This window comes from Rhinolophus sinicus, linkage group LG09 (genome assembly GCF_036562045.2).
Source record: "Rhinolophus sinicus isolate RSC01 linkage group LG09, ASM3656204v1, whole genome shotgun sequence".
NCBI classification, from domain to species: Eukaryota; Metazoa; Chordata; class Mammalia; order Chiroptera; family Rhinolophidae; genus Rhinolophus; species Rhinolophus sinicus.
The window spans coordinates 91,020,655-91,927,596 of record NC_133758.1 but is presented as its reverse complement, the minus strand read 5'-3'; the positions used below and the strand labels follow the sequence as shown (position 1 = coordinate 91,927,596).

Here is a 906,942-nt window from a genome sequence, read left to right as displayed (position 1 = left end):
AAAAAATCATTTGCAATACTCCAGCTCTTCAGGATAGGTATATAGGCTGTTAAATGTGCTGTGTTCAGAAGAACTAACATTTTGACAAAATGCATTACAGTTTTTTTACTTCAAAGGGAAAACGTCATCAGGCTTTAATAGATCGCCTTGAGTGTTTGTATCTAAATATCTGGTCATCTGAAGAGTGATTGTTTGCCAAGCAAATAATTAGCATGTACTAGCTGACTATCTCTAGTTACATATGCAAGACTTCACAAAACAGCAAAAGGCCTTTGAGGGGTTAGGTTTAGAACTGTGTCTACTGCGCGTTTTCATCTCACAGATAATCCACTCCAAATGTAATATAAAAATTACACTGCTGCAACATCAAAGAAGAGGACTAAATAAAGATTAACCAAAGGTATTTGGCAATCCACTGTGCCAGTGGATGGAGACAGAACTCTCAGTTTTGGCAGCTGCGTTGTATACATTCTAATCTAGACTGAACTCTCAAACTCCTTACCAAGCTGAACACTCGTGTGACTGGTAAAACTTTGGCATAAACACAGACAGTGCTATGTATATGAATTCCTCTTGCGGCCTGATATTTATGTCTTGGAAATTAAACATGCATGAATGCAAAAAAAAGCAAAAGAAATACAATACATTCTTTAAGCATTGTTATAATAGGTCTCACCACATATTATTTTCTTTCATGATGTTAGCCCTAAACACACTGTAAATTATTTAATCAAATACACAGAACACTAATATTTAAATTTGCTTTGTTTTCCCCTTACTCCTCTTCTTAAGTTACTTAAGTCACTAACTTTAAGTGACTTCAAAGGGATCAGGACACCAGCTTTCTCTTTTTCCACCCTGAAGCGCTCTGACAACAAATCATCTCACACATGGAAGGAAGAAACTGTTAGTTCTTTCATAGATTTTTGAGATAACTGAAATTATCTGCTGAAGCAACTTTGGGGACTCTTCTGAGATCTTGGAATTTTTTGATTATCCACTAATATTCTGGAACCAAAGCTTTCACTGAGGTCAGCATTAAAGGGGACTACATCAAAAGATCGTGTTTTCCTTCAAGACATTTTCAGTTCCAACATTTTGGTCTGCATGTAGCAGTCAGGATTCTTAGCTGCCAATCAGTTCTAGTTAGTTAAGCAGAAAAGGGACGTACTATAAGGATGTTAGGTAGCTTTCTGAATCTATAGGAGGGCCAGAGAACTTAGTTTAGAAACCGCATGGCCAAGAACGATGCCAAACTCCTTTCAAGAGTTTCCTGTACCAGCTTTATTATCTCACCTCCCAGTCTCTCTGTAGCCCCTGGTATCCCACTGTAGCTGCTGTCACAGACGTCACCAAAGATGGTTAGAGCTGAATCTAACAAACAGGTCATGGATTTTTATCTTCCTTGATCACTAAGCAGCTTTGAGACTGTTGACACCTTTTCCCTGAACTTCTCTCATACCACAGTCTTTCCCTCCTTTCCTGCATACTTTGGCCTCTTTTCAGGCTTCTTGGAAGGCTTTGATTTTCCCTACTGCCTATCTCTTAAACATGTTGTTATCCCCCAGCCTTTGTCCTTGACCTCACCTTTTCTCCCTCTGCACATCCTTGGACTTCCGCATTTCCCCTCAGGATTTCAAATATCACCTAAATGATGATGACTCCTGAATCTGTATCTTCTACCTAGAGATATCACCTATGTTCAGACCTGTGTTACCAACACTTAACTAACATGGCCTCATGGACATCCTATAGGCATTACAGACTCACAATGCTCAAAACTGGGCTCAGGGGCCAGCCTGGTGGCTCAGGCGATTAGAACTTCATGCTCCTAACTCTGAAGGCTGCCGGTTCGATTCCCACAAGGGCCAGTGGGCTCTCAACCACAAGGTTGCCAGTTCAACTCCTCGAGTCCCACAAGGGATGGTGGGCAGCGCCCCCTGCAACTAAAATTGAACATGGCACCTTGAGCTGAGCTGCTGCTGAGCTCCCGGATGGCTCAGTTGGTTGGAGCGCATCCTCTCAACCACAAGGTTGCCAGTTGAACCCCTGCAAGGGATGGTGGGCTGTGCCCCCTGCAACTAGAAAACGGCAACTGGACCTGGAGCTGAGCTGCACCCTCCACAACTAAGATTGAAAGGACAACAACTTGACTTGGAAAAAAGGCCTGGAAGTACACACTGTTCCCCAATAAAGTCCTGTGCCTCTTCCCCAATAAAATCTTTAAAAAAACACACAAAAAACTGGGCTCATAATTCCCCCTCAAAACTTGCCTGTTCCCACATCCTCATGAAATGACACCATCCTCCCAGCTGACTGAGCCAGAAACTGCTTTCACCGCTCACGTGTCTACTTTTCTTACCGTTAATGTGCAATCATTTGCAAAGTTCTCCCTACTGATTTACCGCTTCAGTATCCCTCTGTGCACTACTCACTTTTTTTCCTCCCTGAAGCTACTACACTAGTTTATGCCATTACTATCTTATGTCTGGTTGGCTCTCAGCTTCAGTGGTCCCCCTGCCTTCATTCTTGCTCCCTCCGGTTCATTTTTTACCCTGCAGCGAAGCTGAACTTTCTATTATGCAAATTTGACTACTGGCTTCTTTATCTAAAATATTTTCCTAGTATCCCACAGTCTTCAAGGGTAAAGTCTAAATGCATTAACTAACACGTTTTAAGGTCTTTCATTGACCTTCTGCCTACTGGTTTTGTCATCCTTAGTCTTCACACACAATGCACCAGCCATAAGCACTGGCTCTGTTAGAGATTACATCCAGCCACATGTAGGTAGTGACTTGAATAACAGAATGGGGAGTGCTGGTGGCATTATTATTATTTATTATTTACTATTATTATTATTATTTACCATATCAAGAAATCCAGGGGTAGACAGATCAGGGCTGGAACACAGGTTCCATGATATCATCAACCTCCCAGGTTCCTTATTTTATCCTTCTATACTACCACCCATAGCTCACGTCTTTCTTCCTTGTGGTTACTTCATGGTTACAAGATGCTGCTCCACCTCCAGCAGCACAGCCACATTCCAGATAGGAGAGGAGAAAGGAAGCAACAAGGAGGAAGAGATAACGCCTATATCAGGAGAGCAAAACCTACTCATACATCACCCAAACATCTGCTTATGTCTCATTGGCCAGAACTCTGACTAAGTAACAATATATACCCCAGGAACCTTCTCTGAAGCCTAAAATATGAAACATTCTCTAGCAGGTCCTTTTGTCATTGTTTCTGCTGCTCTCTTCATCTAGAAGATGTTCATAACTCTTCTTCGCCTGGCTAACTTCTATTTATTCTTCAGGCCTAGCTTAAATGGTACTTCTTTTAGAATGTCGTCTTTGAGCCACTCCTATCCAATCCACCCTCAAATTTCAAACTAACCTTCCTATGTATTCTCAGCAAGATTTGCTTTTTTAAAATGTGATATCATTTTCTCTTAAATTCTCAGAATATCCCACTAGGCTACGTGTATGCCTGTTTTGCTCACCACTGCATATCCATAGTACATAGTATATTTGCATTCAAGACAAGCTGTTGAATGAATATGAAATAAATATGAATATGATGGAGATCAAAAGGATGTATACATTATATGTTATAATCTATATTATATATATATATATATATATATATATATATATATATATATATATATGAAGCACAGTATACAGAGATCCAAGACATTAGAACATACTTGAAAAGAAATATGAGGTGAGTCATATGGAATGGATCAATTTTACTTGTAATTAATAGTATGCTCCCCACCCATCATGGACTGGCCTTACTCTCCCCTGGGACACTTGCTTATTTTTCTCAGAAATATCATTAAGATGTGAGTACATATAAAACAGATAGATGAGACTCAATAGAGTCAGTTACTTTGAAGAAATGATTGACAAGTCCAAGGGCGAGGATTAAAGCGTATGTCAGGTAATGGATCAAAGGAGAGATCCTAATAGTTCTTGCTCTCACCATGGCAATGAAATCTTTCTAAATTAAAACAAAATAGTTCTATTTCCAACCTCAACTCTCAAATATTATTACACATCCTCTCACATGTCTTAGCACTTAGCAGAAACTAAATGAATATTTGTTGAATGAAATACATGCAGGGAAAGTGGCTGGATGTGTCATTATTCCTCATATGGGGAGAAAAATGGTGGAGATTGATAAAGCTTAGGAAGAAACTCTTGCCTAGGGATTTTCATGTTGAATTCTGCAGAAGGCCGAGACCCCTTGCAGGTTTCTCAGGCTTAATTTTTTCTCAGTGCAGAATTCTGTAGTTCTTTCCTAATCATTCTCTTACGACATGTACTGATGACTTAACACAGAAATCCTCACTCTTGGCTAAACATGGGCTCCAAATCTAGATAGATTACTTATGAATTAATACTTTCTGAAAAATTACAGAAAAACTGGAATATACACTGAAAATTAAGATTCAGAAAGAATTTATATTTGCTAACATCATTCTAAGTGGGATAGACATCAGAGAATGTGCTTTGGGAAAACTAGCCATATCTCGGAATAAAATATACAATATAACTTTAAAGTTTCACTAATATGAATAATGCAAAATACTAAGCAATGACAATCTGTGGTGAAGCTTTTATATTTTTAGTGAGCTATCATAAGATTGCAAAAACATGATGAAAACAAATAAAGAATGGCCTCAAAGTATAAGTGAAGTTAAAAGCCAACTCATAAATAAACCATTAATTAAGCATTCTCTATATCTTCATCCATATTTATCACATGCCCTAATATAAGGGAAGCCTCCAAGATTTTGCTGGGCAAACGTTTGCTCCCAAACCTAGAACCAATATTTTCCTTTTGTTCTCTCTCTTATTTTATTTTGCTTCCCCAGCTCTATTGAGATATAATTGGCACATAATATTATTTAAGCTTAAGATGTTTTGCTACATTTATATATTGCAAAATGATACCTCCATAACATTAATTAGCACTTCTGTCCTGTCACGTAATCACCATTTCTATTTTCATGGTGACAACATTTAATATCTACTCTCTTAGCAAAATTCAAGTATATACCATAGTATTACTAGCTACAATCATCATGATATAATTAGATCCCCAGAACTTGTTAATCTTATAACTGAAAGTCGGTACCCTTTGATCAATGTCTCCACACTTCCCCTACCTAAACCCTGGTAACTACCACTCTACTCTCTGTTTCTTTGAGTTCTATTTTTTATGATATATATATATATATTTAGATTCCACATGTAAGAGTTACCACATATTTGTATTTCTCTGTCTGACTTACTTTGCTAAGCAGATGCCTTCAAGGTAGAACCAACATTTCTTAAGAAATCATTTTGTGCATTTTTAAAGAAATAACCTTCATTTCACAACTTCAGAGGATTTTCCTCAAAAGATGATGAGGAAAGCAGCTTTTCTGATTTATACAAGGGTAAGGATGGGGAAAGTGACCTTAAAATGGTTCCCTGCCACGTGGAACTGACCTAAAATGGTGGCCTGAATGGAGAGAGAGGTCCCCAGCCTAAGCCCCAGCCACTTCTGCATAACCCCCTCCAAGCCACACCTTGAACCAATCACCAGATGACACCTACCCCTTCCACGACTCAAGAAAGTCCCCAACCCATAAAAACCTGCTCAAAATTTTGCTAGGGGCTCAGTCTTTGGGAACATCCCGCTGAGCCTGCCAGCGTAATAAAGCTGACTCTCCTAACTCTCTGAGTGCCGCTTGGGTTCTTTCCAGTCTTGGATTCTGCAACAGTAATATATTCTGTTTAATATTTCTATTTCATTTATCAGAAATTGTTTGAATGAATGTCCTTTGAATGAAGGAATAGTTGTCAAAGAGGATGTTACGTGATAAGAAAGAAAGAAATGAGAGAGAGGAAGAAAGAAAAGAAAAAGGAAGAAGAAAGGAAGAAGGAAAGAAGGAAGGAGGGAAGGAAGGAAAGGAGGAAGGGAGGAAAGCTTGCTTCTGGAAAAGGTAGAGTGATGTGTAACAGTCCCCTTTCATACAAGCTGAACACTGGTCAACAACACTCCTAGCCTCCCAGAAGCACTGAGCCATATGTTCGGGGAGATGTGGCCACCAAAACTCTAAAGGACGCCAAGCCGTACTCCTCATTTTTTTCACAGTCTCCTTTCTTAGAAGGTTTCAAAAACATTCTTCACGTTAAACTGTTACAAGGCTACAATCTTCCTAACTTCTGAAGGATAAACACATAGAGGGTCCATTGTTGATGGATGTGCTCAGGATTTCTCAAGGTGCCCAAGCAATCCCCCTCCGCTCCTGACATGTGGCCATGCAGCAGCCTACCTGTTTGTCTCTTTGTACCTGCCCCCAAAGAAAGGAGAGTCTGTGAGACGGATCCTTTCAGGGACTTTGCTTCACCTTTGTGCTTGCACCTTATGTCTCCCTGTTTGGCCCCAGAAAGATGGCTGGTCAGCCAATGACGAGTAAGATTCCCCATGGGGCGGGGGGGGGGGGGGGGACAACTCAAGCCAGGCACAGTAGAGTGGAGACCAACAGGAGAATCCACGGGGTTCCTAGAGGTGGGCACAGCCCCCCACCTTCCCCAGGCTAAGAAAAGCCTCTGCCTCTGTGGCTGCATTCCTTCCCAAAACCTGCATGGGAAGAGATTCAATGATATGCTCTCCATCTATTCATATGCATAAAGGTTTTGTCCCTTGGGGAAGTACATACATCCTGAGACTTATGGTTCAGCTGCCTGCAGGCAAGGGTGATTGGCTCAAATCAGTTTCCTATTATGATGTATAGGATTCACAGATCTTGAGATTGATAAGCTTTATCTCTTTTATTTCCCCACCTAACTAATAAAAGCTGATGCTAGGCCCGATTTGGGGTGTCCTTGAGACTGGGGGTCCCTTGGCCCTGTTTATAATCTATTATTGACTACTGTCTTTTCTAACCCTGTGCCAACCTCCTCACTCCCCACAACTCTCGTCGCATGGGACTCCACACTGACAGAGTCAAGGAGGGGCGGTGGTACAATCTCAGTTTTGGCAGATTGAGACTATCTTGATATAGGAAGACACTCTCATCTTTCAATCCCTACTCTGAATCATATTCTGTATTTCTTAGTGGAAAAGCTCTTCCACGTTCTCGTACAGGTCTGGTTTTGGGGGGGGGGGGGTTCATTCCCAGGTGGAAGCAATTAACACACGCTCAAGCGTACTAGCTCATGATGGGCCTTGAGGTTAGGAGTATAGGCTGTGGGGACAAGCTACCTGCATTTACATCACAGCTCAGCCAATTTGACGAGGCTGCACTCTGGACTATATCAGGGAATGTAACAAGGGAAGATGTATATCCATCTAGGCTTTACTTCTGTGCATAGTTATATTGGGAAATGTAAGTTGGAGTGTTAATTTATACCTGTGAATGTGAATTCATTTAGAAACAGGGTTTTTGCAGATGTAACTAAGAATTTTGAGATTAGAGCATCCTGGATTAACTGGATGGGCCCTCATCCAAGAGCAAATGTCCTTCTAAGAAAAGAAGACACATGAGAGAGGTCAGTGATAGGAGGGACGTTGCCACAAGCCAAAGAATGCCTGGAGCCCCCAGCATCTCAAGGAGACAAGGAGGGCTTCTTCCCTTGAGCTTTCTGAGGGAGACTAGCCCTGAGGACACCTTGATTTTGGACTTCTGGCCTCCAGAACTGTGAAAGAATGAATTTATTTTAAGCCACCACGTTTGTGGTAATTTTTACGGCAGCCTTAAGAAACTAATACAGCACCTATAATCTTTGTGACAGCGATAAAATAATGCAACTAAATCACAATATTTACTATCTTCTCTTCTCTCCTCCCTTCTGGAGGGGAAGAAGCACTTGCCAGCTCAGCCAGCTACTGTGCATATCTGTTGTTTTCGTGCTCGATCTTGTTGAGGGGTAGAAAGGAGGGTAACACGAAGAGCAGGGATTGGGCTGGAAGCTGGGGACAGGGAGGGTGGGAAGGGCATGAGAAAACTAGGAAAAATGAGCAGCTTCTGTGACAAGGAGAAGATTTGGGGGAAGGCTTGCTCTATGTCCTAAAATATGAATCTCCATTTGTTGCCATCTCAAGAGGACGTCAGTAAACACTGTAACTGCTTCAGAGTGTCTCTGGGGCTGGGTCTTTGTTTTTTTTAGGATACATTACTAAGATATTAGTGGGGTAGTATGGAATATTCAAGTTAGGTCACATTTTTATAATCAGAAAATAAAATAAAGGTAATTTCTCTTTGGCAAAACAAAATATATAAGGATATGCGTGTGTGTGTGTGTGTGTGTGTGTGTGTGTGTGTGTATACTAGGGTACTCGTGATATCTCATATTCAGAGACAGCTACAGATGTTTTAAGAAAAGAAAAGATGCATTTACTTTTGCTCTGCGAGGCACCCTGATGTACCCAGACTTCCACAGTCAGGACCTACTCTTCCAGTTGGACGAGATGTTTTCTCCCAGTCTTCAGAACATCTATCACTGCACGATTTGCCTGGAAAACTCACCCCAGAAGTATTACTCCTTCATCTAAAAATGGAAATTACTTGTCACATATGCCTTTGGGGCTCTGTAGCACTAATCCAGTTAAAATTCACTGTAGCCTGGAGCAGCTGCAGGCAACCCAGAATTCCTCCTCCTTTTTGCCCCATAGCCTATGGATTTTAGCACTCTGTGTGCACCATAATCTACATGCGGGGCACCCCCCAAAACAGCAACAGCAGCAGCAACAGCAATATTGTGGAATGCTCTGGAATTCACACAGCCCAGTTACCAGGCAGTAAAAGAAGAGGCCCAAACAAGGGAATACTTCTGCTCTGGAAACTTTGCTTTTGTTGATTCCCATTTGGTGCTGAATGAGTGAGGCCATTGTGAACATCAGATGCTTACACGCAGCAGTCTACGTATCTAAAAGCTCCAAGACCACATGCAGAACATTCTGTGTAAAGTGGGGGATGATATATTCTGCATGGGGCACCCTATGGCCAGGATTTGTCACTGTGCCATTATAGCCAGCCCCTGTGGCTCTGTCAACATATGAAATATGGTTCAGAATAGGGACAGTGATTGGTATTATGTTTACATGTGCTGTCTGTCCCTAGGTTAAGTCATACATAGCATAATGGATTATCTAAGTCATTTTCTTCCCCTGGATGGCCATGGAGAAACTTATTCTGAATTTTATTTCTTTCATTAATCCAATGTTATCATGGCAGTGCTGTACATCCATGCCCAAATGGCACATTACCTCTAGCACACCTCTTATCTCCACTCCAGGCATCACCAGTTCAGTGAATCTTCTAACTCCATGTCAGGTCTAGCTACCTGATCTATGACTTCTGATTTTTAAAGGTGGTGTTTAAATATAGCCAAGTCGGCATTTACCCACCCATTATTAACCATCCATAGAGAAGTGGATTTAACCCACAAATAAGTGATCTAATGTGCTCTCAAAAAGCATATGCAGCAATGTTTAACCCATCAAATTAAAAACATACAGCAGTTCCACCCAGAATACTCCATACTCTACAGCAATTACAATTTCTGTTTCTCACACTCCATCAAGTCCCCTGAGTCGATCTATCTAAAAGAAATGAAAGGATAGATACATAGATATGTAAATACTGCCTGGACTCCCTCCCACAGGCAAAAAGCAGGAAGCAGCACGAAGCTAGAAAGAGATCAGACATGTGAGTCTTGGCACCACCTGTCATTACAGTCACTCTTTCCAAGAACCTGGCCTGTCTAAAAAGATGGAGACAACCTTACTTCAGGTGCCTCCCTTCCTGGTATCACCTTGTCCCCTGAACTCGACCTGCCATGAGCTCCATTATGCATACCAAAAACCTAAAACATGGAGTGAGACTGTTTTCTAGAAGGTGTTGTGATACTGATAACTACATGCTCACCTGCTCTTTTCTATTCATTGGAAAGGGAATGGGTCACAAGCAATTTCCTCTGTAGCATCTTTGGTGGTTCAATGCTCATCCCCTCCTCTGACCATTCTAAGGAGTTGAGGACCATCCCCTGTCATTCTCACTCCATTCCAGTGAGGCCTCATCAGTCCCCTGGGAGCAGAGATCGGAAAAACTATATTCCAGCTATGGATCTAGCACAAGCTCATGCCAATGTCAGATAATTAGGAAAATGGAAATTCACTCGTTCTTGTTTACTTATTTATGTAGGAGTCGGCATTAGACAGAATGATATGGATAACATCAATATTAATCTAAATTAATGAATTATTAAAGCCTTAGACTGAGGCAGTTAATTTTTAGGAATAAGACTTTAATTCGGTACTATTTACAATCAGGGCAGAAATAATGCACAAGCATTTTATGATCAAGAATTTTAAGTAAAGGTGTCATTTTTATTATAATAACATTAAAAAGAATCCCTTTAAATAAAATGGACTTTGTCATATTAACTAAATTAAAAGACCTATTTTTCAGAGGTAACAAAAAACATGACGATTACTGAATTCTTATTCTTACCTTAGGAGAAATATATTAGAAATCATCATTCTGAAGAGAAGGAGATCCGATGAAATACATGCAAGGGTCATAGTCAATTACATACTGAAAATGACATCTTAAGGGTCTGATGTGACAGTAGGCTACTTTTCACATCAGTATGAAAGACAGAAACACAAGTTGCAAAGCACAAGGGAAAATAATAATACCTCTGATTTGTCTTCTGCTGGTTGCATTATACAAGGAAATCAATATCTTCATTTCTTTGTCAATGTAAAAAAGAAATTTATCACTTAAAAATTAAGTATATCCTCTGCTGTACTTTTGTATGCATTTCTGTTGGGCACATACCATGGAGTGGCATTTCAGGGTCATAGGACATATACACATACCCTACACATTCATTTTAATAGAAAGTGAAAGTTTTTCAAACCAATGTATCAGTCTGTACTTTTACGAGCAATGGATGAGAGTCCCAGTTGCACCACATCCTCGCCAATATTTTTACTTGATATTGCCAAGTAGAAATATGTGATGTTAGCCATTCCCTAATGAATACTTAGGTTGAACCACATGTTACAGGTTTTATGGCATTTTTATATCATTGTTTGTGAAGTGCATTTAGAAGACTCTCTCTCTCTCGTTGTTTATCTTACCCAAGGACAACAGCAAACTGGAATGAGTGGTCATTCTAACATACCGGGCATATGCAGACTTTTAAATTCAAACCTAGTTCAAATGCATTAGGCTTAAAATAAATATTAGTTGTTGTTTTTTTAATTCAAAGTATGTCTCAACTTATTTATTATTTTTCAGTAGAAGGGCTGGCTTCTCTAAACAACAATATACATTTAACGCGGTTAGCTTTGGAAAATGACCGGTGTGACAACTTCTGCATGATCAAATGATGAGCAAGGTAGACAGATGCTTAATGTTTAAATCTATAGTGGGTTCCTAACCGTTGCTGGAGGCCATTACTAAACATGCAATGTGAAGACAATTCTCTTTACCAGGGCTGTTAGAAATAGGTGGTGTGAAAAATATTTGATAAGCTGCTTGAGATAGGAGATGAGAATACCAAGAATCATGCTTCAACAAACATAGGCGATCTCTGAATGGCTCTCCAAGGTAACTTCAGGACTTCAGACTGACTGAAGAGAGTATGCACATTTGAGATCAGAGAGGAGAAACGAGACTAACCTCTGCTAATAGTGTATCTGGATCCTGTCTTTCCTTGCATCTGATTAAACATTAGATAAATATGGCAATAGATCAGTTTGGAGGGACATCAACATGTAAGCTTCCTTGGGAAAACATACATCCCTCTCTTCCATAGGTACCCAATCTAATGTCTTTGATTTTAGATTAGTGCATATTCAATAAATGCATAATGTTTCAGGAGTATTCATTTCTTTATAAAAATAATACTTTGCTATAGATCAAAAAGTTTTGACCAATTTATATACCCATTTACAGCATATTTGTGGACCTGATGATTAGTAACATGTTGATATTTTACCATTTGACAATTTGGTAAATAGAAAAAAATATGTTCTCCTGTTTTATTTTGAATTTATTAAATTATAAGTGCCATAGAACATCTTTTCAATATTTACTGGTTATTTTTATGCTTTTCTGTGAACTGTCTCTTCATGTCCTTTGACCATTTTTCCATTGGGTTGTTGACTCTTGATTTATAAGAGTTTCTTTTCAATAAAAGAAATTAGTATAACATTAACTGTACACATTAAAGAAATTACACATTAATTTCTAAGTTTCTCATCTGTTTTTGGTACTATGTATGTCTTATATTTTCATGTACTAAATTGTATCATGTTTTCCTTTTTTGCCTTCTGAGTGCATATATTTTTCCTGTGACGCATTCGGAAATTATATAGCTGTGTTTCATTCTCCTTTTGTGGGGGCAGGTTAAAACTCTCTGCCACAGAATTGAATGAACATTTTAGGCTCTCACAACATGCCACCTTATTATCTTGTCATCCAGAGAACTTTTGAGATTGCCATTCAATAAGTATTAGCTGAAGCCTTACTATATACTTCAAAATTGGAGATAAGAAAGCCAGTAGCTAAGCTACAGAACATAGTCAAATACAATTAACATTGACCCACTAACGTTGCTCTTTACTAATTTTGTGAAAAAATACTCTAAAAATTTCCTTCTCACTATCCTTAAACAAGTACAATATTAAGCTTGCCTCATAGTTATAAATGTATATTTTTATTCTTTTTCATTCGATTATTATTCCTAGAAATAGTTAAATACCTTGCTATATCATTCTTGTTGAATGCAGAAGTGCTATCTTTATCAGTCTACAGGTTAAGCTGCTGTAGCAAGAAGATTCCTTTTTTAGGTAAATGTCCTATTAGGTAAATGTGAGTACTGAGTTATGTGGCCATAATCAGCTCCAAGTGAGGCTGAGAAATTTCAGTTCTACCTGGACAACAGCATCTTTGCTAAAATTTTAGTGGGTTCCATGATTAGAAGGGATTAGGGATGTTGAGTTTTAGAGGACACTTAGCAATTTCTACCATAACCAATTGTATGGTCACTCTATCTCTTGTTTCTTTCATCCCACATGAAGGGCACACCTCTTTTTCAATGATGAACAATATAGAGTCTAACCCAGTTTAGCTCAAAATCTAGAATCTCTACATGATTCCAAGTTCCTTCCATGAAGCCTGATGTGGCTTCTTCTGATTGTGTGACCTATAAACTAGTGGATAATTTCACTACCACTCCCTCCAGCCCCCACATCCCTACACACAAATACACTGATACACCTAGTGGAACAGAAGCAGGATAACTGCTATAGAAATTTGTACTTGGGAAAGAGAAGAAAGGGAAACACACAGGACCACTTGTCTGTAGCAATGCTGAAATCTTTCTGCATTGCTATAGAAATTGCAAAGGCTTCCCTCACTAACAGTGCAGTAAGTATCTTGATGAAATCCTGGCTTTGCTCTCTGGGTTGGGGGAGGGAGGAATTCTCTCAGCCAGTTGTCCTTTTGGCCTCCTGGGTTTGTCCTTTGGGAAATTCTTCTCTGTCCACAATCCTCTGGGACACATCTACTGTGCATGTTGGAAAGCATCCCTTCTTTCCACTTTAGATGGGATGATGGACAAGGAATTCTAGGTTTTGAGCTGAATGCAGCACAAGTTTCTCAACTTGTTGCCCGCGTTAGGATCTCAGGAGGTGCTTTATGGTCAAGCAATCACAAACATTTGTAGGCTAGATTTGCAAGTTCTTTAGCAATGTAATTTGCTCAAAAACATATTTGACTCTGTCTATTTGGTTCCAGGTAGTTGAATATACCACAGACAAAGGCTTATAACCTGACTGCTATGAGCCCTGTCTCCCTTAAATTAAGAGCAGCTACATCGGGTGTGAAAACAACACCTTAATCTGATTTTGGATTGACTCACATTACTGGTTGATGACACATAAGGGAAGGCTCTTGAGCAATGTCCCCAGGGACAACTTTATCTGCTGTTATTTTGTTTACAGAAACAGTTGGCTTTTCCAAGTCACTAATCCCTTAGTCAACTGAGATTAAAGAACACCTGCTGAGAATAGAGCAGAGTTATCCTCCCCCCCTTCCCCACCTTCATCTCTGCTTTCAACTAATTAATTCTTGCCTGATTTCACCTCTTTTATAGTAAGTACATTGCTAAAAGCTGCCAGGAACGGCCAATGCACATTAATATTTTGAGTTTTCCTAACCCTTTTTCTAGGAGGTACAGCCTTGGTAGGCATATGATCTGCCCTCTTAGTTACCACAGGAAACAGTGGTAAATATTAATGTTTTAGCATAAAAAGGATTCCTGGCTCCCCAGCCTGCAATATCTATTTACTCATTCTTCGCAAGTTTACCATTAAGGCAGGGTCACATACATTAGAACATTTTTATCTAAAACCACTTTTGATACCAATTTTTGTATTAATTAGGGTACAGGCTGAACTGCTCTAAAAATAGACTCTAAAATACAGTGGCTCAAATAAGACAGAAAGATCTTCCTTTTTATCTATCAGTCTTTAAATAAGCAGATCCAGTCATGGTAGGGAAGTTCTGCTACATGTGGCTTCCATCTCTGGGTCCAAGGTGGCTATTTGAACTCTCATCACTTCCTAGCCAGCAGAACGGAGAATAGAAAAGTGAAGGACAAAGAGCTTCCTTTTAAATGAAGTGACTAGAAATGTGCCCTTATAACTTGACCTTTTGCTGACATGTCATTGGCCAGAATTCAGTCAGACGACCATACCTTGCTGCCAGGGACACAGAGAACGTGACCTACTACGTCGTGCAGGCAGGTATCTATTATAGCACTAAAAGGAAAAAGGAAAGAATGGATAATAGAGACCAATTAGCAGACATAGATATGATATTAATATAATTTGTTCTTCCTTTGCTTTTTTTTTTTTTTTGACATCATTTTGGGTGAAATAACATGTGCATTTAGAAACAATATTTTTAGCTCCCAAGTCACATACAAGATTATATATTTTCAACCTAGATTTCATATCTTTGGACTATTCAGACTGTTTATCAGCGCCAAGTCACTAAGCAATAAAAGTATTTTTAAATTACATTACATTCTGCTTTTTTATTGTCTTTTGTCCTTCAAGTTACACAGGTTTTTTCAGAGCTAGAGAGAATACTTCTCTAAACTTCTAAATTCTACTCTCTAAAATGTTTAAAATGTCTTACTGATGTATTTGATGTTGGTAGACCACATATGATACATAATGAAAAAGGTGAGTGAATATATAAAATGGTTAATAAATATAAGAACTGTTTATTATTTTCTTCCAAAGAATTCCTTCTCAAAAATTCCTTTGGAAGGAATTTTCTCTACCTTTAGCATACAAGGTCGGACAATTAAGTTCATGAACTCATCCTAGAAAAAGTGCTACATACCTCATTGCTGAATATCACTATGGTCACCTTTGAAGTACTCCCCTTGGGAAGCTATGCACTGATGCCAGTGCCTAGTCCACCCTTCAAAGCAATTTTGGAACTCTTTTTCTGGAATGGCCATCAGAGCTGTCATCGTATTACCCTTGATGCCCTGAGTGTCATCAAAATGTCTTCCTTTTAATATTTCCTTTATCTTTGGGTAAAGAAATAAGTCATCGGGGGCTAGATCAGGTGAGTAGGGAGGTTGTTCCAATACATTTATTTGTTTATTGGCTAAAAACTCCCTCACAGACAGTGCCATGTGAGCTGGTGCATTGTCGTGATGCAGGAGCCATGAATTGTTGGCGAAAAGTTCAGGTCATCTCACTTTTTTATGCAGCCTTTCCAGCACTTCCAAATAGTAAACTTGTTCAACTGTTTGTCCAGTTGGTACAAATTCACAATGAATAATCCCTCTGACATCAAAAAACGGTTAGCAACATCATTGCAACAAGTTCATGAACTTAATTATCAGACCTTGTAGGTATTCATTTCATTTTTTACTTCTCACCTCTGTATGTATAGCAGATCTCAGCAAAAACAAAGTACTTCAAACTAGTAATAGTTTCTGGCATTCAGTTTTCTTATCATTACTCCATGCTCACCATCATTATTGCTTTACTTATTCAGTTTACTCAATCCTTGAGCTTTTCCCAATATCCCCTCCTTTTTTCCCCCAAGGTTTCCAAGAACAGGTGAACAATTAGGCTTATAACTCCCTTCCTCAGCATACCCACTTTTTGATGTATCTGTTTATTCAAACTGTTTTGTTCAGATTGTCTTTCTGTCTTTACATTCTGTATGTCCTGAGACTATGCCATGCTCCCTAAATCTCCTCTTCTCCTTTGGCTTAAACTGGGGCAGCAGCTCAAAGACCTCCTCCTGACTCCCTGCAGCGATGCTAGGTTCCCCCCCCCCCCCCAACCAGTGAAGGCCATCTGATATGTGGATTGTAAGGTGAGGAGGTAGGCAAATGTGTGCTTAACCACTAGAGAAACAAATTAAAAAGTAATTGATTTACTTAATGCACCCAGTGGAGTAATGGTGGGGCCAGGATTCTTCCCAGGGCCTTCTAACTAAAGAACCTATCGAGACACCACACGGTGTTCATTAGTATCGCACTGTTATTATAATCAACCAGACAAAGCAAGGGAAGTCCAACAGCATCACTGATTGTCCCTTATATTTGGCCACTAGGTGTCATCATGGGGATGCTAAGGAGGGCATCTGGTTCTGCAGAAGCTGAATAGATCACTTTCCTGGGGTGGAAAACCACGTCTAGAAAATTGAATAAAATGACATCCTTTCCATTTTGGTCTTCCTTAACAGTCACCTTAAAAGCCAACAAGTACAAAGTACATTTTTAAAGAAACTCATAGAGCTGGAAGTTTTAGGATCATAGAATATTTTAACAAACTACAGCGTACCCATAATCTTCAGTAGGAAATATGAGGTTGGTGCAAACGTAATGGCGGTTTTTGCAATTATTTTTAACCTTTTAAACTGCAGTTACATTTGCACCAGCCTAATACAACATCATTTCTATAATTTTTGCTATTAACTCTTTTTTCATTAAAAATTGGGGAATCATTATCTGTGACTATTTTTGCCTACACAGTCTTCTGAGCTTGTAGCGGTTTGGGTGCTGGAATATGGAATGATTTGCTCCTATGTGTCATTTATGAAATTCCTTGAGAAATATACTGTATCTGGCAGTGACTTCTTCTCTTAAGGAATATCATCACAGGAACATAAAAGAAGGGATTGTGTAGATTCCACAGGGATGTGGAGGCACTAGGAAAATTCTCTGCTGTCAGTCCCTGATGACCTCGTGGGGCCAGAAACATTACAACAAAAGACTAAAGTGCAGACTCAAATGAGACAATTCAAAGATTGTAAAAAAAAAGATGTTATCTCTGGTGCTTTCAATAAAAGTTCATGTAAAATAATACTTGACCTTATATAAACATCACCTTTTTAGAAGCATTTTTACATTCATAACTCAAAATCTCAAATAATCCTTCTTTACAGTCAAACCTGGGTTGAATATTATGCGCCATTAGAAGCCTGTTGCCCACCCTCACTGATGATTCACTGAGAATATTACCATTCTAGCAATGTCCCCACTGGATCTTCAAATACATAAAATTTACAGATATCCTGTGACTGAGAATAGAAAAATGCCTCTCTCAAAAACCAAAGCTCCAAATTATCTTATTAAATTAGATCTTTAGTTGTTCAAAACTATTTTGTTTTTGGTTAGACTCAAATGAGATAGCTACCCACTCCCTTGTCTCCGTAACTGTCCCGCCTGCACTTTGGTCTTTCCAGTAGTGTTCCTATACTTGTGCAGACAGCAGCTGCCTTTTGTGAGTCCAGAATGAGAGATTTCTTTCTACCTCTGTTTATAAGATTGCCAGGTTGGAACAAGAACAGCAACTTTGCAAGGATTAGGAAAGAGATGGAATGCTGACTAGATTTCCCCCAGCTACAATTATATTTATTTTCTATTTTAGAAATGAGGGTCTAGGTGGAAGATGGAATTGGTGAAAGAGAGTGGGAAAATGCACTAGCTTCTCAGGTTGTCAGCTTTTACCCAATATGCCAACAAACTAGAATACTGATTTCGTTGTATACCTTTTTACCTTAGTGCTGTAGGTAGAATAGCCCTCTGACCATATCCTGTCTGGAATCTGTAGAATATATTACTTTACATGGAAAAGGGACTTTACAGATATGATTAAATTAAGGCTGTTGAGATGGGGAGATTATCCAGGATTATTGTGGGTGGGGGGGGCATGTAATTACAAGCATCCTTATAAGTGAAGGAGGGACGCAGGAAAATCAGTCAGAGAAGGAAATGTTACCGATGGCCACATAGCAGAGGTCAGATAGGGAGAGAGAGAGATTTTTGAAGATGTTACACTGTGATCTGTAGAGATGGAAGAAGTGGCCACAAACCAAGGGAAGCAGGAAGCCGCTGGAAGCTGGAAAAGGCAAGGCAAGGGATTCTGCTCCTAGAGCCTCCAGAAGGAACACAACCCTATTGACTCACTTTAGAATTCTGAGCTCCAGAACTGAAAGACAATCTATTTGTTTTGTTTAACGCTACTAAATTTGGAATAATTTGGTATAGCAGCAATAGGAAATGCACACACTATGATTCAGCAACATGGATTTTAAATATAGAATATCAAAACTGTAGTGCTTAAAAATCTTTAAAAATATTACCTATAGCATACTTGTATCCATATATTTTATATTTGTTAAATAATTTGGTCTTAGGTATAAGGTCTCCATTTCATGATGAAAAGAATATGGCAAGTTTAGTTCACTGATTCAGAGATCTTATTTGGTTCTCTATGTGAAACATCATGTGAAGAAAAGAAGCAGCTATTTTATCTCGTGGTGTTAGCTCGTTTCAGTTCTTTTCCGTAACATTTCTCTGTAGTAACACAGAACTTCATTTCCATTTTGAAATGTAGTTACTCTAGGTTAGGGATCCTCAGCCTTAGTACTCCTGACACTTTGAATTAGATAATCTTTTGTGGTGAGGGACTCTCCTGTGCCCTGTAGGATGCTTAGCAGCATCCCTGGATTCTACCCGCTAGATACCAGTAGCACTAGATGTGCCCCAGTTGTGACAATCAAAAATGTCACCAGGTATTTTCCCAAATGTCTCCTGGGGAGCAAAATGAGCCCTGGTTAAAAATCACTGCTTTAGGAACGCTCAATTTGGTGTTAAATACCCCATTAGCTAGAACATTCACAAGAATATGTGGTTATAGTACGAGGAAATTATCCGAAAGGCATAGGTTGGTGTTTACTTAAAATTCACATGTTTATAACTGAGTAAGGTCAACAACCTCAGCAAAGCATTCTCTCATGGACTCCCTCGGTTTTCTTTTGCCTCACTGGGACCTGTTTCTCATCCTCTTTACAGACTCTGTCTCGCCTCCCACACTTCTACATGATGGAATATCCCAGGACTCAGTTATCCTCAGATGTCTTCTTTATCTATACTCACACCCTAGGTAATCACACCACTCCTATGTCTTTAAATGTATCTATGCACTGACTCAGCAAATATACATCCCCAGCCATGAATTCTCTATTGAACACCTTACTCAACAACTTCAATTGAATGTCCAATAGGATAGCATTTCAAATATGAACATAACCAATTCCTGTTTCCCCAGTTAAACCTTCTCCTCCACAGTGTTTCCCAGCTCAGTAAATGGCAACTGCTCTCTGACACTCTATTTCTGTCATTTTCTCACACCCTATATCAAATCCATTACCCTCCTATTGGCTTCATATTCAGAACATATCAGAGTCAAGTCCTGCTTTGCCACCACCACCATCAGCTCTGCCTGGATTATAAGCAAACCATCCTAACTGGCCTCTCCTTCTAGGCTGCAATCTTGCAGTTTCTTCTCGACTCAACAGCCAGACCGATCCTTTCAAAATGTGAAACAAATCATGTCACTCTACCATATCTCACCCAGAGGGAAAATGAAAATTCCACAAGTTCCATATGATCTAAGCTCCTATTACCTTTCTGACCTCATCTCCCACCCTTCTCCATCTCTCTCAATCCACTCTAGCCACACAGGCTTCCTCAGAATTCCTGAACAAGCCAAGCAGCTTTTAATCCCTCTGTATGAAAGGCTCTGCTGGTCCCCATCCAGAGATATAGAGAGATGCTCAGGGCTCTGTATTAGCCATGGTTCCTCAGAGAAACAAAGCTATTATCTATCTATCTATAATATATATATATGTATATATACACATCCACATATATATGCATATATATACATATGTGTGTGTGTGTATGTGTGTGTGTGTATATATATATATATATGTGTGTGTGTGTGTGTGTATATATGTATACACATATACTGGGGGTGCCAAAAAAATGTATATAAGTGGACACTTTGGTCAAAGTTCAAGCAGTAGTTTGCCATAATCAGAAGTGTCTGAATGTTGATGGTAACCGCTTTGAGCACCTCTTGTAATTGCAGAAGTCAAACGTGACTTGTATTTATCTTTTGTTATTGGTATGTATTGAGTATTACTATTTTAATACAGTTCTCCTTTCTTAAAATGTGTATACTTTTTTTGGCACTATATATACACAAGGACTGACAATTAAGTTTGCAAACTTGTTGAAATGATGTTGCTAACCTTCTTTGTTTTCAAAGGGATTATTCATTATGAATTTGTACCAACTGGACAGTTAACCAAGTTTACCACCTGGAAGTGCTGAAAAGGCTACATGAAAAAGTTAGATGACCTGAACTTTTTGCCAACAATTCATGGCTTTTGCATCACAACAATGCACCAGCTCCATGAGGCACTGTCTATGAGGGAGTTTTTAGCCAGTAAACAAATAACTGTATTGGAACACCCTCCCTACTCACCTGATCTGGCCCCCAGTGACTTATTTCTTTACCCGAAGATAAAGGAAATATAAAAAGGAAGACATTTTGCTGACATTCAGGACATCAAGGGTAATACGATGACAGCTGATGGCCATTCCAGAAAAAGAGTTCCAAAACTGCTTTGAAGGGTGGACTAGGCACTGGTGTCGGTGCATAGCTTCCCAAGGGGAGCACTTCAAAGGTGACCATAGTGATATTTAGCAATCAGGTATGTAGCGCTTTCTCTAGGATAAGTGTGCACACTTAATTGTCCAACCTTGTGTGTGTATGTGTATGTGTGTGTGTATAAAATGAGGTTTCTTATAAGAAATTCGCTCATGATTATGGAGGCTGAGATGTCCCACACAATACGCTGTCTGCAAGCTGCAGTCCCAGGAAAGCTGGTGGTGTTAAGTTCCAGTCCAAGTCCCAAGGCCTGAGAATCAGGAAAGCTGATGGTGTAAGTCACAGTCCAAGGGCAGGAGAAGACTGATATTTCAGCTCAAACAGTTCGGTAGAGAGAGCCAATTCAACTTTCTTTCACCTTTTTGTTTTATTCAGGCCCTCAACAAGTTGGATGATGCCCACCTATACCAGGGGAGGCCATCTGCTTTACTCAGTCCACCAATTTGAATGCTAATTTCTTTGAGAAACACCTCCACAGACACATCCAGAAATAATGTTTAACCAGATGCCTGGGTATCCCATGGCCTAGTCAAGATTACACATAAAATTAACCATCACAGACTCATTCCCTCACTTCCTTCAGGTCTCTGTCCAAATGTCACCTTGAAGAGGCATTCCCTATTCACTCTATCTAAAATAGAATCCTTCATCTCACAACTCCTATCCCTCTCTAGCCTTATTTTTCTTCAAAACACTTATTGCTACGTGGCAGAATATGTATTTGAGTATTTGCTTCTTTTCTCTCTCTCCCCATTAGACTATAGCTCTGAGGGCAGGGCAGCCTTAAGTACCTGCTCTAGAATATACACCAGGTATCGCCAGCACTAGAATATACACCAGGACACATACACACACACACACACACACACACACACACACACACACACACAACATATGCCAGGATAGCCTGGCATGTGTCAAATATATTATAAAATCAATAATGATTGCACTCTATTGAATCTCAAAATTAAAAATCAGTATACAATACTTCCAGACTTGGTACACAGCCACATTTGACCGTCTAGAAATACTACTCTTTCCCAATCTAAAATAAAAGTAAATATCACTGCATTTCTCAGTGTTTTCAGGAACTAGCAGTCTTTCCTCATTACCATGGACAAAGAGCGCCCTCTATTGTGCTGTTTGGGTGTAGACATCTCTGAGTTACTTTTTTTCTTAATTTTGTTTTAATCAGGCAGAACATTGTTTTAAAGAACTTGAAGAGATATACAAATAGATAACTTCCATCCTTAATGCTTTAAAATAAAAATCTACTTCTAGAGTAAACAGAAAATAAATCTTTGCTGTTGATGTGTAGATTTTTTTAGAGTATTCACTGCCACAAATTTTAGATGAGATAAGGATAAGACATGGAAAGGGCTTTTCAGTCAAAGGGATGTATCACCAGTTATCAAATACTGCGAATGAGGATGAAATAAGAAATGTTAAATTCATATTTGTTTATGCATAAAAGAATTTAACCTTAAAATTAATGGTGTAATTAACTCACGTATCACATTTGAAGAAAATGTCACAACAAAAAACCTTTTCAAAAACAGATGTATTTTAATGATGAAAGACAGGAGTAGTGCAGTTTTTTTTTGTACATATCTTTTGTGATATTAAACATGTACTGGCAAATATATATATGTATATATATGTGTATATATGTATATATATGAATACAAATTATTTTGTCATGTAAGAGCTGTGCTTTCAAAGGCTTTTAAAAAGACAAGACAGGTGAAATTTTTCTTAGAAAGTGACACTTTGGAGTTAGTGATATCGAAATCACATTGGCTAAAGAAGGAAAACAATAAACTTTTAAAGTCATCTTAACTTATACCTTACTGCAAATACACTTCTCTTTTGAACCCAACGTAGAAAGAATAACCTCAAAGGCATTACGGCTTTCTTCTCTGGCACATTAAAGAACAAGTTTGGCTAATGGCTCCTGAATTATAACAATTTCCTGACAGTCTCCCCTACCTTGTGAGTAGCTTTTCACCTTTAAGAGATCATACAAAAAATATGTAAATCTGTTTTCAGCAGAGCTAATAATGATCCATAACAAAAGTTTAGGGTATTTTAAAATATTAACGTAAGAAAATTCCAGTTTAAAAAGAAGTTCAAACCAATACTAAGCATTGAATAATAGCCATATGGCTGAGGTTAATTTTCTAAAGTCAAACAAACAAAGCCCTTCTTCTTCCCCTCAAAACAGCAGTGGGACGCTGCTCCATAACATTTGTTTCCTACAAAAATCAGTTTACCACCTATTGGGATCCCAGCCCAGGAACCAGCCTGTGAATGTGGGTGGCTCATAGCCCTGTTTTATGATGATAATTGGTGTCCTCTTGTCTCTTCCAGAAGGATCTGTCTCAAGGTACATTTTGGCTAAAAAGAGGCACAAAGATATAAATTCAGTTAATTTTGATTCAACTAACTATAGAATGAGAAGTTTTCCAACAAAAGTAATAAATTAAATTTTCCTTGCCCCCAAGTAGCCAAATACTGTTCCATATGAACAATTCTGTATAGATTTTTCTCATCTACTATAGAATGTGCCATCAGAGTTTTATTATTGCCTGAAAAAAATCCAAACTTTATTCAATTATCCTTATGGCATAATTATTCTTATGTTTTCAATAAGAAAAAAACTGAACCAGGAAGAACCGTATTTCTCAAAAGGAATTTAAAAAAAATCTAGGTTACCACAGTTATGGAGGTTTTTTATTTCTATAATGAAAACTGTAAGGGAATTTAAATTTTTCAGAATAATTGCTATCTAGCTTACCAGACTTCAGAGATTCTGTCTTCTCCACTTCGTTGGCATCTTTGCCAATCCAAATGAAAATCTGAGAAATGAAACAACAACCATATGTACCTTTGGGGCGTGTTGACTCAGTACTATGCCCTATGTGAAGTGCTTCTCATACATTGCTCATTGAATCTTCACAACAACCCCTGAGGCTGGAAATGTGGAGACAGGTGTGGAGAAGGTCAGCCACTTTCCCAATGCTTACACTTATTAAGAAACACCTAAACTTAGTTGGACTCCAGATTTCATATTTTGATATATGTTTATATTGTATTTTCTAGTTTATTGAGTGAATTTTCTCAAAAACAACTTAATGCCTGATATTTTTTGTGTGTGTATGTGTGTGTGTATGTGTGTGCACCCACCCCTGGATTACGTAAGGCAATCATTATCCCTATATTCCTATACTGTGGGGACAATATTCAGCTTGTTTGTAGGCACCAGAGACTCCCTTTATGAACCCCTGACTTAAGTCTCGCGCTTTCATATAGTCCTGTATCCTATAACACTTTGGTAAAAGTGCTATACTGTTTAGCATTTAAATATTGAGTTTGTTTGTGTTTTTGTTAACTGGTATAATTATATATCCTTCTCCTTGTTAAATGTGTAGGTTGGGTACTTCAATGCTGAAAATTCTCCTGAATTACCTTATATTTAAATCACTTTAAAAGTCACTTGTTGGCAGACAAATTTTAGTCAAATTAGTTTTGATTGTGTTCTAATTCATACTGACAGTGCTAGAATATTGCTTGAAGGGCATAGAACATACTTAATGTATATAAAAACTATGAGGTATAATTGTTATATAACATTACAGTAGTTTCACTGTACTTACATATTGCACCACAGTAGGTCTAGTTAACAAAAAACTAAGGTGTAATATAAATGAATGACTTAGCAATTAGAGCACATCTAAAAGTAACAATCTTTGGTTGACTCTAAGAGTAAGTCAAATTCAAATAAGTGTTTTATAATTGCTTTATATCATTTAATTTCTAGTGTCTTTTTCTCTTTCACAATTGTTAGTTTACATAGAAATTTAAAAAAACAACAACATCAGATGTGCCATGTCAAATGACCAATAATTATCTCCAAAATAAAGATATATATAACAGTGACATACTTTGTAGACTCAAAACCGTTCTGTCTGTTTCATTCCCAGGATAAGGGTCTCCTATGATTTTCTGTCAAATTTTTAGAGAAATTCTGAATATTTCAGTCTCCCCCACGGCTTTGTACCCCTATTATACTCCACATTTACTGTACCCGCTAATGCATTTATTATGAATGGATGAATAAGTTAGGAGTGAGTTAATTTTACAAATAAATGAAAAATGGAAGAGTTTTGCCTAAAATTATACAGACAAAGATGGTAGCCATGGAATTATTTCCATGTTGAAACATCAACTTGCTACATGCATCAGTTTCATTTTTCGCCAAAATGTGTTGCATCTCTTTTAAATACAGACTAAATCCACAGGTCCATTTACTATTAGACTTGCCGCTTCGCAAAGCAGGTTTTATCAATTCCCAACTCATATACTCTTCTGGCATGAACAAAATATAGTTTTACCTGTTCCCAAGCGTCTAGTAACATGACATCATCTTCTGCTAAATCTTCCTGAGTGAACTCTCCTGGAACCTCTTCAATCTGAAATGCATAAAAAAATCTTTGTGACCAAACAGTAAAGTAGTAATTTTTCTAGTATGTAGAATAAAAATGCCTTGTATTATTGTGGAGCACAGCAAAAATAAAGTTTGGTAGTCATTTTTTTCTTCCTTTTGTGTACTAAAGATTTTAAAAAATTATTTATATATTTAGTCAATTATCATGAACGGATGTTATCTTATTAGGAGTGCTTCATATAAACACTGCATTGAATGCCTTACATGGGCCATATACAGTTCATCTGACCAGAGTTCTCTCTACTTCCAGCTCCTTATGACAAGTGCTTCACAGATTTATGTCGCCTTCCCAGTCTCCGAAGACATTTGAGTTTATGGTCTGGCGTATTAAATTGTCTCTCATTTTGTAAGTCAAGATGATTTTTAAAAAATCACTAGGTCTGGTCATTTTCATAAATCAACAATTTTCAATAACTATTCAAATCTTTAATTTTTAGGCCATATCACTTATAAACTTCAAGTATGGTTTATACATGAGCAGTTTCTTCTTCAAAGCATTTTATTTCTAGTAAGCACATATCTGGGAAAATGCTTAGGAAATTTTCAAGCGTGTGTGCTGAAAAATAAAGCTTATATTTACTAGGACATGGTGATGAAATCTTTAGATCAAATTTTATATAGGAAAGGAATTCATTCTTTAAATGAAAATTTTATACAAGAGCCTAGCCCGTCAAACAAAGACAGAACTTTCATGGTTAACTGAGAGGAGGGGGTGCCGTCCAGGATATTTCAGAGCCCAGTATGAAATCACTCTTGTACATAGATATTTTTACTTTAAATTGCCAAGAATTCAAAGCCTGTGAATGACTCTGAAATAAAACATTCCTGCTGATTTCAGTTAATTTGCAGGTGTGCATATCACTTTCTGTGATTTTGCCCAATGATCATAATATTTCCATAATACATTTTATTCAGTCAACCTGGTGAAACTTTTTATTCTCCTGGGAAATTGAAGTATGAAATTTACATAGTTTGACCAGAATTGTTGCCCACAAAAAGTGGCAAATTATGTAATTACCAAATCTAACCAACTGCGTATTCATACAGTAATACATACATGCTGACACAGGTGCAAACTTGCTGATATTTTCAAGAGCAGCTTGATTTACATAGTACATTACACTATTCCTATGCTTTCACACCCATTATGGCACTGACTCTTAAAACAGCCCTCTGTGGAGTGAAGAGCATTGCCTATGGTTTGCAAGTAAGCTAAAATGGAGAATCAAAGCAGTAACATGGCAGGAAAGTCAGAGCTAACACTGGAATGTCTCTCCCAAGACACTTACGGCAAATCTTCCAGTCTTGTTGGAGCAGGCATACAGCCGAGGTGGGTGGTCCTCAGCCTGGGTTTCCAGCAGTGGCGAGGTCTGGTAGTCTTTTTTCCCTCCAAGGGAATTCCAAAACTCCTCTGTGGAAAACACAGTATGTTACCTGATGCATTTTCAGGGGCATATGGTCTATATTGCTTTCCATTAACAAAGCGTAATATTATCTCACCTTGATTTTAATATTAAGAAATCATTTAAATATAACTGCTACCATCTTTTACTTTTGCAACTGATGGGAGGACTTTTAACTGCCTGTAACCTTTACAAAGTCATGAATTATGGGAAAAATACTTGATTAGCAATCATGCCCAACATCAGTTCTGCTTCATGCCCTTGGCCCCACAGCACATACCTGGTTCCTCTCCTTCCCGAATCCTTGTGGTTTTGCATTTGAGCACACTTGCCATGTACTCTGCTCCTTTCTCCTCCTCACGGCTAGCACCTTTTCCTACCCAGATGTAGCCACTGTTTGGTCGCAGTTTCAAGACAAACACATCATTAGAATTCAGCGAATTTGCATCAGCGTCTACCTAGAGCATGAAGAAAAATACCACAATGATTCAAATCCATTGCCGCCCCCTCAATAACAGTCCAAGAAGCCTGTGGCAGTGACAAACCATCCACAGCCTTCTGTCTTGACCCCAGGAAATTAATTTGGGGTGGCAATGGGACATCACTATGGCGTTACAAACATTAGAGCAGGAGCACATTGCTCTGTGTCACTTTAATGCTCAGCTGCATGCAGGGAGTAGCAAAAGGCTCTAAGAATAAAATGAGCCAAACTTAAATGATAAGTAATGTTGCCATGCAGCAGCCTACCCGTCTGTCCCCTCATACCTGCCCCTAAAGAAAGGAGAGTCTGTGAGATGGATCCTTTCAGGGACTTTGCTTCACCTTTGTGCTTACACCTTATGTCTCCCTGTTTGGCCCCGGAGGATTGCTGGTTAGCCAATGACAGGTAAGATTCACAACGGGGGGAACAACCTAAGCCAGGCACAGTCGAGTGGGGACCAGCAGGAGAACCCACGGGGTTGACAGTGGTGGGCACAGCCTCCCACCTTCCCCCGGCTAAGGAGAGCTTCTGCCTCTGTGGCTGCATTCCTTCCCACAACCTGCTTGGGAAGAGATTCAATGATGTGTTAACATCAGTTCTCCATCTATTCATATCAGTAAGTTTCAGCATAAAGGTTTTGTCCCTTAGGTATATCCTGAGACTTACAGTTCCGCTGCTTGCAGGCAAGGGTGATTAGTTTGAATCAGTTTCCTAGTATAATGTATGAAATTTATAGACCGTGGAGAAAACAATGTCACTTCCTTGTGTGAACACCAATAAAAGCCACAAGGTGGCCCAATTCGGGGCTCTCAGTCCTTTGAGGCTGTGAGACCCTTGGCCCCTACTGTATAAATCTCTTGACTTCTGTTTTTTTTGTTAACCCTTTGCCTCCCTTTCTCGTTCTCTCACTGCCCGTGTTGCGCTGGACGCGACAAAGTAATAAAGATAATATTCAGAGGCCATAAGAACAAGGATGAGCTATAATTTTAAAAAAAAGGTGTAATATTAAAAAATGACATACATAAAGCAAAGGTACTGAGTTTTATTTCGCTCGCTAAAGAGAAGGTATATCAAATAATCAAAGGCACACCTAAAAATCACAACATAGGGACTGGAGTCCATTGTAGGGAAAGAGAGAATAATGTGGATTCACCAAAAGGTTCTCCAGGCTTGGCTACATTACAGCCCAAATTATAAAAGAATATCCATAGGGCACTGATGTAGCCCTTCCTTTCAACCAGAAGCTTTGGACACTGTCTGGGATTGGCCAAGAGAACACAGTTCTGCTCCATGGGGACACAGAGGAGTGAAAGCAACCCAGGTGGGCCCAGACTCCTCTAGCCAACCCAGACTGGAGGGTGAGGCTAAAGGTGGGACCTGTAGGCAGGGACAGGCACGTGCAGAGTCTCAGGCTTGGTAGTGATCCCGAGGGTCTAAGATGGGCTTGTCTTTGTGTCTATGACCTTGTGATGTTGTGACTCTGTGCCAGTCTCTGTGAGAACCTCTGACTATGGGATTGTGTGACTGTCAAAGTATGTGTATGACCTCCTTCATGACTGTGGGACTCATGCGATGTGTGATAACAGGGAAATGAAAAACAAGTAAGCAAGACTGACAGGGGACACCCATGCGGGAGGAAGAAAACAAGAGTGTGGTGTTTTGAGGCCAAGTGAAGACAGTGTTTCAAGAAGGAGCTGGTGAGCAGCTGGGCCAATGATGCTGTTTGGCCAACCATGCTGAGGTGCCAAACGAAGGCATCAACCGTGCGGAGTGTTAGATTCCACCAGGTTGGTCAGGACTCTGTCCTCAGAGAGAGCACTACAAGAGGAAGGAATGGCTGTTAGAAGTATAAAGATGTTCCAGGGGTTGGTAACATCTAGGGATGTAGCTATCATCCTCTTCCAGTAAGAACAAAGCCTTATGGACCAAGCTCAAAGAAATCAGATGTGATGGAAAATTCTAAAAATCATGACTTCCGATTTCTAATCCAAAGGTCACCTTATTGATACAGAGGAAAGATCTTGGTTGATGGAGAGATAGGTGACAAACGGCCCATGTCCAGATTGGTGTGGATCAGGGAGGTAGTTCCAAAACAGAACGTTATAAAGCTTTAGCCTCCCAGGAAATAAAAACAGAAAGCTCTATAAACAATGATTTTGATTCGTGCATTTCCAAGGGGAAAGGTATGACAAGGCCAGTTTGAGAGGCACAAGGAAATAAAGGAGGTGCATCACAAGTGTGTACCATGTCTCAGGAAGAACGTCCACTGGCAAGAGGCTGGGAATGCAATGATTCTCATTGACTCTTCCATCTGAAATCGACTGAGAGTGCCCATAGATGAGAGCTAAACTGTCCTTTAATTTGATCCATTAAAAAAACAAAAAAAAAAACTAGTCATAATTGAACACGTGAGAATCCATGCACAGTGTATCCTGGATGAGATCAATACACATGATGGCATTTAAACTATATGACTGAATGAGATCACCAGGAAGAGCGCCAAGACTGACCCTTGGAGTGCTCAAGTGCTTACAGGACAAGCAGAGGAGGAGAATGCAGAAAAATGGTCCCTAGAAGAGTACCACTGGAATTTGGAAGAAATCCTGGTGAGCGTAGTGTTTCAGAAGGCTAGTGGGGGAAAAACAATGGTGTTTCTAGAAGACAGGAAATGGTGATGTGGAAATGATAGTGGGAGGTTAAGAAAAGTGAGATCAGAGAAGGCAGAAAGCAGGAAATAAGCAAACTAGATAAAAAGCATTTTGGTAGAATGGGGGGAATGATACCTGAGTGGAGTGGCTTTAGAGAGAATAGGCTTAAAAATGTAGAGATGGTGAGTAAGTGGAGATAACTGTTTTGAGGATTTGTGGTTTTAAGGAAGGCAGAGAAAGGGCGTTGTGGGGAGTGTCATAGTCAAGAGATAGTTTTTAAAGAAAGAATGGCAGTCTTTTAAGGCATATTTGTATTCTGAAGTAAATGATCCAGAACAGAAGAAGAAACTGATGGTGTACAGAAGAATAAGAAGATTTTTGCTTGTAACAATGATGGACTGGAAGTGGGATAAAAACACTGGAAAGTCCTTATGAAGCCCCGAGGGCAGGGTATTCCAGGCAGAAGTTGGTGGGGGGTGGAGGTGGGAGGATTTGGGCCTTAAATAGGAGTCATGTTTTATTTATGTATTAAATATGCATTAAATTATTTAATAATACATAATTTATATAAACATTATTTATTTTTAATTTATGGGTGACAATAGATTGACATTCTTTTTAAAACAATTTAATATTTATATGTAAATAACTATTATAGAATATCTGTTAATTGTTGAATATAAATAAACAATTTAAATTTAGTTCATGAAACAGCCAGGAAGGAGAATATACATGTATCGATGCAGACAAGTTGGTGAAATTGGAGAAGAGAAGGTGATTCTTGTGTGATCACATTTATGTGCTCTGTGTACTCTGATACAGTTACCAGTAGAGAGCAGGCATGCTGGAGATTTGTAGAGAGAGGAGGACCCAAAGGGTGTGATGGATGGAGAGGGTTCATGGATTCAGGTATGAGAATGGAGAATTGCTCAAAAATGCATCCTGGAGTAAAGGAGCTAGGACAGGAGATGGTTGTCAGAGATGAGAGGTTTGAAACAGATATCTGAGGTGGTGTAGTTATTGCCAATGGCAAGGTTTAGTACTGAGCCATGTGAGTGTGAGAGAAATGGGGTCAAGGCCAAGGTTGTTGGATGAGAGAAGCCAGAGTGATGGAGATAGTGAAGCAAAGGCTGAAACCATTAAAGTCTAAGAAGGACTGGCAGCTCAGTATATGGCAGCACAAGGGTGCTGGGGAAGGGAGAGTCTGAAAAGCAGACAAGTCAAAGAGGCCAGGGTGAGCAGGGTACCTCATGGAAAGTGTACCACGTACAGTCCATCACTGGCACCTGGACACTGGGGAAAAACACAATTTCTACTTGAGAGGTCTGTGTGGGAACCTGTGTCCTCAGAGAACCGTAGAACATGAAGGGGGAGGGTGGTTTAGACAATAGTTTGCCGGTGGGGCGATGCGATGACCTACCTGGTTTTAAGGGCTCAGCTGAATGGCTTGTGTGGAGAGGAAAAATTGGCAGATGAGTTCAGGTTTGAGGATATACAGGGTATGCAGGACAGTTTAGGTTGGTTTGGGAGACTTGGATTTCAATAGTGACTGAGGTGACTGGGATATGAGGTGTGATAGATCATCGTAGAGGTAAAAGTACTCAGCTATTTAAAAACCTGCATCTGCTGGCCTTGCTCATACCTGGAGGTCTTCCTGTCTGATGACACTATGATACGGGGTTTGATTTCTTTCACAGCTGCTGTCAGACAGCTTATTTGGCCAGCTGAGTTATGGTTCTGCCACAGTGTGGTGAAGCTTGCTTCCCACATTTGTTACACTTGTACAGACAAGGGCCGTCCCTCTCAGATTTCCCCAGTGCGGTCACCTGATCACCACCGCCATCCATCTTCCCCCAGGCCTTCCAAGATAAAGCATGTTTCCTTATGCCTCTGACACCTTGATTTGTTACATTATTCTTAAAATTCATTTGTTTTTGTGCAATGCAGTTGAAAAATGTGAGAGGCCTGGTATTGGGAATTAACTTTTTACTTAATTCTCCTGCATTTAGTGCTTTGTTAAAAAAATTGTGGACAATGGATTAATTATAGAAATGAAGGAGTTTACTTGCCAATTTTTAAAAGACTAATACTTGTTGATGGCTCAGGTTGTTTTCTTGAATGTATAACATACCTCCACAGTTCTGGTGATAGATGCCAGGTTTCTCCGGACTTGAAAGAGGCGTATAGGGGGAGCAGGTACCTGACCTCCTCTCTTTGATGTTCCATTCTTGTAAATAATGAGCGGTTTGTCTTTGAACAAACTCAGCAGGTGTGCAGGTTCTTTGCCCTGGGAGACTCGGATCTGGGCGCAAGGGGATAAAAGAAATAACATAAAGGGTGCCATGAAAGAAGGTTGCATTTGCAAATGTGTTCTTATTTTTATTTTTTGAAAAGAAAAACAAAAACTTAACCATAAGTCAAGAGCAGGAGGAATAATGATTGACAGAAAATACGGGTTACTGATAATAAAGCACAGCTGCCTCACTGACTTAAGAATTGTTTGTTAGTCCAGACCCACGCTCCCAACCAGTTTCTTTTCAGGGGAAACCCTGCCATACTGCACCACTTTCTGCTTCCAGAAAGCGTAAATATGTAGTCTGTTCATCTCCAAGAGAGAACAAAGTGCTGATATATGCCATCTTTAATGAAAATTACTCTTTTTCAATAGCACCAACACTTTACAGATGTTTAAGGATACACTTGTTTCTCACGTGTTTTGGATCTTGTTCAGAAGGTTCAAATGCCTCCACAAATAAGACAGTACAGAAGCATAGCCATTATTTCCACATCCCCACAACTGATATGAAAAAAATAATTGTAAATTCATCTGGGAATGGGTATGTTTTCTATCCAAACATCCAAAACTGGCAAAAATAAACAAAATATACTTTCTACCTTTTAACTTACTTTAGAACTGGTACTAATATAATAGATTTGTTTAAATAAGCGCTTTAAAAAATACATTATAAGGGCTTCTCAGGATATGGAAATTGAAGTAAATAAATGGTAAATTATTTAATTTCACCTATTAGCTTAACACCAGATATTAGATTAGAAATAAATTTCCTATTTCTTGCATAAGTTATTGATGCATTTTTTTTTTTTTTTTTACTACAGAAAGTGTTTAAATTTTGTGCCGGTCCCTTATTTTTTTCAATTATTCTGCCCTATGCTAGGGAACATTGAAAATGATTGACTTCATAGATCTTTCAATTAGTAAACATTCAAATAAGTGAGGGGCAAATTACAAAAACATCTTCTGAGTGTGTTCCAAAGCTTGGGGTGAGATTAGCTGGGAACACCTAAAGCTCTCGATGGCTTAGCATTTCCTATAACATTGAGAAAACCTCAATTGCTAACCTAAGAGAAAGGGACCATTGATTAAGACCCATTTTACCTGTGAAATGAGAATAAGAGAAGAACTAAATTGAAAAATCTTTGATACTGTTAATCTACTCTACAAACTAATGCTTAAAACAGCAATAAAAGACTTGTTTATGCATTATTATAAACTACTGCCATCTAGTGATTAAACTAAACATTACCGTTTCATTGTCAATTTAGGATTCAATTGGTTAACAATGGAAATTCATCTATTGGGTATCTCAAATATTTTACTATGAAAAGTGGAATTTATGAGGCATAATAAATATCTTCAAAGTTTTTACATAATTTGGTAAGAAATGTTAAAGATCAATTAAATGGCATAGATGACGTCAGTTGTTAGCAAGGAATATTTCATTCAAGAAATGAATATACTTCACAGTGAAATAGAGTTCAGTACATTTAAATAATTCATTCTTATTAATTTGTTAATTAACAATTAAGAAATTTATTTTTTCAAAAACTTAACTTACACTTTTAAATTTATATCTAACTTGCTTTATAGTGTTATCTATTAACAAGTATCAAGGTGGAAAGGAAACCAGCTGGAAGACCAAATTTAGCCTCAACATCTTAGATTTTTATGGACCAAAGTATCTGCTTTACCTATCTATTTAATTATTACTTCCAAAGAAGCAATTACACATTTATTTATAAAGATTTGCAAACAAACAAAAAACCTTGCATACCACATAGAATCTCAGGCATGAGGAAGTTAGACACATTTCTGAGAAGGGAACATACAATGCTGCTGTGTCAGAAGTGTCACTACACTGGCCAAAGGAGCACCTGCCCTCACTCTGAACCCCAATCTGGAAGATGTTTTTCTCAACAGATGGGAGCAGACTCCTTCCCCCAAAACCAGTCAAAGAAAATACCCAGGCAGTGTGAGCTGCTCTAGGTAGGAAGTGAGGGAGGGAATGGATGAGAGAGAGAGAGAGAGAGAGAGAGAGAGAGAGAGAGAGAAAGACTAGGGAGAACTTGGGTAGGGCCAAGGAACAAGGCAGTGCCACCCTGGGGTTAACAAGAAAAGTAGACTGACACATCGGAGTACACTGAAGGGAAACAAAGTCTCCTCGAGGTCTGCATTTAAGTTACACATCAAGGAATTAAAATAAGCAAAGACCAAGAATGTTCTGTGGTTACTAATAAGGGTCCTAAAACAAGTAGCTGACTTTTTACCATAAATATAAGAAGAGGAGCAGCTGAACTTGAGAAAAGAGGCAAGAAGGTCAAACCAGGCTGGAAACAGGACATTTGACACAACGAGATCTAGAACTAGACATTGATATCGGAGTTCCATTGTATGACATTCAAACTTCTATAATAAATGAGTCAACACATTATATCCCTCTTCCCCTTTCTCTGTCTCAATATTCTCATTCTCTCTCTCTCTCTCCCTCCCTCCCTCCCTCCCTCCCTCCCTCCCCCAAAACCTGACTCATTTATATGGAACTGTCATTCAGAATTTGGGTTCAGTCAGTCTCAAGAAATTATTTTTTATTTTCAGAAATACCCAAATAAAGAATCCATCTCACACCTCCCTCACACCATCCTCTCCTCTCTCCCCTCTCATTTCCTCCTCTGTGATTTGTCTCCCTCTCTATCACCTGCTCTCCCCTCCTATCTGTTTTCTTTCCCTTCTCTCCCCTTTTCCCCTCCCCCCTTGGTCTCTCCCCCTTTCCCTCCTTTTTCTCTTCTTGTTTCTTCTCCTCCACTACCCACCTCACTTTTGGGCGTTGAACTTTCAGTCAAGACTCCACAACGCAAAAGAGAAAAATAAGGACCCATGCTCTTTTATTAAGGTTTATTTCAGTTTGCCTGTGCAAAACATAACTTACATACTTTATGATTTGGAAGCATGTAAAATACTGTTCTTTTTTTACTATTAATTAGAATCATTAATCTATACTTGTTCTACTGCTGTATTTAATTTCTATTGCTGCTATAACAAATTACCACAATTTTACTGTAAATAAGCACAAATTTGTCTTATAGTTTGAGAGTTCAGAAGTTATGAAGGCACATCAGTGAACTAAAATCAAGATGTTGCACAGCTTTGTTCCTTTTTGGAGGCTCTAGGGGCGAATACATTTCTTTGTCTTTTTCACCTTCTAGAGGCTGCCCATATTACATGGCTGGGGCTGGGTGGGTCCTTCCATCTTTAAAGCTAGCAATTGTTGGTTGAATCCCTTTCATGCTGCCTCCCTGTTTCATTTATAAACATCCTTGTGATTATTCTGGAGCTACTTAGTAATCCTGTATATTCTTCTTTTAAGAAATGATGATTACCAACCTTAATTCTAACCTCACTCTTAATTCCTAGTAATATAACATATCCATAGGTCCTGAGGATTAAGATGTTGACATTTTAGCAGGGACGGGGGTGGGGGAATAATTCTGCCTTACGGAATCTGTTTAACAATAGCCGGAAGTGGTAAAACTCAGAACAGTTTTAATGTCAAGTGACTGTCATTGACATATGATGTGATTCTAAAAAAAGATTCTTTTGGGCTCTTAAATCTATTAATAGTTTTTTGTTTTTTCTATTTCTTCTATTTTTCTTAAATTTTGTTTGCTTCCTCTTTCACAGAGTCTGAGAGAATTAGTATAGCATGAGAGTAGGAATATATGAATTCCAATATGAAAAAGATAATACCTAGAAAATGTCAGATTGCCATCCCAACTTAGGAGGAGGGCTTTAATTAGACATTGAACTAGTAAAACTTTAACTTCTCTGAGGTAAATATCTCCCCACCTGCACAGCATGTCCTCCAAGGGACCTGTCCAACTGAACAGTCAGGAATGCAGATGTCGTCAGCTCATCTCGTGTGGCATTTGCTCCTTGCCTGGAAGAACCAAAGTAAAAAAAAAATTGCTTGTATTTAAGTTTTAAGACTTTTTAGCACAGGCATTTCAAGCAGAGACTTAAGTTATTATAAAAGATCAAGAAGAAACCAACTGTTTTAACATGATATGGCCGTAGAAGCTATGGGTTTTAGCAAGTACTAAGGTTAAGCCATGAATTGTCCTATGTATTGTCTAGAACTACATGTGATAGGTATCTTTATCTCCATTTTGTAGGTAAAGAAATATAGCCTGAGCTCCTTACATAACTTAGATAAGTAATCATGTCCAACTTCAGTCAAAGCCGCTATTTTTGGGAAACCATATCAATAATGAAAATGATCCATTTTGAGTAAGAGAATCTGAGCCATAACTTAGGCTGGACATTAGAGGCACTTGATTATTCCATGAGTATTCAATGAGCATATTACGCAATATCTGAGCCCAGAAAAATCAACAAAATAATAATCAGAAGTAGGCAATGGAGAGGGCTGATTTTCTCATCCTAACAATTCTTTAAAGAAATTATTAATAAAACTGTAAGAGTGGCTAAACTACCAGCAACCCACATAAGGGTCAATAGACCAATTTGTCTGGTTCATTTGCAACTTCTCTTTCTTGGATAGCTTGCAGCTATAACTCCAATCATTAGCTTAACCTGTAAAGCAACTTTTGGGAGATCTGTCTCTTTGATGAACGTGTGTGTGTGTGTGTGTGTGTGGGGGGGGGGGGGGGTAGCATGGGGGTGGGGAATCAGCCAAAGCATAAGGTATTGTTTGTGTCTAGCCAACTCTCCCATCTCTATATGACTGGGGGTAGCAGGAAAAATATGAATCCCAGAATTGGATTTTGAAAGTTAACAATACTTTTTCTTGTGAAACCATGTAAGTGACCTGTTCTATACCCAGAACGATGAACAATAATCTCCTACCCTGGGCACCACACACACACACACACACACACACACACACCCCCCCCAAAACACTGAGTGCAGGGAACATGCCTTATTTATCTCATAATATTTCATTGCACCTACAGAGTTAAATGATTAATATAAACATGTTCTACAGAGGGGTGCAAAAAACAAAACAAAACAAAAAAAAAACAACCAACCACATACTCATGATATAAAAGGAAATAAAAAAAGTGTTTTCCCTAAAAAAGGCACCCATAAACATATGGTCTTCTAATGTTAATAGGCTACATTTCCCCTAAGTCTGTAATGCTGACACACATTTCTGGGACCCACTGGGAGCACAGAGTGGGAGGGACAGGTACCATGTTTCCCCGAAAATAAAACCTGGTCTTATATTAATTTTTGCTCCAAAAGATGCATCAGGGCTTATATTCAGGGGATGTCATCTGAAAACATCATGCTAGGGCTTATTTTCCAGTTAGGTCTTATTTTCAGGGAAACACGGTAACAGCAGGACCGGTGACCACCTGTCACTACATTTTTAGTTTCCTGGCTATTTCTCCATTTTGCTTTTTTCATACAGGGAAAAAAAAAAAAAAATCAACCAACTAATAGACAATATCACCAAATCTTTATTTACATTTTGCTCCCCACCCACACACAAGTATTTCAACCAGCAAACCTGAAAAACCTGACCAACCTTTTACCTTCTGACACTCTTACTAAATACTCCACCACTTAGCTGGAGCCCCTTTTCCCGTTCCTGTCAAAGTGACCACGCTCCCATCCAGACAGATTCAAACTAATTTGCTTTATGGATCTGTGACCCAGGGAGTCAAGTACACCACTACAATCAAGACATAAAGAGTCACTCTTTGCTTCTAATTCTGAAACCCTCTGCTGGGGGTGGAGGGAAGCAATCTACTTTGATGTGATTTCTTTATAAACCTGTGGTGCTTGTTGTTCATTAAACATAAATGCTGCACTGAAAATGGAATTTGCTGCTTCAAGGGATTCATTATTGCCATTGTTTAATGTTTGTTCAACTTCAATTACCTGACACTTTAGCGAAAAAGATCACTGCTGAAATTATTTATTTGCCTTGTATCATTTTAGAATATAAGTGGTTTTAGAAATGAGAAGACAAATTCGGGCATTCAAAAATTGATTTAATTCTAATCTTTCACCTTTAGCTCTGCCTCCTAGGCTTAGCCTGCATCTAAATTATCATATAAACTATAATGTGTTTTAATTTGAAAGGCTGTCTTCAAGAGATCTGTTTATTTTCTAAATGCCTCTTCACTGCCTTTATGGAAGCTTCGGAAGTTCCACAAACCATACAACGTTAACAAAGGTACATATCTAACATCTGTTTCATTAAGTGGCAAAGACTCACAAAAGGATTCTCAAGACCTTATATACTTGCTATCGCAAAAAATTCAGACATTCCCATCATAGAAACTTTGAACACATCAAATTGAAAAAAGAAAATGAAATGACCTTATTCCCCATCTCCAGTCCTATCCTAAAGATAGTAACTATTTCAATGTAGTGTATTCTTATTATCTTCCTTTTTTCTTTGAACTTTTTATTGGGGGAGTGGTGATGGTGGTGCAAACTTATTCTCCTGAGTTCTTTATCTCAGTAAATGAAACACAACCCACTGTGCACAGACCAGAAATCTGGGGGTCACCCTTGACTCGGTCATTGTCGTGGGGGGCGGCCTGCGGGGTCTCAGCTCCCACTCCCCACATAAGAACGCAGGATGTGGTTAGGCCCAAAAGGAACACCCACGGTGCCATAGATAGGGGAGTCAAACTACTATAGTCTTGCTGGCGGCTGGGTTGGAGACACCGGAAACAGGAGCCACACGAGCTGCAATCCACACTCCGCCACCTGCTAGCTCAGCCACCATCTTCTTGCTAGCCCCCCATTTGCTGCTAGCGTAACCACGGCAGTTATATTACTGGCCAATGGCTCACTGGTTACAACTGACAGCCAACTAGCCACAGCTGATGGCCATTCAGTCACAGTTGATGGCCATTTACTACCTGAGCCAGCACCTTTCCATGTGAGGCCGAGAGCCTGGAAACTGCACTCCTGGCTCTGTCCCCACAGTCATCTTGTCTGTTCCCCATAATCAGTCTTTCAGATACCAACTCCTTAATACCTCGCACACTTGCCATGTCCTTTCCTTCCCCGTTAACCTTACACTGAATCCTGGCCACATTCTCATTCAGCTGAATATTACCATATCCCAGAGACCTCCCGGCCACCAACCTTCTCCCAATGGTCTATTTTTTTTTTTAACTTTTATTTATTTAAGTGTGTTTTTTTTCCAGAACCCATCAGCTCCAAGTCAAGTAGTTGTTTCAATCTAGTTGTAGAGGGCACAGCTCACAGTGGCCCATGTGGGGATCGAACTGGCAATCTTGTTAAGAACACCATGCTCTAACCAACTGAGCTAACTGGTTGTCCCCAATGGTCTATTCTTTAGATGTCAATCAGAATAATTTATCTAAGATGAAAACCAATTACGTTCCTGTGCAAATTCTTTGGCTGGTTCCCAATGGTCTGAAAATAAAGTTAATCCTCCCTAGCATGACTTCAAAGTAATTGGCAATTTGGCTCCTTCTAATTTCTCCAGTTTAATCTTTTGCTCCCTAACTTTGCTCCAGCCACACATTATTGTTAGCTGATTAGAGACCACTTCCCGGCACTACTTGGAACAACTTCCCTGTTTGCTTGCCAGCCTAGCTCCTACCTGTGCTCCCACTGAGATGTCCCTTCTTCTAGGAGCTCTTCACTACTAGCCTAGGAGTGGGCTTGGGTGCCCATCTATAATTCCCCAAAGATCACTCAGCTTGGTCTTATCTTAGAATCATTTATATCTCATTAAAACGCCTGTTAATCATTTGCCTCTCTTTAAAGTGTAAGTTTTGAGGGTCGCAGGATTTTTTTTTTTTCTTCCCTATCGTATCTTCAGTATCTAGTACAGTGCTTGGCACATAGAAAGTGCTCAATAAATACTTTCAATTGATTTAAGGAATAGTCTCTAAATTTAAAATGTATAACCTGACTTAGTCTATTTTAGTCATATCCACATAATTATTTATGTGGGTTTCAAATTGTTAATTCCTCAAAACATCCTCTTGAATTGCTTGGTTAGTCTTTCTTGTTAGATCTAAGTGCCACAATCAATTATATTTTTTACATACAAAAGAGAACTAAGTGTAAGACCAAGAAACAGAATGTAAAAGAAAAGCTGATTGGGAACAATTAATTTATCCCTATAAATGCCAAACTTTGCTCAAATAACTTTTCTGAATTAAAATTTTAGGAAAGGAAATTGCAAAATAAGTACATACCTACAGGGTATAGTTGCACTCACACCTCAGAATTAAAGAGACCTACAGATCAAAGAGTCAAATGTTGCCACACCAGTTAAAATGGTTGTGTCTTTGGGTTCAGTTACTTAATCTGTCTGATTCCTCCCCTCCTTTTTTTTTTTTTTCCTTTTGGAAAGAGCCTGGTGGTGAGTGAGACAGATCATATATGAAAACATCTTGCACTTTGTTGGCACAAACGTGCTGCTCAAAAAAATGGTTGCTATGAAAATGACATCTTAAACACAGAGCTAAATAGCTAAATACATTCATCTTTGACAGGCTATGATATGGCTGTGGGGTCAGAAACATCCCTGGGTAGAGTGGTTCTCATTAATGCCGTACTGTACATTAGAATCTCAGGAGTCCCTCCACACTGAGTCAGATCTATTTGGTATGGGGTGAGGGCCCAGGTTATTATGTTCAGCTCATGTTTAGAACCATTGCCTAAGGCAGTGCTTGTCAATCATTAAAGTGCGTATGAATCACCTGGGGATCTTGTTAAAATGTAGGTTCTGCTCTAGTGGGTCAGAGATGGAGCCTGAGATTCTACATGTTTAACCAGCTCCCAGGTCATGCTGAGGTCTCTGGTTCCCGGACCACACTTTGGGTAGCAAGAACCTAAAGGATAGAGATAATCATCCAATCTTCTGAATTTGGATGGGTTCAAGGCACTGGTCAGTGTAAGTAGTAAGCAGTAAGTAGTGAGGTCACACTGTGAGTGAGAACGGACATGATTCTCTCATCTGGTGGGACACTCACCAAAGAGAAAAGTCACCATATAAACAGAGACTTGAGTCCATGTACATCCACTGAAGGCTGCCATCACTATACAGGCAAAGGTAGATCCTGCTCTGCCTTTGTGCCTTCCGCCTACATCTCTCAGCTTTAAGACCTTTCTTGAGAATTATTTTTTCCACTCTTCTCAGCAATATTCTATTTTACCTGATTTCACATCATAAAAAGTTTGAGAACCCCACATTATATGATTTGTTGCAGAACCCCTACCCCTTTGCATAGCCCAGCTGGTATGTGGTACCGTACTTGGTTGGACACGTCCCATTGCGCAGGGCCTTGACACTAACTCTGATTAAGTCAACTTAACCTGCAACTAACTCAAATCATTATGCAAAACCATATCAGATGTGGATACACTGGCATTTTTTTCCATTATTGCTATGAATTTCATGGGGACAGAGAATAAGGATGCATCAATTTGAAGTCTCTGGAGTATGAAATAGAATCACTAATTATATATATCCCTTAGAGGGCTTGCCTCATTATAATTTTGCAGCTCTAATCAGAATGAGATTTTAGCAATAAGAAGACATAGTACCTAATGCTGGCCAGTTGGAGTGAAGCTCGCATAGGAGATGAGATATTCAACCACATATCAATTCAGATAACACTACTCTTTGGATATTAAAACCTTTTTCCCAACTAGAAGGATATTTTTACCTAACCTCTTCTATTTATGGACAGTAGCTACAAAAGATAGTCAAAAGCATATAGAAGAAAATATTACATGCATGTTATACAAATCTCAGTGGGGCACCTATAGGAAAATTCTACCCCATATTGCACGGTATGTAATGGAATTTAACTTTGGAGGAAAATATGGCCCCTGTGGAACTTAGATCTTACAAAAGAGGAAACTTACCACATATAGATAATCTGTCCTCTGGGATAAGTGTAGAGTATAATGTAGCAGTCACCACCATAGAATTCACCGTATGAGTTTTGGTCAATTTCAATCCTTCCATTGTTTTCTACACGCCAAATCTGAAAGGAACGGAACACGTGTACCAAAATTAAAGTTCTCTGGCTCTAAAAATACTTCTCAGAAGTTTAAAAAAATTAGCTTAGATCTATCATTTTTCTAATCAGTTTACAAATCAAGCAATGAGAAGCAGTTTGATCCCTTTGGCAATTTGTTTGCTGACTTTTTAAGTGTGTTTATAGTTCTTTTCCATCCTCCACAGCACTTTGCTCAGTTCTGAGCCTGTTCATTAATAAATACCTATTTTTGATTGATTAGTGAAAAGAACATGACACTTTAGTGGAATAACAAACTAAAACATTTAGCTCAGAAATATACCTTTTAACTTACTTAAAATTTTTCCATTAGTTAGGAGATAATTTTTTTAACTTTTTTATATTGGGGAGTATTGGGGAACAGGGCCCATCAGGTTCAAGTTGTTGTCCTTCAATCTAGTTGTGGAGGGCACAACTCAGCTCCAAGTCCAGTCGCCATTTTCAATCAAACCGGCAACCTTGTTGTTGAAAGCTCGCGCTCTAACCAACTGAGCCATCCGGCCGCCCCGGGAGGTCATTTTTTGAAATTTATTTCCCCCTGTGCTTTAAGGCATGAGACTATTGTTTTCCCAGGCAAGACTGACAGATTGTGACTTAAAAATAAAGATGCCAAGTGTATGACTTCTATTTTTAAAAGGCGCCATGTAGGCATAAGGCTGAAAAGACAAAAGCAGGCAGAGCCAGTCTTTTTCCTACTTCCTCATCCTTATCGCAGATTAAAGATACTTCCAAGTTGGAGAGATGATGAAAGTTGTAGATGAAACAGGAAAGTAATGTATGAGTGAAAGACTGCCAGGCACTTTGTGTAACATGCAGGCACCCTCCTGCCTGTATCCTGGGGAGCAGTCGCATAGACCCTTTGATTGAAATTTGGAGATGAGCAAGTAGAGAGAAGAGGTGCAGTGCTTTTAGAGAGAAGCCTTCCCACACCATCCTGGTGAGCAAAGGAGAGATGGCAGCAAGGTCTGGCTAAACCCAAGAGCCTAGAGAGACCCCTGGATTTCAGTAGCTCTGCAGTAGCATTGGAGGACATCTCAGAGACACTGGGCCTGACGTGGAGATTGCAGCTGGGATATAGTTGGTGCCAGGGAGCCAAATCTGTCACAGGGGCTGAGATCCAGAAAAGGATGTCTGAGCAGGAGACAGACCCAGACCCAGAAACTGATAGCTCTCTGACAGCAGCCATTTCTCCCTTTGCAGTTCCCACAATCCTTGTACACTTAGATTCACTCTTCATGTCTTTGAAAAGAGGAAAAACTACTTCCTAAATCTTTTTGTACTTTGGTCCAAGCATTGTGGTAAACCCTGGGAATACAGAGATAAAATATTCAATTCTTGACCACAAGGAACTTATAAGAGGTCTAGGAGAAATTTGTAAGCAAATGAACAATTCTGTGGTACTTATATGGTAAGTTGTCTGAAAAATATCACTTATGGTTTGAGCACAGAGAAAGGCAATTTCAACGTGGAGGGGAGGCTTCTCAGAAGAGATGCAGCTAATGACTTGACTGAGTTACAAAGGAGGAATGGGCATGTTAACCAGACAATGGAGGGCAGGGCCCTCAAGACAGTGGAAGGGTGAGGTGGAGAGGGCGGCAATGATCAAATCATGGAAGACCTTGCTACCCCAGCCAAAGATGGATGTTCCTCAGGAAGACTGTGGAGAGACATTAAAATATTTTAGAATGGGAAATGACATCACCCAGTTCTCATGAAGTTAGATGACTCAAGAATGGATTGAGTGTGGAGAGATATGAGTTAGGGAGAATTATTATGGAGTTTTAAGCAATTTTTGTCAAAAAAAAAAAAAGGAATAATCAACAAACTCAATTCAGTAATCCATAGGCACATAATGCATGCCCAGTTTGTTTTTGTGAATGCCTCTGAAATGCGAGGGAAGGACACACTGATGGTAATTGGTACAGTCGAGGCAACACACTCTCACTGGACAATCCCAGTTCTGAGAACAGGAGCAGTTTTGGACCAGGAAACAAGATGGCGGGTTCCATGTCAGATCTCTAAGATGGTAATGAGGTGATCTTGCAGGAATTACCTAATTTATTGGAATAGCAACATACACTTTGTAAACTAGAACTGAAATTCAGACATCTTTTTGCTTTCAATTCCCTGATTTAATATACAGTCTTGGATCATGTTTATTAATACATAAAAGTCACACTTTACGAAGTTTATAATTTTCTGAAGTTATATTTCCACATATATTGGCATAAATGGGCTTGAGAAAAACAAACAACAAACCAAAAAGGTAAATACCTGCACTTTGCCAGACCCATCATCCACCATATTGTGCTGGGCTGCCATTTGTGGAGAACTATGTAATTTAGAGGCATCAAAAGGAATTTGTTTTATTCGAGCCACTTTCTCTGTGACATATACTTTCCCACAACCATCACTCTGATCTTTATCTTTCCAGTCCTTAAAGAACTGTTTGAAGATTGGTGTTTCACCTCCTTCTGGAAGTACCTGAATCTGAAATTTAAAAAATAATAATTACTATAAACAGGAAAATAAGATGCTGAGGAAAAACATTAATCTAGTAGTAAAGAAAAAAACTAAGGAAATAAAAGATTGTCCTGGTTTCTGTGATGACAGATGTAAACTTAGAAGCTGGGATCCTTAAGTGAGCACTAAAGGAAAGGTTACCAAATACAAAGCTAAAACAATCCAACCTTACATTTTTCCACAACTAAAGGAATCGCCACTAAATTTGGATGTTTGAGGTAAGAATGAAGTTCTTTCATGTTACCATTGCAGTCAAATAAGTGTAACTGTTTTTCTACATTAGGTTCGGAAGAGGACTGTGCCCCAGAAGAAATGATTGCATGGTGTTGTTTCTTGCGCCAGGACATAAAACATGGAAACAAAAGATGAGGCTGACAGATTCAGACAGGAAGAGTAACTAGCCAGTCTAAGTTGATCTCCCTGAAGCCGATTATTTTCTGGGTATTAGTCCATATCTGCACAACTTGCTCTAGGGAAAAACTGATAAGCAGTCTCAGTTAATTCAACTGTGGTTGATTATCTTGACTTGAAAGCTGTGGAGGAAGTAGATGAACTCATCCTCATCATGCAGCCCCACAGAAGGTCTTTTCTCCAGTTTCTGCAAAATTCCATCCTCCACAGTCAGAGTTCTAGAGACCTATGACACAGATTGCATACACTCAAGTGAAGAATGACTTCACACACATACATTACTTTGAACCAAATTCTTTCATGTGTTGGTGATGTCATGAGCTCCCATGTTTTTAATTATTATTATTATTTTATCTAGCTCATTTCTACACATACTTGGGTATTAATGGGGTAATTCATTTGGTGTAGGAAACGTTCAGCTGTCTTCATTGCAGCCTTTCTCTCCTGGGGATTAGCATTTTTACCTAAAATACAAAATAAAGAGACATAATTTTAGTGAGGGAAGATATATGATTAAGAAATCCTTGTGTACAAAGATAAGCATAACTTAATTTAAATATAACACTGAGAAAATGACAAAACTTTCCTAGTGTATTAAATATATTTAATAATGTAATAATGAACAGTACATATTAAAAAATCCCTTTTCTATTGCCCAAATGCTTTTTAAACCCCATCATCCCTAACGAATGATGCTACTAGGAAAAAAATATGGTTTTGATGTCTGCATTTTATGAGCTATTCACTTATCAAATCTCAGAAAGGTAGGCTTTCTTTTTAATCAGAAAAGATATTTTCTTTACCCTGCTGAAGACATATATATATACATCTGAAGTGCAGAGACAATGTCAATGGTGTCTTTTACCTTTCCATACAAAAATTTGTTTTGCAGCACCATGGTCCAAAATAAAGCATTCTTCAGAAAGCAGCATTGCCATGGAGAAGGGATTTTCTTCTGCCACCACAGTCACTTTCATGTAGCCACTGGCATCTGAAACCTAATATAAAAACCATGAGCTCATTTGGGTATGATTGAAATGTTCCAAAATTAGATTATGGTGATGGTTGTACAACTCTGTAAATGTAATAAAAATTACTGAATTTTACACTTTAAATGGGGGAACTTTGTGGTATGTAAATTATATCTCAGGAAAGCTGTTTCAAAGAAAACAAACAAACAAACAAACAAACAAAACCCACAAGCTTAATTACACTGTAAAGGCTTTTTAAAAAGTCCTTAGGATAAAATAACTGCAAATACAAAGTTAAGTTTCCACACTGTGCCTAAAATATCAGAAAATAATAGCAATAATAATAATGGCTAAGGTTGGTTGAGATTCTTGTATGTGCTAGGTATGAGGCTATGAACTTTATATGATTATTTCTTAATTTTTCTAGTAATCTTTTCAAATGGATAACCTTGCAGTCATGGTGCACACACAAAAAGCTGAAACTAAAACATTTATTCAGGCAACATTTATTGAGTGTCTATCATATGCCAGGTACTGTACTGAAGAAGTCATTGCTACATTACAGTTTGTGCTTATAGATTCTTTCATTATAGTTTCAGCAATTTAAGTATACTTTATATACATTATTAAAGTACAATTTCCTCTGTCACAAATGAATTCCTATTTATCTAGACTCTTGAAGTTTGGAAATGACTTCAAAAAGCATGTTTTTTAAATGTTGGAGGTGGACTTAACAAAATTGAAAGTGATATTAATGGCCAGGTTAGAATTCACTGATTTTTCAAAAGCTAGTTTTTATGGGCTGCAACATGGGCACTTCTTAAATAGGCAGATTCCAGGGTTCTCCCTAGATCAATGGTGTTTTGCAGCACAGTGGTGGGACTTAGATTCTGTGTGTTTACAAATTGCTTTCAGGTGACTCTATTTCCCAGCTTCTTCAGCAATCTCAAATTAAAGCATTTTCAAACGGACTTGAAACTTTAAATATTTGCAATACATAATATATCCACTAGAGGGAGAAATGACCCAGGATTAAGATGTTCACACTGCAAACTATTTCTTTAGTCCATCATGTTGTCCAAGAGGGAGAACAATTTTATTTGATGATATGACATAAAAGATTTGTTAAGCCGTTGAAAATAAGTTTTACAAATAGCAATGGAAAAAAAAAAGCAGCCATGACGTCTTGAGATAACGATTTCTGTATGGATTATATTAAAATTATCAGCATTTTAGCAGAAGAGGTAACGACATTTTCCTTTGCCATGTAGGAAGAAAGAATCTAGTTCTCCTTTACAAAAAAGAAGTTATGCTACCCAAGTTAGTAACAATCTTCATTTAAAATCAGCGCTCCTGAGGTTGAAGGTCACTCAAAGGAAAACAAATATAATTTCTTCCTATAAATGATGAGAAAACAAGTCAGTTCTGCAAGGAGATTACAATCTGCTCCAAATCACATGCTTCAAGTTACAGGGGAGGGAATATTTGAAGAATCTCAATTGAGCAGTCTCCTCAACTGGTATATGTTGTGGTTTTTGTTACCCTCACCAGTAATAAAAACATCATAAAATTATGGAGTTGGAAAGAACCTGACTAGTCTTTTAATGTGTTCTCCCTCTCCCTCTCCCTCTCCCATTCCTTTTCCCTCTCTCTCCAGATAAAATTAAGAATGGTCATATCTTGCCCAGGGTCACCCAGCCAGACTTTCACCACAGAGCTGGCATGGAACTAGGTCTGCCAATGCCCAGGACAGACAGGGCTGTTCTGACCATGTTTCCTTCCAGCTATGTGATTTGATAGCTTTGCCCTCCTGTAACAAAGAAAGCCTTCATTACGGCCAAACAGGATATTGAAAATAAGGTGAAGATTTTACAGCTCATCAAAATTTTATAAGAAAAATTTGCAAGGTATTTTTACTCCATGCAGGAAACATTTTATTGAATGTAATATATCAAAACATGTTGTTGCAAATGAGTACAGCAACAATATACAATTTTATTTCTCACAGCAGTAAGTTCACTTATTTGTTTTAAAAAAACAAAACAAAAAGTAATAAAAAGAGGAATATTAATCAACATACTAGAGCAAAGAACAGATTCTACCTACACATTTCTCTTTGAGGGCAATGAGGAGAGTATCAACTGTCGCAGTTAGAGTCCCTTCCAAGACAGGTCTCCCCAGCTGCCTCCAGTCCCGTGAAAACAACAGAACTCTCACAGCAAACTCACCATGTACAGTTTAGCCATCTTCCTGTTAAATATGTCTGCTAAGGTGTCGTCATAATCATCTCCTTCCCTAAGCTTTGGCTTTTTTCCTAAAACCTGAGAAAAAAGCGAAAAGATAAAAGATAAAGATCTCTGATTAAAGAATGCAGCTTTGAAGAAAGAAAACCATCTTATATTTCTAAAGACATAGATTAAAAATATTCACAACTAAAATGACAAGGCTCAAATATTTCTCAGTAATTATGCTGCATAGGATTTTCCCATGGGTCAAATCAATCAATGGCATCAAGTAAACAAAAACCCTGAGTTTGTTGGTGATGTGAACTTCCAAGAAAGCAAAACCCCAAACTTGAAAGACTAGGTGTCCGTATTATTGAAAACTAGCAGGAATTCATTAAAATATGATTTCTAAGTGTAGTTCTGCAACATAATTTCTTCTGTTATTGCTTCTAGAAGAAGCAATCTATAGTTTTAAATGATTTATTTTTACAACAATCTGGATCAAAATAACTGTTTGAGGGTTGGGTATTATTATCTTGGTTGACATATTATAAGCTAGATAAAGCGCAAGTTCTTGATGACCATATCATGGTTTCCTTACTGCATCCTCGGCACTTAGAGCAATGCTCGGGCAATAGCAGGTGCTCAATAACTAGTTGTCAAGTGAACAAATAAGTGTATTTATTCTTGCATATATGATGCAATCCAAAAGTTCAAGTAAACCATGTAGTAGGAAGTACACTTGAATCTGCTTTGAATTTCTGTGCACTAAAATCACAAAAATAATATGTCTAGGAAGCACCTTAATTAAGTTAACTGACACAAAGAATGTTAAGGACAGGAATAAAACATATATGTATTCTAAATAGTGTGACTTTTTTAAACAACATAGGCATAAATTCAAGCTGAAAACATGCAAAACAGATATTAATTGGGACTCAATAAATATTCAACGTATAATGAAACTGCTTGCATAATGTGTTTTATATTTAGTGTTTCTTACAATACAGCATATGAGTATTAGGCAATCATAAAATGTACATAAATTCTAATCCTTGCATGAGTATAGGCATAGCTTCGAGTTTAGAAATGCATTAAAGAATGTATTTCCTCTGGGAACATGTCCATCTTTTTTGCTGATACAATAATTAATAAAATGCTTTCATGATTAGACATACTAAATTATTATAATATAGCTTTCTTTTTTGTTAAAAGTACGATCAAGACAAAAATTAAAACACAACCAAAAACATTTCTTCAACAATTTTACTTTAGTAGAAGTATGTGTCTCTTATAAGAACAGTGAAAGGGCTCCTCATGCACCCTTTTGTAATTCTCCTCCAACCAAGGCAGGAGAGCTTCGAGTCAACGGTTTGGACCAGGACATTATCTAATCTAGGAAAAGTCTCCCAGCAGGCCGAGTGAGTCTCAGATTTGGGTCAACTCTTACTTTTAATTTAAGTAAGAATAGTTGAGACTTGAACCACCCACGGGATTTACCAAAAACGGGATGAACTCCAGGAGTCATGGGTGCCGTATATTGCCAGACATCTCTAAGGATTATTTTAATGTTCAGTTCAACAACTCAGCATTTACCAATACCTCACTGGGGCATATGAGTTTCCAACCACCTCTCCCAGCCCTTAAGCACTTTGCATCCTACCCAGAAAGAGAAAAATTATTAAATATGCTCACTTTATCAACTACGCCATATATTTTGATCTTTGAAATAAAATGTAAACACCACTTTTTCTCTACAGGTAGGATAATGCTTAAATTTAAAAACACTCATTTCAGGTTTCTCAAGTGATTAGAATGTAGATCATGTAATCCTTTGTGTGTGAAATAACATATATTCTGACAATTTAAAGAGGAAAGGAAACCGAGAATCCTCATCTGAGGATGTTTCATAAAAATTTCATCTGTTGTTCTAGCCAAGACCTGTCACTCAAGCTTTGAGTTCCCCCCTGCCCCCGCCGCTTTCCGTTAATGATTTTCTATAAGTTTCCACTTAAAAGGATCACCATCCTCTAACATGCTCCAAACTGAACTTATCGTTCCACAGAACTGGCCCTTCTCAATTCACAATTTGTGTCAGCGTACCTCATACCTCCTGGGTCTTCTCACCTGAACTTAAAATCATGTGGTCAGTTTTGAATAGTTCCTGTCCCCCACTTTGAATCTCCTACCCACCTAGTCATTCAATTCTACTTCTTTATGATAATGTTTAGAGTCACAGATTCCTTTCTATTCCTTAATTCCCACCTCACTTAGTGAAGTCCTTCATCGCCCTCATCATGGGTTATACCTACTCTAGTCACCGCCCTCCTGCCTCAGTCTGCCTATTTTTTCATCCAAAAAGCTGGCTCTTATTTCACTTTACTCCTATATTTCAAGAGTATGACTATAGACAAAGATTTATATCTTATATCTGCAGCAGTGGTTCTTAAAGTTCAAGGTGCTCATGCAAGGTCTGCATGACTTGATAACAGATTCCCAACTGCCAACTATCAAGTGATAGGTGTGGCCCAGGAATCTGCATGCACTCCAGGTGATTCTGAATTGGATGCAAACTGACTGAGCTCAAACTCCTCGGTGTGGATTCCAAAGCTCCTCCAGGGGCTGGCTGTTACACACCTTGCATTATTTCTCAGCATTCTCTACCAAGCACCCTTTTTAAACAGGCCGATGTTTTCGGTGTTCCCTGTGGGAGCCTCACACTTTCCTACCCCAGGGCCTTACCTAATGCTGTACGTAACTGCTGCCTAGGTTGACTGGGTGCGGCAGAAGCAAAACTGAGCAATTAATTCTTGGTTGGTTCAGCTAACTATAATCAGCAGAGGAATAGTTACCACTTATTGAATGCCTACTATGAGCCACACATTGTATCATGAGCTTTACACACCTCATTCTATTCTGATAAGAGCCCCCATGAACTATCTACTGTTATCAGCATTTTACAGAAAATGTCACTGATGCTCAAAGAGGTAAAGTGATTATTGCACAGAACTGCTAAGTGTTGAGGTGAAGACTCTGGCACAGGTGCCTTTAATGTCTTTTCAATAACTTGAAAAACAATTGGTTGCATATATACAATGGAATATCACTCGGCCATAACAAAAAATGAAATCTTACCATTTGCGACAACATGGATGGACCTAGAGGGTATTACGGTAAGTGAAATAAGTCAGACGGAGAAAGACAAATACCATATGATTTGACCTATATGTGGAAGCTAAACAACAAAATAAGTGAGCAAACAAAATAAAAAACAGACTCATACACAGAAAACAAACTGATAGTTGCCAGATGGGACGGGGTTTGGGTGGCTGGGTGAAAAAGAGATTAAGAAGTACAAATTGGTAGCTACAAAATAGTCACAGGGATGTAAAGTACAGCATAGGGAATATCGTCAGTAATATTGGAATAACTATGGATGGGGACAAAAAGATTCATTCCATGGATGTTGTCTAGGGGACCCTTCTGTTGATCTGATGCTATAGAGGTCCAATCCTTCCCTCCCTTCCTCCGTCCCTCCCTCCCCCCTCCTTCCCTCCCTCCCTCCTTTCCTCTCTCTCTTCCTCTTTCTCTCTCTCTCTCTCTCTCTCTCTCTCTCTCTCTCTCTCTCTTATTCGTTTTCAGTTATTTTCTAATTCAGTAGAAGACTGATAGTAGCAAACAATTTTGTCCACAGAGATTCACAGGAATTTTTGTTAAGTGGAGGTGAAACTAATTTACGCCCGGTGAAAGAGGTAACTTTTGCATTGTTTACAACATTCATCTAAAGACTGATTGCCCATACATTTGTCTATTCTTTAGATTCTTCTTTGAACTAGTCACAATATTTTATTATTTCTCTTATGAATGAATGACTTAAATAAAATCTTTGAAAGTAAGTTATTTTATATTTGTATACTATTCATGATTTTACTTCTTTGAAAACTACCTTTGAATGTCTAGTATTCCTCTTGTCTAAGCTACATGTTTTGGGCCTGTTTATATATTTATTGCTTTTTATTAGTATTGTATGTATCAGTTAACACTTTTCACACACTGTTGTCTGTGTCTATGAGTGTTTGTTTGTTTGTCTTGTCCATATAATACCTTCAGTTTTATATCCCACATATGAACAAAATCATACAGTTCTCGACTTTTTCCATCTGACTTATTTCACTTTGCACGAGACTTTCAAGATCCATTCACGTTGTCGCAACAGCTAACATTTTTCAAGTGCTATTATTTGCTATGCCAGGCACTTTAAAACTCTTATTTGACAAAGACTGACATTTCACTATGTACCAGACACCGTGCTAAGCACTTTACATTTATTAAGTCATTCCATCTTCGTAACAACCGTATGAGTTGGCACTGTTTATTATGGCACCATTTTACACCTGAAGGAACAAGCTAAGTAACTTGCCAAGGTCATAGAGCTAATAAGTGACACGTTAGGATTTGACCAGTTAGTGCTCCAGAGTATGTGTTCATAACTAATAGGCTGTGTTCTTAGAAGACTGAGTAAAGGGGAAAAAAAAATTGTTTGATGAGTTTGCTGAGATCCATGGTAAGAATGAATCTTCTATCCATGAAAGTGTGAAAGAGAAAGAAACTCATGCTAATTTTGCTGTCTCGCCTCAAACTGAAAAAGTTACAGCCACAGTATGTGATAAGACATGAACAGCAAACGTGGCCCAGCTGAGTGCAATGTGTTGTACCAGAAAGCATCGAGCCTATACAAAGACTTCAGCAAGGGATCTCCTGAAACCAGTGACACCAAACTATTTACTGCAAGTGAGGGATGGTTACAACAAGATATTTTGATAGAGAGACCAAATTCACAGAACTTTTATTACAGCATATTGTTATAATTGTTCTATTTTATTATTAGTTACTGTTGCTATTCTCTTACTGTGCCTAAATTATAAATTAAACTGCATCATCAGGATGTATGCATAGGGAAAAAAAACAACAGTACATAGAGGGTTGGGTACCATCCATGATTTCAGGTATCCACCAGGTGTCGTGGAATGTATCCCCTTGAGAATAAGGGGCTGGGTACTGTATTCCTAATGGATTCCTAACTGCTCTAGGCATTTTGACCACAGAAACACTTGTTAATATAAAGACCTAGAAGGGGCCACCAGTGGCACAGGGGCTTTAAGTTTTCAGCTAGGAATTAAGTGATTCCAGAGACCACAGGTGCTATTTTGTTATGGGTGTTATATGAATAGAAAAATGGGAAAAATCTGTATTTTTTCCTCTCTGTTTTGCCAGTAACATAATGGAAATATTTAGCAATGTAAGACATTGCCCCCAAGTACATGAAAGATGTTGGAAATTGGTACAAATACAACTTTGTTCTCTGCCTAAATAGACGTTTTCTGCTGCTCACTCTTTGCCTTCAATAGTTCAATTCAAAATTAGTCAGAAAATATTTACATTAAACCATTAAAGCACATAAACAATCTAGCTTTAGATTCACAGTCTACTTGTTGCAGAATTTTTAGTTCTCACGACCTGTCTCCAGACCGTCTTCGGTATCTTACGTTTTTGTCTGTATGACCCATTGTCACTTTTTCTTTTAACATATAAGTTGGTCTCTGTGTAAATTTGTTTTCTTAGAAAGAAGAACGAGGCAGTCATGAAAACCTTTGCTGGAGCCAGGTGGGTACTAGATTTATTGGGGGGAAATCACTTTGTAAGTTACATAAATGTCTAACCACTATACTGTACACTTGAAACTAATATAATATTGAATGTCAGCTGTAATTGAAAAAGAAAAAAAAAAAACACCTTTGCTGCATCCTCATAAGCTTTACTTAATTTTCACTTTTGTATCTGTCTTTATTTATTTTGAACCTTTTAGCCAGCCCTTTCTATTCTGATATGAAATTCCAACATTTAAAATGCTACTTGCTTAAGATGCGTTTTTCCTCCTTTAACTTTGTACAAAAAAAAGTCAAGATGTTTGGACACTTTATAATAAGTACTAGAAGTGAACAATAGGAAAAAGAGCCAGATAATACATGCCTGGAGGAAGGACAATATATAATTCAAAATTCCAGATCACTCTGGATAAATAGTATGTTCTAAGTTGGTGTCAAGTCCTAAAAGCATTTACCATAGAGAGTGTTATGTGCCTCTCAACTCTGATTTCAGCTTAATAGATTAGGAAACTGAGACTGAGAAAAGTTGAGTTTTGCCTACTGCCCAAGTCCCATAAATACTAAAGCAAAGACCTTCCAAATCTACTGCAAAGCTCTCTGCATAAATTCTTATCTTGATTAAGACATTTGCATTCTTCTTACATTAATCAGTTTAGTGTGAATGGCTCTGCTTCTATTTTCACTAAAAAGAAAGTAAGCTGTTGTCGCATCCAGCGCAACACAGGCATTGAGCAAACAAGGTGGTGGCAGGTGGAGGCGGCGGGGGAGGGAGATGATGACCAGTGAGGCAGCCGCTGTGGCAAGCGCCGCAGCCCAGGCACGGGCGCGAACACAGGTCAAACTCTGTAAGATCCTGATTTTAGAATTCACCAGCTCCTCAGAAGTTTGGCGAATTATGAGTTATTAAATCTACGCTCAGATCAAGGTAGCAGCTAGACTGGTGTGACACCTGTTTTTAATGAGTGACTCAAAGCTGTGATCACCCTGATGTCAATGAATAGCCAAAGCTTGTAAAAGATCACCGGGAGAACCTCAATCTGACAACACTGAAGCTAGCTGAATGGAGGAATGCAGCCACAGAGGCAGAAGCTCTCCTTAACCGGGGGAAGGTGGGGGTCTATGCCCACCTCTATCAACCCCATGGGTTCTCCTGTTGGTCCCTACTCGACTGTGCCTGGCTTGAGTTGTCCCCCCGTGGAGATTCTTACTTGGCATTGGCTAACCAGCCATGCTTCGGGGCCAAACAGGGAGACATAAGGTGTAAGCACAAAGGTGAAGCTAAGTCCCTGAAAGGCTTGGTCTCACAGACTCTCCTTTCTTTAGGGGTAGGTACGAGGTGACAGACGGGTAGGCTGCTGCGTGGCAACAAGTTATCAGGTTCTAAGAGAGAACATTTTAATTACTCAGTAATTCTTGTGTCTTATTTCCTTTCCCTGACAAGAAAAAAAACATAAAGTCAATAGATTGCAAGCATATGGTGAATAGAAATACATTATAAAAAGTGAAGAATTTTTTTTTTTTGTTATGGTGTGTTTACTTGCCTACAAGGCATTTTATGCCTTAGGTAAGACAAATATTTACTAATAGGGAAGATACACAGATCAATCAAAGATAGGTAATTCTGAGGAAAGCTGTGACTTCCTGTAGCCAGCTCCACCTAATCTGGGTATGAGATCCCAACCCCTGCTCTCCTGCTCTCTCAGTGATGTGCTCGCCTCTAAAACACCTTTATCCCTTTATTGACATATCAAGTAAAGGGTAATTTAATACATCAAATAGTGGATAAAGGTACTTTAGATTGAGGGAAAGCATGTGAAATACATATTTGGATAAAAGGATAAAGTGAATTGGGTAGCTGCAAGAGAGGTTTGGCTATTTAATTATCTGGGCCAGCGCTGTCCAATGACAGACTTTTCTGTCACTGAAGTATTCTATAGCTGTGCTGTCCAATATGGTATCACCAGCTTATCTGTAGTTATGGAGCACCTGAAATGTGGCTCGTGTGACCAAATGACTGAATTTTAAATTCTATTTAAATTTATCTTATTTAAATCAGAACTTCAACAGCCATTTGTGTCTCATGGATGCTGTAGTTGACAGGGGATGTGGTGGCCTTGGGCAACTCACCCTGATGCAGCTCTGATCCTCAGTGTTACTGTAACATTAGCATATTAGAGATGAGATTCAGAGGATCCAACTCGTAAGAATTAACTCATAAGTTATACTATGTGAAGCTAATTTACCAGTTACTATAATATGGAAAGCTAACTTACAAATTACTATTACATGGACCGCTAACTCACAAGTTATTAAAATACATAAGCCAGAATGCCAACTTCTTAAACTAGAACAGTTGTTAGCACTGGCTGCATATTAAGAGGAGTTATGATAAAGATACAAAAATCTGCATCTGAACCTGAGATTCCGATTGAAGCCCTGGCAATGTGTTTTCAAAAATCTCCCTGGGCCTGGCTCAGTGATAAATTCCAGTCTTCAGTAGGATCAGCTTTGTAAACCTGGTCCATTCACTTCAACCATGAGGGCACACATCTGCCAAGCATTTCTGATGTTCCCATAGCTTCTTAAGAAATTTCTCCCCTGGACAAATTATCACGGTCTGGTGGTCTGGAAGGTGCCCTGGAGCAAACCTCAGGTAAAAATGTTAGGCCATCTGCCCTGTATGGGATCGCTAAAGCTTTTTCAGTAAGACCTTAAACCCACTTGGACAATTACCTGACCAGGGCTGGAATGGACACTGCCATCGTTTGCCTTTGGGGTGCCTAATTTCTATGCTTTACAATGAGCACCGCCTCCTTTTCCTTTTGACAACCCCTTCATTTGGTAGGCTCAGGCAATCTGAGCCGCATGGACCCACTACTGAGTGACTCTGTTACCTTGTTCTCATATTTAAAATGGTATAAAAATTAGTATATCACTCACAATTATTATGCGGATTAAGAGAAATAATGTATGTGAAGTGACTATCACTATGCCTGGCACATAGTGAAAACTCAACACAAGTTGGATCTTGTATCCAGCGTCAAATCCTACTTTGGTCAAAAGGTCATTCTTTCTCCTGGAGATGCCCTTGCATATCACCGCTCTGGTTCTTTGCATGACAATTTTACCATTAAGGCTCTTGTCACACACTGCCCCATCAACCTACACTTAATACTTGGTTCATGTCTTGATCTAATGATGTCATTAAGTAATCTGTATGTCTTGATAGTGTACTCTGTCAAAGCCTTATCTTTTAGATTTAAAACTACCAATTGAAGACAGATCTATAAATCGTTCTTCGAGCAAAATCTAGACAGTAATCTCCTGTGCAAGCAGAAAGGGAATAGCTGATAATGCTGAAACAGAAGAATAAGACGTAATATTCTCTTCCCTTTGAAGTTCCTCCACAATTATGGTGTGTACAAACTCATTAGTCCTCCTTGGTTACAAAACGAATTCTTTGATCTTCCCACATGATTCAATCACATCTCCCCATGTAGTGTTGTACATATGACCATCTTTTGGTGAGGCAGGACATATCAGTTATATAAGATTTATCATAGGGTGTCTATGATTTATCAGCATTACAAAGGGCCAGGCTGTAATGGTTAACAGTTAGCTGTGATCCCTCAGCAAGAGGACTTTCAGTGCAGGAATGCTAACTAGGTTTTACCTGTCCTTGCTAAATTCCCATGCAGGGAGTGGCTGCTGGAGCAGTCTGCAGAGAAAGATTCTGAGGTTCCTTCCAAATTTAGTGAAAAAATTTAACATGACCTACCAGTTATTACATGCATGGGCAGGTAGGAGAAATAATATGTATATCATTTATTTTTAACCCCAAACAGATGAAAATAGCCTGTAAGGATTCTCAAATTCTTAAGAGATATTTAGAGTTTCAGGTCCACAGAGGACCACCCTGCTCCTCTTAAAGTTGGCTCTCCACCATTATGCCTCTGGGCTTCTTTGCTCAGTAACGCATTGCTTATTTTCATCGACTTTGAAGATAACCAGAGGAAAAACTACATTAGGTTGGACGAGTGGAGGAATGGACAAGAAACTGTTTTCCTTTTTCAGTTTCTTCTTCTCCAGTCTCTTCCTTTGAGGCCAACAATCAGACAAAGAGCTACACAGAGCATGCTTATGAGGAGATGAGCTACAGCTCGAGGAGTATTTTTTCATTATCCTCCTCATCATATTCACATACTCGCACACTTACGCACATTTATTTCACCTTGCCGCCTATGTCCCTCGCCTATGCAGGGAGAGGTAAATAAACCTGATTCACATAAAATGTTTAAGCAGATTATCACCAGTTTTATGGCAAGAGAGTTGTGAAAACTTCCTCTTGATCTACATAATTCAGAAAATTTCCAAGCACCAAAATTTAATTGAGCAAACTCAAAATGGCTTTTATGTACTCTGGGATGCTTGAGAAATATTTGCATAGATTTTATACTCATATTAAAGGAATGTATTTTCTTTCCAAAAAAAAAAAAAAATGTCTACCCCCATTACCCTGTATCTAATGATTGCATGGCATTGGCTGAAAGGTTGAATGCTCATAGTAAGAGATATAAAACAAAAGGTCAGGCGGGTCCACTGAGCAGAAACATCGTGCTACTAAGGCTATTACTTAGGATGTGGAATACAGAAAATAGGTATGATTGTCAAAACTGTGCGGCAAACGTTTGGCAGTTATAAAATAACTTCCCTGCAGATGGGATAGCCATCTCTGTAGGCTTAAGATTGCATTCTCTAGAAGGAAGGCTGCCTGTGTGTGAATCACAGATGGCTCCTTCCTATTCCTACTTGGGGAGGTGGCACAGCCTCTCTCTGACTCACTCTCTTCATCTGTAAAGTGAGGGTGTAGAAATGCTATTGGTGCTCTACACACCTCACCTCAGTCTACCACAGAGGTCATCTGCAGATAGTTCATCAAGTCAAAGCCTTCTGCTCTCCATCTGATGGGTTTATCTGGCCATCGAGCTGTACTGTAGCCACACACAAGCAGGCTGGAGGTTCTGGGCAGTTAACACCCAAGGAGTGTCCCTCAACCAGTGAGGGATGGGAGTTACCAGCTAAATCCGCAGTCCCTTCAGCCTCAGTAGGTCAATTTCTCATACAGTTTGTCCCATACAGTTTCTTTGTGGGGCAAAGATCCTCCCTCCTAGACAGTCCATCCATCTTAGCATTGCATTTTTCTATTTAGGTCTATCATCAGTCCCTCAATTCAGTTGCAAAGCTAACGGGAAAATTACATCAGTCAGAAATGATTGCAAAGTGGTATTAATTTGGACTGATTATATAAAAGTGACATCTTATCAGTAAGGTCACCTCTCTTCATGTTGAGCTTTGGTGTGACAAAGTAGAAGATTATTTGGAATATTATTTTATTGTAGCATATGGATAACTATTCTGTTACTATATTCCTTTTTTCAGAATATTTCTACTTCCCCCACTGGATGAACTGGTAAGGAACAAAATGGGTACCTGAATGCTAGAAATGCAAACAAAAGATTCATTAAGTAAATGACAAGTAATGGATGGTTCCTTGAACAGCACCTGGCACATGGTAAGCTATCAATAAATGGTGGAATAAATGGCAATAGCAACTATCGTGCTCTTGAAAGCATCACAACCTTGCAGCATACATTACTTGTTACTATCATTCTTTGGATTTTGGGTTTATGCTAAGTATCATTGCCTTAAGGAAAATTAAGAAAATATTTTCGGTACTGATCACTCGAATGTATTAGAAAAACATGTTCCAAAATTTCAGCATTGAATATGAAGTAATGATAATAGGATCATTTAACTGGCTGAAAAGTTCTCGATTTCAAAGCCATTACTAACCATTATATTAAGACTTTCAAAAAATTAGAAGATAAATAATTTTAAAAGATTCTCATTAAAAATGAGTCACTTAAAAGGTCAATTGAAAAAGATATTTTAAAAGATTTTTAGAATCCTTCTCTAGCAATGTCAACAGTTGCTTTAGAGTTTCAGAAAAAGAAACAGTATTCCATTATTTTAAACCAGGCAACTTTGTGTGTGTATTCTTTGAACCAGTTTAGACCACTTTTGAAGCTTATGAACCTCGTCTAAGAAAAATATTTTTAAATGTGTAAGATACAATACAAAGTATTATGATGGAAACCAATTATATCGGAATACAACTATCAAAATATCAAAATATATTTAAAATACATGTGATAAAATAATATATGGGCCTCTTCATTAAAACATTAAATAACATTATTGAACAGCAGGTCTAATAACTGTCATAAAAATTACCAAGTAGTGATGAAAGTAAATGATATTTTGAGGTTACCTGCAATAACAATAATGGGATCTGAAAAGTCACAGGTACTGCTCATGCTAGTTTGCTGACTATCTTCACATTGGAGAAAATCTTCATTAAGAGGTTAGTGAAACTGAAGTTTTGATTTTTTTCCCAACCAAGTTCGTGATCTTTTTGTATTCCATAGTTACAAGTACAACATTAAAAGAGCCTACACAAACCAGTTTATCATAGCATAATTAATTCATCAGATAACTACTAAACTTTGTGATCAGGCTACAAAACAACATGTATAAAAACAAAAATCCCATGGCACGCTTTGAAAAAAAAAAAAAATGAAGGCTCTCACTGAAAATTTGATTCAGTTTGTGAGAGCTGTCAATATAATGCTGTATACATTGAATGTACTGAATGGAAACACAGTAGGTATTTTCTAGGATTTTTAAAAAAGCTAAAAGTGAAATGCCCCTAAAATACAGACATGGCATTTTATATTAGGAAATATGTCCCTTATCCCTATCACTAATATTTTATAATCAAAGTTATATTTTTACACATATTTTTTTTCAGGTTTACATTTTCTTAATTTAACAGTATAATATGTTAACTGTTTAAACTTTTCTGTCTCAGAACTTTCAATGAATTCCAATAAGTAAGGACACCAAAAGCATACACATATAAGCTTACGTATTAACATAATATTATATACAAAATTTTATAGTCTGTCTTTTTTCTTAGCATTATATACCATGAGCATCTCCCCACTGAATTAAAATTGTTTCTAAAACATCATTAATGTGCAAGTCTGTGTTTGGTGGTTATTAAAGTCATAAAGTTTAAAGACATTATAAGCCATAAAAATGATCTTATTATATAATATTTGATCACTAGACTATGAAGGCTATCACTGGATCAGGTAACGCAATGTATTACATTGCTCTATATCAATATTATTTAAACATATGTTTACAAGATAATCTTTAAGAAAACTTAAATGCAAATGGCTAACCTCATTGGGAGGAAAATGTGTAATATCCCAGGAAATTAGAGAAATGAAAATTCAGAGATACCACCTGCTACTACTACATGCAGGAAGATTCAAAAAGTGTCACAACAGTATATCCTGACAGAGTTCTGTAAGTCCATGAGGGAACACAGTGCTTGTGCAAGGAAGAAGCATTTGGTGCAAACATTTAGTGCCTGGCACACCATAGACGTTCCATAAATATTTGCTAAATGAATAAATGGAAATCAATTGATCAATATATATCTAGACACCTGAATATGACACGATAACCCTTTGACTTATAATCTTACTTTAGGGAATATATGCAATAAATACACTCAGATACTCCCTGCAGTGTTAGTAAAGGGGCAAAATTGGTCACCATTAAATGTGACTGGTATAATGATTAAGTACATGACATAGGTATAAAGAGCCATGTAAACACATTTTACATTAACAACTATATTAAAATTATAAATGTCTTGTCTGTAATTTTTAGTGTCAAATTATTGAAATATGTAAAATATTGGTGTTTTCCATCTCTTGGTGTAAGACTTTATTTAATGAAATAATTGTTCGATTTTAAAATTCAACATCACTGTTTAAAAAACAGTCAAGACGCCAAGATGAATAAACCATTTTTTCTTCCAAAATAAATTCTTAAGTCACTCTCAAAAGTATTGCCCACCTATTTGTCCTTGAATACCACAGAAGACAGGGCCAAGGCTTCCTTCGATAATGATTTCAATGGTGAGAGAAAACAGTCTTAATGTTCTCCTCTCCTAGTACCATGATTTAAGATAACGCTGATACTTCCTCTTACCTAATCCAAGCCTAAGTAGTAGAGAATTTGTTAAACCTAACGCACACACACATACACACATGTCTCTCCTCACACACTCAATTTAAGAGTGGTAACCTTTTAAAAAACCACCAAAGTCACAATACCTGTATAAGCTCAAATGGTTCACTTCCTTCTTCCACCACAATTAATTGAGATCTTCCGTTCCTTTCATTGTCCCGAATACCAATGGCAACCTGGCTTGCCTTCAGACGCTCATATTTGTTACATGAAGAACCACACCATTGGTAAATTTCCTAAAAGAAAGAGATAGATCTTTTGACCCCAGGAATATGTGGTGGACATTCAAGCATGTTGTAATACACATGGTTATTAATTATGACCAAAAAAAAGGTATAAAAAAAACCCCCAAAAAACCAAAGTGATAGAAGGAGACCAAACTTTGGGTGGCGAGCACACAATAGAGTATACAGATACTATATTATACAGCTGCACATCTGAAATTTATATAATGTTTTTAACCAATATTACCCCAATCAATTTATTACTGAAAATGTTTTAAAATTATCTATAGTTGAGGTACATATGGTTTTATATATTTAATTTATACCTCATTCTGTACCTTGTTGCTCTCAGAATGATAAAGTAAGCCTTTTTTAAATATGGGAAACATAAATACGTATTTCACCATTCTTTGTATAATCCACTAAGTACAATTTATGAAAGTAAACTTATGTAGGTTACTTACATTTAAAATCATAAATAATAAACCATACTTCAGAAAAGTGGTCAAGAAGCTGTTACAGTAATATGCTCTTGATGGTCATAAAAACTGATACAACACTTTTGTAAAGCAATTTAATGATTCTTATCAAAAACCATTAAAAGAGTTAGAACCTTTGGCCCAATAATAGCACTATCCAAAATTTATGTTAATAAATTGTTCATAAAAAGATAGAAAAACACATGTACAAGTGTTTATTGCTATGAGATTATATAAGTGAGGCACTGGAAAGACACTAAATGTTCAATAATAAAACAACAGTTACATAAATTATGATACATAGAAAAAATACTTAAATATCAAAGTTATATTTTTTAAAAAAATAAACTGAACAACAGTTTGATATATTGTAAATTAGATAGATTATATTAACTGCCATTTAGATTAAAATAGTATATATTTTAGACTTCAGTACAGTGTTCAGAAGGTATACAAATATAAACGTAAAATAACAATATCATTTTCTCCATTAAATGTGGTTAAAAGAGAAGTTTAATGGTACCTAGCCCCGGTGGGGTGTGGGAATGGGCATTATTACACACTAGTGGGAGGTATAAACTAACGCAGGCTTTTTGGAGGGCAGTTTGGGATCATATCAAAAAATTATATGTGCGTTTACAATTAGGAAATTCCGTTTCTAGGAATCTATTCTGTAGAAGCATTCAAACATCTATCCCATTATATTAGTATCATGTGCCTCACTAACATAATGGGATACAAAAACAAAGAAACAAACAAACCAAAAATGTTTCATCAATAGAAAGATAGCTACATAAATGTCATTAAATGGATACTACAGGTTGCCAGTTGTTAAAAATTGAGGAAAAAGTATCAATATTGATGTGGAAAATTGTGCAAGGTATATCATCAAGAATAAACTAAAGCCATAGAATAATATAGTCCCATAGAATAATGTAGAAACAAAAATATGCTCTTTATGCATTTGCAGAAAAACACGTCCTAAAACAGCTTTAACGCATGGCGTGGGGTTGTTATACACAGAAAGACAGCCTTCAGTTCTTATAGTATCTAAGTCAGTGATTTTTTACTTTTCCTACAAAAATGCCACTCACATTTATTAGGTGTCTGTTATGAGCTAGATAGTGGGGATAGAGAAATGAATGAGAGAAAACTAGCAGGAGACATTGACATGTAGACAACTAATGCTAGTAATATATTTGCACTAAATTTGGTTTTCAAAACATTTCCACACATACATACTTCAGAGGCAGTTAGCATTGCGGTTAAGTGTGAAGAAGACAGACCTTGGTAGCCACTTATTGGCTCCGTGACCTTGCATGTGCAATTTTTAAAAGAGCAAATAATAAAAGCAAAATAAAAGAGCACCCAAACATTCAAAAACATTGGCTCTTTTCTCTGATCACAAGACATTTTCAGAGTCATTTCTTCATTCAAAAAGTGTATTTATCACTTAAAATGGGGCGGGCTGTCTTCCAGGCCCTGGAGGTATTTCTTGGAGCCACATCGGCTGTTACAGACTCTCTGATCTCTCACCCCACTCTGATCCTGATGGACTTAGTCCATATTCCTCTTTAAAAATAAAATATACATTTTAGGAATTAAAGCCTTCGAAAGAAGTAAAATAAAAAGAACTAGGCTTTGCAATCCTTTTCACTCTAGAATCTGATATAGTCAATATGGGCAAGGGGTGGCTTTTCTGTTTCGGAACGAATCCTGCACTTCTACTATTTCCCCTGTAACCTCCTTTCTAGTCTGGGCCTCTGAGGATCAGGCTCCTATGTGGAGGTAATTTGAATACCATGCCCAGGTTAGGAGTGACAAAGAGTGAAAAAAAAAAAAAAAAAATGATTCCCAACGATCAGGCAACGCCCAATCACATTAAAATCAAATGTTGGAGTAAAAAGGCTATTTTTAAAAATGCAGCTACCTAAGCCTTCACCTTAGGGACTCTCAGGTATGTTCTGGGCAGCCCTGTTTATTGAACACTCCCCAGGTGATTGTAGCATTCTCTCAGGGCTGAGAACCCCTGCTGGTCGCCCTGAACACGTGGTACCTGGCAGGCATTAGAGAGAACCTGTAACATCTAGTACTTACCAATGCAGCCAAGCATGCTACTCTCCTGAGTACACCTAGGTCGGCTCTTAGCTCAGATTCCTTTCCTACCTTATTCCACGTGATTTTGCAAATGACTCTTTCCTCAATAGGTCTGAGAAAGCAAACTGCTAATTTACGTTACAATGAAATTTAGTAGGTAGATCAGAAGTTAGCTCTCTAGATTTCTCAAATTTACTAGCAACTTTCATCACACACTTGCCCTGTATTTATATGATCATCTAACAGTTGTTTATGTTCTCCTTACCTTGGTTGTATAATGACCTCTCATTTACTTCAAAGAGATTATATAAATCACACAAAATTTTATTAGCATTTATAAAGCATTATGAAAGCTTGGTTAAAATGTGTTTAAAAACGAATTGAAGATAATCATCTTATAAACATAATTATTATTTAATGTAGTATTTCACAATATTCTATGGATCCCAAAACATTTTCTACTACTACTTTGGTTTGGGAGTTTTTATGTGCAGTATCAATTCACAGATAAATCAGATAAATTTAGTTGTAGGAAATACTCCTCATCATTGCTTATAGGCCACATTTTCTACCTTTAAAACAGCAAAAAAAAAAAAAAAAAAAGAAAAGAAAAAAATCCAGGAAATAGTCATAAAAATAATATAACTTTTAAGAGTGAAATTTTCCTTTGAACTCAAAGATAACTAAGTCACTAAAGAAAGTTGTACAGATGTTTTTTATTTTTATTTTTTATTGACCACAAAAATGAATGCTATGTTATGCTTCCTCTTATTTTCACCTTACTTTGTGCTACTATTTCCATAAAAGTGACATCTTATTTACTAGCTTAATTTTCAATGGTTTAGTCAGATAAGAAATGCAATAAAATATGGATTCTAATTATAAACTGCTAAAAGTCAGAACTGTTTCAACAGTCTTATTAATTAAAACACCCTTTTCATTCAACGCTAATTAATTTTTCGATTATGACTGCAGCACATTTAAACGTGCTTTAAAATCTTAAACAGAATTTTAGCAGTTCATTACATTTGAGCAATTCATATTCTCCACCATGTGTGGGTGATGTGTTTCGGGTACCTCATTTGAACAGAGCTCTACTGTGCTAAAATAAATGTGTGTACGGAGTACTATTAATAAACTGTGCTGCTCGCTTTATTTGAAGGTAGTTGGTTAAGACGACTTCACCACTGTGCACAAGGAAACTTTGTACTCAATTGGCACCATGTTTGAAAAAGTCTCTCCTATAATTCAACTTACCCTTTTTTCAGAGCGAATGGGATGCAAAAAGGAAATTCTTCAAAGAGCTAACAAATGTCTGAATTGATGAGAGAGGTTGATCTGTATCACTACAACAAAAACTTTTCATGATCACTTAAATTGTTTTATTTATAATACTTTCCTGGGATTTAAAAGAGAAACCTTTTGTAAACCTGATTTAAGTGGAAAATCATTAATTTAAAACCATGTTTAAAGCAAACATGGTTTCAGAAGAAGCTATTTGATGCTCTAAGATCCTAAAGAATTTAACAACTCAACACTAAATGTTATATTTCTTTAGCGAAGGGACACAAAAACTCCCTGTAAATATGGAAGTATCCATTCAATTCAGAATAAGTCCACTTAAATTTTAGCTGAAATTTGTTAATAGACATATATGGCCCATGAACACTCTCTAATAGAAGTTTATGGAACTATAGTTAACTCTTAATATACGAACTCTTAAAGGAAAACAAAATTACTCTGGATGGTTGCGAAAGGAAGAAATAGGAGAGTAAAGACAATCTGTTTGTGGCAATTAGTCTGGTTCACTAGCAACAAGAAACAAAACCAAAATGAGTGATATTTAAAGAAACCACCACATTGGGGGCAAACTAGAGGTTTCTAAAATTTCCTTTAAATTATGTAGTCAGAGTTAATTAGTAAGACATCAAAGTACAGCCAAACCTCATTTGGAGACAGGAAATAAGAGCAGGAATTAAACAATGTTCAATGATGCCCTTGAAGGGAAACAAGATTTCGGAAGCTGAGTTTTAAAGGAACGCCCCAAACAGCCCATGTGACGTTGACTCATAACATGTGCAAATAATTCAACACATACTCGCTACCCTTTTGTCCTTTTCTAAGTTACTGATTCTAAATACATCTAAAATGTTACAAGGAGAAGGGGGAGCAGTCCTCTTTCTCTTTCTTGCTTCTATTGGCTTTGTTTTTGCTGTGCTTAGTTTCACCTTAGATCTAGTTATCATTCAGCTATACCTCGTGGCTGGAGTTTCTCTAAGCATAGCTTAAAAGCGGTAATAATTTATGCGATAATTCCAGGAATCATCGTTTTTTTCCCCCCAAAAAAAACTTTATAATATGACTTTGTTTTTGGATAAACAAATAGCAGTTTATGTCCTATAGTGTTGTTGATCAAAGCCAAGCCAACTCAATGTCCATCAATGACATATATATGTGTTTTTTAAAAAATACCTCTGACAAAAGAAGATGAATGGACTAGGTATGTAGGGCCACTGATGGCTTGGGGACTAGCAAGGAACCAATTACATGTGAACTAGGGCAGAGCAGTGGTGATGGAGGGGAAGAGAAGAATCGAGGGCTCTGTAGAAGGCTGAAATCTACAGGATTGGCTAACAATGCCCTCTGGGTGTCCTGGACGACAGGGCAAGGGAGAAATGACTTGGATGATTCCAGCTTGGCTGCTGTTAATGACACCACTTACTGGGACTGGGAGACAACTTTGGAGGGTTCTTTTTGTAGTGACAGCGAGAGTAGGTGAAAGCATGTTCTCTCAAAGTATTTGGCACACCAAAGAAGTTTTAACATCACATTTTATCAAAAACTAATTCTCCTAGTTGGTGAATGAACTATTTTTAACTGGCCTATTGGTTCTTTAGGCATATAGTCCCTGAATGTTTCAGCACCTTTAGACATTTCCCATATTGAACTGGTTCCCAAAGTTCACTGTACATTATAATAACCTGGGGGTGGGGCTCAATAAGTACTCAAAATCCCATCCCAGAACTTTAAAATCAGAATCTTTAGGGGTCAAATCACATTAGTATTTGTAAAACCTCTTCCAAATGATTCTGATGTGAAATACTATGGCTTCTGTATGTGTGAGTGCCTCTCACCATTTGACAGCACCTTGAGGTCAAAGACTATATGGTTTTCATCCTTATGTTCCATGTACCCAGCTAAGCAAACAATAAATGCCATTTATCCCTACTTTCATCGCAAGGTAAGTTTTGGAGATTTAAGATTAAGTAATCTTTTCCATTATGTTTTCTTGTTGCCTCAAGGCTCTCCCCTTATAAACCTAGTGAATAGCATTACTTTGAGGTAAGGACAAATTTATCCCATACAAAGAAGACTTTGCTCAGTTTTTAGTTTTAAAATAAGCAGTTTTAAGTCACAGCAGAGATAAACATCTGAAAGCCAACATCATTTTAATTTAAAAGAACCTTGATTTTGCTAAAGGTCTTTTTGAGGAAAAGTGAGGATGCAGTCTGGAAAGCTGGTTTTTCCCATCACACACAGAGTCATGTCCTTAGGGGCTAGAGTGCACTGCAGGAACCATGGAGTAGATGACAGTGTAAAATGGTGTAAGACTCGTTTGTGAGGCCCAAGAAGAGAAAAGCAGATTACAAGAGAACTATGAAACTTGATCAGGTGCAACAAATCTTTGAGAAGAGTTTGGTACCCTACCCCCCAACATATTTGTCGTATATTCATCCATGATCCTAAGCATCAGAGCAGAAACAATGATGGGCAGTTGGACCAATAGGTGTTGGTACAATGTGGATACAGGGTCCCCACAACTCCAGTGTGGCATGGGAAAAGCAACGCAGAATTCCTGAGTGGGGAGGTGGGGGTGGGGTGGTGTAGTAGTGGCTGACAGAACCACAAAGGATCTTGCAGTGGATATGCAGGCATATCAAGAGAACAAGGTCAGACCATGGATATTTTCCAGCAAATATCTTGGGACAGAGGTCATAGCCCAAAGCTGAAAAATGAATAAAATGGCTGGGCCTCCATGAAAATTAGAGAGGAGTGAAGCCTGAGACTGCAAGCAAACCAGACTCACAGGTCCATTTTCAACCCCAACCCCCATGCTTAGGGCATAATATTACACAAGAATTCCAACCTGCGGTATACAAAAGGGGCTGGGTGGGGTAAGTTGGAATTGCTTTAGTGGTAAACAAACTTCACCTTAATAAGCCAAGATTATTTTATTTTTAAGTTTCCTGTGGAATTAGGGGCTTGTGAATAAAGTCAGGTTAAGTTACAGATGAAAAAAGAAAATTACATCTTTAGATGCATGACTGCATGAGACTATGTTGGACAGCTATACATTTGTTGGAATGACTAAGTTCTGGGCCTTAGATTAGGGAGAAAGGGAATGAGTGAGGGTAATAAATGAACGGGCAGGCAATGTGAAAAGTACTGAGAGGTGAGTCTCTGCATGGTGACAGGAAAGTTAAGGTAAGGTATGCCTACACCTACAGGGGTATGTTGTAGGACAGCGGAAGGGGTGGAGGAAGAGGTCAGGGAACTCATTACAAAGAAGGCAATACTGAGTTGAATATTTAAGGGTGAAATGGTATCGAATGCTTACTGGAGAAAGGTGACCCAGAAGAAGAGAGCATTTTAGGCAAAGGAAACTGCATACAAAAGCAAAAGCGTGGCGACTTGAGGGAAAGTTTCAAACCCAGGGTACTGAGGTAGTCTGAAGGTGACTGAGAGGACAGGAGGGATTCAAGAGACACTTAAGAGCTAGAATGAGCTAAACATATGAGTGAGTGAATGCACAGCATTTGGGAGAAGTTGTCAGGACGACTCCTGGATTTAGGGTTTGAGGGCCTGACTGAGTGATGGCACCATTCACAAGATAAGGACAGTAAGAGGAGAAATCATTCTGGAATGAGAGGGTGAAGCTCATGATTTTTGTTTAGACTTGGGTTTGAGGTTCTCATGATGCACACAAGCTGAAGGATCTGGGAAGCAGTCTGAAATACTGAGCTAGAGCTCAGGTAAGAGGTCGGCACTGGACTATACAAATGAGATTTACCAGTAGGCGAGTAGTTGAAGCTGTGGGTAAAGATGAGTTTGCTCAGGAAGACTATATAAAGAAAAGGCAATGATCAAAAGTGGAATCCTTAAACAAACAAACAAACAAAAAGTCTGAGGGGGTGGGCAGACCATATGAAAAAGAATAAGAAAATGTAGCTTCAAAGGGAGGAGAAGCAAGGAGCCAGGGGAGGAGTGAGGCTGAAGCAGAAAGGAGTAATCAAGTGTCAACTGCAGCACAGGAATCAAGTGGATAATGATAAAGTGGCCACTGGATTCAGCAAAAGGCATTATGCCCCTAGGAAGAACAGTTTCAAAGAAATAATGTGAGTGAAAGTCAGAAAATGTGGGTTGAAGACTGACTGGTAAATAAGGAAGTGGAGACTGCTTTTTCAAAGCAGCATGACTAAACAATGAGGGGGATGATGGAATATAAATAGCAAAGGGATTAGGGCAAAGCTGCATGAGTGACCAAACAAGTTAACAAGGAAACAGAACATGAAGAACTCACCACAGAAATTCCCACCCTGTAAAATCTAATTCTCCACTAGTGGTTGACTCAGACATATACCATATTTCTAAAAGAGTTAACTCTAGGTGCCAAGCTTGGAGAATATGAGCTTTTTTCATTATCATTCACATTCTGTAGTTATGGATGCTTTTTTGTGATATATTTAGACGTATTGTATTAGTTAATTTCTACAAATACCTCATAGCTTTAAAAATAGCGGGAAAATAGTGATGTATAAATTCACCAACATTAAAATATATGGTTCAAAAGCATTTTTCAAAGATACACTAAATTCCAAATTGGTGAGATCTAGCTATGGTACATATTAGTTTTTCTGAAAACATGCTAAATATAAGACAACTTATCCAAATCATCCTCTAAAATGTTGATGCTTTGCGTAACTTTCAAAGTGATTAAATGGATAATGTTACAATCTCATATTTTAGGTTGAGGAGGTTACATTGTCACATCTAGGGAATATTTACTGTAGTCCAAAATCTTATCACAGCAAATGTTTTTAAATTATATGGCACGTGATATTAGTAATAGTGATTGTTTATCAAAAAGCTGACTTCCCTTAAATACAAGTAAGATATAAGATTTAGGTTATATCCATAACCCAAGAATTGGCCAGTGGGCTTTCATTGGGAGACAGTTTTAGATGTCTAACCTACTGTTTTCATACCTGGGTGATCAAACAAACTTGAAGAAATGGCACGGGTTTCCTCTGGTGTGCTCTAAAGCAGAAGGTGATCACTAAATAATTACCTTACTATTAAAATGTTACGGTAGAGAAAATTTTGGTTCCATGCCTACTCTGTTTATTTTGACACACCCTCAAAGTAAAGTCCCCAAGGTAACTGCAAGATCTTATCATCACCATTTAGTAACCTTTGGCGATACACCAACTAGTTAAAAGTTAGTAAAATAAACACAGATCATGTGGGTATTTGTTCCAACATACTTAGGAATCCAGTGCTTGATTTCCTCCTAAGGTATCCCTTTGGGGTGTAAGAAACTTCCACAACAGAAGAGATAATCAAACTCAGGTATCTCCGCAACAAAATCATTCCAAAGGTCTCTAACCAGGCATGACAGTGGGTGACCACTTGAAAGTTATTGAGGATCATTAACTATGTAAAATAAAGATAATTTACTATTAAACAGATGAATGTTCTTGAACCTTATTATGAAGACTCTGTCCATTTTTTGTGAGCCTGGATTTGTGGGTCATACTCCCAAGGGCAGACATTATCTATGGGAACATATACAGCATGTGTTACTAGAACAACAATCTGTCTACCACAGCACCCAACTATTAATTAGCCCACTATGGAAACTCAATTGATGCTTGTTCAACAAAATAATAAATGATTTCACTTATAATACTACTTTCAGTACATTCTAAGCCAGGTTACACATAATCAATTCTGAATCCAGCAATTTATGAAATTGTTGCAAGGTATTCTGTTATAGATATCAGTATATCAGTATATCATCTGATATACTACCAAGTTCACTTAGTGTAGTGAAAAGGATATATAAAAACCCAGGTCCTATCCCAGGTCAGCACTCAACCTGTACTAATGCAAGTGACTTGCTCACTCCTTCTAAGGCTTTTCTTCCTCTTGCGAAACTGGGATAATAATTGTCATTTCCACATGTGACTGTGTGTCAGATGAGACTGAATCATAGCCAGCTAAGGTTAAAAATGTTATTACAACCAGAGTCAAGATGAAAACAAATAAATAAATAAATAAGGAAGTTAAGGCTTGGAGAGGTTAATTACTTGTTCAAGACCAAACAGTAGGGGCAGACAGGTGGCTCAGTTGGTTAGAGCGCGAGCTCTGGGTAACGAGGCTGCTGGTTCATTTCCCACATGGGCCAGTGAGGTGCCCTCCGTAACTAAGATAGAACACGGCACCTTGAGCTGAGCTGCCGCTGAGCTCCCAGATGGCTCAGTTGGTTGGAGCGCATCCTCTCAACCACAGGGTTGTCGGTTCGACTCCCGCAAGGAATGGTGGGCTACACCCCCGGCAACTGGACCTGGAGCTGAGCTGCGCCCTCCACAACTAAGACTGAAAGGACAACAACTTGACTTGGAAAAGTCCCGGAAGTACACACTGTTCTCCAGTAAAGTCCTGTTCCCCTTACCCAATAAAACAAAACAAAACAAAAAAACACATAGTAGATGACTGGAGAGCTGAATTGAACACTATTCACGACTATTGCATTTGTAGAACAATTATATTACCCATAGAAAGTTTTTTTTAGAAAATAAATATTTTCAAGTAATGGCCATGATGAACTACAGGATCAATGGGAAGAGTCTCTTGTTTCGGGGCCATAGAGATCATCGAATCAAATACCTAACTTTTCATAGGTAAGAACCTGAGATTACAGTAAACTTGGATGAAACCTGAGGTCCCCTTTTGCTATGAAAAACACCATTTTATATGTAAAAGTACTTTATAAAGGGATAAAGGGCTTTACTATGTAAGGGGTTGAGATGAAATTTGAGACAGGCAATCAATGACTGTGCATAGGCTTTGAGAGACTCTGAATACTGGTAATTGTTTTTGGAACTGTGTAGCTTGATGACACACACAGTTATCTAATTGTATACGTTACAGTTTTGGTTTCAGAAGAACGGAGGGATGGAACAGCATTCGTTTTCTGCCTCAATCTGAGGGTCAAGACCAGCCTGGGTAGGGGGATGGGTCAGCATTTAAGGTTGAAAGGACTTTCTCATGAACCCCATTCTGAGAGTCAGGGCAAGAGTGCTACCATTGTTGGGTGCAGATGGTTAAGTGCAACCCTGAGAATTGTACTTCGGACATTAATGTTATGATCTCAACTGTGAGATCACATGAGCTGGTGTGATCCAAAACAGCTGGGTTATATATTAGCAGTAATAAAACTGTAGGTGTCCCCTTATGTAGAGAAATCAATGGCATTTAAAGGTTGGGGCCATGCCCTTTATTTCTACTTTTAAAACCTTACAATGTTGTCAACACACAACTTAAATTCTACCTACTAGAGTCTAGCACAAAACCTTGCAATGCTACTTCTTTGTCATGATAATAGTAATTGAGTATACCTGAAATGAGAGAGGTCTCTTTTTCTGAAAGCACACATAGGTCAGATATAATATACCATTGTGTATCCCATTAAGATGATACTTGATATTAGTATTAGGTGGGTGCAAAAGTAATTGCGGTTTAAAAGGTTAAAAATAATTGCAAAAACCGCAGTTACTTTTGTACCCACCTAATACTTGTCCCTGTTCTTCTAATAGACCTAAGATAATTAAAAAGTGTGAAATAGTATGGTGTGTGTGTGTGTGTGTGTGTGTGTGTAAGGAATATTGCCCAAAACCCTTCAGGCAGGCTGTTGGGACTTATACTATGTCCACGTAAAATTCTAGAAACTTTGTTTTCTCGGGGAATCAATTTTCCCCTCAAGCAATGTTTTCCCACACACCATTAGTGACAAAAATAATTAGAGGAAGCTCTGTTCAGAGAAAAGGGGAAATATAATTAAAAATTATTCAATTTATGTTCTATGGTAGGAAGAACTAAATCACTACACATTCTAAACCTATCAGAAAATAAAAACTTTGAAGTTTCACTATATGTCTCATTTCAATACTAGCCAATTACTCCTATGATAGGGTTATATCTCACATAAACATGACCTCTTTCTAGTGTGTAGAAAAAGTGATTATCTCCCATGACACGTACATCAGAAGACAATTTACTTTCCTTTAGATGTCTACATGAGTCTATAAACTTACAGTGCCAAGGTCAATGATGAAGCAGTCACCCTTGTTGAAACTGTTCCAGCTAAGGGGAACTTCCGTGGCCCTGACCACTCTCCGACCCTTCACATGCAGGAGCCTCTTGGCGGTCAGGTCATTTGTGAGAACATGATGTAGTCCCGATGACACACCTCCAGCCTGATCAGTGGGAAGAAGACAGAAAAAACAAAACCGATGAGGCTTCTAACTAGACCCAGCCATGTGTAAAACCACAGATGTTTGTGACCAAACTGCCTGTCAAGCCAAAATACAATAGCCACCTCCGTGCATGTGAAAAATTAAATATGAAGAAGAGAATTCCTTGGCTAATCAATAGGTTTAACAACAACAACAACAACAAATGTAGGTTCTTTGTTCTTCCTATTTCAACCATTCAATTTAATATTGCAAATATTGACTGAGAACCCTCAGTTGTCTAAAACCTGCTACATGAACAAAAAGAAGCTGTAGCTGTTGTCCTTTGGGAACTAATTATTTGTAAGTCCTGGACTGAGAAGGCAGACAAGGATTTCAAAGAAGGCAGCAAGATGATGGAGGGGAGTCTGAGGGAACAAGTACAGGGGAGGAGCTCCCAGAGAAGGAGGGGCTCAAAGGCACCCACTGTCACAGCATTAGGACAGAGAAGGGGAGTTAAGTTCTGGCCTGGTATGGGCTGCTACTATTTATGGTCCTTGTTTTTAAGTTAAAAAAAAAAAAATCACCTGTCTTGCTTATTTTTTGGTAATAAGAGTTTACTAAATATGCCATGCCTAGGTATTTATACTCTAAGTTAGGAGCGGTGCAGTATCTTGCTTGCACATCCCCAACCAAAAACAAAACAAAGCAATACACAACCACATTGAATTAAGAAATTCTGAAGGCCAAATATTAACTGTATCAAGTACATCTTCTTGCATTATTTGAAATCAGCATTTATCTTTTCATTTTTTCCTAATTAAATGCTAAGAACAATAATCTTTATTTCCACAATTAATCATGCGGCAATGTGTATAATAAAGATGCAGTGTAAACAAATCTCTGCCATTGATGGACATAAGGCCTCCTATGATGATATAAGAAAAATTAGCAGTATAAGAAATCTATATATTAATTCAACTTTCAAATTTATTATACAAACATATACAGTGAATCCGAAAAAGGAGGCTAAGCTGCATAGTTAATCATTAGCACACTCTTTATATTTCCATTAACTTTAAATTTCCCCCATTCTCCAGGAAAAGCCCCTCATGAATAGAAAGGTTTTGTTAGTAGGGGTTAAATGTTGACTTCAGGACAATTACAACCACAAATTTTAAGAAATATATAATAATTTCCCAGTCCATAATTTTACAAAGTTTGCCATATTTCTTGATGGAACAAAGTACTATATAATAATAAAAAAAACACAAGTTTTTATCTATATACTACTCTTCTTGGCTATTTCGATTTTTTGTTCAATAAGTACAAAAATATATAGTATAAGAACACTATAATCTGCAAAAAAGTTATAAAATATAGAATAGATGTAGACTAAGAATAAATATTCAACATTTAGGCTAATTTCATATGATGAACCATCATGGTGATATATAGTCTATGAACTTTAACAGTATTTTAAAAACTAATTTTCTCTCTAATATTTGATGCCAAAAATGTACAAAAGACTTTGTTTCATGTATGTGTGTTTGAGACAGTAAGTAGTTTTGTGAATGTTGTTTGAATCAACCCTAAAACCCCCCTGCCTCTTCCTACCTATTCTACAGAATTAGAACAAGGTAGATGTTTTCATTCAACAACAAGGTCGCCTAAATCAGTGGCGACATAAATACAGTTTTGCTAGCTGGAAGATGTCTGGTGGTTGCTATTTACAATCACAGCTGAGGGCTGGGTCTTCTTGAGTTTGGGAAAGGTATAATTAACCAGAGATTTAATATAAGGGAGCAGTGTAAGTAATAGCCCTCTATAATCCCTTCCAACCCCCTAAAACATTTCACAGAGAAAAAAAAGTGAAGTCAGTGAAACGACATGAGAAGATGGTCTTAATGTTTCCTAGCTGAATCTTTACATTACGTATGACAACTAAATATGGTGGTGGCTGACTTGGTAATGGTAGGCTTTGCCAAGCTTTGCCCATTCCAAATAGACATAAAAAATTTGTCCTGACATTTGAAGCATTTATTTATGTGGAGAGCATCACAGTATAATGATTATCAGCTTAGGCGGTGGAGTCAGATGGTCACCCAGTAACATACCAGTTATTAGGCCTTGGCAAGTTACACAGTCTTTCTCTCTAAGCCTCTGTTTACTTATTTGAATAGGGTGATAAGGATAGAAACTGCACCACAGGGTTTTTGTTTAGATTAAATGAGCTAACATACATGAACTGCTTAGCACATTCCTATAAGCATGAAATTAAGTATAGCATAATCGCCTTTGCTCTTCTGGGTGGTAAATTATCTCTGCTTCTACATTTCCTATCAAGTATTGTTGCAACCACACACATTGCCATTTGCTCAATGTCACTAATAATAAGCTAGTGAACTGATTTTTTTACTGATAAATTTGACCTCCATTTGCAAACATCCTCTTTCTAAAAATGCTGATTGGTAGTGGGTTTAATGTTGATAATTAGAAAATAATTACCCAATAACTCTAAAATTACTTTTATTGTGTCCACTTTTAAATATGTATCTAGAAGTTTGATTTCAGAAGTCCTGTTAATACCCGGAAGGACAAATAATAATGTAAGTTCCCATCGATTATATATGTAAGATATAGGTATTGTATTATTCAATTTAATCCTTAATCCTTACAACACACCAAGGAAGCTATCGTTAGACCTATTACTGAGCACAGAAAGCTTACGTACTTGACCTGATGATTAGTGTTTCAGGCCAATAAACTGTGTGTGTGTGTGTGTGTGTGTGTGTGTGTGTGTGTGCCAGTGTATATTCATTTAAATTTGTGAGGCTGAACCACACATATGTTCAATTCAATGGTTTCATTTGTATCCTTTCCAAGATCAAACCACACTATATGTATAGTTCTTTGTATTAACTGAAGTTATAATTGTTACAAATACTATATTAAGATGTTCCAGAACAACTGAGATTCCCACATCATGGATTGTTTGCAGCAAATTCAGAGATTCTCTAGAATAGCAAATCAAAAACTATTAATACCCAATTTATCAATATTTAATTATTGAAGTAACATCACTCCAATAATTCCTTGAGACAGCATAACTGGAAGCTCTTAACTTTGATAAAAGTGAAACTGTTAAGTGAAATCAAGTAAGAATAGTTCACATATTGTCCCATAACAGTCCACAAACATTTGTTGATGACCTATTATGTGTCTAGCAGCTTCTAGTTCAGTGAACAAAATGGATTAAAACAGAAAACTCTGCTGTTAATGTACTTTGGTTCTATGAAGACATGAGGTATGGATGGATAGAAAGAGAAAGGGCGTAATAACAGAAACCGTTTGAGAGAACTGCTTACCTTGTATTTCAGACCTCTTTTGAAATAGCCAACAAAATCAGTAGACTCATAGCCTTGAAGTTCTCTGTTCTGCACTGGCATACCACCCAAATAGTCATCCATCTGAACAGTAAAGATGGCGGCGGCTGTGCTTTCATCCTGAGTACACTCCCTTCCTGAAACAGCAAACGATAGCACCTCATTTATCAGGCAAGGAAAAGGCTAAAGGCAGTTTCTGACATAAAAACCACAGAAATGTTCTTTATATTATAAATCAATACAACACACTGTCTTCAACAGAACACTCTTTTAGCAGAAATGGTGTAATGTAAAAAACACTATTTTTCCAATAACTAAAATAATTGTTTTCTTACTGCTTTCCAATTCTTTATTTCTTAATTGAAAAATATATACCATGGTCTGAATATGCTCAAGAAGCTATAACAACATAGTTATATTCTATAACAATATATAGTATTAGAGTTATACAGTTATATAGTTATATATATATATATAGAGAGATATATAGATATATAGATATACGGATATACAGATATATAGATATTCTGGTAGGATTCAGATTCATTTGGTAGAGTCAATAAGATCAGGCTACGAAAACATTTCACAATTGCTTTAGCCTTTATCAAGTAAGTAAGTTTAGGAATCTACTATGTGATATGTTAATATTTGTAAGGAATATACACATTATAGGCCATAGCTAAACAAGTTCAGAAAAGCAAGTGGTTTTTAGAATGGGAAATGAATATAACTTGACCTTACCCCTATTTGTGAGTCCTAGTTTTCCCACTTCACTATCTTATTGATATAAGAGAATACTCTCTGAAGGAAAGGGAGAGTAAAGCAACTAGCATGCTAACATCTATTGAACGTTAACGTATGTAGCACTATCCCAGGAATTTCACACTCCACAGACATTTAATTTTCACAATTCTAATACAGATCCCATCCAGGCAATTTCACTGAGCTTGAAACACCAATTCTTAAGAACTAGTGTCTTCAGTTTGCATGAAAATCAGAGCCAGGACAGTCCTAAAGGGAACTCAAATTCTATAAAAGACATTTCAAAACCCTTACAACATCTGAACGGTGTGACCATCGTGAATGGTTCTAGAAATAATCATAGATAGCATTTACACATTTATAGTACCCTTGCTATGGTCCAGAATTTACACTAGTGTTGTACATGGATGATCTCATTTAATCTCCAAGCAACCCCTTGCAGCAGAAACTATTCTCTATCATGTTACAACAGAAGATCTAGAGGCTTAGAGAGGCCAAGTAACTTCCCTGAGGTCTAACGTTGACCTTTGGTAGAACTCAACCCAGACCTGTGTTTCTGTGACTCTGAAGCACAAGCTCTTAGAAACTACAATACTAAATTTTTTTTTTTCATACTCAGATTCTCATAAGCAAAAAACTTTTGTGGTAACAAAGATATGTTATTCTCCTCCATGGACAATTGATGCATAAGTGTTTAAAAGCTGTAACAATACTGTAGTTTACCTGAAACCCCAATTGAAAATATTCACTAAAGTTGAAGAAAGAAAATCAGTCAGCTATATTAAAGAATGAACTGGGTTTCTTTACAATTCCTCCCTTACTCTCAAACCAGACCTGTGCAGCAAGTATCTTCTCAGTAGTTATAAGAGGATTTGACAGGACATAAATTTTGTAAGCTTGTTGTGGTCAAAGGAAATTATGCAATAACACATAAAAAAACACACATGTAATTTTGCAGTTCGAAAGAACTCAGTGTCATTCTTCTGCCCACTTTCCCTTTCCCACCGATAAATGAATACTAATTAAGGCATAGATGTAGATTTGCACACAGATGCTTTAAAAGGGGAAACTTAAGTCAAGGTTAATATCAAAGGTGTTAAGGATGATGTATTTGACACAAACATTCTTACTTAAGTACAAGTTGAAACATTGAATGTTTACTCAAGCAAACATTCTTACTTGAGTCTCTATAGGTAGATGCAAACAGACAGGCATGCAATTAATGAATGAACTGGAAGTAAGTTAATTAAATTATGCTATCATTTGTTGGTGTTGACATACTGTGCTAGGCCAAGGACTACCAATATGACTAAACCAGAGTCCTTGCTCTAAAGGTGAAAGGTCTTAATGAAGCCGACATCGGCCTTTAAATGTGAAAACTAGAATTAAATTCAGTTGTATCATGATGAAATTCTAGCAAGTGATCAGAAACTTTCTGCATGAATTCTGGTTCATTTTATATTTCCCCTATGCTAATTTTACCAGTCTTTCGTGTTGTTTTATGTTATGTTATTTATGTTACATTATGGTATATTTGTATACATGCTATAAACTTCCTAAAATTGTTTTGGGGATGTGATGTTTTATATGTAAAACATAGATTAAAAGGGAAGTTTTATAACTAGGTTAATCAAACATTCATGATTAAAAAAAAGAAAAATATTTGCCAAGTTAGGAATACAGGGGAACATCCTCAATTTGATAAATAACATCTACAAAAAACATACAGCTAACGTAATTCTTAACGGCACAAACTGAATGCTTTCTCCCTAAGACCTCAACATCATGTACGGAATTCTGACCACTGCAATAAGGTAAGAAAAACATAAGACTGGAAAAGAAGCAATAGATATGTCTCTATTTAGAGATTTTTCTACATAGCAAATCCTAAAGAATCTACAGAAACACAAAAAAAGTAAAACTTCCCATATTAAGTGCATTCAGTAAACTAGATGGATAAAGGTTAAATAATGACAAAAGCACTCTCATTTTTAAATAGAAACAATGAACATGCAGAAATTGAAATTAAAAGCACGATACCATTTACGATCAAAGAAACTGAAATACTGAGGTGTATATATATAAAACAAAATAGATACATGATCTCTATGCTAAACATTACAAAATGATGCTAAAAGAAGTCAGACCTTAGTAACTAGAAAGATAGTGTTCATGGATTGTAAGACTCAATATAATAAAGATGTCAATTTTCCCCAAATTGATCTATAGGCTTAATGCTATTCCTATTGAAATCACAGCAAGGTTTATTATAGATTCCACAAGGTTATTATAAAATTTATAGGAAAAGACACAGGCCCTAGAATAGCTAAAAGAATCTTGACAAAGCTAGAAGGAACAACTCTATCTGATATTAATGTCCACTATGTAGCTACAGTGGAAGTATAGACACATAGATCAGTAGACCATGTTTCCCCCAAGGTTAACATTTTGTAAAACTATAGTTTAGTATCTCTAGTATACTAAAGTATAAGCATATAAGTGCAGTACACCACAGAATACCACAATCAGGATATTGACATTGATACAAACCACCTATCCTTTTCATATTTCCCCAATTTTTCTTGTACTCATCGATGTGTGTTTGTACATTAAAATTCTATAAAATTTTATCACATGTGTAAATTCATATACCCACCATAACAGTCAAGATACTGTATAGTTCCATAACCAAAAAATCCCTTGTTGCCCTTTTATATCTACACCTACCTCCTTTATGTATCACCCCTGCCATAAATGACATCACACAGTATGGAACATTTTGGCGAATATATTTTTTTTTTAACTCAGCAGAAGTCCATGAACATTCATCCAAGTTGCTGTGTGTATCAAAAGTTTGTTCCTTTTTATTACTGAGTAGTATTCCTTGTTATTGATGTACCACAATTTGTTTAACCAGTCACCTGTTAAAGGATATCTGGGCTGATTTAAGTTTTTTGTCTACTCAAATAAAGCTGCTATGGACATTCACGCATAGGTTTTTACATAAATAGACATTTTCATTTCTCTAGAATAAATATCCATGAATGAAATTGCTGGGTCATATGGCAGTTGCATGTTTAGTGTTTTAAGAAACTGCCCAGCTCTTTTGCATAATGGTTGTACCATTTTCTACCCCTCCCCCAAGCAAGATAGAAAAATTCAGTTTCTCAGCATCCTCGCCAGCCCTTGTATCAGTTCTTTATATTGTATGTATTTATAATCCAACTCTTTGGGTTCCCAGTGCCTTGCATAGAGCGTAGCTACCACAGACTAGTTATACCATGTATGTTTGTCGTTCTCAAATATAGTTATGTAAAGTCTAAAACTGGCAAGGAGAAATGGTGAGGGTGGGTGTTTGTAGCCTAAGTCCAGGATAGGACAGTGAGTAGCTTTATCGCCTAGCCCTGCTCATAGACACGATGCTGTAAGTAACCAGATGCAGAATGTGGATGCCTTTAAACCACTAGGTACAAAGCAGAAATGCTTTTTACAAAGGACCAACACAGCACATTTCAAATTATATGCAACAAATTCTTATTTTGTAAAGAAAATAATAAAAAAAACAATCGGAGATATGCAAGGGTATTATGGAAAGTCACTGAAGGAGAGACCAGGGAAGATAACTCTCTGTTCTCCTATTTCATGTCCCACTTCTTCCTTATCCCTTTCTTCCTCTTACTTAGTCTGTTTCTCCATTTCTACTGTATGCACCTTTTTCATCTCAATCTGATTTTAACTTCACTCCCTTCCTTTCACCTTCCTTCCAACTGATTTCCGTTAGTCAAACTTTATTTTCCCTTGAACTTTAGCTCTCCCTCTTGGAACTTTCTCTGAAATTGTCTGATTGATCCTCATGAATTTACCTAAATTTAGGTCTTTGAGTAGAATATTTTGGATGAAATCCACCTTGCTTCAGGGACCACACATAGGGAGAACTGCTGAACAATTTCATTGAAAGGCCTGTTGACTATTTTACTCTAAACTTTTCCATGTTCCCCATGATTTTCACGACACAAGATCCCTCCCAATTACTCTCATTTTTCTTTTTCTGTCAAGGCTTCTGTTTCCCCCTAACCCCAGACACTGAGTGTCTCTTTCACAGCACTTATCACATTTTACCTGTGTTATATCACATTTTGCCTTATTGCACCTTTGAGATTATAAACTTTCATAAAGGTTCATAAATTATTCATACACAAAAATGCCTTCTACAATTCTGGACACATTGAATAATTAGTGAAGAAATTAATTTGCTTTCTTTCCAACTTGGGGCCAGCAAGAATGCTCCCACACAGAGGAGTGGCAAGAAGGACCTCTCAATGAGGTAGTGACCAGAGAACACACCATCAACATTCACAAGCACATTCAAGAAGCGTGCCCCTAGGGCACTCAAAGAGATCGGAAATTTGCCATGAAGGAGACAGGAACCCCAAATGTGTGAATTGACACTAGACTCAACAAAGCTGTCTGGGCCAAAGGAATAATTCCCCATAGCATATACGGGTGTGGCTGTCCAGAAAACGTAATGAGGATGAAGAGTCACCAAATAAGCTCCATACATTGGTTGTACCTATGTACTTGTCACCACTTTCAAAAATCTACAAATAGTTAATAATGTGGATGAGAACTAACTGCTGATTGTTGAATAAAGTTATAAAACTGCCAAAAAACCCCCACAACTTACTAATTAACCCATTATTAACTTCAGTTTTGCAGATCTTTCAGATCATATTTCTGCTCAGAGCATTTTCTATTACATTTTTAAAATTGGTAAGTACTAAATGAATAATTAAGTTAATAATTAATAATGATTCTCTGTATACCCTAGGAAACATAGTGCTTAAAGACCTTCTTTGGATAAGAAGGACACTATAGTGTTAAAAAAAAGTGTGTTCAAAGCCCTCTTGCAATCTTCTGACAAAGTCAAACTCAGCTGTTGTCTACAGCAAGAGACGAAGTTCTGTCACATTTCAACAAAATGACAAATGTAGCATTTCAGACACTTTTATTCATTCCAGATCCAAGTTCTGGATGGAAAGCCCAAGGTGAGGACATTATTATTCTATCTAGCATCATTCATTTATGAACAGGATTATATATTAATGTTTCAGTGTTTTCTTGTAGAAAATGTAAATAGATCACTGATAACAGGAATAGTGACATTACAGTGGGAGACCAAAATGAGTTTGGAACTCAGCTTCAGCATCCTCAAGCAAGCACAACATTTTAACATCAAAATCTGTAATGAGAACAACAGTCCTTTCTCCCTCAATGTATTTGCCACTTGGAGTGTCTCCACCAGGTGTTAACTAGCATTGAGAACAGCGCTTCCCAGTGAAGCTGCTGCGGACATTCCTGTATAGATTTCTGCATGAATATCACGTCCATAACAGCTTTATTGAGCACAGCGTTTCTCAATGTTTTCTATCATTCTTTCTTAAAAATCTTCAAATGTTATTAATAAAAATGTTGGCTTCCAGAGTCTTCAAAACCTGTAAGTGTGTGTGGTTTTGTGTGTTTTCCCAGAAGCTCAGGAATAAAACTGAAAATAAGAAACACAACTCCAGGGGACGCAAAGTAGTTTAAAAAGAAGGCAGCGAGGCTCAGATAATCGACGCGTTGTTAGATGGGTGTGCTCACTGGTGCAGGATCTCACCCGGAGAGGCAGGGCATTCAGGATGTTTACGAGTAAAAGTAGAAGGTGGAAAAAGTAGAACACACAAGGCCCAGTGTCCTGAGAGCCTGGCGTGAGCGCAGCCCAAAATAATTACTGCTGAAGGAGACGTTTTGTTCCTTCCACACGGTGTCCTTGTTCAAATAGATACATACTAATTTAAAAATAATTACAATTAAAGCAGTTCATTTAAATAAATAGGCCATATGTACGGGGAGCCTATGCCTCCATCTAAAAGAAAAATAAATAAATAAATAAATAAATAAATAGGCCATATAAAGCTATTAAATTGTTTCCTGCTTCCATCCAAAGTCTTTAGCATCCTACTAAAGAATTCGTTCGCTACACCTGCGAGCAGCACGGTGATTTAATGCACGGGAAAAAAAACAACAAAACACACACAGGAATTAACCAAAGCAAACAACAGAAAACAACTTCTCGCCAGCTGCGGCGGGTGCCCACGAACTTGTCTGACTTCATCTCTTCCCTGACGGGGTAACCAGGACTGAACTTGTCCGCGGGACTTGGCCAGAGCCAGGGTGCGCCGAGCAGCGGGCCGGGAAAGGAGTGGGAGTTGGAGCTGGAAGGTGAAAGGGGGGAGGAACCAGCCGGAGGAACCTGCCTCCACACCCGGGAGATGGACACCACAAAGGTGCAAGTCAGGGGCATGACTGCCCCTGACTTCGCTGCGCCCCGCGTTTGCAGGACGGGTTCTGAGAAGGTGGCCAGCCTCAAAGACGCGGCCTCGCGGGGGCGCACACCAGGCCAGCCCCATTTGCCCTGTCCCTTCCCCCAGCCTACAAATCTCAGCCCCACCGAGGCTCGCCCCTCCCCGACCTGGTCGCGTCCGGGTTCGGCTGCCCGCCTCCCTTACCCAGCCAGAAGTGCAGACGGTAGGTGAAGCCCCGGCACGCCTTGGTCGTGTGCAGCACAAGGTAGGCATCCCCGACGTAGAAGTCGCCGTGAGCGCTCTTGGGCACCGGCACCAGCTCCAGCTTCTCGATCCTCCAAACCTGCAGCCCCGCCTTCTTGCCCGCGCGGGCGAACTCCGCGTGGTACAGCTCCTGGGCCATGACTGGCACGCGATGCTCCTGAGAGGGGGCGCGGGGCCCTGTTGACCTTGGAGTCGGACAGAACCGAGAGCGTCCGGAGGGACCCTCTTCGCGGCGACTTTATAGGATTGCCCTGCGGGGAGGCGGGGCACCGAAACGGGAGGGGCTAAGTGCCCAAGCAGGAGTTGCTCACTAGGAGCCCGTCCCTGCCCAGGGGGAGCGCTGCGCCTCGCACCAAACTCCTATTCCCATCCCGGGTGGGAGGAAAATCGGGGTCTCTAAAAATTGAGATCCGGAGGGAATTTATAGAAACTCCTGGAAGTGCCTCCTCCAAGGAAGGGCGTTATCCCGGGCGGCAGATGGAAGAGATTAAAAATAAAAAGTGATTGGCGCATCGTTTTGAAAAAATTGACTGGCCAGGTAATAATCATCCTAATCATCAACGCCATCGTTCCATTGGCCAGTCTCTCCATTCTCTGTCTTGATCTTCCCGGTTTGAATATATCTTGAAAAACAACACGTCGGATTTCTTGGAAAGAATGAAAACCTGGAAGGCTGGCGGTCCTACCCCGGGGGACAGAGCTCTGTAAATTCCCAGGGGTTCAGGAGCTGTGGTGAAGCTCCTTGCCACCTGTGTCCTTTGGCCAAGAAAGTTGCTGAAAAGAACAGGTGCTCTCAGGTTGGGCTGTTTGTGGCTGTGATCATGCTTGGCCTGCTTTGTGAGTTACCTGTTCTCTAACTTCAAGGTGCTCATTTTCTCATTGTTTTCCTTACCGTTTTTGCTTTTCCAGTGTAGGCAAAGCACTGTAAAATACAAACGGAGGTTTATTCTTTATTTTGCATTCATTTAACAGAAGCAAAGTATTTTTTCCCAAATTACAAGAGTCCCCAAAAGTCACCAATAATGTACAATTTGATTTTATCTTAATTAACTTGTTTTTAAACAGGTGTTACATGTCCAAATGGTCAAAAAAAAATTGAAAGTACAAGCTGTGCAATACAATTTATCTTCATTTCACCACTTAAGAAAAATCTCCTGGAATTTTCCTGTTTTTTTTTTTTCTTTTTGTGTGTGTGTGTGTGTGTGTCATTTGTTATAGGTTGAGACACTGATTGAGAAATATCATTAGCTACATTCTCTTTTTCTCTCCTAACCCAGACAATGAAGAGCAGATGTGTGAGGCTCATTTTACAGATAAGGAAACTGAGGCATTGAAACTTGTCAGAGGTTACTCAACTGGTGACTGTCAAAAGAATTCAAGCCCATTTGTGTCTAATGCAAAAGCACGTGCTCTTTACAAAAACTTATTCTTTCACTGCAAATTATTTGGCCAAGATTTGTTCGCATAAGTGTAGTTTATATTTTCATTTTCTTCCGTGTTCCTCGAGAAGCTTCTGATCTAGGGTGTCCCAAGCAGCACCAAGTTTAGTTTTAACTTTGTAACTGGGCCATTATACTTGGGTGTCTTGGTTTCCTTGTCTGTAAAGTGAAAATGATTTGTTCTCTTCCCTTCTTTAGGGAAACAAATATGAGAACTGATGTTCTGGACTTAAGTTAGTTAAATATCAGAGTTATCACTTAAGTTCAGTATTAGTGACAATTCCTCCTTTAAGTGAAGGAATTCCTTTTAGTGGAGAAATAAAAAACAACTTTGGCATAGATAAGTGAAATTCCCTCTCATTTAGGCCAGGACTAAGTGAGGCCTGGGCTGCACCAAAAAAGGCTCAGTAATGAAGAGGCAGTGTACTATTTTGAGGCAGTATTTTAAAACAATCAAAATTAATTGAAAAATCATAATAAAAACAGCAAAATTTCAAATAAAGGCATACTTGTTAATAGTGTATGAGGCCATGCTGGAGGCTGAGGCCTTAAAGGAAAAATACTGATCTTCCTATACGTAAAATTTTGATATTTGGTTCATCATTTTGGGCATTAATTTTGCCATCCCTCTTAAATTGTGTGCCTAAGGCAAGTGCCTCATTCCCATCATGCCAGCTCTGACCTGGCTAAGCAACCTCCAAATTCAAACTTGCAACTTCCTACTAGTCATAACTACCTAACTGATCCTGCTAAGGTCAAGTTCAGCATGCTCAAAACAATCTCAGCATTACCTCCGAACACGCTTCCCCTAGTCATCCTAGTATCATTAACAGCATGAGTTAATTTTGACTCAGCACTTTCATTTTATCTCCACATTCATTCAATTATGGTGTCCAAATCGTTTCTCAAATCCATCCCAGCTGCCCACTCTCTTGCTAGTTCTCTGATTCCCATCTTCAGGAGAAACATGCAGTGGAGTGAAATGGCCTAGTTTACAGTATGACCTTGTTCTAGGTTGAATCCTAATGCCTGTACTTTTTAACTGATTGAGCTTGGACAAGTTACCTAACATTATTGTGTCTCGTGTATTGTTTTATTGTGGGATGGGAATACTGAAAGAAATGACCTCACAGGATTGTTGTGAGTATTAAATAGGTAAATAAATATAAAGCTGGAATGGTGCCTGCATATATACTGTGGCAGTAAGCTCACCTGAGGTTGACGAGTGGTTTATTTGCCTGTTCAAATCTAACCCTATAAGAATAATGTTTCAAAGTCTAGTTCAGATAAGAACTGCCTGTTTCCTATGAAAAATAGTGTCTCTAAAACCAGATGCCAATTTCTTCTCCATGCCTTTATTCTCTCTCTCTCTCTCTCTCTCTCTCTCTCTCTCTCTCTCTCTCTCTCTCTCTCTCTCTCTCCCCCCCAGGTTCTTAAAACTAGATTATTTCCTCCCCCTTCATGTTATAACCCTTCTTTCATTATCTGTCTGTTGAAGTTTTACCAATTCTTTAAGGTTTAACTAAAGTTACACATACATCTTTATCTTCATTATTCCCCTGGCTTCACCCAGTTTCTGCATCCTCTGTGCTCCTAACACCCTTGATATGAGATGCTCTTATATTCTAGCAGTTATTACACTGAACTGTGTTTTCTCTCACAGGATTGTAGGCTCACTCACAGACTTTTGTCTAATTATTTTATTCCCTGGCTTTATAATAATATATGTTGAAAAGATGTGGTTGAATAGTTGATTTTGGATTAAATGACATTAAAAAATCAATTTACCCATATGCTCTCAATCCAGGTAGAAACAGCCAAGGTGAGTAAGCCTTTTACTAAGTCAGGTCTAAGGTGTGGGGCCTCTGTTTGAATTCAAGGTGGGTGTTCTTCTAACATGGGAAGGGAACCAAAATGTTGCCATCCTGGAGCTGCCTTTGTGGGATATTGATTTTAACCTATTTATTAAGAAACAAGACTCAGAAAGAACCTTTGCCCCTCCCCCCGTTCCTGTCCAGGAGATTCAGACAGAAAAACCTGCTTCAGAAAGGAAATCTTAGGATGTTCACCTTCGCCTAATTTGGATTAAGTATAGTCAATAGGAGGTCTTCAGGCAGAGGACTGTTAGCTAGATACCCGCTGTGTCCCAATGTTTCTGAGTTGCCTGGCAGGAATTTTCCTGCCATGTATGTTCCATTCTTCCTCAACTATCTATACATCACCCATTCTCCTTTCTGACATCTAATACCCCGTTCCACCCACCCTTTCTCTTTGTCCGAAATATACATACCCAGTGTTCCCTCACTGTCTTTGGAATTTTCATGCTTATGTGAATTCCGCAATGTGTATGTATTAAAATTTGATTCCCCCTGTTAATCTGTCTCTGTTAATTTGACTATCAGCCCAACTAGAGGAACTTAGAAAGTGCAAAGATAAGTGTTTGTTTTTTTTTAGCCACCACATCCTGCTAAATTGTAATAACTTATGTTTGATTTTCCAAATGATTTGAGGGTTTAAGCCTGGAACTTAGAGTCAGAAGACTTTGAGTGCTTTGAGGATTAAAAGAGATAATGTATGTGAAAGCCCTGGGAATACAATAAATAAACACAGTTAATAATCAGCAGGGTCCCTTAGCCCCATTATTTATCAAAGCTATGTGATGATTAAAAGTGAAAATGTCTTCTAAGGAAGTATATTTTCATCCTTCCTGTCAATACTAGACAAACTAGAAATGATTTTAAAAATTCACCCAATTCACCTGTTATTTTTAAAAAGCTTCAATCAGGATCTAGGACTTTCCCTTTCACTCATTCGTCATTTTTTAAATTGCACATACTGTAACTATAAGGCATTGTCAATATAAGAAACGTCCAAACCTGTAGAGAATTTTTATGTGTTTATTTGATTCTGACTGATGACAATTGCTGGGAAACAAAATCTCAGCACATTGAGAAAATACTCAGAGAACGGCAGTTTTGCAGCTTATTTGATACATTAGAATCAAAGGAGGAGATGAGATCCATTGGTGGTAGATTAAGGGGGCAGGAGAAAGCAAAGTGGGGAAATCTCTGGGATTGGATTAAAAGTAAAATGGAGAAACACACACTTCTTTTATTTTGGGGGTACAGGATAGTTAATAATTAACATTTACAGCACATACAGATGACATTTGGGAAATAACAATGAGGGGTTCTGTGGTCTGGTGCTCTCCTGTGGTGGGTTGTGCCCGGAGGGGTCTGGAAAAGGAGTTTACTCTGACATTTCAAAGGGGTGTTATCTGAGATGCAAAAAGACAACATAGTTAGGCCTGATTAAGGTAAAGACTGAGCTTTGTCAAGGAAGCTACAGGCCTAGGACATGAGTACCCACCATGACCCATTTTTAGTTAGGAATTTTTATGGGCAACCATCCTATGTGGTTACTTTCAGTCTCTGAGTTTGCAGGGCCCACCATGATGACCTCCCCGGAACTTGTCAGGTTTACTATGTGACCACTTTTTTGTCCACAGAATAGTCATGGCTCAATACTAATGTGAAGGTTTTATTGGTCGTGAATGTCTGCTGTTTTGATCAATAATCCATATTTTGTAAACCTGCTTACCATAGCAGGTTAATTCAGCACTGTCTTCTTAATATTTTTTTTATTATATATAAAAATTTATTATTATTATTCTTTAGGAAATAGCTAACCCTTATGAGATTATTGAGAGAAGAAGAGAAGACATCATCATTACTTTAGGAGTTTAAATATTAGAGAATGCTTATGACCAAAAGAAAGGTTGAGGATTCACAGTTCATAGAGATTTATGATTTAAGAAGAATAATTTTTGCTTTAAGCTTATGTTTATGCAAATAGAAATCGGAGGATAATTCTGATTTAAAAAATTAAATTGAGGCTAAATCTGCTTGAGAATATAGCAGCTTTTTTGTCTGTTTTTTCTAAATGTATCTGTTAATTAATAATCACAATTAACGTTTTATTCAGTTTTGTTTGTGTGTAGCCCTGACTTTACCAGGTTGTGAGAAATAACTTCAAATTTCCAAGGCATAGGAGGTCTGACAATTAAGTTTGTAAATGTGTTGCAACGATGTTGCTAACCTTTTTTTTTTTTGATATCAGAAGGATTATTCATTATGAATTTGTACCAACTGAACAAACACTTAACCAACTTTACTATTTGGAAGTGCTGAAAAGGCTGTGTGAAAAGTTAGATGACTTGAACTTTTCGCCAACAATTCATGGCTCCTGCATTACGACAATGCACCAGCTCACACGGCACTGTCTGTGAGGGAGTTTTTAGCCAGTAAATAAATAACTGTATTGGAACACCCTCCCTACTCACCTGATCTGGCCCCAATGACTTCTTTCTTTACCTGAATATAAAGGAAATATTGAAAGGAAGACATTTTGCTGACATTCAGGACATAAAGTGTAATATGACGACAGCTCTGATGGACATTCCAGAAAAAGAGTTCCAAAATTGCTTTGAGGGGTGGACTAGGAAATGATATCAATGCATAGCTTCCCAAGGGGAGTACTTCGAAGGTGACTGTAGTGATGTTCAGCAATGAGGTTAGTAGCACTTTCTCTAGGATGAGTTCGAAAACTTAATTGTCCGACCTCGTACATCAGCAATTACTGGGAATATTTGAATGTCAGAATTGTGTGACCATAGAGAAAGGTGGCAGTCAGACATGATCACATTTTGTTGTGCAGGTACTTACAAAGATAAGATTCATTAATTCACTTAAACCAAATGGCTGGTCATTTAAGAGTTAAGTCTTGAAGATTTCCTTCTCACTGATCAGAAATCACTTATTTAGTTAATTCTCTTCTTACTTCAACTTCTCCTTATATCAGTTTAAATTAAGCAATCTGACTGGTTCTCCTTTCACTCTTAGATTCCCCGTATCTCAATATTTTGAGGCTTCCCTGAAATCATAGGTTCTTACGGACAATTCACATTGATTGGAAGGATTTGGTAAAAATTTTAGTTTATATATTTCAGAGAACTCTGTATTCTGAATCTGGCAAAGGGAGAAAACTAGAAAAAAGGAAACTTTCTTAATCTAATGACATAACAAATTACAGCAATAACATATCAAATGGAAAATATTTAGAAGAATTTCACTTACGATTGAAAAAATACAGGAAAAAAACACTAGGATTCCCAGTATCTCACTACTGTTCAATAGGGTACTGAAAGTCTTAGACAATAGCATAAGATCAGAAAAAGTAAGAAAATATATTGGCAATAACTAGAAAAAATCAAACCATTATTTGCAGATGATAATGTGAAAATGAAAAGTCTAAGACTCCACTGACAAATTAATAAAAAAAGTTGAACAAGATTATCAAATGACTAGAATGTGACATAATATGAATACAAATTCAAAAGAACTAAAATATTTAAAATTGTATGTGTCTATGATTTCAGATTCAAAACTGAAACAAGTTTTCTTAAAGAATACCAAAAATAGCATGAAATATAAAGGGAAAAATTGATTGCTTTGACTACATTGAAATAAAGATATGACCTCAAAGAGGACAATAAAGACAAAATTAAATGACGGTGGTAGACTGTGGAAAAATGTTTTCAATTTCTATCAAGAATATATACAAACAAAAAAGGTTGCAACAGGAGAAAAGTGAAGGAACTTTATGGAAAAGTAATGTAAATATATGGAGTAATCTGGCCACTAAATATATGAACAGTATTCATGGATTTTGGCCTCACTATTCATTGGGGGAACTATATAAACAGCCAATATTTGAGTGCTTTCTATGTTTAGGCACAGTTTTAAGTGCTTGTAAATATAACTGTTCTGATCCTTATAGCAATTCAATAAACTAGGTATAATTATTTTCTCTTTTTACAAATCCGGAAACAGAAAGTTACACAAGTATTAAGTGGTAGATCTAGAATCTTAGTCCACCCACCTAACCACCACACCACTAGGACTCTGCTGTTTTTGTTACACCTTTTTATGCTATCAGATTGTTATAAATGAGAATAATAACATCAAAGGCCATTGAGAATGTGGAGAAATGAGAAATCTCATATAATAATAGCGAGGGGGCAGCTCTAACATGATATCACCATTTGGAGAGCAATCTGGCAGTACGGAGTGAAAATTGCAGCCACGTACTTTGTGCTCCAAAATTCCACTCTTGGGTATGTATTCTAGAGATACTCTTCATAGAAGCACAAGGAGACATGTACAATAATGTCCACCAAAGCATATTGTGGTAGAAAGAATTTAAAGGCCACCTAGGAGTTTAAAAATAGGTAAATGTATAAATAAAATGGACATGCATGAAAGGAATACTCTGCAGTATCAGAGCCAAAGAACAACATGGAAAGAATAGCAGCATAGGCAGATTTCAAAACTATAAATTTGAATAAAATAATAAGAAACAGAACGTGATGCTATTTGTGCCATTAAAATTATACCTATATTAGTAAAAATAAATTTCATGGATGCATATATTTGCAAATGATCATGAACCATATGGAATGTGGATTGGAAGAGCATCCATTAACTGCATGTGAGTGGGTGCCAGGTCGGGGTGGGAAGGGAATTGATGACAGAGAAATGAATGGGAAAAATCATGAAATAAAACAAAAGAGGGAAGGTATACTGGTTGACAATAAAAATTTGACATGAACCAAGGAATACAGTCAATTCAATTCTGTGCAACTGAGATTCAAAATTTCAAAGCAAAACAAAATGAAAATAGAGAAAAAAACTTTTAAAATCAATCTATCTATCTGAAGTGAATTTTTTTTTTAATTTTGGCATATCAATATATAAAACTTATACCTATTATAATAAAAAATTATGTAGGGATTTAAATCAATCCGGGGCCTAAAGAATAGCACAAAGAGAATTAATTATTGGAGAAGAACATAGTCGTTCTAACTCCATTTTTTCCCCTGTAGTATATTCTTTTAGTTTATGTGACAAAAAGAAAAATCTTTAAATCAGGAAGTGTTTCACATGAATCGTGAAACCTGGGTTATTGATTTACTATTTTATTACTGTCTGGTTCAAGAATGTGTAGAAAAATACTTGTTTCTATGACCTGAAATCTTGCAGCCTTACAAACTATCATTATAAAAACATTCAAATAATTGTTAAGGATGATATGCTTTATAAGGGATTTATGTTGGCCTTTCTTTTTTGTTTAGTTTTAATGCTTAAAGGACCCAGTAAACATACTTACTTATTCAATCAAGGAAACAAAGAGGAAACAGCTTGGTGAGTACTTAATGTAAGAGAAGGCAGAAAAATGGAGAAAAATATTTATTCCCTTTAGCTATATTCCTTCCAATGGTCTTAATTACTATGCTCTTGCATTTATGCCCTGTATTATGTTATGTGATTGCAATATTTAATTACTAAAATAACAACAAAAAATACAGTGTATATATTTCTTTACCATAAGAGGTAAAAAAAGATAAAAGCATCTAATTCTTATTTAGTCATATGATAAAATATTTATGAATAAAATGACACAATGTTTGGGGTTTCCTTTGAAATACACCAGGATAGAATTACAATATGACCCAGCAATATCTCTTCTGGGTATCTACCCAAAAAATCTGAAAACATTTATCCGTAAAGATATATGTGCTCCAATGTTCATTGCAGCTTTGCTTACCATGGCCAAGACATGAAAACAACCAAAGTGTCCTTTGATAGATAATTGGATAAAGAAGACATGGTATATATACACAATGGGATACTATTCTGTCATAAGAAAAGATGAAATAGTACCATTTGTGACAACATGGATGGATCTTGAGATTATTATGCTAAGTGAAATAAGTCAGAAAAAGTCAAGAACCATATGATTTCACTGATATGTGGTATATAAAACTGAGAACAACAAAAGAACAAGACAAACAAATGAAGAAACAAAACTCATAGACACGGACAACAGTTTAGTGGTTACCAGAGGGTGAGAGGGGAGGCAGGTGATAGATGAGGGTAAAAGGGATCAAATATATGGTGATGGAAGGAGAAATGACTCTGGATGGTGAACGCACAATGTGATATATAGATGATGTATTACACAATTGTACACCTGAAATCTATATAACTTTACTAACAATTGTCACCCCAATAAACTTTAATTAAAAAAAAATAGAAATACCCCAGGAAGAAACTTGGGGAGGAATAAATGAAATGAAATTGGCAAAGTCATAATAATTATTGCTATGAAGTGATGGGTATATATGGGTTCACTATTTTCTTAGGCCAACTTTTGTATAAGATTAAAATTCCCCATCGTCAAAAGTTTTTCTTAAAACAATAATAAAATCATTGGGGGAACTACGTTATTATTATTATTAACTACACACAGGCTTTGTGTGGTTTTAAAAGTCATTTTACTATAATTGCCTTTTGAAATATTTATGAATGAATAAAGTTCTTAGAGCTAGAGGGCGTGATACATTTAGAAGTGTTGTTGATGCCAGTCCAAAAGGCCAGTGACATTCAGGATGAGGGATGGCCTAACACACATATCCCATTTCAACTGGCAGGTGGGGGCTGCTTTTCCATATGTGTGGTTATTCTTGGGGAGTTTTCTTCCTCTCCAATTTTGTGTGGGGAAGCTCATGTCTACAAATATTGTTTTCCCTCTCATTGAACAATTTAAAAATTAACCTGTCAAGTAATGAATCTTTATTATAATCAAGTAACTGTGAAGGAATAGAATGATTTTCTTTTTCTTTTTTTTGCAATTTCCAAAAGGCGGTACAGAGAACAATTGCACAAAAGGAGATTAGTGAGTGAAATTGGTTAATGTTATTGACACAGCTTAAATAAGTGAGTCATTCTTTTTAGGGCGAATTTTCTATATTAAAATACTAGTTCAAAATGAGTAACATTTGTTTTGAAAGTTCATGATAATTTAAACATTTTAAATTATGAGCACTAAAATCTAAAGGAGAATGTTGAGAGGCTGATGAGAACAACTCTGGATGTCTCTGCCCAGCAGCCTTTCTATTTAACAATATAACTAGCTGGCTTTTTTTCCTTGACATATTGAATAAATTAAGCCCATTTTTTAGAGAAGAGTGACATCATTCATAAGGTGGTCAGAAAGTTAACTTTCTTTTGTCATTTGCATGACGAGGGCAGATTTTTAATTTACAGAGCCTCCAATTTTTCCTTTTGGGATTATGAGACTTAGAGTGAATCTTTTCTACAGAAAGCACCTGCCCATATGCTAAGAGAAATTTAAAAATTTCATGATGAAATTGAAATAGAAAATAAAAGTTTAAAGTTTGACCTCAATGAAAGGAAGATAGTTTGAAATCTGAATATTTTAACTTAGTGTTTCAGTGAGTGAAAAACTGGAATGTCATTAAAAATACAGGGTGGCCAGATGGTTCATTTGGTTAGAGCATGAGCTCTTAACAACAAGGTTGCCGGTTCAATTCCCACATGGGATGGTGGGCTGTGCCCCCTGCAATTAAGATTGAAAATGGTGATTGGAGCTGAGCTGTGCCCTCCACAACTAGATTGAAGGATAACAACTTGACTTGGAGCTGATGGGCCCTGGAAAAACACACCATTCCCCAACATTCCCCAATAAAAAATTAAAAAGAAAAACAATACAGCAGTTATTTTTGCTTTAAAGTTTTTTTTTCTGTTATCCTAGAAAACATAGAAAAGGCATTCTTCACCTTAAAGTGAAGAATAAAAACCCTTAAAGAGATGAAGACACTTGAAACCTGTTCCTGCCCTTTGCATGCTTATAACTCTTAGAGGCACTGCATATAGTAGTTTAGCATCTGGACTTTGCATTTGGTAAAACCCTAACTACCTGGGTTTGATTTCCAGATCCTCCATTTATAAGCAGTATGACCTTTGGCAAATTAGTCACGTCTTCAACCTCCCCATTTGTAAAATGCACACACTGTTGTAAAGATTAGGTTAAATTGTATATACAAGGTACATAACAAGTAACTAGAACATAAGTGTTTGATAATCTCTACCTCACCCTGATGATGGCATCATTTTATTTATTTTATTTTATTATTTTATTTTATTGGATAGGCTTTTGATTGCTCAAAACTTTCACAAAGAAAAGTTGCAGTTTATACCTGGGCCTGTACCAGTTGTTAAAGCAATTGTTTGAACTTAAGAAAGTGTAGAAATGCATCTCCAGCTCACTGTTGTACAACTATAGGCAAACATAGAATATTTCTTCTCACTGCTTTCAATTCTTAATTATTAATATTTTCACCAACCTCCGAATTAAATCAATGTTATTGTGGCTCCAATGAAAAGCTTCTTGTCATACAAGTGCCAGTATTTTCTCCAAAAGCTATTTCTTATCTAATAAGACCTGACTGTTTGAAATTCACTGACCCTCCATTTTATTCCTTAGGGGTGTTGAGAGATCAGAGACAGAATTCAGCCACCTATTGCTGGAGAAGAAAAGGAGACCCAGCCGTTAAAAACTGCCCAAGTGCTCTCAAAATGCGTATGGATCACTCAGAGAAGAGGGGCTAGGATCCCTGGGATCCTGAGAAGTTGATAACACTAACCAGGTTCTAAGGTAATTTTATAGCTTTTTGTTCTTCAGACATTTAATCTTCATATAAAACACTTTGCACATGTGATTGTAATTATATAGCTTTCTATCGATTAAGTAGCCATTTGCCTCAGACGTGGTTAAATAAACATGAAATCAGAAGTAGAAATTGAGAGGGGATGGGACTGTAAAGATTATTCAGTCCGTAGTTATATATTGCTCTTCAGTGACTAAGGCCCAACAAGAGAAAACCAAATAATTCACCCCAGCATTTAGGGTAATTTGAATTGAAAGTGAAGGCTTGATGTCTGGTCTGAAATTGCTTTATTTGTGCAGATCATCTCTTGCCGAGACATTTCCTGTCACATGGGTCCATATTGAGAAATTTGGCTGGTACTCTTTTCATGTTTAGCTTCCTCTTCTGGGTATTTTTGCCTTTTCCTGAAATCATAGGGCTTTACAACATTATTTCAGCTAAATAGGAGTGCATTTCAAACACAGTTTCTTTCAAGGTATATTTTTTTCAAAACTTTAACTCAAGGAGTTTCTTCAACTTCTGGTTTGGCACAACCCTTCTTTTGAAAATAATGAAGTTTAATATTCCACTTATAAATGTCTACCAGCCATGAAGATATTCAGTTTTGTAGGCCAGAATCAGGTAGGAAAACATACCATTTGGATCTTAAAATATATATATTGGCACACTTGACAAAAATTTTAAAGGGATAATCTGTGGTACAAGTTTGTTTTCGTGAAGGATGATTTTTAAATCAGTTTTATTTTTATTAGGATTATTTATTGGCATTTATTGTTTATTTTCTAATTGCTAAATTAATGCACATAAATTGGAGAAAATCTAGAAAATATATAAAAATTAAAGTAAAATTCTATTTTGATACAATCACTTCAAATATTTTCCAATCTTTATATGTATACATATGTGGTTTTTTAAACAAAATTAATCTCATGTTGAACATGATTTTTCTTATTGAAATTTACTTTTATTATGTAAAATTATAGATGGAAATTATGAGACATAATGTTAAAATCTGGGAAGACTCGTGGCAGCTCAATTTATAATCTCCTTGGGTAGAATATGTACCTTTCACATGGTTTTAATTTTTAAAACTTCTCTTAATTCATAACATTTTTATTTTTTTCTCACTCTTTGAGAAAGCTAAGTAAGTATAATAGTCAAATTGTCAAAGAAAGTCACTGCTCCAGAAAGGAAGCATAGTCTTCAACAGGAGACTGGGATGAAATGAATAAGCTATATATAAAATTCAAGTTTTTGAACAAATTTTCCTTGTGAGAGGACAAGTATTTGAAAAAAATAAAGAATATCAGATCAAGTCAGCAAGTATAACTAAGAAAACCTAAAGAACCATTGCAAATTGAGTACTTCTCATTCTAGGAGATAATTCAAAGTTAATACAGCAATGAATAGAGGTAATGGTTTTGAAAACATTATTTGAAAGTAAAACATTATATGAAACTAAAACAGCATATTAATTATCGATAACCTTCAAATAAAGAATATAGAAAAATATCAACAGAATAAACAAACAACAATATCAAACATGTAACAAAGAAATAATAAAAATAACATCATTAAAACGAAATGGAAGAAAGAGGTATGATTTACGAAACTGAAAGCTGTTTTTTAAAGATAGTAAGCCAGACATACATTTGAAAAACTGGATCATCAGTAAAAGAGTATGTATGCAAACAAACAAAACACAGAATGAAGTAGGTAAAATAACTGAAGATATAAAAGATATTGACAAGTTATCAAATTATGTTGTAAATAATGATTTCACAGTACATTAGAAAACCAAATTAAATGAACAAAGAATGTAAAAATGTGAAGTGACAAAAATTAGTAAGAGATGAAAAAAACAACTTGAGAAGACTAGTAGCCACAAAGTATATTGTATTACTAATTGAAAGTTTTCTCTCAGAGTAAGTACCAGCCAAAAAATTATTATAAAGTACAACATAAGGAATAAAGTCAATAATATTGCAATAACTATATATGATGTCAGATGGATCCCTAGACTTAGGGTGATCACTTCATAAGTTATAGAAATGTCTAATCACTATGTAATACACCTGAAACCAATATAATATTATCTGTCAACTATAATTGAAAGAAAAAAAAGTTTGTTTTAATTTAATTATACATAATTCCTACCACATATTCAGGGAACATGCTAATCCCTAGTCATTCATTTAACAAATAGTTCATAGTCACTTACTATGCATCAGCTACTCTACTGGCACTGGGACACAACAGTGAGCGCACAAATTCCCTGCCTTCATGAAGCTTGCATATTAGAGGAGGACCCCAGTAGCTGGAAAAAAGGAAATAAGGAGAATAGGAGGAGATGAGCCCAGAGAAGTAACCAGGGCTAAGTAGCAAAGGATATTGAAAGAACTTTGGCTTAAGATGTAAAGAATTGGAGGGTTTTGAGCAGAGGAATGACATGATGGGAAATGCCTTTTATAAGAAGAGTCAAACAACTCTGCTGTTGTTTGAGAATAGACTGAGGTGGGGGGATGGACCTCCATGGGACCTCCAGATAGGAGGTTATTGCAATAATTCAGGCAAGAGATGATAGGGAATTGGATCAGTGTATCTACTAGAAGTGATTAAATGTAGTTGGGGTCATGGTATAATGCGAAGTTAAAAGGACAGGATTGGCTGACAAAGGGTGTAAAATAAAGAATAGAATCAAGGATGATTCCAGTTTACATTTGTTTTTTGCCTGAGGAAATGGAAGAATAGAGTTGCTCTTTAATGAGACAGGCAAGACTGTGAGAGGATTGGGGAAGAATACCAGGACTAAGATTTGGGAAGGATAAGTTTGAGAGGACTGGTAGACATTGTGGGGAGATGTGAAGTAGGTTGTCATACATAAGAATCTAAGGGTCTGGAGTTCAGGAGAGAAGCCAGGACTAGGAATATACATCAGGGTATCTTAGACATGCCAATGACATTTAAAGCAACAAGAATTAATGAAATCACCAAGGCAGTGTGTGTAGACAGGGAAGAGATGAGGGCCAAGAACTGAGCCCTGAAGCATTCCAACATTTCTACTCACATGTCCTGAATAAATTCAGCTATCTAATATATTTAATCTAGTATTTGCTACATTTATTTTTCTAAAGAATATGTTTCCTTTTTGTGGTTCGCCTATTAAAATTCCTAGGAGCTTGTATTATGTCGAACATCTTCTGGGAAATAATATAGCGCGTTGCTTCATCTTTCCACTTAATGTTGCTTATGCAAACAGAGCTATGAAATCCTTATTTGACTTTATTCCAATGAGTTTTCATATCAAATTGAAAAGAAGACAGGCTAATTAATTTGATAAAAATATCAGTGGTATGAGGTTCTACCCCCTTTTGGTTTATTTAAAATGATAATTATCAAATGCTGATCAAAAACAAGGAAGATATTTCAAGTCATTTGTTTTCTTTCCTTTTTTAAGATTTAAACAAAATTTTAGAAAATGATTTTAACATGTTCAAAGAAAGACTTTTTCCTCCTCCGTAACTATAATTTCTCCAAGTATCTGATGATCTTCATAAAGGATATATTTTGTCTGTCTCAGTTAGCTGGAGGTGCTCTCTCTTTTAATATATTTGAGTGTCTCAAATAAATAAATAAAAAATGTATTGCAAAAATTGGAAAATAAAGTTTAAGATTTTGATTCACTATGCAGTAAACATACAAAGAAATTTTGATTGTTTCAGCTTATGTCACCTTTTAAATATGAACATAAAGTTTATACATATAGCTCTTAAATTTATTTTAACAAATAAATACTATCCTAAGATTCCTGAAATAAAATCTACTTCTGGGAACAATTAAAATGTTAAGAAACAATGCTGTATACCTCAAATTAAAGTTTCTTCTATTTTTTCTTTGGATAATATCCCCCTGAAAAAATGCCCTATTTTTATACTTCAACTTTTGCTACATTGTTCTCTATTTTTTGAGGTCAAAAATGTAGACTTTTAACCAACTATATCCTGCCAAATAGTATAATATTCATCCTCTAAGAGAATATATGCTATACAGGGAGTTCTTGTTACTATGAAGGATGCAAACAGAAAATTTGCAATGCCCGCCTTGGAGAAGCTTGGTGGTCAAAATCAGTAAGCATTATTCTTATTATTTACCTGACTTTTCTTAGCTTAACCTGAGATTAGAGCATCGCTTTAACTCTGGGTGTTAACAGAAAGTACAAGCATTTTGGCTCATAGTTAAAAGATCTTTCTTTCACAAACTAAATCAAAACCCTGATGACAGTATTCTTACCACTGTTACAAGAAAATTTCAATTTAGGCAACATTTTTTTTTTTTTTGAAAAGCTTGTTTTAGAGCCTCTCGGAGAGTGCATATTTCCCTCGAATCCAGAACAATGCCAACATCCATCAGTGTTTTCGTAAGGAAATGCACAGAAGATAAATATTCAGGAGATTTCAGGAAGTCCTATGTTGTTTTGGTCCCTTAGCTATCGAAATGAACAAAAGAAAATGTGAAAGCAAGGTTTCCTGAATCAACTTCTATAAAGCATGAAGCTTACCTGATAGGTCACTCCCGGAACAAGAAACATGACTGCAAAGGCTAGATGTCATCTGCTCAGTCCTCTTATCTCATTAGAGAGAAGTCCGTCTAAAACCAAGCTCATAACCACATGTTAACAAACAGGAATAGTTGAGCCTGACTACAACTAAGATATGGAATGAGAACTGTACTGTGTTAGCCAAACAAATTATTTCTTGGTAATTTATCAGAAGGTATGCAAAGGCCACTGCAGTCTGCAGCTCTGTGAGTGTTTTGGAGCTTCATCGTGACTAAGTGCTGTGAACATTACATTCCCCATGAGGACTTCAGTTTCCTAGTTTATAAAATTGTAGTAATAATAATCATGATGATAACAATAATAGTAATACCTAACTAAACATCACATGCTCTGTAAAGAATTGAGTGAAGTTATGTCTATGAAAGTGATTGCACAATGCTGAGTTTGATTTGTAAAAGACAGTAAAGGATGCAAAAATCAATGACTTCTAAATACGTCATACATCACATAGTTACTAAATGTCTCCTCTTTCAGCATCAGTACGGTGGAGGAGTGCTGACCAGTGTTAACAATGGACCATTTAATGTCCAATTGTGGAGAAAGAGAAAACAGGGAGATGATGTTCCCTTTCCCACTGTAAATGCCCCAGCTTCAGGGCAGGCTTTTGTGGAGGAGAGTAAAGATGTTGTGAGGTTCAAGTTTTAATTTAGAATGGGTGAGGGTTTCTTTCATTTCCCTCTTCCTTCTTCCCTGCCTCCCTCTTTCCTTCCCTCCCTCCCTCCCTCCCTCCCTTTTCTCTTCCCTTCCCTTCCCTTCCCTTCCCTTCCCTTCCCTTCCCTTCCCTTCCCTCTCTCCTCTCCTCTCTCTCATTTCCTGTATGGTAATCCATTGTGTAAATATACCACACTTTTTTTTATCCATTCTATTATTTATTGGAATTGGATTTGTTTCTAGTTTGAAGGCTATCACAAATCATTCTGCTATTAACATTCCTGTTAATACATGCACTCCACATACCTTAGAGTGTATGGGTACACACTGTATATATCTTAGCTAAATATACTTAAGAACAGATCTTGTGTCATAAGTTATGTACACACATTCAACTTTAGAATATATTGTCAAATAGTTTTTCAGGTTACTTGTTCTACTTTACACTCCTTCAAGCAGTGTATAGGAGTTTTAGTTGCTTCATACTTTTACTAGTACTTTGTGTTGTCTTCTATTTTAGCTATACTGCTGGGTTTGCAATAGTATGCCATTGTGTATCGCACGGCCTTTCCCTGATGACTTAGGAAGATGAGCACGTTTTCATATATTTGGTCATTTAGATATCCTGTTTTGTGAAATATTTTATTTTTATTTGATTGCTTGACTATTATTTATTTGCATGAGTTCATAATATATTATTAATACATATCTTTTTATTTTCCTTTGCTTATATGAGTAACAAATATCTTCTCTGAACTCTGTGGCTGTCTTTTTACTTTCTTAATGGTGTCTATTGATGAAGAGAAGATTGGAGTTTTACTGCTTCAGTAGAACATTTTATAATTTTTTTTCTGTGTGGATACTGCTTTTTTTGGGGGGGTCCTAAGTTTTCATTTAATTTCCCAAATGTATTCTGGAAGCTTTATTATTATTATTATTTTCATATTAAATCTACAATTTATGCGAATTGATTCTTTTTCTAAAACTTTTTTTTATTTTTTTAAACTTTTTTTTTTTAAGTTGGGGCATATTGGGGAACAGTGTATTTCTCCAGGGCCCATCAGCTCCAAGTCGTTGTCCTTCAATCTAGTTGTCGAGGGCGTACTCCAAGTCCAGTTGCTGTTTTTCAGTCTTTAGTTGCAATGGGCACAGCCCACTATCCCATGAGGGAATTGAAACCGCAACCCTGTTGTTCAGAGCTCGCGCTCTAACCAATTGAGCCATCCAGCCGTGAATTGATTTCTTTATGCATGGTGTGAGATCTGACTAATACATATTTTTATCCTAGCCTGAATGTCTCATGACAGAACATGAGTTTAAATTACTGAAATGACACTGCTAGTACAAGTGAATTAGTTAAAAACCTATAGTGTCTGTCAAAGAAGTTCTCAAGCTGAGGGAAGGAGATCCAACACAGCACATTTAAAAGTCATTGTTTGAGGAAAAATAGAGCTATTTTGTTGAAACATCACCGAGTTCAATTCGCTATGTAGTATATCAAATATTTCTGAAAAGAAAAAAATAAAGGGAAACTGTGACTTTTGATTGAAACATTTTTATTGTGAGAAGCCTGTGGGATATGAAGGTACATTTACTCTTGAAGTAAATGGAAGAAGCCACTTCCTAGGGACAGCTAGGAAGAGTAAGTTTCTGGCGAGACTGGAGGCCCTGTTTCATCGTGCTACAGTCAGTGGTAGTCTATGATTTTCTGTAACCGCTTTAAGAAACTTGGTGATGGACTGCCATGTCATTTCCTTTGTGGTTGGAGCCTCCAATTACTAAGTTCAAGTATAATATCCTCTATAGGGGAGAAGCCCCTGCTATCGCTGTAGCAATCAAGAGTTTCTCATAGTGCTGCAGGATCTTTACAATTTGAAATAACGACAATGTAAACTTTTTAAGGATAAGTCTACACTCTTAAGTCATTGGTGGCATGACTTCATACCTATTGCTTGTAAATATAAAATGAACTTTTGCCCATTTAAAGGAAGTTTTCTGGCCATCTGTTTCCTCTTTATATACTAATCTGTAATCTGGTCCTCTTGGAGAACTGTCTACTAAAGGCTCACTCTCTGGATTCCCCTCATTTACACAAATCCATTGACTATCTTATTGAACTCTCTCTCTCTCTCTCTCTCTCTCTCTCTCTCTCTCTCTCTCACACACACACACACACACACACACACACACACACACACACACGTCTTCAGTCAACTCTTGAACTTGGCTAGTCCCTGGTCCCTGCATATATTTTATTTTGCACACAGAAAATACATAGTTTTTAAAACTTTTATTCATAAGAATAAAACATGCCAATTTCTAAGTGGCATGTGCTATGTTCCAAGTGTTTTACAAATACAAACTTTTGACTTTTCATAACAACTCTTTGAAGTTGATACTATGATTATTGTCATTTTCTCAGATGAGAAAACTAAGCCACAGAAAATTAAGTAACTTTTCCATGGTCATGCAAAGACATGTCTCTATATTATCATTAATAATAATAATCAATGACAAGTGCATCCAGAAGATATAAGGGACATTGCCAGCAATTTATATATACCATTGCATTTAATTATCTTAAACCCCTTCCCCCCAAATAAAGATTGGTTCAGAAAACTTAAGCGAATCAGCCAAGATTACACAGTTATAGGGAGTTTGGTTAGAACTGAAATCTATTTTAGTCAAACCCAAAGCTCAAACTCTATCCACCATATGAATCTGCCTTTCGACCCCTTCCCATAAATGACACTGACAAGTGAATAAAGACAAGTAAGAGAAGTTATAAGGCATATTGTGACGCAGACCCCCCTTGTCTGGGTCTAAGGAGAGTACACATCATTCCCATCTATCAGGTGAAGAACTGAGGGAGAGTGTGGTTAAATAATCTGCCCAAGATCCCTTGGCAAGGCTGGAATTCCAAGCCAGGCTTTTCTGCCTGCTAAGATCATTATACTGCCTTCTGACGTCCTGACAGGTTTCTCCAGAAGCAGACACTTAAGAGTTCTAGTGGAAGCAGAGGTGATCGCTAAAATGGAGGTAAGGATGTGGGTAAGTGAGACAGGCAAAGAAAGGAAGCCAACAAGTTGCAAATAACCACTGGCGCAACTGGAGTTTAACCCCCTTGGGGAGGCCTGGGGAGGGCGAACACCTCAATTATTGCTTGAGGACTTGTTGCTGGGTGATGTTAAACCCTCAGCACTTCTGACCCTCGTGGGCAGCTCCAGCAGCCCGAGAAAGCTGTTGGGCAAGGACAGGAGTGAGGCAGAAATGCCTGGGAATGATGAAGACGGAGAGGATACGGACGGCACCAACAGTGTCTGCCAAACCTGGAATTGTGACATCACCACTGGTGGTTTTCCTAAGTGAAACCTAAGACAAATAATAATTCTCTGATCGAGGGACTTCATTCTTTCCGACTCCACTAAAAATACTTTATTTACAGTTTGTATGAGAGCAGGATTTCTATAAGGTACATGTTATTGAAGAAAGTCATTTGAGTAGTAATTCTAAAGAGTTAATGTAAGCGTTCAATAACAAGTCTTAAAATTTTTTCTCACCTGCTCTTGAATGTCTTCTTGGTAAACTTTTCTTCCACGCTATCTGTAATCACACTATACACATCTCCTCACCTTCTGTATCTGTTAAGGAAGATGGTACAAAGGAAGTTAGTGAAAGTAAACATGTATGGGCTTTGTTATCTTTTTAAAATTGCTATTTCATCATCTTTGCTTGAAAAGATTGTTCTGTATGCCAAATACACATCTTATCTGCTTAGACACACTTGTACAGGGCTACAAAGCAAGGTAGAATTTGAGCCATGGTAAAAGTATGTTTTTCAATGTCTTTTTATTGGAGTGTAATTCACTCAAAATGGACTGCTCCAAATGAGGTGGGAGTATATATGGGGGAAGTTCCTCACAATATTCAGGCCTCAATCTACGTGTCTTTGTAGTAAGAAAATTCAAAATTCTAGATAATCCATTATTTGCATGTAAAAAAAAAAAGCAGATGTCTGCATGATTTACTTTTAATGATAGGAAAGCTTTTACTTTATATAATACACTAACAACAAATTAAAAACTCCTGCATTAAAGCAATTGTTAACAAGAGTGCTGGAGGCATTTCCTAACAAATGTAGAGAAAGTCAAACTCACCATGTATGAAGCAGATTTAATGGGCCACCGGGCTTTTGGTAAAATTGCTTTTGAATCCCAGCTGCATTGACAAGGCTTGTAGGTGATACATCTTTCTATACCATCCTGTTTATCATCTTTCAGCCACTGGCACCCATATATTAGAGATATGAAGACAAATGAGAAACTTAACAATTACATAACTCTTTGCCCATGGTGTCTCAGAATATGGCATTGTTTTAGAGGTGAGGACTCAGGAGTAGTAAATTGCTGGACAATTTATAAGTGCAAATCTAAATAAAATTTGCTTATCCTTTCTGCTGTTTCTGCTGGAATTAATGTTGTCTTTCTTCTTCAAACGCCAAATCAAAGCCACCTTCCTTTATTTCCCTGGAAACCTTTTTAAAACTTCTCAATAGTTCTTTATGACTTGAATAGCATATTTTACTTTCTACCATATAAGGGAAGTTGATGTGCGTCAGTTTTTACACACTTAGACTACACTTTTATCAATGTAATCCATGCTAAACTGTGTACATTATTTGCAAATAAATTGTCTTAAATTTTACAATTATAAAACTATTTGTTTCTCATTTTAAAAAGAAATAAAATTCAACTATTATCCCACTACCTGGGGACAACCACTGTTAACATCCTATTGTTTTGTTTATAACCGATATGTAATTGTAATATTTAAATATATCAGACATATATTATTTACCCTTATCCAAATAAGAATACTAGATAATACAAATGAACTCTAGATAAACACTATACAAATGACACCATCATGATAATAACGGTGTGTGTGTGTGTGTGTGTACCATGTACTTTACATATATTAACTATTTGCTTTACATATAATAGATAATGCTCACAATAATTCTATGATATAGATTCAATTATTACATCCCCATTTATAGAAGGGGAAACCAAGAGATAGACAGTTGAGATAATTTGGGGCAGCGAAGCCAAGAGTCAAAGCTACCCAGCTTGCTTCCAGAGTCTACACTCTTAAACAGAAACTGATTGGTTCTCTACACATGATACATTGATTGCACACTCAATCTTCAATAATAAATTTAAAATTGTGGGTAACAAAGTAAATGAATTGTTACCCTTAATTAACTGGGCATTTAAAATATTTACCATTTAATATTAAATGTGATAAGTAAAGACCCCACTTTTTTAGTTATATGCCTTTATAAGTATTACTGTTAAAATATAATGCAGAAAGTTTCCTACCATATTCATAACTTTATGATAATGACTTACTGTTATTAAGTGTTGTGACTTAAATTTTAATTCAAAAGTGTCTCTTTTGTAAGTTATTACAAAGTTTGGTAAATCACGTTGGTACTAGATATGTAAAGAACAGATTATGCAATTATTAATAAATACTGTTTCTTACTGCATTTGAAATTTGATTCTTCCAAATAATAAACATTTCATTGGCAAAAATGCAATTTTGAGAATTTTGTTGTAGTATTTAAAACTTGCATATGAAAATTTGAAAGAATAATCTAAGATTCAAGATACTGTATGATGAATTCATTTTATGGTGAAGAGTACTTCAAGTATTCTTGTGTGAATAAATCAGAAATTGTATTTTAAACAGGATGCAATTAGGGGAATCTATTCAAAATCTGGCAACTTAATCTTAAGTGCACATAGAGTTATATGTTATATTTCTAGAGCTGAACTTACTTCAGGGACATAAGAAAAATTTTGAACAAAGCTAAAATAATTTGCTGTGCCTGGAATAAAGTAACTATTGATTGTTTTTTAGTAAGCTATAAAAAAAGTAGTTTTTGTTAAAAGATGGTTTAAATGGACCAATTTGAACAGAAATCTAATTTTTGCACTTCCAGAAACTAATCAAATAAGACATTACAAATGTCTCTGCTTGAAGGCAGAATCAATGTGGCATAAAAGAGTGAACATGGGGGTATCAAGCAGAAGTTATACAGGGTTCTTTTCTTAGTGAGTGACTCTAGGTCCTGCCACAAGCCAATAGGATATATTAAAAGTCCTAAAAAAGGAAACTCTCTAATATAAGATTTTTCACTCTTTAATTAAATACAATGTGAGACCAAGTTAATTAAAAAAAAAAAAAAATCTTCAGTGGAGGTTCAATTTGTGACAATACTGACACCTGGTGGTTTCACAATTTATGTCATGCTGCCTCCAATTCACCAAATAGAAACAAATTAATTCAACTAAAATAAAATGTCCCACCACACTTAGTCACCCAAGTCTTATAATTCCAGCTGTACCTAGTGAAATAGTTAACCAAACCAGTGACATTTGGTATTTAATTGACCACCCCTCATCTCCAAAAGGTAACATCTTTCATTTACTATGAATAGAAGTGATCACATACGTTGAACAAGTAAAGAAGGATATGGACTTTGGCTTTCTGGATTTTGCAACCTTTATTCTAATAGTTCATAGTAGTCAACATTCATTGAATACCTCAATATTCCAATCCTGTTGTAACTACTTTGTATATAAGTGTGTCCTTCATTACCTAAAATAACCATTTAAAGTTATGTATTGCTGTCCCTTGTTATGAATAAGGAAAGAGGTTTAATAACTTGTCCAAAATTAATAGCAAGTGAAAGAACAGGAATGATCTGATTCCAAAGGCCACACTCTTAACTGATTTCCTATATTTTCCCACTGGAATAAATTTATTATTTCTTGCTAGCCATTTTTTTTGTATTATCAGTCCTATTGATTTTCTCTTTACTTGGCAAGAGTCATTTATGTGTTGAATTATAGGCCTAAGGATAGGATATATTCATTCAGAGTTGTATAATGAATCCCCATGTAATTATCACCTAGCTTAAAAAATGATAAATTTTTAGCTCAAATTCTTCAAATGTAACTCCAACTTATCTCCCTCTGTTACTCATATTATTTTGATGCAGCACATCATTTTATTAATAATTATTCCTGAATTTTCCCCTAAAAGATAAAAATGCTTTTATTTTTAAAGCATTAGCACAGCACCATTTTGATATCTAAAAAATAAACATCAATTTATTGATATTGAATATCTAGGCAAAATTCAAATTTCCATTTATCTTATATTATAAATATCAAAATAATTTTGTTTTTGCTGTTTTCTTTAGAGTTTGTTTATTTGATTTGGGATAGTTATTTACTCTTGTTTGGTCTAACATTTCCTATGACCTGAGTATTAACTTCTCTTTTCCTCATATTTTCCTAATGGAGTATAAAAGCTCCTGAAAAAAGATCCCTAATAGCTGGAGTCTTTTGTCTGTTTTAACCATTATTTTATTTAAAGTGAAAGTTTGCCACTGGGTGGCAGTGCATTACTTATAATTTTATCCCAGTTTATAAACTGAGACACAAAGATAAATTTGCCTGTACTGGTTCCCTCATTGTTCAATTTTATCATGTTTTTTCTTCGTGGAAATGACAGTAAAGTTGAGCTTACTCAATTTCTTACAATTTTAGAAGTAAAATTAACCTATCTTTATGTTATCTGATTTCTCTCTCTCTCTCTCTCCAAAGAGATGTATATGATTCTTTCTCAAAAGCCCATGTTCAAGTATCTATGTTGAGTTCACTAATATTAGTTGGTAGGGATGCCAAAATACATATAAAATAACTCCATACACACACACACACACACACACACACACACACACACGTAATTGGTTAGAAAAGATACAAATCTATAAGAATATATTACAAATCAAGGTACTAAATGCCAAGTGATCAGTCCTGACAGTTACTCTCATAGGAAATTAAAATTCCCTGAAGTTTGAGTACATCTCTGAAGATTTCTCAAAGCAACTAAGATCAATTCTGATCCTTGATAATAGTAAAGTTCTTAATAAAAAGGAGAGGAAGGAAAGGTGGTTTGGATGGGTAAGCAGCATAAAAATTACTGGAATACTTTTTTATGCTTTCATGAATGCCTTTCCAGAATTTCCTGATAGGGAATTATTACTTCATAGTTAAGTGATTCAAGTTATATATAAAACCATTGAAAAATCTACTCTCAGGAAGATAATTTTGAGTGTATAATAAAATTTTACTGTACATGAATACCTACGGGATGTGCAGGGATCGGTTACTCAATTTCCACAAATTTAGGGAAGTAATGTCTTGTGTCAAATAAAAACCTCAACACTCTGACTGTTATGTTTCTAGGTACTAAGGGATATGCACACTTTTGAAAAATCTACTTCAATACTATATGTTTATAAAAATGAAGTAACTTAAAATTCATTGTAGTAATATCATCATATAACCAGTAGCTATAGTTTGAAATACTCTATAAATTAATAATGAAGTAAAATCTGTTTTAAATTATGCCCAGAATAAGAAAAGAAGAATAAGGAAGTTTCTTTACTTGGGCAGAAGGAATAATATTAACGGGTGCCATAATGTAGCTAAATAACTTAGCTTCTATTGTCTCTCCTTCATTATAAAAGGGAACAATTTCCAAACCAAAAATAATTCAAATGGGAATGAAAAAAATTCATTCAAATAATGAATAGGAATGAATTGAAGCTTGAGATAAATGCGGAGATAATAAAATAACAGTTATTTACATGAGTTCATCTCCATAAAACCATATGAGTTACATTTCAGAACAATGAGAGAACTGACAGTGGGAAATGAGGTAGTATCTTTTGAAACTTTGTTGAAAAGACAAGGTCGTATTATCTGCTAGTGAATAATTGCTCTCTTTATATGATTTTATGACTAAAATTATTGTAGAAGCTTTAACACATTATTTTGCATGTGTTAGAACACTTGGAAATACTAGTAGAGCTACTACAGAATTCCTTAGAAAACTTAGTATATATTTGAAAAGCAAAAAAAAAACAAACCCAAAAACAAAAACAAAACTAATAACCCAAAAAAATCTATTAATGATTTTAAGGTGATTTAATGAAAAAAAAAGGGAGGGGGCATTTTACTATACTTCTGTAATAGTAGGTATTGAGAAACCTATAGTAGACCATAATGGGGAAGTCAGATTTTTCATAAAGGACATAAGCATAAACTTAACAATTTTTAAATTAATTTTTAATTAATTAGTAAAACATATTGCAACAACTAAGATCTCTTAAATTTGAAAGTTAAGATTCATAACATAGAAAACTGGGTCCATAAAACCCTACCTCTCTAATTCTTATAATTTTCCAAGGTGTCCCATTTCCATTGTCTTTAACACCTCTGTGTTAGTTCCTGAGCTATAACATTTAAATATTTTCTTTCATTTGTCTTTTACATCTAACATGGGCTCAGAGGACAGCATCATAAGAAGAATTCCATTAATGTGTCATTCCCTTCAACTCTGAGCATGAAATCTGGCTATAATTTTCCATGTGTCAGTGAACCTCTGTACCAAAGAATCTGTAACACAGAGCAGAACCGTGAACAAAAATTGCAAAGTTGATATAATATACCTTTATTCCCCATTATCCTTTTTCTTACCCCACCCCTTACTGGCTCTCATACTGCGAGTTATCCCATTTGACTCAAACATACAGAGAGCTGGTTTTTCTGGAGCGCACACATCCTTATTGAAATTGACCTCCTCTTTTTACTCCATGGAATCAAGGGTCATGTAACTAATACAAAGCTAGTCCATTCTATTACCAGAATAACTCCTTCTGATAACAACATAGTAACATTTGGTATCATAGCAGTGTGAGTGGCCCCTTCCTAACCTAGATCATGAGATATTTGTATTGCCTCTTTTCATCCTGAAATTACTTATGTGAAACTTATTGGTAATTTCCCTACCCATTCAGTAAAATCCAAGAAGCTTGCCTTATAAAATGGAAGAAGTTATTAAGCAATAAGATTTTGTAATTCTTTGTTTTTTTAGAAGTTTGGATAGATGTGTGAGTATGTGGAGAGGAAGCCTTTAATTTTCAAAAGATCTACTATTTAAGTAGTGTTGCACAGAAGAGGTGTAAGATTTCAGGCTTAAGTTAGAAACACCTTCTCTCTAATAACTCCAGTGACTAAAACTAAAACTCTCTTTTGATTAATTAAATGTAAATTGTCAGTGTTGAGATCAGTAAGAGGGAGCTGTGTCTACTGAGGAAAAAGCCAGAAGAAATAGAAGAAGTATAGATGTCCTCAGACTCAGGTTTGAATCAGCTGTGGTGTGCCTAAGAACTGCAAACATATATATGTGGACTTCGCCGTGTGCCTACTTAATTGACTCCCAGTATTTACTTATTTAGTGAATATTGTATAGATGGTCTTGTACAGTAAAATATCTCACCTTTATATATTACGAGTCATTTTTTATTTTAAAAAATTATCTGGAATATAGTGGGAAGATAAGTCAAACTCCTATTTGTGGATTTCAAGCTCCCGGTGACATTTAATCTATTGGGTATCCCTTGCCTTATCTGAGTTCTGAAAAAATTAGGCATTACAGAAGCATACAGATTCATGATAATCTTGGTGCCTGCTACCCCAAGATGCTTTCAGAGGAACTTTCTTGCTCACAACCCAGCTGAAGAGACAGGAATAGCCCTAGGCAGACCAGTGGCTTCGCTTTCCAGATTGAACTTGGTTGGTTCAGACTTGGACCCTGATCCATGGGTAGTCAGTGATCCTAATACATGGTCTGATAATCATGACAAACGTGTAGTTCAGATTTACTCTAGAAAAATTTGAATTGAGAGAAATATAGCAAATCACATATACTGATAGGAATTAAAATATAATGGTTGGCTAGAGAGAAGTTATGAGGTATACTCAAGGCCCAGAATAAGTTGTATATTTATGATGAAGTAAGAATTATGTATAAGAAGCACTGATGAGAAAAATATGATAGAGAAATGATATACATAGAGGTCAGAGAACAAATGTTTATAGTGAGGGGAGGAAAGTAGATACGCAGAGAGATTGACTCACAATATTGAATGGGCACTAGAGAAAGTTCCAAAAATTATGGCTATTGAGCTCTATAGAGTTGCCTTTGACTCAGCCAGCTTCACTTCTATTTTTGGATTTCCATGACAGGATTTCTTCATTATCATTCCATGTGTCTCATTACATTAGGTTACCAAAATGTAAATCAGTTCCTTTCAACAAGAGTCTAAATAAAAGGGTGAGTTATAACATGAATGCTTTGTAATGGAAAAGAATGTTAGTTAAATGCCTTCAAAACCTTTTGCTGAGAAAGACTTTATATTGACATGAATATATTGTTTAGGTTCCAATTAGCAGCATTAATGTGCTGTAATGCGATGGGCTACAAACCCTGGTTCATAAACTCTGGGCTCAAAAGTTGTATCAGAATTGCCTGTGGAGATTTATGATATAGATTCTTGGGTTCCATCCCCAGAACCTATATTCACCATGTCCAGGATAAGCTTGGGAATCAACTTAAAAATATTTCCTACGTGACTTTGACACACAATTATGTTTAGAAAAAATATTTGGAATTTAGATTTAGAAGGTGAGATTAAGGTCTAGGTAAATAACCCATTCTGTTGCCTCTCCAAGTTTAGATTTCCTCATCTTTAATATAGATAATAATATTCTCTACCATCGTTGTAAAGATCAGTAAGAATAACATACACAAAAAAGTAAACAATTCTGAAATAGAAAATTAATTACCTGATTATTGAAGTTCCTTAAAGCATTGATGCCACTTTATACAGACTTGACTTGATAAGATTTTAGAATGCCTGAGATTCCACAGCTCCATTCCGAAGAATTCCCAACCCATAATAAGATCATTAGAGAGGTTCCCATGCCAACAGGACCATTCCAGTAATTCCCACTTCAAAATTTTTCAAGGCATTAAGTCTAACTTGATTACTCATGTATAAATAATAATAATAATAATAATAATAATAATAATAAAAATTCTCCTTTTTCTTTAATTGTAGACTTTTATTTCATTTTTTTGTTATTTTGTTTTGTTTGGGTGAGTTCCTTTTTTTCTTCCGTAATATAAACATGATGTTCAACCCTGTAGTTCTCTTTGTTAATGGAGATACAAGTTAATAATAAAGGAGTGATTAAGAACTAAGTTACATCTATGACATGAAATACTATGAAGCCATTAAAAATGCAAAATTTCTCACATGTAATTTAAAGCCTGAAAAAATGTATATGAAAAATTTACCTGTGATCATATCAGGCTCATTTCTTATATTTGTGTATTTTCCCAATTTTCTACATTGGCTATGTATTAGTTTATAATTTAAAAAACAATTCTCAAAATTATTTTTTTAATTAAAAAGAAATAAATGAATATATTAGAGGATATAAGTGGCCCGATGATATCAGGCCTCAGTATGGAAATGTCTGCCATGACTGCCTCAGGCACTAGCATGAGTAAGACTTTCAGCTTGGCCATGGGTCCCACGAGTCATGGGATGATGTTAAAGCTTCTAGGTCTGTTCTGTAATCTAAGGAGTAAGTTCCAGTTACACAACTACCCAGAGCTCAGCATGTAAAACAGTGAATACCAGTTTTTCCCAGCAGAGAGTTTTGATCTATACAAAGTGAGACTCTACCATAGAAATTTCTCTACCATATGAGTCAAGTGATATTAAAATGTAAATTGGGGCACCTATGTTTAGATCACTTCAGACTATTAGTAAACCAAATACGAAATGAAGTAGAAAATAAATAATTTGACCAATAATTCAGAGATTTGTGAAATATTTCTTAATTTACTTTCTAGGGACATACAGAGAAAAGGTCACAGGATGTTAATAGGTCATAGGTTGAATGTATATTCTGTTATGACTTTCAGAATCTAAAGTTGCTATAAAGAATAGTGTAGGTTAGCTACATTTTAATAAATTTCTTTTTAAAGGAAAAATAAACCAAAGTATGAAATAAAAATAACATCAACAATGTAATCAGTAAACATTTACTTTAAATGACTACACACACACACACACACACACACACACACACACACACACACACAATAATGGAAAGAAAACCAACAGAGAAGTTACTGGCTTTAGAGACAGAAGAGGCAGGTTTGAGTTCCAATTATACCACTTGAGTGTAGACATATGTAATAAAGTCTTCAGAATTGACTTTTTCAAGTGTGAAATTGAGATGATTGTACTGCCTACTTTACAAAGTGTTCTGAGACTGAAATAAATACTTGTATGTGAAAATATTTTGCAAAATAAAAAAAAGATCCATATATACATGTTCACAAACATACATACATCAAGTTTTTTTTTTTTTTTTTCATCCTGGCAACCTCTAATCCACTTTAATACAATTTATTTACAATTAAAATAACTAGACATCGGTGATGGAAAGAGAACTGACTCTGGGTAGTGAACACACAATGTAATATATAGATGATGTATTACAGAATTGTACATCTGAAATCTATGTAATTTTGCTAACAGTTGTCACCCCAATAAACTTTAATTAAAACAAATAAAATAAATAAATAAAATAAAAAATAACTAGACATCTTTTTGTTTAAGAGCCAATAAAAATTTCACAGAGTCAAACAGAAACTCTGAGATGTAAGATAGTGCAAAAAATATTTTTCTTCCTCAAAGCAAGACTATTTAAGATCTTGGAAGAGCAGAATCCATTCAAATTTAGCAACAGATGTCAAAGTTTTCCCTAAGATCTTTACGTCATTTGCTGCTGCCACACTCCAGAAAAGACTCCCAGTTGGAAGGAATCCAGACACCAGTTAAGGGGTAAGGGGTGAAGACACCAGTTGAATGTTTTCCTGCTAGGACTATACATAGAATGCATATCCACTAGCCCATGATGCTACCTGTGTGGCATTCCTCTGCCTGCTTCATCACTCTCCCACTCATCTTCTACACATCACCGCTGTCCAAATGCAACAAGATTTATCTGCAACCTACCTCAATTCTCTTTGGGCGTGAAAAATATATATTTTTTATCTTGTGAAAAATGGGGACCCTGGATTGTCTGTGTATATGCATATACACAGCTCTATTTGCAGCTTACCATTTATCAATCTCAACTGGTAAGCAATCAAAAGCAATAAGATATTACTTGTTTATCTGAGTACATTGCCTTGATATACCCTTTTGACATAGAATCTGCATCTTAACAATAATTAAACTAATGACTCTCTTTGAAAAATAGTTATGTGCAACCAAATAGCCAACTTATTATATTGTTCCAAGTTTTAGACTAAATCAATTCGATTTTCCTCATCTAAACCAGAAAATTCTCAATGACCTGGGAGGATATAACAGAACTACAGTGGTCAGCAAATGAAGATTTAGTATTTTATTTGGATTTCTAACACCCCTGGCATGCCAACACAAGTACTAGCTATAAATGTACTACTACTACCATAATATTTTTAAGTACACAAGCCCTAGAAAAAGAGATATCCTATCCATCCAACATCAAAACTACTGTTTCACATGACTTTGGGTTGGGAGATGGGCAGGAATTTTCCAGAGAGAGAGAGAGACAGCACACAAAATATATATAAACAAAACAAAACACAAGTCCATTGACTCCATGTGAAGAAAATATGAAATATTTTACATTGGTCCTCTTTTTCATTGATTCTTTTGGAGGCAGAGAAGTCTCCTGAATGATTGTTGTAATTTAGAATTACTCAAGACTATTATAACCGAATGGCCAGAAGGGTATACTCCCATTATGTCCTTTATCACAAAGTAGCGTTGACTTTTGTAAGGAATAGTGAATGATGCATTTACCATGAAGGCGGTAAAATACAAAACAAAGAGGACAAGGAATGTTACCACTGTCCTTAAGGCATTTAGATGGACTTCTGTGCTGGCATTTCTCAAACCACGTCCATTTTGCATTCGATGAGTGTGCCTGTAGAGAGAAACGAGTAACATAAAAGTGCACATCACAAATATGGCTAGAGGAAATATTAGTGCCAAGTTGATATAAAGCACTTCATTAATTGGCTGTATCTTGAGTGTAGTCGTTCTTAGCGTGGCATTCTTGAGGACATAGTATTTCTCCGTTTTAGGGTAATCCACGGTGATACTCAGAGCTGCAGTGCTCACGGAGGCCAGCAGGCTTCCCAGAAGGAGCCAAGGCATGAACTTGGAGATCCTGAATTTCAGCCAAAGAAAATAGGACTGGCTGAAGCCTGAAATCTTGAGGCAGTAAAATACAGAAAGGCAGGTGGCAGACCAGAGACTAGTAGAGCTAAAAAACACCCAAAGGAGCACAACCACTGCATCATAAAATGTGTCCTGATAATAGAGTGGAAAGAACACAGTGAAAAAATCTTGTATCATTAACACCACCTGCAGACCAAATCTAGACATTCCTATACACGTTAAAAGGAGTGGCACTGGTGCTAGCTTTCTGCTTTGGCTCAAGTCATTACAGTTGATGATTATAAGAAATCCATTTACTGTAATCCCTGTGATAAATTCTGCAGAAATGATGATAAAATGAGGAATACCCGGTGAGAAGGTCATGTTTCCTACCACAAATCTTAGCTTTTCGTTGTGGGTGGTGTTAAATACCTCCTCCAGATGGTCTTGCAGGTAGGAACGGATACTGAGAAATATGACCTTCTGCCAACTCCTGGATCAAAAGTGCAGTCTTGCACTAGACTTTTCACCTAAGAAAGAAAATCAGAGGGACTACTTTTGAAATCTGAGGCTCTTCAAATGAAACTGAGGTAATGCAAATCTGAAGATTTGAATGATGGTTAGGTCTTCTAATTACATCCTAGGAAAAATTGGCCTGTTGGCATTATTCAATTCACACTCTTACGCAATTTTGCCAAAAATCTGATTGTAAATATGTTTTATTTCAGTTATTACTATTTCCTTTTTTTCTTTTTTTCTCCTAATGGCAAATGCCACATCCTTGGAACAGACAGCTATTTCCTATTGTTGCCACGTGTATTCAACCTCAGATGTGGCCCTTCCTTAGTACATTTTTCTTTTCTAATAATAATTCCAGTATACTTGAATAAATGATGCAAGCTCCACCAAAGGCAATTTCTTCCCCAGACTTGAAAATCATTTCCCGGGAACTAACTTTGTATAAGACTCCTTCATTCCCCTAAGTGATCCCTTATATTTTCAAAGCCTTCCTGGTAGAATTCTGACCTGAGAGTTAGCAAACCACAATGGTAAAAGCAGTGCACAATTAATCCACATGTTGACATCATCTAATATTCATGTTTAAAGACATCATTTCAAAAGGTAGAGGGTACACAAAATTCTAAACATCAGCTGAGGGCATAATTACCTATGTGTTAAAATGAGCTTCCTCTATTACAAAGAAATGTTCACATAACCTTGTTGAAATGTATTTACATCACTGATAAAATGTAAATAAATCATTACTACTTTATAGATAAAATATGGTGCTCAAAGTACTTAGCTAAGTGGTTAAGTCATGCTAAGCATTCAACAAATGTTAACTACTGTTAATACTATTAAATGTTTGTCTTCATACTGTGTTTAACCCAGCATGAAAATAATTATTCTACTTAGAAATATTTTCCAGAGGGTAAGGGGGGTGGGGAATGGGAGATTAGGGTAAGGGGGATCAAATATATGGTGATGGAAGGAGAACTGACTCTGGGTGGTGAATACACAATGGGATTTATAGATGATGTAATACAGAATTGTACACCTGAAATCTATGTAATTTTACTAACAAGTGTCACCCCAATAAATTAAAAAAAAAAGAAAAAGAAATATTTTCAATAGATAGTTTAAATATTTTCAATAAGATTGTAGGAGTCTTGAAAATAGAAACAACTAGAGCTAGATTTTCCACCCATTGTCCACACCATTCATGGTTTTAAAAGCCTCCCAAAGTCATCCATAAAATGTATATCCATTAGCCCATGAAAGCCAGTGTCAGAGCTACCTGTGTGGCATTCACCTGCTAGTTGCATCACCCTCCCACTCATCTTCTACACATCACAGCTATCCTAATGCAACAAGATTTATCCCATCCGATCTCTTCTAAACTACTGGTTTTGCAACCCACCTGGGTTATATATATTGAATGATGGCATATAAAGGAACTGATAACTAAGTTTTCAAATACTGTAGACCATTACAGACTCTGGTTCTTTAAACAAAAACTCATAGACACAGACAATAGTTTAGTGGTTACCAGAGGGTAAGGGGGGAGGGGAGTGGTAGATGAGGGTAAAGGGGATCAAATATATGGTGATGGAAGAAGAACTGACTCTGGGTGGTGAACACACAATGTGATTTATAGATGATGTAATACAGAATTGTATTGCTGAAATCTATGTAACTTTACCAACAATTGTCACCCCAATAAACTTTAATTAAAAAAAGTTAAAAAAAATAAAATTTCAATTAATCATAGTGTTTAATTTTCCAAACATGACATTTTAATTAATATTTTGTCATGATTCATGATTTCGTTTCTCTGAATGAGCTAGTTGAATTAAAGACTCTTGAACAAATGATGGACAACAATTTGGCATATGCATAACCAACCAGATTATATTTATATGACAATTTATTAATTATGTAATGTTAAACTAAAAATCTTGGAGGGTATACTGACAACTTTTTGTTTGTTTGTTTGTTTGTTTTTTAATTATGAAAGAGGTTTCATTGCTTTTTGCCTATACTGTTGCAAAGGATATATTAACATATCAAAAATATATCCTATTCTAGTGCAGCAATATGGATCTTTTTATATTTCAAATATCTTCACCATGATAACCAGTATTCGGAGAGACAACATCATATTATCTTCTTTATTCCCCATTATTCCTTTGCTATGGTCATTTCTTTCAATTTTCCATAGTAAACTAGGATAATAAAAGATGGACCAATATATGGAAACTCTTGATAGCCAAAAAAAATTAACAAATTTATTGTTATCAAGATTAATTTCTCTGACAATTATATTTTATAAAAAGCACATCTTTTTATGAAATTGCATATTTATAATAGCTACCTCAGACTGTGCATATATGCTGTGGATACATAAATCCCTAAGAAAATATGAAGTCATACAAAACATTTTATAATTTATAAGCTGGAATCTATCCTTATTGAGTGTCTAAGTCATTTAAATTTTTTTATTGAGTTGGTTTCAAACAACTTTCTATTTGTCACACTTATACTGGTGGAGCTGGCAGCATGGTCTATGAGTTATACGATTCTACGATTTGAGTTTATTCAGAACTGATTTCATTCTGAAATCCTGGATTCCAGCTTTTATTTGCCTGCCTAAACACATCAGTTAATTGAAGAGAACGCTTGAATTTTCCAAGAACTATTGTAAAGGTGTAATTGATGTTCGGCTGTAATGTAGCTGGTTTGTATTTGCATTTGTGATTTTCCTATCATATAAGGACTGTTTTGCATTTGCCCTTATTGAATCCTATTTTGGAAAGAGAATTTTAGTGAAAAGCTCTTTCTCAGATCTGGGAAACTTAATGGAGAGTGAGACAATCTTGAAATTAATAATGCATAGGCTTATTTAGAGATCTGGAAAACTCAGCGGCCAAATGGAGAGATGATTTTCAAATTAAACACCCTCTGAAAGCTTTACTGAAAAATTAATTAATTAAAAAATAACAATATCTACCAAGAGACATTGGACATTTATAATTCATTAAGCAAATTTCAGTTTACTCATCTTCTAATCAATACGTGTTCTTCTACGTGCTCACATAAACCTTGAAAACTGGGGTAACTCCAGCAGAGTTTTTTGTTTGTTTGTTTGTTTTGCTTTTACTTTGAACAATGTGGTTAGAGCCACCTGATTCTAAGATGATGCTCATAGATTGCTCTGAAAATTATGATAAACTTTAAATATTGGTATTATGACCAAATGTTTTCCATACACAGAGATCAGCTTATTTAGTTGTCATTTAGGTTATAACTGTACAAATGTCTGAATTTTTAAAAGAAACACATTGAATTGCTACCGTTTTCTGGTGCTTCAGTGCTTTATAAATCATGAATAAGACTGAAGCTTGTTTTCATTGTTGCAGTTGAAAATATTTTTGTTTGCAATGTTTCTGCTACCATTGCTTTGGTGTTGAAGTTTTGCTGAGGACTAGCTCTAAAGACTGAATCCATTATTGGTCCAAATTAATCCATCAGATTGGCTTATTTTGTGAAAAAAACTCAAAATGTGTTTTGGCTTTCTGTCAAAAACTAATTCAAAATGTCACTTACACTGTCTTCTTGTCATTAGATGGTCATAGGAAGTGAAAGGAGGAATCTATGTGGTTTTGAAAAATCCCTTGTTCACAATATTGGCAGCATTTGGGCCAATGTCTCATTGTTGAGACCAGACTCGAGTCCCTGAAGAAACAATGTTTTAAAGTCCATGCAATATGTCTTCATGTTTTTTTATGATCAATGTATTTTTTCTTTTATGTTGGGTTGATTTCAGTATTTAGATAGGTTGTCTGTATGGGTTTGAGATTGGAGACAAATTTTAAAATTTAGTCTCTGAGTTCCCTTCCTAAGTTCCTATAATATTAAGTATAAGGTGAGGAAAGGAGAATTCAAATAGAGTGAGTATCACGTTCGTAATCCTAGAGGCCAAAATTATTCCAACATGTGTTATACTGCACTCATCAGTTATTCTCTGAATTAAAAAAGTAGACATTAAGTTAAATAATAGAAATTAAGGAAACTTGCTAATTGTCTTCAGATTCGACAATAATAGATCAGTTAATTTTTGCATAATATTAGCAAATATTTATTTTATTGTAGGCATTGTTCTACATATTTACTATTATTTAATTCTTACTGAAAAAAATACGGAATTATTTCACTTGATGGACAAAATGAAGTTCAAAGACCGAAGCTTCAAGATAATGTAAACAAGGATTTGACTACAGTATGCCTCTGTCCGAAGCCCAAATCACAATGCTATATTCAGATTGGAATCATTCGCGTCACCAAAATTGTTAGCACATGTAAAATCAACTGGAGAATCACATGTTAATAGCTGTAATCCTTTCCTTTAGATATGAATAAAAAAAAGTTAAATATGATCTACTTGTTTAGGAGCATTGGTAAAGTGATGAAGTCATGGAGACCCTGTACTATTAGCATATCTGCCTGCATCCGGATGTCACGGGACTTAGGCAGCAAACAGCAAATACAACCTAGTAGTAAGTATTCAATATACATTATCACTGACTTTTCTGTGGAAAGTGAGAGACAACTCAGTTCACAGGAAAGTTATAGAACTTCTAGGAGTCATAAAAACCTTATTGGTAGAAGAAAGGAATCAGATTTCACCTCAAACATCTCCATTGTATAGAGAAAGACATTTTGGAATCCAAAAGATTAAGTGATTTACTCAAGGATTCAATGAGTAAAAACTAGCAGAACTTGTGTAGGTCATTTCAATTTTTCTAGGCTTACATTTCTCATTTCTTCATAGGCAAAACAAGTATATGGGGGGAAAAAGGTGGATAGCTGCAATTTTGATTTTGTCAACATTTTCAGACTCCTTTTCCGCCAAAACCTTGAAGCTGTTGAGCTGCCTTTGCATGAGCTATGTCTCATCTAGGACACATAAAGAATAGGATTTCATGATCCATTGATTAATATATTGGATTAATGTCCTTTTTATGAGCCAGCTTCTCAACTCCCCCAACCCAAGCTGATATCATAATGTTTATTATAATTCTACTTTGAAGGCCTTCTGATGTGCAAATTTTAATTTGTATCTTAGACAATCAGTGAATGAGGAGGTAGAGAAGAGCTCAATTTCTCAGAGACTTTTTAATTAAGGACTTCATTATCTTCTTACACTATCACTAAAATTCAACTTTTATTATTCCATGGGACAATTTAAACAAACAGGAAATTAAGGATGCAATATTTTTGAAAATTGCATAAAGATGGAAAATGTGAATTAGTTGCTACGAGCTGGCTGAATATAATAGATATGTATCTAAGATAATAGAAGAGGCAAATTTGGGAGAGGAACATTTTATTTTTTTCATATCAATTGAATAAATGTTAAATAACGTAACAGACACAGACAAAAGAGGAAAGGCTTAATCCAAGAGTCAGAGAGAAGTATTTAGAATGGTTTGCTAACAAAAGTAAAACATGCATTCTATTATATCTCCATACTAAAATGGACTGTAGCCACCTTTAGATATATAGCATTCCTTAATAACATGCATGTAATCAGTAAAAGCAGCTGACAGAGGAAAATATACTAATAGCATAGCACTCCTACAATTCAGACTTCATAAAATAGTTTATATAAAAAAAAAGTAAATGGGGCATAATTAAATGATACATTCTCTACCAAAGTACTGAGTGCAAAAAGCTCATTTAACTATTAAAATTGTTCTAGTATTTGTTGAAGAGTTAACTCTATTGTAGAGACAGGAAAGTGTAGTCTTGAGATGTTAGATAACTTACCTAAATTTAACCACACAATCCATGACAAAAGCAGATCAAGTTTTGATCTCCCTATACACAAACTGATACTTTTCTGGTACGCTAAGTCACATTTTCTACATAGTTGAGCCATTTCATACTCTGAGATATAAAAAGTATGTAACTCCAAATCATGGTTCAGAATACACATAATAACAATACAAAAATGAATGAAAGGCTATTACTTAGCTCATTTTAATGGCTAAATTATGTCAATAAATTTGAGTAACTACACAATGTTTACCTATTTTGACAGTGATTTATCACTTTTTCCAGTGTGTGTTTTCTTCTATATCCATTTTTTCAATGTCCATTCCATATATGAAGTGACCATATTCCAACGTAAGACCCTGCTATACACTTATATTTCTAGAGGCGCTCTGGACTCAAAGCAAACAGAGAGCAATTTGTTGGAGAGTGATATATTTATTACTATTTTTCTGATCTGTTCAAAGACAAATTCTTAAAAGGAAAGATTTGTAGCAGCTAGAAACCAGTTGGCAACGAGTTAAAAGTCCAACACCATCATTTATCTTCTTTAGCTTTACTCTGGTAGTTTGGAGTGTTCATAATTCAAGATCAATTTCTGTCTTTTTTTTCCATCTCCTTTGTTTTTGAGATATTTCAAAAGCTTAATTAAACAATATTTTTCTTTGTCTGAGATCTAGGGGATGTTACCTTGAGACAACATTTATAGAAAATAAAAAGCTCCATGCCCGGTTTCGGTGATACTGACATTTCAGAAGAAATTCTGATGAACTGAAGTGGCAGTATATGAACCTTTCAGAATGAAGCAATCCATTCACAAGTAGAGAAAAAGTAGTACAACCTTCCCTTGATTTACATATGGATGTGGTCAAGTGGGACTTCTGTGCTAACTCAGAGAATAAAAAAGATTACATTCATAACAGTGTGTAAACTGAACTTTTTGTCAAAATGTACCCATGTGTAAAAATTCCAACATTGTAGGAGATATATTTATTTGAAATTTATATATTTTGGTTCTCTAACATTTTGCATTACTGATAAGTAGAGGAAAATAAGGAAATTCTTGAGAAACTTTCCTTTGTGTATTTATGCTAGAACAGTTCTGTCTCCAAGTGAAAAGAGTATATGTCCATTCACTGTAAATCTTGCAAAATAACATGCCCATAACTGGTGTATCAAATCACTCAATAGTTATCAGTGATCAGTCAAATAAATATGACTAAAATTACAAAATGACCCTATTCTTTCTAGGAAGTTTAAAAATATATGTTAAAGAGTTAACTCAATATAACCACAGATTCTGTTAAACAGATTCCTCTACAAAAGGGAAAGCCAAGTATATAGACAGTGTCTCTTTATCATTTTTATTAATAATATGGTCATTCGTATTTTAAATTTCATCCCTGAAGACACATCATAGCTTTGCAAAGGTCTGCATCCAATCATCACATTTTGGATTAAGGTTACCACCCTATTAGCTTGGGAAATAAGCATCTAAACCTGGTTATATCCTTCATGTAGGTCAGCAGGTATCAGCCATTTGGACTGGTCTCAGCATTTTCTACTGTTTCTTGAGTCCAGATTGGATTCCCTTCTACCCTGCTCTGTCTGCTCAGTGATCATTGGCAAATTACTTGTGAATAAATCTCAGTGTTTTGGCATTGGTTAAGAAATTTTTTTTTTAACTTTTTCTTTTTTTTTAAGTTAAAATTTATTGGGGTGACAATTCTTAGTAAAGCTACACAGATTCCAGGTGTACAATTCTGTAAATATCATCTATATTCGGTGTGAACATTGTGCGTTCACCACCGAGTCAGTTCTCTTTCTATCACCATATATTTGATCCCCTTTACCCTCATCTACCACCTCCCTCCCCCCTTAAACTCTGGTAACCACTAAACTGTTGTCAGTGTCTATGAGATTTTGTTTCTTCATTTATTTGTCTTGCTCTTTTGTTGTTTTCAGTTTCATATACTATATATCAGTGAAATCATATAGTTCTCTACTTTTTCTGTGTGACTTATTTTACCTAGCATAATAATCTCAAGATCCATCCATGTTGTTGCAAATGGTACTATTTCATCTTTTCTTATGGCTGAATAGTATTCTATTGTATATATATACCACAATATCTTTATCAATTCATCTATCAAAGGACACTTTGGTTGTTTCCACATCTTGGCCACCATAAATAAAGCTGCAATGAGCATTGGAGTACATATGTCTTTATGGATGAATGTTTTCAGAATTTTGGGGGTAGATATCCAGAAGAGGGATTGCTGGGTCATATGGTAATCCTATTCTTTTGCTGGGTCATATGGTAATTCTATTCTTAATTTTTTTGAGGAATCTCCACACTGTCTTCCATAAACCCACATAAATATGGACAGATAATTTTTGACAAAGAAGCCAAAAATATACAATGGAGAAAAGACAGCCTCTTCAATAAATGGTGCTGGGAGAACTGGAAAGCCATGTGCAAAAGAATGAAAGTAGAATGGTATCTGTCACCATGTACCAAAATTAATTCAAAATGGATAAAGACCTAAACATAAGACCTGAAACAATAAACTGCATAGGTACTAATTTTATGGAACTTGGGTTCAAAAAGCATTTTATGAATTGGACTCCAAAGGCAAGGGAAATAAAAGCTAAAATAAATGAATGGGACTATATTAAACTAAAAGGCTTCTGTGCAGCAAAAGAAACCATCGGCAAAATAAAGAGGCAACCAACTGAATGGGAGAATATTTTTGCAAATGCCTCTGATAAGGGGCAAATATCCAAAATATACAAGAAACTCATGTAACTCAACAACAAAAACACAAATAATCCAATTTAAAAGTGGGCAGAGGACCTGAAGAGACATTTCTCCAAAGAGGACATACAAATGGCAAATAGACATATGAAAAAATGCTCAACATCACTAATCATCAGAGAAATGCAAATAAAAGCACAATGAGATATCACCTCACACCAGTTAGAATGGCTATCATCAACAAGACAAATAGTAACAAGTGTTGGAGAGGGTGTGGAGAAAAAGGAACCCTCATACACTGTTGGTGGAAATTTTTCTTGCTGACTATCCCAAATGAAAACTGAAATCTTTAGTCAAGGCTAGTTATAGTTCTAAGAATGTTAACCCTAATATTGTAAAATATTTTTTGTCAAATATAGATTAGTGATTAATCTAGGTCTAGAATCACAATTGCATAAACTTTCAATACAATTTCCATTGTTTTTTCTTTAGAAAAGAATGTTGTTGTAATCATTTTACATATACTTACTATGAAAAGGGTTCCATGTGTACACGTAGCACATTGACAACTTAACTCATTGATGCAGCAGCTTGTTTCTCTTTCCAATATATTGTATTTTGTCATATTGTAAATAATCTTCCAAAAACATTATCTCCAATAGGTAAATAAAATTCATAATACAGTCATGCAATAATTAATTATTCTTAATTTGTTAGGTGTTTAAGTTGCTCCCAATTTTTAATAATATACATGGAACATCTTTTCACATAATTGTTTGACTTCATTTCTGATTCCTTAGGTGAAGACATAGGAGTGGACTAAAGTATATGACTATTTTTAAATTCAGGAAATATATTGCCAAATTGTTACCAGAGAAATTGAACCAGTTTACATCCAATGAGCAGAATGAGAGCTTCTGTTTACTGTATATCTAGCAGCATTTTGTGTAATCTTTTAAAGATATTATCTAATTTGATAGGGAAAATTACATTTACTTTTTTATTTGCATAGTTAGAACTGTGGTTAATGTTTTTTTAGATATATGGATTATCCACTTAACATTTCTCTTCTGTGACTCATCTGTTTGTTTATACCTGCTGCCTGTTTTTTCTTTGTTGTGATTGAGGGATATGGGAACTTCCTTTCATCTTTAAGCTTTAAATAGTTTCTTAATCCAAAAGACAAAGTTAAACATATATATATGTTAAATATATTTGTATATATATATATAAAAGTCATTATGTATTTATTTGGCAGAATATGAACTTATTGCATCATTTGTAAAAGCAATTCTAATGGAAACTCTTTAATTTAGCTATTATGCTTTGTTTTTTAATCTGTTTCAATACCTTTTAATACACTGTCAACAGGTGAAACTCAGAGTATATTGGAAATCTACTGGTAAGTATGAGAGAGGCATTTAAGATTGATAACATATTCTGCCAAGAAGTTAAGCTCCTCTTTCTCACTTGGTCTACATTTATATAGACTCTTATAGACTGATGATGTGAGCAGTGCACATCCAGTTCCTTCAAGCTCATTTCACTGTTCATTACTATCTCTACTAAAAAACAGGGATTTTTTTTTAAAAGGTGGAATTTTGAACAATTCATCTTATTCCCCTGTAATTTGGTTCCTTGGGTTAGGAAAAATCTTCAAATCAGTACCAAGTGTTAAGTTTCTTGAATTATCTATAGATTTCATTAAATTTCTCTGTTTTTAAATCAATAATTTGTCATTGCTAGGTGAAAAGAGTACATCTAACCAAATCACATTTTTTAATGCATCCGTTTCTCTGCTTCTCTTTACTTAAAAAAGAAAACAAAAAAAGATACAGCTTTGTACAAAGTGCCTGCTGGTGTTTAGTGTGTATTTTATAGTGGGTGACAGAATGGATGACTGTTGAACTGCAGAGCTGAGACCCTGGATTTCACGGGAAGATGCTCGTCTGGTGGTGCTACTGGAGAGGAATCCTTCCAAGGACTAATTTGCTTTTCAGAAAACCATACTGAGGGTCTGTCAGACGGAAGATCAAATTAAAATCTTGGGAGGGACAGTGAAGCTATCTACATACATAAGACCAGAAACTGAGTGAGTTTAATATGTTATGTACTCAATAAAAGTTGTCAGTAATCTGCTTTTTTAAAAAAATTTGCACATATACTCTTGTTTTTCTGTGGACTTTTTAAATAAGAAGGTGTAGGAACTCCTTTCAGACTGCTCTTTTGAAACATCTCACAGTAGGAACTTATAGAATTAAACCATCACAATATCCTCTACCCTTTCCTAGCAGTGGATGTATGAATAAGTTATAAAATGCTCATAGCTATTTCAAGTGATTTTAGTTTTCTCAGATAACAAGGTTAGACAATTTCACAATATTAAAATCATATATTGTTCTACGTGATAAAAGAAAAATGGACATACTTTTTTTCTCCCAATAAAACTGCTTTTTAATAGTTTTTCCTTCATTGAAGCATACACATATTGCATGAAGGGCAAAACTACCATTCAAACAAACTTGAAAACTATCTTGAACTGCTGTTAGACATATAACACTTTCTATTGTTTTCCTGTGGATACTACAGTGTTTTACTCTTTCCTGTGATACATTGTTTTTAGAACTAATAATGTGGCTATTGTGATTTTAAAAGCTTTTTTTTAAAATCTCAAATGAATTGATTCAGAAAATGAGTGACTGAGGAACAAAACCATCTGATAAACATGGCATCACTAACAAAGAAAGACCTGGTAGACCCAACATGTGACCTTGATCATAGACAAAAGGATTTTGTCTACTTTGTACTCTAAATTCTGGGTATCCTAATTTAACTTTTTTTAAGTAGAGGTATCAATAAAATACATATTTTTACTTTCTCAAGAAAAAAAAATATGACAACTCTGGATCCTATATAAATTACTTGGAAGCCATTTAGGAAGCAAAACAAAGCAAAACAAAACAAAACAAACAAAATAATAATGAAGAGCAAAACCTTCTTCAATTAGGGAAATTAAAATGTAATACAGTAAGTTTTAATATTTAAAATAAATTTCTAAAAATAGTATCTTAAAAGATGCAATGCTGCCTGTGTATACTGGTAGTTTCCCAAGTGTCAGTTTTAACAAGTTAAATATCACTGGACACAAAAATTAATGTGCTGAAAACCACATGAAAAGCAAATTATAATGGCTTTTTAGGAAGTGAGTAACAGACAGAGTGATGGAATATTAAGTTGAAAAAATGAAGACTATGTATTTATTAGGCTCTTTCCTGTAAATCACACACATACCACATATGAGGTCTGACAATTAAGTTGACAACCTTGTTGCAACGATGTTGCTAACCTTTTTTGGTTATGAATTTGTACCAAGTGGACAAACAGTTCACCAAGTGTACTATTTGGAAGTGCTGAAAAGGCTGCGTGAAAAAGTTAGATGACTTGAACTTTTCGCCAACAATTCATGGCTCTTGCATCACAACAATGCACCAGCTCCATGAGGCACTGTCTGTGAAGGAGATTTTAGCCAAAAAACAAATAACTGTATTGGAACACCCTCCCTACTCACCTAATCTGGCCCCCAGTGACTTCTTTACCCAAAGATAAAGGGAATATTAAAAGGAAGACATTTTGATGACATTCAGGACATCAAGGGTAGAACGATGACAGCTCTGATGGACATTCCAGAAAAAGTTCCAAAATTGCTTTGAAGGGTGGACTAGGCACTAGCATCAGTGCATAGCTTCCCAAGGGGAGTACTTCGAGGGTGACCATAGTGATATTCAGCAATGCGATATGTAGCACTTTTTCTAGGATGAGTTCACCAACTTAATTGTCAGACCTCATAGATGCAAAAGGTTGTGTTTATGTCTTATTTTATAAGTAACTCATTGTATTAAATATAACAAAATGAGTGAACCATTTTGGGACTCCTTTTCATTTAATTTGAACAGATATTACAGTTCTTGTTATACAATTATTTGGAACTGAAAGAAAAATATGTAGCCTTAGATTTTAGTAATTTTCAGAAAATACTAAGCAAGCGATTTCTGTGTACTTCTTCATTTAAGTATTATCAGTGATACGTGACTGGTTTGCAGTGAAGACAGACGAAAATCTATCTTGAATGAAATGTACAATAGTTATATATAAAAATAACTTACCAACATGAAAATTCAGTTGGATACAGACATTCAAACATGGTCTCTTGGGGCTCCAAAGACTTTCTTAGATACTAGTTTTTCACTTTCTTACATTCCAGGTGACAGTGATGTAAATTAGGTATTAAGACCATGTGGGTCACAGACTATTTTAAGAATCTGATAAATATGATGAACCATCTTCTTTTAACAATATGCCCCCCTCCCCCAAAATAATTATGTATATAATTTCCGGGGTTTCACAGAATCTGAGGTTGATTCATGAATAATAGGCCCAGATTAAGAAAACAAAGATATATGTATTGGAAGGTCAGAATAGCTAACTTTTAAAACACCTGGAGGGTGGCCAGTTAGCTCAGTTGGTTAGAGTGTGGTGCTAATAACACCAAGGTTGCCGGTTCGATCCCCACATGGGTCACTGTGAGCTGTGCCCTCCTTAAAAAATCAGTAAATAAAAAATAAAATAAAATAAAACAATTGTATTTTAACATGTTGGGCATGGTTATAAAATAATCTTTGGAGATTTATCTTTTTATAAAACACAATAAATAAAGTTCAATGAAAATTTGCATCAAAATCTGTGGTGGGTCAATCCAAAAATCCTTTGGTCAGAAGTGAAGTTACTTATTTTGAAGTTTAATTTTAATTTCAAAGAAGTTTGTGAGACTAATTAATTTAGTGTTAGTTGAATGAGATGTAATTATAGCATTTTCTTTGGTGTAGTAAAAAACAAACGCATCAGTTGTGAATACCAAGACTGATTTCTATGGAATATCTTCTCAAGTCAATTTTTTTCAAAGGAAATCATTTAGACAGAATCATGTCCACTACTTGATTATAAAAAACAGCTTTTTGGTGTCATATAATGTAGGTTCAGAATTTATCATGTTCAATAAGCAGATGACACAGCTGATTTACTGTTCCCACGATTAAAGTTGAAGTGATATTCTGATTTTTAAATTGTTTTTCTGGTTAACACATTGTTGATCTATTGAGATGAAATGCACATAAATAAGAACCAGAATGCTTGTTGTGTGTCTTTGTTTATAAGACTTTGCATTTCCATTTTTCTTATATGTGTTACTTGAAAGATAATTTTCTAATTATAATAATTTTTAGAAAACAAAAAGTCATAAATAGAGATTTTTCTTACCACTAAACTCTCATTCTGGTCATAATCCATTATCAAAATACAGGTATGTTTATAATTAATCATTGTATTATTTTTTTTCCATAACTAATACAAGAGTATTATTTTAATTTTTATCATTAGTGACTGGGTCATTAAAATAACTAAATATGTGATGTAATAAAAGAGATTACTAATTTTTAGGTCTCAAAATAATACTTGAAATTTCTGAAATAACATATTTATAATGATAAAATAATATACTGTGGCTTTTAATCCCATTTATCTAACCTTCATTTTATTTTAGAGGTACTTTGTATATATAGAATGACACATATTTACATGCAGGAGGGTTATAGTTCCTGCTGTGTCTGTTGACACATTAAGTCATCATACTGTAGGTAAATGCAGGTTTTTTTCTATGTAAATAAGTGAGATTATGGCTCTTTTTACTAATCCATATTTACATGTATTATCTAGATTTTTACTGGTGACAGTGAATCTAGTTAATAGCCATAGTGCTTTATGGAAATGTACATGGAAACATTAAAAATACCATGTAAACATAAGGAAACATTATTACAGGTGAGTTAACTATTCATTATTATTATTATTTGCCCTCATAGTATAAACATATTATCATAATTTAAATGTATCATTAAACTTATTAGTCTAATTCACTGAAATAATTTTTGGTATGGAAAGAGATCTACTTAGCTAAGCAAATATTTATGAAGCTATGTGGATGCTTTGCGCCACAGAGCTCTGTCTATATCTACAAAGATTCATCAACTTTGGATGAGGGAAGAATTCCAGGAGATCAGCTTTTGGTAAAACAAAGCACAACTCTCCAGGTTGACGTAGATTTACCAGGAAGCTAACAAAGCTCAAGCTTCAAGGTCTCTTACTACCCCTGACCATTTAATTTCAAGGCCTTGTAAGGGGCCCTAGTAATGCTTGTGAGCATATACTTTTGTGACATTTACAAAAGTAAATATTTTATCTGAAATCAGCTAAGACTGTTTTCTCTTCTATTTGCCTTCTTTATACTTTCCTCACGGTGACGTGATTGGAGTGACTGCAGGAATTTTTGAGATCTGTCTAAAAGGAAGTTAAGTTGGTGGGTACATTGAGATTGAATTTAATATGGGATAGTTATGTGGTTCATAGTCTCTTACATCTTTGCTAGCTGTCTCTCTAAGATTGGCTTTCTATTATCCATCATGACAATTCAGCTGTGTCATGTAACAAAGATGTTAGCACCTGAGTCAGAGGCATATTTCTCTACAAATATGTCCAACAAAAATAGGATGTTAGAAGTGTAGAAATGAAGAAAAAAAAATGGTCTTGAAATATACACAGTCAAAACAAGTCTATGGAAATTTGTCCTAGCCTTATAGTTTATAAATGAAGAAAACTACAACTCTAAAACTTTGCATAATAGCCCTATAATTGAACTATGAATCTGAAACACATTTTGAATTTTCTTTGAAAATGAGAAAAGTGGAAATGAGTGGAAGAACACAAACTAGAGAATACTTCTGATATATATTGATTATAATTGGAGTGACTGTATAGTTTATCACCCAAACCATGGCATTTTTGAGAATAAAATGGAGAGACTACGATAATTACATCAAAACAAGAGAGCCATCTTGGGCAAAATGGGATGTCACAATAATTGTAATAACTTTGCAATTTGGCAAGGTAAAAATAAATGTTAATGCAAAACTAATAATCACACATGAAATATTTGCTTCTCTGCTCCAGGCTCACTGTTGGAACAATGATAGAGAGCATGGCCCTTCTGCTCTCTAACCCATGTTCTCTGTGCTTTCATCATCACCCTCTGTTTTCTATTCCCTGGTGATGTGCATATTTTTTGAATGGAGTGCAGAGGTGCAAGGGTACCACTCTATCCACAGAGTACAGATATTTCCTTGTGTATAAAACTAAGTATAATTGTATAATTAAAGCAATAGGTGGAAGATTCTCAATATATTCCAACTTTCTGCTTTCTGTCTCAGAATTCTCTTTGAAGCAATGAACACAGAGCAGACTATGTATGATAAATGTGAGCAGATCAAAGGCAAAAATATTGAAAGAAATAGAAAGAAGATGGAATAATATTTCAAAATAGTATTCTCCCAAAAATTCAAAGTTTTTTATAACTGGGTCTAATCAGTTATCACTTGTTATTCTCTTGCCCAATGACATTTTTCTCATACAAAACTAAACATGGCCAGTTTTCTTATTCTCAGACTTTTTCTTCCTCCATGTCTTTGCATGAATAGTCTCCTCTGCATGTAGGTTCCTTCAACTTGCTTCTGTCCAGAGAATTCCTTCTTAGAGCACAGAATGTTCCCAACCCCACAAGCAGGATCTAACATTCCTTCCTTCAGATTCCCATAGTACTTATTACTCTGGTTTCAAAGTCTTGTACCTCTCCATGATTAAAATTTATGACTCTAAGTTTTAAAATGTCAAATTTATGACTCTCAGTTTTCTTTGTCCCCATTCTTTCTCTCAAAAATATTATAACATTGGCCAGTCAAGATGGTGGAATAGGTAAACGCAGTACTTGCTTCTTCTCAAGACCAAATCAAAATTAAAACTAACCTACAGAACAACCATCATTGAGAATTGTGTGAAGTCTACCTGAACAGAAGTGCTACAACTAAGGACGTACAGAAGAAGCTACCTCAAGACTGGTAGGAGGAGCAGAGCTGTGAAACAGGGTGGTCCCACACCTGTATGTGACTATTAAAAATCAGAAGCGATATCTCTGCTTCGAAGTACTCACCTGGAGGAGTGACAGGTCTTGACCCCACACCAGGCTTCCCAGCCCAAAGCTTCAGTGCTTGGAAGAGAAGTCCTTATAATTTCTGGCTGTGAAAACCACTGCAGGTTGTGGCTCAGTGACATGAGGGTGCCTGGAGTCCTAGACATTCCACTTAAAGTGCTTGGACTTACTTGCTGATGTACTCACCCACTCTGAGCTCCAGCACTGGGACAGCAGTTTGAAAGCTGCCAGGGACATTGAGAGGAAGGGGCGGTGTGGGGGTGGGGGGGTGGAAACTGAATTGTCTGGCTTCTGAGTGAGTGCTATAGAGGTAGTTTTCTCCCAGACGGAAGTGCTGGCAGAATCATTGTGTCTTTGTTGAGCCCTCCTCCCTCTCAGAGTACAGACACAGGCAGTTGACATATCTTAGTCTCAATCAACATGGATAAGACTCCACCCCACTCAACTTGTGGGCACACAAAAGCCACTTCCAGTGGCTTTTCCATACAAATAGTCTGTCTTGGCTCATGGATTTTCCTAAAATCTCTCAAAGGTTCACACAACCCAAACAAACAGTATATGGATTTGGTATGCCGCAAATCTCTTGTTGAGCAGTCCCAAGAACAGACTAGCAGCATCCAGCCTCAGTTTGCAGCTTGGCCTCTCAAGGTAACTCCAAGATCAGCATGGATGGAAGCCATCCACCAGTTGCTTCACTCACTGCCTCCATGGACGACACACTCAAAAAGCAGACTGGGCAAGCATCATAGCAAATTCTGCTGTATAGGGTCAGCCCCTGCAACACAGCTCCTCCACTGTAGACATGGCCAGTCCTCACAACTAATCAGCCTGAGGGTTAATCCCACTCTTGAACATGTAAACAACAATCAAGGCTCAACTACAACAGGAAGGAACACACAACCCACACAAGGGACATACCTGGAGCACCTGATCAGGTGACCAGGGAGACTACACCACTGGATCCCACAGGATACCTTACATAAGGCCACTCTACTAAGACCAGAAGACAAACACAGGGAGGCAGCCAAAATGGGAAACAAAGAAACATGTCCCAAATAAAAGAACATAACAAATCTCCAGAAAAGGAACTAACAAAATGGACACAAGCAATCTACCAGATGCAGAGTTCAAAACACTGGTTCTAAGGCTGCTGAGTGATTTCAGGGAGAACTTCAGCAAAGAGATAAGAAACATAAAAATGGACATAGAAATCATAAAAAAGAGCTAGTCAGAAATAAAGAATACAATAACTAAAATGAAGAATACATTAGAGGGAATCAACAGGAAATTAGATGAAGCAGAGAATTGAATCAGTGACTTGGAAGACAGGGTAGCAGAAAGCACTTAATTGGAACCGCAGAAAGAAAAAAGAATCTAAAAAAATGAGGGTAGTTAAGAGACCTCTAAGACAACATAAAGAGTAACATATTCACATCATAGAATTACCAGAAGGTGATGAGAGCGAGCAAGGAATTGAAAACCTATTTGAATAAATAATGACAGAAAACTTTCCTAACCTGGTGAAGGAAATAGACATACAAGCCCAGGAAGAGCAGAGTCTCAAACAAGATGAACCCAAAGAGACCCATACCAGGACACATCATAATTAAAATGGCAAAGCTTACAGACAAACAAAAAAGTCTAACAGCAGCAAGAGAAGGACAACTAGTTACTTACAAGGTAGCTCCCATAAGACTATCAGTTGATTTCTCAATAGAAATTTTGCAGGTCAGACGGGATTGGCAGGAAATACAGGGGGTGCTAAAAAAAGTATATACATGACTTGCATTCATCTTTTGCTATTGGTATATATTCAGTATTAGAATTTTAATATAGTTTTTTTCCCCTTCTTAAACTGTGTAAACATTTTTTTGTCACCCTCTGTTTTCAATGTGATGAAAAGCAAGGACCTACAACCAAGACTACTCTACCCAGCAAAGCTATCATTTAAAATTGAAGGACAGATAAAGAGCTTCCCAGACAAATAAAAGCTAAAGGAGTTCATCACTACCAAAGCAGTATTACAAGGAATCTTCAGGGGACTTCTTTAAGATGAAAATAAATAAATAAATAAATAAATAAATAAATAAATAAATAAATAAATAAAATAAAATTGGCAATAACTACATATGTATCGATTACTTTAAACGCAAATGGATTAAATGCTCCAATCAAAAGATAGAGTGGCTGAATGGATAAGAAAACAACTCTTATGCTGCCTACGAGAGACCCACGTCAGATTGAAAGACATATACAGACTGAAACTAAAAAGATAGAAAAGACATTTTATGAAAATGGAAACAAAAAAAAGTGAGGTACTAGTACTTATACCAGACAAATTAGACTTTTCTAAAAAGTCTATAACAAGAGAAAAAAATGACCCAGTAATTCCTCTTCTGGATATATTTTCAAATAAACTTAAAATACTACTTCAAGGGGATGTATTTATCCATGTTTATTGTAGCATTTTTTACAGTTGCCAAGATTTAGAGTCTGCCTGGGTGTTTCTTAATGGTTGAATAGATAAAGAGGAGGTGGTACCTTCATGCAGTGGAATATTGCTCAGACATGGAAATGAATGGGTTCTTGCCATCTGTGGCAGCATGGATGGACCTGGAGGGTATTGTGCTGAGTCAAGTATGTCAGACAGAGAAAGACAAATGCAATATGATTTCACTTATATGTGGAATCTAAATAACAAAATAAACCAACAAATAAAACAGAAACAAAGTCATAGATACACAGAACATTTTGATAGTTGTCAGATGGGAGGGGATTGAGGAGGTGTGTGGAAAAGGGGAAGGGATTAAGAAGTACAAATTGGTTGTTACACAATAGTCCTGGGGTTGTAGGGTATAACATAAGAAATATAGTCAATAATATTGTAACAACTATGTATGGTGTGAGATGGGTGCTAGTTTTATTGGGGTGATAGATGGGAAGGTATTTGGGAGGAAGGATGAAAAAGGTGAAGGGATTAAAAATTACAAATTGGTAGTTACAAAGTAGTCATGGGGATGCAAAGTAAAGCACAGGGAATATAGTCAATAATATGATAATAAATATGTATAGTGCCAGGTGGACACTAAAGTAGTCAGGGGGATCACTTCTTAAATTATATAAATGTCTAACCACTATACTGTATGCCTGAAATTAATACAAAATAATACTGAATGTCAACTGTAATTGAAAATTTAAAAAGGAGGGAGGTGAAGGGAAATAAGAGGTTCAAATCTCAAGGCATAAATGAAATAAGTCATGGGGATGTGATGTACAACATAGTGAATATAGTCAATAATACTGTGATAACGTGGTATGATGTTAGATTGTTGCTGGACTTATGTTGATGGCTTCTTTAGGTATATAAATGTTGAATACCTATGGTGTACACCTGAAACTAATATAATATTATTTGTTAGCTATATTTGAATAACCATCTTTTAAAAATAAAGAGGTCAAAAAGAAAAAAAAATGAACCAAAAGAAAATATTGACATTATTTTTTTTTATTGCTACAGATGCAATATACATGTATTCTAATAGTTTGAGGTCTATAAAACAAAAACAAAAAAAGGAAAATGCCCTTCCTTACTCCAATCCCAACTTCTTAAGATACCAATTATAACAATTTGATAAGTGTTCTTTCATATATTTTCTAAGCTAATACAGACACAAATATTTTCATTTGTAACTGAAATGCATATATATATATAATCTATATGTGTGTATATATATGGAAACATATATATGTGAAACATATATATGTGAATATGTGAAACATATATATGTGAAATATATACATATACATACATACATATATATGTATATATATATATGAAACTTCCATTTTTACGTGATATATAATGGGCATCTTTACAAATCCATGTGTTAGATCCAATTCATTCTATTGTTGAATATTCCATAGCATGGCTTTCCCATAATATCCTCAAATATCATATGAAACTTATACAAGATAACACATATAGATATATGTTCTTGCATTTACCTGGTACAAAGCAAGTTCTCAGTAATTTTAGCTATTATTCAGTGTAGTATAAAGAACAACATTTCAAATTTTTATCCCTAAAGTGTCTTTAAGCCTGTTTCCTTTTCAGCATTCCTACTGTGACACTCAATTTAATTGGGGAAGTAGGTAGTCTTACATAGTGGTTGCTTATCTCAGAGCCAGTATTCCAAGAGAATCAGGAAGAAGCCAAATGGCCTTTTCTTACCTAGTTCAGAAATCACATAAAGATCGTAACGATTTATAAAGATCCTCATGTATTAAATGTAAGATTGATATCATATGAGCTCTTTGAGTAGAATGGGATGTGAAATAGCTCACACTTTTCCATTACAGAAATGTTTATAGGTTATTTTATTAAAATAATGCCTGTTATGGCTTTGCATTATGAGTAAGTATGCCTTACTGTATAGTGGGGGTTTCACAACATAGACCAAAATCCTTTGGCTCTCTTCCCATTGAGAGTTTGGGGTCTTTGTCCCTCTCTTGAATCTAGGCAAACTAATGATTGATTCTTCCAATAGAATACAGTAAAAGCAATGCTATGTATAATAAGCCAATAAAGAAAGGTGAAAATAAATTATATTATTCTAGGTAAATTTAAAGCTTAACATTATTTTGTTACTTAAAAATACTTTGTTATTCACAAAATATATGGATACTAACTAAAAATAAAGCAAAATTTAAAAGACTGGGGCTAGATTAACTAATTATATTTATTATGTCCTTCCAAAAAAAGGACAGATTATAATTATTTAATGAAAAAACCAGAGCCTCTTTATGGGGTCTATTGACTAAATGGAATATTTTTTAATGAATGAGAGATTGCTGATCTACAGGTAATAAAATAAACAAAGGTGTTTTATAGAATGTCAGAATTTAAAGTATGGTAAATATAAGCCATATTGCATACTTCATCTTTTTAAACAGTATTACACATGTGAATTGACACCTACACATATACAAATGTACAAACACAAATGTATTTTCTTCTCACTCTGTTTCATCTAACTGAAACAGTCTTAGTCTTCAATGTATTTTTTCTTTAGGAATAACTTAAGTTAATTTTGTGACTTAAGCAATAATAATACAATCATGTTATTAAATAATAAAATAAAATTATGACTATTCAAATTGTATATAAAAACCAGTGAAAGATGATATTGCTGCGTTTGGCATTTCTTAGTAAAATAAATGGCAATGTTAAGTCACATATCAGAAACAAGAGTCTAATGCTGATCTAATAAAAAAAAATAATATTAATACTTCATTCTTCCAAACAGTTGAGAAAGAAAAAGTCCTAGGTAAGAATTATTTTGTTGTTACTGCTTCAGTGTTATTTGTAAAGTTGGTACTGAGTTATTACAGAGCCTCATTACTGCTTTAAGTGTGAAAGGTATCAGAAGAAACTTATAAAATAATTTTATGGGTAGTAAAATTTTTCAAATTCGTATAGTGTGTTGATATTGGAGAAAAAGCCTGAGAAGTAAGATGCTAGCTAAGTTCAGTTTATTTACTGAGTAAATGATTAAAATTAATGATTTGACAAATATAAGTATCCAATATGTGCTCACTATTAATGTAGATATTTCAAAGTATCATAACTGATACGAACAGTTTCTATTTAAACCAAACAAATATATATGGAATTTTAACAGAATAAAATTTTTGTCCCTCTCTCTTCCTTTAGAAGAAAAAAAATGCTGATCACCATCTGATTACTGTTATCCTCAGACTTCATCATTATCCTTGATCTTTTTTTTTTAATACTTAGACATTTATCATTTATATCCCTCACACTGTGTGAACCCCCCTCCCCCCATCCACTATCCCTCTGACATCTCACAGAGCCATTGCATTTCCATATCCTTGATCTTCATCTTTAACTATTTGTTCTTCTATCTGGATGTTTCACTGTCTAGTTTGTGTAGCTTATTTATTATGGGAAGCTTTTTATGTTAGTGATTTTTTTGGGGTCTTATGAAAAAAAGGTAAGCATCAGGTTTCTTTCTAGACTGCATCTATAATGGAAATAAATAAAAAATAACAATAAGGCTACTTGTGATCTGGTTAAACAAAAATTTAATTCCAACAACAATGTCATTGAATTAATTAGAAACAGCACCTAACTATTGGTCTGACAATTCTGGAATACGAGTCAATGAAGAGCAGCTTCCTGTTTTGGGTGGTGGGAATGACTTTGGGAGGATAGAGAAAAGACGGATTGATCCTCAGGGACGGAGTGGGACAATCGCACTGAATGTGACATTTATTTGGGTTATGCATAAAGACCTAACTCAAAATGTTGGCTTTCCGCTTGTATTAAAGCAGGTTGTTCTGAACTACTCAAAGACTTGGTCAAGAAGAGATCAATAATACTGTTTTTGTCAGCAGTCAAATCCAGAAGACAGCCTGCACCACAAAAATGGATTAACTTCCAGAGCTGCTGCTACCACAAGCTCCCTTGCTCATTGAACTCAAAATATACCTATACCTAAACCCATAGACATATCAACTCTATCTATATATCTATCTATCTATCTATCTATCTATCTATCTATCTATCTATCTATCTATCTATGAATCTATGTATGTATCTATGTATGTATCTATCTATGTATCTATGTATCTATGTATCTATGTATCTATGTATCTATCTATCTATCATCTATCTATCTATCATCTATCTATCAATCTATCAATCTATCTATCTATCTATCTATCTATCTATCTATCTATCTTTTTTCTTTTTGTGAAACTAATGTTAAGGATGCTCTTAACTTCTACCCATAGTTAACAGGAGTTATGTCTTTTGACATTTAAAGGTTTGTGTTTCAAAAAAAAATAAGTGAATAAGAAAAAAATGGTGATACACATGTCAGATTATCTTCATACTCATAATATGCCAAAAATTCTTACAAACTGATAAGGAATATATATATATATATATATATATATATATATATATATACACACACACACACATATATATATATATATATATATATATATATATATATATACACACACATATATATGCAAAAAGTATAAAGAAAAAAATCACAGATAAGGAAACTCTCACGTTTACATGTTCAGTAAATGTGAAAAAATATTTTATCTCACCAGTAGTTGGAAAACTGCAGACTGAAGCAATGTCATTATTCACTCACCAGGTTGGCAAGAGTTAACATATTTTCTTATCCAGTGTTGCCATGAATATGAAGAAAGGAAAACTTGCATATTGTTGGTGGGGATATATATTTTTAATACCATTTTTAAGTGTACAACTCAGTGGCATTAATTACATTCACAGTGTTGTGCAACCATCACCACTCTCTATTGCCAAAACTTATATCACCCCAAATAGAAACTCTGCAACTATTAAGCAAAAACTCCAACTCACCCCTTCATCCAGCCCCAGGTAACCTCTAACCTACTTTCTAGCTCTATGAATATGCCTATTCATATAAGTGAAATCATGTAATTGTCCTTTTGTGTCTGGCTTCTTGCACTTACAATGTTTTCAAAGTTCATCCATGTTGCAGTATGTATCAAAACTTCATTCCTTTTAATGGTTGAATAATAATCCGTTGTATGCATATATCACATTTTGTTTATGCATTCATCTGTCAATGGATACTTGGATTGTTTACACCCTCCCACTATTGTGAATAATGCTACAGTGAACAATGGATGTAAGTGTGTGTTTGAGTCCCTGTTTTCAATTCTTTGGGGTATATAACTAGGAGTAGAATTGCTAGGACATGTGGTAATTCTATAGTTAGCTTTCTAAGGAACCACAAAACTATTTTCTATAGTGGCTGCGTCATTAAATTCCCACTAGCAATGAACAAGTGTTTCAGCTTCTTTCTCCACACCCTCACAAAAAATTATTTTTCATTGTTTTTATTATTATTATTATTATTACTACTACTACTATTACTATAGCCGTCCTAGGAGGTGTGAAGGGGTATCTCATTGTACTTTAAATTTGTATTTCCCTAATGACTTATGATATTGAACATCTTTTCATGTGCTTATTATCCATTTGCATACCATTTTTGATGCAATGTCTATTTAAGTTCTTTGCCTTTTAAATGAATTGTCTTTTTATTGTGGAGTTGTAGGAAGTTCTTTATATTGTCTGAATATTCAATTCTTATCAGATATATGGTATCCAAATATTTTCTCCATTCTGTAGGTTGTCTTTTCACTTTCTTGATAATATCCATTGAGGCACATTTAAAAAAAATTTTAATGAAATTCAATTGATCTGTTTTTTTTTTTCTTTTGCTGCTCTTGCTTTTGGTTTTATAACTAAGAATTCATTGCCAAGTCCAAGTTCTTAAAGATTTACACCTACATTTTCTTCTAAATGTTATATAGTTTTAGCTCTCAAATTTAGGTCATTGATCCACTTTGAGGTAATTTTTGTATATGGTGTGGTGTAATGGTCCAACTTAACTCCCTTGTATGTGGAAATCCAGTTGTCCCAGCACTATTTGTTGACAAAACTGTTCTTTGCCTTTTGAATGGGCTTTGCAATCTTCTCAAAAATTAATTGAATATAAATGTACGGGTTTATTTTTTGATTATCAATTTTATGCCACTGGTCTGTCTGTATGCTTATACTAGTGCCAGTATACACTGTTTTGTTTATTGTAGCTTTGTAGTACGTGTGAAATTGAGTTATAAATCCTCCAACTTTGTCCTTCATTTTCAGATTTTATGGCTACTTAATATGAATTTGAAAATCCACCTTTCCATTTCTGCAAAACACTGTTGAAATTTTGATAAGGATGACATTGAATCTGTAGATCACTTTGGATCGTATTGACAGCTTAATAATATTTAGTCTTTGTACTCATGAAGATGGGATGCATTTCCATCATTTAGGTCCTCATTAATTTCTTTTAGCAATGTTTTATAGTTTTTAGTGCATAGACTTGCATTCCCTTTGTTAAATTTATTCCTATGTATTTTATTATTTTAAATGCTATTGTAAATAGAGTCATTTTATTAATTTCCTTTTTGGATCGTCACTGCAGGTATTTTAGAAGTACAATTTGTGCGTGTGTGTGTCTGTGTGTGTGTGTGTGCTTATCTTGTACCCTGCAAGAATTCTTTTATTAGCTCTGGTACTTTTCTTGTGAATTCTTTGGGATTTTCCATATAAGGAATCATGTCATGTGTAAATAGAGATAGTTTTACTCCTTCCTTTCCAATTCATATGCCTTTTATTTCCTTTTCTCGTTTAATTGTCCTAACTAGAGCTGCCAGTACAATGTTGAATAGCAGTGGTGAAAGTAGACATCTTGTTTCTAATCTTAGGGAGAAAGCTTTCAGTCTTTCACCTTTGAGTACGTATTAGTTGTGGGTTTTTTCTAAAACAATGACCTTTACTTTGTTGGTGGGAATATTAATTATTATTGCTTTGCAATGATAGCAGTAAAATTAGAAAAGGATTCTTTGGAGCTCCTGTTTGTATATGATTTCCACAAAGACAAAGGACCATACCTAAGGGTAAATTGTAAAATATCTATCTGTATGGCAGTATTTTGAGGGAAGGAACTATCGAAAGCTGATATCAACTTGACTAACCATGAAGAGTTGACTGGATTTTAATATGTTCATACTGTGGAATATTTTTTATTTATTAAAAATAACAAGAGCTCTCTCTACACATGGACCTGGAAGAATATCAGTATCTATTTTAAGGTAGGATAATACTTCATGTAAATTAATAGAACATAAGCTCATTTTCATTAAATTTATAAACCGTACTATCCAAATATTGTGTTTCTCTGTGTGTGTCTGTGTATACGTGTGTGTATGTGTGTGCTTTCTGTGAGTATAAATACAGAGAAGGATACACACATACCCTGTGTAATAATTGGTTACTTAGAAAATAGAGGGTAGACTGCCTTTAGTAATTTTGTTCTTTTAAAGATTATCCTGTATTATGGATACTTCAGAATATGTAACTAATATTTTATTAGATATTAATTGATGAATACTGCAGGGAGACTGGTATAGAATGAGCTATAAGTAGTTCAGGAATAGCTAGAGAAAGAGGGCCTTTTGTCAAAGGAAAAAGATGTTACTAAAATGAATTTAACCAACTTAACAGTTTTGCTCAACAACTACCGTACAAAAATGTAGAGGCCAGCACAACAGCCGAATAGGACAAGCTGGAAGGAGTGAGACGAGACTTTGTAGGTGACTCTGAAGATACTGAGAAATTAAGGCAGAAAAACGCTCACTTCAAAGAGCTTCCAGTTTAATAGATTGTGTTCTTTTCTCCTTAGTGTTTTTGTAAAATGAAAACTTACATGATGTTATTCATGTAAAGGCCCAAATGTAAGTTAGACTGTGATTCTAACCTCTGTGACCAGTTCTACCTATGTATGCCCAGATCATTTCCCACCCCTGCCCAATTTTAAGGTCTTGCTGCCACCTATGGATAAAAATAGAGTGTTACAGTTTGCATCAAGATTTCTTAAAATCCACCTGTTACACAGCAGTGAATGTCAGATGTAGACTGAGTTTCATATATTTGAGATTAGTTCAATTCAGTTCAAACAATATTTATTATCAATACTAACACTAAATTAGGCATTGGACATTCAGAGATAAAGAAGTAAAGCTTTGATCCTCAAAGTGTTAGTAGGTGAAATAAACTAGAAACAGATATATTTCAATACCATGAGATAAAAGAAACTATGCTATGGGACAAGAGCAGACTTCAGTTTTAATATTGTATAAGAGCAAAGCAGGAATTATGAGGAGCAGAAGCTGAGGAGTTAGACACAGCACAGAAAACGGAAAACTGTTTTAAAACAGAAAAAATATTTCATGTAAATTAATACAACATTAGTGTATTTGTGTGTGTTGTGGGTAATATGCAATTAGTTACGTCCTGGACATGTTGGAAGAACATGTTGATAATATGAATCTGAAGCTTAGACAAAAGTTCAGGAGATTCACATTTATGAGTTGGATATGAAGAATAGATACAACATGACAGAGAATGGATTATAAAATAATGCTATATAGACAAATTGAGAACAATGAGCCAAGGAGAGAAGTTATAAACACATTTTTTTAAGAGTCAGAAGGGCAAGAAGCCTACCAGGAGATAGTTTACAAAGGTAAAACCATGAGACCCCTAGGGCACTGAAAAAAGTTAAATTGTGTTTTCCATGTCACAGGAGTCTTAAAAAATGTTTGATACAAACATGTGGTGCTTGTGTAGTAAAATCAATATAAAATAACATTAAATAGAATATATAATGTTAACTAATAGCAATTAGTGTAACATATAATCAGGATTAATTTGTGGGCGTTAATCTATTTCATATAATCAGTTATAGAACATAAAACCAATATTAATTAATGAGTACATCCGTGTCCCTTTACTGTAATATTTTCAAATACAGAAATAAAACCTGGAAGTAAAGAAAAGTATAGTATAGTGGAAAATATGTTATTATTTGAGTGTCAATTTGCAAAGTCGACTCACATGTGAAATATTTATATATGACATTAAATTAATATTTCAATTTTAATGGTAACAAGTGCTGAAAAGCTTGACTCATAGAATGACATTGCTACCTATAGGAAATAAACTACGAAGTCTGCTTTGCCAGAAAAGAGTAGGTAAGTGTAACGTAAAGTCAGATTTTTTCTAGACTCTAAGCTGAATGCATTTCCCATGATTGCCTTTGTCCTCGGATTGATGGTATCATCTTTGGCAGTCTGTCCTACTAACAAGATGTGCTTGCCAGTTGGCAGCTGTTCTGGCAAGTGAGGGAGAGATTCCAGGACTCCCACTCTATCTTCAGTGAAACACAATTTTCTTTTAATATTTTTTTTAATCTTAAAAAGCTTGGAAGCCACTGATCTAGATGATTTTTCCAGTTCTAAAAAATTATTTTTGTATTCAGATATAATTAGAATATCTTTGTACTCTCTTCTCTTCCAAAAAACCCCTATGCCAAACACACAAACACACACACACACACACACACACACACACACAATTTGTTATATTGATGGTGTTTCCTCATTTAACCCCACACACATCCTATCATTTTGTGACTTATTAGAAATTAGGGTATGGTGCTACATCCCTCACTTTGTCATTTCAGCTGAGAAATACTATGTTGACACTTTAGTTGCCGCTCTTTATTTTTACTGAATTCTGTGAACTACTTAAAATTCACAGAATTATCTCAGAGCTTGCCATTTATTTGCTCAATATTTTACTAAATTTGGGATGTATTTTTCATAAGTTGATATTTAGGAATGAGCTTACTTGGGGGTTAGATTTTGTAAAAATTTTGTCAACTTTTAAAATGTCACTTATAGCACACATACAAGTACATAAAATTAAATAAATCAGGGACAATCTGAATACAAAGTAATCTCTGTTACAACGCCCAAGTCAAGAAAAAAAGGACTGGCAACAAACCTTCCCAGCCTCCTCACCTCTTGCCAAGCTGGAAAGCTTGACCACAGATAGGATTTTTGTTTATGGGTATGGATCACACATGTGGCTGCTTCCCAATTCTTTTATTCTTCTCATTTCAAAATAACACAATACCCATACACGAAATGTACCTACCCTCTTTGTGTACAGTTCTGAGAGTTTTTATAAACATAGTCAGTGTGCACCTGCTTTATAAGCAAGATGTAAAACAGATTATCTCTCCTCAGAATGTACGTCCTTGTCCATTTGAAACAACTGTCTTACCTGCAGTCCCTGGTAACTGCTTCTCTGTCCTCTGACCAGATAGTATGGCCTTGTAATAATGACATATAAGTGCAGTCGAACAGTATGTAGCCATTTCAGTCTCTACTTTTACATAGCATAGTACAACTAAGATTAATCCTTACAAAAATGCCGTATTTGCTTTACAACTTTAGTTCCGCCTGTTCAACAACATTTCCCCCCCCAAACACTGCCTGCCAATGTCGCTTACTTACAAGAAACAAATCATTCAATGTTGGAGAGAAGCATATAAAGTTTATTAGAATACAGCTCAACAATTACTATGCAGGTGTAAATGAAGATTAGTGGGTACAACAAAGTGGGAGCATGGAGAACAATGAATGTGACACTTGGGAGATAACTTACTTTTCTTGCCATGGAATTTACAAGTCCTTTATCACTGGGTTTATTGCAGCTGAATCATGAAGAAGATCTTTCCAATAAGAAATAGTGGGAAAGGCAGTTTAGGCCAAGCACACAGTGTAAATAAGGGTGTTGTGAGAACATGTGGTACATTTGGACTTCACCATGCAATATAGTGCAGCTACAAAGAGGAGTGTGTATCAATCTCAATTTCCTAATCCAAATACAAGACACTTTTATCATCTGATATTCTGTAGTCTAGCTATAATGCCACCAGTTGTGTCATGCTAGTAAGTGTTACTGAAATAGATTATACTGTGACTTGAAAAATTATATGGACAGTTTCCTGAGAATATGATTAATTACTGAGCATTTTGTTGACCTGGTAAGCAACTAGAGCCAATTGGCAATGATTGTATATCCACTTAAGTTTTGTGTTTTAAATATCTGAGGGGAAAAAATTTGAGGACAAAGCACTTTTTAAAAGACTTTTATTAAAATACAACTACCATACAATACTATATTAGTTTTAGGTGTACATCGTAGTTATTTAACATTTATATACCTTATATACATTTATATAAAGAAGTGATCACCAAGGTAAGTCCAGTAACCATCTGACACTGTACTATGCTAGCACTATATTATTGACTATATTCCCCATGCTATACATTACATCCTCATGACTTACATGATTTATACTAGAAGTTTGAACCTCTTCACATTCCCCCCCTTTTTAATTTTTCAACTACAGTTGGTGTTCAATATTATTTTATATCAATTTCAGGTTTATAGCATAATGGTTAGACATTTATATAATTTAAGAAGTGACCCCCCTGACTAGTCTAGTACCCACATAGCATTATACATAATTATTACAATATTACTGACTATATTTCTTATGCTATACCCTAAATCTCTATGACTACTTTGCTACAACCAGTTTGTACTTCTTAATCTCTTTCCATTTTTCATCTGTCCCCCAAACCTCCTCAAAGCTGGCAACCATCAAAGTGTTCTTTGTATCTATGAGTTTGTTTCCGTTTTACTTGCTTGTTTATTTTGTTCTTTAGATTTCACATATAAGCAAATTGAATTTCACATATTGCATCTGTCTTTCACTGTCTGATATGCTCCACTCAGCACAAAAGCCTCCAGGTCCATCCATGCTGCCACAGATGCCAAGAACCCATTCCATTCCATGGTCCAGCAATATTCCACTCTATGTATGCACCATCTCCTCTTGACCCATCCATCCATTGATGGACACCCAGGCTGCCTCCAGACGAGCCCAGACAATAAGTTTGCGAACTTGTTGCAACAATATAGTTAATCTTTTTTTTTTATATCAGAGGGATTATTATGAATTTTTACAAACTGGACAAACAGTTAACCGAGTTTACTATTTGGAAGTGCTGAAAAGGCTGCATCAAAAAGTTAGATGACCTGAACTTTTGGCAACAATTCATGGCTCTTGCATCACAGCAATGCACCAGCGCACACAACACTGTCTGTGAGGGAGTTTTTAGCCAGTAAACAAATAACTGTATTGGAACACCCTCCTTACTCACCTGACCACAAGGACTTCTTTGTTTCCTCGAAGATAAAGGAAATATTGAAAAGAAGCCATTTTAATGACATTCAGGACATCAAGGGTAATATGAGGACAGCTCTGATGGCCATTCCAGAAAAAGAGTTCCAAAATTGCTTTGAAGGGTAGACTGGGTGCTGGTGTCGGTGCATAGCTTCCCAAGGGGAGTACTTCGAAGGTAACCATAGTGATATTCAGCAATGAGGTATGTAGCATTTTTTCTAGAACGAGTTTGTGAACTTAAGTGTCAGACCTCGTATCTTGGCTATTATAAACAATACTGCAATGAACATATGGATGCACACATTCCCTTGAAGTAGTGTTTTATATTTCTTCAGATAAATACCTAGAAGTGGGATTACGGGTCATTTTTTGTCTCTTGTTATACACTTTGTTTTGAAGTCTATTTTGTCTGGTATAAGTATTACTAAGCCATGTTTTATTTTTTATTTCCATTGTCATGAAATTTCTTTTTCCCATCCTTTTCTTTCAGTCTGTATGTACCTTTTGATTTGAAGTGAGTCTCCTGTAGGTAGCACATGTAAGGGTCTTGTTTTCTTATTCATTCAGCCACGCTGTTTTGATTAGAGCATTTACTCCATTTACTTTTAAAGCAATTGTTGATAGATATGAAGCTATTGTCATTTTAGTATACATATTTTTTATCTTGTTTTTTTCCCTCCCTTTTTCATCTTAAAGAAGTCTCTCTAAGAGTCCTTGTAATACTGGTTTGGTGGTAATGAACACCTTTAGTTTTTTCTTGTCTGGTAAGCTCTTTATATGTCCTTTGATTCTAAATGATAGCTTTTCTGGGTAGAGTAATCTTGTTTGCTTTTCATTACTTTGATTATTTTCTGCCAATCCCTTCTGGCTTGCAACGTTTCTGTTGAGAAATCTGCTGATGGTTTTATGGCCGCTCCCATGTAGGTCACTAACTGTTTCTCTTTTGCTGCTTTTAGGTTCTCTCTTTGTCTTTGTCATTTTAATTATTATGTGTCTTGGTGTGGGCCTCTTTGGGTTCATCTTGTTTGGGATGCTCTGCACTTCCTGGGCTTGTATGTCTATTTCCTTCATGAGGTTAGTGAAGTTGTCTGTCATTATATCTTCAAATAGGTTTTCTTTTTTTTTTGGGTGGAAGGAGAATATTTATTAAGTATCTATGATATTTCAGACATTGTTCTAGACTGCCATTGAAATGGTGAGCCCAAACCACCTTGGTCTCTGCCTGCAAGAAACGGTGCAACGAGTTTGCAGAAAATCACACAAATAAGTGTGAAACTGGAAGTGATGTAATTGCTTTGAAGAAAGTTAAAAGGTGCTGTGAGAACATATACCAGGGTCATTTACCCAGTGGAAGAGATCAGGGAAGTGACAGTTAACTCTGAGCTGAACGATGAGTTGTCTCTGAAAAGAGATCCAGTTCTTACTGAAGCAAGAATCCAAAGGATCCCTCTTCTTCTCTTCATTCCCTTTCCCCTTCTTCCCTTCCTTTTCCTACTTCCTTTCCTTTTACTGCTTCTTATCCCCTGCCCCTCTCCATTTGCTTTTCCTTCCATTTTTCCCATTTCCTTTGTCCCTCCTTCCATTCTTTTCTGTCTCCTCCTCCCATCATTTCCCCCTTTCCTCTATCCTTCCCTCCCATTCTCCCTCCCTTTCTCCCTCCTTCTTTCCGTCCCTCCCTCAAATAGGTTTTCAATTCCTTGCTCTCTCTCTTCTCCTTCTGGCACCCCGTCAGGTGAATGCATGCATGCCTGATGTTGTCCCAGAGGCCCCTTAAACTGTCTCAATTTTTTGGTTTCTTTTTTATTTTTGCTGTTCTGTTTGGGTGTTTTCTGCTACTTATTTTCTAAGTCACTGATTCAATCCTTTCTTAGTGTCCTTTCTTTATTATATATTTATGGGTTGTTGGTTTTTTTTTTTAACATAACAATAATATACAATATTAGGTATTTGCAATCTTCACAATCTCTTAGCTTACACACCAAAACTACTTTAGAGATTGTTTAAACATAAACAGAACTAATATGGATTTGAAAATAATCCTCGTCTGCTATTCTCCAATCTTCCACACCCACCATCACTAAGGTGCAGTTAAAATATCCCATATCTGATGCTTTACATTGGAAGGTGAGTAGAATCAGCGCGAAAATTTCAAGTGGCAAACTTTTATGCTCATCTGCTCTTAAAATATTTTAGGTTGCTTTGTACTATCAACAATAATTTTTCTTTTTATCCCCAATCTTTCATGCTTACACTTAGCTGTCATTCGTAATAGAATATGAATTTAAAAACCTATTTTTGTTATGTTCCATGTTGGATTTTTTTTTTTTTTTTGATTTCTCATGATAGGAATTTCTTTAAATGTTGCCAGTTATCACTTTGTGGGCTTAGGAAAAAGAATAAGCATCAAGTATTTTTATGGACTGCATCTATAATGAAAATAAATTGAAAGTAAGACTATGGCTGCTTGTGACTTGGTTAATATAAAATTCTACTTCCTAGAATTACTATTAAGATAAAGTAGATTTGCCAATAACAATTAGGCTTGTGCCCCATGTAACTGAGGTTTTAATGAATCGGTGAGAGGTGGGACTGACTGTGGTAAAACAACTCTGAAAAAGATTCCTTTGATAAAGAGGAGTTTCTTGGTTCTGATGGTGGAAACACACATTGGTCATCAGGAAAAAACTGATCCACAGGGAGTTAGTGCGGACAACTACACTAAATATCACATTTGTTTGCATTATGCATAGAGACTCAACACAAAACATTGGGTTTCCCTTTGAACTAATAACTTAAGAGGAATGCCTTAGAATAGTCAAAGACATGGTCCAGAAAGGATCAATTACACTGTGTTTGCCAAAAAGAGAAAAGAAAAACCATCAAGTTCAAAACAGAGTCTGGCATTCATTATTGTTCCACTTCAGCTTCAGAGGAGGGATATAAATGATAAATGTCTAAATGTCTAACTATTACATTGTTTTGTGCAACCGAAACCAATAAAAATAAAGTTAAAACAAAACAAAACAGAGTCTGACCACAAGAATATTTTGCCTTCAGTGAAAAGGGTAGGAGTAAAGGAGTGAGCTGCTGATGTCAGAGCTGCATCTTTTCTCACCGCACCCAAAACATGTGTATATGTATATGCACGTCTATATCTCTTTTTCCTTCTTTGGAGCTTGGTGTTATGACTGCTCTTGAATTTTTTTTCTTTAATATGGAATAGCTTATATCAAACAAACATTACCAAAAATAACAAATATAAAGGTTGAAAAATTAGCTGTTTAAAGTCATCATAGTGCACTAAGGCAGCCAGAACATGAGGGACCAAGATCCCAAGTAGAAGAAAAGTGTATTGAAAGGAGCCCTGAATTCACAGCAGCTTTTCCACTCAAGGAAATACAACTGGTAGTTGACTTTCCAACAGAAATGATGAAAGAAGATGGCAATAAATGGCATCTTAAAAATGTTGAAAAAATTAAATGCAAACTTAGAATTCTATATCAAGTGAAAATATCCTTCATAAATAAAGGCAATACAAAATAATTTTGGTTGAACAAAAATTCAGAGTATTTCTCACCATCTAATATTTAGTATAAGAAAGGAAAGAAAGGCAGAAAGAAAATGATTTTACAGAGAAGCATGGCAATGCAAGAACAAATGAAGAATACAAAAAATAAGATATATGAGGCCAAATATTAATACATGTAAAATAAAAATACCCAACAACAATAGCAAAAAAGGTAGGAATTAAAATAAGGAGTAAAAACATTACAAGGTCTAAAAAGTGGTGAAATAATAGTGTAATGTAAAGGCTATTAATTTAAGGAATTATGCTGTAATCTCTAAGATAACCACTACAGGAATAAAAAAATACATATAATTCCAAAGTAATAGAGAGGGGGGAAGATTGAAAAGAACAATCAAAATAAAACAAAAGCCCAACAAAGTGAAACAAACAAGCAAACAAAAAAGTGAACTAATTAAAAAGAAAACAAAAAAAAGTGTAAAAATCAGGGAAATGTAAAAGATGAAAAAAATAGCAAATTATAATTTGGTAGATTTAAACAAAAAAGTATCTATAGGTTCATTATATGTAAGTGGTATAAGTACAGTGTAAGAAAAAGATTGTCAGACAACAACCTAAACACTGATCAATAAAAAAAAAAAAGGATAATTATGTTTCATTCACACAATGGAGAATTCTGTCCACCTGATACATTACCATGAATAAAGTTTATCAATATAATGTCGAAAAAGCAAGACTGAAGTCTGTACATAATGAGTGATTCCACTTGAATGAAGTTCAAAATCACAAAATAAATAACACATAGTAAAATAAATCAGAAAAGTCATTTAACTTTGGCAGGGTAATGACTGGGAGGAAACATGAGGGAGGCTTCTGGGAGGGGATAATGTAGATTTAGAACCGGGTGGTTGTTACACAGGTATGTTTATTTTGAAAAAAATGTATCAAGCTGTACATTGAAGATTTGTGTACTTTAGGTATATTTAATAGAAATATTTATAAGAATAGAAATTATCAGTCTAGGCCAACAAGAAAGTTGTTTTTGTTTTGTGTTGTGTTGTTTTGTTTTAAATAGTAGCACAGTGTGATGTTGTGGAAAACGTTCTGAGTTAGGAGCCAAAAATCCTGTGTTCTAGTGTTCATTCTGTCACTTGCTAAATGTTTTTCCTTGGATATGTCGCTTAACCTCCTAGAGTTTTTGTATCTGCATCTGTAAGATGAGTAATATAGAGCTGATGACACCACTGTACCTGCCCTCACTTACTGGTTGTGGGGATTAAATCAGAATATATTTGATAAAGTACTCCTGACGCTAGAGTGCTCCTTGTAAATACATTAGTTTGGGCTGTCCAGAGTAACAGAGCCAGAATAGAACAAATTTGATTGTTTTTTTACTAAAAAGCTAATGCACCTTGAGGGAAAAAGATCTAGCCGAAAGATTTTCTACCCAAATTGAAAAATATGGTGAAGTCAGTGAGATACAGTAGACCTTCCTAAAAGAGAACAGACGGGTGTTCTCTGAAGTTTTATTTAATAGAGTGATGAAGGCTCGTGTTCATGGACAGATATAATCTCCGCAAAAGGCGTGAACATTTCCTCAATTGCAAGTGATTGGGAACAAAAATATCTGAAAAGTATGTCAGGAACAGAAAATACTTGATCAGTCCAAAATTCCAAGCTACTTATTGTGCCTGGAGAGCTGTATCATGGTAGGAGACTGAAGAGAAAGATGACAGGACAGCAGCCAAGCCTAAAGAGTCCTGCATGTTTTCGCATGAACAAAGATGACAGGGAGCCATTGAACAGTTTAAAGAGAAAGGGAGGCACAAATGAAGACCAGGAGGTGAGTGAGTATACTCATCAACCTCGTCTTTTTCTCAGCCCTTGCAATGATTTCATGAGCATCAATTTTTCCATTAAACCCCCTTCCTGTTTACGTATCACAATGTCATATGGTTTCTGCACTGCAACTTACTGATACAGCTTTCTCACTATTTTAAAGTGACCCATTATTTATATCTGTTTTGGTTTCAGTACCCAACAAATCAAAGCCCACAAATATTTATTTTAATGAAAAATATAATAAGTATTACTAGTTTGATTTTTTTAGGAATGTTCAATGCAGTTAGAAGATTTTAAAACACAACTGTGCTGCCAGTTTGATCCTTCCTCTATTGTTTTTAGAGATTATCATTAAGAATAGGTCATGCTGATTCATTAAAGCAAGCTGATTATTGTTTAAATAATCAGGTTTAAAGAGAACCGTAAAGAATATGTTTGCAGCCAAGGACTTCCAGGAATCTTCTTGTTTTATATCCTGCTTCTAATGGTGAGCTATGATTTTAAGAAATGAAACCTGAATATAGTGATTTGTTTTTTGAAACCTCTCTTCATTTAATTCAGATATTGTCCTCTATCATCTATAAAATCCTTTTATTACAGTGCTTTAGTGGTACACACCTATTTCATTACAGCCTGAAGTTAAAACTGCCACTCACAGAAACAACTTGTGGCTCTAAGAAATTACAGACAGGAAGTTCAGTTCTCTAAAGCAAGACTGGGGATTTTGTTTGGTAGTTAAAGGGGGAGAAAGAGGCCTTTTTCAAAGGCTTCATTTTATTGGAAGTCTCTCATTAAAACAATTGTTCAACATGACATAATTTACAGGAAGCCACATGTTTCATGAACATGATAATTTTTTCAGTCTCCTTTTGTAGTGAATTATATTCATCTGTTTATTTTGAGGTGTAGTTTCTTTCTCATCCAGATTAAGTGTCACAACCTTAAGGGTAAAACTGAGATACATAATGGGTCACTGTCACCTAGCTGATGGGCTCCCCTATATGACTTGGTTGCACATGAATTATCAGAGTTACATAGGTGGAAGAATAGTCTCATCCCATCTCTCTTTGCAAATTTCCATAGGCACTCACATTGTTGGTTTTCCGTTGACTGAAAACTAATGTAACTTAAAAATTCTGATTTGTATAATACCGTGTTTCCCTGAAAATAAGACCTAACCGGAAAGCAAGCCCTAGCATGATTTTTCAGGATGACATCCCCTGAACATAAACTCTAACGTGTCTTTTGGAGCAAAAATTAATGTAAGACCCCCCTTATTTTCAGGTAAACATAGTAATTTTAGAGGTATTCTGTAGACCTAGAAAAAGTGAATGTATACGAGCGTATGCATAGTCACGCTTACCCAATATTTTCTTAATACCACATGTCAAAATGTTTCATTACAATCTAAAATTTAATAATAGCTTATTTTATCAAGTGATTACTATATGCCAGGAAGGGGCTAAGTGCTTTCCATTCACTATATTCCATTTAGTCCTTCCCACTACCCTATAAGGTACACATTTGTTCCCTTATGTTACAAATGAGGAAGCTGAGGCATACTAGAGCTGGGATTTCTAGAACAGATCTGCCCAACCACAAAGTCTGCGCTTTCACCTGCTACATGATCAGCTCTATTCTCTTCTCAAATCAAAGATAACATGTTAATAAAAAGTACATTTGGACACTGAAGTCCAAGAGCACATGCCAGCATGACCCGTCATGATTCCTGGTCCTCCATTCTTTTGCTCATAAAACGAGGAACTGGGTCCTCAGCAGAGGTACCTGACTGGCAGCTGTCCCCTAGAGTTGTTTCTTTGGCTTGACAAGTAATATGTATTTTGTTTGTTTGTTTGTTTGTTTTAAACCAGTTGCCAACTTTTAAAATTGTAGTATTTCATTAATATATATATATAAAAAAAGAATGAAAGAAGAAAAATATTAGGTTGTTTTGAAAAGAGAAATCATCTGGCAAAATAGGCCTAAATTCTTAGTACAACAATTAGCATGTGGAGGCAGCCGCTCCCTTTATATGGTTAGTGCATTCTTCACACCTGAGTCCCTACCTACCTCAGTTGTCTTCCACCAAATCATTGTCACATATTTCCATATCCTGCCCTGCCTCTGTGCACATTTGAGGATGTACCCTGCCTTCAAGCCGCGTTTCTCCAACTATCCTCCACAGAACTGCTGGGTGGGGCTCCAGGACTTCCCCTCCATCTTCGACCAAGGCCTTTGATACTATTTTTTTAAATAAATTGTTTGTTTTAAAATAAGCCTAAAAACTCTTGATCTAGATGACTTTTCTGGTTCTAAAATGGGTATCTTTTATTCAGATATAACGAGCATATCTTTTTCACTATTTTTGTTATTATGAAGATAAGAAAATACAGAAATCCTAAGGTAAGTTTAAAATGTTTCAATAAAACAAAAATATAAAATCATATATTTAAAAATTAAGGAAGAAAGTAATTCACTATGAGCAATGCAAGTAGATACTAACACATTTAATCTTTTAATTATCCGTGAGGGATCTGCACACTGTGCCCACGGGTCAAATCTGACTGCAGTCTGTTTTGGAGGATAGTTTTATTTGTAACACAGCCATACCCAATCATTTACATATTGTCTATGACTGTCTTTACAAAGTACACTAAAGCTTTTGTGTTTTTCTTTGAATGTTCTAAGCATCCTTTGGACAAATTATTCATGAAGAAAAGCTGCTGAAAATTTCCAAACTGTTGGCAGTATTTTCAGGTGCAATATTCATAAGAGTTTGAGAACCTTTAAGAGATTGACTTCAAAACCAGTCATCTCAGTTTTATACAGATTTTTAAGAGATTTTACTTTAGTTTACCTAATATCAAATGGAATGCATTGCCATTTTTGAGGTAGTTTTTTAAAAAATCATGGCTTACATTATTATAAAATTTTGCCAATAAAGTTTTAAAATTAAATCATGGAAAAAACAAGAGACCTAATTTTTTAATCAAACAATGTCTGAGGAATTTTTGTTTTGGAGAAAAATAAATAGAAGCCAAGAACACACATGCGATATGCAAGTTTACTTTCCCTCTTAAAGCAAGTTTGTTTGGAAAACAATAGTGACATTTCTTTTAAAATGAAACATAGACTTATCACATGACCCAGCAAGTCCATTCCTAGAACAGGACCAAAATAATGAACATGCATGTACACACAAAGACTTACACGCAAATGTTCATGGCAGTATTACTTACAGTGACCAAAAATTGAAAACAACTTAAAATGTCTATCAACTAGTGAATAGATAAACAAAGCATAGCATATCCATACAATGGAATATTATTTCCCAATAAAAAAGAATAAAGTACTGATAAAGCTACAACATGGATAATTTCAAAATATAAAAGAAGCTGGTCGCAAAAGCATACATATGATTCCATTCATATGAAATGTCCAAAAAAGAAAAATATATAGAGGCACAAAAAAGGTTAGTTGTTGTTTAAGATTGGAGATTGCAATGGGAAGCGACTGTAAGTTGGCATGAGGTTTATCTTTACAGTGATGAAAATGTTCCAAAATTAGATCATGGTAATATTTGTACAGCTTTGTAAATATGCCAACATTCACTGAATTGTACACTAAAAACAGGTGAATTTTATGTTATGTAAACTATAACTCAATAAAGCTGTTTTAAAAAACATGTTTACATCTTGTAAAATTCTGATTTATTTCATATTGGATTAGTGTGGGTGTTTGGGACAGTTGGACAAAAACTAAATGTATTTACATCTATTAGGTTGTTTTATAAATCTAACTACTCATGTCCTAAATAATAACATTACTGCTCTGAGATTATCAAGCATTCTTTCTATAGTTATAGAATTTAACTAATTATATATTACAAGTTATAACTGTGAGGCTCAAAATGCTTCATGATTTCGAAAGGGGTAGTAACATAAATCATATAAACAAAAACAGAAATGTCACACAGCTTTACCAGCTGCTACAACATTTTATTGAAAGCTTCTACAAGAATCTAAATAACATTCAGGTATAATCATGACTCTTACTAGTCAGACATTTCAAATACAAAGGTATTTTATAATATATACTTCAGATGCGAACAGTGTTGCTTATGTCTATGGATGGCTGTTAAAAGGGAAAATATACGCTTTTTCCAACTTCATTCAAAGGAACTTTAGTATTCCAATCTAATTTTAAATCACATTGTGGAAAATATTAAGTTGAAACAAGTTAATTTCTTTATTAAAATTACTATTTTTACAAGTTGCTTTTACTGTTTAAAAATGACAGAAATAAAATCTTTGAAAAGTAATTTCTCAGTCTTCTGTAAAATATCCTAATCAGATAGGAAAACTGCTTAGCTGAAAAAGCTTACATCACCATATTGCAATCTATGTGGTTTGCATGGCTGATTGATATGTAATTAGTTTGTCAATCTCTATGATTATGAATTTATATCCAAAAGTTAACTCAATTTGGGGTTAAACCATTTCTATACTGAACATTTCCAAGAAACCGATTTGGAGTCAATGATATTGAGATGTTCAGATGAAAGGCTTGTTTTCAGGCTGATAAGTAAATGATTCATTAAAAAATTGTTTTTTTCCTGTAGTAGTAAAATATGTATAACATAAATTTACCATTTTAAGCATTTTAAAATGTACAGTTCAGTAGCAATAAGTACATTCATATTGCTGTGCAAATATTACCACCATCCATCTCTAGAACTTTATCTTCCGGAACAGAAACTCTACCTATTAAACAATAACTCATTATTGCCCCTCCCCGCAGCCCCTGGCAATCACCATTCTACTTTCTATCTCTCTGAATGTGACTGCTCTAGGTACTTCATATAAGTGGAATCATACGGTATTTGTCCTTTTGTGACTGGCTTATGTCACTTAACATAATGTTTTGAAGTTCTTCCCTGTTGTAGCTTCTATCAGAATTTCCCTTCCTTAATAAAGCTGAGTAATAGTCCATTGTATGTATATACCATATTTTGTTTACCATTCACTCATCGATGGACACTTGGGTTTCTTCTATGTTTTAGGTATCGTGAATAATGCTACTATGAATATGGGTGTAGAAAGATTCATTCCTATAACCCTTCATACCAGTCAGGCAGTTCCCCTCTCCCAGCTTATCTATATTATTTTCTAGAGGCATGCCACAATAACCATTATAAAACTCACAGTTAATGGACATTCTAAATGAATTTTCTTTAATATATCAAGTCTCCAGTTGACTCCTCATTAACAAACAGGAATTTACTGTTGGGAGCGGAATGTCTGTTCCATTTAGTGTCTCTGTCTGGGAGAAACGGCTTCCTGAATATAAACTCAGAGCCAGAGCCAAGACATTCATTTGTGCAGCTCAAGTACTGATTTGGTGACACCATCCTCTTCCCTGATACTATTTCTACCTTTTATACCAAAAGAGATGTATCCAGGAGAGAGCTAGGCTCTCTCATTGAGTAAAACATACATAGGCCAAGGAATTCATATGTTATATAAATATGTGTTTTTGGGTAAAGGTACTCCAAATTATACTGCACACTGCAATAGGATAATGCTGAAAAATGATACACCTGTATATAATAACAAGATATAAGAAAAAGTATAATTATGTGTCATTGCACCTTTGTTTTATTAACCGTAAACTATATATACATTCATGTCAGCTACTCTGTGTCAGACACTTATCTTTCTCAGGCACTGCTCTTTCTGCACACCCCTCCTCTGTGCTCACCCCCACATATACGCACACTGTTCTTTATGGGGTATGTTTCATTACCACTATTCCCACTGTACAGAAGAATGAGGGTAAGAGGGGTTCAGTGTGCTGTTCAAGGTCACACAGCCAGTAAAGAGGTAGCAGACCTAGGTTTAGAACCCAGGTGTCTTGACCCCAGGGTTTGTGCACTTAATCACTGTCTTCCTGCCCCTTAAATTTGGTTTCAGTTAGGTAAGTGATGTACACCGACAAGAAGGTATAAAAGTTGGTGGCATTTTTACAGCGATTACTGTGCGATAAATTTACAAAAACCTGTTATGAATTATTCCTGACTATAGCCATTACTTTATTCCCGGTGATTTCACAGACTGAGAAAACTGACGTTTACTTTTCTGTCTCGGTTTTATTAGGGCTTTAGACGCTGAAACAAACGACATGCACTAAAAATCTCTGTGATTTCATCCTGTTCACATTAAATTGTTCTCCCACAATTAGACTTGAAGATGACAATCATTTTGCTTCCCCCCACCAAAGTTTTATTTCATTCTTGTTCTAGAAGACTAGGTGCCTTCTCTGCATGTCAAAGGGAGCTCCACACACGTTTTGTGTACCACAAATATTTTTTTTTTGCAAGATGTGTTAATATTTATACTTTTGGAAACAGCTTTTAGATGGCAATTTCTCTTTCAAATAACAAAAATTATAAATGATTTTTAAAAGGAGTTCTTTATGTATTTGGGCACCTCCTGTCTTTATCACCATGCCTAATCCAAGCCTCAATCCTCCAAATCTATGGATGGAATTGTGTCCTGAACTCTGGCACCCTGCAGGACTACCTTCTGTTGACCAGTTTCTTCTTTCCCTCAGGTACACATTCTGAGGGCAAAGACCCAGGTGATGGATGAAGGGACTCAAGAACTGAGACTGCCAAAGAAAAACTAGAAGAGGTTTCATTTAATAACATAAAAAGATGAAGAATCAAATTTTTAAAAAGTGTGTGTGTGTGTTCCCTTTGAAGAATCAACCACACATCCGAAGACAACTTCAGATTGGAGCCCATCCCCAGGACAACCTGAGGAGTCAAGAGACCAGGTGCTGAAGGATCCTGTCACTGGGTCACCAGTAGATGACACAGCTCTGGAATCATTAGCAAATACACAATGACTGACCCCGCATATTTAGAAAATGTCTAAATGTCCCACTTCCATTTTTGAGCACCTGTCCTAGAGGTATAGGAAGAGAATGGCTACTGTTGCCACATTAATTTCTACTCCCTTCTTCCATCCTTCATCTCTGAGGCCTGAGGTGGCAGGAGCAACTGCTGCGAAGCATGTGCACCTTTGGGGAGGGAACAAGCAAGCAACCCTGATTACTGGGTTAAAAACCCATCTGCAGGTATGATCACAGGCACTGTCTTTTCAGCAGAGCCTTGCAAGCCTTCTTTTCTTGGATTCCATCTGAAGAGTTTCTAGGCTTGTCACATTTTCCAAGCGTATGTGTTAGAACAGCGAGACGCAGGATGCCAAGCTATATCCTGGGAGCTTGGCCCCAGGATGTGCGACTGCTGCTGACTTCCAAGGGGCCACAGCCAGGATTCGTGGGAACCACCGTACCTGGGATGAGTTGGGCGTGGCTTCTTCGCAGGCAGGGCGGAAGGTTGGGAGGGAGGAGTCACCAGGCTAGTGCCGCTGTCCCTGGAAAGGACTGTAGCACCCAGAGCGAGGACACGCAGTGACCACGAAGGCCCAGCGGGAGGAGACGGAAAAAGTCCTGGGATACGAGGACTAAGGGGCTGCGGGGGTCCTATCCTCCCTGCGCCCTCGCCCGGAGCTCTGCGACGCCTTCGGCCCCACCCGTAGCAGCAGCAGCAGCAGCAGCAGCAGCGATGCCTGGCGGAGTCTGGGCGCTGCTGGCGCTGGCGCTGATGCTCGTGGGCCCGGGAAAAGGTCGGCAAGGTAGGGCGCTAGCGGATGGGAGCGCAGGGGCGTCACCTGGACGTTGGGAGAAGGGGGGTGACTTCCCAGATGACACGTGGAGAGATCCTGTGCATCTTTATGGCTGCATCTGATGTTTGTCCCTCACCGACGTCCACCTTGTCCTACAACTGTCTTTAAATGGTCACTTTATAGTCTCGGTGCTCGTTAGCTTTTCTTAGTGTACAGGTGGTTGTTGCCTCCTTTGGCCCTTCTTTAAGACCCTCGGTCTTGTTTTTGTTCCTTTGTTTGTTTCCCGCTGATATCCTGCTCCTTAAGTTCCCTTTAATTTACCATAAGACACTTTCGCCGGGTATGTCAGGTATTCTAGCAGCAAGGGGATCTGAATTATCCGAAAAGAAAGTTCAGTTACCAACTGCACTATCTCTACCTCACTCCCGCCCCACTGCTGGAAACGATTAACTGACGAGCATTTTATTCCTACAACGAATCAGTAAACTAAGTTGGGTGATGATATTTTTCATATATCTGTTAGAATCCGTTTTGCTGCTGCAAAAGAGATCTCTACGGAGAGAATAGCGCCCCTCCCATTCTTTACTCCACGACAAAGAAAAGTTTGAAATACAATAAGGTTAAAAAAATTACATTCATTAGCTCTTTCTGATTGTTTTTGTGTTCATACAGATAACTACATTAAACGAAAGATGACTTGTTCTTATATTGTAAGTTTCCTTATATTTTTCAGAATAAATCTGATCTGTGTACAACTACCTGCAGCTCGAAAAAAAAAAAATGATGTGCGATATTTGTAACTACTTAGGGTATAATTTTTCTTCTTATCATCTTGTCAAGCTCAATCTATTTTATAATACTAAGGTAAATTTCCTCTGTTAAAAAAAAATTACCATGTAAAAATTTCAAAAGGATATTAAAACCCAATTTATTATTTCCTGAAGTGATACATCTTAACAAGGTATTGTTAGTCTGTGCCTTCTTTAGTTTGCTTAAAGATTTACTAGATCTTCATGAAGAACTGTTAAAAGTACATGCAATAACATTAAATATGCATTTATTACTGTTAGATAAACTATTGCAAGAAAAATGACCAATAGTTATAAAGGAATTTGCTTCAGTGTTTACTATAGATCATATAAAGCCCTCCTTGCCTCTACTATAATGGTCTTGCAATCCCTCCACTGAAAGTGAATATTAACCCTTATCAGGTTCTAAACTCATATCATGGTAAAGTTGGTAACTTCCAATCACTAATCTACTTTCTGCTCTATAGACTTGCCTATTCTGGATATTTAATATAAATGAAATCATATAATTGTCTTTTGTGACTAACTTCTTTCATTTAGCATAATGTTTTCAAGGTTCATCCATGTTGTAGCATGTAGCAATACTTCATTTCATTTTGTGATGGTATAATTTCCCATTATTAAGTATATACCATGTTTTGTTGATGAACATTTGGGTTGTTTCCACCTTTTGGCTATTATAAGTAATGCTGCTATAAACATCTGGGTAGAGATTTGGTGTGGACTTGCTTCCATTTCTCTTAGGCATATACCTAGGAGTAAAGTTACAGGATCATAGGATAACTCTGTGTTTAACCATTTGAGAAACAGCTAGAATATTTTCCAAAGTGGCCATACTGTTCTGTACTCCTGCAGTGGTGTATGAGGTTCCAATTTATCCACATTCTTTTCAACACTTGTTATCATTTGAGATTTTGATTCTAGCCATCCTGGTGGGTGTGAAGTGACATCTCTTTGTGGTTTGATTGCATTTCCCTGGTGGCTAATGATATCAAGCATTTTTTTTTTATGTGTTTATTGGACATTTGTATATTTTTGGAGAAATACCTACTCAAATCCTCCAACAATTTTTAAATTGGGTTGTGGGCCTTTTTATTATTGAGTTGTATGAGATATTTGTATATTCTAGATACAATTTTTCTATTGTAATGTGATTTGCAGTTATTTTCTCCCATTATGTGCGGTTTCTTTTCACTTTCTTGATAATGTCCTTTGAAGCGTAGAAGTTTTAATTTTGATGAAGTCCAATTATCTCTTTTCTTTGGTTGTGTGTGGTTGTCATATCTTGAAATCTATTGCTGTATCTAAAGTCATGAAGATTTACTCCAATATTTTTTCTAAGAGTTTTGTAGTTGTAGCTTTTGTGTTTTGGTCTTTGATCCATTTTGAGTTAATTTTTGTATAATGAAATAGTGGTATAATGTAAGAATCCAACTTCATTCTTTTGCATGTTGATACTCAGTTTTCATAGCATGATTTGTTGAAAAGACTGTTCTTTCTTCATGAATGGTCTTGGCACCTATGTCAAAAATCAAGATATATGGATTTACTTCTGGACTCTCAATCTTATTCATTGATCTGTGACTATCCTTATACCACAACACACTGTTTCGATGACAGTTTCTTTGTAGTATGTTTTGAAATGTGAAAAACGTGAGTCTTCCTATTTTGTTCTTCATTTTCAACATTGGTTTAACTATTCTGGGTCCCTTGAAATTTTAGAATTACTTTGTCATTTTCTACAAAGGAGTCATCTGATATTCTGATGGGGATTTTGTGAATCTGCATGCCAATTTGGGGAGTATTGCCATCTTAACAACATTAAGTCTCCCGATCCATGAACATGGATGTAGTTCCATTTACTTAGATCTTAAATTTCTTTCAACAATGTTAGTTATATTCAGAGTATATGTTTTGTGCTCCTTTTGTTAATTTATTCCTAAATATTTTGTTCTTTTGAAGCTATTGTAAATGGAATTGTTTTCTTATTTCATTTTCAGCCTATTTGTTGCATTTAATTAACCACCCTAAGACCCAAAACGTTGGGTAGCTCCCAATTTCTTCCTTTGTGAAATTGGAAAGGTAATAACCTTGCAAGATTATTTTAAGATAGTAAATATAGAAAGCACTTACTATGTGTGGGACATTATCTTAAGTGCTTTAAAATACATTATATACATGAAATCATTTAATTCTCACAATAACTCCACAAGTACTATTGTTATTCCTGTTTTACAAGTGGGGAAACTGAGACTCATACGAGGTGTGATCAACAAATATGGTGAATTAAAAAAATTTAAATTTAAAAAAATTACTATAGTAAAAGACACATTGCCATTAACCCCCCCCCCCAGAAAAAAATACTCCCCCTCACTTTGAACACCCTTATCCCATCATTCTTGTCACTTTCTGAAGCAGTTCTGGAAGTCCTCTTTCCTGAGTGTCTTTAGTTGCGCTGTTGTGGCTGCCTCCATGTCCTGAATTGATTCAAAGCATTTACTTTTCATGGTCATTTTGACTTTGGGGAAGAGCCAGAAGCGGCATGGCATCAGATCTGGTGAATAAGGTGGATGAGGACAAACCATGTGTTTTTATTTGACAGAAATTGCTGTACCAGAAATAATGTGTGACACAGAGCCTTTCCGTTGTGAACACAAAGGTGAATGCTGCTGCCGAGTGCCATCCAACGGAAAGGCAGGGATCTTCAATACAGGAAGAGGCACACCAAACCTTAGTAACAGTGTGACAAGGTTCAACTAGTTTGGTGCAGTCAGTTGGGTATGAGCTACGGTTGAGAAAGTGTGCTTTAAAGTGTGCCATAAATCATCCTCCATCATAACAATGCTCCATGGCACACATTGCTTCTGGTATATGGCAATTTCTGTCAAATAAAAGCATAATGGTGTGTCCTCATCCACTTTATTCATTGGATCCAGCACCGTGCGACTTCTCGCTCTTCCCCAAAGTCAAAATGATTCAGCCACGACAGCGCAACTGAAGACACACAGGAAAGAAGACTTCCAGAACTGCTCCAGAAAGGGCAAGAACGATGGGATAAGTGTGTTTGAAGCGAGGGGGAAATATTTTGAGGGGGATTACAATATGTGTTTTAGTTTAATAATTTTTTAAATTTAAACATAAAGGAGGGCAAAGTAAAGAGATTTAGCAAACCATCGCTCTCTATTTGAACTTTTGTGTTGTTGCAGAACCCATAATTCTATTTTGAGTGTCAGAAGCTTAATGATTACCTTTTGTTTCTCCTTGAATTTGGAGCTCAGAGGTGGTTTATCTCTTTCCCACAGTTTTGGGAAAATTATAAAAATTTTTTTAAATTCACAGATATTCGAAATTCCCATAGAGCAATATACCAAAGGTTTTATGACAAACTCAGATGTTATGAAGTTTCTGTCTTTAAGCATTAAGCATATTCAGTTCTTGAAAATATCATGATTCATTAAGTTTCTTAACACATTTCTCAACCGTTTATGAATCTTAAAGCATGTTAGTCTTGGCCATTGTAATAAACCAGAAAGCGATCTAGTACAAGTTACCTTACATCTATAAACAAAACTTGAAAACCGTTTGCATATTGTATTATTATGTATCAATCATATATAACTTGATACGTTCTCTCAAAGTATTTGAAATCCAAGTATTTCAGACTCTATTATATACTAGCTAGCTGCTTTAAATTATCTTGGGAAAAAAGGCAGGACAAATAAAATATAGATTTTAATGTACATATGTTTCACATGTACTTTTGTTTTGAGGGAAAGCATTGGGGGTTTGCTAGAAAGCTCTGTACATCATCCATATTATGAAATTGACTGATAAGTGAGATGGGCTTGTAAATCTGTTCTTTTACTACTTGAGGAACTAAGCCCCCAAGTTCTCAAGTGGGAGCCCAAACCATCCTTACAATTCTCATTTAGTTAATTATATCTTACATTCTAGAGTTAAAATTGTAATGAGTTTTCTAAGAGTGTGGCTTATTGTAAGTAAAATTTTAAAATGTTCTACACATTCAACATTTTAAAAGTGATAAGTAGCTTTGGGAGAAAAATTATGACATAACCAATGTAAAATATGAGCTATTATTATTAATTACATGAATTAAGAAATTTCCTCTAAAATAAATATTAAATGAAAATTCCTGTTTAAATATTATGCACTTCTTTAGTATTGTTGATGTCACACTATGATTACTTCATTCTTTACATTCATTGCATCTTTATCTTTGGGTTAGAAAATAATTCTTCAAAAAATTAGAGGACATGTGAGAACTACAGAAGTACTTGGGAAGAAGAAATAATGCACAGAATAAAGATGGAGTTATTGACTTTTTTCCCAAGACAAAATTCTACTGCAAGAAAGAGATCAGAGAAAATGTTTCAATAATTCATGCAGACCTCACTAGTAATATCTTTTAAAACATTTTCCTTATTTTCTAACCAGGTGCAATGTTCTGATATTGACAGGATTTTAGAGTTATTTTAAAATTAGATGAAATGCTAGCACATCCCATGACTTCTATCCACACACATTTTATAAAATATTTATTTAGTGTTGACAGATTGAGATCATCAAAGTCACTAGAGCCTTTTGGGTTAAATTCTTCTTGGTAAATTGAAAACTGGTACAGCAAGAGACAAAAGGAAGAGAGACGTTTTGTGGTCATTCCTAAAATATATATACATTTTTAAATTTTTTTTTGGTTTCATGGATTTTTTTTTTTTTTTTTAAGATTTTTTTTATTGGGGAAGGGGAACAGGACTTTATTGGGGAACAGTGTGTACTTCCATGCCTTTTTTCCAAGTCAAGTTGTTGTCCTTTCAATCTTAGTTATGGAGGGTGCCATTCAGCTTCAAGTTGTTGTCCTTTCAGTCTTAGTTGTGGAGGGTGCAGCTCAGCTCCAGGTCCAGTTGCCGTTTTCTAGTTGCAGAGGGCACAGCCCACCATACTTGCGGGAGTTGAACCGGCAAACTTGTGGTTGAGAGCTCACTAGCCCATGTGGGAATCGAACCAGCAGCCATTGGAGCACGTAGCTCTAACCACCTGAGCCACTGGGCCAGCCCCATTCCTAAAATATCTTACTAAAAAAAACTTTTAGGGAGATCTTTTATCTCTCACAACAATACCTTTTGTATAATTTAGTTTCTATAACTATAAGCAATAAAATGAAAAGCAAAATAAATGATAAGAATGACAATTTTTATAAGCTACAGTTATGAGATAGACTTGCAAATTAATATCTCTAGTTTTTCTGCTCCTTATTCATTTAATTTCAGAAACTGATTTTGGTTTATAAACACTTCTGTAACCTAAAATTATGTAACGAATGTTTGAAAGTTTTGTTCAGTTAATTTTTTTCCACAGTGAGGTACATTTGTGAATATTTAAATTATTTTTCACATTTTTATTTCATAGATATTATCTTTATTATAGTGTTTTCCTTCAACTAACATAATATTCCATATTTGGAGATTTACTAGCTACTGTGTCAACAAGATACTCTGGTATCTAAGTAAGGATAGTTCCTTATTATTTGGGAGTTTCTTATTATTTGGGAGTCAGAGCCTTAAACAAGAGCTGTATTTCTAGGATAACTCTGTTCTGACTGTCTCCTCTATGGCTTTATGTTCTGCCTTTGTGATTTGACAGAAAAAGTATCTTCTAAGCCAACTGCTGCTCAGAAAATGGTTTCCCTAAAAAAACAACAAACAAACAAAAAAATACAGAACTATCTCTTTCTCTCTGGTCTTATTTTGGTTCCCCTTCAAAACTGTTTGCCTTTACCACATTCCTTTTCCTGTGCTTAGTAATAAAAATGGACTTCAATACTTTATCTTAAACAAACAAACAAACAAACGTTTAAAAACTTTATATCCTTTCCTATACTAAAGAATGCAGGAAACCTCAGTAGAAGGTCATTTTACAAAAATTAGATTGGCGTTAAAAGATTAATTAGTTTGCTGTATTCTGGGACCTGGCCAACACAGGGTTTGGGGGGCACATGAGCACATGGGATTTGCTACTGTAGAGGAAGGCAGGTCATGGAGGGTCAATAATGGCATTTAAGTCTAAAAGACCATTCTCAAGAGGAATCTTTGTAGGGCCTGTGACTTCCAATGGTGGGAATAAACATATCCTAACTCACCATCAGTAGCAAAATCGCTTTGTCAAAATAAAATGAAAATAAAGTTCTTTAAGTTTAAACACCTCAAAAACACATTCTGAAGAGTTTATTGTATTTATGGAAAGTGCAAGCTAAGTCATCTTTGACTTACTAAGGGACCCTGACATTTCAGATGGTTTCTATGTGACATTACAGGTTGATTTGCTTTATTTTTGTTTTGGGTATCAATTTTCATTGAGGACTGAACTATCTTAATGAAGAAAGCACATACATAAAGACACGTATCTCTTCATCCTAGCTCAGGAGTGCTCTCCCGGGGGACACCAGTTACTTCAGAGTCCTTATAGAAGTGTCCATTTTGACTCATTGCACCTCCAGCAGTCAGCCATTCAAGACCTGATATGTGACCATTCCCTCACTCCTGGATGGTACCGATTTCTCATCTTTGACAGACCTGCTGAGATGCCAACCAAATGTGTTGAGGTATTGCAACTCACTAAGAACTATATGTGCTTTCTCTGATCTATTTTTTTCATATGAGGATTGAGTCCCATTACAACCAATTTATTTCCCATGCTGAAATATTATTTTAATTTTGTGTCAAGATTGAATTCATCTAAAGGAATATTCCCATGTTTCCTATTAATATTATACAACAATGGTAGTAATAGTTGATGTTATGCTCATGTAGTCCACCAAGAATTGTTACCTCCAGTCTCTTATATAATTTTGACAACTCTAGAATACAGTCTATCATCATTATTTCTATCACACAGTGCAGGAAAAATATTCTTAGACATAACACACCTAGAGTCACCCAGCTAGCTGGTCTAACAACCAGGTTTTGATCACAGGCTGTCATTTTTCAGGCTCGTATACTTAACCACAAGTAACCAGAAAATCTGCTTCAGTTCTTGTCAATCTTAAATAGAAATATTATTTTCCTTATTACTGCCCAGATTTTGTGAATTATACAGAAGCAGGAATTATTTTCCCTTTTAAGCATGAAAAAACACACAAAATAAAAACAAAAACAAAAAAACCCTCAGGAAAGAGATACAAATTTTAACAGTGTTTAATTTTAAGTCGTGACATGGTAGCTATCTTATTTTCTCCTGGTTTATTTGCTTAGCACTTTTGTAACATTTCCTTTGCAATAAAGTGAACAAAAAAAAAGGAAAAAAATCAGATTTTAAAAGTAAAATTTGAGAAAATCAGAGGAAATTCATTATGTCCCTAAATATTTGTGTTCTTTTCCTTTGGCTAAATTAACTATAATTGATTCTAGAACCTCACACAAATGTAAAGATGAACTGGATCTTTTTTTCACTGACTCTTTTCCTAGAGGTCAGCTAATAAATGGTCATTCTGTGCCTCATGGGGAAGTGTTCCCTGTTCCCATTTTTTCATGCCCTCTTGAGCCAAGTCTTTAGACCAACCACTTAACTAAAGAACTGATAGAATTTTCTTTTAGTCTACAGGATAATACAAGTCTGTGTAAATACATTTCTATTTATAATGTTTAAAGTAATTCATGTGCATTATAGAAAACATAGAAAATAAAGAAAGGACAGGTAATAGAATGACATTCATTCATAATCCACCCACACACTCATACTATCACTAACATTTTGCTATTGTTTCCTCTGATTTATATTATTTTATAAGGTTCATGCTATACGTTCAATTGCATAACGTTTTCATTTTCAGTTGTTACAGCATTAACATTTTCCCATGCTTTTAAAAATTATTTGATAGCTGTTGAAAATAATATTCTGTCATATGTATATACCATATTTATTTAAACCATTACCATATGTGCACATTCACGCTTTTCCTATAATAAGTAATCCTGTAATTAGCACATATGTATATAAATCATTGTTATATTTTATATTTTAGTGTATTTGGTAAGATAGATATTTATAAGTTAAATTAGTGAAGGTTAATGTCTTTTAAAGGGTTTTAATACATATAATTAAGTTATTTAAGAATCTCGTGCTAATTTTTAATTCCGGTAGCAGTACATAAAAATGCCTGTAGGAATATTGAATATTCTCATGTATTCATTAGGCACCTGTATTTATTCTTTGAATTACACATTTGTCTATTTTGCCTATTTGTGACCTAGAATTTTTAAGTGGATAATATTACATGATTAATATAAAATAAGAAATATAATAACGTAACAATAAATAAATAATATACTAAATACAATGCTATTAAATAACTTTCTCCTTATTTAATTTTTATTTGTCTTATACATATATTTTTTGTATTAGTTTCAAGTGTACAAAACAATGTAATAATTAGACATTTCATCCCTCACAAAGTGATAACTTATTTGTCTTATATTTTAAAATTATTTTTTAATCATAACTATCTTTTTCTTTATGATTTTCTTTGCTTATAAGCATGGAAATATTAATTTTAAATCACTTGCCAAGGTCATGCATTTAGTAAGTGCCTCAGCCCTTCTTAAATCATATATAGTCTCTTACTTTTCCTGGGTTATTTTTCTATTTGATTCTATTTTCCATCTGGAAATGATTTTGATAATTGTCTTCAACTGAGGCTTTAACTTCATTTTTTCCAATTTGCCAACCACTTGTTTTCACCAGATTGTGAACAATCTTTTCCTTCTCCCCTGATTTTTTTGATGCCTTCTGAACTGTATAGTAACTTCTTAAATATACTATTTCCAGCAATTTTTCAAGAAATCTCCAAGATTAGTTTATCTTTGTGGGAATATGTTAAAATGACTTTAGATTGACTTAGAATGTAGCAGCTATTTTAGTTTGTTATCTGATACTGAATTTCTCTTGTGCACAATACAAATATAACAAATAGAATAAAGGTATTTAAATTGAATAAGATTATATTAATTATAAGGAATCTACCCTTAAATTTATTGTTCTATAGTTAAGTTTTTCTTTGATAACACAGGTACAAGTTATTAGATTTAAAAAAAAGATTGATAATTTAATATTTAAAATTTGTTCAGAAGAAAATGCAAAATTGATTGTCTATCATGTATGACAATAAACTGAATTATTAACTTTTGTTTTCTCTTTTGACACAAAAGATGAACCACTGTGGAACACAAGCCCCCATCTGGCTGTCTCTGAGAGATGCAGAAACACTGCCGTCACCTGGGGAGATCAAGCAACTGACAGCTTGTGCTACATGGCAGTTTTTGCTTAGCACTACGAAAGACTGCTGTTTTTTTCAAATCCCAGTGTCCGTAAGAAACTGTGGACAATATTTTGTATACTTGCTGCAACCCACTCAGGGATGTATGGGATATTGTGCAGAAGGTAAGAAAACATGAGCAATATACATGAACTGCTAATCATGGAACTTTGTGTGCGGGTGTGTTTCTGCCATTCTCTGCACGGGTTGTATGAAGCTAATGCCAATCTCAGTAAGAGACTGGGTCGAATATTATTCTTAGAATGAAGCTAAATTTCTGGTTTCAATTGGCCATATTTGTTTAGGATTCTTTGCCAAGATCTTAAAATCCTCAAAAATATTTGTTGATATGAAAGTATCAAAGGTTAACATCACCAGTGATAATGTATGTTGATGTCATCTACCTACTGATAACATGAATACCAAGGACACTTCTCCTTTGTGATAGTCTTCCTCAAAAGTCATAACCCCAGTCTAACCATGAGAAAATTCATATAAACCCAAATTAAGAAACATTCTACAAAATACCTTAATAGTACTCTTCAAAAGTGTCTAAATCATGGAAAACCATGCAAGAGTGAGAAACTATCACATATTAGAAAGGACTAAAAAAACATGGTCAGTAATGTATGTGGTAATATCCTGGCTTGGATACTGGAACAGAAGAGAACATTAGTGGAAAACTGCTAAATTGGAATAGAGTCTTCAGTTTATTTAAGAGTAGAGTCTAAAGGTCAATTTCTTAGTTTTGACAAATGTATCGTGGTTTTGTAATATGTGAATATTAGTGGAAGATGGGTAGGTGTATAAGGGAGCATTCTGTATTATTTCCTGCAACTTTTGGTGTGAATCTAAAATTATTTTAAAATAAAATGTTTATCAGGGTGTTAAAGAAAACTGGTCAATGAATAGGAATTGACTGCTATCTTGTAAGCGTACCAGGGAAAGTTCTCTCTGAATAGGTGATGAACCTGAGCTGAGCTCTGAATGAGGAGAATGAGACAGCCATGAAAAGATATGGAGAAAGAGCATTCCTGGTAAAACGAACAGCGGATGCAAATATCCTTACGTAGGTATGAAGATGACGACTCTAGGAACTGAAGGAGAAATAATGTAGGAGGAACAGACTGAGTGGATGGGCCTCAGAAAATGAGGTCAGAGTAGTAGGAAGGGGACTAAGTCTGTAGAGTCTGCAGTGCATGGTAGCAACTTAGATTTAGTCATAGTGCAGTGTAAAGTCTTAAGAAATTTTAAGTAGGTGAATAATATGCTCTGAGGATTGTATTTCAAAGCTTACCATTTCTACAGTATGACTTTATTTAGGAGGCTACTGCATTAATTCAATAGAGAGATGGTGGTAGCTTAAAGGTTAGGGGAAGTGGAAATAGCTTAATAGTTAATATTGTAGCATGTCATTGGGAAGGACAAACTCCAGAGAAGTGGATCAGCTTCATTGGGTGGCCACGATGAGAGATTTTGAAAAATGCCTCTTTGGTATTTTTCAGTACTCTTGCCATCAAAAATTAGCTAATTTTTATAAAATGTTAAATAATATTACCAAATATTTTTGGAAAGTTCTGTAGGTATTTCAGTGAAAAAAAAACACCACAATTTACTTACATGCGTTTAAGAAATATTGACAACTATTAAAAATGAAAATAAAATGTTCACACCAGAGGATACCATAAAATACGCATAATCACTTCAACAGAAATGTTGTTTACATTGAATTAAAAAACTCAATATTTAAAATTTGCATTTTTATGACATGCTTCTAAAGCAAAAAAAAGTTTCCTGTTTTGTTAATATCACTACCACCTACTCAATTTCTCAGGCTTGAATATTCAAAATGACCTCCTTGTACCATATTCAAGTCCTCCTACTGTTTTTAGGGAGAGGGAATTTCTGGGAAAGGATTTTTATTTTCACTCAATGTATAAGTTATTAATCAGACATATACATAAATTATCCTTAACATAAAATATCACTTAGAACTTGAATTAGACTGCATGGATAGCAAACTAAAGTGACAGGACTTAATCCATTTAAGAGTTTTCTTTTCTTTTTTTTTGCTTACCATGAAACCAGAGTAGATGATCACTGCTGATGGTGATGTGGCCATTTTGAAACAGCAGGCTGAAGTCTCCATGAGTTTCTAGGTTTTCACCTCAGGGCAACAGGATGAAAGTCCAGTTTTAGCCTTTTTATCTGTATTTTAGATGGGATAAAAGGGAATGCCCAAAAGTTTATAAAGGGCTTGTGCTAACAGAAATCTACCCTCTTTTAAGTAGTTTATTTGGCAAAACCTTATCACAGCTACTTAGAAGAATTTCCTGGCTCATCTTTAGCTTTAAAGGCAGTTCGTGAATTGCAGTTTTTTTTTGTTTTGTTTTGTTTTGTTTTATTTGGACATGTTGCTGCCTTCAACCATTAGCACCTCGATGGAGAAAGTCTACAGTCACATTTATTTGAAAGTCATCAAAAGAGCAAAAATTGAAGGACAAGTTTTCACTTTAATAATACATTCTCATGACTATGTTTTGGTTTTTATAATTCATATATCATTTCCATGCAATTTACCCTTAAAGACTTCTAGAAGCTAAATAAGAAAAGAAACATTAATTCAAGATAATTGTAAGCAAAGCCATTAAAATAAAATATGTATATATGTTATTTATTTAGAAGAATCCATGGGGAAAACTGTTCACATTTTCCATATTTCTAGTTAACAAGCTAGTTGGGTCCTTATGCTATACATGAAAAGGCATCATATCAATGAAAGTAGGCTGGGAGAAGTATGTACACTGTAAACCCTACAGCACTCACTAAAATAAAATATTATAGTTAATCATTCAACACAGGAGAAAATATGGATTCATAACATATAGTCAATGTTTTTGAAGATTCAGAAAAAGGTGAAAAGTGCCAATAGGATAAACAGAAAACAGACAGCAACACGATAAGTTTAAATCCTAAAATATCAGTAAGCATATTAAATTTATGTGGTCTAATCACCCAACTGAAAGTCAGAAATTGTCTGATTGGATAAAAAAGCAAGAACTAACTATAGGCTGGCCAGACAAACCAATTTTATGAAGAAAAATTAGGTTTTTAACCTCATATGCTTCTAAGTATAAAGATAGAAAAAGGTATAACTAGGTAACGTGAATCATCTGACTTATAAAGTGGCTATATTAATATTAGATAAAGTAGATTATAGAGCAAAACATATTACCTGGAAAAATAAGGGTCATTTTCTAATGACAAAGGGTTAATCCAACAATAGGACATAACAATTCTAAGTACCTATGTGCCTAATAAAGAGATTGAAGACACATGAAGCAAAATTTATACCGTAGACTTTGAAGAAGAAACAGACAAATCTATAGTTAACGTTGGAGAGCAACACCCATCTGACAATAATGACTTGAATATATAGAAACCAAAACAGCAAAAAGTGGAGGACACTAGACAAACTATTAACCAACTTGATCTAAATGACATTTAGAGAAGATTCTATAACAGGATAGCATAATCAATAATCTTTATAAGTGCACATGAAACATTTATCAAGATAGATCACATTCTGGGCCCTAAATTAAGGAAATTAGAATATTAGAAAGAATTTACAGTTAGTTAAAAGAAAAACCCACTAAGCATTTATGTTGGAAAATAAGAAAGGTCACAAATGAAAGACATCAGCTTACAAGAGACTAGAAGAAGCACAAATGAGACCCTGAATAAGCAGACAAAAAGAAGTAATGATCACAATGAAAGCCATGAAGCAGAATGTACAAACAGAGATAAAGAAAATCAAAAGTTGGTGCTTTGAGAAATTCCATAAATAATAATAATACTCCAGCAATATAATCAGTAAAAAAAGATAAGACAAAAATAACCAATATTGGGAATAAATGAGAGATACAACTACAGATTCTACAGATATTACAAGAATAAAAAAAAAAGGATTATTGTGAGGAACTCTGCCACTACATTTGACCACTGGAATAAAGTGAACAAATTTGTTTTAAATACACAGAAAACCAAAGCTAACTCAAAAATAATTAGATAACCTCAATGGTCCTACTCAATGGTCCTATATCTACTAAAGAAATTGTATTTCTAGTTAAAATCTATCCCACTGAAATTTAAAAAAAAAAGAAAGAAAACACAACAACAACAAAAAATCACCAAGCCTTAAAGGCTTGGGAATTCTTAACATTTAAGGAGGAAATAATACCAATTTTATACAGTTCTTCCAGGAAAAGAAAGAGGATGACTACTTCTAAACTTTTGTAAGGGTAGCATTATTCTGAAACTAAAACCAGATATAGACATTACAAGAAAATTATGGAACAATATCCCTCAAGAATATAAATGCAAATGACTTGATCTGACTTTAAGACTTATTTTAAAGTCACGGTAATCTACAGAGTTATATTATCATCAAGATAGACAAATAGAACAAAGGAAAAGAATAGAGAGGCCAGAAATAAACCAACATTGGCATTGGATTATAAGTATCACCATGACAGCTGTCGACTCATTTCTGTAATCCTGTGCATGACTATGGCGAAGGAATTTCCTGAGGAACTGGTAGTAAACCAACGGTTACATAAATTTCTGGAGATTGTAATGTTTCATTACTTAACGCAGACTAAAATTTTGAAAACAAAATATAAAAGATGTAATTGTTTCAAAATATGATATCATGTTATCTCCATTTGATCTCATCCTAAAAAGGGGAAAAATGTATTATGAGAAAAGAGAAAACAAATAAGTTTTACTCTGTATTAAAACATTCTTCCCCCAAGAATTGTCATCTCAGATATATAGAGAGAGGTATTAGGTTGGTGCACAAGTAATTGTGGCTTTTGCAATTATTTTTAACCTTTTAAACCACAATTACTTGTGCACCAATCTAATATATAGATATATACCTATATGTCCATATATCTATTCTCTCTCTCTCTCTCTCTCTCTCTCTCTCTCTCTCTCTCTCTCTCTCTCTGGTCATTTGGATAAATATAAAAACCTTAACCTTTTACAGCTACTTCTGATGTAAAATTACACCCATGTGGCCCTGACGAAATTGAAATTGGAGACGACTGTGTTCGTAAGTACCACATTTTAATTTCTAATGTTTTTATAAAGTAATAATTTCAACAGGATTTTATGTTCTATGACCTACTTTATTGTTTAAGACTTTTATTAAAATATAGCTAACATACAATATTATATTAGTTTCAGGTGTACACCATAGATATTCAATATTTATATACCTAAGGAAGTGATCCCAATGATAAGTCCAGCAGCCATCTGACACTGTACCATGTTATCACAATATTATTGACTATATTCCCTAGCTGTACATTACATCAGGTATACAGCATACTGCTTAGACACTTTTATAATTTAAGAAGTGATTCCCCCTAACTAGTGTAGTACCCACCTGGCACTATACATAATTATTACCATATTATTGATTATATTCCCTATGCTTTACTTTACATCCCATTGACTATTTCGTAACTTCCAATTTGTGTTCCTTAATTGCTTCACATTTTTCACCCTGTCCCCAACACCTCCATCTATCACCCGATAAATCTAGTACCCATCTGACACCAATCATAGTTATAACATTATTGACTATACTTCTTATGCTATACCCTACATCCCATTACTACTGTGTAACAACCAATTTGTACTTCTTAATCTGTTCCCCTTTTCACCTACCCCCAAACTCCTTCCCATCTGGCAACCATCAAAATGTTCTCTGTATCTATGAATTTGTTTCTGTTTCATTTGTTTGTTTATTTTGTTATTTAGATTGCAATTAGAAGTGAAATCATGACATTTATTTTCTGTTGTCTGACTTACTATACTCAGCACAATACCCTCTAGGACCATCCATGTTGTCACAGATGGCAAGATTTCATTCTTTCTAATGGCTGAGTAATATTCCATTCTATACACAAGTATGTACAATTTAGGGCCACCCAGGTTGCCTGCATATCTTGGCTATTGTAAATAATGCTGCAATGAACATATGGATGAGTATGTCCCCTCCAAGTAGCATTTTGGGTTTCTTTGGATAAATACCCAGAAGTGGGATTACTGGATCCTTCTGGTTGTTCTGTAGTTTACAAGGTGTGATCACAAAATACTGTGAATATTAAATTAGAAAAATATTAGAGTAAAAGATATATTGCCATTAATCACCCTCAAAATACTACCCCTTGCTTCAAACACACTTATCACATCATTCTTGCCACTTTCTGAAACAGTTCTGGAAGTCCTCTTTTGTGAGTGTTTTACTTCATCCTCCATCATGACAATGCTCTGTGTCACACATCACTTCTGGTATATAGCAATTTCTGTCAAATAAAAACATTAGGTGTGTCCTCATCCACCTTATTCACTGGATCTGGCCCGTGCGACTTCTGGCTCTTCCCTAAAGTCAAAATGACCATGAAAAGAAAACATTTTGAATTGATTCAGGACATAGAGGCAGTCACAACAGCACAACTAAAGAATCACGAAAGGATTTCTAGAGCTACTTCAGAAAGTGGCAAGAACGATGGGATAAGTGTGTTTGAAGTGAGGGGGAGTACTTTGAGAGGGATTAATGACCATGTGTCTTTCTGTAATAATTTTTTTTTAAATTTAAACATGCACCGTATTTTTTGATCACCCCTGATACTTGTAATTTTGATACGGTCGTGAGAGGAGGTAAGCACAGCCTTTACCTACTCCACCATCTTGACCAGAAAAAAACAACTCTGTGACTTACTTTAGATGTTGAATTATGCTAATATTTGATACTGCCTCAGTCTATGGAATATCAAAAATAAAAATCACTTTATTATGCCTTTAATAAACAGATAGTGGAGCATGTTCATACCCTACAGACATATGTGTATATTGGTGAAATCATTTTATGAGAAAATTTGGCAATTTATCTCAACAATCTTAAAAATCCACGTGTATTTGTTCGTAGCAATTCCGCTTCCAAAAATCTAGCTTAGAGAAATATTTAAAGAAGAGTGCAAATGCAGTATTTGCCCAGCATTTTCTAGTAATATGAGAAAATTGCAAATAACCAACAACTGTTGGTTGATTCAGTATTTTTGATGCATCCAGAATAATAAACTATTCTGTAAACAATATTAAAACGCAGGAATACATTCTTTGACATTAGTAGATACTCATGACATATTGTAGCTAAGAAATCAGATTATGCACCACAATAATATTTTTGTCTTCTAGGAATGATTGCATTTGTACCAAATAAGTCTTGAAAGATAAACATTAAAAGGGTAAATGGTCGTCACAATTATTCTCCTCTTTTCACTTTGTATCTTTCATTTTCTAACTTAGTTAAAAATTTTAAAGGTATTTCAAATACTAAGAAACCCCCCAAGTGTAATACTCCTTAAGGTAAACCACTCTAAATAGATTTTCTAATAAAATTTATGACTTCTACCTAAATAATGGTTAGAAATCAAAATTATTTATTGAAACATTAGCCTTTTCCTGGGGCCTGTGGTGGAAATTAGATATTCTAAATGAATGAGGGATTGTTGACATATAATTAATATAATTAACAAAGACTTTTTTTATGGTGAAATAAGCCATAATTACATAAAACAAATCAGGATAGATCATGCAATATACAGATACTAGGGCTAAAAATTAATATGCTTTGTATTTAAAAAGTACTAGTATAATAGTCCTCAAAATAAATACTCTGAGTTGCTTTTCTATGCCTTATTCCAGTTGTAAATGGATTTTCCAGTCTCCTTTTCTAGTGTTTTTATAAAAAGCTATTATTTTATCTGAAAGCCTCAGTTTAATTAGACCCTGTGATTTAAGTTTTTAAGAGACTAAAACAATATCCCTAATAACAGTAACATTAACCATAAAGTTCAATTGTTTGGCTAGTCTGCATAATAGGTTTGCATTATCTTTATCATACACACATAGTAAAATCACTCTTCTTCCTTGAATAAGCAATAAATTTAAGCTACTTGTTATGCTATTCAGAATGTTTATGTAATTAACTGGAAAAAATTACTATATAAAATTATATCCAATTTGGGCAAGTAGCACTTGAGTGAAAATATTGAGTCAAAAGTTAACTGATAAAGCTTCATGATGGAATAGGAATATATTAATTATTTAGCACATGTTAATATTAGAATTGACAAATAGATAATAATTGTACTTTTCAAGCAGAAATAATTTATTTGTCATTTTTATAAGCTTTAAGTATCTTTTAAAATTTTTTCTCTGATCAATGTTGATGCAAGCAATGATCAACTCACCTAGAGAGTTGATGCTATTTACAATAATTGATTTGAAAATTTTAATTTTCATGAATTACTTAGTTTTCAGTCATTTGTAATCTCTCATTCCTAATAATTATTTTCATAGATAGTACCTGTTTAAAAATAAATTCAGCTTCTTTTTCCCAGTTTGTTTAAGAAGGAATTTTCACTAAGATATATAATTTAAAAAAAATCAGTACATACTCAAAAGTAGTCTATTATTTTCTTTAAATCTGAATATGATGTTTTAGCCTAATGTTTAAAATATTTGACAAAATATTTGTTATTTTGATTAATTTGAAAACAATTCATTTGTTATTGGGATTTTTGTAACCGGATATCTAATGAAAAAACACTTAAAAATATTTGAAAATACCTAAGGTTCTCCCCCCGCCCACACACACACACATTTAGGTTACAGTTTCTCAGAATTTTCCAAAATCTGAATTACAGGACTGAAAAGTCAATACTGTGATTATCATAAAATTCCCATGTACATCATAGAAAAAATATTTTCACATTTAAAAAAATCTTACTTTTGAAGTTTATCACTCATGTATTTTTCTCTTTTCTAAAACAAAGTAAAGCAAATAAAAATCTCATTTAGAAACATTTTAGATGCCTAGATTTAATCTTGTAAATGTCCAAAGATAAAAATTGTGAAATCTCTCTGAGTTCCTAGAGGAAACATCTAACATTTTTAACCTCAGAAAAATGAAAAGATTAAGACTATTGTTTAATGTGCGTATAGTTCAGTAACACAGTATAATCATTTTCATAAGGAACAGCTCTTTCAACCCAGATAATGATGCGTTGAGTTATAATAACATATAAGAGTAAAATAAGTCATTTGATTTTATATTATAGTGACTTCTTTATAACAAGAAATTACAATGTAAGAAACCTTGACTTTGTTTTGTTTCATCTTTTAGAAAAGGTAGTAGCTTAAAAGAAGGTAAATTATTTTTGTGTTAAAAAGCTAAATTTTTCAATGGTAGACACATTCAACATACATTTATATAAGCGTGTTTAGCTGATAAATTTCTCTGCTATCAAAATTTATGTGATTATAGGCCAATATAAGAATGTGCTACTTTGCTGATTGCTAGAGAATAATTATTTTTCTAAATGTATTTTTTTCTTAATATAAATCCCTGAGTTAGTCTTTGTCAATTTTTCCTATAAGCAGACTCCATTTTTTAAGATGCCCAGTTACAAATTATGCATTTTCTCCCACCAGGTCAGCTGTCTGCCTCATTGCCACCACCACCTCCAGGAAGGCCAGAGATTTTGGTGGAGCTGATTGAGTCCAGGGTTTTCTGTAGGTGTGCTTTTGATGTTTCCCCTACAAACTACTCAGTGGGATTTCTCATAGTCTGGTCTAGGCTTTCTTTTCAAGAAATCAAAGAGGAACTGAAACAAGAGACCACAGTTCAGGCATTCTCTCTTTTAGAACTGGATGGAATAAATCTCAGACTTGGAGACAGGGTATGTTAAAAAACAATTGGATTTTCTTTCTTTTTTATTTCCATGAATGTATTAATTTTCAAAAATTGATTTTTTAATCAGATCCTAAAAAGTTTTTGTCCCCATACTATAAAGCATTCATGTTTTGTTTGTTTTTTGCCCCCTGGCAATTGTGCCAACTCCAGTGACAACTGGATGAGTGAGTAATCTTAGTGACTATGAGTATCTGTTTCTAGCAATTCGTTGATTATTATTAATGAACCCTTGTAATTTTATGTCTCTTTCTGGTTTTAAAATGATACACTTCTATTCTAGAAAACAATATTTTTGTTTTTTCAATGATGATAATACTTATTATCCACTTTTAAATCAGTCTTAAATACCAAGTCAACAACACTAATTTTGTTGATGTTTGAATAATTAATATTTTTATGAAGATAAATTTTTTCTTAATTTCTAAGCAAGTTTTTAAAATTATTTAGTTATGTCTCATGTACTATCTACTAAAAATTAAAATTAAGTACTTAAACAGTAACTTATACATATTTCCTCCACAATTTTATTGATAAATGATTATTTCTTAATCATATTTATAGATATTCTGTACTGCTTCCATCTTTTTCTTGGAGAAACCACATGTACAAAGTTCAGCCATCGAAAGTCAAGAATTTTTTGCAGGCATTAAGGTATGTACGAGTGGGGATGGATCAGAAAGATTATTCCTCTGGAACTGTGTTTTCCACACTTTAATTTGTTGAGGCAGCATCATTTATGATTAAAAACTCTGAGCAAAGTGGGAATAGAGGGATCATATCTCAACATAATAAAGGCTATATATGATAAACCCACAGTTAGCATCAAACTCAATGGGGAAAAGCTAAAAGTATTACCCCTAATATCAGGAACAAGATAAGGTTGCCCACTTTCACCACTTTTATTCAACATAGTTGTAGAAGTTCTAGCTACAGCAATCAGACAACAAAAAGAAATAAAAGGCATCCAAATTGGAGAGGAGGAAGTAAAATTGTTGTTATATGCAAATGACATGATACTATATAGAGGGAATCTCAAAGACTCCACCAAAAAACTACTAGAACTGATAAATGAATTTAGTAAAGTAGTAGAATACAAGATTAGTACTCAGAAACCAGTTGCATTTGTATACCAATAACAATCTATCAGAAGGAGAAATTAAGAAAACAATCCCATTTACAATTGCTTCAAAAACAATAAAATATTTAGGAATAAATTTAACCAAGGAAGTAAAAGACCTGTACTCAGAAAATTATAAGACACTGAAGAGAGAAATTAAAGAAGATACAAATAAATGGAAACATACACCATGCTCATAGATAGGAAGAATTAACATAGTTAAAATGTCCATACTACCCAAGGCAATATATAGATTCAATTCAATCCCTATCAAATTACCAATGACGTTTTCACAAAACTAGAACATATAATCCTAAAATTTATATGGAACAATAAAAGACCCCAAATAGCTACGGCAATGTTGAGAAATAAGAACAAAGTGGGAGGTATCAAACTGCCTGACATCAAATCATACTACAAGGTTATACTAATCAAAACAGTATGGTTTTGGCATAAAAACAGACATGTAGATCAATGGAACAGAATAGAGAGTCTAGAAATAAATCCATACCTATATGGCCATTTAATTTATGACAATGGAAGCAAGAATTTACATTGGAGTAAAGGCAGTTTATTTAAAAAATGGTGATGGGAAAACTGGACAGATACGTGAAAATAAATGAAGATGGCCACCTTCTTATGCCATGTACAAGAATAAATTCAAAATGGATTAAAGACTTAAATGTAAGATCCCCCAAACCATAAAACTCCTAGAAGAAAATATAGGAAATAAATATGCAGATGTTACCCTTAATAATATTTTTACTGGTATATCCACTCAGACTAGGGAAGCAAAAGAAAAAATAAACATGTGGGATTACATAAAACTAGAAAGATTTTTCACAGCAAAGGAAATAAAACGAAAAGGCATCCTACTTAATGGGAGAAGATATTTGCCAATGATACATCTGATAAGGGGTTAATATCCAAAATTTATAAAAGACTCATACAACTCAATACCAAAAAAACAAACAACCTAATTGAAAAATGGGCAGAGGACATGAAGAGACACTTTTCTAAAGAGGACATCCATATAGTCAACAGACATGAAAAAAATGCTCAATGTCACTAATCATTAGAAAAATGCAAATAAAAACTGCAATGATATACTACCTCACCCTGGTCAGAATGGCTATCATCAATAAATCAACAAATGACAAGTGCTGGTGAGGATGTGGAGAAAAGGGAACCACTGTGCACTGCTGGTGGGTTTGCAGATTGGTGCAGCCACTATGAAAAACAGTATGTTGGTACCTCAAAAAATTGAAAATGGAACTACCTTATGACCCAGCAATTCCAATCCTGGGTATCTATCCAAAGAAATCCAAAACACTAATTGGAAAAAATATATGCATCTCTACGTTTACTGTAGCGTGAGTCACAATAGTTAAGATATGGAAACAACTGAAATGCCCATCGATAGTTGATTGGATAAAGAAACTGTGGTACATTTATACAATGGAGTATTACTCAGCTATAAAGCCGAATGAAATCTTAACCATGTTCAACGACATGGATGGACCTAGAGAATCTAATGCTAAGTGAAGTAAGTCATATGGAGAAAACAAATACCATATGATCTCACTTTTATGTGGAATCTAAGGAACAGAATAAATGAACAAACACAACAGAAATTGAATCAGAGATACAGGGGAAAAAAACTGATGGTTGCTAGCTGGGAGAGGGGTGGGGATGGAGGAGAAGGTAAAGGGATTAGAAAGTACAAATTAGTAAACACAATATAGTCATGGGGATATGAAATACAGTATGGGGAATATAATCAACAATGTTGTAAAGATTATGTAGGGTGCAGATGGGCACTGGACTTATTAGGGAGAACAATTCATAGACTCTGTAGATTCCTGACCACTACTCTATACAACTGACACTGAATAATGCTGAATGTCAACTATAATTAAACTATGTGTGTGTGTGTGTATATGTGTGTGTGTATATATATGTGTGTGTGTATATATATAGTCACAGGATGTGGAGTACAGCATAGGGAATAGAGTCAATGGAATTGTAACAGCTATATTCAATGTCAGAGGGCTAGTAGATTGGGGAAGCTATCACTTTGTGAGGGGTATAAATGTCTATTACATTGTTTTGTATACCTGAAAGTAAATAAAAAAAAAATTAAAAAATGAACCACCTGTTTTGAGAGCCAGCCAAGAACTGAAGCTGCCTAAAAACTTCCTGCCTCAGAAAAGGATTGGCCTGGGATAAGACCAATCTTAGATTTCAGGACTCAAAGTGAATTCAACTGTGAAAGCAGAGGCTTGAGAAATAAGCTGAAGGTTGAGGTATTTCAGGTGACAGTAATGTTTTGATTTATGTATTAAAAATATGTAGTTTTCTAATTTATATTACAGATGATATTAATTTTTAAGGACAAATAGTCCTTAGAATGTCCGTAAACATTAGTAAACAGACAGAAAGATGTTGGAATCTGTCTCCTCCATTCTCCAGTTCCCGCTATAAAACCAGAATCACTAAGGCAGGCTTCAACCAGACTGCCTGTCAGGCTGGGAAACAAACTTGTGCCCAAACTCAGAGCAGTACAGCGACTCCATGTAGTCCTCTAGGCATTGCTGATATTTTTAAGGGTTTTAATTGATCTTGTGCAATTCAAAAATTCCAGTGCTGAAGCTATTTACTACCAGCTCATTTAACAGTATATTGAGGGGGAAAAAAAGCCCTTTCAAAATTATTGTATCTTAGAAATAAATTATATTTTTACATGATGGCTCTACATGTTTTCTTATACCAGTTACAACCTGAATTAAGCACTATATCAGAAGATGGGAAAGAATACCAGCTAAGAATAGAGAGCACAATTCCTGTCGTTTGTCCTGAATTCAGTGAGCTGGATCAGGAATGCAAAATCTCATTAAAACTGAAAACTGTTGATCAAGGTAATATACTAAATCCACTGAATTTTATTATTAGATTTCAAATAATAACTAATTATTTTTTTCCCTAGAGAAAATCATTGACGTGTACTCATGTAATTAATTATGCTTCATGTGTTCCATCAAATTATAGTTCAATCATATTAATAATATGGGCCAGATTTATGACTGCCAGAGCAATTCAAATTGCAATCCATGTTTAGTCCTCCTGGATTCAAAGTATAAATTAAAAAAAAATGATGAACAATATACTCCTCTTCTTCCTTTTTTGTCTTCCTTTTCCTCATTTTCCTCCTCCTTCTTTTCTCCTCACCCTCCTACTTATTCTTCTCTTTGCTTTGTTTTCAGAGATTGAGGGAAAAACTGCTCTTTAACATTTTCCAACTCATCCCTAATGAGTGAGGTGTGATAAATTACGCTAAAAGTTCAAGCTTATGCACCATGGATCGCATGATGCATTCTTTGTACTTCTCTCTCTAAAGTAAGCTTGTGTTTGAGAGCTTTGTTTTAAAAGTCTTCTATTTAAATTACTAATTTTATAGATTGTATGATATATGGCCACATATATGTCACTGTCACAGCCATGTAGAGAGCTGAAATTCTCCTACAGAATGAAAAAAATAGGGGGCAAACCAGGTATTGCAGTGATATGGTTGATTGGGTTATTTTTGTCTCCATAAGCCTCTGAGGTAGAGACCAAAACACATTAAGGAATACAGAAAATAAAATATAATCTGTAAGAGAGATTACAATTCTGTTTGCATACCTTTTCACCATGGGACATAAAATTTTATTTAGTAAATACACCAAATACAATGTATGTAGGTCTCTAGGTCTTCTTGTTTATATTATTCCTAATTAAATTAGAGAAACAAAAGGATACAAATGCTAGGAGAGAGAGAGGAGAGAGAGACAAGGAGGGAGGGAGGGAGGGAGAGAGGGAGAGGGAGAGGGAGGGACGGAAGGAGAGAGAGAGAGAGACAGAGAGAGACTGACTCATGGGAATAATGCACCCACTAAAAGAGATGATATGGAGATAGAAGGAGGAATCAAGAGAGGCTATTCTAAGATTCGTGACAGTAAACAGGCTTAGTTGATAATACTCAGCTACTGACTCAAATTTCAGGAATGCCATGAGCAACACTATAGTTTGAAATACAGCCTAGAAATACAAAATTAAACCATCTGTTCTCAGACTGTTTGACACAATTCTACTTCAAACTACCACTAAAGAGCATATGATGCAAATGTTCCTACAGTTTATGAGGGAGGAAAGGAAGAGGATGATTTTATCGATACATTCCAAAATTGTATTAGGGCAAGATGTTTTCAAGTTACAAATACACTTCAAATTATATTTGTGTGTTCTCAATTCTTTCAACAAGGCTAGCATTGCTATAGTGACATAAAACTGCCTAAATGTATTCCTACAATTTAGAAGTTTGCATGTTTTTATTCTTTATCCATTAAAAATAATTTCCTTTTTTTCTGGAGGAAAATCTTTTGATTTTATTCTGGATATTACTTAACTAATATTCTTTAAGTATATTTCTGTTACATCTCTACATTCATCGAGAATAAGTTGGTGTTTCCTAGTGTATTTCTGCAAAGACAAGGCTGCTTTTGCACAGGCTTAAGGAGAAGCAATACTTGGCCCTCATGCCATAGAGCAGTGGAAATGATGTCAGGGGCTACATATGAGCCAGCTCTATTCTGTATTCTCTTCAGGGAGCTGGTTAAGAGTTTGAATGTTTCTATTATCTTTTATGTGCATAAGAAAGGATATAGTCCTAAAAAATGCATAAAGATAAATATGTTTTCAAGAATTTTGAATCTAGTGCAGTGTTCCTTTGTTAACCAAATATAATTTTATACCTGAAAATGATATTTGGAAAAAAGTTTTTAACAACTTCTTTCTTCCTCCTTGATTCTCAGAAGGACTTTGTATTCATTAATGGAATATGTGAGCAAACTTTCTCTGTAGCCAAGTTTCAGAGGAAATCATCCTTTTTGTTCAGTTTCACAAATTCCTGGAGTTCCTTCCTTCTCTTCTGTTACCATTTTCTTTCTAAATTATTTTTTCTTGTTCTTTGTTCTATAGGCAAAGGAGCATCTTGAGGTTCTTAGTATATTGCGACATTTGGGAGGTGAAAAGAGAGTTTCCTACTGGTGTGGAATTTAATTTGTTTTGATTTTTCTTTTTTTTAAGATGGCGAACCCTGTATCAATAATTAAACCTGCACGATGAGCTCTGTATCAATAATCATTGCTATCACTCAACAATGGATAGACATAACTGCAAGCCCTAAGAAATGTTACAAACATATTTGGACCCAAGGCACAATTCTTAGGAAAAAAAATCAAATTATGTTACTTAGTGCTAGAACTATAATTTTTTTTTTACAGAAACAAAGATGAATTTTATACATTGCTTTTGAATTTTATTCAGATGCATATGGATTTATAACCTTATTGGAAATAGTAATATGCATATACATTTATATGTATATATTGAAGTTGATTATTTGTAAAGATCAGGTAGAGTTCAACAGCTTTGGTTTTATTTAGACAAAAACTACAACCATGTTTTAAGTAAGAGAAAACAATTTTAGAATAATCTCTCAATTCAATGTTTCATGTAAATCGAGTTACTACATGCTTGAAATATTCCCTTACAAATTTATCAATGTATATATATTTTTTTTTCATAAAAAGGTAAAGAACACCTAGGCTTAAATTTGGCATTGTCTTCCTGTCATGTGGACCTTCACCAGACAGCATCCTGTGCTAATGGAACCTGTAGCCATGCTTTTGTGTACTACACGGCTGTAACAGATTTTTCTCGAGATGGAAATAGAGTTACAGACATTATGGTGGAACCTATAGTTAATGAAGATTTCCTGTGGGACAGCTACATTCCAGACAGCATCCAGGTTGACAAATGACAAAAAATATCTCCATAATTGAAGCTTTAAAAAAGATACATGTATTTTATCACTATACCTTGTAAACTTTTCCTTTCAAAATTATTAAATATTATTTAAATTATTTTTTCTAAAAATGAATAGTTTCACTTATTTTTTCAATTATTAAATGATTTCATTTTCAATAGCTATGATACAAATAGCTGAAAATTCATTGAGATTGCTAAGCAATTTATTGTAAATCACTAAATAACAACTAATGATAACATTTACTGAAAATATCTTTGCTTTTAAGATCAGAGTAAAGGATGTCCCAACTGCTTACTGCTATTCATTTACTGACCCACATATAATTACATTTGATGGCAGGTAATTTCCTAAAATTTTTTCTTTTAGTAGTTTGGGTTTCTTTTGGATTTTGTTGTTGTTTTTCAAACATCATACTATTTGCTACATCTTAGTCCTATTCACTGAAAGATTAGAAAGGAAGGCATGCATGGACATCACTGGCTTATTTGAAAATATTAATTTGTTTGTGTGCAAGGGTTTTTCTTTAAAATCTAGTTCTTAGTAAATATATGGATTTGTTGTGAGGCTGATCTTGTAAAAATGAAGATACAAATACAGACAATTATTTTAGCTTGACTTATTTTTATAATGATTAAATTATTTGCTCTAGAGCTATTTACTGATATTGCATTTCTCCATGATACTGAAACTTTGAGGTTTAAGGTTTAAGAAGAGTAAACTAACACATAATAATTATTTAAAAAATGAATCACTTCTAATTCATGGCAAGGATATTCAGGGGAAAAAAACTACTGTAGCTATCATGAATATCTGGATATCTGCCTCTGGAACTGAAAGTCAAATAAGCAAAATGACCAAAAAACAATCTAAGCTACCTTACTATTAGAAGCTACATAGAAGGATTTAGATTCAATTATACTTCTGAGGAATTCATGATTTTAAAATGTCCCTAAAGAAAATGATAAGAACACCTCATTGTTGAGTCAAAATTTTATTCACGATGCAAGGTAATTCTATTTTTAAAGTTGTAATGAGATCACTGTCAGTAAAATTAGCCAATATTAGTGAATAGATGTAAATCCTCTACAATGACAAATAATACTTCAAAACTTTGAACAAATACGAAAAGTTGTAGGAACTCATCCCACCTGCAAGAATACTTTATGGTTATAATTAAAACCTTAGAAATTTTAGTGGAAAACCTGAAGAAAATGTAGTGGTGATTAATTTAATCCATTATAATCCAACAATATTGTGTTCTGAGTGCTGGGCTTATGGCAGTGAACAAAACACATGAAGATACTCTCCCTTTATAGAACTTACCTTTGTAGAGGTAAAGAGAGCTATACAGAATAAATAAAATACACGGTTCATCTGAGGAAGATAGGGTCTATAATGAAAACTAAAGCAGGGTGGAAAGAGAAAGCTGGAAGTAGGGGTTGACTTTAACTCGTGAAACAGAAGTGTAGTGAGACAGATTTAGGTGTTTATCACTACTTTTTTCATTCAGTGCCCTATACATAAATTGTCATGATATATAAAGCTATTATAATTTTTCATTCTTGCATTAAATGTGTATATATTGAATGTGTATAAAAATTTAACTCATATTTTTGGTGTATAACATTCTATTGTGATATTTTTGCCAATTCTTAACTCAATTTACTTTTGTTAATGATAGGGTATATGATAATTTCAAGACTGGAACGTTTGTGCTTTATAAGAGTATGTCACGTGATTTTGAAGTCCATGTACGTCAATGGGACTGTGGAAGCCTTCACTATCCTGTGTCATGTAACTGCGGGTTTGTTGCCAGAGAAGAAGGTGATACAGTTACTTTCGATATGTGTGGTGGTCAGCTACATGAATCACAGCCATACTTACATGTAAAGATCCAAGATGTAACCAGCAATATCAAGATAAGTGAATCTTACTTAGGAAGAAAAATCACAGTATGTATGATTCTTTAGGATTAAAAGTATTTCACCTTTTTTCTGTAGATTTTGGATCTGAACTTCTTTTCATCTCTATTAAATTAGAAGCTATCATTTTCAACATTAGGTTTTCTTTTTTTTTTTCTTAGAAAATCGCTTTAAGATTAACACTGATCTTAGAAGGCATAACATTTGTTTTACTTACCACACACAAAAAGACACAGCATAGTTAAAACTTTGTCAAATATAAACTTTCTTATTTAAGATTTCAATATGATAACTTGGTGGGTTATTCATAAAATTATTTTGACAGTGCCTAATAAATGGTATATCAGACAGATGAAATATATAGTTAAGAATAAATATTCAGGAATAGCTAAACAATTTTTGAAAGGAATGCAGATGGTTCCACTTTACGAACAGTCTGGTAGACACATGGAAGAGATTAGAAAATCAAGAAAAAGATCCAAGATTCATTAATATTTTTAAATAATATTTCATATCTGTGTGCTAGTATTTGTATGTTAAGATCATCTTTCATTCACTTTCCAAAAAAGTAAATTCCAGCTGAATAAAATTTAAGCTAAAGTAGTAGAAATGTAGGTGAATGTTTCTGTAACATTGAGGTGAACAAGAATTTTTAGCATAACTATATATTTGAATTCCATCATCAAAAACCAAAATGTAAATAATTGGGAAAATATTTGCTACATATAAAACATACAATTAATATAGAAACACTCTTATGAAAGCATCAGTCATGTATAATCAGCAGTCCAATTAAAATGAGCAAATAATATAAACAGGCAATTCACAGAAGAAATAAGACTGATAAATATGTCCAAAAGTACAAATAACCAACAAAAATATAAAAACCTCAACCTCATTAGTAATCAAAGAATGAAGACAAAACATCTGTCACACAATATTGGCAAGAGTAGAAATAGTAGTTACAGTCTTTCTACAGACATATATTTCACATATATGTAATATATGTATATATGTTACATACATGTAATATATATGTAATACATGTATACATATATAATATACATATATTATATATATTATGTACATATATAATATATAAATATAAATTGAACCTATCTCTGTCATTTCTCAAGAAACTTTACATCTGAAAATTTAACATAATAGAATAATTAAGGAGTTATAGAAGCCCAATGATTAATCAGTGATGAATAAAAGTGTAACCCAAACCTTAAATATAGTAATGTCACATAATAGAACACTTTGTAGTCACAAAAATTTTGGAGTAGATGTGTATTTGTTAACAAAGAAATTAATGAATTATAGGAAAGGTTTTTGAAGAATTTGCACCAGCTCTTAACATTAGCTACCTCAGATTGAGTAGTAACTAATATAAGACTTGTTTGTTTAAAAATAATTTTCTGGAGAGCCAAGATGGCAGAGTAGATCAACACTGTGCCTACATTTTTTCAAAATTTAACACATTAAAATTACAACTAAAGCATAGAACAATCACCCTGGAGAACCATCTGAAATCTAGCTGAACAGAAGTCCTATAACTAAAATTACAAAGGAGAAGCCACATTGAGACTGATAAGACGGGCAGAGACTCAGAACAGGCTTCACACCTGTGTGGCAGTCGAGAATCAGGAGAGATATCTTGGCCACCTTGGTTCCCCCCGGAGGAGCTAGAGACCCCAGCCCCTCACACCAGGTGCCCCACCCCAGAGTACTGGTGCTGAGAAAAGGAGTCCCCACAACATTTGGCTGTGGAAAACAGTGGGGTTTCCAACCATTTGGGTGGGCCGGAAGGCTGCTGGAAAAACCAGACATTCTTTTAAACGGTCCGTGCACAGACTCACTCACACGCAGGCACTTACCTTGGGCTCCAATGAAGGGATGGTGACTCGGGGGACCTTGGAAACACACAGGGATGCAGAACGAGTTGTGTGGCTGCAGGGGGAGGTCTGGAGGACAGTCGGAATTTTTCTGGTGAGGCGTCCATCTTTCGTGAAGCTGGCAGGTGGCTGCCATCTTTCCTGTGTTGAGCCTGCCCCCCACAGGCCAAATTTGAATGTGATTGGCCTGGTGAACTCTGCTGCGCCACCCTGATGAGTCAGCTGGGACCCATTCCACTCAACTCTACCACTGCTGGAGGCACTTTCTCTGTAAGCAGCCAGCCCCACCCACATTGCACTCTTGGAAAACTAACAGAGGCTGGCAAGCCCCCAGCAGGTGGTGACAGGCCTTGGTGTGCTCTGAAACTTTTGCTGAGTCACTCCAGGCTCTGAAACCAAACCAGAATTTACATTGACCTGGTGCCACAACTCTTCCCACTCTAGTGATTCCCTGGGGCCCTACCTCAGCCAACTTGCATACTGCATGAGGTGTTATCAGTGGCTGAACTTTAAGGGAGCTGGCAAGTGGCAGTAGGCTTCTGGGTGTGCTGGCTTTTTGTGAAGTTTCCCCAGTCCTGGTACTGGTGGCAGCAATCCTCCGTTCACAGCCTGGCCTCTCCCATGGGCCTCCAGGTTGTGGGATTCAGAGTCCCAGACAGCAGTTTCCATGCTCTCGGCCTCACGTGGAAAGGAGCTGGCTTGGGTAGTAGACTGTAACTATTTGGCCATCAGCTGTAACCAGTTAGCCATTGGCCACTGATATAACTGCTCTGTGGTTGAGCTAGCAATTGTGGATTGCAGTTAGCAAGAGGTTGATTGGTGGGTTGGTTGGCAGAGAAGCGGACTGCAGATCGTGGCCTGCAAGTGGGGTTGCAAAAACGGATGGTGGGTTGTGGATCATGTAGCTCCTACTTCCTGTGTCTCGCCCAGCCACCAGTGAGACTGGGGTGCAGGGATACCCCCTCGTTGGGGTACTGGCAGATGTTTGCTTTTGTATCTCGAACAGCTGCCATAGAGACTATAGTGGTATGAACCCCCAATCCATGGCTCCATTGTTGTTCCTTTTTGGTCTCACCAGATCCTACGTTCTGGTGCGGGAGCGGGACCAGAGACCCTGCATGACACGGGTCCACACGGACAGCAAACGAATAACTGTGGATCACTCTGTACTGACCAGGTACTCTCTGGCTGCTCACAGGCAGTGGCTGACCTGGGCCTGCACCAGAGCCCCTCTCAAAAGGCCCCATAACCAACATACTTGGAGGTTGGCTTCAGACCACAGCAGAGCAGCACCCAATTAGCCCCACAAGCGGCACACACAGAGGGCAGTCTCACTAGGCACCAGAGCCCGCTGGGGCAAATCCCACCCCACTGGGATAAGCCTCCTGCACAGCAGCCCATAAGCTGTGGATGTGGCCAAACCCCACAGCCAGTCAGCCTGAGGGTGAATCGTATCCACAAATGTGCCAAGAGCAATCAAGGCTCAACTATAACATGAGAATACATACAACCCACACAAGGACACTCCTGTAGCACCTGGCTCAAGTGACCACTGGGCCCCACAGGACACCTACTATATAAGGAAACCCAGCCAAAACTGGGAGACATAGCAGATCTACCTAATGCCTAGAAACAAACACATAGAGGCAGCCAAAATGAGGAAACAAGAAATGTGTCCCAAATGAAAGAACAGGAAAAAAACTAGACAAAATGGGGGAAAGCAACCTACCAGAGACAGAATTCAAAACAGTGGTTATAAGAATGCTCAAGGATCTAAGCGAGAACTTCAACAAAGAGATAGGAAGTGTGAAAAAGAACATAGAAACCATAAAAAGAACCAGCCAGAAGTGTCGAATACAATAACTGAAAAGAAAAATGCACTAGAAGGAATCACCAACAGACTAGATGAAGCAGAGGATTTAATCAATGATTTGAAAGAGAAGGTAGCAGAAAACACCCAATTGGAACAGCAAAAAGGAATCCAAAAAACTGAGGATAGTTTAAGAGACCTGGGACAACTTCAAGCATAACAACATTTGCATCATAGGGGTATCAGAAGAGAAGAGAGAAAGCAAGAGATATGGCAAAAACTATGTGCAGTGCCAGGTGGGTACTAGATTAGGGGGATCACAACTTAAATTATATAAATGTCTAATCACTATGCTGTATACCTAAAATTAATATAAAATAGCATTGAATGTCAACTGTAATTGAAAATTTAAAAAAGAGGGGGAAAGGTGAAGGGGAATAAGAGGTCCAAATTTCCAGGTATCAAACAAGTAAGTCATGAGGATGTAACGTACAGCACAGGGAATATAGTCAATAATATTGTGATAGCGTGGTACAGTGTCAGATGGTTGCTGGACTTATGGTGATCACTTCTTTAGGTCTACAAATGTTGAATAACTATGGTGTACCACCAAAACTAATATAATATTGTATGTTAGCTATATTTTTAATAAAAATCTTACAAAATGATAATTTTTTGCAATGAACACTTACCATTTTTACAAAAAAAGAAAAAAGTGCTATTTTTAAATTTAAGAAATTAAAAGGGGAAGGAGAGTCAGCGGAACAAACAGGTGATTCATCTTCAGTGATTTTCAAAAGAGAGAGCATGTTTATCCAAGTTCCTGACCTGGGAGAGCTGACACGCCTGTGAGGAGGATCAGAGTTAGATGACACAAGCTATTAAAATGATTCAACAAACCCCCTGCTCTCATACCTAAATCCCCATGCAACGATTTGGTTATAATTTGGCTTCTGATTCTATTTGCCTACTGACAGCAAGAGAATGCTGATTAGCCACAGGAATGTGTACCCTTCTGGAATTGCATTTATATGTATAAATTAATTACTTGGTAGTTTAGTTCAATATCGAATAACTATTATCAGAGATATTACTTGGTAAACATTACCCTCAACATTTATAGTAGTTTTAATTGTATAAAATGTCTTTAGTATAAATTATTTAAGAAGAGCGTTTGAACAAAATATCTCAATAAAAGTTTCCATACGGAGACCAAATTTCAAGTCAGCAAAATACAATAACTGATTATTTTGACATATAGCCTTAATAAGAAATGCGTAGACTAAGGAAATCAGTATTCTGTTTTCTTCTTATATTGAGGGAATAAATGCATTTATTTCTTATTCCTTAAATAATAGGGGTTTTTTTTTCTTAATCCATATTGAATATTTAAACAGCTTTCATTTCTGTCTTTCAGATCTGGTTTTCTTCTGGAGCATTTATCCGCGCTGATCTTAGTGAATGGGGCATGAGTTTAACAATCAGAGCCCCTAGCTTAGATTTCAGAAACACTTTGGGACTTTGTGGCACCTTTGATGAAAACCCAGAAAATGATTTCCATGACAAAAATGGGATCAAAATTGATCAAACTTTTAATAATTGTGTTGCTTTTATTAATGAATGGAGGTAAGAAAGTACATTATTTTTATTTGTTACTGTATTAATATTTGACTTAAAATGAGTGATAAATCAACACTCTGTTTTTTTGTTTTGTTTGTTTGTTTGGTTGGTTGTTTTTCCATCACTTGCTGGGAAAAATGTTCTTGTCCAAACTTTTGTTCTTTTCTGTTTTCTGTGTGGAAGGATTTTGCCAGGAAAGAGCATGTTTGACACAATGCCAATTTCTCGGCCATCGCCTGGCAAACTATCCTACTGTAGCTGCTTGGTGGACACCACTTCACTGTATCCATCTTATCATCTGGACAATGTTTCTCCACCAGATATTGTCTCAGGTTGCAAAGACCTCAGACACATCCAATTCTCTTCCCTAATACCAGAACTAGATGTCACCTCTGAATATATTAATTCAGAAACTCTTGTCAGAGGGAGAAACAAGCATACATCTCGCGAAGGAAATAATCTAAATTTCTTTCCTCAAGAACATAAGCATGTGAACCTAACCAAAGTGGACTTAAGTTTACAGAAATATCCTGAGAATGAGAAACAAGATGCACCAAAAACTTTGGACAATGGGACACATACACAGGACCAGGTTAGCCACAGCCAAGAAACAGGGAGGCATCGTCAAAACAGATGGAAACGGCAAAACTTTTATGAGTTTCTTCCTTTATTTGCTTTCCAAAGTCTCAGCCAGAGTGACCTAGATGAGTTTACTTATTTTTTCCCCGAGGACCATACTGAGGATGTCCACCCAGAGTTTGTCCCCACGTGGCCCACACCCTCTGGCCTCACAGAATACAGCACATTGGCATTGTGTCAGCAGACTCTAGCCAACTCCAGCATAGGAAGGCACTGTCTTGCCTTCCTTGGCAAGAGACTCGAGAGTATTATAGACATGTGTGTGAAGGACGTTCTCCTAAAAGATGATCTTACCTGGGTAGAAGCAGGTATAGCCCTTTTAGAAAATGAATGTGAAAGGAGGATTTTGGAAGAAGGGAAATATAACACTGAAGAATACGGCAAATCAATTGAAGACATTCTCTTGGTATTGAAATGCCCCAATTTATGCAGCAGCAACGGGCAGTGTACACAGTGGGGATGCATGTGTGCCCCAGGCTTTAGTTCCTATGATTGCAGTGATTCACAGAGTAAGTAAGAACTCTTCAACTTTGATGTTGTGACGGTTATTTGATTATGAAAACATCTTTGTTCTTTTTTACTGTCAGGATTTAAACAGGGTTTGTTCAAATAACAAAGGGGAAAGAACAAATTATATTAACTAATGTTAATCATTTTCCCAGAGTCATCTTATTGAGAGTAAAAGCTGAAGTACTTAGCCTGTAAGGCACAATGTGATCTCAAACACAATATCTGTTGAAAGTCATTCCCAATACTATTGTCCTCACTCATTCCACTCCATCCACTTTGGTCTCCATGCTGTTCCTGGAAAATGCCGATTCTCTTGACCGTGGGGACTTGGCACACAGTTGGAGACTCTACTTGCAGAGAATAAGTTTTTCTAGAACTCCAATTTTGCATTTTTAAGCACTCTTTATAATATTTTGCTAATTATACTAATTTGCTTAATTTTTTCTCTATAACCCATCTATATGGGACAAACTATTTTGTCTCACTATATCACAGAAAGAAATTTTTAAGTCAATTTGATTCCATGAACCACTAAACCAGTAACTCCTGATTTTCCTCCTACCACTACCTGCCCTTTTCCAACTGCAGACTTTTCCATCTCAGTAAATGCAAACTTCATTCCTCTAATCGCTCACATTAAAAATGTGTAGGAATTTTGACTTTTCTTTTTCTCATGCCTCATGTTTAATTCACTAACAAATCCGTTAGGAAATCCATCCGCAAATCCAGCTTTAGCTTCAAAAAATTTTATTTCCCTCCCTGGTACAAACTTAGTCCAAGCCACCATTATCTTTCACCTAGATTATTATACATTCTCTAGATGTTTTTTCTCCAGGTGCAGCTAAAGTGGTTCCTTTGAAATGTAAATCAGATCATATTACTTCTCTGTTTAAATACCTGTTATGGCTCTCCATCTCCTTCCAAGTAAAATCCACAGTCCCTATTCTGGCCTAGAAGACTAGCCTATATACTCTAAGGTTCCACTCTCACTGAATTTATCTACCATTCTCTCCATAGCTCACTGCTCTCCTGTGCTTTCAAATGGCTGTTTGCTGTTCCTCAAAGAGGCCAAGTCTGCTCCTTCCTCAGGCCCTTTGCACTTACAGTTCCCTCTGACTGGAGCATTCTTCCACCATGTATCTTCATGACTGACTTTCTTCTCTTCTCTGTTCAAATATCATATTAGAAGAGAATCCTTTCATGGTCATTAAAAATGAAGTACTTTTTCCTCACACAACCCCATAATCTCTATCTCCCTTAATATAGTCAATATACTTTTTCTCCATAGATTTAAATACACTTATATAATACATTTTATGTTTATTTTATCACTTGTGTTTTTTTTTTTTTGTCTTCATATTACAATATAAGTTACAAGAAGGGAAGAAATTTGTTCTGTTCATTACTATATACCCAGAACCTAGAATAATACCAGAAAAATAGAAGTTGCTCAGTAGTCATTTATTGCACATATGAAAGAATAAACTAACAAATGTTGTTTTTTAATATTCATAAATATTTTTAGATTTCTGAGTGCACATAACTTATGTATCTAATAGCTAGTAAAGTTATATTTGCTTAGATTTGTCAATACTTAGACAAAAGACTCAATTAATTGTATATACTTCATTTATCTATTTAACAGCCAGATCCGGCTTATGTATATAATGTATGATCTTACCAAGACCAGGGATGTAGCCATATGAAGGTCAGTTAACTCTAACTTCTAGAAGAAAGTTTTTCTTCTATGACTGAGAAGTACAACTGAGATTATGGTAGCATGTAGAATAGCAATAGTGCATAAAAACATCAACAATATTAGAATGGCAGCATATATAAATTTTGATAAGTATTTTCTAAAGCTTAAGTATTTAAAAATGTTTAATACGTTATATTGCTAACTATAATATTTTATTACAAAAGTATTTTTTTCTATAACCCATCTATAGGGCACAAACCAAAACACCAAAACCAAAACATAGATTGTTTTAGTAGTAATTTCTTTATTCTTGCCCTTAATTGATATCAGCATTAATTAAAATATAAATTAGAACTCTATATTTAGGCTCTGGTAGTATTTGTAACACTATTTCTATTGGTTTGATGGTAGATAACACTTCTTTAAATACCAGATTATTCTTAACATTTAATGGTATTTGGAATAGACTTTGAAATATTATTTTACATGTTTTTAATTTGGGCCTTAAAAATAATTAGGTTTTTTTCTACTGGAATTAAAGAAAATATGTCTTATTTTGTTATCATTTTTTCCAAAGACAAGACTCCTGAAATTATAGATCTTGAGAATGCTGGATTCTGTAATGTTAGAAAATATAATTGTATGATGGTGAGAGTTTTTGGTCAAGGCTTCAAAGAATCACCTTCATTTAAATGTGAAGTTACTAAGCTGCAGGTATGTGAATTACGAAGTTGAAAGACAATTAAGTTTATGAGTTATTCAGATTAATTTTACTTTGGATTAATTCGGTGTATCAATAAGCAACATAATCCCAAAGTGTGTCATATCCACACAGAGGTGAACAGGAAAATGATTAAGTTGCTTAACCTTTAAGATTTCCTATTTGTTAACTCTATTAAACTATTTTGTATGATTTTTATCAAGGTATTGCAGCACTATTTCAGTCATAATAACAAATTAAAAGACTATCAATGTTGTTATGTAAGCTTCTATATTTCTTATAATATAAAAACATGAAAAATAGAAATCATTTTTATCTGACACCCGACATGAATTACAGGGTTAAGAGATATGAGCAATCCCCTTTACAAACCAAAAAATGAGAATGAGCTGCACTCATCCTGTCTATTTCCCTTACTATGAGTTTCATACTGGAAAATTATCCCCCAGCCCCAAAATAAGTAGTGTTTTTCTCTCTTGAAGCCACAAAGGACAGACATGATCACTCAGTTTGAACATTGGTATATCAAATTGTACCTTCTTTCTGATGGTTATTTATATAGGCTTGTTTTTCTTCACTCAAGTAGAATTTTATTTTAAGGAAAGCTCTTTGAATTTCGAAAGTATTTGCATGGGTAAGCAGACACTTAAAACAGCAAATCATATTTTAACATTCTTTTTATTTTTTCTCTAAATTGATGAAGCCAAATGTGATTCTGAGACTGAAAATTTACAGGAGGAAATAACTTTTGTTTGTGTTTTTGTCAAGTGTAATAATTATACTCAAGAAGTGTTCTTATTTCAAGATTCTATGAATACAATCTTTCTAATGAGCCATGGAATCTCTTAATGCCAATGAAATAATAAGACACACAATATAAAATGTTATATATAGGTATAAATGTATAAATTTCTTCACTTCAAGATCGCTCAGGAGAGTAGATATTTTATTTTTTTTGGCAAAATAAATCATATGTCATCATCTAATATTAAGTGATTTGCCAAGAGAGAATTTTATAGGTTTATATCTTCTTGGAAAGTACATTTGGTACTTACTTTTAGACATTTATTTGCTGTGATATTTATTCACATACAACTTTCCTCCTCCAAAATTCTGATAAATAGAGTACACTCTGGAATTCTTTAATACACTTTAGAGAGAAACAAATGTGTTCTCTGTAGCGAAAACCAAACTTAGATTAGCTACTTTCTTTTCCACCCTGTTCAGAGTGTTTATATATTTCATTTGTAATACAATTAACTATATTTTTAAATATGTGTATTCCATTTTGAATTTCCACTCGTTGATTTTAGTTATTTACTTACTTGGAAGGTGTGCAAAATATTATCATGGTTCTAAGAGTTGGTGCCATACGAAAGGTATACACAGAGAAATGTCATTTTCTTCTCACCCTACTTCCATTACCTCTTTCTTCCATCCCATTCCCTTGAAGGTATCTACTGTTATTATTTTCTGGTATAGTCTTATGGTATTTCTTTTGTACAAAGGAGGAGATATATCCCTTATGTTTTACATGAAGGGTAGCATATTATAGATGTTCTTTTCTATCTTTGCAATAATGATTTTAAATAAGGTTATAGCTAGAGATCAAATCACCCAATCATTTCCTTCACGCCCTCCTGGAAAAGCAGCCAGGACTCTACAGAATCCCAATTTTAAATTACTTACTTATTGGATTAAATTCAAGTTGTCCTGGAAATTAATGGCCCTTCATAACGTGGCTTTTGCTTATGGTTACAGACCTAAACGTCCTGTACATCCTACACTAAAATCCCATACTGTTTCATGCGTCCCTGTCTTTTAACATGCTATTCCTTCCAGCCAGGCTGAAAGCATTTTCTCCATTTCTGCTCCCAGTGTCCTAGTGACAGTCTCTTTTTGTACTTTCAGGAAGAGAAGTATCATCTTTTTTTGAAGCCTTTCTTGACTATGCTAGTCTTCTTTCTCTCTCATTGTACCTTATTTGATTTCGGTTATAGCAACAACACAAATCGGCCTTATTTGTCTGTCTTTTCTTCTGTTATCTCTTTTCATCAGAATATCTTCAGCACATATAGATACTCTCAAAATATTGATGAATGGCTGAGAAGTAGAACCTTGTTTATTCCTCATTTTGGGTAGGCTCCTCCAAGGAGTGGGATTGAAATAATCCCTATACTCCCAGTCATTGGCTGCAGTCTTGTTTCAATACACAAAAACAATCCATCTAAGTATCAATATCATGACGACCCCAAGACACTGTTGTCAGTCCCCCTCTACTAGAGGGGAATCACTGATACATCTGCTAGGCTCGACTGTATATCCCCTTTAACTATGGAGATTTGTACTGAGGCCCACTCTCAATTATCAAATCTTCAGGAACATAGTTTCTACTAGGCAAAGATTCACATGTTCTTGCCTTCCTTTCCTTTTCCTACTGATCTACAACATTGAAGTATCAGGAGGCTCCATGACCATTTCTGAGTGATTGAAAGCATTCTACAGTAAAAAATTAAAAACAAAATCTAAATCTAAATTTTGGCAATAAAATACATCCTTTTAGTTTTTTTATGTAGCTACCAGTACCCTGAAAATTATTCTGTTTTTTCCTCTTTAGACACCAATGCATTTTCAATACTGGAAAATAATTCTTAATGTGTAGGTTAAGCATGATACACCATTGAATTATTAAATAGGGTGCACTGGCTAAGATTTATTTAGTTTCAAGTTACATAAATTCATTTCAACTAGCTTGAGCAAAACTGATGTTTATCATGAAGAGAGTGTCTCACAAAACCAAGAAAAGCAATGTAGCTGAATTCTCAGGGAAAAACTTGAACTTGAGACTTAACTACTGTGAAGACTCAGTATGCACGCATTTGTGAGTGTGTGTGATGTATCTGTCTGTCTCAGTTTTGCTTTCCTCTGTTTTTGGGCTTCAGTTTTCCCTTTCACTCGGTGCTGGCTTTCTTCACATAGTGAAAAAACATGGCCACCGACAGCTCCATAGCTTTGTACCTTGCTATTCAAGCCACCAGAGGCAGACAGGCCCAATACTCCCTCTAGTACAAAGTTAAAATATCCCAAGTAACGTAAGCATTGGCTCAGCTTAAGTCCACCCCTGGACCAGTCAAGGGTCATGTAAGAGGATGAGAGGGGCTGTGGGAAATGTGAATGGAGGGCAGAAAGGAGTTTCTAGTAGAAGTAAAAAGTGGGAGCTTTTTCCAGAGAGATGAGGAAGTTTGTGAGCAGAAAAGAAATCCACTATGTCAAGTACATAGTCAAGCATGTTTCCTTTGCTACACAAGTCATTGCATAGTGATCCATTGTATATATGGCCAATATTGGTAACTTTTTAAACTTGAACTGCAAGAAATGTGTGAGTCATTAAGAGCAGTTTACATCAAATGAAGGTGTATACATTTTTCATTATTCTCAATGAAACTCACTATCAGTGTTACTTTTGTTTATTCATTATATATTTCATTATACCAGACATGTATTTTCAAATTTGTATGTTGATCATATGTAATTCACTAGCAAAATATTTCCATACTTTAACAAAGGTTGATTGCTTTCTCATTATGCCGTCAGTATAATAGCAGTGAATGGGTCCTTGGAGAAGCCATCTATGCACGTACTGTTTTTCAAAATAGCAGAACTGTTGATTGTCAGCTGCCTGCTGATGTACATCAGTCTGGTACCATGGATCTCATGGGTGAGAAACCAATTGTGAAGTGGCAAATAAAGGTAAAAAATAAAAGATATCCTCATATTTACAAATTAATACTTGTATATTATAATTTCATAGTTTATGAAGCTACATTTAGAACAAATTATCATTATAGAACTACATCTTACAGGTATCTAATGATGGCCATAGGTTCAGTAATCCCAAAATAATGATCATATATGATGGGGCTTGTCAAGTTTGTGGTCTCTACGAAAAGAACTCGTGTACTATAAAGGTATGTATCTTTTCACTTATTTTCACACCAGCATTATAGGAATTTCTGTTTCCCATGCTGTTGGCATATTAATGTAGTTTTTAAACTTTCATATCAGAAATACTAATACAAAAAAGCCTTCCTCAAATTTATACAAGATTAATTGAAATTGTTACTCACTTTGTCCATAATCTTGTTTCAAACGGCAAGGAAGCGGTTTCTACCTTCAACGTTTTGAAGTGGCAGGTTCATTCCTAAAAAAAATCAAAAGAGAAGGTTCAGATTGAATTTTCACTTCTACATACTTTTTTTTTTTTTAAGTAGTAGTAATGATTTTCCAAAAAAGATCTCTTTGTAGTTACCTAATTGTCTCTGTGGCAAGTGACATGCATTTGGGTAGGGTTTGTATAAAGTGTAAGACTAGCACTTTTTCAGGAAGTTTTTTTGTGGCAACTAAATTCATTGAACCATGCTAATACCTAGCACTTGAGGGGTCACAGAACAGCACAATTTGAGCTGAATCCTCACTAGCATATCCTCTTACCTCTCTATATCTGCTCTCCTGGGGTTATCTCCAGCTCTCTTTCACAGGTCAGCTGCTGATTTAACAGATGCCAGGGATCTAATATCACTTGGCTGTTCAAAACTGAGGAGAGTATCACATAATATTTATGTATATGGAAATTAAAAGTATTATTTGTAAATTTTAAATCTTTTTTTCTTGAGATTAGCAATCAGATCCTATCAATAAGAAACGTTTCTGTTTTTGAAAAGTTGTTTGACTTTTATTTTCCCCCAAATATTCCATTTCCACATGTCCTATAGTAAGTACTCTTAAAATGTTGTTATTCATGACTGTTTTATCCTCTTGGGTTATTTTGTTCTTATGTTTGTGCAACGTTCCAAGTGATGTCAAAGGAGATTTTGTAAAGTGAACTAAGTTTATATATCTTGAACAAAATTTGGTCTTCTTCCCAGATTAAACACAATTGTGACATTTAATATTATTTCTGTGCATGTCAGCATCTCTTTCCACTTTTTGTGTAATGATATCCATTGTCATGTGTGGATAATTTAAGCCATGGATCTGGTCTAGTTTTGCGGTATTTACAGGATATAGTGGACTCCTACAAGAAGGGAGGATAATTATATAAGCTAATGTGATTCTATAATATGTGCTGGGGGAAAAGGTTTATTTCATGTTTTTATGAATAGTAGCACTTACAATATGAGTTTAGCAGTAAAAAAGACAAAAAGAAAAGAGAGGTTTTCTTCCATGTTATTTATAAGTTATAAGTTGTATTCTGCACAGAGATACAACTATATATATTTTTTATTACCTCCATATTGATCTGTTCTATAAGCACTTACACATAAAGGAATGGTTTGTTTTCTAACATGCATTCACGACTAGGAGCTATGAAAAAAATATTTCCTGATCAAAAAAAAATTTAAATATGCTTTCATTGGAATTATCAATATACCTATATGTTGCTATTCTTCTTTTTATAGTTTTTTTTCCCCTAAATACTAATTATAGCTGTATCTTTATTGGTGTTTTCCTTTTATAAAAATTTTTACATTTTTTCATTAGGAAAATATTTGCATTATTGATGGAATCTGCTACATTGAAGGGGATAAAAATCCTACCAGCCCTTGTTTGATTTGTAGACCTAAAATTTCAAAATTTACTTGGTCAATTTTAGAAAGTAAGTTATTCTTTATTAATCCAAATATTTCCTATACAAGATATTTTTAAGTGATTTTAAACGACAAGTTACATAAATCTGTTTAAGATGAACATTATATTTAATTTAGCTTCTCCCTAACTGCACAATTTACTTTGCTGAAAGGAAATATAAGATGAAATGTTTTTATTTTATATCAATGTTTTTATTTAATATAATTTATTTTATGTAATGTTTTTATTTTATACTACCAAAGGGTATGGGATTTTTATTTTAATATTTGATAAGGAAAGCAAATGTGAATTATTTGGAAGAAATGGAATGATTAATTCAACTACACACAATTTGTGCAAGTCAAATAGCTACTAGCAAAATGGCCTCTCAAGCACTACTTATGTACACAAAACATCCATCAGTAAAGGTCGGTAGGTTTAGTGGAAAGAAAACATTACTTTGACATGAAAGGTCTAAATTTTATTCTTAGCCTCACCTCTTTTCAGTTTTGTGACAAGGAATTTAACCATTTAAGTTCCAAAAGTCATGCATTCATCACCTGTGAAATAAGATTATCTGGACTTGATCATCTATAAAGTGCTTTCCAGGCCCACCAGTCTGTGACTCTGTGAGCATAACATTGGGTATGAATAATCTGTGGATACTTTGTTCCACCAAAAAAATACCCCAAATTATAGTCACATACCATATAATTTCTACACTTTCCTAAATACAGCTATTTATGATTCCACATAGGTGTTCCTCATATTCCCTTTCCTTAGTCAAAAGACCAGGCATCATAGAATACAAGATATAATTACTCCGTGGTCCCTTGTAATTTTACCTAAGGGAGTTCTAAGACCTTATATTTATACAATGTTTTGTAATATCACTATATATGTTATTGTATGTGCAAATTTAATTACTGTACTAGACCATCTGTCAGATAATTCATTGCTCAGATAAAATTTTTGTGATATTATGGGAAGACAATGGAAATTAGGGGGAAGAATTTAGTGCAAGAGATAAGGGAAAACACACCGTAACTTCTGAACTGGTGTTTATGTTTTTAATGGCTTTGGTATAACTGATTCATCATAGACTCACAGTGTTCAAAGATATAATGGATCTTGAAATATCATGTGTTCCGAATCCTTTATATTGAGGGTGAGGGAATTAAAATCAGTAAATTGTATATTGATGGAAGCAGAGTGTCTGTGTCCAGTGTAGTGAAATGAGGCTATTCTTTCTTATCTACTAAGCATGTGGGCAATAAAGGGGGACATTTTAAAATATAAGACAATATAAAATGTTTTAAATCCTTTCATGAGCATAAAGGCAACACCTCTTGTCCCCTGAAACAGCCACAATTCCAGTGGGTGAACTCAGCCATTACAAGGACTTCTGAGGAGTAGACGACTGGTAATGACTAAATGACTCCCAATTATTGTAATTGGGGAGGCAGATACAGCAAGGAGAGTCCAGGGAGCCAAATGAATAATCCACTCATGGAAAGGAAGTGAGAAATAGAGAAAGGGAGGTGTACCAAGGGAAAATAAAGCTGAAAAGGGCAGGGGGCAAACAAGGGAGAGTGAAAGATCAGGTGGTGAGACTGTCAACACTAAGTAATTTCAGACAGAAGAGAAGGTGCATCTCATCTGGGCAACACAAGTATATTTTATGTTGTAGTCAAAGTGTTTTCACACTCTCATAGCAAAGCTTAAAGTTTGTATCTGCCAGTTACTTTTACATTTCCTTTTTAAAATTTTTCATTAAATTTATTGGGGTGACATTGGTTAGAAAAATTATATGTTTCAATTGTACAATTCTATAATACATCATCTATGTATTGCATTGTGTGTTCACTACCCAGAGTCAATTCTCCTTCCATCACTTTTACCCTCTTCTACCCCCATGCCCCCTTACTCTCTGGTAACCACCAAACTGTTGTCTGTGTCTGGGAGCTTTTGTTTGTTTGTTTGTCTTCCTTTATGTTGCTTTCAGTTTTATATCCCACATATGAATGAAGTAATATGGTTCTCAACTTTTTTGTCTGACTTATTTTGTTTAGCATAAGAATCTCAAGATCCATGCACATTGTTGCAAATGGCAGTATTTCATCTTTTGTTGTGGCCAAATAATATTCCATTGTGTATATATACCATATCATCTTTATCTAATCATCTGTCAAAGGACACGTGTTTGTTTCCATATCTTGGGTACTGTGAATAATGCTGCAATGAACACAGGGTCACATATATCTTTGTTTTCAGATTTTTTGGGGTAGATATCCATAAGAGGGTTTGCTGGGTTGTATGGTATTTTCCAATGATAAAATTGAATCTTTTCAGAATGTTTTTTTTTAAAAAAAAGCAAAAGCAGGTAATGGAAATTTTAGCGGAATTCAAACTTTATCAAAATGTCTGTCACAATAGGAGCTCTCTGTATTATAGTTTTCCCCTCCCTTTTCTACACAGGTACAAAAATAAATCTTTTCTCTGTTATAGACAACCAATCCCCAAGGATTCAAATACAGCAAGACAAACTACAGACATTTTATGGGGAAAACTTTGTGTACCAGTTCATGGCCTTTGATCCAGAAGGCTCCGACATCCATTTTACCTTGTATTCTGGTCCTGAAGGAGCAAATGTTTCCTCTTCAGGACTTCTTACGTGGAAAACACAGTCACAAACTCCCCAGGAATTCATTCTACACGTTAGTGATGACTGCAATGCTGAAACTAAAATCACAATTGAGGTATTACTTATAATTACATAAATGCCATTCAATTAACAATATTAGTAACTTTATTTTAAATTTAAAATAAAATTTGTATTTTGAATTCATAAAGAGGAACTAAACTGTTAAACATTCCATGGAAAATTAAACTGCCAAAATTTTTACTATTTTTGTAAGAATTTAAAGTCTGAATAGAGAGTCTGAAGTCTAGAGCACAGACCTAAATTCCTAGACCATTTTCTTCTGCACTTAACTATGACAAGGATAGAGAACTCGTTTATTTCCATCTCTGTGAAAGATCTGTGATTAGTCTAAGACACCTGTCAACAAAAGGTCACTGCCATTAATCTAATGCCAACAGGAGTCCCTAATCTTCTGTGCTGCAAAAGGATAAACTTTATTCAGGTAAACAGTTTGTAAACCCAGAATATGCAGCCTCCAGAAGAAAGCAAAAGTGCTCTCTGTGGAGACAAAGGCCTCTTTTGTAAGGAAAATTCCTGCTCTGTCCTGATTGGTCCATTTCTATGCAACTGAGGAATCCAAATTTGCAGTCTGAATGGTCCAAATAGCACTGTCCTGATTGGTCATTGTCATGTATTCTGATTGGTCATTCTGGACCTGCTCTGATTGGTCAGTAAAGATGCAAATGAGGATATAGCTGTGCAGTTCCAATTGGACACAGCAGGTGTCAGTCCATTGGTTGAAAGATGATTCCAGAAAGTCCCTTATAAGGGTCAGCTCAGCCAGCAGGAACCCAGTGCAGAAAGCTGGCAATTCAGCCTATGGCTTTTTCACTGAAATGTGGAATGCACAAGAGGCATCTGTGAGCAATGGCTTTTAGACTCTGGTTCTGAGTTTTAGCCTAATTAACCACAAGGAGCCCTTCTTAGCAGGTTATTCCTTCTCAGGGTAAACATATATATATATTTTTTTCCTTCAAGTGAAGGAATTTTAGATGTTGAATTGTAAAATCAACAATACAAATGTAATATTTGAAATAACTAATTGTGAACTATATTTCTTTTTTAAATTGACTTAATTTTGATTATGTCAGTCATGTACCCTCAACACTGTTTCTTTGTGCCCTATATTCACTTGAAACTTAGGACACACTTTTACACAGAAGTAATGTTATGAAGGACCATTGTGTACTATGTCCTGTCAACCATGGTAATTCAAGTGACTGTTTACTCTCTAGATTGGTGACTAACTGCTTTGCACTGTAAAAGTATTTTATTTTCTAGTTGTTCTGCTTGCATTACAGAAATTGATCATCATGTAACATTTAAAAATGTTATTTCTAGCATTTATATTATGGCTATGCTCTTGAGAGTGGGCATAATTGCCTTATTAAGCTATTTTACATGATATTTTATATTAAATATACATATTTTTGTAAAAATGTGTGATCTAGTCCTACTTGTATGTAAACGTATGCCTATCATGATTTGTGAGACATAAACTGAAGGTGATTTTATTGAAAAATAAAGTACTTATTTTTTGTTTCTTTTTCAGTTGACTGTAACGTCTTGTGATTGTTTGAATGGTGGATCATGTGTGTCTGATATTAAATTTCCTCCAGGAAGTGGAGCATACCTGTGTGTCTGCTTGCCTGGATTCCAGGGCAGTCTTTGTGAAGTGAATGTCACTGAGTGCCAATCGAATCCTTGTGGCCTTGGCAGATGTATTAGTGAACTTCACAGTTACTCCTGTGATTGTCCACCTGAGCTCAAAGGTAGGTTTTGGTTCCTCATGAACAAAATTAGTATATAAACAAATTAGAAAGGAAAGCTCCTTGGAACCTTCATCTATAGATTACACAAGAAATGGGTGGTCCTAAATATTTTCATACACCTTTAAAAATTCTAGTAAAAGTCATCACAAATATATTTGCTATCCACATCCCTTTTTAAATTGTAATTTGCATAAATATATGTGTATATATATATTTATATGTGTAGTCTTACTGTTTTGCCCATTTTCATAATTTTAATAGAAAAACTGTGTATATTGTGTTTTGCAGGTTTCTAAACATTTCTACCTATATTTGGTAGGTAGAAATATATTAAAATGCATTACTATTGAAATACAATACGGGATAATAAAGACATTTGCCATGGGAAATGTAAAAATTATCATTTAAGAGAGGTTTTATTAATTCATTGGCTTAGAAATATCATGGTATAGAGTTAAAATCAAATGAAACATTCACATATTTGTTAACCATTAATTGCCCTAAATTAATTTGCCCTAAAAAAGTTGTCTGATTAATTGCCCTAAAAATATTGCCTGATTCCAGATAAGTATATAACTGACAACCTTCAATTTCCCAATTTAATTTAAATAGATGAAAATGTTAAATAAGAAAACATGCAGTTATTCAGCTTATATTTTCCTTGAAGACATTCTATTTTAACATTACAATAGAACTAAGAGGGATATATAGGTGTTTTCTACAGCATTTTAAAACAACAATTATATCATTTCGGACTATTTTGCTACAGACTACACTGGAAGAATTCAAATGTTGATTGCTTCATGGATTTTACTATCATCTATTAATGACAATGAATTTACTAATTCAAAGAAGTTGTTAAACATTTCAAAGAGCATTGTTTCACCTCAAAAAATTTTATTGAGGAAAGACTGTTCCAGCACACTAAAATTTGCATGGGTTTTCACAGCCAATGCAATAAATGGACTGAATAAGTTGTCCTTAAGCTAAGCAGGCAACCATCTAATAACTTGATTAAAAAAAAAAATCACCGAATTTTTAAGCAAAGTTCAAATTACTACTATAATATGGTAATTTTTTTGCCTTAAAATATTAATGGATTTCTGAAGTCTTATTATTTATAGGGAAAATCTTATGTAATTGATGGGTCTGGTTTAGTGTATAATAAAATGTAAAAACAGTACACTTCTCTTAAGGTATGATAGCTTTTTTGGAGTTAGGAGGACATACGTAAAGAGTAAAGGAAATCAGATAATGAGCTCTTGATTAGACATACATTGTTTTTCAAATTAAATAATTTGAACTCTCAATCTTCATTTCACTTAGGCAAACATTGCCAGGAAGATGTTGATGAGTGTGTATCCAGGCCTTGCTTTCCAGGAGTAGAGTGCCTCAATACTTTTGCTTCTTATCATTGTGGTTCATGTCCAAAAGGATTTTATGGTGATGGAAAACTATGTCATGGTAAAAGTCCCTATTTTCTGCCATACAATGTTTTTTGCTGAATTTAATGACTGTAAATCACTCGTTTCCATTCTCTTTTACTCATGCATTCATTCAGTATGTATGCATTAAGCTAGATGCAGAGAATGTAGAAATATACAAGAGATGTCCTCTGACTTAATATGTTTGATATAATAGCAGGGAATATGACGCTTAATCACATAGTTTGATATGGTGGTCTGTGTCATTTTATAGAAGAGCCTAGAGAGAATAGTAGGAATACTACACAGGGAATCATGTCTCCCTGAAGGGATAATGGAAAGTTTTCAAAAGGAAGTATCACTACAGCTAAATCTGACGTATCTGATCAAGAGAGGAAAAGATATTCTAGGCAAAGGAAACAGCAAGAGCAAAGGTACAGAGGTGTCACACACACAAACATCACAGCACACCTTGGGCACTGTGAGTAATTATTTAGTATGCCTGAAGTATTGGGGGAAGGGAGCTGCTACAGGAATTGAAGCTTAGATAGGTAGCCAGTGTCGAGACTAATGAGAAACTATCAAAAACAGGATAAGGCTTACATTTGAGAAAGCCTATTTAAGAGCAGTATGGAAGATGGACCACTTGTAGGTAAAGAACTGTTTAAGTTTGAAGGTGAGAAGAAGAGTTAAGACAATATCACAAATATGTAGGAAAGACGTGAAGCTATTCTGACCTAAGGTGAGGAGATAACAAATGAAAGAGACACTAAAGAAGCAAGTTGATAATACTTGGTCAGTGATTGGGATTAGCATGGTGAGGAAAAGAAAGTTACTAAATTTCAAGTATTTGGTTTAGGTGAGTGTGTAGAGTTGGCATTCACATTGTTATGGAAGCCCTACACCCCAGTGTACTCTAAAATTAATTAAATTTTTCAGACCAAAGTATTTTTTTAAAAAACAGTTATTGTATAAAGAAAATAAAATACCCTGGAAAAGAGAAAAAATGATGACCTCCCCTCAAAAAGAAAACACACAAAAATGTTTAATTCCTACTTAAGCAATCAAGAAAAACAGGGATATAAAATCCCACTTGTCACATTGGTAAAATGATTAGAGCCACACTTCGCCTTTCATACAAAATAACATTTATATAGTTTACCAATTAATTTTCATTTAAGCATTCAGTTTCTGTCTTCCCTTTTCCAGGCAAAATTAGTTGTTCACTCCTCTATGCTCCTACAGCTGTCACTCTTACAGATTTTTAAAATGAATTTATCACATATCTATATTCTTGACAATACTGAGATTCTCAAAGATGGGTCTGTGCTTTCTTTTGCTTTGAGCCTAATGTGTGTCATGTGGTAATACACATTTGTTGGCTAACTCTAATTCTTATTAAAATTATTAGTGTTCTTTAGTTTTTATACTGTTTAACATTCTTTGTTATCTTGTGTAACCAAATAGATTATATGTTTCTTAAAGGCAGGAAACATGATGACTCTTCATTACTGAACAGCTCCTAGTATTGTATTATTCGTGTAGTAGATAATCAATGAAGAAATGAATTATTTAACACTAAATACTGTGGGTAGAGCAGTATTGTTATGACTAACATTTCTTTTTTTCTTTTCTTTTGGCTGTTTAGATATAAATTTTCAGTCACCATCAAGAGACCATTCACCAGTTGGTACAAGCTTTACCCACAGTCCTGCTACTATCAAAAAGTTCTTGGACACAACCTATGACATCTCACACTTCTCACTAAAATCAACTCAAGTGATAAATTCAAAGAAGGCTATTTTCCATCAGATATCAGGTTTTAAACATGCGGATCATACTCTCAGTACAAACCTCAGCCTGAGGATGTTGGAAGTTCCTATGAACAACCATAGTTCTTTAAGCATTAACCAAAACCATTCCCATGGCGAAGTAAAGGATGTTACCCAGGGCACCATCAAAACAGAGGCAGGAGGGTATAATTCTCAAATTAACAGGTCTGCCCACAGTTACACCCAACATTGGGATGGGTTTGCATCACCAGTTACTAAGGCCATCACTGTTTTGCCAAAAAAGCCTGGATTGACCAAAATATCGACTTGTGCTGAATTGCGTTGCTTTCTTGGTGTTTCCTGTGTGCCAACCACAGATGGTCACTTCCGATGTGGACACTGTCCCTTTGGATATTATGGAGATGGTATCAATTGCAGAGGTAGTATGAAAACTCTTCAGAAGATACAAAGAAAGTTATCTAGTTCACACTGGTTATGAAGATATGCTTTTCTATTTATTAGTTTCTGTTTACTCCATTTATTTCACTAATTTCTATTCATTTCATTTATTTAGTGTTTGTCTATTCTCTTCACATTTCAAAAAATCAACATGGGTGTTTCTGAGTTATTTTTTAATAATGTTAATATTAAATAGTATAATGACATAATATATTATAAATATATTTATTATCTACTGTGTTCTAGGGTCTTTGAGAACATTCTGTATCAATTACGTCATATAATTTACAGGGACTCCCACATATTGGTTGTTATTTTTCCCATTATACAGATGAGAAAGCAGAGCCTTAGAGGGCTAACTGACTTTCCTGGCATTAAGCAGCTAAAGAGATGAAGTAAGAATGTGAATGACACTGTGGTCTGGGTTCTTTTCAGCTCACAGTGGACATTTACCACTTTACATTACTAATTCTGGCATATTCAGTTATTTGCATAACCTAGGTTTTCTCTGTAAAACCTCCAGTTCCTGAGAATAAAACAAGTTGGGCATCACTTTAATTTTGAAAAGGTGTTTACTTCTTTTCATAACTATCAGCATTGTTTTCTCTGATGCAAATCAAATTTTTGGCTATGATAAGATAGAAGCTATTTCTTTATTGTTGTTTTGTTTGTGTTTTGATTTGTCTGAGACCAATTTAAGCAATAGAACTGTTGGCATATTCCTTTGTTCTCAGTATTACCTAGAGGAATTCTTTTTTTCTTTTTTTGTAGTCATAATGATAACAATAACCTTCAATACTTACATACAATATAAAACTCATTAACAAATAAAACAAAGTAACCTCATGCATTTCAGTTACATCAGAAGTGTTAAATGCCTAATAGATCAGATAGTTGGAGAAGCTTAAGGAATACAAACCTGTAAGCTTATGATATATTCCTGGCATCTTGCTCTTTGAAATTCTGATTATCCTGCCATTTATCAACATTTACCTGATTAGTGTCTGCAACTTCATTGCCCTCTGAAAAAATACTGTAATCTCATTTATGGTTAGCAACCATTTCCAACAACAGGATTTGCTATGGGAGTAATTACCACACATGGTTGGTTCATCTTACTCCATTAATCATTTCCCTCAGTAATTCTAGTAGTAAAACAAATATAAGGGGGAAAATAATTTTAGGAATAAATGTAGTGGTTGTTGCTTAATAGTAGTATCAAATTTTTCAAGATTCAGAGAATTTTTATTTTTATTATAATTAAGCCTATGGGCAACATGTACATACTGTTTCAACAATTCAGCCTTTTTTCCTTGATTTTTGCAGCCATTTGTAGACACCCATGTGGAAAAGGCAGGGAATGTGTTGCCCCAAACATATGCAAATGTAAACCTGGTTACACTGGTTCTAACTGCCAAACTGGTAGGTATAGCACCCGTTAGTTTGCAAAATTAATTTAATTGATAATTGATATTTCTAACCATGAGCTTTATTTTATACAGCTGTATGTCATCCTGATTGCAAAAACCATGGAAAATGTATTAAGCCTAACATTTGTGAATGTCCCCCAGGATATGGTGGAGCAACCTGTGATGAAGGTGATGATTCAAATTAAAAACCAAATAATAAAGCCAAAATAAAACAGTATTTTCTTTAAAACCTTTTAAAAAGATAACTCAGTTTTACTGTGTATATACTAATACATATTCATTAATGCTGGTGAGGGAGTCAAAATTTTAATGTTTATTAAAAATAATTTATTTGGGTGTGAGAGGCCCGGAGGCGAACTCGAAGGGGAGCCCACACGCCCCGGGGAACAGAAACCCGCCTACACCTGGCCAGGAGGGGGCGCTTTGTGAAGATGGCGGGCTGAGTGGCTGCTGGACTTCAACATCCCCTTCTGGGTGGTTCTGCCCAACATCATCATCACCTTCTCCCTGGGCATGATCCTCCACTACATGTCCATCCTGCTACAGAGCGACAAGAAGCTCACCCGGGAACACGTTTCTGACTGTCAAGTCTTAATTCAAAGCAGAGTCCTCAAGGAAAAACGCAAAATACATTCCCAAACAGTCTTTCTTGACATGAAGATATTAGTTCAACAACCCAGAAAATGGATTTTCAAAACACGAAAAGGAAAGTAGTGCCTCCTTTTCCTATGACTGACCGCACTATGTTCACAGACATGATGAAAGGCAACATCACAAATGTTCTCTCTAGGATTCTTATCGGTGGATAGATTAACGATATTTTCCGGTTTTGTCACAACCACGGTCCCATTTCCACTGAACCCTCCATTTTAAGCCTATGCTACAGCAAAAAACCACTCATGTTAGATGCATCCTGGGTGAGTTCTGCAGCCTGGTACTTCTTCAATGTCTTTGGGCTTCAGAGCATTTACTTTCTGATTCTGGGCCAAGATAATGCTGCTGGCCAATGGATAATGCAGGAGCAAATGACTGGAGCAGCCATGGCCAGGCCCGTAGACACCAACAAAGTTTTCAGGACAGAGTGGGAAGCTTTGGAGCTGACAGATCACCAGGGGCACTAGATGACATTGAAGAGGAGCTTGTGACCAAAGACCTCCACTTACAATGCATGTTCTAGAAGGAATTGAAGACTTCTATTTTTTGAACACCAAACAGAGATTAGCTGTATCAGGAACTGGGAGTAGTGCTTAACCTTTTGTTTCAAGCAGGAGACTCTCAGAATAAAAAGAAGGATGCATGAGCTGGTGGGTGAGCAGCAAGGATCATTCTTGTCTGAACCGATTCCCCTTTATGTCTGAAACTATAGGAAATATGAGGAGTGTGCGCTGGGTGACTTACTCACTCAGAAACAGCTATTTTTAAAATGTTTTACATTTTCCATCTGGTGACTCTGGTAATGAGAGTCAGAGAAAGGGGTGAAAACTCAAGCTAGTGATAATGTATATAACTTAGCAAAAACACAATCTTTGGAAAAGGCATTGTCAATTATACCTAATTATTATTTGCAGTCAACCTGACTTCTAACCACGATAGACTCCTGTTTTCTTGGGATCCAAACATCCTGTATTTCACCTTTAATTTTTTGTTAGTATTTTCTAACTTTTTTTACACAAATAATACATTTTCATTACTGAAAATTTAGGAACTATGGATGAATAAGGTGAAGCTGCCTATGTTGTTCACTTTGAGCCTACAGACATAAAGAGCAAATGTGTCAACACCTTATTCAAATAAACCCTTTTCAGAGTGAAAACCCAGGACCAGCACAGACTTTGCAAAGCTTCTCTAGCTCATAATACGGTCCAGCAATAATCGGTGACCATGAGACACTGCTGGATTCTCAAGTGCTTTTGAGATCATCAGAAACAAGTTAAATGTGAAGTCTTGACCTGGAGTTCAGAAAATATCAAGTCTACTGACAAATCAATGGTGCTATACTGTATATGTCTACTCAGTTGAATGAAAGACTGCATTTCCCAGTTATTCTGCATAAGAAAGAGTTTACGTATCACTATAATCAGGGAGAGAGGGTGATTGTTGGCAGACACATAGTTAAGGGTTGCACACAAATAATTCTGTCTGGATTAACTCCCAGGGAAGTGTCAAGGTGCCATTTCTGTACCAAGAAATAATTTGTAATTCACATGTTGAACACTGTATTCAAGAAAAACAACAACTCTTGACTTTATAAATTAAACCATCTAGTTTCTTCTTAAAATAATAATTTATTTGAAGATTTAAAAACTTAGATTTCTAAAGTAAGAGATCCAAAGAGCAATCACTTATTTGTCCTTGGTAAAATTATCTTCAGAAATAATTTTTTGAGATTTAGTTATAAAGTTCCATATCCCTACAGATATTTTAGCTTCAAGCAAAGGATGCCTGATTATTGAATGGCTTGTCAAACATGGTTCCAAAAAACTGTGAAATGCCAAATAAGTAGATTTCATGTAGTAAGAAGAAACCTAAGAAGTGATTTTTTAAAAAATTAGTTTCAGGTGTACAGAACAATATAATAGTTAGACATTTTATCCCTCACAAAGTGGTAACCCTCTCTCCCAATCTGTTACCCTTCTGACATTTTATATAGCGGTTACAATTCCATTGACACTATTCCCTATGCTATATTCCATATCCCTTGACTACATATTTATTAAATTATAGTTGACATTCAATATTATTCACCTTAGTGTACACCTACACCATCCATGAAGTGGTCTCCCTAATAAGACAAGTGCCCATCTGACACCCTACAAAATCTGTACAACATTATTGATTATATGCCCCTCGCCCAAAAAAGAGATTTTTAAAAACATATCTATATGCAGCCATAAAGAAGAAAGAAATCTTACCATTTGCAACAACATGGATGGACCTAGAGAACATTATGTTAAGTGAAATAAGTCAGAAAGAAAAAGACAAATACCATATGATCTCACTTATATGGGGAATCTAAAAAAAAGAAAAGGTGAATAAACAAATCAGAGACAGTTTTGGAAAAAGGGAGAAAAAACAGAGGGTTGCTAGGGGGGGGGGGGGGGGGGGATAAGGGGAAGGTGAGAGGTTTTGAAAAATAGTCGGTAACCGAAGATGGTCATGGGGGTTTGAAAATTAATTTGGGGAACGTACAGAGGATAGTGGATGGGCGGAGGGGTTCACACAGTGTGAGGGATATAAATGATAAACGTCTAAGTTTTGCTTTGTCTTGTGCACCTGAAACTAATAAAAACAAAAAACATATCTATAGCCATATAATTGTATTGTTTTGATTGAACTCTTAAGTGGAGCGTTTATAAAATGGTATTCCTAAAATGGATAAAATTTTTTTAAAAAATTGTTATTTTTAAAATAATATTTTTAAAGAATACATGTTGGGTGATGTCAATATAATTATTAATAAACTGAGACACATTAAATGTTTTTATGACAAGGTATAAATGAACAAATTAAAGTAAATCTAGAGTGAACTAACAGAAACATTCAATATCAATAGCATATGAAAATAATTATGCAAATACAGAAGTGTTTTATTTGTAGGGCAGGCATGCGTAAATCTAAGTCTCACTTTTCAGAAGAAACCCATGATCATATATTTCCATCCAGTTAACTACACATTTTATAAACCACAATATGCTGATGATTTGTGGGTGTTTGGAGAGTGTGAACTCGTAGTCAATCCCACAGAATTAAATTTCATAGTGAAAGAGAACTGAGCTTATTATAATTTGCTCTTATGAGAAACTTTTATAGTACCTGTGCTTCATAAACATAAACTGACTTTTTTTTAAACTAAAAGCTGACTTAATAACATAATCTGTGTCTGCAGAACACTGTAACCCACCTTGTCAACATGGTGGCACCTGCCTGGCTGGAAATCGCTGTACTTGTCCATATGGTTTTGTGGGACCAAGGTGTGAAACAAGTAAGCAAAGCTCTCTTGCAGTCTAATATAATGAAATTGCTCCTCTGAATAGCCGATGGTTTTGATGCTAAATGATATAAGCACAAACCCTAAGTAAAAAATATACATTTATGATTTATTATGAAAATTACCATTCTGCATACCACTGAGAGTAACGTACTAGGTGCCAATACTAAGATAAAGAAGTTTGTTCTTAGAAGTAACTCTCTTATTGACCCTATCTATGATCATTTCTTTGAGACAACAAGAATTCAAATTTGTTGAATTATGTATGAATTTATCTTATTTATGTCTGTGATTACTTTCATCAGTAACCAATAATTTTCCCAATGGCCATCTCTTATTTACCATTAAGCTCAATAGTTTTCTACTTTCCCCATCTCTATTAGCAAAAATAATAATATTAATAATTACAGAATGTGAGAATTGGAGACCATTTAAAGCCAAAGGATAAATTATTTTTATCTTTCTCTCTGATTTTGTTAATTAGAGGTTGTGACTGGCAGTTATAAGCTACCTAGGTAATAGCCAATAATATGACCAATTCCAAGGCTAATTTATCTTTCTTTATTTTTATTCTATGATCTCAGTGGTTTGTAACAGGCACTGTGAAAATGGAGGTGAATGTCTCACTCCAGATGTTTGCCAGTGCAAGTCTGGCTGGTATGGACCCACCTGTGGTACAGGTAAAATCAGAAATATTTTCAATACATTTGTCAGTTAAAAGAAATTTAAAATGAGCCTGTGTCCTAAAGAGTTGCACCCAAACACATAAAACTAATCTGACAAGATTGTTATGGTTTTTATTTCATACAAATTGTTAAAAACCTATCTTTCATCTTCATTCTTTTTCTTCTTGTATTAGACCCTAGAGTGTATTTCAGGTTTACTGTGATCCAACCCGACCAATACATTTTTTTTCTTTTATATTTTCCTCATCCAATTGCCTTACGATGGAGAGAAACATCTGTGCTGCATCTTCTAGAGCTCTTTCAATTTTTTTTAAAAAAATTATAACACAGATATTCTATTTTTATTAAACATTCAAGCAATTCTGAGTTAAGTGGACTCATCATGTTATTCCATTTATTTAACACAGTATCAGGCTTACTTCTTTGGCAGCAGTTTGCAATTATCTATGTTTAACATAATCCATTGTAACCTAATGACTTTTTTCAACGTAGATTTAATTCAATGTTTGTAGCTTGCCAACACATGTGAAGCATGATGCAAAGGGAAACAAAGATCTATTTGATTTTGCCCAGAGTTTAAGTAACATATTATTAATGAAGGAGGCACAGGATACAATTACAAAAAATACTATGATACAAGTTGGGTTATAATAAGTAATGTAATTAATGTACAGTTCCTTGGGGGCAGAGAAGAATAAAATTAATTTTGGCAAGTGCAGAAGGAAAAATATTTGAAGTAGACCTTGGAGAATGGGTAAAACCTGGGCTGGAAAATGGAAAAGGGTTTCGCTTGTATGTGGGATATAAAACAAAAAGCAACAAATGAACAAACAACACAAACAGATAAATTCATAGATACAGACAATATCATGGTGGTTACAAGAGCGGAAGAGGGTTAGGGAAGAGGTTGAGGAGGTAAAAGGGGTCAAATATATGGTGATGGAAGGAGACTAGACTCTGGGTGGTGAACACACAATGGAGTATACACATGTTGTATTATATAGTTTTATACCTGAAATTTATATAGTGTTATTAACCAATGTTACCCCAATGAATTTAATTTTTTTTAAAAAGGAGAAAAAATAAAAATGGAATTGGGGTTGCCTTTCAAATTGGAACAGAGATAAAGAAGCCAAAACGAGGAATATTTTTGAGTGTGCTAGGACTCGAGTGCACCGTTCCTTTTTGAATTAAAAAGGAGACTTAAAGAGGTACACATGGCTACATGAGCAGCTTACAGACCATCCTGTTTGTGCTGTTGAATTGTCTTCTCCGAACTTCCAGTCATTTGTTCAGCTAATTGAGGGCATTCTGAATTCAAATCTCAGCCTCCACATTCTTAGCTTGGTATTATTTGTAAGCTTAATGAACAGACTTTCAAAGCGATTACCCAGTTATTTCTTTTCTCTTATGTTTGGCAAAGTCTAATTAATTATAGGTTATGGGTTTTACTTGCAGTAAAAATAAAATATTTCATTATGCACCATTTGTACTTATGTGCAGCTTTCATTTTTTAAATAATAAAATTTTTATGGTCTCTCTCCCTCCTGCTGTTCATTAGCTTCAAGAAAAGGATGCCTGATTATTGAATGGCTTGTCAAACATGGTTCCAAAAAACTGTGAAATGCCAAATAAATAGATTTCATGTAGTAAGAAGAAACCTAAAAAATGATTTTTTAAAAAATTAGTTTCAGGTGTACAGAACAATATAATAGTTAGACATTTTATCCCTCACAAAGTGGTAACCCTCTCTCCCAATCTGTTACCCTTCTGACATTTTATATAGCGGTTGCAATTCCATTGACACTATTCCCTATGCTGTATTCCGTATCCCTTGACTACATATTTATTAAATTATAGTTGACATTCAATATTATTCAGCTTAGTGTACACCTACACCATCCTTGTAGTGGTCTCCCTAATAAGACAAGTGCCCATCTGACACCCTACAAAATCTGTACAACATTATTGATTATATGCCCCTCGCCCAAAAAAGAGATTTTTAAAAACATATCTATATGCAGCCATAAAGAAGAAAGAAATCTTACCATTTGCAACAACATGGATGGACCTAGAGAACATTATGTTAAGTGAAATAAGTCAGAAAGAAAAAGACAAATACCATATGATCTCACTTATATGCGGAATCTAAAAAAAAGAATAAGTGAATGAACTAATCAGAGACAGTTTTGGAAACATGGAGAAAAAACAGAGGGTTGCTAGAAGGGCGGGGGGGTGGGGATAAGGGGAAGGTGAGAGGTTTTGAAAAATAGTCGGTAACCGCAAGATGGTCATGGGGGTTTGAAAATTAATTTGGGGAACGTACAGAGGGATAGTGGATGGGCGGAGGGGGGTTCACACAGTGTGAGGGATATAAATGATAAACGTCTAAGTTTTGCTTTGTCTTGTGCACCTGAAACTAATAAAAAACAAAAAACATATCTATAGCCATATAATTTTATTGTTTTGATTGAACTCTTAAGTGGAGAGTTTATAAAATGGTATTCCTAAAATGGATAAAATTTTTAAAAAACAAATTTGTTATTTTAAAAATATTTTTAAAGAATACATGCTGGGTGATGTCAATATAATTATTAATAAACTGAGACACATTAAATGTTTTTATGACAAGGTATAAATGAACAAATTAAAGTAAATCTAGAGTGAACTAACAGAAACATTCAATATCAATAGCATATGAATACAATTAGGCAGACTATGGTTAAAAGTAAATTATGAGGAGCACATACTGTTCGTTCTGTAAAATTTCAAAAAAGGAAGTTAGAAATGGGTGATGAACACACAATGGGATTTATAGATGATGTAATACAGAATTGTACACCTGAAATCTATGTAATTTTACTAACAATTGTTACCCCAATAAATTTAATAAAATTTAAAAAAAAAGAAAGAAATTGAGCTAGAAACATCATGAAGGAGTTAAACTACATTATTAATAAATAAAGCTTAAATGCGTGGCTGGAGAGATGATTCAATACATCTTCCAACACTCTTCTAACTATCCCTTGAATGCCATGAGCCCATTCCACATGGAAGGTGAGGCTTGATTACTTGGCTCAGTTTGGAGTTTGGTGGAAGATTCATTTGAAGCCTAGAGAGTTTCTTAAATACATACGTGATGGTAGATTTTCTCCTAAACGTTCTTTTCCTAAAATGGGATTAGGGTGGGCATGACTAAACCTAAGTTTTATGCCATCTTTATATATTTTATTACACATATTTTTTGTATAAATGTAGTATTTATCTTTATACTCAAGTTTTGTGGAATGGATGAGTATTGAATATACCAAGTTCATCCATCATAACTAGGTCTTCTGTTCCTTTTATTTATTTTTAGTTTTAAATTTCTAACCATAGGTATTTTCTATGTTTTTTACAATGAAAATAATACATTTTTATTAATAAATAGAATTAATCTTAAATTGTATAAAGATCAAGAAGGAGAAAATGTAAGAGCATTTCTCCATAATAAAAAATAGCAATAAAAATGCCAGAGAGAGTAGACTCAAGCGTTAAACCAGCAAAGACTCAGCCTAAAGTAGTGGAAATTATCCATATGCCCAAATCATTCAGTAATATTTTTTTTTTTACACAAGTGCTACATTGTTCTCATTTATAAATCCATTTGAAATCAGTTGAATTTTTTTACAGTGTTTGAAAATAAAGAAAGCAGCTTTAATAAATATTAAAGGTGTATTTAATTCAAACGGGAGTCAGTCTACAATGGCACTATTACCAAAACCAGTTAATTTGACATTCACTTTTAAAACACAAACTAAAACCCACTTATTTGTCATTTCAGGAAAATTGAATTTAAAAATTGCCTATGTATTATTAATTTTAAAGTAACTGCATTTAATTGTCATATTTGGGAGAAGCAGGAAACAATAATAATCCTCCCATAAAAGATGATAAATACTAGTTTCTGCTCTTCTTGGAACAAAATCATATATATATAGCAGATACTATAGCATATTCAAGGTCATTCAATAAATATTTCTAACAAAAAGAAAGATTTATTGTTAAAAATATTTTTACAAAGCAGTCACAAAATGTCACATATAAAGCTCTGCTTTTATGAGCTCAGTAGGTATTCAAATGTTAAAAATACTTTCTAAATATTATGTGACATATTGTTCTGATTTTTCTAATTTTCACAGGAACAAATAAATTCTTATTTTGAGCGAGGTGTTGACTTACTTTATTGGTTTTGACCAGATAATTACACTCTTTACTTCAAAGTATGGGGAAACATAAGAAAAGGTTTATAATAAGTGCACTATAATGCCCAACACTCCATTTGTTACAAACATGTCGCCAATACATTTCAAATTGTGATAACCTACTAGCAGCTTATAGCTGTAAGCATTGTATTTTATGATTTAGAGAGGACAGTTTCAATGACTTGCAGTTGTGATCTTTTATTTTAATAGCACATCTCTCTGCCTTGTGTCCCTGTAGATAACAAGAACATGATGCAATATGTAATATATAATAACTGCATGTGTAATATTCACAGATTGCTGCCATGTATTCTTTCAGCTATCTGTCACCCTCCCTGTAAAAATGGTGGTCACTGCATAAGAAGTAATGTGTGTGCCTGTCGTGAAGGATATACTGGTAGGAGATGCCAAAAATGTAAGACAACACTATACGTATTTGCCAACTACAGGTAAAGCAAATACATTAAATAGCAAAATGATTGCCATTTAAGAGCTGATATTTCATCCTTTTACCTTAAGGTATCTGTGATCCCGTGTGCATGAATGGCGGAAAATGTGTAGGACCCAACATTTGCTCTTGTCCTTCTGGTTGGAGAGGGAAACAATGCAACACACGTAAGTGGAATACTCTTAAGAAACTAAAGCTCACATTATCTTGAGAACATAAGTCAGAATTTAAGACAAGTAGCATTTTCCTTGTTTTTTATTTGTGGTCAATCTAATGTCCATTATTATCTCATGATCTCTCTTCACTTTAGTTTCATTAAACATTTATGAAGAGCCAGCTGTGCACAAGACTAGGCAAAGTGGTAAGGGAGCATAAAGATGCATCATTTTCCCCTTCATGACCTGTTATTTTAACACTTTCCCTCATATAGTTAATGCTACATATTTTTCACAATAATGGGGGTGGCCTGAGGCAGTCAGTGTCGGCATGATTTAATGTCAATAAACAAAATTTGAAATGTATTTTCTGTATCTTTATATTTTTGAGTTTATGCAAAATATAGGTTAGATTTTTAGTAAAAGCATGTCAGAACATGTCATGATTTAATTCCTAAAATCTATACTCTCCTTGCCAGATTATACTTTAATTGGATTCCGTTATTTTATTTGGAGGTTGGCTAGGAGTCTTAAGTTGTAACTGAGGCAGAAAAACACACACAAAAAAACATCATTCTAATACTAGATATGTGAGCATAGGAAATGAATTCCTCTAATTCAGATTTCCTTTAAGGAACCAGTTTGCAAAATGGAAGGAAGTAAAGACAAAGTCAAGGTGAATCTTGAAAACTAAGAGACTATGTTGAAACATACTTTTATGAATTATAGGTATAGTGTTGAGTGGAGAATGTAAGAAGGGGAATGAAAAGTTTACATCTCTCATACTACTTTCAATAGATGTAAGATAATAGTTAGAAAAGTTCTCTTTTAAAATTTATATGTATACCTGGGAAAGGAAGGAATTCTCTAAATTATCACGTTGAACTAAAAATTATCTGTTGAACATGTCATGTTAGCAGGTTTTGAAATTAGCTAGTCTCTACAACTTCATAGCTGGCATAGATTTTGGAAATTTACTTCAAGTTTAAGGCCTCAGAAATCTTGGTTTTCAAGTTTGAACCAAACAGTTGCTCTGAGGTACAAGTGAGACACACAGGTAGGTGACCATCTTCACAGATAATCAGCACATGGCTAGCTACCATTATGTAATGTTATTGTCATTAAGACATGTTACAGAATATGCAAAAGAAATAAAACATGGTCATTATTCTTATTAGATCACATGCCCTCGTGAAACTCACGTGAGCCCAAATAGTGGAAAGGGAAAGTGGTAGGTACACACATCAAAAGCCATTGAATACAATTAGGCAGACTATGGTTAAAAGTAAATTATGAGGAGCACATACTGTTCGTTCTGTAAAATTTCAAAAAAGGAAGTTAGAAATGGGTGATGAACACACAATGGGATTTATAGATGATGTAATACAGAATTGTACACCTGAAATCTATGTAATTTTACTAACAATTGTTACCCCAATAAATTTAATAAAATAAAAAAAAAAGAAAGAAATTGAGCTAGAAACATCATGAAGGAGTTAAACTACATTATTAATAAATAAAGCTTAAATGCGTGGCTGGAGAGATGATTCAATACATCTTCCAACACTCTTCCAACTATCCCTTGAATGCCATGAGCCCATTCCACATGGAAGGTGAGGCTTGATTACTTGGCTCAGTTTGGAGTTTGGTGGAAGATTCATTTGAAGCCTAGAGAGTTTCTTAAATACATACGTGATGGTAGATTTTCTCCTAAACGTTCTTTTCCTAAAATGGGATTAGGGTGGGCATGACTAAACCTAAGTTTTATGCCATCTTTATATATTTTATTACACATATTTTTTGTATAAATGTAGTATTTATCTTTATACTCAAGTTTTGTGGAATGGATGAGTATTGAATATACCAAGTTCATCCATCATAACTAGGTCTTCTGTTCCTTTTATTTATTTTTAGTTTTAAATTTCTAACCATAGGTATTTTCTATGTTTTTTACAATGAAAATAATACATTTTTATTAATAAATAGAATTAATCTTAAATTGTATAAAGATCAAGAAGGAGAAAATGTAAGAGCATTTCTCCATAATAAAAAATAGCAATAAAAATGCCAGAGAGAGTAGACTCAAGCATTAAACCAGCAAAGACTCAGCCTAAAGTAGTGGAAATTATCCATATGCCCAAATCATTCAGTAATATTGTTTTTTTTACACAAGTGCTACATTGTTCTCATTTATAAATCCATTTGAAATCAGTTGAATTTTCTTTACAGTGTTTGAAAATAAAGAAAGCAGCTTTAATAAATATTAAAGGTGTATTTAATTCAAACGGGAGTCAGTCTACAATGGCACTATTACCAAAACCAGTTAATTTGACATTCACTTTTAAAACACAAACTAAAACCCACTTATTTGTCATTTCAGGAAAATTGAATTTAAAAATTGCCTATGTATTATTAATTTTAAAGTAACTGCATTTAATTGTCATATTTGGGAGAAGCAGGAAACAATAATAATCCTCCCATAAAAGATGATAAATACTAGTTTCTGCTCTTCTTGGAACAAAATCATATATATATAGCAGATACTATAGCATATTCAAGGTCATTCAATAAATATTTCTAACAAAAAGAAAGATTTATTGTTAAAAATATTTTTACAAAGCAGTCACAAAATGTCACATATAAAGCTCTGCTTTTATGAGCTCAGTAGGTATTCAAATGTTAAAAATACTTTCTAAATATTATGTGATATATTGTTCTGATTTTTCTAATTTTCATAGGAACAAATAAATTCTTATTTTGAGCGAGGTGTTGACTTACTTTATTGGTTTTGACCAGATAATTACACTCTTTACTTCAAAGTATGGGGAAACATAAGAAAAGGTTTATAATAAGTGCACTATAATGCCCAACACTCCATTTGTTACAAACATGTCGCCAATACATTTCAAATTGTGATAACCTACTAGCAGCTTATAGCTGTAAGCATTGTATTTTATGATTTAGAAAGGACAGTTTCAATGACTTGCAGTTGTGATCTTTTATTTTAATAGCACATCTCTCTGCCTTGTGTCCCTGTAGATAACAAGAACATGATGCAATATGTAATATATAATAACTGCATGTGTAATATTCACAGATTGCTGCCATGTATTCTTTCAGCTATCTGTCACCCTCCCTGTAAAAATGGTGGTCACTGCATAAGAAGTAATGTGTGTGCCTGTCGTGAAGGATACACCGGTAGGAGATGCCAAAAATGTAAGACAACACTATACGTATTTGCCAACTACAGGTAAAGCAAATACATTAAATAGCAAAATGATTGCCATTTAAGAGCTGATATTTCATCCTTTTACCTTAAGGTATCTGTGATCCCGTGTGCATGAATGGCGGAAAATGTGTAGGACCTAACATTTGCTCTTGTCCTTCTGGTTGGAGAGGGAAACAATGCAACACACGTAAGTGGAATACTCTTAAGAAACTAAAGCTCACATTATCTTGAGAACATAAGTCAGAATTTAAGACAAGTAGCATTTTCCTTGCTTTTTATTTGTTGATTTTTATTTTTGCTTATTTGTTTCTATTTTAGGAGATACATTTTTGAAATAGAAAGAGTGAAATGCCAAATCCTTTCCACCTATTCTTTCAAGTTAGCAGAGGAAGAGGGTATACTGTATTTTCCAGACTGTCCACTACAATTGCTAGGATAAATGACAAGTCTTTAAATCCTGGTCTTCTATTCTTAAGCAGGAGTCAGGGGAAGTTTGAAAAAAATTTCTGATTCCATGGCCCCATATCAGACCATCCAATTTAGAACCTCCAAAGGTGGCGTGCCCCTGCTTTAAAATCTGGCTAACTTTTGGAATGCTTAGCTAACCTCATTCAAATGTTTCATTTTTTTTCTTTTCATAAATTATTAATTAAAATTAGCAGCTATTATATTAGTCAAAGTGACAAATGAGAAGCCACATAAATGTTTTAACAATTGGTGCAAAGTTAAATCACAGTGATTTCTATCAATGGAACATTATACAAACATTGAAATTATGTTTTTCAAGCATAAATAGTGACATTGGAAATGTTCTCGATAAAATTTTAAGGGAAAAGATGCTTCAATCACTAATTTTTAACTTTCTCTTTTTTAATGAAAATTTTTATGGTTTATGATAGGATTTGACTAGCAAATTATATTTTCAACTTGTTTATATTTCTATTTGCAGCTATCTGCTTTCAGAAATGTAAAAATGGTGGTGAATGTATTGCTCCTGGTACATGTCATTGTCCTACCACATGGGAAGGAATGCAGTGTCAAATACGTAAGCCTACAGAATTTGTTTTCTACTATGTGTTCTAAACCCAAATCTGTTATAATTATTAAAGGAAGTGTAGCATTAGGAGAAATCCACATGAAAAAAATTTCAGCATGTTGATCCATGAAAAAAATGATTTTAGAAATACAAGGAAATCTCATCCATTTTTATACCCATTTAAGAGAAAAAAACATATGGTATAATATATTAATATTTTGTGGGACATAGATAGTTCCAAATTATGGTCTATGAATTGCCAGCAAAGTTCTCTTAGGTAGGCTGAAGAAGGTTTTAACATATAGTTTAAATATTTTTTTCATATTATAATGTAAATACATATTTATCATGGAAATCATAGAAAATAGGATAAAGTTTTTAAAAATTAATCACTCCAAATTCCACCACCTAGAACTAATTTGTGCTGTTATGATTTTAGTATTTTAATATATTTCCATTTGTTACAGTTTTACTCATAAATTTTTACATAGATGAGATCTCAGGATATAGAGGAAAATCAAATTTTATGCAATTTTTAAATTTATGAAAACTTGAAATAGCATGCTAAAATACTGAGGAAGATTAACTTAATGGGAAAACTGGAAATCCCCTCAAAATATTTTCAAATGATCAATAATTACATAATTTCAAAACTGGTGAATCAAGGGTATTGACTGAAATTACACAGTTGAAAAATGACCGTGCCTTTCTACTATGTAGAAATACCTGCCCTGCTTGTCAACATATTATGAATCACATCTGTTTCCATGTATCAGAGATGCTACATATGATTTTCATGACTCTTAGACTTTATTTTAATAGTAATTATTATTATAATTTATACATTTCTCATCCTCGGAAAATATTATCAAAGAATACATTAAATGCTCGTAGTTATATAAGAAATATGTGCTCAAAAATCAGTAATTCTCTTTGGAAGTATATATGATAAAATGCTAGAAAAAAGTTGTCAACCTCAATTTGGGCTACTCATTCTGGAGAGAACACTATGTGACTAGGAGAGAGGATGATGAGATGTCAAAAGCATATTCATGTGGAAATATGCTCCAATGACTTTGGATGGAGGTACTCTGAGCACAGCCTGAAGATGTGCACCCTGTTTTTAAACTTAGCAGAAACTTTATGTGTATTTTTCAAACTTTTATTTATTTTTCAATTACAGTTGACACTCAATATTATATTAGTTTAGGTGTACAGTATAGTGGTTAAACAGTTACATAGGTTATGAAGTGATCCCCTGATCAGTCTAGTACCCATCTAGCACCATTCATAGTTATTAACAATATTATTGACTACATTCCCTATGCTGTACTTTATATCCCTATGACTATTTTGTAACTGCCAATTTGTACTTCTTAATCCCTTCACCTCTTCCACCCAGTCCCCCAGCCCTCTTCCCATCTGGCAACCATCAATTTGTTCTCCACATCCATTAGTTTGTTTTTGTTTCGTTTATGCATTTATTTTGAATGGATTGAGTTCAATATCAATCACAATAATTCACTTGAACTTTCCCCTGTGGAATATTTTAGTTATTACTATTATAAAAATTTTCTCTCTGTAGGTGAGTAGATAGATAGATAGATAGATAGATAGATAGATAGATAGATAGATAGATAGATAGATAGATAGATGATAGAGATAGATAGATGATAGAGATAGATAGATAGATAGATAGATAGATAGATAGATAGATAGATAGATAGATAGATAATAGAGATATATTGAGATAGAGGTATTTTAAAATTTCATTAGGAGGGATTTTAAGGGAAAAATTTCTAGTACAGACTGTGTGAAAGCCTTTAAGACGTTTCCAATAGAATTATTTCACTTTAAACTTCTAATAATGGTATATAAAATTGTCTGTTTTTCCATACACTGGTCTCTTTCAAATTTTTGCTAAATTGTTAAAAAGAAAATTATGAATGCTATCTTCTTACTGACTTGAATCTCCTCTCTAAAGAAAACTAAAAGATATATTTTAAATGCTTTAAAATGTAACCAATGAAAATTGTGTTTTCTTTAATAACGTCTGTATAGACATTGTAAAACTGCTGTGTTGAGTTTGGGGTGTTGTGTGTGTGTGTGTATGTATACGCTCTGGTTGCATGAAGATGGCAGTGCAGCTGGTCATTCATAGATTCTTATGACGATTTTTGTAGCCAAGTTGTTGAATGGCTTAAGACTACTGGACTAGAATATGCCACAAGCATTTGTGTCAAAAAATGGTCACTGTAAAAATTTGTGTATTGCAGCAATTTGCAATCAAAAATGTCTTTATGGAGGCAGATGTGTATTTCCCAATGTCTGTTCTTGCCGCACTGGATATTCTGGAGTCAAATGTGAAAATAAAATACAGGTATTTAATTTTTTAAATAGAAAATAAATATTAGATATTGACATCTGCTATCTACTCAGATGTTCTACTTAGTAATTGACACCTACCTGATAATGTTTTATTTTCTTTTATTTCCAAATAAAAGACATGCAAAGATTTATTATTTGTCTTTAAAACTAAAAATAATATTATTCTGTGTCATTATAGAGTTATCTTATTAGTCAAAATTTTGACGTGCACTTAAGAAATTTCCGTGTGTAGATATAACTATCAAATGTTTTGCAGTAGTTCATGGCACTGGAGCTGAAAGAGAGCAAATATTCCCCAATATGGATTTAAGACACCATTAATTTACATTTTGGTCAAATGTTAGATAAAAAGATCACACTCACCCTCTTAAAAAAAATCTACCACTTTTAAATCAATGAATCACTACTTTGTTGAGTTGGGGATCCCCTAAACATTTTTAGTGGGTCATGTGTCATTAAGCCTTGTCTGTCCTAATTTTTTCCCCATGAAAGTAGTTCTTTCTCTTCATTTTCTCCCTATTAAAATCCATTCAGGAAAAGCAAAAAAAAAAAAACCTCTACCTATTATTAGAATTAGGATTTATTTGTATTTCGGAAATCAAAAAAGCAAAGGAAGAATAGAAACTTTCGTAGAATTTCTGAAATCGCCCCACAGTTACTTGCAAGGCCAGTGCTATATAAACACTAATTTTAAAAACTCTGTGACCATATCTGTGCTTATAAGATTAAACTGAATTTTGTTTGGTCTCTAATCGTAAATTGTTAAATATTAAAAGCTGAGATTATTTTTTCAGTCCTAATTCTTACACATACCAGGGTGGCTCTCACGATCACAAAAAAATTGAAGCTCTCAAAAATTGCTCAAAATTCATCTGTAGTAGGTTTAATTGAAAAAGCAATTACATGCCATTTAGCACTTCAAAAAGGCTAAGGAGCGTAAATATCAAAGTATTTTGGAGTACTATAAGTTGAAAAATGATAAAGAATTTTCTTCTTGAAGTGTAATACTGTATCTATCAGTCTGGCTTAGGGGCAAAGTGGATGCATACATGTTTTTCCCCTAGCACTGGTGGTGTTCATCCTGGAAGTATATGGTACTCATTTTGGGGAAAAAAAAGATCATGATATCATAATACTACTATGGTTTGAAAACCAGAAAACAAAAATTATTGAGTACTTATTTAATGAGCAAAACAATATTGAGAATAATAACTATAAAACCTTGAGTTCCTTACCATCTGAATCCTTTCTCATAAGATCAATAGCATCATCTCTATCCCCATTAGTGTTGCTACTGAGATGGCAACTGGAACAACATTAAGGAAAGAAAGAGAAGAAGGTCATGGGGAAGGAAAAAGAAAACACAAAAGACTAGCTCAAGGACTATATGTCCTGATTTACTATAACCTGCTTTCCCAGGTTCTTTACTTCAATTCTCACTCTAGCTTTACCCTGTTGCCCAATGGTGTCATCACTGAATGGAGTGTGAAGTGCCTAGAACAGTGCCCAGTATATAGAAAACAGTAAGTTTGTTATGAGTTATTACATGAGTAGAGGAATCAAGAGAAGTGGAGAAGGAGAAGGATGGAAAAAGATTTGACAGAAATGTTGCAATTCACTGTGAATATCAATGGTCTTTTCCTGAAGGATATCAGAAAAAAATATTTGGATTCATTGAACATGGATGTTTTTTGAATGTAACTATTTGCCGAGATGAAGTCCTATAGTACCCAAGCTCCATTGATCACAACTGCTTTGATCTTTAAATATGATCTTGATTACATCGCAACGTTATAAAAGCAGTATTTAGTCTCTAGTAGCAAATATAGAACCTAGAGAGCTTTACGTATCATGTCAGAGGACAGGAGGCAGCAAATGAGTAAAGGTTAAACGGTTTTCTAATATTCACTGAAACTTGATTTCCCTCTTCCTTTTACAGATAAAATACCATTGAATAATATCAAGTATATGAATTACAAGCGTATCTCTTAAGAACATAAATTTTTATTGATAAAAATTTGAAGATAACTACTTGAAGTTTCTTTGACCATCATTTAAAAAAAAAACTATTCTAAGGACTGAAGAAACTAATAAAATACAGAATTGTTTTAGTTGCCATTGTTAGAGAAAAGCAAAGAAGAAATCCAGGTAATCTAAATTTGACTTTGAAATGTGATTTGATATTTACATATTGAGATGATGTATCTGATAGTTCAGACATTCAGAATATTTAATAAACTGAGTATTTTCCCAGTCCTTACTGTGACAGTATCTTTATCATCAGGGATCAGTCAGCATAATAGAAGCCACTTGATGTATTCTGACATAAAATGTTTAGTACAGAATTAGGAATTTGCAGGAATATTGGATAAGCTGGGGGTAAGGAGGGGGTGAGTTGGAGTGAGAGGGGGACAGTACCGGTAGAGGTCAAGAAAGCAGCTGCTGAAGGTCAAAGAGGTTGATACCAAAAATGTCAGATTACAGCACCAACTAGTGCTTTTCAGAAGCTTTCCTGGAGCTACTGTAATACTTGAGAAACTTTAAAAAATACCACCAACTATCTCAGGCAAACCGTGTAATTATAAAAAATTTGCTGAAAAGCCACTGTGAATCTTTCATCATTAAGTATATAGCTGCAAATCCCTCTGAAAAAAAATAATGGCTTCCTATTTATTTCCATTTTCTAACTCTCCAGAAAGCTTTTCTCATTGGCTAACTCTAACTCAGAACCACACAGAGAAGGGGAGTCTGGAAAATGTAGTTCCTAGCCTTAGAAGGAAGTGACAGTGATGTCAAGGGGACCTGTGAGCTGTTAACACAAGCTGTACTAAATGTTTTGCATCTTATTGCTTTGGACTATATTCCTGAGAAAAGCCAGCACTTCTCAGTGATACAAACACCATATTTCATTTTGTCTGTGTTTCCCCTCCAGTCTTTCTATTGCTCTCACCTACACCATTTCTGGACAAGGGAGAAGAAATAATGATTTTTTTTCTTTGTTTTTAAAAGACTTACTTGATCATTGTATCTATGTGTAAAAAGAACCTGAATATATCTGTTTCATCTTTCCATTCTTTGGGTATCTTGATTTATTTTGGTGTAGAAGCAAGAGAGAAGCTATCACAAATATCAAAAGAGAAATGTATGTTTAATAAAAGCAAAATTAAATGACATGAATTGTTAGGGAAGTAGGTAACATCAACAGGGAATATACATGCAATCGAAAGATTTGACTCAGAGATGCAAATAATTATAGATTACTTACAGTTATAAATTTTTCTCCTACTAGCTCACATTTGATTTCAAACTTTTCATTTGTCTTTCAGAAAACATTTCATTTTATTTGAACATGCCTATTTTTTTTAGATTTTTGTTAAAATATAGCTAATATACAATATTAGTTTCAGGTGTATACCATTGTTATTCAACATTTGTATACCTAAAGAAGTGATCACCATGATAAGTCCAGGAACCATCCGATACCATATGATGCTATCACAATGTTATTGACTATATTCCCTATGCTGTACATTACATCCCCATTACTTATGAACATATCTATTTTAAATCATATGTTTACAAAACTCATTTTGTTTATTTAAGTAGAAAGGTGAGCATTCCTAAGCCATGTCTAAACTATAAGATAAAGTAGACATTATTAAAATAAAATTATTGCTAACTTTGATAATTTTTTAAGTAATAGCATTCAATGTCAGAATTAATGAGATTTTTAATTTATCATTTCATATTTGCTAAAAGGTAGTTTTAAAGAATTATTTAAGAGAATATAACATTTCACTATATTTTATTTTGTTCCCCAAAATACAGAAACATAAATGCAAAATAAACCTTTTGTAATTGGTGTGTACTTAAAATTTTAAGCTCTTATGAAAACATTAGTACTAGCAATACAAAATTAGACAAAAATGAGTAATTATTTAAAGTTTATAATTGGAATTGATATTCCTACTATGAAAATAAATACAATTTTATATCCATCTTTTTGACAGCTTTGCTTGATAAACAGCATAGCAATTTTATCACTAGCCTTATTTAATTAATTTTCAATGTATACATCTTATGGTGAAAACATTATAATTGCTCAGGGATTGATTCTGAAATGTCTAAACCAGTACTTGAAATCTTTCATAAACATTTCCTAAATCCATACCAAGAATCCCAAGCTACAATTAAAATATTAATCAGTAGACTATCCATTTAAAATAGATTTAATGGGCCTGTATATGCTAATAATAAAGAAATGCTATGGTTTACAGATTTTAAATAAAAACATTTTTTATAAAAGCTAATGACTCATGCAAATGAAAGTAACATTTTAGAAATATAATGTGAGTTTAGAAAAGCAAGAAATTTAATAAATTTGTGGGAAAGATTTTTAATTTTTTGTTTATTTCTTGGTGATATTTTCACATCTATTAAAAAGTTTTCACACAAAATCTATTTGGAAAATACATTGCAGATAATGGTTGTTTGATAACTCTTGTTTATGCAAGAGTACTTTAAAATGTGTAACATTCAGTGTTTATCTTATAAATCATTTTTCCAAAAAGAATTCATATAATAGATATTGTTAAATACCCTTGACCATTTTGTGTTTCTTCATATTAAGTTTTACATGAAATACATGTGTTATCAAAAATCCTTACCTGTTTTGATCCTCTATTTAAAATACAGCATTTCTCTAAACTTCAAAATATGCCTAATACCCCTTATTCTAAAATGTTAAAGTATCATAATATTTTCGATATAATTATAAATGTATTTTATTTTCTATATTCACACATTATAAAACTTGTCCCAATTGCAACAAAAATGATAAAATTTTAAATTTCAGGTTAGAACTATTTGGGGATATTTAGAGCCCATAATGGAAACATAAACATATTATACACAGTATATACATTTTACAAACACCATTATAACTATGTAAATGTTTTAAAAATATTTATGGGTTAGAATTTAAACCATATATATTTATATGAATCAAATTAATATAAAATTTTGTTTTTCTTTATACCACTTAATTTGTTTGTTACAATATGCATGCCAGTTAATTCCAAAATGTGATGAAGTAGCCTAAATATTAAACAACATGTTAAATAGGGGGGGAAAACAGATACTGAAAACCTTAAAGGAGAAAAGGTGTACTGCATATCTACAATGTTATAAACTATGAATAATAGTAAATAATAGGTAGTTTTAAGATTCTTTTTTTAAAGAGAGGAATAGCCATCTGTTCACACAAAGCAACATAGGTGATCTAAGTGGAATTTATTAATCAATTCAACTTATATTTTGAGTGTAAGGACAGCCTTCTCTATCATGTGGAAACAATTTTAACCTCACTTGGAAAGCTTTTGTAAAATTGTTTCTACTGTCAAATAAAATGAGCAGATTCTTGCCTGCAGATGGTGATAGATCCTCAGTTCCCGGGGAACTTGCCAGAAATGCAAAACGACCGCTTTGGCAAGAGAGTGTTAAATATTTAATTCAAACATGACTTTTGTCAAAAATAAAATTTTCCATTAACACAACATCAGTCTTTCCTGAGCCTAGAGGTCTTTGTTACACCTGGTGGTTAATCAATGATTATAGCCACTTGGCTGCGTGCAGTTAATTCCCATCGTGCTGGTAAGGGATATTTCATTTGAAGATTTGGTGCCTGAATCCACGAGATTCAAACTGTTGTGAGTGGTATTAGGGTAAGCAGAAAACTTTTTATTTTTCATATATACATTGAACTTGGAAAATTCTGGCAGTTAAAATAGCCAGTATTTTCAGGTTATTTCAAAATTATACCTTCTTTTCCCTGCCATTGACAAATAGTTGTAAGTCAATATGTAGCAGACCCTGAGAGAAAAAAGTCTTTGTAAAGGATAATACTTTTCCTGAATATGCTCCTTTTTTGGCACCATAATTTTGTCTGAAGTAAGAAGGGTCCGCATAGCTATATATCTTATACATGACAATACCTGGAGAGCCTGTGACTTGAGACAATATAAACTTGAGAAAAGTAATAAGATTTACTGGACATAAACATTATAGTGAGAATAATTCTAATTTATTTTATTTTTCAATTCCCTCAAATAGACAGCTAGATAGCTAGATAGCTATAGGTAGATAGATGATAGATAGATATAGACATATATAGATATAGATATACAAAGTGTGATCAAACAATACAGTGAATGTTTAAATAAATAAAAATTATTACAGTAAAAGACACATTGCCATTAATCTCCCTCAAAATGCTTCCCCTCACATCAAACACACTTATCCCATTGTTCTTGCCACTTTCTTAAGCAGTTCTGGAAGTCCTCTTTCATGAGTGTTTTTAGTTGTGCTGTCATGGCTGCCTCTATGTCCTGAATCATTTTGACTTTGGGGAAGAGTCAGAAGTCACACAGTGCCAGATCTGGTGAATAAGATGGATGAGGACACACCGTAATGTCTTTATTTGACAGAAATTGACGTATACCAGAAGCAATGTGTGATAGAGTGTTGTTATGACAAAGTGTTGTCAGGAGGATGATTTATGGCATTCTTTACAACACAACTTCTCTCAACTGTAGCTCGCACCCGACTGATTGCACCAAACAAGCTGAAATTTGTCACACAGTTATTAAGATTCAATGCTTCGCTTCCCATATTGAAGATCCCTGCCTTTCTGTTGGATGGCACTTGGCAGCAGCATTCACTGTATTTGTTGATCACAATGCAAACGTTTTGAATCGATTCAAGACATCGAGGCAGCCATGACAGTGCAACTAAAGACACTCATGAAAAAAGACTTCCAGAACTGCTTCAGAAAGTCGCAAGAACAATGGGATAAGTGTGTTTGAAGTGAGGGGGAGTATTTTGAGGGGGATTAATGGCAATGTGTCTTTTACTGTAATGATTTTTTTTAATGTAAACATTTACCATATTGTTTGATCATACCTCACAGATATAGATAGATGCAGATTGACAGATCAACCTATGTGGAATGAATTCTGATCTTCTTCACAAAGGAATTAGTGGTAATCCTTGCTAATATGTCCAAGAGATATTGTTATGTTCTAGTTTGGATTCTCATTCTAGATCTCAGGATCTTCATCTGCATTTCTTCACTGTTTGTATTCAATGCTACCTGAGCTGAGATGTTCTCTTTTGGTTGAAGGCACTGATTACAAATCAAAGGAAATTCTTAGGGTTTGCTTTTTCCAGGGCTCCAACTTGTATTTTTAGCCAAGTCCTGTCCTTCAGTTCTAGGGAAGACCTTGATGTTGCCTCCCATGTTAGTTAGTGGATACGGCAGCTGCTGGATGCCTCATACTCCTACTCTGACTGCTCTTTGCCAGGTCGGTGTTCTCTGCTGATTCATTTTCACTGATGACTGACAATTTCTGAGGACTGTGGAAATAGGATTTTTTTTAATCCCTTCTTGTGATAATAGTCAATTCTTTCTTTGGAATTTGCCTGAAACCTATCTCTCCATATCAAAGAGTCCAGCCATTTCCAATGCAATACCATTAGCATATTCTGCTACAGCATTATAAGTGAAGTAAATATATTAGAGGTCATATGTGTAGTCTGACCACCCTATTTCGTACACAGTGACCTATACAGAAGAGCAGAATGGTTCAATCCAGGAAAAAAAAAATTACAAGGTAGCAGCAGAACTTGGTGAAAAATGTAGGCACCTTCACAGAGAAAATGTATCTGTCTCACATAAGTCACACAAATATTTTGAAAAAAATTGTTTTAGTTTACTTTTCCTCCCCATAAAAGATGAAATAGCTGTAGGAAATGGAACTTTACATTACCAGAACATAAAACCTGAATTGCTCATTTTGAGGGTTGGCATATGGCTGTGTGCCTGGCTCTGCAGGGCCAAAGAGATTTTTCTAAACCCATATGGTTGAATCAAGAAGGGCAATGGGGGAGAACTGACAGAAGGCAGTTTACAGTTAATGATAAAGTCCTGATGCATATTTTAAAAAGCTACCAATCTGAGATTCACATTAAAAATAAGGAGGCTGCCAAGAAACACATTGATGTCTTTTTTCCTCCCAAAATGAGAAAACAAAGATGCCAGACAGAGCACTAACTGTCAGCTCTACTTAGATGACCTAATCTTCCAATCACTGTGAAACCAAACTATTAAGACAAAATTCCTATTTCTAATTGTTTTCAACATCATTATAGTCTTCCCAAGTGTATAAATATTGAGTTTCCATTAAAACACAAAAATCCTTTACCAACCCAGGCAGGCAGGCAGATTACAGGCTCTGCCAGTCCATTTCACTAAGCCATAGTGAGATAACTTGTTAGAGAGAGTTGTTCGGCTCCCCACTGTTCAGGGAATGCTAAAATGACAAGCATGGTTGACACCAAAACGAATAATCAGTTTGTAACTTCTGATAGAATAGTCATGCTGAAAATATTACATGTGAGACTTTAACTAATTAGGCCCCAAGCTCTTTGTAAAAGCCTCATTGCAATTAATTAAGATGATTGCTACTCATTATTTTTTCAAAAGCAAATTCTTTATTATATGTACAAAACTGGCAGAGAAGAGTAAACACTCTTCCACAACCATATTACAGTTTTTATGCTAAAATAGATCAACTATTTAAAACTAATTTTATTTTTAAGCAGCCCATTTGAGTTGAAATTGGCATACTATTATGAATACTTTAGTTAAGGTGTAATAGTAATTGAATTAACAAATTTGTAACCACTTATTGAGGCCCAAATTTAAAGCATTATCACATCTACTATTAAGAGCAGTGCTGTGAAATAGGACCTGTCAATGGAAATTTTGATAGATATAGCAATTTTAGAGCATCAATTTTAAATAATACCCTCTGATATATTACTCTTCTAATAATTTATTTTAATTATTAGAATAATAATTCCGCTGCCAAAAAAGTTTATTGTGGCACTGAAAATACTAAAATTACTAAAAATCAAAATTACTAAAATTTCAATACTAAGAAATAAAAAATAATAAAAAAACAAAATATTTAAAATGACATCAACAAGAAAATAGTTAAATTATTGTATTTCCAGCTATGGAATTTCTATATAACTAATGAAACAATGATTCACATAGAACTATATCTTATAAATATGGCTATTAAATGAAAAAACTGAAAAGGCAAATTTTCAGATAATTGTAGTATAGTCTCATTTAAAAATGTGTATGTTTGCATTTCTATAAATGCATATATGTTTTCAATAACAGAGAAATTCTAAAATGACAGATAAAATTTTTTAAAATTTGGTTACCTCAGGGAAGTGGGATTAGGAGCTAAAGGGTAATTTAGGTAGATTTAACTTATTACTTTACATATATATGCACTGCTTAAAATTTTATAGTGGTCTTAGATTATTTATGTAATTTATACTTTTGCAGAATCTCCAGTTTGCCTCAAACAACGCAGCTTTCTTAAAATACTGACTAAGAGACATTCAGAATAATGTGATTTGAAAATCAAAGAACAACTGCATACATTTTATTAACTGAAAAGGGACAATAAAAATTAATTAAAATTTTAATATGTTATTTGTTTAAAAGTTTAGTTGTGGTACTTATAATTACACTCTTTTCAGAGTAAAGGATTTTGCTAATTCATTATTGTATAAGCATTTAATTTGACAACAGTTGTATTTAAATTAGGAGAATGGTTTGCAGTGCCATGAGTATAATCGTAAGATTAAAATTAAAATTAATTTCATATGAAGCCAAACTGGACAAGTGATCAGACATGGGTTAATGTTATTAGCTTCATTCATGTTATCAAACTATATTTCTGATAATAGCATGCAATGGGGTTGCCAGGAGAGAACTATATAACATTATCAAAATGAGGGAAACAAGTTCTTTTGTTTACATTAGTTCTCATATTTATAGGTCACATTTACAACAGAGTTGAGTTTATTATCTGAATTACTCAAGAAAAACCACATTTGCCTAAATTTATGAAAGCGAATATACCATAAAATAATTTTTCTACTTAACAGTCTGTAGAGTGCCTTTTATATGAAAATTTTGGAACCTTTAAAGGAAAAAATTAATGATACTTTAAAATGAATTAAAAGAATATTTTACTTTAAAGGTAGAATTAAAATATATATATATTATTTTATTATATATTATATATTATTTTATTATACATTAATGTATATTATTTTATTAGATATTAATATATTACTTTATTGTATATTAATATATATACATATATTAATTCTACCTTTAAAGTAAAATATTACTTTATATATGTAATCTGAGGTGTATAAGGATGAAGTAAACTTGTCAAAGACTCATAAATCACATGAAATGCAATGGTCAATTTTCAGTAGAAACTAAAGTTATCAAGGATCAGTCTTGAATAGGTAGAGATTTGTTTTGTCTCAGAAGATGACCATTATCTTTATTTTTGAAAAAAATATGTGATATTTTATACGTAAAAAAGAAAATAGTGCTATATCTCTAAAGTTATAAAGCATACCAAGGTGGAGACCCACAATTCAATCATCCAATTACGAAATATGCCAGTGCCTACATAGTTGTACCTACTTCTAGGCTCCTCTTAAAATCCTGCTTCTCCCCACCCCAAACTATTGTCCTGTTTTTTGTTGTTGTTGTTGTTTTTTGGTATGTTTATTGCCTGTGCTAGGCAATCTCTAAGATAGTGCCCAATGACTACCACTTTCTGGTATTCATACCTCATGTGATCCCCTTCCTTAGAAGGTGAGGGGGACTTAGTGACTTACTTCTAACAAATAGAATATGACAGAAGTAATGGCTATTACTTCTGAAATTAGGTTATAAAATAACTATGGCCTCTCTCTCTCTTTCTTTCTCTGTCTCCCACACACAAACACTTCTCTCACTCTCTCTTCTCTCACTCTCCTCTCTTCTCTCATTCTCCTCACTCTCCTTCTCTCTCTTGCTTGCTCTGAGGAAAGCCAGTTGCCATGCTGTCAGTTTACTTATGAAAAGGCCTGTATAGCAAGGAACTGTGGGAGACCTCCAGCCAGCAACCAGGAAGAAATGAGGCCCTCAGTCCAACAGTCCAGGAGGAACTGTATCTGGACACCAACCACAGGAGTGATTTTGGAATTGGACATCCCCCATTGAGCGTAGGTAACCCCAGGCATTATCCTGACAGAAACCTCAGAGACCAAGAGCCAGACAGAGGCATTCAGTTAAATCAGACCTGAATTTCTGACTCACAAGAAATGTGATATAATAAATACGTGTTATTTGGAGTAATTGGTTACTCAGCAATTAATAACCAATATTTTTGCCTTTTATGAAGTTTTGACAAAGAATACAGATTATATTAATTTGTGTTAAATCATACTTTTCAGTTTTGTATTCAGTTCTTCATCTGGGAAATTTAGAAAGATATTGAAATCTCTTTTTTAAAAATAATTTTTGTATTTGTCTATTTCTCACTATAGATTTATCAAATTTTGCTTTTTGAGAAAAAGGTAAAATGAGGCCATTAAATTAGATGTCTCCAAGTTTCTAGTATACTAAGATCTCTATCAGGCAGAATAACATAGTGGTTAAGTTCATGGGCTCTGGGGACAGATTATCTTCTGGATATGAATCCTAACTTTATTCCTTACGAGGTGTGTGACCTTGAGCAAATTATTTAACCTCCATCCCTTCATTTCCTCACCTGAAAAATGGAAATAGAAATAATGCCTAGCTGATTGGATTAAAATGAGGTTCAAGCAAGTCAATACTTACAAGTCTATAACAGTGGTTGACATACAGCTAACGGTAAACCAATAAATATTTTGACCTCTTTATCCCTAATAATGTTTTATGCTCAATGTTACTTAAAGGTTATTTTGATAGCTACCCCATCTTTAAAAAAAAAATATTTTCCTGAAAAAAATGTATTTTCCTGATTAAGCTTTTTCTACTATACTTTCAACCTTTCTGTCTTTTTCGGTTTTATGTATACCTCTTGAATTTCTTTTTTTTAGCTGAATTTCTTTTTTAAAAAAAATACAATTATCCATTCTATCTTTCAACTGGAAAGAATTAAATGTGTTATGGTTATAAATATTTTGACTGATTTCTACCATTTTGTTTTTGCTAGTTGTTGCACTTTTACTAATTTTTTCCTTTCTTGCTTTGTTTTGTATTGATTGAGATGTGACTCTTGTCTCATCTTTTCTAATTGACTTGGGAGTAACACATATTATTGTTCTGATTATTGCCTTTGACATGCTTAACTGATGAACAAAATATAAATCGCTCTTCACTCTCGTTTCAAAAAATATGACATTTTTCAATAGTTTAACTCCCTTCCACCTCCTTCCAAATTACATGCTGTTGTGTTTTAGTTTTTTCCTCATTTGTATCCTAAGTTAGAAAGTATTACTAACACTTTATAAAGACAATATTTGGTTAAATTTAGTTAAATGTTTACCAATTTGCTCACAATTCTTGATTGCCTCTTGATCTACTTTTTGCAATCAATGTACTTTCTCCTGAACTACATTCATTTTGAAACTCATTCACTAAAAGTCTGTTGATGGTAAACATTCTGTTCTCATCTTCAATTATTACTACGATTCCCTCATACTTGAAAATAGTTTTCCTGGATACCTAATTCTAGTTTATAGTTATTTTCTTTTTATACATTGGAGCTATTATTCACTGTTCTTAAAATTTCTGTTATCAGTCTAATTGTTGTTACTGTCATTTATTCTGGCTCTTTTTATTTGGTGCTCTGTAGTTTGAATACAAGGTATCTGAGTGTCTATTTTTTTATTTATAATGCTTGATAATTATTGGGTTTCTTCTATCTATGGATTCATGCTATACCTACTCATAGGTTGTTATAGGAAGTAAATTAGTTAATAAATGTCAACTGCTGTGAACGGGATTTGGCACATAGTAAATGCTATGTACGAAGGTCTGACAATTGAGTTCGCGAACTCATCCTAGAAAAAGTGCTACATACTGCATTGCTGAATATCACTATGGTCACCTTTGAAGTACTCCCCTTGGGAAGTTATGCACTGATGCCAGTGCCTAGTCCACCCTTCACAGCAATTTTGGAACTCTTTTTCTGGAATGGCCATCAGAGCTGTCATCGTATTACCCTTGATGTCCTGAATGTCATCAAAAGGTCTTCCTTTCAATATTTCTTTTATCTTTGGGTAAAGAAATAAGTCACTGGGGGCCAGATCAGGTGAGTAGGGAGGGTGTTCCAATACAGTTATTAGTTTTCTGGCTAAAAACTCTCTCACAGACAGTGTCATGTGAGCTGGTGCATTGTCATGATGCAAGAGCCACGAATTGTTGGTGAAAATTTCAGGTTGTCTAACTTTTTCACACAGCCTTTTCAGCACTTCCAAATAGTAAACCTGGATAACTGTTTGTCCAGTTGGTGCAAATTCATGATGAATAATCCCTGATATCAAAAAAGGTCAGCAACATTGTTGCAACAAATTCGCGAACTTAATTGTCAGACCTCTGTGTTTTCTATTATTATTGGATAATGATTACTTCTATCATCTTCTTTAATATTGCCCTCCCCACCCAATATTTGTATTCTTTCCTCTTGGACACCCATTAAACATATAAAACACTTGTCGGTTCCAATTTTCATGTCAATTAACTAATCTTTCCCATTTTTTAAATGCTTGCCTCTCTGCTACTGGGTAATTTCTTTAGACTTATGTCTAAATCACTAATTGTCTTTTAAGTTGTCTCTAATCTATTGTTTAATCCATCTGAGCAGGTGGGTAGCCATTCTCTGCCTGACTCTACGCTCTGTATAGTGATCTTTACAGAGTGCCTCACCTCGGCCCCCTGCCCTATAGTTTCTGATGTGGCCAGGGCAACAGGAGTCATCAACAGGAGATCTAAGGCCAAGAGGAGGGAGATGTCAGGGCACTTAGTCTCCTCTCTCTCCCTGTGTTATCAGAACACTTGCATTTTAATAGAGTTAACATTTTATGTCTTTGTAAAGCTGGGATATAGTCTTTGATATATGAAAGACATAAAAACACAAAGGGTTATTTTACCTCGATCAAGACTGAATTAAATTCTTCAGAATCAGAAACAATTCCCCCCAAAACCATGAAAAACAAATCATTTTTGCTTCACCTGAATATTGCTATGCCCGTAATCATTGAGTGTTGTGTGAAATTGCCTCAAGAATGTTAAAGATAAACAAGCAAATCCTTTTCCACTCTAAGTAAAAGAGGCAGAGCAAATCTCTTTAGATGTAGCACATCTGGTAGCAGAATGGGAGTTGTTTGAATGGACATGGGGAGTCTGAGTACAAAAAAGGAAAAAGTGTTTAAAGATTTGGCATAATGTGATTGAAAGTTTCTGGAAAGGAAAAATAAAGGCTACTGAAAAGTGAATTTATGAGCTAAAACGTTTTTTTCCTGCTGACATAAAAGATGGATGCTAATCATAAAAAATGCTTTGCTGCTTTTCTGCATCATTTTATTACTTATTTATAGGCAATGACTACAATATTAATGACATGTAAAGTAGAAAGATTGTGAGTTAACTTTTAAACTTAAGAAGGAAGAATAGAATTTAAAAAACGTTGAAAAAACTAACTACATACCGTAAAGGAAAACTGCTGCACTAGCACACAACTTCTTCCTTCATCTGTATTTTATAAGCATTCCCTGACTATCTATATTTGATACATGTGAGTACGGGCACTGCCATAGTCCAGGTTCATTTTCAGTTTCCCTGAAAAGTTCGATGGAACTGAAGCATGGGTACATCATTCCCACAGCTGCTTTTCTCACTTTCAACACCCCTACTTAGAGTTAGTAGCAGGAAAGCTTAACCAACCCCTCTCTTCTACCCAATGGTCATTTACCATTCCTAACCTGCCTTAGTCTCCCCAAGGTCCTCCCCAAATAACTCAGTCAGTTTGTCTACTCCAAAGCTCCTCTAGCCAGCCCCTCCTTTTTCAGGTTTCCTTCTGACCTAACTATGCTTCTAACCATCCTACAAATGACAGAAATAAAATAGTAATGAATACTAGTATGACAACAATTGACCTTGATATGCATGCTTCTGGTCCTTAGATTAAAGATATCTTATGACTTATGTAAAGGAAATATTTACAATGTTTCAGCACAGATAAAACATAGTTCAACTATTAAATTTTAAAAAACCACACATTTAAGTCAGAAAAGAAAAAAAACTTAACGATACCTGGTCTATATCAATTCATGAGGCAAAAAAAGTACAGATATTTATGTTTTGGAGCTAGCAAATTAAACTTGTCTCAGAAGTTTTAGATTTATCTAAAGAGAAATCATAAATTCAGAGTATTATTGACTAAAGCAGCAGTGTGTTTCTTTTAGAAAGATGATGTTGAAATGAAGGTTTACTTCAAACAACAGAGGCATGCCTCGTGTGTTTTGAAAGTGCTGAGGGCACAGCAAGTATGAATATTTTTAAAACTAAACACAATTTATTCTAATTTTAAAGAGATTGACTAGAGTATAACATCAACAAGAAAATGTGAAATAGCACTGTCTGTCTTGTTTGACAGGGAAAATTATGAACAAATGTATCTGTTTTGAAAAATATATGACTGGGATCAGCAAACTAGATACTTTTTATCAGTTATTAAAGGTGCATGTAATGGGAATTTTTCAGCATACTTTTCCTTCCTCCCTCTGCCTAATAGTTTTAAAAGGTTCTTTGTTCTTTCTGATTTATTGTCCTGTTTGTGCATTTCAGCCCCAGAGTTATAGTTAAGGGGACAGCTAAAATTAAGGGACTAAGGAATAGTCTGTCAATCTTTGCCCCTTGGGTAGAAAGCTGCTATAAAGCAAATGAAAAATGAAGCATCATTAAGAATAAATTGTCGGTTTTGAGTATGTTCCTTTATTCTCAAAATGGGTTTTCTTTTTTAAGAATTGTCTTTTCCTATTTGAATTGGCTTATATTAGAAGCTGATTATGGCATTCTGTTTTCATCTGAGTCTGCCCAGATGTTCATTCCATTTACAGGAAACATTTCAAAATCCTAGTAAAGTTTTCAGAAACTTATGACTTTTTTCTTTGAATCTATATTTTACTTTGTAATTTGAACAAAAACTTTTGTTGACTTTTCAGTTTACTAAACTTCGAATGTTTTCTTGCATTTTGCCAATAATTTAAGTTTTACATTTCAAAGCAGCATCTTCATGTTCAGAAAGGTAACCTGAATATTCAGGTTTGAAATATGTTAATAGCTTTTGTCATGCAGGGTTTCAGCTCCCACTCCCCGCACAAGAACGCAGGATATGGTGAGGCCAAAAAGGAACACCACCGGAGCCATGGATGGGGGGGTTCATACCACTATGGTTCATAGCATAGTCTCACTGGCGGCTGTCTGGGTTGGAGATATAGGAAGCAGGCTCTACATGATCCGCAATTTGCAATTTGCCATCCACTTCTCTGCCAACCATCCAACCCCACTTGCTAGCTTAGCCATGGCAGGTATATTAGTGACTAATGGCTAACTGGTTACAGCTGATGGCCAGCTAGTCACAGCTAATGGCCATTTACTACCTGAACCAGCACCTTTCCACGTGAGGCCGGGAGCCTGGAAACTGCTCTCTGGGACTCCGTCCCCACAGCTTTATTTTTAATTTTTTGTTTCCATTGATGATAATTATGGATGGAAGTTTCAACATTCAGTTTCTTTGTAATTATTTTTAATTGATATATATGTATATAGAAAGTCATATAAATATGAATTACTATCACAGTTAGCTGAGGTGATGATGAATTCACATTTATAATTATGTATGGAAGGCAAGAGGAAAAAATAAAACCTAATCTTTTAGAGATCCAAGATGGCAGAGTAGCTAAAAGCTGTGCTTGCCTCACCCCATGAACACATCAAAATTACAACTAAATTGTAGAACAATCAACCTGGAGAACCATTTGAAATCTAGCTGAACATAAGTTTTATAACAGTGGGACAGAAGGCTGTGGGAAACACAGACATCCTTTTAAAGGGCCCGCGCAGGCACTCACCTTGGGCTCCGGCGGAGGGACGCTGACTCTGGAGGAATCAGCAACATACGGGAAGACACTGAGTTGTGTAACTTCCTGGCAAGGACTGGAGGGACAGTCCATATTTTCCATGTGTGGTGCCCTCCCCTGTGCAGCTGGCAAACAGGATCCATCTTTCCTGTGTTGAGCCTGCCCCCACAGGCCAAATCTGAATCTGATTGGCTTGGTGAGCTCCCATGCTCCACTCTGCTGATTCACGGAGACCCGGCCTCACCCAACATGGATACTGCAGGAGGCTTTATCAATCACAGAGCATTATGGGAGCTGGCAGGTGACAGCAGGACTTGGAGTATGCTGGCGTTTTGTAAAGCTACCCCAGACCCCATACTGGTGGCAGCTATCCTTGGTTAGCAGTGTGGCCTCTCCCAAGTGCCTCCAGGTTTAGCACAGGCAGTCAACAACCAGAAATCACTTTGTAGCTCTTACCAGGTAGCCCTTGGTAGGTTATAGGCAGTGGGCAATCAGAGCCTTCACCAGAGTCACCCCCAAGAGGCCCGGAACCAACATACTTGGAGGTTGGCTTCAGACCACAGCAGAGCAGCGCCCAATAAGCCATATAAGTGGCACACTCAAAGGGTGGTCTCAACAGGCACCAGCGCTGCTGGGGTGACTACCCATCCATGGAGTAAGCCCCCCACACTGCAGCCCATAAGCTGTGGATGTGGCCAAACTCGACAGCCCATCAGCCTGAGGGTAAATACCACCCACTGACAGGCCAACAGCTATTAAAGCTCAACTACAACATGAGGGCACAGACAACCCACACAAAGGACACTCCTAGAGCACCCAGCTTATGTGGCCAGGAAGACTGTGCCACTGGGCCCCACAGGATACCTACTACATAAGGCAATTTGGCAAGGCTGGGAGACATAGCAGCCTTACTTAACATATAGAAAAAAACACAGAGAGGCAGACAAAATGAAGTAACAAAGAAATACATTCCAAATGAAAGAACAGAAGAAAACTTGAGAAAAAGAACTAAATGAAACGAAAGCCAGCAACCTACCAGATACAGAGTTCAAAACAATGGTTATAAGGATTCTCAAGGAACTTAGCGAGAACTTCAGCCAAGACATAGCAAGCATAAAAAAGGACATAGAAATCATAAGCAAGAACCAGTCAGAAGTGAATAATACAATAACTAAAATGAAGAATGCACTAGAAGGAATCACCAGCAGACTAGATAAAGCAGAGGATCGAATCAGTTATTTGAAAGACAAGGTAGCATAAAACACCAAATCGAAACAGCAAAAAGGAAAAAAAAAATTTAGAAATGAGGAGAGTTTAAGGGGCCTCTGGGACAACATCAAGTGTAACTACATTCACATCATAGGGGTACCAGAAGGAGAAGAGAGAAACAAAGAGATTGAGAACTTATTTGAAGAAATAATGACTGATAACTTTCCTAACCTGGTGAAGAAAATAGACATACAACTCAGAAAGTACAAAGAGTTCTAAATTAGATGAACCCAAACATGCCAACACCAAGACACACTATAATTAAATTGGCAAAGGTTAAAAACAAAGAGAGAATCCTAAAAGCAGCAAGAGACAAGCAGTTAGTTACCTACAAGAGTGCTCCCACAAGACTGTCAGCTAATTTCTCAACAGAAACTTTGCTGGACTGAGGGATTGGCACAAAATATTCAAAGTGATGGAAAGAAAGGAGCTACAACCAAGTGTACTCTACCCATCAAGGCTATTCAAAATTTCAGGACAGATAAAGAGCTTCCCAGACAAGAAAAAGCTAAAGGAGTTCATTACTACCAAACCAGTATTACAAGGAATGTTAGAGGAACTTCTTTTAGATGGAAAAAGGAAAAAAAAGATCAAAAATATAAATCATAAAATGGCAATAACTACATATCCATCAACAAATGCTTTCCATGTAAGTGGATTAAATGCTGTAATCAAAAGATAGCATGGCTGAATGGATAAGAAAACAAGACCCTTACATATGCTACCTTTAAAAGACTCACTTCAGATTGAAAGACACACACAGACTGAAAGTAAAGGAATGGAAAAAGTAGTTATTTTATGAAAGTGGAAACAAACAAACAAAAAATGCTGAGGTAGCAATACTCATACCAGACAAACTAGACTTTGAAAAAAAGGCTACAACAAGAGGCAAAGAAGGACACAGTAATCCTACTTCCTGGTATTTATCCAAAGAAACCCAAATGCTACTTCGAGGGGATGTGTGTATCCATATATTCATTGCAGCATTGTTCACAATGGCCAAGATGTGGAGGCAGCCTGTGTGTCCATCAATAGAGAAGTGGATAAAGAGGAAATGGTACATATATACAATGAAATGTAGCTTGGCCAGGGAACAGAATGGGTTCTTACCAACTGTAGTGGCATGGAAGGACCTGGAGGGTATTTTGCTGAGTGAAGTATGTTAGACAGTGAAAGACAGATGCAATGTGATTTTGCTTGTATGTGGAATCTAAACAACAAAATAAACTAGCAAAACAGAAACAAATGCGTAGATACAGAGAACATTTTGATGATTGCCAGATGACAGGTGGGTTGGAGTAGTGGGTGAAAAAAGGAGAAAGGATTAAGAAGTACAAATTGGTTGTTACAGAGTAATCATGGGGATGTATGGTATAGCATAAGGAATACAGTCAATAATATTGTAATAAGTAAATATGGTGTCAGATGGGTACTAGGTTTATCTGGGTGATAAACGGGTGGGGGTTGGGAGTAGGCTGAAAAAGGTGAAGTACTAATTGGTAGTTACAAAAACTAGTTATGGGGATGTAAAGTAAAGCATAGGCAATATAGTCAATAATATTGTGACAGCATAGTATGGTGGCAGATGGTTGCTGGACTTACCATGGTGATCACTTCTTTAGGTATATAAATGTCGAATAACTATGATACACTCCTGAAACTAATATAATAGTGTATGCTAACTATATTTTTAATAAAAATCTTTTTTAAAATTCTAACTTTCAACGTCATTATTAAAAGCAATTTTAATCAAAATTTTCATTAAATAATTCCAAGTTCTATTAAATCAATGTAATATATATATACATATATATATATATACACACACACTCAGAAGAGAATAAAACCAAAAGGAGCAATTTGTGTATCACAAATGATGTATTTCTGATTTGTTTTCATATTGGTCATAAGAAAAAGCCACTTTGTCGCTATCATGAAGTTCCCTATTTTCTGAATGTTTCTTGAAAAGCGTTGTGTAAGAACTCCTCAAATATATGCAGAGCAATTTTTCAAGAAATACTCTTAGATTTATACCAGAATTGTAACAACTTTGGATATAAGGCTAGGTTCACTGATTTAAAAATATTAATGAACTAAATTTGGAAGAAAACATTTTCAAGTTTATTTTATCATACTTCAAAATATATTTTAAAATTTAAATAACCTTAAGTCTTCAATTGACATATCAATAAACTGCTTTGATAATTTGAATCACAGCTATAGTGAGAAATCAAATAAGAGGGATTTCTTAAATGAACTATACATCGATTAATAAAGGTAACTATAATCTATATGATATGTACTTTATAATGCAATGCATAATGAATGTCATGTTATAATGTATATATATATATACATGTATATATATATTTATATATATACTACATATGCAATAAATATAAAGTAATAAAGATAAATAGGAGGAAGGGGAATAAAAATAACAAATTTGGAGTAATTTCTTTCATACATGATATATACTTAATACGATAGGAGCTCAATTTCTATGAATGCACTGAGATTGAAAACTATTTAAACTTTACTTGATTTGGGTGTTTAATGGTAGGACCCAGGAGCATTTCTAGACACAGATAAAGAATGAGACATGTGACCCATCAAATTTATGGGGTAAAATAAATGTTAACACATAAATGATTATGGAATATTTGCTACTATTCTATTATAATATTATTTTTACTGCAATATAATTTTTTTCTCTACAACCCACAGAATGATCACCAAAATAACATGAAATTATGTAAGAAAAAAGTTCACCTGTTTCTGAGGATACATATCAAATGTTAAATCTAACACTAGAACTAGTAAGTGTCCAGAAACCTAAATATGCCCTAAATTGAGGTCAAAACCAAAATTCATTATTAACAAATAAAACCTAAGGTACACAATACAAACTTAACATGTATTTATCTTTTATTTTTAAAAACCCAAGGAAACTTACTTCATTATACTAAGGAAGATATTACATTTTGGTATTCTATGAGAATTAGTGTGAAATATTCTCTGACGTGGGACATACATATAAAATCTAGTTTCAAACTGCTTATTATAATTGTGTATGAGCTTTATGTCAGCACTATGCCTTAATCCCTTGGGATATAAAGTCAGTTCAAATCAATATTAGATACCCTCCGCAAATTCCTGCATGAAATTTAGAGTTGTTCTGTTGTTTTGTGTTTTATGGTTATTCCTTCATGTGCACATGGTATTAATCCAAGCCTTGTATTACTTTCTCTCTCCCTATCAAACCAAACCAGTACTATAAGATTTGCAAGGAGCAGAAATTTTACTCGATAATTACATTACACACAGTAAATAGCAAACTTTAATTGGACACGTTTGCTCTTGAACATTTCTAGAAACACCCATACCACTAAGGGTTTCTAATTCACCATTTTACGCCACGTAAAAGTCAGCCTTCCACTTTTTCATTGCTACCTCTCTTTTTATTCTCTTCTGTGGCTTTCTCCCTCCATTCCCTTTTTGTTTGCCTATGAAAGCAGGAAAAAAAAATGTAATCTCATTTTTGTCCTCTCTTTCTCTCCTGCAGAGTAATGAGCTTTCTCATTACTGCTGCAGTAATATTACTTACTACCCCAAATACCTTAATAAGGTCTTTTCTTTAACTGAGGCAGTTCCTTCCTAGTAAGGATTTGATTGGCAACTGTTGGGATTAAAAGTTCTCCCTAGTGCATATATTTGTAATCACATGACACAGAGGTACTCACAAATCTATAGTCTCATTTGAGGGGGAAAAGTGTTGACAAACTCATGATATGGGTAAAAGAGAAACCAGGTCTCATCCACAAGCAGCCTACTAAACCTAGTGTTTGGAAAGAATATCCCACATCACTGGGATCAACGTCAGGAATTTATAGAAGCCATTTCACCCGTGACTCAATATCTCCGAATATGGGAAAGGAAACACCTTCAGGTAAGCCCTAGAAACTGATGCAAGGCTAATGTTCAGACTCCTGTCATGGCAGGAAGAACTAGACAGGGTGTGTCAGCAAGAACAAGACAATAGTGAAGGCTCTCCGATAGCCCAGTCACCTGCCATAGTTTGTCATCCTTCAGATCAAGTCTTACCAGTTGGAGTGGTCCCTTTCCTCTCCAAGATTTTCTCTTTCTGCCCAGGCAGCTTGAGTATCTATGTGCTGAGCCTTGTGCATATTTTAAGTGTCTCTATTATACTGTATTCTAAGTTCCTAGCACCATTGCCATGCCTTGTGTATAGGAGGTGACAAAAATAGTCTGGGGGATTCATGGAGGTATCAACAGAGCATTTTAGTCCTATTTACACTATAAATTTTAACACAAGATTTAAAGGAAAAAATAAAATTAACCAAGTGGGTTAATAAGCACTCGGTTATTATGGTAAACTGATGCTTATCTTAGGAGGATTATGTGTTTCAGAAAACGTATTTTGAAACAAAAATTTGCTGTAATTTTTACAAGTAGGAGTATAAGTGATTCCAATACTAACTTTTACTGATTGAAATAAGGTTATAAATTTTAAAAAGAGGCAAGATCCTCGGTTACCTAGTGCAAATGGCCGGGCCATCAGTTTTCACCATACTGAAATTTAATAAGAGTGTAGAATTTTGTCGTACAGAGGCTCTGAGGCCAAATTACATGTCACTTTACAAGAATTGTGTTCTCACTGTGACTTGGAAATATTTCTTAGAGGGGACATAGTTTAAACTCTAATGATTTTTAGATATAAAGTATTAACTATAAATCAGGGGAAACTGAACTTCGTTTCTAGGTTCTGAGTTACCGGAAGTGCAAAGGGAATTTACAAAGATATTTATGTTTACAAAGCTTAGTCTATATTTGGAGAGAAAATAATTATTTTATATCTTCGTAATAGGTTATACAACGTTAAGAGTGTTATTCCAGCCATATTTATTGATGTGATCTTTTCTTTCATATTATGTTGCTTTGTGCAAATCATCATCACAACTTTTATGTTTTAGTGTGGCTATCCCTTGGTAATTTTTTATTGCTTTTCCATTGCCAAGATAAAAAAGATGTCACAGAGTAGATTTATGGAAGGTGAAGATCTCTTTAAATACACTTGGGCTTGTCCACTATACACTGATAGGAGAACTGGATGACCTAAGGTTGTTATCTTCTTCTTTTCATATCTTAATGGCAATTAACTCCAACAAACCAACGAACTCCACAACCATAATATCATACCCCAAGTGCTAATGCTATTCTATAAGCTTGCACATCACTTGCCAGCTGTATGTCTTCCCAACTCACCACGACTGAAGGTCTTAGTGATGCTATGACATCCCGGGGACTATCACATTTTATTTGCCACCAGCAATGGGACCGTAGTGGCATTTAACTGATGAGTGATGCAATTCCATTATCATATCCCAAGGATACCCAGCTGAAACTTCAGCCTGCGGATAATACCCTGAATGGTTGGGGGAGGGGGATTGGAATGCTGTTCTTCAAGATGCAGTATATACTAAAACCAAAGCTTTATATGGTGGTATTCTCTCAAAAGCTAGAATGCATGAGACTGGGTGCAAGGAATGGGAGTAGGAGCAGACTCTCTCACACTGACCCACTTGAGGAATGTGTACTTAACTCTCCCATGGCTTTAGGCTCTGCTGGATTAGAGGTACTTGTCGGGGGAGAGGTAAGGGAAGGGATGCTTCTATCAGTGGAGATAGAGGGCTTGCTAGTAAACCTACTGCCGTGGTTGCCACCTGGACATTTTGGATTCCTGCTACCAAAGACAAACAGGCAAAGCAAGAGATCCTATACTGGGAGGGGTAATGAGACCTGACTATGGTAAAGAGATACTGGTAAAGTTGCTCCTAGTAACAGGGGCAGGAAAGAGTATATCTGACATTTCGATGATTCTATTAGATGTCTCTTGCTGCTTTGTCACCCCCAGTGATAACTATGAATAGACAATAATCCATACACAATCAGTTATCACAATGCTAAGGAAAAAACTCAGCATTGTGATGCTGAATTGATATAAAGGATTTTAGGATATTGAGGAAAAAAGAAGTTTCTAAATTCAATTAAAATTGAAAGAAACTTAATTGCTGTCCTTATTCTTTTTCGGTATCCCTTATCATTATGGAATATGCTATTTTTAAATTAGAAAATGGGTAATGGATAACGTACAATTAAAAAGACAACGTTGTATATACAACTTCCTTTTTTTTTTCTCTTAAATACCGGAACTTGCTTGAAAAGCTGCAGTGTAATAAAACTTCAACTGAAAACTGAGAAGGTTAACCTATTTGTTAGAGAACATCTATTTCTAATTTCAAAGGTTGTTAAAATCAATTGAGAAACTCAGTTTTGCCATATCCTTGCATTCCACTTCACAGCACTCATATTGAACCCCACAGGGCTTGGACAGTCGTGACAAGCCAGATATCATTTTAAAGTCTGTTGGCTTATAACGTAGTCATTAAGAAGACTGATTTTTTTTCTAGAGTCATTTTCATATTTCTGATGAAACCTTTCCATGAACTTATTTGAAAAGTTGTGGGACACATCAGAGATGTCTGATCAAATAAATTAAGCCCAAGTTGAAAGCTCATTTAAGCCTCAAACTTATTATTTGAACACATTTAATTAATTGTTCCAGTGAGGGAGTACTTTTTTTGAGATATTTGTTTATGCTTTGTTTCCATTGCTACACTGACACCCTTCTGTGTGCCTGCCGATACTCCCTTCTGTGTGCCTCTATCTTTTCCACCCTGTCTTTGCCCCAGGATGCTGACTCTAGAAGGCATCAATGATTCCTTTGCCCGCAGCCCGAGGCTTCAGCCAATGACAAAGTCAGGAGATTAGAGAGTGGGGGAGTGATGTCAAGATATTCCTTCTTTCATATTGCCCCATGTGACATTACATCTGTTTGTCTCAGGTCAGCTGACAGGCCACCTTCTCTATGGAGCTTTCTTCTCCTGGAAGAATATTCATCTGCATCAATAATTTTCTCATTCCTATACCAAAAAGTGTACCCAAGAGTGCCATGACTGCTCCGTTACATAATCAGGCCCAGCCTGTCCAAATACAAAAGTGTCAACAACGTAAGCATGTCCAAACCTACAGAAAATTTGTATAAGAGTTTATTGGAGCCAAACAGAGGATATGCCTGGAAGGAAGATCTCAACAGACTGAGAAAAATGCTTCAGAGAATGACAGTTTGCAGTTGCTTTTATGCATTTGGAATTAAGGAGGGAAAGCAAGGAAAATTAAATGAAGGTGCAAGGATGCAATGTGGGGATGGGATTACAGTATAGTTGAGATTATGTGCTCTCTTAGGGGTGGTAATGTGGAGATCAGATTATATGATAGTTGAAATTATGTACTCTCTTGAGAAGTCTTGAAAGGAGGCATTTCAAGGTGTAGTAACCTAGATGTACAGAAACAATAGGCAGGGCTTTTTTCAGGCAAAGATGAGCTTTTGCTAAAAAAAGTCATATGCCTAAAACATGACTATCCACCATGACCTGCCGAGTTAAGAATGTATGATCAGATCACCCTGTATGGTTACTTTTGGTTAGATTTATTAGAGTGCCCCTTTTCATCCACAAAAGATATAATAAACAATTTCACAATAACAATGGTGCATTTTGAAAAATATAATAAACGCATAAAGGGTTGTGAAGATTTTTTTTTTTAATCTAGGAACAATTAAAAGTGCTACCATACTGAATAACTAATATTAGTGATGGAGGAGAGGATGGAAAGGCAGAATGAAAGATATATAAGAATAATGTATACAATTACTATTAATAAATTAAAGGGAAATCATTCTTTTCTTCAGTGTGCAAAAAGCAACTGAAGTCTGTTTCCTCCATAAAAAAAATATTTAACAACTGTTTTTTCAAATTCTTTATAGACATTTATATCTTATATGTCTAGTCCAGATTTTCATTTTCCTACTTTATAACCTAGGAATGACTTTTTAGAGGTACAATTATTGACTCCATTCTCTTTCACGAATATGAAAGTATAATCATTTCATTGGAAATCACTACTATATATTATTTTATACTTTGTTTCTTTTATGACTTTGTTCATATATTCATCTCATAAAGCGCCTACCTTACAAGACATTCTAAGAAATTTTCAGGAGATGTTTAATGCAGAAATAACAATGGTATATGATATCCCGACTTACTCATTTATGCTTACATAACTTCGGAGGTTCCACAAACATTAAGTCATCAAAGCTTAGTATCCCTGTGAGGTGCACTTGGTTATTACCATTATAACATTATAATTCAGACAGATCGAGTTTCCCCTGGAGTACTGAATGGCTCTGGCAGAAAGTGTTGGCTTTTTAATATTCTGCATCTGTGAATCACATTTCAGGTTTATAAAATTAGTTCATTTTTCCTACGTAGGATTGTCTCTTGTGAGTTACCAGCCATCATCCACTTCAGATAGCATAGTAGAAATAGTGCTCACCCACCTTTTACAAAGCCTTCTAGTTGAAAGGCCACTTTGTTTCCTTCCAGAGATACGGAGAAGAGGCAGAAATACTTGAGAGTTGAAAAGTAGTCAGTGAGCGGTTTGCTTTCCACCACCACCAAGCACTACTCCAATTCTCAGTGGACACGACTGGGCATCCTACAAATTGAACTTAATTCTGACACTACCTGGAGATAGCATCAGATCCCATAGGTTAAGGGCTCAGTCCCACAATGCTGCCTCCACTTCAGAAACCAATCGCACGTCCAGGTTGTCACCTATATTCTGACCTACTGGCTAAGGGTTCCCATGACCCCTTCCTTGGAGTCAATAGTGGCTCACAGAGCTCATTTACTTACATGTACCAATTTATTATAAATGATATAAAGAACACAGATAAACAGCCTGATTAATGGGTACATTGGATGAAGTCCAGAGAGACCTGAATGCAGGAGCTTTTGTGTGCGTGGAACTGTTTACTACCTTCTCAGCACACGTATGCATTCACCCACCTGGATGTTCTCCAAACCCTGTCTTTTTGGTCTTTTATGGAGGCTTTGTTACATAGGCATGGTGGATTAAATCATTGGCCACTGGTGATTGAACTCAATCTCTAGCCCCTCCTCCTTCCCAAAGGTCTCAGAAATGGGGTTGAAATCTTTGTCCTCTGGTGTGCCTGTGGTATCCCAATGGTAATTCCCAACTCTTCCCTTTGCTAAATGGCAGTGTTAATTACAGTCATCCTGTATGTTGCTTGCGTTGGGAGAGAACACTTGTTAATGCTAGCATATAAGTCACCAGAAAATGAGAAGCTAATTCTAGACCTGATAGAAAGGGCTCTCCATCTCCTGAAGATTCCAGACCTCTAACCGTATGTTGGAGTTGAATGGGGCTTTGGAGCTGTCTGGGTTGATTTAATGTCATTCTCCTTTCCTTTACCCTTAGTTTTGTGAAACTATACTTGATTCTTCATCTCTTTTGTTTTGCAACAAATGCATTAAAGGCTGTAACATTTCCTTTGACTAACTTCATTATTTGTAATCCTTTTGCTACCTCACACACTTTTTTTTTTTTTTTTAAAGATTTTATTGGGGAAGCGGAACAGGACTTTATTGGGGAACAGTGTGTATTTCCAGGCCTTTTTTCCCAAGTCAAGTTGTTGTCCTTTCAGTCTTAGTTGTGGAGGGTGCAGCTCAGCTCCAGGTCCAGTTGCCGTTTCTAGTTGCAGGGGGCACAGCCCACCATCCCTTGCGGGAGTCAAACCAGCAACCTTGTGGTTGAGAGGATGTGCTCCAACCAACTGAGCCATCCGGGAGCTCAGCGGCAGCTCAGCTCAAGGTGCCGTGTTCAATCTTAGTTGCAGGGGGCGGAGCCCACCATCACTTGTGCGACTCGAGGAGCTGAACCGGCAACCTTGTGGTTGAGAGCCCACTGGCCCATGTGGGAATCGAACCGGCAGCCTTCGGAGTTAGGAGCATGGAGCTCTAACCGCCTGAGCCACCAGGCCGGCCCTACCTCACAATTTTTGATATGCAACTCTTTTGTGATTCTTTCTAAGTGATTTTTGACCTCCAAAGATTTCTTTCTCAACAGCCTAATCATGTCTTTAAAAATATTCTTGTAGTGTTTTTTCAAGTTTTGTATGGGGAAGGACTCTAGACACAAACCACACCTTAATAGAAGTCCTGATTTTTGGAATTTGTTTTTAATAATCTCTGCTTTACTATTATTCTTTGCTCTATGGTCATAGATTTTTCTCATATTTTCTTTGGGATTTTTTAAAAATTAGTTTTGTGAGTTGGAAATACAGATAACTTATTTTCAATCTTTCTTGGTTTCTAATACATGCATTTTAGGATACAACTTTTCCTGTCACTTTAGATATATCTGAAAGATTTTAAAATGTAGTGCTTTCAGTTCAGTTCTAAGTGACTTCCGTTTTATTTTCTATTTGCTTTGTCTTACACACCTTTTAAATTTCTCACTTTATGCAGTTTTATTATTTTTTAAATTGATTCCTAGTTGTATTGCATTCAGGGTGAGTGGAAATTACCTATGGTCTGCCCATATAGTAATGTTTTGACAAAATTTTGTGTTTGAAATAACGTGCACTTTCTGGTTTAGAGTATTTATCTCCATTTTGGAGTTTTTCTTGTTGTTTTTTTTTTTACCTAAATCTTCAATATGTTTAACTTTCAGGTTCAAGGAAAAGATATATGGTTTCCCATTAACATTGTCTACTTGTCAGTTTCTGTGTCCAGTATCACTTTTTGGTTTCTGTATTTTGGAGTTAGTTTGGAAGACCTCCCATTGTTTTATCCTAAGATGATCAATGTAATAACAACAGAGATTTCAAGACAGATTCCAGAGATATTACAGAGGTTGAACAGATAGTATTCGGCACTGGATTGGAAGCTAAGTGGATGAAAGAAAAAAATCAAAGACAATGCTAAAGCGGAATCTGGGTAAGGACTGTAAGAACTGAAGAGCTTTAAGCTAAAGGGCTTTCAAGATCTACACTGATCTATGGCAAGAGAATTTCAAAACCATAACCAAGATAACTTGACTGATACAAATTTTATTTTTCATGCTAAAATTTTTACAAATTTTATTTTGTCATACACAATTACAAGAGTAACAGTTACAAGTGAATTAAAAACAGAATTTTGGGGCACTTCTATTCATTTTACTACCATAAGAATGTTTTGTTACATGAACAATAGGTATAATTACAGAACTGCTCAACTTGGAAATTTACTAGTGTGTTATGATAGAGGTTAATACATAATATAAACAAAGAGTAAGTGCCCATAGTCTCATACTTTACATTATTCTTTATTCCACAATTAGAATCATGGGTTAGAATCTACCCAGTAATGCCATAGTCATTCAAATATCTGACCAAGCAGGTCAAATCAGCAACCATTTCAAATCATTTTCTAAAATCTTAGTTCTACAAGTAAATATAAGACAAAACACAGAAGGCATGGTTTGCTGATATTTTATGCCTAAAACAAACCATTACATAATGAAATTATGCATGTTTTGCAAGTTGGCATATGTTCCATCTCAAACAATTAAAAGATGAATAGTATTTACACAGCACTTAGAATCACCCAACTACAGCTGATACAGTATCTCCCAGACTTCTAGTTTCTAAAATTCTGGGGGAAATGGGATAATTTGAACTGTAACAGTCTACATGGTAGTAATATTACATCTTGGCCATTGGCCCAATACTAATCTTTTTTTTTTTTTTTTAGTATACAAAATATGCTGAAAACATTTCTCTTAAACACATTTCATTTAATGTAACTAAACAGAAGGGAACAATCTCCTTCTAGAATAGCTATGAAAAATTTGTCATGTATTTGTTAAATTAATTTATGAAATATTTTTAGGGTCAGACTATATTACATTTTTTTAATTTAGAGCCTGTGTTAAACACATGTAAAAAGAACTATAAACATAATCAATTATATTAGTAGTTAAAAAAATGGAAATTACCATTTTTAATCTCAATAGTAACTATAAATGTATCACTTGCTTTTTATCCATAGTATGGATAAATTAAAAAAAAAATCCACTGTGAAATTTACATTTTAAGCACAAAAATACACAAATATGAGTTCTAACCAGAAATTTCAGTTGACAAGTGAAAAATTTTGCTTTGAAATAAGTAGATTTGGGATATAGAAGTAAAATTTTTGATTGAAGCACATTGTAAATATATTTTTTATGTAAAAATAATTTTTTTAAAGAAATGTTTAAGTCTTTTTACCCCATCTTCTCAAACATATTTCTTCCTTAAAATAATTTAAGATAAATATCTAATTTAAAATGATTTTATGAAATAAATCAAACTGATTATTCTTAGTTGTATTTGAGCCAAGTAGTTGCTACTTCCAGACATTATAAGCTAAAAATCATGACATTACGGTAACCTTTGGCTTACAACCTAATAACCTGAAATTCAATTCATACTGTTTATCAAAGGTTGACATGTAAATTAAAAATTTTACATCTTTTAAAAGAAAAAATCCTAACAGATGAGTATTTAAAAAATCAATGATAAACATTTTTATTATACCAAATATCCACAAAATAACAAAGCATCCCCAATAGTATTTTTGAAAATACTATTGAACAGATTTGACCTGCACAGGCTTACTTATACACAGATGTTTTTCAATTGACCAGCGCAGTTCAAACCCTGATGTTCAAGGGTCAATTTCATGGTTGGGAATCCCCATATGCAGATAGCTGACCATATTTATAAGCTGATTTTCAACTGTGTGAGAGGTCTGCGCCCCTAACTCTCCCCACCTCCCACACTGCTCTAGGATCAACTGTATTATCAAAAACCTCAAAGTCTTATATATTAAGTGCAACAACCACTATATTTTTACAAATAAAACATTTTCAGAGACTGGAAAGAAAATATGCTAAATGTAAGAGTAGTGATGCTTGAGTCGAACAGACTTGGGGTGAATCTCGTATCTGTTACTTATAAGGTTAGCCACATTTCTTAACTTCCCTAAAACTCAATTTTCTCAGATATAAAATGGGAGGCAATCACAGTATCTACCTTAGAGGACTGTTCTGAGGAGTGAGATAATGCACATAAGAGATTCGTACGGTATGTGACACAGTAAGTAATCAATGAACATTAGCTATACCTAACAGTGACTGAGTTTGGGTCCAGCAGCTAACAAACTCTTTTCTTAAATAAGATATAATCATTATGTAAACAACTGTTTAAGAACTTTAAAAAGATTAACAAAATAGTATGGGCAAGAGTTGGGGACATGCCCTCCAATGAAATATCCAGAATTATATTGCAATAATGATCAGGCTAAGAACCACAAAGGACTCGCTATGCTAACATGTGAGGTCTCCTAGGTTACTTTTGTTGTGTTTCGGCAGTCACTTCTTATCTATTTTAACCCTGGCACTATGTCATTTCCAAACTACAATTCAGAAGATCTGAAGTAAATTTTGTTTTCTTGTCATAGATTTTTAGAGAAAATAATTACCTTACTGGCCTAAAAAACAAAAAAGGACTAGAAAAATTGCACATACATAAAACCAGTCATTTACGTTATGCACTAAAATAACCATTTTAGCAATTTCAAGTAATTTATCTGGTATTTAGTATTTTCACACTGTTCACATTTCAAAGATCAAATTCATTAATCTCTATTATTTATAGTCTACTCTGATGACACAAGTCAGAGCTTTATTGGAATGATCACAGAGTACTAAATTGTAACAGAAAAAATTAATCTATAAATTATGCTGCAAAATATTTTATTAGAATTCATTTCCCATTTTAAATATTTCAGGTACCAAAAAAATCTTAGTCCATCAGTATTATTTTGTCACAATTAGCTATGTGAATGTCTTCTCTAATTTTTAAACGTACTAACCAATGTCAACAGTACTTTCCAATGGATATTTTAAATGATAGAGCACAGATAAGAGAGACAGAAAAACTAGGTCTGGCCTCAATTAAACTATTTACTAAATACATGATCTTCAGCAAGTCCCTCAACTTCTTCATGCCTCTCTTTCCTCTTATAAAAGATGAAGATGCTATCACCCTCCTTTGTCTGACTCACAAGGCTATTCGGAAATCACATAAAAACTTATGAAAAAGGTCTAAAAAAGGGCAAAGTGCTGTATGCATGTAATATCAACACACATAGGCTTGTAATAGTATTAGATTTGGTTAAGAGGACCAGTCTATTAAAGATATAATTTAAGGGAAAGTTTTTCTTGGAAGTATCAGAAAACAATTTGTAACATCTTTATATGTCCTTTGGATAAGTCTGAAAGCAGTTTTAAAAAATGCATCGATACCTATCTTATTACCATGTAAGGAACTACACTGGACAACAACCTAAGAAAAGTTAAAGCCTCATTCATTCTTTCTAGGTTTTTTTAAATGGCTATAATTCTGCTTTACCTGAATTGCGTATTCGTAGTTTTATTAATATACAGCATGCTTTGTTTTAGGTGGTTACTTAACTCTCTCTGAAAGTAGTCATAGCTGATCTTTATTTCTCTACTATTGTCTTTTTACTTAATTTAAATTCTAGGTTTTTTTGGACTTAAACTCCATGGAAAGTAGGTATAGAATTTTTAGTTTAAAGAATGAAGAAAAAATACTCAAAAATATTTGAACCTAAGTCACTAAAAGCAAATTTTCCCATTCAGTTGATTCTATAAATGCAGTCTAAAAGAATATCAGAACCACAAACCAACAGAAAAATCTTTTTAACTTACACTATCTAATTTTCCAAGGTTAAAAGATACAAAAGCAAGAAAATAAATCAGGATTGATTTTTTGAAGGAGGCCTATCTGAAGGATGATTCTGAAGAAATTAATGGCAATTTTTGAAGTAAATGGGACATGAGCCCAAGGGGAGAACAAAACATGATAAAAATTTGAAAACATTTTTGGATTTTACATAGAGTCACTGAAATACTGTTATCTCTGGGTCATTAGTTAAATGAGAAAGTAGATAGGTGAAGGTCAGGCATGCAAATGATTTGGAAGCTCTAATATAGGTGATTATTGTAGTCATAGGAGTACAAATTTTGAGGAAAAAGATGGTCAACATAATAGTCATTAAAAGATGGCAAAAGATAATGAGGGAAAATGTAATGAGAATGATTTGAAACACACAAATAAAATCAATAGAGAAGTGTTCAGTTTCAAGAATCGGAGCAATCAAAAAACATAGCATTAAAAAAAAAACAAACCTGAAGGTTGGGTTTGACTAGAAAGTCCATAATAAATGTAAAGGGGTGATTTTAATTTGATAGTAAGGATGGATGAGTTAGCAAAGCATTAAGAGAAAACTAAAAAGTTAAATAAAAGAAGTTAGTGCCTTCACCCATTTACAATGTTCACTCAGAACAACTTGGAGAAAATGGTATGGGAGCTAAGGGGAGACCTGAGTGTATTTAAAGGCAGAAATAGGGCTTCATTAGCTCTAAATAATTAAATACAGTTTATGTTTTACAGTTGAGAGACTCGGACTAATAATAGGTATGTTTTAGACCTAAGTTAGGCACTTTGGGGGAAGGAGGATAAGGGGAACCTGATTTCTGTCACTAGGGAACAGAAAGAAATTAATCTCAGGCCACTTTTTTTTGGTATCATACTCAGCCCCTGTGCTCAGTAGTATGTATGTAAAAGGTACTTAGACCTTGGTAAGTGAAAAAGCAAAAAGCCCAAATGATAAGTGGTACTAAAATATAAAACAGCGAAGCGAGTAAGTCATTGAAATAGAAAATAACTTAAATAAAATCCATACCCAAAATACAAACTTTAAAAGTATAATTGATAAAGACATGAAATCCATGTGATGTGCAAAGTGATTACATTTTTAAAAGCATAACACAGGTTTTATTTTGATATAGCCACCATCATTTAATATAAGGTTTACTGGATTATCTCTGCCAAAGAAGTAATTTCCTCCTCTAAAACATTCATAAAATTAATGACCTGTATATTTAATAGTTGAGAAGTTAAATGTCTTCACAATTTTTTAGTATGAAAAGCAACGTTAAAAAAAGTGGAGCATCAAAATATTTTATTTCAAATTTACTTTTTGCCTGATCCAGTATGTAAATGGAATCATATTCACATTCTGTGTTTCTGAATTTCATTTTCCTGTTTTCTTTATTTTTATGAGCAACTTACTTTATTTTGCATCTGTACTTTTGACAGTGATTAAAGCTATATAAAAGCCATGCAGTTTATTTACAATATTGTACATTAACTATGTTTGAAGATTACACAAACATTTCACAAAACTATAACTAATATGGAAAGACATGTGAAATACATTTTTTAGGGGCTTTAAAAATTTTAAGTGAAGAATTTTGCAAAGATTATTTTGGTTTATAAGTATTATTCAAACACTGCACTCGCTTGAAATTAAGATTGACAAAAAATGCTATTGAGTTGAATTTCAACAAATGAAAAACTAAAAATGTTTAGCTAAAAGATAAAATACCACGTAGCTGAAATACAACCATGTAGCAATGGGAATTTATAAAACAGGAAAGAAAAGTTATTCCTTAAAAGTCTTTCATGAAGAAGAGGCTCTCAGTAATAGTCTATAAAAACATTAAGAAATAAAGTTTCTCAAATTATGTTCATTACCAAAATTATGTTTTTAGTAGTGACAGAGCTGTGAATTTTGAAGATTTATTGTCCTGTAGGAGAAGTCTCAGTTCTCCCTTTTGAGGAATGGGCATAGGAGGTGGAGAGAGAAGAAAACCAATCAATAAATTTAGATTCAAGTAAAAGATCCTGGTACAAATATGAACACAGAGTGGAGAGTTGCAATAACTTGCAAGTCCACATACTTTTAGTTGTACCCTTACAATAGGTGTGTAAACTTTAGGTTTGTTCAATTTAAGATCTCCTCTCAAGAAGTAAATACCTTATTCCTCAGTTTAAAAAATATCAATAGGTATTTTTTTCTTCTCCAGCTGTATCTTTCAGTTTTTACTGTTTTGGCTGAAGCACATTTAGATATTCCGACTGCCCCAACTGATATGTTGTGTTCCTTCCACAATCGACATACTGGTACCTCTCCTGGGATATCTGTTCAGAGTGTCCAAAGTATGTTGTTGTCACAGTCACTCTAAAAGTCAAGTAAATGGGGAGAAACATTGAATAGGTATATATAAAAAGTTTTCTAAAGTGAGAATACTTTTATACATCAAAATTCTTTTTTTTTTTTAGCATCAAAATTCTTTACAGAAAGAAATTATTAGACTAATGATAACTTCACATTCTGGACATGGGCCTCTTACGGAATAGTTCCCCAACAGGCAACAGAAATACTGGCTGAGCAAACCCTATCCAAGTAATTATATACAAGAAATGTAATTTTCTTCAAAACACCTATCTTTAGTTAAAAATATATGAGTTCATTACACTATTAAAAGTAATCATATAGTTCGCTCATCACAGGAAGACTTAATCAAATGTTAGCTAATGGCCCAAACACTAAACCTATAACCCACAATGGTTTAACAGCTTAGGATAATACCCGATTTAAAAAACAATAGCATTACTTGTCACTGTTAATGAGGATGTTAACGAATTACTTCTCACTAATGTTAATGACTATTTACTACAGGCAGCAAGGGATCTGAAGTTTGAACAAAGAAATTCTCTTTCAAAAAAAAATTCATACTCACTGCATCATGAGTACTATGTTATGCACTTTGATGGACGGCAGTGTACAGAAATCACTGTTGAAGAAAACAATGTGAATACATGCAACCTCTGACATTATAAAAAGTTTAATTACGATTCTTCCTATGTTAAAACTAACAGAGATACTATTACAAAGATATAATAGGTAAGCATTTATTGGTTTGGCATTTTCTATACTTCAAATAATAATGGTTAATATTTCCATGATTTCTTATTCTAAAAACAATATGATTTCCTATTATAGCTGTTATAGAGTTGTTTTAACAAATTACTTCTACTTTTTATTCACCTTTTGAAATTTTACTAACCAATTTGTTACTCAGAAATTCTACATCAGGCTGACATGAAAAGATGATGAAAATTTACCATTATTTTTTACTTAACAGGAATTAATCATCATTTAGAACCAATTTAAAAGCTTTAGAACTTCAAACCAACACTAGGATTTAGAAATTATTAGCATTAGCCCTCCTACAATAAAACATAAACAAATACTAGAATATATGAAAATATAGTTTTCGTAACATAGTAAACAAGTGCTATGGTGCATATGATCCTAATTATAAAAAAAATTATATGTACAGGTACATGTAAATAAATATTTTATATATTGAAAAGGGAGAAGCGAAAAACAAAGATGAGCAGAAGCCAGAAGCAGTATTCCAAAATGTGGTTTTCTGACTGCTAAGATTATGGGATATTAAAAATAAATAAATGCACACACACACACACACACACACACACACACACGTGCGTGCACACAAAGGTCAGACAATTAAATTCATGAACTTTCCACCATGTAAGTGCAAGTGGAAAGTTCGAGAACTTAATTGTCTGACCTTTCGTGTGTGTGCGCACGCGTGTGTGAGCACGAGCGTGCGTGTGGTGTGTGTATTCAGTTCTTCAACTTTTATAATTTAAAGAGAAAATTGTTAAAAATCAGAACTTACAACATGTAACTCATTTCCTCTGCTATGATAGTCGGTACTGTGTAATCAATCTGAAAAGCAAAAATGAAAATAAACCAATAGAGAACAGGATCAAAATAGCAAGCATTTCATAACTTCAAAGAGTTCAGAAATCTCTTCTTTTATAAGTATGATACTAAGACTTTATCTTATACATGCATGGGATACATTTCAAAGTCAAGTTTTTAAAGAAACCCTCACCTCCCTCAAGTTAATATGATAAACAAAGTTGAGACTCATTAACTTTCCCCCAAAGTATTTCATGACTGAACCTTACTTGTTTCATATCCAGTGGACCAATATTGGTTATGTTGTTTAAGCGGGACTTTCCAATAACTGTTTTTGAAAATTGAACTTGTGCAGTGATATTTTCAACTTCAACAGAATAATAGTTATTGTTTGTTATATTTAGTGTGTTCTGCAAAAGAAAGGAGGCAGAAAATGTACAAGTTACATGAAAATAAGCCTAACAAATATGTATTCAAAATTAATAAAGAAATTAACTTCAGTTGTAGCCATGCTTCATTTAATAGGAGGAAAAGAAGTATTAATACAAATGTTAAAGAACATTAAATGCACTGCTTATTTGGTTTTATATATGAGTACTATGCATACAATATGCTATAATAAACATAAAATTAAAAAAAAATTGGCCCAGAAAATGTATGGTGCAGGAATACACAAAAATGAATGTTAGAAAATATATTTGTGGCCTTAGCAAAAATTGAATAAAAATAATTTTGAAATTTCATCTACTTTTTTACTTAATGTTAATATGTAGCTATCTCTACTGATTCTATTAGTAAGGTATTTCCTGTTCTAATAAATACAAAGATGGCCATTTAAAATGTTAAACAGTACTTAAATAAACTTTGTGTTTAAAAGAAATCAGAGTTTTAACTTATATATGAATAGAGATTTCCACCACGTCACTAAGGAGAAAAAATGGAAAGATTCTAATTTGTTCGGATGGAAAGAAATGCACATCACTTCTACGCTTAGGTAACAGCTCGGAACAACTTCTATGACTCTAATTCACAACTGTCTCAAATGGTGTACTTTAGAAAACAGCCAAGAAAGGAAGAAAGAAAAAATGTTAAGTCAAGAAATAACAGATAATAAATAAAACACCTAAAACAGTCATAGCAAAACAAACCGTAAACTAAATCAATAGACAAATGGTAAATCTTGAAGAAATGTTTATAAGGCATACAGTAATGGTTACCATCTATACAAAGGGCCCTTACAAACTGAAAAAAAAAAAAAAAGACAAAGCCTTAATAGGAAAAAACAAAACAAGAGCAAAAGATATGAGTAAACAAATCAAAAGAGTACAAATACAAATGGCAGAAAAACACTTAAAATTCTCAAATTCATTTATAACCTCGGAAAAGTTGATTTAAGTAAAAACAGAATATTGCTTTATAGCCATTAAACTAGTAAAACTTGTAGAAAGTGACAAATTCTATTCCTGGCTATAACATGGGCAAAGGAAATATTTTTACATTTCTAGTAAATATATAAAGCATTACAGTCATTTTGATAAGTAACCTAGCAATAAACATTAAAAAAAAATTATATATATTTTTGACCCAGCAATCCTACTTCTGAGCATTTATTCCACAGAAATAAAAACATTAGGATATTAATGAGTGTTCTTTGTAGTGGAAAAAAGGTGAATGCCCCTCCATAAGGGTAATGAGTGAATTAATATTAAGTCATTACATGGAATATTATGTAGCCATTAATAAGAAAGGATTAACTCTAAGCCAGAAAATTAGGAGATTTCTACAAGGTATTAACAAGTGAGAAAACAAAGGTGCGTAAGAGAGAAAAACTACGTTGTTTTTTTTTGAAACTAACTTATGACCTAAGAAAAACTGATCATGTGAGTTTATAAGTTAATATGAATATGGAAAAAGATATAGAAAGAAAGAAGATAGTTTTAGTAAAAACAGAATAAAGAAAAGAATGTGCTAGCAATCAGGAACTATATGATCACATTTATGCATTCATTTAAATTATTATTGTTACAAATGTAGAAAACATTTTTAAAGTTCCATATTATAGTAGAAATAACTTTTATCTAAATATGTAAACATTTTTTCACCTACTTAGCTCCTAATACTCATTATGTCAATTTCATTTCTAGACATTTTAGGAAAGGGATTGTTGATCTGAGGTCAATGGACCTTCTTCTACAGACCAAGGAATGGGATTCAGGAGAATCTTGGAATCTTTCATACATGCAAATAATGTTGGCATATGCCTTTATCCCAAGTGTCATAGTTTTCATTAAAATATTAAAGGGATCAGTGATACAAAACAGGATGAGAGTAAAAATACTTATGAGAATTAGTAAAAGATACATTCGAAGATAAAAAGAAAATATGAAGAAAGACAAGAAAAAGTAAGATAGGACAAAAAAGTTTAGTACTAAAGATCATATATTTTTTTACTGAGAGCAATGAGAATCCATTTATTTTATAAGTCAAGGGACCACAATTATTAGCTTTCAAATAATGATAACTTATTATCAAAGAGCTTAAACTCTCCATGATCTTTAATTGGCAAATTTACTTTCAGAAATTTATCCTAAAGAAATGATCTGAAATGGAAACATTTCAGCACAAAGATGTTCTCGGAATAAGTATTTGTTTAATAGCAAACTAAATATTTATTTAGAGAATGGTTGAGTAAATTGTGATATGACCATGTAAAAGACTACATGCAATCAGTTAATATGGGAAAACGTAGTAAAATCTCAGTTAAAATGTGCATGTGTATATCCCCTATATACATATGAAAAAGTCTGATTACATTTGTACATGTATACATGTATGCAAATGTATATATGCATCGTTAGCAAATGTATGTATATGTTAATGGTTAGGTCTAGGTACCAGTACAAATGTTTATACATTACAGTCGTTTCAAATATCTTATAATAATAATTAAATATTTTCATAAGTAGAAAGACAATAAACAGCACTAAAAGAGTTAGTACTAATATATTCAAAATACTGACAGAGAATCTATAAAAATCTCAGCCTCTTATCTCAATGTCAACTAGAACGTAATGTTCATTGTATTTCATATTTAATGTTCAGTCTTTCTCAATTTAGTTAAGTGCTAGTTCTCAAAATGTGGGAATTCCTGAATAATTAATTAAAATAGAGTATTTACATTTAAATACTCTTTCTGGTATTTTAAAGGGAATGTCACGTGACTTTTATTATTTTTTATTATAAACTTACAATATTTAATACTACAACAGGATCTAGAGGTCTGTTAACTATGGCAAAAACTGTATTTTACAAAATGCAAGGAAGTGAAAATATGACATTTATAACATTTATCCAATCAACTATGTTGACATCTTGCTAAGAGCTATTCAGAGTCAAACGTTGGAAAGTAAACAGACTGTAAGTGTTTTTGCCAGCAATTAATTGTTTAGTTCATTTTACTCCCCAAAGGCATCTTCAAATGCTAACTGATTCTGTATACACAATTGCCAGTGTTTACAATTTGTCACTTTCATAACCAGAAACGATAGAGGTCACCACAGCACATACAGAAAGGAAACCGACCAGTGTCACATTTAACATTCTCTCAATAGAGACAAAGGTGCTGCTTAACATCATACAAGAATGAAGTATTTTTAATATAAATTTTTACTTACCGTTATATTTAAATATATTGTACGCTTTTGAAAATCATAACTGACATATGCTGATTTTACACCAATGTATTTCACGTCAATAGAGCGAGGGAAAAGGAAAAACACAGCCAATCCAGAAATCAGCAGACAGACAAACACAGAAGCCATCACGTACAGTTTTCTGAAAAGGAAAAGGGAGTATTTAAATACATGTGCATCAAAAATTATTTAATAAACATTTAGAGACTATGTTTTCAAGTTAAAATTTCCCCCCTATTATTATACCAGCTGGATAAGATGTATTTTACCAACTTTCTACATTATAAAAATATCGAGTAGGGTTGGGTCTGAGTCTATTCATGTTAAAATGTACTCCTTAAAAGATGCATTTACCTTATTGGAGACTATGATTTTGGGCTTATTATAGCTAGAACATCACTAAAGTTATTCATAAACTGGGCTACATGCTAGAATCAAGATAGGGAGCTTTATAAAAATATAAATTTTAAGACTTCCTTCTGAAGTCATGGAAACAGAATTTTCACATGTGAATTTTGCCATCATGATTCCCTAAAGTGACTACTCATCAGAACCACCTCTGAAACCCTTAAAATAATGCGATAGCCACATGCCTCGTCAATTTCACCCCATGTTTACAGCCATCCTCTCTTGTTATACAATGTATTAAAAAACACAGCACTAGGTATATCCATTTCTATAGTTCCGAGATTATTTCTCTAGTTTCTGAAGCTTTTCTCTCCTATATCCATATTCTCGCCCTGAGCTAACTGGATTCTACCCCGAACAGGTTTTTCCTTAGGATGTACCTGTCCTTTTGCAAGGGGTTTTGTAGAGTTTCCCTAAGGTCTTTGGGGGCTTACGATGGTCCAGTTCCTTCTGACCTTGTCATGGTCCCTCAGAGGGATGGATCTCTTTTTTGGTACTCTATCCAAGCTAGAGCATGCAGAGTCCTCTCATTTTAACAGGTTATTTTCAGGTATTTGCTAGAAGTCCTCTGAGTGGGGTCCTCTTCTTCTGAGGTAACGTATTTGCATTGGGTGTCAGGCGTCTTAGGTCTCCTAGGAACTCTTTTTGCTTCCCTTCACAACTTCCACACAGCTGCTCAGCATGTTTGAGGCCTTGATGTCATATGGTTTGAATACCCATTTTTACTCTGGGGCTAGTTGGAATACCTTAACACCCATTTGGATAGAAACATGTTGTCTCTATGTGTGTTTCCTACTGCTATTCTAGGTTTGCCTGTTGTGATAAACAAATTTGAGAAGGTTCAGACACTATGCTGCTTTCAAGACCTTACCTCAATGAAGAACCCTTTTTTTAATGACACAAAGCATATAAGCATATATTAATAACCTGATAGCATTTTTCCTTTTAATAGTGTTAACTAGAATAATGATTATACATAATTTGTAAAGCAAAAAATTAAAAAAAAAAAGCCATTTTCTTATAATCACTTACGTTCTTCTTGGCCTCAATCTCTGATCACTGTATGGAATCAATGCCACCAGCTGGTTTTCTTGCCCTAAAAGTGAAAGAAGTAGGTTTAAAATTTTTATTAACATGATTAATTAAATATATAGTAGCTCCTCATCAAAGTCTGGTTTGGAGACCAGAATACCATCTGGCTCTCGTCTCATTCCTTTAGTAAATTGCTCTCAAAATCTTCAAAAATTATTCAGTAGATGTTGAGTTCTAGAGCAGACCTTATGTTTTTTTCATACCTAGATGGCTAGCTAACTGAAATAGTATGAAGAATGAGAAAGAGTAATTCTTTCATTAAAACAAAATTTAAACGTTTCAGCTATCAAAAGACTTGAATTAGCCAGGCCTTCCTTCAACCCCCCCGTTTTCCATTAAGACTTCAAGTTAGTTGTCTGGATGACAGCAGAAGAAACAAGTTGCTGCCTGTACATCTTGAAACCCTTGTAACAAGAGGTTCCTACGCCATCCCCATGGAAACCCCAAACTGACCAAGTGTCATGCTTCAAGAAACCCTATATATCGATTCTTCCAGGACTCTTTCAGGCCACACCCCTCTCTACCTTAAGTCACTTCAAAATCCATCATTTATTTCTTGGGTTGAGCTATATCCACATACTTTAATGGATAAATGGATCTTTAAATGCCAATTTTTCCAATCTTATCAGAAGTTGGCTCTTCGTACGAACTATTAAAGCACTACAGTCAAATTCTCTTTTAAAGCTTCCCATAACGCTTCCATTATTCCTCCCTGCCCTTTCTACAAATCTCCCCTCATTTACACTACACCCACCACACCCACATAGAAATATACACACGCGTATTATGTATATGTGTCTCTCTCTGTATATGTATCATCTTGTTTGGTGGTATTCATTTGGCTAAACTACAATTCTGGTTAAAACCAACCCTTTAGTTACTATGCCAAATCCACACAGCTGAATGTGGATAGAGAAAAACATACAACTATGCTCACTGGTTTCATTTTAGATCACTAATCTCAAGTGGCCCTTAATGATGCCAAGTATCATACTGTATTTCCCTAGTTCACACTTTCAATCTGACATCCAAGACCAATCACAATTTCATAACTTCAACTTTCTTTCTGAAACCTCCAATACCTTCTTCCCTAGCCTCATTCTTAGGTCATGATATGGCAAACAGAAGAGAATTTCCACAAGCTCCCACTACCACACTCACCCACCTATCTATTTCTGTGTCCACACTCTCTACCTTCTCTCTTGTTACTAAGAATAAAGTACAGGAGCTGGTCTGCAAGTGCATCCCTGTGCACTTGTGCCTAGATTTAATAATTCTCCCATTTCCTGCATTATCAATGTGTTTTTCTATGGATCACCCTCAGTAGCATACAAACATAGTAGTCACTCCATCTTTAAAAAAATATCCCTCTCCTGATCTCAGAGCCCCTTCCATTTATACTGCTTCCTGCTTTTTTGTACAGCAACACTCCTCAGAAAAACTATCATCCCACTAAATAACTTCATTCCTCCTATGCTTTCTCGGTCCCATTCTATACATGATCCGCATGCTTACACAGGCTAACAAAACTGCTCTTTGAAAGGTCTCCAGTAGCCTCTAATCACCAAATCCAAGGTCAGTTTTCTGCACTCACATTAACTGATCTATCAGTAGCATCTAACATAGTTGATCTCTCTCCTTTTTGGTGCACATTTTACATTTGTCTTCCCGGATACCACTGAAACAGAGATTTCTTCCTTTTACTCTAGCTGCTTTTTTTCAGGGTCTTTGCTAATTTTTTCTTATGTAACTTACCTCAAAATGTTGTAATGCCCCAGGTTTCAATGATAGGGTCTCTTCCTTCTTTTCACACAGATGAACCTGGTGCTCTTATCCAATTTAGCTGTAAATATCATCTATATACTAACGACTCCAACCTACGCCTTGCACTTGAATTCCAGGCCCTTATTATAACTAACTGCCAACTGAACATATCCACTTAGGTGTCAAATATACATCTCCAAAGGTACAAAATTAAAGTTGAGCTCTTGATCTCTCCACTGACACACACACGCATACCTTTTCTCCATCCTGATAAAGAGCTACTCCTTTCTTCCAATTGCTCAAACAAAAATACCTTTGGAATTATCCTTGATTTCCTACTATCCAGAACATACTTCCAGGCTGCCAAAAAAACCCCACCGGCCATACCTCAAAAATATATACAGATAATTCTCCTCCTCCTCCACAGCCTGGTACATTAATCCCTTCAACTAAAATAATCCTTTTATTCTCAAACTGTTGCTCTGCCTGCAAAGATAAAACGCTCACATTCAAAGTCCAACCAACTCAAATATAAACTTGCCCAACTGCAAGACATTTATCAGAGACTCTGATGGACCTTATACTGTCACTTTGTCCTTCCCTCAGCGTCTCTCCAGAGTCACATATCAACTTTGACTAAGTAGAACATGAGAACAGCACAAGGCACTTTCATTATTTCTATTGCTGCCACTGCTACTAAAGTAGCCTACAAATAGCACAGGGGGAGTATTCCCTTCTGACTTCCCCTGTGATAAGCCAAGTTGACTTTTTTTTCCTATTTAGCTCATCTTCACATACCATCCCTCTCCGTGTAGTTCTTCTTATGCAAATGTTTGGAATCATTCTTTAAAGGGAAAACAATGCAGTAACACATACCCCTAGGAATTCTTCCTGTTCCTTGACAAGTGGGGCAAGTGACGCTATCTCTTCCTGTAAATTCCACATATGGAAACTGAGAGACATCTCCGTTTCTTCCATCTTCATTATGGACTTCATTATTAACCAATCCATTCCTCATATTATCAGTTGATGCGACTCCACCGTAAGCATCTTCTTTATTTGTATGCAAAGGCAAATGAGAAAAAGACTTTCCCATGTCTAAAGAAAAAGAATAATCTTACAGTAAACTTCAGGAAAAAAATGTATACTCAAAGACATTTATGGCAATCTAATTAATTTAGAAAAAACTTCAAGGGAATGTTCACACAACTTTGGGGATTAGAATTATATTCAATCAAAGTAATATCTAAAATATGGGAGCCATTTACTAGAGTCCACAAGTGTTTTTCCATCAAAATATTATGAAATGACATTGTATCAGATTTGTGATGAGAATGGGCTTTCAAACAACATTAAAATTTGACAAAAAACTTTCTTAGGGTTCTCTGAAAAACATGGGCTTCCAGTTTCTTGGAATAAGCCAAAAACACATTTCACTTTTAAACCTAAAATTAGCACTGAAGGTAAAAGTTGCTTTGGGCAGACTGACTACAGCTAGCTATTGTTAGTTCAAAGTAGTATTTTTCATAGTTTTAAAATTCAAGCCCTTTGGTGATCAATAAAATCCACAATTCTTCTCATTCTCACATTTCTTGCTTTAAACATTTAAACACTTGCAACAAAAACAACTCAAAAACCAAATTCTGGGGGCCAGCCCGGAGGCTCAGGCGGTTGGAGCTCCGTGCTCCTAACGCCGAAGGCTGCCAGTTCGATTCCCACATGGGCCAGTGGGCTCTCAACCACAAGGCTGCCGGTTCAATTCCTCAACTCCCTCAAGGGATGGTGGGCTGCACCCCCTGCAACAATGGCAACTGGACCTGGAGCTGAGCTGTGCCCTCCACAACTAAGACTGAAAGGACAACAAATTGACTTGGGAAATAAAGGCCTGGAAATACACACTGTTCCCCAATAAAGTCCTGTTCCCCTTCCCCAATAAAATCTTTAAAAACAAACAAAAACAAAAAAACAAATTCTGCAGATTTTCCTTTCATTTAGCAGTAGGCAGTTAAAATCATGAAATTAATATTCCAAAATCTTGAATTTACCAATACAAAGCAGAAAAAAATTAGAATATTTAATTTCAAAATTTTAGGACAGTATCAAAACATAACATGGGGAAAATTAAATACGAATTTAAAGCCAAGTATTTAAATGTAATTAGTACACCAAAATAACCTCAAGTAAGTAATGCAATAACACTGCAGTTAAGGCCATACAATTTTAAAAATGAAAATAAGTGATATAATCCAAATTGCTGATATTAAGGGAAAATAAAATGATACAGCAGAATTTAAAAGCAAAGTATTTCTTCACTTCCTAAATTTGATTATACACTTTGTAACAGTTCCTAAAAATAGATTATAGATATACATACAAAAAGATAAATACTTCTTTAAAAATTTTTCATTGACTGCAAAAGCAAAAATGACAGTCAAAATAATTCAATTTATCCTTCAAAAAAGTTTGCTTTCGAAAACTGGTGTGCTGTTCATGTGTTGGGGTCACTCAAACATCGTGTAAGCATCAAGAAAAAAAACAGAAACAGCTATACTTAAAATTGTAGAATGATGAATAACGATGCGTATTTTCACTATTACAAAAGTCTATGCACATATTGTCCACGTGAGTTCAGAAACATGATTATGTCTACAAATGCGTCTGATTCGTTTCAATGACATTAAATCCCACCCAAACCAATACCTGCCAGTCACAGGTGGTTCAGGGGTTAATTAACATCACTGCCCTCACACGGGATTGCCTTTAGGGGGAAAACACAAAGAAGGCAAAACCGGTGGTTCTCGGGGCTTCACCTAACATTTGTCTTGATAGTCTGCCTCTTACAGGTGTTTGTTTCAAGGCAATGGACTAGCGCCAGACTTTGTCAGGGACTGTGCATTCCTGCCCTTCCCACTGGATTTTCCTCAAAGCGCTAATAAATTTAACCACTTTTATTCCTGGAGACTGGCTGGTGCATACAGATGTGCTAGGCCCTCTTCTCTTCTCTATGCTCAGTATTTTTATCGCAGTCTTTTAAACCAATACAGATCTCAGACTCAGTACGAATAGAAAGTATAGCACCCCATCCAACTTAAATAGGTCGTCATCTTCTGTGATATGGAAGCCAGTCCCTTCGTAAGCTACACAAACAAAACAACCAAGCATACACTGGAAAGGTTCAAGATCCAGGCAACCGTGCAAGAAAACTCAAGAATAGCAAAATCAGGGGCCACCTGGCTACACAAGTTGTTGGGGAGCTGGAATCAACCCCGCGCGTGGGGTTTGGGCCGAAGCCTGGAGCCCCTTGGCAGGAGTCTGGGTCCGGGTAGGAGGAGGTGACTCAATACCTCCATCAATACAACCCAGAGCGCCTCCCCAGTCGTCAGGCGGGCCCAGCTCCCCGGCGGCCTCCCCTCCTCTATCCCCTCGGTTTCTTCCAAGGCGTCTCTGCTCGGCCCCGCTCCGGAAGGGGACCTAAGGGCTGCGCGTCCGGGATCGCTCACCGGCACGCCCGCGGGGCGCTGCGCAGTCCCGAGCTGCTCCGGCGCGGACCGGCCTGAGGGCAGGGTCACGGAATCCGCAGTCCCCGGTGCCAGGGCTGGAGCGACAGGCCTACACCACAGCCGCCGCGGAGTTGGGAAGGAGGGGCAGCGCAACAACAGCATCAGCTGATGGCCAACCCCGTAGCAACCTGCGCTCGCGCCTGCGCAGAGTGCTTTCGCAGGTGGGCGGCTCAGGAGCGTGCACGACGCATGCGTCCTTGCTCCTTCGTCCTAAAACCCGGAAGCGCAGCTGCTGTACTTCTGCGCACTTCTGGTTGCGTTACCTTGGTCTCTCAAGACTTAAAAGGTAAAAATTGGCCACCCTCGCCTTGAAAAATTTAACAGTAGTGTCTTCTACTCCTCCCCACCCCCGCTATCAGGCCGTTTTCGTTTGCAAAGGGGAAAAACGTGCACTGTCTGCCTTTGCCTCAGCTGAACCGTGTTCTAGTCCACGTTCCATCCCTTACACTCACGACCCTGGGAGTGGGATAAACTGCATGGTGGATACGTCTGGCAGCCGAGAAGTCCCACTTATTTTAATTTGAACCTCTTGCTCAATAGAAGGAAACTGTAAGCGGGCAGGAACACTGTTTCTGTTTCGTTTAGTTTTGGCTTATGTTGGTTTTGGTTTGTTTTCTGTTTTTGTACATGGTGTCCCTCCACCCCCCCTTAACTCAGTGGTTAGAGAAGTATGAGATTCCAGCTCAAATCCCAGTGTTTCAACTCTTCGTTGTGACTTGGGCTATTCTCTCTAACGTCTCAAAGGCTAGGTTATCTCATTGCTTGTAGAAAGTTTAAGATTCAATGAATTATATTCATGGTTACAATTGTGTGTGTGTGTGTGTGTGTGTGTGTGCGCGCGCGCGCGCGCGCATATATACATATTAACCAAGGAAGGAAGTGACTAATTTCTCTGTTCTGACAGGTATGTTTGGCAAATGGAATATGTAAAAATAAGACATGCAATTCAAAACAATATACAATTTATTATTTAGAATTATATATCCATGTATGAAATAATGAGCCTTCTCACAATGTTGTCAAAGATGTAAACTCACATTTTCTGGCAAGCAATTAGGCAGTAGGTACCGAGAATATTAAAGTTTTAAATTTTCACTCCCTTTACCCCAGCAATCCCATCCTTTGGAATTTATCCGAAACCTAATGAGAACTTTAAAAATATTTTTATACAAAGTGTGTTCTTTTAATCTAAATGTCCAACAGTGGGACTCTGATTAAATCATTTACAACCTCCTCTTTCAGCCCTTGTCTTCCAAAGGTGGGGGAGGGGTGGACATCCTTCACTAACATTGTTTGCTATTTCAAAATAAATAGCTTGGCTAAAGTCAGAATCATGGGGACCTCCTTCTCCCAAGGTGGGGTGGGTAGGGAGAGACATACAACAATGCTTTGTATACATTGTCAAAGGTTCACAGGTTTTCTTGAAGTCTGTCCAGGAAGGCCAGATTAAAAACCTTGGCAGTAAAATTGCTAAGGATTTTGTGGCAAGAAAATGGATTATAAAACCCAATTAGATAAAGATGGCTATATTTGGATCTCAATCATTACCACAGTGGTCTTATATTTGTTAGCCATTATTTCTCCTCATCTTTAAAAGGGGCTTTGGGAAACAATAATTATGAATTAGAGATACAGAGGTGTAATTCACTTGTCGTATATCAATATTAGGTGACCCCACATTTCTTTATAGAAAACCTTAAACAGATTCAATCTTTTTTTGTTTTTAAAGTTTTTCTCTTTCCTGTCTTTAAAAGGTATTATCATTATTTAAATTGCAGTTTAACATTTAAAGGAGTTTTAATTTTTATATATGAAATGGGGCACAACGTGGACACTGTTGAATCTGGCTATAGAGATTTGAAGTTGCCCCAATAGCTGAGGAGCAGTGGGGAAATATCTAAGTAGATTCAGGGTTTTCTGGGGTGGACATAAGAAACGTCCAAACCTGTAGAGAGTTTTCATGAGTTTATTTGAGCCAATCTGATGACAATTTCCAGAAAGCAAAATCTCAACGGATTAAGAAAATGCTCTGGAGAGTGGTAGTTTTGCAGCTTATTTTATACTTTAGAATCAAAGGAGGAGAAATCCATTGATGGTAGATTAAGGGGGCAGGAGAAAGCAAAGTGGGGAAACCTCTGGGATTGGATAAAAAGTAAAACGGAGAGACACACTTTTATATTGGTGACTATAGGATAGTTAATAATTAACATTTACAGCACATAGACATGATATAAGATATCAATGAGAGGTTTTGTGGTCTTGTGTTCTGGTGTAGTGGGTTGTGCCCTGAGGGGTCTAGAAAACAGGATTATTGTGACATTTCAAGGGTATGTTGCCTTAGATGTAATACAAGCTTACTTAAGGTAAAGATTGACCTTTGTCAAGAAAGCTACAGGCCCAGAGTGTCTGCCTGCCATAACGTGCTTTTAGTAATTTTTATGTTCAGAGCATCCTATGTGATTAATTTCGGTCACTGAGATTGTAGGGCCATGTGGCCTCTCCTGAGCTGGTCAGTTTTAGTATGCGGCCCCTTTTTTCATCCACAGTGGATTGTCAGTTAAAAAATACCAATGCCCTAATAATGTAAGTGAGCTTCTAAATATAATACAATGAATTTAAAGTAAGAGTGAATTAACAAAAATCATATTAATTAAAATTTTAAAATTTAAGTCTTAAGGGAGTGCCTATATATACCTAGTACCCCCTAAGCTCAAAATAATGTTTTAAAAAAATCTAGAGCCTGTAATTAAGTAAATCTGCCCTTTCTCATATCATATTAAATTTGAGCTTCGAATTGGAAGTAGATGAGAAACTGAATATATCTGAGAAGAGATCCCATGTGTACGAGTATAATTACCCAATCTGTTTCCCTAGTTCTCCAATCTTCCAGAGTTGCCCTTTCCATTGTGGGGGCACAAAACATAACTTTCCTACCACCTTCTAAATTCTTCTAGTTGGGCTAATAAATTAACATGAGACAGATTAACAGGAGAAAATGCTCAAAATTTGTTATGGATGTACCTTCCGGGTGCCATAAGAATGAGACCTGAAGTTGCATTGGGCAGTTGAGGTTTGTATAGCAGTTAAGGGAGAGGGTCAAAGTTTCTGAGTCTTTTGTTTCTTAATTACCACATTAAAATCAATATTGCAAAAGGCATATTTTGGGGTGGCAAAACTTGGTCCCCTTCACTACTAACAGGCAAATAAAATGAGCTGAACTCCCTTCTCCAAGGGAGTGCACGCCCCACTTTTTCTAAAGATTTCTGAGAAGGAGGGCTTACAACTTTTTGATGATAATTGACTGTCATTATTTTATGTGTTCTGCTCCTGGCTGAAGTCTCAATCCCTTTGTGCTGTCTTATTACTGTTTCAGGATGCTTCTTTTCTCTCTATGTCCCTTTGCCACATGTTTAAACATGGTTCCTTTCTATCATGCTATAAGTTACCAAGAATTGAAAGCTGTATGTGCAACAGATTATTACCAGTGGTTTGTAGCAATTGAAAAAGTGGTTTAAGCACAAAAAAAAGGGAAATAACTTAAAATGGAATATCAGACATTGCTTTTTACTAAAGTTTAAAGTTCATTTTATCCCAAGAGTCATAATGTAATGATCCCCCTTCCTTCTGAGCCCAGTATGCTCCAGGGGCCCTCCAGGAGTTCTGCAGGGACCCACTCTGACACTCCAAAGAGCTTTTCCCCAGATGCTTTACTATAAGTCCTGGGGCCCAGGCTCCCATTTCCTCAAGCTGCTATAGATGAAAACAGAAGATTTCTCTTATACAGACCACTTTGGCTCAACCCGTATCTCAACCTCTTTTTCGTAAGAAAGACTAGCCTAGAGACCTCTCTTTTATAACCAAAATGCCCCCTAACATTTGTTTCCACACAGCAGTACCCGCCCAATCCTTTTAGAATGCAGTGACAGCTGCTGTTAAAATTTTGGAGTCTTTTCTTCTTTTGTTCCTCTATTCAAAATAGAATGACTAAAACATAAGAAGGACTAACTATAGTTAAGGCAAGTCTTCCTCTGAAATGCCAATTATCAGGTCAGGCATTGGATGACAGTGTTTATTCTCTATACTAATGCTGTCAAAACTATGAACAAGCAACAAAAGCAAGCCATACATATAATTTTAAATTTTCTAGTAGAAAAAGGAATTAATTTTAATAGCCCAATATGCCTAAGACTTTATTTCAACATGCGATCAAGATAAAATTAAAAGATATTTTACATTCTGTTTTTCATGTGAAGTCAAAAATTTGCCCAATTCAATTCAGACTAGCTCTATTTGAAGAACTCATGTGGGCAGGACACATTATTTTAGACAACACAGCTAAATATAATAAAATACCAATAGAGTTCCTAGGAGTTTTTGATTGCACATAGTTTTAAAAGTTTTAGTTTGTGGGAGAAAAGAATACCATTTACAGTTCATCTTAATTTGTATTAAGATTTTTATGCTAATCCCAAAACTTGCTTTAATTTTCATTTTACTTACTTTCTCTTCCTAAAAGTGCTTTCTAAAGCTCCTCCCCACTATGACTCCTAAATTAGGACAGATGGTTACAGCCTGACATATTAGCATTGTTATTTCTTATTATTTTCCAACATGACACTCCTAACGCAGTATCTTGAACCACAGAAATGTTGCAGGCAAGAATTCAAGCATGAACAGGGAAATAAAGCAAAAGTAGTTTATTGAATAAAGATCCACTCTGTAAGCAGAGCAGAAGCTGCTGCCCTTAGGCTAGAGGCAGTCCCCACCCTCCTTACAGCTGTGTTTTTTATTAGTTAAGCTTTTTAATGTGGGAATAAGGAGGAGGAATATTCGTATTCATTCTTGGAAGGGGTGAGCTTTTCTGGGAATTTGGGATACACCCCTTTTTTGTCCTTATATAGTGCCCTCTGGAGGTGTCATGGTGCTGATGGGTGCATCATTTAGGATGGAGATGTGTTACCATGACTATAGTGTGGCTGGAGGTTAGTTGGAGGTGAATCTCCGAGTCATCTTGTTCTTGGCCCTTCTGACTGGTTTCCTTGTCTCTTCTTGATTTACAGGTCCTTTGTCTTCAACTGGTAGTTAATGGTTTTCTTGGAGGCCCTGCCTCCTTCCTATCTCAGAAATGCATAGGATGACCAGATTAGTTTTAGATTTAAGACAGAGGAGTCAAGTAGAAGCTGGTATACCTGCAAGAGGTATGTCAGAATACATGTATTTAATGTTCTGATTCCAACTTTTCAAACTTCTTAAATATCACTGTGAAGGTGTTCAATTCTTCCGATCTCCCAGATTAGTTCAAATTTCAAGTACTAGTAATAATGATCATGTTAAAACAACGACAAATAGTATTAGAAGCAGGCATTAGGTATCAGTATAAGACAATGTCTGTTCAAGTCAGTGTTCAACTTTGAGCAGAAACAATGTGTTATTCTGAGAGACCATGTTTTATCTCTAATAAATCAATCTCAAAAATAATATCTCTTCCTTCATATTGCTGAAAATCTAATGAGGCAGACAGATAAATCAACAAAAACAAAAACAATGAAACATGATAAGGTATATGGTAATAGAAGTATGCATAGGAGAATAATGTAACTGGTACTAAAAGATTGATAAAGAAGGTGAGATTTTTACACATTTGTAGATATGTTTTCATTTTTTTATTCCTTTAGAAAGTTTTATTGTGATTAATAATAATAATGTGGTTAATAAAAAAGCAATAATGGCATACTATTAATGGTACATGTTTAAGTGTGTAATCTGAGCAGTTGCAATACCAAAACCACAATCAAAATAATGTGCATATTTACACCACAAAAAAAAATTCTTTGTGTCCCTTTGTAATTGCACTCTTGCTGCTCCTCCAGTGATACATTTTCTGCAATTATAGATTAACTTGAATCTTACAGAATTTTACATTAATGGAATCAAACATTATTTACTTTTCTTTGTCCAGATTTTTTTTTTCATTCAGTTTACTTATATTGAGATTCATCCAATTTGTTGCAAGTGTTAATAGTTCATTCCTTTTTATTGCTAAGTAGTATCCCCTTATAAAGCTAGACCACAATGTGTCTGTTCAGCTGTTTATGGATGTTTATCACTGAATAAAGTTTCAACTTTCTGGCTGTTACAAGCAAAGCTGCTGTGAACATTCATGTACAAGTCTTTCCAGACATGTTGCTTGCATTTTTTTTACTGTGGTAAGTGTATGTTTAATGTTTTAAGAAACTGACAAACTATTTGCCCGAAGTGACTGTATCCTTTTACATTCACACTAGCAGTGTTTAAGACTTTTCTGTTGATCCACACCTTTGCCAGCACTTTGAATGGTTATTCTTTTTAATTTTAGCCATTTTAATAATAGATAAGTTGTGGTGTTTTTTTTTATGGTTTTAATTTGAATTTTCCTGATGGTTACTAATGTTGAATATCTTTTCAAGTGCTTATTTGCCATCTTAACATCTTAGGTGAAGATGGTAAAAATTCAAAATTTTACCCATTTTTATAGTGTTTTCTTTTTACTGAGTTATGAATGTTTTTGTATATTCTGGATACAGGCATGGATTCTAGATGCAAACATGGATGACGGATACAAGCATGGATTTTGGATTAGACATGTGATGTGCAAAAATTTTCTCCCAGTGTGTGGTTATCCTTTCATTTCCTTAACTAAGCCTTTCGAAGAGCAGTAGTTCTTAATTTTGATGGAATCAAATTCATCAACATTAGTTAAAGCCTAGTGGGGAAGAGAGTTAAGTAAATCAACAATTACAACATAATGTGGTAAGTGCTGTGATCAGGATTTGCATAGGAAGCATAGAGAAATAGAACTTGATTCAGATTCAGCAATTAATAAAGACTTTCTGAAGGAGGAGATACCTGAGGAGCAGCTAGCTAGCTGAGTAAAGCCGGAAATGGAGTTGCAGACAAGAAAATAACATGTGCACAGGCTTTGTGCTATGAAAGAGTATGGTACATTTAACTATAAACATCTGTATGACTGAAGCATAGTCTAGATGTAAGGACAAAATAGAAAAAAAAAAATGGCTGAAGACTGAGAAAGTAACGTAGTCATGAAGGAGCCTGTGCATTAAGTTAAGGAATTAATGATAATGCTAATTATTTGGGTCATATATGCATTTTTAAAGATCCTTCTGGAATTGTTGCTGAAAATGAATGGGGAGTGGGAATGAAGGATTTTGGAGGCTGGGAGACTAGATAAGTGTGAGAAGAGTCCAGAACAAACGTAATGATGTCTGGGGTACAGAGAAGATTAATAGGTAGGAATAATTGGGAAATGGAATTGGCAGGATTTGGTTATCACTGAATATTTCCTGAGAGATTGTGAAAGGAGTTAAATATGAAATTTGGAGAAAGGAGTTATTAAGTCTGAACAGCATCAATGATGTAGCTGAGGAGTAGGGCTGCATAATTTGAAGTTTTGAAATTTCGTCATGTTTTGTATATTCCCTAATGAACTAGTGGAACGGGATCAATGAGATGGCTGGTAGACCAAAACGATCAGTAAATAGTAATAACCACTGGCAGTCAAGGAATAGATGAAGCCCACTATATTAAAAAATATATCCTGATACATTTTCAAATTGAAGATCATTTGGGATTTAAATAATACAAAGTGTGCCAAAAAGAGGTACATACATTTTAAGAAAAGAAAAAACTGTATTAAAATTGATAACACTCAATATCTACCAATAACAAATGATGAATACAAGTCATGTGTATACATTTTTTTGGCACCCCCGATATATTCTCCTAGTATTAATATCTTAATTAGTATCTCCTGTATTTGTATTTTAAGCTTATGTATTAAATCAAGTATTCAGACGGCAATCTCAGGTGAGACAATAAGTTTAGCAAGTGACTTGGGAAGACAATGGGACTACTCAACATGGAGTTCTAGTAATTGGCGGGAAGGGGAAATGACAGATACGTTTTTCTTCAGAGGCCATAACTATAGATGAAGTCAAAGAATGATAGGCAATTGATGCGTTCAGCTGGGCAATTTGTCAAATCTAAAAGGTCAGCCCAACTGGTAAGTAGTTTCAGATTCCAGGGTTAGACCAGATGGTTAGTATTGAAGAAACAAAAGCTTTTAAGAAGCGGCTATCCTTAAAACAGTGCGAGAAGCCCTGAACAGACCACCTACGTAACACAAGTTAAGGATCTAGGCAAAATGTTTGAGCAGTACATCTGTGGCAGGTGCTAATCCCAGAATGGAGCTTATTAATAAACCAAGCGTCTTTAAGGTAAGGTGTATTTATATGTTTCCTACCAAAGGTTGGAATTGTTCTCAAAGTACTAGGAGGCCCACCTCTGAATAGATACAGAGGAAGGAAAGGAGGACTGGAGCAAGAGACTGGGGACTAAGTGACAAGGCCAGATACAAGAGTCACGAGGGGATCCAGTAGCTGTTTACTACATGAATCAAGGGAGGACGGTGAGTCAAGTTCAGTGACTAGGGGAGAAACGGAGTAGTTTCAGTCTTGCAGTAAGTAATCATCACTACTTCTGAAAAGAGGAAGAGTCCAGAAACCCTGAAGGAGGTATTCTGAAAGGGTTATAAAATAAGAAAAATACAGAGTCCAATCAGGATCTATAAAGTTACAGGAGACATGCTCTACTTCACAACAAGCACAAGCCAGACAAGATTTTTAAAAGTCAGTTCAAAAACTTAAACTGAGAGCTGAGGGCACAAATAAACTTTAATGAACTTAAATCCAAAAGGAGAGCTTCCTAAGAGAACAGAGAATGGCAGCTTCTTTCAGTTCTTACAGAACAGTTTATGGAACACTGAGTAACTTTTTACTGCATGATTGCACCATAAGCAGGGGCAATGGAAGGCCAGCCAAATGTTTAAATGGCTGTGTGTGGGCTGCAAAGACAGATTACAGTCTCATGGAACTCCAGTCAGAGTGAGTCTGCTCCCACCCTTCAGAACTGCTTTCCAGAGGCCTAAATTAAGTGCGCAAAAGTAGAGAAAGGCAGGGAGTGAGTCAGGGTCCTTGGGAGCAATGCCTTTGAGGATCCCAGGCCTTCCTCAGGTGTACTGCTGCAGCCCTCTGAAGGCTGGGGGCAGGGCCGTAGGACAGAGAGTTCTACTGAGACACGGAAAGACAGGCAAGACTTGGGAATAAAGAGAACAACTCCCGGACATTCTGAAAGCTGGACTTTCTAGCTAAAAGAGTTGGAGATAATTTAGTGGATGAGCTGTCAGGTACAAAGTGATCTCCAGAGTTTAGCCAGTGCTACTATGAACCCAAGGACATTTGAAGGAAATGGTGAACTGAATCTAATGAACGCGTCAACAAAACCCGGACTCAGCAAATCTGAAGATTCCGTAGACTCAGCCTTCCAAACAAGAGGCCTGACAGAAAAAGTGGCAAGATATATTTTAGAGTAAATATTATTTACTGTTTTTTTTATACAGCATCTAGCGTACAATAAAAAATTATGAGATATTTGAAGACACAAGAAAATGTGAGCCATGGCAAAAGAAAACAATAGAGGCAAACACAGAAATGGACCAGATGTTGGAATTATCTGATAGGGACTTTAAAATTACTATGATATGTTACAGGATTTGTAGAAAAAGTGGACAACATGGGAAATGTTAAAAAAATAGAAATGCTAGTAATAAAATATTAGACACACACACAAAAAGTCACTGATAGGATTATCAACAAACTGGACACAGCACAGGAATCCATGAACTTGAGACAGGTCAATAGAAATTATACAAACCAAATGTAAAGATAAAAGAAAAGGGGCAGATGGGAGAAAGTTTCTTATATCTGCAGGATAATATCAAGTGGTCTTGCACACATGTACTTGGAATCCAAGGAGAGGAAATAGAAAGGGGGCAGAGGAAATACTCAAAGAGATAAAACAGAAATCTCCAAAAGTAACTGAAGATATCAATACATATGTTTGGAAAGCACAGTGAATCCCAAAAAGCATAAATCCAAAGAAAAGCAAAGAGAATTAGCAAAAAATCTTAAAACCAGTCACAGGAAAAAGATATACATGCAGGGAAACAGTGATAAGAAAAAATCACTAGTGTTTTTTATATCAGAAACAATGGATGCCATGGAAATTGACATTTTTTAAGTGTGCTAAGAATATAAGAATTTTATATCAATTTAAAGTCTGTATCTAGAAAAAACAAACAAATATTTCAGGCAAAATAAAGTATATTCAGATGTACAAAGTGAGCAAATTTATCTCCAGAACATCTCTAGAATATATTCTACAGGTTCTTCAGACTAATGTGAAATGATACCAGACAGAAGTCCTGATGCACAAAGTGTAGGAGGGAATGTAAGTTGAATTACTGTGTTGCACTGTTCTTATATTTTTCTTTACATAGTAATTTATTATTTGAAGATAATACTTTAAAATTGAAGATACATAAAGGAAAAGGGTAGGACAAACATACCAGGACAAATATAAGTATAAGAAAGATGGTATCACCATATTCATTTAAAAAAAAATAGACTTCAATACAAAGATTTATTACCATAGATACAAAAGCATATTCTTGGTGGTAAAAATCTTCATCATTTAAGAAGCTATAACAATTCTCAATATGCACGCAGTTACTAGCAGAACCTTAAAGCCACAAAGAAATATTTGACAGAATCAAATGGAGAAATAGACAAATCTACAGTAAATAATTGATATAAAAGTAGACAGAAAATCAGGAAAAATGTAGAAGATTTGAATAACACTATCTACCAACTTAACCTAATAGAGTTAATAGAATATGATATCCATCAACTAAAAGTAAAAATTCCTTTTAACTGCGCAAAGAGCATTCAAATGATAGACAAATCATATGCTAGCATGTGAGTCTCAAGCCATTTCAAAAGATCAGAAACATAGAGTATATGTCGTGACCACAGATTAGAAATCAATAACAAAAATACCTGGAAAGTGCCAACATACTTAGAAGTTAATAATCCATGAATCATAGGAGAAACCAGGGAAAAAAAAAGAGAAATATTTTGAACTCCTTATGTTCATGAGAACACAATATATCAAAATTTGTAGGATGCATCCAAAACACCAGTAAAATAAAATTTATAACATGTATTACTTATGTTAGAAAAGATCAAAGGTGTACAGTCAATTAGCTAAGCTTCCACATGAAGAAAGAAAAGTGAATACAAAATTAAACCCAACTTAAGAGAAAGGAAATAATACATAAAAAAGTTGAAATTAATGATAAAGAAAATAAATAATGGAGAAAATAAAAAACAGTTCTTCGAAGTGATTAATACATGTGGTAACCCCTAACAGAAAAAAATTGAGAAATATGAATTACCCAAATCATTAAATAATGAGGGACACTTAATAGGGATCCTACAAACGTTCATAATAAAGGGCTATTATGAAAAACTTGATTAATTCTCAACTGGGGACAGTTTTTCCCAGAGGGCAAATTTGGCAATAACTGAAAATAGTTTGATTGTCACAACCTGGAAGGAGTGGTGCTACTGGTATCTTAGAGATATAGGCCAAGGATCCTGCTAAACATTCTATAGGACACAGAACATCCTCCCGTAACAAAGACCTGTCCAGCCATAATGCCCATCATGTTGAAGTTAAGAAACTGCTTTGTGTTAATAAATTCAATAAAAAGGATGAATTGAAAAATACAGCTTACTAAATTGACACATAAAGGAATAGAAAAATCTGTATAGCTCCATATATATTAAGAAAATTATTAAAACCTCCCAAAGAAAACTGAAATCTCAGACAACTTTATCAGTGAATTATATCAAATATTAAATGAAGAATAAAACCAACCTTAAATAAATTCTTTTTAAAAATAGAGGAGGGAACACTTCCCAACTCATTTTATGAAGCAGCATGATCTTGATATCAAAACCTGGTAAATAACTGTTCCAGAAGGAAAATTACAGACCAATATCTCCCATGATCATAGATGGGAAATTTGTTAGTAGTAGCAAATTCCATACAAGAATATATAAAAGAATAATGCTAGTGGTTAACATTGAAAATCAATATGTTATTCGCAAAATAACAAAATAGGAGAAAAATGTGATAATTAACATTGAAAATAAATATGTTATTCGCAAAATAACAAAATAGGAGAAAAATGTGATAATTAACATTGAAAATAAATATGTTATTCACAAAATAACAAAATAGGAGAAAATTATGATCATCTACATAAGTGCAGAAAAACTTGTTGACAGTATTTAACATTCATTATAAAAAATTTGAGCAAACTGGGATAAAATCATACATAATGACAGATTAGTAAATGACTTTCCATTATGATCAGGAATAAGATAAAAATGTCTGCTCTCATCAACTTATATCAACATTTTACTATAGTTTCTACCCACTGTATGTAATAAGGCATGGAAAGGACTGAAAGGCATAAGGTTTACAAACAAGACTGTAAAGAAACAGGATTTTATATGTAGAATATTATGGGCCTGAAGAAAGATACCAGCAGTAATAAATTATTAGTAAGTTCATAGTATACAAGGTAAATATGCAAGACAAATGATCCAATTCAAAAATGGGCAAAAGACATGGCAGACACTTTGCAAAAAAATACATAGGAACAGATAATTAGAAAATGTAAAAGTAATGAACATCATTAGTCATTAGGAAATGCAAATTGAAATCAGTACAGTTTCCCATCCACTTGCAGGGCTGCAAACACCTGACAATATGAAATTTATCAATATTGGTTCATAAATTATAACAAAGTTACTATATTAATATAAACTTCATATTGTAGAAACGGGTACATAGTTGCTCATAAATTGCTAGTGAAAATGAAAAATACTTCAGAGAACTATCTGGCAGTTGCTTAGAAAGTTAAACTTACATCTGTCCTATGGCCCAGATACCTACAGTGATATCTAACGTATGCTCACAAAAATACTTCTACAGGAATATTCATACAGCCTTATTGTTAATAGGCCAACACTTGGGGAAAAAAAACACCAAAAACAGCAAATATCTATCAACAAAGTAAACCAAATGATGTAGAGTGTGTATAGTGGAATACTAATCAGCAATGTAAAGGAATGAACTACTGATAGAAGCACCATGGATGAATCTCAAGACTATTTCATTGTACAAAAGACTCTAGATGCAAAAACAAAACAAAACAAACAAACAAAAAATGTATACAATGTGATTTCATTTACATGAAGTCCAAGAACAGGCAAAACTAATATATGGCATATGGGCTTGAGTGTTTGCCAGGATGGATATTTAAATCAGAAAGTGGTTGCCTCAGGTAGAGGTAGAAATGGACAGGAAAAGGGGCCTAAAGGAAGGTTCTGGGATTTTATAAATGTTCTTTATCTTGTTTTTGGTGATAGTTAAAGGGTTTCTTGCAACTGCCCAAACTCACTGAACTGAACACTTAGGGTCTTCATTTTATTATATGTAAATAATACTTTGTTAAGAAATTCAAACTTAAAAAAAAATATTAATGTGTACTTTTCTTTCTCTTCACATTACTTTGTCTTCCAGCTCAGAGATTTCTTTTTCTTTTTTTTTTCCTAGATTTTACTGGGGAAGGGGAGCAGGACTTTATTGGGGAACAGTGTGTACTTCCAGGACTTTGTCCAAGTCAAGTTTTTGTCCTTTCAATCTTAGTTGTGGAGGGCACCATTCAACTCCAGGTCCAGTTGCTGTTGTTAGTTGCAGGGGGCGCAGCCCACCATCCCTTGTGGGAGTCAAACTGGCAACCTGTGTTGAGAAAACGTGCTCCAACCAACTAAGCCATCTGGGAGCTCAGCTGCAGCTCAGCTCAAGGTGCTGTGTTCAATCTTAGTTGCAGGGGGTGGAGCCCACCATCCCTTGCAGGAGTCGAGTTGTTGAACCGGCTACCTTGTGGTTGAGAGCCTACTGGCCCATGTGGGAATCGAACTGGCAGTTTTCGTCATTAGGAGCACGGAGCTCCAACCGCCTGAGCCACCGGGCAGGCCCCAGAGGTTCTTATTTGTCTTGGCTTTTCATTACTGAGGCTCAGTACTTCAGACTTTTTGAAAACACTAAGGGAATAAGTCCAATTTGCTATTTTCAGGCCCTGTTTTATGTTGATATCGTATAATTCCCATTAATATTCAGAATTGGGCTCTAAATTTCTAGTATTGTATAGAAGGTTTGCCTTTGTCTGGCCTGTGTTTCCCAGTCTCTTTATTTCCTTAGCTTATCTCTGTTGTCCAAACTATTTTCCTGGATTTTGAACCTAATGCCTCTTCTGACTTTCAATACCTGTAAGGACTTTAAAGCCCATTCTTGTGTCTATGTATTTTTGTCATTCATTGTGCTATCTCCACAATGCTGCTCAATGAAATACAGGAATATGTTGGCTTTGAAATAAATATTGGCATTGCATATGATGAATTTGAAAGAAATCACTTTCATGAAAAATAAATTAAAATAATGATGAGCTGATATCAGATGGTGATATCAGCATGTCATTTGCACTTCATTCCAGAGATGGAGTTAAAGGATATTGTCAGATACTAGAAAAGAGAAATGAGATTTGTGTCCTGAAGAGCTGGCTGATTAATTCCAGGCAAGAGGGCCCTTTTGTTCGTGGGCTCACATTTGTTGTAGCGGTTAACCCCTCAGTGTCTGAGCCTGGGCATCTGGGCTTGAATGTTTGCTGGATGGCCATTTAACAGGATGCTTTCTTCGGGAATCCACGTACAAACACTCTGCCAGGACTCTACATCCTTGCTATTGTGCCTTCTCTGTCCTGTTCTTCCTGCCACAGTGGTTTCATCTCTGCTCTGCTGATCACCTTCCAGTCTCAGTTTTATATGTTTTTTTACTGCTTAACCATTATTTCCCTGCTAATATTAAATATGCAGTATATCATCCATGCCTTACTTTTATTATCCTTCTTATTAAGAGTTAATGATCTACATGGAAGTGGCTCTGCCCACATTTGCTTATAGATTTACTTGAACTTTTTCCCTTAATTTACTTGAACTTTTTCCCTTAAAAATTTCTATAACATTTTCCAACCTATTATCACTGAAACATTTTGGAGAGCCCATAGAAAACTTGGCAGCAATACTTTAGTCACAAATACAAAAGTAAACAACACACAGGAACATTTGAACAGGCTTTGGCACCAGCTATGTAAACAAGTTGAAAGACAATCTGATACTTGAGTCTCGTACCTGATGACAAATGGAAAAATTACAGAGCCTCACTTCTAACCTTGGCATTCCTATGAGGCTTTAGTTTCACAAGAGAGCAGGTATGCATACGTAATAAGTAGAGCAACCAGACAAAAATAATCCTTGTCCAAAACAATCATCTGAAAAAAAACCTAACACAGAAACAATGATCTGTGAGAAGGTTCTGCGTATTTCGCTTTTCCTGACACTACTGATACTAAATACAACTAAGCTAGAGTACATAGCGTGGTTGCAAATATGCCTGGGAGAATTGTTTTATTAGGACTCTAAGAATATTTTACCTTAGAATATTTTATGTTTAGAATCACTGAAATTAGTATGGAATGAGAACTATAAAAACTGTACTATGCAGTCAACTAAGAACATAATTATGTGCAACCGACAGTGAGTTTCCATTTCCTTTTTCATTAAGAAATTGCCATAAAATTTACCCTGTGTACGGAAGGACATCACTTTTTAAAAATCAAATCTGAGTTCATTTCTTGTGATTTCCAAATATGGTAGGTATTCTATTGTGTCTATGTTTATGTCCCCTGTTGATTTTGTAAATGTTTCTAATTCTTACTCCAAACCTTCAAAGTTTGTTTTAAGTATTATGTTTATTAGTTATATTTTTAAAAGGGTGACATCATTTAAAACATTTTTTTTAGTAAAATGCATAGTGTCAATTTTATATTTCCAAATACAGCTTATTTTTCTTTTTAGAGAAAATGTGTTGCACCTATCCTTTTTTTTTTTTTTATGGATGTCTGTGTTCTCTGGGTAATTGCCTACGTAGTATATCCATAACAGAGGCACAGAATTCTAATGATTTTGAAGGAAAGAATCCAAGTTGAAAAGAGCAGAAATGTACTAACCATACCTTTTTCTTTAATGCCAAAAAAGAGTTCCTGGAGTGTTAATTGTAAACTGTTTTATGCTGATATTATGTAGATTAGCTACAAATAATTTTGAACATTGTTGTACAGATTATTGAACTTCAGCATTTTGTCCAGTGTCTGAAAATAGGTGGCTTAAATCTAGTCTTAAGTCATAACAAAAAACATTGAAGGATTTTGTCTTAAATATTTAGACCTGGGTGTCAGTACATTATATGGTTTATAATAATTGTCTACATACTTAGTTATATAATTTTTACAGTGAAGGTGATTTTTTTTTCCCTTTTGGCACAAATCATTCTAAAGTTGCACTGACATGTTGTCCATGTTGGAACCTCGCATAGAACATAGGTGAGAAATTACAACCCAGTACTTTTCGCTATTCCTCCAGTTAATTTTTCTTCTTTACATAATAGTAAAAATTAATTTCATTTTGACAAGTTACCTCAGGAAAGAGTTTTTGTCACCATGGTGGACCTATGAAATTGTTAATAAGGTATATACGTAGCTTGGACATTGTTCACATGTGGCAGGACTCGTGTTCTTCCCACGTGAAAATACAGCCTTGTAAGAATACTTCTCTGCTTGTTTTCCAATTAAAATATTTTAAATCAAAATTTCTTCACGTATTTTTAAATTATGTGGATGTTTTTTTTTGTTACAGTGTTTCAATTACTTACACTTTCAATTACTTGTACTTGAAGGCACTTCATGTACTTTATAAAGAGGTACTTGTATAAGTACAAAATTTTAGGGACCTAAAATTCATGTTTATCAGAAAGTATCAAAAGTAACTTTATTTTATCCCAGACCAAATTACCAGTAATATCATAGATGAATGATAAATAGTTGTTGAATAATATCAAAGAGGGAAAAATATTTTACTATCGTTTTACTACCACTTAAATGGTGCTAAAGCCTGAGATACAGAAAACTGACTCCACTCATCATTATTATATAGTCTTTTATTATTATTGGTTATTCCCATTTGTGTTGGCTTGTTTATTGTCTACTCTCTCCCCACCAGTATTAATTCTTTGCCCTCCCTCAAAAGAATTTCACTGCACTCAGCTCTTATAAGCATTTGAACTTCTTCATAAGACTCATGAAGGATACTCTAAAAAATGAAGGAAGTAAGGAACTAATTGCAAACTATGGAATGATAATAAGACTTACTATAGAATAGCACGCTGATCAATAGCCGTTGATGAAGACACTCATTGAATGGACCACATGGTCTTACTCTAGTGCTGTGATGATAGACAGCAGCTGTACTGTAGAGGCAGAGAAAAGGAGTATGTACTAGCTTCCCCTCTTTATTTGGAATACCCAATATCTGATAAACATTTTTCCTACTCAGTTTCCTCCACCTCCTAGTAGAAAAGGAACTGTTTATTACAGGAACACTGATTTTAGATTAAAAGTCTATGTGATTGTAATTTAAATTTCTTAGTTTTCTACTGCTCTCATTTGTATACTTGCACCTCACAAGCTCTTGTTGTGTAGATCACTGGTTATAATTAATCAACAGGTTTATATAGATTGAATGAAATGTTTTCTTAAGACATTTAAATTTACATTCACATGTTAATTTACATAAAACAATACATTAACAAATATCACAACATTTTGGTGCAGAAGAAATACCTTGATGATGTCCTCCTTGCAATGACTTACTTTGAATAAGTGCAAACACTATAATCAGTAGTAATGACAATGTTGCAAAATAAGATTTCCTTAGTCATATTTACATTAATGTAAAATTTGTGTAGTGGTAAGTAAAAAATATTCAGAGTCAGTGATACATACTTTCATTGGAAAATGCAAAGTAATATAAACGAAATAATAATAGTAACATCATGACATGCTTGAGAAGAGAAATGGGACAACTGAATAGCAAATCATCAGAGTCTTAATATGATTGCATACTTGAAACAGGTATACTTTCCATTTGTCACACAATACGTAGGAGTGAAGTGTAGGAGTCACTGATGACAGTTCAAGAGAGAAATTAACAGGATTGTAATCCTTCAGAGAAGCCCTGTCCATATTCTTTTACTGTTCTATCTGAGCTTCCCCCATGGATTTGATTCACCTATTAGGTTTGGTTTTCTAATGGCCTCTAAAATGGAAGAGAGGATTTTGTTTCACTAAGGCTGCTCTATAACTTAGATGTATGATACTTTTTTTTATATAAAGTAATAAGATATATTGCAGTTTAATAAGTGTTGTTTTTTGAGTTAGGAGAGCACAGGCCAATTACATGGAATTGAACGCTCAGTTGAATAGGTTGGTTTAATTCCTGGAATCTATGCTGGTAAATCTGCTGGGAAGACCCACCAAAATTATTTTATCAATTATAGAGTTGCATATGATATAACAGAAACCATAAGACTCCAGATTTAGAAGATGCTGTAATTTAATTAACGAGCAATATGGTTAAATATAATTTTCAAGTAAATGATACTATTGAAATGTCAGTAGCACATGTACTCATAGCTGTTCTTCCTTATATAGATATCATATATCTTAATTCACTCTCTCTCTGCCTAACACAAATACACACACACACACACACACACACACACACACACAGTACACATAAACACACAGGCATACAAACCCACAGTCTTCAGATTTAAGAGGTATGAAAAAGACTGAAATTAGCTGATGTATAAAGGAAAAGTCTCAGTCCATTAGCATATTGTTGTTATCGCTTAGTTAATTCATCATCTACCTCTAAAAACTTCCCTGCATTATTCAAAAGCCTAAATAATTAAATTTCAAAGTCAGAATTTTTTCGTGTTCCAGGTATTGTTCATATTTTTGTATGGGTATTAAATGGTTTATTTATTTAAAAATCTATCAAATGGGCAACATACGTTATTTTCATCATGACACTCAGATTAAATGTACCATGTTGCATTTAAAATGTCATGCAGAAAAAGAGTTGCTTTATAAGTTGTTAGAGAAAACATCAGCCTATAAGTGTTTGTTACTGTAAATTTACTTCAGAATATTGTGGGTTTTCTTATAATGCCATGTTTATACATGGATACAGACTGTAACTTGTTACTACTTTTATTAATAAGGGGATTTAAAAAAATAATTATTGCCTCTTGCTAGAGGTATAGTTTGAAAGCAAGAAAAAACAAAAAAGAGTGGCCATTTTTATGCTTTCTGTGTTTCCCCAAAAATAAGACCAGGTCTTATATTAATTTTTGCTCCAAAGACGCATTAGAGCTTATGTCCAAGGGATGTCATCCCGGAAAATCATGCTAGGGCTTATCATGCTAGGTCTTATTTTGGGGGAAACACGGTATATTTTCCCAGCACAGGGCTGAAGATTCAGGCAAATCAGAGTCTGAGTCCAGATTTGTAGATAAATGTATATATGTGTGCATGAATGTATTAATATAAGTATGCCTTTTCCCCTTTATAAAATTAATGCTACACTTTAATAAGTGCATTCCTATTAGTGGATGGTATAGTAAATATTTAGTCTCTAACATTAACATTGTACTATTTTACTTTTTCTGTGCAGGTAATATAGAAATATATTATGACATATGACTTTAGATACAAATAAAATAATATACTAAAATGATATCTTGTACTATCCATGAAAGACATCGTTGCCCAACCAATGGATGGTGAGTGGCCTTTGAGCCCCTCCTCATGAGTCTGCAATGACTCTATAAGGCTGACTGGTTTTAATGTCTTTGAGAATGGCCTCATTTTAGCATATTTGACTTAATATGAATATGCACGATGAATTAATTAGCATTTGTTATCCAGTACTTTAATGGTTTTTATTTTAGTCATTTATAATTCCCATTTTAGACTTAATTTTTATCATGTAAATGAAAATTTGTTTTATCAAGTAATAACTGTGTATGATTTACTAATGAATATAACAGTTGGATCAGCTTACTGACCAAAGAATGATAGAAATCAGGTCAAGAATGTCATAGCATTCCTAGAGGAATGGGCAGTTAGCTTATGAATAGTGTCTTTCTGAAAAGAGAAATTAGGACATAGAGGCATAGTTTATAAATATGTTCTTAATACAATGGCCAGTGAAGGAATTTCTTACCATGTTTGAGTAATGTTTTTCCAGACATTGCCAAACCCACAGACTCTAATTAATTTAATGAAGCCCAGTCTTTAGACAGTGTTTTCCCATAGAATTTTCTGCAATGATGGAAATAACCTTTATTGGCTCCATCTAATGTGATAGACACTGGCCACTTAATGGATATAGAACACTTAAAATATGGCTAGTGAGACAGTGGGACTGGATTGTAGATTTCCTTTAATTTTAGTTTATTTAAATTCAAATTTAAATAGTCACACGTGCCTCGTGGCTATTCTATTGGACAGTACAGCAGCACTTACTATTATTTTTTTTGGTATTCAGTAGAGCAGATGTTTTTAATTACGCTTTGATCCTTACTCTGATAAATTGTGTTATTGTTGTTCATTGGATTGAAAGCAACAGAATTCAACTCTGAGTAACACATTAAGAGGAGGATTTATTTGGAAGGGTATTGAAGTTAATTCATGGGTTAAAATACAAATTGATCAACTGAGCTTCGGAAAGGCAGACACAAAGGCAGCTTCAAGGATCCTCAGTGTCAGAGACTGAGACCTTTGGAAGGGCTGACGTTAAAGTGACTAAACTGTAATTATCATCCAGAAAGAATCTTATTGTCGTCATGGCTCAGGTGTCTGTAATTGGATCAATGTCCTATGACAGGGATGGGGGTGGATGGGAAATGATATCAGTAGTAAAGCCACTGGAAGGATCAGTGTGAGCTGGGTAGTCACTTTAATTTCTGTCAAGAACAAATACCAACTTAGATGAATATTTAGGAGGTTAACATGATCAGTAAAAGGATGACATTTACAGTACTTAAAATATAGTGTGTTGGGAATTATCTAAAATCTTCCCTTGTTACCCAGCCTGTTCCATGGTCTATAAGCGTTGGCATCACTAGAACTTGCTACAAATGCAGATCTCAGACCACAGCCTAGATCTGGTGAGTGCGTTCTAACACATTCTGTTACGTAATTTGTATGTATATTTAAGCTTGAGGAGGCCACATGAAATTTTTCTGTCAAGTCAGCGTACTGATAGTTTTCACATGAAAATTTTTAATCATACTATTACATAACTTGCCTTTTTTCCTCATAATTATTTGACTGTGGAATAGAATTTGGTTTCCCAACCTAAAAATATTATGTAAAATAATAATGTATGCAACAGTTTAAAAATTTAGTTTATTCTCCCCTTAGATTAGTAGTTGTCATCCAGCATTAAAAATATGAGGCTGAAAAGGAAGAATAACCAAATGTGCAACTAATATGTCATATTTTTGGTTTGAAGATAAACTATAATCCAAATAATTCTTTGTAAGTGGAAAAAAAACAACACAGATATTGACAAAAGTTTATTTAAAAATATTACTTTAAATTTTTGAAAGTGCAATGCATGCATTTGTATGTATTATACAAATACCTTCTCTGATATTAGGAGGCATGTTATTATCATTTAAAAATGCTAAAAGATCTTAAACTCATGTATTTCAAATGAAATGCATATTAAAGATACACTTTTCTATACTTTGGCTGTTGCCTCTGCTTTAAAGTGCTATTTACCTGGAATTACCTGTTCAGATCACTGTAGAAAAACTCTATATAAGAACTCAATTCCTAGGTGTTTTGTGGTGTGGTTACGGGACAGCTCACTCATCTGGTATAAAGCTGAGAATCTGAGATTTGTTTGTGTCTGACATGTGAAAACATACATGTAACTGATATGGCAACTGGTCAAATGAATTATCTGCTAAATTGTGTATTTGAAGGTGTGTGGTAAACCTGAAAAACCAAAATTAAAAAAAAAAAAAATCCAAAAATTATTAGAGCACTCACTTGCTAATATGTTAATGTAAATAGATTTGGTAGCAATTATATACTTAGGGTCATTAACCAAATTAAAATACTTATTTTGAGAATTACTCTTTATTCTTAATTTTTATATACATCAGTAAGTTTAGGGAGACCAATTATGTAATTTGACTTGTCTTAAGTTCAGCATTACTTGGACAACAGCATCATATATGAAGTGATTCAATGACCACTTTATTCTGGAATCAATTGTCAAATTAATAATCACAGTCTGAAACACTATTGAAAAAGTTGTGACTAACAACTTTAGGAATTCATAATGAGAACAAATGTGAAGAACTCACGCATTTAGTACATTATCTTAGACATTGACATAAGTCGAAGTATTATTTTTTTTAGTTAATCTTTTATTCTTTGGTGACATCTGTCTTAAGTAAATTATAGTTTCTGCTATTTTGCTAGGTTCCTCTGTTGTGTCCAAAGTCTTTGAAAGTATCACAATATCTTTTGTAGACCTTTGGAAACCAAGTTATGACCCTTGTTATACTATTTGTTTAATCACATTTTCCCTCTGTCACGCATCTTCTTTTCTTCCCTACTCTGTAATACTTCTGATGGTTTCTGGATAGCTTTTGTGTATTTATCTGTTGTGGGTGGCTTCTGGGGGTTAAGTACAGAAACTATACCAGTTCTTCCTCAGTCAACAACATCATTCACATGAATTGGGAACTCTTTAACACCACTTAGTAGGAAAGTACAAAAATGTATCCATTAGCTGTAGTGGAAACAAGGCAAAAAATAGAAATGGCACTAATCACCCTTTATGTTGTCCCAAAGTAGAAGAATCTGGAGATTTTGGATGGATGAGGTTGTCAGTTACCTTTCCTGGACCAAAATTTAGTTGCTGCTGAGCCCCATTTTTATAGCTTTGCTTGCTCTTATGAAGGAAAAGATAAGGTTTGAGGTGGTTCTCAAAACACCATCTAAACAAATGTGATAGGATTGTAACAACCCCATTCCTTGATTCCAGGTCAGTACACATTGCCCAGCTCTGATCCATTAAAGCAAGGTAGATTATTGGTATTTTTGTTTTTGTTTTTAATATTATAAAAGGGAGAGCTTACCTTGAAAGGATAAATTATTTTATCTTAAAGAGAAACATTTCATTATATTAGAAATCAAAATATACCGAGTCAGACAATGTGATCAGGACAAAATTTTCTCTGATACACTTTAGATCATAAAACAAGTTCATGATTTAGTAGCATAGTCTATTCATGTTTTTAAGTAAGAAAGGTCCAAACACTAATATTCATCATCAGATAATCTCCAAAAATGCAGACTGACTCCTTTTCTTCCTCTTAAACAAGTTTAGATATTTATAAATAAAAGTTTAAGGAATACTTTTAGCAGAATCAATGTCTATGAACACGTTTAGTTCATTTACAATCAAGAATTAATATCATTTCTATTTAGTATTTTATAACAAACCATATGCAACACACAGTTACTTCTGACCAGAAATTTTTGAGTGCCAAAATATAACTTGTTATCTATACAAATACAAATATCTATAGTTCTGATATTTTCTGTGACAAAAATAAGTCAACTATAAATAGTATGAAGAAACAAACACCATACAAGAAAGAATATTTGCAGAAAATAGTCTAGCCAAAAGGCATATTAAATTAACTAGCTAAGGGCTACCTCTCATTGCCACATGATATTGCAAGCCTTATTATGTCACCCATGTCCCTAGTCACCTTTTTAGGGAGAGACATGGAGATGGAAGCAGGTAGTTGGAAGACTTGGTATTTTGTCCAAATGAGCAACTATAACTTGAAGGGACTTTTGTAAATGCTGACTCTGCCTAAGTTTAAGTGAAATCGGATATTACGTGCATTTATCTTATATTTTCTCATGCTAACAAGTGGATGGGGTTTTAGAAATAAGTCCAGCTTAATTGTTTTCATGCATTCATTCAATAAATAATTATTGATTGCCTACTATGTGCTAGGCACTGTTCTAGATAGTAGGCATTACAAAAGCAAACAAAACAGGCCCTTGTCTTCATGGGTCGTAACTTGTGGGGGAATATGGAAGACTGATTAAAAAAAATACCAGCATATATTAATATACTAAACTATCACATAGTATTCCATCAGGGACTTAATTAAACAGAGGGAGCCAGCTATGTGATTTTCTGGAGAAAGAACATCTGACGGGAAGAGCAATGTGTATGAGGTAGAAGAGGGTGAGGCACTTGGGGTTATTCAGCCTTGGGGTTTCTGGAAACCCCAAGACACATGTGGGGTTTCAGTGTGTCTGGAAAAGAGTGAGCAAGGGGGGCAGTAATGGGAACCAAAGTCAGAGAACAAGCATGGGTTCAGCTAATCAAGCACCATTATTATTTCTTTAGTAATATAACGGGAAGCCATTGGAAGATTGAGAGTAGGGAAATGATATCATGGATTTACATTTTAAAAGAATCACTATGACCAGTATGTGACAAATAGTTTGTGGGTACATCAAGAGCACAAGTGAGGTGTCCAGTCAGGAAGTGTTAAAAGTAGTCAAGACAAGAGGTGATGTCTTGTATTAGAGAAGTAGTGGTGGAAGTGAAAAATGAACAGATTTCACATGGATTATGAAGGTGAATCGAGGATTTGCTGATGAATCACATATGGAAGGTGGGAAAGAGAGGGTGACTCTATTGTGTCTTTTTCTTCTCTCTTAACTCTGCTTTCTTTAGTTATCCATTCTACTTCTCAGTTTCCCCCGATCCTTCCTTTCTTCTCTCTCTCTTACGTTCTCTCTCATGTACACCTTATTCTCCTGAACTTTCTCTTCTCTCCTCTTCTCCACTTTCCTCCTTTCCTTCTTTTATCTGTCTTCCCCTTACATATTTTTGCTATTCCTTTTCCATATTTTTTTTCTCTCTTACCCATTCTCATTTTAAATGTAATTCTATTTGCTGTGCCAAAAATATATTGCTGGGAGCCAGGGTTGGGAGAGCTATAAGAAGGTTTTTCATGACTAGGGTGGTGAACAGTACATAGGATAAGTGATTAGGTTTGGAATTTGAAAGCTGAGCTAACTGCACTTACTGAGGGATTGAATGTAGTAGGTGGAATGATGAGGTTGTCCTGAGATCAGTGTAAGCTGTGCTATCATCAACTGAAATAGATAATATTGGCTGGGGGTTATGGATGGAGAGTAAGACATTTTTTTAACATGTTAATTTTGGTATACCTGTTCACCTTCAAGTGGAAATGTAGGGTAGTCTAGAACTCAAAGATGTAGAAACTAGAAATGAGGATGAAAATACAATGTATTAAAACTATGGGAATGCAGCAAAAGTAGTAATCAGAGGGAAGTTTATATCATTACAGGCCTATCTCAAGAAACAAGAAAAATCCCAAATAAAAAACCTAACACTACATCTTAAAGAACTAGAAAAAGAAGAACAAATGAAACCCAAAGTCAGCAGAGGGAGTAAAAATAATGAAAATTAGAGCAAAATTAATGAAATAGAGAATAAAAGGACAATAGAAAAAATTAATGAAACAAAGAGCTTGTTCTTTGAAAAGATTAATATAAAAGTTGGGAAACCCCTGGCTAGATCACTAAGGAAAAAAAGAGAAAAGACACAAATAAACAAAATCAGAAATGAAAGAGAAGTTAGGATGGATACCACAGAAGTACAAAGGATCATACAAAAATACTACGAAAGACTTTATGCAATGAAATTCAACAACCTAGAAGAAATGGACAAGTTCTTAGAAATATATATCCTTCCTACACTGAATCATGAAGAACTGGAAAATCTAAATAGACTGATCAACAATAAGGAAATTGAAACAATCACCCTCCCTCCCCTTCAAAAAAAACCCAAAAAACAAAAGTCCAGGACCACATGGCTTCCCTAGTGAATTCTACCAAACATTCAAAGGTAATTTAATACATGTCCTTCTCAAACTCTTCCAAAAAACTGAAGAAGAGGTAGTAATTTCTAACTCATTTTATGAGGCCAACATTACCCTGGTACCAAAACCTGGTAAGGATAACACAAAAAAAGAAAATTACAGACCAATATCTCTGATGAATACAGGTGCAAAAATCATAAACAAAATACTAGCAAAGTGAATAACACAATACATTAAAAAGATTATTCATCACGACCAAGTGGGGTTCATCCCCGGGGCACAAGGATGGTTCAACATCCGCAAATCAAATAATGTGATACATCACATAAACAAAATAAAGGATAAAAATCATATGATCATATCAATAGATTCAGAAAACGCATTTGACAAAATAAAGCATCCATTTATGATTAAAACACATAACAAAATGGGTATAGAATGAAAGTACCTCAACATAATAAAGGTCACATATGGCAAACCCTCAGATAATATCATACTTAATGATGAAAACCTGAAAGCGTTTCCTGTAAGATTAGGAACACAGCCAACAGATATATGAAACGATGCGCAACCTAAATAACTATTTAGGGAAATGCAAGTCAAAACCACAGTGAGATACCACCTCACACTTGTTAGAATGTCTATTATCAATAAGACAAGTAATAACAAATGTTGGAGAGTTTGTGGTGATAAAGGAACCCTCATCCACTTTTGGTGGGAATGTAAACTGGTGCAGTCACTATGGAAAACAATATGGAGTTTCCTCAAAAAATTAAGAATAGAATTGCCATAGGACCCAGCAATCCCTCTTCTGGGTATCTACCAAAAAAATCTGAAAACATTTATCCATAAAGATAATTGGTATCCCTGTGTTCATTGCAGCTTTATTTACGGTGGCCAGGACATAGAAACTACCATAGTGTCCTTCTATATATAGATTATTGGATAAAGAAGATGTGGTACATATATACAATGGAATATTACTCGGCTATAAGAAAAGATGAAATGCAGCCATTTGTGACTACATGGGTAGACCTTGAGATTATTAAGTGAAAAGTTGAGAGCTGTATGATTTCTCTCAGATGTGGGATATAGAACTGAAAGTAACAAAGAAACAAGCAAAAACTCATAGACACAGACAACAGGTTAGTGGTTACCAGAGGGTAAGTGGGAGAAGGGGAGATAGAAGAGGGTAGTGTGTCAAATATATGGTGTTGGAAGGAGAATTGACTTTGGATGGTGAACGCACAATATGATACATAGATGATGTATTCTAGAATTGTACACTTGAAACCTACATAATTTTACTAACCAAAGTCACCACAATAAATTTAACAAAAATTTTGTTAATTAAAAAAAAGGAAATGTATATATACACAACGGAATATTATTCAAATATAAGGAAATATTTTGGGACAATCTGGATGGACCTTGAGGGCATTACGCTAAGTGAAATAAGTCAGAGAGCAAAAGACAAATACTGTAAGTTGTCACTTATATGTACAATGTAAAAATGCTGAACTTGTAGAAATAAAGGGTGGAATGGTGTTTGCCAGGGACTGCAGGAGGTGGGAGGGATTGGGGAGATGTTAGTCAAAGGGTACACACTTCCAGCTATAAAATGAGTAAGTTCTGGGGGTCTCGGGTACATTGCAATGCCTATAATTAACAGTACTGTGTTATGTGACAACTAAAATTTAATAGTACTAGACAAAGCAACAAACTGCCGAGTAATTCTCTCAACCTAAATTACCGGCTGATTCTGCCCCTTAGAGGAATACCCAAAATTCAGTATTCAAATAGAAAATATGATCAGTGATGTTTATATTGATTAATGTCCTACACCCTACACTGAGGGCTTTGAATGCTTTCAAGTTCTGTACTGTAAGAATCTTAACCTAGGCAATATTCCCCAAATTGCCTGATTGCATTTCACTTGGTCTGGATATTATGCCAATTTTATAAGTTATCAAACTGAAGCTGAGATCAGTGGTATTTTCATCAATTTTGTTTTTCTTACATCAGTACTAATGTCCTAAATCACCATAGATAGTTGACCTTTATATCCTTCAAAATATATCAATTATATAGTTGATTTATAACTTAGAATTGATTGTAAATATTTATATTCTTAGTAAACCTGTGCCAGATTGCTTCCTAGGTTTTGAGCTAGAGCAGTTTCAGGTGTAAAGTGTTGCAGACCATCTGTTAGTTCCTACAATATAATTTTAAAATCAAAGTCATACGAGAGAGATAAAGCCTTGCCATTGTCAACTTTTAAAGAAAAAATAAAGAATCTTTTCTCTTGCAAATACATTGCTAATATCTGTAAAGTATAATCAGAATTATACATTAATTCTGCTTAATTATTCAGTGTTGAAAAGAATGTTTAATTTATTAATCTTTCATGAATTAGATTACCAATTACGACACGAAGTTAAAGTGTAAAATTCATTTGTCACATGTACATTGTTTAAACTTCATAATGTTTTATGTAAGTTTTTCAAAGTGAAAGAGCCATTTGTATGTTAATATTTTTTTGTGGTTTTCCTAAATTGCTTTTAAAATAATTTGGATATAATACAATTAAAGAAGATTATCTATCTTTACTAAACCAGCATTCTCCTTTACATATTCTTTCTTCTATTTCAGTTTCTTAGTTTTCTTGCTCAATTAGGTTCACCCATAAGAAATTGCAATTTCTTTCATTTGGCTCAAATTAATATTAGAGGGATTACAATGGAAAATGGATAAATGTTTATTATACTAAGAGTATTTGTCTTTGAAAAACCAATGAATATGTCAGGTTTTTTTTTTTCTTGGATAAAAGATAAGTTGGGATTTTTAGACAAAAATCAGATGTTGCTTCATCAATATAAACATTATTGCTTAGCTTCATCAAGATTCTAAGATCAATTCATCTGAGGTTAATAATATTGTAGGAATTATTATTTTCTGTGAACTAACATTTATCTTACAAAGAAAATGTAATATTTGTACCTGAAGCACAGAAACCATACTCATTCTTGATTATTTTTGTCTTTAAAGCTTGATGAATGACCAGTCATTCAAACGACTGAATTGTGGATTCCTTGTGAATTTCTAGGTATTATACATGTGACCTCCCTGGATAGTATGAGTTTATAATGTCTTCTTCTTGCTTTATAAACAGCAAGCTATAAAAGTGGTAGCCTTTTAAATACATAATGTATAATAATATACTGCATTTATGTTCTAAGTTAATATGAAATAATGACTAACTAGATACCACATTGTTTGCTTATGTTTTGTTTTAACTAGATGAACTCTTATACAGTAATGGTACAAATAAAATGGAGTTATTATTAAAAATGGTACCTAATGTTCATATATTGTATTCTAGTCCGATTAGGATTAGGAGAAACATTTTTTTTCCTTAATTGAAAATACCTTTAATTCTTTTCTAAAGTACTGGAGCTGTTTGTAGATGTATAAAACCATGTGGATTTGGTGGCCAATATTCAGGTATCAGGGCAGATAAGAGAAGTCGATGCATTTAGAATGAAAGGAAGTAGAAATTTTCAGGTTTTTTTTTAATTATTAAAATTTGTTGAGGTGACAATGACCAGTAAAGTTATATAGGCTTCAAGTGTACAGAATTTTTAGTTTTTAAAACAATATTGTTTTAAAAAATAAGTTAGGCTGAACACCACCAAGAAGTCTGTCTATAGTGTTCCTTTATAATATATTTTTAAAATTACAATATGGAAATAAACAGTCATTTAGCTAATTAAATTTCTTAAATATTTTTTCAAAAAGGGCTTTATAGATGTTGGCTACATTGTGTTTTGGTGGAATTAAAGAAAAAGAAGATACAAAATTAGGCCACTAGTTTAATTTTTATTCTATAGATTAGAGATTTGTGGCAATTTTGTTCTATCACAGAAAAATTTCCTTTCATTCTTCCTTTGTTACCTTTCTTTTTTTTCCCCCTCCCTCCCCCTTTCCGTTCCTCCTATTCTCTCCCTCCCCTTATTTTTCCTTTTCTTCTTTCTCCTTTTGTTGGAAAATAAAGGGGGGAAATGAGTTGAGGAGGAGAGATGAGAAATACTCTTAATACCACAAAAACTTCAATGACCAAATGATATTCTTAAATATAAGGAGAGATTTGTTAATTCCTTTACCCATGTGTTATGGAGGACTTTTCTACTCAGTAATGCTGTTTGTGAGAGGACAGTGATCTGTTCCAGATAGCTTGAGTGTGACTCTGCCTATCATTCTCACTGAAAAGCTCTTTATCCAATTTCACAGATGATAATTTCTAGTTTGTAAACCATAGGTTATCAATGAAAATAAATCACCCAGAACTAACACTTGTGGCTAGTGTAATTAATCTTTACATAGTTTATAGTTTAATTCCTATTTCATGAAGTAATCAAAGAATGGAGTGTTTACTCCAAATCATACCGTTGGTGTACTGATAATCAATTTTTACTATCATTTATAGTCATCTAGAAGAAAGGGGGAAGAGAATGATGTATCTCACCTATAGGTCATTGATCATGTTGCACATCCTACTGTTTCACTAAAGGTGTATTCTAAATTCTTCACATTCCTATTCAAGGTTAATTCTGAATATAAAATAACAAGGAACAATTAAGATTAATAAATGAATAATGGCAAAAGTATTAAAGATCAATCTTTAGTTTAATAGGATATAGCATAGTTCAACTCTTATTTCACTTATAATAATGGTATATACCAAATTATTATATTGTAGTAAAATATATATACTAAGTCTTGTCTTAAAATTTGTTTTTAAATGCTATAGCCACTTCTCAAGATTGGCTATGTGATTACTTTAAACCAATGGTTCTCAACTGGGGATGCTTCTTACCCTTCAGGCGCCATTTGACAATGTCTAGAGGCATTTTAGTTTGTCCTGACTTAGAGTGTTGTACTGGCACCTCGAAAGAATAGTCCAGGGATGCAGTTCCACATCATGCAATGCGCAGAACATCCCCTTACAGCAGAAACTTATCTGGCCTGAAATATTAGTATTGGTTAGGAAACCCCGGTTTAAACAAATACGCATTGAGCATTTCCTATGTGTTTGATATCATGATTAGAAATATTTGGGGATACAAAATATGCCAGATAATCAGTACACTCAAGAGCCTGAAATCCCAGGGAAGAATTGAGTTAAAAGTCCAAATAATGTAGATGGTAATGATTGCAAATTGATTAGCATATCACAAAAAGACAAAATAGCGAGCCATAAAGGCTCAGTGGAGCCCAACTCACATTTGCTTGCAAAATAAGTAGTTTTACAAAAATTCGGCACTTACGTATTTTTTTTACACTTAATCAAAGTAGATGATTCTTTTGCATGGTTGCAAAATATGAAATGTACAGAAGAGTACTCATTGAAAAATTAATTTCTCTCTCTTCCCTTGTCACCTTGATCACTGCTTTCTTTTCCCAAAGGCAATGCTAGTTCTATTTTCTTGTGGATCCTATCAAAGGTATCCTATTCCTTTAACATGCATATATATCACTTCGTATGGATGCACTCTAATTTATTTTAGTCAGACCTTTATTGATCAACGTTTAGATTATTTCAATTTTCTGTGATTGCTATAAATGCTGATACAAACATATTCTTTTGTACATCTGACTGTGTATCTGAAGAATAACTAGAAGCAGAATTTTGGTTTCAGAATTTATGTGAAATTTTCAGTTTGAAATATGTTTTCCAAATTGTCCCCTGTGGTAGCCAGCTTCCAAGAAGACCCCTGATTATCCTTTTCTCCTGAAATATGTCCTCCTGTGTAGCCCTCTCCCACCTTGAACAGTGCTGACCTATGTGACCAGTAGGATACTAAGAAAATGCTATGTAACTGCAGAGTCTGAACCATAAAAGACACCACAGCATCCACCTTGCTTTCTCTTAGATTTCCGGCCTTAATGAGACTCTAACTGCCATGTCATGAGGACATTTTTGCAGCCCTCGGAGAGGCTTATACAGGAACTGAGGATTTCCATCAGCAACTAGCACCCCATTGCTAGAGTAGGGGCTAAAATACTTTCCCTTCCACCTTCTAAGTTCTTATAACTGGGCTAATAATAAAATTAATAGAGACAGGTTAACAGGGGATAGCGTCCAAAGGTTATACAGATGTACATGCCAGGGGTGTCATATGAGACCCCAAACACATTGGGCATTTGAGGTTTATATGTCATTATGGACAAAGGAGAAAGGGATGGGGGTTTGAGATTTCACAGGAAATAGACAATTTACAGTTAGTTTAGGTAGAGTGGAGCACACATAGGCGAATTCTTGCTAGGTAACCCAGAAATAATGGGACATAGTGAGTGATCTAGTTAACGGGCAGTAGCTTAGAGCCTTCCTGTCTACCATACTTAATTCAAATTTGGCCAAGGTGATCATGCTAAGGTTTCCTTCCTGGAGCAGGTCTTTCCATCTGAATCTCTTGGGTAGGTTAAATATTATTTGAGTCTTTTGATTCTTAATAACCAGCTTAAAATTCATACCCCAAAAGGCCATTTTAGGGTGGCAAAGATTTGGTCCCTTTCACTAGCCAAGTGTGTGAACCACTGTTAAGAGTGGATCCTTCAGCCCTAGTCAAACCTTAACATGACTGCAGCCCTAACACTTTGGTTGCAGCCTCATCAGGGACCCTGAACCAGAACTGCCAAGCCTGAGCTGCTCCCAGATTTCTGATCCAGAGACACTATCAGAGAAAATTAATGTTTACTGTCATTTTAAGTCTCTTAAGTTTGGGGGTAATTTGTTTATGTAGAAATAAACAATCAATATATTTTTCATGGAAGTTGTTCCAATTTATACCTCCAATTACAGTGTATGAGTGTGCCTGGTACCCTGTATCTACCCTCTGTAACACAGCATGGTATCATTTTTTTTTTAATGCTTGTCAACAAAATAGGTAAGTAATACCATGTCATTGTCATTCAAATTGCATCATCTTAATGTGATTGAGCATTTTTCATTTATTTAAGAAATATGTAATTCAATATAATATCTATTCATATGCTTCGCTCATTTTTCTCCTGGGTTTTTTTTTTTTAAAAATTCATATTTAGGAACTCATCATATATTGAGGAAATTTGCTGTCTGTATGTGATATGAGTTAGAAATGTTTCCCCCCCTTTTTTTTAAGTGATTTTTTAAAATAAAGACATTTAAAAAGTGTTTTGTAGTCAAATTTTTCACCATTAAGAAATAGTTTCTGGGCTTTGTGCCATATTTATAAAACTAATCCTATTTCTGAAATGACTAACAATTCTTCCATTGGTTTTATAGTACTCATGGGTTTCCTTTTTGATGTTTAAATACTTAATTCATCAGGAGTTCATTTTGTTTTAAGGAATAGGATCCTGCTTAATTTTATTTTCTTGTTCCAAATGGTTATTCAGTTGTTGAAACACCAATAATTATGAACCAAGCTTTTTCCTAATTTGAAATGTTTTTTCTCTTTTATACTAAGTTGCATTTGTATTTGGACCAATTTCTGGTCCTTCCAGTATATTCCATTGAGCTCTTTATGTTATGCTAGCATAGGACTACATTGTTATTTTTATGATATACGAACCTCCAAAATGATTTTGACTCTGTTTACTCATTCATTTCAGTATTGATTGAGCACTTGTGGTATGCCAGATATTATTCCCAGTGTTCAGGAAAAAGTTTCTATCTTCATGGAAATACACCTGATAGTGGAAAAGACAAGACAGTGACTCCAAAACAAGTCCATCTGTAATATGAAGAAATAAAGCAGTATAAATGCCTATATTTTGTATAAGATTTTCAGTGACAATTTCTCTAAGGAGGTAACATTTGAGTTGAGAGTTGAGTGAATGTGGTTCCATAGAGTAAGAGCATTGCTGGCAGATGGAACAATGAGTGCAAAGGCTGATTGGCAGGAGCTTGAAAAGCTTGTATCTTGAAAAGCATAGCTGAGGAACATGATTGGAGAAAGGTGAAGAGTAGAAAAAGTAGAAAAGTAAATAGGTAGAGCAATGTTGGGAAATGTAGTCATTTCCTGGAATGCCTTTTAGACCATGTTAAGAATTTTGGATTATATTCTAAGTGTTTAGGAAAACCATTGGAACAGGTAATGATGGGATGGGATCTGATTGATGCTATCAAAGGAACACTGCTTTTAGAGAATAGATTAACAGGTGGGAGGGTAATCCGGGAGAAGAGGGCAAGAATGGATCAGGTAGTCCAGTTAGGCTATTTCAGTTGCCCAAATGAGAGATGATGGTGGCTTGGATCAGCTGGAGAAGTGACAAAGGTCATCTGCATCTAGTAAAAACTTGTGGAACAGCTGATGTTCCTTGCCTTACCTAGAAAAAAAAATGCTGTTTTAATTTTAGTTGACGTCACAGTAATACTGTTAATTGACATAGGGAGAATTAACATCTGTGTTCTTTAGTAGTTTTTTAAACTCAGAAAGGTAGTATGTATTTTCCATTGATTTTTGAACACAGTAGAACTTTAACATTTTCTTCATAGATATCTTTCATATTCCTTGTTCCCTTTTGGTTTCTTTTGTTGCTCTTGTAAATGGAGTTGTATTCTGTATAATATCCTCTAATTAGCTGTGAAACAAAATCAACTGTCAGACCTGTGAGTAAAATGTCTTCAGATTATTCCCGCCCCCACATTTGGAGCCTTCTCGCTGACGACACTGTGGAGCAGAGAACAGCCATCCCTGCTATGCTCTGTATGAATTCCTGACCCACGGAATGTATGAAGATAATAAATAGTTGTTTGGAGTAATTTGTTACACGGCTGTAACTAGAACAGAAGTTGCATTCTCTCTGCTCAGGTTATAGAAGTCAATAAATAGATGTTGGATCCCCCTTATCTATCATTTTTATTGAAGTATAACATCAGAAAAATGTACCAAACATAAATATACAGATCAGTGAATTATTGCAAATGAATACTTGAGTAACCAGGATCCACAAAGAGAAGCAATGTTCAAAAATGATTTATCTGTGTTCCTTCCCCCGCCATTCATCTTTCTACTAAATGAGATGTAGGAATGCTCTCACCACATGCCCACTTGTCCTTTCTCCCTTATTGTAGACAAATAATGTTTGGTTTTGTATCTCAGAATGAAACGTTTATTTGGAGAAGTGTTACTCTACCAGCACTGTCAGGGATATACAGCTGGGAGCATCTTCTCTCCGCATTTTCCTGTATTCTGTCAGTCCAGGCCTACTTTTGTCAGTTGTTTAGTCTGTTTTGTTATTTTGGTAACAACGAGAGGTTCACATCTGTTCTAGTCTAGCATTTGTTGAGGGCGATTGTGATTTCTGAGAGAAGAATAGACAAACACTGGAATATTTTTATTTAAATAATAAACTTTATTAAAACTTCTAAAAACTGCAGTTCCTAAGTATTGCATGTCATGTTGGCCTTGCAAATTGGATAGGATTTTGAGAAGTGGAGAAGAACAGTGAAAGGAGCACACTTAACTTCAAAGACCTCTCTGTTTCTACCTTCACTCTGGGACAGATCAGCCTGCCTCAGCCCACTGAAAGGTTTTCATTTTAATTGTATTGTTTGACTTCTCATTACAAACTTTTAAGTATTTCGCCAACTACAAAACGTTTATCGATATATATTTGTATACTCATGTCCTTTTTCTGTTCCTGCATCCAATCCAGGATATTACAATGTGGTTAGGCCTCATGTCTCTTAATTCTCTGGTTTATGGCATTTTTTCAGTATTTTCTTGTTTTTTAAAACCTCATGAGTTTTGAAAATTACTGGTAGATGTTTTGAAGCATGATTTGGGCATAAGGTGTTTTCTCATGATTACACTGAGGTCTTGGATCTTGGGGAAGGATACCACATAGATGAAAATGCCTGTCATTGCATCCTACCAGAGGCACATGCTACCAACACTGTGTATTATCACTGGTTACCTTAACCTTGATTGCTCATCTGAGATTGTATCTGCCAGGTTTCTGTACTGTAAAGTCCCTATTTTTCCCTTTACATATTCTGTTCTTTACAACTGAGTCATTAAATCCAACCCACACTAAAGAGTAGGAAAATTGAACTCAATTTTCTGAAGGGAGGAGTATCAAACATTTTGTAGACATATTAAAATCACCATAATAATTAGTACATGTTTGGGGGGAATACTTTGAAGCTATGCAAGTATCCTGTTTCTGCTTAGAGTTTTGTCCGTTAATTTTACCATTCATCATTGAAACTTGTCTGCAGCAATTATTACTATTGTTTTCTAATGGTGGTTTTCTGTTTCTCACACTTCTTCTGTATTTAATTTTGGAATTCTTCTGTAAGGAAGATTTGTTCTTTCTCCCTCCTAGTTTATTTAATTCCAGAGGTTGGAAAACTTTCTGGTAAGGACCAGAGAGTAAATATTTTAGGCTCTGAAGGCTGGATTTGGGAGGAAAAATCAAAAGTATCTATTACTCTAATAACTTGCTCTAAGACCTTGTTCCAAACTTCATAACCTTTAATGATTCTGACATCCATTGGCCTATTGTTAATTGTGTATATGTGAAAGCACTTCATCAATAAGACGTCTTTTAAAAAACTGAGACATTCGAACATTACTTTTTGGATACATTTCAATGAATGGAAGGTAAAATGTACTCTTGGGTGAACTTGTTGGTGTTTAAAGATTTGACAGTTGTGTGTGTGTGTGTGTGTGTGTGTATACTTTTTTTTTTTTCCTTTCTTTTTTTTTTCCTTCCAGGAAACACAATCTCCTAAAACTTAAGCGAGCTTCAGAGTTTGTTTCTTATATTTTACAGATGACAAAACCGAGGCTTGGAGGACTTAAGTAAATTGTGTGAGGTCATATGTAGAGCTGGGAGCAGATTCTAGACTTTAATGCCAGGGAGTTGTTTTCTTCCATTACCCTTTACTGTCATATACAGGAAGGTATAAATATATCAGATAAAGAATGTAGAGTTAAACTATTCTTTAAAAAGTTTTGCAACTAAAATGATTTAAAACTAGCCATTATATATAATATTGGAAAAAGGAAGTCCTGTTCTATTTGGTCTTTATGACTGCTCACTGCTGTGAAAGGTGGCAAGCAATAAAATAAGTTCACAGAAATAAAACAAGTGCTTCGGCTACCATTTATTTTGGCAATTGTCAGGAAAGATGAATTAGTCAGTACAAATTCCCCAGAGGTGGCATGATGTGTAAGACTAATAAAATGATCCCTGATGATTCCTGTGGAGAGTGAAAGAATAACCTCAAAGAAGGATCAGAATTAACAAGAAATGAGACCAATCTTTCACAGCACCATGAAGGTTAGAAAGATAAAACTATAGTACTCCAAAAGCCATGAAATTACTTCTAAAGGCAATCATCGATTTAGTGGGAAATGTTAGAAAACTACAAGTCAAAAACAACATCAACAAGAATGGTAACCCCTGGAGGTCACAACCATGAAAAAAGTGCCTGGTTAATCCTGTTTCTCTCACTCTGCTCTTCAGCTAAGATTGATTCTAGGCTGAATCCTGAGCCTGAAACAACTGTTTCCTAAGGAGAAACCTTTTTACTTACTAAGAATTGCCTTTTCTTCATTTTTTACAACTGAAGGGATGGAGGAAGGGAGGGAGAGAGGGAAAGAGGGAGGGGGTAAAAGAACAGGAAAAAGTCTACTGTTGTCTGTTTTCTTCTTTGATTATTTTCTTTACTTGACTGATTGATCAAAAATCCTTCAAGGAAATAGATTAGTTGAGCATGTGTTTCTCACAGTGATAATAATTGTGTAATTTATCACAAGTAATGATTTTCTTGATCATTTCAAGTCTTTTCTGAAAATTATGCTTTGCTTTGTGCTCTGATAATCTACATCGACTCTCTTCTCACATTCAGTTGTCAATTGAATATTTTCAATCCATAATTATTTTTTAAGTTGGCATTTTATTATCCTGTGAATATTGAGATGAAAGATACTCTCAGTATTCCAGCAAAACCTGATGTCTAGTTGAGTAGTTTCTTATTCCATCTTAGATCATCATTTCCTGTGTGAGATAGAATAACTCTGGACATTGGCTAGGGAAATGTAGTCAAGTTAGAATGATAATTTTCTGTATTTTCTAGTTTTGTAAAATGAGTATATATTTTCTTGTACAATTTTCATAATGTTAACATTTTTAAAAAATTAAGGACATCAAAACAGAAATTTAGATGATTAAAAAAGAGAAAGTGTGAATATATTTTTGTTTCTTTAATTTTACTTACACATTAATTTTTGTCAAAAAATAAATAATATACTTTTTTGAAGGATTAATTGGTTCTTTCATACACTTCTCATTCCTAAGTCCTATTACTCAGAGACAAACACTTTCAACTAATTTAGTGGCTTATTCTAGTGTATTAGTCCATATTTCTAAATAACATGCATACTGATATATCTTGATTTTTAATTACACATACCTATTGAATTTCTGGAATGGCATTTTATTCCTCCTTTTTGGTTCCTCCTTTCCTATCACATAACCCTTTTCTACTTGTTATAGTTCCAACACACATATTTACATCTGTTGATTGAATCAATGTTTAGTGTTTGCAGTATTTATGAATACCTAAATATGAACCACAATCAAAGGCTATAGATTTTCTATACACATAAACCTTTGGTTTATCTTCTGAGAAAGAAATCGTGTTAATTGCCTCACATTGGTAGCTCTTGGTTTCTTCTTGTAGTAACTTTGAAACTTCTTTTTTCTAATTCCCCCAAAGAAAATACACTCCACAGCGGAGTGTGTGCAAAAAAAAATTCACTAAAGACCCAGTAGAGGAGAAGGCTTTAAAGGGGCATGAGTCACTTACTATATACCACACAACATTTTCACTTCTCTAAAAATTTCCCTGAGGAATCAGTTTCCATGTCATTTTTGTCAGCTGTCTGACAGTGAAGATGTCTCTACTTGCCCTCCCAATAATTTATATAATTCCTTGTGCATAGATCTCCCTTGAATTCTCCCACATTTTGCTTCACCCCAGTCTCTTCTTACGCTATATATTTTAGTCCTCCTCAGGCCTCGCTACTTTTATATCCTCAGAGGCAAAATTTGATATCATAGTTGTGTCTGTGGAATAGCTTTGTGTCTGTCAGGATAGGTTAGGTTATTCCCTGGTAATGAATAGTCCCTAAATCTCAAGTGCTTAATATTAAAAAAAAAAAAGGTGCTCATGGTACGTGCCCAATGCAAGTTGGTAGGAGGGATGTGTGTACCAGGTTGATTTATGCTTCCACGATCACAGCAACAGCAGGAAAGGTGACACATGCCATTTCTACTCACATTTTATTAGGCAAAAACCAAATCACACGTTTACACATAACTTCAACAAGGAGATGTAATACCCTACTGTGTGTTGGGAATGACAGCTGGATTATTTTTAAATAGCTCTGATGACAACCGTAACCATTCTAATGAATATAGGGACTCTCTATACTCCAAACAAAGTAGACTCTTACAAATGATACATATTTTAATTATCTGTGCAAATAACCTTTTCTTCCATTACATATATTTCAATAGCTTCTTGGATAAAGGAGGCCCCAACTAACCTGATTCACTTCTGACTGACTCACCCATTGGATCACATGTTAGTCTCATAGGGGAAGACGTGATCTCCCTTATCTTGAAACATCTTCAGAAAACATCCTTCTATGAATTTACTTTTAAATTCATTAATTATTTAATTAAGATATAAAAACTATTTAAAATTTCCAAAAAATTTAAAGTTGACATCTCAACTTCTGAGAAATAAAAATAAATCTAAGGCAAAAACCTTAATTATTGCATGCCTGTTTGGTTACTATACTGCATTTAGGTTTTAATTATTAAAATTCTAAAATTATAACTATCTCATGTCGAGAACACTGAATATAAATTACCTCAAAGAGTAAAAATGCTAGTCAGACAACTGAATACCAACCAATATCATATATTAACTTTAGTGTTTTGAAAAACAATATTAGTATAATGATAATCTAGGTCTTTAATCACACAGAATATATTTCTCATTGCAAAGTAGCTATCATTTCAGGTCCAATAAGCAAATAGAGACTACTCATTCATTTCATGCAAGCCTCTCACGAACTGACTATGGAAACAAATGTCTCTCATTGCTCAACTAGGTTGGGTTCAAATTGGTGACTTGGAGGTGAAAGGTTATGGATTCTGTTATTAATCATCTACGTTACTCATTGCTCCATCAACAAAGCACTGGCTCAGACAAGAGGGGAGAATGATTTGATTTCATTTACTGACATGTTACACTACTGTTAGCAAATACTGTTTTGTGTAAATTATGAACAGCATAAAAAGCAGCTTTCTTTTATTTAACATATGGAACGTATGTGAAGGAAATTGCCAAATACAATGTTCTGCAAATTGCTATGAATTGTAGTGAGAAAATTCATTTGCAGTTCCTAGGCATTTCTTGTGTGTAACTGTCAAACAATGGCAATATGATGGATTGGGTCACCCCGAGCAGATTTTCACGAACACAGTCTCTGGCCTCTGTCAGATGACATTACAGACCTGATTATTTTAACACTGACTGTTAACATACTTGGGGGAATAAGTTATATTACTTTTCTGCTGCACTGTTTTTTTTTTTATTTATTCACAATAAATACACAATAGAGAGTATAAAATGCTTCTTGATATGTAGCTGGCAGAGGAGTCAAGAGCTGTGCTTTGGGATATTCATTACTTCATGAAGATAATTCATCTAAATAATTTATCAAAAACAATACAACAAGATGAAGACAGAATTTAGTCTCCTGATTACTTAGCATTCAATAAAAGTTTGGAATCTACTCTTGTGCTTTTCTCTGAGACAACTTAACTTATAAAAGACCGTGGCAGAATATCTTTTCTGGAAGGATTCCATAATGGTTTCAACTGCAGTTTTATGCCAAATTGATCAACTGCTTACTTTGTGCCATGTAGAGTTCTAGAATATAGAAATGAACATTAGAATCAAAATATAGAAACATTACTTGGCATTATGTAACATATTCTACTGAGAGTACAGACTGTAAATGGATAAGCAAATGATAAGGATAGTTTTAATAAGTACTGTAAAAAAATTCTAAGGCAAGATAAGTGAAATGGTAGACATGTAGTTTTCAACTATAGATAGGTCATTTATAAAAAAAAAAAAAAAAACCTTGTGGGAGAGAGAACATGTGAGCATAAGTTTGAATAAAAAAGAAAGCAGGTTGTTAAAATATTTAAGGAAAAATCATTTCAGATGGAGAGAATAGCAAATTCCATAATAGGGAATTTGCTTGGAGTATTCACAAACCAGCAAGAGGATCAGTGTGGCTGAAGAACAATGAATAAGGAGAAGAGACGTAGGATATGAGACAGAGTTATTCATGGGCCAGATTATTTGGAGCCCCAAGTCATAAAAGTGCTTTGGATTTTGTTCCAAGTATAATGAGAATATTTGGAAGGCCTGACAGGGAATTGATAAATGGTTTACTTGTTAAAGGGTATCTCTGGCTGTTGTGTGAAAATAGACTCTAGAGGGTCAATAATTGAAGCAAAGAGGCTATTACACTAGTTCAGGTAAAAATTTATGGTGGATGGAACCAAATGATTACAGGAAGTATTCCTATTCTGGATATGACATGTAAGAATGATAGATTTTTTGAGTATGAGAAGAACAAAGCCATCATAATGGTTCCAAGATGTTTTACCTGTTCAGCTGGGTGAGTAGCGGGGCCATTAACTTAGATAGGGAACACTGAAAGAAATATAGATTTGATTGGCGGGAGTACCAGTACTTTATTTTGGACAGGATTAATTTGTGAGAAGATGCCAATTAGATTCTTGTATTTGTTTTCTATACTGTATAACAAATTACCACAAATTTAGTGACTTAAAACAGCACAGATTTATTATCTCACAGTTTCTGTGGTGTTAGAGTCTGGGTATAGCTTAGCTGGGTTTTCTGCAAGCCTGCAAGCAAGGTATCAGCCAGCTGGGCTCTCATCTGTTGGCTGGATTGGGGAAGGAGCTTCATCCAAGCTTACTCAGGTTGTATACAGACTTCTTTGCCTAGCAGCTTTAGGATTTATGGAAGCTTACTTCTTTAAAATCAGCATGGAGAGAGCAGGTCAGCTAGCAAGATGGAGTTTTACATAATGTAACAGAATCACAAGAGTGATATCATCTTTGTCATATTCAAGTCACAGGTTCTGTGGCTCAAGGGGAGGGGATTCTACAAGGACATGAAAGCTAGGATGTGAAGATGATGGGGGATTATCTAAATCCACTGTAGACACCCAAGTGGATAAACTTAGTAGGCAATTGCATATGCATTTCAGAAGGAACGCCAGGGGTGGAGATGGAAATTTTAGAGTTATCAAGGTATTGATATCTTATCTGGATGAAAATATAATCAATAAACATGAAAATGGTAGATATTTTGTTCTAATAACATGAGACTATAGAGTCAGCTAGATTTAAAAAATGAAAGGATTGCAGAAACAATTCTAAGATCAGTTTTGCTACTTAATGGGTCAGTTCTTGTCTGACTCAACTAGGCTATCACTCTTTACTAATTGTTGGCTGCTATCAGAGGCTTAAGATGTGCAAATACTATGCTAAGAGCTTTATGAAGGTTATCTCACTTTATCCGTATAATAAACTAATGCAGTAGATAGTATTATTATTATTATTTTTTAAGATGAGAAAACTGTTGCTCAAGATTACACAGCTATTATGTAAGAGATACAGCCAATAAATGTGGTGTGACTCCACATAATCTACACACTTAACCACTTCCTTTAAATAGGGCCTCCCTTTGTGGCAAACTTGCTCGGATCTTTTGATTCCAAGTTTCCACTTTTGATCATTGATTGGTGTTCTTTATGCCTGCATGAGTTTTCCACTCTTTTTTATTTGTTTTCTCTTGTCCTTCGTCCAGGTCACATCAACTTAATTCTTCCTTCCCTTGGGAGCTGTCAACATATGTCTTTGCATCACATGATTGCTTTTACATTGTGTAATAGGCATAATCTTTTATGAATTTTAGTCTTTTCCATAAAGACTGAAATAGTTGAGGAATTGAAAACTGAAATAAAATAGTGTACAGATAGGAATCAGAGAAAAATCTATTCATTTGAACCTAAACAATGATGCAGTGCAAGAGGAAAGAAGGAAAGTAATTTGAAGTACAAGAAAAATAAGTAAACATACTCATCATTTCTACAATTATTATGCTATAGGTTCAATGCATTATATATAAGAATAACCTAGGAATTATAGCTTGAGAATGAAGCCATAATTTACATTTACTTTCTCAAATATTAAAAAAGGATGATACAAAATATGTTTTTCAATTATAATGGAATGCTTTATAGTGGAAATTTTAGTTTATTTTGTAATCAGCTCATGGTGAATGGTTATAACGCACACATATTATACAATGCATTTACTTACTGTGGTTCAAAATATATGTAGGCTGTGGTTTATTATATCTCTTTCATTCTTGTTATCCTTGACCCAATGTTAGCATTAAGATGTGTATCTATTGCATATTCAAATCAAGGTGTACAAGAACACAAGATCCCATTTCTTACTGAAAACAGTTCAAGATAAAATAGATTATTCTAATTTTTAAAAACTCTGAAATTTACATTAGCTTTTTCTATTGGGAAACCTAATCCAATTTTTCTACATAAATAAAATATACATTTTACAGAATATAAGAGAACACACTGAAATCTACTGATGTAAAAAATTGGCTTATGTCTATGGTGTCACACCTTCAGATTCAGTATTATTTCTCCAAGGAAATAATACTGAAATATTCTTAGAGAACAGTTTCAGTTTGAATGAACTAGAATTAAGATAGTGCAAGATAGGTAGCACAATATCAGAAAAGTTACAGCACCTCTAGTAAAAAGTCATGTTTACTTAGGACTGCCATAAAAAAGTAATACCACACAAACGGGATGGCTTAAAACAAGCAGCAATTTCTTGTTTCACAGTTCTGGAGGCCGGTAGTCTGAGGTCAAGGTGTTGGCAATACCATGCTTCCTCTGAAGGTGCTAGGGAAGGAACTTTCTCTGCTTTTCTCCTGAGGCTCAATTTTTGTAGTCTCAAGTATTCCATAACAGAAACATCACTTCAGTGTTCTTGTGACATTCTTTTTATTTTTTTTTAATTTTTTAAATATATTTTTTTAATTTCTCAATTACAATTGACATAAAAAATCTTATTAGTTTCAGGTGCACAGCATAGCAATTAGATATTTACATATGAACTCATCACCTGATAAACCTAGTATCTGTCTGGCACCATACATAGGTATTACAATATTATTGACTGTGTTCATTATGCTATACTTTACATCCCCATGACTATTTTGTAACTAGCAATTTATACTTCTTAATCCCTTCATCTTTTTTATCCATCCCCTAATCCCCCCTCCATTCTGGCAACCATCAAAATGTTCTCTGTATCTATGAGTTTGTTTCTGTTTTGTTTGTTTATTTCGTTCTTTAGATTCCGCATATAAGTGAAATCATATGGCATTTGTCTTTCTCTGTCTGACTTACTCCACTCGGCAAAATATCCTCTAGGTCGATCCATGTTGTTGCAGATAGCAAGATTTCGTTCTTTTTTATGGCTGAGATAAATGTCTATTACATTGTTTAGTACACCTGAAACTAAACAAAGAAAAAAAGACAAAACCCTTACATATTTTGCCTACAAGAGACTCATTCCAGACCAAAAGACAAACATAGACTGAAAGTAAAGGGATGGAATAAGATCTTTCATGAAAATGGAAAGATGTAAAGAAAACAAAGCTGAAGTATCATTGTTTATACCAGAGAAAATGGACATTAAAACAAAAGCTATATCAAGAGACAAAGAAGGACCCAGTAATCGCACTTCTAGGTATGTATCCGAAGAAACTCACAACGCTACTTCAAAGGGACTTATGCGTCTATATGTTCATTTTGGCATTATTTACAATAGCCAAGATATTGAGGCAACCTGGGTGTCCATCAATGGATGAATGGATAAAGAAGAGGTGGTATATGTAGTATTCTGTGGACTATTAGTCAGCCATAAAAAAGAATGAAATCTTACCATCTCGTGACATTCTTCACATGCCATTCCCCCGTGTGTCTTTGCATCATCTTCCCTCTATTTGTGCTTGTCTCTCCATTCAAGTTTTCCCTTTTTATAGGGACACCAATCATACTAGATTAAGGCCCAGCATAACGACCTTATTTAAACTTGATTACTTCATAAAGAACTTATTTCCAAATAAGCTTATATTTGAAGATACTGAGGGCTAGGATTTCAACATATCTTTTTGGGATTACATGATTTAACATGTATAAAAAGTCACACATTTAAAATCGTGTGCTGAAATATTGAATTCAGATTAAGTGATTGGTATCCTCTACTTCATGCAGACTAACCACATCGTTATTTAATTTATTTTTAATTAAACTAGTTACAGATTCCTATACGTTATTGAGCTACATGTTTTTGTATTCCTTTTTACGATTCAATATGACAGAGCATTGATAGTCTCAAGGATAAATTAATAGTATTATCACAATAATAATCTAGAGAAGAGATACTATAAATCATAAACAACAAATATTTATAACGAAACTTAACTGTAACATTAAAATATATAATTATGAGCAATATTAGACATTCATTTATATCTAAATACATATTAAATAAATCACCTATGGTTAGGATAGTGTACATGAGATTTTAGCTGTAAGCATGAGTTTAGAAAGATAATTCCCAGCCTCTAAGTCTGCATTATGTCTTTATATAACTGTATAGTGCTGTTTAGAGAAAAATTATTAATGTTTATAATTATGGAAACCATTAGAAATTCAATGCATTACTATTATGTATACATTTCATCTATAAAGCACAATTTTTTCTTAGTATGTTTTGCCTTAGAGATATCCATAAATAAAGGCACTCGATAGCTCACTCAGGACATGTTAAGCTATACTGCTGTTGCTGCTTCTGTTGCTACTACTACTACTGCTAGTAGCTAACACTTGAATAGCAGTTTTTGTTTCTCATTTAACTGTTATAACACTATAAGGAAGGTACTATTATTATTTGCAAAATACAGATGAGAAAAAGGAGGCACGGAAAGGTTAAGTAACTTGCCCAAGGTCCCACAGCAAATTACCGCATCTGGAATTAGAAACCAAATAGGCTGATTTCAGAGGTTATCTAAGTATTACTATTGTGAAAGAGTCTTACAAATAATTTATACTATAATTCATCATGCTTTTTTGTTACCATTTTTCCCTAATAATAATCATTTAAAATCTAATTTAGTTTGTATTGACAAAAGTAGAAGTGGAGGCCTTATTTAAAAAATTATCTAACTTGTCTTGGTCAATGCTTAATTTATTTGATTTTAACCAGTATGACTAAAAGAGTTGTTTCACTCTTTTCTAGCATATCTCCTTTAAATTCACATTGCTCTTGACCCATTGGTTGTATTTAAAAATATTTTTAAAAATGGATCTAAATTATAGATGTATATATACACATAATACATATACATTATGTATTATGTATATACATATATACATAATATATACACACATATAGACATACATATAATTTATATACATTTAAAATATTTTATATTATAATCCTTAGATTTTAAATCTAACTTTCTAAACAAATATAAATACGCACACACACACACACACACACACACACACACACTTAGTGCTAGAAATTTTCCTCTCAGCACTGCTTCAGCTGTCTCCTTCAAATTTTCATGTTTTTATTTGCATTTTTAGATTACCATTTAGATTAATTTGTATTGTTTATGAGCATATCTTTCTATATGACCTTTTACTAATTGCTCTAGTACATTATATGTGTATATATGCATGTATGTGTGTATTATATCTATATATTTGTGTTACATATATCTATGATGTATATCGCACTCTACTGGTGTCATCTATTCAGTAGTTTGAGTGAAGTGTAGAAACCTTGTCTCCCTTTTTCTCCCTTTATCCCCCCATTTATAATTTTTAAGAATATTCCTTCTACATATATTTAAAACCATATCAGTGTTAGAATTTTTGTTTCAACTATCAATCATAATTTAAAAACTCAAGAGAAATCATGTCTTTTTCCATATTTTCCGTATTTTTGTCTTTCTGTGCCTCTCCCTGAATCATTTCTTCAGGTTCATGTTTTTGTTGTCTAATTCTGTATTTAAATTGACTATTAAACTAATTTTTAAAAGTTAAAAAAATAAAAACTCAAGAGAAAGAAGGTCTACTTTATTTACCCATAATTTTGCTTACCGTGTTCTTGAGCAACAAATTGTCTTAGTGTTCTTTCATCTGTTGTCTTGAATTCCCTTTTGTTGAAGGACATTTTCATTGTGTTTAGGACTTTAGGTTGACAGGTTTTTTGGTTTGTTTTTTTTCACTTGAAAAATATTATGCCGTTCTCTTTGGGCCTCTCTGGTAAGTGGTAAGGTGTTCTTTTCCTCTAGATGTTTCCAAGATTTTTTTCTTTCTCTGTCTTTAGTTTTCAGACTTTCATTATGATATGCCTCAACATGGATTTCTTTGGGTTTATCATGTGTGGGGTTCACTCAGCCTTTTGAATATGAAGGTTTATGTCCCTTGCGATATTTGGGAAGTGTTTAGCCATGGCTTCTTTCAGTACTTTTCCAGTCTCATCATTTTTCTCTTCTCCCAGGACTCTGGTAGCAAGAACGTAAAGTCTTTTGTTATAGTCCAACAGACCCTATTTGTTTGTCTATTTATCCATTTATCTATCTATCTATCTATCGATTGATTGATCGATCTATCATCTATCTATCTATCTATCTATCTATCTATCTATCTATCTATCTATCTATTTATTGGTGTGTATATTCTTTTTGTTGTCCAAATTGGTGAAAGGGTAAGGTAAGGAAATCCATTAAACATTCCTGTAAAGTGTAAATAGAACTGAAATAGAATACAACAATAGAACACAATGTGCTTCTACAATGAATGAATATATATTAACCTGGTACAAAAGTAATTTTGGTTTAAAAGGTTAAAAATAATTTCAAAATCCGCAATTACTTTTGCACCAACCTAATAGTTATAATGAGATAAATGTTATGGACTATAAAATTTTATAATTAACCAATATTGAAAAAACAGCAAATTTATTATTAAATAGAACAATCTTAAAATAAAAATATAATGTACAGGGGGCAGAAACTGGATGATAGAGTGATGAGAGATGGGAATATGGTAATACTATGATCTTGCAAAGTGGGGAGTCAAGAGATCATTTCTGTGAATAATTAAATAAAAAATAACAGTTTAAACTGCTACTATCCCATAGTAACTGTGTGAAATATGAGCTAGATACTCATAAAATGTTTTTTTTAGTGCAGCTAATCTATGTTTCCAGTTGTCACGGCAGTTTGCCACAAGTAAGTAAAGGCCAATGAAATGTAGAGAGAAGCAATACTTACTGAATTCTCAAAATCACATCATGTTTAATTTTCTGCATTTTCCTCATATTTTTCTTATTTAGCTTTATATTCTGTGGCATTTCTTATTATCTTTCATTTTTCTTTTTGGAAGAAAAATTGTTTACCTTCCTCACCATATCTTTATAATGAACATCTCATTCATTCATTCAATTTCTGGTATCCATTTCATTATTCACCCTTAAGCCTGCTTATTCTGATTTGAACACTTCATTTCATACTTGGACCATGACTTTACTATATAGCTTTCAATTTTTCCTCAAGATTCTAGTTTTATTTGTGTTAGCATTCTCTGCTTTTATAAAATCTGCAAAATGTTCTAAATTTATGAGTAAGAAGAGGTGAATATTTGTGCCACATTTGTCATCTTGAACCGGAAGCCCATAGTAGCAACATAAATTATGCATGATTCAAGTTAATAATAAATACCAGACCAGTAAATACATCGTAGAAGCAATAAAGTATATATGATCCATGAATCCTAAGATTTTTTTATCCCATTTTTATTTACTTTTAAAAAGGTGACAATTAAAAATAATACTTAAATAGATTTAGTGCAGTTCTACTAAAGTCTGAATAGAGTTGGATAATCACTAGAAAATAACTTAGGCAAGGTTAGGCAAAACAGAGTAGTGTTCTCACTTAGGAGAAATGTTAATAATGTATCTCTTTCTCACAGTTACTGATGTTAAGAGATGTGTTGTGTAATGTATAAGAGATACATTATTAACATTAACATGTGTGTTAACTAATGATCACTCACGGCTAACAGGGAGTGAAGGTGATGGTGGTGAAGAGCCATTCCAAGTATAACTCATTGATTCACTTATAAGTATTTCAATGTATAAAAAGCTTGAGCTCAGGCTCTGTATCAAATGAGTTAAAGTAAGCATTCGACATTACTTCTTAATTAAGATGCTAAGATCTCTTCTCTTAGACTTTATCTTACCACTTACATTATTACTGGAAAAGACAACTGTGCAAGCCAGTAAGATTCTTGAAGGCCTATATTAGAAAGGTTTAATGGTAACCTATTAATAATTTCATCGAAGACTTGTTGCTAATAATTTTATACTTGTTTAGTCTTCCCAAAGTTATGTGAAGTGCTGGGCTATCAATGCAGCAAGATCATTGTGAGATTTAACAGTTAATATTTATATGTTTCAGTTTAGCACTTAGCAGATCATTTTGCTGAAAATAGGTGTTACAGTGAACTTGAATGAAAGATTGATATTTGGATTACTGGTGGTTACTATGGGGGAAAAATGAGGTAGTAACTGGGCTTTGTATTTAGAAAGGATATTCAAAACAGTTTGGGGTGAGCAGCGCACAGCTTTGGGGTTTGTGTGTCTAGAAAAGACATAAGTTGTAGCCCATTGTGTAGAGAAACAGAATTATAAGCTAAAACTGAGAATTATAGTGGCAAAGTCAGTGACAGAAGGAATAGATGAGGAAAAAAAAAAAAGGCTTAAATCTCTTTTTGTGTCCTGAAGGCATTATTTCACCACTAAAAATTCCTCTTATAATTATGAATACAGAAAGAAGACATACTTACTCAGCCCTTCCTCTAAACATAGTTTTTCTTTTCTTCATGAGAAGTAAATTAACATGCACATATAGATTTGAAAATAATTCTTACATTTTTTTTATATGCCCAAGATGTTCATACCAAATTGGGAAAGTTTTAGTAAGAAATGGTCCAGCCGGATCGTCTACCCAGAATTCTTATAATCTCTAAGCAGGGAAATGAAAATTCTTGATTCTCAAATATTTAATATTCAGCTAACAGTTTAGTTTCAGGTCACTCTTGTCTCATCCTACCCCAATTCAGTACATTCCACCACCTAACTAACTCTAATTCATTCACTTCTATCTTTGTTCACTGTCAGCATCCTCAAGGCTTGCGGTCCTCACAGCCATACTCCCTCTGCCTGCTCCTCTTCACTCTTCATGCAGCAGCCAGTACCAACCCTTTTTCAAACACAGACTTGAATATGGCATTTCTCTCTTAAAATCTTTCATCAGCTTCCAGTAGTCCTTCAAATAATGCCCTGACAAATCCCAACAACCCGACCTTCAGTTGCCTCTCCAGTCTCCTTTGCACAGCTCTGCCATCTGCTCACTTCAGGCCAGCCCCTCTGGCTTTCTGTTGGAGCATATTGTACTTTCGCCTGCCTCACGGCTTTAGAGCATGCTGTTCCCTCTTCCTGGGCTGTCAATGCAGCGAGATCATTGTGAGATATAATAGACCCTTTATAACACACTGTGGAATGTTCTACCCCTTCTCTTTACCTTACCTAGTTGGTGGTCCTTTAAATCACAATATGAATATTGCTATGCAGGTAAACCTTTCCTAATGCACTGGAATAAAGTGATCCTGAAATTACACATTTTCTTAGCACTACGAAAATCTACTCCCAACATTTTGCACATAACAATTTCTAGTAAATAATGTTTATAGCTCGTAAATACTGGTAAATATGTTTTACTTCTCTGTTAATTGTTGAGTGTAAACTCCATGAGGGAAGGGATTATTTTGTTAACTATTCATCATCTGAATGCATGATATTGTTTGGTAGGTAGTAGGCACACAGTAAATATTCATTAACCAACTGACAAATACAGGAATTCAGAATTTACTATATAGTTTTATATACCTACAATATTTTTTTTCTAAGTTTATTCGCATCCCTTACTATATTGGGCTTTGTCACGGTACTAAGTGAAGTAAGAAAGGGAGAAAGTTGGATGAAAAGAATGTCTGAAGAGCTGCAGAGTAGGAAAGCAAAGAAAAGGTAAAAGAGAAACACTGATACTGGAAAAGAATATTGTCTTCTTCAAAACATAATAAAATGAGAGCCCAGAAGGCTTTTCTATTTTTTTCTTTCAAAACAAGGTTTGAAATATAGTTTGATATTATTATTTAAAGACTAATTAACTAGGCTGGTGTTTACGTAGCTTTATTTCTGTTCACTTTTGGTATTTATATTGGCCATTAACACTTCCTCTAAAGTGACCACATAAAGGGAGAGGGGATGAAATTTAAGCCAAGCAATTTACTTCCTGTTGACAGATTTTGTAATATGATTGATGGGGGCAGAAGGTGAAACTATCTGGTAAAATGAGTTTTTTGCATTATCTGTGTATTTCATATATCAATGCCAGTATTTCTCAAACTGCAGGTCAAGACTCCAGAGGGAAGGGTTACAATATAATTTAAGAGGGTTCATATATGGGAACTGTTTGGAGGTGGAAATTGTAGGCTGTCTTGAGATATGAGTCATTTTTCCCCTCTCAACTCTCCACACTTCCTCCTTCCTAACCTGTTAAAATTTAACAAAATTCTGCCAATTAGAGGATATAAAATCTTTGTCACATTATTCATAGTATAAACACTTTACACAGAAACATTAAAGAATGTTGAAATCACTGGTCTGAACAATGCTGCCTACAGTACCTTGCACAGTACCTTAAAATAAATTAATATCTAGAGCTCGATTTGCTTTCCATTTACTCACAGAAAGTAGATGACTATATTATGAAAAAAATAATAAAAATGTGGAACAGACAGGCACTACCTATCATATTAATTACTGGTTATCTTAGAGAAGAAAAAATGAAAAATGCAAAAAAAATAAATAAAAACAACAACTGGTTTTACTTCATAAAAATGTATTAAGCTCCTGATATAGCATAAAATCCAGGATTAAACAGATTTCCCAGGGTCTCTTTTAAATTTTATGTTTGATTTCAGGCTTCAGTTCTGCTACTGTGTCCTATCTTTTCATTTCCTTTTGTATCATCTCTTTCTATTTCATTCAAGAAAAAAGTCCTTTTATTTGTGGACAATAAAGATTTCTATTACTACCTAAAATTTTGCTGCCTAATTAGACTCATATTGAGTCAAGCGACTTGGTTTGAATATTAAGCTTATGTAAATGTTTTTCTTTTCAGTACACGAACATAGAAAACAGTGGAATAAAATGTTAATTATATTTCTTATCTAAATATTACTAAAAGAAATAAAGATTGTGATGATAAATTTTATTTTAGGATTATTTATTACAGGTAATACTATTATTATCTGACAGTTCAACTTAGAGTCTCAGAAAAAATAAACTATTTGCAGTTGTATATTCTATTTTCCTATAAGCCATCATTAAAATGAAATAAAGGGAATTCATTAATATGTACTTAAATAGTCCAAATTATAACACACGCACACACACACACACACACACACATACAAACAAGCCAAAAGCTCTGAAATATAGTAATGGGCATATTAAAATCTCAGGACAGGAGGACTGTCTAAAGTCATTCAGTTGTATATTTGATAACTATTTATTGAATTAAGATAATAATTTAAAAAAACGAAAACCCACTACTTGCTTTTAAGTTTGGACATCAATTTCTTATATACAAGAAAATATATTTGTAAATTGAGCAAGGGAAGTGGCAGAGAATATAATTTGTTTTTATGAAATATTTTTAAAGATCTGTGTGTGAGATTAAATTTACCATTTCAGAAAGTGTTAAGACAGCATCAGAAATAGAAAATATTTATTTCATATTTATTTTCAATACATTAATTATAAAAAAATGAAATGGGAAAATTATCCACTACAACTTGAAGTAAAGAAACTGAAAAAAATATTTTTAGTAGAATTTCAATGTCTAATCATACAATGAAAGAGACAGGTTGTATTGTCATCAAAATATATCATGTTGCTTAGAGAGACCAATATTGGCTGGTCATCATAATAAACAGATTTAAATTAGTTTTTTGTATGTTGATATATATAATCTTATTTTTTTACTTATCTCTGAGGTCAGAAAGGATGACTTGTTTTATTTGTAAACTCTTTAACTACAATATAATTCTGAATAAGGTGTCTCTTCCCTGGATAAGAATCACTGGGGGCATAGGAAGATATTGGGAAATAACTATTAATTAACACCAAGTATAGATATCCCAAAAGGTTAAAAAAAAAAAATCAACAGAGTCTGTGTTAATATAGGTATTATAGCATTTAGAATGATCCACTCAATGCAAACAACTGAAATTTTCTGAGAAAAAAAATAACGTTTTGGTGAACTTCACCTTTGGGTCAAGATGGAATGGCAGAGATTGGCTTTATCCTCCTGTATGAATAAGAAAGCAAACAAAATATATGTAGCAATGGTTTTCAAGAAACTGAACATCAGACAATTAAGATAATTATCCCTTGAGAGAGATTTCAGACCACAACACAGGAAGAAGAACTTAGGTGGAGTTCAGTGCACACAGTGAGTTGAGGATATGGAACTGAAAGTCCAATGAGCCAAAGAAGATACAGTTCACAGAATAAATTATTGGCAAAAAAGGAGCTATACTGACAGAAAACTCGACAGATCTTTAGAGGATCTTCCATTGAGTATTCAACTGATTACTAATCAGCATGTGTGTGAGGACATAGGGCTGGGGAAGTAACCTTCAAAAATGTAACAATGCTCAGTGTTCACACAGGGCCAGGCGTAGAAACACACTGGAAAATCTTACATGTCATGGATCATTGGGCAGTGTACAGATAAGTATCTTCCATCAGTAATAGAGATGAATGACCCCAAACCTAATACTACGTTGTTCCCAAATAAATATGGCATAAGCAAAACCAGGGAATTTAATTTAACTGGATCCCAGGAAAAAAGAAATGCTTAAGAATATTTATAGGGATGAAAAAAAAATTAGCACCCAACAAATTAAAGTTCACAATATCTGGTGACCAATCAAAACTTACCAACTATACAAAAAAAAAATAAAATAAAATAAAAAAAATAAATAAAGAAAAAGAAAGTAGGACTCATCCTGATGATATAAATCAGATGATCAAAACTGATCCAGAGCTCAAGGACTTTAAAAGTTATAAAGTATTCCATATGATCAAAGTTAAGTGGCAACGTAGAAGACATATAAACAAAGACCCAGATAAAACTTCTAAAGATGATAATTAAAATTGGGAGATGAAAAATACACTGGATCGGGTCAATGGCAGATAAAACATTGCAGAAGAAAAGATTAGTGAAGTTGAAGACACAGCAATAAAACTATCAAAAATGAAACCCAAAAGAAAAGATAGAGAAAAAGTGTAAACAGAGTATCACTGAGTTGTGGGTCAACTTTAAGCAACCCAATATACCTAATTCTGTGGAATTGGAGAGCCAAAAGGACAGAAGAGGGAGTGGGGAAAAATATTCAACAAAAGTCAAAATTTTTCCAAGTGTGATGACAACTATAAATCCACAAATCCAAAAATCTTAACCCCCCAAAATAAGAAAATAAGAAAGATGAAGAAACTGCACCAAGGTACATCATAATCAAATTGCTCAAAACTAGTATTAAATAGAAAATGTTAAAAGAAGAAAGAATAAGGAGACATATTACATGTAGAAGTTCAAAAAGAAGGATGATAGCATATTTCATATAAACAATTCAGTGGAGCAAAGTTTTTAAAAACTTTAAGAAAAATATATCATCCTAGAATTCTAAACCTATCAAAAATTACTTTCAAAACACAGGCTAAATAAAGACATACAAAAGATTACAAAGAATCTGTAAACTGTAGTCTTGCAATAGATTAAAATAATTTCTTTAAGGAGAAAGAAAATGATACTAGATAGAAATATTGATGTACACAAAATGAACAGGAAATGGTAACTAGATAGGTAAATATTTAAGATTTTTCTTTGTTATCTCACTCGCTAAAAGATAAGTAACTGTTTAAACAAAAATAATAATGATGTAATGTGAGGTTTATGTATATGTATAACTAAAATAGATAACAACAATAGCACAAATATTGAGGGGGAAAATGGAGGTATACTGTTTTAAGGTTTTTATACTGTATGCACAGTGGTATTGTGTCACTTAAATGTAGACTGTGATAACAAACATGTATTCTGTAAATCCTGAAGCAACCATTAAAATAAAGCAAACTAAAAAGCCAACAAAGGAGATAAAATAATAGAAATATTCATTAAACCAAAAAACTTCGGTTAAGAGGAAAAGAGAAACAAGTAAAAGATGGCACAAATAAAAAACAAACAAGCAAACAAAACACAACCATGTCAAGGTGATAGCTTTGCATGTAACCATATCAATAATAGATCATATTTAAATGATGTAGAAACTCCAATTAAAATACAGAGATTGTCAGACTGGGTAAAAAGCAATAACTACCTATATTCTGCCTATAAGAAATAAATTTCAAATACATAAACATAGACACAAATAAGGTAAAAGTGAAAGAATCTGTGTCATCCTAACACTTTATATAAAAAGAAAACATCAGACAAAATAGCTTTCAGAGCAAAGTATATTACCCAGAGATAAATAAGTTTATTTTATAGTGATAAAGGGGTGAGCTTATCAAGATTTGTGCACTTAATAACAGAGCTTGAAAGTTCATGAGGCAAGAACTGCTAGAACTACAAGAAGAAATAGACAAACCCACCATCATAGTCAGAGATTTCAATAACCCTCTCTCAATAAGGGATGCAATAAGAGAAAGAAAAATGAGTAAGGAAATAAAAGATTTGAACAACATTGTCAATTGATTTGACCTCATTGATATTTATAAAATACTTCACCAAAAACATTCTTTTCAAGTATGCACACACTCGATAGACTGCATTGACCATAAAGCAAATCTCAATAAATTTAAAGGGATTCAAGTTATTCAGTGTAAGTTATAGAACACAAAGGGATTAAGTTAGAAATCACCAACAGAATGCGGTCTGGAAAAATCCTCCAAAGTTTAGAGATTAAATAGTGTATTTCTAAATAACATATGGGTCAAAGGAAAAAAAAATCAAAAGAGTGTTTAGATGGTATTTTGAATTGAATGAAAGTGCAATGTAGCAGAATTTGTGTGATGCTACTAAAAGAGTGTTAAGGGGGAAATTTATAGCACCAAATGTTTATATTAGGAAAGAAGAATGGTCTCAAGTCTATGACTTCATTGTCTACCATAATAAATAGGGGGAACAAAAGAGCAAAATAAAACCAAAGTATATGGGAAAAGAAAATAATCAAGATCAGAGCAGAAATCAATGAGATCAATGAGACTAAGAGCAAGATGGCAGAATAGGAAGACCCCACCCTCGTTGCCCTGCAGAGACACTTCCTTAACAATAAATGGACCAAAATAACTTTATAGGAACTCCACAAACCACTTAAGGAATTGCAGTACCCCAGGAAGGTGAAAAGTTCAGAACAGCTGTATTGAAATGAATGAGAACTTTCATTCTGTTGCTGATTGCCCTACCCGGAAGCCAGCATAGCTCAGTGCCTTTGGAGAGAGTTCCAGTTCATGGCTTTTAGGGGTGTGTGGGGTGGGGTGGGGTGGGGGGAAGAAGAGTGGAACCTGTGTCCAATGTGCATGCCTTTCAGAGGGCTGCCACGGGGACTTGTTTCTTTCTCATCTGACTTGGAGCAGTGCAGTGGCATAGTTGGAAGTAGCATAGTTTGGATGCACGGGGACTGCTGAAAGTAAGAGAGAATGTGGGTAGCTTGCTTTCACACCAGGTGAACTGCAGTGCTGCAGACAGAGGCGTTATGTATGACTTGGTGCTATCAGGAGAATGCATCCAACTCATGGCTTCCTGTGAGGGAGGGAGAAGAGTGAAGCATTCATTCAGCTTTATGAAGGGCTGCCCAAGGAACTGGTTTCTGTTTGGCCTGACTTGGAGGCCCTGACAAGGATCTATGATACTTCGGAAGCCTGGAGGTCAATGAGAACAAAACAGAGCCGGACCACATGCTGCTGTAGTACCACAGAACCTGTAGTATGGCAAACAGACACCAGAGGGAGCAAGAGATTATGAGCTCCTGAAAAAGAAACGAGAAACTTTCTAATTGGGAAATTAACATGTGCAAACCTGGAGAAGTTGCATCCCCCTGAAAAAGGTTTTAGAGGCCATCAGAATCTCTAGCTGGGTTAATTGGTGGAAGTCTTTCCCTGTATAAAGCCAGCCCATACAGACTGTTAGAAGTGCTGTTTATTCAAATGCAAAAACTCAGAAAAACTAAAAAAAAAAAAAATCACGGGGACACAAAGCAACAAGGAAATACGGTCTACTCAAAGGAATAAAAGAAATCTAAAGGAATGGCGATCTATGAATAACTTGAAAAAATTCAAAATAATTGTGTTAAAAGAGGTCAATGATCTATAACGAGAACACAGGTAGATAACTAAACAAAATCAGGAAAATGCAGGAACAAAATGAAAATACCAATGGAGACAGAAAGTATAAAAAAGAACCAAACAGAAATCCTGGCGCTGAGAATACAATAACGGAATTGAAAAAAAATTCAGTAGAGGAGTTTAACAGCAGATTTGGTCAAGCAGGAAAAAAATAAAATCAATGAACTCAATGACAGGTTATTTGAAATTTTGAGTCAGAGGAGCAAAAAAAAAAAAAAAAAGGGAGGAATGTAGAAAAGAGAAGAAAGACTAAAGGATTTACAGAACACCATTAAGCAGCCAATATATACATTATAGGAGTTCCAGAAGGCGGCCAGGGAGAGAGAGAGCGAGAGAGCGAGAGAGAGAGAGAGAGAGAGAGAGAGAGAGAGAGAGAGAGAGAAAATAATGGCTGAAGATTTCCCAAATCTGAGTAAGGAAATGGACATCAAACTTCAGGAAGCACAAAAAAGTCCTAGTAGAATGAACCCAAAGAGGTCAACACCAAGAGAAACATTATAACTGTTAAAGTCAAAGACAAAGAGAAAATCTTGAAATCAGCAAGAGAAAATAAATTTTTTATGTGCTCTGGAGCTCCCCTAAGATTATGAGAAGATTTCAATGTTATTTTTTATTAGTAAACATGATAACTTACTTGTCTAATTACTGTACAATGAAATTTGGTATGTTTACCATTTGGGGGCTATATTAAATAATGCTGTATTTACTTGTCTGTGTAAATATCACTTTGGGGATGATACCTAAGGGTAGAGTGGCTAGCAGGTCATAAGGAGGTATATATTTAGGTATGTTCAGCTTTCATAGATGCTGCTGCCAAATGGTTTTCCAAAGTGGTTTTCTGTGTGTCTGAGCAGTGTAAGAGAACACCAGTTCTGAACTTGCTCACCACCACTTTATGCGGTCAGTCTATGTACTCAACCTTCTTGATGTGTCCTACTATCGTATCTTTGTACTTGCATGCCCCTTATGAGTCCTGATTATGGGCACATCTTTATTTTATCGTTGGTCACTTAGATAAGGGTAGTATCGTTAATGAAATGCCTGTTGAAGACTTTTGCACATTCAAAATTTTTTTCTTGCCATTTTCTTACTAATTTGTGGGAGTTTTTAATATAATATATTATGCATATGAGTACTTTGCCTGATACATATATTAAATATCTTCTTCCAGTTTGTAGTCTTTTGATGAATGTAAATTCTTCATTTGAATCAAGTCTAATTAAACAATCTCTCCCTTTGTAGCTCGTGCTTTTTGTGTTCTATTTCAGAAAGCATTGACTTTCATTTGGTTGTAATGATATCTAATGATATCCTAATGATATCTACTGAGATGTGGCTGGAAGTAAAGATTATTAAAATGGTTAAAGATCTAAGAGATTAGGCTGTGAGACAGATAGCCTGCATCAGTGATTTTCAAACTTTGCTATACATTCGAGATACTGGGAAGCTTTTACACCCTGATGCTCCTGCTGTACCCCAAACTGACTAATTCAGAATTTCTTGGTTTGGAACCTAGGCATTGGTATATTTTAATTGGTATCGAGAGCATTTAAGCAGAGGAAATCAGCAAAGGAAAGACAGCATGGAAGGAAGTTTGGTGAATATCAGTTTGGGTTAGCCTGTAGGCTCCACAGAGTGAAGTAATTGTGAGGGTCCCCCAAATTAAAGCTGTGGCTTTTAGAATTTTGAGTCCTGAATAAAGATTTAGATTTATTTCATCAAATAGTGGGGATAAACAAGTTTTCTGATGGAATTAACATGATTTCTTAATACATTAGAGGGATTAAAGTGGCAGATTGAAAGTGGGGGAAACGAGCAAATATTTAAAGTAATACTTGTGGTCTGGCTTGTGTAATTCTGCTAATCATCTGGAATGGTATGGTGAATTTTGTGTGTATGGAATATTCTGGCAAGAGGATCTAAAGCTATCATTAGATTTTCAAAGGATTCTGAAACTCTCCAAAAGCTAGGAACAACTGGATTAGAAAAGGAAATCAGTTAATGGTTATTAAGCTTTGCCACTTCAGAGGTATTGAACACACAAACCAGGTTTGTAGTAGTTGACATGGAAAAAAGATGACTGATGCCAGAGATGTTTGTGGGTGAAATAAGAGCTGTTACAGGCTGCTTGAATGTGTGAGGTGGGGTTGGGGAAGGACGTGGGGAGGAGGAGGGAAACTATTAAAAAAGTACCTTGAATAAAAAGACAAGAGATCAGGGAGAATGAAAATGTGATTCAGAGGAAAATCATCAACAGGAATGAGCAGTGGAAGAGATATTAAGCTAAGCTTTTAAACCTTGACTTTGACAAGTAGATAGCTAGAACTGAATTTCTAAATAAAGTATGTTAAAGTTGAACACAAAGAAAAATCAATAAACAATCCAGCTTCTTAATGTTTTTTTCTTAAATAGTCAATTATTATGACAGGTAGAAGACTAATTTTCATCTTAGTCATTTGTTCTTTGTTAAAAAAATAGATCTTTTTATTTTCTGCTTGGTGGTATACACATTAAATAACATTTAAAATATGTATTGAAAACAGAATGAGATCCTTTAACCATAGATCTCAAAGAAAGAATTATTTTAAATAATAAAAATATGTACTGAAAGTTTAGATTTAGATACAGCTGTTGAAAGAGCTTAGGAATTCATTGTAATTATGAAGGGATAATTTTTTAAAACTCCTTTTTTTCCACATAAGAGTGAGTAACATTATTGCACAAGGAGCTGATAGATGAGCTAAATTTTATCACTGCTTCACAGATAAGGCTATGGAGAATGAAACAATAAGTAATGAATGAGAAAAAAATTGTCAGGTTCCTACCTTCAACCATGTCTCGTATGCTTAGGGGCAGAATTATGACATTAGGTGTCCTTGAGTTAAATAAAAAAGCAGCAAGAGGAATTTTAGATTCGTTTTTTGGCAGATTGGATTCATAAGGAAAAACCACATTCAATTTATACCAATAAAATAAATTGAGTGTTGTTTAAGAGCAGTCTTTGCAAATGGTTATCATTTGAAACAGAGAGTGAGTCATCGTAAAGTCTATCTGTGCTTATCGTTATCTGGCCTCTTGATAGACTGATTTGTACAGCTCCTGTAAACAAATCAGCTTTTCATGAGAAAATTAAATTTAATGTTCTAAAATTTGACAATCCAATAACTTCCATAGAGCTAATTATACAAGATAGGAGCTTAGTGTTTGTTTGTTTTTTCTCCTATACCTCCCTTCCCTCCCCTAATTTGTTTTTGACTAGTGATGCATTCCGAAATATGTTAGGCATTATTGGAATCAGTGAAATTGGAAAGTTTTAATCTGCCTCACTATTGTTGGTTATTATTATTATTTTTTTCCAGCAGACTTTAGCAACCTAGAAGCATGCTTACAGATGGTGGATACCTGTTGGGATTTTGGCAAACAGGTGGGAAGAACAGCCAAAGAAGATGGCAAGGATAGTTATCAATGAGAGTATTTGAAATAATAGACAATGTGATCTGAGCTAGATAGGAAGGATAGTAAAAGTAGGATGATGCTAAGAAAAAAAAAGTAGGAAAGATGTAGAAGATGGGGCCACCTTAAATATGTTATAGAACAGTGAGAATAGGAATACTTAAAGCAAGATAATTGAAATCTGGTATTTATACTTAGAATGTGCAGTCTTTTATAGAGTAGATACTCAAATACACTTTCTAGTGCCCTTTTTATTCTCCCTACTCTAAGGATAAAGAGAGTTCAATGTGCTCCTATCATATTACCTAACTCCTTTGATTTATAAAAATGGAAAATACATTATGTATTAAAATGATTCTTAATGCTAAATAAAAATAGATATACAATGGCTGTAGCATGGTAGGGAAGGAATATAATAGAAGAAAGTGACATATTATGTTTAATATTCAGTTTTTAGAGTCTTTTACTGTAATAATTATAGTGTTTCTTTTTTGCGATGTATGGATTAAGCACAGTTGGAATTAGAGCATGTAAAATACTAAACTACTGCAAAAGAAATAATATCACACTATTAGCTAGTTTTGTATTCTATGTGTATTAAGCAACCGAAGGTGTTAAATTATAGATATTTAAATTGCTTTTATTATCTTTTTATGGAAAACTTACTTAAAAGATAGTATAGAATTCTACCTTGTATGCAAGTGATTAAAAATATGTGCTGCAGTAAATTAGCTATGGTGCCAAATCTTATATGACAAATCCTATTTGGGGGAACTTTATTATGAAAGTAGTAATAAGAGACTAGTATATAGTTAGAACTACTTTTAGATGACAGAATAAAAACATTAAAAATGAAAACATTACAATGAATTATAATGCCTGATATGATTCAATTAAGCCTTGGTCAAATGTATATTTAGCTGTATTAAAAATGACTTAAACTTATTTGTTGGTATATTTAATTCTCCTCACTTGCCTATGATGTGGTTGCTCTCATTTTAATGAAGGGGAAGGGACAAATATTAAACAGATGCGAAGAGAGGTTTGCTTTATCATTTATTTCTCTTGTTGACAGAATTTATACATGAGTTTCAGTGGACAGAAGTAAATGGAAATTTCTGGCGGAGCAAAATGTGCTAAAACTCAGATGGAGTGTCTGAATGAAATGGATGCCTATGCAAATATAGGACTCATAGTAATTACTATGCTTCTTAAACTTTACGTTTCCTCATAAAATAAATAAATAGGTCCTACTCTTAAGGAGTTTACCATCTAGAAGAATAGACAGATAATTCTGAGCATTATTTGATCTTCTAATAAGTGTGATGCATCGTGGTAGATGCTTGGGGAAATACAAAAGAAAAGAAAATCACATTCCTCACCCAGCACAGGCTGAAAATTCAGTTGGGAAAGAGATACACATTCACGAAACCACTGAATAATAACAACAACAAAAAAGACAGTATAGTATTAAGTGGCAAAATGAAGGCAACATGAGTTCACAGAAGAAGTAAACTAATATGGACTCGATTATTCTAGTAAAATTCCACTGACAGTGCGTTTCCCAGGCTCTGACTCCCTCTTGGTGCTCCCATAGCAATTTGTTCTTATTCCTAACATGGGTCTTACCATCTATCTCTGTAAATATGTCTGTTTTCCCATCTACTGTGGGCCCTTCAAGACCAAGCATTGTGTATTACTCATTTCTGCATCAACAGTGCATAACACACGTGGAACAAGTTCATTATGTATTTGAGAAACTGAGTCAATAGGTGGAGGGATGGGATATTAATATTAAGTAGGGTATAAACATGAAAAGAAGGACAGAGAAATGAATGAGTGTCACCTTTATAAGGAGACAGGGTTGGCCAAACAGTTATCTCACAGTTTCCATGGCCAGGAGTCCATGCATGGCTTACCCAGTTCCTCAGCTCGGGGTCTCACAAGGCTACAATCAAGGAATTGGTTGAGCTGCATTCCCCTCTGGAGACTTGTCTAGGGAGGAATCTACTTCCAGGCTCATTCAGGTCGTGGGCAGGATCCATATCTCCGTGGCTGTATGACTGATGCTCCAGCTTCCTACTAGCTGCTGGCCAGAAGCTGCCCTTACATCCTAGCCAGCGGCAGTTCCCTGCCATTATGTTGGGCGGCTCATATCATGGCAGTGTCCTTTTTCAAGGCAGGAGAGCATCCCTCCAGTCAGCGAGCTAATGCAATACAGTCTTACATAACTTCAGGCCATCAATCATATGAGTGACATCCCATCACCTTTGCCATATTCTGTTGGTTTCCCTTGGTTGGAAATAAGCCACAGGTTCTGCTTATACTCAAAAGGAGGGGATTGTACAAGGATTTGACTCAGGAAGCCACCTTAGCATATGTCCTCACGCATACATTCGGGAAATTCTTGATCAAAAGTAAGCATCTAGTAAGAATCCTATTGAAATCATCTATTGTGTTTCAGAGATTGATCTTTTTAAAGTACAACTGGGTCCACGTTCTCCAAACACATCCCTCCTCTGCTGCTTGTAACATTTGGATAATTCCCCAATACTTTCGGAATAAAGACCAATCTCCTCACCAGGGTCTTCAGACTAACATGAGTTTCCCCATTAATTATTTCCTATGATTTTACCCCTTGCTCCCATGCCCCGGCCATACTCTATATTTACTCTCAGTTTTGGCCTTTGAAGTAGTTATTCCCTCTTCCTGCTTCTCTTATCAACACCACGTCAAAGTAAATGTCATCTTCTCAGAAAGGCTTTCTCTGACCACTCAGTCTAGAATGTTACCACTCATTGAGTGTGACATCACCTGGTGTCTACTAGCTTTTTGGAACTGGTCATTGGTGATATTTTCATTTGGTTTATATTGGTGAGTGCTTGTTGGCTTCCACTTCCTCCACAGTAGAGTACAAGTTCCAGAAGCACAGTCTCTTACTGTGCCTAGCTCATCTTCTTATTCCCAGAACCCAGAGCCGTTTATCTCATCAGTAGGGCTCTGCACATATTTATTGAATGAATCTATGTCCCATATAAATCTCTACTAGAAGCAGCTTTTACTATTACTCAAGAAATCAGATTCACACTTCTAAAAATGCCTATTTTGCCTCGTGTGTTTTTTGGTTTGACTCTCTATTTAAATTGTCAACATCTTAATAAGTACTGTGACTTGTAAGTCTCCAGCAATCACCATGAAACCTCATGCTCTGAGAACATCATTTCTGATGCTGAATATGTGTTGGTCCCTTGTTCGGGCATAAGGTAACGACTCTTCATTGAGATATAATCATGAATTAACTGTTTGCCCATATTGATAAAATTTTTTTTTACAAGACATATTGTTACGAACCAAATATATTTTGGACAACGTAAATGTATTATGTATTCCAAGAAGAACTAATGAAGAAACCTCTCGCAGCTGCAATCTACTTATCTTCTTAAAGTAAGCCATACATGACAAGAATATGATTGAATTAGGACTATCACTATGTGGTTTAATATAAAAATCTCAGGAATTCAGTGATTTTAGGAGTATACTACTATCTTTGAAAGGACAGATAGCTCCATTTAAAAAAGAAAAAAAGAAAAGAATCTTGGTTAAATGAACATATTCTGGGGCTGCTTCTGCCCTGTGCTGTGCTCTGCTGCCAGGTCATGAGTTTGATAAAGAGGTTGGTTTGTGTTCAGAGTACAATTCATACTATAGGCAATGTGGACGGGGGGAAAGAGAGAACTGGAGAGGAAGTGGATGAATGATGGGTTGCACAGAGATTGCTTTTCTTCTTTTATTATGTGGGAGCTATTCAACGTTGAAAAAAATGGCCTTTAAAATATTATTTAAACCAAGAAATCAGCTTCAGTCAGTTCTCTAAGATTAAAAATCAAATCAAGCACGTTTCCTTATCAGGAGACAAAACTGAAACTTGAACGTACAGAAGCACATTTAAATATTCAAGGATTCATAGAAGCATTGATTTATACTTCTAACACACTAGTTTGAAAATAAGGATGCAGAAATTTATATATAATTGAGATCAATGTTTAAAAATGCTGACAGTGGAATGCCAGCAAATGCCTGCTACAGGAAACTCAACTGAAGGAACAAAACTAGAGGAAAGTAATTAATCTTCAAGAATGAAAGTATTGTAATAGCAATTGTCCTTTTTGAGGTATATAATTGAATTTTCAAGAACCAAAGAATCATCTACTTTTAAAGGTGAAACCTAAGAACGTGTGAATTTATGACATTTCCTTAGCATCATTTTTTAATTTTTTTTTTTTAATGAAGAGTCTCCAGTTATTAATCCGGGTGAGATGTCTGTCATTCCTGATCAAAATCTGTCCTGGGGCAGGTTGACTAAATAGCTCATGATTATACCCAGTGACAAAGAGTTTTAATGGGCTTCATCAACAAGGGTTTCATGAGTATAAAAAGGGATAACTTCTTTTACTTAAGAGACACATTGTTTTCTTTTAGATGCTACCACCTTAGAATATCTTTTTTTTATTTTTTTTATTTTTTTTATTAAATTTATTGAGGTGACAGTTGTTAGTAAAATTACATAGATTTCAGGTGTACAATTCTGTATTACATCATCTATAAATCCCGTTGTGTGTTCATCACCCAGAGTCAGTTCTCCTTCCATCACCATATATTCGATCCCCCTTACCCTCATCTCCCACCCCCCACCCCCCACCCCCCTTACCCTCTGGCAACCACCAAACCATTGTCTGTGTCTATGAGTTTCTGTTTCTCATTTGTTTGTCTTGTTCTTTTGTTGTTTTGGTTTATATACCACATATCAGTGAAATCACATGGTTCTCTGCTTTTCTGTCTGACTTATTTCGCTCAGCATTACACTCTCAAGATCCATCCATGTTGTCACAAATGTTCCTATATCATCTTTTCTTACTGCGAATAGTATTCCATTGTGTATATATACCACAACTTCTTCATCCATTCATCTATCGAAGGACATTTTGGTTGTTTCCATGTCTTGGCCACTGTAAACAAAGCTGCAATGAACATTGGAGCACACGTGTCTTTATCTCTAAATGTTTTCAGATTTATTGGGTAGATACCCAGGAGAGGGATTGCTGGGTCATATGGCAATTCTATTCGTAATTTTTTGAGGAACCTCCACACCGCCTTCCATAACGGCTGCACCAGTCTGCATTCCCACCAACAGTGTATGAGGGTTCCTTTTTCTCCACAGCCTCTCCAACATTTGTTATTATTTGTCTTGTTGATGATAGCCATTCTGACTGGGGTGAGGTGATATCTCATTGTGGTTTTGATTTGCATTTCTCTGATGATTAGTGATGTTGACCATTTTTTCATATGTCTATTTCCAATTTGTATGTCCTCTTTGGAGAAAGGTCTCTTCAAGTCCTCTGCCCATTTTTCAATTGGGTTGTTTGTTTTTTTGTTGTTGAGTTGCATGAGTTCCTTGTATATTCTGGATACTAGCCCCTTATCGGAGGCACTGTTTGCAAAAATCTTCTCCCATTCAGTTGGTGGCCTCTTTATTTTGTCAATGGTTTCTTTTGCTGTGCAGAAGCTTTTAAAGAATATCTTTTCTTGAATTCTACAAATCTTACAGCATTACTTCAGATCAGACAGCACCTGTATGCCTGTCAGTGATAGAGTTCCAAAGAAAGCCCTTCTCCCCCCATCAGGAATGAGGGGAGGAAGGAAAGTTCCATTCACTATTCAGCACAGATTACAGCCAAGCAACGTGATGTATAATAGGTTTACATTGCTAAATAAAATAGGAAGTTTTCTTGCACTTTAGTGTTTTCCATCTATTGAATAAACAAAGTTTTTTTTTTTTTTTTTTTTTTTTAAAGAACAACTTGTGTTCACAATTTCTAAATGAACAATGTCCAGGATGTAAAATAGTGGGGAAATTATTTAGAGAGGATGCTTTGGGAGGATCTCTTTGGGGAGGTAGCTTTTAAGCTGAGATTGGAAAGATACGAGAAATCACTGGGTGAAAAGAAGTGAATCTGGGCTTATATAAGCCAAGAGAAGAAAAGAAGAAAGTTGTCTACAGTGTCACCCCCTGCAGATCAGTTAGTGAAGAACAATGACACATAGCGATTATATTTAGCAACAGGAAGGTTGTAAGTTGGTTTGGCAAGAGCAGTGGTAACATTGAGTGGTAGACAACATAATTCAAATTGCTAGACTTAATATGATGATCGCACTGTAAGGTATATACATGTTGATTCACTACGTTGTGCACTTGAAACTAACATAATATTGTATATCAATTATGTTTTAATAAAAAAATTGCTCAGAGTTGAGGAATGAATGAGGGTGGGGCTGGTGGTTGTGAAAGGAAAGCCATGAACATAGCCAACTTCAAAAACAATTTGGCCAATTTCATATTGCTGGATGATCTAAATACTTGACAACATGGGTTGTAAATTTTAAGTTAATAACATTATTACATTGTAAATTATTATAAGGTAGTATTATACAACCATTAAAAGTGATGTAAGAGAAGAATATTTAATGATAATATAAAAAAGCTCACTAACTCATAAATTGAAATACTGAATATAATATTTGGTATACAAAAATCTTAAAAATATATTATGACTATAACACATCTGCCTATGAATATATATACATGTATAAAAATATGTCAATGTTAGGTATATCATGATTATATATTCTGTTCAATACATGTGTATATGCATAAATATAACTGGAAGAATTTCTACTCATTGAGTATAAATAGGTGTTATATAAATATAAACAGGTATTATTTCTGTGTGACAGTTTATTAACATGTTTTGCAATGAATGTGAATTACTTTTATAATAATGTAAAAATTAAGCATCGAAAATAAAATATAAGTTGTAATATCACATAGACTTGGTTTAAATCTATGCTGTGGTATTCACTAATTTAACTTCTCTGAGTCATACTTTATTCTCTGTGAAAGTAGAGTTACAATAGATTCTTTGTAAGACCTATAAGAAGATCGCATTGAAACGTATTAAACTTTCTTTCAAAGGAATTTTGAAAAATAATTATACTTTCAATAATTTACTGCTATAGACTAAATGTGTAACTTCCAAATTTATATGTTGAATCCTAATCCCCAATGTGATGGTATGTGAAGGTGGGGCCTTTCAGAAGTGATTACGTCATGAGGGTGGAGCCGTCATGAATGGGTTTAGTGCCTGCAGAGATTTCCCTACCCGTTCTGTGAATTAGGAAGAGGACTCTCACTAGACACCAAATCTTCTGGCATCTTGTTCTTGGACTTCCGAGCCTCCAGAACTGTGAGAAATAAATGTTTGTTGGATAAGTCACCTGGACTAGGACAATTGCCATAGATTAAATATATATGTATATATTTATATATAGATATCTATAGATACAGACATATATACATATATACACACATACATATATATGTAACGTAAAAATATACATCTTCACTTAAATATATAAAAAGAACAATTGTGCAAAAAACTAGGGGAAGACAATAGAATTTTAAGTAAGCTAATAGAATTCTTGGATAAACTAGTGAGTGTAATATATAACATTAATGAGTCTGTATTGCCTTATATTTTTAGAATAAAAATAATAATTTTTGTTAGGAGAAAATCTTTATTATCCATAATGTATATCCTTTGAAAATTTTCTGTATTTGTGAGTATCTCCGGAAAGTATCCTGTCATCACTGACTATGTATGCTACAGGAACCAAATGTGATCCATTGCGATGCTAAAGAGATAATTGTGTTTCCTGAATTTGGAGGGTAAAAGAACCCTAACAGGTTAACATAAAAAATGCAAAGGCCAGTTATAAATTGGACCCACAAAAATGAAAAGTGGAGATTTTCTTATACGATTTTATATAAAGCAGAGTCAGGTGATTCAGTTATTATTTTAAGGTTAGGCTAGAAAATAAAATAACTTTTCTTCTAATGATTAAGTTTGTGTAGGTTTTGTAATAAAATGTATCCCTTCTTTAAAAATAATAGCAAAAAGGAATAAAGTTTTTCTACAACTAAGACTAATACAAAATTGCAACTCAGATGAAATTTCTTCTTCCTGGAACCCTCTAGCATAAATCCAGGTTCATACATTTCAGCTTTTTCTTTGGGTGTTCTATAAAAACAGTAATCTAAGTTAAATTTAGTATGTCTATTTATTCATGCAATAAAGCTCTGCATACCACATATGTGTATTAATGATCTCTTATTATAATATTTATCACTGTTAAACAATTATGACATCAGGACACACAGAAGAAAACATTGGCTGAAAACATTGGCAAAGGTAGTTGGTCCCTACCTTTAAAGTAGTTGTAGACTATGATAACGTGGATGAGAATAGTCACATAAAAGAGTATTCAGGCAAATAAATAATACTAACATTCAATACAATTTTGGAATTACAGATGCTCCTCGATGGGTTTAAGTGGAAAATATCGTAAGTTGAAAATGCATTTAAACAACCAAACATCATAGTTTAGCCTAGCCTACCTTAGATGTGCTCAGAACATTTACATTAGCGTATAGTTGGGCAAAAGCATCTAACATAAAGCCTATTTTACAATAAAGTGTTGCTTATCTCATGTAAAAAAAAAAGAAACAATAATCTGGGCTATTGCTGCATTTTGGAAGAAATCAGGAAAATAGTTATAGATGCCAATGTAAATAAATTTGGAAAAAATGTTGATATACTCTCCCATGTTCCTGGAGAGAAATTCAAGGAAAACATGGGACTTCGGTGATAGTTTGAATATGTAGTAGAAGGAAATAAATCAGGAAGAGCTGAGGGGTAGATATTAGATAGATTTCCAGCAGTACACTGATGAGTTTCATCCATTGATAATATAATTAGATTATATATCAACTATCAAATTGCAGTTATATGATAAAGTCATTAGTAACCAACAATTGAGAGTCTCATTATTGGACTTGGTAAGACAACAGGAAGCAATCTGGACAAAATATGTAGTATTCAAAAGCACAGTCTGTGATGTCAGACAATTCAGTGTTGGCTTGGCCACTTACCACAACTTAATCTCTCAACCTACATTTTTTATTTGCAAACGGAGATGGTAAATAGTCTTTACAAACCCTCTCTGTCATACTAGCAGTAATGGTCTATGGTTTGGATTGGCCATCAAGCTCATGGGACACAGTCTCTTTTATCCAGCACCAAACTTTTTAGCTTTAATGAAGGACAGGAAGGAAATAGCACAGCACGCACAGCAACATCATAGCAGAGGCTATGTAGTCTCCATGATGAATTGACATGCACTGCTTTAGATGTCCCAGGCCGTCATACTTGAGAAAGTGTGATCATAAGGTGCCGGACAACCCAGGCTGAGAGAAGTAGTCAGTGCTGAGATACCTTTAGCTGTTTAATTAGACACAGAGTCACTTCAGGTGCTCATAATTACCCCCCAAATTCAGAAATGTTGCTTCTTATCAATATAGATCATTTATCACTTACTGTGGACAATAAAGCAAATGTTTGGTCCAATACATAGTTCTTGGCTGGATTATCATTTATCTTCTATCTGGTATCCTATTTTTCTATAAATTTTGTGAAATATATTGCTAGGAGAGTTGACCAAGCGTCAAATCCTCTGGCATTCCTAAAACTAGAGAAGAAAAAAAAAAGCACAGATATAGCTATTAATTTTTCCCTTGCAGTGTCTACCTCATACGATTTTATGAGGATTGAATGCAATACTATAATTACAATGCTTAGCACAGTGAGTGGCACACACTGCTTTGTAAATAGTAGTTAAAATGATCCTTTATTAATAAGGTTCAACATATAAGTTTGATATTTGCTTTTGAGGGTTTTTTTTTCACCAAATTCTATTTGGGGCATGATATCAGTAACTGTAATCACTGCCTCACTACTACTACCGTGTTTCCCCCAAATAAGACCTAGCCAGACAATCAGCTCTAATGCCTCTTTTGGAGCCAAAATTAATATAAGACCCAGTCTTATTTTGCTATAGGACCCGGTATAATATAATATGATAAATGTAATATAATATAATATAATATAATATAATATAATATAATATAATATAATATAATATAATATAGTATAATACCAAGTCTTACATTAATTTTTGCTCCAAAAGACGCATTAGAGGTGATTGTCTGGCTAGGTCTTATTTTCAGGGAAACACGGTACTACTACTATTACTACTACTACTAATGAACACACACACTTTTATATTTCTCCTTAGTATCACATTTGGAAGCAATTTTTACATTGCTTTTTAATTAGGAGCTAAAGATACTTAATTTTTCTTTTGCTAATATTTTTGTCACTAAATGAACACTTAGAAATATATTTATGTAGCTATTATGGAGAAATAATTTGGTTATGATACCAAAACTTTACAGCAATTTTTTTTAAATTAAAGTTTATTGGGGTGACAATGGTTAGTAAAGTTACTAAGTTTCAGGTGTGCAATTCTGTATTACATCATCTATGTATCTCATGTGCTCACCACCCAGAGTCAGTTCTCCTTCCATCACCATATATTTGATCCCTTTTACCCTCATCTACTACCCCCCTCCTCCTTTGCCCTCTGGTAACCACTAAACTATTGTCTGTGTCTATGAATTTTTGTTTCTTTATTTGTTTGTCTTGTTCCTTTACATCATTGGTTTTAATTCTTAATCTTCACTCAGGCAAAGTTGCTAAAGATCTTTTTCCGTATCTTCAACTAATTACTGGAATAATTGTCAAATTCTAGTGAAGTTTACAAATGGAAATTGATGTTCCATAGGATTCATTTCTATGCACACTTATCCTTTAGTGTTATTGCTCTAGAAGCAAAGCAGACGGGGAGGTTACAGCATTTTGCATTATTAGCCTTCAGAGGACCATAGAAGTAGAGCGAGGAAGGAAAGCAAATAAAGTTGCTCTGTCTGCTTTTATCAGAGCTGCTTTTCTCCCATGATTTCCTGAAATCTATAAAATAGAGAAATATCATCCTTTTGAGAATCTGCATGTCCTCTGACTCTAGGCTCTCTTATTTTTCAGATTTTAAAGCCTCTTGGAGAAAGTTGTCAGGAAAAATTTATTTTTAATTATGACATAGTTTCTTGTCTACTGTTTCTTCCATTTCTCTGCTCTCGGTTGTTCTTGTTTCCAATTTAGTTGGATAATATTACAATATTACAACTTACTTCAACCAACCAGCTCAATTGAAAAACTCATATGAGAAAGTTATAAATAAAGTTTTTAAAAAGTGCAAAACAACAATAACCAACCAAAATCAACCAAAATTGGACCAATTCTTATTTTATATTCTATTAATTTCTAGGTGTGTTTTCCTTTAGAAAGGATGCTTCTTCCCCTCTGAGGAGAAACTCTTCTCTACGGTACATTTTTTTGGTAAATAATCTATGAATTTCTAAAGGAGCGTAGAATGAACGTTTTTAATGTACAGGCAAAGACTGCCTTTAAAATGAAGTGATTCTGTACTTAAATGATGTGACTGTTTATTTCCCAACAAGAGTTAGGACTTTGGGGCTCTCAGTAACAGATAATGCATTATTTTCCCAGTGAACTCATGAGTTCATCAGGACCCAATCATATCCTAGCACTTGCGAACTTAGTAGTAACATATGCTGAAGCCCTACCATTTCAGACTGATGAAAAGTGGAGAAAGTAATAATCCAGCTTGTTGGGGCCAGGGATATGACAGCTACAGAGCTGGATCTTGTGGTAAATAATTATCTGCGTATCATCTGAATGGCTTAGAGAGAACAGTCATGGATATGGTGATTGTGGATAGATGATAGAGCCCTATGCTTCACTTGGGTTCAGCAACATGAGAAGTCTAGCTGGCACAATTTGCAATTTGGTGGCATCCTGGTCCAGTGATCTGCCCACCATGAAAGAATTCTGGTCAGTGATTGGGATTGGGATGGGAGTGTACAAGTTGTGCTGTTCAGCATCTGAAGGTGATAAAAAGAGTTAGGGCAAGACAGGACATCAGAAACCAACAGGGAAGGTGTGATTCAGGGAGAGATGTTCCTTCCCTATTTGAGACCTGGTACTGAAATGTGAGATGGAGTGGGTATCACAGGTTTCGATGTATTAGCTCATTCTTGCTGAGAAATTGGTGTAGACGGTGACTATGAGTATACAGAGCTCAACATCATATACTGTGTGTACGGTTGAGAGACCAGTAATAATCCCTAAAAAAAAGTAGGGAGAGGAGACTGGAGGCAAGCCCACTCAGCATTTCCTTAGGGACCCTTGGAACATAGTAGCAAAATGAGTAATTTTAGGACCAGATCAGCTAAAATATATAAGCACCTATTTCCTGACTCTTCCAATAGCTTGATTTAATGAACTTATTTCAGAATTTGAAATATAGCCAATAATTGTGGTAACTTATTGTTGCCCAGTGTTTATTTCCCAAGCAACAGAGACTTTGGTGCATGATATGAGCCCTGAAGTAGTTTTTTCCTACTTGACACTAATTTTTAAAACTCTTCTCTCATTTCTCTCATATACAAAGAAAGAATCCTAAGACTCTCACTGCGAGACTATAGGGATGCTTGGTCTGACATGTCTGAATGCTAAAAGGATGATATTATGGATGTTCTTCTGACCCTGAGAAGATAGAACATGCTACCTAATTGAGATTACGAGTTTATGGCCTTGTAACTTGCTCCTCAAAATGGTAGAGACACCAGTTTTTAAAAATAAAAGTGTAGACAGATTAGATTTTAGAATCAATGGTAAGGATTTATAGTGTATTACACTATATTTTCTCAACATGAGTTAGTTCATTGAACGGAAAGTATCTCCAGTTTCAGGTTATTCCTCCATTCAACCATTTTTTTTCCCTATGTTAGAAAACTTTTGTAGTGCATGTGAAATACTCTTTAAAATTGTATGTCACACTTCCCAAACTCTGGTGTCACAATCACCTGCAATACCTTGGTTCGACCTGAGACCTACTTTACTACCTCACTGAAAGTTCAGGAATCAACTAGTTGTGGATCCATTGCTTACCCTGGCACTTCTTCACACTATCATTGAAGAAGTTTATTCAATATTCAGCAAACATTTTTTGATTGCCCACTGTGTGCTGGAGAATTTGTAGGCACCTGTGATCCATGGTGAACAAGACATATCTCTGTTTTCAAGAAGCATATCACACACATAAGCTAGAGCTCTAAATCACATCATGATGTGAAACATATTGCATTAGATAAATACAAAGTGCAATAAGGGCAAAAAAAAAAAACACACAACAAAAACACACACACACACACACAAAACAACACTTTCCTTGGGGGAGAAGAGGAGAGTGCACCATTTCACAGAATATGGGGCATGTGAGCTTGGTTGAAGCGGATTTCCAGGGAAGTAGACATACCGTAGAAAGAGAAAAATAAATGTCCCCATATGTTCAAAGAGAATGCAAATTTCTTGGGGCTGGAGCCTACCCTGTATAAGCTGAAATCTAGAGGCTTCATTGAGAAGGGCTCTGTGAATTACAATAAGGAAACTCCTAGTCTATAGGTGATGAGAAACATTAAAAGATTGAAAAGTTGTGATGGAGGTTTGTAGCTGTTTAAGTATTGAAATGAAAGTAATCTCTTAAAAGGAAGGTTGTGCCTTAATATCGTCACTGCATCGAAACAGCAAAATAACTGATTATTATGAATAAATATACAGTATAAAATAATCAGCTTTGATTTTTAAAAAATTGAGTTGACTGGATTACTGCTGTCCAGGACACACAAAGATTCCAATTCCAATTTTTTTTTGCCTTTTTACAGGCAATGTTCCAAATGACACAAATTCTGTGTTTTTATGTAAAGAAAAAAAGCAGTTCCTAAGTTTATAAACATCTAAAATAATTTTTTTTTAAATTCTCCTCTTTTTATTGGAACTTTTTGCTTTTATGTATGTAGAATTTGTAAATGCAACTCAGCTGTGTCACCCATAAGAGCTGTCACACACCACACCAAAGTGGCCTATCATCATGTTTGTCCTTCATCAGCTCAGAGAGTTCTTATTCAACCCTCAGGGACGGAGGGAAAATGAGAAAAGCCTAAGGACAGGCCAAGGAGATTCACTGACTATTTATAGAATAACCTTATGTTAGAGAGAATCAGCTTTTCAAAGAGAGGGAACTAAAGCTTTCTGTGTGTGTTCAGTAGAAACAGCAGCATTGTGAAATGGAAAGAAACAACTCCTAAATCAAAGGACCACTTTGTAATTCTAAAAGAATGCGAGGAATAGATGTAATATTACAATGAGCTAAAGTGAAATGATTCTGAGTGTCACCTATTCTTTTATTGTTCTCTTGGGATGTTGTAGCTTAAGAATATGTTTTTAGGCAAGTTCTGCTCCGTCCCCAAGACCTGCCAAAAATAGCAAAATATTACAAAGTTAGTATCCCTTTTACACCTTGAATATTAGCTGTATACTCCTGTTGAATTTTTTTTGTGAGTATAAAAATTGATAAATGTTATCACAGAGTGGCTTTAAAAAGATTGTTACATTTAAATCATGTTTTTTAAAAAAATGTTTTAAATTCCACTCTTGTGAATGAATCATAAATCCTGCCCAATTTAAACATTAGAAATGTGAAAAATACCTTGTTCCTTTTTTTGTTTGGAACCAATTTCATGGAGCTGCAGTTTTTGCAACACTTTTATTATATAACTGGGCCCAGAAGATCCCATCCCCCGTCTGTTCACTATAATGTTTTCTTTCCTTTTATTCCAGAAGATGCCAAGACAGCCTCCTGGTGGGTTACCTTGGCAACCTCATGTGTCATGTTTTAGAATGTCCCAGGGCTGCAGTTTTATTTCCATTAGCATGTACTTCAGTCAGCTAACTGTAAATTTAGAAGGCCTGTTGAAGAATAAACCATTATTTTTCCTTGCAGAATGAAAAACAGATAATTAGGATTACTGCTCAGTAAAACTCACTTATATTTAATACTGTGTATAGGAAAACTTGGATTACTGCTACCTAAAGGCATGGTATTTTTCACATGATACTTCATAAACTGATGCTATAATGCCACATAATATAATGCCCAGTGTGACTGCATGATCTCATCTTTGAAAAGTACGTCCCTTTACAATCTTCAGTGAAAACCATACAAGGCTTTTATCACAGAGCTTTTGACATGCCAATCAGAGTAAGACTGCAGTGACTCAAGATAATTACATCAAGCTACAAATTTCAAACAGCCTCCAATGAAACAAATATTGAAAATATATCATTTTAGTATTTCTCACCTGAAAAGTCATATCTCTTTGGCTACCTCTTTTAAATGTTATTGACATAATTCCTCTTTTTATAAGCTTAATATAATTTCCACATTGTGGAAAATAGCTTACAATTTGTATTAATTTCATAGACAGACTTTTGCAGTTTTATAAAAAGCGAGAGATATAGAAGGCCTGAAATTTCAGTCAAGTTGCATATAGAGTTAACAGCAAAGTTGAAATGAAAAGTAATTCTCTTTGAACCTCTAGAATTTATGAAGTATCAGAGTGAGAGCGATACATCAGTGTTTCACTTCGGGAAGAAAACTAGGCAGGCATGCTCCACAGTCTGCAAGATAGTTTTTTGCTTCTTGGTATAGAGTTTAGGCTTTCTATGATCACTGACAACATTCTAGGAGGATATTCTGCTATGGAATAGTGACATTTTTCTGTTTGACCCAGATTCAATATTGCCTTGAAATTGATAACCTTTTCTTTCTAAGAAAGGGTCTCTGAAGAGCTTTTCCTGAGAAATTTTGAGTACGACCGTAAATTGAGCTATATTTCCTCTTTTCATTCCTTAGAGGCACAGGATGTACATGCTTCAATATGTGCAGGGTAATTCAGTTGCCACTTTCTTTTACTGTGTTTCCTTCTAGGCTCGAATATCCTTAATGTCATATTTAACTTAGAATTTGATGAAAGTGATGGAAATAGATGATCATTGTTCACAAATTTTCTATTTTCCAAAATTATCATCCTACTAAGTGTATTAGGAGAATCTCCCCAAATGGTACACTCATTAAAGATGTCTGTGTCTGAATATAATGTGGTGTGTGTGTGTATTTGTGTGTGCAAGTCCGTGTGTATGTGAATATCCTTAAAGCAATATGGTTCCTTTAGACATGATTTTATAATGGATAATTCAACAGGGGCCTGGAGTAAGACATTACTTTTCTTTTTTAACTCCAAAGAGGATTAAAACTACCTTGATATCTTACTTATTGGTTTAAAAATCCTTTGAAGTAGATAATAAGGGGACAGAAGGACTGGAGCATAGATGAAATTTGGCAGCATCATTCAACTTGTTTACGGTAGATAAACTATCAAAATCCCAATTTGCCTAACCCACGTCTTGTTCTTAAAACACTATTAAAGTCTTCTTTAAACTTTAGCTCTTCATGACACCAATGATTTCTTCTTCCTTTTTTTTTAAGTTAGTAGTTTTAATGCTTGCATATCAAAGGCAAATTTGATATAACCATAGTAAGGTTTCTCTGATAACCATAGTAAGGTTAGCTAGCGTTGAATGACTGGTAGACTAGAGTATCTCTGGTTCTGAGCAGCCATAACTGAGAGCATTGAGCAGATCTTCTTGTCAGATATGATTGTTCATTTAAAATAGTTTTACAGGAACTTAGATGCAGATGGATGAATTAATTAAACTCACTTTTCCCAGTACATGGCGTATTGTCAGTCACCATTGTTCCATACAAAGCTCCTCTCTTGGTTTCATTCTTTCTTTTATTTTTTACAACTTTATTGTGGTATAATTCGCCTAACACAAACTGTACATATTTAAAGTGTATGGTTTGATGAGTTTGACTTATGAATACTTCCCTATGGAACCATCAAGATAATGAACATATCCATCCGCCCAAGTTTCCTTGTGCCTCTTGATAATCTCTCCTTCCCTATCTATACCGCAGATTTGTGTTCTATCACTATAGATTAGTTTGCAATTTCTAGGATTTTCTATAAACTGAATCATACAGTATACAATAAGTATCATCTGTCTTCTTTCATGCAGCATAATTATTTTGAAATTCATGTTGTAGCGTGTATCAACAGCTCCTTTTATTGGTGAGTAGTAGTCCATTGTGTAGAAATTGTTTCAATACATCTGTTAATGGACATTTAAGTCATTTCCAGTTTTGTCTATTATAAACAAAGTTATTACGAGCAATCATGTATGTCTTTGTGTGGACATATCATTCATTTCTCTCGTGTAACTACCTAGGTGAAGAATCCCTGGGTCATATAGTAGGTGAATGTTTACTTTTTAAAGAAAGTGTCAAACTGTTTTACAAAATAGATGTGCCGTTTTACAATCTCATTAGTTTTGTGCAAAAGTCTTACATTCTCACCAATACTTGTCCCTTGTCAGTTTTTTAATCGCCACTCTTCTAATACATGTTTAGTAATTTCCATTGTGGTTTTAATTGCATTTCCCTAATAACTAATGATGTTGTATGTCTTTTCATGTGCTTACTTGCCATATCATTGAGTTTTAACGGTTCTTTATATATTCTAGATACAAATGCTTTATTAGATATATATGTTTCAAATATTTTCTGCCATCTGGTGTATGCCTTTTCACTGATGGTACAGTGTCTTAAAAAGTAAAATTTCCTAATTTCATGAAGTCCAATTTATCTTTCTTTTTTTTCTTTTGTGGATTATGCTTTTGGGGTTATACCTAAGAAATCTTTGATTAACCATGGTCACAGAGGTTTTCTACTGTTTTATTCTAGATATTTTATAGTTTTACATTTTACATTTAGTTTTGTGATCTATTTTGAATTATTTTTTATATTTGGTACTTAGGTATTATTTAAATGTCTAACCACTATGCTGTATACCTGAAACTAATATAAAATAATATTGAATGTCAACTGTAATTGAAATAAATAAATAAACAAACAAATAAATAAATAATTCAATGAAAGGGCTACTTAAAAAATATAATAGATACAAATTAATAAAGTGAAAATTTCTATATTCTTAAGATTATCTTGGGTACACTTGATGAGGTAGTTTTCAGATCCATCAACAGGAGAGACTGTCCATGTATCTTCTTTTACTCTTGAAAGTATGGGTTGTGATGAGACAACTGATGTTCCACAGTTACCCAAAGCTACGGAGTAAATTGGCTCTAGTCTGAAGCTTGAATTCGCGTTGATCAATTTCTGGGTCTTCAAGTCTCAACAAGGAATAGAGAGATTTTTATTAAATGTGTTGAGACTAAAGTGCGTTTTGGAGAGTCCGGAAACAACTGTCACGCGTCAGCCAGGTCAATGAAGTAGAGAAAAGCATACCAGTTATACAAGTCAATGTGGAAGTGAGGAAAGTAGACTCAAACACAAGTGTGAGTCCTTGCTTTGTTTTTCGACTGTTGTTGGGGAGGAATTAACAGTTTCAGAGCTTCAGTTTGCCCTTTTCTAAAATGGAAGACTGATTTTCCCCCCACTTGTTTCAGGTACCCATGAGCAATAAATGAGATAATAGATATGAAAGTTCTCTGAAATTTAAAAAGCGCAAGACACACAAAGAATTTATGGATGGTAAAGTGCATGAGCGTGAGCGTTTTTGTGGGATGTCCTTGGAGGTGAGTCAAAACCAGAGCTCTAAACAGAATCCAGTTAATGCGGATAATTCTGTAATCTTTATTGAATGCCTTTATTTTAGCTATTTAGTAACTTTGTTTCACATGGACAACGCTTTTCATTGCTACAGATCTCTTAGAAATTACATGAATACATTTAACATAATTATTTTAGTGCAGTTTTTCCTCCATGACCAGGAAACTGGCATTAGACCTTTTATCAGAAAATACATTATATGTATTTTAATTTAATATATCTCATCTTTTCATTAAATAGGTTTTGTAGCTGAAGTTAGGTCTGAAAACTTGACAAAGACAGTGTGTTGTATTTTATTCTCATTTTTAACAGATTTAGCCTATAAATTTTTAATGCAGTTTCCTATATACTATAATCCTCTTATAGTGTATCCATCCATTTTCCCTTACACAGGGCAATTGATTTTATTCCCACCCCCTGGAGTCTGTTTTTTAGTTTCCCTATTATTTAGGAGAAGGAAATAGAACATAAATGCCAGTAAAGAAATTACCATGCAATCCATTTGCTTTCAGTTTTGAAAAATATAGATAAAGTATACATGATAGCCCCAGGAAAACCCTAAGTGATTCCTTGTCACTCACTCAAAACATACTAGGAATAACTTACAATGTAAAGAAGTAGATTTTTCCAATTTACTTGTAGAATTAAGTACTCGAATGGTTTAGATCAGTCATTCTTCAGGGAAAGAGGAGATGGTTAGTCTCCAAAGAACCTTTGGTAGTATATGGAGGTATTTCGCGTTGTAACAACTTTTGGGTTGTTACTACTAGTATCTAGTCAGTCGAGTTCACAGATGCCGATAATCCTACAATGCACAGGAGAGTCCACACAAACCAAGAATTATCCTGTTCAAAATGTCAGTAGTGCTGAGATTGAGAAACTCTGGCTAAGATTCAATGGATGATAAAATTTCGTTATTACTTGAAAATATTTTATTTATTGAGGGTTGTGGGTGGAAAAGGAGAAATTTAATAGAGGCAAATTGAAATAAGTGTAAAAGAAAGCTATGCTTTCAGCATTCATTAGTTTCACCTCTGACACTTTCAAAAGTTAGAGAAACAACCCATGTAGACTTTTAATAAATTAGATCGGAAAGCTGTTCTATCATGGGTGTTGGGGGATCACATCGATGGTTGCTTTGGCCTTTGTGTCTCACTAAGGATGGCTAGGAAGAAAAAGAAATGGAGGGGAAAAATAGAATAAGAACAAAATTCAAAAAGATAAGAGAATAAGAATACAGTGGTATCCTTTGTTATTGTTCTATGTAGTTTATTTTGGGGTGTGGGTGGGGGAGAGAGGGTCGAGGCAAAAAGCTGTTGGGAAGGATGTGAAAAGTTTGACTCAGTCAATTTTAAGTGGGAAAGTATGTGCTGGTCTCTTAACTCAGCCTTAGAAGGTATAATGGACCTTGGTCCCATGACGGGCTAGGGCTCTGGGGCATTGAGTTTGGGTGACGAGCATTGACCAGAGGCCCTTGTGGGACCCCTGCAAGGGGACGTGAATCTTGGGGCTCTGACGAGCTTGGCCAGGAAAGATGCTGGGGCCTGCTGAGGCCAGGGCTGCGGTAGGTCCTCCATCCTGGGAAAGAATGAAGAAGCCTCGCGGAGAGGTGGAGGTGCGCAGGCTCATTGGGGCTGGAACAGGTGGCTGAGGCAGCGCAGCACCGGACCCGGCATTTGTTGGGTGGGCGAAGTGCAGAGGTCTAGAGCCAGAGGTAGGAGGCTCAACCAGAGGTGCCCTCGGAGGGAACTGCCTGTCTGAGCGCCGAGCCTGCTTGTCTCCAGGAACTAACAAGTTTCTGCCTCCCTCTCCATCTCAGGCTGAGTGAGTGTCATGCAGGGAATCACGCGAGGTCTCTAGTCCCACTTCCCACATAAGAACGCAGGACATGGTGAGGCCAAAAAGGAACATCAGCGGAGCCATAGATAGGGGAGTCATACCATTACAGTCTTGCTGGCGGCTGGGTTGGAGACAATAGGAAGCAGGAGCCACACTATCTGCAACCCGCCGTCCACTTCTCTCTGCTAACCAACCTCACTGGCTAGCTGCAATCTGCCCTTGCTAGCTCAGCCACCAGCTTCTTGCTAGCCCTCATTTGCTGCTAGCATAGCCACAGCAGTTATATTAGTGCCCAATGGCTCACTGTTTACAGCTGACGGCCAACTAGCCACAGCTGATGGCCATCCATTCACAGTGGATGGTCATTTACTACCTGAGCCAGCACCTTTCCACGTGAGGCCGAGCGCCTGGAAACTGCACTTCTGCCTCTGTCCCCACAGTGAGTATCTCTGTCTCACACATCCTTTCCTAGGGTTCTGCAGGGAGCGCCAGGGTGCACCTGGGGCACAGGGCAAGCCCCACTTGTGCCAGAGCAGGACGGTGCAGGATGGGAGAGGGCAACCGCACCCCTGCGCCCCAGGTAGCTCTCTGCCTGTTTCTAAGGCAAGAATCCACAGTCAGCACTGTTGCTTGCAAGTTTTTTTTGCTTAGTTAGACATCATCCCGAGAACTGGAAGTTCCAAAATAGTTCCCTCTCCACTTATTTTTTAGGGGTGGGTGTGTGAAGTGGGCTGTGGGGAAAATGGGGAGATTTGACCCCATAGAAAGAGTAAATATTTTAAATTAGCGGGTCCATGGTATAATTTCATCCTTCCAAGCTGTCCTCTTTTATCATGTTGAATAAATATGAACTGAAGTTAGACTTAGTGAAAAATCGAAGTCCATTGAGAGTAAAACGTAGGTTCTCATGAGACAAGCAGACTTAGTTAATGGAATCATTCAATTCAGCTGAAACAGGGCTGGTTAACAAAAATGGTAGGATAAGTCTTTTCAAAAATTTAAAAATAAGTTTTCATTATCTCTTTCTTGCCTAACATCTAGAGATAACATTGATTTTTTTATATGAAAAGATAGCTAAGGTTAAGTTTCATAATTGTGTTAAAATCCTGGCCCTGTGCATATCTTACTGAAAACAAAACAAAACACTTTCAAACAGTTCTGTGAATGTAATGTATTTGTAAGGAGATCCTTTTGGGGGTGGCGGGGGTGGTTGTGAAGGGAGAGAAGGATGCTTTTCTGTAATATAAAACAAATTTAATGCCTAACTTGTAAACTAAACTACTTTAATACAACTTCAGTTTTATGTAAGCTAGAGTAAAAGGAATCTGAAGATTTTTGTTGGAGCTTTGCTCACTAATTGTGTGGTCTAAAACAAGTCACTTAACACTTGGAGATCAATTTCATCAACCTTAAATGATAGTCAATGGTTTGATTAGTGGGAATACACTATTAATATATAGCTATTTTTCACACTGTATCTGCTTTCCCACCCCAATGGCTTGAGGTAGACCAGGTGGAGATGGGGTAAGGTATTTCTTAGGTGATTCTGATCATGTTTTACTCTTTCCTCCTTATCAGGAAATCCTTGAATCCTTCTAGATTAGAGGCTGGGTAAGTTATCTAACTTTATACACTACTGAATAGTTGATTTTTCTGCCAACATTTTTTCTTCAGTCATATTTTTTTCTTCTGAAGCACAAATGTAGCAAAATATAGTTTAAACAGGATGGGGTGGTGAATACGTTACCTTGAGTTGTATTTGAAATGTTTAGTTGAAATATTTTTGTGTCTAAACATGAATATGGCATGCCACACATGTTAAATTCACTCTGTGTGTGTGTGTGTGTGTGTGTGTGTGTGTGTGTGTGTGTAGGCCCAGACTTTTAAGAATGAATACTTTTAAAGTCTTATTGGGCTACAGAAAAATAACATTATAAGCCTTTAATTTCTAATCTGGTTTGCCTGTGTCTCAGTCAATCTGGCTAAGTTCCTCCATTTAAATTGGCTCATTCTGAGCCCCTTCTTAGCATTATGACGTGCCTTGTTTTCCCTGATTTCACTGGAATTTACTGGAATCTTTGGTATCTGTGATGAATTTTTATTATTTTGTTGAGTACTTCAGATAACTTATAACCATGGCCTACTATTGATAAAATATCTTACATTTTATTTATATGGATTGCTATATTGTATATGTATCTATATCTATGTAAATACATGTGAAAGTGAGTAAAATATTAAATTTTCTCTGATTAGATTATGAATATTCCTGTCCATGAGATTTTGAAAGATTGGAGATTTGCTACCCCTTTTTCTGGTGGAGATTAATAATTTGAGTCAAAACTTCTCAGCCCTTGATGAGGTGATATTTGGGATTGCTTAGGTTGGATGGATAGTCTGTGCAGATTTGATTCTATAAACCTATTCATCAGCTAGTTCCAAGGTTACAGTTGGGACAATTCTCCTTTCTCTTTAACCTCTTTCTACGATATCATAACAGGGTGTTAAAATTGGAGAATTTCAACTACGGAATGCAGGAACTGTGCGAATTTTGTTGGGCACATCCCCAGTCATCTCTACACCACCTGCATGGAACTTGGAAGGGAGATAGTAAAAATCTCGTTTCATTTCTGAGCTTATCCATTACTATGAGGACATATCAGGGGTAGCTAGAGCTTTGATGATGATGGTGAAATCTGGAGAAAGCTTGTTCGGGCCAAATCCCTTTCCCATGGAGGAATGGAAGAGGATGCTTTATGAAGGGGGGTTGTTTTCCCCTCTGCTGAAATCAAGTGGAGAAGCTTCAAAGTGTCCATTCATAGTGTCTGATAATGTTTCTTGGTGTTTTGGACATTACTAATTATGCCTGGAAAGATGAGACACTGAGATGCCCCTGCCTGAGCACAGAGAGCTAGAAAGCTGCGTTGGGAGGAAACTTCAGCGACATCTGTGCTAGGCAAGGATGTGTATGTGTTACTAATTCTTGGGAAGGAGTGGACCTAAAGCCACTTTGAAAGTTTCTCTACCCCAGGGGACCAAAGGTTGACCTGTGGAAACTTAGGGAAGTGAGTGGAAGCCACTAGCAGAGAGAAGACTGTTCCATGTCAGAGGAAGTCCATTATTCATAGTGGATGAACTGTTGAGAAATTGGCAAATGTGCTCCTTCTCCCTTCAATCAGGAGTTGTCCTGTCACCCAGAGGACTCTGACTCCATATAACAATGGCACCTGCCTCCTTCCCTGTGCCACCATCTGACTTGTATTGAGTCACACAATCTAGTAAAGGGGCAGGGGGGAGGAGAAAAAGGCCCTAATCCCATGACCACTACAGGTTTCTTAGCCTGATACGGGCTCAAGGTGGGAAACGCAGATGTTTTACCTCTCTGGGAATTTAGAGGTTTTGACTTTTGCATGAAGTGAGCATTGTAATTAGTGAAATAAAATTCTCCTTTTGCTTAAAGGGAATTAGAAAGCTGTGGATGCTGCCTGAGGTTTTATCTAGGGGCAGGGAAAGAACTAGCCCCTAGAAGAAGGTTGAAAGACAGTGGGAGAAAGTTCTTTATGCACACTAAGGTCTCAAACTTCTTTAATGCAGTGGTTATTCTGTAATAATTCCTTTGACTTTGGCTCTGCTGGAGGATATTGGCCATTGTGCTTAATCTGTCCAAAACTTTGGTTTCTATATCAGGACACGAGCAGAATATCAGTACCTAACTTAAATCTTTTTGTGAAAATTAGCTATTATTACCATAGTGCCTGACACATGTAAGCAAATATTACATATTAATGTCATTGATTTTTACACAAATGTCATAGCTCCTAGTTGAGTATTCGGCTCAATTAGGTACAAATTTGTCTTCTGTTAAGTTGGATTATCAGAATGACTTTGGTAAGGCAATAGAAACCAAGAGGTTTCTGAGCTTGGGCTAGAAAAAAAGTGGTGAGCAAAAGCATAAACTTGTTTGATTATTTGATTCTGGCTGTGGCTTCTAGATGTGAAGGACACTGCAACTTCCCTAACCAGCCTTTTCTGACTCCTTCTGTAGTAAACACAGTAAAACAGCTTCTTAAAGATACAACTAAGTATGTCGTTATGGAAACTGGGGCACAAATCAGAGACTCTAGTGGCTATTTTTATAAAATAGTTTTAGAAAAAAAAAGATTCTGCTAATGACGTTCAAATGGAGTTCAGTTGTTGAAGGCAAAGCAGATACTTCTAACTCAGATTATATAGAAGTTCAAATCGAAATGCCAGTGAATGAGTTTCAAACAATCCAATATCAAAGTCACACATGACTGGGTAATATGTAAACATTTGAAAGCTCAGAACCACTACTTTGACGTTAAATAGCAGGAAGGTTCAGCTCAAATAGTGACCATCTATGAAGTAATATAGTTTTTGCTTTCCTTGGCTTTAACTTTAGTCTGGTGAGGAAAATAAATCAATATATTATGATATGAAACACAGATACTAAATTTCAGAAGAGTAATATGTGTTTAGGAAGGCACTGAAAATGTGTAGATGGTCTTCAATAGCTTCATAAACATAAATACTTGGTTCTAGCATTTCTATTAACTTTTAGTGAAACTACATAAGCACATATCTGCATACCAGGAAAAAAACCCTCAGTTAATAAAATACCCAAAGGAGAAGACATTCAGCTTACTGAAAAATACCTCGCTATGACTTGTTTAACCACACAAATTGAAGTATAATAAAAAAATAAAATGTTGAATATTCATGGTGCATTTTTTCTGTTCTCTCAAAGAAGAAAAACTTACCTAGCACTTTTATCTTTTTGTCTCTAGTCTCTTCCAAATATGGTTGGTTTTGAGAACACTTATTCCTCTATAAATATTTAATCACTAGGATCTGACAAAATAACTGTGCAACTCCTTGCTCATTTTCCCTCCAGAGCTTCTTAGCTCTTAAATTGCAGAGATAAAAACATTTCAAGGGTGGGAGGCAAAGGATCAGTACAAATCCATCAGAACTTGGAAGAATCTTTTTATATTTTCAACTAAGTTTTTATATTGGGATATACAGTATCATTATCTTTTCATAATATAAACTATGTGTTTGCAAGAAAATAAACAAAGTCTTGAAGAGTAGCAAATAATATAATTTTAGTGAAAATGCTGTCATAAATATATACAGTTCTATAATTTTAACAACGTATTTTTTTCCTCTACCCATCTTGTTTTCTGGAAGCAAGTATTCTAAACAAGCTTGAAATACAATTCTGAGTTGAAAGTACACCATAAGGATATAGCCCTGCTTCCTCGTTTTATGGCTGAATCTTAAGGGAAGGTATTAGATCAACTTAATAGGGCCAGGACTGGAAGCTAAAACCTAAAGTATACATCTTTATTCTCCACGATAAAAAGCAGCCCAGGAAAGTTAACCTGTGACAGTGTCTTGTTTTCGTTTTATTTAAAAGGTTGATTTTGGTAAATTTTACATAAGTGGGTTGGTAGAATAGCTTAACTTGATATAATGTCAGTCTTATTTAATGAGGGAATAGGAAATGATATCATAAAATCATTTATGTAAGTTATCTTCCTAGTTTATTTAGAGCTATAAACTCTAGTTCAAAAATGTGAGAGAGAACATTTAAAAGTTATGTGGAAAATAAAAAAGCCATAGGATCTATTAATAGTCATTAGTAAGGCAGTATATGCCAGTAATCTTTAGTATATGGCAGTCTATTTTAAAACTCTCAATTTTTTTCAACATTTCCTGGAGTCTAACTTTTGTGGAATAGTGAAAAATAATAATTTTTAAGGAATTTGAACCAGCATTTTAATTTTTAATATTTTTCATTTTATAACTTTTAATTTCAAGGCTTGACATATTAAGTATTGTATTATGTACTGGTGTATGTGTTTTACTTGAATGTTCCAATTCTGGTAAAGTCAAGTAGTTCTGATTTACATGGTATTTTGTCAAATTTATTAACTACTTGGCATACCATTTTTCATAAAAAATAGCTTTATAGGAGTTTATTGGATTAAATATTAAAAATCTAGTTTATTCTTTGTAATCTCTGCAATACTATATGTGCATAGAAATTTACTTGTTCAGCCCGTCAGAATTTTTATAGATGGAAAAGGGATTGTTTATTTAATAAATGGTAATGTCAAAATTGGCAATCCATTCAAAAGCAATTGTACAGATTGTGGATTAATGAAAATATATATAATAAGAAATATTTTATAAATCAGGCAGAGAAAGACAAATACTATATGATTTCACTTATATGTGGACTCTTGAGAACAAAATTAATGAACAAACAAAACAGAAACAGACTCAGAGAACAAAACAGATACAGAGAACAAACTGATGGCTGCCAGATCGGTGGGGAGTTGGGATCTGGTTGGAAAGGTGAAGGAATTAAGACGTACAAATTGGTAGTTGCAAAAAAGTCATGGGGATGTAAGCTAAAACATAGGGAATATAGCCAATACGGTAATAACTATGTATGTTGCCAGGTAGGTACTAGATTTATGGGGAGATCACTTTGTAAATTATAATACCGTGTTTCCCTGACAATAAGACCTAGCTGGACAATCAGCTCCAATGCGTCTTTTGGAGCAAAAATTAATATAAGACCAGATATTATATTATATTATAATGTTATTTAAGACCTGGTCTTTTATTATAGTAAAATAAGACCAGGTCTTATATTAATTTTTGTTCCAAAAGACGCATTAGATCCGATTGTCTGGTTAGATCTTAATTTGGGGGAAATATGGTATATAAATATCTAACCACTATGCTGTACACCTGAAAATAATGTAAACTAATACTGAATGTCAACCGTAAGTGAAAAATATTAAAATGAATTCAAAAAAGAAAATTTTTAAGCTCTAGGCTATATTTAAACTAATTACTAAAGAGGATATTAAACTTAATATATAAAATTAGCCTTATGATTTATAAGACTAATGATTGTCAATACTTATGTTATCAATACATTTTGATATAAAACAGTGAATAAAGTAAGCATTTGATTTTCCTTAGAAATCTTTTGGAATTTCTATAAGACTTAGAAATTTCACAAGCCTTCTTCTACTCATCAAACTCTTAATTAAATTTTCTTCAGTCACCATGAGTTAAAGTAAAACAGCTTTTGCACTGGGTAAAAATGGTGCCCTTAATTTAACCAACCAGTGACAGACTTGATGTGAATCTAGGCAAGTAACAATGAAAGCTGCTCTGAGACACAAATACAAAACACATTCAGTAGATTCACAGGAGTTTTCATCTGTTTAATGTATAGTGATGTTGAAACCATCAGGAGTGCTTGAAGGAAGATTTGGGTCATTAAGTAAAGGGTAGGTGGTTGTTCGTTCATGTCAGTTCCTGAAATTGGTTATAAAATGCATCAGGAAGTCAAGTTCTCTCATTTGTTTTGTCCTCAGGTATTGTTGATACTGTGCGTTAGACCAGCAGACTGAAATAGTGGGACTTAAGTACTTAGTTAGGTGATTCAAACCAGATACATTAAGTATAGGAGTCCAGGACATCTGTGAATATTTTAAGCATTGTGGCTCATTTGTCATAATATATTTAAGGTATGTTTGAAATTGGGTTATCTTCTAGTAACAGTTCAAGAATCCAGAGTTACATTTTGTTCTTTTAAAATTGCATTATCTCTAACTTGTAATCACGATTGTTGGTTTATCATAAAACAAAGACAGTGTTCTACTAGCATAAATCAGTTGTTATCAATATGCTACTGCCTTTAGTCACACACACGAGAAAATTTATATTGTCACATGTTAGCCGGCTGTTGCACTCTTGATTAAAAAAACAACAACAAGCAAGCAAACATACAAACAAAAAAACTAGCCCACTAATGGTGAGAGACGTGGACGGTGGAGCCAGACAGATTGCATGCAAACCTTGGCTTCACCGTTTCCTAAACACGTGATTTTGGACATAGTAGTAGTTACCCTCCATGATGCTCAGTTTATTTATTTGTAAAGTGACATAATATTTATACATTCTTAACAGCATTGCTTTCAGGATTGAATAATTTAACACATATGAAGCCCTTAGAATATTGCCTAGCACACAAGGAATTATCAGCAGGTATTAACTAACAGCTAGTTCCACCCTTCTGCCCGGCTTTAGTGCTTTTCAAATGATTATCTTGTGTTAAATTCTCACCTCTTACCTTCTCCTGTTAGTTTTTTCCATAAATCCTGTAGATATGAATCTAACTTCTGTAAGATGAAATTGTGTATGTGTTTATGTGGATATATAAACACATATAGAAGTGTGTGCATATGAGAGACAGATAAGTAATATTTTGATGGAAGATACAAGGTTCCTCTTTCCCGTAAAGAGTTATCTTTTGTTAGAGGCAATTGTGTGGCTTGTTCTACATATGTTTACAAGTATTAATCATGGATAGGCATAGGATATGCACACTTACCACTGTGTATATTAGATCACTTGTTCCCAAACTTCTTTGAAGATTTTTTTTTAATGGCGACAAAGCTGTGAACCAGAACATAATAGTCAAAGAAATAGTTCCCCCCCGCTGCCCAAAGGATACTAAAAATTCATTGTGGTGGTTAGGATTATTGAGTGAAGATTGGGTGAGAGTGCTGCCTTTGCTACTTAATAGCTGTGGAATCTTACCTAAGTTACTTAACTAGGTCTCCTTTGAAATGGTTTGAAAATTATACATTTCTCATAGTTCATATAAAAAAGCATTTATAGAATTCCTCTGATGTTTGTCATAGTTCAAATGATGATTAAAACGGAAGCTGGCAAAGAGTAAACTGAAAAATGTGATGGTGGTGGTTATTCTACACTTAACTCTTAAAACTGTCTGAAATGTTGGCTTCGTTCACCAAGGGAACTAAGAAAAAAATCCACAATTATTTCCCCATAAACAAAGCATACTCCAAGAACATATCTACTAATGGACTTGTACAGCATCATTACATAAGAACAACAATGTTTATTCAATGAAAGTAGCATTTGCAAAACAGCTGTCTTTATTTTAATTTGTAAACATCAAAAATGATTTTCTTAACGTCAATGTACAAAATCAGACTGTATTTCACACCTGAAATAGTTCTGGTAACTTAAGCAAAAACCTGCAATGTAAAATGCTCTGTCCATTCCATAAATGTCTATTATTTACTTTTCAATTTTCCTATAGAATCATCTTATTTATAATCAGCTCAAAATACATGAGACACTGCCTGAGTCTTCAGTTTTGCTTTGGATTTGGGAATTCAGCCTTGGAATTATTACTTCCAGATATACCTAACCACATCTTGTCCTGCCAAGATCAAACAATAAGAGCAGTCATTTCTTATTATAAGATAAAGCAATCTGTGGGTTCTCCACTCCACTGGCAGTTTTAACAAATGTTGAGACTTTGAAGGATCTATTAATGTGGAAAAATAATGGTGATTTTAAAGACATGTAACCTTCAAGTTAATCTCAGCAAATGAACCTTCATATCAAACCCCAAACCCCAGTTTTGCTTTTTTTTTTTTTTTTTTAAATAAAAGGCTGCAAAATGAAATAGTTTTACTTTCCAAATATGCAAGTCCACATTTTATTAGGTTTTTTCTTTCCAGAAAATTAGATAGTAGACCCAAGTAAAATGAAAACGAAATATCTGTGAGCTAAAAATTAATGATTTTGAATGTGCAGTTATTAAGGCTTTTATCCCAGTGGCTGGTAACAGCTGCAGGGTTAGAGGCTTATGCCAAGTCACTCAACATTTATGGACTATCCAGTGTGTGTGTTGAGTTCTGAATAGTGCAACAACATCTATGGAATGTGTTGAATAATCACAAGTCTTCTTTTAGACATAAATTAAGTTGCCCAAGCACCTTTTCAAACAACGTAGAGGATATTGTAAAATCAAGCATTTATGAGGGCATTACTGTTTGAAAATGAAATTTATTTACAGACCCAACTTATAGCTGTGACACATATTACTAATGATCACGGAACCTCTTTAAGTTACAACATAAATGTTAAAGGCTTTTAAAAATATGCTCGCCTAGGAATACAAAATCCTTTCGGAACATTTTGTAAGGCATCGTCTTACTAAAGAGGATGTTTATAACTGCAAATACCTAGGATCTATAAAGACAGTTCAGGTATTTTATGCACATTTTAAACCACATTCTGCCAAGGAAGTATAAAGTACTTAGGCAGGAGAGGACTACTTTTTTACTTTTTCTTCAAAGGTGTGCAGTGGTAGGAAAGGGGGGAAATCAATAAGATTTGCCCAAAGTTGCCTTTTTTCTTCTTTTTTACATTAGCGGTGGACTGTGGAAGGACAGGGAGTAGGAACGAGAAAGGAATAAGCTCCTGGCAGATGGGTGTCTGCAACCTGGGAATTGTACAGACTAGAAAACAAGGAGATAAAGGTTTCTATCATTCAGAATAGAGAGGCAAAACATAAAATTCAAACTCTGAGATTTAAAGATAGAGATTAGAATGATGTATAAGGTATTTATCTCAAAGAAAAATATTCTCTATAAAATTAAATAATTGAAGAGTTAAGGTTCAAAAAGATCCTATGTTCAAAATTATGGGAGACGCAGAAATAAGTTAACTAATTCAAGGGCAGACAAACATTAACTATACTTCTTGAATAGATCCTTATACATTGCTTATATGAAAAACACTTATTTTGTGACAACACCACTTTAAGGACTAACAAAGAAGAAATGTAATGAAAACTCTCAGTTTACCATATATTTTCCCTTTCTTTGTATCTCTTTTTTCCCAGTAAAATACCACCCATCAGACCGTTGCCCCATTGGTTAGAAACTGCCAGTGTAATGTGTGTGGATTTTGTTTTTTGTTGTTTGTTTCCTAAGCCATTAACTCTGTTTGGATCATTCTCTACCCTCTTTTCTGGCTATTTTTTTTAATTAAAGTTTATTGGGGTGACAATTGTTAGTACATTTACATTGATTTCAAGTGTATAATTCTGTAATACATCATCTGTACATCACATTGTGTGTTCACCACCCAGAGTCAGTTCTCCTTCCATCACCATATATTTGATCCCCTTTACCTTCATCCACCACCTTCCCCTCCCCCTTACCCTCTGGTAACAACTATTGTCTTTGTCTATGAGTTTTTGTTTCTTCATTTGTTTGTTTTGTTCATTGGTTGTTTTCAGTTTTATATACCAGGTATCAGTGAAGAATATGGTTCTCTACTTTTTCTGTCTGATTTATTTCGCTTAGCATTATAATCTCAAGATCTATCCATGTTGCCACAAATGGCACCATTTCATCTTTTCTTATGGCAGAATCGTGTTCCATTGTGTATATATACCACATCTTTATCCAAATGTACTTATTACATTTTACTAATTATGACTTTTTGCTTATTAAATGCTTAAGCAAATGAGTCTCCTTTTTTCTTTCCCTCCCCCTTTTTTCAGTTCTATTGTGATATACTTGACAAGCGAAAGAGTAAGGTATTTAAAGTGTACATCATGGTGTTTTTATATATACGTATATTGTGAGTGGATTCCACCCATCTAATTAACACATCCATTACCTCACATATTTATCTTTTTTTTGGATTGTGAGGACATTTAACTTCTCTCTTAGCAAATTTTAATTACTCAATAGTGTTATTACTATAGTTAGTCACCACGTTGGGCATTAGATCCTCAGATTTCATTCATCTTATGCCTGACAGTTTGTATCCTTTTCCTAATATCTCTTTATTTCCCCCACCTCCAGCTCTTTGCAACCATTGTTCTACTCTAGTTCATATTAAATTCTAACTTATTATTTTGATTCCACATATAAGAGATACCATACAGTATTTGTCTTTCTGTGTCTGGTTAATTTTCTTTAGCATAATGCCTTTGAGGTTCATCCATGTTGTCACAAATGGCAGGATTTCCTTTATTCTCCTGGCTGAATAATATTCCTGTGTATGTGTATGTGTGTGTGTGTGTGTGTGTGTGTGTGTGTGTGTGTGTGTGAGACATTTTCTTGATCTATTCATCCGTTGATGGCACTTAGGTTGTTTCAATTAATTTCTGGTTATTTTACACCTCTCTAAAGGGACAAATCCAATTCCCACTCTTCAGTAACATGCTTTAAATTATTTTCTGCAGCTCTTACCCCTTTTACTAATTAAATTGTGAATAATTAATAATATAAAGTTAAAAAATTAAGTAATTATTATCAACTGAATACTATTTTGTAATTGCAACTATTTTGTAACTCCAAACAGCATGCAACTCCCTCAGGAATGGCTGCCATAGTCTACTTCTGTGTTGCTTTCAGTGACACTAATAGCGACAGACACTGCATTGGAAATAGAGATGAAGGTCAATCAGTGGGAAAATTTCATTATGCTAAAATACTATATTGTAGTTATAGAGAAACTAACTAGCTATTTTAGTAATTAAATATAACGAAATTCTACTGACATGTTGTAGGATACTGAGTTCTCAAAGCCTTCATAGATGTGTCCCAGTTTTTTTTCAGTGTGTAAAACTATTTTTTTAAAATATTTTAGATATGGTTTGGGGTATCAGCTAGAATGCTGAATCCAGTGTCTGTATGCGTATGTGGGCTTCAGCTAGCCAGACTCAGTTGAAGTGGTTTGAGCAGAGACTAAAAAGGTCACAGACTTAAAGGTGGGGCAGAATCAATGCAAGATGCTTGTATGTTCTCTGTCATGCTTCCTAGAAATTTGTGAGCAGAACAAGTGTTCAGAAGAATGGGGGAGATTGTGGCAATCTTATTATCAAAACATAATTGTATCAGAAAAAATTCCCACTGTAAGTAAATCCTTTAGAGATAAGAATCAACATGTTATAATACATAGAAGAGGATGGTGGTGGACGCTGGTAGGACATCATCTTAAAAATAGAAATACAAATTATGGAGACATTTATTTATAATAGTTTATAGCATGTTCTTGCTATGATTTTCCCGAAGAGAATGATAGGACAGTTTGACCTGATCCTTTCACTTTATATTTGAGTTCTGCTGCACAGTCAATACGAGAATCCCTTTTAAAACATCTGCTATCCAACCATTGTCTCAAACATCTTTATTAATGCTTTGATATTCAAATTGTTCTTTCCTGAAGTTTAACTTGATAGATTGTTCTTTTCTTCAGTTTTTAATTTAACTCTGGTGCATGACCAGTTGTCTGTGACTTTACACCTAATTATATTTTCCAACATGACTTTGGGTAATTTACTATATTTTCTGTTTTACTTTGTAATTGATTAAAATTTTATTTAATGGCATGGTCAATGCCTCAGTTGACAATCAGTGAGGAACTGGACAATAAAAAGAAGTTAAGCAATGATGTGAGTAACTAATATTAAATGCGGAGTGGCAATGGGTTTTATAAGGTTATCACTTCGTTTATGAGCATTTTTGGGAGACAGTGCTTCCCATCCATCCATTCTTTAAAAAAACTCTACGATAAACCTTTATTCAGTGTGACCGAGGGGTTTAGTAGTCATCTCAGTGATTCTTGGTCCCCTTAATAAATCCTTGTCTCTAGGATATACCTCACTTTGGAAGCCCAATTTAACATCTTACAGCAGAAGCAACTCAGAACATAGTTTTTTTTTCCTTCAAATATTCAGAGATTTATCAAGAATCCTTCTGTCTTCTCCTTTTTATGCCAAAATATAACTCAAGGAATGTCATTCTCAAATCCCTCAATGTCATCTTTCCTGTTTTCATCTGTGTATCATCTAACTGACGAGTCTTTAAATATGTGGCAAGTAAATAAAACTATCAGACCAACAACAGAAATACTAAAACAACAGAAGACACATATTTGTGATATATGTATATGTCGGATGCAAATAATATATGCTTTGCAATTTTCAATATCTTACGTATGAAAGGAATGAATCATGGGATTTAAAAAAAATAATAAGCAAAAGGATAGGAGAGAGCTAGTTAACTCCCCAAGAAAGTGCTTTCCTATGAAATAGATATATTTAGTTTATGTGTATATAAGGAACTTTTTAGATTTCTATACTATTTTCCTTAGATTGCTAAATATGAAGGCATGACCTATTTGTCTCCAACTTGTGCCACCTAGCGTGTATTTGGTCTATTTTATGCGCTGCTGTTTTCTCCGAGGTACTCTTCTACAGAAAACACTGCCAAAACTGACTCATTAAAAACAGACAGTTCTGTGAATTTTAATCAAAGATTTATAGTTTGTATTCATCTGGTTCACAACTTTGTGAATTGCCAATTTTTGTTGCATTATTTACATGAAAAAGGAATACATTTTAAATGTTCTTTAATTGGCAGTATCTAATAATATCTCCCATGTGCTACTGCCTTGTGGACTTGAAGAGAATGGTTCTGAAAAATTCAATTGGCGTTTTGGGGAGGCTGACCTAGATAATCCTATTTTTGGAAAATTACAGATTTATGCCAGAACATACTTTTAAAATCTCTTCTTAAGATTACAGCACTTTTCTCCCTTATTTTTAATTTAGTCCATGAGCTCTATCTATTTTTGTTTTGAATTGCTTGCCTTCTAACAAATGATGACCTGGAAAAACTTAGGCAAACACCAGCCAACAGAAGGAAAACTCCGTGAATGTGGTGTGACATAGCAGCTAAGAGCATAACTGTAAAGCCAAACTGAGGGGATTTGAATCCTTTCTTGTCATTTTTTAGCTGGGTTACATTAGGTAGGTTTCCTAAACTGTGACTTAGTTTTCTTATCTATAAAAAACAATAGCACATACCTCATAGGGTAGAGATGAGAATGAAATGAGTTAATATATATAAAGGTCTTCTCAGTTCCTGGGGCATGGAAAGCACACAGTAAATGTATGTGTTTTACTATTTGTAATATACAAATAGCTAAAAAACAACAACAATGCCAAATCCTAAGCTTTGTTTAGCAATAGCAGGAATCATACCATTTTAAATATTTTTTCACATAAAGAATAAGTAAAAGTTAATTAACTGAACTTCCCTGATTATCCTTTGCACCAAACTTAGCATACAGGCTTGAGAAACTTAAAGAAAAAAAAAAAAAAAGAATAAACCCAAGACCGTAGAATTTAAACTGACAGGATGTTGTATTTTAAGAGGTATTGACCACAGTTCAAAATGTTCTTTACTGTTGAAAATGTTTAATCTTATATCTTAGGGAAAAAACAATAGTCCTCAATAACGACACACCCCATTCCATAAAGAACTTATTCTAAAAAGAAATAATACATGACCTTCCTGGTGGGGTTCTAAAGTTTTTGGTTACCTCTTAGAGCGGCCTTTGTTAGAATCCCCAACATTAAGGAGGTTCTATGCAGTTCCAGAATCTATGGCTGGGAGTTGGTGCTCCCAATTTTTTGCTAGTTTAGATTACCTTCTTTGATTTTGGAGTAAATTATTCTGAAGAGTCACATTCCAGTATCCTATCTACTTTCCTATTTAAATGTCTCCTTCTCTCCTTGTTTGCTCTTGTAAATCCAGAAATGCAGACGACAGGGAGAGTGTGTTCATATTGAGTGTCACAGTGAGGAAGAAGGTGGAATATGTTTTCCTACTTCTCTCCCCAACCAAGCCCTGCAGACCTTCTGCCAATACCCACACTGGACAGAAAGCTTTGGATAAAAATTCAAATTAAAATCTGGAGATTGTTTAAAAATGTCTCTGAAGTGACTAAATTGGTAGTTATTTTCCCTATATTAATATAACTTTAAAATACCAAATGGATTCTCTTCAACTGTATCTTTTTCTAATATGTTGTATATTTTAGTAATTATAACCTGTTTGGTTAATAAGGTTACACATTTTAAAAATAACTGACCCTCAAATTCCAATATTGATCATAGTTCTATGTGAATCAATACTAATCTGTTAGACAAATTAGCTTTTACATTGACCAAAACAAAGTCATTATATGCTTTAGTTAGGTGCCACAACATAAATTGAATTAATTTTAGAGGTGAGTGAAGAATGTACAGCTTTTTATATAACTTGATATTTGATACTTCCTGTCATAATTCTCTATCATGTTTTTACTGTTATCAGATTATTCCGATATCTAAACCATCAGCTATATGCTCATTAAATGAAATAAAATATGTAAAATGTCCTGTAAAATATCTGGCACATTAAAGGGGTTGGTAAATATTCTTACCTCCTTCAGTTTTTATCTTTCAAAATGAGGATATTAATAATTTCATCAGCTCCATTTTATATGTATAACACCAGAGAATTTGGCATTGGAATCAAGGACCGAAAGCTTATATGATGTGACTGATTATTTTCTGAGTGTGGAATTGGATGGAGATTACAAATTGAGGAATAGTGAAATGTTTTAATAAGACCATTTGATAAAAAATGTATCTCCCTCTTCTACCCCACTCCAAGGCAATATCCATATAATCTGTGTGTGTATTTCTGTTTAAGACCAGGAGTTTGAACTTTGTTGTTTATTTCTCTACTCCTGCCATCCCCCACAATACACACAAACACCAATATAATATGCTCAAGTCCTTTTAGCACCAAAATCTTCATTATTAGAGCGTGATAACTCCTGAGATATCAACTATACACATTAAAGTAAAAGATTACTGTTTCATATTAATCCATGTTTAGATGAATAGGTTGAGTCATATGAAATTGTTGATACTCAGCCATATTAGACCTTCAGAAAAGGTCAAAGTAATGTCTTGGACTCCTCCAAGATATCTATAATAGTTATTTCTCTACCAGTCAGCAGTCTTATACCAGTGAATAGACCATATGGTGCAGTGGCTACTGTTGTAGTTTTTGCCTACCAGGAGCTGCTTTTTAGTGTTCTCGGCTATACCCTTAATTCTGTTCTAACCTACGTTGCTTAGTGGGGTTCTCTTTTTACTCCACTTAAAGGCACTCCCTCTTTCTTTTCTGTGAGTAAAGACACCTACGCTAATACATTTTTTGAGCTTAAAAAAAAAAAAGGGAAAAAACCCTTGACTTAAAACTTTTGTTTTATGTCCAGGAAAAAAAAAATCTCCATCAGAGATAAGTAAATTCTAAGGGCCTCAGTCTCTTCTTGGAATGGAAGAGGATGGTAAAGAGCAGAGGGTAAAATAAGAATCAGTATCTCAAAAAGAATTTGGTCAAATGGGTGATACCTTAATCTTTTGTATATAATACAAGAAAATGACAATTCAAGACTTTTTTTGTTTGTTTTAATTTGGCTCCTAACAACTTTATATTTGCTGGGGCACATGAGGCAGAGATGCATGAGAGTGGGGAAATAGATGGTCTAAGAAAACCAATGCTTTGTAAACTTTTACAGGTGGTCAAATATTTTACAACTACTCCTGGACCAATAGTTTTGTAAAATACACTAAAAATGGATTACTAGAAGTATGAAATAAAAAAGCAAACTAAAGAACTCAAATTCAATTTCTTATCATTTGATTCAATAGACCTAAAATTGTATATCAATAAATATGATCAGAACAAACCTAACAGGAGAAAAGGTAATTATGCAACTGTATGTTTTGTACATTAAAATGATGCCTTGGGGATTAATATAGAAATATAAGATTACATGCAACAGTTATGAAAGACGTAAGGATTTCTCATTGTCAATACCCATGTGCATACTTTGGTCTTTCCTTATATTGATATTTAATGTGATGAATGAGCTTGCTTCTTGTGAACTAATTGAAACTAGATTTAATTGATCAAATTGCTACTCAAGGGGTGATGTTCTATATTGTTTCCAAATTTTGATAACACTTATAGAGAAGCTCGTATCTTATAGATATGCTGATGGAATAAGAGAAGAAATTTTAAAGCAACTTTGTCAAGTTCAGAATATTCCTTTTTACCTCTTATCCAAAATGAAGCAAGTGAAAAAAACACAGTCAAGAACGCCCCTGGATCATTAAAAATAGTGCAAATATAAGACACATTTTTTTCATCTTTCCAAGTTTGACACCAAACATTTCCTACCATTCAGAAAAACTACCAGCCCATTTCAAACTTAAACATTTGCGATAAACTTTTCCCCACAATAAGCGTGCAATATTTGTTGTTTATTATCATGTTCCATGTATCATATGATAGAGAGAAAATCTTGAATTTAACATACAATATACTATGAATTATAATTCCCATTTTTCACCATTTGCTAAGCATACTGTTTAGTTTAGCTCTCTCTTTTATTTTTTCAAACCAAGATTTTTTTTTTTCCCCAATGACAGAAGCAGTATATTATTAGGGAATGTCTTTTCCTAAATTTCCAAGTTTCATTTGACTTAGTCACAAAACGAGATTTCATTTATTCTTCAGAAGGTCCCGTATTGACTGTTGAATATAGATGTTCCAGTGTCCCTTGGAACATAGACACCCAAGTTTGGATCACGCAATATTGAGAATGACTGATTACACACCTATGGTTCTTGAATTCGATCCCCTTACTTCCTCCTCCTCGTCTCTATCCTTGCACCAAAACTCTTAGAAACACAGCCTTTAGAGCTGAAACTGTCAGGACTTAGCCTTTAATACTCATGTCATTGTGTCAAGGACTTAAAGCTATTCCCCTATATAAAAGGACTCAATAATTATAAATAAGGGTTAATTATTATAATTTTGCAAATTTTAACATAGGGGATCCAAGAGTTAAGAATTCTTGTTTTCTAATATTTGAGTTTTAGGAGGTCCCTCTCTGGAAAGCCTAATCATTTATTTCTGACTAGAATTTTGCTAAAATTAATAATCTTTAATGTAAGTAGAGCTGGTTATTATTTGTGTGAATAGATTCAGTCAATTAAAGGTAGACTCCCAGCTCCCCACTTTCTGAACTAGAAGCCAAGTATCTTCTGGGCATATCTGCTTGTCTGGGATCATTGCAATAGGCTTCTAATTAGTCATATTACTGTCTTCTAGTTTTACCCCCACCCCACCTCAACTTTCCCCTCCTTACTACTGCCAAAGCAAATATGGTCAATATCATTACCCTATTTCAAAATTTCTCTCTAATACCAACTGGATATTACAATCATTAAGGAATTCTGACTATTTTCTTTCTAAGTGTGCTCTTAGTATTGTGATCATGTTACAAAAAAAGAGGAGTTCTTTTCTATTTATGATAGAAATGAAATAAAAATGTTGGTTTTCTTTAGAAGTTAGAAATACATGTGTTTTTATTTTGTTCTTTGGCCTTCATTTTTCTAGAATTATATATAATATTTTTTGAAAAAGTAATAAACAATGTGTTATTACTACATGAAAAAATCCTTCAGTGGCATCTCAATGATTTATTTAAAATACCTAACTTTTTAGTGTTAAAAGCACTGCCCACTTTTCAGTCATATTTTCTTGTTTACTCATAGTCCTGCATTCCAAATATATCAAGGTATTTGCAATTCAGTTTTCTGATTCAATGTCCTTTCTTGCTTCTGCATTTTAGTACTACTGTCTCTACATTGAATATTTTTTCCCTTCCTCAGTGTCTCTGACTCTTGTGCATTAGTAGCCAGTGCATAAATATATTATTGAACTTTGACTATAGCGTACTTAAATGGTACATTTTTTTTGACCCCCTGTTAGATGGTTAGTTACCTACGTGAGAGCAGATGATGTGATTTTTATCTTTACCTGGGGTGACATAGTAGGTACTAAATGGGTTTATTTAATGAATGAACTAAATTTTAGCCTCGTAGCATTTTCTCTTACCCAATATGCCCTTTGCCATGTTTATCTCTCAGAGGCAAAGTTTCTAACCAAGAACAAAATCTCTGTACTTCGAATTTAGGTGGATCATGGCATTGAGACTTAAGAGTTCCTCTTTTCCTCTTCCTCCTCTTCTCTTGCCCACATCTGTCTTTCCCACTGCCCTTAGAAACATTCAAAGCTGGAGCTGGGGCAAATGAAAATGACTGTAGTCATAGATGTTGTGTTAAAAAAAAATAGGGCATTGAGGGTTTTTTGTTTTTTTTTTAAGGATCTTCCTTCTGTCATTTCTTTATGTGGACTGTGCTAGGGTATAATTTACATAGATTTTGCCATTCATGGACCTATTTGGATTACATTTTCTTTTGGTGAAGTTAATATCCCAGATTGTGGCTATCAGGTTTGAGACTACTGAACAAATATTCACCGTATATTAGAACTTATGTGTTTATTTTGTTGTTGCTCTATTTCATGCCAATTATAATCTTACAACATAAAATAGAGCCTCACAAAGGGGTTCTTTACTGGTATGCGGTGCTACATTGGAAGTTTATTTGAAGAAGTGGAAAAATGGGGTCGCTCTGAAAATTAATTCACCTATTCCTCATGACTAAATTTTTTTTTCTTAGAAAGAGAGCCCTTATTGTTTTCCCCAAATCAGCACTGTTATGTCTACTATTTTATCTCACTAAGGAACATTTTGTTTGTGAACCAAAAACATAATTTCTCATACAGCAGCAAGTGCAAATTTATTACTGTAAATTTAATGAATTCTTGCCAAACATGATGAGTTTCAAATATGAAAACATATAGTTGTTGAGTAATGAAAAAGTGTTTTTCTCAAGTTCTTCTTCTGTAGCACTTAGAAAGAAAAGGGAAAGGAGAGAGAATGAGAGGGAGGAGGGGGAAGGGGAGTAAAGGGGGAAGAAGAAAGAGAGGAGAAGGAGAGGAAGAGAAATACTCATTCAGTTGCAATTTTTCAGGTAAGAAGGTAGGTATGTGTTTCTAACTGAGGTGTAAATAATATTAATCTTATGAGAATTATGATATGGTAATGATAGTGATATAGTGATAGCTGCACTAAATCATTGTGATAAATATGATGCCTGGGATTTGTTTTCAGCTTCAAAATATTTCATGTTCTTTTTTCCGCCTGAATTTCTATATTGTATATTTGTTACTAATCCCAAACATTAAGAATGACTTAACATTTTACTTCCACTAAAAGCTGTTTGTAGTTAAAAACAAACAAACAAACAAACAAAAAACAAGAACTTTAGTAAGCTTCTTGAATGATCTAAATTGGTTGAAAAGGCAAGGAAACATTTTTCCTGCACATTTTTTATTTCACATTCTATTGAGGTAGGCACTTATAGTTTTCCATCAATAGTATATTTTAGAAAACTAATATGAATAATATTTGCTGCTAAAAGCACTGAATCTAAAAATACGTTATTTCAGATTAGATAGACATTAGTGTTAATGACAATTGAAATTGAGTTATATTTCCCATAATTTCTATTTCTCAAAAGCCAACTTACACGTTATATTTTCTTGCATTATTATTGTAAAATGTGTAATAGTTATTTGCATTCTTGAAAAAATATTTTTGTTACAAACATAAATTTTCCTGGCGAATATATATGGTGTATGTACAGACACACCATGTTTTATTGTGCCTCATTTTTATTGAGCTTCACAGATAATTGCATTTTTTGACAAATTGAAGGTTTGTGGAATGCCTGTGTCAAGCAAATCTGTGGGCACCATTTTTCCAACAGCATTTGCTAATTTAGTGTCTCTGTGTCACATTTTGGTAATTCTCACAATACTTAAAACTTTATTATTTATTTGTTATGGTGATCTGTGATCTTCGATGTTATAATTGTTTGGGGCACCACAAATTATTGCTGAATAATTAAACCTACAGGATGCTGGCTTCTCCTTAAGCTTTGTCTGCTGTGCTCTTTGTCATCGTGAATTTGAGTACTGTTTTTTATACAGAAAATTAAGTTTTTGGTAAAACATATTGAGCAGAATATTTCTAACACCATTTAAAAATATTCTTTGGATACCTGATTCTTTAAAACTATTTTGCTAAAATAAGATTTTAATAGTTTGTTTTAATTGTGTGTGCTAGAAAACTTGATATAATACTGCTGAATTTTCTCAGCAGTAAAAAGTCTTTCTAAACGTATCTCAGTTACGTATCTAGACCTGTAGGGCTGTATTAGAACCTGTGATATTTCATACAGACGCATTTAAGTCATCATTCAGTCACAGAGAGGGTAATGCAATTGTAAATACCTGTGATAGGGAAGTGTCCATACATCTTTAAAACTTCCCTAACAACTAGCTCTGAGATTGTGAATGTAGGAACTTAATGAATGTTGCTAATTGATCGGGTCAGTGTGCTAAGAAAGTAATTATGAATCATTTGTACCAAGAAAAACTTGAGTTCCAATTTACTGTTTAATTTCAGGACAACTATAGTTAAAAGAAATAGAAAAAAAGTAATATTATATGTCTCTTTGGTGTGAGACTGTCATTTTTTTGTTGTTATTTTTCTGATATTTTCAACCAGATAATTTTCCAAAAATCTTTTGGGAGAACAAAATAAGAAATGTAAAATGAAACACTTTGAACAATAGTACTGATGATAATATAATCTTAAATTTAAAAAGAGAGACTGTGCTTCCATGTTTGTAGCATAGGTTTCTGTAGTAACTACCACAGTGCTTGGCATGCATTCAACTCTTACAGTAACCATTAGTGCTGTTCATTAAATGTTATTGACTCACCACTTTCTGGGCACATGATAGGACTGACATTCCCCATAAGCTGAAGTAATTAGATATGTTCTGTTACATCCTTTGGCCAATGAGAAGTGAGCAGAAGCAAAAATTTAAAGTTCCTGAGTGGTACAGAATTATGTGGCTCCTCCTTCCTCTGTCCTTCATTCTCTCCCTCCTCTCTCTCCTTTGCCTTAACAATTGTTATAATATGGAGTTGAAGCCCCCCTCAGCCTGCGTCCCTGAAAGATAGCAAAATAGAGCATAGCTCCCAATTAATGGGAATAGTCATGTAGCATGCGTGAGAAATGGATTGTTATTTAAAGACACAGATTTTGGGGATTGTTTGTAACTGCAGTATAACCTTGCCTAGTCAGACTAATGTATAATAACTATATAAACAGATTAGATAGATACAGAAAGATACAGCTATATGAATATGATACAAAGTAAAGCAGGATATTAATTAAAATTGTCAGTGTTTGATTTTAACATATGCAGAACATTCAGGCCTTGGGGTTGAATTTAGGCAGTCTTACTTAAATTAAAAAATTATTGAATCACATTAAGTCATATTAATACAAATATTCTATATTGTATAAATATAGCATCTAAGATATATTTGGAATATCTTAATTTTCTCGCATGCTTTGAGCTTTCATAGAAACAGTTTAAAATAATTATAAAAGTTAAGTATATAGAATTATATATAATCTTTAATCTGTAAAGGTAAGCAGCAGTTGAGTTAAATAGGCTTGGAGACATCTTTATATGTATTATCTTCCTGATGCACTGAAAAATATCCTGATAGAAGTTTTGTAATCCATGTAGTTGGGGTTTTGTGTTGGCTGATTGGTGAATCTTGATATGGCTCCACATGGAGAAGTTGTGCTGTATCACTCAGGATAAAATATATTTAAGTTAATTTTTAATATTTTGGAGATTGAATTTTATGTAGGTCAATGTATACTGATTATATCTTTTTAATTCCGTGCCTTTAATAATTGGTAAGAGAAAAGAGCATCTCTATACCTAAATAGTAGATTCTGCTAGTTTGTGAATAAATGATCATTGTTTCTCGTAATATCACATTTTCTTCATATTTATACAACTTAAATTTCTATTTCATATGGATATTGGGTTTCTGTCATGTTCTTGTAGGAAAGATGCTATTCAAAATTTAGCTACATATTTTTGAGGTGATCTTAAGCTCATCAAGAATAATTTTCTGTGATTCTAATTGTCTTTATCCCAGTACTTAATACTTTCAAAGAAGATGAACTTCAAAGAGTTTAATTTTATATAAAGCCTGGTAAGAGTGAGAGTGTGGAGGTTATTAAATTACGTATGATTGCTCAAAATTATTGAATATTTTCTAGTAAGTTAATTGAAGCAGAATAAGAACAAGTCATATTTTACTATATCCACACAGATAAATTTATCATTTCTTTCAAAAACAATCATTTCTGTGCAGTTCCTAGTGCTGAATCTTCTAATATATCTTTCAAATATAGTGAATTTATCTTTTGGAACTTGGAACGATTCCTCTTCCGTTCCCTGGTCCTTCAAAATTAGCATCCAACTCCTGGATTCTTAGTCTCTTTAGATGGACTCTAAGCCTCTAGTTCAGTGGATCTTCATTTGTTTTGAAAATAGACTCCAGTGGGAATCTGGTGAAAGCAATGGATGGATCTTCTTTCATTCTCTCTATCCCTCAATCCCACTTTACCACTCCCAGTTAACCCTCTAACACGTCCCACCCCGCTCTCCTTTTGGTGGGCCCAAGGCATAGCTCCAATCCCTGTGTCAATATTGGGATTAGCCCCACAGCCAAACCCAGGTTTCCTGTTTACTTCTAATTGATAATTTTCTGCCCTGGTTTCAGGATTTTATTTATATGTTTGCTTGTTTTTGTGGAAAGCCTTAATTATTCCCCTTGATTTCTGAAAACCAAGAAAAAACAAACAAACATTAAAAGCATGTTCTATATTGGTTCATCAGTAAAACTCTTTAGAGTATCTTATCTAAACATACTATCAAAAGCAGAACCACAAATGAAGTTTTAGGAATATGTTGACATTTATATATTGTTACTTAAAGCATTTAATTATCCTAAGAATATTGAAGTATTTAATTCCATAAAATAAAAAGGTGATGGCATTGTGTTAATCACTAGCAATATTGCCATAATTATATATATTTTACACTGGGTATAGCTAGTTCTAATTTCATTATACATCTGACTTCTCTACCTGAATGAATCCATTTTATAAGAGAGAGCATGTCTTACTGATCTTTGTACCTGCAATACCTAACACACTGCATAGTATATAGTATACCCAGAAAAAATGGTTCATAAATGAATGTGTACATGATTTCCTGGCATTGTAGTTGCATTATACATTATATGAGATTTTGAGTTGAGTTTATTTTACTTAACTATTGTTAACATTGTTCTGGTGGACAGCCTAGCTCATTTAGTCCAGTGTATCCAAATAAGTATTGAATACATTTCATGTGTTAGGCTTTTTTGCGGTAAAGAAAGGTCTGCTCGCAAGATTGGCCCTTGGTTGGTATCTGGGAACATGAATAATAAACAGTTTTCTTGAATGATGTAAAACTTTAGCTAAATGAAGATGTGGTATATATACACAATGGAATACGACTCTGCCATAACAAAATATGAAATAATGCCATTTACGACAACATGGATGGATCTTGAGATTATTATGCTACGCAAAATAAGTCAGATGGAAAAAGAGAACCATATGATTTCACTGATATGTGGTAGATAAAACTGAAAACAACAAAGGAACAACACAAAAAAATGAAGAAGCAAAACCTCATAAACACAGACAATAGTTTAGTGGTTACCAGAGGGTAAGGGAGGAGGGGGGTGGTAGATGAGGGTAAACGGTATCAAATACATGGTGATGGAAGGAGAACTGACTCTGGGTGGCGAACACACAATGTGATATATAGATGATGTATTACAGAATTGTACACCTGAAACCTATGTAACTTTACTAACAGTTGTCACCGCAATAAACTGTAAAAAAAGAAAAAAAAAAGTGAATCTCTCTCCTGAGACTATACTGTGTGGTTTACACTAAGTCTGGAGTTTTGTAATCAGCTGGGCAGAGTACCTGTGTAATCAACCCCCAATATCAACCTTGGACACTGAATCTCCAATGAACTTCTCTGGAAGACAACACTTAGCATGTGTTATCACAGTTCCATGTTGGAAGGGGAAAAAAGCATGTCCTTTGTGATTCCACAGAGAGAACACTCTTGGAATCTTACACCTGGTTTCCTCTGGTCTCTGCCCCATGAGCCTTTTCCCTTTGCTGATTTTGTTTTGTATCATTTCACTGTAATTGTAACCATGAATACAACTATACGCTGAGTCCTGTGAGCTCTCCTAGTAGTGAAACATTGAACCTGGGGTGGTCTGGGGACCCCTGACACAGCTGTGCATCAGTGCTAGGGAACAAATAGAGGAAGACAGGATACGCCATTCAGGAGCCTATACAGCTGGAGGGGCGGGGGTGTGTGTGTCAAAAGATATCAGATATTCAGAGAGATAATTTCAATACAATTTGGTTGAGAGTGACAGTCATAAAGAAAGTGCTATGGGAGCACTGCACAGGGAGATTGTTCTAGTGGTTCAGGGCAGTTTTTTGAACGAGAAATATTTTGTCGAGTGAAAGAAAGATAGGAAATACATACTCAGCAGAGGACCTTAAACATATAATAAAATAATTATTAGTGACAATAATAATTGTAATGGCCACAAGAACAAGAATTGTTTTAAGTCCTTTATATATGTCAATTCACTTAATCCTTATAGCAATCCTGTGAAGTTGGTGATATTATGTTTTGTTAATATAAATGATGAAACTTTGGCACAGAGAGATTATTAAGTACATAGTACAGCCTCTTACAGCTGGTGACCTGGAATTTGAACCCATTCAGTCTGCCCTGGAATTTGAACCCAGTGCTCTGGAATTTGAGCTCAGGCACTCTGCTTTCTTTCTAAAAAGGGTAAGTAGGGAATATGTTTGTTAATAATTAGTTTTCAATTCCTAACTTCTGACATAGACAGTCTTTTTGAATTATAACACATATTTGAGTTAGGGGTTTCCCAGGATAAGATGTACTTTTATTATATCAATGGAGAAGAAGTAAGACTTAGAAACATAAAATAATAGAAAACAATGTAGAACAGCATGTTCAAATATGTGATACAATCTAAAAGCGGCAATGTAGCTATTAAGCATTATTTCCTTTGTGCATGTGTAGGCTCAGTGACATCCACATATTGCCTAGATCAGTGATAAAAGCAGGATGGGATACCATTTAAAGAATTCATAATTAATTAATTGCTTTATTTATTGAATAATGTCGAGCCTTTCCTTGGATAATCTTTAGGTTGTATCTTCTTTACTATTATATCTGACTTAAAATTTTCAGCGGTGAATGACTTATTTTTTATATCTTTGGTGTTTGTGTGGGAGTATTTATATATGTATGTATTAATATATAATAAATATAGTATAATATAATATAATATATAATATGAGCAGGGATGCCAAAAAATATATACATATTTTAAGAGATATTATCTGTGTATTACTTCTTACAGTTGAAAAGCAATGTGTAGCATGACATTCGCTCAAAAGATGGCGTTAATCAAATGAATGCTAGCGTCACCATGTGACAGGCAGGGCAGTCAAAGAAAATGGAGGAAGCACGGTTGTTGTTTGAAGAGCACAAGACTATTTTGAAATGTTATTTGAAGTTTGAGAACGTTATGTGAGTACAATGACACTGGAGGTGTGTGTATGCAACAGAAGATCCAACATGCCTAACAATTGCACGCATTTGTGATAAGTTTGAGTCGCATGGTACTGTGTGAAGAAATTAAAACGGCGTGCACAATGATACAAGTGGACACTTTGGTCAGTGTTCCTCAAGCAGTACTTAGCCGTAATCAGAATTGTCTGGACACTGATGATAACCACTTTGAGAACCTCTTGTAATTGCAGAAATAATAATTAGTGACAATAATAATTGTAATGGCCACAAGAACAACAGCAAACATGCAATGCTTACCAAGAATTGTTTTAAGTCCTTTATATATGTCAATTCATTTAATCCTTATAGCAATCCTGTGAAGTTGGTGATGTTATGTTTTATTAATATAATTGCAGAAGTCAAATGTGACTGGTATTCATCTTTTGTTATCAGTATATATTGAGTATTACAATTTTAATACAGTTTTTCTTTCTTAAAATATGTATACATTTTTGGGGGGATCCTCTGTATGCTTTCAGACTTGTTAAAGAAGTGAATACAACATATATATATATACACACACACACACACATATATATACATATATATTTGTTTTTAATAGTTTTTTTTCTACCTGATACATCATTTCTTGAAGTTTTAGAAAAAAATTAAGAGAATTAAAGTAGCTACCTTTAACTTGTTCTCCTTCAAAACTGTAACAAAGTTCAGAGATATAAATGAAAACAATAAACAAGAATATGCATGCTGAAATACTAAATAATATTTTTGGCCCATTTAGTATTTCAGGATTCTCTTTGGTTAACTTGACTGCAGTATAATCATGAACTCAGTTTTAATGTGCTTGGGAAATTGAAATTTTCAAGTAGTCTGACACATATGAATAAAAAATGATACGTTCATAGAAGGAAAATGGTAACCAGAATCTATATTGTACATAATGATGAAATTCACGTACTAATGGAATAATTTTTAGGAAAATTAGCCAATGATATTGCGTTATATGTTTTAGAAAAAACGTGATATCAATCTCATTTGGATAGAATTTGGATGATACTTAATAGAATTATATGCCTGGAGTCACACATTGTTACTTTAATTTTAGTCATTGTAAATTTTTTATTTCTAGAATGACCATTTGATAAATTTTCATACTTGCTTCTAGCTCTTGACTGGAGTTCTCCATATTATTATGTAACCACATGACCATACTCATCATGTTTATTTTAATAACCATGTCTGATAATTCCAATCTGTTTCTGCTATGGTTTGTTTCTCAAGTTTTTTGTTTTTTTCTTTTTATTTTCTGGCTTTGACTCATTGGGTGTTTTTTATTGGGGTGTGTGAAAATTTTTTAATGGAATGTTCTCTTCACATTGTGTATGAAAAATTTTAGGGGTAATTTGAGTCTCTGGGTATTTTCTTAAGAAAATTCAGTTTTGCTTCCTTCAAGTAGAAAGAAGTGATAAATTATATCAATTCAATCAGGGATGGAGCTTCAGAATTGCAGTTCAGTCATTGGGCTGCTCTTTTTTTGTTTCAACTCTGAAATAAATGTGTGTGTGTGTGCATGTGTGTACACACATACATGCACACATATACAAATATAAACTTTTGACATATAATCTTGTTTGGTTACTTAGCATTGACATCAACATCATGGGTCCCCACTGGGACATTTACCAAGATCCCTTCTCCTTGATGCCCCTCTACTCCCCAGCCCCATAAGAAGATCTGTTCAGTTTCTCACCCCCTACCTTTGCTTGTGCATTAGCAAATGATTTAAGGGGAAAAGAGGTAATGGGTGTCAGGCTCTATACTTTGTACTTCTCTTCTGTCTGGAGTCATGGTCTCAAGTCTATAGCCTTAGGATTCTCCATTGCCTTCAAATGGTGTAATTTGGAGCATTTGTCTGCAACAAGTTCTTCTGTAGGAAGTACAATGCAAAATGTAAAATACATTTATGTTATTTTTATAGAATTTGTGATAACTGATTTCAGAGCACTTGACTACTATATTCAAAAATATTCCTACTGTGCAGTAAATAGCAGCATATTAACCTGGGAGCGGATAAGCTAATGTACTTAAAAGACACCATATAATGGATAATTTGGTTCCATAATTCGGTAGATCTGGATTTTCCAGTGCAGATCATAGTCTACATTTTAGACTACAACATGATGCCATTCAAAAAGCTATGTAAATATGTCATTTGCACCTCAGGTCCAGGCTGGAACCAAGGGCCAACAGGATTCCCACTGTGGCTCACGTCTGAACTTAACCTATTTCGCTTTTTATCATTGCAATCAATTTGTTTTTATTGTGTAATAAATAAATTGGTAATAGATAAAGCACTTGAGGTTGAATGATAGTAAAAGTAATGATGACAAATATAGAAAAGCCTGAAAATGTGTAAATATTCCTTGTTCTTGACTGTTAGTCTCAATCTAAGTTCACATTTCTTATAAAAATGTTATTTGTTTCAGTTCCTGATGAGAATCTTCTCCTTCAGTAGAGGAAATGCCATTTTATTACTTCACATAACTCAACACTACGAATTACTATAAATGCACATTAATATACCATTTCGCCCGAAGCCTATTTCACATAGCTTTGCAAACAAATGAGAAAGGCACATAAAAGGAATTAGATATTTAATCATTTAGTAGTGCTTCTAACTTATGGCTTTGACATAACACTTTAAGGAAACAATGAAGTGATTGATTCAAGAAAAATAGTTAGACTACAACGTACACGCTGAAATATTTGGTCCCCAAAATTTCAGATGTAAATTATTATTATTATTATAATCTGTGAGCACTCATTTAAGTATTGATGTCTTTTATTGATGATTTGTATGGGTCAGTTTAATAAGAAAAACATTCCCTCCTCATTACTATCTCCAAACTATAATCATTAATTAATGGCTACAGGAGTGAGGATAGTTGACTGAACTATTAGCATATATATACACTAGAAAAGTTTGACTTCTAATATTGAAGCTTTTCTGATGCCTGAAAAGTCAGTAGTAGTATGACTTTCACTCGTGACATATACAATAACTAATATGCTGCATGAATAATTTGTTGAGGCTACTTCTTGTTTTTGACATGTAATCTTTTTTTGATGAGTGGATTAATATCACCTTTCTTTATTTCACCATAGTGATCATCAGCCTCCTGAGCCTAAAAATGAAAACACGCAATTGTATACAAATCTTCATGTATTATTATTTGCCTTTGCATTTATTCATATACTGAATAAATTTAAAGAATTTAGTATTCTTGCTAAAATGAATCTTTGTTTTTTACCTCTTACTGTGTTTCCCCAAAAATAAGACCTAGCCAGACAATCAGCTCTAATGCGTATTTTGGAGCAAAAATTAATATAAGACCTGGTATTATATTATATTATATTATATTATATTATATTATATTATATTATATTAATTATATTATATTATAGACCCAGTCTTGTATTATTATAAAATAAGATCGGGTCTTATATTAATTTTTGCTCCAAAAGACACATTAGAGCTGATTGGCTAGGTCTTATTTTCCGGGAAACACAGTAGTGTTAAGTGGCAATCAGTTGTAGTGCATGAAATTTTTTATAGGCACGTGAATGTACTTGGTGCACTTGAGTATTGATTTCATTTAACCATGGTTGGCATTCTACACATTCGTTCCTACTTATATAGATTGTATGGGTTGTTGAGCTAAGAATTGTAGAAACAGATGCTAGCCACCAAGAATGTCTACTTATGGAAAAGAATGAAAAAAAATACACAATTTAGAGAAGATAATTATAATCATTATTGTAATTATGTTAAACTAAAAGATATTGAATGCTTATGAAGTACTTAGAGTTCCTGACATTTTAGCTTCACACAGCGAAGATCATAAAGCAGGAATGATAATGAATAGGTGTCTTCAGAAATGAAATGGGACTCGCTAAAGAGCAAGGCTGAAAAAAATATAGAGAGTCTCAATGCAAATTTGTTCTGGAATGTATGACACCAAGTCATGACTTTACCATTTAAGTATCACTATTCATACTTTTGAAAAATTATTTTATTTATAAGATTCATTACCTATTTGGATATGCAGTTTTTCTTTTCCATAATAAGCATGGTACTTACTTACATGCCAAATTGGGAAGTGACACCTGTTGGCATAGGCACTTTCATTCATCTCTTCCATGTGGAAATGACCTGAGTAAATAATTTTTTCAGACATTTTACTGCATTTCTAGAACAAAACAACTAATGAATGAAAACATATTGACTATTAGGCAACCTGTGGAATGCAAAAATCAATAAGGTGATTTTTTCTTCTGGAACCTTACAACATAAAAGAAGTAAATATTAATCACAAGTAAATAAAAATGGAATTTTCTAAATTGCAGGTTAAGAATAGAAAGGGTGAAGGTTCGAGGAAGGAAAATTTCTCTCTCATAAAGCCTATGCTCTTGGAAAAGAGAAAAAAGTACTGAATTTCAAGGACCTCCAAGAATTAATCTCTGTCCTTAAGGAGCCCCTTAAGTGAATGAACTCTGGTCTTTTTTTTTTAACATTTCAACACATCATCCAATGATCTCTTATTTTCTTTAACCCTAGACACACACCAGACCTGAACCTTAATGTTGAATCCTACCCAAACTGTGGAATGCATTATCTACTTTTTCTTCCCCTGGTTTTGCAGAATTGGCCTCCTCACGTTATATATTTAAAGGAAGAAAATAGTTTATTTACCAAATAAGTCTTGTCTTTTCCTGACTGGTTAAATAATGTTGCAAAAATAAAATCTTTCTTTGGCTCTCAATTTCCCAGCTTTCTTTGGCAGAAAGGAAGTGGGCCTAGGTGGGGAACTGCATAAATGTGACTTAATTTTTCAGACAGGGTTTGAAGTTGATTTGTATGCTGATGTATGCTAATCAGCACAGCAGAATTCTCTAATAATAGAATAATTATTATGCTGACTCAAACTAAAATGTTAGCTCAAGTGGCATGTTTATCTTGTCCTCCAGCACCAGTGGTATAAAGGGATTGATTTTATCATAACGCTAGTGAACATGATGAATTTTTAAAAACATTATTGTTTTGGTGTAAACACAAATGTCTTAATAAACAAGGAAAATAATTGCTAGAAAGCAGGTATGGGGTTGGGTTTGGTTATGTTAAGATACATAATGGTGAGTAAAACAATTATTAAAACGTGAGCAGACAAACCCCCTCAAGCACTGTTTTAACGATGGACACGTTCCAAGAGAGCTCTGACCTCAGGGCAAAGGCTGGAAGCCCCTTTTCTGTCTCTGAGACAGAGGAGGAAGTCATCTCATTTTGGTTTCCAAGTGCACATTTCGGGAGGAAAACATGTAGAAATACACAAAAGCATGCTATTCTGCAGGATGGAAAAATACTGCAGCTAAGAGAGTTCTTGTTTTGTTTTTGCATATGTGAACGTCTGAACATTTGGACAAAAGCAGATTTTAGAAAATTAAGACCTTTTCATATTTAGACCAAAGGAAACATGAATATCTTTCTTCCTGTTATACCTTGCACTGAACACAGAAAGGATTTGGGACATTTCTCATCATTTGCTTTTAATGGGCACTTATATAGGGTATTAAGTCATAACCATTTTGTGATAACCCATTTTGGAATATACTTTATTATGGACATCATTATGTATGAGTTGATGTACTTTTTGTTGCTCTAGGATGCTGAGCACATCCTCTGAACTGGCTTAGTGCCTTAGCCCTCCCCATGTGACGTCTGCTGACCATACAAGCCCCATTACTTTGCCAGCTTTCTGGACACTCCCCTGGGAAGGGTTGGGTGCAGGGCATTCCTCATAATAACCCACACTTCACCACCAGCATTTCCTTGAGTTGGGTAATTCATTCTGTTTAATTGGTAGTTCTCAATGCTGGCTGTGTATTTGAATCCTCAGAGATTCTGACTAAACTGGTTTGGGGTAAATGCAGGTATTAGTATATTTTTTAAGCTCCTCAGGTGATTCGGTGTCCATCCTGGGTGGAGAACACTGCAGTAGGTGATTTAGGAAAATTGTAGGGCCCTTCACTCATGGCAGGAGAAGGGAGCATGGTGATTCTTGGTGTCTTTTATATTCTCCATGAACTTGGCCATTCTACTTCTTCTGTCCAGAAGGACTCACCAAGTCCCACCTTCTGACTACATCTTCCTTAGTCTTGGGTGCTGAATCTTGCTTTGTGCTCTTCCCATTGCCTTGTACTTAATAGTTCAAATTTCCTCTGGTTTATTAGCTTGTGGCTACACAAGTCTCAGACAGTAATTCACCTTGGCTTCACAACATGCAACCTAGGCCAGGCCACTACAGGAGACTGGACTATAATCCATACTATATTAGACATACAGGCTCGTGAAACTACTTGCATTTTACCCCTTGTAGTGTGTACCTGACAGTTTAAAATGTTTGAAATCTCTCTACCTAACACCTTCAATCATTTGATGAAAATGTGTTAGCATTTTGGCATATCAGTCTTGATGTTATTAAAACAAGTAAATCTTTGGCTAAAAAGAAATCATATGTCACTTAAAGTTGGATCCTTCTTCCCTATATTTGTAATTCTAATTAGGTTGATGTAAATATTTCTTACCCCAAAAGTATAATTACTGTCTTTTCAAGAATGTATGATTATCATATGAAAAATTCAATCTTCATGGATAAAGTACCATTGATAAATATGGTGATATATATTAGGAATACAGCTTGATACCAGTTGGTTGCATGTGATAGCAAAAAGGCAATTTGTCAAACAAAATATATGAATAAGTTGAAATTTTGTTTGGAAGTGAAAAATCTCTGTTCTATGACTTGTACTTTGATTGTTTTATACAGTGAATGTTTTGTGTGTTTTTTTTCCCCTTATTGGAAGTGCTTTGTTTAAAAAAAAAAGCTAAATACATAGTCATTAAATACAGTAAAAATTTATGCTGCGGCATTAACCTTCCTTTTGGATTTTTTTCAGCTATTTTATTTTTAAAAGATTTTTATTAAAAATTGCTAACATACATTATCATACTAGTGTCAGATGTACACCATAGTTATTCAACATTGATATACCTAAGGAAGTGATCACCATGGAAGTGGTCCAGCAACCATCTGACACCATACTATACTATCACAATAATACTGACTATATACCCTGTGCTGTATGTTACATGTCCATGACTTGTTTTATATCTGGAATTTTGAACTTCTAATTCCCCTTCACCTTTTTGACCCCTTTAAAAAATTTTCAATTATAGTTTACATCCAATACTATTTTATATTAATTTCAGGTTTATAGCATAGTGGTTAGACATTAGTATATTTTAAGAGGCACCCACTAACTAGTACCCACTTAGCACTATACAGAGTATTACCATATTATTGACTATATTCCCCATGCTTTATTTTACATCCTCATGACTAATTTGTAACTATTGATTTGAACTTCTTAATGCCTTCTTCACCTTGTCCTCCAACCCCCCACCATCTGACAACCATCAAAATGTTCTCTGTATCTGAGTTTGTTTCTGTTTTGTTTGTTTGTTTAGTTCTTTAGATTCCACATATAAGCAAAATCACATGGCATCTGTCTTTCTCCGTCTGATGTACTCCACTTGGAACAGTACCGTTCAGGTCCATCCATGACGCCACAGATGGCAAGAACCCATTCCCTTCCATAGCTGAGCAATGTTCCACTGTATGTATGTGCTATCTCCTCTTTATCCATTCATCCATTGACAGACACCCAGGCTACCTCCATGTCTTGGCCATTGTAAACAACTCTGTAATGAATGTATGGATGCACATGTCCCCTGGAAGTAGAGTTTTGGATTTCTTCAGTAAATACCCAGAAGTGGGATTATTGGGTCCTTCATTGTATCTTGTATAGCCTTTGTTTTGAAGTCTATTTTGTCTGCTATAGGTATTACTATTTTAGGTGTTATTTTTCATTTCCATTTTCGTGAAACTTTTTTTTCCCATCCCTTTACTTTCAGTCTGTATGTGCCTTTTGATCTGAAGTGAGTCTGTTATAGGCAGCATTTGTAAGGGTCTTGTTTGTTATCCATTCAGCCACTCTATCTTTTGAATACAGCATTTGTTCTGTTTACATTCAAAGCAATTGTTGATAGATACGTAGCTAATGCCATTTTGTTATACATATATATATATATATATATATATATATATATATATATATATATATGTATTTTTTTTTTTTTTAAAGGTGTTTCTCTAAGATTTCTTGTAATCCTGGTTTGGTGGTAAGAAATCTTTATCTTCTCTTGTCTGGGAAGCTCTTTATCTGTCCTTTAATTCTAAATGATAGCTTTGCTGGGTAGAGTCATCTTGATTGTAGGTCCTTGCTTTTCATCCATCACTTTGAATACTTTGTGCCAATCCCTTCTGGCCTGCAAAGTTTCTGTTGAGAAATCAGCTGATAGTCATATGTGAGCTCCCTTGTAAGTAACTAACAGTTTTCTCTTGTTGTTTTTAAGATGCTTTCTTTGTCTTTAACCTTTGACTTTTTCATTATGATGTGTCTTGATGTGGGACTGTTTGGGTTATCTTGTTTGGGACTCTCTGCACTTCCTGAGCTTTTATGTCTATTTATTTCACTAGGTTATGGAAGTTTCCTGTTACTATTTTTTGAAGTAGGTTCTCAATCCCTTGCTCTCTCTATTCTCCTATTGGTACCCCTATGATGTGAATGTCATGCTTGATGTTATCCCAGGGGTCTCTTAAACTATCCTTATTTTTATTTTTTTTTAAATTTCTTTTTGCTGTTCTGATTGGGTGTTTTCTGCTATCTTGTCTTCCAAATTGATGATTTGGTCCTCTGCTTCACCTAGTTTTCTGGTGATTATTTATATAGAATTCTTCATTTCAGTTATTGTATTATTCACTTCTGATTTGTTATTTTTTATGGTTTCTGTGTGGAGTTTTTTTTTATACTTGCTGTCTCTTTGGTGAAGTTCTCAATAAGTTCACGGTCCATCCATATAAGCATTGTTTTGAACTCTGTGTCTGGTAGGTTGCTTGCCTCCATTTTGTTTAGTTCTTTTCCTGGAGCTTTATAGTGTTTTTTTCATTTTTCATGTTTCTTTGTCTCCAGATTTTGGCTGCCTCCTTGTGTTTGTTTTTATGTATTAGGTAAGGCTGCTATGTCCCCTGGTCTTAGTAGAGTGACCTTATGTAGTAGGTGTCCTGTGGGGCCCAGTGGTGCAGTCTCCCTGGTCACCTGAGTCATGTGCTCCAGGTGTGACCCTTGTGTGTGTTCTGTGTGCCCTCATGTTGCAGTTAAGCTTTGGTTGTTGTTTGTACATCAGTGGGAAGGATTGACCGTCAGACTGATTGGTTGTGAGTACTGGCCCTAACTATAGTGGAGGAGCTGTGGTGCAGGGCCTGACCTTATGGAGCAGAATTTGCTTTAGCAGGGCTCTGGTGCCTACCTAGTCTGCCTTTTGTGTGTTTCAGCCTTGGAGATGGCTGAATGATACTTAGCTGGGTCTGAAGCTGGCCACAGGGCATGCCAGACTCAGGGCCTCCTGGGTGGGACCCCATTGGCAGGCCGGTTCAGCCACAACCTGTGTCCTGCCCGGGGCCACCTGTTTTGAGCCACAGAGCAATTCGTAGATGGCCACCATCCATGCTGGGTTTGGAGTTGCCTTGAGAGGCCAAACACCGTGAACTGAGGCCACTGCACTTAGTGCCAGGGTCTGCTCAGAAGAGGCACAGGGCATGCTGAGGACATATACTGCTTGTTTGGGGTTTATGAACCTTTGAGAGATTTTAGGAAAGTTTACAGCATGAGCCAAGACAAGCTGTTTATATGGAAAAGCCACTAGAAGTGGCTTAGGTGAGCCTGAAAGTTGGGTGGGGTGAATGAATGGTGTTAGCCAAGTTGATGGATACTCAGATATGGGTACCACCTGTGTCTGCATTCTTGGAGGGAGAAAGGCTCAAGAAGAAAAACATGGATTTTGTTAACACTTCTGTCTGGGAGGAAGTTACCCCTCCAGACATTGCCCTGAAGCCAGACAACTCAGGTTCTCCCCATCTGTCCCTGTGTCGTTTTGGGCTTCAGCCCCAGTGCTTGAGCTCAGAGCAAGTGAGTCCCTCAGTGAGTAATGTCTGGAACTTCAGCTCCCCTTGCTACAATCTCTGCTGGTTTTCACATCCAGAGGTTGTGGATACTTCTCCCCCAGCCCTATTACCCTGGGTATGGGAGCCTGTTGTGGGGCTGGACCCCTTTGCTCCTCTGGAGGGGAACCTCTGCAGCCAAGGTATCCCTCCAGATTTTTAATGGTCACACATGGGTGTCGGAGCAGCCTGTTCTGCAGCTCTGCCCCCTGTCCCAGTCTCAAGGTGGCTTCTTCTGTATGTGCTTAGTTGTGGTACTTTGGTTCAGCTAGACTTAAGGCGATTCTCAGTGATGGTTGTTCTGTAGTTTAGTTGTAATTTTGATGTGGTCATGAGAGGAGGTGAGCACAGCGTTGACCTATTCAGCCATCTTGAGTAGAGTCCTTTTTTCAGCTATTCTTAGCAAAACAAAGCAACCATTAAACTATGAGGTTTTATTTTTTTAATAGTGCTTTGTTTACAGCAAACAGTATTAAAATACTATGTGTGTGTGTGTGTGTTCACAACATTCCAATAATCTGTACTTTTACATTACATGGTGTTAATAGTAATGATATAAGGATTCCTGAGGATATTTTAGTGGTTTCATAGTTGGCTCGGTTTTATTATTTGTAGTTAGCTAGAGTGTCATACTGTTATCTCTATAAAGTAGCATCGATACACATGAAAAACTTTAATAACATCACAGGATTAGTCTGTTGCAGTCATGGTGATACTTTCTGCCCATTGTCTTCACTATTCAAGAGGAAGATCCAGTACTATTTCCAAATTGAGCTAGGGGGTTACCATTGAGGCAAAAATCCCGGGCTCAGTACCAGAGGTTATGTAATTACATGGTTTGAATTCTTTGATTCAGAACAACAGAAACCAACTTAAGATATGTCTTAAGTCAAAAGGCTAATTAACGATGAAGGTACTGGGGCACAACCTAGATTCCAGGGGCAGAAATTCATCCATGCCTCAGCTAAAATAAATAGGAAAATTGATTGTAACTCTATCTTCTTCATCTTTATTCCTTCCTACATATCTGTTTTACATTTTTTGCAAAACAAGTTTTCTCTCCTCTATCAACTTAGAGGGATACGGCTAACCTCCATTTCCCTGTATTGTATAAATAGGTCTAACAATATTTGAAGTTTAAGTGGCTTTGGAAGAGAGAATCTACCTGTTTCAGCTTGCTCAGAGACCCATTCATCACTAGTGATGGCCTGGTGTTAGTATTACTGAGCAGTGACTTCTGGGGGCTTGGGCCATGCATGAGGAGGGGAATAAACTGGACAATCAAATTGTGTCAACTGCCACTGGGAATGCACAAAAAAGTCTGATTTTATTTGTGTGTGAGACTTAGAGGTATTACTTGCAGCCAAATTTTCCTCAGACTGGGGTCAAGAACCTTATCTTCTAGCTCACCTATTATAAAAGTAGGGACACCTCTCTCACCTTCTCCTTTTCTTGTATTTGCACAGCTCACAAGCAGCCTGCTACTTTCTGTTTTATCCCACATGACCTTGATTTGGTGTCTTATATAATCCCAGGGCTGGACCAGCACATGATCTACCTTGGTTTAAAAAAAAAATAGGTGGAAGGAGAAGAAAAGTTGTAGGTTGTTCCTTTTTCCTCGCACTTTCTCTCAACTCCAACTTATGTTACTGTAGCAGCAAACCCAGCATAATTATCTTCATCAATAATTTTGATAATAGTTAATATGACTGACTGATCACTATGTAGTGGAACTAGGTAAGTCCTTAGATTGTCCCATTTCTACTGATAACAGTCTTACATACAGATACTCATTTCCATCTATAGATAGGTAACTAGAGCTTAGAGAAATTAACATTCTAGAGGAAACATAAGCATTAAGTGATGGTGCTTGAATTCAACCCTATGCAATCTGATTTCTAGCCCAGTTTCTTAAGTAGTTTTTTATACAACGGTCATGAAGTACTGCAAGGCTTTAGGCCAGCATCCTTTGTATTCATCCCCTCATCCATTACACCCTTAATAGGCTCTATCAGGTTCCTCATCCCAGATGCTGATCTCAAGACTCTCTGGGCCTGCATAGTGTTCTGTATGGTAGTCCACTTGGTCCCACAGTCACACCATTCCTTTCATGCAACATTGACTGAGAGTCTAAATGGTTAAATGTTCATCCTGTTGTGGATTGGATATTTGTGTCCCACTCCCTCTCATTCATAGGTTGAAATCCTAACCCCCAATATGATGGTATTAGGAGGTGGGGCCTTTGGGAGATAATTCACTCATGAAGGTGGTACCCTCATGAATAGGACCAGTGTTCTTCTAAGGGACATGAGAGCTTGCCCTCTCTAGTCTCTGACATGTGAAAACACAGTGAGAAAAGAGTCATCAGCAAGCATCTCACAATTCGTACATAGTCTGTCTGTAGAGAAGATCTTAACGCTCTTTATAAACCCATATATTGTGCAGTTCATGTTCTTGTTTGTATTTGAAATATTACAATTATAAATATTGAAAATAATTCTAAAAGTGAGATCCTGTTTTTTTTGCAGTCCTGACAAAACACAGTACCAATATGGCATATTCAATTTCCTTTTAAGACTATCAGAATGTGTTTGTGCTGCTGAGGCAGTTGGATGCATATTTTACTTAACAATCAAAAAGCACATGGTCCATTCCTTAACACTTCCCTTACAGTAATGTTAGGCAAACACAGTCATTCAGACACTTTCAAAAAACTCATCTTTCTGCTATATCTACTCATGATTTATTTCTCCCTTGGGGAATGTAATGGTAAGTATAGCTTTGTTTTATGGTGGCTAGCGCGTCTAAGACTTTATATTTCAAGTCTTGCAAAAAAGAGAGAGAGACAAAGAGAAGAGAAACATCCATTTCAAAAAGGTGAGTTGAAAAGTTCAAAAGTCCAGCTTCATCACCAAATTGTGATCTGAGTCTTTTTTTCGTGTGAGTTTACTCTCTCTGATTCGGTGAAAGAAGGATCCATATTGCTATCTGTAGTGACTACATTTCCTGTGTGTTGTGATCCTGGTGCTCTGGACCATTAATCTGCTCCTGGGGTCTATCGGTGTCAGTGGCCCTGCTACTATGTTGATGGGTGGAGCACAACCCAGTTTTACATCTTAAAGTAACTTCAAGAGAATAAGCATAGCAATACGTATTAATTTCCTATTGCTGCATAGCAAATTACCACAACTTCAGTGGCTTAAAACAACATAGATTTATTATTATATATTTCTGGAGGTCAGAAGTTGAATAAGAGTGTCACTGGTCTAAAATCAAGGTGTTAGCAGGGCTGCATTCCCTTTGGGAGGCTTTAGAGGAGAACCTATTTTGTTGCTTTTTCTAACTTCTAGAGGCTGCCTGCATTCTTTGGTTCATGGTTCCCTTTCTCCATCTTCAAAACCAGCAAGGTCCATCTCTGACCATTCTTCTGTTCTTATATCTCTCTCTGAGTGCAGGTAGGAACAGTTCTCTACTTTTAAGAATTCATACCATTAGTTTGGACCCCTGTGCATAAAATACAGAATATTCTCCCCTTCTCAAGGTCTTTAACCTTAATCACATCAGCCAAGGCACTTCTGCCATGTCAGATAATATATCACAGGTCTGGGGACTAGGTTATGGACAGATCTGGGGGGAGGGAGATTATTATTCTGTCTGCCATAGAATAGGTAAGACACAATACATTTCACAATATGCGAACTATTAGGTAAAATATGCAAATTATTTTTGGTAGTACCTTTCCCCCACATAAATGATTGCTTTCAGTTCTCACTATGTGAGATATTTTATTTGTATTTTACTTTATTTTTTAATATTCCCACTTTATGTGAAAATGGAAGCTCTTAAAATTATCTTAAGTCATGCTTCTAGATACAGGACGAACCAAAGGCTAAATTGGACTCTGATTCAAGAGTTCCTTCTCCTATGGTTATTCTAGATTGTTCATAAGGTAGAAGACATAAAAGGGATGTCCTAGAAAATTACAGGCTAGTCACTGGTTTAGGAAACCTCTGGGAATGCAGGTGGTTTGTCCAGGTATTTTAGAGATTCTTTTCCTGAAAATCATAACAACTGTTCCCTCTGACTTTTAAATTTTTGAGTGAAATAGGCAGACAGGCCAGTACAGAGATTGCATTTGAATAAAAATTTAGGACAAACATAATTGAATCTAAAAATTGTATTGATATCCATATGTATTATAGGGCTGCCCACCAATTCAGGAAAAAAAAAATAGTAAAGAGGTGACATAAATTACTGTAAAGACCAGTGCTTCTCAAACTTTGGAATGCATCCAAATCATCTGGAGGTTTTGTTGAAAAGCAGATTGCCAGGCTCCACCCTCAGAATTACTCATTTAGTAGGTCTGAGCTGAATTTGCATTTCTAGAAAATTCTCAGGTGATTTTTTTTTTCTTTTTTAGTTTCAGTTTTTTTGATTTTTTCTTTTAGTTACAAAACAATGTAATAGTTAGACATTTATACCCCTCACAAAGTGATAACTCCCCTCCCCCAATCTAATACCCCTCTGGCATCGAATATAACTGTTAAAATTCCACTGACTCTATTCCTTATGCTGTATTCCACATCCTGTGACTGTGTGTGTGTGTGTGTGTGTGTGTGTGTATAATTATAGTTGACATTCATTATTATTCATCTTCAGGTGTACACTGCAGTGGTCAGGCACCTACACCGTCCATGAATTGGGTCCCTAATAAGACAGGTGTCCATCAGATACCCTGCAAAATCTTTACAACATTATTGATTATATCCCCCAAACTGTCTTCTGTATCCCCATGGCAATCTTGTAGTTACTGATTGTGCTTTCTAATCTCCTCACCTTCCCCCTTATTTCCACCCCACCCCTCCCATCTAGCAACCCTCAGTTTTTTCTCTGTATCTCTGAGACTGTTTCTGATTAGCCTGTTCATTTATTCCATTCTTTAGCTTCCACATATGAGTGAGATCATATGGTATTTGTTTTTCTCCGTCTGACTTATTTCACTTAGCATAATATTCTCTAGGTCCAGCCATATCGTTGCAAATGGTAAGATTTCATTCTTCTTTATGGCTGAGTAATATTCCATTGTATAAATGTACCACATTTTCTTAATCCAGTCATCTACTGATGGGCATTTCGGTTGTTTCCATGTCTTGGCTACTGTGAATAGTGCCGCAATAAAAAAAACATAGAGGTGCATAATTTTTTTGAATCAGTGTCTTGGATTTCTCTGGATAGATACCTAAGAGTGGAATTGCTGGGTCATAATAAGGTAATTCCATTTCCAGTTTTATGAGATACTTCCATACTGAATTCCATAATGGCTGCATTCTCAGGTGGTCTTAATGCTCCTGTTCTGGGACCATACTTTGAGAACAACTGGTAAGACTTTTAATTTATACAGGCAAACCCCATATTTCAGGGAATGGTAACCTCCTGAAGTGGGAACCTGCTGGTTTGCTCCTCTGCAACCTGCTGGTATCCTTTACCTTTCAAATTGGGACCACTCTTATCTAAGATGTAAGACCAGGCCTAAAGTGGAAAAGGAAAAGGCACATTTCTGCCTGCCAAACACTCTCTTCAGCGTGGAGAAAATGGAAAGGGAATGGGGCTTTGATACAAATTGCTTTAAGATCTATTTAAAGAATCTTTACTCCCTATCTTTAAAGGAAATTGCTTAATATCTGTTCCTCGAATAATTTTATTCCCATAAGTTTTATGTAAAGAACACTCTGTGATCCAAGCGTGCAGCAAAGTTTGAGAACCAATGGACTAGGGATTTACTGTGGTACAGGAGTTTCCATCTTCACTATCATCCATCATCATCATCTTCAACATCCAAGCCTGGGCAGGATTCTTACCTTTCCCCCTCCAGGGTTATATCATCAACCATGATCATTACCTTCATGAGGAAGCCTCCACTGAGATCTGTGTCTACTAGACTCTGGTGTTGACCTTTTGCTTCTTAAATTGACCCAAATTCAGAGAGGCTCTGACTCAGGCACTGTCAGCAACCCTGGCTCTTGGACCACACATCAGTTAAGCTATTATCAAAGTGTAGTCGGTCCTCTACCAAAAATAGTTTTGCTTGTGCCTTTCAGATTAAGATCTGGAAATTAACACCCCATGTCTTCTAGTCATGATCTACACGAACATTTTAGTGCAAATTTTATTTTAGCCAAATTTAATTTAGCCATATTGGCTAGTACAAATTGGCTACTAATGTTGTGTGTTCACGGAACTGCTGATGGCAGCTGCCATAGAGTGATCTTAGGTCAAACAGTAATTACGATTAAAAAGGAATGTATTTAATTATATAATTTGAGTGGTTCTGGCTTCCATTTAATGATGTCATGAAACAAGACATTATGATGGGCAACTGACAAAGCTGCGTAGATAAGACTAAACCATGCGCTCAGTGCACTCAACTGTGGACCTATGTTCTTGGGTACCTTTATGGATTCCCATTGTTATCAACAGAACAATCCTGTGGCTGTCCACACCTGGATTTGACCATCAGGCTAGCTAATGAGAACATCGGCACCCTAGCTTTGCTTTATGAAAATTTCAGGGGCCTTTTCCTAAAGGCTTTTTGTCTAATAAATGAAAATTAAAATCTAGGAAACCTAGTGGTCATTTTCAAAATCGAGCACTAGTTATTTTCATTACAAAAATGGCAAAACTGCAATCCCCAGAGAGATACTTACATATGTTATTCCTTATTTTTATTATAAAATGACCTGGATATGAAATAGGTTGTTGTTTTTTTTCTGATGTGATCTTTAACAAGAAAAGCAGAGTACCAGACAGTTTGAGCATAACTATAGAACACTGCATGATCAAATGAGTGAAATGTCATAAAATTTTTAGTACCGGGTAGAATGCTCATCACCCATTAAAACTGAAAAATGTGAGAAGCAAGACTTCTGCTGCCACACACTTTGGTAAAGAGTCTAGTTTTCTCGATACAAAAATAAAATACCCATTCCATTCTCTTTTGAACAATATCTTTGAAGTATTACTAACCTCCATGGCAGAGGTTGCTTAATCTGCAAATTTATCAGCTAGCAAACTATTATTATTGCTAATAACCCTTATTCACATCACCCAGAGAACTGCTGCTTCTACTATTCTTTAATAAATGGAGTACGACATAGTAGGCGTACTTTAGCCTATTAAATTTTCACACATCATTAGTTCCCACCTCCCTTAAAGTTTTAGCTTATATTTTTTTCTTTATGTCATTTTCTCCATGAAGGCATTTCCTTTCTACTAATGACAAGTATCGAGTGAGATTTCATGCAGTTTAGTGTAATTATCTTGTGTAATTTTATTTAAAAAAGTAATCAGAGCCTTGGCTCTAAGTGGGTATGTGAAAATGTGGTTACTCGGTCTGTTTGATAACAATATTTTAAAAGTATGAATAACACATTTTGGCTGTGTGAATGGTGCCAAACTCACTGAATAGTATGTAACTTTAAACCACCCAAAATAATCCTTTGGTTTGACTGTCAAGGTTCACCATGAATACATCACCATGAACTCTTCAACAGGACCATTTTTCAAGGTTGATTTTATTATGAAAACATTAACTTTTAATCATCTTCCATTCATTAGTTGTCTCAAGGTAATTTATTTAACTTTTGTACACAGTGTTTTGGCACTTACCCTAAGTTTCTGCCAAATTAGGTAAAAGTATTTTCAGAGAATGACATACAAACAGAACAGTAGACCTGCTTTGCAACTTGTAATAAGTTGATGTTTCTTTTAACAATTTCCAGAACAGGTGCCCTCTCCGTTAACAGTGGCCAAATAAAGACAGACTTGCTAATCACATTTAAGATGATCTCCCAACAGTTCTTGCCAATCAGGGTATTTATATACTAGTGAATACCAGGTATGTCTCAAGCCACCGATAGGTCTTTTTGGATCAGGCTTGAACTAGGAGTCAGGATATATGTTGGGAAGATCAGGAGAACCAGTTCTGTTTCTCAGTAGGTAAGGAAAATAAAGTTTGTGAGTTTTTACAATATAGCAGAATATAGGATAAATGGTGACTAGATTGAGTTATGTCCCTGAATATTCAAATGTTTAAGGATGAAAGAGTATTGTAAGTATTTATAAGCAAATTAGGATGAATAATTCCTTGAAGTAGCCTTTATAAAGCCAGGTCCCGCACGTAAGAGCTTGGAAGTCATAACTCTCACCTATGCAATAACAAAAAAACTGAACAAACGGAAAATTAACTCTATAGATTCATCAAAGAATTGAAATCACAGGGCAAAGTGATGACCTCAAAAACCAGAGAGACAGGCAAACATGGTGAAATTTAGTAGTTCTTTTTGTTTGGTGGTACACCCTGCTTTCACATTTAATTTTTGTCAACAATGAATATACTAAACCTTTTTCAGAAATGAATGAACATGACAAAATTCCAGGCAAATTGTAGAAGCTTTACATTACCAATGAAACAAAAATAAGAAATTTAAAAAATATTGAAAGTTGTAGAATACTCAACTGCAATAATATTTACAAGAGAATTTTTAAGTTTTTAATTTTTCACAATTGATATGTTCCTGGAAAATTATGATGCAGTTTTGTAGGGGTAGGGGTGTATATCAAAACATTTAAATTTCACTAAGGGTATGGTCTGGTTGAAGTAAATCTTTGAAAAATGTTAATGGAGAAAAATCTATTTAGGAATGTGGCATATCTTTCTCTGATTTGTTTATATTTTATGGTTAGTTTTTTCATTGATTACTTGTTAAAGTTGAGAATATTTGTGAAAGCCCCACACCCCTTCCCTATTCCCATAAAGGATGTCTCACCTGGTAGAAATAATAGTCACTCTCTCCTGACATTTTTTTTAATGATTTCATTAACAAAGCACCTAAAAAGGGACTGTGAAGAAAGTTTGGAGTCACTTTTTAAGGAAAGAAGAAAACAAATGACGAAAAGAGAAAAGGGAAATGTTAGGGTAAAAGAAGTAGAAATGTTTCCAGGATGAATGTTTTTGCGGGGAATAAAATGGACAGCAAAAAAAAATGGAAGAGAGTTTTTTCAAAGGAATCAACCAAGGTCATCAGGCCTTTTTGTCTTTGCCTTAATTATATGGTATCCCCATTTGATTCTTATTTCACAATAAAAAGTTTAGTTATAGGAAAAAATAAGGGAGGGTTTAGATTATGAGACTGTTCTTCAATTCTTTCTGCTTTTATTGGTATTCTCCTGTCTTGTTTTGCTTGTAAACCTTACCCTTTGCAAGGCAGAAGGAGCATATAGCTCAGAAGTGAATATATATGACAGCCCTGAGAGTAGTCACGTTTTCTGAGATAGAAGTAATTCTAGAATAGTGGAATGCAGTGAGAAACTGATCGTAGTGTCCTGCTTCCTGGTTTCCTTATGGATCCGGATTTAAACATACTTTTTATCAATGTCTATGTTTATTTTCAAACTGCATTTCTATGAGAATAGAAATTCTAGATATAAATTCAGTTTTAGATTTTTTTTAACCGGTGAACCTTTAAAAATTTTTCGACTTTCTTTCCACCTCCCTCACCTATTTTTTTCAGTAAAAACAGTGAGAGCCCGAGGCACACTGCTCATTAATTCTAACTGCTTAATCTCATGATTAACATATATTCAGAGAAACCTAACTATTGCGCTTTTGCTTACAATGCTTTCTCTCTGCTGAGACATTAAAATGCAATTCCAAATTGAATTTGTTTATACACACGTGTGTATGAATATATCTCTCTATATAGATATATATCCATATCCATATATATACATATATACATATACTATGTAAATGCTTTATATATTTTATGTATGACATAAAGAGTGACTCTACAAGTTGTATTTAATTATTTTGACAAAAAATATTAAAAATTATATCTTCTATGTACACTTGCAGCTCTACAAACTTGAGTGGAGTTTTACAAAATTGGTTGCCCACATTTTAAAATTTGTTAGTCTCTTTTATGTTTCTTTCATGACTTGTCTATTTCATATTCTTTTATTCTAGGTTTTTAAATTGGATGTTTAAAAAGTGTGTGCTGTGCTAAAATATGTCACCTAAAGTCTTTGCCTTGGAGCAACTAACTCTGGGCATAATCTCTCACTGAATGTTAATAACACAGAGGAGTCCCCTGAAAGTATGTTGAAAAATACAGCCTCCTGAAAACCTGGAGAATTTTACAGTTGCCAGCTTTCATTGTATCTTTCTCTTAATTTATACATTTATATTTCTGTTATTTGCTCTTAACCATGGAGAATCTTTCCTACTTAAGGTTTTCTATCATTACTATTTATCTCTCTTCATCATCCTGTTTGCAAACTTGTAACTGATACTCTGAAAGCCATAGCTAGGGAAGAAATTTTTCTGGTGATTCCTGTTTTACATTTTAGGAATTTGATGTTAGTGATAGCCTGATTTCAAGAGAATTAACATTGTTTCCAGTTCACATCCTGTCCCTTTTCTTGCCCAACCTCTGTTGCCCCAAGCCATTTTTTAGAAAGAGGGTGAAAGTGGAGATACCTGACCTACCTAACTTGGGCTTGTGGGTAGATCCCATTCATCACCGGTAAATCACATCTAGGATGCTGCCAAAGTTTGTGATGACCATGGTATAGAGATGGGGCTACAACATTCACTTTTCTCTAGATTCAACCTTAAGTGTCTGCTCCCAAAGTGAGTATATAGAATATTATGGAAAACTTAAGGAATTTATGGTGGGCTTCAGGTAGTTGATCCCAAAGTTACCTGCACTTAGTTGCACAGATGATGAGGTGGCTTAGCTACCTGACTGCTTCTTATCACATCAGGACCGATGACTTGGACTAGGTCTTGAACTGTGGACCGGGTAGGGTCACACATGAACATCTTAAATTGCAATCTCTCCTTTCTCTGTTCCTTTCCTTCAGTCCTCTCCCTTTATCCTCTTTTCCTTTTGTCTTGAGCTCCCCACCTCCCAATACAGGATTTCCTAACCTCTCTGTTTTCAATTATCCATTGTTTCTTTCAAATTTTTCGTTTGAAAGCATTGCTGAAAGTTCTCATCTTTTCCCCCTATCCTGATGGTTTTCTGCTGGCCCTGCAGAGGGAGGATCCTTTGTTGTAAGGTTTCTGAGTCTGGCTGTGTTAGAGGAACATAATGAAGGCTGTTTCCCATTTAGAGAGAGGAAATTGATGATGGAATAGGGTACGTGTTTTCACTCCAGGCTGTAGGTTATTTTCACCCAAAGTATCTGAAATCAAACACACCTCCCACTGTGATGTTCATTTATTTCTAAAGGTCCCCATCTGGTATCCATGAGAAATTCATATTCCTTCTATTAACATAACTTTGACCTTATTTGTAACAAACAAATAACTAATAACTCTGGGCTTATTATAACACAAGAGCATCCGCCTTTCCCTGCCCTGGGCTATGTTAAAAATTGTCTTATATTAACAGGTAATGAAAGGTGCTAGGCCTATTTGCTTCTCTTCTATTTCTAGATTTCTTCCTGAATAATAGGAGGGATGAGTAAGAAGTCACTTCTTATAAAATAATTTGTCCAGTGTTATCCTGAAATTGGTAAACCAGGAGGATACATAACCTCTAAGAGAGTCTTCTTTCTTCGTTCCCACTCTCATTGTAGATTTTATATCCTGTGTCAAACTGGAATGTTTACAGATATGTTTATGAAACATTAGTTTTGTTTCTACAAATGTTCAATATATGGTAATCTAGAACTGAAATTACAGGTGATTTTTATTTATGAAGGGAGGACAGTATAGTAACAGGGTAATCAATAAAATTTAGCTTAGAATATCTATGCTTTAATTAGTTGAGAATAATGAAGATTTTCTTCATAGTCTTTTAGATCTCTGAATCTTTTGGGAGCAATTTCTGGTTAATATTGACAAAAGTATTACAAAGCACTCAGAGCTGCTATCCCCAAGAATTAATATTTTCACAAATAGATATGATCATTCATTTTTTAGAAATAGCCACCAAATGCTATTCTTATAATTTCTTACATATTTTTATATCTTTATAAAAGTGAATTTCACATATTCAACTGTTATGTTAAAAGATCTTTCGTCTATTATAATATTTTATAATATTTTGATAAATAATGTGTATCAGAACCTTATTTTTCTGAATTTTCTTACTTTATCTCTTTACCTATATTCTAGTATTTGCTTCTTTCTCTGATTAGCTGAAGGTTGGTGTTAATATTTCAGTCCAAATCCTTCACCAAAGAAACAGGAATTGTACCTTGTCTCTCTATTGTTCCAAATTAACCATTATCCATTTCATGAATTTATTGGTCACCTACAATATCATGTGACAGCCACTGTGTTAGAGGCCCTGGGGACACAAAGATAAACAAGTTATTGTTTCTGAAGTCAAGAACTTTAAAAATAAGTTCCAGAGAAATGTCTGGCTCAAGTAATTAAGTCTTATTGGCAGATTATTCATGGCCTCAAGTCCATTGTGATGGTAAATTCTAATAGTTCTCTATATGCATATTTGTGCCAATATTGACATTTCAATCATGTATGCTAACCAGTCTTTTGCATTGCTGGAGAGTGAAGGTAGTCTGAAAAATTAATATTTCTAAGTAATTGAGAAATTTCTGGGTTCTTGATTTATTTTAGAATATTTAAAAAATGGAAATCATCTTAAAATATACATTTCTCTTGATAACCTTTTATGAATGATTTGATTAGGAGACGAGAAATGGTGGGGAGTATGATTATCATGATATAAAGTAGTGAACAAAGTTAATTCACTTTTACATGAAATAATTATATTCACATGTTTCAATTGTGTTAAGGAAATGCAATTAGTGGTATTTTTTACATTATCAGGATAAAATGTAGTTGACGTTTGTTAATCGTCCAGTAGGTGACATTTGCACTATTTGATTTTTTATTTTATTTTTTTATTAAGTATTTCGCATGTGTTTTTAACTTGCTAGGTGAGCTAGCATTTTCATGTCAGATACCTAGCTAGCTTATTCTACCATATTCCATATGATGTTGGTAACTTAAGTGTTAGAAATAAATGATACCAATTAAAATTTGTAGTTTTTAATCTAAGTATTTTTGTGCATAGGTAATCTTTTCTTTGTGATTAACTTATGTGTATATCTTTAAAGTTTATTTAGAAATAACTGATTCAGCCAAGTGTCTACTCTAATTCTTCTTTTCTCCCAAATGCTGCAATTTATAACATCCTTTTCTATTTCTTTCTTGTTATTGCAAATCTTTGTTCAAATTCTGGCCTCCACTTTCATACTTTTTTTCCAATGTGTCAATACCTGTTTAAAAAAATGCAGAATTTGCATTGGAAATCATAAGAATTCATAAAGAAGAGAAGAATACTGCCATTTTCCACTAGCTACTGTTCTGATAGGTTGTTTTTTTTCAGACCTTGTCCTTCTGCCTTGCTCCTGTATATCTCAAAGTCCTCATTCTTCTCAGTTTGCTTACTTTGGTCCTTTATATATACAAACATCTGTCATTATCCCCTGTATATAGGTATTTCCCTTGTAGGTAAAAATGTTGAAAGTGAAATGTGTAACATTGCTGCTGGCAGGAACCAATCTTAGAAAACATCAAGAAAAGGTGTACATTTAGGGAAAGGATTATAGAGGGAAAAAATCTGTAAAAGTACATTTACTTCTACAGTGCAGCAAGGAAGAAATTCTGGGTAAAAATTAGTCCCATTCCTGTTAGATATTTTTAATATTTTAATCTACTTTATTCTTTCTGATGGAAACATTTTCATTTTCACTGGTTACATAGCATTCCACTACCTGGGTGAATCATACTCCAGTAGGTGGATAATTAGTCTTTTTCTCCTTTTTCACCATTTTAAACAATGGTGAAAAACAACACTAAGCTTTATTGAACTTTTCAAACTTCACCATTTGCCATTCTTTGATTATGAATAAAGTTGAACAATTTTTTATTGTAAATCAGCAGTTGTATTATCCAGTGTGTAGGCTAGCACTTGGTTAGTCTGCTAGGTTTCTGTAATAAACTTGGAATCATTGCTACTCCGTTCTATATTCAGTCTGTGTTCTTCCATGAGAATCGTAGAAATAGATTTTCCAGGATCCCTTTTCCCTAATGGTTCTAAGTTATATTCAGCCATGAAAGGCATTCAAAGAATATTAGTTATTAGAGAAAACTAAAATCAGAACTTAAAATTAGATGGGTTTGGATTGACTGGAGCTAAATTTCATCTGTTATACAGATCAATTTGGATGACCCATCTGACTTAATTTGAAGTTGTGATCCAGTTTGGGTCAGTGGACTACCACTGAACACTTTGAATAGTTTTGAATTCAGTCCATGGGGGAGCTTTGCAAATGATAATTTTCAAACAGATGCCATAAAAATAATGACAAAACACAACTCTTAAATTCATTGGTAATTCTGTACCTTCAGAAATGCACAACAGTTTCTTTATTTCCTTTCCTAGGGTCATATTTTTACTGTTATGTCTCTACAAGTGGTGCTTTGTCAGTTGATATAGTGACTGCTGCATATGACCTTTTTGATATTTATCTCATCTGTTGAAGTGCAGTGCACTATAGTGAGGTCACTCTGAAATCCAGTCAGTAAAGCCCAGTAACATAACAGTTGGTTGAAACCCAGCCAGATGGTAATATTATCAATTAAGGCAAAATGATTTTATCAGAGATAACAACTAATTCTTTGAATCAGCCAAGGTCATTTTTTCAGAAATATGAATCCTAGAAACTTGTTGGATTAGAATAACTAATATATAAAGTTTGAGTACATTAAAGTTTTCTCCAGCTGGTTTTTGATCCATTTTCTTGATAAATATACAATAGCCCATTACTTAGAAGACAGTATCATGATGATAGTTTGCATGAAGGTATATAAAGGAATGCATCATGTCGGATCATGTTACATATATAGCAGAATATTCAGTAATGTTTGTTGGGTATCTTGATCCTTTTACATGTTGGTGGAAAGTAAAATATATTTTTTTCATATAATATGAAAATCATATATTTTCAGAATACGATATATATGACAACTAGAAAAATTATTTGGGAAGATATGTGTGATAAGGGTTTTTCAGAATCCTTGAAAAACATCTTTGGTTGAGTATTTCTTAAGGACAATGGATATATTTGGGACATTGTTTATGATTTAAGATAGTCTTGACCTGGTTTACCTATAAAGCAGTGTAAATACTCAATCAGAAACTATTTTGGAAGTGTCAATCCTTTGTATTTCAGGGATCAGGAAATCTAGAGGTAAGCAAAGTATCAGGATAATGATTGTCTCCAAAGATCGCTGAGATAGATTGAATAGAATCATGGATAGAGAAACACAGAATAATGTAAATGTTATTCTCCAATTTTAGATTTAGTTGTTGTGCTGTTTCTTCTGGATATTTTAGGGTGGCATGTGTAGTCAGATGTTGTATATGAGAACTGAAGAAGCATTAGTTGTCCTTAAGTGAAAGAAACAATTTTTTCATAACCACAAGCATATCTTAATTTTGTATCCTCATTTTTTTCTTTATAGTGGAGATAATTAGGAACAAGGCTTACTCTGAATAGCATAGTATTATGAAATTTTAGAGGAATCACTTCATTGAGAAGTAGGAGGACTTAAATGGGGACTTGATTTTGGTCAAGTCACTTGAGTTAATAAACTTGGTATTCTTGTGAATGGAGCTTTAAAGTAGAAAGGCTAAAATTGATCATTCTTCCATCACCATATATTTGATCCCTTTTACCTTCATCTACCACCCCCTCCCCCTTTACCCTCTGATAACCACTAAACTGTGGAAGGAGAACTGACTCTGGGTGGTGAACACACAATGTGATATATACATGATATATTACAGAATTATACACTTGAAACCTATGTAATTTTACTAACCATTGTCACCCCAATAAATTTTAATTTAAAAAAATCCATGAAAATGGGAAAAAAATATTGATCATTCTATGGACTCTACTGAATCTCTGTATTTGATGAACATTGTCACAATTAATTAATCCTTATATTAACCCTATGAGATTAGACTTAGTAGCAGCATTTCACAAATATGAAAATTCAAGCTTTGAAAGACTAACCCCAGTCACTTATTTTAATCCTTTAATTTTCCTTGCAATAATCTAAAGTCAAAGAGCCAGAAGTGACTGGATTGAAAAGTGACCTCAGTACTTACTCCTTTCAAATAAACAAATATAATTGTTTTTTTTATTTCCTTTATCTACATTGGTACCACTTGGAGGCAGAAGTGGGAATCACTGAATAGGACTGTTAGTTTCATAGCACATTTGCTAAAAGACAGAATTTGAATTAAATAACCTTGATTAATGTCTGCTCTTGACATTTAAATATTTCTTATGGGTGTAGCTTTGGAGGACAACAATGAGCTTTCTCTCATTTGTATCATTCACGTCTGTGGTTATGAAGACCACCTACAGGTTTGAAAATGATCATTTGTGCTCGAACCCGGAACATTTCTTAAAAACCCGAACTTATGCATCCAGTTGCCTAATTGACATCTCCACGTAGATATACCCCCAAAAATGTTAAAATTTGTTAATGTGAAGTAAATATACATGTAGAAAAAGTGCCCCCCCACCCCAGCAACCACCATCCTAACACTATCTTTATGGGAGTCATCAAGTTTTTAAATATATATTTATATGTTATTGATGTTCTTATTAATGTCTGTTTACATAAGCTGTGTGCTTCATCAGTGCAAGGTTTTATTCATTGCATATTATAGCATCTAGCAGAATGTCTGACAGTTAGTACATTGTCTATATATCATTAAATAATGAAGGGACTATGTAAAATATAACCAATTTGTATTATGCACACACACCAGCTTACTGATATACACAGAGTTTTCTGGTTAATTTATAGGACAGGAAAGAAGGGAAAGCTGATTGCCAGTTATTGTGCCCATATTTTCTAATGACAAGATTTATTAAATGTCTACATTTTCTGTGACTTTTTGTCATTATTCAGTAAGATACAAAATATTGTTTTTTTTATGTGTAATAGATAAATAGTTCAACCACAAAACCTGCCATCTATCTATCTATCTATCTATCTATCTATCTATCTATCTATCTATCTATCTATCTATCTATCTAAACTTTCTTTTGACTAAAGAACAGAGAGAGAAAGATCTTATACTTTTAGTTTATATAACAATCAGGCAGGCACGAACATTCTTAGAAAATGACGTCAGACTTGCACTGGAAGGTTATTCTTTTGGCATATATTATTAGTTGCTTCTCTCATCCTTTTCCAGTTTATTATTTTTTCTTCGTTATAATGTTTCATTTTTATTGCCCCTTTCTTTTACCTGCCCTTTTCCCCCCTACTGTCTACCAAGTTTTCCGACCTATTTCAGCACCTTGTGGGTTCTCACTCAACACTGGTGGCCTTGGGCGATGAGGACTGGAACAATATATGGTTGATCAAAACCAGGTTGGAACTACTGGCAGATATCTTGTGTGCATAATTACTGTTTGGGATTATTTTTCTCTTTGGTATTTCTGATGAAGAGTACCTGTTGTGCCAGATTTATTAGTTACTTATTTGAGCACTTATGCAGCGGCACTTCTCTAATTTAAGGGAGAAAAAACTCTCAGATACATAGATTGGTAGGCTCCTAAATTTGAAGACTTCTCTTCAAAAAGCATATTTTAGATGAGTCTGAGGAAACATACAACGCATCCTGTGATACTATTGTTTAGGTTAAATGCCACTAGAGCAAATAAAAATAAAACAGAAAACAAAAACAAATAATATCTTCTGTTCTTTCTGAGTACAAAGTGTCTTTGCTGAAGAGTGAAATATTATCATATATTCTATATTAACATTATTTTGTATGTTCATATCTGTTGTATGAATGATTTACAATTGTAATTTCAACCATAGAAGATAAAATAAATTCAGTTATTTTCCATATTAATGCCTGGGTCTAATAATTTGTCAAGAAAATGTACTATAAAACATATTTTATAAGCAAGTTTTTAATTTCATCCTTAGTATTCTGTATGTGGCAGAATAGATCTAGATGTATAGTATGTGTTCTCTCTCTCTCTCTCTCTCTCTCACTCTCTCACTCTCTCACTCTCTCACTGTCACTCTCGCTCACCCACCCACTCATTTGGTAGTGTTACCTCTTTATCTGGTGTCCTAATAAGACTATGATATTACATCTTTTAGGATGTCCCTTATCTTAGGGACAAATGTGAAGTGAAGGATAGTAAGTATTTTGATGTTCCGTTGTTACCTTGATGCATACATCAAAATATTTAAAGAATCAATAACATTATTAGTTAAAGTAACTTTTCTGTAACCAAATCTTCAAGTTTAATAAAAAGTCAAATTGACAGTCTACTGTAAATTAATATAACTACAAATTACTTCTTTAATATGATTACTATAATTTAAATGTATGCATTTACGTAAGTGTGTGTGCATGCTTATATGTATAACCTGAAAACCATAGGTTTTGATTGTGACTATTATAATTTAAATGTCCAAGATAGTTTAAGCAGATTATCATAAACTTATGAATGGCTTTATTTGACATTATTGTTTGACTTGGTGTTTGTTCTCCAAAACGGAGGGAGATATTTAATGAAGATGGCCTGCCAAACTTTTGTCCCTGACCTAGTGCCATTTGCAGAGACATTTGGCACAAAGATAACTTTAGTGGTGGATGCTGCAAAAGTGATATAAGCAGCATCGTGATGAATACGGACTATCCTAAATACCTCTCTCTGTAATATATTTTCAGTGTGAATGAGAGAACAGTTTTCTGACTTCTGTATGGTCTGTCTGCTTTTTTAAATCACTTTGATGTTAATCAGAAAAAATGAGAGTGGGGCTGTTGGGAAAATGTGGTCTATCACTCAGAGGTAAAGCAAAGGCAAGTCTTTCCATTTTATCATTATACTATTGCTATCTTAAAAGTCTTTCATGTTACATGTTAAGTGACCGTGTGTGTGGTGGCGGGAAACTGTTAAGGTAGTATCTCAAGAGCTGCCAGTGTAACTTCATTTAGAGGGAGAATATTTTAGTTCCTTATTTATAAAAAGATAAGTAATTGGTGAGTTAATATTTTTAAAGCACTTACAACTGCTAAACTATCACTTATTAAAGTTCATTATATGATTCATACAAATATAGGATGAGCACATGCCAAACACTTATGCAGCTAATTATAGGAAGAGAGTTATGTGGCATTAGAGAAAGATTGTTGGGAAAGAATGACTAGATTAGATACATCACTAGTTAATGTCCTACAGGACAATAGCCTATAACCTTGGGGACCACCTTTTCTACCAGACAGATATCATTTGCATCCCTGAAAATCTACAAGTTCACTTGTACCTTTGCATTTTTGGAGGCTTTTAATTAATAACCAAAGTCAAAGAAACATCTCTTAGATAATTAAATAATCCTTAGATGGGCTGGTTAAACAGTGATCCGATGTGAAATTCAAAAGATAAGCTACTTTCCTTTTGCCTTATTTCTACATTTTGAATATTGTTTTCTTAACCGAATAGTCAATAATGTGAAAGAAGCATTCTATAATAGAGGTGATATGCTGGGGGCATAGAGGTGATATGCTGGGGGCTTACATTTATACCCCCAAACTCATCTGCATTAGAGATTAGAGAACAAAACTCATCTGCACAAGATATGAATTTCTTTTTAATTCCAAGAGGAAAGGTAGATGACATAATAAAGAAGGGTCCAGAAAGAACATGAGTCACAGAGGAAATATGAGATCTAGCACTGCATGGGGCAAGGTCAAGAGAAACCAATAGTTGTGGCATGACCCAAAGGAATTTTGTGAACAGAAATATCTAAGATTTGGAGTTATCTCTACTGTGCAGTGGATGGTGTAATCCATCTCTCTTCTTTAGTGAATTCTACTGTGTTTATTAATGTTCTATGTGTGCTGTATTTTTAGAAACTGGTGAATGTGCTGAATTTCATAGGTGGATTATTCGTTTAGTAATACATTTATGTATTAAACAATAATGTTGCACCCAACTGTGTGCTAAGCATGTGTGAGTTGCTGGTCACACTGTTTAATCAAACAAAGAAAACAAAAAAGAGCCTTTACAGAGTTTATTATTTAGTGTGGAAGTCAGGTAATAAATAGACAAATATGTAAATATGTAATTGTAGCTCGTGGCAAGTGCTTAAAAATGAACAGATTCAGTGGTCGAGATCCATAGGTTTAGTGATTTATATTAATGGTATGGCCAAGGAAAACCCCTCTGAGGAGGAGAACTTCCGGCAGACAGGAAGCAAAGGACATCCAAGAAAAGGGAGCTGGTCTCCTTGCATATTAGTGCCTTAGGGCTGCTGTAACAACAACACTCTTGGTGTGGCTTAAAACAACGGAAATTTATTCTCTCCCAGTTCTGGAGGCCAAAGTCCAAAATCAAGGTGTCAGCAGGAATGGTTCCTTCTGGGGACTCTGAGGGAAAATCTTGTTCATGCTTCTCTCCTGGCAATCCTTGACATTCCTTGGCTTGTAATTGGAGTAATCCAATCTTGGCCTCTGTCTTCACATTGTCTTCTGCTCTTGAATGTCTGTATTCCAAGCCTCCTGCTCCCTTTCTCTGATAAGAAAACTGTCATTCGATTTAGGGCACACCTTAACTACAGAATGAATTCATTTGAAATTTTTAATTACATTTGTACAATTCAACCCACTACACTAGCAGAGGGATTAGCATGTGCAAAGACAAGGATGTGGAAAACAGCTTGGTGTGTTCAAGGAAATAGATGATTTTGGGAGAACAGGAGAACAGGTCATTATTCATTATTCAGTTGACGTGGTCGGCAGCGTTTTCATGTTGCCCGCTATGTCAGTGAGAACTAGAGAATAAGCCTCCTGTGAATATTCAGAAGCATGAGGAATACTGTGGGCTTCACAGGGTCTGGAGTGGGGTTTGAAGTTGTCTGTGAATTCATTTTATATTGAGCTTACTAATAATTGTTACCTCTTCTTTCACAATCTACTCAAGGGCCTTGTGACTTAATGAGCTTACTCTAAGTAGTTATGCTACAAATTCATGTATAAGTTTTCTCCAAAATCGCTGCTTTTATTTTTCTTGTTCATTCTAAAAGGGTTGTTTTTCCATGGCCCTTGCCTCATGTGTTGTGATAATATCCCATTCCGAGGTCAATACCTAGTAGTACATTTTCCATATCACATCTGAGAAAGAGTAAACGTAAGCCGTAGTGCAACAATATTCTCTAGGTTGTACAGACCAAGCATGCCTTTTCTCTAAATATATGGTACTACAGAGAAGGTGTGCAGTTGTATATATCACCACTTTGAAAAGGCTATTTAAGTCCCTTCTTGAAGATATGCCAATATAGTTCAGCTTAAAGTAGGGTATAAAATAACCTGCTTTGGAATCTTATTGAATCTCGCAAACTCCTGTCTAAGGAAACTGATTCTATTAGCATCAGGAATTCATTTCAGACTCTTTACTCCATGAGAACCACTTTATATAATTGAAGGTCACTTATAAAAAGCATTCCTGTACAACTGGATTATAGCTAATGGCTTCATTAAGCACAAATAATAAAGAGACTTCTTTTCACCTCTTAAATGTGACTTTCATACTAGTCTACCCAATAATGCGATGCTGAGGTTACTAATATCCCAATAGAAAACCTGCCTCCAGGTAGGGTCGTAATCATCATTCTTGAAAATGCTAGGGATTATAGCTTTAACATTGTCAGCCACTAACTTCAATGCTGAATTAGGAGTAACATGAATAAACCCACTTTACGAACTTTTCTGATCAAATGATACTAATTTTTGCATTTCTGGATGGCTTCTATTGGAATTTGTACTGTTTATAATTTACTCTGAAAGTAATTAAGCAGCATTCCTATAAAGAAAACCAATTGATTACTAGTCTAAGTATTGAGAGTGTAACGCTAAGAAAATAATTGAGAGTAGGACAAAACAATGTCAGTTCACTAACATATCTTGAGTACCTTCCTTCTGCAAAGCAAAATGGAAGTAAGCATTATGAAGATTAAAATTGGTCTTTCTGTCAAGCAGTTGAAGGACCTACTTTTTAAAAACATAATTTATAGGAAACAGAAATCTGTACTTTAAGAGAATTTTCCTCAGATATGCATTTGCTCAAATGTGGGATACACATTAAAGGACTTTGGAGGGCACATGATAACTTTTAATAATTTACTTGGATAATATTGAATGTCACTAAAAAAAATAAAAAGAAAATTATATATATATATATATATATATATATATATATATATATATATATATATATAATGTTATATAATCACAGGATGTAGAGCACAGCATAGGGAATATAGTCAATGGTATTGCAACAGCTACATACGATGTGACAGGGGGTAGTAGATTGGGAGGCTTATCACTTTGTGAGGGGTGTAAATGTCTAACTATTACGTTGCTTTGTACACCTGAAACTAATAAAAAAGAAAAAAAAGTTGGGGACCTATGCCAAATGCATCTTAAAAATTAGAAGCATAGCAGATGAATTAATTCCTTTGTTGATCCAAGATGGCTTATAGATAAATTAAAAGAGCTGTAATACAGCTTTCCATGAGAAAGCAAATGAGATGTGCCTCACTGCTAAAATGAAACCTGACCCAAAAAAAGGCAGTTTGGAAAATAAGATGGTTCGTTGAGATGACATTTAAATATGCTTAAGAAAATAGCTATGCCTTATGACAAATGTGAGGTTGTGTGTAATAATTTACTGAATACTATTTTGTGGAAAGATTTTGTAAATCATGCTCATGTTAGATTTATTTTTTTCCATTAAAATATAAAAAGCTCCTCAGCAATTTCTATCCCTTAAGAGAATTATAAGTTATTGGTTTGTTGCATTCCTTATTTTTAACTTGAAGCTGATTACTTATTGTGTTTGACCTTGAATAATGAGAAAATAAACTTAAAGTAATAAAATACTGCTTTAATCTTATCTCTGTTTTATTACTTTCATTTTTTCCCCTTTTGGAGTAATGTATGTTTCTGGTATTGGGAACAATTTAGAGCAGGGGAAAGAAAGCACCAAAAGAGATATTGTCATTTTTCAGTCACCAAAATCCTTTTTAAACTAGTAATAGTAATATGAAGATGAAATGACTTCCTTTTGATTAAAAAAAATCAACAGCGTGAAGTCTTTATTTTTTTATTAATTAATATCCTTTATAGAAATGTTTAAAAGGTGACTTTTTCTAAGTAATTAAAAAAAATTATATAATGTTAAAATTAGGACAATAGGTGTTGGTAGATTACAATTATCATGTTTCTCTGAAAAATAAGACCTAGTCGGACAATCAGCTCTAATGCGTCTTTTGGAGCAAAAATTAATATAAGACCCAGTCTTATTTTTACTATAATATAAGACTGGGTCTATAATATAATGCAATTGAATATAATGTAATATAAGCCGGGTCTTACATTAATTTTTGCTCCAAAAGACGCATGAGAGCTGATTGTCCAGCTAGGTCTTATTTTCGGGGAAACACTGTAATAAAGGAGATAAAGAACCAGGCCTTGGAAAACAATTCTCATATTCTTATAGCTTTTCCCTCTGACCCATGAATACAGTTATACAGTCTACCTTTCTGATGTAATTGGTTGATTAGCTCAGCATTCTCCTCAAACTAAAAGAGAAAACCTCAGCTCTGTGGCGTCCTTTCTCTCATCAGTCCCCTTCTCATTCCTGTAGTCTACTTTCTTCTTGGTTATAAATAAGTTAAATGTTTTCACACTTCTGAAAACTGTAAAATGTACTGTTCAGCAAGATAAGAATATAGACTTTAACATGGTTTATTTATCTTATTGATTATCCTCATGACTTTATTTAGAATTGTGAAAGAAAATTGTACTACATAAGTTAAACAGGCAAAGAAAACTTTACTCAGGACTATTAAATATAGGTCACAACTATTGCAGTAAGGGAGAGAAATTGAACTCTGCCCCTGAAAATGGCTGAAAAGTTTTAAAGCTCTGGGGTGAGTTAGTGAGAAACGTATAGGGGAAGCATTGGTTGAAGGTTCAGCAAGGTGACTAGGCCAACTGTTTGCTAATTGGTGATTCTGGAAGTTAGGCCTTTATCCACTGACTGGAGCACTGTCTTTCTGGATTATTATATTTCAAAGATATGGCTCCCAGGTCTTTGAGAAAGACATTCCTGCACTGTAGAACTGGCAAGAGGCTGAGAGAAGATTCGTATCTCAAAGGAGCAGAGAAAGAATTTGCAACAGCAAGTTTTCTAAAGTAATAAGACTCACTTTAGTTTTCTAAAGCGAGAAAAGGGAGGTTAGAAGAAACCTGTCTAAATTTAATAAAACTGAGGAATATGTCCATGGAAACTAAAGCCAAGGTCAATTCATTGGCCATGTCTCAGAGGTTATCTAATAAAGTATTCTTTTACAAAGATTATTTCATTTCCAGGTAGATGTCAAAGCTCACTAACACACAGGCCCATTAGCACCTTGAAACATGAATACAGCTATTATGCTGCTGCTATCACTAATCATTATGGCTTTATTTCCGTATCCCCATCCCCAAATTCGTATGCTGAAGCTCTTACTCACAATGTGGTTAATGCTAATAATACTGTATTTGGACTTAGGGCTTTTAAGGAGGTAATTAAGATTAAATGAGGTCATGATGGTATGATTTTTAAACTGTGGAATTGGTAGTTTCATACGAAAAAGAAGAGAAAGAGGTCTCTCTCTCTATCCTCCCTGTGAGGACCTAGGGAGAAGTTGGCCATGTGCAAGCCAGGAAGAGACATGTCACCAGAACCTGACCATGCTGGCACCCTGATATTGGACTTCCAGCCTCCAGAGCAATGAGAAAATAAATGTCTATTGTTTCAGTGGCCCAGACTATGATATTTTGTTATGGTAGCGTGAGATGACTAGTACGATGAAAAGAGTGTACTTCAAAATAATGCAGTAGAGACAGGTTCACACATGACACATGTTAAAGCTTAGTCTTAAAGGATACTTATCTGTTAGTTTCAGGTCCAGCATGACTTTTTCTTTGCAGTAGGATTGATCTGGAGTTTCATTAAATGAGGACCATAAAACACCACTAATTCTCGAAAGTTTTTTGCTTCTATTTACTAGATAGTACACTTTTTTTTTTTAAACCATGCCACACTTGGGAATTCATTTAGAGTAAGAATAAAGGCAGCTAACAGTAGCTTTTGACTCAGTATCTATTGCCATAATCATCAGACTCCAGTCCTGCCTTTCAGATCCCTTCCTCTACTACCATAGAGATTTCATACATATTTCTGAATAATTTGGACTGTTTTGGCTACCTTCTCTCTACCATCTTTAATTATCCCTTCTTAAATTTACCATGTGTACCACATGTATTTGTTAGGATCAGTTCCAGCTGTGTATAACAAGAAAACCAAGAGCATCTTCTGAATTTCTTCCTTTAGTCATAAGTTAGGGACTATGTGTGTGTGTGGGGTGGGGGTGGGCGTGGATGAGGAGTATACACCCCATATGTATAGTTTTTCTTATTATATATCATTTCCATTACATTGTAATCCCCCTGGATAAGGGACATTTCCTCTCTTATTTACCTCTATTTAAATAACTTCTAAAATGGTGCCTGGGACATTAAGCCCTCAGTCAATAGTTCTTAATGTGCAAATGAATAAAATAATGACTGAAGAGAGTTGATACTGGAAACACCGATAAAGGTCATTTAGTGAACTATTATTTTTAAAATGTGAAAAAAAAAATCCCTGTACAAAGTGGAGAACTTTTGGAGTGGAGAAAGTTGCACTTTTTCAAGATGAGACATGATAAAAATGTTTTTTCACATGAATCACATGTTTTTGTTTTTTAGACTAAGTGCGTGTTTTCTCAAACTAATTACATATATGTGTGTGTGTGTATATATATATATATAATATATATTTAATAAATCCTGACAAGTATAATTAGTGAAAAAGAAATGATTATTTTAAAATTCTTTGAATTTCACAACACTTCAACCTTTCATATATTACTAAAGCTAGTTTTATTAATAAAGAATAGACTACGTTTATAGAAATGGCTAAAAGTAAAGCAACGTATTTAGGGTAATTATATAAGTTATGAATAAGTATTTCTAGTTAATGAGAAGTACTGGTGCAATATTTTAGGTTTTGAACAAAACCAAAGAAAATTATAGAGAATTTAACTTTTAAAAACTGCTTTTGAGGTATAATATACATAGATATCATAGGTATATAGTTCAATTAATTTTCACAAAATGGACATTCTCAATATTACCTAACTTTAACAGCAACTGGGAAGCCCTTGTAATTCATGGGTAACCATGCATTTTACATATAGATTAGTTTAGCCCATTCTCATATTTTATATAAGTGGATTTACACTATATGTAATCTTCTGAATCTGGTCTTTTGCTCAATGTTATGTTAGTAAGACTCAACCATATTTTGTCGTGGTTCTAGGATGTTCATTCTCATTATTGTATAGAAGTCCTATATGAATTTCTATTGAATATATACTTAGGAGTAGAACTGTTGCATCACAGAGTATACATATGCTCAGCTCTATTAGCTACTGCCAAATTTTTCCAAAATGTAACAATTTACACTCCAACAGGAATTTTTGAGATCTCCTATTCCTCCATATTGTGTTTCTTTGGGTATCATGATATGAAAGCTTGGCAACCATAGAGATAAAATGAGGCGGGTGAAAACTTTCCTGGAGGCTTAATTTGACCCTAGAAAATGTTTCTGACAGGGTTACAATGAGGGGAAAATGAGTTTACTAACTGAATGAATCTGATACAGTGCTTGCCAGACAGTATGGACTTGTCAAAGTAAAACTGACTTTTATGAAGACGTATCTGTGGACAGTCCCTCTCTGCTGATCTTTTGGCCAATGAAGTTCAAAATTCAGTAGATACATATATCCTGCTATACAAATCATAGAACTATAAATATAACTCTTTCCCCTTTGCATTCTTGGAAAGGATGCTATAATTCGTAGTATAGATTTTTACGAAGTAAATAATGGAAGAGAGATAAAGATTTTTCAGAAAAAGACGTTAGATAACTTTTGCTATCAATTCAAGTTTATTAAACTTTAATGCAGTCCTATTAACATATTGTGTTTACAACATTTTTTTTTTCAGCCTTGACTCCTTAGGCCCCTTTGGATGCCAACTCACTAATGAAATATGTTTACTGTAGTCATATGTTCTTCCTTAAACAGTGCAAAACAAAACCCTCCAGGCTGGACTCTCATTATAATCCAGAATACTCATTTCCTCTGGGAGAAAAAGGCACTCATCAATATTACATTCTCCACTGAGGATCATACTAAAACCTTGACATTCCTAAATGATGGGAAAATGGATATTTTAGTGAATGTGATTTGGTGATTCTGCTAATTTACTATTGGCACTAAAGGGTGGAGGGCAGCTTTTAAAGCCAGTAGCTAATACACCTTAAAATACTTAACAGCTAAAGATAAATTACAGCTAGTTAGCATTGCTTTCCACATTGCTGATGTGGGAGAAGAAGAAACTTTCTCCTTCTAAGTTCTTTTGGCTGGTCCAATAATAAAATGAGCATGCAACAGATTACAAAGAGAAAATAACCAAATTTAATTACATATATATTATATATATAAATTATATGTAATATATATTACATATATAATCTATATATTGCATATATAAATGTGATATACTTGTTGCATTTATATAAATTGAAATGTAATGTACTATGTAATATAATATATAAAATGTAATATATATATTACACATATGTAAATTATACATATATATACATAAATATATGTAAATGGAAGCCCCACATACACGATACATTCAGAGACAGAAAGATGAAATCTGGTAGACGTGTATATGGCATTCCGAGGTAAGGATGAGGTAGGGTACTTTGGGGCTTCAGAAGGGAGGAAGGTCATTCACAGGATGATAAGAACAGATGTTCATCAATTAGGTACTTGGTCTTGCCGTATAAATAGGTCATAAAAAGTTATTTCTGGTGATAACTCCTATTATAGGCAAGGCCCAGAGTTAAATTCTATAAGGGACAAGTAAAAATGATAATAATACAATATCTACATCTATATCTACATCTATACTATATAGATGTATAGATAAGCAATTAAAAGAAAAAGTTTTCTAAGTAAATACTAAATCCATAATATTTAGAAGTAAAAATTAATTTGCTCGCTTAATTTTTGGTTAATTTGGAATTAAATGGTCATATTGCATGTTGTTTAATCTAGGTTACAAGAGAATTATGTAATCAAGATGAAATTCTATCAGAATTGCCTGTGATCATTTGAAACAGCATTTCAAGAGCCTGAAAGAATGCATTAGCCTACATCAAACACTCAGGCTATGGTCATCCTTAATCACCATGTAAGCTAACCTAGTTCTATTTAAAGAATTATTGACTTGCCAGAATTATTGATAAGAATACCTAATAAACAGATGAGTTGTCGCTTATTTTTCTAAACCACCTCCCCTCAACCGTCTACTGTTGTTAATTACTTGAGAGGGTAAGTAAGAATAAACTATACTGATCATCAAATTCAGTCCCCTAATTATACAGAAAGGTGAAGTGATGTTCCCAAGAGACCACAACAGGTTAGTGACAAAGCTTAAGGAGAAATCCTTCATGCCTCTAATCAAACACAAAGTTCTATGTTTCCTTTAAGTTACTAGAAACAGGAACAAAAAAGGGAAAAAAGCTATCACTTTTACTTTTTTTCAAATTTATTCTGCTTAAATTTATATCCTTTAAAAATTGAAAAGAAAAGAAAATGTCCATCACTATCTGGTCACTTCTGTATTTCAGATAAATAAACCAGAATTATTATTTTATGAATAAATTTGAGGTTTAATTCTTTGCTATTCTGTTTTTTTAAACATTCTAGACAGATGGTAGTTTGTCATGTTTAGGAAGATTCAAGTCATAGCATTCTTAATTTTGAATTCTCTGTAAATAAACTCAGATTTGAGATCTTAATATAGCCTTAAAGAATATAGTTACACTTGTATAAACTTTCCCTAATACAACGGTTGATTAAATGTGACTAGATTTTTGAAGACTTATGAAGATGACTATTTTTATATATCCCTATTTTTTCAAACATTCCAAATCCTTTTTGTTTTAAGAAATACAGTTACTATAAAACTAAAATGAGAATTCTGTTTAGAGAAATGTTAGAGTCTTTACCTACGTCCATTAAAACATTGTTTTCTTCTGGAGAATCATTTTTGACTGAGAACAATGTTTTATTTAAATTATAAGAGAAATTTGATTGAATACAGTTTTTATGGTTTAATTTTTTTGTAAGATTATATATGGCACCAGGTTTTGATGTATAAATCATTTGACCCTAATATATTCAATTGTAGTTGAATTTAATGATTATATGTTGTGAAAAATCCAAGCCCAGTTTGAACTTTTCACATATTTATCCAACCACAGCAAAATGTACTTTCAAATGTTTGTATAGTAAATGATTTCAGAGTCAATCTCAATGGTCTTAAGAACCACAAGTACTCTTCCTTGAAAACATGCTCATTAAAGATATCCTTCTAGTGTGAGTTTTCATTTTAGTTTGTTTGTCTATTCCTGTCTTACCTAAGCAAGGAGTTTATTTTAATAGCGTAATTATAAACTTGGCGGCAATTTCTGTGTTGACATGTTTTTAAATTCTGACTACCAACTGAATTGAAATATGCCTGATATATTTTAATATGCTCATGAATTTCTCTATATTACTGTTTCCTTGGCTCCTTAACATGTAGACATAAAGTGTTATTGAGATCTCGAGGTGAACACTAATCCTGAGAACACATTGTTCTTTTCTCCCTTAATCCTCTTGAGCAGGAGGAGTGCATATTGGAGTCAGGAGCTGACCGCACTGCCCTTCCCTCACATCCCCCCCCACATTTTTCTTCTAAATTAAACTGTTCATTAGCACTATTACAACCTTTGAATCCCTTATGGTTTTTTTCCACAACATTTATAATATGAATTCTCCTTTTGTCAGCAAAATTTTGATGGGTTAAAACACATATTTTGAAAGCTATGTAAGCATTCTTCTAAAACAAAGCCTGACTTTAATGCAGTTTATTTGGCCTGGTGGAAAGATACTCTTAGCAAGCCAGCTTTGCCCAAATGCTGCTTTAATTTCTCAATATGTAACTTTCTGTTTTCACAGAATAGACAATTTCTAATAACTTAGGAATGGTGAATTTGATTTTAAATATAATGTGTAGTTAAGGCTGTTTTCCAAACGTCGATATTTCACATTTTATGACAGTTGACAATTCGTTAATTGTATAATTTAAGTGCCTGAGGGCCTCTTTCTCGAACAAACACAAAGAAAAAGAAATAAAACAAAGATGAGATAAAACAGAGGAAATCAATGTTTTATAGACATGTTATAAATGCATGGTTGTAATACTATTGTATATAGTAAAACATAAACAGATGCCAGAAACACGTATATTGTTGTTTTTATTATTACTCTTTGTTTTTAAGAAATCTGAAGGAACAGTAAACAAATTTATTTAATGCTTATTGTGCGTGCAGTAAAAAAACTTTCTGGTTGTTCCTTTCCCTGATTTAGGAAGACAACCACTCTAAATGCTATATCATAATAAAGAGAGAATGATATTAGCATGTACTGCTTTTAGAGTTGTTTGGACATCATGATGATACAAAAGTATCTTTGTGTTAGAATTTGCTTTTCTTCTGCTATAGCCTAAAATCGTACTCTGTGATATTCAGTTGTCTCGTATCAGTACCCCATAAGAATTCTAGTCTGTGTCATGTTAGAAGAAACATTAAATTAAGAGTTATATTGTTTTAAAATGGGAAGGTGGGATATATAAGAAAGCATGTGGAAACTTAGATAATATTTCTTGGGGTTTGGTTCCTAAGATGTCTCTAGGTTTTTTACTTGTATTCTCGGAAGTCTACTGTTTAAGTATTCATCGTTTATCATTGAGGGACAAAAACATATATTAAGGGAGAAAGCCTTGTTACCATTTTATAGGCATTTATGTTTATTATAAGACATTTTATTTTACTTTACTATCGAAGCACTCACAGCTCTATGTTTCGTAGTTTTCTAAGAGGAACAAAAATAAAGTAAAATGGAAAGGCATATCATAGCTTCTTCCTGATTTCTTCTAAAATAAAATATTCAATTTTGCAGTTCAGTCCTGCCCTTTTTCTTTACTATGTGAAAATATAGACATTAACACAGAAACACATATAGCAAATGACAATATCAGTCTCAAACAAAAAAATTAGTCTGGTATAACTTTTGAAGAAGTAAATAAAATTTGAAAGTCCACAATAGTACTTTGTACTCAAAAGGCAATATTTGAATTATAGAAACTTGAGGTGAGCTGGTTGTATAGCAGGTACACGTTACCTATGAACTCAGTATCACTGATTTAAGATTCCCTATAGTCATGCAGATTGGACTTTTCTGTAGGTACAGATTGCACGCTCATCTCCCCTCCTCCAGCCATCTCTCCAATACAGAGACCTAAAGAGTGAGAATGCATTCGATCAAGTGTAGCAGCCCTGCTGCCAGAAACATCTTGCAGTACTCTGACTATGAAATCGTAGCATATTTGTGCAGATGGAGGATAGCACGTTTTTATTTTACAAAATGAGTACCCCATTCTACTGTCCAACACTACTGGTTGACTTTAGTGTTTTCATGTTGTTAGGTATAGATCATCAGTACCTTAAATTGTCCAGCAAACTGATAAGTAAACAGAATCTCTATGCCCTTAGAAATAACATAATGGCTCCTGCAGTTAGATGAGTAAAATTTTAGCAAAGAGATCCTTAAATATTTTAACCTCTAAGGCTATGTTTGCCGATTTTTATATAGTGAGTGGATAAGTACAAGACTGTGTGCTTTTATATAGTCATGCAGTATTTATTTATAGAACCCCTCATATGTACTTAATGTTGTGCTAGGTGTTAGGGATATAGCTCTTTGACAGCATAAAGCCAGCTGCTTTAACGAAAAAAAGGGGGAAGGAAGGAAGGAAGGAAGGAAGGAAGGAAGGAAAGAAAAATAAAACATATTAAAAGACGATTGAGAACAAATGAAAATATTCACTCATTTACCAGCAAATGAAAGGAGTGACAAAGAGCCAAAAGTGGCTGCAAGAACATTGTCGAGAGGGGGACAGAAATGTATTATTCACCCTCCAGTACTCTGCAAGTGTCAAAGTGTTCACTTTGGCCAGACACTGACTGGAAAGGGAGACTGAATGAAAATTGTTTAAATGAAATTAGAGCAGAACTCCAAAAGAGTATTTAATTGGAGGCCAAAAGCCCACAGGGTTTTCCCTGCCTGTAAACAAGAAGCAATTTCTAAATGGTAGTTTGGATGAATTACCTCTTTTTGCTTTATAGAGAGTAGCTTGTTGCATCTCCCTATGATGGATAAAATAGCTAGCTTTACTGCCATGGTTTACGTTCTCTCTGCATGGCTTAAGTTCTCTCAGGCATGAATAAGGTATCATTCGAAAGTGTCAGTAATCAGGTAGCAGATGAGATCTATGAGAGCTGTAGTTGGGATTTCTTCCCTGACATCTGCATCTTCTATTGCATCTATGACTTCAGAGATTACTTTTTCTCATTGAAAAAATAGTTGGCAGTTAACCAATGTAGTTTATTTTAAAATAAATGTTCTGTAGCCAACTAAGGTAAAACATGGCAAAGCTGGAAGTTCTTGCATTTAACAATTACCCTTTGAGATTCCACATATAACTGAGATCATATGGTATTTGTCTTTCTCAGTCTGACTTATTTCACTTAGCATAATATTTTCTAGGTTCGTCCATGTTGTTGCAAATGGTAAGAGTTCATTCTTTTTTATGGCTGAGTAATATTCTATTGTATATATGTGCCACGTCTTCTTTATCCAGTCATCTATGTTTGGACACTCGGGTTGCTTCCATATCTTGGCTATTGTAAATAGTGCTGCAATGAACATAGTGGTACATATATCTTTTCAAATTAGGTGGGAGCTGGGTGAAAAATGTGAAGGGATTAAGAAATACAAATTGGTAGTTACAAAAATAATCACTGGAATGTAAAGTACAGCATAGGGAATATAGTCAGTAATGTTGCAACAACCATGTATAGTGCCAGTTAGATACTAGATTAATCGGAGGGAATCACTGCATAAATTATATAAATGTCTAACCACTGTGCATACACCTGAAACTAATATAAAATAATAATGAATGTCAAGTGTAACTGAAAAAAATTACCCCTAATACATTTTTATACATGTTTCTATGTTTCCAATGTTTATAAAATAAAACCTTGCACATTGTTGAAATATGATAAAATAGAGACATAGAGAGGTGAAATTAAAAAATCAAATTGAATTACAGAACATAGACATGGTCATTGTGAATATTTTTGATTGCTGACTTTCAAATTTAGACAAACACATACAAACACTAACTACAAACACACTGCATCCATCTGCATCAGTGAGATTTACCTGTGAACACCTGGTCTTCCACTTTTAGCTTTCTTTGCTTTTCCATTTCCCCGTCACCACTGGCATATTGAGGTCTCCCAGGACAACGTTCTTGAGATAGCATTTTCCTATGCCCTTTATCCACCCTGTTGTTAAATTACGTTTCTTCTTTTTTCTTTTAGCTTTAATAATGTCAGAGTAGACTTTCATGTAAATATGTATTGGTGATAAATTGTATTCTTAAATTAATCCCAAAATGAATATTTCAACAGGCAGGTATAACAAAAAGCAAAAATTAACATAATCACAAATAAAGTAGGCAAATCCATAACTGTGCTCAAAACTGTTTGCTCCAAGACTTATACATGAATGATGCACACACACAAGATCAGTGGCTTTTTCTTAACATCTAGAAATTTTCAAACATCCAAAAAAATGGAGAGAAGAGTATAATCCCTTCCAATACTGTGCATATGTATATATATTAAAGAAAACCTCAGACATTATACAGAGGGTGCCAAAAAATATGTACACATTTTAAGAAAGGAAAAAAAAACTATTAAAATTATAATACTTAAAATATACCAGTAAAAAAAAGATGAATACAAGTCACGTTTGACTTCTGCAATTATAAGAGATGCTCCAAGTGGTTACCATCCGTGTCCAGACACTTCTGATTACGGCAAACTACTGCTTGAGCAACATTGACCAAAGTGTCCACTTGTATACATATTTTTGGTATGCTTGGTATTCTGTATCCATATACTCATATATTTATATAATCAGTATACTTAATAGCTCTATCAGAAAACTTTTAAAAATACAGTCCCATACCATACTATAACAATAAAAATGTAATGATTTCGTAATATTAAATCCATAGTTTTCCCCAGTTATTTTAAAAATGTCTGTTTACAGTTGGTTTGTTCCAATCGGGATCGAAACAAGGTGCAAACAATGCGTTAACTATGAGAGATCATTTCTGCAATGATCCCTACCACAGCACGAGAATGACAGCTGGAAGTGCTCAAATAGAAGCTGAGTGAGCATCTATCAGAGGTTTGCAGAGGGAATTCATGTATCAGTTGTTTTAAAAGTTCCTCCCAACTCTAAGACTGTTGTTCTAGAAATAAGGCAATCATGTGTGCCGTCTTGCAAGTACTCTGATAGAAACGCGTGTCTCTCCACTGGTAGAGCCCCAGCTCCTCTTCAACTACTCTCACCTGCATTAGTGGTGGGAAAGGTGAGGATAAAGACTTGGGCTTTAGTTCTTCCAGAATCCAGTACTGGGCAGAACACGCCTTTTCTTCTCATAATGATTGGTGCAGTGGAGATGATTATGCAGACAAATAGGGAACGTATTAGGATTTGTTTAATCCTAAGTAGGGCAATTTCCCCTTCATTCTCCTTATAATTCATATTATAATATGGTCTAATTACTAACATAGCTTGTTTCCTTCTGGTATCTTTCTATGGTAATTCAACATTTGGCTACATTTCTGTTTTTTAAAATATTGATTCATTATATTCTCTGAACTTCTGGGTCTCTCCTTTCTTTATGATCAATTCTAAGTTTGTATTGTTCAATTTTTAAGAACCCCCGAGTTTGTCCTCTCAATGAGTCAAGAAGTTGCTTCCCGGCAGGCAGAAAAGCGCATCGTGTGGCTCCTACTTCCTGTGTCTCGCCTGGCGGCCAGAAAGACTGGGGTGCAGGAAGACCCCTTGTTGGGGTACTGGCAGATGTTTGCTCCCTGTGTCTCCAGCCCAGCCACCAGCGAGAATATAGTGGTATGACTCCCCCATCTATGGCTCCGTGGGTGTTCCTTTTTGTTCTCACCATGTCCTGCGTTCTTATGTGGGGAGCGGGAGCAGAGACCCTGCATGACAAAGGATTTTCACTGTTTTATTATCAGCTACATCCAGTCTCCTGCACAGATGCATTAGTTCAGCATTGCTGCCATGATCCAGGGCTAATGAGGATGCCTGACAGAGTTTTCCATGTTTATGGTGTGAGCTTGATTGAGGACCACCTTTCCGGTGCTACAGTCGCTTGTAGGCCGGGAGGAGGCACTGTGATGGCCTGGCCTGCCCATTTGTGGCCAGCAGTGGAGTCCACGACCTGAACAGAGAGCGCGGCACATTCACGACCAGCTGGACGTTATCATGAGCAAGGCAACCACACCAAGTTGTGTCTCCTACAACTTGTCACATTTAAAAACAGCTTTATTTTAGAAATAAATCACTTTAAAAAAAAAGTTGCTTCCCTTTCCACATCAGGATTGATATGTCCTCCCTAACAAATTGTATAGACTCTGAGGCAGACAGCTTGAGGCAACTTGTGTGACCTTAAGCAATTCCCTTAACCTCTTTGAATCTTTTAATTCAAGATAATTATCACTACAATGAGAATAATAAAATTCATCTTACAAAATTATTATTAGTAATGGAGTGAAACACATTGCACGATGCTTTGCAGACAGCGAGTTCTTTTTACTAGTGTCAATTCCCTTTCTTCATTCTCTGGCTACCTTTTAGTTACTATACCCATAGTTATTTTAATTAGGCATGCCATTCATTTTGAACCTTATATAACTGCTATGCATATTTTCATTAGTTATCTCTTTTTAAGGTTCACAAACAAAGCAAATGAGGCTGAAACTAGTAGTGAATTTATTATACATGTTGCAACTTGAAAAGAAAATACCATATGTTGGCTATTTGGGGAGGCCAGAAAAATTGAATTCTGGCCTTCTCTTATAAAAGATTTTGTAAAAAGAGAAATTTTGCATAGAGATAAAAGGAAAAAGGTCAGTGTAACTAAGCATGGCTGTGATAAGCAGTGACAGTTTGAACACTGAATCTTGGATAGCGACAAAGTGGTTACCACATTTCAGTTGCATCTGGAACAGAATCATTTCTCAAGGTATGTCCCTTTAAGGTGAGCCGGTTTAAAGAATTTTCACAGAAACAGGAGCCATGACCAGGTGATCTATGCCCTAAAAGTGGATTCTAGCAACAAAAGGAGTTTGTGGACATTTCAAACCATCCAAAGAATATAAAATTATATCTTCATTCCAGAGTTAAGAACTCTTGAGGGAATAAAACTTTTTTGAGATCACAGCCTGGGAGCTTTTAGTGTTGCTATTTTGTTTATCACTGATACTTTCTTCCCATCATCTTGCAATTTTTGCCCTTTTAGTGTTTAGTGGGTTATACATTTTCTGATGAAGCAAAGTCATTTCATTTCATCATCATAGACAACCATTCATTTAGACCCCAAGCTGCTCAAAGAGGTATTATATAAATATTTGATTAAAATAATGGCTTCTGGCTCTCAAGAGAACAGGCATAAAAATCATAGCCCCATTTATAAACCACACTGAGTCAGTCTAATAAAACAGCAGTATCTACAAGAGCCTGACAAGTTAGAAGCAACCTCAGTAACTTCAACTATACTCTGAATTCATTTTATTTCTGCTTTTTTCCCTTGAAGTTTAGATATAAATTTTCTTGCATTCACCAAATTTGTAGATGCCTATAATATGCATAATTATAGACTAATTGCTTTGGGGAATATGCATCATTTTGTGCTAGGTTATGGTCTAAGGAATTTGCAGCCTAGATGGAGAAAAAGGAATAAAGCATAAAATGTTAGATATTGAAATTAAAATGGGGCTGTAACTACCAATCATTTCTTAGCCGCCTTCAGCTTCATCATAAAAGCCGTATGAAACAATAATATAGACAAAGAAGAAGAGGGATGAAAAATAGCTATTATTAATACAGTCTGGAAGAAATTTCCATGAATTGAAAGGCTCTTGTAACTGAATTGGCAAACATAATCCACATCTACTCATACTGACACTGCTGGAAACTGAACATATCTCTCAGTGTGAAGGAGGATCACAGAGACTTTCCTCCATCCTCTATTCGCCAGTTTAGCAATGGAAGTTTTGACTGAAGAATATTTCTCTACTTCACTGGTGCCCCTTTTTTAAACAGCTAGAGAGCCACTGTCATTCTGTCCCTGCCACTATACCATCTTTTGTATTCCTATGTATTTAAGTTCTAGAAAACAATTTCCAGTAGGCCGGGAATGGGGTGAAACTTACACTGCTCAACCGTATTCGTAGACAAAGTATGCGTAGAGAGAGGGAAAGCAATAACAGGTCATATTAAGGATTACAGTTTTTTCATATATCTCATATGTTAAAAATCAAACAGTTAGTCAAATGAGCCTATGACAGTCCCATCTGAGGCTAACAAAGACTTCCCCAAGATCTGTGGACTCTGAGATTTGTTTCAGGAAAGTGGATCCAGTTATTCGAAGTGGGGGGAAAAAAAAGTCCGAGTAAGGGCAATCCACACACCTTGCTTATTAGTGATGATTGGGCATCTTTCCTTCTCATCTCGTCCCCTAGAGCTGTAGGCTCAGGAGGCAGGCAGTGTTTTTCCAGGTTATACCTGAATGCATTTTAACTGAAGTTGGTTTGTTGGTTTTTCCTGCACGATTTGCATCTCCCTCTTTTTAGCCTCCAATATCAATTTCTTTTTTTGTCCTCCAAATGATCACTAAACTAATAATATATATTTTAATCTTCTTCTAAGACTGACTTCAAATTACCAAGTTAAATATCAGCTGCTGAAATCAGCCCAATTGAGAAGAATTTAGGACAGTGGTTCTTTTTAGAGAACTAAATTTACAAAGGATTATTTTTCCTGTTCAAGCACATTTGAGAATTAGAGCACTAGTAATTATGAGTATGACTTTTAATATACTAAAGCTTGTATTTCAATACTATGAATCAGTGCAACATCAAATTACACATTGATTCTCAACACCAGATCTCGTAAAGGATTTTCTTGATTGTTGCAATATGCGCTCTTCTATTAAGTTTTTATTTTATGTTTTATTTTATTTAGAAGTAAGAAAAGGACTGAGTGAAATATAGTCAGGTGGTCTACTGGGTTTATGAGGATTAGCAAATGTTAAGATAATATAACACCATATCAACTAATGTGAAATTAATAATTTGGGCCCCAAAGTATGCATCACTATCTCCAGATCTTGTATTCCCTCTGCGTTAATAACTACAGTACATTCTGCATTGAAACTCTAATTAAGTGGGGATATTCTCATTTGTGTTACTGCTGTAGCTGGGGCAGCTGGCATTATCAGCAACCCTGTCAAGCCCGGAGTTTTTCATTCCTCGAGGTGCCCTAGGGCTATTTGATGGAATGAGGTATCCTTGAGGGACTTAGAGTAGATGAATGCATCTGTGTGGACAAACCACTTACTATTTCTGTTTAGAAACACATTCCTTCTAAATGCTCCTCCCATGTTCCATTCTACTTAGTGTTTATAACTTTAAGACAATCAGAAATATCAGAAGAAAACTAACGATGATGGTTATTAAAGGAGAAATATGGGCTCTAGCTCGAAAGAACAAAAAGTAAAAAAGGTCTGAATGCAGTGTGGTCAGGTAGTCTACGTAGAATTTATGAGGATTATCAAATGTTAAAATTACAGACATTAATATTAACCACACAGACATCTAATATTTAATGGAATCAAAGCTAACTAAACACGCAGGATGAACACTGGTAAAATTACCTCTCTCACCTGGGTACCTCTCTCCAGACATTGCTTTAGACTTCTTTCCTCTACTTTTAACATCTGCTTGCATCTTTTACTATTGACTCCATCTGCCCCTAGTTAGTACATGGACATCTGTGTAGTATAAGGTTTTTGTTCCATAGATGCTAGATACTGGGAAGGGTACACTAAGTATGATTAGTGGACTCATGGTTGACTGTTACCTGTTTACAGGTAAATACAGATATTGAGAGTCAGTGTTTAGAAACTTGTATAGCAATTTGGCATTGTCATGATGTCTAAACATGTGTTCAGTGGCTGCTCTGGTGGAACAGGGTATAAACTATTTAGGGTCTTGTTGAACTTGATTGCTGAGTTGCAGAAGGCACAATTTGTGTTCTAATGTATAGTATTTCAAGATTGGTGATAGCTGCAATCCAGTATTGTACAAAATTTGGAATCCACTCACTTCTATAAAGATGTAAATTTAATTACAAACATAGGATATTTTGTTGAAACTGGCTACGGATGAGGTTTAGATGGTTAATTTTGAAAATATAGTATTTCTTGCTTGATTTTGGATAAAAATTAAAAATTAATATCCCAAGCTTGATGAAATTGATTTAAGAGCTCTTCATCCTTTTCTGTCTTCATTCCTGTGTGAGATGGCTGTCTATAATGAATTTTGTTTAACAAATGTAGAAATATTTTAGATATACATTATTGCTTACAAATAGCATTGCCATCAATACAATATAGATTAGAAAAATTGACAAGTAAGCAAGGTTACTTGTCACATAAAATATTTAAATATTCTTACACATGGTATTTGTTTAAATTGTGTGTGGAAATTAGGTTAGTGCAAAAATAATTGTGGTTTAAAAGATTAAAAATAATTGCAAAAACTGCAATTACTTTTGCACCAACCTATATTTCACTCATAGCTTAAGTTATGGTTGCCAAACAAAAAGTTGCAAGAAGCATAGTGATTTTATCCACAAATTACCCATATATACATTTTTAACAAATACTAATACCTTTTTCCTTTGAATCTTCTCTTATCCTGTGTTATGTTTATTCTGATTATATTATTGAAATGTATTAGGTTCGTGCAAAAGTAATTGTGGTTTTTGCAATTATTTTTTAACCTTTTATTTATTTATTATTTTATTTTATTTTTATTACATGAGCTATTTCCACACACGAGAGGTAGCATTTAATATATATATATATATATATATATATATATATATATATATATTTTTTTTTTTTTTTTTTTTTTTTTAAGTATGTTTTTCCAGGACCCATCAGCTCCAAGTCAAGTAGTTGTTTCAATCTAGTTGTGGAGGGTGCAGCTCACACTGGCCCATGCAGGATTCGAACTGGCAACCCTCGTGTTATGAGCATCGTGCTCTAACCAACTGAGCTAACTAGCTGCCCCTATTTTTAACCTTTTAATCCACAATAACTTTCGCACCAACCTAATATTTTGAATCTAATAATAAAAATTGGAGCTTACGTTTTATATTTTTCAAATAACTTATTCTCTATACACACATATTAGTCTGAAACTATTTGGAAATAAGTTTTAAAATAAAAAAATATTACACTACGGTCAAAATATATTAATTAGGGCACTAGAAAGGATGGTGTAGAAAGAGAAGTCTAAAACCTGATGACATTTTTGAGGATACTGTAGACCCTGGATGTCAGAGACCATATAGGCTTCAAAAAGGTTCAGTATGAGAAGTACCCCTGGCCTCCTTTAAAAATAATCATATGGTATGTACAGTGTACTGGACTTCTTGTTCTTTTCCTTTCTGTTCAGTAGCTTTTTCTGGAAACTACTTCCCTACCCCCAACACACCTATGCAGATTCCATGATTTCCAGGGATGGCTTTATGAACGTGTGAACTACACAGTTACACAGAACCTCATACCCTGCTGGGCTCCTTTAAAATTCTTAATTTTTGGACAGGGGAAACCACTGGAGTCCACAAAATTATGTAGCAGTCCTGAGTAGTGGTTTTGTCTGTATGATATGACCACATTGATTTGTGCAAGGCTGGGTGCCAAACTGAAGCTTTGTTATCATAAGGCTTTCCTGGGAATTTGAAATATGGGAACAGAACAAGAGGCTTAAGGTCAAGCCTTAGACCAAATCTCAGTATTGGTAGCAGCACTGAAGATCAACAAACTTCTGGAGAGCTAAGCTTGTTTCTTTTATTTTCTTTGAGGCTTGATTCAACTACACCTTGGATCTTGTGAAAGATCCAGCTGCAATAGATTTTGGTTCTTGCAACTAAAATACATATTATAGGACAAGGGAAGGGTGAGAAACAGCACTGGAAATTAAATTATAATAAGGAAATAGTCTCAGTCTTAAAGTCCCCTCCTCTCTTCTTCCCCCTCACCCTCCACTGGGGAGAATTGGAAACAGATGGACTTGGGGAAGTAAACAACTGAAAAGGCTCCAAAGCCAACCCTGAACTGGGGAGAAGTCATCTAAGTCTGGGAGTTTTCTCTCATGAGAATGGGTAACCACCCACGTATGTCCTGGTACAGGATATTTCATAAAAACTTCGGAATGGAGAATTAATTTCAAATAGCTTATGAAGATTTGACACTCCATTTGTGATTCACCTTTGTCTTCAGCCTTACTACTCATTTTCTCAAACCACAGAAAACTGGGTAGAAAAAATATGAGTATATACTAACTTCTTTGACCTGAAACCACATATTAGTGGGAAAGCATTCTTGCTTCAGATGTAGTAGAAAGGAAATCAGTAAGTCATCCATTGGTGAAAATGGAAGGTGCTGAAAGAGCTGTCAAGTCAAGGCTAAGGTCAGAAGAAATGGCATGGTGATCATCAAAACACTAGACAGCAAAAATCAAACAACATAAGGCAATAAATTGACAATGTGAATAACTATGAATGACCAGAAACCCAAATCTGGAAACGTAACCCCCTAGATTTTGAACAGAATTTTCCAAAGGTACTTCTACCTATAAGGAAATATTATATGAGTATGAATTAAATGGACAAAGATGTCAAACCTGAGATGTTAAAACAATAGAATAGACGGACACAAAATATTGAACATTTAAGAGATAAGTGACAATTAAAACAACAGTTAAGATCATCAAGGAACACAATATTTAAGACTAAAGATCACGGTAGTTATAATATTATATTGTTTTCTACACTTTATATAAACCTTCGCCTCTGTCTTTGTCTCTATCTCTCTGGTTGTATAGAGACATTTATGTGACATTGTTCATCTTTTCCATGATGGGAGTATGACCAAGTTTGTAAATTCTTGTGTATTGATTTATTCAAAAAGTGATAACTCATAGAGCCTGGAGCGTTATCCAATGGGTTATCCATGCCATTTTTTTGGTAAAATCCTATTTGTTCTATAAAATATATTGAACATCAAAGTCATGAAGGAAAATATAACCCAAGGGGTTCTTGGTAATGAAAATGTCACAATCCACTGATATTTAAGGTTTTCTTTTTCATTGATATGGAATGAATATGATAAATAAGCTTATAGATAAATATAGGCATTTGGTTATTTTCTGGAAAAAGACAAACAAAACAAAACAAAATACAAGTAGCTAATGTGTTAGCTTAGAATCTGGGGTTGTTCTAGATTTTTGTAGGGCCTGAGGCTAAAATAATCTCAAGACCATCTTTAAGAAAATGTATGCAAAGTTAGTAATATAAGATTACATTCAGGATCTTGAGAAGGACTTGGAAATGAGGGTCCCTGAAACTTATGCTTTATGGCTGCGTGGTATGTCAACTTCTGCTGAGATTCACTTTTTCCTTTTTTTATTGAAGAGTTATGTTGACCGTTTCTTGTTCAGGCACTTTTATTTTCACATGCAAATCAAAAGTTTTCTTTAAAACAGTGTTAGTGATGTTATGGCTTATATATTTTAGAAAGCTTGAGATTATCAAAACAGAAGAGAAATAATTTAATCTCATTAATATTATTTACCGAGCGTGTGTACCAAATTGTGACTGAATCGTGAATGAATTGCAGGCTATCGTGCAAATATAATGCAGTAGTCATTACAATATGGTGGACTCTATACTTCCACAAAATTTCTTTTGTTTGTTAGGAATTTCCTTGGATAAAGTGAAGTTTTGAAAACTTTAAATTCCCTCCTGATTTTTTTCTTAAAACCAAAAGGTTATAAATAGATGTTATTCTAGCACAAAACAACTCAGTTTAAAAATTTGAGGTTATATGACACAAAAGGAGAAAATTAAATGTATGTATATGATAGTTATTTTTTATCAGAGTCTGAAAGATAAAGACCAGACATTTATTTGTGCTTCAACTCCATTTGACCATCTAGAGTGAGTGGTGCAGGACTGTCATCTTAGAAAGAGCATTCCACTTGTGGGCCTTTAATTATAAGTGGGTGACATAAAAGACTCTTGGGTTTTCAGATTTTATTGGGGTTTTTAAAAAGGAAAACATTATTTTGCTATACAGGACAGAATCATTTCATTAGGACCCTGCGGGTCTTTTAAATGTCTCTCTCTCTCTCTCTCTCTCTCGGTTATTCCCTGTAATTGTGTATATCTGGTTCTTGTCCTAAAGCCAATTGTAAATTGAAAGAGAAAGTAAACATTAAGACAAATACTATATTTATTTCTCATATCGATGTGGCAAATTCTGTATTATTTATTTATACTCAATGTTTCTAAATAAAATGTTTTAGATAGCTTCTAAATAGAAGATTGGCAGTACATTTTTACTGCATTTTGATGAGTTATGAAAATGATCAGTTTTTAAAATGGCCCAGAAAACTCATTTTTGTTTTCTTCGTGTGTCTTTTTAAGCATGTATATTTCTAGATTAAATTCTAATTTTGGATAAGGTGAAAAAAAAATCACCTCTTTGGATTTTTCTTTTAAAAAACATTTACTAAGTAGACTTTATTCTAGCACAGAATTGACTGGTTGTTTTAACTCTAACAGAAAGGGCCTTGGTGAGATGGAGGATTTGGCTTTCTAGATGATAATATTCAGCAGATGGTGTCTTGAATGCCCTTCCATGCTGTGCACGTGCTGCATTTCTCAGGGATGTAAGGGAACAGGCAGAACCCCGCTCCCAATTTTAGTGAGGTTTCAGCTTTAGCTGAAGCACAGAGAGTCCTATGGGTACAACACCATGGTCAGAGAGCATCTGAGGGATATTTCCAAAGGTGAACAAAGTGGAGAACCATAATCCTTGTGCTAAGAAATCAGTGTTGCAAGTAGGAAAGTATAACTTGCATAAAGATACAGGGTAAACCAAGCACAGGAACGTGAGTGCAAATAATCTAGAGCAGCACAGTCGGTTTGAAATATAACGCAAGCCTCAAATGTGAGAACATACATACTATTTAGTTTTCCGGTAGCTAATTTCAAAAGCAAATGAGTGAAATTAATTTTAATAAACTACTTTGTCAATATATCCTCAAATTTTATTTCAACATTAATCACTACAAAAATTACAAGTGAGATAGTTTACATTTTTCCCTCATTCTAAGTCTTCAAAATTTAGTGTAGCCACATTTCTTGTGCTCCCCAGCCTACTGGCCATTGTATCAGACAGTGTAGACCTAGAGTCACACAAGTGACTAACAGGCTAAGGTGAGAGATTCTAGAGTTAATCTATCAAAGCCAGTTGGATGACAGGGTCCCTTTTGTTTTATGGAGCGAAATGGGACATAAACCAAAGGTGCCAAAAAACTGTATACATATGACTTGTATTCATCTTTTGTTGTCGATATATATTGAGTATTAGAATTTTAATGGTTGTTTCCTTTCCTACAATGTGTATACGTTTTTTGGCACCCTCTGTAGTTAACTAAATATTAGAAAGCCTCAATTCTCCTGATTCTCCTGCTTACTCACATTCTGAACCTCAGATTTATTGGTTATGTAAATTAGAAAATTATATCATTGTATGCTCATGGTATAAACCTGAGGTATCCTATGGATAAGCACTTTTGATAATTTTATTCAAAATATTTTATAATTTTTCACAAAGTCAGGAGAAAAAGAGCATGTGGAAACTGAGAGTACTTATCTAACCAGGGCAACCCATGTTTTAATTTTGATTGATTTTCCCCCCATAGCTTGTATTAAATAGTCAAGTCATATAAATAGGACCCGGAATTACTGTTTCTATTAATTAGCTTTTAGCTTTGAATTATGCAAGACAATTAAACAAGAATATTTGTTTCTGTTCTAACCGAAAGCAAACATAAGAATATTGATAATCTTACATTAACAGTACTTATAAAAAGTATTATTTCTTTACATGCAAGAGGAAAAAAATACAATCTAAGGGAAGGTGCAGTTAGTAGAGTAAAACAAACTGAAATCATGCTAGTGGAATGAATAGGCAGAAAGTCAATGATCTGATGATCCCCCTGTTTCTTCAATAAAATAAATGTATTCTTATGTTATGCTGCTATTAAATTAGAAGGTGTGTGCTTTTTATGCTATGAAATTAGAAACAAGGGAAATAAAATATATCTGTTCATCAGCCATCTATTCAAAGTCAGCTATAACCAGCACGACTTTAAACAAGGTGAAAACAAATAATGAAGATTAACATCATAAATGTTTAGCAGAAACTTTGTCAACTGCACGGCAATTCACATTTGTCCAATTTGGAAGATTACATTTTTTGAACGTGAATAACTAAGTTATTTAGCTTGTATTGTACTAAAAAAAAAATAGGAATTTTGCGGTGGAATGATCTTGGTGTGTCAATTGTGACACATTAAAATTGAAATCTGTGCCCAGTATGATCTTTTAACCTAAGGGAGGGTAATTTCCACAGCTCATTAAATATTTTCAATATTCAAAAGCCTTTTCTATTCAGCGGAGAAGTTTGGCTCACAGATTAGATGTGAAAGCTCTGACCTCTCACTGAGTTAGCTCTCCTGTTTCCATAAGACTGTAGAAGACAAGGTTGCAATCCTACAGTGGTATGCTGGAAAGTATTTAACAACCAGATGTCCAGAAGGAAAAAAAAAAGCCCTGATATATAGTGTTTGTCAATTTCCATAATCTAAACACACCCAGTGTGGCAATTTTAATTTACCAACACCATTTCACTGAATGTCTTAGGTTGGGCTGCTATAACAAAATACCATAGATTGGTTGGCTTGATATTTATTTCTCACAATTTTGTACACTGGGAAATCCAAGATCAAGTTGTTAGGACATTCCTTGCCTGGTGAGGGCCTGCTTCCTGAGTTGTATACAACTGCCTTCTTGCACCATCCTCACACAGAGAGTACTCTGGTTTCCTCTTCTTACAAGGATGTAAATTCCATCATGAAGGTCCTTTTCTCATGAAGTAATCTAGACCTGATTACCTCCCAAAGTCCCCATCATTTAGACAATCTCTGATTTTGATTGGAGTATTTAGTTCATTTATGTTTAATGTAATTAGTAATACAACAGAATTGATACCTGCCTTTTTGCAATTGTTTTCTATATGTCATATTTGTTCTTCTTCCTATATTTCTCTGTTACTGCCTTTTTTTGTGTGTTAAATAGATATTTTAAAGTATTTCATGTTACTTGTTTATTTTATTTGTTTTATTATATTTGTGTGTTTTTCTTAGTGGTTGTCCCAGGGATTATAATTAAAACCTTAATTTAGAATAATGTAGTTCAGATTAATACAAAGTAATTAATGAGTATATAACACTTTTTTCCAATATAGCTTTATTTCTTACCACTCCTTTGTGTATTACCATTAAATTATATCTTTTTTTCATTATAAATTATAAACACAGTTTTATAACTATTACTTTATGCAGTTATCTTTTAGATATGATAGGGGAAAATAATTACAAAAATGCATTTATATTGTTTTTTATATTTATCTATTTAGTTACTTTTACTAATGCTCTTTGTTTTGAGTTACTCTTTAGTGTCTTTTCATTTTAGGTTAAAGCATTCCCTTTAACATTCTTTATAGTGTAAATCTATTATTGATGAATTCTTTTAGTTTGTGTTTACCTAGAAATGTCTTAAATTCTCCTTTGCTTTGGAGGATAATTTTTAAAGATATAGCATTCTTGGTTGGCAGTCTTTTTCTTTCAGTACCTTGAGTATGTCATCAGACTGCCTTCTGGCCTCCATGATTTTTGTGGAGAATTCATCTATTAATTTTATTAAGGATCACTTTTATGTGATGAGTTGTTTCTTACATTCAAGATTCTTTGTGTTTCAACAGTTTGGCTATGATGTTTCAAGGCATGAATGTCTTTGACCTTATCCTACTTGGATTTATTGAACTGCTTGGATATGTAGATTAATGTTTTTCATCAAATTTTGGGACTGGGTTAGATTTTTAAAAATATATACTCATATACATTATCTTTCTGAGATTCCAATTATGTCTCTTAAGACTATGTTCATTTTTCATTTTTTTCCCTTTCTGTTCATCAGATTGGATAATCTAAATTGATTTATCTTCAAGTTTATTGATTCTTTATTGTTCCTGCTGTTCAAATCTACTGTGGAATTTTCCTAAGAAATGTTTTATTTCAGTTGTTATACTTTGCAATTTCATTTCTATTTGGCTCTCTTTAATAATTTCTTTTTTATTGGTATTCTCTATTTGGCTAGACATTGTTCTCATACTTCCTTTAATTCTTTAGACATGGGTCTTTTAGTTCTTTTGCATGCCTATAATAGCAATCTAAGTCTAACACCAGCACGTCCTCAGGAATGGTTTTGCTTGCCTACATTTTATCCTATGTGCCACACATTCCTACTTCTTTGTGTCTCCCTCCCCAGGATCTTTTGCTTTCGCTCTTAGTTGTTGCTGCAGCTGCTGCTTTTTTTTTTTTAATTGAGTGATTTTTCTGGACTGTTTTTACAACTTTGTAAATTATGCTAATGATTAGGCAGACATTTCCTTAAATACCTTGCACCAAAGTCTTCTAGATTTTGCTGAGAAGATCTGTGTTTGTTTTGGAGCATTCCTTCAACCCTTCATCAGGGAATTTACAACTCTGTCATAGCATTCACCTCCTGCTTGCATTGATCATGAAGGTCAGCCAGCGATGAGAGATTAGGGCCCTCTTAGGTCTTTTCTGGACATACCCAGAACGCTCTACAATGCATGGCCTTCTAGACTGCCAAGAATATCTCAGAGATTTTCAAGTCTCTCTATGAACATGTTATTTCCCAGTTATTCCTCTTAAATTTTTTGGTCAGAATCTCTTCAGCCCCAGTTGATATCATACTGCATCCCGCTACCCGAAAGTGAGTCAGCTGCAATGTTAAACACTTGTCCAATGTGTTTTTGACAAGTGTCCTAGGGATTGTGTTGCTCACACAAAGTCACAGTAGATTGAATAAAGACAACTCCTAAGAGTGAGGCTTTTCAGAGAGTGGTCAGGTAGGTCAAATAGTGACCATCTGGAGATGGGGCATTTGCAGAGCTCTATACCTATTCTGCCTCTCCAGTGGTTTGCTTAATGGCTGATTTTCACAGCTACTATATTTGTGAGGGTGTTGGTTTTCAAGGTTATCCAAGAACAGGGAAGAAAGGGATGGCAAGTTAAAGCACCATGGAGCTTTCTGATCTTAAGGAATTTCAACCACTTTTCTCTAATAAACAATTTTTTGGATTGTTTCAAAACTTTGATTAATTTTCAGAGCTCAGAAGAACTTAATTTTGACGTTTTTTGTCAGTGCACTTGTTGGTTCTATGGATGAATTTTTCTGTTTGTTCGTTTTTGAGGCACCCACTCTGCCATTTCAGAAACGCATCCCTGTTATTCAGTTTTTCAGTTTTTGTGTTTTTTTTCCTAAGTCTCTGCCTAAATTTCTAGCACTGTTCTTTAACTATATGGAAATAGTAATTATAGCTATTTAAAAAAGTTTAAAGGTTGGCTCTGGTAACTTTATTATTGGGAGTGCCTATGATCTGTTTTGTTTGTTATCTCCTTATGTGTGATTATTTTTGTTTTTGGTATCAAAGTTGTATTTGCAGGATTTTTTGTACAAATGTCTTGAATCCCTGGATAAAATAACCTTTTATCAAAGAGGAGTAACAATTCATTCTACCATGTGTATATTTTGCAATCTCAAAATTATTTTTCCCATTTCAAGGATTGAAATGATTCAAAGGTAGATTGTCTTCTGTTTTTTTGATGTTCCAGTTAAAGCAGGGGGTTTCAGCAAGGACCCTTAGGATGGGACCTTTGCTCTTACCCAGATCCTAGCCTGGTAATTCCTCAATATTTTATCATCTCTCCAGTTCCTTCAAACTGATGATTTTTGTATGTTTCCCAGATATTCTAATTATCCTGAATAGAAGGATTGCCTGAATGACCCAATCTACCATTACCAGATGTAGAAGCCAAATGTTTATTATTATTTTTTCAAATTTAGTGTTGTGAAATCTTGAGTTGAATCATTTCTAATAATTTGATATACACTAGAAAGTTAACCTCCTCAGATCACTCTTCTTTATTTGATGAATGACAGTTTGGGGGCAATTTTGGGGGAATGACAATTATCTCTATAATGCTTACTAGATTTAATGTTTCATGCTCTACATCACAGCATTTGTTTGTTTGTCTTAAAAGTTAAGATAGAAATTATATAAAATTAACCTATTTCCATTCAGCTTCCCAAGACAGTCACTCTAGACTGTGTTCTCATAAATGTTGCATTTACCTCTATACAACTCACACTGTGCTTTGGAATTTGCTTTTAAGGATCTTTTTTATTAGACTAATCAAGGACATATTTCATTCCTTTGTAATTTGTATTCTTTGTTTAAGAAAAATCTAATAAGGAACATAAATGCTTCAAAAATTGTGCTTTATTTTAAAATTATTGGCTGTGTTAATTATCTGCTGTGCTACTAAGTGGAAAGGTGAGTTAGAATGTAATGTTCCCAGTATGACCATTTTTTGTTAATAAAGGAAAATTAGGTGTAGATATATTTGTATGGTTATAAATAGTATAGAATGACACCTGAAAATTGATTTCCATAAAGAGTTAAGTTTTTCAATGTGGTAGGGAACAGGAGCTATTTTTTAAAATAAATTTTTAGATCATATAATTTATGAAAATAGATAATACATTTTCAGTGCTTCCAGGAATTCAGACACTTTTCTAAGTTCTTGTTTAACTAATTTAAACCTCACAACCAGTGTATAAGGCAGGTTCTATTTTATAAACAGGAAAATCTAAGCACAAAAGTTAGGGACCTTCCCAAAGTTGCATAATACTTGGCAGAACTGGGATTCTAAATAGCTTGTTTTGTTTATTTGTCCTTTATTCTGGTCACTTAAAGGAGCATTGAATAAACAATGTTTTTGTAATAAAATCAACTTGCTTAATTTAGGCACTTGAAATCCTTATCCATTTGTACGGTAGGCCTTAATTCCATTGTAGACTGAAGTGGATTTTGTTCCTAGCTAATACTAAAGGCCAGTGAGAATAAACCCAAATAATAGTTTCAGTTAAACTTCTCTTTGACAATAGGTAAGTTGCCGAGGGAAGTCAAGTCCATTAGTTCTTTGTGTCGTGAGAATATCTGTCAGTGTATCTATCCTCTAATTTCTTAGCTCATCCATAGTTAATGTGACTCCCAGATTCACTCTATGGGACTGAGAGATACCCGGGAGGAATAAATTCCCTCTCTCTGTTTTCCTGAAACATCCTCTGGGGTCCTTGCATGAAAGATATTTTACAAATGCAAAAGGCTTTTGTGTAAGAATTGACTACAGTCTGGAGGTAAAGGTCTGTGGTGAGTTTCACCATCTGGTACACATGTTTAAAATAGGAAAGCGCCTGATGTACAACAATTTTGACAGACACTCATTATTAATGGGCAAGCCAGGTTATTCTCAAAGGAACTGAACAGGGGAAACAGTCCTGTAGTCAATGGGTTGAATTGTCCTTCTTTTCATTTCCCATTTCCCCACAACTGCTTGCAATTTGCATTCATCTCTTTGCTAATTGCTTCGTTAATGCATTGGAAATTTAGGATGTTTGTTATACTCTGCAGTTGTTAAGTCGCCTAAGGCAGAGTAAATTCTAACTTTAAATAATCTCAATAAAATTATCACCGAAATACTACATTTATAGGTCTTTGTGAATTTATATTTGGAGACTCTGTAATATACGTATTCATATTTAAGATGTTATGGAAATGAATGTCTCAGCTTAGAAGCTTTTCACTGTATTCATTTTAATGATTTTTTTTTTTAGTGTATGCTGTATGAGGCACCTTTTGGAAACACTATATCTTACAGACTGAAAATTGCTTCTGGAAATTTTTAACGTTAGCACATCTAAGAACAAGTACAAGGAACAAATATTTAAGAGAAATTAGAAGAAGATCTGGCTTTCTATTAGTATTTAAACTTAATCCCACAAAGTATTATTGATACTGAGCTTGTGAAATTTTATTACCATCATGTGATAAACATGTTTTAGGTTAACTATAGCATGATTAAAATTCTCTTCTTAAATAGTTGCCACTGTTTTCAGGTTAATATTTAAAATATTAAAATCCCCATTTAGCTATTTCGGGTATGTTCACAAGCATTCTAATGAAAATATAACCTCACTTCTGGAGAAAGGTGGAAAAATTCAGTGTTGTAGAATTCTTATCTGAACTGATTGATTTAGACTATGTGTTAAAGAAAATATTAATGAACTTATTGACCTAGCAATTTTGTTTGTATTTATAAATTCAGATGACCTTAAAAATAGGATTTTAAGGTAGAGTCCCTCATTTTTATTTTTTTTACTCAATCATAATATCATATATATTTTTGCCGTGTAAATCTAATACATTAAAAAAAATTTATTTTAATATATATTTTGGAAGTAGTATATTTGAAATATTTTGTGGTTTACATTAAACAAATACAAACCTAAAACACATTAGGGTACACTGTAATTTAATCATTTTATGTAGCTTTTTATCAAGAAATAATTTGAACTTCAGAACAATCCTCTGAACTAAAGAAAATAAGTATATGATTATTAACATTGTATAGATGATGAGATTTAGGCACAGAAAGATTAAGTGAATTTTTTAAGGCTTAGAATGAATACCTACTATTCTGAATATGCGTGCCCTTTTATGTCAGTTATAAAAGATTGGTAAAAAAAACATTAAAAATTATAGAATGAGTAATCCTTATACTTTTAATAAAACATGACATCATAGAGTTTTATATGTGCAATCATTTTTCTTAGCAATGAAATAATCTGTAGAATGCACAGAAGAAAAGGACATAATCCAAGGGAGTTTTGCAGAGAGTGCCAAAAAAATGTATACACATTTTAAAGAAAGAAAAAAATGTATTAAAATTGTAATATTATGAATGACACTAGCATTCATTTGATTAATGCCATCTTTTGAGCAAATATCATACTACACATTGCTTTTTAACTTCAAAAAGTAATACATAGATAACATCTCTTAAAATGTGTACATTTTTTGGCACCCCCAGTATATGCTTTGGAATAAATGTAACAAAAATATTCATAAGTTAAAATATCAAGAATATAGACTTCTAAAATAAAGGCAAAATAATTGTGTTCTAATTAACATAAACCACTATAAAATTGCACATAGATTGACTGTCTCATTCATTCTTTCATGTCACAAATATTTATCGAATGCCTGCTGTAAATCAAGCCCTATTCTAAGAGCTGGAAATACTAGAGTGAATGTCTTTTAGAAAGTCTTTTACAAACTTGTCTTTCAACTTGTATAGTTTCATGAATACTATATAATAATGATAATAATTATGAGTACTCACCATTTAAATTTTGTACTTCTTTCATATTAGGACTTTTTCCACATAATATAAATTTGTGTTATGAATAGTGGCATGGTAATGATTACAGTTACTATAGATTAATATAAAACGAGTTGAGTGATGTTGTGTAAAAGGGAAGAAAAACCTCTGCCACAACGAGAACAAAAAAACAAACTGGCAAATAATCTAAGGGGTTTAGATAAGAGAGAAATTGGAAATAAGGTACTTTGTCAGTTCTAATTATCCTAATTTGAAAAAGCAAATCGACCCACCAGATGTTACTACATGAGTTAATTCTGTCTTCAACATTAAAAGTAATTAACTTACATGCTTACACTTGTATAATTTCTTAGACTGGAATTAAATTCACATGTTATGATTTTCGCTAACATTGTCTTGCAACAAAAGCCTGTATTAGAGTGATGTAAATTCTTTGTAAATGGGCAAGTTCTGGCTACCTACTCATACACTGTTCTTGGGGGAGCCGGCCCAGACCAGGGTTGACCATTTCCAGCATCTGTGGCAGGGACTAGGGCCTTAGATCTCGTCACCCTTCTCAAGTGGCTGCCTGGCCACTGCTCATTGAAAACCCTCTTGACACATTTCCTTTGTCTCCTCAACTCCTCTAGAACCCATAGAGGGAAGGTCAACCAAGGCAGTGATGTTGTATTTTCTGTCTGATGGTCACCTTATCGACTGTAATAATAACAGCTAACTTTTATCATATGCCAGGCAATTGTCTGAGTGCTTTACATATATCCAGGTTTTTAATTCTTACTACAAGTCTTTCCATTCAGTTTTTTCAAGATCTGTGTTTTATAGATGAATATCCTGAGGCCCGGGGTGGTCAAAAGGTCAGCATACACCCAGTGGTCTGAGATTTGAACCCAGACCGTCCAGATCAGAAACTGTGTTTGTAACAAATTATGACTGTGGGGGGAAAAAAACAAAACATTTTATGATTTAGATTTTCCTGTGTTTATATTTATCTCTTTGACTTAATCTTCCTTAATCTTGACTTTTTTAATCCATAAAAGAGAAAAATAAATATCTGTCTTGCTTCCATCACAGAGTTGACATTGGTAACAAATTTTAGTCTATGAAAAAATATTTGGAAACTGTAAAATACTGTATGTGTGAAGAATTATTATCATTCACTTGGAATTATTGACAGACTCCTTCTTTACTCTTTCCTTTCTGGCGTTGTGGTAGTGATCTGTTTTTGCTTTTCTAACTGTTCCTTTTTCTTTTGCTGGCATCATTTTCTTTTAACACCCACCCCCAGAAAGGGGTGGTGGTGGTGGTGATAAATCCTTGTCCTATCTTTGACTCTGGAGAATTCAAATGTTACCTAGTTTGACTTCATCTCAGAGATGAAGAAACAAACTTTGAGTAGTTATCTGATGCCACAGGTTAATTTTGTGAAAGACTATTTGTTCATGGGTTCTACTACCTACCTTGAAGTTCTTCCACTGGGTCTTCTTACTTTCACATCAAAGGATATCAGATTTGAAAGTTAATAATGGTTAAAACATAACAATTTCAAGAGGTAAATGTTGTAAGATTACTTCCGTGTAAGATTGCAAGTAGTAACGTCTATTAAAAGCAGAAAATTGAAAAGATTAAACAAATTGATTTCATAATAAAAAAAGATATGCAGTATCAGGACAGAGTAACAAAAACATCTGTTTTTCCATCTTTTGGGGAGGAAAAAAACTAATTAGTTTGGGCCTGATTCAGTACATGTCATTTTAAATGACTTCTGTTTACCAAAATAATGCATTTAGATGGAGTAAATACAATAAAGAAGATAGGTTTAAAACAGATGTCTGGCAATAGACATTCACACTATTAAAAACTATACACGGAACTGCCTGCTAGGCAGATTTATGCAGAACTAAATGTTAGGTCCTTCTCAAGAAAAATGACGCTTGATTGAAGTGCTTAGATTTGGCCACAGGTTTTATTTTTAAAAAACAGAGGCCATCACTCGGTCAAGCTGGGTGGAATGGTGTGGTCTGGATTTGGAGGAAGAGGTAGGTGGAGAAGGGAATTGATTGGGTTAATCAATCTACTCAAAAAATTGACACAAGTCTTTATCTTTTCGTTTGTTTTTAATTTATATTTTTTCTTACTGATTGATACGGCTTTTAATTTGGATTATGCATGTACATCTATCCACATCTGTATAATGTTTACACATAGGCACACTCATTGCCTCAGAGAGTTAAGCAATAATATATATTGTGTCTTATTTAGAAAAATTTTCACTAAGTTTAACCAATCTTTTGCCCAGGTTTTCTTTGAATAAGGGAGAGAGTGGTTAGGTTAGTCTGGTATAGCTGACCAAAGCATAAAGGAATTTCTGAGTTGGCAGAGTATTTAACATGAAAACAAAGTGCTAGATTTAAACTTCATTGGTTACCTGGGGCTCTTTGGTCATTTCTTAGTGATACATAGCCTATAAAAAATAAATAATACATAAATTATGCTTATTCTATAACTGCTAGTTTTTGTTTCTTTTCCTGGACTCTGTAAGTAATCTTTAAATATCATCTATTTAAAGTGTTTCCTGCACATCTGGGCACAATGCCTGGGGAAAGTGTTGGCTGGGATGAACATAATCTTATCTCTCACAGAGTTTATGATTCTTTAAGGGGTGTAGGTTTATGATTTACAAATCAAGGGGATTTGGGCTGTGGGATGGGAACTTTCTGTATGCTTGATGAACATATGTAGAACCAGCAAATCTATTCTGGTGTAGGACAGTGGGATATGTAGGAGTGAAAGAAGGTATATGTGACTGCAGTTTGCAAAGCATGGGGAGTTGGAGAGTTGGGAGAACCAGATTATGAATTGTCTAATGAACTATGCTAAGAATTTTGAAATTCATGCCATCAACAATGGAAAACCATAAAATGGTTTTAATGGGGAAAGGAGTGAGCCTGTTTGCATTTTAGGACAATCGTTGTTTAAATTGACTTGCCAATTCGGATGCTTTTCAGGCAGATTTATTCTCTTTAAATCTTAATATAGCTCTGTGTCAATAGGCTTTTCTGATACTGCAATTGAAAAGGAGGTATCTGGTCTTGTTCATTTCTGTTTGACAGTTATGTATTGCATTCCATTAGGTATATTGCAACTTGCTAGGTTCCATGGAGTATATGTTAGGGCCCAGGACAGGCCACCCCAAAATATCCCACAATAGCATATTAATTACTTCGAATAAAACTTATTTGACAAGCAGCCAATGCAAGAAGGGTACGTGGACCACCCTTGACTCCTTGGATGTAGGAAATAAATCTCCACTGTGAAAGATGCCCTCCTTGCTCCAAGGTGGCTGAGAGAGACATCCTTATTGACAGACTTAAGGAATTCATGACTGAGAATCCTATATAAACAACTTTGTCATTTGTTTACTAATTTACTACCAAAGCCCAAACTTTGTTTAGGTTCCTCACTAATTAGCACCCAAACCTATGTTTTTTTGTCCTGTTCATTCTTCACAAATTCATTGTTTCTTTGTGTAATATATATATATATAATTCTGGCTGGTTCATCATTTCTATGAACATCATTATCATCTATGTGCTCATACTAAGTTGTTTTTTTCTCCTGTTAATATGGTTTTTATGTCAATTTTATTAGTCCAGTCATAAGAACTCAAGAAGAGTAGAATGGGAATTTACCCTTCCACAACACATAATAAGACTTCTTGAGACCATACCAGGGCTGTTCCAGCTCTGCGAGTGATATAATTCTGAGTAAAATCAATAATCCCCTCTAATTTCTTGATTTGTAGGATTGTTCAGTCATGTATTCCTTTAAACCAACGGTGACTCTCCTTACACAGTTCAATTTGAAATCATTCTGTTGGCCTTCTTCTCTTCTTTCTTTCCTACCTCTCTCCCACCAGGCTTTATTCTGATGGCAACCTTAGGTTTCGCCAGGAAAATCCTGTTTCATACAGCTGTCTTTTGAATTTATGTCTGCAAGTCCCCGTTTCCTTAGATCGTCACAGTCTTAATAGCATCTAGAAGACAAATGTATTTTTTTTTAATATTACTGATGGCTTTTCATTGCATTGCTTTGATATATTATCATACTAAAACTAAGGTGTGCTGATAAATGTTAAACAACTGGCTCTTAAAGAAAAAACATGTCCTCCTTTGAAGTCACTGCCCCTGGTGTAAATTCCATCATTGCAGGTTTCATATTACCAACTTGAGATCACTATATATAGTGTTGGGAAAATGATATGTACAATTGGCTCTTGCAAGTTGACATGAGCCAGCTCCAGAACACTACGGAAACATTCCCTTCCTACTACATGAGACAATTGAGAGGGACAAAAAAAAAGTGTAGGAGGAGGAGAACTCTGAAACCCCATCATGCCTCAGATGAATGAAATGAAGTAAAATGACTCAAGAGAAAATGGACTTGAAAAATTCTTCCTTTCAATTTTAGAATATTCAGCAATGTTTATTCAGTCTTGGTTTTAGAAAAGAATACAATAATAGTTGGCTGTCTGTTGACCTCTCAGTTTTGAAATCTAGCCTATAAATGGCCATCAGAGAAATATGTCTAAAACGGTAATGTAGGAGAATAAAAAGAATTTTCCCTCTACCCTTCCAGGTTCTTGGCTGAAACATCCGCACCCCTCATGATAAAAGACAGATTAACAGGAGAAAAACAAACAGAAATGTAATAACATGTGTACTTCCTGTATAAATGGTAGATACCCAGGAAAGCTGGGTAACTCCCCGAAATGGCCCAAGCACCATCTGAAATATCATCTCCGTCCGGCTAAAGGCAGAAGAAAATGTTGGGGAGTTGAGGAACTAGTCAGGGAAGGTTATCAGGCAAAACACAATTAAAAGGGTAAAGCTGAATCAATTTATGGCAGTTACTTTCTCCATACATGAGAGTTTCTAGAAATTTAGAGTCATCCTCCTTTTCCTGATGCAGAAGGAGACAAGACACTCTCACAAATGGAGATTTCCCTTATAAATGCAAATTTCTCTTGCAAAAGGGTAACTTCTACGTGGTTTTGAGAGCCTTTGCCATCTGCTATTTCTTAAAAATAATCAGCCTAACAGGAGTCTTATGCCAAAGAGGTATATTTTGGGGTGACAACTTCTTCTACACTGCACTAATATAATCTGTTCTGTTTTTTTTACCAGCTCTTTAAATCGGTTGGATTTATTTGTGTATTATATTTCTTCTACTTGTTCTTGACCTGCTTATGTTATAGTTTTCAATTAGAAATACATGAAAATAAACACAGAAATCCCATAATTATTATTTAACAGACGTATCTACTATAAATATTTTCAATGAGTTTCCTTCAAATCTGTCTAGTGTCTGATTCTGTGTGTGTGTGTGTGTGTGTACATATGTGTATACATAAAATGCTTTTGCAGAGCAGATCATATTTTGTATTTATGTTTTCCTTAAAAATAAATCATGGACATTTTCTATATGATAAAAATTTCTAGTAAACCCTATTGATAGTCCTTAGATTATATTTTATGGTAAATGCATGTTAGAATCTCTTAATTATTTGTATATTTTGGAAACAATCACTTACTATTACAAACAATGCTTTGAAAACAGGTATTTATTTTTATGTACATTTCTGGTTTTTTTCCCCCTTGGAGTAGCATCCTCAAAATGAAATGAATTATTCCAAAGATATAAGTTGGTAAGAACTTTGATACATATTTCAAAATGCTTACAAGAAAGATTAGAGAAAAGCAAACGCCTCCTGACTCAGATGGCCTTAACATTTCCCTCAGATTGATTAAAATTTAGCCCAGTTTCTTCCTGACTCTAGGCCCCTGACTTCCTTTTTCTTAGAGCATTTACTTTAGAAAACAAGTAATTGCCCACTTTTTCCTCTGCCTTTTGAGATGAAATCTTTTTAAAGGCCTCTTGTCAATTTACTACCCAGGAATATCTTTTTAGAAGACCTGGGAGCCATCCTTTTGAAATGTAATCCCTAAGGAAGATAGGGCCCCTATCTTCTGTCCTGATGGTAAGGAAGATATATTTCCTTTGGGTAAAGCCAATTAGCAAACTCAGATGGACTAAGATCAGGCCCCACTCTTAGCTTTTTGTTTCAGTGGAGTTGAGTTCAGATTGAGCTCTGGCCTCTCTTCCCTATTGTAATAGCCTTGAATGCAGTCTTCCATGGACAGTTTTTGTTTTGTTTTTGTTTTTTGTTTTTTTTTTTACTTTGACACCTGTTATAGGCTGAATTGTTCTTCTACTCCCCAAATCCCTTTGTTGAAGTCTTAACCCCAAGTACCTCAGAATGTGACTGTATTTGGAGGTAGAGCCTTTAAGAGATTAGTAAAGTGAAAATAAGTCATATGACTGGTATCCTTATAAAAAGAGATTAAGACACAGACACACACAGAGGATAGACCATGTGAATATAGGGAAAAGACAGACATTATAAGCCTAAGAGCTAGGCCTTCAAAGAAACCAAGAGACGTTAGAAGAAATCTACTAACAACCTGATTTCAGACACGTAGTCTCCAGAACTGTGAGAAAATAACTTTCTGTAGTTTAAGTTACCAAGGCTGTAGTACTTCGTTTGGGTAGCCAGAGTAAACTAATACAATACCCTATTACTAGAATACAAGAGGTCCTGTATTATTGCAAGGTCACCAGTAATCCATACTAAACATTTAAAAGTATTTATTCTTTAGTAAATGAAAAGCTATTTTTTGATTCTTTTGCTATTTAAACTGATTAATAGTAAGATTTTATTTTTCGTTTTTATTTGTCCATTGTTTTGTCCTTTTATAAACTGATCAATGCCCGACCCATTTTTCTTTTGTGATCTTAATGTTATTGTTTATAAACATCTATCTGAGCTGGCCCTTCATATTTAAATGCAGCAGGTCCTTGATTTATGTCATTCAGTTCAACATTGTTCCACTATATAACATTGATGAGATGCCCTAGGAACTTGACTCTTGTTCGTATCAATTAGCCTATGGTAAAATTGGTTCCATTATTTATCATTTTGCTTAGTGTTGGTAAAACCTATTGTGCCTATAAAAGGGGCTACATAAAAGACCTTATAAGTTCAGGAGGCTACATGACTAACCTGACAAGCTCAGTGACTGAAAGGAACCCCACATCCTGGTCTGATCATAAATTCCTAACTGAGCAGGTCATGGTGGGTAGTCATTGCCAGCTTATAGCTTTCTTAGCAAAGGTCAATCTTTACCTTAAATGATCCCTGTCCATTGTATTATGCATCTAGGATAACATACCTTTGAAATGTCAGAGGAATTTTCTTTGCCAGATGTGTTAGAGGAGTAACAGCCCGCACCATATCACAAGACATGAAACTCTTCATTGTTATCTTGTTGCCCACATACCATCTCTATTTACTATAAATGTTAAATGTTAACTGTCCTGTACCCACCAGTGTAAAAGAATGATGTATCTCTCCATTTTGCTTTTTATGTAATCTTCCTTACAGTCTCAAAGGTCTCTCCTTTGATTCTAAATGCATAAAAAGAACTGTAAAACTGTCATTCTCTGGAGCATTTTCTCAATCCTTTGAGATCATGCTTTTGGGCTGTCCTAAGATTTGGCTCAAATAAGCTCTTATAAATATTTGTTATAGGTTTGGACTTTCTTTCATTGACACTGTTGTCCTTAAGTGAGAACTTACTGTACTCAGTGATTTCTCAGTTTGTCATCTATTTTGCAATTTTTTTGACATACGGAATTTTTGTGATTCTTTTTTTACTTTAATGCTTATACCTCTGTCTTTTATCCAAGGAACAGATACATAAATGTTCCTTGAGAGTATTTTCTTCTGGTGTTTTTCTTCTTGTATTGTTTTCTTTATCTTAGTATTCCTGTGATTTAAAAAAAAATACTCAACACTTTAATCCATCTGGAATTTATTCTAGGTGGAATTGAACACCTAAATTGATTCTATTCCTATCAATTCTTTATTTCCATATTAGCATTTGCTAAACAACACATTTTCTTTATTGACTTCGTAGTTTATTTATCACATACTAAATGTTATACTTAATAAACTTCTATTTCTAAGTTATGTCTTACTTTCTGTTTATGTTTATGTGCTGGCATGCTATTGTACTGTTATGGAGCTTTTTAATTTAAATGTATTAGTGTAAATTCTTATGGCTTTTTATTCAATTTTCTTGGCTATTTATGTTTGTTAACTTTTCTAGTTGAACTTCTCTATAATTTCATTAAATTTATTTTCAATCCCTAAACCCCTGGAGTGTTATTTTGGGAAGAATAAAAGTTTTTACAAATAAAAATCTGTTCCCATTTAGTAATGGTATTTTTTTGTCTTCATTTATTTAGGTATTCTACATGCATTTCCATACAGATGTACAGTTTCTTATCTACTTAGAAGCATATTTCAAACTAGTTATTATTTGCTTTTTTCCTTTAACTATTGCCAATAGTTTGGCTAATGGTTCCCTTATCCATTAACTTGCATTACTCTGATACCTAAAAACAGAAAGTCATTTAGCAAGGATTAATTTTATAAATGTTTTTCAGTTGGTTCATTTCTCCTTTTATTTTTTTAAGTAAATGGTTTTGAAATGTACTGAATTTCTGATAATAGCTGTTTTTTTGCTTCATCACTTGTGTATTTTAGTACTTGCAGAATGAAATTATAATTGAGACTATGAAACATTATGTTCCCACCTTTAGCAGGGAATTTCTAATATTTTATTGTTAAATGTAAGACTGATTTGAACAATACTTGTCTTTGAAAGTTTTTTTTTTTTTTTAATATGGAATGGGTATTGAACTTTATCAAAAGTATTTGAGTTAGGTCAACTCTTATTCCTTTTCTTCTTCACATAATTGTACCTATAACATACTGGCTCCTAATGCTAAAATATTAGTGTATCAATAGAATAATATGACATGACTGTGATAAATAACTATTTTACTATACATTTGAATTCCATTCGCTTGGTAGTGTTTTGTTTAGCATTATGAAATTCAGATTCAAACATCTGTGGCTTGATCTGTGGTTTCATTATTTTATGTGGTTTTATTACTTTATTAATAGGTCCTTACAGGTTACTTTTTTGAAGTTAATTAAGTTGTAACTTATAAATTAAAAATACAGTTCTTAAAAATCTCAACTTTACCAGATATGAACCAATTTAAGAACTTTTAAATGTGTATTGAGAAAACCCAAAATTAAAACAAAACAACTCTGCTATTACCAAAAAGAAATGTCTTTAGATAGCAATAATAAAAACCTTATGCTGCACAGGTAATTTTTGTACCAAAATCATATTGGCTAGTTATAGTCGTAGTTTTGTTTAGATAAATGATTCCTAAGTTGCTATGTTTCTTACCTAGTAAATACTAAATGAATATCTTATGAATAAATAAATTTTCCTTGAATGGTTTATGTAGCATTGGAATTACACATTTTCCAGTACAGTCAGTTCCACTATAACATGAAACATGTTTTTATAAATCACCTGCTATGCGAAAAGATGCAATAAAAAAAAACATGGGGATTATGTGGAAAATAGGGACATGAGCACAACTCCCAAAAGCTTGGTCAGTGACACATACAAAAATGTAGAACCTAATAAAAAATGGAAACACTTAGTTTTTACAGATGTTAAATGGTTAAATCATATATATATAAATACTACAGTAAATATGGCTTGTAATTTTTTTTTTAAAGACCTAAAATTTACTTGTGAAGTAGCACTTGGACAGGGTACAACTATGAGTTATTTTGAAGTGGTAGAAGATGAGTTAACTGAAATAGACGGAAAGTTGTAATACCATCTATGGATGGGTGTGAACTGAGGTAGCTGGTGGTGTGTGTGTGTGTTTTGTATTCTTACCTGGCTCTGTTCAGCCGGGTATCTTTCTGCTGTCTCTAAATATTTTCTGCAGATGATATCACAATTAAACAAACATAAAATTCTTGCTATGTTAAATTTTTTCTTAATGTTCCAATTGTGTTGGAACAAATTAACTGTTTAAATAGGGGTTATAGCAGAACTGATTTTATGTGAAGAGCTCAAATACCTAATCTGGGAATTTCTTTGGAAGTAATTCTTTCATAACAGTTTTGTTTTGTTTTTCCTTTTTTTTTTTTTTATCTGTTCATTTTATCTTTTTCTGGAATTATTTTTGGTTATCTCATTGATTTTTATCTGCATTTAGAGTGTACTTCTGCATCCATGGTTTGGCATTAGTCTTTTCCTTGGCCCAATGCCCAGCTCAAATCTGTGTATATGAGGGAACAAATAGTTCCCAAAGGAAATTTTTATAACACCTTTTACATCATTTCTCTGCTGTGCCTGAAGGGATCGCTCCTTTGGAGCATTTTTTTTTTTTTTTTTTTTTGCCAAAATAGTGCAGAATAGAGTTGGTAAAGGTACTTTTTTTCTGCAAAGCATGACCATGACAGTCTATAAAATAATTCTTCTCTACTGCCCTTACAAGTGTGTTATATAATATGACAAACGTTTTTAGAAGAGTTTCTAGGGAAGCACATAATTTAGCATGATTATTTTACCAAATATCTCAATAGTGACATGTAAATTTGGGGAGTTACTTTACAGCATAAAGAAAATCTGATTCGCATGATGAATAACTAGAGCCATAATTTATTCAAAATTATGTGAAAATTTGAATTATACTTGCTTTGAAATACAGAAAATGCTGCTCAAAAATAACCATAATTCTAAGACTGAGTAAACAGAGAGATACAAGAAATTCACCAAACTCTAGGTAATTCTGAAAAGACGAGGGGAAAAAAGGTTTTGGTGTTCCCTGTGTATTTCTTATCCCTATTGCACAGTAAATAGTTGCTTTTTCCTCACAGTAATCATAAGAATTATTATTAATACTGTTATGAATTACTATTAATACTATCAGTGGTAGTAATTAATAAACTAACATGCTATTATTAGCTATAGTTTACAAAATATCTTTACATATAGTATCTGGGCATTTGTTTCAAGAAACAGGTCTATAGATGACAAAACTCTCCTATATAACCAATCCATTCTGTAGGGCCAATGTCTCTTTAGAGTAGAAACTATATCAATTTGCTTAACCTTAGTAGTTGACAGGGATTATTCCAGGTGCTTCTTTAGAAGATCAGATTCCACCTTGTTTATTTGTCACAAAATTTGGAGTTGCAGAACAATTTTCAAAAGGCAAAGAATTAGTATATTTTTTAAGAAAGGAAAAACTTAATATTATAAGTTACTTGAATCCTCACTTAAAAGCCCATAGCACGTGGGCATGATATTAGCAAGAAGGTGAAATAGGAAGTATCCCACATGTATCTCTCCACAATAACAATAAGTTGACAGCCATCTGTGGACAAAAGCCATTGTGAGAGCTTTGGGGTCCGGGTAGGAGCTTATGAAACACCATTCAGGCCCAAGATTAAGAAGGGCCATTTTGAGAAGGCAAGTCTGCACCCAGGACCATGGTCCTGTTTATCAGCCTGGACACAGCCCTGCCCCTTGTGGACTCAACTACAGCCCAATCTGGATTGGGTCCTCCCACAAGCACCATTTACCAAGTTTCCATTTCATTTCTTGCAAGATACTTTTTAATTTTCCCGTTGGGTTTCTTTGACCCATGGGTGTTCAGGAGTGTATAATTTTCATATATTTGTGAATTTTCCAGTTTTACTCCTGTCATTGACTTCTAGTTTCACAGCATTGTGGTTGGAAAAGATACTTGGTCTGATTTTAGTTTTTACTAAGCCTTGTTTTATGACCTAACATATGATCTATCCTGGAGAATGTTTTGTGTGTTTCAGAAGAATGTGTATTCTAGTGTTGTTGGATGGAATTTTATGTATGTGTTTATTAGATCCATTTGGTTTAAAGTATAATTTGAGTCTAATATTTCTTTATTGATATTCTGTCAGGATTATCCATTGTTGAAAGTGCAGTACTGCAGTCCCCTACAATTATTGTATTCTTGTCCATTTCTCCTTTTTCATCTGTTAGTATTTGTTTAATAAATTTGGGTGCTCAAAAGTGGGTGCATATATATTTACAGTTGTTATACCCTTTTGATGGATTGATCCCTTTATTGTTCAGTAATGACTTTGTCTCTTTTTAAAGTTTGTGACTTAAAGTCTATTTTGTCTGATATAAGAATAGTCACCTCTTCTCTCTTCTAGTTTCTATTTGCATGGAGAATCTTTTTCTATCCCTTCACTTTCAGACTGAGTGTTCTCTTAAACCTATAGTAAGACTGTTTTATCAAGCAAAGCTTTGAGACTATTTTTTGTTGTTGTTTTGCTTTTTTAATCCACTCGGATTTTTCATGGGAATATTTAATCTATTTATATGTAAAGTCATTATTGATAAATAAGGACTACTAATGCGTTTGTATTTATTGATTTCTGGCTGTATTATAGTGACCTTGTTCTTTTCTCCCTCTCTTGCTGTCTTCCTTTGTGAATTAATGATTTTCTGTAGTGGTATGCTTTGATTCTCTTTATCTTTTGTGTATCTGATGTAGATCGATACATAATACAACAGGTCCATGAATAACGTTTCATTAACTGTCATTTTATTATAGCTTTGATGATTTGCTGTAGGAACTTAACTCTTGTTTATAGCAATTAGCCTGTTAAAATATATTTCATTATATATCATTTCATTTAAAGTTTCAGAGCCCATTGATAACATTGAGGAATTACTGTACATCATATAGACATAACAGTCTATTTTAAGGTGATAACTGGAGCTCTTGGGCAGGCAGGTCTGGTGCCTGGGTCAGCAGGTGGGCAGACCTGATGCTTGGCTTCACAGGGGCTGGCCTAGTGTCTGGGTCACTGGCAGCCAGTCTAGAGGCGAGGTCCACAGGGTCCAGCTCCTGAGAAGACTCAGGAGCCTGGGTCTGTTAGAGCCCCTTTGGAGCTAGAGGCCGTGGAGGATGGCTTAATTCTGGGGCATACCAGAAACCTCACTTTGTGGGAGCTGACCTGGAAGTCTGGGTTCATGGGGGCTAGCCTGATATTGGGGCAGGCCAGGAGCATGGATTCCTAGATTTCCAGACCAGGAACATGGATTCCTAGATTTCCAGGGGCCTAGTCTGGAGACTGGGTCTATAGAAGCCAGCCTTGTGCTGGGGTGGACTGGGAGCCGTGTTCTGCAAGGGCCTGCCTGGGGCCACAGGGTTTGGTTTGGTGATTGAATGGATCAGGATGCTGTCTGTAGTAGGCGGTCTGTGGGGGACCACTTTGGCACTGGGGTGGGCCAGGAGACTGGGGCTATGGAGCCAGCCTGGTGCAAGTCAGGGTCAGCATTGGGGTTCATGGTGAATTTGGGCACTCACTTCATTCTCCCTCCCCAATGGGGTGGGTCTTTCTTCACATTGACCTGCCCAGGCTTGGGGAAGTATGACAGGGGTAATGTGCAACTCTTTCCTTGTCCTCTTTGATGAGTCTTTTGCTGTTCCTGTTCTTCACCCAGGTGTTGTAAACCCTCACCTGGAATCCTTAATTCTTGTTTTGTTTTGTTTTGCATGAATAATTGCTGAAGTTGATACTTCTGGTAGAGGATGAGTGTTAGCGATTCCTATATCACTGTCTTAGTGATGTTACCCAAAGGCAGTTCTAAGAGGAAATTTATAGCAATAAATGGCTACATTAAGAAAAAAAGAAAGATCTCAAGCAAACAACCTAACTTTACACCTCCAGTAACTAGAAAGAGAACAAACTAAGCTCAAAGTTAGTAGAAGGAAAGAAATAACAAAGATCTGAGCAGAAAGAAATGAAACAGTCACTAGAAAAACAATACACAAAAACTAACAAAACTAAAACTTGGTTTTTAAAATGATAAGAACAATTTACAGACTTTTTGCTAGACTAACCAAGAAAAAAGAGGACTTCAGTAAATAAAATTATAAATGAAAGAAATGTTAAAACTGATACTATAGAAATGAAGTAGAAAGAATCATAAGAGAATACTATGAATGATTATATGCCAGCAAGTTGGTTAACCTACAAGAAATCATAAATTCCTAGAAACATAAAACCTACTAAGATTGAATTATAAAGAAATAGAAAATTTGAACATACCAATAAAGAGTAAGGAAATTGAATCAGTAATCAAAAACCTCCAACGGACCAAAGTCCAGGACCGGAAAGTTGACTGGTAAATTCTACCAAACATTTAGAGAAGTATTGGCTTTAATTTCTTCTCTAAATTAATGCCAATCTTTCTCAAAACTGAATAGGACAGGACACTTCCACACTCATTTTATGAGTCCAGCATTGCTCTCATACCAAAGCCACGTAAGGACAAATTATAAGTCAATATCCCTGATGACCATAGATGCAAAAATCTTAAAAAAAACAAAACAAAACAAAGCAAAAAACAACAGCAGACAGAATTCAAAACAAACTAAAAGGATAATACATCATGCTCAAGTGGAAATTTTTCTGGGGATGCAAGGATGGTTCATCATACACAAATCAATAAAGTGATACACCACATTAACAAAATGAAGGATGGAAATTGTATCACCTCAATAGATGCCGAAAAACCATCTTCTCTGTACTATAAAAGACTGTGAGTGTGAGATGAAATAATATAATTAAAGCATTTTATAAGCTGGAAGGTATTATACATGTGTTACTAGAATTATGGGTCCTTGTATAGCCAAAAGGACTTAAGCGTACCAGTTTTAAAAGTCTATATCTAAATGTGCTTTATGAAATGAGTCTGTCTCCAATTGAAACCTGCCTCTGATTTTGTCGTTTGAATAAAAAGCAATTACCTGTCATGATTTTCTGCGTAATAGCCATAGTTAGTGGAGAAAATCCAAATCTTGTATCATGGCCTTCAGTCTCTATGTCCATGTCTTCATACTCATTTTCTGTCAGTCTACTATCAATCATTCCACGTAAGCTATACTGGCCTTCATGCAGTTCACAAGGTCATTCCCCACCTCTGAAAGGTCTTTTAGTTGGGATTTTCTCACCTTGGAATGTTCTCCTGCCAGATTGTCCCATGACTTGCACTTCACCTCATTTATAGCTCTACTGATGTTACCTCTTTGGAGAAGTCTCTCTTTGCCATTCAATCAAATATTTTCTCTCCCAACCCACCCACTTGCCTCTATGTTCTTACTTTCTTTTAACTTCCTCATAGCACTTACCATTAACTGGCATCATACATATTTATTAGATTATATGAATTTTTTTAATATGGTGTATCACTTTATTGATTTGTGCATGATGAACCATCCTTGCATCCCCAGAATAATTCTATAACTGGTTTTGTTTTGGATTCTTTTTTTTTTTTTTTTTTGTCTCTTTCCCCAGGGGGAGCAAATCATTATTACATATAGAATTTAATAGCTCTGTGTTTGCTGTATTCTATCATCCTGAACAATGAATAGCGCAAAGAAGGTAGACAGTAAGTGTTGGGAAAATAAAAATAAAGAAACAAGGAAAAAGAAGAAAAAGAAAAGAGGAAGGAAGAGAGAAAGGGAGAAAAGGATGATGGATTCTGGCTCTACAACTTGGTCATTATTTACCATTGTTTCCTAATAGGGTAAAGTAGTGCTTTAATCTTCGCATCTGATTTTTAGAACATCTAAAGCCTAACAATGCATAAATGCACTATGACTTTTGAGATTGACTATATATATATATACATATATGTATATGTATATATATATATGTGTATATATATATGTTCATATATATACTTATTCATGTAGCTAAATGGATATAGAGTAATTTATCTACACATGTATCTAATTATCTATTTCTGTTATTTGTGCCTTCCTATGTGTGGTTGATATCTTTCATTTCACTACGTTGAAGCTAGTTAGGCATATAGCTGCTGTATATTCTCATTGTATATCAACAAAGAATGAAAAGTTGTCAACAGTGCGACAAAAAGTTGTGCTGTAGTGGACATTTCCCCTTCAGTAGATATTAATAATGATTGATGTTTATTGTTGGCCTTGCTGCTTATCTACTTATCCTTCAGTAAGACTAGCTGGCAGCCTTATTATAGCTGTCCACAAAAGCTAATTGTAGTATTGATCATAATGTGCACGTCAGTGAAACAATGGAGTTTCAGTTCTATTAAATTTATTACATCTATTCCATTGCAAATACATTTCATAGTGAATTAATAACTTGACGACTAATAGATAGATCATAAACATTGCTATTTAAGTTTGAAATAATTAGCCTGGAGACCACATTGGTAATTATTGCCATCCAATGTTCCTGTAGTTCTATTCTTTTCTAGAGATATAGGTTTCATTTGTGAGGATTAAATCACTAGACTTACCTACTGTGGTCTAATGCAGTAGATATTAAATCATCATAATACTTCTTCATTCACTGACGTTGAGAGCTGGTTTGGAGTTGAAAGTAGTTCCTATTCTGTAATAAGCCATTGGTCTCCATTATAGGTAGATTGGGAGTCTCATTATCCCTCACTGTGTAAAGAGAACTACTTCTAGGCATTTAGTCTGCTTTTTATGTGGGATATGTTAACATGTCATGCATCTTGTTTTGTGTGCCATGACTTTTCCTCCCTCCATATTCCTTTCAATCATTTCATTAAAGAAGAAAAATCTTATTTTCTAGATACCTTACCAATATCAAAGATACTTGTTAATCAACTTGAAAATTTTAAAACAAATGAAACCTGTCTCACATTTTTGTTAGCTTTCTACTGTTAGAAGAAAATTCAGAGAGTTTTACTTGGGATGAACTTTTTATTGAGTGAGGAACAGGGATACTTCTAACCCAAAACTGGTATGAAGCTCAGAAGCATGATGTAACAGGATGGCTTATAACATGAAAATGAGGAAGTTGTTTTACAAGGACTGGTTATTACAAAGGGGGTTTATAGCCAGCAGAGGATTACTTAAAAGTGATTATCTTGTAACATTTTCAGAAGATGGTTGTCAGTTATCAGAGGCACTTATAAGAAATAACCAGTTAAATTCCACTTATTTCATAAAATAAGCTAGATTTAGTTTTGTTTATGTGGCTTAAATGGTTTTGTGTTGTTATGGGATTTTCAAACCTGGTCTTCATTTTATTTTACTTTATTTTGTTTTATTTAATTTTATTTTAATACTATATGCTATGTACTTTTGTTTCCTCACTTATCTGGAGAATCTAGAATAAAACAACATATGGTACGTTAAATGACATAGCTTTTCCTAATTACATTGCTTTAAAGATCAAAGCATTACTCAACATTATGTAAACTAACTTTTTATATTAGATATAAAATTTTAAGTGTAAATTATGTATTTCTTTAAAGGATCTCCTTTTATTGAATGCTATGATGTTAATGTTTCTCTAGTGATTTTTTTCAGGAAATATCATTTCATGTATATGTCTCTTAATATTAGTAATGAATTATCTGTAAACTTTTTAATTTACTTAGAAGCATTGGAAGTACCAAACATTTTCCATTGGGGATAATTTTATGTCAAAGTGGAATATGACCCACATATGGAGATGTTAAAAAGTTTTTTTGGATCCTAAATTAGAGCCTAAATTTAGTGTTCTTGTTTGCACAGAAATATTGCTTATGTAAATCCATAGAATTCATGTATAATATTGAAACATGGATGACTAGCACAAGTAACTTTTTAAAAAATCTGAAATTCCATTTGGATTTATGAGAATATGCCATTTTAATATTCTTTTTATCCCTCCTCAAATATTATGGTACAGTCTGTTTTATCTTTATGTTTTATACCAGGGTAACATTGCCAACTGAGATCAAAGGCAATGAAGTCCCTCTATACTAGAGAAAATTTATGTGTCCAAAGATTTCATCAGCCTCTCAAGGAGTATCATGCATCCACAAAATGTAAAAGCTGCTACTCTAGATGGTATAGAGAATTTTGTGCATGATTTAGGGGTTCACTTACTTACCAGAGCCCATTTATATTTCGGTATATTTTTATTTGTCACATGAAATTTTCCAGCATTCAGTCATCCATATACAAACTCAAGATTATAACATCATTTTTCTTGCAGGCTGGATTGCATTTAACCTTCAGTTTAGAATCCTACTTTCACTCTAAAGAGCTATTGATTATTAACAGCTTGTCACTCCTCCGGATATAGCAGGGTCACTCCTGGGCAATGAGAAAGTTCATGTAATTTCCAAGCTCATCAGTTGTGGGTCTTTTTCTCAAATGGCTGAAAATAATATAGTAAAATGTGAGTTGTCAACAAGATGATGATATTAAGAAAATTTGAATTTAAACAGTTTAGTACGAAGTTGTAAAAAAAAAAAGGTTCTCACTGATGCCAGGCTTCTATTCTGGGGGAAATTGATTTTAATTAATTTCCGTATATCTATATTCTGCTAAGCTACGCTACAAAACTCTAACTCTTTTCTGATTCCTCTATCCTTATGGTCTCAGTGGAAGAAAAACTCTCAGTGTTCATCATTAAGAATGTACTTTGTGTCCAACACACTCTTGCTGGACGTCCTTGTTTCCATTGTTATCCCCATCATATCATATTCCTGTCATTTTCTGCAGATTATAAAAGGCTTTTCTTCTATTATAAAGATTTATATTCAGTCTCTAATCCTGCGTTGTGTCTAGTTCTCGATCTGTCTTCGTCAACTCACTCTGGAGTTTCTTGAAGAAGTAATTTGATATCTTGATCTCTATGTTTCCACCCAATTCACTCCTCAGATTAGTTGAGCGACAGCCTTAAAGATCCCTCATCCTGACTAAACTTTAGATAGGATTCTTCCTGACTCAGCCCTTAACTTTCCTTTTCTTAGAGTATTTACTTCAGAAAAAAATTGCGGTTGGGCATTCTTTCGCTCCCCTTTGAGGTGTAAATTGTTTTAAAGGCCTACTTGCCAGTTTTGCACCCAGGAATATCTTTCTCTAAAACCTAGGGATTATCCCTTTGAAATATAATCATTAGGGGAGATGGGGCCCCTGTCTTCCAGTTTCTGTGAGAGTAGGGACCTAACTTTGGTAGGCACCTCACCTTGTCCAAATTGTAGAACTACCTCCAAGTGTGCGGGTAGGAGAAAGTTTACTTTTTTGGAGGGGTGGGGGAAGGAGGGTGGGTAAAACCAATTAGCAAACTCAGGTAGCCAAAGATCACCTCCCCCTCCCCCATCTCTTAAAATTCCTCAGCCCTTTGTTTTAGTGGAGCTGATCTCAGACTGAGTCTGACCTTTCTGTTATTGCAATAGCCTTGAATAAAATCTCCCTTGTCGGTTTAACTTTGTCCAGTACAAATTTTGCTTGACACAGTATAATCTATTTTCTTCCCTTAATACTTTTCCTTTTCCACTGAAATCACAAATTTTCTCTCAATGAATACTCACTAAATGAAAAACAATCAATGGAAAAAAAAATCATTATTTGACGTCTCTAAAACTATTCAATACTGATAACCATGACTTCCTTCTTAAAATTAGATCAAAGCTATTTCATCTTCCCTAATATTGTTTCTGATTTGGTAGTTCTTTAGCTATTTCACACTTGTTGGTAATTCCCAGGTATTCTTCTTGCATTCTCTATCTGTACATCTCTCTTTGGCAAATTTGAGATATCTTTGAACTTCCAACTATACATGCTTATAGCTCTGAAATACTATTCTTTAGGCCGTGCTCCACTAGACCATATTCTCAACTGCTTTCATGTATCTCCATCTTATGCCTCATAAACATCTCAGAACCTTAATTTATCTTGCTTCTTTTTCAATACTGTTTTAATGAATGATTACACAGCTCTCCACGGCAGTAACTTGGATATTGATCTACAGCACATTAATTAATTTATTTTTCAAATACTAAGGAGGTACAGAATACATATCGTTGAATAAAATAACATGTGGATACTATTTTACTAAATCTTGTTGACTTTTACCTGACTTTATATCTTTTCTCTGAATGATGGCTAGGGAGTAAGAGGTAGACAGATGAGTACAGCTTAAAAAATTAGCCTGGGGAGAGGGGGGCTGATAACTTGGTGATGATTGGTTGCTTTTTGAACTATTAAGAGCCTAGCTCAGAATACAACAATGGTCAGTTTATTAACAGGTGCAGAAAACGCAATACCAGGACAAACTTTTTTTTTTGTAGAGTCAGATAATAAACATTTTAAGCTTTGTGTGCCAAGAGGCAAACCTGATCATATTATATTGGTCTTTACATCATTACTCAAAATGTGATCATATAAAACTGTAAAAAAAAATGGTGGGGGTGGAGCATTTTATTGCACCAGTCATATAAAAGCAGGCAGGAGCCAGACTTAGCCCACAGGCCATAATTTGCAAACCCATGCTCTGTAACATACTATAAAACAGAGTATCAGATTCATGCTAGAATGCACCTAAAACTTTTAAAAAAGTGAATTCCCAAATCATATACCATGTAACCCCCAGTTATGCTCTGTGTGTGTGTATTTTTTTGCTGTGTTCAGAATTTTTTTATTGTGACACAATAATTTTAATATATATGGCTTAATTTTTATCCTCTCAGTGTTATAGTTTCTTGGTAGATGTAATTAGTAAAGAACTAAGTAAATAATTGCATTTTTATTACAATTGCATATGATCAACTGATCAGTAGATAGAAATGAGATACACACACACAGAGCATATTCAAAGAAGGTACAACCCAGCTTTTCCCCTATATGAAATTAATGAGCAGTTATTGAGTTTTTTGTTTGTTTGTTTGTTTTTGTTTTTTTAATATCCACAGACTTCAGCATATACCTCAGAAGACCTTGGTGTCAGAACACGGACATGTCACTTGCAAAACATAGTCTTTTAAATGTAACTACTATTTCTATCTGTAATAGGAGGAGAGCATCCTAAATATAACCACACTCACGACCTAGGCACTAGGAGGTCTTGTGAGAGTGTAAGGGAACAATATAAAATTTATTCTGCTTTGAAGATGCTGTAACTCAGTAAACCTATGAGGAAAATGTGGTTCTGGGAACACAAACGTACACCTTTTCATTACAATTAGCTAGACTGGAAAAACTGACTTTTGAAGAATGATGCTCCTCAATTTCCCTACAGTTTCCGCAGATGTCTGTCACATCCATAGCATCCCATGGATGGTTTATGCTCTGCTAAATATAGTCCCTAGGGACAGACTCACCATTTCTCTCCCAGTACCACCTGCTGATTCCACTAAATAATACATAACCCCAAATTCCAAGCTGTGTATTTGCTGTTAACGTTATAAGATGAACGAATATCACAGCAAGGAGAAAGAATAGGGTTTAGACAGCATGATTTCTTTTCAAGTTATACAGTTCAGTTGTGATTGATATATGTACAGCAACTGATTTTTAAGGTAAACACTACTTAAATCTTAGAGCTCTATTAACCAAAAAGGCATGATTGGCACTAACTATAGTTATTCCATTCAGGGAAGTGTACTCATTTAGAGAATACAACAGATCACTTCTGAATGTATGTTGTAAATACCTGCGTAACCCATTATGGTATTTGGTGCATTTTTTATAGGCTGTTTGTGATACACATTGCCACAGCAATTTTTTTCTTCAAGTAATAAATTAGTTGAAGATAGCTATGAACCTTGTTGTATAATTGCTTCCTTCCATTTACCAAGTTCCCTTAACAACTGGATGTTAGAAAATTCAAGCCATTCTCACAATAGGACACGTGAAAACCCAGTAGCATCCTGAGTGATGACAGCTTTAACTGGCAGTTATAACCATCAAGGGTATTGAGCTCTAACTGTGGGGAATTCATTTTCCTAGTGTAATGTAACTACTTAACACTTTGCCAGATGACAACAGATAAATGATGAGTTTTATTACAATTGCAACATATATTGACTATGTGAACTCAGTTTTATCATATTAATATTTCTAAACTAAACTTTTTTTTAAATTGTGTTAGTTAGTTGAAGAGATGATCTCAACTATACTGGTTTTTCTTTGAATTACACAGAAAAACACTTAACTAAATATAACATACAACTCCAGGAAAAGTAATTTATTACTGAGTTTTTTTTTATGTGACTGCCAAACATCTATCTTATTTATGAGATTTTTTTGCTTCTATGACTCATACAGGAAACGGTGTTTTCTGGGATTAATATTTATACCTTAAAGGACAAAATCTCTAATATATTTCCACAGAAGAATCTCCTCAGGAGCTTTTAAAAAGATAGACTTGGTTACCCCATCCACAGATATTCTACTTTAGTGGATCTGACTGAAGAGGAATCCCAAAGAGCTGACCAGTAATATCTTTCTCAGAGTAATTATGATTAAAAAACTCCTGAGTGGGGGAAAATGTGGAAGATATTAGAATAAGCAACACTTAACCTAGTCAAATAGTTTAAACACTAATTTATTCTTCCATTAATTTAATAGATGTTATATATCTATGATCAGTAACTCAGTATAGGTTTATGTAATATTTCTGTTGGAAGAGATTACAAGGTACGAGCTTCTTATTCTTTTCGTTTTTAGGACATTAACATTGCTATACTGTTATTAACTAAATTACAGAGAAAATTGGAATTTTACCAGTTTTTCCATGAACACCTTGTTTATTTTTCTTAAAAATATAGCAAACATACTATATTACATTAGTTTCAGGGGTACACCATAGTTACTCAATACCTAAAAAAGTGATCACCATGCCAGATCCAGCACTGTCTGATGCTGTACCACGCTATCACAATATTATCGACTATATTCCCTATTCTATACATTACATCCCCATAACTTATTGGTTTTATACCTGGAAACTTGGATTTCTTATTTCCTTTCACCTTTCCCCTCTTTTTAAATTTTTTCAATTACAGTTGACATTCAATATTATTGTATATTAATCTCAGGTGTATGGCATAGTGGTTTGACATTTATATAATTTAAGAAGTGATCTCCTGCCTAATCTAGTACCCACTTGGCACTATACATAGTTATTACAATATTATTGATTGTATTCCTTATGTTATACCTTACATCCCCATAACTACTTTGTAACAACCAATTTGTACTTCTTAATCCCTTCCCTTTTTTCACCCACACTCCCAACCCCACTCCCATCTGGCAACCATCAAAATGTTCTCTGTATCTATGAGTTTGTTTCTGTTTTGTTTGTTCATTTTTGTTCTTTAGATTCCAGATATATGCGAAATCACATTGCATCTGTATTTCTCTGTCTGACATACTTCCTTCCGCACAGTTCCCTCCAGATCCATCCACACTGCCACAGATGTCAAAAGCCTTTTCCCTTTAAGGCTGAGCAATATTCCATTGTATACATTTACCATTCCCTCTTTATCCATTCTTCCATCTACAGACACCCAGGCTGCCTCCATATCTTGGCCATTGTAAACAATGCTGCAATGAACATATGGATACACATGTCACTGAATTAGCATTTTTTGATTGTTTGGTTTTTTTTGTTTGTTTGTTTGTTTTGATAAATACCCTGCAGTGCGATTCCTGAGTTCTTCATTGTCTCTTCTTATAGCCTTTGTTTTAAAGTCTATTTTGTCTAGTATAAGTATTGATGCCTCAGCTTTTTTCCACCCCCATTTCCATTTTCATGAAATGTTTTTTTTCATCCCTTTATGTATGTGTGTATCTTTGAATCTGAAGTGAATCTCTTGTAGACGCATATGGAAGAGTTTTGTTTTCTGATCCATTCAGCCATCCTATGAATTTTTATTGGATAATTTAATCCTTTTACTTTGACAATATGTAGCTATTGTCATTTTATTGTTCATAACTTTGATTTTTATTTTATTTTATTTTATTTTATTTTTTTCTGTCTTAAAGTAGTCCCTCTAACATTCCTTGTAATACTGGTTTGGTGGTGATGAAATGCTTTAGCTGTTTCTTTCTGGGAAGCTCTTCATCCATCCTTCGATTCTAAATGATAGCTTTGCTGGGTAGATTACCCTTGGTTGTAAATTCTTGCTTTTCATCACTTTGAATATTTTGTGCCAATCCCTTCTGGCCTGCAAAGTTTCTGTTGAGATATAAGCTGACAGTGTTATGGGAGTTCCCTTATAAGTTACTGGTTGCCTTTCTCTTGCTGCTTTTGGGATTCTTTCTTTGTCTTGAACCCTTGCCATTTTAATGATAATGTGTCTTGGAGTAGACCTGTTTGGGTTAATTCTGTCTAGGACTCTGTGCTTCCTGGGCTTGTATGTCTTGTTTCCTTTGCCAGGTTAGGGAAATTTTCTGTCGTTATTTCCTCAAATAGGTTCTTAATACCTTGCTTTCTCTCTTTTCCTTCTGGTACCCCTATGATGTGAATGTGTTACGCTTGATGTTGTCCCAGAGGCCTTTTAAACTATCCTCATGTTTTTGAATCTTTTTTTTTTTTTTTTTTTTTGCTTTTCCAATTGGTTGTTTTATACTACCTTGTCTTCCAAATCACTGATTTGATCCTCTGCTTCATCTAGTCTGTTGGTGATTTCTTCTAGTGCATTCTTCATTTCAGTTATTGTATTATTCACTTCTGACTGGTTCTTGTTTATGGTTTACTAGTCCTTTTTTATGCTTGCTATGTCTTTGTTGAAGTTCTCCCTAAATTCTTTGAGCATCCTTATAACAATTGTTTTGAACTCTATCTGGTAGGTTTCATTCCTTTATTTTGTTTAGTTCTTTTTCTGGAGTTTCCTCCTGTTGTTTCATTTGGGATACATTTCTTTGTTTCTTTATTGTGGCTGCCTCTCTGTGTTTATTTCTATGTATTAAGTAGATCTACTATGTCTCCCAGTCTTGGCTAGGTGGCCTTATGTAGTAGGTGCCCTGTGGAGCCCAGTGGCACAGTCTTCCTGGTCATCTGCTCTGGGTATTCCAGGAGTGTCCCTTGTGTGTGTGCCCTCCTGTTATAATTGAGACTTGATTGCTCTTGGCACATCAGTGAGTGGGATTTACCCTTAGGCTGATTGGTTGTGGGTTTTTTCCACGTCCACAGCATATCACTGCTGTGTGGGAGCCTTACCCCACGGAGTGGGATTCACCCAGTGGACTCTGGTGCCTGTTGAGACCACCCTTTGTGTATGCTGCTTGTGGGGCTCATTGGGCAGTGCTCTGCTGTGGTCTGAAGCTGACCTCCAAGTATATTGGATCTGGGACCTCTTGGGAGGGGCTGCAGTGCAGGTCCTCATCATGCACTGCCTGTGACTGGCTGGGGGTTACCCCATAGGAGCTACAAAGTGATCTGCAGTTGTTCGCTGTCTGTGCTATACCTGGATGTATTTGCGAGATGCCACGCTGCGAACCATGGACATATACCACCAGTACTCGGCCTGGGTTAGGTCTGCAAAAAGCCAGGACACCTGGAGGCCTGCTGCCATCTGCAGGCTTCCTTAAGTTTCAGCTGCTGATAGATGTTGGATTTCAAGAATCATTGTCAATACCTATGTCAATGAGCTTACTACCTATGATTTCTTCTAGGAGTTTTGTGGTTTCAGGTCTTATGTCCTAGCCTAATTCATTTTGTGTTGGTTTTTGTATGTGGTGTAAGTTCGTGGTCCAGTTCCATTTTTTTGTGGGTGTCTGTCCAGTTTTTCCAACATAATTTATCCAAGAGATTGTTCTTCCCCAGGATATATTCTTGGCTCCTTTGTCATAAGTTTATTTAGCATATATGCTGGGGTTTATTTCTGTTCTCTCTGTTCTGTTCCATTGATTTTTATATCTGTTTTATTGCCAGTGCCATACTGTTTAATTACTGTAGCTTTGTAATATAGTTTGAAATCAGACAACATAATGCCTTCAGCTTTGTTCTTCTTTCTTAAGATTGCTTTGGCTATTGGTGGTTTCATATAAATTTTAGGATCATTTTGGTCTATTTCTGTGAAAAATACCATTGGAATTTTGATAGGGATTGCATTGAATCTGTAATTATTTTATGTGGTATGGGCATTTAAATAATATTGATTCTTCCAATACAAGAGCACAGAGTATGCTTCCACTTATTTGTATTTTCTTCACTTTATTTCTTCAATGTCATAATTTTCTGAGTACATGTCTTTTACCGCCTTGATTAAATTTGTTTTTATGAATTTTTTTGGGGGGTGAAATTGTAAATGGGATGTTTTTCTTAATTTTTCTTTATGATAGTTTGTTATTAGTATATAGAAATGCAATATATGTTTTGTATTGATTTTGCATCCTGCAAATTTACTGAATATGTTTATTGTAACAGGTTTTTTTGTTTGTTTCTTTGCTTTTTTTTTTTTAATGGAGTTTTAGGGTTTTTTATATATAGTATCATGTCATCTGCAAATAGTGACAGTTTTACTTCTTCCTTTCCCATCTGGATGGCTTTTATATCTTGTCCAATTGCTCTGGCTAGGACTTCTAATACTATGTCGAATAAAAGTGGTGACAGTAGACATCCTTATCTTGTTCCTGGTCTTAGAGAAATAGCTTTCAGCTTTTCACCATTGAGTATGATGTTAGCTGCGGGCTTGTCATATGTGGCTTTTATTTTGAGGTACACTTCCTTTATCCCCACTTTGTTGAGAGTTTTTATTATAAATTGATGTTGAATTTTGTCAAATGCTTTTTCTGCACATATTGACATTATCATATGATTTTTGTTCTTTATTTTGTAATATGGTGTATTACGTTGAATGCTCTGCAGATGTTGAACCATCCTTGCATCCTTGTAATAAATCCCACTTGATAATGGTGTATGATCCTTTTAATGTACTGTTGCTAATATTTTGTTGAGGATTTTTGCATCTATGTTCATCAAGAATATTGGTTTTCAATTTGTTTTTTTTCTTGTGACATCCTCGTCAGTTCTGGTATGAGGGTAATGTTGGTCTCATTTAATGAATCTGAAGAGTTTCCTTTTCTATTTTTTGGAAGAGTTTGAGAAGGATTGGTATTCTTTTAATGTTTGTTCTTGGACCTCTTTTTGGGGAGGTTTTTGATTGCTGACTCACTATCCTTAATTTTTATTGATCTGTTCAGATTTTCCATTTCATCATGATTCAGTCTTGGTAGGTTATATGTTTCTAGGAATTTATCCATTTCTTCTAGTTTGTGTAACTTGTTGGTGTATAATTGTTCATAATAGTGCCATTCTTTGTATATCTGTGGTATCAGTTGTAACCTCCTCTCTTTCATTTCTGGTTTTTTTTATTTGAATGTTCTGTCTCTCTGTGTGTCTCTCTCTGTCTCTCTCTCGGAATAAAGGTTTGGCGATTCTATTTATCTTTTTAATGAACCATCTCTTAATTTCATTGATCTTATCTACTGTCTTTTTAGTCTCTATTTCATCTATGTTTGCTCTAATCTGTTTCCTTCTACTAACTTGGGGCTTCATTTATTTATTTTTTTTATTGGGTTGGTGCAAAAGTAATTAAGGTATCACAATTATCTTTAACCTTTAAAAAGCAATTACTTTTGTACCAACCTAATAGTTCTTTGAGGTGTGAAGTTAGGTTGTTTATTGAGAATCCTCTTGTTTCTTCAGGTGAGTGTTTATCTCTGTGAACTTTCTTCTTAGGACTGCTTTTACTGAATCCCACAAATGTTGGTATATTTTCATTTTGTTTGTCTCAAGGCAATTTTTGATTTATCTTTGGATTTTTTCTTTGACCTATTCGTTGTTCAGTAGCATGTTGTTTAATCTCCACATATTTGTGAATTTTCCAGTTCCTTCATGTAATTAGCTTCATAGCATTGTGATCAGAAAAGATACTTGATATGATTTAAGTGCTCTTAAATATATTAAGATTTTGATTTATTCTTTGATTAAAACTTAGAGGTGAGGTGTGCTTACCTAAAATAACACTAGTTATCTCCAAACACAAAAATGCCAATTTAGTGAATACATTTCTGCTTTTACTTTAGATTTATTAGTTATAAAATACAAGTTTTTCTTCTGCATCCATAGATGTATATTAAGGCTTTGAATATTAAAGCAAGCAAGTATTAGGGTCAGTTACCTTTGAAGATACCTTTTTTGTCTTTGGTCTGAGAGATATTTCTCTGTACTCTTTATTACCATGTTTCCCCGAAAATAAGACCTGACCTGACCATCAGCTTTAATGCGTCTTTTGGAGCAAAAATTAATATAAGAGACTGGGTCGTATATTAATTTTTGCTCTAAAAGACGCATTAAAGCTGATGGTCTGGCTAGGTCTTATTTTCAGGGAAACACGGTATAAAAAAGGAAAACCCATAATAATCACCAAGGATTTCCTTATTATAGGTAGCTCGTCTTCAGTGTTTTGCATTTTAAAAACTCCTAAATTATTATATATATTTCTTTTAAGTTAAAAGAGATTAAAAATATGATCCCCATGGATAGACTAGAAGATTTAATATAATGTTATTTACATAAGTGGAGTAATATCCTGAAGAGTAGAATAGAAAAATGGACTATTTTTGCAAGCAAGCAAATAATTAAGAAACAAACCTCAAAAACCTGAAAATTTACTAAATTTTATACTTTTTCCAGGTATGTTAAAGAAAAAGAGACAGATTATACTCACTTTTTATTTTTTATTTTATGTTTTATTTTTTATTTTTCATTTAATAATTCAAATCACAAAAATGTATATAAACTTATTTAAACCATAATTTTAATTAAGCCTAGTTTCCTTTTACCTGTGATATTTAGAAAACTATTTTGCTACACTTGCTAAGTTACCATTTCTGTTACAAAGTTGTTTTTTTAGTTCTTATTAAGATTTTCTGGCTTTAGGCTGGCTTATTATTATTATTATTATTATTATTATTATTTTAACTGGCAAATTTAAATGTTTTTTCTTGTCAGAACATTAGAAAAAATATGCATATACAGAGACATGGAATTATCCAACCTATTGTGTTTATCAAGCATATTAAGCACTGGTGTGACTTAATTGAGTCTGTGCTGAGTAAGTACCAATGGAAATGAGTTTGGCCATTTTCTTTTTGCACTGGGAAATTTAAACAGTATTGTTGAGTAAATATTAATACTGTATTCGTGCATTCATTAAAGTGCAAAAGCTTCTCATTTTAATTCCAAGGGTGTGGATTAGAAGAAGGAAAGTATTAAATGTAAATACTGTGCAGCATAAATGTATTCATAGGTTGGATAAATTCTCCTTAAGTAGAATCAGATTTGCAAAAGAATTTCCATATACGAATATTTCCTCCTAAGATGATTTGACCATTTGGGGATGAGAGAAGCAAATCCTTGTTGAACATGATTAGAAATAACATCTGCTAGTAGTTTTTAATAAACAGAATTATTACATGGCATAATTTACAGAAGATAATTTTCAATTGATTATTTATCTTTTAGGAAGATAACTCTAATAAGGACCCATCCTTGTTTTAACAGCTTTTGTGGGTTTTCCTCAAGCTCTTAAAAATAACAATTACTTTTTGAATGTAAAAACCATAGTATTAAAGCTGCTTTTCAAAATGTCGCTGTCCACCGGCACCAATTTTTACAATGCATTGTTAATATTGTGTAAGTATAACTGCATTTATTTTAAGAGACATTTGCGATGAAATACATATTCTTTTTTTTTCTGTAGAAAAAAATATACGTATTACTAAAATACGGTTAGACAAACAGCACTTTTTCTAAAAAAATGCCTTTGACTACATGAAAATACAATTGTAATGACAAAGATTATACAAGTGTGTTTAGTATAATGATGTATCTAAACCCAATGCTACCTTCAAAATGGGTGGGCCTGCAGAGGTGATAGTCTTTCTCTGTGCCTAGTACCCAGAAGGGAGATATTTTAATATCATTGCACAGAACAAGGTGACATGATGGTTGTTAAAATTAGATAGATAGATAGATAGATAGATAGATAGATAGATAGATAGATAGATACACACACACATATATGTATATGTTAAAGTAAGGATGTGAAACACATAAAGAAATAATGATGTGTCTATTATTTATATGCTTGCCTTTCTATCATTCATTGGCCTGGTTTCTGGCACCAGATATGCTTCTCCATGCTAGGTTTTTACCTCTACTGGGCTACATATTCAATTCCATATCTAGTCTTGTTAAAAGACAGGATGAAGTGTTTCTTAGTGAGAGGTAGCAACATACATAAATCTTGTTTCCTGCACCATTATCTAAATGGCGCCAAGCTCCAGAAGAGAATGCAGCCAGATGACCCTTTGATTTTAGTCTTGTTACACTCTGAGTAAAGAACCTACCTATGCAGTGCTGAACTTCTGACCTCAAGAATTATGTGGTAAAAAGTGGGCATTGTTTTAACCATCTAATTTTGTGGTAATTTGTAACACAGCAGTAGTAAACTACTACGTTGGCAGAACAAATTTCCTTTACACTATTGATTTTTTCAAACATTTTTCAGCTTTTTAGGGACATATGTCTTCTTTATTCATTTTAAAATTGTTTCCTCGTTTTCAAAACAAAAGATGTAAAAATAACTCAGTAATGACAAACATTAAAATTGTGTACCATATTTTCAATCATATGACATTATTATAATATTAGTTATTTTAAGGAAATGGAGCTTATCTCCACTTAAGCCTTTTTATTCTCCTGATTTTGATTTTACATTATTGCATAATTTTATGTAGTTCATATTTATTAAGCATATTTTCAGTATAAGGAATTTTTAAATTTTCAGGTGTTTCATAATTTTGAAAATTATTACTATTGATGATGGGATATTTTATTTCAATAATATCATTCCCAAAGAAAATTATTTTCTTTTTCAACATATACTTTCAAATTTTTAATATTCTTAGCTAATTGTGTTAGCTAAACACTTCAAAATACTGTTCAATGACACTGAAACTTTATTTTACCATTAAATTGGCATGGTCAGCATTGTATTTTTTGAAGATTAGTTTGTTTTGCTATATAGGATAAATTGAATAAAGAGGTGTTTAATGGCAGTAGCGGGAACTGTTAAGATCTTATTTTAAAAGTCTAGCATAGAGTAAAACGGAACAAAGAGGCGCCACAAAGGTAAAATTGACAGAACTCGGGAGTAATTGAAGTCATGTGTGGGGGTCGATGAGAACAAGCTGATTTGGAAGTTTTACATCTAGATAACTGTGTCATTGCTGATTTAACAGATACTGGCAAGAGCATGAGAGGTAGGAAATAGCTGAAAGTCAGTTAGTTTGTGTATGACTCTATTGAATTTATAATGCTGGAGGAACATCTAGGTGGAGGCAGTTCGACTTAAAATTAACAGTCTCATAGTATGGTGAAGATGAAGTAGCCTGAGAATTTCGCCTTAGATTAAATTCTATCCCTGACTTTGCCATGAACTAGCTATTATATCTTGGATAAACAAACAAACTATCTGAGTTTGTTTCTTTGTGTACTAAGGCAAGAGAGTCAATGAAATTAAGCAAATATTTATTGAGACTCTACACCATGTAGAAGATACTGTCCTAGGAATTACAGGGATAAAACTGAAATGATCTCAAAAATATCAGAGAGCTGTAATTAATGTTGCCGAATAAAGATGGGTGACTGGATTTAGGGGAGACACAGATGGGGAAGACCAGGTCTTATCTTGGAACATTGATCCAGTATACTGAAATGGAGTTGGTATGGGAATGTAGGTGGGAATAGGTTAATAGGTTAAAAGGGAAGGTTGATTCAAATTGATGAGAAACTTAATGCTCACACCAAGAGTTTGACTCTTATTGAAGGGTTAATGAGGAGGCATATATTGGTTTTCACTAAAGTAATGATGTCGATCCTCACTGCATTACCTCAAATCTTCATCATTCTCATATGGATGACCTCAGTATCTTCTTAGCTATACCCCCAGTGTATTCATGCTCTATTTTATTCTCAGTACAATGAAATGGAAGAATTTTACCTTCCTAGTGTGAACCATCTAATACATGCTTCTCCACATCTCAAAAAAATTTAAGTAGATTTCCATTGCTCATAGGATAAAGTCTAAGCTCCTTAGCATAGCATACAAGGTCATATATGACCTCCCCTGTCTTCCTCTTGACTGTTGTTTCCACCTTTTACTTTGTATTTCAGTCATTCCAAACATGTTCACTACACTACTTCAAATATACCTGACCTTGCACGTGTTATTCCTTCTGCCTAGAATACTTTCCCCTACCAATATGTTGCTTACTCAAGAAATGTCTGTGCAAACTTTCAGACCAACGTGATAATCATCTCCTTTATGAGAACTTCTCTAACCTTCTTTCTTGCTCATGATGGCCTTGCAGTAGCCCCCCATTGCAGAAGATATATTTCAAGACCCCCAGTGGATACCTGAAACTGAGGATGGTATGGAACCCTATATTACACATATGCTGTTTTATCCTATACACATATAAATGCATACATACCTATGATAAAGTTTAATTTATAAATTAGGCAGAGTAAGAGATTAACAATAATAGCTAATAAAATAGAACAATTAGTAAACTAGTAAGTTATATGAATGTGGCTCTTTCAAAATATCTTATTGTACTGCACTCAATCTTCTCTGATGATGTGAGATGATACAATGACTATGTGATGAGAAGTGAGGTGAATGACGTAGGCATTATGATGTAACGTTAGGTTACTATGAGGGTTACCTGAACACAAGCACTGCGTACCGCAACGGTCGGTCAGATAACCTGGACGGCTGCTAAGTGACTCTCAGGTAGCAGGTACAGCGTGGATATGCTGGACAAAGGGATGATTCATACGGGGGGAGTGGGACAGTTTGAGGTTTCATCACCTTACCTACTCAGAACAGTGCACACTTTAAAAGTTAACTTTTTAATTTCTTGAATTTTACATTTAATATTTTCAGACCTTGGTTGACCATGGGAAACCACAGAAAGCAAAATCATAGGTAAGAAGGCACTACCTACTTATCGAGGCGACTGTTATTTTGTGTGCACCCTTCATTTGTTGGAGTTAAACATTACTTATTGAAATCTCTTTTTCCTTATTAGGTGGACATTTTTGAAGACTGGGTGCATGTCATATTTTAATGTTTTCATTGAATATTTGGTGTGCGATTTTTCATCTTAGCATTTGCTTTACCAGCAATTCTAGGCTCATACAGGTCCTCATTAAATCACTAAATGTCATTGTAGACAGATCCATGTCAATTGTCTGAATTGTCATTTCTCTAAGTTCTAAACATATTTCTAAGATGAAAAAAAAGCACACACTTATTTGAAAGGGTAGGAGACTAAGAGCTTATCTGAAACAAAAAAATCAATGCAGCGATCAGAGGCTATAAGGTATTTTCATATCTTTTAGCTAAACAGCATTTTACTCTGGGTCTACAAAAATTTTTTAGAAAAATATATGCTCGATCTGTTATTTCTTGAATCAAAGGCTCACTTGGAGGCTTGCATCACAATTTGTTTCAATCTCAATTTAGGACCTTCGTCTACTAACGCATTTATAGAACTGGGACATCTGCTACTATTGGACACCCAGACCCATGTAAGAGCCAGCTGCAGCATACATTATTAATTTGAACAGCTGGCTGATTTGTAAGATTTTAAAAGTTTTCCCTTTAAAGGTGTCAATGTATGATTTGTTTTTGCATTTTCCTTTTTTGGTCATTGATTTACTGTATATACAAGTTTCTATGAACAGAACCTGGGTAATTGAAATAATAGCAGTGAGAAATCTTTGAAACACTGGCATCCATCCTATACATAAATCGGGTAAAGGAAAGACATAGCATTGTTTTGTTTTCTGGAAGGCACTTAAAGATGAAACAGTTCTGAATATTCTTATTTACATAAATACTTGTTAGTCGGTCAACCAGTAAAACTGATACATATAGAAGAATATGCAAGTGACAGGCAAAATTTTAACAGATTCGCTTTGTAGAAGATTTATTTCTAATTGGATACTACACATTTTACCAAAAACTGAATTATTTAAACCCTAGAGCTTTTAAATCCTAAAAATCCAACAATTAACCCTAAAGCCAAAAGTGTTTTTGAAACTCATTATATTCTTCTTCCTAAAATGCTCATACTGTTTTTCTTTGTTACTGTCATGAGTTACAAGACAGATAATATAAAAAACAAAATGTTGAAGTGGATTATGTACATATTTATCCTGATAATTTTTCAGGATGAGAAATTTAATGCTCACTGAGACACAGAGGTTGAAAAAAGACTTCTGAGAATATCATCTAAAAATTTACACAGACAATACTACGCAAAGAGTGCTAAAGAAGTCTTTCACTGTAGTGTGTTATATAAATGCCTACTTATTTGTGACACATTCACTTACATTGTTAATTAGCTGAAGCTTAGATCGTGAGTCACTTTGATGGCTGATATGTGTGGATCACACACCGCATTATGGGTTATTTTATTAGAATGAATATTGTATTATGTGAGTACTGATGTTTTTAAAACCATGGACTTCCGATGATATGCAAAAAATGAGAAATTTTATTTATTAATGTAAATAGTGTTTGCACAATATATAGTCAAATTGTGAAGTGTGTCCTATTTCATCAATTTTCCTTTCTTGTGATTTCAGTCTGTTTGGTCATCTTATTTTTCTGTTTTCACAAGGTCACAATATCAGAATCTCTTAGGTAGTAAACTTTTGCTAGGACTCCAAAGACCTGCTAATTCTATATGTTCAACGTCTTTTTTATTTCTGTCCTCACTTTTCTTTCCAGATTCCATTACTGCTGCTTAGTTCATTGTTAACATTTCACTTACTGAGGAATAGCTTCCGCATACCTGACTGTCCTCCTAAGGTCACCTCCAGGCATACTAAAATCCATTTCTTCCTCATATACACTCTACTTTTCCAGCTTAAGTTTTCATTTGTATATTTTTACCCTAATATATCCATTATCTTGCATACTTTGTTGTTAAAACCATGACCAGATAGCTACTAATCACATGGACTCATGAACTGTCCCTGATTTTCCAGATGAACACTTTCTACTTTTTTGAATTCCAGGACCATTTTTAGAGAACTTGGCATAATATATATATATATATATATATATATATATATATATATATATTTTTTTTTTTTTATTTTTTTTTTTTTTTTAACATGTGTAGCTTTACCTGTAAGATTCTAGAGTGGTGCTCTCAGTATAGCAGCAAATAGCCACATGTGGCTATTCATCACTTGAAATATGACTAGTCTGAATTGAGACGTGCTGTCCGTGCAAAATGCATACCAGATATTGGTGACTTAGTATAAATAAAAAGAATGTAGAATAGATTAATAATATTTATATTATAGACCCATGATGGCTACAAGCATGCTGCACATTATAGCACATACATAAAGGTGTTTGTAGAAATCTTTACTATATTAATATTGAATCAATCTGAAGTCAGGTAGTTTCCAGCGAAATAACCTAATTGAAAGGAGACCTAGATCACCCTGGAGGGTAGAGTCGCTTTACTTTCCCCCCTTTCAATTCTAAGTACACACCAAGCACCAAGCCAATGGAGTCCTTTCAAGCTTGAGCTCCCTCCTAGTTTTCCATACCCACTAGAATGGCCTTGAGGTGGAGGAGTGAGAAAGAGCGGTAACTAGTTTAATCGTACCTGTGAGGCCTGAAAGAGCTGAAGAAACAGCTTCTTACTTAACAGTCGGGGATTAACTCAGAACCTGAGGTTCTCTAGGTAAATAAGTATTATTTGATACTGATCCATTGTGGTTGCTTTGTGTTGCTTGAAGTCATGACTTTGGTTTCGGATGCAGGGAGTGCTGACAGTCTGACAGTCAAGCTTTCCAATCGAACCTGTGTCTTTGTGGTGCAAAATGACCTTGCAGCTCGGTTGATGGACTTTTCCCCCCTCTAAAGCCCGGAGCACAGCAGTGTCCACTTGAATGGCAAATTGTGATAAAGTAGCAGGAGCAAAATTGCATAGCATAATCACTGCAATTTTTTATTGAATTGAGCCCTTTGCTCTTTCTTTTGACAGAACAGTTTATTGAATGTGCGTGTGGGAAACAAAGGAAGGCAATAAAGAAAATTCTCTCTCTCTCTCTCTCTCTCTCTCTCTCTCTCTCTCTCTGCCTGAGAATAGACTAGAGAGAAAATGGTCTACTTCCAGAACGCATTTCTTAAGTGGAAGAGCATTTTCAGGAACAAACAGACCCTTTAGAAATATCATAAACCTGTGTTGCTCAAGGGCAATTCAGTGACTGATGAGGCATCTATCTGGCAGTCCACTCAGCTTGAACAATGGAAGTTTCTTGTGTCCTTTATTCCTGGTAAATGGAGAAATTCTACCAACTAATAAAGTTTATTCATTAAAAGGTAGAAAGATGATTTTAACACATGGCTAGTGTTTTATTTTGCACATTCAATAATAAAAGGTCTGTGCGCTGCAGGTTAAAGTTTTATAATGAACATGATTTGTTGTTCAGAACTGAAGGTCAAAATTGACACTGTGAATTTCTGGTTCTGAATCATAACTTTGGCACTGATGCCATTTGGAGCATTTAGAATGAGGCTTCCTAGCTTTTCTTAGCACTCTCGAACTTTGAAAGTAAAATCCTGATATTTTTTATTTCATAGATTCTTCCTTGTAAACTGGTGTCTATCACAAAATGTTTGGGTGAAATTTATTAATAAAACAAAAGCCTCAACTTTCAGACATTGAATTTTATTATTATTTGGTTTTTGTTACTATCCCTTGCAATAGATTATTGATTTGGATATAATTGATACTTTCGTTGATACTATAATCTCAGCTCATTTTATTCATTAAATCTAGGCTTCTGTCATATATTTGAAATATTCTTGAAGAAAGTACAGAATTTAAATAAATATTAAGGGCCTTGGGACTTTTATCCTTTTGTAAAATTTTATTTACTCTTTATATTTGATATTTGATGGAAAAATTGGAACCATATTTTGGAATTATATATATTATGCTCTAATACTAAACACCTTAATCATGATATTAGCTCTCTTTCTAAAAGTTACTTAGCATGAATATCATTTTATAAATAATTTTATTCTGGAATCCCTTCTAAGGCAATAAGTATTAACCATATTGCACTTCAAGCTTGGCAAAGTCTTAATAAATATATTTTAAAGAAAAATCCCTTATTTTGGCAGAATAACTTGAAAAGTCTAGCAGATATTTATTTTTGCCTGTTCTCTGGGAATTTCCGACTATCGATTTGAACTTCTATTATTACTGGTAAATGTTAACTGCAAATTAATAAGGAGTTATCCCAAAGAGAATTGAATTAACAGCAGCAGGGGCTATTAAGAAACTAAAGTTTAGCCCTTCTCCAATACCCATTAGCTGCCTTCCACATTTCTCTTTTATTGGCTCTCCAATATATATTTGCCAGCTGAATAAAAATAGTTTATTGAGCATTGATATAAAGTTAAGAATTTTAAAAGGAAAGGGTAGTGAAAAGGGCAGAAGATGTGAATTTCATTTCTCCTCTTCCTTGCTGCCCACAAAGCCTTTGACTTTATTTATTTATATGGTTCTCACAATTGTATCGTTCAGTCTCCAGGACTAAGATTGTATTTAGGGCTGGGAGTGCTATGGTAAATTACAGCATTTTAGATCATCTCTCTTAGTGTTCTGTGTCTTTAAGTCAGTTAAGTGAGGAACATGTATGTAGAAAAGAATTGAGTGGTATTCAAAAAAAAGAGTTGTCATTAAAGATAGTGTATAATTAATTACTCAACTATTGATGGGATTCACATCATATAAAGAAAAGTTAAAATATTATACTAACATATTTTATCTGATTTGCTAATACATATATTACTATCACTTTTATTAGGTACCTGATTTTATGTTTTCCAGACCTAAATTTTATTAAGATATATATACATTATGCAAATAAAAAGAAAGCACTCTCCATGTGAAGTGTACAGACAACCTAAATTTTTAAATGGGCTGTTAAACAACTAAAAAGTGAAATTAATTGCATCATGTCAATTAGTATTTCCCTATGTACCAGTCATTTTGTACCTGAGTTTGTACCATCTGTTTGGTGTATTATAACTCAATACTGGCTTAAAAGTTCTAATTTGAAAAATAAGTACTAATTGATAATTTTCTCATAATTCCTCACATCTTTTCTTGTATATCAATGTGCGTGAACAGAAAACCATGGTTTATTGCCAATACTGCACCCTTTGTGTAAAAGGTACCTGTTCCTGATAGCCCAGATTGTGTAGGCACAGATTCTTATTCTTCTGGTAGATTTTTTTCTCAATTCTGTCTTTAGGCTAGCTTCCTCACATCACTAAAGCACATTTCTTTTCTCAGCCTCGAAGGATACAATTGCTGCAAATGCCTCTACTGCTCCTGTTTTGGCTCTGATGGGCCCCTGCTGTTTTGGCATAAATGTTACGTGTACTCACTGAGAATAGTTTTCTTGCCATTTGGGTGACCTGTCATCATTGATATGATGAATTCAGCAGCCAGAGTGTGTTTTTGCACTCTGTATTCTATTTTTTATTTATTTATTTATTTATTTTTCCTTCATTGTCTGTTGTTACGGTGCCTCAAATAAACATGATTTGTTTTCACAGTTTTGTTTATACAGCACGATGTACTTTCAGGTACCCATCCAAACAGATTTTATTTTTCTATGTGGTTATATATTTTTTTTCCAGTTTATATTTGTCACTTTATTACTATTTTTGTTCCTGTTTAGATTTCTTCTTTAGACGATGTATGTACTGTTGAAAAGCTCAGGCTTTGGGAAAAGACTTACCTGGATTGTACACTGAGCTCTATTCCTTACATGTGATACTGGAAAAGTTATTACTACCTTACGTCTTAGATTCACCTTATCTGAATGAGAGTAGTAGTATCCTCTTTATAAAATTATTTTGATTAAATCAAATAATGCATCTAATATATGCAGTACAGGGAAGATGTGGTACAAATTTTAGTGTCCCTTCTATGCAAAGATCTCATTATTTTTTTCAAACCAATAAATGATGGGGAGAGAAGAAGCCTTGTCTAAGTTGGTCCTTGGTAGATTTAGTAAATAAAATCTGCAGAGGCCTGTTATTCTAAACTGACTTTCTTAAATTCTGCAGCAAAAGCGAAATACCCAGTCTTCTGGCAAAGAGCCAGAAGTTGTAAATTCTGGAATTTGCCTAAAATAGGGTTTGAATTTGACCAAGACAAAGCTGGTGTTAAACAATCTCACAGGTAGCACTTTCCTTCATAGCATATTTAAGAGGGACTAAGAGATCTCTGCTGTTAGGAAAGGTGTTCTTCCCAATAATTATACCTCATTCTCATCCATTTTCCTAACATTTGAGGAACACGTGAACAGTACAGGAAAGATTCAGCTGTGCCTGCTAGAACTAGCAGGTATAAAATAAACTAGGCATTAACTAGTTACATAGTCCCCAAGTATACTCCCTTGGACATAAAGAGCAAAACAATTATTATTCAATTTAATAATTGAATAGGGAAAACAATAACTATAGATTTCAGGGTCCTGGCAAATACCACTTTTTTTTTTTAACAGAACACAGGCTTTTTTTTCTTTTTAAATTAATTTTAGGTGTGCAAAACGACAAAATGATTAGATATTTACACCCCTCACAAGGCGATAACCCCAAGTCTGCTGACACTGACCATAGCTATTACAATACCACTGACTACATTTCTTATTCTGTACTTTACATTCTATGAATATGTGTGTGTGTGTGTGTGTGTGTGTGTGTATTATAGTTAACATTCAGTATTATTTTACTCATATATTAGTTTCAGATATATAACATATTGCTTAGGCATTATAATTTATGAAGTTATCCCCCTGGTAAGTCTAGTACCCGTCAGACACCATAGAGTTTTTACAATATTATTAACTAGAACACCCATACTGTATTTCATATCCCCATGACTGTTTTGTGACTGCCAATTTGTACTTCCTAATCCCTTCACCTTTCTCAACCATCCCCCCCACACCCCTGCCATCTAGCAACAGTTTGTTTTCTGTATCCATGAGTCTGTTTCTGTTTTATTTGTTTCTTCCTTTCTTTATATTCCATATATAAGTGAGATCATATGTCATTGGTCTTTTCAGTCTGACTTATTTCACTTAGTGTAATAACTGTTAGTCTTCATTTTGAAGGCTATTTTGTTCGATATAAGCATTGCTACCCTAGTTATTTTCCATTTGCATGAAACATCATTTTCCATCCTTTTACTTTCATTCTGTGCATGTCTTTTGATCTGAGATGGGTCTCTTGTAGACAGCATATGCATGGGTCTTGTTTTCTTATCCACTCAACCACCCTATGTCTTTTGATTGGAACATTTAATCTATTTAGATTTAAAGTGATTGTTGATAAGTATATAGTTGTTGCCATTTTATTCATATTCTTGTTCTTTGTTTGTTTTTCCTTTTTCTTCTTAAATAAGTCCTTTTAACATTTCTTGTAATACTGGCTCGGTAGTGATGAATTCCTTTGGACTTTTCTTGTCTGGGAGCTCTTTGTCTCTTCTTCAATGTTAAATAATAGCTTTGCTTTGTAGGGTAGTCATAGTTGTAGGGCCTCATTTTATATCACTTTGAATATTTCATGCCAATTCCTCTGGCCTGAAAAATTTCTGTTGAGAAATCAGCGGCCAGTCTTATGGGATAGCCTTTGTAGGTAACTAACTGCTTTTCTTTTGCTGTTTTTAAGATTCTTTCTTTGTCTTTAACCTTTGGCATTTTAATTATGATGTGGGCCTCTTTGGATTCATCTTATTTGGGACTCTTTGCACTCTTTGGGATTGTACGTCTTTTTCCTTTGCCAAGTTAGGGAAGTTTTCTGTCATTATTTCTTCAAATAGGTTCTCAATCCCTTGCTATCTCTCTTCTCCTTCTGGTACCCCTATGATGTGAATGTGGTTATGTTTGATGTCCCACAGGTCTCTTAAACTACCATATTTTACTGTGTATAATGCATACTTTTTGCCTAAATTTGTGAGGGAAAAATAAGGATGTGCATTATACATGGGTAGTACTAATCCTTTATCTATATAGATGTTTTTAATTCTTTTATTTATGCTTATGAGTCAAAAGTGTAACTCTAGAAATCAATAACAATATCCACATGCAAAATAATACCCTGGATAGGATAATCAGTTTGGTTGAACTTATGACGAACTTGCAATCACGAAGACTTCTTGGCCTTCTATGAGGCATAAATATCATAAATTTGTTACTGATACATAAAATTTCTTGTACCTTGTATCTGTTCTTGTGTTTTGCAATCATTTGTTACATAAAATTTCTTGTACCATAATATGTTAAAAAAATAAATGCTAAAATTCCTTTATCAAACAAAAACAAGTACCTAAATGTAAACAACTGAAAAATTAAAATGAAAGATTTTTCCCTGAAAGTTTGAGCCAAAACGTGGGTACACATTATACATGGGAGCACATTACACAGCAAAATACGGTATCCTCATTTTTTAAAATTCTTTTTCTCTTTTTGCTGTTCTGATTAGATATTGTCTGCAACTTTGTTTTCTAAATCACTGATTCCATTCTCTGCTTAATCTAATCTGTTGATTCCCTCTAATGTACGAGTATTCTTCATTTCAGTCATTGCATGTTTTATTTCTGACTGGTTCTTTTTTATGTTTTCTATCTCCATTTTTATGTTTCTTATCTCTTTATTGAAGTTCTCCCTGAGATTATTGAGCATCCTAATAACCAGTGTTTGGAACTCTGTGTTTGGTAGATTGCTTGTCTCCATTTTGTTTAGTTCTTTTTCTGGAGCTTTGTTTTGTTCTTTAATTTGGGATATGTTTCTTTGTCTTCCCATTTTGGCTGCCTCCCTGTGTTTGTTTCTATGTATTAGATAGGGCTGCTATGCATCTCAGTCTTAGTAGAGTGGCTTTATGTAGTAGGTGTCCTGTGGGACCCAGTGGTGCAGTCTCCCAGGTCACCAGAGTCAGGTGTTCCAGGTGTGTCTTTGTATGGGCTGTTGTAGGTGAGCCTTGGCTGCTGTTTGCACATCAATAGGAGGGATTGACCCTCAGGTTGTGAAGACTGGCCCTGACTATAATAGAGGAGCTGTGCTGCAAAGGCTGATCCTACAGAGCAGGGTTCACTTTAGCAGGACTGTGGTGCCTGCCCAGTCTGCCCTTTGGATGTGTTGTCATTGGACTTGGCTGGGTGATGCTCTGGCTTGGTCTAAAACTGGCCACCAGATGTACCAGCCCTAGGGCTTCCTGAGAGGGAACCTGCTGCAGGCCAAGTTTAGCTGCAGACTGTCCTCTGCCTGTGGCCACCTGGTATGAGCCCCAAAGCAACCAGCAGATGGCTGCCACCTGCACTGGGCTTAGACGTGTCTCTAGAAGCCAATCTGCAAACCAAGGCTGGCTGTCACTAATGCTGGCATTAGAGCTGCTCAGCCAGAGGTAGGGAACACACCAAAGCTAGATACTGCTTGTTTGGGTTTTGTGAACCTTTGAGACATTTTATGATAGTCCACAGCATGAGCTAAGACAGGTTGTGTGTAGGTAAAAGCCACTGGAAGCAGCTTGGCTGTGCCTGAAAGTTAGGTGGGCAGGTTCTCACTATAAGGCAGGGCTCACAAGAGGTGATAACAACTTTGACAGAGACTCAGATATGGCATTTGCCTGTGTCTGCACACAGGGAGTGGGAAGGGCTCAGCAAAGAAACAATGTCTTCTACCAGCTCCTCCATCTGAGAGAAAGCTGCCCCTCCAGCCCTTGCCCTGAGCCAGACAATTTATTTCCTTCCTGTATGTCTCTGGCACCTTTTGAGCCGCTACCTCAGCACTGGAGCTCAAAGAGAGTGAATCTGTCAATGAGTAAGTTTGTGCACTGTCCCTTAAAGAGGAGTGCTTGGGACTCCAGCTACCCTGTGTCTCACTCAGCCTCAGTCTCTGCTGGTTCTCAGAACCAGAAATTATGGAGACATCTCTCCCCAGCACTGGAACCCTAGTATGGTTCGGGGACCCCTTGCACCTCTGTGGATTACCTCCACAGCTGAGATATTTGTCCCAATTTTTAATGGTCACTCATGGGTGTGGGAACAGCCCATTCCAGGTCTCTGTCCCCCCGACCAGTCTCATTGTGCCTTCTTCTGTATATTGTAGTTGTAGGGTTTCTGTTCAGCTAGACTTCAGTTGATTTTCAATGATGGTGCTTCTGTAGTTTAGTTGTAATTGATGTGGCTCTGAGAGCAGGTGAGCACAGAATTTACCTACACCGCCATCTTGACTGGAAAGACTATTTTGATTTATTTTAAATGCAGGTGCACAAAAGCTGGCCAAGTTGCTCTGCATGCTCTTGTTCCTTTTTAAAATCATCTTTAGTGTGATTTTGTTCATTCTGTTATGATTTTTGTTTCTTAAGAGAAATCTAATCTTTCAGTCACAATTCTCATTTAGTTTACTGCATTAAAGCATATTTATCAGTGTCTTTTTAGATCTTCTATTATTTTACTTTTATTGAATTTTTAGCTAACCTAAATTTCATTTATTATTTGATTATTAATATATTAGTCTACTTTTAAACTTCAATACCTTTAATTTTAATGCTTTTAATTCCATGAATGCTTTAATTCTCTGAATTTTGTGAAGGTTAATTTCATATTATGAAGTTTAAAGTTGTATACTACAATTCTTTCTAGAATTAAAAATCAATTCTACAATAGTCTTAGAGATATTTATGATGATATACCCCAAATGTATCCTTCTGTTTTTATTTTTTTATTTATGAATCCAATAAGCTTTACTGAATACCTTTTGTATTGCAGTTACTTTGTTGTACATTGAAGGTATAAAAATGTATATAGTTGGTGTCTGTCTTTTCTCTGTATATATCTTGTATTCTAGATGTAAAACAGGTATGTGGTAGTATTTTCCCATTTTAGAGCAAACACTGAAACAAGAGGATGGCCACAGCTGCTTTATTCCATGATCCATTTTCCAAAAGCCAATGATCATAAATGTGGTTTGATAACTATGAACAGAGAGAAAGAATTTTCTTTTGTTTGCTGTTTAGATGACTATGGCATGCCTGTATTTGGTAATGGTATTTATTTAACTGGAAATTGAGATAGAAAATTAAAGTAGAAAATAGACAACTTGAAAGAGTCCCTAGTCTTGCGTAGGTTAGAGAATTTGTTTTCCGTTCTTTGGGAAAGAATAATGAATAATGGCATACTTGATCTTCATGCTAGCTGTTAATATAGAAAACATTTTTGGAAGTCTAAACCACTTATTATGAGTATCCTGTTTTCTTTAGTCATATACTTAGAAATAACAGTTTCTTAGACAAGATTTCCTTCCTGGAAATTTATTACGGAGTGCACTCAGCAATAACATTGATGAGGGACTGAGGAAAGTAGACTTGAGCAGAACTAGAAGTTGTACTGCAGTGCTTTTGAGTTGATTTTAGGAGCTCTGGGATGGCCCCTCATAGGTATCACAAATGAAGGTAACAGGGATCATTGGATATGTGCTCTCCTTAGGAAAGGGAGATAACGTTTTGTGAGGTGGATCCCTTCAGCAGAATGCTAAGGAAAGATACGGCTCAGAACCAGTAGCAAGCCAACATTTCCAGGTGGAGGAATTAGTTCCTAGATTTGAAAGGGAGTTATAGACAATACACCACAATGTTCACTACACCTATCTTCTTTATTTAAGGTCTATTTCCAATATTTATAGCGAGTATGGGGGACTGAGAGCTGTACTTCAGTATTTTCCCCTTCTTCTACTAAGAAAAATGCTAAAATAGCTAGAAGTTATATTTATTATATTTATTGAACAATTAAAAGAAAGGAAATTACTAATTTTATTCATCATTGTCCAAGGTATGAGCTCTGGAGAATCAGAGGTGGGTAGGTGCACAACTGTATGTTATCAGCACACAGGTGATAAAAGAAAAAAACGAAAATGAGCATGTTCTTCTATAGACAAAATGCAGAGTAAGAAAAGGGCTCTCTCCCAGTCAAAGAGTAGATTCCTTCCTGAGTAGCAAATCTAATTTCTAGCTTGACTATAGAGCAAATCTAAACAGTCTTTCAGAATAACGATCAAAGCTTATTTAATAATTTAACTTATTATCTGTGTTGAATAATCTACCCCAATTTTTACCTGGTGTCAAGCGGCTAGAAAGCAGATTTCTTAGTGAAAAGATTTTAATTTTCAAAGTAATTCCATTCAACCCTGCTTCTCTGAAAAACACATCTATTCTTTTGAACTTTCATATTGCTTGACTCAATATGACTCAATATGCTGTGTTCTCATTTTCCAGATTTCAAATAGCTTACTGTGAACTTTAGAAACCTTAACAAACTTGCTGTATTGGTGCTATTTATTTCATTATTTAGTTTAGATACATAAACTGAAGATCTATTACTACCATTCCAACTCACTTCTGTTAAACTTTCCTCCTATCAGAAATCCGGTGCTGCAAAAATAGTTGTCAAAGAAATGAGAGAAAACTGCAAAATATAATTCAAACCCTTATTCCTGTATCACACCTGTACTATCTCTTTACATCTAAAGATTCATTACCCCCTAGGGCCCACTTGTTGAAGCATTGTGCAATTTATGTTTGCTCTGTGGTAATTAAAACTTCTGTGTCAGGTACCTAGGCATCTGTAGGGAACAGTATTTGTCACTCTGGTTCCCTTTCACTCTTTTCATTATCTATGAGAAAATATTGTAAAATGGAAACAGCTGTCTAAATTGCCATTTTGGGCCCATTCCCAAAGATTTCTTCTTTGAGCAAAGGAAGCCATTGTAGGTGCCTTTCACTCCAGGGATTTGTACCTTGAAGAACAAAATGTCAAAAGTGAAATTAAGTGATACAATAAAGTGTGCTGAACTCCAGTAGTGCCAGATCAATAGGAATCACAGCATGCTTTTTGGTAAATTTCTTTTTTTTTCTTTTATTCAAAATGGAGACGTCCAAAACCATTTTCAGAAAGCCTAAGTTTAAAACTTGAATGATTCCCCCCCTGTGGCTATTATATTTTCACTTATTGTTGTTTCACTTTAAATCACCAGTCAATAAATGCCCTTATAATACTAATTGCTTAGTCATTAGAGATTGGTAATCATTACTCTGATTTTATGGGGCAGATTCTAAAGATAAACAGTAAAAAAAAAATAATATTGTGGTATTGATTTAACTCAAGCTTTATCAGTTTGTTTAAAATTTTTTGGTAATAACTAAATTTATTATATAAATCTAAAAACATCATTTCAGTGCTGTTAACATATAGTTTCTTTTTACCCTATCAGTGAGTTTTATGGTATTTTCTGTGTGTTTTTTTCCTGCAGACCTCTTTATCATGTCTTTTGAAAAACACTAGTATTATATAAATATTATATAAAATGTTTTGGCTAGGTTTAAAACAGTGAACATGACTAATATAATAGTTGATTCATTAAAAGTAATAGATATAACAATGTCAGACTGGTGGTTGGAGCAGTAAGTTATAGAAGACTGTTAATGTTTTGATATTTAGCCTCTGGGTACTTGGTCATATCTCTGTCAGGACAGCAATGTTTGCAAACTTTCTAGGCCAGATGGTACAACAAAGAATTTTATGAGGAAAAAAAAAGACACAAGTATTTTGGTGTTTTATTTTCTTTTTGTTAATTTAATTAGAACAATTAAATTCCATACTACTAAGTACTGATTAAATTTACCTGATGTCCACAGATTGCCAAATTCTTTTTTTATCCCAGTAGAGTGGTTAGCATAGGTTGAAAGATGAAGGAAAAATTAAAGTATTCACGATTATTTCTGTTTTTTAAAATTAAATTATTTGTGAGGACACAAATTAAGACAATGTTTAAACAAGTTTTAGAAGTTTCATATCAGCAGTTTGCCTGTTGTTTTTTTATAAACTAATGAAATTTAGGTATAAATAGCAGCTACGTAAATTGATTCTAGCTCTTTTGAGATTTCACTTGCCTCCTAGTCTAGAAAAAGAATGCTGAGTTGAGACTGAGATGACCACAGTTTTGCTCTCAACTCTGCTTTCGAATCCATCACTCCTTTATCAAGTATATTTTCAAATTATCAACAGAGAGATAATTAAGTCTTCCTAAAATTTTGAAAAGATGATACATTATGATACAAAGATTAGAAAGTAAAGGGCTTAACATCTTAATTTTGAATATTTACTATTGAAATGTACTACAGGTGCCTTTAAAAAATAAAACCAGTGTGGTTTGTTTAAATATGAAATTTACTTTCAATAGTCAGTAATATTTGAAACATAACAATGAAGTGATTGTTGGAACGCAGGATCCTTTAAATGTTTTTCTTTGCTGCCATGGTGAGCCTTCAAGTAAATTTCTTTGATAGATACAATTGTGATTTTTTCCTAACGTTTATATTTTAAGGAAACTTAAGTGTAAAGGCAAAATAGTGCATTTTATGAAAACTTTGAGGTTCTGACAATGCAATAATATAAAAATAGAAGCTGACACTACTAGTACAAATTTTCAGGGCTAATTAAGTTGTGATCTACTGGTTCCCATATGGTTTGCTTGGCTGCCATGATCACTGTTCTGTTATCTCCAGGGCTTTAAAAGAAGCATGGACATAAGTGGAGGCCTGTGTGTTAGTGGTCTAATTAGAAATGGGCAGTTAGCCTAAGCAAAAATTAAGCACTTTACGCTTCTTTCTATTTCCCTTAGGTCTGATTATTTTTAATCTCTGTTTTGAGTGAAACATCAAATGTTTCTTCAAGCAAGTATCTTTTCCTATTGGTAAAAATATTTAAATTCAAGAAATATTAATAAGAATTTATAATGTATAATGCACTGCAAAGTAATGGGGAAACAACTAATATGGTCTCAAGGAGGTTCTAATAATGTAGAAAATATAGATATGCCAACAAATAATTGTTATAGATATCATAGTTGTTTTCAAAATGGGTATAATCGTGTTTGCCTAAGCAAGTCAAGTAATACCTGGAATGACATCAATAAATATTTAATTCCACATTCATTCATTGTCTCTTGGGTGATAGGTAAATTGTTAGTCATTGGTAATACACTCAATATTTTACACAAATGAAAATACCTTGGAAAATATTTGGAAAACAAATGAAATTGAGGAAACTCCTAACTACTACTTGAGGGTTAAATAAGAATGTTGTCTTCCTTATTTTTAATACTATTATCCTATAACCACCATATCAAAGATAACTTTTCAATGCAATATAGTTGACACTATCACATGAGGCTCAGAACAAAAATAATATTGGGATTCACTAATATATAAATTATTTAAATCACTAACATTTAAATTACAATATTTAAATTATACGACATAAAACCTATGATGTATTTGCTTTAAATTGCTTAGTTTTGAAAAGATGCTACATAACTATGGAATATTTAGTCTTTAGAATTATACTAATCATTTTTGTGACTAATACTTGTGACTAATATCAAGGAAGATGTATTCTGGGTTTTTTATTGTTTTTTAAGTGTTCTATATTCATAATTATTTTGTTCAATTTATCTGAAAATGAATGAGGTGTTAATCTATCTTATATTACTGATTTATTTCAATATATTTTGTCTTATGTCATTTATAGTTTTTGCTTTATGACTGTTGGGATCATATTGTTATGTATGTACATTTATAATTGCTATATAATTGTGCCCTAGGAAATCAAAACAATAAATTCATAAATTCTATTTCATTTATCGTATGTTTGAATCTACTAAGCCTAATGATAAAATATCCTCTTCCTCTATACCTCACTTCGTTTTGTGTATGTCAACCTTTAGTCAATTATACTTTTTTTTTAGAATTTACATGTATACTATTTAATAAGTTTATATTAGTGTTCTTGATTTGTAAGCTTTAAAATATGTATCTATTGGCATTATTTGACTAAGTATAGAGGATAACATTGAAGGTTGATATGAAGGTGTCTGAGACTGTTTCAGAAATTTTCCCGTATATGTTGGTTGAACTTTTATCTGACTGCACAAATGATTGATTTTAATTGCTGATAATTTTAGTAGGATATGTTTACATGTAGCCCATTCTGGCCCTCAGTATCATATTTTTCTATCATGGATTCCAATCTACTTGTATTTTAAGATTTCGTTTATTTGTGTACCTATAAATATTAATTATGTTCACTATTTATTTTCTTTAATTGTTTCTGTCAGACGCATTGTAATTTTGCCTTAATTTCTGTATGTTTTAATTTCAACGTCACTTCTTCACTGAGCTCTTTCAGTTTACATGTTATCTCAGTTTTCTTACCAAGTCTTCCCCAAATTCCTATACTTTTGCTTAGAACTCTTGATTCATGAAAGTGTTATCATTACTTAACTTTGTAAATTCATAGAGAAGTCTTTGGACACGTTTTCATGTATTCCTTGGTATACTGGGTTGAATAGTGTCCCCTCAAATTCATGTCTACCCAAAACCTCAGAATGTGAGTTTAGTTGTAAATAGGGTCTCCATTATTTAAGACAAGGTCATAAGGAAGTAGGGTGGGCCTAAATCCAGTGGCTGATATCCTTGTAAGAAAGCCATGTGAAGACACAGAGAGACCCACTGGGAAAATCCATGTGACAATGTGGCAAAAGTTGGAGTGATACACCCGCAAGCCAAGGAATGCAAACGATTATTGGCAACCACCATAAATTAGAAGAGGCAAGGAAGAATTTCTCTCTAGAGCCTTTAGAGAGAGCATGACCCCACCAACACATTGATTTTGCACTTCTAGTTCCACATTTGTGGGAGAATAAATTTCTGCTGTAAGCCAGTCACTTTCTGATAATTTTTTATGGCAGCTCTAGGAGTCTATGTACTTGGTAACTTTTTTGTAGTGAGTTTTCTTTATCTGACACAATATACTTTTTTCTTCTTGCGGTGTTTTCTGTACTTGTTGTGGCTTTATAATGGATCTAATCTTTAAAGAGCTGACTTTTTCCTTTGTCTTTTTTTAATCATGGAGGATCAGGGGAATTTTTCCAGGCAAACAGAATTTTTGCTAATGACCTAGGGGGTTTGCGTTTATATTTGTTTATCTGTATCTTAAGCCAATGGAGATATGCAACTGTAGTTTTGCACATAATAAAAGATTTCGTTATTCCCTGATGCCATAGGGCCAGAATATTATTTTCATATATGATTTGCTTATGTGCTCCCATCCTAAGCCTATGCATTCCATTCCTGCCACTGGAAACATGGGTGTTTGGTTTGTGCCCTTTTATTTATTTTCTGGTTTACATTTATCAAAACTAGTATTTACATTTTTGTATATTAATCTTTCATTGGTTGTGAGGTAAAATTCAGAAAGACAAAGGGTGATGCCAATATCATACCACCATCGTCTCCCAGAATGTTCACTAATATATATATATATAAAACCATCGAATTCTGATGGTAGACCAAGTTGAATTAGGTTCAACTTATCCTAGTAGGAGACCGTTTAGTATAGTGGCTTGGGCGTATGCAATCCAGAGCCCAGATGTGAATCCCAGCTCTCTAACTTTAGAAAAGTTACTTGACTTCCCTCTGCCTCACTTTGCTCATCTGTAGAATTAAGGTAATTAATAGCTGCCTGTTAAGATTACTGAGAGCACAAAATAAGTTATCTCTGTAAAGTGCTCAAGACCAGAGCCTAGCATATGTTCGATGATGTTCACCATTATTTTTCTCCAGTACAGACTATATTGTAACATTTCTGAAAAGGGGATTCATCCAAATGTATAGATTTGCATAGACTCTTTTGAAATTTCATTTTTAGTGAAGTTAAAAAATTGATTGGTATAGTCTAGGTGACTTAAAGAGAAGTCAGTCAGTTCACTAAATAAAATTCATTCATTTATCATTAGTACTGAATGGGCCTTAGTGTCAAAATCGCATCCATTTTCAAAATAGAAACTTAACATTTTGTCTATGGGACATGTTATTTTAAAATTGCTTTAGTTTAACTTTCATGCAGCAAAAGTCTTTATAATTCACAAAGTTTTCTTCATTATGAAATGATTGTGATGTTAGGTTCATATTCAAATGATGAATTTCCTAAAATTATAGTCATAGGTAAATGAATATGTATATCATTTAGCTCTCCATCTAGTGTAGTTTTAATTTTTACCCAGATTTAATTTCTTTCAAGTTATTACAATATGACATCTTTAAATTTTTAGTACTTGTTAGCGTATTTTCCTGTTATATTTATTGTTTTTCAGATAGGTTTGTGTGGAATATGCAAAATAATTTATCATTTTCTGGAAACAATCCAGATATTTGCAAGTCATTGTTACTCTTCAATTCTGTGTCAGTTTTTACTTACTAAAACACATTTTAATTCTATCTCAGTCTTTGTTCAGGACAGGTTTAATTCCATTAAGATTACTTGTATGTCAATCCTGTATTCATTCTTAATGTTCTCTCTGAATCATCATAATTATTTTAATCTTTTCATTAAAGAGATACCCTGAAATGAAAGTAAAGCGAGATAAACAATTTTGCAAATCAAATGGTACCGCGTTTTATATCTTATTACAGTGCAATAAAACATCCATGTAAAGGCTAAGATAGTAAGCACTCAATGCTCTTTGTGCTTTTAGAAGAGAATATATCCCCAGAATGTTGAGTCAGGAAGCTATTACAGCTCATGGACCTATCCATGGAAGTACAGTTGACAGATATCTTTCGGAATCACTGAGCCATTCTAGCAATATGTAATTAATTAAAAAAAAAAAAGTCTTGGAAAACATTTCCTATTTGGGAAATGTGCTGGAGGCATAATTACCAGTGTAACTTGATTTCTTACCAAAATTGAAGAGTGCTTTTATGTTTGGATAGTTGAAATGACTTTTTTAAAATCCAGTGTCCTCTTGGTGAAATTGGCTCATCTCATTATCTGAGATCACCAATTCTGATTCTTTTGGCATTTTTTTTTTTTAGAAAAAAACAAAACAAAATAAACCTGCTATGCTGAAATTAATGTTCCAATTTGAAAAAAAAATAGCAGTGCTGGGAATTTTTATCTCTTAGTCTCTATGGCTCCTTTCATACTGAATGTGAAATCAGGGCATGCCATTCTTTCAAAATCATAATCCTAGAAACCTGGACTCTATTGTAGACACAAAGAACCTTTCTGTTACTTAGTCATTTTCCTTTCTAATAATGACGGGTTAATGTCAGTCTTGACTTCTTTCACCTAATGCATGTAGTTTTGACTTGATGAAGACTAGTTAAGTTTGTATGGTTTTCAAACTATGCTAATATGACTAAAGAGTATGTGTTATGATGATTGAGAAATACTATGTATATGGTGTTAATATTGTAGAAATGGGAGCACTCTGACATTTTGGCCAACCTCTCCATATTTAAATGGTTATGGATTATTAAGATTTCTTTAAATCTTCAATTTAATTGATTAGATTCTATATATTTAGGAGAATGCCTTGGGACTTGGCACTTAATTGATAAGAGAATCTATTCCTTTAAATGTTTCTTTGAAAAGTCATATTTGAAGATATCCAAAATGTGGGATCTTAAGTAGAAAATTTGTATTGTTATTTTCTGTTTCAAAAACACTCATATATTTTAAGGCATGTTAAAAAAGAATATAGAGCATATATTATTTTTGCCTTAGCGGCAAGAAAATCTGGTGACAAATTCAGTACCTAGTTTTAATATTCTCTTTATGTCTTGTGGCCCTTTTACTCAGGAGGTCTATGACCTAATTTATCTATATATTTATTTTTGCATTGCTTTTGAGCTTCTAATCTTCTTAAAATTTTCTTCAAAGTAGAATGAACATATATAAAGAATATAGGATACTCTTGATAACTATAAGTATTTATAAAACATCCCATTTAAATTTTTCCTCTATAAGTATTTTTAACACTTCCCACATATTTATCATTCTCAAATTTATGACAATGCAGTGTTTGTATATGCATGTTAATATATCTGATAACAAAATGTTTTGTATTGACATATTTGAATTGAATTTTAGTCGCAAAATGAACATCACACATGAAGCTATTTAAAGAAACATGACTAATCCTTGATTAAATGAGAGTGTAGGCCAAGGAGCCGCTATCAAAGACACCCCAAATACTGTAGCTTGCGTAGAAAGACGCTTATTTCTTTTTGACGTGCAATCGTGAGTAGGCAAGTTCTAGCCACTGAGTTATCCAGGGACCCAAGCTGGGATGCTGGCTTTGACATTCTCACCACATCTAGAGCTTCCTATTTAGGATATAATATAGCTGCTCCAGTAGGCATTGTCAGTACTATCTAAGGAGGTGCCCAGCACTTTGTCCACTTTCTGAAAGCATGTTGTACTTTGATAGCCACACTTTAGTACTTTAATGAGCCATGCTGATAATGGGTTTCAATTTTCATAATACCTCTTGATTTCAAATACCATATCCAGGTCATTTATCTAGTCTCCTCATTTGCCACCTCCTCACTCAAATTACATTCTAGCTACAAAGAGCAAATTATGGTTCCCAGATGTACCATATCATGTTTGCAATATTTATATATGTCATTATTCCATGCTGTTTCCTGTACCGCTAATTTCTTTTATTTCTTAGCCTCCTGAGCACTTTCTCAGTCTTCGGTACACAAATCTCTATTCTTTTGTTCATAATATATACACAATGATATTGGAAGCTTCTAATAGACACTTACCATGGCTTACAAAAATCGTTATGCCATTTCTGAACTGGGTGACCATGGGCAAGCTCTTTAGATGTTCCATGCTTTATTTTTCTTACACAAGACTGGTGATATAATTTGGGCTTTCCTCACAGAGGTTAGCTAAAAGATGAATGAGATAATCTTTGCAAAGTTGTTTCATAAGTAGCTCTTTTGTCATAAACAGAATAAGCACTCAACAAATGTTAGTTATTTATAGTTATTACTATTTGTGCACCCTAAATATCTAGGTCCCCTATAGGATTGAAGAGCATTTGTTACCTGATTTCCTTTGAAAATCAGCAACCTACATAGGTGTACTTAATAAATTCACAAAAGACACACAACTTGGTAAATGACTGAGGCCATAATCAGGAGAATTAGGAAGCAAAGTGATTGTGATGGTCTGGAATGAACAATAAACCAGGGCCAAGACAATTTAACATAATAGCTTTTATTCATCAAAACTATTTTTATCTCAGACAGGAAAAGATACCATTCCTGTTCCATGTTATACTCAGTACATCAGGATGACATTTATATAAAAATTATAAGGAGTCAAACACCTGGGCATGGGCCTGCCTCATCAAAACAGCCCTCTTTGGTCTTGATTCCACTGGTATTTCACAGTCTCCTACCTGGATCCCAAAGCTCCCACAAAAGCCTTTATATATAGCTGCCAAATTATTGTTTTTGAGCATAGGGTATGTTGAGCAGGAGACCTTCCAGTCTGCCCTCTTACAGACCATTTTCTTGTCTGTTTGGTTTTGAATCTCTGTTAGAGATAAAGATTTTATGGACTTCACAAGAAAAGTCCTTCTAGGATTTATTTTATTTTTTAATTAATTAATTAATTAATTAATTGTCATTGTTTCTTCCTTTCCTCTCTTTTGCCCCTAGAATTTCCATCATAGATAGAAGGAATATTTTGGAAATAATTGATCTGTCTCTTATAATTTTACATTTCTATTATTTTATTTCTGAAACTAGGGAGAACTTCTTGAACTTCATTTTAACATTATGTATTTGGTTTTATGCAAGATACCACAAGTACATATATGCCCATAGCTTGTATATGGCTAATAGAAGGAGAAAAGACAAATAATTTGATGACAGTGTCCAAGATTATAAGTTTCGATTTGATTTAGTCATTCATTTTATTGTCTTTTCTTTTTATTGGCAAGTCCCTCTTAAACAATGATATGGATAAGTGGGATCAATAGCCAGTGTAACCCTAATATGCCTCATATCTGAAAATTCTTTAGCACTTTTCTGTTTCTACTTTAATGATGATAGCTTTCAGGGTGTTCTGTTACTCAGTAACCTCTTGCTTTGTTTGTTTGTTAGCATTTCAAATGCTCTGCTCAGGATAGACCTGCTGAATAGTTAAAGCTGAACACCATGTGGATTGTAGATATGGATCCTCAAAAAAAAAATGACTGTCAACCGATTACTGCCCTGTTTGAACAAATGAGTGTCTCAAAAGGGGTTTATAATTAACCTGGGATAATGACACTATTTCCTTTAACTGTTTTTCTTTGCTCTTTTTCTGTTGTTTACTAGTGTCATTGTTTGATGTAACAAAGAATAGCCTGACATTCTACTCTTGCTATACCTATGTGTTCTTTTCTTTTTTTTTTCTGTTTGTTTGTTTGTTTGGTAAAGGCACATTTGAAAATTTGGAACTTAGGCTCCTAGTTATACAAAATAAATCTATCAAGATTTTAAAATATCAAGTAATTTGAATTATTTTTTATTAGGTGCTTTGGAAATAACATAAGGATGGATGGGTTCTCTAGGCAATTTGGGTTTAGTGGTAAAAAGCCCATCTCCCTCACTTTGAGGAAGATGCTAAACTCCATAGTGCATGCTAACGTCTGTTTTCTTAGCTTTCCATGCCTGGAAGTTATCATTATATTCAGTAACTGAAGTCTCATATACCCTTGCTGCTGTTTACCCTGCCTTGTACCACAGATGGAGTAAATGGGCCTGCAATTCCTCAGGGTTTTAAAAAAAAAATCACTGTCATAGTTTAGAAATTGTGGCTGCATCATTGACTTCTTACCATTAAGAGCCTGGTTCAGTGTGGCATCCGAGATGTAAACCTGCATAGATTAAACCTGGAGCTTTGCTTAAAATCTTTTTATGGACTGTTAAGCACCAAAGCAGAGAATATAATAGATTACAAATACTAGATTTGCACTTCCATATACAGCTGGGTCTAGATAATTTAATCAAGGTTTGCAAGGCAGTTTCTCCCAAAGTTTTGTAATTCTGAATTTATATATGGAAAAAACCCCAGAAAAGTATTATGCATTACAGTGGTTTTGATTATTGGCCATTAAGTAAAAAGGTTTTCATTTACTTCATAATATGTGAAAACTGTAAAAGTGGACTTAATATTATCTAGTAACTGCATACAGTTGCATGCTTAGGTTTATAAAAAGTGTGTGTCTACATAAAAGCTCATTGAAATTTTTCCCATGGGAAAGCAGGAAATTGACAATTCCATTCAAGGGGCAGAAAAGCAGAATAAAGTGAAAAATAAAGTGAATACAAATTTTAGGAAAAGCGATGTCACATCAGTTTCACTCATGCTGTTTTACTTGGCTGATGAACAGAATATTCATTTCAAATGCACATACTATATACTATATCTAATTAATAAAAACCTGCCTCACAGTTAAGCTTCTTCTCCCCAAGTGGACATTGCTTTATTTAACATTCTTAAATTGCCTGGTGAGAATTTTAACAAGGGAATATTGAGACAGCTGATATTGCCCTGGTTTGTCATTTTATTGAGTTTGCTTCTTTCTTCAGCCAATATCTATTCTGAAAATGCATGCCCTCAAACACAAACCAGCTGTGTAACTGAACCCTACAGGAAAACTTGTTTGAGAAAACAAAAGGCTCTAACAGTAATACACATTTACTAGTGATTATGATTAAAATGAACTCTGGAGGGAGAAGTTTATTTTCATAAGAACTCATTAAGGTAAAAAATCAGTGTTGGGAAACAGTCATTAGAATAAACTCAAAAAATCCTCACAAAGGAGAAGACACTTTATACTTGAAAAGACAAAAAAAATTATGTGTCTTTATGGTGGAAACCTTAAACAGTGTGAGTGGAAGATTAAAATATTAAATGAAAAAATTTAAAAGCATACAGAATGCTCTAGCAGCCTTGTGAGAGAGAAACTAAATATTTAATGATTCTGTTTCTATCTCTATACAGGAATCTAAATGCCAAGTCGAAGGTCCCTATAATGGACCTATCTTGAACAAAATGTAAGAACCAATTACCACAACTTTGTGGCACATACAGCAATAAATGTGCTAAATCGATTAGAAAAAGTCAGGTTAATTTGTGTTAATAATCTGTTCTTATACTCCAGCCATTTCTTTAAAGTATACTACAGAAGAATAGAGATATGCTAGCTTTTTCACAAAGGTTCTGCACGTGGAAAGGAAAAAGAGACTGTGTAATTAAAGTCTGGGGACACGGTTAGTGCCTTGAGGGATGTGATAATCATGGGAGCAGGAAGGCTTGTATGCCGTTTCCAACAGAACAAGCACATGGTGTAGTAACCCCCTGAGATTGCTGGTGTTGACTGTAAAATGAAGCCCCCAGGATATTTTGGGGAGAAGTGGGAAACTGTATGGGGGCATGGAATGCTTGTTTAATATTCCTGCATATCCATAAGCCTACCTTACTTTTGTCACCTGTAAATTCACTTGCTCTACCTTGGTAGATACATCTATTCCTGCTTAAAAAGGCATGGATTACAGAAAAAAAAAAGATATAAATTAAGGGCATATATGAATCCAATTTAAAGATGAGTCTGTGAAAAATGAGGAAAGCTTCATAATGTCAACAAACAAAAACTTGGGGAAGAGTGGAACGTTTTCAAATGTAGTATAATGTGATTGTGTTTTCATTAGAGTCCTAAGGTCATGTATTCAGTTATTTGGCTGATAATATCTGTTGTTCTAGCTATTGGAAAGGTGACTTAATTTTTCTTTTTCTTTTCCCTCTGCCCATTGCTTTAATTCCAAACTGTTAACACCAAGCTAATTTGTCCATGTGTATTTAACTAGATTGAATACTATTTAAGATGAGTTTTTGGAATGATGTGACTATTAGCATGCTAGTTATGTGCACTTGGCATTGGCCAACATGATGGAAACCCCTTTTTCTGATAGGAGTGAGTGGGGCAAACTACATTCTAACAGTAAAAGGATTAAAGATCATATTAATGCTTTTATTCCTCTGCTTAAGCTCATGAGAACTTTCCATTTTTCATAGTCCATTGATTATCTTTGAATTAATTCCTGTCTAAATTTTAACCTGGTTTGTAATGCTGAGGAAATTTTTAAGGATGGGACTAAAATAATCTTGGCAAGATAAAATCAGGAGCATGAGCACAGATGTCCAACTATGCTGCATCTGTATTCTCAAGGGAAAACAAAAGACAACATCATCTTAAGGAACATTGGGTAATATGAAGATTACCATCCAACTATCAGAAATCATAAAGGAGTATTGTTTAGATAGAATGCAGATGAGACTACCATTGGTTTGCAATTTCTGTGAGCTTTTCTAAGGATTAAGAGGAAAGCACATTGATAAGGCATTTGAAAACAAACATGTGAAATACAAGACAGTAAAATACCGTTGGCTTTCTTCCAAGACTGTGACAATTGACAGCCAGGATTCTTTCCCAGTGAGTGAATAGGAGAAAAAAGAAAAAAAGAAAAAAACACACAAAAACACAAAAAATAAAACCTACCTGTAGAATGATGTGTCAGTTCTAAAGGAGAGCTCCCTAAAAGAGTGTGGGAGGATGGATTGTTACAGAGGCTAAAGAGGTATGAGCCTTGGTGGTTCCAGTAAAAAATGAACATACAAAACAACAACATCTAGCTCTTCCTCAGCGCTTCCTATGGAGGTCGCACCCCATCTCCTGCTCAGTGTCACGGCTGCCCTTAGATCTGTCGTGAAGGCCAAGATCGTCAAAAAGAGGACCAAGAAGTTCTTCCAGCACCAGTCAGACTGATATGTCAAAATTAAACATAACTGGTGGAAACCCAGAGACGTTGACAGTAGGGTGCATGGAGGATTCAAAGGCCAGTTCCTAATGCCCAACATTGGTGATGGGAGTAACAAGGAAACAAAGCACATGCTACCCAGTGGCTTTTGGAAGTTCCTCGTTCACAGAGTCAAGGAGCATGAAGTGCTGCTGACGTGCAACACATCTTACTGTGCTGAAATTGTCACATCTCCTCAAAGAACCGCAAAGCCACTGTGGGAAGAGCCACCCAGCTGGCCATCAGTCACCAATCCCAATGCCCGGCTGCGCAGCCAAGAAAATGCGTAGACAGCTTGTGTGCAAATGGTGTTTTAATAAAACCATAACTTTCTGCCAAAAAAAACCCCTAAATTGTCTTTTTTTTTTTTTTTTTTTTGTACCATTGATGAAATTTGAGTATGGATGGGTAATTAGATGATAACAAATAATTATTGTTAATTTTCTAAAATGTGAAATGTTATGCAGTTATGTGGGAGAAGTTCCTTATTTTTAGGAGTTGTATGCTTAACTATTTAGAGATAAAATGCCTGCAACTTACCATAAAATAGTTCAACAACAACAACAACAAAGAACAAATATATATTGAGATAAATTAGCAGATATGGAAAAATGTTAAAAATTGTTGAATTGGGTCTAGGTGATGGATATAGAGATGTTCATTGTAATTTGTTCAACTTTTCTGTGTGTTTAAAGTTTTTATAACAGAATATGGAATGAAATCTATAGACTTTACAAAGGAGCATAGGAGCCAACTGAAAGAGGTCCCAACCGCCAAAGCCAGAACAATTTGAGCAACAAAATAAAATAGCACTGGATTATAATCTAAAGTGTAACATAGTATCATTATTTGTATCCATACTAATATAAATAAATCTTTGGTGAAAGTAGTAAATGAGGGAAAAGAGACAAATATCCCATGGAGAAGAACTCCAAATAATTTATGTAAATATTCTGCTCTCAAGGAGAGGGAATATAACTCGCCATTCCTAATGAGTCATCTGCATATACTGGTTTCTTTCCAAAGAGTACAGTATGAAAAGGGGGAAAAAATAAAGCCTGACTTTACACTGGAACCTGACAAACAGTATGTAAGCCAGGTCATCAAAGTCAACATCAACATTAATCAATCATGTGGATGATAGGTACTCTCGATATGATGTAATAAAAATGGCATTTTACTCTGTGGTCTTCCTCCCAGCAACTTGTAACCCCACTGTTATGAGGAAAACATACACAAATTCCAATAGCGGGACAGCTTACAAAATACCTAATGGATTCAGGAAAACCACATTGGAACAGAAAAAAAATGCATTAGGAAAAAACTAAGGAAATCTGTATAAATTATGAATTTTAGTCAATAATAATTTATCAATACTGTTTACTAATTATAACATATCTACCATAGTAATATAAAATGGTAACAATAGGCGAAACTGAATGTAGGATATATGAGAGTTCTTGGTACTATCTTCTCAATTTTGCTGCAAATCTAAAAATTGTTCTCAAACATAATCTCTTTCACGAATTACATTTTTAAAATTAGTGATTCACTGTAGAAATTTACTTTAAAATCACTTAATGTATATTGAAATGTTGATGTTAAAAATTTAAAATTAGAAGTAAAATTACCAAATATGATAGTGGTTCAATAGTGCAATTATACTGTGGTTCAATAGTGGTTCAATAGTGCAATTATACTGTGCAGCAACCAGAAAATACACTATAGGAAAATATTAAAGTATGAAAAGCCCATGGGCTAATATAATGGAGAAAATGGATAACCAAAATGTGTATAATATGATTCCAAATTTCATAAAAGACATTTTTAAAATGAAGGATTGAGAGATGATACAGTTTTCTTCCTACATCATTTTGTTGCATAAAGTTGGCCCTAGAGCACCAATTTTTTGTGCTGCTAGCGTTATATTTTCTTTATTTCATGTAGTTGGTTGGTAAGAATGTTGAAGAGTTTTAGATGTTTTGCAAAAATTAAAAACAAATTAATTTAGATTTTATTTTTGCTTTTGTCATGATTTGTATTTCAAGTGATAATGTTTAAACAATTGTATTTTAATTTAATTCAAGCCCCTTTTCTATTCATCCACAAATATAATTCAGAGTTGTATAATTAAGCAAAATTCCAGCTTCAGTAACCAACATGCATAGTCATTAAAAGTCCAACTGTTTTGCTAATGATGTTCAAATTGGTGCTAAATGGTTACTTTTTATTTATGTGAGGCTTATTTTGCCATTAAAAATAAAGAAAAATCAAATAGCTCTCTGTGATGCCAATCAAAATCTGAAATAATATTAATTTTAATAGTTCAAGATAGTTTAAATCTAACTTTCTATTATATTTTAGTTGTACCATTGAGTCTATTTGATATATAGATGTGTTTCTAACCAATGTAACTCATTTGCCTTTAATTCCTTACTCGTAATATAAACTCTTTCAGATATATTAAAAGTAAAGAAACACAAATTTAGCAACTACTATTATCTATATGCCAGTATAAAAAAGGTTAAATTTTACTATATTTTCTCAAAATCTTAAAGAGGGAAAATAATTTAGATAGAATTAAAAATGCTTCCTTCTTATCCCTCTTCTTTCACAAAGATAAGCAATAACTTGAGGTGTATCATTTCTATCCACTATAAATAGTTTTAGTAAGAATATATGTTCTCATACATACTTTTAACATTGTATATAGTCTTGTGTGTTTTAAAAATTTATAATTAAATGATCCTGTTTATATCCTTTTGTGACCTTAGCCAATATTGTATTTGAGATTTATTCATGTTTGTAAGTATAGTTGAAATTAATTGAAGTTTATTAAATGTATAAACATACTATATTTTTCATCTCTACTCCTATATTTGAACATAAAATGCATGGCCTCATTTAATCTGCAAAAGTATTAAAAATTCTGTTGTTTTCTGATATAGCATTCATCCTATGCTAGAGATAAGAAAACTGAGGCTTAAACCATTTAAGCAACTGACCAACATTCAGGCTATTGAGTGCTGACACTGAGGTATGAACCATGTAGTGACTCAAGATAGCAAACAAATACTACCTGAAATGCTTTTCTTTGCTGATGGTTTAGTAAGTAAGGTTTGGGGATATTGAAGTAATGAGTGTTGCTAGTTTATGGATTTCAGAAAATAAAAAGTAATGAAGGGATTAACAGAGTAATATGAAGAAAACAAAGAAGACAATTTGAAATAAGTTACAAATGCAGTAACAAACTGGATTCTTTTCTATACCCACAAGGTTTGTTTCCTGAAGGTTGATTTATCAGCTGAATGCTCAATGCGAAAGCCTAAATTCAACTCAATTCAGCAAATACCCAGAGTGCTTATTATGCACAGACCACTTCTGGGAACTGTGATAAAGCTGAACGTAAAAAACAACACCAGCTCCCAGAATGTACAGTCTGACTGCGGAGACAAATAACTAGAATAAGGGTTCTGAACCTGGACAGAGCATGACTCACTTATAGAGCACCATAGTTCGTGTTAGTCTAAAGATTAAGAAAGGATCTCTAAATGAAAAAAAAAATGATAGGAATTTACAGTATGAAAAGAGGAAAGCCAGGTAGAGAAGATGGTGAGAGTGTTTCCAGAAAGAGGAGACATCATGAGCAAAGACAAGGTCTGAGTTTGAACATTACACTCTAGGTTACCAAGTCCAAAGCAGTTAATGGAAATTGGCTTGGAAAAGAAAGGGTGAACTTAAGAAACATGAAATTTGTTAACTCTCTTCCTACGAATTCTTTATTGCCTAGGGGGAAAAATAAGCATGTACTTTTTGAAAATGCAAGCTTTATTTTTTTATTGTTTATCCTAAATCTTTAGTTTTAGTGTCTATTTTGTGTACCAGAGCTGTATGTATAGTTACCTACTTATGTTATTCTTCCACATCTCTACAAATTATACATGGCCAAAATTGAACTCATCCTTTCTCTCCAAACTGCTCTTACTCCTACATTCTCCATCTTGGATAACAGAGAGAGAGATGAGTATGATTGAGAATTGGCAGGTGGAGTGATACCACTTTTAGACTAGAAATTTCATTGTATCTTGTCTACTGAATGAAACTTGGTGTCATTTAAATTCTTTCCATGTACACATGGTATTGACAGAAATATTAGTATTAGTGAGACAGAAGCATTAATGTGAAGACCGATATATAATATATTTCTCCTACATAAAAGTTTGTATGTATGAATAGTGGAAATAATTGTTAATGTAATATGGACAGCTACTACTTGTCTTGATAATGAGAAAAAGGTCACTCTAAAATTATGACTTACAGATAGACCTTAACCCAATAGGCTTGCTCTTAAAATGATTTTTCAAAGCTCCCTCCCTAAATCAATATAACTTTAGTTGAGTGTAATATCTTTCTGTAAAGGTATAGTGTTAATTAAAAAAATCTAGTTCTCATTGCAAAATTTCTTTCTATCAGGCTTGTCGGTAAAAAATATATTTGACATAGACTAATGCAATTCTTTCATTTCTTCCAAAGACTCTCTTTGTCTGTTCCCTCTGAAGTATGTCATATGTTACCAATTAATTACCACTTAAGATTTTCCCCTCTTTTGTTGTGAGACTGACTTCCATAATATATTTGTCTTTTCCTAATAAATAATTTGATAGTTTAAATTATGAAAGTATAGTTTGAAAGTGAAAGGGAACAATAGGTAGGATAAATGTGGTGAGTGTTAAAGTGAACGATGACGGGATGTTTTTATTAGATTAGAAATATTATATCTTACAACTGAAAATGCAAATTATGCAGTGCCATCATGTTCCTTTCAAGCACACAAGATAAAATTTGCATATCTAAATTGGATCAGGCCGAATGGGTTTCCCTACTGTCTCTCCCTTGAGCAGCAGTGAGCCTGAAGAAAAAGCCTGCAGTTGATCCAATAGTGAGTTTTTAAAGTCCACATTTGAGTCCTTATGCATGTGTATTATGTACATACACATATATGTGTGTATAGATATATATGTGTAAATATTCAGTTTATTTTCATTTTTATTTCTTGGAGACTGACAAAATTCTTCGGCCTCCTTTTAATAATTATTTGCTTTACATGTTCACATTGCTATTTTGCTTTCACTGATATTTCTTTGCTGCTTGATTTTTCAGAGTATTTTGAGTATTTGAAACTTTGAATTCTCAATGAAATGATCTTTACATATTAACAGGCTATGCTCTCTCTTCCATTCATCTTTCAGGAAATGTCTGAAATATTTAATGAAGAATAAACTGTATTTTCCTGAACATCTGTTATCTAAAACTATCCTACATATTGTTTTTCAAGTTCAATCTCTTATTCAAATTACTGTAGTTTTTTTATAGGTTTATGCATGCAACTAATTTTGCAAATAATCCACTATTCAACAAATACAAAGTTGACTCAATATAATATGCTTACATTTTCATATTTACATGTATATTTGGCTTATTTTAGTTTTTTTCCAGTGGAATTAAAATTGTAGTTCAAGAACTTTGAAATCTTGTCACGGTTGATCACCTTTACACATTTGTAAGTTTAGATACAATGAATATAATGTGGAAGGCTTTAGTTGTATTGGACGATCCCTCATTATCAGGATGTAAGCAAGAATTCCAGATCAAACCACCCAACTCTAGGTGCTACTAATAAATAGCCCTAGATATATTTGAGGATTAAAATAGATACAGTCTCAAAAATCCAAGACTAGTCTTATGCCCAGTTACTACTTTAAAAAATTGGTGATGCTTCTGTTATTTTATAATATGTCAGATGCACATGTATTATATTTGTGTATAGAAGATTATATATGTTATCCTAATGTCATAGAAGTATTCCTATGATGTCCCTCTTGATTATTCATAGATAAAACATGCAGTTTAGATAATCCATTTCCTAAGTTTTCCAAGTTTCATTTCAACTCATCTCTTGCCAAATTTATTTTTATTTAGAATTTCACTGGAATATGAGAATCTTAGGAGTATATGGAGTATATGGTTTACTTTAAATAGCTATATATATGTATTATTAATATATATATATATACACACATATATATGCTTTTTATTTTTTTATTACTTTGAGAAAATAATCTTAGATGCAGTTGTAAAGACAGCAAAGTCTTGACAAGGCTCTAGTTAGATGACAGTAAGTCTGTGAAGATGTTTCATATATATATATATATATATATATATATATATATATATATATATATATGGATAAGTTAATAAAAATGTTTCCTTAAAGAGTGTTTTGGATTCTAGTAAAGCAATAATTTCATATTTTTAAAATCTTACCAGAAAAACAGAAATGCAAGAATATACCACCAATATTAGCTATTAGTATCATTATTTAGGATGGAGTTGACCCTGGACAAAGCTGCACATTTCGTTTTTGGGGCACATTCACCACCGTTTTTGTACCATACCTCCTGTAATTTCTGGTGTTCTAAGTGGTTCCTCCCGCTACCTATCTACCTTCAAGTTCCCCAGTTTTAGTTGCTTTTTATTCATACTTCTTTCTATTCACCTTCTCTATGTATAGAGAGGACTTCACAGGAGGCTGTGTGTAAACAAATGAGCCACTATTTGAAGATATTTAAGGCTTTAAAGGGAAATATTTTAGGAAAATTGAAATTTTATATTAATATTTTCTGTTTCCACTTAAGGGGCATATTTGGTATATTATTTGTGAAAAAGATACACAATTTGTATAGATACATTGAATATATATATATATATATATATATATATATATATGTATGTATATATATCAAGATCTATCTATCTATGCATATTCATACATGTATATTGCCCAGTTATAGAACATATACCACTTAATTATGTATAATACAAGTATATGTCATTTTATATAATGTTATGTGTCAATTATCTCTCAGTAAAACTGGAAAAAAATGATTAAGACAAACATTCAAAAAACTGTGTTTCCATTAATTCTTCATTATTTTGAGACCTTTTGAAGATTTTTGTACCTGGTGAAACTATTCTCAGTTTCTTCCATTGGATGTGACTAAGATTGCAGAAAATTTAACAAACCAGCTATTAGAAAGTCTTGACAGGGCTCTAGTGAGATGACAGTAAGTCTGTGAAGATGTTTTTTATTTCTTTTAGAAAATAATCTTAGATGCAGTTTTAAAGACACCATAATCTCAATACTGTACACAAATTGACAAAGAACAAGATATGTATTTTCTTCCTCTTTATTGTTACTATGACAAAGGTAATGGTGCTGCCAAACATTCCCTCTGAGTATTAAGAATCGCAGGAGGAGATGAGCGTACCATGGTACTAAACACATTCCAAAATGTAACCAGGAAATACCCCAACAGCCCATGAAACCTATTTAAAGCCACCCTTAGGGAAAAACCTACTTCACACAATCCAGTTCATGCTGTGTTGTCTAACCAGCATGAACTGAATTTTATCAGCCTTACAAATAACTGTTCTTCCATTTATCAAAGGCTGTAACACATTTGGTGAGTAAGAAAGTTTGTATTTTATTCTTCTGAAGAGAATAAGAATGATTAAACCAAAATAAAAAGGCAGGAAGCAGAAATGCTTGATATCATGTAGATAGCTATACTTAACAGAAAATACTGTTTGAACTAAAATCAAGAAATACTGGTTAAAAAGACACATCTGTCTTCCTTACATAATTCTAACGTGAAAAAATGAAAATTCCCCTTTGTGATACTAACACTGGGAGTATTTTTAAGAATTGTAAAAATGTATGGCGTTTCAAGCTACTGTCCAAAAATAAAGTAAGGCAATATAAAAATCTCAAAAGCCCACAGGGCATATGACATTTTTCATTGTATATAATTAGCAGGTCTAAAAATTCGCTAGTTGATTTGCTTAGCTCCTGGACAACAAGACAGCTTTGCAAAAGTAAAGGACCAAGTACTAACACTAGACTTACTACTGTGTTAGTTTTTGCCTTAGGTAGTATGTAGTGCCAGTGTGTTTCAGATTTTGCTCTTGAACTTGATGTTTCAGTGTCAACATACTTCCACTGCATATTGTGTGAGCTGTACCTAATTAGTGTCCGCGCGAGTTCTGGGACACAAACTGCTGTGTTTTGTCTGTTATACACTGCTTTGCCCCAGAGCCTTTTGGTAGGAAACCATGATCAAGGGATGATTTATGTTGGTCAGTTTGTAAGTGCTTTGTTTCTCCCACCTTTTGGTTGGCTTTCAGCACGTGATTTGAAGCTGCCAAAGCATTAGAATTGGAAGTATGAATAGAAAGTCTCTAAAAAGTAGATTCTCAAACTTCATGTATTGGTTTGTGTGTATTTACATCGGTTGTAACTGGGAGTACCTACTGGAAAGTGTGCACTTTACCTTGTATAAAGATTTAGAGCCTAATAACACCTACTCCTTGTAGAAGAAACTTTAGAGAAGAAGACAACTTTGGTGGCTATGACTGAACAACAAAGCACCTAGACAAAGACTCACAGAATCTTGGCTCATGAAAAACTAAATTTTATTTAAAAGTGTTTTGAGGGCAAACTGGATGCTCCCTCAGTAAAATTTCCTGTCAAAAATAGAATTCAATTTTCACACTTACTATTTTCTCTAAAGGAGAAAAATGTCCTACAAAATTTGAGGCCTGCATGTTCCTTCCACCTCATAATTTCTATTCTCTTTCTTTCCAAATCATCATGTTGTACACCTAAAACTAATACAATGTTATGTGCCAATTATATCTCAATAAAACTGGAAAAATGATTAAGACAAATATTCAGAAAACTGTTTCCATGAATTCTTCATCATTTTGAGAATTTTTGAAATCTTTTGTGCCTGGTAAAACTATTCACAATTTCCTGGATTTTAAGGACTATCCTACTTAGTAAAGTGCCAATTAGAACTAAGGTTTTCATCTTCATTTTACTTCTCCCTTTTGAGATATTTCTTCAACCTTACCTAGCAAAATCATTGTGTATTGTTTTTTTTAATTCCTACCATATTCTGAAGCTTGAAGTGTTATTTTTTTGTGTTGTGATTCTTCCTGTTTTATAGCATCTTGTTTCTGTTTCCTGATTCCATTTTGCTCTAGTATTGATTTTTTTACTCCCTTTGATCTGCCCCCTTTTTTTAATATATGTGTATATGTTTTAGTTTATGTCTTTCATTTCAGAGGCTTTTCTGTGAATTATTTATTGACGTTTAAGAATGAAGTACTAAAAAGCCAATTGGACAGTGCATAGACACTTTATATGTGTTTCTCATTGAAAATCTCAGTATCCTTCTTTCCTTTGAGACTGGTAGGTATCCTCAAATCTCCTTGTGCAATATAATATACCCTACCTCCAGCATTCTTAGAGCTGTGTGAAGAGAGGGAGCTGAAGGTTTTTCAATTCAGTTAAAAGCTATCTATTTACCCTCCCCATTTCAGAGGAACCCCTCATCTCCACTAGTATCCCACATCTCTCTGATTTAACTTCTCCTGAGAGTAACTTCCAGTTTCCTGTGGAGTAGAAGAATGCTAGTAGCTAATAGAGGAATGTATTTCTGGAAATCTGAAACATTTTCAACATATAGGGAAGATGTTCAATACATGGTTAGTTTACACTTTATATTATTCAAATATACGTTTAAGTAAAATTTTCTTTAATTCAGTGATCAAAGGCTGAGAGGTTTTTTGATTTTCCTATGATTGGACCTCATTTCACTAATGATTATAGAGAAATTGTAATAAGACTTTCAAAATGAAGACTCCTTTTTACAATTATAAGATTTTTTATTCCTTTTTGAAATGTGGTTATTTTGTTCCAGTTTCTTAAGAAAGCTACACTGGGCTTTGTATCATTTAGCTACGTTTCGTCATTATATCTCAGGACCTTTATTGTGGTATCATCTGTATGTTTCTATCATTTTTCCTCTAGACCACAAATTTTATTTTGTGAATTTTTAATTGTATCTACTGGTCCACTATGAATTTTTAGGTTTTTTTTTAATAGCTTTTATTTTTTTTCAGTCATACAAATAGTACTTGTTCATTTTGAGATAAAATTCAAATATTATTGGAGGACAAAAAATAAGAAAGAAATGTGTCCTATATCTTACATCTTATATATCTTATATATTTAGGATACATCTCTGAAACATTTGATAGATTAGAAGATGTATTGCCTTTTTAATTTTGATGAATATTTCCAAATTGCAAAGAGGTGGTACCTAACCAGGATCCCACATACAGAGGTGAGAGAGCAGATTTATCCAAACTTTCACTTACAGTACCATGTAGCTACTCCTGGACCTGCAGGGAGATAAAGGCAATTAACTATCTCATGGAAAATATGAAACAGGCAAGATTACTATAAAATGGGGGGTAGGGGGCTGTGTTGTGCTTCTTCACCGGAAGGATTGCTGTGCAGACAAAATGCAGATCCTCTACTGCATGTTATTAAACATTTTAATTCTGGCTAATATGAGGTGAAAGTTTGGCTTCTCGTTGCTATTTTAAATGTTATTGTTTTAATTATCAGCTTGAACATTTTTCATGTCACTTGATCAAGTTTATATCACTTTCAGTGAACTGCCTATTGATAAACTATCCTCTTTTTAATAGTATTGTTAAACATTTTTCTTAATTTGTTAGAGATTTTATATGTTAAAAAATGAAGCAAATTATAGCAAAATCTTTTCCCAGGTTTTCCTTGTTTTGTGGTTTTATTTTTGGTGCGTTATTTTCTCTGCTTTAGTCATTATGATGAATTCATCATGATGAAGCCATGTGGCTTCTTTATGGCTTCTGAGTTTTTGACTTTCTTAGAAAGGACTCATTACCCACTTTTTGCAAAAAAATTCACCTACATTTTATTTTAGTGTTGGTACACTTTTATTTTTTTTCTAAACTACATCTTTGATATGTCTATATTTTAAAGCGTAAAGATAGGTTTATTATTCTTGTCTTCCAAATGGCCAGTAATTTGTCCAAACATCTGTTTTCTTCATTGTTTCTTCACTGATTTGAAATGCTCCCTTTATCATATTCTAAACTACCACATAAACTTTTGCTTGTTTAAAAACTTCCACCCAGTGATTTGTCTGCAGGTCTACAGTTTTGCACATTACCAGTTGTGCCAATACTGGGTTGTTTTTAAAGTAATGTTTATCTAGTAGAACCACATTCCCTCTTTATTACTATGATTGTTTTCACAGCTGTGTATTTCCACATAACGGCTAGAATCCATTTGTGTGGTTTAGCAATGTCCTACTGCATGTTTCACTACCACTTAATCATATGGATTAATGTAAGAAAAATAATGCCTTAAAATGGATTAATAAACATATAAAATAATTTAGGGAAAATGATCTGTTTACATTTGAATAGGTATTTTTTCTTTATTTAGCAAAGCTCCCTTAGAAAAATTCAAATTTCTCTTTTTTAATTAAATTTATTGGGGTAACATTGATTAATAAGTTATATAAATTTCTAGCATGTAATCCTATGATACATCATCTATGGATTGTAGTGTGTGCTCAGCACCCAAAGCCTAGTCTCCTTCTGTCACCCTATATTTGACCCTCTTTCTACTCTTCATCCTCCCTCCATGTCCTTTCCCCTTAGGTAACCACCATACTGTTATCCGTGTCTGTGAGTTTCTTTGTTTTATTTGTTCATATGTTAGTTTCTGTTTTGTATCCCACGTATGAAAGAAATCACATGATTCTTGTCTTTTTCTGTCTGATTTATTTCACAGAGCATGATACTCCTAAAATCCATCCATAGTGTTGCAAATGGCAGTATATGATTCTTTCTCATGGCTGAGTGGTATTCCATTGTATATACGTGCCACATCTTCTTTATCCAATCATCCATTGAAGGACACTTAGGTTATTTCCATATTTTGGCCACCATGAATAATGCTGCAGTGAACATAGGAGTACATATATCTTTACGGATAAATGTTTTCAAATTTTCATGTAGGTACCCAGAAGAGGAATTGCTTGGTCATATGGTAGCTCAATAGAGCTCATAGTGACTGTATCAGTTTATATTCCTACCAGCAGTGTATGAAGCTCCTTTTTCCTCCAAATCCTCTCCAACACTTGTTATTTCTTGTGTTATTGATAATAACCATTCTGACAGGTATGAGCTGGTGTCTTATTGTGGTTTTAAATTGCATTTCCTTAATAGCTAGTGAAGGTGAGTAGCTTTTCATGTATCTGTTGGCCATTTGTATGTCTTCTTGGGAAAAATGTTCAAGTCCTCTGTCCATTTTTTAATTGGGTTGTTTGGTTTTTTTTGTTGTTGAGTTGTATGAGTTCTTTATATATTTTGGGTATTAGCCCCTTATTGTAGGTATTGTTTGCAGGTATCTTCTCGTATTGTTTGGTTGACATTTTGTTTTGTTGATGGTTTCTTTTATTGTGCAGAAGCTTTTTAGTTTGATATAGTCCCATTCATTTATTTTTGCTCTTACTTCCCTTGCCTTTGGGGTCAAGTTAACAAAAGCCTCTCTGAGACCAAGGTCCGTAAGTTTAGTACCTATGTTTTCTCCTATGCATTTTAATGTTTCAGGTATTATGTTTAAGTCTTTAATCCATTTTGAGTTACTTTTTGTGTTTGGTGTCAAATAACAGCCTAGTTTCATTCTTTTGCTTGTGGTTTTCCAGTATTCTCAACACCATTTAGTGGAAGAGATTTTCCTTTCTCCATTGTACGTTTTTGGCTTCTTGTTAAAACTTAATTGCCCTTATACATGTGGGTTTATTTCTGGATTCTCAATTCAGTTTCATTTGTCTGTGTGTCTATTTTTCTTCCAATAGCATACTGTTTTGAGTATTTTTAGCTTTGTAGTATAATTTAAAGTCAGGGAGTGTGATACCTCCAGTTCTGTTTTTCGTTGTATGTCTTTTCCTCAGGATTGCTTTGATTATTTAGGGTCTTCTGTGTTTCATCTAAATTTGGTGATTTTTTTTTGTTCTGTTATTTTGAAAAATGCATTGGAGAATGGATGAGGATTGCATTAAATCTGTATATTGCTTTAGGTGATATGGCCATTTTAATTACGTTGATTCTTTTAATTCATGAACACGGAAATATTTTTCCATTTCTTTGTGTCTACTTCAATTTATTTCAACACTGTCTTATGGTTTTTAGTGTATAGGTACTTTATATCCTTTGTTAGGTTTAATCTTAGTTTTTTTAGTACTATGTTGAATAACAGTGACAAGAGTGGGCATCCTTGCTATGTTCCCAACCTTTCAGTTTTTCACCATTGAGTATGATATTAACTGAAGATTGTCATCTGGGGCCTTTATTATGTCGAAGTACTTTACCTCTGTATCCATTGTATTGAGTGCTTTAATCATTAATGGATGTTGTATCAAATGCTTTTCTGCATCTATTGTTATTGTCATATGATTTTTATCCTTTATTTTGTTTATCTGGTGTATCACATTGGTCAGTTTGCATTATGTTGAACCATCCTTGCATCCCTGGAATAAACTCCACTTGATCACTATATATAAACTTTTTAATGTATTGTTGTATTCAAGTTGCTAGTATTTTGTTTAGGATTTTTGTATTGATATTCATGAGAGGTATTGGTGTGTAATTTTCTTGTTTTGTGTTGTCCTTGTCAGTTTTTGGTACCAGGGTAATGTTGGACTCATAAAATGAGTCAGGAAGTACTGCCTCTTCATCTTTTGGGAAAAGTTTGAGAAATATAGATATTAAGTTTTCTTTGAATGTTTGGTAGAATTCACTAATGAAGCCATCTGGTCCAGAACTTTTGCTTTTGGGGAGGTTTTTGATGATTGTTTCTATTTCCTCACTTGATAAGTCCATTTAGATTTCCCAGTTCTTCATGATTCATTTTAGGAAAGTTATATATTTCTAAGAACTTGTCCATTTCTCCTAGGTTATCGAATTTAGTGGCATATAACCTTTCATAGTATTCTTCTATAATTCATTGTGTTTCTGTGGTGTCTGTCACAACTTCTCTTTCATTTCTAATTTTGTTTATTTGATTCTTTTCTCTTTTTTCCTTAGTGAATCTAGCCCGAGGTTTGTCAGTTTTATTAATCTTTTCAAATAACCAACTCTTTTTACATTATTTTTTGTTTTTTTTTGTTTAATTCTGCTCTAAATGTTGTTATATTTGCTACCTTCTACTGATGTCCAGCTGCATTTGATCTACTTTTTCTATTTCTTTGATGTGAAATGTTAGTTTGCTTGAGATTTTTTTTTTGTTTCTTCAAGTATGCCTTTAATGGTATGTAAACTTCCCTCTTATTACCACTGTTGCTGCATCCCCATAATTTTGATATGTCACATTGTCGTTCTCATTTGTCTCTTTGTATTTTTGATCTCTTATTTCTTCTTTGACCCAGTAATTGTTCAGTAGCATGTTGTTTAATGTTCACATCTTTGTGGTTTTTCCAGCTTTCTTTTGGCAGTTGATTTCCAGTTTCAAACTATTGTAATCAGAGAATATGATTTATATGATTTCAAGCTTCTTTAATTTGTGAATAATAGTTTTGTGCCCCCTTACATGGTCTGTCCTTGAGAATATTCTATGTGCCCTAGAGAAAACTGTATATTTTTGCGTTTCAGGATGAAAATCTCTGTAAAATGTCCATTTGACCTACTGTGCCATTTAAGGACAATATTTCCTTATTGATTTGCTGTTTGGATGATCTACCCATTGCTGTTAATGGGGCATTTAGGTCCCCTACTACAATTGTATTTTTCTCAGTTTCTCACTTTAGCTCTGTTAGTAGTGGCTATATATTTTGGTGCTCCCACATTGAGTGCGTATACACATATATTGATATGTGTTATGTTTTCTTGATGTGTTGCCCCCCCCTTCATTACAAAATGTCTAACTTTGTCGCTTGTTATCTTTTTGTCTTGAAATCTATTTATCTGATATAAAAACAACTACACTAGCTTTTCTCTGGGTGCCTTTTGCTTTGAGCATCACCTTCCATTCCTTCACCTTGAGTGTGTTTGTTTTGTAGCTGAGATGAGTCTCTTGAAGGCACATATAGTTGGGTCTTGTTTTTTAATCCATCCCATGCTCTATGCCTTTTAATGTAAATTCAGTCCATGTTTACTGATATATGATGACTTCCTATAGCCATTTATCTTTTGTTTTCTGGTTGCTCTGTGTCTCCATTGTTTCTTTTTCCTTGTGTTTTTGTCTTCTCTTGTTGACTGGTGGTTTTCTATGATTTTTCTCCCCCCATTTCCTCTTTTGTTATGTTACCTGTCTCAGTTCTAGATTTTTGTTTTGTGGTTACCATTAGGTTTATGAAAAAAAAAAAATATTTTGTATGTGTACTGGTTCTTTTTCTTCTGATTGCATTTTATTGCCATTCACCTGTGCAATTTCAGTCCTCACCCTCTCCCCTTTTATGGTTTTGTTGTCACACATCATCCCTTTTTAAGCTGTGTGTACATTTCCAAATTGCAGTAGCTGTTATCTTTAAAAAAAGCAAAAAAAAAGCTTTTACCCCCTTTAACCTATATGTTATATTCAAGTGTTTAATACTGTATTCTGAAGAAGAGTTGTAATTTCCTGCTTTTGTCTCTTTGTGATCTTACTCACAGTTTTGTATCCTCTTGCCTTTTTATTTTTGGTGGACAGGCTCCTTTCAGCATTTCTTGTAATACAGTTCTTGTCATGATAAATTCCCTCAGCCTTCTGTTTGTCTGGAAAAGCTTTTATTTCTCCATCATATCTAAAGGATAACTTTGCTGGATATATTATTCTTGGCTGGTGATTTCTTTCTTTCAATAATTTGAATATATGATCTCACAGTCTCCTGCTAAAAAATCTGATGATAATCAAATGGGCTGTCCTTTTATAGGTTGCCATCTTCTTTTCCCTGGGTGCCTTGAGAATATTTTCTTTGTCATTAGCTTTTGACAGCTTTAATATAATGTGCCCTGTAAAAGGCCATTTTACGTTGAGATAATGAGGTCTTTTGTAAGCTTCTTGGATTATAGTGTCCAGTTTTTTTATTAGTTTTGAGAAGTTCTTGCCAATTATTTGTTTGAATACATTCTCTGTTCCCTTCTCCCTCTTTTCTCCTTCTGCTATACCCATTCTTATATTGTTCTTTCTAATAGAGTCAGATAGTTCTTATAGAGTTCTTTCATTTTTATTTTCTCTTGATTCTATCTCTTCTTGCACCTGAGTCATATCTAGATTTCTATCTTCAGTGTCATTAATTCTTTCCTCCATCTTGTATGTCCTATTTCTTAATCTCTCTAGTTCATTCTTCACCTCATTAATTGAGTTCTTTAGTTCCAGAATTTCTGTTTGGTTATTTTTTATAGTTTCAATCTCTTGGTAAGAGACCCCTGTTTTTTGTTGATTTTATTTCTGCGCTCATTCAATTACCTTTCTGAGTTTTCTTGCATTTCATTGAGTTTTTGCAGAACTGCATTCTTGAATTTTTTGTCATTTAAATCACAGTCTTTCATGACTTGGAGTTTATTTTCTGGAGATTTTTATTTTTCTTTCTGAACTTCCTTGCTACCTTGGTTGATGGATTATTTCTCTGCCTGTACTTTTAAGGGCTTTATTTATTTATTTATTTATTTAAGTACTGTTTCTTTTGACTGTTTAGGAGGTCAATCAGTACAGGTGTTTCCTCTTTTCCTGCAGGTGGTGATATAGGGCAAGTTCTTGTTTTCTCTTCCCTGTGTTACTGGGAAACTTCCAGGATCTCTTTGGGGTGGTGTCACCTGCCGTGTAAAATGCCCTGTATTCCCAGAGGAGGTGGGCATCCTCTTTATGACCTGGTTGTCTTGGTCTCAGGGGACCACCCTGTGGTGGATGTGGCAGGCAATGGGCCTTCTGGTCTGTATGTTCCTGATGTTGCTATCCTGCAACCAGAAGTCACCAGCCACACTGTTCTGTTTGAGGTGACACAGCTGACTCTAACTTGCTCCAACGCGATGCGTGGGGGAGGTGTGGGTGGAGGGAAGTGGCTTTGCATGTTTGTGGCTCTGTTCCTTCCAGTGGGTTCAACTGCAATGAGCACAGACCACTTAGGCTGGAATGCTGCCTCTGCCCCTTCATGATCTGCCAAGTGAGGGTTGTAATGCAGAGTGGGCCACTGAAAGGTGATGGGTAAATTCCTGCATCTGTGGTTCTATTTGCCTGGTGATGGCAGTTTGTCAGCCACTGCCACCCTTTGCACTGTTTCTCTGCCCCGATCCTGGGCTCAGCCTCAATGTGTACTGGCCACTGAGGCCAGATTGCTGCCTCTGCCCCTCGGGTCTGCCCAGTGGGGATTGCACTTGGACCCTTCACTGCTGTCATGTAGGCTGAGGCTCAGGGCAGTATGGGACTGTGTCTGAGACCCTCATCTCTGTCCTTCCCTTTCACCTGCCTCCCCTGCTGTCTATGATACACCCACCTTCACATGTCTCAATGTAGGGATCTCTCAGACATATTTGTGTGTTGAGCAGGGAATCCTTTGTGGAGTTATAGCTGTCCAACTTGTAACATTAAGGTGAGAGACTGGAGGTCTTCTCACACTGCCATGATGCTTATATCACACCCATTTTTTTAAATATGTGTCTTGTATGTTTCTTATTAATTCCTAAGTTCATTTAGCTTATCTCATTTATAAATTATAAATGGGAATCCCTTTAATCACATTTTCTATGTTATGTGTATTGATTATTCTTATTTTTCAGAAAATTAATGATAATTTTATAAATCATTTAATTGTCTGAATTCTCTTATTCACTTTAAAGATTTTTCTATTGATATATTTGTTTTTGTCAGGTATAATTTTTAGTTACTGATAATTTTCCCCTGTTCTCTTAGTTGTCCATTTTACTTATTTTGGCTAATTTTATTTTCTTGTATTATTAGAATAATATGAAACTTTTTTGGTATTACTGGAATTTGTATCTTGTTCACTAATTTCATGAGGGTATATTTAAATGTTTTTATAAAATACATAATTGCCTTGTGGTAGAAGTTGTGCATCTTTTAACATTATGAAAATATCAGTCTATTCTTTTTTTTCATTAAGAAAGCTTATCAAATTTCTTTTTGGTGTATTATAATCACAAAATGTCTCTTTAGCCCTATTAATATGGGGAAATATATAATATAAATCCTAATCTTCACCCATCCTTGCATTCTGGTCATGACTCTAAATATATTATTGTGATATTCTGTTGCTCTACCAAGTAACAGTTTGCCCATATATTATTTCAAAATGTAATATCAATATTTCTTAGTGAAATTAGCCTGCAAGTTTTTTGTCATATCTTAATTATTATTGTTATATCTTTGTATTATGTTGGCTTTGATGTAACAAGAAAAAGAGTACAATTCCAGATTACATGCTAATTTTATATATGTTAATTACATTAAACTTTAAATGAATTTGGGGAAGATAACAAAATAATATATATTGTCTCAAGATAAAGATAGCTTTGTGCTACCCCATCTCCCTCCTCCAACCAGCCTCACTGTAGGCTGTTTTTCTCAGTTGGTATGTCTTGTCTTTCTTGTTTCATCTGAAATAAAATTTATTTTTATGAGGCAAGTGGAAGGGGCAAGAGGGGTGTGATTCATATAGTTATATATTGATTTATTTGCTTTCAAATGGTAGAAAGATAGGATACCCCAACTAGTACATAAATAGTAAATGAGCTTGGTGATATTTATTACTTTAGAGAGGATAAAATAATTTCTTACTATATTTTATATTTTCATTGGTACTCAGCCAAATCAGTCTTCTCTTACCACATATGAAAAAACACAGTCCCTTTTTTATTGTCACTTAAGTGCTTCTGAGCAGTAGTCATCAACCTTTTATATGAAACCTTAATAGTTTGTCACTGATATCACCGATGCTAAATTAATGATCAAACTATTTCAACATCATGATATTCTTAGTGAATTGCCATTTATATTCTCTTATTATAGTTTTCCAATTATATTCTCTTAATAGAGTTTGACTTTGAACTTTTGAAATGAAAGGGTTGCTAAGGCAACTATACTTGATTTGCAAGAAAAATGAACTTTTACGGTAATGGGAAAGAATTTCAATGAACATTATTTTTTAAACCTCTTTTAAATTCACATTTATTAAAAGAAATAAATATGGCTCTGAACCTAATCTAACTAATACGAGGCAGAAATGGAATTTAGTAAGAGAGAAAACAATGTTAAAGTTACATACTTGCCAAATAAAAAGTATTTTACTTGAAATCTGTTACTAAAACGGTTATTTTACTTGAAATCAGTGTCTCTAAAACTATATGAAATGTGAGTATTTTAAATATCCCAAGATATAACACCTTGACCCTAATCAAAGTCATTTACAGAAAAATTAATTTGGAAACCTCTATGGATGCTTGGTGGTATAAAGAACACGCATTATTGGATGAAATAGTCTATATAAAAATTTGAATAAAAATATGTTCTTTGGCAAGCTATTTAAAATACTCTGAATTTTGTATTCTTTTACTCAAGTTTGTTTTTATTAAACTTTTTTTTTACTGTTTCAATAATCTTTAAATAATTTTCATGACTTTCATTGCTTTTGCTACCTGGGCTGGTATTTACATTAACAAAGTGTAGCTATATTAAGAACATTTATACAACAAGGTCAACTTGCATTTCAAAATTGTGCTCAGAATTACAATTCTGAAGCTATAACTCACTTTCCAAAAAAATACTACACTTTTTGGTGTTTAATAGTTTCAAAGTGAGGAAAAGAGGATAATTTCTTAGATTTTTAAAAGCATTCCTCCTATCTCAATCAAATCAATAGCAGAAACTTATTAACATTCAAGATTGAAAATATATAGAATAGAACTTAATTTGATCATGGTTTCCTAGTCTGTCTGCCAATGAATCTGTAGATGAAAATACAGCCTATAAAGTTTAGAACTTTTACAGCTTGTGTTTACCTAATTATTCCAGAAACGATGTATAGGATGAATTTGTTTGTAGCAAGGTCAGATCAATCGAAGGAGTCTTGCATGGAATTAGACTTGTCAAAACACTAGTATCTGGAACTATGAGAAGCTAGATGGCTCTGCACAATGCAGCAACAGCTTAAGTTTCTTGCATCCATAAAGGCATATGAAAGTGAGGTTTAATTTCAGAGCAGTATGCATTCATGACCTTTTTACTGTGCAGTGAACTCTGATTAATGCTTCCACTCAAGGTGCTGCAATAATCATTAACTCATCAATAATTGTAGCTAAACTATAAACAATTGAATTAAACTTTTAGTGCAGATTTTACTTGTTTAAAGAAGATTAGCCCCTTAATTATAAGAAATTATACTCATCTCTCTGTTATTGCTATTACTAAATGATTTCTTTTTAGTATAAATTGATTTGTGGTATTTAATTACCATATTCATATTAACTTGCTAAAAAAAAAAAGTGTAGAAAATTCTACTACTAATCTGGCTTCTTGTAAATGTTCCTCTACTGGATTAATGAAAGATCTTCAAAATTTTGGGTGGATTGGGCAGGAAGGATAGCCCACTACCATTCTGGTAGCTGAAGGCAACAATTAAATTTTTACTTTTCTTAAAGTATGACTAGAAACAATTAGAAACAAATAATATTTGATGAAATATCTATATAAAATAAATGTTTTAATGAAAAGTGACAAATCAAATGAACTAATTTCAAAAGCAACATCCTTTATGATATCTGGGTCACTGTAGTTATTAGGGAATTAAGATTACAAAAATGTTAATTAAACTCAAAGTAACCACTATACTGGAAGGCCCAAGATAACTTGGACGTTCTGCAGTTATCTTTGTTGAAACACAGACTTGGTGTTTTGAAAAGAAATCATTTGTTCTGCCTTAGTGACGCTAATTATTCTCAGCGTGCACCCACTGTTTCAAATTGCAAAACGCACATCAGCCTTTGCTGTATGTTGCAGGAATTAAGACCCAATCAAATGAGATAATAAAGTGCATACAAAGAACATGATATCACTTTTGCAATGCAATAAAAGTGAAAGCCATTTAAAGAAATGTTGCAAAATCATAATTTAGAGAGGAAAAACAAGCTGTAAAGCAAATGCTTATGATTTGATTTTAATTACTTATTGCTTAGAGGTAAGCATTAGGTTTATTTATCGTGTGGTTAAGACTCTTCTTTTAAAAGACTGAAGAATATAGTGGCTAGCAGGCCAATATAAAGAGACATAATGCGGGAGCTTTTTTAATTTCATGCAAAACAAGGAAATAATACATATTATGTCATGGGTAACCTTAAACACTTGCAGGAACTTCATGAGAATATAGTAAGAAAATACTTTTAAAAATAGACTTGTATTTGTGCTCCTTTGTACTTGTATCATCTGAAAGAATGAAACACATCAGTGCTTCTGTTCATTAAAAAAATACCATCTGTGCTGATATCAACAACACATTATCCATTCAAAAATGTCTACTTATTCTATGTTTTTCTTCTTCTGTGAAACCTATTTTTTTTAAGAATATATAAACTATTAGTAGCTCTATATGTGTATAATGAGCTAATGAAATATGATCAGGCCTGGGTCTGTGTTCAGTTTAACTAAAGAAAAATCTTTGTAATTTACATCCATCGATTTTTTTTTCTTTTTTTATTAAAGTTTATTGGGGTGACAATGGTTAGTAAAGTTACACAGATTTCAGGTGTACAGTTCTGTAATACATCATCTATATATCACCCAGCATCAGTTCTCTTTGCATCACCATGTATTTGATCCCTTTAAAAAATTTTTTTGCTTTGGTGTTTGTTTATTTATTTCACATAAACCATTGTCAGTGATGTTTCCTGCCCCCACCAACACTACCTTTCAAGTCACATGGGATGAAATTAAGATAGATTATAGGTTTTGTCCCTTACTTGTTATGGGAGAAACCAGAGCAAGCTTCCCTTTCAGCTGCCAAGAAAGTGCAGTCATCTCAGCAGCTCAGAATGTGAAAACAGCAGGATTCAAACATCAGCAGTGACAACACAGCGAGCATGAAGTCTCTGCTCATTACACACTGTAGGGGAAGCCTGTGGGAGCCATTCGTTTATCCTGGAGAGTATTGATTGAGGGTAGTGCCCACTGTTAGTTATTTACATACCAACACAATATACTGAGTACTAATGTATTAATGAGCTTTTCTCTTCATTCTGTGTTCTTTCTCCATATTACATTTTATTCTCTGTTTATGTAACGCCTATTATATATATTATGTTGTTCTAGAGTTGAGGACCCTGGCGGTTTGACTAGCATGTACAGTTCCAAGCTCAGTGAGTAATGCATGATGTATAAGTCACTGTGTCTCCAGAGTTTGACACAGTGCTTGGCACATAGTAGGCACTCCATAAGTGTTTTCCCATTGGTTGAATGAATGGGTAAATTTTTATTAGTGCTTTAATTTGGGGGATAGAGTGGAGATTCCATAAGAACTGTGATAAAATAAGTGAGTATTATAAACTTTTGCATAACCACATCTGGGTCCTAATGGGAAGGGCCTCGATCTAGATATTTGGCTTGCAAGGTTTTGATGGTATTGCTCTTAAGTCACTATTGTATTCCTATTTTTTAATTTGGACTGAAAATGTAACCATTTCAGAATATTCAAATACCTATAGATGAGGTTTCTGTCACTTTTCATTTAGAGACACGTGTGTTTATAAGGGCATCTTGTCCACACTCACAATTTGGTAAGTGAAATATATTGTGGATTAAATAGTCCTGCTGGCTCATATAGTTTTGAAGAATTGCTTTTATTCACATCTCTGATTAGCAGCTTAAGATGATCTCTTTTCAGTTGAGTAAAACAAAGTTTGGATGGTGAGCTAGTGTCCAACCAAAACTTGGCAGCTCTTAACCCATTATGCAGTTTAGAAGGGACAAAATGTTATCATCATCTGGGATCTACTGCAACATTTTCTGTGCCACCAATTAGCAAGTGCAAGAAAACTTAATTTCTTTGTAAATTGCAGAAGGATGCAGTTGTCCTATGCCGAGACAGGTTAGCATCTGCATCTCAAGGGAAAAATTTTTGAAAGTAACAGATCTGCCAGTAGCAATTAATTAGAAAGCTTCACATTCTGGTTTCAGTTACAGACGTATACTACCGTGTTTCCCCCAAAATAAGACCTAGCCAGACCATCAGCTCTAATGCGTCTTTTGGAGCAAAAATTAATATAAGACCTGGTATTTTATATTGTATTATATTACATTACATTATATTACATTACATTACATTATATTATATTATATACATTACATTATATTTTATATTGCATTATATTACATTACATTATATTACATTACATTATATTATATTATCTTATTTTACTATAAGACCGGGTCTTACATTAATTTTTGCTCCAAAAGACGCATTAGAGCTGATGGTCCGGCTAGGTCTTATTTTCGGGGAAACACGGTAGCAGCTTGTGAAAATTGGTAGTGATGTCTGTGGTCTACCACCGGGTAGTACAATGGATAGAGCTAATTTATTGACATTTGCTTTTTTCTTCTGTGTCATATCTTCATCTTACACTGAGCTCGGTTTTCATTGCCAAATGGTGAATTCAGCTTAACTATAGATTTTTTTCTATTGCATTGTTATGCATGGAGTATGAGATGTAAGCCTATCTTACTCTGCAAGAACGAGTGCATCTTACGGTTGTGAGTGCCAAGATATGTTGAACAGCTGGTCTCTTTTCACCACCTACTATTCAGAAATATAAAAGAAAGGCCACTCTCTTAGCGAAGAAAGATCTGTCAACTCAGAATAATCAGTAGCAAGACTGTCAAACATATCTGTCAGTTTTTTTTCTAAAACAAACATAACTTTTATATAATAAATTTTGTCTCATGCACAAGCTTTAAGTTTTTAGTTCACTTATGGGTAATCATGTATGCCAGGATTCATTCTTTCTTAGGAGATTATTGTTTTGAATTAATTCTGCATATCTGGTCTTGGAACATTTGGGCAGTTATTTCCCTTCCTAATTACTAAATTAAAAAATAACAATAATAAATTTTAGGCATGTGAATTATTTAAATTATTTCCCTCTTTCCACAAGTACTTGTCATGCATCTATTGTGGACCTTGTACTATAAATGAATTCAAATTAGACAAGCACTTGTGTTTATTATATTTTTTCAGTGTTTCAGTTTTTTATACGGTTTCTCTATAGAATCACTGATTTCCAGAAAGCTGTCTCTAATTTGGGAAACAAAATGTATAGGGAATCATGGTATCCTTCTTCTTTCAAACTCTTCACTAACAATATGGAAAAGCTGTAAACCTCTCTGTATTATTTTTTTTTTCTTTTGCCACATAATAGTATCTTCCCTACTTGTTTCATGTAATGTGAAAGGTTTAACTGACATTTAACATGTGAAAGTAATGAACGTCAATTAAATGGTAGTTTTGTTTTATAGCTGATTAGAAAAATATGAAATAAAAAGAAAAATAGAAAATACAATAATTGACTACCAATAAAACATGATGGGTTAAACATAAGTTCTCTCTTTTTCATCCTCAAGCTCCACTAAAATACCATCTGCAGAATTTAAAATGTATAAACATATAATGCCAAATAGAACAGGAGAGGACAATAGAGCAGGCACTTAAATAACATTGTTTTATTCAGCATTGTTTCATTATAACGTTAAAGTGATACCATAGGAATTTTTGTTTATAGGTATCAATTAGCATATGGTAAAATTGGTTTTATTGTATGTCATTTAGCTTAAAATTCAGAACCTATTGATGTTAAGTGGAGACTTACTAGAGTACAAAATGAGTGGTGTCTAAAAATTTTGAAAAAAATTAAAATAGGAGAAAACTTCTTAAATAATGGAGAAAGTTGAGATTCCACATGTATCAAAAAGTAAAGCAAAAAGTAATTTATCAGGAAGGGTCAGAAATAAGAGGTATCTCATACTCTGAAGGTGGAGTAAAGAAGGAAGGTCATGTTCTACAACTCAGTGTGAGCCATTCACATTATAATTATGTGAATGACAACAGAGAGATTATGAAGTGAGGTCTGATAACCTGTTATAAAAGCCTGCCCACATATAAAGGGGTGATGCACATAGGAAACCATTATCTATTCACCTCTCTTATCAAAGACACATGTTTTGTGCTTTTTTTGTTTTTTTGTTTGTTTGTTTTTCTCTCCTGTTCTATTTGGCTTTATATATTTACACATTTAAAATTTTGTTGTTGATGTTTTAGTAGGGTTTAGGAATGAAGCAGAGAGAACTCTTATGCTCACCCATCATGTTACCCATGGTGAAGTAATCACTTCCGTCCTGTGTTTGTTGTGAACCTGATTTCTTATTTGATCAGAGTTGAACCCTAAGAATGGTATACCATTGCCAGCTTAATAGAAAATAGACTTTAATTTTTACATTTCAATAATTATTAACCCACTGTTGCCTATGTATGTGCCCAAAAATTTGACCTGAAAACACATAGAGCATTATAACATTTAGGTAAGCAAAGAAAAATCACAAACCTTTTGGGTGACAGAGTTGCCTAAATGTAGGAATTCATAGCAGAGATATTGCTATGCATTTATTAAATCCATTCTGTTTTCTTAATCTTGGGAATACAGAGACAAATTTTCCAGCTGTCCTTACAATTAGATTGTGGTAATATGGTATCATGTTGCACAGTGGTATGTAGAGAGACATAGTGTAAACATCTAGAACTCTAGAACTCTCTTGCCCTCTCCTTTCCTTCAAAAGCAACCATGTAAGCCACATGTTAAGGTGCTGAATCAAAGATAGAAATAACATAAGTCCCTAGAAAATAACACAGTTTAATCAGTATACATTAGATCAATAAAAATTAATCTCATCGTCTGAATAGAGAGGGAAAAAATATAAAATGAGCAATGCCTCAAAGACCTGTGAGTCAACATCAAGCATGCCAACATATAGGCAGTAGGAGTCCCAGGGGAGGGGGAAAGGGAGCAGAGAAAAATATATTTGAAGAAACAGTGCTCAAAAACTTCCCCAATGTGATGAGAAACATTAAATACCTAAGAACCTCAACAAACTCCGAATAAAATAAGAGTGCTATGTCAAAGACAATAAGAAAATGTTATAAAGCATTACGAAAAAAGCCCCCCAAAACAGCTCCTCAAGTACAAGTTCCATGAAAAGACCAACAGTTAACTTATCACCAGGAACAGTGGTTTAGAGATGACATTGGAATGTCATATTCAAAGAGTTAAAGGAAACAAATGTGTAAACCAAGAAATCTTTATCTAACACAACCAGCTTTCAAAAATGATGAAAAACAGACATTGCGAGATAAAATCGGAGAGGACTCATTACCAGCAGACCTGCCCGAAAGAAATGCTAATGGAAGTCCATCAGTCTGAAAGAAAATGAGACAGTGACTCCAACCCACATGGAGAAATGAAAGATGTCAGAAGTGGTAAATATGTGAAAGAGTCTATAAATATATTATTTTCTCCTAACCTCTCTAACATATTTTTTTTTTATATAGCAGTATTTATAAGGCTGTTCTGTTGGGTTCATAACATATATAAATCATATAGGGAATGGGGAAAAAGGATACATGTGGGAAAAAATTCTGTGTTTTATGAGAATTAAGTAAATAATATTCTGAACTAGAATATGAAAAGCTGAGATAGATATTATTCAGGCTCTATAGCCCTTAATCACTAAAAAATAACTCAAAAAAGTATTTAAAAAAATCCAGAGGGGTTTAAATGGTTTGTTAAAAAACAAGTTATAAAGGGTGCAGAGAGGAATGAAAAAAGATACAAAGTGTGCATAAATGTTCACAGCAGAATTATTTATGATAGCCATAAAAATGGAAACAACTCAACTATCCATCAACTGATTAAAATATTTAAAAAATGCAGTATATGCATACAACAAAATAGTATTCAATGATAAAGAAAACAAGTACGTATTGATTCATGACATACCATGAATGAACCTCGAAAACTTATTCTGAGTGAAAGAAGCCATTCACAAAAGGCTACACATTGTATGATTTCATTTACATAAAATGTTCAGAATATGTCAATCCATAGTGACAGAAAATGAGTGAGTGTTTGCCAGTGTGGGGGAGGGGGAGAATGGGAGTAACTGCTAATGGATTTGGGATTTCTTTTTGGCTTAATGAAAATGTTCTAAAATTACATGATGGTGATAGTTGTACAACTATGAATGAACCAGTAAATTATATACTTTAAATGGGTGCCTTTTATGGTATGTGAACTATGTTTCACTAAAGCTGTTAATAAAAAAAAGATGTAAGACAAAGAATAAATAGCAAAATGATATGTAAGTATAACCACATAAATAATCACATCAAATACAAATAATCTAAAAATCCCAATCTAAAGGCAAAGATGATTGGACTAGATTAAAAATCAAACTCAACGATATGCCATCTGCAAGAGATTCAAACACACGAGTTGATTGAAAGCTAAAGGGTGCAAAAAACATATGCCATGCAAACAGCACCTATAAGAAAGCTGGCATAGCCATATTATATTATGAGAAAAAATAGACTTCACAATAAGGAAAAATCGGTAGAGACAATGAAGGACATCGCCTGAGGATAAAAGAGTCAACACGTGGGAAAATATAACAATCATTGTGTTTGTGCACACCTAACAACAGAGCTCTCAAATACAAGACATTAAAACTGATAGCCCTAAAAGGAAAAAAAAATAGACTGTTCAACAATAATATCTGGAGCTTTCAATAATCCCCTCTCAATAATTGATAAAACAACTAGACAGAAAATCAGCCAGTATATAAAAGATTTGAACAACACTATCAACTGACTTGAACTTTATAAACACTTGACCCAATGAAGGACACATTTATTTTTAGTGCCCATGAAACACTCTTCACAATAGAGCATAAGCTGGATCACAAAACAAGGCTCATTAAATGTAATACTCTCCACTTCTATTACCCTTGGGCTGGAAGTTTTAGCCAGTGTAACAGGCAAGACAATAAATATAATCATAATTGTAATCCTCATAAAGGTTTGCAGATTGAAAAGGAATATTTAAAAAGTCTTTATCTGTAGATGGCAATTTTATATACTGAAAAATCTGAAATTCAGAAAATATCTAATAGAACGAATAAATGATGAGTTAAGCGAGGTTACAGGGTCAAAAATCGATACGTAAAAGTCAACTTGATTCCTGTATCTTAGCAATACATAATCCAAAATCAAATTCAGAAAACAAGTCTATTCATGAGTACATCAAAAACCGTAAAACACTTAGGTATAAATTTAACAAAATAAGTGCAATCTGTGAACTGAAAATTATAAAATATTCATGAAAATAATTTACGAGTATCTAAATAAATAGAGAGATAGTCCATGTTCATGAATTGGAAGGTTCAGTACTGGTAAGATGCAAGTCACTTCAAATTGATCTATAGATTCATTGCGATCTCTATCTAAATCTCAGCAGGCAATTTGTAGAAACTGAGAAGTTGATCCTAAGATAGATAAGCAAATTCACAGGACCTGCACTAGCCTTACCTTTTTGAGAAAGAAAAAAGTTGGAGGGCTTACATTATTGGATTTCAAAACTTAGTAGAAGCTACAGTAATCGAGATAGTGTGATATGAGCATAAATAGGCATATGTATCAGTTGAACAGAAATAAGCCATTACATTTATGGTCACTTGATTTTTAATTAAAAAAAAAAGTGCTGAGACAATTCAAAGAAAACAATAATGGTCTTTTAAATGGCACTGAAGCAATCGGATATCTTTGCGAAAAATAATGAATGTAGAACCTTTGTACAATGTACAAACCTATCAGAGACTTAAAACTGTGTGACCACCTCTCCGACTGGTGACATGTAAAGAGCTACCATGAGACTTAATGATTCTGGTGTCCCTCTCACCAACACATTCCTGATGGCTTTGGTGATTGGTGTGCTTTCTGTGTGTCCCCTTGGAGGAGCACAATGCTTTCTTGGGTCTTTTTTTCCCTTACATAATGTATCTACTCCAGCATGTCCTTTCATTCCCTGTCTCCTTGGTAATTTAGGAATTTCAGTTTCCATCAGTGTTTCTCCAGATTTCTAGGAACCACCAATGTGCACCATCCCTTTCCATACTTGGCGGGATGCTAAATTCCATATCCTGGAGTGTTCCCCCAAGTTAATAAACTCTCTCTTTTCCTGTCTAGGTCCTGGCACCTAGTCAAACCTCTCAAAGTCTAGCCCCATGAATCCTCTACTGGCTCCTACTAGTACATCCTAGCTAAGTCTTGAAGTTCCTTTGCTGTGTAGTCCTTTTTATTCTCTTAACAGGCCTAGCATATCCCAGGCTGACTTAATGTTGCAACATCGGCCTAGTTATCAGCCTGGAAACTGGGAGAGGTGGTGGGGCAGGCCTGGCAGGGAAGACGGTATGCCCACTATCAATAGGGGGTGGGTGGGGTGCCCTTGAAGCCTTTGAAAGCTTAGAAGAGTCTGGGAGCTAAAGACTTTGGGGCATCTATCCACACAAACTTGTCCTACACATTAGCTTCTAGGTTTTCCAAACCAGAACCCTGATCTTAGCATAACAAACCTGCCTCGGTTGATCATCCAATCATCTTTGCAGTTGTCAGCTCAAGTTTTCAGCGTGATCTTTAGCTTTTTATTACTCTGCCACTGCTTGAGACAAGGGTCTCTTTTTAAGGACTCCTGGCCTTCATATTTAGTTTTCAGTTGTTTGTTAAAGGCCTGTACCGTCTTATAATCCACTTGTAAGACACTGCTAACTAGTGATAACTACTTAGTTGTGTTACACTTGTATACACGTATCTCTGTACTTTTCAAATGTCTAAAGCATTGCATCTGCCAGGGTGTTCTCCTCTACAGAAGCAGTCTCCCAGGTCACCGCTGGTGAAAATTTTTTTTTTTTAACAGGGTATTATTACTTTGTATCAGGAACTGTTCATGCCTCACATATCACCTAGGATGGGCTCCTTATTGCAAGGCTTATAGTGAGTGATTCCCCAAACCCTAGAAAGATCTAAACCAAAATATTCTACGTTTTCACATGACATTAAAAACAAGGGGTCCACCTATTTGTAGCACATCCTTATTGTTTCCACAAAAGTTTAGTTTTGACTAAAATGGAGAAACCATGGGATTAATTTTCTTTCTGTATAACTATTTGAAGCTTAAAATCTGCCCTCTTGTTGTTATACTTACCTACAAACCAGCAAACTAATCAATCAAACAACAAAACACAGTTATGAAGAAAAAGGAATTAAAAGGAAAATAGAAGGTGAAAGTTATAATTGGAAAAGAAAATCTGGGGCTATTTATTACAAAAGATAAAATGTGAACTGTTATGTTTTAATAATTTGGTGGGTGTGGCAAGAATTGGGGACTAGAAAGAAGCCCAAAAGAAATTTTGTCTACCCCAATTCTTGATCAAGTATGACACCTAGAGGCTGCACAACACAGAATTCCTTTGGGTGTTTTTTTGTTTGTTTGTTTGTTTGTCTTTAATAAGGCAAATCCATTTATGTAGAGAAAATTATTTAGAATTTTTATTTTAAAATTGACGTTCTTTGACACTTCTGTATGTAACACTCTGTCAACTGTATATTTCTTTATTTACTTATTGTTTTTATTTATAAAAAACTGATGATATTAAAACTTGTTTCCCTTTCTGCCAAGTAATTCCATTTTTTATGATTGATATTAAATGTTGGTAGTAATCATTGAAAGTCATTGTCCATATGTCTTATAGGTTATGAAGTATGCTTATATACTTGTTTTCTAATAAAGGAGATCACATGTGTAGATATATACACACTCTCAGTCTGGATTTTGGCAATGATAGCAAAAATAATAAAGATAGATGAAAGGACACCACAGGAGAAGTGATAGGTTCAGAATTGTCTCATTTCTAAACATTAAAAACTATGGTTTGCATTTTTCATCCACTGGTTTGGAAAACTTTTATAGCCCTGGCTCATTAATACTTGAACAGTTCTTCATGAAAAATGATGAACGATTTACTTCATGGCAGGCTATACAGATGGTCAATTTAATCTGCATCCTTGAGACTTCTCATGACTACATTGTGACATCATGTCATTAAACATTTGTGTGTTATTTATATCATATTCTAGAAAACAAAGAATGCCATGTCTTTCTAGCTCTTGCTGTCTATCAGTTTTATTGATAGCATTTATCCAACCGGACACTATAACTTTCACAAAGGAACATTTATCTGAATATATATATATATATCACTTCTGTCTCCTCAGAGACCCATGCATTTTTGTCCTCAAGTGCAATAATGACATTGTTATAGAACAGATATGTGGCAGTCGTGGAGACAAATGTTTATATGACCATAGTTTCTGTAACCTTGTCCAGATATGTCTTTGCTACTGACTGATTGAGCATGTGTATGTGTTTATGTATGGTCCTTAAGCCTTGTATCAATTGAAAATGAAAGAAAAAAGCCAATTGTAGGCTATTTTCAAACACTGCTGTAGACCATTCCACCCTAGTTGTGTATTTTAAATGGCAGCAAATTTTGACTTAGCAGTGGTCCCTGGCTCTTATGTATAATGCTTGAAGTTGTAGCTACAATGTTTAAACTTTTCCCCAGTTGATTATTGTACAACCATGGATAAATATAAAGATTAGAATCTTAAACTTTCTTTTGACATTAAGCTATTAAGTATCGCATATAATGGTTTTTTGAAGGGCTAAGTAATTACCCACACATTAAATTGTACTAACTTGACTCCTTAGAGTCTCTATCTTCTGTGATATAATAAGTTTCTATTTGGTGGATTGATTTGGGACTTCCCAACAATGCTTAGAGTGGGCTGATATTAATAGGGTGCTCCTAGTTGAAATCCTCCCTGTGCCAGAGTTAGAGGATTTCAGGGTTTAGGGCCCTCACGCAAACAGGGAGGGAAAACACTGCCATTGTACAGTGGGATTGCAGAGGTTTCCCTAAGACAACCAAGCAGGTCCTATTTGCTTGTTTGATGTAACTGTGGAAACAAGTTTCTTCTTTGGGGAGCCATACATTAGTTAAGATCAGGCTCATTTGAATCCCTTATCAACCTATAATCTTTTGATTGTTGCCTGTTTTTCACCAGTGAAGAAATAGAAATCCACACTAGTTTATGTCTCCTAATCACGGACTCACAGAGCTAGGGCTCTGTGACTTTTTAATTCTCTTAGAGGCCTAACAGAGTGGAAAGTAAACAAAGACTGAATTTGCAACCTTCAACGTTGCTAATTTCCTCTGATGTCAGAATACTTAAACAGGCAGGACCTGGGAATTATTTGATCAAACCTGCTTTTAATCTAATGCATGCAGAAGGGCTGTGTCTGGAATGAGCTGCAAAACGACAGGCGGCGTCCCAAGAGAGCTTTAGGGAAGGTTTCCTTTTTCAGAAACACTAGCTAGCTTCCTCATTTTAAACTCTTGGATTGGCTCTGTTGATGGAGTAAATTCACAAAGAGTAGTTTTCCTGCTTTTCAAATTTTATTTTATTTGGCCAAATATTGCTGACCGGATGTGAATAGTTTTCTTTGGCTTTCTGTTTGCTGTATTATTAATTGGCTAAATGCCTTGATATTATTTTAGCTTTACTAGGAAATGAATTAATAAAAGGTCATTATTGGGGGAAAGAAAAAAAGAGAGAAAGGGCAAAGCATTATCTGACTTCACACACATTCCTCTATTACTACTGGCTTAAGAAAGTGAAAACACAAAGAACAAAAGACCCAAACCCATGGTTCTTTGATTATGAAAGGCGTTTTTCTACAGTAAGAGTTCAGAGAAATCAGTGCCAGGGATTTTTAAGTAAAACATTTATTAATTTGGAGATAGCCAAGTAACAGAAGCTCAGTTTTTCCTTTAATTTTACTCACAAGTATATGGATACTTAAAGGTGGCATATTTTTGACAGAGTAGTAGATAAAAGGGTAGCACTTTTTATTTACTCCGTATCTGAAATATAAGTTTTTGATTAGTTTTTGTAAAATTTTATCCATTTAACTAGGTAGGATGGTGAATATTTATTAAATACTAATTCTGTTTCAAAGGCTATTAAAAGACAATGGACTTTGATTTAACGCAGTAGATCAATATTAAGCATATTTTTCTTGAGAATAGATTAGTTTAAAAAACATTTAAAAAAGTATTTAAGTGCATTTCGGCAGCAAGTAAACATCTCTGTTGTTTTACCCATCTGATCACAAATACGGCTCCCCACATAAACTAATTCAGAAGACACGCTTAGAATAAATTATAAACACTGATGCTTAGTGTAAATATACACCGAGAATAACATGCCACTAGATCTAGCATTTGACTCCTTGGGTGACGATGAATTTCAATGTCTGCTATTTGTCATGCTGAAGCCTGTCGGGTGATGCTTCTTTTTATTGGTGTATCCTTCCAAACACATTTCATCACACCATGTGCACGGGAGTTCTTTGGGCGGGTATGTTGCATCTGGGTGTCCCCTCTCTCCGTCGTTCATTTCCTTTCTCGCCTTGCGCCCTCGCCTCCCCTTGCTACCCCCAGCCCCCTCTCCCTTGTTTGGGCTCACGCCCCTCTCCTCTCTCTCCAGCTGGCGGCGGGGGCTGCGCGGCCTCCTGGACCTCGAGGACCCACTCAGTCAGCTGGGGCCCCCTGCGGACGGCTGCCTCCCTCGCCACTAGGACTTGCCACTCTGCGCGGTATGGCAGCTTCAGCAGCATCCCCACCAGTGGCGGTGGCAGCGGCAGCCACGGCCGCCACGGAAGCTATTGTTCCCTGGTGTTAAAGGAGCTTTCCCTCCTTTTCATCTGAAACGAACAATAGCAGGGAAGAGCTTTGCTTTTCGTACTCCTTGGGAAGACGGTCCGAGGGCGAAGAAAAAATCCAACCTCGTTCCGGAGCTGGACCCTGGAGCGCCTGCAGACGGCATGGGGCTGCAAGCGAGGCGCTCGGCGTTGTGGAGCCCAGGAGCGGAGGGCCCGCGCCCGGGCGTCATGCAGCTGCTCCCGCTGCTGCTGCTGCTGCTGCTGCTGCTCCGCCCGGGCTTCAGCGGGGCTGCCGCTCCTGGCGAAGCGGAGGCGCCCACCCTCTATCTGTGGAAGACTGGTAAGTGGGACGGAGTTCCCCCTTCTTCCTACTTCACATCTGGGTCCACATTATGAAACTGCCGGGCTTCAGGAGAGACCCCTATGCTTCTTGCTGCTCGGGTGTGCTGGGATCCTAAGGTTAAAAGTGTGATTCCAGGGACGCAAATTAGGTCATGTCCGATGCTATTTGGAAAGCAAAACCTAACAACTAAGCGGCATTCGTGAGTCACCGGAATGACATTTCTCTCGCAGCTCACTAGTTAATGAGGACAACCGACGCTGCACTTTCACGATGAAGTGCAGTGTTTTTAACCTCTGGAGTCTCACCGTACTCCGAGTTTCTTACCTATCTGTCTAGCAAAGAACGCGCAAACAGTTTAGCCCCGGTCTTTTCTTCTGTCTTGAGGCAAACTCTTTGCTCATTGCCGTGATACAGATGGCTATAGAGTTAGATTTGTTGACTATAGCTTTGCCATATGTGGGACACGTGGAAACAAGCCAAACTGAGAAGGTTCTGACAGTCTAAGGCAAATGGGGCCCCCGGTGAGCTCACTGAGACCAGGTAAAGCTCAATTCTCAACTCGTGAATTGCGGGATGTTTGAAGTGCTCAGTTGTGAGGATGTTCAGCTTGAAACTTTTCCTGTCTTGAGATTTATTTTGCTTGCTTTCAACCAACCAATAAAAACAACCACTAATTGTTCCTCTGAACCTCCAAACAAAAGTGCTGACTAGAGGTCCTGGTGGGACAGCGTCAGGCAGGAAAACAATGCCAAGTGAAGAATCACTGCCCCCTCTCCAGCAAGTAGCTCCTTTCTCCTCTAAAGGACACTGAGAATTCTTCAACAGACCTGAAACTTCACATGTTTATAGGCATAAAGTAAGAAACATTATTGCTATTGCCTAGGGCTAGGGATAAGTTAAGTTTCTTGGCAATGACTTAACATTAAGAGGTTTCAGTAGAAAGGAGGGAGAGTATGTATTTGTCAAAGGATTGCAAACAAGTTACAGAGAGTGAGTCTCTCTTTCCTGGCTTCAGCTATCTGTAGCCTTCTGCTGCAGAGGCAGATTAGTTGACTCTAATATTACATTGATATCCTGAATTTTTAAAGAAATTGTAACTATGCAGCAAATTAGTGAGGAAATTGAACAGAAATTTACTTAAAGCTAAAGTACATAATTTGCCTCACAATGTTGTATGAAATACACACACACACACATACGCACACTGGTTTTTTAAAAAGCCATTTTGATTAGCGTTAGCCATTCTTGCTAACACTCAAGGTTTAAAGATCGGTTGATTAGTGGATGCAAATGAAATCAAATTAATTTATTTCAGTTTAAAACAAAGAGTTGAAGATTTCTAATTCAGCTAAAGCCATGTTTTTACTTTTCAAAGGCTCAGTCATAACAGCAAACACTATCAAACTGTAATGTGTCATTAAATGGTATTATTTGGATACTTGGTAAGAGCTTCTCAGGTAAGCAAGTGCTGCACAAAATAGTACTTGCCTGTTTGAAATTTGTACTATTAAAGTAGCAAGAGCCAAGCAAGAATTCAGATAAAAGAAGCGTCTGGGTAGCATTTACTGTGCAGGATCCGAGGTACCAACATATGTTAACATCAATGTCAAGATGGGAACACAGGCCAATAAGCAGTTTAAAACGGAAAGCTCTCAGGAGCTAGGATGTGGAGACCTTTGTTCCAGTGCCAGTTCCAGCGCTTGCTAGCTATAGGAATGTTGGCAATTCATTTAACTTTTCACCCCTAGTTTTTTCAACTGCATATAAATGTGATACCTTCTCTGACTATTTATAGTGTTACGAAGATCAAGTGAATGAGTTATAAGGAAGTAATGTGTCGACTCCAAAGTTGTTTGCCTATTGGGAACATCAGCTAGTATGATGAGGATGATAATGACATCTCTTTTATGATGATCCTTAGTTGGGTGAGAAAAGGTGAATTAACCTGGAGAGCAAAATAATGACCTGTTTGTTTGTTTGTTTGTTTGTTTGTTTAGAGAAGGAAAGGAGACATTACCGTGTCTATAAAGGAATTAAGAGTAGTTATTGGAGGAACTAGGGAATACTTAAAGGGGAGGGATGCACTGTAAATAAAAATATGGGGATGACAGAATCATGTGTTTCTCACTTGATGAAAATAAAGAGCAGGGAGGGAATTGAGAGAGAAAAATGAGGTGAGACAGTCCAGAATGTCTACTCCAGTGGGATAAGCTTGATCTTGGTACAGCAGATTGTAGAGAGTCATATAATTGGTGAGATCATTGAATTAAAGTGATGTGGTGAATGGTACAATGGATGAGAAGCTGGGACAAGGAAGTCTCAGACTGTTTATCACTAACACGCTATGGAATGTTGGCAAAGTCATCTAATGATTTGGCTATTGGTTTCTTATTTTGTAATATTCATTGATTAGAAGAGCTGACCAAAAAGAAAAGCTGATATCTAAGGGCTTTATCAGCCTGAAAGTGCTTCATAAGTTTATATACATATGCACCGTACATCCACCATAAACATACATTATGCATATATATATGTATATATATATACATACATAATGTATTAACATATATATGTACATAATACATGAGGTTTATGAGACATAATATATAATACATAATGTATATTTTGTGAAAAGTTAATGTATATTATATGGAAGTTTATTAGGTTAACTCACAACAGAGTTACTGAGGACTCACTGTGTGACTTACATGAAGTCACTATTGTAGAGGATGACTAGGGTTTTGTCATTCTTGCCCTCAAGAAATTCACAATTGAATAATACTCTAAATGCACAACAACTACAACACAGCATACCATACTCATAAACAAAACTGATAAATGAGGTTGTGGAGGGCTTCGAAGAAGAGTTAATGTTGATGTGGCTTTTGAAGGATGAGCTAGATTTTTACTCAGGGAGGAGGTAGAAGTCCATTCCAAGCAGAGGTAACAGTGAAAATAAAAATGAAAGACATGACAACATTCCCAGGTCTTGGAACTATTGCACCTCAAGTTCAAGATGTTTGGTGGGAATGAATGGATTTGATGTCAATGAGGTGAGTTGGGAACCAGATTGTAAGAAAACCTTCAAACTGTGGTAAAGGTGTTAGTGTAACCTGTATGCAGGTGGAAGCCATGGGAAGCTTTGAGCAGAGGATTGACATAGTTTTTGCCCAGAATGGAGAGAGGTAAGAGGCTGGGAGGTCAGTAAGGAGAGGAACTGAGAAGCAAAGGGAAGCACAACTAGGACCATAGAAGTTTTAGTGAAGGAAGAGGGTAGGAGGACTGGGGTCACGTGGCAGAAGTTTTAGCTGCGGTTTAAAGTGAAGAAACACAGTGTCTGCGAAGGAGAGGAGGAAATAATGCTATTAAGATCTTCATCATGTCTGCACACAGTTACTTGAGACAGAGGATATGAAAGAAGGAAGAGCAGATTTCTTGGCGTTGGGGAAAAAATATCAATTTAATTCAGATATGCTGAACTTGCGGTAGCAATACTCAATCAGATTAATAGATCTAATAGGAAACTTAATGAATAGGTGGGTAGTTTAAGAGAAAGAGTAAGGCTGAAGGTGTAGGATTGGAACTCTATAAATATATGTTATTTTAAGACATGGTGGTGGGAGGGATCATTAAAAGAAGAAAATATTGAAAAATGGGGACAGGATACTTCATAGAGAATAGTGAGATTTAAAGGGCTACTATGGAAGAGAAACTAGGGAAAGAGCCTGAGAAAGTGTGATCAGAACAGGTCCAAGAAAAATGGCAATAGGTACTAAATGGGAGAGGATACGTTACGAAGGGGATGGTGGCAAAAAGTATTAAAACATTCTGAAAGTCTGGAAAGGGACTATGAAATATTTCAGAAAAGATCACGTGAAAGGAGGAATTGGTAAGATAATTAATAGTGTTTTGGGAAAGAACATTTTAAGCAGAGTGATAGAAATATAAACTTGATTGAATAATAATCAAGATAGTGGAAAAGGCATAATATCGATAAAGTCGAATAACTAATTAGTGTGTAATTCTCTCCACTACACTGTTGTTTTTGACAGAGAAAACCCAAGAATATAAGATACTGAAAATATTTATTAAAATATAAAAAAAGTTAAATGTTTCAACAGTTTTGTGTCACAGTCATTAGAACGGTAACTTTCAAATTATCTTTATGTGAATAATTAGAAGATGTATTTCATACACAGAGAGGTAAAGCACTTGTATTATTGGAGGATGAATAATTAGTGTTACCGATAAGTTTTAGTTTATCACTTTTTAGTATTCTAGAATGTGGAATTGTTTCGATAATAATTATGGCTAATTATATTCACCGGGCAATTCAAAATTAAGAGTATCAGTACATTGAACAAACTGTGATTGACTAAACATGAATCAGACAGAAAGTATGGAAGACCTCCAACTTCTGTCAACTTCTTTCATAGAGATGTATTTTCAAAATGGTCTTAAGAAGTAATTGAATTATTTTTTGTAATAATGTAATTACATTAAAATTCGAGAAACAGGTACACACCAGCCATTGTTAAGAATTCAGGTGATGAGGGTATTTTATAGGTGTGAGTTTGTCTCAAGGAAATTATTTCTCACTTAAATACTTTTGACCTAGGCTCATCCAACGCAAAATAATACTATTAATGACAATCACTGCCTTTTACACAGTAAGTGGGGTATAAAATAATCCCTTGCTTCAACATAAAACAAAAACAAGTGTTATCCATATTCTGCAAGGTATATGGAAAAATATCAATCCCAGTTTTGTTCATTAAATAGCAAAGGAAAGGTCAGTGCCATCCCAGTAGTATTAACATTAGGGTGGCATTATCTTAAGAGTGTTTTGCACTTCAGTTGTGCTTACAGTTTGCCTTAATTTGGAATGTGGAATGGAGGATAGGGATGGAGTAGAGTGGACAGACTGTGGGCATCCATGCCAGTTAATACAGAGCAACATGGATCAGAATATATCCATGTTACCTACAAAATTATTTCATCTCCCTGAATTTTCCCCCCATCTCCAGTATGGATAAACAATATGTATTGCATAGGGGTTTTCTGAAGATCAAATATAGTAGCATATGTTATGTATTTTACCAGTAAAGTGCTCGATATATATTAGAACTTTAGTAAATTGTAGTTTTATTATTGCTATTATTCTATTACATAACACAATGACGACTTAATGTAATACAATGACTACTTAATTTTATGACCTGGAGCAAGTCTAGTAATGTGCACTAGCTTTCTCTAAAGCATTTTTGTTTTTTGTAAATGAACTAGAAATTACAAATTGATAAGTTAGAGTGCTAGATATTCCAACAAATAATAAGGGAGACAGCATTGTGGGTGGACAGAACATGGGCTTTGGCGTCAGACAAGCCACGGTTCAAATCATACTTCTTCCTGATGGATCAGGTTACTTAAACTCTCTGACTTTGTTTTCTTACCTTAGAATGGTGACAGAAGTTTTGAAGTGAGAGGGCGTTCGTCACGTTTTGACAGACAGTAAATAACAAGTATCTAGCACAATACCCCTAACACAGGGCATTCAAAAAATGTTTGTTTGCTTCCTGTTCTTTATCTTTCTATCTCCTAAAAATGACATAACTTGGGGAATTTTACTGATCCAACGCATTTCTCTGTCTTATCCTACTAAGGGACGCCATGGAAAACAAAATAAAACAGGTCCAGAAGGAGAAGTTATTTTTATTATAGGCTTGTCTTTTTGTTTTTATTACTTTGGCACTTACATGTAGACAGCATGGACTAAAGATGATAAAAAATATTTTAAGCAGTACATTCAGGACAAATTATTTAATTAGCATTTTTTTATACTTCATTTTGTGTTGTGTCTCGGGGGATTTCTCAAGAATCTGAATTTCCACGTTCTTGCAATAGCATTATCACATATTCCTTCCAAATTAAATGCTTTCACAGTAGAATTGTCTGTGGTGTATGCATTGTTTTGTTTTACTTCTTAGGTGATTATTGAAATTAACTTAAAAAATATGACAGTTTATGTCTTGTTTGCCTACCCTTCTTTCTTAGCATACGTAGCAGAGTTAGTGCTCAAAATTCATTAATTGGTTATTTGGATCAAAAGTCAAAGGCTCAGGTGGATCTGTGAAGCTTTAATATCTCAGTGACTCTGGTAATTCAGGTCACTCCTTATGCAAAAGATAAGTATGTAGCTACCTGGTTTGCAAAATGATGAAAGCCCTAATCAGGACTGAAGTTAAGAGCAATATAGAGCAGCACATACCCAGACTTTTTTCTATGTATTAATTTTATATAAAGAACTGGCTTGATGGTGGTGGGATCAGATGCTGACATTCTGATTAAGTTATGGGAGAAGTGTAATGTTCCATGGATCCTTTTAGGAGAAAATCAAACCTCTCAACCTCTGATTTAAATTAGAATGGTGAGATTGGGCAGCAGAGCCTCTCTGTAGGGGGAAGAGTGGAAGCCTCTCAGTCTAGCAAATATATAGAACAGATTCCCTTGGAATTAATACAGAGGAACATTAGAGTGGCCCTCGATGAAAGAAGCACTGGGGAAACAGCACTTCGGAAAATATATCTTTCCTATCACACGCACATCACAGAGTGTAAGAGGTGTTAATGAGTCATAAGGTAGAGATTTTTTTCTAATTTTTGTCATCAGATCTTTTTATAATCTTGACACTTTAGAATACATTAAAAGATGAACAATAAAGGAAATTGCATTAAATTCCAGGTAGCCAAGCAATAAGAAAAGTAACATTTAGAGGAAGTGAAATAACAATTAAAAACACACTGGAAAAGATTTAGGGAAACATAACAGTACTTAAAACAGTCATCTGTTGTAGATACCAAAAAGTCATCTATTGCTTCTGGTACATAATTGAACCTAACCACAAGGCCTTTCATCTTCCAGAATAACTGTTGAGCTAATTGATATTTTGCATAGATAATGACATGAAGTCATTATCTTTCTTGTGTTGTTCTTATTGCTTCCATATTGTATCAAAGTTATACTATGAGAAAAAAATGAAGTAAGGGCAGATGTGAAAAAGCACAACTGTGCTTCTTTATATAGATAATAATTTAAAATGACACATGTAATCGGGTAATATTCAGGGGGCCTCTAGCCCCAGGAGACATCAGAGAGAGAGATGGTCTACATGGAATTTACTGAGTGACATCAGTAAGTTCAGGAGAAGCTAGCATGACTGCTAAAACTTGAGGAAGTGAGACGTTATAAGAGAGCAACAAAACAAGGAGAGAAAAGAGAAAACAGCAAGTTATCTTCATTCTTTTAAAATTTTATTTATTTAAAACTACTAATTTTAGTAGTTTTAGGTTTACAGAAAACTAATTCAAAAGTACAAAGTTCCCATATACCCTCTTATTCTCCCCTCGTTTTTCTCTATTATTAATGTCTCAAATTGGTGGGATACATCAGTTACAATTAATGAGACAATATTGATACGTTATTAATAATTAAACCCCATAGTTTATGTTTGGGTTCCCTCCAATGCACATTCTCTGGTTTTGGACAAATATATAACAACGTGTATCCACCATTAAGTATCATGTAGACTAGTTTCACTGACCTAAAAATCCTCTTTGCTTTACCTGTTGATCCCTCCATGTCTCCCTCTGTCCCCCTAAATCCATGGTAACCACTGATTTTTTTTCTGTCTCCATACTTGTGCTTTTTCAAGAATGTCATGTAGTTGGAATAATACAGTACCGTGTTTCCCCAAAATAAGACCTAGCCAGATAATCAGCTCTAATGCGTCTTTTGGAACAAAAATTAATATAAGATCTAGTCTTATTTTACTATAAGACACGGTCTTATTTTACTATAATAATAATATAATATATAATATGATACCGGGTCTTATATTAATTTTTGCTCCAAAAGGCACATTAGAGCTAATGGTCTGGCTAGGTTTCATTTGCGGGGAAACACTTTTCATACTGGCTTCACTCACTTAGTAATGTGCATTTAAGTTTTCTTCATGTCTTTTCATGAGTTGATAGTTCATTTCTTTTAATTACTGAATGACATACCATTGTATGGATGTAGCACAATTTATCCATTTACCTGTCGAAGGACATCTTGGTTGCTTCCAAGTTTTGGAAATATGAATAAAGATGTGAACATGATTTTGTGTGCACATAAGTTTTCACCTTTGTTGGGTAAATACCAAAAAGCACTATTGATAGGTCATATGGTAAGAGTGTGTTTAGTTTTGTAAGGAACCACCACACTGTCTTCCAAAGTGGTTGGTACCATTTTGCATTCCCACCAGCAATGAATGAGAGTTCCTGTTGCTTCGCATACTCAACAGTGTTGTCGGTGTTTTGAATTTTAGCTATTTTAATAGGTGCATCATTGTATCTTGTCATTGTTTTAATTTGCTTTTCCCTAATGACATACAATGTTGAGCATTATCTTTTCATTGGTTTATTTGTCATCTGTGTGTCTTCTTTGGTGAGGGATCGGCATTCTTTTCATAGTGTAAATAAGGGTCACAGGAACTGATGGAGCTTTACGTGACTGAGTTCAGAGTTTCAGTCCAGCCTGTGCTGCACACGCTCTACTTGCCCTGACGCCATGGCCCACATTAAAGGCAATTGTTTTATAGAAAGAAAGTACGTGGAAATTAAGTAAAGAATAAAAATTACATGGAGATGGTCCTAAACTTGGTCTAATTTGTTCCACCTTGAGGGGAACACCTTGGGAGAGGGTTTGGGAGTAATGAACGATACCTTGAAATGGAAGAAAATGGTCTGATACATTAAAAGTTAAATTGAGCCCGCAAACTTATTAGATTTTCAAGTGTATCACATACCTGTTCTATCTAGCTGACTCTGGTCTGTTTCATGAATCATGTGGTTGAATATCTACTTTTTCTTGTCCTTGCATGGAGGAAGCCATGGGCAGGCAAAAAACAAACAAACAAACAAACAAACAAAACACAGGGTAAAATATCCTCCTGAACTTCTGGGAAGCAGTGGAGGTACACTGTCCTCAACCCCTGGTAAGCTGACCTGGGAACCGAGTTGTCAAGGCCCCCTCCTCCTTAGATTGCTCCCACAGACCTTCCCATGGACACAAAGTGTTGAGCACCCCCAGAATTGGGCGAGTAGAACAGTGACTCATTGTTGGCATTGGGTTAGAAACACAGAACACTACCCAAGTAGCTAACTTAGAACTATAGTGAGAGCTTGATGGAAAATTAATTTTTCCGAGCAAATATAATATATGAGGCAGAGGCATTGATTATGTAGTTGGAATAGTTTAACTTGTTGTCTTGTAGTTGGAAAAATTTAACTTATTAACTTGTTCCCCATGCAGTGATTTCTAATTCTGCCACACATTCTGGATAGAAAGTTATTCCTTGGATTATAATAGCAGGAGCAGTAACAGGCCATTCTGAGTATTGTAGATGGATCTGTTTGCAAGTGTTTTCTATAATGTGCCTGCTAAAGAATGGCATTAGAACACAAGTAGTGCCTATTTAACGATTATTTTTGTTTTCTCTACTAAAACCAGAGTGCGTAACTGTAAGTGGCAGAGGGGTCCACTATATTCAGATACTTCCCCTTGACAGTGAAAGAGATTAGTTTCAAAAAATTGAACCCATAGCTTGAAATTAAAGAAGCACTGATTGCTCAGTAGTTAAATAAATATTAACTTGTGAACCTTTGCATGTGAGTGTAATAAATAAGAGATGTTTAAGAACAAACTTTTGAGCCAGATAGACATGTATCTTGACCTAAATTTTCAATTTGTTAAGAAAAAGATTTCTAGTCTCCCTGTGTCTTATTCCTCAACCATACCGTAAGTATGATATTAGTATGTAACTCTCCAGGTTACTTGACAGATAACTTGATATAAACCTACCTATAGAGCACTGAGATGGTGACCAATGTCAATGCTCAATAACTGTTATTTCTTATTGGGTGTGATCCTGGTGCGAGCTGCGAATGCCTCCACACTGGGCTACAGGTTGTGTCCTGGGTTTGCCTGTGTCCTTTCCTTCTTCATTTTGATTCTTCTTTCTAGTTGAATCTGCATATTCATCTCAAGGTTCTTTGCATCTGACTTCGCTCTGCTTTCTTACCTGCTGTCAGAGCCAACAGCATCGTTGCAGCCCTCAGCTTTGCCATTTGCAGAGTTGTTCAAAGTATAGTTTTAAAACCCAGAGACATCTGCCTCAGTATTTTATTTTTACTTGTGATTGTGCATGTCTCTGCCATGCAGGAAATGTTGGAGGTGTGACTCTTTAAGTGGGACTATGCATTCCAAACTGATTTTGTGTGGAAACACATCATGGTCTGTGATGCTGTGCGTGAAAGAGTGTAGGAAGTCTGCAGTGAATGCTGAAGCTCCCTTCCCCTCTCAGAATCCTCTTTCTTGTCCTAAAGTCTCTCTCTCTCTCTCTCAATGTCTCAATGTCTCTGCATATCTATGTGCATGAACATGCCATGTATATGATCGGTATATGTGTTCGTCATATATATAAATATCTTTATGTACACACCTCAATATTTGTGGTACTAAATCTTCTGAAGGAAACTAAAATGATTCTGAAATTGGAGGAGAGAGAGTGATTTAGCTCTTTCATGCGCATTACAACCTGTTTATGTAGCATTGGTAAATTTATGATAGAATTACAATAATAATTTAATGCACCATTATAAGTATACTCACACACATATGTGAATGCATACATAGGTGCATAAATGTAACATGCGTGCCCATGCAAACCGCACAATCATATATGACTAAATTACTACACAGGACTTCATAATTTATCTGGTATTATGGAAATTATTATACCTCCTTAAATGTGTTTTATATCTGGCATTTATAGTGATAACTTGTAAAAATATGTGTAAATATGACTACTTTTCAGTAAAATATTAATTATACAAAAATTTATGTTAAAAGTTTAGAAAATTTTGTGTGAACCCTATGTTCATCAGAAACGTGCTCATATAAAAGATCTTATTATACAAGTCCTTGCACTATCTCCCACTAACTTACAACTTTTATTTTAAGATACTTTTAGTCTAACTGTCTTCCTGTGTTTGCCACTCTGGTCCCTGAGCAATGTCCTCAAACTGTACTTCTTGCACAAATTTCTAAGAAGTACTTTTTCTGGTAGCATCTGCCTGCCAGCATATCCATGAACATCATTTATACAGAATATTACTTGTGAATATTTTATATTGATTATGATATTATTAAGGCAGTACTAGTAAGAGACCCAGGAGGAATACATGGATTTAGTACTTTTTGTTTTGTGTGTGTGTGTAATAAAAACATTATATATATAATGTATTTTTTTCCTATAAAAATAGAGTTCATTCAGAGCTAGTACATTGAACAACATCAGGGACTTCAGTCACAGTCAGAATTAGGTGAACTTTTTCTTTACCAGTTTTTGTCCATCAGGTTCAATTAAGTAAAACTGGCAGATGCTTAGTGTCTATTTTATGCCAAGCTCTGTGCTAGGTGCTGGGGGCAAGCATGAATAGCACATGGACCCATTTCTCCAAAGTTCCCTATCACATGTAAATAAGGAATTCTTGTTTAATGAACTTACTGCAAAAATAGAACCATGTTTACAGAGAGTGCCAAAAAAATGCATACACATTTTAAGAAAGGGAAAAAAACTATTAAAATTGTAATAATATATACTGATAATGAAAGATGACTACAAGTCACGTGTGACTTCTGCAATTACAAGAGGTGCTCAAAGTGGTTACCATCAGTGTCCAGACACTTCTGATGATGGTGAACTACTGCTTGAGCAACGTTGACCACAGTGTCCACTTGTATACATTTTTGGGGCACCCTCAGTATCTACATATGTAGAACAGAAAAGGGGTGATTATCTCGAAGAAGGAAACAGGGAAGGGAAGATTTCATAAAACACAAGTTTGAAAAAGAGACTGTTTACAAAATGGACAAAGAGACAGTTCCAGGCAAAGAGGAGCCATTGTGAAGAAATTAAATGGCATGTGTGTCCAGATGCAGCAGGATGTTCTGGGCATGAAAAGCAGGGTATGATTGGGGTATGAAGAAGGGTGTTCCGTCTGTGAGGATCAGAGTGGGAGGACAGCACCGAGTCTGCCATGATAAAGAGTCTGGCCTTTGTTTGCTGTTGTTTGTCTCATGGAATCTAAGAACCCAAGTCTATTTGGATTTATAAAATACTAGCAAGAATCATAGACTGTATTTGCAGAGGTGCAGTCATATGTGAATTTATGAATTTTACTAGATTGTTAATTATATAAATGAACTAGCACAGTTCTTGCAAATTTTCTATGAAAAATGCTCTTTAGTAATGCTAATTAAAGATATTTATTTCAAGAGTGAAGTATCCTTTCTGGTTTATATATAAGGGTGCTTCAGTATTTCATTTTTTTTCTTCTGTAATTTGATTAGGCCAATGTTAAAATGAATCAACCTTAAGTCTATGTAGTATTTCTCTGGTGAGGTCAGTGATGGAGAATATAAATTAGTGAAGTGGACCAGGCATGGTGTACAGGCTGATTGTACTAACTTGTATGTGTGGATTTGGTTAATTAAAGAAGCAACACTGTCCTTTACCCTGCTGTAGGTGTATCCTTTGCCATCATTTAGAGATGGGATTCAAGTTTTTATAAGATCTCATACGGGATGACATTGTTGACCAAATACAATGTCTGGTGAGCCAAAGTTAGATTGTGGGGTACTGGTTTACAACCTCTGCCTTTGGCAGTCATCTCAGGTGTGTAAAAATCTGAAGGTTAAATACAGGGGCAGAAGAGATATTTAGAAGACACTTTTTTTTTTGTTTTAGAGAATGACTACCTGAGAATACATGGAACATCAAACTCACATTGAAGTGTCTGACCAGCCCTCATGCCAGCCAACATTTCCCTCCTCTTCTCCGCACACTAGGCATCATTAGTTCTCATTAGTTAACGGGCCCCGCACAATGAGAGGCGCTGCTAGCAAGGAGCAAGGCCCCTGCTGCCCGGAGCTGGCGCGTGTAATTACAGAAAGGCAGCAGGCATCATAGGGTTCAGTCTCTCTAAAACTAGGCTCTTCTGACAGTTTGCCGTGGTGACTACACATCCCAAATGCGAGAGCCATCAAAATGGATTTGGATTTATGGAATCCAATAATTTATAAGGAAAGCTTTGACTGCTGCTGAGAAAAAAAAAAAAGTACTCTCTCCCTGTCTCTTATTGCAAGATTTAATGTAATTTCTTTAGTTCCCCTGGCTTGTTTTATAAGAGAACTGGCTTTGAACTGCTTCAACTGTGAAAATTCCACAAGGAGAGAATAAATATTGTAGAGCGGACGAGGTGATCTTTCAGCCAGGGTTGATCAAGCGTTACCCCACCATGAGTATCAGGAGGCCCCGATCCCGATGCAGGTTTTCAGAGCTTCCCCGATCTTCTTCTCAAAGTAATTTTCTACCTTGATAGAATCATCTGAACTCTAAATTAAGTGGTTTAGTTAATAAAAAAATGTGACAATTGGAGGAAAAAGTGATTCTTCTACCAAGCCATTATATATCAGATGAATCTGCTTTGTCAACCATATGCTGACTATTGGAATTGCTATCACAGAGCCAGTTTTTAACAAGCTTTTTGGATAAAATTCAAATGTCATGCAATTCACCTGTTTAGAGTGTACAATTCAGTGGCTTTTACTGGATTCACAGACTTGTGTGTCCATGACTACAGTCAATTTTAGAGCAAGAAGTCCTGCACCCCTTAACCGTCACCCCAAATTCCCCGTTCTTCCCTGTCAGGCCCAGCCCTAGGCAAATACTAATCTACTTTCCATCTCTATAGATTACCTTATTCTGGACATTTGGTACAAGGACTCATGCCTCATGTGGTCTTTGTGGCTGGATTCTTCTACTTAGCATGCTTTCAAGGTTCATCCATGGTATAGCATATATCAGTACTTCGTTTCACTCCATTGTCTGGATACAGCACATTTTGTTTTTCCATTCATCAGTTGATAGACATTTGGTTTCCACTTTTTGGCTATAATATATAATGCTGCTATGGAAACAAGTTTTGTATATATTCATTTGTTGTCAATATGTACTTAGGAGTGGAATTGCTACATTTTATGGTAATTATGTTTAATCTTAAGGAACTGTCAGAATTTCGCGAAATTTTGAAGAATATTAAGGAACTGCCAGGCTATTTGAGCCATATTTTTTTGCACTTAGCACAGCGTACTATACATTATTTTCCAGCAACTTCAATTTGATATATTAATAATTGTCATTTGAGAAAATACATTAAAGTTCCAATAAAGATATCATTGTGTAATTAGAAGGTAAGTAGTAAAAAGTATAGAAAAGTGCTTTAGGGGACCTCGTTCATAAGATAAAAGCACATGTAGGAGGGAAATCTGCTGAAGTCATCATGAGCACTCTTGATGGGATGCCCAGAACAAGCTCCTTTTGGGCTTTTAATCCAATCACATAGCGAAGGCTTCACTAAAGAAAAAAATAAAGTGGTTGGGATGAGAGTGCTGTGATGACTTAAAGAAAGAGAGGATGACTTAATAATGTTCAGTTAAAATGCAGAGAGAAATCAAAGTGATACTCATGAAAAATTTAAATGTTAATGCATTTTAGAAGTTGCCTGTTTGGTCTTTATAGCTTAATGGATATAATAACAATACCTGCTTGTGTTCACATGGTACTCTACAATTCTCCAAGCACTCATACTTACATATTATTTTCCTAGATTTTCACAATCTCTTCATAAATATAGGACAAGAAGCAATGCCCGTCCCCTTTAATGAAAGAATAAATTCAGGTACCTGAGGTTAAGTGATTTGACCTAAATCACACTCTTAGTATAAGACTAGTAGCCAGGACAAATATCTTGGTGTCTTTTATGCTGTGACATACACGAAAATAGTAATTTTTTCCAAAATATTTGTAAATATACTCCTGATATTTTAACTGAAGGTTGGGGGAAATAATCTTCAGTTGGGTAAAGGGTAAGGTTCAAATATTTAAATGAGCATTATATGGTATAAATAATAATCAATAACAGAAATTTAGTTTTAATGTTTTTAGACAAGCAAGTTGTTGTCTTTTCAATCTTGGTTGTGGAGGGCGCAGCTCAGCTCCAGGTCCAGTTGCCGTTTCTAGTTGCAGGGGGCACAGCCCACCATCCCTTGCGGGAATCAAGGCAACCTTGTGGTTGAGAGCCCACTGGCCCATGTGGGAATCGAACTGGCAGCCTTTGGAATTAGGCGCACTGAGCTCCCACCGCCTGAGGCACGGGGCCGGCCCCGGCCCCACTACTCAGTATCTTAACTGAACATTTGACAGTGTTCTTGAGATTTAACCTTACTTCCATAGCTTTTTCAATTTGTGACGTAGAATAATAATATATTTAATCTAAACAATTTATTGCCATATTATCATATATAAGCATATTCTCATATTCCTGATGCAATGAATCTTAACACTGAAGAGTATAAAGCACTGCTTCAAGTCATAATTCAATATTTAGTTTCAATATATTGATGTTGTCTTTTTCATTCCATTTTAAAAAATGTTATGTAGATTTAAACTGGATTTTCTTGACAGTATAACACAGGAATGTACACTGAACACAATACAACACACCATCCTTAATCCCTCTTTACATTTCCCGAAATAACCCCACAGAGCTTCTGTCTCTCCTACCTCTGGTACAACCCCCCCAACACAGACACACACACACACACACACACACACACACACACATAATCCCTTTTAACTCTAGTATTTAGTCTCAGGTTTCTTTCACACTCTCCTTAAATTTCTTTTTTACTACTAAGCTGATCCTTTCGCTTCTCTTTTACCTTCCATGTCTGAACATCTGTGTTGTGTTTGGGTACAATATGCAGTCTACTTTTCATTTCAGTGAGTAATTTCCCAAGTATATAAATTGATAACATTTCTTAAATAGGAGCATTATCAACAATAGAAATGCTGACATTTGCAGTGTCCTGTACAGAGAGACTTGCATTCCAGCTGTAGTTTTCATTTTCTTTTCTTCCCTGAAAGAGACAAAGTAAAAACCTGCCGGCATCATTATATTTGTTTACCGGCAGCCAAGCTATGATATATTCAGTGTAGACTGCTGTATATGATACAGCTGTGAAATGAGCTAGAATTTATTATTGAAAGTAAAAGAACTAGTGTAAATTTATTCAAATGAAATCCTTTGCAAACATGACAGTAAATAGGCTTTGGAAACATTCTCATTCGGGCTTTTGTACTTTAAAAATGTCTTTTCTAAAGATACTACATATCTTAGGGCTTGTGATGAAAGAGAGGAAAATTAGAATTGTTAGTATTCAGAGATTTATGTAGTAGGTTTCTCCTACCACCAGTGTAATAGCATTTTCAATTTGAATTCAGATCCATGTCTGTGTCTTCCTGAATATTAGAACAAAAGTTCCTCCTGACAGAGTGGATGACTAGCTACTCCTAAATTCATCCTGAGCACTTGGTGGAAGCATTTTACTCCTGAAGTACGTACTACAATTTTACCCCAGATAGCAATTTTACCACAGAGGACAACTTGGAATAGTCTTTCCATTTTGAAAGTCTTTACAAAACTTTTGGACAATGCATGTCCTTATTTTAAGTTGTTTTTCTCTCTGTGTGTGGATTTGATAATTCACTTGGCCAATGTGCACAGGAAATTTGTATCTTAATCAAAGTCTGCTTAATGGACAGAAGAGACATTAACACACAAATCACCTAGTTTTAAAATATTATAAACCAATAAAATGTACTTAACACTAACATCAGACTGCACATAATTTAATCTGTAGTTTATCATGATGCATAAATGTCTTCATAAGGCTGAAGTGCACCAGTCTTCATTACGAACAAAAATTTATAGCTCTAATAGAACTGTGAGGAAATTCTTTAAGAAATTTCTAGTTTGTCAGATGCTGAATTAAACCATATTTGAGGAGTCTTTCTGTCTTATTTAATTGTGTACTTTTAAAGCATATTTAAAAGTTTCAGTATTTTTCTTAATGATTTTCTTCATTCTGAAGTATACAGAGACCCATATTATCTTACATCCATAACTTTGAGAGTTGAAATTAAAACATTCTAAGGCTGTGCTAATATCTTCAATGATTTTGTCTACCTGTGCATGTGTACGAGATGTGACCAAAAACTATAGTGAATGTTTAAATTAAAAAAATGTATTACAGTAAAAGACACATTGCCATTAATCCCCCTTAAAATACCCTTCCCTCACTTCAAACACACTTATCCCATCATTCTTGCCACTTTCTGAAGCAGTTCTGGAAGTCCTCTTTCGTGAGTGTCTTTAGTTGTGCTGTCATGGCTGCCTCTGTGTCCTGGCTGCCTCTATGTCCTGAATCATTTTGACTTTGGGGAAGAGCCAGAAGTTGTCTGGTGCCAGATCCAGTGAATAACGTGGATGAGGACACACTGTAATGCTCTTATTTGACAGAAATTGCTGCACCAGAGGTGATGTGTGATGTGGAGCATTGTCATGATGGATGGCAATGTGTCTTTTACTGTAATACCTTTTTTTTATTTAAACATTTACAGCACATTGTAAAACACACCTTCTTTCAACCATAGCTCACACACAACTGACTGCATTGAACAACTTGAAACTTGTGACACACTGTTATTGAGGTTCGACATGTCACTTCCCATATTGAAGATTCCTGCCTTTCCATTGGATGGCACTCGGCAGCAGCATTCACCATATTTTGGGAGCACAACAGTAGGGCTTCGTGTCTCATATCACTTCTGGTATATGGCAATTTCTGTCAAATAAAAGCATTACAGTTTGTCCTCATCTACCATATTCACTGGATCTGGCACCATGCGACTTCTGGCTCTTCCCCAAAGTCAAAGTAACCATGAAAGATAAATGCTTTGAATCGATTCAGGACATCAAGGCAGTCACAACAGTGCAACTAAAGACACTTACGAAAGAGGACTTCCAGAACTGCTTCAGAAAGTGGCAAGAATGATGGGATAAGTGTATTTGAAGTGAGGGGAATTAGTGGCCATGTGTCGTTTACTGTCATGTTTTTTTTTGTTGTTTTTTTTTTTTAAATTTAAACATTCACTGTACTTTTTGATTACACCATATATAGTATTTAGTTTATTATTCTTGGCATAATAGTAATACTTCTAGAATGGGAAGATAAATTTGAGATGAAGACAGAGTGTTTACTGTTTTATTTTTAAGCAAAACAATTGTCTCCCTTCCCTGTTTTAATCTATTGCAGACATACTGGGGATGTCAGCATAAAGTTTGGTGCCCTTTGAGGCACTTTATTTACTACACAAACGTTTTACTGATTCCTGGGTTCGATCCGCTTCAAGCGATGGGGAAATATAGACAATATGACCGATCTCTTGGTCACTGAAAAGCTCATATCTTTAAAGGAGATGCAGATACATAACTATAAATCAGTGTAATTGGCGCTATCAAGGAGGCACGTGGAAGTGCTCTAAGGACACTGAAGAGGGAGTGATCGATTCATCTGGGCTGAGGAAGGGCAAGTTCCAGGAGAGGCCTGCCAGAGGTGTTGACAATTATGCTGGGCTTGAAGGATGGGTAGAAACACTGAGAGGTGAGATAACGAGAAGCACATGGTAAAGGTACAGTGGTGTGAATGAACAGTCTAATGGCTTTTATGTTGTGAAAATTCTCTCCCTATTTCTGAACCATACAGCAACTCCCAGTGGGCATCCTCAACAAACTCCGTGATCCCTGTCAGTTTTGCCTCTTGTCCTCCTTCCTAAACCTGCCAGCTTTAGGCAACAGCTCCAGTTTCGACCTGGTTTCTGCTTTCTTGTTCAGTCTCCTATAATGCTTCCATGGGATTTTTTGCTGGAGTTCCAGATTCTGATTTATACCTGGCCTGTTACTTTTCCAAGTTCCTCAGTCTCATGTTTAACCAAACTGTCAGTTGAGTTTAACATCCTTGTCAAGCCCACTGTTCCAGAACTCCCAACTTCAACATGAGCCCCAAAAGAGCAAGTAACTAAAATCAGATATTAGATACAACTTTCAGCTATATTTGCCTTGAACCATGTATCATACCATTTATGCTTTGGTACATAAGAGACCCATTTTTGTGTTTAGTGGGAAAACCAATTAAAATTTGTTTATGACATCTATGTTGTTAGTGTCTTCATTAGATCCAGAAATTGAGCAAGTAAGCAAAGCTCAGACTGAGCCTTAGGTGTTATAAATCTTTTCCTGATAAATAGAAAAGCATACTGTCTAAATTTTCAATCATAAATTAATGCTGTGAATAATTCAGTTCACATTTAAATGGTTTATTCAAAATAAGTTTGGGTTCGGGTGGGGCTAAAACTTGCAATATTTAATGTTATTCCAGTTTGGTTTACAGTTACGCAAGTCTTCAAATGAAAAAGATGATAAAATCAATAACTGGTTTTGTACTTTTACCTTCTTGTGTTATTTTTTTCATATCACCTATATATGTAAGAAAGCAGACTTTTACTTGATTAAAAACCTAGTAAATGATTATGGTCCCTCTTGATACCCAAAATAAGTAGTATGTAGGAAAACCTTTCTCTCAAACACTTATTTCAGGCTGTTCTCTTGAACAGTCGCTAATAGCCAGTATGAAACATTTATGCAAATAAGATCCCGCCTCCATCTTTCCCCAGCCCACACCCTCACCGTTCTTAGTGATAGCCTTGTGTCATGTGATCACTGTAGCATCTTCCCAAATGGCTACAGCCCATTACCAGCCGTAGTTTAGAAGGCCTGAGGGTGCAGCAGAGAGAATCTACATGTTTTCCTTAGGAAAAAAATGCCAAAGTTACACCTAGGGAACATTTCTTTTATCAAAATGCTTCAGAGTAAAAAGGCAGTTAGTAGTAGTCACTGGGGTCTATGTCATGTATGCAGAAGAACTTAAAACTAATTAGACACCCCTAGAAGGAGAGAGTGTGTGAGAGAGAGAATAAGAGCAAAAAGAGCAAGAAAAACAGAAATAGAGAGGCAGAGGGGGAGAGAAAGGGAAGAAGATGAACTGATTTCAGTCTCTAAAAATAGTGCTGCACTGAGTGTTCTGCGCAGGTAAAGAATTATGCTGAAGGTCTTAAATTAGCAGTGGAGGGGAGACATAAAGTCCAAGGGTATTTGGATGGGAAAAGGGGGAAGCTTAAGACACAAGCACACAGCAGAGAGGAGAGACCTTGCGGGCTGGCACCTTCTCCAGGCTGCAGCTCCACACATCTCCCCCACCAGCTCTCTGCTCACTACTCAGACCCCATGAGGCCTCCTGCTTCCTGAGGTTCTGAACAATATTCTGCTCATCATCCAAGAACTGTTGGGGCAAAACATCGACCTGTTTTAATGCAGGACCATTTTTTACACCAGATAGCCCACCATACTTCTCCCTTTTTATTTTTATATGTATATATTTTTAAATGATTATATACCAGCAACCGTTTCTCAATCCTGTGGACTAAAATTGAAGTCCCCTGTTTATAAATCCTAATATATTTCCTATTTACTATTTCTTTGGGAACATGAACTGTATAGTCCATATGAAATATTTTCCCAAAGGTCTGTATTTTGCATTTGTATTGAGTGTTTTATTCCTAATGACTTACTTTTAATAAAAGGTTGGATTTAGATTTAACGTGCCTTTTGAAAATAATTTAGCGTGTTATTTCTGTTTAAGTATATTATTTATTTTTCTGGAAATAAAAAATAATACTTTTGTAGAATTCATTGCATGAATACAATTAGAACAGAATTAAACATAAATAGTTTTAAAATGTGGAGTTACAATTACTGACCTGTAGAATGCTGGTTGTCTCTGTGAGGGAGACACATGATACGTGAATATTTAGCTGATCAGAGGGCATTAAATAGATTCAATTTTGCTTACAAAAATTATAAAAAATGTGTTTTAGCTATCACAGAGAAATCCAGAAGTGTGACAGTTAGAACTGCTTTTGCTTTTTGAATGAAGGGCCCAATAAAAGTAAAGAATCAACACTGAATAGTTTTCCATTTGCCCTTGCAAGCATCTGAAATCAACCAGTAAGGCAAATATAATTCATATTATCCTTTCAAAAATAATCTACTAGTTACAGTCAAAACAAGTGAAATTTTGAGATTTGTATGTTACAATTGTACCATATTTTAAAAATAGTGATACATAAATTATGTTGAATACAAGCAAATTACAACTATTTCTGAATAAAATTATTGTGGTTTTTGATACTTCAAATTATTTAACATTTCATATGATTATAAATTTGTCTTACAGTGGAAATTGGTATGATTTCCTTTACATTATAAGTTACTAACTGACATTTCTAGACAATATAATCAGGTGTGAATAAATAAAAGTTGTCAACAAATCTTTTCATTTGTGCATGATATAAGGAAATGATGTTCCCTAAAGAAGCTTTAGAGAGATGTTAAAATATTTCTTTAATTAGAATATTATGCACAATATAGACACCATTAAAATTTTGTGGAGATTTTGTTTATATATATTTTTGTCTGCAAATATTGCGTTGACAGCGTAGAGAATTGTAGCCACAGTGAAATCCCAAGTATATATTCTTTTATTGATTAAAAAAGGGTAATATATTATCACATTTTGGTGCTGTTTCTGCAGGTGCTAGCAATAATAAACATGGTACAATGTTTTAATTAGTATTTTCATGGCTATGGGATACAGAAAAGAGATAGTCTCCATTTCCTTCGAATATCTTAGAATGAGAATAAATCTCAAATATTAGTGCAGTGGGAGTGTGAATAGAGAAGTGTTCTGTGGTAAATAAGGGGAGGAACTCTAGGTACATCGGCCAAAGCTTAGGAGACTTGCAGGCATGTGTACAAGTGCAGAGAGGTAGCAGACTAAGATGTAGTGACTAAAAGCTGGGCCCTGGTATAATTATAGCCGTCCATAGGGAACCAATGCAGAGATTCAACTCTTTACCCAATTCCCAGAACTGAGGGCTTGAGGATAGTGAATAAGGAAAAAATATCCATTACCAGAATTAATGGTGACTCAATGGAGGCGCCAAATGTGTGTAGATCTCTCATTATTACTGTCCACCATCCCAGTCAAATGATCCGAGAACCTGGGTGTGTTCAACCTGCAGATGGGGATTGAGAGGGCCAAGGGTCGTTACTGAACAGTACCAGGCAGTCCATGAAATAAACAATGGAAGTGCGGAATGTTCAGTTACAGTATTGAATGCATTAAAGGTGGTATAAGCCTGGTGTTCCATTTCCTTTGAGAAAGAAAGATATTAGCCTTAATCATTAGCTAGTGATTGAAGGTCACATGATATCATAAAAATATAATTTATCTGCCATAAGCATTGTTTTGGTCAATTTAACCTATGCACATTGAAACTGTGTATAGCACTTTGTGCAGCATGTTTAATTTCCAAAAGCATTTTAAGTAACCTATATTTCAGTTGTGTTGGCTTTGAAGTGTATACTTTGGCAAGGCCTCTGACACACAGATGGCATTTTTCAAACTTTGTCTGCATCAGAAGCATGTGAAAAAATGTTCCAAACATACATCCCCTTTCCTCACTCCAAGATTTTTAATTCAGTCATTCACTGGTGAAGCCAAAATATATACCTTTATATGAAATCCTCAAGTGGCTATAACGCAGGTGCCATGTCTACATCAGTGTTGGAGGAACTTAAACCCTAGGAATTCTGATTTGGGGAAGGAAAGAGATTTTGAAGGGTTTCATAACTATGGAGCACGGAAGTGATACAGTTGAGACGATCCCTATACTCTAAAAACAGGAAATTTCAGTCTTGGGAAAACAAACTCTCATTGTTGGAGACTAAAAAGTTTTGTAAAGAGCATAGAGGTGTTTCTGTAGTTAGAGATAGTTACATCATATACAATAGGCAAAAAAGCTGTCAATATTAAGTGGCTTTAAAACTCATACTGAAATACTGTCTATGAAATGAGAAATCTTCATTTTGTAAAAGTAACACTGCAATCTTTTATGTGAACTGATTTAAATGTGTTCCTAATAACTATGCAGTGTGAGCATATGCATATATGTGCATAAATGTGTGTCACTGCAATTTTGTAGTAAGTTTTGCCTAATTAGAACAATATACTATGTGCATAATATCACAGACTTAAAATTACTGCTCTTGAACAAATTAGAATAAAACATGATTATGACTCTAGATTTCTTGTGATTATTTTCATCATTGTTCTATATTTCTGTTATTGTTTGTGTTGTATAATTTTTTCCCACTCCTTTTTCCAAGTCTAAACAGAATTTACTTATTTTTTTCCAATTCTTATATTTTCAGTTATTTTTTTCCAATTCAAAAGGGAAATCCTTTTACAAATTTGAAGTGATATGTGTTAAACTTTTATATGGATAGGCATGACTTTTAAAATATAACTCACTCAGTAATGTAGACTACATTAATTTGGAATCCATAATTGTTTGAGGTGCGATGACAGTTCTGAACTCAAATGTACCCTATTGAAAATCCTGTTTCTGGCACTTTCTAGCACTGTTACTTTGGACAAGTATCTTAAACTCATTATGCCTCAATTCACTCATTTGTACATCACAGATTTTCTGTTAGCATTTGGTAAAATAATGTATACCAAAGTCTTACTATGGCCTTTGGAAAGAATAGATCTAAGTCTGGTTCTTGGTTCTCCTGTTTTTGATCAAGACACACATAGTGGAGCCCTTATTTTACATTCCCATGGATCAGTTAACATCCCTAAATGGTTTTCATGTCTCAAAGTAGGCACATGAGAGCTTCATTCTATATTATTTTTATGTATGTACTCTATATACCATGTTTCCCAGAAAATAAGACCTAGCCGGACAATTAGCTCTAATGAGTCTTTTGGAGCAAAAATTAATGTAAGACCTGGTCTTACTGTAAAATAAGATAATATAATATAATGTAATGTAATATAATACAATATAAAATATAATGTAATGTATATAATATAATGTAATGTAATGTAATGTAATATAATACAATATAAAATACCAGGTCTTATATTAATTTTTGCTCCAAAAGACGCATTAGAGCTGATTGTCCAGCTAGGTCTTATTTTTGGGGAAACAGGGTAGTATCAAAATCAACAGCTCTGCACCTAATTGTGTAATCTTGAGTTCAACAGCTGTTAACAAGTGGATTGGATTTTTCTCTATACTCACATCCAGCTGTTAAAATCTAAATCTGTAATGTTTCTACAAGAAACAAACAATTTCTATATCATACCAATTTGGATCTAGTTTTATATGTGATAACTAATTGTTAAGTAAAAAACAATATTTTAAATATGCATAGAAACTTTTAATATGAGATATAAAATCCCAAAGAAGGCCTTTACTGCCAATAAACAATACAGTTGAATCTTTTTGGATGACAACCAGGATTATGATTTTAGGCATGAGTGCATTTATACTGCAGACATACTTATTCCTTTAAGAAGATTCATGAAGCCTACTAGAATGAAAAAAACAACAACAACAAAAAAACTTTATTTGCTAGTTAAATATATTATTAATTTCCCTCGTTATGCAAAATGGAATAGCTTTATTAACTGAGCATTAATGTTTTCCTGATGCAGTTATGAAGTAATATAATTTGGAGCATGATGTAGTCTAAGGCAGTACATTATACTGTCATTACAAATAAAAAGGACACCAGAGTTGGAGAATTTTCTACACTGGAAACTAAAGAACTTATTTGTTCAAATTCATATGCTTCTTCTAACTACTCTTGCAGCTAAAACAGTGATTCTTTTTTTGTGACTGTGATCATAAAATTTGTTCAATTAGACTCTAAACTTTAAACCAAAATATAGATATATACCAAATAGAGAAATAGGGGGAAATGTTTTTTACATTATTTGTTAATACACTTAAAATCATTCCTTTCAGATAGTATTATTTTCCTCAAAATATGAACGCCATTGTTAATATCTGTGCATGGTATTATTCTTGATTAGCCAAAATGAATGAAATGATTTATTTCTGATTTATTAGTTATATACTCATTTCACACATTAATAACAAAAAATATGTTTATATTTGTCAGCTGCATCCTTGTGTGTATTTAAAAAATGAAAATATTTCTCAAATCACCTAAATAATGGTGACACAGGTGTGCTCAATTCATGAATATTCAGAACATTATGTACATTTTTGTATGCATGTTGTATTTCTACAAAAGCTAATTTAAAAAGAACAGATGAGTTTATTATAGTAGTAAGAAGATAGTGCTAATAACTATACCTCCTTCTTTTCATGTTAATAGGACAAAATGGTTAGATGAATTCTTTACGAAACTTTTAGTCATAACTGTGCATTAGTTCTAATCAGTGCTTCGGCCCCTGACTGGCCTCTGCCCCTCCCCCACTTCTGCCCATGTGGTGCTCACAGTGTCTGTATTTTGGATACTTTATTTTAAGGTGGAGGTCTAGATAGCATGGTTAAATTTTCTCCGATAAATTATTTAAAATGTTATTAGTCTCTTAATCAATATTCTAAATTAAATGCAGGTGGATGACACGGTATTGAGTTAAAATTTAAATCATATTAAAATAGCTATTTTTCAGGGTCATTCAGAAGAGTGATATATGTTTGATTATCTTTGAGATGATGTAGTATTTTTATTTATAAAGTGATTTAGCACTTTAATTAAAGTGAAATTCCACATGCATCTACTTTTGCTATTTATAAAAGTAAAATTGAGAAAGCAGAATGAATAAGTTGGAAATGGATGGCTGCAAATAGCATGTGATTTAAATGTATCCCATAAATACCACCAGTGTTATCAAGTGAGTCAGTTAAATTTAAAAGCAATATTTTTTTTGTGTTTCAGCTGGAGTAAAAACATAAAAATAAACAAAAACGTACACGAATTGTAAATGTTTAACTAGTCAAAGGGTTGTTTTGATTGGCACAAAGTTTCTGAGAAGGATTTCAGGTTGTTGGTAGTATTTCAGACATAATTAGAATTTGCCTCAATTAATGTTATCTGTTGGTTGGCTCCCTTTAGAGAGCTTTTTTTCATACTAAAAAGTCAAAACAAGAATCGAGAAGGATTCTCTGCCACACATTCAATTTGTTATTCACATTTAAATTACATTTTGAGTGGAAATTCAGCAATGTCATTTTATTACACATTTTAAACCATATTATATGGGCTATGAGTGTTACCTACAAAAGCTGACATGGCAGAGCAAAATATTAGCATTGATAGGAAAGTTTGCTAAGTGACTATATGTGTTAAATATACATAAATTGGTAATTATTTATTTTTAAAGTAAGTAGGCAAATATAAAAAAGGCAGATAGAGCATCTTTCCCATTATCTACAAAAATAATAGCTACAAACACGTCAAATATATAGGGATAAATTTAACAAGCAATAGGTAAGACCTAAATGAAGAAAATGCTTAAATTCCATTGAAAACCATGAAGCAAATCTTGAGCAAATAGCAAAATGTGCCATATACTGGATGGAAAATTTAATGTCATAAACATGAAAATGATTTCCAAATTAATATACAACTGTGATGTGATTGTAATCATAATACCAAAGGATTTTTGTAGAGACCTGTAAACATTATTTTGAAGTTCTTTGTAAGAGTAAATACAGGGGAAATGCCAATATTTTAAAAATAATAATGGGAGAGTGGACATTTCTTACCAGATATTAAAATATGAACATTATTTTAAGCAAAACAGTAAATTTTGGCATAAGAATAAAAACATCAGTGTAAAGAATGTAGTCTAGAATGATATACAGATATATAATATTTAAACCGTACACCTGAGATTATTGTAAAGGCTAATCTGTGCTTGCTAAGTGTCTACATCATTAAATCTTTTTAGGTATCATGACTGTTTTAAAAAAACATTATGCTGGATATAATTTCAAAGAAGTACCAAAATTACATGTTTTAGCACAGTTCTAGGAAACAGTTTAAGCATAATTAGGAGTATTACAATTTATAATGGCTTAAAATTTATTTTAAAATAGTTGACCTTATATAAAATTTTGAAGTTGATGAAGTTTTGCTTAGTTGTTTGCTGACTCTTCATTTAGGTCTTCCTTGATCCCATATACTTTGTTCCTCTCTCTTCTTCTCAAATATCTTTCATACTTCCAAAGGCCTCTCATTTCAGCAGTTCACTGCATGTTGTGGTCCATTGTTTCCAAATGTTTTTGTCTCCATCCTGGTCAGGAAGCAGAAGGTAAGGGGAGCAGAGAACATACCAACAAATATGTATTTATTTCTAAGTTGTATGCAAGTTCTTCTGTAATTGTATATATATTATATTTGAGTTATAAGTAAGTATTCTTATTTCAAAGAAATCTAAAACATAAACCTGTAGACAAATAAAATGTGTTACAACAACTGGAGTCTACAAATTATGTTAGATTAAAACTTCTTTTTTTAATCGGGCCATCTCCAGAAAAGTAATTGAAGGCCACCTGTTTATTTGTAAAACATGAATTGAGATTTCCTATATATAGGATAGCATCATTTTCTGACAAATCATAAGTGGCTTTTAATGCTAGTGGGGGTTGAGTTTAGAATTATTGCAATATAACGGTGACTATTGAGGTTTTAGTATTTTTATTCCCTCCCTAAACAGACATTAGTCAGCCATTAGTTGTATGTATCCTTGTGTGTGTGTGTGTGTGTATTCAAATATACTTTTAAAATTTAAAGTGTAGTTAATTTTCTTGAGAATACTGTAATTCTTTAAAATGAATGAATATCTCTCCTGTTTTTTAAAATCCAAGGTTGGGTATAACTGAAGTAAAAACAAAACAAAATGAAACAAAAACAAAAAAATCCCTTGCAACATTTCATTAAAATCTAATCTATTTTAAAAAAAACAGCATACCGCTAAATCCTCTTCTACATATTAAGGATGTTCAATTTATGTTGTGCATGTTTGAAACTGTTCTAGAGGACAGAAAGCTTCAAAACCAATGATAGTACTTATGAAGTATATAATTTATTTTATTATTGATATTTAGAAAAATGTATCTTGTTGTCCTTAAATATAATACAGTTAAAAAAGGTAAACTTCTGGTCCACGATACTCTGACATAAAGAATGTGCTTCTATTCTGAAGAAGCCAAAGATGGCATGTGTGCTTTTGTATGATTGTAAAGTGGGTGGGAGGGATGTTTGAAATGTTTCACTGGAAAAGAGACTTATGTTTCAAGTGACTTTATGAAGATGAGCCCCTCATTATTGATTCTTAGGTCTTACGCAATGACATAAAGCTTACTGGAAAAAGAAGCAAGCTTAAAATTCTGGTACAGACCCCTCAGCAGTGATGCTTTTCTCTTCACACTGTGGATTAGTAAGAGATTGACCTGAGTTAAATCCTTATATTATGTTGTCTGATACAAAATAAGCAGTGGGGAGAGAAGGAAGTGGATTTGTAGAAGAGAAGAGATTTCCACTTTCCTTTATATCTGGTCTGAAAGACATCACTAATGGTCATTAATTCCTGAGCAGAAGTTTGATATGGATATGATTCTAGGCTAAGAGGAGGCTATTCAATTTGGCTTAATAAGAAATTCTCAATTAAATTATGCAGGGAAACACTGTCAAGCTCTGAAGTACTGACTGTAATTTTTCAGGTTCTGAGTAAAATTGTTATGCATCTGTGTAGTATATCATTTATTTTTATATTTAAAAAAAAGTCTAGGTATCTTGACCTCACAAATTATATTTTTTACTGTCTGTGTTTTGCTGATTTTAATGGAAATGAAACATGCCAGAACATAATTAAGCGAAACTATAACTTCAGAAAAATTTTATGCACTTGAAAATTCTTCCAATTCTCTTCTTTTTTCCCCTCATTATTTTACATCAGGTTTTGAAAGTGGAACCTAAGATTCATTGTTTTTCTACCTTAATTTTCCAAAAGGTGAAGTCATTTTATATTTAATAATCTGATCAACAGATTGAAAATACATCTGCATATTTGGCTTTCATTTATTTCAATTCTTTACTTGTCCTTAAAAAAATTTATAAGAAAGGAATACATAAGGGAGCAGAAAAAATCTATATTAGAAGTTTAAGACAGCATGGTTAATATTAACCATGAGTATTTTCATTCTGTTTTACTGAGTTATTTCTTGAAAAACTGTTGGAATGTGCCATTTGTAAATTTTTACATCTGATTATTTTACTTGAAAAGTATAGTGTAGCATTTCCACATGACTTTTAAAAAGCACCATTGTCTTGCTTAATGACTACATAATATTGTAGGTTTTGACATTTATGTTTCTTCACTTTTTGATATTATTAGGTTGGTGCAAAAGTAATTTCAGTTTAAAAGGTTAAAACTAATTGCAAAAACCACAATTACTTTTAAACCAACTTAATAAAACAGTATATCTTTGATTTGTTTTTTATTTTAATCTATTTCTGTAGTTTTGATTTCTGGAGGAAAAAAATACAGTGCATTACAATACCATTTCTAGATTCTTCAATTTTTGATTATTTTTTAAGTCTAAATTTTATTTCTGTGAAAACTGTTCAGATTTCTTCCTCAGAGGCAGACATTTTTTTCAAGTTCAGTCTTTAGTCTCTGCATGTCATAGCTCCCTTTGTCATGGCTTTATGTTTTTCCATTACATACTGGAAGAATCGTTTGCAGTTTTTCTCATATGGCTGATGGTTTTGACATTGTTAATTATGTTTATTTTTGTTTTGCTTATAAAATAAATATTAATTCTGGCATTAAATTTTGATGTCTTGAAATACTTCTTACCTCCTCTGTCTCTCTTTTTTCCCCTCTTATTGTCTTCCCATCTCATCCTCTTAGCTTAACTTTTCTTGTGGTTGTCTCTTTCTGTTGCATAGAGACTGTGTAATTCTTTTAGTCATTTGGAGGTACCAAAGAGGTTTATGTAACTGTTTTCTTATTTCCAATGATAACATTAAACACACAACAAAATCTTAATTGATCCATGTGTATCTTACTCTGAAATCATGATGCTATGATACATTGCAGGGATTGAAAAACTTCAACCATAGGCCAAATCTTGACCACAGTCTGTTTTTATAAATAAAATTTTCTTGGCACACAGCCATGTCTTTTTCTTTACATATTATCTATGGCTGCCTCTGGGCTACAATGGAGGAAAGAAAGGTCGTGGCAAAGACGGTATGGACTGAAAATCCTAAACTGTTTAGTGTTTGGCCCTTCATAGACAATGTTTACTGACCTATAGTATAGTGGACTTTTTTTTTTAAATTTTGTTTTGTTGTGTTTGATTTTGGCTGCCCACCCATTTCCCCCTCTCTAAGAGCTTCCGGTATACTTTATCAGAATGATGATTCTGATTCCTCATTGGATACAGTTGGGAGGTATTGTATTTACTCCATGGGCTGAACAAATAACCTTGGCTAGTCTATTCGGATGTGCTGCTTCTGGAATTTGTGTTGAGTACCTTACACTGTGTGGTAAAGCTCTGATTAGATTGGCCCCACTATAAGACTTGTCTTGAGATGCACTGGGGAAAAGAGCAGAGTTGGTAGAGCTTGGAGTTAGGAGTCAGATTATTAAGGACTCATATACCATGAAGAGTAGTTTGCAATGGGCAGCCATCAAGGACTTCTCACCAGGAAACTCACATTCAGATTTGTGCTTTAGAACAGGCTGGCCACTGCTGACTGTGGAAAAGCTCTGTTTTACATTATCAGCAGTATGATCATTGATGACTCAGAATAATCCAAGCCAGAAAGGGTAAGAAACTTCAGTCAAGTGATAATGATGGATAGATAATAGGGTGACATTTAGAGAGTAAAAACAATGACAGATAAGAGTGAAAAGGATGGAGGGGAAAAGACAAGTCCAAGGGTTCTAGTGTAGGTGACTGTGTCTTTGGTAGAAAGTGCACAGAAGTTTTCCTAGGAACTAATGGTACACTTTTTAGGCTTACGGAGTTGAAGATGTCTGTGGGGCACTTAGATGAAGCTATAAAAACAATAGACCACCAATTTGGTAAAATTAGGAAAAAGCCTCTGGGGATTGCACAAAGAAGTAGGGTCTAGGCAAAGAAAGAGGAAGCAGCGAACAGGAACAGGATGAGCCATCTAGAGAAACTAAATGGTGAGAAGCATCATTACCTGATGTATTCCACTCTGTGTAGTCCCTCTGTGACTTTAGAATGTACAAATTGTGTTTCATTTGCTTATATGAAAGAAAATAGCCATTAGTACCAAAATTTGAGATATAAAGAAATAAACTGTATAGGTTATGAGCTCTTTATGTCTTAATACATTTGTAAAAGGAAGGTAATAGTAGATACCTAGGATGCTATAATTTACTAAGGAATTTTCTCTATGAAACTTTGTTCCTGTCAGCAGATAAAGGCTCACTATGTAACACACTTTATAGAAAATCCTCAACTGTCATAATCAACTCAACTTTGAGAACTACAACTTTCCCCTAACTTTAACAGAGGGTAAACATATCTCATCTGACCACTTATATTACAAAATTTCCTAGAAAAGGGAGATCATGGGCTGGGGGGAGTAACATTTTTATCACTATGAGAGAGAAATTTCCATAGTTATCTATAATAAGAGATAACAAATACCAGTTGCCAAATAAATTAGATGGAGGGCTCTGGGTGATAATCAGAGTAGGCCCTGCAGAGCTAGCTGAAGACATACAAACTTCAAGATTTTAGGCTGTAATCTCAAACTGCATTTATGTATTGACTAATCTGTGTACTCGCAGGATAGTTCAGTACATATTATTAAAGTTGTCCATTGAAATAAAAGGTCCAAATTTAATTTTATTTTGATTTTGTAGATTTATAGTAGATAAAAAGTTATACAAGGCTTGGCTTCTGACCTTTCTCACTATATTTTTCATTAGTCACAGTATTGTAAGCATGATGGCAGATTACAATAGAATATAGAGGTATGTCTAAAATGGGGTTTATTCTTTAAAGTAATGGTGAAGGCAGGGACAGGTGTGTGAGTAGTCAACCAAGTGAAAAAATGTTTATTTTAAATTTTATACTTTTTATATAAAAATTACAGAAAATTTTAAAAAGGCACCTATTGTTTCACTGAGTGTCAGAATGAGTATCTGCCAGTCCTTATATGTATATAATTTTTATAAATTTGTAATATATGTGTCGCATTTTTATATGTACATTTATATGTACATATATATGTACAATTGATTCTTAAATATTTTAAATAAAAATCATTTGGTAAAAACTTTTCTAGAATATTTAATAATCATGTATTTATCAGTATTTTTCAGCTTAATATACTTTAAAAAAATTTATAATTTTAGGGAATTTTTAAGTAGAAAAATATTTCATCTTTAATGTAATTTTTAATTTGCTCATACAGAAATGCTCCTTTATCTCTTATTGGAACAGTTTTATTTTATAAACATTAATCCTGCCTGTTGTGCTAAAGCAGTCAACGACCTTACATACAAGAATTTGAAGGGTTGAGTATGAAACCATTGTATTGCAAAGTGAAGAACTGGGTATTCTTTTCCAAATCTCTGGGTAATAGTTCTTACAGTTTGTTTTGAGTAAATGTTACCAATCAGACTATGTCAGTTTACAATTTAGTTTCCTTAAATAGGATGTATATGTTTTTTTTTTTTTTTAATTTCTCAACACTATTCACTACCTTAAACGACAGTCAACACCATCCTTTTCTGTTTAATTTTCATTTTCCATACAGTATAGCAGTATCTGAGCTGCTTAAGTTGATTTTCAATCCAAAACAATTTGGTTGCTTTCATTATAAAACACTCAGCACTTTTAGCTCAATCATGTGTGCTTTTATTTGGCTCTGATTGAGAAGTCAATAAACATTTAATTTGCTCCCTTTTGATTTAAAAAAGTGAGTATCTTCACTTTTAATATATATTTCAATGCCCATTTTGTTATTCCTTGCCTCATCACATTTGTATCTCCATAAGGTTTAATTTTCAAATAAATATTGAAAGAAATGTATCAATACAGTGCAAATATTTTGTTATTCATATTTACAACATTTTACTATTTAATTCTAGAAATGCAAATTTCAATATACAAAATTACTTTCTTCAATAAATATTTACGACACAAAATTAAAAATCCAGAAATCCTTATCACATAAATCCTACCCGCAAAGAGCTTAGGAAGAAGTGCACATGAATGAATAATTATACACCAAGTACCTTAAGGAAAGCACAGATAAGTGGCCATTTAAAGGAGGATCAGAAGAATTTCTAAAACAGTGGTATTTTTTCAGTTGGTTCTCAAATGACCGAGATTTATCTACTTGGGAAAGAAGATGAGGGTATGGTCTTCTCTTGCCTGGTGGACTGTAGTGGCATCCGTAACTGGTCTTCCCTCCTCCTTTCCTGTCCTCCACAAAGCAATCAGAATAATCGTGCATGCCCTTGCTTAAAATGCTCCAAGGACTTCCCTTTTCACTTCAGAATAAAACTGTATCCCCTCACAGTGGCCTGCAGCAGCCTATTGTTATTGGTTAATCGTCCCTCATCTGAACAAATCTCTTGTCTCTCCTTTTGCTCAGCAAAGTGGCCTTTATGTTATTCACACTTACACCACTTCGGGACATTGCACTTTGCTCTTCCCTCCACTTAGAAACCATGCCTTTGGATCCATGGGAAACTGGGTCCATTTGGAAGTTCAAGTCAGTGCTCCAGTGTTACCTGTTCAGAGAGGCTTTCCCTGATCATCCAGTCTGTCTCCTCATCCTGAATTACAATCTATCGCATCACTCTGTTTAATATTCCTTGTAGCACTATTACTATTGCAAAATCATTTTGTTTATTGATGAAACTTGCTTCTTGTCTGATTTCTCTCACTAGGCTACAGTAATAATAACTTCCTATGTTCTGCTACTTAGTCTGTCCTTACTAAGTGCTGAGTATTAACTCACTTAGCAACGTCAATGGTTGGTTATATTGTTATCCCTATTTTACAGATGATGAAATCAAGTCACAGAAAGATTTCAAAACTCACCCAAGACAGTGATAGAGTTGAGATTTGAGTAAAGGCAGCCTGACTCCAGCGCCTGTGAGTTTATCCGCAGTTCCCTTCTACATTCCAAACAGTCTTCACACTAAATGCCTTCTCTGACAATGTCTATGAAAGAGTGTGTCTTATTGTCTGCACTCGAATAATTATTAAAAAAGAATTATACACATTCTAGGCTGGGAATAGTAAGTATGGACCTACACAACTTGTGTAGAGGCTGAAGGGAAAACACTTCTCAGCAATGAATAATACCAAATGGCTGTCAGGGATAAAAACGGGCATGTGCAAGGAGTATTGAATGCCTTAGAAAGATAAATCTGGTCAGATAGATTTGGGCCAGGCTACAAAAGGACGTATGAAAGATGCAATTAAGCAGTGGGAAACCAGTCAAGGTATTTCAATAGAAGAGTAACAATATCAAATTTGTGTTTCAAGATTAATGTGGCAGAATCATTAAGAAAGAACAATGGAAGGAGAATACTAAAGACGGCTGTATCATTACTGAAGTGATACAGGCAAGAGATATTGATGACATAAATATGATGAGCTTATAGAAAGATTTGGGAAGGATTAGATGAAAAGATTTTCAAAGTTTAGATAAAAAATTGTAGGATAGTGATGTCATTAAGAGGGAGAGGAAAAATAAACTTTCTTTACAGGGAAGATGATGAGTTTGGTTTTGGAAATACAGACTTTGCAATGATTCCTGGACATTCTGTTGGACATGCCAGCAGGTGTTGAAAATCTGGACTGATGCTGGAGAGTGGTCATGATTAGAGAATTGAGTGAGCCATTTCTGGGGCTGTGAAAATAGAAGAGTGTGGAAAATCTGTTCTACCCCGAGTCATTCTCTAATACAGCAGACTGATAGTGAGTAGAGAAAGCAAGCAAGATGAAAGATTCCAGGGCAACAACTTTGGAGCATGGACAGGAACAAAAACCAGAGAAGGAGAAGAACGTGGAGAATAGAGTTTTAGAGAAGGCACAGGAGGGAAGAGTGCACCACCGAAGAAAACAGGGGTCAGGATTCAATTGTCCTAAAGATATCGAGGAGATTAAGAGCTGAGAAAAGGCCGTTAGGGTTAATGACAGGTTCATTTATAACTGTCTAGCATAGTTAATAGTTGATCAATAAGGGCAGAGTCCAGACTGCAAGTGGTAAATACCTGTGGAGATTAGGCATGTGATGTAAATGAATGAAGCTGACCAGGTAATGATGGGAATGACCAGGAAGAGAGTGCTCACTTCAATTTTTTTTCATAGACTTTATTTTTTAGAGCAGATTTAGGTTTAGAGAAAAACTGAGTAGAAAGTACAGAAAGTTCCCATATACCCTTTGCCCTCACACACACCCTCCCCACTGTTGATATTCTGTACCAAGGGGGTACGTTTGTTACAGTTGATGAATCTATATTGACATTAGTTTACATTTGGGCTCACTGTTGCTGTTGTACACTTCATGGACTTTGATAAATGTATAGTAACATGTATCCATTGTTGAGATATCATACAAAATATTTTCACTGCCCTGAAAATCTACGCTCCCACCTATCTCATGGTAACTGCTGATCTTTTTAGTATCTCCATAGTTTTGCCTTTTCTGGAATGTCATATAGTTGAAATTTCACAGTTTAGCCTTTTCAGATTGACTTCTTTCACTTAGTAATGTGTATTTAAATTTTTTCCATGTCTTTTCATGGGTTGATGAAAACCCATTTCTTTTTAGCACTGAACAACAGTCCCTTGTCTGGCTGCACCCCAGTTTATTTCTCCATTCACCTATGGAAGGACATCTTGGTTGCTTCCAAGTTTTGGAAATTATGAATAAAACTATTTTAAACATCCTTGTGTAGGTTTTTTTATGGACATAAATTTTCAACTCCTTTGGGTAAATGTCAAGGAGCATAATTGCTGGATCCTATGTAAGAGTTTGTTTAGTTTTATAAGGAACTGCCAAACTGTCTTCCAAAGTGGATTTGCCATTTGCATTTCCATCAGCAATGCATGGAAATGCACGCCACATCCTTGTTAGCATTTGGTATTGTCAGTGTTTTGGATTTTAGCCATTTTAATATAATGTAGTGGTATCTCATTGTTCTTTTTTAAATTTGCAATCCCCTAATGACATATTATGTGGAGCATCCCTTTATATGCTTATTTGCCAATTGGGTATCTTCCTTGGTGAAATGTCCAAGTTTTGGCCCATTTTTAAATCTAGTTGTTTATTTTCTTATTGTTGAGTTTTAAGAGTTCTTTGTATATTTTGGATAACACTCCATTGTCAGATATATGTTTTGCAAATATTTTCTCCCAGTCTGTGGCTTGTGTTTTCATTCTTTTGACAGTGTCTTTCACAGAGCAGATGCTTTTCATTGTAATGAAGTCCAACTTATCAATTGTTGTTTTTCATGGATTGTGTCTTTAATTTTCTATCTAAGAATGTCATTGCCATACCCAAAGTTATCTAAAGTTTCTCTTATGTTACCTTCTAGGAGTTTCCTATTTTTGTGTTTTGCCCTTAGATCTATGATCCATTTGAGTTAATTTTTGTGAAAGGTATAAGATCTGTATTTAGATTCATTGTCTTTTGCCTATAGATGTCAAGCACCGTTATTAAAAATACATCTTTTTTTTCCATTGTATTGTTTGCTTCACTTTCAAAAGCAGCCATTATACAACTCCCTCTGTGGTGCTTCAGGATGTATGGGGTCCATCCATTTTTACCTACCTTTTTTGTTTTGATGAACCCAGAAATGCACAAAGCTAACATTTTCTAATGCTTAAGTGTTGGCAACTAATTTAAAATTTGTATATACTCTTTAGAGCCAAGCATAGTACCTTTTGGTACTAATATACCCTGAGGGCTACCAGTTTTTGACTATCGCTTTGTAATGAAAGGTTGGTGACAAAATAGGGATAACAAGCATATATATATATAGTTTGGTTAATATTTTGATTTTTTTGGGTCAGTTGGTGTGAGGGTAGGGAGAGATCAAAGAAAGGTATCCATTAATATCATATTGGCTTGCAATTAACAAAAATAAAACTACAATAAGTTCTACTTCTGGGTTTTTTTGTGTGTGTTTTTTTTTTTGAATGGTGGTTTATTATTTCATTTGCAAGAATTCAGAAGTGAGAGAGTGAGGCATTTTGGAAGTTCTGTGGCTGAAAAATATACAAGGTCCCAGGGTGCTTTCTGCTTCTCTATTTAAGCTTTCTTAGCATTTTTTTGCAAAGTCGTGACTTATGACTGCGAGACAGCTGCTACAACTCTAGACTTAACAACCACATTCTAGGCAGAAAGAGTGGGGGAGGCAAAGAGAGACTAGCTATTTCTCCTGGTAAGACTGTGCCTTTTTTTATAATGAGGAAATCTCTCTTCAGGGATTTCTAGCTACATTTTATTGACCACAACCCTGTAGCATGGCTATCCATGACTCCAGAGGACGAGGAACAGTTGAGTAATTTGGCTTACTTGCCTCTATTATAGAGGAAGGTAACGGATAACAGGGTGAATGATGGCTTTTGTGTGATTGGTCTCATATCTGCCATGATGTAGTGCTAGGAGAGGAGAGAGTATAAAAAAATTAAAATATTTTAGACTAGAAAAAGGATGTTGGAGAAGGAACAATTGAAGAGTCAAAAGAAGGAAAACTAAGAAGTAAAACAAATTATTATTTGAGAAGAAAAAGGAGAAAAAAATGGATTAATATGTAGAGATACTCTGTAATGGATAAACCAGTGTAAAGTAAGTCATTTCGGATTGAAATGGGAAACAAGATCCAGGGGGAAGCAAGGGGAAGTATATCAGAGATTTAGTAAAGGATGAACTGGAGATTACCAATGAGCCCTAAAAGCCCATTTGAGTTTTGAGGGAATTTTTTTGTAGAGTAAAAGATTAGCTTATTACTTTTTTCATTAAAGCTTGGCAAGCTAATTACAACCGTGTGTGAAATTCAACTGAGGCTAGGATATATTCAATGTTTATGATTGAAAAAGCAGATTTGGTATAAAATATGGAGAATACACGTGAGTGATTTCAAAAATGGTTATTAGAACATTATTTTAATGATCATGGATTCCTGGAATATGGAAGAAATAAAATCATACTGGGGCACATAATGTACCAAGGGAATAGGAGATATTTAAGGGGCAGGATTAACAATGAAGATTAAGAGCAGGTGAAAAGGGGAATGAACAGATGAAATTTTACATACTATGAAACACTACATATCATGAGTGTATAGTGTATATTACAAAATGTAAATGTGGAAGGAAATGTAGTCTAACATTAAAAATAAGGGTAAGCTCATAAGAATGGAAAGGAAATTTGAATGGCCAAAAATAAAATGAGATTGAAATTCATAGTCCTTAACTCTACAGTGAATCTAAGACTGATCTGAAGTTTCCAAGTTTAATAATTAGGGGATGTGGTATTTTGTAGGAATATGAGGACAGGAGACCAGGCCGTAGAGGTAGAGAAATAGGCATTTGGAATTGAGACCTCCCACCTAAAGGTCAGACCTGTGAAGGGCTCCCCCTTTGTGGAAAGAGGGGTATAATACAGATCCCATGACTAAGACTCAAGAGAAACTACAAACAACGTTATTAGAACTCCAAGAATTTTAGTACATGAAATTATTGGCTCTAGTCTGTAAAATAACTATGTTTAGAATGACTAAAACTTTAAATATAAAATGAAAACTTCCAGGAACAGAAAAAAAATACTATCCAAGAAAACCAGGCATATTTGAAAGAGAAAGAAATAAACCTAGAAACAAAACAAAAAACAAAACAAAACAATAAATTAACAGCAGATTATATATGGATGAATAGAGAATTAGTTAACTGGAAGAAGATCAAATTAAATTTAATGCAATGAAAAGAGTTGGAAATTATGAAAGAGGTTAAGAGACATGGAGGGGAAAATGATATTATCTAACGTATCTAAATGGAATTTCAGATGGCAATATTTGAAGAAATATTGGTTGAGAATGTTTCAGAATTGATGAAAGACATACATCCTAAGATTCAAGAAGCATAAAAAATTTAATAAAAATTAATACACACACACACACACACACACACACAGACATATGTGGATTTCTGAAAGGAATCACAAGCAAATATTAACAATAGCTCTCTTTAGCAAGATTAGGGAGAGAGCCTGGTTTCAGAGAAGGAGGTGTTCAGTTTTATTTTGTAACTTTATGTGCAGTTTGAATTTGTTAATCCTGTAAAACAAAAGCTTCCTTATCTTTAAACAATTAATAAGTATTATAAAAATTGAATGACAATGTATAGAATATAGGTATGGACTGTATTAATCAACTGATGAACCAAGGGGAATTATATTTGCATTTCTAATTTCATTTAGATTCTCATAATAGAAAGATATTTTTGTTGCAGTTTTGATACAGAGGGCAAATTTTGCCACTCCAAGATTATATCTAATTAAGAAGGCAGTGTGTCTGTGACATTTCTGAACTATTATGTTTCTTGTTTTATAGACGTTGTAATCTAGCAGATGTGGCCAGTGCTTTATCTATATGCCCTCTAACTCACTAGCTAATTGACTTCTAACTGCCCCAAATCTGTATTTGTTCATCTGAGGGCCTTTTCCGGTCCTAAAGTCTATTTTCACTGCCTGTGGAGAAAGTAAAAAATACTAGGAAACTGATGTTTCTGGCCACAGCCCTCAAACAGTGGCAGAAGGAAGGCGGGAGTATAACACCACAGCTCCTGTGCCTGTCAGTGGGGTGACTCTGAATCGTGCCTTTTCTGTGCGCTCTCAAAGTTTCTCTAATGGGGTTAAGCTTCAGTTGATTTCTGTGACAGCTAGTTTAAGCATGTGCCCTTTGTTGGCTGCCCTCTTTCTGTGTCTCACTTTCCCATCTCTCTACCAGTGTTTCCTTTACCAGAAAATAAAGTCTGTACACACAAATCATTGTATCAGATTCAGCTTCTGCAGAAACCATAAGTAAAATTAAAAAGTAGCATAGTTTTTTTCTGTTTTTATGGTCAAGATTCCAATATTCAAGTAAATGATTCACCAATTATTCAAGTAAAGTAGTAAAATGTATGTAATTTTAGCATTCATTATGGAACAGTATTCCAAAATACCTTGTATTATTACAAAAAAGTCCTTAATACTGCAAAAATCATTTCCTTTGCTTTCTGTAGCCTGGGGGGTCACAGCGAAATATTTCATGGCAGAAATAGCTGTAATTCTAATAAGTAGGAGAGACTCACAAATATACTGTTTTTATTTCTCTTTTAATGAAAATTTCTGTTCTTTTGTGTATTCAAGACCTTTCATTAATTTAGGTGATGATTACTGTTCACTCAGCTTTGAAAACTTCAGAACAGACTTTGGATTGTAATTTCTGTCATCCTCGATGCTTAAAGTTTACTGCTTTTGTTCTTTCCTAAAATAAAAAAAGTTCAGAGTTCATTTGGCCACCTGCTAGAAGTACTGAAAATGAATGGATGATTTTTCCAGAGTACGTCTGTGTGTGTGTGTGTGTGTGTGTGTGTGTGTGTGTGTGTAATTAACAGTCTTCTTTATCTTCTGTAACAAAGACATCAGATACACATCTAAAAAAATATATTTTTCCTGTTGATTCCTAACATCAGACTGATCATTTGTGACAATCTGACAGATTATTATAAGTATGGCAGATGGCCTCAGACTCTTTAATCAGAAAATCCAAACTGAAATTCTGGCTTTTCTTTATATTGCATCCTTAGGTATGAAGTTCTGCAGAACAGATGAGACTATTCCAACTTGTGGGAAAAAAATATCTTTTTCGGTAAATGCCTATAGGTTACATTACATCCTTGTGTCTGTAGCAGTGGTCCTTAACCAAGAGTAATTTTGCCCGCCTAGGGAACATTTCTTGAAGTCTGCAAACGTTTTTCATTATGAGGTGGAGCTGCAAAGGGCCTGGTGCTCCTGGCATCTGGTGGGTCAAAGCCAACGATGCTGCTGAGCATCTTACGATGCAGAGGAAAGCACCTGCCACAAAGAATGTGTAGAGTAGAGGTCGGAAAGCCAGGCTTGTAAGTTCGAATTGGCATATTTTTCTTTTACTTTATAGCTACTTAAAATATTCTAATACAATTTTTGCACTAAATTTTTGGAGTTAGAACTCTTTACCAACTGGATTTCAAAATAGAGAAGAGAAATTGTATATCACTGTAGAGACAAATCCGACATTACTTTTTGTTGTTTACTTTTTAGTATCTCAAACAGATATTCCACAAACATATAAGCAAGAGACACATGTGACGTGGCCAATCTTTCTAATTTAGGAACCACCTACGTTTTGATACTATCTGTTTCATTTGTAGCAAAAACACATGAACCACCTATGGAATAAAAGGTTGTTAAATTTGATTTTTACGTGGGAGTAGAGGTTACAGGATGACCTTCCCTTTCTTTATCTCCTGACTTTCTAGAATACTTTGTACAGTGTATGTTTTTACTATCTCATATCTAGCACCCAAGTTTTGATTCTCCGTCCTGGATATTTTCTTGTTACATAACACTCCCCATAAAGTTAAAGCTCTCTTCTATTAATTTATCCATTGCTATGTAAAAATTTGTCATTGCTGTGACTAAACAATAAACTTTTAATATTGCACAGTTTTCATGGGTCAGGAATCCAGGTAATGGATTAGCTGGGTGATTGTGGCACAGGATGTCTTGTGAGGTTGCAGTTAAGGTGCTGAGTGGAGCTCCAGTCACCTGAAGGCTTGACTGGAGCTGGTGAATCCACTTCCAAGGTGGCTTACTCACATGCCCAGCATGTTAGAGCTGGCTGTTGGCTGGCTGGCCAGTTTCTCACCACATGGACCTCTATGGGACCCTATAATCTAAGTAGACCTTATAGGGCTCCCAGCGTCCATATCAGCTGGCTTCCACCAGAGCTAGTGATTTCAGAGAGCAAGGCAGAAACCAGAATATTTCATATGACCTAGCCCCAAAAGTCATGCACTGTCATTGCCATAATATTTGATTGGTTATGTAAGTCAGCCTTTTTCAGTGTGGGAGAAAACTATACAAGACACAGAAACCAGAAGCTATAGACCACTGGGGGCATCTGATTCTGGTTCACATACTTCTGATATATTAAATAAAATATTTTACTACAATTAGTCAAAATTGTTACTTTTATATGTCACAGAGAATGTTAATAAATTATTTAGTTACGTTTATGTTAATTCTGCAGTCCACTGGTTGTTGACTTAAAAAAGGAAAGAAACTATAAATAGAGAAATCAATAAGCAAGTTAATATAACAATTCATTCCAAGGAGGATGAGGACTAGGCCTGTGGAAGCAGAAATAAACACTGAGTGATAGGAGAAGAATGGGGAGGTGTGAGATTGAATAAATAAGCTTTGAGGGTAAATTAAAGGCTTTAACTGCAGATCATTATGAGAAATTTTGCCTCTGCTCACAGAAAGAACATGACCTTAAGTAAGATGGTACAACACACAGGTAAAGAGTACTTTTAGATGGTGAATCTAATGTCAATCTTCATGACCTTGATATGTCAGACAAATAACTTCAAATAAAACTATTCCGGAAGGAGTTGGAAACTTGGATCTATTCTATGGAAGAGGGCACCTAATTAAAAATCTTGTTTGGGAATTAACTGCTAATAGGAATAGTTAAGGTGAGTGAAGGAGAGAGAGAAAGGGAGGATACATCAACATGGGTCAGAAGTGGACATTTATGAAAGGTGGATTAAATACTTCTTGGTAGTTCATAACAGAATTGATGGAGTAAATGCTTTTTTCTAGCTAAACTAACTTAGTATAATGAACACAACATTACATTGGGTGTCAGACTTGTGTGTGGTACTCACCAGCAGATTTATCTCCGGAGAATCATTTATTTCATTTATCCTTACTTTTTACACCAATAGGAGACTTAACCTAGGAAATCTCTCTGGTACATCTGGGTCAAAAAGTTAATGATACCAATTATGTTTACATTTGTTTTATTGAATATTAATATTCTTATTCATAGGATTGATATAATAACACAATTAGATAATGTATATGAAAGTGCTTTATAAATTCTTAATGCAGAGTCTGCGTGGTATTTAAAAATTAATAAGGGTATTATATATTTTGTTTGTGTATACCCTTTGTGGAATCAGCGGTATATTTTTCAGTGTATGATTTCAATGTGACAATTTCTGTTCACATGAAAACAGTTTCTAAAAATTATAGTCTGAAGTTATTTTCTTTTAATTGTCCCTCTAGGCATAAAGATTGAACTGTGATCTATGAATATAAACATCATTCTTTACAGTTTTAAAAGTGTTTCATTAGTTTTTAAAGAAACCTTTTTTTCTAAGCTAGTGGATTTTCGTAAAGAAACTTACTCTTCTTTCCCCATTTTTCCACCTTTTTTTCTTAGTTTCCATTTAGTCTGACCTCCTCAGACTCATTATCTTGAGCTTTATTTTGTTGGTGCTATTAATGAAGTACAGTGCTTTAAAAATAGGTATGATAATATATCTACCCATTAAATAAGTGTTATAACTTGGCTAGTCATAACTAAAACATGACCTGGTGAGGAATACAAATGGCTTTATTTTTGAAGAAAGTGTCAAGATGTGTGAGGAGGAAGTTTTCATCTTTTAGGAAGAGGAATCTACTTAGTGGATTATCTTTTCCAAAACCCCATCTAGAAACTGACACCCCAAGTCTATTAATGTATCTGTTAAACAGAGAAGTTTTTTTCTTATTGTAGCAGCAGGTACAATTTTAACAGCTTCCATTGTGTGATATATTCTGGATTATAAGAGAAAACAATATACCAGCTGCAAAAGTATTTCAAGGTACAATTCGCATATTAGTTATTACATTCCTTTTAAATATTATTGATTTAACATAGATTTGCTGAATTTGACTTCATCAGTGCCTTCTTACATTCATGGGCTTTAAGTGGTAGGGAATTCTCTAATTGGACTATTTATCCTGGATGAATATTGGACATTTAGAAGACACACAAATAAATAATATCTAGGAATTGTCTTCTCTATTCCCTATTCTGAACCCCCAGTAAAGGGGATAACCTGCCCTTTACTCTGAATCATATTAAAATCCAGTACACCATAGATGCTGGCCATTATTACCTCAAGACAGCAAGAGAGAGAGAGAGGGAGAGGGAGAGAGAGAGAGAGAGGGAGGGAGGGGAAGGGAGGGGAGGGGAGAGGAGGGGAAAGGAGGGGAGGGAAGGAGAAAGGAGAGGAGAGAGGCCATTATGTTATGCCATTATGGCAGAATTATGGCCTTTTCCTGTCAATTTGTTGGGTCTATTGGCTCTAATATTCTCTGTGTTGTTGGATATGTGAGCATTCTCTTTATTGAATTTTGGTCTCCTTGTGAGAAAAAAAGTGTAGTAAATCTCTTGGAAATGCTATCAAATGGCATCGAATGTCCCCTTCTACTGATAGAGACAACTATAAGTTTGCATCCTTCAAGGAAATGGACTTTTCAGAAATTGAGCTGAGCAATTTATATTACTTTTTACATTTTTCTTCCTTATACATTATGTCCGGTGATTTGCTCTCATGCAAAATAAGCATCACTTTTCATTCTGTTCTGAAAAATGGTAAATTATATCTTTGAATGCTTTTACAACAATGGAGAATATACACAGAATAAATGCCTAAATAAGCAAATAAATGTAGGATGGTTAAACATCTTGATGTTAAATCAACTGCAAAATATATAGAGGTGTTTCAAAAGCTAATAGTGGTTGCCGCTGATGGCTGAATGCCTTAAATTTATATTGGTCTTGATGAGAGGGAACAGCTAATAATCGGTGCTTCACAATTTGTAAATAGCTGTGGAATACTTTCAAACTCTATGATGTTAGGATTTTTATATAAAAAACAATTTTATTAATTGTCAGGATGGGTCACTGGCTCTTTTAGAACATTTCTGTCATGTTTTGTCAATTCACTCAATGGATATAATGTCTATATTTTTAGAAGCTTATTTTAAAATACTTTACAAATTGGATATGAAGAATGGAATGATAAAATCCCATTTTACGAAGCACAGGAAACATTGAAACAGAAGAGTGCAAAAGAGACAAACATGATGTAATGCTGCATCTACCACAGTATGAATTTAAAGTAGGTTCTGTATAAAGTCATTAAACAGAAAATGAGATCTGATTATAATGGACCACCCTCTCTATTTAGCAAATAAGCTTGTGAATAGTGACCAGATAATAAAGGGAGGGCTTTTTTTATTTTCTTTTTCTCTTTAGGGAATTGTGAAAAATTATAAAGCCTTCAACATTTTCCTTCCAGGCATTGTAGTCACAGCAGCTTGATGTGTTCCATTATTGGGCCTGATTTTTCATATGCAGATCCAGTCTCGGGGGCAAAATTTCATATGTGAGGTTAGAACAGCTTCATCTACAAATCTGTTAGCTGCCCTGAAGGAGAAAATGAAACATATGCCCTGACTTTCATGTTTCAGTTCTTCGGTGGTCTGGAAAGCAGCAATTTTTTATTTATTTTTTCCCAATAGAAGCTATCCAGAGAATAATTTTCAGCTTGCTTCATTGAAATTGCAGCACCCTTGTGCCAATCATATCTTAGAAAACATCTGCTTCACCCTCAAAAGCGGACTACAAAGAAAACCTGCTTTACTAACAATTTTCTTTTTAACAGAATATCAGATCTCATTTATTTTACTTACCAAATGTACCTTTATAATTATAGCAGTGAGGGCATGATGGGGGGTGGGGGGATTTAGGGAGTAGGTATCTATTTCATTATTGGAATGGTTATAATTATTTTTAATTACTCTATGGAACATTTAGTATGATTCCTTTTTTTTGTTTTTTAAAATTGTGGTAAAATATACATAAAATGTATCACTTTTCCCATGTTAAGTGTATATTTTTGTGATAGTATATTCACATTGTTTTGCAACCAGCACCATAATTTATCTCCAGACCTTTTTTCATCTTGCAAAACTGAAACCCTGTATCCATTAAACAGTAGCTCCCCCTCCCCTCCTGCCCCCAGGTCCTGGTACCCACCATTCCACTTTCTGTCTCTATGAGCTCTACTACTCTAGATACTTTCTATAAAGTGGAATCATAGTGTGTTTGTTCTTTTGTGGCTGGCTTCTTTCACTTAGCATAATGTCTTCAAGGTTCATCCATGTTATATCATATATCAAAATTGCCTTCCTTTTTTAAGGCTGACTAACATACCATTATATGTATATAACACATTCTATTTATCTACTCATCCATCGATGGACACTAGAGTTGTTTCTTTGAAACACAATTTGGCCTTATTGCTACACTTCTTCCAAATTATCTTGGCTATTGTTGTACTTTTATTCTTCAAAATGAACTTTAGAGTCACTTTTCCAAATTCCAGGAAAAAATATCACTAGAATTTTGATTGAAATTGCATAGAGTATTCTGAGAATAAACTTATCTTTATAATAGCAGTTCAATATAGATTGAAATTTTATGACTGCCGCTTTTTTATCAATGCCTTAAATGAGCTACTCACATTGGCTATATTTATTTTCTACTTAAGTATTTAATTATAAATATACACTAAATTTTTCACATGTCAGATTTTTGTGTCTTTATGACATCTTCAATGATTTCATATTCTGTCTTGTTTTTATTTTTTTCTGATGAAAATTAAATTAAAACTCTTTGATTATTGTGTCCACTTACTCATCTTTATTATTAGAAGTGTGTAGAATGCAATTAGTACCGAGTTGAAAAATGCCATTGTTGATTTTTCTAATTGGGGAGAAATAGTTTAAATATATTTATGGGCTTCTAAATTATGCCATAAAGATACTTCATGATATTACTTATGATGAAGAATCTTTTAATGGTCTGTGTTAATATACGTGTCTTTCTCAGACTTGAAAAATTAGCCTGTTATGGGGGTGGAATTAAAATAGAAGGGTGTTATGGGATACTTATGTAAAATTATCTCCTCTTTTTTAGTTTTCTGTATCTCAAAAAATGCAAACATTTTAAATGTTCCAATGTTTATTGGGCAAACATATACATATGAATGAATTTTTTATTTCACATTAAATTATTATTATTTTTTTAATATAATACGAGGTGTGACAATTAAGTTTGAGAACTTGTTGCAATGATGTTGCTAACCGTTTTTTGATATCAGAAAGATTATTCGCTATGAATTTGTACCAAATGGTCAATAGTTAATCAAGTTTACCATTTGGAAGTGCTGAAAATGCGGCCTGAAAATGTTAGACGACCTAAGCTTTTCACCAACAATTCATGGCTCTTGCATCATGACAATGCACCAGCTCACACAGCACTGTCTGTGAGGGAGTTTTTAGCCAGTAAACAAATAACTGTATTGGAACACCCTCCCTACTTACCTGATCTCACCCCCAATGACTTCTTTCTTTACCTGAAGATAAAGGAAATATTGAAAGGAAGACGTTTTGATGACATTCAGGACACCAAATGTAATACAATGACAGCTCTGATGGCCATTCCAGAAAAAGAGTTCCAAAATTGCTGTGAAGGGTGGACTAGGTGCTGGTGTCAGTGCATAGCTTCCCATGGAGAGTACTTTGAAGATGACCATAGTGATATTCAGCAATGAGATATGTAGCACTTTTTCTGGAATGGGTTTGCAAACGTAATTGTCAGACCTCATATATTACGAAGAATACTATCTTTAACTGTGACATAAATAATTTATCTAGCTAAGAGCTCTTGATATATTTCAGTAAATTCAGAAGATTAGGAAATAAAGATTATTAAGCCATAAATATTGATCTTGTTTACATACGTTTTGTTTTGCAAAACATACATACTACTTTTAAAAAAGGAAGTGAGTGATGTCATCCATATATTTTTCAAAACACTGGCAGTTAAAAACAAATCATTTAAACTACACAATCTAGAATTATCTGTGATAATCTTATTTGACATTCATTTTCCATATTGTATTTAATTTTTAAAGTAGAAAAGAGATATTTAGGAAGATCTGAATAATGATAAAGTTCAAAAGTCAGATTGAAATTATCATTCATCAGTTACAACTGATAATATTATGATAGTCCTTTTCCTGGAGAACACTGGTAAAATGTGGCTCAATATCAGGATTAACCTTGCTCTTTAAAGTACATTCTTAACCTTAGAAAACCAGAAAATGTATTCTGCTGATTTCATTAAGAGCAGACATTTAGCAAATGTAAGAATAAACCAGATTAGTTGAGGTTAAAATATAATTCTTGGAATAATATTATTCCCATTAACGAAATAAACATTTGGCTTGGCTTCTGAGTGCAATATTAGTTATTTAAACACTAATTACTTAAAATTAACTCTAACTTGATTCTTTTATTGATTAAATGTCTTTGAGTATGATAAAGTAATATTCAAGTGAGTGACTGAAAATAAAATAATTTTATAAAACTATTCATGATAATTAAGTTATTTCTGCTTCAAGTATTTTTAATTTTTTATTTTTCAGTTTACATAAAGATCACAGAATTGTCAATTCACTATATAAAAAAAGAATGAACACATGTGAAATAGTGGTATGAATGTTTAGATCACCACTATTCAAGTCTACTTCTATCATGTCAAATATCATAATATTCGCCATATATCATAATATTTCATTTTAGCATGAAATGCAATAGTGACAAGGAAGTACAATTTAAGATTAGAATGATATAAGTGAAATATCTAGTTTGTAAAAATGCTTATTTAAATTATTTAATTTTCAAGATGCTTGAATTAATAATTGCTATATATTACAAGTAATCATAAAGATATTTTTAGATTAAAATTAGGAGGCGGACTCGTTTAGAGATGCAAATATTTATTGGGTATAAATAAATCAACTTGATATAAATAAATTGATACATAATTAGAAAGAAAAGCTGCAGGCAATACTTGTGAATAGTAGGAACTGAAAATCTATTTGCCAAAATTAATAAATTGGGTGAGATAGGATTACATGGAAGGTAATGAATGCCTAGATGCAAATGTCAGAGTGTTTCTAGATAAAAACACTCAATATAATTTTGCTTAGAAAAGTGCGTCTCCCTAAGGTCCATTTCTTGGGGAATAAATTCCTGAGGAAAAAAGATACATGTCTAGTTAAACTCATTTATCATTATAAGCTAATGTTAAATGGCAGCCCAGTGATAACCTTATGGACTTTAAGTCCCAAGTAAGAGACCACTGCATTGATTATTTAATAATTAACTATTGTTTGGTTACAAATATATTTGAAATTAATTTTCCAGACTAGGCTGCTCTACAAGTGATTATTTAAATATCCATTAAATGTATTATGATAGGTCATATATTTGAAAGTATAAAGGACTGTGATTCTTGGGAGGTTGAGGTTGTTTATATTCTAGAAAATTTGTAAGTCAAATAATTGTAATTCAAATTATGTATTTTCACTTAAATATTATGTTTTTAGAAAAATCTTCAAAAACAAAGTATGTTATATAAATTAACAACGCACAATAAGCTGTCCTTAATTTTATGTTTTCTTTTTAAAAACTAAGGTATATGTTAAACACATGGGAAATGTCCCAACACATTTTAGGTGAAACCATGATCTCGTTGTCCTTGTTCAAGAAGTCTATCCCGAGCTCAGAATCATATGATAGAGTTGGTTTCATTTTTGATCACACCCATCACTACTTTCCTAAATAGCTACCACTAGTACCCAGGAAAAGTAGCAATGTAATGCATATGATGAAAAGAGGCTATGAGTGTCATGCCTTCCAACCTCAAGTTTCCTAACCATATCTCTCCACTCTCAGAAAGTTGGAGTGACTTCACATTGCCATAAGCACTCATTACATGTGCTTGGTTATTTATTTCTTATGGGTTCAAACCAGTTTATGATTGCAGCTGGATTATGTTAGCAGTTGAAATATGAATAACTTACTAGGTGGTTTTGCCTCATGGCAAGCATATGAATATGGTTCCATTTGCCAATATCCCTTGTAGGACAACTAGCATTAGTAGTGTCCTAGGCTCTTTTGTAGAGGAGCTTTGAAGACAGGTAACACTCAAGCTCAACATTAACGTAAGTACCATCATTGGATTACGATACTACATAATCTGACAAATATCTTTTTATTTAAATTTTGATTGAATATTTCATGCACATCTCACTGCATTACATTTATGCTAAATCCTTTGATTATAAATGAGCTTTCTCACATTACAAAATATGTAGAAAATAGTTTTCATTTATATTGTAAAATTAAGCAAATATCTAACATACCTTTAGGTCATCTCTCATTTTAACTCCTTATTCCTTGGATCTCCTGGCAGACTTCTGTTTCCCTGTGCTGAGCTCTTTCCTCCTTGGGCTTTTATCTTCCTCAATCCACTTTGTTACAGCACAAAATTTCATGCAGATCTTTCCTTTCCTTACTACAAGGAAAGCCATAAAGCTTTTTGTCATCCATTAAATTTTCTACAAGAATTAAGAATCTATTATGTGCTCTTCTAGTTTTTTGAGTTAAACAACCCCCCACCCCAAACCATTTGTTTTTGAGTTTACTTTGGGGTAATGCATACAATAAAAGTGAATATCCTATGTAAGCAAATACATAACAATTTGAGAAGTGATGTAAAAAAAATGTACAGCAAGTTAAATGTGTTGTAACTGAATTACGATTTTAAATAAAGTAGTTGGAGGAGGTCTCATTGAGGTGTCTTTAAATATGAAATTGATACATCTAGAGGAATAATGCTCTAGGCTGAGGGAACCGGCAGTACAAATGTGTGCCTGATATGTTTGAGAAACAGCAAATAATGCCAGTGTCTCTGCAGTAAATTAACAAAAGGGAAATAATTATAGGCATGAGATCAGAGACTAGGAAGAACCAGATCATGTTGGGTGTTGTAGACCACTGTAAAAAATGACCTAATTCAGAATAAAATGACATACCAGTATAGGTTCTTGAGCTGAGGAATAACGTGATCTCATTTGTAAAAATTAAATTGTCTTAAATTCACAGAAGTTGAAAAAATATGTAGTGTACCTTTGTACATCCTTCTTGTAGATTCATGAACTCTATCTCTTTCCACAGTTACTCAGTATACACACACACACACACACACACACACACACCCATTTTGCCAAGTCATTAAAAGTTGTCTACAAACACCACAACAGTTCCCTCTAAACATTTCAGTTTCCATTTACCAGAAACAAAGACCTCCTCTTACACACCCATATCCCATTGCCACACCTAAGACAAGTAGCAATTTCCCACATTTTAAAAATTTCCCCTATTTTTCTTAAAATGGCCTTTTTAGCTGTATGGTTGTTGTTTAATCATGAATAAACCAAGGCCCACTCATTGCATTGGCTGAACTGCCTGTTTCTTGTCTCCCAATCTGAGTCCTGCCTCCCTTTATTCTTCATGGCATTTAATCTCTGGCAGATTTCAGGTCACTTATTCTGGATCTGTGTGACAGACTTTTTGTTATTAGATTTAGGTCATAATATAATACACTTTGCTCTTTTTCATATATTCATTGCTTGGCTTGTTTGGCCAAGAAAGTCAAATTTACATTTTCAGAGCCCACGTAACATTCACTTGTGTAGTATCAATAAGGACAAACGTTGAACTAACAGTTATTTCTAAAAGTCACATTTAGTTTAAAAGATAAATGACACTTTTAGAAGAGTATGATCTTGGGTTCAATACTCTATGAGTTTACCTTGGAAAGTTGTGCCTTATTTACCTACTTCATTTTTTCCCATAGAGCAGACAGTTGATTTCTAAATTTTGGAACATTCTAGTTAGATGTGTTATTGATGAAATTGCTGTTCAGGTCTGATGACAATTTAATACAGAACAAAACTGAATTGAGTGACCTTTGCTGCAATTGATGTTGGCCTTTCTTTTTGTCAAGTGACTGGACAATTTATCTAACTTATAGGAAATATTGTGATTGCTAAATGGACTGTCATAGATAAAGATATACACCATTTATCTTGAAAAGGGTCACCAGGCAATAGTAATAAGAGAAGGTCAAGGGGCGCGGGACTTCATAAACCTTCTTTTCAAATTTATTGTCCTTACGCACATAAGTAGTTGCATTTTTTTCACTTTTACTGTTTACTCAAGAGTCCCCTATCACTGAATAGACGCTGTGACACCCAATTGTTAGAATATGTTTTGCTAAATCATTACAAAGTCAAACTATTTAGATTTCTCTCTAGGATTAAAAAAAAAAACAATCTCTGTTTATTCTTTGAGATAGGAATTTAGGCTCAGATAATTATGGAGTTCAGTTGCTCAGTTTCTGGCCTCTTTCTAAAGAATATTGGATATTTCCTTATAGTGCCATACATGTTTAAGGTACATATAGGCTAGAAGGTACAGTAGTATAGAGTCATAACCACTTAGGGATAAAATGGAAGACTGCTGCTGTGTTTCCCCAAAAATAAGACCTAACCAGAAAATAAGACGTAGCAGGATTTTTCAGGATGCTTGTGATATAAAATAAGCTCAAATGCATCTTTGGAGCAAAAATTAATATAAGACCCGGTCTTATTTTTGGGGAAATACGTAATTAAGTGTTTAAAATGAAGATTTGCAGGATTTATCTATACTCTTTTTCTGATTGTTGATTGGAAGGATGGAGGAAAAAAAAATAGAGAAATGAGGAAAAATTTAACAATATAATGAATAACTGATGATACAGTTGTTTTTTTAAAGTTTTGTAAAATCTGACTTATCCCTGCTTTATACTAATCATAGTCTTATGTAACTATTCCACAAATTTTATGTTATCCTTCCAACTGACATGTTTTTATAAAATATATTATCTTTAAATCCTAATAAAATGAGCAATAGAGAAGAGCTTTGAGAAAAGCTAAAGCAATTATTTAAATGTCTTTTTCCTTGAGACAACATGGATGGATCTTGAGATTGTCATGCTAAGTGAAATAAGTCAGATAGAAAAAGTCGAGACCCATATGATTTCACGCATATATGGAATATAAAACTGAAAACAACAAACAAGACAAACAAAGAAAAACTCATAGACACAGACAACAGTCTAGTGGTGATCAGAGGGAAAAGAGAGAGTGGGGGAGGTAAAGGGGGTCAAATGTATGGTGACAGAAGGAGATCTGACTTTAGGTGGTGACCACACAATGCAATATATTGATGATGTATTATAGAATTGTAATTGAACACTTGAAACCTATATAATTATATTAACCAATGTCACCTCAATAAATTTAATTAAGAAAGGAAGATATATCTTTTCCTTGAAAGGCAGGAACACTATTTAATGACCAAACACAAATCCTGCTATAATATAATCATTAAGGGAAATTATGTTCTAAGGATGAGTCAAGGTGGTAAAAACTGATTTTTTAGTTACACTAAATTAGAAGAGCTAACAAGCCTTTTTAATCCATCTACTTGACTTTTTGAGTAGACTGTTTTTAGGCACTATGCTACAGGTTAGACTTTATTTATATATAAAAAATATACATATTCATACACATCCATATATAGATATCCATATATGTGTGTGTGTGTATGTGTGTCTGTATACATATGTACTTGTGTACATATGTGCGTATGTTTATATACATACACACATAACAATACATTGTAAAAATATTTTTAATTTCTATGAGCACAAAGGAGGAACCATGTAACTCAGCGTAATGGAGATATGGGCAGCCAAGAATTACTCCAAGCAGTGACATTTTAGCTGAGACCTGAAGGTTGAATAAAGTTGATAAAGTAGATGAGGACAGAGATGGGAGAGTCACCTGAGGCAGAGAGAACTACATCTGCATGTTTCTTGGCTGTGGGATGATTTGATTACCAACAGGATAGGTGTATAGTTTGTATTGAGGGAATAGTTGTAAGGAAAGATATTACACAATTCAGAATGGCTTTATGTGCTACACCAAAGTGGTCTTTGATTTTTTGTTTTCCTTGGTGATAGGAGACTTTGAGCAAGGGGAAACCATTAGTTAGAAAGGCAGTTGTGATATCGAAATGGAGAATGGTTTGAAGAGTGTTTGTGGCATGAGTAAGAGGCTTTTAGAATTTGTCAATTTGCAACTTTTTCATAACATATCACCCCCCACATGTCAATAAGTCTCCTCAAAGGCACACTTTATATATGCAACGAGATAATGCCCCTTATAAAAAAAAAAACTATGCTAAAAGTGTCTTCCTGAAATAAACTCTCAGAAAGTGTATTTCTCTATAAGTGATACTGTCTGCAAAGATATTATACATTGACCAGATTGTAATAGTTGAGGCATTATGTTGTTTTCAACTTTTGATGAACAGATTTTAGATTTCTCTTCCCCATGAAAAAAGTATTGATTTTTATATCTTGTTTAACCATTAATGAAATACGTTTCATTAATGAAAACCCAGGACAACTTTTGTATCTAGAAATGGGTTTGTATATTTTTTATTATAATTAGTTTCACATGTACAAAACCACGTAGTGATATTGAATCAGTAATCAAGAAACTTCTAACAAACTAAAAGTCCTGGATCTGATGGCTTCACAGGTGAATTTTACCAAACATTCAAAAAAGAATTAACACCTATTCTTCTCAAACTATTTCAAAAAATTCAAGAGGAAGGGAGGGTCCCAATCTCATTTTATGAGGCCATCATTATCCTGATTCTAAAACCAAAGACATTACAAAAAAAAAAAAAAAAAGAAAAGAAATAAAAAAAGAAAACTATAGGCCGATAGCCTTAATGAACATAAATGCAAAAATCCTTAACAAAATATTAGCAAACTAAATTCAGCCATACATTAAAGAGATCATACACCACGATTAAGGGGGATTTATTCCTGAAATGGGTTTATTTTTTAAGAATTGCTGTATAGGTCTTAAATAGTGTTTTATGTCATTGAAGTTTTCCTCAAGTTTTAGAAACAGCAACTAAACCTTCAGACTCTGCCCAAAGTGTTTTCTGTTTGTTTGATGGCTTGACATATTTATGATTTTGTTAGACATGTTTATAGCTTATCATGATCTCAGCAGTATATCAAGTTAGTATTAGAATTATAAGTTAGAATACTATAGTCGAGTAGTTTCTATTTGTGTTCCAAAATATATATTTAGTGGTTAATTAACTTCTAAGTACTGCTTAAAAAATAGTGTCATGTTGGAACAAATTTAAATATCATAAATTATTTCTAGTTAAAAGTAATAATTTTGACTATCTGGTTTTCAATTGGTTGTTTGCTGATATTATTAGCACAGTATGCACTAAAGCCTCTGGTACAACATGAAAGCCGTAATAAAATCTACTGTAAACCATCCATGAAGGGGGCTTTTATAGATGTGATTATGTGAGCCTAGAGGCTACGTGGCAATAATTGGCCTCCTGTGAAGCTGGTGTTCTGTAATTGTTCCTGGAAGCTCAGTGAACAAGAAGATTGGATTTCACAACATTTACATTTGTTGACTGATATTTTTTAGCCAAGAGTATCTACCTGTCCATTGTTCTGTTGGTTAATACCTTCCTTAAAATTCAGAGTATATGTCACTTTCTCTAAGAAGTTTCCCATGGCCTTCTGGGAGAATTAAACTCTCCTGGCTTTGTATTTCCCAAGTTTCCCTTTTCCATTTTTATAGCAGCATGTATTTACTGTAAAATTATTGTTCCTTTACTCTGTTTATCTACACATACTAGGTAACCATTTCCTTACTAATTGAGACTGTCTTTCCTGTATGCACCTCCAGCCCTGGTACAGGGCATGGTCTGTGCTAGACTTAAAACCTATGGAATAAAAGAATGAGTGAATACACCCAGGAAGTGAAATGGATAAAGCTAATCTGGCATCTAATAATATTTGTACCAATCTAACAATTTAATTATATTTCTCTGTATTTCAGTATTTCTAAATTCATATCATTTTTTTCACTTAAACTTGCTCAAAGGAGAGGTATTTAAGTTCTTAGAATCACAAGTAAACTCATTAGAGAAGCAGGCCAAGTGCATCTTTATATGCATGACTAAGGCTTCCTCACAGGTATCTTTAAAGAACAATTAATAAAAATAATTATAACAAATGCTAAAAGCACTATAAAGTATTTAAGAAGGATCATACAATTTTCTCATTGTAAGTAATCAAGTCTATTAATAGTATTTTAGATTCTCACTTTTGGGTACAACCTCTTTAAAACTAGCCATTTCAAAAGAGAAAACACATTTTCTTTCTCTTATGGAAAGTTAAAGAAGCCAATAATTTGTAAAACCATCAAAATAACTTTCACTCCAAGTAACTTTGTCATTAGATAAACTCATATGGGAGTAAATGATATCCACTTCTGGAAAGCAGACACCGTTGACATGAGGCCTTGATGATAATCAATATTAAGTGTAAAAGCTAAGGACAGTGGAAAAGAAAATCTTCCTTATAAGTTACTAGATTATCAACTGGCTCCTCCAGAAGGTAGAGTTTAACCCCACCTCCGAGAGCAGGGGGTGAATTTAATAACCCATTTCCAAATAATGGAGTTTGCATAAGGAAAAAATAGCCACTTTACAGTGGAGAATCCTGGCAAACACTGCCTTAGCCAAATGATCAAGGTTAGCATCCCTAGTGATGTCATGTTGAAAGAATATACCCCTTACAAATTGTGATGAGAAAGGCACTCCACCGCAGGCTAATCATGAGAAGAGCATCAGACAAAGCCGAATGGGGGAAACTTCTACAAAATATACGTGACTAGTACTTCTCAAAACTATCAAGGGCTTCAAAAGGAGAGTCTGAGGAACTGTTGCAGTCTAGAGTATCCTAAGGAGACATAACTAAATGCAATGAGGGAATCCAAATTTGGACTTCAAAAAGTATGTTAGCAGAAAAACTGGTGAAATTCAAATAAAGTCTGGAATTCAGTTAATAGTAATAGACCAATGTTGGTTTCTTCGTTTTGACAAATGTGACATGGCAACAAAACATATTAACATTAAGTGAAACTGTGTAAAGGTTATATTGGAACTCTATACAATCTTTGCAACTTTTCTATAATTCTGTAATTATTTCAAAATAAATGTTTATATATAAAATGTAAGGGTAAATGAAACAATTGAAAATACTAAGTGAATACAGTTTTTAATTAATTAAAATGTCAGTTAATCATCGTATCATAATAATTGATACAAATATTAATATTAATTTACTTATGTTAATTGAAAATGAATCAATGTATGGTTATTAATCAATCTTCTGATGTCTGGAAAAAGCTTACTTTATAAGTTTGTTGCCACATGTTTTGGTACATTAGTCAGAATGAACATAGGTCTTAATTTTAATCCAAGAAGTCAGTTACATTAAGGTAAAAAAAGAGATCTTCTAGTTTATTATTAACATGTCAGTCATTAAAAATGTTTATCTGCAATACCCAACATGGTATGTGAAAAATCATGAGATGTTAAATTTTTATGAAAGCTGTGTGGATTAGTTTGGGGTTCCTTAGAAATCAGGGCATCTCTAGAAGAAAAGAGCCTAAGAACCGCTAAAGTGCTGTATAGTGTCAGGCTATGTCAATCTAGTCTGTATTAAATGTCTGACAGTTGGTTTACATTTCAAGTGGTTGCGTGGGTCGGAATGCGGTTTGGTGCCATCTAAAGTTAACAATATGCTCAAAGTTTATTTAATGATGGCATATTTTATCAGTATTTATTTATATCTCAAATTTAAATTTTTAAGAATCATAAAGATCCTTGTGATTCTTTATGGAAAGTTTGATAAAATAGGCAAGAGGTGCTTTTTGAAGAGATCCCTCAATGCAATGTAGAGATATTAGTCGGTGAACATAACATAGGATTGGGCAGATAGATTTCTATCTACTAATACGACTCTGTGTGTTTTACAGGAGATAATCACTTCGTAATTAGTCTTCATGTGACTGTGTTGTAGTTTGTATCTAGAGTGAAATGAGTGTTTCCAAAAGGAAATAGATCCTCAAGAAAACACATTATATACTAAGAGGACTATATTAACATGTAATAACTGAAAATAAAATCTGAAACCAGAATGGATTATTACAAAAGGATGAAATATTTATTTTTAGTTAGTTGATATCCTCAAACATTGTTCTCCATCGAATCATCCCAAAAGTGATGAGATACCTAGAAAACATGTAGAATATAAATTTATCTCTCAGACATTGATAAATGTTTCCAGTGAATGATAAATTTATTTCCAATTGCTATAAGTTTCAGGTGTAAAAGATAAGGTAACACAGTACCAGTAAAACTAGGTTTGGTGGAATAGTCTCAACATCTCAACTCTTTATTATTGAATTATTTACTACTGAATAATGAAAGTCAGTAAAGCATTGCTAAGTACCTTATCTATTAGGGCTATAAAGTATTTATATGTTTTCATAAATGTCAGTGAAAGAGGATAGGTAAACAAATGTCACTGGCTATAAATTAGAGTTTGAAAAGGCTATCATACATAGCACAGTGTTTTAAATCATAACATTTCTTGATCTTTTATCCTTAGAATGAACCTTGGTGTAGTCGGCAATTTTTTCCACAAGGGAGAGGAGTCAGGACTCCTAATTGCCGAGGTACACTTCCAATCTTAATGGTAATATTATTGAAGAATTATATTTGAAAGTAGCAGCAGTTTGTATTGTAAACCTCAATGAATAAAATCATAATGACACAACAGATAGCCATTAATTATGAAATACCATGTTTTAAAGCCCTGGCTGTGGAAGGAGAAATGCCACCTTTGAATGAATGGCTTCCTCTGTCTGATCTGACCTCCTCCCACTTAGATGTGAAGGTGATAAATCATGATGTGCAGTGACAGCAGGGGACCTTATTAATAGCAACATCCAAGTATTCTGGCTTTCACTGCAAGTGCAAGTGACATGCACAGAGGTTTTCCTTTGCAGCTGAAAGAATGTGCATTTTCTATGAAAATTTCTTAGAAATGGATATAGAATTTCTAGGTCATGCATCTAAGCTCTTCACCTATTAGGCAGTGCAGGAGTTCTTGGAATGTGCTCTATCAAACCATTATCATAAGGATTTGGATTCAGAATTAGTAGAGTAGGTATATTCTTGAAACAAAGAATATCATATTTAACTTATTTCCCTTTACTGGAAATAAAATTGAGGCAGTAGGCAAATGATCTAATTTTTACTAATTTAATCATTTGAAAGAGAAATCAAATTTTTAAATGACAACTGAAAATTTTTTATTTAGTTATTTTTCTCTTCTCACCTTACTTATTACATCATTAAAGACTGTTGACTCTGATCATGTTTTTTAATTGTATTTTTTCAATTATCTTCAGTTCAGTTGTTCTTATACTGCCTCTGGATTAGCTTCCTGTGAAAATCACAACTAGACAATGAGCAAAAAGCAGTGTAGTTCAATTCTGAATTTACCAGTTTTTTGGTACTCCTCAAGTTAAAAGTGAAAGACTTGCATGGATGAATAGAAGGAGTATGAATTTAAGAAGTCTGGGTTTAAGTCCAAGATTAAGCATTGTGTGACTTTGGAGATGTCAGTTATCTTTGAGAATTACTGTGTTTCCCCCAAAATAAGACCTAGCTGCACCATCACCTCTAATGAGTATTTGGAGCATTTAAAAATTAATATAAGACCTAGTCTTATTTTAATATAAGACAAGGTATAATAATTAATATAATATAATATAATATAATATAATATAATATAATATAATATAATATATAATACTGGGTCTTACATTAATCTTTGCTCCAAAAGATGCATTACAGCTGATGGTCCAGCTAGGTCTTATTTTCGGGGAAACACGGTAGCACCTACATCTTTCAAATAAAAATAACCATGCTGGCATTATCTAACATAAAGATTGTGTGTGTGTGTGCTGACCGTATGAAACAATGTATACACACGAGCTTTGAAAACAGTAAACATATATAAATTAAAAGTAGTTTTATAAATCTTATTGCCAAAGAAAAAATACAATTATTCGGATCACCAATAGTTTGGGGATAGGATGAGAACTTTTCTCAACTATATCTTTGTTTCTGTCATCAGCATAGTCATTCAAAAATTGGTTTGCATAGATACTCTATGTCTTACTTTACATTTGACTTGCCTTTTCCCCTCCCAAATGTTTTAGCCTTATAATTTAGAAATATTTATTATTTCAGATTTACTTTGACCAATAAATGCTCTAATGTCATTATCTGTAATTGCTCGGATTCTTCATTGTTTGTGACTTCTTGCCTTCTGCCTGAGCTTTCCCACTATTCTGGGCTCCCCTGTGCACAAGATGACGTGTTTTCACAGATTTTCTGGAAACTATCCACTGGTGGCAAGAGCTGAGTGAATAGAGTAAATTCCTTGGGAAGTCTGCGAAAGCACCGGCAAGGGATCAGACTGGCCTTCCATGACCCTTGAACTTTTTCCTCTTTTCCTCATGCTTGGTGACCTTCCATAATCCACTACCTCCTTCCCTCTCTTAGAAAAACCCAAAAGAATTGGGACCCATTCCCCTACCACCACCACACAGAAAGCAGCTTCTGTCTCCAGAAGCAGCCCCCCCTTTCAGTCTGACCTCACCTTGCCAGCGCTCTCATATTCTGGCATATAAAATGTTCTGTTCCTTGTCAGCAAAATGAAATACATGCCGAAATAGTTTCAAAGAGTTTTTGTTAGCCTTCTTTGAAGGCCAAGAATGCCCCCTCCCCACCATTTGGTGCTTCTTAGTTTTCCACTTGCATATAAGTATACCCATATATGTGTATAGTTAGCTCATTTCTTTTGAGTATCAAGTGGATTTCTTTTATGATTTTGGTGCCAAAAGAGCAACAACAAAAAAAAACAGTGTTTATACCTTTCTTATTACAGTCTTACAATAGCTTCAAACAGCTCTAGAAAGGCTAATTGAATTCCGTGTTTACTATGTTAAATATATTAAATATCATTAAAGATGTAGAACTTTACTTTGACTCCTTTCATGTGGACCTAGGCTTTATTATTAATTATTATTCAAAATATCTTAGATGCATCTATTACTTTGGACAAATGATATCTTTATTTACTCTATATGTATTCATCTTTAGAAAAGGATTTACTCAATGTCAATTAACATTATGGGTTACTTCATTGCCTTGATTGTAGTCTGAAAATTTAGTTATAAATTAGGAGTACAAAAGTGCACTGTTGAACTTTAAGAGCTATGTATTTACCATGTAGATGTTTAAAACAACATATTTAAATGATTAATACAGCGCTTGAAATAATAAATCTGCCATTTGAGTGTAAGAAATTAGGTAGTATTGCAACAAAAGAACAAGACAAACAAATGAGAAACAAAAACTCATAGACACAGACAATAGTTTAGTGGTTACCAGAGGGTAAGGGGGGTGGGGGGGTGAGAGATGAGGGTAAGGGGGATCAAATATATGGTGATGGAAGGAGAACTGACTCTGGCTGGTAAACACACAATGGGATTTATAGATAATGTAATACAGAATTGTACACCTGAAATCTATGTAATTTTATTAACAGTTGTCAGCCCAATAAATTAAAAAAAAAAGAAATTAGGTAGTATTGGTTCCATTTTTCAAGTCATATAGTTTGTATTTTAATACAGAATATTTTATGTATATGTCCACTTTCCATATATTTCTAAATATATCCAAACAAGATATTTATATTATAAACAAAACACTGTGTTCTTAGCCTTCTCATGAGTCAAAAGTGTCATTTTCCTTCCAAAAATGAATAGTAACAATTTTAGTATCATATTAACAGTGCTTCAACTTTTAATTTTTTTACATATTCAGATGTAACAAAAAGTCGTTTTAAAAGTAATCCATGAAACTTGTATTTGAGGGTCCTTGTTCCCTTCTTCTTTAATATACAGAAAAATACTTCTGTTACTATAACATTATAGACACTTCAAAAACTCATACTAACTAATACATTCCTAAATGCCAAATAAGTGATAAATTGTTATGACTATAGAAGAGAAGAAAAACCTGTCCAAAATGAATTGGGGACATGGGGACACTCCAATGGAGTACTAAGAATTAGAACTGGAGGTGTATATGGCGCAATCAACGAGAGATGGAAGGCATTTCAGATAAGGAATCTAAATATGTAAGAAGAGGTATTTCAAGAAGCAGAGGGTTCTTACAGAGAAATGGTGTAACCTGTAAATTTGGGAAAGTCCAATGAATTTAGCTTTGGTAAAAATAAGATAATTGGATTTGGTCCTCTAGGCAATAAAAATCATTAACCAAACAATTCTATAAAATGGCTGTAAAATCAACTGAAAAATACTTTGTCAAAAAAATGAGAGTTTATTCAATTACTTTCTCCATTTCTCCAAACTCTCATATTTTTCAGGAAATGTGACAAGGCACTATGTCATGCCCTGTGTGAAATGAAAATTGTATTAAATTGAAATTCCTGTTCTTGGGAGCAATGTCATTCTGTAGGAAGTTTACCTTCTAGAAAATAAAGTAATATTGATGCAAACACTAATAACATAAGAAATATCATTATCAATGCTCTAAGAGAGAAACCACAACAAATGACAGGTATTCATACCTGTAAGAGAGGGTTCAAAGAGATAATACAAGGGAACCTCCAAGGAAGAGATCCCAGAAAGAGGTGAGAAGACCAAAAATAGAACCCTGAAAATTTTGCCTTTAAGAAGTTGAAGAGAAGAAAGGTCTGTGAAAGAAAATATAATAAAAGACAATTAGTATAATAGCAAGAGAGGATGGAGGGAGGGAAGGAGGGAAAGAGGGAGAGAGAGAGAGAGAGAGAGAGAGAGAGACAGAGACAGAGACAGAGAGAAAGGGAGATGTTTGTAATGCATAGTGTTATTAACAACATATAAATTATTTTAAGATATGAACTAAAAAATATCTGTGAATATCAAGTAGATCATGAGAAGTTTTACTAAGGGAAGAAGCGAGAGTCCTTGGGATATTTGTGAAGCTTAATTTCTACCTTATTTGGAGCTTTCTCTTTCTAATTGTTCTTATTCAGATCCCACATCTTTGTCAATCATGACTTAGCAAAGGACTCACTACTTCAGACCTCGACTTCCTACTCTCTGTTTAGAAACAGCGTCTTGTTTACTGCAGGACACAGTTTTCTTCCCAGTGACATTTGGCATTTCATCAGCCAGGTCATCCCATCACTACTTCTCCCTACCTCCAACCAGTCACACGGAAGTGTTAGGAGCAGATGAAGTGACCATGGGCTCTGGACATTCCATTATTTTTTGAACACATGTATCCTGGATTTTGATCATTAAATGTCATTTAAGAAACATCAACAGTAAGACATATTGGTATGTGTATATAAGTCAAGTATTTTGTGACTTTTGGAGATATCAAATGAAAACTCAACAATGGGAATAACAACAGGGCTGATACAGACATAATTTGAAGTGGAGTAAGTCAAACCTATAGTACATGGATATGTCATTCCTGTTTTTCCGTTTCTCCTATAGGCACCATTCCCCATAGGAAACACTGATTCCCTCAGGGGCTTTTATTACAGGACAGGACCCAGCAGAGGAAAGAAATTGCCTTGTTGTGCACATGAGATGGGCTTGGCTTTTTAGTTGGTGAAAATAAAGATGTCTTCAGAAATTGTCAATTTATGTTTATTTATAATTCTGAGTAATTAACATTAGCCAATACTATTCGGATATTTATGTTCAAGGGGCTATGTTTACTGAAAGTTCATCACTATATAGGGTAGTTCAATGTTGCTAAATATGTCCAGGATCATCCCAATGTATGTCTATCTTTGAAATCACATTCTTTAAAGATATTTTTAAAAAATCTTTGTGAGTAATATAGGTTGCAAACTTTGAAAATGATTCATCTGAAGAAATAGGCTTTCAACCATGGTTCATATGCCCTCACCTCCATTTGATAATCTTATAATAAGGTCACTGCCATAGGACTCTTACATGTACTTTCAAAGCCATAAAGATAATTAATTCTGGATCCAAGGTTAGGCAGTACTCTAGATGGAGTTGAGAGCACATTTACTGTTGTTGTTGTTGCTTTATAAGTATTTGAAAAGTCTTCACTACATGAGTGTTTTTTTATTTTTTTATGCATAAACTAACTCTATTATGTAGGCACAGTGTAAAATATCTTTAATTTAACATGTGCTGAAAATATTTTGAAAGAAGAAAAGACACTGATATACAAGCTTGGAAGAATAATCCCTTTAGGGTTAAACTCATGAATGAGAATTAATTTCATTTTTGACATGGTTTCACTCTGTACTGTGTGTCCTGTAGTAGGCCACACTGTACTTGGTTTTCAAAATTTTATTTTACATTTCTGAACTGTGGTTCATCTATTTATGTATTAAGATGATACATTATCATACTTTAAGCAATGCATGGTATGTTTTCAAAAATCTCACTCTAAAGGGATTACCAAAGGTGTGTGGATCTTTTTCTGTTAAAATAAAAATATTCACTCATGTTTTGAAAAGAACAAATATGTGCCCATGTGATTAATGTCCAATAAACAACACTGTCTCTCTTTTTGCAGCTGAAAATCATATTTTTGCAGTGAGGATTTTTTTCCAGAGAGGCACTTTTTTAAATGCTTAGGTAATGAATGGCATTGTTCTTAATACATACTAATTGTGCAAATACTCACTTATTAAGTTTGCAGAAATGACTGCATACATAGTAACATATCATAAACGTAATGTACTATAGGTTCTAACACTAAAATAAGGTGGCTTAGGGGGCTATCACTTGTAATAATTAGGATGATCAATGTTTAGTGCTTTTTAATGGCATTTTTGAAGCAGAAGGATGGAATGCCACGTGTCATAATTCTTCTTCTATAAACAGTTTTCTCTGTTTCCATGAGTACAGGTTAGATTTCCTTGCAAAGATTCTGATTTAGTCTGCAACTTGATTTCCTCTGTCATTTTATCCACATTATGTTTCTGTTTCACAGGTGCATTGATTGCTGCTTAGCTCATTGCTTGTATTATTTATTTAGATCAGGCAATTAAACTTACTCTAACTCCATGAATAAAAAAACATAGACTACAAGATAAAATAATAAAAGGAAAAATGATCTTGAGATATTGGAAATACGACCGATTTTTGAACTCAAGCAATTAACTTTAAGAATTCTTTATAAATATGTAATTTCTATTCATAACTCTGTGCCATTCTAGACATAGTTAGAACTCTTAATTGTATGAATTATACATAAATAGCTACACTATACGTACTTGATAAATCTTTCCCAAATTAAAACCTTTTTAAGATCTAGTCTGTCAACAGCATGGGAATGCACAGAAATCAGAAGTTATCTCCCTTTGTGGAAGTTCAAACCTCATAGATACAAAGCTTATTTTTTATGCAAAAATAACAAACTAATTAAATAGGAAAATATCTCAGTGTGCATAATGGAGCCACAATACAGTATGTCAGTGTATACAGCACAAGCCAACGAGGGATTTACTATCAAATTATCTGCAGGAGGAATATTATAGGATTTCAGTAGAACAAATAAGTTCAGCATATGGGAAAGGGACAAAATTAAATATGAACTTTCTTAAAGGAAATTAATTATATATACAGAAAGGCCAAAAAATAAAAGCATTTTTAAGGATATAATGATGAAAGCAAATTGCGAAGTGAGACCATCTGTATATTGTATGTCTGGGGGAAAGCGGAGAGGCTATTTTAACTGGAGTAGAAAGTTGGTGTAGGAGATGAGGGAAATAAGAATGGAAGGTCTGCTGAGACTGTCTAGTGGAGGGCAAATCGGTGCTCTGTAAACAGCTGAGGGGCTACCGGTGAATTGAGAGAATCTCAAGAGACAGAAAAGAAAAGATGAAAGGGATACTTAATAAAAGATGTAGTTCAAAATGGGTGGCCAGCAGGCTGCAAGAGATGAGTAGAGTATTGGTCTGAAGGTAAAGGAACAGAACATTAGTTATAACTACCAGCGTTCAGGAGGATAAATATTTACTTCTCTGAAATATTTGGGTGAGGAGGATAAGTTGTGGACAGAAACATCTTATATTTAATTCATATTTTCAACCAAAGGTGGAGAACTGGGAAAATAAAAATACGTATAATAATAGTCAAACAGTTCCTCTAGAATAGTTATATCACAGTAAAATATATTGTAATGCATTATTAACACTTTGTATTTTAAAACATTAATTTTTATAAGACAGAAATGTAAATTAAAAAAGAGGAAAAAATAAGACTAAGGAATTTAGAGTACATGTGATATCCTCTAGAAGTTCCATTTACTTACTTTATATAAGAGAAATACAAAAATAGAAATTAAAAGAACGTTACTCAATATACTTAGTAACTAATTTAAATATTATTAAAATATTTTTTAAATGCTTCTCTCTTTTATTTTAATTATGGTTAAACAGTTTGTAAAATAACATGTCAAAGTTCTGGTTCCGAATTTAGTTAAATTTAATATTTGGTGCAATTTATTTAAGAGCAAAGTGATTTTGTAGCAAAATAGGTGAATCTAAAAGGAAAAAGTATATTATTGTCCATGATTGCTAAATCAAGATAGTCATTTCAAATTCACTCACCAAGTATAGAAAGAATGCTGATGTTGTTGATATTGAAATTTTCAACATTCATTAGCTGGTTGTGTCTCTGTCTTAACTGATGTCAATCAGTTCTTTGGCAAACTAATTGAAGACTTCCCCCCTCCCATACTTTAATAAATAGGTCTAAAGCCTATTGAAATTCTTTATTTTTAATATTTTTAGACATTGAGCAAATTGTGTTTCCAAATATAAGTGTTCATAGTGTCCATGGGAACTTCAGTTGCTTCAAATATTATCTTGAAAAGACAGATTAAATATGTCTGTATGTTTTCCAAACCATCTACTTGGCAGCAGTCTACTGAAAGATAGTAAATTTGGACTTCTTCCATTTATAAGAGAAAACCATTTAATGTACCTTTAACTCTAATTATTTTAAGTGTTTTACATGAGAAAGTCAGCAAAGCATTCTGTAGTGTAAATGATGTCCATGGTCACTGCCCACATAGCATTACAGAATATTGTGAAGAAGTTACTATAAATCTTGGTGTTTTTTGTTTGTTTCTAAAACATCCTGTAGAAGAGCACTTTGGGCTCTTCATCCTTCAGTTTCTGTCTTGCATTTCATTGGGCAGGAAGGATGGAGTGAAAGTAATTTACATAAGGTGTTATCTCTTGGTAACCTTTCTCTAGAATCTACTTCAATTGTTACACTTACAGTGGCCCCTCACCACAAAACACAACTTTTGTTAAATGTCATCTACTACTCAGAATGTATCATTCTCCATACATCTCTTTTTTACATATAAATTTTATTGGGGAATGCTGGGGGACACTGTGTTTCTCCGGGGCCCATCAGCTCCAAGTAGTTGTCTTCAATATAATTGTGGAGAGCGAAACTCAGCTCCAAGTCCAGTTGCCGTTTTCAATGTTAGTTGCAGGGGCATAGCACACTATCCCATGCAGGAATCGAACCGGCAACCCTGTTGTTCTCGAACTCTAACCAGCTGAGCCATCTGGCCGCCCCCATACACCTTTTTATTTAGTATCTCAAACTATGGTTTTCACAAGCTAAGACAGGGTAGAAACTTTCATATTTGCATATTGCTATGAACACACCTTCCAAAATTACATAATTTGACATGTGTGTTCTTTCAACTTGTCAGCAAGGCTCTCTGTGTGAATCCTACCCCCCTAAAAAAACTTTGCTGACAAGAGAATTCATTTAAATTGTCGCCATATTGTTTTTTATATAATATTTCTGTCATTTTCTTTGACCAGAGCAGAATAAATCTACATTTCCCTAACAGTGTAATTTCATTAAATTAGAAATTGCAAAAGATATTTCAAAATATTATTTAATGTGGGACATTTCTGTAAAGTGATGGTTTATCATGATTTTTAACATTGTGGAAAAAGTGGGAGAGGTTTGTCTTTGTTAATAAAATCTTTAGTTTTAAAATATCTTGCTCCACCATGAAGCCCGAAGCTACTAGAAAACAAATACATTAAGTATTACTGATATTTAGTATACAAGTCGATACTGGCCGCCTCACTCAGTCTACTGGGTACATAGAATATTTCAAGAGAAAGTTAGGATTTGATCAGTCCAAATCTCAAAGTAGAAATTACACTTACAGAAGTTAGTACTAGCCTTCAAGAACCATAATTTAAGTAATACCCTCAATATTTGGTCAATTTCTTATCAGATATGACTTGATTGTCATTGTTCCACGGCACCCCCCAGTACGATTGAAAGGGAGTTCGTGATAGGAAAAGGAGAATCAGATTTGCGAGTTTCTCATTCACTTGTGTTTGCATACTTTGTCCCATATTCAATTCATGTATACAGTTTTTAAGTCATATATTTTTTGGAGAAGATTGAATTATGCTACTCTAGATTATAGAATCCTTCATTCTATGTATTAGTGTACAAGGAAGCACCAATACATTAAACATGTGAAAATGAAAGAAAAGTTTGAGCATGTGTTTGCTTGATCAAATTCTGATTATCTCAGAATAGCGTATGTAGCAAATGGACAAAGTGGGGCTGCCAATATCAATTTGTACACTAAATATTGGTAATACTTAATGTTTCCTGTTTTATAGAAAAAATACATGAGTAAAAATTAATGAAACACCTGGAGAATGTTCTGCAGATTCTGATAAAGTAGTTCTGGGGTAGAATCTGTGAGTTTGCTCCCAGGTGACTCAGGCGGCTGGTCCCTGGACCACACTTAGAATAATAAGATCCTGCAACGTTTCAGTGCTTCTTCTTACAAACACTGTAGGAAGCTTCCAATCTGAAGACAGCTATTGACAGTACAGTGTCATTTAAGTGTTTTCTAAGAAACAAAATAAAATCAAGTTTATTTTAAGGATCAAAGAAAGAGATACCAATTTGTAAACTACTCAGTAGTGACGTAAAAAGGGTTAGTGTTGTTATTGGATATGGAAAATAATGGATATATTGTAAGAGAAATGTAAATCTCATTGTAAATGAACAAATCCTATTGATATTGGAGCACCTTTAAATATTATTTTGAGATGCTCTTCTGTCATTTATTTAAAACAGCAGAAATATCAAATCTCCTAAGTAAGCTGGAAAAGTATAAAGGATGTTTTGAAGTATTTCACTTTTTAAAAACATGAAAAAACCCATATTGATTTTCCACATCTACTCATTGTGCTAAGTTGGTAATGATGTATACCAATTATTTCAACATTTTGGTACTAAAATGAATTTAGAAAAGGCGTAATAAATAAAGGAATCCCTTTAATAGGGGTTTCTATAGGTGATATATTTACTAACTCATTGCACTATTTTATCTTTGTTTTGAATCGTTCCTTCCCCTTATTATGGGTGTTACCATTTTGAGACATCACATTCTCTTGGTAGGGTAAAAAAAGAGCATTAAGGGGGATTGCTGCAATTAAAATGAAAATATAATGACCTAGAAAAGAAGAAGGTCAAGGAGAGAAAGAAAGGCAAGGAATATTGGGAAAGGAATGAAGGAAGGTTTCAAGAGAGTTGAAAATGACTATCTGGTGAGATTGGTAACAATCTCAGTGACTCAGCTTCACATGCATTTCTGGTACAAGGACAGAGTACAGCCGTTCCTATCACTTGTAGCCTACATTTTCATTAGAAAGACAATAGCTATAATATGATACTAGCACTGGAGTCTCAAGATCAAATACAAAAAATAATTTGAATGCTTCTAAAGTGAGCCTCGGAACCCCTGTCATCCAGCCAGTGGTATCATGTAGCTCTTGTCAGAGCCCCAGTAACTTTGTCAAGAGCTGTGCCCCAAACTTCTGCTTTTCGATGTGTGAGAGAGAGACTAGGATGGACATGAGGGATTATTCTTAGATCATTGAAAAGTAATCTAGAACCCCACATGGCATATTTGTGTTTTATGATTCCCAAGTCAGTATTACTGTCTTCAGGCTATGGAAGAAAATATATGGGGAAATAAGTGAATTTCAGCACTATTTATATACTGGTCAGGATTCATATGGCACTCACAGATAAAATAGCCAATGTGGAAAAGTATAGGTCAAAATTGCATTTCTTGATTCAAGTGTGCCATGAAGGGGTCACAATCCATGTAGAATATCAGCGCAGTCATTGGCCACCCTGATCAATTTAATGCAAAAAGGGGAAAGGAAATCATTAGGGGAAACACACACACACACACACAATCAATTCTGGGCATCTGTCTGCATGCAGACCTCCGGCCAAAACAGATTAACTACCAAAAAGTAGACAAAAGGGAAATCCCAGATTTCATTGTGCATTTCTTTGGTGCTGCTCCTATTATGTGACTAATGAAACTCATTTTCAATCAGTGTGTTTTACAGCTGCACCTAATCATTGTTTTTAAAACCTAAAACTATGATGTGTGGTAGAAGCTATAGATGAGATGACGGGGGATGGATGGCCATTATCAAATTATTAAGAGAAAGTTTCATTATATATTAGAAATAAAAAAGTTGATATTTTATTTACATCTCACTTTTGAACTCTGGTTCCAGCTGCCAAAATGAACTGTATGAGTCAAAACTGCACAAATTTTCACAAGTAAATTTTTTTTCTAACTAATGTAAAATGTGATCAAACTATAGTGTGATAACCACAGTGAAAGAACAATTTAAGTTAGTCTTGTTTGTATTGAAATATCAATCATGATTTTTCTAAGTCACTTTCAGTATATTTATACTACACATGCAAAATTTAATATTGCAATGATTATTATCTCTTTTATAGATGAAAGGACACAGCATAAATAATTCACTTAAGGACTCCCAACAAATATGTATTGGACCTACAATTTGAACCAAATCGTGAATCTAACCTGGTATTCTTGATAATTTAGGTTCAGAGAAAGCAACAGATTCACACCAAATGTTACACAAATGCTTTTAGATGTTTGGATAAATATAATATGTATCTGCTTATCTATATCATGCATAGATATAAACATAAAAAAAACACCGTGAACATCTCAGCATACACAAATAAAAGTCTATTTCAAATACATGAAGTAGCTAATTTTTTAAAATTTTAACCACATAAAATTCAATCTTAAAAATCGTTTTCCGTTTTTATATGGCCCTATTGACATTTCATTGTCCATCCAGGATTCTAAAAAAATGTAAAATTATTTTACAGAATGAGAAAGTAATGAATTTTAGTATATCCACTGCCATTCAAATCCAAACACGCTGTGTCTTTCATAACTTTAACAACAAAAACATCCCAGAAAACAATATATCTGAAGACGTTTGGTACAAGTCTTCATCGTAGAAACTGTGTTCAGTGCTTAAGCAAGCTCAGTCTCTATGTGCAGTTTCTGGTGAGAACATCTCAGGTTTAATATAAACTTAATCCTGTTAATCCTGTTTCATTACATGTGTAATCAAGTTAACAAGCGGTATCAGGCATCCGTAGGAATTAGAAAGTAGGATTTATTTTTAATTAATGCTTTTGTACTTTAACACTTCAGTATTTTGCTATAGAAGTGCAAAGGGATGATGTTAAAACTCAAATTCAAAAATATATTATTTTTCCATGAATCGTGTTTGAGGTGGATTTTAGATTTTACAAAAACAAATATGTTCAACAGTTAAAGAATATTTCTGCTGTTTCTTTGCTCTTAATTTTGAGGAGTTTCTTTAATTTATGCATTGTCCTTGTCACACGTCTTACACTAAAAGGTGTTTAGGGATTTTTTTTTTAAGTGTTCCCCTGGTTTGATCTGGGGGGGGGGGGGGAGGAACCTTTCAGTAGCATTTACTTTTTTGATTACTGCACTCACAGCTTACACAGTAGGCTTGATTTTTAGCTCTTATGTGTACTTTTGCATTTTCATGCTTGTGTTCATGCACTGATTTAGAAATATATATATATATATATATATATATATATATATATATATATGTAGAGAGAGAGATAGCTATAGATAGATATAGATATGTGTGTGTGTGTATATATATATATATATATATATATATATATATATATATATATATATATATATATGACAGTCATATATATGACTGTGGCCTTAAAATAAAAGAACTATTTTTCTTTAACTTAAAAAATAATTTTTTTATTTAAAAATTTGGCTTTCTTAAATGTCTGCAATAAGTTGAAAATAAATTAAAAACTATTTTTAACTCTGCCAAGGGTCAAATTTTCAAAATTCAGGCTTAAATATTGCATTATTAGGTTGGGGAATAATATATTCATGTATATACATATTTAAGTGCATACATATTATAAATACTCACACACATATTTTCTTTTTCCTAAAGTGAAATTTTGCTTAGGTTTGGATCCACAGTAATATTTCATATGACTGGTTGTAAGCAATGAAATCAGTATATAGTTCTGCTCTCAATATCACAGAGTCAGGTCAGAGGAGAATTACTTGAAAATATTTAATAAAGAGATACTTCTGCTGCATATGCCAAAAATGAAGCTATCCTGGCTTAACTGCAAAAAGACTGTGCATATATTGAATAATAAACTAGAAATTGTTATAGTTTGCTCAAGAACAGTATTCAATCTAATATTTTTAATATCACATCTCATTAAATGGCACTCCATTCTATGTACTTAAGGCAAAATTTCTGGCGTCATCCATGACCCCTCTCGTACACCTGTACCCCACATTTAATCCATTATCAAGACATATAGGCTCAATTTTCAGACTATATCCCAATATCACAGTATAACACCACTTTTACACCTATTATTTGGATTCAAGTCACCATCATCTCTTGCCTGGATTATTGCAATCATCTCCTAACTGGTCTCTTTGATCGCATCCTTCTTACTTTTGGTTCTATTCTCAATTTAGCAGCTAGAGTGTGCACAATCCTCCAGTAGCTTCTCACGCTACTCAGAGTAAAACCCAAAGTCTCTACAATGTCCTTTAATGCCCTACTGTTCTGGTCCAGTTGCCTCCTATCTGACCTTATTATATTCTACTATTCTTGCTCATTCTGCTACAGTACTACTGGCATCCTTATTATGACTGGATATTTCAGAAATGCTCATCTCTCATGTCCTATGAACTTGCTATTCCCTCTGCTGACATGCTCTTTTCCCACATAGATACATGGCCAGCTCTCTTATCTCCTTCATCTTCACTCAATGAGAACCCTCTTGTCATAGCTCCAAATAAAGCTGCAAACCATTCGCCAACAAACAAATAATAGTGACATTTCCAACTTGCCTTATCTGCTTTATTTATCTTCTTAGTAGTTATTACTATCTAACATACCATTTAATTTATTTATTTATCTAGTGTAGTTTTCTATCTCATCAACCAGAGTGCAAGCTCTGTAAGGGCAAGGACTTTTTCTTTTCCTCATTGCCATATGCAAAGTATTTTGAACAGCACCTGAAACCTAGCAGGCAATCGATAAATATTTGTTGAAAAAATGAACACATTTATTGCAAGAAGATCACAGGGATAGAAAATATACAGGTTTCATTGCTACATTTGTTTTGTACATAATCAAAAATGTTACCAGGATATTTTGGAGAGGAAATAAAAATAACAATTGTACAGGTATTAGAAGGGAGGTTTGGCATAAGTAAAACATTTTAAAGACATATATTTATTCTTCCAGTCCAGTATTTTAAATTCAGATTACTTGTGTATTTAAATAGCAAATGAATAGCAGCTTCAAGTTTTCAAAGTCTTATGAAAAAAAAACGAAACATCTAAATGACTGACATAAAGAAATAAAGGAGGCAAGTGTATATATATATATATATATATATATATATATATATATATATATGCTACTTGGAAATGTCAATTATCAAGAAAACAAATAAATTAATTCTATGACCTTGGGCAAATTACTGACCCTTTCTGGTTCAAATCTTCCACATTTTTAAAAATGAGGATGTTGAAAAACATTGCTTCTTAGACTCCTTATAGCTCAAGGATCTTTCATTCTTGTATATAGAATATAATTTTGTTCTTGTTTAAGGTGTATACATACACACAAGGCATTGACACTTCACATTCTATTTTATGAAAAGCTGTGTTTATTGAATTTCTGTTGTTCATGAACTGAGAGTTGTGAAGAAAATTTGTGAAGATGACAGGCAAGCTCTCTGACTTCAATAAGTTTACAGTTTGTCTAAGGAGATAAACAAATCAGTATTTTACAAAGTGGGTAAATAAACCTGCTTAGTGGTATGACGAAAGTGTATAGTGCCTAGGTACTCTTCAGATGGAAGACCTACCTGGATTTGGAGGGTCAAGTAGGGCTTTCTGGAACAACATGTAATTTAAGCCATGAGTGGAAATAAAAGTAGAAACTAACCGGGCAAAGAAGATGGGAAAGTTTTGAAGCAGAGGAAAGAGCATATACAAGGATCTTAGGGACAAAGATGGGAGTTCGGTACGTATGGAGCATCAAGAGCAAAAGAGAGACTCTAAATGAAGTGGAAGAGGTATAGTGGGGCGAGCGCTCAGAAGCCTGGAATAGCATATGAACTTTGCATTTTTACCTAAGATCGTTGGGGAACCATTGAAGGGTTGCAAATAAATGATGCACACATTTTCCAGTTTATAAAGATCACTAGAGCTGCAACTTGGAGAATGAATCAAAGAGGGGGAAGACCAGATATAAGGGAGAGGTAGCAGGGTTCTATCAGTCATCTAGGTGAAATGCCTGTGGCTACTTTAGTGCAGTGGGAATGGAGAGATCCAGCCTAATTCAGGATTCTTAAAGATTATTTGAGGAAAAACAGATTCTTTGGATGAATTTTGTCTTGTACATGTGGACGGTATTACCAGCATTCCGTTTAATAAAATTTGAATCATGTTAAAATTTCCGGACCCCTGATAAGAATTACAGAGTTGAAGTGACAAGGGAATATCTGGCTTTGGTATACCTGTAGAATTGGCAGAGGTTTGCTACTAGACACAGAAATATGATCATAGGACCTTTATAATATAGGTTGAAGTATATTGCTTAATCTTTGAAAAAAGTTAGAATTTCCCATGTTTAAGATATCCATAAAATCGCTTCCTGATATGTGTAATAAACTTTTGTCAATTACTCTGTCCTTGGAGTTTCCCTGTGTTCTGCATATACCTATTTAGTCTCACATGAGTAATCTGCAGTCGGGGCAGAATGACAGTAAATTCAGACCTCATTCTCAGAACATGGATGAGCGGGAGTCTTATTCATGACAGAGAGATTAGCAATCAGTTCTTTTTCATTTTCTTTTCTTTTCTTTTAACCAGTAATCACCTCTGTAACATGGCATGTTTTAGACAAGCTGAAAAAGGCATTTAGAGAGGAAAGGGTTATAAGCATACACTTGAACTCTGTAAAGTGACATCAGCTTCTTTTTTAAAGTTTTTACTATTTTTTTAGTTTCTAGTCCCTCCATCTTTTGAGGAATGGGATGGAGACAAAATGCCACCATCTCAGAAGTTGAGTTTTGCATCATTTCACCTGACTGCTAAATGATGCAGCAGCAATGTGCTATGTAGAATTGTGTTAATTGAGGAGTCATAGCTTTGGAGCTATAGATTAAGGCATCCTGTGTTTGGAAAAGTTAAGAAGATTATCTGTTCACTTAGTCACTCTTTACATATGCATAGGCACACAAAAATGAACAACTGATCAGAGGCAAGTAGAAATGTAATGTTGTGGAAGTAGAAAGGAAGGAGAAATTTGATACTTATTTCTGGGCTCGGAATGTTCAAGTTGGAAAGGACTTAAATTCATCTGGGTTCTAGGATTACTGTCTGCTCTGTGTATGAATTCTGCCCTTTGCCTTGACTTCTGATTTAATAAATCTTATTAGGAAATTGATGATTTCTCCATAGAAACAAAGAACTTTAATTCCTACAATAACTTACAGTCAGCCACTTATTTATTACCTCTTATTTACACATGAGGTTTGATGTTAGTATTGAGTAGAAGACACTGAGTAAATAATGAGTTTCTAAAGTTGAGGAAGCAATTCTGACACTCTGCTTGGGTCATTGAGGCATCAAGTTCATCTGGGTCCTGGATACCAATAGCTGTGTCCATAGGAAATGCAAATAACTACTGTGTTTCCCCGAAAATAAGACCTAGCCAGACCATCAACTCTAATGTGTCTTTTGGAGCAAAAATTAATATAAGAACCAATCTTATTTTACTATAATATAAGACTGGGTCTTTAATATAATTAATATAATATAATATAATATAATATAATATAATATAATATAATATAATATAATAATGTATAATACTGGGTCTTATATTAATTTTTGCTCCAGAAGACGCATTAAAGCTGATGGTCCGGCTAGGTCTTATTTTCAGGGATACACGGTACTGATATTTTGAGGTGAGGGGAATACCTAAAGTCAACTACTTAGATTAATGATTCATGCTATATCAAAATGTTGACCTTTTCGAGAGGTAAGTGATTTCAGTAAAGATTAGGTGACTTCTGTATGAGCTGTAAACTCCAAAGCAACACAAGCAAATGGCATTTTATGTGACAAGAGGAAAAATTTGTTTGTTCCTTTCCCTGGTTTATGATTACATATTTATGGTCTATAAGCCCAAGCACCAACCAATAATGAATAATCCCCAGCTACAGTAGTAGATTGTGGATTGTAATATTGGTGCTTAATACATAGGGTCAGCCCATGACCCAGGAACGGAGAGTAGTAAATGATCCTGTCTTTTTGTATAATGCTGTCATCATTCTCTTTGGGTAAATTCCCCATTTGCACTAGCCCCAGTAATCAGCTGTAAGATATTCTGGAAACATACACCGTAGACACAAGTTCTATAGTTTTCCCATCCATATTTATGTGGTTTATTGCATGAGGGTTTCTTTTGAACATTTCATGTGTTGAGTTTTTAGTTTCAGCTGAGCTGAAACTTTTTGTTTATTTCTTTTTGTTGTGTGCTAGCTAGAGGATTTAAAAATAGACACTTTCTGGTGACAAAAAGAGAAATCCGAATAAAATCAGTGAGCACCTGAAAGATAGTCTTTTGTTGATATGAATGCAAAGGTGGTAAATAACAATGCTTATCTCAACTAGGATATTCACACATGAATTGGCCTTTGACCACTTTTGTCTTGTTCAGAGAGATTTCTTACAGAATGAAACTGGAGCAGACTGAGTTTTTTGTTGTCACTGGAGTTACAGACTTCTACCATTACTCACTGGGCTATAACCCACTAGCTTTTTTTTTTCTCGTAATGAAAATTACCATGTTAAGTACCCACATTGTGCTGTGTCATAGCTTCACATTTATTATTTCACATCATCCTAACAACAGTCTTATCTGGTAGCTTTCCTGATGAGGAAATCGATGATATTAAGCCATGGAAGTGCAAGTTTGGATTTATATGTAAGGAGAAAGAAACATAGGAATAGAGAGATTAAGTAGCTACATAAGCAAAGAAATGTCAGATTTAAGATTGAAGCAGAATTTTAGAACCTTCACTTGGGTTACAGGAATGTCACATACACTGGAGGGCATCAATACAACTAATCAGTGGGAACCAAATTTGAACTCTGTAGGCTCAAGAGTAGTCACTTTCTGTAGTCCTTCATTTGTTCTCCATATGGAGTGGAGGACAAAACCCATGGTTTGAAATGACTGAGGCACAAATTATTAAAAGTCCCTTCCCTGTGTGTTTAGCTAAATACTTAGATAACATTTGTTTATCTGATTTATATTCCTTCAACTTACCAAGATTTTTAACAGTCTTTGGAGAATAAAGAAGACAGTATTGGGAATATTCCTAAGACGTTTGCTACCGTGTTTCCCCAAAAATAAGACCTAGGCAGACAATTAGCTCTAATGTGTCTTTTGGAGCAAAAATTAATGTAAGATCTGGTCTTATTTTATTATAATATAAGACCGGGTCTTGTATAATATAATAATGATATTATAATATAATACAATATACTACTGGGTCTTATTTTACTATATTATATTATATAATATAAGACCAGATCTTATATTAATTTTTGCTCCAAAAGACGTGTTAGAGCTGATTGTCCGGCTAGGTCTTATTTTCAGGAAAACACAGTACAAAAGAAGTTAATTGTATATCCTTTGCAGAATTAATATTATTTAACATACATTATTTAGTAGATACATCTTGAGACAAATTAATATGTACATCTTGTTTGCTCTTCAAACCATTTAATAAGTACATTATTTTATCAAATAAGGTAAAAAAAATCACAATTATCAATTGAATAGCAAATATTAGGCAGTTAGATCCTGAAACTTACATTCAGCTCTGTATTGTATTCTCTTCCTGTTTTTGATATAAATTGCATAATATCCTGATGATCTTAAGCACATGATAGTCTGTAAATAGAGGTGTGTTAGAAAGAGAAATTTAATAATGCACAGTTTTTTTTGTTGTTTTTTTTTTTTGTCTACTTGGATGAAATAATCAAGCACTTATCCTCAGAACATTTTGCAAACTTGATCAATCATGCTTTCTTGTGAAGTAGGTCAACGTACAGATTCTCTCTGAATTAGAACTCAGGAAGTGCTTTTTAATTCTGCATGCAGGAAGTCAGCAGGGAATATCTCTCCTGGATTTTACCCTCAAATAATTTGGCATCCACCCATTTGGGACTTGCAAGTATATTTTTTGCTGCATGTTTTTGTAGATGAAGACTTCCACTGCCCATTGCTGAATTTCATCTGTGAGACCCAGCGTTAATGAGGGGATGGAACAAAATCAGTTACTGGGAATCTAATTCAGGTTCCCCAAATGGTCTGAAAGAAAGATGAGTTATAAAAAGTTCATCTATTTAAAATTAGAAAAACCATGAGCAAAAATAGCTCTATCAAAATTTTCTTTTTTTTTTCCCCGTCTTTAAAAATGTAAAATGTATTTAATATTATATATATCCTTGATGCGCTTGTTCTCAAGGCTTGTTTCATGGCCCACTAGCAACAGCATCGTTTGGGAACTTGTTAGAAATACAAATTCTCAGGCCCCACCCCAGGCCTACTGAATCAGAAAGTCTTGAAGTAGAGCCAAGCATTATTTTTAAACAAGCTTGCATGAGTTTTCATGCTAGCCAAAGTTTTGAAACCTCTTGCTTTAATGTGTACAATGGACCCATCAGTTTTGTAAATAGCGCTTACACAATTATTTGCATTGTCAATAGAGTCAGATTGTAAAACTAAACTTGTACTGAAAATGTAGAAGACTCTTAAGTACAGTGACATTAATCAAGTTTGCAGATAGCACATACGATATTTTTCTGCTCTCTTAAGAGTTAGCATTCAGGAAGCCTGGCTGTGAAAAGTCATATCCAAGCAGGAAAGCACGTTTGCATCAATCCTGTTTGGCAGCCAGAGCACCTTCGGCTTTTCTCTCACATGGAAAGGTATCAGGCTTTAACTAGCAGGAACTATTACATTCCTTGATAAACTTGCTGTGCTTTCTGTGGCTTCCCAGATATACATTCTCTTCTAAATCTAAGGGTTTATTTCCCACTTTGATAAAGAAAGGACCATTGTCTGCAACCTCCAAGTCCTGGTTCCTTCTGTGTATTTAATATACCATAATCAAAGCTAAGTTAAACTGCTTCATATGTGTCTGTCAAGGCCTCATTCTATTTCTTTTTTAATAATATGTCAGGCACAGACTGAAATATAGACCAAAGAGACAGCAGTTGAAGAAGTAAAGAAGAGACTCCTTCTGGTTCCTTCCATTCTAGCTGTGAGTTATGGCCATAGACTCAAATCTGAATCATCAGTGATTCAACTCATCATAACTCATTTACTAGGTCAAATCATGAGACTGATAAGTCAGAAAGCACAGCAGCCCTGACACTCAGGTTGTGTGTAAATCACGCCAGCAGATTTTCTTTCTTCTTTCTTTTTTTTTTTTTTTCTTCATTTTAATCTCAGGCAGATCTGACTATAGTAGTGTATTTGGGAGCATAGCTTCATGTGGTTAAGAGAAACAATCTTTCAAGAGTTATCTATTGGGTGCCTAGTGCGTGCAAGAAACGATGGGGCACCAAAGATGCATTTCACATTGAACCTATGCAGCTTGAACAGAGCACTACAACAAAGCAGGGACTTAACTATTCTGAATAAATGGCTCAACAACCCTGCAGCCTCGTCTTCTTCATAGACTAGCTCAGGTTATACTAGTGATTTCCATGAGAACGGGGTCATATCTTATTCATTTTTAGTTTTCCAGGGCTTAATACAAATTTTAGTGTATAGTAAATATCAACTAAATTGAGGTCCTTCATTGTCTTCCTTGTCTGAATTTTCCTTATAATGACTTTCTAATCCACTCATGTGGCATCAATAATATATTGCTCAGCTTTCCATTATGTTTCCGATGTTAATATGTTTAATTTGCCTACATACAATGTTTAAACATCTGGGAGTCACAGTAAATAATATTTTGTATACCTAAACTCCTCAAGGACTATGCTTAGTTGATCCACAATAATTATTTGTTAATGATTGTTGAAATAGCCTATCACAGCACAGCATATTACACCACACAATACAAGAGATGACACACAACAGAACACTGTCTGCGGAGTGTTCTAAAACTTTTGAGTTCAGAAAAGGCATAAATCTCTGGGCTGGAATAAGTGAAGAAAATGTAATGGCATAGCGATTCAGAGCTAGGATGGACTTTAAAGATCGTTTACTCCAAAGTCTCCATGTTACAACTGAGAAGACCTAGTTTCTGAAAGATTAAGTGATTTATTTTAAGGTCTTACGGTTTTGTGTTGATTGGTATTTTGTTCTCTTGGGTTGTTGATCTTTGATTTTATGAGAAGTTCTTTGTGCAGCAATGTTGTCCTTTTGCACCTTAAATAGAACATAATACAGCAACTGTGATAGGCAAATATATTAGAAAGCAAACAGTAAATATGTAGGGATTCTGTTCGTTGTTGGTTATTTTGTTTTTTCTCAAACCTATAGAAAACATGAGCATAATCCATTTAATTTTTTAAAGTATGTTTTAATAGTACCTATGATTGTAAAGTATCACTCTTTATAACGAATGTTTCCACATGAGTTGAAAGAATAATTGCAGATGTTTAACACTGGGAAATAAATTATAACGTTGTCTGTATATTATCTCTGTAATATATAAAATATCTGATTAGACAGCTCAAACTCCAGGCTTTGAGCCAAGCACTCTGGAGATTAATAAATCTTGATTAGACAGAGAAGCTAGAATTATCTCCCAGGTTAGAGAAATGTGGTTAAAAAAATATAAAATGAGGGAAATTGCAAGGAATATTTGAATGACCCCTTAGCGTTCCTCAACTTGCTTGAGCTACATGCTACTTTCTTAGCCAATTTATTGACACATTTTCTTAGGTTTAAGAAATCATGAATAGGGGAAGAAATAAAATAAAATTGAAAAATGAAATATTCAAACTTTTGACAGTCTGTTTGGGAAAAAATAAGTAGAAAACCTAACAGGATCCTTGAGTAAAATATTTCATTTGTATGCACTTCTTTCACCTACAGGAGTTATTTTGGCCCAAGCTAAATGAATTTCAAAGGAATATCAAATAAGCACCAAAGGATGCAGACATGTAGATGAGCGTGTACCACATGCTGCTAAAGGCTTTACAGCAGATTCCTTTGGGTCTCGCAGCCCCTGGTTTCGATGTGCATTTTATATTAATTAAAAATAAAAATCAGATTTCTCCACTGCTGGGGAAGATCTTAGTCTTTCTAATGGTTTTACCTGCCAGGCACACACATCCGAGTTTTTGCAGAGATTATAATGATAGAATGTATTGATTTTAGCTAACAAATGGCAAAACAAAAGTCAGTTGGGGCTCCTCTTAATAATAAATTCCCAGAGTCTCCCATGATTACTAAATCCAGCAGGATTATATGTACTGGTTCAGCAAACAGCCAACACACTTGGCATATGAGACAGGGTGTGGTAGTGAACAGGTCTGTAAAAAAGTAATAGCTCCATAACTAAGAGGCAACATTCAAGCCAGGAGGTAAAAATCTCTTGCAAAGACAAACACTGTAATTTTCTTCCCACTCTGGCTGCAGTGTGATTTACAGTGACGTGGGCATGAATTCAGGAATATCATGGAAGGAATCAGAACTATTAATGGTATCTTGGCTAGAAATGAGAATTCTGAGGTCTATTTCAAAGTGGTTGTTCCGTGCCTGAGACAAAAAGGACTACCTCATTTTCTAAACTCAGTGTCACCCTTTAATGGTTAAATCATTTTGGAAACTCATTCTCTTTTGTATTTAAGCCAGTTGCACATTTTGTGGGTAACATTTTCTCTAGACTGCACTTTCGTCTACCTCTTTGGGTCATGTTTTAAAATATAAAGAAACAATAGGAAATTATGTCAGTGAGAAACTCTTCTTGCATACAAACAACAGGTGAAAAACCCTGATTCAGAGCTGACTGGATTGCTAGTATCTTCTGTGTTCAGATAATGACAAGAAGATGACTGATCACTCATTTACCAATAAGTCATTGGTTCTTTAGGCTCTGATAAATGTATTTTAATGATTTTCTGTTAAGCTTGGCCTTAATCTTTGAAAGTGATTAGAGCGCATTTCCTCTGATTTGTGCTATGTATTTCACCTAGTGTATAGATGTACTTTGTTTTAAGAAGCAACTGTGTTCCTGTTAAGCAGTTGATATTTTTGCTTTTAAATAGTATCCTTTAAATTTTTTAGACTGTTTTCAAAACCCAAGTTAGAGAAACTTTCATAAAGAAAGAGTAATTTAAATTAATAGGGTTTCCACTTAAATCCTGGATATATTAACCCATGTTAATATACTACTGAAAACAAGGGAAACACACATGTCCCTTCTAATAGACCAGCCTTGTGAATAAAAGTAGACTGTTTAGCTGCCAAAATATAAAGACTATTTTTGCAAATTAATGCAATTTGTCTTTACTTTTTGAGGAATCATAGTCTCTCAAGCCTCGTTGTATGTCTTCCCACTTGCAAGTTCAATGTGCAATCTCTGCTTTGAAATAGTCATTTGCACACCAATGGAAGTAGCACTTAGTTTTATAAATATTTAGTGTACATTCATATTTTAGACTATAGCCTTTGGTCTGACACTGGCACAATACACATGTGGCTCTAGCTATAACAAAGGGACGTATGTGCACAAATTGCAAAGCGGTGCCTTTTTAGCAGCACATTTTTATGTAAATATGGTATCTGGTAATCCTACATTAAGATATTATCTACATGAAATAAAAAAAACCTTCTTAGCTCAATTTTCAAGTGTAAAATTATGGTAATTATGAAATATTTTGTAAGAACCAGATCAATGTGGTTTCAAAATATATTAGTAAAGAAAAACTATAACCTGAATCATTTGTATAGCATGGAAGCTATGACAATAGAAATGCTATCATTGATAAATGTGTGATTTTATATGTTGCCATGTATTATGTGCTCACTCATTTTATTCAAACGTCTATAAGAAGGGCCAGCTGGAAGCCTTACAATGTGACAGGTATTCTTAGAGACACTGAATAACAATAATATTAGAATACAGAAGATGAGGTTTTGAACTGTGAAAAGCCAATTCTATATTTTGGTAATCCCTACTACAAAATGAACTAATTTACAGAAATTAATTTGTCATGGGTTGTGGTACTCCAAAAACATTTTCCCATAGGGAAAACAAAAGTAATCATTTGCCCACTCAACTAAATTAGATGAAGTGTACCTAACATACAGTACAAATTCTATCATGAAATCTAATAAATAACAAAACAAAAGGTAAAAATCCTCCTGCATTCCTCAGTCCCTAACTTAAGGGCATATCTCCTCCTGTCCTTTTTTGTGGGAGGGATAAAAGAAAATGGCTGTCCAGGGTAAGGCCAGGCTGCCACAGGTTAATAGAAAGGGAAGTGAAGAGGAAATCAAAGTCCCATGGGCCTTTGCAAAGGAAATAGGATTCCTGGAGTCACCACAACACTTAATCAAAGTGGTTATCACTGGGTCACCTTTCAGAAGTAGCTGTAACTAGACCTGGCTTATCTAAATTTTGAATCACATTTATGTTAAATGTTTGGAATTTATAATAGGTACTTTCTGAGCTTTATGTATGATTTTTTACTCACCTAGGTAGCTTAAACATGTTTTTAAGTTATTTAACTATCTCTGTGACTCTTATTAAGCAAATATAATCATGATGAAGCCTTTTATTTTACTTAGTATACTACATTTATAGGTGTAGGGAGCCAGTTTTCTGATACTTGATGATAATCTCAAATTGTCAGCATAACAATGATAAATACTTTCAAATTACATGCACAAACCCAATAGTACTTTCTTTTTCCTCTCTATCCATGGGGAATTCATCACTTCTTGAAATCGGTCATAGTACGTTGAGTATATATTTTTTAAGTCATTTAGTTCTGAAGTGTCAATTAATGACTAGCATTTCAAATACAGTGCAGCCATTAAACTTAGGTAAAGCACCCACTGAGGGTATGTTTTTGCTTTGGAGAGCTATCGTAAATGAAACACGTTCAATTATTTGATTTTCTTTATGGTGCCACATAATATAGTTCCCAAACTGCCACATAACTCGGAAAATTATGCCCCAAATTGTGTCAGAAACTATAGAGGAATAGTTCCTTAAGCTTTTCTTGGCCGTGAACCATGAATAGCTTGTATGCTGTGGAAGAGCGTGGCAGGAGAGGAAGCACATCCGTACATTCACATAGCATGGACCCAGGGTTAGATCAGGTTACAAGCCCCACTCTGGGGACCACGATTGATAGTAACACTTCCGGAGGATGATAAAAACGGCCTTTTCCTTACCTTCTATTTCACACTGAACACTAATCACAAAAGTGGAAGTAAGTGGTAAATGTTCAAAAGATGTACGGAAACTTTGGTCTTTGGTGGGAGAAGAGCCTTGTCTGTTGAAATAGAAGGTAAAGAAAAGAGAATAGTTCCACAAAAAAATTAATTAATTAATAATAATAATAATAATATAGTATAGTTATTTATTGTAATTTATGTGCCAAGCCCCATATTAAGCACTTTACATGGATAGCTTAATTTAATCTTTGCAACAACTCAATCCAATAGAGGCTATTAAATTCTAATTTTGTAAATGAAAGAACTGAGTTTTATAGAAAATGACTTGCAGGCATAATGCCACCCATTGAAGTGCAGGAGCCCAGCTCCAAATCCCAGGATCTTAATCACTGTGCAGAAGTTAGAACAGTGCAGGTGTGGTTGCAGAAAGTTGAAATTCACGCAATGTTCTCTTATTCTGCTATGAAGTATGAGGCAGGTTTACATCCTGGAACTAAGGGATAAGTTTGAAAAGAGTTTGATTTCAGAATATGTTAAATGCTTTTCCTTTTCTGATGGAATGTGTCTCAGAACTGACCAGATAAAATGGTATGATTCGCAGAATTTATATGAGGATAATGATCATGAATTATAATAATCTGGCTGATGAGTAGATTTTTTTCCCCCAGTGACAGATGTATAGCTCAACTGAATTAAGTAAAATTGGCAAGGAGTGAGGGACAGAAAACTATGGAAGGCTAGAGGTGGAACAAGCCTTGCAGTGACTTTTCCAAGGATCCAAACACCACTGAGACGCCTAAGGGTCTCTGTCTCCTCTCCTGCTTTTCCCCTTATCCATCAAAGAAACTCAGTGAGGGAGACATTGTTTTAAAACAGATATTCCACCTATGTCACTTTTCTCCACAATGTGAAGTCACTTAAATTATATCTAGTGCATGAATTGGAAAGCAAACGTTGTTAATTCTATTAATACTGTGTTTCCCTGAAAATAAGACCTAACCATGAAATAAGCATGATTTTTCAGGATGACATCCCCTGAACATAAGTCTTAGTGCATCTTTTGGAGCAAAAATTAATACAAGACCCGGGCTTATTTTCGGGGAAACACAGTAGTAAGACACGTTTAAGTATACCAAGATATATTGTTATCTATTATTACTTACTGTGTCTTAAAAATATCATAGTTCTTATTTTATCCCCATGTTCTATTTAAAAATGCTGAGGATTTTGGATTTCAGGTAGCCTTGTGTTATTAGTAGTAATGGTGTGCCATGATTCATTGCTTTCAGTTTTGCTTTAAAAATTTGATTAAAAGTTCAAACAACCTGTAGGTAAAAACTATCTTGTTGCCACTTGTATTAAGGGATTCCAGCAGGGGTTTCCTTTGGTTTGTTCCTCTCAATTAAATACTTGTTCTGTGTATAGAATGAGTGTAAAGATTGGTTTATCCTTCAAAGGTACCATTAATTAAGTGATAATCTAATGCATTCTGAAACCTGTTTTGTTTTCAGCTCAAGTCCGTGTCTGTTGCCAATTATACCGCAACTAATTCCAGTTTCAGCGTGAGGCTTTCTTCTTCCTTCATGCACTAGATAGAGGGGATGCCTTTAACGGAAGCTTCTCTGATCTCCCAGCTCTGCTCCTCTTTCAAAAATGATATGCTATGTGAGGCATGTTAATTTGTTCAGTGCATTTCAATGCATCCTATTGTCCATCAGAGTCTGTTTGATCAGAGCGTTAGGAAGATATAATATGTGAAATCAAAGGGAAAGAGAAGGTCAAAATACAGTCAGATACCACAATGTATATTTAATTTTAATATTCTCTGAGCAAACATGTATTAAGTGCTGACTGCATATAAGTCTTTACTCCATGCACCATGCTAGTACATAGCAGTACATGTGTAAACATTTAAGGAATACAGATGTCTGTAGAAAATGGCAAATATTAATTCCAGAGAAATATCAACTTCTCAATTGGGATAAGTGAGAGACGCAGTACAAAGACTAGAAAAACTATGGACATTGGATCTACCTTGACCCAGTTTTAATCCTAGTGATGCCACTCATTGGGTGTAATAAAATAAATTTTATTTAGTAAAATAATATTTATTTATTCTGAAATAAAATCACTTTGAACCTAAGATTTCTAAACTGCAAAGCAGGAATAATAAACAAGCACGTGTGTGCGCGCGCGTATGTATGTCTGTGTGTGTGTGTCTATTTGAAGCCATTTTTCATAGTTTGCAGTTGTGCCATTATGACTGTGTTTAGGCGAGTTAGGACAATTTGGGAAAGGGTTTTCTGCCTGTCTCATACTTCAGTACTGTCAGGAAGTTGGAATGATTGTGTGCAGCAACACACATTCTAGTTCACTTAGGAAGAATGAAACCGATGCAAGGGACATTCAAAGAGCTAATTTTGTCTAGAGAAAGTAGCTATCCAAGAGGGTTGTACATATTTTCCCTGGGCAGAAATATTTAGCTTTGAGCATGCTCTCTCAAACAGATGTTTAATACAGTGCCTTCTTCTGAGAGTTTCCAGAGGGCTGAGCAGGCATGATTACAAGTTTCTGCCTAAGAAGGCTAAGAAAAATTACACTGAGCTAGCTTACCGTGTTCCCCCGAAAATAAGACCTAGTGGGACAATCAGCTCTAATGCGTCTTTTGGAGCAAAAATTAATATAAGACCCGGTCTTATTTTACTATAATATAAGACCGGGTCTCATATAATATAATATAATATAATATAATGTAATGTAGTGTAGTGTAGTGTAGTGTAGTGTAATGTAATACCAGGTCTTATATTAATTTTTGCTCCAAAAGATGCATTAGAGCTGATTGTCCAGCTAGGTCTGATTTTCAGGGAAACATGGTAGTACCAGAGATAAGACACAAAAGGTGTCAGTGACCGTAATATTGATAATAATAATTGTAGTTAATAGATATTAAGTACCTAGCATGAGCCAGATAGTATTCTAAATGAATTATATATAGTATACAATATTTATCACAAAGATCTTATGAGATAGCTATTCATATTAATCTCATTTACAGATGAGCTGAAATACAAAGAATTGTTTAATTTGCTCAGGCAGAATTTTAAGATGGCTTCCTAAGATTCCTAGCTCCTGGTTACTTAATCAGACACTAATCTAGGTACTGCTATGAAGAGATTTTGCAGACATAATTCAAATTCAAATTCAATTGATTTTAAAATATGAAAATTTATCCAGGTGGGTGTGCCTGACAACATCACATGAGCCCTTTAAAGGCACAGAGTTTTCTCAGGCTGGTGGCAGAAGTCAGAGTTTCAAACCACCAGAAGGATCTGAAGTGCCATTACTGCCTTGAGGATGGAGGGAAAAACTGGAAAAGACCTGAGAGTGCCTCACTACTGATAGCCAGCAAAACCAGGGACCACAGCAGCAAGGTCCTTGATTCTGACAACAACTGAATGAGCCTGGTGGTGGATTTCTCCCAGATCCTACAGGCAACCAACCCATCTAGCTGACACCTTGATTTCAGTCTCATGTGATACCCTGAGCAGAGAACCCAGTCATGCCATATGGGGCATCTGGCTTACGGAAGTATGAGTGAATGAGTGGGTATTGTTTTAAGCTGCTGTGTTTGTGGTGATTTGTTACATAGCAATAGAAAACTAATATCGTCACAAATTTACTGAGTGCATGTTACCCTTAATTGCTAAGCTCTGCAGAAGTAGAAGATAGACTGAGACACTAAACAGACCTCAGACCCAGGAAATAACACCTAGCAGTCAGGGTTAAGACCTGGAGGTGACAAAGTAGAGCCAGTGGTTTGGCATGAGAAATCATCTCCAGGGGAGAAAGTAATCTCAGGTGTGCGCAGGTCTTGAGAGAGAGAGGGAGAGACTGAGAGACTGAGAGACAGAGAGAGGTAGAGAGAGAAAAAGAAAGAGATTGGTTCAGAAGTTCGATTCCTCTGTAGCCCACTTATTATCACATGAGTCAGCCTTAGGGAATGTAGTCTGAGACAGCCCTCTGGTTTACTTGTATTTGGGAAGTGGGCAGAAGGACCATGTACATGTCACCTAGAGCCTTGCAACTCAAAATGTGGCTGGAGGACCAACAGCATCTCCATCACCTGGGAGCTTGTTAGAGATGCTGAATGTCAATTCCCACCCTGGACCTAGTAAGTCAGAATCTGCATTTTGACCAGGTCCTGAATGATTTATTTGCACACTAAAGTTTTTGAAGCACTGCACTAGGAAAACAGCAGTAGCAGCAGTTTCTGTATAACACTTTCTGCTAGTTTCCAAGTAGAGTGTAGCTAAGGAAAAAGATTGGAATGGAATTTGAATCATTTTTTTATTTTCTATTTTTTCTTAGTGTCCTTCTAGTGAGTTATAGTGATATATAGAGCTTAGAAAAACTGTTCAGAAAATTCAAAGGTGAGATAAATGGATTGTAGGAATAAGAAGGAAAATAAATAACTCATGTCCATGACTTTTCAAATGATTTGCACACATCTTTAAAGAAAGATCTGCATATTGAAAATCTGTATGAATTGTATATGAAAACCCTGATAACGTATTTACTATATGTTCCATGCCTGGTCTGATTTATCTTGGTATGCAACATCCCACATGAAAAAAAGAAAAACGTACACATTGTGTTTTTTAACAGTTTGAATGGTATGTATATCTTGAAACATGGCAACTAGAACCCTAAGAAATATTACTTCGTGTTTAAATTATAAAGAAAAAAATGACTGTTTTAAATTAGATAACCCTATTTTAAAGTAATGAGAATTACAAAAGAGTTTAAAAAATAAGTATATGAAAAGATAGAGTATTTTTCATGTTCTTGTAAAATAAAATTAGTAAAGATTGCGTTGCTTTAAAGAAAACAATGCAAACAACTAAGGCATATAAATTTAAATACAAACAGTTCTTTAAAATTGCCAATGTTTTCCATTGTGATGCTGGAATTACTTGTAGACGAAGTCTGTTATTTTTCCCTAGGCTATGAAGTAATCATGAATGTGGGAATAATTTATTAAATAGATAAGGCAGTGAGAGCAAAGAGCCATGAAATCCAGGGCACAACAGTCCCAACGTGAGATTGCCATTAAGATCAGAATAAATTATTACGATTTTCAGAAATGTTTGAGTGATAATTTAGTCTTTCATCTTCTTTCATGAAGGGCTATATATAAATAGGCAAACATGAAAACATTTCAGCTCCAGTTTTAGTCATAAGATAATTTTTAGTAAAGAATTTACATGTGAGGTTTTTGTCCTTTGGTTATATAGAGAGCTGTTAATTTTTTCCACTGATACATATATATATATATATATATATATATATATATATACACATATATATGTTATTAATTTGAGTTAATAATCTGTTTGTTAGACTTGAATATCTGTTTTCTTAGTAAGTGAATTCTTTAGTAGGGAAAGTTAGAATTACATAAAACTCAACTACTTTCCAAAAGTTATGACATTTCCAATATCATATGGGGGGGGTTATTTGAAATGATGGCCTTAACTATGTTTTTGCACTGTTATTGTAGAAAAAGAGAGTATATTATTTGTTATTCCATGAGTTGGAAGCCTGCCAGGAATTGATCTAACAAGTGAGATCTATTTCACCTCATCTACGATCAGAAGATAAAATAGAGTTCATATCTTTAGCATGTGGTATGCCTTGTGGTTTTCAGAAAATAATTACTTTATAAAAATAGTAAATCTTCAATAATTATAAGGAATTAAAATAAATATGCTGTTAATAAATTGTGAAAGTAATAAATGCTATCTCCATATAATTTTAAGAGTGTTCTTATACACCATTCTGACTCTGTTTCTGAGAAGATTTTGTTTTACATTTTGTTTGGGGCAACAAGCATATATTGGGACAAAGCAATCATCTATTATGTGTACACATTCAAGGCCTTTCCTGACACTGCAGTCAGTGCAAATTATAATCACTTTTATAACACTATTTACGTGCTATACAGGAAGTCAGTTATGCAATAACTGTCACACTTCAGTTACAGGTGGAAAGCTGAAGATTTCACCCTGGAGAAGTGCTGCCACCAAATAGCAAAACTAGCGGGTTCAGAAATTTTGAATGGGAATTTTTAAAAAGTTATATGCAGCATTTATTTATGTAGGACACATCTTCATCACTATAATTAACTTTTAAGGTAACTCATGTGCTCAGTTTTTAAGAATTTGTCTGCATCATGCAAGATTTGCTAATATTTTATATATTTTATTTATACTTTAAATGTATTGAGCTAAGGATTTGTAGTCATAAAATGAGACTGATAAAAAACAAACTGATAAAAAATTAAGAATCAGTGGTAATAAATAGATGGATATCCTGAAAGATGCAAAGCTAACATTAGTGCTTTTTACTAGAAAGACATTTTCTAGTGGATTTTTTCCAGGTTCCCCCCCCCCCAGAGAAAAGGAATAAAAAGCATAATATTAATAGAGCGATACTAGTACATATAGGTTTAATTTTTCTTTAAAGTATATTTGTGTGCTTCATTTTCCTTCTCTATGGCTGTGGGACACAATTTTAAAAATATAGCTAATGTTTTGTAAAGATTGAGGCTGTGTTGCTAGACAGAACCTGGGATTCCATGCCTCAAGGTCAGCATCTAACTAGCCTGAACACAGAAGTCACACTATCTTATTAATATGACACAGGTTCATTTATTTTCTTGCTGCAAATTTGCTGTATTGGGCTTTTTTGGCTCTTAATTAGTTATCTGACTCTTAGCCATGTTACGGTATCATGGCACTGTAAATGCAAAAACAATCAGTAACATTTCAAGGCACTTACATATATATGTGCTTATTTTTCAGTCACTTCTATATAAAATAAAAAAATAATCTTGGGCTACATAGCTGACTCAAAACCTGATCTGATTCTCCAATTTTGTGTACCTACTTAAAATGATTAGAACCGTTAGTTTCTATAATTGACATTGCTCTCTCTTCACATTACCATTTCTGAAGTCAGCAAATTCCTTAATCTTTGTACTTCCTCTCAGTGTTGGATGGTTTCCAATTTGAAGTGTTGTTTTGAACCTAAATAGAATCAGCCCAGAACAGCTCTATGATACATTGAGAAATAAAGGTGTCTTTGGAGAGAGAACTTCAAGTGCAAATTAACTTGAAATAATTTAACCTGAGTATGGAATAATTTGCAGTCTTTCTTCTGTGCAGCTGTGGGAATTGCTTCTGTAGGGCCCGGGTGGGGAAGTTGCCTGGGTACTTGGAATTTTGTCACATCTGTCAGCTGTAGCTAAATGGGAAATATAGTAAGAGGTAACATTACAGAGATTTGGGACAGTCCCTAGTGGGCCTTGTCTCTTTGCAGCAGTGAATAAATTATGTGAAAGCTGAAATGAAATACAGTACTGCTGATTTGCCAACTCATGCAATTTGAAAGAATGAAAAAAAAAATCACTTCTTAGATTCACTGTTTAAATTCTCTACAGGCAGAAGCTCCTACCTGTCAGGATCATATTTGTTGATCCAAAAATCAGACCAATGGTATCTAGGCAGGTTGCATTTTTTTCTGATTTGTTAGTTTTTATGAAAATAGTTTACAGAGAAATAATCATTATATCATATTTAGATAGATATATTCAACAATTTTTATTTTAAAAAAAGTTGTCTGGAATCAGGCAGGGCAGCAGATCTACTACAATAGTAAGTGTCAGAGTCCATCAAAGGCTAATTTAATGATTATGATTATACAGTAACGGCTCCCAGATCAACTGGGGGAAGTTGTGCAATCAATATATAGTTGAAACACAAGGTATCAGGCACTTAGTAGCTTACTAAAATATTGCAATGAGCAGTGCTTATTTACATGCATTTAATTGGTGTTATTTTTATTTCAATTTCTAGGAAGGCGCCTACATATAGAAACTAGGTGACCTTCAATTTGATCTTCTTACTGTACAGATCCCTGCATTTTCTACACACAGATCTTTAACTACATGGACGGTTATTAACGATAGCTTCTTCTCTCATCTTGAAAAGTTATCCAAAGGTTAATGAGAAGACGTTTGAAAGCAGTTGGTAAACTGTAAAGGATCAATAATGATTATTGTTTCCTTTTGGGGTTCAGTAAACAAGTGAAGAGCAGGAATTGCACCTGCTTCTTGCTTGGGTATTGATATAAAATATTTATCTTGTTACACAATCTTTCAAGATTTACCTTGATGTTCATCCAAGAACTAGTTACTACACATTCAATTTGGACAGAATACCATATAAGATATAAAACTCTATAAGTCATCAGTATCTTCAAGGAGTTTGTAGTCATTGGTAGCGTATAACAAGCATGAAAAAGAAAGTATTAGCTGACTTAAGGAAAATGAGAATTTTGTTCTTCCTGAGGTTATCTGTGAAAACTTCTGGGCATGAGTTGGTCCTTAAAGAATTAATGAGCTGACAATAATCTGAGTAATTGGGGAGTTTTTTCTAGGTACAGGGAATGTAATGAAGTAATGTTTTTGGAAGGTTCAAGGCAAAAGATAGGTTGTTCAATGGCAAATGATAAAATTATGCCCAAATATAGGAAAACAAACTAGTATGTGTGAAAAACTGGAAGTTACAATATTTATTTGGAGAGCATAGGTTGAAAGAATCACGAATCTCACAGTAGGAAATGCCATGGAAATTCATTTTTAAATCCACAGCTATGGCAATCACTTTGGCCTTGCCAAATTCAAGTATATTGAATTCATCGCCAGTATTTAAGAGCTTGCTATTTCCCACAGAATTCTCATTCCCAGAGTTCTTGAACTTCTGATCAAAAATTAGGGCCATACTCTCTTATGGCCCTAATTAGAACAGAACTCATGTTCCATTATGGATGGGACATGGGCTCTCCGTATTATATTACTGCTGACTCTTTTCAGTTATTTACTTTACTTGCCTAATAAGTATATGAGTTTGCAAACCCTACCCTATAATATTCAGGAACGCCATTTCACCTCCGTAATACTTTTTCTTTCCCTCTCTTTGAACGCTACCAAGAATTTTCCCTCTGAGGTAGCACCTTCATGTTTCAGAGCATGAGCATGTTTCAGAAGTCCTTCCATATACTGAATTAAAATCTATTTGTATCTTCCAGCTATTTTCTTGATGTGTGCTTAATGGAATCACATTAGGAGTCTAATCTTTTTTCCTATGGTAAACCTTTAAAACAATATACGAGTTATTATTCCCTTGGCAATTTCACCCTCATTTATGGATTTAATTAACACCCATGTTGCAATCTCATTCTTTCCAACTGCCCACTGAACACTTTGTCCTGCATAGTAATTCAAACACATCTGAATTGAGGCTGGACTTATCATCTTCTTCGCCAAACCAGATTCTACTTCTTTATTAGTAATTGGCTTCAGCATTCATGAAATGACTCAGTCCAGAAATCTTCAGTCTTCCAAAACTCTTTGCTTTACCTCACACCTCAGATCCATTTAGCAAGTACTATCACTGCACTAAAACTTACTTCAATTCTTCATTATCATATACCGTGGACCACTGCAGTCGCCTCCCACTCCCCATGTCCTAAGCCATGCCTACCTTCAATCTATTCTTCCTACTGCTGCCATAAAATGTGGATTGAATCCGGTTATTCTCCTAATTTAAAAAAATAGTATTTATTCACCACATATTCAAGATGCAGTCCAAACTGTTTAGCTTGCCTTTCAGAATCTGTTTCCATCGCCTTTCGAGAATCATTTATTATTATGTCCTAACTGTACTGTCTTTGGACCAATCACACTAATGTTTAGTTTTCCATATTTTCCATCAATTAACTGCTCTCCCAACATCCTTTTCCATTTCATTTGTGAGGCCAACTCCCGTGGATCCTGTATATGAGTTCAATTAATGCCTCCTTGGGGAGGCCATTCTGCTGCACCCCATTTGAGACTGATTACTGTTTCCCCGGTTTTATATAGTATAGTAAAACAAGACCGGGTCTTATATTGATTTTTGCTCCAAAAGACACATTAGAGCTGATTGTCCGGTTAGGTCTTATTTTCGGGGAAACACGGTAGGTACTCAATTTTATCTTTCCAAAGTACCTTATCCATAGAACTAGCAATACATGGGAATCAGTATTTCCTTTTTTTTTTTTTTTTTCCTTCTCTATTATTAAGTATGTTATGGAGAATACAGATTATATCTTGATAATTTTCTGGAATCCTAGTATCTAGCACAGAGAACTGGCTCACACTTGGCACTCATTAAATTTCAACTGGACAAATGAATCAACAACTATTTCTAGGTTAAACATCATCTGATCTTCATAGATTTTAAAACTGTTCATTATCCTGACTATTCTTGGTATATTTTATGTTTTGCCAATATTCTCCTTTAATTGAGGTTTATTATGGTCAGCGAGAGATAAACAGGAGACATTATTCTGTGGTGAAAGATCTGTGAACTTTAAAAAATATAGCTGGTTTAATATCTCATCTCATCCAAATGTTACCTATGTGACCATGGGAGATTTAGTCACCCCACTGACTCTGGTTTCCTTATCCATAAAATGTGAATAATAGTATCTAGCCACAGAATTGTGGCTGAGAGTAAGTGATACAGTCTAGGTAAGGATTCTGGCATGTAACAAGTTTATATTCAATTATTTACATTGGGTTTATATTCTAGAACTTCTCATCACATGATTACTGTATGTTATAGTTATGCTAAATTTTTGTGGGATCGTCTTCTTCCAATCTAGACTTTGAACTCCCACTCTTTTGATAAATACATAAATTAATTTATATTTCTAAGAAATGGAATAAAACAGATTAGTACATTTAGGTTAAAAAAAAGTTGGAATGGGGAATATATTGCATATTTTAGTTCAAATATTGTGACCACGTTCACAGTACAAACAGAAACCCATCTGTCCCTTTTCTGATTACGATGAGCTGTATTTAACAAACCTTGTGAGCAGTGTGATGAGCAATCCCTAAAGCTTATGAAAGGCTCATCACCTCACAGTCAGTTGGTGGGATCACAGCTACTTGCTCTCTCTGCAAGGCAGTATCTGTCATTAAACCTTTTTATGGGTATTCTCCTCTATGTCTGAATACTCTCAGTATTCATTTTAACTGGAAAACTCTACAATGGAGGTAGACCAGAGCTCAAATTTTAGTGGGTGACATGGAACAGGATTAAACATGTAAGTACTATATCCAAATCCAGTTCTCCAATGGAGATTAGTCTCACTGGTTTTTGGTGGCCTGGGAAGAGCATAGAGTTGGTCCACTGATTTTCCCTTCCTTGAAATGTATGTAGGCAAACAGCAATTATTAGAAATGACATACTAAGAAAGTAACAACGTAAAACGTCCAAAATGAAGTCACTGATCAACTGGAGTCAAGCTTAGGAGGATAGCCAAGAGGTGCAGCAAAATGAAACCATGAGGAACAATGAGTGATGATGTATGTACCGTGTTTCCCCCAAAATAAGACTGGGTATTCCATTAAGGCTTGCTCCAAAAGACGCATTAGGGCTTATGTTCAGGGGATGTCATCCTGAAAAATCATGCTAAGGCTTATTTTCCAGTTAGGTCTTATTTACGCGGAAACACGTAGTTAAGACTGGCAAAACTCCTTAGCTACACTCACTTATACTTCTATATCCCTACATATTTAAAAATCTCAGGTGGAAAACTTGTTTGAGTACCTCTATAAAGTTTACTAGTGAGATGTTGGGAAAAATAAAAAGTGAAATTATTCCTCTGAGTTTTATGAAATAAATTGCTACAAAAGTATTTATTGAACTTTTATGAGAGGTTAGAGATGCCTTAATTAGTTTCAAGCCTCTTGTATTATAGAACTTTTTTCAAAAATATGCATGTAATAGCAATAATGTGTTGAACCATAGCAACAGCTACCTATAACATGGTATGTGAACCTGATACATGCTGGATTCTGTGCACATATATTTTCTAATTTGCTCCTACAGTAACCCTGTAAGAATTACTATCCTTGCTTTTAAGATGAGGAGAACATACAGTAAACCTAGTCAATAGCAAAGTAAACCTAGTCAGTAGCAAAGCTACTACTCTTCCATTAGGGAAATATAACACCAAATCCACTACTCTTTTATTAGAAACAAGATAAGATAGTGTCTAATTATGGTTAACCTTTAGTATTCTAACTGGATACCTCAACGACCTTAATCTTGAATTCAGGGATAAGTGTTAGTCTCACCTTGACCATTTTCTAGTTGAGTAACTTTGAGCAAGTCACTTTAAACTTCCTGCATTTATTTTAAAATTACAATATGTAGAGAATATATGTTATTACTTAGCTTTACTAGATTCTGAGGGTCCATCTGGAAATAAACATTGCATAAGTTTGAATAAATGCGTGAATGTGAATTATTTCTTTCATCTGCAATTACATTCACCCCAAATTTTAAAGGATATGAAAACCTCACACATCGTGGACATTTTCACTCAGCTGTAAATCATGTTCCTTCTTAATTTCTTCCAAAAACATAATGAAAACATCACCTTTCTTTTAAAGTGAGGAATTACTTAAAAATTATATGACTTTATATTACTTCAGTATTCCACTGAAATTTATTACTGATACCTATCTACTTTAGGTAATACTTTGTTATTTAGAAGATACCACGAAGAAAGTCATAGAAGCTAAATATGGATAAAGAAGTATCATTCAAGTATCCCACTATGTGAACACAATTGTATTTGACTCAGCTAACATTTTAAAAGGGAATATTTTAGCTAAGCAGGGATGCTAGGAGTATCAGCACAAATATGTATTTGGTTTTAGTCTATTTAAAAAAAAAAATGATTAAGGAGGTTGTTGACTTATTTTTCCCAAGGAGAAGATTCGAGAAAGCATGAGTTGTTTCAGGAGTGGCATAAATTAGCCTTTGGGTGCTAATCTCCTCAGAGGACTCTCAGGATGGATCAGCTCACCTCCCACGGAGCAAGAGTCTTCAAGGAAACAAGTTTTGTCCCAAACATCCATTCTGTGAAATATTGGAGCAACTTCCTTAAATAATAAAGTTTAAGACAAAGCACAAACATGAACCTCAGAACAGATTTCAAGATAGGAAATAAAATACATGAGCGAATGGAATAGATTGTTGCCACCCGTCAGACTTAGTTTTCAGAAAATACACTTTGAGAAAAAGAGAGAACTAAGTTGTTGTGGTCACATTGAGTACGTACCTCATGCCTTCTTTCCAATACATTTATACTTTCCTTAAAATATTAACCTGTCATACAAATTTTAAGAAGCAAGCACTTTCAAAATATATGGCCACCTCACACTTTATGAACCAAGGTGAACGCATGCTTTACTTCTTGTATAGTCACCAAGTTTGGTTGACTCTGAAAAGTCAGGTAGAACTATATATATAGTAGTCTACTGTAATGGACAAGCAACTTATCCCTTGAAAAAATAGCTAAAGAGATACTTAGCCTCTAAGAATTATAGGAGAATGTGGAATATTGTTTGTTTTCTCCATTCAAAGAATATATGGTCATATTGAGTATTAAGGTTCATATTTGGTACTTACTATGAATTAATTATTTGCTTGAAGCTAATAAAGTTTCATAATATTCTCCTTGAAATAAAATGAAATTTATAATTTGGCAGCGTTTCAGTAACAGCCAAAGGTTTCAGTGCAGACAGATACAAATCTTTGGAGCTCAGCTTGGCAGGAATGCTCAATGGTCTTTGTCCAAAGTTAACCTTTTTTTCTTTATTCATTCCAAATGGATGAGAGCTTTCTTAATTGAAATAGGTTCCATACATAAAAAGCTATCTTTACTCCATTTACTATTGATTTCTAAAGGTTAGACCTCTTATATTTTTTGAAATTATGGGTTGACCTTCTTGCCTGAAAGAGAATGGCACCTGGGAATGACATTTCCATTGTCTAAAGGAATGCGGCCGGAGAAGCAGAACTAAAATGGCACATTAACCTGTGGCTCTTAGGAGCATAACATCATTTACTTGGTTTGATGAAAGAAAACAAAAGCCAAAACATGATTTTATTTTCAGTTGACCAAAAAAAAAAACACAAAAAAAAGGGATGGACTGCGTCTTTCAAAAAGCTCCTCAAAAATCTTTTCTCAACAGGATATGACAAAGCCAAGGTCACAGAAGTGACATCTACTCTCTGCACTGTCAAGTTGTTAAAAGTCATAATCCTGTTCCAGTATAGGTTACTTCTTTATTTCAATACAATTAGGGAAAAAGGCAGTGAGGAGAAAGGCATTTTATTGCACACTGTGATATCGAAGGCAGTCATTGAACCAGCAAGTGCTTTGACCTGACATAATAGTTATCATTTTAGCAGCTTTCACCAATTTGGGCATAATTGCTGGGCAGATAGTTTGTCAAATAAAAAATTCCTCAGCTCAGACTCTCTAGCTTCTCTTGTATGACATAGCCCTACCATGACCAGAGCTTTCATTGTCATATCATAAATGTGTTCTCCCTATTGTATAGATATTAATACTTATTCACATTTTCATCCTAAAAAGAAGGAAATCCTATAAAAGTTTATTCCCACTGGAGAGAACAAAGACAAGATAGAGTGACAGAAACTTATTTTTAAAATTATTTTTGTATCTTATCTACATGAATTCCAGTGAAGTCTGTCTTCATTATATCCTTCTTAATAGCTTGAACTCTTGCATTTTGCTTACTACAAATCTCCAAGAGTTGCTATGTGAATTAACTGGGATAATTCAAGGCAAGTGCAGAACACTGGGCTTGATGAAGTGCAGGCCCACAAAACTGGGATTTCCTGGTCACTTTCCTCCTCCACTACCCCCATTTCATAGGTACCCACCTTCACCTCTTGTCACTCTTACTCCCTGCTCTGCAATCCTGCACACTCATCTCCTTTTTTTTTTTTTTCCCGTTTAGAACATTGGCTCATGTTTTTCTCCCTGCCTGCCTGAAATGTCCTATTCTTGCCCTTTCCATGGCTGCTGCTTCATCATTTTCTGGCTGTTTAAATTTTATCTCTCAGGAAGGTCTTTCTGTGCATCCTGTGTAGGCAGGCAGTCCTCCTCCTTTTCAAAAACAGCAGCCTTTTGTTCTCCCGTGGCACCATCTCATTTTGAATGTCTGGATGAAGGGCTGTATGCAGTGCCTGTGTTCTCTCCATGAGACCATAAGCCAGTGAGTTTCAATCCAGACTGCACTTTTCAATATCTGGGGAGCTTTTAAACGATATTGATACATGAGCTCCATCTGCTAGAAATTTCCAGTAATTAGCCTTGGGTAAGACCCAGGTATCAGTATTGTTGAGATGTTCCTCAAATGATTCTAACTCAGAGCACAGTTGAGAAGCTCTGCCCTGAGCTACAGGAAAGCACGAGGTAACTTTTTGGCCATCAGCAGAGAGCTAGGCAGGTATGAGACACGTTATGATCATCTATGGGACATGAATGTTTGGATTAATGTCTGGCTTATTACTGACATCCTAGTTTTCATTGTTTGCTCAAACATACCTTGGAGATGATAGAAAAATTCTCAAGCAACAGTACTCTGAAAGTCGAAATGAAAAAAGATACTTGCGAGTATAAGTAACTCTTCTGACCTTCAAAATAAAAACTAATCCTGTTTTCCCCTTCCAGTAATGAAAACAAGATATTTTCTTTCAGTTATTTTCCTGAGAGGATTGTTTTAAGCATGTCTGCCACAAAATGTGACCGTAAGCTGTGGGAGTGTATGTATATTTGATTTTTCTTACCTATCTATAGGTAAGAAAATCTATTCATAGATCACTAAAATGATAAACCAGTATTCCCATCATAGAATAGTCATTCCTGCTTATTCCAACCAAAAAAAACTGTTTTTAATAAAATTTATAAACTTATTTTTGTTGTTTATTAGTGAAATACATTTTTTATCATTATTATCAGTATTATCTTCATTTATTCACAGCTGGTGATTTTGTTATATATCAACATGTGAGGCTAGTGAGGAATTTGTCTCAGTGCAAAATTTAAGTGGGGGTGCCAAAAAGACTCATTAATCAAAATAATAAAATTTTAATGTAATAGTTTTACAAATCAAAATTAGTGCAAAAAAATCCATACTGAAGAAAGTATTAAAATTTTAAATGAAGATTACTGCCATGCTGAGACATATCAGAGTCTGTGGCAAAAGGAAAAATATGTACCCTTCGATAAATATTTTTATATATTTCTTAATGGATTTTTTTTTCAGAACAATATAGTTGATGATAAAATGTTTCAAAGATATTATTTTATGCTACAGGTTTGGCACAAAATAATTTGTTATAATTTTAATTAAGCTGAAGCTAATTAAAATTACTTTAGATTGTCGCTTGGTCAGGGGAATTTTTCAAATATAGCAATTTTCTCAATTCAAAATAAGATAAGCAAAGAAGCGGATTTTGAAAAAAAATGATTGATGAGTTCGCTTCTATTAAAGTCAGAGTCCACATATTTCCTTTTGCTTCAGGCTCCATCATGGGTCCCCACGGCACTGTGATGCATATAATGACTTTTTATTTATAAAGTAATTTAACTTAACATAAAAGTAAATGTGTGACGCTGTTAAATCAATTAAAATTGTCAAAAGTTAAAAGTTAGACAAAGATGGTTGTTCTATATTATTAATGAGGATTTAATATTTATGTCCTGTGAAATGTCACATATTGTAGTACAAACATAATATAGTACAAACATAAATTGCTTTTCAAAATAATAGAATGAATCATAAATGTAGTATTAACATCTTAACATTAATCTAAGATAGACCACAATCCAATGAGAGAATTTTAATAACAGAGTGAAAGGTGTGATTTTAATACTAGAGTGAAAGCCTCGATAACAGCTTGATCAAATAGCTTTTAAATACAGTAAATTATAAATAGCAATTGTATAATCTATTGTCTGATGGCAAACGATAAGAACAGAAATAACATTGTAAGCAAAAAATATCATCAGAAAATACATCCTGAGTTTGCAAAAAATTATTCTTAGGATTTTAATGTTTCCCCCATTGGAATATCTGAAAGAAAGGAAAAAATATAATGATTCTCTAATTAGAAATGCCCACATCCAGGAAATGAGCAAACTTTTTCAAAGTTGTGGTATCAAGTATGCCAGAAGTTCTGGGATATTTTATAAACTTTAACAAGAATAACTTCATAAAAGTTAGGAATTAAAAAATCTCAAATCAGACTGAATTCCATTGTTCATAATAGTTGGCATTATTTTACTTTTAAAAGTGAGAAGGGAAAAAGAATGAAGCTTAGAGAAAAGAGTAATTATTATTTTCTTAATATCATTTAATCATCAGAATTTCAATATACTATTGATTATAAACTCTCCTACTCTCTTTAGGAATCTGTTAGACAACCACACAATGAAAAAGTTAAAATTGTTGTGGAACAGTTTAATCATCCTTCTTTGTGTTACATGTATTACAGATGAAATGTGTCGATTGTGTTTCATTGCCCTAGTAAGAGTTCATGAAAACCCAAAATACGTTCTTAATCAAACCTTCTGTCTGTATCTATGTTTTAATACATTACATGCATTGCAATTTTCTGGTCATCTACTCATAAAGCTAAGCATCACAATTTAGAAAGTGAAAACAACAAAGAAAATATTTAATGTGACCATCTTTTGAAAGGGTGTGTAAAACCGTAAATGATTTTCAGTACAATTCAGCAAACTGCAAATTACAATGAATAATGAATGAACACAAAGCCAGCTCTATAGGATGGTTCTCAGCAAGAGCAATGTCTTACAGACTTCAAAGACTCATGCCTATAAAATTATTTTACTGTTGTTCCTACAAGTTAATTAGGTATTTGAGTATTGTTAATAAACAATGTATAGCTCTGAATCATGTCTGGAACTGGAAAGTAATCAGTTTTCTCCTAGGAGTTTGTAATGTCTTCTAACTAAAACCATGCAGCGCTAGTACATAACCAGAGGCTATCAAAGGAGCTGGCCATTAGGTTTCCCTCTCATTTTGAAGATTGATTTCACTAGTGCTAGGAGCATCAGAAAAGCAACTAAAAGCATTTGCTACTTTCCATTCCTACTGTTTACCATTGAGGGTCTATTAAGTTTCCTTTGTAGCCTTCAGGTATTCCGCAGACATGACAGAAGAGATCTTTGTTATCTGTTATCTGCTATTAGCCTCCAGAACTGCACCAATGAAAACTTCGCATCAGACTTGAAACATCAGCAAACTTGTTAAGTCTTACAGGAAATATTATTTTACAGAAGTCAGAGAACCTCACCATCTAAGACCAGTTGTTATGCTGACTGCCAGTCTGTTATGAAAATGTGACCCAAGAGCAAAAGGTGTTAGTTTAACATCACAGCAGTAAAGACGTAGGACTATTTGGGGGCAGTTTGAGTATTGAGACCCAGTTTTCTTAGTTTATGGATACTGTGAAAGCATCTTCAAAAAGATAGGATCGGAACTCTGTAAATAATACATTTATACCATAGACTTTGAAATACACGAGTCCTGTGCTTTTACTAAATAAGTTAATACTGTCTGCAGTGCTTTGATATGTGGCCCCTTCACCCGATTGAATCACTTTATTAAACTATCCAAATTCTAGAAACGTGTATCTTAACTACCATGTCTTCGATAAAAGTTAGTTCGATTCCAGCAGGGCTCTGTTAGATACATATTAGCATAGCATCAAAGTAAAATATCAACTTATTAATATCCATACCACTGGGCTGCATTTGTTTATCAATTTATTTAGCTGCCTAATAGAGCCCTAAGGCAAACTCTTGGACACAAATATTCTCCTCCTTTACGTATATGAAAATTCAGAACCCAGGCCCCCAGGTTGTGCCGTGCTGAATGCCTGGACCATCTGTCTGTCTCCCATTCCATAGCCACAAGCCCTTAAGCTCTTAGCTTCTGCCTACTCATGGAAGATTCCTCGGTGGCAGTGGCTCTCCATTGTCTATAACCGCAGAACCTAAAGGTTCAAGTATAAACCCCTTAGGCTCTCCAGAATCTGGTGAAAACTAGGTTTCCAATCTCATGTTCACTCCCAAAGTCCTGCACTGTAGTTAAACTCGACTTCCCAGAAATATGTCAGTCCAAAGATTTTCTGCTTTTTGCATCTGCTCATGCTGTTTGTTCAGCTTGGGGTGCTTTCTGCCCAAATTTTTTCATGCCTGTTGATGTCACACATTACAACCTACATTGCTCATATTTGTAACACACATGTTCATGGGCACCTACACACACACACACACACACACACACACGCACACACACATAAATACATTTCCTAGACATGAAAAGGTTGGGAGAGTTGTCACTGCGAATGGAATGGCTCATATGCTTCCAATACAATAACAAAGGTCTGGAAGGCCAAGAAGGAATCTAGGGACAGTGAGCCCTCAGATGAAGGATTCTGTACGTTGTTGAGACAATGTCTACTTTCTAATGTCTGTGGGACTACACTGATAATAAATAAATTTAGAAGTATTGTGCCTCTGAAGCAAGATCATTAGATTATGGATATAACCCACTTACCGACTTGTGAATGAGTAATTAATGTGCAGTAATTTATATTTATAAAATCTGCAGATGGGAGTTTTTAAACACCAAAAGTTTAACTTTTGTAAAAAATAATGATGTATCTAGAACTAGGGAAATTAAAACAAAAAATGAAGGTGGTCTAATCTTTCTCTAATTTCCCTAATGATGTCGATCATTCATTTATCTAGGACCACTTGACACTGTGCAGTCTTAAATTACAGCATTCTTAAATTTCCAGAGTGTTTCAAAGAGCTCTCACACTGCTTTGTAGTTACCCAGTGGCAAGCCATACCTCTTATTCTATTATCCCTACACATAGTATAGTAACTGAAAGAAAAATAAATCTTAAATTAGTACTTGAAGTATTCATTTTTTGAAAGCTGTCTTTTTAAGTGTTATTTTTCTATCACACTAAGAAGTATTTCCTGTTGGCTAGGGGTATAGGTCTTTTTCTGTCCTCTGGTGAGGTAGTTTCCTCTGCATATTAGCAGCAAAATTAATTAATTAATTAATGATTTGAGTTATATATATGAGTGAATTCATACTTTATTCAGCCCTTTCATATTCCATGTGGGACATTTCTGTAGCAGAGATCCTCTGTATACATAATGATATGTGGGTTAGGAAAAGAGAATTCTCAAGTGATAAATAGCTTGGCTGGGGAGAATGTCAAATCCTGACTCTAGTCTGAGAGTTGTGCCCTAGACCTAGCCCGCAATCACACATCTAAAAATACTACTCCAGCCCACATTTTGAAACTTAGGTTTGATTTGGAAAAACAATTCAGTACAGTGGGGAAAATCTACATACTGACACCCTCTATGCATAAAAACCAGTAAAGCCGAGGCTCATTGTTTGACTTCTAAAAAAATCAGTTGACGTTAATGAAATAATCTGTGACTTTTCAAGACAGAAGTCTCAATGACATGCACCTTGCTTTGTACTCCCACTTTCCTCCATCCATATATCTATTTTAGGATGTATATTTACTGACAACATCAAGAGTCTCCTTGGGGCAGGCCTATTAACTCCTAGTTGTGTCTTACACATGTTCACCATTTATTTGACTCATTTAGTCTTGTTGAATTATTCTGGTGTATTGTGAGGTTAAGACCAAAATACTTCCATTTCTTCCTTTCTTTTTCTTTTTTTTAATTTTTATTGGGGTATATTGTGGAACAGTGTGTTCTTCCAGGACCCATCAGCTCCATATCAAGTGATTGTTTTCAGTCTAGATGTGGAGGGTGCAGCTCACTGGCCCATGTGGGAATCAAACCAGCGACCTTGGTGTTATGAGCACTGTGCTCTAACCACTGGGAAAACTGGCCACACAACTTCCATTTCTTATAGGGAAAAAAATAATAGATTTCATACCCAGAGTAGAGCAATGTACTCGACTTCAGAGACCTATGCTTCTTGGCCCCATTTGCTGTCATGAGACTCCCACCTTGACCTCGGAAATATCACCTCAGCATTCTTGTTTTTATGTACACAAAATAAAATATTTGAGCTCAGTTGTCTCTGAAGTCTCTTGCAATTTTAAAACAGTGTGCCTCTGTTTAGCTATTAATATTGAAATTGCACATGTTGTTTTTTCTTAATACATATACTTTCATTTAATGTATGGCTTGGGAATTTTTTCTAAGTGTCTTTAATAAAGCAGAGGAGCTGTTTCTTTCACATGTTTTTCAAGGTTGCTTTATGCAGTTTTATTAAAATGAATCACAGGGAATTATCAAAAAATCATGGGACCCATAGGTTACTTTCAATTGCGTAAATTAGTGTAGACAGGGTACTGATCACAACATATTTGTTTACCCATTAACATTTATTGGTATTTAAACTGTGGGCCCAAAAGGAACATCTCTTTTTTACAGGAGTATGTTTATTGTAATATGGCCATAATCTGCAACGATGGTGATTGCTTTGCAGAGCAAAGAAGTTTTTCTTCTCTCCACTTTGCCCTACTCTTTAATATTAATTTAGTATTTATTATAATTATTCCTATTTGGAGGCTAAGGTTTTGATAGAAAAGAGTATGCAATTAATAATGAGTATTAAGAAGAGAGAGGAGCATAAGAAAGAGCACAGGTGTTTTGTTGCAGGTTGAACCAATGTTGGTTTAATAAGAAAATGTAAAAGAGGTTTGTTGACAAAGCTAATAATGCCTCCTAGAATGTACAATAAATGGACTTGTACCAGTCCAGAAAATTTGCACTTAATATGAAACCTGATTTAAAAACAAACAAACGAAAAACACATAACAGTGCTATCTAGATTCTATGGAATATGCATAGACATTTTAGTTTTTCTGACTTCTTTTAATACACGTCTACTAAATTAGAAAAAAAAACATTTAAATGCATCAACCATTAATATTTCAAATGTTTTAATTCCTCTTTTTCCTACATTATTAGCTAACCACGTCTATAAACGGAATGTCAACTTTCATATTTTTAAAAGAAATGTTTGTTTTGCATTATTTTTCATGTATTTTATAAAACATAGCCTCAAGTATATTTTTCAACAAAATGTTGCATTATAAGTTCATGTAATATTTAAAGGAATAAAAAAAACAGTTTCATTACCACTGGACAGCCAAATGTACTACTATATGACCCTTGATAATAAATTCATAAAAATGTTATTCAATAAAAATTCAAAAAAAAAAATATCCAATATATACTTGTCTCTGTATTAGGCAGAATTTAAATTATAGTAATATTATTACCTGCCATTTATTTAACACCTACATGAACTTCCCAAGATATTTTCTAAATGTATTATTTTAAAATTTATTTCCTACAACCTTTTGAAGTCCAAATAATGAATTGAGAATCAATAACAAATAGCCTGGTCACCTTTAACTGGCCAATTAGAGAAGGATTTACCTTGAAGAGCATAAAGGGTCTCCTTTGCACAGACACCTTATAAAGCCCTGGATGGAGGGAGAAGCTCTGGTGATGTCATGTGTCATATATTTTTATTCTTGTTGTCTTTTAAACACTTGCAATGTGTGTCTTTATTTTCTCATTCTATAAAAAAACTCACTCTTGGACCTAATGTTGTATCTGTAGCCTCATACTCCTTTTTTTTTCTTAGACCAGGTTCCCAAATTGTATAAACTGCAAATTCCAGAAAACCTAGATCTATTCCTGCAGCTGAAAAGTGAGCTGGGTGGCTCCAGTCTTCAGGATTCTCAAGACTACGCTTTTTACACTAGGCCTCACAATCTTAGAGAACTTTCATATCTAGAGGTTACAAAAGTAGATGAGCGTTCCAAACCCCTCCTCTCCATACTGTAGAGGGTTTATGATTGTCACACAGCAGAAAGCTTTTTTGAAAAGGCATGAGAACAGCTTTTGACTAGGGGATGTATGTGGCTGATGGATCAAGAAAGGTTCAATTAAGGACACAATAGAAACCTAGCTCGCATTTGCCTTCTTTCCCTTGGTGGGGTTTTAAGGTCTCAACCTTACCGCTGATTAGTTCTACTCATACCATATTTATTGAATTTATATGCCTGCAAAGCTGTTCTTGCTGGCAGGGTCTGAAAGTTATTGGTAATTAACATTAATGGGCAGGAACAATTTCAGTGGAAATTAAAAAATCCTTTGGCGTCATATCATAATAACTAGTTCAGAGGCTTGGCTCTTTTGACATTCGCATTTTTTCCTTAGAAATAAATTTTGTTGCACGACCTTATAAATGCAGAGAGAAGTGGGGATTTTTTCCTCTCTTTACTTAGAATCTAAACATGCTTATGCCATCAAGAGGCTGCCAAGTAAACTCTGCTTGACATCCCAGACAAAGCCTTTTGGTGCTCCTTCACCTGTGACTTGGTATTGATGGCTCCTGAATTGTGAAATTCTGCTACAAGTAACAGACCTGTCAATTTAATACTTAAGTCACCCTTTTTCTTTTCTTTGATTTGCATCCATCTTATTAGAAAGTGACACTCTCTTATTGATCCCATTCAACCCTTGAAAGAGAAGATAAGAAAAACGAAAATGTGACAGAGATAAGAGGCCCTCAAGGTGATCCATGGATACAGGCTAAAGGAAAGGATAGTTTCCAAGGAAAACTGGGGTCTCAGTAAATGCTGTTAATGGCACGATATTCAGAGGTTAGAAAAAGCACTTTACGGTTACCATCATGTACTTGAGACTCTGTTCCACTACTTTCCTTGGTAGTAATTTAAGTATCTTAGAAAGCATGTTTAAAATATTACAGTTAAAGGCCATATGCAGCCTCACACTGGTTTCGATGGCTATTTGCCACTCATTGCTAAATGTCAAACTATATCTCTGAAGGAGGCAAATGTGATATCTGATTCTAGGATTTTTCCCTTTCAGTATTAACAATGCAAAGTGCGTGATCTATTTAATACAACATCCCTATGCAGTGTGTTCTATTATTATCCTCTATATTACACTGAGGAAATAGATGCTTTCAGAAGTTAAGTGGTCCGAAGAAGTATAATAAATAAAAGCCAAGCATCGGCACAAACGGATCCATCTAATACCAAGTATACTCTCTGCACTCTTCTTCTGACTTCCATAGATTATATTTTGTCATAAATAGGGACAATGTGCATGTGTTTTAAGGTACTTCGATAACCTTATTATTCTAACAGCTAACTTTTTGGCCTTCTTGAAATATCTTGACTCTCTCATAAAAGAATGTGGATGATGAAGACTGAAAGCAATAAAAGGTGAATAACAAGATTTTATACTAAGGGTGAGGCCAGAGAGCACCAATATAATAAAAGGAGTGGATAAGAAGGAAGCTCTTAGCCCTAATGGCATATAGAAGTAAAAGAGCCCAGAATGTAGGACAATTTCTGTTTTTCCTGTAGCATGTTACATTTATTTTTAAAGAAAAAAATATCATTATTTATTATTTAAAATGAAGGGAAATATTATCAAAAAGGAAAATGAAATTAAAATCTGTTATCTTACAAAGCAGGGGAAAAAAAACACCATTAGCCTTTTGCAAATGTCATTCCAGTTGTTTTTGTCCAACAAAATTGAGATTCTTACATATTTCAATACATGACTTAACAGTATGTATTGATGAATTCTCATTTCATTACACTGATTTATAAACATTAAAAACCAATCTTATATTTTAGAAAAATCTACATTTGGTCTTGATGTATTACCCTTTTGACTTATTTATTGTAGGATTGCTTTGTAAATTTTTTAAAGTTATTTTTTACATTTTTGTTCATGAAAAGTATTGGCCTGTAATGTTCCTCATTCCTCATGTTCTTGTCAGGTGTTGAGATCAAGGTTATTATAACTCTATAAAAGGAGCTTGTAATGACTCCCTTTTTCTCTATGTTCTGAAATATTTTAGGGTTCAAATTATCACAATTTTCTTTTCTTAGATGTTTGGATGAATTTATCAATGAAGTCATCAGGGCCAATAATTTTCTTTGTGGGAATGCTTTCACTATGAAGTGAATAGAAAGAGCAATACTTAATTTTTTTTTAATATATATATCTTTATGTCAGTTCTGGTAAGTTTTGTGATTTTCTGGGAATTTATTTCATTTAATCTCCAGTTTTTTTGGCATAAGATTTGTCATATTTTTATTATTATTATTATTTTCTTTTTAATGTCTGCAAAATCTCTAAGGATGTCTCTTTTTTTTATTCCAAATATTAGTCATTTGTCAGTGCTAATCTTTTTTAACTCAGAAGTCTTGGTTGAGGTTTATCAATATCATCAGTCTTATTTTTTTAATGGCTTTTTGCTGTGGAAGAATTGATTTCCATTTTATTAATGTCTGTTTTTATCCTTATTATTTCCTTCTTTCTTCTTTCTTTGAGTTTGTTTACCTGAGTTTACTTATTATTCTTTTCTAACTTCTTTAGATGAATACTTAGATCATAACCTTTTATCCTTAAGAACTTGTAACTTTAGCACTTAAAGTTATACATTTTCTCTAAGAATTAGTTTAACTTTATCTCATAACTTTTGATATGTCACATTTTTATTCTCATTCAACACAAAATAGTTTTTAATATCCATTGTGATTCTTTCTTTGACTCATGTTATTTCCATGCGTATTGCTAATTTTCAAGCATTCAAGAAAATTCTGTTTATCTTTTTGTTACTGGTTTGTAGCTTAACTTCACTGTGGTCAGAGAAAATGCACTGTCTGAGATCAATCCTTTGAGATTTGTTAAGACTTGCTTTAAAGTTTCCATATGATCAATCTTAGTCAATGTTTTATGGACATTCAAAGGAAACAGTATTTATTGTGCAGCTCTGAATGTAATAGTATGTGTATGTCAATTATGGCGATTCTGTTAACCATGTTCAAAACTCCTAAATTGGTAGTGGCAATATCTCTAATTCTACTGTCAGTTAATAAGAGGAGTGTCATAGTGTGTTTTGTTACAATTAAATGTTTGTGTATTTCTCCTACTTCTGTCAATTTTAACTTTATACATTTGAAGCCAAATATTATTAGGTACATACAAATTTTAAAATGGTTTATCGTTTTGGTGGATTGGTTCTTCATATTATTATTATATGCCTGTCTTTAATGCTTTTCTTAAAATATGCTTTGTCTGATAGTCATATATTTTCACCTGCTTTCTTTTGGGTAGTGTTTGTATGCTATAGTCTTTTGACTATCACTCAATTTCATTATATTTAAGGTATTACTCTTATAAGCCGCAAGAGTTGGGTTTTGGTTATATATCCAACCTAACCACCTTTGTCTTTCACCTGAGGTATTTATTTCATTTACATTTGATGTAAATTCATGCATTTTGGTTTAAGTATACCATCTTACTATTTTCTCATTTCTTCTACATATCTTTTTTCTCCTTTATCTTATTAATTATTTTATTATTACTATTTCTCCTCTAATAGTGCATTAATTGTACATTCTTTGGTTATTATTTTTGTGGCTTATACTTATCTTTATTAAAGTCAACTCTAAATTAGTAATCTATCTCATCCCAGAAAATTCGATAACCTTAGAACTGTTTGCCTCCATTTACCTCATCTTTCACTGTTAATGCTCTTAGTAATATGTATTTTTATTCCATATAAATGTAAACAGCACTAGACATATTAACTTTGTTTTATAAATTCAATATCCACTTGGATTTACTTTTTCAATCTTTATTTATTACTTATTAAATGTTTTCTTCTTGGATATTTTTTCTCTCTTCCATTAATTCATTTGAATGTTAAACATTTCTTCTATGTTCCAGCTATTCATTTTCCATCATTCTAGACATTTTAATTCAGTCATCTCCTATCTCACTAGTCCTCTTGCTGCAAAATCTATTCAGTTCTTAATTCAGTTATTGTATTTGTCAGTTCTAGATTTTGAATTTATTTTTAAAGTAAATTTCTGCTCTCTGCTAAAATTCATCATCATGTTTTTCCATTCTCTGGAAAATATTAATCACATCTAGTCTGGAATTCAGCTGATTAGAAGCTGAATTTCAGCTGTCTTAAAAACTCACCTCTTTTTTCTTTTCACTTTATCCACAAGTATAGCATTTTGGAAATCATATCTGACAGCTAGGTTGTTTCCTTTTTCCTGGTCAACCCTGGACATAATATTTTCTTCCCAGGTATAAAATGGCTAAAAGTTCTGCTCATCTATTTCACCTCTTGACCACAGTTTAAGAAATGGAAAATGCTTGTAGGGTATAAGTTGAGACACATGTCAGATGTATTCTACACTTTATTTTTGTCTGGGATCATGGTTCTTAAGTTCTTGCTGCATTGATACGTCTCTGATGCCTTCAGACAGATTTTTTTTTTTCCTTTAACTAGCTATTCTAATTGTTCTCATTGAAAAAAGTGGTTTGAAGTATGTCAAGTGAAGCAGAAGACTTCTTTTTTTGTTTTAAATATATATTCACACCTATTTTTCTTAATTCTGGTTATAAAGGTTTCCTTTTTTATATTTAGTTCTTTTATCCATACAAAATTTACATTAGTATATGTCACCAGGTAGGGATTTAAATTCTTTTGCCAAAGAGTTAATCAAGAATTCAATATTATTCATTATTATTTTATTCAGTACTTTTATTAATATAAAATGCCACTTTTATCATATTTTACTTACAATATGCTTTAATTTTTTGGTTTTGAATATTTTATTATGTTCTGTTGAACTGTTCTTCTATTCTTACTTTGCCACCATATTTTATCTCTTTTGACATCAAAATATGGTTTAATTTTAAAAAGCAGTCAAAGCCCAATATTATTGCTTTTATTTATAATGTTTATTTTAGATATAGTTGATTTTAATAAGAGATGAAATTTAGAAACATTTTTCTTGCAAAATTATTTTATTAGAATTTTTATTTGATTTATATTAACTGAACTTTCTATTAGCCTTTGCTCTAATTTTAAGTATGTAATAGTTTTTGTGGGTTTTATGTAAGCTAATCTTCCAAATACGTGAAACAGTGTAGGAGGGCAATAATCGCATCACATTTAAACATCATGGTATATCCAGTCATTGGCAGACAATTGTTGCTCATTATCTCTGGTTGAAAGCATAAATATATTCATAAAATACTGTCTAGGAAAAATTGGCTTTCTCTCTGTGTTAATTCTTCACATATGCAAGCATATGCCTCTCCTTCTAAACTGATATAAAGGTCTCTCTTCTAAATCATTGTAAATTAACGATCTGTACTTCTCAAACTTTAATAACATACAAATTACCTAGGAGTCTTTTGAAAATGTATATTCTGATTCAGTCAGTAGGTTTTGGGTCGGACCTGAGATTCTGCATTTCTAATAAGCTCCCCAACATCATTGATATTGCTGGTCCCTGGGTCACGCGTTAGTAGAACGAGTCTAGATTCTTAAATAGGAGTTCAGTGGAAATTTATATTTTATAATAACTCAGTTAAGATCTTGTGCTCATTGAGAGAGGTTTCTCCTCACTAATGTGTTAACACTGATATATATATTTTCCTAATTAAACAGCAGAATTTTTATTCATTTAAATGTATTCATTAAATAAGTATTTATGTAGTAGTAATTAATATGTGATATGCATTATCCTAAACTTTGGGGATAGAAAAATAAAAAGACAGTATCTGTCTTCAAGTTACTAACAATCTGTAAAGAAGAAAGACATAAATAATGGTAACATGCTAAGTGCTATAATAGAGATCTATTGGAGGGAAAATAGTTTAGAATGTGAGTATGGCTAAAGCACAATATTGAGAGGGAGGTACAGGTCAGAGCCTGGTGGAATTTATAGGTTGTGCTAACAAGCTTTGTTGTAACCTAAGAACAATGGGTAGGCATCAAAGAGCTGAAAGCAAAAAGGTGACATGAACAGATTCACTTGTTGAAAAGATCTGTCTGGCTGCTTGGTGCAGAGACCAGATTAGAGGTGGGCAAATGTGGACAACTGGCTTACAATTTTAGAATCCCGTATCTGAGTATAGATTGCTTTAGAGCCTTCAAGCACATTAATAAAATACTATAATCAAATGGAATCTAAGTTACTTATGATGAAGCATGTATACAATAAGGAAAATAAGGAAATCAGTGACACATGGGTAATGACCAGAAGAGCTGGAGATAGATGAAAAGGCTTTTATTTTTTTAATTTGAGTAAATTCAAAACCCAAAATATGTCATATATTTTTCTTTTCAAAATACCTCCAAAAGGTACAATTTTAAGTACAAAGAAATATACCTGTACCTGATAATTTTTCCACTTTTTTTCATTTATTGTTTTAGGCATATAACATTCTATTGTGTTCTGCTAAGAACCTTAAAATATGGTCAAATGCACCATATATGTGCTCATTTTCTTTTCAAGAGAAGCAACAATTACCATGTTTTACAGGAGCTAGAGAAAAGTCAGAGATAAAGAAATTCCCCCACCAGAAGCCCCTACTTTATAATTCATTATGTCAATTGAAAACTGTAAAATATCAAAGAACATAAGACTGGATTTTATATGATGTAAAATTCTGAAAAACTGCTTATCTACAAATAAAAAATTTAGCCACTGGCAAAATGAGTTAAAGAACCCTCTAAGAGATTGAGGTTTCTTGTGAAAGCTGTGAATCTCAAATCTTAGGGGCATTGTTTGTCACTGGAGAAACCAAGGTGTTTCAGGACGATAGCAATTATGAAAATGTAACAGACATTCAGAGAGACATTGTGACATTGAAGAAAGTACCGTCGAAATAATGAGTCAACCATTAACACTATCAGAGTGAAAGAAGACCTATAAGGGGAAAATAATTTTAATTCCATCACTTCTTACAGTCATCTTCACAAGTATATTAGCAAGTGACAAACAAGTCTAAAATGAAATACACCTGATAAACATGCAGCCTCCTGATGGCAACCTCAAAAAATAAATAAATAAATAAACCAGAATGATAGAAATATTAAAGATTGTTAAAGTTTCAACAGTCATGGGTGCTTCTATCTCAAACTTTGCATTTTAATTATCTAATGTCCTTGAGCAGCTGATTGAGTTTTGGTTAGTTTTTAGGCACCAATTTTCTTAACCTATGAGTTCATTTCTCTCACCAATTAGCCCTGCAATTGATGCTTTTTTAATGTCGAACTCCCAGGCTACTGGTCCCTTGTTGATATTGGCAGGGTGGCCACAATATCTAGTACTTCACTTATTACTGTCACTTTTTGAGTGTAGTATAACCTTGACCTGCATAGCCAGCTAGTCTGTTTTCTGGCCCCTTGATAATACATACAGGATGCCAAATGTTTTGTTGTTGTTGTTTTAATTCAAAATTTTTCCTTTGAGGATTTCTAGAAACAGCCATCTTCCACTATCTCTTGTAGCTCACCAAGTATATATAAAGGGAAATACCAATTATATTTTAAGTGTACTCTGAAAAGGACTCTCATATCAGTTTTTACTGGCAGTTTAGCACCATAGTGGGAACTACAAAAGGAACATAACAAAGCTCCTACCTCTGAGTGCTTTAAACTCTGATTTGAGAAATAGGTTTGCAAACACAAAATACTTGGTAAACAGTTGAGAAACAATTTAACAATGTGTTAAAACATGTAAGACAAGTAATGTGAGAAATCTTCTTAAACTCACATGAGAAGAGAATGAGTGAGCACAATTAAAGCACATAAGCACATTATTGAAAGAGAAATAGGATTTACTTATAGTAAAGTATTATAAGATATATTGAGCTAGGATTCACCTATGGGAAAGTTTCCAAGGCCTTCCACAACCTGGCCCAAACTCTGTTTTCTTTTCATAATCTATGGATTCTGTGTGCCTATTTATATATACAGTCTGCATTTCCTGTTTTTGTTTGTGTTGTTCCCTATTCCTGGAATTCTCTGCTCCCATACTTGTACCTGTCCAATATTAAGTCCCATGATTTCCATTTCTACCTCTCCAATTCAAATCTTATTATTTCCATCAAGCTTTGAGTTTCCGAGTAAGAGTCTGTCTTCCTTCTTTAGGTTCTCAGTATACCTGTTGTTCCCCTCTGACTGGAATCCACAAAACTCACTCTACTATTTATAAGTATTCATAAATATTAACTTATGACATATAACAAGGAGCTATGATTTCAAGCATATCATTTAGGCTACATTGCTAACGTGTATGTCTCCTCATCTCCACTCTTGAAAATAATGCCAGCAGAACACTGAAATTTACGTGGCAGTGTTTTTTTGTTGTTTTTTTGTTTTGTTTTTTATTAGATTTATTGGGATGACATTGGTTAGTAAAATTATATAGGATTCAAGTGTACATTTATATATCGTCTATATATCACATTGTGTGCTCACCACCCAGAGTCAGTTCTCCTTCCATCAGCATATGTTTGACTCCCTTTGCACTCTTCTATTTCTCCCTCCCCCCTTATCCTCTGGTAACCACTAAACTGTTGTCTGTGTCTAGGAATTTTTGCTTGTTTGTTTGCTTTGTTCATTTGTTGCTTTCAGTTTTATATCCCACATATAAGTGAAGTGATATGGTTCTTGATTTTTTTCTGTCTGACTTATTTTGCTTAGCATGATAAACTCAAGGTCCATCTATGTTGTTGTAAATCTCAGTATGTCATCTTTTTTATGGGTGAGTAATATTCCCTTGTATATATGTACCACATCTTCTTTATCCAATCATCAGTCAAAGGAGACTTCAGTTGTTTCTATGTCTTTACATGGCAGTTTTAACAATTGGGTCACATAGACCTTACCTCAGAATTTGTTGTGAATAACCAATAGTTATTTTTTTCTCTCTGCTATATTTTTAAAAAGAAGACAACAATGCTCATCCTTGTTTTTCTATATTAAAAACTACTTGACTCTTCCAATAATGACTTTTCAGTAATGTGAAATAAAATTTCACCCACCTCTAAATTCAGGTATTTTTCAACTCAAGAAGTCCATGGGAAAATGAGGAAAGAAATAATTCTGACTGCTTGGATTGACAAAGAGATCTGGATATTTAAAATTCTAGGCATACATAATATTTATTAAATGGAATGGAATGTTTCGATTAACCAGATATTGGTATGAATGGGGTCATGGATATTAAATCATTAGACAGCTTGACACACTTGTTTTAGGAAAAACAGGTTATTTAAACCAAAGCCCAGAGCCAAGATGGATACATCAGAAGATAATTATTAAATATAAATTCCGCTGATATATCCTAGATATCCTAATCTTTGTTCTTTTGGATAAATACTGAGAAGTGGGATTGATGAACCATAAGGTACTTCTAGTTTTAAGCTGATAGACTTTTCCATAGAGGCTGAACAATTTAGAATCCCACCAACAGTGTACAGCGGTTCCAATTTCTCCACATTCTCACCAACACTTGTTCTCTTGTTTTTTAGATAATAGCCATCCTGACAGGTATGAGGTGATATCTCATTTTGGTTTTGGTTGCATTTGCCCAATGATTAGTGAAAATAAGCATATTTTTCATATATCTGTTGACCATTTGTATGTCTTCTTTAGAGAAATGGCAGCACTATTCACAATAGGCAATATGTAGAAACTATTTTACTGTCCGTCAATGAATGCATAATGAAAATGAGGTATACAATGGAGATATCTAAAACAGTCAAGCTTATAGAAACAGAGTAGAATGGTGGTTGCCAGGGCCTCGGGGGAGGGAGAAATGGAGAGCTACTAACCAATGGGCATAAAGTTTCAGGTAAGCAAGATGAATAGGTTCTAGAGATCTACTGTACAACATTGTACCTATAGTCAACAAGAAGATATTATACACTTAAAACATTTTAGCGTAGACCTCAAGTGCTCTTACCACAATAAGACAATTTTTAAAAAAATAAAAATTGAATTCTGGTAGGAAACACAGTCTAGGTAATTCAAATGCAAGTTTCCTCTATCCCGCTGTTGTGTCCTATTTAGCCTGGAGACCATCTGTGGTCTGTGAGCCCCTCTGCCCTATGTACTCTAGCAAATAATGAACATTCAATATAAAATGCTCAGAATATTTTTAGCACTGGAATTGCTCCCTATTAAGAGAATTTAATTTATGAGTGTGATTTTGATTTAAATTCTCATTTCTTTCCACCACAAGAATACTAAATTGATGCAGATAGATGTGTACAGCATTTGCTGTGTAATCACTCTTATTCCTTCATAGCATTGTATACACTCTGTGTCAGAACATACAAACATATATTGAGGGTATTTATCTTCAAACGTCACCTAAAAGTTATCAATTCTGACTATGCAGTAGAATTACAGCCTTCTGAGAGTAAAAGATTTGGGGAGTGATAACTGAATACATGGCATCTCAAGAATTTGGGTCACTGAAGGTTGCAGATTAAGTAACGTGGAACAGCTCAGAGGTGAAACGGACACAGCTCCTCAAGTCAGCCTCTGAATAAGGATTCATTGTAGAAATAGATGTTTAGGCACAGAATTTTCAACTTGTGCCTTTGTCCTTATGGGGCTAAGTTAGCCCAGCAATTACCAAAAGAATGACCATAGTGAGTAAATTCATTACACAGCATAGTGTAAATCAAGGAAGTCTGAATCTCATCAGAATTTGTGTGAGACGAGTTAACACAGTATTTAGAGACCTGGGGTGAGACTCATCCCATTGAAATGGATATGAGGTTATTTGCCTTTTTTTATCTTAATAAGAATAAAAGTATGTGGATGTGGTCAGGCAGTTTATTTGTCTACTCCATTATTTTTTCTCTACTAGTTCCCAGATTTCTCTATGATATTATTGAACCACCTAACAGTGCCACAGGAAAGCAACAAGTCTAATGATCGGACCAGGAGTCTTATTGGGAATAAGAGGGAAAAAAAAGAGATTTGTTAGTGTGGAATTTTAAAATATTTGAAAAGCTGTCAGAAAGAGGTTAGAATAGAATTTGTAGAGAGGAAGATTTTATAGGACTATTGGAAAGAAATAATAAATAAATAAAGCTGTCCATCAACAGCCTGGGCAACTTTGCTTAACAGTGAGTTTTTGTCACCAGAATTGTTCCATCTGAGGCTGAAAGAATGTCAGATTAAGAAAGATGGTATTTCAGGATCACTTGGATCCTTCCAAATCACAGATTCTAAGATAAAGATAATTTTCGTTTGTGACAGTGAATTTTTTTTATGGAGACTAAGATAATTTTGATAATGTGCTAACTAGAGTTTGAGAAATAGAGTTCCACTGTGAGCTTTTATCTGAATTAAATCTCCTAAGGTAGAATGTGAAAGTACTGAGCTTGAAAGTCAGGACACCTGGGTTCAGACCCTGGTTTGGATGACTGTATAACCTGCGTTTAATTTCTGATGGTCTTAAGATCTTGGCTCTAAAATGTTACACTACTTATCATTACAGTGTCCTTCAGTTTTAAATTTTACAATCTCTGTGAATGTACAATTGTCAGCTCCCTTATTCCTCATCTAACTATCTCCCTTAGTTGATTCTAATAATATCATACTCTTGGAACCAATTACTCAGTGAACCCATGTGTATTAATGCCCTGAGTTAATAGTATTCAGTTGTTATATATAATGTGTTTAAGAAATTCAGCCTTACTGTGATTTTTAATCAAACAAAAGAAATATTACATGTACATGTGTCTTCACAAAGACTACTGTCTTAAAGTATAGATTGGTCTCATAAACTGGTATTAATATTATATGATTTTAAAATTATGGCTATTTAACACTTGTGGAATTTGTTAGCTTTAGAAATTTAATATCCCAGGAGAAATTTATACTCAAATACAAAGAAAGTATGCATAGAAATAAAAATTAAAACATGGGTATTTATTTCCAATTTCCTAATTTTGTATAGATCCTAATATTTCAGGCTAAAAGAAAATGTTCTTAGTTATAGTGTCCATAATTTAATTAAAGAACAATTAACAGAATTATATGCATCTTCAACACTGCTTTATTGGTGATATTTCTTTGAATATAAAACCAATTATCTGATTTTATTAATAGAGTTCATATCTTTTCATTAGAATTAGAAATACTCAATATTGATCAAATACAGCTATGGCTTTGCATTTTATAACTTAATTTAGGGCTTTCTTACACATGCCATATTTTCCAAACTAAAATTATTGTACAAAAAAAAAGTGATGAACTAATCTAATCCTTAAGAAATCTGTGCATGTTTGTGGGTTACATTTTATTATCAAAGTTGGAAAGATACAATTGAAAAATTAAGATGTTTCTCAATTCACTTTTGAGAAATTGAAGCATTTATATTCAAATCTTTTACTGATTACCTACTGATTATTTTTTTTCTAGCATCTTCTAATTTTGAGCTCATGCTTAACTTTACAGAACTTATTTGACTTTTACCAATTATGGAAATAATAATCAAAGGTCTAATAGATATTTTCAAGTCACTAATATTACAAAATACTACCCTAAACCATACACTGAAGTTCCTTAAACACGTGGGATTTGTAAGGATTTACTTGGCTTCAGATAAAGTATTTATTTTCAGATAAAATATTTTAGTAGCAAAAGTCATTTGTATTTAAAAGTATATTTATGTTTTTTTATATTTACATCCATATACATACCAATTATGTTGGAAATCTATTTCAGGTACTTGAATTGCTTACTTTTTTGACTATAAAATTACAGTACAGCATTTTGTGGGATAGAAATTATATGAGATTATAAAAATATACAGCAATGCACATGGTCATTGATTAAAGTTACCATGAAGGAAGGCTTTATGGTCTCTTGTAAAGAAGTCATATTTCTCAGTTTATTAAGTGTAGAGCAGTAGACTATTTAAGAAAGAAGATAAAAACTGAATTATCATCATCCTTAATAATTGCTTGTGATGAAGGCAGTCCTACCCTAGTGCCAGAAATTAAGAAATTAATGTTTTTTCTAAGTTTATTCATTGTTGTATAATATTATGGGGGAAAATCTACTTGGGTCCTGTTTGAGAGGAGTGGTTTATTGTATGCAAGGGAATACTAAAATATACTCTGTACCTAAAAATGAGCTTTATTATAAAAACAGATATGTATATATTTGTTAACCAGAATATGGGTTAAAAAAAACTCCTAAAGAATCATAGAATAATATATGTTTCTAGATGTGTAATAAAAACAGCACAGACATCAAAAGGTGGTTATTTTCACTTCATTTTTATTTTTCATTTTGTGAAGATTGTATGCACAATTTGAAATTATTGGCTAAAACTATGTTGTAATTATTGAGGTATGCAATTAACTGTATAACCTCATCAGCAAAAGAACATGGCATATATTATTTTGAATGAGAACTACTTATTTAATATGCTAGACACTCTACCTAAGATGATAATGGTGGCATCTCTGAGCTACTCTTTTTTTTCTTTTTTTCAGCGTTTAATAAGACAAAGAAAAGTCTATCAGATCCATAATTGGCCCTTCCCTCTTTGCTTGAAGGCTTTAAATAAATTGCTTCTAGGTCTAAGGAAGTTAAGAATTCTCCAAGTCTTTGAATTTTGCAGTAGCTTTCTAGAACCTTGGCACCATGTTGTTATATCCAGAAAGGTCCCCTATGTTTCAGAGGATTATAGATGTGAATATAAAAAGTGTTGGCTAAAATTTGTTGTAGTATTATTTTTTTGTTGTGATAAATATATATAACATAAAATTTGCCATTTTACCATTTCCAAGTGAACAATTCATTGCCACTGAGTATATTCACATTGTTGTGCAACATCACCAGTATCCATCTCCAGAATTTTTCATCATTTCAAGCTGAAACTCTGTCCCCACCAAACAAGAGCTTTTCACTGCTCCCCCACCCCCTCTCAGCCCCTGGTAACTTTGTACCTCCTGTTTCTATGAATTTGGCTATGCTAGGTACCTCATTTAAGGAGGATCATATAATTCTTGTCCTTTTGTGTCTAGCTAATCTCACTTTCAAGGCTTGTCTGTGTTGTAGCATGTTTCAGAATTTCATTCTTTTTTAAGGCTGAATAGCATTCCATTGTATGTATATACCACACTTTGTTTATCTGTCTCTCCATTAATGGATGTTTGGGTTGTTTTCACCTTTGAAGTGCTTTCTTATCTTAATATGTATCTATTTTGCTTGCCTATCACAGCACTAGCACTTTGTAGGCTCACACGAAATATCTGTCGAATGAATAAATAAATGTGATAAAAAATCAGACATCTTCAGCCTTTAGCAATTGTGTCTTAAAGGTATATTGTTCATAGAAAAAGAGATTCCTTTGGTTTGACATTTTTAGAAGAAACACAAACCCAAACAAACAAAATCCTTCACCAATTGCTAGGCATGTGATGCCACTAATTGGTCATTTCAGATTCTCTTGGCTCCACCTTCACCTCCAGTCACTTCTGTGACTCCCAGTTTTTTACACATTTAACCAGATTCACACAGGTGCAAACTGACTGCAACTTACCACAGACTGAACAGCCTATTTTCCCGGAGCTTCTCTGACATGGAAGTGCAAGACTCCTATAGAAATTCACTCAGCACTCACGCACACACACCTTGAAATTGTGAGGGAGTTAATGTGAATGGTCATGGGTTTATTCTTGACCAGTGATGAATAGGGGCAAGTGGATAAATGCTTTGCTTTCTCATCTTCTAGGCTGACGTATGGTAGCTTACTATTGAGTTACTAAGACTCCTACCTTTTTGATAAATTGGGATGAATTGTAAATAGTAAGTGAAGCATTTTGTGTTATCCTCTAGCATAACATCCTTGGAGGAATTCCAAAGTTAGTGCCACATCACACATTCAGAAGATGGCGGGAGAACTGGTCTACATCATATTCAGGTATTGTCCCTGAACAAAGTAAGAACTGGATGGATCATGGAAGATGACAGCCAGCTGCTGTAAACGTAACCAAGTGTTAGATCCAACCGCAGCTGTTATCAAAGAGCTGGTATTAAGCTAGAACAAATCAAAACAGTGTTTGGCACACTGCTCTAGCAAAATTATTTTTTTCTCAATTCCCATTAGTAAAAAGGATCAAAAACTGTTCGCTTTTACTGGAGAATGTAGACCTAGACACATTCCCTCCCTCACCACGGGGCCAGGTGAATACGTCTGCCTTCTATAGTTAACAGGGACCTTGGTTGTCTTGACATCCTCAGAGCATCACACTGGTCCACTGTATTCAGGACATATGCTAGCTGGATTTGGTGAGTAAGAAGTGGCAAATATTCGAAATACCCTAATAGGAAAGACCAGGTGGCACCCTCGACACACTGCTTGGAAATCTTAGTTCAATCTCCCAGTCCATTAGGTATATTTTCTATTTTACACATGACTGTAGGTGACAGTATTGTTGAACTATCTGCCGTGATGTAACAAGAATCTCCTTTCCCCAAGTTTCCAATAACATTCTCCTCACTACTTTTTAAGTCCTTACTGGCTGGCAGCCATCATTAGGCTTCTTCTAACAGTCTTTTCAAAGCACCTTTGGCTTTTACGAATACTTTCCTCATTGTCCTTCCAGCTTCTGCCTACTGCCCAGTTCAGGTATACCACTCCCATATTTTTGACTTCTGGTTATGGCAGCATTGTTTTCCAGGTGCTGTGTTGGGTATCTATTGCTGTATAACAACTTTTCTCAAAATGTAGCATATTACAATCAATAAATACTTATTATCTCACATTTTCTGTGTATCAGAAATTTGGAAGCAGTTTAGCTGGGTAGTTCTGACTCAGGGCTCTCATGAAGTTATGGTCCAGGCATTGGCCATGTCTGCAGTCATCTGAAGGCTTGACTGGTGCTGAAGGATCTGCTTCCAAGGAAATCATGGGTCACTCACGTGGTTGTTGGCAGGACAGCTCAGTCCTTTTTCAAAAGGCTGCTTGAATATCCTCATGATATCACAGCTAATTTCTTCCAGAATGAATTAACCAAGATAGGGCAAGTCAGAAGTCACGCTATCTTTTTTGAATCCAGACTTATACATTACATGCCAATAATTCTACAATATCCTAGTAGTTTTACAGGTCAACTCTACTCAGTGTTAGAGGGAACTGTAGACAGGCATGAATACCAAGAAGCAACGACCACTAGGACTGTCTTGGAGGCTGGCTACCACAGCCTCTGTGCATTCTGAAAGCAGCACACATCCCACTTGGAAATATTACCACTGTCTATTTATTGCTTGATGTGGAAGACTGCCAGGTATAAATGGATCCTACAGTAGAGACCTCTCCAGCAGGTCCAGGCTGTGGTGCAAGCTGCTAAATTACTCAGGTCACAACGGCCCAGAAGATCCGATGTTATTACAAAGGTTTCTGATAGAGAAAATGGCTATGTGGAATCTCTAATTAGCCCTAATAAGAGAATTGCAGCATAGACAGGTAGGATTTAGAATCAAGGCCATGCTTTCTGCAACAGAGAAATATTCACCTTTAGGGGAAAGGAAAAGCATCTCTCTCTCTCTCTCTCTCTCTCTCTCTCTCTCTCTCTCTCTCTCTCTCACACACACACACACACACACACACACACACACACACACACCAGATCCTGACTTACTATGGTGTCCTAAGAGGTAGTGTATACATCAGGAAGGGAACCTTAATATATTCACCTTAGCATATATGAATTAAATGTGCAAACAGGGAGGATCCCAGCAAAAAATCTGTTTGCTAGGTTCCCCTCTGTGTCCCACTATTTGTGAGTTGCTCAGCACGAATTTGTTTATCACACGTTTGCTCTTTCTCATCTATTTGTGAATTACCTACTTTCCCTTTGAAATCCCTGACCCATGCCCTCTTTTTCCTTTGTCCAAAATGGCATACAAACCTTGACTGTCCATGACTGTCCAATGAGTCTTTGGTCCCATATCGTATGACACCCCTAATTATACATCTGTAATAAATTTTGGACAATTTCTGTTCTTTTGCCTCATGTTAACGTGATTATTAGCCCAGCTAGAATAACTTAGAATGTGGAAGGAAATTAATTTTTTGTACTCCCACACTTCATAATATTGATACTTAGCTTATGGTTTAGATAGTACTATGAGACGATAAAAGTTAATGACATGTTTTGTATTATATTTTACAAACGGGAGAAACCAGGATCCAAAGAGGTTAAGTAATTTTCTTAAGAGAGATCAAACATGATAGGGTCTGAAAATTGATTACTATATTTGGCAACTGTAAAATCAGCTATCGTAGTCGCTGATTCCTCATTCAGATTTAAAGAGCTTGTCCTAATTTTGTACATTTAATTTGATATTCTTCACATAATTTTCTTTAAAGTTTAATTACTTGTTGAAGATGAAAGCTCAGCTTGACTTCACAGTGATCTTGCCTTATCTACCAAAGTGATTTGTCATTTGAGAATTATATTTTAAATTAAATTTCATTAAATTAAAACTCAAGTCAAGAAGCTATGAGCTCCCCTTTTGTTTTTCTTTAAAAAGAAATGATAAACTATCTTTAAATATTCAAACTTTAATTGTTTTTGTGTTCATAAATCTATACAAAGGGGTGTCCTAGACAGAGTGCATATTTATAATTAAAATAATTAGTTCGATATTGAATGGCATAATGTACCAGGCAACTCAAATAATCTCTGAAAGTATTTCAAGACAGACATATAAGTCCACATGTTTGCTTCTATCCACAGCAAAAGTCCTTTTAAATGACCAGATGAAGATAAAATAGTCAAGAATTATGTTTTAGTGCTGAAAAAAAAAGATATTATCAGTTCTCCAGAAGCTTTGAGATCTTTCTGGAGACCACAGTACACAAAGGATTGTATTTAAAAGAATAAAGACTATCTTTAGAGACAAAACAGCCAAAGGATGGATCTTATGAAGAAATAAGCACATAAAGTTCCCCTAGTAGAAGCCCAAACCTGCACAAATAACAGTCTGTGCATATGAGGAAAAAATAGATACTAATAAATTGCTGGTGGTAGGGCAATCTGGTACATTTTGGTGGGCATTTTTGCAATACTGTCTATATCAAAAGCTTTAAAATTTGCAAAATGTTTGACTAAACTACTTGACCAGTATGTAACAATGGATGTTCATTGTAGCATTCTTTATAATATTGTAAACAATTAGAAAGAAGATGTAAATTTTCACAAATACAGTACAAATTAGATAAATCATGATAAATTTATACAACATACTATGGAACCATTGTGTAGATCTAATTGTGTCAATATTAAAAACAAATGAGATTAAGTAATTGTCTAATAAGATCAACCTGTGTGTGTATGTGTGCGTGTTTGTGTGTGTGTTTATCTGAATCCCCCACATTTATTAAAATTGAATTACTTTTATAGCATATTGTAAAGTAGAAAAGCAGATTATAAAACAATTTAAAGCACAGTCCCAAATTTATATAAATATGTATTTTAATTGCCTAATAGGATGACAGCAAAATATGAAGACTGCTTACCTCTAGTTTATGGGATTGACGAGGAATTTTCTTTCCTACTAGCAGTAATTTCTAATTTTTTTTTGCACTGATTTACTTGAGTAAAAACAGATTTTTTTTAACTCTGTGAGTTATGAATTTTAAATACCGTGTTTCCCCGAAAATAACACCTAACCAGACCATCAGCTCTAATACATCTTTTGGAGCAAAAATTATTATAAGACCTGGTATTATATTATATTATATTATATTATATTATATTATATTATATTATATTATAAAGATCCGATAGTATAGTATAGTATAGTATAGTATAGTATAGTATAGTGTAGTATTGTATATAAGACCCGGTCTTATAGTAAAATAAGACCGGGCCTGATGTTAATTTTTGCTCCAAAAGACGCATTAGAGCTGATGGTCCAGTGAGGCCTTATTTTCGGGGAAACATGGTAGTCTACTATGCAGCATTCAAGAGACAGAATTTAGTATATTCCTAAACTGCTTGTGCTTTCCTCGATCTGGGCAAACTGGAACACGCTGTTCCGTAACCAGATCCATGAGGGAAAATGCACTGTCTCATCTGAAGGATGCAATCATATTTAGTCTAACAAGAAACTGGCTCATCTGAGAATTTTATAGCAAACAAGATCAGAAAGTAGTTTGCATAATTTTCTCATGCTCCTTTTATAGTGTTTATCTTTTACAAGGCTCTTTGGAACAGTTGCTAGCCACCTGTGAATAATGTGGCCTTTTATAGACTCAACCTTATATTGTTCTTGTGCCCTTGACATATAAAAAGTGGTATTAGAAGACATCAGTGTTGAATGTGGTGGGCAAAATACTAATTTTAAAATTAAAGGCCTGTCTTTTATAGAATGAAATAAAGAGAGAGCGGTGAATGACATGAAGACAATAGGGATATTATAAAACCCTTTTTAGCAGGAATAAACAAAATCATTTTTAATCAACATTTTTGGAAAGTTAGTTAAGAATTATATTTAAAGCATTAACCTATCAAAGCCTAAGCCAAGTAGCACTTGTTTAAAGTTGTTTTAACAATTTTGTATCATTTTGCCTCAATTTCAAGTGAAAATATTTCTATTGTGAGCCTGTCAATTACACGAATAATTTGGGTAAACAGTTGTTTTAACTTCTTTTTAGTGGAATAAGACATCCAGTATTTTTCTCAATTTACATAAAACCTGTCAAGTTAAGTGTCCTACATATATTTCTTGACCCGCAGCCTAGAAATGTTTTGCATGATACTGAATGAACACAAACCTACAAATCTGTATGCAGGAATACATTTCCATTCATAATGGGGTATTATCCAAGGCCTTAAGTAGAAAGCTGCCTGTCCTTTGTTTTGCACAATTAGATTTCAAGTTCCCTTTATGTAATCATGAAAAAGAATACTAAATGAAGCAAGTTTCAAACCAGTGGAAATCCTTTCTATTCTCGTTAAAAAGGAAACATCCCCCACCCCCAGACACACACATATGCCACCTTTCCAGCACCACCACTTCACACTCTTGCTAATATAAAATGGGCTACAATTTAACATTTATACAGACATATAAGTTCAATATCGCAGTTTCATATTGTGCTTGGGAGAGGACTTCATGTTTTCCTTGATAGGGTTTGCAGATTGTGCTTTCAAATTGCCCTTTGCAACATTTGTACTCCTTGAAACCTGGTAGCTAAATAGGCTAACAATTCTTAGCTGTCAAGAGCAATTTTAGATATGGTCTCCCTTCTGTTCAACGTGTGATTATTTTAAGATTGCTTGGAGGAAAGAAGTAGACAGCCCTTCATCAGTATACAGTGGTAAAGATCTGATTTTTCAAGAGGTCTGTTAATTGGACACGTGTGTAATACCCAAGGTGCAATGAAAAGATAAGACAGCATTTAAAGCCTGCAAAATGAATGAGTTTTCTTTATGTTCCCTTGTGATTATTTTGCCATCTCTACTTTCACTAGTGTCCTCATATATTTTATCTTTCTTTAGTCCAGTCCATATTTTTATAGATCTCTATGGAATTTTCTCAGGATAGCCAATCTTCTGGTTCTCAGTGTAAATATATAGGGAATGAAGTAAACGCAACAGTGTTATCTATGAGTAGCTGGTTAACAGGAATCTATGATAATATTTTTGGAATGGAATTTGAATTGTATTTGTATTTACAATGTATGCTTCCGTGGTTATCTGAGTAAACTTTAGAAATGCTTACTCATTATCAATGTATATAAAATAGTGTAGAAGTTTTATTGAACTCTCTTTCTTTCTGCTTGCCTTGACATCAGCCATGTAATGTCTTGGACAGTAAGATCTACAAACTAAGTTCTCTCTTTTCTAAACAAAATGATTAAGGAAGTTCATTCAAAAGCCAGCCATGAAAATTAAAAGACACGATCAAACGAAATATTGCAGAAGAAAGGCAATGCTCTCTCCTGAAGGAGCCACAGAGTCAGTCAAATGTGATAAACAGATATTTGGCAAACCATCATTCGGTAAACTAATTGAAATAGCGATAAGCATGATGTGAGAAACGTGTGTGCTGTTTCTGAGAGTAAGACGGAAACTCTCCTTAATTTGATGTCATAAACCATAAGTCATTTTCAAAGTAACCATCATTCACTTTAATTTTTGAATAAACTTGAAAGTAAGCCTGGAGTGCTTGGTAAATTTGGTGTATAAAAGTTTCATATCTTCACCATCTCTTATCTAGGATAATTTTCAAACTTAATAGTTCACTAGTTTTGTATAGGTTTGGTTCATAGTTTGGGGGGTTTTGTTTTTGGTATGTATGTTTTCCTTACTCAGCAATAACATGCAGACTTGAAGTCAATTCACATTTTGTATATTCAGATTTATGTAATAAAATATTGTTTCATCAGTTAATTAAAGCACTAATAGTAGTACAACCAATCTAAAAAGTACAATTAAATATTTTTAAGTGACAAATTTATAATTTGTCATAATTTTTTTTCATTTTTACTTTGAGGATAAAAAATTAACTTCTTAATAGTCCTAGTCTAATTCATCTGTCTAATTTCATAATTAATAGCAAAGAATGGAAAACAACAAAATATCAAAAAAAGTTTGCAGGAATTATATCTGAGATTTAGACTCAGTTCATTTTGAAATTTAGACATATGGCATATAGCTATTATTTCTAACTTAATGGTCCAACATAAACATATCTTTATATTCTATTTAGGGTGGTAAATAAGGATTACTATTTTGTTCAAGAACAGTGGGGAAAGGAATGAATATCTAAGATATGTATGGAATGAATTCTAAAATTTTATATATATTACTATGTTCCCTTATTGAGAACAGTCCTAGGTTCTGTGATTCCCAAATTGAATATTTACAAAATCTCTAAGAGAGCATGAATAGATTTATAAATATGTATTTCCCTTTGACAAATTAAAAATAAGATTAAAATATCAGGTATTATACATGGGCAGATGTAACAAACTTACTTTCTTAGCTCATAAAATTTTGACATCAGCCCTCTGGAAAGACTGTTTCTCTAACTGTATTTTAACTTCCTTATAACTCTTCACATACAAATTTCACAAGGTAATGATACGGGTATGCCAAATATCCAATTCTTATTTTCACACAATAATGATTAGTTAGCAAAATATTCTCAGTCAATCCCTTTTCTATTTACACCTCCATTATTCCATTTGTAATGGAATTAACATTATCAAATTGTAAGCATCTTGCTAGTTAAACAAACTTAAATGTCTAAATTAAATGATAAACACATTCTTCGTATTTCATTCTTTGTAGATTAATCAATTTGTATAGGAGTATCTAAGTCTTGAGTTCTAAAATCTAGGGTAAATCATGAAGGTAAAAAGTCAGAACTGGAATCTGAAGTTCACAATGGCTTTTGTTATTCATTCAAAATACCAATTTGGCAATCACTTCCCCTTCTTGTCACCTGTTGTTGTTTTTTTCATCCATACAGTGAATCTATTGGCCTAGTTTAGTGGTTTTCACCTTTCAGCAGCAGAAGCCTTTTGTCAGACAAAATCTTATGCATAATCTCAACATGCATACAATAAATAATAATAATGGAACTTTTCTTATAGAGGCAGCAATGAGGGAGGAGGGCTGTGGGGTAGGGTTGGGGAACCCTACAGCCCAACCCTACATGCTGGCCCTCACCTTTTCACACAACCTGTTGAAGATGACTCGAGGTTACATCAAATAATTTCTCACGTTTCATGGAGCACATTTTGAAAATCATGTATTTATATGACCATCGTGTTTCTTTAAAATTCCAAAATAATATAATTCTCAATTTTATAAATTGAGATCTGCCAGTTAAAGCACTGAAAATCCTACTATATACCTTAAAAAAGAAATAATCTATGCAAATATAAAAAGGTTTCAATCTATGCTAAGAAGGATTCAAAAGTAAAAGGCCCATGTTTCATATTAAAGCCACTTAAGTATCCCATAAAATAGCTCTATAATACCAAATAGTTCATGTCTAGGAAATGAATAAATTAATAGAACTCCAAATAACCCTTCAGTGTTCAGAAAACTGCCAGTCTTTTAGTTAAATTTGAATTCTCTTTTCCAGTTTTATACTTCACTGGGGAGATGAGAAAAAATGAAATTGGGGAAGGGGGTACATTTAAAGGTAAAATGTGCTTAGATGAAGACTTTCACTTCCCAGCTTTGGTTAACAGAAAGTAACTGCTTCTGTCAACACACATATATAACTAGGCTCTTGCAGTCACGGTGTATAGCAATAGAAAATGAGGCAGAAGAGAGCCTGTTCTATAAAACAGTTAATTGCTCAGGAAAAGAAATTTGACGTGTGGCATATAGCCTGCAGGAGACCAAATTCTTCTCATAGGACTGTTTTCTCTGCCTGTTTCTGAAATGGATTTGATGGTTATGAAGCAGGAGTAATAGGTTTTCATTGTGACCAACTTCTGATGTCCTTTATGAGCATGGGTTCTCTAACAACCTAAAATTAAGGAAATGAATAGAAGCAAGCTTTTAATAATCCCAGAAGGACCCAGAGTGAAATTGTCCCAGCAGTTACCTTATATAGACTGTGACACAGTTCCCTTTTTGCAATTCTGAATGCAGATGATTACTTTCTAACAGTCATGTGCAGAGACCTACTTTGCAACACTTTGGGGAAGTCAATGTACTAGATCTTGAAATGTCTTTCTGGAACGTAAAGTAACTTTTAGTTTTCTTCTAGTAGCACTGTTAACTCTGGTGTCATTTTTAGGTCCATGGGGCCGATGCATGGGAGATGAATGTGGTCCAGGAGGCATTCAGACCCGGGCTGTGTGGTGTGCTCATGTGGAAGGATGGACAACATTACATACAAACTGTAAGCAGGCCGAGAGACCCAGTAACCAGCAAAATTGTTTCAAAGTTTGTGACTGGCACAAAGAGTTGTACGATTGGAGGCTGGGAGCGTGGAATCAGTGTCAGCCCGTGATTTCAAAAAGCCTGGAGAAACCCCTTGAATGCATTAAGGGGGAAGAAGGCATTCAAGTGAGAGAGATAACGTGCATCCAGAAAGAGAAAGACATTCCTGCGGAGGATATCATTTGCGAGTACTTTGAGCCCAAGCCTCTCCTGGAGCAGGCCTGCCTCATCCCTTGCCAGCAAGACTGCATTGTGTCTGAGTTTTCGGCCTGGTCAGAATGCTCAAAGACTTGTGGCAGTGGCCTCCAGCACCGGACTCGGCACGTGGTGGCGCCCCCTCAGTTTGGAGGCTCTGGCTGTCCCAACCTGACTGAGTTTCAGGTGTGTCAGTCCAGTCCCTGTGAAGCGGAAGAGAGCATGTACAGCTTGCATGTGGGGCCCTGGAGCACATGCTCAGTGCCCCACTCAAGACAAGTGAGACAAGCAAGGAGGCGTGGGAAGAATAGAGAACGGGAGAAAGACCGAGGAAAAGGAGTGAAGGATCCAGAGGCCCGGGAACTTATTAAGAAAAAGAGAAATAGAAACAGACAGAACCGACAAGAGAACAAATATTGGGACATCCAGATTGGATATCAGACCAGAGAGGTTACCTGTATGAACAAGACGGGGAAAGCTGCTGATTTGAGGTAACATTTTATTACTGTTAACTACTCGTGTCTCCCTGTCAAGACCATGAGCTAGAGAGTACTTAAGACACGCTGTATGAAATCCTGGAATCCATATGCTCACAGGCTAGTATGCACTATCCCCAAGTATGATATTTTCCACTTTAAGGCATTTAAACTTGGTGGGTCTCCTGGCATTTCTGTTTTGCTCATGTTTAGGCACTATACTACTAGAATTCATTTCAATTTTTCTGTCAAAACCTAGAGCATGAGTGATTCTCTGTGAGGTGATATGGCTTCTTTAGGGCACAGTGCTGTTTTCCACCTATAACGGAAAAAAAAAAAATAGAGGCTAGAGTTTTTGGATTTTGAATTCAGATACTTATTTTACTGAGAATAAGGCACGCTTGTAATCTCTCCAAGATTATAGCATTTTCAGAATTACCCTATAAACAAAATCTAAATAGCAAACCAGGGAGCTATACCTAAAAATAATTCCCTTTCACGTTTTATAAAATGAAATAACTCTTCCCAGAGAAGGAAAGGGGAACCAGTTGAAATTAAGGTAAGTAGATGGCATTTAATCATGAGTTGCCTCGTTTAGCAAACGTGTAATTAATTGGCTGCATTTTCTAGACAGAAATTATTTGTCAAATTATCTCTGGATAAATAATGACTGTATTATGAAAAATTTTCTCATGTGTGATTTATTTGTTGTGAAATTATTTACTAAGGATTATACACTGAGGATTATTAAAAGGGTATGATGTTCTCTGTGTATTCTAAATTTTGCTCTTGGATAAGCCAGACCATCTGGGAGTGGCTTATGTGGATCATTTGCATAATTGCTTTTTTCTGAAATATTTATGCAGCTATGATTTGGACTGAATTAAGAGAAATTATGGTAACAGCACTCAAAATTTTATATCATATATATTGTAGAAACGACATTGAAAATGTCATCTACTCCATCATATGTCTGTTCTCTTAATTAAAAACATGTAAGATAAATTTCACTGAACTGTCAACCCATGTGCCTCTGGTGAACAGCTGGATTGTTTTCTTTATGGCCGCTGGAAATCTTGTAACAGATCACATTTTCCTATTGACTTTGGCTGTTGGGAACATAAATAGGACTGTGTGACATGCATATTATATTGTTCACTAACATACCCCACCGACTTCATGTTTTTCTCGTCCTCATGATTTTCTTCACTCATTCTTGACTAGTGATTTTGCTATCTACAGATTTTGAAAGCTTATTTAAAGCCTTTTTAGTGCAGGATAGAGTTTAAGTAAATAAGTAAACAAACACTAGACTTACCTGTATAAGACAATAATTTGTCTCAGTATAGCATTGTTCTGGTCTCTATTTTTAGGGTATTTGTTACTCTCTTCCCTCTTTGGACTTACCAGTTAAACCGTGTTTCCCCGAAAATAAGACCTAGCCAGACAATCAGCTCTAATGCATGTTTTGGAGCAAAAAGTAATATAAGACCCCGTCTTATATAAGACTCGGTATTATATTATATTATATCATATTATATTATATTATATTATACTATACTATATTATATTAAAGATCCGATCTTATATTTTAATAAAATAAGACTGGGTCTTATATTAATTTTTGCTCCAAAAGAGGCATTAGAGTTGATTGTCTGGCTAGGTCTTATTTTGGGGGAGACACTGTATTTTCTCTCAGCCACACAGTAATTTACTCTTTCTCCCTTTTGGTATCATCAGTTCAACTGCATGGCTGGTCCTGCTAATAGCTGTTTATTCTCCTGCCTTCATTCTCCAGGTTCCCTACAACTCCTTAAGTGTGTATGTGTGTTCACCTCTGATTCTGTGTCATGTGTATTTTCAGTTCCATCCCTGTTTTATTCTTTTTCTGACTATACTTATTCTGCTGATTTCTTGATCTCCTTTCCTGAAGAATTACAGTTATGTTAGTTACTTGGCTCCCACCAAGTAATTGAATGAGCCTCCAAGGCAACTTGAGTTGTCTCCCACTGTCACTGTGTTAACATACTATAGACATTTAATTTAATGTTGACTACTCAATTAAAAGTGTAATTGGGATAGTACCTGCTACTGCATAGAGCCTAAAATAGCCATCCAGCTGTTTGAAATAAGCAAATATTTTTAATTTTTTTAGATCATTTTTAGATGCTTATATTCTGTTAGAAATAACATGTCTAAGTATTCCAATAAAATGAGAGCTGTGGGTTCCTGGCAGGATGATGGGGTAGGCAAGCTCTGTGCTTGCTACCTTCTCTAACTACATTAAAACTACAACTACATTATAGAATAATCAAATAATAAACCTGGAGAACAGAACTCCTATAACTAAGAATGTTACGAAGAGGCCACATTGAGACTGGTAGGAGTGGCGGAGACACAAAATGGGCCGGCCCACAACCAGGTATGGTAGTTAAGCATCTGGAGGGATATCCTGGCTATAGATGTTCCCCTGAGAAGTGAGGGGCCCCAGCCCCACACTGGGCTCCCCAGCCCCACACTGGGTCCCCAGCCCAGGGTTCCAGTGATAGGAAGAGCAGTCCTGACAATATCTTACTGTGAAAATCACTGGAGATTCTGCCTGTCTGAATGGGATGGAAGAGGCTGCTGGCAATGTAGGATCCTCTTAAAGCGTCTATGCACAGACTCACTCATAGGAATTCACCCTGAGATCTGGTGGAGGGGTGGCAAATTGAGAAGCCCCAGAGACATACAGGGAAAGATTGAGTTGTGTGGCTTTAGGCAAGGGCTAAAGGATAGCCACCATTCCTCCCATGTAGCCTAGAGGTGGGTGCCATCTTTCCTGTGTTGAGCCCTCCTTGACACGGCCAAATATGAAACTGCATTGGCCTGGTAAACTCCCCTTGCTACACCCCGGTGGCTCCCTGGGACCCTGCCCCACCCAGTTTGCACACCACAGGAGATACTTTTGGAACCCCAGCAGCCAGCCCCTCCCCATACACCGCAGGAGATTCTTTTAGCAGCAAACAGCCAGCTTTGGCTTGCGCGCTGCCTGAGGCACTTTTGGTGGCAGACAATCAGCCCCAGTCTTTCTTGGACAACTGTCAGGGGTCTGCAGGCTGAGGCAGGTGGTGCCTGGCCTCACTGTGCTCTGACACTTTTGTGAGGGGCCCCAAGCTCAGCACTGGCACCAAACCTGAATCTGCATTAACCTGGTGAATCCCTCTAACTCCACCCTGGTGACTACCTGGGACCTCACCTCACCCAATTCATATACCAGCCAAAGCTCTTTCAGTGGCGCAGCCTTACAGGTAGGTAACAGGTGATGTCAGGCCTCAGGATACCCAGGCCCTGGGGCTGAGCTGCCCCAGGCTCACTGCTGGTGGGAGCCAACCTTGGTTCACAGCATGGCCTCTCCCACCTGCCTCCAGGCCCAGCACAGGCAACAACCAACTGCAGATTGCTTTTTAGCTCCTAGCAAGCAAGTAGCCCTGGGCCGGTCACAGATAGTGTCTGACCTTGGCCTGCACAGGAGCCCCTCCTAAGATGCCACAGAACCAACACACGCAGAGGTTAGCTTTATATACACTAGATCACTACCCGATTAACCCCACAAGCAACACACCCAGAGGCTGGTCTCGACAGGCACAAGAGCCCCATAGGAAAAATCCCACTCTGTGGGGTCAGCTTCCATGCTAAGCACATAGTGGTTAGACATTTATATAATTTATGAAGTGATCCCCTGGTTAGTTGTATATCCAAAAAAAGATGAAATAGTATTGAATGTCCAAAAAAAGTGATAGTTGCATGTATCTTGTAACTTCATTAGGGCCTAGATTTTACATTATTTTAAACAAATTGGTTATTAATATTTCTCTTATTTAAGAATTATAAGAACATATATAAATAAACTATATGATTAAAAAAGTTAAAGTCTTAGTTAAGAAGAGAGAAAAGTCAGGTATTTTGACCTAAATTTTGCTCAAACATTATACCATATCAGTGAAGCTAATCAAATGAAGAGTAAATTGATAACACCATCAAAGCTCAGGGCCACAGCTTACTGACTTGGTGATTAAATTTAAAATGTTTAATCTTATATTAAATTCAGAAACAATTTTTTCATGTAAAAGAATACAAAATCATTTAATAAGGCTAAAAAAAATCTTATTACAATAACTAAATGAATTTAGCTACATAAACCTAAGGATATCGGGGAATATTATAGGCGAATAAAAATAATTTATTTTTATTTGAGCTTCCAGGTTAAAGATGATAGATGTGCCCTGCACTCTGCTTTCAAACAGACTGAAATCAATAAGTATGAAAAACACAAATGAAAAGTCCATTATTTTATGATAATAGGAAACAGTCACAGTCCCAAATCACAATTCACAGAGAATATTTGGGGAACATGGTAAAATTAAAGGAAACTGAGGGAGGAAACTTAGGACAGCATGATGTCTTTGCAACTTTCAGGAACTCAAAATCTCTGACTAGCCTGAACTTTCTAAGGGACCAAGCCAATGACCTCACCTTAGTATGGCATGGTCTGTGTTAGTGAAAGGGCTGCTGAAGCATCTTTGAGTTCTGTTTTCAAACAAAATGGCATAATAGACAGAACTGAGAGAGTAAACTCACTAGGCCATTGCTTCCACGAAAGGATTATCATGTTGATGGACTGAGGGTTCAAGTTTTGATGACCACTGGAAGCAAATTCTAAATTACTACATACACACCATGTGTCCAGGGGGCTTCCCTGTGAAACAGTGAGTTTCAGCCTGGCTTAAATAGAATATTACCCCAGGTCAAGAGTTAGTATGAAAGTATGCGCAAAGAGTTCTACAAGAAACCAAAGATAGTAAAGGAAATACATTTTTTTATTGAACCATCAGAAAGAATTTCAATATTCAAGGAAGAGTTAAGAAAACTGAATGAATTTCAAAGTGATTTGGCAGAGCTCATAGAAGAAATAGAGGAGAATTATAAAACCAAAAAAGAAATGAAATTCACATTAGAAGAAACAAAAAATGGAAAATATTCTGTGGTAAGAGTCAACAATACAGAGAACAGTTTCAGAACATCAAGTAAACTGTCGCTTTTCAAAAATATGATGAATACGGAAACAAAGGAGATCACTATATGAAATTCTGGCATTACTGAAGATAACAACAGAAAAAAAATAATAGAACAGACAACACAAAAACACAAAGATATAATAGAAACTTTCCTGAAATCGAGGAAAACTTTAATCCTCAGATTGAAATCGCAAAGGGCCAATAATCTGCTAGAAGAGGCTGAAAGAATGTCCTCATGCAAGAACTGATCTAAAACAATTTTTATAAAGAGAGACAAGAGACATTGCACAGAATGCCAGAACAGCACTCAATCTGAAACACTAGAAACTCTTTAAAGTCAAAAATAAGAAAGGGAAGTCAAAATAAGACAGGACAACGCATTATCGCCACTGTTAGTTAACATCGATCTGTAAGTACTAGTCAATGTAGTTGAAAGGAGAAAGAAATGAAAATTGGAAAGTAGGTGACAAAATTAAGATTTTTTTCCAAATGTCATAGAAAACTCAAGATAACCAATTGAAAATATATTATGAACAATAAAGTAATTCAATAGGGTGGATGGATACAAAGAGAATATCCCAAGATCAATATATTCCCTAGATGCACACAATTAGATCAGCATTATGATGGGGGAAAAATAATTAAAATATCCCCATTTATAGTAGTAAACAAACAAAAAAAAGGAAATAAGCCTAACTGTAAAAGTTCTGCACATAATACCAGACTTGGAAAAGTAAAAAAGTAACCATGTGACTATCTAGAACATCTAGTAAACCAATTGTCCCTACATTGTCCCTGTAAATTACCAAGGGAAAAATAAGTATATAATAAAAGCCAGAAGATTATAAAAAATAAAAGTAAAAAGACTAATATCACAGAAAAATCAAATGCCTTATATTCCATGAATAATAAAATCAATTTTATGTTAGTGCTTGGATAATCAAGTCAAACAGAATAGGGTCTAGAAAAGAAAAGATCCCCAAAACCTTAAAATATGTTTCCAATAGTGAAGGAACATTTCCTTCACTGCATTTTCTTCAAATTAATTTTGGGGAAAAAAAATTAAGGGGTAATTGCTTTGCCACGTAAATAAATAAGAAAAAAAAATCCATTTGTCAGTTGTTATACCAAAACAATGTCAGGTGTCATTCAATACTTAAAATGTTATATTTTTAAATACTAGAAGAAAAGACAGAATGTTTAAAGTCTTAAAGAAGGACACATTAGACCACAGATTGCAAAGAGCATCCAGGGAAAGATTGATATACTCATATTCAATCATATTTTCTTAAGAAAAGAACATTTGTTCAGGAAAAGTGTTAATAACATTAAACTCGAGTAGCAAACTGAGAAAAAATATTTGCAACACATATAACTGACAAAGAGATAATTTTCTTAATACATAAAAAACTTCTACAAATCGTTAAGAGAAAGGTTCAACATCTAATATAAAAATCAGCAAAAGTTCAGGAAAATGAAAGGCAAGCTACACTGGGAAAACATATTTGCAAAAAAAAGTTCAGGAAAATGAAAGACAAGCTACACCGGGAAAACATAGTTGCCCTCATAAAAGGGCAGTTACCTCAAATCTATAAAAAAATTCTTAAAACTCAACAATAAGGAAACAAACGGCTGATTAAAAAGTGGACCAAAGACTTCGACACCTCACCAGAAAAGATATACAAATTGCAAATATGCATATGAAAAGATCAGGTGTTATTAGGGAAATGGAAATTAAACCAGGGAGATATCACCAAATACCTATCAGAATAGCCAAATACAGAACACCGACACCACCAAATGCTGTTGAGCATGTGTATCTACAGAACTCTCATTGCTGGTGGGAATACAAAATGCTACAGCTACCTTGGAAAACAATTTGTCTGTTTCTTTCAAAAATAAATGCACTCTTAGCCAGCAGTCATGCTCCTTGGTATTTACCCAAAGGAGCTGAAAACTTAAGTCTGCACAAAAATCTATGCATGGGTGTTTATTACAGCTTTATTCATAATTGCCAAAACTCGGAGGCAACCGAGATGTCCTTCAGTATGTGAATGGATAAATAAACTGTGTTAGTTTAGAAAGTGGAATATTATTCACTGATAAAAACAAATTAGCTATCAAGCCATGAAAAGACATGGAGGAAACTTAAATACATATAACTAAGTGAAAGAAGCCCATCTGAAAAAGCTACATACTGTATGATTGCAACTATATGACGTTCTGGAAAAGGCAAACTGTGGAAACAATAAAAAGCTCAGTGTTGCCACGAGTTAATATACATAGTGCATGTAGAATAAGACAGCTCTCAGAAGTCTTGAAAATACTGCAGGGTTTTTACTCCATACATATGCTGCATGTTTCCTGAGGGCCCATTCCCACATTATGACTTTGTGAATCAGTGAAATTGCAAATCTAATTCTAACCTTCCCAAAAAGAAGGGAGTAAATTGCCCACTATTTAAAGTAATACTGACTACTCCTAGGTTATTTAGAATCCATTTATGAAATTACTACTCATGCATAAGTAGTAGGCTTTTAGATTATAAAACTTCCTGTAGTACCCAGTGTCAATTTGCTTGCCGAGATACTCATTGTCATCCTGTCTCACGAGTGAGCATGCCTCTGCTGCCCACATCTGATGAAAGGGGTAGAGTCAGTATGCCCACATTCTTTTGTCGATGGTACATGGCTAACAAGGGAACCTTTACTTCTCTCAAAATGCAGAGCTGACTGGGTAGTGTACCCTTAGAGAGCTGTCCTCCTCCCCTTCCAGATCCTGCTCGTGCCTGCAGGCTGACCTCTGAGCTTTAATAATTAATAACAATAATTAGTAAAAATAGGATTAATAAGACTTTCCAGTGCTCTTCTTTCTGGTTGGATTCTACCCATGGGAGGCAGTAGCAGTATATGAGAAGGTGGAGGAGAGGGGAGTTGGGGCATTTATTCCTGTCTTCTTGGATCAGCAATGGCTACGTTCCTCTAACCAAAGGGCTCAGCCCCTGTCCAGCAGCCTTGTCTTACAGCTCTCGGTCCATCTCAGCTTCTGGTAGAGTCCTTTCCCCCAACCCCTTTATCACTTGGGAAGATCATTTTCCCACATTTGCTAACCCCAGGGGTCTTCACCATCCCTTGAGGATTTCTCTTAACACTGCTCACACTTAATAATCCTTTTATTAAATTCTTCTGATTTAGCCCATGAGTTTGCAATTTGTTTTCTGCGGACCCTGATGAGTATAACTGATGTATACAAGAGTACAGTGTTAGAGCCAGAGAATGACTTCTGTGTCATTGCTGGTCATTCATTCATTCATTCATTCACTTAATGTTTATTTACTTTTTCATTCAACGAAGTGTAAGACATTCTGGGTGCTGGAGTATACAGACAAAAACAAACAAACAAACAAAAAACAAAGTGGAGACCCTAATCTCAAGGAACTATTCTTTGCTATGGAAATATGGTGCAAAAAACCAATACATCGCAAGTCCTATCTTGCACGTGTGTGCACGTGTGTGTGTGTGGGGAGTGCAGGCAAGTGATAGCTGAGGTACTGAGTTCTTCCTAAAGGGAAGTTCACAAGATCAGGAACAGCTTTATGGAGGAAATGCTGCTAGAGTTAAGGACTAGTAGGCAGATATGCACAAGGTAGAGGGTGAGAGTGGAAAGCTGTGGGAACAGCAAGAGCAAAGGCACTGAAACTTGCATCAGCAATGGTTCATTGTGCAAGTATATGATGTATGCAGATTATTCACATATCTAGAGATTATGTTTTATAGGTATGAGAAACTAAAGAGAAGCCAAGGAAATATTATATGCCAAGCTTAAATGGGCTTTATATCTTGTGGGTCAATCATCTTCACATTTATTAGAAACAGTGTTTTGAGCCTATCCCAATATATGTATTATTTATTTAAACATTAAATCCACACTATTATAAAAGTATACTATACTTTTATAGTATAGTATAAGTTACTAAAAATCATAATAAAACTAAGTATAATATAAAGAAATAAGGAAATATTTTGCTAATCATATAGGTTCATGTTATCGTTAGCTAAAATCTCAAAACAAAGTATCCCCGAAAAGGTACATTGTTGTTGGTAGTGATTTTTATGTTTATAAACATAAAATGTTTATATATATTTATTTTATATATATGTGATCAAATGTTTATATATATTTATTTTATTTTATAAAGGTATGTATTTAATTAAATGTATATAAATTAAATAAACTTTATTTTGAACACTGAAGGTTCATGAATATAATTACCATGTCACGTGTGTATTATAATCACTTAATCAATAAACAAGTATTTATTCAGCACTTACTATGTGTTCAGTGCTGTGCCAAACACAGAATTAACTTTGCAATTATATAAAACCTAACTTTTACTTTGAAACAGTTTTTTTTAAAGGTCACTATGTATAAAATAAAGCAGCTGTCATTATTCCTATATTATAGATGGCAAAAATTGAATATAAGAAGTTTTAAGTGTCTTGTCCCAGTTACCCAAAAAAGAGCAAAAACAGAGGGCTTTGAACAAGCCTTGATCAGAGTTGTCCAGCCATTGTGTGCGTGAGACCTGAGTGCTGCCATGGGTATCTAGGAGGAAAGATGGTTCTCATGAAGGCATTTCTAAGAAGCTGAAGCTATTCTCAACAAATAGGGACATATTTCAAAACTCAGAGTACACCCATTTTTAAAATAGTTTTCTCAATTACTTCTGTTTTAGGGGAGACAGCTTCTTTGGATCTGATTAAATGATGATCTCCCCCACCCTTTATAGTGAGGCTGATTCACAGCAGAAGTGTCAGTCTTCCATTTTCTTATTTTTTGCATGTTCCCAGAAAGTACCCCATTTAGATTACAGAATACTATAATATGAGGAGGGAAATACAGCATACAGTTATTTATAATCAGTAAAAGGGAAATACATTTTTATGCACCTATCGAATGTGTTTCTATTCATTTCAAAATATTAGATCAACTGGCCTGTGAGAACAAATGCCAGTAACTCTGAATATACTTCACTAAACCAGCCTTAGGATCCAAGATAGCTGCTCTGGTCAAAATTATAAAGCAGGAAACGCTTGTCTTTGTCTGCATATTTTTATGTTATTATTTAACATCCCTCACTAACCATGACATTTTTCTTTTCATACTTACATTGAATTTATGCACATCTCCCACCCTGATATGTTTACTTACAGCATGATCAAAGTTCATTTCTATTTCCTTCTGCTCTTTTCCTTAACTTAGTTCCATTCCTTGGGGGGGGGGGGGGACAAAAAACAAAAAACACACAAAACAAAACAAAAAAAACATGTTGTTGGTATTGTATTAGGTTGGTGCAAAAGTAATTGTGGTTCTAAAGGTTAAAAATAATTGCAAAAAACGCAATTACTTTTGCACCAACCTAATACTAATTTTTAGAAAATTATCAGCTCATTCATATCATGTCAGGTCCCAAATTTCATTAAAAACTGTATTTTGTTAAATATTGAAATTTTCTCAGGCCTTGTGACATATATTATGTAAGGAAATATACTAACACATATCTCCTTATATGTATACATCCACATTCCATGTAATAGCAACACGTAGCAAATAAGCTACTTCGTGAAAGACAATATTATTTATAGCTCCCATTCAACTATGACAATGCCTAGCACATAATCAGCCTCTAATAAATGTTTGCTAAAGTACTAAAATTTAAGGGAGTCATTTGGTTTTCAAACTTGAGTCTTTTAGTGAATAATAAGGAGTCATTAAGGCCAATAGGAGATTACACTTCTGCAGATTATGAAGAAAACATCCAAAATATGTAAGAGAATGTCACCAACTGAAACATCATATTAAACTAAGAGAATGGAGAATATATAGAATGTAGAATATAAATATTGGTTTCATTCAGGAGATACAACTGAGACTATATGTCAGTATCATTGTGCCTGGTTAATGCTAAACAATTGACATTGCATAGTTAAATGAAATATATTCTCTGTAGAAATTAGAAAATGTGTCATTCATAATATTGTACATGTACTCCAATAGCTTCTGAGCATTAGTTTATTTAGTTTAATCTTTGGTCCATTTCAAGCATCCTTACTTATGTAGTCTATCATTCCAGCTTTTACATCTTGAAGCCACTAAACTATTCAGTCATAACTATCAATTAGTTGGCATTGATGACGATGATGAACTATAGACTAATATTGTCAATATACACCTATAAACTTCTATGAAAGGTGTATAGGCACGACGCATCATGCCTTGGATAGCTTCACCTCTCCTATACTTCTATCACTTCTTAGGAGTATTGCTGGTTTAAATTATGATTCTATCCTGTGACACTTGAACAAAAAGGAGCTCTTAGGTAGCTTTGAAAACATATTTGAGGAAAGCATTTACGGCCAGGGATTAACCTTAAACTACATTATAAATATCACTGCCTAATCCTCCCTCACATAAACTTTAAATAAAGTCCATTCCCATTCTCTCACTTTTCCTCAGAGCCTCATTAATCTCTCCCATTTGATTGTTCTAAGTTTAGCTTTCATCCTTGAGCTGGTGTGAGAACAGTTTCCTTGAGAAACTTCCTTGAGCTGACACTCCCTTGAGCAGCCTGGCCACTGACTAGGGCACTGACCTTGCTTGTCCTTGGCAGCAACTGTGATCTCACCCATTGTTTTCGTCTATTTGCTGGCATTGTACTAGCTTTATGTGGGTAGTACTGAGTCTCCCTCTGACTGGAATATAACAAGAAGGGTTTTAAATGGGAGGAAATACGTTCAATAGGAAAAAAAATCTGCATATGATAAGGAATTTAATAAATCATTTATGCACTATTTGTATAAACTAATCAAGAATATGCTCACTCTTTCAGAGTCTACTAACACATTGTGTTAGTCATTTCATGTGTTTGATTTCCATCTTAAAATTGTTGCTTATGTACTGGGAATTATTTTAGGCCTCTACTCACACATTCACCTTCCTATGTTCTTTGTTCTTTATTTCTCTAATCTTGTATCATTTTATTACAGGGTGATTATCTAGCTTTCCCCAGAAATTTCTTTGACAGATATATATATTTTATTTATTTATTTATTTATTTATTTATTTATTTATTTATTTATTTATTTTTTTCCTCCTTAGTTCAAATATGTGGTCATTGCTACTAGATTTTAAAAAGATGTGATCATGGAAAATTTGTTTGGGTAGTATTTACCAGAATAGCAATTGAATTGTAAATGAACAAAAATCTCTGCTGTGCTTAATACAAGAAACCATTGTACTAAAAAGATCTAGGAATGTTGGTACAATCATGTAGAGTGCTGGAACAAAGCAGGTTTTTTATAAAGAAAAATCAATTGTGACCACTTATAGTTAAGATTACATTAAATATCCTCTGTGGTTAAAAAAAATTAACACTTCCAAAAGGCTACTAATAGATATAAGCCAGACCACTAACTGACGTGTGTGTGTGTGTGTGTGTGTGTGTGTGTGTGTGTGTGTTTATAGATAGAGGTATAGATATGCATATACATATATACAGATACATAGATCAAAAATGCAGTTTTCTGGCAGGTTCTAATCTATCAAGGATCCCACATAGTAAATAAAAGAAACAGATAAACAAGAACATAATAGACACCATATAGTTTCAGCTCTGTGTAAAGCATTGTTCCTGTGCTTGATATCTTTAATTTTATGCATGAGAGACAAGGAGAGAAAAATAAAAAGTAAAAATAATAAGAGTAATAGTAATAATAATAATAAAATAAATAAAATTACTTTAAATTACTGTAACTTTATATAAACCCAGAATGTGTCCTTAATGAGTTGTTTTAATATATGGTTCATGGTTGGTAAAAATACTTGGTGAAATCATAAATCTAAGATAAAAATGGCTAAAATTTTCAAAGGAAAACTGCATCTACAGAGGGTGCCAAAAGAAATGTATACACATTTTAAGAAACAAAAACTGTGTTAAAATTGTAATATTTAATATATACTGATAACAAACGATGAATACAAGTCACGTTTGACTTCAGCAATTACAAGAGGTGCTCAAAGTGGTGACATCAGCGTCCAGACACGTCTGATACAGCGAACTACTGCTTGAAGAACGTTGACCAAAGTCTCTACTTGTATACATTTTTTTGGCACCCCCAGTATATTGACTAGAGTAATGTGATAAGGTAATAGAATTTTACCACGTTCCCCTAAAATGCATTGTATTACCTAAGTGTGGTATGATGGGAAAAGTGAGCATTCCAAGTCAAACATGATTTTAAACAAAAGAAAAATCTGAAAGGTGGGAATGGACAGGTTATCCATAGAAGGCAGTAAAGAAACTGGTATGACTCTAATTAAAGGGGCATATAAATAATTGTAAATAACTTTAGAAAGGAAGCCTGAAAACCCTGATAGTATGGCAGATAATTTTTTTCGGGGGGTGCGGAGAGGAGTCCAATAAGCAAGAGCAGAATTATGTTCTTACACAGAAATGGCACGCAGAATGGATGCGAGGGCCCACATGTAGAGTTTGGGCAGCCGAGGCTTAGGTCATCTTTATAATCCAAGAATGGGGCAAGGACTGCCTGGATCAGCATAGCAGCACTGGGGATTCTGAGGTCATACAGAAAATACAGAATCATTTAAGATGAAATTTAATCTTAGAAATTTCTGTTCAAGTTTAATTGAGTCTTCTGATCTCTGCCTAGGTGTGAGCCTCCAATTTCCAGAACTCTGACAAATAAGTGACAAAGTGCTATGATGGTCAGGTTAGCAAAAATGGGACACTGGAAAACAGTAGAAAGAGGACAATAAGTCACCTTTCCTATTTCGGTGATCAGTTATTTCATGTTTCTCCAGTAATACATAGATTTTAAACTGCCCATTTTATTTGGGGTCCCACTTCCTCAATAGACCAGAGCCAGGGGCACTCTGGGGTCACACAAAACACTGAAGCTCATCCTAGCTATGCCTGTTGATTACCTTTTACAATGGTGACAACTGACTTTTTCTTCCCTTTGTTAAACATATCCACACATATCACTTTTGATCCTTACAATTATGTGTGTTAGTCAAACTCTATACTGCCTCGGTTTTACCTTTCCAAAAAGGAAGAAAAAGGGATGCAAAAGAGGATCCTTTTTGGTAATCACTTCATTCTACTCACTCCCCACAACCCCCATGTTTATTTATTTTCTCTAATACGGAAATGAAATAAAAGAGTAGGAAGTCTGCTAAGGGGGTTGGCTTAGCTTTTTCTTTTTTCTTTTTGATAATGAATAAGAAAGAAGGACTTTCGATCAAAGCATGGTAGACAATTTAGATTAGTAGGGAATGGGAAAAGGGCCCAACTAGTGGAGGCAAGAGAAGTTTCTGAGGCACAAAATTTAAGGAGACAGTGAGTGTCTCCCAGGGACCTGGCAACCATTCCCTCCTTCAATTTTGCACCCTGGGCACTTTTTAGCCTGACCCTAGTCTCACCCTGGGTGAGGTAGGGGGTGAGTTGGCTGATGCATCGAGGAGTGTCATATTCTTTTCCTCCAAAAGCAGTTCAGCATCTGTATCTGTATATTTTTTCACCAAATATTTAATGAGCACCTATGATGTGCTTCATCTTTCCTTTGAAAAGTAAGTTTTAAGAGCACTGACCTCTGTGATCCCTACCTTCTAATTTAGATATTCTGTGAATGTAACAATATTTTAGGAAGGTGCAAGGCACTGTGGGGTAAAGTTTGAACAGGTGCAAAATCACTCATTACTTTTTTCCTGAGCCTAAGTGTTTTCCTTTGTGGGAGTCCTTTCAACTTTGTGCCTTTATTCTCTTCTATGGCTACATAGATATACCTAAAGCCTTTTAAACTCTACCCATGCTGTGGCGTTTCTGGAGGGTTTCTCTACTCAGTCTAAATTTTGCCTAGCTTTAATTTTGTTCCTTTAGGGTTATTTAACCTAAAAAACAACTCACATGTTCATGATCATAAGATATGGTTCGTCACTGTGTTATTCAAAAGGAATAGTGAGTGAATCAATTTTAGATATTCAAGCAGGTTAAGAGAAAAAAATTTAAGGTAGCTGAGTCCCTGGTGGCCCCTTTAAAGGCAGCTCCTTCCTCTTTTGGGTAGTGTGAGAAGAAGAGGTAGTGTCTCCATCTGCTGGGAGGTTAGAATCTTAGACTAGACACTAGAGCGGTAGTTTCATGCAACTGATGTAATAGAACACCAGAATCATAGACAGCCTAGATTCAAGTCAGAACTCTAGCACTTACTTCTTAATTCCAAACTGGGGATAATATTCCTATATTATGTATGTGTCACATTATTATAAAGGTACAAAAAAGTTATTCATGTAAAATTGCTGTGTAAATTGAGAGTGAATGAGAAAAATGTGAATTTTTATTAATAATAAAGGATGACTAAAATAATTGGATGGTCAAGATCATTGAAAACAAAAGGAGCAAAGAAAAGAACACAGAACTTACTTCTTAAGTTTTTTAAATCTCTTTCAAAAAGGTACAGTTATATTCCACAGATGGAAAGAAATCAATGTGTATGTTGTTTTACAAATGAAAATAAACACTTTTATATCAAAGTACCTTTAATATGCTAGGGTAAAGTAGTATTAAGAAAGTGTTTACTTTATAAATATATGCATTTTACTATGAATACGTCTTTCTGCTAAGCTCCCAGAATCTTAGTTTGTACTCACACTAGCCAGAAAAAACTATTTTAAATTCTAGAAGCATCCAAAATATTGTCAATATGATGTTATCTTTACATACATCCTACTAAACACAAAATAAAATTTCCTTTGTATAAAAGTTGTATGATTGTTATAAGGATATTTTTTTAAAAAATGCATATGATTTGTGATATTCAGCAAATCCAATACAAACACGTAACAGCCAACATCATCAAAATAAATATTAGAAATAAATAATAGAAATAAATCATAGAAATTTCCCTTGAGAAAAAATTACTGCATAACAAATTTTCATTACCAAATAATTCATTGATTTCATATTTCTTATTTCATCCTTAATTACTTCCTAACTTGTAAGACACTGCATTCAAAATAAAGCTGGATACATAAACTTTGTTTATAAATTTGTGTCTGTAAGGCAAAGGGTTTATGTCTATAGCTACCTCTACATAAAGATAGAAATCTGTGATGTAGTTAATAACAAGGTGGATTTTTTTTTGTAATAAAGAAGATAAATCAAAGAAAGGAAAGTAAGGTAATCCAAATCTTCTATTAAAATATGAAAATGAGGATTGTGTTGGAAATTATAAAGAAATTGGTATTAAGGGGATGACAAAATTAGAAACCTCAAGTTTATAAGATATCTGGGAGCCAAGAAAAGAAAAGAATAGAGAGGAGCTAAAAGAAATAAATGGAAGGATTGAAATGAATGAATCAAAACTAGTTTTAATTGAATTTGTCATTATTTGGATGATGCAGTGTTGAGAGAAACAGATAATAAATCATGTCATGTAATATTAATTTTGACAACTGGAAGTCAGACTAGAAAACACTGTGAAATCATCATGAATGATGCATATGCTGTGCTGTGTCATCTTAATTTTAGACTTGCAAATTTGATTTCTGAAACTGTTTGCATTTGAACAACCAAAGCAGGGTGTTGTGAAATAAATCAATTTGAAAAGAAAACATTATTAAATGTGATTTGTGGAGGTCTCTGGTAAGAGTGCACTGGTGACATATTTTTGCATAGTTTCATTTTACCACCTACTTTCATTATGAAGTTGGCAGTCTGGAACCCTCGGGAGCCAGAGGAACAATTGAAGCGGAGAATGAGTTCAGAGTGGGGGCAGTTGTCCTGATGTTGTTCAGCACTGATCATCTCCATTAGAAAGGACCATATTAACAGTGTCAGTTTTTAAAGTTGGAAATTCTGTTACGTCTTTATACCTGTCATCTCCCTATAAATATTGCATTTATTATTTCAATGCTATACAAATGCAGCATAGTACTTCTTCATGGAAATTAAATTAATCTAGGTCAGTAATTCAGTGCCATAAGTATATCATTGGTTAAAAAAAAGTAGTTCTGGTGAATTTTATCTAACACATTTACAAAAGGAGAAATGGATACGCTATTTTAGATTTCTAAAATATGCTTTAAAAATACCAATAATGCAACATACTTCAGGAAAAGATAGTGACTGCTGAACATTCATTGAAATTACAACTTCTGGGTATTTGTATGATAGAAGAAAGGTATAAAGTAAGAATAGAATTGTTAATTACTTGTTTTTGCCGGGAAAAATGATCCCATAAGTGATCAGATGTTTGTTAACCCCATGGTTTGCCATTACCATCTTACTCTCTGGCTTTGAGAGACAAGTAGAGTGGGTTGAGAGAGAAGCAGAGTGGGTATTCAAGAAGTGTTGCACCAGACTAGAGCTTTGTTCTAAGTTAGAGATGAGCAGTAGCTGATTGGGACATGTGTATCAGCAAATTCCACTTATACAAAAGTGGAAATGATACGAAATGGAAACAGATAGGATAATTATAAAATTGTAACAGTACAAGGTGTGATCAATAAATATGGTAAATGTTTGAATAAAAAAATTATTACAGTAAAAGACACATTGCTATTAATCACCCTCAAAATATTCCCCCTCTCTTTGAGCACATCATTCTTGCCACTTTCTGAAGCAGTTGTAGAAGCCCTCTTTCATGAGTGTTTTTAGTTGCACTGTCGTGGCTGCCTCAATGTCCTGAATCGATTCAAAATATTTGCCTTTCATGGTCATTTTGACTTTGAGGTAGAGCCAGAAGTCACACGGTGCCAGATCCGGTGAATAGGTGGATGAGGACACACCATAATGTTTTTGACAGAAATTGCCGTACCAGAAGTGATGTGTGACATGGAGTCTTTCTGTTGTGACCACGAAATACAGTGAATGCTGCTGCCGAGTGCCATCCAAGGCAGGGATGGCAGGGATGTTCAATACGGGAAGGCAGGGATGTTCAATATGGGAAGTGGTGTGTTGAACCTTAGTAACAGTGTGACAAGTTTCAATTGTTCAGTGCAGTCAGTCGGGTGTGAGCTACGGTTGAGAGAAGGTGTGTTTCAAAGTGTGCCATAGATCATCCTCCATCATGACAACGCTGCATGTCATACATCGCTTCTGGTATATGGCAATTTCTGTCAAATAAAAACATTACGGTGTGTCCTCATCCACTTTATTCACCGGATCTGGCACTTTGCGACTTCTGGCTCTTCCCCAAAGTAAAAACGGCCATGAAAGGTAATTGTTTTGAATCGATTCAGGATGTTGAGGCAGCCACGACAGTGCAACTAAAGACACTCATGAAAGAGGGCTCCCAGAACTGCTTCAGAAAGTGTGAGAATGATGGGATAAGTGCGTTCAAAGTGAGGGGGAGTATTTTGAGGGGAATTAATGGCAATGTGTCTTTTACTGTAATAATTTTTTTTATTTAAACATTTACCATATTGTTTGATCACACCTTGTATTCTAGGAAGATGACAGAATTAAATATCAAGTATACAATCAGATAAAATCATAAATACTGAAACTGACTTACATTTTAATATCACTTGATATTCATTTTTTGTGTGTGCATTTCTCCATATCACCTATCATTTTAAAAGTACAGAAATTAAAGAAATTGTTCTTTACTCGTATGGCTATTTTAAATGAAAAGTTTAGATAAAACTCATAAATCATATCAAGATTTCCCTTTTGAAACTTAGTATTCATAACTAAATATGGCTGCAAAGATTATAGTTGAGTCACTTATGAACATTTGTTGCAGTCATCAGTATTATAAAATTACATTAAAAAAAGCTTTGAAAATCCAGTTTATTTCAGTAACAATAAATGAAACTGGTTCCTTTTTAAAAACTTCCTGATGATATTTCTGCGCCTTATATCCTCTAGCTTACATATAAATATTGCATAATGTAATTATTTTTAAAAATACTTATTTTTATTTATCTGTATATACCAACTCTGGCATGTGTGACTTCCGGAAATAGACGTATTTTTCTGTATGTATAAATAATACATATTATTTTTAAACTGAGAATATATTAAAACATAAAGAAAGTAAAACTCATGTAGAATGATTACCACACTGAAGTAATCATTATTAATATTTTGGTGGTTATGCATCATGCTGTGTATCTATATCATATAATTTTACATAAATTGGATTGTATCATACAGGCTAAATTTGTCATCCCCTTTCTTGCGTCATATTAACACAGCAAGCATATCTTTAATCCCCCACGGAGTATAAGCTAACAAGTTGTATTCATATGAACTTCTACATAAGGATTATACATACACATGTATACATGCAACTAACTTATTTTGCTCAGTTTTTAAAAAATGGATTATATTGTATACATTGTTCTACATCTTATTTTTTGCTAAATGCAACCCTATGGAAACCCTTTCAATTTATACAGAATAGCTCTAATCCATTTTTCTTAAATTCTTAAATTTCCTATTGATGGGGGTTAACTTTATTTCTGGTTATGACTATCAGGAACCAACTGCAATAAACAACTTCATATATAAGTTCATGTGAACTGATATTTTTATTCTAGAGCATATATTCTATAGCACATAATGGCAATTTTCAATTAACTCTAGGTGTGGCATTGCTAGATCAAATTTAATTTTGAAAGGTATTTTCAAAGATGCTTTCCAAAAAGGTGGTCAGCATCTAACATTTCCATTACCAATGTTTAAGAGTACCCTTTTCCTCTCATTCCTCTGAACAAAAGCTCTTAATTGTTGCCAGTCTCACGCATATCAAGTAATTTTGCATTGTTACTTGAATTTTCATTTCTCTGGGTAGGGAACCTAAGCATTTTATCATTTGTATATGGCTCCTTGAGTTTCCTCTCTTCATGCATCTGTGTATGTAATGAACAAAAGATGTGTATTTCCATTTGGGCTTTTCTTATCAATTTACAATAGCTTATGTTATTTAATAGTAATTAAATCTCTATAATATTAATTTAAAGTTTTTCAAACTTGTCATCAATCTGCTGACTAGCACAAATTTTAATTTTTTAAAACATCTGACATGTCTTTTTTTCTTTCTTTTTTTAAAATTAAAGTTTATTGGGATGACAATTGTTAGTAAAGTTACATAGATTTCAGGTGTACAATTCTATAATACATCATCTCTATATCACATTGTGTGTTCACCACCCAGAGTCAGTTCACTTTCCATCACCATTCTGTTATAACTCTGTATTTTCAGTTGAGATTAAGGTGGGCTTCCTCGACAGATTATAAATTTAATCTCCTAGATTTTCTCAAAAGATTTATATTGTGTTAGTTTAATTTTAAATTTACATCCTATCTTTCTCTATTTTGTGTCATGTAAGGCAGTACTTCAGTTTTTATTTTCTTTACTTTGGATAGTTTGCACCAGTTTAAATAGGTCATCTCTTCACCTGTTTGAACTATCGATATCTTGGTGTTTTTAGAATCTAATTCTGGATTCTTTATACTATATGACTGCTCTATTTGTCTTCTCCTGTACAATACCACATAGATTTTTCTACAGTGAATGTATAATATATTTTGCTGTATTTGAAATGGCAAGTACTCCCCTTTCTGTTCTTCTTTTTCATGGTTTTCTAGCTATTTTAATGCTGGGGTCTTTATATATAATTTTAAGACAAACTATGATGTGATTTTAACTGTGACAAATTATAATTAATTGCAACTATGAATTACCAACAAGATTGACTGCATTAGTGTTTTCTGTTTCTTCTGCTCTTATATTGTGTGTCATGTTTTAAAATAATGTAATTATTATATAGATTCTGGATATTTCTTGCTGCATTTATTCCTAAATATTTTATAAATAATTTTCCTTGCTAATATAAATAGAGTTTTTAACATTTCTATGTTTAGGCACTATTAATTTTTATGTATTTAACTTACATCCATTCATGTTTTTAATTCCAAAAGTGTTTTATTACAGTCTCGACTAAGCTATGCTACTTTTCAGAGTATATAATGATAACATTAACAAAAGAAATTTCTCTCTCATCTTTTCCAATGTTTATGTCAATTATTGCATTTGCCTCATAGTTTTACTGGAATGGACAAAGCAGTTTCAACTATGACAGTAATCAATAAAAATTTTGTTCCCTAGGGTATGTATTTAAAAGTTCACTGAAATAATTATTTTTAGTTATGAGCACAAAAGAAGAAAATATGTGTCTAAAATCAAGTCATGTAATAGTAATATCGTACTGAAGTTCTCTTTTTATCCTCAGAAGTTCTGCAGATAATTAGGAAACCTCAGATGTATTCTGTGCTCTAGACTGAGATTTATCTATCGTAAAAATAATTCAAGATGAGAGGCTTTATAACATTGACTGTGTTACGGAATGTACACAAGTTGAATCCTGTTTAAGGAAATACAAAGTGTTATGAGTTAGAGTTCCTGTTCTGTTAATTCCCACTGGAACCCAGATCTGGCAATGAGACCTACCATCTTCAAATACAACAATATGTTCTTCCTCTCTGATTGCTAATTGAAAAGACTCTCGATAATGGCAATTTTCAATTAACTCTACATGTCTGAAACAAAACATTGTGGTTAATTTCCCTTTATCCTAGTTCACTTTCTAATTAGACCAAAACATAATATCTAACTAACTTATTGTGACAACAAAGAAATTAGTAATTGTTGATACTGTGTGATAAATAGAATGCTAAATAGCGTGAAGTATTAGTGTCATTTGCCAACAATAAAAATGTTAGAAATATATTTATTTCAGATGTCTCTTAGCATTCATATGATGTAATTATAATCTGGCTATTTCCAATTAGGATTTGGGGATGTTTTATTTTTAAAAAAAGCTAAATGAATGAACAAAAGAGTGAATGCAATATATTGAAAGAGCAGAAAAAAGAAATATTATATAAAGTTTTAAAATCACATTTGGAGGTTAGCTATAGCGACTGAAAACAAAAGTTAGACTTACATACTTGAGCAGCTAGTAGAAAAAATTGAAACACGATTTGTATTTTTAAATGAGTCTGTGTGCATGCGTGTGTGTGTGGGGGGGGTTATGCATATACTGGTTTCTTCTGTCAGCTGCTGTTGACAACACAAATCTATACAATCTATACAGTCGTTCTATAAAGCTATTCAAGTTGAATCAGTACTATGAACTAGATTGAAAGTTTCTTTTGGTTAGAGGAAATCTTGGGTTCATAAAATGTCTTGCCTGGCTATATCTGCACACTCTTATAGTTATTTTGCAAAACACTAATATACCTTCACTGTGAGATTCTAAAAATATTGCTTGTGTTATTTTTTTTTTCTGTGTCTCCTTGAAGAGTACGATGGCAATTACCTTAAAAAATAAATGCATTAATTGAATTACTGTTAGAGAATGGAAATCAATGATCAGTGAGAATTCACAACCTTCTTCCCCTCTTTTTGCTATTTCATGTTTTCCCCTTTGCTTTTTTTCTCTAAGGAGAAACGGGAGAAAGATGTAGGGGTGTATTCTCTCATGAAACTCAATTAGAGCAACAGAAAAACTAGGCTTTTGAAGGGTCTTTGTAGGTTAAGTGAATAAGAGAATGCACAATGTAAGCAGTGCTGCTGGGAACCACATTTTCTTGATTCCTTTTAAAGTATGAGAAAAATTGAGAAAGGACTGAAATTTCAAGTTTGACTATACTTACATTTTACATCATTTGTGGATAGAATAAAGCAATACCCTCCAAAATGTTTATTCTGCCACTCTCGATAGCCTTGGGTCAATACTGTCAGACCATATCGTCATTACAGGACATGTACCTTACTGGGGTTCCACATGTGTCCTCTTGACTTGGTTTTGTTACAATCCCAACTTAGTGGGAGGAGAAAGATGAGATCAGAAGATTATGCTGAACTGATTTCCAGGTACATTTTCTGATGATTCATTTTCCTCTTACAAGCAGAGAAGTTGAGAACTGTGATAACCTCAGGGAGAAGGAGTAGCAAATGTGTCAAAAGTTACTGAGACCAGTAATGTGCCTGCACTGATGCATATAAAAATTGAATTACAAAATTAAGGGATTGAGAGAGTTTCTCCATTTAAAATTTGTGTCTATCATAAAGGAAGTATCAAATCAGTGGATAAAGGAAAATGTATTCAATAAATAGTACTGTGATATTAGTGATACATGGAAGTTTAGTTACAGAGAATTGTTTTTTTAAAAAAAATGAATTTAGAGCCCTAGTGTACAGCACAACTAGTGAGAGATTTTTTTTAAAATGTTGCGGAGTGGAGGAAAATAGGAGAAAACATAAATGTTATCTAATTTGAGGATTTCCTCCATTAAAGTAATTAAAATAATGGAGGAAATCACAGAAGTCACAATTATAGGTATTATGTGATGGATAAAGTACATTGTGTGAAACCAGACAAATCTGGATTAAATCAGTATTCTTCCATTTATTTCAGACAAACTGTATTTACTATAATTGCACATTACAATTAGAAAATGGCAAGTTGAAGATAGCCAAAAGAAAAATATGTGCTCTTGAGCTAAAGAGGAGATTAAGCTAAAAAAATTGAAAGCCATTTATAAATAATAGAAAAAGAGTACACTACATATGAAAATATATAGTGTGGCATTTGATCAAAACAGTAATTACAGACATAGTGAATTTATTAGAAAATTAGTATACTGGTCAGTGTTCTTACCTGAAAATAATGGAGTGCACAAGAGCTGTTTTAAAAGCAGAAAGGAGTTCATTATTGGCAATAAGCAGAGTGCAGAATTCGTGGGAGAGACAGGGAAACAAGCTTGGGTGTCACATATCCACAAGCACAGCTGGGAGAATTATCCCGTCCCACCAGGTGACAGCTCCAGCAGAGGTCCCGTGCCTTTACTCACTACTCAGTACCCCTTAAGACAGAAGCTGCATTCTGGCTGGTGAAGAATAACTAAAAACCTCTGTGACTGCTTGCCTCTGTTACAGGATGGTCACGTCCCTTAAGTTGCATGCAGCTGTGTTCTTATCCCTTCCAAGTTGCATGCAGTTGCATTTGCTTTATAAAATCTAGGTCTCATGTGTAACCCAGGCTGCAAGGGAGCCAAAGATATGTGGTCCTTGTCATTCCAGCCTTTGATGTACAAGGAGACATGATCCAAGGAGATTGGAGTAGAATGGAATTGAATAGTCTGTGATATTTGACGTGGTCAGGCCCTTCCTCTGCATACTCAATATTTGTAATATTTTGGTTTTATTTTAATATATCAAATATCCTAGTAAACACATGCTATTGAAATTGCACTATCCATTTACAAAGGAAAATATGTTTGCCTTCTCCCCCAAGTTTCATTAGTCATGAAATCTCATCCCTTGGTGATCTTTCAGCTACAATCCAAAATCTACATAAGAGTATATTATGATATTATCCACTCCAACATGCCCTATATAAAATGTAATGGACCATAGGGAGAAAAATAATGTTATTATAAATGAATACGTAGATACATAATAAAGCAAGACAGAAAAGCTAGCACAGTCGTGATTTCTATAATTGGTTACGCCATAGCTACGAAATGTCACTTAGTTCTTTCAGTGTATATTCAATTTTCTTTTTGCCTCAGGAATCTTTATCTAGTTGAGTGACTCGAAACTTCAATGTCCTGTTGGTTTGAGCGTGGTAGACCTGCCTTTATACCACTAAACATGGCAGCACCCCCATTTTGAAGCAGCAACTCCATTCTCTTGTGATGATCAGGACCAATCGCCACAGCCAACTGAGGAATATACCCCCTTTTTTTTGCTAGTTCATTTAGTAGAATGAAGAACCCAAAACAGCATGTTGGTTGTGCCAGCCTCCAAATCACTAGAAATACTGTTTCCTAGTAGAAGCATTCATCGTTTGGGAACTAAAACCTCTACAGCGGGATATTCAAAGTCATGCAAACCAAAATTTTTCAAATAGATCCTTAGCTATAATTCCCTATCCTACCCTTTGATTCCTAGAATTATATATTTTGGCACCATATATTTGCTGCTGGTTCAGGTAAAAACATTGCAACTTCATGCACTATTATTTCCCAGATGGCGTCTTAACTGAAACTTCTTTTGACGGTCCTATCTTTCCATAGGGCCGGTTAACTTCTGGTTGATGAGGTACATGTTAAGACCAGTGGATACCATCATGGCTGTTTCATTGCCTTCAATCATTTGCTGTAAAATAAGTTAACTGCTCCGAAACAGTAGGATGCCATGACTGAATAAGGCACTGAGTAAGTCTCTAGAGGATGGTGCTGGCAGAAGCATAGTGAACAAGGAAGGCAAATCCACAGCCAAAAGAATTGTGTGCTCCAGTGATATCAAACTGCCCCTTTCTTCCAGGATTAGAAGCTCAATCTACCACTGATCACAGATTCTCCCAGATAATGTGGTGTTGTACCAGAGCTGAGGGTTGTCCACTGCTGCTGATGAGATAAACTCTCAGAATGGCGGTATCCAGTTAACTTTGGTGAAGAGAGTTGTATGTCTGAGCCCATTCAAAACCTTCATCCTTGCCAGCCTGACCACCTTTTCCATGAATAAGCCTTGAGGCGACTGAAGAAACAAAATGACTGACATCCATGGGCAGGTAGAATTCAGGTATAAAGAAAAAGCATGACTTTGCACAAAACTATAAAACCCTCTTTTCTGATTATTCCATGGTTATTAGTTCCCCTGATTCATATCACAGCTGCTGGTATAAAAGGTAAAATGAGCTAGAAGTGCTTGGTTGGTTGGTTGGTTGGTTGGTTGGTTGGTTGGTTTTATTCTGTGCTTCACTGAAGGATGCCAATTTACTTAATTTTCTTAGTAAATGGATCAGATCCAAAGCACTAAATGTTGTGTTTCCTCCATAATCCAAAGAGTTTCCCCAAACATTGTGTCTTTCTTTGTGTAAGGAGAAGCAAGTTACAATAATTTGCCTTTTCCTTTGGACATCATCTACCTAAGACTGTTGGACACCCAAAAAACTCACTTGAATTTATATCTCATCTATTTCCCAATTGTAACACTCAATCTAATTTTCGGGGAAACATGGCATAAGATCCAGTCTTATTTTCGGGGAAACATGGTAAATACCCTTTAGGATGATGATATGAATAAGATTCCTGAAGAAAAAACTGTGGCACAGAGATTTAATGCAGCCCTAAGGTAAGATACTGAAGCTATTCTTTCTTCTCACCATGTGAAAGCAAAGTAGAAATACAGAAGGCCAATTGGTTTATACAAAGAGTCCATGAGGGACTAACCAGAGAATAATCAGAGAAATACAAAATAAAGCAACAAAGAGTTAACCACTTCTCATCCTTCCAGTTTTAAAAACTTTACATAAAACTTTAATAATATCAAGTTTGGATTAGGATATGATGAAATGGTGCTCATATTCTGCTGATCAGGATATAAATTAAGATTGCCAAATTGGAGGGTGACTTGGCAATATTGTCAAAATGTACTATTAAAATGTGTGACCTAATAAAGTCACTTCTGATAAGTTTCCTAGTGATACATTGCATATATACATTTAAATAATGATGAATATGAGGTCTGACAATTAAGTTTGTGAACTTGTTTCAATGATGTTGCCAACCTTTGTTGATATCAGAGGGATTATTCATTATGAATTTGTACCAACTGGACAGTTAACCAAGTTTACTATTTGGAAGTGCTGAAAAGGCTGCATGAAAAAGTTAGACGACCTGAACTTTTTGCCAACAATTAATGGCTCTTGCATCATGACAATGCACCAGCTCACATGGCACTCTCTGTGAAGGAGTTTTTAGCCAATAAACAAATAACTGTATTGGAACACCCTCCCAACTCACCTGATCTGGCTCCCAGTGACTTCTTTCTTTCCCGAAGATAAAGGAAATATTGAAAGGAAGACATTTTGATGACATTCAGGACATCAAGGGTAATATGATGACAGCTCTGATGGCCATTCCAGAAAAAGAGCTCCAAAATTGCTTTGAAGGGTGGACTAGGCTCTGGCATTAGTGCATAGCTTCCCAAGGGGAGTGCTTCGAAGGTAACCATAGTGATATTCACCAATGACATATGTAGCACTTTTTCTAGGATGAGTTCATTAGTCCAACCTTGTATATGTTTAAGGATGTTTGTTTTTGCAAGTATGGAATGTAACTCTAGGAAACACATATGTGATTCAAAAGTAAATATCTGGATACTTGTCTGACAGATTTTGATCTTCATATCCACTTCAAGAATATAAAAAGGAGTCAAAGCACTGAGAAAGAAAAAACTGTGAAGTAATCTCTTTGAAAAGGCTCTCCTCTTCACCTCATACCCAATGAGGGACCTTTCCTTGGGATCTCTCTGTTTCCTGGGGTCTGGGAATCTAGTTTGTGCTTATTGTCTGCTTTGGAGTGGTAGTGTCAGCAGAATACTGCTGTGTCCTGGGAGGGCTATGATGTAGGCCCTACACTGTCAGACACAATTACGGCAGAGGCTGCTTCCTACAGACTCCATGAAGACCATGAAAGTCACGCCACGGAGAGGGAGACCAGCATGGGGTCATACTGGATGCAGTTCAGTGAAGCTACCTGGAGGGGCATAGAACCTCAGCAGTAGGAACCTGGTGCCTTTCCCTTAGGCAGTCCAGGATATGCTAGCTTGGGGCTGGGGTGCTGTCATAAAGAACTCAAAGCTTCTCAGTAGGCTCTAAGATGGTAGCACTTATAATGTGAAAGGTCCAGTGGTAGCAATTCAATGAATTTGGCAAATTACTCAACATTTTTGGGTCACAGTTAACTCACTTGTAAAATTGAAGAGTCAGTTGGGAGTATTATCTTGGGTTCCTTTCAAGGGGAAATATAGATATAGATATAGATATATAGATATATAGTTATATACACATATACAGATATACAGATATATAGATATATAGATAGATATGAATAGGTATAGATAGATATATGTGTGTGTGTGTGTGTGTGTGTGTGTGTGTGTGTGTGTGTACTTTATGATACTTATAGCCAATCATTGCTATGCTTCTTGGATACCTAACACTGTCCTGTGTTTTTATATATTGCTTTGATTCAGGAAGTTTAAAGCCCAGTGTATTATAATATTATGAAATCTATAAATTCATTGCATTTGATTACAAATCCAGTATGCATAGTAGCTATTCTTAACAAATAATGATATTTAATGCCTACCAAACCATTAAATCAATGGTTATGGTTATTAATATTAATGAAATCGATTAATAATTTTATTCCCTTGTAAACATTTAATGTACAGCAATTATTTTCACAAGTAATATAACAGGTTTCCTGCCTGATTACATAGTTATCCATTAATATTAGGATTAATATAATCTGAAGAATAGCCTTATTAATCAGTTATCATAGACTATGTAGTACAACAAAACAACATATTGTAATCAACCCTTCCACCCCAAAATAAAAATATATACAGTTAAGAGTGCCATCTGCAAATATTTAATGCATTGTTTCTCCTTTAAAATAAAATTGAATTTGTTTCTTTTATTGCACATTAAATTTTGATTTAGGTAGATCTTCCCTAATACTTAAAGTAGCAATAAAAGAAAACTGTTTTTTAACTGGTAAATATGTTTGCAAATTCTCATAATTTTAAGAAATTTGTACAGTTGAGGTTGAAACATGAGGTTCTTTCACAGCTGTGGTTATTAGAGTCCCAATCAGACTTCAGTTATAACTTGGAAACCCTCTATGTATTATAAGGTGTCAAAAAGGTATCTAAACCGGGAATGTACCTTCTCCTTTTTATTAATCTCCTTATGTAACTTTGTAATTCAGTGAAAGAGATTTCTACCATTAAAGAGATATAACTTTGAGGTTACAAAGTATGTATATTGGAACATAGTGAAAAAATGAGATAAAAATATAGCCAACAATGGGTAGTTTTCTATTAAGTTGAACAAATATTCTAGCAAGAATTTCCATATAGTTGTAATGACTTTTCATTTTTCCTGTTTATTGCCATTTATCTAAAGATGTTGATTTTCAAGTCCTATTTCTGACTGTCTTGGTTTCTTCCCTGAGCCATTTGAAGCCTTTGAGAATGCCTTATGGAATGGCAAATAGAATTATCTTCTTTTAAATGATTTAGCTTTTCCATTTCTCTCAGTGTAGAAAGAACTAAGAAAACCATTCTTCATCCTACAGACTGTGTGTCTCTCAAGAGTTTATTAAAGAGTTTTTGATGAGGATATTTTAAAGTACTATTGCTCAAGAACTCTTGATGTCTTCCAATTTAAAGCCTCTTCTCCAGTTTTATTATGTATAAAATACCCTTTACTATCTTCACTCACTATATTGACAATGACTTATTTTTATTTGATTGTCTACATCATGTAGTTTATCAACTGAGTGTATAAGGCAAAGTAAACAAGTAAATAAGATAAGGCTGCAATATTTGAGGAAATATAAAGTCCAATAGGGGAGAAAATAGTATCACACATGTAGAAATTACAGATGAATAAAAGACACTAAATTATCAAGTGTTCCCTTCTGTGTCAGAGGAGATAACAGTTTTTGGTTAAGGGAGAGTAGGGAATTTCCAGAGGGAAAAAGTTAATGCTGAAGGTTAGATTCAGATATGTAAATGTCCGTCTCATCTTCGCCATCATCTTCCTACATAACATTTGTAGGAATTAACAATTTTCAAGTAGTTTTCATGTCAGTTACTCACATGATTCTCACAACTATGTTATTTATAAAATAGAAAAGCCAAATTCTGCTGTCCCTAATTTAGAGACTCTGAGAGGATCACTGGATTTGCTCAAGATCACGTTACAAATAAAGGACACGTAGGCATGTAAATCTTTTCACTCTCTCCAGGCCAATTCTCTTCTTTTATGCCACTGGTTAAAAAGAAGGAAAAAAAAAAAAAGTTTTTTCACCAGAACATTGAATTAAACAAAAACTAAACATTAGCCTAGAGTATTAAAAAAAAAAATTAAATAGGCTTCTTTAGAGGAACTGAAGGTGAGATTCCAGGAGAACCACTCATTAAAGTCCCTTTAGCCTGACCACACTACCCTGTCCTGATGGATATTCACCCAGACCCTGTGTCAGTTCTTCCAGACCATGTCTCTTTTTCGGCAGTTCTTTGCATGTTGGACAGCTACAATATTTAGGAATCCTTCCCTGTGTGCAGCAGAATTCCTGCCCCCATTTAAGTTTCACCTGACCTGAACCAGTTGACCCATGTTTGTCAATCCTGACGATCCACTATTCTTGGGAAACAATTCTGACTCTTTGTCAATTCGGGGTGAGTCATTTGTTCTAAATTCAATATTTAAAATGTCTCCTATTAAATTCAGTATTCAGTAAAAATATCATGGAGTGGAGCATGCCACCTTTGAGAGATGAAGGTAGCCAACGGGAATGAGAGAGAACCAGAAGCTGTAAGGACAACGATGAAATCAACATGCTGTTTTTTTCTCATGTCCCTGAGAAGATGATAGGAAGGATGTGAAGGACCTGGGAAGTCAGGAGGAAGGGTTCCAACAGGATGAAGTGGACTGTAAGCCAACCAGTGTGCGTTCTTGAGCAGGTGATAGATTGGATCAATATAAATTTGTCAGAAAAGTCATTCTGACAGGGCAGCATGGAATGGTGTATACAGGGGCAAATGAAAGAAAAATGGCACTTTATCCTCCTCCTCCTGTCACAAGACAAAGAATACTTGGCTCGGGGCTGTAAGAGTGGAAACAGAGATCAGAAGATGATTTGGGGAAAAAATGCTCTTTATAAAGATTTGTGATAACTTGTTATTTTGGTAGAGGGGAGAGCTGACAATGAAGAGTCAGGAGGAATGGGAAAGTCAGTTTGAGGGGAAGCGGATGAATTTCATATAGGAGCTATTATATTTGTGGTAGATAGAAATATGTCTGTAGTTATTTTGGTTGGAGTCATGGTTATGGATGTTCATCTTAGAGTAAAAGTTCAGAGAAAAGGAAGAAAAAACTGGTCAAAAGCAGGAAAAGATGTTCTTGTTTTAGACTAAAAATGCATTTTTCTTACATTTTTATGAGTTATGAACTACATTTTATGATTCTGTTTTATACTAAATTCAATAGAATAATCACTGGGACCTCCATATTTTCTAAGCATTGGGGAGTTGGCCAGGGTCAGGTGAATATTAATGGAATCCAACATAGAAAAGAATATCCAGTCATTATTACTTTCCCAAAGCTTTCTTGCCTTTCACTTCTATCCCTTAACTTGGATATGTTAGGCTTGATTTCTCTCTCTCTTTCATTTGTCATAAAAGTTATGATGGTTAATCAGTGTTTGAGTTGATACTTGGTAATTCTCCTTACAAATAATTGCTATGTGATATTATAATTTATAATAAAAATATATATTTGCTCATTTAGATGACCAGAATTTTTCTTCATATATAATCAGTCTTTGGCCCTGGTTTCCTGGCTTACAGCACTCAAAACCCTTGGGTTTTCTTAAGTGTTGAAAGTGATAAAGGTGTCTTTTGTTATGTGAATGAGGTGACTTTTGGGAAGCACCTAAGGATGGGGCTGGTTGCCAGTGGTGTCAACCATGTGATTAGAGGTTTTGCACTTTCAATGCCACCCTCCAACCTCCAAGGAGGGAAGAGGGGCTTGAGATTGAGTCAGTCACCAGTGGCCAATGATTTAATCAGCCATGCCTATATAGTGAATCCTCCACAAGAACCCCTGACAGGACTGGGTTCAGAGAGCTACACATTTGGTGGGCACAGGACGGTGCTGGGAGTTTGGCGTATTTGGAAGCTCCACACCTTCTCCCCATGCATTGCCCTGTTCATCTCTTTCGTCTCGCTGTTACTGAGTTATATCTTTTTATAGTAAATATAAATGTTTCTGAGTTCTGTGAGCCGCTCTAGCAAATTAATTGAACCTGAGGACGGGGTTATGGGAACCTCTGATTTATACGCAGTTGGTCATAAGTACAGGTGACGACCTCGACTCAGGACGGGTGTCTGAAGTAGGGGGTGGGGTGGGGTGGTAGTCTTGTATGAATGAACCCTTAACCTGTGGCATATGACACTATCTCCAGGTAGACTGTGTCAGAATCATGTTGAATTCTCAGACAACTTGCTGTTGTCTAAGAATTGTCCCCACCCATGCTCCCCCCACACACATTGAAATTGCATACAGAACCCAAAATAATATTTGAAATATTGCTGTAGTTATGTTTCATTTCTCTTTTTAATTGGAGTTTTAAAAACAGAGGTGAAAATTTCCTTAATACTAAAGAATGCCTCTGATGAAAAGAATTGCCAAATCAATCATGCCACATACCATCCTTTTAGAAGTCTGGTAGGTAGTTTTTACCCTGTCTCATAAAGCTGTCTAGAGTTTTCACTTGCCGTGGCTTTGAGACTGTGCCATGAATCTCCATTATGGTTCGCCACCTGGAACAGCCTGGGTGATAAGGAAACAGCTGCATGCAAGTATGTGCTGTGCGAAAGGATGGAAAATGCATGTACTGGACCTTCCAGGGAGGCCTCACTGCTGTAGCAGTTTATCCCATTACTAAATACATGCAGTGCTGATACCCTCACATTCAGCTGTTGACCAATACCGTGGCCCTCAGCTTTAATAGGGAGCATATGATCACTCCAGCTGGCAGGTGACACCATTTGGCAATGTTCCCGGCAGCTCAACAAAAGCTTTTCAAATATCAAAGCAAGGGGAAAAGACCTCTGCCTTTACAAAGAAAGTGGTTTGTGCATGTAGTTTAATTCCAGAATGATTGCTTCTAACTTCGTGAATTCTGTGGAGAGGGTACACATAGAGAGTGAAATTAGCTCAGAAAATTTGTAAACTGTTAACTCAAAGTGATAAATAAATGGTAAATTACAGGAAATTTAATTTTGTGTTTCAAAAAGGAATGCAGCTTCAACATAGTTAAAGCTGGGAAAAGTTTTGTTTGTTTGTTTAAAGATTCCATCTCAAAACACAAGCCGATAAGAATTCAGATTGATTAGGTTATGAAAACTAGAGAGTCTTAAATTTTATGGAAGAAAGGGACTTTAGAAATCTTTTAGGAAAATGGAATCTCACCATATGGAAAAACTATGGAACAGAGTAATCGCTGCCTGATCAGTTCTGAAACTCAAGAGTGGCAATTTAGGAATGGCTTGGGTGTCTTGACTAGGAGCACAGAATCATTTTCTAACTTGCTGCAAATTGGGGACTTAGAAAAACAGGCGATCTTCTTGGTCCATTCACTTTTTTCATTGAAATAGAAAATAGCAGATTGGTAGGAAAAATAGATGTATCTGAGCATTATATTCTTGTATTAATCTCTGGATATAATTTTAAAATTAAATGTTTATATGCAAGCATAAGAGATCGGACTGTAGACAAAACTGGTCAGTTAGCTGATGGCTGTCCATACCATGTCAGTCATCCATCAGTATATTTGAAAAATGCATCTATCCCAAAAAGCATGCCTTTCTTTTTTCTGAAATAGTCAATAGGGTTACAATAATACTCTACATACGATTTAAGGCCCATGACCCCTGTATTTTGCTGGCCAGGATTAAAACAATCACTTTCATTCTTGGAGCAAATTACCTAATCAAATTAAGTGAGTGACCATGCTGTCATAAGAGAGGGTACAAGCCTACAAATACATATTCGCTTTATACAAATAAAATGAATATTTTAATCTACTGTGCACACCAAATTATGTTTGTTCATATCACAAAATTTGAGGATGCTTGTTAATATTATGGAAAGATTTAGGGTAATATCCTTTCTCTCTCTCTCTCTCTCTCTCTCTCTCTCTCTCTCTCTCTCTATATATATATATATATATATATATATATGTAACATGAATAGTGTTACTGAATTCACTTGTATCTTTACAGAAAGAAAGCATGTTCTTTAATTCAATAAGAATATTATAAGTGCTTATTATAGGCGAATTCTACAGGAACTAAAAAATACATTGCTATGGATCTTGTTTATAGATAATATGTTAAGTGCCAAAATGATTTATATTTCTGAAACATCAAACGAGCTCCTCACAGTCCTAGGCCTATGAAGAAGCTAGGAAATGAGCACAGGTCGGCTGGCTCATGAATCATCCCACACCACCAGTGCAGTGCTTCTTGTGCTGTCTGTGGTGAAGGTCAGATATGCGTTGCTGGTTTTCATTTTTTGTCTTTGATTTCCTACAGCTCCCAATAACGTGGTCCTACTGTGTATGTCTAGCATGTAGCTCATGCCATATACCTCTCACCATGGCATTCAACATTAACAGAACTGGTGTACACCCTGCACATCAAGTTACATGCACTGATCATGCTCTTGAGTGTTGCAGACTTCAAATTGCTGTAAAAATACCTCCATACTTACTTTTAATTCCTGTGCTTAGCTCATCACACACCCCTCACAAACAGTTGCCCTCATCCACGGACCACATTTGGACTAACGCTGCTCTAGTGGGATTTCCTGTACTATGAAGCCACAAAACTATAATATACAGTAAAGTGTGCAAAGTCGCTTGCAGCCAGGTTCCTGGATGTGATTTAGACTCCAACACAGTGTTACAGCTGGGCTTGGATTCTAAACTGAGGTCAGTAGGAAGAGGCAGGGAAGTTTGTGCTAGAAATGTGGCTTCCTGTAGCTGCAAAATCAGCTCTGTGGCTTAGAGAAATGGCAAAGTGACTCTGAGGGCTGGAAGTTGTCCTGGAGGCTTGGCTTAGAAGCCTTCTTCTCCAGCCCATCCAATTAGCGTATAAACCACCTAATATCTGATATTCCCATTTTATGTGATCTACTCAGTTCCTGTTGTGTGTCAGAAGTAGGGCTAGCCTAATAAAGATTCATTAGCCAATGTAAATATTGGATGCCTTTATACATTTGCAGTGGTTGGGAGAGTTTCCCCCAGACCAGTATTCTCAAACTTCATTGTGCATACGGATCTCTTGGGAATGTTGTTAAAATACTGATTCTGATTCAGGAGTGCAGCCTGGGGATCTGAGAGTTTGCATGTCTGTCAGGCTCCCAGTTAATGGCAATGGTGTTGATCCAAAGATCAATCTTTGAGGAGCAAAACTCTAGATTGAACTAGGCCTTCAGGAATAATTTCCACCTCCAGAGCCCCAGACTGCAGATGTTAGGCTTCAGCAAGACGAAGAGAAACTATTCTGATCACTTTTATTACTTTCTCTGGATTAAAAAAGGAGGGCCTATGATGACATCCAACCATAACGTTTTCTTTTTTTTTTTTTTTTCTCAGTAGAAACACAAGGAGTAAAGGCTTTTTCTCATATGTCTATACCTGTACCGAGGGAGGGAGGGAGGGAGGAAGAGAGGAAGGGGGAGGCGGGAGAGAGAGAGAGAAAGAGAGAGAGAGGGAGGGAGACGAGAAGAGAGGAGGGGAGGGGAGGGGAGGGGAGGGGAGAGATATTAAACAAGTAGATTCCAAGCAGAGGCTTCAAACAAGGGATTTATAGGTGTCACTTTTTGCCAATTCAATGCAGATATGCAGCTTACCTATTTGTAAGGGACACATATTGCTTGCCAGTAGCTTTGGCATCGTATTTTCAGTCTATAATTTCATCTGCTTCTCATGAAAAGGAAAAAATGTCACATGATGTTGTGTGGGGAGGGCTGGTTCAGGCCACATTTGGAGACTTTTCCTGAGCATTAGCCTTACCACCTGATCCTGAGAGACTTAGCTTCAGAGTGGCAAATAATTGGGAGCTGGGACTCTAAATGGCAAATAATGTAAATAATAAAAGTGAGAGGATAGAACTGGGCTACTCTTCTCTAGAGACAATGAAGAGAGAGGGCAGAATTTCAGGCTACTGGGGAAGAGGACTGAAAGTTAATTTTGGCTAAGTGACAACCTGAGAGGGAGCAGTGAAGCAGTGATGGATTATGGAAAGTTTGATTACCAGAAAGGAAAATTTGGATTGGATCTTCAGAAAATGAGGGTCTTGGGAAGATTCTGTTTAAGAAGCTAAATAACCATAATGGTATTTTGGTATATTAATTAGGCTACCTTCAGAAAGAAGGTGTATTTTCACAGGTGTTATGATGATTAAATGGGCTACAGAATTAATTTTAGGAAAAAGATTTAAAATGGGATTCTTTTTTGTATGTTATCACTTGAATGATCAAAAGTGAAATAAAATTAAATTTACAGTTTATCAATTTTTTAACCTTGACCTGAAATAAAAAATGTTAAATATACTGGATAATCAGAGTTTAAAAGTACCTGTCAGGAATATCTGTGCTCTGTCATCTCTTAATGAAGTTTCTTAAAAGACAAATATTAAATTTTGCTCTACACTTTTTCATTTTTTTCCAATACTTATCTGATTACCCTATCTGATACAAGGTGTACTAAGTAATATCCGTTTCTGTGTCAAAGCCGATCTTTTGTTCTAGTCCGTCTTAACTATCTGGGTTATCTCGAACATACCACGTAAATAAAAAGGAAATTGTCACAGTGGCCATCATATCTTCTACTAGGCTGCCGTTGCAGAAGCATAGCCCACACCTTTGACTTCCCAGAGTCATGTTCTCCTGAAAACCATAATGAACCAGAATATGTACTTCCCGAAGCTCTTTAGTATCAACGGTTTGCATGGCCAGAATAAGAGAAAGAATGGTAGAGGATGGAAGCTGAATAATATAGTAATTATGGATGATTTGATGACTTTATTTAGTCTCATGAACAATCAAAAAATGATATGAATAAACATCATAATGCTCATGGGCCTTCCAAGGCTCACTGTAAGTCCATGTGTGAATTATGCCTAAAATGAGCCCCCGTGTGCGAGCGCTCAGCTACTCCTGTGGCCTTAGCTTTGAACTCTGATATGCTTAGGATTTCTAAACGTGTATAAGCCATCCAGAATTTTACTAAACACTAACCCTTAATTTTGGACCTGCCTACTGGGCATTTCACCCTGTTGGATGTGTCCTGGATATGTCCATATCAAATTAAGATATCAATGTTGAACTCATTTATCAGCCGCCAAAAACTATTTTCTCATTCCATGTTCTCCATTTCAAATAATTGCAGTGCTGCTCAACCAGATCACCAAGGCTTGAAACTTGCAAGTTTTTAAATGATTTGACCCTGTCAACTCTTCATCAGGCTGTGTAGTTTCTAAGTCTTCTTATAGTTTGTAACTCCTTTGAATTTCTATTGTAATTGCCTTTGTTGACACCTTCATAAACCTCATCAGAAGAAAGATCAGGTTACAATCCCAGTCCTGCTCCTTTCTCGAATTGAGTGAGACATTTACATTATTTTCCTTATCCTTAAAAAATGTGGATCTCTAAAGAGTGGTTTTGAGGATTACATGAGATAGTCTTGGTAAAACGCCACAAGGTACATGGCTCATAGTAGTCATGCAATGAAGGTCAAACTCAGGTCCATGATCGTACCTCACTCAGCTTGACCAATGTCTGGCACATAGTAAGCACTCAATATATGTTTGTTATAAATATTAATGTTATAATCATCATTATCATCATCATCATCATCATCATCATCATCATAGCCTCCAAGCATGTACCCTAATATTCCATTCTCTGTTCCACCATCAGAATCTACGTAACATACAAATATCATCTCTTTTTGTCTCCTAATCATTGAGTGGTGCCTGACCCACGGGAGGTGCTTTTCTGAATCAACATAACTGTTCTGGATTTGACCTAGGCTTCATTTCCACTATTATTTCTGCTGCTCAACACAAGCTCCTCACATTGAGGCCAAGAGAAAGTATGTATTTCCCCCACCCACCAACAAATAAAAGGCTATTTTTCTTTCATATCTCTATTAATTACTTTTATCTCAATCAGGAAAATTCTAACATATCATTTTAAATTCACCGTAGTAACCTACTACTTCATGTAATGTTCCATGCCTCCCCAAGCAGAATTATATGCTTCCAACTTAACTATTGTAATCTTGTCTTTGTACTTCTGAAGTAGAAATAATGGTTCAGGGTATTGAAAAATTACAGGAGAGACAAACTATAGATAGATGGATAGATAGATAGATAGATAGATAGATAGATAGATAGATAGATAGATAATAGATGTCACATAATATTTTAAAAGTACATCATCATATCACTTAATACTATCCTCACGTTTATGCTACTGATTTCTCATATGTAGGACCTGTATTGAAAATTGTTAATAATTATCAGGAAAATGTCTTTGTTTTGGGCATTCCATAGTTACTAAGTCTTGCTTAGGACAAGCAGCACTTTTGCAAAGGACGGTATAAATCCTGGCCTGTGAAATAGTGATACTAGTTGATTCACACAATGTGCCAACAACTTTGGCCTCACCCTCAGCTAAAGCAAACTAAGATTTACAATCATTTTAAACTGAGAAGAAGCAGGACTGACTGGTTAAGAAAATGGGCTCTGATTTTAGAAAATCCAAGAGCTACTTACTAGCTCTTTGATCTTGAACACATTCCCTTTCAGAGACCCCTTCCCTACAAAATGGAAATTATAATAGTACCTACGTAAAAGGATTTTTGTAAGTGTCAAATGAGGTGATATGAGTTTAGTTTTAAATGTAAGCTGTAAAAACTTTCAGATACACAAGACTCACAAAACTACCATAGGCCAGCTACATTTAACATCAGTCTGCTTAGAAGAATATAGAACAAGAATCAGAACTTGTCATCACGGTAGCATCAGACATTCCTCATCTAGTTGAAATTCTCAGAGGTGCTGATATCTCTTGAAATAATGGTAGCATAGCCTGCAAGTTCTCCCAAAAAAACAAGCCCTGTTCTAAGAGTTGCCACCTTCAGGGAAGCCTACCAGGTATTTATAGTTTCCTCAGTGCAGATGGAATTTATCCAAAGGGGTCGTTTTATGATAAATAATATGATCTACTAACATAGCTGACATTTCAACTTTCATCTGGTTACCAGGGTAACTGTACCTGGAGGCAGTTAACTGATGTTAACACTCTTTATAGAAGGTTAAAAGGGATTGCTAATCCTCTGCTGTGCATACAATATGAACTTAATAAGCATTACATAAAGGATAATGTATGTATATGTATATGTATATGAAAACAGTCCATGAGGGATGGGAAATGTACCCAAGAGGAAATTAAATAGGGAGACTTTCGTAAGAGAGGAGTTTTGGAGGTCAGCATTTGGACATGATTTGCCTGATTTTCATGGATAAACTCCTAAGTATAACAGTGAAAACTTGCTTATTTCACACAGAAAATTTTGCTTTATGGTTCATGCTGTACCTAATACACCATTACTACTCAGTACATGACCTTTGAGTAAAAGTGGGATTTCAGTCCCCTCTGCTGTTGTAAGAAAAACAGAGCTGACTCCCAAAGCCCTTTGACCATCACTCTCACATGGTCCTTCTTCCCAGACCTCTCAACTCAGACAAATGGACTTTGATGCATTGAGCCCTGTCTCCTAAGAGTGCAATTTTCATACACATGACAGTAGAATTAAGAATATGGGATGTGAGTTGTTACATTAACATGGACCTGCCTCTCTGTATGGTTGATTGCCGTAGTTAAATATAGCAGCTGAATGACAAGGCAGAATTCTCAGTGTGTTCTCCCATTGGAACAGACAGCTCTATGCTGGCAATGGGCTGCCTGTGTCTTGTAAATGTGCACTATTGGTTATTAAGAATGGGCAAAAGTTCAACTAAGACTCAACACAAGGCCGTTCAATTCCAGGAAAACCCCTCAGAATGTATGTCCTTGGTCATTGATGTCCATGACATCATCTTTATCTTCATATGTAGACATTTCAATTTAGAATCCAGCATCCCTGCAACTGAAGGAATAGAGAGAGTTTGAACACGAGTGCTTTACCGATAAAAATAATGAGAGATCTGTTTAGACTATATCTCTGCAGTAATATAGATATAAATAGATTTCTGTTTCTAATGCTTATGGCATATTTAAGATACCCAATGTATTCTGCGACCTGGAAAAGTTGATATATTTGCATAAATGTACATTATGATTGTAAGTGACAATTAAAGTTTCAAATAGTAAAGGTAATGGTAAGCATATATTAAATTACTTTTCTGGACAAAACTATATTGCACTAAGTTAGCCAAGGATGTTCATTTAAACCCCAAAACAGAATGGAAATTATCATTTGTTAACAGTTCTAGGTTGCTCATTTTCTAAATTAAAACAAATCTGGAATGGGTGAAATGAAAAAAACGGTAAACTTAGTTTCAGCTAATTTTGCTTAGTCCGTTTATTTTCGATGTCTTATGAATGATTTAACAACTCTTGTAAAATTGGAGGAAATGGAAATGTTAGCTGTGAGTCTAGCTGCTTTTACACATCATAAAAGTTGATATATTTACAATGAAATTAGAATTGCAACTCCAAGTGGAAATAAAAGCGTCCAAGCTGATTTCACTCTGCAGGGTGGAAGACAAAGTTCATGACTGCCTGTGAGTCTGTGGTGAGAATATCGGTGCTCTTTTGCAGCTTTTGCCAACAAGAGAAGCTGCCGATGACCTTCCAGTCCTGTGTGATCACCAAAGAGTGCCAGGTGTCGGAGTGGTCAGAATGGGGCTCCTGCTCAAAAACGTGCCTCGATAGAGCATCTCCTAAAGGCACTCGTGTGAGGACACGGATCATCAGAAAGTTTCCTATTGGCAGTGAGAAGGATTGTCCAGAACTTGAGGAAAAAGAACCTTGTGTGTCTCAAGGAGATGCAGCTACCCCCTGTGCCACGTGAGTGAATAGAGAACTGTAGCCTCTGCTGCTCTCTCTACCCAAATTGCATGTTTGTTCAGCTGTTTAATTTCAACTGAGTACTATGTTGGGAAATAGTGATTTTTTACAAATTCTAATTGGAAACATAAAATATCTCTTTATAAACACTATCCTAAAAAAAAAGGTTTTACAAGATGAAAGTCTTTAACAGCTGAATTTCCAAATTTCCATGAAAGCTAGATTTTAGCAGCAGTTCTCTGTTTATATATTTTCTGTAATAGATGTTAGCAAACTCTTTCTGTAAAGGGGAAGATAGTAAATATAATCGGCCTTATGGGTCACATATGTCTCTGGCACATTGACTCAACTCTGCCATTGAAGCTTTAGACAACATGTAAACAAATGAGTGTGGCTGTGTTCCAATAAAACTTTATTTACAAAAACAAGTGGCAGGTTGGATTTAATCATTGGGCCATACTTTGTCTACCCTATTCTGTAAGATAAACTTCCAAAATATAGGTTTCTGCTGCTTATTGAGCAAATCCTATTAACATACAGTAAAAATCCTATTGAATAGAATAAAATATTACATCAAAATTATGAGACTTTAAGCTCCTTGAAGACAAGAACTGTGTTTATTCAACTGTTGTTCTTTTAAATCTAAAGCATATATCACAGGGCCTGACACACAGCAGTTGCCCAATAAACGTTTGTTGAATTCAGATAAATAAGACTGATTCTGAAATATTTGGCAGTATAACCATATTCTTTTTGTCCTTAAAAAAAACCCCAAAAAAACCCACATCATTTCCAAGACATTACTGTGAATTATCTTGGCAACAAATACATTTCAGTTTAGTCCGAATATGGAATATTTATAAAAATAACTTAGAAAATCTTAGTTTCCCAATGATCTAAACAAGCTTCATTGGAGCTTGTCTGGAATATTCTAAACATTTAAAGAACATGCAGACAGCTCAAACTTCATGACCCAGTGAGGAGGTAAATTACCGCTACTCCTCCTGCTGCTCCTTCTAACAAGAGTAATGGAGATAGTGGTGATTCATGAGATCTTCAGTTCTGCAGCACTCTGGAATCGTCCATTCTGCCCTGAGGTAACAAGTGACTGAAAACCCCAGCGAGCTTCTGTCCTAACTCCTCTGCCAGTCCCACTGACTGCGTGTTCCTCTCCACATACTAGGCTCGAGGAAGTCACCAGGGTCTCCAATCAGAGTGTTTGGTCTCCTAGGAGTTTTTTTTTTTTTTCTTCTTAATTTTGTCTCAAGCTAGGTGTTTTATTCTTTATCCTCTCAGATAGTCAAACATCAGTAACAAAATAAAGATATATTCTGAGTCTTTCTTCTCCCCCTTTTCGGAGGGTAGCATTTTTAGAATGTGTAACCCAATTTACATTATTGAAAGCCTATTCCTTTCACAGGACTCATTAGGGTGACCTAAATTGGAACTCCAGTCAATAAAAATAAAATAACATTTTCATTTTAACTCCCCTAATGAACGACTTGTAGGGTTTTACTTTCCTTACAATTCCAGGCTCCACCCAAGGTATCAAATATCCATGTGCTTAGACTTGACCTGAATGCTGTGCTTCCTTTATAAACATATGTCAGGAGTGTTATTCCTTGATGCCCCGTCTTGCGCCTCTGCTAAGCCATGAATCCCCACTTAAAAATGAAAAATGGGCATGAAAGTCAGCTTCACTGTCACGAAACTTTACCATTAACAAAGCAAAGCACTAGATGAGACATCTGAGGCCCCATTTAATCTTTCGGTCTAATTGAGATGAACATTAGCATGTCCATTTCTACCTATGTGGGCTATTCATCAGATTAGTAACGAAGTGTCTTGGTTAAAGTGACACAAAGTGCTTCATGAGCCATTTTTTCCTTGTGCTTTTAGAATATCCACTTTCCTTGAGGTGGAGGTATGCCATTACTTTCTGTCTTCAGTGGCATTGGGAAATGGTTTCCTGGCCATCTCCTTAGCACACGTGTTGGGTTGACAAGCTGCTGACATTTCTTCCCCAGCCTAATCTTGATTGGAGCTTTAATTTAGAATCACAGATCATCTTTCCTGTGTTCCACTGATGAGAAATGTCAGCTCTTTTCATCATTTATCAGCACTCATCAGGGATGCTCAGTGCTATAGGAAAACATTCAAGATTCTTGACAATAAAGAGAAAACTCTGAATTGCTATGTTATATGTTTTAATCCTCACACACAATTATAATTTTGATCCAATGTGAAGAAGCAATTTTCATGTGTTTTATTAAAGGCAAAACAAACGTTTGGGTCGATCGTCATTTAGAATGTTTCCTATTCTCATATTCAATCCTCCTTTGTTTATAAGCATCCAGAAAGGGCAAGCCTGAGTGCAGTTTAACTGAACATAAAATTTCATGTTTTCAGCATTATGCTCTCCTTTCATAAAATATTTATAAACAACTTCCAGTAATTGCAGTTAAAACAAGATCATCCTAAATTTAACCCCTCTTTAAATGGAGCACTGTTGAGGATAAAGAGAAGAGATTGAAACTGAATCTGCACCACACATGCAGTTAGTAGTCTACCATCGATTCAAGAGGAAAGTGATTTTCAGATTAGTTTTCTTAGGAAAACAATATGACAAGAGCAGAGAAAAGTTTTACTCAATAAACATGGTTGCCACTGCTGGTGTTTTCTTTGCTTAGGTATGGCTGGAGAACCACGGAGTGGACCGAGTGCCGCGTGGACCCTTTGCTCAGTCAGCAGGACAAAAGGCGAGGCAACCAGACGGCCCTCTGTGGGGGAGGGGTCCAGACCCGAGAGGTGTACTGCGTTCAGATCAATGAAAACCTCCTCTCACACTTAAATACCCACAAGGACAAAGAAGGTAAACATGGTTTTCTTCTCAAGGACCTCACATGGGATGACCCTGGAGGGTTATACATTCAACCCTCTGGGGCGCGAATATCCGTATTTCTGTTCACATCGTGGTGATATCCACTATGGTGAATAGGAACCTAAATTTTGGTTGTAAAAATGTAAGCCATTCACTCTTTGGTTAATTCTGATTTATTGACAATTCTCTCATTAAGTTTTTTGACTTTAGGCTCTTAGTCAAAATTTGGTAGGAGTAATTAATTATAAAAAATAGAATAAACACTCATTTTTGTAAGTATATGCAAAGAATGCAAGTATATATTCTAAAGCCCAAGTTTTCTTTTCTTTGTATAAGAAATAACAACTTCTTATAAAAAACACCTCCTTTTGCTGCTTATAATGTGGTTGAGAAGTACGTTATAGTATTGAGTGAAAATTTCTATTTGAATTTAAATGAACTAATTACAGAATAAAACTACAGTAAAAAAAAAATCACATCTTAGAATTTTTTTGTTTAATTCTGTTTTAGACCAGGTGTGATAAATGTGCAATAGGATAAGTGAATGCAAAAAAAAAAAAAAGATTGCCAGGGGTAAATGTATATTATGTATTAATATTACTCTAGTCATTATTAGATCAAGTTTATATTCATTTAGTAGCTTTAAGTCCACAGAAATATGAATATTTTTAAGCCATGTTGTAAACAGACCCTCTTACGTTTCTCTCTACCTGAGGGATAACAGGACTTCTATCTCAAATCTATTCAGCATATATTTTTCAGTTGCCAATGGAGTTCCAACACTTGTGTAAGGTGGTTAGGATAGAAATGTCAGTACAAATTTTGTGTCAGAAAGGTGCTTATGGTCAGCATGAGGGCACACAAACAAACCAATAATTATAATGCAATATTATATGCATTGTAAATGAGTGTTAGAGTATCTAACTGTAGGAGGAATCACAAAAACAGAAACCTTCACAGAGGAAGGAAGTGGCACTTGAGCTGAGTGATGACACACATTTCCTACAGTTAAGAGGGCCAGGAATTCAAGAGGGAGTCTACTCCAGGCAGAGGGAACAGCATGTATGAAAGCACACCATAAAAGAAAAGCAAAAACGAAAGAGAAATCTTGCCAGAAAAGATGAGTATGTTATATTTAGCAAGTTGTGGGTATGATAGGATAGTATTTCCCAGCAAATATTTTGTTTGGAAAGGGAAAAGAAGAAGGATAAAGACCCTAGGTGATACCAGCAAACAAAAGACCCTCTCCTCCACCCCACCAAAAAAAAGGAATATTTAGAGAAGGAATCTGATCAAGAATGACTAGAAAAGAAGGGAAACAACCAAGAGAAATGAATATTTTGAAAAACAAAAGAAGAGGTGTGTCCTCTGCCTCCCCAAAAAGGAGTGGCACGAGTGACCAGCAATTCATGGAAAATAGGCTGCCGTTTTGCATTTGCAATTTGCAAAATTTAATTGTTTTGTATCCACTAGCTTTACATAGCATGTCAACTCATTTAGGAATCTAGCCTAGGGATGTATTTGACTACTAATGTATCTTGAAATTGTAAGGAAGTAGCATAAAACATGTAATGTTAGTACATTCATATTTTCTTGGCCACTTTAATGGTTACGTTTTTAACACTCTTAAGTGGATTTATTATAGCAGTCCTTTCAGAGTAGTATAATTTCATTGCTAGAGGTAGATCAGATTTTAGTTTCTGAATGTCAATTATGTCCTGTAGGTTATTACTTTCAAAAGGGCCTCCAGAATTCTGAATTGCAACTCCATATTTTTAAAACTCATTTTGTCATGGGGTCTCCCTACTGCTGTCAAAGCACTGCAGTGCACCAAAAATAGTCACACAAAAAAGGAAACAAAAAAGAATAGCATAGTTAAGATATGTGTGTTGGACTAAGCAAATGGCAAATCAAAAATCAATGGATACAGAAATAATCAGTTATCCTAAAATTAACATTTATCATGTAAGTATATAACATGAATAACTTAGGAATCTGTGTCTTTTCGTGTCAAATATGAAGAATACTAATAAGTCTCTTATACACTTTGCAAAACTCTTTTAGTTGATTCTCCCTATGAGTTGCAGCTCTTTTTTCTCACAACATAGGTAGTGTGAGTTTCTCCCCAGAAGCATTTAACATTCCCCAATATGAAACTTATTCAATATACCAGCTTCCCAAGGATGACATGTAAAGACTATAAAAATGGAGAACAATACTACTGTGGGTTGTGAAGATTGTTTGTAGTCTGTCTTCTTTCAATAAATATGAAAGAATAAAAGCTTACTTTATAAAGAGAAGGAAACCTCTCAGAATAACTCCCTCAATCACTTCTAACAATAAGGTACTCATCTCAAGAAATCCTAGCTCTGTCCATGAACAAGTTACCTTAAGAGCAATTCACTTTATACTTCATTTAAAGAAAAAAGTCTGTACTGTTGTTTTTGCAGATTCATACTACTGTGCTTCCCCGATAATAAGACCTAGCTGGACAATAGCTCTAATGCGTATTTTGGAGCAAAAATTAATATAAGACCTGGTGTTATGTTATGTTATGTTACGTTGTTATATTATATAAGACCTGGTCTTATATTATAGTAAAATAAGACTGGGTCTATATTAATTTTTGCTCCAAAAGACGCATTAGAGCTGATTGTTCGGCTAGGTCTTATTTTCGGGGAAACACAGTATGTGTCCTATGAAAGTTGTTTTCATCTGTATCTAAGCTATTAGAAATGCCTTAACTCAAAATAAAATACTCTAACTCAAAAATAAAATTTCTTGATACAAAAATATTGAAAACAAGTGATATGAAATTCTATAAACTCCCTTTATTATCTTGGCACATCATATTAATGACCACCTTACTACAAGGACAGGGCATTATTTGTTGGCTTATTCACTGCTGTTAACTGACTCACACCACACTAGGCTGTACAAATTTTCCTTCTTGCAGGTAATGTATTTAATTTCCAGAAAATCGAAATACGTATGTATTATTAAAGTACAGAGTATATAATGTATGATAATTACAACTTGGGATCACATCTATGTCAATTGAATTACATCATCAGAATGTTTGTTAAGTTAATGATAGCGTCTATAGGCAACAGGAAAAATATGTCTACTTGATATTGGAGAGTATCTACATTTTATTCATGCATTGCTGAGGGCCATAGGTAACCCTCTCAATCCTGACAACTGAGAGGAGTTAGTAGTACAACCCTTGACAATTTGTGTTCTGCTGGCTGATCTGAATTCCAGTAGGCTGTGAAGAATGTCCAGCTTATGCTGGCATGAAACCTACCCTTATCAGAAACTGACAGGAAGAAGCCCAGCCCGTGGGGAGGTTATCAGTGTAAACCCTAGAAGCTGATGCAAATGCTGCATGCATGAACATGAACTGATTTTTTCTTTTTTACAAAGTGAGGTAAAAGTAGATTTTCCATATAGCAACTCAAGAAATTCTGCCATTTGATATAGATTGACCATGTTTTTAAATAAGGGAAACCAAAAATATTGGTTATAAAGCACCATGATGCTTACCATGATTTATATTATAGGAAACTTAAGAACATGCTTTTGTAGAATCTGGATGATATCTGCAGGATTTGAGGTTATTAAGGAAGACAGACAGTATAATGAGCTTGTATGATGACCTAGAATGAGATAAACCGGCAGAAAGATTTGGAGGATCAATAGAAAGAAGGATGGAGGGAAGGATGATTGACTGTGAATGGGCAGACAGAAGGATGAATAAAGAGCTCGTATTTTCCCACATCCTGCAAAGAAGTAAGGAGAATAAAATAGTCACTATCCCTAAATGGAATGAAAACTCTTTATAATTGTAGTATTTTATCTACAGTTTCCACAAACTAGCCCACTTTAGACAAAGCTATTTAAAAATAAAAAGCTACGTTTATGGTGCTATTTCCCTGTTATTTCAGAAAGTAAGTATCAGAATTCATCGAAGGCTAGTGCTACACCTTTCCTATCCACCACTTTTGAAATAACAGGTAGGTGAGCATATTTTACATAACACCTCAATCAGAAATGTGTATCAGAGATTTTTTACAGTCCTTAAACCCTCTAGGAAATATAGTGGTTTTCTTTCACTTTCTATTTTGCTAGAAATATGTCAAAGCTGTCCCATGAAATAGAAATGTTTTCATGTTTCTTGACTTTCTATAACATCATTATATAGATGTAAATTACAGCAAAAACAAAAAAGTTTTTGTTTTTTTGTTTTTTAATTTACTTACGTAAAAATGGCACTAGGATCCCTAAAAATATGAACAGATATATAAAGTTTGGTTATGAACACTTTTGTTGGGATAAATTAATGAAGGTAAGAACACTTTTCATAGTTTATCATATTTCTAAGCACATTATGTAGTGCTCTGCTCTTCTTAAAGTGGTAAATAAAAAAGGTACCAAATCACACAATGGCTACATTTTGGAAACAGCCTACAGTGATGCAGGGAGACATAAAAAACACCGTAATGTAATTATAGAATAATTAAAATATAGGAAATCCCTGAAGAAATCAGATCCTCCTAGGAAATCAGTTCTCTGGATATTTTGTGGGAGAGAAGAGCTGTTACCCTATGAAATTTCTATGTGATCAGTAGATTACAAAATGGAAAGTGAGATGCCAAGAGGTTTCACCCACTGGGATGGAAGCTAATAAAAATTTCCATGCAGGGAATTAGATTAAGGAGGTCAGTGGTCTACCCCAGAGGTAACTTAGAATTTTTAGTAGAGGAAGAGCTTGCTAACAAGATGTTGGGAAGTATTCCACCAAAACGCAATCAAAGAAAAATATAAGGCAGCTCGGAAGTCATGTAAATATGAAAACAGTATGCTTATACTAACTTTGGCTCAGCCAACATTTAATAAACATTTGTTGTTTTATATGTTTATCATTTGTAAACATGGTACAGTTTTCTTTTCATTTGTCTGCAAATTCACTCTTGAACATATCAAAAACACTTTAAAAAACATTGTTTCAACAAGGGTTTATATTCACACACAGCTTAAATAACTATTCACACCTCTAACTTTGAATAGAGAAAACGTGATCTAATTGTTAGATCAAATGATGAGAGTCAAAATTCATGTACATTTTCAGTTTGGCCACTCATTTAAGAAGGCTTCATATGTATACACACACACACACACACACACACACACACACACACACACATATACACATGATGCAGGGAGACATAAAAAGCACCGTAATGTAATTATAGAATAATTAAAATATAGGAAATCCCTGAAGAAATCAGATTCTCCTAGGAAATCAGTTCTCTGGATATTTTGTGGGAGAGAAGAGCTGTTACCCTATGAAATTTCTATGTGATCAGTAGATTACAAAATGGAAAGTGAGATGCCAAGAGGTTTCACCCACTGGGCTGGAAGCTAATAAAAATTTCCATGCTGGGAATTAGATTAAGGAGGTCAGTGGTCTACCCCAGAGGTAACTTAGAATTTTTAATAGAGGAAGAGCTTGCTAACAAGATGTTGGGAAGTATTCCACCAAAACGCAATCAAAGAAAAATATAAGGCAGCTTGGAAGTCATGTAAACATGAAAACAGTATGCTTATACTAACTTTGGCTCAGCCAACATTTAATAAACATTTGTTGTTTTATATGTTTATCATTTGTAAACATGGTACAGTTTTCTTTTCATTTGTCTGCAAATTCACTCTTGAACATATCAAAAACACTTTAAAAAACATTGTTTCAACAAGGGTTTATATTCACACACAGCTTAAATAACTATTCACACCTCTAACTTTGAATAGAGAAAACGTGATCTAATTGTTAGATCAAATGATGAGAGTCAAAATTCATGTACATTTTCAGTTTGGCCACTCATTTAAGAAGGCTTCATATGTATACACACACACACACACACACACACACACACACACACACACATATACACATGATGCAGGGAGACATAAAAAGCACTGTAATGTAATTATAGAATTATATATATATATATAATATATATATTTCTTTTTTTCTTCTTTCTAATTATATAGTTGGCTTAAAAATCTTTTGAATTTTCATCTGAAGGCCACTTTCAGAAGAACCCTAGATATAATATATAATCAGGAAGCCTGATTTTTATTGCTGCTTGTCCTTGTATCCTTATGCACATTGCTTAACTGTATTTGCCTAAAAATACCTATTTCATGACTCTCCCATTCCATTGCCTGCAATATGGCACATTAGAATAACTGAAAATCATCCTTTATAAAACACCTAGACATGGAGACTACAATGTCATTTTAAATGCTTTTAAGAGCAGAGCAGATGTCTTGAAACTGAATGATTCCCCAGAACAAACCAGGAAGGTTGAACTAATGTTTTCTGTGGTCATCCTTGGGTAGGGATGGGGCAGGAGGAGGGTTACACATTATGGGAACGTAGCGGGAGTGAAGCCAATAAGGGTCATGACACTCAACTTTTACTCAGAAAAAGAGAGTACAAGCAGAAATATTGCATTACTTCATTAACCTCAAAGGGTTATAGCATCAAGGAGTAAGCAGAGAAATTCAATTTACCTATAGAGGGAGCTCACCAGAAGCAGGTCAGCCTCAGCCTCAGGTCAACCTGTTCTAATAATTCTAACTATGGCCCAGTACTCACAAGTTTAAGTTTCAAATTTATGGTACTTCCATGAGTCCAAAGACCACTGAGAAATTAATATAAGTCATGGTGTTTCACCAATGGTACCACTGGGGTGCCTGACATAATGAAAAACAAAAATTTTGAAGAGGAGAATCCTTTAACCTAAGCCACAGGATTTCACCAGATAAAGTACACCATTTATAATTGCAAACTACACGAAGAAAAATAATCCATTGTGAACAGGATTTTAAATGCCCAACAGTGTAAGATTAGTCTCAAGATTGGGAATATAAGAAATATCAGATAGAGACCATAAAATACAAATGTAAAACTTATTAAAGATGAAAGGAAAAATTCAAAACATTAAATATAATAAGTCATAATGAAAAACAACTGATAAAAAAAGAAACGGAAGTTCTAGAACTAAAAAAGTACTTTTTCTGGAAATAAATACAGTAAATGGATAGATTAGACAGATGGAGATTACACGGTTATTAGTAAACTGAAGACAAACGTTAGGAAATTAATTATTCAAACCGCCATACTGAAAAGAGAAGTTGAAAATGAAAGCGAAGATAATAGTCATGCAGAATTAAATAAGAAGGTTCAAAATGAGAGAATCAAGGTAAAAGGAGAGAATTTTCTGGAACCAATAAAAGCCAACAGAACAGAATCAAGAAAAACAATTTCTAAGCAGGATAGTAATATATGCACATTTAGGTACAAAGTACTGAGATTTCAGCTCATAAACTACAAAGACATTAAAAGGAATACAGAGAAGGAAATAAATTAACTATAAAAGAATTAACAACAGTGAAATTCTCAACAGCTACAGGAAAGCAAAATAACAAAAATTCTGTATTAAAAGTACTGAGAGGAAAATAACTGTCAACTTAGAATGATTTATCCAGCTACCTATCATTATGGACTAGTGGCAAAATTAAGACAAAAATGGAAGGGTTTACCTCTAATAAACCCTCACTGAAAGAACTTCTAAATGGTAATGTTTAGGAAGAAGGAAATTGAGCCAAGAAAGAAAAGAATTCAAGATGTACAAAGAAGTTGGTAAATATCTGGGTAATCTATGTAACTATAGATATGTATGAAGTGATACTAATAACTTTCATGGCTAAAACACTGTACAGTTGGTCAATGAACAACATTAATATATGATGGGAGGAAATGATAAGCAGTATATTGTTTGGAAAAGGATAGAGATACTGAGCACCCTTATATATTATTAAATCATGTTGTTAAAAATGTAAGAATAATTATTAAATTCATAATTATTAATACTTACTTGTGTAATAAGATAAAAAAATCAATTATTAATAATTAAATTATATATACTTTCCAGTCCAGCAGAGGAAATAAAAGGGATTAAATAAAATTCAATCAATTCAATAAGAGGTACTGAATAAGAGAAAAAAAAATTCACCTTTTTCACAGAGATAATCTAATACCAAATAAGATTAAAAATCTAGAAATATGACTTTTAAATGTCAGAGTCAAAGGTTAATACAGAAAATCATTTTATTTTAATTATCACAGCATCTGTGAGACCAGCCAGCTGTATTATAAGTGTTTACAGTGATCAAAGAGTATGGATTACTCAGTCTCAACATTTACCACTTCTGGCAAATACATAAACACACTAACAGACCACACACTGTATTTCCCAGGCAATAGTGTCACCTTTATATACAAAGTACTGGGGAAGATTTTATTTTCTCAAGGAAATAACATGAAATTGACTTACGTTATATATATGTGTACAATGTCAAAACTATTCCAAATATTGAATTTCTGGATCAATTAAATGTCATTTGATAGAAAATTTTCTTGGCTGATCAAAAATGCCCAGAATTTTCTTCAGTAGTTTTGGAATGAAGGATAATCTCCACAAATATAACACTCAATAAAAATTATGTTGCCAAATTGATATTGTTCCATAAAACATGAAAGTGACTGAAAACTTTTAAAATTGAAGAAGAGAAACATCTGAAATTCATGAGTATTTCATACATATCTTCCTTTCTGGCATTCTAGATTTTCTCACTTTGCTAACAGGAAACATGAATGACATTGGCACTATTATGTAAACAAAGGTAACAACGACAAAGGAATTATTACCTATGGAAGATAATAAAATTCATTATGTATGTTGGTGTCTTAGACAAAGTCACACACCCATGTGCTGATAAAAATATGTGAATGATATTAAGCTAATAAGGATAAAACATATTGGATAATATTATGACACAAAAAGGTATGAATAGGCTAAAAACAATGGAATTTCTCCAACAGTGTGTGAAGCCTAATGAAATACAAATACCTACACCTAAGTCCCAAATGCCCACTGTGAAAGAAAAGAATAGTAATAATGATGAGAATGATATGATGACAGTGACAATATTGATTGCATTTGTTAAGGCACTATGTTAATTATTTGGTTGCTGTGAAGATTAAATGATTAAGGTGGGGGACAAACAGTTGGAATCAGTGACTTAATGTACAATTCATTCTGTGTCTGTTCTTCCAAGTGTTACTCTACCAAACACTAATCACAATCTGATTGATGAAGTACTACAGATTTAGATATCTCACTTGTTATTCCTTCATTAACTCAGTTAATGCTTATTGAACAACGATTATGTTGCATCACTGGTTTAGATGTTGAAGAATGTTTTAAAAAGCAGAGGTGATCCCTATCTTTAGGGAGCTTATGGTGTAATAGTAACCTTGTATTTAGAGCTTTGTTTACTGGGGGTTCAGAACTGACCCTTCCCAAGAGTGACATGGAGAAACGTCTGCAGACATGCCAGGGTGGGGCTCTTCAGTTAAGCTCTGAAAGCACACTACAGCCATGGTCCATCCTTAATAGAGAACCTGTATCCTTATTCATTGGGTAAATTGCTTTTCTGGGAAGTACGCCTCCTCAAAATGCAGTTTAAGAATCACCTGCATGCTTTAAGAAAATGCAAAAATCCCTGGATGTTGTATATAGAGATTGTGATTCTGTAGGTCTGGAAAGGGTGTATATTTTACAATCACCATCGTGATAATAATCAGGAATCGATTTTACCAAAAAGCTCATAAGAGTCCTCTTAAAAGGCTCTTTCCAAAGTTTTGGGAGAGACTGGGGTAGGGTCAGAGAAGTCCAGGTTTTCTGAGCCCCAAAGCTTATGCAATTTAGGGGACCGTCATTATTAAAAAATAAAATAAAAATAAAAATTGAAGTACAAAATCACTAAAATCTCTGCCAGGGTCTCAGAAGGGGCATGTGTATGTGAAGGGCCCTGACACATAAGCTTCCTGGGCTCCTCAATAAATGTATCCCAAATTCTAACATAGATTTTTGGCCTCTATTAGAGACAAAAAGAATCACTCCTTTAAAATGAGACACATAAACACAGACATTCATGTCCTAAAAAGCCCTCTTTCCCACAGTTCTGGAAGTAAGATCAGGGAGAATAGCATAACTGGGAAAACTCACTCTATGGCTTCAGAAGTGAACAGAACTTTCAGCTCTAATATAGGTCTTATTTATACTCACTGAGCCCTGCTTTTAGGTCTCTGAGCTGCAAATCTTTAGAAAGCCCTTGTACCTTACCTTGCTAGTATTTAAGCTAGGAAATGGGAGAGGAAAAACACCTAGTACTCGCAGATACTGTTTCATCTTATACCTGTAACCCAAGATGGAAAGAAGACAAAGCTGTTAGTTAAAGGGCCTTCCATTAATGAAAGAAAGATGGTGGATAAAATGTCACAAAAGCTGACACTATCAAGTCGCCGTAGTGTGTGCGCTTTTTGTAACCCTTAAGCACTGATTTCATCAAGTCCGTTGTGGATGAGTGATAGCACCAGAAGGAATTTTGAAACGAGCACTCAGGGATGTGCACTGGTGAATGAATAGCATTTTTTCAGAGGCACAGCCCTGCTATCTAAGAATGTAAAAGAAATGGTTTGTGGCTGCCTATTCCCTGCCTTGCTGATGACTGCTCAATAGGGAGCAGCTACTCTCACCAGTGTTAACAGAGGAGTACAAACTACATTGTGGAGCTCATTAATATTTATTCCTTCTAAAAGCAATGGGCAATAAAAAGGGAAATAAACCAGGGAGAATAGCAATGGAAAAAGGAAGCCATGACAACAGATTCATCTTGGAAACGTCTCACCATTTATTACACACAAAAATACGTTTGAAATACAAGGATCTATATTATTAGTCTGGAACCTGCTAAAAATGCCTGTTATTGGGTGAACAAGTATATAGGGGGGAAAATTGAATATCGAACACAATTCAATAATGCAAAATAGCCATCCATATTCTTGTAATTATATGATGCACCTCTTTACAACTTCACATTTTCAATATTCAACAAATCTACACAGCATCAGAGTCTCTGCTGTATCTGTGCACAGACAAGAACTTTCTCTAAGCCTAGGATCCCCTATCTGTTGCAACAGAGACCAGTAACATTTCTGTTCCTGTTCTCTTGGTGCTCCTCTATTTTCTCCTTTGAAATGCTTCAAAGGTCATCCCAACTATCCAAATAGCTCCTCCTATTTCAAATAATCCTTTTCACACTATAAAAACTCACTAATCTTTCTTCATCGAAACTCTATAATCTTTTCATACTGTATTGCTCAATTTACTACTTGATTACATGTACTTCTATTCTTTTACAATTGTCTCATGAATATTCGTGCCAACTCTCCATGATTTTAAGCTTCTGAAGAGGGAATGGCCTTATTTTCCCTCCTGAACTTTAGTATTATCCATCATTCTTTCCGTAGGTCTGAGTACATTTGTTAATTGTATCATTTAGAAATATCTTTAAGAAAGACAGAGAAAGCCCTTCAGACAAAGGACATTGACTTCCTTCAATCTCATTTATAGTATTTCATTTCAGATTCATCTACATGCCTCACTAACTTCATTCTTTTCCTTCTTTGCATTCCTTTTCTCTGCAAAGCCTTAATGAGATAACATATGTAAAACATCCCCCAGCATAAGGCCTTGCACTTATTATATGCCAAATGAATAGTAATTGCTTCTGTGTATGTGTTTCCTTTTTTGTTAAATTGATAAAAAGGGAGGAATTTTTTTTTTTTTAAGTAGTAGTTTCACTCCAAACTTTTTTTGCGTGTAAGCAAGACATCAGTGTATACTGGCCTTGCTAGTTCAGAACCATAACAGTGGATGTTTAATTCATGGAGTCTCTCTTTACAATATGTTCCAAAATTCTGCCTCTTTACTTCCATTATATATGAAATTGCTGCCTTCTTGGAAAAAGTAGACTTTCTTTGTATCATTTCAGAGTAAAAAGAACTCTAACTAAGTTTACTTCTATAGTTATTGGAGATAGAACAATTATAGCTTCCCTTACTTTGTGCCACTGATTCCTTGAGAAGTTTAAGTAGCACTCGGTGCTTAAGTATTCCAAAAGAAATGCTTGCAATAGACCTAGGATTCTTTGCTCTGAAAAGGACACTTTCACCATTGTTCAACATGAGAATTCCACACTGGTTCATCTGCCTGTTACATTACATGGGATTCCTGGACATCTACAAACCACACTGGTTAGGCAGCATTCTGCCCTGGACACCTTCACTCTCTGTGTCAAAATAATATTAATGAATCAGTGCAGAAAAAAAAAAAATATTGTTTTACAGGTGCTCAGCTAGGTCTGGTTAGAAAGCCATGAATCAATTAAGTTCCTCCTCCATTAGGAATTTCCAGAAGTACTTTAAAAATAAAGTCATGTTTTTCACTAAGAAAGCTGTTGATTCATTTCTCACTGTCTTTTAAAAATCCATCACAAGGGAATAAGCAAAGAAACAAATGTATTATGATAGTGTTTTCCCATTGCATGACTAAATGAATAATTAGAGAATAATTTTCCCAGATCTACTGAGGTAATACGTGACAAAGGACAGACTCAAAGCCAGGTTTTTTAACTCTAAAGTCTAAACTCTATCAGTCATACTCTCCTGCCTTATGAATTTATTTTTGAGTAAATAACTGCATACAGCAGCTGTCCACAGCTTTATTAAAATCATTGGAAGTAAGCGCATTATGTCAAATTATCTGATAATCTCTGTTGCAAAAATAAATAAAAATGCCATAGAGATCTGCCTCTTATAACAGAAAATTGAAGGAAACTAGGCATAATTTAAGCCCTTTTCAGAATTCAACTAAGTTCATTCTCTGAGATGGCTCTTAAGGTCATAGCAGAGTCTTCTCTATGTTTATTTGAACCAGTATTATGTTGAATCATATGAAATTGTTATTTTTGTAGGTCAAGAGCTGTTGATTAGTGGCAATTTCATATGGTTCAATTGAATAGGAACCATCACTGTAGGAAATCAAGTCGCCTGGTGTGAACTACTCTGTGGCTTGGCCTTGTCACCATCAGAATCAAGCCTGCAGCTACTGGCTGTGAATTGTGGTCACTGTTTCCATGCGAACGATATGCATGTATGCTGTATGTGGTGTGCTTCAGAGAGGGTAATGATGGTCTTCTATAAAAATATGTAGATTTCCCCATAGTAGATACTTTTTTATGGGGTGATAACTCATAGTGAGGGCTTGAGAATGACTTGAATTCATCAAGCAGCTTTTACTCTATGTGCACTTAGAAAAGAAATCTTCTGCATTCAATGATGTGCTTTTCAATACTTAACCTATGTTCTACTTTGTTTTACGTAGATACTTAGAATAAAGGGAGATCATGTGATTTTAAGGATTCAATGGAAAAGGAATAGGGGGCAAAGAAAAATGCTCTTAGGAAGAGAATATCAAACTACTAATGAATATAGGAAAGATAATGTACAAAATAGGTGCCATAAGATCCTGTGACTTTCTTAGCGTAGGACAGAAGTTTTGTCTCTAAGCTTGGCATAGCGAATGCAAAGAGGAACACTACATTAATTATGAAATTTGCAGTGTCCGTTAGACAAGAGAAACCAGGTGTAAAGGAGAAGTACAGCAATTTCTGGTTATAGGGTCCCAAAATAATTCACCATTAGGCCTTCATAAAGATACTTGAACTGTATTGAATTACAATGCCATTAACATCTTTACAATAAATACCACAATTAATTGTATAAGGAAGCTTTTGCTTTAAGCAGTTTTTCTCAATGTATGCCACTAGCATAAATATGAAAACATAACTCAGGAAAAGCAAATCCGTGGGGGCTACAGTGATATGGTACAGATTTATAGGTCTCTGCTAAGCAAGATAACCCAGGAATAGAGTTCGGAATATCTAAATGAATGGGTGTACAGCTATGCCCTCAGGCAACGCTTCTCAGAGCTTTGATAGATATTGAGAGGCAGAGAGTTCCCTTATATCCCCTGACACAAGAATCTGGAGTACTGCTATTTTGCTTTCGATTTAGATACAGTTAAGTGCAGAGACACATTTTCCAGCTATCATCTAGGTGAGGATAGGATTAGCATCCTTAAAAGAAAATTGAAAGACTTGACAAGGACATAAACTTGAATAAAATATTATCCCACTTCAAACAGGGGGATGAGTTCAGGCTTAACTAGATGCAGCACAAAGAAAAAGTTTAGGCACAAATATAGGAAAAGCAAAGATCCATGTATCTATTCCATAGCTCATAATCCATAGCAACAAATCTGAAACAGATGCAAGGGAGACCCAACTTCAACAGAAATGTCGCTTAGAAGAAGCAATTTAACTTTCTGGTATCTTCTTAAAAATAAAATGAGTTCCAAGTATAAATCTATAGAATTAAATGAGCTGATTTGAAGTAATAATTATAATGAGGAGGAGGATTAGGAAGTATAATAGATACTATAAGTGAGACACTGCTGTTTTACTTTTATTTTCTTAGTAGACCCTCACTGCAAACCTATAAAGTAAGTACTATTACTACCGTGTTTCCCCGAAAATTAGACCTAGCTGGGCAATTAGCTCCAATGCGTGTTTTGGAGCAAAAATTAATGTAAGACTCAGTCTTATTTTACTATAATATAAGACTTGGTTTTTAATATAATATATAATATGATATGATATGATATAATATAATATGATATAATATAATTAATATAAAATATAATATAATATAATATTTGCTCATATTAATGTTTGCTCCAAAACACACATTAGAGTGATTGTACGACTAGGTCTTATTTTCGGGGAAACAGGGAATATGATATTAAGGTCAGAGAAGTTAAATAATGTTACAAAGGCATATAGCCAATAAATGTCATAACCAGGATTGTGAATCAGACATTCTAGTTCCTCAGTCTGTGCTCTTAACCATTATGCCATGGAGTTAAGGCTATTAATTGTAAGCAAGTTTGATGTAGGGAAAAAGTTATCTCCACTCTAAGTGATATTGGTTTTAGAATATGGGCTTTTCTTTTAAATGTATGTAACTAAAAAAATAACTATTACAGTTATTTTTATTTAATGACAAAACTATGCATGTATGATAATGCCAATTTTTATATTTTCTATAGCATGAAGCCATTCTTTTTTTTTTTTTTTTTTTACTTTTTATTTATTTTAAGTTTGTTTTTTCAGGACTCATCAGCTCCAAGTCAAGTAGTTGTTTCAATCTAGTTGTGGAGGGCACAGCTCCCACTGGCCCATGTGGAGATCGAACCTGCAACCGTGGTGTTACAAGCACCACGCTCTAACCAATTAAGCTAACTGGTGGCCCCAAATTATTATTTAAGCAATCAATATTTACATATCTAGGCAGTGTTCTAAGTGCTGAAAATAGAGAAGTGAACAGCACAGACAAGATTTCTACTTTCATAGAATTTGTATTTTGATGGAAAGAGGCAATAAGAAAAGAAATAAATAAACAAGAAATTATGAGATCGAAATAAGTATTATGTAAATAATTAAAATAAGGTGATGTGAGAGAGAATAGCTGGTAGTGATATAGTTTGGACCACCAGGGTATTTGTTTGGGTTCCCAAATTTATGTATTTAGCCCCAAATTTTTCTCTGAGGAACAAACTCATATACTGATCTTTCTGTTTGACATCTCTGATCATAACTAATCCAGGGATGCTTGTCTTCCTGCCACAAACACTTGTCATGGCAGAATAAATAAATGTTTTAAAACAGCATCAGAGTACATATATCTGAATGGTACAAGCTCCATGACCTGTTGAATAGATGTGGTAAATCCCTTAAAGTTACTTTACAGAAAAAAAAAAAAATCACTGACAGAATAGACAATACATAATAAGTGTTCAGTAAATATTTATTGAGTAAATAATGGACTTAGTAATGACCCGCCCCAAGAGTTTATATATATGATTACCAACTAATCCTTTCTCTGTCAGATTGTCTTCCTCTGATAGCTATGGAGATGAAAGTTCTAAGATATGCATATTTAGAAATATACCACAGAACCTGGTAAGTAGATATTTTAAATAACCAGAAAAGCAAGCATATTGGTAGGCTTCTGTTTCCAGACATAATTGAGTAATTGGAACCCTCTCGATAAGAATAACTATAAAATTGGGCAAATATACAAAGCAACTGTTTTTAGGCATTAAACAGCAAGCAGCAGAAGACTGTGATTACAATTGTGAGGTGACCAATGTCCTTGGTTGTCTACCCAAGGCTTTTCTGAGCACAGAACTAGAAAAGTGAGAACAAGTATAGCATCAGATCTTTCTGAACTAAGGACTCAGAAATCTGAGTTCCAGGCTGCTGAAGTGACTGGAAATTTCAGAGCAGGATATAGAGAAAGGAGATGTTCTCTGTGGGGAGTGATGGAGTCCAGTAGTCTGGTGGGTATACACCAGGTGCCCTTGGCCTAGGGCTGGGCTGCCCATGTGCAGAGTGAGACTCTTTGAAGTCTAGCAGAGATCCTGGGCTGCAAGGCTGGCTGAGATGTGAATGTATAAGCAGTACAATGCTGGGAGATATGAGAGTTCCGGCTTTTCAAGGGTGAAAAACATTTGTTAAGCATTGTGGGCCACATAGATTAAGAGTAAGAACCACAATGTCAAAGCCAAGTACAAATCTGAACCAGACAAGCCCCAATCCAAATGAAACCAAACCTGAAAAGATCAAAAGTACCTGCCAGCAATTTGATGTTTCACAGAAAAAAAAAAAAACTTATAAAGGAGTCATAATCCAGACTCTCTACAATGTACCAGTCACAAAATCCACTATCCAATTAAAAGTTACTCCACAAGCAAAATAGTAGAATAGATAGACCTATTATCAAGAAAAAAGCATTCCGTAGAAATATATCTTGAGAGGACCCAGATATTAGAATTATAGACAAAGACTTTGAGAAACTGATACACATATGTTCAAAAACTTAAAGGAAAGATTGTATTGGAGAGTGAACAGAAGGGAGTATGAGGAGAAAAACAGACATTATAAGAATATGGAAATTCAAGAATATAAAAAATCTGCAACAAAAAATTCACTCAGTGGGCATAACAATTGTAGATTACAAAAGAAAGGCTAAGTGATCTTGAAAACAGATCAATAGAAATTATTGGATCTGAGTAGGAAAAAAGAGGTTATTGATCTTAAAGACAGATCAGTAGAAATTTATCAGATCTGAAGAACAGAGGGAAAGAAGATTGAGGGGGGATTAAAAAGTATAAAGAGACTAAGTGAGTGGTGAAATAATATCCAGGTATCTATGTATTAATGATATCACACAGAGAGAAGAAAGGGAATGATCTGACAGAAAACATATTTGAAGAAATAATGGCCCAAAATTTCTCAAATTTGTTGAAAAAGAAGCCATCAGCTTTCAGATCTGAGAAGTTCAGCAAACCCCAAGCAGAGTAAATACAAGGTCAAATACAGCAAAAATACATTATACTCAAATTGCTGAACACAAAAAACAGGAAAATTCTTAAAGCAGCCAGAGGAAAAAAACACACAAAATGTACATGTGAATAAAGGTAACAAATGAGTGTTGAAATCTCATCAGAGACAACGAAGCCCGTAAAACAATGAAACAATGTCTTTGCTGAAAATAATTGTGAGATTTCTATATCCAGCAAAAATACCCTCAACACTGAGCTGGACAAGCTGACATCTTCAGAAAAATGAAAGCTGAGAGAATTCATTACCAAACAGTTAAAAAGAGTGTAAACTGTGAAGGTGCAATGTTTGAGCCATGTGATCTTGGACAGGTTATTTAACTTCTCTGTGAACCTATTTCCTTCTCTAGAAAATAGGGATAATAAAACTTGTAAAAATTTTAAATGAGAAAATCCATGTACTGCACTTAGAACCATGCCAGGCATATACAATGATCTCAATAAATCTGATCTAAAATATAAAGTATGGCCCTTGTTTTAGAATAACTTTTCCTCTCACAAGTAGTGTTGTGAGGAATAAAATGCTCCCACACTTATACCTTAGACCTTGGAAATTAAGTAAGTGACGTCAGGCCCCACTTCTCAACTTTCTCCCAGAATAACATCCAAATTTCCTTTGGGAAGGGCTGTGGAGCTCAGTTCCAGAGAGCTTCATCCGGTTGGAACCAAAACCTAGAGGAAAGACCAGCTTCCCTTCTCATATTTATGGCTTTTCAGATCTATTTGGTGCCAGCTGGTCTAATATCATTCTTCACAAATAAACGTGGCCTCCCAACTGAAATGCAGCTAAGCCCATTGGGCAACGCTTCCCTGACCAGAGAAAAGCCTCAGCCAAGAGGACCCTTTGATGAATCCATCAAGAACAGAGACAGAAGTCATCTTGACACAAGATCCAAGTGAAATACATAGGAGACCGATCCCTAGTTTTGGATTCACTTCTAAATGTCCTCTCAAGAGTTCTTGTCAGGTTGTATGCCACCTGGTCCCTCATCAAGGTGAAGCCAGAGACTTAAAGCCCATCCCTGCACACTTGCCTACGGTCCCTCTTGCTTGGGTGTAATGCTGATATTTTTTTCCCTCCACATTCAGTGATTCTTTGTGTCAGATTTAATGGAATTTAAACCATATAACTCTTCTTGTAAACTTTGAATGATGTGTAATATTAAAACACAAGTTCATTGCAAATTTTTAACCTGTACTTGAAACCATACAGAGATGCTTTGGGGTTAAACAAAAGATGAGCAAAGTGAAAAGGGAAGAGCCCACTCCATGTACACGGCTGTAGGTTTTTTCATTTTTACTGTCCAGAGGGGGAAAAGAATCTGAAATACACAAGAATAGGGAACTAAAAAAGAATGATAATAGTAGTGATTAGGAGTAGAGTTTTTAAGTTGCAAAACAAAGATTTAGAGAAAAAGTAATGAAGTAACAAATATGATACTTAACATACCATTAAAATAAAAAATGAAAAAGACAAAATAGGTAAGATTTTAAATGATTACAGTGGGCTAGAAGTTGATAAAGACACAAATGTATAAAGCTGAGATTAAAAAGTTAAAATCTGTGAGATAAAATGTAAGAGGGGCTCATTAATAATTAATAAAAAATTCAACTTAAAATGGATTAAAGACTTGAAGGTAAGACCTCAAATTATTAAACTCCCGGAAGAAAGCATAGGGTGTATGCTCCTTGACGTTGGTCTTAACAATGAGTTTTTTGATTTGACACTAAAAGCAAAGACAAGAAAAGCAAAAGTAAACAAATGGGGCTACATCAAACTAAAAAGCTTCTACTCAGCAAAAGAAACCACCAACAAAATCAAAAGGCAACCTATGAAGTGGGAGAAAATATTTATAAACTATGTATTCAGTAAGGGGTTAATATCCAAAATACACAAGCCAATCTGCCTTGTAGATCTTTCCCAGTTAGCCCTCTTTTTTTTTCTTTTTTTATCCTTTTCCCCTAAGACAATTTTACCTTCCCAGAAAAGTGAGTCAAGGAGCACCAATATCAAACTTCCAGAAGGATTTCCTAGTGAGGTTTGAGATCCACAGTGGCAGATATTCCAGAATATCCAGTATCACTCTTCTAAGCATTTTTACTTAAAATAATATTGTGTAAGCTTGGGGAAAGTATTCAAACTCAGCTTATGGGCTGTTGTAAGTAAAAATGTAGACTCAGTCTTAAGCTTAGAAAAATGTCCAGGAAGAAATAAATCACCAATAGAAAAAATAAAATACCACCGAAGAAATAATTCTTAATATTCTATGGCCAAAGACAATAGCAAGCAATTCGCCAGAGTGCATGCAGCTCTGTAATGTGCATGACATTTTCTGTAAGGTAAGCATTTAGTGCCACAGTGCTATGGCATCCTGTGGTCACCTTCAGCTCCAATCATGCATAGCTGTGTTTCTCAAGGGTACTCAATATTACTTGCATCAGAATAGGCTAAAGTGCTTGTTAAAAATCCACATTCCTAGGTTATTTCTAGGTTTCAATATAACTGTAATGAACTAGAATTTCCAGGCATGGTACCCAGGAGTCTGCTTCAGTAAAACAACCCCTCTCCCCACTCCTGCCCGCCCCCCCCCTCCAGTAACTGTTGAATGCACTGAAAATTGAAAAGTCACTGTTGTAAGGTTAAACTGGACCATGAAAACTGTGATTCTGTTCCACAGACTCAGAAACCAGTGACTTTGTCACATTCTGAAAAGCTCTAATGCTACATGATGACATTTTCCAACAGGTGATGTTGTGACTCAGCCACATTGAAAAAATTATTCCCAGGAGTAATGCTCTTTTTTCAAGGAGTCCTAACATGGACTCCTTATATGTTACCATGAATGGGGTGAACATTGGCAGCCCTCAGGTTAAAGCCTAATAAGAGGAACCTAGGCATGTGGGAAACTCCACTGTTGAAATGTCAAACCCGGTAATTTAATGCAAACCTGCCAGTTCAGCTGGCAGCTACAGGAATGGGTGGATTGATGGGAGGTGATGCAGCGCAGGGCAACAGTGGAGGTACAGGGAGCAGGAATTGGCGAGGTTGGAGGTGTCTGTCAACTGGAATGTTGCGTAGAGCACAGAGCCTTGATCTTCTGAAATGCAGTGTGAGAAAATGACTTATCACAGTCTAAATGGTCAAGAACAAGCAGAAATCATGCAATGACAACCAAGGGCTGGAGATCACTTGTTTGGACCAAAATCCTTGGATTTCTTCTTGATTTCTGTCTTTCATTTCCACAACCAGTTCCTCAGGAAATTGTTCTGGCTCCTCCTCCAATATCTTCTTCACCTCCACTATCGACCCCTGGTCTGATGATTTCTTGTCTTTATTACTGGAATAGCTTCCTCATAGGTAACCCCATTTTTCATGTACCCCCACCATTAATTCTCCACACAGCAGCAAAGCAGTCATTTGAAGTCTCACGTCAGGCTTTGTTCCTCTTCCCGCACATAGCCGTGCATCTATGGATGCTGCAGCTCACTCCAAGCCAGTCTCCCATTCCTCCACTCATGTCCTGACCCTGACTCCAACTCTTCTGCCTCTTACTCCTTGCAGCCTAGTCACTGGGGCTTCCTTTGCAGTTCCTGGAAGACATCTTCTGCCTGGAATGCATTTCCACCAGACGTGTGCTTGGCTAATCCCATCCCTTCCTTCCAGCCTTGTCTCAAATGTCTCATTCTTGAAGAGGCTGGATGTGGTCACCCTGTTTGACATTGCAACCCATGTCTCCCACACATACTCGAGACCCTTCCTCTACTTTTCTTTTTCTTTTCTCATAGCTCGTTTTGCCTATACCATACTGTCCCATTTAGTGTTTATACAGCTTACTGATTTTCTATTTCCTTCCTCAGTGAGAATGTCAGCTTCAAGAAAGCAGGCACCTTCATCTGTTTTGTTCTCTACTACATCCTAAGCACCATGTAGGTACTAGTGTGTATGTGGTACATAGTAGGTGCTCAGTAAACATTTGTGAAGTGAACTAATTAAGTAAATAGTCACAAGATAGATCTGATCCTGCCAAAGTGTAAGGGGGAAATTTAGGAATAATAACAAACGATTTGACAGACAATTAACTAGAATGAGAAATCCCAGATAGGTAAAAATAACTCGCTGAGCCAGAAAATATGAGTGAGCCTGGCATCAAGAAACTCATTATGACAACAGTGTTTTTGCAGATGATAAGTAGGTTTGAGGTTATAGTTCTCAGTTACCCACAAATCATGCTTTTGGCCTTTGCCTCAGAATTCCAGGTCATATTTTATTTTTGAACTCTAAGACATTAGAAGGAAAAGCTAAAAAAACTTCTTCAAGACTTTTGGCAAGTTCACCCACTGTTGATGCAATGATCAGGAACTGGGACTCTACATTTAGAATTCTATAAATGGAGATTTTGAGAAAAGAATGGAAAATTTCAGGAAAAAAATAAAACAGAAAACCTCACACTGGATACATTTACCTCTGTTTGCGTCTAAATTAGCGGTGGTCAGACAATAATGGTGACAGTCACCTGCTACGGAGAAACTTGAGTGAGTGCAGCTTTAGCCTAGATCTGTTTTCCCGGAAGAAGAGCAGGGAAAACTTGATAAAATGTGCCAGTGAATATGGTCACACTCTGGACTACACTTAAGTCATTCTTCACAAAGGATTTCTTTCTTCAATATTCCATCAAGCTTGACATTAGGGACTGAATCCTGCTCCCCCACCCCCACCCCCACATCCATATATTGAAGCCCTAACCCTCAGTGCAACTTGTTTTGGAGACAGGGCCTTTAAAGAGGTAATTGAGTTTCAATGAGGTCATCAGGGTGGGTCCCTAAACCAATGTGAGTGTTTTTGTTTTGTTTTGTTTTGTTTTTTATAAGAAGAGAAAGGGATCCTAGGAATGTGCAAGGACAGAGAAAAGGCCATGTAAGGACACAGTGAGAAGGCAGCCAGAAAGACCCCAGAGAAACCAACCCTGCTGGCACCTTGATTTTCAGCTTCCAGCCACCAGAACTGTGAGAGAATATATTTGTGTTGCTCAAGCCACATCGTCTATGGTATTTAGCTATGGCAGCCCTAGCAAATTAAGTGTACTTGGTCATCAGAATATATTTGGAGTGAGGGTCTGCATCGTTATATTGTGGAAAAAGTACAGGTTCCAAATGATTATTTTAATTTAGAATATCTGTTAATACTATTTGTCTGGTTATGTTAGGTACATTATAAATGGGAATTTGAGTCAATAATGGTGTGTTGCTGGAAGATTTCAGTGTGAGTTTTACATAGACTGTTCTACAATATGTCCTGTTTTTTTGTTTTTAAAGGGGGCGGGGAGAAACAACTCCATATTTGCAGTGTTGCAACAGATGGTACACCCCTGTAGTAGGAGAGCGATGTCCTCATCAAGCTGTTGATAGAGTTTGTGAAATTTAAATCATAGCAATGATTGGCATTACTACAGAGATGTGTATTTTGAAATCCCACTTATTTTTAACTCTTCTTGTCGTATATGAATCAGGGTCAGTGAGAGAAATTACCTGCCATTTTTATTCCTATAAATACTTCAAAGGCTATCACAGTTCTATTTTATTTGAGTCAAGCTGTGGGGATATTTGTTTTCCAGGCAATATGGCATGGTGAGCAGAGGCAGGTGGCCCTCTATAATTTCCGACCATCACCAATGGAATTTACAAATAGGGAAGCCGACATCAGTTCTGGAAACAAGGCGAGAACCCATCCACAGGCTAGGCTTTTAGAAAGGTTTCTATTTGTAAAGACGATATGGATAAAAGAATGAAAGAAAGGAGGGACCAAGGCAAAAGAACAAACCCTGTGAGAAAGAGTAGACTTTCTATGAGGAGTAGGAAGGGATCCCGACGGGACTCTCCCTGGCACCCAAACTGAGCAGAGTGACAGCTGAAGACAAGGCCCATCACCGGGGCTCTCCTGACTCCACTAACAGTCAGTATTCAGACCGCAGCCCCGATACAAGGTGAGCTGAATCCTTTATAGAGGGGAGATGGCTTTCTTGGAAGTTTGTATCGCTTACGAAGCTGGTCATATGCTTGTTCCTTCCACCATCAGTGTCCTCAGCACCCACAATTGGGAAGTTAAAGCTAGAACATACTGTGGAGGAGAAAAGAAAGAGCAATATTCTACTCTAGATTTAATCTGGACCTAAATGTCCTGTGTTGGAATACTTGGGAAGAACCTCATCCGCATTTATGAAATGTATCCGGGATAACTTCCACTTGAGAGTATGCCTAGGTCTTCTGTAACCCCGCAAAAATGAACAAACAGAGAAATCAAGAAGCCTATGTTAAAAAAGTACTGTAACTCCAAACACAGAGACCACTCAAATAGCTTAGCTCTGAAATAGTGTAATACAAGAAAAAAAGATTTAAAAATGGTCTGGGACCTCAGTCAACTGTTGCAATTTGTGTCTGCAACACAATTCAAGAGGTTATCCAAGCAGCAAGCACAAGTAAGCTGTGATCAGGCACATGGCCTGCGGATGACAGTCGTGGCTAGCCGCTCATGAGCTACACGAAAGCAGTGATGAGTCTATTGGATACAGAAGACATTAATTATGATGTAGAAAATGAACGCAAGAACTGTGCATGAATGCTTCCTAAACAAAGTCTAGAATGTCTTGAGTTAAAAGAAGAAAAGATTCATCAAAAACAATAGCTCCATAATGAGTTAATCATAGCCAGAAAGGAGTGGCAGTGAATTCTGAAGCACATTCAATCCCAAGAGGTAATTCCCAATCATTGCTTTGAATATGGTTACAAAATTGATTCAAGAATAAGTGTGTTCTCTGAAAAACAATACCCTATATTATTAAAAAGAACACAATGGGTTTCGTGTCCCCATTAAATACAACAGCCTGAGAAAGACAAGAAAGAAATTTCTGTGAATAAATTTGGGTACAAGAACATCTTCAAAAAGCCTCAAGCAATTATTGATACATGTAGAATTTAATTAATTTTCAGAATAAAGGCTTTCTCTATTTTCTTGACATAAATTCTTGGGAGTGAATTTATAGTGCCTCTAGCTGAGATTAAGTGGGTGTTGTGTAAACCATCAAATAGAACCTTCTTGGAATTAAAACTGCTTCGGCTAAATATACCTTGAATGTTATCACACACTAATAATAATTAAGGGAAAATAGAAAATCACCATTGCCATTACCATTGATCCCGTAGCCCTCTTTGTCATATAGGTGCTGTATCACACAATAGCAGGACTTTGCACAGAATAGATATTTAACATTTATTTCAACTGACTTAACAACAGAATAACAAAGGAAGCCATTAGTAACTGATTTTATTTTAGGTCTTCAGAATCACTTTTGTTATCATGTACTTAATAATAACGTTTGGTCAGTTCCTGTGTAGAAGGTAGAATTTAAATCCAAGAGAATTTTGTTGTAACTGTGAGTTAGAAATCAAATAAGCTTGTTTAAGATATACTATTTCAAGAAAAATGTAGATTTTTCAGGTAAGACAGTGGAAAATAAATACAGTATCAGTAGGTTTTGAGTGGCTAGAATGTTCAGCTGTTTTGCTAAATGGATGAATGAATTATTAAACTTATTGCATTTTCCTCAACCTTTGAACCCTAATATGTTTTTTGCTTGAGTACAGAAAGGGCATATCATTTTACAAATAGGTCTGCAGTAGGCTGCATGTGAAATCTCTGATTTAAACAATTTTGAAAATCCAAATACATATTGTCATGATAAAAAGAGTTAAAAAAATACACATGTGGAATATTTTTAGGCACTAGAACAAGAATTAGTTTCAAAATCATTATTAAAAATGGATGACAATCTAAACTGTCTCTTATTAAAATACTGAGGATTCATTTTCCAGATGAATGTCACTTCCAGTTCCTGCTGTCACCTCCCCAACACACACACAACAATAATCAAGCACTGATTTAAAATTTATTATGTGTTCTAGTCAAGCAACACTTTGTCTTACTGTGTTTCCCTGCATATAAGACCTAACCGGACAATCAGCTCTAATGCATCTTTTGGAGCAAAAATTAATATAAGACCCGGTCTATAATATAAAATAATGTAATATAATATAAAATAATATAAAATAATATAAAATAATATAAAATAATATAATATAATATAATATAATATAATATAATATAATATAATATAATATAACATAATTAATACCGGGTTTTATATTAATTTTTGCCCCAAAAGATGCATTAGAGCTGATTGTCCAGTTAGGTCTTATTTTTGGGGAGATACGGTATAGACCTCAGGGAGTTGAGGTCAAACATGAGGGAAGCACGTGGCTTCTACTAATTGTCATATAGTATAGATGAGTGGATAAGAGCATGGTCTCTGAAGTCAAATCCCAACTGCCACTAATTAGCTGTGTGACCTTGGGCAAGTTACTCTCTGTGCTTCAGTCTCCTCATCTTTAAATTTGGGATTCCAGTTGTACCTACTTCATAAGATTGCTGTGAGGATTAAAAGACTTCATTTAATAAATTCAATATAAATATTTACCATTGTATTATCAGTACAGGTGCAGAACCTCCCACTTTAATAGTAATTGAATTGGACATCCAGTTCTTGATATCTGGTAGAATGAATATTTAGTTTCCATTCCCAATTAGAATACAAAAGTCCGAATGATTTTCACTGATAGGCCAGCAGGGTTGATGTGGGATTATCTTGATAGCCTATTGTTTTATTATGTTAATATGACATACACTATAGTAGTAACCCCTATTAATTATATTTTAATTCATTCTATACCAAATGTATTTGCATGTGTATGTGTATCTGTGTATATACTATTGAAACCCCCTCACATATCCTTCCAAATCACATGGAGTAATAGTTTGAGGAATATCTAAGATTATGGAGGCAAACTGCCTGGATGTGAATGCAAAATCTATGATTTCCTAGCTATGTGACTTTGGGAAAGTTACTTAACCTCTCTATACTTAGTTTTTTCCATTTGGGGATAATTATCCCTCCCCCCGTAATGGGGATAATTGAATACCTACCCCATGGGGTTTTGTGAGAATTAAATGAATTAATATATGTTAAGTACTTAGAATGCCATAACATTATCTGGCACATAGTAAATACCAATAAGCATTTGTTAATAAATAAATCACATCTCACTCCATCCACAAGTAGATTCCCTATTTTAAATTTTATGTTTAACATCTCGTGCTTTTCTTTGTATATTTGACTTGCCCTTGTTCTTTAGCCAGAGTGTACCAGGAACACATCTGTGGTTGGACAAGTTGGGTTTATTTCTCATTGCAGGGAGTGGGAACATCTGTGGGCACAGCATGGACATCTGTGGGCATCTCAGTCACAGTGTCACAAAGGACTTACAGGACTTGAACTTCCGTTGTGACTTTTTTAGGAGGGTCTAATAAGTGTGCTTTGGTCTGGATTGAATGCTGTAAGAAAGCAAGGATAACTGTGTGGCCAGGTATCTTAATGCACCTTATTTGGAAGGAGGAAAGACTAGCAGGAGACTAAAGCTATAATTGGTGAAGAAACAGAGCTCATATTAGCTGGCAGAGGGAATTATTTGATAATTTTGATGGTTCTCACAGTTACCCTGTTTTTACTTTGACAAATCATGAAGTGGTCTTATTTTTTGTCTCACTCCATCATAGTACAGAATGACTTTGCTTGATTTCACGCTTTATGAAATTGTTGATGTCCAACAGGACAATGCCATGGCACAGCTCTGAGTGCCAGGCCAGCTGCTATTATAGAAACACCAAGGCCAACTGAAAGTATCAGGCCAGCTTCTAGACAATGGTGGCTGCTCTCCTCTTTCCCAGTCTTAAGTATTTATTCCAAATCATGATAATAGTGCTTGTTTTTTCTAAAGTTTATATGAATGGTATACTTTTGTATTCTTCTCTGATTTTCTACCCTCTTTGACATATTTGTGGGTTTCACCCTACTGATAACTGTGCTCTCATTCATTTATTTCTAACTCTGCTTAGTGTTCCATAGAATTGACATCCATAATTTTATACCCATTCCCTTTTTGTTGGACACTTGAGTTATTTCTGGAAATTTGCAATTATAAGCAATATTTCAATGACAATTCTTATAAATGTCTCTTGAGGTAAATGTCTGACAGTTTTTTCAGGGTATACACCTGGGAGTGTTCACATCTTCAACCATACTAGATTATTCCAAGTTTTTTTCCAAAATGGTGAGCATAAGTTAGATTTCCATCAGTGGTGTTTAATTGTCCTGGTTGCTTCACATCTTCTTCAGTACTTGGTAGTGTCAAACTTTTAAATTTCTGATAAACTGGTGGATATAAAATGTCAGTTTGGATTTTATTTTACTTTTTTATTCAGTCTGATCGTTTCTGGCTTTGAGTTGTTTAGTATTTTGTATTCATTTCTTCCAAATCTTATTTTATTTTCTTTGACCACTTTTCCTGTTTCTTTGTTTCTCCTTCCTTAGAGTTTATTACGGGAGTTTGTTGTTATTACATTGTTTCCCTTGTTTAGAGGTATTACCTTATATATAGAGATTACCTTAAAATGTTAAGGTCCAGACCCAAATGAATACAATCTCTACTTAATATATTTACCTTCCTAAGGGCTTTAGACTATTTTACCTCTGATTACCCTTCACCAACTTATGTACTATGCAGTCTTGAATTTTAGTCTTGTCTTGCTATTTAAAACTCTGTTAGTTTCCTGTTGCTCCCATAACAAATTACCACAGACTTAACACCTTATCTTATAGTTCTGTAAGTGAGAAATCGGACATGGGTCTCACCTTTTTGGAGGCTCTAGGAGAGGACCTGTCTCCTTGTTCATTCCAATTATTGGCAGAATTCAGTTCCTTGCAGTTAGAGGACAGGCTCTCCATTTCTGTACTGGTTGTCGGCTGCAGACTGTTCCCAGCTTCTAGAGACCATCCACATTCCTTGGCTTTTCTTATCCTCTTTCTCCAAAGCCTGCAATGGCAAATCAAGTACCTTTCATGCTTCGAATCTCTCCTGCTTCTTCTGACTCATCTTCCTGACCTGTCTGGGAAGTGTTCTCTGCTTTTAAGGGCTCATGTGATTAGAATGCGCCCACCTGGATACTCCAGACCCCTTTCCCATTTTTGGTTTGAACCCTGAATCATATCTGCAAAGTCGTTTTTGCCATTCAAATAACATCTTCACAAATTCCGAAGAGTAAGGCATGGAATCTTTGGGGGGCTGGGGGCAAGCATTATCCTGCCTACCACACTCCCCTATTTAATTATTATAATTATGCTTTTATAGCCAATGTTTTATTTTACTCACCTTTACGATTTTCTTTGATCACCTTACATGTGGCATCTTAGACTCTGTTTCTGTGTTCACTTTCCTTTTTATGAGAAATAAACCCTTGGAAAATTCCCTAATAATGGTCCATTAAACTTTCATTTTCTGTCTGAAAAATGTCTTCTTTTGCTCCTGATAATTAAAGAATTCTGGATATGCAATTCTAGGTCTCCCACCAGGCCGTTAAAACTGAAAGTTCTGTGATCTGTGCTCAGTAACGTGCCAGGAAGAAGCCAGCTTTAGGTTTCTACTACTATACCAGACCCCAGCTGTGAATTTGGGAAAGACTTTGAGGATTTTCCTTCTTGTGATTCCAGTTATATAATTAAGAGGTTTTATTTTAAAATAACGTATAAACTTATGCTTCCAGGAAGATCTAAGAGATGTAATTTTTTCTAATTCTTCTGCTTGAAAAAGAAAAATTTCTGGACAGTATGTAGTAAACAAACCATAAAATGACTCTGGAAGTTGGAGAGAAGGCAGGCAAGCTATATTGTACCAGTGTCAATATTTTGGTTGTCATATTATACTGTAGTTTTTTAAGATCTTATCATTGGGAGAAACTGCATAAAGGATATATAGAATCTCTGTGGAGTTACGATTTTGTGTAAATCTACAATCATCTCAAAGCATTTCCTTTTTAAACTAATACATTAGCTGTTCTTGGGGATTCTGCAGTGGTTGTATTTTCAGAATACCTCGTTGACCACATTGCTGTTAACAAAAGTCTTAAGTTTGCTTCCTATAATGATTTTTTTCCCCATCTGTAATGTTCCTAACATACAAATACAGAAATGTTTTGGACCTACAAAAATGCACTCATTTTTTTGGTTTGTTTTGTTAATTCTAGAAAAGTTCAGACATTTTTTTTGTGATCTCGTGAAGCATGCAAAGTAAGTATAGTTGAATATCTTTTAAGTCATATGAGAACAATAAAAATCTCACCTTTATTTTTATAGGCTGGACAATATGACTTTTTTAAAAAAAGTCTAATATGTATTAATATTTCTTTGGAACTTGTTCTTTATGAACAATGTCTTAAAATTATACAAGAATAATGACTAGGCCATTCTAGAAAATACACATCTTGATTTTTGAGAATATGGTATCAGCAGTAAATATTATGTTATATATTACAGAACTACAGGAATTATCAATTTAAACTGGAACTCAGTAAGGTCTCCAGGGTCTGTCCTTTGCCTCATTCACTGAATCATACTTATTCCAAATAACCCTTGGGCAATTGCAAAAATGTAATTGACTCATAGCTTTGAGAAGCACAGCTACTATCTGTGATTTACATTAATCAATATATACACTATTTACAAGAAAAGCCTATAATGAAAATCATGAAGGAATAGAATAATACACAAACAAACATGTACTCTCTCCTTGTGTTTCTTTGATAATGAAAGAACTTTACTATATAAAGACATCTATAAAATTGAAGTTATTTTTCAAAAACTGTTATCTCAGTGTTGACTTGGTTAGCTTAGAAGTTGAGAAGGTCTCGAGTATTTTGCTTTAAGCTATGCTTTCTCAAGCCTTTATTTATCACATTTCTCTCAAAGCTCAAGAAGATTTTTGTAACTGATCGTTCTCTTTGATTCATTCAAAATCCACTGAAAGCTTAAATTAAGCTTGAAATGGAAAGGGCCAGGAATTAGAAACACAATGTTTTAACCTGTTTCCTCAATGAAACCTTGGTTCCCTCCTAAAGTTTTTAACCTTATATATCAAATAAATTTCTTCAAGTTCTTATAGTCTTCACAGATGCATATCCAGTAGACTTCCTTTTATAGTCATTGTGATTTCTGAAACAATATGAACACTTAGGTTTAAAGTTACTTTTAGTCAAGAAGAGAAAAAGTGAAGACTTTTTACGTGATTACATACACGATTCTAATTTTAATGATGTTTGAAAGTTTCCACAAGTGAAGGAATTGCTTATGCTTATTTGCAGTTATAGTTTTCTACATACTGTAGATTTGTGTTAGTCAAGATTCTCCAGAGAAACAGAACCAATAGGATAGATAGGTGATAGGTAGATAGATAGACAGACAGACAGACAAACAGACAGACACAGATAGATGATAGATAGATAGATAGATAGATAGATAGATAGATAGATAGATAGATAATAGATAGATAATAGATAGATAGGTAATATAGATAGATAGATAATAGATAGATGGATGTTTATATGAGAATTGGATCACATTACTATGGCAGTGGGGCCACTGGTTCCTGCTTTCCCAGTACGAGGAACTCTGATGTCAAGTGTAGGAGAAGATGGATGCCCTAGCTCAAGGAAAAAGAGAGAGAATCTTCGCTTCTTCCACCTTTTTGTTCTATTTGGGCTCTCAATGGATCTGTTGATACCCCACCCATATTGGTGAGAGTGATCTTTTTCACTCAATCTACAGATTCAAATGCTAATCTCTTCCAGAAACACCATCACAGACACATCCAGAAAGAGTGTTTTACCAGCTATCTGGGTGTCCCTTAGGCCAGTCAAGTCAACACATAAAATTAATGGTCAAAAGACTCGTATGCCTGTAAGGATATTAAAAACAATTCATTTTATGTGAAACATGTATTATTGATGTCAAATTATGTTTTATATTCAGAGAAGTGAAGCATTTCTTTCTGTACTTTCTGTCATTAGTGTGCCAAGTACTTTCATTGTTGGAAAGCAATAAAATTAATCATTTTGGGCTTTGGCTGCATGTTAGCAGCAATTGTGATAAATTTAAGAATGCTCATGGTCCTCCGTATTAAGCAAACTAGGGGTGCCCATTCATTGATATTCACTGCAGCACGTGTGTTTGGGGTGGGTGGGGAGAAGCAAGAGGGGATGCAGATAGGCATTTCTAAGAGGAAAAAGAAAAAATAAAATCTATAGAATATTTTTCAGAACAGAAAATCAGTGCCAGAAAGAGGAGTTAACGTAAGAGCCTTTACGTGGTATTGATTGTGTATGTTTGTGTATGCAGAAAGTTGAGGGACGCACATGTACCTACAGTTTGCCTTAGAGTGTAAACTGCAAGCAGAGATATTTAATACTTTTATTTAAAAGTTACGATAATATAGCTTAATTTTTAAAATATTTTAATTTCTCTGTGAGCTTCTTTATGTATTTAGAATGTGATAGTCCTTTACATAAAGACAGTAAGATTATCAAAGACATCTATTATTTCAGTGCTTTGTGCCACAGGCGTGGGCATTCTAACTTATCAGAGGGAAACAAGAACTAGCTTTTATTAAAGGAAATGTGTGTCTAAGATATATACTTCTTAAAACTTTTAACAAAAGTAACTATCGCTGAATACTATACAAGATGCTAAACTTGATTCTCTTTTGCTGTCTATATAGCTTCAAATGTCTTTCTCACTTAGTCATTTTTAACCAGAAATATGGACACATCTTGACATTAACTGTCCAATGAGTCATTTTTAACCAGAAATATGGACACATCTTGACATTAACTGTCCAATGAATGCGCTGTACAAAATAGCCAAACTACAGGCATCAAAATAGAAAAGAAGAGAAGCAAGGGCAAGCAATATGTATCCATAGTTCATTGGTCAACTTATGAACAGACATGGACAATTATAAATCAGTCTTTTCAGCAATTCTGAGACTTGGATCACGTATGCACGTAATGTATTCACTAAAAGTCTGGAAAGTGTCTGGTGAGTCATGCAGCTGGAGGTAAGGAGAGATGCCACATTCGGTGGCATGAGCGCTTTCTCCATCCTATCCACCAGTTAGTTACCTGTCTGGTATTCAAAACTGGGAAGAGAGACTCCTCCCTCAAAAGGCACTCAGTGGAGATTTTTTTCCCATATATATAATGCAGTAGTCCCCTTCCTATTGTGTTCAGTTCTCTAAAGTAGATTCCACTTTCTTAGAATCTAACTATAGAATTTTAGAGATGAAATTGGCCATAAGGATTATTTCACTGCCTGGTGAAGTTAGGCTCAGCATTATTAATCATGTAGCTAATTAGTGGTAAAACTGGTGATCAAACAATCCATAAGACTTCTAGTCCTGTTTCTTTGACTACACTGTCCTGTTCCCCCCCCCCCCCCACACACACACACATTCCTTTTCCTTTTATTCTCAGGAGGTAGCTGAGAAGCATTGCAATAATGTCTTGGTGGCACTTCTTTAAGCATTTTCCTTCTCCATGTATTCAGAAGAATCATACCGTTGACCACAACAATTTGTTTGATGCTTTAGAAATCTCTCTGCTTTTCTGCCAACAGCCTCAAAGCCAGTGGATTTGGAATCTTGCGCTGGACCTGTCCCTAATACCTCACAGCTGTGCCACGTTCCCTGTCCTGTTGAATGCGAGGTTTCGCCTTGGACAGCTTGGGGACCTTGTACTTATGAAAACTGTAATGACCAGCAAGGCAAGAAAGGTACGTTAATAGTCACATGACATGCTTAAAACTCCCATCAGTTGAGTCAAAGCATGAATTATTTAACAATGTTGCTGTGTTGTTTCTTGCAGTTACTCATTTGTGGTTTTTTCCAGAATGGGTCAAGAGTATTGATTGCAAAAGATGAATAAATCTACTCTGGTGATGGTACCAGAAGATTAACACTAAAGAACAATATAGACAAGATACTTGTTAATTTAGACGACAGATGGAGACCATCTAAAGCAATTTAATGCAGTGGTTAAGATGAGCTGTGCTGTCAGACTGACCTGGCCTGGAAAACCTACTCAGTCCTATAGTCTTTAGAAAAGTTAATTAACTTATCTAAATCTTTGTCCCCTTATCTGCAAGAGAAGTGTAATGATATCTACCATCCAAGTTGTCTCTAAAGATTCAATAAGATAATAAACATGAAGTACGTAATTCAATGCCTGACCTATAGTTAATGCCCAGTAAACAGAATTCATCACTTTGAAGGTAAAAACAAAAATAAAACTCTATTGCTTTCATGATGTGAATGATATATCTAAGAGGAGTAGAATAAATGCAGTGGTTTACTCCATGGTAGGCATGGTGGGATAATTTTCACATGATCTTATAACTGAAATCATTTTCGTATTTTGTTCCAAAGGACAGCATCCTAGTGGTCTACTATGTTCACATAGCAATAAACAGACATTAATTTTCTTGTACATTGTCAGGAAGGGCAACACTTAGGTGCTATTAAAGCACAGAACAGGACTTTGAATACTCCTCATTAGAGCCCAGATGGTTTATATCCCTAATTCAAATTCCCAGGGAGTCTAAAATCAACTAACGCTCAAAGAGGCAATTTCTCTGAGACTATCCAACTTCTCGGAAGCTCCTTTTCAAAGTTAATTGTGTGATAGTGTTAAAGAATTCAGAGTAATAGCACTTTTGTCTGGTCATGAATATTTCTGAATAGCTTGAGATTTCATTGTTTCTTTGAATATTTTATAACTACAGACTTCCCAAGTCAGGCAAAATCAATCTAGATTTTTCTCTCTCTCCCTCCCTCCCTCCCCCCAACTCTAGCCCTCAGGGGAGATGGTAGGTACTTGGCATTTCTTGCCTTATTTTTACTATAGTAAGGTAACACCAAAAGTCCCTCTTTGGCCATTCTGTTTATTCATTCATTTATTCATTTAATAAATTATTAATGAGCTCACATTAAGCTGGAGTTTGGGGATACACCAGTGGTTAAAGCAGATATGACTTTTACCCTGTAACCTCATCCAGCTTTCACTTGGGGTTTCATTCAGCCTTCTGCAATAGTCAACCCATGATGGTAACAATTCTCTTTCCCAATAATTCAGGTTTCAAACTGAGGAAACGGCGCATTACCAGTGAGCCCACGGGGGGTTCTGGGAGCATTGGGAACTGCCCTCACTTACTGGAAGCCATTCCCTGTGAAGAGCCATCCTGTTACGACTGGAAAGCAGTGAGGCTTGCGGACTGTGAACCAGATAATGGAAAAGAGTGTGGTCCAGGCAGTCAAGTTCAAGAGGTTGTCTGCATCAACAGTGACGGTGAGACAGTTGCATCTATGTTGTTTTTATGAATGAATGTTTAACCCTGCATATATCCTTTACCCTGTGTTAAAAACTTGTCTTTGTTCATCTTAACTACTTCCATTTACAAACACAGAAATAGCTGTTTCTTCCTTTCTCCCTTCCTTCCTTTCTTCTTTCCTTCCCTCCCTCCCTCTCTCCCTCCTTTCTTTCTTTCTTCCTTTTTCTCTTCTCTTCTCTTCTCTTCTCTTCTCTTCTCTTCTTTCTTTCTTTCTCATTCTTTCTTCGCCCCCCCTCCCTCTTTTCACTCTCTCCCTCCCCCCTTCCTTCCTTTCTTCCTTCCTTCCTCTCTTTTACTCTTTCTTTTTCCTTTCTTTCTAATGGTAGCAGTAGCAAGGTTATTTGAACTATTATAGGATATATATATATTTTTTTAATTTGAAAACAGGTGATGTTGAATAAGGCTAAAATTATCATCAGGCCAATAATGTATTAAATTGCCAAATTTAAAAACAACAAGGAAAGGTAACATTTTTCTAAGTGGTTTTTTTTTTTTTTCCAAAGAAAATGAGAAGGGTTGTAAGGATTGGTTGACTTGCCTTGAGAAGCCTTTATTTTTTGCCCTGATACTGTGTCTTAGTGATATAATTTAATTTCCTGATTCCCAATCCACAAGATGTATCAGAGCCCAGAGTTCCTGAATCAAACTTCTGAGCTCTTAGGGGCCACCCCTCTAGAAATGTCATAGAGCCACTGGGATGGTAATTTTCCACAGGGTTCTTTTCCTGAACCACAGGCATTATACACATTGGACTTTGACAACTGACTTTTGTTTGATACAATATCCTGTCTTATTGTTATCCTGACATAAGATTGTTACATTCTTTCCAAGAGAGCTGCTACTGTTTTGAGGAAATCCTTTGACTCTTCAGCCATCCCTGAGTCACACTTACGTAACGCAGACCTTCTGCACACATAGTTTAAAACCTCTGGCTAAGATCATTGCTAAAATTCCTTCCTACTCTCGAATTCTATGACTCTGCACATCAGAGCAGCATGAGCATCAAGCCCCAGGGTCCACTGGTTTGTCAGTTTGTGCTGTTTACAGCATCTGTGGAAACATTCTGGTGCCCTCTCAGGGGCACGAGAACATCTGGTAACTGTCATCACTCCTTCCATCGTATTTTCTCCCAGCCAGCAGAATTGTTTCCTCCGGTGACTCAGTCACTGTTCAGTAGAGAAAGATACTCTCTGGGGTAAGAGACTGACAGACACTCTCAGTACTGAGAAATTAGCCTTTCAACTTTGAGACGTGCAGTGTTGTCTTTGTCCAGGCTTCCAAGGCAGTCCTGCGGGGACGCCACTAGGTAAAACCCGAAACAGCACCAAGGTGGCAAGGTGAAGAGGGGACTATTCTCCAAGTATTTTACAATGAATTTCATGTATTCTGCTGTTCTTTCCCTCTGTAGACATAATTAACTATGATACATCCTCTCTTTAGCTTTTAGCCAGTTCTGTTCTAAAGAGAAAGAATAAAGGGGGGTTGACATCTAGGAAAAAGAGAGCAAAATAAACATTCTGTTGTACTTATATACCCACTTCCGATCCTAATTTGGATTAGATGGCACTCTTTGTATTATCTTCTGAGTTGCTTTAAAAACAGTAAGGGATCATATTTATTTTAGCATCATTGGTAACTCCCTCACTGATAGTGCTTCTTGACTTTTTTGCTCAATTCAAATAATTTTCCTATAGACCTAGGAAGGAACTGGGATCCCAGGTATTATAAAACGTGTATTTGGGTGAGGTAAAATTAAAAAAAAAAAAATATATCCTAAGATGAAAAGTTAATTGTGCATGGGACTTCTGCCTAAATATTATCAAATAAAAAATCAGATCTCATTTATTGCAAATTGAGTATATTTTAAATATACTAGAGGAACTGGCAATTTTAAATATGTCAGTGGTTAATTCTAATTTTGTCCGGTAAAAAATGTTTTGTAACACAAATATTCACCTCCTAAATTGCCTTGTGGAACACTGAAGAACAGAAGAATGAGCTAGACATGTCTAGTCATTGAAAAGTAATGTATGCTATAACCTAGAAGCAAACTGATAACTTGCAGTATACATAAGCTGTTTTCACTTCGTCTAGCTCACAAAGTGAATTAAGAATGGTAACATGTATTCTATTGATATTCAATTTGTTATTATTGTCCTTTGTCAGAACACCTCTTTCATCATTGAATTTTACTTCCTGACATTAATTAGTTGTAGTGCAACTCAATATTTTGACTAGATTCAACTACAGGGGTGTATAAACTCCAGGAAAGTCTCTATTATTATAAGTCCTAGAGGCTGCTCAAATTTATATATAATCAAAGCATGATTGTGCTGATGGAATCAGAGCGAAAGCTGGAGATCTGTAAATACTACTCCAGTACTATTATCTTGTGGTTACCTGGTAAGTGTTCAGCAGCTGCACCAAATGTTTTTTTGTAATTAAATCGAACCCAGGGAATTCCAGTTGATTAGTTGTGCAGCCTCTACCTCTAGGCTGGGCTGCGGCTATAGATTTTGTTTTATAATTAAGTTAAAGCTCAACTAGGGAAATGAAAAATTAGAGTCTGTGAATGTAGCAAATAATAAAATAACGTATTTTCTCTCCACATTCCTCACCAATTTTACAAGTTTGTTAATGACCTCAAAACATGTAAAGTCTCAAAACCTTTTTCCCTGAAATATGATTTGTCTGGGCTTCCAGAGATCATTAGGATTAGCTGCTGCTGCTGCTGCTGCTGCTTTCAGTTTTTCAACTGTCTGCCAAGGAGCAGGACTGGGGAAGGGTTGGGAGAACTCCCAGGAGTCCTGGGCAGATTCACTGGCAGAGAAGTGTAACTTCTCTGAGCACTCAGAGAATGCAGGTACTCAGGTGAAAGAGAACTCAGAGGACAATTTGACTCTCCAGAGAGAAACATCTCAAGTGTAATAAAAAAATAGTGCTCATAATGTAAAGATCATCAGCAGTTCAATTTTAGGTCTCTCAGCACAAAAATAAGACCTACTCCAAAGGACTGGTGGTAATGTTTGAGGGTAGGGGGCATGCTAGATATTGGTGAATCTATGAGAAAGCTCCATATCTGCCCTATTTCAGATTTTGCAAAATTTGCCGGTGTTTCATTTAAAGGTATAAATCTGGTGGGGCAAGAATATTTTGTTTCTCAGATTAGTTGGTTAGAGACAGAACAAAGCAAGGCTATTAGGCTGATAGTGGGGGGGGGGGGAATCTATTGTGTTATCGATTACTTAAGGGGACTGTAAACCAAATATTGTTTTTTTAGTATTTTTCTCTCCTCTGTTGAAAAATAAAATAATGCCATCCATATTTCATTACCTATTTCAGGTATCAGAGTATTGACAAAACCACGGTTGTCTTATTCTGTTTCGGATATTGCTTTGTAAAGCCGTGAACCTCAGCAGTTTCAAAATGCCTGCACCTTCTACGCTACCTTCATTATTTCTCTCCACATACGTAAAAGTCAACACAATCAGTGACATTGACATACATGATTCATATTCATACTTGACACCACGTTTTATGAAACAAACAAAAAAATATTTCTATGGAAGTAAATCGAAACAGCAATTCATCGTTACACAACTCCTAGAGCAGGGGTGTCTAAACTGCGGCCAGCGGGCCAACTGCGGCCCACGATCCATTTTTAATTGGCCCACAGCAAATTCCAAAAATATATTTAGTTTACTTAAATAAACCAGGTGAGGCAATACGTACTTCACCTCAAGTGAGTGGCCCGGCTGTTTGTGTATTTTACCGCATATGGCCCTTGGTGAAAAACGTTGAAAAAAGTTTGGACACCCCTGCTCTAGAGGTGCAGTAGTCAGAGCAGTGACCAGTCTGTGTCCTCAGAGTGAATTATGTCATTATTGAAGCACCATGGCTCTAGCTGACCTCCTTCCCCTTCCATTGGGTAAAGTATATCAAAATGCAATGGGAATGCCATTATTATACAGATAAGCTTGAATCACTTTAACTTATTTGTTTAAAGTAACTGACCTGCTTTACATGTCATGAACAACTATTGTTTTACATACACCTAAAACCTGATTATAACACACTATTGTGTCATGCCACATGTCTAAAAACTATTGGATTATTAACAATGTCTGCCAACCAATTCTTGTACATATAGACTATACCAATCATATTAGATGTTTATAAGTCATATATAGGTATAAGATATGTGGACTTAAGTGTGTGTATTCATTATATGCAAATATTTTTTTTTTCAATTTACCCTGTGAGATGCTAGATCTGTTTTTGCAAAGAGTGTCCTAGATTCCCTAGTATCAGAATTTCCTTAAGGGATGTAAAAATCAGATTCCTAAGTCTTTATCTACAGAGCCAGTGAATTACAACCTATGGAAGCAAGTCCCAGAAAGCTCAATGGTTCAGATGCACGGTGAAGTTTGTGAACCACCGTACTACAATGACAAAAGGGTGGTTTTGGTGGAACCGAAGACCCAACTCTGTTACCCCAAGACTCTTAGCACCAAAGCAAATTGGCTGGGTTTGGGTAATACTGAAGAAGACCTATGATTAACAAAGTATTAAGCTAAGTACTGAGGCAAGCCTTTAAAAAGTTTTTCTGCCTCTTTTTGGAATCATTTGTGCATATCATCAGAAGTATCGAAAAAATTATGAAAGACAGAGGAAGATGACTTTAATATTCAGAGCGCTGGCTTGTCATGCAACTGCTTAGTCTTTCTGAAATTTCTACCCCTAGTTTCTTCCTTCAGGAGTGAATTGTATGTATCCACATATGATGGAAGGAAAGGAAGACTTGAATACTACTTCTTTCCCAAGTAGTTCATGTCATACTTCTTATTTCCCATGCATTCAGTATTAAGAGTAATATAAGGATACATATTTTGATATCTTGAGGTAAATACAGGAATAAACACCTAAAAATATTGAAAATTTTTAACTCTTGAGACAGGACTCAGTGTGAGGACAGATGGGGCAAAGTACCGGTCTCTTTTGTTTTAAGCCTTGTAGTAAAATTTGTATCTAATTTATAAATTGTATAAACACTGAATTAAATTGTCCAAATATATGTTTATTAAAGAGTAACAGTGGGGACACGGAACAGAGGTATGTGGGATAAGGATTAGAGAGAGAATAAGGAGCAAAGCACCAGAAACAGAAAGAGAGAAATTACAAAATTTATAGTTGAGACTGATGTTTTGACAAAGAATGTTTGTAAGGTCTCCAGAAGCATAGGCCGGGTCAAGGATTAGGATACACAGAGTTGATTAAAGATGTGCTCCCAGGAGTAACCAGTAAGAGAAGGGGGAACAAAGAAGCAAAACAGAGAATGTCAATTCAAAAGTCTATAGAGCCAGAAGAGAATGCAATTTCAAAACCATGATCTCTCTCTGGAACTGGAATCTGCTTCTTAACACCAATTACACAGCCATTATATGGAAAAGCTGATTGTTTAAATGCAAAAATACGTCCTATAACTGAATTGTTTTTCCATAATTTAAGCAATAAATCAACAAAGTTTCCTTCCTGTAGAATGCTACACCATTTAATGTGTTTGGAATATAATTAGGTTGGATATTATGCTTAAGTCTAAGGTCTCTTACTTTACAATTAGGATCATCTAACGCTTTTGGTAGGAGTTTGTTTCCTATAATTGGGTTGAGATTCTCTATTGAATTCGTTGTGAAAATGATTTTTTTTGTTTTTAATTTAAGGCAATAAGTTATTCTTCATTGTTTGTTTGTAGTATTCACAATTTTATTTGGCCTTCAAAAATCTGGCATTAGATACCCTGATCTGTCTGCTCTGTGTGTGTGTGTGTGTGTGTGTGTGTGTGTGTGTGTTTTATAATATATTTTTATATATTACTAACAAAAATTATATTTTTGGTTTGTACAAAAATCATCAGCAGTGAGCCATTGTTCTTTTGCATAGTGATATCTTAGCAAAGAGTATATAAAGAGATCTTTTTTTAAATAGTGTGGTTTGAACAGAAACCTCAGATGAAAGTTAAGTAAACAGTAGTTTACTTACCACTTAATGAGCAAATGTTATAAAATTCCCACTGAATGTAAGCTACCACTTCAGGTGGCAAATATAAGAGAAAACAGCTTTGCACTTCATCATGGGTGGTCAAATGCCTTAACACAATCCAGGGGAGCTAGTTTTCTCACAGCTGGGTCAGTAAAAGTCAGTATAGATAGAAAGCACACCTTTCAGTCAAATTAGGCAGGAATTTGATTATTAAAACCTAACAGATGCATCGCCTGCTCCTCATTTGCTGCTTTGACTCTGCTCATCTCTTAGCTTCTCTGTCAGACGTTGTCTTCCCATGACCTCATTAATTCTGCATTCCTTTGATTTCTTTCCTACCTTCCAGGCCATGTGCCATTTAACTATTACTGGGTAACAAACCACCTCAGAACTCACTGACTGAAACCAAAACCAATTAGGATTTCTCATGATTCTGGAAAGTTCCTATTCAGGTTTCACCTGGGCTCACTTGTAAAGGTTTGGTTATTGACAGGAAGGTCCAAGATGGCCTCCCTCTCATATTTTGCCGTTAGTGCTGACTCTCTGCTGAAGTGTATTGGCAGTTCTCCACATGGACTCTCAGCCTTCATTAAGCAGACCAACTTCCTTACATGGCGGTTTTAGGGCACTGCTTTCACAGGACAAAAACAGAAGTTGACAGGCCACTTGAACTCACACAACGTCACCTCTGCCACATTCTGTTGGTCAAAACAAATCACAGTGACAACTCATATGGGTAGAAAAATAGACTCTACCTCTTAATGAGAGACATTACAAAGAATTATGGCAAATAATTTAGTTTACTGCAGTTTCACTCTCTAATCACAATTGTTTTCATTCCTCCCACATGCAAAATATATCCCCTCCCATCCCAAGGCCACCAAAATTCTCATGTAATTATATCATCAGCCTTAAAATTCACTATCTCATAATCTTCATCCGGTTCAATTACAGAGGGTGCCAAAAAACATGTATACACATTTAAGAAAGGAAAAAAAAAAACTATTAAAATTGTAATATTCAATATATACTGATAACAAAAGATGACTACAAGTCACGTTTGACTTCTGCAATTACAAGAGGTGCTCAAAGTGGTTACCATCAGCGTCCAGACACTTCTGATTACGGGGAACTAGTGTTTGAGCAACGTCAACCAAAGTGTTCACTAGTATACATTTTTTTGGCACCCCTGGTATAGATGAGACTTCTTCGGTATAGCAATGGGGGTGTGGCTTCCTTTCTTTTTTTTTCTGTTTTTAACATTGATTTACTTTGAGCTCTTATTGTCAGAGGAGCTGTTTTGTCCTCCCCTCCCATAGGGCAATTTGTTATATCTCTCCCGTGCGCTTCAAAATAATGATTTAGTGCTATTCTTTAATCATAGATTTTTTTTGAGGGGAAAAGGAAAATACATCGTACAATATAAACTATTAGAGGGTCTGAGTAGTTGAGTGACCAGAACTGACTTAGGTTTTTAAAAAATGACTGATGTTGCTTTCATGAGACTGAACTTCAAAGTATTAGAAAAGTGAAGAAGCTATTACAGTAATTCAGGATAGAGATGGCAGTGGGGCTTACATGAAGGTTGCCACAATAAAAGAGGGGTGGGGGCTTGCTAGTTTAAAAGAATTAAACTAATTGGGAAGAACCAAGGCAGTTAATAGAGATTTCAGTATCCCAGAATCTGGTTTTCCTTATTCTGGGTTTACAGGTCTTCCACCACAAATCCTCTCGAGATCATAATGTCATTTAGCTGCTTAAAATTTCTCGCTGGCTTCCTGTTGTGTTTTGAGTAAAGTTCAAAGCCATTAGGAATCACAGGTCTCCCCTGATCCCATCTTGCCCACTTTACCAAGTGCTTTCCCTATCCTTTATTATACCATTGTACATTTTCCAGGATTTGTTTGTTTATACTTTACTATTACCCATTCTCTCCTCTATGCTGTTAGTTGCTAGGGAATAGGGATCATGACTTGCTTATGTTTGTATGCTTATTTCCTAGCACTGTGCTCACATAACAGATTGTCAATAAACCTCTGATTCATCACTAAATTCTTGCTTTCTTTTATCCCTAAACATCACATCTTCTCAGAAAATGACTCTCAATTTCTCCTTAAATAAACTTTTGTTATTGCACTCACTGAAAATTCAAATTTTGCCTACCAGATGTCAGATAAAGCATGACACAAATTGCACACTCTATTACCATCTCAAAATGCCTTCAAATTCAATTACTCTCAAGTCCCAGTACACCAAAGTAAAAGAGCTACTGAACTTGCATAAAGAGAAAAAAGAAATAAACAGAATGTGCATAAAAACCTGTAATCTGAAGAATTTCACTCACAGCATTTTGCCATTAGACTATTTTTTGTTGAGATTCAATTTTCTGAAACACAGTCATTGAAGCACACAGAGTACAGATTTAAATGCTAACTTTGCCACTTTCTTTGGCAAGTTGTTTAAATCCTGTGTGATTAAGTTTCCTCATCTGTGAATAAGGATAGTACAATTACTTATACATAATATTGTTGTGGCATGTAAATGAGTTAATATATGTTTAGTGCTAAGAATTATGCCTGACCCATGAGTACTATTTAGTATTTGCTGTTAGTGTCGTTCTTCTGAGTTCAATACTGAAAAAGTTAACTGAGCACAAAGAACATTCCCTTTTGTTTGTTTGTTTGGCTAAGGATAAGAATTTTACTACTTACTCATACTGATCAAATGAATTATAGTCTTTCTTTTTTTATAACACACTTATTAAATTACGCTCTCATAAATATGCTTATTTTTAAAGAGTGTATGTATATGTATGGCCTTAAAGAAGTAGGCACCTGCTTCCTGTTCTATTGACACATAAAATAAATGTATAATATTAAAATTTCATAATACAACAATCCCTTCACCTGTTAACCAAGTGAAACAGATTTCTGAATTGACATGTCTTTCTCTACTTGACACATTATTGATTCAAATTAGTATTGACCTAGTAATGTCTTCTGAAGAGAACTAAGGTTATTTTTTGACCAAATCTATGAAAATTAACTATTGTTTACATACTGCTATTAATTTTAAAGTACGAGTGTACATTTTCTATTTGTATGACCTAACAATTGCACTGAATGTGTCACATCAGGAAATTATAGTTTTGTTTCTTTCCTTAGAAAGATAAGTCACTGACTATGGCGAGAAATTGGACTCAACTTGATTTATGTAAGATTGGGGAATGTTGTTGTGAAATGGCAATTAAATATAATGAGAAAAGAAATCTATAGTAATCTTTGTACTTCAAGACTGCTGATACTGAGCACTACATTAAATGGGAGCTTGAAAAAATATATCTTCCCCCAAAACTCACCAAGAATCCACATTAGGAAATAAGAGGAAATGCTATTTAGCTATGATTCTCAATCTGAGATTTCTTATATCTTAGGACGGACACCTATTGTTGAAACAGGAAATATAGTATACAAAGCCGCAAGATTAATACAGTACATTTTTCTTGGCTTTCAGTTTGGCTAATAGGTAGGTAGAGAATTTAAGTAAATTAACTAGTAAAATTTTTAAATCTTTGATCTTTATTTTAAAAATATAAATCTTTAATCAAACGAAATTGCTAGCTTAATTAAAATTTTAAAAGATATGTGTTATGTGTTGCTTGCCTCCTCACCATTCATTCATTTTCTTCTCTCATTAACTGTGCCTCTGATTTTTCTTTGAGAAATGTATCCTTTCCCCAAACCTATGCACAAGGCTTGCTGGGATTGATCCCACTTCCCAGCAAAGGCTGTATCCCCTCTACTTGGTCATAACAATTGCTTTAACAATGAGCATAGGACCCAATTTGGGCTAACAAAAGAGAATACATCCAAGAACCTGTGCAGAAACAACTAAAAGAGATGCTGGCTCTGTCCAGGGTCACTGCATAAAGTTGAGAATATAAAAGGCAAGAGGAGAGTTGGAGGTGTTAGTTGGTATCATTTGAGTCATTGGATCTGTCCTCACCTGAAGCCATTTTTTAATTATTACCCAAAGCCATTATTTCAACCACTGAAGTCTCCTCATTATTTTTACCCCAAAAGAGGTCTGATACAGAAAAAGTTTATTTAGAAAGCTCCTGCGTTGAGTGAGTGGCTGCCTGAGCTTATATTTTCAGATGTATCCAAAAGTCACCTATAATCAATTATTCACTCTCCATTTAAAAAAAAAAAATCTGTGACATTTGCAAAACCCCTCAATTATACTAATGAAGAGTCTAATGTAACTTTTACAAGTAAGTCAATTTCTACAGACGATTTCTCAGTAGAAAGAATGCAGGTGAGAATATGTTTGAAGGAAGAGGGACTTGTTTTGTCTCTGCAGAGCATTTGATGTTAGATTCAGAAAACATCATGTCCTTACTGAAGAAGAAGTAGGCCAACAGAAATGGTAGAGTGTCTAAAGTGCCGTACGGTGTCTAATTTTTTGTCACTATTGTTAAAAGATTATTTTTTACTTCCTATTGTCTTCTACCTTTTTAACGTTACAACATTCAATTGCTGGAAATCCTTACTGGGATCCTGAAGAAATGCCATGATGTCACAAAATATCTGCCTGACATTTTTGTCAACTTTGATTCGGAGCTATATTAGGATTTTTAAATAAGAGCCTCTGGAATATTTAGTCTGGGCTTTTCTAAGATATACAACCCAGTAGATGGCTACATTCCATGCAAGAGCTAGAACCCTCTAGAGAAGTTCTGATCTCATAAACAACATTTAGAATTGGTTTGAACGTTGGTTAGATTTCCAAGAGTCTGCTACCTAGACTCATTCACTCATTCTTTCCACAACATTTATTGTGCCTGCTCTGGTTCAGGCAACGTAGCATATGCTGGCGATATTCATATTAATAATGAAAGTTTCTGCCCAGCAAGTACCCAACATCTGATTGGAGATGGGAAACTGTGTAATCAAATCATTTTAACAGTGCAATAATTTCTAAACTAGAGATATGTTCAGAGTGCTAAGGGACAGAGTGGGTAGAGTTTGCTCTCAACCCAGGAGGTCACTGAAGGCTTTAGAAAGGAAATGACATATGTTAACTCAAAGGATAAATAAAAATTCTTAAGGTCAGTATGTTTTAGACTAAAAGCACAGCTATGCAAAAGCACAGAGGTGTGAAAGAACTAGAGAAGCTAGGGGAGCAAATATTTGGGCATTTTTACTGCAGAATTTTTTTGGAAAGTTGGAGGAGATGAGTCATCTAGATGATACCAAATCATGAAAGAAGCCAAGTTAAAGAGACTGTGTTTGTTTCTATTGGAATTAAAAGTCTTCTGCTAGGGAAGTGGTATAATCAGATCATTTCGAAATAGAACTCCAACCACAGCTAATGGCTAGGTGTTACAAACCACAATAAAACATTTTTTGGGGAACAAGGTAACATATGAATTAATTAATATATTCAATTTCCATTTCCACACATCTGCCTTATAAATTGTCGAAATCAACCAATCAGAAGGTAGTGACTGCCTATTCCTGCTATGTGGCAGTTCTCTTTTCCTGCCACCACCCCAATCAGTCATTTGAATGGAAAGTCATACGTGGAAGCATTGTGCTATGAAAGCTCCTTTTAAGCATGTGACCCTATCTCAGTGACCTCAGTGTCTCTAGAGAGTTCTATCTCAGTAATCACATTTGGCCAGTTAGCAAATAAATCTTTTAAAAATAGTGGTTATATGTAAAGTTCTTTGACAATATAAGGCTATATATAGTTGGCATATTTAACTCCTTTAAAGGTCTAAAAGAATGGAAGGTGATGTATTGTGGTATTTTGTAATCAGAAAGTAGTACTACTAATGGGATAGCTGAGGTTGAGGACTGCATTCTACACCTGTGTGTGTGTGTGTGTGTGTGTGTTTTCAGATGTATGAAAAGTCTGAATGTTTAGTATGTTAATAATTATCACTATGTTTCTTAAATCAGGTTGATTGGTGATATTTTGAAAATTCTCTGAAGATACAGAAAATATAAATGACTACATTTTGAAGAACAATATTTGTGGGTTGTTTTTTTAATAGCACAGTCAGCATTCTGATTTCCTATAAGCCACTCAGTGTATTGGTGGTCTGCATATTGATCCCTCTTGTTTCCATGACTAAAATCGATTCTCCCTCCCCACCCCTGAGACCTTTGCCTGTCATCAAACTCACTTTTTCTCTCCTGCCAAAATGACATTCGATTGGATTATTCAACAGAAGGATTCCGTCGTTGAGTATAATCAATACGCTTGTGTTCACTGATTTTATAGACCTTTCTGTGACTACCTACATAAATAAAAGCTGGGATGTTCAGGTTCTAGTCAGATTATATCAAAACTTTAAGATTTTTATTTTACAATTGTAATCTCTTTTATCAACCTAAAATAATATTCAGCAAGTCTATTCCTAAAAATGTTACGTATTCATATGTATTAGGTTGGTGCAAAAGTCATTGCAGTTTTTGCATTTTTTAACCTTTTAAGCTGCAATGACTTTTGCACCAACCTAATAAATATGTTATTCAATCAACAAACATTTTCAAATACTTATTATTTACACAGTATGCAAAGGTATATCATGGTTCTTATTCTAAAGGACTTTATATCCTTGTGGCATATATAGAATGTATCCACAAAAGATAATTGACAATAAAAATTACACGACTAATTTTAAATAAGTCATAATATCAATAACGATAGGAGTCATATCCACCATTTATTTTAACAAGTATTATGTACTAGGCTCTTTTTACTGTCTTCAGCTATTACATATATTATATCTAATTTTTGTAACAGCCCTCCAAAAGAGTTAGTATAATATTAACTCCATTTTACAGACAAGAAACTAGTAACTTACTCAAGATTGTGCAGCTGGAAAAGAGTTTAAAATTCAGCTTCCTTTGTCTCTAATGCCTGCAGTCTCTCAAAGTACCATACTGCATCTCCATAGATGTTACAGATTTTCAAAAGAAGTTAAGGATTGTTCCCAGCATTAGTGGTCAGAAAGATTTGACAGAAGTGATTGATTCAGACTCAGCATTTTATGGTGTGGATCCAGTAAATTGAGAGAAGAAAGGGTCCTCAGGGAGGAAAGACAACTTGAATAAAGACAAGAAGAGGCGCACATGCATCCTGGAGAACTGAATATATCGATATGTACAAAGCAGACATTTCATCTGAAAGTAGTTTGGAGATAATTTGAAGGGAGAGTTAGTAATTTAAGATTGTAGAAGGTCTTGTATGCCACCTAATGGCTTGGGATTTATTCTTGAATGTACCAGATTTACTTGAAGGCTTTGGGGGAAAAGGATAATGCTAACAAATGCTCTGTTGAGACTACTGTATTAATCTGACAGGAAAGCAGGACAGAAGGAATGTAAGAGCATCTGCAAGTAGAAAGAAGAATTAGGAGACATTTAAAGTAGTCCAAAGATATGGGACTACGTTTCACAACAAGATTCATGCAATGGAACTAAAAGACTATTTGTGAGTGACATTTTTAAGGACTAATCAGATCTTTGCGACTGAATCAATTTGAGTAAAAAGTTGATTCAAACTTTTTGAGTTTGATTCAAGATTTTGAGTCTGAGTAACTTTAAAAAAAAGTTGATATAAGCAGATTTATCTAAATTCACAGGATCAAATTACTTTGAGAAGAAAAGTTTGTTTAGGTGAATTAGTTTTACATGTGAGATATTGGTGGCATAAGGACATGGAAAGCAACCAACAAATGATGAATATGGAATAAAACTTCAAAAGACATGTCAGGAAACAAAGTAGGGCTTGTCAAATGTATAACAGATAGATAGATAGATAGATAGATAGATAGATAGATAGATAGATAGATAGATATAAAGCCATTTCACTAGAGGATATCTCTAGGTAAAGAAAGTATGGAGTCAAATAAAATTCTTGTCTCAGTTACTACTATATGCAAAGTATCACTAGAAAATTGTAAAGGTAGTAATATATTTCTGTTTCATAGAAGAGTGAACTGAGACCTAGGTTAAGCAGCTTAATAAAGTCATAGCTAGCAACACTTCCTCTACTGGTATTGGAAGGGTAATAATTAAGACTATGCTTCTAAGAACTATTAGAAAGACTGGAAAAAATATGTTTATAGAAATGTTTGAAAGCCCTGAAGTGCTAACAAGGCAGTAAAAAATTACAGGTCAAAGATATGAGAGAATAATAACAAAAATATAAGTTTGGTATTTGAACAGTTGTCGCTCTATGTATATCTGCATCTCCAGAAGAGGTGACTGGGAGGCTGAGAAGATTAGCAGAGCTTTCAATAGCTTCATAAGCGCTATGGAGACAAGAATTGTAATTCAGAACCTGCCAAACAAGGCAGCCTTAATAAATTCATCCGTCTTTTTGGTGTAAGACCTCAACAAGTTCTATCCTAGGAGAAATAAAAAGTAAAAAAATTAAGAAAACAGACAAATGCACAAAGAATCTGAAACCCAACTTCAAATCATTCCAATCATGAAAATTGGATTAAGTTGTCCAGGATTGCAAGATACAAGTACATAAACATTATGTGAGATTTTAATAGACCACTATCAATAACCAATAGAACAATTACACAAAAACCAATAAGAATAACAAAGATTTGAAAATCAAAATTAACAAATTTGAATTAAAAGAACACTACATCCAACAATCACAGAGTAGTCTTATCAATAAATTTGAAATCTTTAAATATTATAGCACATAAAAGGCTCTATATATTTAAAAGGGTTCAAATCTTCCAGAATGTTTTCTAATTGTAGTGTATTAAGCTAGCAGTAAATATAAAATATATAAATTCTTCATATGTGTGGAAATGAAGAAATAATTTTGCAAGTAATTCATGAATCAAAGGGAAAAATCAAAATGGAATGTACAATATATATTAAACTGATTATAATGTTAATACTGTATATATATATATATCTCAAAACTAGTGAGATGTAGCTAAAGCCATGTGTGGAGAGAAATATATAATTTTAAAGACACATATATTAGAAATTAAGGAATACTTTTTAAAAATCAATGAACAAAGTATTCCTCACATGCACTTAAAAAAATAGAATAGAAATATAAATGCAAATAAAATAATAGGAAGGAAAAAAAATAAAGAGCAATAAATTCGTGAAGTAGAAAAGAAATCATATACTGAATATGATAAATACTAATGTATTTTTTCAAAGACTAATAACATTTAAAAATCCATATGAGACAAATGAAGAAGAAAAAATAATAACACATACTATCAGTTTAAGGGTGAAAAGGGAGACATCATTAGAGATCCTAAAGACATCAACATTTAGTAAAAGAATACGAGTATCCTTCATGCTGTTAACATTTTAAAGCTTAGATGAAAAGAATAAATTCCCAGAGAAATACAATTCATCAAAACAGAATCCAAAATAAAGATTTTTCCTACAAAGAAAACTATAGACCCAGATGGCTTCACCAGCAAATACTGCCAAAATATTAAGCAAACATACAATGCCAATCTTATGAAAATTTTTGAGAAAATCAAAAATGAAGAACATTTTCAGACGTTTTTCAAAATTAGATATTAAAATTAGATGCAAAACCTTAAATAAAAGTTAGCAAACAATATCCAATTATATATAAAAAGGGTCATAAATGCTAAACAGTTATGTCTTTTTCCAAGAGTGTGAGGTCAATTTATCAATCAAAAATTAAAGTTTATTCTAATTAATCTAACTAATTAACACAATAAAAGGAAAACGATTGTCTCAATAGATTCAGGAAAGATATTTGATAAATTTTAACCTCCATTCGTTATTTTAAAAAAAAGTCCTGTAGCAATCTAGGAATAAAAGGAAACTTCTTTAACTTCATAAGTATATGAAAAAATACTAAAACATGCATCATATTTAATAGTGAAATATTAAAGCTTTCCCTCTGACATAAACAACAGAAAAGGATACATACTTTCATCCCTCCTATTATTTCAGTCATTTATTAGTTAATTATCAAATGTTGATATTAAACATATCCAACTGTAAGATTATAATAGAAATTATAATCTGTTTACTTGTTCAGTCACTCTTTGGCAGAAAATAGAGCTACTTCTAAAATGTATCTGGAAATTCAAAGGGCCAAGAAAATTAATACACTCTGAAAACATAAATATGGAAGACTATGTTGTATCAAAGAGTAAAACTTTTTATTAATCTAAATAAATATACATAGTGCTTTTGAGGCAAGATACACAGTTAGGACAATTGTGAGAATCCACAGTCCAGAAACAGAACCACAGACTTATGGACAAAATGTAAGATAAATATGACAATGCAAAGCATAGAGAAAAAATTTTCAATAAATGATACTAGGTCAATGGAATATCAATTTAAAAAAGAAGAAGTTTGGTCTTCTCTCGAACAGTACATAAAACCAATTCCAGCTGGATTGTATATCAAAATATAAAAGACCAAACAATAAAGATCTTCTAATCCAGAAGATCATACAGGAGATCAAATTTATGAACTCGCATAAAGTTTTCTTTAATAGCACAGGAGGGAAAGGATTCATAAGTTAAATTAAAGTCAGTAGTTTCTATTATCATGAAACATTATCATGACCATGGAAAGGCAAGGGAAACAAATGAGAGAACATATTTGCTGACGAAGGTTTTGTATTCAGAATGTATAAAGAGCTGCTACAATTCAGTAAGATAAATAAATATATAAATAAGAAAAACACAGTCATTACAGTAGAAAAAATAGAAGACTTGAACAGATATTTTTCAAGAGACACCCTAAACCAATAAATATGCTAAAACATATGCTAATTAGTAACTGGGAAATGCCACTGAAAACCAGCTTTATATACCACTAAACAGTCACCAGAATGGCTAAAATGTAAAAGTGAGACAATACCAAGAGTTAGTGAGGATATAGAGCAAGGGAATTCTAAATACTGCTGGAAAAAATGACAGTTTGCCATTATCTAGCAAAAATGAACAAACTCATCACCAGTGACTTAGGAACCCAATTTCTAAGTATATTCCAAGAAGAAATGTGTGCACAGATGTACTACAAATATGTAAAGAATGATAAAAACTTATCCTATGCATTTCAAAACCAGACAAAACTAAAAGACTGATTTGAACATCAGAAGAGTAGTTACTTTAAGGAGGAGGGAAGGGAGAATAGTTGAAAAGGTCAAGATGGAGCCAGGTTTCCTTTTCATAACTCCATGCCGCCTCCATAGCAGTGTGCCTGTCTTATCCATCTGTTACCTCTTACAGCTCTTTGCCCAGTGTCCTGCACGGGGGTGGCCTAGAAAGATTTCTAAATCTGAGCAGTCTGTTGGCTCTTCAGCTATAAATATTGAATTTCCCTGAAGAACACCTGACTCTAGATGGGAAGTGATTCCCATATAGAGATGATATGTCTGTCACTTTTCATAAAGTATCAGAAAGTAAACCTACTACAAAATTCTCTTCTTTGTATCTCATTGTATGCACCTTTAAAACGTGTTTTCTATATAAGACATTTATGAAGTTGTGTTTAAAACCATGTAGTTGTCTTCTGACAGCTCAGATCAATAGAAGGCCCTAAAAAGGACTTGAGGAAAAGTGGTAATCAAAAGCTCACACCAAAATTTTATATGTTGGGATTTTCTTCTGTTTCTCTTCCCTGAATTGGACTTATTTTTTACTATGTAGCCTGACTTTGTTGTTCTCAATGCATCTATTTTTAATGACATAGCTGTGTTTCAGGAGGGAAAACTTTTTTTTTCTATCTCAGTAGACAGTTGGTTTTGAAATAGTGTTCTGATTTTTTTTTAATTATATGGAAGTACTTCTACCTTCTTTTGCTTAAACTGTTGGCTCTATGAATGTAACAAACAGATGGCAATACATTTTACATCTAAAAATAATTGTTTGGTTGGGAAAAAATACCACTGCTTTCTCTTTTTTATCCCTTTGCCTCATATAATGACTATAATTCTGATAGATGACAGCAATATAAAGATGTGCATATCCTCCTCTTATCAAACTGCTAATGAGATGACAGAACAATTGGAACTATATCCCCAATTCAAGCTCATTATTAAACACACATGGTGTCGCCTAAGGAATTACTTAAATATATCCTGCTTTTCAATTAAAAATTAATAGTCAGTCTTTCAAAAATGAAATTTAAATTCAGCTTGTTTGTCACTCCTGTAAAGAATAAATTGTTCTTTTATGGAGATTTATATTGTCAGTAAATAGCCTACTTCTTCTTAAGAAAAAAAGGAAAAGAGTTTTGCAGATAATTAAAAATGTATAACCAAATATTATTTACAGCATTTCATCCTATGCCCAGACATTGGCCCTTGCACCTAGACAATCAAGGTCATCTTTGCACACAGGGAAGGTCGACTGTCCTGTGGAAGCCTCATTTTATAAGCAGGTGGGGGTGGGCGGCTATATTATATCTGCAAAGTACACTCTCATAATTTCTTCTCTGGAAGAGCTAACAAATCAGTATTGGGTCTTCTGGAGTCATGAATCAATTCTTACAGTGTCATTTCTAGAGTACAGGGACATTAGCTAAGTTTAATCAACAATCTTATCTTGCATTCTGACTTTCTGATTTCTAGAAATGGGTAAATGAACTAGTTTTAAGTTTCTGATTTTATGAGTGTATTTTATGGATGTATGTATTTTAAAAGTGTCATTACCTTGACATTGGGTTTGAATTTATTTCCAGTAAGTTCATTAAATTACTAATTAGGTATTATACTTCATTGTAGCTAGAATACAGCTTAAAATAAAAATGCATACAAATAGTAGCTCTTAGAAATCTCCAATTTAGGAAAGGGAGTTAAAAAATAACTTTTAAAAAATGACCACAACCAAAAGGTCTCGTATTTATATACTTTAAACAACTTATCCATTACTTGCTCCCTCATAGTATACTCTAAATCAGGATTGGTACTGCCACTTGAAATATCGCGACAGGCTTTTTTTATTTTTTTATTAAATTTATTGGGGTGACAATTGTTAGTAAAATTACATAGATTTCAAGTGTACAATTCTGTATTACATCATCTATAAATCCCATTGTGTGTTCATCACCCAGAGTCAGTTCTTCCATCACCATATATTCGATCCCCCTTACCCTCATCTCCCACCCCCCACCCCCCACCCCCCTTACCCTCTGGCAACCACTAAACTATATATATATATATATATATATATATATATATATATATATATATGCCAAAAACAACAAAATAGCAAGACAAACAAATGAGAAACAGAAACTCATAGACACAGATAATAGTTTAGCTACAGGCTTTTAATGGGATTTGGCCAGTCCCAGTGATGAAGTCCCAACTCAGCCAAAACAATTTGTGAGATTATATCCTTGAATAATACAACCAAGATATGTATACAACTCATTGCCAGAGGTGTACTGAAAAGACTACTAAAATATGAATAAAGAACCTGAATTCTAATCCTAATTCTGTCACTTACTGTAAAGCATTGGACAAGTCGTTTCTCCTTTCACAAGCTCAGATTATTCATCTCTAAAAATAATGGACAAAATCTCTGAAGCTTTAATTTTCTGTGACGATAACTCAGTATCTGGTAATGAAAGCAGCTCTAAATGAAATGGCAATGAGTTGTTTTTATGATTAGTAGATGATAAGTGAATTATTCGTATTAAGTAGATACATCATTATTTGATTGTTGCTACTTGTTCTGATTTATGGCACTCTAGATTATTAAATTGTCTGTCTTGAACATTTACAGGGTCAGAGAGGAATTTTCTTGTTTCAGCTAAAAGGTAGATTGCATAGTTTGAAATCAAGTTGAAAATTGTCAGAGGTCAACCAGAGATATATCAAATAAATAACAGGTGGAAAAATAGGATCAATTTGCCATCCTCATCTCCTATGATTGTTCAATGCTAATCTTGTTGGAGTTGTGACTATTAAGTTAAAATATTGCACACCCAGCAACTAATTGTGATGTTGTGAAGCCAATAAGGCTGAGGTTACCAGAGGGTAAGGGAGGAGGGAGGTGGGAACTGAGGGTAAATGGGAACAAATATATGGTGATGGAAGGAGAACTGACTCTGGTGGTGAACACACAATGTGATATGTAGCTGATGTATTACAGATTGTGCGCTTGAAACCTATGTAATTTTACTAACCATTGTCACCCCAATAAATTTTAACTTAAACATTTTTATTATTAGAACAGAAACTAAAATCATAACAGCATTTTTCCATTTTCAGTTGAAGGCATGACTTGTAATATTTTCTAAAGGTCTTTCTAATTGTGAATCCTGATTATTTACATGTATACATTTTTCTCTATAGCTAGTGTGTTTATAAATTCATTTATCACTTATTTTACCATTCAAAGCAAAAGAAACAGTTTTAAATGTGTATAAATATGAAGCAGTTGGTGATATTTTCAGGACTGGATGAACACATCCTTCCTGAGCAGTTAGGAATGGAGTAACAAGTCACTGTCAGTGAATGTTGGGGATCCTTAGTTTTAGAGCCGCCATTCATTCAGTCTTAACCAAATACCCCTGTGGTCTTCTGGAAGACAAACTAATAGTCTTAAGCGGAGAAAACAAGTAATTTATTTAAGTATGTTTAGTATTTTTTAAATGTTACCCAAATAATTATACTGTTAACCTGTTTAAAATTCTTGTGAAATATTTTATGTATATGAAAGATTACATGCAATGTTACGTGTCATAAAGCATAAAGATAAAGTAAGCACTCACTAAAACACTATCCAATTTAAATAGAACTTTGCTAATAGAATGGAAGTTCCCTGGACCCTCATGACCTCATCCCCCTGGGTCCTACTCAACCACTTTCCAGAGTTACTTTCTAAGTGAATTTTTTGTTTATCATTATGTTTTTGCCATCTCACGTGGTTTTACCACATGTAAATATGTTCATAAGCATTTTATGCTTACTTGTTTTGGAACTATACATAAATTATATGCATTTACTCCATAAATATTAATCGATTGCCTGCTCTGTGCACGGCATTGTTTTATATATAAGGGATATAACAGGATTAAAGTAATGTCCCTGCCTTTATGGACCTCACATTCTAGTGGGGAAACAGACAATAAACAAGAAAATGAGTAAAATATAATGAGTCAGATGATAAGACTATAGAGAAAAACATACAGGGTGAGAGATATAGGAAAGTGTATTATTTTATTTTGGGTGGTCAAGGAGGACCTCACTGAGGTGGAACGTTTAAGCAGAACCAGAAAGAAAGAGGGAATAAGCCCTGAATGCAATGGTGGGAATTGTGTGCCAGATGGAGGAAGAGCAAGTGTAAAGATGCTGAGATGGAACACACCTGGCTGGTTTGAGGACTAGGAAGGAGGCAGGGTGTCCAAAGCTGAGTGTGTACGTGTGCACATGTATGCCTGACTGGGTGTGTGAGTGTGTGTGCATGTGCACGTCGGTGTGTGCCTGTGTGTGTACACATGCACAGGGGCAGTAGATGGGGTAGAGATAGTGGAAATATAGCAGGGACCAGATGCTGAGGGCCTTGTAGACTATGATACACACATAATGGTTTAATGGAGGTGAAATTCACATAACATGAAAGTAACCATTTAAAGTATAAAGTTCAGTGGTATTTAATACATTCACAACATGTAACTACCACTTCTATCTAGCTCTAAAACATTTTCATCACACCAAAAGAATACGTACCCATTAAGCAGTCACTTCTTGTTGCATTGACCATCCAGCCATGGCAACTACCAGTCTGCCTTCTGTCTCTATGGATGTACCTATTCTGGATATATCTATGAATGGAATCATATGACATTTGGTGTCTGGCCTCTTTCACTTAGTATAATGCTTTCAAGGTTTATCCACATTATAGCATTTATCAGTGCTTCATTACTTTTTAATGTCTGAGTAATATGCCATATCTCATATTTTGTTTATCCATTTTATCTGTTGATGGACATTTTGGGATGTTTCCATCTGACTATTGTGAATTGCGCTGCTGTGAAAATTTGTGTAAGTTTTTGTGTGGATCTATATTTTCAGTTCTCTTGAGTATATACCAAGGAGTGGAACTGCTGGGTCATATGATAGTTCTAGTTTATTTTTTCAGGAGTGCCAAACTGTTTTCCAAAGGGACAACACAATTTTGCATTCCCACCAGTAATGCATGAGAGTTTCAATTTATCTACATCCTCAACAACACCTGTTTTGTTTTTGTTTTTTCTTTTATCACTACCTTCTTGGGTGTGAAATGGTATCTCACTGTGGTTTTGATAGGGATTTCCATAATGGCTAATGTTCTTGAGCATCTTTTCATGTGCTCATTGGCTACTTATATATTTTCTTTGGAAAAACATCTACTCAATCCTTTGCCCATTTTTTTAATTGGGTTGTCTTTTTGTTGTTGAATTATAAGTGTTCCTTATTATGACTGCCTAAAGTCTTTAGGTAACATTCATTTATTTACTTAGAAATGTTTAATACCCTTGAACTATGTGCCTGGTACTTGTTTAATCATTAGGAATACAGCAGTGAGAGGTGAACAGATAATATGCCTGACTTGGTAGAACTTGTATTCTAGCTGGAAACGACAGAACATAAACACACAAAAAGATACAATGCATCTTTAATGTATGTAACAATGGTAAAAAAAAAAAAATACCTGAAAACAAAACAAATAAAGGTGTGATGATAGAGAGCTGTGAGTGGGGAGAAGAGTACTTTTGACCAAATAACCAAATGGCCAGACAAGACCTCTGTTAGAAGAAAGTTATCCTGAGACTTGACGTGAGGGAGCAAATAAAGCCAGTGTTCGAGGGAAGTGTCATAAGCAGAAAGAAGAACCAAGGCAGGAGATGCTTACAGTGTCCCAGTAGTATCATAAAGGACAATGTGGCTGGAACAGAATCAAGCGGGAGAGAAAGAGCAGAGGTGGCCGAGAACCAGATCATCACAGGACCTTTCGGACTCAGGAAATGATTCGACATTAATGGGAAAACACTGGAAGATTTCAGCAGAGGAATGTGATCTGAATTATGTTTGACAAGGGTTGTTCAGGCTGCTGGGTGGAGAAGAACAAGAGTGGAAGCCGGAACCTAGAAAGTGGCCAAATCAGTAATGAAACAATCAGGAGAAAAATGAACCAAATACAATAATAACCATATAAATCAAGTAGAGTCCTTATAATTCATAGTAAAAGGCATGCTCTTTGCTAAGAAAATACTTAATAGGAAAACTGAAAAAAATAAAAGCATCGAAACATTTGTATTTTGTGGTGTCCCTTAGTGAGTTAAATTGATAGTATATGCTGATACCTCTGCTTTAGTCCCATTTCAGTAAATGTGCCATCGCTCCAGGACCTCTTATGTCTGTATTGTTCATGTAAAATTTTATTTAAGAAGTACTTTTAAAAACAGGTACTCTTTGAAAAGCACTCTTAGACTCTCCATCCCATAACTCCTGATTCTTATCACGCCAAGTCACTACCAGAAGAAGAAACTCGATAACGAGCCCCACAGACATATAAATTTCAAGCTGTAATGCATGTCTCAGTAATGTGATAACGTCACAAATGGCATTCAGGGAGCATGCTTCATTTCCTAATTATCTTCAATCCTTACTTCACTTTTAACCATGTGAAATTTTCCATAACCCTATTCACTAAACACAGTAATGTTATATGAATTCCTATTTTTCACTCTAATGGAAAGGATGATTCTGCCTGAATCCATCTAGAGTCTTTTTATTATATAAATCCTCTAGTGTGTTTAATTATTGGCCTTAAAAGTATGTTCAAAATACCTGCTTTTAATTTTGACGTTTCTATCTGTGACAGAGCTTTTATTCCCAATTTAATTGTGAGAACTACTTTGCCATCTTTTCTTTAACTCTTCTTCTCAAATCTTTTGAATTAAACTGTTCCTTTACAATGTAATGTCAGTTTTTGGAAATGTAAGTTGTAGCTGAGTTATTATTTTAAATTTTCAAATCATTGCTACTTTAAGTTGAAAAGGAAAAAGGAAGTTCAAGTCTTACATTAACTATTAGAAATGGATGTTTGGATTTAGGGACCATTTATTTGTAAGGACTTTTAGAGAGAGGTATTGGGACAACTGATGAAATGAGGTACAGAATTTTAATTATTATTTCCTTTTATCAAAGGTGTTTAATCCTCTGGTGTTGACAAGACTCAGTTCTACTGTCTTTGTAAACATAATTGAATTTTGTCATCCTCTAAAGGGTCCTAAATTCAAGACTTTTCCTAAGCAGTGATAGTCCTATCCAATCCATTTAACTGCCCACTGAACCGAAGGAGAATGCAATGGCCACAGTTCAGTTTAGCAGTCAGGAGTTCTGAACCATATCTGCATCTCTGCACCTCTGACTAGTTACCTCATATGTGCAATGAAGATAATAGTTTACCTGCACAATTATCCTTAAGAAAAATGTTTTCTGAAAGGAACATGCTATTAAGTATTAAAGATTAGCGATAGTGTATTGCACTACAAAAGGTGCTTACCAAAAGGACGATCCGTGTTTTCCATGCTGTCTTTGAAACAATGTTGGATTGAAGACTGGCTTTGTTTGAACTGCTTCCTCAGGAACTACCTTATTTCTAATGTCTCCTGATGAAATACAGTGAGGTAAATTATTCTCAATACCATTACTTTTTAAATTTAGGAGGTATACCAAAACATCTTGCCTATCTCAGCAGATATATATCCAATAAAATTACTTCATTTGATTTATGTTGGATAGTTTCATTTCTGGATTCATGGCATCGATGTTGTCTTCTGGAATGAGTTTCACAATTGTTAACTTCAGTTTTCTTTTTAATTTATGTAGATTCAATCATTGTTATCAGGCCAATAACATTGTATCTTTCCCACTCCCAATGGTTGACTTTGGTTTTACTCCTGATTGGCTGAATTTCTTCAGTGGTTTGGTTTTGTTTTCAAGAAAAATCTCATTGTATGTTTATAACCCCATGCATACTGGAGTGAGGTTTGCTGCTTTTATATTTGATCTGTACAGTTTTCTCACTTGTAAAAATGAGATTATATTTCTTGTTTCTCAAGATTAGTATAAGCAGTTTACATAGCACAGGTACGTGGCCCTTAGGAGGAATGTAATTTATGTGTATTTTCTTGGTGCATCAGAAAATTGAGCATAATGCTGTGAGGCCATACCTGTAATCTCTGTAATGACCTCATACATGAGAAAATAAATGCTGCATCCTTAAGCCCCACCTCCATATGGTCACTGAATGAAAACCCAACTCTGTCATTAACTAGCGGTGTGACCTTGGGCAAGTTTTTTCTCTGGGCCTCATTTCCCACTCCTTCAACTAGATTTTTCCCACATTTTCTTTATACTTCTCTGATTACATTAACAAAACAGAGTCCTACTGGAGAATCCCAAGGGTAGATAAATCAATCAGTTCACTCCCAATAGTAAGAAAGACTCACAGTGTAACCTTAGGCATATTAATCAACATCCATACTTTAGTTTTCTTCTCTTGAGTATGAGTGTAATAACCATGTCAACCTCATAGGATTACTGGAGAATTACATCAGTTGAAACCTGTAAAACACTCAGTGCCTAGCACATCGCCATGCCCGTAAATGTTAGCAGTTATTAGTTCCAGGTGGTGATTTTATGTTATGTCCTTTAGACTGGAAAGCGGAAACATGGTATTCAGATATAAACATAGTATTTCTTTATACTTCTGACTCATTGTGGAATTTATCACGTGAAAAATATATGACCTTAGAAGAATAGCTGACAAGATTCTCCTGTTTGTGTCTCTATTGTTATTCTTTGCATTGACTTTCCAGTAACATAGCCTAAAATCATAACTCCCCATGTCCCCTATTATTTTGATTCTGTGTGTTTTGTCTCATCCATTTCCCGCCCCATCCAAATCCAAGCAGAGTATCTTATTATTCCTACCCTCAGGGTAAAGACTTCAAAAGTCTTAACACATTAACTATAGGACTCATTCCGCTTGCGTCTTCTCTCGTTTGATCAATTAGGCAGTCTCTATTCCATCTTTCAGATGTACACCTAAGCCAAGCACTTTTTAAGATTTCTCTAGTTCAATAATGGTTTTGATTTTTTTCCTGGCTTCTAGAGAGCATTATCTTGGCACACAATGCTAGAAGATATAATTTTATAGTAGAAAGTATTCAAATTGATTTTATATTGTCTTCATTCATACTGTTTAGCAGGTACTATAGAACTGGGCTATAAAAGTGCTGCGGGTTTGTGAGAGAACATGATCATGGTTTCTTTAGAATTCAAGCAGATTTTTAGCAAAAGAGTTTACCTGTGTAAGTGCTGTTTATTTCTCTTCTTTCTTAATTTGCTTACAATTTAGTGTGTTTAACATTTATCCTCATAAGCATATAGGGCCAATGCCTCCCTAAAGTTCACTTACCTAGTTATTGCATGTATTTTGAAACACAGATTATGAAAGTACTGTGGAAAATACCATGTACATGCAGAGTATTAAAAATAAATCTAAAGGTGAAATTATAAATCAGATAAAATTTCATCTGAAAAAGCATTGCTGTATAAGCCAGTTATTTTGGTCATTTTGTTTTGCTCGTTTAACTTTCATCCTGAATGTAGTGTTTCTGTCAAATTATCAAGCTACAATCTTGAGAAGAGAAATGCATCACAGGTCAAGTTGCTCATAAAAGCATTACTGAAATGTCAGAAACATTTCACATTATACAGCATAGAAGAATTAATCCCTAAAAAAAATTAAACATCCATTCATGAAAATTTGTGTCTGTACTGTAATTCCATTTCCTAGTTAGACTATTGATGATTTCCAGATTGTAATAGAATTGGTCAATTTTAAGGGTAGATGACACTCTGAAAGAAAAAGTGTCTTTTGGAAAATGTTCTAGTATATAGATTTAGTTTTTTAAAAGAGCTCATTTATTTTACCATTTTTTTAATTAAAGTTTATCGGGGTTATAATTGTTAGTAAAGTTACATAGATTTCAGGTGTACGATTCTGTAATACATTATCCATATCTCACATAATTTTACCATTTTTAATCAAATGCTTATCAGATGCTTGTTCCTGAAATTTGTCACTTTATGATGGAGAGAACATGAGCTTTGGGATAGGAGGGCGAGCTGGAAATCCTGCCTCTGCCGCTAAGTAGTTGACTTGGGGCAAAGGGAAACAGCTTTGTTTTTTTGTTGTTGTTGTTATTTTGTTTTTCCTCAAATGCTATAACATGCAATTTAAAAATATTTACCTCCTGAATCGCCATAACGATCATTTGCTTTGCACACAATCGATGCTCAAATGTGTTATATCCTTTCCCTTCATCCAGGATATAATCACTGTGAAACTATTACAGATTTTTAAACAGAAAAGAAACATGAAAAAAATGTTAGTTCATCTTACCTTGAATTGCAGTCATGAGTAGATTTAGATTGGGAAAAAGTTTAAGACTCTGGAGTTAAATTGCATGGTCTTTTTTTTATTATTTGTTGTTTTTTGTTTGAAATTATAATTAGAACACTAAGAATTAAGAAAACAAGATTTATAAATTGTTGATTACACCCAGGGGTTTTATTCAAAATAATATTTAATAAAATATTCACTAACCAAAGCACAAGGCTGAGACCAATCTGAACAGGTGTCTTGACCAATTGGTTTGTCTTTAAAAACCAGTGTGTCTTTATGTGTGCAAAGCAGCACACACCAACTGAATATTAGCACCATATTTACATGAGAAAGTTGTATTTAGCTGAATCTAGTTAGTTTTCAATTTTAGAAAAAATGTACTCTCCTAATAAGAGCACGTTTCCCACTAATGTACGCGTATACCTATACTTACTTTTAGATTTTGGGTCAAATCATATTACGTGTGCATTGATGTAAATGTGATTCATGTTTAAATAGTCCTCCTAACATTCATCAAAGTATCTTATAAACTAGATGATATTATTACCCCCAAATGTTCCTATTAGGAAGCCACTATTATAAAACTTCATTTCTTTGTTCACAAAAGAGTGTGAAGTAAAAAAGAACTCCTGTAAGGTTTATTTCTATCTCCTAAAAACACCAAAATCATTGCTTCAACTCAGGGCTTGAGATGAAGAACAAAAAAGAGTTACTTGAGATAAATTGAGATGGTACAATGGGCCAACCTTATATACTTTTAATTAAATAAGTATCTATAAGTTCTAGTCACAAAAATGACTATGAGATTTGGTTTGAACAATTAATTCTTCCTTTCTACATATTGGCAATTATCAGGAAAGAGTAAACAGAATAGTTCCCAAACGCTGTTATCAGAATCATTTAGGGATCATTTTTTCCTCAACTATATTGAGAGATAAGTGACATATAACACTGTGTAGCTTTAAAATTTACAAGGTTTCTATTTGATATAATTACATATTGCAATATTATTACCACTGTAATGTCAGCATTATACTAAGTGAAATAAAACAGAGAAAGGCAAATAGTATAGGATATAATCTCACTTATATATGTAATATAAAAAAGCCAAATTTGTAGATACAGAGACTAGAATGCTGATTACCAATGGCTGGGGGGGTTGGAGGAAATGGGGAGATTTTGCACAAAAGGTATAAACTTCCAGTTAGAAGATGAATAAATCCTGGGGGTGGGAGGTCTCATGCACAGCAATGTGATTATAAATAACAATATTGGAAATTGCTAAGAGAGTAGGTCTTAAATGTTCTCACCACAGAAAAAGAGATGGTAATTATGTGATGTAATGGAGATTTTAGGGGTATTTTTAGGTATAATTGATATATTACATCATACTAGTTTCAAGTGTGCAGCATAATGATTTGGTCTTTGTATATACTGGGAAATGATCATCACAATTAGTCTAATCACTGTCCCTCACCATACATAACTGCAATTTTTTTTCTTGTAATGAGAATTTTTAACATTTACTCTTAACAACTTTCAAATATACAGTACAGTATTATTAACTATAGTCACCATGTTGTACATTACATCTTCATAACTTATTTATTTTAAAACTGGAGTTTGTACCTTTTGATCCCCTTCACCCATTTTGTTCTCCCCACCCCCCACAAGCACCAATCTGTTCTCTGTATCCTTGAACGTGATTTTGTGTTTTTTGTTTGTATTTGACTTGATTTGGTGTGATTTGTTTTTTCGTTTGTTTGTTTGAGATTTCACAGATAAATTCATTCATATGGTATTTTTGTCTTTATCAGTCTGACTTCTTTGTCTTAGCATAATTCCCTCAGGGTCTATCCATGTTCTCACAAATGGCAAAATCCCATGCTTTTTATGGCTGAGTAGTTTTCTGGTGTGTGTGTGTGTGTGTGTGTGTGTGTACACGCGTGTGTGTGAATGACACATCTTCTTTATCCATTCATCTACCAATGAATGTTTAGATTGTTTCCATAGTTTGGCTATTATAAATAATGATGCAATGAACATGGGGGGTTGCATATAACTTCTCAAATTAGTGTTTTTGTTTTTTTTCAGGTAAGTACCCAGAAATGGAATCACTGGATCATATGGTAGTTTTATTTTTAGTTTTTGAAGGAATCTTCATATTGTTTTCCATAGTGGCTGCACCAACTTACAGTCCTACCAATCGTGTATGAGGGTTCAATTTACTCCACCTTCTCTCCAACACTGATTTTTGGTCTTTCTGATGATAGCCATTCTAATTGGTGTGAAGTGATATTGTGGTTTTTGACTTACATCTCCCTGATTAGTGATATCGAGCATCTATTCATGTGCCTATTGGCCATCTGTATGTCTTCTTTGGAAAAAAAAATGTTTATTCAGATCCTCTGCCCATATTTTAATTGTATGTTTGTTTGGGTTTTCTTGCTATTCAGTTTTATGATTTATTTATATATTTTGGATATTAACACTTTATCAGATATACGATTTGCAATATTTCTCCCATTCAGTAGGTGGTCTTTCCACTTTGTTTAAAAGTCTATTTTATCTGATATAGGTATAGCTACCCCATTTCTCTTTTGGTTTTCCTTTGTGTGGAACATTTTTTTCCATCCCTTCACTGTGAATCTATGCCCATACATCTGAAGTGAGTCTCTGATAGAAAGCATATAGATGGCTCTTGTTTTTTAAATCTATTCAGCCATTCTATGTCTTAATTGGAGAATTTAATCCATTTACATTTAAAGTAATTATTAATAGGTTTGTACTTATTATTTTGTTCTTTTCTGAGATTTGTACTTCCTGTCTGTTCTTTTCTTCTCTTTCTCACTTTCTTTGTGGTTTATGACTTTCTTTGGAGTTATGCTTAGATTTCTTTCTCATTATCTTTTGTGTGTCAACTATAGGTTTTTGCTTTGTGGTTACCATAGGACTTACATATAACAACCTATATTTACAATAGTCTATTTTCTGTTGACAACAACTTAAATTTGAACACATTCTAAAACTCTACATTTTTACTCACCCCTCCCAATATTTTATGTTTTTCATGTCACATTTTACAACTTTTTATTTTGTATATTCCTTAACTGATTATTTTAGTTATAGTTATTTTTACTGCTTTTTAATGCATTCAGTGCCCTACGTCCATAGTAACTTTATTTATACATGATTAATAACTGCCCCTACTATATGTTTACCTTTACCAGTAAGATTTATACTTTTATATATTTACTTATTATTAATTAGTGCATTTTCCTCTCAGCTTAAAGGAGTCCCTTTAAAATATTTGTAAGTCTGATTTAGTGGTGATGAATTCTGTAAGTTTTTGCTTGTCTAGAAAACTCTCTCTCCTTCAATTCCGAATAACTTTGTCAGTTAGAGTATTCTTGTTTGGGAGATTTTTTCTTTCTTTCTTTCAGTACTTTGAATATATCTTGCCACTCTCTCTGGCCTGCAAAGTTTCTGCTGAAAAATCTGTTGATAGTCTTATGGGGTTCCCATGTACATAACAAGTTGTGTTTCTCTCACTGGTTTTAAGATTCTTTACCTTTAATATTTGACATTTTAACTATAATGTGTCATGTGGATCTTTTCAGATTCATCTGTTTTAGAACTCTTTGGGCTTCCTGGATCTGGATGTCTGTTTTCTTCCCCAGGTTAGAAAAGTTTTCAGCCCGTATTACTCTTAATAAGTTTTGTGCCCCTTTCTTTTTCTCTTCTCCTTCTGGGTTCCCCCTGTGAATGTTATTATATTTGATGCTGTCCCATAAGTCTCTTAAGCTGTCTTTACTTTTATTTATTTTTCTTTCTTTTTGTTGCTCTGTTTGAGAGAGTTTCACTTCCTTATCTTTGAGATCACTGATCCTTTCTTCTGCTTTATTTAGTCCGCTATTGAACCATCTGGTGTATTTTTCAATTTAGTTATTATATTTTTCAGTTCTGTCACTTCCGTTTAGTACCTTCTCATGTTTTCTATTTCTTTGTTGAAGTTCTCGTTGTGTTCATCCATTTTCTGCCAAGTTCATTGAGCATCTTTTTGAACATTAATTTGAAATCTTTATCAGGTAAATTACTTATCTCTATTTTATTAAGGTTTGTTCCTCAGGTTCTTACTTATTCTTTCATTTGGAACACGTTCCTTTGTTTCCTCATTTTGCTTGATTCTCTGTTTGTTTCTATGTATTAGATGAAAAAGCTGCCTCTCCCAGTCTTGAAGGAGTGGCCTCGCATAAGAGATGAACCTTATTGTTCAACCTTGCCCTAACTCTTGGTTATATCTCGAATCTTTTTGATTTTTTTCAAGCAGCTAGGTTTATTTTTTTAATAGCTCCAGGTGTTGAAGGTGTGCCAGGACCTGTTAGTGTTCCAGAGGGAGGGATTTCAGTCAGCACTGAGTTTCAGGCTGATTGGAATCCAGAACCTCAGGCAGCAGTTTTTAAAGTATACAAATGTCTACATTCCTGTGGTGCTACAATCATAAACCCTGCTGGTATCCAGGCCAGGTGATCCTGAGGTGTTCCCTTTGTGATAGTTGCAAAAATTGATGCTCCAAAAAAGTATATGAGCTCCTTTCTGGGAGATGCCAGTGAGCTGTAGAGAGGTAGAGCAAAAGTGTAAAGATGGCATCCCCTGGCCCACGTTCCCTGAAAGCACCTCCATAGCCTCTAGATGTGTGGTTAACCTAAAGCCTGCCCTTCAGGATGAAGCTCTAATATAAGTGAATAGGCCTCTGTCACAGAAAGACTGCAAGTATGTTTTAATCTGCTGTCTGTGCAGTGCCCTGTGGGTGATAGTTTGAGAAGAACTATCTCTCTGATTATTATGATCCAGTGGATTTCAGGAACACAAATCCTCCTGGTCTCCAGAGCCAGGCACTCAAGGGGTGCCCCCTGGGCTGTTGCCACAAAAACTGGGACACCAGACATAAAAAAAGAAAAAAGCAGGGCACCAAACTTTTGTAAAAACTCCACTCTGGAAGATACTGGCACTGTGGAGCATGACAGGGGAAGAGTGCCAGGATGGCACTTGCCAGGTTTAGGTGAGGCAGAGGAAGAGTGCGGGGATTGTGCACATTCACTGGCTTTAGTGAGGCAGAGAGATAGCCAGGGATGGCTCACACCCTCCTGCTTCAGCAAGGCAGAGGGAGAGTGCAGTGACGGCACCCGCTGGCATTAATGAGGCAGAGGAAGAGAGCAGGAACAGCTCCAGCCAGTTTTAGTGAGTGGAAGGCGGGTACGGGATGGCATGCGTCCACTGGCTTTATCAAGGTAGAGGGAAAGCACAAAACAGCACCCGTCACTGCCTCTCTCCTCAGAGAGAATCCCACATGCACCTGCTCCTCCAGCAGATGCTTTAAAATTAACAAATGAATCTCGTTCACATATAGTCGGGGTGCTTTCCAAACTGCTGCCTCTGCACTGGGCACTGGAGCAAATGAATCTGTGCATTAGTCTCTCAGTTAACTACAGCCCTGGGCCTCATTGATTGTTAAAGCCAGATGTTTTAGGGGCTCATCTCTCAGGCACAGGTCTTAAGAGTTGGAGTGTGTGATGTGGGGTACAAATCTTTTGCTTCTCAGGGAGAAGCTCTGGATTTGTAAGATCCCTTCTGATTGTGGGTCACTGCACCAGAGGTGGCATTTTTGGCAAGATCCCCATCCAAGTCTTCTATCCACCTCAATGTGGCCGTTTTCTCCTTTGATGAACAGCAGCTCTTCAGCTAGCTTTCAGTTCATTTTCACAGGGAATTTTTCCATATGTAGCTGTAGATTCAGTGTATATGTGGGAAGAAGTGAATTCAGAATCTTCCTACATCACCATCTGGGACTGCTCACCTTAGAGATCCTTTTTAAATGAGTATTTCTAAGATACTGCTTTGTAGATCCAACTGAGCAGTTCTCTGATGGGACCAGAAGATAGAACTGTTTAGAAACCCCTACCAGGTTTGGAAAACTGTGAGCTGGAGTAATTTTTTATATTTTCCTGGTTCTTATTCTCATTGTCGTTTAATTTTGACATCTGTCGACTGGTTCCTGGGTTCCATTTTGGCCCATTTCAGACTAACCAACTCCTTCATCAGTACAGATATGAATGTTTTTATAGAATTCTTAGGCTTTCCTTTCCTTTCCTTTCCTTCCTTCTATAGTTTCTCTATAGAACTCTTAGGTGTCCGTTAATCATGGCTTGCTTTTTTATTTTTATTTTAACAGTCACTTTCTATCTAAATTCCTGAACTGATGATGCTGTTTCTCCATCAGCTGAGTACATTTTTATTACAAACTCTTATGATCGTTATTAACTCTGACATAGCCTTGAACAACTTTTTATAAATCTTAACTATTGATGAAATGAGCTAGGTTTTCCTAACACATACGTGGCTTTTAACGTGGAAACAACAGCTTTCAGACTAATTAATAGGATAATACTTCCCATATCGTTGAAACTTTGTCTTCTCTTGGATTCATTTCCTATTATTTGCTAGCAGACATACTATTATTATGAACATGAAAGGGATCAGGGTGTGACTTACTCAGCTGTAGCTCTCATCCTCACGGTCCAAACTTTCAATGCTCTTACATGTGGGTCGTCAGGGGACAGAATAGAAGATCTTGGAAACATGTAGTGGTGATGATTAATTCTTTGAAATAGTTTTTGATTCAAAACCTTCCCATGTAGACCAGACCAACCTTCCTTTTTTTTTTTTTTTTTAAGTGTAATTTCTCTTTCTCATTTCCAATCACTTAGCTTTCATTCCCTCAAAGGTCTTTCATTCCCTCAAATTTCACGGCCTTTAAAATGTCTTTCTTTATAAACTGTGCCATTTCTAATCATCCCATCAATCCATAGTCTATGAGTGGGCTGAAATTTTACACTAAGTTCACTGGTGAATGTTTTCATGTAATAAACATAATATCTCTGTCACTTGGTCGTCTTAATCATGGTGAGATTCCAAAGTCGAATATAGATTTATTTAAATTTTTTTTGGTAATTTTCCCATTATTCTGTAGATGTGTTTATACATTGCGATCTTGTAATAACTATCTATAGAACAGCTATCTTTTTATTTATGGTAATATGAAAGAGATCTCAAAATGTAGGAGTGCAGAGAGGTGGTAAAAATTGCTTTAAACAAGAACATTTGAAAATTAAAATTGGTTTTTAACCTAGTGCTAAAGAGTTGATAAAGACACAGAGTCATCCTTTTCTAGGCAATGAGGTCCCCTGAGCCTAGTCTTGTTGCAAACACACCCAGAGCGTGGGAAATGGACTTGTTAGACAAGGTATGTCAAGTGGGGGCAGATGGTGGAATGTCTTAAAACACAACAGACATGAATGCATGCATGATGTGGAGAGCTATAGGGAATCATTTGAGAGTATAATGTACTCACAGCAGTGTGACTGGCAGACTGTTTGGTTGATAATTTGCAGGACAGATTGGAAATGTGATACTCCCTCAGAGAAAGAATGTGAGGTAGCTACGATCTGAGCATATTCATATATAAACAAAACAAAAGGAAAAGCCACTCCTAGGACCCCCATTCACAGAGAGCCCTGCAAGATTCCATGAGGGATTGACTGGGATAGAATCTGCAAGATGCCTTAATATGATGGTGGGAGAGGCTGGAGAGATCAACATAGGAGTTGTATTTCCTCACAGAGTAAATAAAATTCTACTGAAATACTTGATGTGGAACTGTCTATTTACATAAGCATTTAAAGTTAAATTAATTAAACCAATAGATTATAACATGACTATTTTGTTAATTATATTGACAACTCTTCAAAAATGGCCTTACTATATATATTTTTTTCATTTAGTAGCATAATTTCTCTCATTTAGTTGTATTATATAGTTCAGTGTAACTGCATCATAACACTTCCAGAATAAGCTTTTTTACTTTTTATCTAGAAGATGCCTAAGAGACTTAATGACTGAAAATCATTATGTGCTATTTAATTTACAGTTTTTAAACATTAATGTAAATTATTTAGTCCATAGAGAGAAAGAGGACTAAAGGAGCATTATAGGATACCACATGTTTGGTACTTCTGCTTATCCTGTGAGCTAAATATTCTATAGTATAACCTCCAATTAAAATTTTTGATTGCTGGCCAAAAGTTATTTATAACACAACAGTAAATAATTTTCAAAATATGAACTGTAACATGTAATAGTCATAATTACATAAATTACTTTTCCTGGGTTCCTGTATTCCCTCACAACCTTAACACATTAACAAAAAGAAAATTATAAAATTACTGAATGTTCCAGCTCATACTATGAGTCTAATGCAGTGGCATTTACTAATACCTTTCTGCAAGCCCGCTTATAAGCAGAATTAGGAAAAATACTAATTAAGCACATTCATTCAAGTTGATTGAAACACAGTACTCTTTAGAACGGAGCAGATCCATCCCCATGGTGTACGGTAGCGACAGTCAACTCCTCCACTGACAGAAGGCGACGAAAGTGGAGACATGGTATTCTTTAATAAGTAATATTTTTAACCTGTGTGCCAGACTCTGAGCTGCACACTTCGTTTGCATTTTTTCTCATTTACTTTACATAACAGTGCTATAAGATAAGTACTATTATTAGCTTCCATGTATAGATCAGGAAACTGAGTCTTAGAACTGTGAGATTGGCTCAGGAGTACATCACTGGTAAAGGGTAAAGCCAGAATTTGAACTAGGGAAGTTTGACTTCTAGTCACAAAAAAAAGTAAATTTAGAGGAGATGAAATTAACATTATAGATCATTTCAAACTCAAAAACAATGAAGAAGAATGAAGTTACAAGAAATAAATATTCAAGAATGAAAAGAGGAAATAAATCCCGAGAAATAAGAATGAATAAAACTTTGTTTAATCTCAAATAACGCCAGAGATGAAGTCATTATTTGAAATTTCTAGAGTTTCCATTGTGCTTTTATAACCATGAGTCAGTTCATTTTTTATTCACTGAAAATAAACAAAGCTGCATAGCCTGAGACTTCCAGGCACACAAACAAAAGGATAATAGGCAAGAGCATAAAAATGAAGTATTACTTTCAGTTAAATGAAGTTAAGAAAACAGATCTCACATTTTTATTCTAAAACACATATACATATACATATATATGCCGTGATGGTTGGTATTAAACAGGAGCAGAAGTCATGGGCCCAATGTCAAACTTTACAGAGTATAAGGACACCCTTTTTTCCTGGCTAACCCTAAGTGAAATCCTTAACCAGAGTTATTAAGAAAGGAAGTCATGGATAAAGAGTTGTTTGTTTAGCACCCTGCTCACTAAATGGACAATTTACACTGTGTGTATCTTAAATTCAGCAAAGCAAGACAATGCAAAGTTATGATTTAATTTAGCACTAAATTTTTATCATCTATTTACAACAAATTATGTTATTTACTACACTTTGTTTAAAACGTGTTTCTTCTCAAAAATGCAGTTAAAGGTTGTACTCTTAACTGCATCAGAGCCTGTGGTAGGAAAATGGATGCTGCTGGGGGCAGGAAGGCAGCTTTTTACCTCAGACTAACCTGATTCATTTCACCAGGCTCATGAAAGAATATAAACTGAGGCAGAAACTTGAGATCACAAAACAAAGAAAGGTGACAAGGAAGAGAATATACTGGGAAGATGAGAGATAAACTTATTGAGAATGGAAAGGGTTCGAAGATGATGTAAAAGGGGGGAAATCTTGAAAAGAATTATATCATAATAGGGAGACCCTAGGTTGCTTAAATACATTTAAAAGTCAACAGGTATATAGATTGTTTAAAAAAAGGAAAGAGAGGATGAGCTAAAGGTAATATTCATATTATAAATTGGATATAAGTTGGTTTGTCAAAATAAAAATTGCACCAAAGTTACACAAGCAAGACTTTATTCTAGACTATTACAATAGAGAGAAACTGAAATCAACTCCACAGATGTAAACAAAAGGCTGGAATATTTTTTATGCACTGAGGTGAGCTAGTGGAAAAGCACTCAAAGACATTAGGGGAAAGAATGATCAGTGGGAAGTGTTGAGCACATTGAGTTATTTCTGAGTTTGTCAATGTCTTTCTCTGTAACACAGATGATCATCTGTGTGTGTTAATTGGTGTCCATTGAAGAAGTTAGGTACCTACCACCCCATAGAGACTGGGAGGTCAGTGCACTGTCTCCTTTGATGTTTCCATGTCAGAGATAGTTCTCCTTGAGGACATTTCCTGGGTGTAAGACTGGGAGAGGCGAGGAGAAGATTTACCTAAATTTCAAAGGGACAAGAAAAGAATGTATAGTTGCAAAAGATCAAGGGCTCAGAATCAGGAAGCAACTTGTCTAAGATTTATTCAAGCTGAGGGCAGTGTTAACAGTTTTTCTTCCAGAAAAGTAATGTATGTCCCGGGATTTCTCATCTATGTTTTTTTCAGCTCATCCAACAAACATTTACTGCAAAATTCAAGTTTTGATTATAGCTGACCCAAGGATTCAGATATAAAGATGTTGAATAAGACAAAATCTCTGGCCAGAAGGTTCTCATAGGCTAATGGAGGTGAAAGTTAGTAAACAGACAATTATATGCGTAAAAAGTCTTAAAAGTGTTATGTCTACAATGCTGTGGGAATGGAGAGGATAGAGCAGAACTCCATCTGGGCAATTTGAGAAAGTCAGAGAAGGTTAACAGAGGAAGAAAATCCAGTCCTAGAGAATAATGTAGGAAGAGGTGTGTCAACCAGACATGGAAATCAGAGTACACCAACTGGCAGACAAGTGAGAAAGCAGCATGTCAGTTCATGGGGAAGCAAAGAGCTTTTCTGTGGGTAGCATGTAGGGAAAACATGAGGAAATGACAGAAGATAAAGATTTTCTATGCTCTAGTAAGGAATTTGGTCTTCAGATCCTAAGTATTGGGGAAACTGTGATGCTCATATTTATATTATAGAAACACACCCTTGGGGTCAGGATGGATGATGGGCTGCAGGGAAAGTGTGATACAGCAGGAGACCAGAGCAAAGTGTGCAATGGTCTAGAAGAGGACATGAGGTCAGGATATACTTGGTACCTTGAATAAATCAGACTCACAACCTGGTTGTGATAGCAAAGGGAGTACAGGGATTAAAAATGATTTGTAAATTTTCCACTTAAAATTAGGAGATTTGTACCTACTCTTCAAGGAGGGGTATGAAGAAACTTATAAGACTCAATTCATGAGTTCTCTTCTTCAACAAACTGAGAGTGATTCTGGACCTTCATATTTTACAGTTGTTATAAAGTTCTGATAAGACTATTAAATGAAAATGCTTTCTAGAATAATCCAGGCAAATATGAGACTCCATGATTTTTCCATCTCAATTCTTTTAAACATATGTATTGGTTTTCAATAAATAAGTAAGTATATAAATAATGACTTTCACTATCAAAAGTCAATATGAATTTTTAAGATAATTTCTGATGAATACAAAGACATCAATGACTCAATAATACTTCTCAGGATTATAGTAGAGTATGTACTGGTCTGGCAAGAGATATCTGATACCGAAATTGCAATACCAGAGACTTTATAAACAGTGTGTTTTAAAGGAAAAATAAATCTTGGCTCTGTGTCTGGTTTCTCTTTGCTTTAATTACTCCTTTATGCTCACCCCCCTCTCAATTTCATTACATTGCTGAGTTTCAGTTGTGCAATGACTTTTGGAGGTACACTACACATTGTACCACTGTGATTGAAAAATTAACCATAACAATCTTCACATTTCTATGATTAAAAAGAAATCAGGATAATGCAAGGGGCATTTAGGGAATAGTGCTAAATACGTATTTGTCTGATATTAAAATACAATTAGCTGTATTTTTAATGTATTAATGTTGTGTTCTTGACTCAGGTCCTAAGCTATAAAACCTGGAAACCATAAAAATCTTGATAAACCAAGATTTATATTTTATATTATATTGAAGCTCCAGCACAATGAATACAAAAACTTCCAGTATACACTTTTACTAAGAAAAAAAAGTCTATCCTCTTATCTCAATTCTCATTTTGCTTTATTTCTATTGAAATCTTCATGTTTTTTTAGCGTAATTGCTTCAAACAGATGTTCATTTCTCTTATCTTGATAATAGGAAACACAGTAGAATGAAAGGAGATATTTTGTGAGAGTTTATGAAAGAGTTTGGCAGTGTTCATGAAAATAGGCCAAACAAGGAGAAATTTGGGGGTTTCTTTAAAGATGTCAAAATACATGTTTAAGTTCATTACAATGATGAATTATTAAAAATATATTCTTAAAATTGTATTTGTGAAGAAAGAGGTTAAATGGGGAGACATTAACTTAAACTATCTACATCTCATTTTGAGTTCATTAAAATAAATAAACCCAAGCATTTTCATTTTATTTCTCAACCTTTTGTACAGGGTATCAAAAACATTACACGTGTTTAAACTACCAGATATGCTTTAGTTCGCACTTCAAAGTAAGATTTAAGTTGTAATATGTAGACGATGCTTGACTCATTTAGTTCTGTGTTGTATATTTCATGTCAAATATACATTTTGCAGGATTAATTAAAATGCCTAGCGCTTCATGGGGGGAAAAACAAATTACATAAATGCAAAGCAGTTTTTGAAACTTTTTATGTTGGTAGATGCATGCCAAATATATACATACATATATGATATATGTAATACACAAAGGCTGGTATAGGGAGGATTCTAAATGTTGATGACATCATGTACAGAATCTAGTTAAGAAATTGTCCTGAGAAGGACTGAAAAAAGAAAAATAGGTCGCATTGGTCTGTGCCTGCACGAGTTGTAAACTACATCACTCACTGTAATGGTAATTGGATGTGTCTGCCCAGATTCATTGGGATGCACACTCAGATAATCAAAGTTTCAAATGGTTCTATAATGGGGACATATGGTGGTTGAAAATATCCTAATAGTAAGGCAGCTGATAAGGAAAAGTGGAATTTCCAGAGTGCTAAGCAGCAAGATTTCCATTTCTCTATATGCAAAGAGAATCAATTAACCTGATAGTTTGATATGTACATGTTTAATTTACTGCTATATATTCTCCAAAATAATGTCATGCAAAACAGTCCTTATCTAATTAAAATAATGTTTATCTATCAAAACGAGTTTTAATGTGAGGAAGAGGGATGGAATTATTTTCTGCAATCTTATAAATAAAGACCTTATTTCCAGAGTCACTTTTTATATTCAAAATAAGATAGAAGTAGCAGCCTCTGAAACTAATTGGAGATGACAAGTTTTGGAGTTTCCTGTGATAGATACAAATCCACCTTTATTTTTTCTAATGTTTCCCAGATGACTGATGCCTGGAATGCTGGAGATTTAGTTTACAAGAACAAAGCTCCTAATAGTTCCAGTTAGTGGTCAATTAGCTGAGTTGATTAAAGCATCCATTGAAAGCAAAGTCAAAGATCTGAATGATTTCATATTTCTGTATCTGTTGCTGTTTGTTCAATGGCTGTCGTCCAAAATATGTAACCCTGCACATGTTAACAATGCATGCTCTTTGTAGTTGAGACAGTGTGTGGCTGTGACCATACATCACTGTCTCTTGAGAAACAACTCAGAGTGACAGTTTCTTGACTTCTTTGTAGACAAATACTCATCCATTATAAACGTCCTCGGCATCTTGAGTTCTCCCGACCGCCGCACCAGTTAAAAAGGAGATTAGGCAATTGGTTAGAATTCAATTCAAATTTCTGCTGCTTTAGTCAAACTTATATTATTTCAGACAGTAAACTTAAACTTGTTGAGCTTCAATATCCTTTAAAGAAAAAAACAGCTATTAAAACATCCGTGTCTGAAGGTTGTTGTAAAAGGTATAAACTTTCAGTTAGAAAATAAGTAAGCCAAGAGATTGGATTATACATCAATGTAACTATAGTTAGTTATATTGTGTTGCATATTTGAAAGATGCTAGCTAAGAGAGGAAATCTTAGAAATCCTCATCACAAGAAAAAAAGTTTGTAGCTATGTATGGGAACAGATGTTAATTGGACTTACTGTGCATTTTGTAATACATACAAATATCGAACCATTATGTTGTCTATCTGAGGCTAATGTTACATGTAAATTATACCTCAAAAAAAATTTACTGTGCCCTTAGGTGAGATGAGGTATACAATATTCAAAGCACAGTGCCTGACAAAAGATAGGCAATCAGTAACCATTCATTGAACGAATGTTCTCATTCTCATCCAAGTATACTCTGTATAAAGAGAAATATAAAGGGAAGTCCCATAGAGAAATGAATGGTGTTTGGTATGAAATCCAGATGAATTTGTTTTATGCAGGTGCCCTTTCAAGAGGCAGTCTGGTTCTATTCAAACCACAAGAGGAAAAAGGCAGGAAAATCCTAGGGCAATGCTTAGATTTTATGTACTTATGAATCACCTAGGAATCTTTTGAAAATGCAAGTTATGACTCAGTGAGTAGGATCTGAGAGACTGCATTTCCAGCAAACTTCTGATGCATAAGCTGCCTATCCATTGATTATATTTTAGCAGAATCCTAGAGCCCTTGAATGTGTGGCAGTTTAAAAAATACTGTACTTAAACCCATATTTGTCTAATCCGACATTCTGTTTCCTGACACAACAGCTTAAAATTTATTAATCCATTTACTTAGCAGAGGATCATTTAGTGTCTACTATATGCCAGGCACTGTTCTAGGTATAAAATAATGAACCAGACAGATAAGAATCACGCCCTCATTGGCCTTTTAATATAATGGTAGGATCAGACAATAAGCATGCAAACAATTGATTGAAATAGTTTCTAGTGGTGATTAAAAACTATAGTGAAAACCAAATGAGGTTATTGTGAGATTGTGTATGGTCAATTAAAAGTCCTCTAGGAAGGAGACAATTGAACTGAAACCCAAATGTTGAGAAGCAGTCTGCTATATGAAGTTCTGACATTTTCATACAAAGTAAAGAGAGAATGCAAAGGCTTTGAGGCAATAATGAGATTGCTCTGTAGGTGGATAGGGAAAGAGCCATTGTGTGGCTATAACAAAATGTCATGATTTGGATGCAAGACAGTGGTGGGAACAATCAGAGGGGCAAACAGGGACAAGGTCACACCTGGAGAAGTTGGGGGGAGTGCAGTAAAGGCTGAAATTTAAGGAACTCTTAGAGGATGGATCCCAGGTGGGTCCTAACAGCTCCACAGAGTGTTAAGGTATACTCTAGAAGAAATGTAGCTACAGAAAAATACACCTGGCCAAGCAGAAGAAAGGTGAAAAAGAACGAATATAAGATATGGGACACAGATTGAAAAAGAGAAAGAATAACTCAAAAAGCAAGAAAGGTCCCAACTGTACATCCCTTAGGTTTACACGACAAGAAACAGAAATATATCACTCATGCCATGCAAATTAATCTAATAGCACATAAAATAGCACACCACTCGCAATTACTGCAGAATAAATTAAATTTTTCTGAGTAGAAATGATTAAGTAACTATTAGAGAAGACGTGAAACTATATAATTCCTAGTTGACTATAAACTGTAGCCCCAGACTTGCTTCACTTTCCACAGAATATTGGAAATGAATGTGAAAGAGAGTAGCTGGAACAATAAAATATAACAATGAAGGCAATAAGGCATATGCAAGCCCATCTTTGCACTAAGAAAAAAGTTTAGTAGTAAATATAGTCATCATTATTATGTCAACTGTAAAATATTAAATGCCTCGCATTATAATGAGATTTTTACTATACCTGTATAACTATAAATCCACAATCTATCATATTGTTTTACCGTGATATAAGCCAAACTCTAAGGCCAATAAAAACAATTAAGAAGCGATCCCACAGATCCAAGTAAGTAAGGAAGAATGAATGATGTAATGATGACACAATTGTCATTTTAGTGAATTTTACTAGTGAGCATGCCTAATAATTTAAGGCCTGCAAACTAGTGACTATTAACATGTTAGGTACATTCCAGTTGACTTCTGGTTTTGTCCAGTGACGTAAGGCCCTGAAAACTGGTAGCCATTAATGTGTTAGAGCATTTCCAATTGACCTCTGATTTTCTGTCTTGTTTTTCAAATATAAGAATAAAGGACTGTACATTAAAATGGTGCTCCTAACTTTCCGTCAGTGAGAAACAATTTTGAGTTATTTGGCTAATAGAAGTGAAGAATGGCACAGTTAGTCACCCTTTATCACCTGAATGCCTATTGCCCCAACGCACACATTTCTGATACATTCATGCAGAATTATGGTTGTATTTTGTGGCGAAACAGCAGATTAATTTTTGCTTGTTTGTGTATTCACTTTGTTCCAATGACCTCCTTAGCACCCTACATTAACCAGCTAAGTCACAGAGTTCAGACTTTTTTCATACACTATTTTGGTCATTTATTTGTAATTTTTTGGGTTATCTTTGGCATGTTTTAACAGCACCAATGTTTTCTTTCTAATTAGCCTTTTGTATAACTCATTTTGTTCATTCAACAAATACTAAATGAAAGCAAATCTCTAGAGCTTTGAGGACAAGAGAGGAAGTGGAATGAGATGAAGCTAGAGAGGCAAACAAGAGCCAGTATTGTAAACTTTTAAGAAATCTGGTCTCTATCTTAACAGCAATAGGAAACGACTGAAGAGTTTTAAGTGACACCATCTTCCTTCTGCCATTTTCTTACCTTGTCATTTTTCTCCTCTCCCAATGGGACCACCTTAAACAATGGTTTAATAATGTTATCCTATCGTTTACATTTTCTGGTTATTTCTAACGAACTTTTTTTTTTAATGAAAGAAGAAAGGTTGCCAATTACACAAAATTAAATTTTCTGGGAGGCACAAGAGAGTTTACTTTTACAAATAGAGATAACGATGAATTGATTCATGAAAACATATGGCACAGGCTATGGATATTTGTAAATGATGGCTCATCTGCAATAACGAGACATAAAGAGGGGACCTTATTTCATTGATGCTCCTTATTGTAAGTGTAATATTTTAAGTATGAAAATTACTGGGCAGGTAAATGCTTTTAACGATATGCTTAACTTACATTCCTAAACTTCATAGATAGATAGATAGATAGATAGATAGATAGATAGATAGATAGATAGAGATATCCATCCCTAAATTATGCTGCATTTAATATGTGTGTGTGTGTGTGTGTGTGTGTGTGTGTGTGTGTGTGATCTTTTAACATCTGGTTGTAGTAGGCAGTCACACTTTTGGCTTCATTTTTAACTAAGAACAAAAAGGAAATAACCTAGTTTATCTCGCTGCCCATCTGGTTTCAATTGCTCATTTTACATTTATTGAGAAATGATAAGATTGTCGGTGATGATGTCTTTCCCAGGAGAAGAAGTTGACAGACAGCTGTGCAGAGATGCCATCTTCCCCATCCCCGTGGCCTGTTATGCCCCGTGCCCAAGGGACTGTGTGCTCAGTGCGTGGTCTGCGTGGTCGTCCTGCTCACACACCTGCTCAGGGAAAACCACAGAAGGGAAACAGATACGATCGCGGTCCATTCTGGCCTATGCCGGTGAGGAAGGTAAGGGCGTGAGCTTTAGAAGAGACGTGTTTCTTTCAGAAGTTGGTTTGCATTTACTTTGTCGTGTCTGGATAAGATGATATTCTAGAAAAATCACCTTCCAGAAATCCAGCTATCCAAGGAAATTTAAAATCTGTTGACATATTGGGCAACTTGCTTCTGTTCCCCAAAATTAATCTTGAAAACAAATCTTTAATAAAAGAGTAAGACTTTTAAAAGTGAACTCGCTTTGCCTTTTCTCCCCTCATAATAATTAAAATCCTTTCCAGTTCAAAGCATTAAACCTTTGAAAAGGTCTGAAAATGAATCCCAAAACTCTTGATGTCATATTTCATTGTTTTTTCTTTATTTTAGCAGTCAGTTTTTCTCCTTGAAATCACTTTCTGTCTTCTCATAAATAGGTGTATATGTTCAATAATGAAGTTTATTTAAAAATAAACAACAACATGGCTATTGCTTGACTAAAAATTACATGGGTTTCCTACCATTCAGGTTTCTGACCATAAACTCTGAGATCCAGAATTCTGATACATAGATTGTGTTCATTTTTAAAATGTGTTGCTCTTCCATGAGTTCACCCTATTGGATGCATAAAACATGTTTTGTCATATATTCATACCTTACTTGTGCTAGCTTTGTTGTTGAGAAATACAAGGCTCTTGGTTATTATCTCTCAAGCTTATATCCAAATGCTAATTTGGCCTCTGTGAGACTAGGTGATACAATGTCATACTTATCTTGTCATTCTGGAAAATAACACAGGAGTAAGAAAAACAGAAGTCAATCAAATTCTGTCACGTTAAAGCATGTTCTGTCTCAAGAATATATAGGCATATGTTATTTAAATATTATCAAACTGAATGAGACTTCTCTTCATTCACATGATAAATAACAATTTATGTTTGTAATAAGCATGTGTTTCTCTGTGTATATTCCCAAGTAATCAATTTTGGAGGAATTTTCAGGTAGACTGTTTCATCTTTCTATTTATAAAACATTTTAGTGCTAGAAACCTTAGAGTATTCCTATTTGATCAAACCTGCTGTGTATGTAATATCTATGCAAAAATGTAATTCCCTTTGCCTTAAGACATCAGAGAAAATTTTAACGTGTTTTAAATAGTCGACATATGGGAAAACTTTAAATTTTCTTTAAAGTATACAAAACTTTTTTCTGTCACCTTAATATAAATTTAACGATTTGCTACCAAAAAACAAACAAACAAAAATAAACAGTGTATTTGTGGGCCTAATCGAAATATAGAAGCTTTTAGAGAAAAAATTATATACCTTGTGCTGTCAAACAATAACTCTAACCTTGTATAGATTATATTCAGACTTCAAACTCTATCAGCTCATATTATGTCTTGAACTTCATTAAAATTGCATCTGTGGTCACCCTGCTTCCTATAAATCCATTATACTCTGCAGACACTTTCTGTGTGACTAGTAATGAGTGACTTTTCACCCTGTAAGTCACATGGCAGAGATTTTTGCCAGGCTTGCAGAACTCACCAGATCATTATTTCTACAGACATGATGCTTCACACTGAAAGGTCATGAAATGCTTTAAAGGCAGAAATTTATGATTGCTCTTTGATATGTATCATCCACTTAGTTTGACAAGGTGAGACTTCAATAATTTTTAATTAAGTCTAGTAGCGACCATAAGAAAGCCATGCTGGAAAATTATAGATGTTTATATAGTAAATCATAAAGGCATGAATTCAAAACATGATTTTAATTGGAAACCTTAATGGAAACTGTCAATGGGAAATCTGCTTCTATTTGTCTTTGGTAATAACAGTTACAAAAATTGGTGTAATTATATGAGATATTTAATGAAGAATCTGTCTTACAAAAATTCATACTTATTTAATACCTATTATTTGCTGAACACTTGCACATATTTTCTGTTCCTCAAAATAAACCTCTCATAATTCTTAGCTATTTTAAAAATAGTTTAGGACTATATTTGCACAAAGTTTCAAATATGTTTCCCTGTAATTAGGTAACTATAATTCTATATAAAAGTAGGTTTTTCTGTAATTCCCCAAGAATTAGTATTTTGTATGTGTCATAAATGTTTTTAATTTTCTGTGGATCAGAAAATTACTGTGATAACCTTATGGAAAAAGATTACGCTGGAAAAATTACATATCGAGTTTTTTTGATGTGCAATTCTATGATTTTATGGTGAAATAACTTTCAGACTCATATGCAAAGTATTTATCGGATTTACAAAATAAATGCTGTACCCTATACTTTTGTTTATCTCAGCCAGAACTTTACCATTAAACGTTAAGTGAAGATTACATACCCTCTTATATTAATAAGGACAGTTTAAGTTTTGTTACAGACAGCTCAGAAGTCCAGCAACTTAAAAGAACAATTATTTCTTCCTTATGGGAACTTTGCTAATGTTGGGTAACTCTCCAGGACAGTCTGTCTGCCATCAAATATTTTGGCATTGTACCTCCATGTGAAGACCTACTTCATAATCCCCATGCTAGTGGAAGATGATAATGGGAGAGTCTGTCTGCTGATTTAAAAGCATCAGCATTAGATTCTACCATCCAGAAGTGATTTATGTCATTGCCAATGATATTCCATTGTCAAAGAAAGGCATACAATCATGACTTGAAGTTGAGTCTAACTTCAAGCAGAGTGCAGGATGAGGGGTAATATAACCCTATTGTGAGCTAGAAAGAGAAGAGTGCTGGTTACCAGCCTTCCCCTGGTTTACTCAGTCTTCTTATTGTGTGTTTTTGTGTATATGTGTGTCTGTGTCTATATCTATATCTATCTCTATCATATCTCTATCTCTGTCTCTGTCTCTATCTCATCTATCTATATCCATAGATAGATTATAAAGGACTATTCCATATGGCCCTAATTTAATCAATGAACTAGGCCTCTCTCCATTGTTGAAATGTTATGACTTGTATTGATCATTTCTTTGTTCCTGTTAAATAAATGATAGAATAATAGAATAGCACTTGCTCTTCCTCACACTATGCTTCTTTCTTTCCCCTTTCCTTTACCTTTTCTTCCCTCCCTTTCCTTTGTAGGCTTTTTCTCTCCCTTCCTGAACAAATTTATCTAAAAAGCCATTAGTCGGAGCCAAGCTGTTGAGTATCTGTGCCAGCAGGTGAGGGGTTGGCAATAGTTCAGAGTGGGTTGTCAGATCCCAGGCTGGGTGAGAAGGGCATTCCCAGTGGAAAGAGGGTGGCCTGGCATGAAAGTCAGAGACACTGAATAGGCTAAGCAACAAGAGGCACAAGGATTGTACACGAGGGTAGCAGCAGGATGTCATAGCACAGGCAGGGTGAAGAGACAATCCCATCATTGTGGCAGCCAGCCAGTGTGGAGCGTTGGAGCCAGGCAGGGGTTGAGAACGGTTTCTGTAATGTGGCGTAGCCTCATGCAGGGTGTCAGAACATGGGCAGAGTGATGAAGATATCTTGTGGGTACAGCAGTGGAGATGGCAGTGAGAGACTGGTAGTGCTGGTGGGGGTGGGGGGGTGACCAAATAAGCACATGTATTAAAAATAATAGGAGTCGAGTTTCTATTGCTGGGAAGGGAGTTACTATTGTGTTAAGAAAGAAAACTAGAATACACCCTGTTATATTATATTGGAATTGAAAGTTAGCAATGGGAATTCACTGTGTTCAATTCATAAAGATGGATATAGAATTAAATACAGAGGGTGCCAAAATAAGTATATACACTTTAAGAAAGGAAAAAACTGTATTAAAATTGTACCTAATATATACAGATAACAAAAGATGGATACAAGTCATGTGTATACATTTTTTTGGCATCCCCAAATGTAAGTATACGTGTAAGTATATGTATTATCTGTGTAATACATATACATATATTAACTACGTCCTTTGAAAGGACCTGAGAGCAGCAAGATCTCAATAGCAATAAGTGCATACAGTGCTCAGATCTTGGTTTCTAGTACCATTTTCCGAAAAAAGGAACCAGGGCTCCTTGGAACCATGGCTGATTCCAGGGCTGGAATAGGAAAAGTATAAGATGTACCTAGAAGGTCTTGTGCCAGAAAGAAAGAAAGGAAGAGGAGAGCACTTCAGAAGGTCACAGAAGCTAGCTTGAAGGGTCTTCCACCCGCCACATATGGGATCAATTGGAAGGCCAAAATAATAGTAATAGAGATTATAACCAATTAGATAAAATAGGAAACATGGAGCCATATTTGATATAAATAAATAAATGAAAGTGTTAATTGAATATCTGATAAAGAGAATTATAAATACAGTCTCAACTATCTCCCTAATGGAGAAGTATGACAGATGCCACCTGAATCCAGTGATCAAAAGTTACATCATTGGTAATAGAGCAAATAGAAATCACGTGTTCCCCATGTGATGCAATGAGAAAATGACATCACTTCTGTGATATCCCTGTCAATGATGCATATTGTAGAATCTAATCATAAGAAAACATTTGACAGACCCTAATTGAAAGACATTGTACAAAATAACTAGCCTTTATTCTTCAAAAGTGTCTAAATAATGGAAATTAAGGGAAGACTGAGATCTATTCCAGATTGAAGGAGACTAACAATATATCACATCTAAATGCAACACTAGATTCTGAACTAGATCCTTTTGCTTTAAAAAAGACATTTTTGGACAGTTGGAAAACTTGAATGGATTTGAGGATTAGATGATAATGTGTCAGTGTCAATTTCCTGATTTTCTGATCTTAAATGTGCTTAAGTGTCGGAAAATGGCCTTGATTACAGGAAATACACACTAAAGTACTTAAGTAATGAGGCATCATGCAACAACTTCTTCCAAATGGTTCAGGGAAAAAATTAGTGATAATATACTTTTAATTTTCCTGTAATTTTGAGGTTGGTTCAAAATTAAAACATAAAAAAATAATAGAATAAACATGATTTGAATATAAATGCTTTTCATACAGTTTTGAATAACATTATATAGTCTATTATCAGCAATACATAAAAGTTGTCATAAAATGTTTCTTATTGAATTGTTATCATTTGGAAACCAAATCACAAATAGTAGCAACTGGAGATAGTTAATATACTGGAGAAAGTAAAAAAATTTCTTGTTTTAATTAAAAACTAAAAATGAGTGTGTGTGTGTGTGTATCTGTATGTGTGTGTATATTCCTAAACTTTGACTTCTTGTTAAATAAAATTGGTAATTTGTTTTTTTAACATTGTATGTTACCTTGAGGTAAAAAAAAAAATCTTCCTTGTACTGTATAAACTGTAGGATGGGTCTCAAAAGCTACTCTACATTGTGCTGGAAATCCTAAAACGAAGCAATCTCTAAACACTTAAGTCCTGTGTATATTTAATATGAATAGTAATAGGTTGAATTTGAATTAAAAATTTATGTTAGATTTATAACATCTCTAATTTTTGAATCCGTGTTGCAGATCCTTAACAAAGCTGATTTACAAAGGAAAAATGATTTTCAAATTGTTTTTCATTGAGTATGACAACTTCTGTTAATTCTCATTACGTAGTTAATTATTCACCCAGAGCAAGAAATGAGAGTGTTTATTTTTGCAAAGTTCAGAATAACCTGATGGTATAATTTTGTCAGCCAAATTTTAGTGTCTTTACACCTGCTTTATACATGAAGAACATAGATGCAAATTGAAATTGAATTATGCCAATTTTGACTCAAATAATTAGGCATCTTCAAAAATTTTATAGTATAAATCATTGAGGAGAGGAATGTTTCTATATTAAACTTGTCCAGTTTTTGCAGCTAAATGAGTTTAATCCTAAGGGCCAGGGAGCACTTCTGTTTTGTAGAGGAAATTGAAGAACCCTGGAAGCATTATATGTGTATATACACACATAACTCTGACTTCTAAGTGAATACTATCACTTCCTCATCTTCCCACTTTGAAAAAGAAGTTCTGCTTCAGTTTGTCCCTACCTAACCATTAGGCAGGATTTATGCAGATTCCATAGTAGGAAGGTTTCTACTTCTTTCAGCAAGGAAGGGAAGAGAGAGAAGGGGAAGAGGCCTTCAGCAGAATCTCCTAAGGTTCCCTGTGTGGCTCATGCTCTTCCAATTCAATTCCTGAAATCTTGGCATTGCCAAAGTGTTTTTCACCCATCAGTGGTCTGCTATCAAGAGGATTCGGGCCGCAACAGCAGGACATTACAAGCATCTTAAAACTGTAATTCATTGTACACTAACTGTCGCTTCTTAGCATGAGCCCAGTCCCCTTTCTTCTCCTCCTTGCCAGTTACTTCCCTGTGTGAACTCTGCACTCCAATTGACTGCATCAATATTGCTAATTCCCAAGGTCATAGCTACATACATGCCTTTGCTTTTATTTATTTTTTCTGCAGTTTAAATAAAACTCTCCCTTCCTTCTTGCCCTTCAGGAATTCTGCTTGTCAAAATCCTACTTCAAAACTCATCTCAATGCCTCCTACCAGAACATATTTTTCAGGACCCCGAAATTAATGGCATCTGACAATTTTGAATCTCAATTACACTAAAACCTCTTTTAACATAATTCTTATGTTCTACCTAGAATTATACTCATTTGTATGTTTATCTTATCCCCCTACCACTTTTCCCCACTACATTATAAGATCCTTGAGAGTAGCAGGAATTATTTTTAATCCCTTGACTCATCGGACAGAAGCATTGCATACACACATATCCAATTAATGTTTTGAACAGTTTTTTTTTTTTTTTCCAATCTGCCATCTAAATTGTAAGAATTTTAGTGCTAGAACCAGAAACACCATAGGTCTGTTCAAATGTATCCTCTCAAAGTTTTTATGGACTTGATGAGGGAAGAAAAAGTCATTTTTTAATTTCTAAGAGACAGGTTTCATATAACATTTGATATTTTTATATAAGCATGGCAGTTTATTTGTCAGAATTTCATCAAAGTATTATAAAATATTTCCTTTTGATGGAATGATAGAAAACCTAGTCACATTAATATGAAGTATATATTTTTATGTATGAAGATTTTAAAAAAATATACTTATCACTAATTTTGTCATGGATAACATTTTATAATTTTACCAGTATTATGGAAATATTCACAGATGTCTGGAATTAGATCTGCCCATAAATAATAAATAAATTCCATATTATATCTATCAATTTTTCTACCATAAAATCATTCCCAAAGCAACATGACAGTGCTACAATGACTGATTCTTCCAAGACATACTTTCGAAATTGCCACATCATTGTTATAATTAAGACCACATTGGGGCTTATCTGTACAAGTATCCTTACATCAGCCTCAAACTGCTGATGTAGCTTTAATGTGGATTGGGCCAAGAAAATAAATAGCCTTTATACCTGTAAACTTAACAGCTATTTTGCAGTTCCTCTACACGTTATGCTGATGTTGTAGAACTTTTTTTCTTACCATTTTTTTCCAGAGCCAACCAGTTAATTCCAACATGAAAAACAATTCAGTTTTAAAATCACAGTTTAAATAGCATACATATATTGAGGTATGTAAAGACACACATTATTTTGTAGATCAGTAATTTTCCTATTAAATATAACAATATGATTTAAATGGTTATATATAGAGAGATATAGATATATAGATATAGAGAGACAGACAGACAGACAGACAGAGACAGAGACAAAGAGAGACAGAGACAGAGAGAGAGACAGAGACAGAGAGAGACACAGAGAGAAAAAGATAGAGAGACAGACAGAGACACACAGAGACAGAGACCAAAAAAAATATACATGTTTTAAGAAAGGAAAAAAATGTTTTAAAATTGTAATACTCAATATATACCAACAACAAAAGATGAATACAAGTCACTTAGTATGACTTCTGCAATTACAAGAAGTGCTTAAAATGGTTACCATTAGCGTAATTTTAATACCATTTTTTCCTTTCTTAAAATATGAATACTCTTTTTGGCACCGTGTGTGTGTGTGTGTGTGTGTGTGTGTGTGTGTGTGTGTGTGTAATTAACATGTATTTGTCTGAGAGATAAGACTGAATAAATCTAGAGCCTTGGGGAATGGACTATAAGAGCACTCATTTACTTCTCCCCAATCCAATTAGTATGTTTTAGGATTTGTTCCTATTCAAATCCTAAACTTCTTTTCAGAAGCTGCCAGAGTCACTGAGCTGTGTGATGGAGGAGAGGATATAAACGGTGACAGATGTTTTCACCTTCATGAATAAGGGGGCATTAATGAAATACTGTTTAATGCAAGTTATTCTAATGTTGATCCCATGTTGGACACTGCATAAATGATTCTAAATTGCAGTTAAATTCTTACTAATTTATTTGCTGAATAAAGGGATGTACCTAATCATAAGTGAAGTGACACCTAGAGATCAGCTCAGGATGTAGATTTGTGGTTTTGTTTATAACTTTTACCTAAATCTCAAACTTTTGGGGTCATCTTCCATTTTAGAGTCACTAGGTATTGGGTCACCTTTTGTTATTTATTTTTAACCTTTTAAAACTTGATTTCCTAATATCTAAAACCCACCTCCTATTATATTCAATATTTCCTGCATTTACTATCACAAATATTTGTGATGATAACACCCAAGGTTCCCACCATTCCGTATTAACAACCAATTATTTTCTATTCCTAAGGTGAAATCCAGAGTCTACATAAGTTTGAATAGATCAAATTGTCAATAAAGCAAGCAATAACATCCTCCAACACTCTGCTTTTAACAATATAAAGCTTTTTGCTTTCATAATTGGCATTATAAATAGAACAGTGTTAAAAAACTGGACTCTGTAAACTCCTAGCTCTTCCTGTGACCTCATTTAAGCTATATGGACTCATCTATTTTATCATTTTTAACTTGTAAGGTAGTTGTGCGTATAAAATGAGATCCCACCTACAAAGTACCTATAATGGTGCTAGCACATAAAAAGTGTTCCATAATGAAAACTCCACAGCATATTTTATTGACTAGAAGACACATCTGTTTTATCCTTTACCATCTCTATAATTACTGCATCTTACAGTGGATGCATTTTAAAATCACTGTAACTGCTAGCCAAGCAACAGTTATAACATAGTTGTCACTGATAGTACACATGAATTTTGTTGTTATTCCTCGTGGCAATAGCAACCTGTGATAGTTCTGCCCAAAACAAACAAACAAAAACAAGTAAGGACCATTTGAGGAAGGAAAATAAACTCTTCCTCGATTACCTGGTGAAACTTCGCTGATGTCATCTGGTGCAATTAAGAAAGCAATAACATCAAAACTTAGATATAGGTACCAGTATCCTGAAAGGAAACCCTGGAGACAACAGGTGAGCACTCTTTTTTTAATCCTGCATCATCAACATTTTTGATGACACAGAGATGATCCTGTGTAAGAGAACACAAACTTTGATGAGTCTGAGTTAAAAGTGATTCGAAAGATTTAAACTCTGAATGTAAAGAACTTTTAGGAATATCTTCCTTTTTAATGTGTGCAAAAGAGTGACATATGTATTTAAAACAACTATGTAAGTAAGTCACACAAAGCTATTTTAATAAGCATACAATACAAAATAGAGTTGATAAGAAAACACTGCATTGTAGTTTAATTTACAGCCATTTACCTTTCTTTGGGATACATATAGTGATGGTATATCTCACAGCAAATGACATTTTAGATTTGAAGAAATACAATATTGCTACATGACTTTTCCAGGAGTGCTATGGAAGATCAAACAGTATCAATAGACTTTAAAACCCTATTTCTAATCACCCTAAAGCCTGATACATTAAAATAAGTAGCAATTTAAAACCTGTAATTAAGACTTCCAATTTGGGGGATAACATTTGAAAACACAGTGGGTTTCTCCATTCACAGAGTCTTAATGCCCATGTTTTTCCTGGTTAGCAATCACATAGACTTCATTTGTCCCTCATTTTCAGCATCTCTGGAGAACAATGGCCTCTCTCTTTGAGGTGCTCCATAGCTCCCAAAACACATTTCATGTGCCCCACATAGTTTAAGTTTAAAGCCAGACCACACCAAGTGATGTAAGATTAATATGTAATTTGCCTTCCTTCCTAGCAATGTGCTGGTCACATGCTATGTGCTGATAAATGGCAGCTACCATTGTTAGTTTCAAGAAACAGAGAATGATAAGGTTTCTCTTGGCACCATATCTCATCTGCTAACGTTGTCCGTTGTTACAGGTGGAGCTCACTGTCCAAATACCAGTGCTTTGCAAGAGGTGCGCAGCTGTAACGAGCATGCCTGTACTGTGTACCACTGGCAAACCGGTCCCTGGGGCCAGTGCATTGAGGACACCTCAGTATCATCCTTCAACACCACTACAACGTGGAACGGGGAGGCCTCTTGCTCTGTCGGCATGCAGACAAGAAAAGTCATCTGTGTGCGGGTCAATGTGGGCCAAGTAGGACCCAAAAAGTAAGGGCTAACGAACATCAGCAGTCAATCCTGTGGGCCAGCCATGCAGGGGGTTGGCTCAGGCTTCACTTGCTTCCTGAAATGGAACATTCTGATGCTTGTCACACCTGTCCTCAAGAGTAAGATTTATTTGTTTTGAATGTCAACCGTGGATAAAGTTACAACAGCTTCAGGGTCTTGGGCCTGGGATCCATAAATTCTGTGGAAACTTTTCTATGTGATACCTACTTTTCAGTTTTATAGTAGCACTTTCTGCTTTTATTAAGCTAGTGAGGCAATGAAAGAAGTGCTTGCTCTCAGCCTGGCGGATCAATAATGATGGTGTACAAAGTCCTGGCGGTCTAGGTCATTCATGGCCGCCTATCTACCCGTAGGCTATGGAGGCTGCCAGCCTAGTTTAATTGGGCCTTCTATGATCTGCCTTTCATTTCCCCTAGCAAATATTATGTCAAAAATACTGAGGCTGAACTTATTACACCTTTTAATTGTTAAACGAATAAGCTATTTACTTCCAAGAGAGAGCCTTGGGATAGAATGAGTGTTACAAGTAGAAAACACCATCAGTTTCTTATTGTGGTTACGAATAGTGTGATAACGCCGCAAACAGTTTGCCAGAGGGGAGGACAAAGAACTAGAGAGTTAGCGTGGCATATGTGCATTGTGAGAAACAAAAACAAAAACAAGTCATGACATAACTAGGCTAATCACTCTTCGAGAAAAATCAATAAATTAACTATAAAAATGTAATCCTTTACAGGGGAAAGAAACTTCTTTATCTTTTGAGATTTAGACTGCATATCTTTTAAAATTCAAGTCATTTCAGCCATGTGAAACATTAGAAGTAAAACCAGTCAAGTTTGCATTAATATGAAAATGGCCTCATAATTTCCAATTACTTGGCCAACTGCTTAAATACTACGTGTGATCATAAGCATGTTATTTAACTGATTCTGGCCTCAGTTTTCAGTTTATTGAAAGGACTTAATGGAGAAAAAATAATGTAATTACTCAGTAAATCTTAGAAATTGTTATTTTCTCTTAGAAATTTGAGATACTTCTTAGTGTTTCAGGGAAATGATAATAACCTGCTGTATGGAAAACCCCAGAGAATAAATAAGAATCCCATTATGAGTTGTTTTTACCTGGGCAGGGTTCCAGACATTAGGGAAATTTTGCCCCACACTTTGTTTATATGGTTTGAAATTAGGAAACATACTAGAAAACATATGGCAAAAAGACTTGAGTAAATTGAGAAACTATTCCACATGTGTAATAGATAGCCCCAAACCAGTATTTTGATAGAAAGTAATGCTAAAGTTGTGATGACTCTAACAAAGGAAATTAATGGGCGGTATATTAAAATTCAATAGCAGTAACAGCAGGAGAAAGATGTCTCCAGTCCTGGAATATTCTGGGTCTTTCTGGGACAAGCACAGAGGTAGGAATAGTCACTGCAAAGTGTTAATAACCTTACCGACCTGGCGTAGTCCAAAACAGAGGGTTACAATGCTGAGCTTCTGCAAGTAAGCTCACTCTGTTCCTGTCTTACAATTAATCACCTTTCAAATGTTGATGTTGATATTTTCCTCAATTATGCAAACTACAATATTGTGCTAAGCAGTGGATGTACATGTGTAGAAGCCTATGTGTGAAAAAGCCTGCTGGATTAATGTCATTAAATCATTCAATAGGGATGGTGTCATAAAGCCCCATGTTGGACCACCACAATAATCCATTAAAAATGTGCTTTGCCCTTGCAGCACATTCAATGACCTGGACACATGGATAGGGTAAATTGGTTAAATGAAATGGATTTACTTTGCCCTTAAAATTCTGAAAAAGTAAGCAAATAGTGTGAATTCAAAAGAAAATGTTACTGCTCTTATGTATAAATGCTAGGTTAAATTCAATGAATGCTTTTCAGTACAAGCATTTGAAACAGAAATGCAAATAGAAAACTTGTTTTAAACTCCTCTTAATAAAACAGATTACTGTGCAATGGTAAAATCAATGTTATTGATCTCAGCTATCCTTTGAGTAACAAACTTCAACTCCTACCATATCTGTTTAATTTGACCTTGAATAAGATTTGGGGGTAAATCAATTCCTGGATGTAAACCACAATCACTAAATATAAACAGTACAAAAGAGAAAAGAAGCATGTTGACTGAACCAATTGCCTCGCTGAAGGAAGTCTGAATTTATTTTATTGGATGTAATCGAGGCTGTATAATTTATCTTTGTGTGTTCATTTAATGGCTTTGTTGTTAGTAATTTTGTTCTCCACAGTTAGCCAAGTATCTTGCTGTGGATATTTCTAAACTAAAACAAAATTTTGGAGGTTGTCAATTATAGCATTGTGAAGTCCTCTGATTTATTCAGGCTTAAACTTTGAAAAGCTTACAATTGAGTAATGCTCTCCCATGGTTAAAGTTATAAAATTGCCTCATTGAAAAGGCATGCTTCCAATAATAATTATTAATAGCTCCATAGTTCCAAAAGAATTAGCAAGATTTTATGTGAGGTTTTACCATATAATGTTTCCTGGTTAAAAGTGAAGGTTAAATGATAATTCCAGTGATTTATAATCTCATTTGTAACAATACTTTAACTTCTGTGATTCACATCTAAATTTAATTGTCATTCATGACTTTGAGTAGTCATAGCAATTAAGAAAATACAAGCTTATTTGCAACATGGAGATTATTTCTTTTTGAAATGTTAAATCCAATATGTCTTTTAAATCCACTTCTGAATGACATTTGTATAGAGTGAGAGAGGAAAGCATGCATCTGTAATTGAATAGAACATAGTATTTATGGATGAGATAGAACACATAAATAAATGATGAAAATACAAGATATATCAAAAATGAAGCATCAGCAAGCTTCTGTAAAGAAATTATAGGAAAGAGATTAATGATGTTTTATTTCACTCATAGTTCAATTCTGAAAACCTGATTAACTTACTTGTTAAACCACAATTTATCTTGACCTACAAAAAATTTGGCTTCTCTCATGGGGAGTATTTTTAAATCCCATATTTCACTAATTTGTCAAGTTATTCCTTTAACAGATTTATTTGTTGTTTGGTTTGTTTCTTCACTGCCTTTTAACCTCTTGGAAATTTATATGACCTCAAAATAATATTTTCTAGGAATCAGAACATTAAGTTACTTTTAGTTACATGAATTATTATATTTTGTTGTCCTAATGTACATCTTCCAGTCTTCATGCTCATGTCCAACATTTGACCACTAGCAATAGTATAATCAGATTGTGAAGATGTAGAGAAGAACTGGGAAATTTAAAAACCATATAATAAGTACACAATAAACAAGACAATCTATTTAAAATTTACCCATCAGCTCCCTAAAATTATCTTTTAGGAAGTGAAAATCTTATATAATGTAAGACGTTTCAGTGTTTTGTCATTATTTTTCTCTTGTGTTCCTAATAAATAATATATGTTGCTATATTGTAAAAATAATAACTTAATTTTACCATAGTTTATGTCAAGAACACAGTGTTTTATTTTCTTTAAGTTACAATTGACTCTCTTTGTTTTGTTTATATTCACTTTTTGTTCCAAAAAATATTATAACATTTAAAAATATTTAAAATTCCATAATTTGAAACTAGGAACATAATGGCAGATGGAAAATAGAGACATTAAATGAAACCTGGAATAAAACAAAAACTGCGTATCATAATGACCTCTACACTTTTATTATTTTATTTATTATAATGAAATATGTAGCTGTAAATACAACTCTTGTTTAAGCATGTACTGTGTATGGAATATATTCCATTATAAATTTATTTTGTGCTGCACATATTTTGTAAAAATCAAGTTCAGAATAATCTGAAAATTTATAATCAGCAATAAGCTTACTTAGTTACACAAAGATGTAGAATTGAGTCCTTAAATTGTTAATTTGAATTTCCACAAATTTCTTGAAAACGTGTTAGAAAATACAAATTTATTAAGGAAGAGATTATTATAAGGGGATAAGGTATAATTATTGCATTTTGTTCTAGACAGCATAATTACTTTTATTAAAATTATACATCCTGCTTTGAGAAGTTTTACTGAGGTCCAGTTTGGAAGAATTAATTTAGTTGTATATTTCTTGTCAAAAGCCAGGGTCTTGGAAGTGAAATAACAAAGACTGGTGACTATTTAGCAATTTTAACAACGAAAATCCTAAAAGTATTAAATTGCTTGGTTTTCTGGATGACTAGAGAGGCCTAGTAACTTCCCTTTGCTTTTTCTAGGTGTCCTGAAAGTCTTCGGCCTGAAACAGTGAGGCCCTGTCTGCTTCCTTGTAGGAAGGACTGTATCGTGACCCCATATAGTGACTGGACATCATGCCCTTCCTCATGTAAAGAAGGTACGACCTGAAGTGTTCTGAAGGCTCCTCACTTAGAAAACCACTCTCTGGGACCCCCCAAATTCTGACTGAACAGTATTTGTGATTCCTACATGGGGCTGTGTAACCGTGGGTTGGCATACATGCCATAAAATTTTGGTTTCCTTCTGAAAAATAATACAGCTTTAGAGGACCAAACAAATGAGTTTTATGCCAAAACTGACTTAAAACTTTATGATAATAGAACAAAGTGAAAGGATTCTAGACGTTATTAATGCTTCCTTTAACATTAATTATAAAAGAATGTACAGTGGCCTTATATATTTCAGAAAGAGTGTAAAGTGATCTCATTAGTACTCATGGCTTCCAACCTACTTGATAGCAAGAAGTAGCCATGGGAGCAGATTCACTACAGATTCAATTATGTGACCCAGGATAGGAATAAAAGAAAGAGAAAAATGGTCAAATTCTACCTCTGCCAACTCTTAACTTGCCATGGGGCATTTACAAGATGAGGACTTGTTCTCATTTTGGTTTTGTGTTCCTTTTATTACTCACAGACATAGACTCTTTAATATCATAGCAAATACTTTCATAATTCCTTACCCTCAAGGATCAGGTCGTTTGTCATGGCTACTGAGAAAGGTATCAACAACTTCCAAGTGATTTATGCAATAACTGAGTAAATTTTCTCTTCATGTCACAAATGTCACTGTCTCCTGTTTTTTATTTTACTCTCCCAACAAATACAGATAGTTTTTCTTAAATTCCTTGTATGTTTTTTATTTATGCTTCTTGACTTTAATTAGAGATTCAATTAAGAATCAACTTCAATTTTAACAACTATTTCAAGTTGCCAGAAATTATTTAAATCCTTAAGATATATGAGATTATAAATTTAATACTGGATTTTTTTACAATGTGATTGTAATTTTATATAGTTGAGAAATGAGTTCCCTTTTCATCCTTTTTTTCGTTTAAGTACCGTTGTAGTATCAAATAAAATTAAACCACAAGGTAAGCAAGAATAGAAAATTTTGATTTTAAAAGTCTTTTAAGACATCTAACAAGCTTTTGGGTCAAAAGGAGTTTGCATTAACTTTTAAAAAATGTTAATGGCATTAATCTTACTAAAAAAGAGATATCATTTCTGACATTTTTTTCTGAATTTTATTTTTCTTATCCCTTTATTTTCGTAAAAGCTAAACATGATGTCCTTTGCTTTGGTCATAATCAGCAATAGAATTGTACTTTCTAATAGGTTAATATTTCTGTGGTAAATGTTGGTTATTCATCACTACAATGAAAAGGTTATTTATTACATGGACTTCATATGCTTGGAAATTTTATTCTTGATATTTTTATACTTGATGTTTGTGTTAGTATGAGATAAAGCCATTTACTAATAGTTCCAAAGCATATGCAGTTACATTTATAACTGTATGATAACAGTCCAGCAAATTTAACATTATTAAGTGAAGGTTTTTGAAAATGGGGAAAAAACTTTGCCTTTTAATATATTGGTTATTTCCTTATATTGCATAAAGTATTTTAAAATAAAAGTTGATTTGGTCAAAAGTATTTCAAGGAAATAAAATTTAAAACGAAAGAGAGAGAGAGAGAGAGAGAGAAAGAAATAAGGAAGGAAAAGAAGGAAGGAAGGAAGGAAGGAAGGAAGGAAGGAAGGAAGGAAGGAAGGAAGGAAGGAAAGAAAGAAAGAAAAAAAAGATTCCATTAAATTGATTCTTGGATAGTCACCCATAAAAACGTGGAATCAGGTAAAATTTTCTCATTTCTTTAGACCTTCACTTGAAAATAATTTGGATATTGGAATGTATCCAGGAATTAGGAACCAGCTTAGTAGCCTATGAATTTTTTTTTCGTTAAGTCTTTAAAATGTATTTGTGATCTTAGTATAGATTATATGAGGAAAGGAAAGAAAACAATAGATGTAACTTACTCTTTAAAAAAAATTGAAAATCTAATAATATGATTTTTCATTGCTCTCTGCTGATGATTTTTATAGTACTAAGAAAGTAATTTACTCTTCTGTTTGACCAATTATGAAATTTTTAAAAATTTATGTGACAACTGTGATAACTTATATAAGGCACTTAAAAAATTTAGCAGATACAAGAGGGAACAAATAGATTGTGAATGCTTTATATGTGTTAATTAATACTCATCTGTAACATATGCATAAATACTTACTGAATTTTTTTTATTGATTGATTCCTTTATATAACTAACACATTGATGGCTCTGTGGAGTTGACACAGTCCTTGACTTCACGGAAGGCTTTTTTTTTTTTTTTTTAATTGGGGAATATTGGGGAACAGTGAGTTTCTCCAGGGCCCATCAGCTCCAAGTCATTGTTCTTCAGTCTAGTTTTGGAAGGTGCAGCTCAGCTCCACGTCCAGTCGCCGTTTTCAATCTTTAGTTGCAGGGGGTGCAGCCCACCATCCTATGGAGGAATTGAACCGGCAGCCTTTTTGAGAGCTCACGCTCTAACCAACTGAGCCATCCGGCCGCCCCTCTGGAAGCTCAGCAGCAGCTCTGTTGTCTTCAATCTAGTTCTGGAGGGCACAGCTCACTGTCCCATGTGGGAATCGAGCCAGCAACGCTGTTGTTCAGAGCTCGTGCTCTAACCAACTGAGCTATCCAGCCGCCCCCAAGGAAGCTTTGATTCTCATTTAAAATATAGAACTCTTCTCCATAAATCAGATAATGTGAATTCAGTAATAAGATTTAGTAGTAAAACAAAATGAGCTCTAGGAAAGGGAAGGGAAAACCATTGTGGGAGCAAATATTAAGGAAAATCTTGTTGAAAAGATGGTAAAAGAGATCTTTTTGAAAGAGTGAACACAAGAGAATCCCAAGTGAGAATCAAAGGCATCAGTAAAAGTCTTAGATGACCACAAGTAAGATGTGTTGTTCAAGGAAAAAGTAGAAACCATTTGAAGCAATCATTAGCTTTTTTCATTCTACAATACTTTTTCAAGTAACTATAATGCTCCTGGCACAATTTTATATATAAACGACAGATCAGTAAACAAAGAAACCAATGCCCATTCTGGTGGAACAAGATAGGTAAGGCATTTAATGATTATTCTAATTTCTCAGTGAGTATGAAGGATCAAGTAAAAGGTTCAGGGATGTTAAGGAAAGAGAAGAAGATGTAACATCATTTTGGAGAGTGCAAAGGTGGGCAAGCTAGTAATGTGTAATAGAGTTTCTAGGCAGCACGGAGAGCGCATTTAGTCATGTCTTTATAAAGGGATTGCTCAACACAGTTGCCAGTGTTTCTCCAGCCATGTTCAACTGCCTGAGTGCAGGAAAAGTATAGGAAAATAATTGGTTTTGGTTGAGGTTGGGACTTTTCTAGGAAAGTACAGAACGGGGGAGGAACCAGGGAGTCAAGGGTGTTTTCAAATGAGTACTTGTAATAATGATGGAGTATGACATCTAAATTATGTTAGGATGGAGATGAGGTCATGAAGGGAATAATAGATACTAAAAAGTGATAGGGAAATTTAATTGACAGTTTTAAATGAGTTTGGAGAATTTTAGTAAGATGAAAACTAAAGTAGATGAACTTAAAGGTTAGAGGAATGATCAGAAAGTAAGATGTTTAAAGATGACTGATGATAATAACATCACAAGATAAACAGAAGAGCTAGTAATTGATGTGAGGTGCAGGAAAATGTCATTGGAGATGAGGAAGTGCAATAACATGGAGTCCAGTGCCTTGGATATAATAACCACGTGGATACCAAAGCCACCAAAGTGTTAACAGGGGTAGGAAAAGAAAGGATTACATTGAGGGACATTCTAATCATTAATTAGTGTTGGTAGATGGCTGCTACAGGGTGGATAACTGATAGTAAAGTTGATAACAGGAGCTTCAGGGGAGATTTTTGAAAGTAGAGGGAGGAGAAAAGACTAGGAAATGGCTAGGTAGAGTCAGCTTCCACTGGCAAAGATTAGGAAGGAAACTTTCTAAGAGATGGAAGATGAGAAACCATGAGATCCAATGGGCACGGTAGTGGAAGGATTAGAGGATGGAAAAGAATGAGAATTGAAAATCAGGTTATGCATGTAGATAGGGCTGTGGATCCAGGTGATCATGGAAGACATTCATGGCAGGCATAGGGTGGCATAACTAGTTTCTTGGGATGAATATCAGGCATGTGAGATATAATGGGTTTAGTTGCGATAGTCTCTCAGAGTAAGGCAGGTAACTGCTCTAAATTAAAATGCATGGTGCCACACTAGGATACTATTCTCCCCTGGAGCTCCTGGGGTGGTGGTAACCAAGGAGTGCAAGAATGCTCTCTCAGGTATCTGCTGTCCTGTGAGCAAGAGACTCTCTGGGGCTGTGATGGGTTGAGCACAGGTCATCTCACCAGGAGCAGATCAATACTCCCTGTTCTAGTATGTTGAATCTCCTGTAACAAAAGGCTCTCCAAAATCCTAAGCCTAGGCTCTCAGACTTAAAAAGATAACTACAATTGTGTATTGAGGACAGAAAGAAAGACTCGGAGTTGGGAGAGGGGTGGCTGTTGGATGACAGTGCCAAGATGCTCTGTGTGTCCCGAAGCCTTGACTATTTTGCCTGCACACTGCTGTGACTGAGGAGAAGGGCACGGTGGTGTTACAGAAAACTAGCCTTTTGTTGTAACGAAAATAAACCAATGACATGTGGTTAGTTTTTTTCATTATTTGGTATGAAATGGGACTAATCTAAGTTTACTGCAATTACACTGACTTCCACACACAATTAAAATGCAAAACAAAGTGGTGTGGTCAAGGATAGACAATAGCAACAGAAAACTAATTCAAGGATGGGATGATTCTTTTAAATGTAATTCTGCAGGTAAAGTCTAAAATTTATAAGAATTTTGATTTCTTAAAAATGTGGAGCTATACTTTTTTTTTAATCACTTTCAATAGATAAAATTACACTGTAGTGCTGCAGAAAATGGGACAGAATAGCTTAGCACTCCAGGAAGAACAAAAAGAGTTATTTGAAATGTTATTCAGCCCTCTCTCAAGATATGCTTTGAAAAATCAATGCCAATAAAGATCAGCATTGAATAGAGAGTAGTTTAATCCTTAAACCAGTGCACTTGTTAACTTTTTTCAAATCTTCATAAATTTTATAAAGGGCTTTTTTTTTGTAGGAAAAGAAAAAACATTTATGCATATATTATTTGTAACCCTACTCAAAAAAATCAATGCTTTTGATCAAATAATACATTTGGCTGCTCAAATATTATTCACTCCTTTTTTTTCACACTACGTTTATTGACAGGAGAGCTAGAAAGGATATTGCAGCGGCATCTATTCTACTTTGATACCCTTAAGCAGTACTACTCTAGGATTACCCCAAAGATAGGAAAACTACCTTCACATTTTACTACTGGCATGAAACATTTCCTTTTCCATTTCCTGTCGCTATGCTGCTTCAGCCTGTCATCCATCCTACATCCAGCTTAACATATCTAAGTTTTGCCTGCCCTTTAAATCCTTCCATTAAGTAATTTCTCTGATGAAATGTATCTTGAATGTCTTAAGAAATCTGAAAAATGCTGTAACTCTGTGAGACATTACCTATCCTCTGAATCTATGTGCCCCATTATCACATAATTATTTTCTGAATATATTTTTCCTATTTTTTTCCTATTCCTGTCCTAGATAGTTATTTTCAAGTATAAACACAATAGGAATATTTGTTTATTTTTCCCATGCTCATTATTTCCAATAAGCCAAATGCACAGACTTAGTATCCATGTGCTTACTACTATAAGGCAATGCATTGAAAGAAATTGAAGATGCTAATAATCCAGTTGAAAAGATGTGAAATAAATATGTATTTATTAAGCTCTTACTTTATGTGGCTATTGTTCTAGGTGTTAAAACACAAAGATAAATAGAAGCTATATCTATATATCAACCACGTATAATAAATTAGGTATAAATACAGACAGGAAACTATGAAAGTTGTAAAATTCCGGTTTGCCAGCTCAAGTTATTAGTGAGGAACCTTTCTGATTTCTTTTTCACTGTGTGCTGTAGCTCTCCCTTTGTCTGCACTTTGATCTGAGAGCTCTGTAGCCTGGCTGAGGTCTACAGAGCTGTTCCTGTGAGTGTACAAGTAATTTCTTAACTGAGATCTGAGAAGAAATGAACCTCCCAGTGGATAGAAACATGGATGTCATGACACTTCCTGTGAAACTCCATTAAACTTCTTCTCTAGGTGTTATGGCTTCGAAATGTCTCTCTTTAATCAGGTTGCAGTCTCTATTATGTGGGCTGCACAAGGTTAAGGTTTTATAAGAACGTTTTATAAGAATAAATGGATTGCCAGTGTGGAATCAATTATGGAAGTGAAAAAAAGTTACCATGATCTTATATATCAATTGCGAACTTGTAAAGGTTGTGATGAATAGGCACTGGAGTGTTTCAGGGCTGTACCTTCGGTGACAGTTTCGCTTTCAAGTCAATAAACGAAGTAGAGTTGAAACACTGACATTTGATTGTTGCTTCCTGAACATCCCTGCCTCTGTACCAGGTGATATCTAGATAGTTAATGACCAGAAGCTTCAATCTATAAGGTGCCAGTGATACTGAACTCACAATCACCTACAGTCTCGGGATCCCTGTGTCTCAATTGTGTGTCTGTTGTCTACCTGGAGGTTAAAGAGGATTGGAGAGTTATTGACTCTAATAATTTTGACCTCCTGGGAAACAAAGACCTGCTTCTCTGCTCTTCTCCTCTTTTCCCTGTTACAAAACAAGTGAATACCTTCCTAAGGGAAACCCCCAATGCTAAACAAATGATAAAAATGATCATTTAGTTCATATACTCTTTTGAAAGGTTAATGAAAAATAATAAACATAAAACAAGAGGAAAATAACAGAAAGTATACAAGAAGGATGGAGTCAGTTAGTAAGTGGAGGTGGAGAGAGGGGAGAGAAAGAGAGAGATTATACTATAAAATCAGTGTTAAGGTAAGCTGCAACTGAGAAAAAAATTAGCTCTGAGATTCTGGTGAACAAAGGAAAAAAATAGAAGCACAGGGGCTTCTTAACAGATTGTCAGGAGAAATGAATTTTTACCTAGCTCTGAATTATTAGAAGAATTTATCACCTGGGCCTTAAAATAGGGGTCATTGAATAATATAATGGATGGAGACTGCATTAGCAATTTTATTAAAAGTCCTATTGCCACTTCTTAGATCTTTCCTAGATAAATGATATTTAATATGTAAAAACTTAGAGGTAACATTCAAACTACTACTGTCACAATAAAAATGCCCATGACAATATTTTCAAATACTTTAGTTCTCTGCTACTTACTACCACCAGTCCCTAAATCCCTACTCCATTACCTATAGTAGTCCAATTATTCACTAAAATAGTTAATACAATCGTTAATAGTACAGATATCCCCACAATGGGAATAATGCTAAAAAGTTACATGTGAACTCTAGACTCTGAAATTGGGACAAGACATACAAGGTAGTCCATTCCAGTGGATCTTAAACCTTCCTGTTCATTACAGTTCCCTAGCAAGCCTGTGGAAATCAGATTTCCAAACCCAGCTCTCAGAGATTCTGATTTAGTAGTTCAGGGTATAGGCTGAGAAATACATTTTTGATGTTTTTGGTGTTCTTTTTTTTTTTTTTAAGAAATTCTCCTATGCAGTAAGACATGTAGGAATCACTCATCTGATCCATTCTCCCATCTAACACAGGAAACTTCAGTCCACGTTGTTGGAAGTCAGTGGCCCAGACCTTGTTGTGGGATACCCTGACTTCATGAGAAAAGATGTTTACAGTATTAGAAAGTTCTAATTGTCAAATCATATTATTCTCCTAACACAATCACTTTAAGAATGTTTCATCTCATTTCTGATTAAGCTTTCATTGTTAGGGGCTGCTAACCCATCTACATTTCTCAGTTCCTATAGTTTAGGAATCAAATATTTCCTGATCTTACCAAAAAATGTAAATACATGATGGGGATTCTATTAAAATAACCTTTTAGGGAATTCTTTTGTAAGTGCATTGTGTCATGGGGCTATTCATCCTTAAAGTGTATGTATTGTAAGTTGGAATATATTTTATTTAAAATTGACAAGTCTTATACTTTATCTTTTTCTAATACTAAAAAAATGTGAACATGTTTATGTCAACTGTCAAGTTGATATCTTCATGGTGAAAGTAAATCTTGATTATTTCCATTGATTTTTAAGCATAATTTGGAGTCATTTACCAACAGTAGTTATTGCTATTTCAAATGCTTCCCTAAAAATTCTGCCTCTAGGAAATGACTTTCATTTCACTACTTACAGCCTTGATGTTTAGAATTCGACCTGAATTAGAGATCTTAGACTGTTTAACATGAATAATAAATGACTAGAATAATTTACGAGTTATGCATCTGAAATTAAGTGAATAACAAAGAAATAAAATTTCACATTAAAACATGGAATATATTCTCCTAAGAAAGATTCATTAGACGTGTATATGAGTCCCATGTGGCAAACAGTGCTATGTGAAATGGCATGAAAATAAACTTAAAGTAGAGGAAAATAAATTAATTAGATCTGTCATATTTCTCAAGGGCAAAGAAATATACAGAACAACAATTACTTTGCAACTGCACATTAGGAAGGCTAGTTGACTACGGTACTGTTTTCTCCATTCTTCACATTTTTTAAATATAAATTGATTGGGTTTTCAATATAAGTAGTCTTCAGGAGAATTTAGGAAATGATTAGACCAGATGAGGCCTCTCATTGAAGATTGTCAAAGCACGTGGAGCGGGTGGCAATGTAATTTCTTCACACGGGCTGGTATTTGAAGATTCTTTTATCAGTGCAGAGTACAGAGGTTAAAAAGCTGCCTCGTTCCAGGGGATTCCGGAGTCAAGAAGCAGTCTCGGCACCGGGTCATCCTTCAGCTGCCAGCCAATGGAGGCAGGGACTGCATGGACCCTCTCTATGAAGAGAAGGTCTGCGAGGCCCCGCAGATGTGCCAAAGCTACAGGTAACCAAGTTAAAGAAGAAGCATTGAGAATGGGGCATTGAGCAAAATACTTCAAGTCCAACCCTGTCCCTCAGGCTCAGTGGAGTCTGGGGTGTTTATGGCTGTATGTGCCATGTCTTGACTTTTTTTTTTAAAGCAAATCTAAATTTGAACTTTTATCTATTTAAGTGTGTTTTTACAGGACCCATCAGCTCCAAGTCAAGTAGTTGTTTCAATCTAGTTGAGGAGGGTGCAGCTCACACAGGCCCAAGTGGGGATCGAACCGGCAACCTTGTTGTTAAGAGCAGTGTGCTCTAACCAACTGAGCTAACCGGCCGCTCCTTGACTGTTTAAAAGAGCTGCTCTCCCACTGAAATGATATCCAGGGAGACAATTACTTGTGAAATTTCCAAGCTGTGTTATTAGCTGCAGGAGTTAGGGGGTATTTCTTACGTTGACATAAACTGTAAGGAATGCAGGAAAGTGGTTAATAATTACAAAACATGCTTTAGGAAGGAATTCTTTTTCACTTGGAGAAATAGCCTAAGCACCCTTCCCTTGCTCCACAAAGCACGTGTTCCTCCTCAGTGCTGGTATTCTGGCTCACAAAATGACGTCTTTATCTCAGTGATACCAATAAGATGTCTGTTCTACTCATTTGTGGCCACCTCAAAGAAAATTCAGGTGGTTGAAGTTATATATTATCATTTTAGTAATTATTAGAGAAAGTTTTCCTCAGGACTATAAAAAGAAAGCACCTAATTAAAACTTGATGTGGCATATAATTGCAATCCTGCCAACAAATGAAATATTATGGCATCCATTGATGGAATGTGTGATCACAAAATAATACTTTAAGATGAAAATTGATGACAAATTTGCCATCTTAATTTATCTGTATTTAATTGTGAGATGACAAATAATGCAATTGCATGTTTATATGATGAACACTGACAACTATTAGCCCAAATGTATTTCTTTGGGGGATTTGTTTTTTGTAAAGAGTATAATTGCAGTTTCTGAGTTACCCCCATAACACTAACCAAAAGAGCACTGTTATCAAAAGATTGATGACGTGAGTGCAGTTTCACAACTTGAATATAAACTAAATATACCTTATTTAAATAGAATGCATCTGCTATCTGGTACGTCTGCTGGCAGTCCTAACCATTAAAAAGGCTAAGAGGGCTATTAGTAGTTTATTCTCATACAACTTGACAATGATGGATTCTGTCTCCACTGCCATAGGAAGTACTTTTATATGTCATGCTGCTTTTTCTAATGCCTTGATGGAGATCTAAATTAAATTTAGAGGATCGAGCATTGTCACACTTCCATTTGTAGTGGTCGAAGTCGTGTTTCCATGCCACCATATCTCTATCATTTGCCTGGCATTTTTGCTTCCCCTCCATGAGGCTTCTGTTCTTTTCTTGTAGGTGGAAGACTCACAAATGGCGCAGGTGCCAACTAGTCCCATGGAGCGTGCAACAGGACAGCCCCGCAGCGCAGGAGGGCTGTGGGCCCGGACGGCAGGCACGAGGTGGGAAGCAAGCCTCATTCCACAGCTGATTTGCTTTTCATTTCTCCAACGTCTCTACCTTAACCACTAGCCTGACGCATTTGGCACTTTGATGCCATGCTCAGCCAACAGAGCAGAGCAAATGTGCATCTGCTACTACCCGTTCAGCTAACACCAGAACACAGAAACTTGTCTTTTAAATCGTGTCCTTTGTTCTTTGACACATTAGCCCATAACTCCTCCGATTGAATTTTTCCCCCGTTCATATCTAGAAGATAATCAGACCATGCTCTTGAAAGGTTTATGACATAGATTAAACTGTAGTTTGTTTGTTGTTGCTGTTTTAGTTTTTGGATCATGGTATACCATACTTTGCTTGTCACCTTAATAATCAATAAGATCCTTACATACTTACCCATATGCATTATATATGTGCATGTACATAAAGTAATATAACTGGTTAACTTTCCCAGAAATTCTTAGCAATGGCATCCCTAACATTGCCATGGCTATCCCTGACTCTGTTCATATTCAGTACTGATTTTTAAATGGCAGATTTATGTACTCGAAACCTGCCATATGTGGACCACAATCTGTCTGCACTATGAGACAACATGGAATTTTGCAGAAGTGAATGATTGCAATGTTTCCAACTTGCCATGATTATTTACTGGGTATTATAAATAATACTTATATTCCAAGCTTTGGAACATGTTATTTATGCATGCTGCAAATTCAGTCTTTAGAGAGTACATGGTTGTTTTTACTCATATCGACTTTTAGCATGTAGTTCTGCTATATACCTAGAATGTATAATTGAATACACTGCCACCTCTTTAATTCATAAAAACACGTTTTGCTCCCTCATTTGTCTTTGTGTAAATTTGATGATAATGCAAAAGTTTGAACATACAAAATGGAATTCCAGCTTTTGCTGATGTGACCTAGGACCCCCTTTTCTTTACAGTGAAAAGATTGTTTTCCTAATTTGAGAAAAATAGCTTCTTTTCTATAAAAATCTTCTATATTTATAATCATCATTTTAGAAGTCTTCATTTGAAACATAACATTTTGTTTACACATGATATTAACTACCTAGTGATTTTTAGGATTTTATTTTATTTTTATTTTTTTTTTAAAGATTTTATTGGGGAAGGGGAACAGGACTTTATTGGGGAACAGTGTGTATTTCCAGGTCTTTTTCCAAGTCAAGTTGTTGCCTTTCAATCTTAGTTGTGGGGGGGGGGGGCAGCTCAGCTCCAGGTCCAGTTGCCGTTGTTAGTTGCAGGCGCCACAACCCACCATCCCTTGCTGGAGTTTAGGAGTTGAACCAGCAACCTTGTGGTTGAGAGCCCACTGGCCCATGTGTGAGTCGAACCAGTGGCCTTCGGCATTAAGAGCACGGAGCTCCAACCGCCTGAGCCATCTGGCCGGCCCAGATTTTATTTTATACACTTAATTTTCATGATGTATTCTCCACCATCAGCTTTAGCTTAAAAAAATAAATAAATAAGTCTCCTTTTACAGTTATAGAGATTTAGGTATGTAGAATTGAAAGGCATTCTTCCATTTTTCAAGCCATTCATCGAGAAATTGAGTGATATGAGACCTTCTTGTCATGCCCTGCTAATTCCTCCTTGAATGAAGCACACATTTGCATGCAATTTGGGCCTTACCTGGAGTTTATAATGAAAACAGATACGAGTTTGGGAATCAGGAAACACAAGTTTTAGTCCTTGTTCTTTCACTGGTACAGTGTGAGTCTTATTCATCACTTCTGCTTCGTGGGTCTCAGTTTATTTAAGTGAAAAAAAGGAAAAGAGGGTTGGACCAAATGATCTTTTAGAATTATTCCAATTTCCATATTCTATTATCTATGCACAGATAATACGCAGTGATCCAAGTGTGAAATGAAAATAAGTAAAACAGTTGAAGGCCATATTTTGATAGAATGCCACTGGAAGATACGGTGAAAAGAGCTTCAGTTCCAAACTCTACTACGTAACAATTGCAGAACTCTGGTTCATTTATTTCCTCCCTCTGAGGCTGAGAACATAATGATCCTCACAATGTTTTGCACATATTAAGTCTTCATCAAATGTGAAATCCTTCCCACTGCCAGCTAGGTCACGGCCCCAATGAATGTGGGCATAAGTCATAGTAGGCATAGAAACAGCAATATCAATCAACATGGGTGTTTTGTTTTTTGACACAAAGTTTGTTTAAAAAACTGTTTCTTCTGTGAGTCTCAGTAACCTTTTCATTTCCAAATCTGATAACCTCTGGTCATTCCTCATCCTGGGTGACTGCTATGTAGTATCTAGTACTGTGACCCACTCCCACCATGAAAAGCGGTCTTCAGTTTCCTCGATACTACTTTCTTCTGGCTTTCTGATTGTCTCATTCTTTGTTTCCTATTGCTGGCTCCTCTTCCTCCACCTGTACTTAAATAATGATTTCTAATCTTGGAATACTCATCTGACTTACTGTATCTCTGCAGTTTTTTCTATTTTCAAGATAGGTGGAAAGAGAAAGTCATTTCTGCATAAAAATGCTAAGAAGAACCTCCTTAACTTCCATATGAAGATAATCTTTTTCTTTGTTGCCTCGCTAGATTAAAGTGTTTTTCTTTATTTTATTTTTCCTTAGAGCCTATGTTTCTATAGAAATATGAAACAGGGAGAATCAAGAGTATAGAGATATCTTTTGCATATGGCATAAAGGCAAAATTTTCCTCTTTGTGGTCAGGACTGTTTTCAAAACTCTGCATGACTGACCCATCAGATTCTTGCTATTTTAATCTTTGTCTTTATCTTGTCAGAAACTTAAAAAGTGCCAACTTGTACTGTTTGTTGATGATTAAAATAATTGTGTAGTAAGGATTAGCATCAATCAGCAAAGACTATAGAGAAGCTATACGCTTTCTCTCTAGTAAGTCAGACTTTCTAATTCCAGTCGCTAGTTCAATATGATTGCATTGAGAAGACTGTGTCAGGAAAGAATGAAGATGTTCAAGCCAAGGAACTTACATTTGATGAGGGAAATGAGATCACTGGTAACATTGCCCACTCTGTATGAGTTAAAAACTGTAACTGATCCATTGCAAAAGCAATATTTTAAAACTAAAGAGCTGAAGAAAGACCTAAAGGAGAAACTGAGACTTGTACCATAATATCAGAATAAGTAGAAAGGAAAAAAGAATACAAAATAAGATCAATTTTATAAGTTAAGCATTTGAGGTAAGAAAAAACATAAAACATTAAATGTGTTCACAGAAAAGTAGGTAGATTGAAACACTGAAGATGTGAGCTAGAGCCTGGGGTGATTTTGTATAAGGCTATAAATGTCAGGATCAGTATTTTAGACCTTGTTCAATAAGTAGTAGGAGCAAGCAACTGATGAAAGCAGTGTTTTATCCGTCAGCATGTACAGAATAAATTAGAAAGACAAGATGCATAGGTCTGAACGCCAGCTTAGTACACTCTTGTAGCAATGCAAGGATGAAGTAATCGGGTTCAGACTGGAACCACAGTGATGGGAATGAGCAAAAATAAATGGATTTTCAACATACAGTAGAGGAAAATAATTTTAGGACTTGGTGGCAGAATAGTAGTAGAAATAGAAATAAACAAATCAAAGGTGATTGTATGATTCTTTAACTCCAATATTTTTTGCTTGAGAGTAGTTATAATATTGGTGAACATTCCTAGGTCTGAAAGTAGAGCTGGTCATAGAAAGTATATTTTGTATATTATGCATTAGAGGTGATGGCAGGGGAGCCAATTAGAAATATCCAAGTATGCATTTGAAATGTAGAAATGTAGCTATAGAAATAGTTTAAGAAAGCAGTTAGAGATTTGTGTAATCCCCATAAAGGGATTTGACGAAGTCATAGGAGAAACTAAGATCTCTAAAATACATTATATACAGGGGAGAAAGAGGTTATTGTATTTTACCATTAATAGATTTTTTTTTCTCTAACCTGTTTGCATTTGTAGATGGTTTAAGCATTTCTTTTCACCTAAAGAACTTAAATGGTATTAACTTTAAATTATTATTTTCTTGCTTGTGTCAGAAATGACACCATATGAACTAAAACATGAGATAGCTAGCTTCACCATTCTGATTCCAAAGGTAGAAATTTTTTATTGCATAGCTTTTATCACACTATTTGTCTAGATCAATGGTCAGCGAACAATGGCCTGTGTACCAAATCCAACCCACAGCCTGGTTTTGTAATTAAATTTTATTAGAACACAGCCATACACATTTATTTATCTATTGTCTATGGCTGTATTTATGATACAAGGAAAAGTTGCGTATAGTCAGCCCTCTGTATCCAGAGGTTCCTTATTTGCAGATTCAACCAACCAGTGATGGAAAATACCCACACACACACACAAAAAATTGTTAGATTGTTGCTGACGGGTACTATGTGATTTGGCCTAGGATGGTTATATCTGAATTGAACATATACAGACTTTTATTGCTTGTCATTATTCCCTAACCCATACAGGGCAACTATTTACATAGCACTTACATTGTAGTAGGTATTATAAGTAATTCTGAGATGATTTAAAGTATACGGGAGAATCTGCATAGGTTATATGTAAATACTACTCCATTTTATATAAGGGACTTGAGCATCTGCCGATTTTGGTAGCCAAGGGGGTCCTGGGACCAATCCCCGCAGATCCAGAGGGATGACTGTAGTTATTACAGAAACCATATGACCCACAAAGCCAAAAATATTTACTATCATAGCCCTTTACAAAAAAAGCTTGCTAACCCCTGATCTAAATTCTAAAGCCATGATACAGTCACAATTTCTCATAGTACTGAATAGTCATTACCCTATTGGGTTAGAAAATCTGCAAAGTTTATCTGGTCACTTGGCAAAAAGTTTTCAAATTCAATTCATCTATGAAGGAACAATTTTATAGTTATAAGAGCAGTGGACTTTAAAGACTCACAGTAGTAAAATATATACCTTTAGGATAAAATTGCTGCATTCTTTGGGGGAATTTAGGAATAAAATGTGACTCTAAAACCTGTAGTAGTAAAAAAAAAATTTTAAGAGTTAAAAGTGAAACCAGATAAAACATGGGATAAGGAAGATAAGAGACAATGTCCTTATAATTCTGTCTAGAAGATGATAAATCATACCCAACAACTGGACATCAAGAGTTAATTTACTAAGTATGCATAGAAAGGAAAGAATGTCTGAGTCTGATAGAATATGCACCACTCAGAAGAACACTTACCTATTATGATTCAGGATTTCTCAAATTGCTTGAACCTTCCATATTAGTAAAAAAATATTACACAAAGTTCTCTTTTACTAGCTTACTAGCCAACCATCTTAGGTCTTCTAGTATCCAGTCACTTATACGTACTTTCACCACTCATTAATAAAAAGTGTGGCCATTATATACAGACTTTCATTTTTACTATTAATATTCTTAATAGTATAATAGTTCCAGTTGTAGGAACTGTCTGTGGTGATGCATTTCAAAGGATTTGGGAAGAAATTATGTTCCCAGAGTCTCTTTAAGCAAGTAACTAACAATAACTGCTTACCATTGAAGTACTGACACTCCCTGAAAAGCAAATTAGTGAGACTCAGCTTCACCAGAAATGAGTTAGAATAACATAGGCGTAAGAATATAAGAAGATTCCACTCGAAGTAAATGTAGTTTTGATCAAATTATATTCTATATATTTCAAAACTATGTGAAAATACTTTCTGAACTATTACATTAGAACACAAAAGAAAATCAATATACTCCTGAAACTTGTAAAAGTACATAGGAATTTATGATTATTTATGACCTATTTTTTTTTTTAGTATATGTGCTGCCTAAGCGAGCACACCTATTTTTTTTTACATTTGAAAAGAAAAGTGAAATAATGATGAAACAAAATTTTATATCAACCATTCCCAGAATCACCAGTAATTTTTGCCCAATTTTCTCTAAATTGGATTAGCTACTCTACTACAAACAGGATATTTTTCCTTAAATTCATTGTTTCTGTAGAAACATTAGGAATCTTTTGTAAAGTAAATGCTTAAAACTTTGTATTAATAGCTATATCAATCTAGCTTGGGCTGCCATACAAAATACTATAGACTGGGTGGCTTAAACAATAGAACTTTGGTTCTCACCATTCTGCAGTCTGGAAAGTCCAAGACCAACATGCTGGCCAACTTGGCTCCTGCTGAGATCTCTTTTTTTGGCTTGCTGTGACCTTACATGGTAGAGAGAAACAGAGCAAGCTCTCTGATCTCTTCTTCTTCTTCTTTTTTTTTTTTTTTTTAACTTTTATTTATTTTAAGTGAGTTTTTCCAGGGCCCATCAGCTCCAAGTCAAGTAGTTATTTCACTCTAGTTGTGGACGGCGCAGCTCACAGTGGCCCATGTGGGGATCGAACTGGCAACCTTGTTGTTAAGAGCACTGCACTCTAACCAACTGAGCTAACCAGCTGTCCCTCTGATCTTTTCTTACAAGGACGTTAATCCTGTCACGAAAGCCCCACACTCATGACCTCATCTAAGCCTAATTACCTTCCAAAGCCTTCATCTCCAAATATATCACAAATACAAGTGTTAGGGCCTCAACATATGACTTTGGAGGGGACACAATTCAGTCCATAGCAATAATGAAGGATCAGTGTCTTTAAATGAAATTCCCATCCCGGTGTACGAGCTGTATGTTTGTTAGTATTAATCTCTCTAAGAAAGCTGTGAAAACAGGATTATACCACCAGTCCCTATAAGCCAACTGAAACTGAATATCATTCAGTACAATTTATTCTTTTATCAAAAACATATTTATTGAATACATACCACATGTTTCATGTGGCTTACATGGTACTGGGCCCAGCCTGTCAAGAGAATAAAATTATATAACAGTTTCAGTTAATTTCTTATGGTAGGAAACAAACTGTAGATATATATGATTCAGGTTTCAAGCATGTTAGTAATACATTAGTAATGTATATATACAACAACCCTAAGAATTGGAAAAAGATAAAAAGGTAACCACTGATAGTGCATAGTAACAGAGAAAACGGCATTTAAATATAGGATGACTCAAGCACAAAGGCAGGAAGTAAAATCTATATGTTTGATGAATAGTGCATTGACCAGTTTGCCTAGAGTTCCTATGAGTGAGCTGGAGGCAAGGGGTCACACTCTGGAGGATTTGAATATCTCCAGGAGTATTTGAATACCAGAAGGAGGAAAAAGAGGCAGGGGAGGAGGACTTTTCTCAGTAGAAAATTAGAAATAGTAAAGAATCTCAGCAAGGCTTTGGATATTGACAATGGTGTATTCCAGGAAATTTTATCTAATGGTATAAGAACTAAAAAGAAAGAAGAGAAAGAAATTTTAAAGAAGAAAGAAGTGACAGGATTTGACAACTTTAAAACAAATCATTCTTAAATTTCATAGGGAAATTTGAGAGGACCATTGAAAGAAGCATCTTTTTCCTATAATGTCAATAAAAGACATGCAACTATCGTGAAATTATATCCACCTTCTATTTAATTTTTAAGTGAATAGCTGGCTTATATTTGCTTCATACTATTTGAGTCACTTGTGTATAAACTTTTAGTAAAACTAACATCTGTGTTTTCTCTTTACTCACATTCTTCAGTTTGGATGGCATTTAGAAGGCTATATTATGGGTGGATCAGTGACTGTGTCATTGAAAGCTACTCATATAGCTGTGGCTAGAGTCAACCATTATATTTGCATTATAAGTAAAAACATGGCTCATAATAATGACAATTTGAGACGGTTTACTTAATTTTTCTTTATGACTGCCCTAAGGGACAATGTCAGTCACTACTACTTAAAATGTATATACAGATGATGCCAAACAAAATGTATATATATTTTTGGAAAGGAAAAACCTGTATTCAAGTTGTAATACACAAAAGATGAATACAAGTCACATTTGACTTCTGCAATTACAAGAGGTGCTCAAAGTGGTTGCCACCAGTGTCCACTTCTGATTACGGCGAACTACTGCTTGAGCAATGCTGAGCAAAGTGTCCATTTGTATGCATTTTTGGCACCCCCCCCAGTATATTATTCCACTATTTATTACTATGTGACATATTTATACCAAGAGTATGATGCAAAAGTGTCATAGATTAGATGTTGAGATTTCATAAAAATAATTTCAAATTTGCTCTTGTTTGATCTCTATGTGATTTCATGCTATCTCCTGACAAGCATACTTTCTGTAAATTATGTGGAGCTAGAATAAATAATCCCCAGGAGCAACCCCACCTATCCTAATCCTCCAGCCCCTCTGTATCCTCACCTGCCAAGAATGCCCATTGTAGTGTTGACGTGTCATTAAGATCTGACATCAGTCTGTTTATGTGGAAGCCAGCATGATTCTAATATAGACCAAAAAAAAGGGAAAAAAAAAAAAAAAACTTCAATAATATGCCTCACATAGCAGGAACCCTCCCAGCCCTGGGGGGTCCTCACCCTATATCACTTATTGATTAATAAGGTTATAAATAGAAAGTCTAGAAAGAAAGAGAAAGTTCTAATTCTCCCTCTGCCAAAGTTAAATAAATATTGTAGCATGTGAGATATAAGTATTTACCATTTATGCTGTTATTTTGAGTGAACAAATATACTTAAATCTTATGCTTAAATTAAGTGTCTTAAACTATATTGATGCTCTTGGTATTTACTCCTTTGCTTAAACTCTGGCCCACTTTGTTCTTTTTAAAAGATTACATTTTAGAGGCATTGTTGGGATTATGCCCAGAATATCTGGGCCAACTTATCTCAGTAACTCACATTAATCTATTAATTTTTAGAGATTGTTATGCAATAGGGAGAAAAAGAACAGAAGAGGAAAACAAACTAGATAGAAAATAGCAAAGGAGCTTGATTTAAAGAAATTTCGCCCACGCAACATCTTTAAAATCTTCTTTTTGCTAATATATTTATAAATTACCACCCAATATTTTTGTATGCTTCATTTATATAAGCTATTATGTTCAATTTCCAGATTTTTTTCAATTTTTAAATCATTTCCTCTAATTGTCTATGAATATTAGCACCCTAGTCTATGGAGATTTTGGTTTTGTTTCTATGTCTAGGACAGCCCTGTCATAAAATGATTATTAGCATTTCCTATTTTGAAAGTAGCGCTGTAAAATCAGCTTGACAGGGATGTGACTGCCATGGTTCCACCAAGCTTCATTTGTTGTCAGGCAGTTAGTTAACCCTTCCCAGGTCCCAGTAGGGGACCTCGCTGACCTCAGTCTGAGCTAGTCCACTGGGAGCTGATTATTATTTCCTAGTAAGCCCTCCTACAAGAACGTTCATATGTTATGAGCATCAATGAGACCGGGGATCATTGATAACTATTTAGGATCAGTTTTAAAAAGTGCATTTTTCCCCTTTCTGCCAGTTCCATTCACAACATTAATTAGGAAGTATAATTTGGCAAATGTGTCGGTGAAAATCTCTCTTACACAGAGAAAGATGAGGATCATTATATCCCCCTAGTAGACAACAGGAGCCCTCTTGCATTATTTATAGGTTTGGTCTTCTAAGCACAATTAGGTCTCTTGGTATCTAACTCCGCTCACATAAAGCTTTTACTTTTTCATTCCTACATGATTCATTCTCACCATTAACATGTTTTTGTAACAGTATAAGAAAAATCACTCTTCTAATCACTCTTCTAATCAGCTGAACATAGTCTGTCTCTAGTGCTACCCAGACGCTGTTGTTGTGGGATAAACCGTGGTAATACTGTTCAATTTAACAAATCAGGTCTCAGAGCTCCTTGAACTCTTTGTTACATATAATCCAGAAGCTTTCACTGCAATTGGGCATTGATCTTATTCTGATTCCTGTAATGAACTTCTCTGTGCACATTTTAGATCTACTAATTTATTTCACACTGATTGTTGCAATGAAATGACAACATGATCTTACACACTGAAGGGTATTCCATAGACTAATAAACTCTTCCTTTCTTTGCATCCTAAATAATAAAGGCATTTCATTCCTGCTTAACAAAATGAAGATGAGCAACTACATTGTGAATTCTGTTAAATTTACTTCACAGCTGCATCAGTAGCCTTTCATTTACATACTGATATATGCGTAACACCAATATCCGTGTCCTTTTAGCTCAAACCAATGTTATCTCTTCCCCCTCATTCCAGGAACCTTTATTATTCTCCTTTTTGAAACACAGCTCAAAATTCAACTTACATGAAAGCATTCTGGAATTGACTCTACTTGTTCTACTTATTAATCTTTTACAATTTAAGTTGATGGGGAATTTCAAAGATACACAAAAGTAAAGAGAATAGTATAATGAGTACTAGTAGTGTAGTCATGACTCCCTCAGCCTCAACAGTTTTTTGTTTGTTTGTTTGTTTTTCTTAAAGTTTATTGGGGTGATAATGGTTAGTAAAGTTACATAGGTTTCAAGTGTAGAATTCTGTGATACATCATCTATATATCTCATTGTGTGCTCAAGACCCAGAATCAGTTCTCCTTCCATCACCATATATTTGTTTTTAACATGTTGCCATTATTGGTTGTCTGCCACTCCTCACATACTTAAAAAGATTTTTCTGGGATAAAATATCCCAGAAAAAAATTAAAATTAAATTAAATAAAGGATAAAATTAAAATAAAGCAACTTCAAAGGAGATATATATACCATCTATAAATAGTTAATTATTTTTTTAAAACATAACAGTAGCATTATTATAATACTAAATAAAATTAACAGTAATTTTTAATATCATCTAAAATTCAGACCTTGTTTAATTTTTCCCCCTTTGTGTCGAAACTGTTTACAATCGATTTGTTTAAATCAGCGTTCATGAAGTTCTTCACGTTGCATTTGGTTAGAATATTTCTTAAGTCACTTTGAATCTAACAATTCTAGTTCCCTTTTTCAGAGCATTTATTTATTGAAGAAACTGGCTTTCTTATTTATCTTTCCAACATTTCCTCAGTATTGATGGGTTGAGCTTGTGTGACTTGATTCATATGTAACCCACAGTCAATCACATAGATGTCTCCCAGGCTTTTAGCCTGCCGGAAGCAGCCTGACCGTGACACCTAAATAAAAATTACTGTGCCTCTGTAAATAAAATAAAATTATAAATAAAATAAATGAATATAATCAACAGAGTTTCATGTGGAATTTGACTTTACAATAATTACATTGATGTTTGTTGACCTCACCAAGAAGCTTTCATGGTGAATTACCCATAGGGCAGCAAGCAGCATGGTTTGGGCCCATCTTTCTAACAAGACCTCAGCCCAAAGGGGCACTTGCATAATCATTATACACAAGACACACATGCTCCACCTGTAAATACAGATACAATTGTCCGAGTACATGTAGCTTTCTGGTGTGCTAGGAAATGATGCTTAGTATGATGAATCTTTTCTATATTGCAAACCACCCTGTTTTCAGTACCTTAGAAAGATTTTTAAGATTTATAAAGTTGAGAGACCAGATGGTTTCCTTTGCAAACATTTATATTTTCCTCACCCCAGGAAGTTCATTTCAGATTGCATTCCTGTGTTTGAACAGTATTTCCTCTACATCAGAATAGAAACAAGTTGAGATGTGTGATAAATTTTCAATATATTTTATGAATGGTGGTGTTGCTATATGTTTGCATAACATTGCATGAGTAATTCATTCAAAGTACCCTGTCTAACATGGCAGATAAGGGCAGTGGAGTGCTAAGTGGGTTTCTGAGAACAGATGTGGGAATTTTACACCTCTTTTTTCTTTTCTTTTCAACTACTGTGTTTCTCCAAAAATAAGACCTAGCCAGACCATCAGTTCTAATGTGTCTTTTGGAGCAAAAATTAATATAAGACCTGGTATTATATTATATTATATTGTATTGTATTATATCATATATCATATTATACCAGGTCTTATAGTAAAATAAGACTGGGTATTATATTATATTATTTTACTTTATTTTAGTTTATATTATATAAGACCCAGTCTTACAGTAAAATAAGTCCAGGTCTTATATTAATTTTTACTCCAAAATACGCATTGGAGCTGACTGTCCGGCTAGGTCTTATTTTTGGGGAAACACGGTAGTTGAAATACAAACTATTTTAGGTACTGCAGGTATATAGGAAAGGGCTTTAGATTTATATAAATAGTATAGATCTGCACAAAGATAATGAATTTGTTTCTGGAATTGTGTTGGTAATAGTTTTATTTTGTTTTCATTTTTTGTTGTTACTTAATGTTATGATAATTGGAGCAATTCTGAAATACATTTTGTGAGAGAGAATCTTAGAGAAAAAACCTTAATGGAGAACTTAAGAAATTCCATTTAGCTTCTCAAAAGATTTATATCCAAGTTTCTGTTTCAGAGAGCCAAATTGGATGAGTAGATAAAAGTCTTATTTCAAAGTACCCAGATTTAATTTTGTAATTTTATTTTAGTTATAACAGTGCAACCTTCTTTAAAGCATAGGGTTCTGATATGGTCAAATCTCTTATTTTCCAAATTTATCATTCTTGAGGTTCCTACATATCCTGATTAGTAAAATGTCTAATATCTTCCTCTTTATCAATCCCTTCTCTTGGGTCTCCTTGGAGCAATTTTGCCCAGAAACCATCAGAACTTACAAAGTTTAAAATGTTTAAGGAATCAACCCCACTTCCACAAGGCAGGTATGGAGAGAACTGCAAAATCCCATCAGCTCATTAATATACCACATCATTCCACAGATAGGATTCCCTGTACACCAATCCACAGATGACATTCTTCCAAATTATATGAATGCTTTTTTTGATCCACTCCTTGCACAAGTCCCCTTGAACTCCAAGTTCAGACCACCCTTAGCTCATTCCCACATGTTCAGCCATTGTTTCCCAAAGCTTGGCACAGTGCCAGGGTGACTGAGCACCAAAGAACTTTCAGTCTTGGCCACAAGTATCATCCAGACCCCTTCTTGTGCCCTGAATACGCAAACCTAGTAGGTTTTAAACTTGAAGGTGTATGAGGAACATCTGAACAGCTTGAAAAAAATGCATATTCCTTGTCCCCCCACACAGTTCTTATTCAGGAGCTCTGTAATGAATCCAAGAATCTTCCCCTGTAATAGGCTTCCAGGTGTGTGTCTGATGTAAGTGGATATATACATATCTACTAGAGCACTGCTGCATGCTGGAATCATAAGGGGATTTTGAAAAGACACTCATGCCCAGGACCCCTGTCCTCAACAAATTCAATCAGAATGTTTGACTTCAGCAAGGATGTGGACATGTTCCTAAAGTTATCCAGGTAATTTTAATCTGCAGCCTGAACTGAGAAACACTACCTTAGACTAGTATGATAAACACAGATCACCAGGCGGCCCCTCCCTGAGGAGTGAGTCTTGTCACACAACCTTCAGAAAGCCACTATTTACCAGGTTTTCATTATCTTTAAAATTCAGTGCTGCCTATCCTTAACATACAAATTGGTCCTTCTCGTGTTGTGCATACTAAATGAAGACATATCTATAGCTAAGAAATAGGTGAGTACTCACCTACACATGCACAATTACATAACTTATCCTGTAGCAGCTGCAACAAATTGTGTTCCCCTACACAGAGAAAGTCTTCCCTTTCTAGAAGTGTTATATCCTTAAACACACTCCATCACGCAGCCCTACACTACTAGGCGTGAAGTTTTAGTACACAGATTCAGAGAGCATTGTCTAACCTGAGACCTTCTGTGCCCTAACTGTAATTTGGGATCAAAATATCAGGCTCCTCCACCTTAGTTTCACGATAAAATCCTGAGCAGGGCAGAGATCAGCAGCAGTTTCAGCCTAGACCATAAACCTGAAAGAGCCATGTAAATCAGTCTGACTGAGGCCATTTAAGCTAGTTCAATAAAGACTTAACTTTAGGACCACGGTATAAATGTTTCATCTGCTTCCTCAGTAAATGAATGAATGATTTTTAAAATCAACAGGGGTAAATGGCAGAGGGAGAAAGGACACTTTAAACATCATTTGCTCTTTTTCTTTAGGACCTTTTTACGTTAAAGCAAGTATATTTAAGTATATTAAAGCAAGTACATCTATATTGAATAAGTAATAAAACTATGACATGGTTTAAAGAATTCAGTAGAGCAATATCTTGGGAAATAATGTATGTGAATCAAAATTATCTGACCATTTTTAAGAGCCCATATGTGATTGAGGAAATATCAATTATGATATGGTAGATTAAGGGTGATAAAAGTTTTTATTTTTATTTTTAAGTTCATGGTTGATATTCGTGCATGGGATGAAATTGTGGACAGATAGGGTGGGGACCTTTGACATTGTTCCCTCCCATTTTAACCACTTGAAAGCCATCCCAACAAACTTCCAATGTGAAAAAACAAAGACAGAAACAAAACTATGCAAATGCAGCTTCAAGACAAGTTCCGTAAGCATTCCCTTCCCACTGAAACCTTCCAACCAATTTACTGCCAGTAAGACCCTTTTATATAGGTATCCTAGAGTGGTCAATAATATAAAAATAATTATTAGAGATATGTGGTATCTCCCAGAACCTCTATGAATAGTCTGGCTCAACATAAACTATTATCAGAGACGATGCATTATTTATTTGTCTCGTAAATAATTCATTTCTAAATATATTCCATATGTGACTTGGAATTCTTAATAGCATCTAATAAAAGCTGCTAAATGCCATGTGTGTATGTGTGTGTGTGTTTGTGTGTGTGTGTACACGTACATGCGTGCATACATGCATCCATATGCTTTTTTTGTGACACAAAAACCACTGAGGGTTATCTATTATTTAAAAAGAAAACCTACAGGATCAATTTAATGCCTACTGTGATTATTAGAAAAACTACCGGATTTCTGCTGCAAGTAAAGAATTAAAAGAGGATTCCTCTGACTGTGTAAGAAAATGTTAGGTTAATTCCTAAATTGTAGAGCAATTACAGACATTCAAGTTTGTTATAAATAGTTTTATGCTTTTCCTTTAGCCATTACTTGTCGAAAGCAAGATGGAGGACCGGCTGGCATCCATGAATGCCTCCAGTATGCAGGCCCCGTGCCAGCCCTTACCCAAGCCTGCCAGATACCCTGCCAAGATGACTGTCAGTTTACCAGCTGGTCCAGGTTTTCTGCATGCAATGGAGACTGTGGTGCAATTAGGACCAGAAAGCGTACTATTGTTGGTAAGAATAATTGGGATGCCAAAGACAACACTTGTCAAGGCAGAAAAACACAAAAATGTCAGACCAAGAGAGTTCTGACAATGTATTTGGAAAATGCATGGATATGCCTTATTGTTGCTATCCTTACACCTAATATGTCAATGGATTCGGATATTTATTTTAATGAAAGTTGGCAGTGACAGATACATGTACTTTTAGTATGGAAAAAAGTAGCCTTGAAAATCAAACTCTGTCTTCCAGCACAATACGTGAAAGATTATTTTTGTTAAATATGTACTTTTGGTTCATTGCCTAAAGACTGTGAAATGCTTAAAGGAAAGTTTTGTGGGAACAAGGAGAAAGGTTGACACTTTATTTTCTTAACCCATTCTCACTGTCACCGCCTCAGGTTACTTCATATCCTAGAAGAGGAATGTGGCATTAATTCTGTAGCTGAAAACTACATTTTAAAAGGCAATCACAATGACAAAAAGCAGTAATATAATGAACAGGAGCCATCATACTAAACTAAATCCTGATGCACTCAAAAGTATTGTCAGTGGCAAAAGAAATCTAAAAATATCAGTGCTAGTACTACTCAGAACTTAAAAATTATAAATGAGCTGCCTGTCATAATGAAGACTGTTGAAAATTATATAAGGCAGCTTATGAAAGAGATAACTATATGTAAAACATATGTAATGATATGCAATATAATTAAATAGCATATAATATATGGCACATAATGTAATACAATTATATAAATGTATGTGATCTAATTAAAATCGTGATGTATTGTTTTTAAAGCACGTATTACTCTTATACTTGAGGGTTTTTTTTTTGTTTTTTTAAGGGGATTTATTTATATTTATATACAAAGCATTTTTAATATTTTTATTCTGATATTTAATATCTTCATATTGAATGTTATTGACATTTCCTACATTAATCATCATGTCAAAATGATTACTTTCCAGAAATACTGAAAGATGAAAAATCATAATCAGAAAAGTAAATACAAAAATCTCATTTTCTAAATTGTATTCTTATATAGCTATACCAGCTATCTGGAATTAACAAAGAAGCTGTGCAATTCCGTGCAGTGACTCTCTATTTCATATTTTTGCACATTATAAAGGAGAGATTTATGCAGCTACCTCAAACTTCCCAGTCAGTGAAAGCACGTGATCATTTGAGAGGATTTTAATCATTTTAAAGAGTATAAAATTTAGCACAATTAGCGCCTTATGAAAAATAGACTATTTTAAAATAAAAAATATTTCACTGTACAAAGCACCCAGTACTAACAAGAGCCTATATGGAAAGCACTGTGGAGTGATAAAATAGCATTTATTTAATAGGCTACTATAGAATATGGTTAAAATGGAGAGAGGAAGTTTAGGAAAAGAGAAAATTTAGCGATCCTTGAAATTAGTAATGACATTTTCCAACTTAAATTTCTCCCCAGGAAAAAGTAAAAAGAAGGACAAATGTAAAAATTCTCATTTGTACCCCTTGATTGAGACTCAGTATTGTCCTTGTGACAAATACAATGCACAGCCTGTGGGGAACTGGTCAGACTGCATTTTACCAGAGGGGAAAGTGGAAGTGTTGCTGGGAGTGAAAGTACAAGGAGACATCAGGGAATGTGGTCAAGGATACCGTTATCAAGCAGTGGCATGCTACGATCAAAATGGCCGGCTCGTGGAAACATCCAGATGCAACAGCCATGGTAATCCAATTTTTCTTTACTGTTATACATTTGTTATCGTTGGGGAGTGGAGGGAAATAAAATGCATGTGTATGAGAATGGAGGGAAATGAAGGTTCATAGAAGTGAGCTCTCAGTTGAACATTATGGGACACCACACTGTATCATTTCTATGTAACAGGACATTTGGTGGCACTTGTCTCATTGTCCAGACTTTGGCAACTAAGTCCCAAAATTGGTGGCAAAAAAGCCTTACAGATACGCAAAAATGGTGCCAGAAGCCTCCCTTGGAGTTAATTAAGAGTCTGTTGAATAAGTGCAATCATCCCTACCAGGTCTGTGTACAGACAGGGAGGGAAGAGGAAAGGAGGTTTGAATTCAGTCTGAGGATGAAGTTTGAAACTAGACAGACTATATACTTGCCAAACTGGCCAGATTTGCAATATGCCCAAAATGGTATTAAGTGGCAGGAAAGAAGGATCGAAAGCCGTAATTGGTGAAAACTCAAACCCCTTGTTTATTTCTCATTGAGTTGAGATTGACCAAATAAAAAAGTACATACTCTTAGGAAACTGTGCCCACTTTTGTTTTCAAAACCAAAACAAAAAAGAAACTAAAATAATGTGATAATAATTGAGTTGCCAAAAGTTTATGAAGAGTGGCCATCTTTGACATATGCTTTGACATATATAGTGAACCCTTTGGTTCTAAGTCTTAATATAGTCAGCCTGAAACAATATTTCTCCATTCTTTCATTTTAACACATAGATATGTATTAATACATATCTATTACATATATATATATTACATATATATTACGTATATATTAAAATGAAAGAATACATATATGTGTACATATATATGTACACATATATGTGTTAAAATATAAAAATACATATATGTACACATGTGTACATATATATAATGGAATGAGATCAGCTTATAGAAGGACAGTTTGATTTGTAAATGTCTCATATTTGCAATGACTGGATGATGATCCTCTCACCTTCTTCAGGGAGGTGCCTTAGGAAGATGAATTAAATTGCTAGGAGGGAGGTGCATAGCAGTTACCCTCCAATCTTGCTGAAATAACTTGTACTAGAATGGTGCTCCTCTAGTTTCATTATATGGTTCAGAAATCAACATGAACTAATAGGGCCGTCTCACATTTTATAAACCATCAAGGTATCATAGTGACACATTTGTTGGAATCTCTTAGTCTCGACAAAGAAGTTTCCAAAAACCTTATCCTATTTTTCAGCTTATCTCAGAATTCCTATTTTATCAAAGCCTGATGATATAAACCCCAAAGTCGCCATGATACTGAAACTCCAGATATAAGTATTTTTCAGCTTAATATATGTGCATTGCTAAGTTTATTTTCCCATGCATTTAGAACAATTACTATAGAAGAAAAAAGAATCTAGTGTTTATAATAAGTACACTTTGAGAAACAGCTCTAAGAATAACTGAATATTTTATTCTCTACATCAAATATCATAGATGCTATCAATTAGATACCAGGAAAAATGTAAATGTACTTTTCATTCTGAGATGATATGATAATGTATAAGATCATAATTAGTTGTTAAAATTTTAAATTAAATATGACCTTAAAAATGTGTTTTTCCTGGAATGTAGCATGTGAGTGTTTGCTCATATTTTAAATTGTTATGCATAGTGAATCACCAGGGTAATCATTTGTTTTTAACATAACCTGTAAGCTTCAGAATGACTCTCATATATTCTCACTTTTACCCTGATCTGTTAATGAATTGCATGAGCATTTCAGTAAGCCACGTAACAGTCCATCTTATTTTTAGGAAAAAAACTTCTAAAATATCCTGTGACTCTCACAAAAATGTTTGATCACTAAAAAAAACAGTAAAAGTACAAAAATAATTGAAATTGGCCAAAGGCAGTAGACTTCCTAACTTAGTATTGTTAATCAAAGCATGAAGAAAGCAGTATCTGGAAGAAAAGTACATATACCATGTTTCCCTGAAAATAAAACCTAGCTGGGCAATCAGCTCTAATGCATCTTTTGGAGCAAAAATTAATATAAGACCTGGTATTATATTTACTATATTATATTATATTATATTATATTATATTATATTATATTATATTATATTATATTATTTATACCCAGTCTTATATTATAGTAAAATAAGACCGGGTTTTATATTAATTTTTGCTCCAAAAGATGCATTAGAGCTGATTGCCCAGCTAGGTCTTATTTTCGGGGAAACATGGCAGGAAAAAGTTGGGCCCATGATGGCACTGAACTATGAGGATTGTGAAAGAACCTAAAATCCTTAACTAAGTGAACGGTTCCAGTTTAGTTTTTTATGTCTGTCCAGCATCATTCCTTTCTCATTAAATCTAATCTATGACATATGTCCAATGGAATGTTTTAGTGTTTACTAACATATTTACTCAGAGTAAGGTCTGAGAAAATTGAATCTCTATTGCCTGATTCCTTTGGAAATTATGACTTTTTTTTTTTAATATACAAGTATATATATATTCTGTCAGTTCTGATGGTGTCAGTGAAATGCAGTAACTTTGATACTCTATCCTAGGCACACTCTAAATTGCTGTCTCTGTGACCACGGCCTTGTCGCAGCCAAATCAGCTTTCCAGATGGATGGTAGAAATGGGGTTTAGAAGTGTTTTTCAAAAAAAGTCTCTTCGTACTTTTAGTTTAAATATAAAATCCATCCCCACATGTGTGCAGTGCAAACTCACTAATCCCCTGTTCAATCATGGCTGTAGGCCATTTCTATTTGGTTTGGTTTGTCCATCTGTGGATCATGTTATCAATTATTATACTGATAAAGCAATTTTACTTTCACTGATTTCATTATATTAGGCCATTTCCTATGTAGTCACCATTTTTTAATGTCTTCAACTTGAGGCACAATTCTTTTAGGTCTGGAATTCTCCATAGTAGTACACTCTATATTGAAAAGTGATATATCTATTCTTCAAAAATCAGAGCTTAAAGTATACCATGGGCACCACATAAATGTTCATTTTCCCCCATACATGTCATTATATATAATTTTTGCACAAATATTGATATATAAATACATTTTGGCATTTATCCTAAAACACATAATATAAATTATATATTTACTCTTGGTGTGAAATCTTGTATGGTGTTACTATAGCAACAGATTTTAAGTCACTCAAAAACCAAATCACATATTTTCTACTCATAGCTAGAATCCATTAAGATCTTGATTGGTTCACTAGAAATGTAGACATCAAAGGAAAAGACTGAAGATGCAGAAATTCAGCCCACATTACAGACCTGCTAAGCCAGAATCTGCATTTTGAAAAAATACCCAGGGGTTTCTATGACACATTTAAAGTTTCTTTCACTGGATCATGAGGATACTCACAGGGTTAGGTAGGAATCATGAGCATGAATCTTGGTGGGAAAGGTCTGTTGAGATCACCATCCAGAGAACCACAATCTGATGCTGTCTGGGCAAAACATTCGACACCTCCCATGTGATACTCACTTGATTACCTGTTGTGGGGAAGAGAACATTAGGAAATTCTATAAGTTTGAAATTTATAAGGATGGGTCTTCACAAGGTGAATGCCTGTTTAGGTATGATTTTGAAAACAGAATGAGTCTATAGGACCTTCTATGGAAGGATATTGGCAATTTAATGATTGTTTAGACAGAGAAATAAGAGAGAGCTCTGGTTTTACTTACTGCTCGATAGGTAAACAGAATACCCTATTTTATTAAAGGACTGTGCATTTGACTTTGTGTACTTTATACTCATGATCCAATGGATATAACATTATCAGGACTTTGGCATTTGGACATTATGGTGGTAGTCAGACAGCTGCAAAACATTTTTTTTTTTTATCACATTACCCCTTTTAGTTACTTCAGTTTGTCTTTTGACTGTAGTCATTTTGAATAGTTCAAAGTAGTTTGTGTAATAAGATTACTTTTCCTTTAACGTTAAATTTAAAGTCTAGTTATTTGTATTGACACAGCCATGTTTTCTCTCTTTGCCTACTCTGTTTATGAATGATATTACAAAGAACCTCTAGTCATTAATGAATGGGTTCAGTAATTGCTTTTGGAAACATCTGTGGGATTCAAAGTGTGCCCATTAAAGTTGGTATTTTGCAAAAACCCTGGCTGGCGGCTGGCACCCAAAGTTGCTCTGACAGGATTTGCTTCACAGTTGGTTTGCACTACAGCACTAATTATTAAAATAGAAATCTACACATTTTACAAGTGAAACTGTCAATAAAATAGTTTCACATTATAACTATAGCTTCCCCTTGTATGGTAACTTTTAAATATTGCTGCCTAATATCCTAGGTGATCTACATCCTTATTTCACCAGCCTCACACAGTTATGATGCAGATGATTTCAAAGCCAGTATCATGTGTAAATGACCATCCTTACCTGCTGCAAGGAACTGTAACTACTAGGTGCTGCCTTATCAGTCAGAGCCTAAAGTACATATGCCACAGGTGTGGGATTGTTTTTTATTAGAATTTATGGGACCAAAAAGGAACCATCATCCACACTTAGAAAAGGAATAAATACATCATGGGTATATTTGTGGTACAAGTGCCCAATTGAATTTTTAAAAAATGCATATAGTACTCAATTTACAAATAGATTTTAGTTCAGTAGCATGCACTTTTAAGACATTGTATGGAACTCAGATACAACTGATAAAAATAATTATGAATATGGAAAGATTTAATTATAGCCCACATGAGCACTTAACTATAATATTCCTGGAATGTATTACTTTCTGTAATGGGATTCTATAGAAGATTATGTAAGTTTAATATTAGAGGTTAATTAGGAACAAAATTGACTGAGAAATTGCTCCTTATCATAGTGGATGCTTGTATTTGAGGAAGAGCATGTTTAATTAAACTTGGCAGAAAGGGCAATAAATAGTCTCATAAACAAGCTGAAATGGGGTGCTGCTGTCTCTGAAAAGCTTTTTCAGTTGGTGGTATTCATTTATTGTCTATTGCATTTCAGAATTTAAATGACTTGATAGCACAGGTACAGCTAGTATATCTTTTGCCGTTATTCTTCACAATTGAGATCTTTTTTCCTACCAAATGTAAAAGAGAGGCAGGGGTTAAGGGACAGACTTTTCTTGAGGTAATAGTTGCAAGTTTAAAGAGCCAGGGAAAGAAGGAAAGGACTACTCTGGATAATTGTATACAAAAAGAAAGTGATTGCCTAGGGTTAAAGTTAAATAATGTATGGATACCAGCATTATTCTGGAATAGGCTCCCTGAAGGAGCCTGTGGAGTTGATGAGAGAGAGAGACTTCTCGTTGGAAAATTTCCTGCAGCTACCGTTCACGTCATGTGTGATGGAAAACCATCTGGTGTTAGCATTTAGTTCTGTGTATTCAATGTCCCAGAGACCTCAACTCATCTATGAATAATATAGTTTTCAGACTGGGCTCCACAGAGCCCCCCCAAGCCAGGCTGTCAAACACAGCCTCCAATATATCCCATACACTTACAGGGCTTTTCAACTTTTTAGGAAGAAAGTGTCCTGCTACTTAAAATAAATTTAACGGTTAAGAATAATTTATTATTTGCAACAATAAAAAAAGAAAAAAAAATTTGATCTTTGCTTTTATCAACAATTTCTGCTGTTATATTTTACTCCATATATTTCCCATGGATCTGTGGACCTTATTCCCCCTAATGCTGTAGGGAAGTGATTACACTAATTTCAATGAAATCATTAGAGTGGTAATCTTCCTGATATCTGTGGTAATTTTATTGATATAACCATAGAGTTATTTGTTACTTAGATGGTATTGCAAGGTTTCATAATTCACAGAGATGCTAAATGACCTATGTGAATCCACATATATATTCCTATTACGTTACTAAAGTCCTGCAAATCCAAAATAGTTTTAAAGCTCTATAGTCCATGAGTTGGATTTAGTTTCATTCCTAAAATGTAAGTCTTTTTCTACTTCAAAGCATCATCATAATGGTCGTGTAGTGAGCAAGGCTTACACACAGGAATTTTTTAAGAAATGCATGAAGAAGTCGTTATATATTAGACACAAACCGTATCTATGGACTCGATAAGTAACCTGAGAGCATGCCGACAACTGTGTGGGCATTTGAAATTTTAATTTTAAAGAAAAATATTTAGTTGTCTTTACTCTCCATTTTATCCCATTTCTTTATAGTTGCATTGAAGGTCAATTTGGCCCATACAGGACATTTTTAGTTAATTTGCATAAAAACAAAATTGATTCCTTTTAAGATCTTTTTAAATAGCCATTTAAAAAAAACCTTAAATTTATCCACCTAACAGTTTCCCCTCCCTTTGCCTTAAGTTTGACCTTTAAAGCTTTAAAACTTTAAAGTATCAAATACTTTAAAAAGAATGAAACTTTCTTAAGTTTGGGGGATTATGTTTTTAATTTGTATGCTTGCTTTTACTTTTTTTTCATATACGTAAATGGACATAAGAAAGCCTACTTTTAAAAAAAAAAACATTAAAACTCTGTACAGCTCAAAATATGGATCCAATTTGAATACATTATAATTACAACCTATGTGTATGATCTATTTCTCACATGTTCAGTGAGATGCTATAGAAAAAAGTCATTGAGTATAGAAATGCAGTATGTGAGTCATACTCCTAGCGATTCACAGTTCATAATTAGCAAAAGAAGTAAGCCCAGGGTAAAGAGACCTGTTTAACCCAGTTTAATGCAACAACTTTTTAACTTGACCACAGCATGCTTTCTCTAAAAGTAATGTTTAATACTTATTTACAATCCAACATATTAGAGTTTAAAGATCATCCTTTGGAAATACTTCTGTGGTAATATATGATTTTCACTGATTGAAAGAACAGAGCCTTGCATCGGATCAAGTTAAAAATAAATTACTCTCATAAGTTTCAAAGTTAATTTATTTCCCATTACTTCATAATCTGAACACTCCATCAAATATATTTATATTGCTGATAAAATTCTATTACCCAAGTGAGTTTTTTTTTAACTTATCTATGATTTTTAGTAGAGTATTAGTTAGAATTATAAGTGTTAAATTTGGGGAGAATGTCAGTAAATGACTTAATACATGTAATTATTCCCAAGGTTTTTATTTTGGATGAATAAGTAAACTATAGTACAGGTTCTAACATAAATAAGTTTATTTATTTCCTTTTTAAATAAAATGTATGTCTGAAAGTACAGTGCAGTTCCTGCACTAATTATCTGAAGTTAGGCCATACATCACAGGTTAAGGGCTCAGTCCTCTCCAAGACTGTTCTCACTTTACACATCAGCTGCAAGTTTGGGGGTCCACAGTTTAACCTTACTACTGCCAAGTTGGCTACAGATTTGGGGGTTCCCAATACCCTCTCTGGTGCAATAATTTACTGGAACGACTCAGAACTCAGGAAAGCACTTACAATTACAGTTTTATTATGTCAAAAAGATACAATCCGAACCAGCCAAAATAAAAGACTGAAAGGCAAGGTCTGGGAAGGTCCCAAACACAAGGCTTCCATGTTCTCTTCCCGTGGAACCAAGGAACATCACCCTCTCTGCACATCAATGTCTACAATCAGCCAGAAAACGCACCTGAGCTTTGATATCCAGAGCTGTTATTGGGGTTTCACCACGTAGATATGATTAATTGAATCACTGACTACATGGTTGAACTCAACTCCCCTCCTCAGAGGTTGGTCAGTTATCATGTGACTTAAAGCCCCAACCCTCTAAACATCTGGTTGGTGACCAGTCCACTCAACCAGACACCTTTACCATCAACTCATGTGTAGTCCAAGGCGACCACCCTGGATAACAGAGATGGTCCTATCACTCAAGAAATGTCAGGGCTTGGAGGCTGTCTCCCAGTCATCTGGGACGAAGACCAGCCAAATTCTTTATTATATTAATACAACAGAAAGCTTCAGAGCCTGCTATGAGCAATGTCCTTGATAATGAATGAACTTATACATAGATGTATCTAAATGAATCTGAATGTACCTAATCATTGGGTATATTCCCAGTAGTGGAATAACAACAGCTACAGAACCCCACAGTCATTAACACTGATGTTGAAATTTCCTGAGAAAAACCTTTAAATACTTAGTAGATATGAAGAGATATGCTTTCACATGTGTATAAAAAATAAATAAATAAAATTTAAATAGCATTGCATTGTAGTTATAGAAATTTACCTGAAAACTCCACTATGAAAACTTTAATTGCCCAATGTTCACTGATATATACACTGACTATATGAGTTTGGGTAGAACATTTGATTGTAGGAGTTTAGATATATACATAGTAGTTTGGTTTCCCTGGGTTATCAAGTTAAAAGTTCTTAATTGCAAAAGAATATTCTGTTCATTTCGGAATATTTTAATTTAAAAAATATATACATTTTCAAACCCAGGAGGACAACAGTAGATAAAGGTATAGCTAAATTTTCTCATTCCTGATTGCAGTCACATGCATATAATATACATTTAAGTAGGGGAGATTTTTGAGGTCACTTTGGAAATTAATCCAGATGTTTCACATTGAGTGCCAGAGTGGCTCATTCACACAGCTGTAAATCAGAACCAATATTTTCCATGTGTTTTCAAAATGAACTCTTTAATCTATCAACAGTTCCCCTTTCAGCAGCACAAAATAGTAATTGTGAAGGTTGTTGAAAGCTACTTTATCTGCACATTCATATTTCAAATGAATGAGGTGATTAGATATATCTCAAAGGCAATATGTCCTCCAGTTGCCACTTTAAGGCTGCCAGTGTTTTGTATTCACTTCAACCTGAAAGAGCAGTCAGAACAGATATAGGACACAAATCAGGAGTTAGATTTTTCCATGTGTCAAATTCAGTGTTGAGCTCTTAAAAGTTTTAACACCCTAATTGTGAAGTCATTTATTTTATTCCAGCACTCCTCAGAAGCCATAAATTGCTACAAGATGCCATCAGTTTATTTAGCTCAAAACACATCAAATGTTTCTGTCTTTCCATCACCCATGATTGTTTGGTGTTAATTGCCTTCAAAAATGATCTTAGCAGAGAATGCAGGGAAATGCTTATCTAGCAGTTCACTACTAGCATTAAGGATTTTAATTGTGCTAGATAAACATGACAGGCAATTATTGAATGTTGTTGCACAATTGGAAAATAAAAAATGGAATACTGAGCATTATACTATGCTGCAGTTTTGTCTTTATCTCAGTGCCTAATTTGTATCTTTTAACAATTTAATAGGTTGAGTTTTATTTGAGAGATGTTTTCTGTAATACGCTCTTGCAAGTTCAGACATAATGTGTTATATTTGTCTACTCAGTAATACAAAGGGAATAAGTCTGAAGTGATACATAGTAAATCTCACTACTGCCATAGTATTTCAGTAGATAAAATGGAAATAAAAAATTTTCATTTACCTGTTACTCCAAGAAGTAGAGTCATGAAAGATTATGTTTTCTACTTTCCACTATAGTTACTAAATAAAAAAAGTTGAGAGGTTTACTTTTGAAGTGGTTTTGAAGTTTAACATGGTGGAAAAATGCAATTCTGCTAGAAATATTTCAGTAATATCACCTTTAAAATACTAGTGTCCTTTTTCCAAAGCAATTGATGATGTTGGAAAATAATTGTGATTTAAAAATATTATTGGACTTTTACAAACATTAAACAGTTTGGTCACAGGCTGGCACTGATTTGGGAATAACTTTAGACATTTTTACAGTTTGATTTTATTTCTTAAACTATTACTAGACAACACAAAACTATTACATTAAAAAATTATTACTAGCCAAATCAGGAGTTACATTTTTAAGCATCTCATGCTGTTTTAGGTAAATTCATTAACTGGCTGTGCTGTAGGAAAAAGGGAATGGAATTTGAAATATATTTCAATTCAAAATAGTGATGTGGGCTTTTGTTTCCTCACCTCAAGCCATAATTAAAGTCAAGCTATCAGATGTAAGTAGACGAATACACCCCTCTTAAAGATTATGCTTTTCAAAATGTTCATAAATTATTCCTTCAATTCACTCCTGGACTTTCCTCTGGATCATTATCAATACTCCAAAAGCCTTCCTCAGTGTCAGAAGTATATTCAAAACTTAACATCTGCATCTTCTTCCTGTCTTCAGTGTTTTACAACTGACAAAACCCCAACTGGCGGCACACCTGCCTTCCTGGAGATTATCTGAGACTAATTACCACTTTGGAAAACTCATTTAGTGCATCCTGTTCATCAGACCAAATTTGTGATCCCATCGTTAAAAAAACTTTGTCTTTCATTCTTCATTATAATTAGGTGACATAATATGCATATATTCTCTGATGCATCAAATTCACTCCTAGGAATACTCCCAACAGCAGTGCGTGCATATGTTCACCAAAAGACATGTTCTACAACGTTCATAACTATTGTTAATCATAGATGCACATTGAAAAATACCCACTCGCCAACAATAGACTGAATGAATAAGCCGTAATGTATATTCACACAATAGAATACTATACATCAAGGAGAATGAACAGTCTCGAACAACATGCAACAATAGGGATGAATCTCACATCACAGTGTGGAGTGAAAGGAGGTTAGCACACGTGGGTATACACTCTGATTCTATTCACATAAACTTTTAAAAAGCAAAACTCTTCTGCATTGTGAGAAATCAGGATAATGGTTGCCCATGTGAGAAGGGGTAGTGATCAGAAGGGAACACAAAGGAGGGTTCTGGAGTGTTAGTTTTATGAGTTTTTTTAGTGAACTTGATATTTATGAAAGGTGCACTTTTGTGTATAGAGACTACAGTAAGTTTAAAACAGGTGATGTATACCTTTGACAAAAGTATCGGGGATAATGTATAGAAAGATAGTGTGGGGACAGAGCCCCAGAGAACAGTTTCCAGGCTCTTGGCCTCACGTGGAGGGGTGCTGGCTCAGGTAGTAAATGGCCATCAGCTGTGATTGGATGGCTGTCAGCTGTGGCTGATTGGCTGTCAGCTGTAACCATTGAGCCATTGGCCACTAATATAACTGCCGCGGCTATGGAGGAGAGTCGAGGGAAGTCAAGGAGAGTCGAGGAGAGTCGGTTGGTTGGCAGCAAAGCGGACAGCAGGTCGCACGTCGTGTGAACCCAGCCTCCAGTGAGACCATAGTGGTAAGACTCCCCTATCTATGGCTCCATGGGTGTTCCTTTTTGGCCTCACCACATCCTGTGTTCTTATGTGGGGAGTGGGAGCAGAGACCCCACAGGCCGCCCCGCACAACAGATAGGCTACAAATCTACTCCTCTTCCAGATTTTACTGGTTCCATCTGTGTCTTGTAAAAGTGTTTCCTAATTTCATTCCCACATACACAAATGAGTACAACTGGTGAATCTTGAATAAGCTCAATAAATTACATCCATCTCAGTATCTTGGTTGAAATTATGCTATAGTTACCATTGGAGGAAACTGGGAAAAGTGTAAAAGGGACCTCTCTCAATTATTTCTTGTAATTATATGTGAATCTACAATTATCTTGATAAGAAAAAAAAAAAAGGAAGTGCCAAATAAACACAAGAAAATATATTAATTTCCCAAATCAGACCCTACACTAAGTGAACTGTAGCTTAATGTCTGGGGTTGCTGTAAACATGTACTTTTAACAGGTATTCCAGGAAATTTATGATAAGCAACGTTAGGAAATACTTCATAGTAAATTAGCAAGTTTTTGTTTTTTTGTTTTGTGTTTTATTATTATTATTATTATTATTATTATTATTGGGGAAGGAGAACAGGACTTTATTGGGGAACAGTGTGTACTTCCGGGACTTTTTTTTTCCAAGTCAAGTTGTTGTCCTTTCAATTTTAGTTGTGGCGGGCGCAGCTCAGCTCCAGGTCCAGTTGCCATTGCTAGTTGCAGGGGGCGCAGCCCATCATCTCTTGTGGGAGTCGAACCGGCAACCCTGTGGTTGAGAGGATGTGCTCCAACCAACTGAGCCATCCGGGAGCTCAGTTGCAGCTCAGCTCAAGGTGCCGTGTTCAATCTTAGTTGCAGGGAGCTCTGCCCACCATCTATTGCAGGACTCAAGGAATCGAACTGGCAGCCTTGTGGTTGAGAACCCACTGGCCCATGTGGGAATCGAACCGGCAGCCTCCGGAGTTAGGAGCACAGAGCTCCAACCACCTGAGCCACCGGGCCAGCCCAGCAAGCTTTTTAAATCACTATCTCAATCCAGGGCACTTTGGGCATGAACTTATAGACTAAACTTGTCATATTGGTTTTTATGTGATCTTATTTCACTATAATAAAAGAAATCAATGTTTGTTCATTTTCTTTTAAATCTACCTAAAGTGAAAAGAATAAAATACTTAGGAATAAATTTAACAAAAGGCTTATACACTAAAAACTACAAAACATCACTAAAAAACATTAAAGAAGACCAAAATAAATGGAAAGAATATATATCTGTAAGTTTCAACTATAATTTTGAAGTGAACTATGTAATAGCCACCATTTATTTCAAGAAATGGAACATCATAACCAGTACCTCAAAATCTCCCCATGTGTCACTTGTAGACTTAACAGCATCTTTGGGCATTGTCCCTGATTCATTTATCTTTTCAGGAAATTTTTTCTTTTAGTTGAATTCCTTTATAATTTAGTCAGCTTGTCAAAAGGTATTTGTTAAGAATATCTTGTGTTCCAAGCATCCTTCTAGACTCTGAAGGAGTTATATCCTAGTAATGAAGATAAATAATGCATACATAAAGAAATAACACAAATCTAATACAAAATGAAAATAGAAAGTGATGGTAGCTTGAAGATGATCTGTTAAGAGTTGATATATATATATATTAATCGTGCCATAGGACTTAATTATCCATGTATCTGGATTGTTAAGATGGCAATACTCCCAAATTGATAAAGCTATTCAACACAATTCCTATCAAAATATTAGCTCTCATTTTTGGCAAAAACTGACAAGCTGATTCTAAAATTCATATATAAATACAAGGGACCCAAAAGAGCCAAAGTTATCTTGCAAAAGAAAAAAAAGAATATGAGGACTCACTGATTTTAAAACTTACTACAAAGTTACAGTAATCAATACAGTGTGGTAATGGCATAGAGATTGATGGAATGGCATTTAGAATCCAGGTATAAATCCTTACATTTATGGTCAATTGATTTTCAACAAGGGTGCCGAAACAATTCAATGTAGTAGAATAGTCTTTTCAACAAATGGGCCTGGGGTAACTTGATAATCATATACAAAAAATGAAATTAGACTGCCTAACTTTTTATCATTTACAAAAATTAACTCAAAATGAATTTATAACTAAATATTAACAGCCAAAACTATAAAACTCAGAAGAAAACATAGGTGTAAATAGTATGAGCTTGAATTAGATAATGGTTTCCCAGCTATGACATCAAAACACAAGCAACCAAAGAAAAAAGAGATAAATTGACTTTCATTAACATTTAAAATTTTATTCCTCAAAGGACATTAAAATTTTTTAAAAAGACATAACAAATGTAGAAATTAGAGCACTCCTACCTTGCTAATGATACTGTAAAATGAGGCAGTCATGTTGGAAAACTGTTTGGCACTTCTCAAAAAGTGAAATACAGAGTTACTAAATGACCCAGCAATTTCACGCCTAGTTATATGCCCAAGAGAACTGAACATTTTCACATGGAAACTTCTCACAGCAGCAGTATTCATAATATGCAAAATATGGAAACAACTAAAGTATTCATCAACTGATGAATGAATAAGCAAAATATGATATAGTTATACAACAGAATACTATTTAGTCATAAAAAGGAATGAAGTACTAACCCATGCTACAACATAAATCAACCCTGAAAACATTACACTAAGTGAAAGAAGCCAATCACAAAAGACCATGTAATGTTTGATTTCATTTTATGAAATGTACAGCATACGCAAATCCTTGGAGACATAAAAATGATTAGTGGTTGCCGGGGGATGGGGGGGAATGGGGGGGGGAAATGAGAAGTGACTGCTAATAGGTACAGGGTTTCTTTACGTGGTGATGAAAATGTTCTGAAATTAGATGGTGGCGACGGTTGCACAACTCAATGAATATATTAAATACCAAAATGTGAGCTGACTTTTATGGTATATGAATTATGGCTCAATAAAGTTCTTTAAATTCTACTTAGAAATCCTAGTATAAATTGTTTATATTATAATCATTTTCAAGATAGAATCCTTCATGTTGATGTAAAAGGGTAAGACAGAATGTGTTCTTGCATCCAGAACAACTACTCTCCACAAAGTGTTACGGAGGACAGCATTTTACTTTTGACCAGAGGAATTTTGTTTTTTCCACATAGTTGCCTGGAGAACAATAGTGATAAATTAATATGGTGAAACACCAAGTGGATGGGAAGGGACTGTTCAAGGAAAATGCTTCTGTTTCTCACAACTACTCTGTAGACTCTTAAGTTAATTGGCTGTGTGATTGGATGGAATGAGTACTGGACCAGAGGTCAGAAAACCTTTCCCCACATTTTGCTGGGTGACCTTGCACTTGTCAATTATCTCTCTGCATTTGTTTCCCTATCTGCCAGTAGCATCAATACTTGCCCGATACATTTATAAGATTTTCAAGTGAATCCAATGAATACAAGATATGAAGGCACTTTGAAATGGGCAACACTATAAAAATACGAGACATTATTTATTTAACATCCTTCGCTGTTCTTCTTCAGACTTCATTTTCAAAGAAGGAGAAACTTAAGGTGCTAAGTTAAATGATTCTTTTTGGAAATCCACTGAGAGTGTCTGGCTTTCTTCTTGAGGAAGAACGTTGCGTGGACTCAGAAACCTGAACTTGTGTTCCATTAACAGATAGGATTTTGTAGAAAACTGTTATAATTTTTTTAATGAATCTTTTGGCAGCATGAGAATGATATGGCAGCAGACAGGTTATTGTCAATTAAACACTAGCTGTCAGAAAGTCAGAAATGTTGAAATATGGTGCGCGTGAATTCTAAGCAGATCATATGGCAGCTGCTCGGCTGTTATTATAACAGAGTCACCGCGTGTATGTGTCATTTTCCCGCAGAATTTAATTTGATTCCTTAATGACAGAGACATCTCTGCATTTGCATGTTGCTGTCAAGTCAAACTTGGACCTTCTAAATGAGCTAGAATGGTGGGTGGTAGAGGGCGACTGACATGTGAAGGCGATGGCTCTCGACTCATTTTCCTCCACTTAGGTTACATTGAAGAGGCCTGCATCATCCCCTGCCCCTCCGACTGCAAGCTCAGTGAGTGGTCCAATTGGTCCCGCTGCAGTAAGTCCTGTGGGAGTGGTGTGAAGGTTCGATCTAAATGGCTGCGAGAAAAACCGTACAATGGAGGAAGGCCTTGCCCCAAACTGGACCATGTCAACCAGGTATTTTCTACCATTGGGATTATTAAAATACTGTGGTTTAGATTCACAATGATCTATTTTTTGTTCCAAAATAGACAAAAGCAAATAGTCCCTGAATAAGCATGTTATCTTTAGAATGCCTGAGTACATCCACATATGTTATTAAAATCCCAAATCAGACATATCATCTCTGTAGTCTCAAGAGAGTTAGTACCCTGCGTATTTTTCAAATGAATTTGCCTTCAGTGGAAATAAAAGGAAACCTACCTTTGAAATAATGGCAAGGTATTTGATATAAAATTTAATGTACATCGAACTTGTATGCTGAGAGCAAGATTATCTCATTCTTAGAATTCTCTAGACTCTCAGAAAAGGTATCTCAATGACTAGCTACTTCAGTTAAAAATCAGAGAAAGTATGTGGGTTTGGGTCTAAAATTAGGAAATATATACTGTATGTTCATTTAAATTTGTGATATAAAATATGTTAAAAAATTTAAAGATGGCCTCAAAGCCACTGTAAGTATGTTATTTATCAATTTAGTCATTGGACTTTTCAATCTTATTTGGAACTTTATTTGACTTTGAATGCACATTTCATTAGTTGCTCTTAATAGTTGTTACTCATGTTCTATTGGAAATATAAAGGAAAAGGCTAGTAGAAGGAATTGTGACTAAAAGTAATAGAAAATGCATCAGACAATTCTTATCATGCTTGGCTTACATGTGAATTAACAAAGAATTTCATATAGTATATGTAAATATTAAAATGCATATTTAAACTTATGTCACAATCAAATGAACCAAGTCATATGTACGAACCAACCTTAAATGTGTAGACATGTTTCATACATACATAGACTGTCTAATTTTAACCTCCAAACACACTGCTTACCACTACACAGACTTTCCTTCCTAAATTAACCTAAATTGTTCATAGCAATGAGAGTACACTGTCGAGAACTTTTGAATAAAGGGATTAGGATGAAGAAAGGGAAGAATTAAATTCCCTAGAAAGTACTCTGAATGAATCCTGATTTCCCCCTAGTGAAGTAGCTAAATTTGCCCTTAAATGCAACTGAAAGGGAGTAACACACTGCATTGCTGCCATCTATTGGTTTCTCTGTCCTAGTGAATATTTCCAAAAAAGAAAATTCACTTCCATCACCCTAATGAAACAGAATAACTGAAATGTAATGTTTATAATACAAAATAATATTTTCCTACAAGTTTTAAAATCCTTAATTTCCAATAGAGAATTCAAATTTTAACAAATTTTGATCCATAATTCTAATAAAGAGAAATTCTATACATATTTATACTTTAGTATATATGTGTATGTGTGCACAGCCAGTCAATTCTTAAATTAAAAGTAATTGTGTTTGCTTCAGCATTTTGTTTAATAATGAATTTGCAAAGGTTCAATACTTTGTGCCAAGTTGTCATGCTATGAAAAGTCTTTAATCTAAGCCATTTCTCTGTCACTCTCCAATGCTGATAGAATCTAATGCAGAGTCTGAGAAGTACATCTGGGTATGTGTTGTCAGCTTACTGGTGGTACATTGAGGCATTAACAACTGAAAAATCAAAGCTAAAACAAGAAATAATAGATTCTTGAATATTTGACCTTGAGCATAATTGTTCTACATTTAGAAAGAAACTTCTAGGGATTTATATATTAGTAAAATATTAGGAACATAAAGCATATGCAAAAATGTGTGTCAATATTGAAAATTGTAAATCACATACTTTTTACTACAATTACACATTCCTCAAAATGCCTGGTGGTACATTGACTCGAAAATTGTGTCTGAGGTTCCATTTTCCAATTGAGGAAACAAATCCTCATTTCCTAAGAAATATAGAAGAATGGATGAAGATTGGTAGATTGATCAATCAATCAATCCATACATAGGTAGTCCATTCACAATTTGAGCCACAAGACATGTGTAGTTATATATCAATTCCCCACGATAGGTATTTTGCGGTCTACTCAGCTTTCTGAGATGTCCTCATCCTGCCAATCTAATCCTTTCCTTGACTCTGCTGTTTGCATTACTCATTTGCGCATCTTAATTTTAGACAATAAGTTGTTTTTTGTCTCCCAAGACCAAAGAAAAATGTTCTAATCATTTACCAAAAAAATAGGATTTATATAGGTATAATAATATTTGAAACTTAGAACGTGTGTTATTAAAAATACTGACATTTTCCTTATTTTTGTTTCTCTCCCTTTTTTTCATTTCCGTTGAATGTGACCACTCCAGGCACAGGTAAGAACTCTTAAACCTCATGGCTTATAAGAGAGTGCTGCCTGTTTTCTGTTTTACTTCTGATTTCTGAGAAGTGTATTTTTTTTCCTACTGTTGTGTTATATCTTTTACAGGAAAAATAAAATACCATACTTTCCATAAAATGTGTGTTCTATAGCTGATCCCTTTTTATTTCCTAGCATGCTTCCTGTGTTTTCTCATTTTAGAATCAGGGCTTGAGGTGGGAAACTAGCTTTACTTCACCAGCCTTGAAAAAGCAGTGACACGTCCCCTGAATGATCTCATGCTTCTCAGAGGGAGAGTAAGCGCACAGGTGGCTGAAAGTGGGTGGCAGGAGTTTGTGCTGAACTGATCTGTACTCACTGCAATATAGGAGGTTAAAATGCTTGCCATCTAAGGATTTCCCCTTCAATTTTTCCCTTTCCCACAAGTTTTAAGGTAATGTTTTACCTAGTAGTATTTAGTCGTATTTTAATATAGCACCCAATGTGAATTTGATCACAGTAAGTATAGATTCTTTCACCAACAGTGCACATTTTTTACTTGGAAATAGATCTACTTTGTCACTTTATTTGGGTGAAGTCCACTAAAATTTGCACAAAGAATAACTTCAAAGGGCTATTTAAATCTATATTTTCTGGAATTAGTTATATAAGACATTCATATGCCTCTGTGTGAGAGTGAGTGTGTGTGTGTGTGTGTGTGTGTGTGTGTGTGTGTGTGTAGCATAAAAAATAGAGTCAGGTTATTATAGATTTTGAAATGATTGAAAAAAACATTTTCTATAATGGTTGAGTCAGCTCTGTTGCAGTGGATAGTGGTCCATTTATTTCCTTTATTTAGCCATTCTTCTCACTGAGAAAAGAGAATAATTGTTCATTGTTCTAAAAATCCTGAAACCAAACAAACCACCTCAAACTTGGGGCTGAAAATCTTTATGCATAAGGGAGCAGAGACAGTTTGCTTTGCTTCCTGTGGCCCTCACTGCTTCAGGCTGTAGCTATGTGATATGAAACCAATTGCAGACCTTGCTTCCAAGCCCTATATGATTGAGGGTTACTTTGAAGATATGTTCATGTTCTTTATCTTCTAGCTTAGTTTCATAAATGGAACACAAAAGATGCACGTGTTCATTGTAACACATACTTATTTAGAAAACCAGCCAAATTACATTTATTTGAAAACAGCTAGTTTGATACATTTCATTCATTCCTTCCTTCATTCGTTCATTCATTCATTCATTCATTCATTCAACAAATCTCTATTAAATGCCTGGCATATGAGAAACCAGGGGTAACTATTGAAGACACAGAAAACTGTAAATAAGACCAATGGCCCAGGAAATCACAGTACTGTGTGGGGAGGGTCAGTGCGGGGAAGTAACGTGTCAAATGTGGTCCAGCAGGTCAGATCCACAGCTGCAACGTAATAATGGAGGAACAGAATACAACACAGCTAGCTAGCCCTGCCTGTCAGTGCTAGAAGTCTCAACAAACATCTCTGTGATTCTATTTTAGAATAAGGAACAACAAGGGAGAGAAATAAAAATACGTAAAATAAGAATATAATGATTATTAAGCTGTAGTCTTCCCACTCACTCTCATCAGGTTCCTAAGATGAGATCATTGAGAATGGTGTGTGTTTCAGGTATATGAGGTCGTCCCTTGCCACAGTGACTGCCACCAGTACTTATGGGTCACAGAGCCATGGAGCGTCTGCAAGGTGACCTTCGTGAACATGCGGGATAACTGCGGAGAGGGCGTGCAAACCCGAAAAGTGAGGTGAGGCCAAGCCGAAGTGCCCAGAGAAGCAAAATCCACAACACCTCCCAGTTTCACACCTGCCAACATGAGCGTTCACTGCTCACCAGTCTCCTAAATACACTGTCTTCAGTTTTATTTTTAGGGACTTTGTGTTCATGGAACATTCTAAAGGGATCTGCTTCGAGCAGCAGTTTATCGTATTCGGCTTTCTGATTTAGGAAGCTTCGCTTCAAGGTGCTTTTCTTGCAGGGAAAGAGTCTCATATTGAATTCGAGCTGAACCAATGCCGATTTTCCAACCCCTATAACTTTTTCCTTCAACGCCAAATATATTTCTAACTGTATTTCAGTGATAATGTGTGATAAACTCTTGCTCCTTTATATCCAACTGACCAACTTTTGAATACTGTCACCTGCTCCAGGAAGCCGTCTCTAAAACCCCTGCTGGCTAGCGCTTCTCATTTCTTCTTCTGTGGCCTCACTGTCTGGGACAGTAGCCACTAGCCACGTGTGCCCACTCTCACTTTAAATGTAAGCTAACTAAAATGAAATAAGATAAAAAATGTGTTTCCTCAGTTAACAGGAACCACATTTCAAGTGCTCAGTAGCCACGGGGAGCGAGAGGTTATTCCATCAGACAGCATTTCCATCAACACAGAAACTTCTGTTGAGCAGCATTGTTCCATGGTACCCTATGTGCACGTCATTGTTTTGAAAAGCTCCCATTACATGTCTGTCGCTTTTATTAAACCCTGTACATTTCTCCAAACTGAGACCTTGTCACAGTCATAGAAATTCCCTGACACATAATACAAGTGTGATACTCATTAAATTTTCTCCACAGCATCTGCATACAATCCTTAAGAGTTCTAGAACCTAGGAAACAAGTGTATGAGGTTTTACTATCTCCACTTTGTAGATTCACAAGTACTAATTTACCTCTAGTAAAGTGACACAGTTTGCATTCAAACCTAAGTCTCTTGTCACTTCATGTTTTTATTAGTTTCACCTGAAGCTCAATAATATTGAATGTCAACTATAATTTAATATATAGGTATAAATATATATACATATATATTTATACATATATATACATATATATGTATATATAAATAGAGAGAGAGAGAGAGAGACGCTTTTTAATTATACCAGTTTCTTCTAACCATGCTGAGTGGCACAAAGTAAAGACAAATCTAAGAACATCCAGAACTTGACAGCTCATGTTTTGAAAAAGCTCATTCTCACCGCTGTCTTAACTTTTTATCAGTTTAAGATTCATATGTCTTAATCTGTTTCAATAGAAAAGTAGACCAAATTAACAATTTTTGTTATTCTAAGTCCTTGACATACTACGTATAACTTCGCTTCTAATAAATATATATATTTCTTTTTTCCAAAGCCATTGGAACTCTCAAGTTATTTTTCTGAGTAACGTAAAAAAAAGGTGGATGGGAGCAGGGGAGGTAATGAGTTGATAAGGAAACGGAAGGAAAAGGCAGAAATTCTGCTTTCTACACTTCTTCAAAATTTAAAATTTCTTCTTTAAATTTAAAAATATTTCTCTGATATTAAGTATTTGGGTACATTGGTTTTTTGGTTAATAAAAGAAATTATAATGAACTACTGTTCTTTCAACTTTCCTTTCAACTATCTGTGTACGTGTTTCTTTTTGCTCTGTGCATAGATATTCTCAACATTTCCAAACACATCTTAAATAAAGTAACTTTTCTGATCAACTTATTTTTTTCAGTAAACATCTTTAATGCATATATAGAAAAGAGAAGGTCAGCATTGGTTGTGATCTCTGATCATGTAATAATGTTTCTTTATTGAGTAGCATACCTCCCTAACCTTATCCTCTGCTAATTAAGGTCCAAGTGTCCTGCTTAGCTGTCAGCAATCGATGACATTTTAGGATGGATGAGTCTGTAAGAGCAGGATTGAATATATTTGATGTCATTCTTTCTACTTTAGGATGGTATGACATATCAAAGACTGAGTGATAGAAATGGTTTGCCCTGGTGGGAAGAGATACTTTTCACTGACAATTTTTTGAAATTTCCAACACATTGCAATGATAATGATGGTGATGATAATAATAATAATAATAATAATAATAATAATAAAACAGATTGATTTGGTTATTTTTATTGTTGCTTTAGAATTCTCTGCAAACAGTGCACCCCCTATTGCCACATGTGAGCCTCTGGCCCCACCCTCAGCCTCCATCTTGATTCTACACTGTTTTCTAATACAGTTCAGTTTTCTCACGGCACAATTCCTTTCCTAAGGAAAGGAGAAAGGCCAAGAATTTGAAGAAAGCAAATGAACTTAAAGTGTCTTCCTTTGGGCCCAAAATTCGACCCAAATATTCTGTATTCTAGATTGATTAAATAAATCATTAATACCAAATAAAATAAATAAAACATAAATAATCTGAATGTCAACAATAAAGGTTTTTTTTGTTTTTTGGTTGTTGTTGTTTTTTTTTTTTTCAATTGTGGCACATTCAAATGTAGTCATTAAAAATTATATCTTAGAAAAATAGTTAATAATACAAGAGAGACATCAATAATGTATTCTTGCTTTTCTTTCTTAAATGGTACAAATAGTAGGTAAAGTTTGCTCCCATTTAATAAAATGAAAATATATGTTTAAATATAATAGTCTGTTAAGAGTGGTTATCTCTGATAAGAATTATGCAAATTTTTTTATTTCCTCTGTTTTTCCTAAAATGAACATATTGCTTGTATAATAAAAATTAAAGGAAGATAAAAGCCTTTGAAAATGAAGTTTTATGTGCATAAGTACTTAATAGAGTATTGACCATCTGTCCTTAACTCCGAATCAATAGGTAATTTTGCAAGTTAATCCTTGTGCATTTTGTCAGTTCTTGCAGTGAGTGCAATCTCTTAGCAGCAGATCCAGCTTTGAGCATTGAACTCTCTTGTCTGTTCTATGTCCTCTCAAAGCTGCTATCAACAGAACTTTTTTTTTATTTTTTGTACTAGTTTCAGATGTACAAAACAATGTAAGGGTTAGACAATTCATGCCTCACAAAGTGATAACCCCCTCCCCCAATCTACTACCCCTCTGACATCGTATATATCTATTACAATTCCACAGACTCTATTCCCTACACTGTACTTCACATCCTGTGGATATATATATATATATATATATATATATATATATATTATTAAATTATAGTTGACATTCAGTATTATTCAGCTTCAGCTTCAGGTGTACAGTGCAGTGGTCTGGCATCTACACCATCCATGAAGTGGTCTCCCTAATAAGACAAGTACCCATCTGACACCCTACAACATCTTTACAACGTTATTGATTATATTCCCCAAACTGTCTTCCATGTAACTGTGGCAATATTGTGACTACCAATTTGTGCTTTCTAGTCCCCTCCCCTTCTCCCTCATCCCTACCCTCTTCCCAACTAGTAACCATCAGTTTTTCCTCTGTCTTCTCTGAGACTATTTCTGTTTAGTTTGCTCATTTATTCAGTTCTTTAGATTCCATGTGTGAGATCACGTGGTATTTGTCTTTCTCCATCTGACATATTTCACTTAGCATGATATTCTCTAGGTCCATACCATTGCAAATGGAATTTCCTTCTTCTTTATGGCCAAATAATACTCCATTGTATAAATGTACCGCAGAACATTTTTAAAAGGCCATTGAAGGCAGAACTTTTTCGTGGGAAGTTAAAATTCTCTCAAAGAAATTTGTGATATTTTCAACAATGAAATCAAATAAATATCTACCTTTGTGTGTTTTTGTGTTTGCTCTTTAATGTATTTATCCAATTTACAAAAAAAATACAGAGGTGGTGGGTATTTGTATAGATACTTTTTCAGGCTACAAGCCAAATTAAGACATGACTAATAGCACACTTTCTGAATGCACCCCACAGGAAAAAGACATTTCTCTTAAATTCACCAGCACTGTATAGAAAAGTTATTCTGCGGAGTAGACATATGAAATTGCAGTGCCCCAACTGATTATAAATTTCTGGGGGAAAAAGTTGAGATCTCAGGTATAATTGGTAACGTGATTCAAGTGACAGTTTAAAACATTGCAATGGGTTTGAGAGGCGTAAGAGCTCCAGCCTCCTTCATCTTGGGCAAAGCAGTTCTCTTCCCAAACCCATTAATTTGGTTGACCTTCTCCAAGTTATAGATGAAGGATGAAGATTTTCTCTTCTATTAGAAAAGTGCCTGGAGAGATTTTTAAGTATGGTGAAAGTGAAGGCTGATACTAGCCACATTAATTAGATGCCCAAGTAAACAGCCCTTCATGACTGCTTACAATAGAATGAAATGCAATAAAATGTTTGAATTTGTTCTGTTACAAAGAAAAACTAATAATAAAAAGGTAATACTAATAAAAATAATAATAATAAATATAGGAAGATCCAAACAACCACATTTAGAGAATGTTGCTATTACGATAATTGTTTTTTCACTTCTTGCTTTCTTTTACAATTATCAGCACGAGAGGCTAAATAACTTTTTAAATGACAAAACTGTTTGACAGATGTCATCAGTTACTTTCAATAGCCGTTTGTGAAACCTGTCACTAGGAGATTTTAGTGTGCCTCGTCTTCCATCATATATGCGTCTACCTTCTCTACAGAATCTGCCATTTTCTTCAGAAGAAAACGTAAATGTCTTATATTCCAAAATTGCAACCCCTCTATGAATCTCTTTGGACCACTGCTCATTAGTGCCTGCATCATACACGGTTGTACATGATTCTCTCCCTTCAGAGGAAGACATACAGAGTTTACATACACACAGTGGTTATAATTTTTAAGGATTGTGATGACATCCACATGCATAAATTTTAAAATCATACTGAAGCTCTACTAATATTTATGGGAGGCAGAGATCCTTTTATGTCTTCACATTTGAAGAATTTTATTCATTAAATGCAAACCTTTCCATCCCCCAACCCCATGATGGTATCAAGACTAACCATCTATCCTGTGCATTAGCCATTGTTCTAACTGTCCTGGTTCCTTCACTGATAGGTCTGTTTTCTTCTAGATGCATGCAGAACACAGCGGATGGCCCTTCTGACCATGTAGAGGATTACCTCTGTGACCCAGAGGAGATGCCCCTGGGCTCTAGAGAATGCAAATTACCATGTCCGGAAGATTGTGTGATATCTGAATGGGGTCCATGGACTCGATGCACTTTGGTGAGATGATTAGCCCTTTATTAATATAGAGTTTGCTTCATGCCTTACCACTAAAGCTTTAAAGAAAGCTTTTAAGAAAGTCATAGTTACTAAATTAGTTACCAAATTAGTTATCAAAGGAAAGGGTGTTTTCTTGGCTACTTCATTCTGTGAGTGTGTCTTTTAAAGTCAGCAATGTTTCGACTCACACTAGAACAGTTTGACCTCCTGCCAGTTGTATACTCCTCCAGCATCCTCCTAACCCAGCACAAAACACCTTCAGATTGGCTTATAAATACACAGCAGGTGAAGAACTGCAGTGGTCATAATGACTTCCTCCAGGTAAAGGGACAAAGAATGGAGCTCTAGTAAAGGTACTTTAATAGTGTCAGGTTATTGTCATCCCTTGCTTTTTGCCCAATCCATTTTATTTAAATTGTAGGAATAATCTTTCACACAGTGGGGGTTCTGCAGCAGGAGTATTAACATTGAAACACAAAGGATCCTGGAAAGAAAGGAAGTAGAAAGAAGAAAGCTGCGCGCCAATGAATCTCTTTCCACACACTGACTCCCTGTCTCTTTGGGCCTGGGAGGCCAGCTGAGAGTTTCAAATCACACAAAGCTTCTAGATTTCACCAGCCCATAGAGACTCCTCCATGGGACCCCGGGAAGAGAGTCATTTGAAACAGAACTGGCTGATGATGTAGAAAATTGGGTTTACCCCTGGGCAGCTTTGTAAAGCTGCACATTTCAAAATGGCATGAAAAGCATGGGGTAAATACATGTAGTGTGGAATTAATTTGCTGAAATACAATATAGGACCCTTTCAGAGAATTTATGACGCATGTTTTCAAGGAAAAATTAATTTTGTATCTCAGTGTTAACATTACTAAAGGTGCTGATTAGAGCCAACTGATACAGCAAGAGCAAAACAGGGCTGGCAGTTGATTTGGATACAGATTAAATTGTAATAAAGAATCAATTTTCACAACGGTATGCAAATGATTTTCTATTCTAATTCCATAGCATCAGATTTGAAGTCACTGCCCCTGTTCTTAGAAACTAATCTCTTTCAGAACAAGATTGTACCAGGAGGAAGTTGGCAAGCCAGTCCTTTTAAGTGCTAAATTGTGTTTGTGTGCATGAATATGTGCACATTAGGAAATAAAGGTCACTAGGTAACAGCTAGTCATTTAAAGTTACCCTTGAAATAAACAGTTTTTGGGTCCAAGAGACTAGATTAGATTAGATTGATAATAATTTCCATATTAGTAATTAGTAGTAATTAGTTAGTAATAATTAATATGACCATATGTATGTTTACATACATGTGATGTGATGTATCTATTAGTATTTGACACACAGACTCTTAAGCATCTTATAGCTAGATGGGACATCATAAACTCACCCACCACTTTGATCTTATAGATGAAGAAACTGATGTATAATAAGATTGTTCAAGTCAGCCAGTGGCTCCAAGTCCTAACTCTTGCTGCAGTGCTCTTCCTAACACGTTATCCTTTTTGTAGCTGAGTAGTCACCTTTCTGAGGCGTTGTATTATTCTTTGTCAGCCTTGTAATCAAAGCAGTTTCCGGCAAAGGTCAGCCGATCCCATCAGACAACCTGCCGATGAAGGAAGAGTCTGCCCTGATGCTGTTGAGAAGGAGCCCTGTAACCTGAACAGAAACTGCTTCCACTACGATTATAATGTAACAGGTACGTGGATAGTCATCTCATCACAGAGTTAAAGGCCAAACCCCGTGCCTGTCGACTCAGCAGTGTTCCCGTAAGTATTGTTCATCTCCATCTGTGTTTCTTTTGGATGTGCTGCTTACTCTCCCAGAAATAATTCTTTATTATGTAACAGAAATATTTATCTGTTTTATTTTTTAATAAACATCAAGATATAGATAATGAAAATGCAACACAAACATTAGCCTTGAAGGTAGATTGCAAACCATATAAGTGATCCTATTTAAGACATCCACTTTGGGAAGGTGCAAATAAAAGATGTTTCCCGGGGTATCAGGTTTATTGTGAGATGTCTTTCTATTTCAGAAGATGTTTAATCGCTATAACATAGTGGGACATCAATTCTTTGTGTGGGGGGTATTTCATAAGTATGTAAAAATGTCAGCAATTTTAAGCTTGCCAAAAAGTATATAAAGAAAATCTAACGATTTCAATATTGTCAAAGGTACAGATAAAAATTGATAAATTAGTATTTTTTTCAGAAAAAAAAAGGCTTATTATAAATTCTATTTTTTTCCCTAACCCTCACCTCACACCATCAAAACATATACTCGAAGAAAGAAGAGAATTTTTGTATATGACTTGGGACAACACTGAAGCTTTTGGAATTTTTCCAAGTAATTTTCACACTGAAATAAACTCCAGAAATTGTACAATGATACACAGCAGTCAGATTGGCTTTTGTTTCTTTAGGTTTTCCTCTTCATTTTTCTCTGATGACACAAGGAAATCAGAGTTTTCTGGGATACTCTATGTTACTCTAAAAAAAAAAAAAGGTGAAAAAATTATTTTTGCGACAGACATAAAATAAGAGAAATAAGTACAGCCAAAGTGATTTTGAAATGTATGTTTTAAAACGTTCCAAATATGAGCACTAAGTGAAATAGACTTTTATTTGAATATAACACAGTTAAAGTACCATCCATTAAATTATGATTCTTTTGCTAAAACAAAAATAATGTTAAAATGGAAATTTCTGCTTTTATGAGGGGAGAAGTTTTTAAGTCACGTTTGATCTGTAGGCCAAAGCCATTTTTATAATACCACCAAACGGCAATCAAGATTGTCAAGTAGACATCTGCCTTCCAGAATAATCCCTGCAGCTATGTGCAACCCCAGCAATTCCATTTGACTCCTGATATGTTCAAAGCTAGGACCCATATGCTCTGCATGTGGGATGATTGATTGTGGGGCTTAGGAAGCAGTTGTGAATTAAATATGGGATTCAGGTCATCAGAGTTCCATTTGAAATCTGTTTCATACGTGGCCTTCTGTTCTGATGAGCTCCCTTCCTTTCAGACTGGAGTACATGCCAGCTGAGTGAGAAGGCCGTTTGTGGAAATGGCATTAAAACCAGGATGTTGGATTGTGTTCGAAGTGATGGCAAGTCGGTTGACCTGAAATATTGTGAAGAGGTGAGGGGATGCTGTGTTATACCTTTGTGAGTAAATTCTTTCCTAATAATTCCAATTCATGCTGAGCCAAGTGACCTATGCTCCACGAAGCTTATCGCCAGCAGATGTTTTTCTGCACTATTTAGAGGCTGTTAAGCACCCTTTTGAAAAGAGACACTGTCCAACACTACTGATTTCTACACATAATTTCCTGTATTTTGTTCTGCCCAAAGGTATGTTAATTAGCCTTTTCTGAAAGAAATGCTTGGGGAACAATAAGTAATCAAGGTGAAGATAGGCAATAAATCTTAATCAGACTACTCATCATCTTTGTAATTTCATGTGAATTTTGTGTTGCCCGGGACACCTGCCAAGATCCATCATTCATTCTCTCTGTTGTTAAACATTGATCGCATGTGGTTTTGTAGCAGATTTTGATATTAAGATCTAATACCCAGCTGTGAGAGTCTAAGTACTCAGGTGTGGATAAGGGAGAGATTGAAATTCAAACAAAGGAATGGAGTCTGCCATTAGTATATTTTAGATACAGAGAATTGAAACTGTTAATTCTCCAATTTGCAAAAGTAATAGCATTATTTCTAGATGTGACCTTCTGACATGTGAGGAAATGGTTTTTGGCCTTTCTTAGTTTTCAGGAAGCTACACTTCATGTTGTAATTGTTTTGTCTGATTTCCATACCAAAAGGGTACTCACATTGCCCACAGGTTTTGACTGGTACTGCATCGGAGGCCCACTGGGTTAAACATAAACCAAGATCAGCAGGAGCCTTGATAGATCTAGAACACACGGGCGGAGACTTGGTAGAGCTACTGAACGCACATTAGGGTTCAGTGGATATGGTGACTACGACTGCTGTCTGTCTGTACATCCTGCGGGTTGTTATAAGCCTGTGGTAAACCGTTCCAACTCCTAAGGGAACAACTCGAGATGCAGATATGTTAATCCATCTGACATCTTTATCATGTGGACCTAACTTACGTTCTTTATGTCTGTTCATGTGAACAGAGCTCCTAAATGTGCTGAAAACAAATTAATCTCACTCTCATCTATCTTATAAATTAGTCTATCCATACTTTAGATTTAGTTAGAAATTTTATACCTGAATCAATTTGGTTTGGAAACGAATAACATCAAAGTAATGTAATCATTATCAAAATATCATTATTATTAATAAACTTGACTGTAGTCAGATACTGGCTGGAGAGCTTTCTACTTCTAGTTGATTACTATGTCTCTCTTCTTGCAAATGCACATATAAAAGCCCTCCTGGGTCAGAGTGAAATATAAAATGAATAGCTCTAAGAGCTTTTTGAACGTTTAACCCAAGTCATAGAAGACCAATTTTAAAATAGCTCATATAACTAACTACACGACAAAGGTATAAATAAGGTCTTTCATTTTTTAAATGAAATGTGATTAAAAACCTGACAAATAACTAATTTTAAGTATCTAGGTAACTAGAAACATTTAGTCTTATGTAAATATATTATGTTTGAAGACTGCAATGGCAATTAGGGATTTAAATCATAACATCCTAGCAAACACTGTCTTCAGAGAGAACAGTGCTACTCTCTGCAGGAATTGGATTAAATAACCCATCTGCCATTTTATCCATCCCCATGGATGCAGTAAGATTAAATAATAGCCTAGAAGAGCAGGCTATCTTTTTAACAATGGATTGATTGCCTGCCTACTAATACATGTGTAAACCCTGCATTCAATGCAACAGCAGTAGCTAACTCTTGCTGTTCCTCTAACAGACAAAAGGAAAGATGGCATTACTACCCAACAGAGGAAAATTGAGGTTAAACCCATCCAGCGTTTATATAGTATTTTTGTCTTTGAAGTTTTCCAGACATTTATTCACCTGATACCTAGTAATTGATTTCTCCTTTCCTATCCTTTGATCCCTGAACAGATTTCATTTTGTGCATATGTTTAGATAGATGATAGATAGATAGATAGATAGATAGATAGATAGATAGATAGATAGATATGAGAAAATAAAGACATATAATAAATATAAGTAAAAACGTAGTATAGGGTTAAAAAGTTTTACTACTGGATACCCAGTTTATCTATAAATAGACATCATTTTTAATTTTAAATGAATAAGTCAGTGGTGGTTCAATTCTGTGATTCAAACCCTCTCTCTTTGAAAACTATTAGCTACCTTAAATGTAACACAACATTTTTATCATCTCACCTTATTACTCTAATCTCCAACCTCCCACGACTTTAAGTTACTTTATGAGAATTTATTTAAGTGATATGGTAAGTTTTCATACCAAATGCCCATCTCTGTCAAGTATTACTGATGGAAAATATATTAATAAGTTGAGTGCCCAAAGAGGGATATAGTACATAAATCATTCATCCGATCTCCTCTCAGTGGATTACTTAGAGCCGAGAGCTGTACTTGAACCACAGAATAACATTTCAGAAATGTTTTTCTTTTACTATCTTCTGATATAGAAATTAGATACCATAAACCTCTTCCTCATGAAGAAATAAAAAAGGTCTCGAAAATCCCAATGATTACCAATTTAAGAAATTGTATTCTCCTAACATGCTCTTAAATTTTTCTATTTCAATGTTACTTTGTACCTTAGACTTATTTAATGTTTGTATATACAGTAGATGAAATTTCATCTTAGTATTTTTAAAGAATACTTAAATAAGTATTGGAACTCAATGCCAATAAAATGGCACAATGTTATTATCTGATGAGAGGCTAATGCTAAAATAACTGAATTATATCTTAGCTTCTGAGGTTAGCTTTAGAAGAAAAAAAATCTTTGTAATTAAAATATGTATATAAAATATTCATAAAAAATCTAGTGATCCAGATTTACTTTTGAGAAAGATAGTGTACTTAAAAACTGATATTTTATATTATTTCGATACATTATATTATTAGTTTTGAGTGACAATTTATCTTTAAAACCTTTACCTTTGGCTTTTCAATTTAACATGCACACATAAAAATAAACAATATCCCAAAGATACAATTTTAGATCTGTATATTTTTGGTGTTCTTGGGTTTTAACTAATGGAAAATAGTCATGCTTACACTTATTTGTTCCTCATTTAGGGAAATTCAACTAATTTGGCAATGAAATATTATTTCATTGCTTATTTTCAAAGTTCAAAACTGTATAAGCATATCAAGTAAATGTGTTCCTTCATTTATCATGTACCCTTTGCTCTCACTCTCCCGGGTTGATCCACTTTATGTTTTTAACGGTTTGGGTACTTGTCCTCCAGATACCTTTTTATTCTGTCTTGCATCCTACTTATTCTTCCTCTCCTCTCTTCTGCTTTCCTTTCATCCCCACTCCTGTCTTCTTTCTTCCTCCCTCCTCCCATCAGCAATCCATTGTAGTAATGCCTTCATATCAGTACAAACAGATCTACATCTCTCCTTTCAGCTTGGCCTGGAGAAGAACTGGCAGATGAACACATCCTGCATGGTGGAATGCCCTGTGAACTGTCAGCTTTCTGACTGGTCTCCCTGGTCAGAATGTTCTCAAACATGTGGCCTCACAGGTTAGTGTGCACCTTGGTTAGTATGAGGCTAATGGTCAAAAAATAAGAAAAATAAATGTCCTTCTTGCTTTCAGTCATATCAAATAATCTTCAGTAAGGTTGAATCAGGGCATCCTTCTTTCCAAAACATCTGACACTTCTTTGTTCCTCAGATCTCCTCAGGAGGAATGTCTGTGATGCTTTCTCCCAATAAGATATGTGTTTGCACAATTATAACATATCAATAAAGCTGCCTCCCTTGTATCTCTTAAAGGAAAAATGATCCGAAGACGAACAGTTACCCAGCCCTTTCAGGGTGATGGAAGACCATGCCCTGCCCTGATGGAACAATCCAAGCCTTGCCCAGTGAAGCCCTGTTATCGGTGGCAATATGGTCACTGGTCTCCATGCCAAGTACAGGTATCAAATCCCAAGAAGTTATATGGAATGTGCATTCTTTATCTGCAGAGACTTGGTTTTAGAATTATTTTTCAGAGCTTGCCCACATTATATTTCCTCTTTCAGATTTTAGATGCCTTGCCATTTCATAACTGCTTAATTAATTTTGATAACAAGCACTCCCTGTCCTGTATTTTTAAAATCATTTGGAGAACTGATTCATTTTAATGAAAATGTATTTGCCTGTCTTTGGCTAGGAAACACATAAATTGTTCATTGTATGCTTTAGAGCTAATGCCCTATAGGACTTCTTCCCTAGGGTTTCAAATGCTTCTTTAACTGCTCATAAATCAAAATCAGTGGTGCAGAGATGACTGTAATTGATGAGCTCACTAATGAATTATTTTTCTTTTCCTAATTAGTTATTTCTTCCTTCATTCCAGGATGCCCAGTGTGGAGAAGGGACCAGAACAAGAAACATTTCTTGTGTAGTGAGTGATGGGTCAGCTGATGATTTCAGCAAAGTAGTGGATGAAGAATTCTGTACCGAAGTTGAACCCATTATAGATGGTAATAAACAAATGGTCCTAGAGGAAACCTGCACTCAGCCTTGCCCAGGTAACAACAGCAAAACAGAATTCATATTTTGGTTATTTCTTAACAGGACTGGGGGTCGAGAAGAGGATGCACCTATTGTCTAAATTAAGGGGTGTCAGCACTCTTCTTATTCAGTACGATGTGTGCCAATAGCTGGATACTATAGTATGGGTGAATGGAGGCGCTGCTTCCTTACTGCCAAGTGGGGGTGAAGTCCAGGTCTCCTGTGTGGCTGTGATGGACACATACAACCTTGACGTTTTAACATCTGCAGGGGTTGGCAATTAAAGCCTTAGGCTCATGCTTGACAGGGAAAGAATGAAAGAAAAGTTGAGAAAATAAGGATAGAACATAACATCTATTTAGGATTTCTGGAAGGAGAGAATAGGAAATAAGAGAGAAGCAGCATTTAAACACATAATAGCTAAAGAAAAAGTTAAGTCCATATAATGAAAGCTTCTTCTGGGTCCTGAGTAGATTCAACAACAAATTCATACCCAGATACACTATAGTTAAAACAGAAAATATAGAAAATAGAGAACTATTAAAACATTCAGAGAGAAAGGAACAGATTACCTGCTTTTGGAAGACAAAATTAGAATTATAGCAGAGTTCTTTTCAATTACAATGAAAGCTAAAAGACAATGGAATATTATGTCATGTGTCAATATGTTCTGATAAATGCATTGTTAGGAGATTTTGTTGTGAGAACATCATACAGTCTCCTTACACAAATCTAGGGATGTTAGAGCAGTGGTCAGATTAAGTAAATTTGTGGTGTTCATAATAAGGAAAGTGATTAGCTTATAGAGAGTGTAGAACTGAGGATGTAATATTTTTGGTTCCATTGACCCTGTCAGGCACAGAGAGCTCTCTCTGGCATTGAATCGATGGAAGAAATAAAACATATCTATGCTTTATATCATGACAACCCCAAAATATTTCCAAAGTACAGGGACAGGCTGGCTCCACACGACCACAGAAACCTTTTGGTAAAGCGGCAGTGACACTTAATACTTGTTAAAAGACCGCTCCTGTGGGCCCGTGTCCTGTACGGGAGCTTATGCTCTCAAGAAGGATTTACAGCAATGTACTCTGAAGGCCATGCTAGACCTGGGAGGGCTGTAGCGCCCTCTGAATAAGTAGTGCTTGGGGTACAGGCTCCTCTGTGCCAAAACAGGTCAGTGCCTGACTGATGGAGATGGAATCTGTGCCCTCAAAATGAAGGTGCTGTGAGTGAGAGGGAATCTGTTGCCAAGCCCCACATGTATTGCTCCCATCAGAGAAAGAAAGCATTCCTCCTAAACCACATATCCTTCCATTTCTTACAGGAAATTCAGCTCCACTATAATCTCATGGGACCATCGTTGTACATGTGGTCCATCGTTGATCGAGCCATCGTTATGCAACACATGACTGTATTTGAAATATGATGGAAAATAATCATCAATCTAAAATTCTATCCCTAGCTAAATTATGATTCAAGAATGAAAAAATTATATATATATATATATGAAGAAAACTTTGAAAGAAGTCATTCTGATGCAATGTTCGACAAAAGGGTAGCATGCAGTAAAATGTGAAAAACAAATGTTGTATACTAAATAGTATAAAACTAATTGCCAAACAGTGCTAAGCTAATGTTTAGGAATTTGGGTTGATGCAGAGAACTTTAGGGAAGATAAAGGGTCAAAATAAACTCAATGACAAGTATGAGCCTAAGGCCTTGAGAAAGATACGGTGGCAACAGTTTATTAGTGAACTAGAAAAGAACAAAATTGGAAGTGAGTTACCTATATTTTACCCTCAAGTGGAAAATGTTTGTTCTCCCAATTTGCTTAAAATTACGATAAGAAAAAATAAATCTGTTTAAAAAACAGGTTGTTTCAAATACGATCTCAAAAAAACAAAAATGAGGATTTGGCAAACAAATACCCATTGGACATAAAATAGACTTTCTGTATAAAAGTCATATGACTTAAGAAAATTTTTTTAATGGATGAACTTAAGTATTTTTCTTTTCTTTTTTAAATGGGGTCAAGTCCCTAAAAGCTGGAAGAGCTGACAGCATGGGTTGCCCATTCATTCACTCATCAATTTTCTTATTCTTTAGTAACTAAATTATTTGAGGTGATAATAATGGTAGTTTCTATAGTTTATTATTAAGATAAACTGAATAAATTAAATAGAACAGTAAATAAAATAACCCCTGATACTTTGAACTATATGCTAGACTTTGAGTGTATTCCTCACTCTATATTTTCAGCTGTAATAATAGATTTTGCACATACTGATATTTTCAGATACTAAGGTTAAAAAAATACGTTTTGTTTTTAAATCTGACTCTGAACCTAGGCAAAGTATTGTTTCTTAGATATTCCCAAACGTGCCAATAATAACCTTTTCCTGATCCAGCAATTACCCTGTTTTATTTCTTGCCCGTGCAAACTAGCCTGATTTCCGTCCAGATCTCACACACAATACAATTTAATAAAATTATTTTGCTTCACAGCAGACTGAGGTTGGGGCTGTGACAATAGATTAGGGCTGTGGACAGGGCCAGGGAGTGAACCTTGGGGCTTTGATGTGTGGAACAGCCACATGGTCATCAAAAGTTAACCAAAGCTAAAAGCTGAAAAAACTACCTAATCCAAAACTAAATCTCCATTGCCAATAACAGGATCCTTGTGACACCCATGACATTAAGCAGACCTGGAATCCTTGCCAGGCATTGGCATGTGATTTATTGTGGAGTCTCCCCACTTGTCATTATACTTCCTGTAGCACAATCACCCATTTACTATTATTATTATTATTATTATTATTATTATTATTATTATTATTAATCAAGTGTTATTGTAGGCTAGGCACTGGGCTCAAGGTTGGAGATACAGTGGGAGACAAACACTCTGTCCTCATAGAGTTTACCTTTTTAATGGAAGATTCAGTTGCTAAACTAAGAGTGACATAAATAAACATAAGATTAAAATCTGTGGTAAGCCAGGCAAAGGAAAACTGCTAGATCCCCTAATAACAGAACAGGGCAAGCACACCATTCTAATTAATTACAAATCCAGGAGGAGGCTGCTCATCTCTTATAAATTGCAATCTATTCATTTCAATCCCTCTCTTGGTAGTTGTCTCCAGTGATGGATTTTTGAAAGCTAGCAATATGTGAGCCAATAAGCTTTGAAGAGTGAAATACAGAAGTATGGAAAGCATTTTATATACTTAATTGTCATATCTTTGACAGGCATAGTATAGTTTTATTATTACAATGGTTTATAGAGTCAAAATATAAAAATATGTTTAGTACAGGGCAATGTCTCACTCTCATTTGTTATTGAATCTTTGAAGCCTGACACGGATTCTTTGGGGGTGATTATTATATAATTCACAGATTACCATTAAAATATTTATTGAGTTTTGTTGCAAAATACACTATATGAAGTGATAGAAACACAGAGATAAAGCCTGCTAGTAAAAAAGATTTGTTTTATTTCCATGTAGTTTGCAATCACAGAGGCAAAGGCATATGATATTCATATTGACAGGAGTTTTTAAATTTTAATAGTTTCTACTGCATAAGTAAAACTGAGTAACCCAAGAGGGGCATTTCCTAGGGGATAGAAATAGTTCTGAAACATTTTTAGACTACTTAAAAATTCGTACTAGTTTCTTTCTCCTTAACACTTCCAAAATTTATGAGAATTTTCTGCACTTCAGGATGACATTAGATAGTATTAATGACGTACTATAATAAAAGTCTACAAAAAACCATTACACTTTACTATTGTATATGTATCAGTTAGTCAATAATTCATGTCTTTGTAGGATTTCTTAATCACAGCACAAGAAGTTTTTTCATTAATCAAATATCCAGGAAACTTTGTGATAGTATTAGACTACTTCAGCATAATATAAGGCAGTATGAATTATTCATGTGATGTGCCTGGAATAATTAAAGTGATAAGAACCCATATGGATTTGTCTATCATAATTTACTGTATCTTCTGAAAAGTATCACCAAGCAGTCAGTCCTGAAGAGAGGATGTGTATATGGGAAAGGTGTACTTCATTAAATCTTCCTTGTTCTCAAAATAGTTGAAAAGGTTGATGTTGAACATGTACGTACTACCCATGTCCCAGCAATTATACCCATAGGTATGTACCCAATAGAAATGCATATATATGAATTCACCAAAGGGTTTGTATTAACATGTTTACAACAGCAGTATTCATAATAGGAAATATTTACAACTCTCCAAATTCTCACCAATACTAAAATGGACATCTAAGTTGTGGTAATTTATATAATAAGAGTAAAGCACAGCAGAAGAATGAACAAATTAGAACTATATACATAGATGATGGCTCTCACAAAAAAATATAAATGAGTAAAGGAAGCCAGATGCAACAAAAAATACATATGGTACAATTCCATGCATAGCATGAGACGGGTTTCTGAGATTCTGAGAATGCTCTGTTGCTTGATTTGGATGTTAGTTACATGAATATATCATCAGGTTGTGAAAACTCTGCTATCTGTGCTTTTATGATATGTGATCATTTTGCATGAATATTATTCTTCAGTCAATAATTGACAAAAAAGGCAAAGTTGACTGAAGATGTAAATTAAAGGAAATGTCATGCATTATTGCCACTACTGCAACTGCCCAGTTAGCACCTTCATGCCTCAGGAAAGACATAGGAATAAAACAAAAATACAGATTTCTCAGACTTGGACTTCAAGCTCTTTTGAAATTGTGAATACCTAGAAGGCAAGTTTGATGTATATTTAGATTTTCTTGGAATAATAACAAGTAGTTAATTAACCCCTTTACAATGATAATAACAAAGTGGTAGTAGGTTTTAATCAAGTATTTATTATCTCTTAAGAGGAGGGAAATCATAATGGACAAACTCCTTCAAGCAGTAGTTTGCATTTTATATCATAAAGCAGCACATATTCTATACCAGTAATATCCACTACTTAGAAAATAATAATATTAATACAAACTTGTAAAGCTACACACATCTTGCAAATATTACAATTATATATTATATATATATGGTTACAAGGAGCGGAGTACAGCATTAGGAATAGAGACAGTGCAAATATAATGGCTGTGTGCGATGTCAGAGGGATAGCGGATGGGGAGAGGGGGTTGTCATTGGTGAGGGATAAAAATGATAAACGTCTAACTATTACATTGTTTTGTGTACCTGAAACTAATAAAAAATAAAATAAAATAAATTTAAAAAATAAAAATACTTATCTAAATCTTACAAATACCATGTATGACTGGCATACCTACAGACATCGCCCAGCAGGGCTAAAAATAAAATGACTATCTGGCTGGCTATTCTTTATGGGTGTGGGTATAAACTACACACCTGTGTTTTGCAGGTGACTGTTATTTGAAGGACTGGTCTTCATGGAGCCTGTGTCAGTTGACCTGTGTGAATGGTGAGGACCTAGGTTTTGGTGGAATACAGGTCCGTTCGAGAGCAGTAATTATCCAAGAACTAGAGAATCAACACCTGTGCCCAGAGCAGATGTTAGAAACAAAATCATGTGATGGTAAGTGCCACAATTCATGAAATCTACTCATTTTAACTTTGTGTTGATAAGCAAAAGCACAAGATACATAATTTTCTGTTAAAGAAGCAAATTTGCCAAGATCTCTCTTAAGGCTGAGAATTAATTTAAGGGTATGGTCCTGAATTTTAAAGATTTAGAGGAAGAAAAATCTGGCCACCCTTCATAAATTAGATATGAAATATTGTGAAAATTTCTCCCAGGTTTATGAGCTAAAGAAAGCTGAGACAATTAGGAAAACATTATTTGTATACTTATAGCAATCCTGATCGTGTATGAATCTAGCATTGTCCTGAATTTATTTACATCAAAACAATGAATCAAAAATTACAAATCTACAACAAAAAGAGATTTTACTAAATTATCATAAATTGATGTCTTGATTTATATTAATTAATTGGTGTATGTTAATAAAAATTACTCTAGATGGGGAAGAAATCCAAGACAGCAGAGTAGATAAGTGCTGTCCTTGCTTCATCCTGTGAATACATCAAAATTACAACCAAATTACAGAATAATCAACCTGGAGTGCTATCTGAAGTCTAGCTGACAGAGATGTTATAGCTAAAGATATAAAGAAATCACACTGAGACTAGTAGAAGGGGCAGAGATGTGAAATGGGCTGGCCCCAGACCTCCCTGTGGCAGTAGAAAATCATGAGGGATATCTTGGCCACAGAAGTTCCCCCCAGAGGAGTGAGGGACACCAGCCCCACAGGTTCCCTGCCCAGATTACTGGTGCCAAGAAGAGGAGCCCCCACAGCATCTGGCTGTGAAAAACAGTGGTGATTCCAACCATCTGTGGGGGTTGGAATACTGCAAGAAACCCAGATAACCTCTTCAAGAGCCTGCACATAAACTCACCCTGGTCTCTGGCAGAAGGACACTGACACAGGGGACATCAGAGACATACAGGCAAGACTTAGTTGTGTGGCTTCAGGGCTCAGACTGGAGGGACAGTTGCCATTTTCCCTTGTTGGGGAAAGGGAAAGTTGTGCAGCCACATGCAAACACCATCTTTTCTGTGTTGAGCCCCTTGCCCATGCCTATGGCCAAATCTGAATCTGAATTGGTCAGATGAGTTCCACTCTCTCCACCCTGGTGATTCACTGGGACCCTGCCATACCCATCTCTGTACCTCATGAAGCTCTATTTTTGCAGCGCTACCCTAGGCCTGATACTGGTGGCAGATATCCTTGGTTTGCAGCATGGCCTCTTCCACATGCCTCCAGACACAGAACAAAGAACAACCAACCATGGATTCCTTTGTAGCTCTCACTAGGTAGTCCCCAGCTGGTCACAGGCATTGGCTGACCTTGGCCTGCACCAGAGCCCCTCCCAAGAGAGACCAGAACCAACATACTTGGAGGTTGGCTTCACACCACAACCCAATTAGTGTCACAAATGGTTCACACAAAGCACATTCTCAACAAGCAACAGAGCCCACTGGGGTGAATCCCGCGCCATGGGGTAAGCCTCCCACAGAGCAGTGCATAAGCTATGGACTGGCCAAATCCTATAGCCAGTCAGCCTGAGGGTCATAGCAATTAAGTCTCAACTGTAACAGGAAGACACACACAACCCACACAAGGGACACTCCCAGAGCACCTGGCTCAAGTGACCATGGAGACTGTGCCACTGGGCTCCAAAGGGCACGTACTACATTAGGCCACTCAGCAAGACTGGGTGACATAGCAGATGTATGTAATACATAGAAATAAACACAGAGAGGCAGGCAAAATGAGGATACAAGGAAATAAATTCTAAGTAAAAGAACAGCAGTAAACTCCAGAAAAAGAACTAAACAAAATGGAGGCAAGCAACCTACCAGAGACAGAATTCAAAGCACCGGTTGTAAGGCTGCTTAGTGATCTCAGAGAGAACTTCAACAAATACATAGCAAGCATAAAAAAGGACATAGAAACCATAAAAAAGAACCAGTCAGAAATGAAGAATTCAATAACTGAAATGAAGAACGCACTAGAAAGGAATCACCAGCAGACTACATGATGCAGGTAATCAAACTGGCAATTTAGAAAACAAGGTAGCAGAAAACACCCAATCAGAACAACAAAAATGTATTTTTTTTTAAATTAGGATAGTTTAAGGGGCCTCCGGCACAACATAAAGTGTACCAACCTGCACATTATAGGGATACCAGGAGGAGAAGAACACGAACAAGGAATTGAAAACCTATTTGAAGAAATAATGTAGGAAAACTTTCCTAACCTGGGGAAGGAAATACATATACAAGCCCAGGAAGTGCAGAGAGTTCCAACCAAGATGAACCCAAATAGGACCACAACAGGTCACATCATAATTAAAAAGCCAAAGGTTAAAGACAAAGAGAGAACCCAAAAAGCAGCAAGAGAAAGGTAAATAGTTACTTACAAGGGACCTCCCTTAAGATTGTCAGCTAACTTCTCAACCACAACTTTGCAAGCGGGAAGGGATTGGCACAAAATATTCAATGTGATGAAAAGCAAGGACTTACAACCAAGAGTACTCTACCAAGCAAGGCTATCATTTAAAATTGAAGGAGAGATAAAGAGCTTTCCAGACAAGAAAAAGCTAAAGCAGTTCATCACCACCAAACCAGTATTAAAAGGAATGTTAGTGGGACTTCTTTAAGATGGAAAAAAAAAAAGAGAGATAAAAAATATGAATAATAAAATGGCAATAACTACATATCTGTCAACAATTATTTTCTATGTAAATGGATTAAATGGCTCCAATCAAAATAATAGAGTGCCTGAATGGATAAGAAAACAAAATCCTTACACCTCAGATTGAAAGATGCACACAGACTGAAAATAAAGGGATGGAAAAAGTTATTTCATGAAAATGGAGATGAGAAAAAAAAAAGAAAGAAAAACTGCGGTAGCAATATACCAGACAAAATAGACTTTAAAACAGAGGTTATAACAAGAGACAAAGAAGAACCCAGTAGTCCCACTTCTGGGTGTTTATCCAAAGAAACCCAAAACACTATATTGAAGAGATATGTGCCTCCATGTGTTCATTGCAGCATTATTTACAATAGCCAAGACATAGAGACAGCCTGGATGTCTGTCAATGGATAAATGGATAAAGAGGAAGTGTTACATATATACAATGTAATATCACTAGGCCATGGAAGGGAATGGGTTCTTGCCATCTGCAGCGGCATGGATTGACCTGGAGGATAATGTGCTGAGTGGAGTATATTGGACACAGAAAGACAAATACAATGTGATTTCATTTATATGTGGACTCTAAAGAACAAAATAAACAAAACAGAAATAAAATCATAGATACAGAGAACATTTTGATGGTTGCCAGATGGGAGGGGGGATTAAGGGGGTGAGTGAAAAAGAGGAAAGGATTAAGAAGTACAAATTGGTTTTTACAAACTAGTCATGGGATATAGGGTATAGAATAAGGAATATAGTCAATAATATTGTAATAACTATGTATGGTGTCAGATGGGTACTAGATTTATCAAGGTGATGGGTGGGAGGGGAGTTGGGGAACAGAGTGAAAAAGACGAAGGCATTCAGAGGTACAAATTGGTAGTTACAAAGTAGTCATGGAGATGTAAAGTAAAGCACAGGTAATATAGTCAATAATATAGTAATAACTAGGTATAGTTCCAGGTGGGGACTAGACCAGTCAGGGGGATCACTTCTTAAATTATATACATGTCTAACCACTGTGCTGTACATCTGAAATTAATATCAAATAATATTGAATGTCAACTGTAATTAAAAAAATTTAAACGGGAGGAAAAGGTAAAGGGGAATAAGAGGTCCAAATTTCCAGGTATAAAACAAATAAGTTATAGGGATGTAACATACAGCATAGGGAATATAGTCAAATATTGTGATAAAGTGGTACAGTGTCAGATGGTTGCTGGACTTATGGTGATCACTTCCTTAGGTATATACATGTTGAATAACTATGGGGTACACCTGAAACTGATATAATCTTGTATGTTAGTTATATTTTTAATAAAAACTTGAAAATGGAATTACTCTAAATTTGACATGCAACTTATTAAACACACATATTTTTATTTCTGTGTGTATATGTGTCCACATGCGTAGAGCCGTGCACCAAATATAAGCAATACATGACATTTTTAAGAAACACAGAGTATTAAAATGTCAAAGTTTGGGGGCACTATTTACAAGTATAAATGAGAACAGGAGAATTGCTGTCTAGCGGAGACTGGAGGGCATATCGAACAACACGCTTCTTCCTGCTCGTGTCCGGAAACAAGGAGTATGACATAAAATAGCAAACGGGAGCCAAAATATCATCTTTATTAATGAAAAGTTGGAGGAGAAAGCTTAGAAGTTGGAGAAGAATGCTTGAAATGAAATCCAAATGGTCTAGACAACTTAATCCAACAAATAGAATTATCTACATTGTCTGTTAAATCTTCCCAAACTTACCAGCCAGATAAAACATTTCATATGTGCCGGAATAGAGTAGGTAAAGAAGTAGAAAGGTCAGAGGTTACAATAAATGCAATAATTTCTAAGGAAAGAAAGAGAATTGCTCATCCCAAAATGAAAATGAAATAAAATTAGACATCATTGACATTATAATTGCAAAAGAAATCCCCCAAGCACACACACAAGTAAAAACTGAAAACCACACTTTTAGAGTCTTACATCTAAAAGTATAATACTTATAAGAGAACTTAAAGCTTTAGATGCTTATATAGGAGAGAGAAGAGTTTAAAATGAACTAAGCTTTCAACTCAATTTAAAAAAAAAAAAAGAAATAGAGTGTAATTAAATAACAGAAAAATATAAATTCAATGAGATAATCAACAAAATCAATAGCTTGTTCTTTGACCAAACACAAAATAGACTACCTCATGGCAAAATCAATGAAGAAAAAAAAAGGAGAACAAAATCAGTACTAATACAAATAAAATAGTATTTAGAAAACAATATTCTATGAGTAAATTTTGCAAATAAGTATAAAATCTTGAAGACAATTTAGAATGTTATTCTAATTTACCAAGAGTAATAGAGAAGCTAAAGCATGGATGCTGTAACTATTAAAAACTCAGATCTATTAAATATATACTTACACATATACACAGGCTAAAACCTAAATGGCGTTTATTATGAGTTTTACCAAAATTTAAAGAAACAGACAACTCCCATTTATGTGAAATCTTGAGAAGTAAAGCAAAGTTGATTGAAAAAAAAGTTGAGGAAAATCTCCCTAATATGACACCGAAAGCACAAACAAAAATGGAAAAGATAAAAAATATATTTAAATGAAAATTTAAATCTTCTACACAATAAAGTAGACCAAAACCAATGTTAGCAGACAAGCCACAGACTTAGAAATGATACTTGTGAAGTCAATTAATTCCAACGGATTAATGTCTGGAACAATTCTAAAATTTTTCAGTGCAAGATAATTTTATACTCTTAAAATTGTTGAGGACCCCAAACTGCTTTCCTCTTGTGAGATATAGATCAAATTTTATCATATTAAAAATGAAAACTGATGATTTTTTAAATACTTGTTAATTTATTTAAAATAATCATAAACCAAATGTATGTTACTGTATTTACTGAAAAATAATTTTATAAAAACAAAAAGAAAGTGACTTTAATGACAAGCATAGTCTTGTTTTACTCTTTTTCAAATATCTATAATATCTGGTTTAAAAGAAGACAGCTGGATTCTCTTATCTGCTTTTGCATTCAATCTACTGCAATTTTAGTTTAGTTTATGTATATGAAGAAAATCCAGCCTACACACATACACACATTCTGAAAGAATGTCAGTCTCCTGTTGTCCCTGGACCATACTTTTAGAATTGCTATTCCAGAATAAAGAATTCCCATAACTCAATAAGAAAACACATATATTTTAATAGGGGGGGAAAGGCCAGAAGATATACATAAGCAATTCATATAGAGGAAATCTAAATGCCCCAAAACATTTTTGTTACTGTTTAAAATTTTAAATGACACGATAGCTTTCCATACCCACAAGACTGACAAAAACTTTTAAATCTGGCAATTATAAATATTCATGAGGATTTAGAGCAATGGTAACCCTGTAGACGGCTGGTGGATATGTAAATGGTCATCTTTTAGGAAAAAAAAAAAAAAAGAGCTATACCTAGTATAAAAATCAGCTATCCCTACTGTGATACCCAGAAATTTCCCCTCTAGATATTTACTTAAGGAAGCACCAGGAGACTTGCACAATGTGGATCATTGAGGCGTTGTTGGAATAACAAAGATGGAAAACAACCTCAGAGTCCACCCTTAGAGAAAATAGCTAAATAAATAGTAATAATTAGCACCATGAAATTCTACATAGCAGTTAAAATAAATTGACTATATCTACACTAAAATCACATAGAAATATTTAATCTGTAATGTTAACTATTAAGTTTTAGAATGCTTCAGAATATGATACTCTTTTTCATGTTAAGACTGACTAAAAACACTATGTATCATTCATGGATATATATTTGTATTTATAGTATATTTATATTAAAAGAATAAACGTGTCACAGAAATGCATATATCTACATCAGAATAGTAGGTGCTGCTGGACAGACATGGAGGGAGACCTGATCAGAAAGGAATATAACAGGACATGAAGTTTATCTGTTATTTTTTTACTTATCAACAAGCAAAAGAAAACAAAAGTGAATATGGCTAAATGGTAATATTTGTTAAAATGCATGATCGGTAATTGAATGTATTTTTTTAGCTATCCTCTGTCCCGTGTGTATGTTTGATATTTTATAACACTTTAAGTAAAACATCAAATTAAATTAGAAATCCAGTTTCACATCAGATAGTATAACAGCAGATATGGAAAATGTGTTGGGATTTAGGTATCTATCTGGAATTTATGGCAACTTCGGGACACTAAATTGACATTTGAATCATTTTGAGATGGATTTCTTATCACTTTTCAATTGCTTATAAATATTTCATTAATACTCCATTCCCATGATTGTATTTCTGGACAGCAGAATGTTCTGGTAATGTTTATTGTATTCCTGCAGATGGACAGTGTTATGAGTATAAATGGATGGCTAGTGCTTGGAAAGGCTCTTCCCGAACAGTCTGGTGTCAAAGGTCAGATGGTATAAATGTAACAGGTAAACCTCCAATTTCTCTTTGTTCTTTGAAAGTCTTCCTGTAACACATGTGTAATAGGTTAAAAATATATATTAAGGAAAGATATTCTTTCAATATTCAACACATGCTTGGATTTAGTATACCTGAACTGTATAACTTCCTGGTGACCAATGACAAATTATTTCATTTTTTAATGTTTCAGTTAAATTCTCCCTCATCCAGACATTTTAGACATTGCTACTAGAATTCATTTAATTAAATTATTGTCTAACTCAAATAATTATTATAAGTAAATAAATAATTATCATATTGTTTTCCTAGATAGTTAACATATTAATAACTCACTACTTCTTAAAAATATAGTCACTGTTTTGTTGACTATATTTGTTCCTGTGACTTAAAGGCAATACACATGCAGACCAAAAATATTACCAAGGGAATAATATTATACAAATCCAAATATCTTCTTGAATTCAGAAGTCTGTGGTTTTTAAAAATTAATTAATAGGAAAGATTTGTTGGTATATCTCAAACCCAAAACATCTGAACAGCTCACCTACTGTGCACCCATTCAAAAATTATTATACATCCAAAGAAGAAATCCAAATGAAGAAGTTTTTTGAATGTCCTTTATACCCAAATGTACTCCAAAGAACTACTTTAATGTGCAGTTACTACAAGTTTCCTTATCTGAGCCCAGTAAAGGCAAGAGATCCATCCCAAGGATTCTTTTGAAGAGGGAAGAAACTTAGCTCCAGATTTTAGTGAGATGAGCCACCCTGCAAATTTCCTAGAAAGAAACTGAGGTTGGAAACAGAAGCTCAACCTCAAGTACATGGACCCAAAGATCTAATGTCTCTTCTTAAATAATGTATTTTTAAAAGATCTAATTTGCAGATATCCCCATAGCATAGCAGTAGCTTGAATATTGACAGTTAACTGCTCAGGGTGACCTGCTGACTTGTTGCCATTGTTCAGTCCCTCTGACAGGGAGAAAAAGTAATGTGCATTTGGTTGCCCCTGAGTATGTCCATTTATAAATTTAGCTGTAATATATACAGTAAGATAACAGGAGCAGGGATCAATATGCTTTTTGGAAAGCATCAACTTTTATATTGAATTTTGAATTACCTGGATTTATTGAAACCTAATTACTCATTTCCTCCCTATGAGATCTGGAGCAGGATGTCAAATTGTATTCTTGTGAAGATAAGATTTTAAACATGAGAAATCTGTACCGGGAAACCCTTGATAATAGCAACTCCCAGTGGACACGTGCATAACAAAAAAAGACACCTTCCAGGAAACCCTTTGCTCTCTCACAGTATTATCTTCTGGGGGAAAAATCTGTTCCAACCACACCACTCTAAGAGACATAGGGGGAGAAAGAGCTGCAGGAGGGGAAATATAGGCTTTTTGAACCCGGAAGCCATTATAGAGGTGGTTCCCTCAACTCAGGAGTTGAAAATGAATGTCTACATTCTTCTTCAAACTATCCAGAGGGAATTTTATAGCTTCCCTGGGGGTCCTATTAGTTTCCAATGTTTTTTTTTTTTTTTTCCCTAAATATGGATGCAAATAATATTTGCCTTTTCTTCTACATGGTAAAAGTGCTTTTCCCACTGAATTTAGGGCTATCCCTCAATGCAAAAAGTCAAATTCTAAACAACTTACCTGTAGAAATCATATTTTCAATTTCTTTTTAATGCAGTATAGTGTCCAGTGTATTTCTTTCTAATACTGTTTGATACCAAAAAGCCAATGTGCAAATTATTTGTGATAAACTTTATGTGCATTCTCCTTCCATCTTTTGGGAGGGATGAGATTCTTTATGAGAAATAGACAAGCATGTAAAGTGTATTACTTACCTTGATTGATTGCTTTAATTTTATGAATAGTTATCCTTTTAAGAAAGTCAAAATATTGTTTTCCTTTTTCTCATGTGTTTAATGATAATAACTTAATATGGCCATTTAACTGCAACTGCCTTGCAATGACTACCTGCTTTCCATAACATTTTTTCTATGAGTATTTTGATTATAATATTGAGAGATAAGGCAAGGAATTAACAATAGTTGCCTCTGATAAATTCCAGAGTATCATCAATTCCATAAACAAAGGAAAAACTTTGCTTTGCTAAAATGCTGTTAAACTAAACAAGGATGGTTTGAAACTATGAGTTCCTTCCACGTCAACAATATTGTTTCCTTATGACATGTATTCTCATCTTAAAAACTTTACTTATAACAACTTAGGGACTTGTGATACTATACTGGAAAAGAAGGAATAAGAAGAGGGATAAATAGAGCTGCAATGTCAAGTTAAAACAATAGTGTAAGAACACTATTTAGTAGCTATATTTGTTTTCTTTCCTATACCCCAAAAAATCCCTAATTAGTGGGCATAGTGATTTTTCTCAAAAAGAAATATACATAATAAAAAATGCGTTTATGTGGTCGTCACATAAATTAAAGAGACATCTCAAAGGACATGAAAACTATTTCTTTGAATAGCCAAGAAAGAATTTTAACTTTGAAAGAAAATTAAATCTACTTTTTAGTGTGGAATGTGACCTCAAGAAAAATGACAGAAGTAGCTTGTGTGCCATCGGTGTTTTCAAAGTAGCAACTATAAAATCCTGTGCTCACGAGTGCTTAAGGAGCACCTGCCAAGCCAGGCACTGCCTGTCTCCTCTGACTAAGAAGAGCTTTGAGTTTCTAAATAAAGTGATCAAGGTTAACCAAATATTTCACAGTCCACCACCCTCAGAAAAATCTGTGGGATTCCCAAAGTGGTTCAGGATTCAAAGACAAGCCTATAACAGCAGTGTCTTTTTTATCATTGCAAGCGATACTACTTGTCAAAACTTGGTTTTCTGTTCTGCAGGGGGCTGCCTGGTGGTACGCCAGCCTGACGCTGACAGGTCTTGTCACCCACCGTGTAGTCAACCTCACTCCTACTGTAGCGAGGTATGTGTGAAGTCATTAGGGGAGACAAGCCAGCTTCATCGTTTGTCACCCTACTTACTGCCTCTCGTGCAATCCAATTCCCTTTAAAGAAATCATATCTTGAGGCATAAACGTTCTATTTTTGGACCTCCCCTTTTATCAATATAAACAATTCTGAATGCACTTACTTCTACTGTTAGAATAAGTTTGTGTACCATACAAAAAGTATGTTCCGTTTTAAATAGTAAAGACAGAAATTACATATAGTAAATTCCCAAAACAATACTTCTTTAAAGGCTTTTCTTCAGGTAAGGTCTTTTATGCTTTCAAAGATCTTGTATGCAAAGACCTTGTATGCACAATAGAAACCTTCCTCTTCCCCTGCAGACGAGGACATGCAGCTGTGAAGAAGGGTACACTGAAGTCCTGTCTTCTAATGGTACACTTGAGCAATGCACACTGATCCCTGTGGTGGTGATACCCACCGTGGAGGACAAAAGAGGAGATGTGAAAACCAGCCGGGCAGTACATCCAACCCAACCCTCCAGTAACCCGGCAGGACGGGGAAGGACCTGGTTTCTACAGCCTTTTGGGCCAGGTGAACTGACTAGGCAGCATTGATGTACAATTCTTTAGTTACATATTTAATCAATGCCAGGAGATTAAAAAGTGAGCAAGCATTTTAATGTGAGCTATTTATTATTTTACTGAAACATTTGTTCTGATTCTGACACATGATCTTAATTTTTTTACTATTATGGAAAAAACACTCATGCTCAAATTTCAGAGAAATTAAATTACTTTCTTTTGAGAAAAAACATTTAGGGTTGGTATTAGTTATTCAATCTCAGTCCTAAATTTACAAGTAAAATTATTTTCACATTGTGCAAAGAAATCTAACAATGAAAGTATTAATTAGAAGGGGGAAGCGTGTTATCATTCAGTACTGGAACTGATAGAACTATAAAGACATTCAAGAATTTTTCATTTGACCACAGAGTGGTAATAATTTGAAACTAAAATAGGAACATTAGTAATGCAGTGCCATGCTGGAAGGTACGTGGTAGCCAGGCCTATTTCTATCATCCCTTAGAGTTGGCACACTCAAAATCTCAGAATCTATACTAGCACCAGATACACAGGAGGAGGGATGGAGCCTTCCTGTTTAGATGGGACAATCCGAACTTGGAGACTGACCGTATGCTTGTTATATTAGACAGCTCTTAATGTGTCTAGTAATGGACTTGAAGCCAATACAGGCAAAAGCTTGAAGGCCTGATGAAATGCTATTCCTATTCTGCACACTTTCTCTCTCCAGTTGGATTCAACCATAAACTTATCCCTAGAATGTGCTATGAGGGCTATATGGTAGCTAATATCATGCCACTGTTTTTCACAGCAAGAGGGATTACTAGTTCATAACCAAAGGAAATCTCCAGGCCAAGCTAAGCATGGACTACTTTATAACTCCATTAGAAATATGAGAAAGGAAGGAAGGAATTCATATAGCTAACACATCTCTATTCTTAAGGCATTAAGTCAGAACACTTTCCTTTATCGGAAAATCATTGTTGGGATTATTTTAAGTATTTTCATTATCCAGCCACATTGCCCCTGCCTTGATTAGGTTTTAGTTAAAAATACATTGTATTTTGCAAAGCTGACTTGACTGTGTAAACATAGGGAACTCTTCTCTCAGTGTTCAAGACAGTGGACCAGCAAATGGCCATAACAATCTTGACCTTGACAAAGAATCCAAGCAGGTCTCCTCACATCAAAATTGGTTTTTAAAAAGAGAGAATAGTATGATTGTCATTTTAGATGTAATATATAGTTTACCTAAAGTAAACTTTTTTAATATATTTAAAAGATATGTGTTCTAAGAATACATTTAGACCCTGTTCTTGGTTTTTGAAAGTCCCAAAGAATATTTGTTGAACTATCAGGGCAGATATAGCCAACAGTGGACCAGCTCTTTTGATTTTAAACTCAGGCTTAAATTTTAAAATCTTTAGAATCAAAAAGAAATGGCATTTAAAATATTAATGTATTTCCAGCAAATTGAACCAACCCCTAAGTTGATCCAGACATAGATGAAAAGAATTCCACAGTACTGATTTGCTTTTAATGCCATTTAAAAATTGAAGAAACCAGAGTCTTTTATAGGGTCAATTTGCCCAATCCATAATTTAACACTAATATCATATGTTTAATTGCATGCATGCAACAGAAAATATTTTTTGATGTGAGGACCAAATTAAGTTAGCAAAGTCATTAATAATGTCTTCTGTTTAAAATTTATTCAGAACATAAAACTGAGAAGTTCAGACAGAATAAAATCAGAAAACCATATTAGAAAAGACCCTGATTTATCTGATTCCATATACAAGTTTTCCCTGCTATCCAGAAGTAGAACATTCCTATGAAACCTTTCATAAACTGAAATGGCGTAAAGCAAAGAAGCAGTTACCTTTAGTATGGAAAAGAAAAATAAGTGGTCCCAGGCCCAAAAAATAGCCTACCAATTCATATCAAATACACTTAATTACATCCAGTTTTACGCAAAGCGTAACACCCTTACGAGCTATCTTGGCCTGGAGTGCATGCTGCCTCTGTAACAGCAGGCTGCAAAACACACGCTGACCACTATTTTTGCTTTTTGCCTTTTTTCATGAAAGAGAAGTTTCACTTTGGACTTCTTTCAGTTAGTGAAAACAGGTACTTGATAAAAGAAAAATGAAGTGATATAATGAGAACTTTCAAAAAGCGGGGGATACCTGTAATAGAAAAGATAGAAAAAAGTTATTTAGAGGTACTTTTATGTGAATCAAACTTGGTTATTTTTGCAAACAATAGTGTCAAATCTACTTTAAGGCATACTATAAGTATAAACTAGATGAAAGATTATTAATTTCAAAACATGTTAAATATACTCCTTTTCAGTTTATCTGGAAAAAATGTTAAAATGACAAAGTTTATGTGCAAATACCCATCTGCATTAACTCTAAATTGTAGGACTTTCTTGAAATTGCATTATTTTTCTTCTTTTCTCATAATTGCCTTTCTCAAAATAGAATGTAAATCAGAAGAAAATGTTTATATAGCATTATGCATGTGTTGGATTTAAAGTAAAATTCAGATAAGAAGCAGCAGAAGTTTAGACACTTGAAATCTGAACTCGAATTAAAAATATTATTTATTAATTTTCCATTCAATTTTCATTGATGATTTATCTTTAATGAAGGAGCATCTAACTCATAATCATTAATTGTGCCTAAGCAATAATTCATTTTGAGTTTTGAAAGGACTTAGTCTTATATGACTGGTCATCGGTCATAGTTAAAGACGGTCATTTATATACCAGACTAGTATAAATTAATGATTAATATCCATTCTTCTTAGATGGGAGACTAAAGACCTGGGTATACGGTGTAGCAGCTGGGGCATGTGTGTTACTCATCTTTATTGTCTCCATGATTTATCTAGCTTGGTGAGTGTTTAAATATTTCAAAATCTAAGGGGATACATAATCTCTATTTCAGAGGAACACTTTCAGTTGACCATAATAAAGGAATAGCAAACTAATGTCCCAAATAAGTGTTCCACATTTATTTAGTGTTCATCTGAAGTTCTAAATAAACATGGCCTTAGTCTTAGTCTAAAAACTACCAAATCTGAGCCATTTATTTCTGCAGATGAGCCAGACTTGCTTCAGGCTTGGCTATGCAGGGAATATGCTTATGGTGAACTGTAGATTTCTACATCAAATTACTACTGGAGGAAGATATTGTAGTAATACCTAATCTTATTCAACTACGTATCTTTTAAAACATGTATTATTTATAAGTTATGTATTATTCATAAAGGATTCTGGCCAAATATAAATGATTATATTATAATGCTATGTCTGTTGTTAGTACTAGAGGATTTCCATTTGGATAATTTATCTTTTACAGGATAATAAAATATTTGAAGGGTTCTGTTTTAGGTTTATTCAGAGTATAAAACTGAAAAAGTCAAAGATACCAGTAAATAAAATTTTAGTTTTGAATTTAGGCAATGTATGTGATTAAGTAATTTAGGTTTATCAATATGTTTCAGTTTTTTTTTCAATCAAAACAATAAAATTTACAATGGAAGATTGATTTTGATTTTTTTCTCCCAATTTTAATGACTTATTTTAACAGCAAAAAGCCAAAGAAACCCCAAAGAAGGCAAAACAACCGACTGAAACCTTTAACCTTAGCCTATGATGGAGATGCAGACATGTAAAATATAATTTATCCTGGCAACAACCAGTTTCAGCTTTCTGACTTTGCAGTAGATATCCAGAAGCCACAAAGCTATTCAAACTGTGTGGATTAAAATGCATTGTACCTTTTTTAAAGATCATCATTAAGAAAAGAGTGAAAACCACAGTGCCATTGGAGATATAAAGACAGTACCACTTACATAGAAACCATCAGCCCTGAGAAGTCTAGGAGATTAAGGTGAATACGTGCTGCCTCCTGAGAGTGTTACATATGTGATCTTTCACGAAACCTACCAACTGGCAATTTACTTTCATCTCTAAAATATGGTGATGGAATTGGGCAATTAGGATGCCTCACGCAAGCCTCTGTCTGCAGTGCTAACCTGTAGTAACATTTTAGCATGTAGAGTTTATAACGAGATCTCTACTACCATAGGCAAACATAATATCATGTATCCTCAACTGAATAATACATATTATTATGTCAGATTATATACTTGTTAATAAGCCATTTTAATGATGAATAAAAGATAAGCTCAAAGCTGAGCAGAAAACCCATTGAATAAATGCAGCAACTTGGTGGTTGATGGTAGCTTTTATCGACCTGCATTTCAGAGGCAAAGACTCTTTTATAAGACTTCCTTCTTGTCTCTCTCCAAAGTACAAATGCTGGACATGTACTAGTACCTTAGAAGAGTCCTCAAGTTCAGTATTTTATAGTGGTTATTGTCTGGAAAACTAATTTGCTTGTGTTAATACAATAAGTTTCTACTTTCCCTAATTTCAAACTGGTTGCCTGGAAGGCACATTTTTGCACTATATTAGTGCAGCATGATAGGCACTTAACAAATATTGCCATAGAAACTGCCTCTTTCATATGGGATGAAGATATCTACACGAAGAGTGTCATGGAGACATTTACAAGTTACTGTATCATGAAGAGAGTCAAGTTCATTTTGGATGGCGACAGGATGGAATTAGCTATTATATCTGCTGCATACACTCTTCCTCATCACTGCAACCATTGTAAAATCGACAACATGGCGATAATTTAAGTGTTGAAATCCCAAACTCATTAACCCTCCAAAAGATGGATCCCTCTAGTTGGTTTTTAATTGTACTTTGAAGGCTATTTATGACTAGATTTTTATATTTGTTATCTTTGTTTAAAAAAAAGAAAGAAAAGAAAAGAAAAAGAGGAACTGGTTGTCTTTTTAATTTTGAGCAGATGGAGAAAATAATGAATTGATGATTTTTGTACCTAAAAGAAATTGTGTGTTGATTTTTCTTTCTCCCTGATTTGTCTTCCTAGTTTCAAACCAAATGTATTTCAAAATCCATAGTTTTCTCCTTCTCACTGGTAAACTTGAAGTGGTCTTTTTGATATATGATTTCAAAAACTAAAAATGTAAAAAGAGAAGAGTAAATGTTTTGCCCAGGGCTTCATTCTGGACCAAGAGTGGCAAACTCTTCCTGTAAAGGGCCACATGATAAATATTTTCAGCCAGGTCTATGTCGCAGCTTTTCATTTCAGCCATTGTGAAAGCACAGCCATAGACAATACACAGGGCATATAAGAAAAAGCATGGATGTTTCCAATAGAACTTTCTTGAAAAAAGCAGTCAGCAAGCCACATCTGCTGGTCATGGTTTGCTGACTGCTAGTCTAGAAGTTTTTTAAAAGCTAACTCTCCCTTGGGTCATCATTAGCTTTCATTCATTTACCCTCAGACTCAGACTGCAATCAGTGTTTAATTACAAAGGTGAAAAATAGCCATTAAACTTATTGCTATGTTGTAAATTATATATATATATATATATATATATATATATATATATATATTACAGCTATAGTCCTGGGAGTGGCACAGTGAAATAATATTTAACTTGGCTGATTTCTTTCATATGAAAAGAAAATTCAAAAGGTGTCATTAAAAAGCAATACCATTTTCAAGCAACATTTACTGCAACAAACTTTGAGAGAGGGGAGGACATTAGGGTTTGAGGTCTTTTAAAAATAGCATAACAAGTTATTTTATCTTAAACAGAGCTGTGTTGCTAGAAAGTGTTCTGGACTACAAGGTATTTTACATTCATACTAGAGTTTGAACTCCCCCTGCTGTTCATTAAAGTATTTGCAAAAATTATAGAAGACATCAGATTGGGATGTCATTGTCTCCAAAATGAACAGATTTCTACATACTTCAATAAGAATTAAATGTAGTAAACACTAATTCCTTATTCAATATTCACTGTATAAGGCAATGTAAATAATTTCAAAGCAAACAAGTAGTCAGGAAGATGAGAATTTTACCTTACACCATGGATTTAAACAAGGAAAAGCATAAAAACAAATTTCATTTCACCTGTCTTACTGAAAAGGAAGACAAAAATAATATGTTACTCTAAAACTGTGATTACAGTATAAGTACTCAGGAGTCTTCCATAATTGATCTCTTTGAATAAAATAAACTCCATTTGACCAAAATGGTTGAGAAAGAATCTATTGCAGTTACTTAAAGAATTCAGCTAACAGCCTTATGAAAGGCATGCAACACCTAATAACTTTGAAAGTATTGACTAAAATAAAGTATTGTTACTGTTAAAGCTATACTTACAATACTGTAAAATGTCATTAATTCAGAAAGTAGATCAGTATCACCCCACCTTTATTATAAGAATTAAATGAATAAATTGATCAAAATTATAAAATGTTATGAAAATGCAAGGTGATTTTATTCATAAATTGATTACACTTTACAACACAATGTATGTGCAGGAGACTGGGTCCAATATGACCTAACAGTAGGGGGCATATCGGAAGTTCATTGTTAAAATAAATGAATACTGGATGGCCTCTGGTTAGAAAGGTAGAAAGAGGAGAATATAGTTAGCTGGCTAGTTTGGATAAATATTCATGTTTATAACATGAAAATGGCCTTATTTTTGTTCCTGACATGAGTCAATAATGAGTTAAATACTTTACTGGAATTTCATCAAAATCTGATTCCTCCTGTTCATTTTAAGAATTCAGAAGGAGAATATATAAGTCACTTGTCTATTGATACTTCTGCCTTACCAAAATGGTCTGAGCCCAAAAAGGTTTACAACTACTATTGTATAAGTATGAAGGTCTGCTTGTTTTTGTTGGTTTTTTAAAGAATATTGACACAGCAGTATAGTATTGTGTTGGAGTGTTCCAGTATAAACCGTGTTGAAGTGGCATAACTGATCTCTCTTGAAATGGGTCGATTTGCTCATTCATCAATACCTAAACTAGGATATTGGCCATAATCCTTATTTCAAAGCCTTTTTGAGTACACTACAGTGTAACTTAAGCTAATTTGGAAAGGAGTGCATAAAAGCATGTTCTTAATTACTTATAACAAAGCACAAATTACTTATAATAAGACAAATATTTATTAAATTATCACAGGTAAGACACTCAGCTAGGCACTGTAAAAAAATAAAATTAGTAGTGGCTTTTGTATACATTGGTACCTAAGACATTCAAAAGAAGGAAAAACTTCTTAACGAGTGACAATAGCACTTACACACATCACCCTTTCCTCTAGATGTGATTTTTCAGTGTGGCTAGTGTTTTTCCTTGTATAATGTCTGCGTCTCAGGCCATGCTGCTATGCTTTTACTGTACCCCTCCTCTACCCTCAGGCAGGTAGCAGTGGTCATGGTGGCTTATCAGAAACTTCTTAAAATCCTGGAGACTTCAAGATAAAGCCACTTATTTAAAACTGCTTAGAGGAAGCAAGTAACATCTCACACTTTATTTTTTCCTTTTTTTTTTTTTTTACCTCCACTAACTCCCTATATCCTTGTTCATTTATGATGATTTTCTCTGCCTGGTCTCTCTCTAGTCTCTTATCAGCAACTAACCTTGTCTACTCTCTCTTCAGAACCACCTTCTACTAAAATGCCCACATTTTTAATAGGAAAAAAAAGAGGGGAATACCTATATTTCCTTCGTATTGGAGTCAAAGTGTCACTTAGAGTGTGAACATGTTGATTTAAACAGAGTGTACTGGTCAAAGACATGAGTAAAGAGGAAAGACGCAGACGACATGCAAAAAAAAAAAGAAGAAAAAAAAAACCTTCTCTGTAAAAATGTCAATTCCTACAGTCAATTTAGCACAACCCAGTGTCCTCCGACCTCCATCTTGCCTCTTTCACATCCCACTGTACCAGACAGTGAGGGAGGCCTGCACTGTTTCATTCGCAAAGGAGAGTCAATTCTGAGGCTGATTTGGGATCTGAATTGATTTGCAAGAATCATGTTTCCCAAATGACCTCACTATTGCTAAAAATATTACCAAACTCAAATCTGTTTCTTATTCTGTTTCCCCTGGAAAACGGAGGGTGTGGAAAGGACAGCAGTGCATAAACAAATCTGTGAAGGATCTTGTCAGAGAGGGATCCCTCCTGGGTGGAGTTTAGATGTGAGAACTGAAACATCTGTCTGTCTCACCCGGACTATCCTCAGGTGGTCATGACTGCAGAACAGGATTTCAGGTGTCTGGAACTGGTGTGTTGTGGGCCTAGCAAACATTACTCTTTATGAAAAGAATGTGTGATATGATCATTCTGTTTCTAGCAGGGACACTGATAAATGATTATGTCTACATTATTAAATAAGTAAAATAAATCCTAAATGGATAGAGTTAGTTTTGTAGTTTTATGTTTTTTGTGCTTATACCAAGCCAGACCTTAAAACAGGCAGTATTATGAAGACTTAGTGTGTGGGAGTCATGTTTTCAGCAATCAAATATCTCTATTTAGATATATAATTGGGTGTTAGTCTTATTGTTGTGTTTTGTAGATTTTTTTTTTTTAAATTTAAAGCAATAGTTTCTAGATCGCCTACTTTGAACCCTTAATGAACTTTTCTCGACTATTTTTCAGGAATCTATTTGTGTTTATTTTTTTTAAAGTAAACATTAACATTCCCTTTCTGGTATTTTTTCCTGCCTATTTCTAGCACAGATTTGAAGAGATCGGTATCTGTTGTTGTAAAATATAACTTTATTAAATTTGCAATATGTCTTTCTATAAATTATAATCCCTAAATGTGTTTTTTTGGTTAATTTAATTACCTGAATATTTATTTTCTTTAAATAAGAAGGCAGCTGTCTAAGAAGTTTTTGTTAATATTACTTTGTAAATTGTTTAATGTAATTTATTTTAAATTATGTACATTTCTTTTTTAAATGCACAAATGTCTATGTACTAATTAACTACAGATTTGCAAATAATGCCACTAAGCTTTATTCAGTTAATACAGATGGCATGTGAAGATGTAATATGCTTTTTTACATTTTCATATGGGTAATTTGTAAATAAGTATGTTGCTGAGAAACATAAACACGGAACCCATTTTCATTCTACTCATGTGTATCTGTTTTAATTTGCATCATTTGCTGCTCAAAAGCGGGTTAATTTTTTTTTTTCAGTGAATATCCAAATCCTTTTACGACTTTTAATTGCCTGTTCCTGAGTCTTTTTTTAACAACTCCAATTTAGAAAGTTCAAGAGATGCAAACCTTTACCTTAATAGTCTGCTGAGGCCACCAGATTAATCATCTTGGACAAAGATCTCTTGGTTTGCAGTCAATTAAAAGAAAGGATGGCAAACACTCTAGAATAGAGCACAACCCCTTCTTGCCTCAGTCAGAAGACAAACCTTTGCTGTCCCTTCTCCCTATGTCTACCAATTAAAGACCAAACCGAAAAAGCAAGTCAGGAGCTCACACGTTGACAAATTGATTCCCTTAATTCCTCAAATTAAGTAAGATTCCTACATGTACAATTCAGGAATGGGTGCACAAATTAGATAAATTACTGCCAGGGTAGCTTGCAGTTAAACAATTTTCTGAAATAGCTAGTTGCTAAGATATAACTAAGCGGGGAACCCTTTAAACACTTAGTTTATGAACCACTCAAAATATGCAGCTAGCTTCAAACGCTTGTTGAAAAACGGTGATTTGCAGTCGCCTTTATTTTCTGTATTGTTTGTTACAATTGAATCTAGATGAAAACAATTTCAAGTATATCAACCCAGATACACACACACGCACGCACGCACACACAGAGGGTACCAAAAAGAATGTATATACATTATAAGAAAGGAAATAACTGTATAAAAATTGTAAGACTCAATATATATCAATAACAAAAGATGAATACAAGTGATGTGTATACATTGTTTTGGCACCCCTGGTGTGTGTATGTGTGTGTGTGTGTGTGTGTGTGTGTGTGTGTGTGTATATACATATACATTACATATATATATATATGTGTATATATATATATATATATATATATACATATACATATACATATTTATAGTCAAATTACTAACTTCATTTTTTATTTTGCAGCTCCAATTTATGTCCTCCAAACACAAATATGAACATGACCGGGCTACAGTCTCTATTTGCTTCTTCTGGGTCCCTAGTGATTCCTTCCATTAAACTCTGAATATATTCCAAAGAAAAGCCAACACACTTCAATTCACAGTTCTCATCAATGTCAATTACTCACAAAAGATACTAGATACATCAGAAATACTTAAATGCAGTCATTCTTTCTGATATTGCAGTCTTTTTCTTTTTTTTATTTTCAGATGACTTCCCCTCCCCCATTTTACCTTCCTCTTCAGCATCTCCCTGCATAGGTAGCTCAGTTTGACAATCTGATATCTGTCCTGCTATATATTTCTCCCTGACCATATAACTTGTAAACATAATGGGGATAGGGGAAGACGGGATTGGAGAGAGAGAGAGAAAGAGTGGCGGGAGAGGGAGAGGGAGAGAAATGGGCTGAATTTAGTAGATACAATTAGAAAACAGTGTCGGTTTTTCCTATTACAATTTTCAAACACGGTAAAATGTCCTTTGTTCCACCCCCACAATATCTAAAGCAAATGCCATAGATTTTGTTCACAATTTAAGCTATGAAAAAGTCCAAATCCTGGCAAAAATAAAACATCAATCCCTCTCATTGTTTTCATTTCCTTGACTACTAGCAAATTTGAGCAACTCATTTTTTTTCTTATATGTTGGCTCTTTGGATTTGGTCCTCTATTATATATCATTTTTAAATGGCAATTCTGGTGATGCCAAGTGGCTGTTAATTTTAGGCCATCAACAAAATTAACTTTTTGGTAAAGAAAATTGAGCTTTCTGGATTTTATTTCTCCACAGTCTATTTTTTTTTTTTTAATTCCAGGCGAGATGCTCTTACAATGGCCCCTGCCACGTGGCTGCCCCCAGCTCTGCTGTATCCTGACCATGCTCACCCCTTCTCATGGAACCCAATCTTCTGTTAAAACCATGCACTTCTCAGATCTCTGCCCTCACTGTTACCTCTGCCTGAAACCCTCTTCCCTTCAATATAGGTATGGCTGCTCCCTCACTTCACGCAGGGTTCTGCTCAAATACCACCTCCTCAGAGAAGCCTTCTTTGATCACTCCTGTCACTCTCTATTCCCCTGTCCTTGTTTAGGTTTTGGTGGTGTTTTTTCTGTTTGTTTTTTGGGTGTTTTTTTGTTTGTTTGTTTGTTTGTTTGTTTGTTTTGGCATCTGATATATTTAGGGGAGGGGTCATTGTGGTGTTTTTTTCACTCTCTCACACATGGGAGAGGCCAGGTCTTTCTCCGTTTTGTTCCTTGCCAGGAATGAAGCCCAACACAGAGCAAGAATAATGAGTTTTTATTGAGTGAATAAATGAACAAAAGAATTTGTGAATGGCGAGGTTTATGGGCAATGAGTGGTTAAGGTTAAATAGCAGATCAGTTACAAAGAAGCCACTAAGATGAAGAGACCAACTAATTCATCCAAAGCTTAAAGTTGTCAGTACTCCATCATGAATACATTTTATATTCATTTCACTTGCCAGGAGTATGTTCATCTAAACTCTTCAGAAGGCACAGTATTGTGACATGGACAGAACAGTAACAGAGCAGTTTTAAGAAGTAAAAACAGTGGTGACTGAGCCTCACATGATGGAGGAGTGACAGTTGAAGAAATACCAGTAAGACGTGTGCTGTGGGATTTGGTATCGAGAGTGGAGTCTGTAAAAGAAAAAAATTTGTCATACCTTTTTCTCAGTTTTAATTTCATTGCATGGGAGTATATGAGGGAACTGGAAATGCTGAAAAATTAGGCAGGGAGGCCAATTAAGGAAAGGGCGATTGCAAATTTCTAAACAGCTCTTGTTCCAGGATGCAAAAGCAGCCTGTCTAACCTATTCAGTCTTAAACTATATTAGTTTATTTTATGGTATCAATAATAGTCAGATGATTTGCTTTAAAGCAGAAATAAAACAGAACAGAATAAAGCTACAATTCAAAGTGCTTCCCAAATACCCATAACTCACTTAGGAACAATAGAGGGGGACATTCAGCAACCACGTAAATACATCGGGAGACCATTTAAAATCCATTCCCTGTAGAATACAATGTGTTGATTTCCTGGGAAAGGGAAAGAATTACAAAATCAGAGTTAGCCAGTAAGTCTAGAAAGTAACATGGAAGAGAAAGTGAACATCTTAAGGGAAGGGATAGGCCTGCGTGCTGGTCTTTCATAAACATAGGGATTATAGTGAAAACCCTGTCAAACTGTATCCCCAGTGACCCTCCAGCTGCTACTCTGAAAGGGATGTATAACCATTCCCTTTCACAATTTATCTATATAAAAGTTTCACTCATTTATAATATTTGTCTTCTGGGGGATTATTTTTTTTTATGTTTATCACTTTTTACTATCTTTGCCAAAGGACTACAAATTTTTTCTTCTGATTGTACTACCTTGCCATCTATGGGAAAAGAGATTTACAAAAATAAATCGAGAACAAAGTATCCTGGCTGTAGGAGTCATACTGGACAGGATTTTATCTGATATTTGCATAAAAGACCTTTTAAAATTACAAGTAAATAAATCTTGTATGCTCATGTTCATTCTAATGTCTATATGTAAGAATCCACAAGAAAATCAAATTAAAATGTCTCATAATTAAGTAAACAATGATCGACCAAGGCCAGGCCTGGTAATAATCATGATATAATCCATGTTGCAAAAAGATTTTGGTAATGTTTATTCAGCGATAAAAACTAAAGAGGCCTTTGATATAATTCCTTTCAGATTAGGCACGATATTTGCTTTCAAAAATCAACAATTCCTAGCCAAAAACATTTAAATGTAATTATGGATTTACAATCCAAGCAGATGTAGTGATAAAGTGCTACCTTATTTTACTTAGACTACAACACCATTCACAGTCACAGTCCATTGGTACGTGAGTATTAAGAGCAATACCTACCACTGACAATTATCAGATCTTGCATATTTTACAAAAGCAGTTAAAAAAAAAAAAAAAGGGAAACTCTAAGGAGGAACCAGAAACCTTGAATTAAAATTCCATTTTACTTTCTGGTAGGATATAAGAACAGGGCAAGAAGAAAAGAGGAAATATAAATGGCTTTTGAACTTATGGAAAAGATTCTTATGATCATTCATAGTGGAAAAAATGCCACTTGAAACAATAATACAATGGATGGGGAAATAAAGTTTGACAATACACAATCTTATCAAGTATAAGGACAAAAACTCTTTTATACTAGTGGGGAACGTATTGATTCAAGGCGATGAATGGTAATGTGGACACTGTTTTTTAATTAAAATTGAACACGTCCTTTGACCTAATAATTCCACTTCTAGAAACTGATCCTAAAGTCGAGAGAGAGATATGACAGATGATAAATGAGTGATGATAGACAGATAAAGATATGATAATATGAGGTATATGTGTACACACTGTGTGTGTGTGTGTGCAGAGATAATAGATGATAGATTAGATGATAGATAATTTATATAAAGCAGGTACACAATGATATACTATGGGGATATTTATCATATTTGTAGTTATAAACCTATGGAAGCAACAAAATGGATATAACTAATGGAAAGTTTAAATAAGTAAATTACGGTCCATACATAACACAGAATACTATACAAGATCTTGTTTATAAGATCCTCTTATTTCTGTCTTTAATTTTTCAGAACTGCGGTCTGACAAAAATTAGTGAGAAGTCACAACACACACACATTCCCAAAATATTTCTTACTTATGCTTTGAAAATGGTCTTCAACCTGTTTATTTTAAATGTTACAAACGATTGGAAACTGAGAGTCAAGATTTTGGTGCAGTATGAAACTCAAAAATATTTCCTCCTAATCATGCACTTGGAAAGCCAACTTAAAAGGCAATTGCAATTCAGGGCCTTTCAGCATAAATAAAAGGAAATACAATGCTGAATATTTGTCATTTGGAATGGATCTTTATTTCTGCCTAAGCCCCTTTCTTCCAGAAAAAAAAAACACCCTCCGGCCCTTTGTCATTAATGTGAGATTGAACTTTGGAAGTGCCAAAGAAATAACAAAAAGAATTATCTTGCATTTTAGCAATTGCCTGAAGTTAAATTTAATGAACTGAACGGGAAGGTTTCTGCAACATTAGGGAGAGCAGCTGGAAAAAGAAGCCGGTTTCTGTCTGTAGTGGTCGGTGCTTACCAGATAATGAGCAAAACGTTTACAGCTCATCTGGACTTAGAAAAACATAAAACACCAACTTTGGAAGCACAGAGAACAGATCATTGTCTTTCTGATTAGATATCCAGCCTCAATTGTTGAAGCTAATAAAATAGGTAGGGGAAAAAACTCTCCAAAAATGCGCATCAGAGGCCCCTAGGGGGAAAAAAATGGAACAAATGTTTATCTAATTGGATTATCACTATATCTCTTCTGTTAGAACTCTGCTGTGAAGATCAGGAAACACATGAAAAGCTTTATCTTCCATCCAGCTAGTAAGAGAAAGTTGAAAAATTCTGGGAACTTAGTATTGATGGTCAATCCAAAGGCAGGTGTAATGAGAATGCTATTTGCCACATGAAAAGACTTAGTTCTAACATTCTCCGATTGATTCACTAATATGGCAACTGCTGACAAACTATATTTATATTATCTTATAGAGGAA

General features: G+C 34.9%; 6 protein-coding genes and 2 pseudogenes across 6 annotated transcripts; 4 read left to right on the top strand and 4 right to left on the bottom strand.

Annotated features, from left to right (window-relative positions):
• Positions 1–22,627: 22,627 nt before the first annotated feature.
• Positions 22,628–85,776, bottom strand: SCIN (scinderin). Its single transcript, XM_019726923.2, has 16 exons — positions 85,445–85,776; positions 78,117–78,271; positions 74,611–74,772; positions 62,520–62,669; positions 48,602–48,694; positions 46,268–46,400; positions 45,778–45,866; positions 44,743–44,958; positions 42,314–42,435; positions 36,263–36,353; positions 32,252–32,422; positions 27,272–27,449; positions 26,878–26,999; positions 25,476–25,553; positions 23,879–23,939; positions 22,628–23,478 (listed from the first exon to the last, which is right to left on the bottom strand). Exons 1-16 carry the CDS (start codon positions 85,641–85,643, stop codon positions 23,351–23,353), a joined length of 2,148 nt encoding a protein of 715 aa, XP_019582482.2. The 5' UTR covers positions 85,644–85,776; the 3' UTR covers positions 22,628–23,350.
• Positions 85,777–106,345: 20,569 nt separating this feature from the next.
• LG09H7orf78 (linkage group 09 C7orf78 homolog) lies at positions 106,346–110,350 on the bottom strand. Its single transcript, XM_074339753.1, has 3 exons — positions 110,333–110,350; positions 108,197–108,298; positions 106,346–107,086 (listed from the first exon to the last, which is right to left on the bottom strand). Exons 1-3 carry the CDS (start codon positions 110,348–110,350, stop codon positions 106,907–106,909), a joined length of 300 nt encoding a protein of 99 aa, XP_074195854.1. The 3' UTR covers positions 106,346–106,906.
• A 7,151-nt stretch (positions 110,351–117,501) lies between these two features.
• Positions 117,502–118,413, bottom strand: LOC109444830 (taste receptor type 2 member 2). Its single transcript, XM_019726518.2, has one exon. It carries the CDS (start codon positions 118,405–118,407, stop codon positions 117,502–117,504), a length of 906 nt encoding a protein of 301 aa, XP_019582077.2. The 5' UTR covers positions 118,408–118,413.
• Positions 118,414–149,196: 30,783 nt separating this feature from the next.
• On the top strand, positions 149,197–234,414 carry VWDE (von Willebrand factor D and EGF domains). Its single transcript, XM_074340785.1, has 32 exons — positions 149,197–150,164; positions 161,943–163,030; positions 170,265–170,449; positions 173,052–173,283; positions 178,209–178,274; positions 182,729–182,976; positions 183,552–183,641; positions 186,881–187,025; positions 189,738–189,955; positions 190,242–190,315; positions 191,658–191,928; positions 197,024–197,232; positions 197,410–198,374; positions 200,652–200,788; positions 204,390–204,545; positions 204,659–204,763; positions 206,337–206,451; positions 208,932–209,182; positions 210,680–210,899; positions 212,226–212,363; positions 213,972–214,535; positions 215,881–215,976; positions 216,057–216,152; positions 219,871–219,966; positions 220,557–220,652; positions 225,222–225,317; positions 225,422–225,517; positions 228,626–228,721; positions 228,826–228,921; positions 229,684–229,779; positions 232,047–232,150; positions 234,098–234,414. Exons 2-32 carry the CDS (start codon positions 162,961–162,963, stop codon positions 234,110–234,112), a joined length of 5,442 nt encoding a protein of 1,813 aa, XP_074196886.1. The 5' UTR covers positions 149,197–150,164; positions 161,943–162,960; the 3' UTR covers positions 234,113–234,414.
• LOC109444808 (ER membrane protein complex subunit 3) lies at positions 216,294–218,133 on the top strand (annotated as a pseudogene).
• Positions 234,415–266,355: 31,941 nt separating the features above from the next.
• Positions 266,356–279,835, bottom strand: TMEM106B (transmembrane protein 106B). The gene is made up of 8 exons (XM_019726885.2): positions 279,646–279,835; positions 277,022–277,243; positions 274,322–274,385; positions 272,864–273,023; positions 269,459–269,599; positions 269,164–269,213; positions 268,195–268,248; positions 266,356–267,632 (listed from the first exon to the last, which is right to left on the bottom strand). The coding sequence occupies exons 2-8, from the start codon at positions 277,239–277,241 to the stop codon at positions 267,494–267,496; spliced, it is 828 nt and encodes a 275-aa protein (XP_019582444.1). The 5' UTR covers positions 277,242–277,243; positions 279,646–279,835; the 3' UTR covers positions 266,356–267,493.
• A 69-nt stretch (positions 279,836–279,904) lies between these two features.
• On the top strand, positions 279,905–897,093 carry THSD7A (thrombospondin type 1 domain containing 7A). The gene is made up of 29 exons (XM_019726870.2): positions 279,905–279,991; positions 544,430–544,944; positions 676,805–677,636; positions 718,253–718,501; positions 721,192–721,373; positions 754,492–754,647; positions 756,006–756,218; positions 801,139–801,333; positions 811,524–811,758; positions 816,036–816,151; positions 825,054–825,186; positions 826,602–826,705; positions 841,730–841,924; positions 843,372–843,635; positions 858,898–859,076; positions 861,322–861,327; positions 862,975–863,108; positions 868,153–868,306; positions 869,858–870,002; positions 871,338–871,453; positions 874,886–875,003; positions 875,257–875,402; positions 875,825–875,999; positions 881,389–881,562; positions 888,622–888,717; positions 891,584–891,666; positions 892,033–892,243; positions 895,048–895,135; positions 895,833–897,093. The coding sequence occupies exons 2-29, from the start codon at positions 544,767–544,769 to the stop codon at positions 895,915–895,917; spliced, it is 4,962 nt and encodes a 1,653-aa protein (XP_019582429.2). The 5' UTR covers positions 279,905–279,991; positions 544,430–544,766; the 3' UTR covers positions 895,918–897,093.
• LOC109444823 (large ribosomal subunit protein eL32) lies at positions 509,973–511,066 on the top strand (annotated as a pseudogene).
• Positions 897,094–906,942: the final 9,849 nt, after the last annotated feature.

What these genes read in the sequence shown, in the direction of transcription:
- SCIN (XM_019726923.2), bottom strand. Translation starts at nt 85,643, where the DNA reads ATGGCCCAGGAGCTGTACCACGCGGAGTTCGCCCGCGCGGGCAAGAAG. An exon ending in CCGTCTGCACTTCTGGCTGG is followed by an intron (nt 78,272 to 85,444) that starts GTAAGGGAGGCG and finishes TTGCTGTTTCAG; the next exon opens with GAAGGGAGTGTACTCAGGAT. An exon ending in GACAGAATCTCTGAAGTCTG is followed by an intron (nt 23,479 to 23,878) that starts GTAAGCTAGATA and finishes GCCTCTTTTTAG; the next exon opens with CCAAAATGTACCTTGAGACA.
- LG09H7orf78 (XM_074339753.1), bottom strand. An exon ending in CAGTAAGTCATTATCATAAA is followed by an intron (nt 107,087 to 108,196) that starts GTTATGAATATG and finishes TATGGGTGCCAG; the next exon opens with TGGCTGAAAGATGATAAACA.
- LOC109444830 (XM_019726518.2), bottom strand. Translation starts at nt 118,407, where the DNA reads ATGACCTTCTCACCGGGTATTCCTCATTTTATCATCATTTCTGCAGAA.
- VWDE (XM_074340785.1), top strand. Translation starts at nt 162,961, where the DNA reads ATGCCTGGCGGAGTCTGGGCGCTGCTGGCGCTGGCGCTGATGCTCGTG. An exon ending in AATTTTTTGCAGGCATTAAG is followed by an intron (nt 183,642 to 186,880) that starts GTATGTACGAGT and finishes TTCTTATACCAG; the next exon opens with TTACAACCTGAATTAAGCAC. An exon ending in AAACTAAAATCACAATTGAG is followed by an intron (nt 209,183 to 210,679) that starts GTATTACTTATA and finishes TTTCTTTTTCAG; the next exon opens with TTGACTGTAACGTCTTGTGA.
- TMEM106B (XM_019726885.2), bottom strand. Translation starts at nt 277,241, where the DNA reads ATGGGAAAGTCTTTTTCTCATTTGCCTTTGCATACAAATAAAGAAGAT. An exon ending in AGATTGAGGCCAAGAAGAAC is followed by an intron (nt 273,024 to 274,321) that starts GTAAGTGATTAT and finishes TTTCCTTTTCAG; the next exon opens with AAAACTGTACGTGATGGCTT. An exon ending in CAATATATTTAAATATAACG is followed by an intron (nt 269,600 to 272,863) that starts GTAAGTAAAAAT and finishes TTTCTTTTGCAG; the next exon opens with AACACACTAAATATAACAAA.
- THSD7A (XM_019726870.2), top strand. Translation starts at nt 544,767, where the DNA reads ATGGGGCTGCAAGCGAGGCGCTCGGCGTTGTGGAGCCCAGGAGCGGAG. An exon ending in GGGAAAGCTGCTGATTTGAG is followed by an intron (nt 677,637 to 718,252) that starts GTAACATTTTAT and finishes GCTCTTTTGCAG; the next exon opens with CTTTTGCCAACAAGAGAAGC. An exon ending in GGCCTATGCCGGTGAGGAAG is followed by an intron (nt 801,334 to 811,523) that starts GTAAGGGCGTGA and finishes CCGTTGTTACAG; the next exon opens with GTGGAGCTCACTGTCCAAAT.